The sequence below is a fragment of the Erithacus rubecula genome, assembly GCF_903797595.1.
Source record: "Erithacus rubecula genome assembly, chromosome: 1".
Taxonomy (NCBI): domain Eukaryota; kingdom Metazoa; phylum Chordata; class Aves; order Passeriformes; family Muscicapidae; genus Erithacus; species Erithacus rubecula.
The window spans coordinates 37,441,856-38,560,310 of record NC_136658.1 but is presented as its reverse complement, the minus strand read 5'-3'; the positions used below and the strand labels follow the sequence as shown (position 1 = coordinate 38,560,310).

Sequence of the window (1,118,455 nt, the reverse complement as noted above, 5' to 3'; positions counted from 1 at the left end):
TCCTCTTAACTAGCACTATTTCCTATTGCTTCTATATAGCAAGGGTCAGAAACTTTATATTAGACCAAATTCCTTACTGACAAAAGTTTACTTTTTTCCAAATCTCCTTTTTAACTTCCTCCTCATCTTCTTACATCATTTGTATACTTAGAAATTTGAACTTGCACGAAATATACAATATATTGTGAATATATAACATATAAATTCTCTGTATGTATATCTCAGTGTAATTTTTTTTATGTGTATCAGCATCTATATTTGTATAAGGAAAATTTTACATACAATTCTATATAAATATACATAGAAAAATACACATACTTGCACACATGCATGTACAAATAACCCTTTGACTGTAATCAAATGTCTACTGATCTCAAAATATTAAGGCATGATACTCTGATTAAAAATCACTGGACTTAATTGAATAACTTCCAATACTAAAATAGGAGAATTTTTACTTTGTGGTTAATCCAGACCAGGAAAGCATTTGTCCTTTATAGTACAAGCTAAATGAACTATGAATTTAGTCTTCTGTGAGAAAAGGGTTTGGCAAAATATATCTGTCTTCTAAACCTAAAATGGTGATGTGCTTTTAATGTAGGCTAAATCTCAGATATAGAATCCTAACTTTCTTTTTTTTTCCACTATAAATTAGAAATGAAGGGCCAAATTCCAGGAGCAAAATGAATCTACAATCAAAATAAACCCTAGTTCAATTTTTTTTTTAATTTAATTTTTTTATGTTTGTTTGGCATTTTTTGTTTTGTTTTTGGTTTGGTTTGGTTTTTTTTGTGGTTAGAGATGTTATTAAAACTGACTGATACCCCACAGGGTACAAAATGATTGATATGGTCAGAAAAAATACCATTACCTATTAAAAGCCAGACAGATTCTGTATTTTGGGTACTGAATAGGTTAGACTTTTAGCTCACTCTAAAAGAACTGCTATTCAGTTGCTATATTGCAACTGAAAATTCAAGTGGGAACATGTTTTTCTTCTCATGGAGTTGAAATCCTGTAATTTCTTAAAATATCTAAAATATCTTAAAGAAAAATAAAGCTATTGGCTGGGCAGGGTGAGGGAATTGCTGGCAGTTATATCAGCAATCCCTCTCAAGAGCTGGTCAGAGAAGTCATAAGCCAAAAAGAGAGAGGTTTATTTCCTCTGTCTAATTTGTTTTCTGTTCATGTATTTTCTTTGGGCTTTATTGGAGGAGATGCAGGAATGCAAGAATTTAAAATAAAATGTTGATTTCTAATTTCCAGACCTCCTCTAGAATCCTTACCAGCTCTTGCTTTTCTCTGGGTGAATACAGGCATTATCTTTTTCTCTGAAATCTATAAGGACAATCACAAGTTTCTGAAGAGTTCAGTAGGAATATAACTAGAAAAAGTTTTTGATATCTACTAAAAATCTACTTCAGTGGGATCAGACTCCCACACATTTGTTGTGTGCTGTGCTGCTCATCAGCTTTGCCTTAAAACAGCAAAGACAAAACTTGAAAGTATTTTAAATTATAGTTAGCATTGATGGGTCAACACAAGTAGTCAGGACTCAGCCTTGTTTTTTAAAAACCCATAGACTGGAAGTTCACCTCTCATCCTCTCATCCTGACATGGGATCAGTTTTATAAATATCTTGTCTCATTTGGAAATATTTTGCTTTTAAGACTTCAGATGATGGTGACTCCATGGCAACCACAACCCAGACACTGGCTCTTCTGTCTGTAAAGGTATCTGAAATTTTCTTGCTGCATTGTCAGGCCATACTGTCCCAGCCCTGATCAGACCATATTATTCTCTTTCTCTTTGCAACAGCCTCCATGCACTTGAGGAAAACTATCAGTCTATTCCTTCAGTCTATTCCTTCAAGCTGAACCACAATTCTTTTCCTCAAAAGTTATGCTTTTTAGACACTTATCATTTAAGATAATTTCTTCTGAATTTTTTTTTATGTCTCGTAGTAGTTGTGGCTGTCCATCTGTCAACAAAAAAATAGAGCTGTAATATGACTTAATCTTACAAGCTCACCTTCAGATTGTGTCAGCTTGTCACAGGTGACATTTATTTCATTCCTGATCTACTTTAACCCTTGGATACAATTTTTTTTGGCAGTTGCTTCCAGCAGGATTCTGCAGACAAATGTAGATTTCTGTTCACATTGTAATTGAATAATATTCTCTTTGGAGTTCTCCCCAGACAATTCTTTTAATTTGTACATGTGATTCTGTATTTAGCCTGCCTTCCAGGGACTCTGCTGTCTCTGCCAGATCTGGGAAAGGACCATCCTGAAATGAATACTCTGCTCTTTTTCAGAATTGATGCCTGAGGACCTTCCTGAGTCCAAGGAAAGCTATTCCCTAGTACAACAACATTAACTTCAGCTGGGGCCTGCTGTTCCTCACATTGTCAGGCTCAGAGCTTGCTGCACATAAATCAGGTTCTGTGAGAGGTCTGCTGATGCTGCTGCCCAGTTTGCCAAGGAACTCCTCTATTCCCTTACAAGGCTGCAGTGAGCTAACACTGCTCTGGCTGCCTGAAGGAGGATCTGCTGCTGGCCATGCTCCTGTTCCACCATCTGAGATGTCCAAGGTTTTGTGCTAAGTTAAAGGGATGGCAGCTGTTTGCACACATCTACACAGTGGTTTTGCACCTCCTGCTTGAGGCTCTCACAGCCTCTGCCCAGCTTCAAAGAGAATGTACTCTTGCTTTGTTTCTGTCTTGGAAATGCTCAACAGCTCCTGGGGAGACCAAGTGAAGTCTTGGGCAGGACTGTGGACCACTTATCTCATTCAGGTGTAGTTATCTACACAATAACTTCACTAAAATCAAAGTGGAGTATTTTAGGTGCATTGTTGCAGGAATGCATCATGAATTTTGAAATCTTTCGAGGTTTCTATTTAAAAAGCATCTTGAAATCATATTTCCAACAGCACAGTAGAAATGGAAGGGTAAACTTACAACATTTATGATTATATAATTTTTTTTGTATGTAAATCACATACAAAGTTCATAAAATACCATATTACAAAAACTCTCCAAGTGATCTTTTCTCATTTGTAAGGCTGATCTAGCTTCATCCCATTCCTTAAAGAATTTGCTGATGTCTCTTTGTAAGACAATTCAAACTTTTATCATGAACCTTTGCTTGGTTAATGCCTGAGATCTCCAGGTGCCTAAAATCACCAGATCCACTATTTGGTTTTCTGTCAGCAGCTGAGCATACCTGGGAAATTCAGACTTGATAGTAACATCAAGCATTTAATGAAGCATTTAATGGAGTTTCCTGCTTAGATTGGAGTATTTTCTGCCCAGGTAAAGAGAAAAAAAGACTCTGCAGTGCAGACAATCTTCTGTGTTTGCCTTCTGCTTTGGGTGATGAGGAAGGTGAGGTTGCAGGAACAGTGTGGGAGCCAAACCAGCTGCCACTGAGCCTCCTTCCAGGCACTGTTGGTGACCATGGAAAGGACTGCTGGAGATTTCCCTAGCACTGATGTCACCAGTTAACTTCACTTGTTGTCTCTCTCAATATTTCTGCAGGTACTGGTACAGATGATTTCCTTCAAATACATTTTGTAATCTCCTGCTGTATAGCCTAGCCTCTCCTTGAAGCTATATTTAGAGCCATTATTTCATTGTGTTCTACACTTTTTCCCTGTGCCCTCCATACAACTTGACCTGAAAGGAACCAACATAAGACACTTGTCTCTACCAGCTCTTATCAATAGCTTTGCCCTTCTGTGCACACGGAATTGAGGCCAGTAGCCCTATTAAGTTGTTACAGCTCTAGCCTAGTTAGCTTTTTACAAATCCAGGTAATTTCCTGGCAGAACAGACTATAGAAGCTGGTCCACAGAAAATAACTTGTAATTTAAGGCATGAGATCACTCAAGAAGAGCTAAATATAACACAGTCTTGAGAAAAAAAATCTTTGCAGCAAATCTGATGGTTTTCTCCCCTGCAAACCAGCACTGAGGATTCATAATTTGGCAGCAGACTGTGGTCTGTTTTCTTTTTGTCTTTCTCTGAGCATCATACACTGATTTCTCAGTGATTTTTTTAATAATATTTCTGAGGACTTAGGGAAGATTTATTCTCATAATCCCTCATGTTTTGTGGGGGAAAAACGAAACAAAAACAGTTCCATAGCTCACACTCTCCCTTACCTGGTTGCATGGATGCTCTGTGATAGATTCATGCTGACTTATTAGTTATCTTTCTCCAGGTGAAACATAGAGCAGTGTCTCAGAAATATTTTAGGATTTTCATCTTTTACTGTTTTGGGAGATGGCCATGTTATTGGTGTGGCTACCATTGACCTCTGTGGCCTTCTGCTTTAGTTGGTTGACTTGGCTGGGTCCCTCACAAGTTATCTATGTCATTTTTCTGTGGGTTTTGTGTGGTGTTGTCTGCTAGTTAGATGTGAGCTCTGCATATTCTACAGGTTTTCTCTGCTTAACTTTATGAATTAAAACTAGTTGAACTTCAACTGACTCCCTGTTTTTAAAGCTATTTATTTAAATTTTTATATGTTTAATTAATTAATTAATTAATTAATTTTAAAATCTTTATATTTTATTAATTTATATATATATCTAATACTAATAATTAGATATATTTAATTAATTAATTAATATATATTTTTAAAGTAAATGCTCAGCTTGTAAGAATATTTCTAAATTTTCCATACCTATTAACAGGGTATAATATGTCCAAACTGTAAATAAATTATTTGTTTAAGGGGCTTGATTTCTCCAAAAAATCACTATAATGACCTTTGAGTTCTAGGGTTAATTTAATTTTCTTATAAACAAACCAGAGAGTGAGAATGTTTGTGGCTGATGCCAGGTAAATCTATAAAGGAGAGAAGTATGATTTTGGAGTTGGGTTGAAATGTGAGGGGTGATACTGTCATGGTTTTCTCTTCAGCCACATACCTGAGAACTATTCAGGGAAATGTGATGAACACAGATGTAAATGTCTATTCTCATGTAAGACCTGTATTACTTATAAAAGAGGAAATCTGACATAAACCTGTCTTTGTTTCTACAGTTTTATACCTTGTCTGATGTCAAAGAAACTAGAATAATGCTAGTTGGACAAGTGCAGTGAAAGAAAGCATAATTCTGCTCTAGAAATGTTAATTGTGGTGTCAAGCACCTCTTAGAAATCATGTACTGGGAACTGCCTGGTGGAAAAGGACCTGATTGACAGCAGCTGAACATGATCCAGGGTGTGCCCAGGTGTCCAAGAAGGCCAGTGGCATCCTGGCCTGGGTCAGCAGTGGTGTGGCAGCAGGAGCAGGGCAGTGACCGTCCCCCTGCCCTGGGCACTGCTGAGGCCACAGCTCCAATGCTGTGCTCAGCTCTGGGCCCCTCACTGCCAGAAAGACACTGAGGGGCTGGAGCGTGTCCAGAGAAGGGACACGGAGCTGGGGAAGGGTCTGGAGCACAAGTGCTGTGAGGAGCAGCTGAGGGAGCTGGGGGTGTTCAGCCTGGAGAAAAGGAGGCTCAGGGGGGACCCATCACTCTGCAGCTGCCTGGAAGGAGGGGGAGGCAGGTGGGACTGGTGTCTTCTCCCAGGTAACAAGTGACAGGACAAGAAGAAAAGTTCCTTGAGTTGTGCCAGAGGAGCTTTAGATTGGGTATTCGGAAAAAAAAAATTGTGGAAAGGCTTGTGAAGCATTGGAACAAATTGTCCAATGAAGTGGCTGAGTCTCTATCCCTGAATGTATTTAAAAGATGTATTGCCAACTTGCTGAGACACAAGGTTTAGTAGTGGACTTGGCAGTTCTGAGTTTATGTTTAGATATTAAAAAAATTATGATTTTAAAAGCATTTCCCAACCTAAAAGATTTATATGAATATATAAATGAATCAGTTTGGCCATCTTAGGGAGAAAATCAGTTAAGTCCTACCATCACTGTACCTGCTTTAAGGTCCCTGAGCCCAGGTATAGCAGTGTCTCCTAGTAAACAACAGATTTCCTAAGGATAACAAGGATAACAAGACATTATTTGCCTGCAGCCTCAGCCCTTCCAGCAGTTGTTCCTTCTTGGCCAGTTGAATATTAGATTGTACACAGTTCTACTCCAGACAATCTACTCCAGATTTCTTGGCATCAACAGATGCTCTCCTAGAGACTATAATATCTCTCTAGAGATATTATAACCAGGAAGAGAAAACTGAAAAAAAAATATCTCTCTCTAGTTCTGTTTGCTTGGGTGTGTGACATGGTTAGGATATGTTTAGAAGTGATTAGTAAGGCAAAGACAGCTTTGGAAGTCATCTCTTCATAGAGCTGATATGAAATTATTTGATTTGGATAGCATAGTAAAAACCTGTAAATATGTCACCAAAAGCCTTGTGAATAACTCGCAGATAATTCACAGAATCAAAGATTTTGGTGAAAATGAATGGTTATATTTTTATAAAACTATGTCACTTAAATCATCTTCTTTCATGATTAGGACAAAGTATTTTTGGCTTAAGGCTATGGAACACATAGAAAACTAATGTCTTTTACAGAGGGATCAATACTATTCTCAGATTTCTGGCACATATTTTACTGAAAAAAAGACCTATCTGGAAACCATGGATCCATTAGTTCACACCAATAAATACTGAGAAAGATATTAATAATTTCAATCAAAATATTACTCTCCTTTTCATGATCTCTACTGGCCCAGTTAATGGGGTAAGTGCTCAGGAATAAGGTCATGTTAAAGAATAATATGACACTAAGAATACCTTGCCCCTGATATCTCTTTTTATGCAACAAAGGCCACAGTTAGGAGCCACAGATGCTCTGAGGAAGGACTGGTTAGCCCCCAGACAACCAAGATATCTGAACACCCACATATCTAAGATTCTACAGAGCTGCTGTGCTAGAAGCATCGATGCAATCCCACAGCCCATGAGCTGCTATGCACTTCAGAAACACTTAACCAGAATCTGGACAATCACTGGGGAGAACAAGGGCCTTCTTGCAGCTAGGGTAGATCTGTGTGTGGCATGTGGGAAACCTGGTTTTGATCCCTGCTCTGTATAATTGAGTGCTTTCAACCCAGATGTTCCCCTTCTATGCTGTAAGTGTATAATGACTTTTCAGGTATTTGAGATAAATGTGATCCAATAACTTCTCTTATTTTCATCATATTAAGCATCAGTACTCACCAGAGTAGGAACCAGCAGGAGTGTTTAAATTGCACCTCCTCTACCTGAAATCAAGTCTTTGATAGCTTCAGGGGTTTTTCAGGATCAGTTGCACAAGTGTCTAACTCTCCTCAGGGCTGGCTGACCTGGAGATGAGAATACTGCAGGCTCAGTTCTGTCTCTAAATGTTGTTCATCTCAGTGCTGCAAGACTGAAAGACCTTTAAGGTTTAGCCCTTAATTTGTCTTCCCCATTCATTCCCCACAGATGTGATGGAGGTCCTACTTCAAAGCCCCAGGGCATTGTGAGGAACAATGCTTGAGAAGAGCTCAGCTATTGTAATAACAGAGATAACAGTGCACAGACCAGCAGATATTGCACAGCCATTTACTCCAACGGCACAGGGCACTGTGCACATGTTAAAAAGCACGTTAGTTTATCTGAGGGTAAAAGAGGCTGAAACCATACTATTGAAAATTCTAGCACACCTCCCTAACTATTCCAGAGCATCCAGTTTCATATCTGATTAGGTTAGCTTGACATGCCTTCTGGAAACCAGAGAGAAATATATAGTGATCAGCTAAAATAAAGTTACATAAGAAGCTCTTAGAGGAAAGTTAGGCTGACAAAAACAGCAGCAGGGTGCTTGAAATCTCAGAAGTGGACTGTGAGGCATTGCACCTGTCACGCCTGCAAACTGCAGTTACAAATTTGCAATGCTTAAAATAATGCCAAGAATAAAAATCAGAGCTTTTTCTGATTTTAATGAATACAAAAGTGTCAAAAGCGTGTTTTTGACATGGATCAGCCTCAGAAAAAAATGTAACTGTTTCTGAGTCTCTGAATAGAGTTAGAGGATTCAAAAATTTAAGCTGCAGACTGAATATCTTTAGATAAAGGTAAATGTGATGTAACTTGTGCCTTACAGATAATGATAAAATAATGATTCAAGAGAGTGACTTCATTCTTGACATTAGAGCAATAGACAGACAATCAACAACAATTAACCAACTTTATATTACTTGTTCTGATATCAGTCGGTGACACTGAAAATATTCTAAAAAAATCCCTAGAAATTGGAATGGCTCTGTTTTCATTCCTCATGTCTTTGCAGGGTCTTGATGAAATGCAAAAAAGTAATCTGCTCCACAGGCTGACTGCTTTGGGCCCAGGCATGACACTGTAATACCTTCCAACCATAAATATTTTCTCACAGATGAGAGTGATCAGGAAAGTTGCCTACTAGAAAAGATGCCTCCTGCTTTCACATCTCTAAGCACATGGCTAAAGGGTCCAAATTTTAAGCCTTAAATCTATGCTGGAGTTAAGACTCCAGCAGGTTAACACAGTCCTTCTTCCACCTGAGAGTTTTTTATTTACTTCTCACTATCAAGGAAGATCACACAAAGTAGCAGCTGGGGCTCATGGGTCCCAGTGGGTGTCTTGATCCCTGAGGAGCCAAAGAACAAAACCTAGGTTTAGTCAACCAGGACAAAGTCACATCTAAACTTGAAGTTAAACCTAATTGTTAAAGTACTTAAAGATGTAGAGTCTTACATGACAATTAATTTAGGAATGTGAAAAAAGCATAACTAGTTTTGTAATTTCCATGCAGAAAACATGCAGGAAAACACCAAAAATAGTGCAGATGAGTAAAGCACAAGTACCTCAATGTGATAAACTGTGATAAACTATGTCTTGATGGCTTTCATTGAACAACATCTCTCTCCATCCCTGCAGAAGAATGATTTTGAGTATAAATAAGGCTAATTCAGGTACCTCACAGCTTTCATTGCAGTATTTTTAGGATTGCATAAACCTGCGGTGGATCAAGAAGACAAACATGATTAAGAGTGAATGTTTGCTGTCCAAATCCAGAACTGACCATAGAAAACAAATGGAAAATTAAAAACTAGCTTGTAAGAAAGCAATTAATTGCTTCTTAGCTTATTTTATTTTAGTAATATAAATTATTTCCGGGCAATCATCTCTGAACTTATTGCCAAGGGATCAAAGATCAGTGGATACTTCAGAAAGTTCATTCTCTGGCTGACAGTGATGCACAGAGGCACAGTCAGACAGAAAATCGAGAACGAGAGGAACATGTGCATTTTAAAGGCAGTGGCATTTAATGAGCCACAAATCTAGTCTGACTTCCACATTCTCCTTCTTATGTCTCATAAAGATTTCAAGCATTTTTCTTAACCTTCAAATAATGCTTCCTCTGGAGGAGAAACAAGGAGAATGTCTCTGACAAACTGAAATTCACTGGGAAGTTTGTTGTCACAGCATCCTGGCTTTGTCCTGTGTGCAGCTGGCCATGTCCTTACCTGCTGAAACTGCAAGAGCCACCCTCGTGAGCACATCTGCAAGTGTGGGCAGGACAGTTTGAGCAATACTTGATAAAGTAGAGGCTGCTGCCCTCCAGAAACTGCTGGAATTGCTTTGATTATTAACTGCTTCTCACAACCTATCTTCTGGGAATCCTACCTCAGTGGCATAATCCTAATAAATTTTTTATTTTATTGCCCAATAAAAGGGACTTTAAAGACCATGTGGATCTTTAATTGAAGATTCTAGGCTTAAAGAGAGAACAATTTTATAGGAGCACAAGGGACACAGTGTTTGTTATGAGAGCAGAGCCTACCCACAATCATAAATTCTGCACAGCAGATGTGGAACAAACAGATACAGAGGAATGGCTGGAGACAGCCCTGGATCAGTGCTGAAGAAGTGGGAGCAAAAGCAAGTGAAAGGAGCCCTGTGTGAGGCTAGCTTCCCTCCAGCCCCACTCACCAGGGTCACCCTGACTCTCCAACCCCTGTCCTGCAGCCTGTTTTGGGGCAGCAGCTGTTTTGGGGCAGCACAGGCACCTCACAGACCAGCAATGGCCCCAGATGGCTCTTTTCAGCCTCAGCACAGCAGTAGCTTAAAGTTGGGGCCTTTCCCACCATCCACAGGAACAACTTCATTCCCTGACTCCAGTGGGGAGAGAAGGGTGGGGCTCTGCACACATCCTGCTTCTGGGCAGGGATTTTGCTCTGACCTTGGACTGACCAAGAAAAATGCTTAAAATGATTCATTCCATCATGGGCTGACAGCATGTGCACTGCAGAGTTCGTGTGAGATACTATTTCTTAAAATGCATCAAAGTCAGCCCATCCTGGTTCTCTTAATTTGTAGGCTTTCACATTTTTAAGTTCTGCAAACCAGTGGAAGCTGGTTGTCTATGTTTTGTTGATTGATAAAGTATCCCTCAAATAATCTTCTGTCACTGAATATATAATGAAAATATACTGCACGTATGTGACTATATGTGACTACTCTAAGGAGATGAGTTAGTGTTGTTTCCTTCTCAAAAAATGGCTGCATTTATAAATTTTTTAAAAACAACATCACACTATGCCATGCTATGTTTAATTACACAAATATGGGCAAAGCCATGATGCCCATCCAAATATGGATTTATGCCCATGATTATGTATATACAATGCATTTCTTATCAAATCATGCATTGTTAGTTTGTATTTCTCCAGCATTTCCTGATCCCATTCTGTTCTGGAGGAGTCCTGACTGAGTTACCCTCATGGGCTAAAAAGAGCGCCAGTTAGTGTTTCATGGTGACTTCAATAAAATAAATTTGCAACTAGATCTCACTCTGATTTCTCTATTTCTGCCATCAATGAAAATGAAATATTGGAAGGAAGAAGAATGTTGCAATCTCCTGTTGATGAAGATCTGCTAGCCTGCTGGTTTTGTCCAAAATGAAGATGATAATATGCCACAAAGACAGGCTATTCTGGAAAAGATATAGATCAGGTCACTGGTTATGAAATGATCAAGAACTAACTGAAGTGGGGATCTTGTGGACTGGCCATCATAGTCTGATTGTAAGATTAGGAGCGGCTAAATATTAAATCCGTGGAGGAATTATTTTAGGAACTTTTTTATCAAAAGCCTGAATAATTTTTTAGTATACAGGAAGAAAAATATATGAAGGGCAGGAAGATATACTCTGAGAAGAGGAAAAAAATTACAAGAAGAAAAATAAAACTTGGGCATGAAAAGGTCAGGCACACAAAAATTTGCTGAAAATTTGGAATATGTTGAGTAAAATAGAAAGGAATTTATAATATTACATGTATCCATTTTACTGAATCATAAGTGTACTTTGATGACATAGAAATCAAAGGGTATTCTAGAACATATGAAAAATTGAAATTTTCAATGTCTGTTAAAATGCATGTGCCAGTCTAAAAGTCATAGGTGAGGAAAATTGAATCTTTATTGATTGGAAAGAAACATGAAGCTTGTTTAGACAATGGAAGGCCTTTCACAGATCAGGACCTAGAAGGGATTAATTTATTAATACCATTATATAAGGATTGAGGGAATGCGTTAAAGTGTTTTACAAATATAGATTGGAAACAAACAAAAAGTAAATGGCAATATTGATACAAGAATGCATAGGATATGACTTCACAAATAAAAGGTTTCAAATTTAAAAAAGGTTTGTGATCATAAAACCAGAGGGAATCCAGAATAACCTGGAATATCATTTGCAGCAGTGGAGACAACAAAATATACACACCTAATCATTTGAATGCTATTTTAACAGATATTGTCTGCTATCACCTTCACTAAGGGAAAGTACCATGTCGTCTAGAATGGCACACAGCTGCATCTTCCCAGGACCACAGCAAGATTAATTACTGAGTGTTTCCTCTTGGGTTTTGGCATAATTCATTACTGCCTTTTTCTGGCAAACATTAGCTTTATCATTTCTTCTGTGCCTCACACATTCAAATAATGGTCTTAAGTTGCACTCAGCCATGCCAGCACATTTTTCTACCTGATGTCTTGTTCCCCTTCATCCTTTCTAATTTAGAACAATCGTGACATTTTTATTATGTCATTGTATTTTATGGACTGGGTTCTCCCTTTCCTTTGCACTTGGCTGAAAGAAGGATCCCCAAACCTGTTTTGTGAATAACTTTACTTCCTAAAAAATAGAACAGCAAAACTATAGAAGTGGGGTTAGAAGGAGGAACAAGCATCCACAGACTGAAGCTCCTGTTGCTAACATCACTTTGCATGTGGTGTGCTGTAAAATTATTTGTGGGTATTGGTTGCTTTCACCATGGTTCTTCTCTCCTTCTTTGCCATGGAGATGAATAAAGAAAACAAACTTGCCTCCCCTTTGCCTGCCACTTCACAGGAAATCATGATGCCTGCCTGAACACTCAGGAAATTACCAGAACTCATCTCAAGTCAGAAGAACTTTTTCCAAACTGTGCTGGTCAAGTCATCCCTTCTGTTTCAGGCCAGATGGAGTCCTTGAGTGATTGCTTGTCTGTATTTACTGGCTGTGAGAACTGCTTAGTACAAGTACTACCTCTCTCTACAACCCTGGTCTTCCTTACTGTCCATGGGAGCCTTAGGGATGAGAAGGCAGCAAAATGAGCAGAAATGCACTTTTGTGTGACTATGCAAAAAAAAACCCCAGACAGGAATTAATACTTAAATTATCACTGGCTAAAACAGTTAGCTGCTTGTCCCACCTGCCCCCCATCTTCCAAGTCTCTGATGTTTTCTGTGTTTAGAAGGTCCCTGCTATTATTCCTTGACATTTAGAGCAATGTGCCCACCTTCCTCCCTTCAAATGAGAGCAACCCAAGCTACAAAAACAGTTCTGGGCCAAACATGGTGCATAGGTGAGACCCTCAACCTCACAATGAGTTCTGATAAATGTCTTTTTTGAAGGACCAGAAGCACAGCACCACTCTCACACATTTAATGCAAGATGCCACCAGTGCTGGATTCACTTGTGCCTTCTCACTGTGCTGTGCTTCATGCCTGTAGGAGCCTTTGCAAAACAAGCTTGCTCAGTCTCACACATAAAGTACCAACTCCACCATCTCCTGGGGGTTATCACTTTAAAGACTCAAGCTGTTCAGCCTGACATCATTAGAGTCAACTTACAAAATTATTCTTCTAACCCAGGAAACTTGAAGTGGTGAGCATGAAATAGAAAAGGTCTTAAGAATTTCTGCTCAAGGAATCAAGCAGAACAAGAGGCTGTGTCCAGGTGCTGTAAAGTGACTTGCCCTCAGAAAAACAAATAATTCAGTGTTGCTTACATGACTGATTTTCCAGCAAGACTGCATTATTGTCTCTGCCTAGTGAGCCATGTGACATCAATATGGTGGGTCAAATGTGAGGGACCCTGCACAAATGTAACCCTTCCAATTGAATAAGGCATGAAACTTGCCATTTGTTCATCTATATTTTCTGGCACATGTTTTAGCAATATCTTAAAGCCAATGATCTACATTAAGTTTTAAATTATACATCCAGGAAATTTGTCATAATCCCAATCGACTGAAGTGCAGTATATTTCACAAGGAAAATATGGAACACAGTGACCTGTAAAGCTTTGTGTTGGTAGCCAGAAGATCCTCATGTCAAAACATTAGACAGAGTGGGTGTTGTTTTTATCTCTGTATTGACAATGTTTTATCACCTCTTGCAGTTCCTTTCCCAAGCAATGACAGAGAGACAAAAATGAATTTTGAAGTGGCACCCAATTGCTGTTTCTGTTATGACAGTTCTTATTAATCCTCTTTTTCATTTTTTTTCCCAGTTAGAAGTTGTGTTCAAGTCACGTGCATGTTTGTGCTGGGGCTGGGGCAAGCCCTGCACAGCTGTCTGTGCATATCTGCGCAATCCTTCAAGGGCACTGCCCTCCCCTGCCACGCTGCTCTCATCCCAAGCCTGCCCACAGGGAGGAAAGCAGCAATGTTGTTCAGTGTACCCTCTGTATAAGCCATGCTACTTCAGGGACAAAGTGGAAATCAGCTGCACTCCATTTCCCTAATGATCAAGTCCAGCAGGAAGAATATAATCACTAATCTGGATCTAGCTGTTAATTTTTTGGTAGGGCATGTGGTGAGAGTTTTCTCCTCCTCTTGGTCTCTGGTACAGCTGTGTTGTGTACATCTTGCTTTCACCCTGAAGGATTAATCTCCTGCTTTGCTCAGGAAGCAAAGTTGGCAAAGAGCAAATGTCAAATGAATTTATCTTACCCACTTACCGAAGCAAGGTCAGAGAAGGATGAGAAAGCGATTAATTTATATGGCCTCTGAAAACAGAGCTGCCACTGTAATTCATTGGTTTAATGTGTTATTTTTAATTATGCAGCTGTAACCACCTATACTATGAAAGTACAGGCAGCTGTAAATGCAAAGTCAGGGCACCCAAGGAGTCAAGTACCTTGATGTGTTACAAGCAGAGTGCAATGCCTGCATTTTGACAGAAGTCTGCCAGTTTGCACAGAGAGCTGAGACCCATTCCTGGTCTCCTTTCTTATTTCTTTCCAACCACCTGATCTGCAAAAAGCATTTTGAAAACTATCTTTTCATCTGAGTGCTGATATACTTTAAATGGATATTAGTTACATACTGCTATTACAGCTTTTTTTCTTTTTTCCCAGTAAAACCTTAATGTCAGCCTTGACTCATAGGCTCCTGGCTGCCGTCATGTATTTGTATCTTCACTACCTTTCATGTAGCTATCAGATTTGCTAGGCTAATGACCTTTAGGGGATCTAAATCTAATTTCTAAATGACTGCTCATTAGATGCTACTGCATGGGTAGAATTCTCTTCTTGGAGGAACACCTAACCTCCAATTTTACATTAAAAGCTTTTGAACATTTAAAAACAAGTTTATAAAGATTTGGAAGGAGAAACTTAGTTTTCTAAATCTTCTTTTTTTTTTTTTTTTTCTATTTCTAAATAAGTTTCTGAATAGATAAATAACATAATTTCATTCTTATTAAAAATAAAACAACCTCCAAGAAAGGAAAAATATTCATTCATCATTTACCTTTTTAATACTTTTCATTATCTCTTGCAAATGCTTGAAAAATTTTTGTGATCACCCAACACAGAGTTTAAGCACAAACATCCTGTTTGTGTTCACTCTACACAGTGAAGATCTTTGAAATCACTTCATCTGTAGTTGCTGCTTGCATTCATTTTGATGTCTCAGCAATTGGAAAATCAGTGAGTCACTTCTCCAAAAATAAAGCAACTCCATATACACCACCATAAACGGAGACAATACAGGTCTCTTATCTCTGACTGGGAAATTGGGAAGTTAAGGAGGGATATCACAGCTACACTTAAGATGACAGTGCTCTAATGTAATTTAGATTTGTAGACTGCTGTACCTAAGAAGTGAATAAACATTTTATTGACTTCTACTGCTCTTAACATCCAGGTTTTTGTATTTTATAACCACTTGGGCTATTCTCTTTACCCTTGGTCATCCCTCAGCACTTGCTGGCTTCTGAATTCATCCCAATCCAGGACTTTGATCCCAAGAGGGATCAGCTTTAGAGACCCATGAAGGAGTCCTTTGTATGAAAAAAGATAATATTTTCCACCCCCAAAAATTCATTGTACATGTGTACCAAGGCATACACAACAACAGCAACACATATTGATACACCCAAATGTTGAAAGGAGAAACTACACAGGAAAGATAATCATGTTATTGTACTAGATATCTGCTTAGCAGCTGCAAGAATGGTTGATAGCCTGGGAATGACTAGGCAAGAGGGCTGATAACAATATTATACCATTGTCTAAACAGTTAAAATACAAACAAAATTGCATTTCAGTGTGAGAAGTCAGATAAAATGTCTGCAAAAAACCCTACATATATCTTCAAGCTTTAAAATAATTGGTTTTGGAAGGCAGAAATTTTGGGGGAAAGTTGTATATAGTGTTAGTGGAACCATCACTAGATGATGTTGCAGGCAGACTAGAAGGTCCCCAGCAGGGCTTCATGCTAAAGACTGATTCTTCTCAAAACACACAGCTGATAGCTGCCACACATAATGTAATGTATGAATGTCTTGCTGTAATTTTATAATTTAGTCAGTAGTCTGCAAGAGGAGGAAGATTTCTGAAATACACTTTTTATTTTTTAAACTTGATGAATTAGTGAAATAAGATAAGCCACCTTGTTCTGTCTCCCCAAATTAAGTAATACACATTTCACATTAGGAAAAAAAAAAAAAAAGAAAAAGAAAACTATTTACAGCTAATTACTTAAGAAACTCAATGATAAAATCGAGTTTAAATTGTATTTTTCCAGTTTTGCTTTATTGTGATTGCAAGAAATAAATAACACAAATGATAAGAGGATTGTGTTTGAAATTACCCATTAGTGTCAGACCAAACTGAAGACATGTAAAAACTCTATTCTCTAGTTGTAAAGATAAGGTGTGTAGATTATTTATGATTTATTTTCACTAAATTAGGTTTAAAAATATATATTTTTTAATTTCTAGTAGGTGCAGGAAAGCTTTTCAAACTGAAGAAGATCATATAAACAATGTGCACATGCTTCACAGACTTCAGAGGAAGGCCAAACAGCAGGGTAGGGACTGAAGAATGCAATACTATTTGCCTTCTTGAATAAAAGGTTGAGAAATAGTTTGAAACCTAGTCTATTAGTATTTTCCCACAGATTATGTAGGATTTTTAAATATAATTAATAGACTACAATGAAAAGCTGGTTTTAGATGTCAAAGGCAAAAAATCAGTCTAGAAATACAGGATAAATCCAGGCTGATGAATTAACCACCACTTAACCTTTAAAAGAAGATTAGATTTTCCTAGAAGACTCTTCTTCTGGAGGGAATTCTGTGTTTAGTATGTACCCACACATGTGTGTGCACACTTGTGGTATCATGATGCCTATTAAACTCTGTTACAAACATGTTTTTAAGCTTTGATCATCAATATGACACTTAAATTAGTTCTTATGTTTGGGGGCTGGGAAAATTCCTTCCTCAGACCTGAGACATCGAGGTACTTTTGTTTTCCTCTGTTCTTTACCCATCATGAGCAAGGCAGAGTTTATCTGGTGTTCCCAGATCACCCTATGCCAGTAGCACACAGTCCTTCATCCTGGGGACTGCAATTTCACCCTGTGGAAGCTTTTGCAGAAGAATATATGTACAAAACATAATGACTTACATTGGTACAGGTCAGAGTAGAAGAGGCAGTACTCCCTCATGGATGTAAGCTGTGTGTAGTGAAACATCTCTGTGTGCTGTACTGAACAAGTAGATTGGAGTGAAAAGGGTAAGAAATGGCTTCCAGCATATTTTTAAGGGGCAGCATGACATTTGTAGTTAATGAAAGCTGGAACCATTTTTTTAATTTGATGTACATTTAGAGAAAATACAAGAATGGATGAGGTGGACTGACTACATCACATATTGCTGCTTTCATTGAATGGACTGCCTTGAAAAAGAATGGGAAGATTTATGAAACCAGCAACACCCATTCACAAGATACATCTTAAAATAAGTAGGTATAATCAATGACCACTCCTTACCCTCAAATTCAGTATTTGTCACTGTGCCTAGCTCTAGTAAAGCACATTTAGGCATCATCTACTCCTAAGAGATCATTATTATTTCCCCAAACAATTATGATATCCTGTCTAATCATTAGTCAAGAGTCCTTGCTCTCAGTACAAAGGGAATGAACTAGAAATAATAGGACAGATGAGAAAGTTTTTAAAATCTTTTGTTATTCTAAAGGATAAGATTTGTTCAAAGCACTTACTTTTAAAACAGGCAAAGCATTTGTGTATGGCTGTGAAAAGCATTCAAGCATTCTACTTGTAGAGTTTCATACTAACACAGAAAAAAAATCCTTGTCTAGAATCATCTAAGCACTGAATTTGCTGAGCCCATCTGGCAGAAATAGCATGTTATGCAGCAAACACTAAAGATCTGACAAGCAATGTAACACCAGCAAGAACTGGGGATGGTGCTGTGACTGAAACCACTGTCCAAAATGAGGCTGACAGAATCCCCTAGGGGTGATTACGTGGTTGGCATAATCCCTTTTGACAAAAAAAGACAGGAAAGTTTAAGGCTCTGTCGCGATCCTATTCAGACTCAGCATTACCTAGGGATGGTACCTAACTAATGGATTAACTTTCTGCTCATTTTTCCTCCTGAGAGAACAGGTTATCTGCCCAAACATAATATGACTACTGCAGGAACACCCAATGGGCAAGTTTTTTTGGCAAACCGATTTGTCTCCACATTTGGGGGGGAGCTTAGCCACCTGATTCTTCTGTAGCCACTTACCTGCATACAGCCAAATCATGGTACTCTGAGAGTGGAATGGCCCCAGCCAAGTGGATCAGTTAAAGTAGAAGCAGTCTTTTTATAGCATGAAAAGGCACCAAAACAGCTTTGGATGAATAGACAGTACAGAAGTTGTCTAAAGCCCCCAGGTTTCTGAAGGGTAAAAGAGGATGCACAGGGTATGACTCAGGCAAGAATTGAGAAGAATTAACGACCTGTTGAATGTATTAAACTGTCAGGCTCCAATAATTCAGAGGAAAAATAAGCAGTTACCACTATCCAGCAGCTGATTGGAACTGATTGAACTGGGAGCAGACTATTCATCTGGAGGAAGAGAAATGAAATTCTACCTTCAGCAGTACCAGCAGTTTGAGTTGGGCCCTATGCAGATCTGACAATGTCAGGCTGGTTTGTGAGCTGCTCACCTTCTCTAATAACAAGTCTGACAAACCTCCTGCTGGTTTTAATACCATAGTAATAACAATGTAGGGACATTTTAATTAAAAAACCACTTAGATTTCCACAGTCTCAGTCTTTCTCAACTCCATAATTTGTTTTCTTTCACCACCTTGACACCAGGGGGAGGATTACAGCACCACTTGTGTTACCCTCATCACAGTAATTTAGAAATCTCATTAGCACAGGGACAACAACTGCTCCCTTTAGTTTTTCTGCCTCTGTTACACCAGCCCAGATTATTCAGTGCAGTGTCCAGTACAGTTTAGCTGGACAACACAGCTCTGTGTTTATAGGAATTTGTCTTTTGGCCATTGGTCCCACCCTGTGTTTGACTCTCAATACAGCATGATAAATTACCAGCTTTGCTCACATGTTCAGTCACTTGCCAAGCTCCCCCTCTTCTGTTTAGCTCCCACACTGAGTAAGGCTGTTAGTGATAATTCAAGGTATGTTTTCCTGGTGATTGTTCAGTGCTAACTACAAACACATGGCACTTTGCCCAGCATTTAAAATATTTTGCAGCTGAGCCACAGTCCACATAGAGAGATCTTTGCCCTGCTCCTCAGACAAAGCAGATAGAAAGACATGGAATTAATAGCCTGAACATGGGATCAGCAGGACAGCTTTGGCTTGTGAAAGGATGGACCTGCACTCCAGGCAGCATCTCCCCAGCTGATGCCATGAACCTCACTGGGCTGAGGCTGCAGGCAATCCCAGCAGCTGCCTGGCTGCTTTTCCAGCAGCACCAATATCCCACCCTTGGGTGAGCAGAGCTGTCTACACCACTTCTGTCTGCACAGTAGCTCTCAGTCCCTGAAGGTGGGCTGCTGTCCTGAGTGAAAGGCATGGCTTCTGCAACCTGCTGAGCACCTGGGTGCTCCTCACCTTTCCCTTCCTCCAGCTGCTGTCTACAAGTGCAGGTGTTCTCTCACTGACACGAAGCAACGTGGCTTTTTATAAGGTGGTTCACCCACTTTGAGCAAAAGGTTTTCCTGGTTTTCTTCTTCAATTTAATGTAGCATTTTCAAGTTTTTGGAGGACTTCTGATAAAAACACTTCACAGGATGCTTTTGTGCTGAAAATCCAACAAATAATGGCTATATGTCAAGCTGAAACAATCAAATCCTCAATTATGTAATGTTGGTTTCACATGATTGCAATTAAACTGCAATCTTAGTTCGCTTGTACTAATTTAACATTGATCCTAATCTGCCTGCCTTGTCATTTTTATAACTATTGATTTTAGGAAGAATTGGAGAGAATAGCTTGTCCAACTAGTGTAATGAATTGATAATAGTAATGAGATTGAATATAAATGATGCATTCAACAGTTTTAATTTTATCAAGGCTGTAATCAATCAGCATTACAAACTTACATTTTTTGCAGTCAGAAGAATGGGGCTTTTTGCAGAGCTATGACAATGTGAGTGAAGAGAGTGAGATGACTTTAATGTAGTTTTAATGAACTCTTATTTATAATTGACTTGTTTGTTTCCTTCTGTTCGAAAACTTCTTAGATGCTGTGCAGATTCTCTTATCTTTGTGTCTAAAACAATGATCAGGTTTTGAAGCCATGTACATATCTTATTCTGGGAATGTTTTACTATTGCCAACACACTGTCCTTTTGGTAATGGGTCTATGTCCAGCCATCAGCACCAGACTCAGGAGTCTCAGTGGCTCGAGCATTAATGCCCTTTCACATTAGAGCTTACAATTTAGCAAGGCTGCAAATAATTGTTATCTAAAGAAAAATCTTAAAACTAAACCAAGACTATGTATTTTTGTGATTTGAAAGAAAAAAAATAGTCAATAAAGGCTGCTGAATATTTTTCAGTATTATTATGGAGAGATACTGAGTATGGTGGAGATACACAAGCCACTTTGAAGAACAGTAGATAATTCCACATGTTTTTTCAGAGTGGTGATCAAAACTGTTCTGTGTAGGCTCAACCCATGCTCTGATTTCCATTCAGGTCAATGGATGTCACCTCTGAAAAGTTTGAAAGGGGAATATGACTTAATGATAACAAAATCTATTGTTCAACAACACTTAAACCCACACTTATTTCTCTTGTAACTCAACATAAATGCTAAGCTGAATGGGAGATTACACATCTGATTCTCCAATTCTCATCCTTTCAGAGCAATACTTATAGCATCAGAACAACTGGAATTATGTCAGCTCACTTTAGCTAAGTACAATTCAGGAACAGATGTATGGACTTAGATCTGAATCCTTGCTTGTGAGCTTTGCATCTCCTGGGAAGCTGGGGTGATAGTTAAGATGGATAGAGTATTGGCACCTCAGAACACTTACAGCATTGCCTGACAACTCAAGATCCACAGGTTTTTACCAAGTGGACATTTACAAAGCCCAGGGGTCACAGCTGGATTTAGCACTGCTGTCTCCACTGCTATATAAGAGCTCTTAGTGTACAGACCAATTTTGCTTTCCTCTGAAACATTATATGCTTGTCCACACAAAACTACTTTAAGAATTGTAGTAATGTAGTATGTAGTAATGTAGAATGAATTGACAGCAAATATTTAAAGCAAATTTCTGGATCAGGCAGAGCAAATTGCAAGGGTTTTGAATAAAGATTTTTCCCTCTGGAACTTCATTTTCTACTTTACTTCTGAGATAGCATAGACCATTGTCAGAGACAGGATACAGGACTGGATGTGTCTTTGGCCCAGTACAATTGTTTTTGCATCCTCATGACATCCTTTGACTGCAGACAGAACTGAGCAGGTACACACCAACAGTCCCCAAATAAATGAAGGCACCTCAACCATCTGTTGGTGGAACAGTTTCTGCTGTTTCTACAGGACTGAAGCCAACATTTGCAGCTGCTCTATAATTTTCACTAAACTTGCTGTTGCAGTTTCATGACCCATGTCAGGTTCTCCTCAACTTCACATATTAAAAGCCGAATTTGGAAATGTCCAGAAACAATAACTCAAGCACTTATCCAAAACTGAAACCACAAACCACATGCTAAGTTGAAGTCAAACTAATTCACTTCCTGATGTTTTTTTCTTAACTTTCTTTGGTACTTGTTATACACAGAAAACAGAAGAGATTAGTCAAAATCCCCTCTCTGCTAGGACTGTTCCCAGGCTTTCAATGCCCACAGTGTTACATAGACTGGAAGCCACACATATTCCCTGTTTCCTTTGTTTTCCCCCTACCACGTGAAATCAGAAGAGTGCAGATCCTGCAGGTCACAGGGCAGAGCAGAGGTGTGTGAGGTGGTTCTGAACAAACCAGCTGATATACTGGAAGCATTCTTCCTACAGCAGCACTGAACTGTGCACCGTTTGATTTAGTTTTCTAGCTTTCAGTGGAAAGCCTGACAGAATTGTCCTCAGCGTTCAATAGAAAACACTTCACTGCTTCCTGAAAATGTCAAACCATGTACAAGTATTTGAGACAAATATAGCACACACTTTGAAGACTCTAGTTTGCAGAATTTGATGAGCAGAGCTAGAGTTGTGAGTTCAGATCATGACAAAATTTCTACAGTCACAAAGGAACTTAAGATCTTCCACTGGACTTGAAATGTGTATTGGCTTTAGTTGCTGCTTGAGTTTGGATTGATAGAAAGACATAAGAATGCTGATCATCAAAATACAAAATATTCTAACTACAGGAATTCAGTTTCATTCAAATAACCACAGAATCACAGAATCATAGAATCACTGGGTAGTCTTCAAGGTCATCGAGTCCAACCCATGCCCTAACACCTCATCTAAACCACAGCACCAAGTGCTCCATCTAATCTTTTTTTGAATACATCTAGGGATGTGTTTAAAAGCACCACCACCTCCTTCCTAGACAGACAATTCCAGTACTTGATCACCTTTGTTGTTAAAAAACCTTTTTCTGATATCCAACCCAGTTTTCCTTTGACACAGCTTGAAACTCTGTCCTCTCATTCTGTCAGTGCTGCCTGGTGAAAGAGACCAAGCCCCACCTGACTACAGACACCTTTCAGGTAGCTGTGGAGAGTGATAAAGTCACTCCTGAGTTTCCTTTTTCTCCAGAATAAACAACCCCAGCTCCCTCAGCCGTTCCTCACAGGGCTTGTGTTCCAAAGCCATCACCAGCCTTGTTGCCCTGTCAATGGGCTCAAGCATCTCAACATCCTTCCTAAACTGAGGGGCCCAGAACTGGATATAATTCTATAAAAGGAGGAGTTCATAAGTTCAATCTAAAAATAATTTGGTTTGAGGCATGCTAAATATTAATATGTGTCAGTAGTCTGTCCATAAAATACAGTGTACACATATGTGTCAATTATTTTGTAACCTTGATAAAACACAGATCAGTGTACAAGCATTTGCTTCAATTTAAATTAGTTTTACACAGGGAAGTGCCATGGCATTACACACAATACTATCATAAATAGAAAAAGAAAAAGAAAATGTTTCTAAATTTATTGGCTTTGGCTAGCAGCTTCAATAAATGATGAGATTTTTAGACTATTAGTGCATTTTGGATTTCAGTGACTTAAATCTACAGAGTCAGGGCACAGGTACTTAAAAGTGGCAAACTCTGATCTAAACAGGAATTACACTAAATTCTCAGGAAAGGCCTTTGAAATGGAAAGGTTTATCTTTTTTTATTCTATCTATCATTTTAATGGAAGAGGAAATCAATGGCTGAGAAGAATATACTTGTTTCATGTATCACTTTCCAGAAATAAAATGCAGATTCTTTATACATGTGTATGGCATACACTGTCATACTGGCATATACTACACACTACATACTATATATATGGCACATGCCAGCATGTAATCCTGGGCACTAAAATCCCTCACATAAATAATAGACTGCTGTAAGCATTGATTCTTGAGAGTCCATCTATTTTTCTTATGACTTTGCTACAAATATAAAAAAATCTAGCATAAGGACTTCCACATAAGAGCTGTGGTTTTCAGATGTGCATAGAAGTTAAACTAAGACTAGTTCTTATGAAAATATATCAAAGATGATGATGGAAATGTCCAAGTCAAAGGAAATTGTGTTTGGTAGTATAATAATCAACTCATCTTCTCTCTCTGATCTCTTTTCCCACTTAAATAATTTCTTACGGGCAATGTCATCACCATTCCTATCCCTGTCTCTTCTATTTCTTAATTATTACTTGGTCCAGTTAGATTATTCTGTCACCTGTCTACTACCTTTGCTACCCATTCCTTTACTACCTAGCCACTCTCCTTTGTATTCCACCTCTGTTTTTTTTTTCACATTGTTCTTTCATCATCTTTTTTTTCTTTTTTTTTTTTTTTTTCTTTTTTTTTTTTTTTCTTTTTTTTTTTTTTCTTTTTTTTTCCAGCGAATGAACCCATTCTTTTAGTTCATTTACCACTTCGTTTTTCTGCTTCACTGTTTTGTCTTTTTCTTGCCTTGGCTTATATACTTTTTAAACTCAGCAGACTTGTTTACACATTGACTATTCCGCTTCAATTTATTTCACTGGCACTTTTTCTGAAACACCTTGTAGAAGTAAGTCATTACCCCCAGAAGTGTGAACAGGAGCACACTGCCCCATAAGTGACCCTTTGTTCTCAAGGCAAAGCAAACAACTGAATCTTGCAGACATACAGAAATATTTCACTGTTCACTTAAAGAAATGAGAAAGCAAACAAAAATGAATGAAAAAAATAAATCTAACTGAATTATGAAAAATGTTATCACCCAATCAAGAAATGCCTAATTTAGATGAACAACAACTATATCTGGACTAGGTAATTTCTTAAAGAGGGAATAAGAGTGTAATGTGACTGCTCAGTGAAATAGTTCAAAGTCCATGACATTCACAGATTCTCTCTCTTCTGTGCTAACTCTCAAGCTCCTTTCATCCAAGAATTCTTCTTCCTCTCCTTCCAGTTGCTTCTCATCTTCCTAGACTTGGTCCAGCTGATGCAACCACTGTCTACTCTGTCTGCCACTGCAGACTCATGCAGATTGAGTGTCCAGAGCAGCAGCAGCCCCTTGAAGAGAGTACTGGCATACAAGAGGGATGGCTGAGTTATGCTCACATTCTTCAAAATGAGCCCACAGGTTGTGAAAGTGTTGGTAAGAATAAACATTTAAATATATCTCATTAAGAAAAATTAGCACAAGAGATATCAGTTGATTTACCTTTACAGGGCTCTATGAAGCTGCCAACTACTATGGAAAGGTTATGTATTTTATTGCTTCATTAGACAAAAATTCACCAAAATTGCATCTTAACACCACTGGAATGTAGGGATCACAGACATATCCAGACACACTTCATTTGTGTTTGCCATGGTGAGACATACCTCATAAAATACCATGAATACCTTAAATACAGTCTTCAGAAAATGGAAATAGAGCTGGCACAGCATTGCAGCATCCTCTAAAACCTTCTGCAGCCAAACCGAAGCCCTAAACATAATCCTGTGATATGTCAGTGACAGACTCTCAGTCAAATTTCCAAGAGTGATTTGTTTTTGAAGTCCAGCCCCTACTCTGGCAGCCTTTTATCGTCCTACTCCATCCATAGCCCCCCATACATGAGCCCGAGGCTTTGGGTTTCTCCTAACTCTACCCTAAATATAATCCTAAACCAAACCTGGGTTTGGCTGTGCTTCAGAGGAAGACCCCTTGAATTTGTTGGTTTAACAAAGTTCTAAGGGAAATTCTTTTTTTTTTGCTGCCCATTCCTTTTGCAGTCCAGCATCCCTATTGCACTGACACTCCCTCTGAAGCCTGACCCATGTTCTCTCTCACAAACCTGACAATAAATACCTCCCTAGGTCTTGGACTTTGCTGATCCTTAGCCATAGCCTTGACTGAAAACTCAAGGGAGATTTTCTGAAACCTTGCTGTAAACCCCTTCTTCCTTTTAAGCCCCCTTGAATATTCTGTTGCTGAACCCTGTTTGTAAAACTACCTTTGATAACAGCAGAGTCTTAGCATCAGTCCTCCAGCCACAGCCCTCATTAACTAACTCTTATGGGAGGAGACCTTTCACAGTCCCTCTTCTTTTAGTGCACTTATGTTAGCATTAGAATCAGATTTGAATGAGTGTTAGGGTCACAGTTGTCACTGACAAATCCTAGGGCTCCATTTGAAGTGAGATTGCAAAGGGGATGACCAAGGCTTGAACTACAAGTAGAAATCTACCCTGAGAACTTCTTGAAGATTCTCATGGCTGGGAACATGGAGAAGGCTCAGCCAAGGTCAAGACAAAGGCTTAGTGATGGGCTTAGGGGAGGAGGGACACAGAGCCCTGCACCTGTAATGTGCAGAGGTGGAAAAATGCAGACAGGAGTAGCAGTTCTGAGGTGAGAGGCCTTGGTCCACCAGGCTGCCAGCCAGGAATTGCTTCAGCCAGGTCTGCACCCCACAGAAACAAAATCCATCAGATCCTGAAGCTCAGCCAGTCAGGAATGTGCACAGTGCCCCAGCTCACACTGACTTTGAAATAAATGGTCAGCCATGAAGGGCTGCAGGCAATTCTGGGGACAAAACAGGCCAAGGGGGCAGGGGGCTCTGGCTGATGATCCACTCCCCTGAGGGACTGTGGCCATCCCTGTCCGTGCTGGAGCAGGGACATCCCTGAGGGGCTGTGGCAGAACACAGATACTCCTGAATCCGAATTTATTAAAAAACCCTTACAACTTCTAACCAAGAAACAGCCAGCTTGTTTGTCTCTAAAAAGCACAGTTCCTTGATGAGAGCAGTAATATGACCCATTTCTTGAGGGCGGCATTATCACAACTTTGTTTCTCGAGAGCAAATGGTTTCAGGTGCCTCATTAGGCGGCTCTTGTGTTGCAAGTGCCACCATGACAACCCGAGGGAGTCGGTGTGACTGTCTCCAGACAGCAGGACACCAGGCACGGTCCCCTCCCATCGCAGGTGCCCTCCTGGACCAGCTGCCGGGGATGCTCAGGCAGCTGCAGCGATCGTGCCTGTGTGGAGGTGTCAGAACACAACAAGAAAATTTGGTTCGTGCATTTTTAGATAATTATTCAGTAGCTCTGGTGGGTTTATGAGCTCTGAATCTGACTGCAGTGTGAAATCGACCACTTGAGATGAACAATAATCTTATAAAGATGGGCTGTGTGAAAAAGAATGTTACCCTTTCAAAATTGAATTTTCCCATTTGTATTTACGGACCATTATTGGTATAGACAAGAGTGAAATGGATTATATTAATATCCTTCAGCAGTAGTGTGAGGGTTGGAAAATGAGTAAGTATTTGCATGTAATTACAGCTGAGGCTGCCTGTAATATAAGCAGCTGCCTGTAAAACAAGCAGCTGGCAAGCAGTGGAACTGGGCATTGGCAGCTGTTTCATTCCCTTGTGAAATACTCCACAACATCATTATGTTTCCTCCCAGCCTCCATGGAACTTTATATGTGACACTTGTGACAGTAAGTTAATGCAAGAATATTCTGCCCAGAAGATTTTTTCCTTTCCCATGAACTCCATCTGTAAGAGGCAATGCCTCTGCCACTGTGGGGAAGTCACATCTCTGGGTGAGTGGTACAGGACAAAACCCATCTCACCATGCAATCAACCCCTGCCTGTAGAAATAGGTGGAATGTGGGGGAAACGTTTCATAAATCCGCTCCTGACTTACCTTGGGCTCAAGTGCCTGAGCAGTCCTCAGTGTTCCTTGCCTTTGGGCAAGCAGAGAAAGGATTGCAGGAAAAGAAAAGTGTTTTCCATTGCCTGTTTGAAGTGGCTCATCCCTGGCCCATCTCGCTTTGTCTCAGATGAGGAATGTGCACTGGGACCTGTACCTTTGAGAGCTGCAAAACCAGGCAAGAACTGTTCTGCTTGAAAAGCAGCTCCCAGGCCAAATTGCTCTACAATTCTCTAATATCATGATGTTATGATTCCTGCCTTTCTTCCCTTACCTTTGTACTCTTCCTTCAAATTGTGCCACATGATCCCACTCTCTCAAAGAGCTGGGCATGACTGCAAGTTTTAAGGTGTTATGTTACCTTTAGATAGTGACAAACCAATAGAAAAGGCAGAACAAAGATACTTTTAACAGTGTCTGGTAAGGATGAAAATGAAAAATGAGTGTGAAGTCATTCCTGGGTATTGTATGAGCAAGAAAAGAAGAATTTGGTGTAGGACAAGTAATGTAAAAAACAACACAAATTGCAATAAAAATAATAATTTTCAGCAAAATTGTACTACTGTACTTGATTCAAATGTCCGTGGTACTTAAATTATGAAGTAGTAAATTATAGAGTCCACTTTTTCTGGTTTGTTTGTCTGCCCGACTGTACATTTTCAACTTTCCACCTGAAGACAGATATCTTAGTGTTATTTAGTATCTGGAATTAGGAGATGGATTGGGAGATCAAATTAGGATTTTTTTCAGGAATATTGAAGCTATAAACATATAAGGGAAATCAAGTTAACAAGGTCACTCAGTTAAATAAAATTTACCAGTACAAGAAATTGAATATACCCAGTTGCATTTGGATACCATAATCATTATTTCAAACCTTCAGGTATATAAGTTTAATTTAATATCTGAAGGCAAGCAATTTAAAATACAGTCTCAAATTATCTGAAGCCAAAGTATGTAAAGGTTCTCCTCAAAGGTGTTATTAATATTTGCAACATCTTCACTGGGAGGTAGTGCAAGACATAAAGCAGAGGTCTTTGTTAGTGAGATTATACTGGGTTATTCCAAGGCAAACACAGGAGAAGATTAGTCAAAGGGAAAAAAATGCAAATGGAGTAGTATAGAAAATGATAGTCAAATACTGTTAAGATTATATATGTTTCTACTTTATACAGACTTATGTAAAATATCTTCTAGAATCCAAAGTGAAACAGTGAAAATGAAAAAGAACATGAAGAATATGTAGATTTACAGGTCAAAATCCTTACAATATGAGGAATAAGAAATGAGTCATGATCATGGTTTGTTTCAATGGTTTTATTCACTATCCATCACCAACTACGTCTTAAAAAGCACTTGGAAGAAACAAGAAATAAATAGATTGTCTGTTTACCAGAGGGTTAGACAGAAGGTCAGCAAAGCTTGGTTTTCCATCAGGCTTTGGCTCTGACCTCTCTGTTCCATGCCTTTGTGTGCCTCCCCACACTTTGTGTGAAAGGGTCAGCTTTTAGTTTGGGGTGGGATTCATCTCAGTTAACTTCAAATGGCACCAGTGGAAAAGCTGACACCTGAGCAACACCTCCCCAGCCTCCCTCCATACTCAAAGGAGAGAAGTTGGCATCTTGGGGGTCATTTGGTTATCCTGTTTCAGATTAGCACAAGTACTCTCATCATTAGGAGTATTAGGAGTGTCATGCCCTGAAAGTACCTATTACTGTCCTTATATTTCAGCAGATCAGACAAAACTGCCTGCAATTCAAATCTGAGCAGGTTAACTCTATTTTTACATGTGCTTGCAGGGTAACTCCAGCCTCACTGCCGCTTTCTAAAGTGTAGTGGTTGTACAGTTAACATACAAAATTAAAATGAGGAGGTTTCCAGGCCTTTTTAAGATTTTGCACTCTCACTTGAACCCTTGTACACTTGAGCTCTTTTAAGCAGAATCTGTATTCTCTGCCTCATAGAGTCTTTAGCACATGCTGATGAGATCTATGAAATTACCTCCAAAAATGCTTTTAAACTTTTGATGAATCATCCTAAGCTCACATTTTCAGTACTTGGAAAATGCCATCAAACAAAAGAGATGCTATAGGTCTAAGGTTTGTAGAGACACCTGCCAGTAACAATTATACTGACTGAATCTTAGAGTCTTCTAATGGACAGGAAAAAAATAAATGGTCTTCAGAATTGTTTGCCTCTGCACTCATCATCACTGCGAGGGAAAGTGAGCTCATCTCACAAACCTGCTGTACATAACAAAACAGAAGTCAAAATACTTTAAATCCCTTTTAAGGATGAAAAATTTGTTATAAGACAATTATACTGGTAATACTGAGATATGAGTAAGGGCCTGAGATGGGAGGAAAAGGGAACCTGTGCTTGTGATCTAATCCCAAAATACAATTCTGTGCCTGAGAAATAGATAAGGAGAGAAATTTTAAGACTGATGGCTGGAACAATTTTTGGCCACTGAAGCTACAGTTCTACATTGGAACAGACAGACAGACAGACAGACATATTTTCTTCCCTTTGCCCTGTGTCTGCCTCTGTAGAATAGATTGTTTACTTATAGTAATTGTGTGAACAAAAAAAATGGGATGTCTGGCACTGCAGTTCAGCATTGCAAAATTACTGATAACAGCAGCCAGCTGGATTTGTAGTCAAAATGTGCCTCGGGAAAGTGAATATTACTGACACATAGATTTACATATCATCATCAACCTATTGCTATTTTGTCATATTATTTGGGAATTTAGGATGTATTTCATATAGGAAATATACATAATCTGTTATTAATTTTCTCTGAACTAATTAAAAGAGTAAAAAAACCCCCTTGATTTAAATTTCCAATCCTGACTCAAATTTGGGTGATAGGTTTAGGATCTCTCAGTAATTGGATTTTGAAGTGAAAACGCCTTTGAGAATAGACTTCAATCTTGTATAGATTGATAGAGAATAATCAAATTTCAAAATAATGCAAGTAATCAATTTTCCCTTTACCTTGTCTCAGCCCAGGAAAGATTAGAGCCATCAATTTTCTTTTTATTTTTAATTGCAGACTCTCTTATAAAATATTTTAAGTCAAACCCTCTCCAGTGTTGTAGGATTGGTAGGAAATAGGCAGTTCAGTATGGAGATCAGTTTTGGACTACAGCAAGGAAGGCATTTCTGGAAAGGTCATGGCTTCAGAAGACCATGCCTGTTCCTATCTTTTCTACTAAGCATACAGTCTATCATTTTTGTCCACAGTTATCAAACATCTTCTGTAAAACTGAAGCAGAAGGTGTCTATATTATTTAAATGTTCAATGAAAAATAAAATGTATTTTACCCAGATTTCAGAACTTTCATTGAATCTGATTTACTCATCCTTTTTGAGCTGGAAGTAACATGAAGCAAAGAAGCCCATCCCTGTATTTGCACTTGCACCAAGAAATAAAAAATATCCCACTTTCTGTACAAATGATCTGCAATTAAAAATCACATTTAAAAAAAGTGTTAGTGACTAGTTAAGAACAGCCATTTATACATCTCATTGGTTTTTCTACAGGTTGCCCTGCAGAACAAAAATAATCAGTAATGTCTACGGGTTTCATATCTAGAAAATGAGCTGCACTATTGATATATGCTTTAGATAAATGTTTAGTTTTGGATTATGATTCCCAGTAGATGATGTAGCAAATACTGCAGACTGCTGGAACATGTCTGTGATGTTTTATTTTATTCAGTTGAATGTTTTAGAAGAGATTCAGATCTAGTTCATAGATTTTTGTTGTAGAGAATGGCAAAGCCCCATATTTCTGACTAGGATAAGGGCATCTGGGCAGAGAGTAATTTAATTTGGCTAAGACCTCAGCAGCCTACAAAACACACATAAAATGCTGGAAGTCATGTAACCAGCAATCAATACTCTATACAGCTGGCCTACCCAATTAAAGATTCAGTGAAGGATCACCATCATCCTGCTGCATAAAGCTGTAACCACACTGCAGTCCTGACAAACAGCTTTGCTAGGCTCTGGAACTAGCAGTTGAAAGCAAAACCTTTGTGTTTTTGACATTTGCTGCATGTTATAGTTGAACTGCTTGTTCACAGAAAAACTGATCAGCAATCTGTACAGTGTCAGAAGGTCCTCAGCCTCTAAGCAAAGAGCAGCTTTTGTTTTCACTTTTCTTATCAATGAAAAGGTGATGGAGTGATAAAAAGAACAAGCTGGTATACTAAATAAAATATCCTGCATTCCCTTTTAAAATATAGAGTTATATTGCAGGAAAATAAAAACTGTGTTTTATCCATTGGTTCTGACTGCTACCAAGGCAGATGAGTGCACATTTACACTGATGCATCATTCCCCATGTAGTGCAGTATAGGTGCCTATCACTTTGTATTTTCTTATGCCAATGTGGTTATGTCAAAATAATTTAACACTAACTGTATTTTATCATTTTATTGCAGTAATGCCTACATAGCTCAAATAAAATATGACTTTGCTTATTGGCTACCATATAAACTTGGAATAGACAAGGGCCATTGAAAAAGCAAATTCATTCTAAAACAAAGATGATGATTTAATCAGCTGTAATTTAATGATTAATTTACAAGGAAGTAGTCTGATACTAATTCTTTCTGCCCAATCATTATTAATTTGAATAGATGCTCTTCTGGACAAAGTGGTACTTTCATGATCACTGTGGCAAGAAGATCAGATTAATAGAGCACAACTGATGTGTGATAAATTTTTTTTGTTTAGAAAAAACATACATTTATGAAAAAGAAAAAAGAAATTGAAAACAGACAAAAGAAACTGTAATGTCACTCAATTTTTCTTCTTCTTATGCTAATTTAGTTTCATGTATTTTGTCCTGAGAGCTTCTTTGTTCCAAGTGCATTCAAATGCTTGGTTTGTTGGTCTATTTTAATATGAAGAAGCAGCCAAAGTTTTGTGTCAGGTAGAGTTACATCCAGCAAAGTCCCCTGCAGTGGACACCTTGGATAGCCTCCCCCAGGTTCCTCTCCCTTCTTCTGACACTGAATACAGAGTTAGTTTTCTCCTGGACATGAAATTCTTTTTCAAGACCAGAAACCACACTATTTGGTGTTCAGACAACACTAAGCTCAAGCATAAGTAGCAAAAAAATCTCATCTTTAGGCCTATGTCATTTCATGGTTTGATAGGGTAAGATCTGTATGAAATTGTTAGTGGTAATATTACTATCACTGTTAATCATAATCTGTCATCATCAATAATTTATAGACTTTGTCATCACTGAAATATTTTCATCAGTTTAATATTCACTGCTTCCATAAAGCCATGGGAGCAAGTTTTGTGTGACAGGACTAGGGAAATATTTTGGAAGATGCACAAATAAAAATTTCGGTAAAACTGTTCTGTAATACAGAGTTCACAGATGCAGTAGTTAAATTACCACCCCAAATTCTGATTTCAAAGAAAAGGAAGGGAGAATAGAGATATTATCTAAAAAGTCCAATCAAATGAGATTAAAAAGCACACTTCAGCATGATCTAAGCCCCAGAGGTCAGGGACATTTTCAGTGATACAGTGCTGTAAGAGTTCTTCTGCAGTAAAAACATTTAGGAACAGCCCTGAGCCAGGATGTAACTCCTAGAACCACACATTAAACACAGACCCAGACAGTGAATCTGAGGCATAAATGAGCCTGTGGAAATCAATGCTGAATCATCCAATATTTTCCAAGTTCTTTATTTAGCATCTAGAGCAGGCTAGAGTTCAGTCAATGCAAAGTTGTATATGAACACACAAATGGAATGTGGTTTCTGCAAACATCACAGGAAATCTTCCCAATTCAATTCCAGGCTCACCAGCTGTTGACCATTCTTCTATTCAAGAACTTGGTTTCAGTTCCGAAATACTAAAGGGCAGATAAGAAATATATATTTCCCTCTGATATATTTGAATTTTAAGCAGTCTCTTGTGATGACTCCTAATGCTAATTGCTAATTCACAAAAGGGGGATCCTGTTTGCTGACACTCAAATTACATTTCTCAATGTAAGGACAGGGTTTGGGTCAAAAAACCTCTCAGAATGGATCCTCCTCTTTCTCATGATACTGAATTAGCTAAACAGCAGTTTTGGAAATAGATAGTGTCCTAACAATGGTTATGGAGTTGATACTCTGATTCTGACAACATCTGAACTTGTTCTTAGTATCTATGGTTCCTTGTATATTCTAATGTACATAGCAAAATTAGACAGGAATGGACTGATATTTTGGAATGGAGATAGGCATATGAGATTTTTTAGATTCTGAGTTGTATTGTTTGTTTTTATTTTGATTTATTGTTTATTCCATGTCTAATTCATGATACAAAAATCAAAGCATATATAATGTTGATTGTTTGCTTTATTTTTATAAACAGAATGCAACAGAATATATAAATATAAATAGCAAAATTTTCAGGAGCTGGTAAGAAGTGAAAAGGAAAGGAGAATGCAGGAATTTAACATTCAAAGTTGTTATCAGGCTAACAAGTGAAAAAATGATCAGTATAGAAAATATGGCTAACCATTACCACATCTGGTTTTTTTGAAGGGATCCTACAGCTCCATGAATGGAATTACTAAAATTGGGAAAAATATATGCCAGGAACAGAGGTGTGATGGATTCCCATTAAACTATGAGTGTGACTGAAAGGGGAAGAGATTCACTTGTTATTTTCTTCTTGGAGTATAAGGTGACAAACCTGTGCCAGTGTCCCACACACTCGCAGTGAAGAATTTCTTCCTAATATCTCTAATCTAAATCTACTCTCAGTTTAAAGTCATTCCACCCTGTCCTATAACTACATGCCCTTGCATAAACTCCCTCTTCAGCTTTCTAATAGGTCCCTTTTGGGTAGTCAAGGATCCTATAAGGTCTCTCTGGAGCCTTCCCATCTCTACACTGAATAGCCCCAACTTTCTCAGCCTGTCTTTGTAGCAGAGCTGCTCCAGCCCTCTGATGGTTTTTATCACCCTCCTCTGGACTCACTCCAACAAATCCATGTTCTTCTCATGCTAGCAGATCCAGAGCTGGACATAGCACTGCAGGTGGGGTCTCACAGAGCAGAGGGGCAGAATCTCCTCCCTGGCCCTGCTGCCACCACTGGATGCAGCCCAGGACACGTTTGGATTTCTGGGCTGGGAGTGCACACTGACAACTCATGTTGAGCTTCTCATCAAACAACATCCCCCAAGTCCTTCTCCTCAAGGGTGCTCTTGATCATTTCCCTGCCCAGTCTGTACTTGTGCTTGGCATTGTCAAATAGATAAACATGGGAGAGTTGTAAGTAGGATGTTGGAGAAGTTTTAAATACAAGCATAACAAAAGAAAGAGGGAATTTGATTTAAATAGCACTGAATTTTATGGCCTAGTAGCTTGTGCTTGTGATCACTGCATGACCTGAAAAAGCCCCTCTGCTCCTGTGTTCTGTTAGTTGTGAAATATATACCAGTAATTGTAACCTACACAGTTCTGCTCAATCCTGTTCAGTCCTGAAGCTTTAACTGTATGCTTAACTTGCAGCACAGATGAGTTAGCTGATTCTCTTAGATAAAAAGAGAAGCTGATGGTGAGAGAAAATGACTTTGTCTATTTGAAGAAAATAATGCTAGGCTCCAGACCATCTGTAAATCTTTAATGATGCTTTTAGTAATTTCTGAAGTTTCATTTCTGAGCCCATCTTGAAAAGAAATTGTTTCCAGTGACTTTAATGTTCCATCTACAGGGCACAACTGTCAAATTGCTAGGTACAGCTCTATTTAAAAATGCCATTATCAATCATTTCTGGTTATGTGATGCAATTAGTTACTGCTAAGAACAAGAATTTCACAACAAGGTTACAGTAAAAACCGCCACATTTGCAGAATTTGAACTGAATGGCAGTAAACTTCTCATAAATGATGTTTCAGCTGATAACTGTAGAGAACTCTGCAGATTGGAGAGCTGCTCTAGCAATACGAGTTTTTGGTTTTATTTCTTGAGCACTAATGTCAGCCTGGTTTTAGATTGAAGAATTTTATAGTCTCCAAAAGAAAGCAATGTAATGAAAAAAAAAATTGAGAAGTCTGAAGTAATGCCAGCATGACCTCTACAAGGCAGTAAAAATACTCAAAATAGAACTGTTCTTCATAACTCCTGGAGAAAAATTCTACTCATTTCCACTCTCCTGAAGTGATAAGATGGAACAGAGATGGACCAGGTGTATTTATAAAGAACCCTTTGTAACAACTAATATTCTTAAATAATAAGAGGAAAGAAAACCTTTCTTGTTTCTTCCCTCTCAGGAGTACATTTTCAGGTAGTTAGGTTTTAATATGATCAGAACTATGCATTCTCTTGATGTGGCACAGAAATGTTATTCTGGCTCTCTACAGTGCCATCCAAGTCCTGCAAGGGGAACATGAGACAAAAGAGCATGACATCTGACTCTGGCTAAAAATCCTGAAAAATAATCAGATATTTTACTACTGTTTTTGGTTCAAATATTTTAACACAACTACCTCAGCTGGTAAAATCAGCATGGTAGAATAGTACTAGAAACAACCACATGATGAGGAACCAAAGATAAGTCATTGCAATTTGACTTGGGGGGAATTGTATTTAAATGTTGTGTTCTTGTTGTAACATGCAGGAAGTCCATGGGATGACCAAAGCTGAGACTTTTTGTCATTTGGGATACCTGTGGTAGACCCTGCCTACAGACTGCTCTTGCAAGAGGAAAGAGAGATATTATTTGAATTTCCTCAGTGGCTGAAAGCTTCTAAATCTGGGCTTCAAGATAAGTAATCAGAGAAGGTCTCTGAAGGTGGTTGGTTGGGTATTAATTTGTGAGTTGCTTGATCCCAGCCTTTACCTCCTGCAAAATGGAAATACCAAAACCATACAATTTCATGCTCTTCATCCTATCAAAGAAAAATATCTTCACTCAGGAGGGGAATTCACTCTGATCAACTGCATATTTGGTAGGGAGTGGTGTGTCTTCCTACCAGCTGTGTCACTGTAACATCAGCCTGAATGACCTCACAGTTCCCAAACACTGTGGATCATCCAAAACTAAAATAACAAACACAAATAATCTGATAAATGTAAACAAACAACACAGTTTTATAATTTTCAGCTCTGCATTTGAATCTGGTAAATGAAGTAACTTATACCACACCTTGATGCAGGACAGAGATTAGGATCAGGTAAGAAATAAAAACACGAGTCCCATTCTGTGGTGTGAGGCTGGATCTCCAAAATAACAGTAATGTCTTAGACTCAAGAATATGCCATAGGAAAGCCAGAGATGAAAGCTAAGTGCCATTCTATGAGTAAGATATGCTATACATTTAAAAGTAATTTCGTTTCTGAAGGGACAAACTCAGCAGCAGTAATATTCCCTAGTTAAGTCATTGCCAGCTGTTGGATTTCAATGTCACATTATATATATGTCTGTATAACCCCATTCCAGTAAAACTACTAAACAATATAAAAATTTTAACTACGGTTTCACATATGTTGCAAGGCCATTATCTTTTGATTTTAATACAACTCCTATTAGATGCAGTTTTGCAATTGAAGCAATATTTTATATTTTTAGAAATCCTGGACTGTAACCAATGAAATTGAATTTTTTCAGAGACCACTTGTTGGGTTAAAGATAAGAGAGAAGTCAGGACCTAGAACATAATTCTCTTAAACAAAAAAAACCATTCAAAAATGAAAACTGAGGAATAATCTCAAATATATATATATTATGTAAAGGAATAAAATATGGTGCTCTTTAAGGCTTTGTCATTAATGACAAGGTCAAACATGGTACTTTTTGCTCCATTGGTTCAGCGATTCACAGCCCAAGTGAGGTCACTGCTTATGCACAGAGCACAATTAAATCAAGGTTAGACAATCAGGATTCTGTACTACAAGATAGTATGCCAGCAGATTACACAGTACTAGGAAATTTACATTTTACACATGCTTTATTAGGATTATTTATTCATTTTCATGACTGAAAAAAGCCTGTACTTTTATCACTATAACAAGTTCTGTTTATAGAAAACAAGTTAATAACCAAAATGTCTGCCTGAAATCTAAGGATGGTTTTACATGTACTCATATAAACATGAAAACAAACAGAAACTGTTCTGTCCACTGCTTTGTGTGTTGTTTACACACTCTCAAGATAGCTTATATGAAACAAATGAGTTGGAGTAACTTCACAAGATATGTAAATATTTTTTCTAATCAGAATTCAACCTAAAACTCAAAAGTTCCTTTGCACTGTAAGAATTTCCTATCACAATCCTTCCATGAGCAGATGTGCAGTCCTTAAATAAAGACAAGGCCTTAGTTGAAGTGTGACATTTAGAGAATGGAGTAAAATCATATCATCTGACATCAGAAAATTACTAATATGTGGCCTATTTCTTCCTAACCAGAACCAAATTGATTGCAACTCAAGGCTGATATTTCACTGAGTGTAATTGGAAGTTTTCCATCTGGATTATTTACTGAATGCTGTCAATGAGTTAGTGTATCTAAGCTCTCAGAGGACTACTCAGGCACAAGGTCCACAGATCAAAGGCATAGTATTCAAACAATTCATGTAGTTTCTTTCAAGTATGTTTAAGGTTACTTGGTTTGGGAAAAGTCATCATGGAAAAAGGTAGTTTTGAGAAGTGACCTGGAAAAAAAGGAGAAGTATTCATAAAGTACACAAGTGGGAAATTCATAGGGAGGATATAAAGATGTTAGACATATAGATGGATTTGGAGAGAGTTGACAAGACACAGGACAAGCATGTGGAAACCCAAGGCTAAACCATGAATGCAAACAGGACTTACTTCAAGAAGTGAGAAATTAACATTTTTGAAAGATTTGCTAGAATTTCTATAGTTTTATTAAGTGAACAAACCAAACTGAATGTATCAGATTATTTTACAGATGAATGTCTGCATATTTGGCTGGAGAAAAGGAGGCTCAGGGGACACCTTATCACTCTAGAACTTTCTGAAAGGAGGCTGTAGCCAGGTGGGGGTCAGCCTCTTCTTCCAGGTAACCAGCAACAGAATAAGAGGCCATAGCCTCAAGCTGTGCCAGTAGAGGTTCAGGCTGGACATCAAGAAAAATTTCCTCGTGGAAATGTTTGTCAGGCGTTGGAATGGGCTGTCCATGAAGGTGGTGGACTCACTATCCATGGTTCAAGAAACAACTGGACATGGCCCATAGTTTAGTTGACAAGGTGATAATAGGACTTGATGATCTTGGAGGGCTTATTTAACCTAAATAATTCTCTGATTCTCAGATTACCTTCCACTTGTACATCATATTTCTGCTTGTACAAATACATATATGTGTTTAACTAAAATTTCCTGCAGTCATTGTCAATCAGGTTTTACCTCAAAATGTCCGGTACAAATAGCCTTTTAAACAGTTCAAACAGCCTTGTTAACAAACTATTCAAAATTTGCTATGTGTTTTCCTCAAAATTTAAAAGAATGTTCTTTTTTCTTTTTGTTTCTGTTGTTTCCTGTCCCTCCCCCCCCTCCCCCCCCCGCTACTTATACATCATACCAAAACTCCAGGATATGAATGAGAAAGAATAAGGAAAAGAAACTGGTAGTTTTTTGGACACCCTTGTAACTTGAATTTAATTGAATTGCTTTAAGATCCTCTTGCATTATGCAAGTCTTTTGCCCTTTGGCTTCATTCATGCTGTTGGTTTACAAAACTGATCAGAACACATGGCATGTTTCATGACATACATGTATAACTGCTTTATGGCAAAATACATGAAATGACCATGTAGATGCAGAACACTCAAAATTATAGATCAACAACAACAAAATATCAGTGTATTATGATTTTTTCCTAGGACCCTCTTTTAGTTTGAAAAATGAAAAAGCAAGATTAAGAAAATCAATTTCAGTGTTGCTTTCTCTGCTTAAATTTACAGAATATTTCCCTACCTGGCTGGCTGAAGACTGTTTTGCTACATTCCTATTATATGTGCAATAAACAGCCAAGGTCAAGGTAATGCAAGTAGGTGTGCAGATGCTATTGTTCTATGAAAACATAAAGAAGACTACCATTAGAGGCCTAAGAAGACTATATCTTGTCATGTTTCACAGACACTGAAATATTAATAGTATCTTACTGTTCAAGATATTTTTTACCACAAACCACATTTTTTTACCACAAGATCCTTTTTACCACAAACTCTTGCAATTGCAAAGTTTGCATTTCCCCCACCATCAGTCTCTTCTTCAGGCTGGAATGAGCAAACGGAACTGACATTACATCTGGGTCACAAAAATATCAATATATGAGCTAGTCACAGATTTAAGGAGAATCAGCCCAGTTTTGACAATTAACCAGGTTTTCTTCAACATTGTTTTTGTTTTGTGAGGAGTGTCCCTGTTGATAAACTGTTATCTCTATATCCACTGTGTTGCTGAATGAGGAAATACAAGCTTATGAAATTGCTACGATATTTATAACCTCCTGTTACAGAGCCAGAACCAGTTAGCAAACACTGTTCTTAAAGGTCTATTGACATTATCAGTGTTGTTGGTGCAGAAACAATCCCACAAAAGAAACAAAGCCAGCTTGGCTAGTGCTTTACCTCACTCTTCTGCCAAGTAGAACAGAACAGAACTGACAGGAACCAAAACTTATATTCAGGCTTCTAAGCAGATAGCAGAACACTGGTCCTGGTCCAGTGTGGGTTTGTGTTTAATACATTGTAATATTCCAGTTACCACTGATCTGTGGGCAAGAAAGACGTCAAAAAGCAGGAAAAGACCTTTTAGAGTAATATTTGTTTCTGTACAAATTTATCAGATTTTTTTTTTGTGCTTTGTGTGTGTGACTGTTGCTAGCTTTTCCTCCATTCCTGGCAGGTGCCAGGAGCTAGGCTATGCTTGGATCACGCTTTCTGTGTGAGTGTATACAATACAGTCCCATTCACCTCAGCAGCCAGCAGAAGGGATGTCTTTTCTGTGGTGCTTCTTTTAATATCAGTTGTAATATATTATGTATGTTTGGGCTAGATATAAAGGATTTTTTTTTTTTTTTTTTTTTTTTTATGAGAGTAATAAAATCCTGGAACATCTTGCCCAGAGAGATGGTAGATGCCCCCATCCCTGGAAATTATAGAGGTTGGATTAGATGAGATGCTGAGCAATTTGATCAAGCTGAAGATATCCCTGCTGAGGGCATGGGGGCTTAGGCTGGATGACCTTTAATGTTCCTTCAACTCAAATTAACCTACAATTCTATGTTTGCAAGTAACATCCATGCTATCACCATCTGCTTATGTTGCAAGACTAGTTAGAATAATATGTGGTTACTGTTTTGAATTGGAGAAAATAGTGAAGTGGGATCAGTGTGTATAAATCTGATGTTTATGAGCAGACACAGCCCCAGTAGGATTCAGGTCAAGGGCTGACCTGAAAAAAAAACATATATAGAAAAGGCAAAAAGCAACATACTTACCAACATCAAGTAACATAAACCTTGCAGTTTTTACCTTAATGCTCAGTATTTCTCTTTCATCTCTGTGCTGTAAAAGGAAGGAAAAATAATATTCCCTGTCTTTGAGAGAATCTGGAGCCCAGTGAGATTTATGATCCATTTTCTCAAGCACTCTTCTCACATACTTTCCTTATCATTTCCTTTTCAGAATACCTGAGGTTTTGCAAATCACTATTAGTGCCTGAAAACTTCTGCTGAAGTGAGGGATAGTTGCTGAATGCTGACACAAAATGCTGCCTGTCTGGGGGGAAAAGAGCACCACCCAGAAGATCAGAATAAGACAAAGAAGAAAAGGAAAATAAATAAATAAATAAAATTTACCCACTCAGAAGAAGGTAGAAAAAGGAAAGAATTACAGTAATCACAGCAAACTTGCTCATAGTAGGAGCTTTCTATCTTTGCTAAATACTGGCATTAATACTAAAAACCTCTCCAGTCCCTATTTTCCTTTTTACAAAATCCAGTCACGTTTTCACATTTTTCAGCCATGATACTGATGTTTTGGCAGACTCTGATGAAGCCATGACCTGGTTAACAGCAGTCAGAATGCTTTGTGTCATTCTGCATCTCAAGATGGAATGAAAATATAAGTGACCTGGGCTGACTGGTATAAAAATAAGAACGTGGGGATGGGTGATTTGATTTCTATCTATGCACCGCTCCATTAAGCAAGCAGAATGTTTCATTGTATGCACACTGCCTACTCCACTTCCAAAGCAGTCAGCATGGCTTTTACTTGCAAATAGGTACCTTGCAAATATTTATAACTTTATTTCCTATCTACCTGTCTTATTCAATCTCTCAGTTAGTGTTATCAGATCCAAAGATCCAAACTTGCCATCAAGAAGCTCTGAAAACAGCACCTCAAACACAGCAGCTGATAAATATTCCATCTTTTGACTTAAGAAGTACCTCACTAAAAAATTTCAGTGGATGAATGTTCCCTATAAAAGTCCAGCCTCCAAAACTGCAAAATATAGCCTACCAAGTGCTCTAAATTATAAACATAACAGTGCCTCAACATTTGTTCTTTCCTCATATATGAGTTAGACAGGAGAGTATCATTTTTCCACTTGGTGAAAATGAACGAGGGCACCATCCATACTTTGTGTGTGTGTCCATATCATGTATAAGCATATGGGGTATCAGTACAGCTTGTGCAGGTGTGATAAAAATAGCATTACCTATCCAACTCATGCCAAAACTACTGAAGAGAAGACAGTGGTGGCTGCCAAGGTGACCTAAGTTAGTTTTCTCTATGGTTAGGTTCTGGTGAATACATCAGGACTTTACTCCAATGTTTATATGTTGTTTACACTGAAGAACACTAGATGTAGCTTGTTCTTTTAGAGTGTAATACTAATTTGTGGACTTATACATGGTCTGGCAGTTATCTGAAGACTTAAAACATAGAGGCAGACAGGCCAAAGCTTTTCCAGTTAATGCTGCTGACACCCAGGAGAGACAGGTGTCTACATGTCCTGAAACCCTAAGCCCTACTACCTTGGCTCTGTTACTCTCCCATCTTTTCTTCTCAATTGCCAAAACTATGTGTAATTTCTAGGATCAGGCAAGTCCTGGGAAGGTTTGTGGCCTTGATGATGGAAGTGGTGGTATTCCTGAAGAGTCAGGCTGCTCCTGCAGGCAGAGAGTTGCATTTTCCTGGTGTTACACCCCTGCCCACATCTATAAATAGAAAGTGAGCTGAGCATCCTGACCTTAGATCTGATGGATGGCTTTACAGTATTCCAGCTGTTGCTCACAGCATACTGTACAACATGCAAAGACTAATGACATATTTAGAAAGAAAGTAAAAACATAATATCAATCCTAAATAGCTAATATAAATAAATATAAAGAAAAATAAGCTCCAAAGCAAAGCCGTATCATAAAGACTGTGTCTTTTGTATACTTGAGTCTTACTTTTGTATCAAATGAGAGATGAGGGTAAGAATAGATATATTTGCTTTTTCCCACAGCAGTTTCTTTAACATTTGAGCCTGTGCAATTACAAATCTACAACCAGGTCATGACACTTATCAGATGAAAGGATATGAGTCATCTGAGGCTTATGGAAAAGATGCTGACAGCAGAAGATCTTTAATTTGGTCTGATACACAAGTGGAAAAAAAAAGTAATAACTCCCCATCTACCTTTCTCAGATTCAAAACCAGAAAATGTGACAGGCTCATTTTATCTTATCAATATGTGAAACATCTTCATATTCTCATACTTACACACACATGGACAGACTGCAAAACCAGCTATAGCTAACATTCATTGAACTGTTGACTTCCACTGTTTCTACTGTGAGCATAATTAAATTTGTTTATTTTATGAGTTTTGCCTACAGCTCTAACTAGGTTATTTTTCAAGGCTAACAAAATAAGGGCAATAGCAAATCGCAAAAACATTTAATCTCTAGGCTTTGGAAGGTCTTACTGTGCACAAGATATATATATATATATATATATATATACATACATATATATATATATATATATACATATGTAAGTGAGGAATTTTGAAAGATTATGTGCCTTAGCTGTTATTACACTGTTATTAGACAGCTTAGCTGTTATTCTGGAAAATTGAAGAATTTGGCACATTACTGTAGGGTGTATTTTGACCAAATCTCTAGCAAGAAGAGGTCTTTTTGACTGCATGGGAGTTGAGCCCAGAAAGTAGTTCTCAGAACTAAGCTGTCTTAGGGACACAACTGAGGTGAAGCAGTTTGTGTAAAACTTAATACTGCCCTTATTTTTTCGGTACTATCAGCAATAAAATCCTCACAGATAACTTAAAATTTTATAAAGGAGAAAACACACATAGTTCTGCAATATTTCTACTGACCTTCTATATGTGCTGTGTCAGTCTGTGAAAAAGAAAAGTTTTTTTCTCAGTGGTTTCTGTCATGTGCTGTTGGAAGCTAAAAGAAGTTCAGTTCTCTAATGCAGAACTTGACTGAGCAAAGTGTGCAACAGCAAAACCAGGTCATCTGTACAAAGAAGAAGCAAAAGAGGAAAAAATTCCAACTATTTCCTTTGGCAAGAGAAGGGAAAGGAGAACTAAACTGTCTGTTAAGCCACAAAAAGCTCTCTAATATTAGTATCAAAAAGGAAAAGATTCATATAATATTTCTTCACTTTGTAAGCAATTTATAAAGATCAAATTCAAAAGACAGTAGTCATTTAAAAAGTCTGAGAACCTACTTATGAAAAAGGCTTATTATTTAGCAATGATATTCAGTTCATTGCCCAAATATCTATGTACTGATGAAATGTTTCAATCCAATATTTAAAATACCTTTTTAGTGGATCTCTCAGAATTGTCAGTGTAACTTTTAAAAAGAAAGATGGTAATAGAACACTAAGGAGGAAAAACACCCCAGACAATTCATAGGCATAAATAATTCTGTTAACTCATATATTCATTAATTACAATTTTATTAATTAATTTGGTGGTTTAATTCTTCCCTTAATTACAGAATTTTAACTTGATACTTTCCTAGGACTTTTCCACCCCAGAAAGAGGTGTGAACTTTCTTGCCACTCCTCCTGCCAGTCAAAGGCTCATCATCTTTTTCCTGTTCAGAAAGGCAGGAAAACCAGCCCCATTAATATTATCAGTAGGCCTCATTCTCCCAGAAAAAGGATCTCTAGCATCTGTATGGCTCACAGATTCTGGACAATAGAGGTGTGACCAGAGCTTTTGGGTTCAGCCAAATAGCCAGACATAGCCAGCAGAATTTAACTGAGCAAACTCCACTCTAATGCCAGAAAGAACAGGATCTTTTATTAGATATACCTCTACCCTTGTATAATATTTCTTGACAGAAAATAGAATACTGTTTTTTTCTAGAAACCTAATATATGACATGTACTATTGAAAATTTACTTCTAAATCGATTTTTTACTTGGAGATATTTTTTGAATGAAAAGAAGCACTCAGTATTTCTTAGTTTTTTGTGGATGACAGAATCAAAGGAACAGTCAAAATCTCCTATAGCCACTGACTAGTTTCAAAGACACAAAGCAATCAAAAGATTAATATGTTTATAAATATACAAATGTATATAAATCCTGCATGTTTGGAGACATGCCTAGGTGAAAATAATTGAATATAGACTCAGTGAAGGAGGCACTAGAATGGGACATAAAGAATGACAAAGAATGAGGCTGAACCAGCAGATACTAATGTGAATTTATCAGGAACAGATTTCTACATCAGAACATTGCCTCATTATTAAACCTAACATAATCACCCTGATAAAACTTTGAAGACAAATAAAGTTTATGCAGTTATTTTACAACTTTTTGCAATGCCCTTAAATCCCAAATCACCAGGAAGCCTCGGCATGATTTTAGTTTCTTGCACTGCATCAAAACCTGCCATGGAATGTTTGTTAGTCCTGGTTTCTGAGTCCTCTCTGTCCACTTTGCTGTAGCTGTTTCTTCCAGCAAGAAGGGTACAGGTGAGTCATGGTACACAGACAGTTCCATCCTGACATGACCTCAGTGTGTACTTAATCCCTTTAAATAAAAACACACTTTTCTTATTTCAGGTGTATCTTATAGCCATCCCATTGCAGGTTCCCTGCTCAGGCAGTTCCAAAATCACAGGATCACCGAGTAATTTAGGAGGCTGCCTAATCCAAGGTCCTCAGTTTGTCCAGTTGTATTTTGAACACCTCTAAGGAAGAAGACACTGCCTCTCAGAGAAAATATTCTGGTATCTAAATAATGAAAAGTCTAACCGGAATATTTCAGGTTCCTCTCTTCCTATTGCTGTGTGCCTCCAAGAGGAGTCTAATTCCTTGATATCCTCTGATCAGGTAATTGTAGACAGAAGTAAGATTTGCCCCTTGGATTCTCTTTTCAGGCTGAATAACCATGACTTGCTCAGTCTCTCTTGTAAGTTCAGTGCTTTGGCTCCCTGCCCACTGGTGGCCTCCATGAGTCTCATTCCAGCACACCCATGTCTTACTTGTACTAGGGAGGCCAGAGCTGGGAACAGCATTCCAGATGTATCCCATGGGTGGAGATACAAGGGAAGTGGAGGGATAATTTGCTGTACCCACTGGCTGCACTCTCTTACAGCCCAAGGTGACACTGGCTTTCCTTGTTCCAGGGGCAGTATATACCATGAGGATCATGCAGATACAGTTTTTGTTTTGTTTTTTGTTTTGTGTAGCCTTGGGTTTGGTTTTTGTTAATCAAAGCATCTTCCTGGTTTTTTGTCAAATATTTTCCCCTGCCCAGGTAAACTGGAACTGTACAAGAGCTGTGATGGGTCTTTACACATGAAGAGATCAAAGACATTTAGGAAGTTTTCCCACTTGTTTAGGACAGACAGAGAGAGCACATTTCTACTTATTACTTTAACAAATAGATGTTTCTTATTGAATATTCCTTGTTCTGTAATTTGAGCAGGAGTTTTCTGGATCTCAGTCCATACTCTCAATACTCAGTATGTTCTATTAAAAGATTCCAGATTTGCTACTAGAACTTTTCTGGTTTTTACTCTCTTTTTTTTTTTTCCTTCTGAGAAATAAAACATACAGGAATTTTTAATATTATAATAATCCACTCCTACAATAATTCAAAAAGGAAGAAGAATAGTTTCCATTCCAGTACATCTATTTTCTCAACATGTATTGTGACCTCTGCCACATCATCACTTGTCTATGAGTTATGTTTCCACAACCAGCAGGCTGTTTTTCCACCTCTCCTAATGGGTGAACTGTAACAAAGGCTTTACACTATGAAACACTTAAAATAAAAAAGCATATACAGACTTCAACCAAGGTTTTGGTGATTTTTGTTCAGAATAACTTTGAGAGGACTGTCTTTGATAAGAAAGTTCAGTTTCCAGTGAGTTTAATCTCTTATCTTTTTAAAATGACATGGTCAGTGTAAGGAAAAAAACTATTGTAACAGAATATTGTAAGTTCAAAACTCAAACTGTGATTGGAAGCCATCACTAGGTTGGAAGAATAACAAGGAAACACTTAGTCTGCTTCCTTTTCTACATTTCATTATTGGTTTGATAAGTTAAAATACATCTTGATTACTTACTCCTTGTCCTCATAATTTTTGCATTCTTGATTATACAAGGCCTCAGAGTGATAAATATATAGAAATCAACAGTCAGACTTAATTAATATTTTTAATTTTTTTCCTGAAAAATTATTTTTGATACTACTGTTCAGGTCCCTCCTGCACAGTGTGGATATCTATTGAGTCACTGTCACATCTTTAATATCAGTCATAATTTTAAAAAGATAACAACTGCTGCTTCTGTATGGGTCAGGGCAGCAGTTCTAGTGTTGTGACCTGGTTCTTATTTGGGTAATTGCATTCTGTTCTATTTGAAAGCTTTATAACGTTCTGGTGAAATGGAACATTCTTCATATCCTTTCAGAACAACTGCTAATGCTTTGGAACATTTACTGGCTGATGCTTATACCAGAGACAGATACCTTTTCTGAGGAGAGAAGTCCTGCATTAGTAACAGACAGCATAATAAATATATCAGCCTATAGGAGGCATCCAAATATGTTAGGATAATTTTCTAGTTTAAGACTAAATTTGCATTTATGACTTGCTTACTCAAAAACTGCTTTTGCTTTGATTTCATAATGATGCCTAAAACACAGAGCTGTGGCTCCAATTCAGATTTCCTTTAGGATCAGACATGGTTGTTTTTGTCATATTCATTTTCCCTATTTCTTTGTAAAAGGATGAATATAACAAGGCACATGAAAATAAAAAAAATTGTAAACATCGTGCATTAACCTGGAAGTCGCAACATTCATTTTCTAGAATAAAGATAATTTCTGGTAACTGTCATATCAAATGCATCAGTCTGTCATCATGCTTTTTATTTTCCATCTCTGTGATAGAGGAACTTCATTCAAATACACTGTAAGTAATTTTTCATCATTTGAAAATCAGAACTAAACACTGTGTTTCGAAAGACTGGAGAAAGAGGATTGAACTGAGAAAGCAAACACACTAAAGAGATTGAATAAAATACAACCCATGGCAGAATGTTAATGCAATAAAAACTAGAGGTAAAAACCTCCAGCCATGCCATCTAGAAAAAATGGCATTTACTGATTAAAAAATGTACAAATAAAAGAATAGATATGAAGTCAAATAAGAAAAGCTTGAGTTATACTTTTAATCTTAAATGGTGCCTGTTTTGCTGGTAGATTTTAACAAACCATTTAGTGTATATCACTCATATATTCTGTTTCTGGGATAAAGAGGAAAATTTTCTCTTACTACTGAGAGGGATGATACAGTTTGGACATCATTGGATAGGGTCAGGATATTAAGAGTATTCCTTAAATCCATAGTAATAATTTGGGGGATTTTAATACATTAATATAATTTGCATTAAATTCTGTATAAACATTTATAATAGACATGTTTGTATAATCTATAATTTATAGAACAATATAAAATTCAAGAACATTTTAATATTTAAATTGTTTATTCTCCTCCACTTTTTTTGCTGGTGACTTCCAATAGCTCAGAGCAAGTGTCATATCCATTTACTGGTTGTATTCTATTAAAAACTGAACTAACACTCAATTTCAGCCTGGATTTCTATCTAATCTCTCTGTTCACATTTTTAGCCCAATGTTAGCAGATATGTCAGAAATATTATAGAAGTCTAGATGTTCTGGTTCAACACGAGATTTGTTGGGAATAAGTTTATTCAAAAGAATAGAATGAACAGATGATGACAGAATAAAGCCAGCCAGGCTTCTGTCTGCAGCAGAAACTCCCACAAGTGCTCAAAATGCAACCATGGCACTGGTGTTACCACCAGGTCCTCTCCTTCCTATGCATCACCTCCTTCATCCCTCCTACCACCACTCTGGTAACCTTGCTCCTGCCTCACTGATCTACGTTTCCATGAGCAGCAATAGCTTTTTTTTTTATTATTTCATGGCAAAGAGCCCCACAGTTAGCAGAATAGTATGTAATTTTTTTTTGCTTTTAGATTACCCTGTGTGTACACTGCCCTCCAAAATGGAAATGTAGCTATCACTTTTTAGCCTAAGGACAGCAGAAGTCAAGAGAAAATCACACCCTACAATATCCCTGCAAGATGTGTTATGGCCAGAATTTCTAAGGCAGTTTATTTTGGATTAATTTAGAGGAGGTTGATTAATAGCTGTAGCAGGCCTCTGTCTTCCTCTAAGTTGTATTAAGTGAACATCTCTTAATCTCTGACATGTATCTTTATTCCTAGAACAGACTGCTCTATGGTCTTAACATTTGTCTTTTGTTTAGATGACTTTAACTTAATATAATTTTCTGTGAGAGGTTTTAAAGACACCTTTTTTTCTGTTAAATACTTAACATAGAACTGGGGCCTCTGATCAGTAACAGACCCCTCTAGGGATGAAAACAGCACCAACAATTACCAGTAATAACAGAACTAGCAAGGCTGTTTGACAAAGGAATAGTTTAACCAGAGCTTGTCAAAATCAGCATGAGAAAGTTTGTGCCCTTTACTGACAAGAATAAATTTGCTTCTTTGGAGTTAGCACAGGGAACCATGTCTATTTAAGGGACTCATCTGCAAATTGTTGTTTTGGGTGAACATGAAAATAGGTTGTGTAACTTGAAGGTTTTACTCGGTGGCAGATCAGCCCAGGATTTATTCCAGCCTTCACACCTTATAAAAGATCCCATTTAATTAAAGTGGTGACATCTTATTTTTCATATTCCAGGCAAGTTTCGCTATTGATTTAATTTAGAAATGGCATGTAGTAATGTTAAATTTCAGTGATGAAATTTAATTTTCTGTGATTCATTTAAGAAATGGAGCAATCATGATCCTGCAGGGGTATATCTTCACTTCCTGCTGTTAAACATTCTACATCCAAATCAGTGCCTAGCAGCACTTTTTTATTCAATGATGAGTAATAAAATAAAATCTGATGAGGTTTAAGTACAATGTTTGCATGAAAAATCTCCATTTGTGAGTTTACTGACAATACTTTTCTGCTCTTGATTCAGAGTCATGCTTCCTTTCCCAAGAATTTTTCTTTACAACCTTTTCAGCCAGTCCAATGTGAAGTACTGGTTTTGTCTGATGCTTTGTCAGAAATTAACTATTTAGACAAGTATCCAGACCCAGAAAATGTGCCAGTCCTTTAGGCTTTCTAGGAATCAATGACCTGGCATTTATTACCCTTCAGTAATACACTTTAAGGGAACTTTTGAACTGGGAGAATTAAAGAATATTGGTCCCTTGACAGTTTTTAAGCTAGTCCCTTCCCTGGATCTCATTTAGCTGTGCTGATTGATAACATTCAAGTATCTGATGCAAAATTCAGAGTCCCATATTCAAGTTCTTTAGTGTTTGGCTGACTCACAAACTGCTGGCAATACTTTGAGTAGATTCAACTATTATACAGCTTGTGAAGGACGTCTGCCCCAGTCTTTGCTAATTTTAACATCACAGGGCATCTTCCATTGCATCTTAGTATTTCTACCTAGAATTGCCAGACACATGGACACCTTCAAAGATAATCCTCATACATTGTATTAATTCTTCACCACACAGTTGCATTTTTCACAGAATAACAGAGTGAGTCAAGTTGGAAGGGACCACAGGATTGTGTCCAGATAATTATTGATTATCTCTAGTAAGGGAGACTTCACAATCTCTCTGGTCAAACTCTTCTAAGGCTCAGTCACCTGCAGAATACAGAAATTCTTCTCCTTATTTAGGTGGAACTCCTGTGCATCAGTTCCTACCTGTTTCCTCTTGTCCTATTGCTTGGCACCACTGAAAAGAGCCTGATCCATCCTCTTGTTACCCTCCCTTCAGGTGTTGGTACACATTGGTGAGGTCCCTTCTCAAGTATCTCTTATTGAGGCTGAACAGACCCAGCATCCTCAGCCTGTCCTTATAGGGGAGATGCTCCAGACCCCTCATCATCTTTTTCACTGTCCACTAGACCTGTTCCAGGAGCTCCATATCCTGAGGAGCCCAGAGCTGGGCACAGCACTCCAGATGTGCCTCACCAGGGCTGGCACAGGGGCAGGATCACCTCCCCTGACCTGCAAGCACTGCTCTTCCCAATGCATCCCACACCAGTGGCCCTCTTGGTCCCCAGGACACACTGCTGGCTCAGGGACAGCTTGTTGTCCACCAGGACCCCCAGGTCCTTCTCTGGAGAGCTGCTTTCCAGCAGGTCATCCCCAGCCTGTGCTGATTCCTAGACCAGGTGCAGGACCCTGTATTTGCCTTTGTTCTCTGCAAATTATGGAAAAATACCAGGTTGCCACATCTTGCGTTAACAAGTGGTTATGAAAAACTGAAAATTCAGAGCAGGCTGTGAATATTTCAAGGCTGAAGAGTCAGCTTTGAAGTTTCATGGGACAACCAAGTTCCTGGTGGGCAATTAGACTGTAAATAGAAACAGGAAGAAAAGCTTGGGAATATACTAAGTCAATGGAAAATAATCCTTGCTAAGATACCTTGAATTTACATAGGAAGGATGTCTCTTATGAAATTAAAGTTGGCAGCAAAGGCTGCACCAAAGTAAAAGAAAATTATTCCTACTTCCACTTACAGTGTGACTCAACTTCAAGACCACTTATATTTCATTCTACTTTTGAACTCTTAAGAAAGTGCAATAGTTATCTTCAACCCTCTTTTATCTCTGTGTTAAAAAGCATTTCCATGTAAATTTGGATCACCAAACTTATTTGTGTATTTCCTAAGGCCCTATCCAGTTGTTACCTTCTTTTCTATGACTACTTAGAACAAACAATTCAATCAGGATATTAGTTTTGATCCTTCTGAAGATCTACTGACTACTTTTTTCTGGATTTCAGAGACGCTAACAGCTGTTTAATATCACTGGTTTCAACTTCCTACTCTCCAGCCAGCAAACTTGCTGCAACATCATGAATATTATACTGCTGAGAGATGTATAACATCATCTGTTTTCACCCAGCAGCACTGGGTTCAATCATCTTTATGCAGTCATTTAAGATATTTATATAAAATATGTATTTCATATATACAGATAATTGAATATCATATTTAATATAAATCGATCTTTATTTCTTTTTCCTGAGGCTGGACTGGAACAAACTTTTAGGAAGATGGTGGGTTTGAGCAACTCCCCCAGCTAGGCCTTGAGGGAAGCAGCATATAGCCTTTGATACCTCAAGGTGATGCATTCATTGACAAAATATTTGAGAAAGTTTTTGAGGATATGACCTAGCAAGTGATGACATTCTCTGTGGGGCAAAAAAGCAGAAAGCTTCTTTTCTCTTTTTTTTATATCCACTCCTCATGCTCTTGCTTATTTGCTCAGCTGCAAGTATATTATAGTCTGCATTTCAGTGAGCTTTAGCCAAAACATAAACAGACAAAGAAAAATAAATAAAACACATGACTCCTGTAGCAGAAACAATTACCACTTACATGACTGTAACTCAATACTCATCTGTTTCTTCCCTTTAGAGAATTTACAAAGACAAAGGTGTCTCACAGTTCATTTCACCTCCCATATTGTTATTATCTCTGTGGGAACTTTAGCACCTGAGAGCAAAAAATTATGTAACATGAACTGTGATTGGCTTCCTTTCCCTCATCCTCTGCATCTCAATTGCTTGCCTTCTTTGCCACATACCTCGCTGTTTGTCAATCTCTGTTGCACTTACAATAGGTTTCAGTACACCCTTGCATTTAATAAACAAATAGTTTTGATAGCTTTTTGAAAATCTGATGGTTTAGCTTAAGCTAACAAAACGCCTGATAAGAGACCAGAGAGATTAATTACAATGTGGCATGCCCTTGCTTAGAGGAAATGAAAGTATGCTTACAGTGTTGTTTCTGAAATTATGATTTTAAACAATGCAGTAGAACACATTGATACTCCATTTTAATGATTTAGGGCTCTATTCATACCTCTTCATTTAGGCATTGACACTGCACTGCCAAAAAATCATGGCTCTTTGAGTGCTTCAGATCAAAGGAGTGCTTTATGTCTATTAAGACATAAAGTGTCTGAAGAGCTCCAGAGAAATGGTCCCTACAGACATCTATGACTATTACCTGACTATAGAAGCCTAATCAGCAGGTTCAGATGTGAACAGTCACCATCAAATCATATTCCTGATGCTGAGTGCTTCCATGACTTGGCTGCTACTCGAAAAACATAATCTCTGAGAAGAGCATATTTCAGGTCTGCTGGCACCCTAATGTAAGTGAAATTCAGCCTAAAATTGGAGGCCTAAATTTTTACAGAATAGGGATGAAACCATGGAAAGACATGTCTCCAAAAATTGTAACATAATAAGAATGTGCTATCATTTGCATGACAGTACTATGTTTTTATTGTCTACATTACATACTGAAATGTAGGGATTTTCATGTAGTTACAGAAGTCTGTTTTTTTTTTTAAACAAAAATGCTACTTCTGCTCTGTAATAAAAGCAAAAGCCTCTCCTTGTGCAAGCTGCTTTTCAGTTTTGATCATGAGCTCATAAGCTGTTTGAAGCAGTCTCTCCTCTCTGTTTATAAGTGAATCACAATTTTGGTTGTACTATATCTTAAACAATGATAGCACAAAATTGTGTGCCACTGATTAACTGAAGAAAATGAAACCAGTATTTTTAACTTCAAAGTTCTGTTCTCCAACAGGCTGTGCAGAAAAATGTTGTAAGAAAGGCCTTTATGGATTAAGACACTAATTCAATGTAATCAATCTGTCCTTTTCCAGATTTAAACACCAGCTCGATCACTGTTTATATGGAGCAAAATGGAACACTGTAGTGTGAGAAAAGTAATTCAGATCTTTTTGACCTTCCACTCATACTTCAAGACTTCTTGAAGAAAAAGTCATCATAGAAGAAGTTTGTAATTTTGATATTTGTACTGTTTTAGGAGGCTGTGTACTTGTCTTGTTTCTCACACAACATTGTCTTTTTATTTAAGCCAAAACCATTACAAATATTTCAAAGGGTCTATCAGAAATTTTTACTGCTTAAAAGTGTACAGTTGAATGGCTGAATGGTCAAACAAGCGCTCAGGAACTACTTAAAAAATTAAGCAGAAATCTAGATCATTACAGTGGGAGTTCTCAGTACAATTCTATTGCTATTCTTGATGACATTTTATAAAAGAATTGTGCTGAAAAGCAAGACAAATGAGAAATTTTGTTCAGTGCAACTTTTGCTCATCAACAGCTCTTGAACAGAGCAAGAAAATAGACACAACTTATTCAAGCTCTCAGATATATTTTCAGATTCTGACAGAATTTTTAAAAATGCAAGAGTATCAATCAAACTCTACAATGTTTTACTTTTGGGTTCAAAATAGATCAGTTCATAAGTACTTTCATACTGTTTGCTCTCTGGAAACTTTATATTCAGTAAAATATCACCAAATATAAAAAAAAGTGACTTTTAGTTCTGAATTGAAAACATCAGTTTCAATTTTAATGGCTTGCAAATGAAAACTGGCTGTAGGTACACCATACAAAACCTGTTTTATTTTAATGTTGATTGACATAGAACAAAGTGAATAAATGAAAATTAAGGAAACAACATTAGGGTGCAAAACAATTGTTAGGGCATACTTAGAAGTGTTCTTGAAAAACTTGTGGTACCATAGCAATATCAGGGAAAGGTTCCAAATGATGCGAGAAAATCTGAGAGCAAAAGGAACAAATGAACCACAGAACATCTTGGGTTGGAAGAGACCTAAAGACCACCTAATTCCAAATCTCCTCTCAGAGGCAGGAACACTGTTCACTAGATCACATTGCCCAAATATTTTCCTTAAGCAATGACAGCTTAGCACAATCACTGTTACCATTAAAGATTTGTTGGGTCCTGAAAACGAACTTAGGAAGCACAGCAAAAACTTGGAAAATATTTGACTACTAACATTTAGAAAAATAATGTAAGTAGTAAATATGTATATTTCTGGTAAATATGTGGGTGTAGGTTTACCTCTCCTAGTCCAGAACCAGAAGAGGGAAAGTCACTGTAAGGAAAGATGTCTTTGGAGCATATTTTTGTAAAGATGCTGGCCACGAATGCTGTGTGCATATGTGGAAGTGGAAATGAGAAAACAAAGCAGTGGCAATCCAAAGGCATGACAACCAGCTGACTAAACATGCAGCATCAGAGGAAAACCAAAATGAGCATGGAGATGAACAGTACCAGAGATGAACTTCTCTCTCCTCTGAGAAAATGCAGGTTTGGGAGAGGGGAGAAATGCTGTAGCATGAAAAACAGAAACTCATTAGTCATTGAAGCACTTCAAATTATTTTAATGTCATGTCATTGCGGAACTGGATAGTGCCTCTTAAATAATTCTTTGAACATTGATTCCACTAATAGGTTTTGTGAAAACATCTTCAACTCCTGATACTTGCTGGCCAAACAGCTCTTTCCCATACAACATCAACAGAGTTAAACACTGCTGTTCAAGAAATATTCCTACAGTCAACAAGGGTACTTGAAAGCGCATCATTCTGTTTAACCTCCTAAATGTGTACAGAGTTGCCCACAATAACAGCTGAGTTTTAAAATGTTATTTATTATCACATTGCCACAATTCTTTTGAATACCAAAAAATAATGATTTTCTTTTATTTATTCTAAAAGGAATGAGAAAGCAGTTATGATTTCCTAAAACTGAAATAGTTTCCAACAGTTATGTTTCTCTTCCTGAGAAGCTGTCCTTTTCAGTCTGGAGATGTTTGGAAAGTAAATGAACAAAAGCAGCTATTTTGTGGTGATCAGAGGGTCTTTTGAAAGAAAGATGTTTTCTTTCAGAAAAGCATGTTACACTTACAGGGCATAACCAAGCATTTAACAGCATGCTTTATTTATAAAAAAATATATTGGTTTTACTTAAGGTCAGAAGGACTATTCCTACACCAACTTATTCTCTGTATCTTTCAATTCAAGTTTCTTTCCTGATATTTCTAAAAGATGAAAGGTATACTAAAGGTTGCATTGGTTTTTTGAATTTTTTTTTTCCTCATGTTAGTAGCTGTCTTATTGAGCTGAATGTGTTCTACCACAAAGCCAGCATTTTGCACAAAATGCCAGCAATTAGCTAGTGACAGCTTCTTGGTCAGAACTAACCTGGGCTGAATTGCAACCTGCTATATGCCAGTTCTTTTCAAATGTCCTCTCATTTCCCTGACAAAGTAATTAAAATTTAGAAGCAATGAATGCCCACTTTCCAAATCTTTTGCAGAAAAAACGTTGTGCTTCTTGGTGTAAAGGATGCTTTGACGTCCCGCAATGCCACGTAAGGAGCTTTACAATGCCTTGGTTTCCTTGCTACTGGAAAATTGATTTTGTATCAGAAGGGGTTTTGGATCACAGCTTAATCACGAAAGACTATATTGAACGTCTGAAGGGGACAGTGAAAAATAGAAAGGGAGTCGTCACTGCAAATAAGTAAAGCTTGTCTTTCTCTCTGCTCCCCAAAGCTGCGACCTAACCAGGGACTCGTGCCCTCCGCTCAGTGCAGAGCTGCACTTCTTGGGATGGTGAAGAGGGAGGAGGACGGAGCACCGGCACAAGAGCTGGGGGAAAGGGATGAGAGAACAGAGAGATGATCAGGACAAGCCAAAAAGCGCTGACCCAAGATAGAGGGGTCGGATGCGATGGGAAAGGGATGCGGGCACGGCGAGCGATGGGAGGGGGCCAGGCGGAGCGGAGGAGGAGCCGATGGATGGAAGTGCCGCTGGAGGAGCAGCGGATCCCAGAGACAGCGCGGCGCGGTGGGACCGGGAGGCGGGAACCCGCGCAGACCCTCGGTAAGGGACGGGGCTGGAGGCGAGGAGGGCGGGGAGGGAGGGACGGGCGAGGGGCGTGGAGCGGTGGGAAGCAGTCGGGGGACGAGCGCGGAGTCCGCTGTCCGCCGGTGCCTGGCAGGCACCCTGCTTTCCTGCACGCCGCCCGCACACGCTCCCACTGTTTCCCCTCCAGGCTGCACCGCCCCCGGCTCCGAGCCACCCCCGAACCGGCGGCGGGGCCGGGACAGAGCGTCTCCCCGAGAGCAGCACCATGTGAGCAGGAGCGCCGCAGAGGCACGTCCAGGATGTAAAGAGCCGTCCGCCCGCTCGCACCCCGTCGCTGCCCGGCTGCCCGCCCTCTGTCGCTGCCGGAGACTCGCCGGCGACCATCGCTGCCCCGGGCCAGCATGACCGAGGTGAAAGCCAAGGAGCCCAGGGCGCCTCCGCCTGCCACAGACGGGGCGGTCCTGCTGCAGGGTCAGCCCGGCCGAGATCCCTTCCGCGAGGAAGCGGAGTCCATCGACATCTCCTTGGACAGGCTGCTTTACCCCAAGAGCAGCGACGAGGAGGAGGGCGAAGAGGAGGAGGAGGAGGAGGAGGAGGAGGAGGAGGAAGAGGAGGAGGAGGAGGAGGAAGACCCGCAGCAGCAGCATCTGAGGCAGGAGGACGGCCGGGACTCCCTCTCCTTCCAGCCAGGGAGCGGCTCCCTCTCGGTCAAGGACTCCCTGGACCCCATCCTGGACACCTTCCTGGCTCCCGCGGTTCATGCCAGCTCCACCGTGCCCGCGGCGCCGTGGTCCTTCTTCCAGGCGGAGGAGGCGTCCGACGGCGCGATGAGCAGCGGCCCCTCGCAGAAGGCGGCCGAAGCCGCCCCGGGGCCGCCGGGCCCCTCGCAGCCCCCGCCGCGGCCCGCCGCGCTCTGGCCGCCCGGCGACGCGCTGGTCCCCGCCGCTAAGCCGCGGCCGGCGGGGCCGGGGCCCGGCGCGGAGGGTCCCGCCGCGGCGCCCAAGGGCGATGCCGCCGGTGGCGGGGCGCTGCCCGGCGGGTCCCGGGCGGGGGACCCGGGGCAGGAATACCTGCACGTGCCGCTGCTGCCGCTCAACTCGGCCTTCCTGGCCTCGCGCACGCGGCAGCTGCTGGACGGGGCGGAGTACGAGGGCGGCGCGGCGCCGCGCTGCTCGCCCCCCGCGCCCGACCTGCCGCCCTACGGCTTCCCGCCGCCCGACGCCAAGGACGGGCCCTTCGCCTACGGCGACATCCAGCCCGTCATGAAGATCAAGGAGGAGGGTCTGGGCCTCGCCGCCCGCTATCCGGGCGGCAGGGCCAGCCCCGCGGCGGGCTGCCACGAGTACCCGCAGGCTCCGCGGGCCGGGCAGGAGCCCTCGCTGGAGTGCGTCCTCTACAAGGCGGAGCCCACCCTGCTGGCCGGCGCCTACGGGCCGGCGGCGCCGCCCGACAGCCTGCCCTCCACCTCGGCCGCGCCGCCCGGGCTCTACCCGGCCCTGGGGCTGAACGGGCACCAGCCGCTGGGCTTCCCGGCCGCCGTGCTCAAGGAGGGCCTGCCCCAGCTCTGCCCGCCCTACCTCGGCTACGCGCGGTAAGGCGGGGGCGGCGGGCGCTGCCTGAGGGACGGGGCCGGCGGGGCGGGAGAGCTCCGCGCCTCCTCATCCTCATCCTCCTCCGGCGTGCCGCGCGGTGGGCGCCTCGGGGGGATATTTACGGGATGCTGAGGAAAGGACGGGCGGAGTCCGAGTTGGTCATTTCGGGCCCTTAGGTGGTGCCCGCAGCCCCGCTGGCGCTCCCTGCCGCGCTGTCCCGGCTCCGCAGGCGGCACCTGCCGGCTTTGGGCACGGTGCCGCTCCAGGGATGTTGGTGTGTTATCGCAGGGAGTTCGGGGCCGCCGCTCCGAGCCAGTGCTCGGCACCGGGGAGAGTGTGCAGCATTTCTAACGAGCCCTCACTTCCAGCGATACCGTATTCATCCATACCTAAATATTTCCCAAAACACCGTTCCCGATTTGAAAAACAAAGCAAACCAAAACCAACCAACCAACCAACCAAACAAACAAACAAAAAAAAAAAAAACCAAAAAAAACCGCACAAAAAGTAGTTGATTTCACACGAAAAAGAAAACTGAAACTCTTGTATGTTGATTTGCTAGAATGAAATCGAGCACTATCGTGCCGAGATGTACATTACCTAGAAATAGACGCAACAAAAGGTTCATCCAGTGTTACAGTTTCAAAGGAAATCCTTTCTTTTAGTAAATGCAGTGATTACCTAGATTAGCCTGCCTTTTCTCGGAGATGAATTGGAAATAGCCTTGATATCCCCATCAGGCTTAGTTACTTCTGAGAATGCTGCAGCTGTATGGGGGGTGAAAAACTGATTATTAAAGATTTTTCCAGTTGAAATGAAATGTCATATTTCCCATATAAAAGAGGCCTTTGTAATTCAATTGACATCTATCTGATTCTGTCTCTGTACAGGAAAAAAAATCATCACTATGACTCCACTCACAAGAGTTGTTGATCTGAGAAGATGAACATTTTTACAGAATATCTAGATGGTACCTTTTTTGCTAAATGGTTTAAAATATAACTTTGTGCTTTTTTATTTGCAATGCTTTGCTATATTACCACAGTAGAGACAAACCATTGAGCAGAAAGGCAATCATACTTTGTTTTTTTTTTGGTGTCCTTCTGTATCTTGATTACCAATTTAAAAATGAAGTTTTTAATAGAAAACTCATTAATACAGGTAAGTAATTAACTGCGCAACGCTAGAGCTTTCATTTCTTTTAATTCTTTTTCTTCCCAAGGCCAGATACAGAAACCAGCCAAAGTTCTCAGTTCAGTTTTGAATCACTACCCCAGAAGATTTGTCTCATCTGCGGTGATGAGGCCTCAGGTTGCCACTATGGAGTGCTTACCTGTGGAAGTTGTAAAGTCTTCTTTAAAAGGGCAATGGAAGGTACTCTATGATGCCATTGTTCCTAGTTATCTGAAATATGTCTTCTAGGCACTAGGGCATGCTGTTTATTTATTGTTCATTTTTATATGTATTATCACTGTAGTGATTTTTTTTTTTTTAATATCAACTCTATTTAAGTATTACAGTGGATATTGACCAAGTTCTTTCATAACTGATTTTTCTAGTATTATTTGGTTTACTTTACTTTTTTCCTAATTATTATTTGCTGTTTGTCAGTGAATCTTTCCAGGTAGGCAGAGTTAAATAAAATTTTTGTGCACTATAAGCTTGTGTTTAAAAGTAAAAATGGTGTTCAAAGGAAAATATTGTGGGTATGAGCTAATGATAGGCAGATAAGAACTTATTTTGTCTTTGTTATCTTTTTGAAGTAGTGAAATTTTTTTGCTTTCAAGTTGCTGAGTTTTGGCTTCCTGGAAGTTATGGAAGTATTTAAAATTTCACTGAACTATTTCAAGTCATAATAACAATAACTGTGTTTGACTTGTTCATCAAGTTGCAAAGTCAAGCTGCAAGTTTAATGAAACAGTAGCAATACCTATGTTTATTTTTAAATTTTGGATTATGTTTTATGCCTTTTCCACTGAGATTTTAAAGAATAAAAGAGCAGACTATTTTATGTGGTTCAACAGATAAAGCAGTAAAACAAATCCTTCTACTTTTTAGGCTTTGTCTCCTGTTTTGATTTTTATCTGATCCCACCAGAACTAGGATACTCAAATTTCTGTTCTATGTATTTAACAAAACCTCTGTTCAAATGGATAGGATTCCTTAAAAACTGCATCCTGTATTTTCTTGTTGTGATGCATAGTTTTGTCTGCTTTATAGAGTTTATCTCTCTCCAAATGAAAAGGGGAATATTGGAAAAGTAAAAGCTTAGCATAATAATATAATTAGATTTTTTGTTTCACTGTTTTGTTGCACTTTAAGCATATGCTCATGTTCTTCCTTTAATATGAATTATTTGCAAAATGGTCTTGGTGGTCTAAGACACCTTTTGAACCAGTGCCACGTTTTCTTTAATGCTTTCAATGGGTTTCATGGGAAAACTACTAGAAATATTTGTGTTAGGCTGCAAAGCTCTTAAGCCACTTCCAACTTACATTTAAGTTTCACTGACTTTGCTAGTTGGTCTCTTGCTTTGGCTTCACATTTTTTTGCTATGTTTTGCTAAATCAGCCAAATATTTTTTTTAAAGAAAAGTCAGGGACTGAAATTTTATTACTAAGTGTAGTGTAATTTATGAGTACCTTATATTAAAATACGATGCTACCGTATTTTTAATACCGTATATTAAATTTAGTGCTACTACAGACATGTGGGTTTTAAATAATAATTCGTGCAAATAAAATGTTAAATTTTGTGAGTAAAAAATCCTGGTCAAAACTCTACTTTTCATGTAATTTCCATACATTACTTATCTTTATGAGAAATTAAAACATAATTGGAAATAGCTGGCTTTTGCTATTTCATGGATTTTCTCTATCTTGAGTTTTTTTTGTATGTTACAAGGTTTTGTGCATAGATAAAAAAAGTTCTTAATATAGTAGCATTACATTTTTTGGGAAATGTCTGTTTTCTATTTTAATTATTCCTGTAATCTGAGTTGCATTTACTGTTTGAAATCAAACAGCCTATGTATTTTTTGTATTTTTTTTCACAGAAATTTTTCTATTCATATACCATTTTTTTTACCTCCCCAGATGTGATGATAATACTTTACTGGTTAAACACTTCCATTTGAATAAAATGGACTCCTATGTTATCCAGAGAATTCATTTTTTCCATATCCAATCTTTTTGAAGTAAAAACAGAGATTATTTAAAATACTCAGACTGAGCAATCAATATATATCCTGATCATGATTTAATCATACATTTAAATGTAACCACTACATACCTATACAATTTAACAAGGGGTCAGAGTTGTGTGAGGATCACAAAGATTAAGATTGTTTCTTGGCACTGAATTCTAAAATATGTATGACTTTCTAGACACTTTCTGTCTTTTGGGGTGTTGGTTCCCCATATGTGGCTATATGTATATATATGAAGGTTGGCGTTAATAAAATAAACATTTTTTTTCTCTTGGCACCATCTTGAAGTAGGTTAAACAAAAATTAAAGTCCTTCCTTTGGGCACTTGTAGTATAGTAGATAATATGTAAAAAAATTATTACTGCAAGTGAGGAGCAGTAAAGGGACAAAGATACTGGATTGTTTTTTCCTAGGCAACATTTATTTGCATTTAGAAGTTTTCTGTTGGATCCTTACAAATAACTAGTAGTCTGTAGATTCACTTAATGTACGAAGAAATAACAAGGCTTTTAAAAAATACTGTAAAGATCTCCTTTGAGCATAAGGAAAACCATAGAAGTTACTGCTGTTTATATTCAGTAAAGAAATTTGAAAAGACAAAACTGGACTCACTGTGCTGATGGGGTGGTGCTGTTCCTGTAGGTGAGATGAGCATTTTGGACATAGAAATAAAAAAATTAAAAAAAAAATCAGAAATAATATTCAAAATGCTTCCAAATATGTAGAACTACTGTATTTGCAAAGTAATTCGTGTTGATGATCAGGCATTGTTTAAGTTGTATCAATGTGTTTCATTCATGGTAACAAAACAGAGGAAAATATTTCTAACAGGGCATGAGGAGAATGAAGATAAATGGACTTCTACTTTTCTAGGACTAAATTGCCAAACAGTCATTAGTGATGTCTTACAAAGATGCCTTCATGTAAAACCATGCAAGGCAGCCATGATCAAAATGCTTGTGGAGCACCAGGGTAAAATGTTTGACCCTGAACAGGAGCCCAGTGTTCAGTTTTGGGATTCTGGAGTTACACTGTTGAGAACACAGTATTTCTTGGTAGGCTGCATTATTGCCTTCTTGTTGAAAGTGTCTCTTTTTCAATAGTTCTAGTTCTACTAATTAAACTTTTAAATTACCTAATCCTGCAAAAAAATCCAAGGGCTGTTTTTCCAATAATAAAGCTTCATTTCTTATTTTTGTTCTTTATTTATATTTGCACTTTGTTTATATTATTGATATTTAAGGAAAAGTAGTTGCCCAAACCCAGAGTCCGAGACCAACATGAATACATGTTATTGCAGCAGATAATCAGACTGACTCTTGGTTTGTTTAAGCTCCTGGGAACGTGTTACAAACTTGACCAAATGATTGTGTAACTTCTGCTTGTTTTAATATGTGCTTTAAAGTCTTTGTAGCAACTCTGCTGCATCAATGGCATCAGGGAACAAACTCAAGCATATGTAGCAGATAACATTTAACTGACCAAGTGTCAACTTTTCTACTCTCTAAGGCCTGAATTTGGTGAACTGGCAGAAAGTGGGATTTCCATGAGGGTTTTCACTGTGTATATAGAGAGGTTCCATGGAGTAATTGATGATGAGCTGCACTTACACAGTGTGAAGGTTGATCATGACTTCAACCAAACTTTCTGATAAAGTGTATCTGACCTTATCAGTGTAATGATAAGCAGTTTTATGATGGCAGTCTGATTCACCATGTATGTAGTGCAGTAATGTGCATAAGGAAAAGTGCTTGTCTAAACAGTTAGCTTTTCCATAGCTAAAGAATCTAAAATGGTACAGCATGCCAAGTATTTTAAAAAATGCCAACCACTGTAGAAAATCCTCTTTGAAAACAAAGAGAAATAATACTGTAGAGAATCTTTTAGCTGTGAACTTTGTGAAGGAGATGTTAAAAGTTCCTTTTCCTCCTAACTCTAAAGGGTTTTCTAATTTTTAATCCAACCTTTCAGTCTATCTGATCTTTTCTGATCTTGGGATCAGAATTTGGTACAGCATGTACTGTAAACCTGATGGTGATGAAATGTTCATGAAGAACATGCAAACACACAAAGCATACACATGGCAAGTTGAGAGATAAAAATGCTTTTCACTCAATATAACAGTTTTGATGTCATTGAAGTTCTTTTTTTGCACATGGCCAAAATGTAGTAAAGTACAGTAAGCTAAGTATATTTTCAAATTCAAATGTACAAAATTGCTTTATTGAGGAGCCTAAAATGCAGATGGAAAATGTCACTTTTGTGAGTTCAAAGAATTTGCAATATGAAAACGAAAAGAAAATCTGCATTGATACAAAATGATATATCTTCATCATACTTCTGACTTCAAAAGGATTTGTTGTCCAGCAGTATGACAAACAGCAATTTGATGAATTGATTTTTATGAGGCACAGAAGTGAAGTGAGCTGAGGTGTCATTTGTTCTGGTGCTTTGACTCTTGCACTAGTACTGGGCTTCCTACTGCTCTGACTGTGACTTTACCACTGTTTTCCTAATAGACATGGTCTAGTACATAATCAGCTGCAGAAATGTCAGTTACTAAAAACTGTAGTTTAACTTTTACATAGGATTTTAGAAACATTATTATGTATCATCTTAAGCATCTTTTCAGGTGGATTAGGAGCTATTTCAGGTAGTGTAAGACTGCCTGCTTTAAAGAGCAACTGACTGCTCAGTCTTGTTAATATCCTGTTCTAACTTCCCATGTGCACAATATGAGCAATCTGAACTGCTTATCTTAAGTTCATTTAATGGTGAATGGAGAGGAACAAGAAATTTTACAAAGAAATTCACTGAAATTTCTAATATGTACTTGTGATGAAAATAGCAGTACTCTAACAGTAACTATTTCTCAGCACTGAGTGTAAAGGAGTGTCAGGTGACCATGCACACTGTCTGTATTTGATGATATGAATCCTATCCACATCACCAAGGTAGCTAATATAGTTCTGTAGTATATAAAAGAAATAAAAGAAGCATATAAAATGCTCATTTCATATTGCTTAAGTATTATATATATATTACAGATATCACTAAATTATTTCACATATAAAAATCATAATTATTTTAAGAACATTTATATTACATAAGTATATAAAGTGTAAATAGGTATAGTAAAACTGTTCTATTCTAAAAGCAAATTTGGGATTGATGGTTTAAGTCCATTGCCTTAAATTGTATATTTGTTCCACAGTATTCATGATGTACCATTTAGTAGTGTTTTAATAGATATCTACATTTTAGAATCTAATTAATCAAATAGAATAAAGTTAATCCAATATGTTTTAATCAAGAGGCAACAATATCTATGTTTTTTGCATATTACTTTTTTCTGCTACTAATATTTCTGGGTTTTTTGCCTTTATTGCTCATGTAGTGGGTGACTCTGTCCCTCTGGTTCAGTTGTGGGTCAAGTCAAGGAATATAGGGAGAATATGCATGAAAAAAATTACCATGGCAATGGGGTATGATAATTCCACTAAAGTCAGAATGATAGGATGACTGAAATGCAAATATAAAGGGTCTTCATAGAAGAATATAACAATCAAGAGCAAAACAATTGATACTTTAGTGCTGTATACCACTGAAATTGTCATGGTTTTGAATTAGGTTTCGTGTTCAAATCCCATATTTTGTATTTGTAAGAAGCAGACCACCTATTGACAAATACGCTGACACTTCCATAATTTTACATATTTGTATCCCTGATGCAGTTAATTACTTTAAAATTATGACCAAGGAACAATTGTGACACAATACTGTAAAAAGAATGGAAATAGTGACTTGTAGATACTACCATATTCTCCTGAAGGGATACTAGCTGTGGAAAGTTTTTGTGGCCAGTTCCCGTATTTAGACTCCAAGACTTTATACATTTCAAGGCGTTTCAAGTTTAGGCAAACCATCTGAAAATCAGTATGAAACAGTATTTCTAATTTTACAGTTCATTTTCGTTTCCATGAATTATAACTTAATCTTGTTTCATTTTGGTTTTCTGTGGTTTTCATTTTGTTTTCCTTCTTTTTCTTATTGGAAACAGTGATACAGACAGGGAAATGTAAAAGATATTATAAAACAGGATTGTAACTTTTAACTCAGTCTAGAAGTGAGTGAAAACAAGGTAGCTACAATTAATTGTTCTGTTTTGTAGGTATTTAAAAATTATACTCTCTTTGGAGGTTGCTCTTTGAAGAAGTGATTTTGTGAGGAAAAAACAATAGAATTGCAGGATTCACAGCAAAAGGCAGGAAGATTTTGAGATCAGTATACAAGAGAAGGAAAGAGTCAGTCAAAGATGTTATAGACAATCCTTTTTATCACTTTCACTGTGAAATATTCTTCATTATTTTGGTTAGATTCTAGGATGGGACATACTCACAAGTTCCTCTGCTTTCCACTCTTTGCCCTCTTTGGCCAACCGAATCCTTAATTCTTTTCTGAGAAGCAGACTTGAATCAATAACATGACTTTCTTTATACCAATATAGGCTACAGAGTGGAAGTCACCTGCTTAAGAGCTGGAAGTGAGAATTTTACCTCAATGGGCCAAGAGAGAAATGTAAATCTTTATCAAAAGATTTTGCATGGTAAAGTCCATGATGGATGTGGATTTTGGTTAAGTAGTTAAGAGTCAGAAGTCTCACTTCAGGGACTTCTTGTTTTTAGAGAAAACACACAGAAATAAATTTAAAAACCCCAGCAACATTATCTGAAGTGCATGGAATCTTGAAGACTAATAGCATGGGATGGCATACAGGGGCATGGAGATTGTAGTACAGATTCCTAGTCCTTCAAAATTAAAGAGAAACACACAATTAGAGGTAAATTCAACCCACATTTGCTGTTTTGAAACTTTGAAACAGTGTAAATAGAAGAGTGTTATGTTTAGATCTGGGCTAAATTTGATATAATTTTACTTCCATTTTACCAAGGATGAACTAGGCCAGCTGTTTGCCTAGCTGTGGAAAATCTGTCTTGTCAGAGCATGTTCAGGGTAAGGATTAGTCTGTATTTATTCTTACAAGTCAGGTTTTCCACAAGCTAGGGACTAGCCTAGCATGTTGTCTTAGCTTCCAGTAGTCAGGTTTTTACTCAAAAGCTACAACTGCATCATTATGTTTTGTTTAGGTGTACAGGTGAACTTATTTCCCATGTTTTAAATTTTGAACTCATATTTATTGTCAGCTTCTACAATTCCATTGTGGTTTTTGTTTTGATTTGGTTTTGTTTTTACCTATTGATTTAGTTGGCACTTTTCAGAAGTTTGTAAGACATAAAACACACTGTTAGAAAATTATTGAGCAAAACCTTGAGGTGAGTCTTCAGGAAGTACAGATTTGATGTTGAGAGACATTTGGCAGTAAAATAATTTACCAAGAGATGCAATAGATGCCTGCAAGGTTTAGACAGAAATCCAAAACTAAACTAAATAAAACATCATGATGTGTTCTGCAAAGGTTGATGGTTTTATACAAAATCATTGGCAGCTGAGAGATACAGGGAGGCAGAATCACAGAATTTGGGAGAGAGAAAAGAGAGCCGAGATCTTACTCTTCTGTGCAGATAGAAGGAACTGAGACTTAGCAAGCAAGTGCCTTGCTTCTGTGCAGCGTGGCAACAGTTCAGCACAGAGGCACTTACCCAAATAATTGATTGCTGTATCTGGTACCCCAGGATCAGAAAAACCTTTATGTTTTCCATATTTTGTACATCTGCAAAGTTTCTGCAACTCAGGAGTTTGCTAGAGTGATTGTGAGTGACTTACAGCCTGTCAGTGAGCTAAGTTAATAGTGCAGTTTGTAAAGATATTGTATGTGCTACTTTCACCACTGTATTAAAAACCTCCCAGGACAGCAGTCATTACAGGACTTAAAATTGTGTATGCCTGCTTACATTAGAACTTGCAACTTTGCTAATACTAATGGATTTTGGTGGAAGTTTAAAAAAATAGTATCCTACAGGAATCTGGAACATTTCAGTGACAGATAAAATCATCTCTGTATTTTCTCAGTCAAGCAGGTTATGAGCCAATACATTGAGAGTGATCCTCAATGTGCACTTTCAAAAAACAGTGAAAAGGAAACATGCATAGGGAACTTAACAGTGGGTGAAGCTTTCTGAAGATGTGGAAATTGTCAGAAAGTTCCCAGGTTCATATTTTTGTAAGAAATGCTAATAGCAACCTTTACTTTCAGACTTGTGCTCTAATGACTGTACTACTACTATCCTGTTTTTTGTTTTTTTCCTGAGTATTTTCTTTGCTTGTTTGTTTTGGTTTTTGTTTTAGTGGTTAATATGACGATAGTCATAGAAAAGACACTGAATATCAAGCTACCAATTGAATGGTGCTTTTTATTTTGTTGGGGTTTTTGGGCACTTCATTAGTACATGCATTTGATATAACTGCAATGCTCAAGTGTTGAAGACAGGTAGCTCAAATCTAGATGATCCTGAAGACTGACCTGTAGAAAATACATGTTCAAAAACATATTTTATCATGCCAGGAAAAGCTTCCAAATATCCTCATCTAACTAAATATTGTCCTATAATTTTGAAACTAGGCAAACATCTGGCATGTGTTCATTTCTTACACAATCTCTCCTTCAGACAGCTGCTGCCCATAAAATGTTAATGTCAAGCAAGTAACATTTTCTCAGAACCCAGTTTTGCACAATGGTAGAAGTGATTTCAAATGGGAACATTTACTCAGATTAATCAATTGATATGACATCCACTCCAATGACCACGATAATAAAAATAATCTATTACAGATGAAACTGAAAAATACCAAATTAATGTTGCATCTGAATCAAAATGCATGGAATACACTTAGGGACAGAAGGTGTCAGGGAGAGGTGGAGTAGAGATGAGTGGAATGGAAAACCCACGTGAAGGTGTAAGTCTAGCGCAGGATATGACTGTGGTTTCTTAAATGCCTTGAAAACAAGTTGTTAACAGTAAGCCTCAAGAAGTGCCTGAGTTTTTGTCACCGTAATCCCCTGAGAGAATTGGATTGGCAGCATTTTGGCTTTTAAGCAAATTTTACTGTGCCTAATTTCTAGTAACAGATTTCATTTCTGGCCTGGTATACACTGGGCAGAGACACTGTTTGATCCTGTCTAATCTAAAAGCAGCACATATGAATATGGGAGTGTAGTTTTCATAGCTGTGATTCAATTATTATTTGCTTTGTAAATGAGAAAAAATTTCATCCTTAGATTTATAATAAGCAGTTCAAGGTTTATATGGATTCAGACCATCTTGTGTAGACTTTAACAGGATTCCTGGAAAAGAGGTCTGGAAGAAATCTACTTTCAGGGGACTGAAGAAAACCACCAAAACAAGACAAGCACAAAGAAAACTTTAACTATACTTAAGTATTCCTTCATAAATTACCTGTGCATTAAAGCAATAGAATACCAAAGAGCATGGATAATATTCATGGATTTTAATTAAACTAATGGAGTTTTAAAATTGTTGTTGCTTATCAAAAGACTGAATGCTTTGTGTAGCTTATAGAAGCAAAGAAAGATGAGGAAAAACTGCAAGTAATCCCAAGGAAGAATTGTTCAAAGTAAGTTTTTTAGTGGTCTGCTACTACAGCAAGATAGATTTTTATTCATTCATCTACTTTTGGTAATGTTTCCTGTAAGTAGGAGTCTAGGATTAGAATTAATGGGACAAAGTAAATGAAAGTTTCTTCTGATGAAAACATTACTAAGGATGTTTTTGTTGCCAGGCAATATGTGAGGGAACTGTTTTTGTTTACCTGTAGCTTTCTAAAACAAAACTAAAGAAATTTTTATGAAAATTTATTTCCAGCAATTTTCACTAAAATCAAATGGGTTGTTTTTAATGCTATGGTTAAGAAGCAAATTATTTATCTTTAAAAATGTTAGCACAGAAACAAATGCATTGGTTCAGCACTAACTCTTTTTTAGATCTAGAAATCAGTGAAAATTTAAAAGATCTGGTACTGAGTTCTGTTATATTTGGAGGTCTCTATCCAGAGTGTTCCATTTAATATTTTACTTTGCTGAAAGCTAATTTTATTGGAAGGGCTCTATTTCAATACACTAATGACAGGCTCTTTCTAATAATATCATTCAGAATTAAACAATGAGCTAAGCTAACCTAAACCACAAAGTTACAATTTCCTTCTGTTTGTCCTTTTTGACGGTCTTGGCTTCACCTGGTCAGCTGGTATTTCAGCAAGTTTAGTACAGAACTGCTTCTCCATCAGAGGTCATTTACTTTGCCTAAAGGGCTTTTTCTTGCACTGCCCCAACTTCTTCATTCTGTTTGCTCTGAGAAACTCCACATCAATCCAAGCAAAATTTACTTAAATGCTTTGAAAACAGGATCAATAGCTTCAAAGAAAAATAAGTTTTAAAGAAACTATTGTTCTGTTCTCATGCTTGATTTACTTAAGAAATATTGTTAGTGCAATAATTTAAGCATTTCATGCTTCCTGCTAATTATTCTGGAATTTCATAGATGGTGTGTTTTGCCTTTAAACAGACCAAATAAAATGTTATATTAAAATAATAACATGCTTGTTTAAAGGTTAGCAGAAAATGAAGGAGTTATTTAATCCTTGAAGTACAATTTTTTGAATCTTTAGTCGTTTCTGAAACATTTATACACAGAAATAATTTTGCCATGTTAGAAAACATAGTATTCATCCTGTTTTTCTCTTGCCTGCAGGGCAGCACAACTATTTATGTGCTGGAAGGAATGACTGCATAGTCGATAAAATCCGTAGGAAGAACTGCCCAGCATGTCGCTTGAGGAAGTGCTGTCAAGCTGGTATGGTCCTGGGAGGTGAGCTGTTTGTCAAGTGGATTTATAAAAATAAGCAGTCAAGTACACTACCTTCAGTCTGTCAACGTTAAACAACATTGCCTTGGTACTGTAAAAGAAAAACCACATTCAAATGTTATTGTAACAATTACCTAATGTTTTATAATTTCTTAGAATTTTTCTTTAGTGAATCTGGAAACTCTGACAAAACACCTTTCCATAGGAATCAGTGTACCCATACATTTGTTTTCTTGAAGGGAAAGGAACTGTGTCTTTGGTGTGTATTTATTAGTAATTTTGGATCAAGACTGTCATCTTCTAATTTCTGTTATGCCCTTCATCAATGCTTTGAGTGCATGTCAACAAAATTGTATCCTTCTGTTCTACCAGAGAGGGCTGAGCATCAATACTGCAGGCTTTGCATACTAGGATTTGGGAAATCCCATCTTTGTGTCTGTTCTTTCTGTAGATTTGGTGGGGTTTTTTTGTATTATTAAATGAAATTGAGCACTGTGCTTTTGAAGACCTACAGTGAGAAAATGGTGTATGATCAGGTAGTCACATGGCAAGTTTTGCTGTGCTTACAGGCAGGAATGATGCTTATTTTTGCTGTTTTTCTTTTTTCCTATTTTGGATCAGCACAAAGCTTGAAAATACATGGCTAAGACTATTAGAAAATGGCCATTAAAATGATAGAAATAGTAAGTTCCTAAAGGGTGTTTAAAAAAAAAAAAAAAAGGAAGGACAAAAACCTGCTTTATTTCCAGTCTAATCTATTTTAGCCCATCAAAGCCATCTGTCTGTTTCTCTCCCCTGCTCAACCCTACATTCCCTCCCCCACATTTATGTATTGTTTTTTTATCCCTGAGGGAAGACCTGGCATTATATACTGTACATAATTTCATTATCTTGCTGATCAGCATTCATTTAGAACATGTATATAGTTTTCAGAGTGATAGTTTGATTGCAAAGCTCTGTGTTTCCAGCTCCTGTAAGCTGAATGCAAGCTCCATGGAGCTGGAGTATTCTGCACAGTTGGCACTTGTGTCATTCTTATGTGGTCAGTCAGTGCCACCTCTCAGTTAAAAAAAAAAAGTTAAAAAAAAAAATGGAGTTGACAAGCATTTTGGTGCCACTGAGGGGAGAGGGACAAAAGGAGAATGTGTCCTTTGGATTCTCCTCAGATTGAAGTGGTGTTTTAAAACTGGAGTAACAGTGCAGTAGAGAACCAGTATTACTACAAAGGCAGAACCAAAGTTGTTTGCTCAACATTGGAAGAGAAGAGAGCCAAGGAGACAGAGGTCCTGAGTAGGCTGTGGAAAATACAGTGTGAAAATGAAGACTTAGGAAGAGGATTTGGCAGATGTAGTGTCTGCCTTTTAAAATTTGGGAGAATACACAAGGTTCAATCAATTTGACCTCTAAAATATATACCTGCCTAAGGCAGGGGGCTTAGACTAGATGATCTTTAGATCCCTTCCAATCCAAACCATTTTGTGATTCTAATGGGTTTAAATTAATACAATAAAAATTCATTCCCGTCCGTGAATTTTGCACAGAGTTTAATGATGATGAACCCTGAATTTTAATTTATGACACTCTGGGTAACAACAATATCTAAACTCTGTGTGTTTCAGCATCACAAGCAGCAGTTTCAACAAGCAGAAGAGTGTGAGATGACTCACTATCATTGTCAAGTGCTTTTGCTTCATCATTGTTCTGCATATGAACACTTGACTTCATTCTATTTTTTGTTTGCATGTATGGATGCTAGTTTTCCAGTATTTTTTAATATATACATTTTGCTCTGGGAGTAGGCACTAGAAACAGAAAAAGTTGGACACTTCTGCCAGCAATATTGATCAGATGCTATGTCCTCATTAGTGTTTCCTCATAGGAGGCTGGTATGTCCTCTTACAAAACTTGAGAATAAAGGTGATCTGACTTTTATTCTATTAGTATCAGGTATGAAGAGAATAAAATCTTCATCTTTCTCATCACCTTTTCAGATCACCTTTTTTTCTCAGCTGTTACAAAGCAAGTGTAAATATTTTCTTTGTATTTAATGCTAGATTGTTATGTCTAGCCAGTTTGTTATGTTGTTTAGTCTTCTCCTAAATATACCTAATCAAAAGTGTATCTCATTTTTTGAGAAGCCTGTGCTGAGGGACATGGTATTTCATCAGATCTCTGCCCTGATATCCCTACCTACACCATCTTCTGAAAAGAAGTAATCTGGCAACAAATAGAAAGCAGAAGAGAACAGTTGGGCAATGGAAAAAAGGAAATACTGAGTGGAGCTGTGACTGTGGCATCTCTGTGGGTTTTTTTTTTTTTTTTTGGTCAGGTGCCTGAAGTTAAGTGTAGTATTTCTGATGTTCTTAGTGATGTTGAGAATTCTGGGGGGATTAAGAAGCTAATTGTTTTATACAGGCTGAAATAGACTGCTTAGTACTAAAGGAAGAGGTAAAGACAGATGTAGATCAAAACTGAGGAAGACTGGAGTGAGACAATTTGTAAATGAGGACTTAAAATTTAAACTGCAAACAAAATCTCAAGATAGGCTGTTAACCATAATACTCCTTCTGTGGTTACTGTTCCCCTTCTTCCTCTTGCTCGTCTGCTATTTCTCATAATTCCTTCGTTGTGCCATGTGAGCAGTATTTCCTATCTGTGACTTGATGAGCTGATCAACACAGTATGATTCATATATGGAGTGTTACAGTGCTTAGATAATTTCCCCAAAGACAGCAGTGATCAAAGGGCTGGGAAGTCTGCCATGAGAGGAAAGGCTGTACATGAGCCAGCAGTGTGCCCAGGTGACCAAGAAGGGCAATGGCATCCTGGCCTGGATCAGGAACAGTGTTACAAACAGGGACAGGGCAGTGATTGATTATCCCCCTGCCCTGGGCACTGCTGAGGCCACAGCTCCAATGCTGTGCTCAGCTCTGGGCCCCTCACTGCCAGAAAGACACTGAGGGGCTGGAGCGTGTCCAGAGAAGGGACACGGAGCTGGGGAAGGGTCTGGAGCACAAGTGCTGTGAGGAGCAGCTGAGGGAGCTGGGGGTGTTCAGCCTGGAGAAAAGGAGGCTCATGGGGGACCCTTTCAGCTGCCTGGAAGGAGGTTGTAGCAAGATGAGGATTGGCATTTTCTCCTAGGGACCATGTGACAGTAGAGGGGACATAGCCTCAAGCTGTGCTAAGGGAGACTCAGCTCGGATATTAGGAGGAAATTCATCACATACAGGGTTGAACTTTGCCCAGAGATATGGTGGTGTCACCATCCCTGGGGGTGTTGAAAGAAAGGCTGGACAAGACAATTAGTGTCTAGTTGACAAGGTGGTGATTTGTCAAAGTTTGGACTAAATGGAGGTCTTTTTGGAGACCTAAAAGATTCTGTGATTGCCTGATTCTGTGAACTGGGTTTGTTTAGCCTTGAGAAAATAAGGCCTAGGGGACACCTTATCACCTTGTTCCACTATTTTAAGTGTGACTGCAAAGAAGATGGAAACTCCCTTTTTGCAAGCAGTCACATGGAAAAGACAGGGATAATGAGTTCAAGTTACTCCTGGAGAGATTCTGATTAGACACAAGAGAGAAATATTACATAATGAGAAAAATCAGGCATGGGGATTATTGCCCAAGAGAAGTGGTGGACTCCCCACTGTTGAATACATTTAAGATTGGTCTGGACAAGGTGCTGGGTCATCTTGTCTAGACTCTGCTTTTGCCAAAGAAGGCTGGACTGGATAGTCTTTGAGGTCCTGCCCATCCTGGAATTCTGTGATTCTGTGATAAAAACCCATAAGCAAATTTCCGGTTCTGGGAACAAATTACATGCTTAGAGACATCCTTGGGTATTTTAAATGAATGAAAATTGGCAGTACTTTAAATCTCTTCTTGTGTTTACAACCTGTGTAAGTCAAGATTTTTTGTGCATTTTGTGATTCCTCATATTTAGAACTGACATGGATATATTTCTGTTCTTTTACCTCTGATACTTAGTTTCTTAATGCTGGCCTTGAGTTAAGTGCAGACATGCTATATTGCTTAATTAACACAAGAAACACTGAGATTTTACAGGATTTTAATGACAAGCTTAAAAAAATTACTATATTTATTAAATTAAACTTCTTAGGTAAGTACACCTATCTTCCATTGAAAGTTACTGAGTGGCAGCCACATAGATAAAAGTTTAATATTTTATTCCATGGACAACAGTTCTGTTTTCTGACCCTAAAGTGAAAGCAATTTCACCCCTGAAATATTTTAGAAGTAATTGTAAGTCAGTTGTAAGCAAATTATAGAATAGCAACCAATAACTTCAGTAATTTATTTCCCTATATGGACTGTTTCTTCTTTCTTAATCTACAGAAGGAAAGTATTAATAAAAACATGCATTTCATAGTACCATATTTGTTATCCTCTGTGAAAGTGTTAATTGTCTTTGGGTTTTATAACCTCATAACTTGAGACATTAATCTGTCTCCTTTCTAATCTTAAACCTAATAGGATAGCAGGTAGCTGGATCAGGTCTTGGAATAAACAAGTTCTCAACTCTTTTATTTATTATGAGTGAATCTGTAATTTTCCCAGGCTGATTACCACAGATTCCTTGTTCAGCTATACTGCTAAATTTTTGTGTTTTTCATTGTTTCAAGGAGCTTTCAGTCCACAGGGCAGTGATTACATGCAGAAAAAGGTGAATCAGTTTTTCAGCTAATATTTTTTGAGGTAGGATCAAAGGGTTTATTAAAATCATGGTGTGTTAGTTCTGCTTTGCTGCTTTTTGGCTTTGTGCTGTGTACACCCCCATAAAGTGTACATGGCTTGTTTTTCCCCACAAAATGCAAGAGCATAGTGACCTTAATGTAAGGACCATAATGTTCTGTCAAAAATAATACATCATTGATGCTTTTCACCTTGATAGAGGGTAAGGAGAAGGGTAGTGAGATGTTGGACTTCTGCTAGAAATCCAGCCCTTTGAATACAGTATCTACCATCAATAATGTCTGATATGCACAGATAGGTTATAGTATTAAGAAAAGTAATTGTCAGAGTGGATTGGTATTATTTACCAATTATGGGACTAAGTGGAGACAAATATTTATCTTACAGAACAAACTTACCTGTTTTATAAACAGCAAATGAAAAACTAAGCTATTGTCAAATCTCTGTTGTTTTCCTTATGTCCTTAAGAGTTTGTTTTTAATTTGATATGGTCTCCCTTTTGTAGATGGGAAAGTTTGCTGTGAGTTATTAATAGTCACCTCTCTAGTAGATAGGTAACAAGTGGAGTTGTTTTACTGGTGGCTGTTAAGCAACATAATTAGCAATAAACACCTAAGTAGTTCTGCAAACCAGTGTGACATTAATTCTAATACATTTAGTCACTTGGAAACATGGGTACTTATTAACTACTAACATTTCCATGTGATAAGCATTCTGTTTGGTTTCTTTCTTTACTTGTTCTCTGAACTGTAAAAGTATCCGAAGCCATTATTTCTGAAAATACCCGAAATCATTATTTATGAACTATCAAATGCATTGTTATTCTGTTTTCCTTCATGCCTACACAATACTTAGTGGGAAATTCCCAGCATGTCTATGACTATGTATAGGTTTGTTATGATAAAAATTGGCTCTAGGTCTTTCAGCATAATTAATTTTCTATTCTTTTGTGGGGTTTTGTTTTACTTTTTTTTTCTTGGTTCAGCTGTAACACAAGATGTAACTTTGTGTTTGGTTCTTTACTAAGATATCTCTAATCAGAAATATTTTTATTCTTATCACAAGGGATAAAATGAGCATGTGATTGTTGGGGCACTTGATACTAAATTAATTAAACATGCAGTTAAATTAGTGGGAATATGACCTCTGAATGTCATTGCATGATGAGTGTTACTGTTTTTGCTATAACCCCCATGTCTATTTCTGTCCCCCTGTCATGCAAGTCAGACCACCAGTATCAGTATCTTTATTGCATTTTTTGACCCTTTTTTCCTTAAGACAAACTTGCTTGGCAGAACTAAAGATCTAGCAGGTTTTTCATCACCTTTGAGGATCTGTTTAAAGCAAATGTGTTTCATGTAGTCACCTCAGCATGGATTTGCCTTTTTATTGAAAGTGGCAATATGTCACTGAGGGTTATTGTCTTTGAACCTCTGAAGGTTTGATTTTCTATGTCTGTAGGGTGCATTGCCAAACTGTTTCCATGAACAAAATTTGAAAAATTGCTACCTAAACCTGTATATTTCCATAGACATACCAGATGTGTCTGTGCTTATTTTGGGAAGGCAGTTCAGGTATTAATTTGTTTTAGTTAGTGTTGTTCGTTCCACTGCAGTATGGAAATAACAATTAAAAATACTGAGAAAGGGAAATTATGTTTTAGGAAGTGAAATATTTTATGAGTGTTGACATGTGGTTTTACAATATTTGTCGGTCTCCTGCCCTTGGCATCAAAATAGAATTCAGCCATGGGACTGAAATGCTCTTGGGGAACTGGAGGAAAGGAGTTTCTATGTGTAGTAATTAATTGCTAACATTTTTGGTTTCCAATATTAGGGAGTAAAAGAAGCAGTATATTTAATTGACATTAAATAGAAACTGAATTGTAGAGCCAGCTGGCTCAGCTGTTGGCATATGACAGAATAGTGGGAATTGAACCAGGAAACACTTTATGAGGTTACTGTAACCTAGAATTCATGGCAATAATTTTAATGGGTGGGTGCTGTTCATCCCTTAGTGAAGGAAGTAGGATATAGAGGGAGAAACTCCTAAGAATTTTCCATTATCATTTTTCAATTACATAAATAGTCAAAAAATAGAAAACTTATTCTGAAGACAGTTCTAGTTTCCTTGTATAGATTAAAAGTGTAATCCAACACTAGAGGAAAATGCTAATCTTACTGGCGAACTCTTTCTAACAGATCAACAATTTTCTTTTTCAGGTCGAAAACTGAAGAAATTTAACAAAATTAAAGTTGTGAGAACATTAGATGTTGCACTCCAGCAGCCATCAGCCCTTCAAGATGAAAGCCAGTCTCTAACCCAAAGGCTGTCCTTTTCTCCAAATCAAGAAATACAGTTTGTTCCCCCAATGATAAGTGTTTTACGAGGCATTGAGCCAGAAGTTGTCTATGCTGGTTATGACAATACAAAACCTGAAACACCAAGTTCCTTGCTGACCAGTCTGAATCACCTTTGTGAGAGGCAACTTCTTTGTGTAGTCAAGTGGTCTAAACTGCTACCAGGTAATATAATTTCTTATATGTAGTAACTGTAGTTAAACAAATATTTCATGGGAAGAGCAGTCTAAAAAGAATATTATTGACTACCTGTTAGTTAATGTTTTGCAAATTCCAAAATTATTAAGCTTTCACTCATCATATAGTATAACTGATCAAATATATTTTAATAGGAAAGCACATCTGAAAGAATCCACCTAAATATTTAGATTCATTCCAAGAAAGCACAAGAGCTCAGAGAGTTTCTGCGTGTAATTGTTATTACAGTCTTTCTACCCCAGTCCCTCTTACTCTGTTATTTATTCATTTGGTATAAAAAGGTTGTATGTTCTGCTTATTCTTTATTGTTCTTATTACTAAAATGACTTTTTGCAAGCAACAAAGAAAACTTCTTATAAATAATACCAATTAGGACTAAGCAGCTCACAAGCACACTGATAATGAGAAGTAACTGCATTTATGAAGATCCGTGACTGGATTTAAAAAAAAAAAATCCATCTTATGTATGTATGTGTGCTGTATGGTGATAGGGATCATCATGGTCATCCTGGGATATATACAAATCAATATATTGAGCAGAAAGCTGAAAAATACAGTTTCATGTGAGCTCAATTTTGACACTTTGCTGCTGCAGAAGCAGTAGTCTCAATCACTGCTCTTCCCATTGCAGCTGGCACTTACCAGACCTCCTGAGTGAACTGATTCATCTCACTAAATGAGAAGAACATAAACATTTTTTTTTAGCCCTCTGTGGTTTTCTGATGTTTTCAAGAACTGAACCAGTTCACTGAGGAGAAGCATGAGTGCCAAAGCTTGCTTGAAGGAGGAACCAGGACCATGTGATGAAGAACAGGAGCACTGCTTTCAGTGGCAGCAGGCTGTTAGTTTCACTCAGATAATTTGTGGCAATCTTTAAATTTATCAAACAGAAAAAGTTATCAAACACAAGCACACAGCTGAATATGATTCTCTTTAGCTGAACGCAAGAAAGATACTCATATATGGATGCTTTTGTGTGACAGCTGCATGTTATTTTAAGAACACTGATGTTCAAACTATTGACATTAAATGAGAGGTCGTTGAGAGAATTATGAAACATTTTATCTTTAATTTCTTTTCCAGGTTTTCGGAATTTGCATATCGATGATCAGATAACCCTCATCCAGTATTCCTGGATGAGTCTAATGGTTTTTGCGATGGGGTGGAGGTCATACAAACATGTTAGTGGTCAGATGTTGTATTTTGCACCAGATCTGATTCTAAATGAGTAAGTAGAATGTTCTTGTGTTATATGAATAACATTTTGAACTTTTATGTGCCAATGGGAATGTGACTCCATTGAGGCCCAGATTTCATTCATTGCTTGTTCTGTTTCAAAATTAACAGCCAAGTCCGCTGACCATGTAGAAGTTAAGTAACTTTGGGAGGGGTTTTGTGGGAATGTGGTCAAGCAAAAGCAGTTCAAATAGTATTTTAATTATCTAAGAGGAAAAAAAATGAAGAATAATTATGCTGTCAGAAGATTTACTTCAATTTATCTGAATAAGTCATGAGTTAATGTTTACTAAATGGAACTGAGTGTGGGTTTTTTGGTTGTTTTTGTTTGGGTGGCTTTCAGAAATAATTTGCCTGTAATTTAAATGGTCAGTTTTGACACTTTCTGACACATGATAAAAATGATTTTCTAATGTGCATTTGTTGTTAGAAAAGTACATTTACTGTTAGAAAATGGTGAAAAAAATTTTGCACCAAGTAGGAATTTCAGTATCAAGGAAGAATTCTATGAGACTGGTTTTTTATGCTGGGATGGGAGAGGGGCTTTTTGGTTTGGATTGTCCTTCACTATGCTCTTTAATTTAGATAATCGTCATTTCAGTCTTTGTTGGTTTTCCAGCTCTGTAAATTAATATTGTCAGACTCTTAATTTTATATTCTTTGGTTATAGCACATGGGATGTTGCCAAGAACAGTAAAATATAATTTAATCCCTTTATTTATTTTTCCTTAATATATTTTTCTCAGGTTTTTTTTTCTTAACATAGTAAAAGAACTGCTATGAAGCAGTTTTCTTTCAGAAGATATATTGTTAAAGGATTAAGAGCTGTATTTGCAGAAGATTTAGGCATCTGATTTTAAAATCTACAGATGTGCAAGATCCTTGCAGAAGTTCTTTATAGAAGATATTCAGTAGAGCCAACCCTATGCTTCTGACCATTTGTCTTCCAGATGATTGTAAATCACTGTGAGGTTGCTGAGTGATAAATTTTCTCCTCTCCCATGTTTATTAATTGTGCTGTACAAATTGAAATACTTAGAAGTGATGAGATTGAAAGAATTTCCGACTTGACTGTTGTCCCAGCATAGTCTGATGCATCTTATGGTTACATTAAGAAGAAACACAGAGTGCCATGGCTTGTAGTAATGTCATGTCTTGGAGTATCACCCCACTTGTGAACCACTGCTGACACCTTGTGAAGAAGACTTTAAGTTCTTTCTTTGGGAATGGTGTTGAGATTTATGAACCCTGATTACAATCCACCAGAGGCAGCTTCTTATTGTCAGCTCAAGATGGGTGCTGACAACATATTCCCCTCTTGGTTATAGAACATCTCATCAGGGTCATACTAGAGGTATTATAAACAAAGAGATTTAAAAAGTAACTGATGCACTGAATTGTAACTGCAACTATTTATTGAAAATTTGTTAGCTTTAAAATCAGTAAAATGTAAACATCTTTGTTCTCTATGATTATGTCTAATCTTGTACTTTCATGTTCACTTTAAGCAAGGGTAACTGCTGAACACTGTCCAAAAAGTTAACTGTCCTGGTCATGAATCCCCATGACTTCAGCTAAGCTGGACCAAACACTCTCTGGCTGCACTGTCAAGCAGATAAGGAGTTTATATGCCTGAGAGGTACCCCAGAGAAAGCCATTCTTTAATGGGTGGAGGTCATCCCTGGCATGCACTCCATGTAGAAGTACAGGCACCAATGCCAGAATCACAGGAGTGTGTGCCTAGAGGTAGAAAGAGATAATGGAAATTCCTCCTGCAGGGGCAACACACTGTAGATGTTTCATAATTAACATGTGAAACCACAATCCAAGATTGTGGTTGTCTCACAGCCAGTGTACCATTTAGTGAACTGAGTTGTTAGGCTTCTCATGAAGAACATGTTTGGTAGCATTGATTTCAGACCAAGAAAGCCAGTAGTGCTAGTTTGGCAAAGATTTCTCAGTATTATACTAACACCCTACAAGGACTTACTTTTACTTGTACTTTGCAGTGTCTGAAAATTTGAGTAAGAACACCATTTAAGCTGCTAACCCTGAAAGCTGCTCTTGCTCTTCATAGGTAATAATCAGGAAGAGATGCTGCCAAACAGTATTAGAAAAGGGGATTTAAAGTAGGTATAGAAATAAGTCCATTCAGGTCTAGTAGATTAAATTTCTATGTTCATATCATTTAAGAGCTGGTATGAGATATCAGATGTTGAACAACATTGAAATGATTTTCATTCAAGATAACAGTAACACTTTAAATAACAAGAAAAAAATTCAATGCATTGAAAAAGTCTTTTTGAAATGGAAAATATCTTTTGTTTTGATTGCTGAGGTTGCTATCTGCAATCCGGTTGGAATGCTGATTTGAACCTCCTAGCAGGTGGGGCAGCAAAATTTAATCTTCCTGTTATTGTGCCTAATTCATGTGGATTGGGATGCAACCTTTTGAAATCAGTCCAAGTTACTGGATCATCAAGTTAATGTGCAGTGAACTCAGTCTAGATTAGAAACTTTGTGATGCTACCACTGCAGTAATTTCCTAACAAGTATATGCAATAATATATATTCAATATACCAAATCACAAAGAGAAAAGTGGTATAGAAGTGCTGCAAAAACTCTTTAGTTCTATGTATTTCCTGTGTGATTTGTTCTGGTTATTTCTGTGGGAGTTTAGGAAAGTTGTATTAATGTCTCTGTTTACTTAGCATGGAACAATTTTAACTGTTTCTTTAATAGCATAACATGCTACTAAATAATATCATTGCTGCTAGAAGTACCAGGCTAGAGTTGATGCAAAATATTTCATTACAGACTTTTTTGCAAAAGCTAAGAACAAGTTTTCTATAGACTTTCAGATTTATCTTCGGTTCTGTACTTTGAAATCTATATGGAGATACAAAAATCTATGGACTTCTAAAATAAGATAGTACTTCACATTAATCATTAGGGTATTTTTAATTAGTAAACTCACCATATTTTTTTTGGTGGTTAGCCTTCAGCTTTGATAGTTTTGGTTTTTTTCTGGACAGCAGTAACATATTAAACATCCAAAATAGTAGCTCATTCAGTACAATAAACTAGCATAGAAACAAAAAAATAAATTGTTTATGCATATAAGCTCATCTTTAATTTTTTGCAATGTGATAAACTGCTAACAAGCATTTAGTACTGGAGCCATTCTTGGTCTTTGTTTTCATGTTTTTTTAATTTATTTTTTTACCTTTTCTGGGTGTAAGACAGAGGATGAAAGAATCATCATTCTATTCCCTGTGTCTATCCATGTGGCAACTCCCACAGGAATTTGTCAGACTTCAAGTTAGCCAAGAAGAGTTCCTGTGTATGAAAGCACTGTTACTTCTTAACACAAGTAGGTTCTTTTGTTTATTTGTAACCCATCACTACTAAAAAGAGTTTTGTACTGTGTTGTTTAACTTGATAATCACTAAGCTCTCTGGCTTAACAAATGGAAATTCCCTAGAAGGAATGTTAGTATTCTAAGTCTAAAAAATATATTTTTAAATGGTTATAAAGAACAAAGTATTGTTGATTTTATTGTGTATAAAGATATTGGGGAAATGTTGGACTCTGACATATGGCTATACTGTGATACACATTTTTGAAACAACTGTGCAGTATTTCTTTCTGTGGAAAGATTAGTTCAAGTGACTCTACACAGATTTTAAAAACCCCAACCAAACCAAAACAACCTTAAAATATTAGAACATCTTTTAAAATATCTAATAAATTATTAGGACTGAGGACTTTATCTTGACAAGATCTTAAAGCATGTTTGCTCAAAAGAATTAGGAAAGTGGACATGACAAACAAGACTAGCATTTATTCAACTTTTTATAGTTACAAATAGGTGAAGTTTAGCACAGATATAAACAAATGGAAATGTTTTTCTTTGGTTTGTTTCTCTGGAAACAAAATCCGTGGTCACTTAGTTATATACGCATCTTTTAAAGAATGCAACATACAGCTGCATTCCACTTTTCATAGGAAATGTGGTTCTTGGTGAACTTCTCTTCCAAAATCTTCTCTGAAATACTAAAATTTATATCTGCTGAAGCCATATTGTTAGTTATGAATCCTCAAATAGAAAGTTTTAAAAGTTATACAGGTGCTGTTAGATATGAGAATGAACACTTTTGGAAAATAGAGTTGAAAAAATGTAGAAGTTTGGTTCTCAATACATAGCAGAGTCAGAGAGGAGATGTGCAAATCCTGCATGACCTACTTCTTGGTTTAACAAAGCTTAAGTAATTGATAAAGAATTAAAATTTAGTCCCTCTCAATCTGTCCTTGGCTGGTATTTGCATAAAGCCATTCTTAAAAAAAGCGTGGTCTCAGCAGACAATAAGTTTAAAAAGTTTAAATTTAGCTCATATGAAAATGGAAATTACTAAAAGAATAGCAAAATACCATATACTCTGCTAAAACAGTAAAGGTAACGTGTATAAAAATCTGATATAACTCCAGATGCTTTTTTAGAATATGAATGTATTCCTATTTTAAATGTTTTCCATCTTGTTTTCATCAGAAATAAACTCTTTTGTCTGTCTTCTGACATTTCATTTAAATTTAGATAAATCTGTGATATTTCAGCTATTCCTGTTCCAGAAGCTTCACATCAAATTCAAAAAAGCATTGCAATGGTTGGTGCAATCTCTCTCATTTCTGAGTGCATCAATTTAACAGAATTCATCTAGTTACTTTTCTTTATTAACTGCATTGCACTCAGAAGCTATTTTTTAAGATGATATGTTTATGTATATGCAAGAAATGACTTTAAAAAAAAGAAAGTATTGCTACCTGTTTTAATGAGTTTTGCTTTTTGTTCTCTTCTGCATTTATTGTCTTATAGGAAAACACAATTTGTCAGATTTTTGGGAAAAGGAACACACCTAACAGTTGTTGCTGAGACATTTAGTAAATATTTGGTACTGTGTAATGTAATTCCACAAAAGTATTTTCAAAAAGTCATATAACCTCATTGTTTTTTCCAAAGTGTTTTTTAAAGACCTTTTATTTTAGTCATTATATTCATCTCAATCCTCTTCAAATGTAAAAGTTCAGCCATTTCAGGCTTTTGTATACTAACAGTAAATCAAGTCTAATCCTTTAGTCTCTCATTGTGTCTTCTGTTCAATTTATTATTTAGATGAACTATTTTTGACTTTTTTAGATAATTCCAAAGAAACAGTAATTTGAATTAAACTGTGTCAGTCTTGATACATTTCTAATTCTTAATGGACCCCCAGCCTAAGTTTTAACATTATATTGTTATATTTTAACATTATATTTTACAGTTTATTCTTTGAGCTGGCAGAGGTTTAAAAGTAATGCTTTCCAGACTTCTGATTTAAAGGGATTTCTAAATCTGGTTGCATAAGATTTTGGCTCAATTCATGCCACTGAATAAAAGCATCCTCATTCTTGACATATGTTTAGCTCAAAAAGATAGCTCTGAGGAACTTTTTGTTGTTAGGCAGGAATGTGACTGTCTTTTTACAGAATTCAGAGGAAAAAGCCATTCATTGATGGAAGATACCTTTAAAATTAATTTCCGGGAAAATATAAAGACTTAATTGCTGGCTTAGAGATGTAAGTCAAGGATAGCTTTCATCTAGCCCTAAACTCCATCAAAGTCACTTTATATGAAAACATTGCCTAGTTCTCTATGAAACTGCTATTAAGAAATGTCCAGAATCATCCAGATTTGAAATTAGGTATTCTTTTTCCATGACACTTACCTTATCACTAACAGCCACTAACAGATTCTCTTTTCAGTGTTCTCTCCATGTCCTCATTTTGATTCTCACACCTGACCTTTAAGAGAAGAGGGAGCTCAACCAATTTCTCCTCCTTGCTCATTTTTTCTAATAAGCTGCTCACCTTTAAGGCTCTGATCTGTTCAATTAAGTGAAAGAGGTTCAAACAGGAGGCCTGAGCCCTGGCAGCTTTGCTGTCTGCACTACTCCAGAGCTGTTAGTTCATTCCTTGACTCCATTTTTAAGCACTTCAGCTAGAACTCTCTAGCACAAGTTTGCTGTGAAGAGGGCAGACCCTTGGCAGCGTAAACATGAATCAGTTACATATTTCCTCAAAGGCAGGAGTGGTTCTTTTAGCCATGTTTTTTTCTCCAGCAAGCACGTGTAACTGAAGGTTAGGGATATTTCTAGACATAATGCAAATAGCAAAACGAGTTGTTTGCTCCTGGTATATCCTTTAAACTAATTGTATCACTGTTTTGGAGTAAGTCTTGAATGGGAAGAAGTACCCGGCCCATAATAATGAATTGCATTGTACAGCATGAAATAGTAAATTTTCCCTGTCCTTTATATTTCATTGCCTTCAGAGTAAATTGTAGCCCAACAGTTTATTTGGGTTTTTTTAGTTCCTTTGGAAGGTCTAAGAAGTCAAAGCCAATTTGATGAGATGAGAACAAGCTACATCAGAGAGCTGGTGAAGGCAATTGGTTTGCGCCAGAAGGGCGTTGTGGCCAACTCACAGCGATTCTATCAACTTACCAAACTGCTGGATTCCATGCATGATGTAAGTCTATTGGCTAATGCCTTCTGCTCCTTGTCTAAGAAGGAACTGCTATTGCTTAAAAATAGTTCTATGGAAGGAAGTAGCCAGCATTGCTGAAAAACAGAAGAAAAGAAAAAATCCTTTATTGTGTGTATTTGTGTGAATAGTTATATATTCAGCATCAGTGTATGTGTTGTGCACATATTTTATTGTGTACAGTATGGAAGTGTTTGTGAAACATGCATTACAGTGCTACCATTTTGGTTCATTTTTAGTGTAACATAAGCAGTACAGTTGTGGACTTTGGTAGAGGTGGTGTGAAGGTGTGTGTGAGCTTGTGTGTACTTGTTCAGGAAAACAATGTAAGGAATAGGCAATTCCAGTTGCAAAGTCCAACTGCTAAGAGTTAGTGAAAGGCAACCAAGATTAGCTTTGCAGCCTTAGTTCAGCTGTTTTTATGTGAATATTCTATACCACTTTCAGTATCTGTATGTGTGTGGGAATTGAGTAATCTTTGAGAATTCTAGATACCAAGCCCTGGACATTTTTAAACTCAATGTTGGTTGTGAGGAGCTCCTAGGGAGTTCAAGATGGACAGGATCTTTGCATCTTTTTATTCTTCAGAACTCAGCAAATCTGGCTTTTATTTTAATTCAATCTCTTCCTTTTAAATTCATACAGTGAAATAATCTGTGAGGGAGAGAAAGGGAGAGAGGCTTGCTGCAAAACAGCAATAGTGCTGTTTGATCCACGGAGTGTCCTCTTTTAAGTCCTTTTTCAGCTCAAGCTGATAAAGTGATGGGACATAGAAGAGAAAGAAAAATCATCACACTGGAGAGGTTGCATGATGTTAAAGCATAGGGTAGCAGAAATAGTACAATATTTGACAACATAATGGTCACTGATCTGAAATAAAAATTGGAACCTCTCAGAGAGGCTAGAAGAGATGCAATGGTTATATGTTGAGCAATTGTTTTCAAGGCATAAGAGTCTGTGGAGTTCAGTATTTGCAGCATACATGGATATGATCATAATGAAAACCATGGCAAAGCTCACAGGTAAGTAGTAAATGCTGTCCCTCAAAGCAGCATTTAAATAGCAGGTAGTGAGCAAAGCACACACTTGAGTGTGAGAATAAGAGGAAGGGTTGAAAGCTTGTGAAGTAGTTGCTGTTGTTCATCACATATGTCATGAGTGAGCGTGGTACTACTTTGTAATATTAGTGAGGCAGTGATGAATGTATGAGATAAGTGATTGACAGCATGTTTATGTGGCTGCATTACTGTTAGCCTGATTGATCATGTTTGTGTTTTATCAAATCCAGCTGGTGAAGCAGCTCCATCTCTTCTGTTTGAACACATTTCTCCAGTCCCGTGCACTGAGCGTTGAATTCCCTGAGATGATGTCAGAGGTGATTGCTGCCCAGCTACCCAAGATTCTAGCAGGGATGGTGAAACCTCTTCTCTTTCACAAGAAGTGAAATGTCTTTTCTCTTATCATAGAGATGATACTTGGGTCATTCTTTGTTTGTTCATTTTGGTCAAGATTTTGCAATGTCAGGACTTCAGCATATTTGACATACTTACCCTGCCGACTGCTTTATACCTGTAACATACACAAGCCATTCAAGTTTGATGTACATATTGTGAGTTCCTGATTCCTTAACTGCAAAAATCACAACAGTCATAAGAAATGTTTTGTAAACTTGTCTAAGCTGCTTTTTCAATATGCATATGAATGACAATGAATAGATTTTCCAGATTTGTAACAACAGTTATACATTTTTCTTACACATTTCACGCTCTTGAATTTCTGGTATGATATGGTGCAAAATTTTTACTTTAGTATGTTGTGTGCATGGGTACATGTGGGCACGTGCATAATGTAAGATTTTGGAGGAATTAAAATAAATATTGCCCACATTTTCTTATGGATATTTCACTTTTTATTACTGCAGTGCCATAATGAGTAACTAAAGTGCTAGGCACACAGTATACATTCATACTCTCATTTGTGATCAAGTTACATTGAAACTCTCAAGTCATATTGTTTTCTGCAGCATTCAGTGGAGCTCTTCTTCAAAAATAAGAAAGTTTAGGAAAATTTCAGTGTGTATTACACTGAAGTAATGTGTATACTAACCCACTAAGGTTTGGTTTGTGTTATTTTCCTTAAAAGTTCAGCACTTACTAAAGCTAAACCACTTAGCTGTGATCCTAAATTCATCAACTCTTACATTCTGTATTTCAGAAGCTTTAAATAGAAATGTTTTCACTGACTGCAACTCTTAATAATCTTAATGTTTTGAATTCCAATGCTGAAGGCTCAATCAGCCATTAGCATCAAATTATAGTGAGATTAGATGCGAAAAGAAATGGAAAATATGACTGCAAACATTTTGATACACATCAGACTCATCTTAGTACAATTTAGTGGAGCTACATTTTCTATTCTAAAAGCATGCCATTATAAATGGGGTAACTGTAAAAAAGGAATTGGACTCAATTTCCTTTGTACATTCAAGAAGAATGGCATGTTTCACCATAGAAATGAATATTCAACTGAAAAATTAAAATCTGGTGATGTTCTTTTGTTTGATGTGGTTATGAAGCAACTCATGCATTTAAGGCAGTAAACTGAGATATATTCAAACAACAGAGAAACAGATAAACCTTAAGAAGAATTTATGAATCTATTAAAATACAGTAAATTTTGCCAGCCATTAGAAATGATACATAAATACAGGTAGTGGTGAGTCTTGTTTGGACATTTCTGGCCTTATGCTTTTGCTTTTGCCCATGACTTGTTAGATGCCCCCATTGTGTGGCTGTGTCCTGCTGGTGGTGTGTAGCTTGGTCTGTACAGACATATCCTTGTTACATGAACAAAGGCCCCTGGGCCCTAAGTTCAGTATCCCCAGCTAAATCAGGGTGCCCCTCACTATAAGTGTAGGTGATGTGCCTCTTGGTAAAAATTACATCTTGGACAACTGACAACTACAGGAACGTCTAATGGTGTCCTTACTGGTCATAATTTCCTAAAGCCAACAAAGAAGAATCTCCATTACAACTGGGAATAAAAACATTTTTGAGATCCCCACACAGTAGTACAAAACTCACTAGAGCTGTTGCAAATGTGTGACCCTAGATAAAGTGGTATAGACAGACTTTTGTGTTAGTTGACTAGGTTTGTAATTTCTAACTGCCCAGGAAAACAATGTCTTTCATATTCAATACAGTCTGACTTTTAACTGTTTTAACTGTGATCCTTAAAGCAATTATGTTTTAATAAATAGCACAAAATTCTTTATTTCTACATCCTGAAGTTTTGTTTTCTTTATTTTGTGTTTGCATTTAGCAAATGTGATTCTCAGTAAAAAATTCCATTTCAACCATTCCACTTTCATGTAATAACAGTATTTTCATGCATTCTTTTGGAACTGAATTTTGCCACATGATTTACCACTGAGTAAGCAGACCATCTATGTTACTGTTTAGATTAAACTGACAACAGAAACTTCCCACACTAAAAATTACTCCTCATCACCCTTATTCTGAAATTAGAAGACAGAGCAGGCAGTATGTTTACTTGAGGAATGCATGGATCTGCCTACATCTGCTTTTTACTCAACCCCTAAGTGGCTGACATGTCACCGTGTCCCATAAACTTGGCAGATTAGTCTGAAATGCACTATATTTGCCTCAAAGGCATAATCAAACAGGAAGAAAAGATAACTTTTTTTAATAGATAACAAATCTTAAAAATACTCTCAAATCATATTTCTGAAAGAGCTCTAACAGAAAAAAAATCCCAAAAAATCTTGTTTGTAATGAATTCACTACACAAAATAGAATGATTGGGTAATTGTGTCTGCTGTAATAGTCTGAAAGTCCTGTAATCATTATGTGATTGTCCAAAGTTAGAAAAAAAATTCCAGGTATAAACCCAGATTATAAAATGGCCTTTAGAGTTCATTTTTATATTGTCATTTTCTCTGAGTTACACAGACACCATGAACGGTGGAAAGGACTTGGGGGTGCTGGCAGAGAGCAGCTGAACATGATCCAGGGTGTGCCCAGGTGTCCAAGAAGGCCAGTGGCACCCTGGCCTGGGTCAGCAGTGGTGTGGCAGCAGGAGCAGGGCAGGGATTGTCCCCCTGCCCTGGGCACTGCTGAGGCCACAGCTCCAATGCTGTGCTCAGCTCTGGGCCCCTCACTGCCAGAAAGACACTGAGGGGCTGGAGCGTGTCCAGAGAAGGGACACGGAGCTGGGGAAGGGTCTGGAGCACAAGTGCTGTGAGGAGCAGCTGAGGGAGCTGGGGGTGTTCAGCCTGGAGAAAAGGAGGCTCAAAGGGGGACCCCATCACTCTGCAGCTGCCTGGAAGGAGGGGGAGCAGAGGGGGATCGGCCTCTTCTCCCAGATAACAAGTGACAGGAGGAGAGGACGTGACCTCAAGCTGTTCTAGAGGAAGTTCAGGTTGGATATCCAGAAGAATTTCTACACTGGAAGTGTGGTTAAGCATTGGAAGGGGCTGCCCAGGGAAGTGATGAAGTCCTATCCCTAGAAGAAATGACTAGACTTACTTCTGTGATTTAGCTGACAAGGTGGAGATCTGTCAAAGCTTGGACTCAATGATCCTGGCAGGTCTTTTCCAAAGGAAAAGTTCTGATTCCATAAACACCGATCAAAGCACCTGATTTCTTCCTTCCCTACAAAAATCTCATGTACTATGGCTTTTCAACCCTGCAGCCATGTTCAGAGAGCCATTACTTGATTTTTTTTAACCGAGTACAAGGTTTTATGTTGTATGTGCTTCTGTCCATTAATACTTTTTAAAATAGCAGTGCCTTTTTCACCTAAGCTTTACAAATAGGTCTAAACAAACATCTTGTAGTACTTCTCAATATATTGAGCAAGGCAGAACAATGCTGGATCTTCTTATGGCATGTTTATACACTAGAAATAAGAAATTTCAGCAGATGCATTTTTCCTGTTTTCTGACATTTAGGATGAGCCTGATTACATTTTAAAGGTATGAAACCTGTTGTGTTAATTAGAAAGCTTGCCCGCCATCTTCTACAGGCTTTTCTTTGGAGCTATCACTAGAAGTTTTTCATACACTGAATAATGCAGGCTTGTGCCTGAAGCTAAGTCTCTCCTGTTCTGTACAGCTGAGGTATTTCTGACCAAAGCCCTTCATCAATACCTTCTGTTGGTGTGGAGGAAGCAAACAAATCAACCCATGAAATCATCTGCTTCCTTTGAGCTCTGCTGCTGTTATTCACCTCTGTACAGGTATCATATTTATAGTTTCAAAATAATGTTTTGGAGGTTGAAGTGCCTGGCCACAGCAGCTCACCTGTGTTTGGAGAGCTGAGACCTCCAGCCCCTGCAGGCTGTTCTCTTTGTCTCTGAGCTGCTCTGCAGTTGTGCTCACTGTGGTGAGAAACCCAAAAGATCAAACACTTGGCCCATGTTTTCAGAGAGCTCAGCTGTATCTGCAGTTGGGACCGGCCTTTAGGGATGGGCGATGTGGGTTCCTTAATACCTGGTCCATGACAGAGGGAAATGTGGTCTGAGAAGCTTTCAGTTGATTTTGTGGCATTTTGGAAAGGCCTGGTTATCTGTGTGCATAATCAACACACATAATTATGTATTTCCAATCTGCAGCTGTTTCTTCAGCTGCACTGTGGTTATGCTTTCTCATGCTATATGTGCAACAGTGAAAGTGAGACCTAATTTTGTATTTTCTGACAGTCAATGTCTTGTTGGTACCTTAGCTGGGTTTTTTTCTTTCTTTTCAAGTAGACTAATAGGTCCATTACCTTTGCTGGGAAGGAGAGCTGCTTTCCTGTGTTCCTGTCTACATGCAAGTATTCCTCTCAGTTACCAGTGATGTGCCAGTAGCATGAACAGCAGGGATCCTGCAGGGATCCTTCCTTCCCAGCCTCTCCGCCCTGCCCAAAACTAAAGGTTGCTTTATCTGCAGAGCAGGAGAGGATGGGGCTGCACTCCACCCTTGCAGTGCAACTCCAAGCACACATTTCTTGCCTTACATGCTGTTTGTGGCAGGCTGACCTTTCTTTCCTTCCAAGAAGTCAGCTTGCAGCCACAGAGCCCAAAGCCCTCCCAACTTTCCACGGCTCGGAAGCCTGTGAGCACACTGCCAGGCTGGACTGTCAGCACTGCTGGATTTATTAGTTTGTACTGCTTCGTGTCATGGTGACCTGACTTGAACAGAGATTTGCTTTTGGTTTACTTCTCCTTTTCCCTTGGAAGATGAAAAGGAAAAAAAACCTAATATTTTAAGTATTTTTTTTGGTTTAAAATTTATGAGGGTTTTTTTCAATGAATGCTGTTCATTTATTAGGTTGACATTATTTGCATGCAGAATGGTACTGTAGCTTGGACAGAAACATGCAGTAAAAGGTGACTGCATGGGTATTAATAACTAAGTTAAAATTTATCTGTCTGTTTACCTCAAAGAGAAAATAAATAACCCTCAGAAAATAGTGTTTAAGTGCTGTTGGAACTATGCAGCAGTTGCATAACTTTAAGCGCATGAGCAGTGCTGCTCCCTTGATAATTTTTTCGCTCACATTTAGGAATTATTTTTCATGGGTTGAGCCCACAGTGCTCTGCATGGGGCATTTAAAGCATCTATGGAGGACATCAAATAGTGGTGAGCTTCCATTTAATTCTAGTATATCCTTTAAAACTGGTAACATTTCTATTTCTTGCTAGTGTAGGGTGGGCTCATTATAAAAGTACCAGCATGAACCTTTTAGTCATAGATCATGTTTTTCTGACCATGAAAACTAAGTTTCCTTTTCACCTCTATGGGTACAATAGGGTTCCACCAATTTAGCATTCAGGCATATCAGTGAGGAAGTTCTCACAGTGTCATTTAAATAGTCTCACTCTATTGCATTTTCCCACACTCAATTCAAATACCTACCCAGCCAGTTCATTACTAAAATCTCCTTTTGCTTTGTGGAGGAAAAAAAAGAAGAAATAAATCATTGTCAGGAAATCAGAACACTGCATCACTGAGTTTCAAACAAGGGGCTAGATTGGATGAAAAGCAGGTAGTGAGTATAATAGACACCTTTGACATTGCATCAGAAATAACTGGGCAGAGAAGTACAGAGACCTTTGTGTTATACAGGTGAGATTTATATGAGCATCACCATAAGCTGCTCATTCCAGGGATGTCCATTTCTCTCATATCCTGTATTGTTGGGTAATGTCCAGTCTGAGACTCTAATCTGTGGTATCTCCAGTGGAGAGCAATGTTCTCATCATGGTGCTCAAATAAACTGATTTATTGTGGCAGGCCTGTCTTGGCTATATGGAGCATGAATAAGGAAAGCACCAAACCAACACATGCATGGCAGTATTAATCCACAAAGGTGTGGATATGGTCTTATTGAGAGTATTTGGAAAGGAAATACTGGCCACCTGCAATTAATATGTTCCCAATCATTTCCCCAGATTCCAGCAGCATTCCTAAGATGAGAACATGGATTTTGATGGGTCATATTGGTATATTCTGTTACAGACAAAGAACAACACTCTTGACAAAAATTTATCACTGTTGAATAGAAAAACTGTGGCATGATGCTATCAGGACAGGCTCTCAGCCTGCTTGTGGGGCACTGCACACAATGGAATGGGAATATCATCTTGGGGACTGTCATCAAGCAGTGGATGACACAATTTTTTACTTAAAAATTTAGATGCTTTGTATCCTAAATCTCAGCTTACAAGATAGCCACACTGCACTGGCCAGTTCACTTCTTACAGTAATTTTACACATCCAATTGCTGTTACAAGCAGTTCCTAGTGATGGCTACAGCCAGCTTAGGTTTTACTGGGAGACAGAAACTGCTTCCCATTCTCAAGCTTCAAAACACAGGTAATGTGTCCATTTGGCTGCCCACAGCCAAAAGGTTACACAAATCTGACATTAAAAAACAAACAAACAAAAAAACAACAACAAGAAAAAACAAACCTCAAAACATCTGAAATTTTGAAAGTACTACTTCATGAAGTTTTCCACTTAAAGTATCCTTAAAGCCTTCCCTGAAGACTGGCATTAATTTTAAGAAAAACTACATGATAAGAGAAAAGCACAACTCGAAGCTGGGCACTTCTGCAATGCATAATCTGTTGAAGTTTCAGGATTTCTTACAGCCTCTAAATCCCAGTTCCTGTATTTGTGAAACATTTATCCTCCCTTCCTTCCTAAGCCTTCAACACACCTTTTACCAGTGGGTTACTTGGATGTGTAATACATTACCACTTTGTAGAGTTTTTGCAATCCTCAATGGAAACAAATTTTCCTCAATGGAAAAATTCTGTAAAAAGACAAATAATCCTTAACTTTAAGACATCTTTGGACTGATGTTCATATTTCTCCATACTTCGCATTCAGGATCATGATAGGTATAATTTATGCTTTGCTGTTGTTATTTTTGGAAGAAAAAAAAAAAAGATTTGTATAAGATTTCTGTATTTTCCTCTTGTGGAACTTTCATCTCTATATTTGTACAAGAAATAATAGCTTCAAGTATTTTTGCAAAGGTGTTGTCTAGCTACATTGTGTCATGTCCAATAAAATGGGGATGTGCTTGCTTTGTAGTGGTATGAGAAGCATTTAACTCTTCAATAGATGTGCAAAACTCCACTGGATTGAGTGGAGGGTAAAGCTGCAGGATGACACTGTTGTCACTGGACAGAACCAGGCTGGTGGAGCCACTTGTGCTGCAGTTCTACAGAGCAGCTGCTGGGAGCCTGATTTTGGGGGGAATACTTCAGCAGCTCCAGGTTAGAGACAATACACACTGATTATTTACTGAGTTCAAACCAGGTGGCTGGGACAGGGTAGGTGGGGGGGGCAGAACTCTTTTCCATTTTGTTTGCAATTCAAACCCTCTACAGGACAGGATACAATAAAAGTTAATTTAATTATTTATTTATACCTTTATTTATTCTTACATGGAAGGTCATGACTTTAATCAAAACTGCAATGATCCAGCTGCTAGCCTGTAGGAACATTAAAATAAGTCACAATGCATTCCTGATCTCCTGGCATAAGCACAACAATGGGAAAGTTTACTAAAAAGCCTGCCCTGCAGTGCAGAAGGTCCCTGCACAGCAGCACTAGCCAGAAGTGCTGATGTGGGAACAGAGGCTGTGGCACTGTGGGAATGGAGCTGCTGGCACGGTGCTGCTGGTCCAGATCAGCAAGAATACACCTGAGTAGAGACACCATCAGCACAGCAACCTACACATTGGCTAATCATTTATTTGCAGCTGTTTAAAAGCCAGGGTTTCAGAATAAATTGTACCCAGACTTTACAGAGGCAGTGCCTGACCTCACTACCATGTCCACACCAAGAACTGGAGTTTGCTGCTGCCAGAATTGGTCAGCAGATCTGCCCTCTGAGGTGCAAGGTCAGCACACTGCAGGATGCATCCATCCACTATCCATCCATCCTGGGATCCTCAATCATGGGGGAGAAGAGCTTTTCTTGTTGCTGGTCATTGACCTGGACTGGTGCAGGGCACATCATCCCTGGATTTTAATGAACTGATTCCAGTGCTCAGGTGATCCTTCCTCAACGTGTCCCACTTCCTATTCCACTGCCTTCTGATGTAGTGTGCAACAGGCACAGAGTGGGACCCACAGCCTGGTGAGGGGCAGAGGCAGAATGACTGGGAAATGTCATGTGTCCTCCATCAACAGGAGAGACCAATGCCCTGCTTTCCTGTTCTAAGGAAATACTGGCAAAAAACTGGACTGCTGGTTTAGATGTCACCCCTTCTAAGGATGTGCTGCAGTGTTAGTGTGCCCTCAGAGAAGGATTAGTCATGCCAACAATGCCAGTACTTATGGACATAATTTCCACATAATACAGAACATCTTGAAAGTGATGCTGCAGTTTCATTTCTGAATGTCCTCATTCTTGTGAATTCATATTTTGGATGTTACAAGTGCTCCATGTACACAGCACAGTTTGATGAGCCTGGGATTTACCACACAGATGATTCATTTTCCAAATTAATTTGTTTTAAGCATTCCATGCAGTATAACTGGGAAAGGCATTTAGAAAGTACAAAAATACATTCCTTTCTTTTAAATGTAAGTTCTGTTAGCAGCTTACATACAAAAGAAAATAATCTTAAAGTCTTCGAGACACTTGAATGTCAAGGTGTCAGAGTTAAAGAATGTAGTCTGCTTACATATGTATTCAGTTGAGCACATCTGCATGAAGGTACCTTTATTTAGGCCCCAATTATTTATTTACACAATGATGTTCCTCAGGACTGAGTGGAATAGCTTTGTGTGTACATATATATATCTAAATATTTATATGTTTTTATGTGTGTATGTATGTATGTATGTATTGTATGTATCTATTCTATCTTAATTCAGTCTCAATGTACACCTCTTTTTCTCAAGCATAGTTTGGGGTTTTATTCTGTTTAACAGACATATTAATAGAAGGGTATAAAAATAAAATAAGATTATTCATTATTTGACATAGCATGTCTAAACCCTTTGAGGTAGAAGGTTTTGCTTTAACCTTTAGCAGATAATAGTCCCCCTAAATGAAATGGGTTTTTTATTGTGACATCTCAGACTCCATAATGATGCAGATGCTGTTGAGTCTGACTCATCTCTGCACAGCACAGGTGATCTTCCTCTTAAACATACTAATGTGTTAAGCAGTAATCACTGGCTGCTCACAGGGAAGGCAGAGCTGGTATTTCGTGATTATCTAAATGAAATAAGTGGTGTCAGAGATTCTGCCATGTGGGAATTCAGACAAAACCCTCATTTGCTCTCCTTTGTGTCAGTAATGAAGGTGCTGCAGCACTGGAGAAGGCACCAGACTGAGCCAGGGCTGAGGTGATGCCCTGAGGATGTCTAGTGTCCTAAATGTCCCATGTCTTCCCTGTGACCTGCACTGGCTTTGGTGTTACCACTGTTTCCCTTAAATGTTCCTGCAGGGAAGGTTGACCTAAACATGTGCCAGGGAAAGAGCTGTGCTTGTTCCTTCTGCCTTCAGGAGAGGAGCTATTTGGGAGAGATTCACACAAATAACACCATTAGCATCAAATTTACACCATCTTGATTTTCCCTCTGGATATAAACTATCCAGCTAAGCTAATTAGCTAAAAAGCCACAATATTCACCTGAGTTTCCCGTGCTGATGTGCTTACAGATATCATTACAATGATCGTGCTTACATTTGGTTTCCCAGTTCATTTGGGAAATACTTCAAGCCATCATTTAAACAAAGATGAGGAAAAATTATTAAGGCAAGGGTTTGGCAGGGGCACACTTGGTTCTGTGTTGCTCTGAGGGTAAAAATAATTGTGCTGGTTTGTTTTGTAATGTCTGAACTTCAGGGGGATGGGGAGGGAAGTGAGAAGGGCCATCTGGACACAAAACAAGGTTACAAATCACAGCTGGAACTGGTGACACACTCCTGTGGCATTCACTGCAGGTTTCTCAGGGAAGGTCTGGGAGCGGGACATTGTGCAGAATGGCCATTTTTCTCATCCAAGGCAGGCAGTTTGTCATAATTACAAAAATGAAACAGCACTTCACAGGACCAAATAAAAGCATCCCTTGACCAACAGCAACAGCAGGAAATAACAAACTTAAAATGACAATTTAAGATGAGGTTTTATGTAAGGATATATTTACATGACAGCTGCCAAGCACAATTTGTTTTGCTATCTACCTGCTTCCTTTAGATGCTCCTGGAGGGTGCACCAGGGCCCTCCAGTGCAGCTTTTGACTTTTCTTCTTGTGGCTTTTCCCTGCTGATCCTGCTTATTTCGTTGTAACTCTGAGGTTTCTCACGAGGCTTCCCAGTGTGCAGCTGTCTCACCTGCCTGTGCACTGTGCCAGTGTTTCCCCAGGGCTGCCATGAGTGTATGGCCATGTCTGGAACATGGAGACCCCAAATGAGCTGCCTGGAGCCCATCACTCCATCACGGGATGGATCTCTGGCTGCTGTAGCCAAACCTTGGAAAACAGCATTGCAAACCTTGTTTTGAAAATATCCCAAATCCAGATGTGCTGCATGTTTCCCTTTGTATGTGTTTTTTTTGTAGGAATGCAAAAGTAATGACCACCAACAAAACTAAATCGCTGATGTTTTTCATTCAGATGGGATTCTAATCCCTTCTAAGGGCACCCAAGAGCCATTAACAGTAATTTTAAATGAAATACACCCGTGCTGGGTCTAACTAATCAGTTCCTCAATTATACTGGCAGAAAGATGTATTCCAATTACCAAAGTACTTTCAAGTGAATTAAGACTCCTTTCTGTACCGGCTGTGGAGGTCACTCAATGTTCCCATGAATCCCTGCATGTTTACATTAAAAAAGCACACCATGATCTTTGGCAAAGGCACTTGCTCTAGGTTAGTTCAGCTTTTGAGCTTGTTGCCACAAATACAATAGAAAAGAAGCCAACCATTGCAAAAGAAGCCAAGAATATCTTTCAATACTTTGTTTCTGTATCAGCAATTAATCCAAATGACACGGGAAAAGTTTTACAAACATGAAATAAAATTTTAAAAGATGAAAGTGCAGATAACTCATTTAGCATGTAAAATAAGCAGTGTTTGTTAGAAAGGTTGGTTTTGAAGGAATGCATCATGCCAAACTAATGAGAAAATGTTCTGAACCAGGACTTGAACTGACTTTGTCACCTGCTCAGTTTACACCTTTGCTGTTTCCTTGGATCACTGAAGCTTCTCCTCTTCAGAAGGAGGCTGTGGCCAGCTTGGATCACCTCAGCACACATTCCATACCAAAGCAATCCCACACATTGCTTTCTCCCTAGTTGATGCTGAAGGCTTATCAGTAATAAAGCCAAAAATACCAATTTTCCAAAACACATGAGAATCATGCCCTGTAAGGTGTTTTAATGCAACCAAGTAATGAAATGTGTCCTCACTCTTTCTGGTAAGAAGCAGTGAGATGTCTCACCCCTTGAGAGTTTTAAATTGGGTGTTAATGTGGTAATTCAACCCCACTGTGTTGATTCAACAGCAATTTAAGTCTTTTACGTTTAAATGCTCACTGAAATGTCAAAATATAGCATGTCAGACAGAACAAAGGTTTCCCAGAAATGAAAAAAAAAAAACAACTTAAGTTGTTCCCTGATGCCAAGTAAAATGAGACACTGTGAAAATGAGTGATGAGAACTATTTGAGACCTTAGTCGAGACCCCAAAGGAGTGATCTGCATTCACTCCTGCAGATCAGGGATCTAAAGCCAAGAAGCCTTCATCCCTATGGAAAAGAGAAGAAAGCACTAACAGGTTTTTTTCAGTTTTTTTAACATAAAATGAACAGTGAACTGTGATTTTTGATGAGCTATCAAAATGTAGATATTCTCCATTTCCTCTTGTGCCTAACCACAGTGCAGAGCTTTCACGGTCCCCGGCAGGAATGGAGGGGAATCCAGTCCAGTCCCAAGTGCTGGTCCCAGAGGGAGCTGTGGCAGTGCTCATACAGACACAGACACAGGCCCAGCTCGCCAGGCACAAAGAGCAGCAGGGCAGAGCAGGAATCTTGGGGAATCTGCCCTGCACTTCCCTCCTTCCCGAGAGCCCCATGGCACCCGGGGATGCTGCAGGGAGTGATGGTGACATTTCCACTGCTATTGTTCCACACTACATCTCAGGAGTGGTTCTCAAAGTCAGGGCACTGAGCTTCAGCTAAGCTCTAACCCGTTGCTTCAGCCTCTCTACTTCTCTGGCTTTTCCAGCAGAACTAATATAGCCAGAATGAGCTTTGCCAGCTCAGCTGCGTCCCTTGGTCCCAAGAGGAACCTTGCCTTCTCCCTGGCCCAATCCTGCCTGGGACACCAGGATCTCAGCAAGGTGCAAGACAATTTGGTGACTGCAGGCTGCAGGTGAAGTTTGGATTCCTGAAAGCAGAGTCCACATCTCTCAAATCCTCAAGCAGGGAGAGCTGTGGAATACAGGCTTCACCTCGGAGCAGTTGGAAAGCATCAGAAGGGAGAGACTCTTTCTCCATCTGGTCCGTGCTGCTTGGCTTCTCAACAATCTCACTTTTCCTTACAGCCACGGTGCTGATGTTTTGTTTCTGTCTGTCTCTGATGTGCCCTGGGCAGAGCTGTGGGCACAGTGCCTGCACAGGAGGAGGCTGGCAGGAGCCACAGCAGCCTGAGCGTGCCAGGGGCCAGAGCTGGCAGCTGGCAGCCATGGATGCAGGAGCAGTATCCATCCTCCCTGGCCTCCTGCAGCTTTCTGCACTCTCCAAGCACAGGGAACAGGGAACAGGGAAAGAGTTTATCAGCTGGCTGGTTTGATCTTAAGAAACACAGTTTTTTAGTCTGTATCATAACAAAGCTTGATTGTTTCAGGGATATTAAAGTCCCCTGAGTTTCTGGTGAGTTCCTTCATGGAAAAGGCAAGGCAGCCTGGGGCACAGCTGCAACTCCAGCCCGAGGGCTGTAAAAACTCAGATGAAAAGTCTTGGAGAGATGCTGGGGAGGGCATGCAAGGGAACTTGCAGAGGCCAGTGCACTCCTTGCTTCCCCCACCTGGCAGTGCTGCTGGAAGGGAGCCATGGAAAGCCATGCTGTGAACCCATCCACCTGCTCAATTCCAGAGGCAAACCCCTCATCAGCAGGATTCTGCCACACCAGGGGTCTGTTTCTTGCTGCTAACATCCAAAGCTGTCATTTTCTTTTCCTCAAAAGCCACATCTTTGGAGACTTCCACATGATCAGGACAGTGTATTGTCTATTGTCTGGTGTTCACATGCCCATCTATGCAAGGCATCCTCAGGGGTAAAATGTTACTCTAAAATGTAAGTAAGGATAGAAGTAGATCCAAAGTATTATTACTTGGAAAAATCAAAAAGCTGAACCAGAGGCCAAATTTAAAACCAATAAAAACCAGTTTGTTTAGAAAGGATTTTTTATTTTGAAAAAATATTTTTTAAAACTTTTGAAAGACAGTGTAAAGTACAACATAGAATTATGTATGCAAAGTCAGCCTATGCATGTCATGCTAGTTATTTACATGTAGATATATACAGAGTGCAGATAATTATTGAAACCACACTACAAAATAAACAGAGAGTTCAATAAGATAATTTAGTAGGACTTTATTAAATAGATATAGTTATTAATTGTAAATATTTTCCTATTAAACTACCATATAGTATCTAAAGTAACCCCTATAAACTCTAATACCTCCAAAATTGCCATAAATATGATTGAAATTGAAACTATCCATATGCCCTATGCTGTTCTGCCCTTTGCTCCAACAGAAACTCTATCAGAGATAATGGTGCTATCTTTAGTGCCAGAGCTTTGATGACAACTCCCAGTAAAACACTTGCAGAAAGCTCAGATGCAAAACAGCTTTCAGCTGAGGCACCCAAGGGTTGGAGCACTGTGCTCTACACTTAAAACAACAAGAATAATCTGATGGCTTATTAAACACTGCCACACACAGGACAATTAAAGGTATGATCCTCAGTGACTCAAGTAGTGAGTGTTTGGGTACCAAGCCCCTGACTAAAACAAAACAAAGCAAACTCCCACAGCCCATGCAAAATCTTAAACTAAAAAAGAAGAGACCTCCCAATGGGTGCAGACACAGCCTGACTGACAGTGGCCTTTAGCAGGAGCAGGAGCTGGATGGGCAGCAGCAGCAGCAGCAGCAGCATTTTCAGGGCTCTGTGACCAGCCAGAGAGAGACTAAGGCTGCCCATGGCTTTCATCTCTGGCCACTGCACAATTCATCCAGGCCTCTCTGCTGAAAGAAAGAACAACCCCAAGATGAACAGTTCATCTCCTTTCTGGGGGCTTCTGGCCAGAAAACCCTCACTATAAATTGCCAAAGGTTTGTCTTTGACTTCACTAGAGCTTGACAGTTTCCATCAATGGGGAAGATCTATCCCAGTCTGGAGGATGTTCTCTCCAACCAGGATTTCTCTTCTTGTTGCTCAATACAAAATTGCACAACCTTCTGCCTTAGGAAAAGAAATATCAAGAACAATGTGCTTTTTAGTTTCATTATTTATTCTGATGCAATCTTATTAAGCAGAAAATAGGCCAGGAGAGAAAAGTTAACCAAAAAAAAGAAAAAAAAAATCCAATTACTGCCATACAGTGCTTTTTTGTTGTTGTTGTAATTACCATTCTGAACTGCAAAATTTTACAACTTTTCCTCTCCTAACACGTCTTTCCTAAAGGCACATTACAATTCAATCCAATTACAGGCAAAGAATAGAGATTAGCACCAGAAAATATATAAAAGGAAAATAAGTTATTATTACTATCATAGAATAGCACTGGTCAGCAAATCTGTGCATCTTTTTTTTTTCAGAAATAATTGTACAATGAACATTATAGATTAGTTAGGGACATAAGTGATAACTGTGGTTTAATTTAACAGTTTTGTTACATATAACTCTAAGTGCCAAAATATGGCAAGAACATTTTAATACTGAACTCACAGGAATTACACACAAAAAATGTAATCTTTATCATCATTAATAAAAGGTGTAAATATAGAATATTAATATACTTTACATATTTATCATACAATATATCAGTCCTTCACACTATTCATTTGATTCATGTTGTACTGCAACATGTATCAAAAGGTTTAACAAAGAAAAAAACATGGCTAATTATATGTTGTGGTACAGACATTATTTCCACAAGACAAACAACAACAGCAATGTATCTCTACCTTGAGTTCTACAATGATATTTGGAACAAACCTGCTGCATCCTTTTAGGAACAGTAATAATAAAAATAATAATAATAATTATTATTTTAAAAATATTTAACCTTTACTTGTAGAGGGAATCTGATTTCCATAAAGAATAGTAAATCACTACTGTGAGCTAATTTAATTCAGATTGCCTAATTTTCTGGTAAGGCATTATTAAAATATTATATCTGCATTTAAATGTTATATGGATTTCTGGTTCCTTGCTATCATCAGAAAGGATTTTTGGTCAAGCCTGAGAGTATCATCATTAGAGAAGCTCTGGTGCTGCCCTCTCCCCCTCTTCAGTCTTGCACCCCTATTTACTCAACTTTCTGGGTCACTGTTCAGCTTCTTGTGGAGATAAACTCCCTCCTGAAAGGCAGGGAAGAGCTGGGGCACAACCCAGCAGTGAGATTGTGCAGAAAGTGCTACTATGTGCTGCAGAGGAGGGTACCAGAAAAACAACAGAGTTCCAAAAATCAAAACCCCTACTCCTGGAGAGTGAGTGGCTAATTGTAAGTAAGAATGGACATAACCTTTGTCAGATGGAAATGCCACTTTAAAGGAAAATGACTAAAAATTATTTATGCCTAGAAGAACGTCTGACAAAGCTGCAGAACGTCACAGAGGAAAACACAGATTTTTTGTGAGCAGCACATGAATGGAATTCAGTTTCTTATGAAGTTGTCTTCTCCAATCCTAATTTTGGCCTAATGTGAGATGAATGCGTGGGAACAGATGAAATACCTGTCCTCCACAGGGATTCTTCCAGGTTTTTCTACAACCTTTCCCTCAGCACTCACAGGCTCTCCTTGCTTAATCTGTAACTGAACTTGGCAGTTTTACAAAATTTTTAATGAACTTGGCATCTTTGACTTTTCTAGCTTGCACTCAGATCAGCTGCTTTCAAAGCACAGCACTGGAGAATTGTGAGGCACATACAGAGGATATGAAATTACCTAAGCTTAGGTTTTTTTTTTTTCCCTACTTATTTTTAAATAAGGCTAGAACAAAGCAAGTAAGAGCAAACATTTTCTACATTTTCCATTTCACAATTCCTCAAGAATTTCACAACAATTAAATTGCCCTTAAGAGGTGTGAGGATGTTCAATAGAGGTTTGCTACTGACTCCATGCCACAGACAGAAGCTGAGATTTTTTCCCCTGATCACTGCATTTTTCTGCCTGTGTGAGACATGCTGGGCTACCAGCCTCTGTTCAAAGTTCTCCTTCCCTTTCTGCTCCTTTTTGCCTGCAGCAGCACTTTTCCTGGAAAGGTCACCAGAGGCAAGCCTTTTGACAGCCTACAGTTTTTTGATTGTAAAATACAGCAAAAACACAACCAAAACCATGTTAGTCTTCTCTGGGTAATGGAAGTTTCAGGCATAGCTTAGACTAAGAAAACTTGGCTTGACTTAAAATGAAAGAAGATTCAACTGGTTGAGGAAAGACCTTCACTTCCTTTCATATCTGCTCTGGGCAAATTAGATGAGCCCACATGTCTGCCTTCACTGCCACTGCTGTCTGGAGCAACCTTTCATCATAATGCACTGGGCACAGTCTGGATTTAAGGAAAAGTGAAACATGTTTTGGGATTAATGAAACTGTTTAGGGTGAAGAAAGAACCCAGGTCACTCAGTCACTAATGCAGGGGGCTGTTCTCAACTGCCTGCAGCCAGTCTTGCTCAGACTCCCCCTATGAAAAGGATTCTCTTTCTCTGATCATCACTCAATACTTGAATTAGTGAGGAGAAAGATCCTGCAGGATTCTGCCACCAGCCTGAAACTCAGTAATTGCTCTGAATTATTTATGCACTACATATAAGTAAAGAATGTTCTGATGTGCTTCTTTGTGCTGGCAATGAGTCTTACTTTTCAATTTAAACAAGAAAAAGGCTATGGAAAGGAAAAAAAAAGCAGGAAAAAAAATACTGATGTTTTTAGCACTAACAGCAGTTTTTTCTTAAATTTCCTTGAAGTAGTAGTGTAAAACATAGAAATCAACAGATGATTTATATGTTGATTTCTACTACTGAAGAAAGAACTGAGCCTTGAGAGGTCTATCAAACTAAGCCTAGATAGCTCTATGAAACAATGAATTCTTTTGGAAGCACTGATGTTAAAGAAATACTAAGATGGAGGTTAGAGGTTTTCAGTCAGGAATGGTAAGTAGCCAAGGAACCAGTGCATGTTGTCCCTCAAGGTGCACAAGAAAACTGCTCAGACTGAGAAAGCTTCATATGGTTTTCTTTGACCATTTTTTTCCCCCTTTCAGTCCTGCTAGGAGTAATCAATAGGTCTTTACAACACCTTTGAAAAGTAAGGATTTTTTATTCTTTGGAAGGAGAGACTCTTTGTCAAATATTTTAGCAGAAGTCAGGAGAAATACCACTTAGTAATTTTATTGCTACATGGAGCTTTTAGCATTCATAGCTTATACAATTGGCTAGTTCACAGGTCATTTGTCTAACTTGCAATGGAAAAAGAATGAGTTACAATTTATCTCAGGTTTCAAAACATACTGCTGTTTTTCACTGCTGACTTCACATGACTACCAATCAGTTCAGATTCAGCTTCTTGTTTTCTACTGATACTCTGGGACACAGAGAGAGTATCTTCCAGATGATTGTTATCACTGAAATAAAAGTGGCTAATATTATCTATGCTGATATAGAAAGCAGGAAAGAAATCTAGTAAGTATTTGAATGAAACATTCATAAAACATAATCACATTTTGAATGAGCACTCACTGCAGGCAGTGTTTAAACTGATATTATCAGTTGTCTAAATTCTGTATCATATTGTAACTCAATGACTAACAGAAGTTCCAACTTCTGATTTATGGTAAAGTCATTTCTTATTTGAAATGATTAGGATCAATTTTAGAATCAAGTTTTCTAAGGGAGCATTCAGATCACAATAGAAGCAGTACTTACATTATGAAAAAGTCCACGATTTTCCATATTAAAAACCACAGATTACAAGAAATGTCATAGAGTGCATTGCCTCTAAATTTCACACTTCTGTGAGCAACATCCTTGGACTTGAAAGTCTGCAGCTAAATAGCATTTCTTTTTTTTTTTTTTTTTTTTTTTTTTTTTGCTCTAGTGTTCCTTACCCATAAAAGAAGAACAGAACAACCTTTTGCAAACAATGGAAGTTATTTAAACAGAGTACCATCCTCAGCACAGAAACTGTTAACTGTTTCATCACATTCTGTTCTGTTGGCAGGGAGCTCTGTAACCTGCAGCTGCAGCATCTGAAGGAAATCTACCGCTCAGCTAAGGGGCTGATCCCATATCTGTGTCAGATAAAAATCATAGTGCTTATTATTTGTTACCATGGATACCATGAAGATATTGCTGTCCACTAAAGATTACTAGAGGAAGACAACATAATTCTCAGGAACTAGTCCTGTTTTGCCTTCATAAGTTGCCTTTAACCAGCCTGGTTCCACTGATGGATACACTGCAAAAAAACATATACAGAATGTTTAACACTGTTAAAAATCCCATACACGCTACATATATTTATTTAGATGGTATTTATTCAAAAGCAATTGAAAAATTTGGGCAAAACCTGGGAGCTAAAAAGGAAATTATGCCCGCAGTTTGTGATAGCATTCAGTTTTTTTATAGGTTCTTTTTCAATCTGTAAATCAATGTAAAACAAATCTTACCATTTGAAAATATTGCTCCTTGTGGGAAAGACAGCTCATGACTATGCTCAGCCTTACAGGAATACATGGCTTTTGCTTGTCTGAAAGAAAAAAAAATACAGGCTTGCAATAAATGAGATAACAAGGGAAAAGGCCTAAAGGAAATGAAAACCTGGGAAGTATAGGAATAAGCAGATGTAAAAATGCTGTATGACAATGACTATTACACAGCAGTTCAGAGGAGTATAATTATAGCAGATAATAACTTCAAGCTTACTGGAGTTAACAAGCAAGTTATTGCAGAGTAGAGACTGACATCCCACTCAGATATTTAAACAGGAATATAAAGTGGAACTTTTAAAATGAAGTTGTCATTCAAATAAGTACTGAAATGAGCATACTGTTTGAAGCAAGCCATGGATTGCCTGGAGACAAATTCCAAAGTGATCATCAAGTCATTAAAGGTCTAAAACCTTGACCTATGAGAAACTACTGTTAATAGGTTGTGGTGGTTGAGAGGAGGACTGAAAAAGTCACCTCTTGGGGTCTGGCACTATGATTCTGCAAAGTACAAAATGAAGGTTTGAACATGAAGATGAAAATTAGGAGTTCTCTTTAGATTCCTGCACTTTACCTAATAACTTGACTTTAACTTACACACTCAGAACAATTTCACATGAGCCACCAATTTTTCTGAATTTCTTTAAACCCACACTACATTAAGTGAAGATGAACTTGTTGACTATTTCACCTTTGCATGATACAATGGGGAATTGCCAACTGAGGTTTCCTTCTAGCCAGGAATTATCTCAATGACCCAATATGTGACCTGTGGCAAAGTCTAAAATTTTCTGCATACTTTTTGAGTGTGTGTACATGCAAGTGGCATTTAATCTATCATGTCTTTCTCTCAAAATAGTGAGATAAAAGAGCTGCATGATATATAAATTAACAGTGCCACATCATAAGCATTATCATCATTCATTTGAACTTTTAAACTGATATGAGAGTGGATGGACATATTCTGAAGTTTTTTATGTGAGAGCTTTCCAGAGAAGATTTCTCCCTCTGAATAAAAAGCTTTGCTGTTGGTTCTCTGACTTATGACTGGACTAAATGGCATTCTTTCCCTTCATCTTAAGAGAACTAATGACTCCTCAAGGGTTACATTCTCAGGATGAGATTTTTCAGAGGAATTTTGAGTTGCACGATTATCCAAGGGGCAGTTTATTTTCAGGGCCCTGGAAACACTTCTGATTTTTAGTACTGTCATTCTGGTTGCATCCCCTCAGGTAACTAAAACAAGTTGAGCACTGGAGCCCTGTTTGTTCACTTTGCTTAAAGGTTAGCTTGCTCTCTGGCTGGTGTAGACTGCTCTGAGCAGTTTTTCCAAAAGAACTCCTTGGTGCCTCCTGTTGAGAAGAGTTTGCCATCTACACTTGACAAGACAGGTGTCTCGATCCATTACTCTGTATAATCTGTACAAATTTACACATAATAATCTACCTAATGTATATGCAGAGGGAGTTTAGAAAACTTCACTGAAGGTCACACATAAACTACAATTATTTAATCTCATTTTTCCTCAAAGTCTTCAGAGGGCACTACAGGTGCTTGAATTATCCTGACCCAAATCAGTAATACTATGACAAAATACCCTGTTGGATGGGTTGACCCTGGCATGACCCCTTGTTGTGCAAACTCAATACACCTGTGTATTGTACACATGTACACCATGATCCATAATCATGGATTTTACACCTATAAAACAGTAGAGTAACTGTTCAAGATTGCTGTATTTGCAATGAATACAGAGTAGTGGGTAATGAATTTACCAAAGCACAGCAATTAGTTCAAATGTGAATAATTTGACTATCAAGACAGGTACCCCTGTTAATAATGAGACACCTGAGTAATACTGATAAAAGACATTTAAGGCAATATTTAAATGCGAGGCAGAATTTCTTAAGCAATTATTGAAATATGACATCTTTTTCCTATTGCTCTTAGAAAAAGTTAAGAAATTAATGCAATTTTCTCCTCTATTCTCTAATGTCTAATAAGTTATTCTGTTCTCAACCTCAAATTTTATCTGATGCAAGTACGTTTATCTTAAAAATAAAAAAAGACAAGAAAACATAGACTCTGTCTTAGAGTTATACAATCACAGAATTTCTAAAGTTGAAAAGACCTCTAAAATTATCTTCTATGGAAAGAGAAAGATTCTCAGCACGTGACTTTTACACAGAGAAACACAAGAAGTCAGTTTCTCAAAAGCTAATGAATGATAGGATTCTTCACACTACCTTTCTCCTGTGACAGAATAATTACAAAGTTATCTACAAACCATCTGGGATGGCATAATGAGTGACAGATTTAAGAAAATTTACTCGTAGTTCTGTAACAATTTTCAAGCATCTGGTTACTGCCTCCACATTCGATTGGATTATTTAGGTTCTCATATTTGTTATTACTCACTTCAACCCAACCCATTTGGAGGCACTGCTCACAAAATGAGCTTGCAGATTCTAGGGCATTTTGTTTGTGATTATGAAAATGGATACTCTTACTGATGGTGTTAATGTTCTCCTCTAAACAAGGCTGTTAAAAAGCACGTGATATCATCACCATCATCCATTTTAAGATGGTGCTAGTAACACGAAAGGAGCGTGATTCATGTTGTTTAGGGCAGAGAAAAACAACTTCAGAAAATGTTACCCACATTTCCTAGAAGTTCCTTCTTTCCATGACCTTACTGCTTAGATTCCAGATGAGAAAAATGCATTTTCCATTTCCTTACTTCCTATTATGGTTGTTTTGAGTCCATAATGACAAATATACTAGCAGTCAAATGATCAGTATTCACCAGATCATAAATTCTTTTGCTTGACTATGCAGTCAACAATACCTGAGGTTCTAATAATAATAGTAATAATAACTATTTTGAAAGATAAACAAGCTTTAAAACTATGCTCCTGCCCTAACCACTTTTTAGTCTAGCAAGACAAAGCCAGAATAGGAATGAATGAAGAAAAACATATGAATCTCTCTCAGATGACTCACCAGTTCATATTATCCTACAGGAAGAAGAAAGGTTTATAGAGCCCTAGGGGTGGCGGACTCAAAACATTGTTCTGGTCTGAGCAAGCATTCCAGGTGTTTTAGGAAATGCGAAAACATAGTATGAAAATAAAAACAGAAGAAAGACTGGAAAAGAATATTTAATCATATGGTTGGGAAGGGAACATGTGTATAGAGGGCTTCAAAACATCAGCCTGCTCCTACTGAAGTCCCAACTTGTCACCTAGAGATCCTGCTGAAAGGTTGAGCCTTTTGCTGTCACCTACTCCTTCCCATTTTTCTAATGAAAATTCTTCTAATGCAGTTTCTCACTTCAGGAGATTTTACTTTCTGTGCACCTCTAAATTAAAGTTAAGATTATGCAGAGTCAGGAATTATGTGTCAGTGCATTTTTGTACAGAAGCTGAAATAAACAGACCCCAGGCCTGACTTATTTCTCTAACTGCAGTGTTTGTGAAAATAGTAAGAAAACTCCTTAATCTCTTTCAAGTGCATATTAGATTAGTGACAGAGACTGGTCTCAGTGTACACAGTAGCTTAATACCACAATGAGGAAGACTGCTGAATAATAAACTTCAAATCAGGAAACAGGAAGACAGAAGTCAAAGTGACTCTGTAATTGGAAAAAGAGAGTACAGGCTGGACAGGGCATAAAATTTTGGTGTTCCCTGTCCAATCCTATGTACTGTGGTCTCTTGTTATCTTTCTGACTAGAAGAACCCTTTAGTGTTTCAGGAGGATATAGTCATGTATACAGGGAGAAAACAGGTCAAACAATGCATTAACAGAGAAGACACACACACACTCATTATAGAGCAGTTGCATCATTCAAAGTCAGAAAACAGGGCTGCAAACACTGAGTGGAAGAAGGAATTAAGTAGAACCAGACCACTGAGGCAGTAAAGTATCAAGTGCAGAATTACCTGCTGGAATACAGAAAACAATGTGAGACTGTAAAGCCATACAAGTACTTTTGATCTGCCATCTGTACAAAAGACCACAAAAGGCAACAGGTGCTTCAAGCAGGGAAGAAGTTACATTCTGTAATGCCCAGGTAAGTAGTAGCTTCAAGGTAAATTACCCACGCAGAGAGTCCAACACTCGAGTCTTGACTTGAGTATTTCTGGTATCAAACCATGCAGCTTAAAAATAGTTTCTCTGCCTTACACTTGGCCCTGCATATATTCATTGGTTAGCAGAGTTATGAACACAGGAGGCCTTTCTACTGCATGATAAATTGTAATTACCATGATTTCTACATACTTTGGAGAAAAAAAAAAAAAGAAACAAATAAGGCTATTCTATGGTTTTAAATCAGCCTTCATGTTCATAAAATGCAGCTAAATAAGAGCTGTCTGAATTGCAAAATCATACTCAGACCTAAACAGCACTATAAGAACAGCTGAGCTACTTCTGATTTCTTCCTCTTTCTCATTTTCCATTGTTCTTGCTCCTGTTGCTCTTCTGTCTTCTTATGAAGGCTGAAGTAGAGGAGCTATTCAGCCTTTCAGTGTTTCTGGCTTTGTTAGCTGCTCTCAACATCCATTACCAAACTGCTACTTTTTCCTTTGTCAGATTTTTGCTTCTTACATGCTTTTTATATACAGATATAGATGGCACAGGCAAGAGCTTGAAAGAAGGAAGTAATACAAAATAAGAAAAGGAACAGTGTTGAAGATGAAATGATGCAGGACTGGTGAAGCAGTAATTGCTTTCAACTTAGGGCACTGGCTTAAGAACATTCCAGACCCTTCACTTATACTTTTCTTCCTCAAAGTATTGCTCTGATCTTTTCACACCCCTTTCCTCCCTTGCCACCCTCCTCTTTGTTCATCTTACAGTTCATGTACTACACCAAACAAGAAGATTCTTGATTCCTGAAAGCTGCTTTTCTCACAAAATCAGTAGGCCTTTGGAGGAGAGCTTTTTCTTTCCCTACCCTGCTAGAGCTGCCAGAGAGGACAGCTACATTCCATGGCCACACATTTCAGGATGTTGGCATCTTCCTTTACAGATGTGCTACTATAGGCTACTCCTTCTGGATTCATGGATTGAGTCATGATCTTTCTTTCACTGCTCAACAGCTCTGGTAAGCTATGGGGTTTTTTGGTTAGTGAAACAGTGATCTGCTCTAAATCTGTCTCAAAAGATTTGAAAAGTTGGGACAGGAAGAAGAGAGACAGATGTTTTCCTACACCTATTTACTTATCTATAAATTGTAAGGGGAGTGGTAATGTACAGAAGATACTGCTTCCTAGACAAACACTTACTAGAACATTCTAAATTCATTTAATATAAAAAATCAACCAAATCCATGAAATAAATACAAACAATTGTGAAGAAAATGTCAATACTTCCTGCTGCACACTATCAAGAAGAAAGGTCAACAGTTTCTCTAGACAGACACTGAGGCATGGAAGATGTGATAGTAAAGATAGAAACCCTGACCAAGTTAATCTACCAAGTTTGCTACTGTGCTGAAGCCATTCTATTCAAACAGCTGTATGGAGAAAGTACAGCACCCTCATCCTAATTTAAATACTACTAATTTTCTCTTGTATCTGTGTCCTTAAGCAGACAGCTGACCTGAGCCTCTCTCACTATTCCCCATGGTGAGAGAATAACCAGACTGGCTGTTATTCTCTATGAAATTTATTTTTCTTTTGAAGAAAGGATGAGCTTAACAAACCAAAAAAAAATTCACATGCCACATGATGCTGTCCAAAAGACACAGAACAAAGCTTCAATACTTCTCTTTCCATCTCTGAAGCAGCAAAACAGAAAGGATTTTACAGAATGTTATACAGTTTGTAGCACTTACCGTCCTGAAGAAACTTGTTTAAGTGAACCAGCACTTTCAAACAACTGTGCTCTTGCAGCCACTCTGAAAATAAATGCACCACCCTGCTTTATAATACACACATTATATCACTTCTAATCATCTCAAGACATGGACACACTTTAATTTTTTTTTTAATTATTCATTTTCATCCCTATTCACCAGACTTTTTAAGGGCATAACCTAACTGGGGACAAGGACTTTAGCATGTTCCAGTGCTGTGCTGAGTTACCAATGGAAACATCAACATCTTGTATTTAAAATTATATTCATGGATGGCCAATAGATATATTGGAAATGCTTTTACTGAAAGTCTATCACTATCATGCTGGAACTCTGAGCTATGCAGAATTCCCTGTTTAAGTAAGGCACAGGAATTTGTGAAATGACTACAGTGATCCCTTCCACATTACAAAGTGGAGAGGCTGAATGATATCCTGCAGTATTTGGAGAACTTCTTAATGCTCTGCAGATCTGGAAATCACTTGTTCATGGGGATAGAAATACACTGGGTCAAAGTCAGACCACGAGAGATCCAACTTTTCAGTCTTCTGGAAGCAGTGAGAAACATTATTAATCCAAATCTCAATAGGCTAAATCACAATCTCTATCACTGAGAACTATCTTCCTTTCTGCAATAAATAAATAAAACTAAATCAGAACCAAACCAAACCAAACCCCAACAGATATAAATCAACTGTTTATCATTCAGCAACTGAAGACACTTCAGAGCTGAACACGGGTTTCAATTTCTGAATCTGCCAATATTTTGAGCTAATATCATAGACAGTAAGTAGCATTTTTGCTCCTTGAAACATTAAATTCCAGAAGAACCAGTGACAATAGCACTAATTATTTTCCAAGGAAACATTTCTACCTTGTCTCCAGTCTAATAAACTCAATGATAGTCTTTCAACTGACGTAAACAGACTTTGTGCCATCTCATTTGTTTACAATTTTAACAAAACTAGATAAATAATTAACAAATACAAGAATATTAAAATCAAGTATTCATACATGCTTTTTCAATTACTTATGTACATCACTGTAGTCACTTTATAACAGGCAATATTGTAACAACAAAAATCTCCAAAGTGCCTTAATGACTTACACAGATCCTGGTCTTTGATAGCCATTACTTGATGCAGTATCTAATCTTAATCTTCTGCACATTTTTGGAGGCAAATCAGGGTTTGGTGGAGCCTTTAGTGTATCTTTGGCATCTGTTGAAGATAAGCTCTGTATAGATCCACTGCAGCTTTTGTTACCTAAAAAACCCACCAAATTATAGGGAACATTAAAGCTGATTTGAAATTGTTTACAACATGTATAACTGCAAAGCAAAGGTTCTGCTGTTGTTGTTAAGAGGCTTTTTTTTCTTTTCTAAGGAATCAAACCAGGTAGAGAAACTACTTAGTAAGAGTGAGAAGAAACAGCCTTTCAGGCAAAAAGCCAGGAGAAAAGAATCAACAGAAAGAATGAGGAAATGAAACTAAAATTGAGAAGGCTGGAAAATTACATTGCAATTATATGGCTAAATAGTACAATCACTAAAAAGTGACAATAAAAGCATTTATAAAATATCACTTTGTATAAAATTGAAAAAATTCACAGGGAAATGGTTCTAAGGAAGTCAGCTGATCAAAGCAGTGTGAAATCAGACTACAATAATTTGTGAAAATTAACATTTTGATATTCACAAAAGCGTCATGCAGTTTTAAAAAAACCTTAGGAATAAATGATCATGATTTGCCTTAAATAATTGCCACTGTAACTTGATAAAGAAAATCATATGTGTACAGACTGTATAGCACATAAAAGAAGTCATTTTAATGAATTTAAGCCATGTCCACATGTGTCCTTTCAGGTGACGTATCAGTGGACTACTGCCTTGTTCTGCAAGATGAAAACTGCATCTGCTTTGCTCCTTATGCCAAAGACCAACCAATGCTTAATAATGCTTTAAATGCTGTCATAATATCCCAAAATACAAGCACAATACCTCTATTACTAATATAATATAATATAATATAATATAATATAATATAATATAATATAATATAATATAATATAATATAATATAATATAATATAATATAATATAATATAATATAATATAATATAATATAATATAATAATGAATTACAGATAAATTGTAGGAGAATAGAGAGTGATCTCAATTTGAGAAACATATCTTTTAAGCTGTGTAAACTGTGTAGATTACAAGCAATTGAAATAGGTCAGAAGCAGTTTGAAAACTGAAACAACATACCACAAAAATTTAAAACAAAAAAAAAACCAAACAGGACTAGTGAGTACCATTAGCTTTCAGATCCAGCTCCTGTTTTCTGATGCATAAGTTAACACTGATGTGATAAAAGCCTTGGGAATTACCTTCAGCTGATGGAATTGACCTAAGGGAAGAAGCTGAAGACCTTTTCAGCCCAGACTGACTGTAGGAACTCTTTTTGGTCAGGTCTATTGGTGGAGAGGCATTTTCTGGCCCAGTGACAGAAGCTACACTTTGGCAGTCTGATTCCACATCTGTTTTGGTTGCATCCTCCTTTGATGAGGATTCTGGACTTGTTGTCCACAGGCCTGAACTTTTCTGGCCATTAGAAGAAGCAGGAGAGGCAATCCATGGAATCCCTCCTGATTTCTCCCTTGGCTGTGAGGGTGTGCACTTGGTGGTGCTGTTCTGCTCAGAGGAGTGAGAAGACAGAGATTCAATGCTGCCCATGGGAGTGCTGTCAGGGCTGCTGCTGTACGAGTCACCTAGGGAGAAGGCAGGGGGAGAGAGTGAGAAAAATAATCTGTGTTTTCTAACCATGTGCATTTCTTTCATGCCACTTTTAGCTCTTTTGTACCTTCTGTTAGGAAATTCATTAAACTGTGGTTAACTGCAGAAGAACACAACTCTTTTTTTTTATTTTCAACTTGAAGACTCATCTTGCCTGCTTACAGAGTATTAGTCCCTTGAAAGTTGCAAGATTGGCTCATGCATTGTTTGTCAGATGCATTTTCTATAATTTTTTATCATCCCCTACCATATGAAACCTGCATCTCTTTTCTCACACCATATAGATTTCCTTTATTTCCTACAATATAGTTGTGTCTGTGCTTCATTTAAATGATGAGTTAAAACCATCTAGTACTCTCCAAATTATTGTCAGAAGTCTTGGCTCTCTCTTACCTGTCTGCTGCTACACCTTATATTTGGTAAGAAGAGTACCTCTGCATCTACCTCAGTGTTTCAGGGCACAAGTGAAATACTAATTGAAACTTGTTTATACAACTGCTGAGTTTCAGCAAAACACAAGTGGAGAGTTACGGATCTGACCTAGTGGCAGTAAAACTGCCAACAAATGTAGCATCATAGAAGTCATACAATCATTTAGGTTGGAAAAGATCCCCAAGATCATTGAATCCAACCTTTGACTGAACACCACCATGTCACCTGAAGCATGGCACTTAAATGTCGTGTCATTTCTCGAATACTTTCAGGGACGGCGACTCCACCACTTCCCTGGTAAGTCTGTTTCAGTGCTTGACAAGCCTTTCAGTGAAGAAATTCTTCCTGATGTCCAACATGGACACCCCTGGCGTAGCCTGAAGAATATTTTGTATGCACTCTGCAAGATACTTGCACAGAAATATCCCTTTATATAGTGGTATTAATTTATTGCAGTTACACAGTGAAAAACACCTGAAATGTGCCCAGTTTGTCCTCTGGTGAGTGTAACTGGCTGTTCCTTTGTAATTTCTTACTTGGGATCCCATGTCATTTACACTTGCAATCCATGTGCAGGGAGGTATTTTTCTTTAGTATTTAAGCTCTCCCTGGCAGGAAACAAGTAACAAAGGCATGGGGAAAATGCAGCAGCTGTGCAAGAATATACTGAGGATAGATTTCTTAACATTACAGACTTCAGAATTACTACAGATCCCCAAGAACGGATGCCCTTTAACTGTGGATTAACTTACTGAACCAATCTCATATAAATCTTTTTGAGGAACCAAGGGACACAGAAATTCTTTAAGAAGTCTTTTGCAGTAGTGGAATTGTTAACGACTTAAGCTTTTATAGAGTTTCAATATTCCTCACTGGTACAGCCAGTAAGTAAAAAAGTGGTGACCCAAATGGATGAGACTGAATGAAGTAAAAATTTTAATTACATCTATATAACAATAAGCACTCTAAAGAAGCAATTAGAGATAACTCCCTGCTGTTAAACAGTAAACCATATGACAAGTATACTGCTTCTCCCAGGAAGATTAGAAGTTGTTTCTAATCCAGAAAACCTAACAAAGATTCAGTGGTTTTGGCAGCCAAGGCAGTGGCTGATTTTGAAGCAATGACCACAGTCATGCATGTGAAAAAAGCCAAGTGATGGTTTTGATCTCCTATCTTTGACTAAATTGCATTTGTTATAGGAGGAGAGAAAAGACTGCATTTACTGTTTCCCAACCCCAACAATCGTCTTGCAAGCAAATTAGATGAATATCATACAATGAACTCTTGAGTTTCAAAGTAGATTGAATTCAGATTAGAATATAAAATCTACTTTTAATGACGTTGAACACTGTATGCAATGCAAGACTTGCCTATAACCAAACATCATTCCTCATCTGAGAAGTGAGGATTGCAGTCAGTCACCAGTGCTGCTGTGACTCATAGAGGGTAAAAAAGATGATGCTTATGATCATTGGAATACAGTATCTATAGGATATTATTCAGGCAAAGTTAAAAGATGACATCAAAAGCAAGGTAACCAGTATGCAATGACAAACTTACTGTCAGGATCTGCTAGACATGGTGTGTATCTCCCCTTGGGTTTACGTGAACCGGTGGAGAGACAAATTGCTCTTGTTCTTCTTGAACTCGATCGGGACTGAGGCTGGGGAAGAGGAATATTGGGGTCTGGTGCAGTGTGAAATATCTGCATGATTAAAAAGAAGGGGAAAATGACATTAAACAATAGAGGTACTCTTACATTTTCATTATTAATCCATTTGTTTTCCTTCCCACTGTGCTTGAAATTAACACTATCCTAATCTCATACATTACAGAAGAGTAAAGTCACAGAATAAAAGCTTTGCTTTGATCTCATTTTACAACCTGATGCACTCAGAGGAGAATCCGTGCATTCACCCAGAGTAAACCTTCACCCAGTGGTAGCAAGAAAGAGCTGGAACAGCCAGGAGTGAAGTCATGACCTTTATCTGTTTCTAGATTCAGGAAGCAATCTTCAGAAAGCAACTGAAGGTTCAGTTTAGAGCAAACCTTCAAAGGATGGGAAATTGTGTCTTGGACCTATACCTTGGACAGTCAGGAAAGACTGTAGGAATACAGACCCATAGCATGGAATTGGAAGAAGCTATTATTTCTATTAATAAACTTCTACAAATTTTGGGCTCCTTATTCTTAAGAACTTAATCATGGCAATGAAAATGACATCATAGCTCCACTTCATAAAAAAACAGGTAATTTCTTTCTACCTTTTCATAATGCTCTATCAGAATTTCAACGACAATATTCTGAAACTTAATGTTCATCATAGCAGCCACGGTTTCTTCTTGTGCTCTCATCAGAGTTGGTCCAAAGATAACACCAAGGTTGGATACAGTCATTAGATTTTGTTGACTGTGCAATGATACCCTTTAAATAAACACAAACAGTATGTGATTTAATTGTAGTGCTAAACTACAATTTTAATAGGCAAAAATTTGATAAGACTACTACTTTTACAAGATCTCAAGTTCATGCCTCTCTTTAAAATACATTTTTAAAACTTCCACTTACACTAGAATCAAAATAAAATGTAGTTAAACTACTTTATTTCCATTAAGGCTCTATGATGTCTGACAGATAACAATAGATGATGATAATGACATCTGGCTTGAAAATATATGAATCTTCTACTTCTGTATATTCTGTTATCATATACTTTACCTTTTCTGATATTTTTTCTTTTTAATGTAGAATTTAAAAGTTTATGTTTCCCAGTAATTTAATAGACAGTTAAATCTCAATCAGTAATACTCAATGTCCCATTTCTCTCCTTACTACTAAGATTTGCCAAATAAAAACTGTGTCATCATAGATCCTTTGAAAGAACTATCAGTGATTCCCCAGTCACAACTGTCCTACCTCGTGTTTGAGGAATATTATGCCAAGTAAGGATTTTAAAATCACCTTATTACCTAATTTTATTGAATCTGTTACCAAATGGAATTTAATAATGAAGCACTGCTTCCCATTCTCCTCTTCCTTCTCACTGCATCTACTACTGTGGTCAAGCTGAGTATTTTTAGTAATTTCTTACATAATTAAAATAACTCTTGAAGCTTTTAAAATTAAGAAATAGTAAAATACATAAAACATTCCCCTCATATTTGGGACACGAAGATTTTAGCACCCCATTTACACCAATAAGCAGAAGTATGGGAAAGGGTTTTGTATAGGAGGCAGCATGATTACAAATTGCAGGAAAACAAATGCCCATCTTACATATTTTTTATATTGCTTCAATAAGTTATCTCAAAACTTTCCAAAATGTTACCCTAGACAGACACACTGCCAGAGGTCATTATTTGCAGGCCATATCATGAAAATGACTCAATTGTTCAAGCACATTTTTAGTTTAACTTTCTCTGAAACAGATCTCATGTTTATCTTAGATGACTAAGGATCTTTTGGGAAGTCCACTAGTATTTCAGTAAAACTGGAATGTTGAATAACTCAGACCTAGATATGCTATAAAAAAACTTAGAAGAACCCCTCCCTTTGCAATGTTACTCTGCTATGTGCTGCACAGTAACTGCAGAGGTCTGTTACACAAACTTTATAATCTTACAGTGTAAGAGAGAAGGTGGTGTTTGTCTGATGTTTGGGTTTCCTTGGTTACAAATGTAGGAGCTTGGTTAATAAAAGAAATGCTGAATTTAATAACACTGCAGCCAGACAGGGCTTTCTACAATGCCTTTCAAAGGTTCAATTTCTTGCAAAAGAGAAAGAACCTGGGATCTGTAAATGGACCATTTTGATTGCCACTTTCCCCTGACCTACTTCTTCTGGTACAGCACAGACACAAGCTGAGGTAATTATGCATTCCAGGTAGCTGTAGGGCATTCCAGGAGATGCCATTGCTTTCTCCTCAGAATCTCTTCATTTGATGTATAACCAGCAAATTTGTGATACTGCCAGACTGTACACTCCCAACACCTACCATAGAAAAGCACTGTGCTGTTAAATCACACCAAAGAATGATTCATTCTTTAGAGTAGAGATAATTTGACTAGGTAGGTTTAAAAACCAAAAAATGAATTACCCATGTGAAAGTAACAGCAAACCTCCCATGTTTGCCTAGCTACTGACTATGTATCCATGCAGTATCATGTCTCTCCAGGGTGCTTTTCAGGATTTGCCAGTTTGTTTGCTTCTAGCATGATCTACATCCACATCATCTCATCCTATTTAAATTTGCACAGTAACACAAAAGTCAAGCTAGGTAAAGACTTTATGACTTAAACCAAGAAAAAATAATTATCATTATTTTATAACCTAGAGCTACAGTACTTTCACTTTGCTGCAAAAGCATTTATAAAAGAACTGAACAGCTTAAAGAAATATAGAGAAGAAAATTATGCACTTTGAAATTGGATTTTCAACAAAAGAATGATGAAAACAGGGGATCGGAATTCTTTTTTTCCCCCAAGTTTTCCCATTTTCATAAAATTAGGCACTTTACCTGCCATTTATTTGCTCCTTGAAAAATCTCCACACAATGGTAGGAAAAAGATGAGGGAGGAAGATGGCTAATATGCTCTAAAGATTAATTTTAAATTCAGTCTCATTAGAATTGCTAGCATAAACAACAGCTGGCAAATTATATAGGAATTAGAAGGGGTGAATTGAATGTTGGAAAGAAAAGTACTGAAGGCATTCAATGTAAAACTAAGATTATATCTATATGAAATGAGAAACACAACAAAGATGAGAAAAGCAAGAGTTAAAGAGCACAATTAAGGAAGAGAATACTACAGTTATGCTTTTCTTTGGAATTGCATCTGAGAATAAAGAGGCCAGGAAAAGAAGTCAAGAAAGTAATGCCTGCTTAACAGTAATTGCACCAAGTCAGTTTCTATGCTTATGTATCTCTCTAATTTTGAAGTTTCCAGACCAGCAGCTTTTATAAAATTGTTAATCCTTCATTAATACTTTCACTTTTTTGAGGGTTCCAAGGGAGTAGGTATTGTATTTTTGGTTAATTAAACATTTTTGTGAGTAAAGAAACTTATGAAACTTTTTTCCATCTGGCTGGTTGTGTCAACCCAATTATAATGGGAAGCAAGGTCCACCTAACCAGGTTTTGCTATGAATGCATTTACAGCAGCTTGCTATAATTCTAGTTCTCCAGGGGCTAGTGACATAATGGGCTAAAAACATTTTTTTAGGGCTAAATTATTTCCTGTCAAAGAAATGTTCAGAGTTCTCATTTCAATAACAGGAAGCAAAACTGCATTAGGCTCCACTGTAGACAGCTTTCTGCAGCCTGTAGCTCAACCTGTAGTCAAAAAAGCAAAACATCTGGGACATAGTGAACTGAATGAAAACAACATGGACTCTTCTCATGTCTTCTAAATGTCTAAGCCATATGAGCCCTATCTGAACAACTACTGTTTCACTATTCATATTCCCAGGTGACTGATAAATGTACTGTACTGCATCCTAAATCAGAAAGAACAATACATATTCAAAAGTATTGAGCAACTACCTGCAAAATCTAACCAAATATGCACAGAAACTTAAGAGAATAAAAACTTCTCTTTTTTTAATCTCACAGAACATGCCAGGTATAATTCTGTGAAAATGTCACCAATTTAAAGAAACGCAAAATGGTTTCCATCTGAGAATTAAAAATTGAGGGAATGTTACGGGAAAGTCAAAAGTTGGACATCTATGAATCTATCAAAAATATTAATAAAAATACTTCAAATTAGTGCTTTCAAGTGATACTACATGTCAGATTTGTAAGAGAGAAAAATAAGATCAAACTTGAACAGGAATTAGCATATCATTTATCTCATTCTATCTCCTTTCTAATCTATCTAATTCCTGAAACAGTCCAGGACTTTGAGACAGATTCAAACCTGTGTTTTCCATCAACCTTGGCATAGTGTTAGATGTTTCTTAAATTTAATTGGTTACAAGTCCTGTAGTAAGTAAGAACATGAATGCAAACATTGACTAGGTTTATTTTATAAACATAGTTAGCCATCTTGGTGACACTTTATGATGTTTTTATTCTGTTTCTACAGAGAGTATTAGTCCAGTTAAGTTGAGAGTAGCATTTTAGATGTTTCAAATGTAATTTCAAGTCTCATTGTTTCAACATAGAGAATTGATTAAGCAACATTGACAAATTTAAAGCAGAAATAATAACATCTTACAATAATACCGAAGAGAAAAATAAAAAATAATTACTTGACCAAGTGCTTAATAAGGATGTCCAGCATCTCTCTGTTCTTCTCTGGTAATTTATGCACAAGTGCATGCACTGCCTCAACTCTGTAGTTCTGATCATCTGACTCTATTAAATAGAAAACAAATCGTTGTTAAATCAGAACATGTGCTAAGAAGTGACTACAAATGGCATCAGTGCCTGTATGCTAACACAAACATGCATTAAGAGAAGCCAAACAAAATTAGCTTTCAAATGGTGAGGAAAATTTGATTATATTTATTACACTGTGAAATCTGTATTTCAAGTAAATTGCCTAAAGCAATTACTACCAATACTGGAACCAACAAATTAATGGCATTATTGACTTGATGTGTCACTTCAGTAAAGTCTAGGATTTAATCTAAGAAATATAGATTAAAATAGCTAAACTTATTTTGTGTCTTCTTATCAAGACAAGAGAAAATGGAGAAATATCTTCTATAATTCTAAACTGAAGTCATTATAAAAATGATCTCTTCTATCTTTGTATCCAATCACTTCATTTGTTAAAGGGACTTCACTTTTGCCCTTTCTGAATTCCCAAGGCAAGCTAGGAACATAAAGATCCCTGGATGAGAGGGACAAATATTACAAAATAATTATCAGCCTATATAAAACAAACAAAAGAACAAACAAACATCTGAATGAGGGTTCAAAACTTCATGCAGAAGGCAGCCACACAGAAACACTTAAAAGATCAGAACAAACCACTGAACAGCTTCATTTACTGTGACTTCTCTGTTTTGAGGGCTGGACCACTGCATATTAGAGCAAGGAGAAAAGTAAAGATAGTGACTGAGGAGATTAGAGGTTAGAAACAATATTACTTTCATGAAAGCATATTTATCATTTTACTTTTTACTTACTAACAGCAACAATGAAATCTTTGTGCAGCTTGAAAGTCATCAGTGGTTCTGAAAGACACCTGGTTGTAAAAGAAACAAATTTTAAATTTAAAACAAACTCAAAATCCAAGTTTTATGAGTGTGATTATGACAGCCCTCAACATCTGCACTATGTTCTACTGGTCCTAGGAAATCCAATTCAGTGATGACTCATTACAGGTAGTGCACAACTCAGTCATGTACACTGTCTGAAAATCAATTTGAGTGAAATCTGGTGTCACCATATAAGTTAATAAGGAAAATGTTACTTCAGCTCAGAGCCTCAATGTTTCCTGTCTTCCATATTGTAGGACAGGAATAAATACAGCTGCAGACACGGTACAGTGGTCTGCAGAAGCAACTTTTTGCCCAAGAAAGGCAAAACCATGAGAAATTTGGGACCAAAATTCTGATCTAAGAGATCTTGTGTCATCCCCTGAAAGGCAGACTGAGAGTTGCCTTACAGACACAAAGACAAGCTACTGCTTGCTCCCTCATGTCCTAATTTCACAAACATAGTAGCTACGACTTGTGCTTCTGAAGATGTATTATAAATTTCTTCAACCAAAGCCAGTCTTTTCAATGAAATGTACATGAGCATCCTGCTATAAATCATAGGTATGTTTTCCAGATTGATATGGATTTCTGATGCTGCTCTTTGTCAGGTGACTTGTTGAGGAAATCTAGATTTGTAGAAGGCATAGAACACCCACTGTCTGCGTTGGATACTTTTAATTATGTCTCTATTGAACATTATATATTGAGATCAAAAAGAGATATCTCAGAAGTACCATAATTTCTGAATATTCTGTATCTTATCAGTAAAAATGACAGAAGGGATATTTTTTTTGTGAAGATAATAGAAGCATAAGACAAAAACCTATGCTTTCACTGGGATTTTCATTCAACCATAATATAATGAAATTTTATGGTACACAGCTTAAGGGATTTACAAAGAGAAGACAGAGCACAACATGCTTTGTGGTTATCATAAAAAAATTAAATAAAACCTTGCAGTTAATTGAATTTAGGGCTGTGTAAGAGAGGATTATCTTAAAAAGATTGAAAGTGTGTATTATTATACATAATCACAGGAATATTAAGCAGGATAATAAAATACTCATTTATTGCCATAGCAATAGATATAAAAAATGTTACATGATATTAACAAGCCAAAGATTAATGGGCCAGAAAAGGAATACTGGAACTGTGTGGGATCACACTTACCTGAGGTAGTTTTTTAGTCCACTTGTTATTGTTTTATTGTCCCAAATTTCCATATCAATATCCATATCAGGAGGCGATTTAGGGGCTGGTAGAAATTTGAAATAGGATTTTGTTACAGTTTGAGTAACACAATAGCTAGAAAAGTAGCAAAACAGAATCTACTAGATCAGTCAATTTAGCTCAACTAATTATTTATTAGCTTGACTAATCACCAACCTGATAAATTTAAATATTGTCATCTTTGACAAATTATTAATAAAAAATAAAGTCAGTGCTCATAGTTAGTAACCATAAACAATAACTTTATGCACTGTATCAAAGTGTTAAGTAAACCCAAGTCCACAGAGAATTACTAATTCATTTATCTTAGACATGCAAACACAAGCATCAGAGAGATCAATTAGCAAGAAAAGTGAAAGACAGGACCAAGTGTCTATTAAAGTGAGCCATAATCTGTCATGAAACTAAGTTTTGGAGAACTTGTGGAACAAGCCAAATATATATCAATAAATAGAACTTTCAAGCTAGAAGAGGAAAGTATTTTTATTAGTAATTTGCTCATGTGTAACATGCAGAAGTGAATTCTAATGCACACAATAAATTACAGATGAATAATTAACTTTAAGAGTACAAACTCAATTTAATGACAGTAAGTGTATATACAAAATTGTGAATATTATGACACACTCTTCTGAGCACTGCAGTTAAGGCAAAAGGGGCCACAGCACACACACTGCACACTGACAAAAGTTCACTTCAGATACTTACAAAATATGGTATTCATCAGCTTTTGCACCTTGGAATTTACACCACCTATTCTGTACAGCCCCAGGATTGTAATACCTACATTGGGAAAACAAGCAAATGAAAATAACTAAAATAAGGAAAATATGGTTATTTCAATATATGCTGATGCATTCTTGGTGTATGTTCTCAAAACATCTAGATATACTTGTGGAAAACTGTACCATGACATTCTTAAGTACTGCTTTATCCTACTGCAATCTCTTGTGGGATATTAACAAATCCATTCCACTGAGTCCATATCATAATACACCCTAAGCATAATTTTACATTAACAGAACCCTTCTGTATAGAAATGACCCAGATTAGCAAACAACAAGGTGATGGCTAGGAAAAGAAAAAAAATAAGACCCAAAAGCAGTCTTAAAACACATTACACATCAGCAAGCTTATATTGCCTGAATGTTAGTGGAATTACAATGCATCTACGTTTGCTTAGATCATCATCCCTTTCAAACAAGACGTGATTGACAATTCTATGGAAACAAAAAGATATACTGTATACTGTAGTAACACATCCATTGACAATTAATGTTGTCAGTTAAAATTTCCAGGCCTTTTAAATAGCACAGATAAACAAATAATGTTTAAAGAGTGACATTCAGAATACAGTATTTGATTAATTCAGTCAGAACTATTTTATTAATGTTAACTGCCTTTTAAAATCAGCAGGGTTTAAATGTTTTCCATTCTCCCCACTTCAAGCCTTAACATTTAAAAATCGTCTACTTTTCCTTTGAAAACATTCCTCAATCTGATCTCACTTAGATAACCTAGGTATTTTGTTTTGAAGCCCTCTTTTACCCTCTCTGCCCCAGAAAATAATGCAAGTCTGAGTCAGCAGTGACTCAACAATGATAACATTGCCAGCTGAGAAGCTGAATTTTAAGTTGAGCTCAAAGTTGCACAGAGTGACCACATATGGATTAGAAGAGATATGCACACTGAGAGCCCTCATTTTATAGGAGATGATACAGCCATAACTCTCCATTTAAAACTTACTCTGAGTTGTTAGATACCACCTCATCAGCAGAGTGATTACTACTTCTATTTTTACATTCCCACTAACAAAAATGAGCGTGGCTAAACATTAAATATTGCTAAACATTAAAAAAACCCCAACAATGTCCAACATTAGTGAATAACATGATAGCAGTAAACTTTGCAAAAAATCAGATGTAACAGCAGAGAATGTTGATGTCACTTTCGGGTATTCAGATTTCACACCTGAAACCAAAGTTGGGAGCTGAGACTCCCTATAGCTTTATCACAAGAAAGTGAGTACAAATCAGTACACACAAATGAAAGACTAAAGATGTGTGCAATTGTATATTAAGCAGTGTGATCAACAAGAAATTACAGAAAAAGTTTAAAATTGTCACTTAAATGATATGTTAAGAATTATTGTTGGAACTGAAGACAACAATTAGGAATGTAAAGCACACAAAAAATGAAAAATCCAAGCCAAATAATAGACACACTTCAAAGCACAAATGTAAAACACGTAGAATTAAAAAAAGCTAGATTATAGAAAAAAAGTCACAACAATCTAATACCTTATTTGTGGTTTAATACATACCTCTTGTTTCTACAGCATGAATACATTTCCTCACGAAGTTGAAACCCGCTTCATTTAAGAACACTATAAAAAAATCAATATACAAGATCTTCTGTTTAGCTACATTCACACACTAGTCAAGGAGGGTTAATACAAGGTTATCCATAACATTATAATACTTGTTCTATAATAAGGTCTTTGTAGGTACACCATTAGCCTTCACAACCCAACTTTGTAGTCATTCTATATCATTAGAAATTTGTCTTTCTCAGGAGTCAGAAGCCTCTCTAAAGATACAGTTGAAAGCTGCTGAGCAAAATGCTTTTAAGAGTCAGGGAAATACATTATGACTGGAATATATTTATTACTTTTAATGCAACAATATTTTTTGTTCCTTGCATATGCCCGTAATCACTCATAAAATGGTAACGTAAGAGAACAATCCTTGCTACTGAGTTTAATTAGCCATCTTGTTTCAAGTAAAGGCATTTCTCATTAATGTTGCATCTTCAATACTCACTGCTCTAACTACCTAAATAAAGATCTTAAATGAGCATATTTTTAAACATTAAAATAAACACCATCATGCAAAAAAATAGATATAGAGGCTTAAAACTGAGAATTTCAGCCTCTCAAATATACCTCCAATGAAGATGCATGTCCAAATTTTACAAATCTCTTTCTCTGAGATAAGTAATTTAAAGAATTTTTACATATTTTTGTTAATATAATATGAAAATAACAAATGTGTTAAGGCAGTGTTAATACAATTATGAACGCAAATCTCCTAGTACCTTTAAATACACTATTTTTTTTACTCAAGTTATATCTAATAGGTGTATATACACCTGAACATACACCTAACATACACCTAAAACTAAACAGATGTGATGGACCAAGGCCAAGTGCCCAGTCCTGCACCTGGGTCACAGCAACCCCCTGCAGCACTACAGGCTGGGGGCAGTGCCTGGAAAGCTGCCTGGCAGAAAAGGATCTGGGGGTGCTGGCAAGCAGCAGCTGAACATGATCCAGGGTGTGCCCAGGTGTCCAAGAAGGCCAGTGGCACCCTGGCCTGGGCCAGCAGTGGTGTGGCAGCAGGAGCAGGGCAGGGATTGTCCCCCTGCCCTGGGCACTGCTGAGGCCACAGCTCCAATGCTGTGCTCAGCTCTGGCCCCTCACTGCCAGAAAGACACTGAGGGGCTGGAGCGTGTCCAGAGAAGGGACACGGAGCTGGGGAAGGGTCTGGAGCACAAGTGCTGTGAGGAGCAGCTGAGGGAGCTGGGGGTGTTCAGCCTGGAGAAAAGGAGGCTCAGGGGGGATCCATCACTCTGCAGCTGCCTGGAAGGAGGGGGAGCCAGGTGAGGGTCAGACTCTTAAGTAACAAGCAAAAGGACAAGAGGAAATTGCCTGAAGTTGTGTCATGGAATGTTTAGATATCCAACAAAGTTATTTCACAGCAATATAAATAAAATATAAAATAATCTCTTTCTCCCACACTTATATCAAGAAACTGTAACATGACAGAAATCCAGCAAGATATGACAACTCAACATAAAGAGCTTACTTTCTTCCTTCTTGCTAATAATGGCTGGCAGTGTGTAGATCTGTAAAAAAGAAAACAAAACAACAACAATGCAATTGGACAATGTTTGTGCTTTAAATGCTTTATTTACAGGTTTGTGAGTAGCTGCAACATGCTATGTACTAGATTGCTGCTAGGGAAATACCAGCCTTGCCTTTCATGATCTCTTGACATTTACTGCTCCAGAACATACATGGGTTAACATCTCTGTGCTACCATAATGCAACTAATGCATTAGAAATCAGATTTACTGAGTCCAAATGGGTTAAATTTCAAAACAGGTAGTTATACTGGTTCAGGCAAACAAGAAGCATGTAAAAGCACTCACTGAGTTCATAAAACTGATCAGCCATTCTTTTCCTATCAGATACAGGTCTGACATCATTCAGTGACTACTTTAAGAGCATGCAAATAGTGGGAAGAAAACTCAGACAAGCCTGTCTCTCAGGAGCCTTCAATACGTGTTTCTGCTCTCTGCAATACCTTTTGAGATGGTACTAATTGCTTACTCCACAAAACTGCCTAAAAGATGGTTGTTCTCTACCATTGTAATAAAAAACACTTGACATATGTTACCTGAACTATGAATCCTATTACAATATATGCTACTGTATTACTTAAAATATTATTGCTTTACATACCCTAATATAAAATAATGATATACATAAATGTAGGCTTAAATCAGTAGATCTACTTTTCTACTTTGTAGTTACCTTCGCTATGTACTTGCATTAGTGTCTCACAAAAAAAAGAAAAGAATTCTATTTTCTGGTATTGAACAAAGTATCTGAAACATATACTAGCTTCTTTTCTGTAATATGTGATCCAGAAAACTGTAAAATGAAAATTAAAAAATATCCTTACTGGCTCCTTTCCATCCATAGCTTCAAGCCAAAGTTTTCGGTTGGATTCTGAAAAAGCTTGTAGTGTGATGATTCCAGGTCTGTCAAAAACACACACATTCTCTGAAGTTACTATTTTTCTCAAACAGTATCCAAAGTCAGAATCCACATGAATAGTGATGTGAATATATAAAAGACAGACAGAAGTTAGAGAAAGTTGACAGCTTCTGATATAACAGAATAATTTTGAGCTAAGTATAAAACACATCTGTTTTTTAAAAGTTGGCTGAAAGTCATGAAACATTTTTTAAGAAAACAACTACCAAAGTGAGTCTATTTAACATATTTTAACACAAAAATTAATTCAGTATTTCTCTTTATTCCCAGGATTGGGAAAAAATACTTATCCAAAGTACTGTGTACCTGTGTCTTAAATACAGGAAATCTATTCTCATGTATCTAATATAATTATAATATCCAGGAGTAAGTGGAAAAAAAAACTGTAGATGTAATTTTCAAGAAAAGAAAGTATTACATTTCTGAAAGTAATAGAGATTTGTACAGAATATTCTTATTAACAAGTATTTATAAAATATTTATAAAAATATTTATGATCTGTTTCTAAAAGGGGATAGTCAGTTTTGCTGCAAGTCCCACAGGAATCCATGCTGTATCTGCATGCAAACATCATGCACTAAAGACAGCACATATGCTGTGTAGTGAATTCAATTAGAAAATCAGGTTTTAACAAAGAAGTACTAAGTCTTGAAAGCCTAGTTTGTATACAAATATACTGGCAAACACGTGTTCTTAGTACTGGAGTAATTATCTATTGGTTGCAATTATTTTCAAATTGTTAGCACAACGGAAACAAACCTCTCAAATACTTCAATATCGAAACAGAAACGTTTGTCAATTGAATCTGTCTTTCTTCTGATGCAAGATTTTAGCTTGAACATTTCTGGTGAGCTTGTGACAAGGCCATTCTACAAAACAAAATGGAATTAGCACAGGCAGTACTCTTATACAACTTGGCTTCATCTTAAATTTAATAGCATGAACAGTCCAAAGAACATGTCTTAATACAGGGATTAAAATTATTAAAGAATACATGCAATATTTTTATGTATATAAGACTACCTTTAATAATTTTGCATTATATTTTTTACTCAACCATTATATTTCAGAAAATTCCCTAAATTCAAATCTTACAAACACCTGTATATATATAACTTGATTACATGTATGTTAGGATGAAAATCATATAATTCTACCAACTCTCACATGCAGATAAAAAGTTTTCTGAAGAATGAAGCTGACTAACTCCCAGTTCATGAACATGATCACGAGACTTCGTTATAATGTTGGCAAGGCTGACACAACTGGGGATTCTGAGGAATGTCTGGAAGCAAATGTCACTCCTATCTTTAAAAAGGGCAAGGAGAATGACATAGAATCACAGAAACATTCAGGTTGGAAAAGGTCACAACTAAAGCATCCACACACCTTTTAAATACTTCCAGGGCTGGTGACTCAACTGGCAGATTGTTCCAATGCTTGACAACCCTTTTGGTGCAGAAATTTTCTGTAATACCTCCCTCCCCTGATGCAACTTCAGACCTCACATCTCATGGAGAACAGTCTGCACCACCTTTATCTCTGGGAAGGTGATGAAGTGAATACTCATGGAAAACATTTCCAAATACATTAAGGGCAGAAAGGTGACTGAAAGCAGTCAGCATGAATTTAATAAAGAAGAAATCACATAGGATGAACCTGATAGACCTCTACAATATGTTGGATGGCTCAGTGTATGATGGAAGAACAATGAATATTGTTTATCTCAACTTTAGCCACACTGTCAACTATCCTACTACATCCTGACAGACAAGTATAGGTGAAATATGGGTGAAGTGGTGAGGTGGACTGAACACTGCCTGAACTGCTGAACTCAAAACAGAAGTCCAGCTGCAGCCAGGCACTAGTGGTATGTCCCTGGGGTCAATACTGTTCAGCATGAACAGAAATAAACCCAGGCACCGGGACAGGATGAAGCTGACAGGATGGAGAGCAGCTTGGCAGTAAAGGAATTTCAGGTTCTGGTGGGTAACAAGATGACCATGAGCCAGCAATGTGATTTTGCTGCAAAGAAGGCTACCAGCCTTCTGGGATGCATTAGGCAGGGTACTGCCTGCAGGTGGAGGAAAGAGATCCTCACCCTCCATTCAGCACTGAAATGCTGTGCCCAGGGCTGGGCTCTCTGGTACAAGAGAGGCAGTGATGTGCTAGAACAAATCCAGCTAAAGGCTACCTCGGTGATTAAGGACCTGGAGCACAACCACCTGAAAGGAGGCTTTAGTGAGGTGAGGGTCAGTCTCTTCTGCAATGTCTTAAGTGAAAGAACCTGAGGGAGAAGCCTTTAGTTGTGACGGGAGGTTCAGATTAGATATTAAAAATAAAATTTTACTGGAAGAGTGGCTAGGCATTGAAATAAGTTAACCAAGCAGAATCCCCATCTCTGAAAGTGTACAAGAAGAGCCTGGATGTGACACTTGGGGATATGGTTTAGAGGTGATTATGGCAGGGCTACATTGATGGTTGGACTAGATGACCTTCAAGGTCTCCTCCAATCTTGATGATCCTGTGATCTGTCATATGAAGAGAAGCTGAGAGAGCTGTTTGGTGTGGAGAAGAGGGATCACACCAGTGACTGATCTACAAATACCTCATGGGAAGGTTAAGTAGACTATGTCAGGTTCTTCACAGTGGTACCCAGTGGAAGGGCAAGAGATGATGGGCACAAACTCAAATACAAGTAATTCCATTTGAACTTTAGGAGCAGTTTTTTATGGTGGTCAAACACTGGAACAGGTTGCTCATAGAGGGCTCCATCCTTGGAGACATCTAAAATCTGACTGAACACAGACCTCACCAACCTGTTCTGGTTGACCCTGAATTGAGTTAATATTAGAGATCTCCAGAGCCTCCTTCCAAACCTCATCCACTCTATGATTCTGTGCAAAAGTGATAAATTTCATATGCATTTACAACAACCACATTAGAGAAGTTATTTAGTATGTGGCTTAAATATGTTTTAAAAGAAATATTACTTAAGCATTTATCCATGCTATATGATACATCCACAGCTTTATCTGTTTGCATTTTGTTCTTTAAGCAGTTCTTAAATGCTTAATAAAAAAGATGGAATATACAGCTCATGAATGTGTTCATGTACATGTAACTCACCACTTTTCCACCAGATTTTGTTTCAGCTATACTCATTGTAAAAGTTTTTGTTCCTTTGTCGTAAGTGCAGTAATGTTTTACCCATGTAAATCCAAGAGGTCCTAGAACAGAGAGATAGTATCAAAAGTAATTGTCATTTTACCACTATTAGAGTTGGAATTGGAGTAGAAAAACGAAACATTAATTATTTTTAAAATATGTTATGGTTAAGAAATGGTATTCCTCAATTTAGTGTTCCTAGCGAAACACTCCAAGCCATGCACTGCTCATTCCTTCCCCCATCCTTCCCCTCTCTCCCCTGTGGTGGGATAGAGAGAAGAATTGGAGGAAAAAAGGGTAAAGATCAAGGGTTGACATAAGAACAACTTACTGGAGACAGCAATGAAATAAGAAAATGAACAGTAGCAGCAACAATATTAATAGCAGCTTGTATAAGAGACAAATGCTTCACACATGAGTGCTCACCACATGGAGACACCTGACAATACCTGAGCTCTCCCTCTGCCACATTCGGGACCCAGAAAGGATCCCTTCCCCTGTCCCAGGAAATGATGAGGTGGCATTGAGTAAGGACTGTCATGCCTAACTCCTGCCTACTGCAAAAATCAACCCTGTCCTGTCTAGTACCAAGACAAAAAGAAATAAAATTTTTTAGAATAAAATTCTAGAATAAAGAATAAAGAATTCTAGAATAAAGAATTCTTTTAGAATAAAATTCTTTAAAAAAAAAAGAATTTTAATGGGTTTGTGTTTGGGGTTTTCTTAAAATGTGAAGAACTGAATAAAAATGTTGAAAATTATCCCTAGTATTTTTCTGTTTATCTTTGTATCTGCTTATTACAGATACAAAGGTTTTGCTTTTTTCATGTACCCACAAAGGTGGTGATTATATGAGGGACTGAATCAGTCAAGTAAGTTGGATGTCTGTCAATCCAGAAACATAGCTGTGGAAATTTATACAGTCTGTTAAGCCGACTTTGAGAAAACTCTCCTATCATCTGTGTTCTGGAAATCATGAATTGAAAATTCAAATGGTTACGTACCCTCAGAAGTTAGCTGTTCTGCTCCTATATAAGTTATTTTCACTTGGCATAACAAAATCTGTAATTATTCAGAATCAATCTTTCCTGTAATGGCAATTCATTATCTCTTTCAGCATATTATAAGATGGATGAGCACTCTCAAAGCAGTTTTAGATGAGTTAAGAAGTCACCTTTTTTTAGAAAATAGTAGCCAGACACCTGTGTTGTAACTTTAAGCTTGTTACTCTTGGCCATCCATGTGCAAGAAAACAATTTATGGCCTAGTGCCATTTTTAAAAAAACCCCTGCATTTACCACCATGCATATCAGTAATATTATATACAAATATAAATTAATATCATTATATCAATAATACTATTAATGGTATTAATATAATTATTAATATATTATTAGCATGTTATTAATATTAATATTTATTATTTTATTCTCAAGAATAGCAAACATTTAACCCAGTTGCTCAGAATTAAACAAGAACCTATAGGATAAGGGTTGTAGGCAAGAAAACTTACACAAGGAATTATACAACTAGCACCCTTCCCACCACACAGTGATTACAGACCCTGTTACTCCAGAATAAAAATTTCTTTTCAGTAAGATGTCAAGCTGGCCTCTCACTATTTAATGAAGCACAGCATGTGCCTGGTGCTTCACTCCTTTTCTCCCTCCCCCATTAGTAAGGCTCAGTGTAATTTCCACTTAACACAGATTTCTTTTATGAGCATAAATCAATTAAAAAATAGACTGTGATCTTAAAAACTTGCTAGGGAGGATTAAACTGGCTGTGGTTAACTATGTAAGATGGTACTTAGATGACCTTTTCTTACATCTTTGATTTCCATTAAACACATGTTCATTTAAGATGGCTGGGTCAGCGGAGGTCTCTGGTACAAGGTGCTCCTGCAGGCTGAACTAAAGGTCCTGTTCAGGTAGGGGAAGTACAGGACACAGAAGGGAGCCAAAGCAGAGTGCTGGGAATTTGCAGAAAGGTGCAGGGCAGCTAATCAGAGCAGAACTTGCCACCAGACAACCACTGGGGCAAACAACAGCACGGACCTTCCTTGTTGCACTTACGTTTCTCCTGCACGTAGAGATAGCCTTCCATTGTCCATTGACTTGGTGGCCTGTAATCTTGGTTGGCTGATTTCATTCTCTGCATGAGTCTCTCCACTTCCTGCCTTGTGCTTTCAAAGTTATTCCGAGTCTAATACCCAGAAAAGGAAACAAACAAAACCCCACGTTATCTCAAGCAAGTACTAAAATAATGATGAACAACTAATTACAAATATTGCCAAGGAGACTGTATTGGAGACCAATAAAACCACCAGAGACATAAAAGGGGGGAAAAGGAAAAAAATGCGATAAAGAATAATACTCTTCACTGCTAGAAGCTTAGGAATAACAAAGTAACGAAAAATTCAATTTAGGCATGCAAATATAAGGAAAACATAGCTTGTCTTGAAGACAAGCACTCTTATTAGAGAAGGAGGTAAAATTCAAATCTAAACTTTTCAGATTACATATTTCAGAAGAAGTATCAGTTCAGACCAAATTTAAGAGAGCTCATTTTAAGACCTTCAAGAAGGACGTGTCATTGAAGGAATGTCACCACTTTAAGAGCTTGTCTCCATCTATTAAGTTTTCAATTGCTACTTATAAGCAGCAAGGTCTTTGAATCAAATCACAGAAACCAAAGCCAAATGGACACACAAAGTATGCCATAGGCCAGCTGAGGCAGTTAAAGTGACAACAGGTCATGTTAGAACATGGTGACCTGTTAAGAGCTGTTGGTCTGCTACTACTTTTCTACAGCTGTTACTACTCCTGCTCTAATCTGTAGGACATTTTGAAGAACAGAAAAAGCAGTTTAGGTCAACTATTTTTCAAGATCTGAATACACAATGCAATGGAGAGGAGCACTTTCGACAGCTACAGACAGGTTGAATGTACTTCCCCCTGTCTTCAGTTTGTCTTTACCTACATAAATGATTTAACTTCAATCTGATTTTGCGTGATGCTCTGAATGACAAGTACATAGAGAACCCAGCTGGCTGTGTGAAGCTGTGGATCTAGATCTGGAGCCAGAATTTATACTGCTGTGTAACACAAGTGAATGATGTACTAATCCCCACTGTTTTCTGATATATAACTTAAAAAAATATAATAATACATTGATCCTTCTACCTAACTTCACTTCCCCCTCTACCTTTGTAATCCATTTATGACATCAAGGTTTCCTGATATAATATTTAGAAAACATTAAATTTAACTTTTTAAAATTAACACTGAAATTGAAAAAAATTGCTTTAATAATTTTCCTTCTATAGAGACATGCACAGAAGGAACATATGATTACCTACAATGCCAGTTTTGGTCTGTGCTGTGAGCTCATGCTTCTCTCAGAATTTGCCATATTAAAATAAGTAATAAGTAATAATAATAAGTCTCTGGACTGAAGCAGATTTTTCACTCTTTCAGAGAAACTGCTGTGCAACAACACTGACCCCTTGTGTCTTTATCTGAAAGTGTCTTAGTAGCAAACAACATAGAGGACATAAAATTTGCAAGGACAAGCGGTTGGGATGCTCTACAGGCCCACACCATTTGCATTTTGATCCAAAAGGAAAAGGTTAATAATGCAGTAAGTTTAGCTTTATTTCCTAATGCAGCATTTAGAATGGGATCTATATATATGGAGAAGAGATGTAAAAGGGAAGATGGAGTTACAAAAATTTGATGGATGTGCCTCTTTTCTTGAAACAATGAAATAGAATTTTGTAAAAATTTTGTTCTGGACTTTGATGTTAGTTGTCAGGAAATATGTGGGGCTTCTCCAATACTGACATGTTGTAAAAGCAAAGTGTGTAAGCTTTGCTTTATAAGCTAAGTGTGTATAGGTATTTTGTACCTACTTATTTGTATATCCTTGGAAATATAATATCTGAATTACACAGTGAAACAAACATACACCTGTAGAGAGCAGTTATGATGAGTAGAAAAGTATGTTGATTAAATGCATTACAGGTATCTCTGACAGCTATGAATTTTTTTGGGTAGTTTGTGCCCAAAATGAGATCTTATATGGCTCTGACTACCAAATGCAGACCAATCTACAGCAAAGATCCATCTGCTCAATTGAGTGTAACTCTCTACACAAAAAAGAGATTCTCTCTTCTGGTAAAACTTAATGCTCATGAAAGCTGCTCACCATGGAGGAAGGTCTTTAACAGTATAGAGAACAGCCAGAGAATGACTTAATATGTTTTATATACAGTGGGAAGTCAGTAGAGAGCAGGACAAAGTGTACCAGCTGGAGCATCTTTGGTATCTCCACTTACTCCAGAAGACAGGCCTCATTCTCAAGAAAGCTTTTATACAAGTTTAAATCTATCTGGACCACTGTGTTTCCTAACTAGCAAATTAAAAAAATTAAATTATGTAAATACAAATAATCCTTACATTCTGCAAATTGAACTGCAGTTGCTGCTTGTATGGTGCAAACTCCTGAGCCAGTTCATAACCTTCATGGTAAAATGTAAATAATCCTTGAAGAAAGGCCAAGAGCTGAAAAGGTAAAATTGAGAAGCATTATACATTTTTAACTCCTGGAACATTCTGTGCTTTTACACTCAAAAGCAAAGTTTTGCTGTGAAAGAACCTGTGAGGAGACCTTAAGAAAGAGAAATGTTACACCAGCTTTTATGTCATTTGTGTCAGTTGTAATTTACATAATAATTTAATTCATTGTCCTACTCATTTTATCCAGTATTTCAGCTGGAGTCTTTGCTGGTGTGCATTTTCCAAGTTTAAAATTTCAGAGTTAAAGTGTTTTTTCTTCAAAATATTTTTTCACTTTCTTCACTTTCTATTTGCTTGGGCTATGACCTATTTTCCACAAATGAGACTCTAGAAATATGTTTTGGATAAGTTAGCACAACACAAGAAACCCAGACTATTTCTTCCTCCTCTGTACAAAATACAAACTCTATCTGGTATGTCTGTGATTGACTCCAACAGAACCACTGTAGTCTGCATACATCCAGTTGAAAAATCCTTCTGAAGTTTGCTTTAATAATATCCAAGTAGTAAAAGATGCAACTAGATTTTAGCTCTTGAATTAATGCATTCCTGACATCTCTTAAAAGCCTTCTAACTTATTCTGCTTTAAATTTTAGAAGTGTTTTGACATTGTTGTAAGTCACCCTATCTGCTCTTAAATTTATTATTTCAAGCATTTAATTTCTTATCATGGACTGCTTTATTTGCATATATAACCTAGTCTACAAAAAAAGGAAAGAAAACAACAAAAAAAGGGAAATTAAGTTAGATTTACAATAACAGAAGTTTTAACAATAAACATTATTTGCCTTACTATATTACACCACTATCATCTGGGCTAAGTAACTGGCTGTCCAGGCTGTCTTCTGACACAGTAAAGAACCACAGGTATTCCAGAGCATAATTATTTTCTGTTTTTCAGACTTCTTTCTTAGCATGGGATGAATGATCCAATGGAAACATTTATCTCTCTTCATTGACTACTGAAATAGTCTAGACTCAGGCAACAAAAATGCCATCGTTCATATTTGATGTGCTTGCTTTGTGTTACCAGTACCATAGATTACTGTAAGTGGAATAGTGTTTTTATACTATGCTTATATTTTTTAAAAATTTACTCTCAGCCTATTTGAAGAATTGTAGCTAAATTGTTCTGCCTCCTCTCTCCCATCACTCTGTGAGACTACAAGAGCCTGTTTACCTGCCTGCTCTTTTGCTGCACCAGTAAGTTAAAGCAGTTGGAGGTGAGCAGACCGTCAGTGCGGGCACAAATACAAGGTAGGGCTGGGAGAAGGACTCTGTCCTTGGTTTTTACTGGTATTGCTGGATCAGATGAAACCCTCAGGCAGAGATGGTGCAGGCCCACAGCTGCCCAGTAAGTCAGTCAAAGAGCTAGAAGAACTGAGAAGATCCTTGGACATAAAAGCAAGTTATTGTGGGGGTCTCTATAGTGGATGTGAATTCCTGAACCATATTCCATCATCAAACAATGAAGGCAATGCAGTCTCAAGTGGATGGCTCCACATCTTGTATAAATCAATCTCAGCTTAACATGATTCATCTGTCCAGCTGAAATCAATACCTCAGCTGAGGACCAGACCCTGAAATTATTATTATTATTCAACTAATTATTCAAGTGTTTCTGAGGAAGGTCCAAATACAACAGTTCATCTTGAAAACCTCCAACATTGCAAACAGACAGAAAGAGTTCTATAATTTTCTGTAATTCTAGACTATAATTCTAATTCTGTAATTATGTAAATAACTACTTAAAGGAAAAGAAAGTAAATTAATCTTCCTTGCTATGAATAAAGTACAAAATATGCAAGTTATAACTAAAGCTCTGCTTTGGCTGCAGTTATGTGAAGCCAGTTCTCACACTCTAGATTCAGTTACTCATCAGTGTCCCCAACTACAGCTCCTTCAGATCCTGCAGCACAGCTACTCCTGTGCTTACTTTGACTTGGTCCAGTCTACAGAATGTGTGGATTAACACAATCTGCAAGCAGGAGCCTGCTGCTACACCCACCCCTTTCAGCTGATGACACAGTGCAGGAGTAACACTCAGCAAAACTGCAGCCAGATCACCACACCAACGCACACCAAAATTACAATAAAGAACTAGTGGGACAAAGTTTCACTATGTCAGCTTATGCCTGACTTTTAAAGATCGGTTTGAAGAGCATTTCAGGAGAATAAACTTTAAAAATTTCATCTTCAATGCTTGAAGAAAAACATTTTACATCATACAAAACGTTTTTACAGAGTACACTGAAAAATACCAAGGGAATTCTTTAACACAAGATGGCAGCAAAGCTGAATTTATCAGAAAGCAAAAATACAACAGCAGCAGAAAAAAAACCAAAAAACAAAAAAAAACCCCCAAAAAAACCCAACCAAAAAAACCCCAAACAAATGAGAAAAATCTGAATTCATTTCAGTTAGAGTACTTCTCAGGTATTCTGGCAGTTGTGCATTGCAGAGGATCTGGCCTTGAGGCTTTCCTGGTTAAATACCCTCTGAGCACTCAGAAAAACAGGAATTAAAAAAAAGTATTATGCAAGTCCTAGATCAGCGTATTTAAGCTCTATGCTGATATGTGACACTGAGGATGGTATTCACTTCAATGTACATGTCTCTAGCAGTGGAAAAACAGGAATCAGAAAATGCCCTGTGCCCAATGGGCCTGTGCTACTAAGGCATGTCCAGAATCACTTCCATTAGAAGAGGTACAGCCGCAGCATTGTATGGAAGAGATTTAAAAGCAAAAGTCTTTTGCCCTAGGCTTAAGCTTATAGTTGGGTTTTCTTTTCGCTGGCATCAGAAGTAGCACTGCTGCTAAAGGCAGGCTCAAAATTTTAAAGAAATAAGTATTAAATAGAACAAAAAAAATAAAAACAAGAATAGAAAATCAGCACCTTTTCCTTTCAAAGAAAATTTTCAGAATGTATTTTGAAGTCGTATTCACACATAAAGAGGTAGTTTATTTCACAAATAATGCCTGATGCTTTCATATCAACAATTTTTCATTTTAATAAGTGTCTTATTATTAATCAGTCACATCAGTAAAGACTGAGGTCTGATCTCCATAATACAGAACTACTCCGAACACCAGAGCTATAAGGATTTCAACACAGAACCCGAAACAAAATCCAACTACTTCTTGAGGCTTTATTTATTTTTATGTAGAGCTGCTGACCTCAAGACTGCCTGGTCGTTTCATTCTCACAGGAAGAAGACTGTACTTAGGTTTCGGATAGGGGAGGAATTTAACCTTTGGCCTGCAGCACATCAGCCAGAAGTCCCTGTCTCCTTGTTTTCATTTTATTTATAAGAGGATAGCACTTATTCTTCAGATTAAAGTGAACATAGTTAATAATGTAGAAAATGCAAGAAAGGGAAATTCAAATTTAATGTCCAATGTGAAGTCTCATGGAAATGCATGCAATTACAGGCAGAGTTTTTCAGCTGGCTGTTCTTTTTTTCTTGTCTTTAAATAAACATTTAATCGACCACCCCTCACATTTCAGATAGTTTACTGCTTATGAACTCTGTGCCCTGACTTATACAGGACAAGGAAGTCCTGGCATCACCAAAGGACAAAGCAGAAGTTTAGGAAAGTGTTTGCATTATTTTAGCAAGCATAACACTGTCAGAAAGCACTGCTGGCTTGGACTAGCTTCTTCAGGATCATAAGAGAAAAGTTAGGAAGACGGATTACTGTAACTTATTTTGCTTTATTGTTTATCCAGCTGTAAATCTGAACACTAATTTGTCCTTTAGAAAAAGTTTAAATTCATTATTGGTACAAACACCTGAGGGTTTTCTTTCAGAAAAAATCAAGACCTGTGAATAGGAATATGTCAGTTACTCACACTAGTGCACATTAGCAACCACTTTGATCAAGATGCAGAGAACAAAGAGAAACCCAGGGCCTGAGAAGCAGATGCAAAAGTCTACTCTAAATATTATACTCTTCTACTCACTGTATGAGTCATTACCATCTGTACCTTAAAATCTTTCCTGAGTCTCCTCCAGGAGAGAACACACCCAGCTGTTACTGACTTCCACTCTCCTAGCGCTAACCCACCTGGCAATTTTTGTTAGGTCTCCTACTCTGGTGCTCAGATTTTCTTTATCCTTTGGCATAGAAAAACTGAAGGTCTTGAAAGGATATTCAACAGATCATTTACTTTTCAAGTTCTATTCCCATGCCACAAACTTATCCTTCTTTTGCATGGGCATCACAGTTTCCTCCTTCACTGCACTAACAGTTTTATTTTGTTAAACTTTCCTTCAGTGAGTCTGCTAGCAAGATGTCAGACTGAGAATTATGTGAAGACGTGACACTGTGCTGATAAATCAGAAGCACAGGCAGCACATACACTAGAATGACCCACAACCATCAGAGCTCCAGAGGAGGAATGTGTCCATATAGACACACCACCAGGCATCTTCTACCATGTGCACTATCATACAGCACACAGAGGAAAAATAATAATATGACAATTCTTTTGATATCAGATTTTAAAGTGTTAGGCTTTGTCCTTATCTCAACCTTTCATCTAGGAATGTACACACATACTTCCATACTTACATAAACATGAATTTTAGAAAGCCTATTTTAAAGTATTTGGGGGTTTTGATTTGTTTAGTTTGGTTTATTTTAAATCTCATGCTATTGCTGATTTGTATTTTAATTTACTTTTTCATACAAGGCATATTTTGCCTTATGGGTTTTAGTGAATGCTCTAATTTCAGCATGCTGTATGCAACAGACTACAAACAAAAATTAAGAGTTTTGAAGATTCAAAATTTTATAAATGATCTTATAATTTAAGCTCCATGTATATCCAGATTAATTATAAATAAATTCACACCCAAAGTCAGAAGTAACTAACTGCAAGGCCTATCATTACTCAGTCACCAGAGTATTTCCTGCACCTTCCCTGGGAACATAGAGTGTCATACTGGGTTGGAATGCCTACTGATCTGAGACAGTATGGAAATGGATACACTTAAAAGTAAATTTTACCTATTTTAACCATGTGCACAATATTTTCCAATGTACAAGGTCTTTTCAATACAGAAAGTTTCTATTACATTAAAGGAGCATAAAGCCTTCTATACTAGGGTCAGAGTTAGGTCAAGATTGCTAGGTTTTTCCAGGATGTGAGTTTTGCAGAAGGAGACAGAGAGAGACACTCTGGATTAATCTGTGACAGGTAGAAAAATGTTCTTATTTAGGAATCCGAGCAAAGTTTTAGCCTCTAAGATTTGGCAGCTGTATGCCATAAAGATAGGATTTCTGTAAGTACTGCTTGCTGAATCCAGGTTCATTAGTTTGCATCAATGTCAAACATTCACAATACAATATGCTGTCATCTCATGGAAGGAAGGCAACTGAGAAGCTCTTCTTGGTGACACGGGGTGTTAGAGATGTAATTCAACCCATTTCACAGTCAAGAGTGCTGCTTCAGTAGTTACAAGGGAGCTGGGAGATGGTGTGGAGGGAAAGTTACACTTGTCATGTTCCTCTTTGACAACCAGCGCTCTGCTGTGCTCTGTGTGCTTAATGAGAAGGGACACATGGCACTGGAAACTCTCTGCCAAGGGTTAGAGGTACTAACTACATCAGGGAACTGGCAAGCTAGGCCTGTCTCTGCGACATCAACAGCAATAACACGGCTACTAGGCCACAGAAATATGCTAGATATTAGCTTATTATATAAGCTGCTTTTGGTGCTGACTGACACAGAAGAGAGTTAGGGGTAGGGCATGGAAACGCAGTCCAGAAGGAAATCCCAGACATAAACATGGACATTGTGGCACAACTTTATCTTACTCTTTAGTGGCATGTCAACATATGCTTTCCTTTGTGTGCAAAGCAAACCAAAGGCAAATGACTCCACCAACAAAAAAGATAAACTTACCTATCCTACTGAAAAATTGATTTTTCACTTTAGTTCATGTGTAACTCAGAATAACATCTATGTATACTGCCTATGCAAAATACTTAACTCTAAAAACCTGGCTCAAAATTTAAGCCATTATTCATATTCATATCGATTATGTGTTGCACAGACACAACATTACATGATGTCCCATTAAAATGTTACACACACTTCAAGTCCTCAGACATTTCACTTCACAGTAGATACTAAACTCTTACATAATCCTTCAATAAACATGGAAAGTGCCCAAGCCAAGATCTTAATGTCTGTCTATATACAAAGAACTTGCATCCAAAACTTAAAAAGGGAGCAAAAAATTTGATATTTTAAATTCAGAAAATAAAACATAAAACTTACAGGTTCTACAAATTCAAATTTCTTTTTCTCTTGTACTTCTTGGATTTTAAAAACATATTCTAATGATGCTTCATAAAAGTTCTGATGTTCTCTGTCAATCTGTGTATCTGCCTAAAAGACAAAATTAAATACAGACAACATTAGTTTAGCCTCTTATTGCTTTAAAACCAGGTTATGTCACTAACAAGCAGATCTTCTATAAGATTACTTTAAAAGTTTCATAGAGTTCAGGTTTCTTTCTGAAAATTAGAATACCTACTTAAAAAACCTAAATATAAGTTTAAGAAGTTAACATTACACCTTTCAGCCTATGCCTTTTACTTGCTCTTTTTTGGTTTCTTCTTTGTTTTTGCTCTTTAATATTCTAATTCAGGAGAGCCTGGAGGAAAAGAAAGGTGGCAGCAGGTACCTGGTATATGAAAGTTTAGAAAAGAAAATAGGAGCAGCATAGGTATCAAGGAGGGACAAAAAGATAATGATTTCTATTGAAATATTTAAGAATCTTATGCACTGAAATTATATCTATTTCTCAGGTTCAAATACCTTCCCAAAAACATATTTTCTTTCTTAAATAGGCTGTCTTTAGCAACGACATCTTGCAACTTATTATTTTATAGTATGAGTCATATGTTCTTGGAATGTAAACATATTTAAGTCCTTAACCTCATAAATCAAATATATTTTAAGTTTTAATTTTCAAGCGACAGAACTACAAGGCAATACTTGTCAGAAATGCCTGACTAATACCACCCAACATGGAGATCCACTATCAGAACAGTGTTTTTCTGCCTAAATAGCTCAAGAATTAACTCTTATCAGCTGATAAAGAGTAATAGGCTTTTATCCTCAATTTAAACAAGCCACAGGAGAGAGAACTAACAGACAAGCAGTGTAGCACGTAGATAATGTTTAAAGAAGACATGCAGATTCCATTTTAATTCACCCTTCTTTGTAACAAATAATTTTCTCAAGCAAATCCCTTTTGGGCTGTATTAGTTAGATTTTGCTCTTTGGTCAAAACATTATCACAGATTAACAACATGAATAAGATTACTTATTTTTGATGTGTGCTAGTTAAAATGTAGAAGGATACTTCTGTACATTCTCCAGTAATTCTGGCATTAAAAATAACAAATGCTGGGAAATTGGGAAAGTTTGATATTGTCTTCCCTTGACAACAAACTACAAACCAGCAAACACATCATAAAATAGATTTTGTACTTTTAACAGTACAAAAGCAAAAAGTCAGTGTTTTCCTTCAGGCAGGATTTGGCCATCAATAGCACCATATATAATTAAGATTGCTTCTCTACTCAAGGACAAGCTCCTATTGTGATTTGGCTGTACAGGCTCTTAACAATATTGATCCACCTCCCTAGCCCAATGTTCTAACATTACTTCAACACACAGGCCTCAAAGATACACTTCAAATCATTCAGCACCAGCATTTCCTTCCCATGTTTATTAAAAAATATATAAATCAGTAAACTAATAATATGAAGCTGAAATCAAGCACTCAAAATTCCAATAATGAAGTGCTGTACCTCAAAATTAACTCTGCCATTCACCATTCATATCGTATGTTTGGTTACTATTTTTCCTGATAGTCTGTTCATAGTTTTATTTCACAAAAATAGTGTATCACAAAGACAGCTGAACAGAAGCAGTTGCCACCACTGTGGGACCTGTTCCAGCAATGCCTTGCTCACACAAATGCCATCAATAAGCACTTGAAACAGACCTCAGCTCTCTCATATAACTGCATGTAAATAATGAAAAATAGTTTTAGAAATTGTTTAAAAATTTAGAATAGATTTAGAAATTTTAGAAATTTCTGAGGCTTTGCCTCAGAAAAAGTATTTGAACACCTAATTAAATAAATCCATCCCTACATTGAACAGCATTTAAGCAGGTTGCAGTTGTAATGACAACAACCAAGTGCCATCTCAAATATGTTTTAAGGCCATAATCACCACCAGTGAACAGGGACTAACTCAGAATTCCCCAAATAGATATTCTGTAGAAGTCTATGAATTTGTGTTGACACCAAAGGATTCAGATTTGTAAGAATCACTTTGATCTTAAAGTTTCAAAAGCTGAAAATATTTCCATGTTTTTCTGTGATTTCAAACTGCATATAAAAAATAAAGAGATCTGATGGACATGATTTTGAATCTCTATTTTTATGATATATAGTTATAGTGAGTAGTATTTTCGTTGATGTAGGCTATCACCTCAATAATAATACCAGAACTTCACAAAAGCTTAGAGATTGATTCTGGAACAGATTTCAGAGAAATGAAATCAGAAGTTTATTAGATTTCTCACATCACTCAATTCTGCCCATTTTCTCCTCTACTGTAGGCTCCTGTAGGCAGTGAAAAGATGCTACTATGAAGTTTCTTTTTGATGCTAAAGGAAAAAAGCCAAACACCTGTGTAAACTACACCAGCAGTCTTGCAGGGTATTAAAATATCCAAGATATCTCAGTTAGGTGAATATATGCAAACTACTCTCTATAGAATATGTTTCAACCATCAAACTTCAGATGCCTAATTTAGGTAGTTTCAACTGCACTTACGTGAGATATGTAAAGGAACCCAACAGAGTACAAGATCTTTGCTTATCCCATTACTCTTTAACCCACATAATGTGATGAGGTATCAAGAAATCTCATCAATTCAAGGATACCTTGTTTTACCAACGTAGCAGTCAACAAATGCTATTTCCACCTCCCTGAATGCATGACGTTGGCTTGAGGCATGGACATCCCAGCTCCTGCCCTGGGCACCAAAGCCCCAGCTGCCAGCACTGCTTGGCTCTTTGCCCGTGCCCTGCTCTGCTGTGGGCTGCTCCAGCACACTCCATCCTGGACATACAGGCTGTAAATGGGACTCACCCAAACCACTCGGGATGCAAGTCAACAGCTATCTTGGATTTCAGTCAGGAATGCAGCTTGGCCTCCTTTTAGTTACAATACAGACACAGGCCAAGAGTCTCCCAGGTTAACAATTTTGGTACTGATTTGCTATTCTACTTATGGTGGGTCTGTGTTGCTGATTCAGCACATCTACAGCTATAGAAAATTGGGGAAGACAGAAATGCCAAGTTATGCCTTTCATCCTTTACAAGGGAGGCATCTAGAAATCAGAAAACCTCAGCCTCAGTTACAAGATTTTAAATCCAGATATGTCACTTAAGGACACACTGGAAAAAATTATTCTGGTTTTCCATTAGTTTATAGATGTGAGCCAAATCCATTGTTATTCTACCATAGTTTATTAGATTCACAGTTGTTACTTTGCACTTCAGTTGCTGCTTTTAGACTGTAATTATTCTCATGCCTCAAGAGCAAAATATTTTATTTATTTTATTTTGCTTGTATTCTAGAACAAATTAATGTTTAAGTTTGCTTTTCCACAATTTGGTAAGAATTTCTTTTTTTTAAGCTGGGGCTTAGCTCTAACAGAATTGTATCTTCATCAATACATAAGATATTTGGAAAAAGTGAAAGCTCTGACATACAAGTGGAACAATTAACCAACCCTACATAACTAATGTCTTATCTAGGCTGATTATTATAAAAACAGCAACAGCAATTCAAGCATTATTAGAAAGTCTTGATTTCTAAGCCTTATTTTATTTGAATTATAATATAAAAATATTTATTTGAATGTTTATTATTGGTAAATATGAAAAAAAATCCTACAACGTGATTGAGTGATGGTCACACCTTTGGTGAAAATTCTATCTGCAAAATAACTCAAATAATTTAAGAGCCACAATGACAACAGCAATCCCATCAAAATGATTTTAAAACTTTTGGCACAATTCCCAAAGTGTTATTGATATCATATTGTTGGGTTTATTGTAATTTGCTTCAAAGACAAGTCATATTCATTTCCACCAGCACACTGAAAAGCCCTGGAATCCTCATGTAAAACTAGAAATCTTAATGTTTGCTTTTTTTTTTTTTTTTTTTAAACAGTAAAGAATCAGCCATACAGACTCTTCAAATCTGAAGTTCTAGATACAATTTTAGGGCAATTTCAGGTGCCACAATCTCAGAGTAAGATGAAAAAGAGGAAAAAGAATAAAAAAGAAGCATCAGTAAAGTGATCTCAGTTCACTCTTCTGGATTAGAATTTATGTGAATTAGAAGCGCAATTTCATCAGTTAATATATTAAATAAAAAACCTAAAAGCAATTAATTAATTGTCTTTCTAACATTTCACATAAAAAACTCCAACTTTTATTATACTAGTATAATTCCATTGTTGCAACCAATAAACATTAGCTGTACTTGAAATACATAAAGTTGCAAACATTTAATATTGCTTTGTTCCAATATTTAACTCTTATTTGGGTCTTATTCTAGTCAAGAATTTATAGTGAAGACAAGCATAACTACCATAAACCATCACAAGTTCACATTAATAAAATACAGTATGTCTTGAAAAACACTAGTTTGTTATCATGATTTCTATGCAAATGTGAAATTAGGTAAGTGTGTTCAGTTCTTACATCTTGCAAATGAGATTCTTTCTTCTTGGCTGACAAATTTAAGTGCTTCTCTAAGATGGAATAATATTTCTCACTTTCCTTGTCAAACTTCTTCTTTCCATCCTGAAAAAAAAAAAAATCCCAGTAAAGTATTTGACTAAATATCACAGCTAACTTAAAAGAAATAACAGGTGCCAAAATATGCCTCATTATAAACCACTTTTGTTGGTTCCAGTATTTTTAGGGTTTAATTCTGAATTGGACCTAAAGATAGTAGAACTGCTTCAATTATTAAAAAAAGCAATAGTAAGTAGAACTTTTGCCATAAATAACAAAGCCATACAACAGACTTGAATCGTTTCCCACAGCCAATATACATGAGATTTTATGTAAAGTGGTATCTTTTAAAGCAGACACTTAATACAAAATAATCTTCCCCATGTTTTTGAAGTGTACCTAACTGCCACACTGTTTTTATAAAAAATAAAAAAAACCCCAAACAACCAAAAAACAAGAACACAAAAACCGCAAACAGCAAAAAACCTCACTCCCCTTCCCAACAAGCGACCCCCCCTCCACAAAAAAATCCCAAAACCCCAACCAAATAAAAAATAAAATCCACAAAAAAAACCCACCTCTCACTGTGGAGGACATAGGTTAGTATAAAAAATGTGATAAAGATACAGGCCTATTCTTTGCATTTAAGCCTAATACGTTTTATTTTCCACCCACACTCCTAAAATATGAGGATGATGGAAAAGCATATGTGTGGTTGCAAAAGGAGATTGGTCCAAAAGTCTGTTTCCAATAATATTTCGATGTGTCTGAATATTTAAGATTGTCTCATTTAAAAGTTATCCTGCCTTTTTCCTTTCCCACTCCTCTTTGTTTTTCCCATCATGTGCAGCCAATCCTCACATTTCTACAGTAAAACTATTTTGATACATAATACAAAAGAAAGCTACTACTTTGAGGAAATTAAGAAACATCTTATTTTCTGCAAACAAATTCAGAATTAATACGTCAAAGCTTTTAAAACCTGCTGTTCTGAAATTCAAATCTGAAATTTAAGAAAAAGACAGGTTTCTCAAATGCTTTTCCATCCTTCTAAGGAGTGTCAAATTTCAAAAACAGGAGAACTGACTGAAGCTGATATGACATCAGAGTATTATTAATGATAAATCTATGACTTTTAATTCTAAAATGACATATTCCCTAAATAAAAGCAACTTTCTGCCAGTGATTTTTATAATCTTAGTTAAGTCCTAATGATTAATAAGTTGAATATTCTGAGAAAACAAAAAAGCTTCAAGACAGGCACTCCTACTTACACATGTGCAAAAGCTATTAATGATAGAAAAACTAATTACTGGACATTGTGCAGTAACATCAGGTCATTTTAAGAACTGTAGTGATTCTCTTCCTGACCCCTTTTCTCCCTAGAAATTTTTACATACAAAAACAAATAACTAGCTCTCATTGTAGCACCACCCTATTTTCCTTAGTCCTATCATGGGAAAGTCAGGTCAGTTGGAGAAATAAGAAATAGGAGGAAGATTTTAATGACATGAATTAAAACTTATCAACCAGCTGTAGCAACAAACCACTTACTGATTAGCTCCACTGACTAAAGCTTACAACAGTAATTATACTTAGATTGTAAAACACATCATATACTTTCTATACGGCAAAAAGTTCAAATATATTTAGCATGAAAAATATGCACAATTTAATGTTCTCACTATTTCTCAACAGAGGTATCTTCAAAAGACACCAGAAGGAAAAGGAGGCACTTGACCTGACAAAATATTAAATAACAATACAGAATAACTAATGCCTTCTATATTTCCTTCCCTCCCTTCCTTCCCTCCCTTCCCTAATAGATTTATGATACAAATAGTAGGTATTCATCTTGCCTTGTGAACTATTTGTCTCAGAAACAAGGTGATGGATAGGTAATGAATAACTCAAAGTCTGGTTAGCCACTTCAGCTCATGTTGACACTAACATAACTTTAACTAACAAGAGCTGGAAAAGAACTTGAAATCTTAGCTACGTTGCAAGAGTCAAAGAAAAGGGTGCAACAACAGGACTTTGCCATCTGAAATATCTACACACAGCACATCAAATACATGTCAATGCCAAGAGGGGACATTGATACAACTAATGTGGCTATCACATCCTCTCTTTATATGTAAAAAGGAAAAAAAATTAAATTATCACATCTAAAGAGATAAGCCCCTCCTGCCTGCCAAGAACAAGAAAAAGACAAGCTCAAATAAACTAATTGTGGTTTTAAGATGTATCTCATGTGAAGCTTCATGAAGATCTCCATGGCACCATCCATAAGGAAACAGGGAATTTGAAGGCTCTCATGGTCCTCAGTCAGTTCTCTCCCAGACTGCACCTGTACACTGCACAGATCTGCTCAGCCACTGCCTCCATAATTTTCTATACCAGTTACATTAGAGTGAGAACTACAAACTGGAGCTTGCCTGTCACCAGGACAACTTCTGGCCCAAGTGCAGTGTTGCACTTCTTCCTCCTTTTCCAGATTTTAACTTAACAAGACCTTCTTTCTTCAAATGTAGATGTTGACAAAGTAAAAAGACTAATGAAAGTAAACTGGGAAGAAAGATCTCCCGGCAATTTGGACTGCATTAGTGTCTATATGCAGTGATACTCCTGGGAATAAGTTTGCAGCAGGACAGTGTTTCTGGCATGGCCCTGATTACTCAGGCATGTTTCTGGGAAAAGTATAAAAGATACTGGCCCCGACAGGTGTGTGAGTTTCCTTTGCTTGGAAGATCCTGCACTGTGCCAGTAAAAACCACATATTTGGATGTATTGAAGACTCTGAAATCTGTTTACTTAATAAAAATTAACAAAAAAAAAAAAAAAAAAGAGATACACTCAGAAGCAGGTGATTCATGTTCTGGATGAGAAAAAACACTTCTGTTTATGCCAAAATAGCTCTTGTCTCACACACACAGTCAGTGACTCACAGCACACAAGCGCATCCTAAGTGGAGTTACAGACTCCTTCCAGCTTTAGCCTGTTCTTCTGCAGCCCTCAAAACACTTACACACAGCCACTGCCCAAATGAATCCTGCTCCCAGCAATCTGTGCCCATAAGACTGAGAAATCTACTTTTCCACATACTAGGAGGATTTCAAAGAAGTTTCCATGCGAACCTATCTCCTCAAAGTTTAGGAGACATGATTGCTTTTGCCTAGATTCCACATTGGATCAAACCCCAAGGTGAAGAGATGTGGGTGGATAAGAAAGCTTGTGCTGCACTGTTACCAGAAGAGGCTGCACCAGCCATGACACAAAGCTTAAGGCACGTGGCAAAAGGAAGATACTAATTCCTGACCTCTGTACTGTCTCTTATTGCTTTCAGACTCCAGCTTTCTTTCATCCTCACACATCTTTCCAGAAAGTAAATCTCATCCTTTCTCTTTGCCCTGGCAAAGTATCAACCATTTATTTCAACATATCAGCTAGAACATATGAAAAAACCTCCCACTCAAAATCCATGTGAGATAATTAGGTGGGTGCAATAAAATGTAAGCACAGAAAAAGAGAAATTACATCATATTAATTCTTGGTGTGTTTTATGCTGATGTATAAGTCATCAACACCTTTTGTCTAGACTAAGTCCTGCAGACTCTAAATATTGTAAACGTCTCTGTATAGTTGCTTAACCATTCTCAGGTGTGTCAAGCCTTAAATCAGCTCAAAAATATTTATAGTTTGAAATGCTTCAAATTTCTAGGAACCCCATTAGGAAAGCCCTTAACCACACACTCAGCTTACAGATTTTAATGGAACCTTACTAACTGCCAGTATCCTCTTGAGAGACTTAAGTCATGTAGTACTGGATCCAGGTTTAATTCCTAGTTTCATTCTCTCTGCTCAGATTTCCTATATAGTTTTATTTCAAAACTGATTAGAAAACCTCAAAAAAAATTACCTTTTCAGAAGTAAATTTTGCTTGAGATACTTCTAATTATAGGCATGACAGTTAGAAGTTTCACTCAAAAGGTGTTCTTGTATTCCTCTTGTTTTACAAATATTTATGACTGTGAAAAGTTCAGACATCAATTGCTGAAAATTCTTTAAAAAGTTGACTCAGCCAATAGAAAGTGAGTCAGATAGTTTTTTCTTCTGTTCAGAAAGATTTTGATTCCATGCTGTAACTAGTCATACACATCTACAAATCATTGGCATGATTTCTGCAAATTTTACCCACAAGTTGTATTTTTAGATATAAAGCAGAAATAGTTGTTGTATTTTGAAGTTGACTTTCCTTTTCCAGAGGAAGCATCAAGAAATCTGTTATTTTTATAATGGTCTACCACTGCTTTGTGTGCAGTATTTAATGTCAGAATTGTTACATATATCTTCAGAATTATTACATAAATGATTCCTCCTTACTTTTCCAAAAAGATCCTCTGCCATTCTTCTCATTCACTTCCCTTTTTTTAGTTGCAATAGCTTTTGGTGTTATATTTATCTATTAACTACATCTTGTATCTGGCCACAAAGAAATTTTTTAACTCTTTGTTTGTCGCTAAATTAATATTTTTACACTTTAACACCTAATCCTTCAAAAACTCGACCAAAACATTATTCCAGTTGAAACCATAAAATAAACATGTTTTGCATGAAATTATTTTAAAAGGATCAAGAAAGGAAATTCAACACAAAAATCGATGCAAAGAAACTATTTGGAAAAAAGATAACAATGCCTTGAAAAGAGAAGAATACCTTAGTTAGAAAACAAGTGAACATTGTGAAACATGGCCGTGATGATTTCTTTCTTTCCCTTCCCAGAATTAGTCCTTTTTTTTTTTTTTTCACCAGCTCCAACTGAGGTATAGAAAGTGGCACAGAAATGCAACAGTAAGACTTGAATATAGATCAGGTCAGATGGTTTGTCAGTTGAAGAACCTGAAGGCAACTGTGAACTCTGCAGAGATCAATAAAGCCACATCCCTCTCCTTTCTCTTTGACAACAACTGCAAAAACATTGATTTTTGCAACAACAGACTGAAGATGGCTCATTGCCAGAATGTTAAGACCTCAAATATATTTTTTCAAAGCCACCTTTTTCATTACCTCCCAAACAAAAATTCAAATTGTACTGCTACAAAGGTAATGGGATTTTTTTTGAGTTGTAAGTTTGGGGACCATGTCTTATTAAGTAACAGGACAAACAAAAGTAGAACTGTAGTCTAGAAAATAAACTAAGCTTAGTTTTGGAAAGACTGATTTGAGCTAAGATCCTGTGGACTTCTTGGAAAATATAAAATCTAAGTCTCACAACTCCTTTGAGAAGAAAAAAAGTAAATTCACCTTGCATTTTATATTGTCTGAGGTTTTGCTGAGCATTCTCATGGAAGTAGTTGTTGAGTTGCTGAGTTTTGGTTTGTTTTAATAATATTGAAATTATCACTGGCATCTGAAACCATAGGGTGCATTTTGATAGATGTCTGGATGGGAAGAATTTCTTTCTGGTAGAAATTTTGATTTGTTACGTGAATGCTAAAGGTTCAAGATAATGTTTAAAGAAGTCACAAGCTTTTTTTTCCAGAAGAAAAAGTGAAAAGGTAATATAAAAGTCCTTCCCTCCTTTTCTTCGTCCAAAACAGAATTGAATGTATTTTTAGGCTATAGGGTTTCCCCAAATCCCTAAGAAAGTCAGAAAGGTTAAAGGACATGGTTTATGTATGGTTAGCAAATAACATGAAGTGAAGCAAATTTATACCATAGTTCATAAAGAAATCCTGTTGATCGACATAAAACAGTGTTAATATAGTAATAAATTATGTCTTATGTTCCTCATAACTGCTAGTGAAAACACTTCCAAATTGAAGCGAAATGCATCATGTAGAAAATTAAATGTCAAAATGACTATAAATCTTAAAACCAATTCTTTACTAAAAAAGAACAACCATATGCAAACCATGATGATCCAGAAAACAATCTAGTGTAAGACACAAATAATTATAATAAAAAGAACATATTGCAACTATGAAGTATAATAAGGCAATAAACTGGGAATACAAGACTGTTTAGCAGCATTAAAGCTATGAAGACAGATATTAGAAACTGGCAGTTTAAAAAATAACCTCAATTAAAATCAGGTAAGGAATACATAAAACTGAAATATACTTGAAACAACCCAAAACTAATTTAAGTTTAACTGGAGTTCACATCTGTGTAAAATACTGAATAACCTTGCAAGAGATAATTTACTTTCAGCTTCATAAACTTCTGAAGAAAATTTTCTTTTCCCTCTGTAATGCCCTTAGAGATCCAAGTATCAGGTAATTTCAAAAGCGTATCCTGGAAGAGGAGAATCCTACAGATATTTCCTAATAATTCCCTATGTAATTCCATCAGATGTTTTCAAATTAAAAAGCAGATACTATTAAATGAGAAAATGTGTTTGTAAGATGTCATTTGTTTTTCCTCAAAAAATTTCCTCTTGAAATTGAAAGAAAAATATTAGAAGTTCCCAGCATTGCTGTGAAACGACGTGCAAACCTGCCAGTACAGTCAGGTCACAAAGCAGGACATATCAGACTCCCTGTTATTCAGCTGCAAAGCTGTCTCAAGTTTATCTGGCATTTGCTGATTCCAGGAGTAGTTGCTCTGTGTCTGGGAATCTGCTAAATCCCTGCCCAAACAGCAGGACTGGTAAGTCTACACACGTAATCTAGTTTTATTGCTTTGCTGTCTACTAAATATGAAGTATTTTTGCTGGAATAGCTTACTTAGGATATTATCAAGTTACCTCTTAAATAATATGGAGAAGCCCCCTAGAATAGCAGAAACTGACTTATTTTTCTCTGCATCAGGTTAGGATAGCTTTCTTAAGTTTAACATATTGTATCATAACAGGGAGAGTTTTGTTCCTGGAGAAAAGCTTGTGACTTTAAATGATTTCAAAAAGAAAGTTAGTCATGCTCTTTAGGAACTCACGAAGAGGCCATTTCATCTGCACAGTTACCAACATCTTTGCTTGGTGCACTTAGAGCAACGATAAAAAAGCTGCAAAGAACATAATGTCATTCAAATAAAGGAATTCCAACAGACCAGCTTAAAACTTCACATACTCACTGCTTTATTTTAAAAGCTGCAGATAAAAATATCTCTTTCTTAACTAGCAATTTCTTTTTTTGAACACTCTCTGGGAATCTCCCATCTGTGCCAGGCAATCAGCCCACACCACTGATGTCAGCGTGCAGCAGCACGTTCAGCATCGCCCATGGTCCCAGGGCACCTCCGGCGTCATCGCAACTGCACTGCCGTGCTGACCCGAGGAAGAACTTGAGGCGCGTCACCAGAAATTCTTTAGATTAATACACACAACTGGAAACTGTGCTGTTTACAGATATTTTTTGGGGAAAAAAAAGGAAACAGTCTGAGGTCAACGTTGAAGCGATTTTGTTTTGTTTTGTTTTGAAAGCATCTATTTTCAGAGTCCCTTTTACAACACTGATAAAAGAACTCAAACTATCACTTTGGGGTGAAAAGTTATGCTTCCCCAGTGGCGTTGTTAAGATCAACCAGTGCTCTCAGATTACTTCTGGGGGGTGGGTGTTTAATCTTCTCATTAAGACAAGAATCTGAGACCATCCCTTCTTGGCACACTCCACAGGAACAAATGGTTCTGTGGAAGCTTCTAGACCTGACAGGTCCTGAAATAACAAAACTGCTTTATTTGGTGGAAAGATGGATCTCTGGATACTCCCATATCTGCTAAGACACAATTAAGTTTCAAGCAATGATGTCCATTTTTGTTACAGTACAGAAGGGATACTTCCCAGATACTATAACTCACTTCTCTTTGGAATAAAGCTGTTTCGGAGTTTGCTTTATCAAAAGCAAAGTTGCTGTATTGGTGGGAGATTCAAATTTGTTTATTCCCAGGCCCCTGCAGAATCTGCTGCATAGACAGAACAAGATACTGGGTGAAGGGAAAGCTATGGCGATACAACTGATCAAATAATTTTCTGTTTAGAATGGAAAAAGGCAACCCCACCATATGTATGGAATAAAGACCCATAGACCGCACATACTCTGAGAAATGTCAAACAATGCCCAAACTGGAACTAGAACCATAACTATTTTTATGCTGTTAGCTACACCAGGAAACAAAGGGAAGCAATGCAGAAAGAGATCTTAATTTCCCCCCAAACTGCTGAAGAAAACCCCAACACATAACAGAGTAAGATTAACAGATGAATTCATACCCATGTAAAAAAACCTCATGACTTAAACATTAAGTGTTCAGTACAGCTGTAGCACTATATAACACCCACAAGCACAATTCTGAAGTAATCCCTGTAGGGTAAGAGAATGCAGCTGCCTTTGTCAACATGTAATGAATTTGGTTTGGTAAAGGATGCTAAAACTCAAGATGGAGTCTAATTTTAAAGAAGGGAAGGAAGAGCAGGGGACCAGGTGCCTCTGAGCTGATGAATGAACACTCACACACTTGAATTCAACACAAGTGTTGAATGAACACTTGTGCAGGGAACAGAATGCCAAACTCCTTCTTTAAGTCCTGTCCTGCTCTGTGCCTAAGCAATTGGGCACTTCCTGTATTTCTCATAAATCCTTTTGAGATTTTTAAACTCTTATCAACAACTTGAGACCTGTTCTTTAGGTGTGGAATATGATCCTGCCCACGCTGTGGCCAAGAGCAAGACTAGAAAGAATGGAACAGGTGAGTAGAGTTACTGCACTCTGCCAAATCCTTCATGCCCTCAAACACTCACTAAGAAGTTTAGTTCCCCTGCGAGCTGGAAATTAAATTTGAAGGTCAGTGTCTTTGTTCATGCTTTTGATCACAGCTCAGGAGTCCAGTAGGATTCTAGAAGCTGTGCAGGGTCAGGATGCAACCTTCCTGAGTGCTTCCCATGACACACACTACAACAGGCTGCAGCAGATTAGCAAGAAAAAAGCCTTAATTTAATTAGATGATGTCCAAATTTTCTTGCATTTTAATGGTCTTTTGTCCTTTTCCAGTAAAAAGGCTGATACTACCTAAGTTTTTAGGGGTTTTTTTTTTGTTGTTTTTGGTTTTTTAATTTTTTACTAGCTGTAGATTTTTAAAAAATAAATGGTTCTTTTTGCCAAGGAAGTTACACTTGGCATGCCCACTTAAACAATTCCACCAATTTACACATTTACTCTAAGCCTTAATTTTTAAATGTTGTGGCAGAATAGTAAATTATTTTCCAATTTACTACAGGGGACTAATTTATTTATCCTTAATTTATATCTGTTTTCTTTACAATGCAAATTAGAATCTTATTAAACTGCAGAAAAAACATAGCTTCAGAAACTGGTTTTAGTCAGTGAGCCAGTTAATCACACTCACTTATAACAGAGGTTGCATTTAACAGAATTTATTAAAACTGATTATGCACATAACATTAACTGTTTTCCTCACAAATACCTGTAGTTGAGAGACTGAACCTAGAGTTTTAATCACTGTGTCCACAATCTTTCAGTTAAGAGATTTGAGTTTTCACTCTCATTTTGAAAAAGAATACAATAAAAGTGAAGTCAGCTTTAAGGATTGTTAGGTTTTTTTGTTTGCTTGTTTTTTTCCTGGTAACTTCCTAAAAGTTTATCAACTTTGAATGAAACAGAAATTGAACTGAAGCAAACTGCAATAAGAAAATAATTTTGTTTCATTTGTCCAACAGCAAGAGCTGTCCCAAGAAGAGCAGGGGCTTAAAAAAAAACCTCTGGGTCCAGGTGCTCAGCCAGTGTTATGTAATAGTTTGGCTCTGCAAAGAAGAAAGTAAGACTTTCTTAGATGAAATGTATACATAATAGGCTCTTCACCACTTGGAAAAGTTTCTGAAAATTTCCAAGTGTTTCACATACACAAGTGTAGAAGAAGCAATGGCTAATCACACTGGCATTACAATTATTTTGTTCATGGCAAAAGAAGGTCATTCGCTGCTTGATGTTTCCCTACATTTATTTGAATAAATAAGGGAAAATACATTTGATCTATTTTAAAAGTAATTTTATAATATAAATTTTCATTAAATGCAAGTTCTGATTTCGCAGTTCTTTCATTTGTTAATACCAGTTTAAGTAAAATATCAATTAGACAATATATATGGTATTATTTCTCCAATAAAAGTCACCAAAACCTTGGAATGAAATATACTCATAAGTGCAATTCACAACTTTCACAGTTCAGAAACTTTAACCATAACTTGAGGATTTATGTAAGTAAAAAAAAAAAACTAAAGACAATTTGTACTTCTCTACCAGAGACAGATGACTGTTAACCTATAATACCTTAAGAGACTGCCACTAGTTATTTATCAGTACAGCAGATTTTTTGGTATGCAGCTGTCTCATGACCATTGAGTAGCCTCAGTTCCTCATGCTCAGCAATTTCATCTTACACTTTACTCCCAATCCTCCACTCCTCCTCTATCTCAGCAACCTATGGCAATACCACCAGATTTTTTTAACCTGGTTATTACCAAAATAAAACAACATACTGATCTCAAATTGCCCCATGGGATCTTCTAACTGGTGACTTCTCTCTAACCATACCGTCTTCCCCATAAAGAAATCTCACTGTCCTTTTCCCATGAGCTAGTTCTTCTGACAGACTGGCTTTTTCATAGTAAACTACTTCAAAATGGCTCATGGTAGAGTGTTATATAAGTCTAGCTGAAACAGAAATAGGTTTGATCCCCTGCATTTCCTCGCATACAGAGTAAGTTATCAAAAAATATATCAGGCAACTGATACTAACCATTTTTGAGAAACTGTTGCAATTTAACTCCAAACATTTGGCCATCAATAATTCTCCTTGCCTGTTCTCTCTCTTTGCACTTCCTTCTCCTAGCCTACTCCCTCCAGGCCTCAGACTAACATTAAAACACACCAAATCTAGTGGATGCAAATACCAAATCCTGAGTGACAGACCTACTTGTAATGAAACACCTCCTGCCATATCCACTACAGCAAGGTCATTAATTTCTCTCAGTTAAAGGACCACAAATGCTATGATTTGATCAGATACCGAGGAAACTGGCATCAACCAAATGGGCAAATGGACAATTTGGTATTTCTAACTATGTTAGACATCTATCTAAACTCTGCTTTGACAGCTTTCTGACAGACCTTAAAAAATGGGGGGTTTGTTTGTTTCACACTCCTCAATTTCCAGACAACCCAAATTAAACGCAGAGAGAACGTGCTACCTCCTGCATGCCTACATGTGAAGATGGATGTGAGCAAAGATGCGGGAAAATTAATCCCAGCAGTGAATATGGATTTGTTTTCCAAGGAGAAAGAAATTCACAGCTTTGAATAAATGAATGAAATTAAATAATGATAAAAACTAATCCTCCTGGCCAAAAGAAATTATTTTATGAAACAAACGGAACTGTAAGGAGGAAACAAAACTCTTCTTTCAAGTCTTAAAACCAAAACTGCTTCTGTTGTCTTTGATCTGATTTAAGTTGTCTTAAAGGTCAATGAACATTGGAACAAATATTGCTAAACAGTGTACTCAATGGACAGAAAGAAAGAGGAAGGTTTGGCTTTATTGTCCATAAGACATCTCACAATGAGCTCACCAGAGTCACCAGCTGGGGCCTCGCAAACCACATTGACCAAATAAGGCAAACGGCTCCGTGCCTGGAATCCTTTCCCAGTTACCTCACCCGGCTTCTGCTCGCCTTGCTACAATAATTGGAGAGGTCATTTTTTTAAACTCAGATGGAGTAAATCAACAGGCTGTCCAATGCAAAGCTGGGTTTGTGTAGTCTCTGGAGAGAACTCAGCTTTATTTAAACTGAGTGTGTACAGAAAAGGAATAACTGAAATATGTGCAATAAAAACAGAAGAGCAAGTAGTATAAATCAAGAAGAGCAAATGATGTAGATTTTTGTATATTGCTAGTTAGATTACAAACACTAATGTTTTATGGGGAATGTTTCTCAAATTTGTTGGGTATCTTCAGGTTTTTGAAGTGCATGTGAAGCATTGGTCTTTAATGTTATTCTTGTGATGTTCCAAAACCACTTGAACTTTGGACTCTGAGCTTATACTGTCCTTGTATTTAAAATATAGCTTTGTAACATCAACAAGATATATTTTACCTTCTATATTATTTTGATTTCTGTGTATTTTTGCCTAAACTCATTAGAGTTTCAAAGAAATAATTAAATATTCTCATTCTCTAGATTAAAAACATCTATAGGATATTCATCATGGTAACAAAGATCTTGCGAACTTATTTATTACTAAAATTAAATGGTGATTCTCATAATTTATAACATTTTCCCCTTTTTTGTCTTGGAGGGTGGGGTTTGCTTGTATTTATCTGCAACTGAATAATTTCTGGTGTTTTATAAAGAAAGAAAAAATTCCAGAAATCACTTTTAAGTGCTCTCTCACATAATCTTCTCCCCAGCAAAATTTGACAGTAGTACCTAATATAATTTTGTGTTTTGTATATTGGTAACACAACTGTCTAATAATATTTTCCTTCCAGAAAATTTGGAAACACAGCTTAACAGTGTATTAAAATTGGTAATGTCAAAGTCCGATTAGAAGCTAGAGTCCAACACTCAACAGCTGCTTGGATTTCTAGTTTCTTCCAACATTGCCAATGCTAAAATCTCATGCTTCTGTACCCCATCTCTTTAAATGTTTGTCCATAAGATATTATGATGCAAATTAATTGCAAAGTGACAATTCTAGAAATGTGACATTACTATCAGCTATCCTGTGGAGTTTGCACCATACACAGAATCACAGAATATGATAATTTGAAAGACACCCATAAGGATCATAAAGTCCAACTCCTGGCCCTATGCAAGACCATCCCTAAGAGTGACACCATGTGCCCAAGAGCATTGTCCAAACACTCCCTGAACTCTGTCAGGCTGGTGCTCTGACCACAGCCCTGGAGAGCCTGTTCCACTGCCCAAACACCCTTCAGTGAAATCTTTCTCAAATATCCAACCTAAACCTTCCCTGAATCAGCTTCAGACCATTCCCTTGGGTCCTGTTACTGGTCACCATAGAGAAGAGATCAGTTCTCACCCCTCTGCTTCCACTCATGAGGAAGTTGCAGACTGAAGTGAGGTGTCCCATCAGTCTCCTCTTCTCCAGGCTGAACACAGCAAGTGGTATCAGTGTCTCCTTGCATAGCTTCCTCTCCAGACTCTTCATCCCCTTTGTTGCCCTCCTTTGGACACTCTCTAACAGCTTCCTGTCTTATATTGTGGCACCCAGAACTGCCCCCAGCACTCAAGGTGCCCGCCAGAGCAGAGCAGGACAATCCCCTCCCTTGCCCAGCTGGCCATGCTGTGCCTGATGCCCCCAGGACAGGGCTGGCTCTCCTGGCTGCCAGGGCTCTGCTGCCTCATGCCCAACTTGCCACTGACCAGGACCCCCAGGTCCCTCTCTGCAGCACTGCTCTCCAGCATCTCATTCCCCAGTCCGTCCATACATCCAGGGTTGAACCACCCCAGGTGCAGAATCCAGCACTTTTCCTTGTTGAATTTCATCTGGTTCGTGACTGCAGAGTCCTCTAATCTGTCAGGTCTCTCTGCAGGGCCTCCCTGCCTTTTCAGGGAGTCCTCTGGGTTTTGCATCATCTGCAAACTTGGTCAGTGTTCCTTCCAGACCTGTGTCCAAGTCATATATGAAGATGTTGAAGAGCAGAGGGCAGAGGATGGAGCCCTGTGGAACTCCATTAGTGACAGGTCACCAGTCTGATGCCATTCCACTCATTAAAACTTTGTGCCTGACCCATGAGCCAATTCTCATCCACAGCATGATGTGTTTATTCAGCTGAATGCTGGACATTTTATCCAGAAGGATCCTGTGACAGCATGGGAAGATCACATCAGCTGACTTCCCTTGATCAGCAAGGTAGGTTAGCTTGTCACTAAAGCAAATCAGGTTTGACAAGCAGGACTTTCCCCTCATGAAGCCATGCTGGCTGTCACCAATGACTGCATTGTCTTTCAGGCGTATTTCAATACCTCCCAGAATAATCTCCATAACTTTACCAGGCACTGAAGTCTGACTGACAGGCCTGTGGTTTCTAGGGTCCTCCTTCTTGCACTTCCTGAAAACTGGGACAACTTTCACCAGTCAGCTGGGACATCTCCAGTTTCTCTTCAGATAGCAACATGTACACAGAAATGTTTGGGGTTTTGGGCAGGAGAGGGATGACAGAGAAACAGAAGCAAGTTTGGATTTGCTATGAATACCATTCTACTGTTGTACACTAAGACTACAGAGAAAAAAACAGCTCACACCTGCTGTGGACCTGGTAAGGTCCACTCAACTGATGTGTCTAGAAAAGACCACAAGAAAAAAGTGATATTCTCAGTCTTCTGTGAAACTTGCTGCTAAAATCCAAACAACAAGAAAACATCTATATCTTTTGTTTCACTATCAGCACATATCCCAGAGGAGTTCAAAGAGCCAAATCTCTGTGCAAACCTTCATTAACTGAAGATAAATAACCAGCAAGCTCAACTCATTCTATATTTCTAAGAGCTCATAAATGCTCAAGGGCTAATCCCAGTGAACCGAAGTAGGGGTAAAAGCAGTATGACCATGTTCTCCACTTTACCAATAATGGGTATCACAAAGCCCAAGTTTCTACTCTATTTCATATGGGTCTCATTATTCATAGATCATATGATGCTATTTTGTAATTACTAGAAAAACAATACTGAATGTAATTAAGCTCTGACTTGTTTGTGTTGATACCATTTAGTTAAAGGTCAACTGTAATTGCTTCCACTGATAAAAATCAATTTAAAGGCAAATGTAGCACACTTGGTTATGATGGTGTTCTGAATCTCTCATTTCTGAGTTTGGCAGTTGAACTCCTTGTGTAGTGCAAGAAAATATGTTTGTTTGACATTTTATGAAACAATGACCTGTGAGACCTCTCCTTAGGGTATCCATGTGTCAAGCCAAGTACCCTGGACTCTCCAAAACATACAGCACTGCATAATAAAGTGCATCAGACACTGGAATAAGAGTTAGCTGAGCCAGGCTCCCTCCTGAACTCATTCTGTACGGTGTAGTGCAACCACAGACAAGTCAAAACAACAACTCTAAGAGGAGCAGATGCCCACATTTTACATGGAAGAGATATGGAAAAGAAACCAGACATTGCAATATATCAAACAGGGAGGAATCAACCTGTCCTGTAGTGACCTACCTTTAATAATCTTAATGATACAAAAAAACAAAGGAACCAGCTTCAATTAGATCATTCTGTAAGTGTTGACATCTACTGAGTGATATATTCAAAGGAAACCCGAGTGTCTTACAGAGTTCTGCAGAGTGCTGTGAACTACCTATGGATTGTCTCTGTCATGCAGCAAGACAATCAGTAACATGGTGGGCTGAGCTTTCACATAGGGTGCTCTGATGAATGATATACCTTAAACTATGAGAATACAAAATGAAGCACTACTACAAAGAACTGGATGACACTACTAAAATCTACTGAAAACTAAAAACAATTTTATGCTGGGATTAAATTCTGATTTCTGCAGCACGGTAAATAAACTTGCAGTCGCATCTCACAGCAGCATAGGGGTGGGACAAGAAAAATATGTAGTTGTACACAAAAACATATCAAGTGAAAGGGTAAAGAACACCCACTTCAGAGAAATCTGACCTCAAGTTCACAGTAAGAATTCTTCACAAACATCTACTTAGTTCCTGTGTGGAAGCAGTCCCATGTGTTTGCTACACATTCATAATAGCAGTATAAGAAGTATAAACTTTTGGTGTCTCTTTCCAATAGCTCTGTTCTTCTTCTGAGTTTCTCTGAGTACAGCACAAGCACAATCTCACCTGCAACATCAGAGAGCTTTTTTTGTACTCCTTTAACCTTACTAATGGAGGGTTTCCCAGAAATTTTTATGAGCACTAATATAAGATGAAAAATGTTTCAGAACTAGTGTACTTATGCAGACAGAGGGAATGGTTACTAATCATAATCTCTAACTGATTACCACAGCCTCTATGCATAGCCTGGAGACTGTGATCAAAGCAGTCACTAACAGGCACTCAAAAATTCAGGATCAGACTGAAAACAGCTCTTCTAGGCTAACAGTTAATTCCAACGTATTTTCTCCCAATATATCTGATTTCCTGAGCTGACTACTGAACTCTGGTATAGACAACCTGCAGTGTCTCTCTCACACAGATATAACACTTAACACCAAAAAACAGGATAAAATTACCAACTGGAGCACCTCCACCATGGGAAAATCACTGGTGACTATTATGATGAATACTCTGGCAAAATGCATCAGCCATGTAAAGAGGAGAGGGAAAGCAGAGGCAGAGATCATGCTGAAACTGTCTTCTGTCTTTATACAATGTCCTCTTGAGGGACTCACAGCAGCTGTTTGAATCCTCCCTGTGGATCTGGGTTAACCCAAGATGCAGCATAATGTAAATGCAGACATCAGAAGATGAACACAATGCCAGATGGCAGGAATGTGCAACAGTAGCAAGAGCTGTGCTCTATGCATGTCATCAGTCTTTAAGCTCCATTTCTAAATTCTCTCCTCCTCTGAAGCAAAGAATTTAGTATCATTTACTAACATATTAAAGAGGACAGCATCAAGTCTGTTTGAACAGAAAATGCCTGTTTTCAGTCTAGCCTTCAAAACACACTGATAAACTCAAATAAAAATAAAATGAAAAACAACCCCAGCCACTTACTTTTGCTGCTCCTATTTGCTCTTTTCGAAACTTCTCCAGTGGTGCTATTAGCACATCATTAGCATTCTGGATCTGCAAAGTTAAACATAAAAGATATCTTCTTAATACAGAGTATTTGCAGAAAGTGGAGCCACTATAACTCTGCCAATGTGCAAGACTGAAAAATGCATGTCTGAAACATTCTGGTAAGAGCAGAAGGCAAGTAATGGTTTTCTTTACAAAAAGCACAAAACACAAACATATACAAGTCTACTAGAGAATGCTTTTACGAATAACTAAAACAATTGTAATGGAAGATACCATAATTTTCTCTCCAATATGCAGAAGGTTTCCTGGTACTTAACTTCCATTTTGTGCATCTTGCTTAAAACAAGAATAGAAAATGAAAACTTTGAGGAACATGTTTTGGCAAAACAAAAAAGACAAACACGTGAATACTGACAGCACTGTCAGTAAAAAGTCTGTATTTGTGGAATCTGAAACTTTGGTAGCTGAATCATTTTGGCTATCACTTTGGATTACAGACCTATGTGCACTAAATAGAAGAGAGTGTGACAGAGAACTCTAAAAAGATAAGTGGACACTTAAAAAAAATACTCTAGATTGTGTTCCTTTACTTTTCTAGTTTTTAAAATAATTTGAGATGTCCCACAGCTATTTTTATCCTTTTAACCTAAACCAGAGTTCTTAATGAAACACAGTTTTCCCCTCATGGCCTCTGTTTATTTAGTATAAATCCAGCCCTGGGAACTCCTCCCTGAAACCCATTCCCAGCAGAAATCACCCAAAGCAGTCTGTAGTCATTTGGGACTGGAAATATACAGGCAGCAGAAAATAAATGGCAGCCAAGCCATCATGCCACTCACCAAGGAAAGATAGCATATTTTCCCCGTGTGCCTTTTAGGGACAGGAAGAATAACCAGTTAAATTGACTTTGCTGATGAAAATCAGACAAACTAAAAACTGTCAACATATAAGAAATAAAATACAATACAACTCATTATAATATTATATCACACTGACTGCAGGCACAACTCAGGTTTTTCTGCACAAATAGCTTTTTTTCTTCTCACCAGTACAGTCTTTACCAATACTCATCATTTGGGCTTTGGCAGGTTTAGTGGTCTGGGCAAAGCTAACATGTATCTAAGCCAAATGTGATTCTTCCATAACAGTAATTGATAAGTTACATTGTCAGTTGAGCTCAAAAACTTCCCAAAATGCTGTAATAAAAACCATATAGAATAAATCCATTGAAATACAAACACACTCTCTTTCTTCCCAAACCTGACATTTCAATTGGAAAGACCACAGGATCATCACACCTCTTAGCAGGGCAAAGTTTTACAAGAAGCTGAGACTCTCTTTGACACCCTTATAAAGTGAAGTCCAAGACAGCAATGGCAACACTGGAATGCTCAGTGATACCATGATCAAAATGTGCTATATTTAAAACCCAAAATCAGGTACAGAGGATGAGGAGGAATGTTTTCATTGTATTCAAGATCTTCCATCAGTTCCACTGGACCAGACTACTTTCACTACTCCCAGTGGATACTTCCCAATAACATATAGATTTTTAGCCATCATCCAGCAATCTAATGGGACTCAACACCTTTTATGAGGTAAAGTGCATGCACTTAGCAAAAGATACTTTCAATCCAAGGATCAACTAAAGCAGATTAACAGCAATGCAAAACTTAAATTACTTGCCTACCACCAAGCAAAACTGCAATGCATATGCCTGGAAGCAGCAGCTGGAAGTTTTGGTAGCTTATAGAGCATGTACATGGCTTTTAGCAACACACAAAGAAATCAGTAATGATTGCTGGAGTCACAGGTATGGAAATGTGGATGCAGTTTTTTTTTTCCACATCCCAATACAAGTTTCTCTCTGCCCTTTAGATTCATTGCTAAATATGTCACAGTTCAGTTAAGGAAGATGTATATTATTAAGCAGTTACTTCTGATACCAGCACTCACTACTAGTCTTGTTGCTAGTCACTGCTAGTCAAACTAACCCCATGTGGAGCCGAATGGACCCTCCCTTGACTCGTGCATCCTGCAGCCTCCATGCCACAAAGACCTCACTGCATATATTGTCCCCCCGGCAGCGTTAAAGTGACTGAAGCACAACTCCTGCCCATCTCACTCAAAGCTGCTGCAAAGCAAATGAAGTGTCTTGGAAAAAGAACATCCTGCTTCAAACACTATGGGAGAACATACACACAGGAAGCACATGGAACTGAGAGGATTCATCTGAGAAGTGGCTTTGCTGGGCTGAGGCACAATGCTATTACTGCCACAGTTGTACATGAAGTGGGAACCATTGCCAGGCTTTTATCTAGATGGGGTCTGTGCCTCTGAATAGATCTGCCAAGCCACATCAACAGAACACACTGCAAACTCATCCCTGGGCTGAAAGGTTCTACTGGCAAAAGAAAGACCTGTTGTGAAAATTCATCTCCCAGCAAAATTAGGAGCTAGGCAAGAAATAGGCTTTGCCTATGAGGAGGGAGAATGTGGCAGCAAAGGACTTAAGAAAATCCCAGGAGATGAATATCAACAGCCATTGTTACAAAATACAGAATGCTCCACTGTGTAAAGATTTCCATCAATTTTCACCACGTTGTGCCTACCTTTTGGAAAGTGACACTTATAGAGAAAGAAGAAATTTTGCCTTACATATTCACTTATTAATTTCCTTTTTTTTGTCAATTACTATCACTGCAACTACCCTTCAGTTTCCTTCTTAAGGGTTATAAATCAGCATACAGGCCCCATCCTCCACACATTCTCTTCTGCGTCCTGTGAAAGTAGCAATCCAATACTCCCACAACCATTTCTATGGAAATCTGATTTGCTTTAGATAATCTGAAATTTTCACTGTGTGGTCCTAATAGACTAACTTTTTTCCTGCCAAGATAATAATCCCTCTCCTACTCAGCTATTGTGCTAGGTTGAAATCAGGGACATTGGGAACAGGCAAACAATGTCAAAAAAAAGTTTTTGTAAACAGCAATTTCAGAAATCCATGTTTTGTTTAAAATATGGATCTTACCCTTCCAAGCTTATTCAGTTTAGTCACACCTTTAGAGAAGTTACATTGTCTTGATCTAACAATTATTGAATGTTACACAGTTCCAGTGCTCAGCATGGTTAATATATGGCAGTCAATCAAATTACGTGATTATTTCTCTTGTTTGGCAAAAGCAACAGTCTTTCTCCAGAAAAGAAAGAAAAGAAAAGGAATAACACAGTTCATCAGTCTTTTTGTAATTAAGATGCTAGACAAGTATTAGCAGACATAATACAATAATATTACTTTGACATTTGAGAGAGCTATATTAGATACAGTAATAAAAGAAACAGATTTTTCTAAACTAAAAAACTTTTTCAGATTTTTATTATTGGTATATATAATTCCACTTAGTTATAGTTATCTCTTCTTGTTGACAAAAGCACTGTTGAAATATGTACCACTAAAACCACCCAGAATTTGTAAAATATATTAGAAAAAGAAGTATTTAAAAATTCAAAATAATTTTTTCTAAGACAGTTTGGACAACTTATGAGGTTGCTAATTGTTTACATAACTGCAACTTTTCAGTACACTCTGATAGCCTTTGAGACAACATGGTGAAGCCACTGAAGTTGTCTTTTTTGACTCATGATCATCCACTTTTCCAAATTACCCTCCATCCCTCCAGAAGTTAGCTGTGAAATTGAGTTTATGCACCAATGCTGAGATTAAACTGTGTTTTTTGTACATCACAGAGAAACTCCACATCTATACTTGAAGACATTTTGGGCTAGAAATTTTTTAAGGTTTTCTTTTTTTATTAAAACTTTCAATAATTTGAATGAAAAATATTAAGAGAATCATAATTATTGTATTTTGTTAGGAAGAATAAATTTTTGCAAACATATTTGAACATTTCCATTTCTAGATTTTCTTAAATTCAAGTAGACATTATTTTTTTAATGAGTTTTCCAATTAGTTTTCTGATTTTTCTGAATTTGGGAGAGCAAATGATATACAGCCATGCAGCATGACATGCAGCATTCTTCTTTAACTGAAAGAGAGTAGATAAAGATTTATATGGAAAGAAGATAGGTTTAGATTAAATATTAGAATGAAATCCTTTATTGTGAAGGTGCTGAGACACCTGCACAGGTTGCCCAGAGAAGAAACTGTGGATGCCCCATCCCTGGAAGTGTGCAAGGCCAGGATGGATGGAGCTCTGAGCAACCTGGTCTAGTGGAAGGTGCCCCTGCTCATGGTAGAGAGTTGGAGCTGGATGGTATTTAACAATGATACTGACTTTCCAATCTATAACTCTACTTTGGTAGAATCAGTGGATATAAACTGAATTTTACCTAAAAACATCAATGCAGCTGCTAATTAATTTTTAAATGCTTATAATACAGACAGAAATTTTAAGCCCTGAATTGTTTTATAGACTTTTATCTTCACCTTAGTGTCTGCAGAGTTGAAGCGCAGTAACAAGAACAGTCAATTCCTTTTAAGCTTTGTATTTTCATTTGTAGGGATAAGGACTAGGTTACACAAAGAACTGAATTAACAGATTTATCAATTGCCAGAAGAAGACAGCAACAACTTAAGTGAGGCACGTTTGCAGTAAGAGAATTAGGAATTATATTAAACTTATCTGAATGATAGCAAAACACTTTAACTATGGAAAATTTTTGGGTTTATATAGTGTATCTTGGAAAAACATTTTTTGTTCCAAAATCTGTTATGACTACTTTTTATGGCAACACAGAATGACCACACTAGCTCATGGTAAAGAGAACTCATTTCCCTGAAATACTGAATGACTCACAAATACTGAATGTTGATAAATACTAACTTTTTTCATGTCAGCATAAGACTTCTAGAAAACACAAATTAAATTCATTCAAGGGGGAAAAAGTCTCATAGCTAATATATGCACAGTAATGCATTTCTAATTTAGAAAAGTATTTCTCTACTAGACAAAAAGATATCATCTTATTTTAAAGTTCCTAGCAATTCCTAACATCTGAAAAAAAATCTCTTCTTTCAGTCTGAGGCCTGTATCAACAGCTCCTAATCAATACAACTTCAAATACAACAGTTGAGACCAAATATAGACAACCAGGTTTTTGTATAACTTATGTATCAAATTGCATGCTACAAAGAATATAAACATGCCATGATAAAACACTAGTCATGTGTTTAAGTGCACACTTTCTGTTTTAGAAGTTAAAAAGTGTAAATATTACACAAAGTTAAAATATTACACAAAGTTAATATTGTGAATTTCAATGCCTGTAGCTACTTGACCTTAGCTATACAAATATTTTTACAGCTTTGTACAGAAAAAAAGACAGACAAATCACATACTTAAAAACAAATAATATATTTGAAGTTTATCTTAATACCTTTCTTTAAAAAAAGAAAAAAAGATGACATTAAACAGTATCCAAGCTTGTGTTAATTTCCTAATAATATCACTACCACTGACACTTAAGGTAAAGCTGATGTTAAAGGTGGTTGAGAAGACCATAAAGTTTTAACTACAGCTGATTAATAACATAGGCTGGACACGTCCATGTACAAAGTGTAATGCTACATTCAGCTTCTTACCAAAATCTAAAGATGTATGAAGTGGTGTTAATACATCACCACAAGGGGAAGCTTAAAAATCACATGCTAGTCAAGGCTGTGAGTAGTTACAGATATGAATCCAAGAATGGCTTGGGTTGGAAGGGACCTTAAAGATCATCATGCCCTGTCATGGGCAGCAGTGCTTTCCACTAGGTCAGTTTTTTTCTCAAGTGTTTTCAAGTGAACTTTGATTTTCTGTATTGCATAGTTTTTGTTTAGAAATATAGTACTGTAGTGTCAAACCTGAAGCAATTGTTAATATTACAAAAAAATTCACAAGAGAATGTGCACAAAGGCTGCCTTTGATACAGAAAGGCCAGTCTCCATATGGAGTCCTCACAAAATATTAGAAGAAAAACAGAACTCATCTGAAGAACAACTGAAGAATTTCAGATGTTAGGTGTCCTCAGGAGCTTTTTCCTTTTTACTGATTACAGAACAAGCAGTTAAAAAAGCATCCAACCTTCAAAAAAGTCAGTCTTCATGAAGAATATGACTCAGATGTACCATCTGCTTTTTAAACATAACTGATATTTTTAAAAGTACACATTTATATGTGGTATAAATGTACATCTAAAATACAGTATGTACATACAACATTTTAAAATTAACATTGCAAACATAATTTCAACTGATACTCTTGAGTCGAAGGGAGCCACAAGGACCATCAAGTCCAAATCTTAAGAGAATGGCCCATCCAGGGACTGAATCCACAATCCTGGTGGTATCAGCACCAAGCTCTGACCAACTGAGCCAATCTTCAGGGTCTTGTGCATCTTGAATTTGCAATTACATGGTAGAGGTCTTGGTAAATGAAGGCTTCCTGATATTTTTTTCTATCAGAACATCTATTTAAGCTAGATTTGAAAGCTTCACCTTTCCAAGTATTTGACATGAGATTCTTTTTTTTGTTTTCTGCTCTCAGAAGTATTTACTATTCCAGAAATACTAAGTTACATAGAAATTAAGGAAGATAGAAGTTTCAGTTGAAGAACCTGCATTTCAGAGACAAATGTCTCAGAGAAGTAAGGGTCAACTTTTTTATCTCAGTGTCCTCTAATGAGAACATTAATACTTGAATACTAACTCCAAACCCCCTCCCATCAATGCTTCTTTCTGTTTCCAGGCTATGGCAAACTGAAAAGTTAGACAAGTACAGATGCTGTATCTTCTATATGAATCAGAAGATCCTGAACTTCCCCTTCATCTGGGAAATTATATCCTTTAGGGTTCACCTGAAAAAAAATTGGTTCCATAGCCATTTTTTTGAGTGACAGAATCATAGAATGGTTTGTGATGGAAGTACCTCAAATATCATCCAGTTCCCCATCTGCCATGGGCAGGGATACCATCCACTAAACCATGTTGCTCAAAGCCCCATCCAACCTGGTCTTGAACACTTCCAGGGATGAGGCATTGACAGCCTCCCTGGGCAACCTGTTCCAGTGCCTCTACACCCTCACAGTAAAGAACTTCCTTCTAATATCTAATCTAAATCTACCCTCTTTCAATTTAAATCCATACCCCATTCTCCCATCACTACTGGAAGCTTGGTTGCTAGAAGATCCCTCCAAAGCCTTCTCTTTTCCAGGCTGAACAACCCTGGACAGAGGAAAGATCTACTAGAAAGCATACAACCTCATTTGTGGAGAACTATACTTGAGGTTTTACCAGCAGACTCCTTTACAAGATTAAGATCTGAGATAGTTTAGGATAATTTTTGATGGAATTTTGATAATTCCACTGAGTCCTGATGAAACCCAAATCTTCCAGTAGAGCTCAAAACTTTCTGGCACAGAAAACTTGGCAGTGGGAAGTGAAAGAGAGAGGGATCCTATCACTGTCAGAGCTCTCCACTTTCATAGTTTTGCTTTAAGCCCATGCAGGACTCCAGGACTCCTTTGCTGACATTGGCTCACTGCTCCCATGCTTCATTCTTGCCCTCTGCCCATGAAGCTTTCCTTCTTCAGGATACTGTGAATTCCATGGTAGCAAGAGACCTCCAACTCCAAAGTTCATTTCCCTGATATATATTCAAATCCCACAACAATTATCCAAGCATTTAATCTGACCCACTGTCCTTCCTGTGACTTCATGCTTAACTGTGGTGACACTCCAGGAATTCCAAAAAAAGACAAAAAAGAAAACTCAAAGAGGTGCAAGCTGTTGAACTAGAAACCGAAGGAGAAGAGGAAAAAATATTTAAAAGCTACTTCTGAAATCAGAATTCAGTTCTGTTAAACCCTTCCATTCAAGCAAGCTATTGCAGAAATTTGTATTACTGGACAAACTGTAAGACAGCACATCTTTCACACAAATAGACCCACATATATTCATAGTGGGTCTATTTAATCACTCTCCTCTACCAGGTGAATAAGACCCTTCACAAAGTTAACAGCCTACCAACATTAATTTGAACTCTTTTTTTTTTTTTTTCCCCACCAGTCTTCTGTGCAGGTAAACTACAGGGCAAATTATGTACAGAGTATCACACCAGCTGTAACTGAGACTGCTACCAAGAGAAATTATATATTTGAGCTGAGAAGAAAAGAAACATTTAATCATCCTTTAAAGCATGCTTAGTATCAGGACTGTATTTGTACCCTTTTGTGTGCTAGTGGCACAAAGAAAAAAAAAAAGGGGAAACCAATTCAAGAATTACTCCCAGAATTGCACTTGAAGGGGAAAAAGAAATAAAGAAAATAAACAAAAATCAAAGAACAAACAGTCCCACTTAAGCTAACATGACTGCTAAACACATCATAAAAACAAGCAAACCGTGCAGAGAATACTGCGACTTTTTTGTGATCATTAACTAGATGCAATTTTGTCTTTTAAGTTGGGGAGAATATCAAATACCAGGAGGTCCTCTTAGGCTCTCTCTGTCCCATTTGGTAGTTTCTTTTGTTCCTCAAAAGTATCAGCCAAGGAAGAAAATAATAGTTTGTAAGCAATATATTTTAGGAGATCATTGGCAGGAATAAGTAAGTTGACATTATTTTAGAAACATTCCCTTGCACCATCTGCTTTTTTTTTTTCTATTTTTCAGCAACCCACTATCTTACTAAACAGAGTTTGTAATTAAAAAGAATTAAGTTTAAAATGTTTCATTACATCAGCACATGAATGAAGTGTGCATATAAGCCACATTTAATTAACTTTATAGCCCAACAGTCCCAAAGTTGAGGCATTGTTTCCACATGCTCCTACAGAGGGCTATGATGACCTCTGCTATCTTAGATAAGGGTACAACATAGCAAGTACCTACTAAATACAGCCCAATCACCCTCAAGCATCTTACATTTTTTTGTGGTAGTTCAATCTTTATAGCAAAAGACAATATTTATGGTACTTTAGTATTCAGAGATCCCAAGGTCTGGTACAACCTTTCATTAAAACAATAACTCGATTCCCTTGGAAGGAGGCACCAATAATCTTTGTGTCTGCAATGGTTGTGGAGCAGAAGTTCCCTTCTTCCTCCCAGGAAGCCAAGCCTTATGAATGACCCTGAAAGCCTGAGCCTGTAAGACCATGCTGTACTAACAGTGGTTAACTTGCTTTAGGGCCAAGGAACAACAGAGAAGTATTAACGCTCATTATTGACATTACGACAATAGAGAAAGAGAAAATGTATTCTTCTCTTTCCACACAAAATCTGGAACTTCAGGTGTTCTCTAATAAAACAGTTCACGCACTGCCAACAGCAAGATCTGACAGACAACATTATCATTTCAAGTAACAACACCAACACAAAGAGTCTCAAGGACTTACTGGGCAATTAACTCAGTCACTCAACATTAGATATCCGTGGTCTCTGGACTTGATATAGCCACATAAGCTTTCCTTCTCCATCAGTGGGGAGAAATAAGAACAGGATGCCTGTGATCCATTCAGAGAAGATACATCACATCATGAAATTGTGAAATTGTCTGCAATCAAACTCAAGTTTCCTAATCTGCTTACAAGAAGGTAATTCCATGTAGATGTATGAAGGCTCAATACAAGATTATTTAGGAGCTTCCAAAAGAAAGCAAATGAATACCTGGGTGACTGGGCTTGAAGTCTGCTTTTTCTCAAAGATACTGCAAACTCGTTTAAAGTTTTCTGTGATAAACCAAAGAAATCTGGGACGGGGCAAGATTTGCTTTTCATTCAGCAGAAAGCAGCTGAATTCAACAAACAGCAAAAACATTACAGACATTACAGGATTGGTAAAGGTTACTGTCACATTAACTTCACAGTCGAAAGTTACACTTACAAAGGTATATGGTAGTTCTAATGTAACCCAACAGGTGAACTGCAAATGTAGTCATACTCCCAAATAGAGGAAGAATAAATTAACAAAGCACTGTAACCAATGAAATTGTGTAACAAATCACTTGTTTCAGAGTTTAAAGAAAAAATAGTCAAATTTTAACTCTATCATCATGCTAAATAGGGATCACGTGAGTTAGATTTTATTATATGAAGTCATACAAAATATGGCTTAGTCTAATCCCAACACAAAGTAATATTTTTATACCTCCTGATTTCCTTTCATTGAATTAATTTCTAGCATAGTTATTACATTTATCACCAACTGATTACATGTGCAGTGCTGAAACAAGTATGTAAGCAAAACTTCTCATCTGATCTAGGCTATTTTTTCTGTCAAACTCCAAATAGGTCATTGCATATCACTTTCTCTTTGAGAGGGGACATCACTCAGCCTCAGAAATAACCATTGTGCCCTCTATCCCCTGGCAGCACACTGCCTCCACTACTCACACTTTCTGTCATTCACAGGTATTAGGACACCAGATTCACCAGCTGACTCCAGAATGTGGCAGCCAATTAGTGTCTGACAGAGACAGGGCTCACACAGGGAGCTCACCGAAGCTGAGCATGGAAACCAACAGAAAAAAACTGGATCACCAGAAACCAGAAGGTCCTACCATTTGACTCTAGTCACTCAGTGCTGCTCCAGAACCATCTTATGCTACCCACTGGCAATGTCTTACAGAAACAACACCAGAAATTCCCAAGGGATGAAATATTTAATGGAACTATACAAGATGCAGAATATCTTACAACTTACTTCAAGGACTTTACAATTCTTTTTCATAGTTTGTTCATCTCTTCATGAACTGCAACCATAAGAAACAATTCTCAATAGATTGCAAGACAGGACTCTGTAGATATTGCTCAATGAGTGACAAGACATGTAGGGAAGGGTAAAAATGAACTAAGATGAAAATACTTGCACCATGAATTTACAGCAGCAAGTTTCAAATGTGTCTCAATACTTCTTGTTTTGTATAATAAAGTAGGTTATTTATTACTGAACTTATCTTTGCAGGCAAAAGAAAGTAAAGGCTGCAACAAGATTTCCATACATTAAAAGTTTTTAGAGATGCAAAGATGGTGCTTGGCATGTTTAAAGTATATTATCAACATATTAATTTAATACTTCTTTTTAATGCTACTTCCTTTTAATTATCTTGTTCACCTAATGTATTCATTGTCTGTGATTTCTCTGGAGGGAAAAGATAAATATTCATTCCATCTGTTTTAAATTCCCCATATGAGAATTTGCAGTAAGCTTAATACATCTTGCTTGCCTTATGAAGAGAAAATATCATTATATTTAAACTCCCAGAACTGCTGTTATTTTACAGCAGTTAAGTTTTAATGTTTGTATGCTAATCTGTTTTGCTCATAAACACAAGATTCCTGGGCACTGTTGGACCACTAATGCTTCAAGCACTACTTTAAACAGCACCAAGAAGAAGCTACTGCACTCCTGCCTTTTGCATTTATAATCATCCTCCACTAAGTGGTTTGGCAAACCAAATTTCCCTTACATTTTAAAAGCTGATGCTCAAATTTTCCTGCTGAGTTAAGAAAGTGAAGCAGACCTGTATTATCAATCACTCCAAGTAGGAGTAAAGTCAGAGGCTACAAACCTGCTACATGCCCAGTGAAAAAACTACCTCTGATAACACATAGAGGCAATGAGATGTCTGATACATTTTATAGATAGCCTTAAAAATTATTTACAGCCTATAGTACAAAAAAGAAAGCAGATTTGTTTGAGGAGGAATATTAGATGCCTTTCAAGTGTTGGGAACTTCTGAAGTGAAATTGCTACACAGGCCTTTATGTTAATTCTGGTTTACATCCTCAAGATGCAGAAAACCAAGCCTTAAGAAAAAAATGGATTACTGAAAACAGTCATATTTTTATACTTCACATAAAAAATCAGATAGTCTCTTTTCTCATAATTCTTTGTTTTAATTCAAATCTCAAAAGACTGCTATATTTAATTTTCTTTAGGTAGATGAATGAAGAAACAAGTTAAATACTTCAATTATTTGACTCAAATAAGATGAAACAGTATCTTTTCCTGCTACCATCCCTTTTAACAAACTTTTATAAATTTAGATTACGATAGGAAAACCATGTGATGGTAACCTTCAAAATGTCTTAAAATTTTTACCAGATCTTTAAAATATATTATTTTTAAAATGAAATAATCACACCAAAATTTAACATTTATAGCACCTTTTAAAATAAGAGATTGCATAAAAAATTGCAATACTTTTAGATGCTATGATCCACACATAATACCAATATAAATGCAAACAGCCTTCTGGAAAAGCAAAACAAAGTATTCACAAGACAAACACAGAAACAGAGAAATGAAAACCAGCAGATGATAAGAAAAAAAAGAGAGTGTGCTAGCATTACATAATAGTCTCAAGAAATTTAATGCCAGAGGACAGTATCAAGACAAAAAAACCAGCTGAATTATTAAGGGGCGTGGGGGGGGGGTAGTTTAATGACCATTAATAAACACACACTAGTTGCATGTATTAAATCAAAGTAAATCAGATCTTAGATTTTAAAGCATTCAGAGCAAGCACATTAACTTGTCTGTCATCTCTCACTCACAGCATAGAAAATGGCAAAGGAGTCCTGTGTTTGCTGAAACATTGGATAGTCCCGAGATGAAACATCTATGTACAAAAAGAGCCCAAACAAACTCAGAAAAGTTATTCTTTATAACATAGTTGACTTGGTAAGGGTAAAAATTCAAACATTAATATCATATGAAATGTATTAATTTTAAATTTTAACTTCTGCTCTTCCCTTTGGTAGCTTGAATAATATAACAGAAGTAATTCCACAGCTCTTCTCGTAAGTCAAGACTCTATTCCAAATGTCAAACTCTGTATCAAGTATTACAAGTACTGAATAAAGATGTAAATACTGGCATGTTGTAAATTAGGCTTCATGGGAAATTAAGATGCAAAGAATGGTACCAAGGGAATTGTCCAGACATGGGCTTAACAATGCAGCTCCTGCCCTCCCACAGTAACTTTTAATGAAATTGATTTCATTCCTCTCACAATGTACCTTGCCAAGAAATAGATTTGAATAAAGGGCCCTCATTAGCAATAAAAGTTTGGAGGGAAGTGCTGCTTGAAATTTGTTTTGCTGAAGTGCATGTAAGGAAAAGTACTTTGCTGAATTACCAACAGTGTCTGCACAAGCCAATCCCAGCCTGCTGGTCCTCCTGCTGCTCCCGGTGCTTCAACAGCAACACAGGAATAAACCTGTAGCTGTCTCATCCTGATAGCAAAGCCCAGGATGTCATCCTTCTCTAACAACTAACTGTGGAGCTCACAGTGACTACTCAGACCTTCTCAACTCCTAGCAAGGCTCTGCAATGTGCTCTGTGAGATGGTATGTGAAAGCTGACAGAATGATGCAAAGAGCATTAACACTCTAATCCTTTTTTTACCCTGTTAGCTTCTGAGCAAAATTTAAGGTGTTGATATAGTGGTTATGTATAGGAAAGTATCAGAATTATTCAGGGTTGCTCAGAAAACTCTGCTGGTATTGAGAGGATTACTACCTTAGTGACAGCATAAAATATTTTACTACTGGCAGCATAAAATATTCAGATTTTACTACTGACAGCACCACTGAACCTATCTGAAAACAAAGAATGTCATACCTCAAGCAACTTGATCAACAGAATTGTGAACTAAATTCCTGTAACACTACCTTTATTAAGAAATCTTTCATTCATGTTTTCAGGGCACAGCTGCACATCTAAAATAGGGTGCCTAGATAAATTTTAAGAAATTTTCATTGTAGCACAGTTCTAAACACTGGGTTTTCAACAAACACGACAAACTGTCCTAACTCCATGATTTAATCATCTTTAACAGCTGGAGGGTTCATACAGCATGGACCGCCTTTCTTGTAAATAACATGTCTCCCACTGTGTGCTAAAGGCAAAAACCAAAAGTCAAGATTCCTAGTATTCAAAACTAATGTCAAAACTGGGACACCTGAATTCATTATGAAAATACCAAATGTGCCTGAGCAGTGCCTACTGAAGCACTTGTCATCACTCATTCAGCTCAGCTACAAAGAGTCAGTGTCCAAAAGAAGGGCAAGATGTTTAAATCTGATAAATTGGGAGGACAGACTCCAATACTACTACATTTAATACACAGAAGAAGAGATCTCTTGAAAAATGAAAAAAACTTGGCCAACATGAAGGTAAAATACAATCAGATTCTAAAATGTTTTGATCCACTAGAAAACTCTCACATGAATATATTTTAAAAAATTCCTGTTCTAGGTATTGACAATTAAAGTCCTAAGACAATGTTGGAAGAAGTGCCTCATCTTTAGTGTGCTCAGAAATTTTCTAATTTCTGATGCCAAAAGGCATCAGCTGGTTCTTCTTCACTCACTTCCTTGATGTGTGGGTTTAAGTAGACTGACTTACTCTAATGCAGTATTAGCCATTACCAAATACATCTTCCTGAGAGGCACCGAGCACAATGACACCCAGCACCCTCCCAAAAGAGCAGGAGCAGTGGGTAGATGGCACAGAGAACCTGTTTGCTTATGAGTACCCACACACTACATGCCTTGATCACTGTAAGGTAAAATTCAAATGCAGGCACTGTACGTCAAAGCGTGTGCTCCAGTGTTTTTCATTTATGTGAAAAAGTACTCCATCTTGCCCCTACAAGAGTTTTTAATGGATTAAGAGAAAACAGTGGCCAGTAAGTTAAAAAGGAAAGTGACCTTTATACCTTGTAATTTATTTTAAAAGCCTGCTAGAAAATAATACATTGGGACAAATTCACTGCACCGTGGCTCCATTTCTGTATCTCCTCCTGTGCTTTCATTTCTTTTGAGGATATGCCAGCGCTTCCTTTTCCCTCAAAATCCTTTCACATAACAAAGACCACACATACCACATACTCTTTCATTGCACAAGGACACACTTCAAAGACTTGATTTCTCTGTGTCCCATATTCCTGTTTTTCCTTCAGAGGGCAAGAGCTCTGTGGGGTTTCAGTCACTATTGGCACTAACAACTTGAGCTGGAAACTGTTATGTGCCCCTTCTGCCTCCTCTCACTCATAGCCTCTCCTGTCTCAGACTTGCTGCTAAGTTGCATCAGCAAATTTCCTACATAGATGGGAACATTTTATAATAAGTTAAAGAATGCATTTACCTTTTCCTGATATATGCACAATTACAAAGATGACTGAAGCTTGAGGTTTCCTCCTTTTGGAGGAAAAAAAACCTACCTGGTGAAAAATGAAAGGGAAAAAACCCCAAAATAATCAAGAATGAACAAACAAAAACGCACAAAAACAAACCAAAACAATTACTTGGGGTTTTTGCCCCTTTTTTCTTTAGCAACTCCCTGAAAATATTTAGAAGACATAAATCAGCAGTGGATATGGTCATGATAGGTAGCTAATCATCCAGTAAGAGATACCACTTCATTTTACAGCTTACTTCATGGACTGTAACTCAACAAAAACTGTAAAAGATAAAGCAACCACAAACACAGCCACACAGAAGGAAAAACAGTTCTGTAGTGTACTTGCAAGTCTGGGCATTTATCTTTTTATCACTACCATTAATACAAACAGTGCGTGTCTCTTGACTAGGCTGGGAGTTCAAATCCCACTGAAAGGAAAAGAGCTCGAGAATGTAGTTTCAGATAGGCAGCAGAAGAAAATTTTTCTGGTTTTATCTCCATTTATGGCTTTCCAAACAAACCAAAAAATTCTCAGCTTGAACGTTTACATTACATATTATCAAGTGGGAAATGGCTACATAAACACAGGAAACAGCATAATTGGAACAGAACTAATTAAGACAAAAACTGATCCAAAATTCAAATATACCACACTTCACAACAATTTTAATATTTTATTGAGTACTCTGGTAAATGTGGTATTTTTGGATATTACAAGTATCCTTACCTTTTAAAACGTTTATCACATGGAACAAATTTTCCCATGAAGAATGAGTAAACAGAACAAAAACAAATCTTATTCTATAGAGAGGAATCTTCAATTTATGAAGTGCAGAAGTGAAGGAATCTCTGCTTTTGCAGAGAGCTGTGTGGCTTTTTTAACTTTTTTGTTTAATGCATTAACAATTACAGAAATCATCTGATTAAGATAAATCCTAGCAAACAAGCAAAAAAGCTTTACTATACAAAAAAGCTCATTTTAAACCTTTCAAGACATTTTAAGTGTTCCACCTATTTATCAGTTACCCCAAATCAGTTCCGTGTGTTTATTACTTTGTGTCTTCGCTTTTTCAAATCCTGATCTGTTAATTTTATGGCCAGGCCTGTTTCCCTCACTGTGCAGATGTCAACAAAACTTCTCCAGAGTGGAGTGACTGTACCCTGAACAGGCCTCCTTGTGAGGTCCATCAGGATGTGAAGGGAATGTTGGAAATCAATAAAAGAATAAATAAACATTTAACTAATCAAAGTAAGAACTTTCTAACTTTCCATGAAAAGTAAAACCAATGTTATTTAATTAGAGCATATTATTCCTTAAGGGATGTTGAGCTGCCAGACTTATCACAACATTTATTTTGAAAAGCTTAATTTGTCAGAATTCCTGAAACTGCCTTTAAATATTCTTTCCTTAATAAAACAGAAAGTCAGAGTGCAGGTTCCTTCTTCCTAGACTGAAGTAGGACACATTAAAGCAGACAGACAAGCTGCTCTTTAGTGGACGACTTCTTAAGAGATCAAGAGTTTGATTGCCTGGATGTCATAAGCAACAACAGAGTCAGAAGCAAGAACAAACACCTCAAATCTGAAGTTTGAAACAAACAAACAAAATGGAAGTTTAGCAGTGAGACATAAAAATAAGCAAATGGCTAACTGAACAAAGAAGCCAAGATGTTGGCAGGAATGTTTACTGAAGCCAGGATTCCCTTTTAAATTTTTCATACTGCAGAAGCTGTCAGAGAGTATCAGTATTTTTTTCAAATTGCCATAAATGTTTATATATAGTGGCTCTGATTTTCTTCAAATATACAAGCAATAAAAATGGCCAGCTACAGAACTCTGCACAGAAATTAGGCTCCTAAATACTGAAATCAATCTATTTAGAGCCTCGCACAAATGCTCTTGGGACAAATATCATGGGCGATGATATTCTTAAATTCAACCAGAAAAGCAGATTTGTTAGATGTTGTCCAACTTTTGCCTGCTCCCCATTTCCCCCATAATCTCTACCATGAAAAGGAGTGTGGAAAGTCGTTTTGAGAAATACAGCATACTCTTAGCCCATTACAATGATGGTAATCTTGAAATAACTTACTGAAGGATACTTAATGACAGTCTGATTAACCACGCTCCAGGTTAAGAGGCATGCATGGTCACAAAGCAATATAAAATACCTACTCTGTTTCTATATTACATTTCTCAAAACTTAGCCTAATCTCAGTTTGTGCCTTAGACATTTTACTTGGTAAAGTCTATTTTCTTTGGCAAAGTATTTCACAATGCAGCTCATCATGAGGAAGTTTTCCTGACATTCAGCCTAAATTCTCTCCCAAATTCTTCCTGTCAGATGATTGTCTCTTCTTAGCTAGATGATGTAAGCAGCATTCACACTTCCCAGACAAAGAAATAAAAGTTTCAAATCAGAGTGAGAGCTTGAGAAGGTGAGCAGTTCAAACTGAAAGGGGTGTTATCTATTGATCCACTTATCTTTCAGCAATCAATGCAAGCACTTCTGTGTGAAGCAAAAATGCCTATCTGTGGCTTAGTGGTGGCTGTGGGGACTGACTGTGTAAGCAGTCATATAACGCCTGTCTGCTTCTCTTAGTGAAGATGAGAACTCAAACAGCCAGGTGAAGTTGTGCTGGTTTACAGCTGGCCCTGCACTATTTGTGACCATCATGTGCTGCCTTCCAGTATGAAAACTAATTTGCACCTCCACAGGCACTGTAGGTCTTCATGGGTCAATGACATTAACTGCACAAGTGGGGTTAATAGGTCTAGTATCTGTTACTATTAGGAATCACTTTGCATTATATTGCACAGCTGCTGTGAGATAAAACACTGAGGAAGGCAGTCTGACAGTTCAATGCTTTGCTTCGATGACACGTTCTTGATAGTCTGGATACTGGTATAGTTCTATCTACTATTTGTTATCTCTTCAGTACCAACAAAACCAAGCTCCAAAAAGCACTGTTAAAAAAAATAACGGGAAGAAGTTGGTAACAGGAAATTAGTTATTCAAAGAGATTAATGTAATTAGAAGTAGTATTTTGCTTTAACAACTACTTTGTGAATGGACAGATCCAGGCATAAAGCCAAAATCAGCTTAGCTGTTTGTAATGGTACTATGCCCAGGAACTGTTAATGTTGAAACTGGAAGTATGTATCCATTCAGGAAACAAAAGCACGTGTATGAACACTTAAGATATCTGAAGAAACATAAGTTAGCCGCAGATGCAAACTACTCAGAGGTAAGGGAACCATTACAGATATAGGATCCACAGAAAACCTTTCCTTTCTTCCAAGCTATTGGCATACAAAGTTTTACTGGTAGCTGACACACTGAAGAATGTTCAAATGTTATTTGAGGCTTGAATGCTGAATAATTATAAATTAAAAGGTTCTGACAGTTGTCAGTGGTGAAAATTCAAAATGACTATGTTAGGAACAGGAGAGAAAATTAAGAAAGGAACACACAACATGGCATGACACATGCCATGACAAGACATTTAGAACAAAAGGTATAAGATTTAGATTTTTTAGCCTTTTTTTCTGCTCTCACACAAACACAACTAGTAAGTCAATTAAGAAAGGTCTCATCTAGCTTCTGAAAAGGTCTCAGTGCAAGAGGCAGCTCAGGGAAGAGAAAGGGCTAGTCTGGTGTCCTGGGATGACTTTGTCATGTTGAATTGTACCCCCATTTGTCTGTTTAGTCCAGAAACAAGTTTTGCACCTTTAAGGCTGGCTTTGAGAGTAAAGGGGGTGGGGAAGGAGAAGCATTGGAATGTCTGAGGCGGTTGTTTTCAAAACACAGAGTTCCATCGTTTCGTCTCCTGGAGGGTCGCCGTGGTGGAGAGAGCTCCCCTTTGCTTTTAGTTAGTTTTTTGACTAACTACTGAAGCAGAGAACTTCCCTGGAGAGTTTTTTCCTTTTTTTTCCTGGAATTATTTGAAGCTGCTCTGGACTCCAGGGGTGGCACCAGGAGCTTGCAGTGTGGCCACCGGGGCTTGGCCTGGGCAGTGGCATTTTCCAGTGCCGGAGGGACTGAGAACAGCCTGAGCTGAGCTACAACCACAGGAGAGAGACTTTCTGAGTTTGTCATCTCTTCAGAGCAGCAAGAGGTTTCGGTATTGGGTTTTTTTGTGCTGGGCAGTGCTTTGCCTGCCGAATAAATGGTTTTTTTCTGCTTCTCTCTGAGGAAATTTCTTCCTGAACTGGTTGAGGGAGGGGCCACTTGGGTTGCTTCCTGGGGATGTGCCCTTGGAGGTTTTCTCCCAAATTTGCCCTAAACCAGGATACCTGGTTTCTTTAACTTTGACTACTAAGATGGGATTGTGTGTTGCTAAGTGGGCGCAGCTGCAGAGGTCACCCCTCCTGTGGATCTGCAGGATGCCCTTTAGGGAAACCGAGGCGACCTTTGCCTCAGTGCAGGCATTATGGAAGATCTCGCCCTACCAAGCAGCTTCCCAGCCCCTCGATAGTATCCCTGGTGTAGATGGCCTTTACCCACGGGTGGGAATGCTGTGTGCAGTGTGGCAGCAGCTGGGGGCAGTGCTCTGCAGACTGACGGGAGGTGCGCAGGAGAACAGCTATCCATAGAAGTAGCTGTCACAATATTTTAATCCTTAAGGCTACCAGACTCTGTGGCCCCATCCTTCAAAACTTTTCTCAGGACCATGTCACCATGGCTTCCAGATTTCTACTCTAATTTCCTTTTAACACTAGAAAACTAATCTCTTTCCCTGACCACAACTACTTGTAATAGCAGGGCTGCAACAAATACTGCACCAAGAAGTAGATTTGTAGTCATCTATTTTGGTGGTCATGCTAGCTTAAGCAGTTTGCTGATCTTGAAATGCCCCTTCATCCTGTTTTTGACTTCTTCTTCTGTACTTTGTTGCTGTGACACTGAAACAGTCTGTCGCAACATGGTTGAAAAATAACCAGTAAATATCTTGTTTGTTTTGCTTTTAGCCAGGTCAGTTTTGTGAAGTGGGTACATAATAAACTGGCTTGGCTGCCAAAAAACCAGAACAAAACTGGTTATCTGTTTCAGTCTTAGCTCAAAGCAAAAGCACTTCCTCTGGGAGATACATCCAAGAAAGCTTCTCAAAACAACAATAACTGAAGCCTCTGCAGACACTTGAAAAGTATAATAAAGGCAACCTAAGCATTCTGCAAATATTAACACAAGTTCCTAACAGAGAATACTTATATAAAACACTTTTGTATGTAACACAGCTATGAGCCCATGCAGATTACACAGATTGCTCAAGGGAGAATATTTTGCTTCCTTTGAAAAGGTGGGGGCTTTGGCTAGTGGTTTGTTTGGTTTAAATAAGGGCATATTTGTTTCTACACACCCTTTGGTACATAAAGTGCTTGTGTTTGTTTCCTGTTTTTAAAACACATTTCCCAGGACATTAAATAAGAACAACAAATAGTGGTTTCATTCTGGAGATCAGACTAAATGAAGGAAAATTAAAAAGTAAGTTTGTAGGGATGAAGCACTTTTTCTCATACTTTCAGGAGAATTGCAGATAAATGCAAAACCATTAAAAATTTAAGAAAGTGGTAGTAGGTCAGGTAGCAGCATGTTCTGACATGATTACAAGCTAGTAATGGGTACAGCACATATTCTCTTCTACTACCAACTCCATTCCCTCCCTCTGTAGTCAGAAAATAACTCACAGGCTATAAGGTTGGCTGATCCAGAACTTATGTTCCTTTAAAATACTGATTTATCTTTCTTTCTCTTTTCTCTGTCAACAATCATCTCGAAAGACACATAGTGACTGTGGTGGAAGCAAAAGAATCTACAAACTAAAACGGCAACTGCCACATTTCTGTGAAGACTAAAAAGTCTTTAAAATAAATTCCTTCCAGCTACGCTACTCACAGAATGCATCTTAAAACTTTGGGATATGCTGTCATGCAATGCTATACTACATGCAGTGAAATGCTTGCATGGAATAAGCATTTGAATTGAGAACAAATTAGATTTGTAAAATGAGAAGCAGTAAAAGGCTTTCCAACTAACCCTTCATTTTACTTTTAAAGAAGAGAGCATTTTATATCCTCTCCATTATACTCTTCAAAACTGGGAATAGCAAGCAATCTCTCTTTCTGAATGTTCTCACTGAAAAATGCTGCAAGGTAAAGTTAGAGAGAGACCTTTTACAAGGACAGATAGTGACAACACAAGGGGAAATGTCTTTAAAGTGAAAGAGACTAGATTTAGATTAAATACAGGGATGAAATTCTTCAATTTGAGGGTGGTGAGACATTGGCATATGCTGCCCAGAGAAATCACAGCTGTCCCACCCCCAGAAGTGTCGAAAGCTGGATGGGGTTTTGAGTGACCTGGTCTTGTGGGTGGCCTCCGTGCCACAGCAGGGGGGTTGGAGCACGGTCCTTAGGATCCCTTCCAACCCAAATCATTCTCTAATTGTATATCCATATGGAGGCAAGTACAAATACATGCACCTTGAATATGCACCTTGACTATACAATTACACTAGTCTCCCACAACACATATTGTTTTTAAAAATAAATTGATTTTCTTAATTTGCATTATCCGCAGAAAACTGAAGAGCAAATACTATATGGACACTGAATTACTAAAGCCTTCTTCTTACTAAGGCTTGGAACACTGTTTATGTAAGATGGTAAAGGACTGTACATGAATCTTATAAATCCCCTTCTCTCTGTTTCCCTTTCCTTTCCTCTTTAAAAATTATCCTATTCTCACTCTTCTGTCTCACTCACAGCCTCTTAGCTCCATCAAGACAGACAAGTGCTCCCTCTTTGATCCCAACTAACCAGTCAAAACAACAGCAGAGATCAACATGGGAAATCTGCATTTTCACACCTCTTACAAAGTTGTTTACTACAAGAAAATAACCTTGTCACAAATCAACTCTATGACAACTAACTCGGAAAATAGCCAAGACTGTCTCTAAAAAGTCAAATTGCTTTCCTCCTGAACAGGTAGGTTTTAAAGGCAATGAAATTATCTAGGCCCAGGCTGAAGAGGACAGGGTGCAAAAGGCTTTGCATATGATATGGTTCTGCACTCTGGAAGTTCGTATCAACAGGAAATAACTCACATTTTCAAAAGAAAAGAAAATGTAGAGAAAAAGCTGCTAATAAATACAGAGGAAAAACATGAACAGTAGGTTTCTCTGTTGACTTCATGATCATAAAATTCTGAACATATTCTGAATTGATAGCATTGTTCTGTCACAGCATGTGTCACAGCACATCACAAGGATTCCAGATGTATCTTCTGCAAAATGGAAAAAAACACAGACCTGTATTTCAATCCCAGAGGATGGCAGTTACAGGGATGTGAGAGAGAATGGTTGCAATTGTTTCTATTGAGATCAGTTAGATCTTTTAAAAATTATCATACTCACATGTCCCAGGATTACTGGTTTTCCTTAATTTCCACAAAAAATAATGGAACAAATTATTTTAAATCATGAAAATTATTGGAGAAATTAGAATTAGATTTAAACAAATTCAGAATGTACTAAGTGTACAATTATGGAAGCCGATGCAGTGTATCTGGAAGAGCCAGCTAATGCTCTGTACTAATAGCACCCACAATTTTATCTCCTAATTGTATGGCCTATTATGTGTTCTTTATCTGACAAAAGTTCAGAAATACATACAGATGTTCTATGTTAAACTACCTTAATGATAACAGAACATGAACTGCTTACTTTTATTACTCTGTTTTGATTTTTTTTTTTAACTGAGCACAAATGCTAAGAAACATCCACTGAACACGTGTATTTTCATACTTATGTGGTGCAGAGAAAGACAGCAAACAGGATTCCTTCTAGCCCAAGATAGGGCAAGGGGGAAAGCAGCATGAAGAGTTCTCTCTCAACAAGAACCCACCAAAGGATCACGTTGCAAATTTGCTCTCTAGGAAGTCGGCATGACAGAAATATGCCAATCACTTCCTGATTTCATATATGAGTTATAATGGTCAGATAACATCTGCAGGGAAATGAAGGTACAGTTCTACTATCTCCTTTTTAGTAATTAAATCAAAGAAATTACTATCTTCTGGATGTAATTCTGGCCCAGAAGGTCTTCATTTTCCTTGTGTGCGCTGAAGTGATGGGAAAGAAGTAATAGAAAGTTATTGTGAAAGGGATTATTTTTCCAGCTGGATCACTTCTCCAATTATGTTCACCACACAGTCACACAAACATTTGTACCAGCACAACAAGGAAGATCTTTTATCAAAAGGTTCAAGAACACTCTACAGATATGCAATTTATATGAATACAGAAATATTCTTCTAAGTCTTGCTGAATGTACCCTAAGTAACCTCCCAGTTTGGACAGTAAAAGAAGATGGAACATAAGGCTGATTGAGATTTGGGACAAAGCTGGTTCTGCAAACTGCTAATTAGATAAAATTCTCTGTAGCATATTTCCTTCAGTCATTCCAGAGTTAAAACACAGCAGAAAACCATGCAATGCTACTGACTACACTCTCACTTCTGCAATATTCTCCAAGTAATTTTACAGTGTTTGTTCTAATTTATTCTTACAAAGTAAGACTAGCAACTGTATCAGCAAGGAAAAGAAAGAAAAATCTGATTTCAAGGGCTGTAGTGTTAACTATTGCTGAGAACTAGTTCAAATGTGCTGAAGGATGTAATTTCCATTAATGAATCACAGACCTCCAAATGACATTGATCTAACTTGTTTGAATTGCAGCTAATCAAAGAGATCTCTTTTCTTTTCTCATTCTCAGCTTCTAGGTGTTAAGCCTTCCTTGTTGCCTTTCTCTGTATCTTTTGTAGTCTACATAATACTTTCTCGCCAGAGATGCATATAGTCAGTATGCAAAATGGTGCCTTCCCATAAGATTTATGAAGGCATGTGACTTGCTTCCAGTAATTCTCCCAATATTTTCTAAAACTTAGCCTGTCAGAGGACAGTAAGCTTTCTAAATAAAAAAAAAAAAAAAAATTAAAAATTTAACAAAACCATTGAAATCAGTATTTTCCTATCATGCAGAATTTCCCTTACTGAAGACATGATTTTTTTTTCTGTAATTAACAGCAAATATTTTGTCTGCTATGGTAGTGAAATAGGAGGAAGAAAGGATGAAAAAGTAAATAGATGAACGTAGGCAAAAATAATAAAAAAAAAAAATTCGATACTGAATTAGCCATCTTAAGGAAAAAAACTCAAACTTGCTAAACCCAGGTGTTTTTTAATTAAACAGCAAACATGGTGGGGAGAGAGGGAGTATGAGAAACAACAAAATAGAGAAACAAGCAGTTGTAACTTCAAAGAAGCACTTTTATTTGTGGTGTTTTCCTTCACTTACAGTAATATGCTTTCAGTGTTTTTCCCCGGCAGACCTCCCACCAAGGAGATTAATTTAAATGCCAAACCTTCATGAGAGGTAAAAAACACTGAATCAGTACCAAGTATATCACAACACATCAAACACTATTTTTTTGCAATTTGAGATAGAGATCATGCAAAACAAAATGTCAGTGTTTTGTTCTGCAGTCTCAGGTGCAAGGTTATTTTTCCCCTGTATAAACTGAGAAATAAGCTGCCCTGTGGATAGGAGACTGCTTACTCTTCTGATGGAATCTGTAATGCACTTTGCATTATAGGGAAAAGGTTAATTTGCTCAACAACATGCTGTGCCCTTCAGTATCTGATTTTATGTACCATTCCATGAATAGCTGGTTTTAACAGCTCATTTATTTTTCTTCAAGTGCAGCTTTTGAAACTGAATATTTTGATGCTTTCCCTGGAAGCAGATAGCATCAGACCCCTTGTGTGAGGGCAATACAGAACCACAATGCGAACATCCAGTTAATACAAAAAAGTCCACAAAAATGAGATACTGTCTGAACCATGAATATTATACAAAAAGTCAGACTTTCTAAAGAAAAATATTCATTGAGCATAGCACAAAACTATCCAGTTCAGAATTTTTATACTATCCCCTAGAGCATTTAATATTGGTCAGGAATCTCACTGATTCATGATGCCAGAGAGAAAAAAAGCTCTGGGACCATTCATCACCTGCCAACAACCAAAAAAAAACAAACAAAAAAAACCCTTGGAAAATAGCAAGGAATGTAAGAATTAAGAGCCTATTTCAGTCTTGGATTTAGTAAACTCTCAGAAATAATCAGGGAGTTCCAGCAAGATAGCATTAACACTCAAGAGAACTCATTCAATGCTTCAAACTCATTGGGAATCTCTAGGACTTGGATGAACCAGTTCATCTACACTTACATCAACACAGAATAATCCTATGAAAGGAAAAGGAAGTAGCATTTTATTTTACTCCCAGATCATTTCTGTTTGCTATTAATTTCACTAACAATATCAAATTAATAGGAAGCATAAATAAAATATGAATCTCTAAAATAAAATATAGAACTTATTTAATAGAAAAAATGCAAATTCAGTGGAAGAGGAAGGAAATTGTTTTAAGTAAGTTCCCTTGATAAAGATTCAAACATTCACATGGGATTAAATTATAGCATCTCTATTGTTCCCTAATAAACACTAGGAAACAGAGGTCATTATTCTACATCCCTGATGGCTTGCAGCTGAAATCATTGGAAATGCAGTGGGGATGGATCTATCCTATTTACAGTACATATGAAGCCCAAGAGTAGTGCTGTTTGCTTGGGTTTTTTTTTAATGTACCATTTACCACCAGCAATACCACCACAAAATGACAGTTATCAAACCTAAGGCTGTATATCATAAAAGAAGGTATCTTATGAGTTACTTTTTCCTTTATTGTTTTTTTAAGGGGAAATATGTGGCACACGGCCTCTGGTTTTTCTGACTACTAGCCAATTTTAGCACCAAGAAATAAAATACAAGGATACAAGAAATTGACTTGCAATAATCACCATATTAATACTGCTGCCAGTAATAATGGCTACAATATCTTACAAAACAGAATATTTATGTGATACAGTTTCATTTAACTTCATACTTCAGTGTTTTTCCCAATAATACTGCTCATAATGTCTTGTTTCATTAGCTTCTTCTAAATTAAAAAAAAAAAAATAAAGTTCCTTCTGGTTCTTTATGCAGGAAGGACAGAAGACTTGCTAAGCACCTCTCAAACTATTTCCCTATTTCCTTGTCTATTAGAAACAATTCATATACACATTCAGTGGACAAGCACTCCAACACTGTGCTCACCAAGACAAAAATACAATTTGACTTATGAAGAATTTAATAGGCATCAGATGAGAAATCAACTGATTATATGAATATATATTTTTCATATTAAAATCTGATTAATGCACTTAGATGTATGCTTATAATTTAATAAAATCAAGTTCAAGGCAGGGAAACAAGGCCATTAGCTAGCCTGTAAAATTCGTATCTGTCATTCCGCATTCTCATACATCCTGCATTCACTGACACAACAGTGGCTTTTACTATCACATGCTACAAGAATTAAAAGAAAGTTGAAAGTAATATGATGAAGTGTATCCATAAATAGCCATAACATTGCCTAGCTGTTCTTCTCCAGCCTTCTAAAAAATGTCAAAAAGAACAAGCTTTTTTTAATAACTTTTGCATGTTTCTCTTTTTATGCAGGAGGAAATCAAATTCTTAAATACCTGCATGCCATGTCTCAAGCTTTCCCATCAGCTGAGAACTTTGTTTAACAATATCACTAAGCTGAAAATTGGCTGACTTAAAGTGCTTCCAGCAGAAAAATCCAAGTGTATGCATAATGCTCCAAACTTACTCAGAAACAAGCAAAAGTGATCTGAAGATTCCACAGTTAAATTACAAGTTTGTGAAGTAAAAAACTTATACTAGCAATCTGTTTGGGACACTGTTCCTCATAGGGACCTCTGGATTCTATGACATGCAGAAAACTGCAGTAAGAGACTGGGGAATTAAAACCCACATCTTTGACAAAGGTGATACTTTTACTCCAGTAATAATTAAACAAATTCCATCAACAGGCAGCTCAAACTTTTTAGACCTAGAGAATTTTTAAGTTTGATAAATTTTCTTATGCAAATATAACTACTATGAAACTTGTGTCTCCTCAAAGTTCTCATGTTCTCTTTCTGGACAGAGAAGGAGAACTGAATGTGGTTATTCAAAACTGAGCAAAAAGCTGGTTACAAATGATTTCCCACCAAGACCAGCTTCCCCCTACATGAAGACCCTAAAGGGAACCATGTTGGAGCAGCCTGTTCCTGAAGGAATCAATCCTGTGGCAAGGATCCATGGTGGAGCAGGTTATGAAGAACTGCAGCCCATGGGAAGGACTCAGGTTGGAGAAGTTTGTGAAGACTGTCCCCCGAGGGAGGGACCAGTACTGGAGCAAGGGAAGAGCTTAAGGAGTGCTCCTAATGAGGAGGAGGGAGGTGCAGCCTTATTCCCATGCTGTGGCACTGGCAGGGAAGAGGTAGAGAACTGGGATTAAAGTAAAGCCTGAAAAGAAGGGTGGGGCAGGAGAAGTTTCTTTAAAATTTGGGTTTCGTTTCTTATTACCCTACTCTGATTTGATTGTCATTAAATTAAACAGATTTCCCCAAGTCGAGTCTGTTTTGCTCATGACAGTGATTGCCAATAGACCTCTCCCTGCCCTTATCTCAGCCCATGACCCTTCCCTTGCATTTTTTCTCCCCTGCCCAGATGAGGAGGGCAATGACAGAGCAGCTTTGGTGGGCATTACTAATCCAGCCAGGGTCAACCTGCCACACTCAGCTACACAATCCATGCATTCCCATGGAAATCATACTGATACAGAACGAAATGGATCATTCCATCTGACTGGTCGTTTTTCACTTAATTATATTAATATTTCTTCCTTCTTTTATGCTAAAGGCCTTCCTGCATCTTTCACAAGAACATTATATGGCAAGATCAAATTATAAACCAAAGAGAGGCCATAAACTTCCAAAAGGGAAAATGGTAGACTCCTCTGAGTGGGAAAAAAAAACCAAGGGAAAAAAAGGAGAGAAAATAATAGGAAATTATTTGTACATATTATGAAAGACTAGAGAGTTTGAAAATAAAACCCACACCTATTCATTGATTTCTTTTTTTCCTAATAGTTAGCTCATAACAATCTTTAAACTTTAACTGGAAAACTTTTATTTTAAACATTAACTAAGGAATTAGTAAGTGTTCCGCTAACCAACTTTTAAGGTGGTAAGTATAGAAGTCACCTCACTCTTCCAGCTACCCAGGAAAAAATTTCACATGAAGCAAGAAAATGCATTATACATGAAGTAAAAAAAATGCATTTGTACATTTAAGTGGTATTAGCTATGCAACCATACTAAAAAAATGCTATGACTTTGCCATTTTAAAATATTTATGTAAACAGAAATAGTGGGAGAGCAATTCTATGGCTATTTACTTTTAGGGCAAGACAACTTAATATAAACTTCTTTCTGATTTAGTAAATTTGTTCCAATCTGAGTCATGAAAGCCTTACCTCAATGTTGTAAGTACCCATAAGAGGAAGGAAAACCAGGACAGACATAATCTTTGGAGGGATTAGAGCTGGTTAAACTTTCATGATATTTAAAAATCCCCCTACAGATGTTAATTCTTAGCTCACTCCTTTAGTCATGACTGACTCCCAAGGAAGGACAAAAATAGCTTCACTTCTTGCTTGTTTTTTTTTTATTTTTTATAGTTGCATAAAAATACACTTAAAACTTCTTTAACAAAGCTATATTGAATAGAAATATAAAATCAAAGCAAACAGCAGACTCCAATGGCATAAGGACACCATCTCAATGGATGACTCTGGCAAGTCTGATCCATAATGTATTCTACAAGAATTTCTCTCGGGTGATGAATTACTTTGTCTTCTTATCACTTACGTACCATATTCTTGGATTACTAGCATACATTTACTGGACAATACTCAAGAGTGTTTCTAATATAAACACAGGTCTACATCTCCAATATAAGCTTTTTGCAGGAAAGGAAAGGTACAACAGCATTCAAAACTTATTTTGGGTCAGGGAGCAGGGAGGTAGCACATTGAGAGAAAACATTTTTTAAATTGATTCAAAACTCTTTGGTTGAACAGTTTATTAAAAATTGCTGTAGTTTGTGCTAGTACATTTCGGCCTTTGCATAGGAATTCCAAATAACCCTACTACACAATTTTATTTTTTTTTTTAAACCACTTCAGGGGGAATAGAAAAAGTGTACTATTTTACACAAGGAGAGGTCCAATGCAAGATTGTCAGCAAACTTCCAGTCGCTTCTCCCTCTTCACAGCAATCAGGAGCGAGCAAACTCCTTCAGTGACGGGCTGAAAGGAAAACAAGAAAAAGAAGTTTCTGCTTAAAATGATATTTTAAGACAACTATTTGGATAGGATTTTATTGGAGTGAAGCTACAGTGATTAAATATTGCTCTTATACTTGAATGTATCAGTCTTAAACAAGATAGACTGAAGCAGGCAGAAGGTCAAGAGCAAAAAAAAAAAAAGAAGAACCTGAGTCTTAGAGAGTCATTTGTATTTTAAAAATAATTTTTAAATGGAATTGCAAACATGGGAAAGATCAGTCTCAAAACAAAAATTCCACTTTCATCCAGAAATTCACTTTAGCAACTAAAGCAGAAAGAAAATAATGAGTTTCTCCCAACAAGTGGGAGAACAAATATTTGCAAGACCTGTGAAAAATATTTGGGTAAATATTTGAAACTCAACATTTTAGAAGAAATGCCAACTGTTTAGATTTAACTGCTCTTTAGCTTTATGTTTTACAAGGACAAGGTCTCAGGTGACCCAAACAGATGATTGATTTATAAGCTTTGAATTTTGTTACAACTGTGACAGAGTCTTTGCTCAAAACTGTTTTCAAATAGAAGTCAAAGGGCTGAAGCAGACTCAATGGAAACATAATACAAGAATTAACCCCTAAAAGAGGGCAAGAAAGAGTAAAACACTCAGAAAACTCTTAAGACAAACCAGTCTAGAAAAACCTTTCCATTTGTATTACTTTCTCAAGAGCACAGGATTTACTCAGATCCAGCATCACAGTCCCACAGGCAACAATCCCAGAGGACAATTATGTGAAGAGAGTTAAAAATCTCATTTTATTTTCTCCGGATGCAACTAGCAGTAATTGCTACCAATGACAGGATGCTACATTTTGTGGTTTAAAGCTCTGAACTCAGAATGCAGATTGCTAAATACTACAGTTTCTCACAATAAACTTGAGGCAACCTCAATCATTTTGAAAGAGGTAAAATAACCCCATGGAAACAAAATTCAAATTTTCTCAAAAGAACAGGATTGAAAAGTTCTTCACAGTTAACCAACATATAGTGCTAACGGTATGCTAATGGAACTCCACCTCTTAGTTATTTTTTCATCTTCTTAAATGTTTTTTGTGTCAGTCTCCAATAAGAGGGCTTTATCCCTTCACAACTTCTCTAAAAGATTTAAGGAAATAAGCACATTTTCTAGAAAGTACTGGAACAGATCCTTTACAAGATAGTAGTATCTGGATTACCCTAACTGTCTTGTCTGCATTCATGAACTGCTACTTAGTTTTTGGACCATTCCCAAATAATTTCTATTCTTTATACCATCTGGACCTTGCAGAGGTCACCCTTCAATTCTCCTTTCTCTCTGTTAACTTTTACAGTTGAAGAACGCTTTGCTGTTTGTTTCAATTTCTTCTGCAAGAAATTGCATAGCTATTTTTTTTTTTTTTTTTGCAACTATGATGTTACGCTTGCATATCTTGACCTCTAAGCCATTGTTTGCTGACAAATTATTTTTTTTCCATTACGAGTTCTTGGTCTAGTCCAAATCCACCTGGGAAGTTAAACATCCATCTACTTGGGCTTTGAGTCTTTTCCTTCAATATTTTTCCCTGAGAACACAAGTGCCAGAAGATTTTGCCAGTTATGTTGATATCAGGAATTTCAGTTTGATATCCACTGAATTAACTCAATCTCTTAATCAACTCATAGTACCCCATTTAAAAAAAAAAAAAAAAAAAAAAAAAAAAAGCCAAACAGGTAAAGAAATAAGATCATTAACTGATTGGTTATACCTGACTAAGAATCTGTAGAGCGTTACACTCATGAATATCTAAGTAACCAACATGAAATGCTAAAACCTAAATAAACAATTAGCCAGACAGACATGGCTAAACTATGAGGATGGGGAGGGGGGGGGGGTGAGGGAGGATGAAGGGCAGTGTAAAAGAAACCCAAAACACAAAACCAGTACAAGAAGCTTTTAATGTATTTTTTGAATTTCAAGGCAGAACCAAAGCGGTTTTTAGTTTCAAAGTTGAAATATTTTGCTTAGGGTTTAAAGAAATTCAGGTCAGCCACAGGATAAAAAGCATATAAAATTCTGTAAGTGTGTAAATCAAGATTTTCATCAATATTTAACATTAGTGTAAAGATACTAGTCTGTCACCTGTACAATGCCTCAGCTAGAGACTGAGACACTGTCTCCATCTTTTCCTTCCATTGGCTCACCTCTGGGGGACTCACAAAGGTCAAAACTTCACTAAGAACACAGAACATACACTCTTCAGCAGCACTAAAACAAACCATTCCCCTGATCTTATGAGACTTTGCAGAGACACCTTCACATCAAAACTGACAACACCTCTGATGCCCACTGCTCACATCCATCCCCACATCCATCCCAACATTCACACCCATCCCTACATCCAGCAATGGGATGTCCTTCCCAGCTCAGGAGGTGCACAGAAAGAATGTGCGCATTGTGTTATTCAGAGCATTGTGAAGGATGCACACCCTGCACACAGAGTTCTGCAACAGGGACATCTCTGGTGACCCCAATGGTTCTTCTGTCCTTGCAATGCCATCACATACTTCTAGAAAGGATTTATCCATGCCAGCTCTCCTACAATAGTCCTGAGTACTGCAGTACTGATCTTTCATGTTATTACATCCTTGTTCCCATCCAACCCCTGCTCAGTGTGGCCTCATTAAAAGCCAGAGACATGTCCCTAGAGAATTTTGCCTGTGATGGAAGCTGCAGTGGGAGGGGGGAAGGGAAGGAAAGAGAGCCCTTGCTCCTCTTTTCCTAGCGTACCCTTTGTCCTCCTTTCTCCCCCCTTCTCCCATAGAGCCCTCTGGCTGAGAGAGGGGACAGCTCTGCCTCACCTCAGTTTGGGGCTGGGCAGCCAGAGAAATGCTGAGGGCAATGGTCACCAAGGGAGCTGAGGCAATTCACCCAGAGGGCACCTGAACACTTGGTGACCTGGGTGATCTGGGCAGGAGCATTCTTCCCTTCCTCAACTAGCACCCTCATCAGGATCTCAGCACAAACCCTGGGCACAGGTACACTCATCTAACTCTAGAGTCACAGCTCTCAACAGGAAACAAACAGACATTTCAACAATAATAAGTTGAGGTGCTTTTGTGTAGTTGAAAACCAGAAGATTTAGTAATCAGACCCATCTGTGTCAGATGCAGCCCACTGTCTGTCAGGACACTCATCACTAAGAAAAGATTGTGAAGCTGGTGTGTAATGCCACAACATTTTCTAAATCCACTTATTTTAATCAGAATAGACACAGGAGAATTAAAGTGAACTTTGTTAACAAAAAGGGGGTGGGAGGAAGAAGAGTCAAATATTTTGCAAGAGGAAATGTCATGGGAATGTGCTGATAAGAAATAAATTCTGAACACACACCAATAATATGAAGTACAATATGCAGCCTAGCATATTAAATATAAAGATATTTTCAATTCTTTTCATAAAGAATTATTGTTATTGGTGGGCCATTAAAAGAAAATGAAGTGCTGACCCAATATTTTATTCTAAGTCATTAGGCAATATTAACTTAAAAATCCCAACAGTTTTACAGTCTGCTTTTTATTTAAGGGCTACTCCAAAGGACTTGTAAGATACATTTGGTATCATGTTAGAAATGATGCCTGTGAAAAGCAATGCCCAAGAAGCAAAAACAATTGAATGTGTACCTAGATGTACACTTGCAGTCTCCATCACAAACACAACAGGTTCCCACCTGCTCTCTCTGGAGTGCTCCCAACTCAATTAACAATGTGCTGCAAAATTTCCCTTGTTCAGGAGAAAGGGTTCTCATTATTTTATTTACCACAAAAAAAAAGTACTCTCTTTACTTTTAATTGAAAAGTATTTTAATTAATTTGCTTCATAAAGAAACAGACTAACAGTACCAACAGCTTAAACATTAATGGTATAGATCAACAATGCTCTTTTTTTTCCAGAATCCCTATAGTTTCAAACACATGGTATAGCTCCACAAAGAACTACACTCATATATGTAGACTTCAGTGAATGAGGGAGAAGTAAAAAAGGAAAAAATTAATTTATGTGAATTTATAGAATGCTTATTAAAAATATGATTCATTTACACTCTACAAATCTGATTTACTGCATTGAAATCAACTCAGTAGCTCATAGAAAAAAATGGACATAATAAATCTTATGAAGATTTTGCTATATACTTGTGTAGAGAATGTATCCATGTCTGAGGAAATTAGTGAAGCTACTTTATCAACATTTGCTTAATATTTAAGAGAACTGTGTTACACTGTACCACTAAATGTCACACACAATAGATATGACATCATCTACATTTAATGAGAAAAGGCTGACAAACTGTATGACACATAATAGTTTTGCATGACCAATACTGAACTGAAAGGCCTAATGCCAAGTTTGGAAGGTAATATTCAACCCAAAACAGAAATTAAAAGCTACTGTGGAAGACAATACAACTAAATGTTCTTTTCTATTGCTTTAATTTCCACTTATACATTCAGTCTTAAACAATGCATAGACAGTTTTTACGTACTCTAAAGCACACAAGATTTTATATACTCTAAAGCACACAAGATTTTATAGCATTATAAGCAGATAGCACCACCATCTTCAGATATGTGAATTCCAGCACAGAAAAATAATACATAAAGATATATGTCACATGTTCTCACGACACCTTGCTGCATGAAAGGCAAAATGAGCAAGACTGTTAGAGATTTCCTTATGCCTTTCTGATCTGACTGAGGAACTGCCAGGACTGTGCTGTACATTGCTCCCAGTACTCTTTGGCAGGAAGGTCAGTCAAGAACATTCTCCAGAACTGGTCATACCTAGCACAGACTTGCTTTAGCAGGCCCAAATTCATGCTTGAGCATGAACTTCAGCTGAAGTCTAGAAGGGAGTTTTTCCCTGTAAATAATATATCAAGAATTCAAGATAGACCAGTGGAGCATAAGGAAATTTTCTAAGAATTAACACTTGTTTACTAGACTTCCGTGAGAAAGCAGAATTAATGTACAATCCATGAAGGCTGGGAGAAGAGACTTCCTTTTCCAAATTTAAAATTAAAATAAATATATTATTAAATAGCTGTTAATTCACAGTTTTATTTCCAAAGCTGTTAATGATTGGCATTAACTGCAGCCAGAACAAGCAATTTTTCAACAAATCACAACAGCAAATAGAATTTCCATTCTTCTTTCTAAGGCTTTAAGACATATTGAAAAAGTATGTGAGGTGGTGGTGATGGGGAGCTACAGTGGGTAGGACAAGAGTAGCCACAGAAGACAGAAAAAGCAAACATTTCAGAGTAACACTGACAGGCCACAACAGGTATAAAGAGAGAATCATCAGCTTTCTCAGTAATTTATACTTAACAAGTGTTGTGGATGTCATTAAAGCCACAGAGGATCCGTAATGTCTATCAGTAGGTAACTAAATGGGATGTCCCAAAATATCACCATTATGGCAAGTTTTCACATTACAAAATGAGGAGGAGGACTGTCTTGAAAAAAGACTCCCAAAGCCTGTCATTATCTCAGTCTTTCAATATGTTGGCAATTAACTCAAATAGAGCCTTAATTTATACAACTGAGGTTTCCTTTACCACTATCACGACCTGGACTGATTTGTTAATTATCCTTTTTTCCTCCTATTTTTTCTACTGAATTAAGCCTATAAATATAAAAGTATACAATTACCTAGAGCTTTAAAGGGAATTACAGTTGAGCCAAATAGGAACAAACTGAAGGATCAACACTTTAATCTATAAACAGAAATAATGAATAATTTATGTAAATTGTGAAAAATGTCAAACGTCCTTGAACTTTAAGCAGAATATTGGTGTCAAAGCATTTTATAACTTATGCTGACTGGGCTGAAGCACCTTTGTAACATAATTTAAAGAACAGCAGTGCAAGATGACTGCAACATTTTCCTACAGAAAACAGCTGTTAGTTTTATTTTTAAAACACATTTTCAGAAAAGCTGTATTTGGACAAGAAGACATATGTCTGATAAATCTTCCCAACAATTGCTCAGGTTTTCTATTTTCTTTACCTACTGTTATTTCTTCTGCTATTTCTGCCTAGGTCTTCTTCCCTCACTTTCCAAATGGCAATATTTTTGGAGAAACTTCAGCTTGGAAGACTGAGCTCTGTACCATAAGTAATATTTACTGGAAAAGCAGAAAAGATGACAAAATAGGAGAGGAGTACAGAATTCGAAACCAATTATTATTTTAGCTATTTTGTCCCCTTCTGAGTATCATTCCCAAGATAATAGAGGAAATGCAGCAACTGTTTTCTTTTGTTAAGGTTTAAGATAGTAGCAGTCAGATATTTATGTAAATTCCAGTTTGCAAGCTTGCAGCATGTCAGATACCCTTTAAGCTGAGTATTGGTGTCAAGAGACAAATTATGTTAGAAGATTTCATTGCAAAAAAAGAAGTTATAATATCAAAATAATGATATTTCTTCATGGGGTTTCAGTCTTAGTTTAAATTTGGAAAATGATTATTGTATGTGCTGCCTTATCCTCTCCATTTGGTTTCTCTTACCTTCCTAATCTAGGTATCAGGTTTTATAGATCTGTAATAAGGACCTTATGCATTCCTGTTGTCTGTATTTACATTTACCACAGTCTCCACAAGAACAGTAAGAAAAAGCCATTTGGTCCTTCCTATAAAACAATGAAATGTACTTCCAGTAGTAAAAGACGTAAAATGAAACAAAAATTCAAGTATAGAAGTTTAAAGATTACATCAACATACAAGTGGAAATACACTTTCAAAGTCACAAAGATTCCTGCCAGAAGACAGTGGTTTAAATTTACAGTCCAAATAACTACAGATTTCCTTGAAGACTTCCATCATGGGAAAGCACACTAAGGTACAGACAACCCTGTCTGGTCTGTACTGTCCTTGTGATAGAATCAAGACATTCCTAAGAATGAAGCAGACCATATGAAGCTATTTCAGACTCAAAAAGAGAACATTCTTACTATTTGCTCCATAATTAGTCTGCAAGGGCTTAATCCAATGCTTTTTCTATCGAATCTATCATGATCTTTCAGATTTTGAAGCATCTCCTGGGGAGCACAAGTTTCAGTGGCAACTTTATTTCCTGTGGCAATTCCCTCCTTGAACTGTGAGGAAAGGTATTTGCAGATTTTTTTTAATTATTGAAAATAACTGTGCTACCTCACATAAGGAAATCCAAATTTGCCAAAAAAAAAAAAAAAAATTATAGATCAGGAAGAAAAAGTATGATAACAGCAAAGAGATGAAAATGCCTGTTTTAAAGCTTCTGAAAAGAAATTACACAAATGAATAAGCAAGAAGAATTACAAAATTAAGCCTTTTTATACCAAATTTATGCTTCAAGGTCTATGTACTGTTCTCCAAATATGATCATATGCTGGCAAGCAGAAAATTTCATCAGGGCACAGCTACTCAAGTACATGCAACTAAAAGTAAAGAAACCCCAAGGAATCTCTTTATTTCATTTCAGCCAAGGCATTGTAAACTCAAGAGTAAATCCAGTGGTAATTTTTTCTCCACATCATATATAGGAGCATTTTGGCTCTTCATGGTATTAGGACAGAGAGATGGTAGTAAGTACTGCAAATTCCCCATGAAAACAAATCAACAATGAAACTATCGGATACTCAGCAACAGTCTCCCCATTTGATCTCCCCTGGTTTAGAGCATTTGATCCCTGTATGTTTCCAGACAATGTTCCCCACAAAGCTTCAAAGCCCTTCAATTGCAGGCCATATACCAGGCATAAGCATTTGGGTTTTGTCACACTATAAAGGTGACACAAACTAGCAGAAGAGCCCAGTAATTCCACAGTGACAATGGAATCTCCTGCCTGAGCATCACACGAGTGTGTCTCACACTGCAGGTCAATATAAGAACCATAAAAGGCACCAAAGCTTAAGTGAAGCCCAAAGCTCTGCGAGATGTGTCGGCAGGACAGTGTAACATGTACATACTATATAAGGCAACTTGAACTCAAGAGTATTCTCCCTTTGCAGAAAATTAATAAGCAATATAGCAAGGTATTTTCTGAAGATTTTTACTGGTGTAAAGCGTAAAGTCCAGGGTCGCTATTAGAAGTAAAATACTTTTCCCATTACAGAAACAAACCTCTGTCAGGGTAACCATCTAAATCCAGTTACAAACAGTATCATATTTGAGAATTCTTTGCTATAAAAAGTAACTATCATGTCACAAATATTTAAACATACAAGTACAAGCCTTGTACAAAAGTTAAAACAATTCTTTGAGTTAATACATTTACACTTTCCACTCCACTTCTTTTCAACTGAGGTCTACGCAGAAAGCTACATGTTTATATACAAACTAAGATTTGAATGAAAGTTCAGGCAATCTGGAATTCCCAGATTTATTGTCAGCACTTGTCTAAACAATAAATGGAGAGATCACCTGAAGACTTGCAATGTTACACATTTTAAATAAATTTGATTATTTTTCTTAATATCAGTAAATTGCTGTGCCCTACTCATGCAGAACCTCACAAAGCAAATACAAGTAGAAAATTCTAAATAGATCAAGCAAGGGCAAAACACTTCAGAGAGTCCTGAATTTTTTTAAAGTTCGTAATGGCTGTCTAACCCACAGCATGGTAGTAAAAACAAAACAAAAACAAATCCACAACAAAGAATTATTCCACTACCACCATTACACTTTTAACACTTTATTAAAAATACAGCTGCATATCTACACTGAGCTACATACTACTCTATTTATAAAAATAATACAGATTTTGAAAATACATAATTCAATTTGGAAAATTTACTATCTACTGTAGCATGAATTCTTCAACATGGCAGAGATGTGGCAGAAAAATCTCATTCCAGACTCTACTAGCATACAGCACCTCTCCTGAAACACGGCATCTTGGCGTGCCAGCAAAAACATTTTAAATCATCTAAATAATTTCTTCCCTTTCTTAGGAACGTGAGAAGGATCTCTCAAGCAGTCATGTGCTTGCATAGGGCACTATATCAAAATAGTCTACAAACTACTAACTCTTTTATTGTCTCTCCCCTTTCTTCTACAGCTCTGTGAAAAGGTAGAGGCTTTTGGGACAAGTCACAACAAATACACCATTTCTGCCATATTCTCACAGAAGAAAGAGATAAGGGTTTACATAAGTCATCATTAAGAAATGCTGCACCTCTATGACACATTACAAAATGGGGATTTAAATTATCATGTCAAAGAGAAATCAGCCTCTCTTTTCACCTGATGGAGCCACAGGCAAAGCAGTGGGGCAGAGCTCCACAGCTGCAGAACTCAGCAGGGCATGGGGAACAATATTCAATATATCAAATTCTAACAGGTACAAAGTGATCTTAAAGTGCTGCTAGGGACCTACTTTGAAAAAAATAGCAGCTTGAATTGGCCCCTATTGAAAACTAACAGCATACCATGGAAGTTCATTAATTTCAATTAATCTTTACCACAACTAAACAGACCATTAACCTTTGACTTGAGCAGATCTGGCTTTGCCAGAGTTGACTGAGTTGACATGTCAGAGGAAGAAGAGCTCAAAAAACTATAGAATATTCAGAAACAAATTCAAAGATGGATTCTGATGCAATCAGATTACAATCCTCTCTCGCTCTCTCTCCCCCATCCCACTAGAAAGAGTTGTTATATAAAGGTACTATCAGTACAAATCTTTTGTTCTGAGATAAGAACTGCTGCTTCAAGCTCAAGCTTTTTGAACAGCTAAATAACAACATGACATAGGAAACAACCACTGAGCAATGTACAACATTGTTTGCAGACAGGTTAAACTGCAAAAGTTAATATTCAATCATAGCATTCCATGAACAAAGAAATTAGAAGTTAATTATGACTACATTTCAGGCTTGCCAATACCCAATTCTTCAGAGACCCATCCATACTCTAAGTGAAGGAAAAAACCCTGATATTTTAATCTTTCCAGCTGTATAAACCTTATTTGTGTGTGGCTCTTTATGAGTGTTGAAATAGAGGAAGTAAATGCAAAAGCAATATATTCAGAATGCAACTGAGAATCATTAATACTGTTTTTCTGTTTTTTAAAGTTTTGTGCATTTATTGCTTGAATAATGGAAGAGTTCAGAAAAAACATCACCAAATACTTCAGCAGATGTTAGGTTTGCCGTAATTGCTTAATTGAATTTAGGCCTACAAAGGGATCAAAAAGTTCCCTTGCTTCAAATTCTAAACTCTACTAATTATTCTGATTCCAGAAAGTACAAATCCTTTCTCTTACTTGTTCAAAGCTGAAGATGAATATGCCAAAGCTGAGTTGATCAAACTGCTATCTGTTTTTGAAAATGAGATCCTATTTTTCAAGAGGTATGCTAGCCTGACATCTCTAAAATGTTATGCCATTTTACTAGAAGTGCATTATATGCATCAACAGTACATACTCATTATTTTCAAAACTCTATAAAGCAACACTCTAGTCCTCAGATTGTCTCCCCACGGGCATTCATACTTCCACTGGGATGTCCAAATCCAGAAATAATGAAGTGACAAAGGAGAGGAAAAGATGTATGTTGAAGGCATGGAATGAGGACAAAATAGAATACACCTCTGAGAATCCAGAAGATCAAAATATCAATGAGAGACACAAAAGCTACTTCTGTGAGTGGCATGGACTTGTCCATTCACCTACTCAGCTGTTCAGATCAAATTTTGACTCAACTCTTTAAAAGAATGCATCAAAACAACAAAGTTGTTGCTGTCCATTGCCTCCCTCAAACTCTTTCTAGAGCTCCAAGGCAAGCACTATCTGAGACACCACAGTCTGCAGTCCAATACAGTAAAATGAACTAACATGAATTTTAGCTTCTGTTAGTACACCAGGATGCAAACTGCAGAGACTCGGAGAGCTCCTACTGTCAGCTACTCCTGACACCGAAGAAAGGTAGGACAAACAGAAATGCAGTAACTGCATCAGCCACTCCAATCAGTTTTTCATTTGAATACTCATCTTAAGGTCAACAGAGAACGGAGCATGCAAATTCCAGCAACCTTCTGATAAGTATCCAAGAGAAAAAGAAACAACAAGGACTGTGTTGCTGATCTTATTTTACCTTTTCTTTCTGAACAGATAAAAACGTACTGCACCATTATTTTGTTTCCTGATTTGTCAGCCTCATTTGCTCTTCCAAAGCAAGGACAAGAGCTCTGGGCTTGACCAACAGAATGCCAACCTTCACTTTCTGGGACAGATGTTGTTTTGAAGCCTTGACAGGATTTGAGCACTAGATAGAATGACTCATTTCTTGAAGTCAAGAAACTATAATAGAGTTCCAGAAACAGGTGGCATTAAATTGTCAAATATGCAACAGGGATTAAAAAAAATAATGTCAGGAACAGAATCCACAGATTTGAAATAAATGCTTTAGGCACTTCACACTCTGATTGTGCTGAGTTCCTCCCATAAATTGTTACCATTGAACTTCTGTAGATAAAAATAATCTTATACAAGTACCAAAGAACCCTGTCCTGTGATCTTACAAGAACCTTAAGCAAAATTACTTTGAAAGTAATCTAAAAAGCTAAATCTTAAAATTCATTCTTTCAGCTGGAGGAAAAAGAGCTGGCAAATCTAAGCAGGTAATTACTGTGAAAAAACAGCATGCAATCTTTCCATGCAAATTCAGTCTCCATTGTAAATAGCTTTCTAGTCTAATTCAGGACTCAACCCTTCCCCACCCATCTAAAATAAAACCACCTTTTGTAAATACACTTTTCTCTAATGTGCTCCACAAGGTCAACAAACTCAAGCAGTAGAAAAGCTGATGGGATGATGCCTACACTAAAAAAATCCACCCCCAGAACTCTACCCTCAAGGTGGTGGCGAGATGCTGTTCTTTTCTTTGCTTTGGATAAGGCAGTAGCACACCTGAGATGCTGGAAGTAATTTTAGACTTATTTGGAATTTGGTAATTCCACTCGGAAGCCTGCTTACAATAGGAATTCAGTGCAAAGTAGGTTGAATATTAACCCCAAAAAAGAACTTTCTTGAACATGAAAGCTTAACCTCAAGTAATTAAGGAGATGACCTGTAAGATATCCAAGTGATTCAGACTGTAGGTGGCTTGACTGCATTTAATAAATAATTCAGGAAGAGCCAAGCAAATTCAAGAAGCCATTACACACCACAAGCAAAAGTGGCTTGAAAAGATGAGTAACCTGACATCTACCTTCTCAGATTCCTGATGAGCCTCCAAAAGACAGTGTCCAAACCAAAAGACTGCCAAGACTATAGGCTGATTGTCAAGATTTGTCTCTACACACTGGAGGCTTGCCTAAAGCTCCTATGATTATTTGCTGCTTTGAATTACAGGATGCTTGTCCTCTGACAAGAGGTTAGAGCAAATGCTAACTGAAAAGCATTGTGCATTTGGATGCCCAGTACAAGAAAAAAATACAACAGAGGTTCTGGCTTCACTGCTCAACTAAAACAAGAAGCAAAACACAGCAGTGGACTCTAACAAACAACTACTATTAGCACTCTGCATTTCTTTGTTGGGCTTTTAGTTCTTTCTCTCCAGTACATTTGAGTTGATTTTTCAAAGTTCAGCTTGAAACTATCTGCTGTAAACAACAGAACTGCCAGGTATGAGCTAACAGTTTGTAGATGTTTAGTTGCAAGCAATTTAATAATCCCATGAACGACGAGGTGTGAGTCAGCAAAGATCACGAGCCCCAACTGCTAGCGGCAAGAGAAGAATTCAGTGCTCACAAGATACCACATTTTAGAACTTTTGACCTATTCCTTGTGGCTCAATTAATAATGATTGTATAAGTCATCATAATCCTATTATATTCTTAAATCAAGCATCTGATGTCACCTGAAACATCTGTCACAATATAACTCTCTTCAGGGCAGAAAATCCCAAACTTCAAAACCAGCAGTCATGGAGTGAAAGGACATACACTTTTCACACATTAGCATGTGTGAACAGTACTTGCTGATAAAACACAGATACTAAAATATCAGAATGCTAGAATATCAGAATTTTTTTTTTTTTTTTAATTCTGAAAAGCATGGTCTTATACTGCAGATATTAGATCTCACTGATACATAATTAGCCCTAACACAAAACAGACAAAAACTTGTTGAAGGCACAAGAAAGAATCCCATTGAGTTAATAATGTTTATTATTTTAATCTCTAGACGTCATAAACCAGATAACAAAAACAGAATAAAAGAGGATCAAAATAGGGAAATTCCTAGGGAGAGATCCAGGTGACAACAAGTTGGATAATACTAGGAGAAGCTGGGCAAACCTTCTGCTTGCAAAATTTATGCCTGCAGTGTATACTGAGGTAAAAGACATACGATCATTAAAAACACAGTTTTTGCAGCTGTCCTATCGATATAAAGTTCAATGTTTCCTATAAGGTTTGAAACATGTAAAAACCATGCATCCATTTTACACAAAACTCTGACTGGGCAAGATAAATGACTGACCTCCTTTACTGTCAATTTTAAGTATTTAATTTTTGTGCAAAATGTTTACAAAGAGGGCTGAGAGCAGGCTGATATGTCTGAAAAGCAAACGGCAAAGTGTTATCAAGTGTTGGTATTTCTGAGGAAAACAGATGTTAGATTAGGAAAGCAACACCCTCTTCTCAGAATAAGGGCAAGCTACATCAAAACTTCATTACTGTGGCTTTTCAGTATTATTAATTCACTGTCACTCATCTTGTTATTTTTGCATTGAAAATGCCATCTTCAGCAAAATTTTCAATTGCACAAAAAACCAATAGCTTTGCTGAATCACATGCAACTGGAGCTAAAAACCATGTTCTGCCATCAAACAGTACAGCCCATGCATTGCTGCAGATCACATGCTTCCACAAGCATTCCAAACCAGAGGAAGGGACAAAACCAGCAATTGTTGCCAGCTTGTTTTATTTTTTAATGAGGGAAACTAGTAAAGATGGGGACCATTGTTTCCCAAACTGAATTTGCTGGCAAAAAGATTTAAAATGAAAAGGTTTCTATAGCTTGAATCCTTTGATGTTCACAGTTAAAAAACCAACCAAAAACATAAGAGCTGTAGATAATTTGATAAACAAGGCTGTCTGCTTATCCAAAAAAGACAGACAAATTCCTTAAAACTCATGCATAAAATGACTCTAAACTGGGCATGGTATATCTGAAAGTGACTATGAAGATAATCTGGCGAACTTGCAGCAACATGAAAAAACTACCTAAAATGCATTGTACAGACAGACACAAAAAAGACTTTTTTTTTGTCAAAGAAGAACACTCCTTCTACACAAGAGTTAAATTCTTGCAAATAAAAGATTAGAAGTCATCAAAATTAGGAATCAAAGATAGGAATTAAAAAAAAAAAAAAAAAACAAACAAACCAACCCAAACAAAGCACTGGATTAAATAAGAGGTGGATTAAAATAAGAATGAAGAGCACCACCATAATTCTGTTTATGTGAAGTGTGTCACGAAGTTTAACTAAAATTACTTCTTGCATGTTTTATGCAATGGGATTATTGGAATAGATAAGTTATATTAAAAGAGCAACTAAAAATTCACAGGTTATAGGAAATGCAAATAAAACCGCTTTTATTAGATTTCAGACTGGAAAAAGAAAATAAAAAAAAAAAGTTGTGCTCAGTTACTAAAGAAAGACCCTCAACCCTACTATTGCCTCAAAATATGTTAATGCAGCTATCAATTCAATTCCAAATATTTTTATTGGTAAGAAAAAAAAATCAAAAAATTGAATCACTTATATTTAATGCTGAAAGAATCTGAACCTTTTTTTCTTTAAACACTTACATCCTGACAGAAGAAGTCTTGTTCAGAGGTGAATTCCCAGTGCTAAGTTGTGTTAGGATAGATTTTCAATGCTAAGCTTGAAATAGAAATGTAGTCCTTACAATAAGCCCCTATGCATATGGTAGGGCTTTACAAATCTTATCAAGTCAGAATATCACTGCAGACTGAAGTAGAACTTCTCACTGGCCTGCACAGTTGTAGGTATTTTTAGAGAAAGGAGGTGAAGGCAGGAGGTACAGAGAAGGATTCATCTATACAAAGCTGTCTTTGATGATAAGCAAACATCTATCTTGTTGGGGCATGTTAAAGATATGGATAAATTCTAGGTCATTGCTCTAGGGAGATCAAATATTGAGCCTTACCCTATAAAAGCACACAGTATCATTCAAGCTCTGTTAGACTTGAATTTGATTCCTGTCAGTTTACCTTTTACTCTTAGAAGTTTCTTTGATGTACATGACAATCCATCAGGCAATTGGTCCTTTAGAAGCTAGAAATCCCTTCTTTGAAGCTTCATATGAAATAAATCAGTTGTCAAGCTTCATGAACTGTGTTTTTTCCCTAAATAGTTTAAAATGCCTGTTTAATGTCCAAACAATAAAATGTCTTTTCTCTGCTACATTTAGGTTACAAGTAAAATGAATGTTGTCTTTGTTCTCAGTCATCTGATTTTAAATGCAAAACTGTATGTCTTGAAGAAAGTTATTGACCAAATGCAAAACAGTATGTCTTGAAGTGATTGACCAAATCTAAGACATATAGCTGAGATACTGCAGATCTAGTTTAGAAACATATATGTACAATATCATTTTAACAGCCAAGAAATAATATGTAGCATGCCAAAGAGTACATGCACACCATGTCTCTTTCCAAGCTGGACACACCTGAAGAATGCATGCAGTTTTATACCTGAGTACCAGCAGCTCAGTGATTTCACTTCCCTACTTTTAATTGTCAGTGAAATTAAATCTCCCCTCCCACCCCCTGCCAGGAGTTAGTGGAAGACTGTGACCAAATACCAGTCATCTTTGATGACAGTTTTCTGACTAACAGAATATTGCAGGGTGAGGATGAGGCAAACCTTGCGAGAGAAAACAAGCAGTTCAGACTTCTGTCCAATGACTCAGTCAGGAAAAGAAAAAATTGAAGGAAGAGGAGACTTGAAAACAGACCATAATAACAGATACACTTAGAAAAGACTAAATCTGAGTTCCCTCTCTTCATTACATAGAACTTCTTCAAAAAATACCAAGTCCTACATTCCCTCTTGTACAGCCAATTTATTTATTTTTAGAAGCTACTCTTTAAGAACCATCTTACTTCCTCTCAGATGTTTTAGGAGACACATGGGGGCCATGTGGTATGTAAGACTTTTGATACTGAATTTAGCTTTTCTGAAGATGGATTATAATCCAAATTTCTTACCAGTGGGGGTTAAAGCACTCCAGCTGCTATGCTACTGTGTAAAATCCTCACAACTGCAGCAGTGCCTTGCAGTAAAGAGTGGCTGAATTTCTGAACCCTGGAAACATTTCCAGGTTTAGCCTGCTGAGGGGAGAGTATGTTGATGACATTAAAGAGGCTTACATTCAAGACAAGTTGAGCTGTTCAGTTCTGCAAATGCAGGATTTCTGCATGTGTACAGACAGAACAATAAGCAGCTAGTAAATTTTACTGGCAAAAGTTAAGACAACCACATACTTAGGAATGCACAAGTTGCAATGAACATATTCCTCTTTTTAGGCCTTTAAATACTCCCTGTGTCTTACTAGGCACTTAGGTGTGTTTTTGCAGACTGATGCTACATCATAGAAAATTTGTGTACCTTTTAGTAAGCCACTGAAAACTGACTGAAACATAAAAGAAGCAGCAGAATTTAGCAGCAGTTGACTCAGCTGAAAAAGTACCACTGAATACTTTCTGCTACATCTGCTACAATCAAGCTACACCATGAAGACATCGTTTCTGACATGTAAAGTCTTGCATGGTTTCTATTTATTGAAATTTTTTATTTTGTGACATGAAGTATTGGAAAAGAACTGTGAATTGCCACACTTGTATTTCAGACAATATGCTATAAGAAATTACAAAAATATTACTGCCAGCAAAGTAAAGAGAGTACTTACCAATATTAATTTCATCGTCAGTTTCAGCATCTCCAATACACTCAAACTGAAAATCTTGTAAAGACTGTGAAAACTTTTGTACTGCCATGGATAAATCTAGAATTCAAGAAAAAAAACACAAATCAGACTTATTCTACTAGAACTACAAGAGCAAGACATCATGCATTTCTGCATTAAGTATGTTTTGTTTACGAAGTTTCCCTTCTAGTATCTTTTTTGGACATTAACCTCATTTTAAAAACACCATTTTAAAATCAAATACCTAAGTATCTTAGACACCTATGAAACAGGCTGAGGCAAGACTTCAAACATTAATACATGTATCACACTGACAACTAAGAACTTTTATACATCTTGAAAAACAGGAAATTAGAATAAGGAATTATTTAGTGATAAATTGCATATGGAAGTAATCTTTAAAATAATGCAATATGAGTTCACAGATTAAAACAAAACTCATGACAGTTTTTTTATTACCATTATCAAAATAATTACATTCTAATTATTCTCATACACCACACTATATGATGTTTTAGTGCAAAACCTTTGTAAAAAGAAATTGAAGAGAAAAAAATCAACAAAACACAAGTGGCTTGCCAATCAACATGGTAACCCATGGATTATGAGCACTATTTTCAGTGAATTTCACACAGCAATCAAAACTTTATACCACAGAATTTCATTATAACTGTACATTTAAAAAATTACAGAATATCAAGTCCATAAATCTGTTCTCTTCTCTTTTTAGAAACACTAATGGCAAAGGGAGAGATGAATGTGATAATGAATGGACTCGGTCAAGACTTAAAAACACCACATCTAGATGAGCCCAGGAAACCAGCAACAATATTCTGTGTCCTGAAGGCTGCATCTATGGGATCTATTTGGATGCTATGAAAATTGTCAATTAAGATTCTGACATCTGCTAAATCTAAGGAAAATTCATGGCAAAGTTCAGTTATGAATGACAGCAAAGACAAATTCTATTTCAAAAGTATCACATATCTGCCTCCACCCTTGGGGATAGTGGAAAGCTGTCTGGACATGGTCCTGGCAACTGGCCCTGCTTAAGCCAGGAGGCTGGACAAGATGACTTCCATGTGTCCCTTCCAACCTCAGTCATTTTGTGATTCTGTGATTTCTTTACTCTCTGTTATAATAAAGCCATAAAAACTCATTCACTCAATGCTGGACACAAAATTAAGAGGGCTAACCTTCTTCCAGGCAGGAATAAAACCTAACATATAAATATGCAAATTGGCCTAATATCCTAAACCGACACAGAAACAACTCCCATACACACAAATCATTATTTAAATTCGAGTGATCTCCAACAGTAAGAACCATTTCACTATCCTAAATAAGAACTGAAGAATGATTGAAATAAAGATGTCAAACAAAAATATACAAAATAAGATGACTGCTTTTTAAAAATTTTAACTAAAGGTAATCAAGCAAGAGAATCCCTTCCTGGATTTTGCATTGCCCAGAATTTACTCAATGCCTGCTCCTTTTGTATTTTTACAGCTATCGAGTACATCAGTCCAAAAAGAGATCCATCATCTTTAGACAATACAGATATGAACATATTTTCCTTTTCTTCTATTAGTAGGGAATTCTGTATGCATATCTGATCAATAACTAAGATGTAAAGAACTGGGTAAACAAATTCTGTATCTTTTTGATAGAGCACATGGAAAAGAGTGAAGAATGGTACCCAGATTCATTGCATCCTTACTGTACATTTTCTACTGTGCTGCGCATGAAGATTATACTATTAAGTGTACTAACAAATTGAATGCTGAACAAAAAGTATTTCCTACTGTAGTATAGATGAAAACACAATAATCTTTATAAGATGAAGCACTGCATTTTATGCAAATACAGCATCTTTCATAGCTAAGTAAATGACTGTTCTACATTTTTTAGAAAGATGTAAACTTGAATTTGTTCAGAGCAATATATTTTAAGTTTAAAGGGAAGAAACACAGTTTTATTATTCATTCTTTCACAAAGTTACTACACTGAGTCACTAACCCTTCTACAAAATTGCTGTATAGCAACTGATGCCAAAAGGAATTACATAGCCTTAAAGCAACTGAAGGAAAAAGTTTCTATATTGCAAGCACACTGGAATGTAAAACGTAACTCTTGCTAACAGGAATGCAGATTTACTTGCTTTGGACAATCTAATAACTGCCCATCATGAACAGCATCTCTGTAAATGTGAGAGTAAATGAGGGAGGAGCATCAGCTCTCCTCTATCATCTCCCACATATGCAGAGTTTGGTGGAACAAATGTCAAAGTAAAGGAAAATAAATGTTAAAAATACCAAAGGTGGAGTCTCCATTTCATACCCTGGATTACTGATACATGATTCCAATCAGCAAATCAGACACAGCTGATACATTTTGAACCCGACGGAGGTACGTTTAACCTAGCTCAGATATAGTGGCTATGAAGAATGAAGGGGCTTACTAGATAACTTGATAAAGTCATGCAGCAAGATACCATTTGGAAATATCTGCCTCTATATGAGGCCTTTCCTAACACCTGGAGAGTATTAGACAGGACCATAATAAGATTAAAGCTGTTCAATGTAGCAAAAAATAAAATTAAGTTCTAAGGTCAGATGTTTCCTGTAACACTCATTTACAAGTTCTGTACAAAGTTAATCTAACCTGAAAAGATAAAAAATATTATTCTACAGAAATTTCCAACTGACTTGGAAAGCTTCCTAAAGGTTGAAATAGGAGTTACTCTCTAAATCTCTGACATTGCACTTGAATCACCACATTGGACCAAACTGCTACTTGATTGTATTTATCACTTCCTTAAGAGCATCATCACTGTAAATCATTATAAAATTATAAACCCAGTCACAGAAAGGAGCAGCTGTGCAATGAGCTTATCTTTTCTATAAGATACAAAGATTCAAAACTGAATTAAAACTGATTTAAGAGCAGCTGTCTCCAAACAAGAAGAGGCAAATGATGGACAAAAAAAATAAGAGCAGACAGAGCAGAGACCTCTCCCAGTTTTACAAGATGCCATTTATCACTATATTCCAAAGTCTTAATGCCACTGAGAGTCCTCTATGCATACTGCTGCTTCTAGAAGGAAAGTAATCACCACACAAATCACCTTTTTAGAATTCACGGCGTTATTCAGTCACTCTTATTGAGCAAGTACATTGTAAAGTCACATCCCTCTTTTCATTGAATCCACATGAAATAGGACATTCACTTAGCTCAGGGCAGAAATTTTCCTTCAAGCAGAGACAACTGATCTTCTAAGTTACTATAAAAAGCTCACCAACTTTATTGACTGTCAGTACAAGTCTATCATCTGGGAAGGATGGCTGCTTGAAAGTGTCAGTGAGCTTATAACCCTTGCTCTTCTGCAGGCACTTATATGAAGTAATCTCTCTGGGTGCTAGCAAAGGAGTGAAAATGCAACCTGATAACCCCCATTTGCCAGAGGGGCAGCTCTGTTAATATGTATGTTCTAGAGTACTCACATCTAGTATTTGTTCCCTGCTTTCTCCAATTCCAGAGAAGGATTCAGTTTCATTTTGCATTGAGGCACATAGTTAAGAGTAGCCATCTACACACTACATACTGCCAGTGCAAGGAGATAACTGTGACAGTAGCCTGTTTTAGTCAGGGTTGCAGGAAATCAACTGACCAACAGATTTTTTTGTGGAGCTGACAAAGGAAGCACTAAAGAAGTTACCACACTGTGACCGGAAATATCAAAAGGGTAACTACAACAAAGCTTAACCACAATAAAGTAATATAACACCAGTATTGCATATGGTACATACAATACCAACCATCACTATCATAATGCAAATGGAAGAATAATAAAAGTCATAATCCATTGAGGAAAGTCTCCAAGGACTCATGAAATGCATTACGCTATTGCACTTCTCCCTTAAGTTTTATATATTTGATTAATCTACTTAACACATATTTTTCAAAAAAACCCCAAAACAAAAACAAACAAAAAATCCTCTGGATTATTCTATAAGGCAGGTTTATTTAAGACTCACTTTCTTTGAAATTTCCAAAGAGATGTATGCAATATGAATTGTGATACATTATTTTAGGTATCAGAGTGTTACAGCTGAATATAGGATGATAAAGCTATGATCCAAACCCTTTGTATCACCAGAATTGCTCTTCCACTTTCTTGTCCCAGATTTTTTAAGTAGATCATAAAATAATTTCTTATATAAAGTCTTGAAGAGGAGGAGAGAACAATACATTGCAACAGTGTGATGAAATGATGGATGCTGTTTCCCGAAGGATAAAACAACAAGCATATGCTTTGGCATGGCACAGCCTGTCACAGCAAGGACAAAGTCCTACAGATAAGGATACTTGACAAGATTTCCACAAGTTGGTAAGCACAATTTTTTTATTGGGCTAGGAAGGTTGTAATTTGTTTGGTTTTGCCAGGCTGGTATCTGGAAGAACAGCAGAAAGTCCAAACTTTTGATAGGGATCGATCAATCTCCAAAAGCAGAAACTTTGGAGCACTTGCAGAGGACCCCTACCCTAGCAGCAGCCTGCAAGAAAGTGTTCTCAGCAAACACATCAAAGTCAAAGTCTTTCCACTTGTTTGCTTACAAAGATGACTTCATTAACAAACAGAGTTCCAATAACCAATGTTCTTCCTGACTGATGTCAATCATCCTGGGAAAGCTTGGTATCATTCACTGGGTTAATAAAGAAAAACAGCAGTTGAAATCTCATAAGATTAAACATGCCTAAATGAACTCCTGAGCACCAGCTGGAATGCAGTAAATGGGACTTCAAACAACAGACACTCTGGCTAATACAGTAACAGCAACATATCTGGCCATCTGACACAAAGCTAGTTATTATTCCATGGCTTCAAAGACAGCAGAAGCAAAGGGGTGATGATTGACCTAGCAGGATATTAGAGGCAATCCTTCAGTCAGCTGAATTTCAGGACAGCTGAAGACTGGAAAGGAGACCACGTACAGTCACCTTCGGTGTTTCAAATCTTTGGGGCAGTATGAGTCCACTACCAGATATGAATAGATGCATTGTGGTGCTCTGCTTGATGAGATACCTCATTTGGTCACGCACTGACATACAAGTTTATTAAAGCCCAAGCTAGTCAGCAAAATTCAGCATTAAGGCATTGCAATATGTTAATAAAACACAGCAGAAATTGATCAGTATTGCCAGAGTACTTGATAAAACAGCATGCTAAAATGCAGAGAAACATTTATCTAGTTCGTTGACTTCTATACCTCAGCACCTGAAAATGAGTCATTATTATGGTTATTTTTAAATTTCTTTAAAAATAGATTTATTTTCTTGATTTATTTCTTAAGCAACTCTCATTCTATAAACAATTATTCAGGCTAAGTTATCTAAACACTTGAAAAAGTAGTTTTTATATGAGAGACATTATTATTGTGAAATAGAAGCTATAAGCATGATTTGCAGTAGTCTTACCACACAAAACGACAGAAGCAAGGAAGCATTTAAAAATTCATAAAAGTGGGGAAAAGGGCTTTCAGTATTACAAATACAGATCTGTAAAACACTATTTATTCAGGAAACCACTTGTGAGATACGTCTCCTTAAATAGTTCATTATATGCTCTTCTACAGTGAACAGGGAACTTCCTTGGCTTTGTTATTTTATGAGGAAATGAGCTTCAAGGATGCGAACTATATCAACAGCCAGAAATAAGCTGGAGGAACAAGAACACCCCACTGAGAAGCACTGAACTTCAACAGCTTCTGTGTTTGCTACAGTCAATTTGATTGTAAGTAGAACATGTCACAGTGGGATATCTTTTTCCACACCATAGACTGTAAACACAGAAGCTGGAAGTACAATTACATTTAGGCAATATGAATGATTAAGCAGTTAAAAGCAGTGATCATACAAGACTGCATATATCACTACTATATTTCAAATTTCTTCCTAGCTTAAGGGCTTTCTCATTAAAACTTCCAGCTTCACAGTAGTAGGTCCTAATTCAGAGAAGGGCACCAAAATGCATTTTCTTCGCAATTTTTGCCTTTCTACTCTTCAGTGCTCACTACTAATTTAAAAAGAAAAATAAAGGATTATCAATGGTTTTAGGTAATTATCTCATTTGGAAAAATCTTCCTACTCATAACATATATGGTAGCAGGTCTGCACAAATAAGGGAACTTGAAAATGTCTTACAAATCAGCAATCCCGAGCCTAGGAATGTCGGCACATATGCTGGTAATACAACAAATTCCTTCAACTGCATATGAAAAGAATTCTGAGGTTTGCTGTCAGAACAGGTAATCCCAATTTAATAAAATATCACCATCATAACACATCCAGATCATCTGTAGTTAAGAGAGCAATTTACAGTGCATGTTAACATGCCTTCTAAATGCTGACAAAAAGATTTGTTTAGTCAGCTGATGCATTTACTGACGTCTTTGGTTTCGTGGCTTTCAATATGGGAGTCTTTCCTTTGCATGGAATATTTTCCATGGTATTTCTATTTTTAGAAGTCTATTTGATGAAATTATTTACACACACTTGTTATTCTTTATTCTCAGCTGAGTTAATTTCTGGATCATATTAAATTTTCTGATTGTCTAAGAAAAAAGAAGACAAAAGGAAGAAAAAAACCCTCTCCTCTTATGAGCAACCACATTTTATCCAAACTTCTGCAGAAGAATTTAATTTGGCAAAACACAGGCTGGCACAGTGTAGAGTCTGTGCAAGGGCGAATGGAGCTGGCTACTTGCCACAATGCTTTTTAAAGAATCCACAAGAAAACAACACAAGGGAATAGAGAATTGAGTGCCCAGTGCCAGAGATTTTGCAGCTCTAGGGCCACTGCTCTGTATTTACACAGTCTTTCACTGTTGCTCTCAATAAACTCTTTATTCTCTTTATTTGTCAGCTTCATCACTGCATACTCTTCACCAACTCGCTATTCATGGGACAATAATAAGCAACTAAAACAAACAACTCTACCAGCTCCCTACCCCTACAATCCCACATTACTTTTTTACCTTAGGCTCTATACTTTTGCTCTTAATTTCAGGGAAGTTAATTTCTTCCCACAATCTCCAGGGAAAGGACATCAGGAGAATATGTCAACATGTCGCCATGCATTGCCGCATTCCTCTGGGGTTACATAAGGCACTGAAATTTTTCAGTGTCGTTCTCTTACTCATGAATATTTCCATGAGAAAAATGCACAATTTACTTTCCCATTCTAGAAAGTACTGAGAAATCCCCTTGATCAAATGCAACAAAATCCCCACTTTCATAACACTATGAGGCAAGAGCTACTGGAAAGTCTGTATGTTCTATAAACTTCATAGCTATTCATACCAACACTGCTCAGTCACAGCTTCCTTATGTTAGACACTTGTGCAGTACTTTGGATATTCTTAGCACTTCTCTACAATAAGCAACTATCTAATACAGTCTTGAGAACACTCCAATAACACAACACTGATGTTTAATGATTTTTATGCCATATTTGCATGCTTACTTGACAGAAAACATTAAAACTTCCCTGAAAAAAAAAAACCTAAATAATACTATACAGAAAAAAGACAATATTGATAATATTCCATCCCTCTTTTCACTATTACTCTCCTTACTCCCACTCACTTTGTGTGTAGATGTAGAAACCTAAACCTTATTCACCTAATCAGCCCAGAAAGAAATTAATGAAAATAAATTTTGTTTAGTATGCAAAAGTGTAATGTCTATAAAATGATCAACTTGTTTTGACTTTGCCTAAGTATAAATACATTAAATAATACAAATGCACCTAAAAATGTATGCCCTGAATATGGAGGACACCATACTGTACATACTGCTCATCTGTTTCTCTGAAGTTAAAGCATGTATGTAACTTCATAGCTCTTTCTCATATTAAGTGATGTCATTTTGTTTCGACACTCTCACATTCTTGTATTTTATTTCTCATTACCTCACTCTTACAAAATCTTTTCTCAATATTTTAGTTTATAAGACTGCTGCGTTTGATTAGAAAACAAGCTGACTTTGCAGGGAATTACCATGGTCTAAACCTTTCAATCATCAAACCATATTCACAGAATTACACTTTACAAGTGACTAATCACATGGTACAAGGTAGAACAGAAAATTTTCCTTTGCCATCACTGCAATTTTTTACAATCTTTTTCCACAAATATGGCTAGAATTTTCAGAAAGCATCTGGTTTCCTTTAACTTCTGAAATCATAAAGATTGGCTGAAGGGTATAACTTAGTACTATTTCTAGCATATTATTATTATATTTTTCTAAATTATATTCAACCAAAACATTTCTATATAATGACAGTTTTGCAGATACGCTTATTTTCATCCTGCATGCTTTTTGACCAAGATCCACTGTAAAGGCTTGAAATATTCCAACACTTCTTCTGCCTTGGAGAAAAATAAATCTTAGAAAATAGGCATATTTCCCTGCCTTTTTCCCATTCATAAATAACTGAATATCGTTATTAACTCATCTGCACTCTCAGTATTTTCCCTGTCTGTTGATAAAACTACTCCATAGTTCTCTATCAAGAAGGTCTCAAAGATTCCTAAATTTTCATCCCTGCAAACTTGTTTTGACCCTCAACATACTTTCTCTTGCTCCTTCTGGGGATTTCAAATGCTCTTTCATGTTCTTCCACATTCTTCCACCACCCATGGATGTTTATTTCCCAGAACAGTGTCAGACTCTTCCAGGGAGTTGGGTCCACATTCCAGTATTCTCCCCCCAGACTCTTCCAATGAAACATGGTTTATCAGGCATGCTACGTCATTTCTCACTCGCTCTGGCACATCCCAGCAACACTGAGCAGGCAGAGAAGCACCACAAAAGAGAGGACAAAGAAACTAAGAGCAGATGCTGCCAGAGGTTAAAAAGCAGAGAGTGATTTCCTGTCTGTCAGCTAGGGACTTGCCAGAAAAACATGGGAATTCCCAGATTTCTAGTGCAATGTAAGGTATTGGTGCATCAAATGATCTTACAGTAGAACTTGGTAAGACATTTTTCTCTGTTTGTTCTTAATCGTACCATGTACCCAAAGAAATTTTAAAAAATACATGTGCCTATTTGCAGACAAAAAAAATATACAATATAATATCAGAATATAATTAAAGCCTATGCTGCAACACATTCTTAAGAAACCAGAGTTCTGACCATCTGACCAAAATCAGTTCTTCCAGTTCAGTGCTGAGCACATGTAGAATGAGATGCAATGTCCCCACTACTACCCCTACTTGAATATCTATCCAGAGGAAAAAATAAAAAATAAGATTATTACTGGTATAAACAGGGAGCTCTAAGAAGCTGCTTCTATGCAACCAAGAATAAATCACTGCACAGCAATTATCATGCAGATTCTCAGCTATAAAAAATCTGCAATATATCTTTCAATGCTTTTAACTTCCATGATTTTTACATGAAGTAGATTCTCCTGTTATGTGAAGAGAGCTGCTCAAAGGAGGATCAGTCCCACTGGCCTGGGCTGGATGGCGGGGGAGGGATGAAAGGAATGAAAGCAGTTATCAAGGCATTTGTAAGTAGTGAGCTCTTGGAACAACATTAGAGTTGAGGGTCATGGGAAACAGAAGCATTGCTCACCCTTCTTCCTGGCAAAGTTTTCTGCACTTGGGCAACAAAGTAAAATGTGTTGTAAGACCAGAAGGAGGAGGAGAGGGGGAAAAATTAAAATGTGTATATTTAGCTTATTTAAAAAAGAAGAAAATACTACCACTTAGCTTTAAAGGAAATGAAACACTTTCCATATGAATTTTTTTTTGGCTCTTAAAGCTCAGGAATACAAAGCTCGATTAGATCCTTTTGATCAGGCAAGTAATATCACAGTCACATGTACCTCAGTACTGCACTTAACAGGGGTGGGGGTGTGAGAGTTCTAACACACACACACAAACAGATGTAACATTTGTTTAGAGAGTCAGATATGGACTTCCACATATGGAGGGCAGAACTGAGATTCCTAATCAAGCAGGGTTTTGTTCAGTGATGTTAAATGTCACTAAATGTCTTGACCAAATTTGGCCTAAAGGCAGTTTTTTTTCCATTCAATCTACCATACAGCCAGCGCACTACTATACACTGCTACATTTCTCACTACTTAGACAGAATGGATATTAAACACATCAGTTTCAGCAAACAAGCTTAACATGCCAGTTTAAACGATCCTCTACCTTTAAAATATGAAAGCGATTCACAAAATGCAGAGATGAGAGCCATGAAAGCACTTAAAAGCCTTTTAAAGATACATTATTGAGGGTTTAAATTAAATCACTTGCAGTATCATAAATTAAAAAAAAACTGTTACCAAATTAGTGATTATTCAAGAATACTGTTACTATATTCTAATAATGGGGAAAAATATATCAGCCAAATGAAATATGCTTCATTAATTAATGAAACGCACAACTACAAGCCAGTTTCACCAGGTGATCTCCTGCTTAAACAAGTCAGAATTGAGCCCAAGGAGTTTGGGGTTAACTCCAATTTGCATGAAACTATTTCCTTGACACTTATAGTTTTTGCATTTTACTTTCCAGACTTACTGCATTCAGCCAGAGAGATAAGAAATGACCCCTGTAAAACCCAGTATTCATATGATGTTTCTTTCTATGTGTAAAGCTATTTCAAAGAAGAGGATCCTTGTTAAAAAAAAAAAAAAAAAAAAAAAAAAAAAAAAAAAAAAAAAAAAAGTAGATAGAGAGAAATAACCCTCATATTCATTTTGCTGGATTTTTTACTTCTCAGACAAAAATAAGGAATTTAAGTGACTTTCAGGAGAAGTCTGTCTACTTTTTTTTTAAGTCAAGTAACTTGAAAGGACTGACTAGTCTTCTACATAGTTCATGTACCATTTTTTTCTAATTTTAGTTCTCTGGAATTTTGTTCTACTTTCCTGTCACACAAAGATTTAGGATCATATAAAGACATCCTCTTGTTATCTTCCTGGCAGAGTGATATCCTTTAATTAGTAATCTCACCATCCATTAGTACCAGTAGTGTTTATATTATGGCATGTGTAATGAGTTCTGAACTAACAACTATCATGAACAAATGAGAACTTGTCATTAAAATAGATATATAATAACTGGGTTGGTTTGTTACTCTACACTCAGGCATGGACAAGAAACATATTAAAGACTAGCAATTATTTGAAACTGGGGGAAAATAGAAACATCATTAATGCCACTCCATCAAGCCATGAGAGACCTGCACTTAAAAACTACACACAGATTTTGTCTCACTCCTCGACACTGTCTATTGATATCAAAGGCACAGGGAATTGAAAAACTATACACAGATTTTGTCTCACTCCTTAACACTGTCTATTGATATCAAAGGTACAGGGAATTGAGGCAAAGATAAATTGTAAGCAAACAGCAAGAATACCTTGTTTGAAGAAATGCACACACCCAGCAATCTGCCTGAAAGGGGTAACTGGGGAGCCACCAGAGCTCTACAAAAATGACAAGCAGTACAGAAATGATGTTTTTTTCCCAAGTGAAAACAAAAGGCTATCTAACAGATCAAGAAGCAAGCTCAAAACAAAGCAAGAAGATGCTTTTTCTTAGATTTGTAGTTAAATAATGAATCTCTTAGTAACTGGATACTTTGGATATTAAAAATTTACGTGGGCTCAAAAAAGGACTAGACAAGTTCACAGAGGAAAAATCCACTGAGAACTATTAAAGACATAACTAACCTCCTGCTCAGGAAATCTTCAAGCCCCAAACCACTGGAGGCAGTGGAAGCCTCACTACATTCTGCCTGCTGTTTTTCCCTGTCTTAGACACTCAGTGCCATGCGTGAGAGAAAAACAGAACCCACAGCACTCACCCATATGTAGAGGCAGGATGTAACACCAGATAAGCTTCATGTCCAACCCTGCACAGTTATGCTTATGCTCTTTGTAGGCAGATTTGGACACATATCTTGTAATTTCTTCAATGCCTCAAGACAGCATTAGCTGACCACCACCACCTGCTAGCAGGAGGCTATCACTCATGGATGAGCTGATGCACCACTGGGGGTAAGCCCTCTTTAGCCACCTATCCAGGGTCATCTGTTTGAGCAACAGGCAACAACAGGAAAACGAGCTGAGTCCACACTGAAAAAGATCATGAAAATGTTCTGTCTTCCTGGCTGAACCACAAGGAGATATTCTCCAGTGTATGAGCAATGACAGGTAGATGGAAACTGTTATCTTCAACTGCTCCACAGCCAGAGGATGTGTTAGTTATATTATAAGGCTGTAATTCATCCAGCAAGGACTTGTTTAGGGATTTGTACTATGAGGTAAACTAAGTATAACTTTTGACAGTTAAAATAACTGCATAAATAAATTAAAAAATGACAAAAAGTTAATTTACTGAGCCCAAATGGCTGCAATGAAGACTGATTATAAAGCTTAATTTCCCGCACATGTATATTATCTTCAACCATCCTCAAAAATTTTCCTAACTCATTCTCAGCATGTAGGCAGCCACTATGTGAACAACTATTACATGATTCTTTTTTTGTTCCCTCAGAGTTCAGTATTGCTCTTTCCTCCTCCCATTATTACCCACTGCCGAGCATCTAAGTCCAGTAATAAACACAGAATTATCTCAGCCTTCAAGCAATCCAAGTCTAGAAAAAATAAAAGTACATTTTTATGTCCTATCCAGCTCCACTATCCTATTTACAGATGGAAATGCTGAAAGCAAGACTGCCTAAGGCCATACACACCAAACTGGTGATTAGGCAGGCCCTTGTAGTTGCCTAGTCCTTGCCTATTATTCCAGATGCCATTCTGTCAGACCAGATGTTAACCAGAGCTGCAAATAACACAACTCCTCACAATTCCCTGTCACCACAAAATCTGCAACTTCTTTCTTCCAAGGGGGCACAATCTTGAAAATAATTTTACATTGAAAAGAGCAAAGAAAATCCTAATTTCATTAAAATAATAATAGAAAAGCAAATAAGCAGCACAACATTGATTTGATGCATTTAATGCAGTCCCCACAGAAGGCCTGGCTACTCCAACTACAGCAGTTAGTGCTCTCTGTTTCAACTCAGTCTCTATGAAAATGAAGAACACCCAACATACAAATATGCTTACTTGCTTAACAATCATTTGCTAAACTTTAGTTTAAGCATCTTTGAAAAAAAAAAAATTTACAAAATTGGACAGAAGTATTAAAGTTTGCACAATTAAACTGCAATGCTTCCAAATCAGAAGATTTCACATTTAAGTTTAATACAGGATTTCTGCATATACGTTTCCATCAAGTTTTAGGTGCTGCAGGTTGTTATTTCTCAAAAAACATATAAATTTCCACCAACTAAAATTATTTTCAACTAAGATTTTAGTTTAACTCCTTATTGAAGAGCCAGGAAAGAAAGTGTTTCCACAAAAGTTCTAGAAGAAACCTAGTTTTTCATTAAGACAAATGGGAAAAATTTCTTCTTTGAAGATACAAAACAACCCTGAAATAGCTGGTAACAAAGTTTTTGGAAAATACCTATGCATCTTGTTTCCATACACAATGGAAAAGTCAATAACAAGTAAATCAGTCAATAATTCACTGAGAGAAGGAAGAAAAAAAATTAAACACTTTGAGCCTGAAACAGTTGTTTTATATTATTCATAAAGGAAAATCTGGTGTATAACCCCAGAACTGTATTCTTATCCAAAGACTGACTGCAGAATGTCCCTGACGTCACCATAACATCATTTTCCCTGCAAGAAGTTGCACTTGGAGGACCAGCTTTGCAAGGCTCACAGTTTGTTGGCTAGCTGGATTTCCATTCCATGACAGCCTCCTCCTCTCCCTTTTCTCAATGAAAAGTGGCTTATAGGAGTCACAGACTTATTTCAAAGTTGTAGACTTAATATATGGCTTCCTTAGATTCAATTTAATACAAGTGGGAACTTTTCCATGAAAGTATACTTTTGAGAAATCATGGGAATTCTTAGTAAGTATCAAACCAAGCAAGTTCTGTTACTGGACATAATTCTGAAATCACTTTTAATTAAATGGAACTGGAATTCTCTTTAAAGTGAAAAGTTTCAGTCTAGACAACATTTGCTATTTACAATGAGCAATACGAACCAATGGAACTGGAATTCTCTTTAAAGTGAAAAGTTTCAGTCTAGACAACATTTGCTATTTACAATGAGCAATACGAACCAAGCAGAGCACAAACATGGTAGTTTGGATTTTGGACACTGCCTCCCAAATGCAGAATATTATTTTCTTTCTGTGAGCATGTAAAGTGCTTAACTTCAATGGATGGTCCTTTCAGAGCTCCATGTCTGTCGACTGCAATCCTTGTTCATTTGCAGCTGAACACGTACATAAATATGAATCAGTGAAGAGACTCTGAATTACTCAAAAGAATTAATTTAACAGCCAAGCAAAACACCTTCTTCCCCAAACATTCATGTTAGCTTCCTTGACATAAGCAAACAGAGCACATTAAAATATTGGCTGCAAGAGGAGGAAAACATGGCACTAACTAGCTGAGGGAGAGGGAAGGTGTTTGTTGTTTTTAATTATTTAAACTTACAGACACCAATAAGCAGATGGTTTTGCAGGTATCTTTCGGTCTAATATGCAGAGCAATACATAGTTTCTCCAAAGTCAATTCTATTTTAAGAATTTCATCTGAATTAAGCATGCCCAATCTATACATTGTTAAGAAAGATCATAATGACTCCTGCTGGCTCAATAGCTCAGCCATTAAGGATTCTGATCCTCTGGCTCCCTAAACATACAATAGCATCTCTTATCAAGCCAATTATTCACAAAGACAGGCTTGCTAAATCCTTTTACAAGCACCTTCCAACCAAAACAATACTCCTGGGATCCACTCTGCACAGACAAGAGCCCAGAACACAGTTATAATCAGAGCTTCCTCTATGCTAGTTGGTCACTCTCATTACTTAGTGGCCAAAGAGCTAGGAAATTTAACTTTGATATCATACCCTCAAGCTAAATATATAAATTAATCCTGTGTATTCTGCTGTTAATACCCATAATGACTGAAAATAAAAATTTAAAAAATCACTGTGGAATATTAATTATAAACTGGGTAAAGACAAGTAAAGACTGATCTCAAAATTACTGTGGGAAACAGTAACTATAAATATGTTTGAGAGAACCAACATGAAGTTTGACAGAAATAGCCTCATTGAGAATTATTTTCCTATTGGATTTGGAGGTCACCAAAATATGCACAGAGTTACTTGGAAATAGAACACCAACTAAATCAAACAAAAACGAGGACTTACAGTGCCAGTTTTTCAGTATGATACTCAAGGTGCCTATTTTTATTATTTTTTATAATCCTTCCTCCTGCTGTTTCTAACATGAAAAATGAAACTTCTCTTCCCTCAAAGAAAAACAAAATCCAATAATGACCCTCAAAAGTTCAGTCTTAGCAAGAACATTTAGTAAAGCTTTCAGCTTAAGAAGTCTTCTTGAACTGAATTACCCAGGTGGCTAAAAGAGTGTGCAGCTGCTAACTTCACTAGTTGGTATAATGCTTCCCAATCAATATACCTAAAAAATCACTTTATAATTCATGGGTTTGTCCTACTGCATGAAAAAACAGAGTATGTTTCTGGATGTGCATAATAGTCAGATTCTGTTTTTTATCATCTCTCCATAGATAAGCAGCACCTCGAGGTGCTTGCATAACAACTTTTGAGTGACGAGAGATGTATTTCTGAAAAAATCACATTCCATTGAGAATTCAAGTGCTCTTAGCTCTTGCTCTTTTACTTTCTGAAAATATCATTAGCAACCTACAGAATCCTCACAATATATTACAGTGCTAACAAATGTTTTCATTTAAAGATCAAGGTAGGGCAGTAATAGAGCAGTAAGGAAGGTAGCAGAAGACTCTTTTAGCTTCAGTTTTGCTAAGTACTGAACTCAGCAAAGTGCATATTCCAGCTGTGTAAAGTATTTATCTTGAAAGAAACACAAGAGGATGTGGGCTTTAAGCCAGTAAAATACTCAGTCATCTGGAATATCACAGGATAGACCGACCAAACTGGTTTCACAACTGCCAGGGCATGAAGGCGGCAACAAGTACTTAACTCAGTTGCTGCAGCTTCTTGTAACGGAATCAAACTTTAGTAGATTTTTTTGCATTAACACTTATTTTTGCTGCCAAATAATTATTTTCTGAATCTCCAAGAGTCTCACTATTTATCAGAGCCATCATAAAATCTGGAGATCAAATTGGAAAAAGGATATTAACACTGAGCAACATATTTTACTGCTGATACGTGTATTCATAATCAGCTTTCATTTTTTCCTGTCTTGAAAAGCAGCAGAAGGATGTCAAAATCTTAAATGCCAAGGAGGTAAGGTGATATAGGAAAACTGTATTTAGGAAGCACACGCTAATGGATATAGAAAAAAAATATATCCACATAGTGATGCTATTTGAATTAGCTTTAATACTTCAAAATTCTTGGGAGTCACTGCAGGCAGTTATTTTATATCAACTCAGCAATCAGCAACAGTCACAAATATTAACGCCTAGTAGGGAAGGAAGAAAAAGCAGAAACTATCAGTATTTGATGCATTCTTGCCTTAAATATGCCATGAAGTTTCTTGCAGTCTAATTCAGAATGGGCATAGTTACCATAAAGAAGGTACAAAGGACAACCAGAGGATAGATTTGCTAACTTAAAAGCAGAAACTAACTAGACTGGAACTTCTCAAAGCAGCTGGGGAACAGAACCTGAAAGAATGAAGAAAGAAAAGAAAGACCTTAAAAAAAAACCCAAAACAAAGCCAAACCCAGATGAACAGGGCAGGCAATGTATACAGATGAGGCAATGTATACAGATGACAGTTACTATTTCTCATAGAACAAAAATTGCCATTGTCAGATAAAATAACCAAGCAGCAGGCATACAACAAAGGAAACATTTTTGCTCCTGCAGTGCAGGCTTCAATCATGAAACTCCTCGCCTGCTGTCACAGACTGGTGTGGAGCCTAACAGTACACCTGCATTTCAACCCAGGTTAAGATAAATCCCTTTCTGAAAAGGGATTATTTGAGGACACTTGGGGAAACTTTAGCAGAAGGCTACACAATTTAGAGGTTCTCTTTGCCTGACTTATAGAAGCTCAGTACTTCTGTGAGGGTCACCGACTGTCCAGTTTTATTCTGGAGGTCTGAAGGCACAGTGCACGGCTCTGCTGAGACTGCACAGATGCCAACACAACTCTAAACCCAAGCACCCTCACAAAATTTGAAACTTGTTTCAGTAACAACAGGACATTATTACTGACTACAGTCATTTGTTTCATGGGGAAACAACCAGGTTTTGCAGAAGTGTCATATCAATTTATGGGGTTTTATTTGTTTAATAAAACAACCAAACCTTTCATATACTTGACATCCTTTCAGAAGCAAACTTCTGAGAGACCAAATTCCATGTTGAAGATCTAGATCTCACCATAAATCCTCCCTCCTAAATTTCTCTGAGAAGCACAAATACAATCCTTGGAATGAATGAGAAGTTACAGAAGTATAAGACTTCATATTTAAAGAGCCAACATATTTTAATGAAGTTTAACAGAACAGTATGACAAAATTTCTGCTGGCAGTATGACATAAAGCAGCATTAAAAATTTTACTGCACTGATAGTAGGGATTACCTGAACAATCTATTTAGATTCAGAAAAAAATGAATGCCTATGCTATTATAATCAACCGTTTTAAGATCTCACTCCTACACTAAAATGTCCCTGTTTTATAAGTGCCCAAATTAAACAAATTCAAATAGTAATTGAAATGTTAAAAATGGTATTTAATGCTTTTATAGATAATAACTTTTTTTTTTTTTTAATTTCAACCTACAGGTATATGTAGAAACTGAGATGGGAGCAAAATGCCCCCATAACACTTCAGAGACATTAAAATTACTCAACACCTGTTTATATACAGAAAAAAAATACTAGTTATAGAAAGATATACAAATTAAAGACAAATATTCCCAAATCACAGGGTTTATTTTAATGTGGAACAACTGCGACAAGAAAAAAGGCAAGAACATGGCATACAACTGGTTTAACTTAGATATCGGCCAAGAATCCAGACATGGGATTGATACCCACAAACTCCACCTACCACTGGTGCAGAACCTCTGCCCATCTTCACTGCACTGAGCCTCTCTTTCATATCCCAGAAAGGGGCAGGGGGATCAAGATTTACATCACTTAATATGCTTTAAAAAGAAGAACCAGACCAGCCAACCAACCAACCAAGAAAATAACAAGTCACTAAAGCATCAACCCCCCAACCCATTCACTAGTATGAGTAACACTGCTGTCTTGTGTTTTATTCCATCTGTACAAATGCATTGTTGTTCAAGTGCAATTTTGATTTACAGAGGGACAAGAGAAGTGTTTGTCAAAATATCATGGATTCCTTTAGGAACATTAAACATTCAAGAAAACACTGCAAAACTGACACTCAGCCCAGGAACACAGTACTCAGAGCACCATAATGACTCCTCAAGAGAAGTGGCAAAAGTAGGCATGTAAGTGAGTTTTAACTGTAAAACAGTCTCGAAGTCTCAAGGTGCACTGTCAACTCTAGCTTCTCACAGAGAGCATCAGAGGGGCCCTGGAGTATCAGTGAGAAGTTGTGACAGCATAATGCATATTTCACTGACAAATGATTTGGAAGCTGTCAGAAATCTGTTACAGAAAAAAAGGCCTACATGATCTGCAATGCCAATGCCTATTTTAGTAAATTTAAGATGATTGCCATTCCCAGGGAGATTTGGGATATGCTCCATTAAGAGACATGAGTTAAACTAAATGAGTCAACAAAATAACTAGCTTCATTGTTGCTGTGCTGTAGCAATGCAAACAGAGTAAGAATAAATACATTTTAACCTGCTGTATTTCAACTACACAGAGAAGGCACTGAATAGAAAAGGCAGCACTATGTACAGTTATCAACTGTATAAGAATATAAAAACTGGAAGTTCTTAGGTTGTATGGAAATTAGTAGATCCTGTGAATTCGTGGGTTTAATTCACTTAGACCAGAGACCAATGTGTCTCTTAGATTACAGAGGAAAAAGAATGGCAAAAAACTGTACTTTTACAAAACCTGTAATTTCTCACTTCTCAGTTAGACCTGAAAAAATAAATGCTAAACAAATTTCTTTAATGTGACCTTAACATTTTCATCTTTCATCCTGCAATCTGAGGATAAACAAAAGATGGTAAGACTTAGACGAACATCCCACCAGTTCACAGGAAAATGAGTTGTGTCATGCTGGCTAGGGTGCAGATGATGGCATCTTCAACCAGCTAAGCAACAGAAGCTATAGCTTAAAGGGCAAGCTCAAAAATTCTGTGTGAGTGTATCAGGAAATCTCTCAGCATACAAAGAAGATTTGGCTATGTAAACAGGAAATGTCCTGCTGTGCCTAAACGCCTCTTCATGAAATGAAATATTTCAGATTTCTCATTTGACCTTAGGCTCCCAAACAGCATGAAGATGCAGCAGCTCTAAGGTCACGTAGCAGAAAGCCAACCATACTGACTGTCTTTGTGAGAAAACTTCATTAAGTCTATTGCCAAGCTTGCATTTATGCCGACAAGAATCTGCTTAGACACACCTCTGTGTTCTTACATCAGTTTCAAATTAAAACAGTCATGGTAGCAGATAAGACAAAACACCGCATATACAAGAACTACGAGAATTTTAAGTTTTGAAGTAGTTCACACTATCTCTATCTCAACAAAGCTAAGCTATTAAAGCTATTAAACCCAGTTTACTGACATTAAGGATCTTTGAAAAATGTTAATTTGCTATCTTTACATACCTGTAAGATAGCAACTTGAACTGAACATATTTATTTATTAGTGTCTGTATATATGAAAAGAAACAGTATTATCATCTTAAACTATTTGGTTTTGTTTCAATGCATATTTCCACAGGCATGTAGATACACTAAAATAATACAGTCTAGTGTTTAAAACTAAGAAAGAGAAAACAAAACAAAAAACAAAAACAAAAAAAAAAACCAACAAAACCAGCCACCAAATACATACCCCAAGATAGTTACTACAGCATAGCACCTTCATTTTGAATCACAATGCTGACACCAAAGGAGTACCAGTAGGACTCATCTGACGCCTTACTGGCAAGTACTTCAAACTTGAAAAACACTAAACTGTAAATTGTCTTTGGGATGTATTCTTTACAGATTTCCAAGTTTTACTCACACATGTACATTCAAGGAATGTTACTTCACGACCTCTAAGTAGACTAAAAACGTTTCTTTATAAGGCAAGAAAAAAACAATGTGATCAACAAGCCCTGATGCCCTGAACAGGAGTTTCAGTATTTAATACTTCAAGTCCAACAGGCAGAAGTGAACAAGACTGCAACTTAGTGGAAAACAAAACCAAACAATTTAAGATTTTCCAGCAATGAAAGTCCATCACAATCCTAAGGAAGTATCCTACTAGGTTTGCAATTGCAGGTTTATAATCTTAATTTGTATAGCTTCTTCCAACACATGTATCTTCCTACACCTTGGGGTCTTGGGGAAACCTCCCATCAAGAATTTTTCCTTTGATATAAGTGAATCTTTAATTTTCAGATTAAGTAATAGCAGAAAACATATGCTACATGGTGTTCATGGTCTTTCAAGAAGCTGAGGCACGTTTATATGCTTTTCAAATGTTCAAAAAGGGTCTTCGTGCCTTCACAATCTTTCAGCATTCTCCAGAACATGAGCAGCAGGACCAGACTCAACATCAATAATGCAACAACTATCCATAAAACCCTTTAACTGATAGTTGCAGACATACTTCTGGCATCTGTTAGTCTGCAAACCCGTGTTCACCCCATTAAATGTACTCATCTTCCTTCCCCTCCACCAGCCAACTACTTTCACAGTCAGCGTTAGATGCCCTGTAGACATGCCACATTTGATGTTTCTTGACTTGCTCAAAATGTCCCCAAACAGATTATGCAAGGAAAACAAAGAGTGATTTGCTGTGATTCTAACAATTTTCAACTCTCAAAAAAGAAAAAATGCTTTCCAATGCAGAAGTCTCACCACACTTTTAAAAAACAAAAAGGGAATTTCCTCTAAAAACCAGAGTGAAGCACTGGCCATTATTAAGAATAAAATATGTTGAGAAGTTACAGTGCATTCATTTCCTTGCTACTTCAGTTGAACTGACTTACATTAATAAATTTAGCAAATTAAGGTAATAAGTTTTCATATCTAATCTGCACAAAAATAACCAGTCAGTAGTCCCTAGACAAAAACCTATTAGTCAAGAGACATGTCATCAGGCATTTATGATGCTTACCAAACTGCAATTTAGTTTTAAACATCAGCTGGGTCAATCACATGCTGAAACTGGGAGAGGAAAAAAAAAGCCAGGAGCAGGGAAGAAGTAGTACTAGCCACATTACCCTTCAGTATCTGCACATGGTTAATCAAAAATTAATATTCACATAGATTATTTTAACCCTACCTACTTTGTTGTGGCTTAAACCAACTCCTGTTTAACCAGATCTGATATCAATTGAAAGCAGCAATTCTTTTCCTTGGGTCTGTTTTGTGCTATTGGACCACTACCTGGTCCCTACTCTCTGGCTCTTCAAAGTACAACTCAGATGGAGAAACCAACTCATTAAATGCTGAGAATGCCAAAACCCAACTTTTGATGGCACTGACTTTTATGCAAATAACACATACCAGGAGATGAGATTCACAAGAGCATCTTTGAGTACACAGAGCAAAATAAGATTTTTATTATAAGTATTACTTTTTATTAAGAACCCATTAGTTCATTTTTCTTTTTCTGTATTAAAACGGATTATTCATAGAAGTATGCAAGTTAGTACAGCTTCACAGACTGTTCTGGAAGGTGACATGGCTCCATAGCTTCCCTGTGTATGCAGGCTAACTGGTAAATCACAAGAGGAGCACGGAAAGGTGTTTAATTTTTTTAATTTAATTTTTTTCTTGAAGTATAATTATACAGCTTGTTTTAATGGCAGTGGTAGCTCTAGACATGAAAAGGTTCAAAAAGGGAACAATTTTTTAAATTGATAACCTCAGGCTCAGAGCAATCTTTTTCAAAGCAGCAAGTTTCTTCAGCATGCTCCCTGCAACTTATAAGTAATTTTAGACTTAGAGGAAAATCACCCCTCTAAATTATGCATGGATTTAAAGTAACAGTTTATACAAATAGTAAATTCCACAGAAGATTAATTCTGTTCTTTCAACTTCTACCTCTCTCAACTCCTCCTCATCCTTTGTAAACAAAGGTTAAAGGTAAATAAGCCAGACAAGGGTGAGAAGATGCAAGGAGTGGACTTACAGAGGAACGTAAACTTTCTGAATAGCATGGTCCCAGAGCTCCAAAGGCTTTGACAATACTGATGATCTAGGAAGGCTTTTGAACATCAACATGTACCACTACAACATCTCAAATCTATCTGCTCTTCCACTTAAATATGACCTGCCCTTTTAAGAACTGCTCTGCACATATTTACACTGACATTTGGACAGTTCTTGAAATTGATCTAATTTTTACAGCAGAAGAAAAAAAAGTTTCAATAAATCCAGTTACTCCTTCTCGTGCACTTTCAATTAGCAAAGAACTCAACTCAAAAGGAAATGTCTTTATTATGAGACCCTACCCTCTGCATTGGTTGTTTTACCAAGGATTTACAGGGCTTTTCCATGCACAGTGTTAAGACAGTGGCAATGGTGAGTACTTGGGAAAGAAGAACAAAGATGTTTTTTGTATTTGATAATTTTCTAGAAGCAACCAGGTTCTTGTCCGGGTATTTTTGTGCAGAAAGCAGCAGGAAGAGGTCATCACAAAAAAAATTATATCCTTAGCAGAAGTCTAAACAGGTCAGAATGAATGACCACCTTATCTAAGATTTATTTTAAAAGAATTGAAAGCCTTTGCAGCTTTTTAATAATTCATTACCTTGCTCTTTTCCTAAGTTCACCTCTCCCATGAACAACAACAAAACAATTCTCAGTCATCCAATTCCTAGACAGCAGCTGCTTTTTAGAAGAGGAACCAAAACATTTCTCTTCCAAAGACAGAAGCACTGTAAGTACTTGGAGAAGAGAGTTACAGATTTACATGGCAAGGTAGAGGAGGCTGCACAGGTGGCTTCTGTGAGAAGACACCAGAAGCTGATCCCATGTCACACAGATGGTTCTACAGGATCAAATCAGAGAATCACAGAATACCAGGCTGAAGGGACGTCAAGAGTCATCTGGTCCAACCTCTTGGCAAAATCACAAATTGATTCTTCTTATTGGTACCTGTTTTATTTTTCATGATATTTACTTTACTTAAAGGCTTTTATAGTAGAAAATTAATCCTAATGGTGATACTTACTTTATTTACACAGCATCTTTCCAAGACCAAAACTACCTTTGTAAACAGACACTATAACCCACATCTGGCATGCAAACTTCTCCTTAATCAACTTGCAAATCAACTAACATCAGTAGAACAAACAATATGACTGAGGCATTGCAGCACCTTGTATCCTGTGTTTAATATTGAGCTAAAAGAAGATAAGACTTCTTAAGACATACAACATTTCCATACTGTTTTGCCATGCATGTCTGAACATATTAAGCAAAACACCAGAGTGCAATAACATGTTTAAGCTTTTGTGTCCCCTGAAATACAAGTTTGCATAATTCAGGAGAGGGAAGTGATTTAAATTGATAACTTCTAACTAATCTGAAAAACTACACTGCAACACAGACTGGAGTTTTTAACATGCTGTGAAATATATCTTTCCAATGGAAGCTATTTGCACTTCACAGGGTGCCAATGGGAGGTTACATTACTGCCCAACATACTTCAATTCCATATTAATATGGAAGAAGGTCAAGTTATTTTTCTTCAGTTTAAATACATACTTCATTGCTACTACCTATAAGATCCTGAGACTTTTTCACTTTTAATCATACACTTGAGGAATCCATAGCACCACACAGTCAAGATCATAAGCATTGATTTGATTTAATGATTGATGATTTCATAGAATATGGAGAGGAAAGATAAAACTTATGAAGAATATTATACAGTTTTGTTTTTCCTATTTTTGGAGCTCTTGAAAACTTAAAAGTGAATTTTAAAAGGCATTGAAAAGAGCTACTACTTAAATGACCAAGAAACCTCTTAGAAGAGAGGATGTGAACAGCTTGTTCAGTCCAGTGAAAGGATGTGATTATTCACCACGAAAATCCAAGTAAACAACAGTGCAGAAATGTTGAGTGAAAGGAAAATTAGCATAAACAAGTTTGAATTTCCAGATTAAATTTACTTTTAATGAGTTATCCAACTCTCAGAGAAATGAGGCTCTAGAACAGCCTTCTAGCAGAAACAGAAAGGATAAAAATTGTTTTTAAAATGGAGCTTGACAGGTAGGGATTACATTATGTAATATTAGCAGGAGACTGGATTTAATAAAGTAAATCCATCGTCCCAAATTTCCCTATGTTTCAGATTTATTTATAATTACAGTCTTGAGACTATAGGGAAAAACAAAAAGGCAAAGATACAGCACTGGCTGACGTATAATTCAGTAGGAAGAAGGACTGTATTGTCCTCTGTATATTTTTTTTCTTTCAGAGGATGGATACGAAGCTATTTACTATTACAGGAAACTGCAAATTGCTGTAGCACTTCTGCCCACAAAAACCCAAGAGATCTGGACAAGTTCAGTGACCACAGCATCATATTTTCCATTGTAGTAAAGACAATATTCGTGAAACAGCTGGTCTCTTATTAATAGAATTCATTTATCTTATTCATAGCAAATGAAGCACACAGTAGACAACAAGCCAACTGGCCCATTAAGAAACAGATTAAATTTGACCTTTCAAAGAAATCAGTTTAAAAAACTTAATTTAAAAAAAAAAATCCACAATATTTTCTTCAAGCACATCATTTCATGCAGCATTTGAAACTCAAAACTGCTCCTTTGGTAGCCTGACATAATCCAATTACTAGGTTTCTCTAAAGAATACCAGTTTCAACAGTAAGACTTAAGAACACCCATGTTGAGTCATTCAAGGTCTTTGTTAAAACATAATCATTATTGACAGTATGGATATTCACTTGCAGATACTACTGGTTCAAAAGGAAACTATACTGTGATGGCCAGAAAATAATGCACTCTCTAACTGTCCACAACATCCTGGTATTTGTTTTCTTCACATATACTTGGCTAAAGATAATATGATACAGACTAAGCACTAGAGGAAGCAATTAGGATTCTTCTCTGGCCACCAACCAGCTTACTGCTGGTATCTCTGCATAAAAGACTGTTAGAAATGTTTTTGAAAGTTACTTCCATAATCCACAGGTAATGGAGACACCAGCAGAGATTGCACAGGACCCTACAAATGCCTATCAGAACTAACAGTGATGCCTTAGGTTTTAGCTTTTATATTTTTCAGATTCTCTGCTGCTTGATGTGTCACTCTGAAACTTCATATTTGGTGTTAGTAAGCTCTCTTCACAGGGTAGTTATACAAAACAATCCCTCCCCAGCTAGAAAATCAAGGACAACCATTACCCCAAAAGCATAAACAATGGTGAAGGGAAGGGGGCAAACCAGGGGGCTGAAACTTCCTAGCCTGGGCTGTGGCTGGACAATTGACCCCAATATGTAGATGAACCAAAACTTGTCAAAGTGTAAAACTCATGACCGGGATCTGTCCCAGCCAGGCTCTTGCACTGCCCAAGATGTATCCTTTCATCCTTTTTATCCTTTTCAATAAATACCTATTTGGTCCATTTAACTCTGTGTAGTTTCTGCTCCAGATCAGCTTTTCTAGGCATCAAGAGAACAGCAATGGAGCAGATAACTTCACCCCAAAACCCTAATGGTAATGAATAAGTTTCAATTTCATTTTAGTGGGAAAAAATAAATTGTAGTCCCTCACTGTAAATACAAGTTGTAGGACAGGGCTGAAGTAGGCATGATGACCACAAGTGTGCTCCATGAAGCTGCTGTTGACTATTGTGGATGTTTACTTACTAAGTGTGACTCTGGGAATATCCCAGAGCAACACAGACCACATGGTCTAGTTTATCTTTATGTATGGCCATACTAAGAGGGGTTTATTTTTTTTTTAAGTTGGGAATAATACACTTAGGGACTAAGAAATGTAATCTACAGCTACACAAATAAAGGAGAATGACTGCTATCAAACTTCAGCAGCTAGTATTCAATAAACTCAGTCTTGCTTCACTTACAATCTGGAAAAGACATTGCAGACATAATCTTACGAAAATATGTAAAGCCAAGATATCTGAGAAAATGCATTTCTCTGGAAAGATACAAAGGTTTTGTTTTTAATGTGGAAAAAAAAGAATCCCCAAGGAGATAAAAAGATTGTAAGTTCTCATGCTGTAATATTGTCCTTTTTTTTCCAGGGAGCTAATTCACAAAATTTCCCTATGTATAAACAGGTTCATCACTTTATTTTTATAATTAGGTTTAGCAGAGAAATGAATCATCCCTGAAAACCCTGAAATATGAGAAGCAACTTGACAGCCTTGTGTGAAATTTCTATAAAACCCTGGTAAATAACACTCCCTTGCACCCCTTACAAAAGGCAGTATTTCCACCTTATATCTCTGTTTCTCCTTGTGTCAAGTAGTAAAATAAAATTACTGCTACTAAATTACAAAATCCTAAAGATATCTGCTGAATCTTATTTATATTACATGTATATATAACACCACAGTTCTGCATTACTATTTGCATCATACTAAGACACTTGAAAAAGTACAATATTACTTAAAGCAGCTGTAGACATACTGAACTTCCAACCACTTAACCCAAAACTTAGGTAGTTCTCATCTTTCAATACGTGAATTTGATAGAACTTAAGATGGAGAAGATCTCAAAAATCAGAGGGAGAAACAGAAGGCTTCTGCACACAGTGAGCTGTAAGATGACCTGCACAAGATGAAAGCCACTTTTCTGGATTGTTAAACACAATATATATATATTAAGTCTGGCAACTCAGTAGGCCTGTTATGGAAATTAAAAGCATACAAGTAATTCTATAATGGAATTTCCTATATAATCTATAGGACAACACACTGGACTAAGCTGCTTTTTCAGAAGATAACTACAAAGAAATTTTAAAGTACATATTGGCAAAAACTACAGGGAAAAACAGACAATGTTTTAATTGAAAACAACCTAGAATGAACAAGAAGGAAAAATATCAGTTCTGCCTTAGGAGTCATTCTACAGCTGGACCTCACAATGTGAAGCATTTAGGCACATGCACCTTCAACATGAATCTGAAAGATCTATTAAATTTGGGGAATGAAGAAATTATAAAATCAACAGTTACCTAATAATCAAGGTCAATTTTAATAGGAAGCCAGTTTTTCTAAAAAGTATTTTATCCTCAGTTTCTAAGTTAACTCCTTCTGAGTGCACTAAAAAACTACATGCTTCATCTTAAATGTGTCTATACACAAGGCTAAATCTCTGTCAAATGATAAATTTTTAATACAATAGGTCTCTTACATCAATAAACTAAATCTTTCAAGAGACAGTAATGCATTTAGTACCTCAGCTGATTCGAAAAAGGAAGTGTAGTCCATCTGTATAAATACTAACTGTAGGACAAGGCTGAAGTAGGCACAATGGCCATGCAGATGGGATGCTAACATCTAACTAAACTGAAATGTATAATCTGTGTTGTACTGGCCTACTCACAGAGTCCTGCTTATTTAGAAAGACAATGAAGCAATGCAAAAAATGCTAGGGAAAAGCTGCTGAGGATTTTACATCAATTCTGGCTTTATCAGTTCCCATTGCATTCACAATAGTGCTTCATGGAACACAGTATTACAGCTCTGCATGCCACCTTGGAAAGCAGCACTGTCCTGAATTAAGGTAGCAAAACCACATTAAAGTAAAGTCTGACTCATTTTGGGACCATTCCAAATAAAATGCAAAATATTTGCATACTACATTGACCATATTTATTCTACCTTCAAATTATGTGGAATCTGCCAGGTATTTATAAACATTGCACTGCCACAGTAGTTGAATACTAGATTGTGAAAACATTAAAATTTTGCAACATCTGTAATACAGAAGTTTAATTTTACCTTCAAAACCATGGACACGCCTGTCATTTCATATAATAAAAACTACATTTAGCAACCTTTAAAATATTATTGTGTTTTCTAACAGTTTCACTGTCTCTTCTTTAAGCATGGTCAGGGACGACAGGCTCCAAAACTCATTTCCATTGAAGCTCTACAGCACTGTCCAGATTCTTTCACCCCATCAGAACTGATCCTACAAAATGATGTGGAATTAAAATCTTAGATCACCTAGAGATAAAACTTGGTAAATAATACCTGTTTTGTTTTCAGGCTTGTAGGTTATTAAATATTCAAAAATCAAATAATCGAGTTATCACTAAACTACTTTACAGTTTGATTTTCAAACGCGTTTTCAGAAATTGTAAAAAACTAAAAGGCCTGCATAAGCATTTTCCACTTCACTGATTTTAAAGCTGAGTAGGAGTAGCTAATTTGCTTAAACAAGTCGAATTTCTGTGCTCCAGAAATATACAACAGTGCTACTTGCTGTAACAGGTACATTGTTCTTGCAGCATCTACAACTGAGTCTTCAGAGCGTATGTCCAGGATTTCTTGAGAAAATTCCAGACATTTCCTCAGCAGCCCTAACACAGGAATTAAGGCAATATTCTACAAAGAGTGACACAGTCATGAAATAAAGGGATTTGAAATTAACAAAAGGATAAAGATCTCTTACTATAGCAAAACAAACTTTATTTTTCTAAGGCTAAAAGACATACAACATGCTAGATCTGTATACAGGATACAATAGGCATTGTGTCAAATAGAGTAACATTTGAACTATACGGTTTTAAAAATCACAAGAACTTACAAATTGAGTAGTCATTACTTCAGATAGAAATATTGTTCTAAATCCTGCAAGGACTCATAAGTGCTCTTCCCAAAACTAATGGGATTGCTCACTTCAGAATGAGGGTTCAATTTACTTGTCAAATACAGTACTTGTTCTACTGCAATCTGTCTTGGACAATCATGAAATGGGTTTTGGTGGAAGGGACCTTAAAGACTTTCAGGGTCCAAATTCCCTCCCATTGGCAGGGACACCTCCCACTAGATTGCTCCACTACCAGGCTGCTCAAAGCCCATCTGACCCGACCTTGAACTTTCCTACAAAGGGGGCAACCTGCTACAGGGTCTCACTACCCTCACAGTGAAGAATTTCTTCCTAATATCCTATTTAATGGTAGGTACCCACCCCTTGGCGATTCACTGCATATGCTTGTAAAAAGTCCCTCTCCAGCTCTTGTATGCCTCTCTTTAGTCACTGGAGAGCTGACGGAAAGTTTTCCCAGAGCTGTCTTTTCTCCAGGCTTAACAGCCTCAACCTCTCAGCTTGTCTTCAGATAGCCTAAGAGGAAAGTTGTGTTTGTGCATATTTGATCTGGAACCAAAAGCAGTCAGTTCTCAGTGCTAGTCCAGGTCAAAAAAGTACTCATGCAGTATCCTAATTTGTCATTACTATTTTATAGGACCAGGTTTGTTACAGGAAGTTTTTACTACTTATAACCAGCTCAGACTTTCTGTTACTCAGAGAAAGTTTTCAGCAACAAGAGAGTCTTAAAGTATAAATAAATCTTTTTGCTTGTAAAGAAAGTTGTACCAATGAGATTTTAGAGATACAGATAGACTGATACACACACACATATATATATATACACACAAACACTATTTCTGTGTAATTGGTAATCCTGTGGGCATGGGGTTCAGGACTTTACTAAATTTAATACAAATTCACATAAGGTTTTAGCTACCCAGCTACTGACTAAAACTTGGGTGTGTCAAGACATACCTTTATATGAAAAAAACTCAAAAAGCTCAATAGTTGCTTTATGTAAACACATAAAGCAATGCTGTAAATAGACAGTTGATGCATAAACAAATACAGTCCCATCCTACTGGACAAATAAAATCCTCACAATTTTAACTTCCTAAGGAAGGACACAAACTCTGGGTTTAGACTTCGAGTTAGATATAGTTCTTGAGAGCTATAGAGCTCAGAGCAATACTTGTTCCCTGTCCACAGAACATGCAGTACTGCTACCCCTAACCCTACAAAAACCAGCATACCATGTCAATGTGGCAGATATTTCTAAGGATTAAAGCGATTCTTTCCTTTGACTGTCTCATGTTGTGAAAAGAGATGCTGTAAGTTACATCTCTGCTTTCCGTGAAGGAAAACTTTGGGCAACAGGTGAGAGATCCAAGTGACATAGACAAGTGGGCGGCACGGTTTACAGGACGGGAGGACAAATCGAGTCTAGTGACGCTCCTGGGCAATTTGTAGCTTTCACTTTATGATCTTCAGAGCGTGACCGCCGTTCTCATGCCCCAGAAAGCTGTCACCGCTCAACTCAGACCTTTAAAAGCACTACACTGTTCGTGTTTATCTCTGCTTTCAGAACTTTTCAAAATACATTAAAGTTAATCTACCATATGAAGACGCCGGAGTATGTAGGGAAGGTATAAACTCTCTACATAAATTCACTTCATTATCTCGCTTTCCCCACTTATTACGAACATCTTGGTTATCTTAAGACACGCACTAGCAGCCAGCGTGCCAAAAAGAGACCTCGCCGCAACAGCTCACGCCAGGTCCGTACTGCACAGCGATCTACACGGCGGCTTTCCGCCGCAGCCCCGAGCCCGGGCTCAGCCCGCACCCCCAGGCGGGACCACCGGGCGGGTCGCGCCCCCGCTCCCGGCGGGAGGGCGCGGCCGGGCCCCGGGCCGGGGCAGGGCCCGCGCCGCCCCCGCTACCCCGGGACACCCGCCCGGCCCCGCCGCAGGCGAGGCACGGCACGGCGGCGGGGAGCGGGGAAGGGAGGGAGCGGCGCAGGGAAAGTTCAGGAGGCGCCTTTCGGCGGCTGCCGGCAGGGGAGCCCGCGCCCGGCGCCCATTCAAACAAAAGAAGCCCCTTCTCCTGCCAGCCACCGCCGGTCCCGCCGCCCGACTCACTTCGCAGGGCCCCGATGAGGAGGCTCCCGTCCTTAATCAGCTCCTTGATGAACTTGTTCGTCCTCTCCAGCTCGATCTCGTGACACTTCAGGCGCTCCCTGAAATCCGGGCTGTCCAAGTAGGAGTCGCTGAACTCCAGCGTGGGCAGCCCCATGGCAGCGGTGGCGGCCGCGGCGCCCCGGCCGGCGGAGCGCGGGAGGGAGGAAGGCAGGGAGGGCCGCGCCGAGAGACGGCACCGAGGGCAGGGGGGAAAGCGGGGGAGCGGCGAGATAGGGCGCGCTGCCGCCTCCCCGGAGAGGCTCCCGACCCGCCGCACCGGCCCGCTGGCAGCGGAGGCGGCGCGCTCCGGCCGCTGTCACCGTCCCCCAGCTACATCGCTGCCCGCGGGGCACCGCGGGCTGCCAGCGCCGCCGCCGCTCCGCCGCTTCCGGCAGCGCTCGCTCTTCCTCCCTGCCCGGCGCTAACTCCAGTGCGAACCTCCCCCGGCCCGGCCGAAGAATTCCTCCTCCTCCTCCCGGCGCGGCATGCTCACACGCCGGGGACGCGGCCCGGCAGTGCCCGCCCCTCGCTCGCCGCCCTCCGCGCTCTGCCCTCCAGCGGCCGCGCCGCCTGCGGCCGCTCGGCCGGGGCCGGGCGGAGGGTCTGCCTCGCTCTGCGCGTCCGGCGCTCGCCTCCTCCTTCACCGCGGGCTTTGGGACGCCCGGAGCAAAGTCGGGAAGGAGGATCCGGCACAGGGCATTGCAAAGGGAGCAGCCCGCTGTGGGGCTGCAGCCCGGAGGAGCCGCGGCAGGCGGGCCGCAGCAGGCAGCCCGAGCGGGCCTGAGCTGCCGGGGGACCCTGCTGGCCGGCCCGCCCCTGTGCGCTGCGGCGGGCAGAGACACAGACGGGGACATCGCCTCTGCCGTGGCGCTTGGCTGCTGTGAAGGGGGTACAGCTGGGACAGACCCAGCCTAAAGGCGACTATGAAACTGACAGACTGGTTTTCGCAACAAAGTTGGGTTTTTGCAAGTATGCGAGTGGGCTTGTCACAGTAAACAGAAACACTTCGGTTGATGCTTGTGTGTTTACTGCAGTGGTTTATCCAGACATACCTTGTCCCTGTGTAATTATGTATACAAATGTACATACTGGATTTAAGGAGAGCTCTCTGTAAACACACCTTCAAGTCGGCAACAAGTCAATTGGAAACAACCATCCAGGCGTAGCTATGAAACAAGTAATTGTACTTCAGGACAGCCAACCTCTTGCCAAACATGGCTTTCAGGAAGACAGCCATGCAGGCACCCCCACCAAATCATTGTCTCCATGTTTACACAGTTAAATGCAAAAGTGTGGGAAGGCTCAAAGCTCCTACATGCTGTGATTCCTTCATATAATTTATGTTTTTCACACTTCTTGACTGTTCATCAAAACTTACCTCTTTGTATTCACAATAGGTTTATGTGTCAAAAATACAGAAGAGATGCTGCCATTTCTACTAATACAGCCTGCAGAATTTGTTGAAGTGAAATAATAATACTCTGTTTTTACAAGACTGAAACTTCCTCAGGACAGTATCAGAATTAGCAGTTGGTGTTGATACTAATAGACCTGTCGAAGTCTCTTTTAATTCATAGTGATTACAAAACTGTTAACTTGTTTCCTATTCTTGTAATAATAGGAGGAATAAGACTGAAAAGGGATGCTTATTTCCATGCTTTTGCCGGCAGTAGCTTGTAATTTCACTTATAGACTAATAAACTTAATACAGAATCCAGTTGAACTGCAGGAATGATGTTCCAAATGGATCTTTTTTCTAACTATTAAAAACCTAATTTTCAATCTACACATAGTCACAGAGTCATTTTAGGCATAGTTGTTCTCTCTTCTGTGTCATCGGTAACTGAAAACATTCTTTGTCCTCCACCATGTTTATTCTTTGATGTAGTTTCAGAATGCAATAATGTCATCTTTTAACTCTTACGTACAATACCTGAAATAAATCCAACCTTTCTTTCATATAATAAAATATTAATTCTCTTCTTTATTTTTGTTGCTCTTGTCTAGATCTCTAAGTTTGATTTGGTCTTACTTCGTCATAGTTTACTAAATTATATGCAAGACTTGTTCAGTCACATTAATGATTATGTTACTGAACTAAACACCTTTGATGAAGAGTGCATTTGTCTGTTTCACAGCAAAATTACTGCTGTGCTTCACAAAGTCTCTTGGATCTTTCTTTTCCTGTCTTCAACTAGCAGATTCCAAAGTGAGAACAGAAACATTGGTCCCAGAAAACACGTACTAAGCATTTTAGTTCAAAGTAGTTATACTGGTAATCAGGATGACTGATTTTTTCCTATGTAATGTTCTCATCTTAAGAAGTTCCATAAGCACCTTGCTGCTTTTGGTATTAAGATCATAAATGGAAATATTAATGAGATCAATATTAATGGTACATTCCCTCCAAGTAACTTACATTATCCATTTAACTGGTTTCATGTTTCTCAGAATAATTCATATCTTTCTCAGCCAAACTGAAAATTTCTCTGCATACAGTGTTTTAAAGTTAATGTAAAAATTCTGCTAGTTCACATGTACTACTGTTCCCTTTACTCAGAAAAACCTTTTTCTTTAAGGAAATAGATTTTTAAGAATTGTTTCTGCTTCTTAAAGCAATATGTGGGCAAATGAACTCCCAAACCTGCATTATCTTCCACTGGCAGAGAAAGGTTTTATAGTTAACCTGTGAGCTTAATGAGCCTTTATGGCTGCATCTGGAGGGGGATCTGGTAAATGAGGGATCTGGCATACTTGCAGAGTTCAACTAACAAAAAAAGTCTTGATGGAAAGATAAATCCTAGGGTGTGTTTTGTGTTGGAGTTAGGTGGGACCTTGTAGCTTGCTGCTTTCTAAAGAAAACATGGTATGTGAAGATTTATTTGGGAAATGTAGAGGCCCAAACTTTATAGTGAGTAGGATAGAACTGTATTTGGTTCGATTTCTTTTTTCTTTCCCTTTGAAGACTGTTGCACAGTGCCCTGGTAGAAAGAGTAGGTTTCATAATTGGAAAAGATGGGAGAAACTGAGGAGAAAGCTAAACTTTCCAAGCCGCATCTTTTTTGTAAACTAATAGTATGCTAGAAGAGAGTGAACCTATTGAAATACAGTTTAGACACCTAAGCAGGTAGAAGCACCAGCCCTTCAAGTAGAAGGCTCTAGTAAATGGGTTAGCCTGGTGTTACTACTGCCTGTGAAGAGCTGAATGAAAAATGGGACACCTTTTTTTTCTGAGCCCCAGCAAACTTTGTCCTGTTTTGTCCACTTCTATTTTTGTTATTCTAAGCTTATTCTAATATCTGACATGTTAATGGGGTGAGATCGATTACTGTGAATTTCTCCTTCATCTTAAATGTAAACACTGAACTGTAATTTCCAGACAGTGCCCCTAGTCTGACTCTAGAGGATATCTCAGGCTATTTCTAGACAGCCTGGGAAGAGGAAAGGAGAGGTGGGTCTCAGTAAGCACCTATTCCCAACTTGTAGTGTGAGGAGTGGGCTGCACATGCATTCCCCAGCATTTATGGCTCTATCCTCCTCTGTTAGATGCTATTAATCTAGGCAGTTAATGCTGAAAGGGACGTGAGTGTCTCTTATCTACTGAGGAATATTTTAGGATAGAGACTATGCCAATTTCCTTGTTATTTCTTCTGCCTCAATGTACACAATTATGGGCAAATTACTTATAGAGCAGTGTGGCATTGCTCCATATCCTGAAAACTGCTGCTTTCCCTTGAGAGACTGTGGGATTATAGGCAGAAAAATACAAGGACACTGATGCTTGTAAGTCCTCTTGAACTGCTCAGGCTTGCAAGATTAACTCTGTACCTATCTTGCATAGAAAATATTAATAGAATAGAAAACCCTGCTCAAGCAATTTTTTTACAGAGTATTTGGATTTGTCTTAGCTCTCTAAAGAGCTTGTTTTACTTCTTACGTTTCCCATAGGTTTCTTCTTGGGAATTGCCAAGATTCCCAGGAACTTGCTAGGATAAATTCTATTAAAAGTTTTCAGTTTTTCCTTGTTAATTTAAGATACTACATGCTAAGCTTATATTGATGAACAACGTTAAATTAAAAAAAAAAAAAAAAAAGAGAAAGTTACTGAGGAAAGTAAGTTGAAGTTTTTTATTTCCTTGTGTGTATAAACTGAAAGTAATGCTACATTACTGGAATACAGCCTCATGTTGTTAACTGACTGTTAAATGACATAGCTGCCAATGCATTCTGTTTGTTTTGTTGATTTGGGTATTTTCACTGCAAGTTAATATTGTCAGAGGAGGAGGGTAGCTAGTTTGGAAACCACACCTTGTGATTTAGTATGTACAGACTATATTATCCTGAAATATTTGTCTCTGTGCACAAAGGTCAACTCACGTGCATTCCTATCAGTGTTTCAGATTGTCATCAATAATTACAGATTGGTAAACCTTCTTGGAAAAAATGTAGAGTTTTTAATACATGAGCTAGCTCCAAGTGGTTTGGAGAATGTTCAAACAGTGAAGTTCAAAGCTGAAATTAAAAGTCATGTTTAGTAACTCTTATGCTGTGTTTGCTTAAGCCTTCTGGGTACTTCTGGGTTGAATCTGAATGTTCCCTGACTGGCTGTGGTTCTGCCTTCTGGTATGCTCAAAATAGCATTTACTTCAAGAAGTAGGTGCTTGATACCACGTGAGTTACAGACACTTGAAACAAGCAGCTCCCAGCTTCCAGATGGGATGAATACAGTGCCAGTGGTTGAGCAGATGAAGGCTACTCAGCCTTCATCTATGGGAAGTAGTAGATGTGCAGCTTAGAAATCACAGCAAGGTAATGAGGACTGGTTTTTGTATCCTAGTACCTGAAATATTCGCCTATAGAGTAGGAAAGCTGAATGCTAGGAGGCTGCAGTCTTGGTTCACAGCATTATCTCTAGAAGGGGGAAACTTCAGATCACACTTTGTCTTGCATTTCTTCTTGAAGTTTTTGGGAGTTTCACTCAGCATGAAAAATCTTTGGATCACTCCATGTCTATATACAGTAGAGAAGTACCTCCATTCCTTCATTTTCACTTTGGAAGCAGAGCATCTGAGAGGTAGATGTATCATCTTAATTAAAATTTGATTCATGCATTCTTTTTGTGATATTCTGTTATGGCCACTTGCTTGTATTTTTCTGGAAGTAACTTTTGTACATTACTGACTATAGTTTATTTAAGTAACTAAACAACGGGACTATGAAAATCATCAAGGTGAACACCAAGAAATTAAATTTTCATATAATTATGCACAATTATTCTTTCATATCCAGGTTCCTTTTCTCTAAGTGGATGCCTTCCTTCCTAGCCTTGTCACTTGTATCACTTTGAACATGAAAGAGGAAATAAGCTATAGCAGATGTAAGCAAATTCTGGTCCTGCCCTTAGCCAGCAGACTGTGAGTTAGTGCCAGAAAAGAGTGATTACATGATCTAGATAGCAGCTAAAAGACAGGGTATATTCAGCTCAGCCCTGTGCTACAGCTTTGCACACAGTGTTTGGGTCAAAGTGGTGACTGCTGCCTGTGTAGATATCAAGAAACAGGAATTACAGAAGTTATCTGAAGGAAGCTCAGTCACAGAGGACTGTGGTAGAAAGGATGCAGCAGAATGCTTAGCAGGAGGAGGAAAGTGGACAGACATCTCTGCTGTCTGCTTTATCATGTGTACCTCTACTGCATGGAAACTAGATAGATGCCAATTGCAGCTATACTGTGTAAGGGGAAAAGACCTCAGACAGCAACTGGTGCCACACATAAAGTCTTTGGTATGCTTCTTGGGTTTTCAGGAGCTGAATCAGATCTACAAATACAGTGCAGTGAGATGGAATCATTTTTGCCTGCTGGTATTTAATAGTATGATTTGCAGGTATGTAAGGTCTTTAAAGGAAAGGTAATCATTAATTTCTGACTTGTCTTTGTACCTCGCTCGGTAAATTTGAAGTAGTAATTGTAACCTGCATCCAGTGCACTCAGTGGAAGAAGAGACTAGTTTATCTCTGCTATGTCTGTCTGTAAGATATGACACAAATTGTAACTGGGGCCAAGAGCTCTTGCATGCTCACATCAGTTACTATTCACCAGAAGAATTAAATCCTTATCAGTCACTGCTCTTTAGTACATAATTTGCATTTAGGTTGACTCAGCAGATAACTGAGAAGGCTTTTTATGATATATGTCATCTTTTTTGGGTGTGTTGATACCTTCTAGGTCTGTCCTAGCAGAGCACCTGTGGGAATCTTCATCAGCAATTCCTGACAGTGGGCACTGTTATCCAGCAGGGTCAGCCTACTGCCAGTACTTTCATGTGCAGAAAGAACACAGTTGAAATGCCCACCCAAAGGGCAAATCTTGCAAGCTTCTTGGCAGCCATAAAAGCAGTGAAAACATTTTGCCAAGTAAAAGGCTGGATTCAGTTTGGAAAGATAAATCTGGACTAGGCCAAGTTAAACACGGTGATAGAAATGTTGGATGATGCATGAATTACCGGTTTCTCATAAGCACGCCCTTCCCTGAAAACTAAATTTAATTGCAGAAAATTTACTCAGAAAGTAATGCAATTCCAGAGAAAATAGTAAACAAATGCCATTTTGAAGTTAATCTTTAAGTATTTTTTTTTCACTGATCTAATTATGTCTTTACAGAGGTACATAAACCAGAAACTAAATCAATAATTTGTTTACCTGAACATTTTTCTATATCTCTGTGTTACCTAAAGCTCTGATTTTGTGCATGGTCAGACGTGCCTAGGTCTTGTTAGGAATAAATAGGTCTGAGCTTATGAGTTCTGTCTGAATCCAGAAAATAGGTATTGTTTATGACATATAAGGGAAGAATAAATTTTGTGCCTACTCATTAAAGCCTACAACGATGCTTTCTAATCCTGTTCTTCTCTGCAAACTAGTCAAGTAATTTATGTGAGAATCAGTCCTAGGGTGAAAGACACAGGCTGTGATTCTGGGTGTTTGGGTCAGATTTAGAACAGAATACATACAGTGAAATATATTTTTCTTTTTGCAGGTAGGGAAATGGAGGCAGATTAATAATGCAGGAGCAAGTTACTTCCATAAACTTGTCTGCACTTGGAAGTTTGCTAAAATACCTGTTGTAGAATAGATGTGTCCCCTTGAGGATTTACAGCAAAATGATCATCCTAGAATAAATTAGGGATAACTATCGCAGTAAATCTCAAAATGCATAAAAGAAATATAGTGCAACATTAAACTTCTCCAGAATATTTTAGCTAAGCACGTTACTATTCTTTCTTTATTTGGGAGCTGTGTTTTTAGGGCTTTTTTTCCATTTAACATGTAGTTGATAACTGCTATGGTGTGGATTTTTCTCTTCATCCTCTAAAATATGGGATTTATATTGAAATTTCCAAGATACTGAAGTGTTTACTGCCAAAAGTGGGAAAATGCTTCTTGTTTTAGTAAAAAAAGAAATCAAAAAGAAAGTGAAGTCTGTTTTTCATGGCTCCATCTATGAATGCACAATAGATCTTCATTTGAACAAGGGAAATATGCTCTTTCTTTGAACTCTGTCCTCTTCTCATCAGTGTTTCGTTTTTTGTTTAATTCATAATGTTTTCATTACATTAAGGGAACAACAGGGTATCCCTCCTGTAGATGGTGGAATAGCTATCTGTCCTTATAGTTTAATCCTCAGGGTAATTTTCTTTTGTTTGAGTTAAAACCCTCTTGGTTTTGAGTTTCATAGAGTATATAACCAGAAGTGTATTGATAGTCATGTCAGATATATTAGAAATATATTTAAAAATAAACAAATCACACATCTGAAAAGCTATTAAATTAGGCTGTTACAGCCAACCTGGATAACTTTTCATGTAATAACAAAGACTTGAATAGAATATAGTCTGCAAATGTTGAAATTATGTTTTCTATCATGTAAACCAATTCAGATTTCATTTATCATACAGGTAACTTAAAAAATTGAATATTGCCTCATGATGGACCCATATTTGGAAGAAGAGGAAGAGGCTGTCCTCAGTCTATTTTTTACACATGGCCAACAAAACTATCTGATGTTTCTTAGAACCATGGGAAATCAAGCTGTGATTCAAATTGCTGTTAGTCTGTTTTGCTATTCAATATAGAGTTACTTCTATGTGGTCCTTGTCTAGCACTATAATTATGCAAATTATACTGGGTGAAGAGAGATACCTTAGAAAGCAGATGCTCCTAATCTGAAATTCTAAACTTAAATTAGACATTGCCAAAAATTATACATTTTGTAGCTCTATCCTCAAAGAATATTGTGAAATATATTTATTGTAATGACTCTTCTCCCTCTTCCCTCTATTTCTAAAAATACAGAAATTTAAGAAAGGATCAAAGGAGACATATAGTATGAATTTCCTCTCCTAAATCATCCCTGAGAAAGAGCTTGATTGCCTCTTGTTTTCAATATGATTTTTCTTAGTTTGTTCAAATAGTATCCTCTGTTTTTTCACCACCCTGCTGAAAAGCTTCTCCAATTCTATCTTTGCTGTCAATTTTATTTCTTCTTTTTCTTCTCCCATGTACATAGAACAGTGATTGTCTTATTCTGTCATTTTTACCATGTTTCCTTTGTCTTGCTTTCTAGACCGTACAAACTCACTGCCTTTTGTTCTGCCTTTTGTTCTTTTTTTTTTTTTTCTGCAAAAACTCATCCTCTACTTAAAAACTCCTGCTCTTGTACAAAAAAAAAAAAAAAAAAAGTAGAAGAAAAAAATCAGAATTGTGTCCAGTTTCTTGTTAGACATGAAGTTCTATAACCAGACATAGAATTACCATTGAGGATTCCCAAAAGCTGAATTTGTAGGATTAGTTATCGTTCTCATTGTTGCATTCTATAAGGAGATGTTTCTTTGGAGGGGCAGCATTGTATAAATCATTGGAACCCTAGGACAATTCTATCCCCACCATCTAGCTAAATATTTTTCATTCTGTATTTTGTGTATTCTGAATTTTATTTTCTTTTTTTGCCATTTCACATTGTTCTATGTTCCAGACCCAGCAAGATAAAGCTAGTTACCTTACTGATTTGTCAGTAATACTTTTAATTCCGATCCTTTCACCCAACAGTATTTTCTATTTCATCATGACTATTTCTGATAAATGAGAATTTGGACTTAGGGAAGATTAAGGAAAATAGGAATTTTGGGAGATCTCAGCAGGACAGGGCACTCAGTGGGACAGGGCACAGCTAGGTATTTTCACTTCTTCAGCATTTTTTGTTTCTTAAAAATATGTTCATTATTCCCTTAGTCTTCCAGTTACTTCTTACTGCTAAAACTTTTTTGCCTAACTCTTTATGTCACATTAGATCCACTCACGTTTTTGCTTTTATTGACGTGTCCTTGGTTTCTTATGTTCATCCTCACTTTCAGTTTTTGTATGATTCATTTTTCACTGGTACAAGTTACTGAAGAGCTCTCAGTAATTGTCTCATAATTGTCTCTGCTACTCCTACTGTGTGGCTTTTCCTGTTCAACAGTTTGGCTTACAAAATGCCCTTTGTGTATTCCTACCTGTACTCCTTCAAACTTTTTCAGAAAATTACTCTATTTACCATCTCACTGTTTTCTGAAATCTGCTTTTCTGAAAACTCTTGCCCTATTCAACTACTTTTCCAATCTTTGTTTCAGTAGAGCAATAGCATTTTCCCTTTAATTAAAATCTCGTAGAGATAATTCTTTATGCTTTCCAAGGAGTCAGAACCATATCTAAAAGAAATATTGCTATGAAAGAAGGGACTGCTCTCTAAATAAACAGTTTAAACAACAGTCACTCCTTATGATGCCTTGAGCAAGACAGAAGTTTTGTATGTTTTATGTATGTTGAAGTTATAGCAGATGAACAAGCTGAAGTTGAGTTAACAGTGTTATGCCATTGCAAAAAAGGCTTATTTTCTATCAACTTCATTATGAAATAACCTCTGGGCTAGATAAATTTGTCCTCTTCTTGGATAATGTTGAGTTCAAGGATGTGGACAAGGTGGAGAGGGATAAGCAGGGAGCAGTGGTAGTGATCAGAGTTCAAGGAAACAAGAGGAAATTCTGAAAGAAGACAATGTGTGTTTTATGCAGAGAGAATACTAAGAATATACTAAGTGATACAAGACTGCTTCAAAGTAAAGGAGTTTTTTGGTTTACATGCTCAGGCAAAAGGTATTTGGTTCAAATTGAAGCACGAGAGATTTGGGTTATATTAAGAAAAATGGTTGGTGATAAGGATACTTGAATTTTGTAGTAGTCCCATTTATTCATAAAAGCTATAAATCGTAATGGAAAGGTATTTTTTCATAGAAAATTTATGTAGTTCATCCTTGTCCTTGAGTAAACTAGTTTCCTGTAAAATACAAAATCTCTCAAGTTTCTGCTTAACTCCTGATTTTCAGGTTATGACATCTCTAGATTGTGACATCTCTATGAACTGCCCTGTTTTGTCTCCTACTGATAGCTACCACACATTGGGAATTAATCAGATTCACTGAAAACTGAAAACATCATTGAAATCCCAATATTTGTTCAGGAAAGCTATGAAATCTTGGCCATTCACATTTTGATTAATCTTTTCAAAGACTAAAATTAATTAGGCCTTATTGAAAGCTTATTGAAATCAAGGGAAGTGAGCCTTTAGTCTAAGAAATTTAGCATTATTAAACATGTCTTACTTTGGTTTTATCATTCTAGCCCCAAATACGCATTGAGTAACCTGTCCTTGTCCAAAGATGCTTTAGTTTGTCATTTTTTTGTGAGGTCACTGGTTTACTGGAATAAAAAGTGGGGGTTTTCCCCCACATATTAAGATTGTTCCAATATTTCCTTCAAGCATTTAAGTTTCTGTTGAGCCAATACCTCAAACACTTTCATTCCAGTATTTAAGCTGATGTATGTAAAGGATTTTCTTGCAACTCTGTATGGGTGTTTCCTTGCTGTGGCAGAAGGGAGCTTTTCACTGATTTCTCAAAATGAGCATTTATCCATCTGTCTTTAGAACAAACAAGTATGTTTCCACTTCCTACACCCTTGCCACTTCAAAGTGAGGTCTCACTTTGTGCTTGGAAAAAAATGCTGTTGAGCTTTTCTTGATTTCTACATCTCAATCTGGTGCAAAGGAGAGGGATCCCAGATTTAGAAGAAATCCTGCTGAGTTTAGAGTTGTGTTCACAGTTCATGAGAAGAGTGGTAGGATTTCATGCAGCCAGCGAATTTCACAATGGAGAATTAGTCTGTGTTTTCAAGAAAATGTTTTGGAGCAATAACAATATTTGAAAGGTTGAGAAATTTTAAAACTACAATCATGTATGTAAGTGTACTCTTTTGTGCATGTATCTAGCAGTAGAGGTTTCAAATAATTTTAATAATTTAGTTTTTTAACCTGAGATTCACAAACTTGTAGTGTAATTAGAAATGTGTCTTTGACTTTCACAACACTAATATTTTTAATGTTTCTTTTATCCTAGACATATCTGGAAATTTCATGGCAGCTACTGTGTAATAAGTTCAGATATCTTTTATGAAGATTGTAAAATGTTAGAGATTCTATATTGAAACACTATTTTGGACTGCCTTTATAATATCCATCATGCAGGATATTAGGAAAAAAACAGAGTGGCTGTCATGGGCAGAGTACACAGACACCACTTTGCCTTATCAGTGCTGTGAGGAAGTAGGGTACCATTCTGGGAGAAACCTGAGGCAAGTGGCTTAAATGACTTGTTCGTGGTCTCACTGGGAGCCTGTGACAGAGCATGAAACTAATTCCTGTATTTTGAGCTCAAAATTAGAGTCACAGCTTTGCGATCCAGATTTTCTCCTGCTCTGATGGGCATTTCAGTAAAGACAGTGATTGTGTGAACATGATTCTGTGTCAAGAGATTAGAATTAGGGATAAATTGTATAATTCTCACTCATCTGCTTAAATAAATGGATGTAATCCCCTTTTAATGAAAAAAGGTTCTATTTTATAAAAAAATGTGATTGCTTGAAGCCAATTAAAAGAACCATAATTATACAGTATTGTGATAACAGAAACATGGAAAACCAGTTTGTGGACTAAGTGAAAAAGTAGTGCCCATAATGAAACAACATCCTCTAGGCAGTAGCAGAACCTTCCAACCATATAATTTAGGTCTTTTCAACGGCAAGGCTAGCCCTATGGCTTCAGATGGCTGAGGCAGTGAGACAAAACAGAGTCTATACAGAACCAGAGATGGACATATGCCAAAGGAACAGTATTTCTCATCCAAAGATCAAGAGGAAACATGCCAATGTGCCCTGCTTTTGGCAACAGACAGTCTTCCTCACTTAATCTAAAGAGAAGGCCTGTCTGGGGGATCTTACAGTGATGAGATGCCCTGAATTTGGTCTCTGGTGCTATGTGATGTGGAACACAAAATGCTGATTGGGAACTTTGTAAGCAGACATAGGTCACATCGTCTACTTATTAAACAAGAAAGCCATTGAGAAAAAAAGACAAGTTACTTCCTGATGGAAATTTTTCCTCCCTCCCATAAACAGCTATCTTTATTGTACATCACTACCTGAAGTGATCTCTATCATGTCATAGATTTTGTTAGTATTCACTCTGGGTAGGAGGCCTTAAGTGTGACAGGAGCATAATGCTGAGTCAACAGTATTTTTACACACCTGCAAATCTCTTGATCTCAGGCTATTACCTTTCTCATCCCACTTCTCTACTATTAACCTAATTTCACAACTGAGTCTTTAACTTTGGTGGATATTCTTATTCCAGGTGGGTTTGTGCTATAAGAGTGGTTTCATTTATATCTAGAACATTTGAATGATGGTCTCTACTTTTACTTTGGAGTAAATGATATAGACTTCTGTTTCCGAATGTCTTTTTATCACTTACCTTTAATCTTTTTGTTCTCATTTCTCCAATTTAACAAATGCTGTAAACTGTTTCAGTCAAGGGTTGTCTCCTTGTTGCAAAATACACGAGGGATGTCTGTTACAAGAGACTGGTTACACAAACTACAGCAGTGCAAGCAACAATCCTGGATCTAACTCATCTCCTTTATCATATATTTACAAAACAACTCCTGCAGCTGCTTTGATCATGCTAGTGTTCATCCCATGAAGGATAAATTTAGTTTGGATTCCAAATGCAATTAGCATTTAGAATTAAAAATGCCTACTTATGTAGCATTTTCTATAAAAATTCTGAAGAATAAATGTACATAAATGTCCCCAAATAATTTTTCTAAAATTTTCTGAAGAAACCTCCTCAGACATTCCTGGGTTAAAGTGAGCAATCGAGCATTTTAAGTATTTCTCCTATATGAAGTTTATAGGTGGTTCTTCAGACTGCTTCATGCATCACATAGTAAAAGCAAGCAAAACAAAACAAAATAGAAAAACAAAACAAAACAAAGCAAAACAAACAGAAAAGCTGCAGTGGCTCTGAAGGCAACATACAGAACACAATGGAGTGTAGGTCAAACTCAAATCTCCTTGAGTGGGATGTCTGAAGCTGTGTGTGTGTGCTCTGGGTTCGTAACACAGATTCAGGAAGATGAGAGAATTGCATTAGGGAGAGAGGAGGTTAAAAGTTTAAAGCTCTTTTAAGCTGAGAAGGGTTTAAAAGTCTGGATACCTTTGCTTTTCAGGAAAAACTCTGTCAGTCTGGATTGACATTAGAAATGAAAAAAAAAACCCAAACCAACACCCCCCCCCCACCCCACCCCCCAAACTATAGTTTATTTTCATTAATGAAAGTATTTGTTTCGGTGTGTTGGTAGGACACTTTTGGTCTCTAACTAGTACACAGCTCCAGAGTGCAATGCCCAAGTATATAGGTTCTAGGCTTAAGTGCACTTCAGTGTGTGGTTGAGTGCTCTTCCCTGCTCACAGCTGCATGGTTCTGCCCTTTCCTTTGCCTTTGTATGATCTCAGGGCATCAGACATACCAGCACAGAAATGTTAACAGTACCAGGAAATGCCATAAATGAAATGAAGTTGTGCTACTCTATTGCACTGCCTTAGTGGAAGCATAGACCTGTGTTGTGGAAAAGCACATGGCTGATTATTTCCATGAGGGTGAGCACAAAAGCAGCTGCGGGCCTGCACTGCCATGAGTGCTTTTTTTGGGTGGGGTGGAATTATTTTTCTTCACAGTGGCAGGTGAAGAACCACAGTTAACCAGGGTTAAATCATGCCACCATGGCAATCAATAGTCTGGATATGTGAATAAACCAATCCAGATATGGAAAATTTTATTGGAAAAAAACTTTACTAATTATTTAGACAAAAGACTTGAGGACTGTGTTGCTGGATTTGTATATCAGAATACTGGGTTTGGTGTCTTACAGTTTAGGACCATAGGGAACTTCACTGGTAAAATGTGTGTGCTTCTTGCATTAGGGATCATTTAAGCTTTTGATTCAGGTTTCCTGTCTTCTATATGTATCTCAATTTTTATCCAGCTATGTGCAACGTTTGGAAACAAGGCTATGGTACTGAGCTCCCTTTTCATGGTCGACTCATAGACCTACTAAGGTTGAAGAAAAGCTCTGAGATCATCAAGTGGCACCGCAATATTCACCACTAGACCACATGCCCAAATGCCAAATCCACGTGCTTTGTGAAGATTTTCAGGGAAAGTGATTCCACCCTTTTCCTGGGGAAGTGTTGTCCTTGCAGTGGCTACAATCATTTGCTCTCATTTTTAGGCAGTTTTAAGAAAGCTTACTTAAAATGTCCTTATGGTTTTATCGTTTGTAATTCATATAATGTATCCTCAACCCATGTGATTTATGTCAGATTCTATACTGCTTTCTGCTATATAAAAAAGCCCAGAAAAATAACAAACAAAACCACAAACAACCAACCAAAATGCAAAATGTCATTAATATGCACCAAGGTTAGATTACATGGAAAATTAAAGTTGGTTTGGGCTTATATTAAGTGAAAAATATCACTGTAGTAAAAACTGGAGGCTGCTTTTGAAGAGTCATGTACTTTTAAAACTCTGGGAAGTTTGCTTCTTCTTTTGCCATAAAAATCAAGCAGTTATGCTTGAAACTAGTTTTAGTGCCATTGCTATTTTGACAGTTATGTATGAAATTCAGGGGGCAAAAAATTCTGTTAAATTAGATTCAGTGTTTCAGGAAATCCCTTTTTTACAGCAGTTGGCATTTTTTCAATTTCCTTAAATCATCTGAGATTGTCCTAAAAGTGAACCAGCTTGATTGTACAGTGATCACCAACAGAAAATGTAGCAGGTGAATACAGACAGCAGTTCATACTACGTGGAAGGAAATTTTTTGACACAAGGAAATATAAAAGATGACCCTTGGCCAAGGTAAACGAGGAACATGACTGCTCCTACTGCTGTCTTAAGGAACCTTGTTCATTTGAGCCTTCCACGTATCAGCTGCAATGATATGTTATTTCTATTGGAATGAACACAAAACCATAACATCTGAAGCTGCTTAGCTAAAGCTAAATTCATGCTTGGTTTTTTTTTTAATATTTCTAATGTTTTGTTGTAGAGGTTTTTGTTTGCTTTGTTTACTTTATTTCAGTAATAAATCTTCAGATTCTGTTTCTGATGGATTCTGATTGATTTATTTTTATATTAATCCCCAAGAAATTTCATATTAATTAGTTTGGACTATTTGATTAGTATTCTTTGGCTGATTCAAAGAAAGTCTATGAACAAATAATAGTTTATATTGAGGAGGAAATTCTCTGTGTGCTGGTAAGCATTCTCTGGTGTTTATGATAGGAAACTACAGTATGTGTTAGATTTTTGAATGGACATTTGTAAATGGTTTTGGAATAATAAAAAAGCTACATTAATACAGTGAATGCCATACCTTCTTGGGATGTGAACAATGTGATTTTTCCATGGAAGTTGATACCGCCTATCAGGAAAATACATGTTTTTCTCATTTTCTGAAAAATATCAGATGATTCAGGGAAAATAGGCCACCACAACAAAGAAGTTTTCTTAGTGAATGGCTGTTGTGATATTTACCATGGAAAACCGAAAACTTAGAACCATAAAATCAAAGCACATGATAAATCAAAATTGTGTGTCCAGCAACATCTCTTTCAGATGTCTTCACTAACAGATTTTTGTAGTTCTAAAAAACAAAGGATGTGGGATAGCAAATAAGCCTTATGCAGATTTACATTTCATGGGTTTCCATTCTGAAGGCTCTGCTGATTCAGCTACCAAACCTGTAATATGCTACAGTAATTGTATATGAAATTGCTGCTGTGCTGGCATGATTTTGCTGCTCTTGGTTTACAGGCTTAACATTTTCTGTTTTCTTTGGTATCTCAATATTATGTTTAATATAAAGTATTCCTACACATGGAGAAACATATTCCAACTAGACTTCTCTGCATTTGTGCAGACCTGAAGTATCACTGGCAGTGTGGTCCTTGAACCTCTGTGTATTCCCTGTCTGCATAGGCTATTTGCTTTATACTTTCTTTAAACTGAGACTGCTGCTTCTGACTCTCCCTTGTTCCCTTGTTGTCAGACGTTTTATATCTTTAATCATCACTTACACAGTGTTATCTGTTTGCTATCTTATGAGGCAAATAGTCTTGGGCCTCACCACTCACATGGGAGGCTGCCAAGAAGTCTGACTCATTTAAGAAATGCAAGACTTTTTAAAGATTGTTTACTTATGACCTCTATTACTGTAATATCTGCAGACTTACTAGTTTTAATTTTTCAATTTATGTATTTCCCCACAACAAACAAGGAGTGGATGTTTCTCTTTTGCTTTGCTTCTTTGTCTCTGTGGTATGGTAGACAAAATGACAAAATGTTGGTAGATCAAAATACGATGGTTTGAATTTCCTCATGGTGGTTTCATTCTCTATTGAAAGTGTTAGAATTTAGAACTTTGTGATAAGAAACCTTTATCATTTACTCCTTAGAAAGAGGATCTCATTGATGTAGCTGAATGCACTCTCTTAGGGTACACAAACTTTGCACCTGATTATTGGCATCTTGGATGATTTTAAAGTTTCCCCTTGTACTGTGTTTTGTTTTATTACATATATTTTACCTGAAAATTAATTATCTTCTGCAGTTCAGTTCCCAAAGGATTTCCATGCACAACTGTTCTAAAGTGCCCTGACAGCCCTCCAAAGTCCAGAGTTCATCCCACATCTCCCAACACTCCCTGCAGGGTCAGGCAGCCATGTGCCTTGCTGAATCTAATACCTCCAGCTCCAATTATTTTTGCCACATGTCCCTGATGGCTGCTTTCCCTCTTTCTTATATATAGTCAAAGCAAGAGCTTGGTGTAAAACTTCCTCACATCCCGTGACCTTTGAGCTGATGGAAAGACACCTCTCCTCTCACACCAAAGCACTCTGAAGGCTGCTATGAAGTCCAAGTTCACCCACAGTCTGTAATTACAAAGCCAGGAAGGATGACTCTGACTAACAGTAGGTAGTCTGTGAAAAGACCTGATATATTATTAGAACTGTGAGCTATGAGACTTCTGAAACAAAATGCAGATGTGATCTAAAGGGCAGTAACTCAATCTTTTCTCTCCAGATGTGGGTGAAGAAAGTGGTATCATTTGGAAGCTGTGCTGGATTTTGCACAGGAAATGAGGGTCTGATTTCCCTGAGGACACGCACTCTGGGTACATTCCTGTCCTGTCCCTGTACTTCGGTACACACAGGTTTTAGTAAAATCTCTGTCCAGGACTACCGCCTTGTGAGGATCCAAATTTCCAAGGAAGGCAGGTATCTGCTGGCAGAACTGGTACATCCTGGTAGTAAAGAATTTACACTGGCAATGGAAACAAATGCATCAGGTGTATTTGGTAGGACTTGGTGACCTCACCATCCTTCTGAGCCCACAGCTTGAAAAAGGAATTGCAACCCTTTGGATGCCTGTGTGGTAGTTGAAGACTCAGCAACCAGGCAGGTGCCAGTCTACAGCAGGGACACAAATTCCCTACTTGCTTTATTCTAAAGTTTCAGTCCTTCAGTACCTATCTATGGTAAAATGCAGAAATCCTCCAGAAAAGAAGTAACAAAACGGATCATTGATTAAATTCTTTTATTCCTGGCTTAGCCTGTTATGGCCAGGATACAGATTACTGTGGATGCTCTTCAAAAATATGCCCTATCCATTAGCTGGAGGGAATTAGATATCTAACTTGGAATAATTGCCACCATGTCCCTTTCAGCTGTGCCCATGACAGAGCCTGAACTCTTTATACCTCCTCTTTCATCTTTGTGGAAATAGTTTTGACTAATTTTTTTCTTGGTGATTCACGGATCCCAGTCTCTTTCCTGAAGTTGTTTGGCCAAAAATTAAGGAGCAATGAAATTCCAGTTGATTAGCCTATATATGATTTTGCAAACCCCTCTATTCTTCCACCTTTATCCTGTCTTCTTCAAAAATGTTACTGTTCCCTTCTCAATTTAGAAAAACTTTCTCTCAACACACATGGGCAGACACACACACACACACACACATTCACTCTCCCAGAAGAGCTTTATGCCATGAAGTCCTCTGCCTGCATTGTTTTGAACTCCTGATTTTATGGCAGTTATTCAGATTGTCTCCATCTCATATTTTTCAGGTTTAACAAAGCAGGCATCTGTTATTCTTTTACTAACCATGGGATAAAGGTCAGCTCTAAATGCCTCATCATGTTTTCTAAGTTCTGACGTGATACACTAGTGCACAATTCCAGTTGGCAAGATCTGTCAGCAGATAAGAGGATATAAACAGAGCATATTGCCATTATTCCTCTAACATATCATTGCCTAAGTCTGAGTGGGAGGAAGTCAAGGTATCAGTATTAGTTACTGTTTTCCACAATGAAAGACTTGGATCAGCTCATCAATTTAGTTATTTTAATGGTATTTTAATTTATAAATCAGAAGTGTATTTGGTGCATACACTGAAGAGACTAGACTCAAATAACCTGCCATTATATCTTCAAATACCAATATCTTCCTGGTGGTATTGCAGCCTTCCTTAGTATTTTATTTTTGCATGATACAGATGGCAGTTCCTTGAGAGAAGTAATGTACTTTAAGTGCCCTGACCAGCCCCAGCCAGGACCTCCACCCATAGCTGCAGCCCATCATCTAGAGCTCATGCCAGGGAAACCTGTTCTCCTGTGAGCTGGGTTGTAGGTTGTGGTCTTGTCTCCTGGGTGGATTCAAACCTATGTTTAATGCCAGTTGTCTTCCATACTGCTTTCTGGATAGAATTCAGTCCTCCCTTTTGGGTTTGTCTCTGCCCTGCTGCTTCTGCCTGGGCTCTCTGGATGTGCCATGCTGTGTGTGGGGCTGCTATGCAGGCACAGCAGGACTATGCCCTGCTTGATGAGGACACTGTCTCTACTGTGGTCATGTCTGGCTCTTGCTTACCCTGCCTCATGGGACAGTGTCTTCCTGCTGTTTCATGCTAGAGAGGGGTGGCCACAGTGGTGATCCCCTCCTGGCCTAATCACCAGGCAGCTCTAAATCAAGAATAGCCAAGTGTGGGCAGAAGGGTTCTCTCTGACAGCCAGAAATTATGCTGCATGTGAGGTGCTCTCACACCTTAGAGATCTCCCACCATCCATAACTATTTTTCTAGGGTTTAACTTCAGAGAATGGGTATTCCACCCAGTGCCTTGAACTTCATCACTTGAAATGACTAGGAGCTCCTGTGCTAGTGATTTCCGAGTATGGTGTAAGCACAGCTTTGAAAATGTTGGCAAATATTTAGGTGGAGTTTGGAGGTAACCCTAAGCAGGTTCCTCATTTAATCAAATCACAGTGGGAGAAAAGCCTAATAGATTTTTGGTGTGTTTGTTCTCCCCCTTTTTTCACCTCTCCCCCAAAATTAGGCATGCATGCCTTTGAGTAGCCGGTTTTTTTTCCTCTCTCTGTCATTATTACAATATTCTTTTCATTAGATCATTATCACTCTGCTCATTTGACTGGGAATTTCCCCTAGGAGTGTGCCTTGCCAAAAGTGGTATTATTTTATGACAGATTTACATGAGAACAGGTTTTTCAGGTGGTTAACTCTTTGAAAATATGTAGACTGGAAAACTGCACTTTTCTGAAAAAAACCTTATTTAGGTTCACAAACTTTTCTTGTTTTGTATAGCTTGTTTCAGCTCCCCAAGTAATCACCAGTCAGTGGTGCAAACAAGGATTGAAGCCAGCACATAGTCTTTATGGTTCCAGAGACTTTTATTTATCCTTTTAATATCAGCACTGCACATCTGATATTAAATAATTGTTTGAATTACTGCTATGATTGAAACTTGAAATACTTTGCCGTTTCCAAAAAATGGATGGGGAGTAGGGGGGAAAACCCAGCAGTTTTATTGGAATTACAAAGGTTTGCTGTCTGGATTCTGTTCTTCCCCAAAGTAAAACTTTGTGTGTGGGAATTTGTGTTCTGCACCAGTGCTTAAACTGTGAATGATCTTGAATATGTGCTTCTGACAGGGAGGCTTGGCATGCAGGAGAAGGGGACAGTCTCAGAGATGTAGGTCATATTATAATCTCCACATCTTAAGAAGGCTGAAGAAGAGATGCCATGGATCCCTTCTTCCATGCCCAAAACTTGTCTAATGGCCTAGTAGACAGCATTTTTGGATGCTGAGAGCACATGTGTCCCATTAGTACTACAACCCTTCTTTGTCATCAGTCTGAGCTTGTGGAAACTGCAGTGGAAGCTCTATCATTCAGCCTTGCAGACTGAAACTCTGTGACCTTAGGAAGATGATAATTAGGGTACAGTTGTGTCTGACTCTGCTGAGGCTGTAGCCTGAGACTCCAACCAGGCTGTGTGAAGTTGCATGAGCACTGTAGGTAGAGCTGTCAGCTGAAATCAAGGCATGTAAATGAATATCCCTGTCTGAAAAGCCCAGCTGGTGCAACTGAGCATGTACTTAGGCATACAGATTTGTGTGTGCACCTTTTGAAACCATCCAGTCAGACTGCCCTGTTAGCACTCATTCCAATTTGTGCTAACTTGTAGGAACCTGGCAATTAAACATTATAATATTCAATTCAGATTTTTGGGTGATTTTGAAGAACCACATCTAAAAGTCAAAAAGTTTTATTGAAAAACTGTTATAAACTTATGATGTGGTTTTAATCAGCCAATATACAAAGCTAGTTTTAACCTGATACTGAAACTGTGAGTTTATATAATGTAATTAAAACTGTACTCATATAGTAATAGTGCTGCAATCAGAATTTTGCTCTCTAAAATGAATTTTTTCAGCCATTGACTTCTGTGCAGTTTGTTCCCCCTGCTTTGTAAGTGTATTTTACATAAAGTTTTAATGTATCCATACATTTAACTGTCTAAATGTCAGTTTTACAGTACTTCAGTGTATGCAGTATAAACAAGTAGAAGTTTAAAAACAGAGCTCTTAATAAAACAAATGTCACATGTGGCAGTTTATTTAAATATTAGGGATCTGATATTTGTGTGGAAAACACTGCAGTTTATACTCAAATATTTATTCATCTTCTCAAACCTGTACTTCTGCAACGTGAGCAAACTGCTGGGGTAGGAATTCTGGTCTCTTCATTTTGTATGCATATAGCTCAGTCCTAAAATGCCCTCTGCTGGGCACTGGCAGCAGCCAGGGAAGCAAGAGCTTTTAAGGTTGGGAAAACTGATATCATATGACTTACATCATCCAGCAGAGCGTCTAGATTTTCAAGGAATGTCTTACTAAAGTTATTTAAATCTTAAGACTGTGTGATATGGAAAAAGGGAAAAAATTAGCTATTGGTAGTTAGACTTAGATACGTTTTGAAAGAAAAAATACTGGGATTGAACCACTTTTTGTTGGCATCATATCTTTTTTCCCCACTTCTGGACACAAACATATTGATAATCTAAAATTTTGGAGCCAGGAGAAGCCACATTTGTTACATAAAAGTGGAGCTAAGGGAGAGTAGAGAGTTTCATCACTGCTGTCACTGATCTGTCAGAGCTTCCTTCCACTACCCAATATAATGATAATATATGAGTAGGAGGGGGAGATGTCAATTGCTTTCTGTTGTTAAACATAATCTGATGGATAAAGGGCCCCAGAGAGTAAAGGACAGTAATGTGATCAGGTCAGTTAATTGTGGCTCTGGAATAAACCTGTAGGGATGGTATCCTGCTTACTAAGAGGTAAACTAGGAGTTATCCTGTTGGGGTTTATCTTTGCATTGACAGCTGTAAAATATTTTGATTGAATGTCATTTCTCATAATGTTATTGAGCTGGTAGTCTAATAATGTCAGCTCGTTGCTAATATGTTTGTGACAGCCTTGTCCAGTGCTGTCAGTATAGGACCCAAACCTCCACACATTACTGCTTTATATTTCCTCAGTGGACTAATCAAAATTGGAACTGTTTGTGTTTTGTTTAAGTTGGTGTGTGAAATCTGATAGAACTGCTTAACAAAATTCTACACGAAGCATTGTTATTATTTGTATTACCTTTCTTTAAGGTCAAGAAACTTATCTCGAATCTCTTCAGATACAAGTTCTGGACTACTGCATACTTGCATGGAACCTGGGGGTTTTCTATTTTCTGGAGCCTAAATATATCTTTTAAAGGGGATAAAGCAACCAAGACTTTGGCTTGTGGGTACATGAAAATAGATTTGTAATTTGGAGCTATTCATTCTTCATGATTAACATGAAATATATTAGAAATTCTGTATGTATTAAATGCATGTTTTCTCTGTGCAGCAAGTGACTCACAGAGTTTTACATCTTGGCTTCCAACTCTTATTAGGGTCAGAAACATTTTTGATTTTTGTCCAGATGGACATGGATTAGTAATAAAGGCATTTTAATTAAATGGAGTTAAAATTGTAATGTACTAAACTTTGTTAGTTTAACTGCAATTGTGCGACATATGTTGATAATCCATCTGAAGATTTCAATCTATTTCATGTTAAAGTAGTCACAATAAAGTGCCAGAGTTTAATTGAAAAATAACAGCACAACTGAACAAAGAGTGCTGCCTAAGTTGTACTCATTAAACAAGCCAAACCCACTGATGTGCTAGTGCTTTTGTAAAACTAGCAGGACTTTCCTGTCCAAAGTACTTGCTGTGCCTTTTCCTAAATTCTGAAATCTGTGTTAAAAATTAAGGTTGTCTTGTCACCATGTTACACAATGACATTTGTTATATTGTTTGTTACAATATGCTGCTTCATGTTAGAAAAATAGAATAAAAATAATTATTTTTATAAGGCAAGCAAGGAGGAAAATTAAATCTCTCTCCACAACTGAAACAGAACAACCTGCAGGGAAGAAAGATGCAAAGGCACATGTCAAATTTATGTGACAGAAACAGTTTTAAAATGTCTTAAGGTTGGTTTTGGGTTTTTTTTTTCTCCTTTTGGTATTTTTATACCAGCCCTCAGTCTACCCTATACCTCCCAATGACTGTTTTTCTTCTGATAAGAAAATAAGAACTGGCAAACTTATGATAGGTAATATCTGGTGTTTTGACAGGATGATAGTAAATTCTGTTGTCTTGTAAACAATAATTATGAAAAAAACCCAAAACCTCATAGCCAGTATGAATAAGAAATATACTTTTTGGCTTTATACCTGGGATTTAGAAAAGATCTGATATTGTGATATTTGCAGTAATGTTACAGTGGCTGCCAGGACGTCTTTTGTTTATCTTTAAATCATTGCCCTTAAACTTTAGGCAGGACAGTGGGAATAAAAGGCCATGCTAAGAGCACCTTCCCCTCACCCCTCCCTTCTCCCAAGCTTCAACTTCACTCCACTTGCAATTTTTCCACCTCCTCCTCTCTGAACAGCATGGGGATGGGAAATGGGGCTGTGGACAGTTCCTAAGGCTTCACTGCTGCTGCCCATTCCTCCTCACAATTTTCTTCTGCTGCAGCATTGGGTCAGCTCCTTAGGATACAGTTCTTCATGGGTTCCTTCAGCCTGGGTACTTCACATGGACTGCAGTTCATCAAGAACTGTTCCATCATGAGTCCTCTCTCTGGGGTGCAGTTGGACTGCTTCAGTGTGGGTCCACCATGAGCTCCTGCCAGAAGAACTGTTTTATCCTCAGATAAAACTATTTTATCCTCAGAAATGCTCTTTCTAGTGAAGATAATATTGCCTGAATTTTCACTGGAAGAAGCATATGGATCACACAAATAATGGTAAGACTAAGGGCAATTTTTTGTGTAGCTGAAAATACTTTATTTTAACACTTTATCTCCCACATTAAAAATACTTTTTTTTTTTCATATCTTTTCTCATATATATATATATATATATATATATATATATATATATTTTTTTTTTTTTTTTTTTTTTTTTTTTCTTCTCGTTTGTTTGGGTTTTTTTTTTCCAAATTTGAGTTAGCATTCTTTTTGACTTGAAACAGTGAATGTTTTGGAGCCTTCCTTAACTAGGACTCCAATCCAGGCAAACAGAGGAACTACTCTGTGCTTGCTTCCCCCTATTCAAATTGCTTTAGAACCTTTTCTGTATTTCAACAACAGATTTTGCAAAAATCTGTCAATACATCTTCAGGAGAGATTTTACAGGGAAGACATGCCTTACTGTGGTGCATAAAATCCCTGTGATGGGCACAGCCTCTCGTGCTGCACAGGACAAGCTCCATTTGATTTTAACTGAAAATTCTCATATTAATGTCTGCCATATGGACTTGTTTAGCAAGTCCCTGTTCTTCTTCTTTTTTTTTTTTTTTATTTTTTTTTTTTTTTTTAATTTGTTAATATTTCTAACAACTTTCTTTGCATGTTTGAACTTTAAAAAACAAGGACTGTAAAGGTAGGAAATCCTCCTTATTATTTCAGTAGTGTTCTTCTCTGGAAAGGGAAACCCACTTTTTATTTAATGGATTTAATCTATTACTGGCAGCTGATTTATTTTCTGAATGTTCTATAACTTATAAATATTTGCTTTATAGTTTGGAATCCTGCCCCATCCTTATGTGACACATCTAATAAAATGTTTCTGTCACTGCTTACTTTTTTTTAATTTCACAATTGTTTCTCTTCCCTTGGATATACATTCTCCAGTGGAAGCCTAAAAGGAATGCATAGTTCTTCCATTGCATCTGTCTTTTGCCAGTTTGGAGACCTAGACATCTAATTTTCAACTTGATTTATAAGCTGTGCAGTTGGTAGTGAATTTATGGGCATTACTGCTTTTAGACAATATATTCTTGGATTCATCTTGCAAAATTCACATTTTCAGAAATAGTGGACTTTTTCCCAAATCTTTCATGTTGCAAAGAAAGTTAACACTTCCTTCTCAAAGCAAGATCTTTAGGGAGAAATTAATCTTGAGCTTTCAGTGAAAGTACAAGTGATCGATATTTTGATACGTTGTTTTACTTTTTATGTTTCTACACTTTTCCTCTCAATTCTTATGCCTGAGGAAAGACCTTACATATGAAAGATCTCTGATTAATTTTTTCCACTGGTCTATTATTAGTACTGAGTTTTTCACACTTAAAATTAGCTTATAATTTTTTTTTGTTATGACATGAAGCCAAGATTTTGTTTACTTTCCTATTTTATGACCTCATTTTTATATACCAATTTGCTAATAAAATGCTGGGCTTAGTGCTGTCCTTTTGCAATCCTTTCTCTGGTGTGTGGGGAGACTAGAGTTGGTGTTTTCCTCTCCAGTGCTGCAATATCTGACATAAATATGTCAGTAGATTAGTGGATATTTCACTGTCAGTTAATGAAGAGTATCTCTCATATCTATTTCCTCTTCCTTTTTCTTTCTTTTTCTTTTTCCCCAGAAACAGCAAGTTATTGCTTCCAAAACTTCAGAACACAAATCAGCCAAAAAAGATTTTCTTTCAATATAAATTCTCTAGATAAATCCCAGCAGAACTGGAGCAAATTAAGAAATTTGCTAATTAGCTGTTAATGAATGATAAATGTTCTCTGCCAACATGTATATCCTCTGTTTTGATAGTTTAGGGACCTGGCTGGAACAAGTTGTTCAAACTAAACTATATCACTGCAGAATAATGTTTTTAAAGCAGCTAAGCTCGTTGAACATTTCCAGGTAATTATTTTCCTGTAACAATGTAACTGGGTCTTATGAAGATTAGATTTTTTTTTGTCAGAAGTGAGAATTTTGAAATATTAAGAAAAAAGAAAAAGGGGAGATATCCATTAAGAATGTTATGGCACAATAATACTTTGGTTTTTCATTTGAAATTATTTTATTTCTTGAATTACAAAGTATTGATAATAAAATGTTTTCATTTTCCTGCTAGAAAAATATTTTGCCAAATTAAAGTCAGGAAATTTTATGGAGAATTATAATTGCAATTATTTTTCGCCCTCTTTTTCTCTTTGAAATATACTTATTGCATAGTATTATCTCTGCATCCCAGTTTGAAATAATTAAGAATGTATCAAGCCTCTCTCCTATATAATGGAAAGAACTGGTAGGAAAATTGCTATTATAGTGATCAAGAACTGTGGAAATGTAGACCAAGAACAAGGTGGTTCTCAATTTAAAATTAAATTTTTGCATCTCAGACACATTTCAGAACATTTGCAACACACTGAAACTATAACAGTATACAAAAAAACCAAAAAAAAACCCCAAAAAAACCCCAAAGATTTGCCTCTGGGACTTCTAGCAGTGTTCTAATCAGTATTCTATATGTTGGGCAAAACTGCGTAGATGTGGAAGTGGAAAGTTCCTCTGGTGCTAATGTCCTCCTAGGCACAGGGAAAATTGTCTTTTAAAATATATAAATTAAAACAGTATGCTTTTATCTGCCTCCTCTTTGTGTGCAGAATTTATAATTTCAAACAATTCTGCCTTGTTTCAAATGGTAATTATTGTAGGGGCTGTCAATACTTTGCACCATAACACCAGTTATGGAAGAACCTGAATTAAACTAACTATCACAGTCTGTTTTGTTAAAATCATGGTTCAATTCACACTGAAAGACAGGCACATGCACTGACTTAATTCCTGGTTGACCCACCTTTCCACAATTTCCAGTTCTTCCTGTACATGAGGAAAGCAAGGAAGGAAGTTTCACTCAGATTTTCTGTATACCAGGAACATGTTGATCAACACAGACAATAATCAGACACCAAATGAAACCAGTTTTATCACTACTGACACTAGTTTCCCAGTCCAAGGTCCATATTTTCCCTTTCTCTATGAGCATTTGCAGATTTTTTCCCCATCTAACAGCATATAAGCTAATAAATTGAAAATTCCTCTTAGGCTGATGGTTTGCTCTGAGAAACGGGACAGTCAAATAAACAGGCCAAGCACTGGAAAACTGACAGAACTGAAATTCATGAGAGCAAGTTTAAGTGGTCCTCTAAAACGATTTTGAAAGCATCATTAATCATGCTGGGCACTGAGCCAGTATAAGCAGCTAGTTACAATTGTATTACTCCTTTTAACAGAAAAGATGAACTTTTCCTCGTCTTTCCTCTGCATGGTTCTTTGCACTTGAAGTACATCCAGCTAGAAGTGTCCCTTAGCAGGTTAGAAAAGGGAGACAACAGGAGGCTTACTTCAGTTGTTCCACCCTCCCCTTCATGATCTTTGCTTTGTAATGGTTTTCTTTCATCAGGAATATATTCCTTGCTTCAATTGTAAAACTAATGGCAAGTCTTTCTTCTGCTAAGGGATCCTCTACACACCACGCAAACAGGCAAAATAAAAAATAAAGCAGGTCTCTAGATTGTGCATTCCTAATTCAGGTTACCAGAAGGACACACTGCTTCTACCAAAAATAAATTTAGAAGCATTTCTGTGGACCACTTTCACCGTGTTCTATTGTTCTTTAAAGATCTCAACAAGCAAAATTGCACTGAAGACTTACAAAATAAAACTGCCAATAGAAGCTTTTTGTGTGGTCTTACTGTTCTTCCCCTGCTCCCTGTCAAACTAGGGGAAGATTATGTGTTTTTTCCACCTATGAATTATTGCATTCACTAATTATGCTAATTAGGACTAATTGTGCTAATTAGATCCTTTGAGGATGAAAAATGCAATTCTTTGATTTTATGGATGTAGCTTTCAAATTTATGGATGTGAATTTAGAGGCCTTCCCTTCTCAAGGATTTGCACATGACCATAATCAAAAAGGTTATATGTTGTCCTTTACTTCAATGCTTTTTTTGTGTTATTTTCATTCAAAGTAAAGATAAACTTTGAAGGCTTGTATTTGAGTCCACTGATTTAAATTAACTAGGGTTAAACTTGGGTTTCTAGGAGGACTAGGTATGTCATCTTTATTTTACTTGGTTTTGAGTCTTATTCTTGCATGTTTCATTATTAAATTCTTAATATACAGACAAGAAAAAAATGTGTTCAATTCTGGTCTTGATCCCCTCAATTTAATGCAATTTTCATTTATTGCAAGGTAAAATTTTAAAATGAACGTTTAATTAGCAAATGAGGTATCTATATTAATTTTAACCTTTGCATTAGCAAAGTAAGTTTCTCATGGAGATGAGGAAGTATATCTTCTAGTCAAGATAAATGGTTTGTACCTGGAGATGCTTGCCAGCCCACCATAACCCAATAAAAAACCCAACCCCAATAAGAAAGCCACTGATGCTCTGTAAGGTATCAATAAAAAAGGTGTTTATCAGAGTCAGCACTGGAAGAGAAGAGTGTAGGTAATCCTTATGCACCTTCAGGTGGTGTAGCACTGGATGGCTCTTCAGCCCCTCTGCAGCACACCCTGCAGACCCCATCCATTGAACATCCCCTCCCCTTTGCACCCCTTGAGCTACTCCTTGTTTTCTTGGAAAGAGCTCTATGTTTTTATGTCTTAAGAGAGGTGTTTGTGTGGGGCTTGCAGTTGGATGAAAGCAAGGGCAGGTAGGGAGTGAAACTGCTGGTGTGGAGTAGGAGCTGCCACAGGCTCCTCTGTCGAAACCAGCTGGTTCTGTTTTTCCTGCAGCCACATTCTGTGCAGCACTGGCCTGAGGGCTGTGCTGGTCCTGCATGTACATGATCATTCCTTCCATGTGCAGTGGTGGAACAGTCAGGGCCACTGCACCAACCCCTAATGATATTTTATTAGGTAAATTACATTGAGGAATTGAGTATGCATGTGTTGATACCTCTGAACTTGAAGAGACTTTTCTTTTTCTCTTTCAGGGACAACAGGAGAAAACAAGTTCACAGGAGGAAACCCCAGGGAAACTGCTTGAATTCCTTATTAAGTCCACAAGCAATTTTTGTTGGGTAAATAAACCTAAGTAAGTGTTCTTAAATCATCTATTCAAATACAGGGTGATTTGTAAAGTTAAAGACTGCTAATAAATTGGTATTGCAGAGCTGGTAAAACACATCATATATCACCAACTCTGATATAGCTCCTGTGACATGAATGAAATTACATTATTTTATATTTCAAAAGAAAAAGAGAAAGAACAAGTCAGATGCAACAGCTAAAATGCAGGGAGAAAGTGTACTTAGAGCTGCTTATTGCATTTCCTTTTTTTCCTGGCTTTTAACATTGCAGCAATGGGAGCTCCTTCTTTGGTCTCCAATGGCAAAACATCATTGTGATAATTTATGAAAAACAGCGTGTGCAAACATATAATGGAGAGTTAATGGGATCTTTAGTAAATAAGCAGTAGAGTGCAAAAGTAGCAGTTCCATGAGCATTTCCTGTTTTAGAAAGAGTGTGGCTAAACACTGTGAAGATGCACTTCAATTTGTGAAATAAATTCCACTAGTTGTTTCTTCTCTAATGAAAAAAACACATGCAGTTTTTCTATCTGTCTATGTATCTATCTATGTATCTATCTATGTATCTATCTATGTATCTATCTATCTATCTATCTATCTATCTATCTATCTATCTATCTATCTATCTATCTATCTATCCATCCATCCATCCATCCATCCATCTAAAATCACAGCTTGCACTATGATGAGAACCTCTCACCAGGCCTTCTAATATTGTGAGGTTCCCTCTAAGCTGAATTCTCTGAATTCTCATGGAAATTTGAGCAGGCACAAGACATTGTTCTTTATTGTATAGAAATAGCTCATATCATGTCCTCTCTCTCCATTGTTTCACTCATGCAAAAGCAAGAGGTCAGTGCAGGGCATTAATGCTTTGTTATTTTCCATACTACTTGCTGCAAGTAAATTTCATCAACTTGTGGTATAGTCTGCATAGAGTTCTGTATTGTGCTGCATAAACCCAAAGACAAAAACAAGGACACTGGTAAGTAGTCCAAACATTTCTCTGCATTTGATGTGGAAAGAATGAATATTTTCTTTTTTCTCCCCTTTATGCTCTATGTATATAAAAAATATTTTTTTCCTTTTCATTTCTGAAGTACTCTTAGGACTGGATAGTTCTTTCTTTTTTTTTTTTTCCCCAATGAGAAATTGCTGTATTGTGTGCTGCTACATCACAGTATGAGAAAACATACCCAAATGAAACAATTGTGCATGTCTTATAGCGATTTTCCTGAGTAGAAACAGGAGTTTTAAACCTTTCATAACTAATACTAATTATTTTGCATGAATACTTTCTAGCAGACATGAGTACTACTAAAATGTAGTTGAAAACAAAGTGACACTACAAAGAGCAGAGGATGTTAAAATGTGGTAGTCTTCTATGCTTCTCCTTGGTTTTATGGAAAAAAGAAACTGATTACATTGAAGATCAAATAAAAAATAAAGGAATGAAAAAGGCATAAGCTGAAAATATATTCAGACTTTTCATCTGTTTTGTTCAATTAGACTTGATCTGGCTTTCTATATTTGTGTTGAGACAGCTTCAAATACCCATTAATCCAGCCAATTCAAATCATATTATTTAGAGGGTTTCAGTGCTAGCAGTGCAGAGATCTATCTCAGCCAGCCTTAAATATGTGAAAGATTATGTTTAAGTCTGTACTTGTCACCCTGGTTGCTTTGAAGTCAGTGAAAAGTAATAGATGCTTTCAGAGCATGTCTCACTAGGTCCATGGAGACTGAGAGAAGTGACTTACACTGTGGTGTCAATCACTCTCGGGAAGCCAGTGCTTCTTTCAGTGGCCTACAGAAGGAACCTGCCAAGACTGGTTGAGATTTAAACCTTGATGTCAAAATGAATGGATCTGTCTCCACATTACCTGTCACTGCTTGAGCATGATGTCAATGCTTTCTGTGTAGTTCACGCTCTATTTAGAAACAGAACTTGACTTTCTAATAGATAGAGAAGAGGAAGGAGATAATGAGTCCCCTTACTTTAACAAAATCATACTAACTAAAAAATCAATTGCTTCATATTAAAATCTGGATTAGCAACCTGAAAAAGTTGAAATCATAGTGAGCTTAATGAACTGCCATTTTAAAAATCTGTGTGTCGTACTAACTAATTGCAGAACAACATAATTTTTTTTTCCCCAGAACACCAGAAGTAACATGGGCAAAAGGAAAACTTTAATGTTCTTGAATGACTTTTGTAGTAATTAAAGCTGTTCAAATCACTCTGCCTGAATTTCCAACACTTCAGTGCTATCCAACACGTCACAGAAGATGATTTCGTTTTATCTGTTTTCAACCTTCTCATGTTTCTGTTTTCTTTGAATTTTAGAAAGAGGTTAAGTTGTCTGAGAAAGTTCTTAATGTTTTAGATTTATATGCACGAATTTTCTCAAGTATTTTGTTTTAGAGGCCTTTAACCAACTGTTTATTCTTCTGGAAGATTTTCAGCTTTCAAATCTACATTCCAGTAGCAAAAATAAAACTTGAATTTAAGATGAATAAATCTAATGTTTGAGATTTTTTTTACATAAAACTGGTATCAACTATTAATATTCTATTTTATAGATTTAATATTATTTCCTTGTTGATGTCCCTACTTGATTGCATGTTGCAGCCAAAATAAATTCATTTAATTTTCATTTTCCCAAGCATCAGTGTCGAAAGAATGCTGTTCTATTTTGTCAACCCGATGGTAGCCACAATTTCATGAATAATCTACTATTTTTATTTCTGAATAGATTTGTCCCTTTATCTATCTTGACAAAAGTCACCCATTGCTGACTTTAATATTGTTGGATGTTTTTCAGTCTAAGTTTGTAGGCAATAGTGAAATTAACCTTTGATCTCAACTTTGTGTCATCTCTTACTATATAACCTTATACAACTGCTGTCTTCATGTAATGTGTTTGAAATCTGGCTCAGAGCAATTACTATTAATTGACGTTTGGTCTATCAGCAATTTTTTCTGCTTTAGAAGTCATAATTAATGCTACTTGCTTTCAGTGCTAATCCTCTGGCCTCCTTGCATATTTTATGACTGTTTTTATTCTTAAATTGCTTTTTGTCTGCTCCTGGCCTCTGACATGAGTTTATTACAGCATTCACATTCATCCAACTATTTTAGCAGCAACATTGTATTGTTGCAGTTACAGTTGCTGTTCCAAAAAATTGACTTTCACAGTTTGTTACACCTTAATAAAGAGCTTTTTAGAGACCTGGCATTCCAATCAGCAATGCTTGCCAAGAAGAGTACATTGCTTGCTATGAATAATTTTTGAGGAGTACCTTGTTAGATTTCTGTAACATCCATATATATATATTTGTATTTTAATATGGGCTGTAGTGCATCTCTGGAGAATCCGCACACTTGACTGGCTGGCCATGTTGCTTTTGATGCCCAGGGTATGGTTGGTTTTGTGGGCTGTCAGCTTGAGTCCAGCTGGAGGATGTCACTCTTCCCTCATCCACAAATGCTGTAACCCCATTGTTAAAGGACGACAGATTATGTCAAGCACAATATCCCTGTAGCAAAGTCATATTGGCTGTTGCTAATCCACCTTATTTTCCACATGCTTTGAGTAGTTTCCAGGAAGATGACCTTGCTGGAACCATGTTGAGACTGACTGGCCTGTAATTCCCTGGGTCTTCTGTTTTTATCCCTTTTCAAAAATGAGGGTTATGTTCCCCCTTTTCCAGTCAGTGGGAATTTTATTAAACTGACTTCTCAAATGTGATTGAAAGTGGTTTGGCCACTTCTGCCAGTTATCTCAAGTCCTGCAGATGCATCTCATCATGTGCCATGAACTTGTGCACCTTCAGGTTCCTTAGATGTTCTCAGACCTGATCTTCTCCTCCAGCAGGTGATTCTTGACTCTCCCAGTGCCTGCTTTTGCCTTCTGCAACCTGCAGCCTGGGCAATGTGGCTGGAACACTTTCTGGTGGAGACTAGAGCAGAAAAGTCATTGGGTACCTCATCCTCCTCCATGTCCTTGGTAACCAGGGCTCACATTTTCCCTTTGATTTCATGTGTCACCAATGTATATAATATCTAACATTTTGTTGTGCATGCTAAATATACAAGATAGATCACATTTTGTGCAATATTAATATCCCATTTTGCCTGTTGGATCTCTGTGCTAAACATGTAACCTGAAACAGCCCTCTCTTTAACATATGAGCTATTTGGATTTACAGAATGAGATGCATGTGCCTGGAAGTTCATGAATCCTGATCCAACACAAAGCTCACACTCCTTCCAATAAAAATCCTGTTTTTTTAATTCCTCACTTCACATTAGGAGCCTCGAATAATCAGATCCTGATTTGAGCTACAGGGAAGAGGGGCCTGGAATGGAGGTGTGCATCTTAAATACATTAATTTTATTTGATCTGCCTGTTAGCTTTAATATCTGAATGGGAGCAAAATCATACCCTGACAGTTTGAGAATAATATAAAATGTGAGTTCGATAAAAGCTTTTTCCTCTTGGCTGCCAGCATTTAAAAAAAAAACATTTCACAAACATTTTCCATTTTACTTGTTCCTATTTCAGATTAGAGAACCCCGGTGGTGAAACAGAAATGAAAATGTCAACATTTTACAAGACTGAGTCCTTATGAGATACATAGGTTTATATTTTGTGGTGCTAAAACATTCATACTAGCCAGGTAGTTTTATTGCTCTTTGCTTGCAGACAAATGAATCAATAAGGAGAGCACTTATAAAAGCCCTTCAAAGCAAGTAAGATCATAAAATGGTGGATAGCTAGTTTTGACATTTTATTTATTTCATTATAAACTTCTAACAGTTTCTGCTAGTTTAACTTATTTTGAAAAAAACCCAAAACATTTCACTCATCTTCCTGTTTGTTATTTTAGGTTAATGATCTGATCGTGTGGAGAACGAAAACAAGCATTACCTACTTAACAATTTTTTTAGGAAGAAATATGATAAAAAAAAAGACTAAGTATGTAGCATTTGCATTTGAACACAAACAGAAAGGGATAAGAGATGCTTGTGGAGAAGAGAGTGCTCCATCTATTTTATAATAAATTATATCCCATCTGAAAAACTTTGCTACCTGCAGCAATTGGATGGGTTAATCACTTCTGATCTGGGGACATCTACATGATCAATTTGACTGTGCTAGCAGTGCTAGAAAAGACACCATGAATAAGTATATACATTTTGACTGGTGTTGACTTAGGATGTTTACAATTTTAATCCATTTGTGGTTTGTTTTCCTAATTCTATTTTGCAGAATATTAAGTACTCTGATTACTTGCTGAAGTAGCTAGCTGAACTTTATTTAAAGGAATCTAACATATGTGTGTAACTGTCTTGAAGACTTAATTGTCTAAAGAATTATTTAGAGATGTAAAGGTGGATTGTATTTAAATTTGGAAAGAATAATAATATGTGTGCTTTCCAAGCAAAAGTTCTTGCTTATGAAAAGGTAGGACAGTGTGGAGTGAGGAGTCTTAACTTGATGTGTTGCAAATGTGCTGCTTCTAGGTAGTCTTCTCAAATCTGCCCGTGCTGGAAGAGTGTTGAAAAGCTTCTCTGTACTGTGTCTTGTGTTTCTAATTGATTCATACTGGGAGTCAAGAAGACAAGTCTGAGGTTACAGTATCAATCCTCTTGACAAGACAAACAGAAAAGCAGCTCTCATCAGAGATCCTTGAGGACATATAAGGTCCTCATCAGGGACACGGCTTGAAAGTTTTGTTTAAAGGATGTGAAGCTTTGCTTAAGCACTGAACTGACCTGAATCCTTTTTTCTGTTCAGCAGCCTCTGATACCATTGAAAAAACAAATTTTAATAACCAAATTGTCAAAGACATAGGACAGTAGTCTCCAGTAGTCAGGTTTCTTGGATGGAATTCTAATTACCACTAACAGAAATATTGGATTATTAATATATTATTTATATATTATTATATTCTTATTTGTATAATTATTTAGTTTACCTAATAGGTGTTTTAAGAGAAAAATATTAATTGGAAGTGAAATGGGAGTAATGAATGAAAAACCCCAGTTAACTAGTACTTGTAATTAAAGAACTGTACTAATTACTGATAACAACTGAACAACAAGCCTATTTGATCTGCAGAAAATAAGCCTTCAGAATAGTTTTTCTTTCATAAATGTCTTCTTCTTCAAAGGCAGATAAGCTTCAGATATCTCTGAACATAGTCTACAGACAGAGTGGGTTCCTAAAACTTGTCTTGCTGTGCATATACTGCCTGCTGTATGGTTGAAGAAACAGTTTTATCACATTTAACATTATAATATTAAGAGGCAAGACTGAGGATCGTCAGTATTACTGTGGTCTGATTTGGTCCTGTTTAATGTAAATATCCTGAGATGGAATAAGTCAGAAAATGAATTGAAATAATTGTTCAGTACTTGATCTTCCTCATTTAAATTTTGCCATTATGCTACAGCCAAATTATTTTGTGGTTTGTGTCTTAGTGAATGGAATGATTCCATGGTACCTTGCCTGGACCTAATGTTATTCATACAGTAGTCCAGATTCAGTATGTTATTTTGATTAAGTTAGCAAAATCTGTAAAGAGCAAATCATTGTTCTCAATCTACAGTCATGTTCCATTAAAGGTTAAGGGAATCAGAACCCATGCAAAGATTACTACCAAGATATTTACTCTCACAATGAAAATACCTGCAGTGCACAGAGGCACAACAAAGCAGAAATAGAACTGACCTTTTTATTAGCAATGTCAAGGGTAACGTTTCAAAACACTCACAGCAGGAACTTAAAGGATCATAATTGTGTTTTAGGGGAATTCAAATATTATGGTCCTATTCCCTACAACACAAAGATAGTCTTTATAGTATGAATCACACTCCTTTTTCCATTTTAAGCTCTCTCTACCCCTTTCCCTAGCAGCCTGACAGCTTCTGAACTAAAAAAAATAATTTATCCATTGCAGAGAATATTTAGTACCTGTCTTTCCAATACTAATCAGAATGAGTAGTTTAGCCAAAGTCAGGCTTGGTTAGCGTTTTTTTCCTATATTTGATTAGATAATAATCACTTTCCCCCCAAATATTACAGCTTTCAAACATCCTTTAAACTGTGGTTTAGATATTTGTTCAGGGTCAGTTCTTATGGCATAAACATCAGATTAGCCAAATATCTTTTCCACATAGTTTAGATTTATGTATTCCAGGAAGAATGCCAGACCAGTGTGTCTCAGACTTGTTTGCAAGCATGTGTTTCCTTGTATTTGAAGTAAATGTGCTTTTTGACTAGTGGCTTATAAACAGTTATTTTCAAAAACATTAATATATCCTAAGATTATATAGATTTTTAACTATAGTCCTACTTGATTCTGGCATGTATAGAATAATTAATACAATCCATGAAGAAACTATAAAAGTCAAGCTGTCTGCCTTCTGGATAGGACTGATCTTTTGAACCTCTCTTTTCTCCATTAGAAAAAGAGAGTAATAATAGTTAAAGATACAACATTCCCAGAAAAGATGCAAACTGTTTCCACTTGCTTTACACCTGTCTCCTCTTTTAGACTTAAATTGGATCAAAATATGTATTCTAAAACAAACAAAAAAAAAAAAAAAAAAGAAGATTTTGGATCTTTTTTTATGCCAGGAAAGGAAAGACTTTACATGATGCAGACTAAATCTATCTCCACTGTTTTGGAAGTATTTTTCCACATTCTGGAATGGAGTTGAATTTATACTATGGATTAATGGCACTCATGATTTTGTTTGGGCTTGAGAACTGAGATCTCTTGCTAGTAAAAATTGATTGCACATAGATGTGTGAGTGCATGGCCTCATCATTATGATTTCAGTGAAGTGTGTGCTACCTACTTGTGCAAGCAAGAGGAATTTATTTCAAAATGATAGCTGAAAATATTTTATAAAAATCTGGATAAACAAAATCCATCTTGTGCTCTACCAAAAAATTCTCCTCCCCTTCCAATTTGCATTTCAAATAGTTTTTGAAGCATAGAACTTTTCAATATCTATATCTACATATATATATATATATATATAACACTGTATTTATTAATGCTGTAAATATTCTGGTTTTTTTTTTTTTTTGTTTTTAATCAGGATAGTGTACACTAAGTCAAATACTTTCTAAATGTCTGTTATGTTATATAAAACCACATTTATGAATCCCTTACAATTATACCTATGAATGAAATCAGTTCTGCTATGTGAGTTCTTTCTTCCAAGAAATTTTCCTGATTTGCAATAGAGGTATCTTTGATCTTCAGGCTTCTAAACCTTACTTCCATCAAGTTGCTAGGCTTGGAAGAAGATCTTGTCTTTTGCCATTTAATTTATCCTGTTCACCTTCTTTTATTTGCAGTTTCTTTGTCAACATCAGAGATTTTTATTTTGAAACATGCCAAGAATTCATTGGTTTAACAAAAAACTGTTTTCATTACTTTCCAGACATCTACTTGAACAATTATGATGGATATTAAGACAAATAACAGAAAAAAGTGATCATTCCTAATGTATGTGTTAATAATATTCTTGGATTTAATTTGAATGTTCTCTCTGTGTTATTATTTACTATTTTATTATCTTCATGAAGACTCATACAGTGGCTTGGGTTGAAATGAACGTTTAAAGATTATCCAGTTCCAACCCTCTCCTACCATGGACAGGGACATTTTTCACTAAATGAGAATGTTCAGAGCCCAATCCAGCCTGGCCTTGGACACTTCCAGGGATGGGGCAGCCACAAATTCTCTGGGCAGCCTGTCCCAGTGCTTCACAGTGCCTAATGAATCTTTAGGTTCAATTTAAATTATCTTCTTTTAGCTAAAAACACTGCCTTCAATGACATCTTGTATCTTCTGGACCTGGTAAAAAATTCCTTCCTACTACTCTCTTGTAGTCCCTTTGGGTACTGAAAAGCCATACTAATGCCTCCCTGCAGCATCCTCCAGGCTAACAAAAACAACTCCTGAGCCTGTCTTCATAGGAGAGGTGCTCCAGCTCTCTGACCATCTTTGTGTCCCTTCTCTGCACACTCCCCAATAGGTCCATGCCCTTCTCATACTGGGGGGCCAGGAGCAGCACTCAGATGGGTTCTTATGGGGGCAGGCTAGCAGAGCAGGATCACCTTCCCTGTCCTGCTGGTCTCAGCTCTTTTGATGCAGCCCAGGATGTGTTTGGTTCAATTTCTGTACTGTAGGAGCAGATTGCTGACTTGTGTCCAATTTTTCATCCACCAAAATCTCCAGTCCTTCTCTGCAGGGCTGCTCTCAACCCGTTCATCCTGCAGGCTGTGATGATACTGGGGATTGCCCCCACACATGGACACCACACAGGTTTCACACAGGCCCACATCTCAAGTCCATCAATTCCCTCCAGTGTGTTGACCACATCACACAACTTTGCTGAGAGTGCAGTCAAGTGTAATAATGGCTATATTCTATAATTAGAATTTCCTATTAAAGAGGTACTTAAAATTTTTCACTTCCCACAAACCATACCTTTACATTTTATTTTTTTTCCTTAATATGTTTTAAATTGCTGCAATTCACATTTTCAAAAATGGTCAGATTTTGTGAAGCATCTTCAGAAAAACAATACTTACCTAAATATTTTTCTCAAAGCCTTATGAACTGTTATTTTAAACCTGTTCAGTAAAGGCATTTTTTAACTTCTTGAATTTATTCCATTTGTCAGGGATTTACAATGGCCAACATTTTTTCTTTATCAGACTTTATGCAAATCAAGTTCAAAGTGTAAAATTAAAGTTACGTGAAGCCTTGATTTTTTTTCTGATCAATCTCTCAAGCTGATTACAGTTCTATTATTATATAAGGCCCAATTGTTTTCAAGGCTAAAGCAAAAATGTGACTTTTGAATCTATAAATTCAAGTCTGAATGAATGGTTCTCTTCATCAGGAGGTAAATACTGGTGAAGTGTAAATGTTCATTACCTGGTTTGATTTTAAGTAGCTAGAAAACCTGCCATGTCCTCTTCTCCCTTTAGATTAAGTGATTTGTACCAGTGTTATGTGATGGCATTATTCAACAGACTAAATGTAATGTCAAATTGTTAGGGAAATACAAACCACCCCTAAAATACTAGAATAAAAAGCTAAGTTTTACCTTGGATTTACTTTTACCTCATTTGAATGATTTTATTTTACTTTATAATGAGTTTAATTAGTTTTTTCTTTTTCAAACAAATAGTAGAATAGCATAAAATGGCTGTTACCATAATAAAAATCCAAACTTGAGAGTGTGATAAGGAATGCATGGAAATTTTTTTGCTACAGTAACAGAAGCTTGAATTTTAGGATTCATTATTTTTAGATGATTTAACAGTAAGTTTTGGTTAAATAGCTTCATTGATTTAATAAATATGAAGTACCAAGTTGGCACTTTTTATACTTTTTAGCTGACATTTTGTGTTTGGGTATGAAAGATGGAACATTTTAAGTCTCCATAGATAAATGGCAGAGAAAGAGAATAAGAAACTAATAATTTATTTTGCTTTGCTCTTAATCTGACAAGTAACATCTCCTGACAGATTCCTCAAGGATGCACTTGAGGCAAGGAAACTTTACATTATATCAGGTGCTGCACATAAAAAATAATTGACCAAATCCCTTTTAGCTTTATAGCTACACTTTGTTGCATGTAAAGGAAACAAACCAATTTTAATTGCATTAATTAGCATGTCTCTATTCCTACTGTATTCTATGTACCTAATGGATTGTCATATTTATCACTTCAATCAAAGGATGAGATCATTGCATACAATAGAAAGGGAACATCAGTGATTGATTCTGACATTCAGTGCTGAACAGGTTTCTGCTAGATACAAGATTTTATAGTGTTGGCTTAAATCTATCTTTTGTAGCTGAGGAGTCAACATTGTCTAGACTTTACTGAGTTAGAAGAGAATTTCGACACATTCCTCAGTTTTCCTGACATCCTACTTTTCCTTGGGTATCACTGCAGAAGATATTTATAATAGAAAACTTTTGAAAAGAATGGGAGTGAGGCTGCAACACCATAAGGATCAAACAGACAATTTATATTCCATGAGAAGATGGTGTCCTTCACAGCTGAGATTCAAAACAGAGCAGAAATTGGGTGGTTACCTTTGATTATTGATTATTTGATTTCTACAGAATTTATTTCTTCTATCCTTATATAACATGTATATATCCTTATATAATATGCATAACATGTCTTTATATAACCCATGTTTCTTCTCTTGGAAATGCATTGGAAAAATAGTACAACAGTGTGAGAAACAAGGAAAGGAAGTTATTCTGCTAAAATGCTACTTTCAAAGCATTTGAAATTCAATAGTGACAGAATTTGGTTTAAAAGAATCAGTTTCTGTTTTACCTGCAGCATTTGCACAATCACTGCTAGTCTGCCTGGATAATAAAAGTAGTGTTAATTGTACCAATTAAGAAGTGAGAATGTGAGTTATTGCTCTTTGTTACTTTCCAGGTCAGAGCAGATGCAATAGTAAAATACATATCCAACAATCTAAAGACAGTTTACCCTGAAATAGTTCTTTGCAATTTAGGCATTTAATTAAAAGCTTTAAAGTTTAATTAAAAAGTTAAATCATTTGTCTACTTCTATGGAAAAGCAAAATAAACATAAAACACAGTGCTTGTATGTTTGGATCAATTATATAACATAAAACACAGTGGGATAAGCACTGTTTTCTGGTCTGAAGTTAAAGCATTTTTCATGCATAACAGCATAGCACATAAAAATGTATTCATGGTGCTAGAAACAAATAGATATATTGTTCTATTAAGCACAGTGTGAGAGTAAGTTTTAATCTAAAAAGATACCTTTTTATGGTGGTACAAAGGCAAAAAGCCTTTTTTAACATAGTGAAAATAATGAAGAGTAAAAGCTAAGTCTTTTCTGTAATACTTTAAACTTTCAAAACAACAATCTGTTGATATACTGTGTTGATATACTGGTAATAAACAGCCAGACAAACACCAGAGAAGAATACTGAAGAATGAGTAATCAGTGGGAATTTTTAATCAGCATCTGATGTTATATTCTAAAAAAATATTGAGTAGTAAGATTTAAAATTCAGAAATATGTGATTTAATCTCATAACTTAAGCCTAAAATTTTCAGAAGGCTAGCAAATAGAGTAACAGACTTGTGAATAACTGAGAAATTCAGAAATGCTCTGAAGTAATACAGTTGGAAGTAGAAGGAAATAAACTATGGCTAGAAGTAACTACATGTCTGCTCAACATACTAAACCAGATATGAATTCTGATTTATGAAATTCATAATAACTTTAACAAAAAAAAAATCTCCAGGAGATTGATGGGACAGTGGAACAGGTTGTTCATCAGGAGGCTGAGCTCAGTAATGGCACCTGGTCATGGAGATTGCACTCTTAGACTGAGCAGTGTAGATAAAAGAACTGATAGAGTGCTGAGACACTGAAACTGTGTGCCCACTCCTGGGAGGCATCATGGGCATGGCTGACCCACCTCTACTCCATGTAATCCTCAATTCCACCCTAGACTTGGCTGCCCTCATGCCATACTCTGTTTTAATCAGGGCATGGCCTCACTTGCACCTAATGAAAACATTAATTTGACCTCTTGGCACACAGACTTCAGATATTTTCAGTCACTTTGAATTGACTCGCTCCCACCCAGTCATCCACAATACAAATTCCTGCTGGTCACAGAAACTCCACAAAGGGTTCAGAGGGGACCTGGAGGCAAATGTGATATGGGAGGGCTGGAGGCAAGGTCTGTACCACTGGCAGGTCAGAGATCAGTCCCTGACAGTCTTTTACATCTGATTTTGGCTATTTCCCCAGTCTTTTCTACAATATATTGGAAAGTGCTTCATCCATTCCTTGTGCTGCTTGAATTACTTGTTTTGTGGCTGCACAGCTTTTGTACTTTAGGACTATTTGACAAGAACTCATAGCTACAAATAGACAGCTGTTTGTTGAGCATCTTAAACTCAGTCTAATCTATTATTTAATGTATTTAATAGATAAATAATGTGATAAAATTCTGAAAGCAGGGCCTTGTCCACTGCCTGTGCCCACTATCTCTACTATAAAACAGAGTAATACCTTTCACCTTCTTCAAATGACATTATGAAAATGCAGATTTATTAATAAAAACTCTATTGTTAACAACTGTAGAGGCATTTAGTAAAGCCCACAAGGTTTTAATTACTGTAGTAATATGTCAAGGCTGTATAAATACACAAATTATTCAAGAATAATTCATTAAATAATCATAAGGTTGGGAGAAAAAACTTCTGTATGGAAGCCTGTGCCAAGTTAATGTATGTACATAAGTGGCCTGAATTAGGACTGCTAAAAACAATGTTAATGATGTAATATCCAAATAATAAAATATAGATTTTTAACCACTATAACATTTAGAAATGTAGTTTTGAGAATGTGAAAAAAATAGGTGCCTTCTACTTTTGTTAGAGAGCAGCACAGGTATTTTTCCATAATATATATATTTATTTTTTTATTGCTCAGGCTTAGTGTAGAGGAATCATATAAATTGCACTGAGTGTGCATGCCTCAACTCATGAAAATTATTAGACTGTACTTCAAAAGAATGATAGTCCTACACTAGTGGAAATAAAGGCTGGAGTAATCAGTACTGATGATGACTTTTATATGCAAAAGAATAGAATCTACTCAGAGTTTGTTGACTATGAACTGCCATGAATAGACTGTGAAATGTAGGTGCTGTGACAATAGTTCTCTTGTCTGAAGGTAGTTGTAAGAGTCTGAAACAAGTATTACTATGTGTGAGCTATAAGAATGGGATTGGATTTATATAGCAGTTCAAGAGTGCATACATTTTATAAATGTTAGAAACATGTAAAAATGAATCACCTGTTTAATTTTATCTACTGTCAACCTTAAGATTAAAGTTTTATTTTAAAATATTAATCTTCCTTGTAAATCTGTAGCTAAATGACTGAAGTGATTTTTTTATATATATCTAATTCTAATTTCTCTGCCTTTTTAAAGCAGGTTAATTATATTCATGAACCTTTTTGCATTATTCACTTGGAAGGCCTTGATTATGCATTCCACATCAAACTTTCATAACTAAACATCCAGGGTATGCCCTGCACTCAAACATGAGATGACATCATTAAGTCTTAAATCTCTAAAAATATATGTAAATCATAATAAAAGGGTTTTCTTAGTTGGAAATGGTTTAACATTGAGGCAGAGTTTGATTTTCTTCTGTCACATAATTCAAAAAATTATTTTTCATAAAGAGTGCTCAAGGAAGAGCTGATAATGAAAACAATCAGCATACAGATTATCTTTCTAGGAGTAAAATTTAAGAGAATGTTTCTCAGTCTATCACCTAAAAATAGCCCAAACTAAATGTGTTTTGACACAATCATGTGGTATCTTCTATGGGATTAACCCTTTATTTGAATACACAGCAGTTTACAGACTCTGGTATAGATAAATTTAGTCTAGGGAAGTTTCTGTTAGATAACAGCTAGATAAAAAAATAACTACACCTTGGTCTCTGTGTAGGAAAGAAGCTGCCAATTTTCCCATTCCATATAACAATTAATTGACTGGTCTGGCTATATGCTGGGTGCTGTCTGAATAGGGGGAAAAGCTTGGTGTCCAATAAGCACCTCACCGAACCTCTGGCTAATTCATTAGACATAACAGTTTCTTTACAGTCATCATCCATGTGAAATTTCTGGTGTTTCATCACCTCTGGGCATCTGATATCTGACAATAGTATCAATATACTTCTCCAGCTTCTCATCCAAACACAGATGCCTTGAACTGGTGCATTGAAAGAAGTTAGAAATATTTGGATATTGGCACTTTAAGTTATTTATTCCAGGTTGGCCCTAGAATAGTTTACCTACTATTCAATAATATGTTGATTGCTCTGTAGTTAAAATGTGCTCACTGTACTTTAACTATGGAATTCAAGATCAGCTTTGTAATGGTGTTCATTTATTTGATGTAAATGGCAAGGAGTTAATGTGAAACTGCTGTACTTATGCTGACATACTGGGGGGCTACATGCTTTGTAGCCCAGACTGAAACACTCCAAATCCAAGACATGTTTAATCTCTTTAAAATTTTTCTCATCATTATGTCACACCTTTACTGCTTGCCTTTGGGAAATGTTTATTTTACTGGTATATTAACTTTCTTCAAATTCCAAAATCAGCTTTGATTTTAATTGTCATAAACTCTGATGAACTCACAACTGGATATTTCCATATCTGCAATGCTACAGGTATCCTGTGTGGATCTTCATTAGTCCTTTGATGGTAAAGGAAGCTCTGCTTGGTGGCCTGTGGTTTGTCTGCTGATAAAATTGCTCAGGCATATCATTGTTTTCATTGCACAATTGGACTGCTTTCCTAGCATTTCCTAGGAATGCTACTGTCATTGCCTGCACCTGGGCCTTAGGCTTTTCACAGATGAAAGCAGATGTTGAACTTGGTCTAGAAGTAGATGGCAAATAGAGAGAAACACCTAAGGCAGACTGGATTACCTCCTACTGGTTTTCAGAAAAAACCTTTAAATTCTGTGCATTATCACTAATGTGTTCTCAGTAGACTGAATAGCCCCACCAGGGCAAAGCTATTAAAATTTTAATTGGGAAAAGTACTTAGGTTAGAATGAAAGCCATAAAAATGATATTTTCTAACCAAATCCAATATTTTAAGTAACTGTTAGCTTATAGTAGAGTAACATATTTTCCTATTAAAGCAGAAATAAGAAATAACTTCCTTTTGGAAAGAAAAACTCCTAAGTTCACATGTGCCTTGTGAATTTCTTTTGTTGTTGCTGTTATTTGTTTTTTTTCCTGCATTGTGACTCACAGTTAGAATAAGTATATGTTTTGCATGCTGTGTTCTTGATTGCACACTCAGTTTTCTGATAATAGGTGGTATAGTAGGATAATAATGGTAATGTATCTACTCTCTCACACATTCTGTGTAGGGGCAATTAACTATTTACACAGATGAGCTGTTGAATTGCTGTTCTACGTGACTGCTGTATAATCTTGCAAGCTAACACAGCCTTAGCTCAGGTTAACAGACACAAAGCAATCTTCTTAGCCATTGGGTCTTAACAATGTTTGGGCATGTGGCACAAACAGTAAAATGGGTTGTGTTATTAAGGGCTGGGACAGCATGAAAGAAAAAAATACAGTGGGTTTCTGAGAATTATAGGACAGACTGTGTGAAGCTCTTTTGTGCATCCAACACCTAGGATGTCTCCAGGAGGTCACAAAGGTAGACAAAGGACAGCAGCATGGCTAAGAGCAGAGGAGAAAAACATGCCTTTCTCCTGCCTTTTATCAATGTTCCCAGGAACTCACCATGCCTTTGTCCTTGATTATTTTAATGTTCCCAGGAACTGGCATATCTCTAATATTTCACTGGATGAAATAGGTTATTAAATTACATGAACTGAAGAGAGATTATCTTATCTGGATAGAAAATAGTGCTAGTAACACCAAGGTCACAGGTTTGATTCCTGTATGGGCTGTTCTCTGAACAGTTGGACTCAATCCTTGTGGGCCCCTTCTAATTCAGAGTATCCTGTGATCTTGGGTTCAAACAGGCATTCAAATAAAGAAATTTCACCATTTGCATGTGGTTCTGGCCTTTGTCGTAGAATTATGGAATGGTTTGGGTTGAAAAAGACCTTCAAGTTCCTACCCTCCTGCTATATGCAGGCATGCCACTAAATAGAAGAGTTTGCTCAGGACCCCATACAACCTGGCTTTGAACATCTGCAAGATAAAAGGATCTGCAAAGTTTGGGTGTTATCTTTTGTACTAGTGACACTATTTTCAAAGTCAGCAATACTTACTTTTCATTTATTACAAGAACCGAAATTTCTCTTAGAATCCAGATTTTTAGGAGGGAAATACAGCTACAATGGTTTCATGATCAAATTGAATGGTGGGTAAGGAAAGATGTAACTGAAGTTACTAAGAAATAGTAATAGAAAAGAGAGAGGAATCTGGGAAAAAAAAAACAAAAGAAAAGAAATGAGGCACTGACAGCAAAATTGAATAATAAATGAGACACCTGGAAATGGAAAATACCTATCAATATGATATCACTTTATTCCATGTATATTATTCCGAACACCTAACTTAATATCTTCTTCAGTATAATTTTAAACAAAGAATTATGCTTCCATCTTTCAATGAAATTATTTATACCATACTGCCTAAACACAGGAGTAATTTTTGCCTTTCAAGAAACTGCAATGATGTTTACTAAAATTTTGTAGCAGTGTTCATATCAGGAGGATGCCTTGTTTGCAATCATCCTGTAGTAAGTCTTCTCACAGCATCTCCATCTTGATGTCAACATGAAGACAAAGGCAAAAGAAAAGCTGCACTGGAATTGGTATGGTTGACTAAGTTAGATGCTTTGAATTTGCTCTATTTTGTATATGTCTGCCTGTCCCTCATCTGAAAAAGGAAGTAACAGTATTGTCCAAGCTTATAAACTGAACATTGATGCATGAAAGTCAGGTACATGCTCAGATGTAGCAATAATGTGTGCCAGATAAATGGGCAGGGTCTGGTTGTATGGGCATGTGCACTCATGGAGTCAGAGGATGCACACTGTGTTAGTGACTTTAATGGGATGTGCTTGGGTGCACAGCTGCCTTTGGACATCAGCTCTGAACCATCACAGTGACAGTTCAATGACAGAATTCAGGCACTGAAATACTCCAAGGAAGAAACAAGCTGCTTTGGATGATCTCTGCAGATCGTCAGCTGGTGCAAGGCTTTTTCCTTTCTTACAGTAAAAGTTACTAAATATATATAAAATAATAATTTGTACATTTTTAAAACACTGTAACTTTTCTATTCTTTTAATTTCAATTAATTGCAAAATTTAACTAGTAATTAATCAATGATTTAATTTATTATCAGCTTCTAAACAACTGAATGGTGATGCCTGAAGTATGGCCTTTTGTTCGTGATATTCATAAAATTGCAGTTCCAGCAAGTTATACTTCTATTGCTAAACAGTATGAAATTATAACTGTAAAGGATAATACAGAGGACAAATTTACACAAAATTATTTTGCTTATAATGTGAATTGTTGTAGCTCCACTTGAAAGAAAATTCTTTGGGTAGAAAATAAAAGGCAGTACTTTGACCATACTGACAATTTAATGTTTGCTGTCACCTATCCTACTTTTCTGCTGCTAAAACTGATCAGAAAATAGTTTGACTTATACAAACAAGTTTCATTCTAAGGGTATATATGTTGCTAGCCTGAGCTTCACAATACAAGAGACTCAATAAAAAGACATTCCCTTGATGTAAAAAGTGAATTCCCTTTGATGAAAGGCATGTTTCTTTGTTTGGACAGCGCTAGTCACATCCAGAAACATTTTGTAACATGATATATTTTCTCTAATAAATACAGTGGAAGATCCATGATATATATTCCCAACTTACTTAAAATTGAGAATCTGAAAGTATGTTATTCTTGATTAGCCCGTGAACTAGTGAAAATATTTTCTTGAAACTGGGAATATTCAGGTTCTGTGTTAAGAATTTATCACTCATACCTGACCCAAGGAACCTGCCTAATTTTAAGGGAGTGAGAACTAGCATGGCCCATTTATTTCAGCTGCAGTAGCTCTCAAACTAAGGGCAAAGATCTACTAACATGAATTAGCTTCCATTAGGAAGCTACTCTATACATTACTGGTGCTCTGATTTTATCTGAATGTCAAACATCAAATCTTCACCTCCTTTTTACCTTTAAATTATTATTTTGATATTTAATCACAAATGGTTTGCTCGGTTCCTTGCAGAGCAACATGCATTAGCTTTCCCTTGAATTGTAATTTTAACAAATGGTTAGTAAAGTCTGAAACTAAGGTTTCATTTTGTGGAGGAAGAATCAGTGCAGTTCATACCAGTAAGCTCAGCACAAACATTTAGTCATCTAAAGTCTAAACAAATGCATCTCAATTAGTTGTCAATATACCATACTGAAAAGAAAGTTATGAACAGCTCTAAAGAGATAAAGCACCTGTATAATTTTGCTTGCCTACTGTAGCATGAGATAACAGCCTTCCAGGGCTTGAAAGGGGACTACAAGAAAGCTGGAGAGGGACATTTTGCAAGAGGATGTAGTGACAGGACAGGGGGGAGTGTCTTTAAACAGAAATGACCGAGGACACACAACTCACACCAAGCATGGTTTCAAGCATCAGCACTTTATTAGTTCCCAGTACAAACTTTTATACCCTTTTTACCTGCACAACACCCGTGTGCCCTTTTACTCTTTTGTGATTGCTCAATACACATCAACATTCTGTGCTTCTTTTCCTTCAGTTCTGTTCTGTCTTATGGAGCTGCACCCCATTAGACATGATGTTCGGCCACTGCCTCATTCCTTATGTCTCATAATCTGTTCCCCTACACTAAAATATGGTGGGTTTAGGTTAGACATGTAGAAGAAATTCTTTACAGTAAAAGTGGTGTTACACTGGAACAGGTTGCCCAGAGAAGGTGTGGATGTCCCCCCCCCAAAAGTATTCAAGGCCAGTCTGTAACAACCTTTTATAGTGAAAGGTGTCCTTTCCCATGGCACAGGGGTTGGAACTAGATGATCATTAAGACTCCTTTCAACACAAACAATTTTATTATTTTATTCTTCATTTTTTCTCCATTGACACAAAGTGAGGTCTAGAAAATTCTCAGACCTTTAAATGTAAACAATATAAAAGTGCAGAGGTTGGTGACATGGATTTTGATCATTGCATCTGAGAAATGCTACTTTCACGTGCATATATTTTCTTACAGAAAGTGGCTTAAAACCAGATCTTTATAGAAATAATGTTTGACAATCCTCTGTATCGAAGAAAATTATGAATGTTCTTTAGTTGCTTGCTGTGTTATTAAATATTACAGAATAATCACAGAATACTCTGAGTTAGAAGGTATCCACAGGGACCATTCTGTCCAACTCTTAAGTGGCTGCCCTGTAGAAGGATTGAAACTACAGCCTTGGTGTTATTAACATTATGGTCTAGCAACAGAGCTAATCCTCACCATATTTTGGGTTATTTTGGTTTAAATAGCACCTTTTATTGTTCTAGCTCTTAGATATTCCCTCACTAGTTTTTCTGAGTAATGAGAATTGAGCACTTAGGAGAGCAAAATAGGAAGATGAGTAATGTTATTTTTAAGAATACAGAAAGAAGAGGGCATAATGTCTCAGTGGGGAGGTTAAGAAGCCAGTGACAGTGAGTTAACTAATAGCTAAACACTCCTATATTGATTAAGGATTTTAACCTGCAGCATAGGAAATATCTCTCCACAGAGAAGATGCAACTATATATTTGAAAATGATGGAGCAATTAACAAGTGAGATTTTGTGGGTAAGTGAAACAAAACAACTCATTTGGTGCAAGGTTCATGTTGTATTCTGGGTGTAGGAGACACAGAATCTGTGTTAGGCTTTGTGTGTGTTCCAAATTCTGTGAGAGTAAAAAAAAATATTGATTGTGACAGAACAGAAGATTACTCCTATTTTTATGTCAGAGACACTGGATAGGAAAATGCTGCTAGCAAAAAAAAAGGAAGAAAAGATACAGCCAGGAAAAAATCCCCAAGTGTAAACCTGAACTGAATTTAAAAGAACAGTCTCTGATGAAAACAATACCATGCTGTAAATGTGATTGTTTGCTGAAACCAGCAGAAACAACTTTTTGTATCATAGAATTTGTTGAATATGAGCAGCAATTCTGACCAACTCTGTCTGTCCTCTAAACTATGGATACTGCCTAATTTCTGTCAGTGTACCACAGGAAGTTAATTTCAAATTTCCTCATCCTTCACAATGTTGTTTTCCTCCATTGATTTGAGATCAATTTGGCAATTGGTCTGCTCGTTCCTACAAGGTCAAAGCTGTGGCAAAAAGCATTTTAATTATCTCTTTCTAATCAGTGAACTGGCAGGAGATTGTTTAACTTGTCTTCTCATTCCTATTATTCTTCCATCTTTAGTTTCTAAAAGACTAGAATAAGTCTCTTGGAGACACACAATCTCAAATTAGTCAATACACTGCAACATTGCTTTCTTATATTTGCATACACTCTGTACCTTTCAATAAGATTGATAGGGCATAAACATGAGAGTTTTGGACTTTGGCTGTTCTTAATGGTTATAAATAAAAGAAACAATCCATTGTGTCCACTGCTTCTGTGTTACATACAAAGGAGTAGGAAAAATCAAGTGTCTACTCTGACAATGTATCTGCATGTATTTTTTGTGTGGGTGGAAAGCTGTCTATGCAGTGCCTTTATTTGTTGGACCTAGATATTTACCTCGTGGGCTGCAGCAGATTAGATCCTCTATTTAAAGAGCAGCACTTGAAAACATATGTTTACTTTTTACCCTAATGTGAATTTTCCTGGTGACCTTAGTTAATTAGTTTTTGGTCCAAATCCTTGGGTGTAGGTAGCTAAATAGAAGGCTGACCTTGAGATGTGTTTGCTGCTCCCAACCTCAGTGGCAGATTTATAGTACAAATGAAAAGACTACTTAAATGATTCCTGAATATTTATATGTGTGTCACTTTTAAATTATTAGCTTTAAGTCTTTGTACCTCGCTTTGAATAGCTGAAAAAATGATAGTAATAATAGCAGTAATAGCAATACTTACAACATAAACATGAAGTTTATTTTCAGTAGCATTTCTAAACTGTTTTGAATCCTATAGAACAGATGCATAAAAACAGGCAAACAGAGAGCCATATCCTACAAATCATATCTATCCCATTGCTCTGGTGTTGGTTACTGCCTTGTCCCACTGGCCAGGTTATCTCACTTGCTTGGTCATGGTTTCCTTTTCTAGAGCAGCCTCTTGAGCAAAATAATGGAGTAACACTAGAATAGGTCTGAACAGCTTTACTGCTCTGAAGCACAGCTGGCCATCATTCTAAATGCAATTTTAGATTTTGAATTTTTAGGTTATGATTTTTTGTTCATTAAAACTCATTAAAGGACTGTGCACAATGAAGTAACCCAAAGTGTGCAACAAGTTGAGAAGATGGTTCTGATCGTGCATACAATTATTCTAATAATTTAATTTATGCATCCCATATTGAGTTCACAGCCTCATCAGCACTTGGTTCTTAGTGAAATTCTTATTCTTTTTTCTTACATATAGTTGATTTTCCAGGAACAATTAAGTAATTATTTTACTCTGCTGTATGATCCCTTTTGCACTGTAGTATCTGACAACAGGCTTCCTCTTTCTCCTTGGTATTTGGGCTGGTATCTTGAATATTTTGCAGTCCAACAAATAAGAAAGCGTGGCTAGGTTTGACTTAGAATACAAGATGAAATTTTGTTGCTGAGATCATCAAGGTTTCACACTTTCATATTTATAGCTCTGTATGTTCCCATTCTCTCTCACACTGTTGCCATTGAGCCAAGGCAATTAAGGTGCTGCTACTCACACAGTGTTTAAAACAGCCTCTTGTCTTTACCTCTAAGGTCAACAATATCTCCTCTCTGCTTTGCAGACTCCTTTTCCAGTGCAATTCAGATAATTTTTAGCATTCTGCAGCAGGCAAAGAGGTTGGCCAGACCTCTTCAGAGGTCTGAAGGTTGTGTTGGGTCTAATCCTTTCACCCAAACCCATGTCATTCTCTGCTCTCCAGAGGAAAGAAGGTCTGCCAAAAAGTCTACAGTTCCCAAATTAAGCTCTTACTTTTGGATGATGTGTATAAAAGAGAAAACAATATTTTCTTGAACATCTATTGGATATGAAAACATGAAAGAAAGAAATGAAACTATGAAAGAGTGACATGTAAAAACTGAATTAAATTATTTTTAAGACATAACTTTAATTCTTTATGAAGTCACAGATCTTGCTTGTATGAACAATTTTTTCAAGGCAGTAATGCAATCTCTGATAACTGATTTTGAACATGTGGTTATTTAAAATGTTGTCACTACAGTAGTCCACCTTGCTTTTCTGCCAGAGGAGACTACCTACAGAGCAGGGCATAAAACTGGATGGATTCAGTTTTTTCAATTCATGTTCTTAGTATCTGAACACTAACTAGCCTCACCTGCTGAAGGCTGCTAGATTTTATGCAGAGCATGAGAATTTTGCCTCAAGTTCTAGGAGGAAAATCAGCATCAGTTTGATTTTGTGAAAGAGTGAAAGTCACATGATCAGTGATCTCAAATCATTAAGGACCATTATCTAAAGGAGCACATAAGATAAATTAAGCACTATACTTGAACCACCCTAATCTCATAATTAGTATTCATCATAAAACAATTACTCGCAGTGAAAAAAAAATGGTGCCTTTGATTTCATGCAGTAGTATGACTGTGTTTACAGTGGGCTTTAAAAACGCTGCAAACAATGTGGTACTAAATCCTTTTATTTCTGGGCAATGAAATTAAGACAAATTACTTCATTTTCTTTGGCCATTTCCTCCAAAATCAAACACAGACAAATTATCTTTCAATACCTCTCCATGTACACTTTGCAGATCTGCATCAACAGTTATATTATGCTTTTTATTGTTGTCCTTGCTTGAAGCTACAGTCACAGGGAGACAACCAGTGTCATGCTTAATTAATCAGGCTGATTTACTAAATACAAGGAGGTTATTCAGAAAGATGATCAATTACATTGACAGGATTAGTTACCAAAAGCCATCTTGCTATACAGAGGAGTATCTCTAAGTTATCAAATGTGGCCAAATTGTGAAATTTTCTGGCTTTGTTGGCACAGCAACTGTTGGCATGACCTGCTGATTGACAAACTTTACTGATTTTCTCTCATATATTTCAAAAATCTATGAAAATTGATCTATTTTCTATCTCCTAGCATCAGACCTGTTGGATGGGCCTCAGTTTCTTTGACAAGGCTCTGGATTAGAAAAATGAATTTATGTTTAAAACGCAAAGAGAACAGACTTTGAGAGCCACTGATCCACTTAAGCATGTCATCTGTAGTAGTACACTGTGGCAGACATGATGTCATCCTGCTGCCTGAAAACTATCTATTTTTCATTTATTTTTCACAGCATCATTTCTCATACCATGCCATCATTTTTTAATGTAAAAGGAGTGTTATCACATATTTCACATGTATGGTCTGCAAGTTAATATTAAAAAGATTTGTCATTCAGCAGCAACATGAGTCTTTGTATACCAGAACATTTTAAGACAGAGTTAATTTCAGAGTATCTTTATTCATAGTTTCCATGCCTGTGATTTTCCAGGTCTCTAATTCTCATTTGCTGTGGTTAACTCTCAATTAAGAGAGGAAGCCTAGTACCATGTACACATTTAGTAAGTGTCTGTTTAACTAAGTATTTATAACTTGAACATCTCTGAGTGTGTTGCTTAATTATTGATACTTTGGAGACATTTATATTTAAAGATTCAAGAACAGGAACTGTTATGTCACATTCTTGACCTTACGTGACTTAAACTTTTAAAAAAAATTCTAATAGGTAAAGAGAAAGTTTAGAAATAATATTTTGCCATTCATTCTTTATAGGGCTTTCCTGAAAAACTTCACATTTCTTACAGAGGAAAAACGTTTGTTGACATTGTTAGATTGTTGAAGTTCGTATATTTGTTTTTGCAAATTGTATGTTTATTTTTCCCATGGAAATATATATTTTTATTTCAGGGCATGCATAGTATAAATTCATTTAATGGTGCATTCAATATGTATTAAGGCTTTGACTCAATATGCACTATTGAAAGTCACAAGTTTAACTTAAAGTAGAATTATTGCTAAGGAATTTGTTCTTTAAATAAATCTTTCAATTTTAGTTGCAGTAACCTTTTGCTGTGGAATTTCTATTTTAATATATATATATATTTTTTTTTTTTTTTTTTTTTTAAATACGACACTAATATGGGAGGGTATTTTGGAATATTTCTATCATGTGGCAGATGACTCAGTGTAGTTTATACCCAAATTCTTACACTTCTCAGGAATGCAGTGAACAGACCTAGTAACCAGAATGCTAGTAAACCTAGCTTCTTTTTAAGGGTTAAACTTATGTGAATCCTGACCACATTTCTGTATCATGTCCTTTCTTTTAATCTGAAAAAGCCCATGAGTGATGCATTCAGGCTAAAGATTGTTCTCTGGAATGCAAAGATTTTACCAGGGTCAGAAAGAGAAAATATTACTTTCTCACATTTAATTTCAACAGCAGAAGAATTTCGCACAAGAGACAGTGTGAATAGCTGTAAGGCATATTTCATAATTCCTTCTATACTTACATTTCTGCATCTACCACAATAAAAAACGCAGGTCCTGACAGTGTGCACACTCCTTTGTGAGCATCTGTGCCTTTCACAGCACCAGAGAAAAATGTCACACTCCCTAGACCTTAACACAAAACAACTATCTCTCTGCAGAAAACAATAATCTTGCCTCATCATTTCATTATATACTGACACAACAGAAAAAGAAGTAAAATTTTCCTCTTGAGTTTTGACTTTTGCAAAATGAGGCAGTTTGGTAATGCCCAAAAGGTCATGTTGTTTCTTTGAGACAGCACTGTATCTGGGAGGAGGTTGGATTCATGAGAGATGCATATTGCATTTTATTTGGAAATCTGTGGGCTGGTTTCTCCTATGTTTGTGACTTTCAGAAAAAAACTTCTTCTGGAAGATGGTGCTTTTCTGGCAGTAATTTTTCTTTTGCAGAAGTTTTTTTAGAGTTGATGCAAATACATAGCAATGTATATCACTGAGACCGAGATGCCTGCCTGGATATATATCTGAATGTGATGCATGAAAGGTTTTATTTGCACTCACATATTTTTGAGAAGTGCAGAATATGGAGCAGGGTCTCATGGGAAAACCTGTTACAATCTTCACACTTTGTTCAGTGGGGTGGAGAGGCCGTTCCTTTTATGTCTATGAGCCTGTTCCTCAGGAGGCAGAAGAGCTTAGAGGCACCAGTGTCTGTAGAGAATACCAGAGATCACTTTTTCCTCTTTTGCAGACAGGTTTGAAGAAAAAGCAAGCTTCCCTGCAATGCAATATCTTTCAGCCCCTGAGGCACTAGAGGTTTACTGCACCTTCATGCCAGTTACTGTCTGAAAACCATAGTACTATTTTAAGGATGAAGAGGTTGATTTTTGTTTGTTTAGCTTTCAAAACACTGAACAAATTCACCTTAGTGTTAACAGACTAAGGGAGGCAGAGCTTCAGGCATTTTCATCAAGGCTGAATTTAGATTTGTGGAAAATTCTCAAAACATGTTCAGAGGCACACAGAAGGTGGGAAGTGGTTATCTCACTGGATTTCTGGGTTTACTCAGAAAAACCTGCTTTCTTGTCTGAAAGTAACCCTGAGAAAGATTCATACAATGTGAGTGTGGTATACTGTGAATATGGCATCTCTAATTCTATTTTTTGAGTGCCCATCAGCTGTTTAGGACCATAAAGTGTAACTCTTGTTAGAACTACTTTAGAATGAAGGAGAATAATTCTTTATCAAGCATGCAAAAATGCTAAGAGACATGCATCAGCATGATGGTTAAGAGAGAGGAAGGGTTGATCAGTGAAGTATTTTAAGCTGACCAGGCATAAGTGGAACCTCACAGATGAAAGCAGAAGTAATAGCAAAGTCACAATGACACAAAATGTGATTGTAATTAGGGCATCAGCCTTACTGACAATCCTTCCTTGGATTTAAATTTGAAAGGACCTGACAATTTCTAAGGATTTCAGTTTTCAGATTTTAAAGCTTTTGAGTTCTGTCTTTATGCAACTGTAAGTAGATAGCACTTATTCATCATGTTTGAATGGACTTCCTATAGAAAACAGATTTAAATTCAAGTATGAAGAAGGTTAGAGGAACTACTTTAAATCATTATAATAGGTGGGATGGAGCTTAATCTAACCAAACAAAAGGAAAGCTGTGTGACAACTACTTCTGTATTCTGGTTTTAAGCACCTGCAGCAGTGCTATCATCAGTCACGCATCCTCTGTAGGACTCAGTGCTCAGTGGCTGCTGCAGTCACTCTCAGCATAGCAAAATTGTGGAACAAGTTCTTTCCTTTCAGAAGTAAAAAATTAGAGCCATAGCATTATTTTCTCTGGGGGAAAATAATGAAAATTCTGTCATTCATCAGTGAATTTGCTATATTTAGTGGAAAAAAAAATAAAATCCTTCCTACCCTGACAATATTCTGGCCCTGAAGCCACAGAACTCTGTTCCCCCTTGCACTTCTGAATGGAATGTAATAAGTCAGCCCCTTCTACAGAGCTGAGTCACTCCAATAATGCAGATGGCATCTACTTTTCATGTTTAGCAACGTATTTTTAACTTTGGAATATCATCAGTACAGGTTCCTCTACAGATTCTTCAGATTAAGGTTTTTTTTTTTTTTTTTTTTTTTTTCTGTGTCCTAGTCAGACACTTGTAAGAAAAATGAGGAAAAACATTCAACCCCAGAAATACTGAAGTGTTTTGGAGTGCATGCCTTGCTAGCAGAGTTTTAGAGCTTGCAAAGTGCTGGTGTTCAAATCATAGAATGTCTCTATAAAAAGATGAGATATATCTATCTTCAAATGTTTTATTTTCAATGAAAAATACTTTTTTTTAACTTACCCCATTTTTGTACTGGTATAGGGGCAATTGTCTGGCTGCTAGATGTACACCAAGCTTCTCTACTATTCTCTGTCCTCAATAGGTCAAGGAAAGAAAATGTGATATAAAAGCTCAGGAGTTGGAGGAAGAGCAAGAAAACCACTTACCAGTTACAGTTAGGGGCAAAACAGAGGATTTAAAAAAAAAAAAATCATTTATTGCCATTAATGGAGTATGATACAAAGAAATACAACAAAACTAAGAACACCTTACCAACATCCCTCCTCTTCTTTGCAGGCTCAGCTTCACTTCCAGCTCTTCTACCTCCTCCCTGAGTGCTGCAGGGGGATAGGGAATGGGGTTTGTGGTCAGTTTTTCTTCTCCTTCCTCCTTCTGCTTTCACCAGTATGGGGTGTCTCCCACAGTAAAAAGTCTTTAATGAATTCTTAGACATGGATCCTTCTCATGGGCTGCAATTCTTCAAAAAATGCTCCAGCAGTGGGTTCTTTGTATGGGTACAGTCCTACAGTAGTGGATTGTTCCTATGAGGGTTCCTCTCCATGGGTCACATTTCCTGACAGAAAATCCACTCCTACCTGGGATCTACACAGGCTGAAAAGGCTTCATGGTATGTTCCCCTGCTCCAGGATGGGATCCTCCATGGACAGCAGCATGGATATCTGCTCCAGTGTGAACCTCCATGTTATGGTCCTTTCTGGCTGCAGGGAATCTCTCCTCCAGAAGTGGGAACACCTTCTCCCCACCATTCTTCCCTGACATTGGTGTCTACAGGGCTCACACATATTCTCCCTCTTGTCTCCTAGATGCTCTTCATTCCTAAATGTGTTGTCACAGAGGAACAGTCTGCAGCTGCTGCTGACAGGCTGCAGCCTGCAGACCCCCACCAGCAATACCTTGACATGCAAACCCAGTACACAGAACTTACTTCTGTAAAATTTCATCAGATGAGAAATTAAGGTAAAGAAGATGAAAGTCAAGTCATAAATATTTTTATGGTAAGGCTCCCAATTTTTAACCCCCATTAAACCCTTGACATTTTATTTTGTGGAATTGGTTTATGATTGTTAATGTCTTTAATGGCTATTTGCCATTTTCTGCAGTCTGACTTGTGCAAATTTATTTCTCTGTCGATAATTTTAACTGCTAGTTACTTAGTGCAAACACTGTGAAGCATAGAAGTGCATTTTATGGATTTACTGTTCAGTTTGTGAAAGTGATTGGCCTGGTTATGAGTGATAAGTAGGAAATTGCTCTCCTGATGTAAAGTGTTATCAAATGACCATTTGCAAGTTGCAGAAAGATACAGTTTCATTTAATTTTCTAATGACAATAATGAATGGGCAGGAGACACCTTGACTCATTTTGCATTAACAAATGTTTAATGGGGCATGAATACCCCACTATTAAGAGTGGGAGGAACTGAGGGATTTTTTACACATTTAAATCAAATGAATAAAATTATGCTAGGGTGATATCACTATACTTGCTAGCAGATTTACTTATTGAGTGATTTATTTCTCAGATGTTGCAATGTCTATAGGTTTATGCATGAGGAAAAACAGGGAGAGAAATGGTTTTCAGATGAATGAAGTAAAGGTGCTGTATTTGCCATCACTAGTGATTCAAATCAATCTGGGAATGTCTATTTGACATAACTCTCAATGTCATGTTATTGTGGGATTTCTAACCTGCCAGGTGTGTTGCATTTTATTCTGAAAAGAATACATAGAATAGACTGTAACCTCTGAAATTCTGGTTATGGTAACAAGCTGCTCAAAGTTAAGCTGTTGAGTAGATGCAGCTATTAGACATTGACTCCTTTTGTGCATGGTTTTACCACAGAGAACCATATGACCTGTGGTTACAGAAGGCCCTTTCATTTATGCACAAGCTCTCTGGCAGGGCCTGTGCATAATACTGGGCAACAGATCTCTTGAGAGTAATTAATGCTCAGTGGTTAATGTCTCTTGTTTCCAGTTTATCTGATGCCATGGTAATGTTCTCATACAGCCACTGTGATTTCTTTGTGTAACAGAATCAGTGTTTCTTCTCCAGTCTCCTTTAAGCTCAATTACCTCTTTTTGTCTTCGCATTGTTTTTCCCTACATTTCTGTGTTCCACTTGTGTCCACACATGCACATGCTCCCCCTATCTCTTTATGATATTTTATTATTGCATCATTTTCTGTGTCTGGTAATTGTTTTGACTGTTCTAGGATGTTGAGTGTACACCACTTTGCAGAAGAGAATGCAGATCAATAGAGTTAGAAACCCAAATCTGAAAGAAACAGTAGCACAGTGTTAAATAGCTGGGATTGGGTTATTCTCCAGTGAGCTCCACCTTGCCTGCAACACTCACTCAGGTAAATTATCCATTCACCAGAGAAATTGTCCTGCTGAGTCCGCATTAAGATGATTTTTTGAAAAATTTTCTCAGGAACTGTGTTCCTTAGTATCTCAATTGCAGTGTAGTTTTGTGGTTGCTGATTTTATTTTCACCTTGATGACACTACCAAAATCAGGCCTGCGTCTGATGTCAAAACTAAACAAGAAGTTGATCCAAATTGCTTGAGAGAGATAGAGAAAGGATGAAAACCCAGGTAGAATTTTCTGACAATTTCAGTGTGAGGGCAGACAATACATGCTGGGATTACCTTTAACAGACGACCCCATAAAACGTTTACTCATCCATTCCATGTGTCTGAAAAAAATTAGAAAAAAAAATTGGATGTGAGATTCTCTTATCTGCAACAATTACTAAAGGTTTCCTGAGCAAATAACAGGTTGGAGCCCTATGCTTCACAGCTGGGGAATTGACCATAAATGTGATGGATCTAAAGATTCTCTGTTATATCTTTTTACAGACTCCATCAGGAGCTATGAAAATATGCTACAATTGTACATAACATCATCAGTGCAAAATAATTTAATCTCTGCTCAAGTCTATACTTTGGACCTCCTGCAGATAAAGACAGGAAGGAGATCATGTACTTACAATTCTGTGGAGTACTATATGCTATATAAATCTAAATGTTTTGTCAGGTTTGCTTATTCTGGGCCTGAGATTTACATGAATTTTTGGTACAGCGTAGTTGAGTGGTAATTCTTAGTTTCTGCTTTAAGCATTTACTTTTGGTACTCTGTTAAAATGATGACATGTTTGTTCTGATTTCTGCCTCTTCTATCCTTGTCCTTTACTTTTAACTTTTTTATTCTGAATGTTGTATTTTTGTTGTAGAATGGTTAATGATTGTGTAAATGCTCTGCTAAAAATCTTATGAAAAGATGTTGTTATTTATTATGACCTTTGAAATCTGAACAACAGCTGTGATCAATGCACTTCTGTGATGTAGAACTAAGGGTAAAGATTCAATTGCTTTATTCATAAGTAGCTGAAGCCTTAATCTGATTGTTCTTTATTAGGACTTAACCTAGACCTTCTGTTCAAAATGTCAGGTTCAAATATTAGAATAAAAGCCTCCTTATCTGTGAGGTAGAGGTATCCCATGGGGATCACACTTTCAAAGAATTCACATCAGGACTTTGCAAACATCAATGTGTTATGAGGAAATCCTGGCTTAAAATATGAAACAATACCTTGTTCTCTTTTGTGTCTCTGTGCCTTTGTGTGTCTGTGAGCATGAATTTCTTTTCACTTTCACATGTTTATCTTTGTCTAGCTGATCTGTGTCAACTCTTTGGTGTTTCAGATGCATGAGGCTGTATCTGCCTTTTTTTTTTTTTTGGGATACTTTCTTCCAAAACCTGCTAAGTCAGTGTCTTTCATTTTACACCCCTGTGTGCTAGCTCTTCCCTCTGGATGCTTCTGCATGGCCTCTTGACTTCATTTCAGGATTTACTGTTTCAGCTCTTGTTCCATCTTTTCCCAGAGAATCTTAGTTTCTTTTCTCTTTCTCAATATTTTTATAACCATCAGGTCTAGTCCTCATGGCATTTGCTACATCTGATAAGGGCATTATTTCCATGGAGCTGTTGTATGGGATTTGGGAGCATATCTTCACAAATCACAGTAATGAAGCTGAATGTTTAAAGTTCTTTACACTGACAGCTTCTGGCTTCGTGTTGTTTTCTATGAAAACACACAGGAAAATATTAATACAGAAAATAGGAAACTACAGTGAAGGATTATCAGAAAAAAACATAAAATCAGCTCATTTTATAACTGTATTGAGAGTTTTGGAAAGAGCAACTGAAAGGTGACTCTAGGTATATTGTCTATGTTGTTCAGAGATATATGAATTAGATCCTCTCTCCTTAATTACAAGTTCAGTGGCAGCCTTGTGGCATATCTCCTTTCCTTTTTTTTCCCCTTACATACAGACTTAAATACCTCTTCAAAGCAGCAGCTAGTACTTATAAAGCATGGATCAGCTATTGTCCCTGCAGCCTTGCAAACAAAACATGCTACATTTCACCATATTTCTGTATACTTGTGCTTATGCTGCTTATTCATCTTCCTGAAGAATTCAAATTGCTGTTTTCAGTCTTTTTAATAGTGTATATAGGTCTGCCACTCAAATAACAGCAATAAAAATGGGCCAAGATGACAGTCATATCAGAGAGCTTAACAAGTTGATTTGAATAGTAAGGAAATGTGCACTTTCTATTTTATCTTTTGGAATGGTACAAAACTTCTATTTTAGTTCTATTTTGATGCCAATCATTTGCTTAGTTAATAATTTTTAAGTGCAAAGAATTAGCTTAAAGAATTTTTGGATTCACCATTTTTTATTTATATGGGTAAGATGAGGGAATCTCAGGAACCCACATATACCCAGAAAACTGACCCTCAAAGAATTTTTCCATATTGTGAATTGGTGTAATTTTATTTTCATATTTTTTCAATATTTTGTATTTTTGCATTCTGCCCTGAAAACTCTGAATTGGCAAAAATATATAAATCTGAGCAATTTAAATGGATCTAGAAGACCAGTGAATTAAGTTTTGCAGTACTTATGTGTACACAAGTACGGCACCTACTGCATCAAAGCATGTGAATTCTTCAAATTTGTCTTCTTACAGAATTACTTTCTGGGAACTACATCCCATTGAAAGAGAAACATCAGGAGTGTAAAATGCAAGTGCATTGTGTACTATTAGGCCCATATTTGACACAATCAGTTTAGTTCTGGCTCTTGTGAGAAAGGTTTTGTCTGTATTTGTAATGATGGGGTTCTTTTCCTAGTTAGTACCCTGTTCACTACTGCAGGGGACATATTTGTCGTGTATGAGTGATTTAAGATGATTTTCTGCTTGGGCAGTAGACGTAGCTAGTACCTGACACCAAAACAATTTACAGTGTATATAAAAAGTTTAACACAACAAGACCATAGCTTATTACTGGGAGCAAGAACAATTTATTTCCCAAGCCAGGTTTTAATGCTGTGAAACAGAATCATAGTGGCATCCTCTAATTTTTCTCTTTAACTTTTATTCTACACCTTCAACTTCCTTCACTGAACTCTCTTCAGGGACACACAGCTGGGGTGTGCACTGATCAAAAGGTAAGTTGGCAGACTCTAAACTTGAGTAATAGAAATTACAGGAATGACAACATAATTTAAAAGTTGAATCAGACAAAGCAGTGTAAAACTCTCAGTTACAATACTGCTACAGAGTTTTACTTGATTCATGGTAACTCAAGGCAAGTACTTAATCACAGTTAGCCACAGGTAAAGAAACAGGAAGCAAAATTATTTACCATTATTTGAATATATATGACTCTCTTCCAGATGGAATCTCCTAAATTTAACTTTAAGATTAAATTAATTCTATAGGCAAGAGATTACTATCTGGTCAATATTGCTTGGTGCCTTTTCTAACTTCAACTCTAGGGACTATTTTGCTGCAACCATTTTGTAAGAAAATATATTTTCTATGCTGCAAAGTTTCAAATACAAGAATAAACTCTTTCCTAGAATTTTTCAAATGTAAAGATAAGTGTAATAATGTCCCCATAATAGGAATATTTAAAACTGTTTTAAACATTTCAAATTACCAATAATTAAACATTTAATATCTCTTTGTTAATATTTATTTATCTCTTATACTTTCATATTTTCCAATTGTTATTTAGGTGTATCTGTAGTCTGTGTGTAGAAACAACAACCTCTAAGGAAATTACACTAAAAGAAAAATTGTATTTTTGTAGGTGTACATAACTGTGTCAACAAGGGGCAGTTTAGAGTATGCAGTGTCACTAACAGGATTTATAGAATTCACTAAAAATGTCATATCTCAAAAATGACTCTTGGTATGAGATTTCATCTGTCCTAAAATTAAAGCCTCTGGCATGACATTCTGAAGCTGTTTAACAATGTTCAGCAGGATATAAATGTTTAAGATTGGAAAGAAAAGATAATGTTATGCCAATAACTGTTTTTTAATATTTTTTTTGCTGAATGAAAATTATTTTTGGCAGACTTAATTTTTTTACCTTCCTGATGAGATTGAAGTGTTTTGCTTTTGGTGAAAAAATATGTTAATTTCATTTTTCTCTAACTCCATAAAAATAAATTTTAAAAGTGATTTCAAAATCTTGCCATAAAAAAGATGCATTTTAAAAAGGCTGAAACTAAAGGACTTAATTCTTTGTTGTGCATGTCTATTTTGCTCAATCTGTGAAGTTTTTGTAGGTGTTGTGGTTTAATCCCCATTGGTGGCTCATCCCCATCCATCCTCTTGCTCACTGTCCCCCAGGAAGATGGGGGAGAGAATTGGAAGAGCAAAAGAACAAGGTGTAGGTTGAGATAAAGGCAGTTCCAAAGGGAAATAAGAAGCTGTACATGCAAGCAAAGGAAAACAAGGAATTCATTCACCACTTCTCTTGGGCAGCCAGGTGTTCAGCCGTCTCCAGGAGAGCAGGGCTTCATCATGCCTAACTGGCTTTAGAGGAGAAATGCATCACTCTGGATGTCCCCTGCTTCCTCCCTTCTCCTTCCCCCAGCATTGTGCCAAGCACAGTGCCATAGCTGGGGTCAGCCAGCCCAGCTGTGTCCCCTCAGCCTCCTCTCTGGCGAGTGGGACAAGGAACAGAAATGGCCTTGACTCTGTGGAAGTGCTGCTCAGAAGTGACAAAATCATTCCTGTGGGATCAACACTGCATTCAGCACAAATCCAAAATGTGGCCTCATACCAAGTAGAATGCAGAAAATCAACTACCCCATCACAAACCAATTCCATTGGCATTTTTCAATGTGCTCAAGTCTTTGTGACTGTCCTTGTGTTTGTGCCTTTCTCTCATCCTGGTCTTGTGCAGGGTATGTAAAGCAGCAGATGGTGAAACCATTGGAGCTGTGGCCCTCTGTGTTCCTAGAAGTCTCAGCAACAGAGGTAATAGAGAAAAATACAGTGCTGCCCTTTTCCACTGCTCCATGAGGCCATAGACAGCCTTAACTTATAGACAGCATCTGTGGGGCAGGTGCCTGATGGGCAACCCCTCCCAGCTCTCTTGATGGTGCATTTCAGGCATACAGCATCTTCTGTGCCTCTAGAATTTATCTGGCAATCTTTGTGCTATCACGTTCCTTGTCAGTGATAATAAAACCTGTCTTGCCTATAGAGGATTTCCTAATGAAGCATGGAAGGCAATACAAGCAAAGCTTCTGTGCACTGATGCACCTTTAATAAATCACACTCATAAAAGGCAAGGAGGTAGCTCAATTTAAAAGTAGAGAATTAAAGTCTTTTATTCTGCTGCCACCAATTCAGTAAATTCCATGTGCATGCAAAGGACCCATGATGCTTCAAGCTGTTAATTTAATGCTGCCATTTAATGAGTAATGTAGTAGTATTGTACAAAACAGTGCAAATTGTGCTGCAGGGTCAGGGAAATTGCTTCAGGATGATATGGTTTATACATACAAGACTTCACGAAATTATTTTTTCTCCCATCCTTAAACTTGATATATTTATGCCCACATAGATTATTTTCCATATTTTGCTTTTTGTGACTTTTAAGGAGGTTTGTTTTGGTGTTGCTTTCCTTGCTCCAACCTACTGCATGGAAATATCTCAAAATAGACTATAAATATGAAGGTCCCTGCCTAGTGCACCTCCTGATGTCTTATGTATGGGGCAGAGGTCTTAAAATTCCTGGCAGGATTTATAAAACTAAAGGAAGCCTATTTCCCATACATCAACTGGGGACTAACTATGGCATTCCTATCTTTCAGTGAAATTGAAAGAATTTTCTAAAATTGATGGAGTATTCTGCACAGTGCAAGCAAAGCATAGTGCCAGGATGCTGCAATCATTTTTCCTTCTGTCAATTCCATAGCACTCTGCTCTGACAGATATACAAAGTTTTTTTCCTTTAGTCTTTTATATCATTTGAAAGTGAAGAGGAACAATTACTAATTGCACTGAAGTGTGTGGAAAAAAAAATCAAAACCAGGAATTTATTTTCATTAACAAGATGAAAAATGGAGAAAATTTCATCTAAAATACAACTTAAAGTCCCAAATGAGTAGAATAAGATCAGTTCTGACAGGAGTTTGTTGTTGGACAGCACTTCTTACAAGTGCATTTTGGATCCCAAAACTTATATCCTTGTATTTTTCCTGAAAGACAAATAATAATGGTGTATTTTTTTATATGCTATGTGTCTTCCATTGTTACACAAACTCTTGCCCTAGGAAACCTGTCTAGAACTACAACATAATTTTAACAGAAGCAGAGAACCTGTGAGTAAAGATTTTGGGATTTGGCCCACAGTCTAAAAGAAACCTTGCAGCTCTGTGCAATTCAGCTGAGGGAAATGTTTCTAAGAACACAGCTTACCTTTGGAGGTATTGGCAGCATTGCAGCTGCTAGGCTGTCTTGGGCTTGCTGCAAAATTGCTCTTTCTGGAGCTTAGGAAAGGACAGAGGGATTTAGAGGACAGATGGATCTGCTGCTTTGTATCAGCTTCAGCATTTTTATATGCTCTGCACTGTGGGAGAAGAGAATGGCTGTCATCTTTGCTCTTGACAAGTTGTCCCTGAAATAAAATGCCTAGAAGTCAACAGTACACTGCAGAATAAACCAGTCCTAACACTTATCCTGCTGGGTTTAGTTTATCCACATGGTTTTTCTGGGCTCTTGTTCTTCCTGGCAGATATGGCAGCCAGTTTTCCAAAAGGGAAATTTTCCTCTACAATGATTTAGGAATCATGCTTAGTTTATTCATCAGAACAAGTGCTTAAAGGAGCTACTTTGAGGGGTAATCCTCACTGCCTGTTGGGATGCCAGGTCCCAGAAAACATTGTAAAAGATCCAGAGGAGAGATTTCAAGTACTTTAATTTATTTCAAGACTTCCAACCTGCTAGGAAGGGAAAGAAAAGGACGTTGTCTGAGCATGTTTTAAAGTTGCTTTTTTTCTGACTTGAGGCATAACATTTTTTCTGCCTAACAACAGTGAGACACTTAGGAGGTTTGAGTCTCTCTTGCTGATGTTGGCAAGTTCATCCTTCAAAAGCTTAGCTTTGCTCTTAGCCTGAGCTGTCTTTGGAGTGTGTGCTGCATCATTAACCCCTCCTGATCTGCAAAACTTGAAGTATTTTCTTTCATAATAAAAGGACCTGCATTCCAACAATGGCTTAACATGTAACTGGTTGCAGTTAGTGTTATTTATAGAAAAGTCTGAGAACTCTTTGAGATTGGTCTCATATCTTTTCTGTAAGAAACAGATGAGAAAATCTGGCAATTAAACAAAACTTAAGCAGTTTAATCTCATTTTGACCTAATGCCATCTACCCCTTACCTCTGAGCTTGTAAGTTCATACATAAATATATACATATTTTACTCATTTATTTAGCTCTAATGCCACTTTTTTTGCAGACTTATCTCTCACAGAGGGGTATTCTAGTTCTGATAACACTTTATATAATTAAAGGTTGTTCTCTTAGAAACTGCCAGCTGAATAACCTTAAACTGCAATGGGAACAGAGTAACTAATATCTGCTGAGTGTCTGGGATTTATGAAATATTCCTGTTCATATATCTAGCATATATCTATTGTGTGAATAAAAAGTGGGTTTTAAAATTATATGTTATTATTTTGATGTGCATTGTAATTTATTTTACTTGGATTGAGGTGTTCTGCCACTTTGTAGTTGAGTATACTGTGAGAAATTTTGAAAGCAAATTTAATGTTTTCTCTTACTTATCTACTTATTACAGATCTTTATACATGAAGCTATTCTTTTCAGAGGTAATTACTGATATTACACAGATACACTAGCTTTATTCTCTTTCCTCACTTTCTATTAATTTACATGGGAATGGTATTTAATTCACTTGTAGGCCAGGTCTAAAAGAAAATATTTCCGTCTTTTGAAGCACTGTAATTGGGACAGAGATCTCTTGTTTGACTTGCAAGTGTTTTGGATGTATGGTGAATCTTACTTTACTGTTCACACTAAGGCCTTGTAAAATAAAACCTTGGGTTTGATTGCTCTTTGACACTTGTGAACAAAGATAAAAGTGGATAAAAGATAAAAGTGTATAATAGATAAATGAATAGGAAATGGATCAGTTAGGGAAGGGGTTTCCTCTGACTCCCAGACTTCTGGTCAGCAGGATATTGCTTGGATTTCTGTCTCCCAGAAGAGCAAGACTAAGTCCATCTGTTGCATCCTATTTAAAGTGGCCAAGGCAGTGGGGAGCACATTTATTCCTCTGTTTCAAAACAGTAAATTCTGGCTGGAGGGAAAAAATGTTCAAAAATTCATGATTCAATGCAGTAGCTGCCACTAATTAATTTTTAATATTAAATAACTTTTTTAACATTTTGCAGAGAGCTGCAAAATGCTTATAAAACCCTTATAGATGGAACTTGGAATCTTTCTTGCATGGCTGAAAGATGCTGAAAGGGCAGTACTAGTATTCTATAAAACTCAGGCCAGTAGTTATTATACATCAATATCTCACATTCCCTTGGAGTAAAATATTAGGAAAAATATGGCATGCTCATACCTTAAGGTTATTGAAGGTGGTATATTTGATAAAAGTTAGTGTATACCAAGCTTCCCTGAGTTTATTCTTGTGGAAACAGGTAAGAAATGTGAAATCAAAACAGAGATGATGAAGCTGTATTTTCTCCATTTCTTATAGAAATGCAGTCCCTGTCTCAAGAAATTCTCAGAGGATATCTGTTATGAGCAACAAGCTCAGCTTTTATGGTAGAAAGGTTTGATTTTTTTTTTTTTTTTTTTTTTTTTTTTTGTCATTCTGAGAAACAGAGTTGTTCACCGCTATTTCTCCTCAGAAGTGTTGGATTACTATTTTAATATAAATATACATTTATACACAGTGGATCTGGGTGATCAATCATCTTGAAGATAAAGACCAAAAGCATTAAAATGAACCTGAGGTTCTGGGGAAGCCTTATATAGAAGTGTAAGAACAGTTCAGATGTGTTCCTCAAAGGGTTGAGGATTTCATGCCTGTGTACATTGCTTTGTGGCAGTTCAGGTGGAACAACACAAAGCTGGAAACCAGATACAACAGAATCCCTGCCAGCTTAGAATGGAAATTGCTGCATGGGAGGCTACCTCCTGGAAAAGAAAGCAACATTCTGATAAGGCCTTAAGTGATATTAAATTGAGATTTTCACAACAATAAGTACCAGTATTATGGCGCTGGTGGGTCTGACTTACATGACATGAATATAAGCAAAACTGTTTCATAGAAACAGATATAAGATACTTAATTTATCTCACTTTGAAAAATCTTTTTCTTAATTAGGCTGCAAAGCTCAGTCCAGTTAGAATAATTTTCAGTTATCAAAAGAAGAAGCAGGAAACATGTTTGAATGCTAAAATTTAGGAGCATAGTAATAGATACTTTAGTGAAGAGACTGCTGAGTATCAACTGTACTAACTGTGTCCATAACAATCATCTGCACTACTGATCATTAACTGCACAATGAGCAACAGTGCTGATTTATTTAATGAACCTGCAGGTAATTGTTGTTTCCTTTGCTAATTGCATCAGGGAAATGAGACCTGTTAGTACTGAAATGGCTTGAAATGCTTAAGCAAATCTTTCTGAAGGGTAAAATGCCTGGATATTTTTCTCCTACTTTCTGTTCTGTGATAAAGTTTTTATTATTCTCTTGTTGTTTTAATTAGTGAGAATTCTCTTTTTCATCCCTTAAATAGTGGATCTTGGACATAACGTATGCTTTAGTATTTTGGAAAACGCCTTCGCATAATTAACACATAATGCTTATAAAAACTGAAACATTTCTACTGTTTATGAGGAAAAATTTCATTGGAAAAAATATAAAGTGGGTCTCAAATGCTAAAATAGCTGAAGCTGTTATTTTCAAAAGCTCTGCCTAGTGCAGTACAGCTCTGCTGTTCCAGCAGGTCTGTGGTGAGGCTTGCTGGGCTTCTCTTTCACCACAGAGCTCTGCCCATGGAAATAGGGTGCTGAAGCTCTTGCTGAAGCTTACACAGATTGTGAGTTGTCATAACAGATGGGAATGCTCTGGCCACCCAACCTTCATTTTTTGTGATGAAAAGAGTTTTCTGCATAGAAACTTTAATGTCTGGCTGTACCTGAATACCCAATATGGGGCTTCTAACAAGCTGCTTCTGTCTAGTAGAGAGTCCATGAGACAGAAATAGATCTGATGTTTATTCTTGCAGTTAGAAATGCTCACCTTACTCCTAAACTGATTTTATTTAACTCCAAACTCTGAGTATTTCTATGTTGTTGCCTGTTTTATCAAATATTACAAATTGGATTTCCTCTCAGGCCCCCTTGTACTTTACTTACTATAGCACCATTGAGGAGACTACCAATTTATACCTCATTGTTCTTAAAAGACAACTTATTATTGAAGATGTGCTCCTCTGTTCTAGTGCTTACACCAAAATTTGATTAGGTCAAAGAGGAGTGACTTAATTGCCAGGGAGCAGGACTGACTGTGAGCTGAAATGCTTTAGATTATCTGGGGTATCAGTTTCAGTTCCTGCTATTGCAAATACTTGATTTAATAGATTGTTGACTGTTTGCCTAACATTAGGGCTTAATTCTTCCTATCTGAGCTATCAGAATTGAGAGTCATGCACCAGTACCTTAATTCCCTTGCAAAAATAGCTCACAGATAGTACACTTTATGCAGAGGGTCTTTTTAAGCAAATACCAGCCTATTCTGGCTAGATGATCAGAAAGGAAAAAAGCCCCTGCAAAAAATAGATCTAATGATTTAAATTTGTTAACTTTACAAAGATAAGGAAATTGACAAATAAAGGGTAGAAACAGAAGAATCAGTGTGTGCTTGAAGGGAGGGAAAAATCAATAAAATTAATTTCTAGAAGGTGTCCATCCATATCAAGGCAAATAGCAGGATCCAGCTTTCTGAGGAAGAATCTCATGATAAGTCTTTATTTACTCACAATTTATTAAGATTTTAAGTGGAATGAAAATTTCATCCATTAGTCTTGTTTTAGTCTTATTTTTTGTCCCCCTGTTCTCTTTGCATACCCTGAGAAAACAATTATTTTAATTGAACTGTTGGCTTTCAGAGATCCTACTGCTAACCTAAGCCAATGCTCAGTCAGTATTCTTGCTTTGCCTTAGTCTAAAAGTGCTACATTTTCCTAACCATTTTCTTAAGGACTATAATACATCTGTAAGTTATAAAGACCCATGTTTTTAAAAAAATCATTGTCTCTGGGCTAAATGGAACTATTTTTTTTTTTTTTAAATTTTGAAGTAATTTCAGCAAAAATTTAATAAAAATTTTGAATAAGCATAAGAATATGGAATAAAAATTGTAGAAATGTCTGTACATCTAAATTAAAGAGCATGAGACTGGAAAGACTAATTTTAAGGCATCTAAGATCTAATGAGCATCAGACTCTGACATGAATATTACTAAGTCAGCAATACCTGTTGAAATGAATAAATGTACATTAGACTTGCAATTGAGAATTCTAGATCTGCATTACAAATAAATATTTCCTTTTTTGCAAAAGTGATACACAGAAAACTATGTCTATTTTTAAGCAGACTATTATTAATTCAGTCAATATTTTCTCTGAGATTCCTTGAGATAGATTGTGATTCCAGTGCCTTAGAGCCTTAGAAGGTAAAATGCTGTCTTTCACACAGACTATGTTATAGTTCTATTGGCTAGTTCACATTTAAGTTGGGTTTTTATCCCCATTTTCATGACAGAGCTGTTGGAGAGCATTTTTACATCCTGCTGTGACAATCTGAAAGTATTCCTTCCCTGTTCCTCTACTCTCATGTGAGTGCATTCTTGTGGAGAATATTACTATAACAGATTATCTCTTCATAAGAAACAGTTTATCTGACTTGGCCAACATAGAGATGGTCACTCAATGAGAAGAATTAAGTTCTTCCTATGATACCCACTCAGAAACAGAGCTATACCAATAAAGGACATTCCAGTATGAATTTCTTGTAATTTTTCACAGATTTGCAATCTCATGTGAGAATTATGACACGTATAATTTCAATACTTAGTACTTTCTCCATGTGACTCCAGAATTCAGAGAAGTGCAAAAGGAGCAGAAAATAAATCCCTGTGTGGTGAATTTCCAGGCTTCTCCCTTAAGCAGGATAATTTGTTGCTCATCATCACTGATAATGCCCTTCAGTCTCTTAAACCTCTCAACAATAAAAAAAAAACAAAACAGTCAAGCTCAAATAATTAGCAAATTTTTAATTTTTTTTTTAATGGAAATGAACTTGACCATTTTATGTAAAACCAGAGAATGTCCTCTAGAACTGACTTCATATGCTAGAAACCTATTTGTTATTACCTATGCATCAGAAGCCTTTTCATCCAATTAAAGGATATATATTTAGAATCTTTACAAGGTCCATGTGAAAGATGCTCAAAATATAAGAGATAATTCAAAATTTTCTTCTGTGTGAAAAATCATCTCTGCCTAAGATAGATTCATTATTACTCCAAATTGAATGGTATTTGAAAACTGTACAAAGCTCACTGACATTTCCTTTGAAGTAGAACTATTTTTCAAGTTAATAACACAAGGCAGTGATACACAAATCACAGCTTATTTTATATATCTTTTTGACTATTTCACTTTTCTGCTATGATTGTCTCCCTATACCTGCAGTACACATAATAGGTGTTCTTAAAAATGATGCTGAGGATATTGCCTTATAAATTTTGTCACATTCAGCAAAATAATTAATAATTTATGAGGATTGCACCATTAAAAACATACTTTCATAGATTGAAAACATTATGAAAATGAAATGTTACTGCTAAGATTTTGCTTTTGCCTTAAAGATCCTGTTCATTTGCTCAGTACCCTAGAATGGTAGTATAAAAGAGAACAGTTTTCCTTTTTGATGGCTTTCATTCAGGTGCCTGTTTCACATTTCCTGCAGCGTGTTATGTATGGAAAATCACTTGGAAAAGGTCACCATCAATCCTAGTCACTTCTTGCTTAATTAGGCACTGTGTTATCACACATTAAGCAATGCTATTTTAAATGAATTCAAGGAAAGATAAGAAACCATCATGACAATGTCAACTGATATTTATTTAGATGCATGAGATGTGGAAAAGTCTTCATGTGTGCTTGACAACCAATGTGAATTGCAGATACAACCCATTTATCACAGAAAAAGAAGTTTTAGACCCCTGCTTTGCTCCTGGAGTAAATGGGGAAAATCTTGGGCTGAAACATAAACACTAGAAAACTGAATGAAAAACTGCTTTTAGCTATGTCCATCTTCAGTGCCAAATACAGTGGCAAATATGCCCAGTTTGAACCTGAGTGCCCAGAGAGAAGCACCAGTCTGCAGGTATGAGACATGCAGATATTATTAGTGTGCTTCACAGTAAAGAAATTATTTCAGTTTGTGTTTCAACCAATGAGTGTTATAGAAGCTACAGGTTCAAACAAACTAAGAATAAAATAAGTCACAAGCATTTTGTCTCCATTCTGCCAATCTTGCTTTGGAAATGAAATACACCAAATTATTCAGAAAACTGCACAAAAATTTTTGAAAAGTCTGAAGAGAGGTGGTCTTTTTTTTTTTTTTTTTCCAGTGGAAAATTTGGTGCTTTGTACTTTGGAGTGTTCTTTTATTCTTCTTTTTTTAAATTGGCTCTTTATAATATACTATCATTTCAGTTGTAATGGATGCCTTTGTACATATACAGAGAGGTTTAATTTTTTTAAATTTGGTGTCTACTTTTTACTGTTTTAGACACTTTTATAAATATTGGCTAAATGAGGAATAGTGTAACACATCTCTCTTTTGCGTGTATGCAAACAAGAATATATTTATTCTGCACATGGGCTATTCTGAGATATTCTGAGTGGAGAGTCAGGGAAGCTGCTGTTCCAGCAACACATCTGGAGCTGTTTACCAGGGTTGTGATGAAAGCAAAACCTTCCAAGGCACTAGAAATGATGAAAATGGAACCCTTCAAAACAAGTTCAGTATTCACAAGCCTTTGAAGCCCATCTCCACAGTGTGCTTTAGGGTGGGGTGGGTCATTTTCCTCCCCAAAACAGATCATGCCAGGCTTTGCAGGAGCAATGCAGCAAATGGAAGCATTGCTTCTCAGCAGCTGCTCAGGTTGGTGCTGGGGTTGAGGGACAGAAGGAAGGTCAGGGTTTTGTCTTCAGTCAGCTCAGAATTACTGGTTGGTGAAGTTGTTTTCACCCTTCAGGCATGAAAGAGGTCATGAGCAGAGGGAACCTTTTATTGACCTTTCTTTCCTGTGACTGACAATTTAGAGTGAGATGCACAGGCAAGAAGGACAGGAGAGCTTGCACACAGAATCCTGTAGTTATCTGGTGTGTCTTCCATGAATATTTAACAAGAGAAGGATATCCAAGAGGCATTTCAAATTTCCCAGAAAGGCATTTAATTTCATTCCTGTTTTGCTGAATTTTTCTTATCTTCTAGCTAGTGTAACGCAATTTCTAAGATTTAAAATTATGTACTTTGGAAGAGTGGAGATGTTAAAGTTTCTTTTTTTATACTTCCCTGCATTCGTTTCTCACTCTTATTTGCACCAGATGTATGATCAGTGAGATCCCAGTTTCATATCTGTATTCCTTGAATTAACAATTTGCATGTGCATATAGGTGCTGCTATGGATAAAACCAAGATTTTGAAAACACTGAGTGCAATATTTTTATTTAAATTCTGTGTTTCCTGGGAATGATTCCAGTTCTCATTCTTAGGAACTCAAGGAACAGTTCAACTCTTTTTCTTTTGCCCCTTTTGCATCTGTGGTACCTCAAGAGGTTATTTCTTTTTCTCCTGGATTTCACTGTGTCCCTCTTTAAGGTGTGCCTCCTTTAAATTTACAGGGTAATTTGAAAATATGAGTTGCTTGGAGTAATCAGTTATTTCAATCTCTTCATATTAACTTGCAGAATTTAGATGTACTTCGTTTTCAACTCAACTTTTTTAGTCTAAGTCAATCCATCCATTTGTGTGATAGAAGAATCACTCAATGCAGCTGTATTGACCCAGTCTGAGACAGTGACCCAGGACCTTGCAGTCCAGGATTTGGCCAATTCTGTGACAGGCATGACATCCCCTGCAGAGCTTCCCAAATTTATTTTGTATCTGAAGGGGATTTTGAACAACTGAATATATTAAAAATATTAATATAGTAAAGCACATCCTAACTGCAATGAAAGATAAATAGCTAAAGAAAGTAGCTGAACTGTCCATTTTTCAAATATAGATATCCTGTTATCTATTAGCAGCATTTAAAATCACCTCAAGTGTATTCAAAATGTTATCTATTTTTTTTTTTAAATCAAAGGAGTCATCTGATTAAATTAATTTCTGGATGTTTCTAGCTCAGATAGTTGAAGTATACAGAGGGTCTAAAAACTTCCAGAGTAGGGCACACAGATTTAACAGGTTGCTTAAGTGTGAGTCAGCACAGCTTTCCTGAGGTTCGTTCAGCTCAGCAGTAGTGCTTGGAGCATCTGGGACCACCAAGAGTGGTTGGGATTTTTTTTCAGTGGAATGAACCAAACATGTTTTATGTGAAAACACCCACAGCAGTTTGAAAAATATGATTCATTTTCTTATAAACAGAAATGTAAAGGTTTAAAATGAAAATGTCAGTCACCAGATCTAGAAAGATGTCTTCCTATTTAAATCAGCTGCACGTCCAATACAAAGTACAGCAAGGCTTGTATCAATCCTTAAATTGTGCTAGTGAGAGCTGAATGCCAAATAGCTTTCCACAAGGCCTGTTATGCTAATCACTATGGCAATCAGTTATTTATCATTCTTGCAGACATGTATTTTCCATTTACACTAACAGGGTGGTTGATTGGATTTTGTTCATTAAATGGGCAGAGTCAAAACTGGTCTAATAAACTGCTGTTCAAGTTAATTAGTGAGTGTGTGTGTGCACTCAGAAGCAGAAAACTAAGTTTTAAAATTAAAAATTACATCAATCAGGCCTCTTTACTACATTAGATCAAAATCATTCCACTTAGTGTATTCAGTGTAAAAACAGGGAGTAAAAATGCTGCATTTTCATTTCCTCCAGTCTGATGGTCTGGCAGTAAATGTGATGTTGCTAGTCATAAAAGAGTAGGAACAGATATTGGCTTTTCCTCTGCTGTCTTACCTAAAACTCTCCCAGGTTCTGTGTATAGCTTAAAACATGGTGCAAGGAGAGGAAGATCCTGAAGTTTGTTTTTTTACAGTCTTGAGTTTATTAGCTATTAGCACATAACACAGATGGTCTGCAAGAGCTACCATGAGGATATAACCTAAACAGCAATAATTAGAGCAATAAAAATAAAGTCTTAAAGCCAATCACTGGTGGAAATGCTAAACTTCTGGAGACCCAGTTTCAGCTCTTACATTTTGTGTCCATGTGGGAGGGGTGATTTCATCAGCCTGGGTATGTTCATAAGCTTCCATGCTTACTTGTGAGTGTCCCTTTGTAAAACAGAGGAAGACACATTTCCTTCTTCTGCCTGCTGCAAATTATTTAAAGATCCAGCTGAGGATTTCACAGTTCTCAAAAGCCTTTTCTTTCTAACTTGTATCACAACTGGAGTAGATTTGATTACTCTGGTCTTGGGAATAGGGAGCATTCTGAAACAGCATCTTCTCAGTGTATGGATTTTATCTGTGAATAGTTCAGTATTCACTGGACAGATAAAGCAGGATCTTTGAATTTAGAGCACATTTTCTGAAGAGGAAGCAGAGGAGGTTTGGGAGTCAGTCTTTCACAGGTCTTTTTAGTATTTTGGGGTATGATATCTTACTATTCACTGCCCTGATGTCTGCAAATTGAGGAGCCCTAGTCCTCTTAACCTTTCCCCAGGTGGCAGATGTTCTAGATAATACCCTTGGTCACTTGAGTTGTCTCTCTCTTTGTTATTTCTATAATGATCCTTTCTGAACTGCCAAGAACTTGAGTGCACACAGTACCAGTACTGTGCTAAAACCAAAATTTTTCTTGCAAAAAAATTTTTTAAAACCTTTCTCTCAATAACCTTCCTGATGGCATTCAACTGATACATTCTAGAAGCTACTGTATGGTGAGCCATGAGTTTCTGACTCCCTCTGAGATTATTTCAGGTTGCCTTTCCTGAGTTTCACTTGTCAGTTCCACACTCAGCATTAGGTTTCACACACAGTTTAGGTTTTCTACATTTCTCGTTTATTGGCATTGAAATGTACCTGCTGCCATTTTCTGTCTCAATTAGTTTTGAGCAGTCTGAGTGCTTCAACATTATGTACCATTTAATTATCTGAAAGGGCTTTGTACCATCATAATGTTGAGATTTAGGTTTTCAGAGGAGATATAACATGGCCAGACATCTCTCACCTTGCAGCTGAGCTCTGTAAAAATGGCAGTGTCAGTCACAAAATGGACAGAAATCTTGGTTTTCCTTTTTTCCTGGCTGCAATTTCACCTGTATGGCATCCTACCAGGAACCTTGTGAAAAGTTGTAATGGCACTACAGATCATTCTGTGATGACATTCAACAAGGTTTGTAGGGTGATGGGCCTCCACTTCCTTCCCCACCATTAATCTGGATGGAACATAGTTTTAATTTGGGTTAGTTTAATTTGTTTGCTGACCTATAAAAATAGATCTACTGGATTTGTGTGTGCTTTTAATGCCTTTTTTAGATGCTTGAAGTATCTTAACAGAATATACTCTTTGACAAGAAGTAAGAAACAGTTCAGCAGCCATATAAGAACAGAAATAGCTCACTGTAGTTTATGAAGGTAAATATTTTCTTTGTGGAGGGAAGAACTGTGGAAGTAGCTATGCCTTGAGCAAAGACTGCTTGCCAATATGCTGTGACACCAAAGTTTAAGGTGCTGGGGATCTCTTGTGCCAGAGGACTTTCAGTGTTGTAGATCTTAGTACGTCAGAAACTTTCAAGAGATGTTTGGGTGTAATAAAAAATGACTCAAAGGGAAGAACTACCACTCTGGAATGCAAACTTGCAGAGATTCAGCAACATTCAAGTGTGGGAAGTAGAAATCTGGCAATTTTTTTGCCACTGCAAACCTGTTTCTCACAATACAATAATACATTCAGCCTGCAACCTGCCAAAGTTAACTCCTGCATTAAATGGACAAAGCTCTGTTAAGAGCATTAAAGACTGATATTTCAGATCTCCTGTATTCCTGGGCACCCAAGAGGACTTTTTATATGAAATATTTGTAGTGATGAAATTCCTTTCACTTCCCATTCAAAAGCTGTGGGATTTGCTTCCATTCCCATTGTAAAATCAGAAAGTGTTGACACAACACAGTACAAATCTAGCTTATTGTTTAGGATAATCTAGTGCAGCTATTCTCAGATGGGTAAAAGTGCTTCCTCTCCTGTCTGGAAGGTAAAAGGCTGACCATTTCAGATGGCTTGTTAGAAGGCAAACACTCTTAGGCCAAGAGGCAGGGCTAATTTCATGTTGTCCTTGTGGGAGACAGTGCCCAAGGCCTTCCTCCTCCTTTTTTGTCTCCTCCCCACGATCACTTTCCAAAAACACATACCTTTTTTGTTACAGAACAGAGCAGGGGAAGGAAGGAGAGGCTGCCCAGAAATTTGTAGGACAGAGTGAAGTGTTGCTTTTGTATTTCTGTAGCTGGACCAAAAGGGACACAGTGCACTGTGAGTAATTTGACTTTTACCAATATGACTTGAAATAAAAGTAGTATATCCAGAAAAAAAATCGACCATTTTCTTTTGAGTCTTGTCCAAATACTAATACCAGGCTTGAACCTTATCTCTACTGATCATCTGGCAGTCCATGCACTACAGTCTGATGATCAGAGCAGGACAAATATTGACTTATTTTGCCTTAAACACATCTGAAACTTGTTAATTAGGACAAACCTACATATAAAATATCGTCATCTAGAATTCGTCACTCAAGAATATCGTCACTCAAGAATAAGGGAATGAGTTATAAAAAAAGTAAGCAATTGATCCTGGGCTTCTTTTTCAAGTCATTCATTCACTCTACATGACACATTTTTAAAGAAATATGAGAAGAAGTATTCTGTTTTACTACTCTATCTTAAAAAGTTCTTTTTGTAGAAGATAAGAGATGGTGTCATTATGAAATAGAAATGGTTGTTCAGCCAGGAAGCAGAGCAATGCAGTTTAAAGTAAAATTGTACTTGCTAAAGCTTTGATCCAGATATGCCTTAATTGCTTTCAGTATCTTTTTATTCACTTGTTTTCTGTTATGGAAAGGAAACTGATATATTTTCCCATCTTATTTTCTAGGAAGGCAAAAAGCAAAATATGCTGAATAATTTTATTTGTGATTAACACATATGGTGCCTCCTTTTGCTATTCATCTTGTAAATTGCATTTTTCAGATGCACTATTATACTTTTATTCTATAGTTTTTTTAGAATTCATGAGTTTGAACATAAAAGAGAAAAACCCCAACACCAAATCATACCAAAAGGAATGGCATTTTTCTTTAGCCTATATTTCTTTATAATAAAAGATGAACCAAAGCATCTCACATTTATTTCTTAGTTTCTTCTGATGACAGAGGTTTTTATACATGCTGCATTGCTTAGCTAATTATCTGACAGCAGAAAAGTAGTACAGGAAGCACAAATAGCTGCTCTTCTAAACATTTTTTCCAGTTTGCTTAAACAGCTGATCTGTTAGAACCTTACAGTTGATCTGACAGCTCTAAGAAGTAATGTGAATATTTAAATGATACAAATCATCTGTAGACTTCTCTTTTAAGCTTTTAGGCTTTAATTTATATACACTATCATTATCTTGTTTAAAGTATTAAAAATATGAGCCACAATAGGGACAAAATCAGGTCTCTCTTTACTGGAATTGAGAGAAAAGTCTTAGAGCAAACTCAGGACCTGTATTTTTTGGAAGCATCCTGTCTGTCAGCATGCTTAGTAAGGCTGTTTGCAATAGCCTAAAGCCAACTAGCCTGCTGTAATAAAATGCTGTTCATTTTCTCTTACCCTTGACATTGTTTTGTTCAAAAGCATAGGAAGTAATTAAGAAGTAAAATGTCTTTCATCTTCAGAGGAACGGGGATGATGGCCCTAACAGGGCAAGAGTGTGTTGCAGTTTGCTAGAAGTTTTGATAGGATATGGATTTGCAATATGCATAGTTCTCCATGTCAGCAAAATCAGGTCATTACAGGTTTCTGTGACATTCATAACTAATTTAATGGAAGTCCTGATATAATATCCTATTTAAGCCATACCCATTTTGTAATTGAAGTCTCAGTTCAAATGACTGTGGCAATGTATTTTTATTTTCAGTATGGGCCTTTTGACTTCATACTGTGTTGCAAAGTCATTTACTATAAATATGCATGTCACAAAGGACTGATTGTGGATTATTAAGGGCTCAAATAAAACTAACAAAAAGCAAAATATTTGCTGTAGTTGGGTTATCCATTGTTCCATTTTTTTCTCAAAAGGGTATGTGCATTTTTGAAAGTTATTCTATTGTGGTTAGTCACACAAAGTATTTCAAGTATGAGACAAAGCAACTAAACTTTTCAATTGAACATGACATGACCACACCATGCTTTTGTGCCTCCACAGACATGGGGTATAAGTGACACTTGACAGAATGTTACAGACAGGTCCCAGAAACTGTGTAATAATTCAGAACACAAAGGATTGACCTTGGTGACCTCCTCATAAAGCTCTTCTTTCCATGGAAATCACAAAATGGTTTGAGTTGGAAGGGACCTTAGAGATCATCCAGTTCTAGCCCCTGCCATCAGCAGGGACACTTTCCTCTATCCCAGGTTATTCAAAGCCCCATCCAGCCTGGGCTTGAACACTTCCAGGGGTGGGACATCCACAGCTTCTGTAGGAAACCTGTACCAGAGTCCCACCATCTTCTGAGGAAAGATTAGGTTTCCCTTAAATCTAATATAAATACCTCTGATTTTTTTTTTTTAATACAGAGAACCTTTATTTCTGATGCTAAATTGCAGATGTGTGTTGCAATTTTCATTAGGCATAGTTTCATTTTGAGAATTCAGGCCTTCTTTTACCATTCATTCATTTAGCTATAAAAAAACCTCAAAAAAACAAAAAACAAACAAACAAACAAAAAAAACCCACACACACAAAAAAAAAAAAAAAACAAAAAAAAAACCAAAACCCAAACCAAAACCAAAATCAAAAAACAAAAACAAAAAAACAAAACAAAACAAAAAAAACCCCAAAGAAACAAAAACCCCCCAAAAACCTAGGAAAACCAATATTTAGATGAAATTAAAACGATGCCAAAAAATATTTTATTTTAATGGCTGCATTTTCCACATTCACCATTGCAGATTCATCACTTTCTTCTTGAAAATAATGTAATCTAAGGTTCTTGCTGCTGAAAACCAAATAATTGTGTCACCTTGAACTCTATGAATATAACTGAGGAGATGACAGGAGATAAGATAAAAGTCAATAAAAAGAGAATAATTTATTAAAAAGATCTAATGTTACAAGAACAGTACACAGAAACTATTATATTACTGTGTCTTCCACATTGTATATACCATTATATTATAGCATATATACAGATTGTATACAATATATCTAACATTTTGATATGGGCCATGACAGTAACTTTCTTTTGGTCTGTGAAACAAGGTTTCTTTCTAATTATGTTTTTTTGAACAGATCCTGTAACATTATACAAAAATACAGTCTCCTCAGTGACTCCAGACTGCACTATTACAATCTTTTACATGAAAAAGGAAAAAGCTTTCCCTTGCAACTCAAAATGTCATGATAAGGAAACATCTTCTACAAAGTAACAAATAGGTAATACATAAGTACTTAAACATTTAAAACATGTTTATTAATATATTTAAGATGCAAAATACATATTCTGTTCATGTTGAATATAAAACATACCTCCTTTTGTCCCTGCAATACAACTACATTACCTGATGGTATGTTCAGTATTTCTATTTGTATCTTCATACTAGAGAGGGAGATGTGTCTAGATGGAGCTCTGTCTCCTTATCAGACTTTTATTCTTCCTATAAATCATATCAATTTATTGTTATCAGAAAGTTTACCCAAATGCCACCAGCAGTGAATGTAACTTTTTTGAATACTCTGAAATAAACTGCATTGGCAAGCCACTGTATAAAAAATAGAGGAAATTATGCATAACTAATTTATAAAATAGCCATTTGCCTTTTTGGTTCATCACTTTATCCTTATTTATTTTAATATTTTGACAGATGATGGATTGCTGATGCAGGTTCTCTGCACAGTAGCAATGCTGCTGTTTTACAAGGGACAGCAGATCATTATTCTCTGAGTTTGCTCTATCAGCAAGGTACATTACACCTTCCTGTCTTTGATCTCAAAGGCTTTTCCAGAAGCAGAGGTACAGAAGGCCTCTTTCTCTATATCTACAGTCAATTCTTAGGCAGCTATCCTGCCTTTGTTATCTGAGCAACATGGTGACTTAAGTAATTTTAAACATTCTTTTTTAGAAAATTAGCTGATATATTACTGGGTAATAAAGTTTGAGTTGAACTTTCTCTGAAAAATTTTATGGATAAAATATTCAAAATCAAAAATATTTTGTCATCATCAGCTTTTCACCTTCTTATCTCTGTTGTGCTTTCTTGGCTACTGTTTTGAAGCAGCTGAGAAAGAGCACAGGTGCAGTGTATTATCTAAATGCAAAAAATTATTTTACTAGTAAACTGGCAAAATAATAGCATTTTGAATTGAGAACCCATCAGCTAAAATAGGTTTTCATCAAAACTTTTAGAGGGATAGACAGCTAGAAGAACCATGTTATTAGGACTTTCATGGTAACCATTTTTGACTTGATCCTTCCCAGGCAGTGCAATGTTTTCCTAGGCACAATCCCGAGATGTGCTAGCAAAATGCTGCCCTTGATAACACCGTGCACACCATGTTTGTACAAACATGCACACCATCTTCCCTGTCATTTTTCCTCAGGTTCTGGTATGTGGGAAGGCCATTCAATGGAGAAAAATTGTCCAAATTGTCTATTGAGTAAAAAATTGTCTTATACAGGAAAAAAAAGGGGATTAAAACTGATAGCACACAGTACCTACAAGAATAATCTCCAGTGAACTATAGAAATAGAGCAAATTAAATAAATAATTGGAATGATGCTCTGTAGCACTTTTCCAAATATTTTTTTTTTCTTCAGAAATAAAATTCTCCAAAATATATCCTACTGCAGTCTGTAGATATGTGGCTAATGCCATTCTGAAAAATCTTAATATTCTCTCCATAATATGCTTCATATATATTTCAACTTGAGTATCACCTATACGAAGCATAGAATGTTACCAAAAATTGGACTCAGAGGAAAAAGGAAGTTACAACTGAGAAATGGTTGGGAAAAGTAGGTTTATCTCCTTGCATTGCTTTATTAGTCTAGTAGTAGTTTAATGTGTATCATGTTTAAATGCCCAGTGGAATTTTCATTGTCATATGCAGTAGGAATTGATTTCTTACTTTCTATTGAAAATTTCATTGAACATGAAATCTTGTGGTATTTGATAAAAAGCAACTGGTTTCCTCCTAAGCTTGTGTTTAGTAATTTCCCATTTACCTGGGAATAAAATAAATGGATTTTCTGCCCCATTTTGTTATGTTCTGGGATAAGCTGTCTAGTGTTAAATTGACAATTCTTTTTCTTAATTGAATACATATGATATATTTTCAGAACAAGTTCTTCTTTACTTTTGCGGTGGTCTTTTTATATAAACTGTGTTTTCCTTCTTGTTGTTAGGAGCAACCATTTATTGGGGATGCAAGCAAAGTATTCAAAAGCAAAACTGTATCAAACTTTGTTGGATATTTTAAAAAGGATTTTTTTTTTCTCCAAACCATATAGGTGTACTGTACTAGACACCACCCTTTAAACACCTTATGATACATGACTGGGTTCACTAAATTTGAACATATTAAAAAAGGAAAATACTTTTGACATAAACTACCTTTGCTTACAAAAGTTTATTACATACAATCTGCATATTTTTGGGCCAAGAAGAGTGTCCTCCCCAGAAGACTTTTATAAATAAGGAAGAGATAAAAACCTGATGCATTATTGACCGTGTCTCCAACACTCCTCTAAGTGCACCACAGGCGTTTTGATGGGTCTTTAAGCATTAGCTTGGGTTTCTCCACGGACATAAAACTCCATCCCTTGGTGTCATCAAGTTAAAGCAAACAAATAACAACAACAACAAAGTCTGCAGCCTTCACCATGAGGTTGAAGGTACCATCAGTGCCAAAAGCAGCGTTACAGAGGATGAGGAAGTAGACAGCACATGTAAGGTGGACTGAGCACTTGTTACTTTTCCTCCTGAAATGAAATGCAAAATAATTAAGAAACAAATAATGCAGAATGGTTCTCATTGTATTTAGATATTAGCTTTTGCACAAATTCTTATTCTGTTACCCTCAGCAAAGGATTCATTTTTAGGTAATGGATTACTGTGTGAGAACTACAGTCACAAAATGGGCTCCCTACACAGATAAGATTTTATACCTACAGCAACTCACATTCTGGGTCCTCATATTCAGTCTGCAAATTAATAGGAAATCCCAAAAGGATAGATGGTTTTATGTCTTCAGAACAGCATTAGGCTACAGCAGCTGCCCTGAGTCACAAATCTTTGCCCCAGAACAAGGAATGTAAGCCAGCCCTTGATCCCTATGTTTGTCCAGAGGAAAAAGTGGTCTTTGGCCCATTAGTCCAATGTTGATTTTTGATCACAGCAGTGTCTTAAAAAACCATGCTGAGGGAGCTGCTCTGGGTTGGTAGTGGCAACAAGATGGGGATGGAACCAGACAGGGTTTCTGTGGACAACAATTGTCCTAAGTGAAACTAATGTGATATGTATAGTCTAACCAGATGGAGGCCTAGAATTATGGTTCAAAAGATATAGGAAATAAATATTCCATGAAGTAGGGATTGGTGTCTTCTGCATTCTGATGATAGCACTGCAGTTTGTGACCAGATTAGAGCTGAAACTGTATTTCTAGATTGAAGTTTCATGCTCACACTTTTGCTTAGTGCTCCTTAAAGCAATATTTAATAAAACTTTAAAGTGTTATCAGATGTTATAATTAAAATGCTTTGTTGTGTTTAGACAAAGATTATGTTATTTCTTTGTTGTCCTTGCCACTATTCCTCCCATCCCTTACTTGCCTTTGCAATATTGATACTTCATATTCTTGATACTTAAAATCACAGTAACTGAGGAAAAAGCAGCTAGACATCTTAATTTACCTAATGATAGCACTTTAATACTGCTATAAGTTAATAATTGAATAGTAATAATTATGCAAGGGAGTCACTGGAACTTACAGAGAAATTCAGCTTATTCTCAACATACACAGGGGTCAGCTACCTAAATGCATGCCACTTTAGCTGTGTTCCATAGGGCACCTCTGACTGGTGGTACAGAATGATGTGTGTATCCCCTAAGTCCCAAATCACATCTGCCAGCTCTATTTGGGATGCCTTAAGACACTGCAGATTTCCTTAGGTGCTCGTGTTTTAATACTAAAATACAGAAGATTAGCTCTGTTGCTGTCAAGGCTCCAATGCTAGTCTCTGTGGATTGCACCCCAGCTGACTATATTCCTATTTGAGACACTACTGCACATATAAACATCTGTAGCTCAGGTAGGTTTTTAGATGTTATCCTCAAAAGGGAGAGGTTTCCTACAAATCATCTTTGTTCATCAACCTCACATGGTTGCCTTAGATGATCTTAAACATCCCAGGTGTCACTAGATATCCTTGTTTCAGCATAGAATTAAAGACTAAAGAACTAAAGATAAATGTTTTTATTTAACAACTAAAGAATTGTGACAACATTGTTTTTCTGGTAGAGAATAATAGAGTTAACGAACATTGCCATAATTACCACGGTTTCAAATATAAATGTAACCTCACCTGAAAAAGATGGAACTCTGATCTGAGGACTTGCAGTGCCATCCCCTCCTTCACTGACTGCACAGACCTCAATGATGTAGACCCCAACATCAGGAAGAAGGACCACTGCAGAGGTTTTCTGTGTTTCTATGACTTGGCTGTTGCTCTGCCCCTCTTGCCGAAATAACACCTGTGGTGGGTAAAGTGAATAGTGGTCACAATGGTCATTCAAGCTCTGTACCAAACATTTTCTGTAGATAACACATTCACTGCAATGCTAACTCTCTCATACTTTCATTAGGGATTTCTTGACATTGCATTTGAACAGACATCTGCTTTTACTTTTCCCTTCCTGCAGTGGCTTCAAAACAGTAATAGCAAAGTATTTCAAAGATTCATGAATGTGGAAGGACATAGATTATGACCTAGAGGAAAGACAGAGGACTTGCCCTCTACAGCGTTACAACTTTATCTCCAAAATTTCAAGATGTATTTTGAGTTCCATTTACTTCAAATTCTTATCCCAAAGTTCACGCTGATATTTACATTTCTGACTCAAGAACCCAACTTCAAATGTAAGGGAAATAGCCTGAATAATGTATTTACTGTGTTTACCTTAGCTGGCTAAATCAAGTGACAACAGCTCAGATCTGTCCCTGCATCTCCTCTGAAACTTAATACAAATTTATGGCATCTGGGAGGAAAGCAAGTCAGCACATAACTGTCTTTTTGGTATTTCTGCATAAGAGTTTCTGTTCCCAGAGAAAATTGAAAAGGTCAGAGAGGTGTGAAAAACCAAAGAAATCAACTCAATTATATCAGAACATCAACTATTCTGATAAAGGTTAGAGCAGTTGCTGGTTTATTTGAACCATTTTATACTTTCTCAGTGTTTCTGATGAATCAGGGGAGATATAAGATTGTAGTCTATAGAAATTATTTGATAAGGGCTTCAAAACAATCCAGTCTCCAAAAAACTGAAATCACTCTACTTTGATTCAAAGTATTGCAATGAATTCTGGTTGTTATGACTTGTTAGTTAAGTGTTAATTTGGATTTTAATCTTTAAAACATCAAAACTTTAAATTACAGATGTTGTCATCAAAACTGTTGAACGTCACTTAATATGATCACAAAAAAACCTGAAGTATTTGTGTATCTGCTTCAAAAATATATTCATTTTAATGTAAATTTAAGATACCTCATTATTATGCATTTCTCTAAATCCTACTGCAAACATAGTTGAATTGAAGAATTATTAGGAATTTCATTGCAATCTGATATCATTAATAGCCACTGCTGACTCAGAGATGATACACTGACTGCCTCAGATAGAGGGGAGTCAGACAGAGTATTTGAAAATCACAACATGCTGGGACATTTATTTTAATTTTATTTATTGTTTCTCACAGTGAAAGCTGATTAGAGACAGCCTGTAGAGAATGATTCACTTGCACAGAGATACAAGAAAGGGAAAAAAGCCAACAAAGAAGAGGAACAGTTGCTTGGAAAAGAGAAAGGTGAGGGAGGAAGGAGAATCACTAACCTTGTATCCCATTACATCAGATTCATTAGCCAGAGGTCTGACTGGCTCCCATCCAAGAGACACATGTGAGCCATCCTGTATCCACATAATATTGCCTGGTGCTTGGCTGGGAGCTGAGAAGAAAAAAATAACATGTACATATATATATTTTATAGGTAGTTTCTTTAAAAATAAAGGAAAATATTTTAATCTTTTGTTGTATTTAAAACTGATAGTGTTGCCAGGCTTCCAACTCTAGACGGAACATTTATGATTTTTTTTTCATCAGTAGTGTAATTGAGTAGATTATAGTGTATTTATTCTGCCCATCCCATAAATTCCATAAAGCTTATGAACTGGAGCACTTTTCTCTCCCTTTGTACAAAATGCCTTGCTTTCCAGGAAATTAACCTTTGTTGTGAATGCAAAGTCACATATGAATTCATGTCTAAACATCAAAGCAAAGCAATGAATCAAAGCTATATGTGATTCCTGATTATTAAACACTCTCAATAAATAAAACCCCAAGTGGACAGAGGTTGCTCCCTGATTTCTTCCTTTTAGCAAAGGTACTGAGGTTACTTACGAGATTTCTTGGTTGCTGCATGCACAGCAGTGCTGGGTGGTCCATAGCCTGCAGCGTTGTATGCCCTCACTGTGAGATGATATAATGTGTTTCCTTCTAACCCTGTCAGGAGGATGGACGACTCATTTCCCTCTGTTTTGACCTTTTCTGCTGCTTCTTCCTGCTGCATGTCCTTCCAGTAACCAACCTGCCAACAAGCAACCAAATGAAGGATTAATATCTGCACCTGGCAAGCTCATGCTGCCAGATGCTTGTGCTTGTCATCTTGTGGAGGTTGTTTTTGCCATTTATGCCTTTTTCTGATCATCAGACCCCTTTAAGCATATGGAATTTGCAGCTTGACCTCAAGCTATGCAGTGGTCTCTTCTCCAAAGTGGCAAGACTTGGAATATCATGGTGTGACCCAAAGCACATGGAATAGCTGTGTGCTGGCACAAGAAGAGGTTACTATAAAACACAAGAGCAGAGGGTGGACTTTGCAAAGGGGAGCTCATCATTGAAGGACACCATTCAAGAAGAACTCATCCTCTGCTAGGTCAGCAGAATGTCTACATTCATCCTGAAAAAGTCTGACTGCATCAGTTAAGAAGTGTTGTGAGCAGTATTCACTTCCTGGAGATTTCTTATCAGTCCAATGAATAGGCAATGGCAGAACAATGACAGAAATATCTCAATCATCTGAAAAATCTTAACAGAAGAAAAAGAAGGAAATGGATTCAGTTTTAGTTCTTGTATATAAACAAGTTTCTGGTAAATGAGGTATTGATAGAGTGTTTATGCCTTTCCTTTTCAGACATAAAATGAAACCCTAAATTGTCTTGGGTAGTTCTTAATTCTTATTCTCTGGTATCTTTAAATTTATCATTACCTCAAAGAGGTTATAAAGCTGAGCTGAGAATTTGACCAGTCTCTGTCCTCAGGGACCCAGCCTTTGCAGGGCATAACTGGAGAAAATGTATCTAGGTGAACTACACAAGTAAGAGAATTCTCATGGGGCCCTATTTTGCCTAACAGGAGATGTCACTAACACACCATTCAAAGACCTGTACTTATCTTACTGTTATTCATGCCAAGACCTACTTGCATTTCTTCCACATTTTGACCTTTTGTGTGAAGCTGGTTGTTTCCTAGTAAGTTATTTACATTGTATCAGGAAAGCTTTTCCTCTGAGAAAAAGAGGTCACAGACAAGACAGAACTCTTGAGAATGTCTCCCAGGAAATGGTGAACCAAAAAAACCCCAAGGGGTTCACATGAAAATAAGACCAATGAGCACAATGCTGACCTTTTATAATTGCACTAGGACTGCCTTAATAAAAATATCTGAAACAATCTGGTTGCAAAAATATACATTTGAGGGCCTATCTCTTCACTTGAGAAAAGTGCCTCTGTTAACTTTGAGGATATATTAGTTTGTGACAGTTCACAGTTTATTCTTTCAACTGTAAAATTCAAGTTTTTGTCTTTTGTGTGTGGGCCTGCATTATGTTATGTTAAAATGCTGTTGCTTTAATTCTTAGATGAATTATAGCTCAGTTCTCAAATGTAGCTGCAGTCAACACTGGTTCTGAAATAAGTGTGATTCACTGAGGTATTTTGCTGGATGAATACTTGACCAAAGCTACTGATACCTGAAATAACACCTATTCAGAGTCAAGTTTTCTTTTCTTGAAAAGAAAAAGGAATCAATACCTATTTATTCACATCTTGCTATTGAATCTCCAATGCTTATGATCTCTTGGGCAGTCAGACTCCTTTAATTTTACTTGTGATGCATCTTTAAAAGTTTGATGCTACAATGGTGAGAACTGCACAATATAGAGCACTGCATGAACAGGCAGTGAGAGGGAGACTTTATTATCCAGATAGTGCAGTCTGCTGAGGATCCAACATGAAAAGGGTCAGAAAGGAAAAGTGAGTTGACTTAGCTTACACAGGAAAACAGTAGCAGGAGTGGAAATGCAACCAAAGTTTTTCTTCTTTTTGTAAAAAGCCAGAAACAAAATTACAAGTAGCTTATTCACAGGGCACACCATGTCCCATGTTAATGAAGTGTTCCTGCATTAACTTCGATCTCTCTCTTTTTTTTTTTTTAAATTTATTTTATTTAATTTTTTATTTTAACATGTGCATCCATTTGTTGATGACCAAAGGAAGTAAAAGAAGAAGCAAAGAAATTCCAGTGATTGATTGTTGACTGAGGTAGATGGTGTGGGGATTTACATAGATTTGAACTGAAATGAAGATACTTCTGATATTTAAAAGTGAGGGACATGTACATTAAAATAGAGCATTTTTTAAAAAAAACCATTTTTTTAAAAGACCACTTCCTTGAAATTTCAAGTTTAAAAGTACCTTAAATGCCACTACTCTTTTGCCTAAGCTGGTTTTTAGGTTATGCAGTCTTAGTCATAATTAATCTGATATAATTGCAGATCATCTTCACTAAATGCAGTAAATTCAGAGTTTCTGTTGACAGAAAATGCAAGCTACTAACCAAGCATATCGAGTAAGAACTTAAATTAAGTAAAATTTCTGTGTTGCTTTTCCAGGTTATAGTTAAAACATCCATATGCTCTTTCTAAATTACCACAAGGTGTACTTCAATAAATACAAAGAAAAAGAAATTCAGTATCATGTAGATATAATTATCTGTTCCATTGTAAAAATAGATAAAGTGCAGCTAAGAAATAGTAAAATATTAAGTAATTATGTTTGAAAAGCCATAATATGGTTTCATTATATTAATAATATAATAAACCAAGTTATTTTGTCAAGTAATCCTCTCTGAAAATGACACTCAATTCTTTAAAAGTCTTTTTTATTTTTGTTATTTTTGGATTTTGCTTATTTGTTTGCTTCAAGTTGATCTTTTGATTGTATTAGTGAAACTCCTATCCCTTAGAGGAATTCCTGCAAAAAAGACATGAGCTTTTTCATTTCTACTTAAGTACTAGCCTTGCCTTTCTGGAAAAGAAAAAATAAACCCAAAATATCTCCTTCTAGTCAGTAATTTTTTTCTGTTTTCCTTCCTTACCAGTAGTGAACAGCAAAGAAAATATTGCCTTGGGCTCAAATAGATTTTATAACCTTCAGCTTATAGATTGCAAACAATAAGTATGAACAACACACTATATTTTTCCACAATTTTGACAAAGTTTTTGAGCTACTTCTACTTTATCAGACTGTAGCTGGCATATTTTTAGTAAGGTCGGGCAGACAGCTGACAAACCTGTACTGAAGGCAGGAATAATATGTGCTTTGGAAGATGCAAATGAGGGCAGCAAACCTTGCATAGAACTCATGTGACATAGCAGTTAACACTGCCTTTCAAGGATGACAGTGGGAAATTGGACAAGTCCCTTTGCCTTTCATTACTCCTCAGTACAAAGTGCAAGTGAGGCCAGAGTGAAAGTGGGTCACTGTGAACTTGTCCACATTTAGTATTATTCTGTCACTTCTGTTGATTAAAGCCCAGACATTCAAGTGCTAAGAAAATAGCTGCCCCTTTCATAATGCTGTTACCAAAAGGCCAGAAATGTGAAGATTGTAAAGGAGGCTGTCACTGCTATGATGACCACAGCCAGAATACGAATTGAGACATGAAAACTGAGTGGCTAGTCAGATTGTTCTGCATTCAGATTGAATTGAAGGCAACTCTTTACCTGACCTCACAAACAAAAAAAGTAATTCATCCTTTTAATCAAAATTACTGGATTTCTGTGCATTAGCTATTTGCTGTTTGTGGATTAAAGACTTTGTTTTGCACTGCATCGTAAAAAAGATGAACTTTCAGAATGCATTTTGAAATTAAGAGTCTTCCCAACACGTGAAAGTGACTCTTAAGTAATATGGAAATCATAAAGCTGTTCTGTAATTCTGGGTTTTTTCTGGGGAGGGATGTGGATTTTAGGCCCAATGTTTTCCTCCACAGATTCCTTTCCTTTTTGCACTGTGGGGATGCTTTAAACGAAAACTGCCAGTATTTAGGAAAACTGGGCTGATAGTGTGGGCTTAGTGTCCTTAAGGGAGCTATTATAATGCACTGACCCTCTGTACTGATCCTATAAATCATTGCATCCTTTTTGATGAAATCCTTCCAAAGAATGGAATAGAAAAGGTCTAGTAATACCATCCTTCGAAGTTATTATCTTCTGCTGAATTGTGCAGAACAGCAACATTTACATTTATGTTTACTAAATAAGTGTTGTTCAGATTGTAGTAATTTCTGTGAAGGTGAAGAAGAGCAAACTATTCCATGAAAGATTTGTTTGTTAGAAAGTGGGCAGAGGAATTCTGGTTAAATGAATAATGATGGAAAGGGCAAGACTGGGGTGAGAAGGTTGGGGAGGAAAAAACACCCTCATCTTCCCAGATAAAAGTAGTACCTTAAAAGGTATTGCTACTTAGAAGGCTCCTCTAATTCCTTCATGGGAGGAAGTACAAGACAGCAGTGAATTTTTTTTTTTATATTTCATTTTTTTTTTGTCATGTCAGCTGCAGATTCTTGGCTTGAAATGTTTGCTTAGTAATATTCATGCTATAATCCTCAAACTGGTATACAGCAGAGTGAGGAGCCAAATTATTAATAAGGTTCACTGTTAGTAACTTCCACTGTATCAATGGACATTTTCAGATTTGTACCTGAGAAATCTGTGAGAGATGTAGAGCTGGCAAGTATTACTGTTTGGGTCAGAGTATGGGAAACTCCAAAGGTCAGAGCACTTTCCAAGTGCAGAAAACCACCTCTGACACAAAGCAAGCCCACTGTCCTACCTGTAACAGCCATGACACACCTGTAGAGCTAAGGGAAGTGTTATGTGACAAGTAAGTAACTGCAAAGTCCATCCACATTATAAAGGGATAAGTTTCTAGGGAAATAAATTTCAATTTTAGAAAGAAAATTTATTTTTTATTTTAAAATATTTGATCGATGGAATGAGGTTAAGAGTGAAAATAGTAGGTATAATTTAAAAGATGCTAAGGTATCTGAGAAAAAATAACAAACCAGCTATCCTTCTGAAAAGAAAAAAGGGTGCAGCAAGGTATTTCAGATGATAAAAGACTGGTCTCAAGAATGAAGTCAGGTTAGTAACAAGTGGAGCACTTCAACATGGAGAGGAATAGTATTTGCAAGATGAATATCATCTCTGTCAGATACAGTTTTTTCCTCTTTAGAAATTTAAAGCTAAAATGGTCAAATATGACTTTTCCTGCATGAAGCAAGCTATGTGCAAAGGAATAGAAACATATTTAATGTAGGGAAAAAGTGTGAGAAAAGAATAATGAAAGAAAACTGACAGAGGGTTAGCAGAGTGCAGCATGAAGACTTAGATGGGAAAAAGACCTGGTCAAGTCCATTTGGACTGTGCTAGATATTAATAGAAGTACTGCTATCCAATATATCAACAGGCTACAGAAAAAGGTAAAAAATAATATTAACTGGCTGTGCCTGAGTTATGAGGCAAATGCACTGTCCTGGTCATGGATGGCCAGCCTGAGGAGAGCTGGGGAAGGTGCTGGCTCTGGTGCTGCCCAGACACCTACACTTCTTTCCTAAGGCTGTTAATGATGGTCACCAGCCCCTGGGGTTGCCCAGACACACTACCAGAGAAATCCTATGCTAGTACATCACAAGATATCTTTTGACACCCATATGACTGGTGTCTACCCCAGACCTAGGTGTTTATCCTCTTTTCAGGGTTACTGTAGATAATCAGGAATGAGTCAGCACTGTTTAAAGGTCTAAAGCAGGAGAAATAGCCTGCATCCTAAAACCAGTTAATTTAACTTAGCTGGACTATTTAATGAGGATCAGCGCAGCCTAATCCACAAGGTCAGGGTGGGTTATAGTGGTGGCCCAAAAGAATAGAAAAGGTGTACTGCTAGATCTGATCTGCTCCTGGAGGTTTGGATTGTGAACTGCATCCAAAAGTGCAAGGAGGTCCCTTGTGGGCTGGTTCACTCTCCCACGTCAGGAAGAGCTGTCTCTAAGCAGAGTTTTATCCATGGACTGTGCAGCTGCTGCTTCCCTCCTGACATCCTGTAGTTAAGGTCTGCCCAGCAGATGTCCCTCGGCCACTGCGGGATGGGAGCACACGGATGCAGAGCTCTCTCCTTTCTCGGTGCTGATCGCTGTCAGTAAATAACAAGTTTGAACTGGTCGCTTAGAGCTGGAAACAGTCAATACCTAATTTTCCCCCGCCTGTGAATGATGCATGCTGGGTCACTTGCAGCTCTTTCAGGTCTTTTTGAAGTGACAACGAGATGTTATAAGAACTGCTGTTGAACTGTTTTCAAGCACAAATAAATAAAAAATGTTCCGGTGCTACAGCTGTGACTGTCGTTCCACAGCTAGTGGTACGTAGGCTAAAATGAGCATAATTCCTATTGAAGTTTCACTGCTGCACATGTTAACAGAACACAACACTTGCAAAAGCAACAAGACTTCTCATTATGATATTCTGTGTTCATACCTCGAATCCCTGTGGTCTTCCTAGACTCTCTTTAATATGTTTCCATGCAACAAGAATCTCTGATACAGACAGACTCGTAGCTTTGACATCGATGGGAGCAGCAGTGGGTTCTGTATTAAGAAAAATGAAACAATAAACCTCCACTGTAACAGCTTGTATTTATCAAAAACACTCAGTCTGAAACTGCCATTTACTTCCTTTATTCTACCTTAATACTCACAAGAAGGTATGACACTTAGGAGGAACATGAAAAACTGAACAAGATGAAGAGATTATTATTGTTGTATTTCTTTATTTGTGTCATGCTACATCAATATCTCATCACTGATGATGGGTGCAGCAAACTGTGAAAGAATCTCTTGTTCGTGTTTTTTTTTTAAAAGCTTTAATATTTGTGTATGTGTCCCCTGCCTCCACATACCCCTTTCATAGCCCTAACTGCAGCAATAAATGGAGCATTCATTCTATTTGTGGCTTCTTAGTGCCATTCTGTCAGCTCAGGATGAGCAATACCTTGCTGGGGTGCTAAGTTAGTCCTGCCCTGGGGCATTAGTGAGTAGGAAGTGATACCCAGTGCTGTAGTGAAATGCTATGTGAAAGATTTTTTTTTAGGACTATATTATTATATCCTCGAAATCACAGGCACCAGTGTTTGGGATGTGCCACCTTCTCTGCTGTGAAGCATTTACTGTTTTAGCCCTGTGGAGCACCCCACCACTCAGTTCTATCACCTGTTACAGTATGCTGGGAGTGACGAGTGTACAAAATTGTCTCCTATGAAACTGGAACATGAGTCAAGGAAATCTTGTGGGTCTTTTGCTTTATTACCTAAATATGATTAAAAACTTTCTTAAAGATAAGCTGTGGAGGTAAGGCTTCTATATATGCTGTGCAGCACACAATAGGGTATTTCTCCACCTTTCTGGTATAGTTCACTTACTCAGAAAAAATGTGAATTCACATTCCCCTCTAGTCACAGAACCTGTGATTTCCTCCTTGGCCTAATGCTCCTCATTACATTTCTGATATGGTGACCTGTTCCTGAAGGGCAGGCAGAGGTCTTGGTTTTATGTCATAGGGAGGCATATCAAAGAGCTTTCTGAAAAGTGGGGTTTTGGGGACTTGTTTAACAGGGTTACATAAAGGAACAGAACAGACTGAAATAAAATGATATATTTTTCTCAGTGATCAAACCATCTAACATGCAAGATACCTAATAACAGTGTTGACTCATTAGCTAGCCTCCTTTCTCTGCAGATGTTGCTCTGGCACTGTTGCCCAACAAATATTTTTGGCTTGGCTCATACAAACTTTTCATTCTTTTTGATGTCAGACTTCTAATGTCTGTTACTCTTTTTTTGATCTCTTTTTAATTTACATATGAAGAAAAGAAGTAATTCTGATATGATACAGAGTGGTGTTTGCCAACAGTGAGTATTACTAAGAAGTATAAAATATGTTTGGAACTTTTTAGGTAATAAAGAATAAAAAAATATATTCAGGAATAAGAGAAATGATCTTTCAAATTCAATACCAAAAGAATTGCATTATGAAGAAATATATTGCTCATAATATGATTTTCTGTTCAACAGTTACATCCTGCTTTCTGTTTTATGTACTACTAAGATTTGTGTGGCAAAAGCTATTTTCTAGTTTTTATATTATTGAAGCAATTACCTTGTTGTCAGAAAAGATTGCAGTGGGATAAATAATTTGAGATGTACACAAAATGTTGGTTGGCAGACTTTACATTTTCTATAAATGCAGATATCATTTCCTCTTCATAGCATTCACTACGAGTAGTTTATACAGTGCTTGAATAGAAACATAGAATACTTTCTGGTATTTTAAAAAATTGTTTTCAACAAATGGAGCAGAAATAGTTTGGATTTTTTATGTGGAGAAATGTATTTCTCACATATTCAGAAATAATTTACTACAGTTTCACTGATATTAGGTACCGAGAATAGTGTTCAGCAAAACAACAGAAATTATATATTTGGGAATAAGACATAATATGACTGTCTGAAAGTTTTTGGAAATTAAATAGCATTTTTTATTGATTCAGATATGATAAGGACCATATAATTTCTGGTGATATAATACAGTCTGTGGTTTAGTCCAATGTCATGCTTTATTCTCTGTGTCTAAAACTAATGATAAGTTTGATAGGTTCATTAGCTTTTTCTATTATGGTCACTGATGTTGTAATCATGTGATTTTCTTCAGATCATGTTATTATACTAAACCTATAGGTGTCTACCTAAGGTCATAGTCCTGAAAAAAGAAAAAGACCAGCTTTAATAGTCCCTTTAATATTCCCTGTTTGAATTAAAGATGCATTGCAACAAATGCTCATAAGGCTGTGTGCAATGTCCATGAAACACTGTCTTCCTCTGTGCTGCAATCACACTTTAAATAAACATGATTAATATGTCGCTCTTTGGGATGGCTGTAAAATGGCAGGACATGCATTTACACTAATTTTATTGCTAATGTCCAGAGAGGGAATCCTGAAAAGTAAATAAAAGAATCAGTTACTATCCCTCAGTGTGTTGTACTTGTTTATGACTGCAAGCTGATCAGTTTTCCTGAAATATTCATCCTTAAGGATTTCCACGTGATCTACCTTAAAAAACAAGTCCAAGAGCTTACTCAAATTTGTGTTGTGTTAATTCTGTGAAACAGAGTCAGGACTACTCAACCAATCACTTCATATCTGTTCAGTTCTTATTTTGATTCCAAAAAGGATTTTTACAAAGTAGTCTTACTCAAAATTTGAGCTCTTATTTGAAGCTAAGAACCTCAGTCTGAGCAATTGCATTATGACTGCAGGCAGTTCTTTATAGTTGAGATTTTGGGATTTCAGCCAGGATCTATTTCTGTGATAATGTCTCTCTGTGGAAAAATCCACAAGAGATATATCAGAAGGAAAATCAGGAAAATTCATCCTTCTTGTGTCAACCTGCAGGTAAAGAAAGTGGTAGTATTCGCTTCCTTGATAGAAATAGCTACACAGGCTATCTTCCAAATCAGTGAACTTTTTCTATTCCTGACAAATGGGGCCCTCCACCAGATCTGCAGTGAAATGTCTGTCTGCAGGATATAGAATTTTCTCCAGAAGAGTGTGCTCAAAAGGGAAAAAATGTCTGATTTCCATAATAGCAGAACAAGATTACTGTTTCCAGACCTTAGGAATTCTCACTTTTCCACAAGCCTTTTCTGTTTTCACCTTTTCTCTGACCATTGTCTTTGCAGAAGACTTTAAAACAAAGAAAAATTTGAAGAGTATTGGAATGAGCTATAAGTGAAGACTTCTGATCTAAATAATTTTGATTTAGTGCTGAAATACTTTTACTTGTCAGGTAGAACTTCTGAAACCTTCTCCAGTAATGATGCTCTCCTGCACACTTTCTCACAGTGCACGTCCTGCTGTGGCTCTCCCTTCCCAGTGGAATAATCCAGATTTATTACACAGCAGAGTGTCACCTGGGAATAAGGAGCTGCCTTATTCCATGAAGAATTTACCAGTGGAGTGTTGCCATCTTCATCAACACAAATGGTTCATTTTCATCAGGTGACCTGGCAGACAGTAAGCCTGAGCACGTGAGGAGGGGATGTGCCCATTACATTGATTGCACATTGCTTCCCATGGGGCTAATGCCATTGATCAGAGGAGTGCTTAATAAACTCCTGCATGTCAGGATCGTGATTTCATTCCTTAAAAACTCATTGGAGACAGCTCTAGCTGAGCTTTCACAGGATCTCTCCAGACAGATCATCTGGCAGAACCAGGAAATAGCCCTCTGTAATTTACAGCTAATTTGCCAATTAGTTTTCAGGTTCACCTGAATTCCAAGTAGATCATCTCTAGCTATTAATAAATTACAGGATTTCACTTCTTGAGTTTAAGATTTTAATTAAAGACATTAAGGCTTTATTCAAAGTAGTGAAATTGCATAATATTTCCTCTCAATGAAAATAGTAATTTATTTGTCTAAATATGGAGAAACAAAATTGCAATGGCTTTTATATGGTCCTTTGCCTTTCAGATATCTGAGAGCTTTGGATCTCCATTGGCTCAATGAATTACCACAAATCCATCCATACAAAGCAAGAACAAAAGCTCTGTGCAGTATCATTGCATTTTATGTATTACAGAAGTGCATCTGGGGTCCCTCAGGAGGTTTTAAACAGTAAGTGTGAGAGTCTTCAAGCTTTAACCTGTATTGCTCAGGGCTTTCTATTTCCTGTATAGAAGTTTTTAGTAGTATTCACTACTCCATTTATCAAAATTATAGATCTTTCAATTGTTGTGCATATGATTCTGTCAATGCCTGAAGGAGAAATTAGACACTGAAATGAACAGAACTGATCCTATATCACCCATTATGACAATCATTAACCAAAAAGTCCCCCTTTATAAGAGACCTAACTCATCTTGAAACCAGTTGGGTTCCCAGAAACTTGCTTCTATTTCTTTTTATATTCTCATCTATTTCCATACTGTAGAGTATTCTAATTCATATTTATCCTTTATGCAGCTTTTAGGCTGCATCTGTATTTGTAAACTGAATAGAGACAGAGAGACAAGGCACCTGCCCGAGCATGGACATACAGCTGTCTGTAGCATTACACTGTCACCATCATCCATGTTGGCTCTGGGTAATTTGTGCTGCCCCAGGATGTGACAGTTTTAGCAGAGTAATGCCCTGATGCAAACTAAAACATTTGAGTCTTTCTTATGTGTAATTTCTACCCCATCTCCATGAGTAGAAAACCAGATCAAATTTTATGTATGATACATTTGAATAGCAAATTCTTAATTGTTTAGTTTGGAAATGGTTGAATTTCCGATAATTGACAACACCAGAAATTTCCACTACAGATGTGAAACTTTTCACTTTCATGTTCTTATTAGCTATCCTGTCTATATAATCTTATTTATTTAAAATGCATTCTAAAGTTTTTCATTACTGTTGTTCATTCCTTGATTATATTTAACATCAATTCCTTATTTACTTCAATTTTTCATGCCTTATATACTTGTATACTAAAAAAATCTTTTCATTACTTGGATTATGTATGCTTTTTACTTACTCTGAGTATCTTATAGAGGGTACATCTATAGATCCCCAGATGTTCCAGAAATGTACCATTTCTTGCAGTATAAACTTCAAATATATGTTATATGTTTGGCATAAAAAACTTCTATTTCCAGTTTCAACTGTTAGTTCCAGTTAATAAAATAATGTCCTGCTTTTTAATTATGATGTATTCCACTCTTATTTGTTATGATCAGCTTTTCTATAGTGTCTTAATTATTCATCAGAACAAGGCTATTGTGTTGTTATTTCTTCTCACTTAGTCCTGGATAAAGAATCTGCTAATTAGCAGAGCCAGAACACAAGGTCATTAGTCCTTACTAATTAGTTTTTACTATCCAAACTACTCTGAACAGCTAAATTCTCTCATAAATAACATCATTCTTTAATATTTTCAACAATTAGAAAGTTCTTTCTCAGCATCCAAATTGATCAGGGTAATCAGCAATTAACCTCTAGCTTGACTTCCAGATTTTTTAATTGTCCTTTTCCAAAATTCCACGGAATCCAAGGTTATTCTGTTTTATCCAAGCACTGATTTTGTATTTTCTGGTATGTTATCAGCATGTCATGACACCCAGCTTCTTACTTTTATTTTGTCTTTCCTGTGTTGCTCATTTGTCTATCCATGCTTGCTAAAGAGAGCCAGCCTGGTCATCATTTTTATCAGCACAACCTTTTCCATCTCTTGCCATCATACCTTCATACTCATGTTTACTTCTCCTATATTTGTGATGTCCTCAGTTTTCATTTTCCAGACATAGAGATTGCATATGGTATTCCTTGGTACTGAAAGCTTGCATTAGTAATCTTGGAATTCTTATCATCTCAGTATTTAGGTGGAATGTAGTCATCAATAAAAGAGAATGCATAAATGCTTATGTTGTAACAAGTAATGATAAGATTGCTTTTGTTCTTTGCTTTATTTTCAGTGTCTAGTGCCTTTACAATTTTTTTTTCTTCTGTGGATAAAAATCATGTGCACCTGCACTGAATTTCAGTGCTGTTTTAGTATTTTCTAGTAAGAAACTGATACCTTATTTTCCTGACAGAAAGTAGGGTCAGAAGATTTCTCTGTGCTCTGTTCATGATCCTTTTCACCCTCATACCTGCACACTGCAACCTTTCTCCTGACAGGTAGCCTTATTTTCTGTGCTCTCATTTCTTTTATTAAAGTTTTCCTTCATGTAAGGTTCAGACTTGTCCTTCCCTGCAGCTGGAAATGCCTACTGTCTCCTTTTGCTCTGCAAAAGAATTATTATTGGGGTAATTGTGCATGTTTTTTCTACACTGCATCTTCTGAGCATCATCCTCATTCCGTCTTCAGAACCGCTTCCTGGCTCTGATGATCCTTTTTATCATCACTACATGTGACCACTATTTTTCTTCTTTTCTCTCTGATTACTTGCTTTTTTTTTTTCTTTCTTAAGTTTTCTAGGAAAGAATCCTCCTGCAAATTTTCCTACTGAATTAAGACATCTTTTCCAGAGAGTCACACATATATTAGCTTTTTTTTTCTCCATGGGTTATATGTCTAGCTTTGTACAAAGTTTTTAACTGATTCTCCATTCTGTTCTCTATTCTTCCATTACATTCTTCTGCACTTTTAACTCCTGGACAGTCTTACCCGTGAATTATATTCTGGTGATGATTTTTATGAAGTCAAAAGACTGGTGAAAGGGGAAGAAGGTCTTAAAATACCTATGACAGGAAGACTTTCTTGCCTCTTCAAGTTTGGATCACCACTATCATTGATGTTTTAGCAACCATTGGTGCAATTCTGCCTTCTAAATACCTGTTGGGTCTTTGTCCAGGTGGAGGATGGTGACAAGTGGCATCCATCAGATCTCTGCCTTGGGACCAGTGCCCTTCAATATCTTTATCAAGGACATGGACAGTGAGATCCAGGGCACCCTCAGCAAGTTTGCAGATGACACCAAGCTGAGTGCTGCAGCTGGCGCTCCTGAAGGATGGGATGCCATCCAGAGGGACCTGGACAAGCCATAGAAGTGGGCCCATGGCAACCTCATGAGGTTTAACAAGGCCAATGACAAGGTTCTGCACCTCAGGTGGGGCAGTCTCAAATACAAATACAGGTTGGGAGAAGAACTAATTGAGAGCAGCCATGAAGAGAAGAAGTTGTGAGTTGTCACGGATGAAAAGCTGGGCATGAGCTGTCAGTGTGCACTCCCAGCCCAGAAAGCCAAACGTGTCCTGGGCTGCATCCAGTGGTGGCAGCAGGGCCAGGGATCAGCTGCATCAGCTCTGGGGTCCTTAGCACAAGAAAGCTGTGGGGCCTGTTAAAGGAGGCCCAGAGGAGGGACATGAAGTTGATCAGAGGGCTGGAGCACCTCTCCTGAAGACAGGCTGAGAGAGTTAGGGCTGCTCAGCCTGGAGAGGAGAAAACCCAGTGAGACTGTCTGTGAGTCTTCCAGTACTGAAAGGAGGCTTATAAAAAGGCAGAGATACCTTATACAGGCACATAGTAACAGGACAAGGGGGAATGGATTTAAACTAAAAGAGGAGATATTTAGATTAGAAAGAAATTAATTACTGTGAGGTTAGTAAGACCCTGGAACACATCAGAGAAGATGTAAATGCCCATCCCTGAAAGTGCTCAAGGCCAGGTTGGATGGGGCTTTGAGCAACTTGGATAGTGGAAGGCTCCTTGTCCACAGCAGAGTGTGTTAAAACTTGATTATATTTAAGGTACCTTCCAACCCAAATCGTTTTATGATTCTTTTATATGATCTGACTTAATAGACAGAAAAATATTCGCCACTCTATTTACTTCTGAGAAAATTCTCAGTGTTTTAGTCAAATTTTGGAGTTCTTTAACTTAGAAGGCAATGTTTTCAGCCCTTTGTCCCAGACAGAAGCACTTTATGCAATCAAAGGGCAATCTGTTGTGTTCTCTGAGAAAACACTTTACTCAACACCACCTGCCAAGCTGCTTGCTTAAGAACAGCTCAGGGCCACTTCAAAAGGGCTCTGAATGTGAATCAGAAAGCACACAATAAGCTCTCATGGTCATACAGAAGGAGATGCATTCATTCTTAATAAACATCAGATTTTTTCATGGTTCAGAATCTATCCTGTAAAAACTGTTTATTCCAGTGTGCTTAGCAGAGGCAACGTTTTAGACTTCCATAGACAAACTTGATATGCCATTAAACAATTGTAGATCTGTTTGTAGATGTGAAAAAACTGGTAATGTGTAATATAAAGCCTTAATTTTTAATAATTTTATCCTATTGCTTTCTCTAGATGTTTGCTGAATGAATTGTATATGTGATGAAAAGCAAGTAAGATAAAGATTTGCTGGATCAGCCCTAGGACCATAATATATTATACTGTCAATTGTTATTTAATATCTGCTCTTCAACAGAAATCCTTGAAAAATTGTGCTTTCAGCTGTTTTGCTCCTTAGGCATGACAGCCCATACCTCTTTCAAAAGCATTTCCCCATTTTCATAGCACACTGCAATGTCTGTTGTCCTCAATCTTCATATTGCCCAGAATTTAGCTGTAATAAACTGTTTCATTACTCCTTTAAATTCTCAGTATATTACCTTGATCTTTTCTGGAGGAAAGCTTTTTATAAATTAATTTTGTACTGTAATGTCACAGCATCCCATATCTTTCCAGAAATATAAGTCTTGTAAAATATTTAGGTCCACAGAATTCCTCATGTACAGACACATACAAAGACTGAATTAGCAAAACTATAATGGATAGGCACTTTCAAGTTACTGAATTAAAATCAGAAAAGTTGGTTTCTATAGAAAGTTAATTTTAATATTCTATTAAGACAATTTTTAAAGCTCATATTTTAAAAGAACTGATAGAAAAAATTGTTTATATATTACTAATTTTTCTATTTCCTATCTTGTCCAAATATAAAGGAAAGGTATAAGGATGTATTATTACAATTCAGCATTCAGCTTTTTGTTAAAATAGGTTTTTCTACTAAAAAAAAAAAAAAAAAATAAAGTGTTTGTCTTCCTTCCTCTGCTAAACTTTATTTGCAAAAAATGTTCTGCTTAGAGTATGAAATTATTTAAAAAATCACCATTGGTCTCACAGTATCAATTTTCATTGAGGAACTTTTCAACTGTATGATTTTTAAGTTGTATTGTGCAATTTTTACATTTTAAAATGTAATTGCTTTTATAAAAATACTTGGTATTACTTGGTAATCCTGATTCAAAAAGTGGAAAAAACCAAATTACTGGGTCTGCTTTTAGCAAAATCAACATCTCCAACCTCTGTAATTACTGTAAGACAATAGTAATAGACAGTGTCTGCTGCATCATAGTTACAAATTTATATGGTTTTGGGTTAGTGTGAAACAACATAATATTTTCTAGCTTCATATGAAATTTCCCATTTCTTTTTCATGGACAGAGTATGAAATTCCTCTCATCTGCAGTAGGACTCTACTAATTTTATTCCCTTAATATGAGACAGTAGAATAACTCAGTATAGTAAAGAAAAATTGATGTTTATGAATTTCAATAATGGAGCTTCGGAAAATATTCTTGTGGATAACATTTATTTGCTTTTTTTTTCTGCGTGGGAAGTTCCATACATTGGGTCCTGTCAAAAGAAAACAACTTCTTTTACTAGTACTAATTAGTGCTTGTTCGTTGTTTCTGTTTGGCTCTTTTCTGCCCCTCAAAATACTGTTTAGAATTTATAGCAACTCTCACGAGAAATTTTCAAGAAATATTTTTCATCTGTTCTTGGGAGATATTCCTATAATTCCCATTAAAGACTGAGACATTAATGCAAAGTCAGAACTTTCTACTAATGAAATAAAAATTATAACAAAATTTATTTCTGTGCACTTTTAGAATGCATTAACTAGGAAATGAACATTCATAAGTGAATTTATTTATTATTTGAGCTGTTGTCTGATTAACCCATCAAAAAAAGGATCATGCATCTCAGAAACATTAGAAAATAGCATCCTTTCTTTTATCAGTGTTAAAGAAACCCTGCCCAAAATTAAGGTAAATGATGTAATATGAAAGGTGAACCATTTTTGTTTTTTTTTTTAATGGTGACTGATGTGGCTTGAAGTCTCTACTAAATTTTGTAATTTTGCTTTCTAGGTAATCTTGGCAAATTAGTTCACTTCCTTCTCTGAAAAACCTGTTTAATGCTACTTATCTCTTCTGCAAAGACATTTGTAATTAGGATTTTAAAAGTGCATTTTAAGAGGATGCTTTATATATAAAAGGCTTAATATAGTCGATGATATGCAATTTAACCTCATGTTGAACTGACCTCCTTCAGCTGAGCAGATGACCACAATAGGGCTGAAGGGACCATCTCCTTTGTTATTGTAAACACCAACTTTCACCTCAAAAGGAGTCAGAGGTGGCACACTCTCATCTCTGTAGATGAATTTTGAGGCATCTGAAGATGTCACCATTTTCTCCTTCCAGCCACGCGTTCCATTGGGTCTGAAGGCTACAATATATCCAAATCCTTCTCCACTCTGAAACTCTTCTGACACTGGCTGAAAAATTAAATTCAAAAACTTAATTATTATAGTTTTACTAATTTAGAAAAAAGTCACAGTTCCATTATAGAATTTTACTTACCCTACATGTCTTCATAAGCACAACTGCTTCCAAAAAGAGTTTCCTGATCTAATAGTTCAAAAAATTTTACGAGTCTTTCCTTCTTTTCTCTTAGCTATTATTTAATCTAGTGTTTACATAAGATCCAGAAAAATCAAATAAACCCAAGCAGTAGAATAGGAAGAAAAAACGGATGAATTAGTAGAAGTTTGGAGTTGATGCTTTATTATCTTCTACTCAGACCTCATGAAAATCCACAGTACTTTGAAATTTTAGAACATATTTAAGAGTAGTATTTTGTGTCCATGTGTTGGCAAGATTTGTTGTAAGGAAACCCCAGTAGAGTACTCTTTATTTTGGCCTCAAAGAAGTTAACATGAAACAAAACCTTTAAACAGAAAAATCCCTTACCTCCCATGCTATTACTAATTCATGTCGCCTTCCACTTCTGCCACTGACGTTAGCTGGAGGTGTCTTTGGCACTGTGTGCAAAAAGGAGAAACAAAACAAAACAAAACAAAACAGAACAAAATAAAACAGAATATCCAAGTTATTGAAGCTTTCCCCATGGTAATAAGTTGCTGCAGAAGGCATGAGACTGTTAAATCAGAACAGGAATAAAAACATAGCACTCTGTGGTAAAGAAAATTTGCTCAAGCTTCATTTCAGAGAGTTGCACGTACAAGCTAGAAAAATGAAACAAAATGTAAGCTGAGAATGAAAATAACATTGCAATAAAAGCTGCTTATGCACCAGATCTTTTGCAGATTGGTAAATCTTTTTTGGACAAACAACTTTATATGCCAGGAAACCTGACATATTTCAGATTTTAGGTAAAATCTTGGGACATAACAATTCTTCCATTATTTTTCATGTAGTTTTTCATGTAGTTAGTGATTTAGAATGTTTTAATTGTTGCAAATCTAATTTTTATCGGTCTACCAGGGAGCTAACTTTCAGAAACTTTAAAGCAACCAACCTCAAACATCCCTCATGATTTCTTGCAAAATGCTGGAAGCAGTACTACCCACAGTTCTTGAAAAATTGAGCTCATCATTGCAGCTTTAAAGCAAATGAACAATGGATAAAATTCTTTAAAGTAAATTATAACTGTCATCACCATTTTTATTTGGATTATCATATTTTGCAAAAAAAGAAATGTCAGTTGTTCCATAGGAATTGTATCATTTCTTTTGCCTTGTTTAGTGCCTCTAATGAAACTCCTCTCAAATGGCCAGTCTTGCATTTATTTACTGTGAGGAGGCAATACCTGCATTCTCTATTTGATTAAATATGTCCTAAGATACAAAATTTTAATTTTCTCTTTACAGCACTACATAGTTCATTGGTAGAAATGTACTGTGAGCTGTTAAGTGTTTAGACCCTATTGCATGTAGTTTAGCTTATTTAAAGAGTAGCGCTGTGCCTTTGAACCATACAAAATAAAATGCACATAAATAAGTGTACACGGTCCTCTCTGTTTCCTGTACCATTGCTAGCTTGAGTTCAATGAAAATGCATTTTTTATTAGATCCTAAGACTTCAGAATTCATTTGAGTAGTCACTTTTTGAACCCTGGACTCTCTATAAAGAACAGAAGCCTGATTCTGCTTTTCCTCATAAACGATGCAACACTAAAAAGCTCAGGAATTGATTTTGATTCATCCTGTTGGAAATGAAGCAGGTGCTATTTCATCTGTAGCTCTTAGCAGACAGATAGGGAGATTTCTAAGGTCTTTCTCTCCATTAAACCTGTGTTCATATGGTAAATATGGTGCCTCTCTCCCTTCTTTCCTTCCTGCCTTCTGCCTCCCTCCCACCTTTTGACATGGCAAAAAGGTAATCAACCTTTCCTTTCAGAAACAGAATTTCCCTCTGGCTTTAAAAAAGGAGTAGAAAGAATACAATCAATGTGCAACAGTGTGATGAATGTTCTAGCATGAAAAGATGCAGATGAAGCCTCATCTGACAGTTAATTAACATCCAAAAATTATGATGCCATCTCTAATGGAGCATATTTAAACCTTGTTTAGCACCCATTTTTCTCTTGCCTCTCTAAGGTATTTTTGAGTAAATTATAGAGACAAATGGAGTTTTTATGTAGGTGCCTGCCACATTAGAAATGAGAGAGTATGCTGTATTCCTTTGAAGCATCCAACATGATGGACTTATTTAACCTGCAGCACCCTCTTTCTAGAGTTTTCTTGTTAACAGCATTGCAGACTGTGGCCCTATTTAAATGAATAAACGTTAAAAGAATAAAACTGTCAAAAGGATGAATTTCTTTTGCACAAAACTAAAATGTACACTCTCACAGTGAAACTCTTTCAAATGAATAACCATTAAAAGAATAAATGTGTCAAAAGAATAAATTTCCTCTGCACTGCAGCAAAGCAGAGTATACACAGAGGGAGACAGTTTGAAATGAATAACTATTAAGTGAAGAAAACTATTAAAAGAAAACATTTTTTGCCAGGAACCAAGGCTGTACATTAGCCATGCTTTCAGCACCTCCTCCTTTATATCAATGTTGTATTTGAATTTACTCACTCATGGCCTAAGTTTGTTGCCATGCAATTAATGACTTTCCAATCTTTATGCAGTTAGTTCTCAGCAGTGGCACTCATGGAGCTGCACTTGCACCAAATACACAAGTATGATGCCTAATCTTAGCCCTGGAAACAGGATATATATGTCTGGGGAACAAGGACATTAGGACATCTTTTGTTTAGGGTTTATCAAAGCTGGGAAGTTTGGTAATTTTCCTTCTGAATAAATACACCCCTGCACTTAGCACAAAAACCCAAAATCTTGAAATGAACGTGCCAGGAGCTTGATTTGAATGCAAACAGCAGGATTATTTTTCTTACTGTTTTCTATTTTCAGAAAATTACTGTGATATGCTGGAAATGAAAGTCAAATTAAACTCTATTAAAACTTATCTCCTCTAAACCAAACAAAAAACCCATTAACTTTTCCTCTAAGAGCAGGCACAGAGAATGTAGCCCTCAGCAGTCCTACAAAGCATTTGACAAGATACTTAAGATATAAATGAAGAAAAGGTGATATGGAAGGATGAAGCTTATACATGAAGACATGACAACTGTTTAATAATTCATGTGTATCTTATCATTACAAGCTAAGTATGGATGAAAAGCAGGGTTTTAATTCAGGAGAAAATATATACACAGAATTGCTATGGCTGAGGGTTTTATGTATGGGAACAGTAGTTATAAAGTGCTGAAAAATGCTGATGATGCCATCTATATATTTTAAACCTTTATTTAAATGTAAAACATTTAAATGGGAAGCTTTTGGATTGGTGGGTAATACTGTAGCTATGGGGTAGATGTTCACTTTCAGATCTCCACAGTGTCCAAATTTCTGAAAATTGCAATTTTCTTTATGGTCATTTAATTAGATTTTTAAAATTCCTTTCTCTTCAGTCTGCATGGCTGATGGATTATCTGTGGTGGTTTTTTAGTTTAGGTTTTTTGCTTATTTTTTAAACAAAAATGGTGGACTGCAAAGATGAACTGATTAAAAGTTTTGGTACTCAGTTCTGAGAAAAATATTAATACTTATTAAATATTTAATTTTTGCATTATAACAAATGAATCAGAACAATTTGACTTTGAAATAATATAAAATTTGTATTTTGCTTCAGTTTTTAAAAATAGAAAAAATGAAACTATAAAGATAGATGAGAGTATTTCAGCTTGAGTTTACAGAGATTTTAAATCCAAAATTATTATTTTGTTCTAATTTGAATATAATAAATAAGTATTTTGTTTAAAAGAAGTTTTACAATCCATGCTTTTATGTTCATGAATGAACTAAAAAAAGGTTCTGAACTAGATTCCTCTAGATTCCTCTCATACTAAACAGGAAAATATACAATGAAGCTGGAAAAGATGAAAGTACTTGTAAGCCAGTTCATGCTCTTTTTAACATTCCAGTCTTTTCAATAGATTTTTTAAAATATTGTTGAATTAATAATTATATTTTAAAAATGTTTCTCTTTTGTATTTTGTTTTGTTTTGTTTTGGTTTGGTTTGGTTTTTTTTCCCCCCAAGGAAATGTCTAGTGACTTATTTCAATATGTTTTGTTCATTATCAGGAAAAAAATACAGATTCTCAGTTTTGTAGTTTGTCTTAATTTTTGGGCATAACAAAAGTATTTAGCAGCCAAAATTATAATTAATTACAATTGAGTATAGTTGATTGCTTTATTGCAGTTAAAACCTGTATCTAGATCTTGTCCCTATGCTTTAATAAGAAATAGATGAGCTAAAAGAAAAAGAGAAGCAAGAGTCTTACTAAGCTCCTGGATTTAGACTAAGAGATGCTGAGCTGAGCAGCTCAAATTTACAGTACCAAATGAGTCCATATTTCCCAAATTCCAATCCCATACTTATTTCACAAGGTCTTTCTCACTCTGCTTGAATCCTGTATTTTTAAAGGTATTTTCCACATGGATACTTTTTATATAAATTCTCAAACTTTTGTCAAATAAGGAAAAATGAAGGAAAATATTGATATTGCTACACTTCTTAGAGATAAATTAATAAAATTGGCTTTAGTCCTTAAGAAATGACTTGTACCTTTGCTGAAGGTACAGTTGCTGTTACCTCTTTATTTTAAAGCTTTTTTGTAACTTAAGACATAGATGTAGTTTGAAAAGCTACACTTTTCAGCTGTAGAAAAGATATGGGCAGGGGAAAGCTTGGCAGAACTTTTTAACGTGGGACCAAAGTCATAATAACACATTCAGTTTTTTCTTCTCAGTTGTTTCCTTTCTCCCTCTATATGCATGTATGTGCTTGTGTGTATCTCCTGCAGTGCCCATCTGGGAAACAGGAGGGTGTTAAGTGAAAATGCTTTCACTCTGTGAAAGACCAACCCTCAAGCTGTCACCCTCCCAGAATAACAAGGCACGTTTCACCTGTTCAGGAATGAAATGCACAACATGCCAGCATCTCAAAAGTGGGAGGCACATTAAACTACTGGAAAACAAGGATGTCCCTACCGATCTCAGCATTTTAACTGTTGTTCTAATTTCCTCTGTATTACTAATATTTGTAATTAATTATGAGATTGAATTTGGTTCTATTCATTCTGTCCACTGATGAGAGGGCCATATGTGACTGCAGGACTCTGCCTGAATAGTCTCCAAATCAACACCTATAGAGCTGAAATCCTGAATGCTCTGGCATACATATGTGCTATGGGACAAATGCAGATACTTTTCTGCTCCATCTTTTGTGTCACACACATTTGGATTCCTTGTCAATATTAGTTTGAGCCTGCAATCCCAAGTCTAAATAACCTTCAGTTGGTGATTACAACCTACTTTCTCCTTTTGCTTTTCTTCATGGAAAAAGCACATTTTCTACAAAGGCTTTAGTAGACTATGCTATCATCTACAAATGTCCCAGATACAGCAGGTCACAATTTTTTTTTTCTAGTGTAAAATAGTTTTGATACTGGAAAAAGCTGGAACTTCTTTCATACAAATTGCAAACAAAACAGTAACCCCAACAAGAGAAACCTCTGAATATAAAGCTGGTCCAAAATGGCCAACTCTTTTCCTGTGACAGAGACATATCTTGTTATGCTGCGAAGGAATTCTAACTGAGAATAAGGACAACTTAATGGAATTGAAGGACTTATTAAAAATAAAGCCAGTGTACAGGCTGCTACTGATAGAGTGCATTCCATTGTTACCTCATGAAATCAAGTTTGCATGCATGATTAACATGTTAAACTTTGATTCTACTCAATTTCTCTCTCTGCATGTTTCCCCATGAATAGATAATGTAATTGATGCTTTGCCCCCAGGCTTCAAATGCCCCGACTGTCTTAGTGGAATGCCAGACATGTTTAAATTCATGTTATTGGCTCTTTGCAACTTGTAGACCTCTAAAATATGTATCAAGGCCAGAACTGACAGGAATACAGCAGCTGGCTATAAGGTAGATGTGCCAGAAAATTGCAGTATTATCTGTTCCAGTGGAAGTAGCAATGAAAAGCAATCATCTTAACTGAATATGATCTAAGTAACAAGATTAGAGTTTAATTAAAAAATTAAAGCATGTCAAAATTTGTTTATTATTCTGTTGGTTTCCTTATACCATCTAAATTATTATTTTCACAGATATTTTTAGATAGAGGACTAATATAAAGTGTTGTTACAATCTTAGATAAGGAGTGATAAAATAAGTGAGGTGTGGGGATAAAAAGACTTTAGTCTCCAGTCAAATTTTCTTGTGCCATTAAAATACAGATGCAAATTTCCATTTAAGTGCAAGATAATGGAACCAGAATCACACATGTGGATTGTCTACACTGCTACCATTCAGCCTGATGGGTCTCAGCTCTTAACTGAACACGAGTCACAATCAATTTCTCAGCTGGGAGATGAATATTTCTGGATTTCCACCCAGTGCAGGAGCCACCTGCCTGTTTGCATTTTGGGCCACATCTACCATCAGTGCAAATAGCCAGGTTATCCTGTCTGGATCATGAGCAGAGAGGTTCATGCCATGTTCTTTCTGAAATATGACATCTGAACATAAATGTTCTTTAAGAATTGACAACTATGATACTAGAACTGAGTGTTGTGTTAATAGACAATATCCCTTGAAGCTTTCAGATTAAAAAAAATAGTAATAGAGAGACTGTGAAAGATAACAGATCAATGGGTTCACTAAGATAGGCAAAGATGTGCTAATTTGAAAATCCATATGAAAACAGTGGTAAGCCAATGAAAACTATTATGGGCTTTTTGGAATCAGAAAACTATACCAAAGGTGATAATTCCCAAAATCAGTGAAAGGCATTTCAGAATACAGAGGAAACAGACTGAATTTCAGGAATATCTGAAGTTCAGGAAAAACTGGCTGCCTGATGAAGCTGTTTATGAAGGCTCTGACATTACAAGAGAGCTATATATATTATGTGCAGTATGCCATTTTTCAAAGAACAATATGTGCAACAGTTTGGGTTTTTAAAAAAATTATTTGGGTCTTTATTTTAAGCAGAATACATTGTTTTATTGTTCCAATTTAACAACTCAGTGCAGATTCTAGATTGTTTTTTGAGTTAAAGACTCTCTTCTTTCTGATGGCAATAATGGTGGAATGTTACCCAGAAACAAATACCAAGCACTGGACCAAAATTCATCACACATTACATGCTTTGTCTTTCCCACAATTTTGATTTTGCTGATCAGGATTATGATTTATCAATTCTTTTTTTTACAGAGGTGAAGTTGCAAAGACTATTGAAAATGAATATGCATTAAGAAGAGATTCCCTTGAGTTATGAGAATATGTCTTAGCAAATTGAGGTTTAGTTTGTTAAACATTGGGCAAGAAGAAGAAGAAGGAGGCTAAGAACATGACAGATGGATGAAATCTAGCTTCAGTTTCTCAGAAAAACTTAAGCCCACAGTTTAACTACAGCTGGTCAATTAAAATACTGAACCATCCTTGCAAAAATGGGGAAAATATTCCTCATTCTGAAAGCACAATTCCAGGGGTGCAATATATTTCAGGATAAACTTTTTCTGAAGTGTTTTTGTCCTCTCTGATATGTATCATCTGAATAAATAGAAAAATTGTTCAAATATTAGGGTCTAGAAGAATTTGTACTGCCAGTGAAATGTGGAACAAAATTAAGGAAAGAATAATGGTGGTGGAAAAGGGAGGTCTTTTAAAAAATAATTTGAGATTAAACTACCTTGTGCTTTTAATTTCATTTTCTTTTCCTCCTTAATGGAAAAAAGTATGGAGGATCTGAAGCTTCTGCTACCAAGTTATTGAGTTTCACACTGTGGGGAGCTTGAAGAAGGTGAGGGGTAGGTTTAAAGGAGGAATCTTTCAACATATGTAAATGGGAATCAAATCACTTCATTGCTGTTCTATGGTTGTACAGTGAAATTAAATATCAGCTAGCAACTTCACTGTTATTTAAAGCAAGAAAACATAAATATGTTTTATTACAACTGCAGGTAGCTTTGTTAGACTTCATCTGAAGTAGGGCATCCAGTTTTGGTTACCACAATGTGAAAGACATTGATCAACCAGTGCAAACTCAGGGAAGGCCACTGGTGTGGAGCAGTGTCCTTGTGAGGAGAGGCTGGGGAAGCTGGGCTTGTTCAGCCCAGAGCAGAGATGGTTTTGGAGGCACCCAACAGCAGCTCCAGTGCCTGTGGGGAGGTCATTGGGGAGGCAGGCATGGGGTCTTCAGAGTGGTCAACAAGTTAATTAAAAATTATTCAGCAGCAATTAAAAAATGAAAACAGCCTAATTTAAGACCAGCAGTAGCTTATCAGAGGGATAGCAATGGCTTAAGCTAAAGACAAAAAGTAAGGCAGCTCACATCAGGGAATGGGTTTTTTTTGAAATTTCTGTAAGTTAAACAGAATTCCTGCAATTAGAACAATATTCCTGTAATTAAAACAAACTGGCTTCCCACTACAAAGAATACCACCTTAGAGCAGTGATTACTAGACACAAAGATGTGTACCAGTAGAGAAATTAAGCCTATTATTATATTAAAGCAGTTCTTGTTTCTGATAGTGCTGTAAAAACAACCTTTTTAACCTTTCCTTACCTGCTTCATTGGTTCTGATCACTCGTGATGGCGCACTTGGGTCTCCAGTCCCAATTTTATTAGTTGCTACTACTCTGAACTCATACTCCACCCAAGGGTTCAGCTCCACAGCCATAGCAGACTCCATGTCACCACTTATCAGATCTGGAACTGTAAAGAAACATATAGGTCACTCAGAAATCTGAAGCTGACATTCAGTATCTCAATAGAAAGCAGAATTTGTGGTACAGCAAGGTCATTAGAAATGATTGACATCAAGGATCTAATATGTCAGAAATCGCAGCTAGATTTTTGGCACTGTAGTATTCCTGAAAAGACACAGATTGAAGGATTTAGGGGAGAGCTTTCTGCTTATTCACAGATTCATCGTGGCAGGTGTCTTTGTGCTGTCCTTTCAGAGCTGTTGCTAAGTAACACAAAAGGAGTAAAAAAAGAAAAAAAAAAATCAGTGATTTTAATTTGTTATTGTTTTCTTATGAGTATCTGTTCCTGTAGTTGCCAGTGATTATTACTCTTATGATCAGGAGTTTTGAACAGTCTACTTGTGCTGTTTGAAAATTTTTCTCACCTGTTTTTACGGTCTGCCAGCCAAGAGAAAATGGACTGCGTGCTTGCAGGTTGTAGAGGGAGATAGGGCTGTGATTGTCTGCCCCAGGACTCCAGGAGAGGGTTGCTGTTGTGTCTGTAATTTCCTCCACTATTACAACCCCTGGGGGACCAGGAGGACCTAGAAATAAAGTGGAATAATCAAACAGACTACACCATCATCGTGGATGTGCAGCATTAATACAGGAGATGCATTCTGCAGGGTCCCAGTGGAGTTCAATATCCATGAAATACGAGAGCCAAGATACACAGTGCTACATCATGGGGATACCTCACTTCCACAGCTGCTGATGGTAAACTCTGATTGTTGCTGCTCTTTAGATGCTGCGTGAGTGAACATCAGTTAACTTGTCAGAGGGGCAGCAGAAGAACCAAAACTAGAAACAGATTACAAAGCACTCCCAAAAATCCATTATAATTGTTCTGAACCTAAAATGAGAGGAAAAAAAAGAACTTTAAGAAGTATCCAGGCTAGACTGAACAGCCACAATCTCCTGTTCTCCTTGTGTGAGACTTGTCAGAGGGAAAGACAAATAGGAAGAAAAATTAATCACAGGAGGATGTTCTTCATGGGAAACAATAATATTACTAATACCTATCAATTTGTGAATCAAGGGTGCATCACTCATCTTTTTTCTCAAATTCACTCACTCAGGAAAGCCACCTGGATCCCTGCTGGAAGTCCATTAAATGTTTGATTGAAAGCTACTAAAACAAAAATAAAAACCCAAATCCAAATATTTTAAAGGCTGAAAATTACTTAGGGGCCATTTAAACCCAACAAAAATTACACTAAAACTTCCTAATTTGAAAAGTAAAAGTTTTTCCCTTTAGCTGGTCTAAATGAGAATATGCTAATCACCATTTGTATAGGCCATGTGACTGCTGCAATAAGTGAGGTCTCTAGTTACAAACGTGACTGCAAAGAAAAATGTGGCTGTAGCTTGCCACTCCCATCCAAAATTTTCTGATATTTTTCCTCTTGATGATTGATATGACTGGTGTTTGAAAATATTGTTCACTTACACTTGCTGAACTAAATTGAAGGCAAGTTTGTCCTGGTTCAGGATCCTTCTCCATAGTTGATTTTAACCAGATGTTTTGGGGAAAATACCTGACTCTTTCATGTGTAAATGAAAAGTGAACCTCTTTCCTGTGGTTTCTTGTACTTAAAAGCCCTGGAGGGCTTTTTTTAAGTCGTGGAGGACGGAACTTGATACCTCCATAAAATATTCATATTATTAATAGCTATAATTATTTATGAAAAAATAAATATTTTTTGGTATCCAAGGCCCTTCTAATTGTTTTCCATCTTCTTGCTATGGAAAGCTGATGTTTTGCTTCTACTCCTACACAGATGGAGACTGTGAAATCAGAAATGCACTAATGGACAGTTTCTCCCAAAATGAAACTGCAGGAAGGAAACAAGTCTTCATTAATAGAAAGCTGGTACACATTTGAGGGAGCCCAGTGCTGTTTGAACATATCATGAGCTGTAGCAGAGAAAGACCTTTGAAAACCTCCATTCCTCTGAAGTCTGGTGAGTGATATGGTCCCACGTGCTGAAATGTCAGGGCTCAGTACCTGCAGATCAAGGTGGCAAACACAGGAATCTGGTCCCTCCCACTGAAGAGGAAGTTGCAGCCAGTATTTCTGCACTACAGAGTTCAGTATTTTTATATTTTAGTGCTATTTCATGCAGACAAATCTTTTACTGACTGAGTTTCTTAGTCCAAAAGTAGAGACAAATTTATCTGAACATAACAGCTAAAACGCCCCATTAATCTAAGTATTTGTATGTACAGTGATTTTTTGTCATTAGTAGCATCAAACATCTTAATGTTTTCTCTGGTATGCCTTCAACTAAAACATGGTCACATGAACTGTGATAGCGGTAGGACTAGAATTTTGGAATAGTTGGACTCCATACCTTCAGAGTGACAGAAACATTGAATCCTATAAGTGAGAGAGTAAATTGTGCTATTCACTTGCCTCTATTTGCTTGGTAATGATCTACAAGCAACTAATTGATAATGAAATGTTGGACATATATGGCATTTAGAAATAATAGCAACAAGAAAGAGAAATAAATGTTTGAAATTCAGGAGATTCAATTCAGTAAATTAGTCCTGTGAATGTATAATGGAAGAATATTATCTTCACAACACACTGCAGCCTTCACAGGAGCTCAGGGTATGGCTCTGGGCCATAGGAAGAACAAGAAACAAAGTTTTCCACTTCCATGGGTGATGAACATCTTCACTGCTGGGAATCTCTCCTCTTCCTTGCTCTGCCTGCTCTCCAGCTTGACTTTGCTGCTGTCAGTGCCTTTGATTGAGCCACAAACAGTGACTGGAATAAGATGGTGCACTGGACACCTTGCAGCTCTTGGCCTTCCAGAGTCCCATTTCATTTGCAGTGGAAATGTCTTGATTTTCTTCCTTGGAGAAAACATGGCAGAAAGTTGTGTTCTTTGCACTCCTGCCAAGTGTTTGCTGTTCTTTGCTGGGAAGCACCAGGTCAGATCTTTGTCTAAGAGAAAGTCCCAGGGCTAATTTAATAAAATAGGGTGATTCTTCAATCTCCATCCTCTACTGTTTCAGGCTATCAGTTGATGTAGGAAAATATTAGTGAAATTTTTATTTGTAGCCATGAGGGAAAGTTTAGAGGAAAGCTGGGATTTTGATACAATCATATGCTTTTACTGGGTTGGAGCCCTAGGCCCAGAATTGTATAATGGTCCAAGCACAAACAAAATTAAAGGGAAATATTTTAGTACATTTCCTTCATAACAATATTTCTTCCATGCACCCTGAATATTGTTTAAGAGTTTCTAGCCACTATATTATAACAAAAGAATATGCACCTTGCTTATATTAAAGAATGTAAAGTTATATTTATGCAGACATCCCCTGCTAAATTCTCAATATATTTTGTTGTTAGAGTTCTCTCATGTTTTTAAAGTGTTTTAAATGCATTCCTAGGCATGACAATGTGTCATTATGCTTTTGGAGACGTGTGCTCTTACACAGTCTGCAGGGTGACTGCTAAAAAGAATTTCAATTTCTAACAGCAGGCATTCTTGAAAGTAGATTAATAAAGGACAAAGGCCTCAGTGATGACAAATGTATGACAGCTAGCCAGGACATGAGTGCTATGCAGATGTCACTCATTTTTGTAGAAATCTCATTAAATTTAATGCTCGGATGCAATCATTCATGGTGTCAGTCAGATGGCTAATGCAGAAAGGCTTTTCTCCCAAGGGCTGTGTTATTGCTCAGAATCCCTAAAACAATTTTTTAGCTGAGAATAGCCAATTGAGGAGAAAAAAAAAAGCATGGTCTGTTCAAATGCATATCTGGAAACTAGACAGAAAATGACTGGTCATAAATGCTCTATAGTGCAGTTGACCTTCATGAAGAAGACATTTGGGGCTGTGATAGGCTCTCACACAGCTCTAGGAGCACTGGGAGCCCACTGTCAAGGATATTAGCCAGTTATCTCCTTTCAGAGCAATGCCATAGATTGATACTTCATTTCAGGACATGCATGACTGCATTTTGGCAAATTTGTTTTATGTATCTTTTTATTGTTGGAATGATCATCCTGAGAGGTTGTTAGATTGCTCGACACGATACAACGTTAATGTGAGAGTTCTTGAAAAACAATTACCAATAATAGTTGTAGTCATTCAGTGAGGCAGTGCCCTTTCCTGTGAATCCCAGAATATGCACTGATTTACTTCACTGCTGCCTGACCAGGAGAATTTTTACTTTTACCAAACAGCTAAGAAACCTGATATGTAGCAGTTCACAAACACAAATTTCTTGACCTGAAGATTTTTCATTTTTGAATGACAAGGTGCATTGGCTTGTCATCAAGAAGATGAGAGTTAGAGAAAAAGAGGATAAGAGAGGCAGTAACTGCAGAATAGTGGGAAAGGCACATAAAACTGCTGCATTAAACAGGAGCTTGACTGTTGCAGCATAAATCCCTTTTGCTGTACCCATCTATGACAGATGATGTGTTTGCATATGGTGAGGGAGATGATGGAGAGAGATTTGGATGTATAGTAGATGCTGGAGACAGTCTGGTTTTTGTGGATGCAGCCATAATGCCAGACCCTCCATGTGGAGTTTCTGTAAGGTAAATAAGGGCTGTGGGCAGATGGAGAGATTATAACCCAGCCAGTGCCAGGATAGGCAGGGAGGTTAGCCTTAGGATTGAAACATAAGAAAGACAAGACAATGATTGACTATTTCAGCCTGAATAGTCTCAACTCATTTCAGGGATAGGGGTCAAGATAAACCCCTGGTGTCCTGCCTCAGAAGTCCTTTAGTAGTACCTAAGTCATGCTGTGCCCCTTTGCCCTGATGACTTCTCTGCCTTGTGCAAAGCTAAAATTACTGAATTTGGATGAAGAAACCTTGAGAGATGCTGGGTTTTGTGAGCTCAGATTCCAGACTGCAGTCCAGAACCTCTGAGCTGGATTTTTGTGCAGAGATAGTGGTTGACAGAAATGTTTAATTCATCTAAGGTGTGGTAGCACTAGTAGCCTAGGAATTGATCATGGCCATCACATTGCTAGCAGGCCCCAAATAGAGTAAGACACTTTGTTTTAGAAGTGTGTCTTTGTTTGGCATGGCCTGCTGACTACCTTTAGGGCTGCATGGCATCCTTTGCCAGCAGTTCCAACTTTAGTCCATGCTGTTTCCTTCACTCTCTGCAGTCCTACTGTGGCCACCAGCACTCCCAGGACTACATGTGCCTCTTTCAGGCACCAAGTCAATAATCATCACATTTTACCTCTAATTTAGTATTTGCTTCTAGACACTTTTCAACTGAAGTAAATTCAGACCTATAAGTTGATGCTTGTAAAAAAGCATCATAGAAAAAAGGATAATTTTTAAACTCTTGAAAAAAAAAAGCTTTTTAAAGATATGAATATATTTCCCTTTCATTTAGTTAAAAATATTTATATTTTAAAAAATATTTATATTAAAAAAAAGAAAAAAGGATCCTATTACAAAATCATGTTTCTGGAAATGTAATATATAGTAATATATTATCTTCCAATGCTACAAATGTGTCAGATGACACACAGAAGAGGGCCAAAGTACAGACCTGAACTCTAGCCCTGATACTACCTGCTCTTATGCTGGCAGACAGACTCTATCACAATGCCACAAGCCATGTGAAATTACGACTTCCAACCAGGGCTTTGACACAATTAATGGATTACTGTGGGCTGGGGCAAATCCTTACAGGCGGTTTGCCATGCCCATCCTGAGGGAGGGGGACTGGGAATGTGTGTGAGTTGGAACTCTGCTGTACCCACTGGCCTCAGGGAACAGCTCTGTATTATGGACATTCTGTGAGTCCAAATAATGGAGTCAGTGCTCAGGGCATCTTCTTGGCCTTTGCTACAGCTCAAATGTAATTTCAAGGGCCAGAAGGAATCTGCTGACCTTGTTTACGTTCCATTTAATAATGTGTTTGAAGGCCTTTAAGCCCAAGTACTTGTCTTTAAGTTTTATTGGCAATATCATAACAGAGAGGAGCAGGGTGGTCATCCTAACCAGCAGTTCCTGTGTTATATTAGCTTTGGGTCACTGGAGTTCAGAGGAAACATTACTTCTCAAAAAATAAAGGATAAGAGTGGATTTGTTGCTTAGATTGCTAGTTTTGCCAGTCTGTAAGATGAATAGCTTTAACCTTTTTATTTTATTTTTAGACCCCAAAACGTGTACTCAAACCATAGGTTGTTGTCACAAAGACTTTCATCCCTTCACACTACCAGATTGTGCTATGCTTCATTTCAACAGCTTGCAAGTAGATCTTTGATCTCAATGCTCATGTAACTTACAGTAGACATGCACAGTGCATTTGTTTAGCTCTCAGGGCACACTCTTAAAATATCTGCTTTATGTTGTAGGAGGAAGCTGATTTCCGTCCCAACTTTAAGGAAGCAAAGAAGCTTCCTGCCATGGGTTTGTTTTTTTGTTTTTCTTTTATAATAATATTTATACTGGTCAAAGGAATTTAGTTAGCTGTTTATACTCATAAGTTTCCAAGGGTACACAGTATTGATACAGAGAATTAAGAAGGCTGGGCCTTATATTTTTTATTTTTAGAAAAATCTGTTGACATACATAACAACAGAAAACACAATTTGAGCAGTAGAAGTGAAAAAGATAATAAAAGCAAACAACAGTGGATAAACTATAACTAAAATAGCCAGAAAATAGCCGGTATTTAAATCTACTAAAATCCTTAAGTGTAGATGAAGAAGATAGTACTGTAAGAAAATTAAACTGTATTTATGCTTAGAGAGTACAAGTCTATTTGTAAAAGAACTAACACCTATGCATTATTTATCCTAGAGTATATTTTATAGTAAATATGTGAGAAAAAGTATTTTATAAAGTACTTATATAAAATTTTCTAATCAGAGAATCAGTGAGGTTGGAAAAGACCTCTAAGATTATCGAGTCAAATCATTAACTTCACTCTATCTTGTTCATCACCAATTCCTCAAGCATGTACCTTCTGAACACAGCCACAATTGATGAATCCACCAATTCCCTAAACAGCATATTCCAATACCACCCTTCCTGACTTTTTTTTTTCCTAATATCTAATCTAAAGCTCTCCAGGTTCAAGTTGAGTCCATTTTGCTCTCATCCTGATGCTTGTTACATGGGAGAAGGGATGGACCCCTGCCTCACTACAGCCTACTTTCAGGGAGTTTTAGAGAGTGATACTCATATATGTCTATGTCTATGTCTATGTCTATGTCTATGTCTATGTCTATGTCTATGTCTATGTCTATGTCTCTATCATCTCTATCTCTCTCTATCTATCTCTATCTCTATCTCTATCTCTATCTATCTCTATCTCTATTTCTGTCCCATCTCTATCAACTCTCTATCTGTCCCTGTCTCTGCATCCATCTATCTATCTATCTATCTATCTATCTATCTATCTATCTATCTATCTATCTATCTATCTATCTAAAATATATATAAATTATTAAGGGGACTAGATGTACTGAAACAATGTTTCATATGATCGTTAATAAATAAAAGAAAACATGAATAGATAATTTCTATGGATTTTAATTGTTTGAAATATTTTCTGCTTTAGAAAATGGCACATATCATTAGTTAGCACCTCAAATTCAAAACTTGAGCAAACTTGCCTGGCTACTTCATAGCTGTAGTTTCCTGGCAGAAAACTAATGGTTCTTCTTAGCTACACTACACTCTACAGGCTTAGTTGCTTTGTATGGCTGACCCTCACTATATTTCTTTACACTCTTTACACAGCAGAATTTCAGTAAATAATTTTGAGACTGGTAGTTTTTTCTCCTTTGCAAGTAGGTGGAGAAATTTTAAAGAAAGAAAGTCAGGAGCTGACCTCGCTGCTCCATAGACTGGCAGTGCATAATACAGCACCCAGCATCTGTCTAAGTAGCTTGAAACCAATACAAACTTACTTTTTTGGTTATAATGAATTGTAAACAGCTTTGCAATACTAATTTACAAATAAAAGTTGATGGAATTAACTTGAAAACTTAATGTTACCGAAATCAGTAATTTGTTATGACAAAAATTTTCATTTATTAAATAAGCATTAAAATCCTGGAAACTTGGTAGCATTGATTAGGGACTGAAGCTTTCATGGATGCAGACCAATCTTTTTGCTTCACATTGTACTTCTAACTCAGTCATGATGCTTCTAAAGAGGAATGTCATGCATGAAATGGATAACTGTGAAAAATAACTACTCTGGTATCTGTGGTGTCACTATTGTCTCTACTAATATGGAGTTTTATATAACAAAAATCACTCTGTTCTAAATGTCTGAAGCACTGTCCCCATGCATATAAGTACTACAGCAGGTTTTGCACTGATCCTCTAATCTGCTATTCTGCTGCTGAACCAGGACTACTACTCATCTGAGTGTACATAAAAGGGATCTCCATCTGGAATTGACTCTAGGAAGATTCATCCTAACTTCTGTGAAAGCAAGTTAGACTCTTGTGTGGTGTTCCCAAATTCCACCATTCTTCTTTGCTGAACTACAGACGCTTTTCTTCAGCCAACCCTCCAAAGTTGCAGAAGAAAGAGCAAGGAATATACAACAAATGTCCTTTGGTGGAATATTTTTCTACTCAAGCTTTTTTTTTTTTTTTTTTTTTTTCTTGCAGCCTATGGCAAAGCAGTACTTCAAATGAGTGTTTTAAGAGAAAAGAGATACTTTTTGCTAAAGTAAATGCAAAATTTAGATTTTGCTCTTATCTATGACTTCTGATGATGTTCTTCAAAACCTCCCAGTCACTATATAATAGACTTTGTACTGATGAGTTAAATAAACACAAACTGTAAACAAAATATTGTAGCTAACTGGGCCAGTGCACAGTAGTAAGGGTCAGCCCTTTTATGTTGTAAACCTCTTTATCATAAAAGTATTTCTTTTTCTAAACACCTTTACAGCAAAATGCATTAGAAGCACGGGATCATTTAGATATCCTTTGCAGTGAAAACATGAAAGCACATATAGCTTCAGATTTCAAAAGCATAATGGTAAATAAGAATCTAATAAACACTTTTTGGAAGTCATGCTTTAAAACACAAATTAATTCACCAAGCAGCCATTGTCTCAAGAAAAGCTGACACATTGCTGGCTACAAGCTCACCTGAGACATCTGTGAGAGGCAGGTCTCCTGGCTGGTACTTGGGTGTTAGGTGCCCATGATTGTGATCATATCATTAGTGTCAGAACATGACATGCATATTTATCCTGTGTTAGAACCTTCTGCTTAGGTAATCACTTCTTTGTGAAAAATCAGTACAGACACAACTCAGCTACTGGTGTGCCAATGTTAAGTGGAAAATCAGCCAAGCTGTAGCATTCTGCTCTTCTGCTCCCCTGCTACTTAATATTCACTGCAAGTTGAAGATCTGAGTGAACAAATAAAGGCTGGTAGCCAGAAAATACACATGACATGGGAAAACTGTTCTTGGACTCATGTCAAGGACAGGACTGACATTCATAAAAGTCATAAATCACTTCTACTTCTTAAATGGCTCTTGACTTCATGTGCTGAGGGAAAAAATTGTTGACTGTTTAGTGAATATCTATATTCTCCTGTAAACATTCTTGTTTGCATGGCAAACAGGTATTCTGCATTTCCTAGGGTGAGCAAACAACAGAAGACATAAATGAAATGAAATCAGGTAATGACTTGGGTGTCAGGAATGTAAGTCCATGATGGTGATTTTTATTGTATTTATTCACTCCACTAAAACTATTTCTTTGATCATCAGACACACATAATTTCTGTCACGGAATTGCACTTGAGGTACCACATTTGTGGAGGCCTGGTGCCAGAATAGTTACCAGCTTCTGTGAAAATCTGTTTTCTCTTCTAGATGCCCTTGGGATGTGTCAGCCTATATAACTTCTGCTGTTATGGGCTCTGATGACTGTCTTCCAGAAAATATTGCAGAGAATTCACCATTATCTCCATCATTGCCCCAGTGGAGGGCTACCTGGTTCAGAGGGTGGCATGCCTGTTATTTAGCTGTTATAAAATTATTTAGCTTTTCCCTTTCCAATAAACTGTTCAGTGTATTGGCTTAAGCCATTGACAGAGGTTCACCTGAGGGAACCTCTGTTCATTGCTAGAGCAGAAGTCAATTCAATGCAAGAAGAAAATATTTGGATTACTGGAGATGCCCTAAACTGTGCCCTAAACATCAAGGTACTCATTTGCTTGATATTTTGCACCTGGTTCCCCTGCCTTAGAAAGAGGCTTGCACATCTCTTGATTCCACCTAACAGCCATCAGCAGGTGGCTTTTAAGGAGAAAGTGTAATTTTGAGTCGTGGTCTGAGACAGTTAGAAAGAGTCATCCTACCTCATAAATGAGCACTGCAGCTGCTGAGCTAAGTTGAAAGTGATTGGCATTGCCTCTTCTGCCTTAAACAGTTCTGGCCTTTGATCTGAATCTTCTCTCATCTTCCCCATATTCAGAGAGTAAGGGCTCTCTGGGGACCTCCACAGAATCAATGTGTGTATCTAGAGGGATGGTGGATCTCGGATGAATAAACGATTATGAGGTTTTTTCCTTTTTTTAGGCACCTAATAATAAAAAACAACCTGTGATGATGGATTGCAGGGAATTTCATAGAACTGCATTTTGGAGGGGAAATACTTTTTCAAGCTAGTGGTTTACCTGAATATAAACAGATGATGCCATGTATGTCAGGACAGCCCACCCTTGAAGGTCACTGTTGACCAGCATGACACTACCAAAATACTTCTCACTCACAACCCACTCCAGGAATAAAATGCAAGACACTTAATTTGGAAAGCTAATATACTGCCTGACAGGTCCAGCCACTGGCAGAACATCTCTTCCTAACAAACCCCACATTACTGGCAGCATTACAAAAACAAATGCTAGGAACCACTAAAAAGTTCTTCTTACTTTAATATACATAGTTTAATCAGATTTTTAAAGCATTTAAAGAAGTATTTGGAGGGGGCAGGGTTTGAGTAGTGAGTGCTAATGGGACTTGAATCCTGATTTTGTTGAAACCTGACATAGAATATTTTTTTATATATACTTTTGAAATGTTCCTGAAAGAGATTCACTAGCTCACAATCATTTTTGAAAAAAAATATTAGATATATTTTCACTGCAAATTATCTAAATTCAAGACTGTGGGGTAGTGAATTTGAAAATTTAAAATTTGAGTTTAAAAATGTATAACACATTGTAGAAAGTTGCAGAATAGAAACTTGCTGCTGTCTTTATTTTGTTTTTCACACACACACACACACACACACACATATATTTGCAGTACATTTAGGAATCTTTTGCCATTAATTACCTACTTATTAGAATCAAACAAATTGAGATTTACTTGACACTGTACATTCACTGGTCGTTGTGTTATCTTTCATTGGTTATGGTTTTAGAATTTAGCTTTCATTGAGTAATGCAGAGCAAAGAAGAAGAGCAAATATAGCAGCATTCTCTGGCATATATTCAAGGGACCTTCTGGTAGAGCAAGTAGTAAAAATGGTTTCAAAATAGATAAATATTGTTTAAGGATACTCTATATTTTCCCCACAATAAATGATACTGACACATTCCACTTCCTTGAAAATACAGTGGAGAATGTCCATCTCTTAAAGATCAGGATGTTCATTTCAAGCAAATCTGAAAATCTGCAAAATTTGTTTCTGCTTCCTCCATCTGAGGAGACTGCAGTGAGGTATAGTACTCTTCCAAGTCTCTTGTAATTAAGTTTTGACAAAAAGTCCTTTGACTTAAAAATAGTGAACTGGTTGAATGCATACTTCAGTTTAAATTTAATCAATTTGCTAGTGGCAGTAATTCTGATATTCATGAATATCTAAAGGAGGGGGAATGAGATTATTTTAATTTAATTTATTCTCTATTTTCAATTTATTTCATGTAGAAACATTGTAAGAAGAACAATTTTTCAAGAAATAATTATTATGATTTATTGAAATACCATATGAACCCTATAATAAATGTAATGATTAAAATGGAGTTATATGCTGGGATGATATTATCATTATTATCACTGGCATTTTCTGCAGAGGAAAAAGGAGAGAAAGTAAGGTCAGAGCAAGGCTGTGCTGTAGGTTTGCTTATATCAATACATATGACAGTTCATAACAAAGCTTCTGCTATCTCAGTTTGTCTAAGACCTGTAACATTTAAAAGAAAAGGATGTTGTGTAATATCTGTAAAATGCAATTATTAACTGTACTGGAAATAAAGAATAGTATGTCTTTGAATTGCAAACTTTACTGCATGAGTTTTCTTCATAGAAGATGACTTCCTTTGTCAGCTGGAATCCTTTACAGTTAACTGAAATATTTACTGAAACATCTGTTTCTGCTGCTATCTTCTCCTAAGCAAAGTCCAGTATCACTGTAAGCTAAACATAAAGAAGTTTGAAAGGTGCTGATATGGGATCATCAGTGTCAAATTGCACACCACTGAGTGCACTCTACAGGCTGACAGGGAGAAAAAAAATAGAGATACTGAAATGAAAATGAAGTTCCTGTAAAAGTATAAGGAGAGATAAATTAGATTCTCACAAATATTTTTGATTTTTGCACTGTTGACATCCGTAAGGAAATAATTTGCAATTCTATGCTGAAGGTGCTTTAAACATTTTCTGCAACACAAAACAAAATTTATTCCTCTATCCTGAAATTATCCAATTGTAGAAACAAGAAAAGGAGAAAAATTGTAAGTAAAGTATATTCGAATTCAAATTCCACTACATAGCATTTACTTCAGCAGCATAGTGACATGATGATGAGACTCACATAAATTCATCCTGGTACTTCTTACAATGCCTTTTTAAAAAAATTAACCTCAGATGTCTTCCTCAGAGAATTTCTATAGGAAATTCAATAAATTAATTTATATAACCAGTATTGTTAAAAATAATTTTGTGATCAGTCTATCCTAGATAATAACTAAGACCTTTTTGTCACAAAAGTTCAATTTAAAGTTGAGATTGCCTTGCCTATCCATAGAGTCTCCAGCTCTTGTCTTAGACAGATAGAGGTAACACAAAAAGTCTTGCATAACCCAGAAGGATGAATCAGATTTCATAAGATAGCTAAAATGGTATTACATGGAGAGTCAACTGAGTACAACCATCCCAATTGTGCCATAGCTCATAGAAATCTGACAGTCTTCAAAGTGTCTTTATGGAAATATTTAATTATTACTTTCATGAAAATGTGAAGAGCCATGCAGTCAGCCAGAAACATTCTTTATAATTTAAAACATATATTTACCCTAAAAGTGGTGCATAGGAACACATCAAGTCTAAAGACATTGTGGAATGTGGTAAAACAAATATTTTTGAAAGATTATAATAGCCAAATAATTTTGAATTTTTTTTTAATCTTGACTTTTTCAGATGTTAATAAAATATCTAACTTGATGTATTATTTCAAAAATATGTCATCCACAGTAAGGCTACCCAGCTGTGCTACCTAGCAGGGATCCATCTCTCTTGGTGTTGTAGGACCCATCAGCCATTATGCCAATAAGTGAACTGCAAATCCTCAGAACTCCTCAAGCACTGAACATGTGTGTGTATGCACACACACAAACACACAAATAGTGCAGAGTGCAGAAAAACTCTGCTTAATGGAAGGCACAGATGGTGCTGCTGCCCTGCTCTACTGTAAACCAATTGGCACCCTCAGTATGATCTGGGATCCTCCAGGAAAAGGACCCAGTGTTCTTGTGTGTAATCAGGAATGTAAATGACAGGTGAAACAATTTCACAGATTATAGGATTGGGCATAAGGATGCAGTAAACAATTGGTGGTAACAATTCCATGTGTGAAAAAAACTCAAATTCCTGTAATATTATAGAGCTTGTATTTCACTGTTCATATTTATAATTTTACAAAAGGCTGCATAGGCACCCTTCTTAGGAAATGAATGTTCCTAAACTGCTAAAGCTGAAAGAATGGCTTAAACATAAGATGAAATGCAAAGCATCATGTAAAATATCAAAAAACTCATTATACCTACCTTGCACAGGTCTGTGAAGGATAATTGTCTGCATTTTAGCTAATCTGATATACCTTTCATGCTGTTACCTCTCTTAAAACTGTCTATTAACCCACTGTCCTTTGTTTCTCTTTGCAGTGACTGCAGCTCAGCTTATGGCGAAACTGCTTTCAAAGAGCAGCTTAATCACAGATGGCTCCAATAACATAAAATCTGCATGGCAGAAACATCCCTGAAGCTCACCTATTGAAAAGTCCCTGGCACAACTGTGTGTGGTGACTGTGTCCAGGGGGGAGCCACAAGCATACTCACCCCTGACAAGCAGCTCTGTCTCGTCCGACACGGTGTCCGCGGCGGTCTGGACCCTGCAGCCGTATCTGCCGGCGTGCGCCAGGAGGATGTTCCTGATCATTAAATCTGCAGAGGACGCTTGCTGAAACAGGGATGAAGCACCAGTTTAAAACTCAGTAAATCTGTGTTCAAGGTACTTCACAAGGGTGTTTTCAGTTTGAGCAACTCTTGAATGCAACCTTCCTCTTACAAAATGTGTGTGCCCTAATACCCTCTTGTGAGGATTATCAGAACAGTGCATTTGTACAATTATTAATAGGGATTAAAGAAGAGAATTTCAGGTTTTTAATAACTTTGATTTCGCTAGAAGCACATTGCTCATATTTGCATGTTCAAAGAGAGTTATTCCAACTAGCACAAAGAAATTAATTAAGGAGATGAACAGAAATATTTCAGATGCTATTCGTGGTATTAAAAGAAAGTCCTCTTAGAAATTAAGAACTTTCTTCCTCTCCCTCTTTACTGCAATGCAGTGACATTTGAAATATGTCTTGCTACTCTACTAAAATTAAGATCACTTGAAAGATAATATTGATTGATTTTTATTAATATAGAAGAACTTAATACTAAATATAGTTGAGAAAATATGATCAGATTCTCATCCTTCCTGATGAAATTTGTATGCATTTAAATCTGAAAAGTGCAAAATAGATAGAGTATAAAGAGAGAACCAGTTCAAATTTTTATTTTTTAGAATATTTTTAGCCAACAGTCATTACAATTCCCCAAAGTTCACTTTAAGAAACATGAATTGAGTATAGGTATTTTCCTTCTCAGATTTGGTCTACTTTGCTAACCAAGCAAACAGTCAGTCTTTCCTTGAACTGTATGTTTCTACCCCATGCAATGGTTCTAATTTGAGTAATTTTGATTCATAGTGAATAGAATTGTACTCTGCATTCAAAATACAGTCTTACTAGGGGTGTAAGTGTTGATACTTCTCTAGCTGTATTGGAAATCTGTCACTGAATTCACCTGGATTCCTATTTTCTTGTTTTTTGGCACATACTTATTCTGTGCTCATGTAGACACACTCAGATCTTTAGTTTAGCAAGTTACGAGCTCCCACTTTGTTACCAGTTGTTCATGTGTGCATGACCTTGTTCTTCATAGGACTGCATTTCTTGTCTGTTTCTATCTGTTATTTTCATCGTCTCCTGTATTGGTAAGGTGTCCAATTTTGTACCATACAATCTTCATTTGCATGCTTCTTTCTTTTATGCCAAGGTCATTAATGACAAGATGAAATAAGATTCATTTCAATATCCAATCTTCTTTAATTTAGTTCTTTCTTTTTAGGCAGAAGAGTTCCTTTGCAGCACATCTTGGCGTACTTCTTCAGTCAATCTTTTCTTCATTTACATTTTTTGAACTAACTTGTCATAATATTCCATGTAGCATCAAGGCAAAATCTTTACCAAAGGATATTCAAATGCAAAGAAGAAAAAGAGAGGTGGAGACATCAAGGCTGCCTCTGAGGCCAAAGTGAATATGGGCATGATCTATAGTTTAATAACCCTGTAGATCTGAGAGCGCGATTACAGTGAGAGCGTTTCGCCTTCTGAAGTGGCCTAGATAATGATGTTGCTGAAGGGAAGATACTCAGACCAGTCAGGCCATAATGCAATTCTTATATTCTGGCTCTGGCATATGAGGTATGGAGTGGAAAAGAATATCTCAGTACTTCATAGCTCGAAATGCAAAAGAAGAGCACATAGTCCTACCAGGAGTCAAATTCAGGATATAGATTTTTAGAGTTGTGTTACAGTAGCACTTACTAGCTGTTGAAACAGGTTGCTCAAGATCATTAGTGATCTTGGTACAAAGCTTTAGTTATTAAAAGGATAAGACCAGAATAATTTCATGTTGAGGTAATTTACATCTAATGTGTGTTTTGTTGTTAAGTGTAAGGAATAGTGTAATGGATAGCAATTGTCTGATTTAATTGCTCAGGAGCTGTTGGACTGTCATTCCAACTTCCAGAGAGTTCATGAATTTGTAAATCCTAATATTCTTATCAGGAAAAAGATATGTATTTCATCTGCATACCTGTGTAACTGGGCAGACAAGCAGCAATTGAAAGAATCATTGCTGTAAGTGAAGGGCAGTGCAGTACAATAGATCTCTATGAAAAACTTTTATTACAACATAACAGGATGTGCAGCCAGCATTCCTGAGGATGTGTGAGTGGATTAAACTCACAGTGTTTAATACAGATAGGTATATGCTCAGACATTGGATTCTTTATCATAATCAAGAAAATAAGGACACATTTTAGCTTTCCTTTAGATAAGCAGGAGATATGTTTGATGAGGGACTTTGAAAAAATTACTCATTACTGCTGTTCAATGGCATTTCCAAAGTGGCCTCCGTTAATTTTCCAGACTCTTTCAAGTCTTGGTAAACAAATCATTTGTTGATTAGTTTAGCCTTAATGAGAGGCTCTAGGCCACAAAAAGGTCTGGGGGAGGTTAAACTGATGTTCTGGTTTTCTAAGTCTTAAGAAAATATCTGCATCTTGTCATTGTTATTTCTACTTATACTTGAACAATTACAATCCAGTTAAAAAAAAAAAAACAACTACTAAGTGGGAAAGCAGGAGAGACTCCATTAAGAAAAGTATCTAAAGTCAGAAATTTTCTTGTGCTTTTAGACTAGTGTCAGTGGAAAAAGACGTGATGCTTGAGCAAAATAGAGACATTCACTTGCCCTTGGGGGAAGACAAAAACTGAGTGGATATGGATGCCAACAGTGTAGGAAGGTCTCTCTCACCAGGGCTAACTTGATCTAGGATTTAGGAAAGTCTCAGCAACTTTGTGGTCTCAATTTTATTCTAAGCTGAAGTTCGTGGCATTTAAATTTCTTTGTCTAGGTCTAAATTTTGATGCTGTTAAATGTATGTTTTTAAAAGCTGCTTTTTATTTCACTGATTTTATGCTCTTTCTTGACAGGGAATAGTTTGCAAAAAATGAGTTACTTCAAAGTAGCATTTTATTGAAAAATCCATATTCCTTGGTGTTTTCAGCATCATGTATTATCCATTTAACCAAGTATCAGTGCCTTAATCTCAGTATAAATTTCTACCATGTGAAATGTATATTGTATTTTACTGAAGCTAAAACTTAAAAGGAAACAAAAAAAACCTTGATAGGTTAAACAACCAACTTCTACTGATTTTCAGGAAAGCTGTGAGTAACCTTCAAGGTCAGCATCAGCTACAGACCTACTGTACACAGTTGATCTTCATTAAGCAGCAAATAAATAATAACAGAGCTCAGAATGCTATCTAACATTACTAATGTTTCTCTCCAGGAGTACAAATTATTGTACCATTCATATTATGCTCCCAAGCATCCCATTCATCTAGTTCTGGGCAGCTCCAATGCTGAATGATGTGTCAAACTATGTCTCTCTCTGCTTCAGTCTGGCATGTTGTCTGGGCCCAGAGTCACCTCTACAATGTATCTAATTAGTTTCACATGTAAGGTATTGCTTGAATTTTCTCTTTTTTTCAAAAATTGATGGCACCTCTGCATTAACATTTGCTTTTGATGTGGAAATACTTCTTCAAATTCAAAAAGGCTCTAAGGAGCATATAATATGCATACTTAGCTCAGTAGTAAAGACATCATTATATTTGTCTTTTGCACTCCTTGTCCTAATGTTGGAAGATTTGGAGAAGCAAAAACAAAACAAAAATAAAGAGACAATTTTCAGAGAATTTACTGTTGGGGAATTAATAATTTTTTAGCCATCTCAAATACCCACAGAGTGGAACTTGCATGTAGATTTTTTTCTCTTTCCATCTTGTAAATCTTAAGAGGTTGTTGTTGGAGCCTGGACTGATACTAGATAATTACTCAGATAATCAATCACTTAACTGCCCAGGTCCAGAAGGTATGCACACTATCATCAGGGCTGGGTGTTGGAAAAAATTAGGGAAGAGGCTGATAAGAGGCAGATCCTGCAAGTCGGGGGTCTTACTTTTTGTTGTGCCAAAGTCCTTACAGCAGTGACTAGCTGTGGAAATTCCCTTCCAGTGAAGTAGCAAGGCATTCACACAGCCCAAAGGAATTCATCCCTTCTGGTGGGCCATAATTGACTCAATTTCACTGTTATAAGAGGCAGCTGTGATGTCTTTGTCTTACAGTGTGTCATAAAACATCAGAATCCTGAACTGTCCCATGATCCACTGGATTACATCATGCAACGTAAAATAATCTGCTCCAGGGGAGGTACATGGGCATGCCCACCCGAACCTGAGTAAATATAAACCCAGTGGATTTAGTGGTCTTCCCCCTCCTCATGGCTCAAAACAGTGACAATTACTTTAACTAGACTGGGACCCTCACTACTGAGATGACCAGAAAAAGAGAACCAACAGAATCCATGCATTGGTGACATATTTTCTGTCTCTCTGTCATTGTCTCCCTGCCCTTACCCTCTTTTCCTATTTCTTTCTCTCTCTCCTCCTCTCTCCCTCTTATTTACTGATAAATAAAAATCCATACTAATGACTTTGACACATGGTCTTGTTTACACCTTAATTTGGGCAAAGACGTCTCTCTAGCTTCAATAACCAGATCTTAACAGTTGTGAGTTGCTTTGCAATAAACAACTTTTACATATGTTTCTTCCCTCAGATGAAGAGAATTAAACTTATTCTTCCAGTGAGGGTGAATTTATTGTCCTGAGCCAGTTGCTAGGAAACCTCTCTTGTTAATCTGTCCATTCATTTGCTGAATTTTTATCTCTAAACCAAGGTGGTCCATTCAGTGTACCCAACCTTTTCTTCTGAAGACTTTGCACAAGAATAATTTCTAATCTGTCTGAATTTGAAATGGAGCTCACAGTTACACCCTAGAGCACTTTCTTTACATCTAGTCAGTCTTTTGTTCCCTTCTTCCTACCTCTTCCATGAAAGAATTACACTTGGGTTGATTATTGCATAATTTATCACATATGCTCAAACTACAGAATTGTATGTGGAAAATAGATGTGAAATACCATTATTTTTTTCATTGTATCAAACCCAGCTTTCATTTGATCTTCTTCTAATGTTGCTCATTTTCCACATTCATTCACTTCTGCACTCCAACTGCAGTTCTTTGAATGTAGCTACGATTTATCTTGGAAAGAGGAACAAAAAGTCAAAGGAGCTCATAAGACTGGGTAGTTGGTAGAGATGACTTGTTGACCCACAGCTCTCAACTTCTGCACTGCAAGGGCTTGGGGACTGCCTATTACTGTGCAGAGGACTCAGGCTGGGAGCAGCCTGGACAACATGCCGTGAAAACTGTCTTCTTGCCTGGGAAGAATGTGTCTAAAATGGGTAATGAGAATATTACAGATGATCATGACTCAACAAAGGCTTAAATCAAAGGGAAGAAAAGAGTGGGCAAACACTGACTGCCATTGCATGAAAACTTTTATGATGAAAGCCAAAGTGTAGTTTGGTTGTAGTTTCTTTACTGTGACTACAGGGGTTTATCAAGGTTTGCTGCCTGTCATCTAAATCTGTTGACAGTGAGAGGTGAGAATGCTTTCGTACAAAGTGGTTTTTATACAGAAGAGAGGATTTGGGAAGTACTAAAAGCCTAAAAAGATTCTATTCTGTTTAAACTGAGAACAATAAAACAATGCTGTGTCGAGTAAAAAGGACTAAGACTTGATCCTGAACAAGGATGACCTGTGTTGTTAATGATAGCTTTTTCAATATAGATGATCATTTAAAATATATGGGTGTTTTTGCATATAACACACAGGTCAGGTGAATTCCTGACTCAGATATTACTTCATTTAGCAAGATAGCCTTTTATTACTGAAATTCAGTTAGATTAGATTGAAAAATTATTTCACAGTCAATTTTTGTTGTATTTCCATGGCAATGGAGGGGTTTTTTTTTGTGAGTTTTTCTGAAGCAAACTAATGATTATATAGAATAACCTTATGGCAGTGTTATTTTTGTACGAACAACAATAAGTGAAAACCAGCAATAAAATAAAGTTCTTTTAAATAATGTTGAAAATTTATATGTACTTTATAATGGATTATTGGCCTCAAGACAAATTCTGTCCATATTGTGTTTAAGGCAATTTAAGTACCATTTCATGCAAATTCTCAGGTTTGAGCATATCAACTACCTCTGTCTACTGCTTGTGATGATTGCAAATTGCAAATATTTAATCTTCTAAGAAGCAGCAGATTTCTTGGTTGATATATTGATAATGGAAAATTATATTCTGAACTCTGTCTTTAATCATATAAGCAATTTGGAACAAAGAAGATGAAATAATTGTTATCAGTTTTGTTGTGATTAATGGTATGTGGTAGGATAATAATGGTTATACAGTAGTATCCAGGCTGATGCAGATCGACTCAGGCATACCTGATAAAAAAACCCTTTTATTTCCCTTGTCTATAAGAAGCTAAAAAGATGACTTTAGGTTTGTGAATCCTTAAGAACCACCCAGGGGGAGTGCAGAGTCTTTGAGTGGCAGTATTTATGAACAGTTTGCTTAGACAAGGAAAGAATTATGAAGAGTTGTTTTGGGGAGCACTGATGGCTTTGAGTGGATGCCAGAGAGTGATGGAGAGTTGAGAGTAGACAAGGAGAACTTGAATCAGCTTGAAATGCTTCAAATGCATCTCAAGTGCATCTTGAATTGCTGTAAATGAGTTTGATCAATTTTATTGAAAGAATGTAGCAAAAGAGATGAAGTTAAAATACTATCAGCTATCAGGTGGTATGTCATGTACTGGGGCAGTTTTGTGAAATCAAGGGTTTAATGAAAACATGAGAAAAGCAATAAGAATGGAAAGGAATGAAAAAAGAGATGGGATATGAAATGGTAAACTTGAGGACAGAGGCCCACTACACTACTGTTGCTAAATTAATTTTCTGTATTTGAGATTTTATTACTGTGAGAAAAAAAGGAAGAAAAGACCTCTAGAAGCTCCCTCCCATGCAGTAGGTGACAATGAAAATGATGATCATATCTTGCTGGTTTTCTTCCCCCCTAGTGTTATATCATTTTCTTTGGGATCTACTTAAACTTCTTATTTGTTTATGCTAATTAGATTATGTCAAGAGCAATTGTTACACAAATATTAATTATTAAGATTCTTAGTATATATATTGTTGGATAACATTTATGAAGAATTTATGTGAACATACTGTGTTGCTTGCTGTGTCTTGGTTTACCAAACAAGAGACAAAGAAAAAGGGCAAGAGGTAGAGGTGAGTTTCAGGACAGTGAAAACTTCCTCTCATGACACTTCTCTGTAACAACACAATTGAGGTTTGCTGGTGCAAGGCCTCAAGAATAAAACCAGAAGATTGGGAGTGTAAGAATTGGGAAGTACTGCCAGTACTGGCTTTGGAAAACACTGCCACAGCAGCCGGGGGGAGAGGCTGAAGAGCTGGAAGTGTAAAATAGGCAGCAGAGCTCTAAATGGAAGCTTCCTTAGGTACTGATATTGATCAGTTGTTCAAACAATAGACTCTGCTGTTATAGCCCAGATTTACACTGTGCCAAGCCGTTAAATGATCCATCAGCTCCAAGTAAACAGAGGGAAAAATGGATTGTTGTGAAATGTCTTTTATTTATCCCAAGATTTTTTGCATTAGAATGCTTCTCGTAAACAAGGAAAGGTACAAATAAGTTAATGGAACAAACCAGTAAAAATTATCTGACTGTATTTCATGACTTATTACAATAATTTTTTAATATAAATTGGTCAGGAATGTTAAGATGCTCACATTTTCCACAATTATTGATTATCTCCCTTGTCTAAAATAAAATGAAATAGAAGAGTTCAGAGAATTGTTAAAGAGAATTGCAAAAGACCCCTAAAATCATCGAGTCCCACCATTAACTCAGCTCTACCCTGTTCACCCTTAAAGCAGATTCCCGAGTGCCACATCCACACTCCTTTCGAACATTTCCAGGATTCCTGATTTCACCACTTCATTGGGCAGCCTATTCCAATGCCTGCCCACCCTTTCTGGGAAGAAATTTTTTATAACATCTAATTTAAATCTCCCCTGGTGCAACCTCTCAGCTATGTTGCCTGGGACAGAATAACTGATCCCTACCTCACTGCATCCTCCTTTGAAGCCGCTGTAGAGGGCAATAAGTGCCTCCTCAGCCTCCTTTTCTCCAGGCTAAACAAGGTAAGATGTTGCTTAGCATCTCTGTCCCTAACTCTCTTTTAATGCCAAAGCCACAAGCACTTGAATACAACAATTTACATACTCTTTTTGATTCTAGGAAATGTTTGGAGTGTCTCTTTCTAACACAGCATGAAATAAATTCAATCACTTCACTAGAACTGTTCATACCCTGGAAGCAGCACATAGTAAAGTGCAGTATTTCACTGTGGTCTTCATTGTGTTTGGATTTTGGTTTGTAGTTACCACTCACAGAACACAAAGTCCAGAAATCCTTGTTCCATTTAGTACCTTACCTAACTTGCAATAACAATTTATTTACAGAAGATGAGATTTAATTTTTTTTAAATTACTCCTATTTGCTCAAATAGGTAACTGCTGTAGCATGACAAGTGAGCAAAACCTGGTAATGAGCATAGGTCTGAAATATCTAGAGATTAGAGTTGACAGCAATGGCTGTGTTCAGCCTCTTCCATCAGCAGGAACGAATTGCAGCAGACAGTGAAACAAATTGGTAGCAATGATGCTGATATGGCAGCTTTACCCTGAACAGAAATTCACTGTGCATAGAGTGTCTTCTTTGTGTCATCTTCTGCAAGGCAACTATTGCTGCTTTCCTCATGTGGGGAGGCAGAAGGAATGTTATGCAAAACCCCTATTTAATTAACCTTGTTTGGGTTTACATCCAATAAAGAGGAAAGACATTATTATTAACAGCCTGCTGTTTTAATTGACTTCATGTAGCGTAGAACTTAGCTCTTCCTATTTAGAAATGCTTAGGAAATTTGAATCTTAATTTCTCAAATATGATAAAAGTACTACAAGAAATTAGGGAGTGTCTTGAAAATGCAAGGAAAGGTGAAAATTTAAGCACTTGCCAAAGTTTTAGGTTATCAGATTGGAATCTTCAGTACTAGGCAGGAATTAAGCGCATTGTCCAATCTGTATCTACTGTCCTTTCAGAAATAAAACAGTAGATTTCCTTTCACTTCCATGTGAACAAATAACCATCATAAAATATAGCATGACAAGTTGTAGTTACTGCTTTCTCTGGTGGCAGTTTCAGCTAAGATCAAAGACCAAGAACGTATTCAGACCAAATCACTTTCCTGAGTCTGAAAAGTCAAGGTGGGGGACATGAAGAGCAATGCTGCTGCTTACCAGGCTGTGGATAACCACAGTAAATAATTTTGTTTGGCTGCTATAAAAACAGTATCAGCCTTCAAGCACAGAGTCAGAATGATGATGGTTGGATGAAGATCTACTGAAAAAATCAGATATTTTTAGGTGTAAAAGGGATATGTCTATGAGAAAATTAAGGTCAGTAGAGATTTTAGGAGCGAACATTTTGAATAGAATTTTGACTAGAATTTGGCACAAGGGACAGAAAATCAAAACTATCCTAATAAAAACAAGCAGGTCTATACTTTCTGAGTCCATTGCATACTGTGTTGCTATAAGAATATTTTGGAAATTCAGACTTCCATTCAAAATCTTTTCTATTAATTACACAGATCCCTCACAAAACCTAAAATGTTATCAAGTCTTTTGTTAGGCAAAATAAGACATTCCCAATGCCAAAGGATTCTGGTCCTATATAACCCTTGGCATTATTGTTCTGCCACCAAATGTAGAGTGCAGTTATATATACACAATATTTGGGATGCTTACTTTTCTTAGACTGCAATTTGCAGCCATTCTAAAAATTCATTCTGAAATTCAGCTGGTCCATTTTCCTTAATATTCCCTTCATGCACAAGCTGACATCCTTATCACACTTATCTTTTTGCCAGGCAAGTCCTTGAAGTACCTGAATTGGTATAGGGACTAAATCATTGATAGCTCAGTAAAGAACAGCAAAAATGGTTTGTATAAAAAATTACATCTCAACATGAAAAATTATAACACTTTTTTTTTTTTTTTTGTACAAAAGCTACTGATATAATTTCAAAACAAGCAAAGCAATATTTATTAGTAGGAGAGGATTTTCTTTTAATTGTAATTGTTAGGGATCATGCAGTTTTAGTAAGTGAAATTTTCTCTGCAGGGCAAATAAATGTTACTTTGGTGATCACTATAACATTGCATTAAGTATCAATATGCTCATCATACTTAACACTTGGGTCTGCCACAGTGAAAGTATGAGCACTGCAAGCAGTGATGAGAAATTTACAATGGTTTTATTATTAGAAAAACCCATTTAAATAATGTTTAATTTGTCAGGCTTTAAAACAAATAAGGAAACTGCAGGCAAGCCTGAAGATATTTTTATTTCATGAAGTATCAGTGTATGCAGAAAAAATGGACATATAGTTCTGTGACTTCATGCACACAAAAGATATTTTTTCTTAAATGTATTACCTTAAAAAGCATTTTGTTCAGAATCAACTCATGTAATTTTGAAGTTTTTTATTCAGAAGAGAAAAATAAGGAATAAATATAGAACTCTCTAAGACTTCAAGATCTTGTTTTCTCCATTAATAAACCTATGTCTTTAACACATTCTGTATCTCAGCTTTGAAACTGGATAGGTTAAAAGAGATTAGCAAAAAAGACAGTTAAAAGAGACAGCAAAAAAGGAGTTTCATCTTCTATTGCTCCTGGTACCTGGTCATGCTTTAGAATTCAGTGAAGTAACGAAATAGATTTTTAAGCTTTTGACTAATTTCTCATTCTAATGTAGTCAACAGAAATGATAATGAGATACAGTTGAAAACATTCCACAAATGTGTAGGTATGGAATTGTGTCAAGATACCAGAAAAATTGCTGTATTACCACAGTCACTGTTACCTCTTCCAAAATTTTCATCTCTCAACTGATCCAGCTTCATTTCAGGACAACGCAAAATTCAAGGTATTTTAATCACTACTTTAAGGGAGTGCCAAAAGATATGTCACATTTTATTTCCAGCATCATTCAGGGAATTTCCATGAGGATTGTGCTAAGAGGGCCATGTTTTGTTCTGCTCTGAGGAGTGTAACTCCCCATCCCCATCCTGCCTATAAAGTGCTAACAGCTGTTTTCAGTCCCCTTCCAGCTGATCCAAGGCTACACTTCCATTCTCTCCTTAGGATGAAAACCAGAAATGTCTTGACATTTAAATGAGTTAGGAATGCAAGTAAAGGAAGCATGGCCTGATCATCTTGTAAAGGCAAATGGAGCTAGTCCAGTTGAAAAATATTGGGGTTTGATCCTTTATTTTGGTACTTCTTCAGGGTTGTATATTATTTCACTATTTCAACACAGTTTTAACAGTGACAAAGTAGGATCTAATTCTGTGATATTTTGCAAAATATATAATGCCTTTATTTCCAGACGGACTATATTTTCTGATCAGCTGAAGTTTACTGTTTGTTGAAATCTATGATTTAGGGGAAAAAAAATTGCTTATGTGCCTCTGGAAAGAAAAATAAAATCAGATTTTTCCTTAATAAACAACTTTCTAAAATCCTCTAAGTCACTTAGTCATTTAGACACTGAGTACTGACTCCATTGTGAGAGACTTGTTCAGCCTGGAGCAGGCTGAGGTGAGACCTTGTCACCATCCTTATTAGGGGAAGCAAAAGGGCAGGTACAGATCTCTTCACACTTGTGACCAGTGACAAGACCCAAGGCAATTGCCTGAGGCTGTGTCAGGGGAGGTTCAGATTGGACATTAGAGAAAGGTTCTTCACCCAGAGGGTGTTTGGGCTCTGGAACAGCTCCCCAGGGAGCCAGCACCAGCCTGACAGGGTTCAAGGAGCATTTGGACAATGCTCTCAGGCACATGGTGTGACTCTTGGGGTGTCCTGTGCAGGATCAGGAGCTGGATTTGAGCATCCTTATGGGTCCCTTCCAACTCAGCTTATTCTGTGATTCTGTGAGCAGTACTGTTTTTACTTAGTAAAGTAGCAGTGACCTTCCAGCAGCACAGCGAGGAGAAGGTAGTAAACACAAATAGCTGGTTAAATCTACCAAGTTTTGGACAAATTTTAATGATGTCAGGACAGTTAAAGCAATCAGTAATTTTAGTGAGATTTGCATGAATATTTGTCTGAAAATAGAATGTTGTCTTTGATCGCTTTGAATAAACCTTATTTCTATCAATTGAGTCAGGACTTTCTCTTGCAGAAATGAAATTAATGAAGAATTTTTGAGAGAGATCTACAAAATCCTATATTTTCATATAATAAATTATATTAAATTAGCTTTATTTTGACATGAGATATGAAATTATTGTTATAAATTTTGAAACCTCTAGATTTTTCCCAGTGATAAAAAATTTTCTTTGAAAAGAGATGCTGAAATACATGTAAAGAACCATGTAGTATGTTTTAGATGTCCATTTCTTGGGAATGACTTGAAGTTAAATTCTTGCCATAGGGTGTTTTCCTGAATCAAAGAATGACTTTGAAGTTAAAAAATAATTAAAGTTTTCCTTCTTATTTAAATAGTGTTGTTTTAAGAGCTTTATTCCTCAGATGAAGGTACCTATGCCAAGAACCTTCCTTACTAATGTTGTTCAATTAAAAGGTTTATTAAATTAAACTCACATTTTAAAAAGCATGAACCCCCTGCCAAGTGGATATGACTTCCACAAAGAGTATGACTTCCATTTAGGCAAGCAGAAGAATAAATGTATTGCAGCTGACAAGGTTTTTAATGCAAAGTTAACTTTGCTACATTGTACTCAAATGAGATCCATTAAGTTTTAAAATTTCGTGACCTTTATGAACTTCATTTTTCTCTGTTAACATGTCATGGACATTTGATTTCCATTTCATTAGCTAGAAGATTCTGTTAAATGACTGTAGATTACATTTCCAAACTTGTTCATATTAAAATATTTCTTTCTATTAAGAAATGTTCAAATCATTTTTCATGAGACGGGTTTGAATTATTTGATCATACTATTTGATCATATTGAGGCAATATTGAAACTGGTATGGATATTTTTGTCCATATGATTCTTATTGACTTACATGGTGGTTATATGGTTAGGAAGTATCTCATGCAGGGGAGTTAGTAAATATAGCCCTTGCTATTCAGATATTAAAATATATTCTAGTCAAGTATAACATTGGGAGGTGAGGGCATTTCAACAGCTATGTTATCTGTGAGAGAGACATCAGTGCTTACAGCAGCATCCTTTCTATATTAAAATCAGCAGAAGAATGCAAGCAGGATTTGATGAAAACTCCTTTTTACTTCCTCACAAAGATTATCAGATATATCACTAATAATAGGATGTACAAGCTTAAATTTAATAACTTCTTGATGGAAACTACTTGAAGTAATTCTAGTGATCTGCAGTTTGAACCTCCTCTATCTAACATTTCTTTCCAATATTACTGAAATAATTTATCTCTCATTTTGGTGAAAATTTGGTAAACAGGAGACATAAAAGCATGCAAATTTCTATCAGTTCCCATCAGAGAGATGACTAATGCATGGTCACTTACTGCCTTGATGCTTTCAAAGTGTCCACCTTCTTTCTCAAAGTCAATTGGCTGCCCATTGAGTGTCCAGTAGAAGGTGACATCCATTGTGCTGTCATGAAGGGCTTTGCAGCTGAGGACAATGCTCTCTCCAACTGTTAACTCAATCTTCTTGGGAGTCAGCTCTATTCTTGTTGGTTCTGGAAATAGAAAAGGGTTAGGAACACTCAGATGGAAATCTACTTATAGTGCCAGACCAAAATAATAGGATTGAGTACTTCTGAGTCTACTCAGAGCTTACATTTTCTCTTAGTATGAATTACAGGCAGTCAAATACTGAAATATATTCATAATGCATACTGAAGGATGACACTGGGGATCGGAAGGTACAGGCAGTTTCAGGGAGTCAGTAAGGCAGAATCTTAAACAGCAATAGATGGATTAATGAACAGATTAATTTTATTAGTTTCAGGAAAAGCTACTTTTTTTTTTTTTTTTTTTTTTTTTTTTTTTAAAGGCTGCAGCACCTGGAATCTTGTGATTGCATAAAAATTCCAGTTTTGCCAAATAAAGTAATAAAAGTTGGTTCCTGGATCAATAAATATAGGAAGAAGCTTGAAAAATGAAGTCAAAAGACTTGAACACCTGCACAGAAAATGCATGAATTCAGCTAAAAAGTGAAGAAAAAAAAAAAAGTTTCAGAAATGGATTGCTACTCAATGGTTTTACTATTATTATTAATCTTTTATGATACTACCTTTCTCTGGATTTTATATAGATTCAATTATTACTTCAATTTAAAGGTTTGTTCTCATGCCGAAAAAGTTTGGGGTAAGTGAGTTCCCAAAGATAAAATATGTTAAAAGGGATATTGATTCCTTTACTTTTAGAATTATTTATAGTTTGAGTGATTTAATGTATGTACTAATTCTTATGACAGATCTACAATAAAACAGTTGGAGTATGGAATCTGATTCCATGTTTGACCAGATGGTGTTTAGTCCCCTTAGCTGGTTGGAAACACTTTTCTATTCTCTTGGAAAATGTTGTTTTATGGTTGGCTGGGGATTCTTAGCAATATTTAAATATTAGTCAATAGAAATCATCATTACCATAGAAGTATATTTTCATACCTTTAACAGATACAGATGCAATGATTTCTGCAGATCCAAATACATTTACACCTTGGCATAAATACCGCCCTTCATCAGACTTGGAAGCATTCAGGATTCGCAGACTCCCATGTGGAAGAATAGTTATCCTGGAAAGGATAAATCCATAAATACATAAATATCTCTCCCATCCTCCCACCAAATTTCATGATGATATCTTTCAGAGATAATAAAGAGGATTAAGGACTGCTGCCTCTGTAGCAAGGGATGATGACAATAACTGAATTATTTTCTGTTTCAAAAAGGTTTTAATAAATCCGTTTTGCTGCTCCTTCCTTAATTCAAAATTTTCATGGAAGCATCAGTGGATTAGAATCCTTTGACACTTATTAGGGGCAAATTGTAATGAAACTTTTGTAGAACAGTAAAAAAGGTAATCCCTCATAATTTGTCTTCAAAGTTTCACCACTGTATTATTGTCAAGCACAGGTTATTCCATCTAGAAAAAAAATGACCTTAGAAATCAGATCTGAGAAGAATGGGAAGCAAAATTCAAAGAAAGACAAGGGAAAAACCCTATAAAATTAATTGTATCTGTTCAAAATATGATTTATAGCATCAGAGCACAGTGTAGCAAAGGGGCTTAAATAATCTTTGCTTTTTGTAGATGGGCCTTTATTTTTTTCTCTGAATCTATAATTGCAGCTCCACTATACCTCTTTGTAAGTAACCCCACTATAGCATATTTGTGAGGAATGTTCAGCTGCTGACATTTAGGAGTTTCAAATTTTGGTTTTGCTTACACAATATTAATCATAAAGTCCATGAAGCAGTATGTAAATTAACATGATTTTTCTCTTCTAAAATGACCAAGACCCTGAATTTATTCTATCTTAGAGCTGCAGCCCTGGAAGAGCAGTACATAATCCTGGCTCTTTTCCTGACAGAGAACTAGGAGCCAAAAAGAAATATGAAAGCTCTTAGATGACATTTAATCCAAGTTCTGCTTGCAGGTTTGTATATCCTTTCCTGGGTTAGGTAGTGGTTACGACTCTCTTGAAGGTCTTGGGAGATGAAAGCTGAGAGGCATGGACTCTGGAAACAGATAATCCTCAGCCAATGTTTTCAGGTATCCCATCCAAGGGAGGGGGGGAAGACATGAGGTGCTTCCTTCTGTATTTGAAAACTAATTTGATTCTCTGTGTTAGAGAATCCAAACAAGAAGGTGGATGGCTCCTCCCCAGGGATGGTTGGATTTTAAATATACCTGTCCAGAGAGGACTTTCTGGCTGATACAATATAGACTGACACTCTTTCTGATGGGAATTCTCTGTGAAGTCTATGATCAGAAATCATGGAGGGTGCAATGTTGAGTTTTACCCTTGAGAAGTATTTAATCAGGGATTTGACACTTTTGACAGGACTGCATTGTGCTCATTAGCAGCAAAAGAGAGAAGGAAATGCATTTACAGGCTGCATGTGCTAAACTTCAAAGCTGTTACTTTTGCTTTACACTTGGAGTGATTTACATAGGCTTAAAATTCAATAAAGTGCTCAAATTAAACCATTAAATGGATCTGCAGGTATTCTTTCTTTCTCTTTCTTTCTTTCTTTCTTTCTTTCTTTCTTTCTTTCTTTCTTTCTTTCTTTCTTTCTTTCTTTCTTTCTTTCTTTCTTTCTTTCTTTCTTTCTTTCTTTCTTTCTTTCTTTCTTCTTCTTTCTTTCTTTCTTTCCTTTCTCTCTTTCTCTCTTTCTCTCTTTCTCTCTTTCTCTCTTTCTCTCTTTCTCTCTTTCCTCTCTCTCTCTCTTCTTTCTCTCTCTCTCTCTCTCTTTCCCTCTCTTTCTCTCTTTCTCTCTTTTTCTCTCTTTCTCTCTTTCTCTCTATTCTCTCTTTCTCTCTTTCTCTCTTCTCTCTTTTCTCTCTTTCTTTCTTTCTTTCTTTCTTTCTTTCTTTCTTTCTTCTTTCTCTCTTTCTCTCTTTCTCTCTTTCTCTCTCTTCTCTCTTCTCTCTTTCTCTCTTTCTTCTTTCTCTCTTTCTCTCTTTCTTCTTCTTTCTTTCTTTCTTTCTTTCTTTCTTTCCTTTCTTTCTTTCTTTCTTTCTTCTTTCTTTCTTTCTTTCTTCTTCTTTCTTTCTTTCTTTCTTTCTTTCTTTCTTTCTTTCTTTCTTTTCTTTCTTTCTTTCTTTCTTTCTTTCTTTCTTTCCTTCTTTCTTCCTTCCCTTTCCTCCCTTCTCCTTCCTCCCTCCTCCCTTCCTCCCTTCCCCCTTCCTCCTTCCTCCCCTTCCTCCCTTCCTTCCTTCTTCCTCCTCCTTCCTCCCTTCCTCCCTTCCTCCCTTCCTCCCTTCCTCCCTTCCTCCCTTCCTCCCTTCCTCCCTTCCTCCCTTCCTCCCTTCCCTCCTTTTCTTTCTGCCTTTTTCAAGAAAAAGAATAATATTCCCTATTTTCTAACTCTGTAAGAAATGGCAGTTTATTATCCGAAGTTTATAAACATTATGGTAGAGAAAACAGAATTTCATTCCAGTGAAAAATGTGCTTCTGTTCACTTCAGATGTGAAACCACTCAGTGCTCTCAGCAGACAGCAGAAGAAAATAATAGCTTCAAAAGTGAATGGGGCAGAGGAAGGTCATGTCAGCTCTAGGGTACTCCAGTACTAATGTACTCCAGTACTTGAAGATGCATCTCCCATCCTGCTCTAAAAAAATATATACACCAGTCTTTGTCAAAATATAATTTTATAGAAAACATTATTGTATTAAGAAAATGACTCTACATTAGAGTTTTGAGTGTTTGGTTTTTTTTCCAACAAATAATAAGGCTTAAAACTTTATTAGGATATATCACACCTTTGAAGAAAATCTCTGCTTTAGAAACTGACAGGGATGCAAGCTTTCTTCATTTTCTCTTGGTGTAATTTAAAAAAAAGATCTAACAACATGCTCAGTTTTCAATGCTCTGATTACATCATTTGTATGGCAATAGCCTTTGCAGAACAGTGATGGTTCTCATACTGACAGGATCAGAAAAATGAAAGGACATTCCTTTAATGTTTGCAAATTATAGAAGCTTATACACAGCTTAAGTCTTTATATAAAGCAATTTGGAGATTCTGACCTTGGTGGAAAAGAAAGTTAGATGCATATGGAAGGTTATCTAATGAATCCTATGGATATTATCTATTACATTTCTATGTAGTTACAGCTCCTATTATTCATGAGGGAAAGAGTAATCACTCAAACAAAGGAATTGCAAACACATTTGCTGGTGCATTACTTGGCTCAGAAATTAATATTTTCATTAAGGTGTCTAGCACTCATCTGTCCTCCCTTTTTTTTTTTTTTTTGTGTGTTTGGGAAAAAAGCCAGAGGCCTGGTTATGATGGAAACTCAAATGCTTTATTTATTCATATAATACTTGCTGCACACAGCAGGAACATAGACTTCTCTTCCTTCCCTGCCAATATCTCTCAGTCACAGAGAGACCACCTGCATAGCATGTCTACATATTTTAACAAAAAATATTAAATGGCAAAAAAGTTTTTTTACTTCATAGATAGAAAGGAAGCAAAGAGAGGAAAATGGGACTGATATAGAATTAAGGATAATTCAGGAAAAGAAGCAGTCCTAAATTATTAACTAACTAGAAACTGAGAGAAAGATGATGATAGATGAACAAATAGAGAAAGGATAGTTTAGCGACCAAGGTGAGAGTTTGGAGATTTATTTATTTATTTATTTATATTTAAGTATAAGAAAAATCATTATAATCATTACATAAAATCATTACAATCAGATAAAGGAAATGGATGTTGTCCATAAAAGGCACTGTCTCTGTAGAAAAGAATTTCCATGTATCTAATAACAAGAAGAAAAAGAGATGAGAGTTAATGTCTTGATGTCACAAAGATGTCTTGAGACAAATGTCATTCACATGACTAGTTAAATATATTTAATACAAAAACTAAGGATTATTAAGAAACTGGTTGAAGAAATTACTTTTTTTTTTTTTTTTTGAAGACAAATTGGTTTTTGTACTATGATATCATTTTTCAATATACCAGGATACAAAAAGGCTGCTGAAAATTTGATTAAATAAATGGTTCTTTGACACAGCAGCTGAACCAGATTCATAGAATAGCTGTAGTTTTGACTCTGGACTAAGAGGACCATGCAGTAAAGGACAAAGGAACCCTAACAGATACCAGATACCAACAGACACCAATCTTCATCTCTTTATGGGAGTATTAATACATTAAGTTCTGAGGAAATTTAACAAAGACAATTTTGATCATCAGTATTCAGAAAGATTATTTCCAATCAAGCTGACATTTGGAAGGATCAACATGATGACCATGGAGGAAAGAAAACCTTTTGTTGTAGAGGCTGTTTGTAAAATTAAAACTGTACATGAGATGAGTTTCTATTTTACATGTTAATTAATGGATCTTGCTAGCAGTCAGTTGAACCTCTATAAAAGCTTAAAATGTGCAGATGTCTAATTCATACTGTAGGTCTCCACACATTGGTATCTCAATCTGAAACTGAATCCTACCCTCAAATCTTAATTTAGTTCCCCAGATATAAGTACATTTCATGATCTTACATAATTTTTGGGACAAAATCCCAGCTGCTGCAAGAAAAGGAAATCAATTTCCTCATTGTCCCCACTTGCTGTGGCCTTGGTTTGTGAAATGGAGCAGTCTGAGCACCTGAAATTCAGTTGATACTAAACTAGAAGGGATGCTTGAGGAGTGAATTGCTTTTCATATAAAAACACGAACCCATCTGTGGAATGGAACTAGAGCTATTCCAAAGAGAATCTTTGGACTGTGGATAGTGTGAATAGTATCAACTTTTTGCTTCTTCTATTGGTTCATGCTACCTCCTTATACAGAAATAGCCATTAGACACCTGGGCTGACTAATGTGACAGATGACCTATGAGAGGATGTAAGTGCTTAAAGCAGAGACATAGAAATCAATTAGCCACAAGCCTCACTGCCCACAAAGCTGAACCTCCCCAAAAATATAAATAATTAAAAGAGCTAAATTGAAATTGAAAGTGATTTCAAGGTGTATCTTATATCTTTGCATATTATAATTTTCCTCTCTGATTGTATCAGGAATAGTGCAGTTATTGGATGCAGCTTGCAGCAGCTGTAGTTTCCTTGGACATCAGCAAGTTTGGATATACATATTAGTAACATTTTTATAATGTCGGTTTTGTGATTGACAACATAATCCGTTAAACTAGTTTGAGAACTGCTAAAAAGCCACAGAAACATGAATGAGAGTGAAAATTTTCCCCCCTAAGGCTTGATTGACATTGGAAGGCTGCAAAATGCTCAGCAACTATAGTTTGCAGATAATATTTTCAAATTATTATTTCTGCTGTAAAAATATTGCAGTCTATTCCAAGTTTATATTCACCAGTAACACCTTAGTTTGGAAAACATGCTTAGTACATTTCCTTAAACAAAAATGCATTAGCTGACTCAGATCAGTGATTTGGTCAATTTTGTTCTTTCAGCAATGAAGTATGCACTGGGAGATTAAGTCCTTGGCAAAGAATGGACTGCTTTATCTGGCAGGATGAAATTCCATGCTGTTTGCATATGGGGTGTTGATGTGAATAGAAAGATATTTTCTGAGATCAAGTGTCTGCTAAGAAGCTGATGGATGGAAATCAGGCTCGTAAGAAATGGTGGATCTCTTCGTATAGATGGTGTTTGGATGTCCATTACTTGGCAGTCTGAAATGCTTTCTTTTAATCACTGCTCACTGACAGAGAGGTAAGAAAAATGCTGGTGGAAGTGAACAGAGTGTAAGGTCCCCACAAAAGTGACTGACAAAGTTCAGCTTCCTTTAGGTTTCACGTGCTTTAGAGAATGGGAGTAAGTAGGATATGATATGTAAGAGTTGCTTGTATGGGAAGGGAAGGTTTGAATGTTTGTTTTTCCTTTTTCTTATTTTATTTTATTTACTTCCTGTTGCTCTTTTTACAGAAAACTTTTGAGACTGACCATAAAATTTGATCTTATGTTGAGGGGAAGGAGTAAGAAATGGGAAATATAGACATCATTGTTTTGGTATAAAAAAAGGAGATACAGTCTGCCTGCATTTAATTTTTCCTTTGATTGACTCTTAAGTATAAATGGAATGTGCAAGTAGTGCAGATACTTTTACTGTTCCACTGTCTTACTGAAAAAATATCAATTCATTATTATCTGCTATCACCCATCATATAAATTCTCACATATTGTTTACAGCTGGTAGAGGACATACTATTGTATGTTGGAAATTGATGCCGGAAATTTTCAGCTTTCTTTATCACCAGGGACAATTTTACCTTGACTGACTGGGGCCAGGATGTGCATTTCTTCTCCATGTCACATGTTAAATCAGTGAGCAGAGACTTGCACCAAGACTAAGATAATGTGATATGGAAACTCTAATTTTCATTCTGTTGCATCATTCATAGCAGATTCTCACAAAGAGATGTCTTGATGTTGTGATAGAAATTGAGATGAGCAGTTGAGGCAGCAAATGTTAGAAATGCTACACAAAAAATCAGATTTTTACTGAGGACTTGTTGCACAGACAGGGACACAGTGTCTGGATCTTAATAGAAATTAATGTAATGCAGCTTATACTTGAAGTTGATATTCTTTAAATAACAATTAAAGAGTAAGAAAAATTAGAAGTCAGATGTCTGGCCATTTTTGGTGGGGAGGAAGAATTAGTAATGGGTATTTTGCTTAGGTTATAGATCCTGGTTAGGCTATAGATACTAGTATCTTTGTTTCCAATTCATTCTTTTGGTATTATCTTTTGACATTCAAATAAAAGTATTTTTTTATAGCACATTAGAGATATAACCACAGCAAGCAGAGAAGCATAACATTTATTTTAAACCTTTGCAAATTTTAACACCTAGTAACTGAAATTAAAAAGAAAGTTATTGGTGGTTGGAAAAGAATCCTCTGCATTTTTCATTTGGATCTAAAATCAGGAATAAGACATTGGCTTGTCTGCATGTTGGAAATAAGAATTTTAAAGATGCAAATGGAGAGAAGCTGCACTGACTCATTTAGCCTGTGGCCCCTCACAGTGTTCTGCTCTTAGTAATCTGTCATTTGGCATTAGTTTGGGTTTGAGATCTATCAGTTTGCTTTAATTTAGACTACAAGGAATCAGAACAAGTATTTGTAAATAGTTGAAACCCTTATTTCTCCATGAATGGCTTTGGGCTATCTCATTTCCCTTTGCCTCCTCTTGCTCCTTCAAAATAGATTCGCAAACCCTTAATGTTTAGAGAAGATGGATGGGATGCTATAGTAAAGCCACTTAGATAAGCAAAAGACAATCTACTTTATATACATTTTTTAATAATATCACCCTAGGTAGAGTAATTTTTATTTTAATATTGATGACTTAATTAGGAAAAAACCCTATATTTGGCACAGTCCCTTGACAAAGCACGAAATTATATGGATTTTTTTCACTTCATGCTTTCAAATATTTACAATGGTATGATTCCTGTGTGTGATATCTTAGGTCATTGGAATATGCTAAACCTTATTGTTAATGTACCACAAACTACTTCCAGCTCTATTTAAGCTAATCTATGCAAACTGTCTTAGGGCAGTTTCTTTCACAGTAGCCACAGCCAGGCCTCTTATTTTGTCCTTATTTCGTCCTTGCTGTTTGCTGCACAGTAACATTTGTGCATAAAAACACACAGCCCTCACTGATGTAAATGATGTCCATGTATGTAAATATAATTTCATGTGGATGACACTAGAAATATTTTTTTGCTAACAACTGTAGCTTCTGTTCTAAGAAAAGAGAATAAATATGATCTCTGCAGTGTTTCTCTGCAGTAAAGTCTGGAAAATACTGATATGTCAGAAATGGAAGGGCCTTTACAAGTGCTTTTTTCTTTGCATTGGTCATTATGGGTCATTATTATTAGTAGATCATTATTTAAATGGTGCTTTGCATTAATCACTTTATCAAAACCAAAACTTAAGCACATAGTTTGCTTTAAAGACTCTATTAACAGCATCAATGTCAAGAATGATAGAAAGGTGCTAAAAATTGAATTCCTAAGTAATAAACTGAAGATAACTAAGGTAATAAACTGAAACAGAGCCAAACTGTAAATGCAACAGTTCAGATCAGTAATCTATCAGCTAGAGAAATTATACAACAAGCAGATTTTTAAATTATTCTATATATTGAATGGTGAGCTCAAGGTTATATTGGTTCATATTCAAAATTTAATATCACTTAACAAACTTGTACTTTGTCGTGCTGCTTAAATATTTTTCCCCTCAAATGGGTTTCATCTCATGCAAAGAAAGAAGATATATCAGGATAAGTGTTCCAGAAACACTTGTTCAAGAAATTGTTAGAAAAGGCCATTTAAGGTCTTTTCTACCCTGCATTGAAGTCCAAGATGTCTTTTAAAAGCTCTTATAAAATACAGTTGGTTTAGAGCAATTTATCTCTAAATATGCTGAAAATACTCTACAATTATTGAAATGTTCTTTCAGATTTTTTAAAATTCTTATCATACTCTTGAATCATTTAAATTTAATATCCATTTTAATATTTAAATATTTTAATAATTAAATTTTTTCCTTTTCTTTGCACACTATTTCAATGTCAGAAATATTTTCCTACTGCAAAAAGATTCCTTCTTTTCAAGGAAAAGCCTTAACACAATAATTTTCTCCATGTTTCTAAGTGACAATAATGAATTATTAACTTACTCTATTTTACTCAGAAGCTTTAGAAATAATAACATGTACAAAGACTACATGACCCCCCCAGGAAAAGAAAAATACACAGGAAATTTTAGTTACTCTAAGATATTTCTATGTTTCACTTGTCAGTTAGAAAAGCAACATTAATACTCAAAGGCAGACCTTATAAGTAAGAGGTAAAATTCAAATAGACCAGATGCTCGAGGAGGCAGATCTTTAGCCAGTGTAAAATAACATAATTTCATTCAACTATATTGTTCTATTATGGCTCATACTAGATAAAGACATCTCGAAATAGCCAAACTATCCTATGCTTGAAGTGCTAACATTAACTTCAGCAACATAATATGAAGAGCAGAAACTTGAATTTCATTTGAATTATATTATTGTAAATTGAAGGCTGTTAATTAGATGTTTACATGGGAAGTTTTCATATGCTCAGGGCAGTCATCGAGCTCAAGCTTTATTGCTGTAAGCTGTGTAATGACGTCCAGTCAGATGGAACCTGCTTTCCAGTTTTGATTCATGCTCCACAGCAACACTACTGGAGTATTAACTGCAAGTGGTACTTTCATGTAACACAGCAATGAAATAGAATACTTCCCACCCGTCTGAAAAATTATTTTGTTAGATGTACTTTTACCACCTTCATGTGAATAGAAGAGCTGGTGGAAGATTATAAATTATTGTCTTTTGCATTAAGCTCTTGCTCTCAAGAAAAACCAAGAACAACACATAGTCCTTGTCCCACCTCCCTCCCCCCAAAAAACCCCCCACACCATTGCAATTTTCAGTTAATTAATATGTATTGTTTAAGACTCTCCCTGATGGAGCTGTTTTCTACCTTGTAGTGCTCTGTCCCTGGCACACATAGACAGTCAATCATTGAAGCACCACTGGGAACTGAATGCTCTAATCCCAAGCAAGGCAGTGGGGAACCAGGAATCAAACTGATGGTTGGATGCTTGAGAAGGAAGCCAGCTGGTAAGAATCAAATCAGCAAGGGGGTTGCAATTCCTTAAAAATAGCCAGCATGAAGGTTTGAAAATGTTTAGAACTTACATACATGCTTTCTGTGTCCCATTCATATAATGTATCAAAACACACCAAAAAAGGCATATTCTTTCCTGACATTTTCAGAAATAGACAGGACAATGAGATTTATATTATCATGGTATGGGAGGGCTCAGATAGTTTTAATGCTCTACTGATAAAGACCATTAATATAGCATTCTGTTAATTTGTTACTTTTGCTACTTTTTATTTGAGTGCATTTTGCAAAAGTGTGGTTTCAGCTATCTCCTATGTCTAATCTCAGTTGTAGTACAAAGATAGGACAGTTGAATGTGGCAATGTCTGCCTTACTGTCATATCAAACCAACTCTGTTGTCGACTGGAGAACCTCCAATTATTTCTGTCATATGGTAGGTTCTGCTAGACTCTGAAAGATGAAGACTGATTGCTTTCACCATTATGGAAGAGTGTCCAAAGTCTGCCCTTACTGCATATTGGTCCAGGTAGAAACTCTTTGGAGGGGAGATTCCATTAGCATGATGCATATTATGCTTGGATCAGTAGCTACGAGTTCTTCCCTAGTTATTTAGAATTGTCATTATGAGAGTCAGTGCTCCACAGAACTGCTGATATTCCAACCATCACTGCTGTGAAATAACCCCTATTTTCTCTCTGTCTAATAATCATAAACTGGACTACAGATGAGTTTGACACACTGTTTTCATGAAAAATACATGATCTAAACAAGACAGAGTAAAAGAATTTGTGAGTACAAAAGTAACTTCTGAAAATGGAAAAAGAATAATTAGAACATACACTACCTTATTTCCCAAAATACATTTGCTGAGATGTTCAGAGAATTTTGAACACTGATAAGTTTGATAGATTGTATGGGATTGTATGTTTTAGTATTAGTACAGCAATAGAAGTGATAGAATAGAATGTTTGCTCCTCCTTTGTAGTAAGATGTCCCTGCTGGCTCCCTGGTTATCCAAATCAGAGATCACCATGCTGTAACCATAAGGGGCAGTCATTGCTTACTTCCACAATATTTCTGAGTTTACCCTTGGAAATCCCAGCATTTCTTTTACCTATCGTCTTCACTGACAGCTATATCTAGTGTGAAATATCTAAATAATCTGTTGCTACATCCAGAAAGAAAGCAAAGGATAGAAGCAAATATGGCTCCATTCTTACTCCATAATACTTCACATCTTGAGACAGGAGATTTTCAGTGGAGAAATCTGTGGTCTAGAACAGACTTCACAAAAATTGTGAGGAGTGAAAGTGCACCTGATAAACAACCTTCCATCATAGTTCCATGATGTATCTCTAACCTGTTTCTGTGATTCAGCTCTAGATTTCTACATCATTTACATTCTACACACTTCCTGACTGCATCCTCCACAAGGGGTGTGCTCAAAAGGCTGTACCTCTTAAGAGCACCTTGTTGTTTATTAAGATATTGGTGCAAGATGAGAATTCAGAAACCTTGATTATAAATACCAGTGCAGAGTAAAGGCTCTGCTGTTTCTGCAACACATACAAAATTATCACAGGAACATTTGTTCTGGAAGATACCTTTCCTCTAATAATGGACAACTCTCCCTAATTAGTTTTTTCTTTTAACCCACAGGTTAATGATCCTACCTAGAGGGTCTTGCAGTGTTTAAACCTTTGTGAGAGGTTAAAAAAATATATTTAACTAAGCCGTAAATCTGACAGAACTACATTAGTTTTCTTACATTTTGTGAAATAACCAATCTGACCTGTGGATGCAGACATCTTGCAGGAAGGAGAGACAATCAGTTCAGTGGAGAGACAGTTTAAAAGCATTGGCTCAGCACAAAAATACTTCCAGACTGTAGGAGTGGTAAATGGAATTTGGACTAAAATGAACTAGGATCTTATTGACTCCACTTTTCAGGTCAGATGAGTTCATTTTGCATTCTAGGGGGGAAACGGGTACTATGACTGGAAAACTAGGTAAAACAAGATTTATTTTATTCTCATGTCACAAGGTGAAATACAGTCTATTAACTGGAAGAGGCAGTTAAAAAGACACATGTTCCCTTCAGAGAACCACATTGCTATAAGGGTGAAAAGGGTACAAAGTTCTTACTGACAAAAAATTTATTGATTAGGGTTGTTTGAACCATAGAAGCTTCAGTTTACTTTGGAATACCTTGCACTTCAACCACTACTCAAAAATGTTGATTACAGGTTGGAATAACAGTTCAGTAGGATGTGCTTCTGTTTAAAACTGACAGCTATCAGCTATCTTCAGCTGTATTGATATGCATGGAAGAGAACAGATGGAATACCCACAGTGACATAAGTTATGTGCAATAAAGCATGTGACAAAAATAATGGAACAAGAAAAAAAGAAAAAAGCAGTGACTCTATCTGTGCTGCTCCCAAAGATGGTTCTTGTTTTAGAATAAGATTTCCCATAATGCACAATGAGGTCATACATAGATCTCTTTAGGGAGAACACTGTATGTGAAAAAAGGTGTCCTCAGGCCAAGTCTGCTTTGTTTTATGCACAAACTACCCCCACATAATTTCGACATCCTGTCTCTCAGTGCATTTATTGCTTGTGCATGGATGGAAATTTGTGGTGGTCACAGGCCCTGGAGAGGACTAGGGTGCCAGCAAGAACCAATGAAAGCCCTTGGAGAGAAGATACAACTCTAGTTTTTATGTTGGTTGCTCTAATAATTTGAAGGATTTGGATGGGTCTTGGGTTGTTCTTGCATCTACCAGCCACAGGTTCAGTGAAGGATGAGGCATGATGCCTCCCCATACTGATTTATTGTGGTAAGTCTGGGTATAGATCATTACATCCCACTGTGAGAGCATATAGTCCCACATGATGCAGGTGATCAGTTGTGAGTTGCTAATTGCAAGATATAAAATGCCACACCACATTGGAGAGGATCTCATATTGGTCCTGATAGGTCTAGAGGCAGAAGTAAATTTTTGTGTGGCATTACCTATGTCACACCCACAGAATGGTGACATGGTAGCTGAGCAATCATCCAAAGATACCTGCTGTTGTAGTCATAATGGGAAACTCTAAGGCTAAAATCTGGCTCTTGTTTCTTATTTGAGAAGGTCAAAGCAGCATTAGAGCATTCACATGGCACACAACTCCAAGCTGACTGTCTGTCTTCATACCAACAGGCTCAATAAATAGGCACCTTCTCTCATCAGCATAGAAACTCCTTCAGTGCCATAGTTTCCTTGTTTGCCTAAATTCTACTTGCTTTCTTCAAACTTACTTGCTTCTCATTATTTCTTCCCTAAATCATCTTTTCTGCACAAAATTATGTGTTATGGTATTCTTAACTGATGTTAAGATGTTTTGCTACATCTCTCTTCTTCCCTAACCTTATCTATGAAGTGCATTATTGATCACATTGGCATGGAGCTGGGAACACAGAAAATAGGATGAAAAAGTTACTGGCTCACTGGGGATAACCTGCTGCCAGATATGCAATTGTGTCCTATAATTATACAGCTAGACTAATCAGAAAACTCTCTCCATTTTATAATTTTATATAGTTGTACTATAGCAAGCTCCATTCTCAGGATGACAGGCAGTGAATCAACAGAGACCTCACTGCTTACTGTATAACAACATCTCACTGTTGCACGCAGAATTTTTTATTTTCCAGTCATTTAAAAGAATGTTAATCTATTTTTAATAACTTTACTTGTGTACTCTGAATCTATTAGACCATATAACTACTTCCCAGGGACCTGGCAAGGCTAAGCTAAGTATCTAAAGGCAGTAGTGTGAATGTGTCCTTAGAGCAGGTAGTGGCAGATGGCACAAGTTTTGCCCATCATTTTGTAGTTCACATCTCTCTTTCTCTCTCTTCAGAGGTCTGGGAAAAGACACAGTCAGGGATCAGAGGCAATGAAAAGAAAGATATTTCTCCTAGGGTTACAGAGAGGACTACATAGAGGTTTATTGAAACCTGATGAAAGATTGCTGAACTAAGAACCAACCCAAAGGGAAGGATGAGCCTTGCAATGACATGGTGAATGAGGATAACCTCTTTATAGGTTCACCTTTCTATTGGAAAGTTTTCTCCATTTAAAAAGTGCTCCTCAATTTACTTCATTTTTAAGAAAACATAGCTCCTGTGTTTCAAATATTTTTGGTGCTTTAGGCATGCTCACTTTGATGAAAATTGCAGAAAAATACTCAGAACTCTGTTTGAATCATGCTCCTATCACACTAGAATTCCTGCTTAACTGAGATGACACTTATAACATCATTCATCTTTTTTTCCCTTATTTTTGAGTGTTGAAACTCAGACCCTTTGTAGTGCTCTTAACATAGTTGCTTGGATATGATTACAGGATTGTTTATGAACTTTACAAAAGTAGTATATAAAGAGCAATTGATCTTTCAAATCAAGATTTAATAACTTCTTCCAGCCATAATCAGCAAAAACAAAGAATTTTTTGTAAGATAATTTTATTTACTGTTTTTATTCAGAGTGGAAACCCAAGCTGCCATTTAGCAGTGGAACTGTGGAAAGCAACACAGTGAGGTGGAATCTTTGCTACAAGGATCAGACAAAAACACCCCTTTGAGAGTGTAGTGTCATTTGAAACCTTAAAAAGAAGGGTGAGGATTGACCTTGGAAAGGTTTAGTGATATCCAGAAATATATGTATATTCAAGGCATTGCTTGACAGGTTCCAAGCTCACAGATGGACTTTTATTTATGGACATTTATAAAGCACTCCAACTTATGAACTTATCTTTATTGTGGAGACACTTTGATTTTTATCTTCAAATATAGAATCTAAGGAGATTCATACTCAAATACAAGTCGATAGTATGAATTGTGAGACATCTGAGCTAAATCAAATTAACTATATTAGCATATTTTTATAATGCAGTAACATTGCCTTTATGACTCCTGTACTACCAACCTTCCACTGTTCTCCCTCACACTCAGAAAAACATCCTTCCAATATTTAAACTAAAAGGAAAGATGGGGGCACATTTTTAAATGGGCCCTGTAGTGATAGGACAACATGCAATGATTTTGAACCAAAGGAGGGGAGGGTGGAACTGTATATAAGGAAGAAATTTTTCATGATGAAGATAGTGAAAGACTGGAACAGGTTGCCCAGAGAGGTAGTGGATTACCAGTCTGTGGATACATCCAAGGTCAGGTTTGATGGAGCTCTGGGCAACCTGATCTAGCTGAAGGTGTCCCTGCTCATTGCAAAGACACTAGGATAATTTTGACCAGATCTCTTCCATGATTCTATAAAAATAGGAACAGTTGCTGTAAAAGAAGAAAATAGTTATAAAATAAATGGCAATGTAAAGGGTTTTGCCTGATATGAAATGAGATGCAATTAATGCAGAACCAATGCTCAACAATTTGAGTTTAGCTATCTCTAATCCAAGAAGGGAGGACACATTCTACACCTGTACTCTGTAGTGGAACAAACCAACAGCCTACTTCTTCAGCTGATCAGCAGTGAATAGCAGTAGATAAATCAGTTGGTTAATCAGTTGGTCCTACTGCCAAACATGAAATAAGTGTGGATTTGCAGTAATTATCATTGCAAAGAGGTCATTAGTGATCACTTTACCTATGTAAAGAGTTGGAGACCTTTGGGTCATTTATGAACCAAGGTCCATTGACTGCTCTTTTGCAGACTAGTCTTTCTACCAAATTGCAATTTGTGTCTAAAAGCTTTCCTTGGTCAGCCTGGAATCAGTTGCAATTACAATTTGTTTCTCCACACCTGGTATTTATTTAATGACCAAAGTTATGGCCGCCTACATTACCTCTTACCTCATGATGTCTTACCTCAGGCTTGATGGTTAAGCAAAGGAAATTATTAAGAGGGTTATTATTCTTATCCTTGCAAAGATATAAAAATAACAGTGAAGGTACTAGAAAACTTGTTACTTTCTAACCAATTTCCTGCAAGGGGCAGACACTTTCATGAGTTTTGCATAGGAAGGACAGAATGTCAGATGTTCTTTTGCAGCCTGTGAACCTTTAGAAGGAATTCTAGCTCTTTTCTGAACTCCTCTAGAATATGGGCACAGTGATTCAAAAGTCACAATTAATAAAGAAGGCAACATAGGGTAAATAATCAAAGAATAAAACACTACACACTGAAACCCTTAGGCAATGCTGCCATAAAAAAATAAAATAAAAACCAAAGGGTAAGATGAAAGATTCGTGTTCACTGAGACTATAAAGTAACCTTATAGCTGCAAGCTAATATCACATCTTCTACAGATATTTTCATCTCAAACTGAGAATGTTTATGTTGTTGATATTATACATCATTATAACCTCAAAGCCCTAAATTCACCACAAAGCAAGGGGTTTTGTGACAAGATATAGTTTTAATCCCATTAGACACTTTTCTGATCTGGTTTAACATCTGAGTCTTTGAAGATATAGAGTTTGAGGTCTTGCTTAAGCACAGCTATGCTTTAATTCTTACAGCTGCATAATCATTCAATGATTTTTTAAATTTTCTTTCTTTTTTTTTTTTTTTTTTTTCTAGGTTGCCTTTGATCCTATTCTCATTTTCCATTTCAAGACTAGATCTTGTAGTTTTAAGAATACTTGCAGAAGGCCAGTAACACAGTAATGACAAAGCCTTCCCTTCTGCTTTGCTTTTGCTTTACTATAGAAATTTAACCAGGCAGCACATAAGCCTAACTAACCACTGGAAATAATAGTTCCCAGTTCACCTTTTGGGAATAGGTACCTTTCTAAAAGAAATGTTTGGTGTTCTGCCTGAATTTCAAACTTGATAATAATTTAGTAGCCCACTAGTCACTTGTTTATAATCAAGAGAAAAATGTAGACCACCAAGAAATTCTTGGATGCAATGCAGGTGTTGAACCATATTCTTAGCTGTAATTGAACAAATGTGTGTTTCAAGTAGAAATTATACTGATTTCCTATTCATGCATGTGAAAATATGCATGATGGAAAAAAGAAATAAATTTTAGGATAAAACTTTATTACCAGGTAATTAATGTTTAGAGGATATGCAAGTATTCTAGGGATAATATTCTGATATCTAACTCCATAGAATTAGCCATAGTTGTGGACAGTTCAAATTTGCTACAGAATGTTATTTTTCTTTCCTCCAGATTTCCAGAATTCCTTGGGTGTTGAAAAAAAATTAGCACATTTTGATAAAAATATTCTGAAAAACATTTTTAGCATTCAACATTCTACATCACTAGTCATATAAGAAGTGTAAAACAGTTTGTCCATTAAGTGGAAGTACTTTCTATGAGATGGCTTGAAAGAAAACAAATATGTGATCAAAGATAGAGACTTCAAAAATTAATTTCATAGACTTTGTCTAACTAAACTTTATAGCAAGTAAAAAACCTGAATTCCAAATAAATAGTGCCAAGCCTTGCTTCCTCCTCTTTATAACTAATTTTAAATATTAATATTCTTATGTACAGAAATTTGTTTAAATAAATCATTGGTGTTTGAACAGAAATTCTGATTTGTTATTGAAGTAATGCTTTCATATGCAAAAGGTTACATGTTGGGCAAAAAACACCATCTTTGTCAGAAAATTTTAAATAAAAGGAGTTTAAAATGTTTCAATTTCAATTAAGCCTGTATTCATTGAGATTTACAAATTGAAGTTTGATTCATTTAAAGCAATATGTCTCTCTCTAATTAATTACAAAATTACCATTTTCATCTTTATAAATGCCAAATGAATTAATCACCGTGTCCAAAAAGCTAATATTTTGGCAATTAAATAATGACTTGCATTTCATTGTGTGGAGTTGCACTAGTTCTTGATCTTCATGTTGGGACACCAGCCATATGATTTCATTTCATTTGATCTAATTAATAGGAAAATGTTAAAATGAAACACACAAATGCAGAAATCCAATTTAAAGGTTCATATGCCTGATCAAAGAAACAGAGACATAGACAAATCCACTGGAAAACATCTGCTTAAAATTGAAACAGAGTGGATTGTTAAAAATATCTTTCAAAACAGAGGCATATTTAATTAGCATTTACTATATTCATCTCTGAAACTTATGGAAGAACTGTGTATATTTTTCACAGATGAAACAGCTATTCCTAATTCTGGTGTCTCTGGATCTTACTCTCTCATTTCACAATCACTCTGTATCACTTTCCACCATAAATTTGAGACAGAAGTGCAATGGCTGTTTCCATCCAATAAGCCAAAACTCATTATTAGGAGTTTATGACATTCTTATGTCTGTTTTTCTTCGTTTTCCAATGGCATGGGAGGACAGACTATTTAATTCCAGAAAAGATTCCTGAGACTTAATTTTTGTTTAAAAACCCCAACAGTTCTTAATCAGAAGATTGTTTTTGTGCTTCAGTATTTTCTAACACAGCTTCAGCACACTTGGTTTTAGAACAAGCAATCCGAAAGTGGATTTACTGTCTTGTGAGTCACAGCCATAGGAGAAGCTTCTGTAAAGAAACAAAATTTCACCAGTGTGGAGCACAGTGCCCCTACTGCTCACTCTATTTCACAGATTTTCTAATTTTAATAGAATAGGTTTGAACTCAGTGAATGTAGGGACTGAAATTTGGCTTGTACCACAGTACAGAACTTTGGGTGTAGACATATATTATCTAAAATCAATATGGTAACATAAAAGAAAAAAATAATTTTAACATACTAACATAGTTTTTCCCTAATGATTGCTTTTCACTTTTTATATAAATGTCTTGTCAGTAATAAATGAATGGAATAAATGCTTATAATTTTTCTTTCACCCACCTACCTCTGACAGAGAATTTTCCTCTTTTTCACAGTAGAAAAGACTGACAAGCCATTTGCTTATGATCACTTCCCTTTAGTCCTCCTCTTCGTTTCTTTCTCATTCTCTCGTCCCTTTAGTCCTCCTCTTTCCTTCTTTCTCATTCCCTTGTCCCTTCTCTCCTCCTCTTTCTTTCTTTTCCATTCCCTTGTCTCTTCTCTCATTCTCTTATTTTCTTTCTTGTTCCTTTATCCCTTCTCTTTTCCTCTTCCTTTCTTTTTCATTCCTGTGTCCCTAAACTCTTCCTCTTCCTTTCTTTTTTGCTCCCTCTTCCCTTCTCTCCTCCTATTCCTTTCTTTATCTTTCCCTTTTTCCTACGATCCTCCTCTTCCTTTCTTTCTTGTTCCCTTGTCCCTTCTCTCCTCCTCTTCCTTTCTTTTTCCTTCCCTTGTCTATTCACTCCTCCTTTCTTCCCTTTCTCTGTCCCTCATTTTTTCCTGCATTCCTCTTTTTCCTTCCATTCTTGTTCCCTTCTTATTTTCTGCACTCCTGCCTTTTCTCCCTTTCTCGGTCCCTCGTTATTGCTTGCATTCCTCCTTTTCCTCTCTTTGCCATTCACTCATTTTTTTTCTGCACTCCTCCTTTTCCTCCCTTGCTCATTCCCTCATTCCTTCCTGCACTCCTCCTTTTCCTCCCTTTCTTGTTCCCATGTTCTTTCCTGCACTCCTCCTTTACTGAAATAAAATAAATATTGAGCAGTAATGAACAATGTCCTCAATATTAATGCGCATTAAGTAGCCTGTCCTACAAAGTGAATGAGATGTCATTGTGTTGGACATATTTGAACTAAACCCAGACAAATGACCAAGAATTCGAACATTTCAAGGAAAAATTACAGCATACTGTGGAAACAAAAAGTGCAGAAACATCTGGAATGTTTGCCTATTGCTTATGGATTAGATCTTTACAAATCACTCCTTAGGATGTTTTGTGCAGTGTGCAATTTCTCTTCCTCTCTTTCTGTGATTTCTACATCTAGACATGTATTTAAGCCTCTGCTAAATCTGTGTTTTTCTTCTACTGCTTCCTTGTTCACCTCCTTTTTTCTCTTTTGAAACATTTGTCTTAGACTACCATTAGAGGGCTGCAACTCCTCCTCTGAATCCATGGGTATTGGTTTCCAAAACATAAGGGATAGGTGGAAGAGCTTTGAAGAAGGGAAAGAAATGGAACAGCTTGATGTTCAGGGTGGAGTGAATGGCTAAAATGAAGAATTTTAGAGTATTCAAAAGACTGCTCACAGATAGCTAGGCAGACATATGGCCAGGCTGGCATTTATACTGTACTATATGTATCTGTAAACATGAAGAAGAAAAAAGATTGGGTCCCTCTGTGAGAAGTTTGAGAATAGACATTCAAACTCGGTACTCATTCATGCAACTAATCTGTCTGTCTCAGTTCTGGCATGTTTTGACACTTTCTCTGACATTAAAAATTACAAAGAGAAAACTGTTCTGTTACCTGCCTCCCCAGCCAGTGATGTTTACATGAATGCTGTACTATCAAGGTGGGAATTCTCTCCATTAAAAAAAAAAAAAAAAAAAAAAAAAAGTGCTGTTCTAAAACCCTGTCTTGGACTTTTTGCTCCTCACTGCACCCAGAAGAGTAAAGATTGCACAAAACAATGCAGATCTTTTTTATTTCACGGTGTCCTTACATAGTACAGAAATCTGCAACTTTGCCAAAGCTATCGTTATACAACAGTGCTAGAAACAGCATATGTTGTACAAACAAAAACTAGGAATAACTAAATTTCTTGACCTGAGACTTGGGGGACATACCTTCTTTTGATGGGTTTCAGTGAGTTTATGGAGCCTTTTTTCAATGACAAACCAACAAAACATGAAAAAGTGCATGGCCCCTGGCTCCAGGGGAATAGACCAGCACCTCAGCCTGTAAAATTTTGAAGCTAGATTTGAGCTTTGTATATAGAATATTTACTGTTCATATTTGGGCTAGAATTGAATATAGACAATATGTCTTTACAGTAAATTTTTTTTTTTAAATGGTGTTTTTAAGCAATTAAACACTCCTTACAGAAAAACCTGTGTAATCCAGAAAATTTGACACTATCTGTAATAACTACAGAAGCATGATAATCGTAGTGCTTATATGCTGCTCAATCCAATTAACAAAGAAAAAAATTACTTCTATCATGTCTAAATCATTGATGAACAATGGGTAACATCACAAGATGTTCAATGCTCTTTGATTGTAAATAATAGTTCCTTGTTATTCCATTGAGAAGAGATTAAGGAGGGGGGCTTGACACATACAGGACAATGCTGAAGACTTTGCTTTAAGAAAATGACACAACAAGCCTGTCTAGAGTAGTACTTCAATCTACAATAGAGATTTATCCCTGAAGATCTATTAAAAGTTAATACATTTTGAAATTTGAATATGATTATACAATTAAACATCTAATCCTTCACAAAATCATTGAAAACCATTATTTTCTGTGATAGTCTATTGTGATAAACTCTACAATGAGAATACCTGGAGTATCACAGATGACAAGGGATGTGGAAAGTGATTTTTTATCACGAAGGTTAACTACAGCAGGTTGCACTCTGAACACAGCTGAACATCTTGAACCAGAATATTTTGACTCCACTTTTCTAAGTACAATTAGAAATCAAAATGTTGAACCTGTAGAAATCTCAAAAATTTAATTGCCAGCAAATTAATTTATATTTGCTTGTCTGGGCACATTTGTGTGCATGGGTGTGCATATATTATAAAACTGCTTCTTGAAGAAAACATAAATCAAATCATTGCGGTTTTGATAACAAATCAAAGACGAAAGCTTTAGCCAGGTGATAATTTGATCTTAAACCATTCTTGATTGGCAATTTAATGCACCTTCATTGTTGGGAAGATTTTCATGCAGGCAAAATGAACATGCCAACAGTAGTCAGCCAACTGGACAGCTGAAGTGTAAAATGACCAAGTTGAGCAAAATGTTTAGTGAATTCTTGAACACCTAATTACTTAATTCAGTCAAGTAATCTTTGCCCAGCACCTTTAAAGTCAAAACTATTGAATGCATCTGCTTGTTGTTTAAACTTTGCCAGAATATAGTTTTTTCATGTGAGGAAAGTAAATAGATCATCCAGCATCTAGAAGAAAGAAGGTGAGAGCTTAAGTGTCAAAAGAGGTGGCTCCAATTTAGCAGCTACAAATATATGTACAATTTCCAGGGCACAACATTTTTTTCTGACACTCAGAAGAAACTAATGAGATTTCTCCAGCTCAAATAGCCTAGGCTTTTGAGATAGTTATCTTACTGAAATTCTTAGAGTTGCTTACATTCATGTCAGTGAGGCACAGACCCATAATGTCAATATGAACTTTAGAGCTAGAGTAACTCAAGTCCATTGTATTTGAAAGGTCTGGAAAGACAGGCAGAACACAGTGTCATCTGTCTGGTATATAGATAAATCCAGGCTTTTGTTCCATTTGTCCCTCTTTAACACAGAACAAGAGTGTTTCAGGTCTTCTGAAACTCAGCCTGAATGTGCTGGCTAGCATATTTTTTAATAGATTTATTATTATTTTTATAGATTTAATCTATATTATAGATCTTTATTTATCTCTATATATACACTACCTTTTGAGACCCTTCCACTGAGCTTAGTGCTTTTTATGAATAGGTTGATTTTGGTTTGTTTGTTTTGCTTAGTTTTTTATTTTTTTCATTTTTAAACTAAATTTTGTTTTGAGACCAATTTTTAATTGCTTATCAAATTGATCCCCTTATTTTATTTAACTGTGGTTACAGCTTAGGCTTCAAAAATATAATCTAATGGATTCTATTAAACAATATAAAATTGTTTCTCATACATTGTTCATTTTGACCCCATTGTCTGCAGTACAGTTTCATTTTTAGTCTCTAAGATTTGCATTCCTGTTAAGTGATGTTGCAAAAATCAGTGAAGAATATAGTAATTACCTTCATTTGAATGCATACGCTAATGACTGATAATTTATTCTCATGCAGTAGCAAATGAGTATAGCTGACATTAAAATATTGAATTATTGCATTAAATCTGTGATTTCTCACAGAAACTCATTATATTCCTGTGTATCCCAGGTTTCGATTTATTATTTATGAATTTGATTTCTTCTTCAACATAAAATATTAAGAATGGTTCTATAAGCCACTGAAGGAAAGAATCCATTTTCATCCAAGATATAGAAAAGAGTAAAACAAAAGAAAATGCAAACAGTGGCAAAACACTTTTTGCTTGAGAGTTGAGATTTTTTCCAAATTTTTTGGCAAGAACTTGAAAAAGAAACATATTTAGTTAGTTTTATTTAATCATCATATTATTAGATTGCTAAAACAGACTGATGTCTAAACCTAGCATTATTCAAGGATTCTCTGCTTTCCCACTTTCATTGTCAAGGTCACAGATGGGTTTTGCTGCTGTTTATCATGCTCCAGGAATACAGTGATTGCCTGATGAATAAAATCAGAAGAATGGCAGGCGCATGGAGTCAGAGCTTTGGAAAGGTGTGTGTACTTCATTTAGCAAGGCTATCAGCTACTCCCAAGGCTCAGATGACTGCAGCAGAATTTGGCTTTGATCCAAAGCAAAGAACTGAGAGGACTTAAAAGCAGCATGCTTCAGTTCTGTCTTGCTGTCTGAAGCTGGCACTCCGCTGCAGCTCGTCCACATTCACAGTAATTTACAAAGATCATGCAACATTTGACTACTTTCTCCCTTCCAGACTAAAAAGGAGAAAATTGAACAGTGTTTTTCTTAAGTATCTGCCAGTTAAAAGCAAAGAGGGTTATGGGAAAAGGAGCTCTGGTTCCCTTATAATCCCTGCTGTGTGCCTAGCATCTCCATTTTTGCTTTATCAGAATTAATTCAGCTTCTCACAGAGGTACAAAGGCCCAAACCTGCAAAAGGATTTATATAATGGTATTCAAATGGAACTCAATTATAGACTTTGGTGTCTGAGACCAAGTGAGTTCAATGAAAACAAAAAGGAGCAATTATGATAGAAGTAGCAGAACTAGGCACTATCTTCCACTTCTGCCCCTACTGGTGTTGGTTATTCTTGGTGGCAGCATCAGCCTAACAGGTACTAGAGAACCATGTATTTTGAAGATGCTCTGAATCTCTGGTTGTTTCTTAGAGTAATTCTTTATCTAGTGCCAGTGTCTACCTGATGCCCATTGTGCCCATGAAGGCAGCCTGAGCTCAGCCTGCCCCTGTGACACCAAGTTGCTGCATTGTAGAGCAAAATCAGCATCTCATAGTGTCATACACTGTTGATGGGTTCTGTGCCAGCCACTAAAACTCTGAAAATAAATGCCACTACTGCAGATGCTCTTGAAAGCAAGTGTACATTTTTGGCTTTTCATGGATGGGATCAAAATAGAGGAAAATTGAAAGGGCCTGCCTGACCTTGTTCTCCTTTCCACATTGCTGCAGTATTGCAACTTTGTAGTGTACCACACCAATATCTCCTTATCTTCATTGCATCAGAGGGCTTTCAATTAAAACAGTATCAATTATGTCAAAAATAATTATGAAAAAGAGTAGCAGTTAGAAATAGCAATATAATAATCTCAATATCTATAAATGTAACAGATTTTTTAGTATATATTAGTATCATTAGTATACATTTTGCTATATAGTACTCAAGATTTACCCTCCATAGTCACGAAAATTAGTGGTTTAATTACTCTTAAAATACTTACAGCCAACTTTTTGTAACACACTAAAATTTCATAAAATTGCCTAAAATTTCCTATCAGGAAAATTTATGAAAAGGGTTTACAGTGTTATATCTTCAATCATAGTCATAAGACATTGAAATGAAATGGGTCTGAGAAAATATGTTAAAATCTGTTGTGAACTCTCTTCAGAAGAATAAATTAGTAATACCTTTAATTTTTCATTGTATCACCTTTCATAATGCATTTGAAAAAGACAGAAGCAAGTTGTTTTATCTAGAGTTCCTCAACTGCCATCAGGTAATTTTGAAAATGATAAAATATGACATTAATGGGATGAATGCATGCATTTTGTAAACAAATCAATTAAAAATAAAGCTGAGAAGTTGTTAAAATTCATGGTAATTAAAAACATTCATTAACACTGCACAGCTGAGGACACTAGATAAAAGTCTGAGGAACTGCTTACATTTCATGCAAGCCCCTGCTACGGAATGTTTTGTAAAAAATTATTTGCTATCAACTTGCAGGATAGATCCTTATGTTCTTATATCTCCTAAAATTTTAATTTAGACTATTTTCATTAGTTTGCTTTGCTGTTAAGTGTAAGAACAGCAAAGGTGTGGGTTGTTAAGAAGTGCAATGTTTTAATGTCAAAAATAAAATCTGAAATGGGTATTATTCTTAAGAAAACTGATAACATCAGATTCAAAAATCCAGAAACAATCTTATTGCTACACTTTGGCATAATGAAAACTGTCAGAGCAGTATCTGTTGTGTTTTAGAGCCTGAGTGGAGATATTTTCCTGCTATCTCTGATTGATAGTAGAGATCCATCACTCAGAATAGAGGCTGAGCATGGCTGATGCATTTTACTGGGATCTTATTCCACTCTTAGGTGACAAAGGATAAGACAAACACAGCATCTTATAAACATGATACCCAGCTTGAAAATAAGATCTGTAGTTTTTAGAAGTTTTTGTTCAGTTTTGGGATTTTTGTTGGTGATCTGGGGTTTTTTTTTGTTGGTTGGGTGTCTCTGTTTATTTAGTTTGATTCAGTTTTTATTCTTTTTTTTTTTTTTTTTTTTTTTTTTTTTCTAAGAGGGCATGATTACTGAAGAAAAATAAAACTTGACCACTAAATGTTTTTGGATGGACAACCTGAAAGGAGATTGTAGCAAGGTGGAAGTCATAATCTGGAAGGGGAGTTGACTAGAAGTAGAAGTTGAAGGAAGATATGGAAAAATAAATAAAAATTAGTTGGGAGACAGAAAGCCCCAAAACTAGCATAGGAAGAGCCAGATACCTATCCTTTTATGTATTTGAATTAAATCTAAGTTGTTGTTGTTTTTTTTTTTTAAGAAGACTTGATATACTCAAACATGCTACTTTTCAGGGAATAAGGTAGATCTGAGGTGTGAACCAGTCCAGACTAGATCATCCAGCAACCTATTAACAGTTCTAACCTCTATAACACTAAAAAATAACCTGTTACTGTGTTCTTTCTCATTTCATTAGAATTGAACAAAGAGTATATGCTTGGCATCCAGCAACACACTTCACAACAGAAGAAAATTAAGAACATTTTGTGGTAAAGGGACATCATTCCAAATATGCAGCTTCTTGTCCACAATAGATGATGGCCTGGGAGTAATGCAAAGCATGAGAAAAGACAAGTTTCCTCTTGCACATTTCCATGAAGGCAAAAGATCACTCTTGTCTATTGCCACTGGATTTTGGATACAGAATGTATTGAGCTATTGTACAACTTGTCCTGAGGTAGCAGAAATTATAATTCTTTGGATTTGATAGTTGCTATCTATCTGTATAGTAAACAGCTCCTTTGTTATATTACAAAGTAGTGTACAGCAAGACTTGTTCGATGTTTTGAATTACCAACAAAGCAGACTTGGACTGGGCTGAAAAATGTTCTTTGTTCTATTTATCTTTTCCATAAATCACAATGTAATACTCAACATAGCAGCTCCATTTGATGTCAGCATGTTTTGCTTTCCTTCATAAACCTATAGAATGTCAAAATTTGCTTAACATGCTAATTTGGTCTTTGTAATAACTGATTGTCAAGGAAAAAAATATAAACTGAAAATCACATTTGACAACTAACAAAGCCATTTCAATACAACACCACCAAAAAAGCAGAAGGCTAAATTCAGCCTTTCTGTAGTACGGAGTGAGGTAACATTGGAGCTGTCTTTGTTTATTTATATTGTTATAAATATACCAGGCCTGAACATGGATGCTAATGTCTGATACTACATGGATAATCATTTGCAGGTTTTCTGATTGATAGAATGTCTTGGGTTGCAATACAGAATGTGGCCAGAAATGTGTTTTCTATCATCATCTGTTGAAGCCAGGTGGGGCAATGACCCTTATCTCCCTGGCACATACCATCTGCTAATGGGCCATCTTTAAAACAAGGTGGGGCAATCATCTTTATCTTTCCACAACCCATCCTCCCTCCAGGAAGATATCATCTGCTTCTGGGCCATCAAGTCCCACTGCGTAACTGATAAAATTACATCATCCCACTGGGAGATGCTCCAGCCAGGGGGAGGAGCCAAGCCTTTCCTACATAGATAAAAACTGAGATTTTGGACAGCAAGTTATCCTTCTTTCCACTGGATTCCAGAGGAAAGCCAGACCTTTCCACATCATCCCTGGACCTTCAGAGGAAAACTGCACCCTTGTACAGGAGCACTGCTTCAGCTGAACCACATCTGCCACTGCATGAGGACTGTAGCCAACTGGGACTGCTACCAACACCCTGAATGACAGGGTGTCAGGTTGTATTCTGACTCTGTCAGTGTTTTGGGATTGTTCTTTGTAATACTGTATTTCTATTTTAATTTTCCTAGTAAAGAACCGTTACTCCTAATTCACATATCTTTTCCTCAGAGACCCTTAATTTCAAAATTATAATAATAATTGGAAGGGAGGGGGTTTACATTCTCCATTTCAAAGAGAAGCTTCTGCCTTTATTGGCAGACATCTGTCCTTCAAACCAGGACAAAACTGGAAAGGCAGAATACCTTCAGGTATTCATGACACTTATTTTATTCTTATATCAGTGAAACAAACTGTTTATCATCAAACTGAAATATCAGACTGTATAGGCAGAAGACACACTACTAGAAATCCATTTAACTGCATGCTTTCTCTGTCATTCAAAAGGACTTTAGTGGTATATGAGTAAAACAGATTTAAAAGAAAACTCTAACCTTGTTGACAATCCAAGCCAACAAGAAGCTAATACATACTATTGCAAGTTACTGACAAGAAAAAAAAAGCAATAAAAAACTCCAACCACCCAAAAAAACCTTTATAAAGTTATATATTTTTTTTTTACAAGAAGGATTCCATTGATAAAAACAGTAGATAGGATTTCTGATTTTGTTCAGGAAACTTAAGCTATTAAGAAATCAGTAGTTTTCAGAAAGTACATGTTCTCTTTTCCAGTTATCTGTATTTATTATATGTAGTTTGAATATATCCATTGTCTGGTAGTATCCATTGTGCTATATATGCCTTTTCTAAGAATATATATATATATATTAAAAAAAATACATATATAGTGATATATATATATCTATCACATTTTGGGCACAAATTGTCAGTGATAAAAGAGGAAAGGAAGAAAGTGAAAAGCAGGAAGGGAATGTTAAGATGTATAGGACACAGTGTTCTTAGTTGTTGACTTGGAAATATCTTTAGAAGACAAGGAAAATACTAGCAACCCTAAGAAGAAGAAATTAAATATTGTGGAGCCCAGGGCGTACCCCTGGTCTCCTTGGGGGTCTCAAAACCCCCCTGGCAAGGGTCTCAAAGACCTCTGAGTGAGGCCCTGGTGTCACAGGCACTGAATTCTAACCTCTGGGGGAAGTTGTCAGCACAAAGAGAATGGAAACAAACTACCAAAATTAGTAAAGTGTAAATTAGACCTTCATAACGTAGATAAATAAGTTTTTTTTGAATGTTTATGATAAGGGATACGTGGCCAAGATGGAGAATTTGGGGGGTGGACACCTTTTCCTCCTTCTTCTCCATGTCATCCATGTTGGGTGACACGTTGGCACTCTTGGATTGGATGGGGTCAGGGCTGGACCATTTAATAAAATTGTATTGTAGTGGGAAAATTTTGTAACATGTAATACGTAATACAAACTATATAAGATAAGCCCTGCCTTCACCAGGGAGATTCCACCACGGATGTCAGGCTGAGCAGACCCTGCTGGCCAGGCAAAAGGTGCCCGAGATAAAAAATAATAAACAATCCTTGGGAAAAGAGAAAACCGTCTCCAGCAATCTCTCTTCAGCTGCTTCAGAGAAAACCAGGGTTTGAACCACCTTCATGTCCCTCTGGGGTGATCTTGGGGCAAAGGAGAAACCTCTGACTGGAACAAAATATTATTCTTTTGAGGTAAGAAACAATCAAAGGGAAGCCCCATTTGTACACAGAACTCCAGATAAATTGAGTACTTAAATGAAATAAAATTAACCCTTGTTTTACAATACTATTTAAATTTAATTGTAGAGCAGATATGATAAAGTTAGTATACCATGTGGCATTATCTCTTGAGAGATGAGTTCTGTTGGCAACTTCAGTATGATCAGTATTGACATGGTAGGATATGTCCAACATCAAGGGTATAATTTCCATTTAGCATCATTTTGAATCATATTTTATCTATAACTATAACTGTCTCAGACTTGTTTTCCAGTGATACCAAACTGAGTGGGAAAGCAGACACTTCAAAAAGGAGAACCCTCTGCAGGAAGATCTGGATAGGCTGGAAGAGTGGAATAACAATCTCATGAAGTTCAACAAGGACAAGTGTAAGGTCTTGCAACTGGATAAACATAATCCAGGAGTTCAGCACAGGTTGGATCAAGCTGGCTGGGGAGCAGCTCTGTGGAAGGGGGTTTGGGAGTCCTGGTGGACAAGCTCAATATGAGCAATGAGCTGCTGCAGCAAGGAAAGCCAACAGGATGCTGGGGTGCATCAAGAAGGGCACCAGTAGCAGAGTTAAAGAAGACATTATACTACTAGTCAATGCTTTTCAGGAGACATCTGGTGTGCTGCATCCAGCTTTGGTCCCTGTTTTACCAAAAATGTGGAAAGGCTGGAGAGAGTCCAGAGAAGGGCCACAAAGATGGTCAAAGGGCTGGGAAGCCTGACACGTGAGCAACAGCTCAGACAACTGGATTTATGCAGACTTGAGAAAAGAAGGCTCAATGGACACCTTATCAGCAGGCTCCACTGTTTAAAGAAGAGGGGAAACTTCTTTTTTTATGAGGAGATACATGAAAGAGACAAGGGGCAATGGGTACAAGTCACTCCTGGGGAGATTCCAATTGATCAGAAAAGGAAAATATTTCACAATAAGAAAAATCAGTCATTGGAATAATCTCTAAGTGGAACCCGTGGCTTCTCCTAATGTTGGACACATTTAAGATTCAGATGAACAGTTTCTTGGGCTATCTTGTCTACATCATGCTTTTACCAAGAACCAGATGATCCTTGATGTCCCTTCCAACTGGGTATTTTATGATTCTATGACACATTTTGCTTTAAAGATAATTGAGATCAGTGGCTCTTTACAGAAGTCACTGCATACTGTCACTACTTTGCAAGCACTGAGAGCTTGCTGCCTTTATGTGTATTTGCTACCCATGCTATTTCTGACAATAGTTCTTCACAAATCTAAAATTTTCTCTTGATCATACATGACAGGTCATGATGGGCTCAGATGACACAGCATTACATTCCCCCTGTCAAACAAGGAGCTTTGGTCATGCTATTTCCAGTTTAGGAAATACAGGAAAAGATAGTGGGGGAAAAAAAATTCAGCTTGTATTCATAATATAAAAATTCACTTGCAAGACAATGCCAGTGGTTTGTCAGCCATATACAAACCAGAAAATATAAGGATTATTGCCTCAGGAATGCTGCTACTTAGAGTGCCAAATTTTGTTTTTAATGAACTCATTTTTTAATAAGACATATATTAATTCATAACAGTTCAAGGTCCTCAAGCTACAGAAAGATAATATGTCCTTTTTAGAAGAGAAATGAGTGATCAGATTTTGGTCTAATAAGTTACCAAATTGTAAATTTATTTAGTACGTTTACTGTTCCTATTGTAGCTTTGAACAAAGATAAAATCAGTCCAGAAAAATGCCAGCATATTAACTCACAAATTAAGGCCAGTGACACAATCAGTGAGCTCTCAGAACACGGTTCTCCTTTTTCCTAGTATCCCACATAATTACAGGACAGAGAATTTTTAACAATTCTCAAATTGTTTTTTTTACTACAAGAGTTAGAAAAATTACAAAGAGCACTTGTCTTATAGTTCAGGAAAATAGGGATTTTCTGCCATGTATTCTGGTATAAGGTTGCACTAGAAATACTTGAATCATTCCTAAGAAAATACCGTTCATTTGAAAAAAATAGTTCTAAAACTTTGTTTCTTTATTTAAATTAATGAAAAAAATTCAAAGTTTGAATAGTTTTAGTGAAGTCCAAAATACCACAATGGTATGGTCTTTTTCAGCATATTTTGTCCAATGTTAATTAAAACAAATCTGCTCTGTGCTAGGTAGTTGTAAGTTCTTGCTTTAACTATATGTAGAAAGCAGCCAAATTCTGAAAATGTAAACTCAAGACTAAGTTTTCTTGTGATGATGCTTCCTGCCAAACTCAGTTTATTCCATTGCCACAATATGAGGCCACACATTTTTTTCTCCCCCAAAATGATTGCTATTAATTTTGTTACTTACTTAAAAATAATTATCATTAGTACATCTGAGTACTATGACAACCAGATCTGATTAACAGTTTATTCCACTTTGATCAGGACTAGGGTATAGTGATTTTGCTAGTTCCCTTCTAACCTGACTGATGATTTGATAATATGACTCATTAACCCTGAAAGCCTCTGCAGAATAAATTATAAGCATTGCTTCCATCCCACTGGTCAAGATGACGAATCCAAAAAATTAAGTGACTTAGGATGATGGCAGTCCTTGTCAAAGTCATGTTTTAGTCCCTAAAGTTCATCTTTGTGCATTCAGAAAGTCAATGGTGCACACTGACAGTTTAGGGACGTTTTACAAAAAACTCTAAGAAACTAGGGCTTTCAGATGATTGTCCATAAGTCTTTATCTCCACTGAACTGTACTTTGGAACTTTTATGTATTCAACAAGAAGCAATGTTAAAAGACTCTTCCAAGGTTAAATAAAAAGCAAACAAAAGCATCCAACCTGAAATACTGAGACATTAAAACAGTGATTTGATATAATTCATTTTCTAAAAATATATTTTCCAATTTAGGCTTAATTTCTGTGGCAGTATCCTTGGAAATAGTAGAAAGGTACCTGTCTCCTCCCTCCCTTATGAGATTGTCAAGAAATCTGTTTTTCTTACCATGCAAAGCTTCTTTCTTACTGGCATAGAGCATTTCATCAATATCTAATCTAGTGTATACATGTTTTATTAAAGGTTTTGTTTGTCTCAGTTTAAGAGCTGTTATGATCAGTGTAAAATAAACCATAAAGACAAGCACAGGAACATGGAATTGCCTGAAACAGGTAGTTATTCTGTATCCTCAGTGTATTGTTCAATTACACAGGGGAAAAAAAAGGAGAAGAACTTGATGGTATTTACTAAAACCAGTACACATATCTCCTCTATTATGGCACCAACAAATAAAAGCCCATGATCAGATGCATAGTATAACATATGTATATATATAATAAATAATGTAATTTTCACATTTTAATGCAAACATTTATCTCATAATTTATAAATATATTTTACAATGTATACTTACTATATATATGTAATATATTCCCCAAAAGAAATAGCACTCATTTGCCCCAGAGCTTAAAGAAAATATTCTTAGTGATTAATATACTTTGATTGTGGGTATTTAATGCTGCTGAATGAGGGTTACTTATCTCCTAAAGTTTATAAGGTAAATTATTCTTTTTCCACCTATATTCCTGTACAGGCTTTTCTGTGTAGTTAAAAATTAGTCACCTTAGAAGACAGTTTTGTGGCACTTTTAATTGGTTCTATATTTTCTCCTGAATGTGGTTGACAGAGGTATCCTCAGTAATTGTTGAGGTCTGGGATCTTAGAGAGACCTTATCCTCATTACTCCAAATGAAGATCACATCATTGGTTTTCTACACTAAAGATCACAACTGCATAGCTCAACATCTCAGAAACACTTCTATCCTACTCCAATTAGAGAATTGAGGAAATCAAATATATTGAGCTTGAAACTGTCAAGACATAGGAAGATTTTTGAAGAAAATTGGCAGGGGGTATCAGTATATCAAAATATCAAATTATTCTCCTTTTAAAAAGCATCAATTAAAATCAAATATATTATAAGCTGAAAGATGCATTTTTCTTTAATGACCAACAGCGTATGAGTCTTTGGTGATGAAGTTGGCTAAGCACCTAGAAGTAGTCAGAACCCTTAAATAAGCATACACATTTCAGTCTACAGATATTCAATCCCCACTTAACTAGGATGGTTGTGAAAATTGTAGCATAATTTTATCTTATGGTTATACTCAGGCTTTTGAACCAATGGAAGGAAGGAAGTATAAAGGAAAAGAATTTATACAGCAAAAATACAATCAATTAATTACCCACTAAGGCAAGCCACCATTATCTAAAGGAGAAGTTGAATATGATAGAAGGCAGTATAATAGATGGACTGGAGTTAGGAAATTCATATCAGTGCCAAATCAATTGCACATTGCTGGTGTTTGGAATTAATTAAAATAAATTGCTATAAATCAGACATTAGCTAACATGAGTGAATAAAAGCAGAAAATGAAGGAAAATTAAGTATATTTATTCTATATAAATGTTGAAATGTATCAGAAAATAAACAATAGAAATAATTGTTTGTATTGGTTGGCAGTGTTTTTATTCTAAAATCAAAAGTCTATGAAGATCTCTTCTCAAAGTAAAGTGTGCTTCATTTTTAGAAAGGGATTTATACCAAATGATTTTGTTGAATCTGAGTTTACACTTTCTGTGTTTAAGACTGGAGATAGTACTGCTTGCAGACATTAAAATAAACTGAGTTCTGTATTGCACAGACAGAAGCTTCAGTGCAGGTAAATAAATATTGATTTACCCTTGCAAGTACCTAGAAAAAGAAATTCTATGAACAAATATTAAAGGATCCTTAATGTTAGAAACTGCTTATATAAAAGCAATACTATGCAAACATGTATAAACATTTTTCAATGTTACTTTTGCTTGTTGTAAAAAAAATGTTAAAATGCAAAATCATATAAAATATTTCACAGGTCAGAAAAATTCCTGCCTGATAAAAACCCCTAAAAAACCATTCAAGAATGAAAACAATAAGATGTGTTTTCCTAAATGTTAGAGAATGGATTTGGCAAAATCAATCTCTAAATCCATAGAGTTCCAAGGACAATGAAGTTTCAGCGTACATGATGGAAGTCCCAGCAATGCTGTTTTCACTATAATGGGAGGCTTCCCCAACAAAAAATTGGGAAATATAACTGCTACAAAAGAATTTGATGAAGAGGAGAAAGGGGAAATTCGTGGTGTTTGCAGGAGGAGAGGAAGAGAGAAAAGAACACTGAAGGCAATGAAAATGAGATGGCTTTATCAGCCACACGCACAATGCTCACAAAAGCATCTCAAAACAGTGTGGAAACTTGATGTGTTTCTGAATTGCATGTAGGAACCACACAGGTCTGCAGACTCCCTCTGGCTTTTCCTGCATAATACATTAGACATGCAGTTTCATGACAGAAGTGTCAAATTTAATTACCTGTGTTTTCTTGAACGGGAAAAAGGGTGAAAAATAAAGCCTTGTAAAACATCTACTGAAAGCAATTACTCGGGAAGCTATTAGCAATGAACTTCTTTAGTTGCCTCTACTGCAAATCAAGGCCCAGCTTTTCAAGAAACTTAAATAAAATTACACACACTTGTAAAACAGGGGGATGACAGCTGAAAATGTGAGAAATCTGTAAATGAGATGAGGAAGGGAAGAATAGCAACTCAACATTAAAAATAGCCAGTTAGCAGGCAGTCTCACTGAAGTGATTTAATGGAGACAGAAAATACTAAAACCCTTGTGACCAGGGACATGACTGGCCAATATATTTGTTTGTGCATTGTAAAACATCTATGGGTTTTATTTGCTTCTAGGTTTCTAGTTTGAAAGAGGAAATATTATATGTCTCAATCCTGGGTACTGCACAGTCCAGGTTACAGCCTCATTTTTCTGCTAGTTTGTTTCACACAGCTCCCATTCACATCCCATATCTTTCTCAGGGCATAATTTGGCCTCAGATCTTGTCCACCAAATCAGAGTTTCTCATATATTCTCATACCATTAATGTGGTAAATGGTTCCCATGACCCTTTGCCTGTCTGTAAATCACAAACTATGAAGATATTCCACTGTTATCACATCATTCAGTGGAAATTTCATTAAATGCAGTTTTCCAAGCTGCTATTTACAAACAAGGGGATTTTTTTTTTCCTGCAGTAGAAAATTAGAGTATAGCTTACAATGATTTAGATATACTTTTTCTGAATTTTACACTTAACTAAGAAATGTATTTATATCCTCTTACTTAAAAATGGGAATATCAACTCCTGTCCAATTCTATGAATAGTGTTTATCATTCAAAGAAAATCTGATAGGATCTTTGGCATACACTAGAGAAAATATTTCTGTTGTTTTCATGTGTCATATTGACTATCAGTCTCTAATACTACTATATGCAGCATTTGTGCCTCATGACTAGCAACGTGTCCTGGGACAAACTGGCAAGTGCAAGCTTTTTTACACAGAAAGCATAAGCTTTTCATCTTGACTTCTGGATTTTAAATAATAAGTTGCATTTTTTCTACAAAGAAAGAAAACTGGTCACATAAACATAATTCCTTGCACCAACTTGCATTCTCATGTGGGAACTGCCTGTGCTTGAGCAGTGCCCAGCACACTGGATGCAAAGACAACATCGATAGCAAATGTATTATTTGTACATTTTTAAAAGCTGAATCGTTATATCTAAAAGTAATTTATTGGGAAGGAACGAATGCAATTTTATTTGTTCCTTTCCATTCAATTTTCTGCTTCTGTTTGAATTATGAAATTGTTGATCCTAATTCAGTTGCTACAGGATGAAGTGAAAGGATTACAAATAGTTCAATCAGGTTATGCTCAATACTTTTTGGTTAAGAACTAATAAACTCATGTAATGACAAGCAAGGTGGCTCTCTAACATTTGTGAACCTTTGATTTTACCTGAATTCAATTTTCACCTGATTTTTTTCTTTGTCTCATAACTATGAATAATTTACATTCATTTAAATATAAGATTTTTTTTTTTCTCTATATAGACCTGGCATAGAAATCATCTGTGATAGTTCTAAATGCTAAAAATAATAAGCTTACATAATATTCAGTGAGACATTTAAGGTTCTTCATCATGCTTTGGGCTCAGCCTATGAATCTTTTAATGGGAAATCAATATATCTTACAAAATGAGAAAGGTGTCACCTTCAGTGCTTTAACTGTTTCATGTTTTATCCATTTCTGATGCAGTTCTCTGCTCACAGCCAGTTTACTGCTAAGAATGTGACAAGAGCAGCAGCTGGTAATTTGTCAAGACTCCTTGAGACTTCATTTAGTTGCTTCAGTAATTTTAATGCCTTTCCAGAGTCCCTTGAGTAGAATCCCTCCTATTGATCAAAATTCTCCACTTGCTAAGTGCAAAATCTAAGTTAACAGTACATGGATAATAGTGCTGCAGAGAAATATACTGCAGAGATCCAGGGACTGCTGTTAAGAACCTTGGGCATCCATGCTCATTTTTTCAATCACTCTGCTATGAGAATGAAAGCAGCTGCAGAGGAATTTCTACGCCTTCAGAATGTGCATTAAAAGCATGGCAGGTGTTTCTTTTATTTTTCTAGCAAGGTTTCAACACCATACTAAACAGCTTTAAGCCACAATCTATAAGAAGTTGTTTCTGTCCTCAATGTTTAAGGAGAAAGGAAAATGCTTTTGAAGTCTGGAGTCAAGAGTTTTAAAGCTGAGTGCATTTTCCTGCACTTTGTATTCACTTATGAATCATTTCCTTTGTTGGCAGAGCTATTCTTGTTCAATCTCTACAGTTTTTTAACTTTTGCTCTTTTTTTTTTTTTTTTTTTTTTTTTTTGCTTAAAGTGTATATTGTGGAAATATCAATGTAAACCTTGATGTTAGTAATATTATGAGTGAAATACTTCAGTTGTTTCTGTAATTAAACTGTTAATTTTATAGTAAAACAAAGGCTCAGCTAGTTCAATATATGATAGCAATTTTGTCATTTCCTTTTTCACATGCTTTTAAGGCACAATTAATTATAGAATCTTGATGCTTTCCTCTACATGAGGAAGATATTTGCCTGATTTTCTTCTGACTCCCACATACAAGCTAAGTAGAATTTTGACATAATTGTCTGTGTTCAGAGTACCCTTCCCCTCATATCCTTCTGCAGTCCTTCTCCTAAGCAAGTGCTTCCCAGATGGTGCAGTGCCTTCCTGCAGCCTCCTCACTGGAAACTTTATTACTCTGCTCACACCATAGCTCAGGTTGATACTTGAAGAGCTGCTGAGAAGCCCAAAAAAGAGTGAAATTTAAACTGTGAATGCTATGTTCTGATAATACTTAGGTTCTGAAAATATTCAACATGATACTTAAAATTAATCAATTCCTTGGAGCTGATTTATTTCAGTTTGATCAGTTACGAAAGTCTGTAACTCTGAAAGGATTGTAGGAAGTGTCAGATTTGGGTTTGGGAAGATATCTTTGAAATATTAGCAAACAAGAAAATTTCTCCTAAAATCATGTCACAGTTGGAGACTATGGCATGGATTGAATGATAAATACTAAACATGGTTAATGCAGGTATTCCTGAACATGATAAAAACCTGACTCTTTTTTCCAACATTGTTACTGGAGAATGGATCTGAGAAAAGAGGTAGAAGCTCAGTAACTTGATTACAGATGAAACCTTGGGAAGCTACTCACTGGACAAAAGGACCAGAATGTAGAGTAAAATTATTTTTGTTAAGTTAAAGACACAAAATTTTAAGGAATTTATCAGGTAATGAGAAAAATTATTTCAGGGAAAGGGTTTCATAAGTAAACTAGGTAAATAAGCAGCTTGAAAATTAGTACAGAAATTGGAATACAGGCTATGATGTAGGAAAGGTAATGTACAGAAAGGTAAGCTGCACTTTGTTACACACTGAAAAAAGATGATGCATTACATAGGGACCTAAAACAGGGAGAAAGAACAGTTGTTTGTGTCATTTGAATGGAAACAAGGGAAGTCTCTAATCTTTCTCACTTTCTCACTTAATGTTCTTAAAGTAACAATGAACAGAATAAATAAAATAATAAAATAGCATGTTATTGTGAATAAGCACCTGGAAGTAATACCCAAACTTATCTTTGGCTTTACTAAGTTTACTCATATCACTGAGAGACATTTGCCATATGTACTTCTAAGGAGCATGTCTGGGCTCTGAGGAGAAACAAGCTGTCCACGGAAAGAAATACAACTGAAGACTGGTCATCTGAAGTTATGTGTCAAGGTAAATAGAAGCATCACTTTTGTTTATTTACATAACTAATGGGCTGAAAAGGGTAATAGGACTACTTCTCTGCAGTAACCTGGAGAGAAACTACCATCAAGGTAGAGCTACCTATTGCTAGGCCATTTGTGCAATCAGTTTTCAGGCCAAATGGACAATAAGGCAAAAAATATTGTGCCACAATTTCAACAGTTATGAAATACAGGCAATATGTTTTTTATCTGTTCACAAACCTGTGTGAATGGCAGTAAATGCCATGTAAGAGTCATTAAAAAAAAAATAAAAAATCCCATGTGTGAGTTTAACTCCAAGGATTTGGCAGAAGTATTTTTAAAATTTTTATTTTATGTCGTATTTCCAAAAATAATACCTCATCTGTGGAAGAAAATTGTCTACACAAAAACAAAACAAACAAAACAAATAAAACAAACCAAAACAAAACAAAAAAAGTGTACAAGCATACAGAAATGAACACACACATAAGGAAAAAGTAATAGACAGATAGAGGTTAAATTAAAATGCATTAACTGCAGAATTAAAAGTTAAAAATTGAGGATATGGTCTTCAAATGAATGGTGCTCCTGGTTTTATTATCCGACCAGTGTATAGTCAGTTTTATTACAGAGCTCCCTACACTCTGGGGTCCTGTTGGAAGTGTCTGAATTAGTTCATTTCAATATTACATTTTTATAGTGACAATTTTTTTCATTAATATTAGGGCGAATTATATTCAGCCGAACAGGAAGTCCCTTGCTAAGGAATAAATGAATTTTAATAAATAAGAATCCATTTACTGCTGTGGTTGCAAGTATTTCCTTTTATAGGACTTTGTATTAGACACGAGGGATTCTCTTCAGTATGAAGAGAATTATACTCTGGATTATACTTTCTAGCATATGCTTTTATCTCAGTGCCACATGAAAGTGCAGTCGAGCCATAATGCAGAAGTCAAGCATCAAGCAGGAATAATGTCTTAAAGGAAAAAGCACATGTGCTTAAATTCCATAGTCTGAATTGCACGAGTCTTTTAAGCTGACATTAGAGTTTAGCAACCGTAGTGTATTAATGGAATATCAAAGAGGATGTAAGATATCCCTGAGTGGGTAATCAGTGGGCAACAAAGAACTATTGTGAGGGCCTTGATGCTGAAAAGGGGCACAGAATGAAAATGCCAAACAAAACACTACAACACAACTACAATACACTGTGCCTTGCATGCGAAAGCAAGGAGTTGCTCAAAAACTGTTTCAAGATAAATTCACTACTATGGGGAATGTGGTGATAAAATCTTCAGCTGACATATCTTTCTGCATGCTGAACTTAGGCCCTGAAGCACTAGGAATTTTAAGTCCACAGAAATACTGCTTTTCTTTTGAAAGGTATTCAGTGCAGAGATAAAGTACAGGGTACAGTTTATTCCTAATTGGCATTAAACCCATAACAGTGAAAAACAGCACCTCTTGTCATACAACTCAGGCAATGTTATCACAGGGGGTCTTTTACTTCCCTTTACCTAGGAAAAAATGTAATAAATATTAGAATTCCCATTATAAGGTTGTCAGAGCAAAATTAACCCATATTGTGCTCTAAGACAGGAATTTTTCAGAGCTTAGAAATGTGTGAAATCAGAATAAAGAGAATAAGGAGAAATCCTAAAACAAGAAGATAGGCTATCAAAGATTAGTCTGAAGCTACAGAGATGTCAGTCAAGAAGTCTGAACTGCTCAGCATAATTTCTCCTGGATCCACTTAAGGTCTAAGGTAAACTAAAGGTACATCAATGTTGATACTTTTTAAGCTTTATTTATTGGAGTATTTGCTTACAATATAAGCAATTTCAGTTTCTGAAGTGGATCCACATCTGAACCAGAAGTGAGTCACTGAGTATTATGTCATTTATGAAGAGAGAAATCCAAGCTGATGCATGTCACTGATGCTGCAGTATATGGTCTTCACATCCTAGAATAATGTTTGGTTCTTCCATAAGCCTGCTGTAGATCAGCCATTACCTTGCACAAACCTGCCTGATGCAGATCCAAGCTTCAGGTGAACCATTTACTATCCTACTAACCCTCCCTAGCACTGAGCTATCACTCACAGTAAAATGAATTCTTTCTTTTCTCCTCTGATTAAATAACTGCAAAATCTCAGTTTAGCTTGAATTTGTAATATGAGACAATTTCAGGCAACAGCAGTCTTCCTAAATCTTGGCCTGTAGGTCACTTACTCCTGTGGATCTGTAACTTCAAGATAGGCAGTGCCCTGGGAGCAACCGAGGAGGAGGAATACTCAGGGAAGGCATCAAAGCCAGCTGATCCTGGGCCAAGCACTGTGTAATGGGGACTGCTTTGTGTGGGCATGTGAAATGAATAGGTTACTGTCTATTTCAAAAATCTGTACTCAGTGGTACAAAATCCAGCTGGTGGTTGGTTACTAGCTGGCATTCCTTTGAGGCACTGCTGCTGTTTACTGGTTCTTTAAACATCATGTACAATGGCAAGAACTGCATGCAGTAAGTTCACAGATGCTACCAAATGGAGAGGATGATAGATGGATAGATAGATAGATAGATAGATAGATAGATAGATAGATAGATAGATAGATAGATAGATAGATAGATAGATAGATAAAGGGAGTAGTGCATGATTATTATTCAGATGGACTTCAGCAGGTGGAGAAACGGACTGAGAAAAGCCTTGTTATTTTTATAAAGTTTTACATCTGTAAAGAAGAGCTCTGTGCATGACTAGGTAAAAGCAGGTCTGCAGAGAAAGACCTAGCATCTTGGTTGACATTAAGCTGAACAAGAGTCAGCCATGAGCCCTTGCAGTGAAAAGGCCTCTGGCAGATTAAAGGCAGCTGGCAGGTTAAGAGAGACAATTGTTTCCCTCTATTTGGCACTTTTTTCCTTGGGATTGCATCTGACACACTGATTACATTGACATACTAAAGTCAGTCCAGCAGAAACACACAAAGATATTAATGGGGTGAAAGTAGGAATAGTAGGAATAGCTTCTTTTTTTCTTCTTTTTTTCTTTTTTTTTTTTTTCTTTTTTCTTTACACTGTGAAAGTGTTCATATACTGTAATTAGTTGACAAGACAGGTTGTAGAATCTCCATTCATGGAGATATTCAAGACAGGCCTGAGAAACATGATGCAGTTAGTCCTGTTTTGAATGGAGTGTTGGATGAGATAGCTTCTAGAAACTGAATCCAATCTCAATTATTCTTGAACAGTCATGCTTTTCAGGAGAAGCGTAATGTAACAACAATACAAAATAAAAGAAAGAAAAATAAAAGAAACAAAATTAAAATAAAGATCAATAAAAAAACAAAAAGAAGTGTTTTTGTGGAGTTTTTTGTTTGTTTGCTTTTTAATAATGTTTTTACTAACTAGCTCCAAAACATTTTCTTTGATCTGATGACTGTGAATAATTTGGACTTTGGAGTGTTACTAAAGGATATTGGGATCCATTCAGAGCAAAGATGTACCAGAGTCAGAAAAAGGAAGCTTTGAAAAATTGCTGACAATAAAAGAGCAAAAAGTAAGAGTGTTTCAAAGTTGTGTAGCAATATATAAGAAAAATAGAAGTTGTCAATACGTCCAAGAAATTTGTGGCCATTGTTCTGGTTTTGGCTGGAGTATAGATAATTTTCTTTCTAATGGGTAGTATGGGGCAATGCTTTGGATTTGCTTTCCCTGTTAAGCTGTCTTTACCTCAATCCATCAGTTTTTACTCTTCTGATTCTCTCCCTGATCTTGCTGGTGGGGGAGTGTGCGAGTGGCTGTGTGGGGCTGCTGGCTGGGGTTATTCCATGGCAATGTTCATTTCTGTGGATAGGAGGGATAAAGAATTATAAAAATAAGCTGAGACTATTTGTAGGCTTATTTCAGCTCTTTCTGGAACCTATTATTAGCAATTTTTAGTGTGAGGAAAGCTGCCTTGATTTTTTTGCTAGACAAAAAAGAAATACTGATTAATTTTTGGATAATGAGAACTTTGCAGTCAAGCTACAGAAAACCTTTTCAGTTCTAAACTAAATACCTTGAAAATTTAATGTTCCATGAGAAGAAGGGTTTATCAGAAAAAAGAAAAAAAAATTAGCACTTAGTACGTCACTTGTCTTAGTAGTGACAAATTAGCTACACCAGTGGATTTTCTTGGGGTTATATAGCTGCTGTACATTTTGGTGCTGAAATTGCTGTACAGAGTTGAGAAATTTTTTGAGAATGAAAGTGAAAATTATATAAAATTGCAAAAATACCAGGGTAAAAAGAAGAGATTAACAAACAGTCACAGACAAAAGTCTGAGAGATTCTTTTGAATAGTGATTGTTCTTGTCAAAGAATAAATAATGTGTAGATCTGAGAACATTGAAAGAGGTCACTTTTTCAAAAATAACAATAAAGGGGTCATGAAACATCCATCTGCTCAATGGTTTGAGATCTTTGTAACACTGGAAAGTTTATGGATGCTACATCAAATACTTAGCAGCTTGAGGATGTTCTGATTTCAACATAACAATACTTCTATAATACCATATAATCTTTTCCCATTGGTACAATAAAACATCATCACTTTTCAGGGTATGCAATCAGGGGAATTAGTGCAATGTGGCATTAATTCACACACACATATGAAAATAACAAACTTTTCATCTACATCTTCCGGAGTGTTTATCCAAAAACTCCAAATTTAAAGTGCTCTAAATATGTTTCAATTATTTTGGTACAGTTAATTTAATGATACTTTGGTAAAATTGAAATGATACATTTCCCACCTCTAGCCTGATTATGTCTTCTGTGAAATATAGATAAAGAGATAATAGTGAGCACACCTATGTTAGTGACTGTACAGAGATGAGAGGCCACTGTGGCAGGAGGAAAAAAAAGCCTACTGGTATATTAGGTACAGTGAAGGGCTACAGATATTAATGTTGGTGGTAATTTTATTAGAGATTCTTTTAATAATTTGATTTAAATGGCATATTAATTAATTTAGAAGCTCTTAATTGTTAAATTTGAAAACCAGAAACAGGAGAAATAATTCTTTAAAAGGATCTAGCAAGAGGAAAGTGGAAGGGAAGGACAAGATTGAGGAATGGTCATTAAAATCCTTCACAAATATCAAATGCCTCAAGTGCTTGCTTTGCTAGAACATTTTTTCTATTTCAAGGTTAGTCTACTAAAAGAAAGCCTCAGTATAATTTTAGCTTCCTGTGTCTATTACATTTATGGTTATTTCACTCTGACTTTCATTTATTTGTTGTACAGACAGTAGCTGTATGCAGCCATTGAAAAGAAAAATACAGGAATCTCAGATATATATGCAGAAAATCTATTTACATGGAAGTTTCTAATATCAGAGTAATGTGATTGTCACTGATACTGGTAATATGCCATTGTAAAATTCATATTATACACAACTAGATCTTATTAGAGATAGTGTATTTCCCAGTGGTAAGTGAATTTACAATTTAAACACAGTGATAGATCACTCATGTTGTTTTTCATAAATGTTGTCAAATTCTTGCCTTCTCACTATGATTTTCTAGGGAGAAACATTACACTTAAAATTCTTTTAAATTAACTTCTTGTCCAAATGAGAGCATAAGACTGATACTTTTAAAAGACAAGGAATGTAACCTGTGATCAGTAATAGTGTGATACTGATTTGGATATTAATTTTAATATTTCTTTAAAAAAAGGAATACTTTGTCTTTCTTTATAGATAAAATGACATGAAATTTTCATGAGGAAAAGAGGTGTCTATTTTTCACAATGAAGCAAATCTTGACAAGAGCAGTGACTGAGGTTTTACAGAAATTGAAAGTATGCAAAGTGCAAACAGGACAGATATCCCTTGTTCTGACCTAAATCATCTTTTTGTTGTATAACTTACAGTTTAATTGCCAAATATTGTTTAGAAATGCACCACTGAGCCTACTGATTGGATAGTAAATTTATAGTCATTTATGGATTGAAGTGTGTTCATAAAGATAGACAGACAGACAGCTGAAGATCATTGATTTGAGAGAGTCACTTTCTTCTATTATGACTATATGGATTAATTGTAGCATTGTTTTCTAGACTACTATATATATATTTTTTTTTACTAATGCCATTAGAAAGCCAGTTTCCACGGTAGGATTTTTTCCTAAATAATGAATAATTTGTTAAAGTTTTTCCACAAAATTTAATTTTCTGTAAGATATATCTAACTTTTTAAAAATATGTATAAACTTATTCTTTTCTGGGATCAATTAGCGTTTAAATACTAAGAGTCTGTTGGTTTCTTAGACTGACAGACTGAAGAGTGTCAGAACATAATGTGAGAGAAAATGTCAAAGGCATCAAAAATTCCTCTTAAATTTTGAAATTTAATAATAAATATCACAATATAGTTGCAAAATTCACTAAATCCAGATGCAATAGATGATAATCTGTTGAAAAACTGCCCTAATTATTTTAGTTTTGTGACAGATAAGGAAGAATATTCCCTGAAAAGGAGATTCTCTAGAATGCTGACAGCCCATGTGTAGATGATCTTTGTAGCATCCCCATATATCATGGATGCGAAGTGGTAGATTTAAAAATATTAAATATCACTTAAAATGCAATATGTGCTATAAATTAAATTATATATTTGAAGTACATGCTCATATTCTAGAGTCTGAGAAAATTTTTCAATCCAAAATATCTGAGTTCATGTTGCACCCTTCCCACAATGCCTTGGAAACATCTTTCACATTTTAATTCTTTCTAATTTAAAAATTGACTTGGTTCCTAGAGCCTTGAAACAGTTCATTGCTCTGTGGTTACATGTCACTGAGCCATAGAAATTATTACCAGTCTTGTGACAAACTCAGTGATAATGCACAGAGATTCTGGCTGAAGTAAGACTCCCACGTGCTGTACCACTTAAACAGAGATTATTCTCCAACAGGAAAAGAAATAGGCATATTCCCCTTCACTGACTTCACAGTGAAGTCAGCCATCACAGAAATGTTTCACCCATTCAGTGATATTAGCCTTTAAAACATGGTGGCAGGAGCATGCAGGCAGGGCAGCAGGACTGGCTTTTGGCATGCTGAAACTCCTAGGATGTTTAGGGACAACTTGGGGCAGCTACTTGAGGGAGGCTAAAATCCATCCAGGGACTAACTGCTCAATAGCTCAGCTGATTGCATCCCAGTGAAATCCCAGCTGGGATTACAAGGCAGCTTTTCATTTCCTTTTGTGTGTAAATCACCAGTCCTAACTGGTGCAGAACTTGTATAGGCAGGAAAATGAGAGACTGGGTGTGTGTGCTGTGCTGGACACTCTGCTGGGAGCAGCTGTCCCAGTCCATGGCTCATCACTCCAGTCCTTCCTAGGCTGCTCTGGCACAAGCATGACTGCATCTGTATGGCTTGCTGACAAGAGTAATGATCTAGCAAAAAAAGCAAACCAAAAAGCCAAAAAAACCCCCCCAAAAAACACAACAACAACAAAAAAATCCAGACAACAAAAATCAGGTGAAATAAAGGGGCTATTTTTCACCAGAATTGGATTCCTGAATCTTTTCACTGAAAAGAAAGAGACCTGAAACCAGGGATGGAAATTTTGGCAGTTTGTCACTGACACCACCCCTAAGTGTATGCACAGATACAGAAAAGCAAGACCTTGCCTAAAGTCCACAAAGCACGTAACATTTAGTGCTTCTAGGTACTGGACTGTTTTCTTAATCACATTCTCTGTAAGAAAACATGAGTGAATATTGAGAGTTGTTTAGGTGTGTGGCCAAATCATTATGTCCTAAAAACTCATGTAATATGCTTAGTTAGTAAAACAGTGCTGCTTTGGAACAGACTCCTTTTGTCAAGAGATGATCTTGCCATTTGTTTTTACTATTTAGTCAAGGTTATATTGTTTTTCTTTTCTAGTTTATGACCTACTCTCTGATTCCCATTATGAACCTGCCACAGCTAAATTGGACCATGATTTATGCAAAAATTGAAAAGAAGTGACCTGCAGAACTCTCTCAGGAAGATTAGAGTTTCTGTCGTGTAGCTTCTCTTTCCTAATGTCCTAGGTATTTTCTTTCCTCACTATATTTTGATCATTAAATTTCCCCTTGGGAATCTGTGGATGAGTTGGTAACATGAATTTAAGTGCTTAAATTCCCAAGATTTTTGGATGAAATTTCTATTAAGGGCAAATGATGCTGAAAGTCAGAATCTGAAAAGCAAACAAAAACCTTTAGGCCACGGATGACTTGTCATATTCTACCTGTGTGGTGAACAAACAGGAAGCCATTTATAACCACAATAGAGAAATTAATAATGGTTAAAATCAAAATTCATGAACTTTTTGCTCAAATGATAACTAGTTGTGAGCATATATTCAAGGCATAGACAGTAGATCAAATATCTTGTGCTGTCAGCTTTTTCTTTTAATTAGGGCTGTGGAAAATATATGGAATATTTAGAGTTCAGTAACTCAGTCTAAAAAAGAGAAATGCAATTTCATGGAAATACTAAAAAGCAAGATCCTACAGGGTAGGAGTCACCCCCTCAAGTGTTAGTGCCTAGTCTGTAGGTATCTGAAGAGGTCCAAAACACCCACATGTACCTGATAGATATTAAAAAGTAATTATATAAGATTTGCCAAAGCAGCTGGATGGCAGTGGGGATAGCTGTAGGGAACTGTATATCTATTTTCACACAAATAAATCCTGCTTGAATTGAAAATTGGTAAGATGTGGTGGAACACTTCTTCAAACATCAAGCCAATACGTGAAGAATTTATTTCTAAAATGTAGACTTCAGTTCACTGTTACCTAAACATATACTTCTGATTTGAATCAAGATTATTTCCCTAAAAAGAGTCAGTGAGTGCCTACACAGCTGTATATGAAGTACTGCATTAAGGACAAATAGTAAAACATTGTCCTGAATACCACTCCTGGGAAGAAAGTGCACAGAAGTCATGTAGGATCTTGTAGATAATAATTTACTTGGATACAAAAAGATAAATTATTTTGTATTCTGTGAGCAATGTTATTTGCAAAACTAATTAAAATTTTCTTTAGATATTTAACTGGGGACACAGAGTAAAATCTTCAAACTGCTTGAAAAATTTTGCCTGTGGTTTAAATAACTCTAAAGATATTTCATTATTATGAGAAAATAAAGGGTGTACTTTTCTTACAAAAACTGGAATGGTAGTAGACTGAGTTACTCTGCTGTCTGTGTAGCTGATACTACAAATACAAGAAAACTTGTGCCAAGAACAAGTTGAGCCTCATGCAATTTAGGGACAAATCGACAAACAGAAAAATATGAATCCGAATAATTTTCCATCTTTTGTGCATATATTATCTCTTTTGCCTTCCCAGTACACAGTTTTCAGTTCAAACAAATGATACAAACCAGAGTTAGATGGAACTGAAATATTTTTGGAAAGATGCTGACATGATTAGGAAGAAAACATATAATGTATATCTATGCTATGTGTTCAGATTCAAAAACATAACACAACATGTACAAAACAAGGCACTTTATAAAGCTGAATACAAATTTTGCCTACAAACTCAATATTTTTTATTGCTGCTGCTCTGAAACACCTTTCTTTTCCTTCTTTGATTTTTTTCCATAGTAGTTAAGCTTAAAAGCTATTAAAATAGGAACTTGGAATGGAAACATTGACAGATCCTTAAATACAGCAGAGTGCAAAGAAAAACTGTAATAAGAACCTGTCAAAACCAAAATTGAAGGAGCTTGAGAGACCAGAAGACTATAAAAACATGTCTATTTCTAAAGTTTTGAATGATGGTATATTTAGATCTAAATGCTCTATGTGTTTCTATTTATTACATAGAGAAGTGGGACAGATGAAATATCTAGGCATACAGGACAGCTACTTCTGTAGTTCAAAGATTTCAGTATTGTCCTGAAGATTGGTAAAAAGCAATAGCATCAACTTTCCCTGTGTCTTTGTATGTATTAGCATTTGGAATCAAGGTCCCAGTAAAAGGTCTCTTTCTTCTCCTTTCTCTGTCTTCTTTTACAGCTGCTGAATGTTAAAGAAACATAACTGAAAGAAAGCAAAATAAAGCAAGCCTAGTTCAAGGAAAATTTTAGCAGCCTCAATTCATTCCCCATGTATTGTTACACGCAGCGTGAACCCCTTGCCCCCTCCAGGGTCTTTTTTCTAAGTTTAGTACCTATAGATGATGATTTTCACCTAATGAGCACTGTTTAGTGTTCTCCTGTTCTTTGCAGGTCAATGTATGGCTGGAAATTTTGTACCCACATGTCTATGAAGGCAAAATTTCCTCATAAATAATTCTCTATATTTTTGATGTCCAGTAATTTCACAAATATCCATACATCTCTATTTTCAGTATCTACTACTTTTATTTGTAGTATTAAGGGAATAACTGTCAGAGCACCTTCTTTCTTGTTCAATGTACAGCCTCTACAGGCCTCTCTTCAGCTGCAAATCCATCCCAATTTTGATTTGTGATTGGAGGCAAACAATAATTGAAGAATATAGCAAGCAGAAAGTAATTTTGCCACATAGCAATACACACTGGGCAGGTTTTGTACGGGGAAGTGACGTCTCCATTTTATGAGTTTCGGTGGCCAGGCAGGTTTGGCACAGATCTAAATGGAGAATTTCACGTGTCATGGAAGAAGCATTGATATAAATTCATTATATGGCCATATTTATTACAGATCAGAGCCTCCCAGCTGTTAAAGGCACTGATCAACTGATGCATACACTCTGAAGGGATGAGGTAAATGTAGTTAGATGATTCTCACTGGTGCTCTGTGACAGGACAGAGATGAAGGGCACAATCTGAAATACATGCAATTCCATGTAAACATCAATTCCATTTAAATATTAAAAAGGGTTTATTGCTTGTTTGTTTGGATTTTTTGTTTTGGTGTTTTGCTTTGTTTCATTTTACTGTAGGGGTGCTTAACTCCTGTCAGAACAAATTTCCCAGATAGGTTGCAGTGTTTCCCTCCTTGGAGTTACTCAAAACCTGGCTACACATGACCTTAAGCAATCTGCTCTGATCCTGGGAGTGGACCAGGTGCTACCCAGAACTCCACACCACTCACTGCTGCTCTGTAATTAATTTATATCATGCAGAAAAAAAGGAAAAAGTTTTTACCCACTTGCAATCAATAAAATTCCCATTGTGATTGTGTACTGCAACAACAGGGATGCTGAAGCTCGTGTCCTGGCCAAATCCAGCCTATTACTTTCAAAATATCCAAAATTCCCTCTGCTGCTTCTTACCATACAGAGTTTTCTCATTTTATATCCAGAACTTGTTCAAACAGAAGTGGAACACAAAAAGCCAATTGCACCATAGGAAAAGTGACTGATTTGAAGTGGCAGGTGGAGTTTTGCTACCACTTATTTTCCCCACAGAAATGCTTAGTGTATTTAGGTCTTCAGCAAAAGTTAATCTGGGACATAGGTGGATCAATATGAGCAATTACTCAGTGGCCACAGAGAGACTGGCACTGTTCTACTCTTGGTGATCCACAGTGAATCTGACCTTCAGAGACTGTGAATGTTTTTCTGCACAGCTTGTTCTGTGAGGTGAAGAAGAAACCTCAGATTGTGCCACTGCACCCTATGGAAAGTAAAATTCCATAAACACAGAACTACATTACCAACGAATAAATACATATTAGGTCATCACTATATTTTGATTTTTTTAAAATTATATACTAATCTGCACACAAATTACACTCTAAATAATAATAATAATAATAATAATAATAATAATAATAATAATAATAATATTTAAAAAGCATTATAATTTGAGAAGCTTCAAAAGGAAAACAATGCAAGCAAAATAAAGTGGCATAGAATTGGGACAAGAAAAGTCCTGTTTCCTCCGCTACTTATGTGTTGGTTAAGCTGTGCTTCCTTCCTCGGTGACATATTTTTTGGTTAAACTATGCTTTTAAAATTTATTTTTTTTATTACTTGGTGGTCATAATAAAAGAAAAAATAGGGACTAAAGTGAACATTTCCACTGCTAGACTGCTTTCAAATTATTTTAACTATAATTAATGTATATGTAATAGCAATAATGAGCTAGAGTAAAAATTTAAGTATAATGAGGAGAATATTTTAGTTGTATGAGAAAACACAAAAACAGATGAACATGGAATTATAAGATAAGATTATAAGATAGTATTATAAGATACACCTCAGGTGTATCTGTTTAAACATCAGCTGTAGTCACAACTACAAGGCAATGAAGATAAGAAGAGGAAATGTCTTTAAGAATGAGAAAAAATAGGGATTAGACCTCATGGAGTAATGGCTCACAAAAATTTATGCAGTTGTAAACAGTTATAAAATACCTGATGCCTGAACAGAGGAACTGAAAAAAAAAAAAAAAATGTTTATCTTGAATTTAATCATTGACTTTGTTGGTAGAACTCATGATTTATATTGATGCAACTGACACTAAATTCTATTCCATTCTAGTGTGTATTGTAACATTTACAGTCTACAAAATATCACTTTTGTTGCTTTCTTTTAGCTTGATACCTAAGTTAAAAAATATTTAATTATGAACAGGGCTCTGGATGGCTTTGTGATCTGAATGGGCTGGGTCTTGGTCTTCTTTAGAAGCTGATGCTAAAGTAGTAAGTGATAGTTTGATTACACTTTAGGAAGTATCTGAAATATTTCAGAAACTTCACGAAAATATTTATTGGCCACTGCACTCTTGCCCAAGGGCCATTTTAGGACCTTTTTAGGTTCTAAAGCAAAGTTCCAACCAAACTGTTTACTAAACCAAGGCAAGAACTTTTTTTCAGACTTTGATCCCAATTTAATCCCCCTTCCTATAAAACCAAAACTACTTATGAACTAAAAGCTTCCAAAATTCTTCACAAATTCTTATGGATGAAAACATTTTTCAATCAATAACCAGAGCATACATTATTACAGCCTACCATAAATGAGACACAACCATCTACCAGGCCAACAACAGATTACAGAGACAAGTGGTTAGAAAAGATAGTTATGAATTCTAATTTTTGTGAGGTTACTAATGTAAATATGCAGCTTAAATGTTGTCTACCTACACCACTGACATTGGTGTTGTGCTCAGCTGTATTCTAATTTCAAAATAGAAGTATAACAATTCCCTCTTTTAACTGCTAGGTGAAATTGCTGATGAAATTATCTTTGATTGAATGTATTCGTGACTCACTGAGATAATGATGCATGAAAGATACTTGAATTCTGTTCAAATGCTGATCATTTAATGTCTTGTATCAGTAAACTTCACAGACTATGCCTTGAGTTTTGGAACTTCTAGTCTCTGTATAGTAGATCTCCAAAATCAGATATTTTATTTAATTTCTTTTGCATCAGTGCAATCACATTCAGTTCTTGACCAGCTCTAATGGTCAATTATGGATCTTTATCTCTGGTTAATATAATTAATTGTAAATACTTTGAAAACTTTATTAAATAACTATCTTTCTATACAAGTAATTTCATCAGATTTAATATATTTTGAGATTGCAAAACTTGGAGCCATGCTTTTTGTTATCAAATAACTGATATATAATAGCTTACATTACTGAATATCCTATTTATTTTTTTACCTATCTCATAGACTTGCCACTCATTTGGAACTCAATTGAAAAAACCTGTTCCAACATGCAGATACTTTCCAAGAGGATTCAAATTACCTGGCTGCTCAAAATGATTTCCAGGGATCAAGCCTATCATAGCTCTACTATGAATATGAAAGCCTTGAATAGAATAATTTGTTTGAAGGTAAAAGAGACTGAGAAATTAAGCTAATGAAGGCTTTCCACAGTTAAGTTCCCAAGTGCATTGCTTTCCAATGAATCTGAAATATTTGAGACTTTCAGACTGCATTAAATTCCAGGAGCTTGAGTCAAGGTCTGGCTGCAGTGAGAACTGTACCCAGCCAGGAGTCCCACAGGAACAATCAACCTTCTCTTCAGTTACCTGTGGAAACATTGCTAAAGATATTTCTGTCAACCCGTTTTTGTTATATGAAAAACACATAAGGGGCAACAGAGTTTGGAAGACATGGAACAGATAATAGCAGACCCACTAGTTAAGTGAAATTTTTGCATTGCTGTAGAGAAGAAGGTCTCTTTTTATTGATGTTGCTAAAAGGATCAAATTCCTTTTCTGGGCTCACAGACTTCACAAAACATAAACACAATGTACACTTGATACACACACTTTAGGAAAGAAAAAATATATGATACTGTTCTATCCTTGCCCTTCCTTATTACTTATCTGGAATGTTATTTTTCTGCTATGTTTAAAATTAATTTTTGTTTTTTTAATCTGTAAGGACTTAATAGCACATGCCAACTCATCAGATGAAAGTTCCTAATTGTTTTTTTTATTTCCTCTGGAATTTTTATCAACAGACTATGAGGAAAGCACAATTATAAAGTAGGTTGATATGTTTACCATTTCAGTTTATGCCTTCATAAAATGTTTAACAGAGTTCCCTCCTTCTCAGAGTGCCCAAAGCATGGAAGCACACACACTATCTTCATTGGTTTAAATTTCCTTTCACAAATCACAGAAGGCTTCCTCACTTTCTCTTCAAAGAGACTCTATTATTTTTGTCAAAGTATACTCTATACAGGCAGAGCTGAATTCTCTTGAAACTGATAGTCCTCTCACGCCCACCTCTCTACAAACAGTAGATGCAGGGAAACTAATGTGAATGACACAAGATAATCCTTGAATAGCTGACTGAAAAATTAAGTTAAATGCACCCCTCTTCTTTCAAATATCTGAAATAGTTAAACCAGCTTTTCATATTCCATGTTTCATCATTTCCTGTACCAGCTTCTGTCGAAACAAGCAAATATCACAAGCTACAAATACCAAAAAATGAAACTCCAGATCTATTTCCATAAGATTTGGACTTCAGAGTTAGGTTATGTTCGGACAGACATGAAGTAATTACCAAAATGCTTTGCTGGTCTTGGATTAAAATGTGATTTACATGTGGTGATCAGAGAAACCACAGTGAGTTTTGTGGAGATGTGAGAAAAAGGTCATGCAATGAAAAGTATCAGCTATGTAGGTAGAGCATAGAGACATCACTGTCACAACATTTGATGCTTTTCAGCTCCTTTGTAACATGAATCTGTCATATTGTCAATACAAATGATACAACTCACACCTGTTAGTAAAATATTGTATATAATGCTGTCTTGCTCTCTCCCTCACAACAAAAAAAAATTCAATATGGTACAAAAGTTACCCATTTTTCCTTCTCAGAACAAAACAGATGTCATGAGATGAAAATATAGCACCCTTGAACAGAATAGCTTGTGCATCTGAGGACAGATGCACTCTACTGCTTCCCTCAGTGTTGCAAAAATTCAACAAAAGAGGGACTTTCTTTTATCATTCTGATTAATACTACACATGGCATTTTAAATCGTTCATTCACATACCACATCACCAGAAAAAGGAAAAAATCTGTTCTTTGTACTTAAAGTCCATGTGCAGAGTGGCAAAACTATTCTAGTGTGCAGATAAGCAATCTTGTAAAGTGCAATTACATCTGGCATTTAACCTGCAGTGCTTAAACTACTTTTACCATACAAAGCTGGACAGAACTTATTTAATCAAGCATAATCTATTAAACAGATGTGCTGCTGAGTACAGAAATTACCAGTATAATTAAATCCTATAATGGAATTATATTTTACTTCTCTGAATCATTTTAAAGCTATTCTTACATAGACTTCTATTGTGATCAAGCTGTAAATCTGCCTTATTAAAATTCTTACAAATGAATAATCACATTTTGTATTTTATGTGTTCCTGAATTCTTCAGCCTCTGTGCTTTTATACTCTAACACACTAAATTTGTAGTACATCTACAGAGTAATTGAAAGGCTTTTGAAATTAATAACAGAAAATAGAGACGAAACCCCATAAAATAACAACACCTTTTCATCTTTCTGCATCTCTGAACAATGTTAAGATTTTTCATTTAAATATTGAAAAAACTGTAAAATCACTACTGTCAAACAAATAATCTTGACAAAACAAAATAATTATGCCATACCCAGGGTAACATTCAGCATGTTCTTGTCACTTGCTGCATTTTCATATCATATCACAAATCCAGCATGCAAACACGATATTTAGTTTACCGAACAGACTTCTGACCTCTTATTCTCCCTCAACACTTTGTCTCCTTTCTTCCAAGTGATAGTTGGCTTTGGAGAGGCTTGTGGCTTGCACTCAATGACAACTTCTTGGCCCTTGGTAACAATTATTGTTTTCTTCATTTGATTGAGTGGGAAAGTGGGAGCTGAAGCTGTTAAAAAGAAATACATTAACTTTACAGAGAACAATCAGAGCCTTCTGTTTCATTATGTTCTAATAGAAGATTAGAAAAATAGATTTGGTAATAGAATCTTAATTTTTCTCTTTGGAATTATTATGTCATAGTTGAAATTTTATGAAAGATTTAAAATCAACAGCCAGGATTATATGGTAGGTTTATAACTTAATCCAAGCACAGATTAATGAGAAATCTTTCACATCAGCAGGTTAGACTAAAACTACTTGTGAAACCAAATAACTTTTGAAATTAAATAATACAAATATTTTAGCTACACTTTTGCCACCCTTTTTTTTTAAATTTTTTTTAAACCAAAAACTTGTTAAAGGTAAATATTTAAAAATTAAATGGAGTTTTATTTCCACAACAATTCAAATTGCACTCTCTAGAATTAATGATTACAGAAAATATTACTGTTGGAGAAATTCGATTTCTTTCAGTTCTTCTATTTGTCGGAATAATCGGAATGTCAATATGAGAACTTCTTAGTGGAAGATATTATGTTTTGTTCTTAGTATTTCACTTTTTAAGAAGTCCCATTCTTTACAAACAAAAGCTAAACCAATAAATGCATTACAAAATGGCACTAATTACTGTAATCTCACACCGAGAAAGGAAATTAGTTCTCAAGTAATCTCATTTGATTGTGGTTTTTTTTAACTTCTTTTGCAAAGTCAAAGGCTCCTATCTCAGCTACACCTACCGGGACATTACACTTCATTGCCTCAAATATGTAGGAATTTCCTACCATTATTTTGGTTAATCCTCATACCAGAGATATTTATATGGGCAATTTATTCTGTTCTTTTCCCTTTGGTAAGGCAGCAAATTAAACACAATTGCTTCTTTACTACAATATTATGGTTAAAATTTAACAGGGGTACAATCTTGCAAGTAAGGAAATGAAAAGCTAATTTTACTGCAGCAATATACAAGGGCCATTTCTGATAATGAAGAACATCCAAGAAAGTGTGCAAGTACATGGCATACCTAGGTATACCTATTTTATAACAGATACAAAACCAGAGCAAAAGAACACTATAGGTGTTTGTGGACTGAATCACAAATGACCAATGATGAAAAGCCAATCACTGGCCTTGGCTTTTAACTTTATGGCTGTAAAGAAATGATTTCAAGACTTATCAGTGAAATTCTAATGTTGACCAGCTAGGAAATTGTTGAAATATACTAGAAAGTTTATTTGCCAAAAGAGCCAAATGTTAGCTGAAATGCAGTGTATTTCTGCAATTATAGCTTTGTTACTCATTTCACTGGGAATTTATAAGAATGATTCACATTGCAGGTCTAATCTCTGATAAAAACCATTAAATGACGTTGGTGGACACCTTTCCTCTTGCTACATCATACCCTAACAAAGATGATACGAGGCTTACAAGTCTGTCTCAATCCCCTGGAAGGGCACTTATCACTATTGTTCCATTGCATCTTGATGCAGTTTGCTTTAAGGAAAATTACTGTTGTAAAGTTCTTCAAGTGTTTCTTCATTAACTGCCTGCTTCAGCTTTTGGATAGTGATATTTTTATCATATTTCTGAGCAACACTATGGAGTATATTTGTTTTTCTGTGAAGGATATTCACCCAAGTATATAATTTGTATTATTCTATCAGTTTAGGTGATTCCATAAGATTTTTTTTAAACAAAGATCATGCATAATTACCTTTGAATAATGGCCAAAGTAGAAATAATAAGATAAATTTAACAGAGATTAAAATACTTTTACTTCCTCTAAATTTCATCTGCACATACACTTGAGGGAGTAAAACATTTCATTGCATTTATTTGAACTGAAATAGCCTTATATGAGAAATACTCACAAAATGTTGCTGAGTCAGTTATGTATGAATGACAATTTTTGGTTAACAGAAGGTTCTATGCTCTCTGGGGCAACAAATGAGTCACCCACACATAAAATCAAGAATACAAAGAAACTACTTTTATCTACTCTGCTGTTTGGACTGGCAGAAGCTGTTCTTGTCACAACAGTCTTAAAAAAAAAAAAAATAAATTCTCAAAAGGGGAAAAAGGAACAGCTTATTCTTCTCCAATACTCACCTAAAATCTTCAGCTCGGCACTGGCATAAATCGTACCGTACTTATTTTCTGCTAAGCACTGATACATTCCAGCATCTGACACATTCACACTTTGGATCATTAGAACACCATTAAACATCTCAATCCTACTCTGTAATAGAATCAGAAAAAAAAAAGTTAAAAATATTCTATAAAAACAAAAAGACACTGGAAAATTGCTGTGTTATTAGCTCAAGGTGAAGCAACAAAAAATGACCAAAAATAAAACCGAGCAAGAAGTGTCATTGGGCTTTCCTTTTTCTTGTTATACAAGAAATTACAAGAATAAAAAGTAAATAAATATTTGACAGTAAATATTTTCAGAGTAAATTCACTATATTCAAAGATTTCTTTTTTCTATTTGCTTGTTTTTTTGCTTTTACCCTTACATAACTTTTAAAACCATCTCATCCTGGGAACTTTAAGGAGGCAAGAATTCATTCATGGATGTAATATATCAGATGATGTTCAAATATATAGCAGATATTTGGTCTCAATCATGGTGCTACTTTTGTAAAAGTCGATATGAAAGATTGCTTGCATAAGTAAGAAGGAAAGAGGCCAGTATATTTTATCATTAGTACAAATTCCTTATTTGAAAGGCCTTCTAGTAGCAAACAATTGTCACAACTGGAAGAGAAGGAGCATCAATAGCTATTTATGGAATTGAGTATTTCGTAAAGCTATAATATGAATAATTTGAACTTCTCTAAAACAACTCTGAGTTTCATTATAACTGCTGTTGTAAGTTAAAATTGATAAGGCATAAATTGTTTGGGAATGCAGAGGAAACTGTGATAAAAAATTCACTTTGTTGTAAGCCCTCACCCATCTCAAAGTAAAATTTAATTTGAAATTTTAGAGCCTGGAGAAACTAATGGTTTGGAAAATCAGAGAACCAAAAAGTAGAGATATTTAAATTGCTTCAATTTCAGCACTAATAGCTCCATCTAAAAAGGCAGAAATGAATAGAGCAACCTTATTTTCAATGCCTCACAGCTTCAGAAGTAAACTGATTTTATGTTTCCTTTCTGATTGTTTGCATAATTGGTTGATGTTCACAGATAGATAGAAGGGACATTCGCTGAAAAGGAAGACATTACATCTTTTATATTCATAAATCCATTCTGTGAGTTCATTTGCAAATACAGAAATTTCTTTTTTCCAGAATCAAACAGCTTTATTTTAATCTGGAAAAATAGGTTAAGTAAATTTACAAAACTTTTCTTTACTCCAAATAATCTGAGACTATGAAATGGAAAGGTTTTAGGCAAAAAACCCACATGCTGTGTGATGATGCTATGATGATTCAGTGAGAAAAACAGAAGAAAGTGGAATAAAAGACCATGAAATCAGTGGTCTTTTAGAATAAAAAGAGAATTTTGTTGATGTCTAATTCTAAAACATATCAGGAGATTGTAACGAAATACTTTGCATTCTGGGAGTCTTACATGAACCATTTTAATGGGCTTCATGATGAGTTCTGGTACTTGCACAGAACAAATTGAATTGCAAATGTGGTGGTCATCACACTTTTTGCATTAACCAAGCAGTAATTCCTGAAGCACTTTTCAGTGATTTCTTTAACTGGCTTTATCTGAATGGAAGGAGAAGGATCCAGCACACAGGTGCCTCCCTGCCTGGTGTACCTGTGTCCAGAGAGGAGCTCCATTTTTCAGCCAGCGATACGTGGGCCGCGGTTTTCCAGTGGCTTTGCACTCCCATCGGAGCTGATCTCCACTGTCTAACTGTGTGTCATTCAGCTTCTCCACCCACTGTGGGAAGGCTGCAAGCAGAAATTGCTGTGTTAGAGTCAAAGATTATAAAGTGGTAAATCTCTAGCTGATGTGCAAAGACCTAATCAATTAAAAAGCTTAAATTAATGGACCTTACAAGACTTACCTTACTCTCAGAACAAAGCACATTAATAATAAAAAAAGGAGGCTCAAATCAAAAGAGACAGTAATAAAATTTAAAAACTCCAAACTTTTAAAGAAGTGCTGTAATGGCACTAACATGACCTAGAATAGAAACTCTCCTGATTTAATAAAGTCCAATGGATTAAATTGTACTACTATATTATTGGGTTCATTACTTCTTAATTTAGGACAAATGTTTGGTAGTCACAATAGAACATTTCAATAATTTACAAGACCTAAGATATTTGAATTGTGGTGAGGAGGTTAATTGTCATAGGCTGTATTTCATGTAGTTTTCTCAGTTTACAAGGAAAACATTATTTAGCAAGGAATGACTGGGAATTTGGTAAAGAATTTGCACATATTTTTGTTAAAGTGTCCTAAGTTTAATCCATATTTTAAGTGCAAAATGCTTTTAACATTTTTAAGCACAGAACCCATGAGATTTCATGGGTATTCATCAGGAGCAAAAATTACGCAGTAAATCAATCTTAAAACAGTCTTTTCTTTAAAGGCAGGCAGTTGATAGCTGTATATGTGATCACTAGTACCTAACTTTCTTGAAGTAATCCATCAAAAATAAGGCATATTTTTTTCAGAGAAGTAGAACTTTAATGTGGCAGTTAATCAGAAAGCTATTTGTAGGACCTTATAATTTGGAGAGCATTATATGACTCAGGGAGAAACTGAGCATTGATATGCAGAAATAAAAATATATGCTTAAAAGCCAGGTTTTGGGTTTTCATACTGTAGCTATATCACTTTATATAACACAGAGGGTGATAGATGACAATTATTAACTTAAGGATATAAAATGCTGGTTTAGGATTTTTTGTTTGTTTGTTTGTTTTGTTGTTGTTTGTTGTTTTTCCAAATCATGGAGAATAAATAGCTAAAAGGCATTGCTAAAGGGATGCAAAATTCTGCATGGTACAAATACAAGTCCAGATCTGTCATAACAAAGTCTCTGCTTCAAATGACAGATAATTGATAATGTACTTAAACATGGGGAATGGAGTTTAAAAATAAATCTTTGAATCTAGCTGGCATTTGACAGGTCATCAATCAAAGACGTGAGAAGATATGAAAAGGCATGACAGGTGACTAACTGCTTCTAGCTTACATCTTGTGCATGGATGATAAAGAAAGTGAGCAAGGTGTCTGTCATTCCTAAGCAGGGAATAGTTGGCTTCAGAGTCCCAGACCAGACATTTGTCAGAAACTGGAAGCATATTAGAAGAATCACTCATTTCCTTTTTAGTAGAGGGAGACAGAAAGATTGACCCAGCCCCCCTCCCAAACCCAAGACAAAAAACCTGCACTTCCTTATTCTTCTTATTACAGTCAAGGCAATGCATGGAATTCTCTACATGTGCTCTGCTGTGCTGAATTTCTTCTTTCTGAGGTTATAGCAAAGGGTCTGACAAAAGTCTGCAGAAAGAAACAGGTTTTGGGCGCCCCTGCTTATTTTTTCTCTGTTCTCCTAAAAATATAATTTAATTGCATTGTATAGTTGCTATTCTCATTTTGAGTGCTTCAATATACACAAAGGAAGCATGCTGAGAAGAAATAGTTTCCTTTGAAAATAAGTACATTAATATGATTCCGGAAGATGAGACAGTTAAATGTGTAGCAAAAAAGGCATAAAAGACAGCCAGTGGTACCATAAAATCAAGCAGTTTCAAAGAGGAACTAAACTGTTCCTGTTTATGTTTACTTGTTTTCATTATTTTGCCTTCCTGTAAATTTTACTATTTGACCCAAAACATATATAATCTCACATTTCTATGTTGAATTTGAGCTCATCATGAACCAGAGTGTCCAGAAAAGAGTATGAACATTTTCACACTGAAACAAAGCTGCCCCAAGCCTGGCTGCAGACTTGTTCTCTTCAGAACTGCTGTTCCCCACCCTTTGTCTGTGGCTGTCTTGCTAACACAATTCTGGCACAGGTTTTCTTCTGAAACTACAAACTTGTAAATCACAGTGACATGACCAATTGGTCAGAACAACCTTTTCCCATGAGTTGAAGTATTTCTACTCTAAATTTTCTCCTCACAGCCCAAAAAATAGGCCTGTGGAGTCACATGTCTCAAACTGTTGAAGTTGCCATCAGTGAAGGCAAGATTACTACTCCTTTGAGAATAAAATAGCAAAGTAATAGGTAGATGTAGCTAGAATAGAGCTAAAAGTGTGATTAAGAGAAACACTGCTCATCACTTTTTGGCTTCTATTTCTCTCTATCACAGAGGATTTCCTCTCTGCTAGTAAGCAAGGGTCACTCTCCATAAAATCATAACTCTTGTTCTAAAATCTTATCAATACTTTTAGAGCTGAAACATTTAACTGAATGTGCAACATCTGACTCAAAGTACCATTTTTGTGTCTTTTTTTTTTTCTAACGAAAGTATCTTAACACAACCCTGATAGATGTGCATGCAAAGAAAACTTCATTTCATAATCACACTTTATTTTGATTAGAAAATTTAGCCAGATTTCAAAAGTCACAAGTCCTAATTTTTTTCTTATAAATGCAACATTCTTCTTGGGGAAAAACAGGTATCTGCCTGTTTTTTAATCTGTCCAGTGAAGAGTTTTGGGGTGACTATGAGAAAAGATAGATGCATTTTAATGTTCAGTAGTGTTTATGAATGTTGTGCCAGAGCTCTATACAGTGTTTCTGAGATTTTTAAAAGGCCATCCAATCCATTATTTATTTTATGCTGCATTTCTGCTCCTATTTATTCAAGGATGTCAAAATGCTTTACAAACATAAATTGGCAATAAATCTGCAAGCTTACTGGCCAGTTTTTAAATCCTCTAGGCAAAATGAGATTAAGGTATGGAAAATGTAGATTATTTCTCAAAAATTTAAGCAGCTTTTTGTCTGAGAGGAAATGAGGACAGAATTTTACATAGACAAATGCCTTAAAATAATGTCCTACAATGTGAATGAATACAGAGTTTTGGGTGAAAAAAATTATTTTCCTATATATGAGATTAATTGCGAAGAGTAACATAGGAGAAGCAGATTGAGAAAGACAAGTGAGGTCAAGAGAGAAAATTTAAACAATTTTGACTACAAAATCTCTTCTCTTGCCAATTTTACTGTGTGGGACTAGCCTGTAGTGACAGGAGTGAATTTTTTTTCCCACTCAGTTTTTATAATTGAAATAGATTTTAAAATCAGTATGATCAGTTACACTGCATTATGAAATATTCCTGCTGTCAGATGCTTGTTCCACTCTTGTGTTATGGCAAGTAATCCCTCCAGCTGCCAGGAAAGCATTGTTGTGTGCAGGATGAGCCAAAAGAAAAACAGCCAAAATGTGATTTTAATAATCATATAACAACTCCCTGCTGATCCTGGTAGTAGTGAGCAAGTAACAGAGAAAAAAAACCCCAAAAGGTTAAGAGTGAGAGAAGAGCAGGAATTGCACATACCAGTGCTTTCCATTGGGAAACTTATGTAAGCCAAAATTTGAGGAGAAACAAAAAGGTTAATGGCAAATTTATCCACTCGCATTTTAATTTTTGAGCTCTCTTCTCTCAATCAATTTGAGCTTGAATAAAATTTCACAGAAACTTACAGGATGAGCAGATCACTTGGGGGAAAATCACACCTCTCAAAATAGGTTGCAATGCATAAGACAATGCATGGCATTTAAAAAATTTTGTTTTTAATGCCTACAGCTGAATTTCCACTAAGTGTTGAGATTATAATAATCTGAAGTTGTCAGCATCTGAAACATTGCTTTCTGAGCAACATCTGAATTGTCAGCTGCACCAGGCAGTCATGGTGCATCTGGATTGCTGCAGCAGGTAAGAAGTGAAAAATCACTAGTTTGTGATTAAATGTGACTAGGCAGGCAGACTGGGTGTCCTGGGCTTTCTCCAAAATACTCTGTGGTGACCCAGATCAGATGCAACTGACAGGGTGAAGAAGATTCAAACAGACAGCGAGTGAGTTCCTACAGAGATATGTAAATTGTGAGACCGCAGAATGAAACAGCTGGTCCTACAGACTGCTCTGAAATTTTACAAGAAACCCCTGGTAACAAATGACGGCCTACATCTGAGTTTCTGAGCCAAAGTACTCGTTGTTACCTGGAGGAATAAGATGTCAGTGAAAAGACATTGAGCTTACAAGTAAATAATTCATGTTGGCCGTTGTTATGAACAAAAGGTACAGCAGAAAAGGCCATTCCAGATAATGCCCCCAAATCCTGCAACATCAGCTGTCAGCAAGGGAAGCAGAGAGTTTTGTGAAGTAACATTTGGCTAAATTTTGTGTACAAACCTTCTAACACAAACCTTCTTACACCTCTGGAAAAAGCAGTCAAGGTTTGCAGGCCAGTGAGCACTAATGCTCCCTTCAGGAGCATTGAAGGCTGAGAGAGGCTCCATGGGGAATATTTTACCTTGAGGCCAAGGGAAAGCACTTGTGGGGGTTAGTAAGCTCTGCTTCTTGTCCTGCTCTATTGGAGGCCACTGCTGGTATTGTCCATCTGAAAGCCTTCTGTAACTTGTTCTGACTCTGCTGCCTGATGATGCAGAGAGGTGAAACTTAATGTACTAGTCTCACCTCTCTATTAATAGAGGAACGAAGCAATATGAACTCTCTTCTTAAAGTGTCAAAAAAGCTGTCCTAATGTTATTGCAAAAAACACCAATGATCTAAATTTGTGCTCCATTCCGTAAAGGCAGACTCTATAAATGTAATTTAGACAGTGCTAAAGAATGAAAAATTCATATTTCTATCTAAACAGAATAGGACAAAACTAACATTGTAAATATTTTCCATGGATTTGAGAACCACATTTATTTCTGCTCAAAGCAAAAAGCTAATGAGAGATGAAGAGTTGTGTAGAACACTATATTATATTAGCTGTCATTTTATGCCACAGATCTGCACGGTGCTCTTGAAGAAATAATTTCATTTTATAGCATCTTAGCTTCTCTCTTCAAGAGCACCTTTTATATTCTTTTAAGTCTAAAAGAGGAAGCAGAGATAATGATAACACCTTTATATGGTACTTTGGCATCTAGTAGTTTCAGAGCTCTAGAAAACAGGTACAAAAGTGTACGAGCTGGAATACATCTTATAAGTCCAATTAAATTTTCTGAATTTCTAACATTTTTAAAAAAAGTTGTAGAAAAAGACCAGCTGCTAGATCCCCCTGGCCCTCAGGTGCCTTTCATACCTTTTCATGCCTGCTATACTTTCATGGAAATAATTTACAGTAAGAATTTGAGAAATATCAGTGGAGTGTTGTCATAGTAGGAGGCATGGAGTAGGTGCTGGGCTTTGACTGCTGTTTTCAGTAAAAGTATTATAAAACCTTTGCTGCCATTGCAAACTGGCAAATCTGAAATTAAATGCACAGACTATCATATTAACCATCACATAATTTTTCCCTTATATACAAAAAAAATTGAAAACAAAAACCTGCCCTGGGCTCTAGGTGGGTGAGAATGAAAAGCAAGGAACAAAGCATGATCCAGAGATATGCTGACACTCACTAAAATCACCTGAGTTGAGATAAGGACATTGGAAAACCAGAGAAGACAGAAAAATTGATTATGGACTTGAAAATATTGACATATGCGGAAAATAAACAAAATATATTATGCTAGTCTATAGTTATTTGATGAAAATGTGTAACAAAGAGAACTTTGCATAGTTAGTAATGGGAAGAAGACATGAGGAGCCATGGGCTGAAATCAGAAAAAGAAAATTGATCGAGGGGAGAAACATTTTGTTAGACATGTCCATTAACCTGAGGTTCTATCTAAACTGCAGCATTTGGGATTCCACTGGCTGGAATATTTGAAGACAAAACAATCCTGCTTGAAAGATCTGTGGCATAACCTCCCACAGTAATATTTTCTGCTAAGTATTTGAGGTTGTAAGGTTCATGAAATGATAGAAAGTAGCGTGGCTAAAATTGCTTAAAAGTAGTGGGACTCAATCTTGTAATATATGCCAAAGCTTGACTTGCAATTATTCAAGGTATGGATTACATAGGCTTTTGTTTCTAGACTCTAGAATGCAGCAACAGTATAATATAGAATTCATGGAGTTTGTTAAATATTTTTATTTTCAGGGTTTCTTTTTTATTTTCGATCTGATGCATGAATCCTACTTTTATGGTCACTCAAAATTTTTTTTTTGGGGTCTTAGAAAATGTCTAACACTTTGTAAAAATCAGAACTTTAGGAAATTGTGCATACCTAGATTGAAAATTTTCTGGATAATTTCCCTTCTTCAGATCTCATTCCAGTATAATGAGCTTGACAAAGCTCAGCAGCCCAGCATGGCACAGGTAAAATATTAATAAAAGTGTGATAATAACCCTAAAACAGCTTCAGCATTGTTTTCTGACAGATAATTCATGTTTAGGTTGCATGCCATTGTTACATACGAACTAAAAGGAATAGACTTATAAAATTATAGCTTTGCTCTTTAATTAAAAAAAAAGAAGAATCCCATGAGAAATTGTATTTATGCCAATTCATCAAAGGAGTCAACATTATTTAATCTTCAGACTTTAATGCAATACTAAGGAATAAATACATATACCTTAATTCAAAACATTTTTTTTGGTGTATGGTGTGTACTCTATACAACAAGGAATCTTGCTTCTACTGAACATTCACGTGTAGCCAAAGCCTTAAATGTGGACAAAGCATTTCAGGACAATACAGTGTGCAGTTACACTTACTGTATACTTGTAGCTGTCCCCTGAAGACATTTCTTCCACGAGAATTCTCAGCCTTACATTCATACATTCCTGAGTCCTCTAGCTGCACATTAGGTATTTCAAGCACAGCTTGGGATTTCCTCAGGCGGGCTTTACTTGGATTATGACCATTAACCTTCCTCCAAGAGATTGTTGGAACAGGGCTGAAATATTTAGTGAAATTAATGTTAACACTCTTCTGCTCTTGAGAATATAGATTCTGTTATCTGGTAGTTTAAACACTTAATAATCTAAGTAGCAATAAAACATAATCACAATTAAGGTTCATCTAATGGTTGATATAGTTCACTTTCTATAGGGAATCCTTAAAAAATGGGTTGCTGCATGGAATGTGTCTCTTTCATCCACAAGGGAGGCTATTTTTATTGAGATCAAGCAAATCACTTGAAATCACTCTCTCTAGAGTTTCTTTAGCACTCTATGCTTTACTCCTGAATGCTGCAACTTGATAGGTCAACACTTCAAAACTTGGATGAATTTAGCAAATTCCAAAACATCCCAGTTTTCCTGCAATGAAAGTGCAGCTTAGGTCAATCAATGAAAGCATCTGTTTAGGTGGGGAATTTCAACACCACTCTTTCTTGGGTAAATTTAAGTGACCAAATGTATGGAGACATTTTTCTTACAATATTCTTCAAGATGCAAAATTAGTTGTGTGAGGAGATGTACTTATGGCACTGCTGTTTCTGTCTCACAGCATTGCACTCTTGCTTGTGGCAGAAGAAGGGTTTGTCACTACAGCTTGTTGTTCCACAGAGGTCGGTGAGGACCTCTGGGTCATTTACATCCATACTCAGGGAAGAAATGCAATAAATAGTATTTGCACTCTTAAATGTTTCTTTTTAGATCAAAACTTCATAAGCCATTGTGCACCCAGTGGGCCTTATGATGCAGACATACATTTTTCTAAATATGGTAGGTATTTAAGAGGAAAAATGAAAGAAAAAAAGAGAACTGTTGATAAAAAAATATTTGATTGTGAGCTGAAGAATGGACTGCTTCAGGTACTCCACAAGAAGCTTGGAGGACACCATATAAGAAAATGCAATTTTTTCAAAAAACATGGTTTTTATTTATTTCTAGTCTAAACTTAGATATGAACACAGGACCTTGTGGTAGTTTAGAAATGCAGAGGAAAAGCACTTAATAATAGTTCAAATTCAAATTACTTTAGCTTAAATTCAAAACTGCTATGAATTGCTGCCATGATTTCCTAACTTTCACTTGCTGCAAATGCATGAAGTTTCATTAAGGGTATCACCTTTATCTCAATATTTCAGGGTATCCAGTTTGAGACACAAAAATTTACTATGTGACAAGCAAGTTCTGGTTATTCTTCAAGCAGTTAGAATCAGGCTGTGAATTACTGCAGTTGTACTCAAACTTGCAGACAAGATGCTCCAAATTCTAGTACTTTATAGAGATCAGGACAATTCCCAACATGCAATAGATTATCAGAAGATCCTGAGTGTCACATATCATTGAATTACTTTGAGCCTATTAACACCATTTCCTTACAAAACCAACATATAGTCCCATATGGAATTCACTTTAATATACCAGAAAGAGAAAAGAATAATTTCCCTTATCAGTTTGCTGCACTGATTAATTAACCTGACCAAATGAACTTCATTGTGAGTGTGTATGTATTCATATCTGAGACATGGTCCCTACAATATCTTGCTATTCTTGCAAAATGATCTTTTATCACTGTCAACGACAGAAGAAATACATGTATGGAACATTTTATTCTTTCTCCTTTCTAAACAAAACAGGCTGGTCTCTTTTCTTTTTATAGACATTTCTGGATCATGTGATGAGTGTAGATCATGTGAGGGGTGTGGATCATAAGGCCTCTTTCTTTTGTTTTATTTTTTTCCCTCTATCACCATAGAAGTTTTGTAGCTTTCTCATTTTTTAATCTTAAATTACTTTATTGGAGACTGATGTAAAATTTTGGTATCATGTGAGTTTGGTTTGAGGATTCTTCTGCAGCTTGTATGTTTCTAATTTATAGTTTGTTTCCTATTAGAAGTTATTTTCCATTTTTTTCAGTTAGAAGATTGAAAGAACTTCTCATTCCTACCTGATATGAGCTCTTCAACATGCTACATTTTAAATAGGAGGGATAAAGAGGACATTTCTTTCTGATGCACTAATAAAACTTTCTGTCTTAACCTTACCTGTTATGATATTCCTTTCACATCTTTAAGAACATATTTTGATTTGCTATACTTTAATAGCTATATGTATGTATCAGATGTATTACAATTAGCAATCTTTGTTTCTTTTTTCCCCCTTCTTTAGCTCTCAGATTTAATTTCTAATTGCACACTTCATTCTGATATTCAAATTTAGACTTGTTCTTGAACGACTTGTGGAGATTTTCAAAGTCTTGTGTTTCACATTCAGCTTTAGGAGTTAATTCCTTGTATTCTTGTCTTCTTTTTATATGGAGTATAATCGTGTCAAGATTACTGGCTGCAAAACATCTACTGTGGCCAGATAAGGGTTCCATTGATCATTATTTATCACAACACAAGTCCACAATGGGAATAGGAATTCTTGTTTTTGGTACAGTGTAATGGGACTCAGCAACTGCTGCTTTATGACTGAGTGTACAGACACATTTTATTTGGGATCTTAACAGTGTCATACTCACTGCATCTTGTTAATTATTTGGCTTTCAACCCTGCTACCAGTAAAATCAGTGACAAAAATGCTTCTTCTCTTCTCTATTGTCATGGAGGAAAACATGTCCTGCTGAATAACAGTAAAACGATTTTTTTTTGGTAGTGTTTTTGGTAGTGGTGTGTATTTCTGAGAAAAAGTCAGAAGTTTATAACCATGAAAATTGTCTCGTTTAGCTGTTATTAGATAATTCTGAAATTCATATATTTGGAAAGTTTCCTTTAAATTGCATTTAACTAACTTTTTGAAATTTGCTTTTGTGTTTTCTGCAGCAAGTAAATGTGTATAACATAGCAAACAGAGAAAACTGCCTGTCTGGGTCATTAGGATGTACATTTTAAAACAACTCAGTTATTTCTTCATCAGTGTGAGGTAGTAAGTGGAATTTTTCAAAGAGATAAAGTTACTTTATCTGTGCAGATTTAATGATTCCGAAGGAAAGTACTCTCATATTACAAATCAGTATTTGCAGACAACTTGTAGTTCTGTTTAATGAAGCTTATTTTCACATAACTCACAAGTGACACATGAATTTTACATCTGAAATAAAAATATATCTATACCTATTTCTCCTCTGTGACTTCTGTGAGAATGAAATGAAACACTTGAGTGGGGATGTGAAAGAATAAAATTGTGTGACTGTTCTAGAAAACTCCTAAAGTCCAGCATAAAAGCTAACCAACATATGCACAGTTTTCATCTTTTCAAATGACCCACAGCTTTTTGAAAAATAGAGCAACTGCAGAAGTATTTCTAGCATTAATATGAATTTAATGTAATATGCATAATTATTGAATCTTAAAACCATTATAATCCATTTCTATTTTGGTCTCAGAAGATATTTATGGGAATAGATTTTCCTTGTTTATTTCAACACAATGCACATGCAACTCCTGTGAATAAATTGATTTGAGCTTCAGTTGAGTTCAAAGACAAGATTTCTCCTCACTTTTGGAAAAAAAAGTCCTCTGAATGCTACTTGTAACTCTTACTACCATCAAGAAAAACCCTACTTGATTTCAGAAACACTATAATTAAACTTGACATTAATCTAAACTGAAATAAAAAACATAAGTGGTCCCTGGTGACTGTGATAGACATTACTGTGAGCTTGTACAGTTTGAATTTGAAGAAAATATGAACCATAATTTTACCTTTTACATTTAGAAGAGATTGTAAGTGTCAGTTTTCAACAGTATATTATTTGGGATGTGTGCTATTGAATTAGTTGGAATTCTTCACAAGCTTCAATAAAGTATGGAATAAAAAAAAATTGGATCTTTTAAAAAATTATTGGAAGCAATTCTTCTTCCTGTCAATTTCATATGTGAAAGAATTTCATTACATCCCTAAAGTACATATTTATTTTGGGAAAGGGGAGAGAGATATAAGAGTAATGTTTGAATTTTAAATACCTTTTCATGGATCTGAGCTCCTAGTATTTCAAGAATATTTTAAATAGGAATGCACAGCTCACTTTTTCTACACTCATTTGGTACAGATTGATGTGATATTTTGAAATACCTTTATCTACTACTGTAATTTAATTCCTCTCCATGATTTCTCTTTACCAAGCATTGGTGTTCTGAGCTGCACCTTTAAACCCACAAGTTCACATCATAATATTTCTTGCAAACCTCTGTATGCCTATGGGGACTAGAAAAAAACCCTGTGTTTTCTCATGCATCCCTGACTTGCAACTGTGTTAAATATCTTTCATTATTGTAGAATAATTTTGAGGGTTAAAATGTTGAAGACTATAATGAAATTTTCTCTGTCAGATGCTTTCCAGGAATACCTATCAACCATTGACATCTACCTTTAGAATGTCCCATATAAATCTGTTCAGAGCTTTATGAGACACAATAACCACTTTTCCTTTCATTTATTTCATTTCCTTTCATTCCTTTTTTAACAGGTAGTTAGTACTCATGAAATTCATCAGCTGTGAGTATGGTGATTTAAAAATTAAAAGAGAATAGAAGCAAATGGTGATGAGCTTGAAGCCAGTGTGCAAGAACAAGTCCAGGTCTGCAGGTCACTTCAACAGATGCCCATGAATGTGCTAAAAACATCCACTACATATATGAGTATCCTGTATTAATGTGGAAGTGCTTTACCACCACTACTAGCTTGTTCTTTATGGCACAGAGCAAGGACAGTGCCTGCTTGGCTGCATACCCAGCTCCAAGCACTTTATTCACACTTTAAATTACGGCATGTTAGAGCATCTCTCACATCTAAAATAGTGCCATGTATAAAGATGATTCATTTTCTATAATGGTTCATTATTTGCAGTGAATTATACTCCAGAGCTTCTCTTTACTGGTTGATCAGAGATTAAACTGATGTCTCAATCTTGACACTTAACAATCAACAGCTAAATTTAGCTAACATAGCTGTCCAATACCCTAAGTTAGATGATATAACAGGTAGCTTTGGTGATTAAAGTTTTTTTCCAAATTCTTAAATTTGAGTTAATCATGAACAAATGAGTCACCTGATTAAGGTGTAATCAAATGAGAACAGAAGAACCATAATAGGCAAAGGTATTGGTTTGAAAAATAATGAGGAAAGTGGAAAAGTTATTCCACAACATCTTTCTTTGCATTTAAAAGTTGGGTAACAGTGTTTCACAGAATTCACAGAATGGCTAGGAAGAGACCCTCAAGATCATCAAGTCCATCCCATTCCCTAACACCTCAACAAAACCATGGCACCAAGTGCCAAATACAGTCTTTTTTTGCTTTACTCTGGGTGAAATCGCAACAGCACAGGTAAAAATTTAGTACAAAAGAAGTGAACATCTCCTCCTATGTGTTCAGTGTTATCTTCATTACAAAACTCTGTATTATATTTCTGTCATCTTATTATTATAGATGCTATTTATATGGTGGGATTGAAGAGGTATTGAGCCATCATGTCTATTTAAAAATGATAGAAAAAACCTGTTCTTATTTCAGCCATGTAGTAACCATTTTTTCTAGTCTCTATATCACACCCTAACCCAGCATGTATCCAGGGGCATTCTGAAGAGGGCATTCTTCTAAGAAATATTAAAGACATAAGAGGAAAATTATCACCAATCTGTGACTGATCAAGGCTGTTGAGAAGGGAATTCAAACAGCTTGAAAAGCAAAAGGCATATATGATATCTGCTATTTTACTATAGGGGATAATACCTGAAGAATACATGATTTTAAGTAAGAGACAATGCTTTGAAGCAGAAAATTTCTTTGGAAAGATGACATGTATTTGGCAGATGTTCATACAGATCTTCAGGGCCACACTACAGCAGTAGAACTGGCATTTGCCTTTTGTTAAAGCTATTTTATAACTGAAATTTTGTGTCATTTTCCTCTGTTCAAAACTCTATCTAGGCAGACTTTCTGTAGCTTGCACATTGATCTAGGACATCCTGACTCTGTTGTAGAGATAAGGCCAGCATATGCATACAGATGCAGAAGATGAGGAAGACTAGTTACAAGAGTCCAAAAGTCCCAAAAATCTTTAAATACTATCAAGAATGGTGTAAATATAAACATAAATATAGCATTTTTGAAGAGTGCAAGAGGACTTTGAACCTGCTGGTCAGACAGAGTTTGAAGACAATGAGTGTGATGATTTCCAGAATTGCTGCATTTAAGGCTCTTCTGCCATAGTACCAAATACATTTATTTCTTTGTGGGAAATCCTGAAGAGCAACATAACACTGGTAACTCTGGTGACCTCTTGAGAAATTCCAGAATTTTTTTTTTCTTCTGATCCTTTCAGACTCAGACACAGAAGGAATGTCTACATGTATGCTTCTTGCTTCTTGATAGTAAGCTTGGAATGCAAAAAAATAAAAAGCTTCTCCATCTTTAAACTTAAAGCAAAGCTGCACGAGTTACTGAACACGGTTTTTAGCATCATTTATAAATTTTCTTTGATGGTTCTGAGAGAGAAAGGGAAGAGATTGGTAATATTGCTTCTTCAAGAATGACATTCTACTGACAGGGACTTACAGCATGATAGGTTTTTTTCCCACTTTCATTATGCCATATGGTAAAAGCAATGAAAACTAATGTTTTAGATTTAGAGTGAGGCAGAATGAGGCCTGGGAGTGTTACTTGAGATTTTTCAAAGAATCTTTATTACATTGCTATGAATGATGGCAATATTTGCAACAGTATTATAAAGTCTGTTCAGGAACCAGCCCACTTAAAAGAAGACAGAAATAAATCCAGCCTGAAACCCAGAAACAAAATCCAGTCTGGTTCTAGCACCTTATAACATAAATACTTATTAATCATGAGCTAAAAATGAAATTCATTAAAGTCTAAAAGTATTTATTTGATATAAATACTTTGTGCTATCAAATGAAAAAAAAAATAAAGAAAAAAAAGAGAATCTTGGATCTATTTTTGACATATAAACAAACTCAACTTGAAGATGCCATGCCTGTGTTTAAAAAGCTTCCTTTCTCTCATCACAAGCTTATCTTGAGGGGAAAGGACATCCTTACTTATAACATTGACAAATGTTGTTCTGCACAGAGTGTTTAAAAGTTTAAATTGAAAAGTGGCTTCCACAGCTTCCAGGTCTGGCATCTGATAGAATTAACAAAACGTTTTTCCAGTAGAGAGAACTGGTGTGAAGGGACATGGAGTGACATGATTTTTTTCTCCTATGGAGCTTTGAAACAAGTATTTCTACATCAGTTTTTGTATCTACTGTGCAGTTTCATTTTGGGCCAATAATTAAACAAGATTAATACTCTATGGCATGGTTTCTCCATTTTAAAAAGAGAAAACAGAAAAGTCTTGTCTCTGTGACTTGTTGATGAAAAATAGAAAATCATGCTAAACCTTGGTTTTGATGGTAGAGGCAAATTACTACTTGCAAATTACTGCTTGAGATCTTTTACACCATGAATTAGCTTGAGGTTTGAAAATGTTAATTTACTGGCATGCCTTGTTCCCACAGTATTTCTGCAATATGTAGGAGAACAACTAAATATTTCAATCGAGGTTCCAACAATTAATTGGACGTGTAGCATCTAGAATTATTTGCTTTATTTAATGCCAGGTTACCTTTAATCTCAAAGATGTTTCTGTGTGCCACCGCTATTGTGGGAAGAGGAAAGGACTGTTTTGTGTTCATGAAAAAGTACAAGTATCTTAATAGCTTCCAAAAGACAATAACTAAGAAACTTCCAGGGCTGATAGCTTCCATGAACTATCAGAATCCTTAGCAAAGAGCCATTCACTCCCTGAGAAGTTTCATACAGTTGTCCAAGGAAAAGACAGCTTATCCTCAGGGAGAACAGCTGACATGCTCGAGTACATTGACAACATAACTGTCACACTTGGCCCTAAAAACAATGAAGCCAAATTTATATCCAGATGTTATTGTCCTTTTTTAATTTTGTATGCATATAAATAAATAAATAAATAAATAAATGCATACATATATACACATATACATATATACATACATACATATATATATACATATACACACACATACCAGTGAAACATCCTCTATTCCCATGTTTGTACCCACTAGTACTCATCTGCTGCTTCCTGCCTTGACTGCTCAGTCCTGTCAATGCCCCTGGATTTCAGTGTACTGCAGTTAACAGAGGTTAATTTTAAGTTGTAGTATCACCAGTTTGTTAGCTCTGCTGCTCTTTAGCAAAATACAAGGGCTGAAGCAAGATGTGGATTCATGGTACTAACTAGGAGACTTAGGTTAGAAAAGTGCCTGTTCCCGGAATAGAAATCCTCATGAGACCTTTTTGACACGTTTACTGGGAAAGGGTCTGGTTACAGGAACATCTTGTCTGGTTCTCTTGACAGTTTGTTACAGGAGATTCGATCCTGCCAGGTCTGGAGGAAGAATCTTGGAAGACCTGTTTGGAAACATTCAAGACTAGTAGGTAATACTGGATTTGCCAAGATAAGCCAACTAGAGGACAGAAGTCAAGGAGAAATATATGCAAGACTTGGCTGATAGTTTTAACAGATGGTCTGAAAGTAAATGGCTGCATTTTACAGATTTGAAGAGCAGAGATGGTTAAAGTCGGTCCTTTGAAGTTAGGGAACAATGGTGCAATGCTGGAATCTTCTGTTCCCCTGTGTGCAGAGACCAGATGGATGTTGCAGTTGCATGTGCTAGATAGAGAAGTGTGCAACCTGGATCTGTGACTCATTGTGAAATTATTATTTGTGGACCTCTCGTTCCTCCAAAAATCACATATATTTATGCGGTAGACAAAGAAAAGAAAGGAATCAGGTACTGAGAAATCTCTGACCAAAGATTCATTCCTGGCTACCTTTAACCCTCTTTTCTGAAATTATTCTCTTGATCATTGCATTATTTGCCAGATATTGGCCAGACCTCACTGAAACAACCCTTTAAAATGTCGACTTGCAAAGCCTGTCTTTTTACACCTGCAAAAAGATTTGCAATATCTAGATCCTGCTTCATATCCATTTCCCTGTGTCATTGGCTTAATGAGTCACACTAGCAAAAATAACTTATTCAGAAACTTTGCATGAAGTGTCTAATGCTCTTAACCAAATCATAATAATTTTTTATTTGGCAGCTCTGATCTTTGCTTAGGTATTAGACCCACTTATCCAAACTCTTTGCCTTTATTTATGCATATTGAAAAATATTTAGTAAGCTCTGTCTACATAGATTAATAGAATGGTTTGAGTTTGAAGGAAACAAAGATCATTGAATTCTAGCTCCACTGACATGGGCAGGGACACTTTCCTCTAGACCAGGTTGCTCAGACCCCATCCAACCTGGCCTTAAACACTTTCAGGATGATGCATCCACAACAGGTATACGGTCTGCAAAGAAAATATTGATAGTGACATAAAACAAATAATAGTATTTTTGAGAAAAGCTTGAAGATCAATTAGGAAAGTCTGGTAAAAAAAAAAAAAAAACAGGCAGAGAAGGTAACAAAACTCGATATATTTAATGGATTTAAAACTTTGAGATATTTATTGATTTGAATTGATTCAGAGCTCATTATTTCAAGAGAACATTTTGAACATTTCTTAGATTAAAAGTCACTAAATTTCATTAACTTGTATGACTTAAATGTATTTAGCTTCACTTTATTTTTATTTAATTGAATTTGGAAAGCAAGATTTTAAATGGACTTTCATTTGAGTTCTTGCAAGCTATACTACAGATGGGATGAATGTTTACAACTGAGCTATAAATCTCTTCCAAACTAAGTTAACAATAGAATTATCAAGGCAACATTAAATATGACAAAATGAACTACACGTCTATCAAAACAGCCTTGCTGTAATTCAGTAATAAAATATAAATATTGTTAATTTATTCTTATTGTTAGCTAAGTATATTTCAAAATAAAAACAGAGTATTGACATTACCAAATTGAAATGACCTAGTATTTTATAAGAATGTTGGTTTAATATGAGTATGTTACTACTGTACATGCTGAAATAGCATGGGCATAAAATAGTGTCTTGAAAATACAGAAAAACAAGCAAAGGGCTTATGAGAAAAATTGTCTGTCAGCACTGTTGTCTATTGATTCTTTTGATTCAAATATCAATGTGCTGATCTATGTGGTTTAAAAACTTCATAGTATAAATAAAGAGATGCATAAAACTTCTTTTTGTTTTGAGCAAAACAATCCTTTTGGCATTCTATACAGCCCTTATTTTAAAAGCAAAGATTGAAAACTCTGCTAATCTGCAAGTACTGCAATAGCCCACATCTTATAATTTGTTTTAATGAGAACTAAAATATGATTACTCATTCAAAATTGGCTGCTGGCACTATCATAATACGAAGTCTATTTTTTTTCCCCTGACTAGAGCCAGAAAACCAATGAAATATGACTTTTATATGGAAAATAAAATTGAAGTCTTGTGTAATGTACAAACAAAAATGCACTAAAGAAAAGGCTGAAGTGTGAGGCTCAGGTAGGGTGTATGCATTATGCACAGTTTACAATACAAAAAACTGTGTGAAGGAGTGAGAGTAGAGTTACTTTAAATGCAAGCAAGAAGACAACTTAGAGTTATATGCCAGAAAGACTAATAAAGGAAAAAAAAGAAAGATGTTTCTGACACTTGCATATTTCTTGCTTTCCTCTGAGGCCAAGGGTCTGGGTTCATTGAAGAGGGCAGGAACTTACAGCTTTTCATGCCAACTTGGACAAACCAGTACTGTTTCATTTCTCAAACTATGAAAACTTGTTCATTTTGAGTCTTAAAAAAAAAAAAAAAGAAAAAAAAAAGTGTATTTCCATCTATGCATCTATGCCTGCCTTTAAGTCCCCTTTATTTAAACAATAATGTTAAAATTACTTATGACATAAGTATGCTCCAAAGTCAGGATGTGCTAAAGGATGTTTGAATGGCTGTCACCAAAGTGCTTCATTAATGAATGTGTCATATAGTGGGGATTGAACTTAGAGTCCTTTTGCATATCAACAGCATTAATTTTATCTCTTTCTAATTGGCAGCTAAGTGAAGGCAACAGAATTAATTCTTTGAACAAAGTGCTTGAAAAAAGAAATTAAAGAATGGACCAGTTGCCTCTAGATGTTTTTGGAAGAAAAGTCAGTAATATTTGAGAGAAAATTAAAATGGAAACCTGCTGTCACAGAAGACAGTGTCTGAAAAATAACATTTCTGAAGCAGGAAAAGCCAAGAATGTTGTAATTTGTGCAAAAGTGTCAGCGAGGAAAATTATATCTTCCACACCAGAACTCTTCTGAAGAACAAGGTCATGATCTGTCTTCCTGATTTACATAAGAAATCTAAGGTCTGACAGTGAAATGGACATAGAAAATCAGGATTATCTGGACTACAAACAGAAACCTCATTACCTTGTAGCTCATTTATTAGTTTTACAAAAAAATTAGGCTGTCTTTTTAAATAGGAAAAGACACAAGGAGTGAAAACTGTGTTACTGAAATGCAAATGTTAATGTACTGCTGTTTAGAATTATTTTTATTAATTTAGATGTTTTGAAGTTTTCAATTCAGATTTTTTTTCTTTCTCTTTTCAATTGTTTATTATTTTAACAATGTTTTATGTAAATACTAATCAGGATGTAGGAATTCTGCAAATTAAAAAGAAGCATTTCTTTTATTCTGAAAAACTTAAAAAATAAATAGATGATGTTAATACCTTGCTATTGCCAGTGGGTTTTCAGTATGTTTTTAAAAATATGTGATCCCCTGTTTTGTTAGGGAACAAAAGAAAATTCAAGTATTTCTAATAGAAATTACATAATTAAAAGAGTGGCAGAAAAGGTATCTGTATGCTATATATAAGTACATGTGTGAAAGATAGATGTAATTGAAACATACGATGTGTGCAGATGTGTATGTCCATAAAAGCAACTTTGGGCCAGCCTATATATCCTGCCAAAAGGTCACTAATTGCAAAATTCACACTCTGATATATATATATATATATGTGTATATGCAGTGAATTTTATGTGGCTCCTCTGTTGTTCTTGTCTTGTTAAACCTCAGCAGTAAATTATTGATTTATGCAGTGATTTCCTAGCCAATGGCTGATGCTCATGATAAGAAGCATTATCTAGTACAAACAAGATAATATCGAGATATTTCCTTCCTGCATTACTTTGAATTCTTTAACAATTACCAAGTCTGTTTGCAAGTGGCATCAGTAACATAATATTTTCTCTTGTAACTGAACGAGCTACATACTGCTTGGGTCAGACTAAATTCCTCCTCAGAATATTTTTCTCTGTCAAGCAATTAAGACATTTGACTTTAGTTTGAAGACAAAAGCTTCAGAGCTTCAATTTATTTGATTCTTTCAGTCATAGTGACTGACAGAGCTAAATAAACACTATTAATAAATCATTAATCAGTAACTAAAGACTAGGCTCTTCCTGGAATATTTGCCAAATGCCTACCTCAGGAAATCTCACTGGAACGTCTGTCATTTTCACAATTACAGTGGAGAGAGCAGAGTGTTTCGGACAGCTTAATTAAAGCATAAGAAAACCAGCAGCCTATTGGTTTTGAGACTGCAATAACCCCTGTGTTATTTACAACAAGAATTGAAAACACCAAGTTAAAAATACTAAATAAAAAAGAAACAAATTAGTTGTTGACTCAGATTAGCAAAGGGGGCCCATGGCAATGTCACAAGCAAAAACCCATACAGGGCACCAGGGATAAGAAATGGGGACAAAAAAAATGAAAATTATGAAAATTAATAGAAGATTTGATGAATTTTTACTTCTCACCTCAGCCTCTAGGTTTCAAATGGTGCCTGAAATGTCATTCATGTAATTATTACCATATTAAGTTGAAAGCAATTTCAGCTCAGCTGATTTGATTGTGCATTAATGGCTGGGGAAAGAAGATAAGGAATGTGCGTGGTAAAAATAGCTGCCCATTACAATATCAACAAATGGGGTCAATATATCCTATTAGATAACCCTAAATTCCTTGATCATTCAGGTGGCTTTGATTTTTTTTTTTTTTTTGTTTATTATAATACCAAATAAAAAAAAGGAAATAACCTTATCAAAGTATTTACTTTCTTTTTGAATAGTTATTGAATCTTTTTAAGAGAGCTTGCTAAATCTCATGATGCTGAAAATGGAAGGTATCAGTAGGGCTGTTTCTTGCCTTTCAGTGATGGCTGCAAAGGACAATGTATGTCATACCTCCTTTTCACTGAAAAGTTGACTTGTAATCTGTCAGCAGCTGCAATTTAATTTCAGCAAAATGAGGAAAATAAGAAATAATATGTTGGTTACTACTTCAACCATAGCCAAGAGTCTAAAAGGGCCTCTATTGACTTGGCAGTGTTTCTGACAGAAGAGAGCCTGGAGCCATCAGCCTCTACAGAGCAGCCCTTTTCCTCATTTATTTCAGCATCTCAGGGAATCTCTTCATTTATTGCTTTTCTGTCCTCTGTCATGTACCTCTTTCCTCATCTTTACTACATAAAACATGAAACTTGTGTTTTACCCTACAAAAGTTCTTGTCTCATATTTGTTTTCTTCATCAGCTTCATTGAATCTAAATAGATACAACTGAAAAACTCTGTCAGAATTTCTCTTTAGTTATTTGTGCATTATTTTTGTTGACCTGCACACTGAGAGCATCTTGGTATAGTTCAAAGATGAAAAACCAACAAGAAGGGAGTAAGTTTCAGACATATATCATCCAGAAAGTAATTAAGAACTATTGAGAGAAAAATCTGGACAGAAAAAATGCAGTGACCAGTGACACATGAAGATCAAAAGAACTATAAAAACATTTTAAAAACCCTCTCAGATAGTAGAGATAGGCTTTGAAAAGTCACTCTGAAAAACCAGACCTGCTAAACAAGCTGGGGAAATGATCCTCAGGAAAACAGATTATTGTCTTAAAGCTCCTAACCTCTTATGTTTCATTCCTCGTAAATAAGAAGGATTGGTATGTAAGATATTGTATTTCTCAGACTAACTTTTTTGTTAAGTTGCTCCAAAGGAGTTACAAACACAAATCCTTCTCTTATCTTTTAATCAAGGCCAGGCTGTGAGAAACTTGGTTTTTTTTGATAAGCCATGAACTATAAAAGCATATATAATATATATATATATATCATAAAAGGATATACGATATTCAACAGCATAACTTTGGAGACTAAAGGCAAGATTTCCAAAAGGGACATCATTATGAAAAGGAACTGAAAAGAATTCAATACAGCGATATTTTTTCAATGCACCACACAGTTTGATGAAGTATTTTGGAAAAACCCTATCTGTTATAATTTTTTATATGTCTCTAGAGAAATGTCATTATAGGAACATCATTTTTAACAGCATACATCTGAAGAAGAAATAATCTCTTTGAATCACTAGAATTGACTTAGTTCTGTCTGGTTGTATACTAACATTGTCAGCCTAAGTCTCGCAAACAATCATAGTAGTAACTTGAGTAGCTAATAGTAACTACCACCACAAAACTGAAATGTTATCAATTTCATCCTATATTCTATAATCTGAATAATGTATAGAAGTAATGTTAGTTTCAGTTTCTTACACCTTTCTCTCCTTAAACTCCTTTACCAACAAACATCTAAAAATCCTTTGACATGAATAGCAGACACCCATTCTATACTAGTGCTACAAGGTCAGGTGGAAACTATAGACAAAGTGTGTTAGGACATGATGAAGACAATGTGCTCTTAGCTTAATGTATAAATTATTAATATTTGGGAGAGGAGAAAACTCTACTATTTGTTTAATTTCCAAATATGAATTTTGACAGAACAAGCTCTAATTAGATAGTAGATAGTATCCTAGACAATAAATCGATGTATGGTAAAATTTTTAATTAAAAAACCTTTACTCTTTTTGTTTATGAGATTGATACTTTTTCTTTTCATAATTAGGGAGTTCATAATTAGCTACTTAGTCAAGTGGTTATTTTGGGAGTGCAATAAGGACTGTCTGTAAAAATAAAATCCAGCAAAATAATGAAACCACAAATCTAGCATTTCTCATCTTAATAAGCAATGATGTCTAATTATGAAAGAATCTGTACTTACTTTCCAAGTGCAAAACACTCCAGTTTAACAGTAGTTCCCCTTGCAGCTGTAACTGTGTAAGGAAAATGGACTTCAATTTTTGGTTCATATTCCCCCATCACACCTAGAAAATAACAAATGTTTAAAATATGAAACATCATCAATTTTCCATTATGACAGAAAGACCCATGGTGTGTTTTTTTGTTTTTTTTAATCTGCCCAGCAGTAAAGCTGGTAATTGATGGAGATAGCCTCGCTTGATCTGATACACTGTGCTCAGGTCCAGTATGTATACAGTGAAATGTTCTTCAGTTTACCAGGAGTACAACATTGAGCTTAAAAAAAGATTGTATTTTTTCAGACTTTAGTTAATGTTTAAATTTTCAAAGTTTAAATTGGACAATCAATAGAAGAGTGAGAATTTTCATAGACCAAATCTTTGTTTACTAGCACATTGGCAATTATGATGAATAAATCAACATATCATGCTGTTTTTGAGGATCTTCTAAGCTCAGGAAAAAGCCCTCAAATTATGTGGAGCATTTGTTTACATAAATACAAACACAGAAATGAAGACATGCAAAATTCAGTTATGTCCTTTTCCATAAGAATTTTAATTTGGGAGAAGATTACTTTTCAGGACAATACTTTAAGTACTGTAAGATAGCATTCTAGGAAATGAGGAAACATTCAGGAATGTGAAAATATAAAAATATAAATCAATATCCGAGTTATCTCAGATTTACTGTAGAGTGAGTGACAGCTTTGGAGAGTCACAAGACCTTAGGAAATGAGAAATCAGTAGGGAAACTGAGGTATGTTTTGTAAGTTGAGGTGAGACATTTATATTCGATGCAACTTGGAGGAAGGAGAGCATGGAAGGAGAAGAATATGGCTAACAGCTATGTTTGGTTAGATGGAATTTGGGCTATGGGGGTAAGAAATACTCAGGAACAAAAGGCTGTATTTAAAAAAGTAATAATTGTTCAGATTTTTAGATGAGAAAAACTGAAAAAAAATCTGACTTGTTGAAAAAGTAGCAACAAGTCTAAATCTATAACAATGAGTCAAAACTGTCCCAAAAATCTGAAGTAAGCAAATAGGAACAAGAGATGAAAAGGAAGGAGAGAAAAGAAATCTCTTATCTCTTTTAGAGATCAAATGTCCTAGCCTTCAAATGTTCGTTATGTAGCTCAGGATTTTCCAGTGGGGCTGTGCTCTATTTTCCCCCTGTCACTCAGGCTCCTGAAGCTTGGTTCTGGGAGGAAGTCTGAACATACTTGAATGTTTCATCTGGGGCTTAAATCTAATTAGAAAATCTAAATGTGTCTCAAGTGAATCAAATAACAGAAACAGAAAGCATAAAATGTTTGTATTTCAAATCATGCAGTTCTAAAAATAATGTGGCTTTCTAGGTAGTGGATTTATTTTTAAAAACATAATCCTGCAAGTATTACATATGATAGCAATACTGACCCATTTCCAATGTTTTACATTGCTTTATGAACCATTTTTTTTTTTTTTTTTAATTTTAAAAAAAAAATTAACATGAGTGTCCTGGGTGTTAAAATAAAGCCATGTCATCAAAAAAATGGTAGTCAATTAAAATTTTCCTTAGCCTAGGCTGAAGTGATTGCTAGTACAATATTTCGTAAAAAATGTATGCTTTCTGGCTTGTAATATGTCAATAAATTTGCAATTTAGTTACATTCCTTGTAACTTTGTTTACTGTTTTCTGAAATTTTTTTGAGATTATGTATACTAGTTTCTGATTTATATCAGTTAACCAATTACATAGTTTTACAGGATATCTGTTCTTTTAAATATGTCTTTAACAGATTGAAAAAACCCAGACCATTAATCCTTCATTAAAAAGAACCTTTAATAAACATTCCTCGTGCCAATATGGCATCTCTTCAAATTCTATTCTGTCACTTTGAGATGTGAAGATGAGAACTGAACAGCAATAATGAAGATGAAGATCTTTCTATCACACTATTTTTTCCTAGAATTTTTTTTTGTTTGTTCCACAAAATTCCCTTTTATTTGCTGTAATTGAGCTATACACTGTGGCCTCCTAACCTCTTCATTGATTATATTTAATAAAGGCATTATATTTTTAGGTTTTGGTATGATATAATTTTTTTGATGGTGACATTATTTGTTGCCTCTCTATTTCTATTATCACAATATCCTTTTGCAGTTCTTCAGGGTTAGCTGTAACTTTCAAAATTCTTAATAATTCTGCATCAACAATCTTCTCCACTTCCCTGTTCATTTCATTTCCAGATAGTTTGTGTGTAGAATAGTTAAATCCCAGGAAAGCCTTCACTCACAATCTCCCAGCTCTCCAAACTGTTTAGATATGCATACAATAGGTAGATTATATCTAATCTATTTTTAATTGAAAATGGGGCTCTATTTCAGCCCTTCTAAGAATTTAGTTTCTTTTACAGCCTTTGATGAGTGACCCTGTAAAGAATTATGTGAAATGAAACCAGCTTGGCCATTTCTGTTCATATTCTCTCAGACTCTTTAGGAAAGCTGGATATAGACTGAAACATGACTTTCTCAATTAAAAACTGTGTTGTTGGTATATGACTGTGTGGTAAGGCTACTGTGTGACAATGTGCTAAATACAATCCTAATGATCATATTTTATGTATCTTCTATCAACACACTTGACACAGAAGTCAGACCTAGTGGTCTGTCATTCCTCAGATGTTCTTAGGAGTCCCTTTTTTTTGAAAAACCCCCACCTTTTCTACCTACCATCCCTCCAGTCCTAAGGCTCAGTGAAGGAGAACAGTACATCCTGCTTCCTTCCATACCAAAGGTGGGCCTTGATGCTCGATATTTTTTCTAAGGTTTCTTCTATTTAAGCTTCAATTACAAGAACTTCAGTCCTGATAGAGGAATCTCCTATGTTCCCTTCTAGTGAACACTGCTGAAAATAGTTCACTTAGGTTTTATGATGGAGCCTTTTATTCCTAAGGTGTTCCTTTTAAATCTTTGACATCTGCTGACTGTTCACATTCACTGACAGGTTTTGTGCTTCAATGAAATTAAAAAGCAGGGTGGTTTTGCTTTTGGATAAGGCTTTATTCTGGAAAATAATTGTGTTGAGTTGTTATATAATATCTATCACTTGCTTTTTTAGCCCCGAATAAAAACAAAACTTAAAATGAGATTAAATTATTCCTGCCTTTAAAATAATACAGTACATCTTTACTCATCTGAGAGAATATTATCTTTCAGATCTTATGTTTTTAACTTACATTAAGTCCTTTTGATAAGTGGAGTCTGTACACGCACTGAATGCTCTTTGCATATCATGCTGTCATTTAATACCCTTAATAAAATGCCTTGTACTGATGGTTTGTACCATGTCCTGTTCTTCTGGGTTATTGCTACCCTAGCAAGTGACATGCCTGCAGCAACTGGCAGGAAATGTATAAAAATTACTGAGCAATTGCTTTGTGTCCCTATGAAAATTAGGAAACAAAAGTCTATTATTGCAGAGGGATTTTTTCATTCTTATTATTTATGATCTTTGAGACCATGAAGGCCATTACAGTTGCATAGATATTAAGGGAATTGTTAAGGCCTTACCTGCTCACATTACACTATAATTGCTCTGCTATGGCTGTGGTGCCTCTAGGCTTTTTAGCTTTCCAGCTTCTGTTTCAGTCACTATGAGTCAGTGATGGCAAAACAACCATCACCTGCATTTTCATTAAGATTTTTGTTCATTTGTGTTAGATGCTAAAAAGAACCTGAACTTTTAGGAAATATTGAGGTTTTGAGCTACATGCACTGGAATCAATCTCTCTCAGGCTCATATACATGACTCTTTTACAAAGGTTTGAGTAGGGCCATAAAAAATCCTCTCAGTCATTTTTTATAACCAGTTATCAAGCATGAAATACAACGATAAATAAAATTGATCAGCAGAGAATAAAAACATAATATACGATTTTCAAGTGGCTAACAAATCACAGAGCTCATGTGTTTTGGGATGGGAGCAATGGGATGCTGCTCTCAATGCTGCTGTGCTCTGCCTTCCCATGGAAATGCATCCTTTCTGAAAATCCTTTACCTTTCAAGGCCTGACCCCCACTGTTCACTATTTTTTAGGCTAATTACTTAGTTTACTATACTCGCTACTTCACAAGATTTGTATTTCACCTGAGCTCAGATCTGAGTATAAAAGTACTGGATTTGTGATTGATATGAAACATACCTATTCAAAGTAAATCTAGTTTACCATATCTTGAAATTTGGTCAGGGATTACAAATGGGTTTAAAAGCCAAACTTAACTGGTTTTTTAAGTAAATCTTGTCCCTGGTCTTCATTCTGAAATACATCGTTCCACCTTAAATTTTCCAGTGTTTGGGTCTCTGTCCTTTCAAGAAAAGTCTTCTTAACCAGGTGAGATTCAAAAGCTAATAATCCTTTTGCTCTGTCTCTGATTAACAAAGAAGACACTTATTTAAATAATTGAGCATATTCCAGGACAAAGCACAGTTTGACCTTGTTAGAATCAATGGTTTGTTAGTCACCTAGCCAGAAAGGGACCTCAAGATTTATAGAAGAGATCTCTCCTTCAGACATATTTTTTTTTACTATGATGCAGTTGTCACAAAGTAGCTATTGTTCAACCCAAGTAACAAAAAAGTATTCACAACATCTAGTTTACTTCTAATAAGGGGTTTCATTTAACAAGATTTTCCTCCAAATTTACTGCAAATCTGTGACTTAAGTTCTACACTCTGCTAGTCAGTGTCTTACGAACCCTAAGCTATAATGTCTGCATTTCATTTTTCTATGAAAAAAATTATCAAGATGGCATACAATGTGATAAATATTGATTTTGAGGCACTTACATACCACAGGAATAGATGTAATAAAATTTCAAACATTTACAGATATTACTGCTGCTAAAATTCTTTACATTATCCACTATGGACCATTTAATGGAAATGGAGAATGGAATAAAGACACAAAATCAGTTCCTGATTTTCAGTCCTTTCAACTAAAAACAAGGGAAAGAGCTACAGACGGGATATCAGACATCATTGCTTTGCAAAGGACTGCTCTCCCTCTTTATTTAGCCTGCCAATCCATGACTTATACAACCTCAGATGAAGAGTGTGGAACAACCGAGACAGTATGACAGTATCCATACAATAAGAGTTTCTTGCTTCATGGGATCAAATAAAACCTGAATGCTGAGAAGTCATGACACATCCTCTTATTCAACTGTGTAGAGGCTAATACTTCTTTTGTTAATCTTCCAGATATTAACTACCCTCTTGCATCTCCCATAACATGAAGGCTCCTTAGATCCTTTCAGCTAAAATGATTTGTGTTTGTTATATACTCTTTCAGTAATAGCTCTGTAACTTCCTTTGGAGCCTAATTTTGAATAGAACAGGTTACAGGGAGTACTTGAATAAGTGGCTGATAAACATTTAAGGCAGCAGATAAAAAAGATTCTAAGACTCCTGGCTAAACCTCATCAGAATGCTCAGGAGAAAATGAAAGCCAAATATTTCCTGAACCCAGGAGAAAGATTAGGCATGGATTGATACTTGCCATTATTTTCTTAACAAATGATAAAACCCTCCCAGCTCAGTGACTAAGAGTGTTCTTCTGAGAGGTTTGCACAAAGAAGTCCCTGATTTTAATCAGACGATGCAGGAATGTTAAAATGGTTTTCTTACATCCTGTATAAAGCTCTAAAGACAAATTTAATTGGGATTCTTATTAGTTTGGCTCTTCCTCTCAGTTTCTGGGAAATCTCTTGAGGAGCCATAAACTCATCCTGCTGCATAAGAATTTTTAAATAATTTTACAGATCAAAAGTTAAATATCCTACCACATTGTAGTGGTGATCTGCTATGTGAGTATGTATTTAAACCCAAGAAAATTTTGCCTATGAAATTCCTTGCAGAATGTTCAAGTGTAATTTCTTCTCCTATCTATAATCTGTGATGAAAACTAAGGTTGTCTAAGGTGTGGGTGCCTTTGTAGCAAATTTATCACTTTCCCTGAAGACCTGGACCATTAAATGTCTCCAGACATTTGTTTGGGAGAGCCTTGAATGCACACATTTACAATGACAGTAAATTGACAGCACAAACTGAATTAATTCAAGTATAATGATGATACCTACCATTGTATCTCGTCTGCAGCAGAGAATTTAAATGCACTAGGAAGAATTTATTGACTCACCTGCTATTAATCTTATTACAAAAGGAAGGACCAGTGCCTGTTGTAAGTCCCTAAAAATTCACTGTGGGAATGGTTGCTTTAAGATAACAGTCCACAGCATTTCTTCCACTTAGACATCTCTCAGCCAGGTTTTGAGCTATAAATTTATCATTTAAAAAGCCCTGAAAATGCTCATGTGAAATTGCATTCTCTAATGCACTGAACTAAGCACTAAACCTAATACTAAAGTGCCAACATTGTTTTTGTATGTTAGAGAACAAATCCTATTGCATATTACAGAATAGAAAAAGGTCTTTACTGTAATATATCCTAATATAAAAGAAAAATTGGCATTTCAGTGTCTGGAAAAATTTCATAGTGAATATAACACAAGAAGGGAATCAACTCTAGTTTACAACTAAGGGATCAGATGTTCATGCATTCCTAATTATAGAGGAATAAATGTGAAAAAAAATCACATTTAGAAGGAAAAAAGTGTTTAATGTTTAAACATAACTTTACTCTCGCCACTTTAAAATCCCTATTTTACTCATACTTGATTTCATTAGTTCATCAGTTGCACTGAACTCTGAACTCTGCCTGAAAAGCCCTTTCTAGAAATACTATTACTGTCTTGAAACATATTATTATTTATAACTCTTAAATGTAATGTATGTCATACATACAAATGAGCTTTCTGCCTCTCTTAAACATCGAAAACAGCTAAAAGCACTTAATTTTCAATTGAAAATCATTGTTTTATTACTGAAATAAAGGGAACTGAGTCCAAACCCTAAAGACACAAAGCAATGAGACAGTCTCAGAATAAGCAATGAGGGAAATATTGGTATATTATTTAGTATTTCAAATGAGAGGCCAAAATTTCTAGTGGACAGATTGGGCTGCAGAGATTTCTGTTTACTTCTGCTTGAAAATGTTGAGCAGCAACTATGACCAAGTATGGAGCCTTTTTCCATGTAGAAAAGTCTTTAGTGAGTAATAGCCTAGACTTCATCAATTTCCCACACATTTGTAAAATGGCATTTAAGCTCCCCTTCTAAATCCAGCACACTTGGTATTGGATGAAACTAATCTTCACCCTTTGGACGTTCAGAGATGAGTGAACACCTGGATGGTTTGTACACAACATGCCAATATGAAGATTTATGCATATACAGTTTTATCTGAGCATGGAAACCTGAACATTTTCACTGACTAGGTGTGTGGACAGTTTTTCTGAGCAGCTATACATATCAAGAAAAAAAATAATTCACTACACTAGTCAACATACCATCTTGCTTGTGAGGCCTAGGTGAACAAAAACCAAATGATGGGGGTTTTGGTTCCATTTTGTTTTTCCAGGGAATGAGATTGCATTGAACTTGGCACAAGAAATATGAGGCAGATTTCTTTTCGGCATCACTGGCCAATATTTATTGTTTCTCCTTTCCAATTGCCTGATACTCATCCAGAATGGGCTCACAAAAGATATTCAGAAACCTGGGAAATGTTATTTAATCTATGTGATTAAGAGGAGGATCTAATTTTTATGGGATTTTTAATTGTATTACTGATGAAATGTTCTAAGAACCTAATTTTTCCTATAGGAAATGACATAATTATTTGTACTTCAAGTATGACCTTAAGCTTAATTTTTTTTCATTTCAACCTGTGAAATTGTTTTACAGGATGAAAATAGAATATCCACTTTCCAACTGGGTGCCAGAAGTGTCAAAACTATTGTGATGTCCAGAGACAATATTTCCCTTGCTTCTGATTAATCAGAACTCTACTGCAGGAAAGAGTGTTGCTCTAATATTCATTGCATCTAATTAACTGGAAACAGCTTCCTAAATAAGAAATTTTTTTTTTCAATTGAGACTGCTCATATAACCATGTAAAACAAAGAACCTCTCCTTTTCTCAATATGAAAGATCAAACTAACATGAAAATTTCTCTGTCATCAGCAACAAGTATTGAAATATCCATTGTTTTAGACTCAATAGCAACAAATCATCCTGTTACCTACTCACTGCAATTTTAACTTTAAGCAGAACTCCTGCTGTTCACAATCAAATTATTTCACTACTCTGGCAAGAATTCCAAACTCACAAAGCAGCATGCACTTGTGAATTTGTGTCTAAGATCCTCAGACACTAAGATATATAATATTCAGGATCATTCTTTGAAATCTGAAGCTATCTACTGAAGCTGTAAAGGTTACTTTCATGATCATTTTTCACAAATTTGAATTCAATCACCAAGAATTAAAATATTTCCAACATACTTCTGTCTGAAATCTTAATAGTTATGGTTCAATGCAACGCCATTCCTAATCCTGACTTGAATTCTGAGGAAATTTTTTTTCAAGTTCTGTTATATTGGGCTTTATATATTCTGTATATGGATCAGTTAACTCTTTGTGCAAGTTTCATAAGTCATGAGAAGAAGGATTGAAACAAGAAAATATAAGTGCAGAAATGTGCAAGACACTGCATGACTAGAATCTTGAGCTATTTTCGCTAATTTAAAAAAGCAACTGCATTTCCAGCATATAGTGTTTCTATTAACTAATGGGAAGATTTAGCAATTAAAAATCCTCTAAAGAGGTTCCCTTAAAAGAGCTCAAAACCAGACTAAACCTAATGCAAACTTTCGGAGTGGAAGAGTTCTTGCTCTACAATGAATCCTGGGACATAATAATTTCTCAACCTGTCCCTATTTTCCACTGTAATAGCCCTATACCCCCCCGGGTTCAGCCTTTTTGCATTGCCAAAAGACCATCCCAAGTTATTTTCTCTCTCTACTTTTTTCTATTAAATATTTAATAAATAGTGCTTGTGAAGTGTTGTGTTCTGTTGGAGAGTGTTCTTCAATTATTCTACATTCCCTCTAAAACACTCTGTTAAAGGTTTATTGTAGAGTAAACTATAAAATTCTGTAATTGTAAAATTCTATAAAATTCTCTGCCTAACTATAAATTTTCTTGCTTATAGGTAAGAAGCATTGTTGATAACTGGAACAGACTTCATTATTATTATTATTATTAATAATAATAAAAAAGTTGCTTTTTTAGAAATAAAAAAATCCTCTAACAAAACCAACAGCCTTCCCCCATCCTATTATATGTATGTCCTTCTCTGAATTTTTTTTTTATTAAAATAAGGCTACACTGACATTTCTTAATCCTAATTTTCATTCTGTTATTTTTACAACATTGCAGGAAGACCTTGGCATAAGAGCAAATCAAGAGACAAAAAGTTAAAAATACTTGCAACCCACACAGGATATACTTTCAGTAGATTAAAGCAGAGATTGTGGGAGGACTTTTATTTTCAGTTTTCAGAGTAACCCATCATTAAAATACCTCTCTACAGTTTTACAGGAGAGACATATTTACTACCAGGTAATGGTTGTCCAGGGACATTGCCATTTTATCAGCCTTCCCCTGGAGGAAACCTTGCATACATTCACTCATGTCTCTGTCAGTGTTATCAATCTTTGCATACCATTAAAGGACAAACTTGATTTTGACCAGACAGTGTGCCTCTTCTTGAAAAAAAAAAAAAACAAACCCAAAGTAGGATTACATCAGGTTTGATTCTAGCCCTACAGTACTAAGAAAAGTTCCTACTGTTTCTAAACAATTTTCATGGACTTGCACAATTCAAATACAAAATGTTGCTGCAAAACCTTGCAATATAACCCACATGAAACAGGTAGCCTATAAGGCTGAAAACTCCAGGAAATCTAGCAGAATTAAGTAACAGCTGAATATGTATTTGGAATCCCTATTACATTTCAGGTGTACTTTGTTGCCTTCTAGAATTCAACTGCATATGAATAACCCCATAAGAGGAAAAGACTATTAATAAAAGTTGGAAAAAAATGAGAAACAAAAACCAAACCAAAACCAAAGCAACAGAGAAATGCAAAGAATGGTCAAAACCATTGGAGTTCATCTTTAAGTAATTTTTAAAAAAATCTAGATATTCATTAATTAACAACTGCCAACATTCTTTGGTGATGGGTACAGCTAAGTCTGTGGAAGTGCCAATTTTTTTTATCTTTATTTATTACCTTATTAGGCTACACTGGGCATTTTAATTGCTTGATTTCTATTATTTGGGAATTTGCTAAGATTTCTTCCAAACTTTTCTTTATGCTGTTAAAGCACTCTTTAGATAACCTAGTGATGTTCAAGCAACTTATCCCACAGCTTAACCTCAAAAAGTATATACAGATCATATTTAAACATGGAAAATTTAAAATTAACATCCTTAATCTTGATAGCTATATGTTCTATTATTATGTGAGACTATTAATCACACTGAATTAATCAATAGAATGAAGACAGACAAAATTCAGTTCACTGGGACACAGACTACAAAGACATGGATAAAATCTGAAAGTCAGTTAATATGAGAATATGGTCAGACATACCAAACTCTGGAGGTTAAACTAATTTGCTCTAGTGGAACTTAGAAAGTATCCTCTGATGCCTGAAATTGTCCACGTTTGCTCATTTTTTAAAACTTTTGTTTGTTTGTTTGTTTGTTTGTTTGTTTGCTTTTGTTTTGTTCTTGTTTTTTTTCCCCTCTGGAAATTTTACCATAGCAAAGCTGATATGCAGTATCTGCACAGAGCTAAAACAAAGAATCACATAATACACTACTATACAGTAATAATGTTTAAGTTAGCATATTTTCCAAGGAAATAAAAAATATAAGAAGGATGAAAAACTAAGAAAAACTGTCATAAAAATCTGTGAACTTGAAATAGCTGTCTTATGCTCTCAAACACCAAATGTTTATACTCCCTAGGTTTCTATTTATTAAATTTGAAAAGACTTTCTGTTGCTTTTATGAGTCAATACAATTTGCTGCTCCCAATCAGCATCCAAGCCTGTGAAGATGCAATTTAACAAAGCTGTTTATTATTTGTAAACAGCTATCAAATAATTCCTCAAAGTTTGCAATGCATTAAAAGGCAGTTAATAAAATTACGCATTTTTTTTATTTCCTGCTAAAACTTTTTATCTCCTTAGAATTTTAGGGTGTTTTTATAATCCAGCTTGAAGTGAAATTGAATTATATGAAATGACTGATTGTCAAGGACATCTGAACAAATGAGGTATTCATTTTATTCAGAATCCATTGAAGGATTTCTTGATGTTTTTATTTAATTTGCCTCATATCAAGCAGCTAAGCTCCCCTTTGAGACACATCACAGAAGAAATAAAAGATTAATAAAATCCCAGTAAGTTCATACAATCTTGCAGAGTTTGACAGAATGCCTTGATATTATTCCATTTCATTCTCATAGATAAATAGAGACCAGTGTTGTCATTGAAGAGCCTTTTGTCACAAGCTCTCTAGTCCCCTGGGCATAGGTACTGTATATACATCAAAATCTAAGAATGATAATAAATAAATCCATTAGAGTATTTTGGAGTTAATGATATATATATGTTTGGAGAATAATGGCTATATAAATTGTTTTATTTATATAGAGCTATTTGTAAAGCTGTTTAAAACCACAAGCTCTTCCTGTGGTTTCTAACAAATGTGCTGACTGCTTAGGGAAATGTCAGTTGTGATGCCAACCATTGGAACAGAGAGAGATATAGTATTTTAAAATCTGAGTATTTGAAAAGTTCAAAGTAATTCAAGTAATTTTATGACAAAAACAAAAAGCTTAAAAAGCCATATTTAGAATCACATAACACAACTCAGCAAACAGAGTTGAGTATATTTTCAGGTCATTTGATGTTTGCTTTAATGTAATTTTAAATTCTCACTTCCCTCTTGGAGTCTATTCCCAGCTGTTTCTTTCTTCATAAATTATTTTAATTTCTTTAACTAGGTAGCACTACCTTTCAGGAGTTATTCTGTATTTTGGCACATAATGAATGCATACTTTACAAAGTTTTAGTTTTTAAAAACCTAGCTAGTTAGCTAGCTAGCTAGCTAGTTTTTAAAAGGCCCATATTATTGCATTATGTGGAGGAGGTAGAACCAGGCAGATGTCCCAAACAATATGATTTAGCAACCAATATTTTCCTTAACAACTTTTTTCAAGGTAGGTTTATGGAGACTGACTGCAAAGTTAGGTAGAAAGTTGAGGTTTCTTCACTGAGAAACTTGCTCAGTCACACAGCAAGCAATCCTATGGCAAGCAAGGAGATTTTCACAAATACCAACAGATTAAAATTAAGGCATGGAAGTCTAGAAGAAATTAATGTGTGTGAAAAAATGAGTCAGGAAACTGGGAAATTGTTGAGGAGCTGTTCATCTCTGTGCAAAACTTCCCCAGTACTCCAGCACGGTTCAGAAGGTTGGATTATCACAGTGGTGTGACAGCCAGCCATGAAACAAAAATTTGCTGGAGGCTGGAATTTACTCTCCACTTGACATTTAAAAAAAATCTGCAGTTTTCCTTCATAGATTTTTTTTCTTAGCTGAGTGATGTAGACTGCTGCCTTTATCCTTATTTACTCTCTAAATTTCTTACAGTGTATTGTGTGCCTATGTACTGTCAGTACAAGATGGATAATTAATCTGCTGAATATCTGCCCAAGATGGAGCCAAATAAAAAGCATGAAGAAATATCATAAAGAATAAATAGAGTAAGATATGAATAATAAATAAGACAATAAAATTCCATTTTTTCAGAGTCTAAAGAGATTTAAAAGGTAGTCTATGTTTGGGGGTTTTAATTTTGGAAAAAAAATTATCAAAAAGATTAAGTTCACTCTGTTAAGTCAGTAAAATTAAACATCTGAAACAATATTTAACATAGGTAAGTACTAAACTAGCAAAAGAAAATAGGAAGTGATAAATTAAAAGAGCAGCTTTTTGCTGCAGAGGCTACATGCTATGCAGAAGGAAATTTAAATTTGTTATAATGAATAAACATTAGCTTAATTTCATTTTAATTGTTGAACATATTTTTAATTTACTCTATTAAATGAAGTCATCTGTGTTTAAATCCAGATTTTGTACTGTGTCTGTAGCATAGGACTACTATTCGTTCAAGAAAAAGCTATAGACAAGACAGAAGAAAACTCTCACAAGTTTCTCTTTCTCTTTGATTTATTTATGTAGGTATGGATTCACATGTGCTGAATTGCTGTGAGAAAGCATAACTGAATGTGGAACATCTTGGAAAGAAGGAAAATATTGTCCATTTTCTCTCTTCCTTTGAGACATGGCAGAAGAGATTGACAGCCACCTCCCTGCAAGCTCCTTTCAGGCAGCTGTAGAATGATAAGCTCTCCCTGAGCCTCCTTTTCTCCAGCCCAAACACCCCCAGCTCTCTCAGCCACTCATCAGATGTGTTTTCGAGACCTCTAGCAGCTTGACTGCCCCTCTCTGGACTCACTCCAGCACCTCAATGTCCTTTTTTCAAATGAGTGGCCCAGAACAGGACACATACTTGAGCTGTGGCCTCTCCAGTGCTGACTACAGCAGGACAATCATCCCTGCCCTGCTCCTGCTGCCACACACTGCTGACCCAGGCCAGGATGCCACTGGCCTTCTTGGACACCTGGGCACACCCTGGATCATGTTCAGCTGCTCTCTGCCAGCACCCCCAGGTTCTTTTCTGCCAGGCAGCTTTCCTGTCACTCTGCTCCCAGCCTGTAGCACTGCCTGGGGCTATCATGAACCAAATGTGGAAATTTGGATCACCCTTCTGATCCTTCTGGTAGATGGACCTCATATTTGCTATTTTCCAGTTAACTATGACTTTTCTGGATAACCAGGACTGCTGTTAAATAATGCAGATGGCTTTCACCATCTCCCTCATTACTGTTGGGTGCATCCCATCCAGGCCCATAGATTTGTGAGTATCTAACTGGCATTTAACCATTCCCTTCTGGATTATGAGGGTATCACACAAGTCTCCATCCCTAACTCCCAGCTCTGGGAGTCGGGTATCCTGAGTACAACTGGTTTTGCTACTAAAGATTGATGCAGAGAAGACACGAAGTATCAGACTTCTTGTCATCCTCTGACACTATGACATGTTCTGCACCTAGAAAAGGATGGAGATTCTCCTCCACTCTCCTTTTGCTGTCAATGTATTCAGTGAAACTTTTTGTGTTGTCCTCAATCACAGTGGCCAAATGAATGAATAATCTCCTGGCATCCTGCAGCTGCTCTGTATGCCCCATGTGGCATTGGCCAGTCTCATGGATGTCTCAGGAGCGTCAATGTGGCAGTAGCCACTTGGGTTGGGGCAGCTGAATGGGCCACTAAGGAAATAGACATTGCCTGTAAAGGAGATGTGCTTCTCTCTGTCAGTGACAGAACTTCAGAATAGCAAGGTGGAGTAACTGTTCTAAACACAATACACCAGAGGTGTTAGTGTGCACCTCAGCCTTCACAGATCTAAATATTCACACAGTGTCTGAATATTTTAAAAGAAACTGCCTGCATGAACAACTTTGCAGTTGCCACAGAAAATTCACGCATATACTGAAAAAAACAATTAAAATCACGGTTCTTATACTAATTAGAATGCGTTTACTTCAGTATTTTTCATTCATGTAGTAGTCAGAAACAGTTCTTTTCTTACCATCATTTCTCAGTGTGAGAGGAGTAGGAGGACTCAAAACTCTGGCATTTGTCACTGTGTTTTTTACCAGGCATATGTAGCTGCCAACATCGGATGTTTGCACCTTGGATATGTAGAGATTGCCTGTCTCCTGAGAGATGAAGCGCCTGCTGTCTTCTGCCACAAAAGATGGGAATTCATTAAATACCCAGCTATAGATGATCTCTAAAAGAACACAGAAAGAAAATAAGATAAAGTAGTTGCAGAAACAATACTCTGTCATGTTAACAGACATACTAAATTAATGTTTGTTAGCTTTATTTCAATAGTCTATGGGGGTAAAAAGTTAAAGATTTTAAAAAGATTTTGTTTGGTTTAGAGCTGAAGAGAATATTTTTTCTCCCCTTGGAATTTTGGAAATGGCATAAATGTTGAATCCAAAGTTCCTTGTGAAGGCAGATTTAGTCCAGGTAAAATAATTGAATTATTCAGCAGACTCAGAAAACAGCAATAAGATATTAGATAATACCATTTTCTAGTCTTTTATGATAATAATATCCAAATAAAAATATCTAATAATAATATCCAAAGAATTATTTTCTCTACTTGTTCAGATTTGCAGGGAAATATATCAAGATGATTCCTTCAGAGCTATGGATGACTTTTGAAAGTATATACATATAAACAGGTTTCATTCCCAATGTGTGTTTTTATAATGTCTAGATTTTAATAACTGTTCAACCTACCTACCAGGTAATTGCCTTACAGTTCTATCTTTCCTTCTATAGTTCTTAGTTATATCATCATTGAAGAATTTCTTAACCCTTCATTTATGCAGCTTAAATCCCTATGATCAATGAATAATTCTTTAAACCAACTCTACCAACTAATCAGTGACTTCTGAAAACAGCAGTTAAATCAAGTCCCTTGGTTCTTATTTTTATCCCATGAATCATCTATTCTATTTACCTGAACATTACTTTTCCCTTTATACTCATAATAATTATCTGAGAAAAAAACTGATTTCCTATTATTCTGGATGAGATTATATCATGACTTAATAAAAACCTAGATTAATTTATGTTTCAACATTAGAAATATCAGTAAAGTTAATGAGGTTCTGATTTAGCAGGATGTTCCTTGCAGGGGATTATTCATGTGGAGTTTCACCAACTCCAACTTTAAAGCCTTAACCCTATGCATGCTTCTTTGCACATTGTTCTTCTTTTGGACTTATTTGTCATTGTTTCATTCTTTCTTTACGCTATAAAAAAAAAAATTGTTCACTAATTATACTGGCACATTTGCTGTAAGGTTATTTGTTCTGTAATCTCTCCCCTGGTAAAGCCTTCAAAAACCTGGTTTCAAAATGAGAAAAGCTGAAACTACTCCAGGAATGTAAAGTCCCCAATACTGCTCCAAGATGCAAACTGATCCACTGGTATAACAAATTCCAAGCTTTTAGACTGAAATTTCTTGTGTGACTGCTCAGCTTCAGCAGCAGCAGGAAGATAATAATTTCAAGTATGCCTGTCTGATTGTCTCATACATTCACCCCCAAGGCAGCCCAAATGTTTTCTTGATATAAAGTTAGTTCAAAGATGGAAGGGTCAAAGAGGTGAGAGGAAACAACTCAAAATTTAAATTTTGCTATGTGCTTTTCTTCTAATGATAGGAGAGGAACTGCTACAGCTGTTCTTGTTATAAGAAGTGTGAAACATATTACATCCTAGCCAGGTGTGCACTTTGACTATAACAGTATAGAGAGCATTGGAAATTCCAACTGATTTGTCCTTTCCATCCTTACGTTTCCTGACACCATGGTGAGAAAGGAACAGAGAAGCACAATGACTGCTTTTTCAACCAATATAAGTGCATATAGTACTATAAAGATGCAGTACCTTCTGAATCAATTTTTAGGAAGTTCAGTTTTGAAATCAGATGAAAATTCTCTCCTAAAATACTGATGGTATCAATATAAAAATGTTGTGTTAAAGGACTGAACATACTTAGCTAACAGAAGGGGAAGATCACCTCAAAATGGGGGATTAAACTGCACACATTAACATTTTTGCTAAAATCTTTATTAGAATTATTAGTAATTCTGGAGGCTATACAGGACTCTAAGGAATTAAGTGCTCTCAGAAAGTGAGTGTTCAGATTTTCCTTCCTCTTCTGTTATGTTTCAGGCAAAATACTAATTATGTCCCAAATATATCTCTGAAAATTTTATTTCCACATTTTGCCATAATGCTTTATCTGGCAAAAAAATGGTTCATGGCAGTATAAAATTCTACAAAGTGATGGTGAATACACGAGCTCAAGGAAAATACATAGCCTTTAACTGAAGACCTGTTACCAGTTTAAATGGAAAGCAATCAGTCTCACTAATTGCTCTGGTTTAAAAGTAGTTCAAACCAAATGCAAAACAGTCATCAGTGTGGGTTCATTGGCAGTTCACACAGAAGAGAATTTTCTCCATTTGTAGCCTAAAACCACTTACAATTAATTATTCATTTATTAATTAGAATTAATACTGAGGAACAGATTTCAGGCAATAAATTTTTGTGCCCCTAAGGAAAGAAAATACTTAGTCTTTGCCGGTGCTGAATCCAGGGGGATACTGTCATTTTGTCACTTTCTTAATTATTTTTGCTGTTAAAAATGGCTTGATGGATGAATGTGTACTGGTATAGGACACTGAGAATTCAAAGCATTTATGCTATAAAGTTGTGCTAATGTGTTTTTTGGCTTTATTTTTTGTTTTGTTTTCCTTTTGTTGTTTTCTGTGGTTTTTTCTTCTTCTTTTTTTTTTCTTTTGTGAACACCTACAGCATCTATATTCCAGCCAGGAGCCCAAACTCTAAAAGAAGTGTTTAAAAAGTGTTAGTCGTTTACTTCTTGATTATTATCAGCCCATTGACATTAAAAGAATTTCTACTATTTTTCATTTCTAAAATGTAAAACCCCAGGAATGCACTTTAAAGTACCTGAAGAATGCATCTGAATACTCGATCTGGAATTAATCTGGAATTCTTGGTCTCCTTTGCAGGTGAAAAGCCCCTTAAGCACTTCATGAATTTTTTTCTCCTGTTAGACCTGGTTAATGAGTTCAGCAGATTCTTAAATAAAATTTTGAGGGTCATGTCCATACACTATGCATAGGCTTGAGTGCAAATACTTCAAGAAAATGTTGCAGACCAGTCAGAAACAACCACAGCTGGCTTGGGATCTGGAGACCCCACAGTTTTTTAGCTGACAGAAATAGATGGATGATCTTGCAGAAGTGATTTTACAAAAGGGTGTTCACAGAATGACTGTAATTAAGGGAAAAAGGGTGTACCTTGACATTGATCCATTGTGCAAATATCTCACACTTCCAAATTTGCAGTCCTACAAGAGGATGAAGCTTGCATCACTGTTCACATTCCTACTCTGTGACTCTTTCTCCTTTGTATGCCAGCAAAATTACAAGTTAGAGTTTGTAAAAAACACAATTGCTAGCAAAGGCTGGCCGTGTACAAAACCTGAGGGTTTGTTTTGTTTTGCTGGTTTGTTTTACTATTGGCAAGATTAAGCATAAACCAATACCCAAATGATTGCAAATACATATTAAAAAAACTCCAACAAACTAATAAAAAGACAATAATGGAGAATCAACATTTAAAACATAGCTTTCTCTCTGTAAGGGGTAATCTATAGTACATGCACAGTAAAATATTCTGAAACAACAGTGGATATAGCTGTATGTCATAAGTCTCACAGAAGTTGTCCACAAGAACATATATAAACTGCAAGAGGAAAGGCCTTTAAATATTGCCTGAAATCCTACTCTTACAAAAGGGTGAACTGCTGACTGAACTTTTGGGATTTTAGAACATGAAGTCTAAGACCAAGCAGGTGACACCAGGTGGATTTGTACACATTTCACTGCAGTTTTAACTAAACTTCAAGCCTGAATTTTCCTATAATGGTTTGTGTTAAAAGATTTTAGAACCAGTGTCATTTGGCTAAGCACAAATACAACCATCGTTGCATTCCTTTTAATAGGACATTGAACTCCAGAGATGCATCTCGAGCCAGACAGAAAAATAACAGGCTGTCATTAAATTTTTCAGCTAAAAGTCAGTGCTATCGGAATTGAAATAAAACAAACTAAACTTGAAAATCAGAAAGTAATTACTTTAGATATGTACCTTATGAAGTCATCTACTTTTGAAAAGAAACTTAGTTATTGCTTTTTCCGTGGTGTATACAATTTGCTTTCCATAGGAAAAAATATGTTTAAGACAAGAGAGAATGTTTGCTGAGTCTATTTTTAATTTTTATGCTCATCTATTTTATTTTTAATATGACATCAATGGCAAAACGACAAAGAGGATGCAGAGTCCTTCCTGGAAATTACAGTTGTCTGCCAACACAAAAGAAAGTTTTCCACAGATTCTTTGCATCAACACAAACAGAAACAGAGAATAAAGTGATGGAGAAATGGGCATTTGTGTCATGGGCTGAAAAACTCTTCTACTAAAATCTCTTATATATAGTCCTGGTGTGAAAATTATGTAAGTAATTTTGGTAACTGCAAAACTGGTAGTTCATTTTATGAATGACCAACCTTCTTTACAGAAGGATGTCTCAAAGGAAATATTTACCTTTTGTATTTGGAAAGCCTTTCTAATGTAGCCTTTCTAATGTCTAATTTGCTTCTGTATTTTATTAAGCACTTTTTATTAGGCTATGTAGGTGAAAATCTGGGTCATTTGGTGATGAAGTAGTGAGTTAATCTATTTCATGACGGAATGAATTTATAGTGTGAAATCTTGCTTACTATGATTTCTTAAATGATTGTTGTAGTTCTGTTTTCTCTGTTAAACAACACTAATTCCTAAACTGTCAGAATGTGATGTACTTCCCATAATGGATGAAGCTGGAATACTGAATCATCAGCATCTTGGATTAGAATCTTAGTGATTTCAGAGATATTCTGTTGCAGAAAATGTCAGTACTATGGTAATGAAAAGTCTTTTTGTCATTATGGGTCAGAATAAAATAATGCCTGAAGTACAGTAAAGAGGGCTGTGCTGAAGCATTCAGATAACACCAAATATTCACTCCTGTGTTTGTCACTGTCTGCATGTTTCCCAGATTTGCTTCAGGGTTTTTCTCTTAAGGAATTACTCCATTTATCATTTTAACATGAGGTTTCTGGACAGCCTTTTCACCAGCCCTGTTAGTTTAGTGATATTTTGGTGAAAGCAAAGACATAAAAAGAATGTTGTCATATGAACTCTTTTGAGGTCACTGAAAACCTAAGTGTCCATAACACAGCTACATTGTGCCTATTCAAGGGCAAAGAATGCAAAATACCCATCCCATAATTGCACTTATGTGGAATTTTGATGTTTGGACAAGAAACAACTCCAGATTTAGTCTTCTTTTTGTGATGCAGTGAGAGAACCTGTTGGAAAAATATATTTCTCTTCCTCCATTTAGGATTTGTTTTGATTACTCTAATTCCACAAGATGGCAGTACTTGATGAATAAATGGTACTGATGCCTGATAGCCAAAATCTGAGATAATCTGGGAGTTTTTGCAAATCTGAAGAAGTTTTTATTGCTATTTTTCAATCAATAAGTAAACCAGATAAAAGTACACTTGAGATTGCAGGCTGAATTTATGACACATAGCTACAAACCATGAAATTTGCTAGATGGCTTTGCTTTAGAATTTAGAATTATTCTGTTTAAATGAAGTAAACTGTAAGGAAAAATATAGGCCTACATCTCCCCTTCTGAAAATATAAAGCCTACTTTTATATTAAGCCCATCTTTGAACTTTTGCCTCACAATTGCTCTTTGGATGTTCTGTATGCTATCCACAGAATAAGAGTGCAATATGCATTACCCTCTAATGACAGGGAACACTTCCCATTAAGGGGGAAAGGGGTTTCTTTTTAAATAAAATGAATGATAACAATGTGTTGATCCTCCAACCTCCCACCACGACCAGATAAATAATTGTGGTGCATTTCTTTGTGCTGCTATGATTTATTGTCAGCACTCATTAATCCTCCAAGAAAATATTTAATGAACATAATTTATTTGTTCCATTGTAACACACCCACATAGAGCAAACAAACATTGTCTATTTATCAGTTAGCAATGAAATTACTTATTTCCTTCTCTGGGGACTATGTATCTACTGTTCACTTATCTGAAACACAGTTCTTCCAATCACATATTTGTCTTTCTTTAGATTTAATTACAGTGATAAATCTGCAAATATTTTCTTTCTCATAACCACTCACATAGCTAACAACTAAAAATATTCTAGAAAAGGTAAATGTACTGTCAGGATTAATCTCGTTCTGGAGGATGCAAATATTACATTGTTGTTGCCAGTGTAGACAGTCAATGTAGTCTCATTTGTACTTTAATATGCATGAAATGTAGCCAGTCATTGAAACATATAAAGACTGATGAAATGTACTTCTCATACAAGCATTCTTTAAAGAGACCAAATAGCATACAACAAAAAATACAGCTTTGAAAAAATAGTGGATTATCATGTGTATTTGATTGTCATTGGTATGATTTTCATATTAAAAAGAAACCAGAATGGTTTCTGCTCCAGAATGGGTCAAAATACTGTTATCAAGACCGGATATTCTCGGCTCACTCATAAAGAATGTCCAGTGATTTATATTCCTAAATTTAGATCTTCGCAATAAAATATTTATTTACTTGGATAATTAGACAATTTTCCTTAGCATTTTAGCCTATTTTATTCATACTGTTAGTTAGCTATATCAAGCACAATATTGGAAGTACTGAAAATGCATTACTGGAAAGTAATATTAACTTTTTACAGCTACAGTGTGATATCATTACCTCTGTCCATATCAAACTTCTGTTTGCAAGGCTGGGTCAGCCAAATCTCTTCAACTATTCTTCAGAAGTCCTGATTTTTAATCCTTTGCTTGATTTCATTATTTTCATTTCTACTGCTTTTCTACATCTTGTAATGTAGGACCAAAGGTTTACATCAACACTATTGAACAGTGGAACAACAGTCACTCCACAGGTAGCAGTTCTCTTAGGATGTCCTAGGATTCTACTACTGAATTATCCATTCTACTAAGTGTCCTGATATTTTTTGTAACTGCATTTTTCCAAGATTTTTTTAATTACTTATTCCTTTTATTCTATTCATATATTTTGTCTTTGATAAGTACAGTAATCTGAATTTTGCTGAATTTAGAGTTATTCCTTGCAAGTCATTTCTCCAATGCACTGATCACTTTTGATTATCATTCTATGCTCAGCAGTAATTGTAACCTCTTGCAGGGGTTATTCTTAAATGCTAAATTTGCCTTTCTTTCCTTAAGGTCACTCACATTTTCAAAAAATTAAAATATAATTTGATATATGTTCTCAGTAACCTTTTCATGTAAAGAAATGTTTAGACATACTTTAAGGTCATTTTATTGATATATATTTTTCTTTCATGTAAATAAAGATGTTTAAATGACAGAAATTTATCAGGAAAAAAGCAGTTAGGAGAAAAGAAATGAATTTGTGATAATATTTAAAAGAATTTTTAAAGGAAGACAAACAATAGAAACAGAAAATCCTGACAACAAGGCAGAAAAACTACATACAAATTTTTAAAATTATTTTTAAAAGCAATTAAGATATACTAAACAACAACTATGTTATTGATATTCATCTATATTTTAGGTAGGAATGGAAGTCTATACTTATGTAGAAAATTCCTGAATGCTCCATATAAATTGATGTTCTATGATGTATAACACACCAGGTAATACAAATGCCACTGTATATTTTTATTTGCTATGCAAAGTAGAAAAAAAAAATAGATGATAAAGAACAATAAAGGCAAATTATGTAAATGATTAATACTAGAGGATCACTATTGAAAACACTTAAATATCCACAGCCAGCAAGACCAGGGTAGTGATCACCTGTATTCAGTACTGGTGAGGTCCCACCTCAAATCCTGTGCTCAGCTCTGGACCCCTCACTGCAAGAAAGACATTGAAGGGCTGGAGCATGTCCAGAGAAGGGACACGGAGCTGGGGAAGGGTCTGGAACAGAAATTTTATGGAGTGTTTAGCCTGGAGAAAGTGTGGCTCAGGGAGATCATCTCAGTCTCTAAAACTACCTGGAAGGAGATTGTAGCCAGGTGGGAATCGGTCTCTTCCCTCAAGCAACAACTGAAAGCATAAGAAGAAAAGGCCTCAGGTTGTTCCAGGGGAAGTTTGAAATGGGTATTAGAAAATATTCACCAAAAAGTTGTGGAACATTGTAACAAGCTTTTCAGGGAAGTGGTGAAATCACAAACCCTGTGGGTATTTTCAAGACATGCAGCCATGGCACTTGGGGTTGCTGAATTCAATGATCTTAAATTATTCCATGATCAGCAATTTCCAAAGACAAGAATTAGAGTTAAATCTGGTCTATCATTACAAAGGGTAATCAAGAGGACACACATCATTACAAATTCATCTGTTTCAATCTTTGATTAAGTAGTTCAATGGGTGATATGAGACTTGATTAATATCCAGTTTAAAAAGTGAGATATAACTAACAACATTGAAAGAAAGTGTATCTAGACAAAATAAACAATTTTTATAATTCTTTGTATTGACCATGAGAGCAGTTCCTGTAATGTGTCTAGAATTCAAATTCATGTTTTATAAAAGACCATGTTGACTAAAATGCTCAAAATTAACTTACTGTGCATTTAAGGGAATAAAACCTGACTGCAAAGCTGACCAAGAGGACCAGATGTGGAATTCTTTCTACTCTGCTGCTGACCATTTAAAAAATTAAAAGAAACCTATGCAGTTATAATCATTGATCAACAGGAAATATAAGATTTGGCAAGGGCGAATGTGCAGAACAAGCCACTGATAAACTCTGATTTGTATAGCTTATTATTATTAAAACCTTCCTAATGATGAAAATGTGTTGGATCTACAAGACAAGCTGTTTGTTTTAATGGCACTGGTGATAGTTACATCATGCTCTGCTTGTTCAAGTTTGATGCAGTGGTGAGTATAAAGCATCCTACTCCAGAGCTTTGTCACTTGTAGTGAACCCAGAGTCCTGCACCCAAGGGGACGACTGCTCTACATGGAAGTTTCATTTTATGACTACAAAAATGTCAATATATAATGAATTTTGAAGGCATAAATAAGACATTTTTCTAAACAAAAGAACAGAAGTAATATTTGGATGATATTCATTCAAATTTTTAGAATATTGCTCTGTCAAAACTCCTTTTCAGCTGGGTGATGAAAAATGCATAACTTTCCTTGCTCAGCAGAAGAAACTCTGCCAAGCAGATTCTGTGATCTGGCTACAAATACTCACCAGTACTTCAATTATAATAGTATCAGTCTCTCAAGGAGTTTGTATGTATGTTTCAGTTAAGTTTCTTTTACTTACAAGAAAGAAAGCAATTTAAATTTGTCCTTTTACACCTCAGTCACCTTGATTCCTAATGCCAGGAAGGATTTATAGCAGCAGAAAGATTTCTTAAACAAGATTTAAATTCAGGCTTCTGGGTATAGAAATGTAAATAAAAGGCAACTAGAATTCTAGTTTATATTTCCAAACACTTTTTTTTTTAAGCAGAATTCACCAGTCTTTACATGTAGTTGTTGTCATGGACCTGGGTATTTGGGGTCTGTAGAGTTACCCTTGTATTATTGTACACACTGAACTTAAGACACAGCCCACTGACTCTCTGCTTTATATTCTCTTGATATAAAGTGTTTTAATATAAATATAAAGGCCTTTTTACTGGGTCTATCTGCAGGTCAGTGTTTGGTGAATTCCACCATGGGCATGACACAATATGATTGATGAATCTTTCATGGGGCTGCTTCTTTGGTCCTATAGTATTTATTATCCTGAGGTCTCCAATGAACAGCAGTACCATTATCATCAATGTTATTTGAGAAAACTGAAGAAGGGGGAAGTCACTTTCCAGGAGTCCTGAATCAAGCCATGGTCAAATGGATATCACCAGTAATACATAATTTTTAAATTTTCTAGTATTTGTTCTTCTCCTCACCAGCTCTTTTTAAATTGACAAGAAATGCCAACACACACACAAAAACATTATAGCAAATGAATCCTTAGGACATTTGTGGCTGAACATTGGAGACAAGTAGCTGCTCTCTCACATCCTCCCTCTGAATATAATTTTCAAATATGTGAAAAAAACAAAATAGCAGTATAAATCTCATAATCCCTCAGATGTTAAAGGTCTAGTGCTCAGCTCCTTCTTGGTATATTTTCTAGATTTACATGTACCAAGGAGTGGATCAGCCACTACATTTTTCTGAACATAACGGGACTGGTGAACATATGCCTCAGAAAATAGCATAAAACCAATTTTATAGTCCATGAAATAAAATTTTACGTACTAAGACTGATGGTGACAGATGACTTTTTCTACCTTAATTAAAAAATAAAGTGCAGACGAAGAGGAAGAAACATGTCACATTAGCAAATTGCCCCAGAATGCTGATTTTGCTGTTCACCCGTGTTGTACAGATAAATCATGACAACTAATGTCAGCAACAATAAATCATTTAAGGTGTAACAATGTTGAGAATGTAACTCCTACCTGTTTCTACAGACATTACACTGTGGCATCCCTGCACACACTGTTCTGCACTGCTGGAAACCCAGTGAACTGTTTCCACCCATCTTCTACTTGTCACATAATTGTTATTGAGACATAATATGTATTTCTATGTCATCTTGTTTTTAGCCTAGACCACTATCCCAGGAGTATGTAGCCCCTCCTCAAACTCTTAGCAATAGCAAAGTGAAACATTGTACATACATATGATGTGTTCCATTGCACATATGTATCGCATGGAAGAAGAAGGTGTTTGTCCAAATCTATTCCTTTTCTTTATTCTAAAGGAAATATCATTAATAAAATAATGTGAACAGCACAGAGTCCTTTGCTTTCTTCTGCTGACTCTGAGCATAGTTTTCAGTAGTCTTATTCTGTTTTATTGAAATCCATTTCCATTTAGGAATAGGAAAGAATTGTGATATGATGTTGGTGTATTTTTAGTTTTTTCATATATTTGTACTTTGTATATTTTTAATATAGAGCTCTACAGCAGCAGCATCTTCTTACACTCTAGAATGGTAGTTACCCTTTCTCACACATTACGTCCTACTCTTGAAATTCTGTTTGGTTTTATTTTCAAGGAAAACAATTTCTAACAAGAGCATCCTGTTTAGCACCAGAACTTGGGAGACATAACGAGATACAGGGCTAAGAACACCAGTGGAGCAGGTCAAGGATGGGTTACCAGGACAGCTCTTCTCCCATTGGATTTACTTGTACATATATTGATTAGTTAAACTTACAAAAAATGTGAACATTCAATCCTGTGTGTGCACATAAGTTTACTTTGTGTACCTGAGAGCTTTTGTTAAAAAAACTGGCTTTTATTTTATCAATTTTAATATTATTTGGGAAGTTTTCCTTCCAATTCTAGGCAACAAAAGATCTGGATCTTGTAAAGTCACAAGATTTAAATTGTAAACCAGAGAAATTTTTGTCTTTCTTTGATGTTTTCTTTATAGATCATCCACTGTTTTCCTCTGTAAAATAGGTAGCACTTCTTTCTTCCTGTTTTTGGTAGAGCTGAAAATAAACTCTTCAGGACTGAAGTTAGCTTGCTAAACTCCTAAAGGACTTTGTGGTTCTGTAGGAAAAGCCAATCTGACAAATCCTTTATCAGTATTACCTAAATCCTTCTTTCCATTCTCCCTTCCTACTCATGAATTTTTATCCCTGCAGTCTCCTATAGGACATTTTCTCACTTATTGAAGGAGGAAAATAGGATGCAAATTTATGCTTCTATAAACCAATAAATCAAGTGAATTTTTTTGGTTGCAGATTCTGCACTCTTGGGTAGCAGCATCAAAACAACAAGAATGATGTCCAATGGCTAAAGAAGTCATCACAATGATTTTAACAGTATTGAAACAGAACGTAAGAACACAGGAGATAGAAGTGGGCAATCAAATCATCAGAATTAAGTGCGGTATTATTTCTTATGTTGTTAAAAAGATGGTATTTTGGTCATATAAAGTCACTTTTTCACTATGATTACCCTGGAAAATATGTTTTCTTGTCAGAAGATATAGAATGCACATGTGCTGCTGCACAGTGATTCAGGTCTGGCTGTAATCAGATTGCCATCTGAACTCTTATGAAATTATGCTTATACCTATCCAGTCATTTTCTCCCTGAAAAATCCAAGCAATTGCCTTTAACATATTTAATGTAAAATTATAGCTACCTTCTTGCCAATTATAATTGTATAGGATAGCAAAAAAACCTATTATATATCCATATATATATATGTATATATGTATGTATGTATGTAGTTATGTATTTCTAAACAATTTTTAGCTTCCCCTTTGAAAAAGGAAAATGCATACTAGATATCCCAACTACAATTGTTTTCATACCACTTAATTTATTTGGAACAATCTTCCTGACCTGATTAAATCAGGCTTTATGAAAATCTATGTCTCATTAAGCTTTGTATCATTCAAATGGTTGTAACTTCACTCTCATATTTATGGAATAAGGATTAACTGACTTCATTATAGTTATATATTTATATATATAAATATGACTGTATTATGAGTGGAATCTGATAGAACTCAGATCAGTTCTGTCCAAAACCTTCTGCTTCTGAATCAAAATTGGTCTCCTAGCATTTACAGTAGATGTCTCTACCAGAATCATTATTGAATTCAGCTAATCATGCTTAGTGTGGAAAGAATGGCATTTTCTGAAAACTACCTTGTTTTTTTGGTTTTTTTTTTTTGTTTGTTTTGTTTTTTGTTTTTTTTTGGTTTTTTGTTTTTTTTTTTTTTTAATTTATCCTTTAAGATTTCATCACAATGCTCATAGAGATAAAAAACTGGAATCCAGAACCTTAGAAGCAGACAATTTCTCATTTATTTTTCCTTCTTCTGTTTCCTCTCCTTTCAGCCATCTGATTAGCATTGTATTTATGGCTTCTTCTCTTTAGTTACACAGATTAATGTGTGTATTCTTACTCCATTCTCTTCTGTTATACAAGGAGGCAATTAGAATTAATTAGGAATTTTCTACCTTAAACAAAATGGGCTTTTTGATATATAACTAACTGACATGTTTGCAAAATGTTTTTTTTCCAGGCATCAGCTTAGTAAAACATGGGACCTAAACAGTGAGCGGATTCTAACGGGAAGAATTCTGTGATTCTGCATCTCTGAGATGGCAACTGCTGCATGTAACATCAGTCTTGAATCCATGAACCTTGGGCTGCTGCTGCTTTACAAGCTGTGTAACCACTGCCACAGAAAGCATTGGTGCAACACTTTAGTTGGTATATTTTCAACACTAGCTGTGGAAAAGCAGATGTGATAGCATGAGCATCCATTTCTGTTAAACCTGGTAGGACAATGCTCTCTGGTTTAACCTCTAGATTAGGAGGTTCTTGTTAGTTATGTCTGATTTGTTGGGTCATATAGTAACAGGCTCAACTTGTCTTGAGGGAAGAGGAGCTTGCCCACTACAGAAACTTTTCATCATTGTTCCATTTGTCAAGCTGTGGACAAATAGTCACATACAGCTGGTGCCTGAGAGGAAATAGTGCATGAGCCTGAGGGCCAACTCACTCCACATATTTTTAAAATTAATTAATCTCTCATGCTTCCTCCCTCTTTTCTTGGTATCTCCTTCCACTTTGTTTCTCCTGAGCTGTCAGCTGGGGTAATATTTGCAGACAATACTGTGACTGTGAAACTACAGCACGCATCCCTTAAGCAGAGCTCTGTCAGGGCTGCCCTCATCATCCATTGTTTTGTGCTGCCTTAATTGGGCAAGGTCAACCATCTTCTTCTCACTACATTTTCATAGCCCCTGAGGGGACAAACAGTTCCAGTGAGTGATCCAGAGGGGGTAGGGACATGAGACAAAATCTAGACTTATTTGTCCATACACCTACTACACAGATATTGCCTAGAATTTGGGGCACATGCAATTAAAATATAATAACTACACATTTCAAACAGACTGGAAGTAACTCCACTCTGGCAAACATGTTTTTTTAAATTGCTACCCTACAGAAAATATTCTCAAACTCTTAAATTTCATATCCTCAGATGAATGCTTTCAACAAGATTGAGGAAGGAAACCTTAAAATGTGCTTCAGGGAAGTCAGCAGCAAAATTACTGGTCATGTATTGAGTAATGAAAAGACCATAGAAAAAAAAGTTAATTGCATTTTTTTCATTCCATAATGAAAACTATAGGCACAGTCATCAATCAGTTGCACAAATAAAGAACACAGATTCCTATGTTGAGCAATGTCAGGGGTCATGAACATTTTTTTAATGATAACAGCCATGCAAATTGGAATTACTAGACATGAAAGTTGCAAAAGTAGTCCAGGAAAGGTGACAAAGTACATGATCCAAAAGTGAAATGTCTTTATGATTCTTCCAAGCAAAAATGTCAAGTGTGAAGACATAATATTACCCTATGAAATGAACACAGAATTAGGACAGAATTGTACAGTTTAAGGGTCTAGGAACCTGTCTTCTAATGCTTTTTATTCACCTGTTATTGAAAGGCAAAACTTAAGGTTTATTCAAGTTACTCATGGAAGACTAATCATCACTAGGCTATAATAAAATCTAATAGGGAAATGCAGGAGCCCTTCAACTCATAATATCTAATTTATTTGTTAGACACATGTAGCTCTCAAACAAAGGTTTTAAAACATTCTGTGTAGATAAATTTTAAATTATATACATGCAAAGTAGAGATAAGAAAGTTGTCATCTTGTATTTTATATGTGACATAATAAGTGTTTATTAAATAAACCTTTCTTTAAATAAATATTTCTGTCTGATGCAGTAAGCAATTATTCTCTGCTACTGTTACTTTAGTGGCCTATTTCTGATACCAAGCATCACAGTCCTATTATGTATTAACATAAGTGAAGAAGAAACTATGGCACTCTATTATGAGAAAAACAAAACAGACTTGAGTATTCTATAGTGTCCCTATAGATCCCCTTATTACAGGTCAACAGCTGGTGAAGTTTAGGATATGAGGATTTGGCTTCCATTATAACAATAATATAAGTAAAACTCATTCTCCTTAAAAAGGAGAAAAAACAACAACGACAAAAACGTCCTGACCCCCAAAAATCAGTGTTTGTCTCAATCTCACTTTTGTTAGCAGAAGAGGAAATATAATGGAGTATTGGACAGTTCTACCTCCTCAGCAAGTCTAGCAGTTAGGAAGAGATGATAATTGTTTGCAGTGAATGTGAAATGTTCTACTTGCCATCACCAGCTTCATACATATTGATCTCTAAAACTAAGAGAAGTGATTAATAAGTTCTGTTTATCTTATGAGAGAGTCATGGTTAGAGACATGACTTGTCCAGCTGTTTTGGCAAGCTGTGAGTGACCTTTGATAGGTACTTTGTAAGTGCTTTGATAGGTACCAGGAAAACAATTCTACCTTGATCTCAAGGCAAAAGTGGAGATATCACTTTCACCAACATATTGGACTCCTCTGGAAGAAAATTATTTAGCTTTCTATGCTAAAGTTAATTTGAAAATTAAAATTTGAAAAAAAAAAAGAAAAAAAAACCAAACATATAATAGAAAAGAATCTGGATGCTACTTGACTGTTTAAAAAAATACATAATATTGTTTGAGACAATATAAACCATGGTCAGCAAGAAATCTCACCTATAATAGCAGGTTAACATGCTGAAGTGCAACCCATTCATGCTTAGAGAGGCCTGGAACATTGGAAAATAAGATATTGAAGGCTTCCTGTGATTTTTAAGAAATTAATAAAGGCAAGATCTACATATAGGTGCTGTGGATTGAAAGGCCACTGTTCGGTATCTGGATCTTGGGACTTAATCCACAACCTTAAAATAACCTTGTGACCTTCAGCTACATATAGACAGACATCTGAGAATTGTATCCCCAAAATCAGCTTAATAAAGTGAGATCCAGAGGGTGTGTGGACCCCTTAAGAACAAAATTTGCTGTGTACTACATGTAGATACCAGAGCCAATTGCCTGTAAACAAGTTAATAAGCACACTGAGAGCAGTCCAGCCCAAATATAACCATCTTGTTATCATAACTAATTTGCCTGCAGAAGTCTACTAACCATTCTCTACCTGAATGAGGTGATTTGGGGGCTCTCTTATTATTTCTATGTATAATTTGTGCAGTGTTCAAACCAGGGGAGTTCTAAGGCTATATTGCACTTCAGTTGGACTTGGTTTCAAACAGGTAGTAAAACTGCAGTCCAAAGCTGCAGATTTAATGCAAATGTAGCTTTCAGATTCCTTTAGCAGACCCTTAACAGTAAGCAGTGATACTTTTTTGTTTACTTCCAAAGTGGATTTCTGAGTATGTCTGAAGCACACACAAATAGGAGCTTAGAATGACTACAAGTAACTTTATTTTGTGTGAGTTTCTCCAAATAATATGAGTACCAAGACAACTGTGTAGGTAATAGAACAGGACAAAAATTTCTAGCCCACAGATGCAGGAATTTTTAGCAGCATGCCTGTTTAGCAAAACAGTATGCAGACATCCAGATATAGATGGGAAGGACAGTGATCCTCATGACACTGACATTAATCTTCTTTGATGAAACATTTCTCATTAAAAGTAGAGTTTTGTAACAGTAAAGGGGAGATATAAAAGATGCAGCTTATAGCACAGTTTCCAAAGTTTGTAAGATCAGCTTTGCCCTTTAGAAAGTGATAAAAGAAGCTATAGTTTAACATCTGTGCAGATGTTACGTGCTGCAGATAGATTATGTAGCAGAGCTCCCTCCAGACTGGCAGCATCACTCTGAGGCAGGATGGAGCACACATCTGCCTTCCCCTGTGTGCATCAGAGCTCTGCTCATTCTAACAATGGCAATCGTCGTTCTCCATTAAGCTCATACTGAAAGCTCTGAATAAAAGCCTTAAAAAGCTCAGCTGAAAGTATTAATTCTGAGGGAAACATGTAAATCTGGATGAAAACTTCCATTCATTTTTAATCTTGCTATGGTAAACCTTGTAATTAAGATGATTAAATGACTGAATAAAACCCTATATTTACATTCTTTAGAATACCACAATGAAAACCATAATCCTGTTTATAGAAAGAAAACAGTAGAGGCATTTTAAATTGTAAACATCAAACAAAGCTTGTTATTTAAGCAGTCTGTAATTAATGTAACACTTGCTTAGCAAGGACAACTAAGAGTTAACTGTCTAGGAAACCCCTCTTGGAGAAAAAATAATTGAGCAAAAACAGATATTGTGTTTATGGAAGAAAAAAAAAAGGTAGCATTATATTTATGAATGATCAAGGTATCCACATTGAATATATTTCACAGGGGACAAGTTGAGGATTAGCAACAAAAACAGTGCTAGTGGGAAAGCTTCTGGAATAGGCACATCAAAATGATACAAGACTCCCAAGGAAGTTAGAGGCAGCGTTTTTTATGAGCAATGGTCCAGGAAAAGCAGGAGGTGACAATCTCTTGGTGGCTGTTTGACATAAGGAACTGGCAGAGAAATATTTTTTTCACCATTTTGAAGGAGTGGATAATGTCTCTCCAAAAACACCTCCCTCAGTTTGTTGCCTTGTTATTTCTCAGCAAAGATGACAATAACTTAAAAAACTAATTTATTAAACAAAAGGGATAATTCTCTCTCATCTTAATCTGCACTGCATTATCCAGAATTTATTTCAGATGTGCTTACCACGCCACATTCCCCCTTATTTTCTCTTCACTATATATAATATACACATCCATATAGATATGAACAATATAAATACAAGTTTGTGTACATTTGTATGTTAAATGCATTATCTCTTGATAATATATCACAGCATAAGTAAACAGCAATCAGGTCTATATGCATATGAAATTGACTTTCTGATTAAGATTGTGTCAAAAGATATTAGTATAGTATTTTTTTCAGTAAGTAGTGCTTTGTAAAGGCTTTCAGATTTTTTCAGAAATTGTATTCTGTGAGAACGGAATGTAGGTACTATTCTATTACTATTACTATATCTTGCATTTGAAAACATGTTAATAAAACCATATCTCTCTTAATACAGTGTTCTTTGGCTAACTCATCTTTTGTGTCCTATGCCGATAATGTCATTGGCTAAAAGGACTCAAGTTGAAGTTCTTGGGCAAATTCATATACAGTTATTGACTGGAGAGATTGAGGAATGAGATTCTGTTGAAGGACAAATTGCTTAAGAGGTTGTGGAGAATTAATAGGCTTGATACTGTATCATGGATTTATCTCCTGTGATAAGTAAGTGAAAATTATTTCTAAAGGTGCTGATCAATGTGAATAAATCAATATCGCAAAGCTTCATCCACAAAATATTGTCTATCATCAAAAACACTCCCATAACTCATGGTCTTGGTAGTTTGAGATGTTCACACATTGCAAACATGCTCCAAATAGTCTTTAGCTTAGATATATCCACTATAACATCTTAGGATCCACTTGAATGTTTGTTTTCTGGGTGGTTTTAATGTTCAAGATTTCATAGGGCTATTTAGAAAATAATACCGTCTTTGAAAATCAGACACAGAAACAAAAATGGAGTACCGAGAAACTGAATGCTTAAAAAAAAATTTAGATGTTCCTGAATACAGGAACATACCTCTGAAATATACCTCTGCTTGGCAAAAGACCTTTTTATTTGGAAGTTTCATATTTGTTCCCTAATTTCAGAATTAAATTCATACACTTCCCTCTAAAATTTAAGGTTTTGTCCAGAGTTATTTTTTACAAATGGACTCTGATCTGGCAGTCAGTTTTTACTAATGCCTTGTATTTTATTCTCAGGGCTTTATGGAATGATTTATTTTTGAAACATCACCAGGCTTGTGGAGGTAGCTCTCCCCTCTACAGGGAGGGTCCAGTCATTGTATTAATACCACTTGCAGTCCCACTGCAGTGCCACAAGAACTTACTGCCCCCAGTACTTTGCAAGTAAGGAGTTGGAAGCAAATTGCCTGTGATAGAATCACAGAGTAATTTAGGTTGGAAAAGACCTCTAAGATCATTAAGTCCAAGCATTAAACCAGCAGTAGTTCCATCATATACCATGTCCTTAAGAGCCACATCTACACAATTTTTAAATACCTCCAGGAATTGACTCCATCACTTTCCTGAGCAGCCTGTCCCAGTGCTTGACAACCCTTTGGATGAAGAACTGCATTACTTGCATTATGTAATGAACAAAAGGAATGGAGGCCAAGTCCCCTTCCCATTGACAGGAGCTTGTGTTTACATCTGCATATCAGTGCAGTTTTTCAGCTTTTGTTGATTACTCCACCACTCTGTAGAACCTTTTCTGGCTTAGATACAATAAAAAAAAATATGCCAACAGAGGATAAAAATATTTTTCTGGAAGTAATTTTCCTGCTGGCATAGCCTAGTTGTACTCAAACAATATGAATTAAAACAACTGGATCCTGTTTTTGAGCACTGTAGTTTGCACAGCAGGGGTTTTTCTGTCCCAGTGATGAAAAAGAAAGATACTCATTTTCTCCATCAAAGGCAACAACTGTGTTGCTGTAGAACATTGTGTTAAAACCTGACTAAATAAAACTCAGAAGTATAATTTCAGGAAAATAATTGTAAATACTGTGATGATATATTAAGGCATATTTTGTGGAATGGCAGCTTTTAGAAGTTGTATGAAAATTTCACTCTTGATTGATGCCCATCTATCCTTTCACTCTCAGTTTGTTTGGGGAAATGAAATTCAGCTGTGCTGCTGAAACCATTGCTCACTTTTTCTGCCTACCCCTTTTCCCTCTCAGTTTACTTATCACTATCAAGCCTCAACATCATGTACTCAATTGCATCATATAGACTGCAGTGTCAAACTCAGAAAGGGATTGTAGAGGCAACCACAAGAGAATCTGCTCAGAGAAGAGAAAAGCAGAGAGATGGCATTGATAACTGTAATACAGTAATAACAATCCTTGCAGTATAAATAGATACTGAACACATTTCTCTAAAAGAAACTCACAGGAGATTTTATTTTCTGCAGATCTGCAATGTTATTTTTCTTCAGGCCCAAAATTTGGAGTAGAAAAATCCCCTCAGTATAGATATCATTACCCAGAGAAGAAAAGGATAGGATATACTGAATCTACTGAAGAACAAGATATTCTGTCTAGCATCGTGTCTCCAGTTGTTATATGACATGCAAATATAAGGTACCTAGCTGTCTACAGACTTTGTAGGAGTGTCAGTTTGAAAAGCAAAAACGTAACCTCTCTGGAATACCTACATTTTTTATTTGGGATTTCACAGGCATTTCATAGAATTTATGGTAATTCTGACTTTCAGCAATGATGCAGTTTTACAAAACTAAATTATAAAGTGAAAGGAAGCAACCAAATCATGTCTGTACTAATCAAAAGAGATTAAAATTTGTATTCAACAAAAGTATAATGACATCAGAATTTGGAGCAATTTCTGAAGGCTTCTAAACACTAAAAGCAATCTTCTGTACCTCAAAGCAGCATGTTCACCGTTGATGTCATGGAGGTTATTGTTACATTCAAGTTCTATACCAGAAACTCTGCTGCTCATTCATTGGCATTTGCAATATATGAGCTTAAATTAGTCCTTTGGTGCTCCAAAACCTGTCAGAAGAATGGTGCATATCTCATCTTTGCAGTTCCACAATCAAATACGTATTGTATCTAAAATCCTGGGCATCCAATAATGAGGAAACTGTAAAGGAGGAGCATGAATACAGGCTGCAGCCTACTGTACCTGGAGAATGAAGTGGAGGGGAGCACATCAGAACAACTCCTTGACCTTCACGTACAGATACAGCACTTCTTGTCCGACCGCTAAAATTCCCCAGATCTATGAAAAGAACAGAGCATTTGAGTTACATACAAAGGATTTTAAATTCTGTGGCTACTGTGGCTTACATTTTATTTCCTCTTTTAAAGCTGACTGTTTCTTTTTCATATCTTGATCTATAATAGAAGGGCCTGAAAAATAAATCTATCTGTTACACAAAAATTCCATGTTGCATCAGCACTTCATTCTTTTTTTAGTGAACTTGCATACAGTATTAAAAAACAGTGACAGACAATATATATATGCCATTTGCAAATACATTTAATAATGCTTTAATTTCCTTTTATTATATCCTGCTTGATTTTCTCCCTCTGTAGAAGGTATTCATGCACAGTGAACAAAGAAAAATACAACTGGAGGGACACCTTGGCTAACATCCAGACTGATGATGTTGCAGAAGCCCCTTGGACAATGCACACAGCAAATACTGATGACAGAAAGGAAAATCAACACATTAATTCTAAAACCAAATCTACTCTATAGCACATTTACTCTTTTAAATACTTCTGATTTCTCTGGTACTATAAGCCCAAATCAGTTGAGGGTAAACATATTTTCCTTCCAAAAGTTACCTTCCATCAGGGCAATAAGAAACATTTCACTATTGGAACAAACACCTTTGAATAAAACTCTAGGGATCTGCTATGAACAGTTCATTGTGATTATTCAAAGCCTCTCAACCAGAAGATCCTATTATTCCATTTACCACACAGAACTCTGAAAGTGGATTTAGATTTGGGATGGATAGTTACATTTCAGCATTTATATCTGTAGAAAAGAGAGATGAAAGTTCAGCTCTGCCATCAGATTGGTGTCTTCACCCATTCTTCAGAGCCAGTGATGGTGTTTAAAACCTCTGTTCTCTCAGGGAGAACATTCCTAGAGACATTTCTCTCTGATGTGGGTCAAGGTGAAGAGAGCAGCAACAAGATACCTTTGAAAAGGATTCAGGAGCTTCAGCAAGCATTAAATGAGGATCAGAAATATGAGTAGATTGGGCAAGTGAGGGAACTTCCCTCACTGACATTCAATGACCTGTAACCATATCTCCTAATTTCTGCATACAGCCTAGAGTGCTGGGATAAGCCACATACCACCAAAGAGTTTGAACAGGTGGAGCAGAATTATTCCTATCTTAACTGCACTCAGTTGGCATTTCTCTGTCAGATACTGAAATTCCATACCTTACTTCAGACCTAGTAGAGCATAAAAATGAAGTTCAATGATTTTCAAAAGTAATTTGAGTTGCTTTTTTTTTTTTTTTTCCCCCACATTTCTAAATTATGTTTTGGGCACAAGCAGAAGTCTAAAATTTAAATACATTTAAATTTGTGCTGTCTTTGGCCAAAATGTTAGTGCTTTGATTTCAACAATAGGTGTAATGTTTGAATAGAGAAAAGGTATGTAGGATCCAGTAGATTTATTTTTAAATTAGAGTTACATTACAAAACTTTGAAAAATTTTGCTAGTCAATAGATAATTAAAAATTTAAATATTATATTGCATTTTAAAATAAGCACACCATGGGTTATAACACATTCTGGTGTAATTTCTCTTAGAAGTGTCTCCTAATGCATGTTACTTGACAGCATATTCTGCAGAAAAGTAATTATTATTTTGTGTCCAGGAAGTAGTGGGCTGGTACATCCCTGCATGGACAGTTTGGATGGTAGAATCTTTTGTAATTGAAACTTTTCTTAGTTAAGTCCTCAGGTGATTAAATGCTATTTTCCTATTAGTTACAGCAACCTTTGGAAACCTTTTTTTCCCATCTCCTGCTTTGAATGCTCACTGTGATGGAAAATTTTTTTTTCCTCACCAAATGCAAAACAAAGATATTCTTTCTTATTTTAAAATAAAGGTACTATGTATGATTCAAGCTCCTATTTGTTCAAAGTAATTATTTTTAAGCTAAAGGAGGAAAGTATCAAAGAGCCTTGAATTTCAGCTCTTCTTGGCTATCTCTTGGTTCTGAACTGGATTTCTTATTAGCATGCAGCAGAAAAAGGATTAGCAGGTACAAAAGAAGGAATTTAGCTGCAAAACAAATAAATGTAGAAAAACATAAAAGGAGGAAAGGTGAAGGATCATGATTGTTTTTCCTCCACATTAAAGTAATATGAACAATAAGAAAAAATCAAATTAATGAAAAATTTAATTACTTTCTGGTAAATCTCAGCCATTTCATGTCTATTCACACTGAAAAAAAAAAAAAAGACAACTCCTAAAAATTTATACAAACCCCTTTCATTTACTTTAACACTGTGAAGAGGTAGATAACAAAAGAAAGGGTAGACAGAATCCAGCTTCAGAGGTGGGAACAATAACCTCTCACTCAGCCACACCAGCATTCAATTAAGAATTCTTGCTGAAGTATGAACCTGCAACACATGTGACATGCCCCACACAGAATGAGCCTCTCCTTCATCTTATTATGATGTATATAGCTGATTGATAAGAAAATGCCTTCTTGTGCTCCATAGGTGTTCATCTCTTGCCCTGAAAGATTAATTTACTCTTATCACAGTGCTAGTGGCAAAAATGATAACACATTCTATGTTATTTTCAAAGCAGTTCCTGGGGGTTCAACTCCCATACTCCCATATTCTTTAACATAAGAAGCAGCACTGACCACTCTGCAAAATGTAGTTAGGCACCACCATGTCTACTGTAACTTATTATTAACAATATATGTGCAAAATACACAAAACACATTTAGATGGAGTGCATGTGGCAGGAGTAACCAAATTTCCTTTACTGCTAAGAAATTATTCAATTAAATAAATTAAAGAATTTTATATGGTGTCACTAGTGTACAACCTGTGAGACAGGAGTGGTCTCCACTCTAAAAGGGAAATGGTAGAGATATTCCAGAACTACTGTGATGCCAGACATTAAATCCAATGGGCCTGATGCAGTGCCTTCTGAATGTCAAATTTACACTGCAAGTGTGTTTATATCAGATCAGTGCAGTATTTGAGAAGTTATAAACTTGGGAAAACTATTTATATATCTGATCCATAGGAGCTGCTGGATAGTGCAGCTCTCTCCACAGTGGCTATTCCCATTCTTTGAAAATGAGTATGCCATGTATTGACATGCATTGTGGAAAAATGACAACACCACAAAACTATCAGTTTTAATAAGATTCAGCAGAAAAGGAAACATCTCTGTAGAAAGTGAAAGGAGTAAAGGGAAATAAATGAGAAAAACCTCCAGGCAATTGAAACAACCAAAAAGTTTTGCAGGTCTAACAACAAAATAAACATTTAAATAAAAGGGGAAATGTTCTGCCATTGACAGAAGGACTTTTGTAAAAGTTGGAGCGGTTTTTTATCACTTAAGGCTTTCCAAGTCACCTTCACTGCAGTTTGCCTTTTAGGTATGCACAGGAGGGATCATTCATTCCCTGTGTTCATCACTTTGCTGCAGCTAATGGGGGCAACAGGTTTTTGTGACCCAGTCAACAGTCGATGGATAACTGCTATGAAATTAGGATCAAATTAAAGATGAAAAACAGATCTTGTTTTTATTGTAGGCAATTATTGCTTGGTAACCTAGCATGGAAGCTGTATAAGGCTCTGTATTTCATTATCAGTGACTTAAACCAGTCAATTTAGCTTTAAAGTAGAAATTAAATTGGTGCAGAACAATGTCCTCTGCCAGCTCGGTTCTGTAAGTTTAAACTATTTTATATGCAAATTTATTATGGGGTTTAAAATGGACATAATATGATATGTATTAAAATGTTTAAAGGCATATCCTGAAGATACCTAAAGACAAGTATAAAGCAGGCAATATTCTTTCCAATAAGGTAAAAATAGCTCTACACAAGGTAAGATTCTTCTGTCAGGCCAAGGACAAACTTATTTATTGCATTGTCACTAAGAGAGGGTAGCCTTCCTCTCCTTGGTTTTGAAAGACAGGACTAAGAAATAGACCTTGAGCTGGAATTGTAGCTCTTTAAAAAAGGTAAGATTTACAGGGAAAAGAATTCCATTAAAACATGTTTTTCAAAATCCCATTATAACCTAAATCAAAAACATGGTTTGACTGTACACTCTGAACATTGGAAAATATAAATGTTCTGTGTAATAACCCACAAACACAAGCTATAGAAGAATAAAAGGTGGGTATTGAAAAGATAGCATGTCTTCCTGTATAGGGAGCTTTGACAGTGGATGAATTAAACACAATACTCAGAATATCCAACAGTCCAAGGGAATTAATATATTATTTTATATTGACATGCACTTATTTTATAGGAATGCCAGATTAAGTAGATAGAGCTGTGTTAGCAGAGTCACTCATTTGACCTAAGAATAACTTCTAATGCTGAAACTATTCACTAGAAAATGTGTGAAAGGACGTTTGGGAAAAAAGATTTCTACCATGAAGAGAAACATCATCTCACCACTGATAATGGGAAAAGCATACCTCTTGAACTTTCAAAAATCACATTGCCAAATGACTTTTAGGTGACAAAATAAGGGCAAGATTAAAACACTTTAGAATGTATCATGCCTATTATCATTGCTGCTGTTATTATTTATTACCAGAAAGGTTTTAATCCTTCAAGGATCACCAGACTGACATGATGCGAAAAATATCTTTTTTTTTTCTTTCTCAGAGAAGTTACTATGCAAAAACTGAAATAGAGAGACCATAGAGAAACAACGATGCACTTCAAGCATGCATGGCAGCAATCCTCTCTTTGTGTACATCTGCAGTCATTAAAGAGTTTTAAGGAAAGAAGGTTGAAATGCAGATTTTTTCAGGGAGTGCTGAAACGAGGCGACAAGAAACTCAGGAGAATGTTTAAAAACTCCTCTGTGAAAATGCAAAAAGAGAAAGTAGACACAAGATACTCTACTTATATTTAGAGCAAAATCTTCAGAATCTTTCTTAGATACTACAAGATTTTTTTTAACTGAGAAAAAAGAAAAAAAGAAGGATCTTTTAATAATGGTGCTCCATGGATATGTTCTTTCAAAAACAAAATAATTATTATCTACCATGGTCTCAGCATGAAATTTAATGTGCACACTATTGATTCATTAGTCCTGAACTAAATTTTCACTATGAAAGGCAGATAAATAGTCAAATAAAGGAACATTTTTCTGTCCTTAGTGACATATTTCTATTTATATAATTTTTATAAATTATAACAATTTTAAAATACCTGGTTTATTGTTTATTTTTCTTCATTGTAGTTGTATGCCATAGCTATGTCGAGCTGTTTTACCTTGTAAATAATATATAGCTATTTCCTAAACTGATTTATAGAATCCTGTATTACTTTAAAAATAATTACAGGTATTTTTTTCTTTTTAATTTTCTTCCCCAATTGGATTATTCATATTTCTAATTAATTATTAATTAGAAACCTTAAACTTTTTATATAAGACAAAAAATAGACTGTTTCACTATTTACCATGCTGTGCTTTTTAAAAGGGAATACTACATTTCAATTAAAATATTCACTACTTTTTATTCTACACAGATTTTATGTAAATTATGAATTTATATACTTCTACCACTGTTTTGTCTTGTCTAACTACTCACTTTTTCTACAAGCTAATCTGTCATGGAGGAATACTGCTGGAAGGTTGAGGAAATTCAGAGTTTTAAAGAATTATTCCTTTTGCTACATCTAGTTTCAATAGCATCAATTAATAGCATCAGTATCATCAATAAAGCTTAATTCTCCTCTGAGCCTTGAGAAAAAAAGGGAATTCATAGGTATCAACATCTCCCTGAACTTCAGTAGGAATTCTGCATTTATAAATCCTGAAGTACTGGATCAAAGTGATTTAGAAGAAATATTTACATACAGAATAAAGTAGCAAGATTCTTTTGAAAACTACAGAGCTGCTATATGATTCAACTTGGCATGTTAAGCTCACAATAATTAGGATGTTCATGGTTACAGTTGTTGATGGCTGTGATTAATTAGTCATAATCATCGTGTCTGTCAGGTTTCATCTCTTCTCACAAGAATTATTTCAGCATGTTTCTTGCTTCTCAGCTGTGTCTCACGTCTGCACAATGCAATGTCCAGACATAACACAGAATCAAGTGGAAATATTACAGTTAAACTTTTTTTTTTAATTCTGTCATTTAGAAGCAACAACTAAAATCAAACAAATAAGCAACAAATCTTAAGCAACAAATGGAAGATTTTTCCAAACAGACGTCGACCTTTAACCACCAAAATAAAGCATGTTAATAAATACTACTGCTTCCAGAGTGTCTGAGCAAATAGATTTTTCACTTGAGTAATATATGCAATAGAATTTCTTATAAACACACTGTCTTGCAAAATATTATCTGCATTGTGAGAAACACACATTTGTATTTCCATCATTTTTTACAGAAGTTCCTGACATTGAATAGTATATGAACCTGCATAAATCCTGTACATGATTCTACTTTCTAATTTTTTTTTCATTCTTCTTATGAGTCCTCCTTCCCTTTTTGTTGATTTATTTTCTAGTCTTTTTTTTTTCAATTAAATTAATTGCAAACCGTCAAGGTTGCTTTGCAAACAACCTTTCATTTCATTGTGAGTTTCTTCAACTGGATGTGACTTTTCCCTCTTTTAATTAGTAATTAAAGTTCACAGTTAGGATTTTAGAAGATGAAACTCAGAATGACTATCATAGTACAGTTTCTTATCATACGATGTGATATGAAATGAAAAGTGACTAATCTCCATGTAGTTTATTGGGAAATTCCTGTGTACATGTTGTGGTTGACAGGAGGCTGTAACAGAAGCACACAGAAAAAAGTCTTTTCTTACGCTCTGGGTGAACAAGTCATTAAAGGGAACTTGTTCTGTATTTCATTGAGCAAATTGGTAATAGGAAGTTTCCTAAACCATTTCTTATAGTTCTTATAGTTTCTTTATCTCATGGATTCTAGTCCTAAAATAATATAATGTCTTAACTTCCACATATTCAGAAATATATTGAAAACCTTTAGTCTCAATCATTCTTTTTCCTACATCTCTAAAGTTCCAAAGCTGGCCTTGCCAAAGCTGGAATTTATCAGAAGCAAGGGTATAAAAGAGTTAAGGATTAAATTCTTCTCATGAGGGAAAACTGGCAAAGGAAGTAAGCTTTTCCAAATTCAGAAGTGATACCACTGAGCTCATCTAAATAAAAAATTTTACAATTTCTGTATTTGAGACTACATTGCTGGCATCATACAGACAAAGGATCTGCAGGAAATAAAAGAAAAGCCTGATCACCCAGGGCCCCATGAAGATAAGCTGCAAGATGTTTGATAATGTTTCAGTAGGTATTCTTTTTTTTTTTTTTTTTTTTTTCTGACTTCATATTTTGTTTCAGAATGCAAGAACTGGGACAAATATCTGAGAATCACTGTTCAGATCTAAGGTTTGGGGAATGGCACTATTGTTCAGGTTTCAGTAGAAGCTGGAGGCTAGTAGACACCATTTCCATGAGACATGACATATCAAATTCTGACTCCACTCTAGACAGGTCATTTTGCTGCACTGACTTTTCCCTAGACTAATGTGTATAAATGCCTCCATATTTCACTTCTGCTTTGTCATAAAGAAAAGAAGAAGGTCATAATCTCCCAGAAATTATTTATTTGATCTTCTCTAAGAGTTGTAGTGCCCAGCATGACCTACAAGTCAATTGTGACAAGATAACAAAGTGTTTGGACACATCCAAGGAGTAAATCTGGAAGACCTTGGTCTTAGCTGAATAGCTCAACTGAAAATGAGGGCCCTACAAACATAGAGTGTTGCCTGGGTAGCAGTTTGTTCTTATGTATGATGCTAGGTAATGTTTCTGATAAAATAGTTTGTTTTGGAGCATGTTATTCTGCTCAATATCAAGGTGATATCGGTCACTGTAAATCACAGTTTGGGATATGAGCCTGTAATTGTACAAGTAAGAGTCGTCAAAGATGAATGAATTGTCACTAGTCAGCTATGCAGCTACAAATTACCATCTATGTACTTTGATCTTTTCAATCTGTGATCTGTACCACATCAATTAATAGCCCTGTGAAGGTGGTCTGAACAGTCCTTTAATGATCTAATGTGTTGCAAATGAACGGCACAATATTTATTTATTTTTCTGATCAGAAAAGCTAAACCTTTTTAGAAGGTTTCATAATTTCATAGTCTTGGCTAAAGCAGTTTCATATGCTTTCTAAAAGGCATTTACTTCTCCCATCTCTCTCTTTGCATTCTAAAGTTATTTCCCTATGTCACTTATTTTTTAATTCTGCACATATTAGTGTCAGAGAGTTTGCATAATATGAAGCATTCCTCTCCTCTCCTCTCCTCTCCTCTCCTCTCCTCTCCTCCTCTCTCTCCTCTCCTCTCCTCTCCTCTCCTCTCCTCTCCTCTCCTCTCCTCTCCTCTCCTCTCCCTCTCCTCTCCTCTCCTCTCCTCTCCTCTCCTCTCCTCTCCTCTCCTCTCCTCTCCCTCTCCTCTCCTCTCCTCTCCCTCTCCTCTCCTCCTCTCTCCTCTCCTCTCCTCTCCTCCTCTCCTCTCCTCTCCTCTCCTCTCCTCTCCTCTCCTCTCCTCTCCTCTCCTCTCCTCTCCTCTCCTCTCCTCTCCTCTCCTCTCCTCTCCTCTCCTCTCCTCTCCTCTCCTCTCCCCTCAATATTATGCAGTCTGTCATGTTGCACAAGGTTGCACAAAGATCAGGCTGCCATCCCTCAGCAGTTTATCAGATTTTTTAACTCCTTTCCATTTGTCACAATTATATATTATCACTCACCAATCAATAGAAATAAAACTAAAATATGTTTCCTGAACTATGTCGGTCAGGTGTTCCACAATACTGATTGATTTCTTTAAGCAATCTAATAATTGGTTCTCTTTTTAACTGTCCTTCCTAGTGCATAGCAAATTGCTGCCAAGTATGTCCCAGCTATAACTTTTTTTAATGACTTTTGGTACTGAAACTAGATGCAAGCAAAGTTGTGAAGGCTGTTGGTTTTGAAGTTATGGGCAATTTAGTAGTATTTCTAATGCAGTGGGGAAGAACAGCAGTCTCATATGGACTGCTGACAATACAATGTTCAAGAGACTATCAAATTCTAGACCATGGTGTCTAATCCTGCAGCTATTCCTGACCTTAGTAACATACAATCCTTTAAAAAACAAAACCAAAAAGTCCTGGACAGATATTTCCTGACAAGCCAACTGACCTTGCAAACAGGTCTGGGCATCCTACCAAGGAACCACACTTCCTCCTAATTAATAAAAATGAATTACACAGCATTTGTAAGGCTTAAAGCTATCGTTGACCATAATCACAGTCCCATATTTAGACAAAGCTTTGCCACACATAAGCATTGGTCTCCATGCGCAATGCAGGTATTGAGTAGTGTGGGTAAAATCAACCACTGAGAGGTTAAAAAAAAAAAAAGGATAAATTTCAGGCTGGAGAAGATTTGAGCCCTGAATACATTAATTTTCCATGGAATCAAAAAGCTTCTGTCAGAGTAATCAGACCTGTAGTACTGGCCTAGTAGGAAGGTACCATAAAGGAGCTATAACAGGTATTTAGAGAGAGTCAAACATAAAAGAGGATATGGGGGAAATTGTTCAAAAGGTCTAGCCATCTTAAGTATATGATATGCTTTTGGTAGAACAGAGGAAATACACGTTTTTGCCATCGAGGAAAGAATCCAAGGTTCCATCTTGAATAAACAGTATAAAGGAAGCAAAAATTCAATGCAGGAAAACTAAAAAAAAAGGCAATGTCTGGATTTTATACTGAAGTAGACCAGATAATTAGAGACTGTCAAATGAAGGCTATGAAGGTGAATCTTCAGATTTTAATAATATGAATTTATGTAAAGAATTAATTAGGTAGTAGTGAATATAAAAAAGGAAAATCGGGTAAACAAAATCCAGGAATTAAGTAGTTACAGATCAACAGTTTTTGCAGTAGTGTTGGCAGATGATCATTGAATAGCTTAGAACAAATAGATCTGTAACCTCAGATATGCTGAAAGAATTGTTCCTGAATGCGGTATTAATTTACAAAGGACCTAATGCAGAGAACAAAAAAAAAAAAAAAAACTGGTGAAATTTTGTGTGTGTGTGTGTGTCTGAAATATTTAAGGAATAAAATTTTACTCATACCTGTCACCTTCTAAATAAGTTAACATTATCTGTAATAAAAATAGTTTGTTTTCCCCAGCTCCAGTGAGAAAGGCAGTTGTTTGTAGCAAAAATCCTGGGATTTTGCTGTCTGAAAATCAGGTCCTTTGGAAATTTCTCTGTCACATAAGTATGATATGTTTTTCTCATGCCATACTTGTAAAAAGAAGTTGATAAATCTGAAAGGCTTTAGAGAAAAGTTATGAGATTAATTTGCATTACAGAAAGCATCTTACAGTGATAAATGCCTAAACATTAAAAAAAAAAAAAAAAATTCTAATGGATTTAGAGGTGAGAAAAAGAAAAAGTGTTTTCCATTATTTCTTTTTCTTAAAAGAAAATATCTGAGCTTCAGAATCAATCTCTTAACGAGTTTAACTGATCCTACAAATAAGCTTTACATGATTCTTGGAATTCCATTCTGGAAATGGTTCCCTTTGACTCAAGGAACTCAACTTAAGTTGGCATACTTAACTGATTTAAATATTCGTACAATTTTTCCATAGAGTGGAATATAATTTCTGACAAAAATTTAATGCATAAACTGTTTACACAAAAAGTAATAACTAACTAAGGTATACTCTTAAAATGATAAAGAATAATAGAAATGTGGGGCAGAACAGGAAAAACGGTACCAGTTATTGCAATGTTATCACTTTAATAACAATTGATGAAATCTCTTTTAAAGGAGTTACATTTGAGGGAATGGTACCTAAATACCCGGGGAGAAATGCATCCACACTACCAGTGTAGTTTAACATAAACTATTTTGTTTAATTCGTTGTAACCCACTCTACATGTTTCACACTCTGAGGACATGAATGGGATTTTTATCAGTATAATCGTAAATTATTGACAAGAATAACCTCAGTGGTAATATTCATTAATTTTATCCAAGTCAATTACTACTAGATATTATAAGTTTCCAATTAACTATACAAGCATGGATTTTAGATTAAAATTAACTGCAATTAAGTTCACTACAAGTAAAATATGATGTTAGAGTATTTAAACTTACTGGTTCAGATAGTCATATCATAAATATCTATGGTTTACCAAATTTGAATAAAATGTAAGCAAACTAAAATGAATGCTATAGTGACTAAATAATGATGACTATTAAATGAGGAGGTTCATGTGTGATTTAACTTATAGGTGACAACTTAATGTGTTTATGCAAAAAAAGACTTTTTAAAGATTGCTTTTTACATAAATTATTTTGGATGTAATGAAACTAAACCATAAATTTTCATCCTTATTATTTGAGTTTAATTTTTTTTCTTGGAATGAGTGATTTTCATCTAACATTTTACCACTAATCATAGTTGCCTCATAGCTGTATCTGAGCCAGTTATCCTAGTCTTCCTTTCAAGGCAATGCAAAAAAATAGACACTTCAAAGGCCTGATTCATTTGACCTATTTTAGATGTCAACTTGAAATGAATGAATTGCATCCCAGTAGTGCAACAGATTAAGTAGGAAATCAAAACAATTGGATCAGTTGCAGCTGCCTATGGTGTTGAGAGTCTGACATTAAAGGAGAATAAATAAAGTGTGTTTAGAGGCAATTTACTATTTCCTTGATTTGCAGATTGTTTTCTCAATATAATTATTTTGCCTACAGTGCCCTGATAAAACTAAGTGGAAGATGATAAAGGATTCCTCTCTCATATATGTAAGAAAAGTAACAAAAGGCAGATATAATTTTTTAAACTGCATTGGACATTTGTAAGTAAACAGTTTCTTACTCTTAAGAGTAAAGTAGTGACCTAACCAAATTTTTTAAAGCAAATAGGAGAATAAGATATGAGCATAGTAATTTTGAAATAATGTCCAAATAAAGGCAAATTCAGCCCTTAACCTTGTAGTCTTTCTTATTGTGGCACTAATTTTGCACTAAGATACTGTTCCTGAAGGACAAAGATGATAGCTCTAAATTTAAAACAACTTCTATAAAAACCTACTGCGTTTCATATTATTCTGCAGTATAGAAAGTCTAAATATTACATGTACAAAAGGATTTTACATTAAATTTTAAAAGAACTTTACAATGTGAAGGACTCCATCTTCTGGCTACCAGTTTGATGATTAATGTCCATATAGAGGGAAACTTCCAGCTCAGCTTGCTGAGCCTGATTGATACTGAGAAAACCTAATCTACTGCACCTTGGGAAGACGCACTGGAGAAAAGAGGATAACAGAATTAGCACCACCTTAATTCTGCAATAAATGTCCATCTTAAGATGACTCAGAGATTTCATCCAGCATGCACAAAATCAACCAGCATTTTCTACTTATTGTTTTTAGTTCCATTGGAAACAAAAGGCTTTCAAAATAAGAAAGATGTATTGTTATATACCTACTTCACAGCATTGACTTTTTATAAAGAGTGTAGGAAACTGTCTTCCTCTCTAGAAACTGCTGTAATGTCACAGAAGTGATGCCTTTGGGTAGGTATTGATTTTAAGCAGACAGCAGAAAAGCTTCTCATGTAAGCCTGCTCCTCATCTTCACAAATGCAGCTTGAGTACTTCTACCTGTTAAATCTTTCCTCTTAAATGCCAGCATTATAAAAACATTTCCAAGTTATTTGAGTGCTTAGTTCTCTTAAGCTAGAATTCAATAGGAAATTATTAGATACATATGATGGGATGCATGTACAAAGGCTAAAAAAATTTTTAATTAAAAGTGGAAGGATTGATTTTTTTTTTATCCTAACACTGATTTCTAATGTAAGTGAAACTGATGGAAGAAACAAGCTGGTCCCAAATCCTCAAAGTATTTTTCCATAGTCATACCCTATTAAATTACAATCAAATCAGTAGGTTTTTTGGCATACAATAGGAAATTAAAATGTACTCATATATTTTAGTGTCTATAATCAAACTACACAAATAGCAGCTTGTTATACATGGCTATCATTAGTAATGTTAAATCTATCGTATGTGAAAGGATATAATTTGTGTTTCATCACTCAGCTATATTATTTACTACATAAGGTTGCACTGCATTATTTTTTAAGTTCCTGATATCTTGTTAGGGCGTTTTAAATCTCTCCTCCTATAAAAATGCTGCTCTGTTAGGAAAAAATGGTTTCAATTCTCCACTCTGCACTTCTATCCCTTTGAAGTAACAGGTGAATAGGACTATGATAGAATCATTATGATAAGAAATACCCAAACTGTTTAACAAATACCAAACACATTTGTCAAGCCAAGCTGTAAACACAGATTTCTGTCCAAGAGTCCTGGAATCCTCAATGGGTCATGAAGAGGTGTTGTAAAACTGTGTTGCTGTTCAATAGAAGCCTAATGCTTTTATGAGGCTTTGAATTAAATGCTTGAAGCTGGAGATTCAATGTGGGCCATAAGAACTTCTAAGACACAGCACAAACTAATGCTCTGAAGTTTGGAAATAACTATTGTAACAATAATACACACACACACACACACACACACACACACACACAACTGCCCAAATAGCAGATTCAAGAGGCCAAAGGCAAAAGAAAGAGACAGAAGGAAAAAAAAAAAAAAAAAAGATAATGGAAACTAAAGCAATACAGTGACCTCTCTTAGGAGAACAAGAATAATTTCTTTGAAAAAATTTTCCTTAAAAAATATTAATTCTAATACAACATAAATAGGGTTAAGTTTTTTTCATTAGTTTGATATTACTTTTGTTTGTCCCCTGCTTTCTTAGGGTTCATTGTTTTCTAGTTAACAAAATGCGTCCTGGTCATTGAGATTACTGGAAAAAGAAATGAAATTCCACTTTTATTTTATTTACAATTTTTCTGAAGTGCCATTTTGTCTTTTTATATTACTGCAGTGAATCTCTCCAGAAGACTTGTGATTTCCTGAAGCATTTTGCAGACAAAAACAATGACTGGTGAGTCATGTTAGGTCTTATAGACATTGCCTTTCAGTAAAGCTGTCATAGATGCTCATGCTGGAGGGAAGGCACGTCCAATACTTTGGCAGTAAAAATTCTGTTTACCTCCAGCAGACTGCTCAATAGCTTTTTGATAAAATAGTTCCTGATGGCCTTTTTCTTGCATAATGGAAAATACAATTTCCTGAATCATTAACTTATATAATCTTTCATTAAATGTAATTAAAAAAAAAAAAAGTTAAAATGTTTAAATAGATTTTGGTTAAGGACAAGTGTCTATTGCTTAGCCAGCCTCATCCTAAGCATCCACCTTAATGCACCTCAGGTTAAAAAGTCTCAAGGAAGGTTCACAGACCTGTGAACAGTTCTTGTGCAAATAAGAGAAGGAAAAATGTGACTTGTTCAAAGATATACATACTCATGCATTTGAGAATATATTCCAAGGTTGTTTCACACTGAGGGTCTACACTAATTATATCAATGACAAAAAAATGCATGCAATTTTTGCAAGGATTCTGAGAAGATTTCTGGTACCCTTCCAGTGCATAAGTGGTAGGCATACATATTCACAGTGAAATGATAACTTGTCATTCAGAAAGCATAGAGCCAAACAACCTTTCAGGAGTTGTCATTCAGAATGATAATGAAACTAGGTTCCTTGTCATTTGCTCGTGGAACATGAATATTTTTATGTGTCATCTGGTTCCATAGGCTTTCACAAGACTCTTCCAGATGTAAGTGCTCTGCAGGTGAATTCTAGCCTGCATGTGGAATCATGTTGCTTGGCTGGACATGGAATTTCAAGCTTAGTATGTCTTCTGATCTGAGAGAAAAGTTTCAGGTGTAGGTCAGAAAAATGATATAGGACCTTTCTCTCAAGAAGGAAGAGCAGGACATCTACTGTAGGTGGATCATAGTCTCATGTTTAGCATACAAAGGCAAATTTGAAAAGCCATTTCACTACAGTGCACTAAAATAATCACCAATATCTCCATACTCTACCTCATAGCAAAGAAATTTGCCTACACTTTCATTACAATATGTAATGTTTCCAAAAGTATGCCTACTGTTACTGGTCACAGTACAAAAACAGGGGGACATTTGCAATTCCTTTGCAGTCTTTAATGTAATTAACTTGTGAAAAAAACAAGTGCAGCAGATAAATACTCTTTTTTATGCTCTCCTGTATGTTCCTTAATCCCATAAATCCTGGTACATGAATCAGTTATTTCATAAAGGAAGGATGTCATGTGCAGGACATAAATCTTATGATCTTATGATTGATTCAGATGGTGTGTGGAAGTGATTGCCAGGTGCTAAGCAGGGAAGAACATGTTATCCCACTCAGCAAGGTTTGTCTGCATCAATGTAGAAGGGGGAAATCAGGCAGAATGTGAATGGTTTTTCACTTGAGACTGGATGTACCTCAACATCTCCACTAGTAAGCAGTATGTTTGTAACAAATCACAGATGGAGCAATAAAGCTGCTTCCATCTTTTGTCCCCCTGTATGGAATTGTGACCAATGGAGCCAGAGCTTTCATTGGAATTTGACCTTCAAATGTCACAGTGCCACAGAACCAGATGACTCAAGTCTCACTGTGTAGATCTTTCTTTCTTTTATCTTATAAGTTGAAAAATTTTTCTTTCATTTCTTTTCAGGGCACATGTAAGCTCAATATTTTAAAACAAAAGCTGATATTTCTTGAGGATACTTTATGTCTTCTACCCCTTAACTATACATTCAGCCAAATTTTGAAAACCTGAAGAGACAGCTTGTCATTTAGATATTCTGTCATATCAGCAAGCTCATAGGACTGGGGGGAAAATCTCTCACTATGCTCACTCTTTATTTTGACTTTCTCCCCTAAACAAACATCAGTTGCTAAAACTCCTAATCTAACAGTAACCCCCCTCCTAACAAAAATCTGGAGCTAGATGATTAACTTTCTATTTCATGTTATTCCTACAGTGAAGGACTCAAGCCACCCTTAAATGAATTTTCTATATTCAATTCAATACACCGAAGTGCTGGTTTTTTATTCCAGCTTCTCTGTGTAATCCAAATTACTATCAAAGTGCTTTCTGCCTGTCTCACAGAAAATGAAAATGCATGTCTTTGTTTGCCTTCTGAATAAACTGAAAATATTGCACTTCACAGCCCTACCCTGAAGTATATTTCACTTCAGTTTAACAATACAGAGTGATACTTCTTGCAATACCACAGTCAAATTTATTTAACAGAAGGAGAGACACACAGAATATGGAAGTTAGAAAAATCAAAGGATCAGAGAATAATTCAGAGTGGAGTGAGCTCATGAGGTTCCTGGTCACATTCCCTGTTTAAGTAAGGTCATCAAAATTTTAGACCAGGTTGCTTGGAACTTCATCTAGTTGGGTCTGAAAAATCTTCAAGGACAGATACTGCATATACTCTCTGGGAAACCTGTGCTACTCCTTGCTGTCCTCACAGAGAAAATGTTTCTTCTCATAATTTTCACTCCAGTTTGTGCCTGCTTTCCCTTTTTTTCCTGGTAATCATCATTTTGAAAAGTCTTGTGAATCTCCTGGTAGGCACTGTGGAAATACTGCTAGGTCCCATGAAGCCACCTTGGCTCTGGGATGAACAAACCCAGCTCCCTCAGGTTCTTTTCACATGGAAAGTACTCCTTGGCGGATTCCTCTGAATTCTCCTGAGCTTCTATTGTCTTCACTGGTGGGCCTGAAACTGGACAAAGTACTAATTTGTCCTTTCATGGAATAAATGGATCTCATCATCAGACACTGTTATCTGCTAAGTGTCCAAGTCCTTAATTTTAACATCTTAAACACTGCCATATTACCATATTAATTATTTAAAGAGCCTTTAAAATAATTTGAAATTATTATTGAAATAATGAAAAGGAAGCAAGTCCTTGCCTCAATGTTAAAAAAAAAAAACGACTGCAATTTAGGTACTGTGGCACAGTCAGTCAGAATCTCTTAATGCTGAAAGCATGAGTGTCTCCAGCTTGGATAAAAGGGCACCATTGATGTTGACAAATACAGGGATCTCAGGGGACAGTTGTGACATTCAACACACCCTGGCAACAATTTTCACTTCTATCAGACAAATTATGTAATCTAATCACTATGTTAGAGGCAGGAAGACACTATCTTTGTGAGCTTAAATTTTTATCTCATTTACATCAGCAAGAATTTTTACTCATTATCTCCTCAAAAAATCAAGCTGTGAGTCACACACTTATTATTTTACATTTGTGTTTGAGTAATTTCTAAGCATTCAACTCTTTCCACTGAAACAGTATGGAGACCAGGGCTTAAAATACGTGGGTATGTAAAGTAATGCAATCAGCATTAGCACTGCAGGGGAAAACATCTGTGGAGCTGCTGCTGCTCTTCACAGTGTGTAACTGCAGGACACAGGGATGCTGGGTTTTGTCCACCTTTGAAACTGGAAATGCTGTAGAACTTTGTGCAGAGACAAGACTCCAGCTTCCCTATGCATGTGTCACCACCTTCCTTACCACTGCATGCCTGTATACAACTATCAGCAGTTCCAGCCAACTCTATGTTAAATTATTTCATGTTCACATCTTATGCAGCAACAAGATATCTTGGATTGTTTTGCCTGTTTGGAGGACAGTCAGTGTGTATGGCCAAATCTGAGTCACAGATATGCAGCCTATAGCAAGTTAACTTTATTTTGACTTGGAACTGGAGTCTGACTTTGGCTGAGAAACTTTTCCATTCTCCTCCATAAAACTGTCATATAATAATTCAGGTTGGAAGGGACCTCTAGAGATCATGTACAACCATCTGCTAAAAGCAGGACAGGCCTTGATCAAGTTGCCCTGTCTGATTAAGTTTAGAATCTTTCCAAGGAAACTCTCTGCCAGAAGAGTAAAGTTAGCAAATTGCCTCTTGCTACTGAGAATTTAAGACTAAAATACAGGGAAAATGAAAATGAATTGTTAATATTTTTGGCAATATTAGTGGTCATTTACTTTATATCTAAACGTCAGAATCTCTTTTATATGGTTAGACATGGCAAGGTTAGTACTAGGATTGTCACAGAGAATAAATCAGGTACCTTGTATGTCGTTGACTGGAGAAGAGAAAACGTGAGAAAGCAAATTTCAGAGATCCTGTGAGTAAAAAGATGGTATGTCAAAGTCAAGCAACTAATCAGATTACATACCCTAAGGTATATCAATAAATCAAGCTGTCAAAAGTGCTCCTAAGGAAAGATAATTTGTGAAAGTTTTACTTTTACAGTCTTTAGCCAGCATTCAGTAAATGAATAACTGCCATATTTTCCCCAACAGATAATGCAAGAGTCAAAAATATAGGAGGTATTTTTACACATCTTCAGGTATATTAAGAAGTGATAAATAAAGAATTACTATCTCAAATATCTACTATAACTCCAGTGTAACACGAACCACACAAATTCTCAAAATCAATGTTTTAAAGTAGATGTCTCTTAAAAAAAATTAAAAATTAAATAAAAAGAAGATAAATTTGTGCTCATTTTCTAGACAAGTTCCTCCAATAGTTATTTTTCCTCTCTGTGAGGTTTCAGCTTATACCAAATAAAAACCAGTTTTTTAAAGTTTCAAATGCTGGATTTTTTTGCTCCTTCACCTGCTAAATTGTAGTCTTAGTGTTTATGTATCAGTGTGCCAGTATCTTTCCAGTGTAGAACTAACAAAAAATTTCTTTTTTTCAGAACAAAGTGTGTTTTTCTACTTCTCCAAATCTTTCCCCATCCATCAAGTTCCTTTTTTGTATGCTCTCCAGGATGGAAAGGAAGAGCAGGAGTCTTCATACTGTCAGTATGGAAGAATAACGTTGATTTTTGATTAAGAGTTCCAATAAAATGGAAGCTGGAATAATTCAAAATAATCATTCCCTTAGAATAGAAGTACCATGGAGACACAGACTGTCACCAAGGACAGATCCATACAGTAATGCAACTCATGAAGGACCAACAAAGAGGAGCATCCTAGGAAATATTACATCACATCCTAAAGCTAATAGGTGTCAGTAATGCAAGTCCCCTTTAAACCTTTCAGACAAAAGAGCTCAAAGTTCCTGACCCTTGTAAGTCTCAGATGGGAAATACTACAGATAGATAAAGAAAATAAACTTCTGCTGAAAGCGTAAAACTATTTTTACTCATGAACTTTTGGGGTTTTTTTAAATATAAAAAAGCTCTCTGTGGGTGATTGAACTTCATGGGAAGATCTATGTCCATGCAGGGTGGCAAAATATGTCAGTCCAGTTCCTTAGCAATTTGTGTTGCTTTCCATCAGACTTAAAGCAGTTGATATGAGAGGCACATATTAAGTAGATTGCTGTGTAGGAAGAATAGGTGGATTTTTCTTGATATTCCTCTCACAGGAGTAGAAAAGAGACCTTACAATCATTAATTCTTGGAACATTTTTTGTATTGTTTTCATGAAAGTCTTCATAAGAATTGTAGTTGTTACCTAGCTGAACCTATCAGAAGACAGTCTACTAAATGCCAAATTTTACATTTTTTCTCTTCCATCTAGATTCTGAAAGAATCAAGGATCCACCTTCTGATGATAAAGATATTCAGTCAAATTTGTGCAGGAGGAACTAGTCATTTGAAAGTTCAGAGTAAAGTCAAGATGCTATCTCAGTCTCTAGAGAAGGAAAAGTCATTTAAGATTTAATGTAATAGAGGGAAATTTGGAGGTTAACAGCGGGCAATGACCATTACAATATTTCACAAATTCTGTGGTTCACATCTCCTTCACATTACATGTTCCTCTATCATAAGATTTGGATGGACTTCTCAGCCTTGGAACTCGCCCCTATTATCTGGCTCAGCTGCTATCTTATAAAACCTTGTACAAACATGGTCCAATGAACATAGAGAGATAGTCAAGAGCATAAAAACAATGTCAAATAAATCAGTCCTATATAGAGTGACATTAAGTATAGAAATCTGGGATTAATGACTGGCCCAGAAATTAAAATTTATACATATATGTACATGCACATATATATACACATGTATACATATGTATACACACATTTCTATATTCATATTTATCAGTTAGATAATTAAGCATTTTAAATATGCATATATGCTTGCACTTGCTTTTGTGACATTTCAATAGTTGATTAGCAACAAGTTCAGCAGAGAGACTGTTCTCACTAATCTTAGCTCAGGCTTTAAAATCCAGAGCCATGTGCTTATAGTACAATGTACAAAAGCTGCAAACTGCCAGGTTTAGGTGAGCCAATAAATTATAACAGAGTAGAAAAAGTAATGTTATGCCATTGTATAATATCTGCTACTGGTAGATTGAAAAATCTGAGTTCAGATATTGAAATATTTCAAGGAAAAGAATAAAAAAATGAAAATATGTGTGCTATGGTTACTACAGAGAGGTAGGTTACTATCTACTTGCTTTCTTTTGAGAAATAATTTGTGAGATACGAAGCTCAAGATCCTCTGATACAAACCCAGGAAACATTATGTTGTGGAAATTCATGCAAATGGAATGTGGGTTCACAGTCCTTATGACTAGCAGAGATTTCTTCCTCATGATAGTTATGAAACAACACATAGCACTTCAGGATGAAAGGAAAATTGCTCCAAAGTATATTAAGAGGCTGCCTAGTGTTACTTTAATGCTCCCAATGCTTCTGCATTTATTTAATACTTGGGGAAAGCACAGTTTGAACTGACGTTGCTTGAAAGAATAAACAACTGAGAAAGTATAAAGGCATAGTGCTTTTGTTGTTATTTGGGTTATTTGAAACATTTTTGCCTCAATCTTCCTTTAATATTTTTGGGTGCTTCTGCATATGAGCAGAAAGGGGGATAGAAGAAGTATGACAAAAATCATAACTTGGTGAAGAAATGATGCAACTTTTCCTTTCTATTCATATTTGTAATAGTATGTGGAAGAAGAGGCACTCCTTCTTTAAGGTTATCTGCTTAAGATACTGTCACAATGCAAAAAAACATGAGAAGAGGAGTAAGCCACAAAAAAAACACACAGAGCAATCATAAGAACAAAAGTTGTTTGACCACACAAATTGCTGAGCTCAAGCGAGATTGTAAGAATATTTATTCCAGCAAGGTTATCTGTCAGCAGACCTTGTCAACTGGGAAGGAAACTAAAGGAAAAGAGGGAAACCAGAAAAAACCAAAAAAAATCCCCATCTAACTAAACACAGACCTGAACAAATAAATGAGAAAATGAGAGGGAACAAATCTCAGTAGTTACACTAATTGATGGACTATCAAGAAATCACAGGTATCATTTCCAGGGAATCAATCTGGACACTGCAGCATGTGAGATTGTAAACCAGGGGAACTCAGACAAGCACAATTTACCCTGTTGCAGTGTCTCACAACCCTCACAGCAAAGAATTTCTTTCTAATAGCTGATCAAAATCTTCCCTATTCCTGTTTTCTCTTGTCCTACCACTATGGACTCTGGTAAAAAGTCCATTATATCCTTCATATAAACTCACTTGATATATGGAGTATTGTTTTGTGTTGTATTGTATTGTATTGTATTGTATTGTATTGTATTGTATTGTATTGTATTCTATTCTATTCTATTCTATTCTATTCATTCTATTTTATTAATTTTATTCTATTCTCCTGTAATGGGTGGAACTTAATTTCAACAGTCCCTGCCTCGAGGCTCTGGCACTCAAAAGATATGAGAAATTTTCAGTGTAAAACCAAGGCAAAATTGAGCTTTTGGATACATCATTTCTCTACATGCCAACTGCCATCAGTTCCACTGTCTCATTTACCATGTTTATATGTTATCTCAAACAATTTGTTAACAGTTTGTTGTGTTTGGCATCTTCTTGCAAGAAATATAGTAATGGAAAACAATATTCTTCCCTCTGACCCAAATAGAGAATGTGATAGAATTTTGGAACACTCACAGAGGTGGTAATCAGTTTTCTGCTTGTACTCCAGTCTTTTACTCACAGCTCTCATGGGCAACAATGACTGGAAAACTAGATGACAGCTAAGTTGTCCTGAGTAGTACTTTAGCCTTTATTATTTTGTTCAACAATGTATGTCCAGAAAATAGAAAAATCACCTAGCAAAGAAGTTCAGGGTGAATATCTTGGAATTGTCAAATCAGACCAAACACATTGTTTCAAAGAGGAACTATTTTTTTTGCTGTCTTACCTTTCTCCAGACCACCCTAGTTTCTACATGCTATTGTAAAATGTTCCCATCATTTTTCTTAAAATAAAATATATTGCAGTGTAATCTGCTTATGGAGCCTGAGATTACCACAGTTCTTTCACACCTTCAACCTCTTTTTATCTTAGTGCACATTCTTGAAATAAGAATGATGAGATAGCATCCAGAAGAGTTTCCATGAAAAAGGAAAAAGAATAATATGATTTATGGAAACTAAAACTCTTCTACTTTTACCAAGTAAATTATGCAAAGAACCTGCATAAAAGTAAATAGAAGTTTTATAAATCAAACCCTAAGTGCCTAAATGCATTCCCATTTCAAGCAGTATTTTAAAGAACTGAAGCGGAAACATCATCTTTGCAGGCATTATAATTCAAACACCAAAACTTGTAAACTTTTTATTATAGTCCTTTTTCAAAATGCCTATGCTTAATGTACAAAACGTTTTTATACTTTTTGCAACTTTTTCTATCAGGCAGGTACAAACCATGAATGTAAAGTTGCTTCTGTAGATACTTTACTTGTAGGCAATATTAGTAATGGTATTTCAATACACCATTTTTGCAATTACTTCTGTCTTAATTTAGGTGCCATATCACATAAATCTTTCAGAGCCTTGGTATTTGCACCTTAGACAACTTGCATGGAATCAGCAAGTAAGATCCTTCTAATGGCAAAACAAGCCGTGGATACAAATTCCAGATTGTGTGTTCCATTGACGTGATAACACAGAAAACAGGGAGATGTGAGATGCTCACTAATGATTTAGTTTGTAAACCAGGTTCAAGATGTTGCCTGTGACATTGAAAATCAATGTCACAGATTTCAGCTGTCTCCTTTGCACAGAGAAAATAATTATTAACACTGAAGACAGTGAAACATCTTTTATATACAAATTAAATGCATTTAAATCTCTGTCCACATATTTATTTTCACCAGGGCATTCCCAGGAACTTATATGAAAAAACTACCTATATGAAAAAAAAAAGTCATATAATATGGATGTACAGTTAACCTACAGTGAATCATAGTGAGAAGACTTTTGGAAAGGCTTTTTCAAAGTACCACATTACTGATGGAAAATGATCTTCATGATGTTTGTTTTCCCCTTCTTGAATTCTACAGAATTCTTTTGCTTTCCATTCAGGACCAAAGTCAGACATTTCACCCTCACTGGTTCAGGAGAATGTGCTTTGTGTCATTGTTACAATATTGGCCCATGTGAGCCAATATCGTGGTGCTCACAATGAGCAGTGTATCAAAACCCCAAACGAGCTTGCAGCTCACAAACTGTTAATTCCCTTAAAGGTGACCCATTTTGTCAAACAAAATGATGGTCTGGACAAACTAATTCCAGTATAAATATTTCATTTCAGTATTAAGGTAGATTTGAGCAAACCCACAAGTAAATCCTCTGGAATCTAAAACATTTACAAAATGAAGACTCACATTCCAGCATATTGCAGCAGTGACCTAGTTCACATGCATTTTCATAGCAACAGACATATCTGCAGTCTTTACTTAAAAAACATCAGTCATAATTACTATCTGGAAAAGGATCAGTAAAAGTGGATGAAAGCATTTTAAGACCATCAATAGTGAAAGCATGGAATTCTATGGCACACATAATTTACAGATTTTTCAGCTGCTAAGCCACAAAAAGTATTTCTTGCTTTTAGAAAACCTTTGGTTTGGGTTTTATGCATCAGTGACTGATTCACTTGCCTTGACTGTTTTTCATTAACTGAGATGAGAATAAACAAGAAAACATAAGCAATATCCTAGAAAACTCATCGTGCTTCAGGATACCTTATAATATTAAAATAAAAAGAAGGAATAAAACTTGGCAGCCCTGACTAACTGAAGTAGACTGATGAATGCTGTCTTCATTGCAATGCACTGCCACAGAGTGCTAGGCTCTGAATTGATAAAGCTTGCTGATAAAATATCATTGTAACTGATCTGGAAAGCTTGGCAATTAAAAAAAAAAAACCCCAAAAAACAGAACTATTATATATGTGACAGATCTTCAAATGTTTCTGTAGGAAGTAAAAGAACTGCAAAACAAGCTTATTAGATAGGTCTACAACTGATGTCAGGATTGATTATTTTCACATAATAATACTCCTAGAAAGATGAAATTCACAATTTTATGCACTAATATGTGTCTAAATGTAATGCTTAGAGAAATAGATGTACTATAAAAAGGTTCCGTGTGGTGAGGATACCTCAATTTTATTCTGCATGCAGAGGTCACTTGGTGTGTTTAGCCTGGAGGAGATTGAGGATAGACCTCATTCAGTCTGCAGCTTCCTTGTGAGGGGAAGAGAAGGGGCAGGCACTGATCTCTGCTCGTGGTGACAGTGACAGAACTCGAGGGAATGTCCTGAAATTGTGTCAGAGGAGGTTTAGGTTGGGTATCAGAAAAAGGTTCTTCACCCAGAGGGTGTTTGGGCACTGGAACAGCTCCCCAGGGCAGTGGTCATTTGAACACCACTCTCTGGCACATGTTGTGACTCTTGGAGGTGGTGCTGTGCAGGGCCAGGAGTTGGATTTTATGATCCTTGAGGGTCCCTTCCAACTGTGATTCTGCAATTCTGTGATATGTTACTTTAGAAGAAAATACATTACTATTTTGAGAATGAATGATGAGAGGCCTATAGGAAAGATGGGAAGAGACTCATTACCAGGAAGGCTGTGATAGGACAAGGGGGAGTGACTTTAAACTGTGAAAGGCAGCAGGTTTAGATCAGATATTAGGAAGACATTCTTTGCTGTGAGGTTGCTAAGACACTGTTATAGATTGCCCAGAGAAGCTGTGGATGCCCCATCCCTGGAAGTATTCAAGGTCAGGTCAGAGAGATTTGAGAAACTTTGTCCTGTAAGGTGTCCCTGACAATGGCAGGGGTTTGAAACTAGGTAGTGTCTAAGGTCCCTTCAAACCCAACCAATCTATGTTTCTGTGATATGACTTTAAAAAGTCATTAAAATACTCTATTTTCAAAATGCGCATTAACTCAATTCAGTGTTTTTACCTCTATTTAATTAATCATAGAGTATTTCAAGTCAGAACCCTAAGGATCATAGAGTCCAACTCCCATGAATTATTTAAATTTATCTCAGAAAATATTTTATTTAAATTTAAAAAGGTACCTGTGAGGCTGTGAAAGTAAACATTTGAATTTCATTCCTTTTCCTCCAAATTTCAACAAATTTTGTATGTATTTTAGATCTATGTCTACTAAAAATACTTTATTTAATTTGGTCTCAAATAATGTGGGAATAATTTTATATGGTAGTTTACTGTATTTGTGAAATGATCTTTGTAAGAATGTTTCTCTTTGTATTTTTGTTCTGCTAAAAAGTTTATTTTAAAAAGTCAGAGAATCTACAGGTTTTGCATTTGGATAGTTTGTCTCTTCTGTTTCTAGTATCTTTTGCTCTATACTCTTTTATGTAAGTCTTTACCCCAGGAAAAAGCATGGGTATGTATTATGGTCACATAATTTTTAAGAAATTGATTTAAAAAATTAATAAATATTTTAATATAAATAATATATTTATACTATATTAAATATAGTATAAATATTATATATAATATAAATAAAATTTAAAAAGTATTTAAGAGTATACGCAAAATAACAGCAAATAAAGGCAAGTTCCTGGGCTTAAAGTTTCACTGTAGGTCTGTGTGATAAGGCAGAATGTGCACACCTTTGTCATCAGCTACATAAAGTGAGCAAGGCTGGTTTGTAGGCTGTGGATCTATTTAAGGACAAGCTGTATGGAAGAACTGGGTGGAAGAGAGGGAGGGAGTTCAGATGAACAGTGTCAGTATCACTGTGATTTCATATGCAGGCTTTCCTTCCTTATTAGATTATTTTCTTATAACTCCACCAACAATTTAATATCTAGAACAGAATTTTAGAGACTTAGTGTCACATTTTTCAGAAAAAATATTAGAGGTCATTATAATGGCATTTTTCTCTCAGTATTTTTTTACTATTCTTATACATAAAAGTAGTTATTTAGACTTTTAGTTTTGACAGTACTGGGTTAAGTTTTGCCGTGTCTATATACACATTACATATAGACATGAATTTCTTATATTTGTAGTATAACATGATGCAAAGTCAAATTTGAAGTACTGAAACTGTTGTAAAACTGTTGTAAAACATGTTTCATTATAATAGGATATTCCCAATCAATGTATAAAATCCAAATTGATTTTATTAAAAAAAAGAAAATTAATTGACTCCAAAATATATTGCTTTAGAATTTTACTATGAAAGAAGTTTTTAAAAAGTAAATGTTATACTTAAGAAAAAAGAAGTTCTTAAATTTCCTGTGGAACTAGTATCCCAGTATTTAAACATCCTTCATTCACATAATCCAAAACACTGTATATTTTAGAGAACTTTGACCAAAATATACAGTAAAGATCTTTATCCTGAATGCTATCCCAGTGACTTAGAGTAAACTGCTGGCAACTGTGTTTGACAGGATAAAGTACTTAAACGATTGGCTTTTCTATTGAGATTGCCACAAGGCAGTATTGAATTGAAAACACTTTCTTTCATTCCACTAGCTGTGATTTTCTTACCAATATTTCTGTTCAATTTTTGCGTTCACGGATATATTTTATCCATGCTAATGTCACTTTTTTTTTAGCAGATCGTTTTTAAATGAGCTAATGACTGCTTTAAAGCTTATATAAAAATTAATAGAAGTTCCACTTCCCAATATCAGAGTACTACAAGTTACCAGACCTTATATTAGCAGCTCTGAAACAAAGAAAAAATTAAAGGAGTTCTTCCCATTTGTGGCACATCATGTCTAGTGATGATCATATGCTAAGATTTTCTCTATTTCTCACACTTTAATTTCAAGAGAGCAATAGTCTTTCATTTGTGAATCATAAAGGAATATAGTAGGAAAGGACAGGGAAAAAAGACAGTGGAATTCAGAAGATATGAACTGAATAAAGGCTGACTTAAAATGTCAAAGTCTTGCAGTCAGTAATCAAAAGACAGTTAGTCTCTGTTAAAGAAGGAAGATGGTTGAAATCTCAGAGTAAAAAAAATGTTTATAAATGGAAAGTATTTAAGTAGAAATTTCATTCCAGGCAGAAATTTATCCAAGGGGCATCTGTTTCATGACAATGTCATCTGTACTAATAATTTAAAAATTTAAAAGAGAAAACACTGAAATATCAGTAGAAGTTCTTATTCAATGTACTGCAAGTTTACCATTCAATGATTTGGCCCACTTTGCTTATGAGAGCTAATGAAATGGCAATTTAAGTTATTTAGCCTGAAGATATATAAAAAACCTCTAATTCAAAAAATACATTCTGCCAATGGATATTTGTACTGTCAAGGATTCCATCCGTTGTTATAAAAACCAAAGATAGCAACTACTGTGATTAAGATGCCAAATCTTTCCATGAGAAGATTCTGTTTCAGTTATTCTCAGTTCTAGTTAAAAAATAAATAAATGTCCATTCAGTGTCTTAGGGATTCAGCAGATTATGGAATGAAAAACCATGTTATAGAAGGTATTGAATAAGGACGAGGAAGGAAAGAGAGCCTAGGAGCCTGGAAGTGGAAAATGTGAGACAGAGAAACTGCAGGCAATTAAGCAAAATGAGTACATGGAGACTAAAATAGAGGTAGAAAGATGCTACTATCCTTTTTGATCAGACAGATGCTCTCAGTAAGTAAGGAAATTGGAAATGGGATCAGTAACCTTATCGATAGCAGGAGAGAGATCAGAAAGCAGATGCAGGGTTGAGATATGACTGATACAAAGGCTGAGAAAAAGATTGGTCAGTGTGATGAAGAGGTGAGTGAACAGTGCTGGCTTCACTAAGCACTTGGGAAAAGCAGCTCCTGTTGAGCTCAAACACAGTTCCCTACATTACTGGATATTTTATATTAATCTCTCATGTCGTAGTTTTCCATTTATAAAAAAGGAGATAGTAATAATTACTCAGTTCACAGGAACACTGTAAAAATAAATGTATTAATGTTCATGAAGCACTTAGATGCTGTAATGATGAGCACCATAAAAAGCTTCTGAGGAAATTAATTTCATCCTCAGAGTAGGTTATGAATAGTTTGAATTAATGAAGGCAGGGGGCTGTGCACTGAACAATAGAAAACAGAACACTGTTCAGGAAGTGTGCAATAATTCTTATGTGACTTGAAAGAGTCTAGTGGGTCTAATATGAAAAAAAAACCCCGAAATTTAAAAAAAAAAAAAAAGGAAAAATAAAGAAAAATAAAGAAACAAAAACAAAAAAAAAAAGTATTGTGAGACTACTCTATATTTCAGGACTCCAGCATCCTAGGCAAAATTCAGGCTGCATAAATAATAATAAATCCCTCACCCAGTAGCTTGGATGTTTGAGCTTGCAGCTCTAATAAAATTTATTTTAAGATTTAATGTGTAGTTAGACAGTATATAAATTCCTGACTTAATACATTTTGTTTTAATTAGTGTGTTAGGTATGTGGGTGGGCTCAGGATTTACATATTTATAGAATCCAGAAGACATTTTTACATATTTCCATGCTTGATGAGATATAGGGCTGAAACCTAATTAAAAGGTTTGTTTGGGGGATTTTTACTGCATATCTCTGTCTGCGTGTCAGTGTTTGCATATGGAGACAGGTTACAGTGCATTTTATAGAAAGGATTTGCTTCTTTTTATATATATATATATACACCATGTCCTTTGAAAACAACCTCTAACATCTGACATTTAAAACCAAGGAGAAGAAATTGTAAACTGCTAGATGTTGATGGTAGACATAAAAAACCTACCCAATCTCACAGAATTTAAGACTATTATGTTACAGAACTTGACATTATCATCACATGGTAGTTATCTGTAAAAGCTTTTGATGTTATTATTGTCACTGGTGAGTGTGCATTATTGGAATTTATTTTGATTTTATTCTCAATAATCACAAAAATTATAAACAAATCAACAGTTATATTACCATGTTCATGATTTTTAAAGGAAAACATTATAAATAAAATATATAACTACTCAGTTGACAAAATTTCCCATCTTGACAGAATTAGATGATTTAATTAAGACTTGCACTATGAACACTAGGGAAAATATCAAGAAAGACAAAAGACAAATTTACCTTGGAATTCCACACTTTTGTGAAGCTTAGTCACTGAAGTACTAAAATTGATTAATAGAACTCATGGATGTTGGAATCACTTTAAGTCTGGATTTACTCTTGCATTTGTGTCTTCTCCCATTCCCAAAGTAAATGCCTGATTTTCTGTTGCTAGTATCTCATGATTCATATGGAAACAGAAGTATAAGCTTCTCTGTCCTTATAGAAAACCAAACAAAGGTGACCACAGAAGTTAACTTTAATTCTATCCCACTAACTTTTCTTTTCATTTTTTAATAATCCAACTAAAAACTTATTTGCACTCTTTTCATTTCCTTTGCTAGGCAAACTCAGCTTGACTTCTCCTAATTCTCATTTTATCCATGCGTTTCACAACTTTCCAGATGTTTTCTTTGATTATCAATCTCCTTTATTCATTGTAGGCTTGTGATCATAATAACACTCATAAGACTAATAACAACTTTTCAGTGTTGTTTACCCAGAACTCAGCTCTTTCCCAGTAATTTTCCTCCCTGAGTTCCAAAGTATCATAAAAAGTGACTCCACTGCTTTTATAAAGATTGCAGTTCCTAAATCAGCTTAAATGCCCTGTCCACTTCTCTCTTCCTCCCTCCCAGTCTTCTGCTGCTCTTCTCTTTTTACTGTCACAAGTACCTGTGTCCCTGCTCTTATAAACAGAATAACCAGTTAAAGCACTTTATTTTTCAAGTAACACTTTTCATTTGAAATAAGTTGCAGTAGTGCTCACCACAATATGCTGCACCTGAAAGTGTGAAAGTAGAGAGATGACACAGTAATTTCCAAAAGTCAGTCTGAGTAGAACTTGTGAGGGAAACTTAGAAAGTGTTGTCTGGTCTTGGCACAAAATTCTCCTTCAACCTTTTAAAATTTCTCCTGTTTAGTAATGCTACCATTAATTACTGTCATCTATATTTAAATGCCAAGTCTAATGATTCATTAGCATGGCAGATTAGATTGTGCAAGATAGGTGAGTTAGGTTACAGGCAGGTTAAACACCAGCCATCCAGTCCTGCAGAGAAATTCACAGTGCTGAAATGAGAAGTCAGTAGATGCACTATGCATCTTTAAATGATTGCTGTAATTACATTTCACACTGTGTCTCTACATGACTGACTTCTATTAATTCTTCCAAAGAACAAGAAATATAAAATGCATTGTTTAAAGTACATTTTCAGAGTAAAAGACTAAGAAGAACTTAAACCTCAGAATACTTTTTTGGCATCAAAACTTATGTAGCAATAAATGAACTTGTAATAAATCTAATTTCCATTTGAATACTTGGAAATAATCATAGCTATTTTTTGGTGTTGGATGGATATGAGGATCAATGAGACTGAGGCTATGTCTATGTGCAATTCAAATGGAAAGAGATAGTAAATGTTACTCAATCCAGAACTGATACCCCCTTCTGAAGCTAGTAACTTATCCTAATGAGTATCAAATCTGTACTGTATTGATGTACAATCCCTAATCAGGGATCTGATCAATTTTTCATACTACATTCTAATACTACCATGCAAAAGAATATATGTTAATTTTAGAAATAAAGAATTAGATTAAGTATTAAAATAAGAGTTTTGTTGCGTTAGAACTTCCTGAGTTTTGTTTCTCAATGTTTCCAAAATATCCCTCTCAGGTTGAGGTAATGTATGATTTCACCACAGAAAATTTAAGTGAATGAAATTAAGGAATGAGTGAGTTGTTTCCAAGAACAAAGAGGAACTTCTTCTTTTGGGAGAACAAGGAAAGTCCTATATCTTTGCCTTTCAGACAGAGATTTTGCCTACACTAGTATAGTGAAAGGTACCAAGAAACAATCTCCTGCATTGGATTTACATAATGGATAGTGTCACTGTGTTGGAAGAGTCCATGGTATTTATGCTTTGGTGGGACTGTAGCCTTCTCAAGACAATTCTTGTCACATTTTGGGCGTTTGCAGAATTGAATTGGGGCCATTCTTAAAAGAGTTTGGAAGTACTCTGTGTCTTGGAAGGTAGAACAGTTTAGAATTATGGATGTGGACCTTAACATATGATTTCTCCCAGTGCTAGGGAATGCTTTACTATCACAAAGAGTCCCTTTTGGAACTGACAAAATACTGTTTTGAGACAGAAGATGAAACAATTTCCTCACTCTCCTCTTGTATTCATTAAAGAAAGCACCTGCTTTTGTAGATAGGAAAGGATTGGGTTTCCTTTGCTCTTTAAGGTGATCTAATGAAGAGGTAAGGTCTTTAAATGCTGATGCAGCTATGGAAAATGGAAATTGACTGCAATTTTCAGACAGCTTCAAAAGCAGCACTGAAGGGACAGAACAACAGAGTGAATCTACCAGAGCTGGTCTTATGCTATTACAGACAAGCTGCTGTTGATAGGGTCAGGAAACAATTTCTAAAGGCATACTGTGGAAGGGGAGTTCCAGGAAACAAGGTGCTCATTTTTTTTCCAAAAATTTCACTGGATACCACTCCTGAATACAGCTGAACTGCCAGAGGGTTTATTTGGCAATACTCAAAGATTTGTTCAGAAATTTGAACAACAGATAAAATTCATTGATTTTGAATGGGTGCTGTCTTCACCATTTTAGGTGACCTGCTTATTTTATTGATTTCTCCATGTTTGCTTTCTGACTTGGATTTATCTATGTAAAATGAGGTTGAAGACAAATTTTCACAAAAGATTCACCATAGCCATGACAGAGAAACAAAATCTATCTTTTCCAACAGGAGAGCTTTGAGAAATGCTGCTTAAAATGAGTTGCAATGAGCTCTGCTATTTTTAGTTCCTAAAGTTTATTATTCTAAGGTATTTATTCACTTTAAGAAGAAAGAATCAAGAAATGAATGACAGAAGCCTTAATTAAACCCATTATGTCTCTGTCATAATGACACTGGCAACAAATCCATACAGATTGTTTCAAATCTTGCTTCAGGAAGCCTCATGTTTAACAACAAGGAGTTTAAGCATGTGCTGAATTTTAAGAATGTACATCACCTCATCAACTTCAAAAGGATTATGCAGATACTTTAAGATGAAATGCTTTTCTAGACTAGAGACAAAGTTCTTAGCATTTTGCACCATTGAACTTAGTTACATAGGCAAAATATTTTTATAAACAACAAAGTAAATATCAACACAATTAAAATAATTTCATTTTCTAGATTTTTAATATGACTGAAGACTTATTTTTTCCAGCATTTTTATATGAAGAATATATATATCTTTCAGTTATTTTTATTTCTGATCCTCTTAATAAAAGAAAGGGCTAGATTTGCAGAATTTTAAAGTAGATGAAAGTGGTTTGAAAATCTGTGGAAAACTGTGGCTGGAAATCACAGCTGAAACTGTTGGTAGAGTTTGACAAAATTCACATTCCTTTCAGATTCACGGAATGATACTCTTCAATTAATAAATTATTTATTAATAAAATTCACCTTTTCTGGTATTTACACATGGTCTTCAGGTGTCTTTTAATCATATATTTTCTAAAGGAAGTGTATTGAGATAATGAAGAAAACAATAAAAAAATTTGTAGTGCAAGTCACTGTTGTAGGCGTAGCTATTCTCACTTGACAAAGTAACATTCTTCACAGAACTGTGATACTTTCAGAGCCAAAGAGTCACTAACTTAAAAGTTTATTACAGGATGACCAGGGACACTTTTGAAAGTGAAAGTATAACTACTTGCATTTTGATTTATTTTCTCACTTCAGTTATCATCTTTCATTTATAGTACCTAAAATTGTTTAGATTGACCTTATTTAGAAAAAAATGTTACTATTGTAATGCCTTTTTTAGATTCTGAAATGAATATGAGAAACAAAGGCTTTTCTCAAGTTTAGAAGGTTTAAATAAATGAACTCTCCACAAATTAATGCTAGGAAATTATGAAATATACCCAACAAGGTGTCCAGGGAGCATGGTGGCAAGAAAGAAATGTAGATTATTAAACTCATTTCTTAATAGGTGAAGTCAATTAAAAGGCTGACAAAAGTGTGCTGTGATAGAATAGGCAGTGTGCAGGCTGTCTCCTCAGGAAACTATTGATTTAAATGTCTGCATCATGGGTGACTTCTTACTCTGTACATCACTATTCAGTCATCGTAGATCATCCATTGGAAAAGGACATTTAAATTGTATCTAATCAATACCCTTCTCTGTAGATAAAGGGAAAAATCCAGATTTATTAAAAGGAAAAAGGAAATAGTACAAAGAAGCTAGTGAAAATTGGATTAATAAAATTGCTGTGAGTAGTTCCATATATGACAAATGAGAAGTTGTTTTCCCCTACTACTTCTTTAGGATTTTAGCCCAGGCAGTAAATATTACTGAGACGGTAGGCTTGTGGAAGGTTGAATAATCCACAGATAAGGAAAAGCAAATTTTTTTTTGTGACTTAATCGAATGTAGAGATTGTACATGTGGCAAAGGTAAGCACAAAATACATCTACTGTTGTAGCCAAAGTTATTAGAACACTGTTCCAAAGAGAAGCTGTGGAACCACAAAAGAAAATATGCAGTTATTTTGCACTAAGGCAAGTAGACTTAGTCAAACTGAAATATATATTTTTTCAGTTTTTGTCAGGTTTTGTTTTTATTGAAAAAATATACTTCTAATTTCATTTACAGCATGCAATAGATTTTTTTTGGGGGGTTTTTTTGGTTGTTGTTGTTTTGTTTTCTTAAAATAGCATAAAGCATCATGACCTTGGGCATGAGACATCCTAGGAAATGCAAGGAAGAAAAAAAAAAGGGAACTTTTATAGAGTTTAAATCTTCATAAGTATTTTCTGTGGTAGTTTAAAATTTCAAGCAGACTTTTAACTGCACATTACCGGTCTTCCACCTTTGCTCTGTAAAAATAATCAGTAATAAAGTGGGCTATTTCAAATATTGTATCTCTAAACATAAGCAGAATAAAGTTTACTTTATATCTCTTTCAAATCCAAAGACATGATATATTTATCTCAAAGTACTTCCTATTTTACCTCTGCACACATATGCAAATGATACAGTACATAAACATTTATATTTGCAATTGTATCACCAATGCTGAATTACATGATAATAACTATAGTAACTGGGCTTTTGGCCATGGAATTGGGAGACAACTGAGCCAGTGTGATAAACATGTTCTCCTTTTTTGGGTTTCATGATATTTTTGCATAGGGTCCTTAGAAAATACACTTTGTCTGTGAGATGATGTAAAAGGCCTTGGTTGACAGTTCCTGTTCCATTTTGAGCTAATCCCATTTCTGTTTTTAATTAGAAGAACAACATTCAAATTGCAAAGATGTAATAATTTTCCACAGAGGTACAATCCATGCTGCACCATTCAAACAATTCCATGAACCTAATTTTGTTCTCTTTTGTTTTTTTTTCATTTGAAAGTGATAAGTTTTTAAGCTTTTGTAATCTATGCCCACGGTTTTGAGCAATGAAAGGGAAAATGAACAATGTTATGTGCAATTCTGCATCTCTTAGTCAGAAATGGCTTGGTTTATCCTTGGGATTATAGATTGCTCTTCAAGCCATTAGAGCCCACTAAAACTGTAGAGCACCAATCACATGAATTACTTTAAGCTTAGTACATTTCCTTAAAAAAGTCTATTCCAATGCTTTACTTTCTGTCTTAATGAAATCATCGGACATGCAGGCCAGCTGTTAACCAGAAATACTTCACTATAAAAGTGGTGAGGCACTGGAAGAGGTGATCCATGAATCTGACTTAAAAAACTTTTCAGTGATACAAGCTTCTGATATGTTAATATGAGTTTACAGTGTGGTGACATCATTAAACTTCAATTAATTTAAACAATATTAAAATCAGAGATGCTGATTAATGCAAATATTATTTTAACATCAACACCAGCTATTTAAGATTAGGGAATTGAAGAAGCATTAAAACAAGGGTGTAAGAGAGAGCATCATGCTACATAGAAATTGAGCTAAAAATACACATTGAACTTGAAATTGCTCTTGTGAACAAGTTTCTCACAAACTTTTAAAAGAACCTCAATCACTTTTTACTCTATCATTTTGAAAACATTCTTATGTCTTTATAACAGCCTTTTCTCTCTTGAAAGTCCTGTAGCATTATTTACTATACCTCAGCACTTCCAAATAACATTCCGCCATTAAACTTTCCTAAGAAACTTTCATTACAGTTTCCAAATACTTTAATGAACAGAAATCACCTTCTAGTTGTTATAATGTAATAATTTTGATACCTGTAAAAGTAGGTGTGTAAGGTAATATAAACTTAAAAATCCAATGAAAATAAACCTACTAAACCAAATCTCTCTTTGTTTTTTCCTTACCTTATTTAAATTTGTTTACTTGGAGGAATTAATATTACATGCACATGGGAGCCTGAATGAACTGTGGAATTTGCTACTAAAATTCATAGATCTTCTGTTGTTTGAGCTCCAACTCTGACTTTCCCTGTATTTTTTTTTCCCAATTGGAGGTTAAATAGCCACCTCTTAGCCTTACTCTCGAGATGAGAACAGAAATCTGAGGTTCAGACATCTGGAACTGTGTTTTTCAGACATCTGAAAATGTGTTTTTACCAGTAGTTGGGTTCTCTAACCAAGAGATTTGTTTTAGGATAGTTTTCTTGTCTAAAACACAAAATGCAGCAGACCTTTCTCAGAAGGTAGATTTAAGACTGAAGTCCAGTAATGCCATGATACTCTTGTGGAGCTTAGAGTTTTAAACATGCTGCCCTGGCATGAGCAAATTTTGATAAATGTAATTATTCTTCCCAGCTCAGATAGTGCCATGATCTCCTACACCTTGAAGTAATATGCAGCAGATAAGCAATTGATTTAAGAGGTCTAACTCAACCAGGGAGGGGTGGATTAAGGGAAGATCAGACCTCACACTAGATCTGCTGAGTTCTTGACAAAACCACTTGTGTTAGTAGACATGCAGATGGCAACTTCTCCTTAAACCCATTGTTCCTGCTGTGTCTTCATGTTCTGCCTCCTGTTTCATGGCAGTGTCTTATTTTCAGAGGGATCTGAGAAACTAGAATAGAGGTCTTTTTGCACTCCTCTTCTTAAAAACCACCCATGTAGATAAACCTTTATGTAGATAAACTAATAAAATTTTGCTGGATGTCTTCCTGTAAAGTACTGAAGGAAAATTAGGGTTGAAGAGAAATCCTGGCCCTGTTTTTACTGCTATGATGTTTGAAACAGATCATGCTGTTGATAGACCATGGCTTTTACTTGAGATCATGAACTATTGATAGCATCTGAAAAGTATATTGTAGTGGACGATTTCAAAAGCTAAGACATTTTTTGTTTCCATTAACAACTATAAAACCCCTTCAGTTTTATAATGTATGAATGTGCATTGAATACCTATGCAAAACAAGGACATAAACCATATATATTTATATACAAACGTACATTAAAAAAAAAAGTTAGAGGTGCTGACTATCCAAGAGATATATAGGCACTTTATCTTATTCTATACCTAAGTTTACAGTTCTTTCTTTCCAGCTCAAATAGTGTGGCAAAATGATAGATGTTTCAGGAAACTAGCAATGAGTGAAATACATGACTGCAGAGTATTCAAGTATGCAATTAAAGTATAGCATTTGACATCATGTACTGGAGTTATTTTCCCTAATGATTCTACTTTAAAAGTAACAAGTCTACAGAAAATCACTCTCTTCTACTAAGTATTTTATTTCTAATTTTGAGATTCTAGCCCAACAATGTTAGTGTCACTTGTATAACATATGCAAATTACAATTTAGTGCCTTATCAAGCAATGTAAAAGTCTGATTTATTAATATTAAAAAAAAAAGTTACTCACATGCAAACTGAAGAACAGCCTCTCTGCTTAAAATACTGCCAAACATGTTGGTAGTTAAACACTGATAGTGTCCAGAATCTTTCATTTCACTGGGGTTGCTGATGATCAAACTTCCTTCTACTAAACTGAAGCGGTAATCACTTTCAATGTCAATTTCGGTTCCATTTCGAAGCCATCTTAGGGAAAAGAAAAACAAACTACTTGAGAATTTAACAGCCATGTGAAGGTATCAAACTTAGGACACACAATCTGATAGCTCCACTTTTAAGAATGAGGACAATTATTCAAATATGTCCTGTGTAGGAGCCCATTGCTCTGCCAAAACTTGAAAACAAAAACCGTAAGCAAAACCCAATCTTCAACCTCTAAAGAAAAATTATATTCCTTGTTTTGCCTATGCCAAATTAAAATAACAATCTCTGTTTCTAATATTTCCCACTCCAAAAACTAATGCTCACAAGGGCTTAAGACTTGAAAACTGCCTAGCAGATGGATCTTTTATGTCAAAAATAGGAATTTTACTGTGCTTATGATAATCAAAGTTTTAATTTATATTCTATCATTAAAGCCTCATGCCCAGCTGAGTTTACAGGTAGCAGAGCTGAGTCTGCACTGCATGCAAACAAGGAAACTTTTTTTTCCGTTCTTTCAGCATTTGATCTCAGTCCAAGAAATAGAGACAACTTGTTTAAATAGAAAAAAAAGGAGCAAGACCTATGAAGAGCAGAGAGGTAGATTGATGCAATAGGCTATTAAACAATATAGGATTTTGACAACAGATAAAGGCAAAATAATATCAGCTGAATCAGTAAACACAGAATTCAAAGACTAGAACAGATGAGTGGAATTAACTGCTGGGTGGCTAAGGGCCGTTCCTGGCAGCCACTAGGTACATGGAAAGTAAGATAATAGAAATGGAAAACAGAAAATAAGCGGTCTGAATAGAGAATGGTAAGTTAGGGGAGGTGTTTGGAAGTGAAATAAGAAGTCTGAGCAGTAAAATAAAGGATGGGAGTAAAGGTAAGATGGAAAAAGCCAGGGAAATTCAGAAAGTATCCCAACTGAGACAAAGTTTTGAATAATTTCTGAATAAACACTTATTGTTATGAGGTTTCAGAAGTAACCTAGGAATCTCATAATTTTTCAGTTGAACAGGAGGTTTCATGCATTGGGTTTCCCACCTATCCCACATATTGTCTGCCAAAAAGTCTCAGCCTCTCATTCATCTCAAAATCAACAAACCCTGTAGTAGTCCACTGGCTGCAAGAGAAAATATTTTGTGAGGTAGATTGATCGACTTCAGCAGTCTGGAATAACCTCTTATACGCTTGTGTGTGTTTGCAGGTTCTGAATTAAAGAATAACATCCACATACGAAGACTTTTAGATTTGCTTTTTTGTCAACGTGTAATTGCATTAAATTGTAAGAAGAATGCAAAGAAGAGATAAGCAGTGTAAACAAATAGGATACAATTATTATAATTCCCAGATATTTTTTTAATTACTCTTTCTCTGTCATTCTGCGACTTCAAAGTTGGTTTGGGAAATTTCCAGGAACTTGCAAGCTTTGCCAGACATCAGCAAGGACTGGAAGAACTTGGCAACATTTAGACTCCAGAGGCAACTTTAACAAAGTAAAATAATTATCAATTCACCCTATCTTGTTAATTTTCATGGTGAATGGAGTACAGAAAGCAGAATACAGCAGTATTCTGCAGTAGCCATGAATATTTCTTAATCCAAAGGTCAGAATTTGGATGAACTGTGAATCTACTATTTGTCCCTTCTATTCACAATTGGACTTTTGATTGCACATCAGGTCTGCTTCATTGAATGTAAGAAACGAAACAATGTTGACAATTTATTTATATTTTAAAAGATAGCAGGGGACATTGGTATGATTAAATACATTTTTAAAATAGATTCTTACATAGAAGAGGTAAAAGGAAAGGAATTTTTAATTTGAACAATTGATTAGTTTATATTTTGAATGAAATAATAACAAAAGTTAACATTTTATACCTATATCCTTATCAATACACGTGAATTAAAAAATGCAAAAGTAATTATCTAGAATGAAAATTTAGATACGGAAAAAGAGAAAAATCCATTTTGGCATTTCTAAATGGGAACTGCCACAAAATTCAGTTAAATTTGCTTTTTTCCTTTCGTTGCATTTTCAGTAAATTTCAATGAAAAAATATGTTTTTCGGATTCCACCTCAAAACTTTGGATCTTGATAGCTACCTGCCTCTATATCTTGGGGTATATCTTGAGGAGCTGTATTCCCCTCATATAATCTATGCACCTTATAGGAAAAGAAACATTGAATTAGGTGACTTTTTTCTAGATATCCTGACTGATCTAGAATGACAGAACCCAAAATATGACACTTCCAAGGTCAGAGGTTGTTAGGAAAACTCAGATGCATTTTTTATTGAAGAAAGTGATTGATAACATTTCAAAATACTATAATATGGCCTAAGCAGACAAAAAATACTTTTTAGAAAACTTTTTGAATTGCCTTTTCTAAGAGGAAATTATACTGGTAAAAAAATGACTACCCAGATTATGTGTGTCCTAAGTAAAAGAGTACATGCAGTGTTTCACAATCAGTGAAAGCTGTGTAGTTAAGTGGCATCTCAGCATCTCAGGGAATTCAACATCTGCTTGTAGCTCAGTAACACTGCTGACCTGTGAGATCCCACAGGAAGTTTGTCAATGTCTGTATTTCTCATCAAAAGGATTGCAGTTATCTTCTTCATTGTACTGGTCCTGACTAGTGATGCTAAAGTATGATTTGCAGAAATGCTAAGCACACTGAATCAGTTTATCTCAGGGAGTTATTCCCTAAAACTATGTACCAAAATGCCTTAAAGACTAGAATTCAATAAATTAAAAAATTTTATTTCAGGGTAGTGTTTGGATGAGGGGAAACAAAGATCTTAGAAAGAAAGAACATCTAGAATGAATGATTTGTGTGTTCTCCATTCTATTAAAACAAAGTCATATCCAAGAACAAAAAAAGAATTTGTCAGGTTATAAACACTGTGTCACAAATTGCACAGACTAATTAATGAATTTTAAGGAGGCAGAGATAACTTAATATTGAAATTTTTGAGTGCTTTAAGTGTTCTTTTAATATAACTTTAAATAAATTCGTAGTGTGCTTTGGTTTTGGCTGAAAATAATTCTTAGCAGCACAAGCCTCAGAGCACACGTAAATAAAGGTCCAGTGCAACTGGCCAGAGTCTTTGGTAATTGGCTGGGCAGTGGCATACTCAAAACTTTGTATATCTGTAGATCTTTTGAGACGAAATTCCCTCTATATTTGTCCTGAATAGTGTCTTTCTCAGAGAGTAATTTTTACCTGTTGTCCCTGCCTTGAATGGTAGTGTGCATTGCAAATGCTGTGCAGACAAGTGGCAGCAAGAGAAGTTGTTAAACTGTGCTATTTGAATTAGGTTAAATCTCTCCTCCTATGAACAACAGTCAGGAAGGTTTGTTTATGAGGCTGCTGACACCAATTAATCTCTGGAGAACTGAAGAAATGGATATAAAAAACCATAAAACTGCCCAGGCTGGAAGGGATGTTGCTCCAGAGTAATATGGAAAATGGAGCCTAAATGAAATAATTAAGCATTTTGTTCATTTGTGTCTTGAAAACCTTCAGTAATTACTGAGGTGTATGAAACCTTCTTGCCTCTTGCCATCTCCATGTGGCTCCTTGTGAAGAAAGAGTTCCTATCCTCCTTGTAGTCAAAATATGCTGAAAGTCTGTGTTTGTTAATTGCATTCCACTGGAAAAATGTAAAAAACTCCTTGGATGAAGAAAGAAAGGAGATAGGATAGGTTCTCGACAGACAAAATTTTTACAAGAATAATGAGGTTGTCTGGGAGACCTGAATATAGGACTCTCCTCCTTTGGGGTTGAATTCTAAGGAAAATTCAACTGGAATTCTGAAGAATCCACAAGTCAAATATAGGTAAAAGGCAAAAAAAAAAAAAAGGTGCAGAATTGATGGTAGCCATCTATGACAAAACACAATAAGAGTCCTTATGTTCTCTTTGTAATTGAAGAATGACTCTATGAGAAAAGATTAAGGGTATACGGAAAAAACCCCCAACCATATGTTCCCCCAGCCTTCTTACATCACTTGTAATTTGCATAAAATATGAGCAGAGACAGAGATAGCAAATGGCCAAGGTGACAGCAGCATACTGTTGCCACCTGTAAGTGGGCACCATCAATAAACTGCACTCTGAGGCTCACAGGTGTGTCATCACAGCCTGAATAATGGATAACTGTGGCATACAAGTCTGTATGGAAAAATAAGCAACAGGTTATGGTTGCAGAGGAATAAAACGGTAGGCTTGTGAGTGAAAATTCACCAGATCTGACTTAGCCATGGTATCTTGTAGTGCCAAGCCATGTCATTTAATGTACATATACTTTGCTGCCTTCCCTATATACTGGGATAGTATTTTGCAGCTTTGTAGAGGCGTAGAAATAAAAAAACCCAAATAATTAAATATTCTGTTTTTGTCGTTTGTAACAGACACAATTCAATAAACTGGACAAAAGGAGTCTCTCCACATGGATAGCAGAGAGTACATAATTTGAAACTTAAAATATTGCTTTGCCTTTAATCAGTGCCACTTCTGCTTCTCGCTTATTCAGAATCACAAAAAGCATTCAATCAGGAAAACCATTAGTGTCAGAGAGCTGTTTCTGTTGTTTCTTACCAAAGTACATTGATTTTCAGTAGGATTGCAGTGGCTAATATTCTGAAAGCTAAAAAATAATTGTAAAACAGATACCTGTATGTGGGGGTAGGATTTCCACGTGCTTGACAATTCAGAGAGACTTTCTTTTCCTCAGAATCTGTTGGAAAAATCATATCATCTGGCTCTTGTATAAACACCGGCCCATAATCAACACTTTCTGTGAAAAAAAGAAGTGCTTCAGTTTAGAAAAGTGGAAAAAATGCAAATGTGTTATAGATTTTATAATGTGAGATTAAAATATGCATACATTTATTTTTTTTCCAGAGGTTCATGTTGCATTACTTTAAATGTTACATTAAAAAGCAATTATTAAGGAAAAAAAGCAAAGATAAAGAAGAAATATAGGAAATATTACTAAGCAAAGAATAAAACTCATAGCATGATTTAACTCTTTATTATGCCTAAGGATGGCTTTCTCATCAGACATATTTTGGCCTGAAGTCTAGTGAGAAGCTCAAGAAACTTACAAGGAATTAACTGTGCTTATAGAGTGCAAGGTAAACAAAAAAATTTCCTACTGCTTGAAGCAGCTTATGTCAAAGAAAAGTAATACACAATTTTCCCTTCTTGTCAAAGAGGTGCTGAGAAAAATCACTTGGAAAATTAATGGAAGCAAATGGTGTCTGTTTTTAAATAATATATAGCTAAATCTGTTATTTCATTTTCCCTCCACTGTCTTCTCCAATTTTGGTATGTACCTGTATCTTAATAAGAATTTATATTTCTGAACTAGAAACACTGGAGCAACCCATAGAACATATCCATGATTTCTGTTTATTCATATTAGGAAGGGAGAAGTGTAAGCCTTCAGAAAAGTAAAAGAATATTCCTGTTCATATTGGTTTGAATAAATAAAATTCTCACTGTGCATCAGAAGGCTGTGGAATTTTAATAATTTTAGACTTCAGACTCCTGGATGATTTAATCACATGATGCTCTTCATCTTTAAAGCACTAGCCTAGTGATTTATGTGCAGGGAGATAGTGACATTGTCCTGCTACTTGCAGGACAATGGGAGCAGGGTTTTCCCTGTTGGTTTTAGGGTTTTATGTGTTCATGGGGTAGACATCCTCCAGTTCATACTGAGGACAACCCAACACATAAAGCAGTTTAACATCCTGCTGTATTTGTCCTACCAACAGCAGCTTGAAGTAAAAAAGGTACATCTGAAGACTTGGAGTTTGGTCACTGACTCAATAAATTGTTTTACCAATTCCATGCAACTTCAACCACATATTATGGTTCCATGGTTTGGGGAACTGCAAACTTTGTCATACTAATTATTATACTTTATACTAATAATAACCTTTATCATATTATCTGAGGCTAATAGCCTCAGAAAATCTGGGTAGACAGGAAAAGATACTTGGTGCTACAAGTCTTGGTACAGAAAAGAAAGACATGGAGTCTGAAAAAGGATGAGAATTGTGGAAGACAGAGTTCATAGTTTGCTAGTTTTGAGATTAGAATTTCCAAGTCCTTAAATTCTTTCATTTGGGGTTTTTCAATTCTCATATCATACCGTAAAAAGATAACATAAACCCCATTATGCTATTCAATCTTTCTTTTTAGAATACGCTTCAGTTATGTCTTTTTGTGCTATTCAAATGTAGATTTTGAAAATACCTATATTTTCAGGTGTTTATGCTTCTGCTGGAATAGATTCAAACAATTAACCTGCCAGTTTGTAAAGTCAGCAAATAAGAGCAGCAGCAATTAGTAGTTTCTCTTTCCCATAATTTTCCAGTTTATTAGTCCTACTTGTAGGACTGTGTAAGGAATGTGAATTGCTGTTTTGCATATTTATATTACTGTGTAGGTGAATTGCTTTGCTTGGGTTTATTGGTTGAAATGTGTGCTCTGGAAGAAATACCTGCATTATTAAAATAAAACTAAAAAACAAACAACAACCACAAACAAAATCACAATAAGTGATTTCTGATATGTACTGATATTATTGAAGTTAAAATAACTCCAGTAATAAATTTTGAGAACTGCATCTTAAAAGGTCGTGGGAGAAATGGATTCAGCTGGGAAAACTTATTTTAAGACAGGAAAATGTTAGTACAAATAGAGTCTGTGGGTTGTTTCGTATAATTCAGTCACCTGCTTCTTGCACTGCACAAAAGAAAATACTAATGAATGTAGGTGTGAATAAACAGAACTGACATTGAGCTAGAGTTTAGAAAAACTAAGAATTAATTAAGGATAACAAATCTAAATCATGGCTTTAGATTTAAGTGTTATTTCATGCAGATTAGTAGGCATATGGATAGGGTGTATATTAATGAAGATTAATGATTTTATCTTCTCCCTAGGAGTGAACTCTGTAAATAAAATATAATATCACAGTCTAGGACTGCTGTAAAGAAAAGAAAAAGAAGCAAGGCTATGTGCAGGACCAGACCATGGCACACTCATCCTCTCCCAAAGCCACTCAGACAGAGATTTCTGCAGCTTTTAACTCAGTCATCAACCTTAGGACAAGGAGGCACCTCCAGCTCCAGTCACACCATGGTCCCACAGAGAACTGGAGCCACAGAGAAGGGAGCAACTCAACCCCTCTGTGTGACCTTGAGATAAAATTTTCTGATTCATGAACCATTGGCTGGTTCTTCTGCTTTGTGTGGTCCTTTTTAGGAATCCCCCTGGCCTTATCCTTATTGCCCTCATTTTCTTACTATATTTATGTATATATCTTTGTATGTATGGATATAGAAGCAATATATTTACACAAACACACACACTTTTACACTCATGTATGTTTTCTGATGCCTTCAGGGATCAAAGGCATCAGGTTTCTTTGCATCCATGTCTCTTTAGGTAACTGGGACCCATTCTGCTAAGCAGGATAGTATTTTGTGAGTGTCCATGGCAGGATTTGAGCTCCACACCTTATTTTTTTATTTCTAACTTACCAAGAATATGAAATTAAATGAATATTCAACACATATGTTAGCATGCATATATTTCAATTTCCTATTATAATTCCTCAAGGGAAATATTTCTGTTCCTCTTGGAGGATTTTACTAAATCAGATGCAGATACTGGTTGCTTTAAGGGTTGTCTTATTTAAGAAAAGTGATTTACCATGGAGTCTTGAGATTACAGGTGTGCTCTGCAACCAGCAATGCAACAACAGCTAGTTTTTGTTTCCCTTACAAGTTTTAAGTTGCTATTTTCAACCTAGGCAATTAAAAGCACTAAGTGCTCTCATTAGGATTTACTATTTAAACTGGTATATTCCAGAAAGGCAAGGATACAGAAAATATTCAAAATGTAAGAAAAATCCCTCTTTTAAATTCCTAAATATTCTTCAGAGCAGTGCTTCAATATTCTCTGAGTACCAGTGTTCTCCTTACAGCACTTTTGCACTGAAAAATTTCTTGAACATTTGATTTCTTAGTACCAAGTATTTAAATTCTCATGGGACCACAAACTGGAATTGGTATCTTGCAATTCAGACAGTAGCCAAAGTCTGTTTTTTCTCTCTCTTATCTACAGACATTCTTTCATACTTTCATTCTCTCCCTCAGTTACTGATGAAGCAAAAAAATATCAGATGTTCTTTAGTTCTTCTTGCTGAGCAATACAGATATCATGACAACAAACTGCAAATGAGAATAAAGTCTCTTGTACTTTAAATCCTATAGCAGCTGAAATAGTGTAATTCCTCTACAGTTGCTTTCTTTCCACCATTCTTGATAAAATTCCAGGTCAATTAATACACTGAGAAGGTGATTTAATTCCTAGAACCTTAGGAACAAAGAGATGGGCAGGAAAGAAATATGACCCTGTTCAACTCCTGCATTGGAGCTGCCTGGGCACTATTACTTTTAGTGTTTGATAATTCTTAGTGCTATACTTCCAAAATAAAAAAGAAATGAGGATATTATAAATGTTTTCCTAAATAAGTCCTCTTAAAGATACATGACTGGGCTAATCAGTCATGGAGCCATCCTCTCAGTCTGAGCTACTGGTGGGAAGAAACAGCAGACACATTATGAGAGGGGATATGCTCAGGCAGCTTCTATGTATGGGGAAATGAAGGTATTCATTCAGGTCTTCTCCCCTTCCTCTGCTTGTGTCCCTTTTGAAGTAATTTTTACTGGAAATAATGGTTTCCTATTGCTCTATTTTACACCCCCATGTTTCAAAGACTTCTTGAACCCTTGTAGGGATGGGGGACTTTGCTAAAGAAAAGCTGCACAAGGAATGTAAAATGATAGAACTTCTAAAGCAGCCTAAAATGAGGGGTCCTTCAGACCTTCCATTTTAAAATACAGATGATTGTACTCTGCATGCCGCCCCTATCCAGAACAATACCTACAGGACACAAAGCAGACCAAACTACATCCCAATGACCTAGGTATTAACATGTTCAGGGCACATTGAGATGGATGAAGAAATTGTTGTTGTAAGGTTATGTTGCTGAAATCTATATATAAGAAGAAATAATTAAAATTAACCTAAGACATTTCATTTCAGATGGGCCTACATAGAAGATACTTATTGGTAAAGGTGGATTACACTGTGATGCTACTCACCATCAACCTAAATTTTGAATTTCTCTCTTTCCTTTCTTGGTTTGCAGCTTATGCTTGTGGTATGAACTTCAGGTGATGACTTTAAAGGATTATCTGATTATCTGCTTTATCATGGAACAGTTTAACCTGTTCAGTATGTTCAGAAACATTTTAGATGTATATTTACACTGATTTAAATCGAAACCTACTGCTTTCCCCAGATAAATGTTAGAAGCTATTTTGTTTTTTGTTTAAACACTGAAAAAAATATAAACTTCAGTGCTGATATTTATTTTACAAGTAGATCCTATGATATAAACTTTAAACTTTACACCTAAGAAATAAAAAAATAGCATTCATTTTAATATGACTTTATGTCAAAATGTTACATATTTTCAAATTTTCATTTAATATAGTAAAAAAAGAAGCCCACAAATTCATCAAGGGAAAATATGTCCCAATGATTAAATCTCTGTGTCACATATTTTTAAATTAACAAAGGTGGCTGAAATATATATATATGTATATTTGCAACACATGCTTTTCTAAAAAACATTTAAATTTTTTAACTTTGCTTCAGTCAGCCTAAAAGCTGAAAAACTTTGAGACTCATTTTGAGGTAAGCTGAGGCTGATACACATGCCTGAAGGTACATACATTGATTCTAGTGTCCTGAATGGTGGAACATTGCATAGTACATGCATTATTAAGTTTATACTTCAAAGAAGATTAAATTATTTTCTCATGTTTTCAGATTTATCTTTTCTTAAAAATATTTATTTGCTTATAAAGCAAGATGGTAGGAGATTTTACTGTTTCTTGAAAATGCTTTCTCTGTTCTGTGGTCTGAAACAAATAAGTCTGTTCTAAATTTAGTTTATAATATCTAAACTGCATGCCATATGAATCAACATTTTCAAATATTTTTTAGCAATGGAAAAAAAATAGTAGTTTGTGTCTATAATTCAGGTTGGTAAGTGCTGAATCTAGCAGATGAAGGGGAAGTGGGAATTCTCATTTTACAAAAAATTAGATTCAGATCTTGCATATCTTGGGGTTCATTGATTCAAACACTTTCAGTTGTGACACTGACTCTGTTCTTCATTTTCTTGTAAAATATGTCAAACCAAAGATGAAAGGACAAAGAGAGTCTTTATTCAAGGTTAAGTTCAATTATCTTTACTGCAGCAATTCCAAAAGTTTTTGGAACAGTAAGAAAATATAAGAGTTTGCAGTTTTATGATTCTTCAAAAGTATTTAATGAATAATTCATACTTTCTATTCACATTTTTTAGTCATGACTTTACACATTGATACAGAGTTTGAAGAGAAGGAATGCACTGCCTTAGCTGCATGTTTACACTAAATAATTCCAGATAGTTTAAAGTCAGCAGTGAGCTAGAGCATAGTTCTTTTAATTTAAGATATCAGGAAGCACATGTTGGATTGAAAGTGCAAATGAAATAGCATCAAGTCTGTATAAAAGGACCTTTCTTACAAGCCATGTCAGGTGTTTGAGCATGTCTGCTGGGAAATCATTTGAGAAGTCACTTGAGAACTGGTATAAGTCAGCAGCTAATAAAAGTATTTTTGGGTGTTTTTTTATGACAATTTTCTTTCCTGAATTTATGCCATATATTAGCAGTTTGAATTATGCAAATTCTCCATTATAATAATATAAAACATGCTTCCTCTCCTCCTAAAAATATCCTCTCACTTGAAGCAGTGGTGTCTCATTACCACAGGATGCTGTAGCATTTCCTCATTTAGGAAGCATTGCATAGTAAACATGACCACCTAACTCTATCATCACAGAGCAGTTATAGGATGAAAATCAGAATATCTTTACATCAAGACCTGTCAAAATGAAAAAAAAAACCCTAAACAAACCAAATCATACCTTGGGGCCAAATAAAAATCAAGAAATTTGGTAATATAAGTAAGTGCGATGACAGATAATTGAAATAGCCACTTATTCTCAGTTTCTAAATATCAAATATATTTATTCAGGCATCAGTCTATTAACAGAAATTAGAGTGGTTTTGAAAATAGGTTACATTCAGCTGCCTTAACAGATGTGTTCAAGTCCTCTTAGATGATGCAGATTATCCTATTTGGTTACATGCTGATCGTTTCTAAATACTGTCTCATGCCTATATTTGTGCTATGCAGGCACTTCAGTTAACCAAGGGCTTTTAAAATATTATCAGGTTACCCAGTTTTGCCTATTTCTACAAGTATCTACAAGATCTGTAAGTGAAATAAGTCCCCAAAGACTATTTTTTGTAGTCTTTAGAAGAATGGTGTTCCTCTCTTCTTGGTCAAATACTCTATTCATTAGGCCTTGTGAGATATGGCTCTTTTACAATATTGTCTCCAGTCAGTGGTTTTTTACTTCTTCCTGAAAAACTGACGAGTCTCAGCTGCTGAGCTGCAATGTGGCCCCAGTGTTTAGAGAAGAGTCATGATTGCTGACTAAACCATAGATCATGTTTATGGTATGATGATCATCCCTGAGGTATGGTCTCACTGTGCTTTCTGGTGATGTCCAGGATTTCTAGTTCTAGCTTGTACTATATTATTCAAATAGTCTGTATTTTTTGTTTTCTCCTTCAGTTTTTAGATATTCACGCTGTAGAAGATAAAGATAATAGACTATAGTCCTGATAATGGATATTGATGATTAAAAGTTTGTAAGGGAGGAGTTATCAGTGTCTGGTGAACGGGAAAAAACAGACTTCACTCTAGTCACTGCTTAAAAGAGTATTGTGGTGGAAGGAAAAATGTAGAAACATTCCCCTATTCCAGAAATGGTATCAAACAGAATTTATCTGCTGGCAGGATCAAATTATTTCTTTTCTAGATCAAACTTTATTCAGGGAAAATATTTATGCTTATATATAAGCCATTTTTCTACAAAAAACACCATACATACACTATTAATTTTCAATACACACAAGATATTTTCTGGGGAAATAATATAAGACTTTTTCTGAGAGAAGAAGTAACCTGTTATCACACTCGTGATATTGTGTGAATTTCATTGAAATGCAAGTTATTAATCACAATTCTTTCCTCTTTTACATCCTTAGACTAATATGCTTATGCATCCTCTTAGCTCTCTCTCCTTACCCTCTCCTTCCTTGCTTTCTTTCTTTCCTTTTGTCTTTCTATCTTTTTTGACTGCAATTCAGCTAATTATTTTCACTAAAGAAATGGGCTTAGAAATGTGACCAAATATGGCAAAACATATATCATTACTATGAATTATTGCATTTAGAATGAATGACATTATATCACACCAGAAACTAGCCAGGCATACACATGGAGTTGACTACACAGAATAGACAATTTAGAGAAAATGTAGTTTTATAAGATTTCCTCTTCATGTTTAATTTATATTACTGGCATTCATGATTGAATAAAAAATATTCTAAGGAGAAAAAAAAATATGTATAAAAAGTGGCTTAGAATTTTGCTACTACATGAAATCGTGCTGTGATGGAATTTCAAATCACTGTTTTGTTATTTTCATGTAGCAGCACCTGCATAAAACCATTCTGTATAGGCATCTATAAGAAAGGATAATTTAATTTAGAAAGGATATTTAAATTAATGGTGAGTTTAAGGCTGTTCCAATGAACCTAAAGGAAAGCAGCTCATTTTGACCATGTGACATTTAATAAAACTCAAAATTATATCTTAGAAATAATGAAATAAGCTGACAAAAATACATTTATTTTGAAAAATATTTCCAAGTTTTAAAGGGGCAAACTACACTTACCATCATGTTTGAAGGTCTCTGAAAAATGGTAGAGGTTTGTTGGGGAATGATAATGTTGTGCAGCTCCTCTCCAGCCTGGTGAAGATACACTTCCTAATGAAGGGCTGCTTAATCGTGGTCTGTTCTTTGAATTAAATGAGGCTAAAGATGAACTACCAGATTTGATTCTTAGGATAGCAGCATAGGATGTGGGGACACCAGGAACAGCTTCTGAATATTCTGGAAAAAAGTTTAAAAAACCAAAAAAACAACAAGAAGTGAACACTGAATAGAGACAAAATCTGTCACTTTGCAAAAGAATTTTTAGGTAAGCAGTAGAAAAGTAGAAAAGTTTTATCTATAAAAGGATATTTATAGATAAAAACTATATTTTTATTTATAAAATATTAATATATTAAAAACTATATTTTCTTTCATTTATAAAACTTTTATCTATCAGGTTTGATGAGAGACTCAGCTTCTGAAAAGAACTGGGTAGCAGCATTTAACTCTAAGAAAATTTCCCTGCAGCTTCACCACAATAAAAGAATCAAGAGATCATTAAATTTCTTACTTATGGAAACATGAGTTTTCAGTGTTTTAATTCTATTTCTGTGATCCTGTATTTCTACCTCATAGTGGAAAAGTGTCTGCCAGTGTCCTTCCTTCATAGCCTTCCTTCATTTTGTATGTGCAATGTAGTAACACTGACTGAAGCTAAGTTTGCCTCTCAATTAAACAGTATTCTCAAATTAAGGTGTCTAGTTAAAAGGTACAAGAGTACCTGTATGCACAAATATCTTTCCCAGAAACATACATATGCTAGAGTAGTCTCCTCTGCTGTCTCTTCAAGTTCCCTTTTTTGCCTTTTCTGACTCTATTTAAAATTTCAGTGTTTACAAATAAAGAACAGTGCCCAAGTTTTCGGTCCCTGTATAATGCCAAACATAAAGGAAATAAATTACGTTACAATAGATTAAAAACTATACCTCATGACCTGCAGAACAAAGCAAGCAGAAATATTAAAATCAGTTGTCCTGAAAATGCCAGTATTAAGGAGGCAAGATGAACATTAAAAAAATATATTCATAGAGATAAGCAAAGGGATCCAGGCTGCCTATGAAGGAACAGGTCTTTTGGAGGACAATTGGAAGTGTCTGGAAGGAAAAAAGATCACTGTTCTGTCATCTCTGCTGGTGAGATATATTTAAAAACTGGACCTCCCCTTCACATTGGCATAATGTGTAATATTTGCCATTTTTAGGCTTTGACTCTCCTGTTTGCTTGTGTATATAACACGAGTCACTCTAGTAAACAGGATTCAGCAACTCTGAAATAGTTCTGACAACTTCTTTTTGCTGAAATATTTTGTGTAGGCAATTTTGTAAAATGAAGTTGTTCTGTGCTGCTTCATTAAATTAAGAAGTTCTGCAATTCTTCTCCCACTTAAAAAGAAGAAAAAAAATCTATAATTCCTCATTATCTAGTGGAGTAGGGAACACTACTGCAGGGGTAGTTTCAGGGTTAGAAAGAACAAAAGAACTGACAAGATCTCAGATGTCATGAATGCAAAATACCATGGGAAGAAAGAGAAGGAAAGAGTGCAAAAGTAACTTGACATGGTGAGAAGGTCCTGCAGTAATGATAGTGTTATGTAATCTGTTTTCTGACTTTCTATGGTATAATTGCTTTGTTTGGCTGGGATTAGCAATCAATGTGAAATTTTACCCTGGCTCCAGTTGCTCTGTCATGCTCCCTGGGATGTTGTATCTGAGTAAAGGTTGTCTTGCAAAACATAACTGGAAATGGTTAATAAATTATACATAAGGAAATATTTCTTGTTTTGTTTACTGAAAGTCTGTAGCCTGTGATCTAACTGACAACTACAGCAGAAAATGCACCTCAAAACAAAACCTACCTCCCAATTCGAGCATTCACCTTCAGAGATTTAGACTTCTGAACTGCCTAGTTACAGTGACTTAATTAGAATATATTTTTATTGGAGTACTCTTTATACTAAAAATATTCCTTTAATTTGGTTTTGATTAGACTTTTGAGATTTGGGAGAACAAATGTATATATTCCATTATTTAAGTATATAGTTAAACTGCTGGAAAATAGATATTACTCTCTAATGTGCTTTTTAACTTTACCAGTCTACCCTAAAAATCCTTGAGAAATTTTATCAAAACTACTATGGGTAGTTCTCAAAATGGTGCTGTACTTGAGCTTCACAATGAAATAATTTTTCCTAGTCTCATTCTGAGAAGTAAGTTAGGTATTTGGGATGAAACATCCAAAGGCTCTTTCAGCTGCAAGAAGACACAGATAAAGATACAGGCCCAAATGGTAAGGATATCAAGCAACTAGAAATCAGCCACAATAAAATCAGTGATTTGGGTTAGCCTTTGTATTTCTTTGAACTAAAATCACCAGATTTATAGTAATTTTAACAGTGGCATGACACTTTTAAGATAGACTATTTCTTTTTAATTTCCAGTGCACATTTTCTTAATGGATTTCCAACAGCAAACTGATATGAAATAGTTTTGGTAATATTTTAATGAATTTGTATTAACTCAATAAATTATTCATGCATCTTTTATTATTTGCAGCACACGCTGCTCTTCAGTCAGATTGGTCAGACTCAAGACAATAAGGAAAACAACAGAGCCATAGAAAACCTGTCTTGCATTTATTATTAAGGGTTTCTTTTGCTTTTAGAGAAAAACAAAAATATGAATTCTAAGATAATGTGAAATAATTTTATTACTGTAGTTCCTAGTATCTATGTCAGGTTAAATTCAATTTTATCTCAGGTGTGCTGTTGTGGGAGAACAAAGCTGACTCTGAGGGAAAGGAGATCACAACACAGCAAATGTTCCTTGGGTACAGTCCATGGGTACAAATACAAACCAAAAATACTACCCTGTTATATTTTAGAGTTTGTTTTAAAAGGCATAGCATAGCACAATAAAGCTCAAATAATAGTAGACTAATTTGACCAAAATGCATTCCTTCTTTAAGCAGAGAAAAGTGACAAAGAAAATTCATTTAATCAACCCCAAAATTTATTTGAAAACTGTCTTTGAATTGTTTGAACTTTATAGAGAGTATAGGATTCTGACTTTTGGTGTGATGTTTTGTTTTCCTTTATTTCTTTTTTTCTATAAGTGACTCCTGGTCAGTTACTTACTCACTGACATTTCTCAACTATCTAATTAAAATGTAGACTGTCTTATAATACTTGCAAATGTGACCTTCATTTGTGTATTTTTGTGAGCTAGCATGTTTAATCAAATGTCACTAAGAATTATAACTCTTTTTTTTCAATGTAACTTTTAATTACATTGTTTCAGTCAAATTTTTCCGTCTTTTAAGCTCATGGAAATACGTGCATTAATTCTATAAATGGGATTGTATCAGTATTGCTCCTCAAGTTCTTAAACAGAAACATACTTTCTGCCTTGTTTTGTGTATGCAAAATGGTTTCTGCTTAGACTGCTCAATGACATAGCTTGGCAATAACCTGGGAGAGAGCTACAAGAACAGCAGAAAGCTGTGTTGATAAGGTGTCCATCCAGTCACCTACTATGAGAACTAGGATCACTACTAAAACACAGCAACATGTAAATAATTGATGCTTTTCTGATGAAATTGTATTAACTGTAACAAAAAAGAACACAAACCAGATCAGAAAAACACCAAAACATTAAAAAACCATACACCAAAAAACTTCAACCAGAAGCCAACAAACCAAACACACACAAAAAAGCCCTCAGGACAAGTGGAAGCCAGTAGATTTCTCAATACCTGGTTAGTTTATCTGAACCTCCTTTGTGCATTTCCCACTGTGGTGGTTTAGTTTATCTGAGACAGATTTTATTCTAAAGTTGTTATTGTATCCCAATTATCACTCAAGGAAATAGACAACATGATATTAATGCATTGTCTATTGTCATGGTCTATTGATACTGCACTGTCAAAATCATCAAAATCAAATAAACCATGAGATGGAAACTTTCACTGGAGACCTTATTTTAAATGTTTGGATTCTGGATGTCTGAATGTAAGGTAGTGAGGCTGGACTCATGTTACAGGCAGTGGAAAGGAAGAGGCAATGGCATGTGGTACGATAAGCAGTCTCAATAAATGGCTACTTCGGCCACAGAATGTAAAGGAAAACAAGATGGATAGTTAAGATGTCAACATGTCAATTTTTTCAGATCTCAGTTGTCTTAGTCATAAAGTTATAGACTGATAAATGTTGGAAAAGGTCTCCAAGATCTCTGAATCCAATATTTGAACTATGAGAAGAACTAGACCATTGCACTAAGTCTTGTGTCTAGTCATTTCTTGAACACCTCCAGAGACAGTGATTCCACCACCTCTCTGGGAATCCCATGCCAATGGTTAACCACCCTTCCAGTAAAACAATTCTTCATGAAGTCCAATCTGCACATTCTCTGGTGCAGCTTGTGGTTATGCCCTTTTGTCCTGTCACTAGTTGCCTGGGAGAAGAGGCCAAACCTGATTTTGCTACAACCTTCCTTTTAGGTAGTTGTAGAGGGTGATAAGGTCCACCTAGAACCTCCCTTTCTCTTGTTCTCTCATCATAAATCAAGCTTCATTTGTGTCTTTTCTGTTTAAAATATTTGGCTCTTCTGCAAAGGAGTGAAAAATCAATAAATTTTAATTGTTGTTCCAAAGAAGCAGTGAGTGGTGACTTAGAAGCTGGAAGCTCTCGAGGAAAATATGTTGGTGATCTTCATCAGTCCTTTTCACCACAGATATGAGAACATGAGAAAGGGAGAAAAGTTGTGTATGCAAGATGGTCTTTCTTTGGGGAAAAATATATTGTTGGCAGGTTTTTGGCAAAAATAAGTGAACCTTCAATCCAAAAATTGATCTGTTGAGCTTTTCAGTAATTCGCTGTTCAAGGAAGATACATGATAATTTAACTGGAAAATCTGCAGTAGACTCTCACTTTATAGAATTTATCTTTTTCCTAAAAATCTGGTCATACAAAACACAAAATTTAAGAACATAGAATATTAAAGACAGACATGGGAAAAAATGATTAGAGATATATTTTATTTTCCTTTAAAATAACAAAGATAAAGTGACTTGAAGAGTTAAAACATTGGCTCTGAGATAATAAAGAATATTTCCAGCAGCTATTAGCAATTGAATCAACATCTTTGGAATATTATACTGTTAGTGCTAATTTAAATGTCATGAATTTTTATGAGGAATTATTTTGAATAATATAAAGATGCTTTTGTAGAGATATTCATTGCTTCCTTTCCTACTCAAAAAATAATCTATTTTTCATCTTACTTCCACTTCATACTCATAATTCAGCAAACAGATTACTCAATATTTGCCCAATTATTCCCACTTTGCATCCAGCATATGACATACACCAGAGCAATGAAAATGTACTTTAATACAGAACATCTTCTGCTAGGGAATGCTTCCGACTGCAGTAATACCAATAATAAAAGTAATAATATATTCCAATTATGGAACAACATTCGTCCAAAATAAAGTGGTTTTGAACTGAGAAAAAATGCTCAGTTTATTGTCATATTTTTTTCTATTGAAACACTTAATGTCTCTTTTAAAGCATGCTAATGCAATACACAGAATAAAATGAGCTAGAGCATGTTTCTACAATAGCATGGGCTTCAAACACAGTTGTTATGTTCAGTGAGTGCTTTGCACCTTTTTTTGAAATTCACTGAAGTCATGTAATGAAAAGCAATCTTTAGAAGTAAAAACTATAAAACATTTTGAAGACTTTTCTAATGATCTTACTGAAGAAAAATTTAATTCCAAAGAATAGCAACAGACCCTTATTAATTAGCATATTCCATCTAGTTCAAGATTTATTACTTCTGTTTTTTGCACTCAAAGCCCATAGGTTTGTCTGACACTTTACCAGAATGTGGATTGTTTCAGCCTGTTTGTCTAATAAAAAAGAGTTTTAGGCAAGCTTTACCTGAAAAATAAGATTTAAAGCAAACAATGTAGATAGCCGATGACATCATTACTCTCATGCCACCCAAGAAATGCAATGTAAGAATTAGCTTATTTTAAATACCTTGTGATCTTTGACCTGAAAGAAGAGTGCTGTTGACTAGGTGTAATTTGTTGATATACATGAGCATGTGCTCTAAGACTCCTATGTCGGTTTGGTTTGCCAGTTTTTAGATAAACTTCATTGTAGTACTTCTTCAGGTGCTTTCCATACAATATTTTTCAGCCCAAACATGGTACATATCCTCTAGCAGGGAAGCACAGAGCATTACTAATGTGAGATCCATAGATTAGCCTACACTGCATGCTTTTAATTGAAATCTTAACTTATTTTCCCAGTGGCTGATGATCATCAGAGTGAGCTGTCAATTCTGAAAGTGAAGGGAGAACCTAGCACTAAAGGTCAACTATTTCAGCACAAATCAATTAAGGTAATTAGATGGAGAGAAATCCTTATTTATATCTCTCTCTTCCTACAATGATATGCATATTAATGTTAGGGGAAAAATAATAGATCATTCCACAGCAAAGAAGAAATTTGTAGCTGACTATTTTTATATAAAATGTAAATATAACATATAAAAAAATACCTGACTTAATAATACCCTAATCAAGCAATTGAAATCCTAATAATCAATTAAGCAATCAATCAATTAATTAGCAAAGGAACCAGTATATTGTAAGTTTTTCTGTTCCTTGTGATATACATCCTTACATATTATCCCAATTTGGTTTGTTTATGTGTCTGTTGGAAACACAGTCTTTCATCCCCTTTAAAACATCTATCCCAGGTTAAATGTTTTTTTTCTTTTTTCTTTTTTTTTTTTTTTTTTTTTTTTTTTAAGGCAGATAATATATTCTTCCCTACCCTTGGCTCCTTCTGTAGTTCTTTGTGGTTTGCTTTAATGTTTGCTAAATATTTTACAGTGCACTCTCTACCCTGGCTTGCATCTTTGAGACCTTTTTGTGGCTCATTCTTCCCTTAGGAATCCTGTGAATTAATCACTGTATGTACTGTCAGTGTAAACAACTACTGCTAGCAATTAAACAACTTTTACACACATTGAGTGGAATTCATTCTTGTGTTCTGGACAAATAGTCTTGCAAAACAATTCTTGAGTATTTTTTAATATTTAAAGTGGCACATAGATCTGCAGATTGTTAAGGAGGTAGTATTTTATGTCACGTCTAAACTGTTTTTTAAAAATAATAAAGAAAAAAAAATTAAAAATCCCCACCCTGTTTTGATGGACATTATTCCACCATCCTCCTGCATGGAAACACTGGTGTCATGCGAATGTACATGTCAAAACATGTCTCATCTTCTTGCCTGAGATGTACCAACAGAGATGAAAGACATAAACCCTTCAAAACATCAAAAAACTATTCCAGGATGGGCAATGAAATAAATAGAGTGCACTGTGCAGGGATTTGTATTCTCCTAGGGTAAATCTGTAACACATGCACATCTACGTGCTGTGAACATCCCCCAGTCTCTTCATGTGATTCTTCATTCTTCTTTACATTCTTCTGTGGTTGGATCTAACCAGGATCTGGTGCTGCTTGTGTGCATTTCCAGCTGCAAGCCTGTTCTTGTGGGGACCCTGGCATCCTCAGTGAAGTGTTTGCAAATTCAAAGGCAAGCCATGGAAAGAATGCAGCCACTGAGACAGACTAGCAGCCCCCTGAAGGACACAGACTCCAGCTGTTCTTTACAGTGAAGAAAAAGAGAGCCTGTAGAGATGATCTCCAAGAAAGAGTGAATTATTTTAAGATAGTAATAGGATAACTAATATAATTTCCTAACAAAATTGTTTTGCAACACGGAAAAAGGGATAAATGCAGTTTAATAATTAGCTAGCTGGTGTTTCCTAAATTTTAGAAATTAAGATTTTAATTTTCAAGTTTAGTAACAGGTTTTATAGATGAGGGGCTACCTGTTGCCTTTTCAAAAACTTTTTTAAAATTGAAGGATCCGTTTTATAGGTATCAAAAACGTCAATAACATATATTTATGGTAATTTGTAATTATTGCTCTTATATATACATATTATAAAAAGCTTAGCATATTTCAGCAAACTGGACAAGGTATTATATAAATATTCAGTGACTAAGAATAATGGTTAACATACAAGAGGTAAAATATTATGTGTGACATGTAAAAAGTTGGTAGATTATAACTGCTTTGCATATTATACATACAAGTAAAATATCTCACTACTACAGAGAAACCTCAAAATTTCATTCTACAGGATATTTGAAGGAGAATGGAAGTCTGCATCCTCAAATGAAGAGCCACATTTAAAATGACTTGAGAATATCGCAATGCAGTCCAAGGGAATGCCCTGTAACATCATTCCATCCAGCAGTGGGCAGCCACACACCTCTGTGTAGAGTAGTCAATGATTTGTTACAGCTCCAAAAAAAATGGTAAGGAGTTTTTTGCTTTGTGTTTCAATAAAGTCACCCTGAAGAGTTACAATTAGAAGAAATACATGCTAAGATATTTATGAAGTTGCAACAAAGGTATGTTTTCCTATTACTGACAACAACAAAAGGTCTAAAAATGAAATTATCCCAGCAAGCATCAGTATTATAAATTTTCATGCAGAATTCTAATAAAATCTATAAATGCATTAGAAAAAGCTGTGTGAAAAACAAATAATCTGTAAGCATTTGCACAGTAGCAGAAATTTTACTGCAGCTGGGTCAGGACTGAAACAGCATGACAGACACACTTGGTCCCTATATCTGCATCAAGTGAATAAGCAATGAAAATGCAAAATACAACAGAAAAAAAATCAGCACTGTTGATTTTAGAAGTCACCACAGAGGACTTTTCTAAAGCAATCAGAATTACATTTCAGAGTAGCATTATTTTCTGAAGGACTTAGAGGAGCACAAATGGACAGCAGTAAGGAAAGACTTATCATGTCTTGAGCTGCTTTGGATCTACAGATGATTTCCATTTCAAAAGTAGTTTTAAATATATAGACATGGAATATAGCTGAAATTTTTAAATAAAGAAGATTTTGGAATCAATCAAAGTTTACTAAAATGTAGACATCTTTCCAAGAGAATTGTAATAGTTCTTTTCATTACAACTTAATTCACTCCTGTCATATAAGTAAATTTTTAAATATAAATAACATTGAACAGAAAGATTTATTCTAAATTGTCTATTTGGTATATGGAACTTTACTGTAAACACAGTTAGCATGTCTGTTTTGAAGCCTGAGGTTATAGCTTTCATTTCAAAATCCTCTCCATAAAGGAAAGATAGTGAATCGGTAAGCCTTGTCATTTCAAAGGAATTTGCATTCTGAGGGTTTTATGTTCCCATCTATGGTTTTGCATATCTAAATGGCAATGAATGTCAATCATCATAGAGAAAAATCTCTGCTTACCTGAAATTTCTCTTACTTTGAAATAATAAAGTCTAGAGAACTGCTATTCTGGAAGGTTTCAGCTAGTGTAATGCAGAGTCAGACAAGACCTATCAGTCACAAGCAGGGAGGGCATATTTTGGGACACATTTCCAGACACTTGATTTCTACAGCCAAAGTATTTCTACCCAGTTTTGATGCAAAGTATCTGGAGGGGAAAAAGTTACAATAACTTCCAATGAAGCATAGGGGAAATTTAACTGTGCAATAACATAATAAAATCCTTCTTAGCTTTGTGCTAACACCTATTTATCTCCAAAGCAGGTTGAATTTGTGAACCTAATTACTCAAGAAAGTCAACTTCATGCAATTCTCTTTTATTTGTTTTCAGACTGGAGTCCACAGATCTGTGATGATAGAAACTCCAGCACAGTGTACACACAGGTCCCCTAGGGCATAATTCTGACACTTTGGTCTCCTAATTTTAGCAAAAAAACCCTATATTTCTAGCATGTGCTTCTTACATGTGGGTAATTTAGAATTTGTGTTGTCTGCTAAGCAGACAGATTTCTGTTTTGGGACCTTTGAACATTTACACAGCCCATAGGTAAATTTCAGAATTGTCACCATCAGGCTGTGCATTCAGATTTCAAAATTTTGCAAACTCCCTTAGAAAAAGGTCTTCACTCAAAGGTTAAGTAATGTTTTAAATTACTAAGTTGGACTGCATAAGACATACAGACAGTTCCTAGACATTTAAAATTTTATTCTCGTCTGTTTACTTTTTGGACAGTTACTGTTTTAGTATTTGATTCTTAAACTCTGTTTGAGCTGCTGGCACTCCTGTCCTACAAGAAAATAGGAAGGATTAAATATATTTTTTTCCTCATGTCTTTTAAATTATTTTTATGTCCCTTGTGTATAAATGGGTAGAACTAGGTCCTAAGGATTATCTCCCCAAGGCCTTCCCTGAAGATGAACAAAAAAAGTTGGTATTTTATTATTCATTTGTTTTCATGTTTATAATCTCCTCTAGAGGGTGGGAATTTAAGCATAAAAATTTGGAAGTATGCAACTGGCAACTGGCTCTCCCATTTTTCCCAAGCCTGAAACTACTTGCTTCCTTTCTTCCAATTTGCTTCCTTTTGTCCAAGATCTCTGAGAGGCTCTTTCAAGGAGAGCAAAAGCTCTTATTCTTACTTCTGTATGGGATCTGTGGGGGTTAGATATTTCTATGCTTGTATTTTTTAGCTGTCAACATAGAATGCAAGTTGAATTTCTGAAAGCTTTGGTAGGTGGCAGCAGGGAAGGGCTGTTTCTTTCAAATGTCTTTTGAGAGCAACTGAAGCTGGATTTTTTCATTCTCTGTTCTTTCTCTTCTGTCAGGGAACTTCTGGGATGCAGAAAGTTACTGAGGATAAACTTTGTAGTCTGATCGTATAGGCAGCAGAATTAAGGATGTTCATTCATTTCTTGTGGTGTTTAATGAGATTTACATTTGTCCAACTGTTTCAATCTCCATTATTTGTTCAAAGGAAAAAGTGCTCTCTGAAACTGAAAACTCTTCTTCACTCTGCCTAAGCTCAGAGACTTGAAAATACAACTTTTTTAAATGGGAGAGTTTCTTATGTTTATGCTCATTATTAGCCAGTGGAACTGTATACGAGGGCAAATCTCTGCAGGATTTTAAACTCTAATATTACTTTCAATTTTTTTTTAATCCTCTCGCATTTCCCATAGATGACTGACACCAAACAGCATTGGAACCAAGAAAAGAAAGAGAATAAATAAGTAAAGGAGAGAAACTGTCAAATTTTAGGTTATGGAAGATACATAAACTTAAGAAGAAAATGAAAGTGGCTCAGTTGTGTCTCTCCCCTCTGCAATTCACAATCACTTTATTCCTGCCAACGGAGTAGAGCAGAAGGGAATTTTATAGGCATGAACAGAATCAGAAAAATCTGATATAGTGAAAGCAGAGAAGTTAAAAGAATCACAGTATATTGATGATAGTTGCAATAAAGATTAAAATCTGTCTGGTTACCTTTGTGGCTTTCCTATAACTGGCAACAACAGAAACAAGAAAAAACACACACAGTCACCAACATAGTATCCCTAAAGTTTATAAGAATTATATGAACAAGGTTGCACTCAGACCATAAATATAGATGAGTTAAATAATTCTAAAAAGTATCAAAACTCTATACCAGCAGATATATGTATGGTACTTGCCCAAAACACCTGCTTTTTTTGTGGAATCAGATAAGGCCATTAGGTTATTGATGAGCACTCACTAACACTGCAAAAAATAAATATCAGCTGCTGCTATTACTTTAACCTCTAAAAATACATGGTTCAGACTAAAAAAATAACACCAGCTCTCTTGTGCTTAGTATTTTAAAACATCGCTTGACCTTTGAGTGAAAACCTTTTTCTAAGGGAGTTTGCAAAATTTTGAAATCTGAATACACAGGGCAATGGTGACAATTCTGAAATTTACCTATGGGCTGTGTAAATGTTCAAAGGTCCCAAAACAGAAATCTCTGTCTGTTTGGAAGACAACACCAATTTTTCCATATAGAGATTGCAGAAGAAAAGAAAGGTCTCTTGCTTGTACACACGGCTGTATTTGTAGTAAGATTTTCCGCCACCTTTTATTTGAAAAAATCTCTTTGCAAGGATTTCTGCACCAGGTTATTGTTAGTAACACTGAGATAGCTGAGCTGGCATCCACCACATGTCTACTGAGTTGAGAACACTAATGCCCAACAATGACCTTTACTGTGAACTTACTTCTGTAGAGCTTACAAAACCCCTCTCTGTTCTTCTTACTTCTTTGCTATCTCCTTTCTCCAGACCAAATCACTCCTAGCAAAATCCTGAGGGAAGAGCATTGGAACTAAATGATCTTTAAAAGTACTTCTCAACAAAAATCATTCTGTGATTGTAGAAAGAGAAGATGGTCCAAGATTCAAAGATTTCTGATTAGATGGGCAGATCTGACAGAAGAATCATGTGTGACACTATTGACTAACTCAGACTTCCAGGGGAACCAAGCATCAGTGCTAATTTTGCTTGAGATTTTGTATTAGTTAGTGGGTTCTAGAGAATACACTGATCCCAGACAAAAACTGAAGGTCAGGATGACATGGAGGGAATTTATGGAAAGCTGTCCATTTTTTTTAATAGGACATGTGAAGTCATCATTCATTGCTCTGAGACAAGCTGTTGATATCTCTTCAAGCATGCATGGGCTAAAGAAAAAACTTGCTGCTAAAAGGATAGTAGAAAAAAATATTTTTCTTTTTTTTCCAGACGCAATCAAAGATTGTCTTCTACAGTTATGCTATAGGTCTTTAATTCTCTCTGTAGCAATACAGATTTCTCATGATTTAGCAAATTTTATGTTTCCCAATAATACCAATGCTCATGAACAGTAACAACCCAATACATCACAGGACATGTCTTTTCATTTCCTCTGGACTGTTCCTGCGAGTCAGGAGGTTTTGGATGTCTATGAACTTGCTTTATGAACTTGCTGTGGCAATAAAGGTCCAAGTTTGAAAAGATAAAATAAAAAGAAATAGTTTGAAGTAAATAAATCTGAAAACTCTCCCTTTCAGGATATGAAATGTAGCAGGTAGGGCTGTCATCATGTAAGGAGCTGTTCATAAAAACCTGAGGTCAATTTTTCTGTACAAAATGTTCCTAAGGATATAACAGTTTCCACCTGGATTAAAAAAAAGGGTCCTTTTGTGTCATACTGCTCAGCTTTCCACCCACAGTTCACCTGCTTATTCTGGAGTTTTTAAATAATTTTCTTTAAGGTATTACTTTATTGGAAGCTATCTTTTAATCCAAGTGAAAAAAAATTGCAATGATATCAACTGAGAAGTTTTTTCTGAAAGAACTTCTTAAATACTGATATAATCAAAGTGAAAATCACCCTAGAATACCCAGCAGCTTAGCTATATCTGACATTCACATAATATATGAGAGATATATGTTCATGCCCCAGTTCTTTGAAATTTTCAGATCAATCTTTACTAAGCATAAAAGAAAGACTGATTCTAGAATTCAACATGTAGAGCATTCTCTTGTGCTGTAAAAATCATAGGAAAAGGCCCTGTTCCACTTATTTTGCTATTTACAGAGGTGGAAGAGGTAACAGGAACATCTAGACTGCTGAGTCCATTTATAATCTATTCTGGTGTTTAAGGAGCTCCTCTGTGGTTGGGAAGATGGGGATTCAAACTCTGGAAAGGAACTGAATCTAATCAACAAAATGCACAATATACATTTTAGACTCTAAGTTTCTGAACATTTCCATGGTGGACTTACAGCTTGGTTTTCGTCTTAGACTGCTTTCCACAGACAGAGTCAGGTATCTCATCTTAATATTAAAATATTCAAGAAATGCTTAAATCTATTTATTCCCATATTAGGACTTATAAAAACATTTAAAAACTACACTCAGACACATACTTGATGAAAAGATCAAAATAATCATATCTCAAACAACTACAGTATATTCTAATACAAAAATCCATGGTAAGGGATTTTATGGAGAGTGGGAGAGCACACTAAATCCACATCCACGGAGTACCAATTTAGGTTTATCCAAACTTAACCTTCTTTTTGGAGAAGGGTCTTCCACCTTATGGGAGTGATGTGTCTGTGCTGTGGATTTCTAAACCTCTCCAGAGCTTTCCAAATGAAGAAATTTCTTTCTGCCTGTAGGTCATGTAAGAGGTTACTGGGTCATGGCACTGCTCTGCAAGACTCTGATGCATGACAATGTTTTTCTGACCACCATGGGCTCATAAGATTCTCTGCACAGCAAAGAGGAACCTCCAGCCACCAAGGAGTGGAACGTTTTCATACTCACAAAGATAAACTGAAGAAATTTGAAACACGCTGTCTTCAAGGAACGTTTTGAAAACTAGTTAGGTACTAGTGGTGTTTTATTTTATCAACATAAATAAATGAAAATATAATGTAAATAAGCAAATATTTATCTGACATAAAGAGCACTACTGACTACATCTTTCTAAATTTCCATCTTATTCACATATTTAGGTAACATAAATATATATGATTCTGTGAGATAACGACAGTGTAAAAACATGTACATCACTACTCATACACTACATACCTCACTACTAACTATATAAAGACACTAAAACACCTTCTAGTAACTGCAAAAATCTGCAGTTTTGAAGAGTTTTTGCACTTTTTCTCCCTCAGCCCACTCCTGTATTTTGCTCAATGTCTCAGATAAGATTTATTTCCAAATTAAACACAACTTATTATTCCATATGTCCATACAATGCAATTTTCACATTGTAGTTGCACTTGTCTCTAATGCTTTTTAATGAACTAATTTCAAAACAAACAAACAGAAAAAAAAATAAATAAAGATTAGTTATGTGTATTTTTTAGCACAAATCTTTTACAGTTCTAGGAAAAAAAGAAAGGAAGCAATTGCTTCTCTTATCTTCCAAAATCAGAGCCAGAGGCAGTTTATGACTCATTCACCTCTGCAATATTAAGTCAGACAAATAGTACTGAAGTCATTGTAGGTTATTTTAACTGTCATAAGTAGAAAAACTACTCAGGAAACTTTCTGAGAGATCTATTGCATAGCATCCCTGTTTCCCTAGTATGATTATGAGAGCTTGATGTCACAAACACAACATAAAAACTATGTTCCTTTTGCTGGATGTGTAAGAGTTTTTGTTTTAGTATGTCATTTGCTTGATAAATTATTCGATATCATGATACTATTAAAATAATGAAATGCATCTAACTTTTTCAAATAGGTTCCAATTTCCCATCCAAAGGACAGAAATTGACCTTTCACTAGCAAGCAGTAATCCCATTGTGTAAACTGAAAATAGGCTTTCCAATTAGAAGGCCAAGTAATAGTGTTTGCTGATGCAAATGCAAATCCTTTTTTAAGTTAGTGAAACAAAGCCTGGGTTGTCTGTGAATGATCTTTGATACAGCTCTTTGGGTGACTCTGCTATTCCAAAGGACACCAGCCCTCAGTCAGCTTTCTGCTTTATAACCTCGTGGTGTCTTTGTATCTGTTGCACAGACCCAGCCACACTGTCATTTTCTGCACTCTGTAGGGATCCTCCTACACTGAAAGGGTCCTTCCAATGCCAGCTGAATTAGCATTACACCTAATTTCTCCCACTAACTCTAATCTTACACTAGGCACGCCACAGCTTCAGAATAAAGTTTTGTAATATGCTTAATTTTAAAGACACCATCATATTTAAGATTAGGTTTAATAGAAAAGAATATCCTAGGCAGATGGCCCATTATTTTAATCATAAGGCACTACATTAAATACAAAATATATTATGGGGTGAATCTTTTTAGGGTGTATATAGAGAGTAATCCATTGCACTCAATAACATTTATTTTCACTTAAGGAAAACATGTCTCTTTTAACTTTTGTGACTTTCAATCATTTAATTTTGTAATTTTTTTTTCTCTGCTGTAGGAGTATTATTGACAATGGAGGACTACAGAGATGCAGCTGTTTGCTGCTGTAAGGGGGGAAATTTGTTTGGCCAAAGCTCAGCTGGAGTTGAAGTTGGCCAGTATTGTGGGGGACAGTCCAACCTCTCTGAGAAAGGAGAATAATGCTTCCAAGAGTAACAGCTCTCATGTTCATACACTATCACAACACAAACTGAGGAGAAGCCAAATGCAGTGAACAGTCTGAACACTTGTTTATCTCAACCAGCTCTTCTGGTTGCAGTGCAATATGAATTTCTGTATTGCAATTCCTACTGAATGAAGAAGGGAAAGAGGCAACATAAACCCCTGGCTCTGTATCCCAGCTCATAATACAAAGCAGTTGTCCATTGCTTGGTTTATGTTATGCTTGATTTTCAGGTCATGATTCAGGTGGCCTGTCTCCATGTTAGAAATGTTTTATCTTTTATAATAATTTCCTTGATATAAGAATATTTTATAGCATTTCTGCAAAACCAAATGAAAAATCATGTTTGGAAAGTGCTGAGTGGAGGTCGTCTCTGTGGCTGAAATGTGATGACAGCTGAGCAGCATAAGCCAGGACTGGTGTCAAAATGTTAGGGCAGGAAGAAAAAGATATATTGGTTCTTTGTCTAAGTATGGCATTCTGTATTGGAAACATCACACAGAGATGGGCAGCATCTCAGAAAGATTTTATCAGCCCTGAAAGGATATTCTTCATGTAAATTTGACAAAATACTGGCACTTCAAAATAGAAACTCCCCATAAAATAAAATATTTCATAACTATTTTCAGAGCACTGATTATGTCAAAAGCATATTTTGGCTAAGCAGGCAAGTAAAAGGATGTAGAAGTTTAAAATACGATGATTTAAAAATTATTACTGTTGTTCCTCAGGTGATAGTTTCCTCACTGACAATTTAAAACTGATTAGTGATAATTTTAAAAAGAAAAAAAGTATTCACTGTGAAGGGTGGTGAGGTTGCCCACAGAAGTTGTGAATGCCTCATCCCTGGAAATCTTCAAGGCTGGGTTGGATGGAGCTCTGATCAAACCAGTCTATCAGAAGGTGTCCAGGCAGAAGGGCTGGAATTAGATGATCAACCCAAATTGTTCTGTAATTGCATGAAATTCCATGCAAACAGACTGGATATTCAGCACTGCAGAGCTATGTTTCACTTTCAGGTTAAATTCTGATATTTTTTTTATGCAGGAAAAATTTCAAAATATAATTTGTTTCAAAGAAAAATGTGTTATTCTTTAATAATTCTCCTAGTTAGTGTCTTTACTGTTACTAACCTGTATTCAAAACCTTAATTGTACATTTTGACTAAGAATCTATAAAATAAATCTTATAGAAGTGGGAAATAATTCATTAATTTGTAGTTTTTTCATGGCTCAATGTTTCTTACAAGGCTTACAATGATTGTATTATTGTATTACAATACAATACAACTGTATTACAGTAATAGAAAAAGTTGGATTGGTCTTCGTGAAACCTGACTTCACTTGATGTCATATCTGATATCTAATATTATCGGTAGGTACAGAAATTTTCCCAAATCACTGCTAAGCTTAATTTAGTGAAAGCAGAGAAATTCCAGTTGAAGATCAAATAGCAGATATAGGACATGATGAGCAAAAGAAACAAAACTTGAGCTGTTCAGGTCAGTCTTAAAGCATAAGAGTAAAAAAAAATGGATTAAGAAATTTTTGTCTTAAGTCTGGCACACTTTAAATAATCATTTCATACTGTATGCAGACTAATCCACATGACTAGAAAGAGATGATGTTTTCATTCTTCAAAGTTCGGTTTTTTCAATTATAGCTTATTTTAGTACATTGTGTTCAAAACATCTTAAAAACTTTAAATTTCCTTTTCATGAAAATCTGCTCTGAAACAATTATGAATAAGTATTTCATAATCAGATTTCACTAAAAATTTCACTGTCAGAAATTTGGGGTTATTAAAGGAAGGGGTAGTATACTGTACACTCTCTGTAGTTTGTGTAGTTTGAAGCAAAGGGCTTCTTCAAATAATGCAACTTCTCTTTTTCTCTTGGTATACCTTTACAAACAAATATTGTTTTCCTTATGTCTATTGTTCAGGCTCTTTATTCTTCAAATATGATTAAGAGAAGACAATTTTTCATGTTTGATTTTGAGGTTGGGAAAGTTAAGCGAAATAATTAATCTGGGTCTGATCACATGCATATATATTTCTTTTCCTTGGTTAGATTCAGAAATCTAGCCAAGTGATTTCAGAAGTTTGACAGTGTTGTATAGAGATAGAATTCTGCTTCTTGGACTATTCAGTGCTGTAACATTTTGATAGCTCCCAGGGCCAAGTTTGCAGGGTAGTAGCAGTCAGACACCTAACTCCTCACCAGATAGGCGCAGCAAAAGACAGTGTTACTGCAGCTTGCGAAAATCAGCAGTCTTTTGGAAATCACAGTTTTCATCACACAAAATTAATTGTTTTCATTGCATTACTAATAATAAGCCAAAAAAAAAAAAAAAGATAAATCAATATGATTCCTTCCTGTTGCCCATAGGCAAAGCCTTATGAAATAAGGGCCTTGTTACCCTTGTTAAAATCATGGCTCAGACCTGCTACTTTGGCTAAGCAGCAAAGGACTATAGGAAAGTGACTCAGCTGAATTGGAGGTAGAATAACAAGTTATACAACCATTATGTGTTCTCATCGTGGTTTATAGCAGTTGGTTGGATTATGTTTGTTATGTTTTTAGACCGTGCTGCTAATAATGGGTTAAACTACTTTAAAAGTCCTGGGTTTTGCCATAAAGCAGCTCTCCTTTGCACCTGCCTGGGAACTCTGCATTGCTCTGCTCCATGCACCTTCTCATGTTGTGAGAAGGAATTATCTGGCAAAGCTTCTGACCAAAGCACAGAGGAGAAAACAGATCCTTTTGTTTTTTCTGTCAGTACATGTTTGCAGGCTTCACTGGACTTCTGCCTGGCCATCTATTGTCACAGAGTTTGGAGGAGCTCAACAGCATCTGAGACTTCTCTTTATCTGTCCATCCTGTTAAAATGCTCTCAAAATTGAGAGGAAACAGATAAAATTAGAAACTGTATGTTCTTGTGAAGGTCATATGCTTAGCAGCAACACACATAATTTTAGACATCTTTGTTAAACTACCTACTATAAATTATGGAAATAAGAAAAAGATCAAAGAGATGCCTCAAAAGATGCTATAATCATATATATAGGTAAAATGGGAAATTTGAAATAAAAGCTTTAATCTTATAGCTATTTAAATAAAATAATACAAGTATAACTTCCATATCTCACCTTTCTACACCCTGTAAAATTATGTCAAAAACACAGTAAATTTTCAGTGTAAATTCTCTGTTTTAAACTCTCTAATAGTTCTCTTGAAGAAGTGACCCATGTGTGGAAGTGACACATTCTTTTTTTCTCTTTTCTGCTTAGGAAAGCTAATTCCAATCATATTTATTAAAGCATGATCCTTATGTTGGAAGGAACTTGCTGTACAGTTAAAGGTGGGATGATTTGTAGGAAACACAAATTACTTTTCTGATGTAACAGAGCTTGAAATTCAGAAAATAAGCCTTAATCATACAGCAGTAGGAGTAAAGATAACTTCTAATATAACCTGTGATACCCTATGGAAATGAGTGAAAAAGAAATACATTTCTCTTGGAAAAAAAAAGGAGTGATCCTTGTGTGGCACATCTCAATGGAGGCATCTTGCAGAAGTCAAAAGAACTTCAGACAGAAGAGAAAGAAGACATCAGTAGCACAGATGTCTCACCTGAGAAAACATGAAAATGTTCCTACTGGTGTTCAAAAGCTAAAAATCAGATCTCAGGACTATGTGACTCTTTAGGCTGCACGTTTTATACATTATTGGAGTAATAACTCCAAGTTAATTATGCATTCTTTCCTGTGTAGGGGGCAGGTCAAATGAAGAGTATAAGAAAAACTGTTTTTTCGAAACTACTTAGAGATAGTTCAAGGAATCCAGGACAACACTTCAGTATTCAGTTAGATAAAGTTAGATAAAGTTCAGTTAGAAAAAGTTTTTCTTAGTTCAAGTATTACATATTGAATCATGTCACGTTTTAAAAAGCAAAGGATTTTTTTTAAGAAACTATAGAAGTCATTAACATTATATTTTCACTGAGAAGTTTGAGTAGATCTTGTATTATGAATTACTCAAAAAGTGCATCTGAGGCTTTGTAGAAGCATTTACAAAATAGTTGTTTTTTTCTATTATTTTATTATGATTGAAACCTAAAGATCCATGACCATTCTGAGGAATTCAGAGCTTTGTAAGAAGCTTATTGATTACTTTTATTTGTGAATTATGCAATATCTAGTGAAAAATTGGTCTCTTAAAGTCTAGAACATTTCATTAAATTTCTAACTGTGCAGATTAAGTGCATTTGCTGTGTGGTTCAGTGATGAATGTTGCAGAAAGTTGTGGAGGAATGCAGTTCAGAAAGTGCATTTCCAGAGAAATGTGATCTTTAAAAGATCTCTCTGCAAGCCACCAATATGGATTTAAAGTTCTAATAAAAAATTGGAGAAAAGAAGTGAAATGTCATCAAAATTGAGCTCATACAGTAAACAAGACCCAACTCTATTATTTCATGCATTTTTTTCTGCCACTACCAATTGCAAAACAAAAGCAGTAATTTTGTACTCCAGAGGAAATAACTACATATTTAAATCACATAAATTTTGTTTAAAATTCATTTCCTTTTTTAAAAGTAGAATTGTCATGAGAAAGCCTTTCTTATTGGGCTAATGTCATCCTAATTATTAAAAATGTTACACTGACTACAGCTGTGATTAAATATTTATTGAGATGCCTAATACCATTACTTATGGGCATCAATAAACTACTGTCTAAAATTTTATTCAGTCAACAAATATTCTTCTATATTTAATTAATTTCAAATATGTGTATACTAGGTGCTGATGCTTTTGAAATTACTCTTATAGCTGGCCCTCAATTTTTCAATATAAGTTTTTATTGAATAATGAAGTATTTTATTGAATAATTCAAGAATATAAGTCATATTAAATTAGCATCACTATGTGCTGCACTTTCTTAATGTTATGCATGAAATAACATTCCTGGTGTACCAAGACACAGTAACCTGGACTGCTTAATAAAAAAGAAAATATGTTTAACTCCAAATGTATTGCTTTCTTACCTAAGTATACACCTCTTCTTCCTCAAACTCTAGACATTTTACAAGAAAGATAAATTTTACTTGACTAATTTTAGAGATGAAGAAACATAAATGCCTTCAAAATATTCATTAACTTCTTGATATTCAATTATTTGAAAATCCAAGGACCTTAAAGAGACCTGAGGTCACTGTTAGTGACAAATATCCATACTTTTAATGGCTTTTGGTTTAACAGCTTGAGAAAGGAACAAAACCAAGATGGCAGTCAAGGAAGAAATAACTCAGCTCTACCAGTAAGAAGCAAGATTTGTTTCAAGGTTTCTAATATTAGTCACACCACATTGAAGTCTTTTTGCTTTAGTTTTCCATTTTTTGAGGGGAAAGATGACAGCTCAGTATTACTAAACTATTTTTGATGGATAAGAAGCAGCATAAAAGACTAGAAACTCATTTACTGGAGGAATTAAGCAATAAGTTTCAGAGTAGTATTGAGGTTGTTTTTTTAATTACTCACTATGACTACAAATGTTTTCCTAGCTTTGCCTTTTAGAAATTTTCATGATTTTTTTTTTTTCAATTTTCAGCACCAATTTTTTTTTGTAAAAAATGTTTAAATACACTCTAAGATCAGCACCTAATACTGAAATAATGACTAGTTTTTATGGATAATTCTACTAACAGGAAAATCAGTTAGTCTTTCTCTTCTTCAGCTTTATCACTCGTAACATTGGGATAATATTGAATTTTTTAAAAGAAAATGTGTTAAACTCTATTAGTCTCCTAGGAAAAACAAATAAATATATCTCCCATACTGAGAATAAATGTATGTTTAATCTTCATGACAAATCTCACAAAAAGGCCAGTGTAGTCTGTTTTGGGCTCTGATGAGACCAGTTTAATTACTATGTCTTTTCATTTCAACCATAAACCCAGCATTTTTTAAATACCAATTTTTCCATTTTCAGCTTCACAAATCTTTACATTAAACTGACAGACAACACCAAATGATGCTGCTAAGGGTGTCATTAATATCACAGGTAGGAGCTTTTCATTGCTGTTTTTGTCCCACTGTGTATATTCCCTAGACATCAAAGAGTTGCAGTGGGGTTTGTAGAAGTACACTTACTTTTACTTCATCAGTTTAAAAACCTGATCAGCAAAATTACTGTGAGAACTCAAATAACTTGTGGCCTATGGGAAAAGTCTGGCCTCGACCCACAGTGGGATGTTTTCCTCTCTCACAGAAATGGTAGAACTCTGGTCGATTAAAATGTGGTACTGCTCAGCCATCTGTCTCTGTGGTGCTGAGTTTGGGGGCCCAAATAAGAAAATTAAAATTAAAATCTTGTGAGTTCAAGGGATAATGATTTACACCCTTAGACTTCCTGAAGCAGGTGTGCAGCCTGCTGTAGAAGTTAATTACCAACCATTATCAGTGAAGCTGGCATATTGCCACTTTTCTAAAAGTAATTTTTTCTTCCAACAGTAGACGGAAATACTCTTCACTTCAGTCTTTCCCACATTTATGTATGTCCCAGATTTCACCTTCAAATTAATCACCTTCAAATAACAATAAACTGTAGCTAATTAGCAGTTAATAAAACATTTTAAAAACACCAAATAGAGGAAAAAATCTCAGTATTCTCCAGCTTTATTCATAGACTTTTCCTAGTAAATATGAACTGAATGAGTAACTGAAATATTCAATTCAAATACTTATATTTGTGAAGTCCATTAATAATTTTGGGTACAAATATATAAATGAACTGCTAGCAATAATATTCCAATATCAACTATATACTTAGTCTTTTGTTACAGGTTCTGTTAATGTGACAGTCTAACTGTTTGGCACACAAGAGTTAAAACAGAAATATGATGCTTCCAAATCAGAAATGTGTTATCATATAATGCACTGTGGATTTCCTATGGATGATGGCAGATCTGGTACTGGCAAAATTTATCTCACTTATATGGATATCAGAGAAATGTACAAAATTCTCATCTTTCACCTTACAAAAACTTTAAGGAGGAAATAAGAAAAAACTCACTGAAGCATAGTTATGACATAAGGATTTCTTACAGTCAGAGTTAGAAAGTAGATGGCTAGAAAACACACGGTTAAAATTAAATTATACACTGAAAAAAATCTAATCATTAATTCTCTATTTTTTAGTTTAAAACTACTGAAGAACTCCAAAAGGAGGAATGACTAACTTTTCTCCATTATGATTTTCTTTAAGCAAAATTATACCATTAAAAGAATCTTCAGATCTCTGTTTACTTATTTAGGGGACTCTAAATACTACCTGCAATGTGGGAATTATAGATAAGTGCTGAATTTTTAAAACTACATTTCAGGATAAACAGTGAATACCATGTAACATTAAAATATTAAAACCACTTAAACTGACAACTCATCACTCCTATAGTATAAAGGCAATTGGATAGGATCCACACAGTCAAGTGCAGGTTCTACATCAAGCAACTCACTCAGAGACATTTTGTAGAGTGAAAGAAAATAAATACATCTGAGGAGAAGTGCATAATTAATCTCCCACTGAAGTGAGTGAATTCTACTCTTAAAGTTTTTTTCTTTCCCAAATTATGAGTATGACTACTTCAGAAGTGGAAATCTAAAGATGGGCAAAATAAATTTCACATAATGTATCTAGTTCTAAAATCAGGAGCAAACCAAGAGATGGTTTTTGTGTATTTTTGTTTGGAATTTTGTTTGTTTGGTTTTGCTTTTTGTTGTTTTTTGGATGTTTTTGCATTTATTGTGTCTTTAACACTGTTTATCATATGACTTCTAAAAATATTTTGAGTTTTTAATTTGTTATAAAATAGAACAATTACCTTTAATTTAATAAAGGATTTATGCCAGTAATGTTTATGGGGTTCTAATTATATGCTTTTAGCCATGATAATAAAAGGAAGCCAGTTCAGAAGTTGCCTCTCCATTGAATTAAAAAATGCTTTAGTAGTATACATAACACCAGATTGTTCTAGAGAAAAATACATTGTCACTTTTTTGATATTTCCAGAGAATATAACATTAGGATGCTAATATAAACCATTAAGACATGATATGATGTCTAGAACAACAGAAAAAATAATATTGGGGTAATGTTAAAATACTTTTGGTGAACTTTGTCTTATTTTTAAAAGCAAAAGCAGAACATAGTGTGTAATGTGAATTTTATTAAAGTCTATGGAACAGCAAGACTAATACATACTACATCATTTTGACAGGTCCTGTAAGACCAAGAAAAATCTAAACAGAAAAATATTTAAAGATTGTCTTTGGGGATTCAGAAGCGTCTGTAGCATTACACTTTGAAAATGTGGTTCCTTGAAGCACACAGGAGGATCTCATTTCTACATCAGTACCAAATCTATAAGTCATGTTATCTCAGTCTACTCTGTTTAATGTATACTTAATATACACAAACAAAAATAACTTATTCACTATTCATAGCAAAATGCAGAGTCTAAGGTTATGAGGGAGCTCAGATCTTCATTAAGGTCATGCAATCAAGGACATTTGCATGGCAGAAGGAGATAATTTGTGAAGGCATAAGCAATGAACAAGAGCAGAAGATGACACAAACTTGATGGAAACAGGATGACTGAGATGATACCAAGCCAGAACAAATAAGTGAAATGTATATAATGCTATAATTCTGTCAGTGAAGGTGAGCTCCCCTTTAATTGACTAAAACTACACTCCCCTCTAAGTACAGATTTTGTTGTATACTTGGCCATAGACAAGGTGTCCAGAGAGGTTCCACTGAATCACAAGTCACTTGCAGCCTATTGGTGCACTTTTCTGGAGCACCTTATATTTCAAATATACAAAATTCAAAGATCAGTTTAGGAATTAATATTATTCTGAGTTGCAATGGTATCATGGAAAGAAAAGATGTCAACTCTGTTTCACTTCTGAGAGCAGAAATGCCAGAAGCCCGTGAAGCTGAAGTGCAGGAGGGATGATGTAGGGTGACGTGGAAACAGATGATATCTCTGTATGTTTAGTTATATTAAAGCTTGCTGAGCTTAATTTTTTATTCCTTCACATGTGTCCAAGACATTTAGGTCTTATAGGGCTAAATACACACAGACTTTAACATACCTTAGCAATCAATATTAAATTGAGTCACGTAATTCTGTGTCTGCAGGCTCGCTTAGGATGTGTGCATAATTGCAAGAGTAACATTTAAGTTTAATGGTGTTAGAGAAGAGTCAGGGGTTACAGCTGCTTCACAAATAGTAAGATGTATTTTTTTATTACAATTATTACAAATACGAATTGCATTTTTTGCATTTTGTCTTTTTTTTTTTTTTTTTTTCTTTTAATTAAGACTGTCTTAGTAGCTTATTATTTGAACTTGCTTGCCTTTACTTATTCAAAGCGAAGATAAACAATAGTCAGGTTTGGGGATTTTTATTTGATTCTTCACTGATGTTTCTTGGTTACAAAGTGCTGCAGGCTGGTGAGCAGCCTCAGGTAACCATGAGACCTCAGTGAGCCTTGGCAGCAAAAAGGGCTGAGGCAGAATGGGCTGTAGTGAAAGAAGAAGAGCCGGGAGAACCAGGAAAGTGTTTTTCCCCCTCTGCTTGGTACTTGTAAGAATCCATCTAGAAACTGTGTCTGGTTTTGTATCCTCCACTACAAGAAAGACATAAACCAATTAAATGGATATAGGAAGGAGCTGGAGGGTTTTCCCTGTGAGGAGAGGCTGGGACAGCTGGGCTTGCACTGCCTGGAGCAGAGACAGCTTTGGAGTGACCCAACAGGAACCCAGGGGCCTGAGGTAGGTTATAGGGGAGATGGAGGCTGCACTTTTCACAGAGGGTTGGGTGGGAGGCTGGAATAAAGTCGACACAGATTGATAAAACAGAAGTTCAGATATAGGAGGGTTCAGTAGTGACACAGCTTGGACAAAAATCCTGTGGAGTCACTATCATTGAAGGTTGTGAAACTCCAGCTACATAAAATGTCCTGAGTAACCTGGTTTGTCCATAGAGCTGACCCTGCTCTGAGCAGGTGGTTGGATGGGACTTCCTGAGATCTCTTTCAGGATGTCTTAATGATGCCACAATCCTGTGAGTCTTTCATGATATTTAACTCTCTTGTTTGCAGCACCAGTCAAGCTTTTAACCAAGTCTGCTTTCTGCTCACATTCATTTACAGCCATGAATAAAATTACACATGGCCATTTCCTAAGCAGTTATCCTAACCTTTATTTCCAATAATCAAATTCTTAAGGGTACTAGAGAAAATAGTTATTCTATTTTCTATAGAGACTGGGGGGAATTTTTTTTTTCTTTCTTAAATATAGTCTGATATTTCTTCTGCTATTACCAAGATTTATCCTCATTTGCATAGTAGGTTATCCTTTTATGACCTGAAAGAGGAAAATCAAGTATAAAATTGTTTAGAATATAAAAGTAATGTATAAAAGCAGCTGTCTGGATTTAATGTTTTTGATTTTTTTTTTCTCCTCTAGTAAAGAATAGCATTTAAACCTGTATGGAGTAGACAGTACTTTCACTAATGGTGGCCACATGGGTTTGCTGCTGCAGTGAGATAAGACAGCAGAGTACCAGAGCCAGCAGGTGGAGTGAACAAAAACACAGGTGCTCTCTTTGTCACCTCAGCTTTTATTAAAATAACATAGCATTGGATATTTTAATCCCAGGACAAGAGAACAACTGGCATAGCAAATCAAGATCAGAAATCATGCAGGTGTGTGTTCTGTGGACTCAGCTTTTTGAACAGAACTTGAGGTTAGTAGTCTGACATGGAAAAGACAATAGATAACCTATTTACAACAATAACAAAAAAATCTGCATTCTCTTTTATGAAGTGGTGATGTCAAGAAAAGGATAGAGCTGCTGGCATGATTTGATAAAAATTTTTAGGCAGGCAGTATTCTGGATCTGAAGAGAAGACAAAGCTACCTGTGAATAAGATGAATAGTTTCAAATTTCCTGAATTTCTGATTCAGATTTGAGTACGGAAATTGATCCTCCTATTTGACCCGACAGCATTTACATGAGGCACAGATTGTTCTCAGGGCTGATTCCCTCAGGTTTTCTGATCAAATCTTGTCTAGCTAATTAATTGGAAATTCTTCAGGCAGAGGAGAGAAAATAAGAAAGCTTTTTGGTAATGGCATTAATGTGGAAATACAGGAGTCTAGATTATTTTCAAAACCAGCTTATTCACTTATTCAAGAAACTCTGAATTTATTTGTGTTTTTATACATTCCCTTAATTGTTTTCATAGAAATTACCAATTTAAGAGCAAAAAAGAGTAGCACTCCTGAATTCTTTTTGCAAGCTCCCTGATGATGGGAAGTCTATTTTTCTGTGCAGATTTGAGTGGCAGTTTCTGACAATGTTGTAGGTGATTTTGGGGTTTACCATAACATTGCTTTCTGCTTCCTTGTTGCAAACCCTTAGCACATCTAATCCTCTTTCCTCTATCTTCAGCTAAAGACAAGCAATCTATATTTTGAAAGTCCAAGGTAAAACTTTTACTTGAAAGTGGCTTATAAAGCATTCAGAAAGTATTGTGGGTAAAAACATTTTGCTAGTGAATAAACAGTCTTCGAATCCCAGGCAGAAATATCCCCTTTTATGCTGAACACTCTTTTCTTGATGCTTAAATAGTACATATTTAGAAATATAATTGTTCTGCAGATCGTTTAATTTGGTTAAGTTGCCTTACATGTAATTTCAAGCAAATGAATGCAGTACATTGAAGCAAGTGCTAGAAGTCTTCACATATTTCATGCAAATTAAGGCAGTCAGACTTTCAATAACTAAGCTTTTTTAAAATTTAAAGTACTATTTTTCTCTCCTTCAAACAGTGGTTAACACTGATTTGATACTAATAACATAATTTATCATCCTGTGCAGGTAGAATGGTATCAAACCCACAAGATTTTCATGATCAACTCTCTGCAACAAAACATCCAAAAATTGTTACAGAAGGAAAGAAGATCACCTTTAAGTGCAATTGAACATAGTCATTAATGACAGTTAAGATTAAAAATGTGTTTAGTCCCAATATCAGCCTAGTCCTTTATGCAAATATCACCACATGCACCTTTTTGGTCAGGGGTGGTCAATTACTTTGCTGTGACCTATTCCCACTGAAATCCAGCACTGATCAGAGACCTAACAGCTTGCAACATCTCCACAGTGTATTTCAGGTTTTAAATACTGAAAAGTATTCAAATAATAACTTGACAAATATAGTCGAGAGAAATGGAAAGGGCTGACTGGGAGCCACATAAAATCTGTATTTCAGAATAATCTGTATAAAAATTATAAATACATGGTTTCAGTTACATATATCCAGACCTGAAAACCCTGTGTGATAATGCAGCACATTGTTCTTGATTATTGTTCTCAATTGCATTAGGCAATTGGTCTGCTCTCCTTCTGACCACAGATTTTGGGGTAATAAATTCCTCACAGGAGCTATTTTTTCTGAATTCGTAAAATGCCCAACACAACAGGCTCCTAGGAACTGTGATATTATTGACAATATTATACCCTCCTGATATTTTATGTCAGTGGATGCATAAGGTTGGATGGCTTTTGCTGGTTTTTGTTTTCTTCACTTTTATTGCCTACAAGAAATTAAACTCTCAAAGCAGCACTTCTCCAGAGGATTAATGTACTTCTTAGGTAAAGCATTTGACCTCAGGACTTGAAGCATATTTCTTATTCTTGTTTGTGTGTCTCTGGAGGGTGTTCAGTAGTTACCCAGAAGCATGGTGTCTGATTTGTCTTGCTGCATTTTGCCACTTTCTGCGATGTGCTTCAAAACATTAACAGTGTGACTGATATGACTTCATATGAAGGTTTGAAAAGATAAGCAACAATAAATCAAAACAACTTTCAGCTTGTGTTGGACTTGTAATGTAAAAATAAAACAGTGTTCAGCAAAGTTAAATAATGACCACTACTATTACATTGAATTCAATATGACAGGGAGCAAACACTATGAAATGCAACTTCAAAATTGTAACTGTGACATCTGGAATATATGGCACAGTCAGCTGCTTTTTCTGAGTTAGGAATGTGTAATGCATAAGTGACTGTCATTTCCCAATAACTTTTCCTTTGCATCCACAATTTTTCTTAAACCCACCATATTTGAATTATACCTTTGAAATTATGCTGCTGAAAATATGCATGATCATCAGCTGGTGCTGAATTTTTAAACAATCATTCATTTTTCTGCTGTCTTTCAATAATCTCATTCTTACAATAATTTTAAAATCCTAAACCAAAATTATTTTAGCATGGATATTTAGTAGCAGATAGACTTAAGGACATTTGAATGCCATGTAAACATGGCATTTTTTACTATTTTTTTTTTTGTCAGTTTACATCTACATTTGAATCAGAGATTCTTACAGGAAAATTCTGCATAAATTTGGTTTGAAGAGTCTACTGATACACCCTGCCGTGTTTTGGTAAATTTATGATTTTATTATATGGTCCTGAACAAGACTCCAGATTATGACTGGAGTATCTAGCCCCTCTCCTTCTCCACTGCCTCCCTACCTCTTCCAGGCATCAAAATTCCAAGGGCTATACACCAACACTGATCAATGAACACGCCAGTGAAATGCAGCTGCTCTAAACCAGCTTCTACTCATTAGAAAAGATGGAACAACCAGGCTGTAAATCACCAGAACAGCAGTGTTTTCTGTCAAGAATCTGTGAGCTCCAAGCAGGGGCTTTTCAAGCTTTCACCTGACAGGAAGCCTGGAAAGCTGTGAAAAGGCAGGGACGGTGCCCATCAATCCCAAGAGTCAGCCTGAGATGTCTTTGCCAGACAGCTGTGAGACAAACACTACTTGCCTGAATGCAGAGAGACCTTGACACACTCCCACAGGAATGAGAAGTTAAATCAAGGAGCAGTGCATTAGGAAAATAATAAACATGCTAATTTATTTTATTTCCTTTAAGAAAACATCATCACATTAAACAATTCTGTGCAAAGCCTATTTGTTTGCAGCTGTACAATTTTAGCTCTTCTTATGTCCCATTAAAACAAAGATATCTTTTAAGCAATGTTAAGAGAAAAAAGTCTGCTTGGTCTTTATGGCAAATCCCAGGCATTAGTGCAGCAATTGTATTGAGGAATACAGGGAGTTAAACAAAAATTCTTGCTTTTTAAAGTATTGAGCTTGAAGTATAGCATCAGTTGCCTTCACAGACCCAAGGGACTTGAAACTCCAGGATTCAGTGTCTGGATCATCTGCTAATAGTCTACTGATCAGATGGAAAGTGTTTTATCCCAGGATGTAATTAGCAAAATGACAATGCTAAGGCAATTTCTAGACCAACTGAGCTTACTGGAGTTACTTCAGATTTAAAAAGTTTTCCTGTAAAATGGAATTTAGCCCTTAATGTATGTCTAATGGTATGAACCTAAATTAATGCAGGTTTTGCTTGAAAGCTTTTACTTGAAAAGATAAAAAATGAATAAAGTTAATATGATCATATTCTTTTATCAGTCCTTCCAGAATATATCTTTTCCCAGGTTCTGTCTTCATTACAGTCTGTGCTGTATAGATTTTCAGATATATCAGAACAAAGCAAAGGAATCAAGAAAAAAATCACCTGCCCATAAAAAAGAAACGCAAACTAGTTTTGAATGCACATCATGCTTTTTCATCTTTGACAGCAGCAGTATTTCAGAAGATACCAGATATGAGGTATTTATGGCAGGTGCATTACTACTTAGAAACTAATCTCACACACATGGCTGTTAACGTGAAATATGGATTTTAATAATCCAGCTTGGTGAGATATGTGAGCTTGCCTCGTGGGGGTGTGATTAGCCACAGTCTGCAAGATTAATTGAGATACACAGTGTAAGATTACATTTAGTGAACTCCAAGCCAGTCTGATTATGCAAGGGACCACTCAGTTAAGGCTGTATCTTTAGGGATATGAAAACAGATAAATCACAGACTCTACTATGACAAGAGAGTCAGAATGGAGACTGTTTAAGTCAGTGGGCACAATGAACTGATCATCAAAGTAAAATATTAGGATATTTTTAAAGCAGAAAAAATAACTCCAGGAACAAAAAGAAATATCCCTTGTAGCTGAAACAGAGCAAAAACATTTATAAAGAATGAGATTTTAAAGGTCTGCCATCATCATTATTTTAAATTGATGGTTTGGAATTTATTTCTGTTTAAACATGGCAGTACTCATTCAGGAATGTACTATTTGTAAATAGTAATTTCCTTTTTAGTTTACAATTGAGTAAAATTGCATCAGGATCACCAACACATCAGATACCAGTTTGAAGGATTGCATAACTTTAGAATGACGCTGTCACAAAAACTTTAAGTAGATTTAAGACTAACATTTAATACAGTTCCATAATGAATGTATCTTCCAACTTACTGCACTGCTGAACACACCAGTTTTTAATAGAGAAGCAGAAAGGGAGGTACCTGCAGAAGTCAGTATAGCCTGGGATCAATGCCTTTTTTTAGAGGTTATTAGTTATTTAGATAATTTACCCACTCATTCCTTTCCTCATTTTTTGGTGTATGAGAACACATTATTAGTCTACAGAGATACTGAAGGGTGTTCAGAGCTATTGTTTTACTTTAAAATCCATATGAGTACCAAATGCAGAGACTGACTTCAGAGAAAACACATTCTTACATCTGGTATTTTAGATGACCAAATTCCTGAACCAAACACTCATAATAATATATGAAAAAATGTAGATTTTCTCTTCATGATTTTTTAATTTTTGTAATTGATACATGAGCTGCTAGCTGCAAACCTAGTAACTTCTGGAATCATGTAACAGATGTTTTTGCTCATTCCCTTAAACCACAGAGATCAGTCATTTTTCTTGAATAGAAATGAAGTAAACACATACAATCATACCAGAGTAAGGCAGTGTGAATTGTGCTTCATTCATTTTGTTTCATAGGTATAGTTTAACTTATTAATAGGAATATTTTGCACTTACTAGTAAATATATCTTAAACATAAAAATGCTCAGCTTCACCATTTTGCTGGTGAAGATCAGTCAATAACTTTGCTACTAGAGGATTTTCTGGAATGAAACATTTGTATGTGTGTATGTACCTGTACCAGGGAAGAACTACAGCAGTATAATACAGAGTAAACAAACACTGAATTCACTTTTACTCCAGCTCATCAACCATATCATGCTGACCATAGATTTAGCAAGCCTCTGCTGTGTCACAGTCTGACATTCAGTGCTGCAGCACTGCCTCCAGTGCCACTGCACTGGTCTTGCCTTCCTTGAGTTATGTCTGCTGGTATCTCCAGGGAACTTTCTCCTCACTAAAAGTCACAAAGGAAGCTGATATAAGCAAAACAGGAGAAGCAACAGCCAAAGATAATGCTGGGGAAAGGGTGAAGGAGAGTAATCCAATTTCAACCCTTCTCACTTGACTTTCAGTTGATAAATAGCCACCAGGAGAGAAAGAAGACCCAGAAATTGTTCTACACTAACACATAATGCAGGCTAAGCCAGTTTGGTAAGGTTTTAGTATTCACAGTATATTATGTCATAGAGTCACAGAATCTCTCAGGTTGGAAGGGCCCGTAAGAATTATCAAGTGCAACTCCACATACTTCAAGGATTCTGTTACTGCCATGGATTTTTCAGCAAAAGTATTTATTAATTTTTGTGATATACTGGAATTTGCACTGTTCGGAGGGAAAAAGGTGCTCTACCATATATTAAAAATATATATTGACTGTGGGTTTTGATGCAATTGAGAAAAAAGTACAAATGTGCAGTAGAATAAGGGTAGAAGCTTTAATATTAATACCATGGTGAAAATTTCTTTTCAGCCCTATATTAAATCCCATTACACAAAACACTCATGTTTTGATATTGGAAAACAAAGTATTCTGTATACATGTTCCTAGTCTATGATTAAATTTTAATATCTATCTGCATGTTCTTACTGAATTTGCAGAAGGTCTGGGAACTCTAATCTTTTCCAGCTTGGGGATATTCCAAGCCTCCAGTACATGGTCCTGGAGCCAGTTCCAGATGACTCTGCTGTAGCAAAAGAAAATACCTGGTGTTTTTATATCTTGAGTGAAATTGAATTTGCATTGTGTCTGTGTTTTGAAGTAATTTGCTGCAGTAGAATGATGGATGCTATGTTAGAAAATAATTTACTTATAAAGAAACATGAAATTAATGAAATAAATTATGTGTTCTGGATAGCCTAGTTAGGAATTTTATTTTCCTTTAACACAGGCACTGATCTAAAGAAACATTAAAAACTCTTCAGTAGTACCCAGCCAGTCCTTCAGTGTTTAGTATGTGAAAAATGATGCCAGACAACTGCCATAATAAAAGATAAACTCCTTAAAAATAAATAATTAAATATTTCCCACCTTAATAATGCTTTTAAAAAATGATATTTCTTCTTTCCATGCAGATAAAATGTATGCAGATATCTTCATAAATTTTCAAAAAGGAAATTCAGAAATATTCTGATGTATGACAGCTCTCCCATGAGTCTTTTGCTTATTTGTTTTTTCCATGTGTATCAAATCTAAATCTTGTACTTTTATGGATGCCTACAACAAAACTGCTATCTTTGAAACTATCTGAATATAAAACCAGCTTGCAAAGTAAAAACAAGCCTATGCAAATACAACTGCTTTGTGATTTTAATAATGAAGGTGATGTTGCCCATGAAGGAACACTCCTGGAAGCATGTCAGGGCTGCCTTCTCAGTTATGGCTTTTGATACTGTAACCACAACAATTTTGCATCAAATAGTGATGAAATGGTGACAAAAAAAGTGTCTGGTTCATTAAACCTTTTCTCCCACTAATTTAAAATTGTACAAAAATAAAAGTTCTAGTCTTGCTTTTCTTTAGGATAAAAGTAAAATTTAATGACAGAAAAAAATCCTTTCATCAACATAATATACAAAAATTCATTGTAGAATATATATAAATACACATAAGTTTTAAATTTTAGAGAAAGAATACTGAAAATAATGTAATTGTTTTGAATAGAGGTGACATTCCAAGTTTAATATGCTTTGAAAAAGCAAAGCATAACAAAAAAAGCAAAACTGCTTAATATATCCTTTGAGATATAATTATTTGATATCTCAGCATTCTTTATACTACCTTGACAGTAACTCTGAACAAGGCACACCGAGTTTATAAAGCAATTATATCTAAGTTATACTTTCTTTTACATGTAATTACAATTTAATTAATTGCACCAAATAGTTAATTATATTATTAGATTAATTAAAACATATTTAATATAATAGGTATGGAATAAGAAAGACTTGTTCTTTATTAACTTTGGGTTGCTTTATTCTTAGAATGGGTTTATTTTGACTTCATCTTGTATGAATGAAATTTTTGTTTCTGCTTGACCATTTGATTTTTTTCAGTATGCTTAAAAATCCACTGAAGAAGGTTTCCCTTAGAAGACATAAATGTTAGAGCTCTTAGTGCATGCTTAATAGCAGAAAAATAACACTGCTAAGTACTTTTTAATGAACTTTTAATGTTCATACACATTCTCTAGTAAAACAGTAAATTAATACAAAATATTTTTAAAATACACTGCATATAGAATGGTGCCAATCTTAAAGACTATTCAGAACAACCCTATGACTTGCAACTTTTATTAACAGTAAGTACACTGAAACTTGGCACAGTTATTACACTCCAGATTCATTTAGACAACTGTGTAAAGAACTGATGTACAGCTGGACAGGGCTAGAATATCATGAATGATGGCATGTATAAAAGAAATAATAATTTGGATTATATGTTCATTTGCTTTGAGCAGTTTGTTGCTTGCATTTTTCTTGTCAGAGAATTACATACAAGGAGCTGTGGAGCCTCCTTTTAGAATGCAAACAACATATGGATGTACAACAAAAGAAGATTTTTCAAACACCAGAAAGGAAAGTCTATAGGGAACCTTTATGATCCACCCAGCTAACCCTCCACCCCTGCAGCCAGTTCATCTGCTTCTAACCACTCCTGGCAGCTCTTGAGAGTGTTTACCACCAATACATATTCCACAATGTTTCACAGTAATTTTTTCAGGCTGAACCATTATTCTGGAAGTGAAGGTTTAGTCCCCACCTAGAAAAGAGTTTGAGTACTCACACATGGCAGCTTAGGGACACAGTGACTCACACTATCATGATCAGCTTTTGGTCATTCTGAAAGAATTTCTGAAGGACTGCTGCAGCTCCACACCCATTTACTACAGGAATGGCCACACTGGGACAGGGCAATTCAATAGTGGCTCTAAATGGATACGTAGTGATGAATAAAATTGAGACAAATATGCATGCTGCTTCCCTTTCAGATTATTTTCACTCCCAACTCAATTTTTTCAGATATTTTTAGTTGCTGTATCCAGACACCTCTCCTTTCTCATTTGAATGAATAAATATATTAAATATTTAAGATTTTACAAAGCAATTTGTTATTGCTTTTCCTGTCTGCTGAACTGAAACACATCATTTTCTTTGTTCCTTCTCTTAATGATTATATACATATGGAATTACTTTTTGCATTTGCTATTCCTTGCCAGTCTTTCATGATTTTATGTGATATTATTGATTCTCCTGATGTATACAGTTTCATAATTATTCTAAAGTAGTATACCTATTTTCACATTCTGCATTCTTTGTGTTTGAAATCAATAAAAAAAATCTCATGGGCCAGCAAGTTGGTTTTACTGCATGTCCTATGAGTTTTCTGCATAAGAATAATTTTGTCTTTGTGGTTTAGCTTCACTGATAAGTCCTTCAGACTTTCTTCTCTTAATACCTGGGCTCTGGATTTATTAAAGAAATGCTGATGTTCAGTGTCAATACTTTGTTGCTGTTCCCCCTTTTTCCATAATAATAATTGTCTCTCGCTTCTAACAGCCCTACAACTAGTCACAAAAAAACCCTCATTAAGCTTCCTGGTAGATCTCTTTAATAAAACTCCATCTAAATTAAATGCTTGTTTATATTTATTTTAATAGCATCATTCAACATACATGTTCCCCTGCACACTTTATAAACATGAGAACATCAGCATGCAGTTTTGACATGTAGGGCAATACTTCATCTTAATTTTCTCTATATGTCTCTAGTGAAATAAAAAAAATTAATCTGTGTCAATAATACTGGCATGAGAATTATCACAAGTCTCTGTTATTCCAATTGTCACAATTAAGCTTGTTACATTACTACATTAAGACTATCAGCTTCTGGTTCATTCTGTATATTTACAGCAGATGCACCACAGGCTCAGATGCACACAGCCTCTTCCAAGCCCTGTGTGTGCAGTGGCTGAAATTTCCTTGAAACTATGGGAATTTTTGAGCTTTCTGGATTAGGTTAAAAGAGGAGAAAATAGTTGAATTAAAGTAACAAGCTATAGAAAATTATGACACTGCAGATATTTCCTTTGAAATATGCCCTGTTCCTGAGGGTTCAATGAATATATAATACTTGCTTCAGGTGCTTCGTATAGCATGAAATAATAAGGCTGTAAAGGAAGTGTGGTCTTACATATCAGTGAAAATTTAAAGATTAATAAAAAAAAATTTAATAGAATCAGTGCAGGTGTGGGTGAAATTCAGGAAGAGTAATAGATTAATGAGGATGTTCTTCATGCAACTTGAACATAGAAGATTTTGAAATGAAATAGTTTTAATTTGTACCACAGTTAGGTTTGTGAAACAAATCTGCAGAAGGCAAAAGTCAAAGTCACTGCACCTACAATACTTGGTCCTTGGCTAATATAACTTTTATAAGGAAGCTAAATTAAATTAAAAAGAGGAAAAAAAGTATACAGGTCACTTCACTGTATTTTGATTTCCTGCTGGCTACTGATGCAGGTTATAATTTCAGTGATCAAAGAACCTATCACTGTATTCTGCCAGAACCATTTTATGAAAATGCATATATTCATATATTAATACATTTATATATTTATATTTATATATTTATACATAGATTTATAGATTTATATATTGCTAGCTCTAGTGGAACATAGAGAAAAAAAATTGGGAGAAACTTATGGTTTATACATCCTAGGTGTGCACAGTCCTGCAGCCCTCACTTTGGTCAGCTGTGTGTCCAGCACAGCAACAAAGCACTGCCCTGGTGCAGACTTCTGCTAAAGAGGCAAAAACTGCTGCACTGAGCTCATTTCTGCTGGGTGCAGGTAATTTAAATCGAGGGTTAATGACACGATGGAGTGTCATGAGACAGGAAGGACAGAGAGACTTTTCCCTTTCTTTCCTGAAGAAACTCCTAGTGCAGTGCAGGGAGTCATGAGCTCCTTTCCCTTCAGCAAATGTCAGCTCAGCCACACAAAGAAATTGATGGACTTGGCTGGGACCAAAGGAAAAAAAAAAGAACTGACTTTACCCCAAGAGCAGGACGTTTTTGGGATTCCACATATTATGGACTTTGAGGTGTCATAGAGGAGAAACAAATTCAGGGAACAGATTTGGAAATTTCTACTTCCTCAGAGTAGCAGCTTCATAGAGAAATAAAGTGTTAAAGGGAATGATCTAGATTATAATATTTTCTGTTTTATAATACTTTTTAAACAGTTTGCATGAACTCAGTTTAAAGAAAGACTAATGCACAGTTGAGAGATATCCTACTTATTATAAATGAGATCATTTGGGAGATAATTATTTGCCTGGGCTGCTTGACAGCAATGTGTGGAAATGGTTTAATGATGATGCACTTTAATGAAATATGTCTGTTTCTTAAAGATATTTTTCACTTTATATAGGTTTTGGCTTTTTCAGTAAGGAAAAAACAAGAAGGGAAAGAACAATGTTTAACCAGAAAATAATTTTCATTATTCACTAAATAAATGAGTTTTTGAAACGTGTTCACAGACCTTGCTTTAGATATTAATCAAAGCAAGGTGATTTAATTATAATTAAGGTAAGTAACTGAAATGCTGATGTTTTGAGCTTCATGAACTGCATGTTGCTTTGGTCTGTAATACAACCATTTGTTTATTGAAAGGTTGAGTGAACATATGAATTTTATCAGCTTGTGGGAAATTCACTGCAAAAAATTTGCTGCAAAAAAGTCTGATATAAATGTAGGTGGTGTAATGAGAGATCACACAAGTAAAAGTCACAAGACAAACATAACTTAAAGAGGAAAAAAGCAAAAGAAATTTGGTCAAACAAAACTGGTATAAGTACCTGAAAGTCCAGAACAACAAATCATCAGCAATTTGTAAGTGCCAAGCTCAGGCATTAAAAGGGGCAATGGTATTAAATGAAAGGAGTGTAGATTCAGATTATGTACAAGGAAGAAATGTTTTATGATGAGTGAGCAAGGCACTGGAACAGGTTGCCCTGAGAAACTGTGGATGTCCCACTCCTGGAAGGGGCCCTGAGCAATGTAGTCTAGTGGCAAGTTCCATACCTGTACATATAATCTACACTTATATTTCAGTTTAAAGCCATTACCCCTTGTTCTATCACTGCAAGACGTTGTAAATGTCCTTGTCCATCTTTCTTGTGGTCCCCTTTAGGTACTGGAAGGCTTGTGGATGGTGTGCCATGAGCCTTCTCTTCTCCAGGGTGAACAACCCAACTCTCTCAGCCTGTCTTCATAGGAGAGATGCTCCAGCCCTCTGATCCTCTTCATGGCCTTCCTTTGGACTCACTCCAACAGACATATATCTTTCTCATCTTGGGAGCCCCAGAGCTGAATGCTGCATTCCAGCTGGGGTCTCACAAGAGTAAAAGGACAAAGTCACCTCTTTTGACCTGCTGGCCACAGTTCTTTTAATGCAGCTCCAGACACAGTTGGCTTTCTGAGCTGACAGTGCACATTGTTGGGTCATGTCAAGCTTCTTGTCCACCATTAGCCTCAAGTTGTCCCCAGCCCTGCCCTCCATCCATTCTCTACCCAATCTGTCTTTTTGTTTGGGACTGCCCTACCCAGGTGTGGGACCTTGATCTTGACCCTATTGAGCTTGATGATATTCACACCTCCCCATTTTAAACCTGTTCAGGTCCCTCTGGATGGCATTCCTTCCCTCCAGCACAATCAACTGAATCATGGAGCTTGGAGTCATCATCAAACTAGTGAGAATGCACTCAATCCCACTGTCACTTTTGTTGGTAGAGATGATTGTTCTTTTCCATTTTATTCCCCTCGTATATCAGTTTTCTCCCTACAGTAACAATTGCTGCTAGAATGGTATTCTGGACCATTGCATTAGCATTTACATGCATTATATGTCCTATTTCAACCTTGAAAATTATGAAAATCCTTGTCTTAAGTTCCAAATGATGAGTTTAGGCAAGCATTATACTGTAAGTCATAAAGAAATCAAACTTAGAAATGGGGGAAAGGTGCATTCTTTATTTATCGGCCATTGTTTTGTACTGAAAATATAATGGCTATATTAATAATACTTAAGAGAGCAAGAGAGAATAATTCACAGAAACTCAAAACTGAGATACACATACAAGCAGCTGTTTCTTAATGCAAGGGTCTGACTAGACCAATAAGATATATGTGCAAACATTAATTAAGGGACTAGATGTCTTTAGCTAACACTTTCTGTGAAACAACTGAAAACTTAGTGCTGTCAATAAATTCTAGTTTAGACAGATGAGATATTTGAGTGCTAAAGGTTTATTCAATACCACATATGAAAGAGAATCTAAAAAGCATTTAGTAGCTTGATAATACATTATTTGGGCTTCTTGTTACCATTTTAATTACTTGCTGCAATTGCTCTGTACAGCTCTGTTACAAAATTACAGACTATCTTAACTACTTTCAAGTCTATCTTTTTGCATGTCACCAAAACATTCTTTCTCATAGTAGGCATACTGAATTTAGCTTGATTTTTCAAATGTGATGAAAATAGCAAAGTCTAAGAAATAAGAAGAATATATACCATAATTATATATTATAATTTATATCTAGTAATAGCTTTAAGATGTAATGAATGCACCCTGAAATGCATTCATTGACAAGTGACACATTTTTACATTAGCCTGCCATAAGCACCAATCTATTGCTTTTTCACTCTTCCCTTTTTACAAACTTTACACTAAAATGGATTTCCCAGTGAGATTAATAGCTATCTAAGTGCTATCCATACTGTTATTCACTGTAAATATCTCCAGCAGCCCTATTAACTTTAATGCATTAGCTCTTCTATTTATTGCATCTTGATGAATGCATAACAATTTTAGTTTAGGACACCATTAGTAGGATAGTTTTTCCAGGCTCCTGTAGCTCAGCAGATGTAGTGTCATAAATTACCATCAAGCTATGTGCTCTTTTATGACGGTAATAACACAAAAATATTAGAAAACCATTTTTTATTCTCCTACAGACTTGGCATTCAACTGGGCTACAGGTTCAGTAAAAGCATAATGTGTGAGTCCTATCATAAGCATATGCTCCACAAGTAATCAGGATTTAAGCAGAAACAAAGATATAAAACTTGGCCTCACAGCATTCCTTGAGGTAAGGCAAGAAGACAAGAACCCTGAGGATATACATCAAATGTTAAGGAGCTGCTCATGTCTGACAATTTGAAATATTAATATATATTCAGTTCAAGGTAGGAGATATTTCCTTTCCATATTATTTGGAATAACACTTAATAAAAATGAACTGTACTTTTGAGGTCTTGTTAAGGGCTCAGATGAACAAATGAAATGATATTTGTGTCATTCACATCTATACAGATAAAGCTGTGAAACAGAGATGGCTAAGTGCATTTCAGGGAAAATTTGATGTGTAAAATGATTTCTGAATCCCTCCCACACTTTAAAGCAATGCTTGAATCCCTGGAGTGCAGTTTAAGCAGTTGTAATATGCACTTGGCTAATTCATGGAAATCCTACATATAGAGTGAGTGTTAGTATGACAAACAAATCAGCTTGCTGTGGTCTGATTTTAAACTATTAAATCCTAACCCAGCTGCAAGATCCAGATTAGTCCTACAGATATCAGAATAAGTCAAAATGAACAGAGTTTCTCAAGAAAAAACATCACTTCTTGAGCAAAATGTATGGTGAGAATTAGACGACTACTTTATGGCTTTATAATTTGTGCTATAGTCAAAAGTGCAGATATAAATTAAAAAAGAAAATAGTTTGTATCAGTTTTAATCAAAGCAAAAATAACTATCTGAAGCTGAAGCTCTATTACAGATAAGCAAGATTTCTGTAGTTACATACTGACCTGCTGAAGAGGTAGGACATCCTTACAGAGCAGAGAAGAAAAAGTAACATTTTCCACAAGAATATTAAATTTTGTCAGTAAAATAAAAATCTTCTTTAATCTTTTAGTGTTTTTATTCTTTCATTAAGCTGTTTGAAATACATTTCAAGATAGAGTCAAGTCTGCAGTCCTGTTTCATATTTCCATTTTCTCTGTATGGCTAGTCAGAAATATTCCTTGAAATTCCATATAATAGTGTATCCATGCAATGTTTGTAATCTAGAATGCTTGCCTTAGGTATGGTTCTTGAACCCTGCTATTTTATGTGCATATAAAATCTTTTGATGTCTGAAATCTAGGTTACTTAAGAATTTTTGTAGCTATCATTTATATCAAAATAGCCTGAAAATGTTCATCTGTGTCCCTTTCTTTCAAAACTGCTGATGCAGGACTGAAATACGTAAACTTCTTTGAACACCCTGGGATTCTTCAGCCTGAGGGGGATGCTTGCTACAGGTGAGAGAGCAGACAGCCTGCCCACCATCAGACAGACATTTCCTTCACATTGCCCATTCTTGCAATAAACTGTGATTGATAGAACAAGCATGCAAAAATAAGGAGCCTTAGATTTACTTCACTACTATATTTTGTCATAGGATAAATAATATACTCTTACAATCTGCTCCAAAAAGTATCTTTCATAAGCAAAGTTTAACTTCCCTCCTGTTATCCTGCACAAAGCTTTTCTGATCAATGTTTCCTCACCCCCGTGGAACCATAAACTAGCAGTTCAATACTACATGTATTTCTCTAGAAATGACAAAGAGAGACACAAGCATATTCCACACCTCCTATCTCAAGCAAAGATCAGAAATCCTACAGAAATCATTGCATTCAGTTCACAAAAGTTCCTTATCATTTGTTGACCAAGACTTTGCTTTTGTTCAATTTATCTAGCTTTCTCTGTGTTTGTATATATAGATATACTCTGAATTACACATTCATGTTGTCTAAAATCTCAGTAAATATGCTGTGTAATCAACCTCTTTCTGGCAACTAAGAAAATATCAGAGAAACCTATGTTTATTTACTTAATTCTATTGGATTTGAATATAATGGGGTAATTTTTCAATTTATTTCACTATGTTTCATGCATAAATAATAAACATTAAATCAAGTTATGTGTTTACATCTCAGAAATTATACCCTGGATAAACAAACAGCAAAAAGGTTGATTGATTTTGAACATCTTCTTCTGCAAGGAATTTCTCTTTAAATATGTTGCAACCTTTCTTCTCAATAGGGATTTCCAGAGTTGTGTTACTTTGCTGGATCACTGTTTTTCCATACAATGATTTTGGTGTGTGTATCAGTACTGTTGTGTGCATCTGAGTAATCATCAGTCCAGAACTCACACCCCTTAACTGAGTCAATTTTAAAAAGTTCACTCCAGCCTTAAAATTTCATTTCTCCTAGTTTTAGTGTGAGTGTATAGTCAGTATGTAACCTCAAAGGGAGATATATGACCTCTAAATCTGGAAAGATCATTAGCACGAGTGTGGAGTCACTGCTGAACCCATAGGAATGACCTTGAGCATTTGTAGAATCCAGATCTTGAAGCAGAAACTAAGTCAGGTGAATCAAATATTTTTAGATCACAAAAAACCCAACACCTGGAATAGATTAAAACAAACAAATAAACAAATAATAAAACACAATGACAACACCTAACAAAACCCCTCAAAAGCCAATGAGGAGAGTGGGAAACTACTCTCTTCCTGTCAGTTCATCAACTTAAAAAAAAAAAAAATGTACAACAATTATTGAAAGTAAGTTGTTTTATAATAAATTACACTTTTTTTCCATATGGATGATCAGCATGAGTAACAAAGGGTATAGTGGATTAATGTTTTCCTGATTGGAAATTTAGGCATACACAGAAACACTTTGTTTTCTACAGAGAATGATATTAGTATAGCAAAGCTATTAAGGATGATTTTATGGATCAGCAGTTCACTTAAACTCAAAATATCTGGTTGAATTCCCAGCTGCTGCTCATAATACTATCACAGACATAATTCTACACTTAATGTTTCTTCTGACATCACCCTTAGTTTTCTTTGTAAACTACAGACAGAGGTAGGCATCCTTTTATTGGCATCCTACTTCTGTGCAACATTTCTTCTGAATCTTTCTTTGGAATGCAAATGCATTAACTGCAAAGATTCACCAGAATGCACTGTATACTAAAACCAGCATATTATATCTATATATGTGTATATAAAATATATAATGTATTCAAAAATGCTTGTTAATAAGATTTATATACTACTAATAATGATTATACATTATTATATGAATGTAAATATATAATACGTATTTATAAAGTATTGATATAAAAATATATATTATTATATATTATTATACATACAATTATACATATGATTATATATATAATTATATATATAATTTTTATATATTTATATATATTATGCATACTTATTATACCTATTTACTCTATTCTAAATACATATTATTCTTCACCAATGAAGAATCAGGCTATGATTGCATGTAAGAGAACACCAGATTGCAAATGAACTTAAGTCCTCAAGACAAATTCATTTCCTGAAGAAGCCACTGTTATTGAACAAACACTCATTTCTCTAAAGGCATTTATAACTCCTGTCTGACTTGATGGTGACCTAGCAAACTGCACATGACTGCTTTCCTCCAGGGAAGGTGTTCTGCTGAAAGAGGCAGAATAACTCAGGCAAGATAAGAACAAGGTGCTTACAACCAAAAACTGCATTGAGGCCCAAAGGACCCTGACATAAGCCTTGCTAATGATTTAACTCAGCCCTTCAGCATGCAGGTGTATCTGTTCTATCATCTAGAGGACATGCAAATCCCTAACACATGTGAAGAACAAGCTGATGTTACAAGATAATGGCAATGTGCACCTGTGATTTAGAAGGCAAATCAAGGCCTTAGAACAGTAGGCTAGATAAATTATTATAAAATTCTTTGTCTTTAGAAATCAAGAGGCTTGTTGAATAAAACACAATAGTTCAGTGCTTATAGTTAATATCTTATCAAAGATTTAAGTCTAACTGCAAACAAAAAAATTCTATGTTAAAATTTATAAATTATCCCAGATATTCATAATTTATGAGTGGTTTATGGACAAACGTTAAGGCAATGTTGCTGGAGCAGAGAAATGCAGTAGCAGACAAAAAAGCCACAGTCTGATGTTGACAGAAAGTGGGTGACTACCTGCCTTCTCTTTCTTTGAGTTAGCATTTCAGATTTGGGAGTGTCTAACCTACTTACAGCAAAGTAAATTACTGATAGTACGTTTTCATCATTTCACTGTGAGATTAATTACTTTGCAGACACTTGACAGCATTTTGGTTTGCCTTTTTCTGTATGAGAATGTATTCATATACAGAGGGGAATGAGGGATTGAGACTGGGAAATTGCTTTCATTTTCCTGCTATCATTAAATAACCTGTCTTCTCACTATCAGGCTAAAAGGTCAATACCTAGTTTAGAATCCTGTTTCTATAGTCCTTGAGATGAGTAACTCTTGACTTCAGGAAAGATGGCCCTGTGATTTAATGCATTTTTAATGTGAGAAAAGCTGAGGAATTTGGCCCATGCTTAAAAGCAATTATTGAAAAATGCACAGTGCCTCTCCTCTCCTCTCCTCTCCTCTCCTCTCCTCTCCTCTCCTCTCCTCTCCTCTCCTCTCCTCTCCTCTCCTCTCCTCTCCTCTCCTCTCCTCTCCTCTCCTCTCCCTCTCCCTCTCCCTCTCCCTCTCCCTCTCCCTCTCCCTCTCCCTCTCCCTCTCCCTCTCCCTCTCCCTCTCCCTCTCCCTCTCCCTCTCCCTCTCCCTCTCCCTCTCCCTCTCCCTCTCCCTCTCCCTCTCCCTCTCCCTCTCCCTCTCCCTCTCCCTCTCCCTCTCCTCCAGAACCCTACAATTATTTTTTCTCCATCTGTATTTATTATTGTTAAGAACTTGAAAACCATGCTTTCTGGGAGGGATATTCCATTCCAGATATCTCTCTTTTAACCTAGGAAGTTTCTCCCAGTTCATGTGGCATTCTTAGCTTTACAGTTTTTCTGGCCACAAGCCAGTCTGCCAGATTAATGGCTGATACTGTTTGTTTTGCAGCTTCAACCAGACAAGAAGATTGATTTCTGTTAGAGAATTTGTCAGTTTGTGATGGACTTAATGCTCCTTGAGGCATTCAGTAACATAGCAATTTTAGGAGTTAATGACAATTCTTCAGTGATACGGAGACAGATGTCCCAGATTGTTACAGCAGCTATATAAAAATACAAATTTCCCTGATTGTAGACAAGGGATGCAAGCATTTAGTAAAATATCACAGTTGTTTGTTATTTAAAGGAGTCTGTCTTACTATAGCACACATTTTAAGTTCGCTAATTCCCCTTTACAAATTCTTCCTTTATTTCATCCTTATGACTAATGAGCTACATATTCTCTCATAACACTATGAATAACTACAGGACAAATATTTAAGTATTTCACACTTGTTCTAGCTACCCTTAAAAAAGGCTAATTTATTATACCTTATATGCAGAAAGTTACGATTTATGTTTTAGTATCAAAAAGTAGAGCAAAAAAGAGGGTGGAAACTATAGCAAGAGAATTCTCAATGACATTTTAATGGATACAGGCATGCAGCATTCTGAACTGCAACAGAGCAGTTTTGTTTGGTGGGCAATCCTATGCCATTGGCCTTTAGGAAAGAAGAATGTCTTCTGATCTCTGTCTAGCTCTGTATGACTTTGTGTGACCTTTCACAAGTCACATTAGAAGCATGTGCAGCATCCATAAAAATTAGTAAACTATTACTTTACTTGTTCTCTTGAGGTTTGTGAGACTTAATTAGTAAATTTTATAAATCTTTTCCAGATTCACAAATACAAAGTGATGTAAGGACAAAGTTTTATAGTCACCATTCTTTTGGGAAATGAGTTTCTTGAAGTTATGTGAGATAATTAATCACATTCTGCAGGCTGTGCTGCAGCTAAACACACCATTAAAGTAATCTGTTTTATAATATGAACGATACCTGTTCTCCCAAGTTTGGCAAAAACAGATGCAATTCTGGGTTTCTGACCTGGCCTTTTCTAGTCCACCATAATTTGAAATATTTTAGGACGTTAGAATTTTTTTTCTATTTCTCTTTTTAAAAGTAATGGTGGTAAAGTTTCACACCATTTCTGGAAAACAGCATATACGGGATGTTTGGGAAATTATCCCCTGACATTTGTCCATAATTGCATAGAAACTATAATTATCCTTCTCAAAATACTTGGAATATTCAATAATAATATTAAGAAATTTTGTAATTTAAATAAAATATTTGGCTATAAGTTCTGTTGTACAGGCTGTGACTGATGGCTTTAGGCCTACTTTGAGCTGCCTCTCAGCTGGTCATTTACAAATGGGCTCATTTTTAATTTTTGGTTTTTGTTCTTTTTTTGACCATCCAATGTGACTTTACTTCATCTCTTGAAGAAAAGACACGTCAACTCTGAGAATCAGCCTAGTTTAGTGGAATTATGGTAGGCTGTCTGTTTCTGTGGAATTAATGAAAACACTAAGGCAGTTAAAACAAGTTTATTTTATGGGTCAGATTTTTAAAGTGGAAGTACAAAAGTACACATACACTTCATTCATGTTTCCATTCTTCTCATGTCTCTATCTCCTTTTTTAAACTTCATTAATTTTCTTTCTTAATGTTTGTCTAAATCTCATTATAATTATTTTCCTTTTCATAGCACTTAGAGAAAATCATCAGGTTATGGATGCCATTTTTTCCTTTTAGCTGTTCTTAGAAAAAGTATATGTTCAACATACTCCCAAACTTGCTTGTCCATCTGGATTCTACTGTTTGTTTCTGAGTGCTTGGACATGTTGTTTCAACCTTTCACTTAATCTAAGACCTGTGCTTTGGCAATCTCCATTAATTACTTATCCAGAACCCTTATGCATTTGAATGCTTAGCTGCAACCTTAGTCACAGCATCCATTTTCATCTACCATTTTTTTTAGCATGCAGACTTTCAGCAGGTACATTTTCTCTGGTAGCACAAAGAAAGGGATTCTATTGTTTATGACTATGTCATGTCTCCTTTTTCATTGGGCAGCACATCCTAAGCAAGCTGTATGATTTATGATTCTGTTCCAACCATGTGACTTCACCAATTTCTATTATAACTAAGTTGCATATTTAATCATCATCATAATCATAGGATGCTTACATTTCAATTTCCTGTATTAATAAATATTTATATAATATGTTAATCCACTTGATTTACTAAGCACTTTGTTTTCTCTCTCTTTGTGATATGAACAATCTTCTCACCTTTGGTTCACACTCCTTCTGCCAAGTTATCTAAAAGGGTAATTATAATCCTATGACCACACTATATGTTCTCAGTTGTGAAGTCAGTGTTGCTTTATTCTTCATCAGTCAACTATAACTTGGCAAGCTTGTGGAATTTCACTTTGAGGTGTAGGAAGCTACTTTGGAAAAACCATCAGCACAGCCATGCATTAATCTCCAGGATATCCATCTCTTCTGAAGCCTGGATCCTCAGCTGGGAAAAGTGGCCATAATGCTATCTGTGCCTGGAGGATCCAGCTCTAGAGACATCTGTAGTACCTCTGTACATGAGAATCATGGAGTAGTGGCCTGTGTGGAGGAAATGCCACAGTACTCTTTAGTAACAGCTTCGACTTGGTCCCGCCTATAGCTGCTGTGCCTTACAGACTTGCAACCAGAACACCTGGCATCACTGGAGATAATTTCTATTGGTTGTCAAAGATCAGGACATCCCAAAGAGTCTGGCTGTGAGATAAGGAATATTTTATCTAAGGACTTACTAATTTGGAAAAGTGTTCCATAGACTTCTAAAATTGTATCCTGACGAAGACAGCTTTACATCCTGAAATTTTTCTTAACTTCCTTCTGGTAGTTCAAACTTAACAAAGAAACATATCTTGAAATGTTTATTAAATATTTCTCACTCTTAAGAGTTCATAAAAAAAAAAAAAGACAGATGAGTACAAAATCATCTAAATGATGTTAGTTTGGTAAAAACCAAACCAAGCCAAGCCAAACTTCCCTGATTAGTGTGAAGCAATTCTTATGTACTGAAAAGAGTTTGCTTTTTGTAGAGTGTTCTGCATGAAAGATCTAGATGCTGAAAGAGACCAGCAAAGCAGTCCTCTGTAGTTTATTCAACATTTATTTCCAGGCATACACCAAATATTCAGAACCTCTCCTCTCAAATGAAACTATAGAAAGAGAGAACACTTCTCATTATTGTTACTCTACCAGTAACAAAGAGATAGGTTGTGGAAAATAATTTTGACTTGTAGAGACTATTCACTGCAAAGATTATTGTTCTGCAACAAGTTATCTCTGACATGTAAATATGCTTTATATTTATATGATAATAATTAGTGGCCATTTCTGCAGCGGGAGAATACAGTACTCAAATCAGTCAGTGGCAACCAAAGTAAAATGTGTTTTGTGCTTCATTCACAAACTCTTGCTAGATCATTCCCAGCAAGAAATCCCTCAGTGTCATAGCTACACATTACATTAAAAGGTTGACTTTTTTTCTTCAAACATGATCTTAGAATACAAAAGATTTCAAAATATTTTGCCTCATTCTAGCAAATAGCTTATCAAATACAAATACCACAAATCTTGAGGATAGAAGGAAAATAATGAACTATGCAATCTAATTTATGAAGAGTTTATATTTTTAAGAGTTGAATAGCGATTCTAGCTGTTTTACTTACATAACCACAGGAAGAATGGTCTCAATTCACTGCACAGAACAAAGGGACTATAACAGAGACAAATATTGTGGATATATGCAAAATATGTGTGTTCCTATAATTTTGCTTTTTGTTTCTACTAAATATTCATTCAGGCATCTCATCCTGGTGAGAGAAACAAGAGAGAAGCAATTTGAAATACGCCCATCCATCTCCTGCATAATCTTCTTTTCCTTGCTGTCTGCAAACAAACAGTATACAACTCTGCCTAAACAGACAGCTTAAGATATAGATATAACATAGTGCTCACCTGTGCTAGGAAATGTCTCAGTCAAAAAGTGGTTGCACAGTTGTTTTTGCACGTTTTGTGCTAATAGATGATATGTTACTGGCATCCTGAAGAGTGGCATTTTGATAAGGCTGAACTAACCAGCTTTTTATCTGGATAACTGTTTAAAAGAAAGCAATGGGAAACATCCTTTCCCTCCTCAATCATTTTATAATTGTCATCAGCTCCTGACAACTCCACTTTACCTTTCACAACAGCAAGACAACACTTATTCTATACAGTTTAAGATTTTTTAGTTGTTTATCCCCAAATCCAATTTTTTTCAGTTCAATGTTTTTTGAAACAGTACTCCAAAGCAATAAGGCATTAAGTTTAAGAGGTGGGAAAATTTTACTGTACTCTTCTTCATTATGATATTTTTTTTAATTTGATAATGTTAAATATCAGCAGTAGATGCTGTTTGAATCAGTGCTGAACAGTTTAAGTAATGCTTTGCAATTTCAGCATGGCTTTTGAAAATATTGCTGAATATTTTTTGCCTGCCTAAAAACTAAGAAATGCTATGTTTAAATAGAATTAGAGAACAGTTTGGGTTTGAAGGAACTTTAATGATCATCCAGTTCCAACCCCTGGCTGTGGGCAGGGAATCTTTCTCTAAGCTGCATTGTCCCACACAATCTGACTGAATATTCTCAGGGATAAGGCATCCACAGATTCTCTAGGTTTCAGTGTCTCACCAACCTCACAGTAAGTAATTTCTTCAGAATATCTAATATAAATCTTCCTTCTTTCATCTTAAAGCTGTTTCTGTTGGGTTTTACTTTAAGATGAGACAGCCATGGCCCTTGCTACACACATGATATGCAGAAAAAGCTGATCTGGTGTTCTCCAATTTAATTTATTCAGAGAAAGGTTATGAACACAAGTACCTCATCTTCAGGGAAACATCACACCTGTTAGATTATAGATTAGACCTGTTAGACTATATAAACCTTTCACATTATATAAATATTGTCAATATCTGACAGTTTATCCTGCCAAAGATAAATCTGATTACGTAGTGGCATGAGAGGGACATATTCCAGAATTAATACTATTGTGTAAGATATTTTCCAAATTTTATGAAGCGTGATATCAAACATACTATTTTTCTCTCACAGATCATTTAGATGTTTTAACAGTGTTTCATCTAATATTTCATTATTTGCCTGGCTTATACTTTTAAAATTAAATTTTTATTCTGTTCTATACTTTTAATTGCATAACTTTGTAACTGTATGCTACCTGAAAGTTTTAGTTTCCTGTCCCAATAAGGGGGCTGCTCAGAAGGAAACCTTAATTTCTTTGAAATTTGAGACTTCCATTCTGTCAAGCAAAATAGAATAATAAAATGTAGTTCTAATAATTTATTTAGATTAAATGGGACTAAAAGTTGTCCATAAATTTCTTTGCTGACTGTGAGGAAACTAGCTTTTAACTGAACTTTTAATAAACAGAGTGGAAACATGTGTAAAACAAGGAGCTATAAAAGCCAGCTGACAGAGCACAAAGCCTTTTAACATCAGTAAGAACTTCCAGACAGAGGAATGGGCCCTTATTTTCAGTGTAAGAGATTCACTGGTGCACCTCAATGCAGATATCAGGATACAGGTATCTGACTCTGGCTAAGGATGGAGCCATAAAGTGTCATCTGCTGAGCAGTGCTGAATCAGCTCCCTCTTGTGAAATGAGACAATAACCAAGAAATTGATTCCAGGCTTTTACTCATTGGGAAAGATTTAAACTTCTTTTTTTACTTTAGGAGCACAAGGACTTCTATCTATCAACTCTGACAGAGGTGCCCTAAACAGAATAGCAGAAAAATTCAGAATGAAGCTATCTCAATTTGTGCTGCTAAAGACACTCCAGCTGCCATGTGATATTCCCCTATTGCAGGAAGAGTAGTGAAATAATTTCTTGTTTAGTCAATGGAGAGGAGTTTTACTGTCACAGAAGAGTCTATGTGGAGAGGGAGGAGTACATGGAAAAATTCAGTTCAGGTCTATCTTATAACAATTTTAATAATAATATCTTTATTGTCCTGCTTTATGTCTGGCTGGCACTGAATCTACCTGAGGCAAGTTTGAATTCTTCCAGCTCAGGCTCCACAGACAGGGAATGCTTTGCTGGGGCATCTTTAGGGACTGAGATGTCAGTGGATAATTTCACTGCTCTGGTTCACAATGAGTCTTGCTGTGTTTATATCTATTGTCTCAAACTCAGGAGTTAGGGTAATATGCAATAGCAAGTACATTCACCCAGAGTCTGTCTGGGCATAGACTGACATGGGATTATGAGCTTTATTTTTTTGCCCACAAACTACTATGAAATTAATGCTAAAGTACTTCACATCCCTTCCTCTTTTTGAAAATAAACCACAAATTATAATTGTAAGGAGATATGCACTGTGCATGCTGGAATAAACAAAGTAAAGCAACTTCTTTTCAATTCAAAAAATCCAGTTCCTTGCAATGTGTTACACAGATCAAAAATCAATACTGAGAAATGGACTCAGCAAAACAAATTAACTCAGCAAGTGACTTGGACTTGCTCTGCAAACTTTTCTTCTGCTGTTTTTAACCCTTTAAGATATCAGACCACTGCTGCATAAAGGAGGAGGTGCAGTCATGGTTGGTTTGTTTAGATGGTTCAACACAATTTGAAAGCACAGCTTTCAAGGTTAATCTCAACATAAAGTTTTCAAAGTGCATTCTGATTGTTATGATGAAAGATGTTTTTTGTTCAAAGGTAGATTAAAGAATATATGATACATTTAGGACTTTTTTCAAATGTTAATTTAAGTCACAATAATAAAAGTCACATTTGATCACTCAGGCATGACTCTGTATTCCTGGTATATAAACATGAAATTTAAATTCTTCTTATATTTTATCTACCTTCTCCTTCTCTCTCTCTCTCTCTCTCTCTCTTTATGTTTCTTATTTTCCTATGAAGTACTTTTGATGCTTTTCTTCCTGCAATTTACTAAATGGTGGCTACATGCCAAACAGAGTTAGGAAAGTGATCAAACCAATATATCATAAAGCAATTTTCTAAGACTGACTGAATCAAATAGACTTCTGACTAAGACTTCCAAAAAGCAGTGAATGTTCAAGATTACTCAGAATGTTATGTAAATTTTGCTTTCTATCCCTTTAGCAGCAATTAAAATTAGAACAAATTTCTCCATTCTCTTTTATCATTACAGCATAAACAGCTTCTGACTGACACCTCAGCTGACTTTATTTCCTTCAAAATTTTTACACATATGCTAGCCTGCCTGGCCACAAATATAGATGCAATTTTTATTCACATGATTTGCAAATCCAGATAGTATTGTGGGATAGAAAGAACTGAAAATTCCCTTTACTTTCAAGGACACCATTTTCCTTCCTTCATTCATTATGGACAGGAGGTTTTTATCCTTTGTAAAAAGTAAACAGCAGAATACATCACCAAAATGGTTACATAAGTAATGAAAGGACTTGGGGATGTTGGTGCACAAGAAGCTCAGCATGACCCAGCTATGTGCATTTCCAGCCCAGAAAGCCAAATGTGTCCTGGGCTTCATCCAAAGCAATGTAAGGCAGAGGGAAAGGGAGGGGATTCTGCCCCTCTGCTCTGCCCTTTGAGATCCCACCTGCAGTGCTGCAGCAGCTCTGGAGTCAGCATAAAACAGACATGGCACTGTTGGAGTGCATCCAAGGGAGGGCCATAAATATGATCAGAGAGCTGGAGCACCTCTTCTGTGAAGACAGGCTGAGGGAATTGGACTTGTACAGCCTGGAGTAGAGAAGGTTCTAGGGAGACATTATAATGCCATCCAGTACCTAAAGGGGGCAACAGGAAATCTGCAGTAGGACTTTTTACAAGAGCATGTAGTGATAGAACGAAGAATAATGGCTTTAAATAGAAAAAAACATCAATTTAGGTTATATATTATGAAGAAATCCTTTACTGTGAGGGCAGTGAGGCATTGCAACAAGTTGCCCAGAGAAACTGTGGATGCCCCATTCCTGGAAATGTTCAAGGCTAGATTGGATGGGGCTCTGAGCAACCTGGTGTAGTGGAAACTATCCCTGCCAATGGCAGGGGTGCTGTCTGGAACTAGATTATCTTTAAGATACCTTTCAACCCAAACCATTGTGTGATTTTATGGTTCTATGTACCTATTATTGCTTCTATGATGGAACCCAACCAATCCATTCCAGAAGGATTCTATACACCATTTAATTCCCAAGTAATGTCCAGAAATACAGCTTAGGTTACCTACCAAGAACTTGCTTTTGATTCTGAGGACTTCTCTAGACCAAACTAGATTGCAGCCTTCAGAACTTTCTAATTCATGCTGTTGATTTATAGACTTTGTAGTCATATCAGACATAAATTTTTATAGAGAAATATTCTATGAAAATATGCCATCTATTTCCATTTGTTGTGTTGGTGTTTTCTTCATTTTCTTTGAGACCACAGGCCAAGAATTGCAATAATATATCTTTAATTCTTGTGTCCCTTTTCTCTTGTTTACTGTCTCAAAGCATTTCCCCAAATGACAGGATAGCTCTGATTTTGAAAATATAAATTGTCTGTTCTTTGATACAATTTTATAACAAAAAAATAAATGAAACAAAACCCAAACCAAAACCAAAAAACACCCCAAAAAACCACCACCAACAAGAAAATGAAATAAAATAAAATCTAAAACCAAAACAGAAAAAGGAACTTTAGGAAACATAGTTAAAGTTGCACTTAAGCCATTCAGTCTTTTTACACTGGTCACTGGGAAATACAAAGTCATTCACTGATTAGGTGGGCTGGAAAGGAACAAAGCAGTGGTCACATGAATTAATAAATACTGATGTATATCACTTCAGAAAAACTAATTTATATTACAAGAATAACATGGCAAGATCTTCACAGATCCTCCTCTCATTTTGTAAAGTCAGATGATTAATGGATTAGGTAGGTTTTTGTGTTTGTGTTCTCCCATGTCTGGATTCCCAACATAGAAAATTGCCTCCCTGTTTCACTATCACCACAATGTTTATTCATTTTCTGAAATTAGAAGCAGGTAGAAAGAAGAAAAATAATTTTTAATTTAAATTCTTCATATTTTAAGGTTATTTCTCCCTTTACATACTCTCAAGTAAAATAAAACTTCTTTCTCTAAAAAAAAATAAAAAATACACACACAAAGAGATTGTCCTGGGTTTTCTGGTTTTCATTTGAGACACATTTTTATCTGTATTTTTTTTGCTTCTAAAGCCTCAGTACAAGTGAATGCAGTTAAGTGAAATCATCTAGGCTGTAAGCAACAGCTTGGGAGGAACAACAAAGCTGGCATTTGCAGAAATAATGCACATATTCCTTCAATTAGCAATGAGATACTTTTCCTTATCAGGGACATTGCCTTTTGTAAAGCTTCCCTGCCTCCTCATCTGTTTTCACTGCTAAAAAGAATGCATCTGAAATTGAAGAATGATCAAAATCTAAGCAGCTGTCAGTTTGCAGATTCTCCAGCCTCTGCATATGTGCTGCCACTCTGCCAAGGCCGTGCCTAAATGCCAGTTATAACAAGGAGGACACGCATATTGTGTTACATTAGTTGCTACTAATTTTCCCAATTATTTTGGCTAGCACTATTGATTCTTCCATCAAAATGAACAAATTGGATAGGACAAAACACTGGAAGAATCTCTAATTATAAACACCCTCTAAAAAACACCTCCATCAGGCATAATCATGCCCTTATCATGGCTGTTATGTATTCAAAATCCCAGCTGAGGGGAAAAACATGTATTTTCCTTACAATTAGTACCTTATTGTCTACTTGGTGCACTAATTTTAAGTTCTACAAAGTCTGAGATCTTTTTTTTGTTGTTTATCACTACTCAGAACCTTAGTTTGAAACTGCAGTTTCCATAGATACAAATCTCTCCCAGAAATTTTTAAGAAGCTAATGGTATGATTCTTGGGGCTGTCCTATGCTGGGCCAGGAGCTGGAGTTGGATGATCCTTGTGGGTCCCTTCCAACTCAAAATATTCTGTGCTTCAGTGAAAACACAAAATCACAGGAAAAAAAGATAAAAAGGAAAAAATAGAAAATACATATTTATGTTATCCCTATGACTGCGGAATAAGACTGAAATTCAGGACACCTGAGTTTTCTTCTCAATTTTTTCTTTGTGTAGTATGCCAGTCCTAGACTGTAAGGTACTTCTGTAAAGTCACTTCTCCCTTGAATACCCACTTCTAGCATTGCAGTATACAGCTCCAGCATGGCAGCTGCAATGCTAACTAATGCTTCATACTATTTTCTAGATAATATTTGCCTTTTTTTCCCCTGCTTTTTTCTAGACATTCTGATCATTTGCCAATGTCTTTCAAACAGCATTTTAATAATAGCTTAGTGCTTGGAAATGAATGCAAGATAAATGAGGGTTTTGTTGTTAAAAGAAAGGACCTACAGATCTAGACATACAACCAATACAGAAAGATGTACATCTGTTGCAATTAAGTGGTAAAAGAAAAACTGACAAAAAATTATGATGAAAAATTCAGTTGAAAACCATGTATTCCTCAGGTCTCTTTGCATTAGACAATGATTCTTGATTTTTGACATGAGCTCATAATAATCATGGAATGGGTGAGAATTAAAATATTGATCGCATAAATAGATTTTAAAAGGGAAATTGGGCATCTAGAGTGACTACAACTACTTGCAGAGTTATATTTTTCAGGCTTTTATATATGTTACCATGAAAATCTGTGAAACTGAATATTTTAAGATCTTAAGGAGACAAAGATAAACATAGAGACTTTTAAGCATTTTATTGCAAATATAAATTTATGCTACCTATAGTTTTATGAAGTGTAATTCCACTCACTGCATCACTTTCAAGACTGGGTCTAAGGAGAGAATTGTCACATTTCATACAAATATAGAAAATACAGTTAGTTTCCTGAAACAAATAAAATGGCCTGCATGTATTTACTTTTGGTCTAAATCCCTCCAAACATACTTCAAAGTAGTGACAGACAATGCTATACTGTTGTGATTGCTATTTGTCCATAATGGTTGTTACATGTATAGCCCAGGATTTTGGCCAAGCTTTTAATATCGAGGTGGCTATCAATTAAATTCCATGGAAACTGATGTCTGGTTGACAAGAGAAAATTTATCAGGCAGGATTTGATCCAAAACACTTCTCTTTTTACATTTTTTCTGGTCAGAAACTGATTTTGAAACAGTAAGGTGTAAATATCTTTTTAAATGAGCTAAAACTAGAATTAGTAGGTACAATTCCACCCTTTTTATAATACAACTTCATAATATTTGTGGAAGATGCCATAATCCAAAGATAGGAGCGTTAGAAATACTTAGATATTGAAATCCCAAGTATACATGAAGATCTGCTAAATTCCAGCAGTGAACTATTTCCTCTAAGTACTTTTCATGCATGCATTCCGAGTCTCTACACTCAGAGTGCTCCATCATGAAACACGCTCTATAAATGTAAATTTACACTAATATCTAGACAGTATCAAAGTTATCCCATAAACTACAGAGTGGCATGCAAAGTAGAGGTAGAAATTAATCACTGTGCATCACAGACAAAGCTCCGTGCATACAAGCAGTTTATTTTACATAATATGTGTCATTCCAGGAAGAGCTGGTTTGCATACATAAACACAGACACGTATTTGCACAAGACTACTGGAAATATATATGTATACTGGAAATGACTGAAGAAGTAAGCTATCTTCCCATTCATTTATATATGAAATGCCTTATGGATTTAAAATTAAGTGAAGAGGCACAATTCTATGGAATAGCCTAGCCTTGTTTTTTAAGGCTCCAGCTGATTTTCAAGTAGTTAATTCTGGTGGCTGTAAAGGGAACTCAAATCAACAGAATTTTTTTTTTTTTTTTAATTTGTGAATGCAGAGAAAACTATTTAAACAAACCCTCTATAAACAATTTTCCTATGCTCTCAGTCTGTTCCTACCCTACAGATCTACCCCACCTTATTTCAGGCACTCGATGGACTTCAGAAATGTGCTAACTACATCAAATCAGGGGAAAGAGGAGAAGCAGCATTTAGAGAGAGCAGCATTTCTTACTGAAGATTAACCCACGGCAACCAAACCTGATCCTTCATATCAAAACCTTCATAAGGGTCACAGGATTTGTATTACAGATTTCAGGGAGAGATGAAAATTGTGAGTTATACCCCATTTGACGGCCAGTTGTGTGATGACACAGCTCACCACCTGCTTTTAGCAAGGAACTGCATTGGGCAGGTCAAGGCAAGACCAGTGATACAGGTACAAAGCTTTTTCAGCAGTTTTCCTTCCACACCTGGATTTAGCTTAGACAAAAGCCCTTCTCCTTTGTGTCACAATGAAATTCCCATGTGGTAGACCAAGCCAGGGACACAAAGCACATGTTGGTCTCATGCAGCCACCAGTCAGCACTGCCCAGCTGCCACCTGGCTCTCTGTAGGACTGCTAAACAAAGAAACTAATTGCAATAGTTCACCTCCTCTTTTGTCTATTGGCATTAGGAAAAGGCAACTGCAGTATTAAAATGTCAAGATGTTTGTTGTTATTAACAAGGCCAAAAATAGATCTTTTAAGAATGTGAAAAATGAGGGCAGTAGAATTTAATGGGATCTCTGATGACCTGAAAAAAAAAAAGCCCATTTACAGCTCTTTTGCTGTGTATTACAACAAGGAAAAATAAAGTTAATTTATCTCCAAAACAGCAAATTGCTTTTTAGTAAATGGCTCATGAGGGGGCAATAAAAACATTAGTGAATCTTTGACATGGTAAATAATTAAAGACTGGTCAAAATCTTGATATTAACTCCCCATTGCCTGCAAATTACAAGACCTCAAGGGTACCCCTGCAGGAAAGGAAATATATAGTAACACAGGAAATGACTCAAGTGCCAGGTCCAACACAACAGCATTAAATATTAAATATTAAATAACAACAAGCACCAAAAAAAAAACAAAAAAAAAAACTTTACAACATCGTCATCATCATCTAATTTGGCTCTATATCATGGGGCCTTATACATCTTAATGGTTCAAGAGATCAAATAGTAAAATCAACAGTGTAATAATCTAAAAAAGATAGTACAATAACAGGTCATGTATATGAAAAAACCTATTAAATTGACCAATTAAGTAATAAAAGATAAAATTTCATATCATAATTAAGTATTTTATAAGCCATTCTCTAACAAATACAGAACATTTAACCCTTATTTTATTAAATTTTAACTCAGTAGGTCCGTATAGAAATATTTTTGTTTAACTGAACAGCAACTCCTGAGCAAGAGTGATTTAGATTCCCAAAGCACTACGATGATTGTCATTAAAATCTCCTCTGTTTTTCATTACTCAAGACCTGTGCTGCTCCAGCTTAGTCAAATAAAATCTCTCTCCCAACTGCAAAAGCAAAGTCAAGAGCCAACTCTTTCATATAAAATACCAATATTGTTCCCCAAACTCCATTTATTTTTATTAGGGGTAAGCCAAATTTTAAGGGAATAACACCCCTCAAATCAAAGAAAAACATGCCATTAAAAAATAAGGCAACATATATTAGGGAAAAACAGCAACAGATTTTCAAAATGTTCCTTAACCTACATTGTAAAAGCAAAATAAGATTTTGAGTTATTCCAAAAATCAAATAAACAGAGTAGAAGTGGATCTATGAGATTCACCTATATCAAAGTGAAATCTCAAAATAACCTTATTGCTCCACCCATTCCAGCTCATATTTGTTGTCAATTTTTTCCTTTTTTTCATTAACCATTACATTCACATTACAACCCTTTACACCCATAAGAAGATTAATGTAAATTATAAATAAAGCCAATAATTAACAGACATTACATTCACCTCATAACTTGATAGGACTAGGAATAATAAACAAGTTGAAACATAAGAAATCTGTGTTGGATACCAAGGAAGAAACAAACATAAGAGTGATTAAATACTGCCATGTTTCCTAGGGAGACTATGGAATGCCTGTTATTGGAATTCGTCAGGGCTCTGATGGATATAGTCTGGCCTGGGTGTCTTGATAAAATTACTCCTGCTTTGAGCTGGACTGATTGTTCTCCAGAGGTCTCCTTCAATCTCAATTTTTCTATGATTCTACTATTTTTTTCTGTCTGCATGTCCACTGTCAATCTTTCTAAGAAATGTAAAAGAAACCAATCAACCAGAAAAGAACATATGCTGTAATAACAAAACAAAACAAAACAAAAAATTACTTAATGGCAAAACAACCAATCATCTTTGGCATTTTTGATACTGTTAGTTGGATTAACAATGTTGGTACTCCAATAATCAACCCACAGAAAAATGCAGAACACATTGGGTTTGTACTTTGGAAATTGCCCTTCTTTATGGTTTCAGTTCTCTGAGAAGTCACAGCTCTATGGAATGTGTTTAGCAGTGACCCATGGTAATGACCTAATGAAGGGAACTTGTTTCTGCAAAACTGTTATTTGGAAAGGATGAAATACTGAAGAAAAAACATGGTTAGATAAGATCTGAATTTTGACCCCAAATTCATCTCTTTCTTTTTTTCAAAGAAATTGTACAAGGTCAGTGAGATAATAAAGACTTGTTGAAGTCCTTGCCATTTAAAATGGAACACTTCTGTGCATTAGCTGATTATATTCAGAGGATCTATACAGAGATTTAAACAAATGTGTCTGCTCAACCTGGTAAAATTCCTTTGACAATAGATCTAGAAATTACAGGGTCTGCAAGATGAAAGTTTACAAGTGCTTCTGCTACTGTGTCAAAACATGGGAAAATTTTGAATATCTATTATGAATCAGTATAGAACTGATATAACATTTATATTGATTTATGGTTTTTCATGTACTCTAAGAGGACAGGACACATATCATGAGTGGAATTCAAAGCAAATTTATTGTTTATTTATCTAGGTCTCTGAGAAAATGTTATTTGCACTGTGATGCACATTAATTTTAGAAGTACCTTATAGACTACTGAGGGAGGTACAGACTGACTTTTTGTACAAGCACTGTCAAACAATGCTTTTAAACCTCCTGTTGTGGGTTTTTTAAAGGACAACCAGGAATCATTAAGTAGAAAGGGGTTGAATTAAAAATTCAAGCTGTCTTTTCGACTAGGAAGAATGGATTAATTAGAGGCCAAGCCATCTGTATTTCTTTGTCAGGTAGAAATTTCTGTGTCATGGATTATGACATTGTATAACACCTACCAGAATAGTGACATTGTAATGTCATCATACTCATATTTTCACCTCTTTTTGATGGGTGATCATGTCACTACAAAAGATGTAAAACACATCACCATAAATCATCCACATAAATCTATGTAACTCATGATGAATTTGTGACACTATTTGTTTTGCAAGAACTGTCTTGCTGAGGGTACATTGGTCCACTGCAATTGAGACAGTTCAATTCTTATTTTTAATGTACTGTTGGAAATTCTTGCCTGTATGTAAAACATGGAAGAAAAAATACAGGATTTATTTGAAAACTTACCAAAATTAGAAAACGTGCACAAAATATATACCACAATACCCTTAAAAAACCCCAGCTAAATCATGGCACAAATATACACACAGATACACATTCAAGTTCCAGCCAAAAATAGTTAAAGAGTGATATTTCATTTTTTTTCTTGCAAAAAAAATTAAAGAAAAGAGGCTGATTTTTAAACATTTGTATTCAGTGGTTAATATTTTCCATCTATGGATACAAAATTATTTTCCTTCTTTTCCCTTTGGATAAAAAATGGTTCAAGCCAGCAATACATATTTTTGCCATCTTCACAGGAATAGCCAGGAACAATGTAGATCCATGTATAAATTGAATTTATTTTCTTCTTTTTGAGCTCTGCTGAACAAGTAGAAAATAAATGTAAATGAGGAAGGAAAGCAGCCAGAGTTCCTCAGGGCTCCACTGGGAATGTAAAGAACATGTTGCTGGTGATATTTCTGCTGTTGTGTTTAGTGCCAACAAATCTCCATAGACTTTTTTTTCGAAACACCAAACTGTTGCAAACCTCAGTTAATGCACTCTGCATAATAGTACTTCTAAATTAATACATGTTTCCTTTTTGCTTTCTCACGCTAAGCACTTAGAGACCCCAAAGCAAGCCAAGGAAAAATAACCACTGCATATATTAGAAAATTCATAACTACAAAGTCTGTAGAATTACTAAGCTTTTTACTATTCTACTTGACTGTCAGTACAAGGTATTTTACAAGCATTAAAGCCAACAAGTCAAATGGGTAGACTGATGCAATGTTAATACAGCGGTTTTAAGAGCATGTTCTCTGTAGTAATGAGATGGTAAGAAAATGTATGAAAAAGAAGACAGAATTGAAGTGAGGGGGGAGAAGGAAATGGTAAAATGTTGCTAACTTAATCTGCCACACACATAAAGGTCAACCCACAAAATGAAGAAATGTTTTTGCTTATTGTTTGATACCTCTCTAACTAGCAAACGTGATGCCAAAGATCTACTGACTTCTCTAGGAGCAGAAGACCTGATGCATAAGGAAGATTAAACATCAGGACAATAGGCTTATGGCATGTATGCTAGTGTTAAGGAAAACAATCCTGATGAACAGTTCCTGCTTCTTGGCAAACTCCCTAGTACCTAGTACCTGCTTTTTTTAAGCCTTGACCATCTTAATCTGTTTCAGTACTGATTTACTAATTCACAGATCAACTGAGGTTGGAGGGGATTTCCAGATATTGTCTAGTTCAACCCCAGTACTGGAGAGAAGATACATAGAGCTGGTTTCACAGGATCATGTGCAGGAAGTCGTTGAACAGATCCAAGAAGAGACTCTACAACCTCTCAGTCACTCTCAAAGTCAAAAAGCGTTTCCTAATGTTTCAGTTTGTACTAATTGTCTCTTCTCTAAGTGGGCACCAGTGAAAAAAAGAATCTGGCTCCATCCTCCTTGCCCTCTCCTTTCAGGTTTTGTGACATTGATCACATTGGCCTGAGCATTCTCTTCTCCAGGCTGAATAGGCCCAGTCTCTCAGCCTTTAGCACTGGAGACATACTTCACTTCAAGTCCTTCACTGGACTGCCCTCAGTGTGTCCATGTCTCTCTTGTGCTGTGGAGCCCAGGCTGGACACAGCCCTCCAAGTGTGGCCTCACCAGGGCTGGCAGAGAAACTGTGGATGCCCAATCCTTGGAAGTGTCCAAGACCAGCCTGGATGGGGCCCTGAGGAACCTGGTCTAGTGGGAGGAGGTTCTGCCTATAGCAGGGGATTTGGTGCGAAAAGACCTTTAAGGTCCATTCCAACCCCAACCATTCTGTGGTTCTATGGTTCTATGATTCTATGATTCTGTGATTTTATCATAATGTGTGGGCCTAGGAAGAGCACGCTTTTGCTTTTAAGCTCTTCCATTAATTCCTAAAACCTGTTTGAAGGACTCAATTCCTATAAATATAATCATTTTGCACCTTTTGCTTGTTCTGTTGTCACACAGTTTTGCTGCTCAGTTTGAGAATTCACTTACAGAGATGATGTAAGAAATGCAAAAATTAGCTAAATAAAAAGAAGTAGTAAACCTGGGAAATAAGGTGAAATACTAGATGGAAACAATACATCTACCAATATCCCATAGTCTGTTTTCCCTAAATACTCCCAGTAACTATGAAATAACAGTGGGAGTGGCAGTGTCTGTTGTAACACATTGGTAAGATAATTTGATTTGCTGCCTTATCAAAGAATAGTCACTTCCATCCTTGATCTATCCCAACAGTCTTGTGAAATTGGCCACAGAACCCTGAGATGATGTTATTGTTTTATCTCATAAAATGTTATAAATACCATCATTATTCTTGATTAAGGGAAGGGGAATACAATATCTGATAAAAAAATACCAAGAGGAAATATAAAGAAATATTCTTTAGCATATGTCTTTTCAACATGTTAATAGTAATTGCAGTTTGAAAATCATTATCTAAATTCTGTCTGACAGAAATATACTGAACTAATTCTATTCTGATTCCTTTTTTCTTATTAATTTCAAATTAAGCACAAGAAATACTTCCATTGTTTAACTTAGAAAAGAAGTGACAGCCAAGGAGAACACTATCTAATCCTTGACAGTGAAATAAAAGTATCAGTGCACTAAATATTCATTGTTATGTACTTCCAGATATCAAAATTTGTACTAATTTAAGTATTATGTCAGTCTCATATTGAAATAGGTGAGAAAACTTAGAAAACTGCTCTCAGGGTTTTAATACTTGCATCACATGAGAAAGTTTGTAATTCATAACTAAAAATTGGCTGATATTGAGTAATTGTTTCTATATGTCTGATTTTAAGTAGAAAAAGACTGTGAAAAAGAGAGATAAGTAAAAAAGCATACACTGTGAGAATTACTCTGCATTGTAAGGATACTAGTGAGAATGATTAATAAGGCTTTCAGCCTGTATCCTAAAATAATCTCTCAAGAGTGTTATTCTTGTCTTTTTTTATGATACCTGGAGGACAGACTCCTAATTTTATATGCCTGAATTAAATACCTAGTATAGGGCGTAAAATTATGTCCAGTTATTTCCAGAACTCTTAGAGGATGGTATGTAAAGCAAATATATATATATATATATATATATATATATATATATATATATATATATATATATATATAAAGTTTAGAAAGCAACACATATTTTAGCAGAACTTCATCTTAATTCAAAAGCAAGCACAACCTATCCTAAAGATGCCAAAATGATTTCTGCACAGGGCTTCTGTTTGGAAGATTGATTGATTTGTTTGGTTGTCTACAGTTAAACATAGCAGACATACAGTTTTGCAATATATCTGCATAACCTCCTTTAGAAATGAACTCTCTGTGTCTATATATATATATCTCATCTTTATATGCACAGATGAGATAATTAGAATTCTGTAGTTGGCTGATTAACTGAGAATATTCTATTCTAAATCTTTCCTTATCATTCTGAAAAATCTACATTTGCACATGATCTATTTAGCTTTTTATACTTCTATCCATTATGAATTCAGGCAAGTACCAAAGGACTTACTCTCCAGTCATACTGCAGGGATTTAGTTTCATTAATGAAGCCAGTTTACTGTTAAGACAGCAGGGTGTTTTAATTTTTTTTTTTTTAACCATTTGGAATGTGTAATTCAATAAATTAACAAGAAAAAAAATTCTCATCACTGGAGTTTTAAGGATTAGTTGGTGAATTTCCCTTACTAATTGGGGCAGCAGAGGAGGTGGCAGGGTGGGGCAGCAGGAAAGTGAATTTAGTCAGTAGATTTCAGGTTTTTAGAAACCTAAGAAAAGGCAGTAGAAATTAGATTTGAGCAGTGATTTGGCACAAATCTATTTAATAGAAACACATACTAGTGCATTTGTATAAGATGGATGGATTTGATTTCATCTTGCCAAAAAATTGAGCACTAAATTACACACACTAGATGAGACTAAACTCATTTTATCACCAATAGAAAGAGAGTGAGTCATTTTATGAAGTTAACCAGCTCATCCAAGATATAATGCAGACACTATTGAAGGATCAGCATCTATCTAACAGTTGTGTTTCTTTTCCTTTTCACTTTTCCCCCTCCTTTTCTTTATTTATAAAAGCAAAAGGATTATCTGAAATTCATATTCCTGGAAATTGAAGATCAAAGTTATGCTGCCATACATACTGCTACAAGAATGCTCTTATCTCTACACCATCTCAGAGGATTCAGCCTCATCTCAGCCATCCCTGGCTGGGTCTGCTTCTTAATTACAGAAATGTTCCTTGGGCCTGGTTGAGGGAATACAGAGATCAGGGCAGTTATTGCCTTATCTGGGATTATTTGATTAGCATGTCAATTGCAGGAGCCACAGGTCAAAATTCTCTAACTTGTTTTAGAAGTCCAAATAAAACCCTTTCTGACATTTATTAATCTGTGACATTTCAATGTTTCTTAAGAAGCACTTGGAGATATCTTGAAATAGGTTATACCAATATCTCTAAGTAGTCTAAGCAGCACAAGGTCTCTCATTTTCTGAGTCTTAGTACCTAATACTTCAACATAGTCCCTGAAATTTACTTTTTCTGTTTGGAGCAAGAATTAAAGGAATATTGACTTGCTGTTAGAAGAATGTGGTGCAGCATGTGAGGGGCATACAGAAATAGCTCTACTTGCAAATGCTAAAAGTTACATGGTAAAGATGTTTTTTTAAGCAACTAATACTTGATATGCCCAGGGGGGTCCCTGCATTTTCTTTATGAAATACAATATAAAGGAATTGTATAGGTAAAGCACAAAAATGATTAAAAGGCATATGTACATAAATCAATAAATCCCATTAAAGCAATCCCTATTTGCATTTTGGCCTGTTTGACACCATTAAGATGAAGCTGGTAAACTATTAATTCCATCAATATTTAATACAATGAGATTATAAATAAGAGGGAGTAATTGTGAACTAATTAATAGCAATCTTTTTCTTCTGGTATAATAATATGATGTAATGCAAAGTCTGACTTTTTATTTTGCTATACTGTTACATCAAGAACATAGAGGTTTGTTTACTTAGCTAGCATATGGCCTTTAGGATTAATAATCTCTAAGTGTGTGATTCTTGGAATTCATAATAAAATCTTAAAAGCAAATTTAAGTATTTATCTATTTGCAATTTAAATTTAGGAAAGAGGAAAATTACCAGTATCATTGCCAGCTATGATCATGTCTCACTGAACACAAGAACAAAACCAGTTCCACACTAACAAAAATATCTCTGCAAGGACTAAAACACATTCTCTCTGTTCAACTGAAAGAACTTCTAAAATTATGTCCAAGAAGTTCCCAGAACACAGACTGTTTAAAGACCTGCCAATCCTTTTACAGTGTTGCAGTAACTTGGGTAGACAACATAATGTGCTGCAGACATGCTTTTGAAACCAGAGCAAAGGCAAGTTTCAAGGCTCCCAAACAGAAGTGAAGTCATCAATTGCTAATTTTTTGTACCAGTTACTCCTAGACAAATTAAGCAATTGCTAGACAAATTTACTTTGAAATTAATTAAGAGAATATTGTGATCAGAACCTTGGAAACAGTTTTGACGAATTTTTCTGCAGATACATTAATATTCTTTGTGGATTTAGAAACAGCACATCTATTTTTAATCCTTTGCATTTATTTCATGCCAAAAAAATCTTTATAAAAGCATGCTGGGACTAGAGCTAGGTTTTTTATTTTACAATTTCTCATTTCTTAAACATCAAGAAAATACCAAAACCACTATGATTAATTCAATCTTTAGTAAGACTTTTTTCCCTTGAGCCAGTCTGATAAATCACTGAAATCTTTATATTCTTTTTACAGGGAAATAATATGTCTATTTGATACCTCCAAACATTTTAGGAATTTTGAGTTTCTCAGAATACTATTCAGCACTGTTTACCAAGTGGGATGAAATAATATAATTCTCCCCTATATGAGCTTTAGGAAAACTGATGGAAATGTGTGAGCATAAGAGTGAAAGAAGAAATTTATTTAAGCATTCACGAGAACAGATATGATAAAAATGTTCCACGAAGATCCAGGAAGACTCAGGTTGTAAATCAGAAGCCTTTCTAAAAAGGCATGTGCTTTCACTCTATTTGGAAGATTAATTAGTATTTTTAAATGAACTTTTTCACTGACATGAGTAATTTAAAAATGAGGCTAATTAAGAAAAGTTCATTACAGAATTCTATAATTTATGACAAAATATACCTTACCAAAGTGGCAACTCAATAATTTCTCCTTTTTAAGTGGTGCTAAGAATTAGAAATATTTAAAATCCTAATTTTCTCAAGTCTTACCAAAAAAAGTAATTACTTTAATAAGTTTTTTCAATATTTTGCTTCTCATAAATATTCTTATCACAGGTATTTTAAAACCTTACCAACAAATATAAGGGCAACTAACCAAAAAGAAACATAAAAGTAAAAAAATATCTTGTTCATTCCTTGGAAATGGTATTGAATTGAATATTTTTGTTTCTTATATCACACAATTAAAAAGCTAAGTTTATGCTTTAGAACTACTTTATTTTTCTTATAGTAGTTTGGCATGTCTACTATGCTGTCAGCTGCACCACAGTACTCATTTTTCTGTGAAGGTTGGGAGACATGTAAACTTATAGCCTGAACTGTATAGAATAGAGTATAAATTACAGGCATTATTTAAGACCACATTAACAGAACAGAAAAGACCAATAGAGTTTTAGAGAAAGTTCCTTTTCTTTTCTTTCAATTTTTAACAAACTTAATTTTTTCATTTCTAAATCTAATCTAATGGGAAATTCTGAAATACAAAGGCACTTACTTAGGATAGCTTGCTTCACCCAGTATTTGACTTTTGTTTTGCAATCCTTAAAGGTGCAGTTTGAAACTGCATAATCTTAAACAATTATGATGCAAACATCAAACTGAAGAGCAGAGTAGAAGTCTAGAAGAACAAACTGGTCAACTTTTAGATTTTTGTTTGCCTTGCTCTGTCTCCTATTAGATAAGGTAATCTAGTGGTAAACAATCTATATCAGGAGTTACATAAACTAACTTGTGTTAAAGTGACTTGGACCCATTTCACCCAATGAGTCAAATCAATGGTGAAAGTAATGTAAGGAGACCAACAATGTATTCTTGTTCATTTCACTATGTCCATTCTTGTTGCAGTTGCCCAATTTGTACATTGTTTATGATATTTTTCCATAGTTATAAATTCATTAAAATGATACATCAAACATTGTTGCAAAGTAACTGGAAATGGAAAATAAAATAGCAATTATTTAAAAAAGCGTATCTAAAATGGTCATCGAGCAATATGAATTAGGTAAAGAAAAAATATATTAAAACCAGAAAAATATGCTACTTTAACTTACAAGTAAATGATAGGTATGAGTGTAAACTCTGAAGAATCGTAATGTTTCATGTAACTCCTTGTGGGTAAGAGCACCAAACCAGAGTGCATTTATTTTCTTGCAGATATAATCAATTCACTACTCACCTTCTGCCCATCTCTGACACATGTAGATTTAGAACAGATCATCACAAACCTGACTTTACAATATCTTAGCCAAAAATTAGCTATGAGGCAAAAAACATTTATATCTAAATTCTACCATTTAAACGTATTTTCATCCTACATTTTTGGTTGTGTGTTTCATATTCTAAAATAATTTTTGAGAGACTTTTAATTTTTAATTTTTTTAATAGAGTACAGTTTTAATGACAAGTCAAAAACAGTTGGAGAATAATCTAGACCAAGCAACTCATTTAGGAGTAGTTTCCATGAGGCTTAGGGAAAAGCAGCATCTCTAGAGAGGGATTTAGAACTGCTAGGTTACACTGTGCTAATGTCAGGAAATATTTATGAACATGCTCATCTTCTTCTTCTAAAATGGCTGACTCTGTGATCCATTGTTCTTTTTTAATCACTTTAAAATCAATAGTCAATTTCAATGATCCACTTCCTCTTGCAGATGATGGAATTACATTCTTTTTTTACCTAAGTCCCTTAAATCACAGGTTTAGTCAGAATGCCTGTCTTCAAATTTCCTCCTGGACAAAATGAGAGCACTATCATTCACAGTGTTACAGGGAGTTTAAACACTATCACTTGCAATTCTGTGCTGAGCAGACGTGATGCTCTTAAAGGCTGTGTGGTGAGCCACAGCAAACCACCTACAGCTTTACACTGAGCTAAATTGACACTGTGTACAGTGCCATGGCTGCAACACTCCCTTTTCACAGTTGCACACCATATTAAGGGCAAGCACAGGCCATGGTGCACTCGCCACAGGGTCACACCCCAGTGGACATCAATGATACAGGAACAGTTTAACCACTGAGCTCACTGTATTAGCTGTAGGGATGCTAGGATTAAAACATAAGGAAACTACACAGCCTCCTCACTCCCCCCAAAACATAACCACAGAAAAATTTCAATCAAAGACAGGTCTCATGGAGAATTTAACAGAATACTAGAAAAAGCCTTTCTACTTGAATAACCAACATTAAGGTGGGTAAATCCAAAGAAGTAAACTAAAACCGTTGCTGAATTGGTCTCAGTACATAGCACACCTAGCCACGTTGAATAAAAACCAGAATTGCAGGATATATTCTTCACTATTATAACATTTTCACCCTACTGCACTTAATAGGGAAAAAACCTCTTTGTCAAAGCAGTCCACTGAGCAAAGCAGTTACCAGTCTCAGTGCTCTATGGAGCTCAATAAACTACCTCCCACTATCTTATCACAGGGCAGAGTATGCATATATCCTACTTTCTGGCAGGAGAGAGACTTATTTTTCACACTTTATTTTCATTCAGTTCAGGGAAGAGACTTAGTTACAGTGCAGTTAAGAAGTTGCTGTCAATGAACTGCTAGGACCAATTTAAACAAAGGCAGCATAGAGCTGACAAGCGCATCTCTAAGTCTGGAATAGCCAGAAGTTCCCCTGTAGCCACCTACGTTCATCAGCTCACCTATCTGTGAAGAATGTTTATTCATTATTAGATATGTGACCTCTCCACATCAGCCAGCTTGCCTCCCATGTACAGAAACTGAGAAATTCTACTCTTACATAATTTAGGAATTTTTCCAAATAACAATGAGGTTCTCAATACGAGTGGATGATTACTTTCTTGGGGTGACTCCAAAAAGTAGCTGTGTTTCCAAGTGGTAAGAAAAAAATTTACATAATCAACTGATAAAAAAAAAAAATAGAAATGAAAGTACATAAGTATTTTTTTGCATATGAAGACTTCAGGTATGATACAGACAGCAAGTATTAGCTCCACATTGGCTAAAATTGCTCTGAGCTTACCTAATGCCATTACTCCAAGGGGGAAAGTTTGAAAGAAAAAGGAGCAAAGAAAAATAGGGAGCAAAGAAAAATATTTGCAAGGAGGTCGGTTATCTTAAGTGTTGCCTTCTGACACAGATAATTATCATATGTAGAGTAGCTCTGGAATTTAGCTGTGGGAAGAAAATCGTATCACTGCTGAAAGTTTATAACCTTAATAAGTACATGACTTTTCATTCAAAAAGCAATGGTTTTATCTCTCTGGATCATTTCTGAAGGTGTTTTATACACATTCCATCTTTTATTATCTAAATTTATTCAATACATGGTAGCAACAAGTTTATCTGATGTTATTTGCTATAAAAATCTTTTGCATTTGAAGAAGGAAGGAGGTTTCATTTACCCCAAAAGTGGAGTCTATGGTTTGTCAATTCAATCTTGTATTGTCATTAAGTATATTTGAGCATGCTAAGTAAAACCAGAAGAGACTACCATAGACACCTGGCAATATACCACTTGAAGAATCCTGACTGGAACTTTTAACCAGAGAAAAGTTAACTTTGGAAGTCTCAAGGACACAGAGAACTTTTGCAATAATATATTTGCTACCTTATGCTGGAATTGAGAAGTGAGAAATAGATACAGAAAACCCCATTTGCAGTTATTTTGGTTGTTGTTGGGGTTTTTTCTCCTAACCTCTTGACATACAGTGTGGTATTTTTCTCAGTTATTTACTGAAAAATTATCAGCAATTCAAGATTTTTCTTGCTACTTTATTATATTTCTATAGATAGGAGGCAACCTGCAAGTTAGATTCTTTCAGAAGGTATGATCTTGGTATTCCTTAGGGATAAAAGCACTAGGGGCTATTTCTTGGAATAAGGCTAGAGATGAACCAACATTCTGGTTTTTATTCAATCTTGATAATGTGGTTGTAGGGCAGTAAAGCAAGAAAAATTCCTAAGCACATCTAGCCTGATAATTTGATAGCACATTGAGAAACTTCTGGGCAGCTCTGTGAAAGTAAGCAGCAGAGAGCTGCTTCCCCAGAGGGAATGTAGAAGGTGTATGGGGGAGAAAACAGGGATTAATGCAACTCAAAATTATTTAGAAGGCAACCCAGTCTTACCCTCTTTCAGCACAGGTACATGCACATACACACACAAACTCACATATTCACTTGTAGCCACCACAGAATTTCTGTTAGAAACTTCATAAAACATTTAATTTCTAAAGTTATTTAATTTTGCTTTCCAACTTTAAGCATTGTCATATCTGCCAGCTCTCCTAATAGACCTCTTTCAATATTGGTTTAACCTCATTACTGAAAAACTAATATCTCATTTCAAAGCTGAATTTGTCATATTTTCTAAGGTTTCACTGCCTTTTTATTGCATTCCTATTAGAAAAGGCCAGGTCAGTGCTTAAGAAATGTTGTGCTAGCTGCTAATGACTTTTTGAAATGAAGTTAATAACTTATTATGTATTTGTGATATTTTTACTGCTGCTTGGAAACTCTAAATTATTCTCTATTAGGAGCTAACTACTCTTTGTACATGTCTGGCACTGGAAGTAAGGGAAAGCAGAATCAGTTGCCTGTTAAGACTAACTTCTACTCTTTTTATTATGTTTGATCATAAAAACTGATCATCTAGAAGCACACTTTATGAAAATGATAATCACTTCATAAAATAAATTACTTTTGCCTGCAAACAAATTACAAATATTTTTACAAAAACCTTATCACTGTTGCAATGTGCAGTATAACAGCTGAATTCCCTGTGGTATGAATGAAAGTAACAGTGATTCCTGGGGATGAGGAGTTCTGGAGATTTGTCACACACTGAAGTGTTTGGAAAAGTATGACATGGAATACCTGGGAAAAGTCATAAGAACTATTTTCAACACGTTGTTGTCCAGCAGTAGGAAATTGGTTTTATAAATTCAGAGAAAAAAAAAGAAAAAAAAAAAAAAAAAAAAAAAAAATGAAACCAATCCAGACATGCATATAAGCAGAAGGATATTTTTAATATTAAAAATATTTTCTTAAATACATATTTAGTGCCTTTTTTCATGTCTACAACTTTTCCCATCCTTAACACTCCTGATTACTTAACATTATAGAATATCAGGATTCTGGGAGCAGTAAATACGTTTTACCTTTCTTTTGAATTAAATGTATAGAAATTGCAATATTTAGCAGATAAGTTCTTTATTCCCTGATTCAACTAAGCCAGGAGACAGTATGTAGACAGAAATCTGCCTTGTTTTTCAGTGCTGTGGCTGTTTTCTTGCCTTGCACCCTTTGCAAATGCAGCACTTCAGTATGAGCAGTAGAAGGTTTAAGTGTGTTATCTCATTTTCCATTTTTATTCAGAAGTCTGTGAACAGGAAACTCCCCAGGCACTAGTACTTATCTAGAGCTCTGTCTCCAGGCTTTTATCCTCAGCTACCAAAGCTAGCAAAGTTGCATGTCATTTCTTATATTGTCATTATTAGTGCAGTGCCAGGAGTTGGGAGCAGGGTACCATGGATAACCATATATATTTATCAGTGATAAACACTGGTTATTCATGTGTTCTTCATTCATTTGGCAGAGAAGCAACATTTCACATGCTGTCCACTGAATTGGGAAGGACATTGTCTAAAAAATGGAAGAATGAAAACAAGGAATAGACCTGGCACTCAGAGTAGTATGCATATTTAGGTGGTTTGGTTAATGAATTTGTGAACCGTAGGCTATGAATTTTAATCATGGCCATGGCTGCTGCAATTCTGAAAGTTACATATTGAGCAGGTTTGAGATGTGTTTTGGAAGCTGATAAAGGCAAATGATATAGACAATTCCTAAAAGCCTCCAAGTAGCCAGATGGAGAGGGATGGACACGATAAAAGGCAGGAAGCACCTCAGATCCATGCCAGCTGTAGGTCAAAACTATACAGGACACTTGTGTTTGTGCTCTCTTACTTTAGAACATTTTTGTAAGACTTCATTCATAATACACTCTAGCAAACAGCTGCTCAGAAAAAGTCATGCTGGTTCTAACTTTGAACACCGTATTGTGGGATACAGAGAAAAATCCCAGTATTTAGGCAGTCATTACTTGGTAGTAAGAATATTTCATGTGAAAAGGAATGAACAGTACATAGGGATGAGTTTTAAGGACAAATGTTTACCCACTCAGTGCTATGAACTGTGTCTGCTGGGTCTCAGAGGCACGGCCTCTATCTTGTGAAGTCTTGCTACTTTCATTATACCCATAATTTTATTGATGCTATGAATAATACAGTCTTACAGAGAAAATGAGTCTCACTTTGACACGATTAACATGCAGAAGGTAATACTACAGAAGTAGATAAATGGGCTGGGGAGAAAAAGGCATACAGAATATGTATTAGATTAAAATAGAATTAGAACTCTATAAATACTATTCACTCTATTATGCAACCTTTAGCATATATTTAAACTTGAAACATCTTGTAACAGGCAGCAATAATTATTAAAAGGGATGACAGGAGTCCTGTTCTCAAGCTAGGTTTTTCAAATGTCTTCCATCTGCAAATAAAACCCACTATCTTAATTTTTCTATAAATCATGAGATGACAATCTGATGTAATTTTTTTCTGTTATAAAAATACTTTCCTTTCAGAAACATGAAGAGACATACCTATTTGTCTCATGACAATGAGGGGTCAGGGGGTGCTATTTTAAAGAAAAACCTTTCAGCAATACACAATTCCAACTTCTCTGAGAAATAAGTGCAAGAAAACTTTGAAAAGTCTAGACAAAGAAAAGGTTGTCTTCTTAGCTGTTCCTAGTGTGAATAAAAAAAAATAACCTTTACTACACATAAAAGAAGACTGTAAAGTGATTATGGGAAACCAGGATAATAAAACCCTGGGAATATACACCCAGACTAATTCTGATGAACTTGGATTAAATTTAAATTGAACATCTCTGTACTTTGTGTATTACTGGACCCAAATCAGATTTAAAAATCTACTCTGAATTTCATATTTGCTGTTTTCCCTGTGGCAATCTATTTTCTTGCAGTGTGCTGTCTTTCTCTATAGAAAACCTTCATAAGAGAACGAAGCAGAAAAAAATCCCCCCCCCAAACCCTCCAAAAACTGACATTTTTTTCCAACCATTAGTTCAGTAGTGAGCCAGTGCCTAGGTCAGAAAGAGTAGCTTAATAATTCTTCGACTCCAGTTCGGCTTGGAGGGCAGTTCTACACATAAGAAGGAACATTTCAGTCTTGAGATCTTATTTTCATCTGTTAACTATTAATATTTCATAAATTTGAATTTTTTTGACAATTTAAGTGTATAACTGTGAGTTGTAATCCTTGACTATCTTTGCCTTAAACCGAAGTATGAGGCATAATTTAGTCTTCATTCTGAAAATACATTTTTTTTCTCCATTCAAATATTATTTTCCATATAGTTTAAGCATGCTTCCATACATTCACACTTATACACAACCCAAAATAACAGGCTCAGTTTTGAGACAAAAATTATATAAAACTGGGATCAACACAAATTAGAGAGGTCATCCTTTCTCTTGGATTCTTTCCCTCACCACTGCAAAATCAATACAACAGTGCAATACTCTCTTCCAAACACTGCCAGCTTCTAGGAGTGATCCCATGATATAATGATTTAATGGATAAGTACTGAATTTTAACACAGCCTAGAAGAACAGAAATTGAATGAACTATCTTCATGTAGTACCATCAAGATCTATTGCTCTGTTGTTAACAGTGCATTCAGGCATCAAACTTACTAGGCACCTTGAATTGCACCAGCTATAGGAATGAACTATTTGCAGTTGTAAACATTTTTTAATGAGTGCTGTAATATAAAAACTTCACCAAATGCAGTATGATGAAATCAAATATTATAGTTATGGAGACAGTAAATTGTTAGTTATACTGATGATCTTATTAAAATAACTTCAAATCCAATTTACTTACATTTAGTTAATTTCAACTCATATAGCATTAAATTTAACAATGAATAATTATTACTACACACAAAGTAATTTGAAAAGTTATATTTGTGCGTGCGAAAAATGTATGTTATCACTTTATATTCAACAACATGTGAAAACAAGCACTGCAGTTAAAAAATATTTCTTACAGAAGTTAAATCTCGTGCATTAATATAGAATAACCCCAAAGGAATCACAAATCAAAATGAAATTTAAAAAAGGAATGCTTTAGAAATCATCAGATATGAGTAATAAATTAATGATGAGAGGAGTAGTCAATTTTAAATATGGTGCTGAATGACTGGCAAGAGTTTTCAGGATATAATATTACTTAAATAAAATTCTTCTGTAAATATTGACTTTCAGTTTAACTTCCCAATAGTTACACATTTTAATGCTATATTAGAATTAGTCACTGCTAATGCTTTTAAATCTTTGCAAGATGTTGTTTGAATGTACGTGCCTAAACAATGCCTGTGACAAAGAGCTGAAGCTTGTTCCTTTATATCCAATTTTAGGATACAGAATTGTCAGCATATGAAATGTGTCTCTAATTTTTAAATATATCAATGTGCTGTAGAAAGTTATGCAAATCTATTTGGAGCAAACTCTACAGCTGTTTTCTCTAACAGCAGTTGAGAGTAAGGATATATTAACTATGCAAAACCAGCTGTAGGCTCAGGTACATTGATTTCACAGATAAATACCTTCTGCCAGATGTTGACCTTTAACTCAAAGATTTCAAGGTAAAAGAAATAATTCTTGTGAAGAAATATTATATTTAGATTTCTGACATGTTTCTGAATTTTGCATTAAATTTCTTACAATTTGTAGCAATAAAAATACAAATTTTAATTTAAAAATTGAATTACAATAATAGGTGGCGGTTGTAAGGTACCGCTACTACTAGAATCACCAAAATACAAACATTTACAATACAAACTAAAATTTATGATGTGGCTGACAATCCACCACAAAGAAAACAAAACTTTCCCTTTCTAAAATCAATAGACTTAGATACCAAAAGATAATGAAGAAGCATGTACACTGACATCTATGGGCACTTTCATTTTCAAATTCTTGTGCAAATGTAATTTTACTTTTTCTAATCAAGATGTTTTATTTCACCGACTTTTGAATTTCTTCTTGTGAAGACACAAACCCAACACATTTTTGAAGAATTTGGGAAAATAATAGCCTAGTAACTGTTGAGATGCAACAATCATGTCTTAAAACAAGGACAGCACGTGCTACTATCTTAATCTAAATATTTACAGTTTCACCACTCAGTGTAGAGGCTCAGAGAATGTGACTTTAGTGGCATTCCCACCCACTCTTAAGCCCCACTACAGTCTGAGAAATGCTCATTAGACTTTGGCCTTGAACAACTGCACCTGGACTAAGCCTCTTCCCAGCTTGTCAGAAACACTGCCTATTCCCAGTAGAAGAGCAACAGCTTTTTAAAGAGCAGCCTTTGAAAATTATTTTTCTCACTTGAAAACCTCAAATTAAATCATATTTCTGTTACCTACTCTTCAAAGAAAGTTTCCAACTTGAATTGCATCCAGGATAGAATATTACTGTGACTAAATCCCACTCTCTTGTGATCTTATAAACAGTGATCTAAAGTGAGACTCTTTGAGCTCTCAATTCTGAGAGGCTGAGGAGGACTAAAGACCACTACCTAATGACCTTATAAACAGTGGTCCAAAGAGAGATTTTGTTTTAGCTTTTAATTTTCAGAACATAGGTGGACTGTGTATCTCAAACACCGATATGGCTGTGGGGCCAACCAAGAACATTTAGTAATAACAGACATGAAATTCTGGTGAGAACCAAGGACTATTGGTACTAGCAGGCTCTGAGAAAGAACAAGTTTTGACTGGAGACGAGGGACCAGGTGGAGACAGGGCAGCACTTTTCTGTGAGAAAGAGCCACAATGCAGTACAGCTGAGCACAGGAATGGATGGCAGAAAGCAGACATGGACTATACAGTAAGATTGAGACCAGCAAAACTTTGGAAGTCCTCAGACCCAGTTCTAGAAAGGCCTAAAAGGACATGATAAGGATGATAAGTAACTAGGAGAGAAAGCAAGAAACTTGTCTTCAGAGTAGACTCTCCACAAAAAGGAACCCAGCCCCAAGCCCAGGCAGTGCCCCTTGGACCCTGGACACATCATCAGCCACACTGACACAGCTGGATTGCTGCTTATCACCTGGATTGGCCCTGAAATCAGGACAGGCATCCCCTCAATTGAGACTAGGATAGGCATTCCCATCATTTGGGTTGATGCTGAAGTGAATGTACCCTTTCTTCCATTTCTTCTTCCTCTTTGTTGTCATCCCTTTTTTCCTTTCTTAAATTAATCTCTTCCTTTTTAATGAACCCTTTAATTTTTCTTTTCCTTTCCATCCTGCCCCTTGACCCTAGACCCACTGCCATGTACTTAATCTCTCTTTGTCATTTACCCAACACATTTATCTGAATTTCACTCTCATGTGCCTACATATCAGGTCAGGGATTAACATACCAATTTTCATGCCAAATGCAAATGTGCCAATAATTCTTTATGCTTCTTTGCAGACCCTTTGACTTCTGTCACTTATTTTTCTGACCAAAGAGCATTTTTGAATCTTAAGTGCTTCCTTCCCTTAGTTTTCATAATGATGTTGATTTTCTCCAGCATGCTTTTGCATCTTCCTATTTCTGTTTGCAGTTAAGAGCCTTAAAATGACAAGCAAAATTTTCTTGTTTTTTTGTTTTGATTTACCTGAAAGACAGCCAGTGAGTGACAGAAACAGCAAGAGTTTCCATGACAACCACATCCTTGGTCACAAAGGTCCTTCCGTGCCTCTTTGTGCAGTTGTTAGCAGCGTTGACGTTTCTTAATTAAAGCTTAGCCTAGTGGGACAAAGACAGATCTGTTAGGAAAATTAAAAATATCTCTCAATATTATGACAAACAATTCAAGAGACAAAGTTGCTGCTAATGCAATTAAAAGTCTGGTTCCAAAGGTCTCTGTATACACAGGAACAGGTATCCTGACAGATACTCAGAGGGATCTTGCTCTAGTAGTTAACAGTGTTAATAGCTCAAATGTCTGTGACAGTTCTCTGGATATATATATATATATTTATATAGATATCACCTTAAAGCTGCATATGCCTTGAAGCTTTACATTTCCAAAAAGCCAAGATTAGAAGATAGTACACATATCTTCCACAGCAAACATATTCAAAGCACATAGCCTGATGTGTGTTCTTATTTCCTGAAAGAAGTATGTTGATTTTTGATATAAAATGTTTTGAAAAGCTCATGTGGAAGAGTTGGTTAGATGAGTGGACAGTGAGGTGAATTGAGACTTGGCTGGAGGGCAGAGATCAGAGTGTTGTGACCAGTGGTGCAGAGTCTAGTTAGAGCCTGTAGCTCACAGTGTTTCCCAGGGGTCAGCACTGTGTCCAGTTGTGTTCAACTTATTAATCAGGGACCCTGGCTGAATGAAAGTCTCAGAAAACTGCTGATGATACAGAGCTGGGAGGTGTGGCTGATACTCTAAAGGTCTGCACAGCCCTCCAGAAGGGCCTCAACAGGCTGGAGAGATGGGCAGAGAGGAGCTGTCTGAAGGTCAAAAAGGGCAAATGCAGAGCCCTGCACCTAGGGAGAAATAACCCCATACTCCAGCACAGGCTGGGGGTGACCTGCTGGGAAGCAGCTCTGCAGAGAAGGACCTGAGGGTCCTGGTGGACAACAAGCTGTCCCTGAGCCAGCAGTGTGCCCTGGGGACCAAGAGGGCCAGAAGGATCCTGGGGTGCACTGGAAGAGTCAGCAGGTCAGGGGAGGTGATCCTGCCCCTGTGCCAGCCCTGGTGAGGCACATCTGGAGTGCTGTGCCCAGCTCTGGGCTCCTCAGTTTGAGAAAGACAAACAAACTGAAGACAAGACAAGAACTGAAGAGGGTTCAGTTGAAGGCAGTGAAGATGATGAGGGTACTGAAGCTCCTCACTTGTGAGGGAAGGCTGAGAGAGGTGGCAGAGCTCTGGAATAGGCTGCTCACAGAAGTTGTAGAATCTCCTTCTCTGGAGACCCTCCAGGACACAATCCTGTCAACTTGTTCCAGGTGAATCTTCTTTGGAAGAAGCTTTGAAATAGATATCTGCATACTTTCCTCTCAACTCTAAACATTATGTGATTCTTTTTCTGAAAGTAATGTGTTGGTATATTTAGTAGTAACAATTTTTTAAATGTTTTAAGAAAATCTGGGTGTTTTTACTACTTGCAAACTGGATTGAAATAGATTCCAGTTTATTCAGCTTTACTCAGTGTGTGAAGAATCTACCAATACATTTGAAACAATCAACACTTTTTCAGAATATATTATTCATACTCATCTCCTACTATTCACCAGGTCTGTCCCATGACATGAACACAAATTTTGGCACCCTTAATCTTTGATCACTGCCTTCTTAATTATGACTTTAACAATGTCAGCAACTTTACCATATTAGAACTCAAGAGATTTCACATTCAAATGTCTGAAAAGTCAGTCCAAAAATGAGAAGATTTATCTGCTTTTCTATGGAACTGTGTATACTTCTGGTCTTTGATTTGAAAAGCATCAAGTTGCAGACATAAAGTTAATTTCCTACACTTAACTAGTCATATTTATTCAGGAGGATTTTGAGATTCTCTTATTGGACCCTGAGGAATCTTCAATCAGTAGGGGCTGTGATTTATAACTGCAAGAGCAATGACATGTGACATAAGTATGAGACAAAGGAGAATTTTCTTTGTTCCCCAATAAAACCCTTTTTGGGGATAATATGATACCTTCAGATAATAAACAGCTTAGTTACATGCCATATTTGCTGCTTTGAGGTGTTAGAACCCTCATAGTAAGAGAACAGAGGCAACATACTTGCCAAATATAGAAATACACATCATAATGTAAAAGTAGGTTCCTGCTGGATTATTCAATTTCATCTGCTCTCTGAGCATCTCTAGTTGTAACCAGTTTTGACAGTCTTTCCATCATATCTAGAGAGACACACTGTGTGAGTACAAGATGACATCTCTTTATGTTGCTGGTGGTTATTCCTGCAACAATATAAAGGTGTAGCTTGTCAGCTTTCATTTAAACAGCACAGCAGATATGCTTTTCAACACAGATAAAAAAATCCCGTTTAGGATTTGTAAATCCTTTCAGGTAACTCAGACCAGGGAAACTTAATATTGAATGTACACATAGGTATAAGCAATCCTGAAAGAGAACACAACAATCTGGTAGACAAGTGACTTTCCATATAGAGCTTGTAACTCATCTAAACCTCCACAGGAAGCATCCTCAATTAATTATTAATGTCTTCTGCCCTTGTTTTTCACTTCAGTGATAATCTGCTTTTCAGTCATTGTGTTCCTTTGGTTAGTGAATTATCTCATTCAGCATTCTTTGCTGGCCAGGCTTTGGGAAATAAGTATTTTCATTAAAATTTAAATTTTTCCCTTATGGCCATATCTGTTAAAGAGAGTAAAGCAGAGATTTCTCTGCTGCCCCAAACTTTATTACATTTTCTTCTTCCTCTTTTCTTCACTTCTTTTCAGCTACTTTTATAGCAGTGCAACACAGAAATTATTTTAGCTTGGTGATTTTTCTTTAGAATGAACAGGGAAAAATATACCAAATTTTCTAGTATTACAGTGTGGGATTGTTGATGTATTTATTACTAGTCATCACTGTGCCTATAGGATTAGACTGTTAAAATAATAACAATAATAATAAAAGTTATGTTTGGTAGAACAGAGACAGGATGAAGAATAACTGGAGTTAAACAGTGAGAACATCAAAATAAAATATGGACTTAAACACATTTCTCTTTGCATTCTTGAAATAAATGATTTTAAACTTGCTCAGAAATCTCGAAACATGGTGATTTAAAACTTTCTGTGAAAAATAATTATTTTTTTTAATGAATGTGTCCTTGAAGTCAACAGTGTTATCACAAGTTGTGTCAGATAAGGAGCCCATAGCTGAAGAGCTGTATTAACTTTTATGTGACAATCCTATGTAACCTGTGCCTATCAACATAATACATACTTCAGACCTGTTACACAGTAATATGAACATTTAAATCCAGAACACTATTACAGGGAGATAATCTAATTTAAGTCATGAATGTTGGACACTGGCCTTCCTGCTTGCATATTTCTTGTATAAATATGTTGGCTGAACTCAGTAGAAGAATTGCTAGCAGAACAAGCAAAATATTGCTAGCAGAAAAGGCAAAATATGCCACTGCATATCTTTTAAAAATCTATTTAGAAATCTTGTTTATTGTCATAATGAAATGATTTTGCATCTCTATTTTGTCTATATTTCTTGTTTCTTCAAGGGTAGTTGGCTAAAAATTTACTGAGCACGTGGATAAATGAAATGCATAGCAACATAGTGGTGTTATTGAACATCTAAGGGTTGGGGAGTTCATGCAGACTGACCAAGTCACTGATATTGCATGTGTAGGGCTGCCATGTGGCATGTGGGATAATGACAAAGGTGCTTTGTAGGAAATTACATGGGCAGGAGGATGAAAATGCTGCATTGAATAAATATAGGCAGATAGTCTAATTTCTGTTCTAGATTTAGTGAAGGGTTTATTATCAGTAGTTGTCACCTATCTTTTCCTTGACTAACCTCTCACTTTTAGGCACATGTGTGATTGAAGAATTCCTTTATGCTTATAGCAAAAAGATCAAAGCTGCACTAAATCCATTAAGGAGAACATATTTTTTCTTTTTTTTTGTTTCACTAAAGAAAAAAAAAAAAAAACCAAAAAAGAAGAAAAAGGAAAAACAAGACAGAGTGCTATTGCTGAAAAAAACCTAATGAATATTCTCTTAAATCTTACAAGAAAAATCTTCCACTTAAAATTGGCTTATTCTAAAAGTAGTTTAAGGGCATGTATACCAGCAGTATTCAGTTGTACTTGGTTTGAAAATTCTGGTAATTTTCTATTTTGTTTTGGGTTTTTCCCACCTCTACCCCAGAATGAAGAATACTTATTTAAAGAAAAAAAACAAAAACAAACAACAGCAACCAAAAAAAAAAAAAAAAAAAAACCACCCCAAAAAAAACCCCAAAAAACATTTACATTTTAATCTTATGAATGTAAACCAGAATATGCAGTAAGTTATGCAAAAGAACACAGCAGAAGATGCTGCTTAAAATGAATTTAAAATCATTTCAGTTAAATAGTATCTGGTTTTTTTCCTCAGTTATAAATTAGGACCGCACAATAAATCCAACTTGCTTCTTTGGAATAGTTTGTTGGTTTCCTTCCTCAACAAAAGAAAATTAAGTTGGACTGTCTATCATTTCCTGATTATTTTTATTCTGTCCTGTTCTTATTCTGGTTTCTTTACAATAAGAACAGTTTCAGCAAGTTATCTTTTTCTTAATGCCAAGAACATTAATTTTCCCTGAAAGAAATTTGTGTGAAACAGTGTTCTAAAATACAGATGTATATAATGTTCAGCAAATAATTTATCTAATTTCTTTTCCAGCACAAAAATTAGAACATGCAGTTTTCAATTTCCACACGGTACTACCCCTGGTCCTTTGTTTTCCCCAGGATTTCTGCCAAATTATTTTTGCAATTTCTTTTAATTCTGTGTGCTAATGGTAGAAAAGTTATTAAAGCCCTCAGCAGTATGTTTTAATGAAATGCTTTGGCTGGTATGCCAGAGTAGATATTTTCTCATGGTTCTAGCAGAATTTGTGAATGTTGTGAGCATGAGTACTAATTCAGTGTTGTCAACCCTAATGTGCAAGAGGTTTGAACCATATCCAGTAAAATTGTGTTCTTTCTAAAGGAAATAATAGAATTTTCTATCATAAATACTTGTTTTCTGGCACTTAGGATAAATTTCAATGCAACTGCAAGGATCTGTTCTTTTCTTTTTAACTAAAATACTTGTAAAATAAAGTCTTAAGCATAGATACCATTACACTGATATGTCTAAAGTGACTATACTGCTCAGAGGAAAGGTTGTGAATTGTCACCAAAAAAATGAAAGTTTTCTCTGTATTTTTTTTTTTTTTTGCTGTATCAATATGTATTGGAGGAAAGCTCAAATTATTTCATTTTCCCTTTCATTTCAAAAAAGGAACATACTCACAGATAATGAAGAAATAACACCAGTGATGAGTAATTCTGATGTTCTAGATAGACTTGGAAGAGCAGGAACTGAAAAGAAATAGAAATTGATCCATTCCCTCCTATACATCCAAATAGAAAAAGAGTAGCATATGCTGTGAAGTTTTAGTTTTAAGTAGCATTATTAGGAAATACTTTTCATCATATTTAGCAAGTGAAAGATGTTGTCATGAGGTGCAATGAAACTGCTAACAATATTCCTTACTCAAGGTGGCAAACCTAGGTAATCAATAAATGCAGAAAGCTAAGTATCACTGACTATATATAGGCTATCTATAAAAGGCTTTTTATAGTCTTGCAAGAAGACAGAGGTCTACCTAAAGATACAGTTTAAAGTATTTCTACACTTTAAAGCCTTCTGGACTACATTAAATTCTCTCTGCTTCCCTGCCCAACCTTTACTGCAATCAGGGCTTGGAAGATATCATTGGAATTGTTGCAGACAGCAGTTCAGCCCATCTTCCTTGCTCCCAGGGGTATCAGACCTCTAATGCTCAGTCCATAGGGAATTGGAGGCTTTAGAAAACCAAAGGCTCAGATATTACAAAGCTCATCATGAACAGAGGAAGTAGCTTGGCTGGAATTTTTTTAAAAGTGCTTGTCTCTAAAAATCTCCCTAATGAATGCTTACATATAAAGTTAGCTATTAAGCCACAATTATTACAGACATTGGTTATACAGTATATAAATAACTTCAATTGGGTTCATGGCTCTTCTTGCTTTCAATGAAGTTTTTATTTGTTCTGTCCAAAGTGTTTTTGCCAATACTATTTTTAAATTGGTTTAAATTTACTAAAACCATATTAAGTTAATATTTGATAAAAGTAATACCGTAGAAACTTGTACAATGAATGTCATTGACATTTGTTACAGGATAAATGAAAGATAAATGATATTAAGCTTATGTAAACATCAAGGCATCTTGCAGGATTGATTATTACCCCAATGGAAGATCATTTATTTTCAAGTTTTAGTAATTGTTCAAACTATTATAAAGAAAATTTAATAAAGATCAAAATTTAACAATTAAATAAAACAACTTTAGAATTGTTTGATGACCACTCAATTTACTGCTAATAATATAAAAAGTTTATTCTGCAGTGGAAACTTTCCTTGTCAGGTTCATCTTCATGAGCAGCCAGGACTTTCAACAGCTAAATTAATTTTTAAAAGTTTTTTGGGGGGTTTTGTTGATGGGTGCTTTTTTGGGTGCTTTGTTGTTATTGTTTTATTCATTATATTAATATGTTTTCAAAGACACCAGTCCAGGTCATGAAAGAGAAGGAGAGATAGAATACTACTCTACAAAAGAATCAAATTAATTCTTTCTTAAATAATGATCAATCACAATATCTATACTGGTGAATGAACTCCTGAACTGCTTCTCTAAAAGATCAACCATTGATTGCTAGTGCTGAATAAGTATCTCAAAATGTCTATTAGTCCAAATGATTCTGAATTATTCAGATGACTCAAACCTGTTTGGAAAGCTGTGCACAACACCAATGCAATGAAAAGTTAATATTGTATTAAATATTGATTATTTTATAGTATTTTAATATATTTGCACATACATATTTAAAAAAGAAGGTTTGTATGTAAGATGCAGAAGGTCTCCCTTTCTAACATTTCAACCAGTTGGCTGCATTTGCACTGTGTTCAGTATTACTTTTCTTTCACCAAATCAACCCTTAATATGTCTAGAGGAGATTTACAAAATCACTTGACCAAGAAGGCTGGTTTATGCTGAATTTTTTGAAGGGCTTTTCCAATGTTATTTGTTATAGGAACCAGATCCTCTTTGACATTCTTACTGCAGATCAGACATAAAGTGTCTTTGTGTCAGGTGAAGATGGCAGAAAGAGTCCTCAGCTTCTCTGAACCAGCAATACTGAGTGGTTCTATTTGACAACATTCATTTGAATAAAGCTTGAAAAAGCTAGAGCACTGCTCAGGCAGTCAAGTGATTCAGGATATACCTTGAGGTACTGGCTGCTCAGAAGTGTTAAATCCATGAACTCTTTCCTACTTGCAGCTTCAACATGCTGCTCCCACTACAAGACATGATCTCTGGTGCATACAATACCTGTTGGAAGAGGCCTGAGAAGGAAAGGAGTCAAATTAGTTCTGTTGGGGATTTTTCCATCTATTTACCAATCAGACTGACAGTTTCTAAAATACAGTTTGCATTTCAGAGAACAAGCAGCTGCTGGGATGAAGCAGTTTAAAAAGCCTTTCTCTTGCACCTAGGATTGTGAATGCAACATGGATTCACTCAGCAGCATGACTGAAATTTCTTAAAGCCTGGGCTGGAAGCAACAAAGATTTTGTCATAAGTGCCACAGTTAAGCTGTTTGGTTTCTTGTATGAACTATATGAGCAGACATTTCTCAGTCTCACAAGCTGTTGTTACACACTCTTCAATTTATTTTCTTTTTAGTTCTGCCAATATTATTCATATCTAATAGTAAAAAAGAATAAAGAAGAAAATTATGTACAATTTGACACTTTAGAAATGAAGTATATAAGCTCTCTTGTTAGTAAATGAAGAGGAATAGAAAACTGGAAGGAAAATTAATTAAAAGATTTTTGACAGTTATTTTGAAGTGAGATGAACAATCAATTCTTTTTGCTAAATGTGATGGAAACCTGATTGCAGCAGAAACCTAGACAGCTGTCCTAAATTATTCAATTAACTTTCAGATGTCTAAAGCTGAGTGATAGCTGTCTTCGCTTGTTTTTTGCAATATGGAAGTTTCAACTGCGTGTAAAAATCTCAACTGGTTATTTATCTCCCAGTCTCAGTTGAATTACAACAAAATCACTCTCCATCTAGGACAGCCCTTTCTTGGTATTTTGCTTTAAGTATTCAGGAAATACATTTGAGCACTTAATATTAATAGATAACAGATGCCTCTTAATATAAGAGATGCCTCAGAGAAATTGAGAAATTCAGGGAGAAACTATAGAATTGTTGGTCATATCAGTAACCTGGTCTTAATCTGCACTCTTTGTATTAGACTTGATTTATTTGTAATGAAGAAATGTAAGGAAAAAGGTGTATTCTTATGATATTTTTCTCAGGCCCACTTGTTTATTTCCAAATTCCTCTGGGATTACTCTGGGATATCATAATATGTGCCAGTGTAATTACATCTGGAAATGATCTGTTCTCTGGCAAGCAAGGGATTAAGGATAATGAGAGGACCAGTAAGACACTGTTTTTTTGTCTCTCAGCTGCACTTGGTAGAACCCCCTCTACTATATTAAGAGAGCTGATCTTGGCCTCTCTTCTGCAGCAGCCAACTACTGCCAAGAGGGAGGATGATTGCAGTTAAACAAACATCCTTAATTGCCACTGCATCTAGTACATCAGCCAGCATAAATAAACCTAGCTTAAACCTTCCACTCAATGCATCTGCAAGAATAATGATATTATGCATTTTAATAACACATGCAAGGATCCTTACTCATTTATCTGCAAGGATAAACCCCTGAAGATTGTGTGTACTGCTCTGAAGTAGTGGCCTCAACCCCTCCATGGATTTTAAGTTCAACTCATCTCTGTGCTTTCTTCTGGATAAATCAGCTGTGGCATAACAGTATATTGTATATCAGGGTGCTTAATACCATGCATGTAAAGGATCAATAAATCTTCTGTGCCTAGGATATGACATCCCATGCACTTTATGACACAGGGTCCCAAAGGTGTGTTAAGGAACATCCTTCAACATTCTGCTTCCTTCCTTCCTTGGGCTTTATGTGATGCTGCCAGGCTGTCAGAAGGACACTGGTCTGAAAGGATGTAGGCTTCATGTGCTGAGTGAAAGAGCCTGTGTCATTGTAGAGCACATGGGAGACACAGAGAGGTCTGTGTGCAAAATGAGTGTGTGTGAACAATCTGTCAGTGCATATGAGGTACGTCTGTCTCAATGCTAATCTACAAATTAGAAAAATGACAATTCTATTAAAATAAACCCAAACTTATTTGTGTTATTCGTGAGTTCTGAGTTATTACCTGTGTAGTCACTGTTGCAGATTTCACAATAGCTCAGCCCCCAGGTTTAGATAACAAGATGATTTTTAGGCATTTTATTTGATTGTGCTATATAATAAAGTAGCTTAAAAGTTCAATTTAATCACAGTATCATAGAATCACAGAATAATTTAGGTTGGAAATTATTTTGACTCTCAGAGAAGCTGTGGATGCCACATCCCTGGAAATATTCAAGGCTGGGTTGGATGGGGCTGTGAGTGACCTGGTCCAGTGAAAGGTTAATGGCAGGAGTGTTGGAAACCTTAAAGGTCTCTTCCAACCCAAACCTTTCTATGACTTTGATTCCATGAAAAGGCCTTCAAGTTCATTGAATCCAACCATAATATAATGCTGCCATCTTCAACTCAAGTCAGAATAGACATTTCCTAAGTTTAGGAGACAGAAATCCCTTTAGGCACTTTTGGAAACAAGTCTTTAAGCTACATATATTTTACAAACACCGAGTATATTTTTTAAACTATACATCCAATTCAATCTATTCAGATAAAAAAAATCAAACAAAAATATTATTTGTTTCAGTTAAATTGTTGCAATAGGCTCTCATTACATATCTCACAACAACAAAGAGTTTAATATACAAAAAAAGACATTAGTTTTGGAACATAGATATTAGAGGAGCAGATAAAGATTCATAATTTGGAAATGTATGTGTGAAAACAAAATAAATTAAGAGAAGACACCTGGAACACTCATTGCTCTGTAATGATTGTGGTGACTTAAATGTTAATAATTCTGTTCTTAGCTGTTTTCTATTTGGAATGCATTTTTTAACTGGCATACTGAAGAATATTAATGATGCAATAAATTGATTGGTACTACAGAGATGTCAGAGATGTATCTGTTTTTTTACGAGCATATTTAATTGCACATGTTTCTTAAGTTTCTAATTACAACCAGTACTAAAAGTGTCTAGATGCCTAAGGATGCATTTTTATATTTAAACATACTTCATTATTATTACTTATATGGCAGATAGCTCACTAAGATATAATGATAGGATATTAAAGTGGATTAGAAATCTTATTATTAGAACTCTAGCTTGTCTGAATAGAAAGAAAAAAAATAGAGTACTCTAAGTGGAATAAGTACCTCTTCATTTTCTTTCACAAATCTCATTTTATTATGGGCTAAATGTCAGAGACATAAAGACATAACTGCTGGCATGATCCCATCAGGGAGGTTTCTATCTGTTATCATATGGTATTCAACATTATTTTTCCACAGATGCTAAGTAAAGCCAGGAAAATTTACTAAGGGCTCACATTTAACCTGAATATGTTTTAGCCTATCTAGAGGTGGATTGTTTATTTTTAAATAGTAAGATATGACTGTAGTCAAATAACATTTCTTCTTGTATTTTAACTCAGCATTAGAGTAGACACCAATTATGAAATTGTGCTGTCAGGTTACCCCTCTAAGGGCAGTCACACACTTCATGTTTTCAGTGGCAAATTGAATTTGACATTTAATTTGAAGCCCAGGATACCATAATGTAAAACCTTCTGCAGTATTAGTGATAAAGCATGAGGGCATACATCCTGTCTGGCTCTTTTAAATAGTCCTCTCCATGTAACTATTGCCTTCATTATTTTCCATGGAGATTATTTTCCTGATATTTAAAGGAAAATCCTAGGAAATATTTAGAATCACAGTAGCTCCCAACTAGAGCATTTTAGGTTTCTTCATAGATTCAATAAGTACATGCTATTCAGACACCTTTTCATTTCTGAGTTTAGAAACAATTAGAGGAAACCTTAGGATGGCTCTTAGTAGGTGGTGGTGGTACCAAAACATCCTAATTTGTTTATTCTTCACAAGATAATTTGTATTAACATTGCAAGAAGGTGTGCTAATAGTGTTGCAAGCCCTTTATTGGTGGAGGAATAATTTCTTGCAGAGATTTCTGTGTAAGTTGGCAGCCCTTTCTTTAATACATTTTAGGGTATTGAAATGTAATATTTTCAAGAAGCAGGCAGAATTTTTCCTTCCTTGACAGAGCAGGTAGTTTTAGGATCAAAAATTAAAAATGCCATAATCTGAAAGTCTAAAGGCTGGTTTGGTGCACATGCAAATGGAATTTAGTCAGGATTTCTGGGTTGACCATCACCTTGGAGGTTACAATTATGTATAAAAAAACACCCAGACAAATAAATAAACAAACAAAAAACAAGCACAGCAAAACCAAATACTCCCCCCTTCAAAAACAAACCAAAAAAGCAAAACTCAAACCAGAACAAAACCCCTGAGGATTTTCCCTCTAAGCTTTCATATTGCAGCAGCCATGAATTAAGCTGTGAAATATACACCAGTTCAGAATCAGGCCCAGGAGCTCCAGCCATAGAGTACTACGTAACAAATATCAGATCTCTGCACTAATCAATATTTGTACACAAATATAATGCAGCCCACATAGGAGCATATTTCTGATCAGTTATCCAGCCCACACAAGACATTCAGCATGAAGTTAATTTTGCATAAACTGTCACTATCTGATCTGCATGAAAGTCAGCAATGATCCAGTTATTCCACTTTTTCCCCCTACCATTTCTACAGTCTGTGTCAACTGGATTAGGTGTTTAGTATAATTTTGTATTGTTGGTATGCTAAAGTGGAATTCACTGTTGTGAAGATGAACTGCTTTAGCACTCCTACAGAGTACCAATATTTCCTTAATTATTTCAAGAAGTGGTCAGAGTTTTGTCAGGAGATGTGGAAGTATATGTCCTGAGGTTTTTTTTTTTCATTTTTGGAGTTTTATTTCTCAATTTTATTTTTTTTTTTTTTTTTTCTGGGGAGAGAAAAACCTCCTTAATTAAAAGAAGTCATGAGGCTCTTACTGGTTTCCAGAGAGCATTGATTGTGTTGACAGCACTTATTTCCACTGATCTTGAGGTTTTCTTCTTTCTATCAGAACATGTCTTGCAAAAAATTCATCCTTTTTCTTTAGCCAGTGAGTTCCAATTGCTGGAACAGCAATTGTAGTTTTTAGGTTATGTTCACTGACAGAAGAAAATTTATTTTTAAAATTTTTCTTTATTCTTTTTTTATGAAGAAAGAGAATTTACAATTTACAACCAAGAACACAAACTATGCACACCCTAAAGTTTACAGTGTGGCACTTTCCTTGCTGTAGAAGATGCTTCACCTTGGTAAATTCACATTGTCTATGAAACAAAATCTAAGACCATCAGTTCAGCAGAATGCAGTGAAATATAGTGAAGAAACTATGTACCATGTGCTGTTAGTGTGCTGAAATTCTGCTGGTGCAACATGCAAAAATACAAGCCTGAGGCTACTGTTGCATGCTGGACAAGTGCTGACAAATCCTAATAATTACCCAGAGAAGGCTCTGACACAGTTTTCACTCATTTGTTTGACAGGGAGTGAAGTGTCAGGCCCATCACTGCACCTACTGAAGACTTTTTTTTTTTTTTTGTGATGCTGGAAGGTATGTGGAATGAGGCCTGCCTTTATTAAAAGTTCAGCCATCCCCTTCCAAGAGACAGGAACCCCTTGGCACAGCCCTGATTAGTGGTTATAAGGGAGCCAAGGTGGAACTGTGATAGAAATTGTATATTTGCTTCTCTTCCCTCCCTGATAATTAGTTGGAATCATAAGTGTTTTACAATTCAATTTCTAGTCTCTGCTGCCAGAAAGGAATAGCAGGATGGCTAATAGATAGAGATCCATTTATATCTGAAAATGAATGCTATCTCAGGATTCCTTGTCACCTTCCTGCTCTTCCCTACAGGCTTCCTGCACAGCAATGAAGAAAGAGAAGATGCCAAAAGGACACTGGCTTAATAAAATAAGCTCTCAAAATTAGTCTGATAATGTCTTTTGTTAAATGTGATGTTGCACTTTCTATTCTTCTTAGTGTTCCCTTAGACTCTAATTACAATAGTTTATCCATAAAATTAACATGTTGTATCTATGTAACTTAGTACAGTGACAGATCCCATTAAAAAAAACCAAAACAAACCCTGAGCAATTGGAAAGAGAAAATAACCCCCTGCATGTTCACTTCTTTTCTTTCCACTGTCCACATGATACCAGAATATTTTAAAATTATTCAAAATAAAAGAATGAGGATGCCATTAAGTATGATTTTGTAGATTACTACTGAAAATAGAGAGGTATTGTCTATGTTTTAAATATTGTTTTTAAATGTAAATAGTACATTATAATAAATATTTATATGACTCCTTGGCCCCATATCATAATCTACTATAGGATAAAACTTTATATGAATTTAAAAAAATTGCAAATTAATTCCTTAAATATATTGACTAAATTAATTAGTCAGATTTTAAGTTAAACTAATTTTAAAAATTTAGCCAGACTTAATCAAGGACAAAGGGACTTTAGAAATTTGATAATCCTTTGTAGATAATTACACAGGAAAGCAGTCATGTGTTAGCTTGGCCTAATTCCAGTAAACTAAAAGACAAAGTCTCTAATTGTAGATCCTTCACTTTGGCATTGAAAATATATAACAAATGATAATCTCCCACTTAAGGAAAATCCAAAACTACAACCACATGATTGAATTATAACCAAATGTATGGAAAACATCTTACCCATATCACTATTTCAGATTTCCAGTGAAGAAGACTCATGGTGGAAAAATCTAGTGTTAAAAATCCATCAGAAAAATCCCTGCCACTTGTTTTACCACACCTACATTTACACCTTGTTAGTAGTTCAGAAAAATAACTTGCAGAAGAGCAACTAAAACCAATTTCGGTTTCAACTTAGTGATTATGAGAGTGGATCTCTTCTGACAATTTATTCACTATGGGGAGAGAAATTAAGAAACCAGACTACGCTACAGTCATGTAAAATGCTTATAATGTTTATGGAGAGATAAAAGAGAAAATTAGTTAGTACAAATATTACAGCTGCAAATGGATATTATTGTCTGTTTTGATCTTACCCTACAAAAGACATAGGCTGGAAAATATTTCCTGAACGATAGAACACTCATGACCTTCAAAATAGGATGTACTGATATTGAGAGGAAATAAATTATTATAAAATAATCCATTTAATAAAATTACTTATTTCCTGACTAAATTGGGGTGAAGGAGAGTGTGGGATAAGCAAGGGATGGCAGCAGCTGATGAGAAACTTAGACATTGATTTCTCCTTGAGAAGGCAGAAGATGGATATTCTTTCACATCCATCTACTTTATGTCTAAAATTTTGTCTGATGATTGTTTTCCAGGGGACAGAGGGAAGGAATCTCACCCTTCTCTTAGGTATTTGAGGATTTGCTGTACATATCAGAAGTGCCACAGTTTTAAGGAAGATTATTTTCAGAGTTGCAGGGGAAGTGGGGAAAAAGGAAAACCAAACCAATCTATGACTCAATTTGGTGAAGAGGGAATGTTATGAAGGAAAAGCAATCTAAGGACAAGAGAAGAGGCAATGTACCTTTTCTTACTCATAAGCTTCAAGTTCGAACTAGCTGGCTCAATTTCATTCTTTTTTATTTTAATGTACCAATCTACTTAGCTGTTCTTTTACAATGTAAATTTTATGTGGCCATCAGTGACTGAGATTATGATGAATGATTAAAGTCAGATCATGACATTCTGCCCCCAAGTATTTTCTGTTTTCATGGAACAAGCAGATTAAATATTACAAGACAGCTACAAATCCAAAAATAAATCTGCTGTGTCTCCTATTTCTGTATACACTTCTGTAGCCTGTCTTACCCCCAGCTGTCCTTGTTTGTTGGCCTCTACAGGCCAGTCTTTGCCCTTGACTATTTGCATGCAATATACTAGAAAGTTAATGCATTATTTGTTGCCTCACTGTTTACTAGATTTGCTTTTTTCCTTCCCACAAAGAAAGCATAAAACTGGGAGAAATCAATCAGATTTATAATGTAACCTCACAATAAATGTGCCTTATGTGCCATTTTTTACAGCTTGGTATTTATAGAGTAGTTTAAAATCATTGAGAATAAATTAAGAAAATCCATAGACCACAAGGGATTTTTGGCACCAGGCTCTCTCTCCTACAAGCATTGCAATATTCATCCTATTCCTCTGCCTGCCCCTTCTCATGAAGATAAAATCCACAGCCCTCTCACCCTCCACTGTTACAAAGCCATTTAATCTTCCTAATTCAATGGCCTTTAGGTCCAGTTTTGGTTCTGAGACATATATCATTATATAGGGTCACAACAGTCCTAGCTGGCTTGGTCTGAGAAAATTAGAAGAACCAGGAGATGTACATGCAGATGTACATGAATGTAGCTAATACACATTAGTTTAAACTTTACTTTGTCCTCCACACTGACAAATTCGACTTGGCAAGAGTTTTATTAAACCTAAACATTTCAGTTTAATGCCCAGATGTCCATCCATCTCATATAGTCTATATAAAATTAGTTTTTTTCTATAGTGTTAAAAAAAAAAATAATTCTTTGTTTGTTTTTTAGCTTTACCTAAACAATAAAGATAGCAAAACTAATTTGTTTTTGTTTGTTGGTTTTCTTTATATTAAAAATTATAATGCTTTTGGCTTTTACTAATTATAAAATTGTTGTTTTTTTTTTTTAATGGTATATCAAGAATAGTTTTGAGACTTAAATCTCATTTAGAATGTTAAAAAAAAAGACAATTAATTTCTCAAAATTTGATGACAAAAAGATTTTTCTGGAAATTACTGTAGTAAAAAGAATTGCTGATATTGAAGGCAGCACATTCTACCTATAATCCAGAGCAGCAAAAATTTTTTGTCTATTAAAGAACAGATGTGCAAATAAAAATGTTTGTTTTCCCCTGTGTTCAGTTACTCAAACACTTTATTTTTACACAAACAAACAAAGACAAACTTATCACATGGGTATGTAAACTTAAAGTATTGGAAAGATAAAGACAGGCTTGGAAGTAAATGATGTATTTGAGCATTTAGCTTTAAATCAGTGTTTTGGGATATGAAATTACAAAGTAAACAGCAGAAAGTATGGAAACACGATCATAAGAAGCAAGAAAAGAAATATGTGGATATAAGAGAAAGCACCTAAAATGCAATTACTTGACTTTGACTGTCATGTATTTGAGAGAGGCTCAACTGGGCAGTCACGACCTTCTGATAAGTAAATTCTGTCTACATGTTTTAGCCTTTTTGAAAATTAATGAGACAGAATGAGTTAAAGAGATTATATCATTCATCTTGCTTTTTCAGGAACAATTTTGATTACAAAAGGCAGTCAGTACAAAGTCCCTGGACATATTTATCATTCTGTGGGTATATCCTTTGACAGCTGTAAACTTCTTATCGCTAACGCTCAAACAATGTTTTTTATTTTCCACATTCATTGCAATGTAGAGATGGTTCTATGAAATCCATCAATATTCCTGGTCTTATTTCTCTACTTTAAGAATAAAGACAGCTGTTCAAACATAGATTTTCCCTGAGCCCATGCTTTTCTGTTGGAGTTACTGGGAGCATGGGTGGGCTATAAAAAGATGTGTTTAATAATAAATTAAGTGACCTGCAGATAGAGAAATTAAATTTACACAAAACCCCCACAAAAAGTCTTAGGATCATTCTTCAGCTAGTACCAACTTGTGTATGCAAATATAAATATCTTTCCTTTTAAAATAAAATATTGGCTTAGTTGGTCACTTGCTAAGAAATGAATCCAATATGATTCAAGTAAAGCTGCCCATTTAAGAGCCTCCTCAAAGCATTATAAAGTAATTTAAACTGACTTGTTTAAAAATCAACTTAATCAACTCAGTAAAATGTATAATACAGCTCTAATAATTAGTGAAATCAAGGACATATATAGTCTAAATTTAATTGGGGGCATTTGTCCACATCGTGGTCAGGTTTCTTGATCAGTGTGATATTTATGAGAATTTTGAATGTTCTTATTCAAAGTCACACTATTAACATTTAAAATTTCAAGGTGTTTAGCTTTTCCAGAAGCTGAACTGGTTGCTCTTCCTATAATAAAAGAGACTGTAACTACTTAATGTATGTCTAATTTTTTTTTTTTTGTTAGATTTTAGGATTTATTGATTCCTCCTAAAGAGTCACTATAAAATTACTGGAGATGTTATAAACAAAGGTTAAAATAAGGTGTTCTAAATAAAATGAATTGCGACTTAAATAAATTCACTAATCAATCAAGAAAAAAATCACACAAAGATTCTTGCTTAGTAGAGAAAAAGAAAAGAAAACAGCTAACAAAAAACAAGATGACAGCATAGATGAAATATTTTATTGGGTGTCAGCTCTAAAACTGCTCTTTCTTTCTTACATGTCAGATAATTTATTTAGTCAGGAATTAACTGTCATAATAATCTTGAAGAACATATTGCATTATCTTCACTAGAACTCAGTGATGACAAACTGCCATTAAAACATGTTTAAAAGTATGTGAGAGTGAGATATAGGAATTAACTTTTTAAACAATCTTAGCTGCCCACTCACATCATCATGTCTGAATGTCTTTTCTATTAAGAATATCAGGGACTTTCTTTTTATTGGGTCAAAAGAAACTCTTGCTTAAAATGACCCAGACTTAAAAAAAATATATGTATTTTCTAGGATATATTTTTCCTTAGGCAGGTTGCTAATTTTCCCACTTCCTTCCTACAAATTCTAAGATTGTCTCCATTTTATCAAATATTCAAGCTTTATTTTTGCTCTCAGTAGGGATTGTTATAAAGAAGCCAAAAACCTTAAAGTTTTTCTAGTACTCTGGCCAGATCTTCTCATGCTTAACCAGAACCAGGTCTAATGTGGGCACCTCTCCTTTGTTATCTATAATAATCTCTTAACTCTTTGAAAATTGATACTGATATACAAATTATTAATTCGAAAAGCATTTCATAAGCCATGTGCATCAACATGATCACCTAAAGAGAAACAAATAAAATGAACTATCAAAATGAAATCACAATGTCTTATCTTCTGTTCTTGTTAGCTTTTTTTTTTTTTTTTTTTTTTTTTTTTTTTTTTTTTTATAATTGAGAGCAGTCATGGAGTTTTTAAGACAGATTTTGTAATCCATGTCATTGCTGTCTTGGATTTTTCACTCTTCTAATCCTTTAGAAATAAATTATTACAATAAAAATCAGATGATAAAACCATGACAAACTGAAGCAAAACTAAAACAGTGTATTAAGAAAATATATAACTCACCTTTAAATGCTATTTTGGACTACAGTTTTGTATGTGCTTTCACCACTAAAAATCATAAGGACACCAGCTGCAAAGCTCTGGGAGGAAACAAACCCTAACATGATGAATCTCGAGCTATTTTGTCTACCTCTGTTTAGTCACAGACAGCAAGCATTGACATAAGTGCTGCACACTCAGCACCATCTGCGAATAGACACTTCCAAACACCTTCCACTGCACAGCTCAAACACCCACAACAGCAGCAGCAGGAGCTGCACATGTACTCTGGGAAACCCTCTGATCCTGACACATTAACTACTCCTTACCAGAACTGCAGATAATTTTGTCTTTGGTTCACACAATCCCAGGGGAAGGCTGATGTTTAACTTGAGAAAATTTATTTACTGCATGACAGCATCAGTATTCTGGATTTTACAAACCATTTCTGGGAATGAACACTGAGTAAACAAAATACCTTTCTAAATGGACCTGACTAGCATAATTAAGATTAGGAACATCTTACAGAGTTATACTTTAACTGGACATCTCTGACACATCTTCACTCACCAGTCATATTCTTTTCTCTTTGAAGAATCAAAAATAGCTGTATGGATTTTCATTGAGCTACACATATATTTCTCTGATACTTATATTGAGAAGCTGCAGTCCAACATCAGTCTAAGGGAATATTAAAATCTACTGAAAAACATGACATGGAACAAAAATTATTACTCAGAAATAGAAAATCAAGAGAAAATTTCATCTTTATTATAGTAAGCACTATAGATCCAGAGACTAAACATTCTACTTAATCCTTAATTGATGTATCCCTTCATAGAAATTGAATTTTGCTCTAAATGCAGATTACCTGATGAGAGTAATTTCCAAATGCCAAAATGCCAGCTGTAGATAGGACTAGGTATTTACTATAAACATAACATGATACAGATAACATATTGGAAAACATCACTTGGAAAGCTGTCTCAAATGGAGAACTTTATAAACTAAAAAAGCTAAATTTTTTTTTTTTTTTTTTTTTTGGTAAAAATGACTGTTTTAATGGATCTGATGCTATTTTTTTTTTTGCTAGTATTATTTTTAAATACAAGATTAAATAGGTAAATACAGATATTATAGTATTATTTTATTGAAGATCTATTTGAAAGGCCTATTAAATATATAAGATATATGACAAATTACTGCCTCCAGTTGAAATAGGCCCCTGCAGTTAGTTTGTATTTGATCTATTAATGAACAACAGAGAAGGTGGGAAGACAGACCAGTCAACAGCTCAGTCTGAGAAAAAAAGAGCTGTTATTAGAGCATTCTGGAGGAATTTAATTGCCTTAATTCTGATTATGAGGAGAGAGAACAGAACAGCTGTCTTTATACATTACAGAAATTAGTTGCTCTTCAAAGAAGTAGAAACAGATGGATTAACTTTTCATGTACCAGCATTTTTCTGAAGAGATGCTAGAAGACTGAGACAATTTTTTTCTCTTGACCTAGGTCTTGAGAATGTATCACCACTTTATGGGAGGGAGTGTTTTTCTTTTCACAATCAGTATGAATACTTGTACACAGACTGAGGTAAAGACATGAAAGTGCAATTCTGGGGGGTAAAAAAGTAAAAAGTTCATACTGTGATTTCATGAACTTTTTTATGTATCAAGGAAGCCTTAGTCATTAACATTGTCAGCATTGTAAACAGATTTGTGCAGCAGAATTCACATTCTGTCTTAAAATTAAGATACCCCAGTTTTTCAAATAAAACTGTGCTAAAAGGGTTAACATTATTTTTAAACAAGCAAGTGCAAATATTAAAGCTGTAGAAAAAATGAATGTAAAGGACAAGACTGCCCACAGAACTATCCATCCACCACTAAAACAAGTGCAGGTGAAGATAGATTATGTTCTAACCAACACTTTCCCAAAGGAGTGGATTATATTATCAAAGAACAAGATAAATTGCTATTCAGAGTTCAGAAAGAGAAGCCCATGCAATAGTCAGGTTTCATAAAGAGTACATATTTTCATTGAAAATATAAATAGATTCTTTGTATGCAATGAAAAAAAAAAAAAAAAAAAAAAAAAAAGAAGAAATAGAATATGTGAATTTTAGAATGTGTGAATTAGAGAATTTCTAAACCAAAATTCTAGATTGACTTGAAGGACTCTATTTTTATTATTAAGAGATAAAGAGTTTATATGAATGACAATACAAATAGAATTTTTCATGTCGTGCTTTTGAGCCAGTAGAGAGTCAAGCAATACATCAATGAAATTTCTATCAGCCGTAAGGAACACCCAGATTGGGATGCTGGAAGAAGAATTGATGCAATACTAGAGCACTGTAGTTCTGTCCAATCTCAGAAAACTTACTTCCATCCTTGCCTTTTTACAATAAGGAATGAGATATTTATAAAGACATTTGAAAAGCAACTTTCTTTATGAATACAGCTGACATGGATATATTACTGATAACTGGCAAAACACCAAAATTGTACTAAAGATTTGTATATCCAACCGAAAAAACTCCAACTAAAAACAAAAAGCAAACAAAGAAAAAATCTGCAAGATGACAGATTTTTATGGGATCTTTTACAGTGCAAACAGCGAGAACCCATTGGAGATAAAATCTAGGTATATAAAATAGCTTGCTACAGTTGAGTCAACAAGAGAAGGAATTAATTTTTTTTTTATTTTAATTTACAATTATTTTTATTTACATTTACATTTAAGTCATTAGCATTTTCATATTACCTTTTATTAAAGAAAATTAGTCCACAGTTACTGACAGTCTGAAATAAAATCAAAACTTTAGACAATTAAGCACTTGGGAATGTCGCTGTTGAAGATTATTGTAATAAGAATATTGCAATTAGAAAAGTTTGAGGCTTTACATATCTTCTCCCAGTTAATCATAAATAGGAGAATAGCATGGGTTGATATAGGACTGTTTAGGTCATCTTATTCCAACCCTCCTGCCGTGGACATGGACACTTTCCACTATACCAGGTTGTCAGACCCCCATCCCACCTGGCCATGAACATTTCCAGGGATGGGGCATCCTGTCTGAGCAACCTGTCTCAGTGCTTCACCACTCTCACAGGAATTAATTTCTTCATTAATTTCTAACATCTAGTCTAAAACTAGCCCCTTTCAGTTTAAAGCCCTTACCTCATGTTCTACCCCTACATGCCCTTGTAAAAGGTCCCTCTCCAGTTTTAGACCTCTTTAGGTATCATAAAGTATTTTAAGGTCTCCCCATAGCCTTTTCCAAGATCAACAAGCCCAGCTCTCAGACTTTCTTCATAGAAGAGGTGCTGCAACCTCTTTATCTGTAATCCAGATCATTGCAATCCCCTTGAGAACTGTCTCCAAGAGGTTAATGTACTTTTCAGTTTTATTCGAAATATAGAAATCCCCAGAGAAAGTGCTAAATAGCTACTTTGTTGCTGGGAGTTAAATGTTATGGAAAAGAAATACTTCTTTCATATTACTAATATAAATATTCCTTGCCAATAATTGTCAGCAGCAAATGTGAAGACTGTGAGTTGTCAAAAGAGAGTTTGACAGTGAAGAACTTAGTTTTGGAATGACTTCCAGCTAAAAAGATCAATTGAACAGAAAATTAAATTAGTCTTTCACATATATTTGCAAACCAAAAATAATTAAAAACAAAAAACCTGTTTGGAGTAAAATTGAATATTTTGCTACTGCATTCTAAACCAATTTTGATTATTATTTTTAATAATTATTAAATTATTTTAACTTTTTAATATGAAAAAAAAATTCAAAGACATTTAATTTATGTTCCTTCACACTGTTTTTATGTGGAAAAAAGTCATATTGTTCCCTGAGAAAGGAGTGGATTTAAAATTTCAAGTAGACTGATATCAAAGACATTTCAAGCAATAAAATGAATTGTCTGAATCATAAATTTTATGTCATTTGAGATTATTTCAGCTATAGGCAATTATGATGCTTCAAGAGGAGAGAACATCAAATATAAGTACGGAAGCCATGAAGGATTTGGAACCAGAGAAAGCTGCAGAGTGTCACTGACAAGCACTTTGTGTTACAGCAATGAGCAGGATGCCTGGTGTACAGCAAAAGACTGACCAATGCCTCCTAACTCCTGTATTATATCCTTGGGATGTAGAAATTTTTCAGACATGGCACATTGAGGTGTATAACATGCACTAGGTGGATTTCAGTCCGTGAATAGGGCTTGCCTGTGTGCTTGGCAAAGAATTAACATGATTATTTAATTTGGAATGCATGACAAAATATGCCACTTTCTAAGGAGCATAGGATGTATAAAGAGTACAAAGAGTACAAATCATAATTTTTGCCCATGGACTCCAAGGTGAGATCCTGTGTGTTACCTGCCACCTGGATAGACAACTTAACTCACTGCTGTGTGTATCACTTTGAATAAAAGGAACTGTGGAGCCAACCTCTGAATCTAGGTAAAGTCAGGCTTTGGAAGAGTTGGACAGGCTCTGGGTGAATTAGAATCACCAGGTGCTGAGAAGTTGTTTTCCTAAATGCCAGTGCTGGGAATTCAAGCTTGTAGTCCCAGCTGAGTTTTAACAGCGTGCTTACCCTTTCATGGAATTGTCACAATTGTCAGAGGGTGGAACTAGCTCAAGATACCTTCCAACTCAAGCCATTCTAGGATTATTTGAAGTCACAAATATTCTCTATATAACTGAATTTAGTGTCTATATAATAAAAAACTCATTAGATACTGCCTCTGGAACTATCACCTTATATTGATTTACACATAATTTTTTAATTAATTTTTTAAAACATGTATTTGGGAAAGCTGTGTGACATTGGCTGATATTTTACCTTTGTTGTGCTCCATGCAGACCTTCAAAGTCTTCTGAAACATTTTGTATGCATTAGGAAAAGGCTGAAATAAAATATAATTAAACTCTTCCCCCTTTCATTTTCTCTTTTCTTGCCAAGAATGATGTATCAGGTTTTCAAGGGGAAGTTACATTCTGATACATACTTATTTGTATTTGTCAGAAGACTTGGACAAAATGGTGTGAATAGCAGTAAAAACAGCTCTGCAAAATAAATAAAAAGTACCACTGCTCTTCAACACTTTCATTTTTTCTTCTCCCTGTGGGTAGGCATTCAGATTAAGCTCTAATATGTTTTGACTCTGAGAGGAATAAAGGTGGAACATATAAGATTTCACTGAAAGTATAGAAATGCTTTTAGAGTACTGAATTAATTGAATGAAGCACCTTGATACCTAATTTTTATGACCAACCAGACAGGTTGCAAATAAATGGCATTTTTTCCTTTGTTTTTCTTATAGATGGTTTCTGGGTTCCAGCATAATCTCATGTGTTCTTAATTTAATAAATGGCTAGTAATATTGTCTACAAAAGTCCCTAGCTGATTCTTCTTTAATTTTCAAACTATTTTCTAAAATTCAAAATGGATGAACTTGAAAATTAGGTAGCTATTGTCTTTCCATGTACTGTCATCAGGTCCTTATCTCTGTTAAACTATTTGGAAAAAGATAAATGGGTATTCATTTTAAAGAGAGAAAGATATGCGCTCATTTCTAAAACTACATGTTCTACTTTAAGGGAGTGAACACCCTGAACTAATACATTACTAGGATGTATATATACTTTGCATTTCAGGTTTGAAAAAAGAGAAGATTTCAAATCATAAAGAATCCAGGTGTTATTGGTACATGCAGAAAATTTAGGCAATGGTATGATGAAAAAATAAAGAAACCAACAAATCAAAAGTCAGAGTATAAATTACATAAATATTATAGAATCTCATTTGAATCTCTTTTGTCTATTGCAACTGTAAAAGCCTAAAACAATTGTGCTTTCATATTAAAACATAAACTTTATGTAAAGAAAGATTTCTATGATGCTTTTTGAAGGATGTAGGAAAACATCATGAGGAATTAATGAAGAAACTGATTATTTTCAAAAAATTACAGAAATTACTACATTTGTGCTGATATTTTAAACTTTTAATTGCTTCTCTTATGGATGGTTGTATAGCCTCCCCATAATTTTGCATTTGCACTGTGGTCTAGTGATACAGACTAGCAAACTGAAACCCTGATGGCACATAATATTGCAACAAGAACTTCATAACCAGGTTTGATCTTGAATAAATGCCCTTAGGTGAAAGCAGCCATCCAGTCTGAACTTTGTGGTGGTGGTGGCAACTCTCTTTTGTCTTGCTGCTATGGTTTGTTTGAGTGTCTTATGTTGTAAACCTACCTTCAAGTTTCTATAATAATTTCTAAGACTTCAAACAATAACCTTCTTTGAGGGTTACACTAGTCTTTTTTTTTCTTTTTTTTTTTTTTTTTTCTGTAAGAATTCCTTTTTTCTACCTTTCAATTTTTCTGCAAGTACCAAAGAAGTATGGAGACCTTTGTGTTGTGTTAAAAATACTCTCCTTCTGCCTAGACTGTAAAAGTCTCAGAGATACAATTGATCCAGTTCTTAAATGAGACCCAGTATTGTACTGACTTTCCTCAAACTGTATGAAATTCTATTCTTTACTTATAATTTGCTGTCCAAATTGAGACCTCCCAATGAAATTGCCTGGACCAGACCAAAGTAAAAAAAATGGATGTGGGATATTGCTTCCTGTAGTTTTCAGATCTCTCTACAATTTAGGGTTATCAATCCTCAGTTGCCTTTCTGCAGTGGCTCAGGGAAGGCTGGAGGTGAGCTGGGGCCAAAGAACAGAGGTGAGTGCTAATGTGAGGTTGTGCAGAAACACCCTCCTCTTGTAAAGGAACTCTAGTAGCAGTGACACTGAAAGCAGTTGCAGCAAAATGGTGTGGAAATAGATAATTCAAGAAAAGCCCAGTGACTAGAAAGTAGCAACCACTCATGCTTCTTTTCTTCAGGCTCTTACACAGCAAAATCCAACCTGCAACACTAAGAGTGATCCAGTTTCACTCATCACTTTTTCCTGAATCTGTGCATTGGAACAGATGTGAAATTTATGTATCTTAGTATTGCAATAAACATCTGGTCTTTATTATGCACCCATCAGACTGCAATGGGAAGCAAATTACTTTAAATCCTTCATCACTTGTTGAGGGGTTAATAAATATATATTCTATGTCTACTTTACAAACAAACTGTACTTAGCAAAGGGCTTTGGAGGGGCCATGAACAATGCTTTCACTCCCATCACTGAGACATGGAAAGTAATTTGGAAGGTTGTGTAAGTGTCTTACATGGCTTGTTGCCTAAAGCATCTGCAAAAGCATTGATAAGAACTATGACTAAATTAAACTGGCACTGCTGTATTCAAGAGGTTTTTTGAGTTGCACATGGTTAACAAGGGGCCTTAAAAAGTGGGAGCACAAATGCCTTTTTTCTGCATGAGAGGGCATGGAAAACATTCCTTCTCCCTTTTAACTTCCAGAAAATAACTTCATGCTTATGATGGGTTCAATATGTATAACCCATCTTGCAGTTTATGATTTTGGGAGTGAGAGGAGTACTGGGATAAAAATTAGTGAAAGAGATAAAGAAACTCATGCTCATTCCATCCTGTTTCTAGAGTTGGGAATCTCTTTTTAAGCATGTACACAGTGTTTATTAATATCCAGTCCCCAGATCTTGTCACTTTATCTTGCACATAGAAAAAAAAAATCTTACATAATTAAACTACACTGTCAATTTTAACACTACCCTTTCTTGTGTGTTAAGATGAATTGAGAGCATAATGACTTATGATGCTTCTTATTTCTTTCTAAGCCACTACTGAACAATCTATCAAACATGAAGTGAAACTTGCTGTCACAGGAAATCACTAAACCCAACATTGTACTGTCAAAACGAAGAATGTAGTTTTTGCAGACACACATAGAGGCACATACACATTAAACTGAGCTAGCTGGTGCCATTAAGCTAGAGACCATAAATCCCTCAGACTTTTAACCTTTTAACATTATGTTTATATAGTTAATAAAGTAGTTTTACTGAGCCGTTTTCCATTGCTCTTTGCTTGGCTTCTCCATTGTTTTATCCATTTCAGGTGGGACACTTTGCACTGGCATTAAGGAGTCGTGTATGTGCCCAGCATCAGCACTTCATAGGGATGAGTGGCTAACATTTGAGAATGCTCTGTCAGTCACATACTTGGGCACATGTATTTGGGTATCTTGCCTGTTAGATTCAAAACTGTGGGTAGAAGAAGGAGATCATCCATTTAAAAAACTACTCTACATTGCTAACACTAAAATTGCCTGAGGTGCCATTTAAAATATAATTCCACATCAGAAACTAAAAGAAATCTAGATTCTCAATATTTCAGTCTTGAGTACCTAAATTTTCTATGACTTGCAGTTCTCCAAATCCTTGAATTTAGCATGGAAAAGTCTTCTTTCAAGATTATTTTAGTCATCACCAAACAAAAGCAGCAGTATTTTTCAGCAATACAGCTCACTGAGACTTCTGTACATTCAAACCCTTCTGTTTGAAGCACTAAACTACCAGTCTCTTCTCAGCCTAGTGTTTCTTTAAGTGACTTTGCAGTATTAGAACCTACGACCCAGGGCTCATATTGGAGCAATTTCTTCTTTCAGTTAAGCAAAAGGGTAAACAGTTCAGAGTATATTCCATGACTATTAGATGATCTATGCAAATTGAAACGATTAGGAGTTATACAGATTTACTCTTCAGTTTCAGTTTACAATCTGTACAATATAAATGCAAAAAGGGAAGAAAATAACTTTGCTTGCTTAGATAACATATAAGTTTACTGCCTCTTTTGCTAAGTCAGTTGTAGGCACTGACCCATTGAAATTAACAGCCTTAGAAAATGAGTTAATGCTATATATATATATAAAGTCCCTGTAATATTAAAGCTAAAGAGTAAATCACTGAAACATTTTCAAGAACAAAAATAATTAACCAAACCTCAGAAAAGTTAATGCTACACTGCTGCTTCTTTCATCTATAAAGATAAAAGAACTGCTACTCTTACACATCTGTCTCCTGCAGACTTCAGTTTTATTTTTACAACCTGAAATGAAAGTTGACAGTGCTAAATTGACAAATACACTAATGTATGCATATTATTACTTTTCTAAGTGTGACTTTGGTCCTTAAATAGCTTTAAGTTTTCTAAGAAGTTGACAACATTTTGAAAATTTTCCTTCTAATCAAAACTTATTTTTGAAAGGAGCCTAATGTGTTTTCTCATGATGAATGAACACAGTTCAACTGGGAAATAAAAAAACTTTCTAGCTCTGTGTTTTGTTTTGTTTTTTTTTTTTCCACAGCATCTTCCTGCAAATTGAACTGATTTCCTTTCATAAAATATAAGCTGATAGACAACCTCACAAAAATATTTGATTACTAATACAGAGCAGTCTCTCACAGCAATCTTCATAATGAGCACTTGAAAGAAAATCAAAGTTAACATATTTGTTACCTGAGAGAAGAATTACATTGTATTTATTCCATATATGAAAGAACTAAAATATATAAACTTCATGTTGTATGTAGTATTTTAGGATTTACATTCCTGCTTTGTGGGAAAGGAAAATTACTGTCAGGACTACAAAGATGACATCAACCTTGACAGTTTTTGGAATCAAGTACCTGCCAAAAAGATCTGCCCACGTATCTGACAGCTGTTATTTAAATACTTAAAATTAATTTCCTCTCCTTACTCTTGCAGAATAGTGCTTCAGAGAATAAATCTTTTTCTTAAATATAAATGAAAATTCTAGAAAATAAGGTTTATATTCTATTCCAAGAAGATTCAGGATTTCTTTGAAACACAAACCTAGATCAGTGCTATAAGAGGAACATGAGGAAATGTGCAAGTTTTTATAACCAGAATAATGCAACCTTTTCAATTACATACCTGAAAACCAATGTTAAAACAAAGGACCACTAAACTGTTAACTAAGTATTTTGGTTCTATTATTACAGGATTTTCAGTGTTGAAGAACATACTAAGATAAAGTTTGGCTCATGCAAAACAGAAATTTTACACTCTGCATGTGAATAAAACCTTCAAATTATCTAGCAGACATTGCCCTAACAGGAATAAAAACAAGGCATTGTTGTGAATTACAAAAGAAGCAATATTTAAGGGGAATATTTTCTGTTCATTAGATCATGAATACTTCAGAAAAATATATATTACAGGATTAAATATGAGAACTATCATGGTTTAACCCCAAACAGAAGCAAAGTATCATATAGCTGCTTGCTCACTTCCCCATTCACTAAGGTGGGATGGAGAAGAGAACGGGAAAAGAGGTAAACTCCATAGGTTGAGATAAGAACAGTTAACTATAGAAATAAAATATTAATATTATTAATAATAATACAATGAAATGTGATATAACAAAAAGAGAGAGGGGAAAATAACCCAAAACCCACGAATGATGCACAAGGCAATTGCTCACCATCTGCTGCCCGATGCCCAGCTGGTCCCCCAGCAGTGATGGGCTCCCACTGGCCAATTGACCCAGTTTTTATACTGGGCACGACATTGTGAGGTATGGAATATCCCTCTGGCCACTTCAGGTCAGCTGTTCCTGCTCTCCTCTTACACAGCTTCTTGTGCCCCTCCTCACTGGCAGAACATGAGACATTGAAAACTCCTTGACTCAGGATAAGCACTGCTCAGCAATAACTAAAACATCACTGTTATATTATTCACATACTAAATGAAAAAAACAGACTATTGAACTAGCTACTAGGAAGACAATTAATTGCATCCCAGTGAAAACCAGGACAGAATCATGTAATAAATGTTTTTAATTACAGTTATAACTAAAAGTTAAAACTGTGCCTTCCTTTTATTGCAACAAAAAAAGCACTTGGCTACTAACCTTTGGTACATAGTCATCTTTGAATAAGACAAATTTTTCTTTAAAACCTAATTCTATGGTATCTCTCAGATACTGAATCTCTAAAGGAATGGGGAAACAACATCACCTTCCCTTCAAATAAATTAAAACATTATTAAAATAAAAAAAATTTGTGCTTGTTAACAAAGACATGCTTTGTAGTAAAACATTTTTTTCTCAATGTAGTTTAAAAAATGTGATGATAATGATGATGATGATGATGATTATTATTATTATTATTATTAAACCTAAGATATTATTACTGTGCTAAACTGAACGTGCCCATTGCTGAATAATTTCCTTCTGATATGTGGTAGAAGGATGCACTAAGAAATGTATCCTGGGTAGAGACCTGTCAAACAACAGTCTAGAAATACAGTGCCACTTTTTCTGCATGAAATATGACTACACAGACAGGTGATGATAGGAAGGAAATGTATCTATACATTTGAAGTATTGAAGTATGAAGTTATGGCTTCTTGGCTACAGTCAAGTCATGAATTTGTGCTTATCTAAATGTACTCACAGATATATTACAGGTGCAATTACAGGTGGCAACTGCAAGTTAACATCTGAGTGAGTATTTCTGTTTTACACAGCTAGCCATGTAAAAACTGTGTGGATAGCTCTGTGGAGCCAAAATTACTATGTAGGAAATCTATCAATGAGCTCATGGCTCTGCAGGTTATTCTATTGGCATTATATTTATTTTATTGTATCGGTCTAGTTGTAAAGGTTAAATTTCAAAAGTTGCTTTCTCGCTATAGATATTGGAGTGATCTATAAAACTGTGCAATATCTTTATGAAAAGCATCACAACTAGGAAGAATAGTTATGGAAATTGTTATCTTAGTTCTCTGAGTCAATAAATACAGGAATATAAACACAAAAACTGTAATACAGTGTATCTGATAGACATGCTATATAACATGAACTGATCCTAAAATCTCTCCTCAGACAGGAGCTGTCACATAAGTGTCTCTATATCCAGATGTTAAATCTTGCCACTTGCCTCTCAAACCTATGTTTTATACTGCACACCATATTATGCTATCAATACACAACATGTGTCACAACGAAGTTTATTTGCAGAGACAGAGCTTTGGAAGAGAAAGAAACACAAGACAAAATCAATGCCAAAACAAAATCAATATGACAAATTAAATCTGCAGTATTGTTCTTCTTATTCCTGTTTATATTTTACTTACCAAGACCTTAGCTTGTGTACTACATGAAGTGTTCCAGAACTCAGATCTAACTGTACATGGATACACAAGCCTTACTTCTTAGTTTATGGAAAAAAATAAAGGTAAGTAAATAAATATTAAATAGTTACAGCACATAATCTGAAAGTAACTAATAATATGTAACTTTTGGAAACAAGTTTATTCTATCAAGGATTTACCAAAAGGTGTGACAAAAGGGGGGCATTCTGATCTCTTTCCAACATCTTCGTGCTGGAACTATTGTGGCTCATCTTGTTCCATGGACTTTGCACTAGTGAAACTAGAGAAAGTCTTGTGCTATGGATTGGAACTAAAAGCTTTTAAATTTATCTCATGTGAACTTTGTGTATTGCTGTTTAAAGTAATGCTCAAGGAATGCACTGCAGCTCTTGGAACAGTATCTATGGTTGGGCTGGGCAGCAATACAGAGTGATGGGTACAGACATTTCAGAATGCCAGCTGTATAGGGCTTGCGTGGAAGGGATGTTTTTCAAGGAGGAGAGGAGCTGCAGGCGTGGCTTCTGTGAGAACATTCCTGATGCTGGCTGCCCATTGAACATAGAAAATTCCAGAGAACTCCAAGAAGGACCCACTACTGCCCAAAGCTGGTGCCTCTGCAATAACATATTTGAGAATGGGGACACAAAGTTGTGCAACAGCATCTGGGAGACTGGAGTGAGAACATGTGAAACTGAGAATCTTGCAGACCCCAAGGTCAGTGCAGAAGGAGGCAAAAGAGATGCTCCAGGCACCAGAGCAGAGATTTCCCTGCATCCTGTTGTGCAGTCCATGGTGAGGCTGCAAATTAAGTAAGTAAAAAATAAATCCAAGCATGGATGTAGAATGAAGACAAAACCAGGGCAGAAATTCATATCAGAGAAGGACCTATTTCTTTTTTAAAGAATAATCAACAGTGGAAATTTAAGGAGGGCATAAGAGCAGGGCATGAAAAGACTGGTCTTGAACCTGGAATGAACAATTAAGGTAATGCTGGTCTTCTGCATGCAAGAAACAGTGCTAATGTTTCGAAGCACTAGACTAGTTTACTAAGGAGAATCTCTAAAATACATTTAGCCTGAACATGGCACAGGTGAAAACCAGAATTGATGACAAAATATATCAGTTGAACATCAGAGAATGTTCAAATGTAAAAAAAAAAAAAAAAAAAAAAAAAAAAAAAAAAAAAAAAATTATTAATCTCTACTGATCTCTGGAATAAGTGCTCTTACAATCTTATATATATACCAATAATTGATCCTTTCTAGATATATCATTCTAGATACTAATCCTGTGATGTGGATATTCCTAGTATCAATGACAACTCCCATATTTTTTTCTTTTAAATACATATAAAATTCCATTACCGGAAAATCCACTTATTTTAATGTGCATGAAGTCTAATTGTCTGGAACAAGATAAATGTGTGCTTTTCTCCTGACGTACCAAGCTAACATGAGAGAAAATAAAGGAATCATGAGAATTTCTAGTATGGTAGTGCAGGCTAAAATTAATTCTGTCAAAAAAACCCCACACTGACATCACTCAAATCCCCCACATCTCAGGTCTATGTTAAAAACAGGCATCTAGAGACAGCTCAGCTCAACTCATGTTTTCAGTCTAAATCCTCACAAAAATGATACACAGTTCTAGCTTAGTTTTCACGGTCAGATTTAGCTTGCAAACACTTGGTTAATATACTTGAAATAGCCTTTACATGTAGGAGGCACGTACTTTAAAGTAGCAGTGTGTGAATGGAGCTTGGAAAGGAGAAAATAAACTTGTTAGATGTCACGCTACAGTGACCTGTTCCCTACTTCAAGTGATGTGCTTTGAGGTCACAAGTTTACCCCTGTGAAAATGATGAGTATTTACTCCACTACAATGAAACAGTCCCAAATGCCAAAGAAATATATGGGTATGAACTCCTACTATCAGCTTGGTCTGTTTACTACCTGCAAAGTTTTTAGCCTATCACAAATTTACCATGACTTGATTTTCAGACAGAAGTAAGGTATGACTTCTCTTGGGTGTTTTTACATTTACTGGATGTGTAGCTATTACATCAATACATGGTGTGCACACAGATGTGCATGTCCTAAATGGATTGTGCAGTTTGGAAATCATATTTAAGGTGATTTTTAAATTAAATTCTATCCTGATTTGGTATAAAAAAGGTCAAGATGCATTCACATTCAGCAGTTTGTTTTACTGTCTTTGTTATTCTCTCTTCAGAGCTCTCGCTCATGTCTCAGAGGCTTAAAATCTACATAATTTCATCAGATGTTACAAGATTTTTTTTTCCAGGCTTAATATGGTCAGCTTCTGTTCCATGTATATTTGCAATCTTAACTTCCAAACTGAGGGCAATGGAACTGCATAACTATCAGCAGAACAATTCCATCTCTCCATCTGCCCTTAAACAGAAGGAAAACTATCCTTGAAATTAACTGGTTGCAAGCACTATGCATCTCATCTTTTAGAAGGATCTTCCAATTCATTTACACTACATCTGTCCATGAAGAGTTCTCCCACTGCTAGTGCCTGTATCAGTATCTAAATATATCACTAGAAATTGTCTCTTTTCTGTAGAAGTGTGGCTCTGTTTCCATGGGGAAAATAGGTTATTTTAACTGAGACACAATAAATGCATCATCCTTCAGGAAAAAAAAAAAAAAAAAAAAATAGTGACACATATTTGTTCTTTCTCCTCTTACCACTTGGCTTCCTCATCCACATTTATTTTCTCCAGAAACAAGAATTCCTAACTCAGTTAATTTTTATTTCTATCTTTATTTTTTTTTTTTGGACAGTTTGCCTACTGTCACAACCATAATATTGCTAAAGTCAGTCTCTACTTTAACCATGAGTTTGTTGGTATTTTTATTGTTTCCTACTGTAGCACTGCAGTCACTGCTTCATTTATTATTTCCATGCAGCCCAACCTCAGAGAACAACAAAGTGATACAGCCTGATTATCATTCTCCTCCAAGACAGTATCAACCTCTGGAAAGAAATGAGACAAAAAGAAAGAAAATAGACAACAATGGAATAGATAAATGACAACTAAAAAAGAATATAGAAACCAATAAATTATTTTAAATTTCTAAATAAAAGACTTGAGTTAAGGAACTCTTTATTATCGTTGTTGACAGAATATAATATGCAAGATAAATATCATGAAAACAAGATTTCAGAATGTCATCTGACTCCCCTGCTTTTTAAAAGACATTTGGAAATTACAACTCTCTGCATTTATGTATAAAGCACTCAGTCCCTTTATCTTCTTATATTTATATTCATTAGTCCCTTAAGCAGACCAGTTTAGGAAAGAGGTGAGTGAAAATGGGTTTCATCATAACCTTTAGGAGCCCTGAATCAAGCATTCTTTTAGGAAGGTACTAAAGAAGCCTGAGAAGTTGCTTTTAAACATATTTAAAGAGCAACCGACCAGCAAAAAAAAATATTTTGATCCAATTTGAAGAAGGCATGTCATTTTCTCATGGCTATTAACATATAAATTTATATTTATGGAACAGAATTATTCTTTTGGCTCTCTGCATTAGCTATCATTCAGCAAATAGCAGATGTTACTCAAAATGCCCTCTTCAGATACCCTGTTGAGATAGGGCACTCCTGTTCATCAGGGTTTCATAGAAAGTTAGTGTCCTCCAGGAGACCATGTCTGAAAGTGTCTGGAATTTACATTTATTGCTAAAACAACAGAAGATAAATTTTTTTTGTACTTTTCTATCTCAATTTGGTTACAAAAACTCCTAAAGTGTTGACAAGCAAAAAATCACACATGATTCCATTCCTCATGTTGAAGTCAGCTTTCAAACACAATACTATCAGACTAGACAGAAAGAAAATTGATTGGAGGAATTGATCTCTTCTATGATTGGCAAACCTGCATTCTAGTCTGTTCGTTTTCTATGAAAGGCTTCAGGGTTGAACTCAATGGATGTTTAGTAAAAAAATGTTGTAATAATCTGCAGTGAAGCAATGGGGAATTAAGTCTTCTCACTGCAAAAATATAACAAAAGCTATCCTGTTCAGCTCTGCATGCAATGTCAGAAGGGGAGCATTCCAAGATGCTAACAGAGGAATAGCCAACCCTGAGTTGCCATGAATGACCATTGTCTGAGGAGAAAGAAGGAAAACTGCAGCTCAAAAACAAGCAAAAAACATCAATACATTTAAAATATGTCACTAGGGTCTTGAAGGCTCTTTTGAAAAGGATTGTGACCATGAGCTTTGGAACATTTGATACATACATAGCAACCAGGTCTTTGATGACTTTTTAGGACACGAAAATCCTTTCCTAAATAATTTGTTATAGAAGCTGAAAGACAAATGCTAAAGAAACATCAAAGTGCAGTATGTGATGTCCCCTCATTTCTTATAAGCTTTCTGACCTGCTCTTGAATATAAGCATCTAAATTGTTGCTCAAATCCTATAAGCTCCACACAGGATCTACAGCAGGCAATCTGTTCTTACAATACAGATGATTCTGCTAGTTCTCTCCTCTCCTCTCACAGATCATAAAGCTAAAATAAAGCTTCCTAAGGATGATCTTGTTTTCTTGAATTTCCAATACTAATCCAGATATTTCTGTAATTTCTTTTTAACATATTCACATTTTCACAAGAAGCAATGGTGCAAATTGAGTTCTTTTTTCTAGCATTCCTTACAAAAAACCCAGTTATTTTATATGTATTCTATCAACCATTTGATGTGGTAGGACATGTATTTCACACTGTACTGCTGAAAAATGAAAACTGTTTCACTATTCACTTTTTAGCACTTCTCTGTTGCAAACTTATAAGCTACTACTCTTTGTGGAAATTCAGTGAATTTTGTTCTATTACCTTTAGCAAAAACTAAACCATGTCCCTTTGTACAGAAATTTAGTCAAACTGACAAAGTTTTTATACAATGAATAATTGGATATTGGAATATCTTTAGATAGAGAGAACTGTGTTTGCTTGTTTGGTTGGGGTTTTTTTTGTTGTTTTTTGGAGGGATTCCCCCCCCCCCCCCCAGTGTTTTTGGTTTTGTGAAGAAATGCAATTACTCTACACTATAAATAACAATGAAAGGCTTAGAGATATAAAAGTTTTCACATTATCCTTATAGACTCAGTTTTAAAGGCAATAACATTTTTAGCTCATTAATTTCCTTATAAAAGGGGAAATGTGTTTTATTTTAACAGAATTGGCACTGGCTTGCTACCCAGCCTCATTTACTGCTTTGATTTCTGGGTTTAAATCTTGTTTTTTCCTATCTGTTTCAGACTCATGCAAGGCTCAGTCATTCTCAAAGGTTCTGTCCTGTGACCCACTGATCATAGTTTTCCCTTTTGGCCTGACTTCCATGAAATGGATCATTATGTTCTCCTTTTGTAGAGACAGAAGGTTGCATGACCCACACTTAGAGATCAGCAGAAGAGAAAGTGAGCCCAGTGTGTAAAAGGGATTATTACTCCTGCTGAGGGATTCTGCAGTTGGTTACATGCTTCTTTCAGTCCTCAGAGCTTTGCTGTACTTTTGCAAGCTCACAAGGTGATAAACCACTTTTCTCTGAAAATCTGTCCCTCAGTCATCATTGCTCAAAAATCGTGTGTCTTCCCAGTCTTCCATTCTGGAATGCTGCTTTACAAAGCATACATTTTCATGGTAAAGTTAATCCCTGTAGACAAGAATAAATTTGTACAGGGGAGGATGCAGCAACAGCCAAGGAGTTCTTCGCACAGGGGGCCAAATCCTGTTAAAAGCTTCACCACACTATCTCCATCTGGAAGTGTGTGAAAAATCCTGGTGAAATAATAGACTAAGCTCAGTCTTAGAAGAACAGATGCTGGTCAACTACATGGTGTCATAACCCAATATGATAAGAAAATCTGTCACTGCAGTTCAGGGAGATCTTTCCCATGCACTACAATTTTGCTTTTTCCAGTCTCTGCCTAATTTTCCTTTAACTTTTCTTATTACTTGCAGCTCTCTTTCAGTTCTACAATTTTTCCTCTACCTTAGTATTTCCCACTTCTTTTTCTCTAATCCTTGTCTCCAGGTGTCTTCTATTGTCCTAAAAGACTATTTATTGTCCTATACATAAAGAGGCTTCTTCAGCTTTGTTGTGTTGCACTTATAGTCAGTTGATATCCAGATATATTTAGGCTATAAATACTTCTCTTAATATTTTTGAGTGCTAATAAATAGACCATATTCCTTTCCGTTACAAAAAAAATTTTGCTTTCTTAGATGTATTGCAGCTCTACTTTATGGAAAAAATACTTCAATTTACACAAGCATTCATTGGCAGTTGTTTACTCATCAACAAGTTGCCAAAACTGTTTGTGGATGCCTTGTGAGAAGGTTTATAATGTACTTTTGCATATCCAAAGTCAGTATTGTCACTGAAAGGATTTCATTAGCAAGTTCTTCCAATATGATAATTTGATTTGATTAATTATGAAGGCTGAGAATTTTAGGAACCCCCTGGTGAGCAGTAGCAGTCTGTGGGAATAACAGTGACTAGCAATGAGGGGAAGAGACTGCTCAGGAGACAATGCTTGTTATCAAGTCTGTTGATAATAAACACTGTGAGCAATGCTGAAACAGGCACTTCCTGAATAATTTCAATTCCTTGCATCTCTTCTCAGTATTAGTAATGAGTTTCCAGTTTTTGTCTTGTTAGAATAAAGAGAGGTTTATTTTCCCATTACATTTCACTCAGACTAGTCTGACACATACCAGGAATGCTAGTCCTGAAAGGCTGAACAAAACGACTGCTAGGTTACTCTTATTTCATGTATTTGACTCAGGCTGTCAGGACAGACAACAGGGAGACCCTCCATCAAAGTGTAGTCACAAAGATGAGGCTTCAGAGTATTTCTCCTGCTGTGGAAAATATTAATGACATAGACACCCAACTCGGAAAAAAAAATCTTGTTGGGCAATGTTAAGGCGAGTAAAGGATATTAAGATGTCACTCACATATATCCCTGAAAAAAAAATCTCATTACCTTTAAAAATCAGATATCTTGTCCTTGATAACAATTATAATATAACTACAAGTATTAATAAAAAGGGAAATTTTCCACTAAAGTGAAGATGTGCCCTGTGGTCAGCCTAAGGACAGCACACAGCAGGGGCTAGTCCTTTCCTTTCAAAGGATAATGGAGGCTTCAGCTTATAGGAAAGGAAGATCTTGCTCAAATAGCATAACTATAGTATCTAGTGATATTTTTTTCCTTAATCCATACATTTTTATGAATATGTTAACTTGAAGTATGCACTGAATGTGAAATTATCTATTTTCAGTTAAACCCCAAGTTGTCAACAAGAGAATAACTATTCAAATTGGAAGTAATTACTTATAAAAAAAAATGAATCAGAAATTGTCATTAAATGTCATTATTTCCTTCAAGCTCACCTGATTTGGATTTTTACAGCCTAGATTCAAGCTTTACAGTTTCCAGCACAAAAATGAAAAACACTTGATGTAATATACTGAGAAGCCCACACCAAATAACAACAAGTTTTGCAATATACATCTTAAAGTTCTGCAGAAAGATCACAAGTTTTTTGTCTTTTTTTCACTGCTCAGTGTTACCAATAAACTAGAAGGCTTAATGATAAGAAGAATATCTATACCTATACTTATGTCACCTGCTGTTTGTGTATTGATTTAAAATTAAATTTTAGACAAAACCCATTTTCATAATCTAATTTTCAGCTGACAAAAGCAGGTGAGATATGCTGATTACAGCTGCAAGATAATGCCTTAGAAGAAAATGCTTTAGAAGAATGCTTTAGAAGAAAAACTTCAAATACTCACAGGGAATGCCAGTTCCTAAATAAACAAATAGAGAAATACCTGAAGATAATTTGCCAAAATCAAGAAAAGCTTTTCCAATAGCTAACTTTTGTACCAAATTTATCTTCTGGAGTAGGAAATTTTAGAAGAGAGTTGGATAGAAATTAATTTCAAGAAACTCTGATTTTCCTCTCTCCTCCTTGGTATATTGAGTCTAGTTGTCTAGAACATCAGACATTTTGGCTATTAAAATGTCTTGCTTCCTGACTCCTGTCTTTCCTAATGAACTGTCAAGTCATCTGTTCTGCCCATGGTGGTGATTTACTAACCATAACTGATAGTGATATTTTATGACATGCATTTGTCTAATTTAGATGCCATTTCCATGTAGCAATTTTGCCAGGGTTAACCTTATGCTATCGGTAGACCAACAAAGATTCTAATAATATCAAATCAATTTGTGAAATCTGTTTGAAGAATTGGCCTTTAATTTAAAAAACAAACAAACAAACAACACAAAAACCTCCAAAACCATGAAACAAAAACCTCAAACTTCTTCTGCAACAATAGACAAAATATTCAAGGTCGAATTTTTCTGCCAAAAAAAAAAAAATCTGTGCTGTCACACATAAATTTTCAGAAAAGAAAGTCAATATCAAAGAATCAGATGTCTATCGGAACTAAGAACAGAGTTGAAATCTCTTGACTCTTGTACAGTAATCTTAGCTGTAAACAGCAAGTGAGCTCTCACATTAAAGCACACATTTTTAATATTATTAATTTTTCTGTACCAGAGCTTGTATATAATTAAAAGTATGATTTGATATCTGCTTGAAATCTGTTCTTAAATTCCTTCAAAAAATTAAAATGTCTTTTTTTTCGCACTTGACATTTAAGATTAGATATTGAGATGCTGAATTAGATATTGAATACTTTATAGTCTGGTTATAATTAGAAGACCACTCCTCTAGATTTAATTTGTTGTCTACAAGTTTTTAGCTAATACCACAGCCAAATGCATGAAGGAGAGATACAAGATTTCCTTGTAAAAACACAATGTATGAACCAGAGACGTATAAATACGCGTGTGTGTGTGTGCGTGTGTGTTTGGCCATGCACAAGTGTGTGTGAGAGAATAAAAGAGAAAGTCCTTCTTTATTGTGGTGAGATGGAGAAGTATCAACGAAGAGTCGTGGCAAACAGGCAACAGCAACCATTCTGCTGTTCTAAACTTAGAATCCTTACACAAAAAAGATCAATGCACTGGGAGCATAATATTTCACAGATGGCTCTATTCAAAACTTTAAAAACAGGTGGATTGATTAATCAAGTGGTATTGCCAACAAAAAGTAAAATTCTAATTCGGATGTGACCTATTTATCTTTCTAGCGTGCTGAGTTCCTCAAAAATGAGGACGACTTCCAGATATTATGCTAATGTATTTTTTTCCTTTAGTTTTGAATATATTTTTGATGGAATCAACCCTGACTATGGAAGAAAAATTGAATTACTATCTATCCTCGCATTGATGACATAGCAAAAAGCTGTTACATCTGCCAACAGAAGCTTTTCTCTTATAGTTAAATATATGATGATGCAGCGCTTAGAAATGTTAGCACTTCCTAGTCTCAGCACTTTGATCAACATGAAGATAGTCTCACCATGCTTCCACAGTGTTATAAAAACCTGCAAATGACCAGCACCTGTAGCAAAATAATTTCTACAAAGTAAATATAAATGGCATCTGCTGCTCAGAATACTTTAGCCTTATAGCTGGAATAGGAAAGGCATATTCTAAGCAAAACTGCTGCTGACATAGCTTTTTTTTAGAGGCTTGTGGGAAATTAGAGGTCTATCAATGACATGCATCATCACTTCAAATGAACTGTGGAATCCAATAAAATAACTGTTTGGATTCCTCATACTTGGAAGTGGGCACAAAAAATGTTTAATTTCTCCTGATTTCATGCAATGGTTTTTTCATTATGATACCATTTTTGGCACATCTGAAATTGAAAAACTAAGTAAATAGGCTAAACCTTAAAATAGCTTGGTAGGAGGGGAACATGGCTTAGAAGGACTGAGGATTATGCCTGACATATTACTTGGATAATGAAGTTCTATTTCCATGGTAGAAGTATAGTCACACTTTGTCAAGCTTAGCCAAGATGCAGAACCTATGCAAATGTATAAGAAAGGATGCAAAGAAAAATCAAAGAGCTCTGATCAAGGTCGTCTTGTAGGGACATTTTAGCAAATTACTGCACCAAAGAGAAAGCCCTGCCTAATGCCAGAAGCTTTTTGTTTTTTAAGAGAGAAGTGCATATTCTGGTCTATCAAAACCACACAAACCCCTCTTTTCATTAGGAATTTAAATTATTGCTTCAGAATGCAAACTAAAAAAGCTAGAACATATTTCCTTTTCATCACCTCCTCCACAGGGGCAGAAAACTTTGGTTCAAAAAAGGCAGGGAGAGCTGGAGATAGATGTGTCACATCAGCCTAGCAAGATTCACTAGAGGACGTGCATCAAAGGATTTGGTATTACAAGGGTGGCCAGCACTGATAAGGAAAAAGAAAGGAAATAATTTTTTAATCTGCTTAGCAAAGATGGAAAAAAATGTACACTGTTTTCTGGATGATGAAGATACAGACCAATGTGCTAGTACATCTGAAAAAAGCCCAAACCAAAAGTCTCTTTGGAGTCTGAGCAATTATCTCATTTCTCTTTCATGAAAGAAGTTTCCCATAAAAAATATTTTGTCCTTATAGGTAGTGTCTACTCTGGCACCACTCTTGAAATGTACATCACATCCCTGAATATATATTTGTGTGCTAAATTTTCAATAATTTAATGTTGAAAGCAATTTTAATGATTTGTTAATTTAGGCATTCATCATGTAATTTTCCCTAATATTGATGTAATTCTGAGGCTACTGAACTATAACATTTTTTGTGTATTTCATAAACACTTGTTTCTTTTCCATTAAGTTAGTTCTGCTGCAAGTTAGTTAGAATTTCTCAATTAATTCTTTCCTCATAAAAACGAAATATAATTATTTCTTCTTTTATCATCCTTACAGAGAAATATGTAGACTACATGGTTTTGCCAAAGAGATCTTACAAAAGCAGCTTCAGAATAAATCCAGGCTGTATTGAAGTGAAATGCATAAACTAAATGTGGTCCTTAACTTTTGGCATATGTTTGTCATCTAAATCTAAAAGATAATCAAACACCTCTCTCTTGTAACAGCAAGCTTTTTCTGAATATTTTGTGCTTTGATAAGAAACAGGACTAACACATCTTGTAAAAATTATTGCAATGAGAAGAATATTTATTGATAATACCAGAACAAAATAATTATATTATGTTATCTTGAAAGTACTCTTTTACAGAAGATTGGGAGGATATTATTGCCATTAATGTGAAAGATTCTGGTGCAAACAACATATAGAAATACACTAGAATGATGAAAGTACATGGTTCAGTACACACAGAGATGACATGAAGAATAAAGGGAGATTCAAAACAGAAGTAATTAATTTAGTGCACTAAGAAAAATGCATAATGTTAGACACCAAAACTGAAACTCTCGAAAAAGAAAAGTAACAAGTTTTTCAGTACAATTAACTAATGAAAAAAACCCTGGTTTTGCATTGAATGGCCTTTATTGTGGTTGTTCTTCAAAACCCCTTGAGATAAACATACTTTCTGATCTAAAAGAGACTTTAATTCTTTAGCTTTGGAGTACTGTGTGATTTTTAAATGCATAAGGTCTATGAAAGCCACACATTCATTTCAAAAATCTTTAAAAGTGGTTGGTTTTTTATGGTCTGAAATTAAACAACTTTTGGAATAATTTTAACCCAGAAAGCATTGAATAAATGCAAATGGAGTGAAGATGTTTTCTGGGAAATAGTGAACCTGGAACTAGAACTGAAATCCTGCCTGATGCCTCATCTCCCAGGCATTCAGAGGTCTGGGTCAGCATAAGCATTCTCATATGAGGATTATTTTTATTTCCTCAATGCTAGACTAAGTCTTTTTTGTGTCAGGACACAGAAGTTTTAGAAAAGTAATTTATGAAAAAAGTGACATTTGGGAGAATTTAGGAAAAAATGTCAGTTCACTATCAAGAATAGCAAATAATATCAGTATTAGAGTACTCAGGGGAATAAAGAAACATAAACTGAAGACATTGCATTGTCATCATTTTGACCAAGAAATTCGATTCAGGGCACACCATGTACAACCATCCTGATGGATTGCTTCAGTTATCTCAGCTGTCTCTCTGTTCTGACTAAAACTAGCTATCCTTATCCAACTCTGACTGTAGAGAAGAGCTAATGTGAAAATAAGTATATCTTATGAAACCACAAACAAAACTTCTTACATAAGATTATTTAAATGATAGTTTGGTCATTCAATTTTCTCTATATTTGTCCATGGAAATTCATAAAAGGGCAGAGTAAATTTGGTCAGTTTTAAGGATAGAAACTGGGCTGCATTTCTGAGAGATCTTTGTCACAATGTTAAACGAAATGTGTCATTCTGAGTCGCTTAAAAACCATGCTTAGAAAGATTACAGAAGAGGTTTCAGATAGTATAAATTACAACAACTCTGTGAATAAGTAATCTGTTGATATAATAACCTTATTTTCTCTTTTAACCTCTAAAAGACAATTGTAACATGTAAAATGAATTTCTAATATTCATAGTCAGGATTAAATACAAACATTTAATATTTTAAACATATATCTGCTGCACCAAGGGCAACATTTCAAATGCCATAAGTTTAGGGGTATTCATGCCTTCTAAATTCATTTTGTCTACATCAGATTATTTAAAGGCTTTAGCAAGTAGCTTTTTTTAGAAGATTTTTCTTCTTGTTAGAACTGCTTTATTACCCGTCTGTTCTTTAAATAGTTCTTAAGAAAGCAAGTTCAATTTCATTTCCATTTTCAGTGAATTAATTATATCTTCTGTGTAGAAAGCATGAGGTGTGAGAGTGAAAAGGAATTCTATTTAAATACCCCAATATTATGGGAAAGTGCATGTAGTTATCATTTTCTTGGATTTACAGGCCCAGTTCTCAAATACAATCTTTTATTCATACTTTTCTTATTAGGAAGATTTGCCACTCTTTAATGGTTAAGGACTATTTGATTCGTTGTTTTACAATTTTTTTTGAGACATTCTTTTATTTGAGCAGAAATATCCACTCATACACAGAATTCCGCACAAAGTTTTAACAGTATCTGACAATATGGCAATAACATTTCATAATTTCCTCATTACTAATAAAAATATTTTGTTTAATACATAAAATTATGCAAATCACATCCAGTCAGTGGGCACAGATAATTTCCTCTTTAGCTCCCAAGAGCTGAGATCCAAATTTAGAAGAGCACAGGAAGGACATCTGTTGGAATGAGAGGAACCACCAGGATGACCAGAGGGATGGAGCACGTCCTCTCTTAGGAAAGGCTGAAAGAGTTGCCTTTTTTCAACCTGGAAAAGAGGTGGCTTTGAGGTTGGCTAATTGCTGCCTTCCAGTTCCTGAAGAGAGCTCCAAGAACACTGCTTACCAGAGCATGTAGTGACAGGACAAGGGTAAATGGTTTTAAACTCAGTAAGTTTATATTCGATATTATAAAGGAATTCTTTACTGCGACGAGGGAGAGACACAGGCACCGGTTACCCAGAAAAGCTGTGGCTGCCCCATTCCCAGAAATGTTCAAGGCCAGGCTGGATGGGGCTGGGAGCAACATGGTCCAGTGGAAGGTGTATTGCACATGGCAGGTTTGCAAGTAGATGAACTTTGATGTCCCTTGCAACACAAGCGTTTCTATGATTCTCTTGTTTTTAGTATTTTCCTCAAGTGCTTTCTCTTTTCAGAAATAAGATGATGTTAGGAACTTGAAAGTCAATATGATTTACTCAAAAAAAATTTTCCCTGATGTTCAAAGGACAACCAGACTTTTGACCACCCTTCAAAAATGCTAGAGCATAAACTGTTCATAAAAACTTTCACTGTCTTAAAATATAGTTCAAATCCTTCTGGTTTTACTAACCCCTACTATAAATAATCTTTTTAAGTTACATTTAAAGCAATTTGTAGGTTTTAAACCATCAGAGATCCTATTTCAAACATTAAAGCATTGAAATAAGTGCAACTTTTGAACTTCATGGACAAATCCACAAAACCAAATAATATAAAACAACTCAGAACTTCACCAACAAAACAACCATGAGTCATCTCTGAGTCATCCCAGACTGTGAATATCCAATATTCAGATTTTGCATTATGTAAACCAAATTGCCAAGTATTTGCTACAGAGAACTAGAGCTTTGAAACAGATATTAATAAAAATAGAGGATATTGGTATGAAAGACTTTAAAAAAACAGAACCTGAAAAAACTGAACAATTCCATTATCACATCATCAGCAAGATATTAGAGAAATTAATTTTATTATTGAGATTCATTCTTTGCAAAATCTCTGGGATCTGAAAATAGAAGATAAGGCAAGTACATGCCCTCATTAAGTAATAGATTTACTATGTTGAGTACTCTGCAGATTTTCTGTGCTCAAGGAATTGGCTGGTTCAGAAGATTTTCAGTAATTTTTTCAATTTGCAATGAACAGATAAGTACAGAATGCTCACTTCTAACTTTAAAATAAGACTGACATATGGATGCCAGTTGACACACCTCCTCATCTGTTGCAAATCAAACTTTTCCAAAAGTAGGATAAGACAGCAGAAAGAAAGACCAGTATAGTTTCTTAAAAGGTTGTAAAAATATTCCTTAGTTTAAATCATAGCAATGTTATTTTTCACAATTATTATTTATTTGACTCAAAGTGCTGCAATGACTAAAACAAAGATAAAAGCAAAAATGAGCAAAATGCCGGTTCACATCAAAACCCTGGTAACACACTTCATAGTTAGCAACTACAAACATAAGAGTCCTGAGTGGTAATTGAACAACGTATTTTAAACCAGATTAAATACTTAATTTTTGAACTTTTCCACCCCATTCATTTACTTTATGTAACAAATGTAGTTTTAAAGTAAAAATAGTCATCAAACAAAATGCTTCTAAAATATGAGCAATTAAACATTCAGTAATGCTTGTAGGAGTCTGTCAGTTTTGTCTGGATTTTAAAAAATAATACAAACTGAAAAAGATAAAAGTCCCGAAAAAACAAAAATTCTCCAAATATTTATTCCCTTTATAGGAAAAAATGTCATTTTTAACAAAAAGAATGCAAATTAAATTACTTCAGGAGGTACATCGAAATCCATATATAGTTGATAGTGATAAATTCAGGTTGAAGATTAAAAGTTATGAACAAGCAGAAAAAACTCCAAGGTCAGTAGTGTATGAGTGATTGAATGAAGATTTACACTACTGAAATAAGGGACTAAGCCCTTAGAAGCTAAAGAAACCAAATTCAATTAATCAAATGCAGAAATACATGTTTTTATATTAAATAACATACTACTAACTCTTACATCTGTAGAAAGCATAATAACTTGAAAGTTATGGTATTTCATGATCAAAACTAAACAGAGACCATGACCAAAGATAAGCTGGTTAATAAACAAAACTAATTTTTAGAAACTACATATTTTCCTGCTGTACCCATAATTTCTTATTATCCTGAAAAAGAAAATATTGTATTTTCTAGTCAAAACTGTCCAGATCATCAGAAAACTCATCAAGTGTACTTAAAATTGCCGAAAGAAGACTGCATGTTAATTCAACTGAGGCACTCTTTGGATAATTCAGTTCCATATTGCAAAAATCTCTGTACAAAACAAACCCCTTAGACCTGACATGACTCCTAAGGCAATTTGGCTTTTTTTTTTATTTTTTTTTTTTTTGGGTTTTTTTTTGGGGTTTTTTTTGTGCTCTTCCACTACTGTTCCTGTTGCAATCATTTGGTATTGATTCTCATAGATCATTTCTCATCCTTAAGTAGGTTCATTTTCATTCCTGGTACATTAAGTACTGTTTCAACCTCAATCTGAATTGCTGTTTAGTAAGATAAATAATCATAAAAAATAATTACCCATCATTTAAGCTGATTTGTAGCTGTTGCAGTGAGGCAGCAAGATTATCAGGAATATTGCATACATATTTCTACTCCTTTGCTTTCTATCTTAGAGAACAAATGGTTTTAAATTTTCTAAACTTGGACTAAGAGACAGAAAATTGCAAAATTTCTCATGTAGTTTAAATTTAAATATGTAATTTTTCCTCAGGAAACTGATTTAGTATTTCTTTTTCAATTTTCTATTCTGTTTATTATCTACTTACTGAAAATATCTATTTACCTTGTGTTAAGAGCTAAAGATTCTAATCAAAATATCAAAGATCTTGAGTGACTCTCTAGAGCAGGTTACCCTGCCCCTGTAAAGCACCAATTTCACATATACCATTTTTGACAAGATTTTGTCCAATATTTTGTTATCACTGTTATTAGTAATAGCAACTTAGCAATTGCATTATGCATTTTACTCAATCTGCAATTAGATATTGTTCCCTATTGGACTATTTGTGTCTTTATCTCTGGAACTTGAGCTGGAACTTTTCGGCTCATCCACTTTGTATGTTGAAAAAATGGTGGTAAGTTGTCTGCTGTAAGTTGTCTTGTTTTAGAAGGTTTCTATATTGAAAAAATAGTGGTTACATATCTTCTATAGCTTTTTGTGGTTTAGATTTCTATATTCCATATGAATTCTATATTCTTCAAGGTGGACAGTCTTAAGTAAGTCAATCTGTTTTCACAAATAAATTCACTAACCTCTGATTGTTCTCATTGCTTATTTCTGGATTTGCCAGTAGCTGCACATATTTTTAAATCAGTCACATATGAAGTGTTAGCCATTTTTTTTCAACTGAAATCTACTATTGTACAGCTTAGTTAAGAAATATTTTGTTTTCTGTATGTTTGTTCTGTCCAAAACCTTTTGGTTGTACATCTGAGGATATTCCTGTTGGTGCAGCAACATGGCTTTTGCATTTCATTTTTTCATTGTGATCTCATGAACTCTTTCTTGGAATATCTGACCAGCACAGTTTGTTCTTATGTAAGATAGTATTTGCAGGCTACATGTTGGTTCACATTTTTTTCTCCCCTAAATGATTGCTCCAATTTGTCGTGATAATTTCAAAATCCAAACCTTCCAATATGCTTCATTCTCAGTGAGGTATCTGTGATCTGCAATTTAATATGAAGCTCTCTATTTCATCATGTGTTGGGTTTGCATGGCTAAGCTTTGGTAGGGGGGGGGCTACAGTGGATAGTTTGTGAGAAGCTGCCAGAAGCTTCCTCCATGTCCAGCAGAGCCACTCCCGGGATGTACTGCTGGTCAAGGCTGGACTAATCAGAAACAATAGTAAAGCCTCTGTGATAAAAGATTTAAGGAGGAAAATAAAAGCCCTCAACTCATGAGCCCTTTGTTATGTTTTTTCTCCACTGCTCAGCTGCAGAGGGGAGGGAGAGAGCAGCTTTGGTGGGTGCCTGACATCCAGCCAGGGTCAACCCACCACACATGATTCTTACTGAAAGTAGCAACTAAGCAATAAGCCTGGAATAATGAGTTTGACAATATAACAATATAGGGTCAGTGAACTCTTCCCACCTAATTAATAATGCTGGCAGTATTCTTAGAATGTAGTTTTCTAGCTATTTTTACATCTACCTATCTAGATCACTTTTAGATTCCTTTAGAAAGTCCAGAACAAAGCAGGAAACCAAAAACAGTACTATATACTCCCTCTCTATTCACTTAACCATGCTGCATAAAGAGTACGATTTGTATGATAAAGCTTATTCTTACTGATCCCACTGCTAGCCATTCATCATCTTCTTGCCTGTCAGGGGCTTAAAGTAATGTAACTATTCCACAGTATTTTCTTGTCATGAAGATTCACTTTTTCTAATTTTACTCTTCATAAAATGTTGCCTTTATTCCAAAGATTTTGCAGCCTGGGTAAAATAAGTCTAGGGGGTTCTTTACTTTAAACATATTGACAAATAAAGTATTACTTAATCCTCAGTCTATTGGGCCATTTGAAAATTGAGGCTATTCATGAATCTAAATTGTGACAGAATTACGCAGAAGGGTCTTTTTTTTCATACTGAAATCTCATTAAAAGATATGAAAGTAAAGATTAGTGTTCAATTCTCAGTTGGGAAAAGAGTCAGCAGTGGCATCCCCCAGAGCTGAAAATGCCTAGCAGGTTCAAATAGCAATTAGAAAAAATAATGGACAATATCTCCAGCAATAGATACTAAAATGTGTATTTAGACATGTATGTTTTAATACCCCTAAAGAAAACTATAGATGCTGAAGGAAAAACAAAAAGGATCACAGAAATTGCCTACTACATAGGACAACAAAGTACTCTGCAAAATTTACAGGCTCATGTGTTTTTCCCAGATGGCATTTTCTGTTGCCATCAACAGAGACAGGATCCGAATCAGCAAATATTTTCCATATTTTTAGGATAGAATTTTTCCATGCATAATTTAAAACATAAGATAATGGTCTCATTGTCACTCAGGAGCAAGCTCTTGAGGCCAAGACTGATCACTGAAGATATTTGCTTCAGACTCAGAAGTCTAAAAGGAAACAAACATTTGATATTAGAAACTGTGTGAAGAACAGAACCAAGAACATCACAAAGCAATCATAGAAACCCATGGCTTCCCCACACCTAAGATTCACTCTGTGAATGGATTCTTTATTCTAAAAGAATATGCTATATTTGGGTAATGGTCCAAAAGAAATCAGCACTGATGTTATGAGAAAATAATTTACGTGAGCAGTGACTAATTAAGCTAGGACTAGGTAGTCTGAGAAAGAGAAGGCTGAGAGAAGGTTATATAAAATTTTAAGGCCACAAAAAGGCATGCAAAAATGTTAGCCAGAAGTTATGAAATAGAACCAGCAGGAGCAAGGTAAAAAATAAAATAAAGGGCAATGTTTTATCCAGGCAGTGTGTATATGCTTCCCACAGGTTTTGTGAATCTGAGTTTATACGGGGCAGTAGTGCAGAGAATTGAGAGCAGAGAGTTGATAAACTTAAAAAAAAAACCCCAAAACAAAACTTAAAATAAATGTTATTGCTGTGCCAAAAGTGATTGCTGGCTGAGAGAGCTTTGGGAAAAAATGTCCCAGGCCTTCTCTAGGCATGGTCTTTGGTCAGTGTTAGGGACAATGTATAGAGGAATATTTTTTTATGGCCCAGTGTTCTTGGTCTTTTCTCATTCCAATAAAATCATGAACTACTACTAGAAGTGAAGATGAGGACATGCATGCTTTTGAAGAAAAGGATTTGAAGAAAAGGATTTCTCAAAAGAGAAAAAGAATTCTATTACATGCAAATGAAAATCTGTGAAAAAACCAAAATCAACCAACTAACTTGAAATTCTAGCAATGATCTTTTTTTCCTCAGTAGCCTTTGGTAATATTCATATTAACATAATGTCCCATAATATTGTCACAACAATTGAAAAACTCTCCATGATCAAAGATCAGTGTTAGTAAGAAATCATGAGGCTGTTGCACCATGGAAATCTTAAATTTCTATATACCCTGTGTTCTTGACATTCTGCTGGAGGAAAAAGCCTTCTGAAGTAACAAACAAACAAATAAGTTTTTTTTTTTTACTGTAGATATGTTTTTCAGCACAGCTATACAATGTATTTTCCCTGACTTCTAAATGTCTAGCAAGGCTTCAGACATGCCTGAAAGGCAGTTGGCATGTGTGCAAGCTAGACAAAGTGGGAGGTAATAGAGATTGGCAGAGGGAATTGTCTGAGGTTTTGGATAATTCTGCAAGAGCTGCCTCAATTAAAAGAGTTTGTTAGCTTCTTAGTAAAATGGTTCACTAGTGGAGGTCCTAAGTAGATCAAATACTGTTACTGACCTTTCAGATTGTGCCATGGAAAGGAGCATTTTTCAACAGATGCATAACCACTGGATTATAGTCTACCATCCTAGATGAAAATCCCCACACAAGAATAGTCTAGTTTAGTGAGTAGTATCCAAAAATTACATTTCTGCAGGAAGCATTTTGTAATCATTTTGTAATCCTCAAAACCTTTGGATGTTGAACTTCATCTCAATACCTAGTTTCATACAAATTCAAATGGCACTTCCTCCCAGTAAAGTCTGGGCAAGCTGGGCATCAGCTGTATGTGAGGGTAACAGATTCATCCACTTGGAGATCTGTATCTCAACAGGATTCTGATTTAGAGTCCTGAAGGGTATATAGTTTCTAAAAATACCTTCCAAATCAAGCTAGATTAAATAGCATGTTTTACAGAACGAAAAATTAACACCTCTGGAGTTCAAAGGTTTAGATACCCAACTGTGATTCACGAGAGCTAGTTCCAGTGTGTTTTCCCAAATATCATTCTAGGAAGCGTAGCAGGTTTCATGTTTTACACTCTTACCACTCTAGTGGTGCCCTCTCTGGTTCTATTGTTACATGTCTGGTAAGAGAAAGAAAAGTACTCAAAAAAAAGAAAGAAAGTTCAACCTTTTTTTTTTTTTTTTTTTTCTCTAAATTGTTTCTGGTGGAGAAAAATTCTGAACTGTGGAATTTGATGCTAATATGTATTAAACTTCCAAAAACCATAATGTATAAAGATCAGTGGATTCTCCACACTTTGGCCTATGTTTCAGAATTTAGCTTAGTGAGCTGCACTATACCTAAGGATGTAGTTAATCAGTGGCTCAGTTCAAGAACGTGAAAACAGCACAGAAGAACATCTCTGACCATGCTAAACTTTGAGCTAGAAGTAGAACCCCTCCTTCAGAGTAGAACTTGCTTCAAGTACTTTACTAATCCTACCTCCATCCTCCCAGCCTCAGAGGGAAATCACACATAACCTGGGCTTCATTGAGTATCCTACCCTTGGGATAAAAAAAGTAATGGATGAGAAATGTTAGCAAGTTCTTACCTGAAAATGCCAATGAGATATTTTATTCTGTTTAATAGAACTAGAATGGTTTTTAAATATAAAATTCCCCAATTATTTTAATGTTCAATTAAGAAAAAAATCAAAGTTTTTCCATCAAACATTTTGGTTTATATCCTGATTTGATGCAAACACATAAGGAATCCTTTTACATTTCTCATTAACAAAATTATTTTCAGCATTCCTATGTTCTCTGCTGTTCATATCCAATTTTACCACATATTACAAATAAGAAAAACAAAAACAAAAAAAATTTTCTCAGGCTTTTACTAAAGCTAAATATTTTCACAAAAGTAGGTGGAGAGTATTTAAAAGTTCAATGATTATACTTAGATAACAGTCTTTCTAACACAATCAGGAAATACTGATCAACAAAAAGTACTTTGGACAGTATCCTGATTGCAAAATTTTCAGCCTTTAACTCATGGTAATTTTGCATCTACCATTCTCATTTTATTTTTTTAGCTGTCTGACCCTTTAAACTCCTTTAAACATGGAGTTTAAAGACAGTTTTTATTTGACTTATATTTATTATATATTAAAAATATAATAAAGTATATAAATACATTTAAATATATATAACTTATATATTAAATAGATAAGATCATAAAACTCAGCACCTTAAAAATAAGAGTTCTCTTTCATTATAATTTCACATTTCTAAGATTTTATTCCTGTCAGTTAAAACTAACCATCTGTTGGAAAGCAGTCAGGAAGAGCAAGATGTCCAGTGTTAACCTTCTTACCTAATTATATTCTATCTGAACTCAAGAGAAAGGATAACAACATTTTCTGCCTCTCTGACTTTTGAGTAATTCACCTCAGCCTGTGAGGGATTAAGAGGCAAGGAGTTTCATATCTTGAATTTTCAATCTCTTTCTGTGATAAAGAGCTGACAACACGGTTTCCATATCCTATTTTCATCTCATGATCAAAGCTGCATTTCTACATGTTAAGATAAATGCATCTCTACACATATAATTTCAAGACTCTCTCCCCAATAATCAAAAAGAAAAAACTACAGTTTACAGTCATTTTGGCAACATACTAAGGCCCTTGTGTCAGTTTTCTCAAAAACTGTACAACCTCTGAATAATATTCCAGCAGAACTTAGAGAGCAATCTCATACCAGTTGTACTAGACATTGTTCAGACACACATATTCCTGTCCCAAAGAGTTTAATTGCAAGTAAGGAAATTGAACAGCAAAAAGACTGATGGAGAACAATAAATTAAACTCAAGCAGCTCTTGAAGGCAAGGCAAAAAGTAGGAGTGAGACGTGGAGTAACAACTTCCTTAGGAAGCTAATAAAGCAAATTTGCTTCTGTCCTGTGGAAGCAGCTATCAATACACATTTTTCCTTTCTAAAACCTTTATTTTTCCCACTTGTAAATGACAGAGCCATGTACACACTGTGACAGTCTTTAAATAGTTGCTCATCCACTTGAATGAAAACAGACTAACACTAACTGCCCAGAAGGAGCAGCAAGAAACCTCTTATAAAAGCCAACTGTGCATCCTGTGCACTCAGCCACAGTTAGTGTTTACCAGCAACAATTTCCTTTCAGTTATATTCAGAGCTTTGGTGAACCTACCTTATTTCCACACCATTAACTTCCAAATATTTTTTTCTTCCCCCTGTCACTCACCATGATCTCTCCTGTGTTTTTCTGTCAAATCCAATAGCTCCTCCAGCAGTCTCGCTCTGTCTCAGAGCAAATCCAGACCTTGCTTCTACTAAACAGCTTTTCTCTCATTTGCATCTGTTTTTCTGAGTAGTTGGGGCAATACCTTGAAAATTGCTTATCATCATTATTCTATGTTTATCCAAAACTTATGAAGTGTTCCATAATCCCAGGTGTTGTAGGCAAAGGCAATTTAACTGGGTTACTTAAAGGAGCAAGACACAATGCTTTACTTGCCCAGGCAGCAGTATTACTGAGCTAAACACCAAGCACTTCATGGTTGGCAGTCCTCTGAAGCATGGGACTTTATCTTCTGTAAATAGGATTAGCAAATGAAAATATGTATTCTAGTCAGAATAGAGCAGGATTATCAGCAAAACAGTACATTTCTGTGATGTTCCTTTTAGCTCTATTTTCTGATGAGCACTAATACAGCTTTTGTTAATCTCTTCTGTGAAAAAAATGCACATATTAGAATATGTTGTACATGTTAGATTGCAGATTAAGACTTTCAATTTTAGATCATCTCTTCGGTAAGAATAAAAAATCTCTGAGTCACAAATTTTCCTATTAGAGAAGGAAAAGGTTGTGTTGTAGACCCACTACAAATAACAGAGCAGCTTAATGCAGGAAATATACAGCCACTCACAACACCATTTCAAATACTGTATGTTTTCAGTTTTAACTTTATCCATTTTATATAAACATGTTTAAAAATAAGAAGAAATGCTGCTGCACAAGTTTTTCTTTACAACTCTCCAAAAAGCAGGCTTTGATATGTTCCTGGAAATGGTAAATCATCTGCTCACAATTAATTCAGTGCTGATACAGGGACACAGCATTTGTCATCTGAAGCTTCATGGTATGTGTCTGAAACAGGCTGTGGAGGTTTTGGCTGGGGTCGAGTTATTTTTTCTCACTGTGGCTAGCATGGGGCTGTGTTTTGGATTTGTCATGAACACAGAGCTGATAGTGTAGAGGTGTTCTTGTTGCTGAGCAGTGCTTACACAGAGCCAAAGCTGCTCCTGTTTTCATGCTGCAACACTCCTGAGGAAGTTGGGGTTCCATGTACAGTTGAGAGGACACACAGACCAGAAAGGTGACCCAAACCAAGCAAAGAGATATTCCAGACCATGTGGCATCATGGTCAGTACATAAAAGTGGGAGGAAGGAGCAGGAAGGGGGAACATTTGAAGTGATGTTTTTTGTCTTTCCTCGTTATTGTTACACATGGTGAGGCCTTGCTGTCCTGGAGATTGCTGAAGACCTGCCTGCCTGTGGGAAGCACTGAATTAATTCCTTGTTTTATTTTGCTTCTGTGTGTGGGTTTTGCTTTCCCCATTAAACTTTCTTTGTCTCAATCCGAGTGTTTTCTACCTTTCACCCTTTTTATTTTCTCCTTGAAACTACTGTGGGAGAGTGAACAAGCAGCTTCATGGGGCTTGGTTTCTGCCTGGGGTTAAACCATGACACACGCTCATGAAAATTTATCATGTAGTCTTATACCAAAGCAAGATAAGAAAGACTTCCATAAACTGTTTCCATGTTTACTGTAAATTCATCCTCATTACATATTGCTTAATTTTATTTGCAATCTAGAATGTAATGTAAACTTATGCACAAAAATCCCCTAAATTCCTGAAATTTTACTGAACAGCAAATTCACCAGGATGAGCATGAATTACCTGAGTTGGTTCTACATGGCAGTTGAGATATCCAGACACTTACCAAAGACTGGATGTAATTTACAGTTTGTGGGACAAACATGTTAAATGCATGAGGGAAATAGCAACACAGAATTTTTGTTTCCCTTTACAGCTGTAAGAAATAAAGGCATCACTTACACAGGATGTTAACCTGTCGTTTTTATTTGTGAAGACTAAAGTCAGAACCCTGAATTTTAGGAAACCAGAGCTCCAGCCATTCAAGGAGTTCCCTGGGAAACTTCCCTCAGGGACAAGGGAGCTGAACAGAGCTGAGAGGTCTTTAAGGTTGCTTTCCATACAGTGCAAGAGCTTTTAACCATCAGGTGCAAAAAATCAAGTGAAGAAGGCAAGAGACCAGCATGGATGAATCAAGACCTACTGGCCAAACCAGAGGGCAAGAATAAAATAAACAAAGGAAGCAGAGACAGATATCCTGGTAAGAGTCTAGGAACATTACCTAGTTGTGCAGAGATGGGGTGAGAGCACAGCTGGAATTGAACTTGGTAAAGGATGCAAAGAACAAGAAGGTTTTCTCCAGGTATGTCAGCCAGAAAAGGAAGATCAAAGCAAGTGTAGCTCCTGTGATAAGCAAGGCTGGCAAACTGGTAACTATGGACAAGGAGAAGGCTGAGTTACTACATAACTTTTTCTCCTCAGTCTTCGATGGCAATTACTCTTCCCACACCTCTTGAGGGAATGGACAGTAAAACAGGGACTGAGGATGCAAAGTCCTTCCCAGGAAGGATCAGCTTTGTTATCAGCTCAGCATAAATAAATAAGTCACTGGGACTAAATATAAGGAATACATCTTTAACAATGAGGGTGATAGAACTCTGGAATGAGATGTCCAGAGATTTGTTAGATGTCACATCCCTGGACACTGCAAGGCAAGGTTGGACAGGGCTCTAAGTAACCTGCTCCAGTTGAGCATGTCCTTGCTTATTGCAGGGGAATTGCAGAAGATGCAATTAAACCTTTAAATATTCCTTCAGGACAAAGTATTCTATTTTTCTGTTTCATGGTTTAATTAAAAACTAAATAAAAGATTTTAATTTAAAATACATACATTTTATATACCACATAATGCACAGTGTCCTCTCCATATTCAACTAATATGGGTCAGGTTGAGAATTTTTCTCTTTTGCTAAACTTATTCGTGTACACCTGAAAAATATGAAAATAATTAATATTTTTACCCATGATGAAAAGAAAAAATATTTTAAAGTAGCAAAGTGCATCCCTATCTGCTATATTGTTATAAAAGAAAGAAAAAAATAGTGTGTATAAGTACCTTATGACCTTTCCTCATAATTTGTAAAACCAAAGTAAAACAACCCTTTTCAGTACAAATAAGGGATAAAATGCTACAACTGCCAGCTAATAAGCTAGACAATCGTTGCCTTCATTGCAGACATGGTCAGATTAATGTAATAACTGGAAAGCTGTGAAATAGGAGAATAAATTGCGTTCTCAGCTGTTTCACCATCCAATCATTAAAGGTGAAAGCAATTTCCAACACTGACCAGCACTAGGATCTAAAGACTCAGTGTAAAATTCAAGTTAATAAGTTAATTGGTTTACCAATTATCAGACATAGGGGCAGAAAAACAAACAAACAAGCAAACAAATAAATAAGAATGAAGAGTTGAAGACATCCACAAAGGAAAACTCTTTTCAAAGCTTGGAATTAGAAAATTCTGTGTTCAAGGACTTTCAGAATAAAAACCTTCTTTTGGAAGAAAATTTAGTAACTAGACATGGGCTTTAGCCGTATTTAACAGCCATCTAATTTTGTATAATCACATCATTTGAAATATCACTTCAAAGAAAGAAGTAATAAAATACATGTAAATTCTCTATCAATTCTCCCTTCTAAAATATCTTTTCTGGTCTCTATCCTCCTCCCCCTTCTTTCTTCACCCTAGCAATGATTTCTGCCTCTCACAATCTTGATTGCTCTGATGACCTCAATCAAAAGGCAATTATCCAGCAAGGATGGAAGGTAATTATTCCCATCAAGGAGAGATTGAATGCACCTGAATAGACAGCTGCAGTTCTTCCAGGGATTACATTATTACTATAGAAACTGCCTCCATTAATTTGTGATGCATGTCAAATTTATGATAAAAACTTGATTTGTTTGCAAGACAACTACTTTTCCCATTTCATCCAACACTCATTTTAAGGCAAGAGCAACAGTCAATTGTAAGTTACTTTAATATATAAGTGACAACTGTCAGCATGCAACCATCTGCTCAGAAGTGAATGACATAAAATCAGGAAAGCAAATTGAAGCTCCAAATAGATATACATTATATAATTCCAGACAGAGCCAAAAGCATGAATACTTCTGCCCAAGCTTGCCAAGATCCTGATATAGGGACAACAGTATAGGGACAATATATATTTTACATATATGTATATGTATTTGCATATATGAAAAACAGAATGGCTCAGTAGGAAAATAAATTTAGTCACTCTATTTATCTTCACTCCTAGATGGGAAAATGTTTAATTCTAGGAGAGAAAAATGGAAAATCTGTAAGTCACTATGAAAGATTTATATATCAAAATTCACAATATTCCATTTTTAAGAGAAGTTGGCAAGCTACCTGATCTCAGACTCTTAAGAACTCATAAATGCTCACATTTATAAGGTATATCTTATGTTCTGAGCTTTGTCTAGAAATTCTGGGTGAGGGTTCTAATCACTGTAATCACTACACATGCTAGAATACTGCCTTCCTTAGGAAGAATAATAAGATTGATAATTTTTTTTTAATATCAAAATTAATTAGATTAAAAAAGGCGATTTCCCTCACCAGTGCTTGCCTTCTTAAAGGCAAAAAGCACAGAAGGCTGAATCAGAATGCACTTTACTCTCACTGCTGAATTATAAAGCATCTTCATAGAAAATTTGCCAAAAAACCTGTTGTTGCATCTTATTAAAGGTTATTTTTATGCATAGGCTACAACTGTAAACTTTGCATTTTAATGCCAGCAGAATATATAAAAGTTGCTGTTCTAATGCTAATAGATTGTCATAAATCTCAGCAGTAAGGTCACACAATGTTGTGTCAATTAGGTACATACATGGCATATTTAATAAGAATAAGGAATTTTCTATTTTAATCTTAGACTCCTTCATTTCTGCGAGTATCAAGTCCCATTGACTTACTAGTTTTAAATTTATCTTTCTTTCTATAATCTTCTTTTGAGACATTAAAGTCACAAAAATAATTTATATTATTGTTGTTTAGAAAGTGTATCATACAACAGTCTCTCTTTTAACTTGTTGTCTAAAACCATCAAATATTTTTTCAGCATTTTTAACTTTTCACCATCATCTTTCTGCAGTTCACCAAAATATGAGAAAAGAAGGGAGAGGAGGAGAGAGTACAGTGTTATAAAAAAACCTGTGAGAACAGAAGGGGACAAGTATTTGCCCTGTCTATTGCAAAATCCTTTTTTCACTTTTCAAAGTAAAAGACACAGCTGATTTTCCAGCCTGCAAATGATAGCTGTTCAGCTCCACTGGCTTTGCTCTTGCAACACGTTTCTCTGCTTGCTTTTTTGGTTCTTTGTATGTTACAAAAAGTTTAAAGTGCAGTCAGAGTTCACTTCCTAAAACCTTTTTCACTGCTGACTAAACATGCAAGTCCTGGTTAGGCTTTACTTCATTATTTTTGTTTCTTACCACTGCTTAGATCTGCGTGGTGGGTCCTATCTTGAAATTCTCAGTGATCAATGTCCATTCACACATGAAATAACTTTTCTTTTTCCATGAAGAGAATAGCTGAAATGTATTGTAGTGTGCTTTTAAAAGTTTGCATGCAACAGATAGCGATAAAAGGAAACATGAAACCGCTTTGCTTCCTGGGTAACTTTTGTATGTATGGCTGCTATTCAATTATCTTTAGATTCATAATTGCTGTAATTAAATTTTGCAGGTTGCTAAATAACCGCCAGCCCATACATTTTTAAATAATTGTCAATTTCTGATTTATTGAAGGACAAACCGGTTCCAGACATTGTAATGTACAGTATAGTGATCCTAGTGATTGAGGCCTGTTTCCCTATCTTAACTTGATATCAGATAATCTCCTGAGAGACGCTCTTCGATTTGGTCTTGATCCATTTGATACAAGCTCCTTGTCAGGGACATGTAGTATTTGTATACACAAAACCTCTCCAATCCCTTTTTGGATATTCAGGGAACATGGAGGAATTGTGCACTTAAGGAGGTCAAGTAGCAAGGTTTCTGGATTTGCCTTAGTCTTTAGTTAGAACTTGTTATTGATGGATTATCTTAAAATCCTCCTTTTCTTAGGTTAGATAAAGAAAAATGACAAAAAAAATAAAGTTCAGAACATCCAAAAGAGCTGACACAGTTACCAAAAAAAGGAAGAGGTAATCAGCATTTAATCTGCTTGCCCTATGAATAAATAAAAAAATCTCTTTATCTAGCAATTGTGAACTTTGGCATCTGTGGATTTTAGTTTTCCTCCTGCCTTTTACCCCTGGGATTACCCCTGAAAGAAAATCTTGCAAGATCTTGGCAAGACAGACTTGGGGTTAGAATTCATTTCCATTTTGGAGCCCTCCAGTGTATCTAGAGAGATTTCATTTGTTTTTCTAAAATCAGTTTACTTCTCTTTCATTCTAGTGATAGTCTGACCATCCATCTGAATCCAAATGAGGTTTTTTCACTTCCTTAGAAACGTGCATTTCTTCTTAGACAAGATCAGTTCTTATACCTGACAGGCAAATTACCCATTCCTTGACTCAGTGAAGGTGTAAACTCTCCTGTCTCTTTCTGTTTGGATGATTCAGTGGCTTTTAACCTTACAGAAATTGCAGTAGAGCTCAGGCCCATTACTGATGGAGGCAGTACAGTCGTTTCTTCCCTCTGCTTTCCTGACATCATATCTAAGTTAAAGGGAACATACCTAAGAACCTTCATGGAATCTTGCATGTCCACATTGATAAATACAGTGAAAACAAATGCCTAAATGGGATCTATGGTTCATAACTGGTTCCTCAAAAACAAAAAGACATGAGTGAAATTAGCCTTTCTTACCTGACAATAGGACTGGGAATATCAAACACCAAACGTCTGTCCTAGGATTAATTATGTGTCATAGCCTTTTTATTCAAATCCCTACTATGCTCCTGAAGTTTGCCAGTGAGGATCTCTTTCCTTAGTCCTCTTAGCATACTGAGGCAAGCCAGTGTACAAAAGTAATAGAAACAGCTGCTGTATCAAATTACCTCTTTGAGAAATAGTGCAGTAAGAAGTTATCAGTTTGGAGGAAACAGACAAACTCTGCCTGGGCCTCTGGAGACACCTGTTGCTGCATCAATTCTCAAAGCTGAATATTCCATTTGTTGCTGACAAACAGTAATCAAGGTGCCTTGGGTAACCAAAACAACTAAATTAATAATGGTCATCCTCCACCAGTCACGCTTATGGAGGAACTGCTTTTGATTCACCAATAAGTTATTAATAGCTCCAGAACAGAACACCCTCCAGGCAATGATTAGTTTAAGGGTAAATCAGAATAAGGTGACTTCCAGGAAAGAATACATGAGCTTGTAGCACCAAACATCAATTTTATATTGCCAAGAACTGCTGATAAGAAAATTTTATGGCATACTGTGATATGCAGCTTTAAATTACAGGGTTGCCACTGAGATTGAATATGTCTTACAAGATATTTATTGGAATCTTTAAAGGTTTGTAAATTTAAATATTCCTTTAAAGACCTATACAAAACGTAGACTACATTAAAAGACATACACTTGATAATCATCAAAGCTTAAAAATAGTCTAAAGTGAGAACAATTAAAATTAGTAATAAATCACATTAACAATAGGCAAAACCCAAATTATCATTTTAAGAGTTTTGGTTTTGTTTCTGATCCTTCTGTAATGAAAGTGAGAGAAATGGAAAGAAAACAAACAAACTGAAGGAAAACATTCTACTTTGCATGTATTGAGTTTGTATAAGTTGATATGATTATGGGACAAATGTGAACTTTCTACCATACACTATATATTTGCATCTACGTTCTTTTGGGACTGTAATGAGTCATTATGCTGCTCCCTCTTTATTGATTTTCTAATAATAAACAATAATGAATGACTGCAAATATCTGTTGCAGAAGTGGATGAGAGATGGATGTAATGAATACACCAAGAGAATATATTTTAAAACCAGTATGTGATTGTAAGTATACACAAACCCAATTATATAAATGATGCCTATATCACTCATGCTCTGTTTTTCAGATCAACAGACATTTTTAAGTCCCAAGCAATAAGAAATTTACTGATTGTTACCCAGGGAGGAGATTTCAAGCAGTCCTTTTTGAAAAAACAGACAAGCAGACATTATTCTTTTTGAGTTTTATTTCCTACATTAGAAACTGATAGCCTTTTCAAAATTACTGAGGAGAGCAGTACAAAAACGTTGCTTCTTAGAAACACACCAATTCCTTGCTAGGCAGACCATCTGTAGCAGGAGATTAATCTTCAAATTCAGTCTCAGCTTAAATCTGAAGAGGCTAATACAGGCAGTGAGTGCTAAATGGAAGGAAGGAGTTGGAGTTTGACTACCAGACATAATTCACTGGTTTATAGCAATCATGGTTTACATTAATCTGTTTTCATTTGCTTTGAAGCAAGAAAGCTAAGTTGCTAAGAAAGCTAGTGAAGCCTGGCTTTAGCTGCAGAGCAGTCTGCAGCCTGCAGCCCCCCTGACCATGACCTGGCAAGCTCCTCTCTTGCCTGATCCTCAACATCTGTATGGTCCTCTACCTGCCTCCAAACACCTACTTTTTGATCCAATAAGCAATGCATATATTTTGCTGAACACTATTTAACTAAATTATGTTACCTCAAATTTATGTGATGATTAAGAAAAAAAAGGCTTATTCCTGCATACATTATGTAGTCAGAATGACTTAACAGAGTTTGAGCCCTCTCAGGTTGCATTAATTCTGGTGTTGATGTGATTCTTGCTATCTTATTCCTTATGCTAACCTTGGAGAGAAGAAATCTGAAATTGCACAGTTTTCTGACTGGTGAGTGAGCTACAATTCCTTGGGATAAGGGCTAAAGAATTGAAAGGGAGGTGGTAGAACTGCACACAAGCAGGGAAAGAGGAGGGATCACAGGTAGCTTGAAGCTGAGTTTAGGCAGCAGGGGATACTCATGTTCTCTTGCTGCATTTCTGCAGAGGAGAAGACAAAATGTATAGGTAGGACATAATGGATTTTCCTTTTATTTTTTTCAGCTGTGCTGAAGATGAACTCAAAACTGAGGTGGTTAAAAAGATCTGGATGACTAATAAACTGTTGAGTCTCGTGCATGCTAATATTGTCCAGTATTTCTTCTTTCCCTTATAATACCCAAATGTGCTTTCTGTTGGGTCTTGTCTCTGGCAGCAAGAAGTGATAAATATGCAGTGATCCCAAAACTACTTCCTGCCACATAACCTTAGTGCAGCAACGACAGTCACCAAAAGTATGGATACAGGATATGCTAGATGTCAGCAGCAGAGGCAGCTGGGTTATTATATTAGAAAACTCAGCATGCCTGAAGCACAGGGTGACCCACACTGAGGGACATTCAGCCTCAGAAAATGCAGCATTAAGACATGATAGTTCTCACATTTTACAATAAGAGGGAGAAAATATATATAGTGCCCCTAAGACAAATTCCTAGATGTCATCTCCCATTACAAAGTTTTACTCACATATTTTAATTTGAATTTCTTCATGGAGAAGTCAGTAGAAGTGAATGATAACTACACAACCACACCTAAAATTCTGATCCATTGCTGTGTAAATTTAAAAATGTTGAAATGCAATTTATTCTTAATCATGTGATTTCTGTGGATACTATTATTTAGGGAAGTGGATGATCTACAATATAGTGATAGAACAATCTTGTAAATATTAACACAATTTCCATATCATATTTTTATGTAAATGCATGGAAACTGCATTGAGAATAAACATCATATCCACTCTCTCCAAATATCTGCTAATTTGATGTGGTGAATGAATTAAATATTTCATCAGGCAGCATTAAATGAAAGAGCGGTATAACTCCAGAGTTGTGTGCAAACTCAAAAATATGTATTTCACACCCATTTCTTGCATAACAAATGGTTTGAAGAGAGTCAGCTGTAGTCATTACAGTACAGAAAAATAAAAACCAATTTTCTAGATTTAATCCAACTATAAAATCAATTAGGTAGCATTAGCCAAAAGAGTACTTATGAACAGCACACTTATATATTCTGTGAGAAAAAAACAACCAGGAAAACTATCTCTAGAACGTATTTTTTCTTCTGCATGAAGAAATTTGAATAAAAAGTCTAAATATCTACAGCTCTTTGTCTTCAAAATTACGTGTCTATAGATATAGTACCATCAGCTTCTTGCAGTATCCCAACCATATTGGTGTGGGTTAAGAGAAAGTGTATTCTGTGCTCAATTTATCACACTGCATAGTAGTTTGCTCACCAGATGTACTGAACAGAATGTGGAACATCCACGTTCTACCTAAATTTAACCCAGAAAAGCATTTGGAGATACTTTTTTTTCTCTGCTTGGATTTTTCACTAGATTTTATTGAGTAGCAACACTGAGTGTTCTTTCAATGTTCTCTTGAGTTGGCTAATGAGTTCTGCTATTATTGGTGTGGAAGAGAAATAATTTTCTCGCAGACAAATGACTAAATTACATAAACCTTATGTCCTGTTGAAATTCTCCAAATAATACTGTCAAAACTCAGCATTCATTTTGTCTTTCTACATATTGCCCTATGTATTCTATATTACTGTCATACCTTTTCATCTTATAATGAACTATATTTTTGGTTCCTATCCTTCAGTTAAATTTGGGAAGAGAAATATGAGACTCTTTCTCTTCCTATTAGATAGAAAACAAAGAAAGCAAACACCCTCTATCTACACTAAGCCTGTTTATCATAAATATTATGCATTAGGATGAGAGAGAAAAGAGAGAAGAACCCTGTTAATGAAACATTTAAATGATATATATATATATATACAGAGAACATGTGGAGGACTTCAACCCGAAAAGATTTCTCCTGGCATAGTCAGAGTAAGGTCCAGTAGTAGGTTTACATTGGACAGTTCTACCCCACTCCTCTTGAGTTTGCCAAACCTGTTCATCCCTCTCTTTACATTCTCCTTAAAACATCACATGACTGAACATACACATCTGAAAAACCTCTAAAATACCCCATCACAAATTTGCTCTTACCCTTGAGACCGATGCTGATTGTTTTTCCTCCATTTTTTTGGTTATGAAGCTCTGGGTAAATGTCTCCAAGGCTATGCTCCACTGATCCTTTCTGTGTTCTGTGAGCTCTTGATCTATGGCAGTGTTTCTGTAACTTCCACATCACTTAGGTTTTTTGTATCTAAATGTTTAACTCTTTACTTCTCATGATTCATATAACTGCTTTTAAAGTTGAATTGCTGCTAACCAGATATCATCACAACTCAGATGTCCTTTCATTTTGGGTGTCCACATATCTTTTTATTACCCATATATCCTTATAATACATTTTTTTTCTAAATGTAGAAGCACCTTAATTAAGGGTTTATGACAATTATAATTTAGCAGTCTTCAAACAACAACAGACTCATTGGGCAGGATTGTGACCTTAGTATCTGTATTATTTTCAAATTTACAAAGGGCTGCCCTTCAAAATCACCCTATATATTTAAACATGGAAGAAATTAAACACTCTATTTTAGATTCTTCATGACAATTAAAATATTATCTTACTGATAGTGCTCATTGCACCAAAGAATAGCAGCAATCTTTCCTTGTTTTCGACCTTTTATAATAATGATTTATTAATTGTAAAGAACAATTACACAAACAATGTTTTCCTTCACTTGAGAAGTATCTGGTATAGTGTAGTCCTGGTACATGACCTGCTACAGCTACTGCCTCACCAAGAGATGTCAAATTAAATCAGACTGAAACCCCAGTATTAAAGAGCATGGCTACAGAGGATAGTTGAATTTCTCTTGGCAACCTTGGCCTTTGGCCTTGCTGATACTGCTCTACTAATCTGCTGCCCTTCTTCATTTCATCACTTCAATTTTCTATATTAAGGCCCCTCAGGGTAGAGACCTTCTCTTATTCTCTCTGGTATACAAGAATTTAATCTCTACCTGGTCACTGCAAAACAAATAATGGACTTCAATTATTACGAAAATATCACATCCTTTTTTTTAGGCAGAACCATAGATAATATCTTAGATAAATGTCACAGTTTTCACGGGGCCCTGCACTGTTAGAGTTGTTTGTTCTGAGCAGTAGATAGAGATTCAGAAATTAATGATCTTATATTTTTTGTCAGAATGAAAAAAATGTTATCCGTCACACAAATATAGAAAAAATAAACAAATAACAGTCTCAGTTTTCAACAGTGCAGAATTCTGATCATCTCTGTAAAGAAAATCTTTCACCATCATTAAAAAAAGTTCATAATATAATTTATAAAAAAAAATTAAAAGTCAAAGCCAAACCAGAACCAGAATACTTAATTCTAGGTTCTATAAGACAAACTCGTTACTTCTCTTACTTTCATTAAAGTTTAGTCATTCTGAACAACAAACAAAGCCTGAGGATTATGGATGTCTCCAGCTCTTTTAGTGATGTGCCCTTGAGGAGTTGTGCCTCATCACTCCTCACCAGACAAAATCTTTGAGGGTTTTCAAGGACAGCGCTAAAGAGAAAGAACTCATTGCAATGTTCTAGCCCAAAGGCACAGAGTGCTTGGGGCAGGCTTCTGTCCATTATGATCTTTGAATATTTCAGAAATTAAGATGGCTGAATAAATATGATGTCTGAACTGTTTGACTGCAAGGCCTCACCAGTCTACACTTTCATGGTTTTGAATTTTATAGGAGATGTCACCCCTAAGTGAAATAAATGGAAAAATGCCTGTATTTTTAAACTGAATAAATAAAAATAAAGAGAGGATCTTGAGTTCTTTAGCAAACTGTAGAGGTGGAAGAGGCAACAAGCAATCAAAATCAAGAGGAAAAATTGGAAGAATAATAGATGAAGAAGCCTAGCTGATCCTTTTACAAGAGATTATTCTGAAAAGAAAACCTATTCAAAAGGTGCTCTAATCTTAGGATGTACATCCTTAAAGTTGTTTCTGGGTTTTTATGGGTTCCAAGGCACTTAACTGTAAATTCATTTAAATAGTTCACAGAAAATATCATCAATTATTGCACAATCAGATTCTCATTTTTATTGCATTTTTTTTTCTAATCTTTCTATTATTCTTTTGCTTGCTTTACATATTCTAGATCTTTGTGTGTTCATAGGTGAGTAATGATCATTCTGGGAAATGAGATCCCTTACAACTCAACTTCTTAATTCTGTAAGAATTTAGGAAGAAAATAATCAAATAAACAAAGAAATAAAAATCTTCTACTTCTAGGGCCAGTTGAATATTACCAAATAAAGGAATCCAAATTAAATAAAATGCAAATTCACAACCAAACCAAAAATCACCTCAAGGTAGTATTTATTCTCCATCTATTTAATTTTTTCAGAACTAAAATTACAACTAAAACAAGTAATTAAAAAATAACAAAATATTATAAGAATTAATGAGATATTAGAAATTGAAAAAAATATATTTCTTAAGATATTGGAAATGTAATTTTAGATAATTTTAAACATTTTCAGCTCTTTTTGTTAGCTCTTTATTGACACCAGTGCTTTTTAATAAAGTAGAAAAAAAACCCGAATGTTCCATTTAGACCCTCTGCTACAGAAATAACTTCTCAAATGAAATTATTAATCTAAAATGAATGATCTAAAATCCTGTCTTTCAGCATAGAAGCCTGCTCAGACAGAAGTGATGCAAACAACTGCTTATATAATCTAACTGTCATGAGAATTTGTTCAAGAGTTAAACCTATAGAATCACACAGTGATCTACTTATTAATTTGATATGTGGCATTGCCAGCTTAAGAAGCATCTTTAGGAAAAGATCATGCAGTAGACCAACAGAAATGAAAGAAAAAGAAGTACATGATAGATGATAGATTTCAGATATGTGGTAAAAGGCATGTGACAGAAAGTAATTTCTGGCTACCTTACTGAAAGGTAACCATAACTAAGAAACACTGGTCACAAAATTGCTTTCCCCATTTCTTTACTTAGTGTGTTGAGAGTTTACCCCAGTGACCGTATGGTTGTGAATAATTTCAGCTGTTTTTACTAGGTACAAATCTTCTGTCTTTATTACACATCGTAAAACACAAATTACAACTCAGAAAGACCTGCATGAAAATAACTAGCTTAGCTTTTTGAAAATTCTGTGGATTCTGTTTTATTTTCTTCTTGCAAATTCAAAGAATTTTGAGATCCTGCGAAAAATTGATGTATCACCACCTCTTCATGTGAGCTCTCTGTACTGGAAAAAAACAACTCTCATAATGTTCTAGTTTCAAAAGATTTGCTGGGAAATTCTGCAGTTTTAAGCAGTTTGGTGGACTACTCAACACTTAGCCAAATGCAATCATGAGCCTAAAAAAAGCCACCTCTTTTTGAGATTTAGGCAATGTATCCTGACAAAAGTTAAATAAAGCTTTGTACTAAAATTTTTACTAATGAGTGTTAGCTCAGGTCAAGACTTGAGAGTGGATTCAAGCTTTCAAAAGTATAATGAAAATTTATAAAGATTCTTACTTTGCAAAAATAATTGCCAGAACATGTCAAACGTGCTACTTGCCTTTTCTCATGATTTTCATATATCCTTGCCATTATTGGCTCCAGGACTTGCTAAATTATTGAGAGAGAGCTTTGCTCAGAGGCCTTTTGAAATTAAAAATAATCAATTGAACTTGACTCAGTAGGGGTTAAGCAGCATTATACTAACTATTTCTGAAATTAAACTGCAATTTGATTTCAAAAGTAATCAGACATTTGGACTGGATTAAGGAGTTGCGCTATTCTTATAAATGTGATTTTATTAATTAAGCAATCATGAAAGAGTTGCCAAATGGAACCCTAAGTGGGAAAAGTCATTGCAGTTTCTAATCATAATCGTTTGAAATTCCTAGGGGCAAAATGCAGTTTGTGATTTATATTTTCGTGCATTTTAACATCATTGAAGAACATTCCATTTCTGCAAGCTTTTTAAAAAATATGTTGTTTCTGATTTTTCAGATCTTTCCAGAGAATATTAATTTGATTTCAATTAATGAAGGATGGTCTTTTTTAAAAATTAATATTGCTAAATTTATCCTTCTGAAGTATTAAACCTTTTTAATGGATTAGCCAAAGTTGTCATTAAATTAGATACATAATTCGACAAATTTTTATGATCATAGGCAGAAAATAAGCAGTGAAGGTTAAGGAAATTCCTGAGTAGGTCTACCAAACTTACCTAGGATCATATAGGAATATTATACACAGGTATCTGACTATTGAAAATTATATGAGGATGTGCAGTTTTTTAGAAACATTATTTAATCTTTATCAGTAATAGAGTTATGCTAAAAATTCTAAAATACTTGGCAAAATGTTAAAAAAAACTTTTATATTTTTGCTTGAAGAGTTGCTTTTAGTTGATTTTTTTCATTAAATACATAATAAATTACAAGTGATTTGAAAATGCATTGTTCTTTTTCACAAGTAGGTGACTATGATATATCACTATATGATTGACTCAGATAATTTTTTTCTGTAGACATTTTCAAGTGTTTCACAGAAATAGTTATGGTTGCTTCTTACAAAAGGAAAAAGAAGATAGAGTTTAAACAGAGAAGTAGTCATGGATGTGCACAATTTTTTTTTCATTGAGCAATATTATTAAAAAAGGCAGCAAGAAAATAATTTCAAGTTAGGAAAGACTGGCAAGGATAAAACCCACTAATTTCATTTTAAGACTGGCAAGATCTCAAAACATTGCTTTTCTTAACTTACTTATGTATTCTGACCATTGTATGGCTGATAAATTCCTGATGATGTTGACTCCACTACTCAGGCAAGAAAACCAAAAATTAAAGTGAAATATTTCTGTGAGCATTATATGTTAAATTTTTTGAGACCACTTTCATTGCTTTCACAGAGATGCAATACACAACTTTATCTAGCAAATTTTCTGCTAGCACATGGTCTTTATACAACTTTATATCTGATCCATTACTATTTATGAATAAATTAATCGTTAATTTTTTGGTAGATCTTCCAAACTAAGCTTTCAGTCTGTTGCAGTGACCTTGTGTTATCCTTTTCACTGTTATATTTCTGTGACTTTTAAGTCTTCTTGGTTTAAAAAAGAAATACTATTCTCATACTTAGAAGTGAACTGGTACTGGCTAGCCTAAACCCATTAGCACAAAAACAGGGAGCAAAGATAGACAATCCTGAAGTGTAAAGAGAATGTTAATATGATGAAATAACATTAAAATAATAGTATTTAGTGATGGAATTTCAGCTTTCTCATGCCAAACATCTCACATGTTTGAAGGTAGAATGACAGCAAAATAGCCATTTGTTTCCACCAGCTATTCTGCAAACGTTGTCAGTGGACAAACACCTATCATCAGGCCTTACAATTATGATGCCACCTCTTCACCTAGTGTCATTAAATTTACGACCAAATGATAAAGCAAACCAATATTCCACAGGAAAAAAACTAAAACAAACCAAAACACAAAAATAATAATAAAAAACCCAAATGAAAACAACAGAAGAAACTGCAACAGAAACAAACCTCAAAGCCACCACCACAAACACACACAAAAACCCAACAAACAAACAACAAAAAACTCCCCACAAAACCAAAAAAACCCACCAAAAACACTATTATGAGATGCTTTTTCTCTTTACCACTTAAATTCAAGGTTATGACACAAGTTCTTCGTAAGACTTTCATCTCTACATAAATGGGTGTTTAAACACCTTTTCAGATTTATCCCTAAATAGCCCACCCCTAACTTCAGGGATCCTTTGATGTTTGATTGAAGTCCTGGCAATGTTCAAGGAGCTAAACTCAGCTTCCATTTTCTGCAATTTCTGTGAATGTCTAGGTCAAGGTGATATCAACAATGGAATGATTTGAAGTGATATTGTTTAATAATGCAGTCTTCCTTACTCCCACTCAGTAAAACTCCTTTTTTGATTTTCAGCTCCAAAATAGTTCCAAAATGGTTGAACACACAAAAAATGCTTGACTCTCAAGAAAGATGCATGACAAACAGATCTATAACCCTTGGCTGCTCTGTCTTTAACTCTTATTGAAATACTTCAAGCTGAAGTTGTTATTGCAAGGCAGAACACATTTCTTTACATTCTGGTTCTAAACTCAGACAGAACTAACCAATATAGGTTACAACATTCTGTCGTGAATGTTTTAGCCTCAACATGATTTATCTCCACCCTAATTTTGCCTAGCAATATCAGAATAAAAAATAAAGAAAACAAAAATATTCCAAGAAGGAGTAGGAAGGACAGATTGTCTCAATTTAACCTCAGTACAATTTTTTTTACAGCCAAGGGAACTGACAGAATGACTGGAACGTTGACCCAGCAACATCCTATTAATTCGTTAAAAAAAATATCCAAGTTCTCCCTTGCTGTTTTAAAGTTGTTCACTGAAGAATTAATTTAAGTATTTCACTTTTTAATGTAAATAATTAACATATATGATAAAGGGTCAGTGTCAGCACCTGAGAACCGTGTTTCTTAGGCTGGTCTCCAGGGTCTCCAGAATCATACCTACCACCCCTGGAGATAGAGCCTTGGAGCCAAGAAATTCTTCAAAAAACCCTGCCTTAATAAAATTAGTGCTTTTAAACTGCCTGACTTAAACATTTGAGCAATTAAAGAGAATTAAAATAAGTTTTGAAGAAAATACTGCTCCACAAGTGTGCAACATTAAACACAGTGCTCTTAAAGACTTTTCCTTTAAGAAAGACTTACGTTCAGTGATTTCCTAGTTTGAGTAACTGTAATTCCCTATAATTATTTCATTGCCACTGGTGTATTGACAGTCACTTTGGCATTAGCCAGGTTTAGAAATGAGCTATATGATCCAATTAATTTATAGTGCTAAGAAACATCATAGTTCCATGAATAGCCAATTTTTATTGATTTTGTAGCCAAACAACTCCATTAATATTTAAGAAATACCTACATAAAAGAAAACAAAGAAATTGTCAGTGCATTTCTAACGTATTGGACTGAATTGGTGATTTGAGAGCATAGTAATTTAAGTAAGCTTCCACAGGAATGGCTTCACTTTTGGAAAATGTTCCACTGAATACTCTCTTAAGGCTCTGAAAATGATCTGTCAAAAGATGCTGCTGAAGATGTTTCTGTTTGAGAGGAAGCCATGGAAGAAGTAGAGGGAGAGTCAGATCACCTTCCAAACTGCCTGACAGTCCTGTTCAAGAGCAGGTTCAGAAAATAAAATTCACCCTTTTGGCAGCAAAGGCCAAAATCTTTTAAAGGAAGGTTTTCTGTGAAAAAAATAAAAAAATCCATTAAGTGCCACACCAGTGGTGACAAAATAAGGATACACCCACTCAGAAAGCAGCATGTAAGCTTTTTACTTTTCAGATTCTATTTCAGAGGAAGATGACACTAGTATGTCACAATTTTTTGAGCAGGATCTTTGTATTGTCTTGCATAGTACTCAGCAGTGCACAGAGTAGAAACATTGTCATTAATTTGCAGATTGTTAATTTGATTTCTGAAGATTCTCCTGTGACTCTTCACAGTCCTCTACACCTATGAAATCATGCACAATGACACTATGCTGAGTTCTGTTCTTTCATAATCTTATAAGTGGATTATTATTTCTAAATTGAGAACTAGGTTGCATGTAATGTTATTCATACTATTTAGATGAATAACATAAAGCTGTAAGGGCAATATGTAGACAAATCCAGGATGGCAAAAAAAACCCCAAAACATAAAAAACCAACAGAGAGGAATCAGAAAATAAAATATTTCCACCTAATGAACAGGGAACTTTTACCTGTACATTTTGAAGAAATTTTCCCAACATTTTTATCTGGATCAATCTTAATTTTTATGTTGCTTACCAAGAGATCAGAAAATAATGTCTGGAGAAAAAAACAGGACCACATTTCCGGTTACAACTGACATAATATTAAAAGAAAATACTAGAAGGGAGTCATGGAAGGCATTCTAGACAGAAAAAGTTATCTACGGAGAGACTTTGTGCACATTGCTTAGGAATAAGAATTTTCATTAAAATAATTGCAATATCTGAAACTTGAAAGATTTAAACTAATTTTAGTTCTGAGAAGCTAGATGAAAATTTCACTTTTCCTAGATTATGAAGAAATATTTTCCATAGAAGATATAAACAAAGGAGACTGATAAACAAAAGTAACCATGATGAACAATTTTAAATCAGCAGTTTTAAAAAATTAACCATGGCAAAGTTGGATCTGCTGATGTCCTGCTTCGAGCTTTAAATTACTAGAAATTCAAGGGCCATGGAACAAAGTTGATGCATGTCAACGAAAAGCAAAGTTTCAAGTAACTACCAATCTATCAGATACATGTCAGTCTTTTGAAAAGTAATAATTAGGACTCAAGTACTAAAAGAAGATGGGAACTGGCATGAATTATACAAAAGTGCTGATGGTGTACTTAATAATTAAAGGAAGGAAATTTATCCAAATTCAGCATAGAATTATGGAAAGTAGATCTTAACTTAGATATCTTATAAGGATATATTTTCAATGCATTAATAAGATTGGTTGATTAAAACAATAATACGGATAGTATTAGTATAGTTAAGTTTACAAAGGCAACACTATTAAAATTAAGAAGTTTCCATTTCTTTTTCAAAATGCATAGTGGACACTGAAATCAATGGAGGAGTGGGCAATTGACAATGTGATTAAGAATAAGGATTGTATATTACTCTGATGATTATCTATTTGGGTCCCAGGTACTTAGTCATGCCAAATACTTACTTCACATTATCTAACAGTGACCCTAAAAAATTTCTATTCATAGGAAATAGCATATTTAAGTGACACAATAATCAGGTCACTAACCCTGGATTACCTGAGGAGTCAGAAGAAAATGTAACATCACCTCACTCCCACAGTTTTCTTTTTCAATATCGCTAAAGTCAAAACAATGTTTCTAAGTACCAAAACCATGGATCATACTTTTGAATGAAATTATCTGAATAACTTCAAAATATACTGCAAGCTACAAGCCAGTGTCACAAATAATAATAATAATAAAGACCTCTGGTTTTTAAATAATAAATATTGTTTGTACATATCAGTTCTTTTACAGAACTCCTGCTCAAATATTGTGTTTATAATTCATAGAGGCTGTCAAGGAGCTGGAAGCAGTTCAGAGAAACATTCTTATTGATTTAAAAGTGTGGAAATTACAGCTTCCAGTGAAAAATTCCAGTCTTTATACTAATGGAAGCATTAAAGTTGGCCTGGACTGGAATAAACTGTATGTAGAATAGCCAAGGGAGCAACTTATGTATTAAGAGAATGATGTCACAAAAACATAACTAAAAGTACACATTTAATACACTAAGAGATTAGGTACAGAATCAACTTTATGGCAATCTTTTGAGGTACCTATTTCAATAAACAGGTTTTAAAACTTGATTCCTTGGTCCTTTAATATTTGCTGTATTTACAGAGATTTTATGACATCTATCCCCCAATTTAGAGAGATCAAGCCAAGTAATCACAATAGTTGCTTTGGTGGTACTTAAGAATACTAAATCACTCTATTATGTGAATACAATTCTTATTTATAATTTCTCTGAAATGGTGAAAGGTGCACATACAAGTCCCAGGTATCCCTGATGATATTCTACAATATGGAATACTAATATTTTGGGGGCTAAACAGAACCACTTATCTGCAGGTAACATTAATTCTGTATTCAGTTTACTTTCTTGTCAAAATTTCATCTGTTCTTATCATTCATTGCTGTGAGACAAAGTCTGCCTGTAATAAATTCTGTTAAAGAAACTCCACAACTGACTGCCTTTAGGATTTGTTACAGCTGCTTATCCATAGGCATCAGGAAGAACTGCAAATTTAAGAAATTGAAATCTCTAAAGAGAGATTATAATTTTTTCCCATTTTAGAAATATCCATGTACAAAAAAGTGTGGGCTATACACATATTGAAATGCAATTTGTATTTTTTTTAATAGTATGGATGCTTGAGAACATAATTAATGAAAGAATATAAAGATACAAGAAATCATGTTTAGCAACACCTTGTATACAGGCTATGCATTCCAGTCATTCAATGTGCAGGTAGCACTAAGTTTTGTCTGCAGTTCTGCAGTTCCAGGAACATAGTTACTTCAATCAGACATATTTTTTTAAGATCTGACCGATGATATAGGTTTGTTATCTCCAAAATCACTAACATGGAAATAAATCCCTGCAGGCGCCTATTTGGTGTGTTGGAATTGCCAGAGTTTCTTAAAGGAAACATTAAATTGTCAGTTACACTACGAAATTATTGTTAAAATTGTATGGAGCGGTTCAAGATCATTGTTGAATATGCCTAAAGAGAAAGCTACAGGAACTTTCACAGCAGGCTACAACTTCTACTTTCATAATTCTTTAAGGGCCACATATCTTGCTGATATCCCCTGAGCCATGATCATCAAATTTCCTTCCATCCATTCTTACCTGCACTGCAGGATCATCTCTGGAAATCTGTATTTTCAATTTCAAAAAATAGGTACAATTATTACTAAAGCTGTAAAGCAATTATTTTACATTTTACATATTTTACATATTTATATCACATTTTCACTGATTTAGTTGAGATCATTGGCCTGGTGACATGAATGCAAATAATTCTGTGGGAAGGAAAAAAACCAAAACCAACATGGTAATGAAATGTGGTGGAATATAGCTCTTCAATGTTACCAAGTACAACGGAGTAGCATGATGGTTGGGTAATGTAGACTTGTTTTATTCTATCTCTGGAACATACACATGGAAAAAATATTTGCCCAAACTAAATGTTAGCTTCCATGTAAGAGTATCAAAATGAAACCTACATGAAATCTAAAGACTCTAATGATTTCTCCTGGGTCTTAATTTAGCCAAATTGCAAATGTTTTGCCTGATATTTTTTGAATAAGAAGAAAAGAACAGGTTTTGAATTCATATAAGCATGGGTGAATCAGTACTTGCTTAGAGAAAATACTCCTTCCCAATATTTCCTTGTCAGTGTGTCCAGATCTCTTCAAAGCTATGTAATTTTCAAATGGTCAAACCAGCACTCTTAGCACCAATGCCACTTATTCTGTAACACATTAAAAATGTAAGTGTAGTTCAGTATCATTGTGAATTTGATATATACAAAAGATTTTATTTCTATTTTCATATAGCAGCAATGGTAGTCCAAGGCAATCAATACAGGGCTCTTTGTCTCTGCAGGAGATAAACCTCAATGACTTAGTTCTCCAAAATGTGCAGAATATCTCTTCCAGAACAATCCTTTATGACTGAGGTGATGATCAATTTCTAGACTATTTCAGACCAATCCTAATTAAACATCTGTGCAGACCCTCTTTCTGTCTCTATGGTTTCATAAAAAGAAAAAAAAAGTAACTATTTCACATCATGTCTCTGAAGTATAACTGTTTTTTGTTTATTTGATATCTTAGTATAACCTTCACCTTCACCAACTCTTCCACTTGTGTTGATTGAATTCTCCTAATCCCAGGTGGCATATGAATGATGAAATTAATTAAATTTGACATCTCTATTGACTGAATCATTGAAAAACAAAAAGCAAATCCTACTGATTTCGAAAATGTTATTTCTGTGTGGAAAAAAGTCATTTTTCTAATGAATAAAATTCTATTCAGAAGACAATGTTGCCTCTTATGAGAATTGGAATTACAGTATAGATATCTCATGTGCCACTTCCTATTGAAATGTTCAATTACTTTGGATAAACACTCCTTTGTTGCAGTTGCTTATCATGAACATTCTCTCTACAATTTTATGTTTGTGATGTTGTTATGTTTTTGGGGTTTTTTCTAAGTTTACCTAAAGTAACTTAGGAAGCAATATTGTTGTTAAAGAAAAACTTGTTCTGCTTGTGCTGAAGATCAAACTGCTGCAGTCATAAAAATAAGTATTAACTCCAAATTATTAGTTCCAAATTCTTCTACCAGGGCAAAGTACCATCAAGGAACCTTGCATGAAACAAATAAGGAAGACCTCTGTATTTTCCTATAGTCAATAAGAAAGGAAAGAAGAAATAATTTTCTGAAATATGGAAAGAATAAGACAGAAAAATGCTCACTCCAGAGATAAAGCAAGGAGACAGATATGAAGAGCAGAAAGAAGAAAAATAAAATGTGTTGTTCAGCCTGTCATAATCTCCTAGAAAGCAGAGAGAATTAGAAGGCTTTCCTAGGAGGAGGCAGCAAATAAATGACTGCTTTCAAGTGTCTATCACTTAATTGCATTTCTTGTTTAAGTATTTTTGAAAATCCCACTCAGAAGATGACCATAAAATTAACAGATAACAGGAAATTACTGTCAAAAAAAAAAGAAAGAAAAATCTTCAAATAATAACACACCCTCCATGCTACTTCAGAGCCTGCCCTCACCTAATCAAACAAAATACAGCACAAGTAAGGTAGAATGTAAAGGGGGAAAAAAAAAAAAAGAAAGATAGAATGTTCCAGATAATACAATATGTAACCTTAAATCACCCTGCCATGTGTAGCTGTTCAGAGACAGTTGTTGCTTACATGATCACATAGTATTTCCCACAAGATCCCTACCTAATTTAGATACTGGGTACTGGAAAAAGACAGGATTTTATGCTTCTGATGGCTAAAGTTCAATTTGCAGTGCTCCAAAGTGTTGATAGTCAAAACTGAAATCAGTGGGAGCTTTGCTTTGAATTAAACTTCTGGGAAAGTAATAAGAAAACTGGAAAAAATGTCATCTTCTTAGCTTCTTACATGAGACATAAAAACTGGTCAACACTTTTGTACATGCTACCTAATATGGGTGATCAAGTTTCTTAGTAAAGTGGGGATAATATAACATGATCTCAGAAAACCATTGCAATGATTTGATGACAGCCTTGAAGAGAGAAAATAGAACTGAATGAAGACTCAGAGTCAAACTCTTATGAAAACTGATAATTCTTTGTTTGCTAAAGATTTGCTTGTTCTAGAATAGACAGGACTAGATAGGGCAGGTATAGAACAGATAGGTCAAGCTAAGACTCCACAAATAATAATATTTATAAAAATAAATAAAATAAATAAAAATAATTGAAATAAACAAGCCAAAAAAATGTTTAATGGATCTGTTTCACCATCATGCAAGAATGATTTCAGGTAACCATTCTGAATAGAGAATAAGCAATTTCTTTTTCTGCTTTGTTTATGATGCATAGTTGTCATGCTTTTAGTGCTAACCAAAAAACCAAAAAAAAACCCAAAACCAAAACAACAAAAAACAAAAACAAAAAAACCAAAGAAACAAACAAACAAAAAAACCAAAAACAACAAAAAAAAAAACCCTGAAGCATCTCAGGCTTCTCCATATCACTTGTCACCAGATACCCTGTCTCATTTGTTGAGGAGGTATGATTTTTCTTTTTGTTTTCTGATGGATGTAACTGCAGATTGTCTACTTACTATTTGTCACTTCTCTCAATTGCTATGTTCCTCCTAGCATGCACATCCCTACTTCCATGCCATAAACATTTCCATCGTGTGTTTCAATTGGACCCAGAGGCTCTTTCTCTGCCATGCTGATCTCCTGCCTTACCATCCTTGTGGACTAAGCCAAAACAGTCTTCTGGAATGCTATTTACCAGTTGGCACTATCTATAATAAGCACTACTTTCTGTCTTTGGGACTACATCTGTAAGTTTTAACTTGGAAATTAAAAATCAATGTACCAAATTTTTCTGTCAGTAACAATGAATAGCTCAGATACAGAGATAAAAGAATTAAAGCACAATCCTTCTATTTCTCATCTTGCACAAGCACAGTCGTTTGTTGATACTAATCTGAAATTCAAATGTTTGTGTTTTGTTTCTGAGGAAATGAGAATTGTTTTCAACTTACAGATGCTCTAAATACAAAATAAATCATCCAATTTTACAACAAAACCAGAAGAATTCCAGAGGTGTTAAAGACTTTTTCAGTGCCATTTTTGCAAAGTAGTTCTATGCAAATACATACAAAGAGAAATCATCTCTAGTTTTGTTTAGACTAAGCAATAGAACAGTCATCAAACTGATTTGAAAAGATAAACCACAGCATAATTTTTTTTCCTGGTACATCTAATGCAAGGGCTGTAGATGTCTATTCTATAAGCCATAACACACATTTATTTATCTTTGTCTATACATTGGAAGGGCAAAACTAACTTCAAATAAGCTAAAAATTTCCTTACACTCCTTAACATTAACATCCATTGTTAAAAATTAACAATTTAAAATTAATTTCTTCTGAAATTAATTTTAACTATTTGATGATAGATGAAAAAATGGCAAAAGTTCCTCCATTTCTCTGACAGTTTGGGCCCAACAAGGAAGAATAAATAATTTCATGATCCTAAAAAAGCCTATCTGACTTTCAGCACTTCCAAAAGCACCTGAAAATACAGTAGAGGGAGGGAGGGAGCATGAGTTAGTGACGATGAATTCTGTAAAGATTTTGACAAGCATTATAATGCAGAAGGAAGGGGAAAGTATAGAGCAGGTATCTTTCTTCATCTGGCAACAGAGACAGAAATACTCCATACTATGGAGTGACCTCCCCTTGAATTTCTCTCTTCTTTTCACACCCTTCTCTATCCGTAACTTGGTCATCCCTACCATCTGTTAAAGTGGGCAGAATGGTGATAACAGCTGATCAACAACCTCTCTGCAGCTTCCAGGTAAATATTGCATATGCATCCAAAACCAGCTCAAATATTTTTTCAAACAATACCAATAAATTTCATCTATTCATGTTTATTTGCACACATTTGCAACTCAGTCTTGCCCTCTAAACAGTCCTAAATATTTGTAAGCAGTCCTTGACTTATTCTGCCCATAGTATTTATTATTATTATTAATATTATTATTATTATTATGTCAATTTGAATGTTAAATTTGAATACTTCTCAATATGAAGAGAAATTATTTCAATCGCACAGAGATTATAAATTGAAGTGAAGAGGACAAGACTAGTAAAATAATTTATTCTCTGTGTGTTCATGTAATTTCAAATTTTAAATAAATATCAGGACAAATAAGCTACAACCCTGAAAGCTCAAGTTTTAACCTGTATGTTTTATAATTTTCAACACATATATTTGGTAAGAAGAGTGAAAGTATTTTCCGAGCTTTGGGAAACCAATCAAGTTGTTTTGCAAATCTGCAGGATTTAATATAGATTTAAGGAATTCATAATCAAAGTTAATCTTACTTTCCTACTTGTCATAATTTCAGATCATGCCCCACTGGAAGTTATATACTTCTCTGAAAGCATCATACCTCATTCTGCAGTGTTTCCATAGGGCTTCAAAGATCATATTTAATTCAGAAGAATGCAAGAAATGAAAGTATTTTTTTAGATACTAATTTTAATCTAAGCACTATAAATCCATTTACAGGGTGAAATATTAAACATTATAAATTCAGATCACATCTGATATCCCTTTCACTGACTGACCAGGCAGTTCAGGCTATTAAAAAGAGCAGGAGAACATAGGTCACTTATCTCCCTAAATTGTTACACATCATGGGATTAAATCCTTAAAATGCATTTCTGAACCTGATGCTTTAGTTTTGTCAAGTAAATTTTAAAATGATCTCTGCATAAGACCTTAAAAACTTTAATACCTTTGATTTTTAAATTTTTTTTTTCAAGTATTGAATATATTACCTCCTAAGGAATGGTATCTGTCAATATCACAATATGATAGCTTTCAAACATTTGTTATCTGCAAATGCAGAACATCTGTTATTTTGTCACTTAGCAACAACACCATGCAATAATTTTGGCCTCTCTGCTCCCCCCTTCATTATTATGCAAAATATGTGCAGGACAAGAAATGCTTGGAGAAAAATTGTTCTTGCACTGAGATATTTTGACACAAAAATCTTTTCTCAACAAAGATGAAAAACACCTTGTCATTCATTTCTAATTACAACCTCTGTTCTGTCAGTACAGGAAGACACCAGTTCCCCATGGTAATGTCACACATGGACATTTACAAAACTACATTGGACTTTCTCTCCTCTTGGTCTCTGCCAAAAGCAGTCAGTGTCAGGACTGGTATACACTGATAAAAGAAATTTAGAATTATGAACATTTATTGTGTTTAAAGTCAATGAAACTGCATTATGCTTTCTGATATTAATAGCTGCTGAATCATCTAAAACAATGGAGAAAACTTCATTTAATATTCCTATTCTGAGATGCAAAGGCATTAAACTGCAATGACAACAGAGATTTCACACTCCAAGAATTAATTTGAATAGATGTAAACTTATTAAAGATTAAAATGAACTATTTAGTGTTCTGCAATTAGTGTTAACATCCAGACTAAAACTACCAGTGGGGAAATACCAGAATGGAAGTGCCAACCATGTGAGGATGTAAAGCCTCAGAGAAATTTCTAATCCTGGCCAAAACAGCATTAGAGAGTCTAATTCAGACTAATTGTGAAACCCATATTAGCATAAATCAGAAAAAGAGATAAATAAATCCCCCTGATTAGTTTTACTTAACATAAAGTCTCATTAATTTTCTGAAAGTAATAGAAAATACTTGCATGAGTCTAAGATACAGGTTTATGTTACATCTTATTAGGAATTATTTGCATCCGTCGAGACAGCTACAGCAACAAGAACTTTTTCACTCTTGGCATAATTGTCCAGTAATAATTCTTGGTAATTTCAAGACCTTGTAAATAAGAAATCCAGCTATGTAATTATTGTAGGATCTCCAAGTTATTGATGAAATCAGCACAGATATAAAATGTGTTTATGTGACTTATGATTTACAATATTTTCATAGAATCCTAGAGTCATAGAATACCTGTTGGAATGGACTTCAAGGATCATCAAGTCCAAACTTGGAAAAATCATGGTCTAGACAAGATTCCCTGGCACTCTGTCCAGCTGAATCTTAAAATTATACAGTGGGGAATCCATCACTTTCCTAGGAATAGCTTACTGTTCTTATTTTTTAAAAAATATTATTCTTGTGTCCAATTGGAAACTCCCCAGGAAATGTCATCTTTAGAGAGTTTTCTCAAGGAAGGCATGAGATATTAAGACTTTATTCTAAAGTATGCACATGTGTACAGAATACTTTGCTTTCAAAAATCAAAAGTATTCAAAAATCAAAAGATTTTTTTAAAATGTTTTTTTTTAAAGTTTTTTTTTAAATTTTTTTTTAAAAGTTTTTTTTTTTTTTAATAAAAAAGGGCCAAAAGGAATTTTTGACCAAAGTAATAATATTAAAGTTTCTAATTCTAAGTTTCTGATTCTAATGTACATTTGTTTGGGGTTTTTTTTGGGTTGTTTGTTTTTTTTTTAATTACATCTAACTCAAGGTTAATAATAATTTCTAATAGATTGTAGAGCTTTGTGTTGTTGTTTTGTTAATTTTTTTTTTCATTGAACAGTGCAATTTCTAGTATATCACATAAGATACACTTTTGCTGAAAAATGTATGGCAGTAACAGAATCCCTGAAGGACTTGAACTTTGTCTCAGTGATCCTTATGAGCTCCTTCCCTTGTAAAAACCTGTTCCAAAGGCTATGAAGGCATAACCTTGAAAGAAAAATAAAAAGTGGGGGAAAATCAAACATCTATTGAAGAATCACATTTTTTATCCCTGTGATTCCAATCTCTATCTAAACATTCTTGCTCCAACAAGAAAATCAAACTCAAACGCATAAAAAATATTGAATCTTGCATGGATGATGATCTCTTTGGAAATGGCACTGAACAAGGACAATTTTATTATACAGAAATACCTGGGGATTTATTAAATAACTATATGTAGACACATAAATACTCTGAAATATCTGATGTCATATAAACCTCACTTATCAGATGGATATAAAACTCAGTGTATAATAGAACAAAAAAAAAATATATATAAGTACCATGGAACAACAGCTTGGTTAGTACATCCAGCTTGAATATTGTGGACAACTGCATGTAATCCGAGGGTTGTGTTTTGTTTGGGTTTTTTTAAATTAGTATTCTGCAGTTTTATTACATTCTTTCCACTGATCATGCCTTAGGCAAAGCAAGACTTGATGTTCTGCATTGTAGGTGTGTGTCCTTGTTGAACATATCTGATGCTTATATAAAAGGAAAACTTCGCCAACATTCATGCAAACTGTAGCAATTATTAACAAACAGCACTCAGTAACCATGAATGGTGCAAACAGAGGTGAAAATAACTTTATATTAAAAATACAGTTTTATTATCTCACAACACTAGTTCTGGGTTTTGAGTGTAAATGCATTGCATTGATCTTTCTAATCTTTGCAAAGAAGCAACTCAACTGAGTCACAAGATGCTTCATAAAAAAAAATAAAACACAGTTATTACATTATTAAAATCTTAAGCTATTTTCCCAATGCTAATCAATTGGAAAGCTATATCATCTAGGCTTCTTTCAATTTAAAATTCTAACAAATGCCCCAAAGGCACCAGGTACTGTAACTTCTTAAATAAAAGTATCACGATTTTTTAATTAGTTTTGTTAAAAAGAAGGCTTCCAGAAGAAATGTCTATTGCATCTCTCACTCAGCTATGGTGACAAATGCCAAGACATACAGAAAAATTTTATTTCTCACCCACCATAATCAGTAGTGGTCATGAATTCCAGGGTAGACAATCTCTTGTTCAGGGGTTACAAAGCTGTTCAGCACAGATAGTGATATAAGAAAAGGAAACCTATCAACCAAAACTAATGTAAGACAGTGAATTCCCTTTTCCACCTTTACAAATTGACACCTGGTAAGGTCTACCTTTTTAACTCTTCTAAAATGAATTATAAATCAAGGTACATTTTATTCTAGGAGGTGAAATAAGGCTATGGATTACTTTAGGAAGAGAAAGAGACTTCAGGAACCATTCTTGAGAACAACCTCCCATGAACTCAGTCATATATTTTTGGTTTTGCACTAAAGCAGCAATCAGTATAACTTAAATGGATGAAGCTTATGCAGAAACTTATGTAGACTTTTAATAATGTTAAAGCTCTGAAGCCAGGAACTTTTGTGTGTTACATAAGAAGAAACAGCCACATCTTTAGCAGTTTCTGGCCAAAAGCAAGGCTCATTAAAGGTTGCTTTAACTAATGCAATCATGGTAAAAAGAATTAGCACTTTGTTTTATAGATAAGGCATTCAAATAGCCTATGGAAATGCCAAATTTTGCCCCTAATGTTAGGGTCCTAAAGGAGTCAAAACTGCATTCCATTACATCAGACCATAACTCTCGTTAACTCATCTAAATTTGCCTTCCCTATTGGATGACTTCCAAATTCTGCATGGGTTTTGAGGTGTAGAGGAGTGAAGCAACAGTGGCTTGTTTGTCTAAAATTAGAATGCTACAGATACACACACAAAAAAAATAGAAACATTAGCTAAACAAACCAAGTGAAATTCCCTCCATGATTAAGTGATTAAGTGGAAGTGGAAAGGAGAACTGAAGAGAGAACAGCCCTATGAAGAGGGACTTGAGGGTGGCGGATGAGAAACCACATCCCAGGCAGCATCCAAAGCAGTGTGGCCAGCAGGTCAGGGGAGGTGGTTCTGACATTCTGCTCTGCTCTGGTGAGACCCACCTGATGTCCTTGGCTGGGATCCTGAGCACAGGAACAATGTGACCCTGCTAAAGTCAATCCAGAGGAGGGCTGAAGCACCTCTCCTATGAAGACAGGCTGAGGGAGTCAGAGTTGTTCAACCTAATCTAATGTTCTTTTATAAATGGTACCTGGCCATTATTTCATTTGAATTGCTATTGTTTCACTCTGATGTATCTAAGGGATTATAACACTAGAGTGAGATTAAATGATGGTACTTTTCACAAATCCAAGTAGACTTCAAATTTCCTACAAGGAAAAAACTGTTAATCAAATCAAAGTTTATAAACATTTACTTTTTCAGAAGCTGCCAAATTAAAAGGTCTTACATAACTACTAATACAGAAAAATCTGGACACACTACTTGCTCTTCAGTGCTCTTAGTGACATTAAACTATTACCATTTTAATTTGCAGCTCAAAATAGAATTAGATTAGGTTAACATAATTAATATTTTATGCATTTTTAAAAGGCACTTTTAGACATAAGGAGGTTGATATTAGTTACATGCAGTAATTTTAAAGTAGTCTGCAGTGTTTTAAAGGTGCTATAAGTCTGGAACTGCTAAAGAATCTTTTGAAAAACAATAAGTTCCAGAACCTGGAAAATGTAAATATTTGTAAATGTACAAACACTGGGTTTGAATTTAGCCCAGTCATTTGGGTTGATTACATATCTATTATCTGTTATTTTGCTGCTTTCTTTTTTTTTTTTTTTTTTTTTTTTTTGGTTGGTGCTGTTTTTTAAAAATAAATTAAAATCTTTCTTTGAAAACATAAGGATTTAAATTTAAAATTGTATGTCAGCAGCTCTATTTAATTTCTTGTTGGGTTCAAATCTACAAAGTTCTTGTCAAACAAGATATTAATATTTATTAAAGAAAGAATGCACTAAACAACTTAGGAAATTTTATTATTATGATTATTGCTATTTTTATAGTTGTTTTGTTGTTGTCATTGTTATTGTTATTATTATAATTATTGTCACTATTATTAAAAAACATTGGATAAATATTTATTATTCTTGAGATAAATCCAATTACATTTACGATGTATGGCATGTTTCATTATTTGATAAGGAAAAAAGTCACTAACAAAGAAACAAAAAATAAATAAATGCTTTCTCACATCTCAAAGCACAAATGACATTAAATATCGATTCTGTTCCAGAGTAAATATATTTTATTAGCACAATGACTTAAAGGAATGATTTGTTTTGCAAGATGCAGTAAATCTGCCATTTATTCACATATTGGTAGTCACTCTAACTGAATTGCAAAAAGAACACAGAAATTAGAAGAAAGATAAACAGATGCAAATTGGTTATCACAAGGTAAATAGACTCTAATGAATTCTCTATCCTATGTAAGCAACATTATCCCCATCACTCTACTTTGATCTTAAACTAGTTAATAGATCACATAGATGCTTAAGACTGTCTTTAAGTCAAAACATTTACAGAACAGACTTTCCAACTTCTACTGCGAGACCCTGAGAGACTCTGTAGCACTCAAATTATTATACACTGCTTCTTCTTTCTTGTCTACAATATTGCCACAGGGATACAGTCAGGGCACTGATGATACAAGACCCACACCTGGTGTGTGCATCCATGTAAGCTGTCTCACCAGTGGATGGTCTGAGGTGGGTGTGGGCAAAGCCAGAGCATGCAGGCAGCTGTCTCAATATGCTAATTTCCCACATTTGGGAATTAATTATAAAAGACTGTTCTGAAATTTGAAGGGGTTTCTTACAATTTTATATATATCCAGCATTGTGGTTTATCTTCTGTATTGTGGATATTGATCCTGAATATACGGTCCATTGATTGTTGGTTAATTAGAAGTCATTAATAATTCAATAAACCACTCGGAAAATTAGATATCAACCATTATGAGCTGAGCAGTTTTTATGTCCAACACTGATATTGACTTCATGCTCAAAAAATATGTCATTGAACAAGATCTAAACATAGCAGAGAAGGAACCTTCAGGAGTTGGAAAAGGGAGAACATTTTATAACCCAATGTTAAACAGAAGTTTCAGTAATAGACGGAATTGTGGCAAGAGAGTTAAGGTTGTTGAAATCAGAATAACACAGTAGAAAAGACAAATATAACAATGTTATGTTTGATAGATATATGGTATGGCTGGGTCAGAAGATGACTACAGCCTTGACTATATAGTAGGTGGAGGCTCAAACAGTTAAACAGGACTTAAATTTCACCAGTCGATTGAGGTATGTCAGTTTGGAGTAATTGCTCTTTGGAGAAAATCCAGTGATGACAAAATGTGTTTATAATGAGAATTGTGGAGCTCTGTTTTGCTAAGTATAAGGATGCAATTTCTTCAGTACATCATATTAAAAGACTTATATGGTAAGGGTTAAGTGCATAATACAAAGAGCACATACACTAAATGAAACTATTACACATTAAATCCAGGTTATATTTATTAAGTTTGACAGAGTTACAACAAGAAATACTGTTATATGTTCTTTGCAATACCCCATTTTGCAAAACCTTAACAAGATGACTTCTACAACATGACACTGTAGTGTTGCCAAATGAAGTTTAATGTGTAATACTTGGTCAATTCATCCCAACTAGGAATTCCAGGTTCCTTTTATTGACAGATACCCTGAGGATGATTTAGATGTTGGTTGAACTGAATTAACTTCTGCTATGTCTTTTTCTTCATTATAAGCAGAGACTCAGTAATGAGGCTCAAAGCCAAATGCCTTAGGCGTGCAGTGAAGTGTATGGAAGAAGGACTTATTTTTTGAAATTTTCTTTTAAAAAATTAGTATCTTGGGTTGGCTGTTTCACAAATGACAAGTTTTTATAAGCAAAGTTGAAAATAAATAAATCATGCTCTCTAATTCATGCATGAATTTCTAACCTTGTACAACCGGATTTGAAAAATGCAAACTCATTTTTTGTGAAAATGTAAACGTAAACATGCAAAATGCATTTGTTACCAATAGCTAAATGGACACTACTGCATGTGAATCTGTTAACTCCATTTCTAAGATCGATACAGTTGCATTTATTCTAATGTACAAATTTCAGATTCTTATGTAGCTGAACAGTCATTTGTCTGGAAGACTGAATTTATGTGGGCACTAATTTGTTATGGATAATGAATGCACTATGCAAGGAAAACACACATTTCTTCTATATCTGCCAAATTATTTTTAAATTTAGCAACATGACTGATTACTTATGTATGACAAATACCACGTTTTAAAATAGGGAAAATTTATAGTTACATATACTGAGATCTTAAGAATTATTAATATGTAATTTGTTTTTATCAAGAAAAATCTATACAGACAAAAAAATTATATACTGATAGATTTCATACAATTACAAAAATATTAAAGACAAACATTTGGGTTTAAAATGAAGCAATTATTCATCCCCAGTTGAATTATTACTCTTTTGCTGTGTTCACAAACAAGCCTCTTGTACAAATTATGATCTACATATGGGAGTTTTAATAATACTGATGACTTGGCTTAAACTCAGTAGGATAATGGTATATGCTCATTTTTATTTTTGCAATAAGAAAAAATAAAAATAAGAAATAAAACCAATGTTCAAAAATCTCTTATTCTTCAATTGTTTAAATATATCTTTCATAGGAAGAACAAAGGCAGAAGTGAGAGTTAAAGTCTAGTTCCTAACAATACAATATAACTCTCATACAATCCCTTAGATTTCCTCTATCACATAGATGGTTATTTGGTCAGCAGTTATACTACACTCATCTCTATGCTATGGATTTTACTTAACTCTTAAAAGAAGAGAAGTGGACAGTGTTGGCCTCTTGTAGTTGTTCAGCTACAATACCAGTCTTATTTCATTGTTGTTTTGTGGGTTAATACATATATAATATATAAAAATATTGAGATATTAACATATTTGTCCTATTTATATTTATGTTTTGTGCTCTAGTCCCCACATTATTCTAGTGAGTTAACAGGTTGCAATGTGTGGCATGACTTCTACTTGCTCAATGGTTTGGGAGATTATTTGACTGGCACCACTGTGTATATTTTCAGTTTATTTTCATACTTTTCTAATGAGTCACTTGTTTCCCCATTAACAGGATGTCCTCAGTCATTCTGTGAGCTTTCTTGCACCTGTCTACAGATAATAAATCTTCATTTATCAACATAAATATTGCTTTAATTTGATCATTTTCTGAGGGTTTTCTGCCACCCTTCCTTTCCTACTTCACTCACTTTCCCCAAATGGATTTTAGCTTTGATGGGAAAATTCCTATTGCAGTGGCAATTTTTTGACCAATGAATGAGCTGCCATGGAGAGCAGGAAGACTCAACTACAAAAACGAGTTAAGGTGTCTGAAAGTAAGAATTCCAGAGACAGAAGGCTACTTTGCAAGGCAGTGATGCATTTCTGAGTGCTGGGATAAGGAACAGCCTCAGTATTATCCTGTAGGCATCATGATGAGAGCACTTAGAAGCCATGTTTCACAGCAGATGTGGACTGAAGGATGGACCCAAGGATGGCCTGGAGTTCCCTGTACCATCATTCTTGGAACTGGAGCTGTGCAAAGGTCTATAAGGATTCTGATCATGATCTATCTTTGCAGACTCCATGTAGCGTTACATGCAGTAGTAGGACTCAGCACATAGCATTATTTATTATTTTTTTTATTTTATATATATATATATATATATATATATATATATATATATATATATTTGAGCACAAATGTGTTTAATTCGTCTCAACACATACCATGAAAATTCCCAAAGGGCTAGCAAACTGATTAGTCACTCTAGAGTTGTAAAGAGTTTAGGTTGCTTGTTTGTTGTGCTTGGTTTTTTGTTTGTTTGGGTTTGGGTTTGGGCTTGGGTTTGGGTTTGGTTAGGTTTTATTTTTTTATTTTTATTTTTAGATTATATTTTTTACAGAAACGCAAGAAGGGATATTCTGTACCTTGTATTTCCATGCTATTGTACATTTTCTGGCTTTTCCTTAATCCATATCTCTACTCAGTTCAAATTAACTTTGAAGTAATTTTTGCATTTTTTACTGAAAGTTAGTGTGCTCACTCCAAATTCCCTATAGTAGCAATAGACATTTTGTCTTTGAAAAGAATACACATATAGAATTTTTATAGGATTCTGCTTCTCAGACAGAGTGTATGCTGTTCAAATTTCTGTAAATGTTATGGACATATGCAACCCTTGGCACTAAAGAAAGCTTTGCTATTAACTACAGTGGAATTTGAACTAGGTTTTCAGTGGGTGGTTTTATTGACTTTCTACTTTCAAGGTCTTTTATAACATTAAAACTAGTAATTCAGATTTTCAGCTAAATTGCCTGTTGTTCCCCCTTTCCTCCTATTCTAACAGTTTGGATCAAAGATTCTGCTTCTACAAATAATTATATAATTAGCCAGTAAAATATTTAAGATTCTTCATTATTAGATGGGTCACTGAAATGGGAGAGTTAGATCAGTTGTTTTATCAACAGAAAGAGAAAAAAAGAAGTTGGAAGACTGTTGTTTGTAGCTACACTATAATGAGAAAAGCACACAGCTACATTACTATATTACTTACAATCTCTTGAGTTCCTTCTCAGCAGTAGCTATGTATTTCCTGCAAGCAGTATTACTCATGGGACACAGCAAATAGATTTTCATACAACTGCATATGCTGACTGGGACTTGAACCTAGCTGGAAATGTTTCTGAGTCCCTAAATTACAGAGAATAGCTTTTGCACTTCCATAGTTTCTGTACAGGGATTGTTGTCCTCATCAAAGAGAGCTCCTTTCCTACCTCTCCTCAAAGTTATCCAATTTTCATTAGTGCATGATTTACAGAGTAAAAGAGATTTTTAATGAAATAAAATAAATTTAATTTTTATATTGTCACTTGTTGCATTTATTTTAATAAATATTATGTATTAGTTTTCATCAAGTCTGTGATATAAATGATTCCTGCATATAGTAAAAATGGCAGTGTTCAGAGGGGGGCAAACTGAATCAAATAAACATCAATGAAGTTTTCTCTAACCCATATATCAACTTCTTAATTTTGAACCCAAGAAGGCATTGAGGTAATTATTTTTCAGTAATCTTTGGATAATAGGAGAAAGCTCTACTTGAAAATTTGCATAACAAAGACATTTCAATAAAATCTACAGATCAGTATGTCTTGGAAACTGTTTGCATCACTTTAAGTACACATTAATTATAAAAAACATGTGATATATTAAAAGAAAAGAAGAGCAGTAATTGACTTTGTAAATGACCTTGTACAGAAATACATATGAATTCTCAATGGATGGGACCAGTATGGATAAATCAGAGTACTGCAGATACAACAGGGATGCTCAGAGGGTAGCCTTGAATGGGATCTCAGACACCATTTGCAGAATTTTGCATAGCCAATGTCACCTTTGCTGAAACTCCAGAATAGCTACCAGCAAAAATGGAAGATTTACCTAAAGAAGAAAGAGCTCTATCCACCACTTTTATATCTCTAGCAACTCCTTCTCTAAAGGAGGATCTATATAGGGAAGTAGCTAAGGGAGTTTGGATGAAAAGAATGTTATTTTCTCATGCTACAGAATCCAGCCAATCATGTTATTAAAAATGCATCCAGCTGGTATACAGAAGCTGTGATATCCCACTGCCTTTCTTTTCCTAAATTTGAAAAAAAAAAAAAAAAAAATTACTTGTCTTTGAAAAAATAAAAAAAGTACTCGCCTGACATTCACTATGGAAAACTAAACAAAAATTTTCTCTGAAATGAGTTTTGCTGTGGAATGTCTGACATTTGCCATTGGCTTTCTGTTTCCCTTCTTCCTGTTCTTAGGATGTCTTGAAACCTTATGTATTTCTGCAAACCAAAGACTTCAGTTTAAACTAAGTTGGTTTGAAGGATTTTCAGTATGAAAATTTTGGAAGTGGAATTTTGCTGCATAAAACATCTGAAACACTAGCTAGCATTACTGTTACAAAATTTAGATGCTGCAGTTTACTTGTTAGAAATAGTCGTTTACCTAAATTTATTTTTATACCCTCTAGTCCTCATAAACAATTCAAGTATAAATTCTGTAAAAGATTCTTTGCACTTTAAATAAGTTAACATATCACTTTTAGTCATTTACTGTATTAAAAAGTTATGCTGATGTTTATTTTCATTTTCCATTCATGAAAGATTTTTCTTAAAAGAGAGGATTTCCAAGTCTGGCAAAAATGGGACTAGAATATCAAAAGCCTTATTTTACAATATTCAGGAACACCACATTAGTTATTGCATACAGTCACAGAAACTCTTCCTTGAAATCCAGAACACATTCAACCCAAGAGGTAACATTTCCATCCACGCTATTCATCAATAGATGTGCTTCCTTCCAAATGTTATTATTTTGTAATTAAATTATTTATTCCTTTCACCAGTAATGTTGAGATCTAGTGGTCAAAGCAATATTTTTTTTCACCCACATAGGTGTGAGTTCTTTATCACATAGTTATTGCAGACTATTTGAAGTAATAACTAATTAACTTGCTATTTTTCTTTAATAAATGTAGACTTGCCATTTACAGATAAATAAATCTCTAAATGTAGCATCTGAACTGTGATGATATTTAAATGAATATTAAATTACAATACAATTAAGGCAGTAGGATTAAAATTAAATTTTAATTTTTGTGCATCAAGAGCTTAAACCCCAGAATATCTAGTGATATTTTAAGAAACTGTGGCCCTCTTTCATTTTACATTAAGATTTAGTTGAAAATAACTTAGGGAAAAAGAAAAGAAGCACTAAAGAAGCTGTATTTTTCCTCTTTTGTTCTACAATAAGTTGTGACCTACAATTTTCATTTAAAATATTGTAATGTAACTTTCAACTGTAAATCAAAAAGACTGCACAACATTTTTTTTTTAACATAAAAGAGACCATTCAAGCTTTTAAAGTTCTTTAAAAAAAAAAAGAAAAATAAATAATGCAGCCACTTATTCATAAGATCTATTGACTGTAACTCTTATGTCTCATATAATACCACTCTTCTCCCTTTCTGGCTAGAAATAAACTCGAGAGAAATCACCTATAAATATTTTCCCTTCTCAGATATTTGCATTAGGATGATACACATTTTCCTTCTGAATATACAACTTTTTCATTCTCGCCTCTAGAAGGAAGACAGTGAGCAGCCCACACTTCTATCAGTTTTGAAATCTCAAACCAGGAGACACCATCCCCACCACTTGCAATGGGCAAGCAGGAGACAAAGCCACGAAATAACAGGGAAAGTTGTGCAACAACAACAAAAATTGATTATGCACTAATAACTGTCTCATAAGAGACAAAAGGAAAGAAACCAGAAGGTGTAAAATGAAAATAGAGAATAATAAATTTGGGAGTGATGTGAAAAGCTGTGTCTTCCTTTCGCCAAATCACTGAGAGAAGGTTAATTTCTATCAGCTTCTTAAGGATTTCTTCAGTAGGGAACTGCCTTGAAAGCTGCTGCTTTGATGACTGTCATATTCTCAGTTTTGTTTCCTGGGAAAGCAGAGGCATACATTAGAACCTGGTGTTAACCAGCATATGAGGAACAGGCCCATTCCACCATTTCATTTTGGAGCACGAACTGGGACAGTTCACACTAATTTTATAGCAAGCAAACAGAGATGTATTTTGCATTAGTTAAAATTTGTTTCTTTTCGCTCTTTCACTCCAATAGAGAATGCAATATTTACACAAAACTGTAACTATGGAAACATCAGGAAAAAAAATCAGAAAATCTCCTATGAAAATAAATTATAGCAATATTGTTCTTAACTTTTATCTTACTCTGATGTTTCTGAATTCAGGAATTTTAAGAGGAGTTACATAATATCCTCTTTCAAGAATCTTTGGATGCTTATGTCTGAAGATCAAATTCTGCTTTTGGTACATCAGCAAGAGTTTGATTCATGCTCCTGTAAATTAAAGTTGGTCTCAACTAAAAAAAAAAAGTACCAATTAAAACATGTTTCTAAATAATGTCTTATGAAGATAAAGACTGCCTAATTTTCCACTTTTCCAAGAACCTTAATATCTAGAATACTGCACCCAGTTACTCAGTTTTGGCCACTCGTAAAAGGCAGTGACCAAATGAAGAGAGTACAAGGTAGACTCTTTAACAAGAGTCTGAGGAAGTTGGGCTTGTTCAGTTTGGAACAGAGTTGGCCCTGGAGAGATCTACCATCAGACCCCAGTGCTATGGGGAAATCACTGAGGAGACATAGCCAGGCTCTGCAAAGCAATGCAAGCTGGAAAGATGAGACACAAGAAGTTCACCTGAATCTAAGGAGTTTTCCACCATAAGGACAGAGAGGCAGTGGCACAAGTTGAGAGAGGTCGTTCACTTTCCATCCTTGGATGGTTTCAAGACCCAGCTGAATGAAGACTTAAGCATCTTGGTCTGACCCAACTGGGTGAAGACCTAAGCAGCCTGGCCTGACCTCCTTTGATCTGATCTATCAAGAGCAGAAGAATGGCCTGGAGACTGTCCAAGGCCCTTTCTCTATCTGAGCAACACAATTGTATGAAATTTGCATTTTATGCTATTTAATCTTACCAGATTTGGTAGTTATCTGGTTAATTTCATGCAATAAATAGAAAATCCAAGCAGACATCAGTTACAAGAAATTAAACTTGCACAACCAATAAATATGAAATCTATTCTCTCAAAAAGCCCTTGTGGAATCCCATAAAAATACATGAAAACCAAGGTAAAAACCAATTATGTGTGTCTGCCAAATTCATTAACATTAACTTATGAGTCTTCATTTCTAAAATTGCTTGTGTCAGGTGGCAATGACAAACTTGATAAGACAGTACTTGCAGAATGACATTAAATGGTTTGCAGTTCATTTCTATCAGTATCAAATATCAGATTAGGACAATAATAATGTTCATATGAATTTGGAAGAATTAATTAGAAATCTTTAGAAAACCCACTGCATATGTGAATAATAAAAATAGCTTTCATTCTGAGGACTTTAAATAGGAAAAATACTCCTGTTTTAATAAACAAATAACAATAATTAGTATGATGACAATATATAATACTCAGCTTTGGTTCTTCTCATCCTGCCAAACCAGAAGTAATTATTTTTCCTCACAAAACTGCTAATAAAGGAACTGTGCTGTGTATTGGGGATGCTAGTACTCATTATCAGTGTCTCTAATAGTATGTAGGCCAATTTTTGTGTGGGACTGTGGGTTTTCTATTATTTTTAAAAGTATTGCAAAAGATAGAAATATATCTAATTTGCTAAGACCCCTTCTCTATGTGTGTCTGCAATACTAGAGATAAGAATTTGGATTCAGGCTTGAATATATGAGACAAGATCAAGATCTGTTAACAGCCTCTTTCTTTCCTTCTAGTCATGTAAGGCAGTATGGTATAAGCATTTTTAATGGCACTTTACTAGAGGGGTTTGCAAGTCTAGAAAGATAAAACAACATTTTTAAACATATGCTTTGGAAATACTTCTGCAAAACGTGAAATATATATGAATGTAATACAAAATGAGAAAAATGAATGGTGTATGAAACTTTGTGCCTGTATAAATTGTATAATGAAAATCTTACACAAGACTTTGGCTCTCTCAATGGTTTTTCATTATCAATTTCAAATAACCAGATTTCTGAGTTTTCTGTGAAAAAAAAAACAAAACAAAAAACCAAAAAATCTATGTCTTCCAAAATTACCTCTAGCTCAGGGATTACTGCATCTGGCTATCACCCAAATACATGGATTCCACATAAGATGGTGATAGCTATATCATATCTGGAAAGGCATGGTCAGTGAGTTGTCTTCAAGATTCAGTGCCTGTCACTTTGAACATTTGCATTCACTACTCATAAAATATGTGTGGATAAAAGTATAAAACTTTCTCCTGGTCATTTCTTTGGAAAGGATGGGTGTTGTGTAGTATCTGCCCTGAATTCTGTCTGCCTGTATCCATCCCCAAGGTAAATTAATGACTGCCTTACAGCTAATCTCAGCCTGGCTGGTAGGAGACAGCAGTGCAATGGGCACAGTCTCAAACAACCAGGCTTGAGACTGGACTTCCCTATTCACAGTGTGGAAAGTAAACATATTTTGGTCTTGATGTAAATTTTAGAGCTGTTTATGATCAACAATGAAGGCTGCTTGAACCTTAATGGCTTGGTAGGCCATTGCTGACTCATTCACTCCTGTCCTCACCAGGATTTTTTATGCCGTGTCAGTGCAAGAATTCACCTGTTTTGAAAATTTAAACATGCTTTGTGGCTCACTGTGATTGCAAGGTAAGTCTGGTAACAAGCTTCCTTGGAAAGTAGAAGCCTGACTGCTTTGAAATTTCCCTTACATATAGTGTATTGGTTTAACCCCAAAAAAGAATGAAGTAAATAAACCAAAACAGAATCTTTCCCACTGTATCAACCAATTAAGCATTGAATATACAATCTGTAGATATGTTAGAGGGAAGAGAGGGTTGCAAGAAGAGAACTGAACCACATCTTTTGCAGTGATTTGTCATTGGTAAGGCTTCACTGTAATGACACATTGAGCCTAAGTAACTATCTTAGGACAAAACTTATTTTCTTCTTTAGATCACATTAGGATGTATAAAAGGTTTCTGGAGGCAGATTTATGGGAGATCTGAAACCTGCATACATGCAATTTGTTAGAATAGTATTTTTATTTTCACTATTGTATGCCAATAGAAGCCAGTGAATCACTAGTAATATGTTACATTTTAGATTCTCATTGACCTGGAGTAATCTGTAAACATATATATCACAATTTAATCCATCAAATTATGTACTTAGTATTAATGAAAACTATATTAATATCTGAATAATTCAGAACTATAGTCTAACAGGACTCCAGACATTAGTCAGAAGACTTTGTGAAAATTATACTAACAAAAAGTCTTGATTTTGAAGTGCTTTAAACTTTGTAAACTTACAGAGCAGCAAAATATAAGATTTCATTACAATAAAATTGTTTCATTAAAATAAAGCAATCTAGAAGATTATCAAATTGAAGTCAAAGTTAATGTGTTCAAGATCAAAAACCATGAACATTCTAGTTATTTCTGTTGCAGACATGTAAGTAGGAAAGGGGAGAATCATACTCATTTCAGGCCATAAAAACAAGAATTTTCTCAGAACACAGGCATGCTTGTTGTCAACAAGATATAAGTCATATAAGACCCAAACCTCTTAAACCCTATTTTTAAACTAGCATGTTTCTATTAACACTTCTACCTGTGATTCTCAAGTCTATATTGATCTCCCCACCTTGAAAAGAAAGTTGTTACTCATGTGTGATGATTCAGCTGCTGGCAAAGCAGGTGCCAAACTGCAATACTTTGCATCCAGCAGGCAAAACATTTTCTGTAAGATTGAAACTAGAGCCCTCAACGTATGAAACAGACCCCAAAGGAAACCTTTTCTGATGAGAATAATTGCATTTGAAATAGATTTGATGTAATTTTCTAGTATTTTCAATTCTATAATCAAGAAAAAGCTCTTTAGGTGACTTACATGCCCAATACAGGCTAGAATGGACCTAAGTTAGAGAACCAATAGCTATACAAGGAAAGCCTAATTAAGTCACTGGTGCACAGTAAGTAGAGTTTTCTATTACTGTTAACATAATCTTTGCATTGATATGGAAAAAGTATGATTTCTACAGGAACTTAAATGTAATTTAAAAAACTCAGCCCAAAGTATTTGATATAATCTCAAAAATCCTCTTAAAGCACAGTAGATTGGGAATCAATGTGAATAAAGAGTAAAATTTTAAATTGTAGATCCCTTTAGCTCTTCAAAGTTAAGTAGGTAACGTGCAAGAGCAAGTTATCTCTAAAGCAGGACTCCCAGCCAGAATCTATTCATTATTTTTATCTAATTGAAATGGTGAAACAATACATGCTCAAGTAGTTAAAAGGTTCTTTAATTAATATTTAAATACAGGGTCCTTTTTAATTTTATGGCAAAAATCACATAGTGTATGTGATTTAAAGCTTCTTGGCTCTCAAAAATTATGTTAAAGATAGAAATTAAAACAATAAGGGTTAAATGTAGAATGGTCAATTTTATGCTAAAAAAATTCATATTCAAATCATCAAATTATCATGAGCCTGAACACCATGATATTCACTGGTAATAAGATTTTCTCCTTAACACTCCTTAAGTTTGTGCAGTCCAACAGTAATCCCAAAAAATAAAATCCCTGAAAAATGTTAAATTTATCCCTTTCAGAGTCATGGCTCTTTCTTTTTTAACAAGGAGAGAGTTCCTGTGGGTAGCTTTAGCTGGCTATATGTTGAAAAAACAGCCTTGTTTGTTAGGGAGAACTGTCCCCATGGAACATGACCTGGCAGAAAGCCCGAGTCAGTAAAGAAAATTCAAAATCAGTTGCAGCAGAGCAACAATCTAAAGTATTAATTTTCAAAGTAATTGAGTCATTATTTAACACATGAAGTACTCGATAATACAATATATTTTTTTCCCCTGAATATATTATAATAACCATTAGAAGTGAATTCAGTAAACACTTTTTTTCACTCTCAGTTTTGAGTGAGTAGAATTTCTGGCAGGTACCCAAACAGGTCACCACAAGCAGGATAATGTGGCAATCTGTTATCATTAGCTCTGTTGGAAAGGTTCCGAACACACTAGAGAGAATTAAATGACCTGGAAAACTCAGTCTATGGAAAAGTCTATTGTACTCATCTCCTTTATTTCCACCTCTATGCATCACTGGAACAGTGGAACAGCAAGATTTGCAGTGGTGACAAAGATAAAGGTCATTTTTCTATTTCTCTTTCATCCAGCACAAGCCATTTAAGGACTGTTAAATTCTACATATACAGGATTTTTTTTTTTCTCTCAGGTTCCTTCTGCTGTCTTGGTGTGTTAGTCTATTGAAATCTTCAAATTTAGAAGACTTATGCTTTAAAACTCACTGCTACTTTTGTCCCTGATCATCATTGTTAGAACCATCAGAATTACACATCATCCAAAATAACAGTATACAACTCCCCTATATATCCAATTTTAGCAACTAATTTTCCTAACCAGTATAATTTTTTTCCAGCAGAACTTGAAAGAAAGAGCAGTTCTTAACAGATTATTAAATTTATTCACTATTAAATCTAATCACTATGACAAGATCCACATGGTCAAGATAAATAATATAAATAGAATGACATAGCCTTCTCAAAAACATGCATCACAGACTTTTTGATTATTTATACAAACTTTGTTACTGTTCTCCATTTACTTGAGTGGTTAATGTAAAATGATGAATACAGCTTTGACGTGCATCAGCTATTCTGATTTAACAGTTTTGTATGCAAACAAAATTATTCCTGGGAAATCCAACTAAAGATAAGTCCACACAGCAATGAAAGTAAATAAATAGGTGAATCAGCAGAATCTTAGGCAAAAAAAAAAAAAAAAAATCTTTTGCATTTTGGGAAAGGAGAGATGAATGTATGTTTTGACCTCAAAGTTGAGAAAAAAATTCTAGGGACTGTAAGAAGAGAAGCTCAGTTTTCATTTTATCTGTTTATTTCACACTACGTACTTACTGAGAGGGTGAGGACATGGACTACCAAATACATGGTTATGGCAGCATATTCTGCACCAGCAAATAAGTAGCACCTGCTTAGCTATAAAATTATGACAAATATTTCTTCTTTATAGAAGTGTAAAAAAATGCAGTGCAATTTGTGTTTCACTGGAAATTTATGGTTTTTCTTCAATAGGAATCTTTATATTTGATCAGTTTATCATTTATGATGAATGAACCTCATGGATTTAAGAAACAGACACAAAACTCAGTTCTTCTCTGTTGCAACAGAGAGTGACTTTAACATCTCACACAAAGGCTGGCAGACCAGAAGTTGGTTCTGTTGATATTATAGATTTATGTAGAAAGAATATCTATATAAATTATGCTGAAATATTTGTCAAAATTTGACTACCATAAACCTCCATTCTAAAGACTAACAGAATTCTGGAATAGTATGCACAATTATTTGGCCTATAAAAAGTTATTACTTTGAGAGAAAAAAATCTATAGGAAATTGTCTTAAACATATCCTAAACAATTGCATCTTAAACTTTTCTATTCTTTAGCAAAAAAGATAAAATAATGATTTTTTCATCTATCTCTTGGGGAAAAAACTTCTTTTCTCCTGTCACTTTTTGTTCCTCAAAACTATTAAAGACATGTCTTAGATTCCAGAAATTCTGCTTTGCACGCATTCAGAACCAAAATATTTTTATATAATGAATATCCCTCTATAAATCCACTACTCTTATAACACTTGTAGAAGAAAACCCAAAGAAACCAAGTTAAAATTCGCCTGTCAATTTTTCTTATGCTTTTAATGCAATACATTTCCAAGGGCAGGAAAATGAGTTAAACTGTGTTATATTTAAAATGACATTGTGAATCTACTCATATCAAGTTCATCAGTTCTAATTCAGTTATGTCTTTTGGAGGTCACTGTCTCTCTCATTCATTACAATGGCTTCCTGGTTCTCTGATAGGATTCTCAATTAGTTGGGTAGGCAGGTAAAACATCAATGAACTGTGTGCTTCCAAATATGTTTGCACAGCCACACATCACACTTTAGCAAGCTCTTTACCTTAACCCATTAATAAACCATAGTTTGAGGTTAAGAATAAAGGCTCAACTCAAAAATTAATTAGAGGTGTTCTGAACTACATGACCATGAGTCATTCAGCTCTGAAATGATAAAGCACACCAGTTAGCAGATAACCACAGACATTTACTCCATCTTATTTCAATCTGTGGCTGTACTCATGATAAATTGAAAGTGAATAACCATCGTTCATCTCTATAGTGAATATCAGATTCAAACAATTCAAATCTACAGCTGCTGTATGACAAAGGTTTGTATCACAACAGACTCTTAAACAAAGCACTTTCCATATTCACCTGCTTCATTAATAAAGATTTGTATTTACTCAGTACTCTAGCAAGGTAGGCCCTGAGTTACTCAAACCGCTTAATACAAGTTGGAAAAAAAAAGTAACTCCTAAAAGGGGCATTATCCTTGACCTAAAAGAGGTTGGCCTTCATGGAAATCACTTTTCATCTCAGAATCCTGCAGCAAACCAACCATATTCAAGACCTGGACAAAGCCACACTGAAATACCTGAGAGGTTACACATGCAGTACAGACTTTGTGACTTGTCTACAGAGATTTCCAGAATCAATTATACGCTGCTAAACATGACACAATAGATTTAAAAACCTATTCAGTGCATTCAGTTTAAGAGCATACTGCAGTGACTATTTTAAAACACTTACAAGGAGTGGTACGTACATTCAAAGCAGAACCTTCAACAAACCCATGATGAGAAATATAACAATATCATCCATAAAACTAGGTTTTTTTAAAATCTTTTTCATTTGTAACCTTATTCAGTTTAAATTGCTCTTGAATGCATCTGTGTTTGTTTTGAACTTTATAAACTAATAAAGGCAAAAAATAAAGACAATAAACATATCTCAAAAGCAGTTTTGCCCAAATATCCAGTACCTTAACTTTCCAATTGGCTGTTAAGAAGTTATTCTTCAAAATGGAAATGATCTCCACAGATTAGGTCCTGTATGAGTGAAAGCTGATGGTGCTCAGGAGCTGCACTGGATCCGATTGTATTAGGACTCCCTTTTTGTAATCTGTGGGGGAAAAAAAAAGTTACACATTTGTGTAGAGCTGAATTTGAAGTGTTAGATTCTCAAACCTTCTTCTATGTGGAGTATGTTCATTTGGCTCTTTATGTTTCATTCCTTTCATGTTGCATGACATAGCAGTATTGTTGGCTGTGTGAGTTTAAATGAGATATCTGTCTTGCTTCAGAGTGGATACAGAATTCAAAAGTGTTTGGTTTATGCTGTTTTCTGGGGGAAAAAACCCTTATTTTTTACAGCAAGAACAAGAAATTAAGAGAATTAAAAGAAATTAAGAGTTCTTTTTTATCTGCTGCTTTTTGAGAAAGGATAGTGCTGGGAAGAATGGAAAAGTTATGGGTTTACAATATTAGCCTCTTATGTGCGTGTGTATTCCATCCATCTATAAAGGAAGGACTATAAAATAATTTCTGTTGTTTGAATTTAAACCAGCTCATGAGCATTTTTGTAAAGATCTTTCTCAGAGGAATTTTTTTGAGTGACCTTTTCCAGACAACATACAATTACTACTTCATTGATTATTTAATTTTCAAAGTACTAATTTAAAATTACACTAGAGGCATGTGTCTTTAGCTTATTATACTAAAAAAAAATAGAGCATGTCTTCCTTAAAATAATTATTGCTTGAACTATTCAATCAAGTTAAATTGACTGCAGAGAATCACAACACTTTTAATAAATTTGAACAACTGTTAACAACATCAATTAGGAAAGCAAAAAACCCCATAACCTGTCCCCCCCAAACCAACTAAACAATAAAAAAAAACCCCAAACAAACAACTAAAAATCCCCAACAAAAAAACCACCAAAAAATCCAAAAAACAAAAAAAGACCCCAAAACACACAAAAAAACCAACCAAAAAAACCCACCAAAAAACAACAAAAAAACCACTGCTGTGGTGTTGCATGGACGTATAGATAAATTTTCACATAAGGGTTAAAATGCAGTCTTTTTTGGTGAAAAAGTGTTTATTAACCAAACAATTAACACAGTCATATAATTTTAAAGCTTTTCTTTTTTTCATTTTCTTGTACTCGATCTGAGTAAAGTTTTTCAATGCTCCTTCCTTTGACTTTTTCATTCTTTCATCCTACCTAAAGTAATCATGGGAAATGTCTGCATGTTCCAATTTACTGTCTACTTCACCTGTTGTCCTGGGAAACCAGCAGCAGCTGAAAGTACATCTATTAAATAGTTTTGGCCCCACTCAAACCAAACCAACCAAATAAATAAAAACCATCTACCTGTTCTAGTCATACCTGCTTATATGAATGGAAGGAAACGTATTAGAATGGAGAGTAGTTTTGACTTATACTGTATATGTTCAAACAAACAAACAAACAAAAAAACAGTATAAGGGAGAAAATCTGCTGCTGTTCTTACTAATATTTTTGAAGCTCAGCCCAGAGGATAAGAATTTACCTAAGTGATATTCCAGCTCTACCCTGTGCTGCTTGAATGATTCAAAGTTGCATATGCAATCCAGCAACCATTTCGATCTGTGAAGCAAAGGAAGGCAATCTGCTCATCCTTCTTTTAGAATTGGTTCACCTTGCAGAAAAAAGTGAAATTTTATAAAGATTATGAAGACAAAGATTAAAGAAATCTAGTCATGAAGCTACCATATAGGAAGAGAGAGAATTAGATCTTTCCTTTCCTTCACAGTATTTGTATGGTTTTTAACTGCTAATTATAGCAATGCTTAGTGCAAGCAAATACCCATGTGACTACCAGGTACCCTACAAATACACTTTTCTTTGGTCTATTTGTTTACCAAGCAGTAAAAACTCATAATGTAATAAACCTTCAAGGCTGCATTTCACAGCAGCACTTCGACACTTTTAGTAAGGAATGTCACCCCTCCCTCCTTTTAAGCACCTGTTTGTTAGCACCTATTTAGAGCCGTGCTAAAATGGGTGAAACTTTACTCATCCTTGAAAGGTGCAGGCTCAATTCTCATCACTGACAGAAGCACTTCCACACGAACACATTTTATTTCATTTAGCTTCTCCCATCAGCACCTGAATATTGAAGAGATCATCCCTGAAGCATTTACCTAAAAGTTAGAAAAAGCCCTAGACGCTTCTCTGAGTGGAACGAATCCTGTAGCCTAGTGAATAAGGTATTGCACAGCTATCATCATGCCATGATCTTTGTAGAAACTTTTAAGGCCATAAAACAACCATGTTTATTTTGTCTGAGCTTCTCTCTCCTAGCTAATCTTTGTTACACTTGCTAGAGCTGTTACACCAATTTTTGAAATTACCAAGAAACTGGGTCTATTTAATTTTGCTTTTGTTTAGATTTCAATGGTAAAATTTTCATGTATGTGGTAGTAACAAGTATTTTTTCCATATAGAATCTAATATTTATGGCTAACATAGCAACATAGCATAAATTAATATGGTTGTGGTATTACAAGACAGACCTTGAATAGTGGTACACAGGTTGCAGTACTGAGAGGGGAAGACACATTATCATAAGAAATAGGATACAAGCTGATGTTCCAGACCCAATTGCCATAAGCACCCTACTAATGACCAGCTAAAGCAGCACAGACCTGGCAAAAACATTTTTAAAGGCAGCAAAGAGAACAAAGAACAGGTATCCAGAATATGTAACATATGACATAACCAGTAATTCCAGAAGAAGCATGCACTTGAAAAATAATGACAAGTAGCAAGTCATGAGAAAGTTGGCAAACATAGAAAAAGTCCTTGTGTGAGTCCAAGGTGAGGAAGAAAACACCTACATGATGACCCATGAAGACCAAGGATACATTAAACAGCTGCAGCCTCTCCCCATGCTAAAGTGGATATTTATACCCACGTGTTGAGAGAAATCAAACTTAATAGGATTAAAGTGCTATCAAGATTGGGTGGATGGAAATTTCAACTTCTTCTGGTATAACTTTTGATACTTGCAATTTCCATCTTTTTTTTCTTTTTATATTTCCTGTAATAATAGGTACTGAACTAAAAAGAAATCTTCAAGAGACAGTTAGGATTTAAATTACACTAACAATAAAATATTGAATCTACATAAAAGATGTGTTTCTTTTTTGGCCATAAAAATTCTGCTTTTTCACAGCACATTTTGATACTAATTCCTAGATATTATTAAGCTGATCAATCATTTGCCTGCAAAGCTTATGGATACACCTGGGAAAAGAACAACATTGCTCTTAAGAATCATGTCATTTTGTGGTGTTTCATTTTATATGTTTTTTATTTTTTAATGGAAATTAAAACCATACATGCGAATTGCCTTTTGACAATAATAATGAAAAATCACTCCTCTTAGTACAGTTCAAATTAACTTTTATATTTTCTTGAGTTTCTATCTCTTCTATAAGTTACAGAGCTATGTATCCATGACCTGTTTGAATGTGTGTGTATAACATAAGCCATCATTGTGTTCATCCATATCCATATTCCAATATTATTTTTTTTAGACTGATTTACCATAAATTAACAGGAACAATTAATGTGTATTTTTTACTACTAATGGTCACAGATTTAATTTTTAAAAACATACTTGTTATGAAAAGAAATATAAATCTAGTACTTTCAGCTTTGAACTGAATGTCAAAAATATAATTGTGAAAGATGTTGCACAGTAACATGGAGGCATGATGCATTAAAAGAAAAAGAATCACAATTTATTCTAACATTTTATTAGATATAAACATCTGCAGATCACTGAATTCCACAGAAGGTGGGCTAGCCATTAGATTTCAGTAACTGAAAGAAACAATAAATCACAGCCTTTCCTTTTACAGCCCATTACACACAAAGGTCTAAAACCTTTCTATTTGCAAGCTTCAGAGTACTCCAGCTGCAGAGTCCTTAACTTTCCAACTTTCTGTGACTAATAGATGCTATACTGTAAAATGAACAGGAAATTAGAGTGGAGAGAGGTGTAAAATCAGTATCTTCAGAAAGGCTGTGCAGGATGGATGTGAAACATAGCTCATTGTACAGAGCTGTCTCCCAGTTATCCTCAGAGAAGACAGATTACATTCTCATTAATGACCATTTAAGAATCAGTGGATTTTTATGTTAGAAAGGACAAGCAGTTGTAAAGCTATTAAATATTGTGGAAGGTCAAAGTAGGAGAAGCAAATAGAGAGGTAATAGATTAGGCAAGAAATTTGATTGAGACGTGCTGTAGTTGGAAAAAAAAATAGCTTGAGAGTTGTATAGATCTTTTTCCTGCTTTTGACCTCACACAGGAAAGTTATGATGTCTTAAAATTTCATTCTGTATTGAAGGGTAAATCCTTTATTTTTCATTAAAATATCCTGTCAATTGACTTGCCCTTCAGTATTATTAAACAAATCGACTATTTCTGATGTAGCATGATTCAGAAGAAAGTAGTTACCTTCTTTTCATGTGTCTATTCAATAATTCCACCTTTTCTCTTGAAGTGCCCAAATCAGATCTTTTTTCCACTTAGTTTAGCCTCTTTCCTACTGTGTCAAATGGGCTCACAGTCCCTGGCTACTTTGGAAACACGTCACGGCATCATGGGCTGTGTGGAAGAAAGAGGCTTTTCTAAGAAAGGCAATACCTCCCACACTGAATAGAGGCAACTCCAGGCTCTCTCAGATGAAGCAGGTTTCACTATCTGTGTGTGTATTACAGCAAGAGGTTCCTGCTGTGCAACCAGACTACCTGGTGACTGCAAGGCAGACAGCCCCATCCTCAGCAAACAGAGTTTCCATTACGATCAAAGCCTACCGTGCTCTAAATGTCCTCTGGGAGGCCTTGTACTGTGGATTACACTGAAGAATAAGCTTGCTGTAAAAAACCCCAAGCATTTCTGCTACACATTTGGGTTTCAATCCTGCTTTTGAATTCTTAGTGCAATGTTTCCATTTAGAGTCTTTTTCTTCTGCTTTTTTATTCAATCTATTTCTGGTACTGTACAGTCTCGTACAGTCTTGACAGGTGAAGATTGCAGAGAGTGTAGATGCACCAGGATATCTTAATGGCAAGAAATTCATCCTCAGACTCCTTATCAAGTGTACTGGCCATTACTGGTCATATTTCAGCCCAAGCCTTTTAAAAATACAATTTAAAATAGAGTTTAAGCATACAAAACTACACAATGAGTTGGCTGTTTCTCCCATCTCACACTATTCTTTAATGTCTGTTTTAAATTTACTTATAGACAAATCAAACTTAGGAATGGATTTCTACTGATTTATTTGGACATGTGAAAGTATTTCTATCCTTGTGTGATGCACAACACTCTGGTCAGTCTGAGGGAAGCTGTGCCTAATTCTGAACTTAAATTTGAAAGAAAAATATTTCACATAGAAAACAAAAGTCAAATCCAGAAGTGAGGTGAAATTATTTACTCGCACAAGGGATTGATAGGTACCACACCGAGAGTGGCATGTCCTTGTCCCTGTCTTTCATAGACTTCTCCAGTAGGAAATTTTCAGAAAGCCTGTTTATCTAGGAATATATTTTAAATATATGCATGCAGTCTGAAGCTCAGTAATTTCAAAACAGTAACTTCATAATACATTTTTAATCTGAAGAGTGGAACAGAGGAGTGGAAATTGTTGTTCAAGTTCTTAAATATGTAGCAACATGTCCATCTTAACATTTTAGTGATATATTGATATTCACAAGTAATTTTGTACTTCCTACTTACATATACCTTCCATCTATAAGCCTCATAAACAGCTAGATGTGATCCCAGAATAGTCTTTCTTCTCTCACTTGCATTATAATAACAATAATAATGGTGTCTGTAATATCTGTAACATGCAGAACTGGTGTTGTCTGCAGTGCACCATGATTTTTTCACAATAGAAATAAATGTCCATTTTTCAGAAGGAAGCCACAGAGAAAATGAATTAGTAAGTCAAAGGTCACCAACAGCTGGTTCCAGTGAGGTTTCTAATGGTTATTTCCAGTAAACTATATGGTTCAGTAATGGAAGAACTCAATTGCTTAGATGCAGATTTTGAAAGAACAGAATTATATTGCAGGACACAACTCTTAGCTGTATAGATGAAATTTTGAGGATGCACACTCAGCTCCAAAAGAAGACCATTTGCAAATATTTCCAAGTGGCAAAGTATTTGGCTTCTGTTTCGTGTTTCTCTAATATCAGGAGATGTAGAAGGTGAACAACACTGCACTGCATTATTTACTTTGGGATTTTACTCTGAGTCATAACTAATACTATAACTTTGTGATGCAAGCAGCCAAAAAGTTTAGAAAGATGAAAGGTACTAAAAAAAGAAAAAAAAATCCTGCTGTTGTGGGAGCTGTGAGCCTGGGAACTGGGTCATGGAACAAGAAACTGAAACTGAAAAAGTGCAACTGTGCTCTTTAAAAGTACAGGCAAGGAACCTGGAAAGTGGTGACCTCCTGAGACACCATCAGTAAAAGCAATAGTCAAGAAACTGCAACTTACTCTCTGAAAAGTGGAAGCAGTCCTAGAAAATAAAATTGAGCTGAAAGAACAGAAACATCACCATTTTCTTGGAGGTCTGGGTGAAAAATAGACATTAACAGCATCTACTGGCTGCTCAAAATGGTGTGCCCCATGCCCTTTTATATCTCCACAATATAAAAAGAATTTTATTTTAATCTGAAATAGGGATTCTCTTTCCCTGAGAACTTCCCATGCTGCACAGGATTTTACTTTTCTAAACAAGTTGAAATCTACACAAACTTTCTACAATCTTAGACACTCCTTGGAGACACCTGGGTAATTCCAGGCTCCATGATGTCAGTAATTTTTTACATCAGCTTCTGTTACCTTGTTAGTCCTGGCTTTGGGCCCACTTTTGGAGTAGTTTTAGTTTGTCCTTAACAGCTCTGGGATGGCTAGGTCTCTCTTGGTGGCTAGTTTGTCCTACACTTTGACATGATTTGGCCCATTCTGAAATCTAATTAATGCAAAGCTGGCATTTTACATCTATATAAGTAATCTATTTAAAGTATATCTTCTGTTATATTGGTGAGAAGTTGCTTCACTAATTAAAAACTCACAGCAACCTATACTAATTACTGGTTTTTTATATTGATTGCTTCTATATAATTGATTGCTGATGTTATTAATTTTTGCCATACTATTGTTTTTTAAAATACTATGTATTGCTGATAGCAATTTTTAATTCCTATATATATTTACTTCATTGATCCTTTTTGATATTTGCTAATGATGATGTCTGTGGTAGGGTTCTTGCTGGTGTTGATTTCTCTAGGATTTTTGATTCTCTATAATAATATAGAGAAAATTTAAGAAATAAAATGCATCCATTTCCTTGTGTATTACAGAATCCTACAAACACCCTGCAGCAATTTCTGTGCATGCACAAGCTGTGTAACCCTGGGTTACACAGATCATGACACTTTGCTATAGAGTGTAATCTCAACTCTTTTCTATGCATATTGTCTTGTCATGCTTCAGTCTCCTCTCAGGGTTTTGTCATGCAGCTAAGCTTGTTCCAACACAGTAAAACATAGGCATGTCCATGGGAGAAGGAAACGGTGAGAGAGTTCCTTGTCCAAACCTGTTTTCCATCTCCACTGCAATAGGATCTTTATGATCATGTACAGGGCCACCTTTCTACCAGACATGGTGTTTCTGCTGGCACTGTTGCATCATTGTTAGTAAAATAATACCCTTTGGAAACAAGCTCACTGTCATTTCTGGTTGCCAGTGAAAGTACTCATGGTGAACTCCTCTGAGCAAAACTTCCATTGCATCTCTTTGCTCAGTTTATTTTTAACTGTGGAAAAATACTTATTTTCAACTCTAACTAACAGGATGTTTTCTTTCAACTTTGTAGCCACAGATGATTTTTCTTGGATATATGTTGGATATATATCACTCTCTAGGAGGAAAACAGAATTATGATTAATTGTGTTTCTCTTCTTTTTGACTCATAATGCACACAATAATGTGGATCAGTGTGCAGTGGAAACTGACTCAAGTATTGTTGTTCAGAAGACCTGATGAATATCCACAGTCTAGCAAAATGAGTCTAAGCCTCTGGTCTTGTTTGTAATGCTTCTGGTATGTGTAAGCTAATAATGCTAACATGGTTGAGGAAATTTCTTGTTATATAACACAACCAATCCCAAAAAAATTTATAAACATTTTCAGTCAACAGACCTTGTGAAGGCTATTATTTTCTATTTCCACACAGGAAAACCAAGGAACAATACTTTTCCAGTCATCATTTAAAAAAGCAAAAAACAAAAACAAACATGAAATCACCTGGGGTTTTAAGATGTTGACTTTGAAATGTTCTAATTCTATCCTAATTGTTGAATATGTCAAGAACCTGCATGTCTTATCACCTTTAACTGCTGTTCTCTCTGTTGAGCACTTCTCAGAACAAAACTCCGTGGTAGGTAACAAAAGGAAGGCATCCAAAATTTGTGCAGCTGCTTGCAAATTTGAATCTTCTAAGTGATTTTCACAAAGTCAAACAGGGAGCCACTGTCTAAACAGTAAAAGAAATTAAGTCTCCTGCCTGTCACTTTACTTTGGAAACATGCTGCTTCCTATTCTCTCATTCTCCTTCAATTAGAAAAGAGTGGTCTATTAAAGCAGCAAGGAAAATAGCATTCCTTAATAAGTCAGTACAAGAGAACAGGTAATGTAGAAGCAAAGATCAGAGATTACACAGTGCCTGTAACTAAAAAACACTAAGGACAAAAGACTGAACTATTCTCTCATGAAGATAAAGGTACTGAGAGACAGTGCCATGATAACTGCAGTGAGGAAGGCTCAGTGGCTGAACAGTGGCCTCAGGGGCTTTACCATGTTATTCAGATCATTTTCTGCCCAAGCCATGGTGAAAGTAAGTTACACTGGGAAACGACATATCAATGTCACAATTCTGTGCAAATTTAATATAAGTGGAGCAAATGAGATAAAAATCAGAGATTAATTTTAGGACTAGTCATACAAGAATTTAATGAGAATCAGCAGAGTATATTTCTTTGTTTACTAAGTGGATGATCAGGCAGATACATACTTTGAATGTTTTAAACATAGGAAAATTTCTTTCTAAATATATCAGTTTAATTAAAGCCATGTTGAAATTGTGACAGAAAAAATGTGATTTGGAACAGATGCAAGATTTAGAGCTATAAGGGATGAATAATGAAGGTACTAATTTTTACTAAAAGTGTTATTTTATGTGTCCTCCCACCAACTTTGCTTTCATTGCTCCTGTAGTGCAATCCCAGCTGAAGGACTGAAGGACTGAAGCCCTCTCCACCAGCCTGAGACTATTAAGTGCCCACAGTTGTCCTCTTGCTCTCTTTTCCACATCACCCTGTACCTCAAATCCCTGTTAGTTTGCACCTAGTGCAACACTCTGTTCAAGAGAACTCACTAGATCTTTGTTTCTCCTCATTCCTGGTGTTCTGAGCACCTTCCTTTTTGCCCTCCTTCTCTTCCTCCATTTCCACTTTCCCTTGCTTCTCTCCATCAATCTTAGAAGTTCATCTACGTTAGAGACTAAAGGAAAAGGGAGGTAGGAGGACATGGCTACATCTTGAAAAAAATTATAGACTCAGATGAAAGTGCCTGGCTTAGCTAATCACATACAAACATCTCTATGTGTTTCTCGTGTTTTACCCTTTTTCTTTTTTGTTCTCTCAGTGGTTTCCAAATCAATATTGCTCTTCCTCTTAGTGTTGGAGCTCTTAAATATTCAGAGTTGCTCTGATATGTTATTGAAAAAGTCATCATGTTATTGGTGCATGGAGAAATATTATCAAGTAAAGATCTCTTCAGCTCATCTTGTGACTCAAGTCCTAGCAATATTTCTAATATTAATCTTATAACAACATACAGCCTATTCAGGGAGCTACAGACCATTTAGCCTTACCTCAGTCTCTGGGAAGGTTATGGATCATCTAATGCTGGATACTATTTCCAGGCACACGAAGGACAAGAAAATCATCAGGAATAGTCAGCATAGCTTCCTGAAAGGGAGGTCATGCTTGACCAGCTTGATAAACTTGTACAGTGAAATGACTGACCTTGCAGAAGTGAGGAGTGCAGTGGCTATTTTCCACCTCTACTTCTGTAACACATTCACAGCCTTGTAGAAAAGCTGCTGATGTATGGGCTGGATGGAAAGACCTCGAGATGGAATGAAAACTGACAGAATGGCCAGACCATTGTGGTGGCGATCAGTGGTGCAATATTTAATTGGAGGCCAGAGACTGGTGGTATACTCCAGGGCTCAGTACTGTGTCCAGTCCATTTTAATACTTCAATTAATGATAATTGGTGATACCCTCATCAAGTTTGCAAGTGACACAGGAAGAGTGGTTGTTGTACCAGAGGGTGTTAGAATATCCTGAGTTGGAAGGGACCCACAAGGACCATTGAAATCCAATTCTGGGCCCTGCACAGGACACCTCAAGAATCAGACCATGTGCCTGAGAGTATTGTCCAAACACATTTTGATCTCTGGCAGTCTCTGATCACCTCCCTGAGGAAACATCCCTAGTGCCCAACCAGCCTCTGGGTGAAGAATCTTTTTCTAATATCCAACCGAAACCTCCCCTGACATAATTCCATGCTGTTTCTTTGGGTCCTATCACTGAACACCAGAGAAGACATCAGTACCTGCTTCTCCATTTCCCCTCTTGAGGAAGCTACAGACTGTGGTGAAGCCTCCTCCCAAACTCCTCTTCTCTTCATGAAGATGTATGCAAGATTATTTTCAGAAATTAGTATTTCTTTATTCTGAAGGAATAGTATTTTTTTCTTTTAAACAAAGAAAACTGCCACACACCAGAAACAATATTACTTTCAAATTACTTGTGACTTCTTTTTGGAATTTACACAGAATTTTTGCACTGTTTCTCCTAGCATCCCTTGAAAAGGCCTGGAATTATAAATCTCTTTAATGATTATTGGGTAAGTTGGAAATAATATGAAGAAAAAATTGTAGCATTATGTATGCTTCTCAAGAAATGAGTGCAATATAGCAAATTTCATGATCCTTTTTGCTGCCAGTACACTGTGGTATGCACCAGCAATTTGCATGAGTTACAGGACAAAGTACATAGGCATATTTTTTGGCCCATTTGTGCCTAAAAAGGCTTTCAGGGACAGAACTGGCTGCAAACCCAGATATCATTTTGCACTGAGCTTATTTTGGAGAAAGAAAACACTGATTGCAAAATCATCCTGGAATTACTAGACACTTGTGTCATTTAAAAGCCAGCAGAGGTAAAAACTATGAATATTCAATGTAAAATTGTATCTATAAGCTTAACTTGTTTGATAAATGAGCTGTAATAGTATTCCTTGTCATTTATGTGTCATGTCTCTTTTTAAGTAGATTTACATTGCTACATTTGCAAATGAAACATAAAATTATACTGGTTTTGCACTTTCATGCATGGAACAAATGTGTGATATGGATACAAAAATCCAGTTCAAAATAAATAATTATTATTGTCGTTATTATTACCATCCTTTACTGTAGTCAGTTTTTTTTTTCCTCAAATCTTAAGTAAACATTCCAAAGGATAAAAGTGAGAAAAATCATGTGTTGAGATAAAGTCAGTTCAATAGGTTAAAAAAATAAAACTAAAACCAAAATTTAAAAAAATAAAAAATAAAAATTAAAAAAAGCCTGTCCAGGTCTCTGTAAATTCCAGAATAACCCTCAATTACCAGAAAAAATGAGTTTGATTTTGTGAACATCTAAGAAAATGTAGCAGTGACTCTTTGTGTCAATGAGTATTACTCTAAAATCACTATTGTTTAAATAAATATGATATTTATCATCACAAAATCCCCCCATGGTATTAAATGAATTCTCAGTATTGCAACAACTGGTACATAAACCATAGTACAGCACAGGCTCCAAGGCAGTTAAAAGGCTGGGAGCTGACTCAGAGAATGATCCTGTGCTCACAAAGGGGTGACTTTTTCTTAAGAAAAAAAATTAAGGATTTCAGCTAGTAACAGCAATTTAGTACGCACGTATGAATTTAAATGGAAACAGGTAATTTCTAATACCTTCTAAACAGTGAAGTGACTGTGGTATTCCTTAAAAAGTAATCTAAATTTTCTGCCACTCTCTTCTATGAATCCTGCCTGAATTAAGATTATTTAATTAGACTGGAGTAGAAGCTGTGTGTGGACTGTCTTTGGGTGGAATATAACCTAAGTGGATGAAAATATGACTTGCAAAAAATCGCCTCCATAAATCTATATTAAGATTATTGCGACCCATTTAGTGTTTGAAGAATTTATTTTTTCTCTACTTACTACAGAGTTAGCATTATAAATATCAGTATAAATAGAACTAACTAATTAAGATATCATGTATTTTCAGTATTGGATATGTGGATTGAAGGTTTGATACAAGATTTTGAAGTATGGACTTTGTTAAGATGAAGCTTTTTACAACCTGAAAGCAGGCTTGTCATGTCACATATATTCACCATCTTTCATTCTGCCAATTGCCATTTCAGATTCTCTGGATTAATAGCATTTCTTCTTCCTTAGATGGGAAGAGAGATAGATGTGGGGATTCCTTAGATGTGGGGAGAGATGTTAAATACTATAGTAGCATAAAACTACTTATTTTTGAAATACGCACCTTATATCCAATATTGTGGATCTTTTCTCTTTCAGAATGTCTTCAGATTATTTTATTTTTAGGTAGTAATTTTTATAATTAATGACAGAATACTAAAAAATATTAGATGAATTTTTGCATGGCTATACATTTTGAATAAAAAATTTTGCATATGTCAACAGTAGTTTTTAACATTCCATTCAGTTTGCTACTTTTTATGTATTTTTACTTTTTAAAATCAAATCTAGAGAACAATAAACTAAAATATCCTAAATTTTGATCCATTAGTCACAGTCTATCATGATTAACAGTGAATTCCTCTTTTCTGTCATTAGCCAAACCATACTGAGTGATTTGTAATATGTGAAACATGTTTTTTTAGTGAAGTCTCAAAATATTTCAGAAAAAAAAAGAGGTAAGTCTTCAAAAATTAATTTTCTGTCTATCCAAAAGAAACAGGCTTGATTATTTTTATGAGACATTTTAGAAATTAATTAATATTTAGAGAATATGCCAGCACTGACAGGCTATCACCACCAAAAAACTGATAGTATGATCATTTTTAGTCTCTAAAGGGAGAGGCAATTAATTAGAGCAACCTCAATGTATATATACTGCCAGTTATCTGGAATGAAAGTGTGGAGGTCTAAGTCCATGGAAAACATAAAATTTAAATTAAAGATCACTTCTGAGCTTCAAGAAATTATAGAAACTTTAGCTAAGATTAGTTTTTCAGGTGGGTGAAATCTTAAAACTTATAATGCTTACTTTCTTCAATTTTCTTGAAACTTTGCAAATTCCTTTGACCTAAAAACTGGCACATTAACTGCCATGGGCAAAGTTTTGCAAAGACAAAGAAAATGCAAGTTAAAGCAGAAAGTAACAGTGTTTAAAACTGGAAACTGTGAAAGCCTAAATGCAGTCCCAGTGCATTTCTAAATTTCTATAGCTGTGGTAAATCCTTAAAGCGAATCAAGTATATTTCTTGCACATTTTTATACAGACATCTATCTATTCATATACCTATTCTTTTTCCCTCTTTCTCTTTGTCATATAGACTCAGATGTTCATTGCATAATAAAATGAATATATGGTAAATTTTTTTGTGGAGTTAGCTAATGAATTGATTCCTGTCAATATTTTCAGAAATGACCTAGAATTATACTGTAATATGTGTTTTCAGACAGAAATGCTGCTGAGGAAAAGCTCAAGGATATTCTTATAAACTGAAAAATGGTTTTGTAAAACAATATAATGAAAATAGCACTTGAAAGACTTGAAACAAAAGCATTCTACTAAATTATGGCACAAAGATACTTAAATATAACTCTTATGAAAGCTAGGCCCCGTAAAGTTGAAACTTGAAATGCAAATAATGAGTTTTGGAAAGCAAAGCTTTTGGGGTAAGAATTACTTCTTAAATTTTCTGTCCTGTCAAGGAGAGCCTTTGTGACCTCAGGCAAATCAAGACAGGGCTGACTTCTATGGGCCTGTCATCTCCAGCTGGACTGCTGAATTACAAAGTGCAGCACTCATGTGTGGTGTGGCATCTAAGTATCTTCAGACTTCAAGATCTATTGCACCAACACTTGGTGATTTCTCTTAATTTTTAGATTGGTGCTGTACAGTATTGAAAAGTTGGTCAGTTCTTATCTAAGTAGGAGCCTGGCAGAGATGATCTCTTAAGTTTTTGTGTGAGTCTTTCCTCAACATCCCTATGGATCTTTTACCTGCTTGTGTTTTCTCCCAGAATTTGAGCAAAAAGTTTTCTGAGACAACAGCTCTGTTTTACTGAGTTTCTCAGAGTATATAATGCCTCAGTCATAATTTATAACCTAATCCCATAAAATATATAATCACAGAATGAGGAGGCTTCATCACTATAATGTTATCAAATGACTACACATCAGTTTCTGTCTTTGGAACTTAGCTACAAATCAGCCTTCTATCATAAATTAATTTTTTTTCTAACAACTTTGCTAGCTGTATTAAATATACCTTAAACTGCATGTAGCCATAATTTTTCTAAAAGCCAGGAGATACCTTTGCACCCAGACATTCATATTGCATGTTTAGGGAACAAATGCTGTAGTGTTTCAAGATATATAAGAAAAAAATTGTTCTTGAATTTTAGGTAACTGATTCTGTTTGCCCTCTCAGATATTCATGTTTAGTCAACTCTGAACACCTTTTGCATGTGTTGGTTTATGTTACTTTACAACAAAGTGAATAGAGAAATATCAGCAATTACTGGTCCTTGATTGATAAAAGACAGGCCTGCTGAAATGGGTGTTTTTGTTCAAAAATGTGTTCAGATTGAGACTCCCCAAAAATTAATTGAAATTATGGTCAGGGAATGAAAACAAAAACAACCCAATGCAATACTTTCTTAAAACTTTTAATTAAGGAAAAATAGACATCAATTTCCATATCTAGTGGAATGTTAGTGAATCTGATTCGAATTTGACTGTAGTCTATAAAAACAGTAATTAAATTCAGGATGTATATCTCTAGTGTATCTTCATACTGTTCTTAATGTGTGTGGAAAGATCCCTTTTGCTAGTGATGAAAAATATGAAAGTGAGACATTTACTTTAATTACAAGTTCTGATGTGTTTAATAGCACAAAATTGGCCTCCAGTTTGAGAGTTGTGTCTCTTAGAATCAATGGTTAGACTTGAGGTGACTAGCTTGGTCATCAGGATCAATATTAGAAAAAAACACATCTTGTCACAACCTCTTGGCCCTTATTGATTCAAATAGGGTACTGCAGAGAAATTAATAATGACATTAGAGCTGTTGGCTAACAAACAGAATTTTCTTTCATTGATTTCAGTAGAGGTAGATGAATAACACAAAAGCACAATTACCCTAGACAATGTAGGAAGCCTTGCTACAGAGCTTCCAAGGTGGGTATCTGGGACTTGTGGTGGTCACATGCAAGAACACTCAGGAATACTATATCAAATTAATGTTTGAAAGAATATAAATGGCTGAAACTGATTCCAGAGAAGTATTTCTACATTCCATTAAGAAATTATACCTCATTTTGTCAGCCTGGGCTAAACCTTCTAGTTTTTCTTAAACTACAAGAAGGTGATTTTGCTGTGAAGGTGGTTCCCTCCCACATATTTATTCCAATTTAATGAAATTTTAAAAAATAAAATATTTTTAAAAACAATTCTTACTTTTCTCAGCAATCTTGTAATGCCTTGAAAAATTCAGGTATCACTTCAAGTTGTAGTTTTAAACAAATAAATCCCTGTCATTTACTTCTACTCACTGGGAAATTTAAACTACTATTTTTGAACCTTCTGTAAATAACAAAAGATTTTACAAAGCCTAGAAAGGTCTGAGCTCTTCATTTACCTTTAGTGCTTCAAAAAGAGTTTGGAAAAAAAATTCCCCACGGGCCAGAGAAAACCTCACAGAAAACAGAAATGTCTCTTAAGATCTACTTTCATTTGGAATTTATTTTTAGGTGTTTTATTACAATAGTTTAAGAGGAGTTGCTTAAAATCAGTAGTAAGCAATTTTCTTCCAGCCTAATTTCCTTTAGACTATGGTAAATTATACTTTTTAAAAGCTTGGAAATACTTTACTAATATTTAAAAGTTATTAATATATGTGATATTTTATTTCTGCAACTGTAATAATTGAAAATAAAGCATACATTTTGATATAATCTAATGGAAAATAATATTTTCTGGAGGCCTGCTATGACACATGAAAAATTCTGCAGTAAAAAAGAGATAAGGACAGAAGTAGGAGGTAATAAAGAGATGCATTTCTTCTCATCTCCTGCCGACAGCAAAACATTGATCAAAACTTAAGGCCAAGAGGGGCAGAGGAATACATGTTGTGTAGTCCTGTCAGTCACTACATGCAGACTGAAATCAGTAGAAGAAAATTCTTCCAAGTTCTAATGTTCTAATCACAAGTATGGGCTGGGAGCAATGCTGGGAGAGATGCCTAGAGAGGCTGCCTGGAGCAGAGGCTGGACAGAGTTAAAGGGTTAAAGTAGGTATTTATTGAAAGGCCTTCAAAGGATACACCTTGGGCAGTACAGCAGCCTGGCTATGGCTGCACCCAAGATGGACAACTGGTCATGAGTTTTCACACTTTTATAAGTTTTGGACTATTTACATATTGGGGTTAATTGTCCAATTACAGCTTCAGGTAATGAAGACCCATCCTCCCAGATTGCTCTCCTCAATTTGCTGTTGTTTACACTTTTTGGGCCCGAAGCTGCAATGGTGTCCTTGGTTCTTAGGCTGGAACATGAATTTTTTGTCTAACTAAACTGTGAAGAGAGCTTGGTAACACTTTATATGAAGTTCTGTTATGTACTAATGCAGTACAGAATCAGGAAAACATGAAAGAAAAAACTTAAGGCATCAGGAGGCCCCCAAAGGGAGCATTTACTCTCAAAGTGCTTATACTCTGAACAGTTTAGAAGCATCCTCTTTACATTTTCAACTTCATGCTGAGTTAGTTTTGGCTTTTCTTTTTTTTTTTTATTGTGCCACTTTTTTAGTATGCTGACAAGGTACCAGAATACAGCTGTATGGCTGTTGACTGTTTAGATTATTCTAGCACTTGCTTTGTTTACTAAGCCATATTCATTTACTGGAACTCAAAGTCCTATGTGTTATAAACAGCTATTTGGGTCTTAGTTTAGCCACAGAGTATTGAAATACCACTGGGACATCTGGTTCAACACAGCTTAAACTTGCTGAAAAAAACCCTATTGCATAATAAAAGGACAAATTATAGGAATCTGTCTTTCACTCTGCTTCTTTCAGTTGCACCTTAAAAAGGCAGCAGCATTTTCCAGCCTACTATTGAATCTGACAGGTAAAGGTCCCTGAAGAATCAATTATCTTCTAGTGAAATTTAGTTCTTGCTTTCCTACATGAGACTGTCAATTCAAGGTCTTCACTTAGCTCCCTCTCTGTGTTCTATGCATATTACTCCTTTAAGACACATTAATCTTGCCTGGTGCACCTGGAGGGCGAAACTGCCATCAGACCTTCATTATATTGAGCATTACTCAATCCAGGAGGGATGGCACTTGATTAACAATTTATTTAACGGAAGTGCTGGCCTAAACAGCACTGCATTCCCTTGTTCCTTCTCTGTCACAGGCCTTGGATGCCCATCCAGGGCTCCATTTTGATCACTTGGACATTGCCAGTGCACGTACTGGGCAGACTGAAGATCAGCCCTTGCTCAAAAAACCTGTAGACATTGCATCAAGTATGGAATAATGTTCTGCCACTTCTTCTACTGAATGCACAAATTTTAAGATAAAGAAACAGGGAAGAAAATTTTACCCTGAGCTTCTATTTCCTCTCTTCTCTGTGAAAAAAACATGACTAGGAACATGCAGATTATGTTCCAAATAGGTTTTGTTTGATAGAAATTATATCTGTCTGAAATTTAAAGTCAGATTTAACTTTCCTGCACATTTTTCAAGTTAGTGGTAAAGTTTTGTTGCTTTGACTCTATTGTCCACTTCTTCTTTTTGAGTCAGTTGTGTGTTTTCCAGAGAATATCTCCCTTTGTAATTCAGGTGCTGTGACTTTTTTTTTATGAGGTCTCACTTTTTTCAGTAAACTAGTTTTCTCTTTACCCAAAAAGTTTGCCTCTTTGCCTGTTGCATCATTCCATTAGTTATGAAAAGGAAGAACAAATAAAATGTTGATTTTCAGTCAGAAATGAATAAGTCACTTCAGCATCAAGTAAGAATACACAATACAGGTGTTAAAATTAAAACAAACAGACAAACAAACAAACAAACAAACAATATATATAGCTATAGAGAAAACATTTGGAAATATTTGGATCTTGATTTTTCTTTCACAATCTATTGTCTCTCATTCATTACTTACAGCATGTGACAGATTAATAAGAAGTTATGTGACTTAAATATCGTGGCTAAATTATAATTAATGTATAGATCATAAATACTATTCATAAAAAATATTCAAGGATGATAAATGCTCAGAAGTAAATAATTTGATATGTTATGGGAAATGCTAAAACTAGGATGAAGAGATGAAATTAGGAAAAGAAAAATACACTCTAAATGTTAGAGAAGACAATTTTCAAAGAATTAAAGATTTTCCGTTATTAAATTATCAGTGTCTACTGGAATGTCACAGATTCTCCTTCTTTGAATCATTTACATTTTCCTGGGGAGGGGTGCAAAGCACTGTAGATAATTATGATACAGCTATGGTTCAATCAGTCAAAAACTCTGAAAATTCAATACCTATTCTTGTGAATTTGAATATGACTTTCTGAATGCTCCAAACACCAGGAAGAAAATTAGATACCTTACACATTTATGAGCTAATATGTGGTAATAAACACATTCTGAAATACTGCTTAATATTAATGGGTGATGATCAACTTAAGAGAATTCCTGGGAAAGCTAAACCAGATTTAATCACCATTACTTTTGTCGTGGGTAATAGTTAGTCTTAAAAATAGTTGATTATTTATTAGAAAAGTCATCTGTACCCCATCAAATACCACTTCACAGCAACCAATAAAAGTCCACAGATTTTGTACTGACTGGGCAGTCCGGAGCTGTCTGTCTTTGATTTTGGCTAAGCTCATTTTACCTTGTAGTAGATATGGAAACAACTTTCAAGTAGTCAGCTTATTATTGTCCACTTTCTTTAATTGTGAAGATTACATGCCATAAAGCTAAACCAAACCCATGTTATGAATGAATAATGAACATTAGTCCAGGGAAATATAATTATGTTGATGTTAATCACTGCTGGGGAAGCTTATTATGTAACTCCAGTAGGTAATGGCTGAAGACAGCCATACTTAAGAAGGAAATAAATGAAGGGAGATCAGGACAAGCAATCTGTGTTTTAAGAACATTTTAAAAACATTTTAAAAAACAAACAAACAAACAAAAATAACCATCAAAAAAACCCAAAAAAGCAACAATGACAACAAAAACAAACAAGAAATGGAAAAGAAAAAAGGAAAATAGGTAGACTGAACACTGTGTAGGAAGACATCCTTATCAGTATCAGAGTTCTTTACTTGGAAACTCAAAATGCCGATGCGCTGTTATAAGTTCCTTTTTAAAGAAATATGAACCTGTCAAAATGCAGGGGAAATAGGAAGGTTGAACATTATACTAGAGAAAAGGAATAGGTGATAGGAAGCTTCTATGCATTTGTCTTAACTGTACTATGGAATACAAGTGTTTATCACTGTAAATGAATAAATAATAATAAAAATAATTTCTGTATTATGATTAACCATTATAATTTTAGATAGATGAATAATATATATAAGGAGTGTTTCCTTCCAAGTTGTATCAAAGTTTTGATTGCAATATATTTGCTAAAATGTAACCTTTTCTGTGAAGACACAGATTTGATTTCTACATAATTTCAAAGCAATCCACAGCTCATGAGACTACCAAAGTCTATCAAAATTTAAAAGAACCCATTGGTGTCAATATATATTTCTGCTTCCCAGAGGTGCTAAACAAAAAGCATGAACTTACAGAAACATTATTTTTAAATGTAGTCTGATTCCTAGAGCTTATCAAGAAAGATGATTATTTTAGTAGCATGCCACCTAAGAAAAAGCATAGGTGGCATGTCACTTTCTAGTTTGACTTCCTTACCACAGAAATAAGCATAACCTTTTACATGTTATAATTGGAGATAGAGAATCAATATGGAAAGCTTTTAAGTCTCAAAACTGTATGGAATTTTTAAAGCCTCAATGTGTATGATTATTATATATTCTGAATATTTAATGATGGATTTTTTTTTTATTAAAACCTTTGTTATGTATAGGGGGGTGATACTCATATCCATGAAAACAACAAATCCAATCACTGCTTTCCATGGTCAGGCAGATGTTCAGCCATTCCCAGAAAAGCAGTGTCCATCATGTGTAACAGTGTATTGGAAATAAAACCACCATCTCTCTGAACACTTCCTGCCCCCCCGATTTCTTCTTCTGCCCAGATTTATGCATTGAGCATGGTACCCCATGGCATGGAATATCCATGTGATTAGCTGGGGTCAGCTGTCCCAGCTCCTCGTGCACCCCCAGCCCCCTCTCTGGTGGGGTGGGATGAGGAGCAGAAATGACCTTGGCCCTGTGTGAGCTCTGCTCAGCAGTGACTAAAACATCCCTGTGTTACCAACATTGCTTCCAGCACAAATCCAAAACACAGCCCCATATGAACTCCATTCCAGCCCAAGCCTCTACATAAACAAATAAAATTCATGAAGTTGGTTACACCAAATATTTTGTAAAAATCCCAGACTCTTGGGTTTGGGATATTTAGCTCCATAAGGCAGCATTATATGGGTTGAGACATAAGCTGGAGGAAAATAACAAAATGGATTTAGAAAAAGGGCAAACATCCTACAAAATCTTCACATCTTCCAGAAATCTTTGATGCGGAGATCTTTCATAAAAACATTTCCTTAAATCTTGGCTACATGTGAAAGACCTAAATATACATAAATATTTTATAACCTTGTTACCCATAATAACGGATGGATATCTGAACACAGGATAGAAATCATTAGTTGCTTAGAAATAGATCTTCTGCATTATGTCTTTAATATTTTGCATCTCAAGACCGCATATGAAGATGTCACTTGAATGACAGCAATTGGCTGAACATTAGTGATAACAGTGAACTCATTCGCACAATCACAGCCCAATTCAGTGCATATCCATTGCTATTTATCTCCATTCTGTAGTTTCACCTGCTTCTTTCTTAGTATGAATAAATCATTAGAACAGATGTCAAAGCCTAACCAATAAAAGGGACTCTTATTCTCAGTGCAAGTCCACCACACTGAAACCACATATATTTACTAAATAACAGGGACACTTCCATGTTTTGGGAACAGATTCTGTTACAATTGCTGATCATATTATTTAAACAACTAACAAAAAACCCCCTATTTATTCAATCCATAGAAGTGGTTCCTTTCATTGCAACCTTTAGTTAATTACAGATGGCTTATTCTGATTTATTCTGATTATGTTCTCTTTTTTGAAGGCTATGCACACAAACCACACAGACGGAATATCATCCTATGGTCAGAGAACACGGTGCATTGTAAAGCAGCCAGATCTTGAAGAGGAAACATTATTGAAATGCAGAGAGACTATCAGGAAAAGATCTTACTCATGTATGATTGCTTACAGGCATGTTCAGCTGTAGGTCAGGCTGACAAACTTGCAGTTATTTAAACTTCCCACTGGCATGACTAAATCCAGAGTGAACTAAGGTGTTTTCTGCAATCCTTTCTTTCTATACATAATAAAAATTATGTAGCTTCACCACTGACCTAAGTAATAATAATTTTTTTCACTAAATTTTCTTATTCGCACTCACACTATCCATCCATACAGTATACAGATGTAGATAAAAAAACCTAAATAATACAAAGATACAAAAGTAAAGACTAAAATACTAGTCTTTATCTGTAATATACCTGAACTGTCAGATTTAATTTCCAACCTCTGCATTTTTTTTATGATTGCTGTTTCTCTCAGATTGTATTAAGACTCTAGCTTGCAGAAGGTATTTTTTATTTAGAATCAAATTTCTGTTTGCATTTAAGTTCTCCTACACCACATTCAAGTAAGTCACCAGATGAATATCATCCAGAAATCATAGCATGTTAGCGAAGCAATACAGACCTTGTCTTTTTTACTGACAACACACACTTTTCTACAGTACTAACAGACAGCTTGTAAGTAGAAATCATAAGAATGGCCCATGAATAAAAATGTCTGGGCATGAATCCTTATCTCAACTTTCGCCAAAGTGAAAGGAATAAAAATATTGTATAGCTTGCTTTGAGGATCATTTTAGATCTCATATATTATGAATTTGTGCAGAGGTCAAACATTTGAGCTTTGTGATTTGCTAATATATTCTATAAAAAGTCAGTGCACCCATTAAGGGTTAACCATTCTGGTATCTCACAATTTAGATTATAATGAAATGGGTGTTATTTTATTTTCTTGAAGTAACATATTTCTGAAATTGTGAATAGTGTAAATAAATTCTTATTAAGATTAATGATGTTACTGAAAAAAAATCCTTCTTATAAGTTAAAAGTGTTTTAATAGAACTTTTAGAAAGCTTTTGAAGTGAATTTAGTGAGGATCAAAGTGAGAGATTTGACAGTCCTAGAGCCCAAATTGAAAAAAAAAAAAAAAGGATCCTAATGAGCATGTTGTATTAATCACAGACTGAGGCACTGTGCTTCCACAGAGCCAGTGTTATTATCCTGCTAACTGAAATGACATTGATGCACTTGTGGGAGGCAAAAACATACAGAGGAGGTAAGAATTTCCTATGCAGAGCAAACACTGATGAGGAAAATATCTAAGCAAAACAGTGTACACAAATCTATTATTAATACACTAAATGGGTAGCTGTTATTTACTGTATCTACAGACATTATGCCACTGTGTTGCTTTGTAGTTCAAAGCATTTTAAAATATCTGGATGTTAAAGAAGTTCCCATCTTAAATCCACAAAGGACAATTAAATTATAAAGTGTGACCACATCTATAACACAGGCACTCTAATTTAACCCAGTTACTCTTGCAGTGAACACAATGGCTTGTGTTGTTATGAAGCAAGACTTTCTTTCAAGAGGTGAAGAATCTATCACTCCAAATAACTGATCAGTTATTAAAGTATTATGCCAAATTTACGACCTGAATTACACTGACTTTTCATTCCAGATATTGTCTTTAAAGTCTTTTAATATTCATTATTTTCTCTCCATGAAAGCATGACTACGGGAAATGTTGAAGAATGTGCTTGGTTAAATTGCACAAAGACATTTAATACAATATAAATGTGGTTAAATGATAGTATAATCTTGAAGAAATGCTTATGAGTACTGAACAATTACTTGCAGTACCTGACCATTTAATTTCCCATAACTATTTGGCTCATTTACATATATAACGATACTTATGTTTTAAGAAAAAATAACAAATGATAAAAGATCAAGCCTGCTTCTTCTAACCACTCAAATAGTGCCCTTTACCTGCACAGAAGATTTTGAGAAGGAATTCTATGGACATGAAAAATAAGGATTTACAAAGTAGAAATTGGAATCAGGATAAAAATAATAAAATAAAATTTTGTTTCAAAAGCTCTAAGTGAAATTAAAACACTATAATAAACATGCATCAACATCAACATGTGTTTGATAATCATGATTTCTGCCATCATCAGAACATGAGTTATAGGTCTATATCTACGCTTAGAAATTGATTAAATTAGTGGTTCCAGTGGGCAGACCCTAGCTGAATGCCAGGCATCCACCACAGCCACCACATCTCTCCTCTCCACAAGTGGATGGGGAGAGAAAATTCAACAAAAAATTCATGAGTTGAGATAAGGAGTGGCAGAGATCCCTTGCCAAATGCCATCACAGTCAAAACTGACTCAGCTTGGGGATATTAATAGAATTTATTGCTAACAAAAAAAGAGAAGTATAATGAGAAGTAACCCCAAATCTTAAAAACACCTTCCCTCCACTCATTCTTCCTTCCCAGCTCTGCCTCCTCCTGCAGAGGTGCAGGGGGACAGGGAATGGGGGTTGTGGTCAGTTCATCACCCATGGTTTCTCCTGCTTCTCAGGGAGAGGAATCCCTGTGCTCCAGTGTGGGGTCCCTCCCATGGGAGACAGTTCTCCATTAACTTCTACAATGTGAATTCACCTCACAAGCAACAGATTTCTGCAAACTGTTGCAATGTGGATCACTCTTCCACAGGCAGCAGTCATTCAGGCACAGCCTGTTCCTATATGTGTTCCCCACTGGATCACAAGTCCTACCAGGAAACCTGCTCCAGTGTGGACTCCTGTTTCCATGAGTCTGCAGGTCCCTGCCAGGACCCTGCTGCAGCAGGGCCTCCCATGGGCTCTCAGCCTCCTGTCAGGCATTCACCTGCTCCAGTGTGGGTGTCCTCCAGGTGCTGCAGGTGGTTCTCAGCATCCCCCTGGAGCTGCATGGGCTGCTGCTTCCCCACTATCTTACAGATGACTACTGACTACTAGGAGTTATGAACTTCTCTTTATGACAATTTCTAGATATTGTGCAGACTAAACCATGGTGTAGTGAATTATTCATAACCAAACAACACTCTCTGGAATGGTTTCATGTTTACAAACCAGACATTTTAGAATTAGCCCAAATCAGCAACCACACAGTTCCGTGTGCTGCATATAAAGAGGAAATATTGATGGCAGATTTTGATTAAGAGACCCCAAGCTGACTATGAATAACAGAAGTGATTTGTTCAGCTGATTGAAGGAAGAAAGCCAATGGATTCAAGCACTTTCATCCAACTAGTCATAAAATTGCTACCAAGGTCACAAAAACAGCTCTTGACTGTTCACTCCCTGGTCCAAGAAAAGATTTGGTAAAAAATACCTGAGGCAGCAGTACATATATGTTTTTACTTTAGGCTATTGTTATTGTACTTTACACATTTTGGTAAGAATGTTTTTTATAATTTGTTTCACTGTAAGTCATTTATTGGCACTTTCAATCAATCAATACTTGTGTTTTTCAAGCAGTCCAAGAGCCATAATACAAAAGCAGCTGACTTTACTTTTATTAAATCATTATATTTTGAATTGGAACATGCTGTTCACTGAAGTAGACACTGGAGTGCAATGTCCCATCCAGAAGACAAAAAGAAAATGGCATATAAAGATTGTCTATTATTCTGAGTCATGTCCTGTCATTGATTCTTTCTATATCCATTTCTATCTGTCCATTTACTGTCTTTCTCTTTCGCATTTTAGTTATGTGTAGAATATGATTATATTATATATGCTACATATTACAGCCTGCTTAATTTTCATATTTTGAATAAATAGAAATATATCTATACTCTTTTCCTATATATGTGAATGCATTGCATAAAACTTTTCATTCTATCACATAAAAAAAATGCATTCAAAAGCATGACAATGAGCTCAATCTTTACAAATAGCTTGGTTCTTTTGTATGTAAAATCATGGAACTTATTCAGTTTTTGAATCCAAATAAAGATGAGGACATGTGACAGATATAATTCAAAACACTGATTCAAGGAACTTATTTAAAAGATGTGATAGCTAAGAAGGAGATGGAAAAAAATTAAGTTTCTGTAGATTTTTCTATTTGCTGTCATCTGTCTGACGTAGAAAGTTCACTAAAGAGAGGTAAAGGCAGAGGGAAAATTTTACACATGATGAAATAATAACCTAAACTTAAACACATGGTTTGATAATAAGTTCAAAGAAAGCATTTCATAAATTATCAATATTTAAAAAAAGCAAATTAAGTTTATGAGGAAACAACACCCTGAGTGATAAAGGACAAAGTATCTTTCCTACTGGTAAGAGAAATCTAAAAGGAGGCTGCAAATCTGACCCTTCCAATGACTGGATATAAAAATGATACATTTATGGAAGAAGAAAAACGGTAATGACCTTTTTGTAGCTTAATTTTTTTTTTTTTTTTTTTTTTTTTTTGTTAATTGTTTGGTTTGGATTTTTTTGGTATTATTGTCATGAATCCTTTCAGGGAGTTAGCTTTACCAGGTTCTGAAAAGAAAAACTGAAATTTCTGTTTGTACCATCAAATATCTGCTATGTCCTTAGGGATAAATTTGTGCAACAGCATAGGGAAAAAAACTAATAGGAAAAACCTTTCAAACAGTGCTGTATGTTTCATGTTCTCCTTTGTATTTGAAATCTAGGATAAAAGAGGATTTTCTTTTTTCAGTCAGTAGCCTATCAGCAGGATATCTAGAGTCTCCATGTTATCTAGATATCATGAAAGAACCCACTGCCAATAAAATATCTGACATCATACATTCAAAAGAAATAGATCAAAACACTGGAAGATTAGCATTCACATTAATGAAATTTATAACTGGCAAAAGTTTTGATAAAAATCCAAAGATGATAAGTAATGATTTCAATTAGTATAATACAATTCATTTCCTCACCCCACACATAAATGTTCTGCTCTAATGAAAATGCATTTCAGAAACACTGATGTTATGAAACACTGGTGTTATGTCAGTCTCTTCTTGTATAGGTTAACTTTATTTTGATGGCTTACACTTCTATAGATGAGAAAGCAAGGTTTTGATAATTTCTTGTCTTGTTTTTTTCAAATCAAAGAATCTGAACATTTTTAAACATTTTTTTAATCTTTTTCTGCATCTATTAAAGTGTATCTTTGGACTTCATTTCATTAAAAATGTAGTTTGGTAAAGTACATATAACTGAAGAAAAAAAAAATTAAAAGTCAGTAATCTTAGAGTTCCTTTTTTTGATAGGAATTTTTTCTATTACAACTTTTTCATTGCAGTGTGCTTATGTTTCTCTCAAGTCCTTCTATCTAACTTATGCCTGCTCTGAGCTTCCTGCTATTATCTGTTATTCCTTGTCATCTGTCCTATGGCAATTTCTTTCTTTTTTCAGTCAGCCCACATCTCCAAGACTTAAATAAATAAAAGTAATATTGACAATGTATTATCCAATGCAAAAACACTGTGTGCAAAATAAAGGCATGTGTATGTGTGTGTGTTTCCTTGGAAGACTTAATTTATCCAAAGTTTTATATCTAATACATATCACCTTTGAAAATTAGCCTTCTTATTACGATACCAGCAGCAATTAGCTGTTAAACAATGCTCTATTAATATCTCTGAAAAGACTTTTCATTAGTTTGTTTCAATCCTTTTGAAAGAGGGGCAGAGATTTTCCAACTCAGAAAAACAGCTGTAGCAGTAATAAAAATTTGGACTTCTCATAGCTTTTGATCTGAGCTTACCACATAATTAAGGTATTTTTGTCCAAACAGGGTTTTAATACATACAAAATGTTTATCTATGCTTCGCTTTAATTTATGAGTGCTATTTTATATTAGTTTGTAATTAATTTTTTACTTGATTTATTATATTACTTAGTTCCACATAATGACATTTTTTCACCGAGAACAATGAATAATATGAACTACAATATTTCACCATTCAAAATATACCATAATAATTTTCCAGATAGGGATATATAATGTTTAGAGTCACTTTCACCCATCAACAGCTACAAAATGGATTTTGTTCAACCTTGTGGGAATACAAGAGAGCTTTATATTTTACAATATGAAAATTACGCTGAAATAAACAGTCTATTCATGCATAAGTGAATTTAATTTAAATTTGGTTCAATTAAAATGAATTGAAATAAGAAGGAACACAATTTTGAAACCTGTTATATGTGTCAAGTCCCTTTCTATCAGGCAGCCACAGACAAAAAACCATCTAGGTAATAAGAAATAATAAAGTGTAAAAACAGATGTCCTGATTTAATTTCTTTAAACAAAAGACTCCTGGTAAAAGCAAGTTGTATATATATAAAATGGTTTCATTAAAGGGTTAGTTTTGATATTAACTCAGAGTTTAACTAGTCATGTGCTTTACAGTGTCATGTCATTGTATTTTCATGAAAGATAAAGATTTGTACTTCAGAGGAGTCAATAGATGTGAGATTAAGATACTGAGACTAATATGGTGAATGTCAACTTCTGTCATTTATGGCATTGCCTGAAAGTCCAGGCAGCAATAAGCAAGTGTTCTTAAACCCAGTTTGGAAGAAAATAAACCAAAGCATCAAAAAAACCAACAGGGTTTGTTCCATGTAAAAAAAAAAAAAAAAAAAAAAAAAAAAAAAAAAAAAAAAAAAAAAAGACAAAATCATATAATTTATCATGAAACTGAAGATTTGACTTTTAACCAGGAATAGAATGATACATTGTGATTGATAATGACTGAGGAGTCAGATCTGCTTCAAAATAGACCAGAGATAATCTATATGATTATATTATCTTTAAGCATTTCTTGGCAAGTTCAAGTGAATGAACAAACATAAAAGGTCCTGCAGTAAAGGGTGATTATTTAGCAGAGCACTAATGAGTTTAAGAAGTTATTTTCTTTTCTGATTTAAGTCATCTGAAGGCCTGGCCAGGGGGTTTGGACATGTAACACATACATTGAAATACTTTGCTCAATTTCTTTGTTTTAGCATTGTTCCTTAAGATTTCAGTCATCTCAAACAATTGCGATTTATTCAATTTCATCTGGAATTGCAATTAGGAGGAACACTTACATTCACAAAATCATATCTTCAAAGCTTTAATTTTAGCATGAAGATGTAAAAATGGAAAAAATGCTCATTTCTGTTATCACAAGTGTCACTACGGGACTTTGGAGCACAAACACATACTTTCATATATCCAGAATTAAAGGTTTGGAAATTTTCTGCAATTGTAAATTAATAAGCAGATGTTTCAAACATAAATCTTGTATAATTATCACGTCCCATAGCCTTTGTACACTACTGAGCTCTATGTGCAGTTACTTTTTCAATTTGAGGTGAAATTTTTATCTGCTAGATAGGGAGGGGATATTAGGAAGAGCCAGTATTTCAGTTACTTAATGGAAAATAGTGGGATTTTTAATTTTTTTAGTAAGATTGTTATGTATTTAGAGAAGGTACATAGAAGTAAATCATGACATACTGTGGGAGGGAGAGTATGGCATCTCAGCACAGCCCAGGTCAGTTCAGTTAAATATAGTTGTTAAAATACAATGTTCTAAATATGCCCTCCAGTCTTTTGTCCATGAAAAATATTGCATTTCCTTATTGTTCCTAGTCTCCACTTACTTTAACATGGCTTTTATAAAAGAGATATAATTTTTCAACTTTGTTTTTTCAATTTATTAGCACTTAATAATAGCACAAACTTTGCTTTCTCTTATATTAGTACACACTAATAAAAAATGACAACAGCACAGATATTAATACATTCAAAACATATGCAATAAGTGTATAATATCACCAAGAAAGAAAGGAAACTGAGAGCTGAAGTGAGATAAGAGCAATCAGTAATATGGATTTTCACTTCAATGGAAAAATTGATGCATAAGAATGTGGAAGAGTAAGAGATTTCCAAGTTCTACTCTAAGTATAACTTTGAGGACCACTTTGAAAACATGTATTTAAAATATTTCCATGCTGATAATGCTGCACTGAACATTTCCTTTAAATTGATCAACACTATTGCAGTGTTCCTTTATAATTTCTTTAATTTCTTGTGGTAGAAAACTGACAGTTGTCATGACTTTAAGGATAGGTATGGAGTCTAATTCACTGCAGACTCAAGCTTTAAAAAGATTCTTCTTTGCCTAAAATGAGCTGTATCATGTCATTATTGGTTTTCAAATAAAAATATTTGTGAAGGATTCAGATTCCATATAATTTGTTCATTTCATTCCATTATTTGTTAGAGCTTTTGTTCTGTTTTCAGTTATTTCCTAGCTTTTGAAATGTTGAAATTAAGAGAGGAAAGTAAGCATTTACTGAACTCTGTGCCATGCCTTGACACTGTGTCCTCAAAAATACACTTCAGCTTTTCAGCCAAGCACTGTTCGAAAATCTGCATAACTTTCCATTAAACCTTTAAATAAAAAGTCATGTCTAGAGTGGGATTTCAAACATAAAGGTGAAATTTCCACCAATCATACTTTTATTAAGGAATTTTAAATTACACTTGATTTTTCAGATATCTTAATGGAATATTTATGAGATAAAAATGCTATATATATATATGATATAACTTAGAAAGCTAGTCATACCATGACCAACATTTTGTAGCCACCTAGAAAAAGTGCACCTTCTTTGGATCTCCTCTGAATAACCCTGTGGAAATTCTTACTTTGGATTTCTGACTTTAAGACACCTGAATAATTTATATTCCTCAAACAGTGGTTAATGTCAAATGTTAACATGTAAATGACAAAAGGAGCACCAAAAATATTATTAATTAATGAAAAAACCACCTGTGTAGCATGCCAAATAAATTCCTTCAGAAAAAGGCTAATGATGAAGGTATGCTCTATACTATATTTGGAATATGCCTATGGTAAAGAAACAAAATAAACAAATGCAACAAAGATAATAGGATGTGATCATTTTCAATTCAGTACATAAAGAAAATTATAATTCAAGGTACAATGCCTAGAAAATGACTGTAGATTTTATACTATTACTTTAAGTGTCTTTAAAATCAGGCAAAAGGGGGTTGATGGAGTTTTTTAATACATTTTTTTTCTTATAATGACTCTTGTGCATTCGCTGAACATTCATTTGCTTTTACCAAGAAAAAAATAGACTGTGGTTAAATGAAAAAGAAACATTAAGAATAGTGAATAATAAAAATATGAAAAGTAGAAGAGGACAGAAAAGCAATTTTGAAAGAGCAATTCTTGCAGGTGTTCAAGGCCTCTCTTCAGTCTCTTACTTCTGAGGAAAAGATTGAAAGAGGAGTGCCTACACTGATTCTTTGAGTGAAGAAAAACCTCTCTTCATAAGAGATGCTACAGATCATTGCTCACTGCTTCCAAGTGCCAATTTCAAAAAAAAGAATTTGAAAAATTGTAGCAGCTAGTTATTAGACACCCTAAGTACAGTAATGAATGCTCTTCTCAGAGATCATCTTCTTTCTTCTTGACCTGCACTTAGATCCTGCTCATAAAGACAGCTTGTTGAAGATCTTATTTAGGGCTTGGTATAAAATCCACTTGAACACCTCAAATTGAAGGATTCTGCTTGTTAATTTCTTGGCAAGGAAAATATTTGACTAATTTTAATGACCAGAAACTCTTCTTTAATGAGGTAGCCACCAGAGCTATATACACTGCAGCTTGTACTAGCCTGTGCCACATAGTGATTTTGACTCCTTGCTGTCTGAAAATATCATTAAAAATGAACTATCAAGAATTTTCTGTCTCTATAGAATCTTTCCAGAGCATGTTGTTCCGATGGAGTACTGGGAATAAAAAATGCAGGGGAAAGAAAAAGGATTGGATAAAATAGTTATTGTGGACCCAAAGATGTACTTTCAAATTATTTTCACCAGTGATTTTAGAAGTAGGAGAAAATATCCCCAGTCTTTACAGTGCCTTTTTTCTATGGTCTATGCATTGCAGACCTCAAGTGGGTGTTAGTAATTATGGATATGGCTATGTCTCTCTTTTCTCTCTGTGAAGGAAGATATTAATATAGTAAGAACCTGCAACATAGACATATGGAAAATAATACACAAATCTCTTTACCTCAATATTTTGTTGTTTTTGCAGATTTTGAATCAGACCCATCTGTAAATAGCAGCTGAGCTTCCTACACTTCAGATGAGAATCAAATAAAATGTTAATCTGAGCATCTCTAAATTTATTTTGGGTATTGCAGTTTTCCCCCTCTCAGCCCCAGCTAATTCAAAAGCCTGTATATGATTTAAAAGGTTTTCTAGCTGGTCCATGAAACAGGTTGTAAAGCAAAAGTATGTAATTTTAGACTGTTGAGTCTAGCCAATAAGGATTAGTTATGTCTTGCTAACTTCATCCTGAAGAAACCATTGACAGAAAGAAAAATTTTCATTATTTTTAAGCAAAACCCCATTTTCTTGTCTAGCCTGAACTATACTGATCTCTATCTAGCTATCTACCTGTACAGCTTATATATATTCAGTTCTTCTGTTTTAGAGATCAGATATTCTAAGCATGCAAACTTTGTTATTTAATTAACAATTTGGTGAACACTGTAAAGTTGACCTTCACAGGCAAAGAATTATCTTTTTATAATTTTACTGTTTAAACAGAGAACATTATAAGTCTATGTTATTTATCCACAAAATATATATAAAGAGCTTGTGAACATGGGGAAGGCAGGGGAAAAAAGGAAAAAAACTCCAAGGTTCCTCACTACAAATCAAATGTTGGAACTGACAGAGCTTGGTCTCCAGACAGGCCATGCTGTGAGCACTTCACTTATCAGTGACAATGAATCAAAGAGTATGCAAGATACAACTCTTTAGATTGATCACAGGAAATTCTTTTGCTTTAAACATGCTAGTTGGCTTTTTTTTTTTTTTTATTTCTTTTTTTTTTTTAAGTTTTGAATTCAGATAATTTATTTTTTCAAGACCAGTAGGCACACAAGAGAAAGAAGGCAGGCTATAGAGACAGTTAAGGGAAGAGCTAACCAAATCTCTGGCAGAGATTTGAGACACCAGGTAGAGACCTAGAGGAGACAAACAACATGTGGAAACTATGGAAACAAAACAGTGATGGACTGCTCTGTGGGATTTCAATTCCTCAAAAGAGAAAACAGTGTATCAATCTGGTGAATATCAGATTTCTAAAGATTTATCGAAAAATGCCAAATTTTCAGGCAATTGAAATGTAGATGGTAAACAGAGTTTAGACTCCTATCATTAGAAGAGAGAAATGATTAGAGACGAGACTAATTTATGAATCACAGAATTACTATGGAGTATGTTTGAAAAAAACCCACCCAAAACACTAAGGCTATTATAGTAGGATCTGAAGTAGACACTGTGTAAAGTATTTATTCAAGGATTAATCATTTATATAAGATAAACACAGTGACTCTAAATGCTTTGTGTCTCTGGGACTTTGAGTAAGGAGAAGAGGGAAAATGTCCAAGGCAAGACAAATGTGGTGGCTGTAACTGCAAACAAAAGTGGAAAAAGAATTGTACCAAAAATATTTCTGTGTGAAAGGACTGAAAGTCCATGTGTGTATAACTGTTATTGCTTATTTCTGAAGAGCTTAAGAAAAGTCAAAGAAAAAATAAATCACAATAGGTGACTATTATCTCTGTTGCACACATGAAGGTTTGCTTATAACTCTGGGAATTATGCTGTGTAAGTATTCATTTCTGGTTTAGAATAGCTGCTCTGCTGTGACACCAGCAACTGCATGATATTTATGGAAATAACTACAAGAAAACGCACCTTCCCTTCCTCTCACACAGTAGGGGTAGAAAAAGCAGAAAAATCAAGGATTACATTAAGTAGAGATAAGAGACGTGTTAGTTTTCAAACTTTTTAGTGTACTGTCATACTACAGCATGCCAGGATGGGTTTAATTTTTTGCAGTAGCCAGGAGAGGGCATGGCCAGGAGACAGAGGTCAATTAATACCAACCTACATTATTGCTGGGGGTCAGGTTAAGGGACTCCCTTCTGGGGAGAAGGGGCTCCTTCTAGTCCAGCAAATATAGCAAGGGGATACTGTCCATTGTCAGGGGTTTTCCATGTGAGTTGTTTCTATTTCTTGTAACTTCTGTCATTAGAATTGTTTCTGTTACTGTTTGTTTTCTTCTCTGTTGTTTCCAGTAAATTCTTCTTATCTCAACCTGTGATCTCTGCCCTTTTGTGCCTGGAATTCTTCTCTCCATCCACACATGATAATGGGAGGACAAAAGCAGTGCATCAAGGCAGCAGCTTGTGGTTTGGAGAGTTTCAGTGGTGACACTGAATTGGTGTTCTCCATTCCTAAACTACGTCCACTGAAAGGTTTGATTTTCTTATGATGATATTTTCCCATTTTTACAGGTGACAGCAGCATGGACAGAAACAAAATAGTAAAAAAATTGTTAATCTGTAATTTCAATATCCACAAAAAATAATCTCATTTGAGAAATAAAACTTCTATCATCATTATAAGAATGCTGACATATCTATCCAGGTTTGGGGTATATTTACAAGTAGTTTATTTCATTGCAACTTTCTAAATGTTGAACTTAAGTATCATATGCAGACCCAATGTTTTTGTCATCAGACAAAACTTGTTGAGAAATTAAAAAAAACTCATCCAGTAAACTAAGTAAACAAAATTGTAAAGTGAGGGTCTTAGCTGACTCAAGGCAAATACCTCAGAAGGCTACAGAAATTTAGTTTGTTCATGTCTTTTTAGATCTGAACAGGTATCTAGTGAAGAGATGCAAATAAGAAACAGAAATTTGCATTGCAGATGAGATACTGGCCAGCTACTGAATGTTCATGACTTAGTATAGTGTTTTATAATTGACAGATTTTGGCTTTGTTTTAGAGCAGATTGACAGCTTGATAAGCATCCCCATTTTTAAGCAGCACTGTTTATTACAAAGATGAAAATTTAAAAAAAAATTAAAAGCATTTTTCACTTTTTTGTTTGGCCTCCTTATCCAGTATTTGGATAAGTAGTCACTATTGCTATGAATGCACATGATAGTTCTGACTAATAAGATGCTGACTTTGGGTAGACTTTGCCACATAATTTGTTATAGTAGGGAAAAGCAAAACTGAAAACTCAATGACATCTCATAAATAAGCAGATAGGGATGGAAAGATGGGTAGAAAAGAAGGCAATTTGAAATACTTTCAGATTCTAGACAGGGTTAATCATATTTTGAATGAAAAGGAAAAGGTGGCTTTTACATTACAACTAAACAGCATTTTCCATAACTGTTTCAAATTGATGTAGTCTTGATTTTCTATATCACATTGTATATTGAACTATTTCCTACTGAAGCTGGCAGCATTCTTGGAGAAAGATAAATGATAGAGACAGAAAAGGGAGGATATAATGTCATTCAGTTCTACAACAAGCCTCATGAGACAGTATTTTGACAGCAAATTCTGTCAAAATAAGACTCCTGAATAAACAACATGAAGTCTGTTCTCTGACATCCTGCCCTGGAAAAAGATTTGGATCACTGAGTTCCACCCCTCTGCTATGAGGAGCATGGTTCTATTAGACCAGCTTACCCAGAGCTCCATGGTTTAGAACACCTCCAGGGATTGGGAATCCTCAACCCCTCTGGGCAACCTGTTCCAATGCCTCACCAACTTCACATAATCGTAGTTATAAAACATATATAAACAACCCTAAGTTATAAAACCAGATGTGTTCTGACCTGGGGTGTATACTTCTCAATACCAAATATGTATTTCATGACTCACCTAAAAAGCTACAAAAATCACAACACTTCATAGAAATTAGGTTAATACACATCATGATTTCATAAGTGAATTTCAGAGTGTCCATGATGGTTATGGTCCAAAACCAACACTTAGTGGTGAACTCACGATTCTTCCACCCATGGCCAAAATTACCCAAGATGAACCTTCACAGAGAAATGTTTGTCTGACCAGTGTTTGAAGGCTGCTCTTCTGCCTTTCTTCAGTCTTCCTTCTCTCTAGACTAATCTGAATTTTATGTTTTTCCACTGGATTTAAGTGTGCCCCTTCCAAGTGCAGGCACTGGGGAGAAAGCAGGGGCAGCCTCTTTAACAAGCGGTTCTAACAGAACCACCTTCTCTGTGAGGAGCTGGTTCCAACCCATCGCTGACTGGACACAGATAAGCCCCTTTGTCAAGCTGGTGGTTCCTCTGGGAAAATTTTATTAAGAAAGGGCAAAACCACCAGAGAGCTGTGTGAGAGCAAAATGAGAAAAGGTGTCAGAACTTCTGCAGAGATTAGTGTGAGGGAAGGAAGAGAACTGCTCCAAGCAGCTGGGCAGAGATTCTGGTGCAGCCTGTGAGCAGATACCCACACTGCAGCCTGTGAAGAGCTCCCACCAGAGCATGGGGATATTCACTGACTGAACTGCAGTCCATGGAGGAGCAGGGGAATAGTGTGAGAAGAAACTGAGACAGGCTGACTGCATTTCCACCATCACCCTCACCACACTGCTCAGAACAGGGAGATAGAGTCTGAGATGAAGGAGTGACTTCAACTTTGGGAAAGGGAACAGAGATGGGGGAAGTATTGTATTAATTTGTCCTTGATTCTCACAATCCAAATCTATTTTAGCAGACAGTAAATTAAATTTTCTCCAAGTCTAGACTGTTTTTCCCCTGATAGTATTTGATAGGGGATTTCCCTGTCTTTGTCTCACTCTACAAGATTTTTTATCATATTTCTTCCTGCTATCCCATTAAGGAGGAGAAGTTAAAGTGGCTGGGTGGGGATCTGGCTGCTAGCTGTCTACAGTATAACCTATTCAAAAAAAATGGGGGACCAAAACGAAAAAAAAAAAATTCCAGACCCCAGAAGAATAAAATACTTTTGGATTATATCTCCATGATACACAGTTTGGCAGTGAAGCATATTTCAGGGAAAGGTTATAAGAAATACATGGTTTCAATCTGTGCCTCACTGATAATATTGATTTGTAAAGGTAGACTATCACTTCTGTACACATCTCCATCATCCCATAGTCCTGATATGCTGCTCTTGCAAATCCATGAGTGCTAAAATGATCAGCATGTATCATTTGGCCTGTATCTGTGAAGATACACCTGCTAAGACAGTTATTTGGCTGCACAAATTGATGCTGATTTGGCACTACTAATTTTTTGAGGGAAAGTGAGCAAATTTTACATGGCAAGCAAAGATTTCAGTAGCTATGTAAATGTCCCATTACTTTCCTCAGACAAAACTAATTTTCACAACTGAACTGCACTTGGGAATGAAAAAATCATCACTCAAATTTATGTAGGTATCAGGTTTAGAATGAAAAAAAGCAATTATAAACTTTGCATGTATAAGAGGGTTAATTTTATTTTTTAATACTGAGTACCATCCAGGAGTCAAGTTTATAGTCCCAATGCCTTCTAGCCATGTTTCACAAGAGAATGTCTCTGCACAATTTCAAGAAGATTGCTGTCAATAATTGAAGTTTATGTAAAAATAAAACAAATCGCCCTTGTGAAGGATTCTATTCCAGATGCACAGGCCAATTTTGTCCCTACAATTTTCATTTATTTCAGTGTAGAATTCAGTATTGGATTAGTCTTAATGGTTTGGATTTGGTTTGGGTTACTAAAGCTGCTCTTCAAATTTTCTTTGTTTGGGGTGTTTAAAGTTATCGCTTTTTTTTTTTTTATTTTAGTCTGTTTAGGTTTTCAAACTCTAATCATCTGACCTGGGTCCCCCAAGCCAAAAGTGCTTTTAGCCATCTCAATCACTATGGTGTGGCTATAAAGCTACTGGAGTTCTTTTTTAAGAAATGCATTTCTTACACTAACAAACCTCAGTGACAACCCTCATTCAGTCTTCTGAGAGCAGAAGAAACAAATCTGCTGGAGGTTTTTGCTTTCTCTTTTGTTGTCTACTCTATTCTTTAGTTTTTTTATGGCAAAATGTATTTCTTTTAAATTTTGCTGCAAGGCCCAATGACATAGCAATCAAAAGTCAAGGGTGTGTGCTCAGAATGAACTGGTATAGCTTTAGTTGCTTCACTGGACTGGCATAATTTCATACAAGATGAAACATCTCAGCAGTAATCACTGAATTAGAAAACACACCAGAGTCCAAGTGAAGCATCACTGCTCTGTTTTTCCTTAAAAATTTGCATATAGGAAATAAGTGTTGTAGTATAAAAAGTATTATTTTAATATAGTTATTGCCCTGAATGAAACTCATAAGACACACACAATTTATAATGACATTATCAAAATGTCTTCAATAGTACAGACCACCACTGTGAATTAACACACTTGAATAAGAAATGTGCTGCCTGCTGCACAGAACAACAGTTGACTTTGGTTGCGTGTGTCGGATCAAATCATAGTTAATAAAAGCATTCACTTTTCTGATATGAACAGAGCAAACAAAAAAACCTTCTTGAAGATGTTTACCCCTAGGATAAATGGAGCTTGAGATTAAGACACTGAGGAACAGAATATCAGTGAGCAGATGTTAGGTGATGGCAGGAATTAGGGATGCTCGTAGCAGAAATGCCTACTGCCAGCTGCAACCACCCTAATTACTGTGAGACAGGGTGCCAGAAACATGAGAAAATGTAAACAGGGGTAATCAGGCTATATTGAAAAGGGTGTTTAGGGATAACTGTCAGATTCAGAAAAGAGAAAAGACTGAAAGTCACTGAGAATTTTCAAAAACACTCTATCTTGAAAAGGTCCAGATTATTGGAACCAATGTGACAGAAAGATTTAGATCTCTTATGATCTTATGATCTTTTATTTTTAAATGATCTTGTGCTGAATTATTAGGTCTGCAGCAGGATGCACCACCAACGACTGCATCATTTCTGAGGTCTTATCTCTAACATAAAGACAAATCTGCTTATACTTGAATTTGTCTTGACTGTTCAAGTATTTCTGCATGAATTTACACTTTCAATTTAAGGTCAAAATCCTGTTTTATTATTCTGTTATGAGCAGCCACCAATAAATCACTCAGTAAAACACTGAATATGCATTTTAGACCAAGGTATGCATCACATAATTTTGCTGAGTTAATTTTCTTCATAGTATCTAGTATGAGGCTGGATTTTGGATTTTGGACTTCCACTGCAGGGGTGAGTGAGCATTTGTGTGGGGCATAGTTGCTGACTGGGGTTAAACCACAGCACTGAGGAACTGAAGACCCAAAGTGAACCTCGGTTGTTCTATGGACCATGAGCATCTGTGGGAGTGAAGACACATTTTGACTTGGACAAGCATAGTCAAGTCAGTCATCCCCTCACATCTCCATACCTCTGATGGATAGTGCAATTTGTCCTGAGATAAGAATGCCAGGTGGATATTGCAGGAAGAGCTGACTGAATGCTTGTGTAATTAATGTATTCCAGACATAGGCAAGCTGTGATGCATTGGTAATTTTTAGATACTGTATTAGCAATAAATCTAATTATAATCATACACATCATCAGTGTCATACTTCTCATGCATGACCAAGAGTCTTCTCTATACTATCCTGTCACACACATTTATCAGAAATCTCCCTAAGTTGATTCCCACTACACAATTGCATGAAGGCACACATTTTTTCCATTCATTTATGGTGCAGTGTTGGACTTATTTGTGGGTTTACAGAGAGAGAAAAAGAGAGAGGTAGCTTTTCACTGTGCTGCTCCTACCAGGCGAATCTCACTGTAAGACAGCACCCACAGGCAGTGTTCTTGCCTTAGATATTTCCAGGGTCAGTTCAGTACTCAAAAGTACCCACAGCTGAGATTTCCAACCATGCCTAAAACATCTCCACTGTGCTGACACATACTGTCTTCTACATCTCTGGCAATGCAATTCAGGTCTAGCGTCAGGTGTTTATATATGCTTAGTTTATGCATGCTTAGTAAATGGCAGTGTCCCTAATTCCAGCCAGCATGAAAATGAAAGTGGTTAGCTCCCCTGCAAACAGGCTCCAGCAATGGCCAGCCAAGTACCTGAGTATCATCTAAGCACTGACTCTGTTGTCTGGAGAATGTTTTTGCTGCTCACTCTTGGGCAACAGGTTTCATCTGAGACTCTCCAGAGAATCCCACCACGCCTCCAGACAGTTCTTCCAGCAGGCATTTGGGTGCAACTTCTACATCAGGCCTGGCAGCCCCACAGATGTCTGCACTGGATATCTGGGATATCCAGCCTGAGTGTGTCAAATCAGCAGATACATCTGTGTGGGCAGTCATGCTCTAGATTTGCATAATTTGTAACACAAGGCAAGCATGAAATGAAATTGAAGGTAGCAGATTAGTTTTTTTGATCAAAGACCAAATCCCCATTCTGGTTCTAGACACATCTGAAGCCAAGTAAAGTTGAAGTCCAACTGATGTCAACAGAAAGAGAAAATAAGGAACAAAGACATGAGATAAGTTAAATCTTCAACTAGTAGTTTCTTTGAGGAAAGTGTCTGCAATCAAATACATACTATGATGTGCAAACTGGGTAGATAGAGCATTTCTAGATATTTTTCAGGAGGTGTCAGCAGGTCTAATTTTAAAAGGGCAGGTCAGACTGTAATGGTACTTCTCAGCTTTTATTTCCTCCATAAGAAGGTTAATACAGTTTTAAAAGGTAAGAAAAGAAAGAACATGCTGTAACCTTTTATCCTTGTCTATAATCTGACACTAACAAAAAACTGAAGAAATGCAGCCTGCCACCTCCTCTCACATCACCCTGGGCTGCTGTGTGCCTGGAGTGCCCAGAAAGCAGTATCAGTCACAAATACATGCAGATGGGGGCACAGATGATCCCAGGAGACAGCCATACACACCAGTCCCCTCACACTGCATGGGAAATAAGAAATAAACTATCAGGAGACTATCAGTGACATAGAAAGAAAATAATGTTGTTCTCCCATGCTTTAAATACTCATTGGTGCTATTAGTGTTGCTAATGTTCAGGTATCTGGAATGAAGCCTTCATTGTGTTCAGAAGATTATTTTTAGGTCAGTGGTAGAGTTCTGTTACTCCTGTGACAAAATTGTCATCATGGTCTCACCTGTATCTCATCAGAAAATTTGGTCTTTATGGTGATAACCGAGACAAGCATGTTTCTGCTGTGGAGATATCACTGCTGGGCTGAAGGCGGAGAGAAGATCTGGAGGAGAAATTAGTTACTTCTCATTGGCAAAATTATTGTTTCTGTGGGTTATTTGGTATAAAGCAGCTGTAGAAGTTCTGGAAGTAAAAAGGTATCAGATACTAAAGACAACCCCCCACCTAAAAATCTTCACATTGTTAAAGGCTGGAAAAGATTTGTTATTCTTGAAGGAGCTCTCTTGGGGTCATGCCATTCTGTTTATTTTAGCAAGAATCCTGGGATGGAGAAATATGATTTTATGGGGTAGAATGGAGTCTAAAGGCAAGCATGATTTGCAGGCAAAGTAGCAAGGAGCCATCTAATTAACTGATAATTAATGCTTTTGATCATTCCCCCCTCCCCCCGCTAAGTGCTTTAAAAAAATGATGCCACGAATCTCAATGAGTACTTTAGACAAATTCTAACCTTATTAAACTCTAAGTTTAATGGCAATTATAAGACTATATGCAGTATTGCAACCTGCTGCTCTGCCAGCTCATATCTGGAAGGAAAAGAGAGGCTGCTAAACACATGGGGAAGAATTATCAGATACATTTGTAGGTAAGAGTCATGAAGCTGTCTCCCACCATGCTTGTTAGCACAGTGTCTACTTCTTGCCTATCAGAGAAAAGTGGATTCTTATTGCTCTCTACTGAACCTGGACGTATTTGCACTTAAAATAAAAGCAGCTGTAGGCTGAGAACACCAAGAGAAATAAATTAAAAAAAAAAAAAAAAAAAAAGCAAATATTTAATTAGGAGACTTCAGAAATATTTAGGAAACCTTCATGTGTAGTATTTATTTGGCCTGTTTAACTTCTGCTTGTTTATATAAATGCTAGCTAAAATATAGAAAAATCAAGGATATGTAGGAAGGATTCATAAAATTATTCCAAGACAAAATAGTTTCACATAACTGCATTCTTGTGACTTGTCTGTACTAACTCAGGAATGCAATGGAAATAAAAAGTCTATCTTACTCAAGCTTCTGAAAATACAATCATTTTGCTGAGAAAGGTCCCAAATTACTGATTGCATTCAGGATTTGTGGAATATTTGAAAAGGCATAGTTCTTAACAACACATTGATGGAAAGGAAATTTTATGTCATAAACAAAATTTGAACTAAGAACTTTTTTTTATATTCTTTGTTTTCCACAATCATCTTGAGTAATATATAGATCAGAAACAGCAAAAAATCCTTACACTCAAGACTTCTTCTTTCCTAGAATTTTAAATAAAGATATAAGGTCAATGCCAATCAGGCAAATAGGACGAGATAAATGCTTAGGGAGGGCAAATAATTTGCTAGCTGAAAAGCTTTCAATTTTTAAAAGCCTGGACATTTCACATACCAGTGCTAACATTGAAAAAAGTGCCTGATTCCTTTAATCAAAGCATAATACATATTTTTTACCCCTGGAAATTGTAGCAAGACCATACACAGTAAACTTAAAAATATAAGCCCATGCTTTCCCACAAATCTTGCAGCAATATTTTACACCCAAAAAAAAGAAAAAAAAAAAAAAGAGTGCTATTATTATTATGTAATAACAATCAGGTACATGACCAGAAATAAGACCAACTACTTTAGCATCCTAAGATAATAGTAAATGGAAAAAACAAAAGCACAAAACAAAACAATAAACAAGAATACAAAAAAAGTTAGAATTAGTTTATACAGTACTGCCAATGGAAAACTTATTTTTAGAAATGTAACTATACACAGCTATGCCCATTACCAGTCATTTTCCTATGATTGCACATGACTGAAGGAGGATAAACACAGATTTAAGCAAACAACTCCATGGAAACAGAGATGTTCCCTTTGGAGTTTTTTCCCCTGTAACATAATCTGCATGAAAAAGATGCATTTTCTACAGCAGTTCTGAGTACACTTATTGCAGTATATTTCAGCAGGGAAAAAATATGTCACAAGTTATCAGCTATGGCAGAGAATTTATTGAAATACTTTTTATTTCTTATTATGATATTTTCTCACTGCACTATCAGTTTGGAATAGTTTTAAAAACTGAGTTCATTACAGACAGATGTAAAAGCAAACAAAAGAATATATAGCTGATAGCAAAAAGAGGACACCAGTCAGGCAGAGCTTCCAGTCTCAGGTCTGAAGCTGCTGCCAACAAGACTCAAACTTTACAAAGTTTCTCACATAATTTCTCCTGGATTAGTTCTTTGTTCTAAGTACTATTTGTTTCCATGCCCAGAATATTAAGCCCCAGGACCAGATGGATTTCCAAAACCATTCCACTCCAAGTGGTGCTACCTTGAAAGGTTTTGGCAAATAAGTGTGGGTTTTACAAACTACAGTGTTATTTATTTTTCTTGGGTTTACATGGCAATGTTTTGGTAGTGGGGAAGCTGCAGGGGTGGCCTCCATGAGAACACATCAGGAGCTGCCCCTGCCAGACACAGCTGGTTCCAATGGACCCACCCCTGGTCAGAACTGATCCCACCAGTGACACCAGTGCCTCTGTTATAGCTCATTTAAAAAAAAGGTAAAAAATGCTGTGCAGCAGCTGTGAAACATGAGTGGGAAAATATGAGCAAAACAGCCCTGCAGCCAGCAAAGGAGAGTGGGGAGGAGGTGCTCCTGGCAGCAGAGCAGAGATTCTCCTGCAGCCTGTGGAGAAGACCAAGGGGAAGCAGTTTGTGCCCCTGCAGCCCATGGAGGACCAGAGGAGGATCAGAGACCACTGAGAAAATATCACAGGGGTAAGTATCACTCTAAGAGTGCTGTTTCTTGCATTGCACTTCTGATTATTGGCTAGTGCTGGAGACAGAATAGAGACCTACATGAACCTTAGGTGTAAAACCATGTTCACTTTTATCTTATTCTGCTAAGGAAAGTGAGATCTCAGAAATCTTAGAAGTCTTAGTGTTTTCAGAAGTTTTAGCAAGACACAGTTGGCTTCAAACAGAAGTGATAAGTTAAAGGTAGAAATTTCCATGCAAGTTTCATTGGGATGCACGGTGAGGAAGGTCTGTAGAGAAGATTTTTGGACTTTAGAACTGTTAAAATATTTTTTCTGCAAGTAAATTAGATCTGATTTCTGGAAGATGGTATTTAGATAATTTTAAAAATACTTAAGTAAGCAGTAACTCTGAAGTGCTGAACACCCTTCACAGTTCCATATTCTCCATGAGAACTAAAAGCACTCAGTACAGACTCAGATCTAGGAATAAAACACTTACTTGAAACAGTTTTTGCAGCAGAATATAGTAAAGACTTTTTATAGGACTCACTAGGTTTTAATAGATAGATATTAGAAACCTTAATATAGTAGAATATTATAATAAAACAAGATGAGTAGTAATATAAATGTACATTAACTCATTTGCTAATGATCAGCTTCAGCCATAGGAACAGATGTCAGTGGTTTCACATCCTTTCATCCAAAGGGAGACAGAGCCTATTTAAATGTTTTAATTGTTGGGAAAGAAATGGATTTGCTTTTATCCAATCAATACTACTTTGACCAAAAATCAATTAAACTGACAAGGCTTCTCTTATTGAAGTAAGTAGGGGCTTTAATTAAATTCCATTCTATAGTTTAAGCAAGGCACTGGAAGACAAGGAGAATACAAAGGCTACTTTGAATTTACTGTGTATATTGGAAGCAAGGTTTTAGGAGCAAATCATAAATTAAACTTCAGATATATCAACACTTTATATCATACTACATATCAAAATGAAGCCACAAATAGTGGCCTCATCTATTACAGCATGCACTTCTATTTTGAATTAGCAGAAGACTGAATGCTCTGCATGATCCTTTATTTATTACAGTGGCACTGTATGTACAAGGGCATCCTTCTGTTTCCTCAGAAAATATCATTAGTACTACGCAGTCTCTGCCTGTTTCTTCAGATCACTACACAAAAACGAGACACTGCAGAATAACAACGGGCATTTAATTGGTGCAAGCCTTCCCCTGCTTATCAGGAGCACAACTCAATATTCACTCTGGGGCAAAGAAGTTATTAAAGTATTTCAAATGATATTTTCAAAGGGAATTTTCCTTTTTTCTTATTACCTCTTCAAATCTGAATCACTGGGTGAGAAGGGAGGCCAAAGAGATGGGAAAAAAGCTTTCTTCCTAGGAAATTATTGAAAATGATGTCATGAAATCAAACAGGCTTTGGCATAAAAAAAATCTTCAGAAGAGAAAATGCACTTTAAGCAAAAGACCAAAAATACAGTGTCTATCTGCAAGTGGCAACACCTCAGATCACTTAGCCTGGAGGTTCTATCATTTCAGTCCTCTGATGTGATGCTATTCCAGCTTATTTTCCTCAGGCTGCTTTGCTCACTAAAGCAAGTAATTAGAGTAGCAAATAATAGATCCAGAGTCCCAAATTAACTTTCAATATTATCATCTTGTTGCTAGTGGCTAAAACATTGGTAAAGCTATATACCTTCCTGCAAAACAGCTGCTAAAACAAATGATTTAGTAAAAATCATATTCAGCATCCTTTTTCTAAAATATGCAATTTTTGTGCAAATTAAATAGCATACCTAGTGATCAGAAGGTTCCTCTGGTTTAATATTCTTTTTAATTGTTCTTTATTTCAGCTCACATATGTTTCACCTACAGAAGTTCTTATGTCACTGAGTGTCTATGACTTGTGGCATGATGACAAGTTTTCTCTTTAGATGAATAGTTTTCAAAGATTGGGGGATTATTATTAATGTGGTGGACAAAGTAGCACAAAAAATAGGATCCTTTTTGATTTAAGAAGACTTCTTTTTTCTTCATAGTGTGATGGCTATTACAATCCTCAATAGCTAGGTCAGTGTTTTCCAGGAAAACAGTGTTCTCTGCTCATAAATACTTTTTTTTTTTTTTCCAAAATTATTGCGTTAACCGATAGTTTGAATAAAAACAGCCATACAGATAAGTTTTTATTGCATTTAACATTTTATATGATCTTGCTATATACAATAAAGTATTTATATAGGAAAATTATTTAAACTGAATGGAAAATTTGATGAACATGATTTTTTGTTTATTTTATATTGAGTTGAAGCTTTTGATTTTTTTTTCTGCCATACAACATCTACAGATTCTGAAGTATTGGAGTTTCCAACAGAGATATGACATTTACTGAACATTTTTAGATGATTGCAACAGTTGTGAGTAATTGTTCAGATTATTCTGGTATTTATGGACAAGGTATAACCCTTCTACACTCAAAACAACAAAAAAACTTGTGGAAGAATATAAAGGCAAAATGCAAATAAAATGGGTAGATAAGTAACTAAATAAACTCCCCAAACCTGAAAAAAAAATAAGCTCTATGCTTACCTCAGCTCTGTGCAAAAAGTTATAGCAATGTAACAACTATGGGACTGCATCCAGTATTCATGCTAGGCAAGGTTAAACTTATGAAATTCCCTGACAAAATCAGTTGTAAATTTGCATACACCATTGAATTTTTGCTAAGGCCATGAAAATAAAAGTTGTTTGTCAGCATTTTTGGTACAGGTTTTAATGAAGTAATAATAATAATAATAATAATAATAAAAAATAATAATCTTGTAGTCTTTCTACAGCTGTCTGCAAATGACATAAGAGCTCATGTGAGCTCATGTTGTCTACTTCTTTGAATTGGTGAACATGTTAAAACTACTAAAACACAGTGTTATAAGGGTTTGTGATCCACAAAATTATTAACTCCTGCATAGAACCTATTGAGCTATTGACTTGCTTATGGAGAGGTAAATACTTTGTTACTTATCATAATAACCATGGCATGGGTTTTAACCCAGAAGAAGTCATTATATAAAAGAAGCCTGTAATATATTTTCAGCAGGAATGACCTGCCATGCCCTAAGAAGATTTAGTCAAATTCTAATCCAACTGTGAATGTATACTTTTGAATTAATAGCTTGCTAGTTGCTTTGTCAAGCAGTAGCAGCCAGGATGAAGCACTTCTCTCTGCCTACAGCACCTTTGGTGCTGAAAGCAAGAAAGCAGCTTCTATGGCACCTTTTGAAAGATTTTCTGATTTTATTAATAATTTGCTGTACACAGATAATGAGCTGTTTTAGAAACATAGCATTTTAGGATTTATGCAGAACTGAACTGCTTTTTAGTACCTTATTACTTTTCCCAGGAGTGCACAAACACATCAGAATGTCTGTCCCAGCAGCACCCTCAGCGTTCTGTGTCTCTCCATGTTCTACCCTATATTCTACATAGTGGACTAAAAAGAGGAGTTGAAGAGCAGGTATTATATAGATCATGCTACAGAAGATATTCCAACATTTCTTCATTTCTTAAACATTGTACAAAATTTCTTCCTTCCTATAGAATTTTGTACTTAGGTTGGAAAACAAAAAGTTTTGGAAGTCCTATGTTTTTGCATAACAGTTGCACAAACACTCTCACTTTTCCTCAGGGATGTCAGTGATGTCACAAAGATGTCAGTCATTAGAAAATGAAACCTTGATTTCCTGTTATACAAAATTGGTAAAAGAATCCTTGAGTTTTGCTACCTCACTCTACAGTAATACACTTCCAATATCTAGTTCATGGTCTTTAGGCTCATGTGTCTAAAGGGCAGTTTTTTTTCCTGCCACTGTGTTGTGCAACACAGTTTTATGGACAATTCTAGGTTCTGGTTTTATGAGTAGCTTTTTTCTCTCATTCTTCTTTTGAAAAGGAGGAAATAAGCAAGTAGCAAAGTCAGATCCACCAGTTGCAGTTATTTTTGAAAGGGCAAGGGCCCCTGTGAGAACCAGTACAGGTAATAACAGTTTTGTTTGTTTCCTTTTCATCTGCTTATTAACAGGAGCTCTAGCACAAAGGACCTGTTTGGCTAATAAATTCTCTGTGACATTGTATTTAATTAGTATCATGTTACATTTATTGTAAAGCAGTCGTAGTTGTTTATAGTAGTTGGGGGATGAAGATTTCAGGTTTCTATTTTACTGCTACTTCCATTTCAATAACTCACATTTAAATACATTGCCAGACATGTCAAGCAGAGCTAGCCAGAGAGGTGCTACCATAGCATGGATGGTATCATGATGATCAAGGGTTGCATGGGAAAGATCTCAGAGAACTAGGGAACTGTGAAGGTTGTATTACTTGTCAAGCAACTTAGGAGCATCAAACTCTTTGCACAAACTCTGTTTATGTGTGTTTCTGTCCAACTCAGCCCCCTAGAAACTGGTGCATAGTCTTGCCACTTTTCAAGTGTAGACATAGCAGTGAAGATGCATTCTCATTCAAAAGAAGCCTGTTCTCACTTGATGGTGGCAGTGTCTAGAGCAGGTCATCTTTCAGTTGTGTCTTCTGAGCTCTGTTCCCCAGTTTATCAATGATTCTGTCATGATTGAATGATTTTGGCGGATGTCTATAAAGCTTCTAGAACAATTAGCATGTTTAATAGCGTTGAAGAAAACATCAGTTCCCTTTCTGAGATGGGAGGCTATAGAATCAACCAGAGTGCCTTTAGAATAGAAGTTAAGTAAGACCACAGAGTGATGCTCCCTCACAGCTGATGGATTGAGTCTTTTAAACATGGGAATAAAATCAGTTTTTAAGCGTTACATGAAAGCCAGCTAGTGAGCCACTGACACCATTTTTGAGGCTATTTCTGGGGTTTTTCAGGTTTCTGTTTCTAAACACTCAGTGTATTTTTCAGTGTTTTCTGACAAGCAGTAGAATATTCTGTCATAACTAACAGATACCACAAAAGAATGTGTTACTGCATTTCTCTAGATACAGCCTTTCTTAACCAGTTTGTGGGGTATAATTGCTGGGGCTAGCAAAGTTGGCTACAGATCTTCAGTTAGGAAAAGACCATTGAAGCATAGCATATTCAAATTAAAGTAACAATCTAACAACAAAAACCCCAAACCCCCCAACATCAGCTGCAGCATAATCTGCTCACCCCATTGCTATCTGTTCAAGCAATAATTTCACATAGTTTCTTCTTTTTCTCAGATAACAGGACATATGATTTTCCCCATCATTAGCACTGAGTTTGATAGCTTGCTAGCTTGCATGATGATGTGCTTTTAATCGGTTGATTACGTATATGCCCCAGGCAAGTTACTATGTTAACATCTGATGATTTAGCAAACTGTTCTGATTTTATTTATTTATTTTACTTCTGGCTGAAATATTTTCTGGTATCTGTGTTCAAAGTGTAATGTCTTAGTGAAAGCAGCCTATATTTACCACTTCTGGGTATTTGCATTAGTGGTAATGGATGCCTTGAGCCATGGGAAAACAATATGGGTTTTAATGTACATGCTTAACGCTTAGTGCTAGATCCCTAACTTTAAAAAGGCCAGCTTAAATATTTATGAAGTGCCATTTTTCATTCTGAATTGAGTAACAACTGATTATCTTTCATAGAGATATCTGTAAGATCTGCAGTCAGGTTTTTATACTAAGTTGCAGGGCTGCAGATATTGGTTTGACTCTCGTGGGCCAAAGGGTCCAAACTACACTATAGTTTTTAAAATAAAAACTTAATTGAAGCTATAACTGAGGGGGATAGTTCAAATTGGGTTAATGCAGTTAGAAAATAATGTTTTAAGGTGGTGTGTTCAGAGCTCATAATTAGATAATTTCCTAAATTTGGCATTTGCTTATAAATCATACAGATCTCCACATCCAGAATGTGACTGTACAACTTCTAATGAAAGTGTCATTTTTACCTGTCAGCTGTCAAGACATTGGATACTCCAAAATGTGTCTACTGACAAGCCTGTTTGGTTGGTTGGTTGGGTATTGGGTTTTTTGGCTTGTTTTTTTGTTTGCTTGTTTGTTAGGTTTTCTTGGGTTTTGTTGTTGTTGGGTTTTGTTGTGGGTTTTTTATTTGTTTCTGTTTAGTTTGTCTTTGTTTTGGTTTTCTTTAAACCTTCTGATCGTTTAAGAAAGGAATTTTCTCAATAAAACCTTTTGAAAATGCATTGTGTCATACAATTAAGCCTGTATAAATAGACTTAATCATATGCCACAATGAGGAAAGAGTTATTGTGCCTACATTTCAAATTGTGATATGAATGTCCTGTAAACAAATCCTTTGACGTGAGCAGGAATTTTTAACATTATAAGCCAAAATTGAATCTATGGCCTTTTGGCTGGAAGAAAAACTTCAGTAACTCTGTCCCAGTGAGGATAAAAATTATTGGATTGAAAATACTAAGGTTTGTTTGATCTGATTGAATAATTACTTTTTGTGCCAGTACTTTACTGCTTACATAGACATTTCACCTGTGCTCTTCTTTATTTCATTTGATTATAATTCTTTCCCTGTAGACAAGCCTGTCTGTGAGGAAAATATGCTTGACTGAATAGTAGTGAATATTTAGATAAGGTAGCAATAGCTGGAGGGTAATTGCAATATTTAGCAATTATATGTACAATAGTCCATGACCCAGTGGGATTTCTGCTGAGAATGTGCTTTACATTGTGTAGGAACAATCAAGGACAGAGAAAAGCCACAAATATTCCCATCAGGCAGTTTAGTGTTGAAGACTATTTCGCAGGTTAGGATTAAAATAATAGATACTAATGTAGTAAGAACTTTGGGAACAACATGAGACAGCTGTTTCTTGAGGAACAGAAACCTTTCTGTATAAATAATGTCATCTGCTCTATTTCTGCTCTACTACTTCTATATTGTTTCCTCTCTCCAGACCTTCCAGAAGAAGAAAAATAAAGACTTTCTAGCCAGAATTAACTTAAGTCAATAATAGTAATCCTACTAATTCCAAGTTCCACCATGGTTGCTCAGCCCTCAGAAGAGCACAACAAAACATTAAGCAGCACATTTTGAAAAAAAACCCCTTTTATCTGGGCACTGTAATGAGAAACATAAATAAAATGGCGAAGATATTTTCCCACCTGACTTGGAGATAAAAATATCACTTGAAAAGGGCTTGTTGGACCCTATTATTGCCATCACAAAAGGCATATTTAATGAAAGTAATAAATTGCTTATTATTTGTACCCTGGTGGTCAGCACAGTCTACATGTAAAACATGATTGCTAAACAGAAAACAAGTTCTGCAGAGGGCATTGGGTTGATGATCTCATTACAACTAATGACCTTGAACACCATTCAGGCTCTATTTAAGACTCCAAAACCTGTCAGGCACTGCTCTGGTTCTTATTTAATTAACTCTCAACATTCTTACACGTTATAGGAAAAAGGCCAAAATAGGTATCTCAATTCTGTAGACTTCATTTATTTCAATATCTCTTATGTACACTGGATTTAGAAATCTCAGCCAAGATATTTGAAATATCATTATGAAATGGAATATTTAATTTTATGATGACAGAGAATTCTCTTTAAAGGCAGGGGCATTATTTGCAGTCCAAAAAATATCCCAGCATCTTAGTATGAATAAGGCGTGCTTAACTGTGAATAGTTTTCCTTGTTTACACATAACTTCTTTTATTTACTATCATCTATTTGTTCTCTTTTCTACAGCTTCAACTAAAAGTTTTTCTCAAGAGTGTCCTTATTCTGGCCCACAAACACACCCCAAAATGCTAGCTTGAATTCCACAATAGCTGCGATTTATGTTAGCTTGGGTATCAAAGAAGTTGGGCTGAATCTTTAGTGCTGCAGTAAAAGGAAGAACTAGAAATTACAATTCCTGGAGTGTCAAACCTAATAATTTTTTTCTGCTCATTCAGGCAAGTTCTCCTCCTGCAACCTGACTACAGACTGGATCTGGCCAAGCAGCAGCCTAGATCTGGATCATGGGAAGAGTGTGTCCCTGAAACAGAAGAGCAAAACTTGCAGGCTATAAGTAGATCTGCCAGAATTCCTACCCTGTTAAAATTTCTCCCAAGGAAGAAGAAAAAGAAAGCAAGTGAAGGAGTGGGACATGATAAGAGTGTCATAGGGCATTTGGCAATATGGGATCTGGAATGTGGAGGCAGAGATATAAAGAAGTAAAGGAAATGTAATGTGAAAATAGAGGATATGAAATGAAAACTGGAGGGGTAGGATGAAACAATAAAGAACACTAGAATGTGAAGAATGTATGCAGTTATATCGAGAAGGACTTAATGAAGTTGCATACCTTATCCACCCCTCAATAACATTTCCTTCCAGGTTGTCCACAATCACTTTGGCTGTGTTACAGTTTAGCTCTGAAGAGGATAGCCAACATCAAGCTTTGCAGGGTTGATCTTCATAGTATTTGATACCACATGATCAGGCATGCCTATTTACAAAGCCAATCTAATATACAGAGCATGGGTTTGCATGGATACAGTTTGGGTTTTTGTTTTGCTGATGCTTGATAACACTGATACATTCACATGATTGAATATATTCTTATACCCCATAATTAACTTTTTTTTCTATTTATAGAGCTATTTGTAGTAGGATGCTCTGCCTAAGCGAGGGAAAAATGTCTCAAATTTGACAATATTTGAAAAAGCTAGAAGTGATGGTTGGAGAAGGTAGGTCATGCTGCTTTTGGTGCTGAAGAATGCTGAGACCAGGTTGACTCATTAATCCTGGAGTTAAGCATTCTGAGGATGTGAAGAACAATGTTTCCTGAAATAATCTGGCACTGGGGAGTATGAAGCAGACAAAGTTTATGACAAAGGAACTAAGAAGAAATAGTACTGCTAAATGATCTAAAGGCTGCTGAGCTGACAGAGCTGGCAGTCAATCACTTTGTAATATAAAAACCCAGTCCTGCTTTTTAAAGCTAGGAACTTCTAACACACTCCTTCCAGGAATGTGTGGGGAGAATCCTCCCATGCATGGGAGACACCATTCAAGGTTACTCCTCAAGGCTTAGAGACCTGCCCACAATTGTTCCTACAGGTGAGTATCATCAATCTCTACTTAATAATTACTAAGCTAGCTTTGAAATTATCGATTTAATAAATAGTGCATTGTATCAGTACTTAGAACTATCTATACTGTGCAGTAAGTAATGCCAATTAATGTATTTTAGTCTATTCTCATTGCCATCATCAGTTTAAAGAAATACTCTGTTTGATTCATATGAAAATGTTTGGTTTCCTCTCCCTAATCCTGCAGAACAAAATCATATAGTGGCTCATCTACACCCATATAATCCTCTAGACATAAACTACTGATCAAGCCTGGTACTAGTATTGGATGCAGCTGCTCCTAGACTCTTCTCTGAGAAGCATATTAGAAAATAAGGGTGTCCTTTCTAAACTTTGTTTCTCAACAGAAGTGTCTCCTTGATTAACCTTGTCTGAAGCTTCCACTTTGACAGTGACATTGTCTCAGACTCTTTGCACATATAATTCAGAACACACCTATTATACCTGGCTATTTTTCTTACTTCTAAGTACCCACCATAGAGAAAAACATCTATCAATAATTTAAAAATCCACAATACCACAATTTACATTTCTTCTAAACAGGGTTTCTTCAAATTGAATAAATGAGTATTAAAAATAAACATTTTGTCAATTCACGCAGGTGCCCTGTCAAGACCCCACCAATAAACATCTCCCTGTGTTGCTTTAATACAGTTAACATGACTACAAAACAAAGGCCAAAATTTTCTTGCATTACTCTTGACAGTAATCCTTTTTAAACTGGTGTGGCTGAGCTTCAACCTTAGACTTCAGCCATATGAGTCTTACCTCTAAGCAGAACATATCAACTACCTAGGCAGTAAGCATAAATAAGCAGAAAACTTAAGCTTTGTATTGTTCAAAGCTAATTATTAGTTCCATATTGTCTGTGAAATTTTTCTTTAGATAGTGAGAACTGACAGATTATCATATAATGATGCTAGTTTGTATTCAGTGAACTTCATGGAACACTTGAAATTTGGAATTGTTTTTTCCATGTGATTTTTATGTCCTCCATTGATTCATGCAGGCTCTTTTTTGACTAACACTGTGCAAGATTGGAAAGGGGAAAATTCACTATTCAGTTTTACTGCTGACTGTAGAATCTCAGGTTAGTATGCAGTTTTTGTCAGTGCTGTCTTCTGTCTGTGATTCACTCTATTGCTTGTGTGTCTCTTTAAACTGATGAAGAAGCACATGAAAATGAAACACCAAAAACCATATGAACTGTGTCGGCTTATACTTCCTGACTCTATTAAATAGAGTTTGCCTCTGATAGAAGTCAACCTGAGGGCTGGCATCACTTCCCTGGACTCTTTTTATATTAGATTACTGGTTAAAAAAGAGCTGATGTTGAGACCAATGTTTTGGTCTGCTGTCTGCTAGCTGGCTCTCTGAGCCACTTAGCTAGCGAGTCATGTTTCCAGATGTTTGTCCTCCTTTTGTCCTCCAGGCTCTTCTGTTGCCTCTCATACAGAGGTTCAGACTCATGAAAAGATGAAGCAGGTGCTTAAGCCTAGGAGTAGTAAACTTCCAGAAGCTATTTCACCTTTCAAGCTTAAAAAAACCAACCCTGAAGTCTCAAGTCTCTTGCTTTGTAGTTAAAAGATTTTGTCTTTGTCCTTGTGAAAAGTCCATATCTCCTCCTTTTCTAGTATTTTTAAATAAAAATTGTGGTGATGCTGTATCAACTGTGCTGATAGTGATAAGAGCTGATCAGGAGATAAACATATTAAAAAATTGTCAGTGACCTGTATTTAAAGAGTTCATAAAAAGTGCTGCATGAAAAACAAGCACTTAAAACCTGAGATATCTGTGAGTTTGCAGTTTCCTTTGGAGGAAATATATGCAGAATATAACTTGACGAATTCTTGGAACTTTAAGAATGCAAGCAAATGTTATAGCAAAAACAGGTGGTCTACAGAATCTCAGATAGTTACACAAATCTTCTCTGGATCTCATGTCTTTGACTAAATTAGAGAAAAAAAACAAAGAAATAAATATTACATTTTACTTCCCATTTTTTCCTGTATGTCTACACCTTAATCTATATGTCTGTATGAAATCTGATTAGCTTTGGTTGGGAAATTATATTCCTGGAATAAATTTATAGCTATGTGACTGTGTTTGGGTTGCTTTCACCACCAATTTTATTATCAGGCATTAAAGGGAAGTATATATCTGTGTCATAGATATCACAGGCCATCTAAGCTGACATTGGTCCTCAAAATTTTATGAATCAATTTGGACTAAGGTACCCCTAATTTGATTTGTAATTTGATTCCTGATTTGATTATCTAGGATTTAATAAATAAAACATTTGATGCACTTTTTCCAAGAGGATAAGACAGAAGAACAAATAAGGTTTTTCTGCAGAAGAAAAAAAAAAATTATTTGGATCCTTTATCAAGATGGTTCTGCACCCTTCACACTCTTTTCAGAGGCATTAATGATTAATGTAGAGGTATGAATACAGCCTATTTTTAAAGTCAAAAGTCAGTAAATAGTGTTGGTCAGCTTGTGGGCAGTCCCTTACATAGGAGAGCTCATTTTCAACAAATAATATAGTCAGCTAGAGCAGAGTTTTGGAACAGAAACAAAATTTGTTGTCATGTTTATAGAATCAGGAATTATATGCAGGCCAGGAAGGGAGTCATGGCCAGGTTCTCTCCATAGACTTTTTTTCATATATTTTAGACAAATAATATTTTGGAGCCTTTGAATGTGTGGACACAAGTAAAATCTTCTGATGTGACCTCAGCAGCTCACTTAATATGCCATATTCTTTAGAATCTCATTCTAAAATGCCATGAGGAGCTGTACAACAGGAATTTCAGTTGAAAAAATGTTGAGGTGTGTCTGCATATTACCACTGGGTAATGGTGACACAACTGGATAGCAATGTTCCTGAATAGAAAAGAAATGAGATCAACAGGGTGAGAAAATAAAAAGGTGGACAAACAAATATCCCCATTGGACTTATCTAGGTTCCTAGATAATTTCTTCCTCACTAAGACCTTAGTATGCATCTACCCTCTGGTCCTCTCTAAGATTAGCTGTGACTGCCTAGGCCATCTCTCTCCTCACTCTGAATTTTCACTGTACTATTTTCTTCTTCCTGCTCATCTCATCTTGCACTTGAGAAGTCCCCCAAGCAACTTCGAATTTCCAAATGTTTTCAGGAAGGAGTTGGGTTTCATTTGGTCCTGGTAGTGGGCTACTTTTTTTTTTTTCCACCGACATCCCTCTCTTAATAGAGCAAAATAAAGCACACTAACACATACGAGGCATTTAATAAATGAATCACTCAATGTAAATTGCTAAAATGATTGACCTTCCCTGGTCATTGTCAATTCCCTACACAAAGGGCAAATAAGGTGTTGGCAGTAAGGGAACTCTCATTTTTGTAACCTTAGGAAGACAGTGGAAAACTTGGCAAGTTACCAAGGTTGAGTTGTTAATCCCAAAAGGGGATTCTTATCCCCACAATCCTGTAACCTCCCAATCATACTAGAGGATGTAGGCTTTTAAGAAATTTTTCTGCTCTTTAGACATTTTTGTAAAAACGCATTTTGGGATAAGTATCACTAATGTTCCTCCCTCCCTCCCCTTTGTCTCTACCAACAACTGATATTTACTCATACGAATAATGAACTTTTGCCATTTTTTGATAAAACTGTGATGATTTTCTTACCTTTCAAGTTACAAAATTTAGGAATAAATATTCTTCTCTTTCGTTTTATGTTCCTTTATCCATTTGCAGTACAAGCTTATTTAACTGTATGTCTTTGACAGAATTGCTTAATGCCAGAGCCATTATTATTTCCTTCCCTTTAAGCTGATGCACACATTCAGCTAAAAATCAATTGTGTGCCACATCCGCAAACAAACTCTTAGTCTTATTTCCTCTCATTTTTATTTTCCATTTTTTGCTTGGATAGTTAAACTTCCATTAATACCACTCAGGACACTTCATTTTTTTTTTTAATGTTCCATCATTTCACAGTCCAATTGCCATCTGTGGCAAAGTGACCACCTACATAAAGTTCATAAAGCTATTTAACCTACGAAGCTATAACCTCAGTCTATAATGGCTCTTCACTCTTAATTTCATAAATAAACTTTGATAGCTGTCTCAAGTGTATCTCCAAATGCTTTTCTTGGATCAGTTTAAGAAAGCTAAAGCCCTGATAGAATTACATCTGCCCAGACATGTCAAGGGCAACAAGAAAAGGTATGTCAGTGATAAAAGAAAGGTTTGGGAATAGTCTTTAAAGCCAGGTTGGGTGAGGCTTTGAGGAAGCTCTCTAGTGGAAGGTATCCCTGCCCATGGCAAGGGGTTGGAACTAGGTGATCCTCAAGGTCTTTTCCAAGCCAAACTATTCTATGATTCTATAATCCTATGTTGTAAAAATATTACTTCATTCCGCAAATATTTATCTAGGTATCTGTTAAACTAGCATGGTTACAAAAAAATTATTTGAGTGTGTTTTGGGTTTGTGTAGCAGGTTTTTGGTAGTGTCAGGGCTACAAGGGTGGCTTCTGTGGGAAACTGCCAGAAGCTTCCTCCATGTCAAGTGGAGCTAATGACAGCTGGGTCCTAGACAGACCCACTGCGGACAGGACCAAATCCCTCAGTGACAGCGTTGGCATGTCTGGGATAAAAGATTTAAGGAGAGGGGGAAATCTTCAGAACAAAAGCTGCCAGAGAGAGAAGCGTGAATAAATGAGAGGATCAAATTTGAAGACAATAATGTTAGTGAAGAAGGAGGCTCCAGGCACTGGAGCTGAGATTCCCCTGTAGCCCATGGTGAGGCAGCTGTGTGCCTGCAGCCCATGGAGGTACATGGTGGAGCAGAGATCCACCTGCAGCTCCTGGAGGTCAATGGTGGAGCAGAAATCCACCTGCAGCTTGTGGAAGCTCCCACACCAGAACAGGTGCATGCATGAATGAGGCTCTGAGCCCCTGGGAATCCTGCACTTGAACAAGCTCCTGGCAGGATCTGTGGCCCCATGGAGAAAGGAAGCCCACGCTGGAACAGGTTTGCTGGTAGCACTTGTGACCCCACAGGGGACCCACACTGGAACACCCTGTTCCTGAAGGACTGTGCCCTATGGAAGGGACCCACGCTGGAGCAGTTCATGAAGAATTGCGGTCCACGAAAAGGACTCATGATAGAAAAATTCAGAAGCCTGTGTCTCTTCGGAGGGAACCACTAGAATAAAGGGGGGACATGAGGAGTCCTTCCCCTGAGGAGGAAGGAGCAGCAGAGACAGCATGTGATGAACTGACTGCAGTCCCCATTTCCTATCCCCCTGTGCCACTGTGGGGGAAATTATAGGGAAACCAGAAGTGTGATTGAGCCTGGGAAGAAGGGAGAAGTGAGGGAAAGTGTTTTTAAAATTTGTTTTTATTTCTCATTCCTCTCCTCTGATTTCACTGGCAATAAATTAAACTAATTTCCCCAAGGTGATTCTATTTTGCCAACGAAGGTAATTGGTGAGTGATCTCTCCTTCTCTTAAACTTGACCTATGAGCCTTCCCCTGTATATTGTCTCCTCTGCCAAGCTGAGGTGTGGAGGATAGAGCAGCTTTTGTGGGCACCTGGCATCCAACCAGGGACAACCCACCACAAAGTGCTGCATCAGCTTTAATTTGGTTTCCTTGCTGTTTCAGCTTCAACACGTACGAAGTCAGAAGGTAAGAAAAATGGAGAAGTTTATGTTTAGAATGCCTTTTGACTTTCCTTCTGATCACCTAATTTTCTTTTGAGAAGAAAGAAACAACCATTGTATCAGAACTCAGTTAAAGTGACCACTGGCTAATTTATCAGCAAGTATATATGCCAATATTTCCAATTAACACTGCTTTTCCAAGTTTTACAGTATTAATAATTTTATACATAAAAGAAAATATTTTTGCTCTATTAGCCAAAAATTTCAATATTAAATGCTAATGTAATAAATTCGCGACAGTGATATCTATCTATCTATCTATCTATCTATCTATCTATCTATCTATCTATCTATCTATCTATCTATCTATCTATCTTCCTTCAAATGTTCCAGGAATACACCAGTTTGTACTAAAGTCTTCCATCCATGTGCTTTCTAAAACAAAATTTAAATAAAAGACTTTTCCCTGAAATTGCATTCTTTGTTACTCTTGTCACCATAGATTTTGTTTGAAATTTTAAAATAAATCAGTAAGCAAGCAAACACTGTGATTTTGCTTAGTGTTACATATGTTCAGTTTTCAATTGGCACATATAGATGTCTTCCAGTTCCTGTAGGAAACAGGAAAGAAACTGCTTACAGCATCAGTTGAAGCAAACACCACCTACAACTATTTCTATGAATCACCAAACAAGCATATAAAAAGATTTATTAATTCAACTTGCAAGGGAGTTCTTTGCCTCAATGTGGTTGGCTTCTCTCTGTCTCTTTCACATTCTTAACTTTATCAAAGTCAGGCAGTTCCAGGGACAGTTATTCCTCACTTACTGTACCTGAGTAAGAAGAATCCTGTGCAACCTCTGCAAATAGTGTCTGTCAGACACTTATATTTTTGGAAAGAGCTTCTTTTTCTTTGACACTATGTAAAGAAAATATTCCTTTAAAATTAATGGAATTCTAGATACAGTCATCAGTGGAAATTGGGAAGCCATTTGTATTTGGGAAATAAAACTGCAAAAAAGCCAAATAAACTGCATTATTTTAAAAATTTGTTTATTTTTCTTAGTCCTTGAAATGCATGTTTCATTCAATAATTTAGAATTTTGAATTTTCATTTCAATAATTTTGAAACCCTGGTATTTGTTGTGTAGGAAAATTTTGAATCTGGAAAAAACAACAAGCAAGGTTTCTGGGGTCTTGTAACAACTTTCTTAATTATTATAGACTGTGAGTTTTCCCAGTAGTCCAGAAAAAAATCAATTAACATCTCTTGCCTACTAGATGCAATAATAAAATTTAAAAGAAAGTTCTGGCTTTATTTCTTCATATTTGCATGACTTGGTGACTGGCAGGAAAAAAAATAGGTCTGTGTGGCTGACTGTGCCTATTAGACAAAGTGCCAACTTCTTCAAATGAAGGGAGAATCTTACAGTTACCTGGTGTTTCTGCTTGAGGTTTTCTCAATGGCACTGAAATACATAGTTCAGGAAATAAAGAGTGACCTTCTGATGCAATTAATTGCAAAACAGATGCTCCAGTGCTTTACACAAAACATTTATTTTGCCATAGCTTACTAGTGTACAGTGCCTGTAGCCAACATCATTTCTGTGTCACTCTGATGTCTTAGAGCATGTCATAAACCCCATGATACCCCACACACTCCTTGTTGCTAATGGTGGTGGCACTTCTGCAATAAGCTGGGTGGGTATTGTCAAAAGGATTTCTTACTAAAGCTTGAGTCCTTGCCAGCCTTTGTGGTAGCCTGGGGACACCGGTGATGGATCAGTTTAGAACAGGTCTCTGCTTGCTTTCATACTAAATATGAAAATAGTATTCTACAAGACTGTCTTGGGGTGAGTTCAAAGATAACTTTACTCCCTGAATACTCAGAACTGCATTAAAGTCACAAACTGGGCTTTGACACGTATTATGTACCAAATTTGGCAGTCATACAATTGGGATTTGCACAGTCCCCTCCCATCCAGCTTTTGGAATGCCTAAAATGAGCACTGGAAAAGGCACTGGCTTAAAACTTTGACATAGTAAGTTCAAAATGAGATTTATTGACTACATAGCAAATATAACATATATTTTTGAGAACAGGCAGAATAATTATACACTGGTTTATCCACTAAGTCACCAATGACCTAAACCTTTTCTATTATTTAGAAGTTTCTTGTTCCTTCTTTGATAATATTTGAACAGAAACAGTTGAACCCAACAATGTCAAAACTGAGGGTTGTTCACAGTGTACACCTAGGTGGAAAGCCTGAGCACAGATTTCCTTCTTTTCTCATACTCTATTATACATTGTAGTGTCTTAATTTTTTGTTTGCACGTATCAGATTGCTGCTGTTACCTATGAAAAAAAAAATCCATGTCACTAAATTCAAACAGAGATTTGATTTGGAATCAGAGTTTTTTAGTACAGTTCAATGAATTGCATTACTTCAAAAGACTGCTCCTAGCTTAGATCAGTATTGCTTCATTCTAGTTAAAACAGGGTTCACACTCTAACTATAGCTATAAAAACAAAAGCAGCAGCTGTTCTGAATGATTCCACTCAGAAACAGTTCTCAGGACTGACTGGTGTGGATTTAGACAACAAATAGCCATCCTGCATCAGAGGCCTTTACATACCTCTATTTTGTCACAAATAATTAGCTTTCTGAAGTAAGCTTGAAGTATAGACCTGTTATCTCAACTGCAGCATATCTTTTACACTTAACCTTGATCATTAAAGCTGGCAGATTTCACTGCAGAGAGCCATGGAGTGGCATTGTTTCAGTATAAGTTGGGCAGAAAATGTTAAATAGTATCAAGTCAACATTTGAGATGAATTCAGATTTTTTATTTCATGAAGTCAAGTTTAAATTTTAAAGGCTCACTTTAGTAAATACTTTATGTCAAAAAATTGGACTGAAAGGCAAAAAGAAGGTATTTTTCATATGATATATCTTTTCCATAATATTTGGGAATAAGTAGATTTTACTTTTCTAAAAAATAATATAGAGCCATGACACTAATTCCTTTTATGTAGCTACTCAGCAGATGAAAATTATTTAAAAATATATGCATTTGTTTTAATGCTCTTATGTTTTTAAAAACTTTTAAAGGTCTTAAAAAATTGATGCCAAATTAATATTGTCTTGTGTTTCAATTAGTTTTATCTGAAATATGTGTTACTTTTACTCTGTGTTGTTAGTTTATGAAATTGCTATTTTTTTTTTTTACTCCATGATAAACTTATAAACAAATTTTGTTTTTTCTGTAATACACATTTTAAATAAAGAAATAGCAGTAAAGAAAAGCAAACAAACAAGCAAAAAAGCCACAAAATTGCCAAGCACGAAACCCAGAAGCTTTGCAGTTGCAACTATTTTAATTTTCTCAGGTTTCCTGTTGGTAGTATGTCATGAATAATGATTTCAGGCTCTGGTGGTTAATAACACAAAAGAGATATTGCTCTCTCTTACTTAAAATCAATGTTGAGCTTGCACTGTAAGCAAAGTATTTTTTGGGCCCATACTGTAGACTGAATAATACCAGACAGACTAAATATTAGAACCTGTTTAGAAATCAGAAGAATTCAGAATTCAATGCAATTGAAGAACTCTGATCAGCTATTTAGCTGCTTAGCTATGTAGTGTCAGATTGGGGTTTGCCTTATTCTCCTTCATAGACAATCCATTTAATCAAACTTTAGCAAAGCAAGACCATAATATGACAGAGTAAAACTATGTGATTTAACAATATTCTTGTCCATCTTTTATGTCAAAGTAGTCCAAGTGCAATATTAAAATTTTCTGATCAGAAATTAGAATAATTTTAATGTATCAAATAAAATTCTAAGCACGCCAAGGAACATTTGGAAAAATATTTTCTACCTTATGGAGATTTTCTGAGAAAATTCACAATTATTATGGGTCAAGTCAGTAAAAACTTCTTGATTTAATTGAGAAGTAGTTCAACATGAAAAAAAAAATCTAAATCTCCTCCATAATTGTCTGCCCCTTCCCTTCCCTTCCCTTCCCTTCCCTTCCCTTCCCTTCCCTTCCCTTCCCTTCCCTTCCCTTCCCTTCCCTTCCCTTCCCTTCCCTTCCCTTCCCTTCCCTTCCCTTCCCTTCCCTTCCCTTCCCTTCCCTTCCCTTCCCTTCCCTTCCCTTCCCTTCCCTTCCCTTCCCTTCCCTTCCCTTCCCTTCCCTTTACAGGGAAAGTATAATGATCAATTAAGGTTCTTGATATCTTTACTGAGTTTTATATCTCTTTCATTTTTATTCCTCTAGTGATACATTTATGCATTATTTCAAAGTCTAAAATAAGTCAGGTGAGTTGCCTCTTTTAAGTGCTACTCTCAATCATTTTCTTTATTTTTCAGAAAAAAAATCTTTATGCAGATTTATACATTCTCAGTGTCTAAAATTAGATGAGATAAATGATGCACATCGAGCATTAGAGGAGATCTTGCCAGTTTAGACACATCTAGATGACAGAGTATTAGATATTATGTAATCCTATTTAAAAATGTCTTCAAGTCTTCAAAATGTTAAGGTAATGACAGCATCATCACTTTCAAAATCAAGTTGGAAAACTCACTAGTATGTTTTTCATGGCTTCCTAGATGTGAATTTGATTCTCCACAGGCAGCTCAGACATCAACCCTTTAGAAGCCTTTGGGAGAATGAATTTACTCTTCAGAACACTTTTGTTGATCTTCAGAGCTGAGATCAGCAAAAGTCCTGGAAAAGATGGTGTCTTACACATTTGGTATAATTTTTTCTTGTTTACTGTACTTAATTTTCATGAGTAGTCTTGGAGATCTTCAGTCAAGCCCACAGTATCAAACTGAGTGAGCCAGAAGGGATGGACAGCCATGTCACAACCTTCACCCCTATCAAACACACTCCTACAGCTGGCAACATTGACTTACCTATTAATTTTCTAGACACAGGTTGTGTTTATAGTGACACTTTCACTCCTCAGTGTGACTCCAGTAGCCACATGGAATATGTATGTGTACATTACTGAAACATAAGCTTGGGGTTACACACTTACAGACTTGCATTCCTGCTGTTTCTGAGCATCCTCCTGAGACAATTTTGGCCTGTGACAATTTGTGCTCTCTGCCATAAACCCCAGTTCCAAGGTCCATTCTTGAAAGGCAGACCTGTGCTGTGGGATGTCTTGGTTATTAGATTTATTAAGCTAGGAATAACCCAGAACTCTTCGGGAGTAGAAGTAAAATGTTAATTTTAATTAGTTTGAAACCTGAAATTATAAAATAAGTTTGAAATAGCCAATTTGAGGTAGGAAAATTATCCAATAGCTTTGACAATTACTTGGAAAATATTAACAATGGAAAATACATCACTTGTAAATATTTTATACATTATTCTACAGCCTACTTTGAGCTGGAGCATCCAGCTATCCATATTCTCCAAACATATCCAAGATTTGAAGAGACCTACATGAGAAGAATATAAAATTATCCTAAAAATTTAAAAAAACCCCTTCATTTAAAATTATACAACTTTTTTTTCTCATTGTTGCTTGTTTATTTTTCATCTACTTGCAGTTTTCCAATTCAAGAAGTTGGCACTGTTTTCATAAAGTAATATTTTTTATACTTTATGAGAAATCAATTAAATTATGATTTAGACTTTGCAGGGAGTTAATGGATAGCAATTTAAAGAATTATTACTGTGCTTCAAGTAACATCAAGTATCATATTCTGCCTACATAATTTCTGTATTCCTGCCACTTAAACAGCTATTAGAAAGTGCTCCTGACACAGTCTTATGCTGTGTATGTGCAGAATTACACCCCTTTGCTTCAAATCCAGGTGTTTTATATTGGTTACAATAAAATTTAAGATGTGAGGCAAGGTCACTATATAAAGGTAGTGTAGTGTCATTTACTTAGTGAAAAAAAATCAACCAAAACCAAACAGATTTTAAGTTATATAGGTACAAAAAATCAGAAAAAAAAAAAAATTGCTCAGGAAACTTAGGAATAACATTATTCAGTCAAACTCAGCCTGGAATAATTGTTCATCTGAAGGTATTCCATATGCTAAAAGCAGCTGTGATCCAAATGGATGCATGAGCTATGTGAGAAAAAAATGCTTATTATTAGATGCAAATTGTAACAAAATGGATTAAGCAGCACTTCTCATGCATCAAGGAAGGGGTACTGAGGTGTTTTTACTGCAAAGCACTACTTTGGTGACTCAAAGCAGCCATAAACTTCACATATGGATTCATTAACCTGAACATTCTAGAGAATCTGACCTTTTTGAGTAAGAAGCTGTTGCCAGTTACAGTCTCTTTGCTATTTCAATTTATTTGTAAAAAAAATTAAACATTTCCTGGTATTTAATTTTTTAGCATAAAGTAGACCCTTTATTTTTCCAAGAATTTTTTCCCCATTTCACAACTGAAGCCCCTCCTAAGAGGCTATGAAGCAAGAGACCAGGCTTAAATGCCTTTCTGGCATTTCTTCCTCTTCTTCATGATTGTTCTTGTTCACTTTGCAAGTGTATTATAATATACACTACATGTAGCCATTATTGCTTTCTAAGGGAGTTATAGGCAACTGCTTGCTTACTTTCATCTTTCACCTGCAAAAAAGTCTAAATAATGATGTTTAGCTTGTCTCTCTGCAACAAAAACATATACATTATGCATATGATTATTCTGGCTTATGATCCTTTTATAGCTAAATGTGTTCTTTAAAACTGTATCTAGCATATGGACATTAGAATTGCCTTTGCTTTGTCATGCCTGGGCATGGATAAGTGAAAAGTATGAGATCATAACCAGTTCTGCTGAGCTCTACTTAACAATCCAAGTGGAAATGGAGGATCCATGGTCAGCAACTCTCTTTGGTTTCCATATGGCAACATAAACAAGGGACATCATGATTCACATCTCACCCCCTCACTGTCTGGAGCAAAGATAAACAGTTGCTGCACTGGAAATATGAATTAATCCAAAATGTACCAAGAGAAAAGTCTTTCAAGAATTCTTGACTGTTTCTAAATGTTTAGATTTGTACTCTGTTGTTCTGGTTAATAATTATTTAACATCTCTGCGAAAAAGAGGACCTTTTGCTAATAGGCTTCACACTGCATACTGACATTTCAGAAGGTTGCTATATTAGTTCTATCATTCAGAGCCATGAATTATTGAATCACCTACATATCACCCTTCAAACTGCTGAACTACTCACCATTGTACTGATGCAAGAATGTAAAATGTCTTTATTCATCTTTAAAGGAAGGTTATAAAGTTTTAGTAAAGCCTAGTGCTAGACAGTAAATTTTGTTTGCAGCTTTCAGAGTCTTCCATATCCAAATTAGTTTCAGCTTCATATTTCATGGAGATTATATATTCATCTGAGCTATATAAATGCTGCTATCCTTCCAGTGGTTCTTTGACACCTTTTCATTCTTAAACCTCAATGTGCTCTTCCAGGGAGCAGAGCTGTCCTTCACCTTCCTTTTATTCCACAGATTCACAAAATATTCTATTCAATGGAGTTGGAAGAATCATTGAGTCCAGCTCTAAAGTGCATAAATGGCCTATACAGGGATTGAACAATCTTGATATTGTTAGCATTGTGATCTCACCAGCTGAGCTACTTTGCTGCAGGTTTTAATTATTCCTTAAGTTAATATTTGTGCAAATCAGGAAGAATGGCAATAATTGCAGCTGCACCATTGGGAGAAAAAAGCTTACTGTTTATTTTCCAAAAAAAAATTTTTATTCAGGTTAATAGCTCTTAGTGAAAAAATAAAATAATAAGAGACAATCTAATGCATACACACTGACTTTAGCTTTTCAAGACATGTACAATCTGCCGTAAAGGCTGGCAACATTACACAGAGTATATAAGATATCACAAATGAACTGTAGGTGTACTCTGATAGAGTAGCTTCAAAATACAGATAGCCTGGAAAATTTTGATTGCAAAGCATTCTGTTGCAGTGGGGAATTTCTTTATCAAAAAAATCAAAAGAGTTTTTGGTCAGCTCATCCTGTTTGCTTTTGTTTACTTGGCATAGAAATTTAAAAATTTCCTTTTGTTGTAGGAGCTATAATAGATTGACTACTCAAATACTGAAAAAGGTTGTGCAATACAAAGACATTCACAAGAAGATAAGGCAATACTGGAATATTTCCCTCTTGTCCAAACTCAGTAAAATAGCAAAAGCAGTAATTACTTACACCTGGGCCATTTTCTCTCAAGATAGTCACTATGCTATAACACACACTCGAGACTTATTTTGATGATAAAGAGTGCTTTTCTGTCTCTTTAGATCATCCACATGCATTTTTCATTTGAGAAGCTTTGAATTTTCTCTTAGACAAACTAGAAATTTTCTGAGAATTATTTCACTAAAATCTTTTTTTCTCATGGAATATAAAAAACCCCACCCAACACCACTGTTGGGAAATGGAAATGAATAAATATGGAAATGAAGCTTAATGGAAAACTTAGAAACCATAGAACATCACTTGTGCATACTAATACATGAAAACAAAATTAATGTAGAGATCCTGATCAGTTCTTTTGTTGCCTGGAGACATTAAGGTTCTTAAACAGGCATTTAGTTGAAATTTTGAATACCTAGTGAGTACAGGCATTGATAATTTGGGAACACCTGTATGAAGCACCTACAGGACATTAAAAGTTCCTTTTTTCTAGCTCTTGGGAAAGTGTGTTTTTCTCCTAAACAATTCAGCTCAGTAGCTCAGAACTGTGAGGATGTCAGGCCTGAGAGAGGAATAGCACCAAGAGCAGCAGGTTGATGCCTGTGAGATTCCCAAGGGAATGCAGATTCAGCATCAGCCTCTCCTTTTGCACTGCATTGGGGTAAGGAAATCCTGAAGTGACCAAGCTGTTGGTGGGCAAATTTAGAGGGTTTTAGAGTTTAAGCTGCAGCCCTGCCTTGGGGGTTGGCTGTAACCCCTGAAATAGTCGCCTCAGAGCAAACTGGAGTGCATCTATAGTATATTGTACCCATTTCTGTGACTGCAGTGCCGAAGCACTTTGTTTTTTATCCATTGCACCAAATTTTTATGCTTCACTCATAACTGGCATAAAAAAGTCCATTTACTCATCCATAGTTGTTAAGTGCCCTAATTCGATACTTCAAATGACATGTCTTCCAGAAAACTGTTAGAATATCTTTTTAAAGCTCTCAACAGTTTACATCTGAAAGCCAAATGTACAGGCTATAATTCATTTACACTTTTTAAAATTATGTAGGTTCTCAATAAGTCCCACAAATCATTTCAGTATTGTGAGGTCTCCTTTAAACTTCATAAGCAATGTGACAGAAAATCTTTCAAGTAGAAAATTCGGGGTTTGTTTTTTCTTTGTCATGGGCATAGTTCCAACCTCTAACTTCTTTTGTTCAAACCTTTATCAATAGCCAGTTTCTTCAAAAATCATTCCAAATACTCAGCTTATTCCGAGTTTATGGACCAAACTGAGCTTAAAGTTTAAGCTGTCTCTTTTTTTTTTTTTTAATTTTTTTTTTTTTTCTTTGAGGTTACAAAATCCTATGTTCATTTAAACAGTAAAGATCTGGGGCGTTTTGGGTGCACTGTAACAACCATCCAGCTTTAGATCTGTGTATACATAGAGAGATTTAGGATGCTAATTACAGAGAGAAGAAATGTTTGAAGAATATTTCTTGAATGTTATTTTTATCAGAGATTTATAGACTCCCTATATGTTAAGCATTATGGTACTAATTAATTATATTATATATTGTTTTTTTCCCTTTAAGATCCTTTGTGTTAAACTTCCTAATGCCTAAGCACTGCAATTTTCAACCTTCATCTAATTTTAAGGTAATACACAGAAATAAACTTGTAGGATACAATAGAATCATCCAATATCATGTGTAATTATCACCTAGTTTCTTTTGGAATATTACGGATTTTTAGTGATTTTACGTGTCCAGTGCAACTATAAAGGTTATAGAAGATAAACACCTTAAGGGTTTGAACCCTCTGCTATGTTTTCATTCCTGTCTTTCTTTTTAACCTTTTTAAAAAGTGACCATCCTCTATGATAACATTTATTAAGATTCTTCTTTTCTTTTTAATGAAGGTTACTACTTTTTCACAAATTTTTGATGCACTTCAGTTAACCAAAAATAAATTAATGTAAATACAAGTGTGCATCAGGTCAGGTAAGTTTGAAAAATAAGCAAAAAACCAAATTACACTCACAAAAGTCATGGCAGATCTGTTTTCTGTCTGTCTCTCCATCACCATTGGTAAGTCTGTGGGTTCTATTTCTCTATGAGGAACTCTACATATTCACTTACAACAGCGATTAGCAAGAAATCTGGACTATTTTAGAGAAATCTGTATGTGAATGGGATGGAATGGACTAAGATAAAGCCATTTCCAAAAGATTTCATTATTTATTGTCATTCAATCATCTCTATTTGCATCTTGACAATTTTCACCTACATAGAAAAGTACATTTTGAAAAACGGTGTAGAAGGCATTTGGTTATAAAGTTAGCATGAGTTCACACTTTGAAAATACTTAGCAAGACTCACAAACAGTGTACATGAGAAAGATGGATGCATATTATATAAATTAGTTTAATCTCCAGCTAGCAAGTCCAATTTGCAAACAATTTATATGTTGTTTAGAAAATTCTCTGCACAAAGATTTTCTCAAATATTTTGGTACAGTTACATAGTATTTATCCTATTCCTTAGACTTAAAGAAAACCCCCACATTATTCGGAAATTCTTCTACTATAATATGTAGATTTTTGTCCCTTTTAAAAAAAATTGTTCTCAGGAGAAAGGGGTAAAATGAAAGATAATTCCTACTTTATCTCTGTTCTTTAGGAAAATAATCCCACCACTACACACTTACACAGCATTGTAAGCTTTATTAAGTAATTTTCTTTCTATTTTTATTTCCATAATTTGCCCACATTTCATAAGGCACTCTGGAACTGAGCCAGTGAAGAACACAATCTTGGCTTTGCACACGTGCAAATATATTTTAAAATTACTTCCAAGGTGAGTCAGGACAAACTTATCTGGTCAGTGCATGCTCAGTCACTTTGTGCAGGCAAAAGAGAGCAAAGAGCAGAGCCACCAGCAGCTCCATGGCTGGCAGAGGCTGGCTGTGCCCAAAGGGGCCAGGCACTGGATTGCCTGCCAGAGTTATCAAAGTCAGCATAGATTTACTAAATTAAGGGAAAAATAATGAATAATCAGAATTTATACAGTAATTTACAGCATTAGAAGCAAATACTTCTCCCCACAATGATCCCACAATATGTCTTAGTACAACTAAAATGTTCTGTAAAGAGAGAAAAATGCTCATAATATCATCTAAAATACTGAACTATATGTAGACAACCAACCTGGATTTCAAAAGCAGTCTTTCCTTATAGAAGATCTTAATCAAGAAGTGGATATAAGCTTTTTCTAAAGTTCAAAATTTTTCAAAGAGGAGGTACAACTCAAAAATTATTCTGGATTTGAGAATCCAGATTGGAGACAAGAAAAGATATCTCATAAAAATACATACAAATATTTAAATGAAATACAGATCTACACAAAAGACAGGCTACATTAAATTTAGGTCATCCTTATCATAGTACATGGTGGCTTTAAAACACAGGTAGCTCTTTTTATGATGGGAAAAAGATTAGGCAAAATAAGAGAGTGAAATGGCATCAGATTTATTTGGGACCATGAATCTAAGACAAATATACATCAATATGAGCAAGATCTGCAACTAACAGATTGCATTTCTCAGTCTTCTGAAGTGTAATTCAGTTTAATAAAGAATTTTTAACCTCTCATCTTCTATGTAGAAATACATTTTAAATATTTCCTGAGTTTATTTTATATTCCCTTGGAAGTCAAATACTTGATATGAGTCAGATTGTATACAACAGGGCTTCAAACAGGTGTTTCAAATCATACAGGTCCTCAGTAAAAATATTCCTTGCTGGAAATAGCCATCTTTGCCTTTTTCAATGATGCATGAAAAATCTATGATTATTCCCCTTTTTTAGGTAATAATAATGCAGCATTTAATTATCTTTGGTGTCCATGATAAACAGTACATTTGAAGACATATGATTGTGATATTTTCTCTGCAAGTCTAGAGGTGGTTGTTTGTTTTTTTTTTTTTTTTGTTTTTGTTTATATTTGAGTTCATTTAATCATTTGTCACTAAAACCAGTGTTTGTATATATTTTAAACAACCAATTATCAGTGCTGGATCAAAAGTACTTTCTAGATCTGCAACAGATTCATGAGGTTGTTCTGTGATTTGCTCAAGACCTTTTATGTATAATTAGGTCCTATCTTCAGATAGCATTCCATATGTTTCCAAGGGAAACTACTTGAATCCAATAGACCTTTCCTGTTTAAATGTGCCAAGGGCATTGACCCAGTGTCATGTCCTTGACTTCAGGAGGCTCACAACCCCAGCAGAAGACAGACAACACCTCCTCTAAAAATTCACAAGGAAGAAAGAACTTAAATTAACTAAAGACAATTTTGAAACACTGTAATTTTTTATGGTAAATGAGATGCTTTACAGAAGGTTACTTTGTTGGCATATAGTTGGCACCAGAATTTGAGTTCTGCTTTTGTTAACATAGCATTGATGAAGAATATAAATGTTACAGAATAGCAGCTAAATCCTTTCAGAAAATGAGGCTAAAAACAACAAATAAACAATCAAAAAGACCCCAGCACTTAAATGAAATTATTAGAGCAGATATAATGGCAGTAAAAGGATGCTGAGTTCAAATATTTTACTCACATTGAAACTAGAAGTGCTTTTCTCCTCTCCTGCACCCCCACCCCTTTCCCCTGCCCCCATCACAGGCAATGTCTTTGGTGGAACCATATTTTAAAAAGGAATTAATAGTAATTTCTAAAATAGTAGTCAGTACACTGCACACTGAAGGTTAATCCTTTGGGTATTAATTTAGCTTTATCACAAGCCAGACAGAATGTCTGTATTCATTTCACTGTATTTAATGTATTATCGAAATGAAGGTCTCTATAAACAAAAGTATCTTTCCTTGAAAGCAGCACAGCTTTGTGGGTGCAAAAGTAAATACAGTCATTATTGCAACCACTTCAATACACAGCATGAGAATGTACATTTATACATTAAGAAAGTGAATCATCTGCATAATTTGAAGAGTACAGGATCTCTGGGTTTGCTATTTATTTGTACATGCCCAAGATTTCTGTGAGCATACAAAAAGTTCACTTTCACACAAAAAAAGTCTCTGATATTCAGCCTTTTAAATATTGAAGTCAAATATCCTGATAAAACATATACTTTTAAACAGCATATTACATTTTAAAAAGCTATCTCCTTAACTAGCTAAAAACCATTTTCTCAGCTTTAATTAAAATAATTCTGACTTTAAAAAGACCATTTCTATTTTTACAGATAAATTTTAGAAAACAAACTTAGCCACACTCACTAAAACAAACTCATTTTTAGTCTTGAATTTAGCAGAGAAAAACATTGTTCTTGTTTAAATGTGTTTCAACACATTTTGCTCCATGATAAAGTAAGGATTTACAATGCTCTGTTGCAAACTATATATAGCATATGTAGGGTCATCAAAGTTGCAACAATTTCCTCAAACTCACTGGGAATATTGCCAGAAGTTGCCATGAAACACTGAATGCATAGTTAAAAATGCCAGCATTTTTATGGCAAATTATTACATGACAAACAGGCTCATTTTGTAATTACCAAACATTCACGGAATTGCGTGGCTTTTCATCAACAGGTCCACCAAAAGACTTATCCAAAGAAATAAATAAATGTACTAAACACTGTCCTGATATCATAACCAGATACCTGTGTCAACGTGGTCACCTGGAACACAATCAAATGTTAGACCTGGCCCAACTCCTCCTCAGCAGACAGTGTTTCCATTAGCAATCCAGAGTGGCAGAAGGACAGTGGCAGCTTAGCTGAGTCAAATTCAGTGTCTGTGATACAATTATTGCACTGCTGATTACTTCAGACTTTGGTGATTTAATCCTTGGGGTATTAATTTACTGCTCTGACTGTACAAAACAGATCCTAGTGCTTTACTCTTTTGAGAGTTGTCACTAAAATTATTCCATATGGCATCACTAGTAAAATTTTCCTGAGCGTTTTTTCAAGTAAACAGATTTTAGGTTATTTTCAAGTCAATCAGCTAACAAGAGTGAACTTTTTATTGCTTTCAAGTACTGCAAAATATAGTGATCCTCTTCTGAGAAGGATTTTATTCTTTCAAAGTCTGGCTTTATTTTAATAAGGAAGACTCTATATTATTTCAAAAAGTCTTCGTGAAAGTTAGTTCTAAAATATTCTATTATATCTAAATTAAAACACAATTCTGGTTCTATTCATACAGATGTAGGAATTATTTAAACAACATGTATTGTGGGAAAAAAAAAAATTCAACACCTTTAGGCAAAAATCCTGAAGCAGGCTACCTCAACAAATCTGAATGCTCTGATAATATTTTTTTAAACTACATTTAAAAGGGGAAAAAAAATCCCGCTTTGGTAAACAAAGTCTACTTATTTCACCACATTTTTATATCCGTTGTCAAAATTTCTTATAGCAATTGATAGGTACTTGGATTAAGTTTTAAGAAAAGTAGAAAATAATATGAATTAGGTTTAAAAACAGTCAACGTTCATTCAGTCTCTAAAGCGAGGATGATTTTTATGAAGTAAACCTTGAATTTGACAAATTTCCTTTGCTGTTACAGTGTTTTCTTTCAATTCTACATTTCTCTGTGTGTAAAGGGAAAGGGAAGAATAGAGGGTGTTCCTTGTCAATATCTTTCTGAGAAAGTCGTAATGATCTAATTAAGCTTGGATGATGGGTAGCATCATCACGGTTTAAAGTCTGTCTGAGTTAAATATCAGAGTTTGCCAGTGAAAAATCTTTTTTTTCCTGCTATAAAGGTCAAAAGTACACATCCTAAAGTCTGAGAAAGAGTACACTAAGTGGTTGTATGTGTATTATCTTAAACGAGAACCAAGATGGAAACTCTTTTGAGAGACTGGGTAACAATTTCACATCTCCACAAAACAGGCAAAGAGGCAAATTAAATGTTTCAGACTAAATGCTTAATTAAAGCAATTGACCTCGGCATCAATATAGAAAAGGCAGTTAAGATCTCTTTGGAAATTATGAATAGTGATAATAAAAGACCTTGAAATAAGAGGTTTGGAAATAAATAAGAAGTTTGGAAATAAATAAGGTGATGACAGCATCACAGAATATGCTGAGTTGGAAGTGACTCACAAGCATCAAGTCCAGCTTCTGGCCCTCCACAGGACCATGGCCAAGAGCCACACTATGATGAGCAATACAGAGCAAATGTTAATGCCTTTGTATCAATCAGACTCATTTGGTTATGCTCACAGAAGTTGCAGTAAGACCTTCTTAAAGAAGAAGGAGTGGAACATGAGAGTGAAAGTGAGGCTAGCTGAAGACATAAAGTGCTTGCAGAAGAAGAAGAAGGACCAATATGATAAGAACTGTGATAATAGAGTTATTGTAATTAAACTCAGATTGCTATTAAAAATATAGCATGTACATATTATTACATTTTTTGAATTACACAGCTGTGCATACTACTGTTATCTACATTAAATGGAATTTGTGCAAGTCACTTCATGTTTATACATATCTGAGCATAGATGGAATTTCACAGCTTCTTTTCTAACCTCTTTGGAAGATTTGTGCTGCTTTCTTTTCAGACTGCAAACTATCTCCTTCAGATTTACCTACTGCTGACAAGCTTTTGAATATCTTCCTTATTTATTCTTTATGGCTCATCTGAGCTGTTTCTTTTATACATGAGAACATTGTTGTGTTGATGAATGTAAGAAGCCCCTTTGATCTGTGGGCATATTTCAAAAGAGACAGTAAAAGACTGGATAGCAGACAACTAGTGATTTATTTTTTGAAATTTTCTTCTTTAAAAGCAAAACATTACTTTGAGAAATAATCTTTTCCAACTTCAGTTTTTAATAGAATTTACAGATACACTTTAGCATTCTTACTGTGCATTTTCAATAACACTGGATTGCTATTTAAAAAAAAAAAAAAAAGTCATAGATAGATCTGCAAAGCAATTTGCTCTTGTCACTATTAACAGTGTTCCAAAGTGGCATTTATTTAGCCAGACACAGCTATCTACATGTCTGCATCTAAGCTAGTCATTTTTGTATTCCTTTGTCATAAATGAAAAGAAACAGACATTTCTTAGGTGGGAATTATATAATCCTAAACAAGACATCAAAATTCCATCAAATGCATCCAGATATACAAGCAGCTGTTTCTCTCCCTTGACTATAAAGATAATCTGATGAGCAATGTCTGCTTGGCTCAGACATTGATATCTACACTGCACATGTCTAAGATGAAGTGAGATTAATCCCTGATTTCTGCTTTTCTGTCACCTCAGAGGTCTCTCATTTGCCATACACTGCCTGCACCTCTGGAAATACTCAAACTTCTTGGTATTCCTCTCTGAATTTCACACTATTGGCATATCAAGTAGTGGCTTAAACAGCAACTTTGGCCCTATGACAAAAAAAATAATTTCCTCTCAATATTAACCAAATAAAGTGACTACCAAACTCAAATTCTCATCTCTTATGTGATAAAAACAATACACAGTTGCCTGGTCAGCCATGAGCTCTCTTACAAGATATTGAAATGGAGCTTTAGTAGTCATAAAACCATTTTCATGCCTGAGTATCATTGCTTTGTTGCAATTGCCCTTCAAGTCCTTGAGAAGAAAAAGGAGAGTTCTTAATGGCTTTAAGCTAAGATTGAAAACAGATTTTCTAATGCATAAGGCATGCTGAAGTTAGTAAAAGATGATGCACAATTTAAAAACAAAGTGATAATGAAAATTATGTGATTATTCCATTCAAGTAAATCCATCTTAAAATACACTACGCACACTTTAAAACACTGTGGTGTGTCAGCCATGTACCTAGCTGCAAACCTAACCAGCTGTTGGACCAGTAATTTTAAAACACAGTGTAAAATAAATGAATGCACTCCTTACACAAGAAAAAAGTTGAATATTCCTCAAATACTCTACTACAATACATGGCAAATTTAAACAGGCTTTGTATTCTGAAGGAAAATAAAACAAATTTGAACACCATTGGGCCAGATGCACAAGTATGTATCTATAGAAAATGTCATATTCAGATACAGCAATACCTGGGATATATCCAGAAAAAACAATAACTGTGATTTAGAACATTTTCTTCAATCTAATCAATATTTTCATTCTAATATTCTCTTTTTGCATGTAAAAATTGAAGTCTCAATAATAGCTTTTATATATGTGGATGTAAATGTACCTGTAGGACTTTCAGTAACACTCAGGAATGCTGCATATTCCAAAGATTTGGGAGATTCCCAGAAGAGAAAAAGAGAAGTGAAAATATTTTTTTTTTAGTCTCACAGGAAACCAAATATACAGATTCACAATTTGACAAATTCCAATATCTAGAACGCAACATTAGCTGCAGGAAGGACCATAACCAAAACCAATTAGAGTATGACAGAGAAGATTCCTTAGTGGGTACTTCTTGTCCTCTGTAAAAGATTTCCTTAAACTTTGAGATACAATATTAAATCTACCTTCCCAAGTTGAGATAATTATGGTTATTGTGCTAGATATTTTTATATTTATACAATTCCTCACTTCTCTTTTGAATCACCTTCCACTTTTGGTGTCAATGATACCTCATAGCAGTGTGTTTCTGAGACCTACATGAATCACAAATGATCCAAAGACCACCAATTAGCCAAGTGACCTTCAAAGACAAAATACTGTAATTTAATTGAAAATATTGTTATGTTCCTATGTGATGAGAAAGGAAAGCAAAACTTCTCATCTTTTTGTTTCAGTCTTAACACACTAACATTATGTCCACTCTGACTTCTAAGGCCAAATGTTTTTGTGATACAGTCTGACCTTTCTAATTATCAAATCCATTCTTCCATTCTCTACCTTGGTCTTTTTTGAATACAATGGCTTTGATGGTTTTTTGACAACAGCTTTATCAAGAGTGGAGTCCTTACATGTAATTCAGCTCTTCAAATTCAGTACAGCTTTTCTGACTGGTGCAAAGCAAATGAACCTGTGTCTTTTGAGGATCTCATGTGCTTAAGGTCCGAGTGAGAATAACAGATGACTGATGGCAAAAACACAGTAGAATTGATCAAGTTCCTGAAAACAGGGTTTTGTTCTAATCATTAGGTTTTTTTTCCATGTCCACCTCATTATAAGAATTTGTTCTCATATACCTTCAGTTTGAAGCATTCTACAGTGGCAGGCACTTATTTCAATGAGATTCAGAAATGCATCATACTAGTGACATATGCTTGCATGCATAGAATTGTAAGGAGGAAAAATAAAGGAAAAAAAAAGGGCAACTGAATGTTACTTCTCTTGGCAGCATCAATTTTAGAGTTGTATAGCTATTTATCAACCTGACTCTAGTAATAATAGTAAGTACACCTTCATCATGGGAGAAAATACAGATCTTTGCAATGTGAACAAAGTATTCTTATGTTTACCACACTCTGAAAGTTTGAAGGGTTTCTTTGCTTCAATTCCGTGAAAGAAATTAATATATGGCTGATCCTTTGAAAATGAGAATGAATTATCTTTACTACAATGCACTAACAATCTTATATTGTTTCATATGTGGCAAATGCTTCATAATACATGAGTCATCTGCTTCTGTGTCTTGTCAAGCTCACTTCAGTCACTTGGTTTTTTTGAAATTGCAAAAAGAAATATGCTGCACTAGAAAATTTTGATATCGACAAAAAAATTACCTGGCCAAAAGTGAGCATTATGTGCATTTCTGAAAAGATTTTCAGAACAATCTGAACTACATGCATGTCTTATAATAAGTTGTTGTTTACACTGGGCTGGCCTTTTCTTAACTGGTTTGATGGAAGTCTAAGCATGCTTCCAGTCAGAATGCCAGGTACAGATTTTCCAAATCTGTGCATGAGCTTACTACAGTGAGTGGAATAAAAAAGGTAAACATGAAAGAATAGGCTATAAGGAAAATGCAGAGAATATGAAAAACATTTCAAAGAATTTCAATATAATTTCCCTATATGCAAAACCTGAAACACTTCTGAAGATTCAGTGTTTTAGGCAATTTATTTTAAATTAAAACTACTGATAATTTAACTACATATTTCAAGCCTGAGGGAAACAGAATCATAGATATACAAGCACAGTATGTGGAGGAAATATTAGAATTTCTGGGGAAAAAAGAAATACATTTTTACAGGTTTTGTTTCCTACTATGATCTGAAATTTTCTAATATTAAATATTTTTATGTATATGTTACTTAGTTGGTAAGAAAAAAATTTGTGTACAAACCAGTCTTCAGTGTCTACACATTCTGGACAAATTTGCTGGACAGCATACACAGTGCAGGTAGTTATTGCTGTGAATGATTGTGATAGTTTCTGTTACACTGGTTTTGTCACTTTTCCAAAGATCACTTTATACAGACTGCTTGTGTCTATCTATTTTTATATATAACTTTTACAGGTTAATTTTGCCAAAAGGGCCTCATTTATCTCAATTACTGCCAGGTCACTAGTCTTCATTTAATGGAAAATATGAAATAGTGAAGAATATTTTACTTGGGTGATTTCCAAGTACTGATGGTCATTGTGACCAGAAGAGTTTAACCAAGTGAGGTTGCTTCAGTGTCCAACCTGGAATTACACTATTAATGAGACTAATTACACTACATCTGTACTAAGGTACCATTGTTCTGCTTGTGTCTTGGGCTGGCCATGTGTCAGCTCCATACAGAAAATCAATGACCCTGCAGCGAGACACTGGGTGCCAGAAAATATGCCCTGACACTTCTCAATAATTCACAACAGGTGAGAATCTGGCAACCTCACCAGCAACATCATATAATGTTTTGTTTTGTTTTGTTTTGTTTGAAATATTGGTAAATTAAATCTACATTTCTACTTAAATGACTGTATTGATAGTAATTTGTTGTTCCTAAGTCTACAGAAAATAGTGCAGCAGTTTGATGCGTAAACTGTGTGATCTTAACCAAAACTAAAGTAAACGCTAAAAGATGTATTTTCTGCAATGTTTTCTCTACACTGGAGTCATGTTCTCTATTTCCTAGTCCAACTCCTTCTGCCATCTCTAGTATAATTGAATTGAACTGCTCCAATTTTTGCAAAAAGGCTCCTTTAGAATGGGCAATGGGTTGAAAAGGAATTAGTTTCCACCCTTCCCTCATCTTATTATCACAAAAAACCTACATGAAACTCAGTGGTAGAAGCAATTTGTTCATTAGAGTTTCTCAGACCATTTCTGCAGCTTGAAAAGAGATTCCTCTTTCCACTTTCACATGGCCAGGGATGTGAGGGCAGTTTTTACCTGCAACAGCTTAAATGAGGCAAAAAGGAGCAAACTAGCAGTTGAAAAATTGAAAATTTACTTGAGAAGAGAAAGAGCTGCTTTCTGAATTCCAAGTTATATCTATGTCCTGCAGGAATGATTTGGGTGGTTGCATTGCCCGTGGTTTTGGGATTTGCTCTCCCTCCACAACACGACTTCTCTTGACATAATTTCAGCACACACGTGCATTAGCTAATGTACTTTCAGCATGCATTACTCTTTTGTCTTCCAAAACCACCTATATTCTGCAATAGCAAAATCTCTAAAAGCTTTGAAGACCAATTTTTCTGTGAAAAATAAAGGAAAAGGTATCTCAGTAGTTCACTCTTGTCCCTTGATGATATACAACTCAGCTCTGCTCCATTTACAAGCAAATAACCTCTCTCTGAAAATTAAAAAAAATAAAAAACCAACCAAAAAACCCCCAAAACAAATCAACAAACAAACCCAAAGCTAAACCCCAGAACTCCCTAAAAACTTACATGATATAAAGAAGGTTTTGTGCATGTCAAGATCTCTATAATCCTGCAGCAGTATTAGATTTTTGCAGTCCTAGATCAGATAGAAGTCATCAAGTATAATGACTCTTTCAACAGCACAGAGGAGTAGAAAGTGAAAAAACTTTAGAAGGTGATAAAACTCCCAACTTTGGCAGGCAATGGTGTAACAGTACAGCTCTCATTGTGAGCTGTTGTAACTAGAAATCAGGTGGAATCTGCAACTACAGCAGTATAAATTACTCACAAGTCTTATGCAGACAACTTTGATAATCAATGTCAGTCCTGTTTTGAGACTAGTAAGGATTAGTTGTCTTCAAAGGCTGTGGTTTTTTTTATTTAAGAGTTTTTTTAAAGACTTATTATCCAGGTTATATAGAGAAACCATATTATCTGTTAAAAACAATATTGACTGCAATGATTGAAGTACACTAAAATAATTTTTAAATTTTATGAGCTATAAGAGTTTATAAACACTCCATAGAAAAGTATAAAAGTTCATTTTGATAAGCAGAAGAAAAAGCTCAAAAACAAAAATGCAAAATTCAATAAGGCGACATGCAAAGAAAGAATAAAAAAATGTACAGATAAAAAATGAAGCAGTTATATGATGCAAAAGGATGTGGCAGTTGTGATTGATCATTAATTGAATGAGTCAGTAAAGTCCCACAGTTGCAGAAAAAGAAGCAATGCAATCTGGTTTGGCCTAACAGAAATTACTTATATAATAGGACAAAGAGGTAATTTAAATTCTAGTTGATTCTTGTGAGGTTTCAAACTTAGATTTTTTAGATTTTGGGGATACTGCACTTAAATAAGATGCAAAAAATGGAGAGAAGGACAGAAAAAACCAAACATGTTAAACCAAGGCTTAGACAATGTGTCTACTAGAAAACTTTGAAGAAACTTTTTTTTTTTTTTTTTTTTTAAGAGGAGATTCAAGAAGATCACGATCCTTAGGTTTTTAGCTTTTATTTTTTTCATATATTTGTATTCCTAAGATTCTTTAGTGTATAACTCTAAACTCCATATTAACTCCATGTCAGCTGTTTTGCCATTTTGGTCAGGCAGAATAATTCCTCTCCAGCCCTGAAAATCAAGGACATCTTAGTGTCCTGGCCCTGAGAGATGTAAACAAAAGTTTACATTTGGGGGGAGCAAACTTGAGATAAAATTACTTCATTACCTGAAGCTGCAATTGGAAGATTAACCATCAATATGTAAATAAATCAAATTTATAAAAGTGTAACAACCCATAACCCGCTGCCCATAGTTGGATGTAGCTTAGGAGGGGGGGCTGGGAGGGGGCTTCATCTGCCCTAAATGTGCCTGAAGTCCCTTTAATAAATATAACCACTTTTTATTCTCTCAGTTTTATTTGGCCTTTGTTTTTAGCCCCAAAAAGGCATCATTATAAAGACAGTATTATAACTTATGAAATACTGTCAAGGAAGGGATAATGAAAAGAATTTTCCATTTTACCTGCAGTGAGCAAATTATGTAAAAAAAGCAAAGATTAATAATGGATGAGTGTGAGAAAATTCTACAATGACTTCAGTACTTTAATAGGTCTCAAATATATCTTACAAAAATCTCAGAGATTTTTAAGATGTCGAAAATACACATTTTTTCCCTGTTTTAGTTAGAGAGCCAATATACACAAAGATGTGATAAAAATAAACAGATGAATTTTAGCAAGCTGGAAATTATTACATATGCTTTTTATACATCTCTATATAAGATACCTACCTACATCTTATTTGTATGTGTTCTGTGGGAGCAAAACCAAATATGTAAAAAAACCTCAAAACCTAGAAAATTACTAATTCCACCCAAGGAAAGATGACTAATTCCCCTCAAAGTAATCATTGCAGTAATTTCAGCCTCTGATAATAATAGTAGTAGTTTTCCAGATATATGAAATCTTCTGCAAGGGAAGTTCCACTAGAAGGAGTTCTGGGGGCATCAGGTGGACTTGTTAGCCATTGTATTTTATGATTTCATCTTATGCCAGTATAAGGGATCTTTCATTGGTGAGCAATTATTTTCCATGTTCATTGGAGACAGGACAAGAATAAATAAGCTTAAAAGGGAAAAGCAGGTTTAATATTAGGAAAATATCTATATATATGGAGATAGTTAAATACTGAAAGCAGTGAACCAAGAAAACTATGGAACCTTATTTGTGCTTAAGCAAAAGGAGGAGAAGTTAGTCCTTGGATGGTGAGGTTTATGAGGTCTGCAAGAATTTGTTGGGTATCCACAACTTTATTTCCATTAACAACCTAGAAAACATAGAATTACAGGACCAGAGAAAACTAGCACCTGAAGGTAGCTGACTTTTTTTCCCACCAGCAGAACTAACTTAATTGTGGGCTTTCAACCAATAGTTTGTCCAAACTGCAAAGTCCTGCAGCAATCTGACTCCTAAAAGCTCCTTATGCAGGCTATTCTTGTGCTCATGCTTTTAAACCAGAGTATGTATCAATGCCTACAAGAACAGTCCCTACAACACTGTCCAAAGCCAAATGAGGCAAAACAAAGACAGGGAATGGAGAAAAGATTGCTATCAGCAACTTCTGATGTTATTTTTTTATGCAATTGGTACTTTAGGAATGTTACTGATTGCAAAAAATTATTGGCATATTTTCTTCAATCCTTATTTTGCTATGTCATGAATCACACACAAGGGAATAATTTAATCAACATAAAAATGGACAAACCTAATTTACAGTCTGATAAAGCTCATTACAACAGACAGGACCCATAGTGAGTGGGCAGACAGAGCAGGCTGTGCATGTAATTGGCAAGTATCTGCTACCCTGCAAACCAAACCTCCTAAAAGGGACACAGAAGTGTAACTTTCTGCAAGAGTGCACAATTTTTAAAAGCTTACTCTGCTTTTCCAATTCTGTTGCCACTTGAGAGCAATGAACTCCCATTAGTGGAAGATGAAACAAAAATAACACTGAGAAAAAAATTTGAACAAAAATCCATTCATTTTTAAAATATGCTGTTAACTCGGTATAATTTCTGCTACATGAGTGACAAGGATAAGTGCCAGTAGCATATGGGTTTGGTCATTTGTGTTGGTTTTTGCTTTTTTGTGCTGGTGACAAAGACCATACATCTGCTTAAAACAGATGAACAGAAATATTGCCTTTAACTAAATTCTGTACTGTTTGTCTGTAGATGGAAGAGCCAATAAGCAAAATTGCTTCTTTTCATATTTCAAAGCATCAAGGGGATTTTCTTTCCAGAGTGTGATTTTTTAAAAATGCATTTTTAAAAAGTGCAGTGCTGTGACAGATATTAATCATATAAGTAATTTACCTGATAAAAAGTACCAATACCATATGTGCTAAGGCAAATGTTAAAAGCAGATGTTTTCTTCAATAACATTTAATAATAAAATTGCATTCTATAAAGTTGTAGAATATTCAAATATTCATATTTGCATTTTAATAATATTTTTTAAAATTTACTTTCAATTCAAGGAATAATAAGCAAAAATAAATAATAATAATAAAAAATAACGCCAAACCACAACAAACTTATATTCAGCTACTTAAAAGAAGAATCAGTCTTACAGAGCCAATGATTTCTTTATTCCCTAACCTACAGCTATCCAGCCAGAAGTGAGCAGAAGAATCAAAGTTAGGAAATATTTAGACCATATATTTTCTCAATGATCTCAAAATGCTTTTACACAAATATTTCAGCACTGCCATGCAAACCTTAGCTGTACATAAATATGATTCATCTTACAAAACTCTATAATAACCAGGGACAACATTATCACTGATGTCTATTAGTCACCAATAGTATTTTCAAATTCTGCCATCAACTCATTCTGGCACTGGAGCATTAGACGCTATTAAAAAAATAACAACTTTTTAAAGAGATTATTTTTTTCTACCTTTTATTAAAAATGATTTTTTTTCTATCTTTATTAACTCAGAATCCGTGACTTCCATTTTGGGCAGCTCAGGAAATCTCAATTGCAAAGCATACACAGAGTATGCTTTTGGCAAAGATGATACAACCATTTCTTCTTTGGCTGAAATAGACAATATGTGCTGTGAAGTACAAATGTTCCTGCTCAGTGGATGCATGGCTAGCCATAGTTTGATCTGGAAGGTAATATACCATACAGTCTTTCAGAGCCAGATATATGCAATGCCCAATTTTTAGAGGGCTGGTCTGGCCTCTGGTTCTGCACCCATCCTACATGTTGAATCCCATAAAGTTCAGTCATTGACTTCTCTAATTCATGAATGTCTGAAGGGGACATTCCAATTCCCAGTGCCTAATTAAACTGATGGTTCTGAGCACAAAATATAGTAAACACAGTATATTTGAATATTTATTTTAAAATAAAATAAATTAGTAAGAAGCAGCGAATACTCCTGGACTTCCTTTGCAACGCTAAACCTTCTGCAAAATTTTTATATTAGTGCTTTTATTTTCGGGTATCATTAACTCAGATTTATTTTAATAAAGTCTTCTAGAAGATCTTACAAGCTTGAAACTACATTTGTCTTTGCTCCATATCCTTCAAAAGAAGCAACTGATAAGGATGTCTGAGATTTTAAGAGCAGAGAACTGAGATCTCAAGTTTATTCAGTGTTTACACAGACACTGCATTTCATACTCATCCAACTTTATGAAGTCTAAAGTAATGAAATCAACTTAAAAGTTTTAAGCGGTGAGATGATTAGATTGTATAAACCTAGATGGGCAATTTTTAGCCTAAACATTGTAGACAATATTTATCTATATTCTGGTAAACAAGCATCCAAGAGGAATGTTTTTCTCTGCCTGTCAAATTCTCATTCATCCTTTGCTATATTCTTTACTATAGGAAAAAGTGTCTTCCAATATTTGAAGAAAGAGGAAATAAGGAATAGAAGACACAGCAAATTTTGCATCTGTTAAGAAAAAAAAAAAAAAAAGTAAACAAACAACCAGAAAGCTCTTTCCTGAAGCTTTGAAGGATGTGTTTGGCTGCATTGAAATAAAGTTGAAAGAGCACAATATCATTATAAGCTATCTGTTCTCTCTCTAGCCCCAGGAGACAGAGGATGAAGAGGAAACTCAGATGATCATATATTTTGAGGCCAGAAGGCAAAGCTATGATCATCAAAAAAAAAAAAAAAAAGCATTGTGAAAAAATTCCAATGTGAAATTTATTGCAGCCTTTATTCTCAAAAAAAAAAAAATAATGAAAATTCTTCTTTAGAGTCTCCACATATTCTAAATGTCAGTTGTTCTGGGGTAGATGAAAGTAACTAACTAAAAGGAAAGCAATATAGTTTTGTTTGCCTTATTTTGCTTTTTGTTTGTGAATAGAACCAGCTATCACTTTTTGACACATATTAAAAAAACATTTAAACGCAAAGTGCTATGAAAAAGAAAGATGTTTACTAAGGACATTTTCTTAACAACAAGAAAGCTGCTGAGGGCTGTTTTCATATTGTCCTGTTTACCCTACCACAGGGAAACCTTGTCTGCAGTTAAGCATTTGCACCAATATTGGAAATGATGGGGATAACACATTAATAAATCCTTGGGAATCAAGCAAAGAAAGAGAATTTACTGTCTGGGGGTTTTTGTTAGTTTTTTGCAATATAGTTATGAGAAAGTCTTTTTCTTTCCTCCTTTTAATATCCTCTGTGAGATAAGCTAAAAGACATGACTGTATTAAAAAATATTCTCCTTGCAGATGTAGCAGCTCCTTAGAGGTTATCTCCCAGGTGGCAGATCTGCTTTAAGTTGGGTTGCTATTTGAAAAAAAAAAAAATCATCCAACATTGTTATCTTAGAATTAAAAGTAATCTTATTTCCTTTAAAAATGTATGATTCAATTATAAAAGGAAAAGTAGTAATGTGCTGGGTTTAGGTATTACTTCACCTAAGCTGTGAGATCCCAATATTTGGAATACATTAATTCATTCAGTTTGTGGTCCAGTTTTTCACTATTTTAAAATAAATTCTTTGTGATAGATTGCAGAATCAATAAAGATAACAAAAGTATTAATTTCTGTCATGAATTATTAATATCACAACTATTTTATGAACAGGCTGAATGTCACCAAGGACCTCTATAACTTATTAATGGGCAAGTTTAATGGTAAAAGCCTTAATGTCAATGATATAAGAAATTTAGATTGATACTGTAGTTTAAGACTTGTTAGTGAACTCACAACACAAAAAAAAAAAAAATGGGTAGAGGTTTGTCATATACTATATTCCTCTTATTCTGTGTTGGGTCAGTTACAGAGTGTATTACTGAAGTGATGTCAAAGGGGATGTGCTCATTTGAGGCAATCAAAAACTGCAGACAAAATTAATATTATGATCTTAAGTGGTTTTGGAATGAAAATCTAAATAAATTGTGGTTTATAACCACAGGAGTTACTACAGTTTTGATCATGTGATAGGATTCTCTCATTTAGAGTGTGATCTTTTACCAGCAGAAAAGAGATCATGCCCAGCAACTGGGAGATTACTACCTTTGACTCTGATCTACCACATTCTGATAGTCACATACTAGTTTACTCATGTTGCCGTTAAAAAGGTAAGACTATGAGTGAGGAATCTGTTAACAACAAAAATCAAATTGAAAACAAACATTGCAAAAGGACTTATTAGGACCAACTCAGTAATCTCAGAATACGTAAGTATAAAATGGATTTTGGGGCATTGCTATACTGGGTTTGTCTGGCCAATGTGGGAAGCTTCCCATGTCCAGCAGAGTCAAAACCAGCCACGTCTGAGATGGATGTGCTCCTGGCCAAGGCTGGACAAATCAGAAATGATGGTAACACTGTGATAACAGATTTAAGAAGATGAAGAAGAAAAAAAGGTTATTGCACAGATATAATGGCGAACAGAGAAGAGTGAAGTGAGAAACAGCCCTACAGACACCAAGGTGTGTAGAAAAGGAGAGAAGAAGGTGCTCCAGGCACTGGAGCTGGGATACCTCTGCAGCTCCTGGTGCAGCCCATGGTGAGGCAGCTGTGCCCCTGCAGCCCAGGGAGGGTCATGGGGATGCAGAGATCCACCTGCAGCTCCTGGAGGAGCTGGACCCCACCCTGGAGCAAATGGATGCCTGAGAGGAGGCTGTGAGCCCATGGGAAGCCCCTGCTGGAGCAGGGTCCTGGCAGGGACCTGCATACCCATGGAATGAGGAGCCCTCACTGGAACAGGTTTTCTAGTAAGACTTTTGACACTGTGGGGGACCCACACAGGAACAAGCTGTGACTAAATGACTGCTCCCTCTGGAAGAGTGATCCACATTGCATCAGTTCACAAGAAACTGTTGCTCTAGGATGGACTCATGTTGGAAAAGTTTATGGAGAACTGTCTCCCATGGGTGGGACTACATGATGGAGCAGGGGGAGGATTCATCTCCCTGAGCAGGAGGGAAGGTGAGAGAAAGGATGGAAGGTGCTTTTAAGGTCTGTCTAAACTTATTACCTTGCTTTGATTTTGTTACCAGTAAATTTAATTATTGTATCTCATTTGAGTCTATTTTTTGCCTGTGATGGTATTTGGTGAGTTATCTCTATTCTTTTCTCAGCTCATGAACTCATGACAGGGGATATTTTTGTCCCCTGTCTAGTAGGGGAGGGGAGTGATAGAGAGGTTTTGGTGGGTTCCAGGCATCCAGCCAGGGTCAAAGGGTCATTCCCTCTCTCATGCAGCTTTTCTTGGGAGCTGGACTTATAAACCTTGGATTCACTCAGGATTAATACATATAGAACGTCCCTAGTTGGCAACATAACTGCACTGAGATGATGTCTTATGAGAAGGTGAGTGAGCATTCACATGATGTGTGCACACGCCTGATGAAGTTTTCCCACCAAAGAAAATTGAGTGGGGAATCACATTCAACATTTCTAATTTTACTTGCTTTGAATAACTCACTTTCCTGTCTCGGTATATAAAATATAATTTTTTAATTCAGTCCCTTAGAAGGGCATTTTATGTTTTTCTCTTCCTAATATGTTTAGCAGACCTGAATACTGAAGCCACTGATTTTCACTTGATATCATGGGTTATAAGCATGGTTCCAAGTTTTCTTCTCTCATTACATCATGTTTTGTCTCTTAAAGGTTACCTTTTGCTCAAATTTGCACTTCCTATCTGTGTTCTAGACTATGGTTATTAAACTCATTTACGGGACAGCTCTTTTGGAAATGTTAGCCTATGATTGATGTAGACTATTTAGCATTTTTTAATTTCATGTTTATTGCTTCAGGATACTGGTTAACAAGTTATTTCATGAGTTGATTCCAGTGTGGCACAACATTTCAATGAACAAAATATCATTGCCAAGTGCTATTTAGTTTTGAATATGAATTTGTGAGTGTTAAATGTTTGGAGTTGATTATCAGATAACCTAAAATGCTGGCAGACTGCCCTGTATCATATAGACGAGTTTTCCATTCTCCCTATGCCAATCCCTTGTATAGTTGCTTCCATATTAGGAACTTAATTATCCCTTCTGCTTCCCATTTCCATCCCTGCACTTGCAGTTACTTTAAGTATAATGAATATAATAGTGATGAACAACAGAACAGTTTGAATAAATGCCCACCTATGAATTTTAACACCTGAACAGAAAATTAGGGAAATGAAGGCTACTGTCTTGAATGCTTTATCCATCAAAAGTAAAGAGTAGCATACAGAAAGGCTCTGCCCTATCTTTTATAGAATATATTTCTTCTGTTAACTTGAAAGTATCTCATTTCAATACTGCACAGGAGTAAGTGATAGCAAGGACTTTGTTAGGTAAAATGAAAAATACGGAATTTTAGTGTTTCTGTGTTATTTTCAGTGAGTTATATTAAACAGAGATATTTAAGTAAATCTATCTATTCAACCTATGGCTGTCCTAGATGGCCATACAGGCTGTGTGATGGGACAGGTCACATAGTCATCTGTATTTAACTCACTTTTAAAATTTGCTTTGACATTTATGCTTCATGTTCTGTGATTAAATAGAAATGATAAATGAGTACCATAAATGACTACCCAGTTGTCTGGGCTACAATGCTGCCACGTCTCCACCATGACCTCTAACCAATTTCCTCTATCACTTTCTCTTTTGATTTATTCAGAGTAGTCAATTCTAACCCCCAAATATTTCTAAATCCCCACATTTTTCACCCTGTTCAGCTACTGCTTCCTCACCACAGGGCTTCCATTCCCTTTTTAAATCACCACAATATAACTGTTAAAGGTGCCAGAGTTCTTACTAGCATTAGATACCCAGTTGCTGTGGGACAAATTTATATTAGCCTATCCTAGACATACAGAGGTTTGTTGTGTACAGCAGAGTTACTCAGCTGGGTTCCTCTTATAGTCAACCTCTTATAGAGGGCAATGATCCCTTTTGGATATTATTTGTCTTATTCTACATTGAGATCCCCATATATGTCATTTGCTTAAGAGTTGGACAAAATGATCTTTGTGGGCCCCTTCCAACCAGAATATTCTGTGATTCTGTGAAATGAATTGGGATCTGCAAATACTTATTTCTTATAAGAGGAACAACCAATTTTTAGACCAGATATAGATGCTAAGCCTTCTGTGAATAGATTAGATGCATATGTTTGTGTCTGCTAAGAGAGTAAGATAATCCTACTCTGTCTAGATTCTCAGAGATACAATATTCAAGTAATTATGTAGACTGGATGAATTTCAGATTAATTTAGTCCCCCTTAAAAAGGGACAAGAAAATAACATCAGAGTGATTAAGATTCTGTTGCTCATTTCCAAAGAAAGGAAACTATCAGGAATCTTACAGACAGACAATTACAGATTTACTATACATTCTTCCTGGATTTCTTATTTATTACCAATAAAAAGAAAATAATATCAAGAAAAAGAAATTTGGTCCTTGAGAACACTCCATGGCCCACCTGAAGCTGAGTTTTATCCTCTTCTAATGGTAGCAGGGCCAGATCAGAAAGAGTTCTGCCATGCTCCCACATCCAGGAGGCAAAACTGAGGGCTGCAAACCTGTGTGTGTCTGCTCCATATGGCACTGAAAATGTAGCCAGGCAGCTAAGTCTTTTCATGAAGAGAGTGAAGAAATTTATAACACAAACACTTAGACAGCCACTTTGCAAAAAAGTGAGGAAGTCTTCCTGACTAGAACTAGGAAAGACTCAGGAAAGTTTGAAAAAAAGTCTGCAGAGATGAGCAAAATGAGGAAACTGAATTTACTGACTATTAAATCATCACTAAAGACATCCTTTATTCTGCCATTCTACTTTTCCTCTTTCAGAAAATGAGTGATTTTTCTTCATTTGCATTGGAATTTATCTTCTGATTTATGGTAATAAAACTAGAACTCTTGATGAAGTACTTAAAATCCTTGAATAAGTCATTATGATATTTCTTTTGATTTTTTATTTCCTAAATCATCTTCACAAGTGACTGCAATTGGAATCCAATAATTTATTTTTGAGCCATCATCTTCCATTGTGAAGTCAGTAAACTCTTTAGATTCTGTTCAACAATTAATTCCATAAGACCAACGTGGAAAAGACCATTTTAAATGGTTCTGTAAAAGACTGAATTATTAGCACCTACAGTAAATGTCTTAAAACTGATCTGTTAGAAGAAATTTTTTTCTATCAAACAATATTTCATTTCCTATAGTACCACCAATCTTTTCTTTCTCCTACTCTATTTGGCTGATTCTATGAAAACCATGATTACTATTATAATTTTTAACCCTTTCAAGTAACAGGTCATTATTACTGCATTATACTGGTTGACATATTACTTGGCAATTTTCATTGGATAGAGTGACTTTTTCTTTCTACATTCAGAGCTGAACTTATTTTATGAAATCAAGATATTATTTTGCCTCTCCTGCCCACATTGTACTCAGACCTCTGCCAGACAAAACTACTCAATATTTCTGTATTTTGGATAGCTACTTAGCCACCAATTCTGTTTTGAGACAGGACTAACATCTATTCTATATCTGTTAGTATTCAGAAGAAGCTGGTCATCAATCAGAAACTTGTTATTAAAAAGGAAAAATATTACTGATAAAAATGAGCACTTCCAAATGAATTTAAACCACTTTGGTTATATACCAGATTATTTGGGACAAAACCTGTTACTTTTGACAGGACTACTTTTTCCTGTGAGCAACAACATAATCAAATCTATATGGAACTACTATTTTGTTGTGAGGTACATGCCTGAATACCACAAACTTCAGAAAGCAAGGAAAACTCAAGTTTCTAGCTTTTAGCTGCCAATAAAACCTTCATCTACTGAAATTATTTCCAGACTAGTAAAATCTGGAGCCTTCAAAGATTCTGTAATCCAAGCACCAGATATCTAACATGTGTTTAGAACAGATGGTTAGTAGGGTGGCTACAATAGTTGATTAAATAGGCAACAATATTAAAATCGTTCCAAATATGGCTTTTAGGGAAAGATATACACTCTGGTATTCGGTTTAGATTATTGCATTTATCTGCATAATCGCTGGCCAAAGCTGTTGATATGACCCAGTTTTGCATGTATATCCTTCCAGCTGGGTATTGTCAGTAATACATCCTTAATCCGATTCCTAATCTGTGGTAAATGGTTAGAATTAAATTCTCTGATCGATGTAAAGGTCTTATTTGAGTTTCATGGAGCATGTTTGTCTTCCCACATAAAAAGGTTAATATGAATAAAAGATTTGTATACTCTGAGGGAAACTGCAGAACCCTTGTTGGATTTCTGTTTGAATAAATCCATTCCCTGTTCTGAGCACTGTAAATGGAACTTTAGTGAAAATTGCATGTATAATTCTGTCAACCTATACTAAGTAGAGTTTAGGACTTTTGCTAGTTCTAACAGTGTAGGATTTGAGTAACTTTGATATAAAATACAAAGTATGAAAATGTTGTTCACTTTTTAAAGTGTTGAGGCTCATTGTTACTTGGAACAGCCCAAGCCCACTGATTTTGCCACCACTTTGAACACCAAATATCAGCACACTGGTTGAAGCAAAACCCCAGAAGGAGGTGTTTGACTGTCATTCCATCCTGTCAAACTAGAGAGGTGATTAAAATTCTGATTGTAACAACATTTTGCATCTGTCTGCCTTTCCCACTCCTCCTCACCTCAGCAAAAGAGTTAAGTGATTAAAAATGTGGAGAAGAAATGCTTAGTGTTTCTTTATATATAGCATCTGTGTCACTTAGTGTATTCTTTGAGGTAGACGTGCACAAATGTCATCTCTCCTCCAACTGCTGATGCCTTGGTTTTTAAGTTTTCCAAAGTAAATATTCATGACTTTGAGGGACATTACATCTATGTATACTGCAGAAACTTCCTATTAATTTTATCTTTAGCTCCTCCTTATATTTATGCCACTAATATTTGGCTGGTGCTTTATTTCTGCAGGCAATGAGAATCTGGATGGCAGTGTTTTCTGTTTCCTGATAATACAATAGGTACAGCTGTGCATCACCAGCATATGTCAAGCATTTAAGCCTGTAGCATTTTATAATGCTGCTGGCTGGTTTAGCACATATGTCAAGCAGGGAAGCGAAAAAAATTCTGTCTTTTTGAACCTGCAGGGGATAAAAAGACTTCTGCTGTTGACACTATTGTCACACCTGGGATTTATCTACAAGTAAGGAGTATAATCCTGGGTGATCCGTTCTTTCAATTCCTTCTTAATAGTTGATATAATATTGCAGTACCCCATGGAAGGCATTGTTACACACAGTGAAGAGATGCAGGAGGAACAGTGTGAATGCCTTTGCTCTGTCTTTAGATAGGAAGAGATAATCTCTTAAGAAGAATCTCTCTCACTCTCTGCATTAAGAGTTCTGAATGTGGGAAGTGGCATAAAGAAAATGCTGCATGAAATAAGTAGGAAATATTGTCAAGACACTTAGGCATGACCAGTGACTAAAATAGAGAATACCTGAGCAACAGCTGCAGTAAGTGTAGAATGCCTGTGCTGGCCCTCAGAGGATATTAAAACATCTTTTAAGTTCAATGTCTGTTTATCTGTTTTCAATTTCCTGACCAAGTGCAGGAAATCTAAAAAAAAAAAAAAAAAAAAAAAAAAAATTGCAATTCAAACTAAAACAACACACTGCCCCCTAACAAAGAGGGCAAACCTTCCCAAATGATGCATTTCTCACTGAGCAGTCTGAATTTATTAGTGATGGTGTCCCAGCCACTTGACTTTCTAAAGTGTATTTTATTTTATTCAAAGCATGAATGCCCCAAAGTCAAAACCATGACTAAATGTTAAGCTCCTCCTTTTGATATGTGTTGGCTACACTGCTTCATACCTGTAACTGAGTGATGGAATAATAATGAGAAAATGGAGGTCAAGGGTGCAACTATTCAGCAGCTTTGAAAATTTTTGGTGGTATTTCATCATAATCATTCAATAATCATATTCTACATCTATGAATTTTGCAACTCACTAGAGAGACACTCAGAATTAACTTTGTTACCTTCCTGAGACATTTTCTTGCCTTGTCTTGAGCCTCACCTGAAGTTCCCACAGCTCATAAAAGCAATGCCTCTGCCAAGTGTCTCTATACAGCTTTTCCTCTATGACCCTTCAAAAACCAGAATATTCTTGTCAGACTGATGTGAAGGCCACTGACTTGAATTAGAGACTGTCCTGGTTTAGACTGGGACTTTTTACACGTTTCATTATTATGCATTCATTATACAGATTCATCTCTGACAGGCCATGTTATTTGCAGCTTTTGAAGAAATACTGGCTAAAGGTCAATGTAAGGTACAATGTTCACACATTTATGCCAGGGTTTTTTTTATTCTGGAGAACAAAAATTGGATCTGTGAGCTCAAAATAAAATCCTAGCATTTCAAGTGATTAAATAAATGACATGAAATGGGAGTAGGGACCTGTTTCATGTCAGTGACATTTCATATTTATTCAAAGAAGTTGTTGCTGCCTGCATTTTGCCATTTTTTGTTTTCTCATGTGCACACCACGTTGTGGCTATACAGACAGCAAAGAAAACTACTCTGTTAGTTTGAAACCTATTATTCAGATGTTTTGTTCTTTTTTTGTTTGTTTTTGTTTCCCTCCTTATGTTGCTTCTTTGCTTTTATCTCTGATCTGAAGCCTTGAAAGCTGGGTCCAGAGAGGTTTTTTCATTTTATTGCAACACTACTTTAGGGAAGAGAGAGGGGCAAAGCCTTCTTCAATTATGCTTTAAATGCCCAGAATAGCCAAATCATGTTCCTTCTTGGTGAAATTTGCTTTCTCATCTGAGTCCATGGGCAAGCATAATCCCCTGCTCACAGTAAGTGGAAGTGGAGAGGGGAAGAACAGATGGGGTGTGGGAGACAGGGAGGCCCAAACTGTGCCACAATGCAGCATGCCAAGCAGCAATTTGGTCTTCCCCATGAACTACTAATTAGCAAACAATTAAAACAGCAATATTCACAGTGGTGTCAGTAATCCCACAGTTATGGGAATTATCCCATGATCTAGTAAGATTAAATGAGAATTTTGCTGCTAAGTATTTTATCCCATTTGAAGAAATTGCCTTATTCAATGAATCTTTCAAGATGTTGCTTTATTGTTTTTTTTGCTTAGAGAGGACAGTGACTGCACACATCACTTTACAAAACATGCTGAGTGACTAATGCTTGCCTCAAAAAATTTGCAATGGATTTAAAAGAGGTGTGAAAAGAAACTGTTCAGAAAATAGATGGGGTAATCTTAAAGACAAAGAAAAGATAGAAAAAGAAAAATATAAGACAAATAGGCAAAGAAATATTTGCTAATGAGTTCTGGTAGAGTATCACCAATGTTATTGTATAAAGCTTAGCTGAGGCAGAAGCAATCATGTCTAACCTGGGAGCTGTGCTTCACTGTGAGGTTCTGTCATGAGCAGTTCCCGTGGCTAGCAGGGTGGATGGGCACCTCCATGTCTCTCATACCTTTTCCCTGTGCCCAGCCACAAAATAACAGAGGAGAATATTCTGAAATTAAATGCAATCTCTAGACAGCACAGCTGTGCTGTGCTATTGCCACCGGTTTCAATTCTTCAACCATTAATTGCAGCTCCAAAATCACTGGGGCAAAGATTTCCAACAGCCCTACACTGATAACTGACACTAAAAACAAACCCCTGTGGCTCCTGCCAGAAATTGCTTGTATGAACGTGGAAGCTCCAAGACTGTAGTTTCTTTAAAGCACCTGGATTTCCTGCTGTGGAAATAAGAACTTGGCTCTATTTTGAACCTCTATTAGTGATGGCATCAAAGTCTATCTCTTCATGACAAGAAGTGCAATACTCTCCAGAGTTGCCTGCTCTGGAGCTGCTACACAGCAGCCCTGGGAAATTAATACTGCAGACACATTTTCATACTTCAGGCACACTTGTAAGAAGTACCAGGTTGAGGATTTAAATATTCTGGTAGCATCTTTAGTGTGAAGACTCTCTGATTGTGCAAGCCCAGAGCATACAGGCATTCAGGACCCAGATCTTTAACAAATACTATCAACTTCTAGTTGAACATTCGACTTGTTTACATCTATCCAAGATCACAACTTGTCAGCATATCAGCAACATCAAAGTACCATCCATTTTGTAGTGAAATTCAAATATGTAAGAAAAATAAGATCCTGTCCAATGCCTGTTGAATTAGGACAAATATTCTTTAAAACATACATTAATTTCAGGTTATTTAGGATTCAGCTAATCACATATAAATTGAGCAGAATAGGTGTTGCTTTCCGTGAAATCTGATCTGTTTATGCCATATTTTACACAGAAATAGTTTCAGAAATCTAGGTTACAAAAAATTATCTGACTTTTTTTAACATGAAAAACTACACATAAAATGAAACAGACATTCTGCTTATTTTTTTGTGTGTAATATTTTATGCCAGATTTTGGTTTTGCTATATTTAAATACTACATTTTGTATTCACTTTAAAGTACCAATGGAGGAAGGGGGGGAAGAGCAATTACATCCCTGACTTTAGTCCTTCTGCATTTTAATATAAGTATTGAAATAGATACAAATCCAAACCAAACCCATTTATTCCATATGAAACACATCTACTTGTGTAAATTAGTCAGCAACTTGTGTTCTAATTGAATACACAGAGAAGTCTTCTGGGGCAGCACTACTTCTGTGCAGTACCTGTTTAGTGAAGCAAGGCAAGTTGCATTGAGCATTCTGGAACAGGGTCTCTGTGCTAACCATAACAGGAAATGATAGGATTTAATTAGAATTAAATGTTAATTACTCAATAATATTGAGGAAAAAAAAAATCATTTGTAGTACTTCAGCTTGTTAGTTATGTAAAAGTCATAAAGGAGGTCTACTTATTAAGAGATTTAATTAAGTAAACAGGTCTTCATGCCAAAGTCAGCTTTCCAGTCTTGTGGAACAAGAGTCCAATGATTCTATTGGGTGTACTTAGCTTGTTTGTTGTTCAGTTTCAAGTCTCTGTTCAACAAAGAAGTAAAAAATGTGCCTAAGTACCAAAGAGATTTAATCTACTTCATTAAGACTTAAATTTAGGTCCATGATAAGTACCCTGCCAAAACAAGAGCTAAATGCTGCAACCAGTGTGATGTTTAACACTTGTGGGTGCAATTCAGGCTTAATTTTAAAAAGTTGCTTGATTCATATGTATTTCAAATTGCTGTAAGGACATACTATCTAACTAAGAAACTCATATAGCTTCATCACTGTAGTGTCTGAGAACCTCATTATCTTGAATAAATCTCTTAGGGAGGAGCACTAATTCCATTGTAGAACTAAGTGTAAAGAGTAAGTGAAGCTAAATGCATGTCTTGCTCATCTAGAAAAAGTCATACTTGAGTCTCACATGCCAAATGTCCTTTTAGAGAATTTTTTAAGAATTAAGATCTGAGAGATAGACTCATAAAAGTAGTTATTTTAGTCATCATGAGTGACTAATGAAGGAATGACACTCACTGATTATATATTAAAATCCCGTGTCCGAGAAGACAATGCCACCATTGCCTTGATATAGTCAATAAATCTGACTAAATTCTGCAGTCTTGAAACAGTCAGAATATTTGACAGTATCATGGGACACTGGATTCAAACCAGAGAGCTTCACTGGATTCAAACCAGAATTCAAACAAAGGTGGGGATTTAAATGTCATTGAACTCCAGTGAGAATATAATCATATGGTTAAAGAAATGAAGAAGATAAATCTAACTCCTCTTTCCTTCAGAAACTTACATTTTCGAAGTGAGGTCCTACCATGAATAGGGAAAGACTAATATTTAACACAGAAGCTACCAGCTTTATTGAGATTGTTTGGGGGGCTGTGGGTGTCAGCCAAAATAGAGAAAATGGGGAACCTCACTGACTGAGGAAACACACACACAGAAGTTCCAGTCTTGGAAAACTAAAGGATTAGACAATAGCAGAGCTTTCTGAGTACAAAATAATTGTTAAAAATTTGTATTTTATTAGTCCAACCTTGAGTGACTTTGCACAGCTCTTCCAGTTCATGGTTTGTTAGCCAAATCCCTGGTTGTTTCCAAGGTAATCTACAGACACTCATCCATTGAAGAGGGTACCAAAATGAGAGGAAAGCTAAATGCTGAGTAATTCAGACTACAATAAAATTTCAGCATAGAAATTTAAATACCCTCTTGGTTATCAGGAATGGAGAGAGGCAGTTAAAATATTGATTTTTGCTGAGAGGTCTGTTAAAAAGAGAGAGTATCACAATTTTAGTTTCTATTTCCATAAGAAAAAGAGCCACTTGGGGAGACTAAATATGTCAAGGCTATTAAATAATAAAACTACTAGACATATAAATATTCCTCAGAGAGTTTTACTACACAAAACATAAGTTGTATTTCACATTTCTTTCACCAGTAAGACTCTTCTGTTTCAGAAATAAAAGCATATTGTTTCTGTTTTGTATATATTAGTGGAAAAAACCAAACAATATTAATGTACCTGATTTTGAATCTGAAATTTAGCTAAACCATGTCACATTCTCAGTGTGGACAGTGCTACCTGCACATCACAAGGTTCTGCATCTGTGATTTAATCAGAAGAACTGGCTTAATACTGCACTAATTTATATTAACAACTTCTTAGCCCTGCTTCTATTATGTCAGAGTTGACAGTCCTTATACCTGCTTATTTTCCATGAATGGTTAAAATATGTCAAGGGAATAAATATTCTGTTTTTTCCTTTACAGTTATATCACAGGAGATAATAGACACATTTGGGGTACTTTATTTTTACACAGCTCTTTTCATAGTTCTCTGAAGCCATGACTGTGTTTGCTTCAGTTTTTAAATAAATGAATGTGACAATTCACCTTGAATGCTAGTGAGGCTGAGGATGTGCACCAGTGTTGTCACTGGTGCCTGTTCAGGCATTTTGGTTCCTCTTCAGGACAGCCTCTCACTCACCCCAAAACTGATTTCTTCTACCAGACTAGACTGTCTTACTCTAGTCCTGACATGCTCTCATGTTAGAGTTCATTTTTTCCAGTGAGTTCCTTACAATTTTAAAAGCACACACTATAGTGCAGAGCTACTTGGAAATGTGTTCAAGTATGAATGTTGCTTAAAACCCCAGCATCCAAGTTGATCTGTCACTTTTGCCTTATTACTTGCAGTCAAAATAATTGAAACACAATGTTGACATCTATCTTTTTTATTGGTGTCTTCTATGGATCTTTATGTTGTTTTCTACACATTCCATAGATTCTCACACTTGCTTTCACTTGTGAAACAGCAGAAAATACTTTGAGTATTGGGATGAATATTTGCTATGAGTCTTCACCTCCTAGGAAATTAATAACACTATATGGTCCTTTCATTTCCATTATACTTACTCCTTATTTTTGTATTAGGAATATTCCCACACACTCCAAATCAGCATAAATAATTTAAACTATATCACTATCATGAATAATGGCAATGGGATAAAAAAAGGTGTGACATCTGGAAGCCAGTATCAGTGGAATTATTATGATAACTAAGTAATCTTTCCCTTTGGTGAAAGATTAATATACCAAAAATATAATGTTTACAAAATTCACATAAAAATAGGGGTGGGTGGATGTAAACTGTAATGCTTAATAAACTCTCTTGATCTTTACTTTCACCTATTTAACTAAAAATAAAATCCATATACAATATCCATATTGAAAACAGCTAAGCTACGTGAATCTTTTAAAATTACTCTATTGTTTTAAATATTTTTCTCTGAAAATTTCCATAGTATTTCTGCAAGGAGGTGATTGGAATTCACATCTTAAAGGTGAAAAGAGTGAAGAAGGGTTAAAAGCATGCCAGATGTAAAAGAGATCGTTGATGGCCAACTTGGAATTGGAATCTATTGTTCATAAATGCAATTCCACTTTCCAGTGAAAGAGAGCTTCCTACTAGAAGAAAATCTCAAACCTTTCCCAAAACATATCCACCAACACTCCCCCCACCCTAAACTTCTATGACTGTCTAGAAACTTTTTCTAGTCCTAGACTTCATCTTAAGTCTTTAAGAATGAACAGATGAATATGTATGTTTTGCATACTTTGCAAAACAAGTATGAATCTTATCCCAATACTTGAAATTAACAAATAAACACATAATGACAAATATTTATGCAAATTTCCATTAATAATAATAAACTGCTATGAAGCTAGAGTTAAAAAAAATAGGGGAGAAGATGAAATGTCATCAGGAGAGCTCTCTGTCCTCGAACAAAAAAAAGACAGACAGAAAGAACTGCATCAGGAAATGAGTTTGAATAAAATGCTGAGGATGAAGAGAGAAAGAATATAATGAAACACTAAGCAGAAAACGCCCTGAAAGCTCTGGTGGATTCTAGTTTCCTCACAGGACCTGAATGAAATGTTTTTAAGCTTCCGTTTCTTTCACAGCAGTGAAATTTTTACAGGAAGTCTGTACTGCAGGAGTAGTGTAACCATGCCTGACTTGCCAGCTTACCACAGTTATCTCCAGAAGAAATGGTTGGATCTGGAAAATTCGGTGTGCTCCTAGTGATTTCTAGTGTTTATTTAACATTACCATCAAGTGTCCAAAGGGTACTGGGGCATATTAAACACTTCACCTTCAAGGGCTGATCCTTTTTATTTGGTAACACTCTTGAAATCCTTCTGATATTTTCACGAATTACAGATATTAAAATTCTTGGAAATGCATGCTACAGGTGTTGCCTTAAGAATATTTCACAGTGCATCTTTTTATCTTCCAGTTTCTCTTCTCCTGTTCCTAAAATGATACTGTGAATACTCCAATACCTTTGCTTGCAAGTGCAGTGGAGAGGGAAGAGTCATGGTACTTCTGCTCAGTGCCACATGCTCTGCAGGCTACACCATCCGTGCTCTAAAATATACATTTAATGAGTGTAACATACTAAGTAAAGGATTTCCTACAGAAAATGGCCTAATGTAGTAGGATCTAGTGTCTATTCTGATGCCTATTCTATCTTAATTATTATTATCATGAAAACACTTTTGTAGTTCAGTTTTAGTCTGAAAAGATATTTATCTTGTGCTACTCACTTCATCACATTTCTATGCTTCTCACATTTGCTGTATCTGTCAGAATTCTACTCGCATTTCCTGACATTTTCCATCATTATGTAATGAAACCACTTCACTTTTAATGGGGATGTGATGAAAAATTGCACAGGAAATTAATTTAACTAACTTAATAGTTTTAACACAAGAACCTAAGTCAGATTTGAAGGATGTGGATTGGGGGGTTGGTTTTTGTATGATCATTGAACTATTTTAATAATTTGATAAGCAATTTTGGCATATCTAAAGGGGAAAAATGTACTAGCATATGCATTGCAAAATGGTTGGGATTTTAACGAGATCCTGAAATATAGATGATAAACATCAAAAACATCATTAAGACATGCTAAATAAATACTTCTATCATTACATAATATCACTACCTAGAAGTGGACTACGGACAATAACAATATGTTTTCTGAATGAAACTGAGATAATAACTTCTAAGATTATCTGATTAATATATTAGTGTATATTCTGAACATTCTGCAGATTAATATGGTAAATAATTTAAAGAATTTGCTCATATTTCACATGTACATCTTTGTTTAAAAGAAATCAACATAAAATGAAAGTAGGTAAAGTTTTAGCAAATACTTCTAATTCTTTCTGGTTTTATTCATCAAGAAATACTAGTAGAACAATAAGTACCTTTTACTATATGTGATATTTCAGATATGAAATCAGGAAGAAAAAATAGAGAAGCATTCAAAACATTTTTACTACTGTCATAAAAGTTCTTAATATCAAAATAAAAATATAAATTATGTTAATATATTGATCCTCTTTTGGTCATCTCCAATGATCTTTTATGGTGTCCTATGTAGAGAAATAGATATTTCTGTATATCCATATTAGTACTGTATTTTAATCTCTACATATGTAAAATGATATCAGTACTCATATATGCATGTGTACCTACATATTTATTTTCAGAAAGAGAAACACTGAGCCACAGAAACAGAGCAGGAAAGCCAGAATGTATTTACATTGTGTGATGAAAAATTCAATTATGCTAAAATGAGTTAAGTCTGGGTGTTTGTAAGACCACAGAATCACAGAATCACTAGGTTGGAAGAGATCTCCAAGATCATAAAGTCCAACCCATGTTCTGACACCTCAACTAGACCATGGCACCGAGTTCCTCATCCAGTCTTTTTTAAATACATCCAGGGATGGTGACTCCACCACCTCCCCAGGCAAAGCATTCCAATACTTTATTATTCTTTCTAATATTCAACATGTATCTCCCTCAGAGGAGCTTGAGACTTTGTCCTCTGGTTCTGTCAGGGGCTGCCTGGAGATGTTTCATTATGTTTTAAAAGTATTTTTATATGCTTCATTTTTTTATTGTCTCTGTGACATAGATGTGGATTATAAAAAGTTTATGATGATAAAGCTACCCATTAATATATAGTAGTGCTCAAAATCAATAGTGATTGCCATCACACATCAGAGAAATCTACAGATAAAATAAGGAAAAAAAATATTTTGAAGAAACAATTTATGAGAACCCTCTACCTGGGGATCATAGAAATTGACATACTTTGTATGCAAATCATTCACCTTATTTTACCTCTTTAAGACATTCCTTACCACAGGATGCAGTGGGGCTCTTCCAGGACCTGTTAACTTCTGCAGGACCAGTGGATATGAAAGGCAGCCTAAGCCAACGGGACCTGCCTGTCAGCTCAAAACCTAACACATGTATACTCAGTTGTTGAGCTAAGATTGCATAGTGCATCCAAATGCTCCTTCATGAGGAGCAGAATTTAGTGGTCTCTTTTTTGGCAAAACAGGTCCCAAGAGTGGGAATATTGGACTAGAAGTTAAAAGACACGGGTGTTTTCTCACATCAGTCTCATCTGCCATTTTCTCATAATGGATTTCATCTGACTAGGTGTGGAAAGCCTTCCCTTACCCTTGTATTACAGCTAATAAATGTGAATTGACACTTTCAGTAATAACTTAATCTCATTTTAATATAGCATGTTAAATACATAAGGTTGAATAATACCTTTCACATCTCAAAAGTCAGTTTGTTTCTACCAAGAATTAAAATAGTATATAGTGTTAACTATGGTATGGATGTCTATGTTGTAAGTATAAAGAGGTAAGAGATTAATTCTAACTTGCTTTGCCTCATTTTTCTGTGAAATGAGACAGCAATATCCCCTTCCTGCTTTTCTTTGTCCATGTTAATTTATCTGTGCAAACTGCCATTTGACATTTATGGTAGCAGCATCCCACAGAAGGCAAGACTGACATTGAATAATATCTCAGAAATTACTGCGATTCAGGCCTGCTAATTGTGCCATATTATATAAAAGTAAACCACAAAATTACAAATAATTCAAACAATTTTATTCACTATTTATTTTATGCATGATTCCCAAATAATATGGGTTTTTATATAAAGTATTTCAACATTTTCACACACAGAAAGACAGTTTGTGTAAATTATATTTAACAATATTAAGATGAGAATTTTGTTTATATTCACATTAATATGTAGGAAGTTATGCCTGTAATATTATTTGCATCATTTCATGTTTTTATTTTGTATAAATAAAGATAAAATTAACATTGCCTTAGTGTTTAAGATACACTTTTTTATGTCTATGATACAAAATCTTATAGAGACTGCATCTTGAATGAAAAATAAATGTGACTAAATTTAATCCCAGTGGTCTGAAATCCTCATTAGGAATGGGGAAAGGGTGAGCCAGGAGACATTCTTACATCTTCCCATAGAGGACATTTCTAATTTAAGAAGAAATAAAGAAAACACAAGACAGATGAAGACATTCAAACATGGATGGAATTGATTCATCTTCCACCTCACTCAGGTTAATTTTTAAAAAGTGTCTGCCAGGTACTGCTTTCAACATGTTGGGGAAAGGTTCTGTATTATGTTGTTATAGCTGTAAATAAAACCAGCTGATAAAAGTTGTTGTATATAAATTAAGGCTGTCTTAAGCTAGTTTTTTCTGATTAAGCCACAAATGCAGAATTTTTTCATGTGTGGATAACACTGTCCACACAGAACATGTGACATGGTTTAATTAGCTTCAGACTCAAAATCAGGTACATTAGTATTGTTTGCTTTTTCCACTAATATATACAAAGCAGAAACCATATGCTTGCACTTCTGAAATAGAAGAACCTTACTGATGAATGATATGTGCAAATCCAACTTCTGGAACTGTTTTGTGTAGCGAAAATCTCTGAGGAATATTTACTTGTCTAGTAGTTTTATTATTTAATAGTCTTGGCATACTGAGTCTTCCCAAGTGGTACTTTTTTTATATGGAAATACAAACTAAAATTGTAGCACTCTCCCTATTTACTAGACCTCTGAGCAAAAATCAATATTTTCACTTCCTTCCTTTGTATAGTTATATGACTGTACATTAAGCAACAAATCTAACTGGAAGGCAAGAGAACCAAATTCTCTCCGAAGAAATTCAGTGAGTCATGGCCAAAATTACTCAGTACTTTAAAGAGATATCTTATTACCTTGCATTCTCATTAGTATTTATCTTAACTAATTGGAATTTAGGTTCTCCAGGGGCAGGGAATATTTTTGATTCATTGTGAGTATTCTGATAGAAGAGGATTCTGACCTCCATTAGTATATCTCAGTGCAATGACAGTATACATAACATTGTAGGCAAAAAAAAAAAAAAAAAAAAGAGAGACAACATTTGAATACTTTGCATCTATTAAGAAGAAAGTTTCAAAGTGTTTTCTGATTACTACACTTCTTTTAAGCAACCTCATATTTCTCAACCTCATAATTTCTCCAATTATCCTCATAAAGAAAGTATTTCTTTATGACCTTTTAATAGTTATTACTGATACAAAAAATACCAAGAGTACTTATAATGCAAATATATACTAAGCTTTCTATAAAATAGAAAGAAATAAATAATTTTCTTTATGAAATTCTTTGTCTTCATCTGCCTTTGAAGCTTTGTAACTTCTAAGAACTTTATTCTTGTCCCAGTCAATAAATTGTTCAATCTAATCTGCAGTCCTTTGCTGGGCCTACATAAGAAAATCAAGTTTTAATCAGTCACTTGAAGTATCCTTCCTCTATCACCACTGGTCTCCAAAGAGATTATCACCTGAGTAATTGAGACTGAATCTGTTTTACATCACTTGCTTTCTTCATTTATCCTTTAATGTAAAATTGCTATCTCATCTCTAAATATGAGTTATCACAATTGTAAAGTGCAGATAATATGCCACACATTTAATTCTAAATCAGTATATTGTGCCCATTATTGTAGGTTTAGCAAAACCTCACTGATCAATAACAGCCAGTAACCACTGTAAGAAAATCAAAGCTCTCACAGGTCGAAGACAAGATTCAAGTACAACTGAACACTTCTATATTGTTACAACTCTTTGATTATTAAAAAATAAAATTACAAAGTATATTTTTTTCTCAAAATTAAAAATATTGAATAACATGCTACAAGTGTGAGGTTGCAGAATCTTTGCTTATTGTATTTCAGCTGTATCTTTTGCCTTGTTTCCCCAACTCCCCAGCCTGCTGAGTTAGGATTACTTTATTTGTCCAACTTTCTTCCAAACCAGGTTAGTGTGTTTTTAGGGTTTAAATTAATGGGATGATTTACTGAGTATAACAAACCCGCCTCAGCTGACCATCAACTCATTCCCTTTTGCTCAGAACTTTTCTGTCTTCATTTAAATAATGATTTAAAGCAACTGAAAGGGCTGCCTATACTTCGCAGGGTCTTGAGTTCCCTGTCCCTACAGCTTTGCTAATTCACTAGGGTTATCTGGAAGTCCACTTCTTTCTTAGATCTGCTTGACAGGTGCCTGTTTATATCCTTCTCCAAATTAAGTTTTTTTTCTGTATCTGGAGGAAACATCTAAGAGAGTTTTTACTTCTACATGTTGCCTAAAGTTCCGGGTTGTTCTTAAATCTTAAAATTTCTTCTTACTGCTCTTTCAGAAAGAAATTGCAACACTCAGGGAGGAATACTGAGCAAATTTTACAGCCCAAAGAAAAAAAAAATTATCATGTGTTTTAGTAATAACATGATGCTTTATATTTCTAACTCGGTGATTCCACAAGCAAAACAGAGGTGCTTTTTAGATGGAAGGAAATTAGCCTAAATAAGATCTTTAATCCTTTAGAATTTATATAATTTAAATCAATAATTTGTGGCTCTTTATTCTTCGCTGCATGATTAAACATATCTGCATGAAAAATTATTTTATTTTCTTTTTTTCTACAGGGACACATCTCTTTTTTGCTTCAATGCAGTCCCAGCTTCATAAGCTTGATTGAAGACAGTGTAAAGATTCTTCTTAAAAAAGGAGAATTTTAGAAAAAATCCAAAGTCAAACCATTGAAAGCTTATTTAATTCTATCATAAATATTTTAAAAAATCCAAATCTGGTGTTGAATTAAATCCATAGTGTTTGCTTCTTGCTTATTTGGAACAACTAAGTTTTTATGGAATTGAACGCAGTAACAGTATTTTTATTTATACTTCAAGGAACTATGTAAAAACCTAAGCTTTATTAATTGCATTTTTTCATATAAGATCCTGTATTTCAACAAAATGCACACCAATGATAGAGAGAAGTTCAAGGAAATGGAATACTTATTTTCCTTTTCATATTTAAGTAAAATACAGACTACTGAGATAGAAATGGAAGTACATATTTTTGTGGTTCCATTTGGTCCTATCACATTTTTAGGGAACAGGTACCCAAGATAATTATTTCTCATTCTCTGAATTTTGCTATTCTTACCTTCAAAAAAAGTTTCAGGCTTACATTTTAGTCAAAACCCTGGAGGGTTCAGTTCCTTCAGTACAGATGCATCTTGGGAGACTCAAATTACTGCAATTTTAGTTGGGAGTATTTTATGTCTACCACTGTCATCTAGCTAGCAAGAAACAAAACCTTAAAAATAAGACCTACTTAATTTAATGTTGATCTCAAATCACAGCAAAGGAAGAAACACAAGAATATGCTAAACTGCTGTCATGTGGACATTTTCCCTCAATTCAGTGAGATGTCAATGCTGCAATATAGCTATTTACTAAAATATTTCATTAAAGAAGGCTTATATATATGTAGGGTTTTTTCAGTGCATTAAAAATGTTAATACTTTACCAACTATACCAACTTAAAACCTTCCTGATGTAGTTAACTGAGAAAAAAAAAAAAAATCTGCCATCACACATCCATATTCTGTGATAGGCTTGCAAGTATTGAAGTGAATTATGCATAGTTTGTGTTTGGAAAGGGCTAGAGCTGACCAAGGGCATTTAGACATACATTAATATACTCTAAATTATCCTTGAATTCTAACTACAACAATTTTAAGAATGCTTTTAGAATTTCATTAGCATTTAAACAGGAAGGGGCAGTAGCAAGAGAGAAAACCTGACTAATTCTACTGAATACATGAGGAGTTAGCTTCCATTTGCTACTGACTGTGGTACAGAAAATGGCCTCTCAAAATCCTGCTTTCTCCTCCTAGTTTCACACACAGCCCCAAGAAATATCCAGCCAATCTAAAGATATAAACTAGTTCAATGTTGCTGGCTCAAAACTTGATAAAGTTTGGACATTAATGCCCGAAGTTGGCATGGTGACATCAAAGCCAGCCATGCAATTATATGTTTGCACAATACATTACACTTTATAAAAACACCCAAAGTACTTGAAATTAGCTTGTGTTGTTCAAACATATCTGGTATATTAGAAATGCATACTGAAATAAATAACTGTACATATTTTCCCCTTTACTTAAATAGTTAATATAAATATCACCATCTACTGGCAGAACAAAATATGCAGCAGTGTTCACAAGCTTGTAAGATCAATAAAGGTAAATACACAAATAGATTCCAGTTTACACAGCTCTTAAAAATCTGCAGAAATACAGTTAACTTCATGGTGTCTCACACCAGGCCAGATTATTTTCCCAGGTTCTTGTGCAGAGTTAGAAGTGGCTTCCTGAGCATCTTCACACACTCCTCTAGAATTGCCCCACATTAAAAAGATGCTCATATCAATAAAGAATGATCTTAATTTGAATTTGAATTAAACTGCATACTAGCTATGCTTTCTGATCCGTATGGAATTAACTTCATTTTATTGTTGCAGTTTGTGTTTGCAGTGACAGTGTTTGCAAAGAGTCACTCATATCAGTGTGAACTTTTTTTTTATTTTCTGGTTTGGAGTTTATTTAGATTAGCAACTATATCTCTAATTTTCATTTTGAAGTATTACTGAAAAAGGATTTCTCTTACTTTCTCAAAAGTGAGGTTGGTTGGCATTTTAATGGAATTAGTAGTAAAATGTTAAAGGAAAAATAGCCTGGCTTTTTATTTGCCTTTTTGTATGAGTCCTTAATATGCTCTTTTGAGCATTCAGGCTTTTTGAGTAATCCTGAAGGCTAAGGTTTTAGTAATTTTGATAAAAGCTTAGAGTTTCTTGTTCTCAGTTGCCTTTAGGAACTGCAGCTTTAAGTAAAACATTAAAAGGTACCAGACTTGTCATCAAATTTTAGAGTTCGCATGACTCAGATTGCAGAAATCAAATTTTGACCTGATTTGAGCTGAGAAAAGTAAAATAGTTCTGAATAGAAAGATATTGAGAGAAAAAAAATCAGAATATTGCCACAGTTTGGATAACAGGAGATGATAAATGAAAAAAGTAAAACTGAGAACCTAGTAATAATGAATGGAAATACTGTATGTGGAAAACTACTTATGGGCCCAGAAAGACTGGGAAGTAAAAACAAGACAGAGGATTAGAAATTTGGCCAGAATTTACAAGTCTTTGAAGATTTGTGCAAGATTCTTCTAAATAGAGGGGACAGTATATTTGAAATAATGTAGGGGAAAGACAATACTGCAGCTTGTTCAGGCTGTTTTAGACTGAGGTCTTCCAACTGTTTTACAATCCTAAATGGGCTGCTACATCTCAGAAGACATCCTAGCAAAGAGTAGGGATTGGGGTTGCTGCCTGTACCACCTGACACCACAGTGCTCGTCAGGCAGCTCTACTGGAAGATAGGTAGCCCAATGAAATCTGTGTTTTATAAAGACCTAATTATGAAGGAAGTCAGAGATGGTTTCTTCAAGGACAGTAACACAAGCAGCAGTTGTTTGTAGCTGCCACATACCTCATACCACTGTGGCATGGCCTGTAGATAAGGAGTGAGCTGAAAGTAAAAGCCTTTGGAAAAATATACAAAAATATTTCAAGAGTTCAGAAAGGGTGAGAGACGGAAAAATAAAAGTTGGTGGTTTGTTTTTTTTTAATATGCCATTCATCAACATTAAATTGCAGAGCCACTTTTCCACAAAACCTTGCCTTTAACAGTTTCAAACACAAAGCACACAGCTTATGTTCAGGGAAGATAATGAACAGAGAGAAATGCCTATGGAATTTGCCTTAAGGTAATGTTTTAAGGCCTTGGTACAGATTAGATTTTTGCAGCTCTAAGACTTCACTTACTTTTCTACACTGTTGGATATACACTGTCCTCATCTACTCCATGAACCCCCAGCCCCCATGTCATTCTTTTGGTAAACATTTCTATTTTTCCTTCTTTAGCCATAGAAGCATTTTGGAAAAACATCAGAGTTTGCAAAATATTCCTCGTGACAACTGCATTAGTACTAAATAGCCCAAGATCAGGCTGTTCTTGTGGGACTGACCAACTCACCACTAGCCTTTTTGGCAGGAATTTCAGCAAATGGTTTCACAGCACTCAATAATAATATACTAAAATAACTGCCCTATCTAGAAAACAAAACAAAACAAAACAAAACAAACAAACAAAAAAACAAAAACAGAAACAAAACAAAGAAAACCTCCGCTTTTTTTTTTTTTCAAATTAATCAGCTGTTGTACAAAACTTTGAAAATTTTCATCTTTCTATCGATCAGATACTAATGCCACCTTGGTTTTCATTTTTTTACAAAACTCTCATTCTGGAATTAACCTACTCATTTTCCAGAGAGAGAAAATCAGGCACAGAGGGAAGAGGTTCATACCTGATTTTTGCCTTGATAGTAGGTTTGAACACAGCTTGCTTAAGCTATTTGGCTATTAAAAATTGATCCAAAACAAGATAGTTGAGACATTTAGAAGTCTGACATTATAGGTCAGTAATATAGCCAAGGATATCACAGACTGGCACACTAGAATTCTGCTACAGAGAGTGGAGACTAATAGGTATTTTTAGAGTTCAATTCATCTGAGCTGGTTTAGATTTCCAAGTCACAATCAAATGAATTGCTTCCCACAAGTGACTGTTTCTCTTCTCTGACTATAAAATTCACCATGCTGTCTACCTCAGACAAATACATCCATATTAAGGAAAGATGTTTCAAATTAGCTGAGATTAATCTCACATATGGAGGTTATAGATGAGCTTTTAAAGCATAAAAGTGGTTTGCAATGTAGTCAGGGATCATAGTATGACTTTCCAAGGTATTTAGATGCCTTGGCACTTTTGAAAAGCTGACTAGTGGTCTGTCTGCAAACTTTGGTACTTAAATATTTCTACCAAGTTTTCCCATAGAAATTTCCCATGCAAATATTCTCCCAGAAAGGTCAAATGAAGTTCCTTATCCTTAAAACCAAAGTAAAGAGAAATAAATCCTACCACACACACAAAGAAAATGTAAGAGTCTCAAGAGCTCCACTTCCATTCTTAGCCATATCTCAAGATGCCCAGCATCTTTTAGGATCAAAAGGTTGTCCAACAATCTAAAAGCTTTGGATTTCTTTCCGATCACAATCCTCTCTAAAGCAAACTAAGAAATGTGCTCCCTGAGAATTATTTTTTTCGGCCCACAATTTTAAATGCTGAAACTAACCATAACAGTCCTCCAAAATCTCTGAGAAGTGGGACAAAGACAATATTATGCATTTCATGTGACAACACACTTGCATTTGCTGATATAGCACAGAAATGTAAATAAACAAAAATTTATCTATTTTAGTTGAGAAATAACTACTTTGTTTATTCCAAACAATATGCTTCAGATGATAAAAAAATTGCCTTGCAAGCCCATATCAGTACTTCTTTGAATAGCAGCATAAGCATGTTATATAATCAGCTCCAAACATGCTTTGATAGAAATTAAAATAGTTTAGTTTGGGAGAGGGGGGGAGGGGGTGGCTCGTGTATTTATTTGTTTGTTTCATTTTCAAAGACTGAAGTCTCCTGCAGTCTTACCAGGAAAATATCCATCACCAGTATGAAGAATATCCTAATTTCCTTAGCACATCTGGCAAAAAAGAGGATAGATAAATCAGGTGGCTACCCTGCACTTTTCCTGGTGATGGGTTCTCTGGAAGCTCCTCAGATTCTGTAGACTTTGAGACTCCTTTGCCAATATTAATCAACCAGCATGATGACTGGAAGACACAGGAAGGGCTACTCTAGATGTCTCTATTGATTCTAATATACAGCCATCATCATCTCTCTTAATACAATGCCATTTAAAAAAACGTTTTGTAAAGCATAAAGTTTAAAATAAAATTGTAAATGTGACAATGCTCTGCTCATTCTCCTAGCTACAGTCATAGTAAATGTACTGTACAGTGTGTAATGGGAAATAGTAGCAATGTCCAAACACTGGCTGATTTTCATTACTGTCAGTGGTGTGTCATTAATATTCTTATTAAGTGTTTTGAGAGGTTGGTTGAATGGGCATTAATGGCCTTCAGAGATGCAGATTTTTAAAAAAATGGCTGTTTGTGCAATGTTTTTTTTAAACAGTAAATATATCTATTCAGCTGCAAAATTGTGATTTATCTGCAAGGGAGAATAACAGTTACCAAAAGTAACGTGCACCAATGTTAGAGTGGGGGCTTTGACATGACATTTTGTGTTTCTAATGGGAATGACATCTATAAAACTTGTGATAGGACACTCAGACCCTATAAATTCTTAAGATAAGACTTTCAACATTTGACACCTTTTTCTAGAAGAGCTTGGCTATTTCTGACAGATTCTCACAACACTTATGATGTGCAGGTTATGACTTGCACAGTATTAAAAAGTTCCTCTGTTATAAAAAGAATAAAGGGTTTGATGATTAATTACCAGTAGTCACCTGCTGTATTACTATCTGGATGAGAACATTAACATGGCAATAATCGCTGCAGTCTTCTGAATAAAATGACCATAAAATGCATGAAATCAGACATGCACAGAGTGAATCAGCAGTGGAAATGTATGTGTATTGGCTCTGTGAGGTGTATGATCAAAGGATGATCTACACAGAGCCACCAACTCAGTAGAGCATGAAAGATGGAAGACAGAAGAAGCCAAATGTGCACAGAGGTAAGAATGACTAAGGAGTTAAAATCTGCAGAGACAGAAAGACAAATTGTACCATTTCCATAAAGGTGTAACCACCTGTCAGTCGAGCTTTATCTGCTGAGATTGCTTCAAAGACTTTAAAAAAGCAATCAAATAAAAATGGTCAAAATGAGCTAATGTGTTAATTGCTGTGGGAATAGAGGCCAAACTACAGTAATTGCAGAGAAAGATGAGAAGCAAACTGTAGCTACTAGATTTCTGTGCAATCCTTTTCTTTTGTTCCAAGTTGCCTAATAACTGCATGCTGAATTCTGGCCCTTAGGCTACAGAAAGTGGTTGGCTGATACATTTCTCTCCAGCTGAGTTGAAGACTATTTAAAATTTGCCCTTTCTTCTGCACTGCTACATTTTCAGCCATTTTTTTGCACATGGGACAAAAGTAGCAAGTAATCGTATCCACTCTGTGGAATAGCAAGTTCACATTATGAGCAAAGTTCGGTGCTGTGACTGCCACCAAGGTAATGGACATTCTGAGTCTTACTTTCAGCTTTTGTATAGAGGGTATTTACAGTATTGTTAAAAATAGTTTTTAAAAAGCAATTTTTATATTTGGTGTGTAGGATATAAGGAAAAAATTCTCACTGAACAGGGATCTAAGTAGCAAGGGTTGAATTCAGTTTTGACAGCAAATCTATGCTGAACACTGTCTGAAGCAAAACAGATTGTGTAGGTCATGTTCAACTTCTGATGCCCAGATTCCCAGTTACTTAAACAGGTTTGAGTTCTTAGCAAAGTTTAATTGACATTTGATTGAATTCTTGAGAGGTTTACATTTCCTAAGATAACAGAATTCATTCATGAAGTACTAAGGCACATGTTTAATTTTAAACCTACCCATCTTCAGCAGAATACTCCACTGCATTTGCACTCGTGTAAAATTAAACAAATGCTGAAATGACACATATAAGAATTATACTACAAAGTACTGACTGAAAACATGAAAAGTAATTATAAATTTGTGGATAATTCTGGTACAACTATTTTCTTGATTTAAAAGAAAAATTTAGGGCAAAACCCCTTTAAATCAGTGTGATATCACTGAGGAAAATATTTAGTTAAAATTATTCATTCATCATAATACTCTAAGACATCTTTACAATTTGGACATTTGTTTACAAACAGATGTCTGTAAATTGCTCCTACGTTCAATCTCTTGTTAGCAGAACTCATAAAGTCTGTCAATCCTTGATACATACACATACCTATATACATAAATTTATATATATGTATAAATATCTGTTTTATCACATCAACACAATATAACATAAATATTGCCTAAGCACCCATCCATATGTGCCATCCCACCATCCTCTAACTCCATAACAAAATTTAAGTACCAGGAGCCCAGTTATGCCTAAGCCACTGAAAGATGAAAGATAAATCCTTCTTTAGCAGTGGCAGAGGACAGTCATTCCCAGTCTCAATGGAGACACCAAAGCAGAAAATATAACATTTTACAGAAATTAATCAAGCTATATATGATGAGAAGGATCTGGGACAGTTTTTTAGATGAAAGGTTTAAAACAAACCAAAACCCAGGTTAGCATTGTCTTTAGCCATTTTGTTACAAAATTTAAAAAAAAAAGAGATTTGGCAGGCTGAAGAAGGACACAGAAGTGGAAATACTAGGCAAAGCAGATGCTCTCACTACTTTAATCCATGATTTCTTTTGAAGAACAAAGCATTTGTTTTCAGAAAATAATGGGGTTTGGTTTTCTTTTGATCCTTCCCTCAATATTTTTAATTTTTGGCCTCAGATGCAAGTGGAATAAACAGAAAGTTTGGGGATTTTCTGAACAAACTTGTCTTCACAAAAAAAAGATAATTTTTCTGGCCAAAGTAGGACATTCAAGCAATCAAACTCTCAGCCCCTCCACTGATAGAGCTTGTGTCTCTAAAATCCCTGAAGATCTGTTATTCTCATTCTTGTTCTCATTCTTTTGAGGTTATTTTATATTAAAGGTCAAAAACTATGCAACTTGATGGGTGAAAGTTGACTCTGAGTTCCAGTTCAACCTTAAAAGCACGTACTAGATGATATGTTAGACTAATTGTATGACTAGTGTTTAAAAGAAGAAATTGTGGCAATAGTGTAAACCATGAAATTGAAGTGATTGCCTGTTAAGAAGTAAATAAAGTTGAGAAGGAGAAAAAAAAATGGATTAAAAATAATTAATCAAGAAAGACTTTAAAAACTCGAAAGTCTAGCTGTCTTAAAAGTTATCCATCAAAAAGTACCAAATAATATTTAGGCAAAGAGTTGCATATCAGATTAGAAGAACCACAGTATTAGAAAAAATGTGCATTGATCTATCCCAGAATTCCCATTTTGCATAGAACTAAGATTAAATGCTGACTTCCAGACATAGTTATGTTTTGTCAGTCCCTTGAACCTCATGAGTGGGATATTATCATTCTAGCAACACCAAGCTCAGACAGCGATAATTAGAACTGAGAGTCTATATGGAATATCATGCAAGTACATTTTAAAATTTAGTTTGACTTTGCAGTGTTTTTACCACTTAGAATTTGTGTTCTACTGCTATTCAGGCGTTTATATCTTTGTTTATGGGCAGATATTAACAGAAAGACAGTGCTCCTGTCGAATTATGGATGTGAAAAATTTCAGCTTGCATAGTCAGTCATATGGGTGAAAGCTGATGCTTTGTTACCTTCCACACACTATTGATTTTTCTCTCTTATGGATTGTCTTTTCACTAATTAATATATTTATCTAACTGATTTGCTGGCATTTATTTCACTGCTTAGAAGGCATCACATAAATAGTTCTGTCAAAATAAATTGGACTTAACACAAACCTAGAATTAAACATGAAGTGTTCACAGAATTAAAATACAATAATTTTACTTTGACATTAATTTATGAGAAAAAAAGAAGGCAGAATATTTAAATTAAGATTATTTTAATTAAAAATATTTGACCTAAAAAATTATCAATTTTTTTGTGATCTCAAATAGTAATTTTGAATTACTTTGAAGACTATCTCATCTGTTTGCCAATAGCATGGTACTATTAAAAGTTCTAGTTATAATGATAAATTACTGTGCAGAACTTATTTTTCAGTCTTATAAGAATACATTCTGGAAACTTATGTGCACAGACATCTAGGAGGAAATGCATTTAGTGCTTTGGGAAGCAATTATGAATACATATTTTCTCATTTTAATTAAAACACCGTAACTTTTTTACAAATCGTTGGGGGGAAAAAAACTAATAAAAATGGTGATAAACTTTTTTTTTAGTAGGATAAAGCTTCCAGAGCAAGTAAAATTCTCAAAGCTGAATTCTTCTCAGCATGGGAAACTGTCATGGAAGGAAAATTCTAAAACTGGTATGAATTTCCAGAGCTGTGAAATTAAGTGGGCCGATATGAACTGCAGCTTTTTTTTTTTGTTTCCCAAATCAAATAATGGAGGTCGATTATTGATTCATTTGTCTTACCATGAGCAGTTCTTGGACATTTCTATCACAGGAGAAAGATGAAGTTTGTTAATTTCTATCAAAAAATCGAGCTGGGAGTGAATATACATTTTTCTAGCAATTTGGACTGTCAGTTTTAGCAAAGCAAAGAGAGGAAGAAGCAAGCTCATGTTCTGCCAAATGCACAACTGTAGCAAAGAAAAGAACATGTTCAGATATATATGCATATATTTGGGTGGGTGCATCTTCAGAAATGTGGCTTTTACATAGCCAGACTGAAGCACTTCAGTGGAACATAACTTTTGCTTCCTAAACCCCAAGAGGCTTTAAGGGTTTCCTGAATTAAGCAGCCAAAATCATTAATCTCCTTAGAAAAATTTGGCAAAGCACTGAATTCATATTGACACGAGAACTAGGAGGTAGCAGACTCAATTAACAAAACCATTTCTCTGCTCTGATGGTTTTGCTCTTTCTCTCTGAAATCACCAGGGTAACACTGACTTTATTGCAATCACAGAGAAAGAGCTAATGTTTCAGGATGGGAACAAACAAGTTATTGATAGAATAAGTACAGAGTCAAGCCTGAATCCAAACATGAAGTCATCCTGCTTTCCATGTTTGGCTGTGCTGCAGTCCTGCTCCTGCTCCTGACAAGGACAGTCCAAAGTTATCCAGGGCCAGCCTTGGCTGCAGCACTCAGTGACTCAGACACAGCAGTGAGAAAACAAGAGGTTAATGTCCTCACTTGCTTCCAGCCATCCCTTTGCTGGGGTAGGAGGGGGTGTCTCAAGGAAGAAGGGTCTTGCAAAGGAGTGTGATACCAATTAACTGCAATGAGACCATGTGGTCTCACCTCTGACTTCTTGTACCTTAAAGGTACAGCAGACAGCTTGGTTATTAATGGTTTTGTTAATTACCTTCTGGAGAAGGATGTACCAGTTGTGCATCAGATATTACAAAGATGCCCCCAAATAAAATAAGGGTTCCTAACTTTGTAGATTATAAGGAATGATTGGACAAGACAAATACAATTTGGTTCCCATAGACACATTCAGGACATTTTTTACTCACAATACAGCTGATTCTCACACCTATTTACTCACAAACTGTGCTCTGCAAATAATCCCAGCAGGACAAGTAAGCTCCTATTTACTCAGCAAAAGCAAGGATGGGTGTATTCAACCATTTTCATTCCTTCACATCATCAGTTTTATGGTCTATCACCTTCACAGCATTTTGCTTTCACACTATACCTCACTGTCAAGCCAAACTTGAAAAAAACACTTAAGCCTTGGGACTCAATAAGGTTTCTATCCTATTTGACAAATCATTAAATCAGGTAGACTGTTCTCTAATGGGTGTTTTCTCAAGACATATTTTCTTCACAAGTTGCTTGTCTTCAACTCTTAAGCCCACCCAATGACTGGAGCATTTTTAACCATACTTTGTACACTGTACCTTTTTAAGTAAAAAAATTGGATGAGAGAATAAATAAAATTAATGGAAGAAAAAAATGCTGAAAATTATTGAAAAATATTGAAAAGCTAATTGAAACCTCTTCCTTTCTTTGTTAGAAAGAAACCTCATATTCATGCTTGTCCTAACTCACTCACTTTTCCCTGGTTATTCTTTGTTTGTCTGTTACTTCAGTTTACTAAAGCATCCCTGCAAATACTGGGGAATTAAATGCTGATTAAAATGGAGAGCCAATGAAGATTGGGCTTAGTTAGATTCACTGCCTTTCCCCCATCTAAATCTATATAAACCAGAAGAGTAGCACTTTGTGAGACAACTCTGACATGCTTAGATAAGCTAAGAGTGATTATGTTTTTCAAACACAAGGGCTTTACAAAGTTTTACCAAACTGAGAGAGGACTGTTCATTATTATTAAGATAAATATAGATTTTCAGGGTTGGCAGTGGTTGGTCCCCTCTTCCTAGCAGGATCTGGAGAACACAGAGTATTGCTATTGGGCAACACTTCTATGACCTCCACGTCTTCTCTGCTTTATACTGGCAATTCAAAGCATCACTCTGGCCCTGTACAAATCAACAGAAGTTAAATCAGTTGCCAAAGAGTTTTCTTTGATGAATTAAAATATGTAATATTTTAAAGAATGAAAATTAATAAAAATAAAGATAACGAAGATCAAATTTGAAGTTAGGCAGTGTTGTACTGTCATTGCAATCTATGTATAATCAAAGTCCCTTACCTACATCTCTGACATATAGAAATTAATACTCACAACTACAATATTCAAATAAAGAAGACTAATATTTGGTTCAGAGTTCTGTTAAACTTTCTTGTGTGCTTTTTTTTTTTTTTTTAATACACCTTCCCTTGCTTTCAAAAGCAAACCTGAGTTTCTGAAACTGTTCGGAGGTAGTTTGTTCCTGATTTGGGTTTAAGCTTCATCTCCATATTCACTGGACTGTGAGATAAAGGATTTTCAGTACCTCAGAAAATTAAGCTATACATTCCAGCATGGATACAATACAAAATATTAAATAATCAATTAGGAAAATATATCCTTATCTCTTTTTGTGTAATGGTGTTTGTGTGTCATGAGTGTAAGGTATTTGTGAGCATCTGTATGTAATCAGCTTTTCCACCTGCAAAGGGGGGATAATTATTATTTCCTTGCAAGTATCATGAGGTTTAGCTTAATAAATTCTGGCAATTGGTGTGAGATGTTCTTAATGAATAACTACGTATTGTAAGTGGTAAGGTTAATTATTCCACTATGACAGAAATCAATCACTGTTAAATCCTTTCTATCTGGATAATGAGGTAATCTTGAATTTTTTATTTGGCTAAAGTAGCCACATTACTACCATATGTTGGAAATCTATGAGACTACAGAATGCCCCTGTGCAGACTCCAAAATACTGAAAAGGACTATAAAACTATGCCAAATTTTAATCCTTTTTTTCATTATGCTTCCATTTAAACCAATAATGTTACTCTAGAAAACCATGTATTATCTTATTTCATAGAATAAGCCCTTGGTTCTCTTCATGAAGTGCTATTGTGATGTTGAGCAACATCATTATTGTTACTCTATAATTGTAATTGAGTAACAACATTATTATTGCTCATTAACAAAGTGATATCTTAAAATATATTTAAAAAACTGATTTTATAACCACAAACTTTATACGTGATTACAACACTACTTTTTTTTCCCCATTAGAATGATTGGGATTCAGGATTTCCCAATTTTTGGGTTTGAGTCCATTAAGCATCACAATTGTCAGTGATTTTTAAGCAGACATGTAAGGATGGACATTAAGTTAGAACATGAGGAAAACTAACAAACCAAGACTGATTTTTGAGGCCAAATCCTATATACCTGAATGCTTACATCTCTCCTACATAGGCAATATACAGTCAGTTGGCTTTTATTCAAAATTCAGTTTACTTACTCTACCATTCTTTGTTAATAACATGAAACATGCCACAGTATTAAGTGGTGTTTGTGTAGAGCTGGATAAGCAAGCCTCTTCCAAGAGCAGAACACATACTTTCATAACATGGGAAATTCAAGCTTTCACATCATTAGTGGAGCTTTAGACCATATGCTGCTGAGCTCAAAGGTAGCCAGGTTGAGCTTTCTGTGTCAAACTCATTATCTCTCAAAACAAATGTAGTCTCATGCTTTCTGGAAACAGTACATTAAAGTCTCAGCTTTCAGTCAAAGTCTGGTTTGTTCATAATTAGGACATGTAACAGTGTAGAATATTGCCTTAAAAAAGAAAAGAAAGAAAAGAAAAGAAAAGAGAAAAGAGAAAAGAAAAGACAAGAAAAGAAACACCAACTTTTTTCCAATTGTATCAAGGATCTTTCAAGTTTCTCTCTTATTCTTGACATTTTATTGCCAGCAGTTACACGTCTACAGCGGTTTTAACAGAAAAGAGAAATGTCACTGGAAGGTGGTTACTTTTATCTAATTTGCCATTATGCAGTGTTTGAATTTGTCCTTGCATACTCTCAGCATAGAATAGTTATGACGAGGAGGGATTTGGCTACAGAGAGAGGATGTCAGCCAATCCCTGAGGAGAACGTAGCAGGTAGCCATTGGCCAGTGAGCTGTGTGGTAACCAAATCATGGCCAATCAGGTTTAAAGGTGGAGTCTTTTCAATAACCCATAGCTGTGCACCCCATTAAAGCTCTCTCTGTCGCAGGAATATCCATATCGTGCCATCTCCCCTGACCGTGACAAATAGTTACAAATTAATGAAATTGCATGTTTTTATAGGGAAATACAATGACCTAGGAAATGGAGGATTCCTCACTTCAAAAACCAGCCATTTCTTCCTCCCCAACTCTCCTATTGCTTTCTATTCTATAACTTGTGTTTCTTGTTTATTGCCTCTGATCCTCCCTACATTTCTTTCTATTAGTTTTCTCTCTTGCTTTATTAATTGCACTATATTAACTTCACAGCTAAGGTCAGTTCCATCTCCATAGGCCAGGGACAAGCCTAATTCTGCAAACAATGTTCCCCATGGGAACCATAAGCAGTTTTCAAGGCTGTGATGTTTGTGTACAGGACTGAACAACCAAATACGTTTTCCTGATAATCTCACAAGTTCTCTCTTTTCTTAATATAGTTGTTCTAATTCAGACTGCCATCCTTAACAGTATAAGTCATCATTAATCACAGAAATAGGAATTTCCTCATACTATGACTAAATGGGCAAGCATAATCTTCTCAGGAGTTTGTCAGGTAATTTTACTGTTTTGATAGCCCTGAAACTTTATAGAGCACTTTAAACTGTATTAAAAAATGATTTAACGAGACATAGACTTCTAAGTATCTGAGCCATCAAAGAAAGCAAGTCTTAGGTGTCTAAGTAGTTCAGTACTATAGGAGCTGAATGATACATAACTAACTTCATATTGTGTGACACACCATTCCTTCACAGGAAGCCTGGGACAGATAATTGAATTTGACCTTCACAAACTCAGTCAAGAACCTGATGCCACTTGCTGAACATCTTCTAAATAAACATTTCTTTAATCCAGTCTAGACCATGCCCAGCATTTGCCAAGATCCTCAAGTTCACGCATAAGCAAATGCTGTGCTAGACATGTGGGGGACAACTTCTCATGCTTAGCAGAGTCTGTGCAATTCAATGTCACAAGAAATTGTAAAACGTGTTGGCTTTTTTGTTCTTTAGGGGTATGTCTGTGAATAATTTAAAATGTGAATATAAATGGAGGTGAGTGTTTGGAAAGGCTGTGTTTAACCAAGGTTGGATAATCTCCTCAAGCTTTTACTGTAATCAGTAGAAGGAGAAGCTCCTCCAGAGGATGTCAAAATAGGCACTTTTCTCTGTGCTAACCCTGGAAGGCTCCAGGGAAGGTTAGTTTTGCAAGGACAGAGTAAATCTCATGAACAATTAAGACTAACTCCATGGTGAACTCTAAAACACCAAGACAGAGTTCTTCTCCTCGTCCATTATTTAACTAGTGCAGCAGCAGAATTCCAAATAAAGATGGATGGATACAGCTCTAGCTATACTGCAACACAAATGTTTTTGTCTAAAGCCAAACCTCAGCTTGATGTGAAGCCTTTCAGAATACAGGACGCCTTCACATTTTTATAAAAGTGGTCTCTCTGGAAATCAGAGGATGATTTGTGCCAAAAAACTGCATATGTTGTATACACACACACATACATACACACCACCCCCCTCCACACACAACCACCACACACACATATATATATGTTCTTTTTTCAACAAGCTTTTTTGTTTTTCTTGGAAAATTCAACACCCAAAATAGAAAAAAGAAATTACCATTTCATCATGTGCATTTCACATCTCCTACGAGTCCTAAGCAATCAGACCTCCTGACAGAAACTCATGCTGAAAAGTGAAAGAAACCAATGATTTTGTTTTGGTGTTTGCTAGCTAGAATTCTTCATTGCAAATGCAGTATGTAAGGTAAAGTTTGTGATACCAGGCTGTTAATATACTTCAGCTCATAACTGAAGAAGAAAAAGATATTTTTTAGACAATAACCAGAAAAACTTATCAGAGAAGGAGAGAGGCTGTGTATGATTTCAGTGAAGAAGTAAAGGAGAGAGATTTTCTGTGCATAAGAGGGAGACATAATATTCAGTGACTTCTGGAATCAGGGCGATCACTGTTTACTAGGGATCTGGAGTCATAGACTGGTGCAGGTGCAGTGAATTACTGTGGCCCTTGCTGTCTGCCTCCTGCCCAGTGGCTGCCCAGCACCCCAGCTCATGCCACCAGGAGATGAAACAGCAGAACCCTCCCAGGGCTGATGTCAGGAGCCATGGCCAAAGGTGCCTGGAAGTGTGCCTGAAGTCCTTATCTGATTGTGATAGCAGCTTCCCCAGTTCCTGGCTCACACTCAGATTCTTTGGATGGAAAAGGATGATCTAAGCAGAGGTTGTCCTGGGTGCTGTGAGTCTGAAATTCTGCACAGTGGGTCACAAGAGTGAGGAATCCATTGTGGTTTGTTGGCTGAATCAGATAATATAACAGAAAATCCTATCTAGAAGAGAGAGAGAATTGGCAACATGTTGTCCCTAATATCCCAGACCAAATAATTTAGATTTGTATATGAAAGGGATCTCTGATCATCTCCTGCTACAACCCTTCCACTCTGCAAAGCACCAGCCTCAAAGTTTTCTCAGTGTGACAAAGTCTAGAGTGTCAAATATGCACCATCTACAATTCATTCCAAAGACAGACTGACCCTAGAAGGGATCTTTATGCAACTCTTTCTTAAAGGGTCTCATTTCAGTCATCTATTCTTTGTGTAGAAGAAGTACATCTGCATAAAGTATTACCTTTTCAATCAATAAACCAAAAAACTCTCTTGCTTCCTAAACAGAAATACTTTGAGAAATTCAAACTATAGCAATTACAACTCTTCCGCTACACAGATAAATATTCCAGAAGTTTTCATTTACTTTTTAAAACTATTGTACAAAATCACACTGTGTGACTAGTAAAAGTAAGGTGAAATCAACAAGATTTTAAATAACATGAAGTGATCCTTAATTCACAATAGTTGTCCTAGCTGTGCTTGGATGATCAAGGCAGCTTGATGTATAGGATTTGGATAGTGAAAAGTAGTGAACAGGGTGAGCACTTTGTCAGCACACTTCATGTGGTTTACATAAATTACACAGCTTTATAACCTCAACTTTAGAACCTGAGGTAATCAAAATAAAGTTAATCAGTTTTCTCTGAAAATCTCAACTTTCTAGGAAATAATACAGTGACTATCTTTAAACATAGAACATTAGGGAGAAAGATTGTTCTCTGTTATCTGTCATAGAGTCTCTTAAAAGCTTTGATCTAAAAGACCTTTGATTTTATGGCTAAGAAAAAAAAACAAGTTTGCAATGAAATGGCACCATTTTATGATCTCTGACACATAAATGTCATTTCATAGAGAATTTGTATAGATAAGAAAAATACTCTAAAATGCCATCTCTAACTGGCTTCTGAAAGAGCATATATTCTAGGTTTGAACAACAAAACTGTTTTTCCACATATAAACATTCATTTAGGTCTCACTCCCACACAGAACTGATGCCTCCAATAAAGAATATGACTCACACCATTGCTGGTGAGAGATATTGACTTTTCTTTCCAGAACTAAACATCAGACAAGCATCAGAAACTACAAAGTTATTAACTAAGATATATCAGAAACTAGTATCCACAGACCTCAGAATAGCTTCAGCTCAATAGTTACTGAGCTCCTCACAACTTTCCTGGGTGCAAGACTGTTTGTGGGCTTTTTTAAATTATAATATACTCACTAATGTCATTTGCTATCTCAAAACTTGCATTTTATACCCTGCATTGACTCATCTAAAATGCGAATTTATAATTTAAATGAAAATTTGAAAAAAAATCCAGAGAAAAAAAATCTCTGTTTTTCTTAGGGAACTTCCAGAAACTTTTCTCTTACTTTTCTTGCCTTTCATATTTTCTGAGACAAGTCTTTCTAGTGATAATACTTTTCATACTGTGAATCACAGATATGTCCCTCCCTTTTACCATACTGTCCTTCTTACCAATTTTTCAAGAACATACCTAGTCTTGAGCCTACTCCCAAAAGACCAGGATGCTGAGACACCTCTTCCTATCCTCATAGCATCTCTACTCATATAGTCTGATTTACTCTGCTATCACTCTATCACAAATATTTGCATTGAAGGAAGCTGCATAAAAAGCAGCATGACCAGTAGGTCAGAGAAGGTGACTATTCTTGTAAGACACTATTTGTCTAGCCTGGAGGAGAGAAGGCTCCAGAGAGACCTTATGGCACCTTCCAGTACCTAAAGGGAGCTACAAGAGGGCTGGAGGACTTGACAAGAGTACGTAGTGATAAGAAAAGGGAGAAAGGCTTCAAACTGAAAGATGACGAGTTTAGATTAGATGTTAGGAAAAAATTCTTTACTGTGACAGCAGTGAGGTTTCCCAGAGAAGCTTCCCCATTTCTGGAAGTGCTCAAGACCAGGTAGGATGATGAACCTGGTCTAGTGGAGGGTGCCCCTGCCCATGGCAAGGGGGTTGGAACTAGATGATTTTTAAGGTCTCTTCCAACCTAAACCATTCTATGATACCATGATTTCTGAAATGATCTCACACATAATCAGGAAACTGTGCATATCAAAAGGGTTCTTTTGCTTACTAGGTACCAAAACTGATAAATTAATGTTCAGCTGTAAGTGTTGAGGCAATGTTTTAGAGTAGGAAGACACGTAGCTGTGCACAGTCACTTAACTGCATTTCCAGGAAAAACATTCCTAGAATGGTGCATTTATCATACAAACAAGTGAATTCATGCATGTGTCAGTGCTGCTACTCTCATAGCCAGCTAGATCTGTATTTATAGTGCCAAATGGGAGAATCGTGTACAGTGATTTTCAGGCATGTAGAAACCCAGTCACAGGTGCTCTGAGAACTAGGAATGCCACAGCTGTTAGTTTGTCAGGGGCAAGGTCTGTTAATGAAACTGAATTGCTTGCTTATGGCAAATAAGCCTTGCATGTGAATAAACTGACTGTGGTACAACAGTGGCTGAAAACCAGCAATATGACAGAAAAAATGTTGGATATAAAACACTGACCTGGGGGACTCAGATGCAGAGTTATGCCTAATTAACGTGAGTAGAGTCAAGCATGCAATTCAAACAATAGCATCTGTTAGAAAACAAAGCAACTGAAAAAGCATTTAGTTTTACACTGAGTTTTGCAGAGTTTTAGGAATCATTTACTTCAGGCAGGTTAACTGTGTTTGTCACGTAACTCCCAGGCATTTTTCCATGCTTTGATAATAGCAAGGCATCTATGGGGCACTTAAATACAGAATGCCCTGAAACAAAGGCATTTAAGTCCTTCCTGGAGAGCCAGCTGTGGTTATTCCTGTGTTTCTATCACAGAAGCTGAGATCAGAATAGGAAAAAGTCATATTTCCCCTGAATCCTGCTGCCTCTTTTCTTTTGCTAAGAGCCGTTTCATCTAAAACAGGAAAAGGACTGCAGTATCAGAGTACATCCAACTGAGAGAATTATAAAGTTCAACTAATGCTTTGAAACTCCCACGTTGGTGGTAGGAAATTCACTACTCAGGTTTTCATTCTCCTTTCTTTTACAATATTTTTTCCTTTCTCACAGGTACATTGATGCAAACTCCTGCAAGGCAAATATCAATCTCATAGCATGTAAGTAACTGACTCACTGAGGCACAGTGGAATCTCCCCCTTGGCTTCAGCAAGCTTTGGAACAAGGAAGAAACTTTCTCTTTGTGGCAGTTTCTTCTGTTGAGGCATTGAAAAACAACAGAGGAGAAAGAGGGAAGAGGCAGGGAACATGTGATGCTTTCCATCTGCACTCTTCTCACTGCATTATTTATACTAATCTCAACAATTTAAATAAATAATATTCCCCCCTTTTATTTCTCTGTGATTGATGCTCAAGAACACTGCAGAAGCATATTTAATAACACTGAGTTATTAGATTTGCTTATACAAATCTGAATGATTGTAAGTACTTACATCCTAATTAAGTCTTCCTCCCTGGTTATGCAACTAGAAAGTACCAGAAGACTACACTTGCATTGTACAGGAAAACCCAATAAAAATATTGTGGAGCTCATACAACAAATAATTTTTAATCTGAATCATTAGTCTGAATAGAACAATATCCTCAAACAAAAGAGAAAATCAAGGAAAGCTCACATAACCTTCCTAGGACACTAGCATGTTATTTACATGTGAAACTGTTTCTGTGATTTTGTAGTAACGTTTTTTTTTTCCAAAGAATACAACCTTTTCCTTCTTATTTTTATTAAATAAAGTTCATTTTTTTCTTTTCTCTCTGTTATTCACAGAATTGGTCACAGATCTGTTCAATATTATATGCAAAACAATATCAAAGAAGACACTCAAAAAAGAAAATCTTAAAAGCAGAATTGTTTAAAACTATCGTACTGAACAAAGGAGACTGAAGGACTGACATATTTATAAGGTTTTGTTTTATGATAGGTTTTTTTTTTCTATTTGTCTTAAATGCAGTTTGAGGTTTTGGTCACATTTCTTTATCCCTTTTTTGCAAAACTGCAAAGTCATTTTGATTGCCAAATGATTCTTTTCATCTGGCGTTATTAAAGCAATGTTTCACACTATTTTTCTCAGCAGTCTTTTCTCTCTTCTAGTTTGAGAAGACATCTGGACAGAAAGTTTGAATATTTTTGTATAATACACTTTATAAATATCCTAAGTCTCAGCATCATAGGACCTGGAGGAAATCTAGACTCTGGTGATGTCTTTTGCTTATCACTTCCCTTTCTTGATTTAATGAACAAAAATGTATCACATCTTCTTCAATGCTGAATATGCTAAAACAACTCACTGAAACCTGACTGAAGCTATGCCAAAATGGAAAGTTAACTTCTTCATTATTGCATCAATACATTATCATAAATATATATATATATATATACTGGGCTTTTCAACTCTTAATAGCTATTTCTCTGAAGTTTAAAAACAAGGACTAAGGGCTTGATTTAAAGGCGCTTTTTCCCATTTATTTCATAATATTTGGACTAAAGGTCAGCTGTACTTAAAAAAACTGCCATGTTTACTGTGCACAGATAGCATGTTAGTGTGAAGAAAGTCGAGACATTGCAGATGCATTTTGGTCTGGACCATTCTGGCTGCACTCTGAAGGATGGCAGGACACAAGAGCACAGTGGTGTGAGATAGTGTGGAGGGCCAGCCAAAATGCCTCACCTCGTGGCACTCACCACAAAGTATCAGCAGCACTTGGGGACTCAAGACACAGCCACCACACTGCACAAAGTCAAAGTCATGAGCAGCTGTGAGAGAATTTCCTACATGCAAGAAACAGGGTGTCTGTGGAATTCATGATTCACTCATTCCACATTACTTAAATAATTAACTCAGTTAACTGAAATATCACCAAGTATCACAAGCTACCTGAAAGTGTATATATAGAGTCAGAAAAAATAGAAACCATGTTCCTACACAGCAATTAACCCATGGAATTATTTCTTTCAGCAATGACATATCTTTTCTGTGCTGGAAGATCTGGAGAGTATTCAGGACAGGAGTTTGCTCTGTTGACTTTTCCTCTGAATAAGAAATCACTTGTAAGAGAACTACAAAATCCTTGTATGTTGCTCCTTTAGCTATAAAAGATTTTCAGAGGGTAAAAAAATCTTCTAAATCAGACAGCAAGATTGTGAAACTCTGATACTCCAGATCTTAACATTAGTTTTCATTCCAACTCTGCAAAATTCTAACATTTTGGTTTTGTTGGTTTTTATCCCCCCTGAAATTATAATTCCAAATAAATTTTCTTCAAAAGATATTTCAATAAGATACTTTTAAGCATTTAATAGTCCTATGAATCAAAATGAGGAAACTGTCCAGCTAAGTTTCCTTTAAAGTCAGGTTTAATATTAAGCTATAATTTGAGTATCACACTGCTAAGAGAAATATCTCTTCTGATGTTTCTGATATCCTTACTTTTCATCTTTGCTAATACATACAGAGTTGTATTTCTCATGAAATGTCATTGAAGTTGTATTTCTGTCAGCAGGAGTTCTACAGCGTGCTCTTGAGAGATATAGGATTTCTGCTGGCCATGTGGAATAAAGGAAAACAGCAAAGAAAAATCTGAAAGCACCCCAAAACTGCAAGTGATTCACAGTTTCTATAAGGCAGGGTATTGATAAGAAAATTCAGTCTTAAAATGTTTGATGTTCCAAAATTAAATACTTTACATGAGTTAAAAAATTCGATGTTCTTGGGCTTAACTGACCATCATATGAGAATTTTGCTTTTTCTTGGACTTGGACTCATTAACAACCTGAATTTGAGAAACCTGCAGTTTCCTTTGAGTAAACAAACAAGCAAAAAGAAAATAAAATCTGTTTATGATATTCAATTTCTAGCTAGTAACCTTGGTATCATTTTCCATCCATTTTGTGTTAACTAGTACATGCTGGTAGAGGAGTGTATGTGACTATATAATAATCTAGCTCTATTAATAAGCACATAAATCTAAGTAGGAATGCCAAGAAGCAATCTTCATTTTTATAACAAGCTATTATATTATGGAAATGTGTTTTCTAGCTGTTGTGCCTGTCTAGACTGCTATCAGCAGCTTGTATTTGTTATGAAAGCCTGCAGCTGGTCCATGCAAAGTTTGCTGTTTTGCAGCCCATCTGCTCAGAAGAGATCTGTAACACTGCCCAGTTTGGAGTAACACTCCCTTATCGTTGTAGTTGCAGTTCCTAAATAGAAATCTGAAATAATGATGGTTGTTTTCTACTTTAGATTCCAGTACATTTTCTCCTGTTTGGGCAGATGGCTATCTGGCAGGTGAAACCAGAGGCAACTGAGAATGAAGCAAAGCAGGCTGGGGAATAGCATCCTTTCATTTCTGTGGCTTGTTTGATCCCTGTAGTCTCACCAAAACTGTGATGCTGAATATTCTTAGGAGATGAGAAGGTGACAATGAAGATAAGTAAAGTGTGAACAAATGGACGTGTTAAACTCAGGAGACAAAAATAGAAGTTGGTGCTTGGAACTGCACACACTATACACTGCTAATGTGCTTCTTATTGAGAAAGACCTGAAAATGATCTTATTTTTAGGCAAAATTGCAGTATGCAAGCTCTGCACACTTCCTAGCAGTAGTCATTATCTGTCTCATTAGTAAAAGTTCAAGAAAACCCACATCTACACTGTCTTAATTTTTACTGATAGTAGAATTATTTTCCATTTTCTACCCACCATTTGATATTGTGAAGGAAAAGTTGAACTGTGGCTCATTTTTATTAAGTCTTTTCTGATATAAAAATGCATCCACTTTCTGAGTGACCCAAGAAAGCAAATTGATTTATATTGTTACAGATTTAGCTTGTTGTTTTGGGTTCTGAATTTACCTTTATTGATATGTACCAATACTGATTTAAAAGTGCAGTATGAATGATCATTGCATTTATATAACTCCTGTCAGTAATGAAACAATTGCTCTTTCTAGGTGCAAGTTCAGGAATGCAGCTCTTCAGTGGACCTCCAGCTCTTACTATTAGTCCTGCTGACCTGAGATGGTGAAGTTGGCTGACAGAGCTGACAGAAATGGTGCACTATTGATCAGGAGGAATAGTTAGTGTCCCTTAGCAGCCTATGACAGCTCCTTGCACAGATCATTATTGGCTACTTTGTGTGCCACTGTGGCTTTTTCCTTGGTTTTCTCTCTTTCATGCTTAGATGTGACTGCTGGCACCTGCTTCTGATTTCTTGTTCCTGTTATAATTTCATTTCTGCTATAAACCTCCCTTGCTTCTGATCACATTTCTACACGGATTCTTAGCCTGGGAAAACTCTCAGATTTCTCTGTCTCATGACTGTGAATCCACTACTCCACCTCACCTTTTAACCTTATGACCATCAGGACCAGTCATAGAGGTTTCTAGTATGATGAAACTGATACAAACAGGTTATGGTGTACAATTTTAAATCAGCAGAAGAAACCAGATCAACAAAAAAAAAAAAAAAAAACAAAGCAAGAGATTTCAATTCTAGAAATATGCTACATACTAGCAATTTAATTATTTCATACTTGTAAACTCAAAATTCTTGAAATTTTAAAATGGAAAGAAAAGTCCTCATGAAATATTGCTATGTGGAGAGGTTGATATAGAACTTAAGGTAAGATATCATTAGGCCCTTTCTTAGATTAATCCAGTTTGCATGAAAAATCTGTGTATTATTCTCTCAAGGATAGAATTTATAGAACAGATGGTCTATGTACACAGCATAGAACCTGACCTGGGTAAACTCTGCTTCTCACATATGGTTGCACCAACCATCAGGGTTCTTTGCATGCGTATGTTTTCAAAGTGTCTGAGAAACAGCAAAGGATGAATTGTGACCCTCAAGAATATTTATTCTATAGCATGATGCTAAATATGTATTTTACGCCCTAGAGAAAGATAGAAGGTCATTCAAAAATATATCAAAATATGTGTACAGTGTGAGTAGAATTTTACTGTGTTGGAAAATCAATGCATCACACGTCTAAGAGCAGAAACATACAGAACAGTTCCTTAGAAAAGAAAAAAGTGGTAGTCAGCAAACCATAGTAAAATCAGAACAGGGAACACAGCTGGCCTTCTTTCTGCTGCTTTGAGTTACATGCATTACAAGAAATAGGAAAAAAAGACACTCTCCTCTCTTCTAGTAGAGGAACTTAGGCTTTTTCTGGCTTTTGCTGCTTTGTAAAAAAAGAATAAAGGAAGGGAAGGCATTTCAAAGACTTTCCTGTGATTTACATGCCCCACACAGGCTGTATCTGACCTTTAATTTGGGTAGGTGTGCATTGATTAGGACTGAATCTCATTAAGACACAATCTACTGGGGGTGGTGCAAGACAAAATATAATATTGATTAAAAAATAAAATAAACCTCCTCTCTCTCTCACCCTCCTGACTGCCTTAGCTCATAATTAGCCTTCTCATCTAGCTTTCCTCCTACATGTTATGCTGTTGTCAGTCTGACAGGAAGCAAGATCATAAGAATTCAATTAGAAATTTCAAATTAGCAGTCAAGCACAGACATGGGATGGATGAACCTGCATCATGCCCAGTATGTCATTTGACTGAAGTGTGATCACAGTAATGTCAGTTAAAGATTTTTATTTTGGCATAAAAATATGACTGCTGTTATGCTACAGTTTAAGAATCACATTTTTCTTCTATAGGATGACCATGAGAGTCAGATGATGTGCATCAGCACAGATAAGGTCATCTTTGCCCTAAAATGTACGACTGAAAGGATTATTCTGTACACTGTGGGAATACTTTACAGAGAAATCATTAAAAGGCAAAACTTGGCCAAAACTGTGTTAGACCTGTATAAAGGAATTGAATCAGAAAGGATATTTTCCTTTCCTTTCCTTTTCATACTCTTTTGGAAGGATACAGTACCACAATAAATGAGAGAGCTCCAGGATCTTCCCAAGCCAAATCTAGGCTTTTAAAAAAGTGACTGCAGCACCAACAGTGTTTAAATGAGTTTGGATTAGCTTTGCTCAAGTTTTATTTGAGACTAGCAGCATCTGTTCTGGGATTTATAAGATTTTCAAGTTCTAATATGACAATTAGCATTGTGTTTATTCTGGTCCTAACTTAATTGTTGGCAAATTTTGTGGGAAGGCTCTTTATAGCAAACAAAACCCCACAAACCAGTAGCAATTTTTAGCAGAGTATTTAGCATTGTATCAGCAAAGTAATTTTCTTTCTGATGGAAAAATGTGTTTGAGCTGACCTATTAAAAACAACACTGGTTTACTGTTTGGGCTCTTTATAATGATCAGTCACTGAGAAACGAGAACAGAAAGCCACAGTAAGCAACTTCAGCTGGTGTGTACCATCCTGACTTCACTCAAGTGATGGTCTTCTGCTCTCTGCCAAGATCTGGGAAAAGCTAAATGTTCAATAAGTTTAGTTTCTATTGACCATTTAATACATTGCTGTGTTTCCATGTTCGTAACTCAGAGGTTCAAAGGAGCTGTTCAGTGTTATGAGGGTTTCTTAAAAGGTTTTAATCAAAGCCAACAGCTCGCCCTGATTCATTTGGTAAAAGAAGCAGCAACCTTTAAGAAAAAGGCACTGGAGACAAATCAGAAACTAAATGATGGAGTCTGAGAGAGGAAATACGAGTTTCAGAACTTCCACTGGGGCTTTCACATTGCTTGGCCCTGTGAAAACAGAAAAACTTCTTCACAAAGAACTGTCAGACATGGTTTTTTGTTTTTTTTTCCTTCCCATCCTCAGTTCTTATACTGTGGGGACTTCTGATGCCAGGAAAATTTAAACCCAAATAAAATTTTAGTAAAGAAAAGAAATCATGGAAAAGCAAGATCTTACTATTACTATTAATACAGTGTGATACATAGATTGAGAAGGAGTAGTAAACTAAAAGATCTTTAGAGGAACACAATGAATGTTTAATGTATTACTTGAAATTACATTTTATCTGCTCTGGTATTAAAAACACCCTGCTCTACCCATATCTTACTGAAATTCTGTTCAGATATTTGCAGTTATTACTCTGTTTTAAGCTTGTTTTCAAAAATACTTGAACCGATCTCTGGTATTCTTTCAATTTAAATCAAAGTGGGCATTTCTATTGCATTCCCCCCATCCCTGCAGGGATTCAGGAGTTCTTTTATGTCTTCTGTGTTGCATTTTAAGAGAAGAGCCTTCCCCCTAGGGTTTCTACTCCTATCTTGTTCTGCAGGCCATTTCTTCAGACCCAGGCATTTAGAAGAGATAATGGCTCTGGATCTGAGGGTGCTACTCCTGGACCTTTTCTGTTCCTTTAGTCAAAATTGATGTGTCTTTCTTAAAATTGTGGTAAAGAGAGATATCACCTAGGATCTCCTCTGGGGAGTAGATAATAAAATCCATTATTAAATTCACATGAAGAAGTTCCTATAGATCATTCTATGCTCCACTCAACAATGTTATTAGCATGTCATTAGAGAAGAATTTTTGTCTTTGAGGTTCATGTATAACTTTCTTTATAGAAAATAGCAAATCATAAAAAAACCTTGTCATTTCTTTTCCTCCTACTCTCACTTAGATCTAGAAAAACTAGAATGCTAAATTTAGCAGGTGTGAACAGAGCACAGAGCACAACATTGCAAGTAATTTCTGGGAAAGTCCAATAGAAAAAAATGCACCTGTAAGATCTGAGAAAAGAAAAATGTAGGTGAATGTATTGTTAGTGCTGGGGAGCTAATTAACAAAATAGTTATTTGGTATCTGTGCAAAGAGTGACAAATACTAAAAAAATATGGGAAAAGTCAACTTTGTATGTTGTAGTTTAATGTTGAAGATAGGAGTTTAAAAAAGTAGAAGTTCCATTTCTCTCAAGAAGAATAAGCATTAAATTTAGTAAGCAGAAACATTACCCTAAGGAGACACTGAAACTCCAAAATGAGTTACAAATCAAACACAAACCAATGCCTTATGCTAGATTTTTTTTTTTTTTTTAAGTAGAAGCTGAAAAAAAAAGAGCTCCAACATCAAAGAAAGGAGAAAAATGCTGATCTTAACATACAAGTTTAATTATTTTTGAATAAAATATTCACAGTTTGCAGGACCTGTCAAAAAAAGAAAACACTCTCTCTCTCTCCTTCCTCTTGTTTGTTTGTTTTTATGGGGTGTTCAAAAGTTTTACACAGTGTTCATGTGTATTGTACACAGTGATTTTGAATCAAACATGTTACCATATTCTGAAATGCTGATGGGCTTGAACCCATTGTCACCTTTTACCAGAAAGGGTAAGATACACAATATGAGATTTTGATTGTTAAATTATTCAAGAAAATGAGTGTGCTAGTCAAATAATTTGATCTCTGGTTTAGTCTAATGTTCTAAATAAAGACATATATATATTTATTCATAGATATATGTGAATGAGAATTTGAATTTGGTATTTCTGGCACTAGCTTGGGTTTATGTAGGACACCTCCTTACAGACTTAATTACCATCTCAAGTAATTTGTCAGCTTTTCAAACCTTTTAATTTAAAATTGTTTAGGTGTCAGCATCCTTGGTGGCTGATGTAGATTTACCACTGTCTGAAACATCAATAGTAGCAGCTCCTACTTTTGCAGAACTGGTCTCCTGCATCTCTGTGGTTCCAATGGTGCAACTCCCTGAGGCTGGGACATAAGCCACCTTCCCTGTGGGAGGAACACTGGTTGAAACACCAAGTCAGCAGCTGAAGGAGCTGTAGGAAAAGGTGAACAGACTGCACACCATCAAGAAGGGATGGGCACAGAACTGAACCTGAACCCCATATTGTATGGAAGGAGTGTCAGGTGGAAGCTGCCCCTGAACCAGCAGAGGATACAGGATGCCAGGAAGCAGAAAGCCAGAAGCTTGAAAGTTTGGTGACAGGGAAAAAGCTTTTTCCCCACTTTGCAGCTGTGCATTGACATAGTTGATTTAAAGCTCTGAGAAAAGACATGAAGGAACAAGTTTTTTCACAGCACACTGGGGAGAGATGCATGAGCTTTGATCTGGATTTGGACCAGACATTTTGAAAAATTGTCTTCCAACATAAAATGTTCTAATTATTCTATTGATTCTAGTCAATGATTCTATGAGACCAGTATCTTTAAAATTTTCAAACTGCAGTCACAGATCAATATCCAGGACAATTTGAAGGCAGCATATCCTACAAGCTGGATTTGACTGACTGTGGCAGTGTCAATATTCCTGGAAATTCTGGACTTGGTGTTTTCATACTCTATTATTTCATACTCTTTTCTTCCAGCAGTTATCACTTGACTTCACAGAGTTAAACATTCTAATCTCATTTTCTGATGTTGCAGGACACATCTCACCACTGCAACAATCACATTATATTCTGCTCCCATTTTATGTTTAAGAACTATAAACATTTTCTGTCATTATACTACTGTGAGGTTGGAGCAATAAAAATGTTGGTTTTAATTTTTATTATAAATGCTTCTTTTTTATAGCACTAGTAGTTCTTTGTAAACAGTGCTCTGAATCCTCTTTCATTGTGTGCCTTAAAACTAGTTAAATTATTGGAATTATCTGTAGATCTTAAATATCATGGCTTCAATCACTGATGTTCATTCAGATTCCATGAGTAACATCTACTAAGAAGGAAACAATTCAACTTTTGTTTCACCTGTGGAATAGTCTAACTTTGGAACATTTTATAGCAATCTGAGTACATTAAAGAGTAACCATGTCCCCATAATAAAAAATGTGTTTCTGTTTATTGCCATACCTCAGATTCCTTGAGAATTCCTCCATAGGAGGCATAGTAGCTTTTGCCTTTTCCCATCTGAAGTTATCCATCACATATCCCCAGAGAACTTCCTTGTATTACCGGAAAATGAGAAGGAAAATAAAGACATCTGGTTTATAGGATCTGGGATTTGCCAGTTGGCCTATGAATCATCTGTTCTGGGAATGGTATCAATCCATCTTGTTTGATACTCTAACAGTTTATACCTGTTCAAATCCAGTCTATCGAGAATTTAATCCTCATTTAATATGACAAATATTCATAATATATGTTAAAACAATCAACTACTTTAAGGAACTAAAACTTCTATTTTGACTTCATTATTCCTGTTTAATTTATTTATCTATTTGTTATTATGTAGGTGTTTTGCAACTACCAGAATGTACATTCAGAATGCAATGAGTAAAATAGTTTAATTTACATTTTGAACTTTCTGTTAAAGTGATACATTTATACAAAGCATTTTTATTTCTCATAAGCTGTATTTTAAAACCAAATACTATTCAACTGTACAACTTCAATTAACTGTAGTAAAATCCTTAAAGTTTAAGCATTTTAGTTAACTTTTTACTAAAAATCAAAATATTTGGGGATAATTTTTGCCTGAAATATACACCTCATATACTTGTAATGGATACATATCCCTGCTACTGAAATTAGATCATTTGCATTTTAAACAACATATTTGCAAGGAAATTAACAGAATTTTATTTAAAGCAAGATATTTTTGATAATTCCAATAGCTTTTTCCGGTCCCAATTATTTTTCAAAACCAATGCACTCCAATTTTAATCGAGATCCTTTCTATGGTGTTATTCATTTCCCAGTTGGATATATTCAACTAAACTTGTTGATATTATATGTAGAAATAAATAACTTCACATCAAAATCACTGAAAGTTAATTTAAATTTAAATAAATCCTTTTAGCAAAATATTTAAGTTTAAAAAGTCCCCTGAAGTTTTATGTCTCAGCATTACATAATTTTCAGAAGACCTTAAGAAATTTTAATTAATCCATATTTACTTCTTGTAATAGTCATAGTTATAGTGCTCAAAAAAACATACACTGAAGAGTGGAATGGGAAATAAGTGTCATGTTTAATTATAAAAAAAAAAAAAAAAAAAAAAAAAAAGGAAGAGAGATCATTTAGCATTCATTCCCTTTTAATTGTAAAATTGTTAGATATCTTGAAATTGTCCATTAAAATAAGCAGGTAAAAAGCATAATTGAGCTCACACTGAGGGAGAGGAAGGAGTTTTCCAAGCAGCTACTTGGTTACTGCAGGCAGTAGTCTGAGTGTGCTGTTTCCTAAATCACAGACCAATGACACAAGATAATTCAGGTCCAGAGGGTCTCCAGTCTGGCTGCAGTCTGGCTTCTTGCCCAGTGCAGGGTCTCCTGTGAGATCTGATGAGGTTTTCTGGGCTTTGTTTTGAAACACCTGCAAGAACAAAGACTCCACTACTTGTCTGGTCAGCCTGTGCTGCTGCTCAGCTTCTCTCATGGGGAAAAGGTTCTCCTAACAGGCTCAGTGTGCCTCTCACACTTCTCTTTGTGTCCACTGTCTTTATCCTCCTGGTCTGCACAGCTGAGAAGAGACCAGCTTCATCTCCTTGATGATCAGTGATGTTTGCTCAGGCACTGCTGTGTCTATCCTGAGGTATCACTGCTCCAGGCTGAAAAATTCTGGTTGCTCCAAGCTTCTTCCCACAGGGCAAGTGCTCCAGACCTCTAATTTTGGCTTGATTGTCTGCTCTCACTCTCCTAACTGTAAGAAACTCACCCACTTTCCATATTGCACAGATTCAGATGCAGAGCTGGAACACTGAATATATGTGGCTTCTATAAGCAATAATTTAAACCTGTCAAAATTATATAAAGAGCTTTCTGGGCGAGAGATGAGGAAGATTTAGGAAAAAAAATTATTTAATGCCTGGAGGTTTTAGATAAATAAAAATAGTGCTTAAACACTACTCATTCAGTGCATTTACTCAGGTTTTCTGATTAACAGACTGACATTTGACCACACAAGGATAATTCATTGTTAACGTATTTTTTAATCTCTGTACTTGTTTTTACATTGGTGAAATATTTGTCTTTCCTCACCTTTAATATGATCATCCATTCTTCCTTCCTCTGACCTCCTCCTCAGTTGTCTTCAGTGTGTTCCCCTATATCTCTTTGCACAATGGCCCAACAGGATCCTTCTGTCTTCCTGCTGAAAAATCCCACAACTACTCTGACAACACTTTTTAATTTTAAGATTTTTGACATTCTGCTCTAGCCAGTCTCACATTGTGTTGTATAAACACCTCTTTTGTAGCTATATTTTTCAGAGCTGGTATAAAATTTTGCTTTTATTTTTTCCAGGGAGATTTTGAATGCATGTTTATTTTGTTTTGTTGTATTTAGCTGAAGACCAGGAAGGTAATATAAAATCAGTCTCTACACCTTTGCACACCTTTGTAACATTATTACTAGTATCACTATTGCTAAACTGAGGAACTGCCATTGTGTGACTTCCTATCTGTATTTTGAATTTTATAGATGTACATTTTACATTCAAGTATTGCAATCTTTCTATGACTTTGATGTTTTTATCCCCAAAATTATGAGTCCTTAGTCCTTATAATTTATGGTTTTCCTATTTTTGTACTGTAGTTGAAGTAGTTGATTGGTGTAGATTGGTATAGACTCATATTCTATTCTATTCTATTCTATTCTATTCTATTCTATTCTATTCTATTCTATTCTATTCCATTTCTATTTCTATTCACACCTTTTAACTACCTTTTTCAAACTTTGAAAATAAAAGATATGTTCATATTTCTGATCAGTTATCTGCTGGTCATAACTGTCTTTCCAAGCTGTTCTTGTATTGTTCTTTTGTACCTCTGGATTTTAAATGTATATGTCAATAGCAGACTGTCAATATAATTACATTCCTGAAGTGTATTCCTGAAAATTAGTAGAGATATTAAAGTGAGTTATCTTACAGTGATATATCAAAGTGGAAGAGATTATACAACTACTTAATATCTGCAGATATTTAAAATATTTTCACATTAGTCTGATTTTCTCAACCAATTCACCAAGCAGTGATTCAAATATAACTTTCCATGTTTTTCTGACATTTCCCTTTATAGATATTATAATTGCAGTGGTTATGAACAGCATTTTAAACATCTTTGGCTACAGTGAAGACATTATTCTTGGCAATTATCATCTACATCTTGATCCTGCAAGCACTTCAGCATGGCAGCAGCTCACCCTGAGTACTCTGATTTCAATTCACATGAGCTGTTCATGTGAGTGAAATTTCTTGTTTTCAGAAAAAGCAATTCTATCACTACCTGACCTCTTGCTTTACACAGGCTGAAGAACTTTACTTGTCCCAAGACATTTGTATCAGGCAGATGCTTTTGCTAGAGGTGAGGAGGCTTAGAATGGTAGGTGCCAATGCAGCTCACAGGCCTGCACTGCATCTGTTACAAAGGAAAATTCTCCAGAATAGCTGTGAGGACATTAGATAATTATCACAGTCAGTTTTATACTAGCAGCAATAGCTGCTACTAGTGAAATATGTTGTTTGCTTCTGAAAGCAGTCTCTTGGCTTCTTATGTGAGGCAGACTCTGAGAAAACACAGTACACAGAAAAAATATTCTTTATTTTACTTGTATCAGATAAGTTTCAGTTTCCAGCCATTAGTTTCTCTTAGTTTTTTGGGTTATGTTGGCTGAGAGCTTTTTTTGGTAGATAGCAAATCGTTCTCTTCTAGCACCATTTTGTGACATTTAGCATACCCAGATTTGTAATTAAATTCCTCAGTACGCTTCCTGCTGTCATTCTTATTTTAAAAATATTTTTAAATTAGACTGATGCTGTCATAAACTGCAGAATTAATTCACTGATATTACAGGATGGCCTTTCCTTATATACTGGAGATCAAGAGTGAATCTTGGAATTATTTTCAGATATGGAGAAAGGCAGAAATTGAGAAAAGATTTTCTGGAGTTAAAAATTCAGTGTATTCAGTGAATCACTGTGATATTTTATTTTCATTCTAATTCTTTGACACAATCACAAAAAAAATCCTCTTTATATTTTCAGGACGACAGTAAAGTAACTAATTTATGATCAGCTATTTCAAAGTTTAAGTAACCTGAGAAATGAAACTAAAATGTAAAAAATATTGGGTTCATTTCACCATGCTTTTTTACTGCTAAAGCTCATAGATAGAACTTTATGTTTCTCTTCAGAAATAGCTGCATTTTTCTATAAATAAAACTATTTTAATAAACAACTCAACTCAAGAAAGAGTTGAGTATCTTTCTTGTAACCCAAGAAAGATATCAGTTAATCAGATCTGAGTATATTGTCAACAGCCATCAGAGACATATTAGTTATCTGCAGCAAAATTTACAAAAGCCCAAAATTTCTATTTTGTCACAATTACAAAAACCTTTTTCAACCCATGAAAATGTAGGGATGTAAGATTTGTGCTCATAGGTGTGCCTAATGCATGTAGTTCTGTCTGAACATTTTACAAGAGCTCATCTGTTGTTGTAAGACATGTCAATAGGACTGTAACGTAAAAATGCCATTTCCCCCCCCTACATTTTCTTGCTGAAAATTCATATTAAATGTCAGTAGTGCCACAGCCTGTAGTCACACAGATTTAATATTCCAGATGATGACCATGAAGACATACTCAAGAGGAAAAAAAAAAAAAAAAGGAAGAAAAAAATAGAAGATGGCATTTAAAACTCCTTCAGTGCAAGCTAAAATTTTAGAAATAAAAACCTGTTTTCTGTAAAATGGCATTAAGGAGTAGAGATATAGAGTGTAGCATGGAAAGAGAAAAATGCAATAAGGTGGGACTTCACCAGAATGAGAAGGAACAATTTAATAACAAGGGTTTTATCACACTTGCTTGGAGATTTTGTACCTCTTTTGTTTTCAGTTCCATGCATGAAAACCTATGACTGAAAATGTATTGTGAAGGTTAACATTGACATAATCCATGACAGCAATGAAATTTTAAATAGTGACAGGAATTGTGTTCACTGGGGAATGAGAGAAAATTGAGAAAACTCACTAAATCTAACTAGAAATATTTTTTAAAAAGGGCAAGGATTCTCAAATCGCTTGCATTTACTTACTAATGTCTTTCCTTTGAAATAGACATCCCTGACCCAGGAGAATTATAATAATCACTGGTAATCTGCAAACAGTTCCATATCCCCATCCCTGGAAATGTTCAAGGCAAGGCTGGATGGGATTTTGAGTAATGTGGCCTAATGGAAGTTTTCCTGCCCAAGGCAGTGGTGTTGAAGCTAGATAGTCTTCAGGATCTCTTCCAAACCAAACCCTTTTATAATTCTATGGTTCTTTTAGAGTATATCTGGAATTTTTACCTATTCTATATTTCCTTGCTCTCCTTCTCCTTCAAGTATTGTTTTCTATTAGAGAATTCAAGTTGCTGCAAACTGTTTGGCTTTTCCTAAATACATTCCTTTTTTTTTTAGGTTGGTTTTATTTTGACAACCTGGAAAAAAACTTGGTCATCTTATTGCAATTCACAGTAATGTTCTGATTTTTCTCTCATTCCAAATTTGAATCAAATATTTTTCTTCTCAGTGCAGCATAAAAACCCACAAGTGATAGTATACTCCAAGCCCCAAATATATTCAAGTGATCCTGGCTATATCTGATCTTCTTAGGGTTTACATAGAGTCAACAGGTAAGACTTTATATATTACTTGTACAAAAGCTGATGATAATGAGTAAGTGGCAATTATGATCTTGAAATATGCACACTTCCACATGGAATTTGGAATAGATGACCTCCTGAGGTCCTTTCCCACCTTCCTATGATCTTAATTTTTTTTAATATAAGAACATGCAGAAATACTGTGTCACACTTCCAATATTGTTTTCCCTGAATGCTTTTTTTTTACTTAATTCTAGAAATACCCAATACCTAATAGACTGTACCTTGTATCTCAAAAAATACCAATAAAACTCCTTCAAAACACATCACCTTGCTTGATATTCTGAGATCTGTTCAGTGAAAGAAGAAATTATCTTTATTACTGCAGTCCCTTTTGTTGAACTAGGATTCCCATCAGTTTACACCAGTGTGTTTATTATTTCACAGTTAATTCTGAAGTGTTATACTTCATACAAAACATGAAAGAGATGGAGAAAATTGCAATCTGCAGAGGGATTTATTTTCTTTAATTTTCTTCACAGCATAGCTTTTTTGTTCTTCCATTCAATAGGAATAGAAGAAGTTTCAAGTCCATTCATTAATATTATCAAAGCACTAAAAAAAGTAAGCAGCACTATATTTTTTCTATTTGTGATTCAGTCATTGCCATTTATAGATAATGGTGTAACAGAATTAGGTGTTTTTTTCTGTCTATGTACTTTTCTCTCATTCTACCTCTTTCCCTGCAGTAAACACATCCAGTATAGTCACAGTATTTTCACAGCCACCAGGAGGAAGTGATGGAAAGCCAAATCATGTTCCCATTGTGAATGTTTCCAATATCCTTAAAGCAGCAGTGATAGATACCATGAAATCCAGATGTGGTGAAGCTTTGTATTACCTCCTTTCCATCAAGCTCAAAGGTTATTTCCTTGAGCTCCAGCTCCAGAAGTTCATTTGTCTTGTCCTTAAGTGGCTGGGTTAGCTCTAAACAGCTTGTGGTTTAGGTGTTGAAACTTCTGGCTCTTTGTACAGCTACAATTCTGTTTAGCAGTGATTCTGATTTTCCTGGAACCTGGAAAATCCAATGTGTTGTCTTTGCATGTACACATACAACTAATCTAATGAAGGGCATGCTGGATTGCTGCTGAATCTATCAGCACTGGTGCTATGTAATACCAGAGCCAAGGTGTTATTAGAAATGGATTCTCTCCTTTCAACCAAAAAAAGGGAGGTTGTCTATGCAATAAAAATTCACTTCTTGTAGTAACCCCCAGAACAGGTCACTGTAAATCCCAATGAATGCAGGAATTTATGCAAGGGGACTGGACCTTATTTCTTCAGACTGGAAGCACAAAGGGAAGGTTTGGAAGTTTCAGAAACACAGTCTTCTATATAAATAAAAATATATTAAAAAAATATTTACAGACATGGCACCATCAGCAATTTTTCATTAACATGCAGAACACCTCAGCATCAAATGCATCAACATTGTTATCTAAAAGCTTGTACGATTCTCCTACTTACGGATGACTGATAAGAACAGTTCCAGTTTCCAATTAAATCAATTACAAATCTCCTTGTAGCTTCAGTGGGATATGGATCATGTCCACAGTGAATCATGCCATGAAACTTTTGTTATTTTGTTATTTCATACCCTTTGCTAAGTTCAAATATGTGATATACAAAAGTCCAAGCTGAAGCGAAGTCTCTATGTTTGTCTCTCTAAAAATATTTGAAAATACCTTTAGGTACCCAACAGCTACTCTAAGCTGAGTAAAGTAAACTTAGTTTCATACAATAAAACTACTGACACTCATGTTCAGGTCTCCTGAGTATGAAACAAAAGTAAGTTACAAATAGATCTGTATCTGCTGAGGTATCACTCAATTCTTAGCTGCAACATCTGTAAAAAAATAAAAATGACTGAATCTGTGAACTAGAGGAAAATAATAAAAAAATGTATAGCTCTCTCCTGAGAATGCAGAGAAAATACGACTACAAAATACACAAAAGATAAATGTTTATATGGGTAAGGAACTCTATTAGAGGATAAAAGTCTTCCTGAGCTTCTAAAATGCACAGCTGGCTGCACTGCAACGGTGCATGTAGAACAGATCTCTGTTTTAGTTTATAAGATAGCTGTATTTAGTTTATAAGATAGCTGTAATTAAGATATTACAACTAAATTAGTTCTTAAAAATCAGGAAGTAACACTGCTCCTTTGTGTCTTTTGTTAGCTTACCTTGCCAGTATCTTGTGATTCCATAATAATATATAAAGTTATAACTGATGTAGTCTAGAATCGAGAAATAGTCAAGGTAACATATCTTGTAGAATTTCCATGGTTATGCTAAAAATTAATTAATTCAAGACTATGTCATCAATTAGAAAAACTTTCGCAATGTTGATAGTTTTACTCTCAAATACAGTTAGTTGAAAATCATTGGTGAAACAGCTTTGTTTCAAAAATCAGGTCTTTTAAAAGTGAAACTGGCTAATTTTGACTGCATAAAATTTTAAATGAGGAAAGTTAAAAATAATCCTTTAAGCTTTTCTGTTTTGTTATTAAAGTACTGTGAGGAATTACAGAGCAGAGCTGTCTGTCTCAAACACTCTTGACCACAGAAGGACTTTGCCATGAAATAAGCACAGAATGGAGCTACAGGATGGTGCTGACTCCAGCCTGGTCTGGCTGGCACATCTTGGTAACAAATCCAGACAAAAATTACCTCCGGCAAACTGTGCAGGGAAGCAACTGCTCATAAACATATCACAGTCAAAGTTATGTTAACATATCACCCCAAGTTATGGGACAGAGAGCACCTGTGACCACCAACCCACCTGTTCCCCCCAATATGCCTCTGTGGGTAGGGCCCCACACCAGAGATAAGATAAACCTGGCACTATTGTTGGGTGTTGTCTCAGAACTAGGGGGAATGTAACAAACCTGGGGGGGGGAAAATGTACTGCTGATTAGGGACACAAAGAATGCAGAATTTAAGAGCTACAAGGAAAGGTAACTCAGCAACTGTGCTAAAATCAGCATTGTTTGCTAAAATGTACAAATAGGGACACATTTTGAATGACATCAGGACATCCACCATTGAGAAGCCCAGGGTAAAGAAAGAGCAACAGGACACTCATGGATCCATGGACTGTGGCTATCTTGATCTCTCTCTCTTTCTCTTCTCCATCCTTTTTATTTCTTTCTCTCTCTCTACCTGAGATTTAATGTTAAATAAAATCTGTTTCTTAACAAACACAGACCGACTTTGGTATGTTAACAATTACATTTAATTTTTATTGTTTTGTTGTATTTCAGCCTTTACAGCAATGTTTGATTTTTTTTTTTTTGTAACTATATGTATAAAATATTATACAGATGACACATCACTACTATAATGTATTTCTGATACCAAACCAAAGTAATTGACCTTATTGAAATGCAAAAAGAATAAAATATAATTCAAAAGTTCCACACTGGAAACAAATTGCAGGAAAGTCTGCTAAGAACTTAATCTCATATAAAAACATCACATCCTTCCATTAAAAAAAAAATTCCAAATGCAACTAGTTTTGGTAGAGCTTCCATAAAATTTATTATGTGACTGAGTTCACAGCATGGTTTCTGTGAGTCTTTTAAATGCAAAATAATGCAAAGGATTTGACAAAATAAAACATTATGCTATTCTTGAATAAACTGACATGATCTTAAGATACTGATAAGTGAGATTACAAACAATAGAGAAAGCATAACCATATGAGGAAGGATTAGGACCCAAAGAAAACACAATACCAATGGCTTTAAAACTGGTGAAGATGCTTATCTTAAGAAATACAGTAATTGAATTATTAAGGCTGCAAAAGACCTGAAATTATCAGAGCTTTTTTTGCTTTTAGTGGAAACAAATACATTGGCTAAGGAAACAGAGCTGGAGTAGTAGGCAGCATCAGTATCACTTGCTAGTATTGAGAAAAAATTTAAGAGCTTCTTACAAATTAGGTTTCTACCTGTGTAAGAAATTTTGCATTCAGGAATGCCTACTAAATGCTACACTGCATTAAGTGTGCTACTGAATCACAAGTGTAGTTCCTCCAACAGGAACCCAGCTCATATTCCCCAAGACTGCCCTGGGTGTTACTCAAAACAGAGTTAAGGGGAATGACAAGGAGATTCAGTTAAAACATAAACTCTTTTTTTGAATTAAAATGCTGCTGTAGACACATCCTCTACCACTGGGACAGATAAAATCCTGACAAAACTCAGCAGTGATTTGCAACCAAGGTAAGGGTATGGTCAGGTTTTTTGTCTCTCAATATATACACAGGAAGAGGGCTGCATTGAAAGGGGAAATCAGATGCTACCAGGGAAAAAAAAACCTATGAGCTTTCCTGAGTATCTAGTGCCCAGTTCTGAGCATATGTGAAAAGCTTTTTATGTTTCTCTCTGCTTGCTGAATCATTTTTTGCTGAAATATCTTCCTGAGAGCTCAACAGCATTGAGCATGATGAGATAAGGCATGGCAATGACAGAACATCTATCAGAAATTGATGGAGCAGTGAACTAGCTGAATTCCAATAATTCTGGGATTTTAGGAATAGCCATGAGGTGTATTCCTCATATGTCACACTGAGATGAGAGCATTTGCTCTGTTTTTTTCTAGTGTCTAAACCAGAAAGGTGTGGAATAAGGAAAAGCTTTAGGTTTATTTACAGCAAAGTATACAACATATTAAAAAGCTTGGTTAAGTAAAAAATAAATTATTTTCCTCATGGCAGATCTTAATGTTTTGTTGTTTTTATGCTACCTGACACATTAGGGCTTCAACAATCCCTATGAAAATTTAGTGTATTTCTACCCAGTTCTACCAACAGGTATTGAAAATTTGCAGATCATTCACTGAAAACTTGTTTCAGAGGAGCTGGGTAGTTAAAGATGGATTTTTTCTTTTCCTGGTCTGCAAAGAACGCATATTAATATTTTTAAATATACATATTATTGCAAGAATGTTGTACAAATATCTTCACAAAGGATGCACCATCTGGTAAAGACAAGCATAACTTTCTTCTTGTTATGGGTTGATTATATGGGTTTATTATATGGGTTTATTATTATATGGGTTTATTATATGGGTTTATTATAAATATATATGCACAAATGAAAGTTTAAAAAATTAACTATATATATTTCAGAGATCGCTCAATTGCTACAAAGAAAGAAGGATTTTAGAAAAGTTTAAGAGAAAGTTAAAACAAATCTCTTCAGTTTATAGATATGTTACTGGAGATGCTGATAAAAGTGTGAATTGTTCATAGTCCAGAACTGTCAGAAGTTAACTCCAAACACCTGAAGGGATATCTACTCAAAGATAGTTCTGGGGTGTGCACACTTCAGAATGGCATTATTAATAATCATAATTTTGAATGTCAAATTGTCTATGATACTATATTTAGTGTAGGAGAATCTGGAAGTGTTTCTCATGAAGACAAGTTTTAACTAAATAAGGAAAAAGTGATGCTTCTGTCACTTCCACAGATAAAAGATCATGAGAGGACAAGCATAGAAAGGAAATCTTGGGTTGAGACTTCACAGTAAGATAGGCAAGATGATACAGCAAAAGGTCATTATGCCAGTCTAACTTCAATATCAATATCCAGTGATATCCTAGGTAAACCTACTATGGTTACCTATTTTATTACTCTTGCCATTTAAAATTCCATTTATATATTTGTTTCCTGAAAAAAAATCCCCACCTTTGTGATGAGGCATTAATAAAATGCCTTGAAAAATTAATTTTAAAAATCTAACTTTCCCAGAAGAGATTTTTTTTTTTAACTTTAATGGCAACTTTTTTTTTTCTTGTTTCAGAATGTTGGCTATTTTAATTTAAAACCCCATGTTTAGTAAGGGACAATCTAAAAGATTAAGCTATATTATTTCCTGTTAAAGTTAAATGAAAAATATACTGTATTGAAATTCTAATTACTTAAAGTAATTTTATTTTTTCTCATGTATTTTTTAATGATTAATAATTTCGGGTTTGCACTCAAGTAGTTTCTTTAGTCTTCAATATTTTCATAGGAGAAGCATTTTTTTTAATCTAGTTCAATACAGTTTTTAATTTTATAGGAACCATCACCTCAGTTCGTCTCCCAGAGGCACCACACCATAAAATGATATGGGTGAAGGAAGCAAACGACAAAAAAAAAAATTAAAAAAAGAAAAAAGTCTATTTTGCAGATGATGAAGTCATGGCAGGTGAAAAAAGTTTTAGACAAAAATTTTAGACTTTTTTATAAAGAGAGAAACATTCCTGGGGTGTATAATATGCAGTGTTGCAAGTCTGCCCTCTGAGGATGGCAGTGTTCACTCTGTACAGAAATGAGAGGAGCAGCTCTAGTGGATGCAATGGAAATCCTCTCCTTCCCTACCACAGTCTCGTTTTGAGATCAAAAGAGAACAATCTGGTCAAAAGTTTAGCTCAGTTTCATTCTTACTCTCAGTGTGCATGCTTGTACTTCCTAATAATTCAAATTTCTGTTTACGAAGAGTGTATGATAAAATGTGCCATACTACCCCATTTTTTAAACTTATTTCTTTATGGTCATCTCAAGATTGTGAAAATTTCTGTCTTTTTGGATAAAAATTCATAGATTCTCTTCCTTATATAACTAACCATCTTACTTTATGCTGGTCAATAGAGTTATTCTAACTTACATCAGTGAGAATTTATATCTAAAAAAAAATCTTCTAACAAGAACTCTACCCAAATACAGTGGATAGTCATCTGACCAAACTGCCCACATCTAATTCTATTTATTTATATCCTTGCAGGTAACCCTTGGGTCCCTTTCCAAATAAGAGAAGAAAACCAATCACTTTTAGAACATAATCTGTCTAATTTTGGCTTCAATAATTGCCTTAAAGTGGGAAGGATGATGCTCTAGAATATATATGTAAGACAAGTCTAGAGATACTACCCTGGATAAAGACAACCACAGCATGTATCTTTGTTAGATTTTCTTCTTCTGTACATACATAGCTAATAACAGAAATATTTGATATTCACGTGACAAGGAACCTGTTGGTTATTTGCAAAAAGACAAAAATAAACAGCTTATCTTTATTACAAGTGTTGGGCAAAACAGAAGTGCTATGGGGAGAAATCAATGCAACTTTCAAAGTAGACAAATGAGTTTTGAGTCAATTTGTTTATCACATGAGTTTTATATTTTGATCTGATACTGTAAAGGGCCAGAATTAAATAACTTTTTAGTTCAGGACTTGTCCTGCCCTCAATTTTGCGTTACTTTATCATCATAAATAACATTTCCCAATGTAAGAAACATGGGTTGTGTTGCACTAAACCTGTGAAAGACTGCTGCTTCCTTATAAGGTGTTGAGTAAAGAATGTATTTATTTTTTATGTCACTTACTTAAAATGCAGAAGTTCACTCTCATATCTCAGTGATTATGTCAGGTGTAACCAAAACCTAATATTTTTAACTCCAGCTCCCTTTGCTAGAGAAGAGTCTATGTTTTGTTCTAGGTCCTATTCCTTAAGAAAGATCACTTCTGTGGAAAATAAAATTGATGTTACTACCTAGACACAGTGCAGAAGTAAACAAGTAAACATACTATCTTGTTTCTGACTGCAATAGGTTGTGTTCTGCTATAGGTTAAATTAAATTTAAAAGGGTAAACCCTCAGTTATTTGAGAAGACTGACGTTGGGTGAAATCATATGGCACTCCTAAAAAGAAAATTGTAAATTTAAAAAAAAAAATCTTTTTTCTGAAATACATATAAAATATCCACCCATATCTTTACTGGTTTGTGTAGCCATGTGTCTGAGACTTTGTAATTCATCATGAAGAATGAACATACCTGCATGGTTCAAAGAAGTCTACAAAGGCAGTATTTTCAAATTTCTTATACTTTATTGTAAGAACGAAACTAACTGATAAAAAGCATCAAAAGGATCATTTTTCAGAAGTGTAAATTAACAGTAAATATTAGATTACAAGAGAGCACATTGTTGCTATTGACTGGCTTTGATTGTCGTCTTTATAAGTTTATGCATCAAGAAAACAACTATTTGATGAATTCTTATAGGAGCATGTATATGAATCAATTAATGTATTAATTAATATTAGCAAATATTGAATTTATATAATCACTTTTTTTCTCCATTGAATTTCATACCATTTCCTAACAGGATACCCTTAAGTACACTGTATCAAAATAGCAATAAAATATTAAAGATTAAATTACTGTTATAGCTATGAACATAAAAAAGAAAATAATAGCATGCCTTAATTATAATCTGGTGTGTCAAAAGCTGTATATATTGCTTCCATACGAAGTAATTGTAAGTTCTCTGTAATCATATGCATACATTTTAGCAATAGATTTAGCAGTAGTGAGGGACATTAACAAGAGTAAATTTAATTTTATTTTTATGTGATTATTCAAATTTTGTGTATATTCTATGACACATTTCTTCATTAGTGCCTTTGTCCAACTGCTCTTTCTTATTCACTAGAGGAAAGCAGATGTAGAGAATTTTGCTGTTTAATTGTTAATAAAAATTATTTTGTCTTCAGTAGATCATGTTGTTTTTCATCAAAAAAGACCTGCCCATAAAAGGACACAGTTGCACTGTAACACAAAGAAGTACTTATCTTGAGAAAGAAACTTAAAATAATTTTAAATCTGATGTCCTAACATAGTATTATCTTAGTATAACAGGGACAAGTAAAATAAAGTCTGATGTATGTTATGTCAGAGTAGCTTGTTCCATTGTACCTGCCCTGTGACAGTGTCCTGGTTCCAGCCAGGAGAGGGTTAATTTTTCCACAGTAGCCAGGAGGGGGCATGTCCAGGGCCTGGATGTTGTTCTATACCACCTCATGCCATTGCCAGGAGTGGTAGGAAGGGACTCTCTTCTGAGGAGATGGGTTCCTTCCAGTTGATAAAAACAGTTGGAGTGGTCTGGTATTTGTTTATTGTCAGAGGCTTTCCATGTAAATAGTGGGTTTTTTTCCTTATAGGTTTTATGGTTAGTATTGTTGCTGTTACTCTTTGTTTGCTTACCTTATTGTTGTTTTCAGTAAATTTTTCTTATCTCAGCCTGTAATCTTTGCCTTTTGTGGTTCCAGTTGGAGCGGGCAGGAAGGCAAAGCAGCACATGGCTTTTTTAGTGGATGTATTAAATTGGAGAGCACCATTCTTTAACTATGCCAAACAGATAAACAGAGGTTCCATGATAATCTGCATCAGATGCTCAAAATGTATAATGAGTCCAAAAGAACATTTTGAAATAGTATATTTTTTTATTAGCAATGACTGAATAAAAATAAAAGTAGCTGTTTGAATTCAAAAGGTTGACTAAAAAGACCGAATTGAGGTCATTAGGAAAAAAACACCTGTGAAACAGAAAATATGACAAACAAGCATGATGATCTGAAGTTTTAATGAGAGGTCAAAGCCTGGAGGTATTAGTCATTTAGGTATCTTCAAGAAATAGCAAAAAGAGAGGTCTGTAAAGACACAGCCTAGTCCAACATACATAAACCTAACAAACACTGTGGTGTGGGTAAAAAAGGAATAAAGGCTAAACACACTGAATTCTCAAATCCCAGACCCTGAACAAGACCAAAGACAATTTTCAAAGGCATATTAGCATTTCAGCATTCCTTTTTCAAACATTTTTTATAAAATTAGCTTACCTAAAAAATAAACAGAAAAAATATTTTCACATTTATCATTTAATAAACTGGTGACACTATGTTGCTGAATGCACACTAGTTGATCTTCTAAATGGAATTAATAGTTGTTTAAAAGAGAAGTCTTTAATTAGGAAGTGATTCATATGACCTCATTGCATAAGATGTTTCACAGTGTATATTTTTGGAAAAAATAACTTTGCATTTTGGTGTGTACTCAACTAGGAAATTCACATCATGTTTAATATATACCAGCAAAAGCCCCCTAATTTATTTATTTATTTTAGGAATACTTCAAGTCTGTTGGCTTTTCTCCCCCATAGCCTTGCAACATTCACTTCTGTTGAAAATAAGGATAAACAAGACATTGGGATTTTCTTCTACACGTACATGACTTAGAGTCTAAATCCTATTTATAAGAATTAAAAGATACTTTTTCAGATTATTATAAGGCAATAAATAACTGCATTTCAGCTACCCAATGTCATTTTCTGGGTGTCTTTCCTCTCCTTCAGCATGCCATACTATGTGTGAGGTAATGTGATGTAGCTTGCCTTGATAAAAGAGCAATGACACTGAACTTTTAATGGGCAATACAAATCATATTTCCATGGAAACTTGCTGTGAAACACATCATGTATAATAACTACTTACTGTCTGGGAGCTACTTATTTGTCAAAAGTCTTAGGTTCTTAAATGCCCACAACCCATGACCCTTTTAAACTACCTGCAGTAAAATTTAACAAATATAAATAATAAATTTAGCAAGTCTAGGTTTAATTTTTTTTAAAACAGATCAAGAAGTTAAAAGCCTGGCTCTTCCTCATTTCAATGAAATACGACAAAGTGATTGCAATAAAGGGAAATAAAAGCAACAGACTCCAATCAATCAGACTCCAATTAATACCCCAAGGAGCTATTGCAAATGATCTTAAACCCATAAAAAACAATGCTTCTGTTACTGAAAGGTAGATGTGAATGTAGTTCTAGATATAGTTTGGTTTTTTTCTGTGACAAACATGTTGAAAGAAATGGAATGAAATGCGTTCTGGAGGTGGCTAAGCACACCCCAGAGGTTGCCTCCTGTAGGAAGTTATCACTATATTTAAAACTAAAAATAAAATTAAAAAAAAAAAAGCAAACAACCCAAATGAAAAAGAAATAGTCGAAAAGAGTTTTTGTGTTTGGAACATACAATATGGATTTATTCATCTTAAATAATAATAATCAAAACTCATGCTCTGCATCTTGCTTGCATCCTGATTCATGCAGGCCTTACAGCTACTGAACCTCAGCTTAAAAAAACAAAGTTATGCACGTGATAAGTGAGTATTTCTACAATCAATTTAGAATTGTCTTACATTTTTACTGACTTGATTAATCAGCCCTTCAAGCTTCTGTCCCACTGAAATGTATTCAACATTTTCAGTGAGCTTCTGGTAACAGGTGTCAGGGTCTGAGTTTAATAGGGTCTGATGTTAAATACAGAATTCAAGAACCTAAACTGCAAGTCTTTGCTAAGTGGAACAAAGACAAATATCTTTGGAACCCGAGTGCCAATTATTCAGATATGTCAATTACTTCTAGGGAAAGCAGACAAAATTCTCCTGGAAAGGCTGCATGTGTCCATATTCACTTTTATGTTAGTTTATCTCTGTGATAAATTAATGACATTTTTCATGTTCAAATACAAGCAAAACTTGGAAGTGATTTTTAAAAAATCTTAAATAAATAATCAGTGAAGATTCACAGTGTGTTGCAACACAGAGTAAAAGAAGTGAAGATAATAGTAAAATCTTGTGCAAAGCAATTCGGTGAATATTGGGAAATGGAAAAAGGGAAGGATCATCAATAAGAGCAATGCAACTACATCTAACTGAAGCATAGCACAAGAAAATATTAAAATGGAAAGTCTTTTATAGCCACTGGGTCTTTAAACCCAAATACTGAAGCTGAAAGGTGAAAATCTGAGGGCAGGAAGAGATCCAATTCAGAAACTGCAACTGAAAAGAGACAACCCAGAGGCAACATTCCTTCAAACCCTGATGATCAGCCTGAAAGAATAGAGTCTGAGGGCAAAAACCATTCAGACCCCTGCAGTAAATCTGAAAGGAGTGAGCTTTAGGGCAGGAATTGCACAGGCCTTAACAATGATCTGGGGTGGAGGGATCTTCAAGACAACCCCCAATCAAGACCTGGGACTGGGAAAGTAAAGAGTTAGCAAGGGACTATGTGCATCCTTGAGTCTCTCATAATGAGCTTCACTGAACCTCTGTTATGTTCTGGCCATTCCCAATTACTGAATTTAAATTAATGCATGGCACTGCACACTAAAGGAGTAGACTAAAAGGAAAAACAGGAGAGGCATCACAGATAGCCCAAGACTGGAGCTGCCTCCTTCAGTGTGCAAATCCAAGCTATGAAGTTACATTAACAAAACAGACTGTTCAAAGAGCTTGTCTCATCAAGTGACATTACCAATTTTCAGGATACTCAAAACTCTACAATAAAATTTAACAAACGTGATTTTCTCTACATGATACATGAGCTATATAACTTCTTTTGCTTTATTTTGTCTTACTAGTATCACTATGTGATGATCTATGCTCATAAATTTAAAAGAAAAAAATAAATAAAATATTTACCATTAAAAAAGAGTTTTGCAAAGCTGTAGTTTTCAAAGGGAAAAATTCTTAATAAATCTTTGCAAGTGTTCTGCCTTTCTAAAAAATTAACTCTCTACATGAAGATTTTCAGGATCATACACAAACTGCCTAAGTTAGATATCCTAGTATATAAAAGGGACATGCTTATACCCCATCACAGAATCCTGACTTCCTAAATCAGGATCCTAAAATTCATTCACAAGGCAGTTGAGTGAAAGAAGCATCCCAGAGGTCTCCTGAGGGCAGCTCAGAACCCCAGTAGTGGGCAGCTGCTCTGAAGACATTTTAAGAAGGAGACTTTAGAGTAGTGCTCCCTGGAATTCATCTGTGCTCAGCCAAGCAGGATCTAATGTCATAAACACTCACTGGTAACCAAAGCATAAGCTCTGGAACAACCCTAAAGAACTGGAAAATTAGTATCTCTTTAAATGCATAATAACTTTCAATGTATATATCCTTCTATGACATACTGACTCGGGTTTCAATTTCTTTGGTGCCTTTTCTCTTTCCTTTCCTAAGAAGTACCCTCAATTTAAAGCGTGCCCACTCTTCAGAGGCCAATTGCAAGTTTTTTAGGTATACAGGGGTATGTCATAATATTTCAACCCTTTCAAACTTATGCCGAATATGCTATTTCTTCATAGAAAGTAATAAGCTTTCAAACCTTTATTCTCATTATCCTCAAACTATTTCAGGTTTTAATTTAAAAAAGGAATGACTTGTAGATTCTTCCCATGACCACAGAGTCCTTCGTCCTTTAATGAGGTAGCAGTTGATGCCTCTTAATGGGAATCTCTGACTGTTCTGCTTCACAGCAATTCTTATATATTCAAGATTTATGGAAGTAATCACGTTCTGTAGAAATATATCCCACTACAGAGAGTGATATGGTTCTCAGATTTCCAATTTACGTGTTTTAAATTAATAGCTGTTTACTCTGCTGTACAATAAAAAGGGTAGTTATCACTGGAGCTAATTCATTACATACCACTTTATTTCTGAGATTCACAGTCTTTCCATGTACAGGACACAAAGTAAGCAATTACAATAAGCATATATCTGTCGAGATATAAGGTAACATTTAGATTACCTAAGCCACTTTCTGCAAAGACTCATCACCATGCCATTTAAAAGGCTTTAAAGAATGTATTTGCTATCTGAAATTGATGAGGAAAAAGTCAAAATAGGAGACACTAAGGACAATAGCTTTAAGTACAAACAGTCTAATTTTTAATAATGTAGATTTAATTCTCTACTGGTTTAATTTATACCATTTGTTTAACACTGCCTTCAGCATTTAAGGGAAAATAAGACTGAATGATATTGCCTGCTGTGCAACGTAGCAATCAATAAATATCCTTTAAGATACATTTAATCAATGCTACTTCTTAGTACAGGAAAAAAATTTCCTGCATTTTATTTTTCAGAAAAGTCAAGATCTGCTTTTTTTTCTTTGGAGTCTTGCCACATCAGTTGTAAGCAAAGGAAAAGAGAAGTTCTTCAAATGCTACTTGCTTTGTTGTTTTTATCAACATTTGCCATGATTAAATATGTATAAATACTACAGTTAGACTATAGGGAAAGGTATTAGAGCTTTTAAAGGGAAACTACTAGTATTGAACGATTGGTAGCATTCATTTGATCCATCTGTATGTATATAGCTGCAATGCTGAAAGAGAAGCACAAGTGGAGAGCACTGCACACAGGTGAGGACTTCTGAATTACAAAACTCTCAGTATTCTTCAAAGTTGTTGGCAGTGTTCACCTTTATGGTATTTGGGTCCTTAGTTGAAGTCAGTGTGGTTTTAATTGCACACTTTGTAATGGAAGAAGGGTTTAATTAGTTAGAAGGATTTTTGCATACTTAACATGCATTTTCATACAGATTTCTTTAATTGCTTCTCTCAGTTGCTAATTTAAATTTGAAGAAAGCTATAGAAATCACAGAGTTTTACAAGTAAAAAGTGATCAATTAATTCCCGAGTTTATGTTATTTCTTTCTTTTAAAATTCCATATTGCTGAACTCTTAGTAATATTTATCTATTAAGGTAAGTTTTGTTATATATTTTAGGCATCATTATTTTGATGCTTTTAGTGTAAGTTATGTGATCATCTCTCCTCCTCTTCTTAAATGCAAATAATGAATGTGTTATATAAATGGAATGGTCTGAAAGATAATTTGTACCACAGTCTTAAACTCTCTAGTAACTAAAAAGGCTCTGGTACATTATAGACATATTGAAAACAGCTGATTGTTATTTAACAAAGGAAAAGGTATTTCTGAGCATGAGCAACTTTATGTTCTCTCATTAAAGAAGTTGATCTAAAAGACTTCAAAGCTTTAGTATTGCTGTTTGAGAAACGATGCTTACTTCTTTAATCAACAAAGCATAATATTAAAACTCAAAATCTTTTCTTTAATGCAAAATATTTTCAAGATGCAATAATTTATATTTCAATTCAAACTCTGAGAAAATGTAATTGAAATTGTGATTTATTGAGGTATTTGAAGAAATAAGAGGTGTTATAAAGTTGCAAAAAATAATATCTGGTAGTCAACATTGTTCAAGATACAACAGTCCTGATTCTGAAATCCAAGTCTAGCTAATAGATCTGAATACATATGACTACAATAGAAATGATACATGCAGAACTCATTGCAGCATCTGGTCCCTCTTGTAGTTTAGGTCATATTCTGTTCAATCTCTGAGCCACTGTAAACAGTATGACATCTTAGGAAGTACAAGCTGTAGCTGCACATTGACTGTAAAATGCTTTGGGCAAAATGAAAGACTTCAAAAGGGTTATTCTGGAAATTACTTTACATGCATGATTTTATTATGCTACTGAATTATAGATAGGGCAGTTCATTCCTGTGTCATTCGTGAGCCTGTTGTAAGCAAAAATAAGGAGTAGGTTTTTGCACGTATATGGAAACTATATCACTATGGATTTATGAATGTGTATACACACAATTCAAACCTGTACAGAACTTCTTCCTAAATGCACCTTTTAAAAATCTAAAGCTGAAATTTTAAATACAATCCCGATGTTATTCTGCTTCATATGACAAGCAAATTGTAATAAAGTAATAAATCACTGGGTTAATGAAAACTAAAACTTTTTTAGACAAAAACAGTTTTCACTTCGTTTATTAAGATATTAAATCTTTCATTTGCCTTTTGTTTGCTTGCAGAGGTATAGTCTCAGAACAGATGAAATTTCTGTTAGGAAGCTTTACACTGTTGAAGTAATCACTCAAAAATGTAAAATACAGAATCAAATACAACAGGAGAGAAAAAAAATCATATTTTCATTTCAAATAGTGATTTCAACACTTAAAAGTCAACACAGAAATTCATGTAATAAAATTTCAAAAGAAATATAGAGAACAACATACTGAAAAAGGTTTACCACCTTTAACCAGAACATTTTTTTATTTTGTCAAACACTTTTTACTGCTTTTGAGTAAACTGATCTGTAAACAAAACACTGCACTGCCTTGACAAACAAAGCAACACTCGACATGAATTCATGAATAGAAAGCAGTGTCACTGCCAATTCTGAAAACACAGCACATGCTAATATTTTGAATTAAAGCCTAATTAACACATTGGGAGTGTTTCTACTGAGTTCAGTGAGCCCATGGTGTCCATCTTAGTGTACATCTCACTAGGCTTGTTAGAGAAAGCAGGAGGTGTGACTCTACCTGCATTTAAACACTGCCAGCTCAGGCTCAGTAATGCAAACATTCCTCTCCAGTTGTAGTCACTGGAGATTTTAAAGATGGATAACTATCCTGTCTGTTTTAGAGACAGTGAGGCTAAGGCTCAGAGGCTTTACAATTCCCCCAGCAATTGCTTTGTAGACTCTATCTCTTCTTGGTTAGTGTAGAGTGTTCCATCTTCCCATGCTACAACATTTCCTCTATTAACTTGGAAAGCTTAAAAAAACAAAAAGGAAAAAAAAAAAAAGAAGAAGAAGAAGAAAAAAATTCTCTATTTGAGAATACAAGGAATGACCACAGAATTCCTAGAAAGTATTTGTCCTGACCTTAGAGCAAAGTATTTCATGTAAAATAAAAATTAGTGCAAAAAAAATTAGTGCAAAATATCTGTGCAATTACCTTCCACAGATCAGAGAATCATAGAATTTATTAGGTTGGAAAAGACCCTAAGGTCCTCAAGTCCGACTATTATCTCAGCATTGCCAAGTCCATCACTAACTAATGTTCCTAAGAACCACATCCAGAAGTCTTTTAAATAACTCCAGGGGTGATCATTCTGCCACTTACCTGGACAGCCTGGTTCAGTGCTTGATAATCCTTTTAGGGAAAAAATTTTTCCTAATATCCAATCTAAATATGTCCTGGTGCCACTTGAGGCCTTTTACCCTTGTCCTACCATTTGCTGCCTGGGAAAAGAGACAAACCTTCTTTCAGGCAGTTGTAGAGATAGGGAGCCCCTGAGCCTCCTTTTCTCCAGGCTGAACACCCCCAGCTCCCTCAGCTGCTCCTCACAGCACTTGTGCTCCAGACCCTTCCCCAGCTCCGTGTCCCTTCTCTGGACACGCTCCAGCCCCTCAGTGTCTTTCTGGCAGTGAGGGGCCCAGAGCTGAGCACAGCATTGGAGCTGTGGCCTCAGCAGTGCCCAGGGCAGGGGGACAATCCCTGCCCTGCTCCTGCTGCCACACCACTGCTGACACAGGCCAGGGTGCCACTGGCCTTCTTGGACACCTGGGCACACCCTGGATCATGTTCAGCTGCTGTTTGCCAGCACCTCCAGGTCCTTTTTCACTGAGCAGCTTTCCAGCCACTGCCCCCAGCCTGTAGCACTGCAGGGGGTTGCTGCGACCCAGGTGCAGGACCCAACCTTGATGGCAATACAATCGTGTCTAGATCCCTTGGTGGAAGCTCCCTGCCCTCCAGAAGATCAACACTTCCACCCAACTTGGTGTCATCTGAAAACAGAGGGTGCACTCAATCTCCTCATTCAAATTGTTGATAAAGACATGAAACAGGGTTGGCTCCAACACTGAGCCCTGGAAAACACCAGCTGTGACCAGCCCCCAGCTGGATGTAACTCCAGTCACTCTGAGCCTGGCTGTCCAGACAGTTTTTTACCCAACAAAGGGTACTCCTGTCCAAGCCACACATAGCCTGTTTCTTTAGAAGAGCACTGTGGTAAAAGGTGACACAGGCTTTATAAAGTCCACATAGACAATAACCAGAGCCTTTCCTTCATGTTCCAAGCAGGTCACTTTGTCATAGGAGATCAGGCTGATCAAGGAGGACCTGCTTTTCATAAACCTATGCTGGCTGGGCCCGATCCCGTGGTTGTCCTGCATGTTCTATGTGATTGCACTCAAGATGATCTGCCCTGTGTCTTTCCCCAGAAACAAGGTCAGGGCTGTAGTTCCCCAAATCCTCCTTCTGTCATTCTTATAGATAGATGTCATACTGGCCAGTCTCCACTCACCTGGGACCTCTCCATCTAGCCAGGGCTGCTGGGAAATGATCTGCTATGCAAATGCTGTCAGATGCTGGGAGTTTCTAGGTGTGTATGAAGTTTTAAAGGGAAGCACAAACAGAAAGGAGATGAAAACAGTACATCTAGAATGGACTGCATTCCTTTGAAAGTTACAATAGGTGATGTGCTGAAATACCAAAACTGACATAATAATTGCCTACATTTGAGTAAGTAAATATTTCCTGATCCTCCCCAGTGTAATTGACGATTATCTTTCCTTCAGTATCTTTCCTGCCTGTACTTTTAGAAATAAAATTTAGAGGAAGGACACATGCTGGGACATAACATGTCCCCTCATGCTGTAGGTCAAATAAAATACTGTATTAAAAGTGTAATAAATTAAGTTAGATTTTCAGAAGTGTATTATTTTATGCTGTGTCAGCTAAACCTATTTAAAACATAAAGCAGAAAGACATCATCTGCCACAGATGGAGGACAAAAAGACAGCCACTGGCAGCTTAGCCTTTCTGAAAGCCACTTATATTTGGTATCTGAATTTAGGTTTTGGAGCCTAGCTCTGTGCTCTCACCAAATACCCTTAATTTTTTCAGATTTTTTTAAATAAAAGAATCCCCATTCAATAAAAATAAACATGCTTCACATTTCCTGCAACAATTTATATAACTTATCTTAATGTTACCATATGATTTATAGCAAATGGATATTATTACTTTGTTTGCTGTGCTTTTCTCATCACAATAGTTGTGCAAAATGTGGTGCTATGTCCCATGATCTGCCTAGAGATTTTGGATGTCCATGCTGAAGCTGAATCTTTGGAGTCACCTACTTAACACAAGGGCATATGCAAACAAGCCTTCTGTCACTCCTCAGGCCTCTTGCCTTTTCCCACAGCTCTCTGACAGCATCATTATTGGAGATTTACCATGCACTTTCCCACCCAGTCCAATTTCCTCCTTCCCTCCCACCCCAACATTTCACTGTGCTTATGCACATTAAATAAGAAGGCATTTAACCTTAATTTTCTCTCCTTCTTCCTTGAAACATACTGTCAGTCTTTTCTGAGCAAAAGTCCAAGGGGAATGTTCTCACACTGCTGAAAGAATGACTAAATCTCCCAAATTAAATAGTATTACTTAGTGAGTAACTCAAACGGTGTACCTCATATTTAAAGAGTCATTTATTGCTGTTACTTCTGTTGAGCATCTTTCTTCTTAATACAAAACTACAAGTCTACTTGGTGTCCTATTCATTTACTGTGCAATCAGTGCATAGTGAATGTACACAGGACCTTGTAAAAATAATGTAGTGTCCAGCAAGATGTGATATTTTATGCCAGCCCAACTATTGGCAGTGTTTCCACTGATTTACAGGGTATTTTTTAGCCTTCAGAAATGGAAGAGAGAATGCTAAAGTAGAGGGTTTGCAAATTAAATGGAAAAACCTAAGGAACACTCATCTTCCCTTGAAAAATTCTTGTGTGTGAGGAAATGAAAATTTGCATGCATTCATATTCCAAGGAAATGACTGGGCAGAGGATAATATCCCTCCTTGAATTTTAAAGCTTTCAGACACTTCAGACACAAACATTTCTAACTATTTTTAATAAAATTTCTTTGTAGATAATGTGTTTGACTCTTACTGGAACACCTGCTTCATAATGCTCAATCATGACATTAGAAAAATAATTAAAATATATTAAATTCATAATACTCCATTGTTCTGTGTAATGCAACATTTAGTGCTAAAGAGCAGCTATTGTATGACACTTCCAGTGAATGGAGCCAGAATGTCTGGTCATTAGATGATAGCAGCAATATTTTAGGTAGTAAGCAGATGTCAAATGAATTCATCAATACAAATAAAAATCTGCTTAACAGGATCTAAACTCCATCTTTTAAAGCATCAGTAATTTAATTATGCTTTCCATACACAAATGACAAACTTGTATTTTTTACTGGAAATGACTTTTGGGTTGGAGTGCTAAAACAATAAAACAAGGAAAGAAGGAAATTAAGCATTCAGGAAAGCCTGCAAAGGCTTTCCAGAAGAGGAAGCACAATTCCTCTTTAATTTGGGATGAGTTGCAGAACCCTTCCATAACACATTTGCCATCATCTTCTGGACCACTGGTACAGTGAAAATGGCACTGCTACAGTGACACCCAGTAGAAACACACACATAACACATTTCCCTCTTGATAGTTCTCTTAAATAAAAATGTTAGATGGTATAGTATAGTATATATTTATAACTGAAGAACATAAAGTAATTAGATTACTCTGTTGCTTTTTCCATAGTGTTGTTTTTCTCGCTTGCATCCTTCCTTTTTTAATGATGCCTTTCCAGGAATTAAAATGGAATGAAAGCTCATGGGCCTGTTTGAATCTGCATAATACCATCCCAGATGCTCTGCTTTATCTTTGACCTTCAGTAACAATTAGGCAAAACATACTGTTTAATTTGCAGGTCCACTTTTTAAAGAAGAATAGAGAGTCTTGGACTACACAGAATAGAATTTAACAAAATTCTGACCACGTAGTCTGAAATACCATTCCCGTGTACTTCTGTCATAAAAAATTGCCATCTAATTCTTTTTTCTTCTAATAGTGGTTCTCCTAACATGTATTCCAATTTGTTTAGGTTTCTGACTGCTGTGACAGCTTTCCTCAACATTCTTTCTGGTGCAGAATCCTGCAAAAGGATTCAATAAAACAAACAAAATTACTATCTCTGTATAAATTGCATTTTCTACCCATTACTGATGTATTGCCTCTGTATTATACTACAAATATCCTTCTTTTTGATGCTCTTTGAGCTGAATTGTTCTCTTTCACAAAAAATATCTATGTAGTGACCAATTTTGCCCTATCCTTTCACAGAACTAAGGGGGCTTTCCCCTTGACTCTCCAATACTCTCAATGTGACTAGTTAGAAATTCTTCCAGATAAAATTAAACAGATATTTTTCCCCTTTTTTTTTTTTTTTTTTTCTCTGCCCTCTGGACTCACCTTGCTATAATAATATGCTGGCCTACTTCTTTCTCTTTAACATACTTTCAATAGTTTCATCATAGTCAAATAATTATTGATATCAAGTCTTCAATTAAAGTAATAAAATTATCTTTGGCTCTTTTGTAATTATACTTGTTCTGATTTTTTCTTGTCTACCACTCTGCAGACAATTTAAATATCACCTACATGATCCAGTTCATCATTTACATTTGCTTGAGGCTTACCAGATTATCGACTGTGGTCCCTTCCACCTTTATCTTTCTGTGGTATGTAAGATCACATATACTTCATTAGTTTGAGCTTCCTTGGTATAGTGAGAGTTTATTGTAAAAATCTGAACAAATTGTCCATTGTGTAAAAGGGGTAGACTGTAATTAGGAGGTGCTTCTAGTTGTAGTTTTCCAGCTGTGAGTGTGCTACCTACAATCACACTTTACAATACATTGTAGGCAGGTTGGCTTGGGGTGAGGTGATCTGCAAGAGGCCAGTTTGCTGCAGATATGAACTGCAGTTCACATCTTTCCTTCATAGTTCCTAAGTGAATGAAACAAGAATTGGAGATAAACTAAATAAAACTTTGGGAGACCATAGAAACTTAAGGTTCATCTTGGAGTGCTTGGATCTACTGCTGGCTGTTTCATTATTTTCTATATAGATACATTTCTGGCAGTACAACTGAGGACTCACTCTCAGTGATTCAATTCTTAGGAGCAATGAAGCTTCCTCCAGCACTGAGCTGAAAGCTTCCTCTGTCTCCACTCAGCAGCAACTACCTAATTCCTTCCTGCACAATCAGGGACCACTAACCTGCTATGGCAATGTACCATACCTGTGTGTTTGCCCCTTCCCTGGTTCCTCACAAAACTAAACCCCAGGCTCAGACTTGGGGAATGGCTCAAGCTACAGATTGTCCAGCAATGAAACTTATCCTCTTGCATTTCAATAGAATGAGTCTGTACTTTTATTTAAAATATATAACTCTCCAAAGAAGAGATACAGTGATATGCACTGGGCCAAACTGTGGTAACCTCAACAGGATACAGGTCTTGTCCTGGTCATCATTGTTTGCCTCTGGGCATCTACATGGTGAACATACAGATTTTAATTGGCTTTTTTCTGGCATCTAACCCTTACTCACTATATTTTACAGTGAGTCTCAGTGATAGAAAAGGTTTCAAGATTCTATTCTGGTAGCCAAAAGCACTGATAATGATATATGACACTTTTAATAACCTTACTAATTAGCCTATTCTTTCATAGGTTCACGTGCCAGTGTAGATAACATAGAGCATGTTAGGAAAAATAGCAAAATAAAAAAGAGGCTTCAGGTGCTGCTTTGTCATACTCATAGCCTGGACTTTCTCTGCAGCAATTAGCCTCCAAATTTTCAAACCAATTTTTAATTTTCACCTAGAGAATTAATAAAAAAGTAGTACATTAAAAGTTGCATCCATGATATGCTCCCCTTTTTTATTATTCCTGTTGATTTCTGAAATGATCATGATAGGAGAAGAAAGGATGTGCTAATGTGTCATAAAACTGAATTATTTTAGTGACTGTGTCCACAGCCAACAGCTGGCCCTCTGGTATCAACTGAGGCTTTCATGTTGCCAGAAGCCTTTTGAATATTAAAAGCTGGTCTTTAGACAAATTATTTTCCTTCTGTGACTGGGTCCAGACGGGCCATTGTCCATTCAAAAAATGGACAAAGTGCCCACTGTTTTCATGTGCTCCACATGTATTGCAATTACTGCAGTTCCTCTGCATGGCTCTTGTTTACATGTAGAACCTGGCCTTAACTATTCAGAGCTACTGGCTTATGCACAATGATTCAGAGAATTCCCTGATCCACATCACTGAAATTCATTGTTGCATGCAGAAGTGTGCATGGGTGGGAACATATGCGGGTGTTTGTAAATAAATCCCTTCCCAGCCCCTTAGTGATGTAGTGACCCTGTAGCTGGTGCTATGAAGCAGGAAATCCAATTATGCCTCACTTAGCATGCATAACTAAAAATATTTTTATTGGTCATAAAATTATCCAGCCCTTTCAAAAATCAAATCTATGAACTATGTGACTGTACTCCTCAGGTTGACTTCATGCTGTGTGAGGAAGTGCTTCTTTTAATTTGTTTTAACTCTGCCTGCATTACTGTAGGCTGCACTTTGGTGTGAGAGAAGGTGGGGGCGAAGTGGCTAATTTTCCTTCTAAAATATCTGGGAATTTTTGTCTGTGAGCAACCTCCAGAAGTGCACAGATCCTTCACATACACTCTATGGCATTTCCCAAGTCAAAGCAAAACAACAACAATCACCACCAACAACAATATCTGTTTTCCAAATGTGCACTAAAATGAAATGTCAACACTTTGATGAACAGCTTTTGTAGCAAAACAGCATGTATGTGACCAAATGGCAACAGACCACTGTTTATACGAAAAATGAGCATCTTGAAATAAAATTACTCTGAACTGCAATATTCCATGCTATTATATAAAAAAGTCCCCATTAGAGCCAATAGCAAGCCACATTATCTTTTAAAACCTTGAGCATACACAGATTCATCATATTGACAAATGAAGTAGATGAGAGTTAAGAAAGATCACCAGTATTTACTGTGCTGTGAATTCCTCTCCTAAAACTTCAGTTCTAAGGGAAACAATCACCCACAGAGCCACAGTGGACAGACTGAAAACCACAGAGGTTTCAATGACAAGGCACCCGTGTTCAGCCCAGTGCTCTGGAGTATCTTCTTTCTCTGGCTGGAGGGATATTTTATCTCCACTAAAATAAATTCTTTCCTCCAATTCAGCACCTTGGTAATATGAGCCTTGACATGATTTACTTCAATTTTCCCATAAATATCCTCTGAACATTAACTTCTATAAATGTATTTCAGGACACAGGTCCTTGAGGATGCCTGCACAAGGTAGTTTATTTGTATTTGGAGAGTAGAAAAAAATGTAGCATTTGTGAATTTCCCCATGCTGCTAGTAAACTAGACAAGCTTAATGGTGCAGTAAAAAGCATATTAATCAAAAGTGCAAGTAATATTTTTAGATACTGGTAGCAGAGGTTACAAATAAGACAAACCCAATCCCAGTTGAGACTGAATGCATGAAAACTGTTTCCTAGCTGGTTACTCTCCCTTACTGAGGAGAGTCATGTCTCAGAAATCACAGGTAACAATCACAACTCAAAATCTTTTGAATTTTACTTGCAATTCTGGAAAAAAAAACCAACCAACAGTGCCTTTCCTTGTGCACTCATGCATACATGCATTTGAAATAATGGCTTGGGATGCAGACGAATTGGGCTTGGCAGTCTTGGGTAGTTAAAGATCCCTTTCACCTCTCATTGGTTCACACCTCATCTAGTACAGGCTCTGCAAACTACCCAAAAATTGTAAACTGCTATTCCAAAAGGTATATACCTTATCTCCCATGAAAATCTGTTACTTTTTCTTTTTTCTTAGTCAGCCATGAACATTAAATATCATACAATAAATCTGCCTATTCTGAAAGCTCATGGATTTTATTACCTTGGCAACAAAGTGATCTGTTCTAACTGCTTTTTGCTGCCAGTTTTAGAGTTTCTGTGTCACAGAAAAAGCCATGAAGGGAGGATGAACAATTAACTGACTTCTTCCCTTATGCTTGCATCATCAGTTTCTACAGATGGGAGAATGGATTCAGCGTGAAAATGAGGTCCTCAGTTGCTCAGAACCAGTTGTAGTTAATAGATGAACTGGATTAAAAATAGATTTTTCAGTTTCATGACAATCACCAGCAAAATCCCAGCCAGGAATGGAATGTTATTTTCAATATATCAAAAGAACATTTTTAATTTGGAAAAGAAAAACAAAGTGAAAGAAGTTATTTGAACAAAATAAAGTGTTCATTTTTTTCACATTCATCTTTGGATTTTCATTAACAAATAAGCACCCAAATGTGGTCAAAGATTATTAGAAATGAATAATTTAAAAAAATTAATCACTTCATATGGAAGCTCCTGTAAGTCTCCCTTTTTCTTAAATGACTGTGATAATCTACTCTCCTGAAAAAAACAAATGGAGCCATATTTTTCTGAGTATTTTATGTCATTGAAAGGGAACTACATTTGACTGAATCAAAGAATTGTTTAAAATTTTTATGATGCATTTATCAGATATTCAATGTTTTTGTGATTTTTATAATAAGAAAAATAAAACCTGATAGAAAAGATATATTGGGGTTTTCAAGATGTTATCTACAAAAATAAAGACATTTTTAAGATTAAGGAGCATGCTTCTGAATGTTTCGGATAGAAATATAAAATGGCTATAATTCAAAAGTACTATTCCATGCCATGAAGAAAACATGAAGTAATTAACATTCTTTTTTTTCAAGGTACTTATTCAGGACTACACCTAAGGTTGTTTCACTGAAATGCAGTCAAGGTTTGTTAAGTGTAGGCTTAATTCAAGATTGTGTACGAAGTTTCTCAGGACATGTACATGTTTCCCTGGGACAAAGCTGCAATCTACTGCATACTCTACAGCATGCTCAACATATAAACTCTGACTGCTTTCCTGGCAGGATCTGGATCTCCTCTTCCCCAGACAATCAATATTGAGAAGAAAAAGACAATAAATTTCACAAAAAAAGACTTTTCTTCATTTTTATTGCCCTGCATATACAGAGGAATTAATCATTACCTGAGATTTAAATGTACAGGAGACACTTGCCTCCTGTAGGACCTCAAATGGAGATCTAACTAATCAGTTAGTCATTGAGCTGTGTAAGACACTTTTCTATGCTCTCCCCCTCCTCTCTGATTTTTTTTACCGTTCCTTTTCTGACAGCTCCTACCTTTTCATACCAACATTTTTAATATTCATTTTAGCACATCATTTCATGCAGCCCTTGCTGGTTAGAAGTAGATACAGGAGCCTACCTTTTCTCACAGCTCAGTTTTCTTGCTTGAATTATCAGGCTAACCTGGCACTTCCCAAGAATTGATTGGTCACTCAGATAAGTGGCACCACACCATTCATAAAGTGAAACCTCAAGTGTTTGTTTACTCTCTGCTAATTATTTTAGTTCAAGCAGGCAGACTCAACTGCCTACATTATTAATTAAACCTGTAAAAATGAGCTAAGGACAGGAAATGTTTTTCTTGCTGTTAGCCGTGCTAAGATTAAGCAGCAACTCTCATTAGCTCTAAGAGGAAAACCTTTCTCTCCAAACTGCAGCAATATAAAGCTAAAAAAAAATCATATCTGTTCATATTTCCAAGTAATTTGGAGAGAAGATTAATGATTGTGAAATCTCAGATGTTAACCATTTTTAGCAGGTAAAAGTAATGTTACTAATTTACTGGTGTTTCTGACTATCTTTGGTTTGAAGTACTGTTCTCTAAAGTAGCAGGTTTTAACACTGAAGAGTTTGAAGGTTTTCTTAAAGAAAAATGGACTGAATAGACTGAAAATAGAAATATATTGAATATATTTTACGGAAATAAAAAAGTTTACCCAAAGGCCATACAATAGCAATATATAATATTCCCCATGTGATTTCTACGAGTGATCTATTTCTTTACAACTATTTTTTTGCTATAGGAACATCATCATTGGGTTTTGTGATCAGGAACACTATAATGTGGTGGAAACCCCAACAAAATTCACATTAATGCTGAAAAGGATTGTGTGAAAACACAATTAGAATTATGTGGTTTTCAAAAAATTTTGATAGTTTCATTGCACTACCTGAAGCAATAGAAGATTCCTCAGCTGGTATTTTCCATCATGACCTGAAACTACATTTGAGTCTGTCAAAAGTTTCACACAATGGTTGAGTGTTGATTTGCAGTTTAGGGCTAGAAACACTCAAATGTCTCATTTTTATTAGATACAAGGGGACAGATCCAAAGGGAAGAGTCTAGTTATAGCCTGCAAAAAGATGGGATAGATATCAGCACACAGGTCTGTGAACTACAACTTTTGAGTGCCACAGAATATAAAGCCTACCACTCTGCTGTGTCTCCACAGGACTCTGGAGCCTAATTACAGAGCTGTATGAAAAAGTTCTACTCGTCAGCAGAACCAGCAGGAGGGGGAAAAAAATCATATTTTTGCACATACATAGAAGAATAAAATATTTAGGCAGAAAATCATCATTGCTGCAGATGAACACTTACAGAACAAAAATGGGTAATTTTTTGTGCAGCTCTACTTGTCACTAGCATAGCCAAAATACATTTGGTAGCAGATTTAAAACCCAGCTTAGAATTCCTCAGTCACTGCCACTGGCAAAATGTGCTTCATAGAGTAATAGTGGTTGAGGATTGCAGGAAAATTCAAGGTGGGGAAGCGGTCCTAAAATAAGCAGTCAGGATTCCTCCAAATTTGGCATTGCTTATGACAGCACAGAATTTGTCTCTTGATGGTTTTGAGTCCTTCTGAGTAAAGACAAGCCTGATGACAATCACAACAAGGCAAAATGTGAGGATCTGACCCTATTGAGGCAATGAGGAAAGAGATATAGAAGAGGCATTAAAGAAATGCACAAATTGTTAATGAAAGCAGCAATCAGCAGTTGATAGTGGCCAATAGATTTTAACTGCTCACTTTCATTATATTCAAAAATACACTCTTTAAATGCATGCTTTGAGTAAGAAGAAATATAAGAAAGCTATTCTATATTCAGAACACTTTATATGGATAACTAAATATTTTTAGGAGAGATATAACTTGACAGCATGATTGGCAAAATACTTGATTCCCAATGATGCTCAGGTAAGGACTTTTACCCAGTATATAAACAAATCTCAATTACCTAGAACAGCATTTTGTGTGTGCTGTGCAACCCTGCACAACACTAAGACAGGGATTATCCATTTGCAGGTGCAGGTCTGTGACACAAAAGGTGAATAATTTATGTGGACTTTCCCCTTCTTCCCCTCACTTACCACCAAGCAGAGAAAAGGGGATTCATCACTGCATGGTTCTCACAATTTCTGCACCACCTGGCCTGTGTTTGCAGCCACTCAGTGGAAAGCCTTGCTCTTAAACTCAAGCTGTAGTGACCTGTACTTGCAGCTTTTTCAGTTTTTCTCTTATTCTTGTAAAATGCAGTGTGAATTTCACAGTGAAAGTGCCTTTTTCTTATTACTTTTTTCTTTCTTTTCCCTTGGCATCATCTAATTTGGCAGTTCTTGGAGTGCTAGAGAGTCTCTTTAATGTATCTTAAGGCACAAGTACCCTGACTTTCATGCATTAACAGAATACATTTATTTGCTGCCTTTATATGTGGCAATGGGAACTGATGAAGGATTGTGTTCTCAGTACTTCCCTCATCTCCTTCTTTGTCAAATTACAGAAAAGGCAAACCAATACAAATTAAGAAAACTAATTTCATGCCAGCCAACCTGTGGGAAAACCTCAGGTGATGAGGAAATCAAAGAAAAATGGCAATAAAATAGACTACACTGAAAAGTAGTAATTATAGCTAAAGATATCAATCCAATAATATCTTTAGTACACTAGTAACTAATGAATGAAAAATAAAAATTAGTAGAAAGTCATAAAAATCTACAGCAATAGGACCTTCTGTCCATAATCTGACAAAGTGTCTGTTTTCTTAAACAATGAGAAAGGATTTCTTCCTATATCTTAGTTGTCTTAACATCTGCCTTATATTGTAAAAAAGTAAAACAGCTCTGTTACAGCTCTGTGTTTAGTGTGCTTGATGCTGGAAGCTGATTTTGTTCTGTTTAATTTTTATTTTCAAGTTAATGGATGAAGCCAATTCAAAGAAGGTTAGTTTCAATAAAAGGAAAAAACCTTTGTATTTGCTTTGCTGCTACATCACTGCAATTCTATAATAAACCCAGAAATAATAACTTAAAGTCCAAAATTGCTGGCTTGCATATAGCTATTTACAGTCTGTTTTTTTCCACTGCAAAATATTCCAGATCTTATTATACCACCTACAGGTAGTTTTTAGATAAACTCTTGGGATCCCCTGAGCTTCTCTGTTACTCTACTATAGGTTCCACAGAGCAACCGTGTCCATTACAGATTTTAGAGGTTTCTCATAACCCACACTGCTTTGATTTTAAATCAATCCTCAGAAAAAAAAAGGCTGCTATTTTCTTTACATTTTAGATAATACCTGAAACTAGCATGCAGTTTTGATGTAGGAATTACCTTCAATAAACATTACAAGTGTTCAACTGACTGCATTTTCTCATATGCCAGCTTTTACTTGATGAAGAATGTGACATATGAAACGACTAATCAGTTTCTGTTGAAGCAAAATAACAAAAAGCTATGATAAATTCCTCTTTCACACATCATTCTCATTCACAAATCCAATAATCCTATATAATCATGCACATATTGTTTATAATTTCAACATATTTTTGTAAGCTTCGAAAGAAATCCTTGGCAAATTCCTTTACATTCCTTTACAATTAAAGTTGTGCTTCTTCAAAGGAACTATTGCAAAGATTGACAGGGTAGGAATCTTGATGGTAATTTATGGATACTTAATGAAAATTTACAGAGATAACAGACGTTAAGTAATGACCTTTCAAGTGTAGAATCCTTATACACTTAATGCTTTTCGATTTTCTCAACCTGTATTTATTTTCTAGGGAAGAACTTTGGGTTTTACATGGTTTGAATCAATCATTCTGTCTTGTTTATACTTTGTAGAAAATATGCAAGAATTTAATCCAAATTCAACTGAATTGCTCTGCTTTCAGGCTGCTTATTTTCTCCAGTTGTTGATTAATATGCCCCTTCTGCAAACATCTTCCTCCTACCTGATGCCTTCAGTAATGTCTCAATTCGTTGCTGATGACATTCAAATTTCCTCCAGAGATGCCTTTTGAAGGCACAAACAGAGGATTATGCCCATCAGTGAATGACTCAGGCACAAAGTGATGGATAAGACAAATAAATACTTCGATCTTAGCAATCAGTCAGTTGTGATATGCAAGGGAGAAAACAAAACTGCAGACATTTCAGCTATATATCATGTTTTCTAAATTATCTTTATATTCCAATGCCCCTCTTAATAAATTATCCTCCCTGGTTATCTGATCTGGAATAAATTTTCAATTATGCCTCTTCTCAAATATGTCACAGTCAGTCTTCCTCAGTCTGAAGCTGTTTCAATGTCCAAGAAATATCTTTCCAAAGTCCAGACAGAGGAAATTCTACACAACTGGTTTTGAGTTGAAAAGCTGTGCACACACACATCAGAGAAACTTTATGACATCAGAGAAGTCATGGCTTTATTCCCAGATTCCCTGAGCTGAGTTTTATGTAAGCAACAACAATACATGACACTGCATATGTTACAGGGGAGTAAGAACATTTTGAGCATCTTGCACAGCATGAGACTGAGAATTCAGGACCTTGTATCACCTCAGATGTGCAAAAGTCAAAAGCCAAACAAAGAATAAGGTTGTGGTACAAGAGAGAATAAATTATTTATTTTCTTTAATTCATTCTTTTTGGAATAACAAAACAATTAAAAAGTTTAATAAGGAAAAATTATCTTTTAAAAGAATGTCATGTGGAAATCCACATGCTTGTTTTTAATGAGTTTTGATCTCCATGAAGTTCTGGTAACCTGAATAATAAGTTAAATTAGGAAAGGGGTCTAAAAAGTACACATTTGAGAAGCAATTGTGGACTGCTGCTACAGCCTTCAGACTAATTTTGTACATTTTGTAGCATTTATGTGTGATCATTACACGTCATAGTGTTGCAGATAGTATCTTGGGCTTTTTTCCTGGTGTGGGAGGTGATCTTGAAGACATCTGTACATGATCATGGCAGCATGGCTGTGAAACGCAAATGTCTTCCTCTAGCTATAAGCTCTTCAAAGGTCAGAAATAACAGCAAAAAAAAAAAAAAAAAAAAAAAAAAAAAGGAAGTCTTTGAGTTAAGCCATATGTTCTTTGATTCCGGGACCATTTTTTGTTTACAGCCCTCAGTGCAACACAATCTTGATTTATGAATATCATGCCTAGTTGCCACTATGATGATAAGGTTTATAATGGAATAAAGGACCTTGCTAATAAAAAAATCATCTAGGGCAATCAGAGTTCTAATCTAAATGATATTTAGTGTAGACTTGTGATGTGAGGTAGGTGGTTGAGGCAAACACATTTTAAAGTGGCATCTGCATTTTTTTTAAAATATATGTGAACAGATGTGCCTACAACCTAAAGTAAAAAAAGAAAAATTTAAAATTCATATATACAATTCTTGAACTATGCATCAAAGTAGTCTATATAGTAGGTACAGCAATATACCCGGGAGGGGGTTCAGTTTTTAAAGTGCCACTATACATACAAATTTTAATGTCATTAATTTGGCCCAGAAAGAGGGCTGTACGACAATATTCCAGCCAATGGATACATATAGGAAAGAAATTAGTAAGCATAGGAAAAACAAGCTGAAGGGAATTTTAATTTATCTCTATTTCCTGAACTTCAAATGCGATTTTGTCTATACTAAAATTCCTGTATTGGAAGAAGACAGTTCCTGAAATTGTCAGTATTTTCTAGTTCATCCATTCTGTATATCTTGCCCCCCATCCAAGCCATCACAAGAATAAATATAAAGATAAATAACAATCATGATTATATCATAGTAATATGAACATCACGAAGTTGAATGACTTCATCAAACCAACAGTGGTGAGTATCACCCAAGTGTTGCAGCCTGTCCAGAGTAATTTCTTGGAGTGTCTATAATATTTAACTTTTGGAAAATGTTCACTTCAGACAAAGAGGTAAAACATACTGTGATTTTGTGACTCATGTTGGTGTGATTTTGTTCATTACACTTCAAGCTTATGTGGAGACTTGTGAATAACCAAGAGTAAATGGCACATGAAAGTCTGTGGAGTAAATTAACAGGGACAATGGGTCATCTTTCAGAACACATGATATATGTGTTCTGAAACAGGTAATAATGTATCACCTTTCCCAAAAGTAAATTTCTGTTAATATCCTTGCCATTTACCATTTAGTTTTGAGGGCACAGTTGTGGGGAGAATATTGCAGCAAACATATCTTCTGAATACGTGTCTTCATGGCTAAGCAAGAATTCCAACTTTTCAAGTTTAGTGCCTGAATATCTTCTCAAAATTTTATTATAAGGACATTATGCTCTTAGATCTTAGCTTCTTCTGTTACTATGACCAGTCCTCTTCATTTACCTGCCCATCTGTGCAGCCACTACTCCTGGCTGAATATATAGCAGGGTGGTTACAACTTATAGCAGGAAGGTCACAGCTAAAGGGCAATATCCACCATGTACTCAATGAAGACTGTAAACCCAACAAAAATAAAATGAGATTTGTCAATTCTTGCAAAGTTATGCTATTTGGCAAGGGAGACATCCAAAAGACTGGCCTGATACTATGCCTACATCAATTACAAAGCTGTATATTTAGCCTTGATCAAAATGATTTGAAGGCTAGGAGTCCCAATGAATATACAGTAAATCTTTGACTATTCAAAACTGAACATTTTTCACTCACTAGGAGACTGAAGACCAAGTCCCTGTATGCTGAGAGAAAAGTGGTCATTCTTTACCCCTCTCAGGAACTGCAGTGAACTACCTGCAGTTTGTCTGCTTTTAGTTTCAGCAGCTGAAGGTTCTCCAAAGAAAGTGTTACGTTTGAACACCATTTACAAGAAAACCTTTAAGAGCATGCTGAAAAAGGAAATTCCCAAAAGAGGTTTCTGATGGATGGAAAAAGTTTGATGTATTTTCTATTTCTAGGTATGGGAATGGAGACAAGTTGTCAATTTTTCCCAAGACTGATGTGTAAGTTTGGTCCTGAAGGAGATGTAAAGAGGTGAGCTATGGTGGTGTAACTAGTACATGAGAGCATGCATCATTCTGACATAACCTCATGGCTCTGTAAGCTTAGGAGCTAGTCTGAGTGGATGGCTACACAGAATAAGTATGAGCATGTTGTGATCAAGAACATCAGCTGTAGCATGGATAAAAATTCTAATGTTTTACTACATGAGCAACATACAGAATGTGACACAGTATCTCCCTTATTACACATCCACTTGCAACACCTTAGAATTGATTTGTTGCCTTTATGAAATACAATGAGAAATCATCCTGAACTCTCTTTTAGGAACCAGCATATAAGAAAAGATCAGATTTTCTTATGGTTCAAATATTTTGGGATATTTTCCTAAATCAGCCAAGAAATTAATTATAAAAACAAACTGATTTCATTTCCTTCCACTAACTAGAGTATGTTCCTGTTGCTGCTATTCCAGCTTGCAAAGACACAGAATCATTGGTCTTCTACATATATGTGTGTATAAACACATCTATACATACAAGCACACGTTACGAGACTTTGAAATCTTTAAGCAAAGTAAGAATGTATTTATCTTATAAAGTTATAGCAATTTTGTAATTTTCAAACTCATCCCCTAATAGAGTGTTATTGATCAAAATCTCTCAGGAGATAAGAATCTCTAGGAAGTCCGTCACCTCCAGAAAGAGTGTTTTTCCCATATAATGCACTAAGAAGTTGGTAATCTAGGGTGCAGCAGACCCTGAAAAAAGCATCAGAGAAACCATGCACAGAAGGAAGGAATTATACTGTGAAGCACCATACTATATACCAGTATAGTATCAGCAAGCAAATGTTTTTTCACATTGATTCTCAGGGAATTAAAAATGCAGTATAAACTCTGGTGGATTTTATTTAACATTTCAGAGTAGAAGAAATTGTTCAAATTATTGAGGGTGTTCTGAAACTGAAAGTGTAGTGCAGAAGCTTTAGCAGGAGCATAAGGAGGGAGCAGACCAACAGTAGCAAATTATGCAGTGCATTCATAGGAACTAAAATCTGTGTTGCAGGCTACAAGCAGAAAGGCAAAATCAGTCAGAAGAACTTTTTTTTTTCCAATGCCACTGAACCAATTATCTCATATGGCTCAATACCTTGGTATGTATATTCTTAACATATAGATTTCTATGATGTCTTTTGTAAAGACTTGCATTAATTATTTAAAAATTAGTATTCCTATCATTAAACCAATCAGAAAACTTCCAGTGTGTTGGATCTATTCAGTGGAACAGATTTTTCTATTTTTCTAGCAAATCGGATTTAGCCTTTTTGAACATACCAGATTTGTAACAAGCAGGAAGGAAAACTAGAGCTCAGGCTGTCACTTAAAGCATCATACTTTTAACCTCCTCTTTCCATACAGAGCTCTTTACCTTTACTGACACCCTCTGGTTCCTATGTCTAAGTCAGGTTTGAATTCATTCCAGCACTCCTTCAAAAATTTAGTCTCCAAATCAATATTTTGTGGAGCACAGAACTGGATATTTTCTGAAACTCCCATAAATCATATCACTGATTCCCCAATAGTTCACCATGTCAGCAACTTATTCAGGGGACTCAAGCAAATTTGCCAGTCACGACCTTCCTGTATTCCATCTGTACTAGCAGTCCTCCAAGTTATGCATTTCTTAAAGTTGCCCTTTATTGTTTGGTAACAGCAGAGGTTTTAATCACACTTTCTATCTTAGGTCTTACATTTTTCCTCAAGACCTGTTTTCAAAGCTGCTTTCTTACAAATTCTCAAATAGAACTCAGCCAGTGAGATGTTTTCATTTTCTGTTTTCATTCTTAGCACATCTGCCCTCATTATAAAATGAAATTAAGATCCCTTACCCCAGTATTTTTGCCTAGAATTCAAAATATGACCTTCAGCTTCATATTGACCAACAAAACTAAAACCTACACTTTTTATCTCCCAACTCTCCATAGCTATCTTCACACTTTGATATTATGCTTTGTGAGTTCTGACTTTTTTTGCATGAGCATTGGCTTTGTAAGTGCATGAAACAGAAGTGCTGCTCGTTCAATAGTCCACTTTTAAAACTACTCAGCTGTTATCACCTTCAAGAGTGTTTAACACTTTACCCTCCTTAATATATTTGTTGTCTTCTGAAACTTTGTCTTCTTAACCACATCTTTTAAGTATTCCCATAGTATATCAACAGTATATCTCTCCTGAAGGCCACTGTACATAAAACATTCCTCAGTTACAACAGTTCACATCTCAGTTTTCTGTGTTCCTTTAGCATACCTCAAACTAGTAAATAAGCATTTGTTTTCCCTCATAACAAGGTAGACAAAGGAGGCAGGCTGGGTATTGAAGGTTTTTTGGGGTTTTTTTCATTTTACTTGAAACTTTGTAGGTAAGTGTTATAGTAACTGAAGTCAAATTATTAAATATATTTTTAGAAATTCTACTAGGACATTTGATTTTTTTTTTAAGTAATGACCCAGTTATTGCTAATTCTTTCAATAACTCCTGTAATAACATTAATCAGAATGAACTGATCTTGCACGAATATAGATTGCCATAAAGTACTTCTGAAGGAGTGGTACTATAACTCCACAAGAATTAAAGGCACTTTTATTAATTAGAAAATGTCACTCAAATTTTGCTTATCAGGAATCCTCCCTTAGATTTTAGCTAATAGTGAGTGTGTAGTTTATTTGTAGTTTCAAACTTCAGGGTCTTATCAATAGATCACTGAAGTCTAGGGGAATGCTGGAATTCCTCAAAAAAAAAAAAACAAACAAACAAAAAACAAACAAAAAAAAAAAAAACCTGGCACCAGTTCCTTAATTTACAAAAAAAACCAAAAACAATTCAAATTGTGAATTGTGTCATTCCAAGGAAGCATTACTTTTCAACCAAAAAAAAAAAAAAAAAAAAAAAGCTTTGAAAAAACTTTAAGCTACATTTCTGAAATACTACAACACAGAGAAAACTTAAGTCCTAAGTACTCACATTACACTGTCTTGTCTAACTTCTGTTACATGAAGTTTCTGAGCTTATCTGTTACATTAAGTTTCTGAGCTTAATAGAAATGCAACAAAATGCCTGAAGAAGTCTAGATACAGTCATGGATTTTTTTTTTTTTAATTTAAAAATCTTAAAAAGATGGATTCGTGCTCTCTGTCCCAATGATTCTCATTTCATCTTCTAGCCAGTTCACAGACATTTCACATAGTCTTATTAACTGTGCTCACATCAGAGAGGCAAAATCAGTGCATATTTATCTAATTCCATCTCCTCTGCCTGTCAACAGAAGAGATGGAGAACAGTTCTGGCACTGTACTTTTCTAATTCCAGAGGTAACTGTTTATCCCAAAGCCAAGTATCATTCAAAACTTCAAAACAACACAACTTTCAGTGCATCACTATAAACTCAATACTCTGGGTTATTTCCTGATTCACTCTCAAGCATTAGCATGGTAGCTTTCCCAAACATAAAAAATTAGCACATTTTAATAGGCATTCCTTCTCTGGAGTATGTATTTGTACTAAAAGCCTTACATCTCTCTTCACAACTCATTCACTGCAGTAGTTTGCTCCCTAGTTAAATGACAGGAAGCACATAGCAGATCACAGTAATTTCTGCTTCAACTTTTCTGCTCAATTATGACAATTTCAACATAAGATTCAAAACAAAAAAAAAGGAAACACATAAGCCTGCAGCCCAAAAATGGGATCTCTCACCGTTGCCGGCTTCACAGTAGACTGCTCACAGAGATGCTGCGATGGATATTACAAGAAACAATCTGCACACACTCCAAAGTCTAACCAGGGAAATCAGTGCCTGGCTGGGGGAACGGCAAAGACACTTACCGCGGCTGTGGCACCGTCTCTCTCGCCCTGACTCTCAGTCTCTCTCTCCCATCCTCCTGACAGCCTCAAATATAGCAGTCCCTTATGGTGCTGAGCCTGGGGGAGCAGAGGATTGCAGAGTTGGGGTTTTTCCCTCTTTTCTCTCTCTCTTTATTTTTTTAAACCATCCAGAGGTAGTTCTCCAGACCCAGCCGCCTCTCGTGCCCGGCTCGCTCAGAGATGGACAGCCCCAGGTGAAGGCATCCGCGCCGGCAGCTCCCGCGAGCCCCTCCCGGCCCCGCCGTGCCCCCTCCCGGCGGGGGGACCGAGGCGCCTCCCCCGGCTGCTCCCGGGGGGCGGAGGCTCTGCCCGCCCCTGCCTGCACGCGTGTGGATGTACAGATGCTGTGGATGTGTGTTTATGTGAGTGCCATCGCGCACCGCCGCCCGCAGCTCGCCCCTACCCCTGGGCGCGCAAGGATCCCCCTCCTCCCGCTCTCCTCCTCCTCCTGCTCCTCTCCGCGTTCCTCCCAGATTTTCTCCTCTTCGCTCCTCTGCCCTGGAGCGTGAAGGCAAGAGGGCAAGTTGGCGAGCGCTGTCCTCTGATCTCCTGCTCCTCTAACCCGAGACACCAGCTTCTTCCATCCACCACCTCCTGACCATCCCCGCCTCTCTCCTCACCCCTTTCCCCATCCTCCTTCCAGATGGATTGTTTTTTTAACATTTTTATTTTTTTTTTAATGCGTTTTATTCCTCTCCAGCGGTTATGACCCTCCCTACCCCCGCGCTCTGCAGCCAGAGCCGAGAGTCCGGGAGCCGCGGCTGCTGCCCGCACCGCTCCGCACCATCCCGCACCGCTCCGCACCATCCCGCGCCGCGCCCGCTCCTCTACGCCGCGGCTGCTGCCCGCACCGCACAGCACCGCTCCGCACGGCACGGCACCGCACCATCCCGCACCGCACCGCGCCCGCTCTTCCTTTACACCGCGGCTGCTGCCCGCACCGCACCGCACCGCGCCCTCTCTTCCTTTACACCGCGGCTGCTGCCTGCACCGCACCGCTCCGCACCATCCCATCCCGCCCCGCAAGGCGCCGCGCCGCGCCCTCCCCTCCTTTACGCCGCGGCTGCTCCGGCTCAGGCACACCCGGGGCAGCCAGCACGGGGCCGGCAGCCAGCACGCCGCGGCTCCGGCGGCCGGTTCCCGGGCCGCTCCCTTCCCCGCAGCCCGGCCGCGCTCGGCCGCACCCCGCGGAGCAGCCGGTCCCGCAGCGCCGCCCCGCCCGGCCCCGCAGCGCCCCGCGCTCTCCCCGGGGCAAGGCTGCCGGCGCCGCGCCGCCACATCAGCATCCTGACGGGCTTGCCTCGGCGACTCCATCCACCCACACAGACACTGCGCTCCCACTCTTTTGCCTCTCCCCAACGGCTGTCCTAGGACACAGGCTGATTCTAAACCTTCCTTTATTCTTCTTTTTTTTTTTTTTTTTTTTTTTTTTTTTTTTTTTTTTTTTTTTTTTTTTAGTGCTTTTCTGCCCTTTTATGCTTTTCTTTCATTACCTTTCCCCTCCTTTGCCTTCCACAAGTAGTTTGGACTCTTTTTTTAACTTACACATCAACTGAGTAGTGATTGCATAATTCCTATTCTCTGAGATTTTCTCTGCTTCAGCAATTCCATTTCAATGCTTTCTGAACTTCTGTGGTTGAGGTTCAAATATCTGTGTTGTGGGTGTGCATTTCTCTTTACTTTTGTTTGTTTGTTTGTTTCTTTTTTCTATCCCAGATAGTTTCTGGCTAATTTTTAAAAATTTACCTTTATGTGGTTTAGATACAGGAGAATGAAGATCTGGATTAATTCTGGGATTTACTGGGGGTTCTTACACAACTCTAGTCTTAAATTGGCAGTACTAATATGAGTTTTTTCTCTGTCTCTTATATTGAAGCCTCTAGCAAGATAGGATTCTAGTGAGGAGTGACACAGTTTTATATACTTTTGTGGTCCTGTATTACATATGGAAGTCCGTCAGAGGATTTGCACCCAACATGGTGTTCAGTCAATTCTGTCCACTACTGCCAGTGAGAATAAGTTGGAAAAAAACCCTCGCTTTCAATTCCTTTTTTTTAAATTATTATTCTAAGATTGTGAATTTCTGTTCTTCCATCACCATCTCCCAGTGCCTTAACTATCATAGTGGAAGAGTGAGAGTGACTCCACCATTAGAAATAAATGGACTTTTTCCATTTACTAACCTATACAAACACAAAAGACACTTGTCTCCACAACTGTGGATGGGTCTTCAGACATATTTCTGTTAGGCAAGTAATGTTACAACTTGACATGTCAAAGCTTCCCTTCATTGACTCAGCTCACAGAAAATTATCATCTGGTCATTATTTCCAGTGTTACTAGGTTACAAGACAGCATTTAATCAGAAGCCAGGAATAGTGACTGCATTAATTCTGGTCTTATGAATAACTTACTAGGCTCCATTTCTTAATATTTCCGACATGAGCGTTAAAGCTAGAAGCATTTTTGCTATGTTTGGTTTTTTTTGCACATACTATATCTATTTGCGACAATAGTGAGGAATTATTTGCAAGGAGGTGATTTTTATTGGTTACTTTTTTTACAGGTAGAGAAGGAATTAAAAGAAATGCAGATTTCCTTTTTTTTTTTATTTTTATAAAGTCATTAAGACTTGACTTTACAGTCTTGATCATCCTTTGTGAAGTTTATAGGGTAACTTAGAAAAACTACTTCATGGCACCCATGCCATACACATTGGGTTGCATACTGTTTTTCTTCTAGCTCACTTGTACTCAAAGTTCTTGTCAAAGTACATGTTTCTTATGTATGGCAGCTTTTAATGTTTGCTTCCTTCTTTTTAACTTCACATCAGCAATATTTCTACAAGGAGCTATTTTTCTGTTTTCCTCCAATATAATCAGGAATTAAGTGGATTTGTATGAGTACTAGTTTTATCTTTCTTTGGAAGAAAAGTGGCATGTAGGTTTTAAACAGGTTAAAATTTCATTTGATTTTGTGTATCCTTTGCAAGGTCAGTTCCTGCTCTATACCACCACTCTAAGATTGTGAATTGTTTCAAGGCATGTATATTCAGTGTTTAGTTCATGGCCACTATAATCAGCATAAACAGTACTCTGTTATAGTACTATTATTGCTATACACTTTAGGACAACCTGGCTGAATTTTGCATATCTAGTCTAGTTGTCTGACTGTCTGTCAAATAACATCTTTTTCCCGTGTCTGCAGTGGACAAGCAAACAGATGCAGCACATCTGCAGTCTGAATAATTTCTGATCTCTTTTCTTATTTGTTTTGTGCTTCTTTTCATTCAGTCTCTCTTCTTTTAGGCAGAGTATAATGTTTTTTGGGTTTTTTTTCCACATGGACAGCTATCTGAGAAGTATCATTACTATTGAGATATTTCACTGTACTTTCTTGACCGGTTGTAGAAAATAAGATACAAAATTTTGAAGAAAACGATTAGCTGTACAATTTTCTCCACCTCATCTGTGTCTGCAAGAGCACTGGAGGTGTATCTCTAGAGATAACAAAAGCTTCTCTTGCTCTTCCCCTTCCATTTATGAGAAGCTCTCTCAGGTACCTGGAGGACAGTATTTGAAAATAATAGTTTTTGAGACGTGTACATTGGCCCTGTTTTAGTACGCAGCTGTGAAATTTTAGTGGCAACCACTATATTTTGTCCTCCCCTAGAACATCTGGATAGACTCCTCATGGCTGTATAATTAGTGTTATAAGAAAATTTTCTAGAGGGATAAGCAGAATTGTGTGTAAATTTGATGCATAATTCTTCAGGCCTTCGGCAAACAGCAGAAGATTCAGAGCCTATCATGAAAGCTTTCAGTTATAGCAGATAATTAACAGACTGGAGACGTTAGCAATGGGAAGAAGTTGCTGCATAAAATTAAAAATAAAACCCCAAGCTCTGGGGACTTGAGCCTCTTAAATTTTCAGAAGTGCAAACAGATGACATCTGGTCCAACATAAAGACTGGGAGAAAGTTAACCTATCTGAAAAAGTTTTGAAGCAGCAGAATGAAGCATGTTTTGTATCACAGCTTTATAGCATGCCACAATGGTCGTTATGATTTTGTAAGAGAAACTTGTAAACTGAATGCATTGTTTCATTGAGCAATGGCTTGAGAAGATGACAAAACTGCACTGCAGTTGGTCAAACAACTTAAGGATGATGAGGCTATTCTGTTTCTTGGTGAACAACACCAGTGTAAATTTCCACTGCTGCCTGGTTGAAGAGAAAATGATCTGGGTTCTATATATTTTGATATAGTCAGGTATGGGCAGTATGTTGCTACTGAAACAATGATCATCAAAGAGGTAAATAGCAATGCTGTGGTATTCAGTTGTTGACAGGAGTGGACAGGCTGAGTGCTCCCTTGTCTCTGCAGAAGCCACAGGCTGTGGGAGAGACATGGGGAAGTGACACGTGAATATCTGAATATAACCATATATCAAACTCTCACATACATTGATGCTCCATTGCGCGTTTCTGGTTCTGTAAGGAACTGGTTCAAAATTAAACCAGAGGAGCAGGTTCCTAAATTTCAGTCTTCTGGCTGCTGCCAGGAGCAAGGATGAACTGATCATCCTCTTTTCTGTGCATGCTCTGTGCAAGTTCAATACAGTTTTGTACTTCCAGAACAAAGTCAGAACAAAGAGAAGGGATTTGCAGATTCTTATTTTCTCCTGGCTTTCATAACCTTATGAAGAGCATGCCTAGGTAAGCTGTTATGAAATACATTGCATTGTTTCTGATGCTGTGATACAGCTACATGCTGGGAAAAGCAAAACCATAATTTTTTTTTTTTTTTTTTTTTTTTTTTTTTGGTCTTCAGCATATGCACAGGAAGGATCTAGTGTCCCTTGGAGACTGAGTTTACTTTCTACAAAGATGGAGCAAAGTTCCTACTGTCCATGGGAACAAAAAACACAAAGGACTTGAGAAAGAACAGGTCTGTTTACCACTGTAGCTATCTCACAGTAACATGAGCTGTTGTGATAGGGAACTAGTTGGGGGATGTTCTGATTCATAATACTTAAAGTAGAGGATAAAGGAAAAGCAAAATGAGATGTTCTCTGAGCACCACAGAATTAAAAAAAAACAACAAAAAAACCAAACCCAAAAAACATAATTATAGTTATATTCCAGCAGTAATGAAAACTCAGTAGCAACAAAGTTAAAACTCCCATTTCTGTAACCCATATCTCCAAAGAGCCATGAGCACAAAGGATGAAAAAATTGCCCTCCACTGAATTACAGAATGGTCAGAGTCCGTAACTGCTGAATGCAGAACAGAAGTAGATACTAAATTTAGCTTCCTAACTTCCATTTCAATACCTAAATATAAGTGGCCTGATTTTTTTTCAAAGATGTTGAACAGTTCCAGATTCCTCTGATTTATGTTGCTATTTAGAGAGAAAAAAAAGAATTTTTTGTTTAAGTATCTAACAATAGGACAAAGTATTCTGCCCTTATAGACCAGAGGTTTGCAGCCTACTTCATAAAATAATTGGATGCCATTGTGCCTTCCAAAAATGGATAGAGCTGCAAAAGAAAATATTTATTCTGTATTTTCCCATTAATAAATGAAATGAGGAGCAGAATTCCCATGGCCCTAAGTGTGCAGTAACAAATATTTGGTTTTTTTCTCTCCCTCCTACCCTAAGTTCAATGGAAATATACTAGAAGAGAGACTTAATGTGGGAAGCATCCTTGTCACTACAAACCTTCTCTGGAGTATAGTGCAGCTATAACTACATTGGTAGTGAATTAAGCTTTTCATTATTTTTAAATAAGCCTTCAATCCTAGTGAGTTTTTGTTGAGGAATGTAACGAAAATGGAGAATTTATGACATAGGCAACTTATGTATCCAACAGTATATGGCATTATCTTTTGTTTCAGAAGATCTGTGACTCCTAAAGAAATACTAGGAGGAACAAAAGTTCCTGTCATTTTCAGACTTTTGGTGCTTCTTGTAATAGTCACTTGAGCAATTCAGTGACACAAGGAAAAAGGGGAAATGTGGATTGTTACACAATGTACAAGACCATACAATAAATAATGCAATACATAATTAAGCTGAATAACCCTATCCCCAAGAAACCTGAGTGACACTATTATCAAGTCTTTATTTGGTGAAGCATGTATAACTGAATTTGTGAACTCACCTGAAAATAAAACACCAAATATACCAAACACCCATTTTTACAAGCAAAAACAGAAAAAGGACAGGAGAGAGGTAAAACTTTATATATCACTTCCTTGACTCAGAGAAAATCTCAGATTATAGTGTTAGTATCAGTCTCCCAGAAGGGCTGACAATTCTACTTTGCTCTTTTCCTCATAGAAGAAAGGATTTGACCAGCAATGTCTGAACTTGAGTTTCTAGTAGCTGTTATTAAAATAGTAAAAATCAACATTCACTAGTTTACCTTGCTACCCTACCTGCAACATCCTTTACTACCCCCACCCTCATCCCAAGAGGATTAATCATTTGACTTTGCTTTTGATGTTTTATCTTTAATAGTTTACTAGGAATAGTGTACATATGAAAATAATACAAAAGATAGCTCTATTTTTTTTTTCTTTAAGTTATTTCTTCAAGTACAACTGGAATAGCCTGCTTGACTCCTTTATTAATATGCTTAGTACCTGATAAATCTAGATATGTAAAGATAGCACTAACTTAATAAAATAAATTTATTTCATCTAATAATAAATTTTATTGATGGTGACTTGGCAGGTGAAAGCACAAATGAAGATGACTTTAAAACTTTTAAATGTTTTCTGAAGAAAGTGTAATTATCTGATAATCTTTCATCTTAGGAACAAAAATCTAAATAAATTGAACCATGGTTATAACATATAATTAATAATATATATACAGGTTTTAGTGTAACACACAGAACATTAATTATAGCACTTATTTCACAGCTGTTCTATGAAAGCTCAAATAAAATGTGCCTACAATTAAAACTGAATATATACTGACTTCATTAACTTAACAGCTGCACCAATAACCAGGACCAAGGAACATCCCCTACTTTGTTAATGTCTTGATGCCATCTGCAGCATTCAAAACTATTGGGTTTTAAAGCAGCTGATGTCTTACTAGTATTTGTGATCACAGCTATCACAATATGCTTACACATGCTACTAAAGCTAATTGATCTCCTTCAAGGGATTTTCAAGGGTTATGAGCTGAGCTGCAAGACAATTCCCTAAATATAACTGTGGTGGCTAGAAAGTGAAAACCAGAAGTTCTTGATGGCTTCTTCCCAATCCTATTTCCTCAAACATTAATTTCTTGTGTGTCCAAACAAGCAAAAATTCAACTTTGGAGCAAAAATGTGGAGACTGAATTAATATAGGAAACTTTTATGCTATCACTTACTTTTCAATGTCTTGACATAAAATTCTGTCATTTTAACCCATATTTTAAAGAGGAACTTCCAGCTTTAATAGGAAAAAAGAAACCCACATGCACAAAAAACAAACAAAAAACAACCCCAAACCAGCCAAACAAACAAAAAAAACCCCAGAAATCCCACCATATAGAGAATCATACAGACAATGAAGAAAATGTACTAGATTTTTAAATCTACTTCACAAACTCTCCTATCACAAGAAATAATAGATGACAGCAGGCATAAAATTGTACCCCAGGAAGGTGTAATTCCATTAAACATGTACAGCAATGTGTTTTCAGAATTTGATTTTCCTCCAGGCCTTGATTTGGGATGTGAACTCAGTCCATTCTATCTGTTTCTCTGAATATAAACTAGCAGTAGTATTACTAGTATTACAACCTGACATTGCAATTGTTTAGGTTATATCCTTACACATTTGAGACCTCTCAGTCTCTATAATTTTCAGTATAAATTCTACTTTTCCATTATTACCTCGCTGTCTCGTTTCCTTGTTTTGTTCTTTCATACTCTTCTTGTCTTTTTGGTCACAATTTAGGATTTGTGTACCTTTCACAGTTCTAATTTCTGTGTTCCTTATGTTCCTCTTCCCAGAGTCCATTTCCTTGTTTATTAATTACATTCTCTTCCCCATCTTCAACCTTCTTGCACTCCCTCAGGTTCCTTGTCCCAATCTGCTCCTCCCCTCAACAGTTGTCTCTTGCCATCTGTTTTTTGTCCTTGACTCAGATGTTGTGATGCTTTTTTTTTTCATATTTCCTGTGCTTCCATGTCACTTAAGCAGCAAAGAAGAAATAACCTATAGCTCTAGGAAAATAAGTTATTAATTAGTTCACAGGTTCACATCCCATGGAGCACATTAACTGGCATTGAAGTTCAGGAAGAGTCTTCCTTGATCTTTGTAGCTGTGACCATACTCAGTCACACTTTCCAGGTGTGACTCTTGCTCAGACGAGTCAAAGTTCTGAGTTGGAAGACAGAGACTGTGTGGAATGTGTCTGTCAAGCCTTTAGAACTTTCCAAGCTGCTGTGAAAGGATATTTTTCAGTGGTTTTGAGAATAGGGAAAAAGCAGTTTTATCACTGGCATGTTATCAGAAGCACCTCTGGCTTAAAACCAAATTCTGCTAAAAGGTCAAGATTTTGCTTTAAAATGTTCATAAAGTAACTGCTGAATTTGTTACAGTTTAACATCAATAAAAGAGCATTTTTCTGTTAGCTTTGTACAGAAATGCCTGAATCTTTTTTTGTTGTTGTTGTTGCAGAAATGTTTCTAAAAAAATTAAATAATTCTTCTACATGACAGACACCCAGTGGAGAAAATTTCAATCCAAATGTACAATTTTGGCAAAGTTAGAAAGAACTTCACTTGGAAATATCCAATAAGAAATATCAAGGAAGAGTAGCTCCAAAGACATCATGAGCTCCAGCTACAGTAAAATCTTCTTGTATTAAGTTATCAGCTATGTTATTAGCAATGAAAGGGAATTTTAACCATCTGTCTGTTTTCCTTTCAAGGTGTTAACATAAAGGATGCAATGCAAGGTCTTTAAAATATCTGTCTTTTGTTAGCCTTCTTTGCAAAAGATGTGACAGGCTGGGTAACTATTTAATTTTTTCATGCACACATTCCTTTAACCAGGAATGGCCACCCAGCCAGATGGATGTCTGCCTTGCTGTTTGTCCCCAGAGGCTCAGTTAGATGGGGTCATCTGAAGGGGGGAACTGCCACTCTCCAGGGGCCATCAAAATGCCAGAGAAGGGAAGATTGTGAAAAGTTTCAATTGTCTCACCAAACCAAAAGCAGAAGGAAGGACAGAGAGAGACAGCTAGCATGGAAACTGCAGTAGTAGAGAGCAAGTCACAAAGGGGCTCAGGGACAGAGAAACCAGTTTTTATAGTCAGCCTAGGATTTGTCATGGAAAATACAGTGCTCTGTAAGGACATAAAAGGAAATGGGGAGATTTTGGTTGCTAGTTTTTTTATCTTGTTTTCAATTTTCACTATATTAAAAAGTCTATTTTCTTGTTTCCATTTACATTTAAAATAAAAGCTTCTAAGCTCAAGAGTATGTGTAAGGAACTGAGGAGACAGGTCCCCCCCAGAACTTTACTTTAATGTTCTATCTCAAAAAAATTATTAATTTTTATTTTCCCAATTCCAATCTACATATGAATGATTTGATCAGAATTTTACTTTAACGCTCTATCTAAAAAAAAAAAAAAAAAAAAAAAATTCTTATGCAATACCTAATTGTATTTGAATGATCAGATGAGCCTCACCAGTGTAAATTTCTACTGCTGCTTGGTTGAAGATGCTTCATCAGCACAAGGATGGTTTAAGTATCTAGTAGGATTCCAGTTATTGCTCTGAAACATCGACCAATTAGTCTAAAGCACCTTCAACATTGGAAAAATTTGAACTAGCATTATAAAATTAACTCAAATCTTTTCTATATAACATTAGTATAGGATTAAGGCCTGGAAAAATATATTTCTGGTTTTAATTGAACAGACTGAAAGAAAAACCATTTGGCAGATGTATAGCCGAGTACCTTGTAGTGAAATTTAAAGAGTGATGACAACATGTTAGATTTTTTTAGCATGCTAATAACATAATTTAAAGGCAGAAGCAATTTGTTAAGCATTAAATTGCATACTCTGCATGTGCAGTAAAAATGTTTTGTGCCCCTCAAAATGTTTTATTTTCTTAGGGAGAGTATACACGTTAATTGAATAATAAACTTAAAAACAGCATTTTGAAAGCGTTATATTCTATTGTTCACATTACAAATTCAAAACACTGATTGACTAATTCTGCTCATATTAGGAATATAATGCATGTTATGGCATAATTATATTTTAAATATAATTGATAGATTTTAGTATGCACTTTAAATGTCATGATACTATGAGAAGCAGCTGTAAAAAATGTCATCTTGGTGCTTCATATTTATGCTGTGACTTCCAGAGGAGTTTTGAAAGTCTGAAGGAGTGTTAACTGCCACTATTGCCATCTCAGGATGGTGTGTTAATATCTTTCTCCCTGAGATCCTTCTCCTCTACCAGTGCCAATTATGACAAAGATGGTCTCCAGGGATTACTGACAATTTCTTTGATGATGTGTGAGGGCTGCCATTGCCCACTTGGAACACTGACAGCGACTGAAAGGCGTGTGTCTTGGCTGTTAAGCGTGTTTAATAGCAGCATGCCACATTCTGTCATCCCTTGTACCTTAAGAAGTCATATTGTCCCCAAATGTCTGCTCATGACAGCTTTCTGAGTGTCGGTGTGGCTGAAGCTTCCACATGTGCACACGTGTCTGCCCACGTGCAGCAGGAGCGGTGAAATGTATGGGATTGTTAATTGTGCTTGCTGAGTGCATGCCAGGAGTTAAATGGAGCTCATCAGGATTGCTAAGGTGCCAATAAAAGCAAGCCTGTGCTAGACAGAGAGGCATTAGTCACACCTGAGACTCGTAGTCCTTTTCTAAACAGTAGTGCTGAGTCTAGTTTGGTTATACTGTGAAAATGAATCACAAGAACCACAGTCTCAAATATATGTAATATCCCTACTGATCAGATAGGGAGAGGTTTCATTTTAGGCTTTTACATTGGGTTTTGAAAAGTATCTAGAACTTTGATGATTTGCTCCAGAACCTGCAAAGAGTATTCATAGTTCTGAAATGTTTCTGAAATTGTGGAAGGTATCATGGAAATCAGCCAAGTACACAGCCATGGCTGATCTACCTATCAAGGAAGGGCCTTATCAGAATTTCCTCAGAATCAAAAAATACATTCATTTTACTAGCTTTTGGAATAAAAAATCTAATCTTCCTATAAATCAGTTAGTAAAATTCAGTTATATTGTCAAATATTTATACTTGAAGGATGGTCAAAGGAATAATTCATTTTTTATTTGTATCTTTATATCAGTATTAGCCATGTCCACATGGTGGTGAGAGGATTAAAACAAGTAAGGAGAACTGCAGATTCTCAGAATAGCTTGAATTCCCCAAATTCCATTAAACATCTCCTCCAATTTTTTGGGTTTAATGCAAGGAAGAACCTGAAACTGCACTCTGAAATTGTTTCATATTTCAAGTCTATAAAATTTCAGTGACTGATCAGTTGTATCTCTAATATTTTGTAGTTAAAGCAGAGCAAATTTTCATGAGATCTGGACTCGATTTATTGCCCCATTGTAAACCCCTTGGGTGGGTGTGATTTGGTTTTTCAGTTCTCCATACTTTTCCTGAATTTATAAAATATACCGTATATTTTTTGAGCTGGAAGACTATGTAGTAATAATTCCTATTGTGTATTCATAGTAGCATTTAATGTAACATTCTGATTCTGGGTATCAGTTAGGCAGAGTCCTTAGATGTGTTTTTCAGATACAGGTTTTTTTAACTTTCTTTCATGATGAGCTGCAGATCTCTGTTAATTGATACCTTGGAATAATGCTTTAACTCTGGAAATAAGTATGCAATTGATTTAATAAAACAAAATTATTGGAATATGTTTGGTTTTAATTAAATTTCTACACATGAATGTTAATTAAAATTCACTCCTACTGATAATAACATTATTAACATGTATACAGTGTACAGTTAACAGAAACAGAAATAGAGGCAATTAGTGAAATTAGGTGTTTTCTCTACCAGGAAGAAATATCCCAAAGAGTAATTGCTTATATTCATATATTCTCTGCAGATACTACTAATAGCATCATTAAATCAATATAACACCACTTTAGAAACACTAAACAGATTTAATGACTGGGGACTTGATAGGAATGACACTATTTTATTTTCTGTCAATAGAATTGGGTGTTTTCATGTGGCAGTCATGGCCTGACAGCAGTGTGCTGCTTCTTCTCAGGTGCTTTTGAAGCATTTGTTTTCTTACTAAGTGGCAGCTATGTAAGTATGTGTGCTCATCTAAATGTTCTCAGCTATTTTCTCAGAAATCTAATTTTGGTATTGTGAATGATTAATAATACAGCTAATAAAGTATCTAAATATTACCAGTGTAGTACATAATATAAGCAAGTCTAAATTGTTATAATATAAGCAGGTCAATGTAGAAACATCCAAGTTTACAGTTTTTGGTCTTGCAGGATGCAAGGTGACAAACCAACAGCACTTGTGTAGCTGCTAATTTATGATTTTGCCTCCATATATGAACAATGTCCCCCGTTGGCCCAGCCCTCAGCAGCATTTAAGGCCCTTTTGCAGACCCAATCACAATCATCACAGCTCCCCTTTCTTTGGGATCATTGTGTGAGCAGCCAGACAACTACACCTGCAATTCCCACCCAGCATTCTTATCTTAGGACAATCAAATTGTCCATCAGAGACACTAAAGGAGAGGGTATGTGTGGGGAGGTCTCTGAGGAAGACCTAACTATGCTTTGTTGCCTTCACAGACACTACTTGAATTGTTGTGCATGGTTTACCATTTTAGGGTCTTGTTGGGTGCTAGAAATGGTGATGAGAATAGGCAAGTGGGGAGAAACACATTTGCTTTTCAGAAGATCAAGTCAAAGCCAACAATAAATGATTTTTATTTCATAGCACTTCTCTGCCCCTTCTGTACTTGTTGAAGCAACAAGGGGTCTCAGTGGTTCTGGGTGCTCCTAGGGTGCTCTGGTGTACATTGGGAGATTGTGTAACCCACCATCCTATCCACCCAGAGTACAGTGCAATCCCACCAAAACCCTTGGAATTCCAAATCTTTCCCTTTTAGCAAATCCCAGCCACAGTTTTACAAGGATTGATTCTCCTGACACTTCTGTGAGACAGATACAGTAAATAAATTTACAGAGGGAAATGTCATGACAGAAGAGCTAAAAGGTTTCCCCAGAAGTGTTAGACTTCATGTGAGAGAATTTACAATTTAGCAAGCCTGACTGGCAATTCCTACATTCATACCTTAAATCCAAGAGACTCCTTGAAATTTGGATACTGCTTTCTACTAATGTAAATAGTGTGCTATTATTTCAATTAAGTTAAACTATATTTGTTATCATCTCTTGGGCAGAAAGATGTAGGAGATATGTGCTGTATAAATCCTTCTATGGATAAAATCGTAGTGAAAATCAATGTCAGGAAAATTAGGTGTGTGTGATTAAGGAAGCTAAACATGGCAATACATTACACGAATGGTCACCTTGTACTAATAGAGCAAGTTGACTGATTGAAGTCAATGTTAGGCAGGGCCTGTGCTAACACAAAGAGAAAAGTAGAATTAATATTGAATTACTGGTATTTATATATTATCAGTATGCCTTTATATGCCTGACTGTTGTACTCTGGAAGGACAATGAAAGATGCTGACAAGTCTCTACATTTAATTTTAAAAGGTGAAACTTGACAAGCGTGTACTTAGGACAGCTAAATGTTACACAGTTTGATGGTGGTTGGAGAAACATCTGCCAATATTGGGGCTTGCAGAGGATGCTGCTCTGTGTATGTGTTATAAAAATGTTCTGCAGGGGCATCCAGCTCTCATAAGATTCCAGCCCCACAACAAAACTTGCAGGGAATAGAAGGGAAAATGATAGACAGAGAACATGAAGAGAACTGAAATAAGAGTTTAAACTTCAAACAATGTACAACCAAATTAAAAATGTGGAAATGGATGGGTAATTATCTCTAAGTTTTATGTGCAATGCACAGACTTTTAGTTATTTCCATTTTTCACTTCTTCACATGCCATCTTTATGACTTATGTCAAAGGAAGCCATGGACATCCAGTCAATGTCATTTCAAAAATCTGTTAGCTGGGGAAGAATGACTTAGGCACATGCTTTCTTTTAAGAGCTAATTTCCTTCCTAGACACCAGTGCGTAAAACCATAGAATAATTTAGTTTGGAAAAGACCTTTAAAATCATTGAGTTCAACCATTAACCAGCTCTACCAAGTTGGCTACTAAACCAGGTCCCCAAGTTCCATACCTCTTTTAAATTCCTCCAGGGATGGTGACTCCACCACCTCCCTGGGCAAATTGTTCCAGTTTTTAACAACTCTTTAAGGAAATAAATTTCTCTTAATATCCAATCTGAATCTCCCCTGGTGCAAATAGTTGTTTTCTCTTGCTCTGTCTCTTGTTACTTGTGAGAAGAAACTGGCCACCACCAGTCTAAAACCTCCTTTCAGGCAGCTGTAGAGAGTGATAAGGTCTCCCCTGAGCCTCCTCTTCTCCTGACCAAGCAACCCCAAATGTTCAAAAATCCTCACTCCTACATCCAGCAAAGGAAAATTAACTTGGGAATTGGAGCAGGAATGTTCAGTTTCAACTGAGGCACAAGGCATGTCACAGAGTGTCTGAGAACATGAGAAATAGAGGAGAAATTGTCCTTTACAGACAACCCACAAGGATTAAATTGCACAGAGCTTCATGAGGCCAAATAAACATACTAACTGGGTCTGGAAGATTAAAGTTTCCTTCTTTTGAGGAATCTGAATGTATGTTGACCAAGGCTTCCTTTCCCCAATTCTTCTGTGAGGAATGAGGGGTTAGCCATGATATTGCCTATAATTCTGATGTTTGGAATAGTGTGATACCTGCTGTCAGTGGCCTGTAGACCATGTTGGGGGATACTTACTGTCACTCTCACTGGAACTGAGAATGATATTGAGTTTATTTTATTACTGTTCCCACACATTAGTAACACAAACCATGTGGTGTGGTGGATATTTCTACAGGACATTTCAATTAAATTTACTACTAAATATACAAATATTATGGACCCTAATTTGTAGCTTACAAGAAACTTTAAACAGCATGTTTAAAGTCACCTTGGAGTTAATGAAAAATAAAACAAACATAGCAGATTATAAAAACAGCCTTTCTACTCTATCATTATTTTATGGAGAGAAGGAGTCAGAATCATTACTGCCTGTCTAAAACATGCCTTCTGAAGAAAGAACATAACTTTTAAAATTAAGTGATTGTATCCTTACAAGTGGAAACTACAGAAAAAAAAAGTAGAATGCTAAAATATTTTTGCTACTTTTAAAGCATAATTATGTAAATGTATAATTAATGATACATTTCTAACAAGCAAAGTAGTGGCTTTACATGACAAAGTCTAAATTATGTTACCTTGAGTTCTACATAGCTGCAATCTGTTCTGGTATCCAGAAACATTATGGTGTAATAAAATGTGAAATTTCATAATATCTACTGTTGTCTTTTTTTAAATATAAAAAACCCCCACTAAATACAGCTATAAAACAAAACAAGTAATAAATCTAATGATTATACCATCTATGATTACTAGTAAGCATATATACTAAAATGCAAGAACAAAATTAATAGAGTGAGAACATGTATAATAAAGTAAGTAAAAACTCTTTATAATCAACATTTTTGCGTTCATATAATAATATATTTGAAGACAATATTTGGGTGTCAATGCATCTCTGTTCTCTTCAGCCTCATTCCTGCTGCCACAGGTCTGTCACATACAGGTGGCATATGGGCAAGCAGCTGAGTTGTAACTGGGTGCATCAGACCGTCCCAGGGCTGCCAACTGCAGGGTGGGGATGCTGGTTTATATTAGTTCAGTAAGTTGGGAGTGCATACAGTGTGCTGGCACTGAGCCTGCTTCCTTGGCAGGTGTGATCCAAGCACCCTGCCATGTATACACTGTTCTGGGAATATCCTGTCAGCACTGCCATATTTCTCAATCACAGGAAAATATCCATATTCTCCAAAATGTACAACTATGTGTGGAAGTTAACACTTCTGCAAGGATGTCTCTGATGCCAACAAATTGCTAGATGGTAAGACATGTATGCATTATTTATGGTACAAAGTAAGATGAATGTGTGAAGAAAAAAATAGAGTAAAACCTTGGAAGCTGAATGCCAGGGAAAATATGCTGACTAAAAATGAGGAGCTTGTACTCTCCTAGTCCTCCAAAGGCAGACAATACATAGGCACAATGCTAATCTCTTGTCTGCCTGCACAGATATTGGGTGTGTCTGTCAAAAATTATTTAGCCTTTAAAAAATTTTTAGGAACCATGCTTTACTCTAACATTTTGCATTCTTCTTTTCCATAGTTTAATTCTCTATTGTTTCCCTTCTCTGTGAAAATACAGCCTTCTAAAACTTGGATTCCTTTCTCTTGCTTTCATTCCCAGAGAATACCAGTACTTCAGTCTTCTACCGTCAAATCATTAAGCAGTCCTTGTATGCTATTGTGATCAAAATTGGATGGGAGTTGGCTTTCCTAGAGCCACTTCTTGTCCCTTTCTTCCCTGAATTGATGTCATCTTCCAGGCACCTGGAGCTCAGCACTGGGGACAGCTCCTGACTCACATCCATGTCCCTGACGCTGACTTGTTTTGTGATCTTCAGAGATGACAAACCAATGCTTTTACAATTTTTATTGTACTTCCAATAAATAATTCAAGCATTCAGACTTGAGTTCTAGCACTCATGGACATGCTGAAAAGTACCATGCACTGTTACACCAAAAAATGGGAAAGTACTGGATGCCAATGCCAAAAGTAGCAGAGAAGGTTTTTTTATTCTTGTCCTGGCGTGTACTGGCAGTCTCATTTCTCATCCTCCAGCTGCTGTGAGTAGGAAGGTGCCTCTGTTCCTAGAAGAGTCCTATTACAGTACTTTTTTAGTCTTTTTTAGGTTTTTCCATTTGCAAAATGTATTTACTTATTCTGCAAGGTATGAACTTCAATTACTATATAAATATAATAGATGCAAGTTTTTATATAAGGAGAAAGTTTCTTATCCTTGTCCTCATCCACATCCCCGTCATTGTGCTCAATGTCATTTTCATTTGTATTATTATTATTCATCTCTTTTTTTCTGTTATATTGTACAAAGATATTTCCCCCTCCTTTAAATATGAATCCTTCTTTTTCCCTAGTCTAATAGACTAGTCTATTGCTACACTCATTTTCCTTCATTTGCTGTCTATGAGAGAGTTGCAATAACCTCTTCTGTAACAAGTTATCTTGTCATTTTATCTTTTACTATAAAATGTTTTGAGAGGTTTGTTTGAGAGATGCTGTATGAAAATGAATTAAATTTTACTGGTTTATCCTCAAACAGATGTTGTGCTGAGTTGATTCCCCTTTTTCTCCCTTCTAGATTTGACTTCTCATCTCTGTCCTACTGTTTTCTTTGGGGTTTCTTTTGTTTTGGGGTTTTTATGTTGTTTTGGTTGGGTTTTTTTAATGTTGTTTATTGATTCATTACACAAAACAATTTGCACTTAGCAGTTTTCAGAAACATTCTTTCTGGTAGTGTCTTGATCTCTTAAAATAAAACTAAAATGAAACCAAAACAAAACCCTGAGAATAATGGACCTGCAGAATGTGGTTTCCTCAACAAAGACTTCATATTGAGCCTGTTAGCCACCACACAATTGAAAAGACACACATAAAAAGGGCCAGATGAGGTAAGTACCTAACATAGGACCATTTCCTTTGGTACATTCATGTCTACCATTAATTTATCAAATTTTCAACTCTGAAACTTTATGCCAGCTGATAAAAATATTTGTCAGGTACTAAATAAGTTGAGGATCTGCTTCGCCCTCTAGATTTGTATTGATGAGGCAGTAATGGTATCAGAATGTTATGTGGGAACACCTGAAATTGGATTAATTAATCAAATTAGTATGTATACAAGGGCCTCTGTATATGATATTATGATTTTAAAGCTCTGTGCTGGACTATACGAAATGGACAGGAATTTTTCATATTTGTATGCAGCAGAATTGCTACTCATGGATGGACAGCCTCTGGCTCTTTAAGTCACCCAAACAAAAATGGTCTGAGAGGACATTGTTCACCCCTCTGTTCACATCAATAGGTTGGATGCTGACACAGGGAAAGATGAGGTTTGATCCTCAGATGGTGACTCTCAGACTAATCTTTCTGCATGGATGAAAGACTGTAATCCACAGTAAGAAAGGTATGATTTCACTGAAGTCTGAGTGAGTTTTGCCAGTTACCTAGTGGAAATTGTGTTTGATACCTGTTTATTAGTGCTCTCAGAAGTAAAAGTATTCACAAAATAATGAATCCTATACAAACAGCATCAAACAAACAGCATCAAACAAACAGTTCTGCAGGAGCTGGTTTTTTCTGTCAGGCTGGCTGCCCTCACTTGCAGATCAGCAGAAAACAGGTAAACTGGAAAACTGGTAGAACTCAGCCCTTAGTGAGATTAAGAACAAGACAAACAAGTAAATTACAGAGAACTGTACAGGGAAAATGAATCAGTGACACTTGAGGAAAAAAGGTGACAATTCTAACTGCACTCTCTCAGCCCTGTTTCATACGTATTCTTCCTTACTACTAGTCTTTAAAAACTGTTTTCTTCCTTGAAGAAATCCCATCTCTTGACACTTATTTCTCACTTAGATTTGTAATACCCCGTAATAATATGATTTGTTACGATGTTAAATAATTGTGCAATCACAAATGAAGGATTATGGCTTTTGGTAGGGGATGTGATGATTAACTCTTCTAATAAATCGGATATATGGACACAAGGCAAAATGTACTGACAGATTTCTGCAAAACCATGGAATGTATCAATTTTCAAACAAAGCTATCGCAGGGATTTACTTATCTCTTTGAAATTACTGTGAATGCTTTTAATTTGGGTTTGTTTTTGGGTTTTTTTTTTTTTTCCTGTATATTTGGTAAGATTGCAATCTTCAGAATGACATAAAAGTTTGAAAATACCCAGTTAACAGAGGAGCTATCATATGGATAGGTTTTCCTGGTTTTACCCATAGAATCTTGGTTCCACTCATTGTCTTGTAGGAAAAATATGATGGTGTGGCTGTGATGCTGTTTTGCTGTTGGAAATGGCCTGGTTTAGCTAAAGATTTTCTTCTGTCCTTTAGGACTCTGATTACTATGCGCTATTGGATGTTCAAGCTGGCAGTGACAAAATAACAAAGAGAAGTCCAAGGGCAATCTAAAGAGACTTCAGGGCCCTGGAATGATTTGTGGAGGGATCAAGAGCACAAGAAGTGATTTCCTTGATTCTTCCAGTAACAAGAAATAATATTGATAGGAATAGGGAGATCCATCAATCAGGTCAATGCATGGCTCCGAGGCTGTTGTCAGCAGAAAATTTTGAGATTGTCAACCATGAGCAGATATACTCAACTACTGACACCTTGCAGAGAGGAAAAAGAGTGCTAGTGGGACTTGTTGACAGAGCCTTAAACTAGCTTGGAAGGGGGAAAGGGACAAAACTGGGCTTGCCAGTGACCAGCAATGGGACAGCCTGTCAAAACTTGAGGAAAGGAACAGTAGTGGGATTCCTCAATGTGTCTCAGAATGTGTTGCCTGCAATGTAGCACACCTGAAATGTTTCTACACTAATGCCTGCAGTAGTCCCAGAGATTTGACATCATTGTCAGAAATGAAACCTGGTGGCATGAGCCCTGCAACCGGAGTGCCCTGTTGGACACTTACACACTCTTCAGGTGGGATAGGCAGGGCAGAAGAGGTGGAGGGGTGGAACTGTATGTAATAGGGGGTTAGAATATATGGAGCTCACATGTGGCAATGGCACAGTTGAGAGTCTCTGGATAAGAATCAAGGGGCAAACAAATAATGTGGATATCACTGTGGGAATCTTCTACAGACCTCCTAGCCAGGACAATGACTGACAAACAATTTCTTTGGGAAGTAAGGGACATTTCCAAGTTAACTGTGGTTGTCCTTATGGGGGACTTCAGTTTGCCAGAAATGACCTGGGATCATCACCCAGATGGCACAGCCTGGGGCAGAAGATTTCTAAAAACCTAGATGATAACTTTATGGAACGGATCTTAAGGGAGTTGACTCAGAAAGAGGACCACCTTGATCTGGTGCTTGTCAGCAGATCTTGTGGGCAAAGTGGAGATTGGGAAATCGAGTTTAAATTCTCTGTTGACAGAAGTGTCAGGAAAATCTCACCTCTGGACATGAGGAGAACAGATTTCAGCCTACTTGGGGAATTATTGAGTAAGGTCCCCTTGGAGAATTTTTCAGATACCAGGATCCATCACTGCTGGTCACTTCTTAATCATCTCCTAAGGGCACAGTAGCAGGTAATTCCCCAATGTCAGAAGTCAAGCAGGTGGGGCAAAAGACCAGCTTGGCCAAAAAGGAATCTTCTCTAGGAAATAAGGCAAAAAAGAAGGAAGAAAGATAAAGTGGCATGGGTGCCTGCTTCTGCCTCTGGGATGAGACAACCTTGGGTGTACAGACTGAGAAACAAGATGCTGGAAAGAAGAACCATGGAAAGGGACCTGGGAGTCCTGGTCAATGGCAAGTTGGACATGAGGCAGCAGTGCCCTGGCAGCCAGGAGAGCCAACCCTATCCTGGGGGACATCAGGCACAGCATGGCCAGCTGGGCAAGGGAGGGATTGTCCTGCTCTGCTCTGAGCAAAGCAGCCTCATCTCCAGTGCTGGGGGCAGTTCTGGGCGCCATAATAAAAAAAAGACATTAAACTATTGCAGAATGTCCAAAGGAGGCCAATGAAGATGGTGAAGAACTTAAGCCTGAGGAGTGGCTGAGGTCACTTGGTGTGTTCAGCCTGGAGGAGGCTGAGGACAGACCCCATTGCAGTTACAGCTGCCTTAGGAGGGGAAGAGGAGGGGCAGGCACTGATCTCTGCTCTCTGGTGACAGTGACAGGACTCAGGGGAATGTCCTGAAGCTGAGTCAGGGAAGGTTTAGGTTGGATATTAAGAAAAGTCACCCAGAGGGTGGCTAGACTCTGGAACAGGTTCCTGAGGAAAGCCCAATGGAGGTCAAGTAGAGTTTGGACATCCTCAGGCACATGGTATGACTCCTGGAGATGGTGCTGTGCAGGGCAAGTAATTTGGCTTGATGATCCTTGAGGATGATCCAGCTCAGCTTATTCTCTAAATGTGTGATTCTGTGACTCCACACCTTAGAGTTTTACTGGTGTATATATTTTACCTGGTCTTTGATTACTCAGAGAGTATATATGAATATGTATCTATTTCAATATGTTCTCCAAATTTGTGATTTTAATTAAATTTTATATCTTTTTAATCTCTCTACATATTGGATAGGTAATGAGAAATTCCACCATTTGGCAAAATGCCCTGAACACTCCTTCTTTCTTCAGTTTTACAGAAAGATTATGAACATCATGCACCTTTGTTTTCTAAGGCAAAAGGAGCTTCTTATAATGTTGATATGCACAATAAAGCAAGAATAAATTTGTCACGACTGTGAAATATGTGTAATACCAGATTTATTAAGCCTGTGAAATGCTACCTTTTAGGTGTTCTTGTCTCTTCTGAACCACTGAAATTATTTGTTACTGGGTTGGAAAAGGCAGGAATAATTCAGTTAATCATCTTTTATTTTCAGTTAAAAGGTCAGCCTAGCAAGTGGAAATTTCTGGAATGAGTCTTGTTCTTTCTTTCTTCTCTTTCCCACCAATAAGACACAGTCCTTCACAGTAGAATTTTCCCCTCTGAGAAAAACTGTTTTCCAGGCTCAACACATCCAAACACTTTAAATTAAGTCTGTGGACAAGTTAAAAGTCTGTATTTCAGCTGGAACTGATCCTACTACTTATCTAGAGTCTTGAAATCATTACAGCACTCTTTGCATGATTTGTCTGAAAGACTGCTGATTTCAACACCAGTGGCTTTTGCCAAGGAATTTGTCCCATTGTTAACGAGTAAAAAGATCTGGAAAACCTATATTTGAATAGGTTTTTTGTATTTTTCCCTCAGCCTCAATTGAGAATAACTTCTACAGCATTTCCAAGAGAGATCTCTAGCTTTCCACAGGACTCAGTATTAGATTTGCAATATTAGGACTCGATTCAGGTTTCATTCATGTAGCAGTAAGATGTCCAGCATCATAGGGGTAAAGAGAGACCAACCTTACTATTTGCTCAGTGTTCAAAGATATGAAAAGGGGGGTTGAAGGTCACTGGCTTCTGTATTGTACCTATCAAGGAAATAAAACACGCTTGTTATATATAAATATATGTTATATATAAATATATGTTATATATATAAATAAAACAGGCCTGTTATTGCTAGGATCATTTTGCAACTTCTCAGATTAAGGCACTTCATACATTTTTTAAGAAATTACCTGGAAAACTGAAAGGGTAACAAGTCTTTTACTGTTTTAAATTAGAGATAGAACTGTGGAAGAGACTAAGCTTGTAAGGAATTCTCTGAAATGTAGTGAAAGCAAGTACTCCTTTAAAATGACATGAGGAAAACACTGCACAGAATATGTCTGTAGGTACTTATGTGTATGTGTGCCCAATGTCTTGGGAAGACTTGGAATGTATATTACAGACAGGAGCTTGATGCTCACATGTCAATACCACTCTTGCTCTGGAATAAACTTCAGGAAGTATGCATATTTGGCACATTCTGTTTTCTCTGGTTTGGTTTCATTAAATATTTGGTGAAAAATCAGCAACATCATTCAGGAGGGATCTCTGGGAGTAGAACTGATCACTATTCTAATGAGTAAGAGAATAACAGAGCAGGAAAAAAACCCGAAAACCAAGAAAGAAATCCAGCACAAAGACTATTAAATTAATTCTAATCAGGTAAGTAGAGTCAGCTGTAAGTGGTCCCTTTATTATGCACTTTGGGTCAGTCTGCCATTTAACAGCATTCTCTTATTTGACTCCTCCTTCTGTGAAAGACATGGGTTCCAAAGATGGCTTAGAACTAGAATACTTTAGTCAGTCATCTGTTTGAATATTTTACTTTTTTTCCCACTACTTGACCAAGGGAAACCATTACTGGTTTTCAAATTACCCTTCTTTCTGCCAAAAAATATGTTTGGTTTACTGATAGTTTCTTGTGCACAATAAATATATTTTCCATTCAGGTTTGCCAGAAGGACTTCTTTCTAAGAAATGATTGTGATGAGCAAAGCATGTAGAGGAAGAAAAGGAGTCTATCCATCTTCTGCATTTATTTTAAGAAACACAACTGTAAAATAAAGATCAGAAGGCCCAATCCTACAAGATTTACAACAACAATGTGTAAATGAAGCATCTGCTCCAGGTAATGGATGCATAGCAATCCTTTGTGAAAAGCAGTATCTCCTAGCACAGGCTGCCTGGGGCTATATCCAGCTAGGTTGTAAAAAAGTCCAAAGGTGAAGGCTACACACAGCATCTGGACACCTGTCCTATTGTGTGACTACCCTCACAGTAACATAGGGTCTGTTTGCTCTTTTGTTTTGTTTATTTGGATTTTTTTTTCCTTGTATGATTTCTGCTAAATTAATTACTTAGTACACTAATTTATATTGACCTTTGGATCAAAGGTATGAGATTTGATTTAGGAGAAAAATCCTTTTTTTCCTTTGTGTGTATGTGCACCCACTGCCTGCATTTATAGCAACAGACTAGCAATTCTTTCCAGGAGTACAGAAACAGTACTTAACAAAATAGTTGCTCTCTTCTCCCTTCCTCCCATAACATGATTTTCATAGAAAGGAAGATTCAGGCATATAGGTCAGATAGGTGTTTATCAAATCTTGTACCTCTATGCTTTGGGAAAGAAAAACAGTCTCCAGACTAGAGCTTCAGGCCAGTTTGGAAGTGGCCAAAGTGAGCACTGCCTGAGGATTGCAGGTGCTGCCTTGTCCTTGCTGTGTTGAGTGCCCTGGTGCTGACTAAGGCTCCAGAGGTCACCTACAGTTTGCCCTCAAAATATGAATTGGTAGGAAATTGTTTCACCTGCAATAGAAGCCTTTTTCAGAAAGATTTATGCTCTTAATCAGCTCTCTTACAGCATGGATTTTTTTGTTAGGAGATCTTAAAGCATTAAAAGTACATTTTATGCCTCAGATTTTAAACAAAGAAAACCTTCTTGCTTTTCAATACAGCCCTTTTTGTCCTAATTTGATTTTAGATTTGAGTTTGGTTTTGTTTATTTCTTCAGTATTTTTTGGCTAGTTTCAATCTGACAACTTTGGATTGGATTGGAAAAAAACAATTGTTCCAGGATTCTTCCCTTTGACCTCAACAGTTCTGTAGAATCCCTACCCAAATATATGCTTATGCACATACAGATAAGTCAAATTCTGGACTTGTAGATTTATTCTGAGCTTTCATTTTTCATGACTTTTTGAAGTCTGTGGGTCATTCCACTTCATACTACTCAATGTTTAGAAATATCATAATTTTCCAGGGGATGGGAAACTTTTCCCTGATCCTGTTTAATTTGATAGGATAGTGTCAGAGGTTCTTTAGCATCCTTAGCATTGGTAGAACACGTGACATTTTATACTCTCTATGTGGGTGTACTCTAAGTGAGTAAAGACAGAGACATTAATTAAGATTGGCTTTGATTTATTTTTTTGAAAAGACAAAGTTGCATACACACAAAATATCTCAAAATATGTATCAATAAAAAAGAGACTGCAGATAGATAGATAGATCAGTCCAAGAGCCAAACCAGGAATCTGTGGTTCTTCTCATTTGAAGGAAGGGCAAATTTTTTTACCAAAAATATTTCCAAACCTTCATGGTTGCACAAAATATTAGTCTAGGACTATTCTCTGTGAATCTACTTGTTTTCCAACCAGCCAAATTTAACCTGTAATACTTAATTTATTTATTAAACTGAGTTAAAAATTAGGTATTAAATAATATTTGCTCCATTCCAGTTCCCAGTTAGTGCAGAATTTGAGGTTCTAACATATAGCAAAGAAGGGAGAAATACAAAGATATAGGGCAGAACCAGATGCATTATGACTTGGAGAATACTTGAAACTAGAAACTTGGTGCTACAAACATTATGAAATGGTCCAAAACAGAGAATCTAGAGAATTGCAGACAGTCATGGCATTTTATTTACCTGAGAAAGTGGCATCATGACACAAAAAAATTAGAAAAAAATCCTCATATTTTCTTATGGAACAACATACTTATTTAAAGTATGGAATTTCTGGAAGAATAGGCAAGATATCCTCCTGTTTTCCCCATGTTTCTCTTCCGGACTGATTATGGCCATTAAGAAGTTCTAAGATAAAGCTGAACAGAAAAATAAACAAGCAGCTTTTTAAAATAATCAGAATGTGAAAATTGCACTTTTTCCCAGCTTAACGTGGAAGTTAAGTCTTAGGAGACAATTGGGAAATAGGCCTGCAGCTTTTTTTCATGGTACTTTCTTTCTGCAGTGGAACATTTTCATCAGATGGAAATATCCTTTCCCTGTGAGTTGTTTTCAAGGCCATGATGTCACCTGCACCTATGAGTGAAATGTGCAATGTGTGGTCTTGAGAGTGTGTGCTCATGGATAAAGGCATGGCTGTTCTCAACATGTGCTGCATATCCAAAGGGCATCTGTGATTAATATCTCCCAGGGGATAATTGTACAAAGGACCCTCTGTTCTGAAGGGGACACTTCCATCACTGAAGCTAAAGAATATTAAATGTTAATAGTGATACTTTATGCTGATGTAGCACCTCTGTTCTAAAGGCATCAGGCATTGCCCTAATGTCAATTAGCTTCTCTGAGCAGCCTTTGCTTGGAAAACTTAGCAGTCAAAAGCCTAAACAGAGGTTTAGAAGGATTCCTCTAGCTGTCATAATGCCCAGCAGGTTTTGAATCCTTGCAGAATGGATGGGGACTCTTATTAACAGGTTTTTGGACTAGATCTCTGATTTTGGCTTTCTAAAATCAGGCTTTTCAGAACCTGATAAAGCCCATGTTTTTTACTCTAAAGGACATAAGACCATATTCAGAGGAAAGCATATACTGATAAACAACAGTGGATCTTTAGAGAGATTCTTCACATGCTGCTTGTATAAAGCAGTATTGTACTAGGCATCAGCCAGCATACAAAACATCACTGTAAACTCTCCATGGGTTGATGGAAAATTAAAACAAGTTTAAAAAAGGATGATCTGACATGGACATTGTTGACCACTTCACTTGCTCACAGGACTGGGTGTCACAAAGAGAAAATATGTCCCTTTTTTTTTTTTTTTTTTGTAATTATAGATTTATTCTGTAAATTCAGTCATATTATAAACTTTGTAATGATTTATTTTTCTTGACACTATTCACATAATTGTATGTTTTCTTAAAGTTATCAGCTTTCTTTAAAAAAGGCTGATAATTATTCAATTGCATGTTGTAATCTCAGTATTAAAATACAATTTATTTTACTCTGCTTCTAACCTCTTTATTTTTTTGGAGAAGATATTGGCTTCAAGTGATGGAAATAACTTTGCCACAGAGATGTGTGGAGAGTAAATGAGACCTTTGGAAATACAATATAATCTACTGTTGCCTTTCTACAAAGTATTTAGAACTGATTCTTTTCTAACATAGGATGTTGGACTGATCTTTGATCTGGTATGTAAATGTTGTGTCCCTGCAGTGTTCACTGTAGAAAGGACTCCACTAAGGTCCCAGAAAAGAGAGATGGAGACTTTTTTTTTTTCTTTCCTTTGTTCCTTCCTTCCTCTTTCCCACCCTGTCCCCATCCCCTTCCATTTCCAGACAGTGCCTAAATTGATTGCTGGAGTGAAACTTCAGCAAGATATTTGGGGTCTGTTTAACAATTGCTATCTCACACTCAGCTCTGGCTCTGCACCATTCCTCTCCTCAGCCCACTCCTGCTTCTTGCATCTCTCTGCTGTTCCCTCCCCTCTGGAGCTGTCCCACAGCTTTTGAGGGATAAATGCTCCATTTTCAACCCAGCACAAACCAGTTGTGCCTAAGCAGAGCAGTACTGCATAAAGTGTGTCTGTAGTTGAGACAACTCATCTGTATCTATGAGTTCTACCCATTGTAATTACCTTAAGCAGTTAAATTTATTTTTTTCCTGGCTTATGATTTCCTTTTTTCCAATGGGTGCTTGAGGCTTTCTGGAATTTCCTTATTCACCTTCTTGGGAGAGAAATGTCTTAGGTCAATTTTTGGGGAAAAAAAAACAAAAAAACAAAAAAACAAAAACAAACAAACACACCCCCACTCTAAAACCATGTAAAGTCTGGATATCATTTGGAAAAGACAAGCTGACCTTACATTTGCAGACATTAGAGTGCTTGAGCTATGAGGTTAGGATATATGAGGTTCTGTCTATAGTGATTTCAGTTATTTAGTTCTCATATAGATTTTTTTTATACCTTACTCATGTGATCACTGCATGTTAAGATGGTTCATATGCCAACATTTTTGAGAATATATATTTTTCTTGTTTTGTTTTGTTTTTTTCTGTTAGGCAATATTGAAGACGTTCACAGAGCCATTCTGTGAATTCCTCATCAAAAATTTTCTAGAAGCTTTCCCCTGGTTATTTTAGGATTTACAAATTTAAGCGCTCAACAGATTATAATTTTTGAACCTTTGTCTTATCTTGCAGACTGAGTATCCTTGATACCTACTGGAGTTTTGAGGTTTATTATTAACCACATTATTTTTTCTCCTCTAAATATTTCAACCTTGGCAGTTCTCAAACATAGCTTTTCAAGACAGCAAAATAAGCTCATTCAGTGTTTAAAATATAAATAAAACCCAGATATTTTCTACAAAGCCTGTTAAAGAAAACAACTATTAAATTATCCTGTGACTTCCTTCCAAGGCTTCTGTTAAATTGTCATACTCTCTTTAGGCTTTCTATCATCCTTTTTCAACTCAATGCTCTCTGTGTGAGACAGGAAGAAATTATCAACATTATTGGAAAAAGAAAAAGCTTTCTAGAGCACAATGCAAACTTATTTGTGCAATAGCAGGATCTCAAATTGCATCCTTGTCAAAGCCCATTATTTGAAAATCTCACTGACTGTTCCAAATTCTACAATCCTTGAGATTTCTGGATAACACCAGAATAAAGTCACTTCAAGTATTTCTCCACTCTTGAAACTTATCTGCCAAGTGCTGCCCAGCTTGCAGGAGGGGATGAGACTGTTCCTGCAATTTACTAAAACCTCTGCACAACCACATGTGTTGATGCTCTAAGCTTGTTACACAGGTTTTTTAATAAATCAATTCCTATCTACAATCCTTAAATGTCTCTCTCTTGCTTATTGAAGTTAGCTAATGTTCTTTCCAAGTACATTCAGACTCTCCAGGAGCTGAAATCCCATAATTCAGGAGAAAGGGGGCAAAGGAGATAGTGTTAATGAGGACTAGGACCTGGAACAGAAATGGGAGAGTCCACAATACCAATTGGGTAGGTATTATAACTTTTGTTTTATTAGGTTGCAAAATCTACTTCGTCTAGGAGCTTAGCCTTCAGTTTTTAAACAGTAAAATGGATGCTTTTGAGAATAGTATTCAAATCAAAGTACCATGGGGATAAATATATTTATATTGCCATTAAAATATTAATCACAGAGTATACATAATAAAGCCTTAATATAAAACCACACTAAGGCAAGTGGGAAGAGAAGTGAAAAAGAGAACTTCAAGTTGGTTAAGAAAAAAATTTGAATCCTTGTAAACTAAACAGAAGACTTTTGGAGATGAAAAACTCTAGTAATTTGTCAACAATTGCATTACAAATATGTCTATTTACCGGACTAATTAAATTAAAATCCACCAAAAACTTGAAAAATTAAAAGTTGCAAAAGATCAAAGATCTTTTGATTGATACATTTTGTCCTTCATTTTATATATATATTAAAAAAAAAAAAAAAAAAAAAAAAAAAGGAAAAATGGAATATTTTGTTTTGGTTTGACCTATACACCTATACTTGCTCAAGGCAGGATTCTATGGGCTGGCTGTGCAGAGCATAGGGCTTTACTCCCAACCCAGTAGTGGGGATGAATAATGCCCTATGCTCTGCACAGGCAGGCCTGTAAAATTGGTACTCTGCACTGAGATTTCCCAAGATATTCTCAAAAAATGGATACCAAATTGAGAAGGATTTTTTAAAAAAAACAACACAGCAACTGGTTGGTGATCTTTGGGGTCATGCAGTTTATTTTCTGCCAGCAACTCAAATACTCGGAATATCTTGTTCAGGATAACAAGGTACACCACAAAAATTGTGAATCCTGCTTAAACCCCAATACAGGCTTTAGCAGAATAAGTTCCAGAGTAATATTTTTTACTTTAGACAAAGCGATGTGAAAATTAACTAACTTTTCAGTGATTTATGATTTTTTTTTTTTTTTTTCTCCTGTGAATACTATTCATGTGCTTATTCACACAGATCTGAACAGGCTGAACTTGATATGAAAGGGAACTCTCATGTACCATGCTAAGCATGTAGACCACTGTTCACAACATGAGGGTATTATCAGCTGCATTCATTGAAGGGACTAACCAAAATTAATCAAAATTCACAACTGGAAACTGCAATCTCACTCCCAACATTAGAACTGACTTCTGATTAGAATTAGTTGGGATTTCTCTGTGTTCAGTTTTGGATCTACTTCAGACATACTTCTGAGTTTCCTAAAACCAGAAAAAAAAAAGTAGAAAAAGAAGCCAAGTAAAAGGGCAATCAGAAAATTGCTGCCAAATCAGCATCAATTTTATTAATAGGGTCATTACTTTACTATCGAATATTAAATTCTATAAAAATCAAAATTTAAAAGCTCTTTTCAAAAGTTTCATATTTCTGTATCAGTAACTTTAGCATGGAATTAAAGTTTTAACAGATAATTTTTGCAAGACATATTTACTTTTATGTTGAAATTACCTTGTGATTCCTTGTAATTCCTAAGGCAGCTGTAGCCATATAAAACTTAAACTTTATTAACCCTATGCTGCCTATGAAAATCAAACTGCCCAATGAATAACAATTTGTCATGCAGCAGTACTGTGCTAGCATATTTTCTCCTTTTCTAGAAGGCCTGGATAATTTGTTTCTGTCTTTTAACTTTTATCAGCTATAAAAGAACCCAGCATTTGGCATTTTTCAGGCTACTCCTAATTCACCATGTCTTTCTTTCATAATGAGTCAGTCTAAAGCTTTGTCCCACTGAAATTGTTTAACAGGCCTCAAAAGTAAAGCTCAAATGCAGTTACGAATTTGCTGACCTTTCAACACATTCAGCAACTGCAGGCAGACTATTCAGATCAACTGCTTTAATCCCATCACACCCAATGTGTCCTCATCAAGAAATGAAAAGGAAATGCCTCTTGTTCTAGACAGAAACATACTTCAGTGTTAAATATTAATGTAGATTCATCATGTATGTATTATATAAATTTGTATGTATGTATGTATGTATGCATGCATATATTGCATATAGGAAAGGGAAAACCAAAAACTTGGAAATATGAAGTACCTTCCACAACTACAAACAAAATGCAATTCATTAACCACTGGCATTCAGGCTTAGGAAACAAAATAAAAAATATGTAATAGCTGTAAGATCTATCTATCACTTTCTCTGTTTTAAAGCTCTAAGTGGTTACTGTTTTGTTGATTGTTATTCTACCTTCAGTTGCCCATTTAAATTCAGTGATATTATACCTGTCTGTACTTGATACTTGAAGTAAGAACATCTCTATTCTGCTTTGCCTGCTATTGCTTTTCAGTATTCTGCTAGAGCTGAAAATTCTCAGCTGACAAGTCCCTTTGTGCTCAGTTCCACATAAGCCTCCAGTAAGACACATCTCTCCCCCCCAAAAGTTCAAAGACTAAATGACAAACTGACAAAAAAAAAGAGTTTGAAAAAAGTAAAGTATCATCAGTGTTTTTATGGGTAATGAGATAGAGTAGCAGAAGGAAATGAGACTTGCTCTTCAGTGCACACACAGAGAAATCAAGAACTGACTTTAGATCTCCTGTTTTCCTAGTGCCATCACTACAAGATCCTCAATCCCATCTTTGATTTAACTTTCTTTTATACTTTCCACCTGCACCTGCTGTTCAATATCAGGGGTTCAGATTCTACAGAATGACAAGGTGAGCATACAAATATGCAAGGTTGTAGATGTAACCAAGATAATTAACATGGAGAGGCATGCTCAGCATATTTTTACTTTTTCTTTTCACAGATAACGTCTTTCTTGCCTTTGAATTAAAAAAGAGGTACTATATAGTATTCCTACTTCAATTAATTGATGAATAAATTTTCCCCCTTGAGTTTCTTCTTTGCCTGGAAACCTGCCACTATGCAACCTAAATACGTATATTCGAAATAAGGAGAAGAATAAAGAGAAAGATAGAAGGGCAGGAGGGGGGAAGGAGCAAAAAGAAGAACTAGCTGAGAGGTGTCAGTTACAGTATTTGTATTCTGAATTTATTCTTCTAACCTCACTTGAAATTCTACAGAAATTTGGTGCTTCAGTTAAAACTGACCTTAGGCACTTTCAACTCACATGATGATTATTTGCTCAGAAGTTCTCTAAAGGTCTTTCTGACTGTGGCAGAATTACAGGAGGTCATATCTTTTTTCGAATAGGAGCAGTTCCTGAACACATTTTACAATCCAGTGTGCAGAAATAAGAAATATCAATATCAACCACATTTTCTCATATACTTGCTTGCTTTTTCTTTTCTTTACTGTTTCTTGAAGATTTTACAAGAAAATGCCACACTTTTTTAAACAATAGAATTCTTCATGCCTTCTGTTGCAGTACAGTAAAATTGTGATAGATAATAATATTTTATTACATTCTAAGATTTTTAATTTAACAGTGTGAAGATCTGGGACTAATCACAGCAACACATAATTAACATTTTCAGAGTGTTTGGGAACTTTAAATAGTATATAGGCCCATTGTGCTGGAACCTGAATATGCACTGATAAGTTTCCGATGTAGTTGTGTTTGAAAATGTAAGATAATCATCCAAAGAATGAAACTACACAAGAAATTTATACATTTATACACATATATACATACACATCCATATGAAACAATAATGAGAATATGTTTTAGAATAATATTATAGTTATATTCTGTCATAAGCTGAGATATTATTCTAATCAAACATATATGATCCCATAAAAAGTGCCTTCCCAGTTGTATGTGAAGAATGTAAAACTGTACACAAGTATGAAAACTGTTGAAATATAAGGATTGAAAGTGGAAATCTAAAGACTTTTCATAGGTAGCTTTCTGAGGCTAGTCAATTGAGCACAAATCAATGAGGCAGATATGTGTAGCAATATATTGTCAAAGAAATGGAAGGTGTCCTATACTACAGATCAGAAATGAGGAAGCAGACAATAAAATAGAAAAAAAAAATCCAAATGGAACTAAGTATTTTCAACAAACTAAGGCATGTGTGGAGCTCAGTACCGCAGGATATAGACAGGACAAGAGATAGATGGAAGTCAAAGGTGCTGAATGTATGTGAATTCAAATTCTATCAGGAATTAATGCTTTTGAAAGAAGGAGAATCATAATTCTTCAGGAGTTAAAATTAAACAGGAGTTAGAAAGGAAGCTCTTCCTAATGGTGATTAGCCTCTAATTGTCTATAACAGGGATTTTCTGAAATTTCTTAGTGGCATAGGAATCTAATGGACAACACAAAACCACAGATCTTGTCTAGAATGGTGTCTGGTGTTATCATATCTGGAAAATTTAACTTTTTCCTGATTCTTGTAATCTACCACTGTCTGGTAGAAATTGTCACTTTTAAATAATTTATAAACATTAAGATTTTATTTTTTATTGTTGCTACAAAGATCTTGGGATGGCAGAAACTATTCTTCTTGTTAATTATACACTAGATTAAGACAGGAAGGAAAACTCAGAGGGTTGTACTAAGCGCATTGTTTCTTTCTTTTTCATCATCTGAAAGAGCAATAAGAAATATTTGTGCCACTTTTGCTAGCCTACCTGTAGCTTTTCATACGTACATCATATCCTCTTGCATTTTTTTGACTTCCTTGAAAAAAATAGTCCAAGACTCCTCCCTGCAGAAGCTCTAATGATTTTCTCACATTCCTCTGAAGTAGAATTGTATAACAGAAAATGGTAATTGACATATATCATTCTTTTGTACACAAAGATGCAATTTTTTGGGTATAATTTCCTAACCTTATTTCTTTCTTATTATAGTGTTTTGCTTGTCTTTCAGCTGGTAACACAAGCTAGATCTGTCAAAGATCTGTGTGCTGTTTTGGGCTCCATGATATAAGACATTAAAACATTAGTATGTGTCCAAAAGAGGTTGATGAAGATGGAGAAATGACTAGAAGTTGTAATTTAGGAGTAGAGGCTGAGGATACAACTTTGTTTAGCTTAGAGAAGACGGAGAGGTCACCTCTTTCTTGCCTACAACTTGCTAATGAGGGGGAGTGAAGAAGGAGGTGTTTCTGTGCTGTTGCATGATAGGAGGTGAGTGATGTCTTAAATCTGTGTCCAGATTGGGTATTTAGAAAATATCTTCACTGAGAAGGTGGTCTAACACAGGAAAAAATTCCCCAGGGAAGCAGTCCATGGCCTTGCCTCTACCTGTCAGTATTTGAGAAGAATTTGGACAACACTCTTAGATATGTAGCTTAACTTTTAGGTTGTCGTAAGTGGAATCACGAATTCAATCCAATGATTATGGTTGGTTCCAGGACATTCAATGATATGATTATGGTTTTTTCTGAACTAAATGGAAAGATGAATGGAAAAAATATGTGGAGAAATTGGAGTCTAAATAGGCAATTGATCGGAGTAGCATATTTAAGACATTTATCAAATATTTCTATTCATGATAAAGAGCGAGACAAAAGTGTTTATATATGAACACTGTTGAGAGTAATTAGCATTCTTGTATCAAACTTCACCTCCTGCTCCCTCTTCCAAATAACACCTGTTATTCATGGTAAGCTTTATAGAAATCATTGCTTTCAGATAAGAGCAGCATGAATTCATCTGCTCTTCCTCAGGCTCCATTTCAAGCTTTATTGAATAAGAATAGGAAAAAAGAATTTTTTTCCTTAGTTTCCTACGTAATTCTTTCTTGTGCAGAAAAGATCAATCAACTGGCATTACATTACTCTTGATGTTGATACCACACCATTTTATGAGAAAAAAATAAAATTCAGCTTTGAACAAGGCCATAAGTCTTCTTGTTCAATTAGTTCCACAGACATAATGGTTAATGAGAACAGGAAATGCTTGTTCAAAGGAATAGCTCCAGAGGGCTATTAATGTGAATAAAGTAAGGGTCATGCCTAGGGCTATTGCATACTCCTTTGAAAGAAGCCACCTCTTCTCTCTTACTGAAGATGGAAACATGGCATGCATTGAAATTTATTAAGATAAAAGTCTTTCAGAGGCTATGGACTTGATCAAGAAAGACAGGAAATACCTACATAATTTATTTGTATTTTGTTGCAAGAATTGCCCTGACTGATTTAATTTACAGTATTTTTCCTGCACTTCTGGGTACTTTATACTTGGAAAAGATACCTGTTTTCCCAGTAAGCTCACTGTATAGATGAGAATGGAAAGGTTCTTGGGAAGTCTTTGATCTAAGTTCCTGCTCCAGCAGGGTCTGCTATGGGCTTGGACCAGCTGGAATTCAGTTGTATCCTGAAAATCTTGCACGATGGAGATGCTGCACTACCTCTCTTGGCGATCTGTACCATGGCTTGGCACTTCCCATGGGGATCAATCTTCTCTGCATAACCACCCTGAGCCACTTGTGTGCACTTGTATCCATTGTCTTTTATGAAGAGCGTGGATCTGACATCTTGGTTACTCACAGTAGGTTTCTGGGGACTGTTGTTATGTTGTGTAAAGCCATCCTGCTCCTGGCTGGCACAGCTCAGATCCCCCACCCTCTCCCAACAGTCTCCATAGTGTCTCCTGATCTCCCTCCAGTCCATCAATGTTTTTCCTATTCTGGACACCCATCACTGAACAAATTGGTACCATGCCCTCAAAATCTTTAATGGAAAATCCCAAACTTGTGGCCAAAGTTTCTTTCTTTACAAAAATTGGGGGTTTTTGTTGTTGTTTTTTTTTCATCCTTTTGTTTGTTTTAAAATAAAATTTATTATATTTAATTTATTTCTCTGCCATAATCCACTTGGTCCTCATATAAGCTGCTTTAAAAATTCTCTTCTACATAAAAAAGTGAACACATGGGAATGCAGCTGCAGACAGTGTTCTCCAGAGAACCTAAAATAATATTTACTTTTATCGGAATCAAGGATTTAAAATTCTTGTCATAATTTGAAAATTTTCGGACCTATTTCCTGACTTTTTCGTCATGTCCAGGTCTGTGTGTTTGAAAATTAATTATAATTTTTGAAAGGGATAAGTATTTGTTGCCATCTTTTAAAGCTCATGAAAGAGAAACTAAAAGAAAGGGAAACTTAAAGAGGAGAAAACACTTGAGTGTTGAGATTCTCAACATTTTGTAATTTTTGTTGCTATTGCTCAGAAAAATCTGACTTTCAACCTGTGGTGTACTGATAAATTTCAAAAAGCTAGGGTTGTTATTTTGCTTCTTTTTAGCACACTAAACAATAAACTTGGCAAATATAGTGAGAAAAGAGAAGGATTTTTTTTTACCCTCAGGAATGTGTGAAATGTAAACAATGGGACTGTGAGTTCAATTTCACATTGCATCATTTTTATATTAACATTAATCTAATGATTTGCTCTTGATCTGGCATTCAGGATGTAGATTGCTACCACGGTCAGAATAACTCTGTGAGGGCATTATTTATATTCTGTAATGGGTAATTTGCAGCAAGGAAAACAAGCAGCAATTGCAATAATTTGACAGATGATATGTATGCAGATTTTTTTCTTCTTCCAAACCAATATATTTAACCTATTTTTTTTGTTCATTAAATAGTCTACAATGTAAATTCCACCTTTTCAAAATAAAACCTTAAGAAAACTGTGTATTTACTGTTTGGCAACTTCAAAAATAACCCAACAAATTTGGGATTTTAACAAAACTATTTTTGTCTTTGCTTTTATATACTTGCCAAAACTAGGCTTGTCTTTAGGAAACCCCAACAACCAATATAACACAAATGGCCAGCAGCAGATTTATATTGAAAGCAGCATTTTAGAATAAACACTTTTCTGTTTTGCTTAATGCTTTTTTAATATCCACACAACACCAAAAATCAATATTTTTTACCTTTGCCCGTAACAAAAATCATTAAGAGATCCATGCTTTTTGGTGTAGTCAAATCAGACTAATGCAAGACTAATGCAGACATTCATTTCAGCTCTGCTGTGTTCCCTGTCCAGGCAGGCAGAGTACAAAGCAGCTGGGAAGTGTTTGAACTGATCTTATCATGACAGCTGCTGAGGAGTACAAGGTACAGCCACGCCACTATGTACAACAGATGCAGAATAATCACAAAAACTATTGCAAAGCATTTATCAACATGCACAGCAAATATCAGTTCCTTTAATACACCTGAAAACTTAAAGCAGTGCTGGTCTATTAACAGGTGGTGATAAATATAATTGTATACCTATAAAGTGCTTTGTTTCTTGTGCTTTATACAGGAGGCAGCATTCTCAAAATTGTTTTCAAGAGTTTTGTGTTTGTTGTGTCTTTTAAAACCTTTACATCAAAAAAATAAATACCAGTATTTTAAAACCCAAGCTGGTCATTAGGACACTATTTTTAGAGCCCAACAAACACATTTTACTTTTATCTTAGCTGGTGAACCTTACAACTGCTGAACTTGCTGTAACTCTATACTGTTACAGCTTCCAAGAAGATTACATATTCTATGATCTTACTGATTTGTTTCTTACACAAAAAGAGCACACTTCTCTTAATGAAATCTGCATTCTGATACTATTTTGTTAATTAATCACTAAAAGAGAAGAATTACATCTAATTTACAGCCTCTCATCATGAGAATTTTTCCTTTTAAACTATGAAAACCTTTAGAATATGTATGGTGGTTTTTGCTTCATGAACAAAAAAGAAAACTCTGAAATATTCCCTACCAATGCAAGTTTACACCTGTTTTCCTGAGTGATCTGCTGGACATAATTGCTCTAAAATAGGGACTAATGTAGCAATTTTCCCAATTAATTATTTTCAACTGGAAATATTTCTACTTCTATTCAGAAATACAGTATCAGTTTTGATTAGTAGATGTTTCGATGTCTCAAATATTGAAGGAAAAAAGAATGAAAAAAATGTCAAAACAATGAATGGAAATAAAGGAGTAGTCCATTATTTACTCCAAATGCTATTACTGAACAATGTCCCTTTGTGACAGCTTAAGTGGATCAAATTTTTGGAACTGCCAACCTTGTAAAAATATCTCTTCTTTTGGCATAGGAAAATTCATATTATCTTGGAACCAAAAACTTTGGACAAGAGACCAATTGTTTTGGAGACCAAACTCACTGAAGACACTCCCAAGACTCCTCAATTTTTCATTAATTGCCTCCCAGAATCCCAATTGGTTGTAGATAATGATTCTGAGCTGAATTATTTGAGCACCATAAAGAAAAAAAGTTTTTAAAATCCTAGAGCTGGTCAAAGATAGAGAAAATGAACCATTTTCCTGTGAGACAGCACAAGAGAAGTAGATATTTACCCAAAGAAATAAATAAGTTTCTGTTATTAAATGTCACTTAGAATTGAAAAGGCTGGCAGGTTTTCTTTGTCCAGCTTATCTCAATTTTAAGTTTTGTAAGATGAACTTTGACATGAAATAGTTATAGTAAAAGTTTTTATTTGTGCAGCTCTTCACAAGCTGTAACCATGCACTGATGGCCTTATCCCACACTTCTAGCTGGGTCCTATCCATCCCATGTTGGATGCTGCCATAAAAGCACCACAGCAGACCCTGCTTGCTGCTGGCTGTGATCTGTCTTTCCTTCACAGAACATTTTCTCCCTTTCTTTGCAAAGAGCCTTCCTTTGAGAATCTGGATTCCAGTCATAGCAAGATCACTATGGTGTCCCAGGTAACTATTCCAGAATAAGTAGTTCTTGGAGGTTTTTTTTCTGGGAAGGTTTCTCTCAGTTGAGAAACACCACACTTTCTCTTTGGGACAGACCAAATGCAACAAGTCAAAACTCTTGAATCACACAACACAAAGTATATCCAGATACTAAAGGAGAGGTGAAAGCTATACTGCATTTGTATAATTAAATGTCAGAATTAAATGCTTTCACTGAGATAAACATATCCCATAATTATTTTAATCTGCTTAGTGTCAAGAGCAACTGCTTATCTGCAATCAGACTGGCTAGGTGCTTACTTGGTTATATTCCCCTGGCTAGACCATCCAGTTATGCCAGAGAATTCTGAGAGTTATCACTGAATCTTTTCTCACACATGTAAATTCTGAAATGTGCTAAAAATGAAGAGTTTATCTAGAATTTCTTGGATTGAAACTTGATGTAGGTATCTTACCAAAAGTGCTACTTTTTCTAACAAAAAAATTTGGAGAATTTTTGGGAATAGAAAACCCTGTGCTCTAGATTTCAGAGTTCCACATTATATGAAAACATTTAGTAAAGCATAATGTCTTTGGAAAATTACTGCATCTCTTTGGATGCTCAAAACTTTTGTGATATAGAAACTGATTTTTTTTTACTGCAGAGTAAAATCTGCAATGCATGTTGGAACATTATGGGTCCTAATACTGAAATAAAAAATGTCAAATAAAAACCAGAGCAGATCTAGTAGAAAGCAGAAAAAAATGAGACAGTGCCTGTAATTATTCAAAAAACTTCAGAGGTTTAGTTTGCAATTTTACAGGTTCACAAAATACATCTTTATATGTGAACTGACAGATTGACATACTGAACAAAATCCTGAGATTGAGAAAACAGCACAAAAATGACACAAATACAAAAACAGAACATCAAAACTTCTTCATATTGTGAAAAATCAAAACCCATACAGAGGTAGGTGTAGATTTAATGCATAATATTTTCATATCACAGTCATTTCAAAATGTTCTTTGCTTTTGAAGATTCCAGAAATTCATCAAGATAATCACTGTCAATTGAGATCACAAAAAGTCTGGGTGATGCATACATAGAAATTTTAGGAAGTGAAGAGACAGAAAATTATGTTAATGTAGTAAATCCAGCAATTCATTTCATAAAGATCAATAGGTATTTTCCCATGGATCTCAGCAGTAGACCTACTGGAAAAAATAAACAAAAAACAAACAAAAAAAACAACAAACAAAAACATTAAAAAAACCTCACAAAAATTGGTGGAAAATTTTTATTTGATTGTACATCAACATTTTTACTGGGTACAGCAAAAGAAAAAAATATAGGAGACATAACGTTTAAAGGTCCTCAGAGTAAAAATGTGATAAAACTGAATTCAAAACAAGATGAGATGATGAGGCTCAATGCATGAATGTAATATATTTTAAATTTTAACTGATTCTAAGGAGGTGTATGATATGTGGAAAAGAGTCAGCAGGCAAAGGGAAATACTAATCCCAAGTCTGTCTGTCTCACATCCTGAATTACATGTCTTCCCTCCATCTCCTTTTTAAAACAAGTGTTCTAACTTCTAGAATCATTTGCATAATAAATGTTGGCTTGTTGCACCATAACAAGAAGGCTGTTAGCTAAGGCACTCAGCAGAGAGTCAGAGCATCCTTTTGTGAAGGGAAGAAGCGTGAAATTTGACTTCTGACCTCCAGGGGCACAATGGAAGTGACATATCATACAGGGGTGTTCTGGAGTGGATGGAGGCAGAGGAGGAAGAAGAGAAGTGTGGCTGTGATAATTGTTTGTGTTTAAACATATGAGGGTCAACTGGGCAAAAGTTTTGAAAATTTGACTGCTAAAAAAGACATGCAGAATTTGTTTTAAGGACTTAGGCAGCATTTTGCACATCCAGTGAGAGAAATGTAGATACTGCAAGTTTTATATGCAGACTCCATATTTTTATACCTGCATGTCTGTCTCAAGAATCTAATCCTTATATTTGACCTGATGAAGCAGAAAGCCTGTGACTGAGCACAGAACTGTGATCAGATATATCAAACTTAGTGCTTTCCCTATTGAATCATTCTTCTTTTTCTTTTCCAGGCATACTTAAGTTTGAAAGTTTTCCTCTGGAGCATCTCTGGGGCATGCTTTGTTTTGCAATTCACAACTCTGCTTGTGAAGTAAATACCAATAAGTCTCACGCCGTGCTTATAAAACCTTTTCCTGGCAGCACGTACAACAGCTTTGTTGCTCTCCTGCACTGCTCTGTCTACATTTTCTAACCTTCACCCACCACTTCTAGAGATGTGAGGCTGGTTTGATCTTCATCTGCATTCAATCTGTTCTCATTCTTAGCAGAGCAGGAATCGCCAAGGGATGCCAGCTATTGTGTGCCTTTGTGAAAGGGATAGCTGCCTACTAAACTTGCTTAAAATGATTGAATGTTCTTTCACATGGTCCTGTGTTTTAATCCGATAATGGGATTTTGCATATTTACCTCAAATATTTTTTTTTTCTTACCAGACAAGAGGATGACTGCTTAACACTTTATAATTAATATAATTTCTTTAAAAATTTCAATCAGTACAACCTTAGTGTTGCTAAGTGATTTCTTTAAACCTTAAAAAAAAAAATTCCTTGTTCTGTTTCATATTGAGAAGAAAAACAAAAGGGTGAAGACTTGGCCTCTCTTCATCAAACACTTTTCTGTTTTGTACCTTTCTTTCTCTAATGATTGATCTTTCTTCTTCTATCAGACAGTTCTCTGATTAATTGTTTTGGCTTCTCTCACCCTATAGTATATATTACTTGCATAAAAAGAAAAACTAAAACCACAATTAGGAAAAAGACAGGTTTCTAAGGTCATCTTGTTTTTCTTACATATGTGAAAGGTAATATAAAATTATGAATTGCTTTTCGTTATTGTTCCATAATCATCTGCAACATTTGTTGTTATTTTTAAATACATTCTTTAAATAATCACTTGCTTGAGGAAACACACAAGAAAAATAGTATGCAGATGCTAAAAGTGTGGCACATTAAAGAAGTGAAAAACCTATTGTATAACCTGCCTATTGCCTACTCTGCTGTTATTCTCCAGAGAGAATTCTCCTTCAGTGTTTTCTATTTTGCTATAATGAGATTACATAGTGATTCAGGATACAGACTTCTTCAGTCTCTTTGTTATTTTCCCTCTGGGGTTGTCACTCGTGTCAGTATTTTTAGATCACTGCAGACAAGATATTTGTTTATAAGTGTATTTGGATATGTATGCAGGGATGTGTGTTTATATGCAGAGAGACAATCTTGAGAAGTACAGATATTAGAGACTGAAGAAAACATAAACATTAAAATGATACATTCTTCCTGTTTTAATCTCACAAAGACATTCTTAAATGATGAATGCTTACAATTCTTCCTGAAAGTCATCTTGCTTACAGTTACCTCCATGCTGACTTCAGGAAGTCACATCCTCAGCAGGCTAAATTGGCATCTCTCTGTCAGTAACCATAGAGCTACACCAGAGGACAATCTGTCCCTGTACAAGCATAAATCATGCAAGGACTAATTTTCCTTTGTCTCTAACCCAATATAGTACATAGAATGTAGGAAATAAATGATAAAGAATGAGTGAAACTTTCACTAAAGTCCTAATGACCAATGTTTGCAGGTAGAAATGAGTAGTCCCCATGCATGGTTCTGCAGAGTTACTTTCAAATTAAATAGAATCAGAGACAGAACCATAAAATAAAATCAACAAAAAACTCCACAAAAAGCAAGATTTTATCTCCAGGTATTTGTTTTTAGACAAGGTCTGGACAGAATTACCAGAAAAAGTTATTACCTGGTTGCTTTCCTACCGCATATCTAGGGCTCTCTTTGGGGCTTGAAAAAAGCTTTAACCTTACAAACTCTACTAGGCAGCCCCAGAGAACGAATTGTATGTGTGAGGTCATGGGGTTACAGCAGCAAAAAATGTTTTAGAAAAGTGCTGAACTGGTTACTAATCTCTAGCTAGGCATTTGTAGCACTACCTGCCTTTTGTTTCCAAAATTGCTCCATCTGGAAAGAGGGCACGCTCGTAAAGTAAGACTGATTTGAAGGAAACCAGAGGAAGTGTTGGTTTAAGGGACTTGACCCAACACCAAATGTCAAATCTTGGTTGACTTTCCCACTGCAGCAAACAAAACAAAACAAAACAAAAAACAAAACAAACAAACAAGCAAACAAACAAGTCCTCCCCCATGAAAAAACAGTTGACCAGAAACAAATCTGAATCAGTCTCCGAGTCAAGTTCTTTGCAAAGTTGCACACATAAGGCTCTATTTGGAGTTCTGGAATGTAATTATGATTAAGACTTCAAAACATCTTTTTCATTAAATTCAGAACTTAAATTGTGCAATTTATTTGCATTTGAGATAAAAAGAGATGCATATTTTGTATGTTGAAATTAGATTTGTAGAAGCAAAAGCTCATTCCCAATGGCAAATATGACTAAATCCAATTCCAGTTATGAAACACTAAATTGTTTTTTAAGTGTGAGCCAGCTCTCTTAATAGGCTTTCAATATTAATCCTCTAATGTTTATTGTTTCTTTACTTTCTAGAGGTTATGACAGAATGGATGAATCAGGAAAGTCTGAATTAGATTTAAACTAGAATTTAGTGTTAAGAATTAGAATTACCTGGCATGAGATTTTCAGTTTAGATTTAATAGGGTTAAAATTGTGGCTGTAATTGTAGACATATTTCTTCCTAGACAATATAGGATTTAGATGAGCTTAGAGGTCGTAGACTATCTTTAATATTAAACTTCTCGATATCAAACTCTTTTTAAAAGTATTTAGTACTGTAAGATTCAGAAAATACCTGCACTCACACATTCTTGCACAGGAACTTGCTAAATAAAACAACAAAAAAAAATTATATGTTTAAATCTCACTTTTGTCAGGGCAAAAAATTTTAACTAAACCACCAGAGATTTCAATCCTGCCCTTAGTTTACACAGCAATGGCAGGAATGTCTGAGTAGATCAGTAGGAACCATAAAATGTAGTGCAGGAGTACCATGCTGTGTGGTCTAAATGGCAAGAAGGTGGAGAGAAAAATTCCCTTTACTCCACAAGTTCTGTAAACTTGTGGCAGTAGGAATCGAATGATGCTGGGGATATGAATACCAATTTTAAGAAAATAAGCCAGATACCATTACAGTCAAGAAAGCAGAGATGTCTGTATGCATCCTAATTGGTAATAATAATTAAAAGAATAAGATTCTAGACATGATGTTGAAATTTTTATCCAAGTGTATATGGCTTATCATGGTGGAAATATAGTTCATTTTAGAGAGAGAAGCCTCTGAAATCTCTACATTTTCCAGGTTCTTCAGGCTACTAGCAATCTCTGATCCAGGAAGCTTCTCCTTGTATGAATGTTGATTTATACATCGAGTTAAAATTATGGTGGCTAAAACTAAGCATATATGTAAATGCTCTGTTACAGCAGTCTCCTGTATGAACCAGCTCTTTGTCTCCTGCTTCTTCATTGATGAGTTGTGACAACAATGATATTAATTGGAGTAGAACTGCTTCACAAAGTGTAGGAGAGGGCATTGAAAGCCTCGCTTTAGCTTGTCCTGGGCTCGCTTTAGCTTGTCCTGGGCTTGCTTTAGCTTGTCTTGGGCTTGCTTTAGCTTGTCTTGGGCTTGCTTTAGTTTGCTCCCAGCTGCCCCTCCCCATCTCTCCCTTCTCCCCGTTCCAGGGATTTGCACTGACTCCAGAGGACGAGGATCTGGACTTCGGGAACCACCTCTGGAGGTTGGCTCGGGAGGCTCTGACGCCCTTCCCGTCAAGGACTGGCCGGGTTCATTTCATCTGAGTCTGTGCTGAGAAGTGTTTCTTTTGTATTTTTGTTAATAAAAAAAGTTTTTTCCACTTTCCCCTAAAGAAAAATTCTTTCCGAGCTCAGTAAAGGAAAGAATTGTAAAAAAAAACAAGGGGGGGGGGCCCTTTGGAGCTCTTTTTCCCTAAATTTGTCCTAAACTTAAACAAGCTCTTGGACTGTTAAGCTTTAAGAGACCTTGTAGCTAGCTGGATTCACCTCCATTTTGCTTGCTTCTAGCTGGTGGCTAGAATTGTTGCTGAACTCTCTGTACTTTAGATAAGAGCTAATAAACAACCAAACCCAAACATGAGAAAATTCGTTTCCTTCATATGTTTTTCAATCCTGGCTCTGAGTGAAGACAGAAGAAACTTCAGACAAACCACTAATTAGGTGGTGCAAACACCACCACAGTACAATACATGACCCAGGAAAGAACTATCCTGTTGTCTTTTTCACTTCAGTGTCTAGTTGTGTCTGATTAACTTTGGATTTTGCTCCAACTTTAGAGAAAACATTAAAGAACATGGATTGAAAGAGTGGCTGGAGTGGTTTTTCAAATGCAAGCTACAACCCAACCCACAGTAGCTACAGAGACAAGGAAACTAGAAAATACAACACTAAAATGCCCAGGTTCTGCTTCTCCATCCTCAATGGACTGTGTTTCCTAGAAAAGAGATAGCTCAGAAAGACCTTTCTACAGCTAGGAGTACTTCTGATCTATAAGGTTTTGTGTTAGTGCCAGTTTCACTGCATTTCTTCTGATCTCTTTGGTAAATATCATCCAGTTCTGCTGGCCTATTGTTGCTGAATTCCCAAATTGCTCTATAATTTCTTCTTTATGGACTTCAATGTCTGCAAAGGCTACACAAGAGAAAGGCCATTGGAAATTGAATTTTGCTGCTATCCAGATTAATAAATGCCTTAATAACATCTTCCTTAAATGTCAGTTCAACTATTGTTTATCTTTACATCTAAAAATAATGTTTTAAAAAGATAGAATCCACAGCAGCCTACCTTTAATGCTGTTGCAATTTCACTTTTTCATGATGGTAGAAAGAGATGCAAACACACAGCTCACATGATTGTTTTCATTCTGAAATCACTAAAAATATGACAATAAAATTTAATCCCTTTCATTTTTGTTGTCATTTTCACAGACTTGATTTTAGGCAGGCTCACACATTAAATCCTGAACATATGTGATCTAAAATGGAGTAAAGGACAATGAATTCACCAAGAAGATTTACAGAATCATGGGACTAGATAGTCAGATGCAGCCATCGAAAGATTAGAGTGAAATAATCTGTGTTACCTCTTGAAATAATTTGAAACCTGCTTTGATCTACTGTTGCTGCAGCAGATCCTTCCTGCCAGGACACAAGCTAGCTAGTTTCAAAATGTGCTGAATATATAAAAATGCTGTAGTAGTGCATTTATATACCTGCAAGTGATTTTTTGCAATTGTTTTTCTGCATCAGGTCTCCTCTGTGGAGCAGAACACGACTATAGTTTCTATGGATGTACCAAGGGTACAATGAGATGAACACATATAATGTACAACTAAAAGGTACAATAAATACCTCCAAATGTGACTGGCTAAACATAAATGTACCAAGGAAACACACTGAACTTAAGTAGCAACTCTTTACTTTTTAAGTTTCGGAAAAAGGAATGTTTATGAGAAACTTGCCTTGGGAAGGAGAATGAATGGAAGAACAGCTGTAGAAATTAAAATTTATTTGCATTTGTTTAGGAAAAAGACACCTGGTATACATGAAAAACGGGAATCTGGCCTGTTGGGAAATATTTCACAAATCCATATAGCATTTTTAAGAGTTAATCCCTATAACAAAAAGGCTAAGCCTAGACTTGCATGGACCAAGAACACTGGAATTTTTCCTTAGAACTTACTAGTTCTTTCTTTTTCTTAGAAATTTTATTCTATCTTAGTTTGGTGCTGCGTCCAAGGCAGATAATTTGTTACAGAAAAGAAAGCCCAGAAAAAATGTTATTAGTCCCTTGTCTTTTTCTTTCTCTCTCTTTCTTGGCTATCTACTTCCTTCTGTCTTTTTTCTCTGACAATAATATGAAGAGCAGAATATCTTTTGACAACATGAAAACCTGTTTATCCACCTGGTTTGTGCTTGGGAGGAATTTGCTTCTTGTGTTCTCCCTTGAGTTCCACCCTGCAAAAAGGTGTATAGAGCTAATTCAGATGGATGTAGGGAAACATCTGTAACAACAGCATTTTCTCTCTCTGGGGGAGACCAAGCTCGCTTTCTGGGACAAGGTTAGCTCTTAAAAGTATAGGTCACAGGTAATTCTCCTGAAATTTCTTTGCACACATTTCCTGAAGTTCTTTGCACACATGGGAAAGGAGAGGAGAGAGGTCAGAGAAGTGATGGGAAGGTCCTGGAAATCAGCAGAGAAAGGAAAGAGGGACTGAAATGTATGAGAATATCTGTCCTAGAGTTTTCATTATTCCCCCCTTGCACAAATATTACCATGTTTTTAAATGAATGATTATATAAATCTTTTGGATAGAAACAGATACTAAGCCACATGTGATTAGACAGAGAAACATATTCCAAGAATATTAAAGGGACTGGCAATTAGAATAATAAACACTGTTCTACATATAAAAGTCTGTCTTACTTGTAAAATTGAAATGTATAAAATGACCTGAAGGGGAGTGAGTGAAATTCACTGACAATTCACTTGTCATAGGGTCAGCTGAAAAAGGGATAGAAATTTTTTGCATTTATAAAATATACAGTTCAATGAAATCTATAAAGCATTCACCAAGTAATAAATACTGTCCAGAAATTGCAAAAAACATCCTAGTCTCAAAATAAATGGGGTCATGAAAACTTTTTAAGAATTTCTTTAAGATTTCTGCCAAATATAAATAACATTTAAAATCTTATTTTTGAAATAATCAAGTAATTGAAAGTGAATTTCTTATTAGGAAAAATATAATCTAAGATCTAGGTCCTTCCAAAGATCTAACTGAAAGACTCTGAGTTTTAGATGCATGATGAACATTGGAAGGAATTATTATTGTAACAATGGCTGAGAAAGATCTCCTTATTGGGAAGGAGAACAAAGTCAATGCAGGATACAGCATGGCTGTCCTCCTACAGATCATGTAAAGATATGATTTGATGATGTTTAGGATGTTCTGTATATTATTTTTTTTCAATGTCAAAATACTCTGTGAAATATCCTCTCTTCTTAGCCGATCTGTGAGTTGCTTGTTTCATTTTGCTGATTCTATCTGATTTTACTGCTTTTAACAAAATCCATGACAGTTTTACCATAGTTTTGATAAACTCTTCTTAGGTGTAAGCTGCTACTGAAATAACCTGACAAAGTGACTGCACAGAAAACCAAACTCATGGCCTAAACAAAAAGTTCTGTCATCAACTAAGGAAGCCCTGCATTCTATGAACCTCTATCCTCTTGATGACTCCATTTATAAATGAATGAAATTAAAGATTCCACTGGAATCCACATATTCTTAGGCACCAGGAAATAGTGGGGCAGGGACAGAAGCAGTGGCTTAATAAAAGTTCAGGAGTACTGAAAGGTAGGAGTCTCTTTTTTCTTTCTTCTTGTTTTTTTTTTTTTTTTTTTTCTGTAAAGATTGCACATGACAGAAGACTGAGGAATAGAGGGATAGATTCTCTCTTTTAATAAGGTGTGCCATTAACCTGAATTTTTCTCTAAAGCTAGGTCATTTGTTATAGAGCTGTTTTATATTGATTCTCCAATGTCTTGCATGGCAAGTGCTCATGCCAGATTTTTTTTTTCCATGGATATTTGTATATTTGGGTATCCATTTTCATGGGGTTTGTAGCTACCAAACCATTTGAATGTTGACGTATCTGAAATTGACAGTTTGAGAATTGCTAAGAACTTACAGACTTAACACCTGCACATACTGAAACAGCATGATCTTATATGAACCCTATTCCCACAGGAAACAAAGTCACAAAATACTATTTTTTTTTTTTTTTTTTTTAATTGAGGTAGCAACTATCTCTGGAAGATACAAGCTTATATGTGTTAGAAATTAAAATGCATGTAGGTCATGGATCTACTAACTGATTTTGTTAAAATAGGGATTATATGATTCTGCTTTTACTTGGAACATTCATGCTGTTCATGGACTAAATAATACATGGATTTTGGCAACCATCTGAATACACAGTATGCTGCAAAATAAGTATACATAACTACATAGCCAACATCCCAAATTATTTGTCATAATAGAAATCTGGAAAATTATATACAAATATACGACAAGTAAGCATACTCTTTAGAGGATTTGAAACATTTCCCTAGGCTCTTTTGTTTCTTTGTTAGGACTGAATACAGAAAATCCTTTGGTGTACTTGCATTAAAATGTCTTTGCACTTTAATGAGGATTATTTTTCACACAGAATTGAGACTCCCAGAATGAAGGAAGATATAGATGGTCCTGAGTCAGCTATACAACTTGCACCTTTTGGTCTTTCTCTAATAATAAAGGCCTCTGTCATATTTTCTGTGCTAAAAAATATGAGAAAGAGAAAATAAATACAGTGAAGAGTAAAGGACAGGCTCTTAGTGCGTTCCTTGAAGAGCTGTTGTATTTCTAAAACAAAAAGTTATTTTCTTACAAGGTCTTTGCAGTCTCCATTAATCATTTCTTTAGCTAAATCTGCCTGTTAGCATATTTCTAGCTGCCATTGCAGACTCGGAGCAGTTTCTTTAAGCAGACCATGCATTTGTTTTTGACAGAGGTTGGCCTTAAGACAAAATCATCCATTCAAATCAATAACCATCATGTAACAATTGTTGACTAAGCCAATGCCTTCTCCTTCAGAAGAAAAATCCAGTGGGAATGCTGTATAATTTTAAATTTGCTTCTACATCAGGACTCATCTTTGCAATTCTGATCTGTCTCTCTCCACCTTGTGGTTGTTTGGTATTGTTACAAACAATTATTTCAGGGCTCAATCTGAATGTTGTTTCCCTGTGCATAAACAAAGCACTTAAGGATGCTATCCTTTTCTATTCAGTTATCTATCTAGTAAATTTTAAAGATGAAATTTATATTTGACAAATGTATTTTAGTGGAATATTTTTTCTGTCTTATCCAAGAAAGGATAACTGTGGGTTACAACATGATTAGAGCTTTACATATCATGTCAGATAAATTTAATTTGTGACTCTTTTTCTTGAGGTCTCAGCTAGGGGCACTTTAAAAACATGATGGATGATCAGAAAGCAGCCTTCAGGGGATTTTCTACAAATTAAATTCTGTAGTATTTTAAAAACGGAGGAAAACAATTTTGTAATCCAAACACAAGACTGTTTCCTCTCCCCTTTTCATGAAGTTCAAATTGGAGTGGATCAACTAAAGGCCAGTTCCGGTTATTGCTGTGCTTAATTTTAAAGCTAAGTGTCTAGTGACAGCATGGTTTGAAGTGTTTAGGCTACCTCTGTAGCTCAGAGAGAGCTCTTACTGGGAGTTAGTCATCTGAGTGCTGGGGAAGCCAAGTGGTTCATCACCCAGATCACAGCTAACACTGGAAACAGCAGCATGTCCTTAATCCCACCTGCAAATGCAAGTGCTACATGGAAGCAAGACTTTGTCTTCAGGGGGGATTCACATTTATTTATGGGCTCTCTCATGTACTTAAATCGTATTTATTCCTTAGAATAGGCAAACAAAATAAAGATTCTTCATTTCATTCAGTATATAAATAATTAGCTGAAAATAGTTGGAAGACCAGTATGTGTCACTCATGAGACTTTGAATTTTAGAAGGATGAAACAGATGTCATCTTATTCCATGTGGTTAATTCGCTTTTTTTTTTTTCACTTATAAACTGGAAGCTTTAACCTCACTCTAGAGCCTGGTATTCAAAGCCTTTGGGAAAGAAAACAGAGACCTGGAGTCCCTTCATTAATCTAATCAATACTGAATATTAAAGTATTCACAAAGTGGAGCACCTGGTCATTTTTCTCTCCCAGATGAATCCATCAAACATTATAATCACACTCATTCTGTCTTCTGTGCCAAATGAATGTGCATTGATCCCATGTAAAGTAGAATGATTTGAGCTTAAGGGAAAATAAATTAAAAAAAAAAAAAAGTCAAAAGCATTTCCTTTCCCAGATTTCATCTCAATGTGGTCATTAGGGAACAGACCTCCACAGGATACATGAGTTCCAGGACCAGACCAGCTAACTCACACAGCACACACTTTTTCCATGTGTTTCTAAATAAAAGTAGACCAAGTAAGGGATAGGAAGTTCCCAGCTTTATTTTTTCTGGAATCAAACTATGCTGAGTATTCTCTGAGAAAGCAAACAGAAACCAGCCCTGGTGACATATGCATAATGGTGACATATGCAGAAATTCAACTTATGATCTGGAACATGGCTAAAACATGAATTAGATCTGGAACTTCTCAGGTTTACCATGATTCAGTCAGGTGGGGGGGGGGAGGTTTAGGAGTAAGCATATTCTGAGCATCTGCAATAACAAATAGCCATCTAGTTCAACATTTTATTGTATGCTATTATTCAAGATACTCAATCAGTACAGGCTTTTTTCCCCCCTTAATTAGGATCTCCTGTACTTCTTCCTATGGCTGTAATTTGTGGCTGATTTTCTTCCCAAAGAAAAGATTCACAAGGCTATCAGTCATGCAGGTTTTCTAGCAGGTGAATCATTAATAATTCATTTTGATGAGAGCCACCACTGCTGTGAGACAGCCCCACGTGGATTCCCAAAGGTCCATTTGGTAATAAATATTCAACAATTTGTAATGTTTTGTTCTGAGTCTTGTCCCAGTATCCATCAATGGATGTGTCCACTGTCCATACATAATATCCTCTTTCACCATCATTTAAAGACATCAAAATCATGCATTGCACCATCTTGAAACAGAAAACTAGCAGATTTTTAAAGTCACCTTGTCAAATCTAAGACTACACTTTAGACTTGTAAGTCCATAAACCCTCTTTAAATGCTTATTAAATATTATAAATTATGTTTGTACTTCAGTGTAGTTGCTCTCATTTGCAGTGTAAGATGATTTGGCACATTATTTGCAAATTCAGGTGATGTGGAATGGAAGGTTGTGTGGAAAAATGACCATGGTAATGGACAGTATATTCTTAAAAGGATAAGAATGATAGTTGGGAGGCATTTTCAAACCTAATCCCACAGTGAGTTATCAAATGACATGGATTTATAATCTAGTGATATGTTAGGGGTTTTTTAATCAGGTAAATTCATAAAATACATTCTTGTCAAGATCATTCTGCATTTTATTAAAGAAATAGGCACATGGAAATTGCACTTATACCAAATATTTGCAAAGATATGAAACAATAAAGCTTTTTAACAAGTATTTCAATCTGCCATTCTGTGTGTATCCTGCCCTCAGATCTCCAAGGAGTTTTGAGCTATAAGGGACTGCAAAGGTTTGATACTGACTCTAAACACAGAGTTCTGTTGGATGGAAGGGTGAATCACTCTCTATGGATATATAAAAATAATTAGTGTAGTTTTATAAAAAATAGCTATACATGACATGAGAACTTCCTAATATTCCTGTATTTATAAGACTTATTTCAGGCCTTCTCATGCATTTAGTATATAAAGAATCAAAACAGTTGTAGACAACAGAAATCACAAACCTATTAATGCTTTCAATGTAGTGAATCCTCACTGCCTACAGGTTTTTGGGAGAATTTTTTTTTTCTAAAAGAAAGCTATTCTGCTTCAAAAAGGTTTACTGAGTGGAGGAATAGAATCACAGAAAAAAAAAAAACTGGTTGGAAAAGACCCTTAAGTTCATGGAGTTCAGCCATTAATTTAACTCTGCCAAGTCCAAATGAATCAATTTCCTTAGATGACTACAGAGATGGTGAGTCAAAGATGGCTATTGAGATGATAAAGAATATGCCTAGGAAGGGATTGGAACCTTCTCTGGCACCTCCTTAACTCTATTCAGTGTGGACTGCATCTCAACTGCAGACCCAACCTGCCTATAAGAAGAAGGCTGTGCTAAATTCTCCTATACACATCCTCCCTTCCATACAGGGCTTCATGAGGTCCTAAAATTTGTTCATAAAATGCCTTTATAAACACAAAAATATGCTGCAAATAGAACTAATATAATGGAATCAAATTTTGACATCTCAGGTGACAGAGTGCTGAAGATATGCATCAACTCTGTTTAGTTGACTGTGATGACTGGAGTTACACACTTAGCTGATCATTAGTGTGCCTTTAGTCTAAAAACCATATCCTAGTGAGAAATAATATTTCTCACAGATAGGCTCTGACATGCTGCTGTCTCCATTTATTCTATTCATCTCATGTGCTTGAAAATTTTGCATTTCTGTGGTTAAGTTACTCAAAATGGAGATCTGGTATCTCCTGAAGCAATATGACTTTTAGTGTGAAATAAATAGAAAGGAAATAAAATGGCAGCCCACATCAAGTTCACCAAGATGTTTTGAAACCCTTAAAGGCAGTAGCTGACAAATTACCTCTGACAACTTAAAAAAAAATGTAAACAAATTAAGAAAATTAAGTATATAGGTAGATTTAATTTAAAAGACAGGTTATCTTATATCAAATCTTCCAAATACAATTTAAAAAAATATTTCTGATCCCTAATATTTAATATAGTCACATTAGTTTATATAAAGTTATAAAAAGCTTTAATTGCTAGAGCGTATTATGTCCTTGTAGAAAGAAAGTAATTAGTGCAACCATCCCAGAGAAAAGAATCAAAAACTAAGATCATGAAGAACAAGTTATGCTGGCATTACATTAATATAAAGTTATAGGACAAAAGATTTATGGATGCCTAGAATTGAGGGACATCTGGCTTGTGAGGGTATCAATTAACAATTATTCCAAATAATCAAACAAATAAACTCCCCCAGCAAAGAGAACAAAATTACTAATTGAAATACTTAGATGTAGAAACTTTAAGAAAAGGGAGATAAGAGACATGATACCAAATCCCCAAGCTCACAAATCAGTAAACAGAGCACTGGAGCATAGACTTGGAGGCTGGTAACACTGTGGAAACAAGATCATCATGGCTCTCACAGGCAAGATAAAAATATAGAATATTTAGAGGAAACTGAGAGAACATGGACCTTTCCATGTGAGAATTAGGGGAGGGGATAAAGGCAGGGAAACTAAAAGATCAAAGTGGATAGGAAAATCTATCCAAAGTGGGTGTGGAAAGGAGAAAATAAAAGAGGCCGGTTGCATTAAAGCAGGATCTTACCCTATATGTCCATTTGGTTGTAGTGGTTTGACCCTGGCTTGATACCAGATGCCAACAAAAGCTTCTCCGTTGCTTCCCTCCTCAACTGGCCAGAGGATAGAAAATAAACAAGTAATTAATGAGCTGAGATAAAGGACAGGGAGAGGTCACCCACAAGCTACTGACTTGGGGAAATAAATTTATTTTATTGCCACTAAAATCAGAGGAAGATAATGAGAAATACATTTTCCACTCACTCTTCTTCCCAGGCTCAACTTCATTCTCTCTTTATCTCCTTTCCCTCAGTGGCACAGGGGGACATGGAATGGGTGATCAGTTCAGCACATGCTGTCTCTGCCACTCCTCCCTCCTCAGAGGAGGAACTCTTCACACTCTTCCTCTATGGACCCCTCCCACAAGACACAACCCTCTATGAAACTTCTCCAATGCATGTCCAGGCATTTTTCCTGAGCCAGGGCCCAAGGGACCCTCAGATATGTCCATGAGTTGTGAAAGTGAAGGCATCTGTGTTTGTAAGCACGCTCCAACCCATATCTCCTGAAGAGCAGCTTCAGGGGCAGCCCTGAGTGCTGTTTACAGTGGTGAGATGGATGCTGGTGCATTTATGGCTTCCAGTAAAGGCACTGCTCTCTCTGTTGATTGGTATGGCTGGGTTCATGTGTATTTGTGCATTGTTTGTGTATTTGCATTTCTACAGTATGTACTCAGCTGACACACACATGCAGGAGCAGGAGCAAACAGACAAGAAAGGAGTCCTCCAAATTCAACTTCCTTTAACAATTAGAAAACTGAATGTCATTTAAATGCAGTGTTCAGAGTATTCAATAGTTTATGAAAGATACTATATGCTCTGTCTGTTAATGTTATACAAAAATTTGCAAGTGGATTTTTACATTTAAACTCAGATTGCTTTTAAAATCTAGGTTTGGAAATGCTGATTATAGACATAGACTTACATCAGTCAGTATTAAAGTGAGTTAGATTAATTAATATTATTTCATATTCATTATTATTATGTCTGCAAAGAAGCAGACAAATCTAGGAGACATTGGTGATTAAAAAACACATGAAAAAGAGGTAAATTCCCTAAGGAGTGAGGAAGGACAGACATTGTACCTATTTTTAAAAATCAGGTAGGTGGTAGGACCTAGGTGTATCAGCTTAGCCTTGATACCAGAAATGTTCTGGAACAACTTGTTAATTAGTTTGGATGCACCCTGCAGGCAAGGTGATAGGGAATAGCTGACATGGATTTGTCAAGGAAAAAAAAAGAAAAGTCATATCAAATCAATCCAAGTTCTTATTGTGGCAGGGTAATTGCCTAGTGGACAAGGGAGAAGCTAAAGATTTGATATATCTTGACATTAGTAAGCATTTTCACACAGTCCCATTTGGAACTGTCATACACAAGTTCCAGAGAAACACAGCCTAGTGGAAATTGTCACATGGAGGGTACAAAACAGTTTGAAAAGCTGAACTCTGTCACTGCCTGATGGAGAACATCAGACCTGGAGAATTTTCCAGTAAAATTAACCAATATAATTAGCAACAATGTAAAACCAATTAGAAAATTACTACCAGGAGCTGCTACTGGTATAATTAATAGATTGAATAATTAATTAATTGGTAGCATATGAAAGGCTTTCTAGGGAGTTTGTTGAGTCATTGTCATTAGAGGCATTTTAGAGTGAGTTAGACTATTGTGTGCTGGGGATAGGTTTTCTTAAGTTCAGTGGATGGATGTGACTAGACAGATGTTTGGTGCTCTCTGTGCCTTGATGATGTCTTCTCTACTTTATTTCTCCTTGGCTCTGTCACAGCTTCTGACATTACTTTGGGGTGTGCATTTGCTTGCTTCTTACCTCAAGCCTTTCTGTGTCTTATAAAATCCTTGACATCCAAAGGATACAAAATAGAGGCACTGCCTGGCACAGTTTAGAAAGGTTTTGGACTAAAATCACTGTATAAGCACAAAGTTTTCTCATTATATGAAAAATAAGAAGTTATTTGTGCCATAATTTTCTAGAGATAACTATAAGTTAAAGAGTTATCAGTCTGCCTATTGTGTGTGTGCATGGATAGATGTACTAAATAGAAAGATTGTATATAATTTCCTTTAATTATATTTTTGCCTATTAAAAGCCAACTGATTGCATTTTGTACCACATGATCAATGGTGTTAAATCACTTGCGTTTCATTGCTGAATATTTATTTTTGAGATTCAGTACTTGAGGCTATAATAGATCTCCCAATTCTAAATCACAAAATTATGTTCTTCCTAAATTACAGTGTAACTTGCAGCAGAAGACACTTTGTGTCCAAATATAGGGTTTTATGTTTTGTGAGAACTGCAAAAGCATTCTGTTAAAGATAGTTTTGCATAAACTTGCATTTGTTCTAGTGTATTCAGTGTGTTTATAGAATAATCTATATTTATGTAACATCCTTTCTACCACACCCACATGAACACAGTAAAAGAACTTTCAAGTTGTGAAGTCAAATATTTCAATTCTGGAAACTATGGAGTGCTGAAATTTTGTGGGTTGGAGGGTTTTTTGGGTTTTTATGAGTTTGGTTTGGTTGTAGTGGTTTGGGTTCTTTTTTTTTAATCTCATTTGCTTAATGAGCACCATTTGGGTATGTCTGTTCACACAGTCTCATAATATTCTTCTGCTCTTGAGTGTTCTTGAAGCTGCTCTTAGCTGACAGATAAATAGACTTGACAAACCACATGCAAACTGAAGAAAAAGATTTGTTTCCTTGTAATGGAGTGAAAGAAGATGATATCTATAAGTAATGGCAACAAAAAAGGCTCTCAAAAAAAAAAAAAAAAAAAATCTTACCTTCCCCAACAAATACAAACCTCAAAATAGAAAACTACAGTGTGAAAGGTCAAAGGAATCTACAACTACTGAGAAGCCTTGAGTGATTGCAATACCTATGCAGCACATTCCTCATATCACATGTTCTGAGGTGGCAGCTTCTAAGCACTGTCCATCCAGCGAGCAGTGATTCAGAGCCATCTTACACCTAGCACAGTGATGAGGTTCTCCCTATGGTTAGGGAAGACTCCCAGAATAACCTGTCAGAATACTTTGTAGAGACTTTCAAAGGCATCCTACTCCTTCTGGTCTACCCCATGGTTCTGGGTTTTCTTCCACAGAGAAAGAACATGAGATAAAGGTACCTTGGATCTTATCCCAGCATTGAGTTAAAAACAAGTCTTTTTCCTCTTAATATGTTGTTAGCTCATAAAACAGCTCTTGGCATGGTAGCTCACAGTAAGTCACTTCAACTTCTCACTAGTTAGCTGATGGATCAGGAAAACACGCTTTCCAAGGAAACAATTTCCAGCCATTTTAAGATGCTGTCTTTTATCCCATTTCAACTTCTAGAGATGCAAAGTCATTTTCAGTTAAGTGAAACCAATCCCCAAAGTGTTCAAACAACCTTAAAATTAAAGTGTTTAAGTAACCTAAGTCTTTAATTAAGTGAAGGCAGTTTTCACAGGCAGGAGCATAAGCAACACATCTTTGGATCATAAGCCACCTTAGCACAATTACTCCATTTATGACTCTAACATGAAAGAACAGTGAATGGAAGCCAGGTTAGAGCAACCAGTGGGAAATCAATATTACATGACAGATATATGCCCTTCAAATAGCTTCAGTCTTCCCCCTCATCTAGGAACTTGGCTCTCTTTTCTTTGAATCTAATGTCTTGCCTTCCTATTTAACAGGATTCCTACTTGACCCAAAATGGGGTCAAAGACCTTTGGTTGGTTTCTTTATCAATCTGTGCCTTGATTAACCCTCTGTGGAAGATTGAGTGGATTAGCCACTGTTAATACGTGGGTTTCTGGTGTGTGATGTGTCCTCTGGTTCAAATCTGTCTGATTTCCTAAACCAAAGCAAACAATTAAGCAGATGTTTCTGTCTCTCACAACTTCTGAGGCCTGAAAACCCACATAAGTGAAAATCTGAGACCTATTCCTGTCTGTGTTTTCCCAGTGTGGGTAACCAGAGAACTGACCTATATAACAAAAATAACCTTTAGCCCAGCGTTTTCAGTTCTAAGAGATGTACATGGAGGCACATTCTCTGTTATGATCTCCCCAGAAATGGGATAACTCAGGTTCTTTCTAATAGATCCATTGGGGCAGATTAAAGTGAAACTACACTGAATGACTGGTGTTTTTATAGCTATATCATCTGTATATATATGGCAGGTTTATTTTAGAACATTTCGGTTGCAATTGCAAGGAGCTATGCAGCCATTTTGATTATATTCTATAGAAATATGAAAATATAAAAGTATAAAATAACAAGAATATAAGGAAAAGAAGGTAAGAGAAAGAATAAGAGCACATAGTGGAAAGGTGTCACCATCTGTGGATGCAGCAACAAGGCTTGATTGCTGCAATTTCAATGTCTGTCAGTTGAGATGATACCATTGGGGATGGAGCAAGACCACAAAATATGAAGTTTCATGGGTTACACACACTCAGGTTCACATGGGAAAGCTCAGGTACCTCCCATGGCAGTGGAGATTTACATTGTCTGATGTAATGCTGTGGATTACCCATAGTCCTCTAAAGAAAGGTCCCAGAAAGGTGAGTTTGGGGACATTTGAGTAGTCTTTGGTAGCTTATGAGTCCTTAGCTGCCTCTTATGCCAGGGTAGTGGGCCCAGAAGGGATAAATACCTTCAGGCCTACATGTGAATATTCCGATATTTCCTCCAGGGATGAATTTTGCACCTGAAAAATATTGGAAAAATTGGAAATATTGGGAAAATATTGGCATAATGAAAAGCATTACTTCACCTTACAGCATGCACTTCTTATTGTCCTTTCCCCTTGTCTGGCTCAAACCCCAGATTATTGAAAAGTAAATGCCAGTTTATCTTGGTCATCTTCCAGTGGTGGGAGAGCAGCCCTTCTGCACCTGGGATGTTCTTATGCAGATCAGAGGTTTTGTCACCACGCAACCAAAAATTATCCTCATACTTTTCAGTCATGGGAGGTGCAAACCTCACCTCAGCAAAGTACCCTGCTTTTTTTGCAAAGTGAAGAGGTCAATGGAATTCTTGTCTCTGGTCAGCATCATCAAAGACTTTATGATCAGCTGCACATGAAACAGAATCCAGTCATACTGCTCTTCTTCATGTCCTTTAGGCAATTACTTCCACTCAATTTTTCACCTCTGTTTAAGCCCTGATTAGTCTCACCCATGTTTATGTACCTAATAGAGGCACTTTAGTTGGAAGTGCAAGCACACAACAACTAAGGAGAGAGAAAGGCACCTCCACAGAGGTGGAGATAACAATTCAGAATTAAGACAGTCTCAACCCACTATAGAGGCTTGTCTTTGTCCTCTGACAACAGCCAGTGCCTACAGCAATCAGGCTCCCAAATTAGATCCTCAGTTAATTGGGTCAATCAGGATCCATCTGGGACTTTTCTTAAATTAGATTTAGCACTGCTGCTCTCATTTTTTTTCTTTTTTTCTTTTTTTTTTTTTTTTTTTTGTGCTTCTTTTTTTTACATTACCTGAAGAGAAAATTCTTACACTTGATTAGTTTTTGTTCTGTGCTGCAATCTAATATAATAACACAGTGTAAGCAAATAGGTAGGTGATATTGTGCTGTGATCCTGGCAGACTTTCTAAGCCAATTAGGGTCAATGTAGATCAGTTTTACACCTGCAGGGAGTTGAGGTAGCCAAATACTAAATGATTCAAAGAAGCAGCAGAGAGTACGGTAGCAAGAACAATAGGACTGCCTTGGGTCTTTGTATAAATTTTAAAAATACAAGGGAAATAAAATGCATGAATGAGTCAAGACTTCAGCTTCCTGGCCTATGAGGAAATGCTGATTTCAACTTGCAATATCCCTAGTGGCAATAGCTACCCAGAGGGTATCATCTTATCTGCTGGACAGCTGTATGCCTGCAAATGCTGACTTGTAGTTGTATTGGCAGGGACTGTGGGGATTAGGCCAGGATTCACACATGAGGTTGGTAAATTCCTAAGATGAGCCTTCCAACAAATGTTGCACACATATCTTCAACACAGCAGGAACAATTATACATGAATATTATGCTTCTCTTTTCAGGAGAAATGTTGACAGTAATTCGTCTAATAAAAGGAATGAGCACAGGGAGTGTGCTGACTACAGTGCAGGTGAAATCCATAAACAAATGAAATTCTATAGGTACAGGAAGAACTTAGATGGTAATGATATGACAGTAAGCACCAGTCTCAATATATCTGGGAAAAAGAAGAGCAAGGGTTAAATCACAGATGTGAGCACTAAACAACCTGTCTTGTACATTACATATCAGGTATATACCATGTTCAAATAGGTATCAGGTATATAACATGTTCAAATAACAGCGAGATAAAAATCTGTACAGAATGCTTCAAATACTTTTTCAGTATATGTATTTTTAAAGGGTGATCTGAAATGATGTTACATAGAAGAAAATCTTACTTTGGACTAAAATTTTATAGGATTAAGTATAAATTTGTAGTGCATTGTCTCCTGACCCTATTTTCCCAATCTGTAAACTGGGAATTATAATTTCACCCTGTCACCCACTATCTACACAGTGAAATTCTTGATCATAGATTTTAAATACAGAGGCTGAAAATATGAAAAATACCAGCATATCTGATATTTTTGTATGCAAAAATTTCATTAATTATGCTTGAATTTAGCTTAATAACTGACATTTGAATAAATAGTAGCCTCTTACAAAAAAAGGCCCGAGCTTTCTTGGAAGACTATAAGACATGAAGTCTGTCTTCTCTGATAGCTTTTGATTAAAAATAAATGTCTCATTTCCAGCTTGAATCGATCTAGTTCAGTTGCTGTTTCTGGAGATGCGTTTCTTTCCTAGTCTGTAAATCTCACAGGGGTAGCACAGTGGGCCTTGCACTCAATATCACTAGATAGCCATGTAATAAGAATAAGAATAGTTCTTTATTTTACTCAGCTGCAGTAATATTTGATGTCGGGAAGTGAGGGGGAAGGGTTTGATCTAAAGGCATTTGAGTTGCCAGTAGGTCTCCTCAGCCTATCTTAAATGTATTCATGTTCCCACTTTCAGCTGGTAAAGGGGAAAACAATGATGTGTCACATTACAGGGCAATTTGAGCCTGTTTATTGTAAGTGTACAGGAGATATTTTCTCAGCAGTCCTAGCATTAGAACACAGAGCAATCTAAGAGCAACAAATTACTGCAATAACCCAGTGATCAAAAAATGAATTAATATAAAGAAAAAAAAGACAAAGAGTATTTATTTTTATTTATTTCTATCCCTTCTGACATAAAAATTACATTTAAAAGCAGAGTAGTTACATCATGCTTTTCACTTGGAGCAAGTGTCAAGACTTAAAGAACAAAATTAAAATGTCTTTAAACACTGACAAAGAGGGAAGTTTGTGTAAAATAAGCTACTGTAACAGGTGCAGATGGAAAAAAAGTAAGGTGCTTATTTCAGCCTAAGCAAGGTGAAAGGTTTGAAATAAGCACACTGGACATGATATCACGCAGAGAGTGCAGAGAGTGGCAAAAGCACAGGAGGTAACAACAGGAAGATGCCAGGCCTAGTGAGGCAGATCTGGGTAACCTATTCAGAAAAAAATTCCCACCATGGCAAATCGTGAGAAAGGAAGCAAGTCTTCATACACATGCCATCCCAAGTTGTGGGAACAGCATGTATGTCTGTGGATACCCTGAACTTGGACTGTATAAACATGGTACTTCCAGAAGAACACTCTGAGGACGCCCATGACTGAACAGAACCAGAAGAAGGGCCAGAGGGATGCTGCAGGAATCCATGTGATGATGACTATAATCTCTTTTTATCCTTCTCTTTCTTCCCCTCATCTCTTCCTAGTTCTCGTTCTCTCTCCTTACTCAAATTAAATCCCTGCTAATGACTTTGGCATATGGTCTTCTTTGCACCTAATTCAGACAAAGGCATATTTTAATAATCAGACCCTAATTGGACCCATTATTTAAGAAGTGGGATCATAACTGTCCAGAAAAGAACAATGAACCTGGGGGAGGTCTGGAGCACATCTTATGAGGAGCATCTAAGGGAGCTGAGGTTGTTCATCCTGGAGAAAAGGAGGCTTAGGGGGAACTTCATCTCTCTCCACAACTGCTTGAAAAGAGGTTGCAGTCCAGTGTGGGTCAACCTCTTCTCCCTTGTACCAAGCAACAGGACAAGACAAAATGGGCTCAAGTTGTGCCAGGGGAATTTGACACTGTATATTAGAACAAAATTTCTTCCCTGGAAGGGTTGTCAAACATTAGAACAGGCTGCCCAGGGAAATGGTGAAGCCACTGTCCCTGGAAGTATTTAAAAGGTTTGTAGATGTGGTGCTTAGAGATGTGGTTCAGTGGTGGACTTGGCAATGTTAGGCTAACTATTTGGTTCAATGGTCTCAGAGGTCTTTTCCAACCTAAAGGATTTTATGATTGTATATTTCATATTTTGAAGTAGTGACAGATTTGTTAACAGAGTTAAAAAAAAAAACAACAACAAAAAAAAACACCAACAAACCCCCAAAATGCCCTTTAAAGCCTTTCTTTTTAGGCTGTCACAAAATTAAAATATCATTGATTATTACACTAGTCATATGCAGTTAAATTAGGAATGGTTATATCCTGCTTCTAACAATTTAGGCCACAAGTTATGCTATCATAATCTTATACTTGAAAGTTACTATATATGACAGCACATCACACTATCCTGCTTTATATATTTCTGTCTCAGGAGCAAGTGTGTCCCTGATGAGGACTGAGTGGTGTCATATGGCTGCAGAAGACAGGAGCTCACAGAGCCAAGCTATCCCAAGAATTCAAGTAAGTGTCTGAGAGTCAGAACATAGTGAATCATTTTAGCTATGGAATGATTTTACCTATACTTGTTTTTGGAAACATTTATATTGTGCATTTTTGCCACCATAATCAAAAGGTAATTGCACGTTTTCTATTTCCAATTTCAGATGTTTTTATGATTTCTATGTACTTTCTTTTCCTTTTCCATAGAAAACCTTTTAAAAAAGATAAAGCTCTCATCACAAATATGTTTATTGAAAATTTGAATTGTGGTTTTTCAGAAAGTCTTGGAGATTTTTTTTTTTTTTTTTACCAAGGAGATAAATTTTAATAAAAATTAAAACAAAGCAATCAAACAAAAAACAAACAAACGAACAACCCCCAGAAAACAAACAAACAAGCAAAAAAAACCCACCAAAATTAAAACTTGAAAGCCTTTTTGAAAACAAAGGATTGTCCAAAAAGTCAAAAATTATTTTGAGATTGTACACTTAAAGGTCTGCTCAACTTAACATATGATACTTAATAATCCACATATTTTCCTATTTACTAGCACAAAATTGCTTGACATTATTGCAAATGCAGTGATAAAGCACAGAGTGTGGCTACTCCACCTTCACAGCCATTTGTGGTGGCAGAATTGAATTCCATAGAGGTACAGAGGTGCAAGACTGCAAATGGGTTAGATCTAGTAATTCATTCACACTACATTTGCAGTAAAGGGTTTCCATCTATTTCATAAATTATGGGTCTATTTCTCATAAGGTCAAAATTATCCCCTTTGAACTTATCACCAACCTCCTCTCTTTCTTGAGATTAAATTGCCAAGGATTTATTTTGTGAGGTGCTGGAGTGGAGTACTCCAACACTCTCTGTATTCTCTCTGTTAGTTGTCTATCTTTAGTGTACCCAGGATGATCTCACTTTATAAAAGTGAAGTTATATCTCATTAAGTCCATTATTTAGAACTGTAGTTAGGATTTTTAGATCTGTATTTAATAGTGAAAAAGATCTTCAGGATTAACATACCATTAAAACTTTTCAGGTGTAGGCATTAATGTGATAATAACATCCCACAGAAATAAGAGGCTCATCCCCATTTGACAGTCCATTAAATGTATCTGCATCATTATTAGTAGTATTAAAATTGTGATCTCAATCACAGTTGTTATTCACTGTACTAGAACCTGTAGAGATGCACATTAAAAACACTGTACTACAGTTAGAAAATAAATCATTCTAATATCTATTAGGTAATCAGTATTAGTAAGTTAATATCCCTCAGTTTGGTAGTTAAGCAGTGAATTTCACATATCATAAACCTGACACATTCACAGAGAAAGCTGTGCTAGGTCCTCATAGCATTAGTACCCCAAGTTGAATATTATAATTACTGAAGTTGACTCTTGTCTGCTTCCTCCTGCCCAATTTTCTTTGCTTTATAAACACTTCAAAGTTGCTTCATTTTAAAATTATTGATTTTCAAAATTAAGTCAGGGTGAACCCTTCAAAGGGAATGTGACCAATGCAAGGCTCTCCAAAGAGACTTGACCATCAACATGGGAGAGCCAAAACTGTCCAACTCTCTCTTCTATAGCATAATTCATTGCTCTGAAAACTCAGGTTTGGAATAAAAGAAGATGTTAAGGATCTGATATTGCTCTAAGTGTCAGTAAGAGTGCAGTGGGCTAAGTCACAAAGCACCAGAGGCAAGTGGTCTGAACAGAATGTCGATGGGCTGAATGGAACTTGCCAGGGTGACAAGTACGTACAAAATGTTGTTTGTTTGGCTTTTTACATGTTCAGAATCTTTGGAGAGTTAGTGAGTTATCTTTGCAGCATTTCATGGTAAGTCTCTGCTGTTTCATAAACTGAATCATGGATCAAAATGGCGATAGGTGTATGTCATTTAAAAAGATTGGAATGCTGCTTTTTTTTTTAGCTGTATCAAAATAAGACTGATTGGGCTTTGAGATACTACACCCAGAGAAATTCAGAAAGTTCATTCTGAACCATGAAAATATTAACTTGAGCAGTTCTAAATTAAGAACTGTATGCCAGTAATCAAGTAGTAGTCATGTAAGGACATAAGACCTGAATGAACACTTGGAAATTATAAATTCCATTCCTTTGTTGCCACACATAACCCATATAATGTTTTACACAGGACACAAACACAAAAGATCTGTCTCTCTGACTCTATATTCTACTCTAAGAAAGCAGAATTGATCTTGAACTCCTCAGATACAGACTCTTCAACAGAAGAGAAGAATATTCAGAGAAGGGAGAAATACTACTCCAATAGCATCCTTCTCCATAAGTCCTTGTACAAGTGACATGAAGAAAAAGACATATTAGAAATTATAAAGAAGAGTATTCACAAAATAATTGTTCTTAGAGTCATTGGATTGCAGGAAGGGCATTTTCATCTGATATACACTAGAGTCAAAAGGTTGCCTAAACTGGGATTGAAAGAAGACTCAGGGATCGAATTAGTGACTTTGCAAGTAATTGTCACTCCTTAAAAACTAACTCCCGTGCATAATATTGCTCTCATTTTCCCCACTGACAATTCCAGTCCTCCATTTTGTATGATAATAAAAATGCTTATGGCTCCCTTGGAACCATTTTTACTCTGTTCTACCTGAGTTAAAAAGATATTATTGAGATAAAACTTCTTTACATTTTTTCTAGTCTCAGGAAACCTTACACAGCTAGTGATGTCGCTCCCATGGAGAAGAAGAGATGGAATTTATTTTACTGGTTTCTGAAGCCTGTGGAGAAAAGAATGATTGAAACAAAAAACCACATAAAACCACCTTTTTTTGGGGATTAATAAATAATGCAGGAAGGAATCTGGAGCTGCTCTGGAAGTGGGTGATTTCTTCAGTAATTCCTTATGTTCTCTCTTACATGTAAAATTCAGATAAAAATCTGAAATTCACTTAGGTATATAGTAAAGATGATTCACTGAACTCTGATTTTGCTTCTATTCATATTAGTCCCTATTCATGATCTTTTCAATGTTTAATCTCCTTTGCTTTATTAGACTTTCAATCATCTGTGATTCTGCCCTTAATTTATTTTCTATTTGTTCTGCAATTTATTTTTTTCCATGAGTACTTCCAAGATGGTTTTTGAATTAAAACAGAATAAGAAAGGAGAATCCACCTAAATCACATAGAATTATAAAAATGCCCAGTGGCATGGGTTTAGAAATTGTAAAAGCAGTAGTTCTATACTTTAAGTACAGTTGCATTTACTGTACTTTATAAAGGAATTATAGAATGGTTTTGGCTGGAAGAGACCCTAAAGATCATGGGAGCATCATACAGCTGACACAACCTGTTCAAGAAGATTCTTAAACACCCTAGACATCAGCTTTATGGATCACTGGGAGATTATGCTCACTCTTTGCTCAGCATTGGTAAGAAACATTTCAAACACTGTGACCAGATCTGCAGTCCTCAGTAAAGAAGAAACATGGACATACCAGAAAGAGCCCACTCAAGGGACATGAAGATGATTAAGAGCTTGGAGCATCTGTCATATGTGGAGAGGCCAAGAGAACTGGGACTATTCAGCTGGAGAAGAGAAAGCTCAGAGTGATCTTACAAATGTGTTTGAATTCTTTATGAGAGAATGAAAAAAAGATGGAGCCAGACTCCTCTCAGTGGTCCACAGTGATGAAACAGAAGGTAATGGGCACAAACTGAAAAATAGGGAATTCCATTTAAATATAAGAAATTTTTTTTTTTTGTTTTATAAGAGGTTTCACAGAGATGTTGTAGAGTCGCCAAACATGAAGAAATTTAACACCTGATTAGCTACAACCCCAAAAAACTTCTGCAGGTAACTCTGCTTGAAAAAGGGGATTAGACTCTGTTCTTCAGTGGTGCCTGCCAAGCTCAGTCGTTCTACAGCTGTGTACCAAACTGAATAAGGCTGACATACTGCCATCAAATCAGTTCCTGTTAACTTCTTTTTGCCTAAAGTTGAAAGTTTCCTCTGGAAAATACAATAAGCTCTAATGTTGACCCAAGCCAAGAAAAGTCTGTGGTTAAGGCACTGTTCCTCAATGCAAAAGTTATTTGTTTATATTTCCTTCAGAATATGATTCATTTAAAATACCTAAGACATGTTTAAATCATTGTTGCCCAATAAGCTGGTTCTCTGAAACCAGTGGCAGTTCTGAATCATAACTATAACTATATATTACAGGCTGCAAAAGAGAAAATTTCCCTTTAAATGATAGATATGGAGTGAGAATCATAGAATCATTAAGGCCTTCCAAGATCAAGTCCAACTGTTACCCCAGCACTGCCATGTTACCACTAAGTCATGTCCCCAAGCTCCAACATCCACACATTTTATGAATACTTATGTGTGGATATACTCAGATTGTGTATGCAGCAGTCAGAGATTTACCCAATTAGAGAAAACATGCAGGACAGCTTCAAAACATACGTCATAGGATTTTTTTTATAAGCTTCAAATATAATGGTTGCCTTTTATAAAACTGTTTCTTTTTTATTTCCAGTTACTCAAGCATAGCCATACACATAGATATATGTCCACTTACAAGAGGCCAGTTTGTAAAGCTCTGCTTTTACTTCAGTTTGATCAAAAACATTTTAATAAAACTTGCCTTTTCAATTGAAAGGCTAAATTCTCTTTGAGATGAGAAGCTTCAAAAGTGTTGCCTATGGAGACAGAGCTGTTTGCCTTTAAACTGCAACATTACAAGGACTGTGGAGGGATTTGGATTCTTGCTGGGCTTTAAATCTTGGAGCATATCATAATTTATTTAATGCTACTTGAAAAGAATAGGGATTGTAGAAAGTTATATTAATTGTTCCTTCTTTCTTTTAGGTACTGTATTTCAACCAAAAGTAAGTTGACAATGAAAAAAAAAAACCACAAAATCTCTTCCATAAATAAGCAACTATGGTAAACAGTAAGTCTGTTGAGAAGGTATGAACACTACCAACTCAGAAGTACAGACTAACAGCTAGTGTTAGCATATAGGTGTATGGATTTGTATGCTGTATGAGTTGAAAGAACATTAACCTGAACTGGAAGAAAACATTCCTTATTCCACAAATAGAAATATAAATAAACAGGTGTAAAATAAATATATATGCATACACATAATATAAAAATATTTATTTATTTATTCTACATTTTAATCTAGAATATAAAAGAAATATATTTATAAATATGAATTTATTTATTTCATAGTATAAATAAAATAGAAAAGTGATTCATATAAAGGCAATATAAAATTCACTTATTGTTATCAAAATGGTGATGTGAGTAAAACCCCTCAATCTGAATGCAACTGATTTTACATATAAGCTAAGTATAATAAAAAAAAAAAAAAAGTACAAGAGTGTTTCACTTTACCTGGATTGTTGCACTCATAAACTTCTACAACACAGACTTCTGTAAACTACAGTATTTCAATCACTATGCTCTTCTGAAGTAAGGAAGTCAGATGTGAGAGTTCTGGGCAGAAAATTTAGTAAGATTTTCTGCTTAACTCCTCTTTAAGATCTAGCTCAATAAACATGGACTTCTGATGATTGCTTAACATAGTGCAGAAACTAAAATATTATTTAAAAAAAAAAAGTATAAGTGTTTTTCCCTTTCTTAGTTGTCTTTTGCTTTCAAATTCCAAGATTGATCTCCTTTTGTTGTATGACAATTCATCTCATCCAGTATATTTTAAACAAACCTTTGATCTTAAGCTCTCTCCCATAATTAAGCTATCCATGGGTTTCTGCAATTTTTAGAAATAATAGCAGTGTGTTTTCTTTGTTGCTTTTATTGGTTTTGTTTGGTTTATTGGTTTTTATTTCCCCCAGAGAACCTTATTATGCCTTGTTTTCTTGAAAACAGCATGTTTTCTCAGTCTGATCCATCATACATTGATATTTTATCTGTTTCCTCAACAGTTTCCCCTGGATTATTTGTCTGGATTCTACAAGCCCTTTTCTTGTATTCTTGTCATGGCTGATGGACATGCTGCAATCCATTCAATCCATCTGTACTACAGAAGCCTCTTCTTGATGTTTCATAACTGTGCAGGTGGCAATTCAATAAAAGCTATAGATTTGGAAGGGATTTAAAAAAAAAGAAGTCTTTGTAGCATATCAACTCAAGGGTAATTATTTAATTCAATAAATATCATTAATTTAGTGATGAACTTCCAGCTCACTTATCATTGAATTTCACACTATTGCACACTCACACTGTTGCAAATTTGGAAATCTCTGATTAAATTGATGGTGATAGTGCAGCAAAACTGTTGATGGCAGAAGAAACAGCGCTCACAGTACTTGAGATCAAAGTCTGTGCAGTAGAAAACACGTTTAATGACCTCAGTTTTTCATCAAGGAGATATCATTTTGCACAAGGTGCTGCTTAGAGGCTAACATGCCTTGTTCATCAAGACCAAACAGGAAAAGTTACACTAATAATTGACTTTCAAATACTCTGCTACAGTGCCAATGTCAGACATTAAGCTCAGTGGATTTAGTAAGTGTAACCTCCAGGTCAGGGGAGAATATAAGTGGTAGATCAATGGAGTAAGTGGCTGCTATTTGTCCACTTTTAATTGTAATCAAATTCCTTCTTCCCCCATCCAAATTTTCAATTCTCCAAAGGCATACTTTTTGGAATTTCTTTGGTCTGTGTTGCTGTTTCGCTTTCGCTGGTCTTCATATTCAATAATTCACTTGTAAATATTTGCAATTGTATCTAATTCCTCAACATTTTTGTATTACTCTGTTTTGTGCTCTAGGAAAAAAAATGTACTGACAGATTTCTAACTTGAGAAGTTAAAATATTTAAATATGCAGCTAAGATTCTTTTTTTTTTTTTCTTCTTTATTCTTACTGGTTAAACCAACTCTTTTTTTCATACAGTCTTAAGAGAGTTAACAAAAACTAGAAAGATGTCATGTTAAGCATTAGCACTGAGCTGCAAACCATTTATTAATGTCATTGTCATTTCACCCTGAAAAGGATGTTGGATTGGGGAAGCTAAAGCAACACTTACATTCACAACTTTTAAAGCAGCATTTATGTTGCAGTATAAGGAAGAGGGTACTGATAAGCCACAGAAAAATAAAATATAGACCCTGTAGCTTCAAGAAGCATTTCACTTCTCTTCTTGAAGAGTATTGCTAATTTCTCTTAATACGATAGAACAGAGCCCTTTATTTCTAGCTGCAGGACACTTGTCCCTTTTTTAAAGATGGGGAAGAGAAGGCACAGAGAATAAAGAGGACAGCAATTTTTGATCCAGGAGGTTGAGCAATTTAAGAAAGCTCAGCATTTGTAGTACTCAGCTCAGATTGCAAACTACTAGAAATAGATTACACTGAGCATGTTCAGCTATTCGAGTGTTTTGAGCACCACGCAGCTGGGCAAGAGCTGTCTTTAGCTATGATGTTGAATACATCATTAACCCAGAAGCACACACACTTCAGCAAAGCTAATTATCCTTCAGTGAATAAAGTAGCATGACCATTGCTTGTTTATCAAGTTACATACGATGTACCCAAACTAGCTACAACCTGAAAAACATGCAGTTTTGTATTATTTTGATTCCTATTCATGTTTTCATACAGTAAAAACCTGTATATAGCAGGTGCTACCTTTTTTTTTTAAGTAAAAGTCACTCAATCTTGTCCATATAAATTACCTTGCAAATATTCATATCAAACTTCTGTGCCAAAATGGAATCCAAATTTCAGAGCCAAGCAAGTCTCCTTAAGCATCATTTCTCTCACAGAATGATTAATTCACCACGGTCTGTGTAATATATGCAGAGGGTAAACTATTCCTCTTCTCCTACAGCATCTTTTCATTGCTGGCAGCATGTTCTTACATCTTGACCCATCATACATTTACATGCTATTTTCTTCACATCTGCTGCTTCTGTATTCATAGCTTTAATCCCAGCAGCTCTTTTCTAGTGTTCCTGTGATTGCCAAAGTGCACAAGTAAATCCTGCTGTAAAACTCCATGTTCCAGTAGATTCTGGCTGCTCTCTGTGGAAGGATGGTAGTTATTCACAAACTGAAGGACCAGCTTTTTTTCAGTATGAAGTCAAAAGCTGTGGTCTTTAAAGGCTGGAAGAAACAAAGCCTGTTTATTACTCTGGACAGAATGATTTGCAAAAGCTGCCAGCCTAGTGATCTTTTGCTGCCTTGTGTGCTCTGCATCCTCTTGGCATTGCATTTAAATAAATGAACCATTAATGTATCACCTGCTTCAGTCAGGTGAGGCTACAAGTGTATTACTTAGAAAAATAGGAGAAAACAAAGCATAGGAGAAACTAATAAAAAATGCAAGAGCACAAGTTTTTATTGACTCTTACACTGACTTTACCTGCTTCTGGCTCTGGGGAGATTCTGTAGTCTTTCAAATAGTTTTCTGTGCAACAAACATGGAAGATCTAAGTCTTGGAAAAATACAGAGGCAGTACCTGAAACGGTATCCTGAAGCTGTTTTGTTTTCACTGCTGGGGCATTTGGCAAGTACTTGGCATTGCAGCAGGATGTTCTGTAAAAGGCAGCAATCTGGCTGGAGAAATGTTGGCGGGGCAGCAATTATCTGTGCCATTAAGGAGCTTTAAGCTCTGGAGTTCAGCCCATCAAATCACAGCAGGAAAATTACCTGTTAGACCTTCCAAGTGTGGCTGACCTGTGCCTGCACTCACCTTACTGGTATTCAAGCCCAAATGCTAGGACATAGGGAGACAAATTGGCTTCCTTAATGTTGCACAAAACAAAGAATACTTAGTGAAGAATCTCAGATTCAGTATTCAGCTCCTGCCAGTGCAGGAGGCTTGTCTAGAACCATGTTGTGGTTCACTTTTGTGTTGATGGAAGCAGTCAGACACATTGAACTACAGCATCGCTGCTAAGGAAGCAAGAAGAGGTCTGTGGACCTTTGTAAAAGAAGGACCTCTGGTCATTGCAATATCAAAGGATATTGCATGCAAAGATGTATATCAATTAAATTTATATGATGAAACCTCCAGGGTTTCTGAAAGATTTCCAAGCTGGGCTAGACCCATTGTGTTAACCAGCATCTGTCTGCACCATCCTGCCTCTGGAGAAATAGTTTATTTATTCATCTGCCTTCATTTGAAGGGGCAGTAGACTTTTTTTCTTTTTTAGTGATAATGTGAAAGCTGCTGACAATGCTCATCACATCATCACAATGCTCTGAGAGTCAGCGTACACATGTTTTGCTTGGTCCTTTTTTCTTTTCAAAATTGTGCTATAACAATTGCTTTTTCTCTTTGTACAGTAGAATCCTTCCTCTCTTTGTTTAATATAGAATATAAATATATAAAAGGCCCCAGTGAGAACTGTTTTCTCCTCTCTGCAGCTGCAAAGTGATGGTGGAGTGCTTATTTAGACAGCTGAAGTTGGAATTGCATCCAAAATAATTTTTGTTAAAATAAGACAGGACAAAATCTTGAATGCCATAGTCCAATGAAGAAAATGCAATATATATATCCAATATATATCATTCAAAGCACCTCATGTTTCAAGAGCTTTCCCAAGCCCACAACAGGGCAGGACTCAGTCTGAACTCCTGATGACTCTCTGGAGTCTGTGCATCTGGCAATCTAAAGCCATTTGGCTTTAGTTTACAATCACAAGCAGTATTCTGGATAAAAAATATTTTGTGGGCAAAAAGTGAATTAAAAATTATATCTGGTGTAACAGAAACTATATTTTTTTGTCAGCTCTACATGTAAAGGGAATACGTGTCTTTTATTCAGTGTTCTATAAAGTTTAAGTATATGATCCACCAGAGTTTCTTACACATTCATGGACTCCTTTACTAATTCATACAGCTGAAAATGTTCTGTGAAGACACATGAATCCATGATCAAGGGAGGCCTGAAAAGTAGGAAGTGCTTGAATACATCACACATATTGTAGTTTCAGTGAGTGGTGGATTCCTAGTGCACACACGGTTTATTGGATTGTGAAATACCAAGGAACATCTTTCAATGTTAGCTTATAGAGTGCTAAAGCAGCTTTCCACATGCTTTTTAATATACCTGGGGTGAAGGGACTGCTAATCCATATGGAGTATATTGTGCTTGATTAGTTTTATGGAGTGTGTTGTGTAAGGGTTGATTTATTTGCTGAATAAAATATCAACTTATGTGTAACACTGTGTGCTTTCCACTTTGGGGACATGCAGTGCCATTTAATTGGCTTGTGCAGATAGCTTGCTGGTTTTTGATACCTTAATAAAGGCTTCTGGTATACCTGTCTCTTCACATTTTCTTACAATTAAGTGAATGGCAATATGGTCAACAACAAGGGCTTAACAAGCACAGAACTTAATTAAACTTCCATTTATAATCCCAGGAAAAAATTAGGAACAATGAAGTCAGAGTAATCAATGCTAAAAAGAAGTAAATAAGCCTTTAAACTAAAATTTGAAGTTTAACTTGCAGAAGTGAAGTAACTGGAAAAAGGAAAAAGCAAGCAACTTAGTTGTGATATTCTTGGCCAGCAGCATCCCTTTGTTTTGTTTTCCCTTTTCACCCCCTCTGAAGCATTTTCCATGCTGCACTCTGATTTGCCCTTCAAAATTTGTTTGGTTAATTATATGGAAGTTATGTAGCTAGCATTTTTACAAATAAAACATCTTTCTTCTTTTTTGTCCCTTTCAGGATCTCATAGCCCTAACTCTGATACAGAGCCATAAGTAGAAATTAGTCCAACTAGTCAGGAAATGTTCCCATTAGAGCATCTCAGTATGTTTGATTTTATTGGTCACACCAGTAGAAGATAAATGCTGAATGTCTAGATCATCATTCAAGGAGCCAGTTTTACTGTTACATTGTATTTAAATATATTGTTATTTTACAGCAAATTCAATGAGTACCAAAAAAACTTATTTAGCATTGGAATGAAATGACAAAAGACAAAAGAGAGAAATAATTAAATACCTTGTTAAGATTAGGCCCAAAATAACATTTGTTTTAATTCTCTTTGAAGGTATTTCAGTCCTAACTTAAAATTAACACTCCCCCCCCACCTTTTTTTTCCCCTTTCTACTTTATTTTCTAATGGATGCTTTTCCTCCTTCTTTCCCCGTCTTCTGATGTTGCATAAGAGATTGAATAAAGGCTTTAAATTTTGCTATAGAGAAGATCTTTTTCTTCTAGGTGTCATTTATTTGCAATGGAATATTGCATCATCATCCAGTGCTGTACCATGATACTTTTGAGGTTTTTATCACTTCTTTACATCCCTTTTCTCAATCTCTTTAATTAGAAATATTAATTGGCACATTCATGGCTTCTGGTACCTTGTCCTTCTTATAGGCTTTTAAAGACATAAAAACATAAGAATGTCTGTAGTAGTTCAGATTCAAGGTTCACTTGGCCCAAAAGCTGCCAGTAACAATTAGCACATGTCCTGGTGAAAAATATGATGACAAGCAAACAGAAGTGTTCCTTGCTTCTTCCCTCCCCAAACACCATAATATGCTACTACGGAGTAGCTGAACCAGCCATGACATATTTATTCTTAATTACCTTTGGTGAATGTTGTTTCCAGTGTCTTATTTTGAGATCAGTAAATGCATAGATGTTATACTAACCAGTTTTTTGGGTTTTTTTTTTTTTGTTTTGTTTTTTTTTTGTTTTTTTTTTTTTTGTTTTTGTTTTTAATTTTTTTTTTCCCTTCCTGGAACATTAAATATAGGTCAACTAGTCCAGAAATACAGCACAACTAATTAGGAACTGGTTGGTGAGATTTAGAAAAAATCCCTTCTTTCTTTCCAACTGCTTTTCATATTTTTATTTTTATGAGGATAGCATGTTCCTGTGCAGAACCCCCTTTCTCAAGCAGTAACAATCTACCTGCACTAACAGCAGAGCCATCAGTCCATGTGAGCTTTACCAATGGAGCCTTGAAAAAATGACAATGAACTGAAATATGTTATATATTTGAGGCCACTCAATGCACTCAAAATTGGAGTTTACATGTAAATTTTGCTGTATATTCTTCTGCAGCCAGAATGACTGCAAAACTGCAAGATCATTAAAATCACTTAGTTTTCAAGCTTGTATCAGGAAAAAAAGTTTTAATATTTCCGTCTTGCTTTCCTCCTTCATATTTTATTAATGTAACTCCAGTTCTTTCTTGCTGAAATAGTTTTCTAGTTAAATTTAAAAAATCAGGAAATTAGTCTTTAATTTGCCTTTCATTTACATTCCTGTGTTGCTTGATACATGGTTTCAGAGTTCTGAAAAGAAATAGGCTTGCTGGCTTTAAATTCCCTTCAGTGTGAAAATTGAAAGCTTCATTTCAAGAAGAACATGAAAATAATTTCCAGTTAGAATATAGCACCATGTTAAAACAAAGATTATTTATGAATTGGTCTTAGTTCCAAAACTGATACTTTTAGGCTATGAAAAATGATTTTTTAGACAAATCTATTGCTCTCTAGGCCCCTTTTGTGCTCCTATGGGTGATTTTGAGGAGATTGGAGGAGGGAAAAATCCCAGAAATAAAAATAGAAAAGCAAAAATAATTCAGCTCATTCTTAAGAATTCTTAAATCTACATGAAAGATATTGTATAGAGTCTTTGGGTGAAGATGGAAACAGTCTGTCTAGATCCAGAAAGGGGGAAGACAAAGCAAACCTTTCTATAACCCTTTTTCCAAAACTGAGTAAAAATTCCAAGATAAAGCCAAAATTACAGTAGCTCAAAACTAGAATCATCAAGATATGATGCTCTCTTCTTCCAGACTCAAGGTTGAGAAGAGGAGGAAGTAATAAACCTTTCTCTCCCATTTCTACATTTCTCTTCAGCCCTTATCCCATGGGAAACATGAAAACTTTTCAGAACATTGTTTCTTTCTGCCTTGGATTTTGGGGTTTTGTTTTGTTTTGTTTTGTTTTTTGTTTCTTTGGTTGGTTGGGTTTTTTTGTTCCTGTTGAGAATTTTATGAAGACATCAGTAATATAAAAAAATGCATCTACATTACATGAAATATTACAGCTCCATGAGAAAATCTGGGGGATTTCTGAGTATTAAAGAAAAAAAAAATGCTTGCACATCGAACTAAAGATCTTCTTTAGATTTATTTTAGTAGAAAAAATACTATTGTTTTCCATACTTTAATACTTGCCTTTTAGATCTGAAGAAATTGAGACTTTTTTTCCTTCCTTGTAATAGAAATATCTTTTTTCATTTAGAAGTGCAGACTCTTAGTAAAAATATAATGCTTCCTTCTTTCTTTGAAATTGCTTGTGAAATTAATTTTTCTTTTTTTTTTCAGTAGCTGTGCTGTGACAGTAGATTCTGCAAACTGAAGTATTACAGTAACTATTAAATAAGCTTCAACAATTCTTACTTTGCACTTCCTGGTCTCACCTTTGGTGCACAGATTCAGTCTGGAAAAACTGTACCACACAGTCTGCACCTGTTGAGTGTGATGATGTGCTCCCTGTCCCCCTGCCAGACCTTTATTTCCCAAACCCTGCTCAAGTGATCACTACCAGTAGCAGTCCTAAAGGATGTGATTTGACATGATGGCTGCATCCCTCTTGAAGTGGATTTGGGGGGGACACAAAGTACAACAGCCAAGGGCTAATTTGAACATGTGCCAAATAAAATATGGCTTGTATGCAAATATTAGACAATCATCTTACTCCATAAATAGTAAGGACCCAGGGCCTGCTTAACTCTCCTTCATGGCTGCAGGCTGCATGCCAGGCTCTCCCCTGGAGTAGGAACACCTCTCAAGGTTATTCCCCAGCGTGAAACATTCCTTAGTGCAGCACACACCCTGTAAGTGAATTGGGAATAAGCAAGCTGAAATTTTGTAATCTTTGCTAAATGATGTAAAGGACAGATTGTGCATATATCATCCTTTACACAAAATACATTGCAAGTCTAGGACTTGGAATTGATCCAGCTGCACTCTGAGGAGTTTAGAATGCAAGGGGGTCCTTTCTGAACCTCATGACTCAACAAGAGGATCCCTCTCACAGTTTTGTCTCACCTTGTCCTCTGTGCAGGAAATACTTGTGTGACTTGCCATCAGATCTCATTATACCACCATTGCATTTACTATTGAGTTTTATTATAACAATATTTCTTCCTCTCTCTTAGAAATGAAGTGCATGACTCCACCTGTGACACTGAGAAAACATTACCTGAATATCTCTCCTAAAGATCAAATTCTCTTTGCTTTCCTCAATCTTGAAACTTATCCAGAACATGGTAAAGAAATTACAACCTGTGCTAAGAGGCTTTTTAATTATGCATGTAATATCTAACTCAATAAATACAGGAGTACTGAGAGTAGGAACTACTAAAATGAATTCATCCAAATTTTATACACTTTGGGATACAATCCTATTGTTAATAATGATATAGCTATACAAAGTGAACTAAAAGTGACCAAAGAATTGAACTCAATGTAAAAAACAAATTATTTTTTGAATACAGCAAAGCTGAAGCAATCTGTTCATCAGAAAAAATCAGACTGTGAAGAAAAAGACCTGTACAAAAAACAAAAAAAGTTCTCAAAAAACAATGAATGCAGAATAAAGATCTTGAATAAAACAATTAGGAAATGACAGGTGGATTAGAAGTGAGATTTAATTATAGAGAAAATGTTTAATGTAGTTTAAAAAGATCTTCTACTGTACAGTATACGCTAAGAAGGGAAATTCTCTCAGAAAAAAAGGTAAAAATTCATTATCTAACTTATCCAAGCCCTTGTGATAATTTATACTTTTACCTTATATAAAAGGTTGCACTTACATGAATTACCACACTGAAGATCAAGACTAGAAACAGAAATTTTAGTGAGGAAAAGCACACACATTCTGGTTTCAAAAGTCATCTTCTGACATGCCTATCCAAGCACCCTACTTTTCTTAAATTCATTGGAAAAATGTCCATACGTAGGAGAATGGATCACAAACATTTAATTTCCCAGATGACCGCTCTAACCACAAGAATTGGGATAATCTTAAATTGTATTTGTTGTGATAATATTTTCTTCTTTTCTCCCTTTACAAGAATGGTCTCCTTCCTACATCACAGATATTAGGAATATTTTTTTAGTCTAAATTGCATTCCCATCCTTTAAGATTTTATACAGTTATGTTCCTTTTGACAATAATTCAACACATTCATAAATATTTCATTATTTAAGTAGATTTTTGGGCCTGATGTGAATCAGTGTCTATAGCAATGGAAAAGGATCACCTTTGTCATTATATCCCTGCTGAAACAGTCATGACACTTCTTAAAAATTCTCTTTCTTCTGGAAAGGGATTGAATATGCCTCTTAATCCTGATAAAATGCCCTCAATAGGAAGAATTTATTTTATTTCTTAACACATCTCACACTTTTGTATTTTATTTCAAAGTAGATTTTTTTGACTAACAAATATTTTTTATTGTATTATTTGTGGGAAGTTCAGGTTCCACAGAAAAATAAGTAAACCAAAATATTGCTCCTAGAGTTCTGTTTGGGATAGTTCAGCTGTATGTGTCTGTGTGTGTGCATGGACAAATAGGGCAGATAAGGTCGCACACCTATTTTAGTTAATACAAGGAACACAAAGATATTTGAATTGTAAAACACTGGATTACTAGTTTGGAGGTAGCTAGACTATTTTTGGCAGCCAGTTAAGCTGTAAAAGAAAAGCACAGGAAAAGAAAACAAAATAAATTCTAGTTCAACTATACATGAAAAAGATAGGAGAGTGTTTTTAAAATTCTTTGTATCTTGTAGAAGGGCAAGTGTGTGTTCTCTTGTACCCAAATCGTCATTAACAAGAAAAAACACATTATGAGGGGGAAAAACTGTTCAAATAAAAAGTTATATGTTTTCAAAGATATAGAGCAGAAAAAAAGTGTGAAAAATTATTGAATATTTTAAAGTATTTTAATTAATGAGGATATTTCTAAAAAATATCATATTTCTTCACAACATTTCTCTGATGTTATTCTTGGTCTGTTTCTCATAGAGAATAAAACTCCATGTTCTCCTTCCTCCTAACTTGTTCTGAATCTGGCAATTTGATACCATCTACTGCTTATAGCATCTTCCTGATAGAGTAGGAAGATTTCACCTTTCTAGTGTTCATGATTAGAAAATCTAATTCATAACTTTTTGTAAATCTATAGCAATCCGCCATTCTAAAATGTGAGATGCTTTTGTTTAACATGATAAAGCTATGCAATTTGGAACTTTGGTACATCCTGAGCATTCAACAGGAAATTCAGGTTTCTATACAGGCTTTGTGTATGGAGTTGCATGATCAATGTGAACTATTTTTCCCATTTAGCTGAAAAGTATTTTAATCTGTACTGTCCTGCCTTCATGCAGTGAAGTAATCCCAGGCAAATTTAAATCAAACACATTGCAAGGACTCATTTGGTCCCATCCACATCTCCATTTTCAGTTTGGTCAGTGATGAGAAATAAGCACTTCTAGATCATGATTCATCTTGACCTAAAATAGACAGCTAAAATAGGTCAAATGAGTCATACTCTGAAAAATGCTGCTCTTTTCCCGTTGATTATAAAGAGAGCCTAGAGCGAAAACCATAGATAAAGATGTTTCTGTGATAGATTTCTAATGTTCATGTGATTAATCCAGACCTTGATATATTTCCTAACAAGCAACACTGACAGCATGCAAGACTGCAAAGGATTGTCATGTTTTCAAAGGAATGAATATGGAAAACTGAATTTGAAGGAATATTGCTGATCAGCTCATGATTGTAATCAAGATGTCACCATTTAATCTCAGCCTAAGTCAAGATGAAGTTGTTTCTCATTATTTGAATTATTTGGACACAGAAAGCAGAACAAGACAAAATGCTATATGAATATTCAGCAGTTTAAACCCATATATTTAGTTTTGATTCACAGTCCTTCTTTATCCATTAGGCATCACAGCATCTCTTGTGAGCTCTAGTGCAAGACTAATCAGCAGAAATTCTATCAGTCTGCAAGGAAAAAACACAACTGCTGCTGCTCTTAACTTTAGCACTTTGATTCTCACAGTTTAAAAAAAGAAAAAGAAGAAAATTAATGTCACTTCAGTAGATTTTAAATAGAACATTATGAAACTTCAGTAAATAAGGTCTATTGAAACACTACACAGTATAACAGATGCAAAGTGACTGATACTTGCAAAAGTAAAGCTATTGCTAAATATTATCTGAAATAGTTTCACTAAACCAATGTAGAGGAACTAGTACATTAAACTCCAATAAACTACTGTAGTGGAGCATTACTAATTTGCTGCTTCTGTGCAAATGAGTTGTACAAGTGGATAAACTTGAAAGATGACTGAGAATCAACAACATCTGCATCATTAGGGTGAAGATATTAGGCCTGAAGTAGCTGGGTGAAATTATTAATGAGAAGAATAACAATAAAATTATTGGATCTTTGTAGAAAAAATAGTGACATCAGCTGTGAGAGGTTGCTTAGTTTGCTGAGTTTGATGAAGGAGCTTCACAAGAGAATCAACTAAATCAGTTTCACAAATCATTTTTCCCTAGCTAAGTCTAGTTTCTTAGCTTGGGTCTGATTATTATTATTTCCATCTTATTTGCTTATGAGTGATTCTTCTATCTCAACAACTGCCTCCCAAGTATGAAGACTTACATGAGACAAGTGAAAAGATAACTCTCTTTGGGCACTTTAGCTAACAAAAAAGTCAAAGAAGTTATAACATGAAAGCAGTACATAAGTGAGTCTTCCAAGTAGATCACTGGTCCATAAGGCAAGTTTGTTTTGCAATAGTATATAGTATTAAGTATACTATAAAGAAAACAGTCCTCCTATATCAAAGACATTGGAAATTGGACTTTTTAAAGTGAAGAAGAAATACCTTCCAATCACACAGTTTACAATACCTGAGGTGTTAGACAACTAGAAGTCTTTGTGCATAGAATCACAGGGTGGTTGAGGTTGTCAGGTACCTGCAGAGATTGTCTAGTTCAATCACCTTGGTCAATCAGGGTCACCTGCAGCAGGTTTTCTAGGGCCATGTCCTATCAGGTTTTCATTGTCTCCAAGTATGGTGACACCAAGCCCCCTGGAAAACCTGCTCCAGTACTCAATCAGCATCTCATGAAAAAATTAAACAGTTTTTCCTCATGCTTAAATGGAATTTCCTATGTTTTAGTTTACCCATTGTCTCTGGTCTTGACACTGTGCATCATGAAACATGCCTGATTCCATCTTCTTTATTCCCCGCTGCCATCAGGTATTCAAATGCAATGCTCAGATCCCCCTGAGCCTTTTCTTCTCCAGGCTGAACACTCCCAGCTCTCTCAGCCCCTTCTTGTGTGTTAGATGTTTAAAGATCTAAGTCATCTTTTTGGTGTTGTGCCAGACTTGCTCCAGTAAGGAGCAGAATCGCAGTTCTTACTAAATCAGAGATGGCATCCAGCTCTGGAAGCAGCAGTGCAGATGTTTCTCACTGCAGATGTTTCTCAACAGGGCAGGGGAAGTTCTTCTGCCACAACCAGCTGGCAATACTCTGCCTGATGCAGCTCTGGAGGCTGCCAGCCTTTTTTGTTCCAAGGGCACATTGCTGGCTCATGGTCAGTTTGCTGGCAGCCCTGACTTCCACATCCTCCCCTGCCAAGCTGCTTTTCAGCTGATTGACCCCAGCCTGTCCTGGTGCTTGGAATTGCTCTTCCTCTGATGTATTTCCCTTTGTTGAATTTAATGAGATTCCCATGTGTAACCTCTGGAGCTCCCAGTCAATGTCAGCACACTGTTCTGATAAATCAGAAACTCCTCAAGCTTCTCTATCATCTACAAACATGCTGAGGATGCAGTCTGTCGTGGCACCCAGGTGATCAGTGAAGGTGTTAAACACTGCTGGCTGTAATATTAACCCTTGGGACAAAGCATTAGTAACTGGCCCCCAGCTGGACTTTGTGTCTGATCACAACCCTTAGAGTGAATAGTTTTCTACCCTTAGATGCCCAACCTACTTCCAGTTCTTTACTGTCCATTTATCTTGTTTGTAGTTCATAATTTTGGCTGTGAAAATGTTGTGGAAGTATAACTAAAGAAATTGATCTCCACTGAGCTGGACATTGTATTATAGAACACTGGCAGGTTGGTTAGATTTCCCTTTTATAAATCCAGGACAACTACATTCTTGGCCTTAGTATGTCTGGAAAAGATTTCCAAAATTATTTGCTCTATCACCTTACTAGTGTAACAGTATATAGATCTTTTTATATAGATTTTTTTTTAATGGCTGTATTTGAAATATAGCAAAACCTTTCTATATGAAAAAATCTATATTTTTGTGTTGTTTGCCTTCCAGATATTTGTATTGTGCAAAAATTCTTTCAAAGTATTAGCTTAAAACAGTATCTGGATCAAGCAAAAAAACCATCAGCATTGAGCCTAATTGCTTAGGAAAAAAACAAACCAAAAAAAAGAAACCACATAGCATTTGAAGGCAGAGAATAATTAAATGACATCACAATGAAGGCAAAACTGAAGAAACAAATCAGCTTTGCACAAAAGCATGAATGTCTTACTACCCCAGGCTCCACAACAAAGAAAATAGACAACTGAAGGTCAAATGCCATCCAGTAGAAAATAGTTTTTATTTAGTGCATAAACCAGAGGTTAAATAGAAAAAATGAATAAAATCTACCTGACCAAAGGCAAAGTGACTCTATATGCATTTGTGATAGCACAAACTGAAATCGGGTGAGAAAAACATGATTATACATTCTTAAATATATCCAGAAGCTGGACAGAAGCCAGGATACTCTTTGTGATGTCCAAGTAAATAAATTCACTGATCGTACCGTGAAGAGTATATGTAGGTTTAAAACAATTCCTTCTTATTTATTTTTTGTGGCAAGGTTTTGGTGGCCAGGAGGGTGCAGGGATAACTTCTGTGAGAAAAGACCAGGGACTGCCCTGTGCCCCACCTTCCAGATTGCCACTGCTGGCCAGAGCTGAGACCATCAGTGATGCTGGTGGTCCCTCTGTGACAACATACTTAAGAAATTATAAAAAATGCTGTGCAGGAGATGAGAAAGGATTTAAGAATGAAAGTATGGGAAACAGCCCTGCAGATCTCAAGGCCTGTGAAGAAGGGAAGGAGGAAGTGCTTCAGGTGCAAGAGCAGCAATTCTTCTGTAGCCTGTGGGGAAATCTGTGGTGATGAGGTTGTCTATTAGCCCATGGAAGACCATGTCTGAGCAAATATTCACATTTCAGCCCAAGGACGACCCCAAAACCGAGCAGATGGACATGTCCTCTGTATTCTCAATGGCCTTGACGCAATGAGCAAATAGAAGTGGAATGTAATAGCAGTGGAGAACCACAGTACCACTGAATGTCTGATGTTGGAATGCACCTTTAGTCCCCCCACTGACTGAGCAGTATAACCTACAGTAGCTGCTCAGGACTGTGTCCAGACAACTTCTGAATACTTAGACTCCACAACATCTCAGGGAAACCTGTTCTAGTCACCAAAGATGATAAAAACAGCAAAGGGTGAAAATACCATTGCTTGTGAATGATGCCAGACTTTTGCACCAGAAAAAAACCCACAATGATTGAACCAGTTACTCTCAGAGAACATTAACTGCTTTTATATCATATAAATCATACTTGTTTTCAATGTATTCAATGCTGAGAAAAGCCACATGGGGCAATATGAAAACTACCTTGCAAATGCTCAAATGTGGAATCACAATACTGAGGCATAACATGCTTCCTAGTCTGTACCACAATATAGAACATTGTTAATTATCTTATCTTGAGGGACAGGATATGACCTTTTAATGACCCTTGCAATTTAGACTTGCATAATTTAAAATGGGACTCATTATTCTCTGCAGTTGAAAATAGATAATTGTGCATTCAGAGAAATATATTTGCAGGGAACTTTCTCAGGCCTCTGTGAGCAAGGTCAGGAGTTGAGTATTTTCTTTGGATATAAAATAGACCAAAGAAATATATTTGGTTCAGATGCTCTTTACTCTTTAACATGTATAGCTCCTTTGGCCTAGGGAAACAAAACACTTAGATTGCTAGAGGTTGTATCTGCATTTAAATTGAAACAATAATTCCAGTATTCCATAGAAAAGGATTGCAACAGACCTTTTTTAACTTCTGCATTCAGCATCCAGACTGTGCACAGCCTTTGTTTTTGCATTATTGAGCTGCCTTTACCTTGACCCACAAGGTTCTTCTCCCCTTATATTCTGCCCCTTTCTTCTGCTTAGGAGGAGAAGCTGATAGAACAGCTGGATAATACACAATACAGGGGATGAGGAGCTTGAGATAAGCAGGGCAATTGGGAGAGCCAATGGGCAAAACATGGACAGGACTCAGCTAGCACAAAGTGAGCAGGGGAATGATGATGAGGAGTTTTGGTTGTTGTAATTGTGGTGAAGAAAGGAGTGGATTGTGTGTAAACCTTCCACTTTCAATCAATGTGATAATGCTGTTTTGATTTTGGGGTGGGAGGTTGTTTTTTTTAATGTGAGTGAAGTTTGTGAAAATTGTGGTGATTGTGTGGTAAGTGGACTGCAAGGATAAATCTTAAATATGTGATTCACAGAGATAAAAAATTGAATATATTGGGTTATGGAACAAGAGTTTGGTAGCGTGAGGGCTTCAAGGGTGGAGTGCATTTGGGAACTTGAAGACAAATCATTTGGAGTTTATTTATTTTGGGAGATTTTGTTGCCTTGGTCTTTTTTTGTTTTCGCTTTGGGGGTTTTTTTTCTATATTTTTTTATAATTTATTTATTTTATTTTTGCTTGTGTTATTGTTGGTTGTTTGCTTTTTCCTGATTGTCTAACAGTGCCTTAGGAGCTCTGTGTCAAAGAATTCATAACAGAACAAACAGAAATTTATTTCTTCTGCATTATAGAAGAGGAAAAAAAATCCTAATGTCAGTAATTCTCATACTTAATCACCTTGTGTATTCTTGCACAAATCATTCCAAGAGATTGTCTAGAGAGGCTCTTAGACCAAACTCCTGTGATAGATGCCATCCAAAATCAAAATTGCACAGGATCACCATCCAAATAATTTAGTTTCTCTATAGTCACTATGTAGTACTTCAGTGTATGGCATCATTTTATAATATATTTCCATTTAAATCACTACATCAGTTGTAACATTTAGTTTCATTATTTGGTTCTGTATAAATAGACTGAGATTTTCTGCATAATTTTGCTAGTAAGTCATTATTTTATATTAGACTCTTAATTATAAAAGGTGAAGTAGAATTTGATGGTCTTTTTGATGTTCAGGAGGGGAAGATGGAACCATAAATATGAAATATTTGCATTTTTTTTAGCTTCAAATGGAAACTTCAGAGCTACAGGGAAAGAAAAATGTTTTCCCCCAAAATGTATTTTCTTAAGATTGAATATCAGCATGAACTCAGAGCTATCTTTTATCTCATGTGAAAAGAGTCTTTAGATTCCAACACACTAGGTGCTTGACAGTGTCCCAGTACACTAAAAATACAAACTGTGGATATAACAGAACAGCAAATGTCTGCAGAAATCTGTTAGATGTTTATGGAAAGCTCCATCCAGAGAGCATTGAGCTATCTATAGTGCATGAAGGATATCTAGCTACAGATTTAGGTAAGACACTGGGTTTTGACAACTGTGGAGTTTTAAATACAATTTCTTAAGATCATCACATAGGAAAGGATCAAAAGGAAAAGGAGTACACGTTAATAGGTAAAGATCAAAGAATTTTTTTAAACTTGTACACTGCCACACAGTGTGAGACTTCATGTATTCAGGCACAGCAGCAGCCCAAAATAAATGTCTCTTTTTTTCCTTTGTACGGGCTGTCTGTAAGCATTTGTTTAAGAACTATTTCCAGGAGTTTCTTTACCTGCTTTTATTGCTTGACCCACTGTGTAACATTGACTGTGGAACCCTTGATTTACAGATCTTTAACCACACTTACATTAAATATATAGTAACACAATAAGAGGCAGTTGGCACCAACTGAAATACAGGAAATTCCATTTAAACTTAAGCAGAAAAATACACTTTGAAAGGGATTGAAAAATGAAAGAGTTTGCCCAGAATGGTTGTGGATCCTCCATCCTTGCAGGCACTCAAAACCTGGGCTACAAGTGACTTATTCTAGATGATTCCACTTTGAACAGAGAGTTTGACAAGACATTCACCAGAGGGGATATGTTCCATCTTTTTTTGACTTTCACTTTAAGTCTACTGCCAGGTCATTTGAGGGAACCAGTAATATACTTGTCTTTCTAAATTACTCAACAAAAAAATATTGTTAAAAGTCAAGCTATTACAAAATTGTGAGAGCTGGAAAAGTTTAAAAGACAAAAAAAAAAAAACCCATGCAAGCAAAATCCACACAGACACACAGACACGCAGACACACACACCCTCCCCTGTGATCCACACCTGGGAAAGAAAAAAGGAGACAGGTGACAGTTAGGAGAGTAATGACAGGGCAAGAAGATAAAGATTCTCTCTGTTTTAATCAGAAATTGGCTTGCTTCTAAGATTGAAGTTATGCAGCTAAATGTAATCTAATTTTCAGATGCAGTAAGCACTGCTGCTCCATTAGCTTCAATATGGGTGCTCAGCCTGATGTGAGAGTAAGGTCACCTTTCGTTAGGTACTTAAGTACGTGTTTCAAGGACTGATTCATGGAGGCAACACACACTCATAGCATCCACTGAACTCAGGATTTCCAACACATGTGAAAAACAGGACGTTTATGTCTACTTCCAAGCATGGAACTTTGTGATTGATTCTGATTAGAGAGATTACCAACACAGATGTGAAAGAACAGAATTGATTATGTGCAAGAGCAGCACTTGGAGCAAATTTTATGTTCTCATTATAATGTGAAAACAAAAACCAACAATGTTTAAGATTATTCTTCATCTCAAGTGACATTAAATCTTTCTGATTAGTCATACTTCTTTCAAAAAACTTTGTGAAGACTATTTTCAATATAGCATAACACATTGCAGAAAGATTGAAATTAGGTGTTACTCATTTTGAACTTAAAGGACAACTATGCTTGCGCAAATTACTGAAGTTCATAAATTTTCTTTAATGGAAAGAACTTAACTTGAAATGAGGGAGCTCTAGTAACCCTGAGAGCAAAATAAGCTGGTAACAAAAGGAGAGAGAGTGATTTTGAGCAATCATTTTACCATTTGTGACCATGTGTTGCCATACTGAAGTTTCAAATATAGCGATTCCTTTGGACAGGATGAACTTCTTCATGGTTCTTTGTATTTTATGTTGACTATTAAAAAAAAAAAAAGTTGAGAATTTATGCCACTCTTATTTATGGAGTGTTATAGGAGTTCATTGAATTTTGAGTATGCATCATAAATAACTTAGCTATAACTTACCTATCATACTATAAATTATCTCAGAATAGGTGAAAAATAGAAGATCAAGTTAAATTATATTTTATTGTTCAAGTGGGACTTACTTCTAGACTAAGAAATATATGGATGTCAGTGTTAACAGATCTAAATAAGAATGTAAGTTCCCATAGTGTAAGCAGAGGTGGAAGCTAATTCTGAGCTGGGGCTAGAATGGAGATATGAAATTTTTTGACTTGTGGTAAAGCACATTATTAGGAATATATCCATTTGTTAACATACATGTCCAGTGCCTGTATGGAGAATTTGCTAAGGTAATTTCAACTTTAAATACAACATAAGAAATTCCTGTGCTATTCCAGACTGCAAGCTGAAAACCAGATAGGATGCCCCACAGAAATTAAAATGTCTCTAATGATTGTTTTCAGCCAGCTGAATCAAGATTATTTCCAGGAAAGAATTTAGTTACCTAATCATAGATGCCTAATATATAATTTCTGCACTGCATTTACTAGTCATGAGCAGATCTTCCAGATGCCATGGCACTACTCAACTTATTCACAAGAAATTAAATTTTGTTCTTTGTACATTGTCAGTTAAATAGGCAAGGAGGTACCAGTGATTATACTGACTAAATCCTTTTGGCAATAGACCTAGATTTTACTGTATTCATCTGAAAATTAGTCCCTCCTGTTCTGGGAATTGTTCAAATTCTCTGACATAGGTGTAAAACAATATTGATTTTAATTTGAATTGATTTAATTGATTTAAAACTAGTTAAACAGAAAGGAATGTTTATGAGATCTATGATGTAACAATATAGGAATGCAATTGGTCATTAAATGGCTTTCTTATTGCTTATAATTAATAGAACTACAATTCCTAATAGAAGGTTTACCAAGTTCTAATCATTTTACACTAACACTATGACTATTACTAGATCCTGCAATATAGAACTAGGGGATCATTAAAGACCCTTCCAACCCAAACAATTATTTATAAAGATGCACTATCTGACAGAAATGTGTTAAAACAGTGTTATGTTCAATACCATTTTTCCCTCAAGTGAGAACATGTTTTTCCTGGATGAACATAGTTTTGCCACAGAAGTTTTTTTCCTCAAGACTCTTCAGCAACAGTCTTGAAAGGATATTTCTTAATACTTTGCGATGATAAGTCAGAAGCTGCACCAACATTTCTCTCTCAAGTCTGCAATGCTGTCTTACTCAGTTATTGACTACCTATGCATTTAGCATTTGTCATTAATGCTTACATTTGAAAAAACAGAATTGTTTTTAAAGGAAAACTGTTCAAGACAATAAAGTTCTGCAGTAATCAATGCCCAGAGCATTTAGCTTTACTTCAGCAGAGTAATAAATATTTTGTCATAAGCAGAGAGCTAGCATGCAATAACATTTATTTCATTAGATATGCAGTACTTATTGCATGCACTTTTACAAATGCATTTTAGCATTGGCATAATTCTGCAGTAATTTATGTGTGACTCGTATATTAAGACTACTTCTTTATGACTGAGTTTCCAAGAAAATGCTCTGACCTTTTCTTGTAATTCCTGAAATGGCTTATGACTTCCTATTCCTGTAGAGTATAGAACTGGGACTCTTCATTTAGACAAATTATTTATCTTTCTTTAATGGTCTTTATAGGAAATGGAAGTTAGAAAGCAAATAACTTTAGGAAAGCAATATTATTTTTGGTATATATCATAGCAGATAGATAAATAACAGAAATCCACCACAAGTTCTTCCTTAATGCACTGTTTCCCCTAGTTATTGTTTAGTGGTTGCTGTGGGTTATTTTGTTGTTAGTCTTTTAGGGGATTGTGGTTGTTTTTGTATTTGGGGGGTTTTGTTGTTGTTGTTTTGGTTTGTTTGTTTGGTTTTTTTAATTTCTTTTGGAGTTTGATTTCTTCCTTTTTTACCTTATTCAAGCACAAATTGTGCTGAAGTAGAAATAAAAAAATTAAAACAAAGTGGTTTATTAAAATTTAATATCTGCAAGACAGTCTATGATTTTGCATTAAAATGACTTTTAAGGCAGAAATACAAACACTGTAATTGTCAGGATCCATAGACAATCAAAGGAAGGTAAAATACTGCCACTATTGAAAATAGGTGCCTTGTAGCACTTACAAACAGTTAGAGTAACAGCTCTATTAGATGCCAACTGAAAAGATTTTGTATGCCATTTGTCTTCAGAAGGGAACTGAAAATATCCTCATGATGTACAGGGCAATTGCAAACATCCATAGGAAACTTCAATTTACATGGTGCCAACCTTGATGTGTATCACCTGTGTCTGAGGTGACCTTTCTTTACATTCCTCATTTAAAGGTATATTTGCTGGAGTTAAATTTGCAGCCTCCTTACTAGGGAAGTCACACATTTTTCTGTACCTCTTTTTGTTTCAGACAGGAAGAAGACATGCCAATTTCTTACATTATATTGCATCCTTGTATTTTCATCTTATGCAAGGGGTGAAATGCACCTTTCAAGCTTGTGTAGAATTCTGCACTTCCACTTGAAACCCTATTGCCTTCTCCATCAAATGATCTCAGGAAAAAACCCTACAAATATCAGTAGAGATTGTTTTAGAACTTGATCTAAATCTGAACTTTGGAGTTTTGTTTCATGTATAGCCTACACAATCCCAGATATTTAAGACCTAACTGAGCTTGAATGGAAAAAGATTCAGAGAATAAATTCTCTGACTGTTGCTGAAGGTTGTCTAGATGAAATTTTAGATCCAATAGTGAGACATGCTTCTTGCACTCAACCATGGACATAAGATGACTACTATGGTTTACTTAAAAAATTAGAAAACTCAACACCAAACCAAAAAACACCTACAAATCAAATTCAAATGCAAAATTGTTCTAAGAATGCAAAATTTATTCGCTATGTACCTGTCACATTAGAATCTCTTATCCAATATTTTTTTTTGCTTGAACTATTCTATTAAGGACATAATTATTCAGAATATTCCTATAACATTGACAAAACCCTGAAAAAAAATATAGTTACTTTTTTAATGATTGATAGGAACATTTAATCATGTTAGCCATATCTACAATATGTTGTGTTTATAGTGTATTATTTTATTCAATGTTACTGGTATTATAGACTAAATTTAGGATTAGAAGACATTTTTCCAGTCCCAAAAGGTAAAAAGCTGTAAAATTAATCATTAAAATTGTTGAAATCTCATATCCAAGGCAGACAAATTAGTTGTCTAAATCTTCTCTTTATTAAAGTTAAATTTGTGTCATTTAGAGCAATTTGGTACAATTTATTTTAAAGTAAATTCTGGTACTTGGTAGATATACTTTTAAAAATCATAGTTTATTTTAAAAATAAATTACATATTTTTAAGGAGGTATACATATATCTTTTGTTCCCCAGACACTCTTGAACTTAAAGAACCCAACAATTTTTTCTGTCTGTTTTGGACTGCAGTTTCATTTTCTTGAGAGGTTGTTCCACCCATAAAACAGAAATTGTACTGCCTTCTGAAACTTTAACATCCACTTACACACAGCCAGAGTTTTTCACTCAGAACTTTGAATAAACAGTCCTGTGATGAACTTTTGCACCTTGGTTAACAAGAAACAGAAAAAAGTTTACTTAGAAATATGTTTTGTATATAATAATATCATAGCAAAATGCCCTTGTTAATAGGAGAAGTCAGGAAGACTTCACACTGTGGCTACTTTTGTGTTACATTGCTCATTTATTCCAGAATTCCTCAGAAAATATTTGGTGTAACTGTTTCAGTAATGTCCATTGAAGAAATTCAGAACAAAGCATCAGTTATTATACATAACTTCCAATGGTTCTTGTTCAAAGACAGTGACATAAACAAAGTGTAAAAATAAAAGGAAGAGAAGAAAAAGAGACCAGGTTTGGAAACATGATTGGTCTAGGAATTGACTCTCTTCATAAATTAAAAAGAAAAAAGAGAAAGGATTATTTTTGTCGTAGAAATTTTCATAGCACATTTTATTGCCATTTAAAATGGTCAGTAAGACCAATTTATGGAAAAAGTGAGACTGTGCACACAGTATCTAAAGCTAAAAACCTGTATTGAAAGGATACATCAAATGTTCTTACCGAATTTAAATTCACCATTCCTCAAAATATCCTACTAAATTATCTGTAGCAGTGAATGATTCAAACCTGGATCATATATGTAGAAAAACCTGGCTTTTTTCTTTATCTCCATTGAGATCTAGTTAATTTGCTTCTATAGTGTGGAATGGATTTGTGCTATAGATGAAGGAAATTCAAAATAATACTTAGTTGTCAGTTTCAAAATGACCCTAAGTTTCTACATGACAGAGAGTAAGAGACAATACCTCCACACAGTAAATTATTTATTTGTATAAATTTGTTGAAGTCAGGTCAAATTTAATTACATTTACTGGATTGCTAAATTAAAAGAAAATTCAAAATCTGTTTTGTACTCTATATACATAAATATTAGTAACAACAACTCTTAGAGGTTTTGCTTTTCCACCTTTTCTTTATGCTGCATAAATATTGTCTGTGTAGATAGTGTAATGTGACTCCAGAACATTAAGTATAATTTTTATGATTCTTCAGGCATAAGAAAAAAATATATTTTACAAAGGGCCCCAAAACATTTGAGTTCTGTTGTTTTTTCTGAGTTCAGTATATTTCTGGAAACATCCCCTTTCCCTGATGTCAGTATTCTTCTTGACTGAAACTTAGTTTGTATCTTAAGTGGTATAAGAGACAATATTTTTTCTGCTAAATGTGTTTAAGAAAACTTCAGAATTCAAGCTATCTTAGAAATATTTTAAAGAACCAGATTAAGATTTCAAAATTTGCATTTGTTTTCCTTAGTAAGGCTTTCATGATTTTGTTATAAGGTCAGAGCTGTTACTGATGATATTGAAAAACATCTCGCATAAAGTCTGGATTGCAGAATCACCCAATCACAGAGTATGCTGAGCTGGAAAACAGATATTTACTAAATCTTTTATGTATTTTTCTGTATATGTACTAGTTTCAGTAAACAGGAAATTGCAGTAGGACAACAGCATCTCTAAGGAAAAGGCTGTCAGAAATGCTTAAATCCTTTCTGATTTCTGTTCCAGGCCCCATTCAGGTACATTTATGACAGTGTAAACCTGAAAGTTTGAAGTTTTGAGGACAAGAAACCTGTGATTGAAATTATTGCAACTCTTCCTTTCAGAAGGCATTGAATTTACATCAGGAAGTCCAAAACCTAAGTGTGCTACTTTATGGAGTTGTTCTGTAGCTAAGTCTAACTTTTAAAATATAAATAACATTTCAACATTTTTCATTTTTAGGGAAAGCTTTTGAAAATACCAAAAAAACAAAATCAAAATAACTTTATTTACATCTAGATGAAAACATATCCTTAAGGAAGTCTTAACAACAATATGAGCAGAAAACAAATAACTTTGGATCTTCATACACTTGTACCACTATTTGAGCAGAGAAATGGGGACATCAACAATTTTGATCATGCTGTTGTTGCCTGTAAGGAATATATTAGCCAGAGAGTTTAAAAAGCAGAGTAACTTATAAGTGCTATGACAATGATAGCAAATATGAATGCTTGTGGAACTGCTTAAAAATAGAATCAGTACAAAAGGTAACTTCTAAATAGCATCCTGAATAAATAACCTGGTTGTCAGAAATATTTAACATACAGAAGTCTTAAATAATTCCTTTCAAAATCCACAGGAGGGGTGGATAGTTTTTTAAAATTCATCATGACTATATGAACTTTGTTGTTCATTCTTACACATTCATTTATTAATTCTGCTCCCAGTAAGACTCTGACTTCATTAAGGATATTTGTGGGATCAATTATAAAAAACTTCCCAGCTTTGTTTTTAATGGCTATATATTCCTGATATAGTTATTTTCACTGGGTTCATCTTTTTATTTGGCACATACAAATCTGCTAGGTGCTTTGAATCAAAGAGTCAGCTAATTTTAGGACTTTATCTTGCAAGTGGTGTTTTGTTTTTTTTTTAAATCCCTGTATGCTGGTTTTTGGTGAGTGTGGTTTTTGGTTTTTTGTTTGTTTGTTTGTTGTTTTTTTTTTCATTTCTGAAAAGCCAGAATAGCTGATACAATCAGGTAAAACAAAAGATTGACAAGGGTAATGAAAGCTAATAACTGCAAAGAAGTGGAGTGTAGCTGTTTTCCCAGAAGTCTGGAACTCTCTTCAGGGACCTTATGTCAGTGCAAAGTTGAGTATGTGAGATTCTGCTCATCTAACTACAGATACTGAAATAAAATAGATCATATCCAGAAAGTACCTACTTTATTTATTTGTTTATTTTAAGGAAATATAAAATATAATGCTCAAATTATATGCCTGAATGATTCATACCGATTTTGTAGATATTATTTCTGTATTTATCTTTAGTAGTGAAATATATACAATTTAGAGGGGAAAAAAGTTTTAATCATCATGAGTGTTGCTTTTCATGCTCTCTGGAGTTTCCAGGAGTTTCAAACCCAAGTGGCTGAAGAAACTAATTTTCAGAGACATTTTACAAATATAAAACTCTTTCTACAAATGGAACGGAACATATGATACCATTCCAAGACATGCAGGTGCCAGACATTTTACTTGGAAGGATACTCAAAAAGACACAGGCAGAAGCTGAAGATATCACTGAACCTGGAACTGTGCCATTTTTCTTTGAGAATGGTTCTAGTATTTCCTTGCCACACAGATTGCACTTTTTCCTTCAATAGTAAATATAATTATCATCTACCCTCCTAATTTCCCTCAGTGCCCTTCCCAGTAGTTTTAATATTAGCAAGTGGTATTAATCATATGTTCTCTCTTTCAGGAATGAATGAGCTTAATACATCTCCTGATGTCCTTCTGCATATTCCACTGATGTTAAGCATGGACATGAAAGCTCACAAATACAATACCTGACCATGTTATCTTATACATTAACTATTTCAGAAAGTCACTGAAATTTCCAAATTCCAATGAAGAGACCTATTTTCTTGCAGTATTAAATTAAACATGATTATCTCTGCTTTACCTTTGCTATTTTCTGTAATAAATGCAAAATTTAAGTTTTCAAATCCATTTTTGAAGATACTCATATGAGAGGAATCCTCTGCCTGACATAAGACAATGTTGTACTTAATTTATGGATGTGGTCCATGATAACAAAAGAATTCTACCCTCAGTGTTTACCACTACTCTACAGTCAGTAGAGTAGTTTTAAAATTTCATATTTCCTCCAAGATTGAAAAAAATATTTTCCTATTCTTCACGTTTATTTAAAAGGTTCTTAAAACAGAACACAAATAGGTTACAGAATTAGCATTAGATCAGTAAACTCTCAGTTTGAATTCAGAGCTGACTCCTGGGGTAATGTTCTGTTACTTAAATTTAAGCACATATTGCCATTTGAAACATTTGATTAAGCAGAAATATCTGTATAGAGATAGAAGTTATGACTTCTATAACTTCTTATGACAGAAGGTCTTCTGAAGACATACAATCTTTTGAACTGGTCACAGAAATTAGAAAAGGTCTAAGTCCAAATACATGTGAATGACACTAAACTGCTCAGGTTTAGGCAACCGAGTCATAAAGAAAAATTATTTAACAAAACACGGGACAGATTTTTTCCATGTTATATCTGTAGATAATGAACAAACCAAGGAATTTTTTTTTTCGCCCAAAACTCAGTAATGATCACTATCTTATCTTTAGTCTCAAATGAGGATTATAAAGGAAGAGTAGTTTTTTGAAATCTCAAGACATGGGGGTATCAGTTCAGGCTGTTCTGTGATACTGTGTAAAAATTAAAATTCTGACAAAAGTCACAATACAAATTGTGGAAAAACAAATGTGGTTAATTTGATCTACTGACATCTTAAATCAACTAAGGCTCCTAAGAATAAATTAAAGGAAAGGTTAACAATTAAATGTGTTAGTTTTTAAACAAAAATTAGCAATGTGACAGATACAAACGTAACATCTGTTTTCTTATCCAATTTGAATGTTAGAGGTCCCAGAAAGCTGAAATTAGCCCATAATGGAAGCCCTTCTCTTTTAGTGGAAGATAATTAAAGAGACAGGTTTTACAAGGTTAATCCAAATGGAAATTAAGAGGTTTATATATTTTGGAGAGTTTTGTGGTTTAAACACATAAACCCACAAGCAATTAACCTTGTTCTTATGCTGAGAAGTGACCTGGTGGCAATGCTGCAGGGTTTTCTGATTGCCTACTGGGAGCATTCAGGCCAAAGGTCTCAGGTTTCTGTCAAGCGCTTCCATGTGTAAATCCACTTCAAAATAGGGTCTTGGAAGAATGATAGTACCTGCTTTTAGTCACTGCAGGTCATTGGAACACCCTAAAATTGCATAATGCAGGTGCACCTGATTTGTGATTCAGTGTTTTTATTTCCGTGTAGTAAAATTGACTGTAATCAAACTGCAGCTGGAGAAAAACTTTGGATGGAGGAAAAAGTAGTGAGGAAAAATGGTACTTATTTTTTCAGAGATAACAGGCTTATAATATTTTGAAAAAATGCATTGACCTGTCTTAATATTTTGGTTTCCCCCTATTATCCTTTTCTAATTTTTTTTTATTTTTTTATTTTGAAACTCCATGTTTAGGAACCTTGCTGTTTTAGAAAGTATGCCAGACCCTTCAACAGGAATGAAAAAAAGCTATGAAGTATGAGGCTGAGATCCTCCAAACTACCATCAAATGAAACAAAGTGACCTAATACAAGCGACCTTTCTTTAAAGTGTTGACTTTATGAAAGCAATCCCCTCCTTTGGTAACTTCAGAGTGTGCTCCTGAACTATACATAACATCAATTAACACATCATATTGTTTAGCAAATGCACAGTAGCTATCTTTGTGCTGGCTTAGTGGAATTTAAGGATCAAGTGTAGATTTCACCCATGGTCATATTACATGGTGACTTCCATTTTGTTCTCTCCTGCAAATTCAGATGCTGATTTTAATGTTAAATACTCTGTGGTCCAATATAAGTATTTATTTGGTTTTATCTTTGTACTTTAACAAAGGAATTAGCTGATTTGTTGATTGTGGGTCCCTGAATTTTCCTAAGGAGATTAACTTATTTCTTTTTTATATACATCATGGGGGAATTTAGGTTGAGTTAGTAGCAAAAATTAGAATATTTCACTGACTGGTATAAATTTAGGGGTTTTATTTAGTAAACATAGAAGGTGAATAACATTCTATTTCAAATCAGTGTTGGGCAACTATAATTAGAAACCTCAATTACTTTAGCAGTACTTTTTCCTACTCCATTGTATAGTAATAGATAAAGGGAAACTTGAAGCTAGAATTTTACCTTAAGAAAATCCAAAAGGGAAATCTATACTGGCTCTCCATTTATTAGATCAGAATATTTGAGTGTATTTGGATATTTAACTTTAGATTTTTTTATTGAAATGTGAAACTTGAATTTCAGGCACTAAGACCAAATCCCAATGATTAATCCCTGAACGAAGAACTATATATTTTAAATGAAGGGTGCTGGTTTCTGACTAGCCATCTGTCTTGGTTTGAAAGACAGGTGTCTGCTAAGGAAGGTAGGAGCTCTCCTTGGAATGGAAAATGTAAATCCCCTCCCTCTTAATTATTAGAATTTTGAAATTAAGTGGCTCTTAGGCAAAGATATGAGAATAGGAATAACAGTTCTTTACTAATATGTATAAATAAAAAACCCCTGTAAATTAATAAGAAAATGAAAAAAGAAAAAAATACATCAGTACAAAGACACAATATAACCTGACACCCTGTCAGTCAGGGTGTTGGCAGCAGTCTGATTAAATGGTGGCTACAGTCCTCCTGCAGTGACTGATGTGGTTCTGATGAAGCAGTGATTTTTGTAGAAGGGTGTTGTTTTCTTTTGAATGTCTACTGGTGGTGTAGATGTGTCTGGTCTTCCTCTTGGAATCCAGTGGGAAAAAGGCTTACTATGATGTTCCAAATGTCAGATTATATCCACGTAGGAATGCTTGGCTCCTCCCACAGGGTGGAGCATCTCCCAGTGGGATGATGCAATTTTATCAGCCATTAGTCTGCTTTTTTATGCAGTGGGACTCAATGGCCCATTAACAGAAGATATCTCCCTGGAGGGACAATGGGTCATGGAAGAGATAAAGAACATTGCCCCACCTGATTTTAACAGCAGGCCCATTAACACAGGATATTCCTCCCAGGTTACGAGGGATGGGTCATACAAGAGATAAAGAACAGTGCCCCACCTGGTTTTAACAGCTGGTAGGTAGAACACGTACTTTTGGTTACATCTTGCATTGCAACTTAAGATACCATCCAGAAGCCTTCCAAAAGGAAATAATACCACCTTGAAATTTTAGTACAATAACTTGGACAGGTGGATCAATATTTTTATATTTTCACACATCTAACATCCATTTCTAGGGACTGCTTAAAAATATCCAGGCAACCCTGTCAGCGTGGCATTACAAGCAGGATAGTCTTTACTTACAGATAAAAAATTCTCTAGTGTAATAAGCAGAACCATCTTTTGCTCTCTTTCTTAGAAATACCTTTATCTTTGTTCTTTCCACAACACAGCTCTTAATCACTTGCCAGTGCAAGGGGAATTCTGTGTTTTAATTACACCCTGTTTTCCCTGTGCTGTTTTTAGCATTATATAGCTGACTACAATGCTTTCCTATATTTTGATTATTTCACTTTCTCACCAACACTAGGGGAAATCAATAACAGAGAGCATTGTATTGGGTCTGGCTGAGATGGAGTTCATTTTCCCCACAGCAGCCCCCACAGTGCTGTGCTTTGCATTGAAAGGAGCTGATAACACCCCACTGATTTGGTCCTGCTGACAGTGCTGGTAAAATATTAGGGCTGTCTCTCCAACATTCCCTCACCAGTAGGCTGGGGGCTGGGGGTGCATAAGATGTTGGGCAGGGACATAGGCAAGATAGCTGAGCCAAACTGATCAGAGATATTCCACACCATATGATGTCTGCTCAGCAATCAAAGATGTTAGAAAGGAGAAATCCAGGGTATTTGTTATTGCAATGTTTGTCTTTTAGGGTAACTTCTACATGTCCTAAAGATCTGCATCCTGGGAAGTGGCAATACATTGTCTGCTGTTTGGAAGTAACAAAATATTTTGTTTTCCTTTGCTTTTACATGCAACTTTTTTCTTTACTTTATTACACTGCCTTTATCTTGCCCCATGAGTTGATTTTTGGTTTTTTTTACGCTTATTTTCTCCCTTCCCTGTCCTGCTGAGGAGTGATAGAGTGGCTTGGTAGATGCCAGTGTCCAGCCAAGTCAACCCACAAGCATGAAAAGAACAGAGTGTGTAGAAAGAAAACTCATTATTAGAAAACTCAGTCAGTTAAAAATAACTGAAATTTATACATACTGTGGCTCCCTTATGGTCTTGTGACCGTAGTAATAGTTGATCTATTGAAACTATAAGACACATCATATGAATCAGTAATACCAAAATTAATATTGAGACAGACCTGAAAATACTTCTGAAAATGTGAGAATTATCTGGTGTTTTCTCAAAGCCTCTGTATATTCAAACCTGATCATTATATACAGAATAGATTTTATATGTTCTGGAAACACAGGGATCTTTATGCATGCAAAAAGAATAATTATCACTAATGTTCAAGTATGTGTGTGACAATGACATTTTTTTCCTAGAATCATGGGTTATGTTTGAGTTTATGACATTCAAAATTCATAAACAGGAGTTGTGCTTAGCCTGATAATTCACCTATGAAAGCAGTAGGGCAGCTGATTGTTGAAAAGACAGAATTGAAAATCCTAGTTTGCAGTTTCATGAAAAAGCAAGGCTATCACACTGTGTGTAATCATATGCTGACTATTAAGAGAGAACAGCTATTTAATAACAGTCCCATCACTGTCACTATTGACTAGTTGAGTGCTTTAAATGAGTCAGGCTTGATGCAGGTGATTTTGAAAATACAGATGCTTCTATACCCTAGGGGAAGGTAAAAAAGCATTTAGAACAGGTGAAGAACTTATTTTGGAGTTTCATTTGATATTTAGTATAACAGGCCTCTTGGGATGTTAATAGCGATACAAGATAGATTCCATCCTTTCTTGTTGGGGTTAGATCATCAGATAAATATCATAGACAAAGTGATTGCTTTAATTTTCTTCTTTTTCCTTTTCTTCTTTAAAAAGACATGTGATTGTACTCATTAATGTCCCTTCATTTTCAAAATAAATTTAGATTAACATTCAGTTCATCCAGTAGGTCAATACCTTCTTATCAGCTTTTCTATAAAATATTATTGTAGTATGTTTTCTGTATTATCAGCATCATAGATATCATCAGTATTGAGTAATTTCCTTGTTTACACATGTAAAATATATTGCATTGAGGTCTCTTAAGAGCTAGTGATTACTGGTATTACATTTGGTTATGACATCCAATAAAGAAATGATTAGAGGGTGTTCACGTGAGCACTTTGCTAGTATGTTATTCTCTTTCCCTCTTCAGTCTTAGTAGAGTACCTCTGAAACACTCCAAGATCAATTAAGCACTCTAAAACATGCCTTACAACCTGTTTATAAGTGTACTCTTCAAAATATTGCTTTCTGTAAATAAACTGGGGGGTTTAGTAGCTTGATTCTAAATTTGCAACAGGAACTTACATGAAAGGGAAAATAGTGACTGACTACTTAGCATGTGGCATGTTCCATTTAGCTAATTGTTTTGGAAGATAACCTGTTTCTTTTGATTTTCATGTAAAAATAAATTGATTTTATGCAGGAAAAGGTGCCAACTCCATACATATTAAAATAGACAAAATCACTAGGGTTTTTAGGGAAACCAGCAACCTTTAGTTCAAACTGCTTGTCCAAAATTTCTTCAAGTGAAGCTGTCTGCTCAAGTCCAGTGAGATTTTGAATATCACTAAGGATAGAGACATCACCATATTTCTGGGAAACTTATTCTGGTGTTTAACTACTCTCACAGTCAAGAAGGTTTTCTAATATTTAAGTGCAATTTCCACTATTAATATATCATATCACATCATATCATATAATTATATTGATTACTGCATATTTTTCTTGTATTTCTATTTCTCCATAGATATTAATATGACTAAGCTAATGTACACCAATTAACCACACTGGAAAAGTCATGAGATGTTATTCTGTTAGTTTCAGTGTAGAGATTTCCAATCTGATGAAAGCATAAGATCTACACTTAAACTACTATATATTAGTTAAATAAAAGCTGTGAATGTTTTATCATTGTATACACAGTTAGCTTTCAGCTGGAAAGATTTAGAAAAACTTCCTTCATTGCCTGAGTCTGAATTCTTAATGAATAGCATAAAGCTGACTCTTCATTAAAATTCATATGTGAAACTTATACATCTAAAGATACAGCTCTGTGTGCAAGTACAGAGAGTGTTGATCACTAAGGAATAATGAAAATCTGTTTGAGTTTTGTACTAAAAACTTATACTAGATACCAACACACAAAAAATTAAATCCCAAAAAACTGGATTGAGCCCTCCATCTCTTCAGTTGTAGTTGGTACATATGTAATTCTTCCAAAGTGTAGCTGAAGTTTAACTTTACAGATGCTAAATTATGTTTGTGTGTTGAGAGAATACATATGACGTCCTTATAAACGTCAAATGAATTCTTTATGATCAGTGCTATTAAAATGAACACCAAACAATTCAGTTATAATTAGTGCTATTATAATGAATACCAAAGGAATTCATGGTAATTAGCTGCAGTAACTGAATAAGAAATGAGCTCAAAATGAGAGATTGGAGAAATCTCTTGAAAAAAGTTTTAAGCTTCCTGTGAATTAGCAAAAATTTATACTTATCTAATAATGAGAGGATGACAACATTGCAAATGTTGTCTTCAAAGCAATGTGATCTGTTTAAAGTGATGGACAGATTTCTACATGGGGCAGATTTTTGATTATTTTTGTAGGACCAGACAGAAAGAGATGACAACACAGATTTTTCAGGTGTGTCTATGGCCTCACTGTGTCCCACACAATACTGAAGTTTGGATAGCAAATGATTTGTTTCTAAGACAGTAATGCTTTGTAGGATCACTGACTGTCTTATTGATGTTTGACAAAGAAATTTAACAAGACATCTAAAATAATTTCCTTCCATGGTGTTCTATCTTTTTATTTCAGTAGTACTTGATCATTCCATTCTGTGGATTTCATTTTCCCAAAGCATTCTGAAAATTCTTTCCACATTGGTATTTGTTTAGCTACAGCAGTGAAAATAATTATTGTGAATGGTTATTCATTAGCTGCAGTTATGATTTTTTATAAAATGATTGAATTTCATGGTACCTGGGCAAAAATGGCACATTCTTGTAGATCCTGGAGAGAATCAAACTCCTGTACAAACTAGTGCTTTTTCATCTAATTTTTGTTTGTTCCACATGTTCTTTATAAGGTTCTTCAAAATCTTTCAAAACCTTCAAAATCTTCAAAATTTGAACAAAAGCTGCTATGTTTTGTTCAACCAACAGTAACAAAAGTTTATAAAGAAACAAATTAGCATATCTTTCATTTTATAAAACAAAAAAATATTTCAGAAACCATACTGGAAGAGTGAAAGGCAAATGGGCTTCAGTTGGACTGTTGTTTTTTTTTTAAGAAATCCCTTGTATCTGCATTTATGTTTGCATCTTCATTATTCCAGCTGGCTTTTCTGAGAATTGATTCAGGAATGAAGCTTTCAAAATATACTCAGAATTTTCCTTCTTCACTCATACTGTTACTTGAAATCTTTATATCTTAAAGGATGTGAGATAAATAAAAAGGACCACAAAGAATTTATAAGATACAATTTATAAGATTGCATGAACCCTATAAAGGGTGCCTTGATCAAGACCTTAGTTGAGGAAAAATAATGCATCCCTCCTGGCAGTATAAAATGAAGGAAAGCATTGTGAACAAAGTGAACTTAGCAGGCAAGACCTTTAGATTGACTTTTATCAAACAGAAGGTTTAATCTGCACTGTGACACGCCTTAACAATTACCCGAAGTTTCATCACATGAATCCAAAGGCCTAACTTCCCCTGTGAAGTAGAATATGTCAAGTCTGCCAAAACAGAAAAAAAAAAGATGCTGAAATATTGATAGAGCAAGAAATGGTCTTCTTTTTGTATAAGTCAGTTACCACAGTCCTTGTATTTGTAAATTGTGCCATAATAGGAGCAACGCAGCATCTAACTGGTAAAAACCAAGCCAAATCAAGAAAAATCACAAAACCCCATGATCTTAAAAATCAAAACAGGAGCTATAAGATATTTGACTAACATGAGATAAAGCTACAACATTTGTGGAGGAATAAAAGAGGACTGATGATAGCTTTTGGCAAAATTGTTACCAGAAATTATACCCTAAGTTTTTATGGAATTTATAGGATCACAGGACTTTGGGGGATAGAACTAAGGCCAACATTAAATACTGCGTGATGGTTGCTTCTTTGTAAGGTAGCTCACAGGAAAATCTACAAGTTAATGTTGAAAGAAGCTAAAAATCTTGCACATTTAGATGTAGAAACATTTTGCTACATAGTGAGGAAAAGAACATATTGCAAACTTTTAACTAATGAGATAAGAGTAGCTGTATGTGGGAGGTGAAATATTCTAAAATAAAAATGATTTGGTATGTTTCTATATCTTGGGAAACTTGTGATTTTTTTCATGCAGATTAAAAAAGCCCTGCTAAATGCCAGAGCTCTGAAGCAAGGAAATGGCTTCAGTGGTAGACCTGTGCATTGTGCTCTGGTTAACTTCTGTATTCCTATTGCCCCACCCAAGTTTAAAAATGGATACATAGCCTTTTTATTCCTACCATTATCTGTGGTAAATGAAAAGGTGCTTAGAGATACATGTTTCCCTCCTCCTTCTTCAGTCAATGGAATTTCTGTCTATATCAAGACAAGCAGAAATAACAAAACATTTATGCTACTCCATGCTACTTTTACTGAATCTCCACCATGAGATGACAGCTTCTTAGAGCTGTCTCAGTCTAAGGAAGAAATGGGACTGATCTATTTGAACACAGAAATATATGTGAAGTGTAGCTCCCTACAATGTGCAGAATTCCTCAGGGGATTCAAGGTTTGGAGCAGAAAGAGACACAGCGAAGACACAATTGTCTGTCCAGTGAGACAAACCATTCAAAGTAAGACAATCTTTTCTACAATAAGAGAGATGAAATTTTTGTGTTTGTGCTGCTAGGTAGGACAGGGAAATATATTTTTTGCCTATTGTTCTGTCTTGTTTAGTAAGGACATCTCCATTATTTCGGCAGTGTGAATAATGCTTCTGAGCAGTCATCAAGATAGATGCATTTCCACTCATATACACTTAAAATGCTTAATTTTTTTTTTTCTCAGTAGTGCACATACTAGTCTTAGACTCCATGCACGAATAACATTGCAGGAATTCTAGGACTGGTTGAGGTTCCCATATAATTTTTTTGTTCATGACATAACAGTGATATCCCCAAGTAAGCTGAGAAGAAATCACAAGTTACCATGAGTATTGACAATCTTCTAGCGAAAGACAATGTTGGTGACTCTTCATAAGACCAGTCCCTATTCTGATTCCTAAATTAGTCTTGAGTAGGACTGTTAGTATGACTCTTAGTATTTAGAATAATGGTAAGTGATTTTTTACATTTTGATTCATTGTGAAGACTTTTTCTACATTAACAATAAATTCTTGCCTTCATAGAATCACAGAATCGCAGAAATGTAGACATTAGGTTAGAGCTCTGGAGATCATTTAAGCCAGTCCCTGTGAACATAAGATTTCTTTAATTTGCCTAAAGAAAATGTCATTTGATTCTTCTTCCTGATCATGTGAGCTGCAGTGGAAACCAACCATAGTGTTGCCATGTTATGCCAACCTTAACCCATAAAATCTGTTTTGTCTCTGCATTCATCACTAGCAGAACTGCATGCATTCCGTGTGCACAAGCATCTAATTCCTCCTGACTGTCCTCACACTCTGTGTGTTAGCACACACACACTTCAGAGAGGTACTCAGTCATGTGCACATTTCCAGGAACAAAAACCATGAGAGTCAGCATCTCCGTGCTTTTTGGCATTTCTGTATTTGTGCATGTGCTTGAGATGACAAGTTTTCTCCTGTCCACATCACCCAATACCCTGAGCTTTCCAATTTGGGTGACCCTCCCTCACTTGACTGTATGTCATGATCTCCCTCCTCTACTGTTCTTATTTTAAAGTTCTTTTACCAGTTTGACCTCCCTGCTTGCAAAGAAGATGTTGTCCATCCTGATCCAGAGAATCTTATTGTTACCTAGCAATCCTCAGTCTTCAAAGGAGGTCCTGTGACTGCAAGAATCAAATATTTGGGTTTGATACCTGTTTCACTACTGATGTTGACCATCACAATCCATCTACTCCATCTCAAGCCTTTAACCCTCACAAGCACAACTGAGTTAAAAACAACTGAGCCACCAAGCCCTTGACCATCACCCTGGGCACCTGCAGGTATTCCCTGACAGTGTCCTGTATAAACAATCATGTGTGCTTCTTTTTCACATTACAAGATTTTGAATATAATGAACGAATAGCAGGGTTTAGATTTAACTCTTGTGTAGGCATACAACCAGTCTGCCATGGCCTGAGATTTGTGTTTTATCTGGTCTTTGAAGAAGCACCTGTGTTTCTCATAGATTTGATTCCATCTGCTGCATCTGGCAATCTGTAGGTCAAATGTATCAGCCTACTTCAGATATTTTAGGAACCCCAGAGTACAAAAAATGGCATTCCAGCCATGAAAGTTTAGAAAATAACTCAGTTCCCAGACGACAGAATAGCTGTCCTGTCTCCATTGATGCTAGGAACTTGATTCAGTGGCTTAAATATAACATATAGTAGCATTCTGGATGCTTCATGCTGACCTCCATCTGCCTATCATAAAGGATACAGGTCTCATATGTTCTGGGTCCCATTAGGGCCTTTCAGATACATGTAGTTCTTACATATGACATGACACTAGGCAAGCTAATTAATCCCTGGGTCTCTACTAATACTGACAATTCACATTTCTGAACCTAGGCCTGAATCCCATCCCTGTGGTGTGGTGCATTCACAGTGTGAGGAATGGGATATCTTCCACGTCAAAGTGGACAGAGTATGGATGCACAAGATCTGAGGTAGCCTTTGGTTTTAGTAGATTAGATGCTGTCCAAGGTGCACTCATAGGCTCAGTAAGCAGTGCTCAAGTCCTGACACAAAAATAATACAAACATAGATACTAAGCTGAGTAGGAACTGTGCCAGAATTTCACCTCAGAGGGAATGTTCTAATCTTCTGTAAAGTATGTGCTTTTTTCAAATTGCAGCCAAAAGGGTAGAACTGAGCTTGTAATGTGTGACAGAGTTTTATATAGTTACACCTGTCAGAAATGTATGTAACAAATGGATTAGTTTGCTAATATCACAAGGGGAATTTAAGTAGAGGAGGAGAGTACATTATTTTTTTTTTTTTCATCTGGTACTTAGCAAAGGCATTTTGAATATGAGCTCTGGCTGGAATGAAGTTAACTTTCTGCATAGTAGCCTCAATTGTAATGTGCTTTCAGTTCATGATTAAAGCAGTATAGAGAACTCTACAGTGTTTTGGCTGATGTTGTAGTGCTTGCACACCAAGACTTCTTTTATTCCTCACTCCACCCTTCCTTCTGCTTCTCCCTGATGGGTCAGCTAGGACTGAGCAAAAAATTTCAAGGAGGCATGGCCAAAACAGCTGACCTAAGCTGACCAAAGGAATATCCCATGTGGTGTGACACTGAGCTCAGCAATAAGTGATTTGGGAGAGGATAAGTTATGGAGGACATTTATGCTTGTGGTGTTTGCCTTCCCAACCATTGTCATTTGTGCCAAGATCCCATTTGCCAGGAAATGGCTGTACCTGTGCCTGTTGATGCGAAGTAGTAAATTTATTACATTTCTTTTCTGTACTATGAACACAACTTTCCTTCACCTATTAAATTGTCTTTATCTCAGTCCATGAGTTTTCTTGCCTTTGCTCCATTTTCTCACTGTCCTGCAGAAGACAGAACCAAACAAGAGTCTGTGTGGGTGCTTGGCTGCTGACTGGGTCAACCCACTACAGTTTGAGACTTCTTGCCACAGTCACAGAACAGTTTGTGTTTGAAGAGATCTTAAAGATCATGTAGATCCAACCCCCCTGCCATGGGCACAGATCACCCCTCTAGATCAGGTTTCTCAGAGCCCCATCCAATTTAGCATTGCATATTTCTAGGGGTGAGGCATCCAACTTCCCTGCGCAACTTGTTCCAGTGCCTCACCAAAATCACACTAAAGAAGTTCTTCCTAATATACAGAATAAATGTCTCCTCTAGTTTAAAACCATCCTTGCTCATCCTATCACTAGCTGCCTATGTAAAAAGCTCCTTTCCACCTTTTTTATAAGGCCCCTTTAGGTACTGAAAGGCTGCAATGTGGTGTGCCCAGAACCTTCTCTTCTCCAGGCTAAACAATGCATGTCTCCACGAGAGGTGCTTCAGCCCTCTGATTGTATTTTTGGTCCTCTGATCATCTTTTTGATCCTCCTCTGAACCCACTCAAACTCTTTCCTGTGCTGAGGACCCCAGACTCAGATACTGGTCTCCAAGTGGGCTCTGACAAGGGCAGAATAGAGGAGAATCACTTCTTTCACCTTGCTGGCCACTCCTATTTTGAAGTAGCCCGTGATAGGGCTGGCTTTCTGGGCTATGAGCACACACTGTTGGCTCATGCTCAACCTTTTGTTGACCAGAACTCTCAAGTTTTTCTCCTCAGTGCTGCTCTCAGTAAGTTTATCACTCAGTCTGTAATAACCTCTGGGGTTTTCCCATCCCATGTGCAGGACCTGGCACTTGGCCTTGTTGAATTTCATGAGGTTCCCATGGGCCAATTTCTCAAGTCTGTTCTGGTTCCTCTGGATGGCATCGTATCCTTCAGGAGTGTCAGCTGCACTTCTCAGCTTGGTGTCATCTGAAAACTTGCAAGCCTGCACTGAATATCATTGTGTACTTGACCCAGTTGATATTAACATGACATTGATATTAATCAAGGATTTATCAAGGAGTATTTAAGAGCACTGATTCCAAGACAGAGCCCCAGGGGACACCACTGATCACTGGCTTCCACTGCAACATAGAGCTACTGACTACAATTGTCTGGCTGCATGCATTTAGGCAATTTCTCATCCAATCCTTAGTTTGGCTTCTATCAGGAACAGTGATTATATTTTTTAGCCTATTCTCAACAGAAAGTGATTTTACAGAAAAAGCATACACTAATATGACTTTAGCTGAGCAGCTGGCAAGAAATATTTAATACAGTTCTTTATTTTTTTTTTAGCTAATTGTAATTTTACAGTCAGGTTTTATTGCACTACCCTTAAAGCTCAGCAAAGTAACTCTCACCTTGGTAAGAGCAAACACAAAATTCTTCCCAGTAGCTATTTTTCTCCATGCAAACATTTCCCCCGTGACATCTCTTGGAATTGTGAAAAATATTCACATGGTATGTCTTTGCATGTCTACACTCATAACACTAACAATGACACTTTCAGAAACCAGTAACTGAGTTAGTTTGAGAAGTGTGGGATCAGCTGCAGAAGCATGTAGGGAAAATAGTCCAATTCTCCTTTCTTTGCCTTCAATCCCTCATCATCTCAGGATGGATTCCAAATGTGAACACTGAGAGCTGTTGAATTCCTGCCAGTTGGAGTACAGCAGAAGACAATATTTGCAAAGTGTGAAAGGAAACCAGGGAAAGGCAGTCCAGATATCAGTGGGAGTGAGGATGGAGGGATGGGAAGAGAATAAAAAATAAAAATAGTCACTTCAGACTTGGATATGGCAATTCAAAAACTTTTTCTGAGCTAAGCTAGTATGCTTTTAAAAATGAATTGTAGCTGTGAAAACAATTCGTAGGTCATAAAGCCTTTCTTCTTGAAATGAGTTTTGAAATCAGCCTAGTTCAATTCATTAGCTTCATGTCACATTTAAGCTGTCACAAATCCTCCCATTAGGTAGGAAATTAGTTTACCCACTGGTGAACCAGAGGGATGAAGCAGGAATTGTATAACTAGAAGTTGGACTCTACAGAAAAACTGACAGGATTGCTTGATAAAGTAGATGATCTTCTCTGGGGGTTTGTAAATCCTTCATTCAATCCGTGCCCCTGAGCAGGAGCAGGTGCACTGTTCTGACATGAAGCAAAATTTCAAAGGTTTAATGCCTGAATGGGAGATCAGACCTCAGTACATTTCAAATCCAATGAAGCTACATCACTAATCATCTCCCCTCTAGAATACTTTGACATTGGCAATGACTAGAAAGAAAGATATTCCCTGAAGTTTGATTAGCATAGCAGGCAATTGATGTAGTGGAGGACCACCCAGAAAATAATTAGCAAATTAGCATGATGGAATTTTGAAACATAAATCAGTATGTAGTAGAAAGATAAAAAAGAAAAAAGATAAAATTAAATATTGACTGTACCTCACAAAACACAGCAATAGTTACTAAAACCATGAATATATTGAAGATACTGGTATTCAGTGAGAATTGCAATTTATATTAAAAGCTGTTCAATTGCTAGAACTAGTAATACATGAAGGACGTTGAATATTAATCACACATTGGTGAGCAGAAAACCGGTATACATCTGCTGATCTGTGGTAACTTATTAGGTAGATGCAACTCAGCCCAAAGCAAATATGAAGTAATTCAAGCTAACATCACTGTTAATAGGAAAAGAGTACTCTGAATTCAATTATCCTGTGTTTGTCATGAACTAGGAGCACAAATATTTATTTATTATTTATGTATTATGGATATTTATTGCAGTTTAGTCAGTGTGTGCTCTTACTTAGGATAACTTGATCGTGTTCTCTGGTATTAAATCACATTTGTCACGTAGTATTTAGAATTTACTTAAGTCAAAGAATTTGTTTTATCTTTCTTTTCTTTTTCTTTTTTCTTGTTTAAAGCAATATGAAACTTAATCAAGCAATATGAAACTTAATCATATGTATCAAAATAAAATTTTTAGATTATCTCAAGTAATCTGAATAATAGATAGTAGATTATCTATTAAATGTTGAGTTTATCAGAAATGGTTACTTTTTCTGCTTATGCAACCATCTTGAACAATTGAGGTGAAAATAAAATTAACTATTAAAATTATTTTACGTAATTATTAATATGTTTTTATGCTGAGAACAATAAAATAGTCAATAATATTAGCAAAATATTTTTATATGCCCAGCCTAATGTGGTCTAATGGGCCATTAGAAATGGTCCTCCCATCATGAATGAAAATCATGTTTGAGATCACCTAAGAGATCTAAACAGACATAAGTCTATGGGACTAGATGAGATACATCCCAGGATCCTGAGGGAAGGTGATGATGTAGTTGCTGAATCATTTTCTGTCATCTTTCAAAAGCTGTGGCATTCAAGTATAGTCCCCAGTGACTGGAGAAGGCAGACTATTGCCCCTGTTCTTAAAAACGGTTTAAAGGGATACCCAGACAATTAGGGACCCGTCAGCCTTACCTCACTGACTGGTAAGACCAAGGAACAGATTCCCCCCTGAGATTTGTCATAACATTTGGAAGACAGGGAGATGATTAGAAACTGCCATAATGGTTTCACCAAGGGCAAATTGTGCCTGACAAGTCTAGTGGCCTACAATGGAATCTCTGCTTCCCTTGAGAGGGGAAAAGCTATGGATGTCATCTATCTAGATTTCTTCAAGAACTTCGATGCAGTCCATAACAACATACTTATCTTTAGATTAAAGACATGGTTTTGATGGAATCTGCTGGCTGATTATTCTTTTTAGTAGCTAGTGTGGATCAATGTTTTGGATTTGGGCTGTTGTAATAATTTTTTCAGTGCTGAGTGCAGCTCTTGCACAGCATCACAGACCTTTCTACTTGTACTACCCCACCAGCAAGGAGGTTGGGGTGCTCAGATGTTGGGAGGGGAGACAGCTGAGACAGATGATCCCAAATGACCATAGAGATATTTTACACCATGTGACATCATGCTCAGTAGATAAAGCTGAGGAGGAGAAGGAGGAAGGGGGGTGATGTCCTGAGTGAGGGCATTTGTCTTCCCAAGTCAGCACTGTGTGAACACCTGCCTGCCCATGGGAAGTGGTGAGTGAATTTCCTGTTTTGCTTTCCTTGTGTGCATGACTTTTTCTTTATCTACTGAACTGTCTTTACCTCAGTCTACGAGTTTTCTCGCTCTACCATTCCAGCTGTCTCCCCCATCCCAGTGGTAGAGGAAATAGTGAGTGACTGCATGGGGTTTAATTCTCACCTCTGTCTAAACTTAAATATGGTTTGATTTAGGATGGATATAGGAAAGATTTTTTTTCCTTTTATGATGACACAGGAACAAGTTTCCCAGACAACTTGTGAATGTCCCATTTTTGGAAGTGTTCAAGGTGAGGTTGGACAAGACTGAGCAACCTGTTGAAGTGTAAGATATTCTTGTCCATGGTGGTTGGACTAGATGACCTCTAAATATGTATCTGTGAATCTAACATTGTACAACTCCATAATTCTTTCAAGCTGTCGCAAAAAAACTACTTTTTATGTCTTTATATTTTTTTAAAAACTTGAAATATTTTAAGAAACATGACTTGCGTTGATAATTTCACCAGTATACAAGGCTATTTTCAAGATTGTCAGCTCTCTGAAAAAGTCAAAGCAAGATGAAAATAAGTAAAATTTAAAAAACAAATGAGATGGATTTTTTTGTGTTTGATGGTGAATTAACAGATGGCTGATGAAAGAATGCAGATACTTAGTATGAGTGGATGTGTTTGAATTTCACAAAAGAAAAATTAGAAGAAGTTAGAAAATAGGTGAAGGGTGGTGCTATAATAAAAATAACACCTACAACAGATGTTCCTGAATTGAATTGTCCAGTTGGAGGTGTGTTTTTTAGATATTGAAGCAGAACAAGACAGGTACGTTGAAAATATAGAAAAGAAAAAAAAATATGTGAAACAAAAAATATTGAAGGATACCAAGTATGTTTTTTCAGCTGTCTTGAAACAACAATTTTCTTTTTCTCATTTACATATCTCTAAGGGAAATTTTGAGATGGGTGAATGATTTTGTATAAAACCAATGTGATTCTTTGTATAGATACAAAATGAAACCAAATTGCAGACAATCAGGTAAATTGGAACATGATTTTGTGTTGAATGGATCTTTTTGAAATACGTCAGATTAAAGTCTTTTCAGTCCTTCCAAAGTTTGACTGTATATTTGAAAGTGTATTATATTTCCCATTAAAATATCTTTACTAATAGCTTTAGAGATACCTCTAATCAGTTTATTGCTTGTATTTAGGAAACTAAAAATGCCAAAACAAAAATACTCCAGTATTACGAGAATGAGTACCAAAAGAAAAATCCTCAAATATGATGAGAGTGAGTACACTGTAAAAACCTTATTAAACATGAAGAAGAAAGAAAATATTATAATGTGAAAACTTGTTTTTTCAGAATCAGTGCATGTTAAAAAGACCAAACTTTCAGCTGAGAATGTCTTTACAATGTGACCAAAATTTTTGGAGACAAAATAGTGCCCAGTAGGGAGGATGATGGATTTTGTCCCCTGAGGTTCAGAATTTTTATTTATCTCTGACACCACATGCTAAATTATCCTGGTTAAGAAAAATTTTCTGAGAAGTAATACTATTTACTGGATGTAGGGTTTTCAAAGATTATTTACATTTATTCTACAATATAATACATAACATATACATAATACAAATCCTTGTTTAGTGTCTAGCATACTTAACAAGTGCAACGCTCTAACACCAGGGTAGAGTATTATTAGACTTAATCAAACTTATATTGTTCTAAGCTCTCAGGAAACCACATTTCTGTGAATCAGCTATGACAATGTACTGGCTTTTGCATGACATCTGGAGATCACAAGACTGAAGGTGTTTCTAGAATGAGGAAACTGAAGAACTATACATTGATTGTTAAAGCTTAACTTTCCAGTTGGGAAAATGTAATGAAGGATGGATTTTGATGCTAATCAGTTTTCCAATATACTGTATTCCCCAAGTTAAATCCAGAAAGAACTTCAACATCTATGGTTAATTTGGCTCAAAACAAATCCTTTCCTGATTTGAAAAGAGAGAGTCATCACAACTCTTGATAAGGTATTTAGGTAGTCAAGTATGTTGCCTTTTAAAATAAATGAGCAACTTATTTCATTTTGAAGTTAGCTGCAATTTTTCACCATGACTGCATTGTATTAGATTCTGAATTTAAGGGTTTTTTATCAGCATGTGCCTATTTTTTCTCTATTAACAAGTGTAAGCACTCATAGACCATAAGAGTCATAACCATTTCTGTGATAATATAATGGACTAAACTACTTGAGTGTTTCATTGGAATGTATTTTATAATCCTTCATGTATTTTAGTTCTCCTCTGAGTCTTCAATTTTTCAGTAACCTTTCAAAATGTGTGTCAGAACTGGCTATGGATTTCTGGAGTGTCACAGTATGATCAAATAAGGAAAAAAAAAAATGAAATTTTTGAAGACACTCGGTGTTAAGCTCTTTGCATATTTCAATGGCAAATTAATCCAGCTGTTCAAAATATCCACTTGGAATATCATGTTCAGTTATTTACTAGCTGTGATACTTCAGAGACCTCCCTGTGCCTCCTCCATTCCCTAGAGAACTGATTCTCAAAGCCTTATGTCTTTGCCCTACTTACTCAGGTGTGCATATCCATATTTCTCTGTAGCAAAACATGCATCCAACATGTTATGAACTGATTCAGACCTGACTTTTCTATTACTTGTTTTTCCCTTCTGTTTTGATGCCCTCTAAAAACTTCATCAGTGATTATTTAATGTCTTTTGAGTTGTTGATTAAAATATTATCCCAGGAGGAATCAAGGCAGTGTTTTTTTCAGGACTTTACTATAGGTTATTTATTCTTGATTCACAGTTACGTGTTTATTTGCAGAAAAGATCCCTTTTTTAGGGCCTAATTTTATTCAGAATATCTTCTCAGGAGCAAAACTTTCACCGTAACAAAGAACCCATCCTAAAATTTATATATACTAAGCAAACACATATAAGAAAAACATTTTTAAAACCCTTGTATTTCATGACAACTAACTTAATTAGTGACAGCCCTGTGCCACATAAATTTCAGTTATTAACTGCACCCAGTTTGGTATGACACACAGTTCCACAGTAAAATTATTGCAGGTCTAAAAATAGTGCTTCTTCTCATTTGTTCTCATAACTTTTATAGAATTTCTACTGAAGGTTTGTGCAACACATCTATATGATGAAAGTGAACAAATAAGCACAAGGACTGTGTTGTGGGTTGAATAAAATACATCCATGGGTTCTGAAAGAAATGCCAGATGGAAATACTAATACTGCTGTTAGATATATGTAATATTCTCAGCCCATCTTGTTTCTCAGTACTGTAAAGTAGTGGGAATCATAGATTGCCTATCCTTTGATCTTTCCTTTTTCCCATGGCAAATAAAAAAAAAAGCAAAAAAAACCAGCCAACCAATATTTTTAAAAATTACTTATTTCATGTCAAAGAGGAATAAAATGGAAATAAAGACACACACACACACACACACACACACACACACACACACACACAAATATATGTGATTCCTGCCTGTCCCTCTATGTACATACTTTTTATAATGTCGCTGATATTTTGCACATCATTTTCCTTTTTCAAACATATTCTTCTGAAAATGTTACGGTTCATTAAAATATGGATGTGATTAAGCTCAGGAATTCTTTATGCAGTATGTGAAATTTGTCCTTTGGCTGTCAGCTCACACAAGACTCTTCTCAGAAATACATGCTTAGACTTCACCAGCAAATTTCACCAGTGACTTAAGGCAAAATTAGCAAAATTAATGTCAGCTGCCCTAAAACTCATAGTTTTTGCACATTTTTTAGAAACCACCAGCAGAAGTGTTATTGTTTCATATATGTACAGCAGCCCACTTACTCTAAAAGTTGTGAAACTATCTCTGTTCAATATTCCTGTTTAGAACAAGCCAAAAGTTTAATTTGAGAAAGGAAAGTGATTTCTCACAGTTACATGTAACTCAGTTCCACTGAGATAATTGTAAAATAGTTTCTTAGGAGGGTGGATCTAGGCTTCAGCCTCTCAGTAAGATAAATAGTAAAAGATAAATTCAATATTCTGAAGTTAAGAAAAAACAGTATTTCTTCTGTGAGATTAAAAGAAAAAAAAATTAAAAATGGGGAAAGGTAGAAGTTAGAAAATATTTTATTCAGTGGTCAATAAAATTTTGTTCAAATTTCTCCTTTATTTGTGCACACTGAAACTTATTTCTTCGAAACTAGAATCCTAACTATCATAATAGTCATAGCTCATGGTACTCCTCAGTCTCTCTTCAACATGAAAGAAATTCTGTTTTGCATTTGGCAGTGTTATATTTTTCTAAGCTGGTGATGGAAGGCACATTTATTCTCTGATTCCTTGAAACTGAAGGCCTTAAGTGATGGCTTTTCCAAGTCTCACAGAAGTAACTATTCTGAAACTTTTTATGTGAAATTGATCGGCTGCTTCAGGAAGGATCAAGAGGTGTCTCATCAGTCCATGGCAGAATGCTGTATAGAGCAGCAATTTAAGTTTGTTCGCTACAAAGAAGTTCAAATAGTCTCAGGCAAATGAGAAATGAGCCTTTGTTAGTAAGAAATTCAAACAGTCTCAGGGAGATGATGAGTCTTTTCTCCCTCCATGCTTTGAGAATGAACTGATCATATACCATTCTTGTTCTGTATAGGCTGAGGTGGTCTGAATGCACACTGACTGCATCAGGCTCAGCAAGTGAGATTACAGAAAAGAAAATAACCTCATCAAGTATGTCCTACTCTTAGTGACAAATCAAAATCTTAGCTAAATCAAAGCTTTGGTGGGGGAGAGAGGGGGAAGATCTTATTTCAAGGAATTAGGCTTTTTCTGATTGCTGAAAATATACAAATTCAGAAAAAAAATTTTAGTCTCGATTTCATTATTTAATCTATTTCATTAAATAATTCCCCACTAATCTTTCCCACATCTGTGGGGAGGCAGTGAGAAAAAAATATGTGAATTATTTGATGGAAGCAGTTTATACAAAAGTCTTAAATTTGTGAAAAGCCCTCTGCCTAATGGTCAGCCATGATTGTGACTAACCAAGTTATAGTTGATCAGTTAAGTCTTATTTCTAAATATTTTTCAACCAAATGCACTCTCTCTCCTGTTGCTGTAGACCATCTCTAAGTCACATTGTTAGGGTTAGAAGGCCACATCTCTGCAGTACTAACCTGCAAGATACTGAAACTATAGATGATGATGATGATGATTCACTATCATACTTGTGCAATGGTTTGAGAGGATTACATTCTCCTTAAGCTTCTGTTTAGATCTGATTTTTAAGAGATGCTTCTCCCCAATTAAGAAGCAAATAAAGCTATATGCCAAAGTCAATAGTATGGCTTTTATTTAACAGTAAATGCTATGTAAAGAGTTGGAAAGAAACAGGAAAGAGGCAGAAAGAGAGAGAAAGACAGAAAGACAGACAGATAAAATAGAAAGATATCACCACCCAGTGGATCCTGTGGTATCCTGCTGGTCCTTCTTCACCCTGATCTTCTCAGTGATGAGGGATCCAGAGTCATCCTTCTGTAGATACCACTATATACAGCTCAAGTTTTGGGTACCCACAGAGTGGCCGCAGATCTTCCCACAGCTTGGGCTGGCATGGGTGTAAGCAGTTGTTTCCCAAAGTATTCACTGTGGAATTTTTTTCTGGCATTCTAATTCCCAACCTTCATCTCCATTATGCCTGGAACGGATACATTCCTATTTGCCTTACAATGCTTATGTCAAGTTTCTGTTGTGGTGGCTCATCTTATGGGAAGATCCCTCTTTGATAGCATTTAGAGAATTTGTGCTCTTTAAATCTTTACAGCTTCCCACTGTACAATGGGCTCTAAATAATTACATTAAAAGCATAGTCCGTTGTCTCTGCTCACCATGTATGAACTATGATACTGAATTTCTTTGTCTTTTACTCTTGAAAACAATGCAAAAGCAGAGTTTAATTAGCCTTAGTATCCCAATTAATATAATACAATTATTTTACTGAAACCTGTTATCTTTTGTCAAGTCTTCACTGAAAACTAGTGAGAGAACTGAGCTTTGTGAGGCAATTAGCAGGTTTTCAGAATAGCAATGTGAGAATTAGTTGCTACTTTTCACATTCAGCTTTTTTTGCTATTTTTTGCTGTGTGAAGGACTTGTGAATGGAAAAACAAGTGAGCTGAACTGCTTTGGTACTCCTCAAGACTGTCAGGGAGGGGGAAGGAAGAAACAAGAAAAAAATTACTTCAAGTCTCTTTAGAAATTACTAGCATTGCCAAGAACATTTCTCTATCAGTTTAAAAGTAGAGTAAATGAGAGATTAATTTGGTTTAGAGGTGAAATTCTTCCTTAAGTGATTCAAATCAGGAAGGGAGGATGGCAATTAACCCTACGGTGCTGTAATTTTTCCTGTGGGCTGTAAGGTCTTTCAAGAGTATCAATTCATACTAAAATTAAGAAACAAATGCAACTTTTCTTGATACAAAGTTTTTCTAGTTTCTTTTCATACAACTTATATTAGTATCTTTGAACCATAAATATTTTATCTTGTCATAATATGAAAAACATGTGGATTCATAAAGTTTTTCAGTTGGGAGTTCCAAGAGTGTGTTTGTAAAAATGCACAGACAAAATGGAACAAACAACAGAACAGAACCACCCCCGCCCCTCCAAAAAAAACCAACAAAACAACAAGACCATTTAGAAGATCTTCAGGGGTTTTTCAGTAGAATAATGAGAAAAATGTAACATCACAGAATGCAACACATTATAAAGATGGTTGTGATTAAAATTCACCTACATGTGAAAGGATTCACTAAAAACTTCCATGGATTTATATATTTTTTTTTTGTCTTAGATATTGCCAGGGTGGTGGTCTTTCTATCTGTATCCTTAGTCCACAATGACAAGGTTTGATTCCATTTTTACAATGGGTCAGTGTAGCAACATGGGTAAAATCAGCAGCATGATAATAATTGAAAGGTGAGAGTGTAGAACAGCAGAATTTCTACTACACTTCCATTAGCAGTTGTTCCTCAGGCTTCATCAGAGAGGAATTTTCCCTTGAGGAGTGCAGAAAAGAAAGCAATCACAGACCAATGGGTTGCTTTCCAATATTAAGGAGGTTTTATGTCTGTATGAAATGATATTTCTTTATATTATCCTCTTGCAATTGCTGCCACTGCTTGACATTAAAACAATTATAGTATGGGGACTATCCACAGAGAGGTCATCACTGAAAAGTATATCATAAGAGAGGAACCTTTCCATTCCCTGTTGGCTACAAAAGCAGTGTTTTCTCTATTCTTCTGGTCCTTCTTTTATTTTACAATAAAGCCCAGTAAAATAGCAGGGGGTCATTCACAGCTGAGTTAATTAACATGCTGCCAGTGCTGATGAACAAAGTCTGATAAAAAGCACACACAATCCTGGAAGAAGCACTGCAGGAGTTTCTTTTAGCTTATGGCAACTCAATAATAAAAAGAAAAAGGAAAAAGGAATTTGAATGTAGGATTTAGCAGAAAATCAAATATCTCAATTAATATTAATTAATAATTGAAAGAATAGCCGATAGACTGTTGGAGCATTGCTTAGTTGAGTTTTGTAACCTCTATATTTACTGAGCCTTGTTTGGTGTAGTATAAATTGTAAATATAACTGTCTGGAAATTGGAATGCATAGACATAACACATCAAAATACGTTTACACTTGGAAAAATGGTTTTGTTGGACTTCCACAATGCAAAGACTTGATGTGTTCTAAATAAAATATCTGCCAATCTAAAAGGTTGTGGTTTATTTTTTAAAGTAGTAGTTTGTTTTTCTCCCAACATAGGTCTTAACTTAGCAACAAAATCATATCTCTCTTTTTCCTTTTTTTTTACATCATCCCCCAAAATACAGGTTCTGTAGGCAAAGCATGGTCTTCTGGGAGCAACCTGACAACTTTATTGCCTGCTGGTTTCACACTGCATGAGACTGGAGATGCAGCTCTGCCATGGGAGTATCCTCCAGCTCACTAATCCTAGAAATGCTTACTCAGAGTGGTTCTCTGAAAGAGACAGCAATAAAAGATACATTTTTCTCGCTCAAGGACAATGAGAACAGAAGGGACCAGCATTCCCTTTTGAAGGGACCATCTGGCCCTATACTCTGCCTCTATAAGCTGCAGAATTTCTTCCAGAAACTGGATTAAAATATGTTTCTCAGAGAACTATCTAATAAGTTTTTAAAGACTCCAAACAGCAGTACGTCCATGGGCTGCTTCTGATTAGTTCAAATAGTTAAATAGCTTCATCAACGCATTTTTCTGCATCTTATTTCAAGGCTGAATAAGTCTAACTTTAGTTCCCATGCAGTACATCTTCTTATGCCTTCTTCTGCAAGATTTTGACACCTTTTCCTCATATTTCTTTATATTATTAAATATAAATTTTATGGTTGAGTCTATATGTAGAACGATCAAGTAATTTCTTTTTCTCTTCAATAAACTAATATATTGTATTCCATAATCATCCCACTTCAGGAATTAGTTTAGGAACAATTGAGTCATTGATTGGGTTCTCTGTTTTCTCTTCATTAAATCCATAACTTCCATGAAATGCAGACTTCAAACTGAATGAAAAAATCTCCAAATTCATGGAATGCTGAATGCAGATGTTGTCTGGCTCCCTTCCTTATATCATTTTTACTGACAACATTCACTGAACTTTATACTGAGTTTCCACACTGACCCTGTTCTCTTTGTCAACATTTTTTGTTAAGTTGATGCTTTGCAGGAAATAATCTCCCATTCTGTTTCTGAATCCTGTCATGCTTCTCACATGTAACAACTTGCAGTCTCAATGCTGCACTGAAATGCATTTTTCTCAGTTATTTTGACCTTGTACTTGGGATCTGCAACACTGTGTAAAAGCACCCTCTTCTTGTTGTTTAATGCTTCCATCGAGCTGTACAACAAACCAGCAAAGATCCTACTTGGTCATCCAGATACACACAATATCATTACTGATTAAAACATTGAGTATCAGATCCTGAAGAACTCTCAATGGTCCCAAATCTTATGGACTCTAGCACTGTTTTTTTCACCCTTAACTGCATTTTCTACCTCTGAATACTAACTAAAGCTTATGACCAACTGATTATATACACTGCATGCCTTCTCAGAATATGCTATTATATAGCAAAATATCAAAAACTTTTATTTATTTGAAGTGCTTAATTGTTTTTATCAAGTTGTTTTATCACCTGATCAAAGCATACCACAACATTTTTGTGCTCTTGTTATATTTTCTAAAAAAACAGGGCAATTGTATTTTTGTACTAATTTCTTTTGGCTCATTGAATGTGCTCTGAATATAAATATTTAATGAAGAAACAGTGCAAGATTCAATATGATATTAAGCGCTCTAGCTTAAATAAGGTTGTTAGTATCCAGATGTTGCTATGAAGAATGAAATAAGATGACAAATTACGAATTTGCTCTCTTGTCTCCAAGATGAAACACACGTAAATCCTTTAAGATGTAAAGTAAAGATCAGTGATGTAATTATCCCAGTAAACAGCAGCATATTGAGGTAGTAGTTGTATGAATACGTATGAATTTTAGTTCATATAAATGCGATCTATAAGTTGCACTGTCTAGAAAATTCTTTGTTTCAACCTCTCTAAATGATGCTGAGTATCTTCATTGTCTTTTGCTGTGTGGTCTGCATGTTGTCTTTCATGTGAAATTGTCTTACCAGGTTTTTCATATTTATCCCCACCTATTTACCTGTTTTTTTCTGGGATAGAGTTAATTGTCTTCATAGTAGCTGGTATTTCGAATTTGTGCTGGAAAGTGTTGACAGCAGAGTGAAGTTTTTGTTACATTCTGCACAGAGTCAAGGCCTTTTCTGGCTCTTACCTCCCCCGTGGGGAAGCTGAGGGTGTACAAGGAGTTGGGGGGACACTGCCAGAACATCTGAGCCCAGCTGACTCCAGGAATGTCCCACACCATCTGACATGATGCTCAGCATTAAAAGCAGGGAGAAGGAGGACAAAGTTGGGCATTTGAAGTGATGACCTTTATTTCACTGTTAATGAAGCCCTGTTTCCCTGTAGATAGCTGAAAATGCACCTGCCTGTGGGAAGTGGTGAGTGAATTCCTTGTTTTGCTTTGCTTGTGTGCACATCTTTTACTTTACCTATTTATCTCATCCTATTTTTTACTTTTTTACCTTTTTACTATTATTCATCCAATTTTCCCCCCATCTAGCTGTGTGGAAGGAGTAAGCTTCTGTGTGGGCCTGATCCACCTATGATGGATAAACCATTGCAGCTCTGGAATTCTGGATAAAATAAAGTACCTCAAAATGCTTTTTTAGAAGGTTTTTTTATTTTCTTGACTGTTTTTCTTGCTTTTTTGATGTTCCAGTTGCTACTGCTGTGGTCTTGAGAGACATGTATGGCTTCTCCTCTCGTGTCTGGAAGTACTGACAAGATGATGAATATGAGCAGCTGAATTTATTTTTTTTACTTAGTTTGTTCTCAGGATCTTTGTGGTCCTTTCTTTGAAAATTGAAAATAACTGGTCTGACTGAGGGTCTTTTGCTCTATGCTACCATTGGGTTGAAGATTTCTTTTTTGTGCAGTTGCCATTTTATGCTACATTTAGACAAGTCAAGTATGTTTATCTCCATTCTTTTCTTGGCATACACATCAAAACACTAGCACTGCAAATTCAATGAAGGCATTTTGGAATTGTATACAGTGTATTTCTAAAGGCACTGTCCTCCAAAGCAGCTCTGTGAATTTAGGCATGCTGATAAAACTTTCTAAATGCAAGCACTATGGCAAATGTGGGCCATATGGGCATATTTTTTTTCTAATGGCAACAATTACTATGATTAAATTTATTCCTTGTTATCCTTTCTTAGGAAGAAGATGCATAAGTCTTCTCTTTCCCACTATTTTGCATGAATCTTAATTCATTCCTAACCATTTGAAGGTGACAGGTGATGAAGAGAGCATGTTGAAACAGCTAAGGTAATTTCTCTCTGTCTCCAAGGCTTTTCACACAGTGGCAATGCACCAGCAGAAATAAACAGGAGTTTCATAAGGCTTTTTATTATTTAGAGACATAGATATGAGCATGGTATGTACAGCTTTAGATTCTAAGAGTCAGCCTGCAACTTTTGAGTGACCTGCCAGCACATCCTGTCTGATCCTGCATCAGTCATAGACTCACAGGGTCTCCTCTTTGTCTCCTGGCTCTGTTTTAGCAGAGAAATGCTTTGTGATCATGATCTCCCAAAGCACTGACAATGCTGTGCCTGCATCCATACACCAGACTGACACTGAAACCTGAGAGTCTGCTAGCATGCTCTGACACTGCTTTCTCTGCTGCAGCTTTATTCCCTACAAACATTTTTAAGCTACATCTACCTGCTGGTGGGCCAGATGTGGAGCTATCTTTTCCCATAGCATGGGCCAGGTTACATTTTTGGCATCAAATATAATTTCTCTCGTATTGTCAGTTAATTTCTCTTTATTTGACAATTTTTTAGTGAGTAGGTTTTGGTTTTTTTTCTTATAAAGCATGAAGAGAATTGGCAAAAACTGGAGAAGATTTTAAAGCATTTCAACTGCAATCAAACTTTTTATTCAATCAAAGAGTTAAATGAATTAACAAGCAATGACTTCACTTTCTCATTTGCTTTCTTGCTATTATTTTTAATCAATGCTGCAGGGACAGTATGTGAGAATAATGACTGACTTCAGCACATGAGATGAAGTGTGAGCTCCCATGACTTTGGAAGTTAAGCTTGTAAACTGCTGGATCTCACAGTTAAGAGATTTTGAAGAACAGTGACCAAGTGTTCCCCTTAAAGCTGATGATTCTGTGATAAAAATATAAAATCAACATTATTTCTAAAATTCTCAAATAAATTTTGGAAAAATAGGAATGGCCATATAGTCACATTTTTCGTGAAGTGACTAAAAATATGGAATGATTTGACCATTCAAAAGCTAACAATAAGAACTTTTAATCATTCTGTGGTGAAAAGCATAATAAAGTCAAAAAGCATAACCCAGCCTTTGGCAAAGTATTGTTATGAAAATTTCCCTGTTTGACTTGTTAGAAAACCTGTATCTAGGCAGTGTTATTGTTATTCTGTGAGTTTTATGACAGGAAAAAAACAAAACAATGTGATAATGAATAAAAATCAGAAATAGTAATTTCAAACAGTAATTTTAAAACTCCATGGTAACACTGAGCTGGACAAACAAGAAAACAAGGCTGGTTTTATTAAATTATTTGCCAAAGTTGCAATGGGCTTGTGAAACCAGTGCAGCAATCTTAGTCTCCCCACTCTGGTCTCTCTCCTTCACTATTCCTGGAGGCATGAAGACTGTTTTGTGTTTCTCCTTCTTCTTCACCATTATATTTCTGTTCCTCTGTCTCCCAGTCATCAAGTAGTCTTCAATTCAATATGTGCTGCTGTTCTTCAAAAAATTCTATTTTCCACACAGTCCCACCCCTTTCCCAAATTGTAGGATATTAAATGAACAGGAAGTATCATAGTCCAAGTACGCAATTTTCAGCCACATAAAATGTCTGGAGATGCAAATTTAGAAAATATTCAGGAAGAAAACTCAAAGCAATAAAGTATGAAATATTGGAGTGGTGAATTAATAAAGAATGCACAATTAACTTAGACACTGTACAAAATTGCTTTGCATGGAGAATTAAAACAATACAACAAAATGCAAAAATCACAAACCCCGTTTGGAAAATAAAACATAATGGACAATGTGATGTGTCCTATGTTAGTACAACTTATGCAATATAATATTTAATACATAAATATTGCCATTTATGATGAGTATAATGAGAGAAAAATCACCTTTTTTAGTTAAAAAGGTCAGTAACACAATACACTTACTGCAGAATACACTTCATTTGTACCTTTAAATTTTTGCAGATTTTAGAAAATAATTTGCATGTGCAAGATACAAGAATGTTTTTTATAGTATAATATCTTTATGCTCTAAGTACTTCTTTGAATCTTTCTGTTGATACAATGTTGTATTTGTATTCATAAAGTCTAATATGAACACAGAGTAAAATTTGTGCTGTTTATGATGTCAATATAGGATTATAGCAAAAAAAGAAAGTAATCAACAAGATTTAGTTATATAACTGAGGGAGAAATACCATGATTTGGCTTATTATTGAAAGAACTGAACAGAGAGTTATAAAGATGGTCAGAGAAATGGAATTAGGAAATATTGTGCTGAAAGTTTATAATGATAAACCAAAAAAACATGAAAAATATATTTGGTCATCGGGCAGATTTGAATTTGTTTACTCAGTTTGAATACCTGGTGTTGGGAAGGATGAATCAGGAAAACCTTATAAATATGATTGCCTAGAAAAAGATTTTGAGAGTATGGAAACCATAAGTGAGATTGAAATGAAAGTCATCTTTGAGATACTAAACCTTAGTTACTAAATAGTTGGAAGACAAGAGGATGGCCGGCTGAAAGTAATCTCCTCTTGATAGAACAATGCCTTCTGCTGGAGAACAGGTCCCAAGGTCAGAGAAGACCCTGCTAGCTTGGCAGAAGGTGTCTAAAGAGTAGCTTTTAGGGTTTAAAGTATAACACATTATGGTAATGTAATGATTCTTATAGGCTGTATATAAATGCTATAGGATTTGCATCTTGTATTAGATTGGATAGTGTAACACAATTAGAATATTGTGTTGGGTTGATGTGGCCAGAAATGTGTTTTCTATCACCATCTGTTGAAGCTGAGTGGGGCAGTGATCCTTATCTCCATGGCACATACCATCTGCTAATGGGCCGTCTTTAAGACAAGATGGGGCAATCAGCAATCATCTTTATCTTTTCCACAACCCATCCTCCCTCCAGGAAGGTATCATCTGCTGCTGGCCCATTGAGTCCCACTGTGTGACTGATAAAATTATATCATCCCACTGGGAGATGCTCCAGCAGGGGGAGGAGCCAAGCCTTTCCTATCTAGATAAAAAACTGAGATTTTGGACAGCAAATTACCATCTTTCCACTGGATTCTAGAAGAAAACCGGACCTTTCCACATCATCCCTGGACCTTCAGAGGAAACCTGCACCTTCTACAGGAGCACTGCTCCAACTGAACCACATCTGCCACTGCAGGAGGATGCAGCCACCATTTAATGGGACTGCTACCAACACCCTGACTGACAGGGTGTCAGGTTGTATTCTGACTCTGTCAGTGTTTTTGGGATTGTTCTTTGTAATACTGTATTTCTATTTTAATTTTCCTAGTAAAGAACTGTTATTCCTAATTCCCATATCTTTGCCTGAGAGCCCCTTAATTTCAAAATTGTAATAATTTGGAGGGAGGAGGTTTACATTCTCCATTTCAAAGAGAAGCTTCTGCCTTTCTTGTCAGATACCTGTCCTTCAAACCAGGACAAATATTCAACATAAAATAAGATTTATTGTATTGTAAACAGGAAAATCTCTCCCTTCTCTCTCTTACTTTGCTCTCTTACTTCTTTCTCTTACTTCCCTCTCTTATCACTCTCTTACATCAGAACTCTTACTATCCCCCACTCTCTTTCTGCCCTGCTCTGAGCTGTGGCTGGCAGCTCCTGGCAGGGCCCTTTTTGCCCATACCCCATGCAATAAACCACAAGTTTCAAGACCTGGCTTATAGAGATCTCTCCATCTGTCACGTGCTGACCACCTCTGCATGGTACAGTCTCCCACAACCTGAGAGCAATGTCTCAGAAGAAGGAGGAACTGGAGGCTTGGGAGGAGACAGAAAAAGCTGACATTAAGGGTGTGAGCAGTGGCCATGTCTTAGACAGCTCTTAGACAGCAACTTGCCATGTTTAAAGAAAAGAGTTCATAATGGTGAACAATTGCATCTAGTGTAAATAGAGAAAATGGCAAAAAAAAATAGAGAGAAAGATTTCTTCTTGTTTGAAACAGTCAGTAAATTATTATTAAAAAGTTATAACATTTACTTCTGTCTAATACAAAGTCAAGCTGACAGTACATAGAAATACTGGCTTTTCTTCTGCAGGAATTGCTCAGTGAGAAGGATGGGTTTTAAGTCTACATTTCAGGTCATTATATCTGTTATTTTTCATATAGATGTGAGCTCTGGGATCTTATTACTGAAAAGTGAGATAGATAGATAAATACTTCTGAAAATAAAATACTGTGACAGATTATAGGGCCAGGAAAAGAAAAACAAAATCTAATAAGGAATTGTGAGAAGTCTACGAAAATCCAAATAAAATAAACACTGTGATATGGCAGCAATATCAATAGGCAGAACATATCATTATAGTGAAAAGGGTAGATTAATTATTTGTCTTTTGAAAGAAAAAGAAGAAAAAGCAAAAGATGGATAATAAGCAGAGTATAAAAATTCTCAGTATGAGATTTAACAAGAGAAATAATAACCCTGACAGAACAGGTGGAATAAAACTGTGAGAATAGCTAAGAGTTTAAACATGCTTGGGAGTAGTAATTAAAGTACTTCATGAGGCAGATGTTGCACAGGGTGAATTGCTTTATTTTTTCATGCATTTAGTATGAGCAAAGAATCCATATAATCATATATTCAAGGAATCTCAATAATTTTCTACAGTCTTCAACAAAGGTGAATCACCTGCTCCAGGTATCGTTTCTTTGCTTGTGGATATTTTTTCTGGATATTAGATCCATTATTCTTGCATTCACTATTTTTTTGTGGATATTTTTTCTGGATAATAGATCCATTATTCTTGTATTCACTAATTTTAGACAAAAGTAGGTGCTTAGTTTTACATGCTTCCTGTTTTCCATGCTCTGCTCTCTGGAATTTCGGCTGTGCATTAGACTTCTCTAGTGGTGTTAAGATGAATCTATCATACTGCATTGCCATTTCTCATTTTCGTCTCTAAAATTCCAAGGAAGGCTTGTTGGCATTTTACTGATTCCTCTGCAATGTCAATTTGGTGCTCAGATTTCTGCATCTGTGCTGGTGCCTGGTTTTTCCATCTTGTGACAGCCTGAACTATTCAAGTCATTTGTTTTAGTAATTTTTCATTGCATTAAAGTGAAGTATGAAAAATCTTAGCCTCTGAACCATTTTACTTACCTGCCTTTCACTTCCCTTTCCCTCTTTTTATTTTTCCCTTGGTTTCCTTGGTTTTCTATATAATAAATTTATCCAAATAATTATTGCATAATAATGTAGGAAAACAGTTGTCAGTTTTCCTGCTAACACTTACATGTCTTATCTGATATGTAGTCTTGCCTGTTTATGATTGTCCTTTTTTTTTCACTCCTAGAGAATGCCAGGGTGGTTTCTGTTTCATTCAAATATTGTGTTTATATATTGAAATGATGCAATCATACATTTATTTAGTCAATTTAATAAACTTTTCATATATGGATCTTTATCTTCTTAACCTGGATTTCATCACCTTTTCTGAATTTGGATTCTGATTTTATTTCTAAATCAATAAATTGGAAGTTTTATGGATCACTGAAAGTGAAGAGAGAAGACTGAAGGCAGTGTTATTATTCATTGGTAAATATATTTTCAAGTAAGATAAACACTGACATGCCACCAGGAAAATTCTGAAAATTGCATTGAACTTGGAGGAAGGTAAAAACTTATTTATGAAGAATAGTCAAGGGTTCAGGTTACTTTGATTATATCTTGCCTTATATTACAAAGTATTTTCTTTAAAGTTAATGGTACAAATTTTGAAGGCAACATATCTTTTCTCATATCATATATGAAATTCAGTTTTTGTTAAAAATTAATTCATATTTAACAAGAGTCTTCTTTTAAATACACATTATAAATCTGCAAAATAAACAGCTTACATTATAGAAACTTATATTGTTGCTCTGATGATTTCTTTTATTACTAAGTATATAAATTTCTGTATATGAAGATACACTTCCAGGCCTTTAACATGCTAGTGATCTGTCAGTAAAGCAGCATACACCTGATTTTCCTTGTCTTTCATAAAAGATGAAAACTTCTGATTTTTTTTTTTTCTGATTATATAAATAATATTTTGTGTGATACAGGTATCAGTTTTGTGTGTCACTTTGCAGATACAGAGCATTGACACACATCAGGAAAACTATCTGCTCAATGAAAAACTTTGCTTTTTCCTTCATCTGTTGTCATAGGCTGGTATGTTACATTGCTGAAATGTCTCATAAAAATGAGAACAAAGCCTAGCATATGTTTATTCTTTTTGAAGTAAAATAAGGCAATGCTGTCAATTTGTACAATACTATTCTCATTAGCCCTGGAAGTCTGTATTTTTCTGGCCAAACTTACTACCTTTAAAGGTTTTCTTTCCTAATTGGCAAGATTAGGTCACAAGTTCTGTGACTTCTGCTTATTGAACTTTGAAAACTCTCTGTAACTAGAGAGGCACTGGGAATAAAACCTGTCATTCAATTCTAGGGACTTGTAATCTTCTGCTCACAACCTGCCATCTGGTCCTGTGTCCAGTGTCAGCCTAACAAAGCTTTCTCTCCAGTGGGGAGGGTGGGGGTCACTTCAGTTGTTGTTTTCTGCATTCATGTCGCTCCCAGGCACAGGGACAGCACAAAGTCCTTATGTCATTGAAGTCCTCATTTCCATTAGTACCCCTTAATTGAACCAAAAACCACCAAAAACCAGAAGATGATCTAGACAACAAGCTACCTAATCACAAGTATCCTAATTATTTAGTTTTCATTCATACCCAGTCATTTGCTATTTAATTTTTCACTTTGACAGCAATACTCAAGAAACCTTTTTATTTAGCACAGCCTTGCGCCATGTGAGAAATTCTCGATTTGCCTTTGTACTAGCTGAAATGGCAATGGTGGTCTGCAGATCCTCAAATCACAGTAACAATGTTAACCTGTAGACATTCAGAGAACAACAATTGAAATTCTTGCTTAGGCAAGGTGCAGCTCTACAGAAAGGTGCCTTTGTCATTTTTTTAACAATGTAAACCTAACTATGGGTTTTGTTGTGCATTTTAGCATTTAGGAATAGTAAGAAATCATAGTAATTTAATATTTTCAAAGAAAAAATATGAGGAGAGTCCTAAAGAAAGTTGAAACCAAGAGTGGATGGGAGAGAGGGGGCATTTAATGGTATTGTAGCATTTTTGAAGCTTTTTTAAACTCAGTTCCAGTACATTATCAAGTGGTCTTTTTTTTGCAATGAGTTTGGGAAGAAAATATTTTTCCTTAATCTTGAAGTTTACTGTGCCAGTGTCAGGTACAATTTGTTCTTCAAACCAACATATTTAGAAGTTAAGAAGTTTATACTTATCCAAAGAACTGACTGTTCTTGTCAGGTTCATCTCAGTAAACCTCTTTGCATTTTGCCCAAATTAAAACAACTTATGACAGTGGAAAATGCTTTCTAAAAATTCCCCCTACGGTTAGTAGAAAAATATCTAAATTTATATAATCTGTAAAATGTATCACATCATTATTTGCCAACTTTTCCAGGTCATTTACTGAGAATTCTATAATATCTGTTAAATGCCTTATGTTCCAGTGCCTAGGGAATCCTACCAGAAACCTTCACCTGCTGTGAAAATTGAACATAAACTTCTATTCTTTATTTCTGATATTTTTAGCCTCTCACTGACCTACAAAATACCTGCCTTTAGTAATTCATTTCATGGGTTTTTCAGGAGCCTCTGGTGAAGGTCTGGGTGAATGTTTTGTTACAACTTCTGAAAAATCCAAGTACACTCTTTTGGCCATCTACATGCTCATTATCTCTTTCAAAAGCTGATAATATGGCTTCCATCCAGAAGAGTATCCATCCTATCAATTTTGAGTCTCTGTTCTTTTCTATACTTTGAGGGGAGTATTAGTAATGGGATTATTTAATATATGAGCCAAAATAAAGAAATTAAGCAATCAGCCAGAATGGCATTTAAAAGTTCACCACCTGCTTATGATAGCCTGTTCTAACAGATCTTGTTGTGCCTTGTTTATCTATTGTTTCCCCTTCACATTTTTTAAAGGTCTTAATATTTAAAAGTATGACTGTGGGGCAGTGAGACCTCTGGGTAGAGAGATGTGGCTTAAAACCACTGGCATGTAAGAAGCAAGAAATTGACCTGTGAGCAGAAAATCAATTGAGAACAGGGGTGTAGCAGGAGACAGAGTGGAAGTGAGCAGAGGCAATTTGTCAAATTGACGTTCTGCCATACACACTTTGCCCTTTATGGATAAACACAATCATCTGATACAAGTACCAGGTATGCATAATAACAAACAGTGGGTGAGTTAATATGATTTCTCCATTAGATGTTCAAAACGTGATTTAAGGAGAACCTTGGGCACAAACCTGTGCAACATGAAAGAAGGAAAGACATTATTTGATTAAATTAAGGGGCAGCAAAAAATCAGAGTTCAGGAATAGCAATATGCTACTGAAGTATCTACAGTGGGAGAGAAAATAAATAGAATTTGGGAAAGATTGAAAAAACTGGGAAAGTAGATGAGTCCTGGAAAGTGACAGTGAAGATTCCAACTTGATGGACAAAACTGGAGGCTTATATGCTTTGCCATTAGGACACTACATGCCTTGTAGAAGAAGACAAAGGAATGGCAGAGAAGAGGAACAAACTTCAGAAAAAAATGGAAGGAATGTGTCTGAATAAATTGAGAGACCACCACAGAAAATTTTAAACAAGTTTAAGTGCTCCTCATTTCCAAGTTTACCAATTAGATCATCATCCAAGCACACCTTAAGTCCAAAAAGTAAGTACTTTCCAAATAGAACAGATCTCAAGAAGAAGCAGTTGGTATAGAAGCTGTTCTGAAACTATATGTAAAATTTTCTGATGTGTTTTCTCTGATTGAAATCTTAACTCAGACACTGTAATCTAGGAGGTTACAATCTTCAAAGGAAACCAAAGCCAAATGAAATAGTTTCTCTCCAGCTGCATGTTTTCTACCCCTTTCATTAAACAAAAGGCTGTGACTTCACAAAATGAAATGAAATAAAAAAGAATGAAATAAATAATAAATTTAAAAGGGAAAATCGGTAATGTGCAGAAACAGGCAGTTTAAGTAGATTTTTAGTTTATCAGTCTCATTTTTTAGCTATCATGTTCCTTCTCTAATGATCTTCTCACCTCTTTAAATTGAGGAGCTTTTTGCTGGTTGTGGAAGAGATAATGGGTTCTATTACTTTATATTTTAAAAAGAAATGTGATTTTTTTAAATCTGCACTTTCTGATCTGTGAATAAAATTTAGGATAGGCTTTCTAATTATGTAAGATTCGTCCCTCATCTCTCATTGGAATCTTTATGGTGACTATTCAGGTTCATTAAATGCACAGTTAAACTCTACACTGGGAAATATTAGGAGAAATTAGTGAGCCCACCATTCTTTCACCCTGTATCTTTCAGTGTGCCATTTCAATATGCTCATTGTTGTTACGTTGGACAGAAGACATTTCCTAAGACTGCACTGCTATTTTTTTATCAGGAATTTTTTTGTTAGTTCTTTATTTCTGCTAGAAATAAAATTTATTCTATCTTAGTTTTGGAGTATTGGGAACAGCAAAAGAAGAGACTTAATCCATTAATGAAGCAATGTGCTTTATAATAATCAGAGTTACCTTGGCCTCTTGACTGCATTCTGAATTTGAAGGTGCAAAGTCTAAACTTCAAATGCAAAAGACTTAATTGGTAAGGAACTAAAAAATAATTTTCTATTGACTGAGACATCACACAATATTAACCCAAACGCCAAACAATGAAGTAAATGATGCAGAGTCTTTGGTTGGGAAGATGAAGTAAAAGATATCAAGGATGCATAAAATGTGGGAAAATCACAAAATGAGTATTTTCCAATACAATAACCACTGTGTAATCCCACTGAAATAACATCGGAATTAACACCACATTCATAATATAATGTTTTACAACAATGATAAAGAAAGGAAGTGAAGAAAGAGAAGGAGGGAGAAGGAAGGAAATAGTAAAGGAGGAAGGGAGGAAAGGAAAGAAAAGAAGCTTGATTCCAGAATTACCCAGAACTGAATAGTTCCCAAGGTGATAAAATCTTTTTCTCTTATTTTTCTAAGAAAATTTATTTGGAAATCTCTAGCTGTGTGTGAGGACAGCCTGGTCTCAGGACATACTCCATTTAAATGCATACAGCAGCTACATATTGCCTAACACAAAGACATGGTGACTGGGACTTAATGAGCTGCACACAGTCACCATCCCAAAGACTTTGGCTGGCCTTTCTTGTGGAAAGAACAGTTCACTTCCATAGGTTTTTATACTTATTTCTCAGCCATCTTCTCATCCCCATTAAAACAGAAGCATCAACTCAACCTGATGGTCCTACAAAGCCTCATTAGACTCCTTTTTTATTCTCTTAGGATTTTAATCCTTTTCATGTTGATGTTTCCCATCTTGCATCCAGAGCTACCAACAATACTTGTCTCACCACGCCTTTGTCTCTCTGTAATTTTACACTGTATATCCTTCTACTTTATTTATTTATCACATGACATTATCTCATGGGTTATACACTTTGTCAGCAGCCGAGGCAAAGCAATGGGGTTATATCAGAGCTGTCCTGTAGGTCCTGGAAGTGCATGGATGCAAATTCTGAGGTGACTAGGGGGAAGCCTATGGTGGGTTTCAAGGGAAGGAGGATACAAAATTCAGGAAGTATTCTTAACTATTTAAAATAGGACTTGGGCCATTAGCTTTGCTAAAACTACATGGATTTAAATAACCTGAGTATCCAGTCCATTGATCTGAGTTAGAAAACATAATTCAGTAATGTGTATCAGTCCATCTCCAATAAGTTGACATCACTGTCACAACACCTCCATAAGAAGTTAGCTCAGATAATAAGAAATCTTTCTTCCGTGTTTTTGCAGGAAATTTAAATAGACAAATAAACAAATAAATAAATAAATAAGTAAAACCAAAAGTTATTTTTAAATGAAGAGAAATTTACCAATCCTGGCTCTACAGAACTTTATGACTGGTCTGTTTTCCAGTGGTCATGAAACTAAGGAACAGTAAGCCTTCTCTGTTCAATCCCCTGCAGTACCTCAGTTTATTATAGCAGAATGCTTTCACTGAGTCTGCTATAGCTCAGTGACATGAACAAGATAAACTACTCAGGTGTTTAGAAAATGCAGCTTCTTTATATTCTGAATTGTTATTTGAATTTCACAAGTCCAGAGATAGAAATTAAAGACTCAGTTTTGAGTGTGATTTTTATGGTGTTCATAGATTTCAATGTAACTCTCTGCAGCTGTAATATAAGTGCAGTGATTTTCCAGATTGGGACATAACTGGTTCTTAAATCATAATGCACTCAAATTCAAAGAAATGTTGAGAGGTAATAGTGCCTCTATCTTGTTGCAAATTCTGCCTATGGTAGATATTGACATAATATAGAACATACAATAATTGTCTTCTCCAGATGGGAAGTCCTATGAAAAGTAGTTTTATTTGTATTCATTAGTAATACATCTGTTTCCAGACATATTTGTTTCAAAGAATTTAATGTTCACATCATTAATTTCTATCCTCATGGAAGCCTAAATGAAAATAAAAACACTTGTCAAAATTGTAACTATAAAAATTATCATATGCATTCATATATTGAAGTTTGGTGGCTTTTGTATTTGTTCTCCAACTTTTCAGTGAAACAGATGGAATTAGGATATCTGTCTTCTAGAAGAAACCCTGGCATAAATGAGTGTGTGACACTCAGTGGCTTTCTGGAGGGAAATTCTCAGATATTAGAAAAAAAAAAAAAAAAAAAGGAGATAATTTTTTTTTTTTAATCTGAAAAATGAAACAATCATGTTTTGCCAATCCTAGAATATTTGTTGATATCTCCTGTAAGCAAAAGTATGTACTACTCTGCATGATTGTTTTCATAATTGCAGAAACACTGGCATAAAATTTCTCTTAAGTTTTTCTCATTCTTTGGGAATATGATATTTCTTCAAATCTTGTCACCTGTCAATCTTGCTGGGTTTTCTTTTCACAAAAATTCCAAAACTGCTGGAATAAGAAATTTTGTGTAAAAAATAAAGGTGACAGACACACAAGTTCTAGTCTCTCCTCATATGCAGATGAGTGCTGCAGGACTGACAATTAATTCAGATGTTTAACAGACTTATTCTGGGATGAGTAATGAAATCTTTCATGTAAGACATAATTGAGGGGAAGAAAATAAGATATAAAATATAATATTTTTCTTAAAATTTATTTTGTTTTTTGAGTCAGACATTGGAATTGTTACCTTGTGCTTTTGAAAATCAGAATAAAGGGAAATAGATGGTTTTATGCAAGGCCATTATATTTCTGGATTTTTTTTAACAGCTACAAAAAGCACTAGATAGTTTCAGACCAATACAAATTAATGAATTAATAACAAGTATTTTGATCAGCATGTAAGTCATGCTTTGATGCAAAGTCATAATCTGGAAAAAATCTGTCATAGTGCTGAAAAATGGACCATATGCCATAATTAATATCTTCCAGATTGCTATGAGTAGAGGAAAAACCCCCTCATTTGTTTCCACAGGAGTCTGAGTCAGCAGGATAACCTGGAGACAGAAGTCTCTAGACCTTCTCTTCATTCACCAAAAACCAGAAAGTGTTTTAAATACTCCCACCTCAAAACAACACTGAACCAGATTTTATTTGAGTATAAACCAAAAATACTTGAAAATAAGTAACTGGAAATTTGCATTTTGCTCACTATATCACTGAATGCAAATTCTTGCTTGTGGCCTTTTCTTGCAATTTACCCAGAATTTACTGAGCATCAGAAACATCTTCTCAGTTATCTCTGGCCCTCAGGAAGTGCTGTCTGCTCCCCTGGTGGAATGGCTCTTGCTCTCCCATTTTCAGGCCATCTCTAGGTCTCCACCCATGAAGTTCAGATTCCTGCCTGTACTCTTTGCAATTCTTTTAATCTGTGTTTGTAATGTCCTGTAGACACTAGGAAATTCCCTTTCCAATGTCTTCTGGTGTTCACAATGTGAGCTGTGGTATTCTTCCACTGTTTCAACTGATCTAGTTGTTTCTTAAAGAAAAAAAATTATCAGCTGTCTTGAATAAATAATGCAAATATCCTCACTGTCTAAAAAAAAATAATTTCCAGGCTTGGCAATATCTTTTTCCATCTGTGCTTATATGCAGGCTGCAAGCATTTGTTCTCCATGTAGCATTTCACATTATTTTTGCTTCTGAAATCTCTGGATGGAATGGTTAGAGAGATGACAAGGTAACTGCAGGGATTCCTTTGTATACTAACATGTGCAAGTAGCTTTTGTTATCAATACACATGTATACCTCCACTACAAGAAGTTCAACAGATTGTTTTGTTTCCAAATAGAAAATTAAATATTTGTTTGCAATTATTTTCTTCATGGATTTCTGTAAGATGATTTTTTTTCAAACTTTCACTCTCAATGTTTAATAGAGAGGCATAAGATAACTGTGTGTAGTCTCATGTGTCTGGTGCTGTCTGTAGATGATTCTTGAGTAGTCATGAGCTTTTCTCCTGGTCTCTGACAGACTCTAAGCAAAACAGAGCCTGGCTTGGTAATCTTAGCATCAGTGATGAAGGTAGAAGGATGACACAGGATTTCTGTGTGGATACAGTATATGGTGATTGAATGACTAATAGATGATTAATCTACATCTAATCTACAATAGATGATTAAATGGCTAATAGTCTAAAAGATCTGTTATAGGAAATTTTCAGCAGGCAAAGGAAGCTCCTTTGATTAGTGGTAGCAGAAGGCAATACATCCAATCACTAAATCACATTCCTTCTGTTGTGGCTCCTCTTCAGGACAATGTCTGTATTGGATAGAGGTAAAAGAAGGACATCTAAGAAAAGTAACATTTTAAACTGCCTTGCCAAGATTTATTCAAATATATGTATCAGTGTACATGGCATTTGCAGCAGTTCACATTTATTATTTGGAGCTGTGCATTGGATTTCATTGTTTTGGCTGTTCCAAGAGTCCAAACAATGTGCATAATAAAAAAGGCAATTTCAGGAGTTTAATTCAGAAACTAGGGGAAGGGGGGAATTATGGCAAGTTATGAAGAATAAATCCAACCACCAATACTAATTCATTAATTTTTATTTTTTAAGTGAATCTGTGTCTGACAGAGGAGCATTCTTCAACTTTACAATTTCAAAGAAGGTACAGCAGGGTTTTACCTAAAGGCAAGGAACTGAAAAATATAGGGAGTGAACAATGCAAAAGTGAAAAATAGGGTTCATTGCATTTTAGGCCACATCAACTGTGGCTTTCATTGCTGTTAGAAAAGGGCTAGTATGTCTGCTTTTTAAATCAGAAAATCAGCCAGTTCACTTAAACCTTTTGTTCAATTACAAAGAGATTTCATGACTGTGAATGCTCTCTCCAGTATTTTTTCCTCTCTTCTCTCTTTCTTTCTTTTTCTTTCCCCATGTAGATTTGAGATGTGCATTATCCATTTGTAATCTGCTGTGGAACATTTACTTTATAGAAGCTCATCAGTTTTTGATGCAGATGTGGCTGTCCAAAGATTTGTTCTTCTTTGTTCACACTCCATTTGCTGTAGAGAATAAAGTGAGGGCAGTTGGCAACATGGGGCTTGATATGATTTACTTCTGCAATTGTGTCTTCTTTCTCAAATTACAGGTTTTATTATGTGTTTACCTTGTGCTATTTTTTTTCTTATTTCCTTTAAAAATATTAATATATGTATGTGCCTTACCAGCCTCACTTGGAATCGTGAATAGAAAGACAGAATTCTGGTTTAAAAATATTGATAAGACCTGAAAAAATATTTAGAGGCATTTAATCTTATCTTATTGATATAATCGGGGAAGGGGAAAGGACAAAGTGCTGTAAGCAGCAAAAAATTATCAAGTTTATATTTATCTTCTATGTTACTGTTATTTGCAATCTTTTCATTGGTGATAGTTGCTACTTGTACTTGTAGGAGTACAAGATCTAAAAATAAGTTGTCTTGAGCCAAATCTAAATCTCCAAGGAGCTTCTGCTGGGCAACAGTTTTGCTCTTGGGCTCATTTATCCTTTCCACCCTTCTCCTTGCTACTTTTTTAACACTTCTCTTGTTTCCTTCACTAGACTACTTTTCCTTCATCAGACTTCTCGGGGAAGAATATGTTCATTCTTTTCATCCTATTTCACAGAATCACATAATCATGTTACAAGAAATCTCTTGAGATTTTTTTTACCAGGGTCACCCACAGTGGGTTAGCCATGACCATTCAAGTTTTAAATATTAAAGACTTCACAGTCTCCCTGGGCAACCTGTGTCAGTGTTCAACCACCCTCATATGAAAAAACAAGTGTTCAGATGGGATTTCTTTTTCTGTTTTTAATGTGCTCTTGCTCCTATTCTCCTGTGAGTAGAGGCTGCTGAGTCTGTCTTTCACACTGCTCCCATCAGATCCTTCAACACGTGGATGAGATCCCTAAACCATCTGTTCTCAACACTAACATTCCCAACTCTCTTATGTCTCTATCTGACACCACATGAAAGTGTTCCAAGCCCTTAGTAATCACATGCTAGGCTTGCTCCAATAGATCCATATCTGTCCCATACTGGACAGTCCATCACTGCACACAGCTCTTCAGGCATGTCTCACCAGGACTCAGCAGAGAGGGAGTGTCTCCTCACTTGGACTGATGACAATTCTAAGCAGTGCAGAGAGCTGTTGGCATTCTTTGCCACAAAACACATAGATGGTGGTTGCTCTGCTTCTTGCCCACCTCGTCCCTCTCTGTCAGCCTCTTTTCCACTGGTAAACCCCAGCCTGTTCAGTTCCTTGGAGATCTCACTAAAAAGGTCCTTTACAGGTCCCTTCCAAACCATGATATTACTTCTATCATATAATATTACTTCTTTTCCCCCATAGGCTGGAACTGGCATTTCCCTTCACTAAACTTCATGAGATAATTCTCAGCTCAATTTTTCTAGCTCCCCTCACCTAGTCTACTAATAAGGGCTCTTGGTTTTGCAACACCCACAAATTTGCCCAGGGTGCACTCCATCCCATTCTACAGGTTATCAAGGAAGATGCTAAACACTAGTAGCTGCAGCATTAACCCCTGGAGTACACTACTAGTGACTGGTCTTCATCTGGACTTTGTGCCACTGATACAGGATTTTGTGTTGTGATGCAGATTTTGGCTGTCTGTGTCAATTTTTATTGTGTGTTTTATAGCTTTCCAATAACTATTTCCTTACTGATAGTATGTAGTCCAGTCTGTAAAGCCTATTTGATTAGCTAGCATTTGTTCTTTCTCGTAGAATACATGGTAACTTCAACTAAAATAGGTTAAATGAAAGAATAGCAAGGTACTATTTTCCCAAATTATGGCCAAATACTATGTAAATTCCCCATAAAAGTAGTCATTTCTTTAGGATGCCAAGAAGGATATGGACAAGTCAGAAAAAATCCAGAGCTTTGCAAGAATGTTAAGAGGTTTAGAAGACATAGTAGGGTTGAAAAATAAAGGACATTTCATCTAGGCAGAAGGCAGTGAAGAAAGATATAGCTGCAGTCTTCAAATCCACAGAAAACATGAATGGATATTTTTCATTTTACTCTTTTCAGTGTGAGTACAATATGGAATCAAATATTAAAAAAAAAAATAATACTGGACTCCAGGGAAAATTTCTAACTGTTATAACAGGGACAACCAGAAAAAGGATTGTAATGTTTAGAATGTAAGGCTTGAGAATAGGTTAGGAAAATATTATAGGGAATGGTCTAGATCTTAGGGGCAGAGACACTCTTCTGAATACTGATTTGACTTCAATTCTTATGCTTGTGACTGCTTCCATTCCACTTGTTGTTCACGGTTTATCACTGCTTTTAATTTTTGAAAATTAAAGTGTCAAGGACAGTCTTAGAAACTATAAAATGACTGAAAATTTAAGGAAAAATCCAGCTCTGATATTTTTAGAGTAAATTAGAAGTTATGACAGTCTTCTCTTACTATCTCCAGCATCAACATTTTTAGCCTTGTAGCTCAAAATTTGGAATAAACAGATAGAAATTTACGTCCATCTTCCAGTCAGAACAGGACAAAATTACTAAAGAGTATAGTTCACAAATTTACCTGAGATTCTACTTTTTTACTGCTAAGCATAATTCTGCCTGAGATAATCACCTCTTAACATTCTGAATGAAACGGGCTGTGCAGAGAGCTCAGGTTTTAGTATGTAATAAAAAAAGCAGAAATCAGATACATGTTGAAACAGCAGAGTAGAGACAGAATGTAGATAGTAGCAGTTAGGAACTTCAATTAAAGCTTTTAGGGTTACAAGATATGTTCTACTTATATTAAAAAATTTGAAGTGCATTCTAATAATCTTTGATTTTAGAGAAATCAATGTAAAAAAATTAATTTCCTTGACAAAGAGATACATAAGAAAAATGAGCATAATGCAAGCACTGCTAGAACTGCAAGATATTCATTAATGGCAAAAAAATCTGTAAATGTGATAAATTAGTTATTTGTTTATTTTTTATGCTGCAGTTTAATTCCTGGAGTGTTTTCTCAGAGAAATCATACTTTTGACATGGCAGTTCAGGAAATATGTTTCTACAGTGGATGAGTTTGTTTCAGATGCCTCCCTTTTCATGGGAAAAAAATAAAAGTTTAAAGTTGATTTCAAATAGATATAAAAAAACATTTACATGATACAAAGTTAACAAAAGAGACAAAACTTTCCTTTTTAAAAAAATATTCATCCACTTGTAACCATCTTTCCCCTTTGTCACTGGGGATGCAACTCTACCTGCTCCTCTTGTTCTGTCCCTGACAGCTGTTTTTCACATCAAGTCTAAACTGCAGTATTTGCCTACATCTTCTTGAACCTGCATATCTTTGCCATATTTCTTTGTGCGCTGAGATACTTGGCATGTGCTTCTCTTACTCTAGTCTTCCCACCTCACAATTCAGTGCCATAAAGTACCTGTCTGTATTCAAAGCATACACTAATTTAAAGGAGATAGGCAAGTTACAGTAAATCAGTCAATTTGCTGCTTGGCTGATGAGCTGCTGTGATTCTCCTTTTGTATGCTCCCATCTTTTGCAAATATCAGGTAATTCATTCAGCAATGCTCACAGTAGAAACTGTTGATCTGTGGTGAGTGACCTTGCATCTCCTGTGGGTTAAAAATGGATGCAGTGAGTTACTATGCTTTCACTGATGGCTCTTAAATTTCTGTTAACACTAAATGGGAAAGCATGTTTGACTTCCATGCCAAAGATTATCACTGGGACATAAATGAATGAATATTTCTGCCCATTGTGGTGGCATTAAACCTAAAAGAATAAAATGAGCTCAGCAATTGTGACCAGATCTCTCATGCTGAGTTCAGAATTATGTGGCAACCCACAATGACATCCAAAATACTGCTCATGTTTGGGGTTGCACTCTTGACATTTCTTGTTAATCAAACATTTTCTTCTTCCAGGTATTTTTCTAAAGTTTTCAGTCTTTACAATCTGGTATAATCTTACAATCATGGTATGATAAATGCTAGAATTTTTAATTCTCTTCTACATTCATTTATATCTTCTAGTTTCATTTATTGTCATGAAAGCTTTGCCAGTTTCCAAAACTGTAGAAGAGCCTCCTTCGGTTGCAAGCTTTGAGTACCAGATGTTTTTCAGCCATAAGTATCTGTAGGAACATATGCAAAAGAAACATAGAGTAGGATGGAATTCAGAAACAGGATTTTTGTACATAGTTTGGCAGTATATAGGTATTAGCTCAGAAATTCAAAACTTTGCAGGCACACAGAATTTTTAACTTACTTTTGATGAGAAAGGCTCAATTTCTAAGGAGAGAAAAATGAAAATTACATCTCTACTTCATGTTGACCACTTTGTAAGCTTGTTTATAATCTAAGTTTCTTCAAGAACACATGCATCCTCTAAGGTAGAAAACAAATTTTAAAAACAAAAAACATTTCAAGATTGTTAGTCTAGCTCAAGCTGTTGCTGTATAAGAAGCTATGTGGAAGTCAGTAAGTGTGATGGTATATTCCCTTTATGAGCACATGAAATACAATTTACTAGCTTCTAATATGCCACATCTGTTATTCTTCCCCACAGCCTCATTATCTTTACTTTGAAATTTTACTCAGGGGATGACATGATAAATTTGGAAAGCTAATTCAATGAGTATTCTTAGGTTATTAACTCTGTGACCTACTCAGGATTAGTTAACCTTTTTGTTTAACACTTTTCATTAAATGATGCAGTGCTAACTTTAACATCTTTGATTTAAATAAGTGGCCTGTATGCAGTGGATGTGATTTTGCACTTGTCACAAGGCATAAAACATTACATTCATTCCTAAGGGGGATAAAGCCTTTCCTTCAAGCAGGCTTCCTTACAAATGTGGATTCTATTCAGAAATGGCCAAATTATTCCAAGGTATCTAAGTAGAGTTTCCAGGCTGTTGGTGCCAGTTCTCCAGCTGAAAATATTTTGAAATTTTTGGAGTTAACAGGTTGAATTTTATTTGACTCAGATGTATACCTCCTGGACATGCATCTTGTGTTTGAATTGTGTTGCATTGATCTGAGTCTACAGCAGACAACCTCCTCTTGACCATCAATCTTTTTTTTGTTTAGGACTGTGCTATTCATTAACACCAGCAGCTGACAACATGAGAAGCACTTTAGGAATTTCTTTTTATCACATAATGCCTTTGTGAAGATTTTTGCCTAGAGCAGTTTGCCTTCTTTCCATCTTATTTTTGCCTATAATAGTTTAAGCTGCCTTTCCTGCCTAACTCCTAGTTGCTGTTCATTGCTGTTTTTTGCACTCTAGGTATCAGGCTCAGGTAATGTCAAAAGCTCAGGAGAGAGGTCTCTTACTCTTGTTGAGGGTGATTTTGATGTTTGCAAAAGATTGTGGAGTTTGAAAAAGTAAAGAGATCTCAAGAGAGACAGCATGTGCAGCCCTGGCATAGAAAGAGACCAGTCACTCTAAGAATGAATTATTATGCAATCAGCTTGGTGAGAGAACTGTGAGGATGCAATCATGTAGAGCAAAAGCTTTCAGAAACCTTACTTTCCACAAAATTTCCATGTTTTGAGTGATGCTCAGGAAGACACATCATCTCAAATGCTGCTTCTTGAATTTGATGGAAAGAGATTTGTTATTTTGAAAATGAGAGGAAGTATTTTTTAACATGAGGTTTTGTTTTGGGGGGTTTTGGGGTTTTTTTCATTTTTCTCTATTCTTGTTTACAGGAACGACATCATCTTTATTGATATCCATGATCATATTTATCTTCTGCTAGGTTTAACCATAGCTACAGCCTCATGGTCCACTTACAATCCTGTAGGAATTGATTAAGTGTTTCACTAACATATTTGATTAAATAAGTAAACAGTTTTGGAAGGAGATGTTGGTATTCACTTATATTTTTCTGCTAATTTCTTCCCCTCTTCCTTCCTTTTAACATACATTTTTCAATTCATGCTTGTTATCTTTAATTTTTGACCCTGCAAATCTTTTAACATGTCCTACAAAGTATTTCAGTTGGAGAAAGAGAAATACATTCTCTCCTTAATTCTAAAGCTGCTATTACACATATGTACAGCTTTGAATTGCAGTTGGCTACTTGGCAAATGGAAAGAAAGGTGAGTTAAAGCCCCCACAGAGAGATGAACTGAGGTCTCTCACATTTACAGTGAGAGAAATAGTGTTAAGTTAAAAACATAGAGCTGTTTTTCTCCTCTAGCCACTCCAGTGTGTTATAACAGAAGCATGATCCTTGTTTCCATTTCTGAAAAAAAAAAAATTCAAGTATCTAATTATGTAGCTTTTTTTTTTGGATATGCAAATTCTGATCAAAGATATCAGGTGCTTTTCTATAGCCTGAAGTTTGATTTTGAAACTCAGGGAAAGCTAGGATCTAATACATATTTTTGTCATCAGCATTCTTTATTACTTGGATGACCTATGCCTTCCACTCATTGCACTGGCTCTCATGAATCCTTTTTTGTACCTTAACAGCCTCCAGCCACCTAATTCAAAATTCCACCCCAAGAGATCAGGATCCATTGAGTAAGGCATTGCAATACCCAAATCTTTCAGTGAACTCCTTCTGGTAGCAGAAAGTGTAACTCTTCTGGTAGCAGAAACCATTCAGGAGAGGTGGTCTAATACCAATTCAAGACTGGACATCAGAAATCACTGGAATAGTGAGGGACAGTGTGACTTTTCTGAAGGAATGTAATGAAAAAGAAGAAATTAAAAAAAAAAAAAAAAAAGTCACCCATAAAGAGAAAATAAAAACAGAAATCCAAACTCTGAGAGCTAGGTTTCCTTTTACACAACTCTTATTACCTGTAGGCAAAAGCGAAAGGGTACTCCAGGAGGTCAAGAAGAGAAATGCTAGATGTGATCTCTGTGTGCAAAAATCAGGGGTTAATTATTACCATTGGAAATTTTATGTAAATATGCACACTAATAAACAATTGCCAGGTGTTTCATATATATATCTACACACACAGACACACACACACACACACACACACATATATATATATATATATATATATATATATACACACATGGATATATATATATATACACACTAATATATATGTGTATATATATATATATATATGTATAAAATTATACATGTAATGCAAATAAAACAAGGCATTCTTAAAACTTTTTTCCAATAATTCAAAAAAACTTGACTTAGTTCTGTTATCTAAAATCTTGATTACATTTTGGTTAGTGATTTGGGTATTTGGCTAACTCTGTGCATTTATTAGATCATGAAAGAGAAATACTTTGAGAGATCAGCATCTGAATTTTTTGTGTTCTGCCAAATCTCAGATTTGTGGAGGGAGAAGTAGGGCTCTTGGTATTGTTGATAATAAGCTGATTTTGAAATGTAAATTGTTTGCATCCTGGAGTGTCTTGAGGCACTTATAAGCAGCAATTAATCCTGTCCTAAAGTAAATTTGTAAAATTCATCAGGGGACTCATATCCTGTTTATTTGGGGTTTTTTTGTTAACTGTAGAGAAAATTCAGGTTGACCAAGTGCAGGCTTCTTCAGCTGATCATAATAATCCCATCCTCAGTGTTTAGGAGTCTCATTTACTGCTATTTCAAGATTCCAAAGGAGATATTTAATCATATGGCACTAATGGTTTCTTCACAATCTGTAATAGTATTTAATGCCATTGCTTAGACACCCAGCCTAGAGACGGATGAACATTCACATCATTTGCAGAATACAAGGGACAAAACAAAACCATAATTTCCACATGAAAGTTAAGATTCATGTCTTAGCTCTCTTCAAGAAGTACACAATTTTCTTTCATAATCTATGGATGTCAACATGTAAATACGTCACAAAAACACAATAAAAGAACAGCTGGTGGAAGAAGGAACTTCAGAAGACCTAGCACCAGCTAGAGCATGTTCAAATCCAAACATTTCCTGGTAGGTTCTATAAATCTCCAAGGACAAAAACTCCACAACCTTTCTATGTAACCTGTTCCAGTTCTTTGGCCAATCTCACCATAAAAGTGTTTCTCCTCAATCTAAGAAAAATTTCCTGTCTTTCCTGGACCTATATTGTGCCTTTCTGTATAGAGTGTGCTCTCTTTTTTTCTTTTCTAGCATTGAAATTACCTCAAATGTATTCTACATAAAAATATTTAATATCCATGTCTTTCTTGAACCAGGTTGTTCAGAACTGGACATAAAATTCCACTTGTGGCCTCACTGGGGATGAGGGGATAGATCATCTCTATCAAAATTTAGGTAAAAGTTTGTTAGTGCAACCTATCAGGGTGTTTTGTGCAAGGACAGGTTGTTGGGTCATGTTCAACCTTGTGTTCATCCCAATCCCCAGGTCCTTTTCTGCCAATCTGCTTTCCAGCTAAGTGGTCCCCAACAGAGATTTGTGCTGGAGTTTGTCCCTCCCCAGTTATAGGACTTGGTATTTTCTCTTGTTGAACATCATGAAGCTTCTGTCAGCCCATTTCTGCAGCCTTTTGAGCTCTCTCTGAATGGCATCATCCCCATCAGTGCATGACTATTCCTCCCAGTTTTGTGCCATCTGCAAGTAGGTGTGTGCATAGACAATGCAGTATTTCTAGTTCTTTTAATTGTATGTTGGTATCTCTGGGAGCAGAGTTATTTAAGTCTTCTGATAAAATAGATGCTGCTTTTCTTGTCTGCATGATGAAAAAAAAAGTTTACAATTTTATGGAAACTCTATTTTTTTTTTAATTGTCCTTCATATTGTCATACAGCTGTGTTCCATTTTCCTGTTCCCTATTAATTGGAGATTTTTCATGGATACAGCTTCTATACTTTCATGTTGCCTGTGTTTTATAACTTTTTTAAAAAAATATTTATTTAAAATAAGCAATTCACTTCCATTGCAAGTCTGAGAGGAGAACTGTGACTTTCACTGGCTCTCTTGACCCAGAATTTTTAAGAGAAGCCCTTTAGGTGACTGAAAGATATGTAATTGTAAAAAAACTTAATAAAAATTTTTTAAACGTTTACCAATCATTCATGATTTCCATCAGCTTTGTTGGTTTTGGTTTTCTTTCTTCCCACTGAGTTTTGTTCCATGGCCATGTTTGGCTTAGGAGATAAATCTTTTTAATGTATTATAGCGCAGATCCTCAAAGGCTTTTGGATTCATAGCTCTGACTGAAATAATGGGAATTGGTTGCTTTGAATGCACAGTTGGAAAAAAGCTTTGTGTCTCTATCTTGTTGAATGTAAGAAACAAAAATCAATTCATGAGGACTTGTAATCACCTTGCAGTTAACTATACCAATTAAGTTCCTTATAGAAATATCTTATTTCTAATTTTTTTTTCAAAACACCTGTTAAAAATAAATGCTTCATGTATTTTTAAAAAGTCTGTATTAATTACTTTTTTTTAACCTTGCTAACAATTTTTAGGTGCTCTCTGAGATTTTCAGTCTATCTCATGGCAGGCTGATGCGATTCCGTGTGGAGATGCAGTTTGTGGTTTAGATTTAATGCTTCATTATTGCCTAATTTGCCCCTCTTTTGAGGCACAAAGAAAGGCCCTGCTACTCTTCTGAAAACCTTTTGAATACTTGTGTTCAACACTTCCCTCCTGAGCTCACACAGCACAAGAAAGCCTTTTAATCCTTCAGAAAAGGCACATAACATACCAGGTGAAACAGTCTTGTTTGCTGGCTGTGAATCAGGGGAATGTGCCTGTCCCTGTCACCTGGAGGACTGAGGATTCTCTATAGGTTTTTAAGCACTAAATCTTGCTAGACAAGTCTGATTGCTTTTTGATGTTATTACAAAGCTAGAAAATGATCTTACTCTCAACATGAATTAAAATCAAATGGAAAATTATTCTTTCATATTGACAGGATCTAACTGCAGGGCTGTAAAACATAGCAATGATGAATAACACTATTTCAAGTTTTGATGAGAAATGGTCCTTGTTTGATGAAGCCTATTTTAACATTTTCATTAATAAATTTACATGGAGCTTTGGCCTCTCTGAAATGAAAGACAAAACTTACTTTCTTTGACAGTCTAGAATGTGTAATAAAATGGTACATTGATGAAAGTCCCATCTGATATTTAATCTTCAAATAATGCTGAAGATAGAAAATACATTAAAAATCCCTGTTCCAAACAATAAAAACAGGCATCTAAAAATAAAATTAGTTTTGGTTTTAAAATATATTTTCTCATTAGTTTGTGAATGGAAAAAAATCTCCAAAAATAAAATCTTCTATTTTGTGGGGCAGGAGAGGAAGGAATAGAAAAAGAGAAGACCCCACAGAAAAGTCATAAAGCTGGCAGAAAGATCCCAGGGTAATATTTAAAAATATGTTTGTAGTTAATATGGGGAACATCTGAAATCTTGTATAACACAAAGCTGGTTATAACATTATTTATTTAGTTGCTACTGAATAATTTCCACATACATATAGATTAACACCTCCCATTGTTTGTGGTGTAAAAATTGTAGTTGTGTCCTTAAAATCCAGCAGAACAGAAATAAAGCATACATTTTAGAAGCCTGACAACCTTATTCAAGCATCTAATAAATATGTTAATCTATAATTAAGCAAATTATGCAGAAAAGTGGTAAAGAGAAAGACTGAGACTAGCATTTCTCTATATTTGAATGAGAGGGAAACAAAAATATGAATTTAAGTCACTAGAAATGCTAACACATAGTTTCCCCTCATTTAATTTAGAAAATGCAAATTCTGTAAGAAAACCAAATATCAGTAGCCTGTTAAAAGTAGTAGCACCCAGGGGTAACCAGAGAAAAAATGTGGACTGCTAAACAAGAATTGTATTGATTTACCTAATCAATGTTCTTCACTAATTGATAACATTGTTAAGCTGATTAAAGATTTGCTGAAATATATTTTTCTGGAAAACATATTCACATTGGCTTGCCCTCACATCCCTCCACTATTCCACCCTATGTAATTTCATATCTTAATTAAAACAACAACAACAACAACAACAACCCCCCCCCAAAAAAAAAACAAAAACCAAAAAACAAAACAAAAAAGCCCCCACTAAAACAATAAACAAAAAAACCATACTCTATCAAAAGCATATTTTTCTGAAGAAAAATGTGAAGAGTTATTATAATATGTAACACACATGCAATGCTTCTTATCCACAAATAGAGATATTTATAAATAAAGTGGTAAAATAAACAAATCCTAGGAAGCATAAAAACTCTCCTAGACATATTCCATGAGCAAACAGAATATTTGCAATGGCCAAAGTAGAATATTTTTCAATTTTCCTATGTATGAATTCAGTGAATTTTGGAGTGAGTATCCAAAATCCAGGCAAGAGCACATATTGGTCTGTAAAATAAACCTGGCTGAAAATCAGTGTTCTAGCTCATGGGAAAATTGAGATCTGTCAGGCTTGTCAAAGAGTCTAGCTACTGAGTTAAAACCCAAGCCCCCATCCCTTGGTCTTCAGCACTGCATAAATGTTAATTTGTTACTGAACTCTGTTTTGGAGGACTATCAATCAGTTCCCCATGACGCAAAATCCATCTGTTCTTAAGGAGTGAGTTTTCCATAGAAATTGTTTTTAATTAAGAGAGTGGATGAAGGCTGCAGTCAATTAGTTTTTTTCTACTTTGTAACATTCTCCAACACTACCCTGTGAGTTCTGATTCTTCACAATTAGCACAACTTCATGTTCCTTGCCTTGGGGTGAGCAAAAGACATCCTGATTGTCGAGCTGTAAATGCCTCTCCCCCTGGGACTAAACACAGCTTTCTCATTTTATCAGAGATACACTCAGGCTAAAAAGAAATTGTGGGGGCCCTGCACATGGCACAGATCTGGGGCCAAGTGTGGTACAGCTGGGGCTCATCTGCCACAGGAGCATCTGGCTCTGTGAGGTGTTTGTGTGTGCCACTGCTTGTGTTCACTGAGGACCAGGCTGCTGGGTGTCATGGATGCATTTAGCAATGTAGATATGCACTTTGTTCCTTGGAAAGATTGATCTAAATCAAAGCAAACCCTAAGGTGCTTGAATTTCAAGCAAACCACAGGTAACAACAGTGAGAACTGCCTGTGCCTACCATAGTAGTACACCCATAAGAGCACCAAAGCCAGCAGCAAGACGTGCCACATCTATGGCATCTTGCCAGACATGGCAGCTCTTCTGACAATGGGTTCTTAATCAGGTCTTTGAAACCAAGGTTTGCAAATGTATGCAGAGGACCCAGAGGACTGAAACCACTCATGCATATGAGTTCACAAGGATCTAACAGCTAAGATCAAAGGCCTCTAAAGGTGTTAAGATATTAATAGCCTGGGACACTTAGTAGTTGATCCAGCCCACAAGTTGATCCTGTAAATTTCTGATATGTGCCATACTCAGTATGCACTACTGAATCTTATTCTTCCTTCTCCTTGTGTTGATGTAATACTGGTAAATGAAGTGACAATGTTGCTGGACTAGATCATAAGTACAGTCCAAAAGCAAGCAACTTTACAGTTTGGGATATTTTAATAGTTGTAATAATAATAATAATAATAATAACAATAATAATAATAATAATAATAAAACCCCAGTTATTTCTATTGTTGTTGGTTTTGATATTATTATTTGCTATATTCTTAATAACTGGGTTGCAATCTGTTATCACTAATCAAAAGAATTTAAAACGTTTGACACAACATTACACTTGTAAGAGAAGTAAGGACACAGCCTCTATAAGTGTGTATGGATATGTGTTAGCATTTATTTGAAAAAGCCTGATGGGAGCACTATTTTTTTTTTTTTCTCTTGCTGTATTTATGGACCAGAAATTTACTGAAAATATTAAAGAAACACAGCAGGTGATAGGCTGAAGGAGTCTGATTACTATAACTTTTGTATTTACTGGAAATACAACTAATATAGAATAGGAGCTGGGACCACATTACAATGTTATGTTCCAAAATCACAGCTATTCGTTGTATCACAAGGAAGGAAACTCGTGACATTTGATCCTAACTAAATGAATTAATGCAAAGTTCTGAGGTGGGAATTGCCCTGTCTCCCTTTTGTAAGAAACAGTAATGCCTGACAAATAAGTAGAGTTTAAAAAGTGCTACTGATTCTTCCTTCCATTAAAACCATTGAGAAAGAGACTGGTCTGACAACAACAGCAAAGTAACTCGTGATGCCCTACATTTTGTTGTTGCTGGGCAAACAGCATTTTGAAATAAAATTAAGTTCTATATGTTCACATCATGATTTTCATGAAAACAGAGGTAGGTTACTTGCCCACTAGATAAATTCTCCTTTCATAATTTCTTCTTTTGGTTCTCCAGCTCAAGAAAAGGAGCAGGAGAGCACTTTTACATCTTTCAGCATTCTGTAAATCAGAATGGCAAACAGATTAATTCCAGCACATATTCCCCTATTATTTCCTTTTCTCACTAATCTGAAATTATTATCATGAAATCGCAACCCACTCCTCTACTCAGATTCAAAAGTAATCCTCTGTGTGGTGGATTCACCAACCCATTTTGCTTGATGGGCACAAACCATGCTGCTGCACAGAATAGCAATAAAACCATACTGGGCAATGCAATATTTGATGCACTTCCTTCCACAAGGCCTTGTCATCTATTAAGGACTTTGCTATTGCTACGGTAAAGACCTCATCAGTGCACTGATAAATGGCAACACAAAGTTATGGCACAGACAGGAAGAGCAGCCACTGCACAGAAATGTTCTGTGAATGTTGGCTTTTATACAAGATCTTAAAAGCCAAATGGAGAAATATATAAAATTGGTGGACTTAACATTGGTTTAACTCTTCTCTTGCTGAAGGAAATCATAAAAGTTTTCAATTATATAAATCCCCTGTAAAGCACAGACTTCCAGCCATGAATTTTTGCCTATAATAACAATTGCAGATTTTTTTCCCAAGTGGATCCCTTACATTTACACTAACTGAGGTTTTCTCCCCTCAGATGTTGCAAGATTAAATAAGAATGTTTTCTACCACACAACTGAGGTCTATTAGGCTTCTCTTAGAAGCCTTAGCTTGTGTGTACCACACATAGGGTAAACTCAGAGGAAACCAACAGCAAAAGGAAGCTAAAATTAATGTTATTCATCCCTTTTCCTTTTAGAAGGAAAGAAAACAGAACCCTGCTTTGTTCATGAAAGCCCAGCATTCACAGCTCAGCAGTTAGTCTTTGATTTGGATCTGGTTTGCACCAGGGGTGCCATGACACTGAGTTTTATTTAGGGAAAAAATGAGGATAGGAAGGCACTTAATAAGATTAAGTGATTTAGAGGTACGTTTGCTAAGCATAGTTTAAAAGCATCGGGCATTTTCTTTTTTTTTTTTTTTAAATTTTCCCTCCTTTTCATCTCCCACACAAGAGCAGAGAAACAGACTTCTGAATTGCTGTTTTTACACTCGCCAAACCTTATGTAGTTATAGTTAGTTATAGTTATAGTTATAGCTATAGTTATATAGCTATAGTAATATCTACAAAAAATTCTGTGCAACTAGTTGACTTGCCACTAAATCACAAAAGTGTCTTAAAATAAGCACAGGGAAAAACAATGGAATAATGCATAACAATTCAATGATGATTAAGAATTACAGACAGTTTAAAACCCCCACACAATCAAGCTGATCATGAAGTATTTAGAATTAATGGCCCCTAGTTTTCCACAGGACTGTTTCTAGGAGCCTGAGACTTGTCCAGTTCCTCTGGGATCTCATCCCCATTTACAGCCCCCTTCTATACCTTCATTCTCAAAGCACCTGTTGCTTTCTCCAATCCTCTGTTTATTTTCCTGGGTCAGGGAGAGCACGTGCCCTGGCTGGTTTAAAGTTTCACAGTAAGCACTCTCTTAGATAGGCCAGGTGGCTGCTTGCTCTTGGAGCAGGTGAGACAAGGAGTTATAACTGCTTTTCTCCTTCTGTCAGATGGTGCTGATGGAAAAAATGACAATTTATTATTAATGTTATTCATGAAACCTGAAAAAATTTTGTCTCTGTAAGATCTCATCTGTTATTTTCAATGTACTTGAAAGCCTGTTGATGATTTCAGGGCTAGTAGAGGAAAATTGACAGATATAGGCAATGTGATCTTATAAACTTTTTGCTCTAGAAAAACATGCTAAAGATAGAAATATAAAGGTAGATTATTTCTGGCTTGATATAGCTTAGTGCTTCTCCCAGAAGGATTTACCTTAAAAATAATTCAACTCCAAGTTTTCCATTGTAAGAACATGTTTAAGTTCTTTAGCGAATCTGAATTTTACCTTTTTTGGTGGTTTTTTTTGGTTTTTTTGGGGGTTGTTTTTTTGGGGGTTTTTTGTTTGTTTGTTTGTTTGTTTGTTTTTTGTTTGGTCTTTTTTGTTGTTGTTTTTTGGTTTTTGGTTTTTGTTTTTTTTTTTTTTGTTTTGTTTTGTTTTGGTTTTTTTTTTTTGTTTTGGTTTGGTTTTGGTTTTTTTGGTGTATTCACAGATAAGCTCAGAACATTGAAATAAGAATGTCCACTCCTGAAAAAAAAAACGTTTTCTCTTTTGAACTGCCAATATGAATTTAAATGTAGAAAAATAAAAGCAGAAGCATGGGGGGAAATTCTGTGAAATATATATGATTTTGAGAAATTATATTGTTTCAAGACAGATTTTTAGTCCTGAAACAACAGATGTTCCTTCTAATGCCTGGAATCTATACACTTCTCTGTGCCAGCAGACAACTTCATAGATTGCTAACTAGGACAGGGCCTAAAACTGGGAAGAAACTTTAATAAACATTAAGAAAGCTATGAGATTTATTAGGAAAAAAGGTCTGGTGAGCACAAATCTGTTAAGCTCATGGTTTCCATTCTGAGGGTATTAATAGTCTAATCTGATATAGAGTCACAAACTGGATTTTTAAGATAAGGCAATAAAACGAAAGACATTTCTATGACTACAGACTGAAATTAAATAGCATTCTACATTCAGATTAATATAAAATTGATTTCTCTGGACGCCAGCATGACCCTCTGGCCAAAAAGTCACTCCTCTCAGTTTGGTGCATTATGAAGTCTTGCTGAGAATACACACTTCCCCATTACCTAGTTGATTAAAGATCTTGAACAGCACTAGACTCAATAGAGACCCCTGGGCTACATCACTAATTAGTGGCCTCCAACTACAATTTGCACTGCTGGTCACCACTCTCTGGGTCTGACCATGCAATCAGTGCTCAATCCACCTCAGTGCTTTCTCATGCAAGGCATATATTGCAGCTTATCTGTGGTGATCTCATAGAGGCAGTGTCAGAGGCCCTCCTGAATTCTGGGCACACAATGTCCACTGCTCTTCCCTCATCTACCTAGCTAGTCATTTCAGTGAAGATGTTTGTCAAGGTGGTCAAGCATGGCTTCATCCATTCTGGCTGCTTCTGTTTATTTTATTGTTCTTACTGGGCCTAGAGGTGACCTCATTTAAACACCTTTTGGTAATTTTGTCATTCCTTCCTGACATATTCCCCCATACCTCTTGCTCGTCTTAGTATAATAAATAATTTATTTTACAGTGAGAACAGGCATTCAGTGGAACAGCCTTCACAAGAAGGTGGTACAGTCCCCATTATTTGGGATTTTCAACAACCAGCTGGACAGAGTGCTAGACAATCTCATCTAGACTTCCTTTTTCATTAAAGGTTGGAATAGAAAATATTTCAAGATGTTTATCCTTAGCAACAATGTGAGCTGCTCCATGATTTCATGACCCTGTTTGTCATTCTTTCAAAAAACAGCTGGTTACTCTTCCCCTGCCACTCAGTATCCTTACAAAGCTCTCCTAATGAGATTGGACATGCCATTGGCAAAAACAGAAGGATGGATTCTACCTCACAAGTAGAAGTTAACCTGAAAATCCCCTCACCCCTCCTGTCAATGTGAGTTCTGCAGCCATATGAGTGCAGTGCAGACTCAGTGGTGTATTCTTACCACAGGCAAGCTGACTCCAGGGACGGTCTGTGAATGACTCATAAAGCAAATGAAGTCCTTCTCACTGATGTTTGGGAGGTTTCTAAGAACTTAATTTGGTTCATTTTTCTGATTAGAAAATTTAGATAGGTTTACACTATAATAAGAAAAGAAGAATCAAAAGCAAAAATATCAAAGCATGTGTATTTTGCACTCTGAAAGGGTTAATAAGATTAGCACTGGCACTTGGTATTTCAAAAATTGGAGTAAATACACAAAATATGCAGATCCAAACATCAATTTCTTTGCTTATCTGCCACATTTGGAACTATCCCTGAGTTTTACAACGCTTCTTAAAATTAAAATATTTCTAAATACATAAAGCAGCTTGCATGGGTCGAATATAATTTTTTATAAACTGCCTTCAAAAAAACACAACCATATGGATCTGGCTTTTTTACAATATTTTTTACTGAGCCAGCTCTCTTTAAAAAAGAATTAGAACAATAATAACAACAAGGAGTGTTGTCAGTTTTTAAATGTTTTGACCCAAAAGCATTTAACATGGGTTTATCTGATGTATTATAAATGAGAAAAGCATTGAATTGATCCCATTGCCTTAGAGTTCTGGTTACATTTTGCAAGTGCGTTTTTGACATTTATGTGATAAGTGCACGCCTTCTAGGAGATTAAGAGAAAGAAAAATTTTTGATTACATCTATGTTACTGTCATTTTTCAGTTATTGTCAGTAAAATGAAGTCTGTGTCTGTTACTGACTGAAAAACATAACACTTACTTTAGAAGGTCTGCTTTCATTGCAAAAGTACAGGACAAAACTGCTGATTATTTAGCTGACAGTGTTTCTATGTAACTGAAAAGGTGCTCATTGAAAAATGTTAGACTGATTTAGAAACATGAGGCTGAATTACCAAGTAAAGTTATGGCTGGATAGCCAGGCCCAGAGAGGGGTGAATGGTGCTGCACCCAGCTGGGGATCAGCACCAATGGTGTCCCCCAGGGCTCTGTGCTGGGGCCAGTCCTGTTCAATATTTTTACTGACAACATGGATGAGGGTACAGTCCTTCATTAGCAAATTTGCACATGACACAGCTGGGAGTGTGTGTCAATGTGCTGGAAGATATGAGACTGGAATGGTTGGATGGACGGGCAGAGTCCAGTAAGATGAAGTTTAACAAGTCCAAGTGTCGAGTCCTCCCTTTTGGCCACAGTAACCCCCCGCAGTGTCACAGGCTGGGACAGTGTGGCTGGACAGTGCCCAGGCAGAAAGGGACCTGGTGCTGACTGATGGCAGGCTGAACCTGAGCCAGCCGTGTGCCCTGGAGGCCAAGAAGGCCAGTGGCCCCTGGCCTGGATCAGGAATGCTGTGGCCAGCAGGAGCAGGGAGCTCATTCTGCTCCTGTACTCAGCACTGGTGAGGCCACACCTTGAGTGCTGTGTCCAGATCTGGGCCCTCAGTTTAGGAAGGACCTTGAGATGTTTGAGCATGTCCAGAGGAGACAACAAGGCTGGTGAGGGGCTGGAACACAAACCCTGTGAGGAATGGCTGAGGGAGCTGGGGGTGTTCAGCCTGGAGAAAAGGAGACTCAGGGGTGACCTCATCACTCTCTACAAATCCCTGAAAGGTCCTGTCGTCAGGTGGGGCTTGGTCTCTTTCACCATGCAGCACTGACAGAACAAAAGGACACATGAGAGTCTTAAGCTGCACTGAGGGGAAATATAGGTTGGATATCAGGAAAAAGGTTTTTTTTTTACAGAAAGAGTGATAAAGTACTGGAATTGTCTGCCCAAGGAGGTGGTGGAGTCACCATCTCTGAATGTGTTTAAAAAAAGACTGGATGTGCCATTTTCTAGTTGAGGTGTTAGGCCATGGGTTTGACTCAATGATCTTGAAGGTCTCTTCCAATCTAGTCATTCTGTGATTCTGTGTAAATAGGTACAGTCTTATGGGTTTTATCCTCTGCTTCCTTTTTTTTTTTTCCTTTGGTTTTCTCTCAACTTGTTTAATATTTGTGATCATATGCAGATTTGTAGATTTTTTTTCTAAACTTGAAACTTAAATCTTCTTCCTTCCTCATGTGTCGCCTTCATTAGAAGTGTGATTAGAAGATATTGCAATGTGCTTTGTGACCCACCAAATGAGACTTAAGGAAACTGAGTTCAGATCCTTGGTACTGTTTTGGGGGGCTATCATCAAGATGAAAATGAAACATACTTGCTTAGAGTCACAGGTCTTACTTTGCAGAGCCCGCACTTAATATGTGTCATCTACTGTGGAAATAATATGGGTCTGCAGTAACTAATGTTTCCTGCAAAGAGTTACAGATTGCATAAAAGCTGAGTTATGAATCTTGAATTTGTCTGAAAACAAACATTGTTTCTATTTCAGTTACAAAGAGAACTGAGTAATGATAAGCCCTAGTCTCATCAAAATTCATTTTCTGTCTCTCTTGCTGTGGAGCCTCCACTGCCATCTGGTATATTTTATTTTCTTCCTCTTCAGATGCATATTCTTAAGAGCCAGCTGCTATACAGCCCTCAATCTCTCTATGTCTTTCTCCAAAACTTCCAGGCTTCATTTATACCATCTAGTCTGTTCACTACTGGGGAGTCTTTACTTGTATGGGCTCAGAGAAACCCAATATCAGAGATTGTCATCTTGGCTGAAATGATAGATTCTTAACCCTAGGATTATTCAAGCTAAACAGGAACCAGGTGAATGAGCGAAAAATCAAAGCTCAGGTATTTATAAAAGAGTTATTTGGACTTTATTCATCTCTTATTAGTTCTGCATGAATAAAGGAATGATCTTTGCAGCTTTTCCAAAAAGTCATTTTGGACTCCAAATGCTCTTCATCAACTATTAGCGGATGTTCAGTGACTGATAGAATTGCTAAGAAGTAGATTTTCATTTACAATATCAAATTAACTTCCACTGATTTACCATGCAAATGAAAAATCATAAGTCATTTGGCCTGTTTTTGTCCCTTCTCTCCACACACATTTTACAGCAGTGATAGTTGCAGAGGCACTTATGCCTAGATACCAGATGTCATCCCCATGCTGATGACACTACGTAATGGACTTGGCCCAGCACCTCAGGAAATTAGATCACCATTGCAAGCTGACTTTGGGATATTTCACAAGTGTTTGATGAGTAATAAATTAGCACTAAATTTTGAGGAAAAGTTATAAAATTCTTCTTTAATTCCAAAATCAAATCATTATTTCTAATTCTGCTTTTAGGTAATGCATATATTGATGATTTTTTAAAAACTATTCTATATCTTTAAATACCCTGTTATTTGTCCATCTAAATTACATTTTACCTGGCTTGAAATAGGGAATTTCAATGTGGAAATTATATCTGAACGCATTATCACTCAAGAACAACTATTGCTGTCCATGTAATCACTAGAAACTGATTTCCTGAGCAAATTCAAATAAAAAGCTTCAGATCTAGAAATCACATACCTATTCATAGAGAGAGTATTCTTACCCTCTGAAGCCTATTACAGTGATTTAAAGATTTTTTAAGGTAATATCCACTGCACACCAAAAATAGCTTTTCACAGTCTTGAAAATCTGTGAGGTGTCTGGGGCATTTGTGTTCTTTGGATGTGGGGAGTGATGCACTTAGAAAGTTCCTCATCTGTGAACAGGTCTGCAGGATTCCTCTTTAGTCTTGTTTCATTTTCAGTGTAGTACATGCAGAGATCCCTGGTCTCTGCTTCAGAACTTCTTATGTCATTTTGAATGAGGACAAGTTTCTAATGAGTCTTCCTTCTGTGTTAAAGTTGGTTTTAACAACTGGACGTGTTGATTAAAACTGGTTTTCTTGATAGTGGTATATCTCTTCATCTTATAGTATATATTAATGACTTGCATATGTTATAGTCAAAAGTACTCTCAGTTCATGGGGTATTTCAATGGAGTAGTGGTAAAATTGCAGAAACTTTATTAATGCAGATAATTTTTTTTATTTTCACAGAGTATTTTATCCCGTACAATTTTACAAAATAAAATTATCAATGTAAATGCAGCACAGTTTTTTCTTATTTTTTTTGTTTGCTGGTAGACATTTTCTCTGATGATGTCAATCATTGCATTGACTAAACATAATTAAATTTGTAATGATAATTTTTTCTGTTGAATATTGAATTTGGTGGTTACAATTACACTACTCAGGCAGGGAATATTTCCATACTTAATATAAAATTTATTTTGAGTATTTTTTTCATTATTTTAGATTTTTTTTTTTTTACAATGGCATAAGAATAGCCTTAATAATGATGATATCAGAGAAGCATGGAAAAGAAAGAAAGGAGGAAAAATATATAAAAAAGTAGCAGGCCAAAGCATCTACTCTGAGAATAAGGGGATAGTGGGTTGACAAGACATAGTAAATATTTACAGGAGATGTTTGAGAAATGCATTGAGAATTGGATATATATGTGGTGAGTGTAGAAAGAAACTATGACACTAAAAAAACTAACAACAGGGGAAAGGCTTTTTATAAGCTAAGGTAGCAGAATATTGAAACATGAAGTAAGGAAATATCAGTAGGCAATGTTGATGCATATTCAAGAAAAAGGATTTTTTTTCCTTAAGAAGTCGAACTTCTTAAACATAAAAGTTTTAAAAACTGTTTTTAGAAATTGAAAGTGGGTTTGTTATTCTATCATGTCAGCCTGTGTCTTTTGCTGGTCAATGGCATAGAAACTATAATTTTAATTGCAAAAACATTCATTTTTTTTCTTTTTCTTCTTTTCTTAGCTGAAATCACTCTGAAATTGCTCTGTAGAAATTTATTGGAGGGTTGTGGAATCTAAAGGCCCTTGGGGGTCTTCTTTAGACAATCAACAAGCTCAGAACAATAAAAGGTAACACTACTCCACAGTGGATCAAGCATTTTCTGGGCTTGCCTGGTCCCTCAGTTTCAAAAGATAACAATAGCCTTGTTTCAAACCTCACCCTTCTGTGAATATTTAAAAGTTGCACATCACAGTTATCAAACCATACTGGTCAGGAAGACACCCACTGCAGGTGTACTCTTATGAAAAGTACATTAACTGTCTCATCTAGCTGAATTAATTTCCTTGTTTGGTTTACAGCTTTCTTATGGAGGAGGGGAAATTTTTCTTTATCAATATATTATTTTTCTTTTTCTTAAGAAAAGATATTAAGAGGACTAATTAGGAAAGGTATTCTGGCTATCCTTCTGTTTAGCTGCCTGTGAAGTGCTGAGGAATAGAACAAGTGTTTGCAGGAGAGAGTTTGAGGCAATCCTCTAAAAGCTGTGACAGAAGGTTATTTGGGCGCAAGTGTGTAGTCAGAATAGATTTTCTGTCTATCACATGAGATCCAAACCAGTTCTATCAAGAATCATTAATTTTCATAGCATTCAGACTTTTAGAAACAGTTCACCAAGCCCTGAAGAAAAAGCTTTTTATAAGACTGACCAAGTTCATCCAACCTCTAAGGCTTTTATCACTAACTAAACAGACACATGCAGGTTGAAGGTTATCATGAATGACTGGGTTATTATTTTCTTCCCCACCATACATGTCTCCTCTCCTCTCCTCTCCTCTCCTCTCCTCTCCTCTCCTCTCCTCTCCTCTCCTCTCCTCTCCTCTCCTCTCCTCTCCTCTCCTCTCCTCTCCTCTCCTCTCCTCTCCTCTCCTCTCCTCTCCTCTCCTCTCCTCTCCTCTCTCCTCTCCTCTCCTCTCCTTCCTCCTCTCCTCTCCTCTCCTCTCTCCTCCTCTCCTCTCCTCTCCTCTCTCTCCTCTCCTCTCCTCTCCTCTCCTCTCTCTCTCCTCTCCTCTCCGCCTCCTCTCTCACTCCTCCATCTCCTCTCCTCTCCTCTCCTCTCCTCTCCTCTCCTCTCCTCTCCTCTCCTCTCCTCCTCCTCTCCTCTCCTCTCCTCTCCTCTCCTCTCCTCTCCCTCCTCTCTCTCCTCTCCTCTCCTCTCCTCTCCTCTCCTCTCCTCTCCTCTCCTCCTGTTTTTTTTTCTTCTTCTCTTCATCAGATTTTTTTTTTTTTCCATGAGAAAATACAATGCTTCAGTATGATAAGTAAATTGCTGGACATGCCAAATTTTGTTACCTTGACTATTGCAGCAACTTACTTTACAACCTTTTGTTTCTGTTATTGCAGTCCTCACCTTCATCTGGCAACTGTCACTAAAATAATTTTCCTTTGTCAGTGCTCAGAGAGGATATCATTCCATGGCCCTGTAGCTCTCTGCATTGCTGTCTTATCTTTTGAATCACAGCTATAGGTTTTGTCTCAACTGACAAGGCCTTTTAGAAACAGCTTACATTTCCATTTTGGATAATAATTAGGTGCCTGATTCAAGTTTACTTTTTTCTGGGTCACCTTTCCCAGACATAGTTATTATGAAATATTCTTCTCATGATGAACTCAGTCCCCAGAAGCTGGGAGATGGAAAAACACAGGGCATCTTTACTGCTCTACCCTATTCTTTACTATATGAAGCAGAAGAAATTCCAGGAGTTGAAGTAAACCAGCATACAGCTGTACAGTTACTGATTTTGCCAATTTCTTGTCTAACAAGACTAGTGAAAAGAAATAATTGTCACAAGGAAAATTAAATGTTTTTCTTATTATGATAGCAACAAGAAAAAGAAACATTTTTTTCTAGTGCAGCAAGTATTTTTTTCAATTATATTTCAATTTTCAAGTTGCAACACAGATACAGCACTCTTTATTTTAATTGGGGCGAAAGAAACCCCACTATGTTGAAAAGAAACTTTTTTTTTTTTTTTTTTTTTTTTTTTTTACTTATCCATTGCAACATGCAACAGGAAGTTTCAAGTAGCCACATTTTTCACTGAAACAGTTAAAAGCAGATCCATAGTTAGTTTAAATCTGTATGGAAGTTTTGTCTGAAGATCTGACTGTGCATGAAATTCTTCCCCCTAGTAATGATACTTAACACTACTGTGCAGCCAGGAGTGTTCCACCATCTCAGATTAGTGTGATTTAACCTCCACTTAAAATGGACTTTATTTTATGGGTCCACACAAGCTCAGCAGTCACAGGAAGATACAAGCACCATGATCAGTTGTTCATTTACTACCACCCCCCCCCCCCCCAAATGTGGATTCTTCTCTTTGCTTAAACAATCTTTTGGTGGTATAAGACACCATCCCCCAGGATCTCATATCCTTTCATAATACTTTGTCTTGAAGAATGACTAGAGGTCCTTTGGCCATAAACCTATATTGAGTATTTGACAAAATAACAGCCCAACCTACAGGCTGAATTCCTTCTCTGAGGCTGTTTTGAGTGCATCTGTCAGGAACTTTTGCTATTTGCCTTTTCTAAAAGAGATAGAGATTTCAGCTGAGAGATAGAAAACATTTGACAAAGTTCGCCCATGTTACAGATAGATAAGCAAAGAATCATTAAAACAATTTTGGGATTAGACATTTTGGAAGCAATATCTAATCTTAGAAAGTAAATTACAATGGAATCCAAGATGACACAGATGAATTGATTTTCATACAGTTATATCAGCTTGGGAATTTAGACAAGTGATAACATCAGAAGACAATTTACAACTTAAAAAATACTTTTCTTGATAGTAACACACTTGAGGTTTAGGAGTCAAGCGAGGTGAACCAGGCAGATCTAAGAGGGTTTTCTGTTGCTCTTTTTTTTTTTTTTTTTTTCACTTTTTACAATTGGAAACAAGTGGAACAATTCCAGAAGAAATTTTAAAATAAAAATGAATTTGACAATCTTTTCCTACAGCATTTGAAATAATAGAGCAAAGTATGGAAGAACAAGCAAATCATACCTTACAACTCCAAGAAGATTATGAGGAAAAAAATCCCCACAAAGCAACATTTGGTATTTCTAGAAAAGGGAATTGTTAACTCATTAACTTAAAATTTAACCAGTCCAAAGGTGGTTTCTTCTAGACCAAGCAATGATAATAAATCATTATTCTAATTGCTGTCCCTCAGTGCCCTGCTGGAAATTATTGCCACCAATGGTCTGTCAGGAGCTTAGTTCATAAGTATACCCTGTTATGTGCTTCAGGCAAGAACAGTCAGACAAGCTGGAACCACCAAAATTCAGTGTTTAGGGAAGCCTGTCTGATTTTTGCCTGAAGCAAATGAAAGAGACTTGCTGTTCTCCTGGAAATCATGAAGAACTGGAAGTAGTCACTTCCACTGGCACATCTATGTCAACTGGCAACACATTTATTCAGTGCTGGAAGGGAGCTTGATTCTGCTTCTCTTGCTGTGACAAAGTAATCCCATATTATGCAAATATTTCCATGAACTGAGAAGGCACTGTGTCTTTAGACATTTTGCATTATAGCAGTCACCTTTACATAACTGCTGTCTTGTGAGCTGAAGGTGTCAGTTATCAGAAACCTAGATCAGAATTTTGACCCTTCAGTAATAAGGCCAAAATTATTAGTCAGACATAAACAAAAAAAATGAAATCAGAGTAACTTTCAGATATTAGGGTGATAGTAGGATTCAGAAAGTTCATTCAAATCTTCATTCTGCTGGATTTCCACTTTTACTGACAGTGTGTATGGCACAGGTTGAATAGATTAGTCTGACCTACACAGATACATGCAGAAAGCCCCGTGAACAAGATTGTAGGATAATTTTTCTTGGAAGAGATCTCAGGGGACTTGAGACAAGTCCAATCATCTGCTTACAGCAAGGTCACACAGGTGACCATAGAAGATTTCTCAGGGTTTCATCTGGTCAGTACATGGAAACCTTCAAATAGGGATACTGCCCAAAGCGTCAGGGCCACTTTCACCACAGCCCTACTGTCCTTATGGGGCAAAAAACCATAGCCTTTTATCCAGCCTAAACCTCTCTGGGTTCAGCTTGTGCCCATTGCCTCTCTGGCTCCCTGCACAGCTGTGTAGAGTCTCAGTGACATCCCTGTTGGCACTGGGGTGCAGTGGGGCATCCCTAAAGCCAGCTCTGCTCCAGGCTGGCTGGGCACTGCTACTCCTGCTGGATGTCCATGCTCAGCTTCATGGCTTTTTGGACCTGAGGACATGGAGCTGGGACACTTCACCTCCCTCAGGCTGTTGGCTCCAGCCTGATTTCATCTAATATTAAACTGTGAAAAAATTTCCTACAAGAAGTGGTGAACACTGTGTTACTGAAAATGCTACTGTGAAAATATATTACAGGGAACCATTTGCTGTATCAGAAATGTGATTTGATAACATAACCAGCCATTACACAAAGCCACAATAATTTTGTTTTGGGCAGTAACATGCACTTGTGTTTGTGATTTTTATTTACAATTCTTTGGTTTTAAAGTTGAAGAATATTGACCTAATAGTAGAAAATTTGTGCATCGTATGTTGATATAAGTCAACAAAGATCTCTTGAATCCTATATTTATATGTTGACAACATTTCAATGACATTTGTATTAATGTGATCTTTGATCAAACGCAGGTGAGTGGAGGTATGAGAGCAAGATAATGTGCTATTTGATAGGCAGGCAAGTGGATTGCATTTTTCTCCTGGTTTCTAATCTTAAATAATTGAAATGGAAACTAGAGCATTGTAATTGCTGATTTTTATGTATTCCATCTCTCAATGAATAGATCTAAAAATATATACACTAAGAAAATAATACAAGCTTACTTACCATGCCCTCTAATTTCTTCATGTTCACTCTGCCATGAAGACATTGAAAGGGATTCTTTCAATGCCTACTTTTAGCAGCAGGATGTGTTCTGGCATGTGAAGTGCATTTCAGGAAACTAAAACTGCAGTGGATTAAATTGTACCCTGAAATCAAATACTACTGACCTAATTAACAAGTTGAATTAAGAATCATCAAGTATTCATCAAGAAGATTTTCCTTTTCATTAATCTCTCTAATCACGAAATCCTCTGAGTGCCAACCAAGTTCCTTGGTCACATCAAATATTATGAGGATAATTAAACTAAAGCAAGACCAGAAATTCTTTTAAGTATTCACTCATTCCAAAGTGATAAAACCTAGTAGTACCAATGTTTCACAGTAAAAGAGTTTCTGCATTTCCTAGTAAAACTTATGGGCCACAAACTGAACGTGTCCAAAATTCAATTTCCTCCACTACTTGGCAGAGACATTAGGACTTCACATCTGATAGATACTGGGCAATAAGGCTATTCATGTTCTCTAATAGCTAAAGAATGTCTTACTGCCAGATCAAGATGCAATCTCTTTGCTGTAATAATAAGTCAAAATTATATTGAATATCTATATTCAGACTTATATGTGTTCACTCTGTCTTTCATTCTTGTTTCCAACAACCATATGTGAATTTCCAGGTTCCACAGGTTGCAGGAAAAAGCATTCCTTGGTCACCTTCTAGAAAACAGAAATTATTTTTTCAAAACCATTCATCTGTGCACTCAAGAGACTCAATATGCATATAAAATTTATGAAACAAATCAGGAACTAATGTGAGAAAAACAAACCTTACAACGAGCCATTTCTTTCCAAATTTCTCAAAGGACCTAGACATGATAAAAAACCTGCAAGGTTTCCTTCTTAATTGTGTCAGCTGTGTTTTCAAATATAAATCTTACTGTTTCACCCATGTCCAATGGAAGATACTAAAGTGTTCAAGTGTGTGCTTCCCCTCCCACACTCTCTTCCTTTCAGATGTCTCTCTTGGGCAGCATGATTTGTCCTAATATAAGAATACCAGTTCAGAATGATGCTAATATAGAAATACTAATTATGAAAAAACCACATAATTAATACATTCCAGAGATGGTGAGCTGTGATGATTGTGGTTGACTTTGGTACACATTGGTCTGCAAAAGGGTATTAAAGGCTGCTAAAGGCTGGGACAATGGGGCAAACTGTTTTCCTGAGGTTGTAGGCAGTATTCCTGTGTGGATCCACCTGTGGCAGGAATGCCTGCAGGGTATGTCCAGCCTGAGCACTGTGAACACTTGCTTTTGGACCTCTGAGTACAAGCTCTAGGGTCTGGTCACATACAGTGACAAAATCCTAAAGTAGTTTCAGCATAGAATCATCAAGGTTGGAAAAGGCCTCCAAGATCATCATGTCTAACCCTTGAATGAACACCAGCATATCAATTAAACCACAGCAATATGCACCACATCAAGTTGTTTCTTAAACACCTTAAGGGATGGTAAGTCCATCACCTTCCTGTGCAGCCTGTTCTGGTGCTTGATAACCCTTTCAGTGAAGAAATTATTCCTAATATTCAGCTCCTAAACCTCCTCCAGCACAACTTGAGGCCATTTCCACTTGTCACTTGTGACTTTGGATAAAAACCAACACCCACCTGGCCACCACCTCCTTTCAGGTGGCTGTAGAGAGCAATAAGGTCTCCCCAAACCTCTTTTTCTCCAGGCTGAACAACCTTTGCTATCTCAGCTGCTCCTCATCAGGCTTGTGCTCCAGACCCCTCCCCAGCTCCATTGCCCTTCCCTGGACACTCCTCAGCACCTCAGTGTCTTTCTTGAGGAGAGACATACAAACCTGAACACAGGATTCAAGATGCAGCCACAGCAGGGCTGAGTACAGGGGAATAATCCCTTCACTAGCACTGGCTGGATCTTTTAAGGGTGAATTTAGGATAGGTTGATCTCAGTGGTCAGTAAAATTAAATTAAATGTCTTATAAAATATGTAAGTAAAAACAAAATAAAATCAGATTTATTTTTAAGAGAAAAAATGGATATTGTCTATTTCTTTATTTCTAAAAAATTGAAGCAAAAGTGGCTTGTCAGTTATGTCATGCTCAAATAATTATGTGTAATAGGCCTGTATTTTTTTTTCTAATACCACTTCCATTTCATAGAAACAACACTGCACCCCATACACAATGTTCCTACAACATTAAGAAAACAATCTGTTAGGTCTTGCTTTCAGCAAAATCCAACATCTTTGGCAATGTCCTCTTAAAGTAGCCATCAGTACATTAATGTGTTAAGGTAAATACAATTTGCATTTTATAATTTAAATATTAAATTAATGTCACATTTTTATTTTTCACAATTGTGGCTGCCTTTTCCATTTGGTATGTCAGTAAGTCTTAAGTTAAAAATGTTTCCAGGTAACACACGTGAATAAGTGTTTTAGGCAATGCTTAAATTTATACACATTTTTAAAAGTCATTAAACATCTAGTACAAGCCTTGGATCAGATACATTAATGCCTGTCACTGTATCTTCCTTTTTTAAGTAACAAGGTGGATGTGAACTAAGATATTGTGCTTAATATTATATCTTCATGCATACAGTAAGCCTGAAGCTTCTATCTTGGCTCACTTAGTAATTTCTATGTGATAGAATGTAAAATTTGTATGTGGCAGTATGTATGTGTGTAATTTAACATGGATATGTACATGTGCATTTGCATATGCCTATAAAAGTATATTGTAATCAGAGCTTTATTTTTCACTCAAATCAGAAATATCAGTCTTCTGAATTTCATTCACCTTTTACTTCTCCCCTGACCATACATGAAAAGAATAAGAAATGGAGCAGATATATCAGTTCAAGTACCTCAAACCCTTGGGACCAGTGCAGGGTTGTTGCCTACACTCTATCTCATGCTACCTCTTCTCATTATAAATGTCTCCAGTGACAGAGTTTGAATATTTCCCTTGCAAATTTGTTAAATAAATTTAAATCTATCACTGACAAGTAGTTTTGTTCTGATATAGTATTTTTTCTCTCTTTAATATAAGTTTTATTCTTGGTAATCACACATAGTACACCCACAGATCACTCTTACTATCTCTAACTGCTCATGTCTTTCAAATAATGTACTTTACACTAAGCAGGCTATGTTATTTCACTTGCTAAATTTCCCATTTCTGAAAATCTTTGCTATTTACTAACTTTTAATATAGACTTGTTTCATATGAATGTGAGTGAACAATTATATCGATTGAAGAAAATGGAAAAATTACATAACTTAGTGGAACTGTAGGTTTGAATATGTTTTTCTAATTTTTGTCCCAGGTTTACAACAAACCCTAGTATGATCCAGTGGAATACATAATGTGAATTAAAAGCTGTAGACACATGAAACTCCCCAAAAAGTATCTTCTATAACTCACTCCTAGTGTCAGTCTTTCAACTCTGTGACTTATTGTGACTTTTTGCTGTTGGCATCTATTTACAATGTGAGAGCTTCATAAATAATGTTTTATTCTCTTGTCAGCACTCATCTCCCCCTGAAAAAAATAATCATAATTAAAAAATCTTCAGTGGTTACAAATTTGATTTTACAGATTTATCTGTATTGTTACTCAAATTTTAGCTAATTCTGTTTGTTTAGTGAGAAAATTTCTTCATGCTCATTAATTGTATATTGCTAAATACTATTTTATTCCGAAACAATTTAATCCTCTACAACATTTAAAGCCACAAAACGTGGTTATCATTTTAGCAGGAAGCCAGAGATTTTGAATTAATTTAACAATATATATCTCAGAAACTGCTGATTCTTGTCTGGACCTGTATGGTCTCAAGTTAATTTTAGCCTATCTACTCTGAAATAGCAAATTTTTATCTGTGACATGATAAATATGTAACTTGTTTAGCCTTATTTTAGGGGGCTTTTGTGATTGCAAAGTTTTACCCTAAAACTTATGCAGGCTATTGCAGTGTTTCCTGGTACCTGACTGTGTGGAATAATAGGGAAAGAAGCATTAACAACAGATCATTTGAAAATTTTAAAATCACTAATAGCACTCAAAGAGAAAGAACCCTTCATTTTCAAGTCATACTACCCACAGTGAAGGGCTTTGTATTTTGACAAGCTTCTATAAAAACAGAAAAGAAAGATGAGTACAAAAGAAAGGAACTGTTATTCAAAAATTTATGCAAATGCTTTTTAGTTTCATTTTAATAGAAATTAGAATTAATTGTCAGTTTTGTTCAGGATTTCCCCCTTGAAATGTTGCTATCATAAATGTACTAATGTAAGGCAAACATCAATTTTTCACCATGTTTTGAGGGTAGGACTATTATAGGTGGCTCTAAATGTCCTAAGAAATGTAGGGGGAAAAGAATATTTTTATCCTAGCCACAAGAGAGAGAGATTAGCTAGGATAATAATCTAAAATAACAGTACTGGAATGTCATTGTGCCTCTCTCCATTGCCAGCCACAGTGACAGCTGCAGAGCCCCAGCTCTTGCCTCATTAGCAATGGTCTCTGAAACCCTAAGTTTTCAGGACTCTGGCATAAACAAGCTAGGCAGCAGGGCTGTGGCTGTTTTCCTGCCCTTGACTGTATGCTGTTCTCCGCATCTGCTTGCATTTTCTGTGCCAGTGGAGAACTCTAGGTATTTCTCATCCACTTCCCGACTCCCACCCCAACCCCCCTGTATCTTTTCTGAATTTTCTATAAGGATTGCCACTTGAAGCACCACATAGTGATTATCAAAGTTCCTGAATTCATCCATATTCATCAAGTCTCCAGGTGACCACAGCTCTTTCCTACTCTGATCTTCCACTCTATCTCTCTGTCTGTGCACTTGCTTTATTTGAATTTCCAACTTTGTGAAAAATTCTCCTCCTGATTCTTCTTAAATAATTTTATAGACTGATAAATAACTTCATTAATACTCTGGATGAAACCATATAAACCTATGAAACAAATACATGCTTCCAAGACAAATAAGCAGAGATTCCTTCTTTTTCCGATATTATTGCTGGTGGGATGTCCCTCCATAGGGGGTAAGACATCAGTTCTTTCCTCTTTTCTAAGTTTCTTTTTATAACTTTCTCTTCTAAACAAAGAAGTCGGAATTCAGAGAGAAGAATTAGAGAAGTGATTGTTGAATGCAGATGAAAATAGTTTATATTTTAATAGAAAGAAAATCTGACTTTCCTATCTCTTAGACACCACTTTCTTTAGGGTTTCTCTGGCTACAAGGAAAACACGTGGCCCTAGAATGCTACCTGACTCCAAATTGTGGTTGTCCATCTTGGCCACATGTTAGGATGAGACCTACATGTAGAAAATTTCACTTCTAGTCCCTCCCTTCACCTATTTCAGTCTTCTAAAAGGAAAAAAAACCAAACAAAATTGTGAACGTGGATGGTGGCGTGATGAGCTGCAGTGAGTTTCAGTAAAAGCCTGTTGTAGAAATTAGAATAATGTCACAAAAAGCAAATATTAGAGCATTGCCTTCCTCAAGTTCTTGAACTGAAACCTGAGCTTATGAACATGCTCATTGATCCATTTTTTATCATTACATTGAAAGTAAATGTTAAGACAGATTTTTGTTAACATTACTACTTGTACTTGCTTATATCAAGATGAACCCACCTGAAAAAAACCACTGGTTGACAATCAGAGGTTTTGGCCCATAAGCCTCTTATGAAACTGCAGCTTGTTTCACTTAGTTCAGCACTTTGAGCCAGATAGTGGGAGCTGAGTTGTTAGGAGGGTTTGTGTAGCTTATTTTATCTGTCACTAGCAAGTAGTGATAGAGAAATGGCTGGTTAGCAGAGAGGCTGCTATTTGTAAAAAGGCTTGTTCAGTTCTTGCTCCAGAAGGTCTTATGAAAGGAGGCAAAGCCTGATTAATACACCTTGCTTTGCACATAGAACCAGAAAATCATCTTGGTTAGTAAAGACCCTAAAAATCTTTGAGCCCAACAGTTAACCAAATACCTCCAGGGATGGTGGTAGGAAAAGAGAAAATGGCCTCAAGTTGCACATGGGGAGGTTTAGATTGGAGATTACATTGGATATTAGGTAAAAATTTTTTTCACTGGAATTCTTAAGTGTTGAAACTGGTTCCCCAAGGAAAAAGTGGATCCAAGGTCTCTGGAAGTGTTCATAAAACATGTGGATATAACATTTGAGGACATGGTTTAATGGGGAACATGGCAGTGGTGCAGCATTGATGGTTGGACTTGATGATCTTAAAAGTCTTCAACCTTAACAATTCTATCATTCTTTTTGATGAAACATGATGCCAGACTTACAAAAAGAGCTAAAAAGTTAAATTTGAACAAGTGTTATTATTTTGTTTTAAAGAAGTTCTGTTTTCTTCCTTTATTTCAAAATCTGAAGAGATCAGGAGAACTTTTGTAGAATTTGTCATTGGGTTTTTTTGTTAGTTTGGATTTTTTTTGTTTGGGGGTTTTGTGGGTTTTTTTGTTTAATTTTTTAATTCCAGTTTTAATTCTCAGAAATCTATTTCCTAATCAGACCAACAAAAATACAACGAAATATTTACATTAATTTTTTCCCAAGTCAAGCAGTAAAAAATAAGGGGAAAAAAATTAAAAAGTTAAAATTTTTATATGGAAAAAGAATTTTGATGAAAAACACTTTCTGCCTCAAGTGTTCCTAAAATTTAAGTGAAATATTCTTATTAGGTAATTATTTTCCAGAAAAATTTGTACACAATTAGATTAAAACCTAACACTTTGAAATTCTTTTTGCATCTTTAGTTTCATTATTGTATTATGGTGCTATTGAAGTCACATACACTGTTAATTCAAAAGTGAAAAGATGAAAACATGAGCTTTTAAACTGAGTCCTTAAAAGTTAACTGATCAACAAAACAGGAAATATCTACTTTAATAATAACAATATAAATCAACTGTTGCAATCAGAATATTTAGAAAGAGCTGCAGTACCACACTTTGCAGTACCAAATTTGTTCAGATTGCTTTATAGTATTTCCATTTCCATAACATTTTAGCCTGCTGTTGTCTTTGTTTTTACTAGTTTGAATACATTCATTTTCAGCTGGTTTAAATTGGATACTTAAATTAATGCATTGTCAATTTACTCTTACGGCAGAATGAAATTAAAGTAGGAAACATAGATGCGTTGTAATGATAATATAGTTTTAAAGATGCTCCTGATTGCCAAAAATACACATTGTCACTAGCCAAATAAACTTAATGACACTCACAAAATAGCATTGGTGAAGGCTATTAACAAGATGTTCTCTTTAAAAGTCAAATTGTTTTCAAGAAGAAATTATATTATTGAATTTAACTGGCTGAATACACACCTATTACTTTTGCAAGTACTTTAGATAAGGCAAATACAAGAACAAGATGTAATAGTAACAATTAGTATTGCCACATTCTCAAACAATCGTTTCCTTGATATTTAAATTTGAAGTTCTTGGGGTAAAAACTGGAAAATAATAAAAACACTTATATTGTGTTTAAACATTAATTTTATGAATGGGGAGGAAATCAGCAGGCAAGAAGCAAGAAGTCTGAAATTTAGTGTCAAATTTTTTATCTCCAGGAAGCACTGCAGTGTTTGTTACTAGCTTGTCTGATGGCTCATGCCAAATATCTGCATGCACAGCTGCTGGTAGCCATGCTGATGTATCAGCACATCAGACATCACTGCTTCTCAGGTCTGAACTTGTGCCCTTCATTACCAAATTGTTACCTCACAATGAACCAGTGAAGCTACATAGCAAGTGGAGGGCTTTTTGTTCAAGAAGATCCTTTCTTCTTTTTAAATTTCTGGGGTTATTCCCAGTATGTAGTTGAAACCATTTGGATTATATACTTGTTTTTAAATTTTGCCCTTCCAAATTTTCATTTTACTGGTATTTTAAAGCTCCTTACATATCTGCTAACTATGAGATTTTCAGGCTGCCATTCAAATTTCTCAAGTTAGGGTTACAATTCAACTTTGCTTGAGTTTGAGATCATATATCATAGAAAATTTTACATGCCTATTTCTTTCTAAGAGCATAAGCATCTTCGTATGTTTACTGCATGTGAAGGTCACATTGTGCCCATTTGTGTCAACAGAGAAAAAAACTGCATGCCTAGATTAATTGTGTGAAAACAAAGCTATAAGAGTGTGGTGCAAAAGTCCCAGAGTAGGAGAGAAAAAACCAGCTTGGCACTTCCTCTGTTTTGGCTGGCCCCTACACATATACTTGAAAAATGATGAAGGTGTCCCTTTGCACACATCTTAGGAGTGGGCTACCTGGTATCACCTTTTCAAACCCAGTCTCATCCTTTCTGCAAAAATATTAAAAACCACAACCCAAAGAATTTGAGCTAATATTTTCAATTTCAGGCTGGAGTCCCACTTGAGAGCTGTTAGAAGGTTGGGAACTGGCTGAGTGGCTGCTTTGCACTTCTGGACACAAGGTACCTGGGAGCTGCAGTTCTTTCCGTGCAGCACGGTCTTGTATTGCTAAGATCAATAAGTATGTGGACAAAAAAAACCCTGGAATCATGGTTTGAAAAAGCAGTTCAATAGACACCTATTCTTTTTAACAGACAGTGGAAAATACCATGTAACTGGTGTGGCTTATTTTTGTTTAGTAACTCAGCTACAATTCTTATAATTTTGCTTCTCCTGCTTAGAGATCGTGTACTGTCTCTATAATTTGAAAATCATTTCTCTTTGAATGCCATGGAGCACTATCTACTCTTTCTCAAATTCAAATTTTCTTAATTCATTTAACTGAGAGAATCATTTTCCTCTGGACATTAGTGGAAGAGGTCACTTTTCCCCATCATACATTTTAATCATCATGATTGAGATTGCCACAAATGCTTGCTATTGAGAATGCATCACTTTCCTACCTCTAAGTCTTTGTTACTTTAAAGGAATTCCCATGGAACCCTTTTTGGCTAACTGAGGCAAAAAAAAACCCCATATATTTAATAAACTTCTGATGCTATATAAATAACAGGAGACAGGGATGCTGGAAGAAATTTCTTAGTACAGATATTAAAATTCTTAATAGAAAGTCAAAAACTGATTTTGCCCTTGAAATTTTTTTTAAAATTTCTTATTTTTCCCACGAGAATATTTTTAACATTAAGTTGTCTTATAAATCTAGATCAATAGTACACATGCACGACATGAAACATTTAATCATGCCCAAACCACATATAAAACTTTAAATTGTATTTGTTCAATGCAGATCTGTTCACAGCAGAGCAAGCATGAGATGATCTACCAAGATGAGTAAGGCAAGTGGGACCCTATTTTATGACAAATTAAAGTGAATCTATTTGAAACACTGTGCTTGAGTGCTGTAATAGCATGAGCTGACATTTCTAAATGACACAACCTATGTGGTTTCCAGTAGCATTTTATTCTTTTGTGTCAGATTTGGAAGAAGCAGAATAATTGCCTTGGGTATTGTTCCATACTCTGTCCTTTGGCCCAGAACTAGTTGGTTTGATGGGAGTGTAGGGATCTGCACTGCACTGCAGTTTGTGATCTGCATAGGCCCCGAAAGAATTGGGTTTATTTGCTCTGCCAAACAGAGGTCAAGAGAGATCAAGATGGCTTGCCATAAATATGTGAGAGAGATAAATGCCAAAGAAGGAAGAAAATCAGAAGAGTTTAAGCTAAAGGACAGTGTTGGCACAAGAACAAGCTTGTTTAAATATCCTTGAATGAGTTTAGACTCCAAATGAGGACAGATTTTCCAGCCAGCAGTAAGGTCCAGAATAGCTTTCTGGCAGCTAAGATAAGTAGGCATACAGAATATTAGCTATTGTTAAGATGAAGTGAAATCCATTTATGAGACTGCTTTATGCAATCAACTGAAACAAAAGAGAAAACATAAGCTCTAGAGGGCTTCTTCAGTTGTCATATCACCTTCTCCCCTTCCCCTCCCAAATGACAGATATTAAACCCCATTCACCACACTTAAACTTTAGCAGCCAGCAGAATTTGGTCCTTGCAGCTCATTGCTCTGGCTGTGGAGAGAAAAAGTGATGTGCAGAAAGCTACCCATTTGCTAAAAGTTTTAATTGTCCTGAGCAAGTAGCCTCACCCTCTGCTTTTCATCTATAAAGGATAGCAAGAAAATATACTTACAATAAGTACCTCAATTCAGCAGTATCAAGTTGAGCATATTTCTGGTTTTTTCTCCAACTCTTAGTTATTTTAATATATATTTAAACTACAGTCTTCAAGCTTCAGGCCTACTGTAATAAATGCTCATTTGTAACTAAATAATGTCAATGCCTCAGAGAATTTCCAATAATTGCAGGAAATTTATTTAACATATAAGCCATGTTTCATGTTTTTTAGGTCAGTATCTTTTTCCTCATGTGGTGTCATGTGGAATAAATTAAAACCAATATTTAATGTGTTGGCAATATAACCCTACTTTCAATGATAAACACAAAAGACAATTTTCATTATGTCTAAGTAGTCATGAGTACAGCACACTAATGGAAGCCTGACAAATATTTCAACATACTCAAGTTCAAAGAGCTGAAAAGAAAATCCTTAGGACCAGAGAATCTGATGAAGCAGCAGGTGCCTTTTCAAGACTATAACTGATTCTCCCCAAACTGAAGGCAAGATTTTGCAGCCTCAGTCAGATACATCATAAATAAATAATGACTGAAGTTCTGCTGGATAAAGAAACATTTCCAACTGTGAACGTTTAATCTCCAATTAAACTTTTAAGAGGAAAATTTTAAACCAGCATAGAATTAAATTTAGTAAAAGATAAAGGTCAGCATTCCCCAGACTCATGTGAATATCTGCTTTACCCAGTGTACCTCTGCAGTATTTGTTGCAGTCTAGAAACACCACTTAAAAATGTTCCACCTTCTCTGAACAGTGGATGAGACAAAAAATCTGAAGAGATTTTAAGACTCTGGGCATCAGTAAAGCCACTTTTCAGTTTTGCAGTATTTCTTCCTGTGAGGAATTTACTAGCATTTCAGCATTATTTGTCTGCAGTGTTTACCTCTGCTAACGAGTAGTCCCACTGAGGCCACTCTGAATTTGTCTTGCAGTACCATGAAGGCTGTTTTCCTAATTCAAAACACAGAGCTACATTTACTTTAGAGTTGCCTTGCTACTCATCCCAGCTACTTAAGGACGTTGTGATTCCACCATGGAAGCAGCAGCACAATGGCATGCAGAAGTGTTTACAGAAGCTGAGGAGCTGGGGTAAATGCAGATTTGTATTTTCACAAATCTAGGCTGGGATCAGATATGAGCAGCTATGATCAGATATCTCAGAATTTTGATATTGCTCTCAGACAAATGTCAATGCTACAGGAGCTCTCCCCAGAATTGGGTCCACACGGTGATGTGTTTCAAGTGGGAAAATGTATTTTGATAGATCACACACTGAATTTCTTACTAATCTCTTTTACCACAATAATACAGAATTATCTGGCCATGCTTCAGTAGCATTGATAATAGCTACAGGTGAAGATTTCCCAAGCCTCTCTCAAGACAGAAACTCATTTCCTTATTACTGCATAATGAAAAGTTTGTAAAACCTCTGGGAGAAAAAAAGAGGGTTCTGTTTTATCCGAATATATCTTCCATCAGAATGAGCATACAGTACACTTTTAAAACAATAATTAACCAACCATCAAGTGAGAGGCAAAGAATAGCCTCAGAGTATCAATGCTTCAAGAAAGAGAAACAACAAATCAGGGAACTTACTTTACAGATTCTCAAAATATGAAATGTAATTATCCAATGGTAATTTGACCCTAATGTATTATTAAATCTTGAACCTGAAAATTAATTATTCATATCAAGATTAATTTGAATCTAGGGGAAAAAGAAGGTGAGCTATAATCTAACAAATTCAAATAAATGTGCTCTTCTTGATATACTTTTTTGCCTTCCTTACCTGCACAGGCCAAATCTATTGGTAACTAGCCAAATATATGAGGAATTTTTTCAGAGAATGAACTGTATTGGAATGTGTGGTACAATCTCAATACAAAGACAGGACGCAGAGTCACAGAATAGTAAACAAGACACTAATATGTTAATTGAATTTCCTGCTCTTACAAGTCAAATCCAAAGTAGCAGAAGAAATCTAGGTATCTTTCACAATTTTAAATGCTGTTTCTAACACATATGAGCCTAGAGGCTGTGCTTTGCCTTTAAATACTGAAAGGCAGATAACCAAATTCTTTCAGGACTCATTTCTTGCTGTGGCTACCACCTTTGGGATTCAATTAACAAGATTTCTCCTACATTCTTTTTGCATTAGTCTCACTGTATCACCTATTAACATGGGTTGCTCTCTATTTTAACATAGAAACTCTTTCTGAAAATACACAGCATATTTACAGGTGTATAAAGACTTGCAGATACTCATACAAATTGTGGCAAAATTTAGTCTTTTTCTTCTGTTTTTTAACCTGCACACAACTACTAAGAAAATACGAAGGAATATTTTTATCTTCATTATGTCAAAATAATACTGAAGTATTATTATTATAGCCAAAATTATATGGTTGCAGGCACACACAACCATTTTTTGTAGGGAAGCCAGAGTTCCTCATTGCTCTTCAACTGCTGTACTCACCATTCTGCCTCAAGTGAGCATATACCCATCACAGAGTTTGAAATGTCCACTCTTTTTTTTCTTTTTTTTTTTTTTTAATTTATGGCCCTTAAGTTCATCCTAACTATCTAGTTTCTCTGTGGGAAAGATGTAAGATTTAAATAATCATCCTTGTTCATTTTTCTTACTCTCATCTTTCATATTGCCTTTGGGGCAGCAAAGAAAAACAATCGGCTTCCATGAGTGATCCCTTTAGCTCTAAGAATATTTAAGTGGGTATGTTGGGAGTAAAAAGCCAATTCTTTATGTCCAGGCATTGATTTTAGCCATACTCAGAGCCACTTCTTTAATTACACCCTGTTTGAACATCTGAGTCCAGGATGGGCACAATCTTTAAATATCTTAAAGTATGTGAGACATGAGACAAAAAGATGAGAGTCTACACATTTGAGCTTTTATGGTAGATAAGCCCTTAGTGATTGCTCTTAAAAGAAGGGGATTGAAACAGCGTTCTTAATTTAGCATGGAAAATGAAATGGTCATAGGCATTGACCATTTTTTATTTATCAGATGTTCAGGATGTTGTAAGTGTAAATAGTTTGTAAGATCATTATCTTCCTTGAACCATTTTGAACCATTGGCAAAATTTTATAGACTGCTATAACATCTCAACTATATATCACATTAAAATCATTATTCTTAAGTTGTACTGGTGTCCCTGCTTTTTAACATCAAGCCACAACTACCAAAGGTGGATCAGCAAGATCATTATGGGAGATATAAGGTTCTGTGGACAAATAAAATGTATGATCATTTATTTGACACAATTATGTGAAGTCAGGTGCAGTTTCATTTGAACAGTTTGAGATTATAGGTCATGGAATGAGTGACACTAAAAACACCTCAGAGAAATGATCATTGATAGTATCTTTCCAAACTTTGTAACACAATCAAACATGTATTTGTAGGAAAAAAAAAAGAAAAATTGAAGTGCACTTGAAAAAATGTCGAAATTTATTCAGTACATGCCTAAAAAAAACTCCTTCTATCTTTACCATGACTGCACAGGTGTTTTTGATGAGCTAGAGAATTATTTTCCACTGCTGTTTATACATGGAACTCTCATGGTGGAATCATGCTCATGAAGTAACTTCTGCAAATACTGTGTCTCTCCTGTGAGACTCTAATGGTAAAAAAGCAGCTAGCAGTGATGCTATTTGTTTGGAAATGAGCTGTGCAGGCTTCTCCAGATTTTGACTTCAAAGCAGAAGTGTAAATGTTAGGTATATTTGCTTTATATGTTTGACTCTTCTTTGCTTCAGTCTTATACAGACTTCCTCTTTTGACTGCGTGACAGTGACTGAAGAAAAAGCAATTTCTGACACTTCCATAGAAGTTTAAATATATGTCTTTTAGAGACAACTGTCTCTGCTTCTCATAACTCATAACTAAGAGAAAGTCTCTACCTTCAGCTCGTCTTTCAAGATCTCATTTTCTCTTGTCAAATTGTTCTATGGGTTCACAAACAACTCAACAGCAGCATTAATATTTCCAAGAACTAGTGCTTCCAATAGGTATAGCTCTGATTTTAGGAATGCAAGTAAAGAAAATTGGTGTTGTTTTTCTTTTTTCTTTTAATTCCTCACATTAAATTATACAGAAATAAAGAATCATGCTAAGAAAATGTAAAGTGAGTTATTCTGAACAGAAAGATGGCCAGTTAAACTGAGAAAGAAAACATGTCTTTCCCAAGGGAAAAACATAGAGATATTAGACAGTCACTTTGTGCTGCCAGTTGTGAGACCTTTTGGAAAGGTGAAGCAGCTCATCTGGAGATTACACAGACACAGATGAGCAGTGGGACTAGTCAGAGAGTGTCAGGCATAGAAGCGTTGGAGAACAAGCAAAGTTTCAAAATATTTCAGGGTTATCTTTTTGCTGTTGTTTTTGAGGTGTTTTTAGAAGACTGGAAAGGGATTAATTTTATCAGATTCATATATAAGTAGTGTAATTCTGCATTGAGCCTGCCATATGCTGCCTTTAATTGAATAATAGAGAAAAACAGGTTTTCTGAGGTGCAGTTCATCTCTTTCTACAGTAGATGTCTAAAATTTGTTAAAAGGGAAGCTAAAGTTAATTAGCTTAGGTGAACACATTTATTCTATAAACTTCTAAAACTAAGTGAGATGAATCTCACCTTACATTTTTGGAAACTTTATTTTCCTAAGTTTTTCAAGAAAAAAAGAGAGTTCTGAGAAATCATTTTGGTTTAGTCAAAACTCTAGTTTCAGTTAAGAAAAATTTGATGGAGAACTGAGGAGTAGCTCTAAATGGCACATGAAATCTACACTAAAATATTTTATATGCATTTTTAAATTTTGATTAGTTGATCTTGAATTCAAACTAATTTGCTTTAAACCCATGGAATCCTAGAATATTTTATATAACCTTAAAGATCATCTAGCTCGAAATCCTACTCCATGAGCCTGTACACCTTCCACTAGATCAGACTTCTTCAAGGCCCATCCAGACTGGTCATGAGCATGTCCAGGAACTGAGCTTCCAGAGCTTCTCTGGGAAACTTGTTCCAGTGCCTCACCACTCACAAAGGTAAAGAATTTTTTCCAAATATTTGATCTAAGCCTACTCTCTTTCAGTTTAAAGCTATCACTTCTTGTCCTGTCACTACTTTACCTTGTGTTTTTTTGTTTTACTCTCTAGTTTTTCTACAAATCTTGAACACTGAAGTTGTTTACCACATTTTTTGGAGCTGAATCAAGCGGTGTGTAGTTTCCCACTGTGCTCATGGCTTTTCCATCTCTAAATAATGACAGTACAGCTATTTTCAGGCATAGAGGTCTTTTCTGCCACTTAGTGAACTTGTACAAATGTCATCTACTGCTAGACATTCCAGTTTAAAGCCCACAGTGTTGCTATTCAATCCTGTTTTTCAAAGATACCAAAAGTGTATAACCACAGCGTATCTGTTATAATCTTCTAAATATATATATATATACTTCCATTTATAGAACAGTTTTACTATTTGCCAATTTGGCAAATAAAAATGCCAAAAAGCTATCAGCTTTTCATGTTGATTTGAGACAAAACTCCAATTTAGTTCCTATTAAATTAGGCCTTCAAAACATTACTGTTTTCAACAGTGCAGAAGCTGGACACTAAATACCTCATTTCTTCTTAAGCTTTAGTGCTTCTTCCCTAGTAGCCTGGGCTAAAAACTTGCAATTCAGCTAATCTCTTTTTCAGTATCGACTTTAACCTTAAATCATCTTAATTTGCTTTATACCCAGTAGGAATATATAAGAATTCATAGCTCAGAGCAGTGCCAAATTTTGACCAGAGAGCAATTTAGACATTGCTTCAGAAGAACAAATTTCACTTGAGAAGTGTCAGGATCTGTTCACTAGAGAAATCCATGAGATTAGGTGAGATGTAAGTATCAATGTCATAGACCCTCACAGTCAATTCAATTTTCTAAATAGGCATTTAGTACCAACAGGGATGTCCCAAGGTATTCAGCTGGTCTCCAGCTGCCAGTCCAGAATGGTGAAAATCTCTTTTGCTTTGTCATATGTCAGCACCTTACAAATGGCTCGACTACTCTGTAGATCCCTAGATGGATGTTTTAGATAACTGAATTATACCCTACTCTGATCTCCCTCAGATCTCTCCTACAGGACTGCCTTCAGCTCCATGTTGAGAGATCTACATGTCTACATGCAGATGTGTGCATGTGAAGTAGTCTAAATTGCAGCCATCAGCTGGTGTCAAACTTATCTACCACGACAAAGGTGGAGATAGACATTCAGCTCATCTGGGAGTAGACATTAGGGCAATTTCTTAAGTAGATTCATCTAGTGCACGTTGAAGGTCCTTAGGGAATCTTGTTTGACCATGGGAAGCTGATCCTGTGCCTCAGCTGCCACTCTTGTGCAGATGTACTGGATAGTCTAGAAAATGCACTCTGTCCCCTCTGGAAGACAGTGTAGTGAAGCTATTCTTCTGTGAATTCACTTTCTGGAAGAAAACATATAAATCCTACTCTAATTCATGTAATAAAAATCACTTGTGATTTCAATTTTTTGTTTCTAATGCCTAAGTCCATACTCTTTCACTTAATGGCCTGGACAATTATTCTATCTTTACTTCCTTAAAAAATGGTTTTGTCTTTGTTTATATTAATCTGGTCAGTGCAGTAGAGTAATGTAGGATTTTTCAGTGGTCTCGGTTTTGTTTTTAACTGAGCTGTATTTCCTGCTCCACACTTATTACTTTCAGAAGTGAGCTCTGAAACTTGAGATAATGCCAGCAACAGCAATCATGTTCTTTTACTTCTGGGACATATTTCCTAATCATGCTATGAGCATGAGGTGACTGTCACCTCACTCAATAGCTCCACAATCACAGCCTGAAGTTTGTCTATGGGTATATCCCTGTCACCTACAGTTTTACATCATTAGAGTGTTTTACTTAATGCTGAAGTATAAACTACAAAGAGGGGAGCCATAACCTCACCACAATTAAAAAAATATGCCAGTACAGTAAGATTCCTGCTCTGAGTATTTTCTCACACTATTGAAAAGCAGGTTTCACATGAGAATCCCTTCATCATGAGATTAGATTAAACTTTATAACTCCTTTTTCAAAAATGGCTGATCATGTATGAACTTATTTGGTACCAGGTCATTGCCTCAGAGCTTAGCAAAAGACAGACATTTGCTGCCAAGCACAGCTATCCTCAGCAGAGCCTGAATTTGCACATCTTACTGTATTTCTTGAAAATCATGGGATAATGAAATTACTTAGGTTGGAAGAGATCTTAAAAATTGAGTTCTATCCCCTCATCACAGATAGGGTTTTCTTCCCCTAGGTCAGATTGCTCAGAGCTCCGTGCAGCCTAGTCTCAAGCATGTCTGGCAAGAGGGCTTCCAAAGCTTCCCTGGGAAACCTGTTTCCCCTCATCCTCACAGCAAGGACTTTCTTCCAAATATGTTTTCAAAGCCTAGTCTCCTTCAGTTGAAAGACATCAGCCCCTCTCCATGCCCTTGTAAAACATCTCTTGTTAGATGCTGGAACATGTTGTAACATCCTTCTCCAGGCTTAAAGAAAGAAGGAAAAAAGACAGTGGGGGGAGAGAGAAGGAGAGAAAGACAAAGCAGAATATGTGGCATGCCACTGGTTCTTCTTCACCCTGGGTCTCATGACGGGAAGAGGAAGGCCAAGCATGGATCTCTTCTCTGTGGTGACCAGAGACAGGTTGTGAGGAAATTGACCTGAGGCTGTGTCAGAAGAGGTTTATGTTGGATATTAGGAAAAGGTTCTTCACCCAGAGGGTGTTTGGACACTGGAACAGGCTCCTCAGGGAAGTGGCCACAGCACCAAGCTTAGCAGAATTCAAGAAGCCTTTGGACAATACACCCAGGCATGGTGTGATACTTGGGGATGATGCTGTGCAGGGCCAGAAGTTGGAATTAATGGTCCTTGCAGGTCTCTTCCACCTCAGCTTAATCCATGGTTTCTGTGCTTCTGTGATTCTTGTTGGTGGAGGTCACAAGGTTGTTCAAAGTTTGTCACTATACATTTTAACGAAGAAATAAATTAGTTCTCATTGGCTACATATTTCTCTTATTCTGTTGCTTAAAGGATTCCCTTACTTCTAGTGCTAATTGGTCCTATATGAGTTTTCCTCTTGAGTCAGTGGGTTTCTTTAGTGCATGAGTTGTGTTTGGTGGTTGCACTCTGCCCCTTTCAGAATTACCTTTTATTGAATTGCAGTTGATTTCAACACAGTTTCTGAGTTGATTTTCCTCGTAGCAAATAAATTCCACATTTATGTGTCCATTATCAGTAAAGTATTCTTTTCCTGCAGCTTTGTAAGCACTTGGACAATAGTTCCACCTTTATCTGAAGTTCCTGTCATAGAGGCTTAGAACACTCCAAGTTCCATGGAGGCATAGTGAAGGAACTTCAGTGGCCACAGCTGCCATCTGTCCCATAACCTGGGGTGATCTTTGTTTGACTGTGTGATATGTGTATGAGCAGTTGCTTCTTCACGCTGTTTGCCGCAGTGGGAATTTTTGTCTGGATGCATTACATAGGATGTGCCAGCCAGACATTGCCTCTGCCCAGCCCAGATTTAGCACTATCTTGTCACTCCATTCTATGCTTTTCTCATGGCAAAGTGGCCTAAACAGTATTTGGGACAGGCAACTGTGTGCTTTAAGTCCCTACAGATGGGTCTTTCTTCTTCACTATGCACAGTGTTGACGTGATTCTGCAAGGGTACCTCAGGCTCCAGGGAAAGTCTTTTCCTCATGAAGGTCCTTGCAATTTCAAATCAGACTTGTAGGGGAAAATTTTCTAAAGCTGTTGAAAATCTACTAGGACAAGTAGCACTAAACAGAAAGCTTTGGATTGATCCACAGTTTATTTTCTGACTGAAGTTTCTCCAGAACTGTGTGTTCCCCACTGTGCAAATTTATTACTCGCAGCCTTTGGGATTTGTTTGTTTCCCTTGCAGTTTATGCTGCTGACTATACTTCAGCTATGCCATCTGTTGTTCTTCTTTCCTCTTTCTTAGTGTTTTCTTTTTCCCTGTGTCCTCATTCCAGGCTACATTAACTGCTCTGTGTCTCAAAGGGTATTTAGGAACTTTCATCTGTACTCTGCAACTGTCAAGTGCCAGTGCTGGAGAACTCTGAGTTCCTTTTCACGTTCTCCAAAAAGTATGAAATGGCTTTAAAATATAAATTATTTTTAGCCTTTTGGGTTTTTTTTTCATCTGTACTTGGTTCTTGCACCTCTATTGTGAAACATTTGTAGGTTTCTTTTTTCTACCCTGAGGACAGATTTTCCTATTTCAATATTGGCAATTCTTGAAAAATATGGAGTTTTTTGTCACAGTTTGGACTTTTTTTAGTTCTTGGTCACCCAAATCTAATGCAAAAGAATTCTTATTTTATTTTTAAACATATTTCCAGATCGTTTGTTTGAAGAGATATAATGGAAATCCTGGCACAAGTACACCCACTATGAACATGGTCTGGAAGAATGGAACACTGAATCAATAACTGACGAGCAAAAATTTCTTAACTCTCACAATTTCTAAAGAAATAATTCAACTGAGTTATTTTAAAAATATGGTAGATGTACATTTTAAGCAATAAAAATCTGTTCTCAGGTGTAAATGTTGAGGGACAGCTGGATTAAACTGAATTATTTCAATTTTTTGAGACGGAATTGGCATCGTGCATAGATGTATGTACACTCTATATTTAGTCTCAAATAGCTTGCTTTTTAAAGCAAATCAGTCATTTTAAACACTTATGAGTGCATAGAGTGCTGGGACGCTGTGTTAGTGTGGTAATGTGCATTTATTCTATTGTTTGAATTCTTGTGTGTGCTTTGTAGCTTATATCCTCTGTGCACAGCTTTATTTACCTCTATGCAGTAACTAGGGTGACTTCATGAATCATAGTTTAAGCAATAGGGAGAACACACTGAGCTGCTTTAATAAGGAGACAATGAATAAAGAAGTATCTATTTTTTATATAGCAGCTCAATAATAAATTTATGTCACAAATAAATACTCTGCAATTTTACAGAGTATCACATTTGCTTGTTTTCTTGCTTATAAACTACAATTTTATATTTAAACCCCTGACTTTGGTGACAAAACTTTTGGCACAAAAAGCCTGGCCCATTCATAATAACAACTGATAAATTGCGAAGATTTGCCACGTGGGGAGAAATAGAAATTATATGAAAGATTATAACGTGGACTTGTAGAATTTACAGGGTCTTGCACTATCATGTGGAATTTTTTAATTGATAATTTGATTGTTTTTTATTATAGAGATGGAGAGTGGTGCCCTTGAAATAGCATTTTTCAGGCGTTGAAGCATGTACGTTGAAAGGAGTTCCTTCAGCAGAAGAGGAAAGCAAGTGTATTAATGCAAGTATTAAAAAACTTTATCAGCTTAACAAGTCAAACTATTTACACTGACTATATAATGTAAGCTCTGCTACACTGTAAATTATTGTCTTCTACCTTTTGAATATGGCAAGCAGTTGAAAAAGCCCTCTGAGGAATTTGCCACCCCTCTGCTTATCCATCTGTCCGACCATCTCTGGCTTTTGGAGAAACAGCTGTCTTTAAATATTATACAGTAATCCATGCCAAAGGAATGCATGAATTACTGGAGCAAGTATTGTCTTGTGCATCCTAAAAGTGATTAATTTTTTAACAGGTTTCAAGAGATGCATTCATTTATCCAATAGGCTGAACAATAAGCATGGACTGTGGAATGTAGATTACTTCCTGTTTTTTCAGTTGTTAAGTAGCTGATAAATCCCAATGGAAAAGTAAAATATTTATCCCACAGTTTCTGTCAGTATCACATAAAACACAAATGCCATTCATAATGAAGAAATAGTATCAATGCTACAGTTTTGAGCAAATGCACAGTGAAAAAAACCTCAAAGCTCAACAGTTTATTCCAATAGGAAAATTAGATTTTTTGAAAATTAAAACAATATTCCTGTTAGTATGTTATACCATACAGTCCATAGTATTTACATACTGCTGTTATTGAATAGGTGTTTTTCAGATGTGTGGTTTAACAAGTAACATGAGCTATGAAACATTCAAGAGAGAAGATAATTGCTCAAAATATGACACATTCAGTCACTTGAATGGGATTCACTACCTCTAAAGGTAGAACTTGACTACCTAACTTAGACAGTTGGGAATATTTTACAAAGTCAAGGGTACTTTCTACTACAGCCTTCATCCATCACTAGAGAATAACACAAATCTCCTACAGACCTTGTATCATGTTTTTGAGGCTTGTGTAAATGCCTTAGGTGTGCTAGGGCACCTTACATTACATTACAGAGTTATCAGCTTATTAATGTTGATCTAGACAACCACAGTATAGATATCTGCACTTGACCTAGTCATCCTGTTTTACTATTCATGGAAGAACGAAAACAAAAAAGTATTAGGCCATGATTTGTATCACTGTGCTGTGTGTAGTGAACTGCCTGCTAAATGCTTATTGGTCTTTTCTGTAAGAGGAGCTTAGTGCTCAGCTCAGATACAGATTTACACACGGTCAGATGAATCCCTGAATTTTTTACAAAGAAATGAAAAGCTGAAAATATTAAGGCATTGGCAATCTAGATCTACTTCTTGATTGAAAAGAAAACCCAGAGACTCTAATCTCAGAAAGCTTTAGCTTCCTTGTTACTCTTAGAAAGAAACAGATCAATCCAATTACTCGATTAGTATGAAAAGATGTGATAACATTCACTTATGCTATTTACTGGCCCTTATTTCATCCTAGTGGTTAGTGTGCTTGGATCCTTGAAGTGTGCTGCTATTCCTTTTGAAAGAAAATTACTGGGCAGCAGACAAGAGAATAGTAAATTACCTTAATCTTCTTTTAATTATAAATGTGCAGCTCCTGCAGACAGGTGTTGCTGAGTGGATTTTAATACTAGAGCAGCACAAACCTGGCATGCACGTTAGAAATTTAAAGGTAAAATTCCTCTTGCTTGGGCAAACCATACTTGTTTTTTTCTGCAGCAAAAAAAAATCTTACTTTAGTGCAGCAGTTCTTTCTTATCTCATTGTCAGTGAGATCCTTTCCTGGAAACTGTCAGTGTGGTGGCTCTTCCTAAAATGAATACTTAAATAATATTGTACTCTTAAAACACTTAGTGACTGTACTGGTTTTGACTGGGACAGAGTTAAACATATTTACAGTAGTTGATGTGGGGCTATAATTAGTGGTGAACTTAGTGCTGATAACAGAGGAATGTTTTCATTACTGCTGAGCAGGGCTTACACAAAGACAAGACCTTTCCTGCTGCTCACCCCACCCCACCAGCATGGATGCTGAGGGTGCAAAAGGGACTGGGAGAGACACAGCTGGGACAGGCAATTCCAGCTGACTCAAGGGATGCCCCATAATCTATGACACCATGCTAAGAAATAAAACTGGGGAGAGGAAGCTGTCGGGCTGGCATTGCTCTGGAACTAGATGGGATCTGTTGATTGGTACAGAGCAATTTTTTTCTTTTGCATCACCCATTTTCTTTGTAGTTTCCTTCCCCTTCCCCTGTCTATCTTCTTTTTTTCATACAGGTTTTTTTTTTTTTTTTTTTTTTTTTTTTTTTTTTTTTTTTTTTTTTCTTTGTTTTGTTTTGGTTTTTTTTTTTTTTTTTTTTTCTTTTTTTTTTCTTTTTTTTTTTTTTAATTATTGACTGTCTTTATGATCTCAGCTCAGAAGATTTCTCATTTTTGCCCTTCCAAATCTACCCCTGTCTTGCTATGGGGGAGCAAGCAAGTGGCTGTGCAGGGATTAGTTGCTGCCATGTTTTAATCCCAGCTGGGAATTAAGTACCGTACAGCTGCTCACTCACTTACCTCCCCTGTTGGGAGGAAGTAGAATCAGGACAAATAAAATTAAAAGCCATGGATTGAGATATGAACAGTTTAATAATTCAAACAAATGAAATTGTATAATTGTAATAATACTACTAATAATATTTGCAACGAAAATGAGAGAGAGAAAGTTATGCACAAGAAAACTGAGTGATGCACAATACAGCTCATCATTTTATAGCTGATGCCCTGTCCATGCCCAACAGATATCAATGTCTTCTGGCCCACTTTCCCCAGTTTATAAGGTGAGCATGGCATTCTGTAGTGTGCAATATGATTTAGTCATGTTCAGGTCAGCTGTCCTGCCTGTGCCCCTTCCCAGTTTCCTGTGCCCCCCCTCACTGGCAGAGTACTGAAAAGCCCTTGATAAATGTCAATCACTGCTCAGCAGCAACCAACACAGCAGTGTGTTAAAATCATTATTCCCATACTGAATCCAAAACATGGCTCTGTACCAGCTACCAGGAAAAAACCTAACTCTGTCCCAACCAAAATCTGGACAGCTGCCTACTGGAATTAGACCATGACACTGACCCTAAGTTATTGGCTGGTTTAAAATAAGTCAAGTTCACAGAAGTCACTCCAATAAATTCTCTGATTTGAAACAGAATATCGGATTTGATTGCCATGTTAGTCTGCTCAGATTATGAGTAACTCTGGAGTAAAACCACGTTTTACGCATCATTGAATACACATAAAACAAATTAACAATGTGTTCAGATTTGTCCCTTGGCCATCAGGTTTACCTGCTTAACTAGTTAACAACTGCCTTTTGATGATTATTTACTATGCTGGCCAGAAAGTTTAAATATTATATCTTCAGTGAGATTAGACCCATTTACTGGTATAGTCAAGCAATAATTAAAAGAAAAATAAAGATTCAGGGAGACTTCAGCAAGATTTCAATTGAAATTCCAAGTAGATTCCTGAAAATACCTAGTCTGATTTTCTGCTGCAAATTCCCAGCAGAGTTGGTTTTAAGAGCTTCAAGAGGCTTTGGGATAATATATCTGGTAGCTGCTTCTGCCTAATGTATACTATTACATGAACTTATCAGAATGTCAGCTGGTTGCTTTCTATTTCAGTTGTGTCTTAATACACCAGCTCAGCAATACATTCAAATTATCCCTTTATGGAAAAGGGCATCAATAAAATTATACACTGTTAATTTAGCCTTTTTTTATTTTTCTTAAAAGCTACACAGAACTTAAAGGGATAAAATAATTAGATGTATATTAACATTCATATTTATATGTTGTTAATTAGAATATTCTTTTTATGTACCTTATTTGTTTTTGACACCATAACCTTTTAAAGGCCTGTCTTTAAAAATGTTGGAAAACTAAAAAAAAACATTCATTATAGTATAACAATTTTTAAATTTTTTTATTTACTCATACCTTGATTGTTAGGCTGACTGGTACATTTATATCTTACTTATCTTTGATAAACATTCTATTCCAATATAGAAGCATTAATTAGCAGAAGTGCTCACAAAACATAGAATAAAGGGAGTTTAGACAATCCTGTAAAATTTTCAGTTTGTGACTTCAGTTATAAAATAACAAGAACAAGTTTGCATGTAAGAAAAAACAAGAACTTCAAAAAATTGAAAATCTAAATAACTGAAAATTTATGCCATGTCTGTGCTTTTTATTGTGAGTCTGCTCCTTTTTTCTGGAATTTTCAGGCTACTGTCTAGTCCTCTTTTCACCACTATCAAATGGCTGCTGGATACATGCAAATCCATTTTACATTTCATGACCAAAAGAGGGGTGTGACCTAGTCATAGTCTCTGCAGTGGATTCATACATGTACCACCAGACTAACATGCTTTTAACTCAGACAGAAATACTGGACACTCTACCACAGAAGCAATTATCTTTTTTATTTTACATGTTAGTAGGTAGGAAAATGTTATACTAATAAGGGAAGGATAGGCTGTCCCTCATACCCATGAATCAAGAAATCATTCATTTCAGTCTCAATAGTCTAGAAATAAATAATGATCTCAAATAAACATTTCTGGGTTTACTATGCAAATATTTTAGGCACTTAAATCATGGCTATTAAGTGTATTTTAAATAATAAAAGTAATGTTGCTTTATGTTTTCAAAAAATAGTAAAAGTTGTATTCTTCATATGTTGCTTACATGCTCAATGAATGAATAAATGAATGAATGGAAAACAGACAAAAGCATTAAAAAAACCCAACCATAAGTAACATTACCATTACAGATGTATGTTTATCAAGTCACTACATTTTAGGAGGTACAAAAAATGTTCATCTCATTCATAATTTAAACATATCCATAGTATCAAAAGAGTGTGAGAAAAGCTCATGTATATGACAATAGTGTTTCCATATTTGCTTCGGTAATTGTCTCTGTGAGATACTGAGGTGGGGAATTTATTTTTTTTTTAAGTTTGTTACCTGGCTTAACAATATTTAGGGAAGGTAAATAGTATGATTAAGCTGGGGTTTGTGATGCTGATGGCACTTTGACAAGGAATTTTTTTCTGTAAAGATTAAAATGGTAATCAACATGACCTCATGGAAAATGTGCTTTGTCAAAAAAATGTGGGATTATTTTGCACAGTAGGTTTGGTTGATAACTGCAGCAGATAACTGCATTGACATAATGCAGTTATACTTCTATAAAGCAGTTTTCCTTGTCTTTCTTCCTTCTGGTGAAGATACTCCTACACAAAATCAATGAAGCTTAAATATCAGCTATGAAAGATGTTTTAGAAAGTAATTACAAATGAAGTATCAGTGTCAACAGGATGCATAATCAGACAACTGAATAGTAAGTTCTTGCTTTTCAACCTCTTCATCAATTATCTGATCAAATTTGCTGATAATGGATAATTAGTGAGCAAGAAATAATGGGCAAAGACCAATTCAACTAAATTATATTGCTGAAGGAAATTACTTTTCTTTGGGCAGCATATGTTTAACAAAGCCAAATTAAAGGGCATGAAGCAAGGAACAAAGTGTGTAGCTCACACTTGCAGGATGAGAAATGGCATCCTGGTGTTCAGCAAAACTGATGGGTTTAGAAGAACTAATAATTAAGTGAGCACAAGCTCCCTGAGCAACACTACAGCTAATTAGGTGAACGTGTTTTTAAATGCATGACTAGAAAAATATTAAATAGAAGTGAGGATGTTTACAACAATTTGTGTACAAATTTTGACTTTTTTGACTTTTGCTGCCATGCCTGCATGCATTTTTTGGTGATTGACTTTTAAAGGGATATTGATATATTAAAATATTATAGAGAAAAATTACAAGGGAAGGTCAAGATTTGGAAAACTAGCAAAATATACCCAAGGTAAGATTATGAAGTTGTTGTCTACAAGTTCATATGTGGGAAAAAGTTCTGACAGGCTACAGAGCTTGAACACATTATAATGGCCAGTGATTGGAGAATAACCAATTTTGAAGACAAAGAAGAATACCTCTTAAAATCATAGATTCATGCAATCATTTAGATTGGGACCTCTAGAGGTTATCCAGGCTGTTCTCCTGATCAGAGCAGCACTAACTTGAAATTAAGATCATTTTGTGCAAGACATTGAACACTCAAATATGGAAGTCCCTGAGGGTGAGGGCTTCACAGACTTGTTAGGCATCCTGTTGCAGCACCTACCCATTTAATCTGCAATTTCTTTTCTCATATCCAACAGAAAATTTCCATTGCTTAGATGTTTTGCTTCTCATCTGCAGATTGTGTAGCATTCAGTGAAGTCTGATTCCGTAATCTTTTTTTATTTCCTGTACATACTAAAAAGAGAATTTAGGTACATATTTAGCACTGCCATAATTGAAAATTAAATGAGATTTGGTGAAAAGAAAATGCTGCTATTTCAGAAGTTATACTGATGGTGTTTCCAAGACCAGTAAGATTCATACAAATCATGAGCCAGATGCTGAGTAGAGTGGGAGGTGCTGTTCTTTCTGGTGTTTGGTGAGAGGCTGCAAGGGGAAGGCTGAAAACTGTGCCAGGAAGAATTCAAATAGGACATTAAGAAAAGGTTCTTCACTGAAAATATGAACAAACAGAAAAAACTCCCTGGTAAGTAGTCATCACCCTTAACCTCTCACTGTTCAAGAAGCATTTGGACAACACTCAGGCATATGGTTTAACTATTAGATATTTCTGTGTGGAGTTTTGAATTGGACTGGATAACTCTGGTGTCCTTTCTAGCTCAGGATATTCCATAATCCTACAAATCTAATCTTTCATGATCATGTATTTAGATAGATTGACATTTCAGCTGCTATTTATAGTTCATGGCTCACAGTGACATTTTGAATAGAGACCTTGCTAGTGCATGTGCAGAAGAATTGTACTTCTCGGGTTTTTGACTATAATTTTATGTATATGCTGGTAATTATCACTTTGAATCTTTCAGAATCTATTTAAGGCAGAATCAACCCTTTCATTCATTTGATAAGTTCTCGCAAATAGTAATTCAGGTTTGCTTGGGTTTAGGGGGAGATCTGCTTCAAGTGTCTACCTTAACTAACTTAAGCTAATTAACTGTGAAAGTTCATCAAAAGTACACTTAATAACCTGAAATTTTAATAGAAAACAGTTTAAAACATTGGAGTTTTATAAATACTTAGATCTCTGTATAGTTAAATTTTCACTGTTTTCATTGTACAGCGTTTAAATGTATGGTCATACTGTATCAAGGCAGCACACGGACATATAATAGTAACATTGCTAAGATTTACCTCAAATTTGCAAAACCAAAGATTAAAAACCTAGCTTTAATCATCAAAATGTACGAAAGATTACAATTGAACAACCAACTTTCTCTTCTCTTAATACACACAATGCTTAAACACATTTCTTTAACTTTATGGTTTCTTAGAAGTAGTAAGTTAAAAGTGAAGATGTTAACTTTATTAGAAAGATAATTATTACTAAATCCCAATTCTTGCTTGAGCTCCAACAGAAAGCAATAATGAATTAAAAAATATATTTTTTGTGGAAAGTACCCTACTGCTAGTTCTGTCTGCTTTCCTGTCTCTAGTGTATGATGACTGGTGCTTGCTTTGTCTCCCTTTGCCTGTCAGAACTTCCTTCTGTATTTCCACATCATCTGATTCTGGAGCACCATTTCATGATATTTACTGCATGTTCTCCCTTCTGTCATCCTCTGCCCTGAACTCTGAGAGAAGAGAATGTGGCTTTGTTAACTGCACACTAGTAAGGCAGCATGTGCCTCTCCAGGCAGAATAATCAAAACATTTGTGTATCCTTGCTATCTCAGAGCCTGTGCCTGACTAACAGAGTTCTGACACACCACCTACCCACTGGACTGCATCTGCAGGTGGTATGTATAGTATCAGAAACTTTGCATGCTACCTAATTAAGTCCTGGGTAGACCACAGAATTAATCTTTTGGGACTATGATGAATTATATTTTTGTCGCAGTTATTATAGCTTATACTTGCAGGATACAGCTCAAATGTTACATTGGTATCATTTTACTGAAACGTATTAAGAAATCAGATGACTGAAATATCTGTCTGGCAATATTCACAGAAGTTCATCACTAGGCATTTAAATTCACACCTTATTGTCAAAATTTTCTTTGTTCCTCCTAAACTCTACTGATTTAATGTAGAATTTGTTGCTAAAGCAAGCAGAAGTGTACTCAAAGACAGGCAAGTGTACCAGCACATTGTTTTCTTTTCACTTTCATGGATAACTTTACAAACAGCTTTACTGCACTCTGTTACACAGACTAGAATGGCCACCAGTCTGTCCTGTATAACATCTTCCATGCTGCATAGTCATGAATGTTTGTTATACTGCCAATTAATTTGTAATGATAATATTTAACAAAGGATGATTTTTCCAGCTGGAAGCAAAGTTATTCCCTATTCCCTACCCTCCCTAACACTGCTAACAACATGTCCCTCAAGACAGTATCATGAGATCTTTATCATCTCAAAGTGATTTTAAAAATAAGCAGATGGGAAATCATTTTAATATCTTATCTGGAGGATAACATCTCCCAGTAGTGCAACTGCCCTCCTAATATTGGACCTTGGCACCAACATTGCAGAATCCCACTCCCAATGTGTGATATTTTCTGTGTGCCCTCATTAGAGATCTTCTGTTTGTCTCCTTTATTCAGAGTTTCATCTTGACAACTGAAAGCGACATTTCAAAAGCTAAGAGGATTTTGCATAGCAGGATCCCTATTGTCATTCTTCATTTCCTTTCAATTCAAGCACGTTTGCTGCATTTTCATTATGTGGGAGATCATGCAGCATGTCAGGGCACAAAGTCTCTTCCTTCCTGCTGTCAAGGTACATGGAGAGTAAGTCTCAGGGCCAGAGAGTTATTCTTGCACAGAATACAGAAATGCTTTTTATTAAGGGAGGGTAACAGCCTAAGCCAAAAAAAAACTAGCTTGACAACTAAACAAAAGCTTATGAATTTTGTCATATAAAATGTTCATTGTGACAACAATGCAACAACGCAGTGATGTAGAACAAATGCAAAAGAAAGGTAACTGACTACATTAACTGACACAAAATACCTACAACTATAATAGAAGTTTGGGGCTCATGTCTCATCCATCACCTCTTAAACAGGTTGAAAAAAGGGCACTAAGATGTGGTCAGAGCATAGAGAGAATTTCTGAGAAGAGGAAGATTATTAGGCTTCTGCATTTCTTTGCAGATTCTAGCTTTATGATTTAAAGACCTCCATGACCACCAGCTGATGCTCTAACAGGACTAAAAATGGGCAGCACACAATAGCACTGAACTAATTGAAGCCCTGCTGAGAGTCCTGTGGGATCTACTTTGCCTTGCTCCACTTTTGAATTCTTTTCTGTTCTTCTGCTTCTTCTTCACTAGGAAGAAAGAAGCCTGACCATGTAATCAACAGCACAGGAGCAGATGGATTCTATTCACTATAGGAAGAAAAAAGCCCAAATAAAGTATATCTGAGGAAAATGCATAAAAGTATAAAAGCAAAATCTTTGCCAGCCTGTTGTCAAGGCCCTAATATCTGAAGATATAAACACATATGTTCTTCTATGTCTTCTGTATTTCCTTTTACCCCTCATTTTCTCTTTGAATTTGAGTTTGACTTGATAAATAGAAGTGAATCTAAGTAGTAGAACTATTATATTCTTACCTGACACAGTGCTAGAAAATATAACAGAAATCTTCAACCTCTAAAGGGAATTTTGATACATTTTGATTTATTGCTCTTCACAGCCATCTCAACATGCTCATTTCTGCCTTCTGACAATTTTTTGTGTGATCTACCAAACACACGGACATTTACTCTGTAATTTTCCAGACTTTCATAAATGCACATGTATGCTTGCCATCTTAACCAGAAATCTGAATCCTTTCTGTCTAATTCTATAGTAAGATAGGATCATATTTTTGATATACCTGTGATAGCCAGATTACCAAAACTTATATTCTTATTCTTATATTCAGAGAAGTCCCTGATCAAAAGTAATTTGTTCCTACTTTCCTTGATGACACCAATGTACTGACCAGGGAGTGAATCATAAAATAATAGATTGGTTTGGGTTGGAAGGAGTCTTAAAGCACATCTGTCTCCCAAGCACCCCTGCCATGGGCAGGGACACCATACACTAGACCTGGTTGCTCAGATCTCCATCCAACCTGGTCTTGGACATTTCCAGGCATGGGACATCCACAACTTCTCTGAGCAACCTGTGCCAGGGTCTCACCATGCCCACTGTAAAGAATTTCTTCCTAATATCTAATCTAAAATTTCAGTTTAAAGTCATTTCCTCTTGTCCTGTCTCTGCCCTCATAAAAAGTCCCCCCTCATCCTTCTTGAAGAGAGAGTGAGGGGTGTGGTTTTTTCTATCCATTAGATATTTGCAGCATTCCTTAGTGAGGCATGATTCTTTGTATTGCTACATGTACTGGAACTTTCCCAGGTTATTTAGAAAAACGGTCAGGTAAGCACAACCAGGCCCTGAAACAACTGATTAGAGATCTTATTGCTTAAGAATTACAGGTTACAAAATGAATTTTGGTATATGACAAGTACAACTCTAAATATATACCATATTGCCAAAATGTTTTGTGGCCCCAAACCAAATGTCCTGGAGTTTCCACTACAATGTGTAAACACTATTACTCTTTCCAGGTGATCTTCAGCACCATTCAAAAATAGGCAGAAGAAAACAGAAAAAAAGAATAAATCTAGGTTGTCGCAATCCATTTTATATATGTTTTTTTTGGTTTTTTTTATTATTTTTTTTTTTTTTTTTTTTTCTTTTTTTAAGTTTTTTTTTTTTTTTTTTTGTAGTCAAGTCCAAGTCAGCCTTCGATGTCCAATTAATCCTGGCTAACAAAACTCTAATTATCCAGGTAGCACATCTTACTTTTCTTCTAATAAAATAGAACACACTCAGTATTCTCAACTTTCATTCCATTTTACAATGACAAGAGATTTTTTTCTGTTTGAAATTTAGACACTTGGACATGTGTCATTAGTGAAGATGCTTGGATTTCATGTAAAGAAAAGAGTTCAAGTCTTTCAATGGGCTAGTACTGAACTATGTAGTTTCAAATTAATCTCAAAATTGCAAAAAGGCAAATAAGCAGCAAAGAAATTTAGGGTTTATTTATTTTTTTATGTAGATGGACATATATTGTAATATCTATAATAAATAAATAACAAGTCTCTGTTATCAATATATTTTATATATACATATATATATTTAAGACTGGTCATTGAAAAAGGTTATTAATCCTTTCATATAGTACATCAAACAAAAATCAAGACCTTTTAAAACATGTCCTCTTCTCTTTACCTTGTATTTTGCAAATCGTGTTTTTATTTTTTTTAGTTGCTGCTTATTTATGTATCTCTTATTTTGCTTTCTTCACTGACTGCTTGACTATGGAAATTATCTGGAATTGTTTATCAGTATCTCACTCTAAGTCTTCTAACATATCTTAAAAATTCTGATTTGCGCTGGTTTACATAAGCAACTAAAAAAGTTTGGAAATAATTGTTTGAAAAAGAGTGTGTCATTATATATGATCTTGCACAACTCTGCTTTTGCCTCAGTATTTTTTGCCTCAAAAGGGTTGTTTTTCATTCAGACTGTGCTACCTCAGTTTAAATTCCTCCTCAGATTCTCTCTTAACCCAGTTTCATTTTTTCTCAACATTTTGCTGCTACATGCTGCTTTTCCACTCAAGGTTGTTTCTTTGTTTGTTTTATTTTTTAACTGAATCAATATAGCAGTAATCTTCTTTACCCTTCAATGACTACTACGTTTATAAATAGTGAGCTACTAAGTCAGATTGAGGAAAAGAACTTTTCCATTTTATTAATTATGCTGCTTTCAGTAGTGCTTTATTTCTTCAGCAGTGATATAATTTTCCAGTGCAGGAGCAGTGGCAACTTAAAGGAACTGCATTTTGTGAAGAGATTTCATTTTATATATAAATTTCTAAGTCTGGGAAAAAAACCTCTGGTGGATTTACAATTCACTCAAATTTCTCTTCCCACCATCCTTGGTTGTTAATATATTCTTCCAAACAATTTATATGCAAATATCTATTGAGACAAAGGAGAATGATGTAAAGAAACAAGCTACACCACATACATTACAGCATATTTTCTTGAAAATTCTCCTTTCAGCTAAAGCAGTAGCAGCATCATTGATGTAGGACCTGTTGCTCTGTTTCCACGTCACTGCATTAGGGAGCAAAGCAGGGGGCATGCAGAGCTTTTGGTCAGGTGAGCTGCGGCATTTTTGTGTGCCTTTACAAGTTCTCAAGCCACTTTTGGTCAGCCCACATGGCATCTGTGGTCACCTGTGTGAGCCACATCATCCCTACAGGCTGCATAACTCCTAATGCAGCTGGGTGTGGGGTTAGCCCATATAATCTGTACTTAGTGCCTGAGCTATTTTTGATCTAGCTTACCGCTGCTGCAATCACACTTCTGATTGCTGCAGGCTCATGGCTCTTCACTCATTCTATAAAGCAAAATGCTGAACTATTTTCTTAAAGCAGTGGGATAAAGGGGAAGAAAAATCTCTAAGGTCTGATTCTCAGGAGAAATGTAGAAAAGAGATGAGAGTAAGGCTTTGGAATTTCACAGAGTCACAGAATATTGTGAGTTGGAAGGGACTCACATAGATCAAGTCCAATGCTTCAGTGAATGGCCTTCATGGGGATCAAACCCTCAACCCGGGCATCATTAACACTGTGCACTAACCAACTGAGCTAATGCACCAATACACACAAGTTATTTATACATCTATATCATATCTGTGCACATAAGATCAAAATTTGCAACTCTATGTACTAAAATGATGTGTGTTTCATGAAGGAAACAGAAGAAACACTAATCAAGTTTCTCAGAAAAAACAAAACTAAATCTAATATTGCAAATTTTGTCAGCTTTGAGAACTACAGAATATACTCAGCTTTGCATATACTGTTGCTGAATTTGCAATGAAAATAACTAGCCTTTTGTTATACTTTTTCTCCTTTGCCCAGCTAGGGGGGGGAAGTGATGGAGCAGCTTTGGTAGATACCTGGCATCTGGCTGGGTTCAACCCACAAGAGCACTAGACTTAGTTAAGGTTTCCCATTTCACAGACTTTTTTGTCATAAAAGGACAACTTTTAGATGGTCATTGTGCCTTTAATGTGTAGAAGGAATGTGAATTTTACAAACAGGATGAAAAAATTGGTTTGGGTTAAACAGATACAGACCTGCTTAGCTTCCCAGTCTTCCTTACCTGCCTCTCCTTGAGCTTCCACCCTGAAAGGCTTCACCTAGGTTTCCCCAGTTTCCTCAGTCACAGCATCCATCCCTGTGCAGATGGAAATCTGAAATCCTGACAGCTGCTCTACCTTTAAAAACAGGAATTAAATCTGTACATGTGGTAAGCTGAATTAAGGTCTACTGCTTGTCTTATCTCCATTGGCTTTAACAGGAGGCTGCACATGTGCACATTGGCAGCTACTGCTTCAAATATCAGAGCTTTTATCCCTATTGTACTGCTTTATGTTAACTTCTGGCTCCTGAAATGTCTTCTTCCCCATGCAACTTCTTTTTCATCAGAGTCCTAACATCTTCAATCATTTCCATAAGTGGTTCTTCCTCCTCCATCTGTCCTCCTGGAGCTAATGGTTTGCTAAAAACTTTTTCACTCCAAATCCTTGTGTGATTAGCAGCTAAGAAAAAAAAATGCAGGTTTTGCCAGATACATGACATTTTATCACATATCACTTTGATAAAGATTTTTACCACATCTGGCATTCAGAATATGCAGGAATATTTCTGCTGCAATAGAGCTAATTCAGTTCCAATCACACACAAGCATAAGAAAGCAATAGGCATGCAACTCCTGCTCTGTTCTTTAGTTAAATATGGAAAGTGTGCATCTCAATTTCTTTGTAATTAATACTGACTAAAATGATTCACAGAAAGTTAGTGGAACAATATTTTTTCAATAATTATGCCTTCAAACATATGTTTTACTCTTATAATCTCCTTTTTAAGTAAGCCAAACATTTTAGGAAAAAGAAAATAAAATCATAATGAAAAACTCTCAGACCATTTCAAACAAATAACAGAAGTTGCAGAACAAAACCAGTATATCTAAAACATTTTTAATTGTAAATGTAAAGATCAGAGCTGCTGTTTGCAAATAGAAATATCCCAATGTAAACGTTAAAAGATTTGCCATGTGAATAGTTCTAAATGCACCAATAAGCTCATTAGGTGGATCAGAAACTTTCATTTTGCCATCAATCTTTATTAGTTGCAGTCGAGTTCTGGTATTGAATCACAGTAGATTAATTCAGCTCAGGTCACAGGTATTTACATGCCTGAGCACTTTGTCATGCAGATAGATTAATCCACTTGCAAAAATTCAAAACCATGCTTAGAGGAGAGGTTAAAAACCCCAACCATTCTACATCACACATTGTAAGCACAAATTACAAACTACTGCAGACTCCAGGCTGCTGTAATATTTTCTGCTTCTCCTTTTCTAATAAATACATATATATGACAGAGCTAATTGCAAGACATGCAATCAGCAACTGTTCCCAAATTTATACTTTTTTAAAGTAGAAAAAAAGTGTAGACTAACATTTGGGAAAGATAGATTTTGGCAGAGGACTGCTTCAGGAAAGAAAGTCAAATACACCTGTCATCCTGTTGCTCTATTGGAAGTTGGAGCCATGTAAGTGATTGGATGACTGAAAGTTTTACATATTTAGTTCCTGGAGTCATTGTTTCTGTTCAGAAGCTACTCCCTGTACCTGAAAACAAATATCACCTTCACTAGACATGGAAACAAGTGTCACCTTCATTAGTCTTTCTTCAGGGTTACAGTCTTCTTGGTGTTGAACAAGCTGCTTCTGTTCTGGTTTCAGGGTACTGAGATCTGCACATAGCAAATTACCTTAGAACCTCCACACCATTATGGACTAGTAGAAAAGACAGATCATTTCAAATTAAATATTGAAGGTGGATTTTTTATTGAATTAATATAAAATATTATGTATTCAATACATTATTTATTCAGTAATAAGGTTGGGATGATGGTATATTACTTTGGTTTTTAGCCTGTCAATCCAGGGTATACAAAACACCTGCTTTTATTTTAAGTTACTAAAATATTTTATTGGCACATGAATGCCATAGACTAAAAAAAAACCCAAGAAAACAAAAAAAAACCAAACCAAAACAAAACAAAAAAGCAAAAAACCCAAAAAAATAAAAAAAAACTTGTACAATTTTGCTGGTAGTATTAAACCATTAGAAATTTTTTTAATGAAATGGATGGATACAACTTACACTAGATCTCACCAGTGAAATAGCTGATTAGTAAAGGAATGAATGAATTCCAAGTAAATGTCACAACAGCTGAAATCCTGGCCCAGAAGAGAAATAGATACTAAGTGATATTAAGATTTAATTTTATCAGTTTTCTTCAAAGTTACCACTGTCTTTGTAATAAAAAATTAAGGAAAATAAGTTCCTAAACAGCTACTTCATTAGCAAAGCAGTTTTTTCAAAGCTGATGAATTCTAATGATGGCTGATCAAATTATTTTCTGAATAATTATAAGCTGTCCTCACACATTTGAATTAAATTTTTTTAATCATACTTTAATTTTTCTCCTTTTTGTAAACAATTGTCTTACAATATTGTCATATATAGAGTTTGTCTTCTATCTACATTTTGAATGCAATGACTGTCTTCCTGTCTGTCATCTGTCTGTTCATTCTCTTTAACATCTGTGCAAGTAGAGTTTTCCATCAAATGATAGAGTAAGAAGGTAAATCCAGCCAATTTTTTATTTCCAACATCAATCAATACAAGCTCAAGGAAGAATTTATAGTAGGAATATCCAGTGTATAAATATCTCTCTTTGGCGATACATTTTCTGATAATATATTTTTTCAAACTCTAGTATCACCAGTCTAAATCTAAATTTGGAGCAGAGCAGCAAACAGATGATCAGCTGTATAATGCCACAGGGGAATGTGGCTTTGGTGTGTCTCTCTTCATTCTGCTAACAAAATCCAGCATTTTATAGGAGATCTTTATACTCTCAAAGGCATGAGAAAACTGAGCAACTGTTTCAGCCTTGGATGTACTTGCTGAGGTCAGTGACCTTCAGACTAGAAGGCCTTTGAAGACAGTGAATAAGTTGGCAACAGCTCTGTTATCAATAGAAGAATGATAAGGTTTGTAAGCAAAAAATTGGAAAGTCAGGAAAATAGGAAGGATAACTCTAAGAAGTAAAGCCTGAGTAAAAGTGGATTTATGACATATAAACAAAAACCTCTCAGATCCATGAAAAGCAGTAAATCTGTAGTATTCTTTTTCAAACATAGTATTTGCAAAGTTACTCCAGAAAATGGGAGCTATCTTATGGCTCTTCAGTCTTGACTCCTCTTTTGAAATGCAAAGTGCTTCATAAGCATTGCTTGAGTGTGTTTATGAAAAAAAACTGCTTTCTTGCAATTCTTACCAGCACAATGACAGTCTGTTCAGAAAATTTGTTATTCAAAGTAGACAATATTATGGTCCATGTGTTTTGCTTTGTTTTGTTTCTCTGTTGTTCTGGATTGTTTGTTTTGATTTGTTGTTGGTTTGGTTTTGAGAAAAGGCAAATGGTGTAACACTATAAAGTATAACCAAAGAAGATACATTGCATTGTTCCTGTTGTACCTGAAGGTAGGCAGAAAGTTCCAGCCTCCTAACTCTGCAGATTCCATGACATGCTGTAGGTCTGCATACCACAAACATGAGCTAGAAAAACAGCAAAAAGCCTTTTCTATTGAAGCCAGTTGATATTTGTCCATTTTATGCAATGTACTTACTGAGAAGTGAGTGAGAGCAATGTACAATGATCAGCAAGTGAACTTTGAGAGATATTAGTTGTTTAGCTTAAATAAATGTTATATAGAATGAATTACACAATTAAAATACACTGTGTTTAGTATTCTGTCTGCCTTAGCATGAGTAACTTGGTTTGGTGAAGCATTAGGTTGCAAGGTGTGAACTTACACCTAGATATGCTTTTGGCTCGAATAGGTTATAGGAATACAAATTCATAGTATGTTTCCTAGTAGCTAGTACAGTGATTTACTTTGTCTTTAGTATGAGAAAAACATTGAAGCACACTGATGGTTTGTGTTTGTTGATAAGCAGTGTTTAGCCCAGACTCATGGCACTTCTAGTTTCCCATGTTCTACCAGAGAGCAGGTGCAGCAGTGGTGAAAACAGCCAGCAGAATCTGTAACTCCATGAGATGAGAACACTGGACAACCTGCCTGCACAGACAGATTGAAACAAATCCAACAAGTTGTTAAAAGATCCCAAAATCACGTTAGAACAAGAAAAGCACACAAAACATGGGAAGCCTTCACGAGGCGTGGGTGCAGAATTCATAAGGCTACAATTGTCTGGGGATTTCTTTGTTCTGTGTCCCTCTCTGGAGGCACCCAGCTTGATATGATTTGCTGCTGTAGCACTCTATTAAATTATTTGTATTTATAAATGCATTACCTGAGGTTCTGCTATGGAAAACCTAAGGTCAAACCCAAAGAAGGAGGAAGCATGTCCATGAGTGAGTATGCACGTGAGCAAGGAGTTGGCTCCCTGCAGCCTCCTGCTGTGAAGGGACTCTGCTCTTAGCAGTTAAAGTTTCAGGTGGTGTGTGTGTGACTCCTTGAATAGTGTGAAGATGCTCAGGCAGCAGTTTCTCCTTTAACAGTGAAAAAGGTGCAGGTAAATGTGTGTGTATCTATATATTTAATTGAAATGCTTCATCTAATTTTACTCCACCAGCAAAGCATGCTAAGATAATTTTCTCTTAACCATGTATAACATAAATATCTCTATGCATTGTATAATTTAATATTAATTAATTACATTTCATTTCAAAATGCAAACATGTTTAAATTCATGGTGAAAAATAATTATTGCAATTCTTGTGTGGTGACCTTCCACATAGCATGTACTAAATAATGATTTTAACCTCAAAAGAACTTCTGTCAAGTACTAAGCAGAGAGAAGAAAAGTGAATTGTTCAAGTTCACACAGAAATAGAAAGCTAAGAATAGAAATCCAGGAATAGATTTCATGGGACAGAATCTAATTCAGGCAGAAACTTGGCCTTTACTCTTCCAAACAGGTTTGGTTCTGTGGTTGACAAGAATTATTGATTTCATCTGTTTATTTTTTGCTAGTAATAAAATATTCCATATGTGAAAACCCTTCTCTGTTTAAATTGTTAGAATAGTAAACTAAGGAGGGAAGTGTGACTGCATGTCAGTTTTATGAAGCAAGCTCTAGGTAGCCAGGGCTGCTGTAGGGTTGGCCTCTGGGAGGACACAGGAGCTACCCCCATGTCTGACAGAGCCAACATCAGCAGGCTCCTTGTCAGACCTGCCACTGCCCAAAGCTGAGCCCATCAGGGACTTTGGTGGCACCTCTGTGATAACCTATTTAATAAAAGGTAAAAAACACTCAGCAACACCTGTGGGAGAGAGAAAACCCTGCAAAAAAGGAGGGAGGAGATGCACCAGGTTCCAGAGTAAAGTTCCTCATTTCCATGAGCACATAGCAAACCACAGTGTCTCAGACATTTACCATGCAGGCCACTGACAGCCCCACATCAGAGCAGATGGAGATCCCACTAAGGAAGCTGTGACTCATGAAGAGCTCAAAAAGAAGCCAGCTCTGAGCAGGACCTTGCAACCTGTGGAGAGGAACTCATGCAAAAGTAGATTTTCTTGCAAGAGCAGTGTCCTGTGAGGGGCTTACACTGCAGCAGTCTGCTCATGAAGGACTACATCCTTTCATGAGGGACAGGGAAAATGGATAATAAGTGACGCTTAACTTGAGAAAATAAGATGGATGAAAAGATGGTTTTGCTTTTGTTCTTATGTATAACCATCCTAGTCTGTTATTCATTTGCAATAGAGTGAATACATTTCCCCAAAGTCAAGCCTATTTTACCCATGGTAGTAAGTGATGAGTAAATACCTGTCCTGTTCTTGCCCCATGAGGTTTTTTCACCTTTCTCCCCTTGTTCCAGTGAAGAAGATGAGTGATAAAGAGAGGTTTGGTTTAATTTCCCAAACTGTTATTTCTGGTCCTGTATGGATGTTTTAAGAAGAAATATGAAATCTCTCTCTAGATCTTGCAGACTTTAACTGAGTTTAGGCATATTCCTTCCTGCATTTCATTCTATTGAGATAAAGTGACACGTGTGAAATCAGATGGTAGAAAAATGATGGAAGATGACCACAAAGAAAAAAACTGCAAACACTTCTGCTTAAGCTCAATTGTTTCTTCATTATAGATTAATGTAAGCATTCTGAAGTGTCACTTTAGAAGGTAAATTATAATATTCTCTGTGATTTCCAGCACAGATTATCTTGAAATGATCAGCTCACACTATCATTGATGCTGCCTTTTGCGTTTTTCTTGTGTCTGGCCTTTGGCATGTAGGAATTTGGTGTGTAGGAATTCCAATGTAGAAATTTGACTGATATAAGTAAGAACCACATAAATGTTTACACTTTATGAAGGTCAGATCTCTTCATGATGACAAATTACACACTTATTTGCAAGTGAAACTCAGAACTGGAAAAAATAGATTGATTGCATGTCAGAGTTAAAATAAGTGGCAGAGACCTGAGATGAAATACTCCTCTACTTCTTGGAGCAGAAAGAAATACACTCACTCCACCTTACAAACTTTCATTGGGATCTATATGTGTCATCAAATCTATTCATAAAATGAAGAACTTTTCATTTGTGAGCGAAGAAAACACATTTAGTGTTTTTCTGGTAAGTCTTACCCTAAGAAAATTAAAGCTATAATAAGCCATTAATTAATTTATTCTGACAACAAACAACCTAAAAATCAACAGAAAGGTGCAGAAGGTATTTTCTTTCTGTCTTACAGTGACTTCTGAACTGCTTCTGAAATATTCATCACATCATTCTCCAGGCTGAGTATGAAGTTTGAACCTAACCTCTAGTGATAGTCTCTAAGACTGATGTGTAAATATTTCTCATTTACTCTGCTTGGAACAAAATTTTTTTTTTAAATTTAAGATGGCTTAGGAACGGATCATTAGTGTAATAGCAATGAGCCCAACAGAAAGTCCAAAATATCATATAATATACTGAATGCCAGCTTCAAAGTAGCATGAAATTAATCTAAATAAAATGAACTCTCACTTATGCTGCTTTGAAATTATTTACATTTCCTTCTGTGTTAATGAGATCAGATATATAAAACCTGAGATAAACCTGGAAAGTGAAAAGCAGGGGGGGGTGTTTAGTTAGATATGCTATTCACATCAGGGGGAAAAAGCACACAAGAATGCAACACAGCAGGATGAGAAGCAGTTTTGTCAGTGAGATAGTTTCATCAGATAACCAACAATCCTGAGGATAGATGACTCACTCCAGATCCTTTTGAGGTCATTAAATCTTCCCTGAATGTGATAAGTGCACAGCTTCTGTGAGGTTTGATTTTAAAAGTCACTCTTAAAATTATGTCAAAAATAATGATAATTTATATTTTATAAGAGCATCTCATGTTAATAACTTCACAGAAATGGAATGCTGTCAATCTCTGTCCTGAGAACCTACAAACCACATGCAGCTGGTGGTGCTCAACCAATGCAACAAGGAACTTGCATAAGCAGTAAAGACATGAGAACAAGTAGAGGATGATACAGACAAATTATCACAGAAGATTATCTGTGAAACAGACTTAATGAATAGAAGAAAAGCTTTAGCTGATAGAACCAGAGTGTGGTGCAGAAAACAGAAAGATTACAACAAACTGGAAATTTTAATTTCTTTATGCAGTTATTATTTTACACACACTCATAGTCAGGCTATAAGGACAAGAAGGGGTCAAAGATGATGCCCAAGACATAGCTCAGGTACTGATATTCTCCCCATTGATTGAGAAAAGGAATTACTTGCAAGAGCTTGCCTAAGCAGGACCCTCATTTTATTACTCTGTTTCACCAGACAGATTTCTAGCCTTTTATAATCTAAATAAGTTTTAGAAAGGGAAACTAAAGCAATTATGAGTCATCACTCATCACTGTAGAAGCACAACCATTAATTTATTCAACATTTATGCAACTTCATCTCTATGTTTCTCTAAGAAGTACATTTCTAAATGTCTATGGAAAGATTTTAGTGTGGTTTTGTGTATATATATATATGCATATATATTTGCATATTTTGTATATTTTAAATGCTTTTGTTGATAAGGATTGCATAAATACTACAGCTTCCCTGCAAATACCTAGCATGTAGATCAGAACCTTTTAAACCACACATGTGAATTGAAAGGGCATTAACAGATCACAAATTATTTTGATTTATATTCTGCAGAGACATCCTAGATTTATGCAAATTTCAAACTGCAAATCTCCTCAGATTCTGTCAAAATGGAAAAACTACACTATCTGTTTCCAAACAGAAAAAAAAAAATCTTTTGATAAATAAGTTCTCTGAAAAAAAGATTTTTTCTTTCTCAAAAGGTCACTTTATTTTAAAATCATTTCAAGGCCTTCTGATAACTTACCATTCAATTGAGAGACTAGAGAACAATTAGAGAAATTTTTTCATGCTATGAATTCAGTTTTGAGAACAAAACTCTCTCCTTAATGAATAAAATTAAAAATTATGCAACCAAAGGAGAACTTTCATTTCATGTTTTGCAAAGCAGGTATTTTGGTCAGCTAAAAAAAAAAAAAAAAGCAGATTATATACCTTTTGTGTCTGCCTCAGGACAGATTTCTTATTTACCTTTGAGTATATTACTTTGATTGTAATATAGCATTTTGCAATCATTTCTCATTAATACTTTTTTAAAAAGTTTATCTACGAAGTAATTGCAATGGAAATTATCTTAAAATCATTCCAAGACAATAGATTCTTCCTTGCAGTACACAAAAAAGGGTTTTTTTATATCCAGACTATTAGAAGATTTGAGATTAAAACAGTGATGAAAGAAACCACAAATAATTAAAGAAACTTCATTGAAATGGATCTTGAAAGTTTTAGGCGTGCTGTCTTTCTGAGAAAGTTGGCATCTTTTCTAAGGTTCATTTTCAGCCAAGACATTTCTTCAAATTTATTTTTGTAAAATGTCAGTCTTGAGATTTGGGCACTTTGGTAAATGATGTGCAAAATTACCTTAGCCTAGGACAGTAAGCTCCTTGTTTAGTCTAAAGTATCCAAGAACCATGAAATTATAACTAGTAGTTACTGATCTTAACAATATCTATTAATAACAATAAGTAAAAAGAAAATCAGTCACTATTGGTAATAATGTTGAGAGAAGAGTGAAATGCAAGACCTCTTTTTAAACTGTTAGATTTCTGAAAAAAAATGGGTATTGGACTGAGTGGTTCTGTTAAACATTTGGGGTATAGCAAACCCACTCTTTACAAATAAACAATGACTGGGATGTAAGACATATGGACAGAACAGACCAGGGTGTTTTGATTAGGTCAATTAAATTAGTGCAGGTAGGGGTAATTAGAAATTAATTTTATTTTAATGTTTTTCAATTTTCTTGGAACTTTGTTTTACAAGGTAATAATTCACCTTTTTTTTTTTTGGCCACTAAAGAAAAGAATTTCATACTTTTTTTTTTTTTTTTTTGCATTTAAAAGAATTTTCTTGTTGCTACATAGAAGAATAAAATGGAAAATGTGACCATTAGTTGAGGTATTTCTCCAAAACTCTATCACAGTGTGCCATGAAGGAAGATCTCTGTAGCTGTTTTCTATTTAACATTCTAGAATGAACAAGTCTTCAAAAGATCCAGCATCCTATTCTGCATTTACATACTAGCCCCATGTAGATGTTCTGGATACTTTAGGAAAACAAAATAAATTATTACCTGTGCATCTGCCCTTGATGTCCATTGACTGTGATGGCAGTTTATGTATCTTAGTCACAATTGAAACATTTTTAATGAACAATAAATCTACCTATCTTAATCTTGAATGGAATACCAGTTCTATTTCAATTTCTAAAGTATCCATTGCAATTTTGTTTTATTGTCTGCCTCTTTGTGTTGACTTGTTCCTAATTATCTGAAAGAGATGACTTTGTTTTAGCTAGAAAAGAAAGATATTTATTTCATTCCTGTTAGTTCATTATTTTTGGTTTTGCTTCCTACACATTTTTCAGGGCTTCACATTCCATCACTATCCTAATCATCATTTGTGAAAAAGTAGCACATTTTACAATCGTTACTCCAAATTTCTTTTCTTGCTTTTTTCTGTAAGGGTTTTCACTCTTTTTGCAGGTGAACTTCATTTCTGCCTTCTGAATGGAACTCCCAAAGCTGCCTTTTCAGCTTGACTAGTTCCTGGTTTGTTCTTCACCTTTACTGTCACTGCATTACATCTGCCTCCAAAAATCTGCTACTGTCTTCACTTATGTCTCTTTTTGGACTATCACTCTCTGTTCTTTCAAATGCATTATTTTGTTGGGTAAATATGTCTTTCCAGTCATTCTAGAAATAATATCTATGATTTATATACTTATGTATTGATAAAGTTCTCCTAGAGACTCTGACACAGCTTTCTAAAAAATGGACAATCTGACAATAAAGATCTGATCTCAAAAATTATCTCTGAAATAAAATTGTAGACTTGCTTTTCGTACCCAAAGCACCTAATTCAGCCTTTATCAAACTGAGTAAAAATGGGCAACCAGCTTTTCCTGTAGTGGGAACAGAAATAAGGCTGGGAGAATGCAGCAGAGTGCTATGGGAAGAGAGCCATTATCCTGCACATCTGCAGTCAAGCAGTTTCATTAAAATTTGCTCCTTATTCCTGGTGTTCTACCTCAGCAGGGAAATACTTTGCAGTTTATTAGACTTCTGTTTCTCCTGAGAGACACAGGATATCACAGGGCTTGTCTTTTTAAAGCAGTATCAACATTTCCTCTTGGGAGAAAAGACCATTTTCACTCCCTCAAGTGAACAGAGCTTGAAATCAGTTCTGATTAGTGTCCTCTCTATTTCATCCAGGTTCAATTAGTGAAGGATATTGAACCTGTGAATTACCTGTCATCCAAAGCATCATTGTATGCTTACAAAAGCAAATATTCTATATTATAATAGTATTGTATATGGAAATGGAGCTACTTTTTAATGGGTTGGGTTTTTTTTTAGTGCATCCTAGTACAAAGATTATCTTGGAAATAAACCAAATGTTTATTTTTCCTGGCAGTTTATGCTTTGATTTCCATACCATACCACCACCATCACCGCTTCAAAATGCCTCTAGAATACAGAATATTTTCACTGCAGCTCCAGGAGTATTTTGCTGCAGAAAAATTACTTTGAGCTTATGGCAAAAGAGTAATTTTAAGATGTCTAGTGGATTTTTCTTCACCAGATTGTCTGTTTTCCAATCTGACTCTCCACATATTATCCATCTCTTCATGAGAGAAGAGCAATTGCATCATGTTTTAAAAGATATCTGTAATATGGTGAAACAGTAGCAGTTTAAGGCTTTTCAGTTTTTCTTATGGGCAAGGAGCAGGAGACTGAGGCTTCCTTTAAAATCCCATTGACCTGACCACATGGAGTTTCATTTGAATGCTGTGCAGACAAAATTTATGAAAAGACAAGGCAGAAGCAAAAAAGGATAAATGGGTAGAGTAAATTTAAGAGGAAGAAATTGGACACTTGGGAGAGGACATATGCTTTGGTTTTCTGTTTTTCTGTCTCAATAGATTAAAAATAATTATTTTTGATTTCTTGAAGCCAAATAAACCTGAAGACAGGTTTATCACTCATTTAAGTTACATTTAATGCCTGAATCTCTTTTTTATATATGTGAAGCTGACTGTTGTATTTGTTAACATACTCCATAATCAATGCCTCCTTTACTCAATATTACAATAAAAATCATTAACACAAATTACTACCCTGAGCAGTTGTCAACATCTCTGCATGTGTCTATAGAGTGTAGGGTGATGCATATGTTCTGTAGCAAGTCAGCTCATTGTTGGCTGTGAGCAAAAAGTCACTCGTTGGTATTTTCCATGATACTGCTGCAACACTATATATGCCTTTTCATTATTTTATAATATTTTTTTTTGTGGGTCCATGACCACAAAATCAAGTTACTCTACTTAAAGAGGGATTGCTAAGCCATCAGATATTTTAAAATCATTTAGGTACCAAAACATGTAAAATAATGCCTACCAGTATTTCAAAACCATGCAGAATCCTAAATGTCACTGACTCTTCTGTGGAATTGATGCTTAAATTCCTGAAGATTTGTTAGTAGAATCCTACCTGCCTCAAGCACCTAAATTCCTTTGAAAGTCTGGTCTAAGGTTTTATTAAATTACATTGCATTACTGTTAATGATTTATAGTGCTGCAAATGATCAAGATGCATACAAGTTTTTAATAGCATGGATTTATTTCCTTTGCATCACTAATTAAACCAAAGGATAAAGAGGTGCATCAAGGTACCATCAGCAGAATAAATAGATTTTCTTAGAGTATTCTGTATGATAAATACATCTACAGAATTTTATTACTTTCAGTATATTTAAGAAAATTAACCTTTAACTTTCTAAATAAAATAAATTGATTACTAATTATTTGATTTTTTAAAGTCACATTTTTAGGTAAAGTAAGAACTATAATTTAACAATATAATATTAACTACAGTAATGATTACTTTTCAAACAGTTATTGTACTATAATTTATTACAGCAACATTTTAATTTTTATATTGAAAGCTGGACAGTGAAGTATCTACATTTAAAAATCAATTACTCCCCAGTGATGATTAAAAATTCCAACCAAGAAGAACACAAATGTGTAGCAGGAACTTAATAATTGGAGCTTTCAACCTAATCCAGTGCCTCTAAGCCTGTAAAGGATGTGGAAATTTGGCTTCCTTTAGCCTTTTCTCCTTATTAGAGATAAAAGATTAGGCCTTAGACACCATGTCCAAAGAATTCCTCATTAACCCTTTTTGATTGTTGTGATATTAGCACACATAACAAGCTGCTGAAAAAATCTGTGCTAATATTCTCAGGAATGCATAGAGCATATTTGATCACTTTGCTACATCAGATTTCAGACTTTACAAGAAAGGGACACCAAACTTACAGACCAGTGCTCTGTATTTTAATAGCAATACTTATTTTTGTTCAAAATTTTGTTTGGGGGAAAGGGCAGATATTAAAAATTGCTTTACAGCAAATTTGACAAGAAATAGATAACTTTCAAAGATACATTTTTCCTAAAATAATATTCAAGTTTTATGTACTCATCAAAATCACTGTAAGCTTAGCAAGGTGGGTTTTTTAATCTTTTGCACACATTTTAATGAGAAAAGTAACTCATATTTTTTGTGTCCTTTATGTGCTGTAATGATTAATTAAATGCTTAAAGAAAAATAAAAGTATACAGTACACAGTATTCTTTTTCATGGCTTTAAATTCATGGACCTGCTCCCTGTTTAGGATACAGGTCAAGTTTGATGTTCCTCACCTACCAGAAAGGAAGATGGTCAGCATCTCTGGCATACATGAAACCTTCTGATTGTTTAAATTAGTTTTTGCACTGCTCCAGAGCAAAATGGAAATGTTATGTAAGTAATATCAATACTTGCAGATGACACTGTTAGTTGTCATTATTAATATAATTTTCATATTTTCTCCATAAATGTGTTTCAATTCTCATCAAGATTCCTGCAGTGCACTAAACAGCCATATGTTTCTTTGAAGAAATATTGAATATGTTGTCTGCTTTGCTACAAATGAAAAAAGAATCTGAAAAAACAGACATTTGAGGGTATTTTTTTCTCAGTTGAACACTTACCAGTAAAAAATACTTTTCTATTAAATGAAGAAGCATAACACAAAAGAAAATAATCCATGTCAAACAGGACAAAAGAAAAACAAGCTGTTTAAAACTCCAATGAAATGTAAAGAAAGACTTTAAAAATAATTACTCCTTTAAAGTAGCTAATTATTCTGCAGAGACATCTTCCTTTCTCATGAGTCTTCACTGATTTCTGAAATAACTTCTATTTTTTTGACATGGAAGTTTTAATCTGAGAAGTCTACTGCAGGGAATTTTTTGTTTTCTGGGGGTTTGGTTTGCTTTCCTTTGCTTTGGTTTGCGTTGGTTGAGTTGGATTGTGTTGGGTTGGGCTAGGTTGGGTTGAGTTGGGCTGGGTTTGGTTGAGTTGGGTTAGGTTTGGTTTTGGTTGGGATATTTTTGCTGCTACATATCATATTGTTCACATCAAATCACCTTCTGGATTTGTTGATACTCAAATGCAAAGTTCAGCACTCTGCTGTTCAACTGTCCCATTGTAAACTATTCACAAGGTCTGGACTACAGAATCATATCAAGGACAGGATATTTGAAATGTTGCAATTTTTCTTTTTACTCTTAAAAACTTCCAAGTTTTTGTAATAAGTTATTCCATATACTTATGTATATTCCATATTCCATCTTCATAGAATATTCCATATTCCATGTCAGTGGTTGGTAACAGGGACTATATACATCAGCTGTTCTTACTGCCTGTGTTATAAGCTTCTCATTTTATTTTGTGTTTGAGAAAGAACCTTTTTTTTTTTTTTTTTTTATTCTGGATATTCTTCAATTTGGAGACATAGATACCACCATGTTGTTACAATAGTACTAGAGATACTAGCCAGTTAATAAAAACGTGCTGTTATATATTAACTTATTTGACATAAATCACTTGATACCTCTTGATTTGAGACTGATTAAACCAATAAATCATCTGGCCACACATCTACATTTAACACTTGCAGCTGCACACTTCTTCCTTTTGAGGCTAGAACATTTCCAGCTGTGATCTTCATGTGCAATGATCATTTCCCATGTTAATAAGATATTTAATAATAAAAGGTTATTTTAAAATGTGATCACGGTTGATAATGAGGCAATACTCAATGAGGAAAGGAAATGCATGTGAAAAACAATTTTGGCTTGAAGTTGAAGCTATTTTGTTAAATATGTGTAAAAGAACATGGGTTTTCACTGGTATTGCCCTACCTGCTAGCACAATTGTTTAGATTAGCTTAGCTGTGTTCCTGCTTATCTATGTCTTACCTATCACTTCTAGTGATGTGTCAGCTACCATCTCTAAGCCAAAAAGCAGGACAAATTCACTGGATTCAGGCCATTCCAGGCCATTCATTCATGTAGGGCACACAAATCCTGTAAAGCAATAATTACTTGTAGTCTTACCTTCTCTGAGTTTGTGAATAATTGAGGAGAATCCTGCATCACACATTTGCCAGATAAAGTGTGATTACAAGAAGGCACCTTGCCATGCAATAATAATTACAAAGGTCTTTTTTTTTTCCCTGAAATCCATGTGAAAACATATGTTGTCCTGTTGAAATATAAGATTATTCAAAATTTGTTCCCAGTGTTCTCTGCATCCTGGCTTCTCTTCAAGTACTGATCCAGAGTATCTAGATATTTAGTATCTCATTGACTTTTACTTCTAAGTTGTACTGACACATACTTTTCTGTTGAGGCACTGCTAACTAAATCACAGCAATATAAATAATCTTTTCAAGAATAACTGAGAAAAAAAGAAGTGAAAAAAAAACCACTAGTAACAATATTTTGTATTTTGCTAGATGGACTGTGTTTATATTTGATAAAAATCTGTATTTGGTAGAGTTATTTTGTATTCAATTTATGTCAGTATACTTCATGAATAAAAGTATTTCTCAACAGAAAGAAGAAAGAATTCTATTTTCAGGGCTAAATGTCTTTCTGGGCTCATATATTTTTTAAATGTAAATCATTTTTTTATGAGAAAATATATTTTAACACTTAATTTTCTTCTCTTTCATCCCCATATTCGGACCTACACCTTGAAGAGCAAGTTTGTTCTCTACAATCTTAACAAAGAGGGTTTTTTTTTTTAGTTAGATAATCCTTTTTTTTTAATTTTATCAATTTTTCCAAACCTAACACGAATGTTTTCTTAGCGTCACGTAAAAACATCCAGAACCATTTGGCTTCTTTTCATTCTGTAGTCCAGCAGGAAGCTATTGCAAGTTATGATAATATATAACCCCAAAAAGTACAGGTTATTTGTGAGATCTCACTTTAAGACTCTAAGACATTATTGTAGATTTTCTCTTCTGAGCTCCATTTTTGTGACATATT

At 35.8% G+C, this 1,118,455-nt stretch overlaps 3 protein-coding genes across 5 annotated transcripts; 1 reads left to right on the top strand and 2 right to left on the bottom strand.

Moving 5' to 3' along the window:
- The first annotated feature begins 56,589 nt into the window (after window positions 1–56,589).
- PGR (progesterone receptor) lies at window positions 56,590–88,791 on the top strand. Of its 2 annotated transcripts, none has more exons than XM_079302250.1 (9): window positions 56,590–56,800; window positions 56,973–58,376; window positions 59,600–59,751; window positions 70,312–70,413; window positions 77,361–77,663; window positions 78,780–78,924; window positions 82,176–82,306; window positions 85,340–85,497; window positions 86,801–88,791. In XM_079302250.1, exons 2-9 carry the CDS (start codon window positions 57,187–57,189, stop codon window positions 86,954–86,956), a joined length of 2,337 nt encoding a protein of 778 aa, XP_079158376.1. In that variant the 5' UTR covers window positions 56,590–56,800; window positions 56,973–57,186; the 3' UTR covers window positions 86,957–88,791. The 2 variants fall into 2 exon arrangements, with proteins under 2 accessions (XP_079158376.1, XP_079158375.1); XM_079302249.1 differs by having other exon boundaries at window positions 70,312–70,428.
- A 13,506-nt stretch (window positions 88,792–102,297) lies between these two features.
- On the bottom strand, window positions 102,298–242,068 carry ARHGAP42 (Rho GTPase activating protein 42). The gene is given in 25 exon segments (XM_079302274.1): window positions 102,298–105,736; window positions 105,948–106,027; window positions 111,829–111,891; window positions 112,958–113,114; window positions 114,240–114,620; window positions 116,641–116,785; window positions 117,345–117,504; window positions 121,333–121,438; window positions 122,218–122,276; window positions 123,463–123,547; window positions 124,231–124,305; window positions 125,846–125,908; window positions 127,389–127,428; window positions 128,271–128,349; window positions 129,125–129,234; window positions 131,495–131,595; window positions 133,609–133,738; window positions 135,994–136,098; window positions 142,404–142,514; window positions 146,928–147,029; window positions 163,689–163,760; window positions 193,172–193,206; window positions 193,209–193,231; window positions 210,203–210,302; window positions 241,426–242,068. Coding segments are annotated over 25 exon segments (2,625 nt in total). The 5' UTR covers window positions 241,580–242,068; the 3' UTR covers window positions 102,298–105,647.
- An 80,319-nt stretch (window positions 242,069–322,387) lies between these two features.
- Window positions 322,388–906,459, bottom strand: CNTN5 (contactin 5). 2 transcript variants are annotated; one of them, XM_079302226.1, is made up of 26 exons: window positions 906,165–906,303; window positions 783,687–783,840; window positions 729,397–729,536; window positions 628,852–628,982; window positions 550,660–550,878; window positions 542,383–542,506; window positions 537,563–537,738; window positions 500,182–500,277; window positions 479,274–479,477; window positions 464,498–464,600; window positions 449,196–449,377; window positions 442,201–442,337; window positions 440,534–440,663; window positions 438,281–438,431; window positions 384,063–384,190; window positions 382,954–383,129; window positions 369,300–369,420; window positions 355,356–355,514; window positions 354,788–354,937; window positions 346,580–346,650; window positions 345,870–346,104; window positions 335,473–335,582; window positions 328,998–329,184; window positions 328,433–328,545; window positions 326,908–327,076; window positions 322,393–325,305 (listed from the first exon to the last, which is right to left on the bottom strand). In XM_079302226.1, the coding sequence occupies exons 4-26, from the start codon at window positions 628,904–628,906 to the stop codon at window positions 325,202–325,204; spliced, it is 3,300 nt and encodes a 1,099-aa protein (XP_079158352.1). In that variant the 5' UTR covers window positions 628,907–628,982; window positions 729,397–729,536; window positions 783,687–783,840; window positions 906,165–906,303; the 3' UTR covers window positions 322,393–325,201. The 2 variants fall into 2 exon arrangements, with proteins under 2 accessions (XP_079158351.1, XP_079158352.1); XM_079302225.1 differs by lacking the exon at window positions 783,687–783,840 and having other exon boundaries at window positions 322,388–325,305; window positions 906,165–906,459.
- Between the last annotated feature and the right edge of the window lie 211,996 nt (window positions 906,460–1,118,455).

What these genes read in the sequence shown, in the direction of transcription:
- PGR (XM_079302249.1), top strand. Translation starts at nt 57,187, where the DNA reads ATGACCGAGGTGAAAGCCAAGGAGCCCAGGGCGCCTCCGCCTGCCACA. An exon ending in AGCTGGTATGGTCCTGGGAG is followed by an intron (nt 70,429 to 77,360) that starts GTGAGCTGTTTG and finishes TTTCTTTTTCAG; the next exon opens with GTCGAAAACTGAAGAAATTT. An exon ending in CCAGATCTGATTCTAAATGA is followed by an intron (nt 78,925 to 82,175) that starts GTAAGTAGAATG and finishes TCTGGGTGTAAG; the next exon opens with ACAGAGGATGAAAGAATCAT.
- CNTN5 (XM_079302225.1), bottom strand. Translation starts at nt 628,906, where the DNA reads ATGTGGTTGTCATGGAAACTCTTGCTGTTTCTGTCACTCACTGGCTGT. An exon ending in GACAGAGCTGCTTGTCAGGG is followed by an intron (nt 355,515 to 369,299) that starts GTGAGTATGCTT and finishes CTTTATTTCTAG; the next exon opens with GTCCTCCTGGTCCCCCAGGG. An exon ending in AATTAGTAATAGCATGGGAG is followed by an intron (nt 346,105 to 346,579) that starts GTAAGGGATTTT and finishes TTAATTTTTCAG; the next exon opens with CCAGTGTCAGAAGAGTTTCA.